The sequence below is a fragment of the Bos mutus genome, chromosome 11 (genome assembly GCF_027580195.1).
Source record: "Bos mutus isolate GX-2022 chromosome 11, NWIPB_WYAK_1.1, whole genome shotgun sequence".
Taxonomy (NCBI): Eukaryota; Metazoa; Chordata; class Mammalia; order Artiodactyla; family Bovidae; genus Bos; species Bos mutus.
This window is the reverse complement of record NC_091627.1, coordinates 77,824,507-78,977,939: the sequence shown is the minus strand read 5'-3', so window position 1 is coordinate 78,977,939 and position 1,153,433 is coordinate 77,824,507. Positions and strand designations below refer to the sequence as shown.

General features: G+C 42.9%; 3 protein-coding genes and 3 pseudogenes across 8 annotated transcripts; 5 read left to right on the top strand and 1 right to left on the bottom strand.

Moving 5' to 3' along the window:
• Positions 1-8,389: 8,389 nt before the first annotated feature.
• On the top strand, positions 8,390-8,823 carry LOC102284423 (coiled-coil-helix-coiled-coil-helix domain-containing protein 2 pseudogene; annotated as a pseudogene).
• A 16,292-nt stretch (positions 8,824-25,115) lies between these two features.
• Positions 25,116-269,533, bottom strand: SRBD1 (S1 RNA binding domain 1). 5 transcript variants are annotated; one of them, XM_070379644.1, is made up of 21 exons: positions 269,484-269,533; positions 266,976-267,055; positions 266,007-266,181; positions 254,011-254,391; positions 247,970-248,136; positions 243,667-243,784; positions 242,467-242,605; positions 238,353-238,449; positions 236,873-237,008; positions 218,390-218,493; positions 214,850-214,957; positions 210,923-211,080; positions 195,471-195,567; positions 192,735-192,845; positions 124,340-124,431; positions 115,033-115,115; positions 57,963-58,069; positions 56,071-56,247; positions 48,739-48,921; positions 29,279-29,463; positions 25,116-26,004 (listed from the first exon to the last, which is right to left on the bottom strand). In XM_070379644.1, the coding sequence occupies exons 2-21, from the start codon at positions 267,053-267,055 to the stop codon at positions 25,715-25,717; spliced, it is 2,988 nt and encodes a 995-aa protein (XP_070235745.1). In that variant the 5' UTR covers positions 269,484-269,533; the 3' UTR covers positions 25,116-25,714. The 5 variants fall into 5 exon arrangements, with proteins under 5 accessions (XP_070235745.1, XP_005897648.2, XP_070235742.1 ...); XM_005897586.2 differs by having other exon boundaries at positions 48,739-48,918; positions 192,735-192,842; positions 195,477-195,567; XM_070379641.1 differs by lacking the exons at positions 266,976-267,055; positions 269,484-269,533 and adding an exon at positions 257,176-257,532 and having other exon boundaries at positions 266,007-266,144.
• On the top strand, positions 62,731-64,405 carry LOC102284149 (DBIRD complex subunit ZNF326-like; annotated as a pseudogene).
• Positions 133,974-134,300, top strand: LOC102283022 (peptidyl-prolyl cis-trans isomerase FKBP1A pseudogene; annotated as a pseudogene).
• Positions 269,534-312,254: 42,721 nt separating the features above from the next.
• Positions 312,255-859,835, top strand: PRKCE (protein kinase C epsilon). Of its 2 annotated transcripts, XM_070379638.1 has the most exons (16): positions 312,262-312,837; positions 313,045-313,587; positions 528,446-528,509; positions 662,103-662,262; positions 664,328-664,362; positions 665,720-665,805; positions 668,892-669,021; positions 682,802-682,944; positions 686,515-686,611; positions 689,247-689,446; positions 692,065-692,238; positions 768,927-769,081; positions 821,314-821,452; positions 827,534-827,722; positions 831,231-831,377; positions 856,547-859,835. In XM_070379638.1, the coding sequence occupies exons 2-16, from the start codon at positions 313,240-313,242 to the stop codon at positions 856,691-856,693; spliced, it is 2,214 nt and encodes a 737-aa protein (XP_070235739.1). In that variant the 5' UTR covers positions 312,262-312,837; positions 313,045-313,239; the 3' UTR covers positions 856,694-859,835. The 2 variants fall into 2 exon arrangements, with proteins under 2 accessions (XP_070235740.1, XP_070235739.1); XM_070379639.1 differs by lacking the exons at positions 821,314-821,452; positions 827,534-827,722; positions 831,231-831,377; positions 856,547-859,835 and adding an exon at positions 798,588-800,408 and having other exon boundaries at positions 312,255-312,837.
• A 99,954-nt stretch (positions 859,836-959,789) lies between these two features.
• EPAS1 (endothelial PAS domain protein 1) lies at positions 959,790-1,051,977 on the top strand. The gene is made up of 16 exons (XM_070379637.1): positions 959,790-960,372; positions 1,011,881-1,012,071; positions 1,021,050-1,021,201; positions 1,021,616-1,021,700; positions 1,025,066-1,025,184; positions 1,025,274-1,025,479; positions 1,034,410-1,034,516; positions 1,041,276-1,041,423; positions 1,042,074-1,042,288; positions 1,043,337-1,043,527; positions 1,044,055-1,044,165; positions 1,045,475-1,045,965; positions 1,046,924-1,047,050; positions 1,047,245-1,047,362; positions 1,047,572-1,047,745; positions 1,049,758-1,051,977. The coding sequence occupies exons 1-16, from the start codon at positions 960,347-960,349 to the stop codon at positions 1,049,907-1,049,909; spliced, it is 2,613 nt and encodes an 870-aa protein (XP_070235738.1). The 5' UTR covers positions 959,790-960,346; the 3' UTR covers positions 1,049,910-1,051,977.
• Positions 1,051,978-1,153,433: the final 101,456 nt, after the last annotated feature.

Below are 1,153,433 nucleotides of genomic sequence, written 5' to 3'. Positions count from 1 at the left end.
CTCATAGTTTTTATAATTTCATTTCCTTTTTGATAAGCTGATTAATTATACATTATTTTACTATTCTTTTCATGGTTAAAGATTAAAACATGCATCTTGATTTGCTAGAATCTAACAAATTTGTATTTTTACCAGTGCCAAGACTACGGAACACTTTATTTATGGTTTCAATATTACAGTAATGCTAGCCTCATAGAGGCTGAACCAAAATATCATGTAACATTTAATAATTGCAAATATATTTATTATAATTTACAGATTAGTTAAGTTATATATACAAGATAATTTTATAAAGCCCCAACAAAAACTGGTTACATTTAAATCATTAGATCTGAAGAAGTCAATTTAAAAGTCTTCTAGTCCCCTAACTTCACCTTCCCTAAATTATAAAAAAAATCAAATCTGATAGTTTTGATTTCAAGTTAAAAATGATGAGATGGTGTTATCACATTTCAATACTCAGAAAAGGAAAATTTACTTGTCTGCACAAAGCCTTTCATGTGTTACATTATATATAAAGCACCATTCCAAGATTTTAAGTGTGTAAAATGTTCAATTAAAACTTCCAAGGATTTTGTTTCTAAGACTGAAGGTTTAACTTTGTTCTAACAACTAGGATCTGGACAAAACTGATAAGAATTATATTTCCCTTGTCCAGCTTTAAAATGGTCCCTTTGGTCCTTTCTCATTAATGTCTGATCACTTCTTTTAAAGGAGGGTAGTAAATGGAAGAATTCTTCAAGCTTTTACGTATTTGGTAGTGAGGTTGGAATCTCAAAGGAACAATTCTCCAAAATCCAGCAAATGTAAAGTGTTAATCGCTCAGTCATGTCTGACTCTTTGCGACCCCATGGACTGTAGCCAGCCAGGCTCATCTATCTGGCCATGGAATTCTCCAGGCAGGATACTGGAGTGGGTTGCCATTCCCTTCTCCAGTCAGAACTGGTAAAATTTCTTTTATTAAATGTTTGGTTAAGTTTCCCAGTAAAGCAATCTAGTCCTGGAGCTTTCTTTGTAGGAAGATTTTAAATCATAATTTAATGTCTTTAACAGATAAAGCATAATTCAATTTATCTATTTCTTCTTGAGTGAGCTTTGGTAGTTTGTGCTTTTCAAGGAATTTGTCTATTTCATCTGTTGTTGAACTGATGGGTATAAAGCTATTTTTTACTCGTATTGCTTTTAATATGATTAGGCTCTATAGTTACATTCCTGCTCTCATTCCTGATAATGGTTAACTTATGTTTTATTGTTGTTTTTGTTTTTCTGATCAGTCTGGGTAGAAGGTTATCCTTTTCTCTCTCAAAGAGTCAGTTTCTGGTTTCATTGACTTCATTATTTTTCTGTTTTCTAATTCATTGATTTTTGCTCTTGTGTACTACTTTCTTTCTTCTGCTTGTTTCCATTTGCTCTTCTGTTTTTTAATTTATAAAGGTTGAAGCTGAGATCATTGACAAGACTTGAAGGGCAAGGATTCCAAAAAGAATGGTGGTATATTCTGTAAAAATTTCCTTTAGCTGAATTTGCTGATCTTAGATGGCTTATGTACCACAGGGCAAGGACCAAAGGAAAGAGTGTTACCTAGGACCCTGGGAAGTCAATCAGATCCTCTGGCAATCCCTCAGACTGGGTGGCAGAAATTGTAGAGATCTGTGCCCACCAATGAGGAAGGGCCCTCATATTCTGCCCAGACTTCCACTCTAGGTGTATGGCTCAGTAGGAAATAGAGCAGTAGGCACAAAAGACTGAAACCTACCTTCAAATGAGCTCATCCCAGATTGGCTTAACATGATCTGTCTCTACTCTTATTGACTGCTAAATGGCAGGTTAATCTTCTCTGATACATTAGCCAGGGCCTCAATTTATATATACAGTTTTCCTTTCTCATCTGGCATTCAATCAAAGAATTACCAGACATGCCATATGTCAGTTCAAATGTGCTATACACAATGTTTGCGGTCTTGGCTGACGTTTAAAAGTGAAAGTCTCTTAGTTGTGTCTGACTCTTTGCAACCCCATGGACTATACATGGAATTCTCCAGGCAGGAATACTGCAGTGGGTAGCCTTTCCCTTCTCCAGGGGATCTTCCCAACCTAGGGACTGAACCTAGGTCTTCCTTATTGCAGGCAGATTCTATACCAGCTGAGCCACAGGGAAGCCCAAGAATACTGGAGTGGAGAGCCTATCCCTTCTCCAGTGATCTTCCTGACCCAGGAATCAAACTAAGGTCTCCTGCATTGCAGTCAGATTTTTTACCAACTGAGCTATCAGGGAAGCCAATTTAAAAATTGGTTGACATTTAAGAAATTAAAAATAGAACTACTATGTGGCCCAGAAATTTTAGTTCTGAGTATTTATCTGAAAGAAATGAAAACAATAACTCAAAAAGATTTATGTACCACCATGTTCATTGCCAGTATTATTTGAATAGAAATAACTGAAGTGTCCATTGATGGATGAATGGATAAAGAAACTGTGGTATGTTCATATGTCTATGGAATATTATTGAAAATCTTGCCATTTGCCACAATATGGTTGAAATTAGAGGGCATTATGCTAAGCAGACAGAGAAGGACAAATATTGTATGATCTCACTTGCATATGGAATCTAAAAACAAAAACAAAAAACAAGCTCATAGAAGAAAGTAACTGTCCTATTAGACCCCAGAAAGGTTATCTTCATGAAGAAAACAGATTTTATTAAAAGGTAGTATGGTGAAGAAAATGAATGTTTTAAAGTTATGGTGAGGGACTTCCCTGGCAGTCCAGGGGTTAAGGTTTTGCCTTCCAATGGAAGGGGTGTGGGCTCGATCCCTGGTTAGTGAGCTAAGACCCCACATGCTTCTTGGCCAAAAATCAGAACATAAAAAAACAACAGAAGTGATATTAACAAATTCAACAGAAAACTTGAGAAATGATCCACACTGAAAAGAATCTTAAAAAAATAAAGTTATAGTGAATGTACATATTGTATATGCTTCCCAGCTGGCTCAGTGGTAGAGAATCTGCCTGAGAATGCAGGAGACGCAGGTTTGATCCCTGGGTTGAGAAGATCCCCTGGAGGAGGAAATGGCAACCCTACTCTGGTATTCTTACCAGGAAAATCTCATGGATAGAAGAACCTGGCACACTACAGTCCATAGGGCTGCAAGAGTCAGACATGACTTAGCGACTAAGCACACACACTGGATATACCATAAATAATCTTTATATAATATATATATATTGAAAAGAAAAAAGAAAAGTAATTGAAAGCTTTGGGGGGCACTGTACAAGAAATGTAGAGCAAAAAAAATACTAGGATACTTTTCTCAGAGTATAAAAAAGACAACTTGTTTGACATGATACTTGGAACATTTTCCTCTGTGAGTTAGTGGTATAGGATTATGCGTCTTTCTCTGAGGCTCCAATAACACTGTTTTACTCCATGGCTCACAATATTTATACAGTCCATAATAATTTAACCAATTTCTATTTTTTCCATTTTTAGAGTAGCTTACAGACAAAAAAAAGTACAGACACTTAATTACAGTTACAGAGAAGAATATAAATGCCATGAATCATAGTGTAGTAAAAATAATGGAATACTAGCAGATGTTGCTTGGCAACAGAGAGAATAGAGAAAAGAAAAACAGAGAGAAAAAAGGAAAAAGAATTGTAGATACATTTATTTTCTTAGTTACAAAGTAACGAATCAAAATATATATAGTCTAAAGTTGATGGACAAGAAATAGAGGTTTAAATATGTTTGAAAAATAAAAAGAACTTAATAATAAAATAATCAATCTCTCATTTTAAGATGGAACAATAAAGAAGTCTCTGACTGTGTTACAAGCTCAATGTGTGTGTCCCCCGCCTCCAAATTCATGTTGAAGCCCTACTTCCCAATGGCCTTTGGGAGGTCATTAATGTTAGAAGAGGTCGTATGAGCGAAGCCCTCATGGATGCAATTACTCTTGTAAGAGTCATGAGAGCACTTGCCTCCTATCTCTTTGTACCATGTGAGGACGTAAGAAGACGGCAGTTTGCAATCCAGAAAAAGGTCCTCGCTAGAACCCAATCATGCTGGCACCCTGATCTCAAAAAAAATTCCAGCCCCTAGAACTGTGAGATGTAAGTTTCTGTTGTTTATAAGCCATCCAATGTATGCTGTTGCTTATAGAAGCTGGAGTTGACTAAGACTGAACCTGCCTTCTGAAACCAATCTGAAACAATAAGAATAAAAACGGAATAAACACTCCATTTAGGAAGAAATCAGGCAATACTTTTGCCCTAAACTTTAATATTTATAAAGAGGAGCTGCTGCCAAGTACGTGAAAATGTGACCAGAGAAAGAATCCCAAAAGACAATACCCATGGTTGCAGAGCTCAGGTAGAGTCAACAGTTTTCCAAGGCAAAAATCAAGTTCCTTGTTTGGGAAAAAAAAAAGGCTGAGGTTTGCGAAATGGCTCTAGAATTCTCCATGATCTGTTTTGAAATCATACAGGCATGACATTCTGCAAAAAAATTTTTTGAGGTAACAGAGAAGCCAAGGTTAATGAGTGACCCTGAAGCTAGCAAGTCTAGTCATTAAAATTTTGTGAAGTCTGAATATACACTCGCACTCACAATAACGTCCATTAAACCCTGTATATGCTTTGAGTTGGGACAAGGTTTTGTTGGTCCAGAGGTTGTTCAGAGCCTCTTACATCTCTCTCACATTTTTCTTCTCTATATAACTGGTCCAGAAAGGAAAAATGAGAACAAAAAAAAAAGGAACCAGGAAAGGTTTCATGACTCTCTGAAAATACTTTAAAATACTGAATTATACACTTCAAATGGTAAGTCATATTGTATGTGAATTGCATTTCAATAAAACTTTCGAAGAAGGAACCAGGAGACAAAATCATTATATGAAAAAGGCAAAGGAGAAAAGAAAAATTCAGCATTCATCAGATAAAAATTTATTGTGGAATACTTGAAAATTGTGACCCAAAACTTCTTTCAGATTCAAATTATTCTATGAAAAAGCGGACTACATGAATCAAAAATCCAAAGCACTGATTAAAGAACTGAAGAAAGAAATGATAAAGTTGACCTGAGTGAACCTAGGAAAGATATAGAGAAGTAATGACATACAGAAATGGAAATTGCAGGAAGGAAGAATACTTGTTGTTGAAAACAAGCTAAAGAAATGGAGGACAGGCTCAAGAAAACAGCAAAAGAAAAGGGGAAAAAAAATTTAAGGAATTACAGGAAAAAATACATTTAAGACAGACTGGATGTTCAGTTATGCATTCAGAAGACAGAACAATCAAGCACTCAAAAAATATTCAAAGTATAATTCAAGAAAATTATTCTGAAATAAAGGATTTGAATCTGTACCTTTAAACAAGCACATCATTTTCCAGGAAGAACCAACACTAGAACTAGAACACATCCTAATAAAGTTACTCAACTTCAAAGATAGGATCTTTCAGACAGAAAATCAAATCACCTCAAGGGGAAGAGATAGAAATCAAGCTGTTTCATACTTCTTTAAAGCAACATTCAACATTGTAGCAATTTACTGCCTCAGTATTCTCAGGAATCCTATGACCTAAGAATTTTAGTTCCAGCCAAAGTATAGTTTAGGCATAAAGATAACCTGCAGATGATTTCAAACATATAAATCCTCAAAGAGCATAGTTCCTATGAATCTTTCTTAAAAAAAAACTATGCCAAAAATTGTTTGTCAATTGAAAGACAAATGAAAAAAGTAAATAATTAAGCACTCAATGTAATGAGTTAGAAAAAAGAACAACACAGTAATCTTAACAACAACAAAAAGGAGATATTAGTAAAGGTAAAAGCAAGAATTAAAGACTAGAAAACTATAGAACAAATAAATCTCGAGAAAGTTCCTCAAGAAAAAACAAAATGGTAAAAAATTTAGCAAAGCTAGTCAAACAATATAAATTAAAAAAGAAGAAGCACATATATAGATATGAAAAATGAGTATAGAAAAATAAGCATAGATACTTAAATTTTAAAAATTATAACAATATATTGTTCAGCTTCATGCAGATACCACAAATAGGGAAATATAAACTATTAAAACTGACCCCAATAAAGGAAGAAAGTTACAGATAGGTCAATTTTTAGAGAATTTTATAAGTGAATTCTATCAAATCTTTATGGAACATGTAATTTTAATATTATTTAATGGTTCCAGAGTATTACAAGGAAAGTTTCAAAAACCGCTAAGTTGTGTCTGACCAACTCTTTGTGATTCCATGGACTGCAGCATGCCAGGCTTCCCTGTCTTTCTCCATCTCCCAGAGTTTGCTCAAATTTATGTCCATTGAGTTGGTGATGCTATCTAACCATCTTATCCTGTGCTGCCCTTTCCTCCGTTTGTCTTCAGTCTTTCCCAGCATTAGGGAATTTTCTAGTGAGTCATCTCTTTGAATCAGATGGCCAAGTATTGCAGCTTCAGCATCAATCTTTCCAGTGAATATTCAGGGTTGATTTCCTTTATGATTTCTTTTACAAATCCCTTTACGATTTCCTTGCAATCAAAGAGACTCTCAACAGTCTTCTCCAGCACCACAATTCAGAAGCATCAATTCTGTGGTGCTCAGCCCTCTTTATGGTCCAACTCTCACATCCATACATGACTATTGGAAAAACCATAGCTTTGACTAGAAAGACCTTCATCATCAAAGTGATGTCTCTGTTTTTGAATATGCTGTCTAGGTTTGTCAAAGCTTTTCTTCCAAGGAGCAAGTGTCTTTTAATTTCATGGCTGCAGTCACTGTTCGCAGTGATTTTGGAGCCCAGGAAAATAAAATCTGCCACGTCTTTTACTTTCCCCCCCTCTATCTGCCAAGAAGTGATGGAACCAGATACCATGATCTTTGTTTTCTTAATGTTGAGTTTTAACCCAGCTTTTTCATTCTCCTCTTTCACCCTCATTAAGAGGCTCTTTAGTTCCTTGCTTCACTTTCTACCATTAGAGTGGTATCATCTGCATATCTGAGGTTGTTGACATTTCTCCTGGCAGTCTTGATTCTGGTCTGTGTTTCATCCAGCCCAGCATTTCTCATGATGTACCCTGCATATAAGTTAAATGAACAGGGTGACAACATACAGCCTTGTCTTACTCCTTTCCCAATTTAGAACCAATCAGTTGTTCCACGTCTGGTTCTAACTGTTACTTCTTGTCCTGCATACAGGTTTCTCAGGAGACAGATAAGGTGGTATTCCCATTTCTTTAAGAATTTTCCACAGTTTGTTGTGATCCACACAGTCAAAGGCTTTAGAGTAGTCGATGAAGTAGATGTTTTTCTGGAATTCCCTTGCTTTCTCTATGATCCAGTGAATGTTGGCAATTTGATCTTTAGTTCCTGTCTTTTCTAAACCCAGCTTGTACATTTGGAAGTTCTCGATTCACATACTGCTGAAGTCTATCTTGAAGGATCTGGAGCATAACCTTACTAGCATGTGAAATGAGCACAACTGTGTGGTAGTTTGAACATTCTTTGGCATGGTCCTTTTTTGGGACTGGAGTGAAAACACCTTTTTCAGTCCTGTGGCCACTGCTGAGTGTTCCAAATTTGCTGACATATTGAGTGCAGCACTTTAACAGCATCATCTTTTAGGATTTGAAACAGCTCAACTGGAATTCCATCACCTCCACTAGATTTGTAGTAATAGAATCTAGTAGCACATAAATCAAATATATGTCATAATTAAGGAACACTCATACCAAAAATGCAAAGATGGATCAATATGAATGAATATATTAAGCAATACAGCTTAAACATGTATCAAAAGAGAAATACTATGTGAACATTCTTGCAGATGCTGAAAAGGTTATCTAATAACATTTCAATATCCCTTTCAATAAAAAAAATCTTATTAAAAGTAGTAATAGATGAATAGTTTGTTAACATGAAAAATACACATATCATTAGAAATGCCAAAAACTATACAGTGAAACACTGAGTTGTAGTAAAATCAGAAACAAAACAAGAATGCATACTATGACCAGTATTATTTAACTTTGGCCAATACTAGCCAATGTCATTAGAGAAAAAGAGGGAAAATTACAAGGAAAAGGAAAAGGAAGGGAAGGAAAAGGAATAAAACACGATTCTTTGCAGGTGAGATAATATTATGGCAGAAAATCAGCTTTAAAAATCATTACAAGATTTAGACAATTTAGTAAGGTAGCTGAGAGCAAAATTAAAACATGATCAATAATTTACCAATATATGAACAATCACCTAGAAAGTATTCAATTTACAAAAACAAGAACTACAAGAGAATACCTAGGAATAAATCTAAGAAATGTACAAGATTCACACGAAGAGAAAACGCCAGGGTCATGCACCTGTCAATGTTGCTTTAGCAGTGCGGTCAAGATGCCTAGTGGAAGTTGAAGCCGCACTTCCTGCGTGGCCCCTCCTGCCAGCTGCGTGCCTCAGATGAGAGCAGCGCCCAGGTCAGCGCCCATAGCTCAGCCACCAGCAGCAGCTCCCCCCTCTGCCGCTGGTTCCCCTGATGTTGTTCCCCAGCAGCCAGGTCTGATGGCCCAGATGGCTGTGGGTTCTGCCGTGGGCCACACTCTGCATCACGTCATCACTGGGGGCTTCAGTGGGGGAAGCAATGCTGAGCCTTCAAGCCCTGACATCACTTACCAGGAACCTCAGGGAACCCAGCTGCCATAGCTGCAGCAGAATGGCCCTTGCTTCTATGAGGTGAAACAGTTTTCGGAGTGTGCCAGAGCCAAGGTGACCTTAAATTTTGTGACGGTTTCTGTGAGGTGCTGAAACAGTGCAGATTGGCCAATGCTTAAATAAGAAGTTCAAATTGAAGATATGAAAAATTACCTCTCGTGGCCATGTTGATTTAGCATTTAAAATATAATAATGAAGATGTTAAAACTCAACATTCAGAAAACGAAGATCATGGCATCTGGTCCCATCACTTCATGGGAAATAGATGGGGAAACAGTGGAAACAGTGTCAGACTTTATTTTTTTGGGCTCCAAAATCACTGCAGATGGTGACTGCAGCCATGAAATTAAAAGACGCTTACTCCTTGGAAGGAAAGCTATGACCAACCTAGATAGCATATTCAAAAGCAGAGATGTTACTTTGCCAACAAAGGTCCGTCTAGTCAAGGCTATGGTTTTTCCAGCGGTCATGTATGGATGTGAGAGTTAGACTGTGAAGAAAGCTGATTGCCGAAGAATTGATGCTTTTGAACTGTGGTGTTGGAGAAGACTCTTGCGAGTCCCTTGGACTGCAAGGAGATCCAACCAGTCCATTCTGAAGGAGATCAGTCCTGGGTGTTCTTTGGAAGGAATGATGCTAAAGCTGAAACTCCAGTACTTTGGCCACCTCATGCGAAGAGCTGACTCATTGGAAAAGACTCTGATGCTGGGAGGGATTGGGGGCAGGAGGAGAAGGGGACGACAGAGGATGAGATGGCTGGATGGCATCACCGACTTGATGCACATGAGTCTGGGTGAACTCTGGGAGTTGGTGATGGACAGGGGGGCCTGGCGTGCTGCGATTCATGGGGTCGCAAAGAGTCAGACACGCTGAGCGACTGAACTGAACTGAAAGTGTGACAGCACCCATTAAACCTCTCTTTAATCATTAATAGCTTTTGTGCTTCAGGACTGTGGTGGAAGAGGGTGTAGTCACTATATAGAAGTTCATTGAGATGGTATTGATTTTGGGGTTGGGCAGAAGAGGCGGTTGTGGTCTTGTAAACAGTGCTTTTCTGATGTTATTGTTTGTGAATTAATTAGAATAAAGCGATTTTCTTTCTAAAAAAAAGATTCACATGAAGAAAACTTTGAAGAACTTCAAAAGGTCATTAAAAAGTTCTTGAATAGATGGTAAGACACACTTAAATAATGGAAAATGATGGCAATCCTCTCTAAATAAATATATAAATTGAACTTTTTCAAGAAAAATACCAACATTAATATTTTGGGAATAAAGCTAGAAAACAGTAATGATAGAGACTAGCCCTTACCAGATATTGAAAAAAATCACGAACGTTATAGTAATGAAAACAGTTTAGTACCAGTACATGAAGAGAATAGATATCCCAGGAGTAGATGCAAATAAATACTGGGATTAGTTTCTGATAAAGCTGGTATTTCAAATCAGTGGAGTAAAATGATATATTTAATAAATAGTATTAGGATAAGAGGGTAGCCATCTGGAAAATATGAAATTGGATTCGGTCTTTCACTTACAGCAATGTAACTTCTAAATAAGAGTATTAAAAAAAAAAGGTAACAGAAATGATATACCTGAATTTGTAAAAATTTTCATTTTCTGTATGGCATGGCAAAAAATTTCAACATTTTTCATTTCCAAACATTCATTTGGTTATCAGACCTATTTGATCACTTTAAAAATATTTTTTCCTTATTCAAATGGTTTATATGTCCAACCTCATCTTTCATTTAACTATATTGAAAATATTTATTTTATAATCTGTATCTTATAATATTAATATGGGAAGACTCTTTTTTTCCCCCTGCTGTCTCTTATCACAGTGGTTTGTTTCTTATTTTTGTTTGGTTTTAAATTTTTGACTGTGACAGCTTATTCCTTGGACTTTTGAGAGAATTCTTCAGCGAAGACTTGCATTTAATTCCATGGATGCCAAGGGGCACAGTCATTTCAAACAATATTACATGATTTTGAGACCACTTGGTAGTATGAAACCAGTGCTAAACAGTATTTTTTTTTTCTAATTCTCACTTTGATTGCTTCTTTGACAGTGAGTTATTTTTAAACTTCATTGTTTTTTGCTACCCTCGATTATTCTCCATGAGCATTCTGCAAGTGAACCTTTATAAGTACAACCTCACTCAGGTCTTGGTTAATCGCTTGCCTAGTATACTAGAAAAACCAGTATGTGTGGTCTACAGCACCGATGTCTCTGCACTTAGGGGAGAATGCTCTTTTTCCTTTGTGTGTGTATGTGTGTCTTTAAACTGTATGTAGTGGCATGTCTAATCCAGATCTTACAAAATTATTCCATAGAAAAATTTACAGACAAAATCTCCTAAGGAAGACATCAGTGATGAATTGAATCACCTGGTTTCACCTGAAAACAATGGAGTCCATTGAATCAAGGCAGTCAAACATGCCTCCTCCGAGGACACAGAATTGATTTGTTTAATTTCTGAAAGGTCATCTGCCCTGGGAAAGGGAAGGGGAATTCTGCATTCTCGTCCATGGTCTGTAACCTCATCCCTGACAGCTGCAGGGACACGTGCACGGGAGGACTCTCTCCTTCCCCTCCTCCCACCTCCTGCCTTGCATTCACACATAGCTGTGTGGCAATTTTCTTTTATCACCATGGCCTGGGATGGGCTTTACTTGCTAGGCATCATGTTCTCCACAGAGGCTTCCCATGGGAAAGTCTTTCTCAGGCCCATCAAATCACCAGACCAGGCATTTTTTTCCCATCGTGGGTTCATTCTCGGATTGACCTCAGTGCATCAAGTCTTGATGAGTGTACATATCCATGCTCAGCTCTGTCTGAGTCAGTGCCTTTTCACACTGTCTTAGACATTCCCAGCTCCACAAGGCAAAACACAAGGCAATAGAGCCCAAATCAAGCCAAAGCCAGGCTCCCATGAACCTGTACCTTGACTGCTGCAACTGCCTCCTAACTTATCTCCCTGATTTCTATCCCTGGGACCACCCCAATGCATTTATGCATGTCTGCAAGAGTAACTGTCCTCAAATTTAACTGTACATACTTAAATGACCACCATCACCTTTCCTCCACCAAGAATCTTCAGATGATCCTCTTTGCTTAGAAAATCAGGTACAAATGAAGAGTGTCAGGAATGATGGAGAAAAAGGTTAATATAACAAGCTCTATAAATAGAGTCTTTTGCTTTCTTCTTCCTGCCACCAACTTTGGAAAACTCAGCAGTGCCCACAGGACTGGAAAAGGTCAGTTTTCATTCCAATCCCAAAGAAAGGCAATGCCAAAGAATGCTCAAACTACAGCAGAATTGCACTCATCTCACATGCTAGTAAAGTAATGCTTAAAATTCTCCAAGCCAGGCTTCAGCAATACATGAACCGTGAACTTCCAGATATTCAAGCTGGTTTTAGAAAAGGCAGAGGAACCAGAGATCAAATTGCCAACATCCGCTGGATCATGGAAAAAGCAAGAGAGTTCCAGAAAAACATCTATCTCTGCTTTATTGACTATGCCAAAGCCTTTGACTGTATGGATCACAACAAACTGTGGAAAATTCTGAAAGAGATGGGAATACCAGAACACCTGACCTGCCTCTTGAGAAACCTGTATGCAGGTCAGGAAGCAACAGTTAGAACTGGATATGGAACAACAGACTGGTTCCAAATAGGAAAAGGAGTTCGTCAAGGCTGTATATTGTCACCCTGTTTATTTAACTTATATGCAGAGTACATCATGAGAAACGCTGGGCTGGAGGAAACACAAGCTGGAATCAAGATTGTTGGGAGAAATATCAATAACCTCAGATATACAGATGATATCACCCTGATGGCAGTAGGTGAAGAAGAACTAAAGAGCCTCTTGATGAAGGTGAAAGTGGAGAGTGAAAAAGTTGGCTTCAAGCTCAACATTCAGAAAACTAAGATCATGGCATCTGCTCCCATCACTTCATGGCAAATAGATAGGGAAACAATGGAAACAGTGGCTGACTTTATTTTTCTGGGCTCCAAAATCACTGCAGATGGTGACTGCAGCCATGAAATTAAAAGACGCTTACTTCTTGGAAGAAAAGTTATGACTAACCTAGACAGCATATTAAAAAGCAGAGACATTACTTTGCCAACAAAGGTCCATCTAGTCAAGGCTATGGTTTTTCCAGTGGTCATGTATGGATGTGAGAGTTCGACTATAAAGAAAGCTGAGCGCTGAAGAATTGATGCTTTTGAACTGTGGTGTTGGAGAAGACTCTTGCGAGTCCCTTGGACTGCAAGGACATCCAACCAGTCCATCCTAAAGGAGATCAGTCCTGGGTATTCATTGGAAGGACTGATGTTGAAGCTGAAACTCCAATACTTTGGCCACCTGATGTGAAGAGCTGACTCATCTGAAAAGACCCTGATGCTGGGAAAGATTGAGGGCAGGAGAAGGGGACAACAGAGGATGAGACGGTTAGATGGCATCACCGACTCGATGGACATGGGTTTGGGTGAACTCTGGGAGTTGGTGATGGACAGGGAGGGCTGGCGTGCTGTGGTTCATGGGGTGGCAAAGATTTGGACACAACTGAGCATGTCATTCATGCTCAGGACAGACTAAGCGACTGATCTGACTGACTGACTTGACTTCCTGTCCTTTCTTTTCTCAAATTCTTTAATGGACATAAAATTATATAAAGTAATAATTACTTATGCACTGTTGGGTTTGAAATATATATAGGTGTAACAGTAATGTAATATGATAACAAGAATAAGTTCAAAAGTGTGGAGAGAGAATAGAGTTATCAGGAGTAATGTTTCTGTCTCACTGGGAATAAATTCATTTCAAAGCAAAACCTTTTGATTAGGTGTACCTGGTAAGCCTAGAGAAACAATAAGAAAATAGCTCCAAAGAGTTCCAAGTAAAGAAAACTACAGACCAACATCTGTTATGAATACAGATGCAAAAATCCTCAACAAAATACTAGCAAACCAAACCCAAGAATATATAAAAAGGAGAATACATTGTCTAAGTTTGCTAGGGTTGCCATAACAAAGCACCACAAACTGGGTGGCTTAAGCAACAAAAACTTCTTCTCTCTCAGTTCTGCAGGCTAGAAGTCTGAACTGATGCATTCGCAGGACTGGTTCCTTCAGGTTCCTGAGGTATCTGTTCGAGGCCTCTCTCCTACCTACTTTAGTTCCACAGTTTGTGGCAGTGTAACTCCAATTTTCAAATGATATTCTCCCCATGTGCATGTCTAGGTCCAAATCTCTCCTTTTTATAAGGACATCTGTCACATTAGATTAGGGTCCACTGTAATTCAGTATGACCTCATCTTTATATCTACTGCGATCCTATTGGCAAATAAGGTCACATTCTGTGGTCCAGGGAGTTAGGACTTCCACATACACATTTTTCCAGGGACACAAGTCAACCTAAAACAAACCATGACCAAGTGAAACTTATCCCAGAAAAGCAAGACTTGTTTACCATTTAAAAATTAATTCATGTAATACACTATATTAATAAAACAACAATCTTCACGATAAAAATATTAAAGAAACAGGAATAGAAAGAGACTTCACCAATCACCAAATAACAGAAACCTCACAACTAAATCATACTTAATAATAAAAGACTGAATACTTTCTTTTTCCTTAAGATCAGGAACAAGACAAGAATTTCATTGTCACTACTTCCATTCAACACTGTGCTAGACGTTCTAGTCAGAATACTCAAGCAAGACAATTAGATAAAAGGAATTCAGATAGGAAAGGAATAGGTAAAACTTACCTACATTCATAGATGGCATGACCTTATAATCGACCATCCTAACAAATTCACTAAAAAAACTATAGTAAGTAATACATGAGTTCAGAACATTTGCAAAATAAAATCAATATAAAAAATCAATTGCATTTCTATACACTTGCAGCAAACATTCAGAAAATGAATATGTATATGAAAGCAATTCCATTTATAATTGCATCAAAAAGAATAAAATACTTAGGAATAAATTTAACAAAAAATAGTACAAAACTTAAACTCTGAAAACAACAAAACATAGTTGAAAGAACTTAAGAAGACCTAAGTAAATGGAAAGACATCTCTCCTGTGTTTCTGAATTGGAAGATGCTATACTGCTAAGATGCAATACTTCCCAAATTGATCTATGGATTCAATGCAATCCCTATCAACATCTCAACTGATTTCTCTACAAAACTGATAAGCTGATCCTAGTATCTTTACCAAATGCAAGAGATCCAGAATAGCCAGAACAACTGTGAAAAAGAACAGAGTTGGAAGACTCACAGGAAACAATTTCAAAATTGCCACAAAGCTGCAGTACTCAAGACTGTGTGGTATTGGCATAAGCATAGACATAAAGATCAATCAAACAGAATTTACCTACATGTCTATAGGACAGAACTCATGGTCAACTGATTACTGATAAGAGTGCCAAGATAATTAGATGGGGAAAACCATCTTTACAACAAACAGTGCTAGGATAACTGGATATTCACATTCCAAAGAATCAATTGGACCTCTACCTCAGTCCATATACAAATTAACTCAAAATGGATCAAAGACCTCAGTGTAGGAGCTAAAATTACTAAACTCTTAGAAGAAAACATAGATGTAAATCTTTATGACTCTCAGGAAATGGTTTCTTTCTTCTTTAGAATTTTATTTGGCTGTGCCAGGTTTTAGTTGCAGCATGCGGGATCTTCGCTGTGGCAGGAAGGCTCTGAGTTGTAGCATGCAAAATCTGGTTCCCTAGTCAGGGACTGAACCTGGGCCCCCTGCATTGGGAGTGTGGAGTCCCAACCACTGGACCACCAGAGAATTCACTAGCCAAGGATTTATTGAATATGACAGCAAAAGCACAATCAGAGGAAAAAAATAAACTGGATATCATAACAATTTAAAAAAATGTGTTCTTCAAAGGATACTTTCAGGAAAAATTATTTAAAAGTCCAGAAGTTACGATAAAGTTTTTACAAATCATAGATCTGATAAAGGACTCATAGTGAGAATACATAAAGAACTCCTACAATATAGAAAAAGTGGTCAAAGAGTCTGAACAGATGTTTCTTCAAAAAAGATATACAAATGAATAGTAAACAGAAGAGATGCTCAATATTATTATCCAAAAGAGAAATGCAAATTAAAACCACATTGTGAAACCATCTCATACCCACTAGGACAGATATTATAACCCTTAAACATTGCTGGTGAGGATATAAAATGGGAAAGCCAGTTTGGAAAAAGGTTTGCCCAAAAGGTTAAACAGTTACCATTTGCCCAGCAGTCCCACTGTTAGGTATATACCCTAGAGAAATAACAACAGGGGTACACAAAAAACTTGTATGTGAATATTCATGGCAAAAAGTGATAAACAATCCAATGCCCTTCAACTTATGAATGGATAAATAAAATGTGGTATATCCATACAGTAGAGTATCATTCAGCAATAAAAAAGAAATGAAGTACTGGTACATATTACAACGTGGATGAACTTTGAAAACAGTATGCTAAGTGAAAGAAGCCAGTCACAAAATGCCACATTTTATATTATTCCAATTATATGAAATGTCCAGAAAAAGCAAGTCCATATGGATAGTAGATCACTGGCTGCCTAGGGCTGAAGGTATGGAGCAACTACTAATGGGTACAAGGTTTCTTCTTAGGGTAATGAAAATAAATTCTAAAATTTATTACAGCGATGGTTACACATGGGGAACACATGTACACCCATGGCTGATTCATGTCAATGTATGGCAAAAACCACAACAACACTGTAAAGTAATTAGTCTCCAATTAAAATTAATTTATACAAAAAAATTTATTACAGTGATAGTTGCAGAACTCTGTGAATATACTCAAAATCATTACTTTGTACCCTTTAAATAATTAATTATATCTCAATTAAGCTGTTACCAAAACCAAAACCCAAACAAGAGCAAGGTAATGTTCCAAGAGACAAATATTTCATTGCAGACTATTTTCCTTGGTCCTGGCTCTATTCACTGGGGCCAGCAGACTTTATTAGTGAAGAACTGGCCAAAGCCCAAAGAAACTCTCTTCATCTGTGCTTTGCCTTGAGCAATTTATTTTTAAATAACCCTTTGTCAAATTAGACATACGCAGTCTGGTTTTGCATATCCTCTCCTAGGGTTTTTGATGTTTTTATCTTGGGTGGGGCACTGAGGCTATGTTTTCCTTTTCAAAAGATGTGATGGGTTAAGAGCCAATTAATTGTCAGTTTTAGTTTTCTTGGCCCCTGACTCCTGTCCATTTGCAACTCCAACAGCTTCCAGTATCAATCACACAGGAGCCAAACTCTCCATGAGACACAGAGATTTTCCCACTGCTTGAATTTCTAATTTCTTCTTTAATGGACCTGCAGCTTCTGCTCAATGTTCCTAGAGATCTAGGTGGGAGGGAAGTAGTCTAACGGGACCTTGTAAACAATGAAGGAACAGAGGTTTTTGGCATCTAGGTTACTGGGTGCTGCTATAAATTGTGAAGCCAGGGCTGGGGAGGTTCTGGGGCTGGTTTGCTTGAGAGCTGGTTGGGGAGACTGGGATAGAGGTGAATTTCATATGTACACAATAGCAGCAAGGGGTAAGAGGGGGAGAAGAAGGGGACAATGGATTCATGAGCTAGTGGATCATGTAAGCTAAGTTAGTTTGGAGGAACTTCAGTCCTAATGCTCTACAGGCTGTACTGGACCTGTTTATGAAGCTCCCAGACTCACTCACTTCCTCCTTAGTCAGAAACTCCATCAGAAGCACTGTTTGCATGGTTCATACACTTATCATGAGACACAAGATATGCAGGTACTGATATGGAAAGATGTGTATGCTATATTGTTAAAAAATAGGACAACATATATATAATCTGACCCTGATTTTTAAAAAATCTTTATATATGGAGTGTATGTATAGAAAAAGGTTGAGGCTATACATAAATTATAAAAGGTGACTACATCTCAAATGACAACTTTTATATTTCATTAGTTATACTTTTATACCATATGTATTTCCAACAAGGAAAAATAGAGATAAAAATAAAGTTATAATGACCAAAAATAACTTCAGATGTTTCCTATAGGTGTTACTACAGGTAAAGTGACCGTATGTATATCTTACTTAGTTGTTTTGGTTATTGAAGTAGCAAATTATACCAAATTTGACTCAGTTGGCCTTTTGACTTTTAGCTTCACAGAATCATTTTAACCCGGTGAAGCAAAGAATATGAACAAATGTTGGGTTTGACTTTGAATGGTGCCACCTTCTCCTTCAGGGCCAAGAGACTTAATCCTGGGAAGCAGGTGGGCAGATGTCCAAAGATCAAAGAACCAGCCACTGGGGTGGAGAAAGGCATTCAAAGGCTTGCTCCTTTCAAGAAATTTCCCGAGTTACTGCAGACCTGGCCATAAGGAGACGGAAAGTTTGTCACAAGTAGGCCATGTTAGGAAGCAGGGTGTCAGTCTTCTGTTACTTGACTGCTTTTGCAAAATACTGCAACAAATCTGGAGACTTATACTTGGCCTAATTGCTTGGATAAAACAAGACCTGAAACAAAGCGAAGCTGGGCTATTCCAATGCTTTCTCTCCCTCCTTCACCCCATCTCTCTCTATACCACTGTATCTTTAGCTTTTTCTATAGGACTGAGCTACATAACATTTCAGACCTGTCACAATGGATGAGCTATAGAGTTGTGACAAATTCTCTGGTATTTGAGAGGTTTCCCTGTAGTACTGAGATTAATCATTTATTTCCTTTCTTCAGGGTTAGACTCTTAAAAACAACATTTAGTAGGGGCATACTAAATCTTTTAGATTCTTGATATGAGGTCAGAGAATAGCAGATCTTTTCTGGGGGTGGTTTTTAAATTAATTTCTAAAAAGGTAATTTTTAGTGCTGACAGGACAAGAGTCTGCTGATCCCACTCTCCCTCTAAATAATAAATGCAGCCATCATGCACAGAATCATCCTCACCATATAAAATGAGTGAGTGGGAAGAAATCTATATCTTTCTTCCTGTGAAATGGACTGCTCTGGCAGTGAGCCCAGTCATTCAGGAGTTCTCCATGATCTGTTATTTAAATCCAACTCATTATGACTGATTTTAGGCAGGAAGCCAAAATAAAAAGATCAACTATATATATTTTTGGTTTTTCCATCCTATCCTCTTTCCACCTTCAATTTTAACACAAGTGCTAACTCTGAGGTCAGGGTTAGATGTACAGACACCTCAACACAAGCACTCCATTAATCCAAAACCAAGCATTCCAAAAGGGTCTCGTGGCTTCAAATGCGATGGGATGACACTATATTCTGAAACAGACAGCAGCCAAGTTTAACTCCAAAATGCCCATGATATTAACTTGAAATATTCTTTGCTGCAGCTTAAATTCCAACTCCTCTAGGCTGCAGACATCATCAAGATACCATCCCCAGTACCTGGCACAGGGTCTCAAGCGAAGTATTCAACAAATTTTGGGTCTTTTGAATGGAAGCTTTAGGTCTATAGGGCCATATTTCCTATATTTTTTCTTGCATTCCACAAACATGGCTATTTAACCACTTCTTAAAGACCTTCTATGTTTGCTTGTTGTTCTTTAGAATTTTTATTTATGTTTAATTCATCTGCAACTAGTTCTTGTGTTAGTATGGCAGTATGATTTTGCCCCAACCTGAAATGCCACTTTTAACATATATAAATTCCCCTTGATTTTGAATTCTCTGTTTATCCCTCTCTTCTGTTTATCTATTCCTGTGCTAGTACCACACCATTTGAATGAAAGTTTTGGAGTATACTATCTGACAGGACAAATCCCCTGTATCATCCAACTCAATTACTTTTTAAAGATATTGATTTGACCTTTTTCACACTCTTCCAAATAATTTTAATTTTTAAAGCTTAAATAAACAAACATAAAAAGCAAAGGTAACTGAAATGACAAAGTTTGGCAAAAGTAGATATATCTATCTATCTAGATATGATAATTTTTTTAAATTTAATTTTATTTTTAAACTTTACATAATTGTATTAGTTTTGCCAAATATCAAAATGAATCCGCCACAGGTATACATGTGTTCCCCATCCTGAACCCTCCTCCCTCCTCCCTCCCCATACCATCCCTCTGGGTCGTCCCAGTGCACTAGCCCCAAGCATCCAGTATCGTGCATCGAACCTGGACTGGCATGATAATTTTTGAAGGACTGATCTTTCTACAGTATCATGTCTTCTAGTCTAGGGACATAATGTATTTTAATATGTAGTCAAGTTTTATAATTTTTCTGCATATTAATCTTGCACATTGTTAGATTATTTTTAGATATTTTATAGTGTGGTGTTATATAGGAACTGTTTATTTCATCATATTGTTTTACATGCTTAAGGAAAACTGGATTTTTCTAAATACTTACAGTTAACCATTTTATTGAACTCTCTTAGTAGCTATTTATTTATCTAATCAATCAACATTTGGTGAGTACTTATCACAAGCCAGGCATTTTCCTACATAGAGGGGTAGGGACAGCACAAATCTTATGTTACGGAATGCATTTTGCTGTAAACCTCTGTTCACCCCCCAACAGCTGAAATAAATGTATGAAGGTTTTGTTTTTCTCACACAGCATTAAGTCCAGAGTAGGCAGTTAGTTCAAGGTTGCTTTAGTAACTCCACAATGACAAGACGGATTCAGGAACTTGATATCTTTCTGTTCAGCAGTCGCTATCTAGCGCTGGAGATGTACTGTCTGGCCTCCAGCACCTCTACTTTCTATGTGCATTCCAAGCAGGAAGAAGGGCCAGGGCAAAGGATAAGGAAAGCATGATAGCTGAGCCTGACCTCCTCACTCTTTCTGGCCTTGTGTAGAACTCCAGCCCATGGCTTTTTCCCATACTCACTAGCCAGAGTTACCTCACATGACCACATTCACATTATTAGTCAGATTACTGCTCCCCTCAGATGAGAATTCCTTTAGTAAGGAAGAAGGGGAGAATTCTGAATATACATGTAGCAGGCTCTGCCCCTACAGAGACATTCAAATAACTTACAGCTGAGTGTCTTAAGATTTCCAGCAACCCAGCCCTTGGATCTCTCTCTGCTCTCTATTATTTCTATTCATTCCATTGGTGATCATATTCAGTCTCATGGCTATAAATACAGTTATATGCTGCTGCTGCTGCTAAGTCACTTCAGTCGTGACCCCACCGTGCAACCCCATAGACGGCGGCCCACCAGGCTCTGTGCGACCCCAGAGACGGCAGCCCACCAGGCTCCCCCATCCCTGGGATTCTCCAAGGAAGAACACTGGAGTGGGTTTCCATTTCCTTCTCCAGTGCATCAAACTGAAAAGTGAAAGTGCAGTCGCTCAGTCGTGTCTGACTCTTAGCAACCCCATGGACTGCAGACTTCCAGGCTCCTCTGTCTATGGGATTTCCCAGGCAAGAGTACTGGAGTGGGGTGCCATTGTTATATGCTGGTGACCACCAAATACACATGTCTATCCCAGCCTTCTCCCCTGAACTTCAGACTGAAATAGCCAACTACCTATTTGTTCTCTCCACTTAGATGTATAATGAGTATCTCAAATTTAACCTGTCCAAAATGAACTTCTTTGCTAAAACTTCCCTCCCATCTTAGTAGGTAATACTTTCATCCCTCTGGTTCCTGTCTGCCTCCCATCTTTATCCAAATATCCCAGGAAACCTTGTCTGACTCAATCTTCCCCTTCCAACTGTATTGGGAATCCTACCACTTCTCACCATGTCTAACACTAACATTCTGGTCCAGGTCACCATTATTTCCTACCTGCATTACTGCAACAGCCTCTGAAAATCATTATCCACATATAGAAGACCTTCCTCTTCTCTAATGAGCTTAGCCTTGTTCCCCTGCCTCTGCTACTTACTCCCAGGATCATTCCCTATGCATTGTTACAAAACTACCCCCAAAACCTCAATTTTTGAGTTAAACATCCAACTTTTCACAACTACTCTTTCCCAACCATTACACCCTCTATTAATTTCACTATTAACATTCCATCAGGACCTATAATCCATCATCAATCCCATTCTTTCTCACTGCTTCTCACTTTCCCCTCATATTCTTACTTTTCTTCTTCAGTTTAGTTTAGTTCAGTTCAGTCGCTCAGTCATGTCCGACTCTTTGCAACCACATGAATCGCAGCACGCTAGGCCTCCCTGTCTATCACCATCTCCCGGAGTTCACTCAAACTCACGTCCATCGAGTCAGTGATACCATCCAGCCATCTCATCCTCTGTTGTCCCCTTCTCCTCCTGCCCCCAATCCCTCCCAGCATCAGAGTGTTTTCCAATGAGTCAACTCTTTGCATGAGGTGGCCAAAGTACTGGAGTTTCAGCTTTAGCATCATTCCCTCCAAAGAACACCCAGGGCTGATCTCCTTCAGAATGGACTGGTTGGATCTCCTTGCAGTCCAAGGGACTCTCAGGAGTCTTCTCCAACACCACAGTTCAAAAGCATCAATTCTTCGGCACTCAGCATTCTTCACAGTCCAACTCTCACATCCATACATGACCGCTGGAAAAACCATAGCCTTGACTAGATGGACCTTTGTTGGCAAAGTAATGTCTCTGCCTTTGAATATGCTATCTAGGTTGGTCATAACTTTCCTTTCAAGGAGTAAGCATCTTTTAATTTCATGGCTGCAGTCACCATCTGCAGTGACTTTGGAGCCCCCAAAAATAAAGTCTGACACTGTATGTCTCTTACTGGGCTTAAGTTCCATGGTCAATAATTTCTTTGTTCACATGACTTCAACCTTCTCGCCCTTCTGTTGTATTCACTTGGCAACCTCCCAAACCTGATTAGATCCATCCTTCTACCTAACCTGGACCTGTACCGCCTAGCTGATATAGCTAAAGAAATATAGAAGCAAACTAACTGATCCTATATTCAACTGATCACTAACCCAGTAGACCATCTAACACTGCTTGGAAATCATACTCTATTTCCCTGGGTTTTTTCATTTTTTTCTTACCTTTTCTTTTCTTCTCAAACTTTCAATTCCTTTCCCCTCTGAACTTCAGTCTCAGTCTTCTCTTGCATTTCAACGAGAAAATAGAAGTAATACAAAGAGATCTTCCATGAGCATCCATCATCATATCTTCCTAACTACATACATCTGTGCCCACATATTCAGTCTTCTCTATTTTATTATGGATGGACTCTTTGTATCCCTATCTTAAACCAATCATTTGTGCACTAGATCTATTCAATCTCATCCACCCAATGATCCCATTCCAGTAATTCTCCTCTTCGTCTTCTGTATCAAATTTTCCTGGATCTTTTCTATTTGTATATATTACTATTTCTTCTGTTTCCTTTTTTTTTTTTAAGATACAATTCTCCCTTACTCCATTTTCCCCTTCCAGCCACTTTTCTATTTCTATTTTTCCTTTACAGTGAAAACCCCTGAAAAATTATCTATATTCACTATGTCCAATCTAACTCCTCCTACACTCTCTCAAACCCATTCCAATATGGCTTCCATCTCCACCATTTATCAGAAACAACTCTTGTTGAGGTCAACAAAACATCTGCCCCAGATGACTACTGGTCATTTTCACATTTCAGTTAAACCTCCCTGAAACATTTTCTAACTTCTCTGTAAAGATCAACTCATCTATTATATGCTGTCACTATTATATTGCTTATCATGCTTGTGATTTTATATTTTTATGTGATTCTTAATGAGTCTTTTTTCCTCAATAAACTTCAAGCTCCATAAAGGCAAGGATAATCTCTCTTTTTCTGTAACAATTTTATGGTCAGTGTCTAGGACAATGCCTGGCACATAGGAGGCCATCAACACAATTTGAAAAAACGAGTGCTTTATTATCATCATCCCCGTTTTAAACTTGGGAAAAAGAAGGCCCAGAGAAGTAAAGGTACCAGCTTAAATGCACACGTAGATTATTGGTAGAACAGGAATTAGAACTAGTTGAATATACCGACCACCAAGCATCATGCTACATTATGGAGTTATGAAATAAATGAAATGTGCCCTCTTCTCCCAGAGCACTACCATGTTTGGGCTGAATAGGATAAATCATGAAACCTAGTTCAGTATCAAGTCCTCCTTGTGTCTCCAAGGGCTTAGCTACCAGGTCAACAGAGATGAGTCACACTGTTGACTACTCTGGTTCCTGTATTCAAAGTGCCCAGGGAGAAGGCCCTTTCCCTGAAAGCATTTGTTTAACCAAGTATGGTGATGGGTGTTAACCAGACTACTTGTGATCATTTTGCAATATATACAAATATCAGATCATTATGTTGTATGCTTGAAATTAATATAATGTCATATGACAACTATACCTCAAATTTTTAAAAAAAGCATTTGCTTGAAATTACATTGCAGGCTTCAGAATAAGACTCTTCGGGTGCATATCACTCATCAATGATCTACAAACTATGAATCAGGAAGAACATAGGGAGGAGTGAGCAGGAAGGCCAACTTAAAGTTACAACATTAAGATCCACTGTTAGTTGAAGACCAGTAAGAGAGAAAAAGCATTTCAGAAATGAAATCGTCAGGCAAACAGGAATTGCATTATATACTTTTAAAGAACCCATGGCATTAAGAAGATCTACGAAAACCAGCTGGAAGGCTGCAAATTTTGAGAAACATGAACCATGCGGAACTATCAATAAACATGCTGTGATTTACCACTTTGTAAGGGACTGTTAGTATTAAGGGCTTCCCTGGTAGCTCAGATGGTAAAGAATCTACAAAGATGATCATATGATTCATTATATAAAATGGGGCACTTTGGAAACAAAAAGAAGCACTATTTAAAATTATGCCAGGGCAATGACTGTCCCAGGTAAACAAGCAGGATTGGCCACCCTCTTTAGTAACCATCTACTCATTATGCATTAAAAAAATAAAAATAAAAACCAGGTACTTAATCTGTTATGTAAATGAGTCCTTCAGTGAAATCAACCACAGCAGCCAGAATGGACAAGATACCAGTCCAGTGTGGGCTTTGTTTAAATCATTTTTACCCTCTATGATCCTGCTAATATTTACCATCTCCACTGGGGGGAAAAAAAAACAACGAGAGTTAAGAGTCACTGGCTTTATCTAGTTTTTTTGTCCCTTTGCACTGGATATATTCAATCTATAGGAGGGGGCCATTTCTATCCCCATTTGGAGTTTAATATTTATGCTTATGAAAGAATATGCCTTTCTGTGATAAGTCAAACAGAATGTCATTCTTCGGATTTCTAGAGACTTCCATTTTCCCCAAAGGCACAGCTGGCTTATACAAAATTTGTATGAATATGTGCCATATTTACTTCAATTAAGACTGATTCTTAGATAATTCACTGAATTAACACAGCAAAAACAAGATCACTAACCACAACATTTTATTGTAGAGATCAATACACATATTCTGATAATTAATTTGAGCTATTCACTTAATGGTTATGAAAACATCAGGATCTGTTTAATTGGTATATTTTGGTTTGCTAGGCAAGAGAAAAATAACAAGTCGAATCCAAAGGGCCTGATTTTTTTTTTTTAAGTCTATAAAAAGAGAGGATTAAATACTGCCAGTTCTACTATCAAGAAACATTATACGATTTTTACGAAGATAACTCCACATAAGTCCAGCAAGGCGTGTTGGCAAGTAGAAGTGAAACAGTCTATTATACAAAATGCAAAAGGATTCAAAGATGAATTATAAAAAATAAAATTTTGGTCAGAAAATCATTACTACATGAAGCCACATAAAGGTGTCTGTGAGCTGCTTTTTTTAAAGGGAAAAGAAATCAAGCCATTAGCTCTCTATATTCAAAAGGAAAAATAAGGAAAATGTTTGGAAAATACTTCTGATATTAAGTGAGTTCTTTCTCATCTGCCATCCAGAGTGCACAAACATCTAACTTATTCTTGCCAACCTACAGAAGTGAGGGAATAAAACCACTGTCTGGCCATCAGTGGCACACTCACAACACCCGAATGAGATCCAGGGTAATCCTAGATCGGGGAATGTCAATGTTGAGTACTCGGACTTCCACTCTTTCTCCAGGGCCCAGTCCAAGACTCCTTCTCTTCTTCGTCTTAGAAAGTTTTGCTTCTGTTACATTTCGTATGGGAATCAGCCCTGATCTCCCCACTCCTATATCCACAAAAATTCCAAACAAGGTGGCATTCTCGACTTTGCCTGTAAGAACTGTCCCAACCTGCAGGTCTTCCAAGCAGACTATGCTTCTCTTGAAATCAGGTTTATCGAAATCTACAACAAAAGGGGAAAATGGACAGTGTGTATAAATAATTGTTAGACACAACATAATTTAATGAGTAAGTATTGTATATATATCAATTGTGTGCCCAGACCAGTATTAAGCATTGAGGGGAGACATAAAAGGAGCTGAAGATATATGCCTGCCTTCAGAGAAAAGGCATCCTAGTTGGAGAAACAGCATGTGCAAAGTAGGAACAATTCAAGAAAGTTTACTCAAACACTATCTTCTCCTCAAACTCTATCTTGCTAACCTGTGAACATTAGCATATACATAAGGGACTCAAAAGAGTATAGTGGCTTATTTTCTTCTTTATGAAGAGGAGATGAGAAAATACATTTGCTCAATGAATATGCAAGGCTAAATTACAAATACGGAGAAAATAAGATCCTTGTTGACAGAAGAATGGGAGTTTTCCTCCAAGTGACTGAATTCTCAAAATGTTTAAAGTGGGTAGAACATCCATAAATGTTTAGTCAAATGTGGTGAAATTTAAATGTTCTTTCTCACTTCTCCCCCCAAATTTTGAACTCAAGGATCAATTCCTATCCATTTTGAATAAATTTATCCAATCAAAAAGAATGGATTCTTGATTATCTATTGCTCAGAAACCCAGATGGGCCAGTACCTTATGTCCTTTCTCTTCTTTCAATTCAATTCATAAAACATTTACTAACTCCTATTAGCACTCTACCAGGTACTCAAGAAACAAAGATGAAGCACAGATCTCTACTCTTGAGTTTTTACAGCCTTCTTTCCCTTGTTCATGCCAGTGTACCGATACATTTCTCTGTTCATTAACACTACCCCCCACCAAAGACAGACACAAAGCCTGCTGAGGAATCATGGCTTAAGTTAAAACAAAACAAAAACAACAACAAATGTTTTATGATGGAGAAGGTTACAACTAGCAATTGAAACAGGGCTTTTGGATTATCTGTGGATTCCATTTACCCATGCTCCTCTTGGCCCCCTTTCCTAGGATTACTGAATGTTGATTCTAATAACAAAGAACACATTCTATGCTTGGATCTCCTTTTACTAAGACCTCATTTTCCCCTCCACCCATTCCATTTCCTTTTCCTCCACAGCTGTTGGCTTTATCCTGATTACTTGTTAAAACTATCCTTTACATTTGTATTAACAACTGGTCGTCTCTTGGTTCCCCTCCCCCAGCCTAACCATATTGAAATCAAGGTTTTCTTTTTTTAAAAAATCCACTTAAAAAAAAAAATCCACTTTTTACCTTTACAACAAAACAAAACCCCTCTTTAAACCTTAAATCTCATTTTCCTCATAAAAAAGAAATATGCTAACACTAGAATTGATTGTGTAGAATTCCATCTGATGTTCAGGTGTGAATTCCAAAAATAAAGAGCCCACTGAATACGCCATTACTCTCGGCAAGGACTGTGTCAAAGCAAAGGGAAACCAAGTTGTTGATCATGGTCAGAGGTAGGATGGTCTCTGAGGCCCCACAAGTATTGTTTTTATACTTAGAAACTCTCCCTCTTTCTTACAGAGGTCCAGCAGCTACAATCCCCAAGGGTTTCTGATCAGCTGCTTAATTTTGCATGGAAAATCAGAGTCAAGAACTACTTAACATAGCCCAGGCCACTGAGAAATTAGAAAAGCCTCCATGTACCAGGCAAACTTTAACACTTTGATTGCCAAGGCTACATACTCAGTCCCCTGTCACCAGGTTGCTTCTGATGAACACAATTATGGAAACTAACTGGCGACCAGAGTGTTAATAACATAGAGTTGATTATATCACCAGAAAAACAGAAGACAGGATGAGTATAAAGAAAGAATGAGGCAAGAAAGGAAGTAATTTTGAGAAAATGGAGGCCAGAAAAGAGATGTAACATAAATGCAGAAACATTCAAAATACTATCTGCTCCTTTAAACATATGACTGTCTGCCTTTCTTCCTGATGATGTATTTAGTGTTAAAATGAAAGTTCTCAGACATCTAGAAACCTGTGACTTATGCTAGGGCAAAAGTCAGTTCCAAAGAGATCTATTGGAAATTTCACTTGAAACAATGATAAATACTGCAGTAACTGGTAAGCTCAATTCAGAGCCCAGGTGTATGTTTCTGCTCAACTAGAGGCATCATCAGGTAAAGACCAACTTAGCTGTTGGTTGTTTAACTCAGCTTTGTAATCTGAGGGCTGATCTTTGCTCTGAGTCTACAGTGTAACTGAGATCATGGGAACAATCAACATCAAGACTGAAAAAACCAAGATGGACAAGAAAAGCCGGAACAGAGCATATTTGCCAACCTTCTAATGTAGTGGTTTTAGCACAGCACTCCCACCCTGCTTGAAAGCCACTGCTCACTGCTAGACAACACCTATGGAATTCACACCTAAGAATAACTGCAAAGGGCGAGGGATTTGTCCACGGAAGTATTCACTTTGGATGGACCACCCAGGAGGCTTCTACTCCTACATTTTTGGCATAGGTCTTACTGTATGTTTCATTTTATTTTTCTCCAACCTTGAAATTAATTTCAAATTTACACAGATATTGAGGGAATGGTACATTGAGCTTGACAGATGAACACAAATTCCCCCAGACCTTTTCAAAGAAACCACCTCAACACAGCATAACCCAGGATGAAATGAGCCAAGCCCTAAACATGGTATCATAAAAATGATGTGAGACAAGCACAGATTCATTTAAATCTCAGAGCTTCCTAGTCAAATTTCCTTGGGAAGTAGGTCATTTGATACCTTAATTCCTTCTCACCGGGTCATTGCTCTCAACAACTATGGCTCTTAAACTTCCTTCACCATCTACCTGTGCTGAAAGCCATGAGGCTTTTAATTAGAAGGAAAATCAACAGAGAGACAGTATCTTTTTTCTTCAGAGTGTTCACTGACACAGAATCCAGGAACTTGGAAGGCTGTAACTCAGAAAGAAGATTCACTTTAATTTGTGAACTGAATGCTTTACCTTGGACTTCTGACTCTTATGAGGTAAAAACAGTTACAAAAGGATTATGAAAAATGTATGTCTCCATGAACACGCTAGCACATGCATGACGTGTTTAGTCTAGTGTGATGGGAAATAAGCCTGGGAGGAAGAGTCTGGAGACCTGGCCTCAACTTCAGCTCTGGATACTTACTAGCTTCAATGACTTTGAAGGAAGGTCCCTGCGCTCTAGTTTTCTCATGGAGAGAAAGGCAGAACGGAGGATCCTGTGGCACAGGATCACTGTGGGCTACTCAAGTGAAAGGTATTCACATTCATCGTTTACCTGTTCGAAAGTCAAAGCTCTCGGGCTGGCTGAGACCATCTACGATGACCTGTAAGGTGTGTACTGTTGTTTGCAATCTTTCTGCAGTTTTCTCCATTCCTTCTTTTTCAAGGAATGAATTTATTTTTTGCTGCATTTCTGGCTTTCCAATCTCATACAGTGTCCCTCCAATGAATGACAAAAACCTGCAGAGGAAAAAAAAAAGAAGAACCCCGCCCCCCACCACATATTAATAATATTACTTATTTTCCAGTCTACTTACATAAATCACCCCTATTCATCTCAGATCCATACATCAATCAATCAACTGGTCTCTACTGAAAATCTACCATGTGCCCCATGCCATAAAGATGATCTGTCTTGGGAGAAAAAAGGAAGAGGATGATTTGAGGTTTTTGAGTTACTTTCCAAAGAAGCTCCTGCTCAGAATCAGCATCAGAAATGTTTTACAGTGCAATGTTCATTAGAGTTTAGTGCCAGATATATTTTCTAAATAAGGATACCTATATTTGCTTCATGTTTCTGCAAATTTCAGTTAGGAAAATGTTTTGCAGTTAAATTACCTATTAGGCAAACAATGAATTGCTGCTATCAAAATCCAGCAAAATACCCAACAAGGATTGCCAACTTTTGACAAACAAATCACTTTATCCATATGCCATATCTCTGTTCTTTACTTCTGTGTACCCATGATGACAGTGTAACCTGTGCAAGCATATGCTCAATCTAAGAATTCTCCATCAACGGTTATGCCTTGCATGGACTAAATCATATCAAGTATATTAAGGATTCAGAAGTCAACAGAAAAAGGATGAGAGGATTATCAAAAAGTGACTTCTTCCCCAAATGGAAGCTCTGCAAGGAAGATCTCACTTACATAACCTTATGGTGAATATTACTTTATGTACTTAATATATTACATACCTGTAATATGTAGGAGACTATTTGCCTTTCTCAATTTCCCTTTGCTATGTTTACCATTCCCCATGTTTGTTTAGCTGCCTCTCAATTATTTAGCTTTGGAGTTCAGTAATGAGTTAATCAAGAAAAAAACAAAGGGTTAAAGATGAATTTCCCTTCAATCTCATCTGAATATTAAGTAAGCTATAGCTTACTTTCTTGATATTCCTTGGCTGTGTACTTTTCCACATTGTTAAGTTCAATTTCTTATGATTAATGGCTCTTTAAAAATGTCAACACAGTAATCAGATAGATAGCGATACTAATGCCCCCCAATCCTTTCCTCTAAGGATGTCTCTGGAATACAGGCAGGGGAAAAAGAAACTGTTGGAGGCTTGTCTACGTTTAGAATTGGGATGTATCCTATTTGCTAGGTTACTGCATGATCACAAAAGGAATGCTTGTTATTTCCAGTCTTTTTCCCCCACTGTTGTGTTCACCTAGAGAAGGCCTCTGTAGTGATAATCTGGTAGTGACAGTCTGTTATCTAGGGGAGAAACTCTCTCATCTCTCATTTAACCATGGAATCTCTTTGAGTTCAAATGTGTAATCCTCCTACATTTCCAAAGTCGTAATTTTGGTCAAAAACAGACTGATGAAAATCCAACCTATTTTCTTTAATATATTTTCATTAAGGGTCTCATGAAAGACTAAGGAGTTAGTGCTCGGGCTCCTTTTTTTTTCCTTTTAAATGAGCTTCCATCCCAACTGGTGGCAAGTGAGTTACACACTTTATGTCTGTGTGTCCATGGCTTCCTGGGCCCATGGACAGGCAGCGGTATCTTTAGTGTTGATAGGTATCTGTTAGTAGCATATAACGGCCCTGGTGACAGGCAACAGCTGCTATAGCTCTGACTGACGGGGCAGATGACACATGGCAACCTCTGCCCGCAGCCAACTTCCTTGCACAACTTCCTAAATAATACCGGCCCTGCTGAGCAGACTTCCCTGGTATTTACCCTCTTGGCTTGATTGGTCTGCAACTGGCTATTCAGCAGAACATCTTTCAAATCCCCAAGATTCTGGCTTACAATCAACAATTAAAAGGCCAAAAAAGTATATCTGTGGGTTGAAGATTCATAATAAACTTGAATAGCATTTTATAATTAATAAAATAACTAAAAGAAACTTCCCAAAGTACTGGACATGTCTTGGCCTCAACAGCAAAAACACTGGCTCAGGAGGCCACTTGGAGACTTAAGGTTTTTGTGTGCATGTGTATATAACTAACTGATACTCAAGTCACTTCCATATAAAGGATTCTGTTTATAGTGGCTGCAGATGCACAAAGAATATTGGTCTATTTAACCTGGGTGCATATTTTATATATCATTTTCATCCTCACACACACAAGCCTGAGGGCACTGGTAATTAAAATCAATAAAAAAGCACCAAATTGTACTCCTAGCTAATGCTTCAGTATTGATCAACCCTATTTTTAAATGACTATGCAACAGAGTCAGATGCTTTTTTATTTCGAAAACTTTCTTAAAGTTACAACAGGGTTGCATAAAATGGAAACTAACAAACAAAAGGGAGACTATAAAATGAACTGGGAATAGCATTGCTTTTGACCTCTCTTTAATTTAATTTCAAAAATATTCAATTGTAAACCATAGGAAACAATGTTTTTTGCTCAGTAGCCACTTAATAAACATGTGTTCTTTAAATACACTAAGAATAACTTATTCTACATTATTCTGAATTTTTACTCTAGAATCAACTGTGATAAATAATATCAAACATACAGCTTCATTTTAGAAATAAGAAATACTCAACACAAAGTACCTTCTGGCTCAGAAGTATCATATAAAAACACAGTATACTTTATGAAGCTTAGAACTAGAATGTGAGTGAACGTGTTCTGAAAAAATAGTGCTTGATAGATGTTCTCATTTAATCTTGACAATAATCCTAAAAGGTAGGTATCACATCATACAGAAAGGAAACACCGAGCTTTCGGGAGGTTAAATAACCTGCCCACAGCCTCATAGCTATTGTCACTAACTGGAGTTTCAGGCTACACACATCAGTGTATGTCTGTTTACAACTGCAGTTATGTCAAAATTAAAGTGTTATATTTGGTTAAGATATAAGACAATACTTTGGGTAACATTTCACCAACACGATTTAATGGCAGATTAGTTTTAAATATTAGAGAGTTAACATTGATGAATCCAACAGAGAAATTATTATATAAACGTATTTAAGTAGACAATTCTCTCAAAAGTTCATGGGTTATTAAAATCATAGTCTCATTTTCTTCACTGTCTCTGAAAGGCTTTTTCAGTTTGCTAAGGACTGCTGTCTGAGCTGCTGTTTCCATTTAATATGTAATTTCATCCATCTTACTTAAAGTAAGAAAGTAGCATAAATGCAACAAATAAGCACATCATGTTCTTTTAGCACACATCTGCACAAAGTTAAGACACAGACCTTGCAGTAGAGAGAGGCTGCTTATTTTTCAAACAGAATGCTATATAAAACCTAAAATTGCTGATATCTTCAACAGAAACTTGTTACAAATTCAAGTTCTCCTCCTCAAAGAATAAGAAAAGTCTTTGTGATATTTTTCTTGAAGAATAAGAAATTCTCAAGATTCATTAGACTTCAGATATAGCCATTCAGTTTTATGTAATCATTTCCAGCATGGAGAGAGAAATTTAGGAGCCCAGGACTCATTACATTAAAGCAACATGATATCCCACAGAGCACAGAAAAACCATGGTGATGCAACTCCATCACTTTAAAAACAACTTAATATTAACATGTGCTTTGTGGGCTAAACACGTAAGAGTTAAGGCTCCACAAAGAATCATGCTGCAAGGGCAAAGTACTCCTAGTTGTCCATCCATGCTAGATACTTTTAAAAAGAGACTTTCATACTTGTTTACTTTTATCCATTGGTTTTACTCAGTCTTAAAGTAATCATATCAATAAACCAATAAATGCAAGAGCACAGTCATTTTAGAAAAAGTAGTTACAGATAAAGCAGACAGCATCATCTGTAATACAGACAGACATTCAACAATTTAAAACAAAAGAGGTAACCTGTCCTTCTTATCTGTGATTGTGATTATAGAGCAAGTGGTAGGACACAAAAGAAAAGTTCAGTTTGTTATACTGAAACCCACAGATTCTATGTATTTAAAACCTATTGCTTTATATTAAAGACAATGTAAATTCCAACATGGTAAAGGAGGGAAACCCACTACTCCTTTACGCTATTTATGGGAGCTGAACTCACCTAGATGAGCATGGAGCAGCACACTTTAGTTTTGCTTAGAGCAGTGTGGCTTTACCACATCTGCTGTTTCAGTAGTCAAATCAAAGGGGTGGCAGTGTGAACTGCACTTTAATCATCATCAAAGAATCTTTTCAAATCTCTAACCTCTATTAAACCAAGAAACTGAACTGGGCCAGAATCCTTCAAAATCTTCACTGATGTAAAATCCACAAATAATGGTAAATTCAAGTAGAGGGCATTTACAGAGAAGCCCACACACAGAACAACCTACTGGGCTCAGAAGCTAGCAGGTATCTAGTGAAGGTAATACTGAAATGGTTTTTGTTAGCGTATCATCAACCACAGAAAGTTACAGCGAGTAATTTTTCATAAGAATGTAACAGCTTTTGAAAATTTATACACTGCAGATAAACTTTTGGAAAAACGTAACCCTTTCAGAAAGGGTAACCAAGGTTACTTCTGAAAACTCTTTGGGCAGCAAGGGGCACTTCTAGCGTCATTGCTTGGCACCATTTAGAGTGTCTCTGGAGTACTTCCTGCATCTAAACATACTCTTGGATCTGTGAGCAGCAGAAAAAAACAAGAGCCAAAAAGAAACTACCACAGATTAACGGATGCGGTCTGTCTTCCAAGAGACTTGGTTTATAAGCATCAGACTGTTAACCTGATTCTAACTTCTGAAAAACTTAGCAAATGTTTCCTCCTTTTTCAAAGGTCTATTACACGTGCATAGAGGCTGGATACTTGATGTATGCTGCAGTAATTGTGGGAGAACATATCCTTAGAAAGCGGTTTTATTTTATTTTAGCAGTTTAGTAAAGGGAATGAATTTTGTTAAAAAAAGAAAACAGTTAAAGTGTGCTTATATAGATATCCTCTAAAAATCTGAGATTAGAATGATCTCTTTAGAAATAGCTGAAGAAGACATGCAGTTACAAAATACCTAAGATCAGAGAAATAGTAACCAATACCACAAAGAATAAGCAGCATTGATTTTTATGTAGGTTTTCCTATTTCAGAACCACAGTGTGATATACTGTGTGAGTATAATTAAAGCTATAATTTAAAAAACCTAATGTATATATACATACATCCAAGTGCACATGAAAATACAAAAATGGAAAGGCATCATGTACTGAAAATGTTGTGATTACTGCTCTAAAGATTTCTAAAATCCTGTCTTAGAAATAAATTTATAAGTGACAAAAGAAAATCAGTTTTCTTACACTTGTTAAAACAATAATCCCCCATCAAAAAAGAAAAAGAAACAGGAAAAAACCCCAACAACCCAATTGCTCAGTTTGATCATCCTCTTTCCATTGAGCCTGTGTTGTTTTAAACACACTCATACACACACACACACGACATCTTCAAATGATAAAGATTTGTTTAAATCAAGGCTCTTCAAAGGCATGAGACAAAATGCTGAAGTGAATTAAAAATAATTTAGAAAATCATTCAGTTTTCCTCAATAAATATTTATTTACTGTGGAAGAAGACTCTATGAAACATGATAACAGAGCCTTTGCCCTGAATGAGCTTAGTCTAATTTAAGTAATGACAGTATATCAGAATTAATTATCTTCTACTTATATCTGCTGTTTTAGAGGTAGGATTTTACATATAGACAAATATGTTGAAAGTGCTCAGTAAAGATGACTTCATTTAATTCTCTCATAAATTTATTGTGGATACAGATTTGCAGATAAAGAAATTTAAACTCATACAGATTAAGTGACCAGCCTAAAGTCACACAGCAGAGACCACAAGGCTGTAGCTAAGGTAAAATTCGTTATATACCATATCTTCATTAGCACTGCTTACTGTTTAACTCTGGGAGATTTTCAATGTAGACAGAAGATTTAGGTCCCAGATAAAATCTGGCACAATAAGTACCACTGCCTGGGAGTAATTTATTATTATTTTTTAAACCAAATTCAAAGAAAAAGTTTGGCTCTTTTTGAGTTACTGAATAAGAGTTGTACAAAATTAAGTTAGTGGTTTCAAAGACTGCAGACTCTCTACAGCTCAAAAGCACTGTGTTCAGAATTCATATAATTTAATTTACTGTCTGTAAAGCCATAACGTGGATTAGTGCCTGTGAATATTTGAAAGAGGAGGGCAAATTAAAAAGCAGTATTTTAAAAAACATATAGGCTCGTGATAGCAGAGCTGAAATGAAAAAGCTCTGGCACTACTAGGGGATAAACTCCATGTACTGGAATAAAGAACTTTCTTCCTTGGGAAATACCCTTTATACTATGAAATCCATCCTGTCCAGGAATCCTTCTTTCAAGAAATTTGAAAATGTTCAACACCTGCCCTTTCCATAAATCTCTCCAATTGTCCTCTGAATGGGCAGAGCCATTTTCATTCCATTTAACGGTTGGGCAATTGAGATCAAAGTAATTTGCTTATGGTCACACATAGAGTCAGAAGCCAGGCTAAGATTAAAATCCACAGTGAGAGTGGGGACAGGAAGGGGAGAAGGGAGATAATGGGAGACTAAATCAATACCTGACTGTTTCAGGCTCCAGACCGAGCGATCTAAACCTGAAGAGAGAGGAGAAGGGGAGAAGGAGAAGGGCAAATATGTTGGAAGATGGAACAGACAGAAGCAAGCACTATGGCTGGCTGGCAACTCCCTCTCATTGACTACAAGGTTTCTCCAGATATGCAGGAGAGAAAGCAGTGTTTTTTCAGTTTCAGGACCCAGTGTTAACATTAATTAACAATGTTAATTATATTATAATTTAACTATACCTGGATCACATAGTAAAACATTTTTTTCTCCTGGGCAACTAACAGTTGTAAATCAGCCCCACTCCCCTTTTATGACTCAACTGGACAGCCCCTTCTTAATCACAACAAAAATAACAGTGATGACTAGAGCAGTAATAACAGCTTACTGTCTCCCAGGTGCTAAGATTTCTATATACATTTAATCATGCCATCCCAACTTGTCATTGTTCAGTCGCTATGTTGTGTTCAACTCTTTGTGACTCCATGGACTGCAACAAGCTGGGCTCCTCTGTCTTCCACTATCTCCCAGAGTTTGATCAAATTCATGTCTAGTTAGTCAGTGATCTAACCGTCTCATCCTCTGTCGCACCTGTCTCCTTTCGGCTTCAATCTTTCCCAGCATCACCATCTGTTTCAATGAGTTGGTTCTTTGAATCAGACGGCCAAAGTATTGGAGCTTCAGCTGCAGCAAAAGTCCTTCCAGTGAATATTCAGGGTTGATTTCCTTTAGGATTGACTGGTTTGATCTCCTTGCAGTCCAAGGGACTCTCAAGAATCTTCTCCAGTACCACAATTCGAAAGCATCAATTCTTCAGTGCTCAATTTTCTTTATGGACCAACTTTCACATCTCCCATCCAAAGAGACAGGTAACATTATCCTCATTTAACAGATAAGAAAAATGACATATAGGGAGGTTGAATAACCTAGGCAGTCTGGCACTGCTCTGCCTCCAGAGTAAGCTAGCAGGAAGTTAGGTACTATCTCGGGTTCTTCAGCTTCCTATTTACCTCTGCCAGGCTTGCCCAAAACGTCATGTGGTGTGTGTTAGAACAGTGAGTAAGACATTAGACATGACAGTCAGTTCCTAAGTATCCACATCCTGGTCATCTGATTCTCTAGTGGGTAGAATCTCTTTCATCATCTTTCTCTTGTATGAAAGCACTTTCAAAAATATGATGAATGCTACTTCCTGGGAATTATAGTAAGCTATCTGGGTATTTAATTAGAGTACTAACAAGGGAAAAACAAACACCAAAAACTGCTTTCAGTAATCTGTCCTTTTTATGATCTTTGTATTTTAGGTTTGGTCTCTCTTTTGTGATGTTATGTCTGTTTATGAAAAGGCAATATAATACTGTCTAATCATAGCTCCATAGAAGAAGTTAATGTGCAGTAATTGATACACACCCTGAGACATCACTTATCAAAAGCCAGAAAAGATTCTGCCTTAATTTTCATGTCTGAATGCTGCCAACTCTTGTGAGGCAAGTCCAGAAAAATTTAAGATCTTTCAAACTTACAAATAACTTCTTAGGTCTGTTTACCTAATCTTCATTTATTTTACAGCATTTGTAGCTGGGTTTCTTTTCAGGCAAGTCTCCCACAAGGAAATATGTTTTTATCATTGTAAAAGTTAGTTGGCACGCAAATGCTGAATAAAGCTGTGGTGAATTTTAGATGTGGGAGGTGTGTCAGACATACTCATTAAACTAAGTGACTTACCCTCAGAAAATTACAAATCACCACAAGTCAGGGGCCTTCTGAGTTTGCTCACAGTTGAAACTATGAATACCAATGTTCTACTGCTATTTTGTTTTGTTTTTTAAATAAAAACAACCTCAACTTCCTGTGTTACAGCTGCTTATTAGCTAGAAGGCTTCTTGCTGGGCAGAAAGCTGAAGTTGGAAAGAATGTGATAAAACCTCTGAAAGCAAGGCTAAAAAGAAAAAAAGAAAAAGGAGTTTGGAGGTGCTCAATCCTTGAACAGGAATGGGAAAGAAACAGAGATTGAGATGTGCTCAGTTGTTAAAGGTCTTCCGTATGGGCTGTCAAGCTCTCTGGTTTGACTTATGTTAGCTCCATGGCAGTGCACAAGGCAGGATCTCCACAGGGACTCTCTACTCCTAGGCCCCCCAAGTGCTTTTAGCTCAGGAGCAATAGTTGGGATCCATTCCTTGTTGAGTTAATTCTACTTTTGTAGGCCTTTCTCTCATCAGCTTCACTGAGATATAATTGATATATAACACTGTATAAGTTTAAGGTATACAACTTAAACTTATAAGCTAAGGTGTACACCTGACACACTTATAATAGCAAAATGATTACCACCACAGCCTTAGTATAATACCCTCATCGTGTCACATAATTATCACTCCTTTTTGGGGATGGAACACTTAAGATCTACTATCTTAGCAACTTTCAAGTTTATAATAGAATATTAACTATAAATCATCATGCTGTACATTATATCTCCAGAACTTGTTCATCTTATAATTGGAAGTCTGTACCCTCTGATCAACTTCTGGTCTTAAAACCTAAGACAAGTTCCCCCCCCACCCATAAATAAAGAATAAACATTGCTTAGCTTTTGTACAGATTTCCTGTCCTCAAGAAAATATTTTGTGAGGTTAAATGATTATTCCTGTTCCAGACCTGAATTTTAAGTTGGTGGTTGTTTACTCTCTGAAAACATACTTCTCCACACTGATCCTAAGGGTCAGAAATAGGAATATCAGCAATAATAAAAGAAATATCACATTACTAATATAATAGTGCAGATACTGATGTAAATCATCCCTTGATATATGACTTTCCTATGGTGCCATATGCCATATTCCTGCTAGAAACTAATCTTTTAAAAATTTTCCCTGATGACCAAAACAGAAATAATTATTAACTACTAGCTAAAGCTTTATCAAAATGAGTGCTGAGTGACAATCGTGACATTAAATTTCCTGCCATTTTTCAAGTTAAATCAAGAACATAACAACTAACTTTCAAGCTTAGCTATCTGGAGTGAATCAAATTCTTAATGCAGCAGATTCTCTGGGAGAGTGCCAGGCCTCAGTGTGACGTGTACAAATCAGCATAATCTCAGCGCAAAGCACTGCCTCCTGGCACCTTATTTAAGAAAAAAGGGAAACTGGATACCTGCCTTTGGCTCTCCTGACCAACCAGAATGGCAGGACAGAACCCGAGGAGGTGTGGGGAAAGTGGCAACCCCTCCACAGACTGCTTCTGGGCTTCATTCTACTCACAGCAGCGATTGTATTCATGGCCTGCAACAGCCAACACGATGAAATCACTCACACTTGGAGACATCGTGACAATTTCTGGATGATGGCAGAAAGTGGGAAATAACCCTCTTTCATGGTCAATGAAAAGAAGGAGCATTGAGACAGATGTTCTAGGAGGAAGTAAGATAAAAACGTGGTTGCTTCTTTTAGCTTTTAGGGAGTGAAGAATGGGAGACCAGAACGTTTCTAGTCTGTAAAATCTACGAAGTCCTGCACTCTAGACACAGTACTCTATGAAGGCATGGCATTCAACATGGGAAGGTCATAAACCCCCTTTGATCCACAAAGGATTCTAAAAGAAGCATTTACTCACCACAATGGCAGAAAGGATGACTGAGACCTTCTGGCAACAGTTTTGCTCACACAACTACACTGACCTCAGTCAGTTGAGACTGAAGAAAAAATATTTAAATTGGGGTAAAGCTAGACACTTCATTTTGCTCTATTAAAATCATCAACTCCTAAATATAATTAGTTCTGTTTCCTCAGTCTTCTCCTATATAGTCATCTTTCATTTTTTATTGCTGTCTTTTATTCTTTTACTAAATAAATAACACCATGTCAATCTGTATCCTAAAGCCACACGATGAGGAGAAATCACTGAGTGGGGGGCCTGGTGATCCAAATTTAGTTCTTTAACTTCTCTCTTCCCCATAACCCTCCATTACAAGTTTCCACTTCATCTTCCAGTGTCTCTGGTATTCATATTATTTTTGTCATTCATATTTACAATTATTGTCTTTCATACCCTTCATTCAATCTGTCAGCAAATAATATTGACTCTTCTTTAAAAACATACCTAGATTCTGACAACTTCTCACCAACTCTTCCATCATCTTAGTCTCAATCATCTCCAGCTTTCACCTGGATTGCTGTACTTAGTCTAACTGGTCTCCCTGTTTCAACCACGACTTATCATGTCCCCTTAATTTAGCAAACAATGGATCCTTTAAATGTACAAATAAGAGCATGCCACTCTTCAGCATAAAACAATGCTGTGGCCCCTGACTTCACAGAATTAAGGCCAAGTCCCTATAGTAGCCTCCCAATGCCCTTCTGACCATATCTCCTACTCTTCTCTCCCTCGCTCACTCTGCATTAGCCCCCTGGCTTCCGTGCTACTCCTTGACCTTGCCAGGCCAGCTCCCACATTAGGGCCTTTATACTGCCTGGTCCCTCTTCCTGGAACACTCCTCCCTCATATATCTGCATGCACAGCTAAATCCTTTACTTCCATCAAGACTTTGCTTAAACGTCACCTTGTCAATCTGGTCTACCCTGACTACTCTACTTAAATTTGCAAGTTCTTATCCATAACCCTGGTAATCCTGATTCCCATTACTCTGCTCTTCCCTTTTTTCCCCACTGTTCTTGTCACATTTATCACACGGTTTATTCATTATGCTTATTGTCTACTGCCTGTGACCTTGAGAGCAGGGACCTTTGAATGTAATCAAGATTGCAGAACAGTACCTGGAATATGGCAGGCACTCACTTGGAAGGTATGTGTTTAATGAATAAATGAATAATTTGTTAATTCTAGCTCTGATTAATGGAAAGACAGTTGTGCCATTAACCATTCATCATGGGACAAAAGGGGAAGACCAAGCCTTTTTGTTTATTTGTCTGCTTGTTTTTGTATAGGGCTAGTGAGGAGGACTGATGGGAGAAGAGGGAGTTATAAATGTAGGGAAAAAGAGGATACAAGTTGTACTTTTAGATATATTGAGTTTGAGTTGTTAAGATATTCCTGAGAAAATCTCTCACAGCCAAATGGAAAGGGAGAGCTAGAATTTAGAAGAAAGGCCTGGACTAGAGATGTGGAAATGCAGGACTGGAACTGGCAGTGGAGGGGTGAGAGATGAAGACAGTCATATGAGTGGATGCACTCAATCAGAGGAAGATAAAGAATAAAAGGAGAAGGTGAATAAGGCAAAAACCTGAAGAATATCTACATTGAGAGGGCCAGAGGAAGAAGAGAAGTCAGAGAGGATAGAATGTGAAAACAATCATGGAAGATCAGTAAGCTAATGGAGTCAAAAGTAGCAGAATAGATTAAGTGGTTTAAGGACAGAAAGAGGCCACTTTTTGACAGTTAGGAGGTTATTTGTTGAGAGAGTGATTCCAGAGTGGTAAGGACAGAAGCCAATCTACAAAAGCTGGGAGAAAACAAGCAGTGAAAATGAGAGGCAGATAATTCTTCTGAGACGTTTGGCAATGAAAAGAAGGAGCATTGAGACAGAAGTTCTAGGAGGAAATAAAAAAGTGGTTGCTTCTTTGAGCTTTTAGGGAGTGAAGAATGGGATACCAGATTAGCAATAGGTCTGTGGGGCAAAACAAAAGCAATAAATGATGGAGACATTAAGATACAAGAGACAGTCATAACATTTTATAAAGAGAAATAGAATCAGGAGATGGAAGGCTAAGTCAGGGAAGTGTGGGACAGAATGAGTAAAGATAGGGAGATAATCTCAGGAAAGTGGCTCTGAATTTTTTCAGTGAGGTAGGACACATCAGCTAAATGTGAGCAGATCCTGAAATAAGTAAAAGATTGAGAACAGAACGGGTTCAAAGGACTATTGAAATAAAATCTATCTGTGGCAATAGTAGATTTTTAATCCCATGTTCTTATACCTTCTCTAATATGGATTTTCTTACTATGCTTTTAAATTGACATTTATTGAAGACCTTGCATTATTCCTTACTCTTTCTCGCTTACTTAAAAACATTTTCTGGCAGAGGTGAGTACAATTCTAGGATGAATATGCTACTGCTGCTCTTCACCCGCCTCTTCTCTTAAAATGATGGTGACCAAACATTGTTACTATCAAGCTGCTTATTTTGAAATGTACATGTTTCATTCTAAAAAAAAAAACATAACGAAAGGAATTATTTTGGGTGCAGTACTCAACGAAACATCGTATTTGCAGCATAACAGCATAAAATTCTGCATACTCTACATGAAGAATCCATTTTCTACAGAACCCTTAATAAAATAAAAAAGGCAAAGTTTCCTTTATCAGAGGAATAATGTTTTCCCCAGAGGAAAGACAGAGTCTAATCTCATGTGATGATACAGAAGAATACCCAAAGACAGCATATTCCAGATACTTTTTTTTTTTCCTTAAGAAGCACACAAAACACAAGTCTTGTTATATTTTTGTGCTGAACACAGACTGTCTTTAAGGGTATGATTCCCTTAATTTGAAAGGCAATTATGATTACATTTAAATCTGGCTCCACACTAGCTTTTTAATTGTGAGCTCAGGTTTTGGAGTGTCATAGATCTGGTTCAAATCTTGGTTTCACCAGTTGAATTATCTTAGGCAATTTACTTCACCCATCTGGGACTTTGTATACTTAAAGAAGTGGTAATATTAATAGCACTAACCTTATACAATTGCTGTGGGGTTTAAACAAGTTGATGCTTCTAAAGTGCCTGGTAATGAGGATATACTCCATGAAGGTTTGTTTTTATTAACTATTCCTCAAATCTGACCTGAGCTATGTTTTCCTATCTCCATCTCTTTTAAACATCTCTTTTCCTCTTTCTACTGGCTGAAACACCTAGCCCAAATGCCATCTCCTGCATGAAACCTTATAAGAAATTCCAATCTGGAAATGAAATCTTTCTCCTGTGAACAGGTTTGTGTTTCAAACTTAGCAAAAAGGGAACCCTCTTACACTGTTGGTGGGAATGCCAACTAGTACAGCCACTATGGAGAACAGTGTGGAGATTCCTTAAAAAACTGGAAATAGAACTGCCATACGACCCAGCAATCCCACTGCTGGGCACACACACCGAGGAAACCAGAACTGAAAGAGACACGTGTACCCCAATGTTCATCGCAGCACTGTTTATGATAGCCAGGACATGGAAGCAACCTAGATGTCCATCAGCAGACAAATGGATAAGAAAGCTGTGGTACATATACACAATGGAATATTACTCAGCTATTAAAAAGAATACATTTGAATCAGTTCTAATGAGGTGGATGAAACTGGAGCCTATTATACAGAGTGAAGTAAGCCAGAAAGAAAAACATCAATACAGTATACTAACGCATATATATGGAATTTAGAAAGATGGTAATGATAACCCTGTATGTGAGAGAGCAAAAGAGACAGAGATGTATAGAACAGTCTTTTGGACTCTGTGGGAGAGGGAGAGGGTGGGATGATTTGGGAGAATGGCACTGAAACATGTATATTATCATATGTGAAACGAATCGCCAGTCCAGGTTCAATGCATGGGACAGGGTGTTCAGGGCTGGTGCACTGGGATGACCCTGAGGAATGGTATGGGGAGGGAGGTGGGAGGAGGGTTTAGGATGGGGAACACATGTACACCCATGGCATATTCATGGCAATGTATGGCAAAACCACTACAATATTGTAATTAGCCTCCAATTAAAATGAATAAATTTATTTATAAAAAAAACCCCAAAGGGCTGTTAGCAATTACTGACTTCTGTCATGGGTATCTGTGACTAAGTTTCATCCTCCCTGTTTTGGTAGGCTCCCTGGGACCATAAACCACCTCTATTCATTTTTATATTCTTTAGGCCGTACCACGGCACTCTGTACATTCAAAGTGATGAATGAAATCATCAACAATAAAATTCATAAGAGTAAAAAAATGAAACTATAAATAACATGAAGAAAATATGGGAACACTGAATTCATCTTAGAAATCACGTGTCTTAAGAAAAAGAATAATACAGTTACTTCATAAAAAATTAAACATTCATATTTCAAAACATATCTGAATTATAAACAGATACAAAATTAAACTAGAAAAAAATCTCAGCCCATATGAAACACTTTAATATTTAATAGAGAATCCCTATACATAAATACAACTTTTAAGTACTATAAATAATAAAAAAGTAAAAAAAAAAAAAAAAAAAAACTAGACTTTTAAAAACCACTAAATGACTAACTTAGGTTACAAAATACCATGATCTCAGTTTTCTAAAATATGAATGTGAGAGAGAATATCATAAATACCAAAGTAAAAAGACTTAATGGCTTCACATTTTGGTGTATTTCTGGGAGTGACATCATGGTAGGGTAGCATTAAAGCTCTTTATGTTTCTACCATTTTCCTAATATAACTAAAAATGAAATTTACTGCAATGGAATTTACTTTTACAGGACTGAAATCAAACCACTGATGACCTAATCACATCCGTAATGAGCTTCTCCTCCCTGGGAAGACCCCTTTGTAACATCGTATGAAAAGTATGAACTACCTATGTTGAGTGATGTCTGTACTAAGTATAATCGAAAGTTAGAAACCGCTATCACAGTTCCAAAGTGGATAACGGGGATGGTAAGCAAATTTAGATAAATTACCATTTTTTCCTCTAGATTTTAAAGGTCAAGAGTGGAATTTCATGTAGAGAAATTTTCCATGAAAGAGTCCTCAAGTACTCTGCTTCTGAGAGACAAGGCTACTCCCAAAGAAAGCAGAGAGAAGGATGAAGTCACTGGTAAGGGCTTTTATGCTCCACGTGCAGAAACTAGCCTATGTAAAAGCTGGCAGAGAAGTCCTGTCTAATTTAGTCCTGTCTAAATTAAAGATTTCTCAGGTTTGAACATTGCTGGTGGCATTATAAATCAGTATGTTACTTGGCAATGTATATTAAGAGCCACATAAACTTTCAAACCCTTTGGCAGAGTAATTTCACTTCTAGGAATCCATCATAAGGAACCACTACTAGTATGACTATTAGCTTCCCAGGTGGCTTAGTGGTAAGAATCTGCCTGCCAATGCAGGAGCTGCAGGAGACTCAGGTTTGTTCCCTGAGTCAGGAAGATACTCTGGAGAGGAAATGGTAACCCATTCCAGTATTTTTGCCAGGATAATCCCATGGACAGAGGAGCCTGGTGAGTTACAGTCCATGGCACTGCAAAGAGTCGGACATGACTGAGGATGCACACACGAGTACTACTATTTCTAAACTACAGTCCAGTCATTAAATGGAATATTATTTAGCCTTTAAAAAGCAATATGCAGAAACCAAAAATGTGTGCTTATATTAGAAAGGAACTTGAAGAACATATAAACCACATTCAACTACATCATGGAAACAAACAAAAGTGTATATTAAAAAAAGATACTGGCTTGCATACAGCAAAATGCTAATTTGGAGATGACAACTCTTGCAAGAAGTCTATAAATCCATGTGCATATATGCATCTTCTCAAACAAACACTAAAAATACAATTACTGTGAGATCACAATTTTTTTAATATTAAAAAAATGAGAACCATGTGCTAGGATTAAGAATGGGACAAGGATGCCCATTCTGACCACTCCTATTAAATACAGTACTGAAAATTCTGGCTGTTGCAATAGGCAAGGAAGAGAAACGAAAAGCATGAAGATTAAAAAAAAAAGTAGTCTATTTATTTGCTGATAATGTAATTGTTTATATAGGAAGATTTAAAGAATCCACAAACACCTACTAAGATCTAGTAAATGAACTTATCAAGGTCACAGGATACAAAGTTACTATTAAAAAGCAATTTTGTCTTCACATATTAGCAGAAAACAATCAGCAACAAATTTTTAAAAATTCTACTTGCAATAGGGTTTAAAAGCATATTTAATAAAACATATGCAAGACCGCTACACTAGAAACTAAAAAACACTGTTGAGAGAAATGACAGAAGTTTTAAATAAATGGAAAGATAAAGTAAGTCCACTATCAAAAGACTCAATAAATATTATGAAGACATCAGTTGTTCCTAAATTCACCTATGGACTCAATATAAGCCCAATCAGAATCCTACCAGGTTTTTTTTTTTTTTAATGTAAATTGACAAGTTCATTCTACAATTTATAGGAAAATCAAATCCTCTAGAATATTCAGAGCACTGTTGGAAAAACAAAGTCAGAGGTCTTACACTATCTGACTTCAAAATTCAGCATAAAATTATAGTAATCAAGATAGTATGGTACAGACAAAAAGATCAATGAAATAGAAGAGAGAGCTAGAAATAGATTCACACTTACAGAGTTTTCTATTTTAAACAAAGGCACAAAACAATGGGTAAAGAGAATGGTGTTTTTGTTATTGTTTTTTAAAACGGTGCTGGAATAACTAAATGTTCACAATGAAGAAAGAAAGTGAACCTTGACCCCTACACTTCAAATCATACTAACTTCAGATATATCACTGAATGTAAAAGCTAAAATCATCAAGTTTTAAGAAGAAAACACTGAAGAATAGATTCATGACTTGAGATAGGCGAAAGATTCTTAGCACATACAAAGAAGTAACTTCATATGGAAGAAAAAATGGATAAATTAGACACCAAAATTTCAAAACTTCTGCACATTAATAAGAAAATAAAGAGGTAAGCCACAAACTAGGGCAAAATATTTGTGGAACATATATTTGACAAAGGACTAATAATATACAGAATATGTTTTTAAAATTCTCGTGACTCAATAATAAAAAAACAACTCAATTAGAAAATGGCTAAATGATATGAACAGAGGGTTCACAGAAGAAGATATACAAATGGCTAAGAAGCACACAAGAAAGTGCTCAATGTCACCAGGGAAATGCAAATTAAAACCACAGAGATACTACCACAGACACAAATACACGAGAATGGCTAACATTAAAAAGACTAATACCAGATGATGGCAAAGAGAACTGTTAGCATTGTTGATGGAAGTTTAAAATGGTACAATTAATTACACTGGAGTACAGTCTAGAAATTTCTAAAAAAAAACTAAACACCTGATTTATGACCCAGCAAATCCTCTCCTAAGTATTTTTCCAAGGTAAGTGAAAATAATACATGTCAACAACAAAAATTATACAAGAATGTTCAAAGTGGCTTTACTCAAAATAGCCAAAAACTTGGAAATAGGCAAAGTTCCTTCAGTAAGGAGAATAAACTATGGAATAATCATACAATGGCACAATTATTTAGCAATAAAAAGGAACCAGATACTTGTTCATGTTAAAACATGAATTTAAAAAATCTCTATATGTTGAAAGAAGCCTTACACAAAAAAGTACAACTGTATGATGTCATTCATATGAAGTTCAAGAAGAGGGAAACTAATCTTTGGTTGAAAAATGTGAACATGTGGTCAGCTCTGAGAGGCTAGGACAGGGATTATGTTAACAAGGATTATGCTAGAATATGGGATTATATTAATCCCAGGGATTATCTGGGAAGGGGTACAAAGAAACATTTTAGGATGATGGTAACGTTTTTCATCTTGATAGAGGTTTGGGTTACCAGATGTAGGTATTTATTTGCCAAAATTCAGCTCTTATACACCTAAAATTTAAATGTATGTGAATTTTACCTCAAAAGACAAAAAGATCAAGAACTACTGAATTCTAGTTAATGATATACATGCCAAAGTATTAGCTGAAAGTGTGCTGATACCTGCAAATTTCTTTAAAATATATATAAAAAAGAAATGGACTAATGGACAAAAAGATGGATAAGTGAAAACACGGGCATAACAAAATATTAATGCTAAAATCTAGGTGAGGGTATATTGGGATTCACTGTAAAAATTTTTTTCAACATTTCTCTATGCTTAAATTTTTTTATAATAAAATATTGGGAGAAAAAAGATATCACTGCTGATGTTGACAGAGTATTCTATTTTTTTTTTGTATTTTCTAAGTTTTCTATAATGTTTATAGAAATTTCTAAAATGTTTACAATCTTAAACATTTTAAAAGAAATTAAATTACATTTCTTAAAATAATCAAACATAAATTATTTTAAAACAAGTTAAAAATCTTAGATTCAGTGAAAATTAAAATGTCCACTATTTTTCAACTGTTTAGTTCACTAGAAGTCTTAAGTACGTAGTTGTGTAGCAAGTCACTATTTTTGAACTAATTAAAAACCGTGAACTAATCAAATGTGGTATTAAATTTTTTTCTTTTAATGTCTAATTTTAAACTTTCCCTTGTACTCAAACCTTTCCCTGTGTTAATTAATGTATTCTCATTAAAAGTGTATCATTTCTTAGACTCTATAATAACTAAGCAGGGCAATATTTCTTATGAAATCTGAGAGCTGGCTGTTTACTGAAGGCCTTTATCTTTAGATAAGCATAAGCTTTAAGCCAGGTGCTAGTCATTTGTGTCTTGTTAATTTCCAAAACAAACAGAGGAGAGTGCCATGCAATTTCCATTACACACACTTCACCATTAGGACCAGGGTTTATTAGCTTGACACTGCTCCAGGAATAATGGTTTCATTCCTCACTGAAATAAAATAATGTGCCACACAACTCAGCAATGCGGAACTTCTCAAAAATGTTGTCATGTTAAACACGGTCATATTTTTAAAGTCTCCATTATGTCATAACAAAGGCCATTTGCTGTAGAGAACTCATTGTGAGCACAGAGAATTCCCACAGGGGCCCCAGACTTACCTCATTGCTGTGTCATACGATTCCGGGTGAATACAAGTTTGGTCCAAAGGATTTGGCTTTAGTACAACGTTCACTGCAGTTTTGCTCCTTTTCTTGCCTTGCTTCTCATTTGTGACCTCAACACCTGCTGAAGCTGTTACAGCAACTCCCTGAGTTTGGCCTGCAGATTCAGTTTGCTGACTACTGTAACCATTCAAAACAGAAAATAACAAACTTCTGTAAAGCAATTATCTTTTAATTAAAAAATAAAATAATACTATGTTTCTGTCATAAAAAAAAATAAACACTATGGGGGGATGTGGGAAGGTTAAAGGGTGGGCAGAGGGTTAGAGTCTTTCATTACAAATGAGCTTACTTCTCTGCCAAACAAATATACACAAACAGCCACCAGATTTTGACCATGCACTTCACAGACATTACCACTTATTTGTTTAAACCTATTAATAGGGCTTTCTGTTACTTAAAGCCCCAAACATTCTTAATTGATTCTGCCCGTGTAATTGGCATTCTAGGAGAGAACAGAGAAAAACAGACGAAAATAAATTAAATGAGGAGGAGAAAGAAAAGGTGATTTCTCAGAACTGAAAAAAAACACAAGCTCAAAAAAAAAAAAAAAACACAAGCTCCCCAAAGGAATCTACTGAGTATAAAACAGAATGAATGGGAAAAGAATGACTAGAAAAAGACTCACATTTGACTTATGACAGGGAAACTTTAGAATTTTAAAAATTAAGAGATAAAAATAAAACATTACTTTGAAAGGAACTAGAATCAAACTGGCATCAGTTTTCTCACTGACAAACACAGACACCGGAACATAGTGGAACAATATTTTAAGTCTGAGACAAAATGATTTTGAATCTAGAATTATATACCTAGGCAAACTACAGTCAAGTTAAAATCACTTTCAGACATGTAAGGACTGTGGTATAACCCATATAATATACTCTCTCTGAAAAGCAATTCTTGAGTATGAACTCCAGCAAAAACATTGAGTTCAAGAAAAATGATAATGTGGGCTATAAGAAACAGTGATGAGTACAGGAACCATAAAAATCACTAGGTTAAATAACTGTTCATGAATATTGTAAAAAATGTATAAAAAGAACAGTCTGAAACTAAAATCCCAGATTATCTCACCACAGGACACAGCATTGAAGGGAAGAAGGTTGGGAAGAGACCTTTGGTACTAGTTTTCTCTAGGAGGAGTACAGAGACACCTATTAACTCCAGAGACCAATCCAGATCAAATTTAAAGATAATAACCAGAAGAACAGAAGAAAGATACAAAAGCTGAAATCACTAAGAGGAGATAAAGATGAGTAAGGAAGACAATCTGATTTCGGTGTTGGCCATATGGTGATGTTCATGTGTAGAGTCTTCTCTTGTGTTGTTGGAAGAGAGTGTTTGCTATGACCAGTGCATTCTCTTGGCAAAACTCTATTAGCCTTTGCCCTGCTTCATTCTGTACTCAAAGGCCAAATTTGCCTGATATTCCAGGTGTTTCTTGACTTCCTATTTTTGCATTCCAGTCCCCTGTAATGAAAAGGACATCTTTTTGGGTGTTAGTTCTAAAAGGTCTTGTAGGTCTTCATAGAACTGTTCAACTTCAGCTTCTTCAGCATTATTGGTTGGGGCACAGACTTGGATTACTGTGATAATGAATGGTTTGCCTTAGAAACAAACAGAGATCATTCCGTCATTTTTTGAGATTGCATCCAAGTACTGCATTTTGGACTCTTTTGTTGACTATGATGGCTATCCCATTTCTTCTAAGGGATTCCTGCCCACAGTAGTAGATATAATGGTTATCTGAGTTAAATTCAACCATTCCGGTCCACTTTAGTTCACCGATCCCTAAAATGTTGATGTACACTCTTGGCATCTCCTGTTTGACCACTTCCAATTTGCCTTGATTCATGGAACTAACATTCCAGGTTCCTATGCAATATTGCTCTTTACAGCATTGGACCTTGCTTCTATCACAAGTCACATCCACAACTGGGTGTTGTTTTTGCTTTGCCTCTGTCCCTTCATTCTTTCTGGAGTTATTTCTCCACTGATCTCCAGTAGCATATTGGGCACCTACCGACCTGGGGAGTTCATCTTTCAGTGTCCTATCTTTTTGCCTTTTCATACTATTTATGGGGTTCTCAAGGCAAGAATATTGAAGGGGTTTGGCCATTCCCTTCTCCAGTGGATCACATTTTGTGAGAACTCTCCATCATGACCCGTCCATCTTGAGTGGCCCTACATGGCATGGCTTAGTTTCATTGAGTTAGACAAGGCTGTGGTCCATACGATCAGATTGGCTAGTTTTCTGTGATTGTGGTTTCAGTCTGTCTGCCCTCTGATGACCTCTCTTAGCACCTACTGTCTTACTGGGGTTTCCAAAGAATAGCAAGGAGAGATAATAAAGCTTTCCTCAGTGATCAGTGAAAAGAAATAGAGGAAAATAATAGAATGGGAAAGACTAGAGATCTCTTTAAGAAAATCAGAGATACCAAGGGAACTTTTCATGCAAAGATGGGCACAATAAAGGACAGAAATGGTATGGAACTAACAAAAGCAGAAGATATTAAAAAGAGATGGCAAGAATACACAGAAGAACTATACAAAAAAGATCTTCATGACCCAGATAATCATGATGGTGTGATCACTCACCTAGAGCTAGACATCCTGGAATGCAAACTCAAGTGGGCCTTAGGAAGCATCACTACGAACAAAGCTAGTGGAGGTGATGGAATTCCAGTCGAGCTATTTCAAATCTTGAAAGATGATGCTGTGAAAGCGCTGCACTCAATATGCCAACAAATTTGGAGAACTCAGCAGTGGCCACAGGACTGGAAAAGGTCAGTTTTCATTCCAATCCCAAAGAAAGGCAATGCCAAAGAATGCTCAAACTACTGCACAATTGCACTCATCTCACATGCTAGCAAAATAATGCTCAAAATTCTCCAAGCCAGGCTTCAGCAATACGAGAACCGTGAACTTCCAAATGTTCAAGCTGGATTTAGGAAAGGCAGAGGAACCAGAGTCAAATTGGCAACATACACTGGATCACTGAAAAAGCAAAAGAGTTCCAGAAAAACATCTATTTCTGCTTTACTGACTATGCCAAAGCCTTTGACTGTGTGGGTCACAATAAACTGTGGAAAATGCTGAAAAAGATGGGAATACCAGGCCACCTGACCTGTCTCTTGAGAAATCTGTATGCAGGTCAGGAAGCAACAGTTAGAACTGGACATGGAACAACAGACTGGTTCCAAATAGGAAAAGGAATACATCAAGGCTGTCTATTGTCACCCTGCTTATTTAACTTATATGCAGAGTGCATCATGAGAAATGCTGGGCTGGAGGAAGCACAAGCTAGAATCAAGACTGTTTATAATAGCCAGGACATGGAAGCAACCTAGATGTCCATCAGCAGACAAATGGATAAGAAAGCTGTGGTACATATACACAATGGAATATTACTCAGCCATTAAAAAGAATACATTTGAATCAGTTCTAATGAGGTGGATGAAACTGGAGCCTATTATACAGAGTGAAGTAAGCCAGAAAGAAAAACACCAATACAGTATACTAACGCATATATATGGAATTTAGAAAGATGGTAACAATAACCCTTGTATGCGAGACAGCAAAAGAGACACAGATGTATACAACAGTCTTTTGGACTCTGTGGGAGAGGGAGAGGGTGGGATGATTTGGGAGAATGGCATTGAAACATGTATAATATCATATAAGAAATGAATCGCCAGTCCAGGTTCAATGCAGGATGCTTGGGGCTGGTGCACTGGGATGACCCAGAGGGATGGTATGGGGAGGGAGGTGGGAGGGGGGTTCAGGATGGGGAGCACATGTACACCCGTGGCGGATTCATGTTGATGTATGGCAAAACCAGAAGCATAAAGCAGAGACATTACTTTGCCAACAAAGGTCCATCTAGTCAAGGCTATGGTTTTTCCTGTGGTCATGTATGGATGTGAGAGTTGGACTGTGAAGAAGGCTGAGCGCCAAAGAATTGATGCTTTTGAACTGTGGTGTTGGAGAAGACTCTTGAGAGTCCCTTGGACTGCAGGGAGATCCAACCAGTCCATTCTGAAGGAGATCAGCCCTGGGATTTCTTTGGAAGGAATGATGCTAAAGCTGAAACTCTAGTACTTTGGCCACCTCATGCGAAGAGTTGACTCATTGGAAAAGACTCTGATGCTGGGAGGTATTGGGGCAAGAGGATAAGGGAACGACCGAGGACGAGATGGCTGGATGGCATCACTGACTTGATGGACGTGAGTCTGAGTGAACTCTGGGAGTTGGTGATGGACAGGGAGGCCTGGCGTGCTGCGATTCATGGGGTTGCAGAGTCGGACACGACTGAGCGACTGATCTGATCTGATCTGATGGTAAAATCAATAAAATACTGTAAAGTAATTAGCCTCCAATTAAAATAAATAAATTTAAATTAAAAAAAATTTTTTAAAGCACTAAAACTAAAAAAAATGTATGTAGAGAAAAATTTCTAAAAGGTGAAATACAAGTTGATAGTAAGCACAAATAAAACAAAATTATTAGCCAAAAAAAAAAAAAAAAGACTGCCAGGAGAAATATCAATAACCTCAGATATGCAGATGACACCACCCTTATGGCAGAAAGTGAAGAACTAAAGAGCTTTTTGATGAAAGTGAAAGAGGAGAATGAAAAAGTTGGCTTAAATTCAGAAAACTAAGATCATGGCACCTGTTCCCATCACTTCATGGCAAACAGATGGGGAAACAGTGGAAACAGTGTCAGACATTATTTTTGGGGGCTCCAAAATCACTGCAGATGGTGACTGCAGCCATGAAATTAAAAGACACTCCTTGGAAGGAAAGTTATGACCAACCTAGATAGCATATTAAAAAGCAGAGACATTACTTTGTCAACAAAGGTTTGTCTAGTCAAGACTACTGGTTTTTCCAGTAGTCATGTATGGATGTGAGAGTTGGACTGTAAAGAATGCTGAGCACTGAAGAATCAATGCTTTTGAACTGTGGTGTTGGAGAAGACTCTTGAGAGTCCCTTGGACTGCAAGGAGATCCAACCAGTCCATCTAAAGCAGATCAGTCCTGGGTGTTCATTGGAAGGACTGATGTTGAAGCTGAAACTCCAATACTTTGGCCACCTGATGGGAAGAGCTGACTCATCTGAAAAGTCCCTGATGCTGGGAAAGATTGAGGGCAGGAGGAAAAGGGGACAACAGAGGATGAGATGGTTAGATGGCATCACCAACTCAATGGACATGAGTTTGGGTAAATTCAGGAGTTGGTGATGGACAGGAAGCCAGGGCAGTCATGGGGTTGCAAAGAGTCGGACACGACTGAGCAGCTGAACTCAAGTGAAGGAAGACAAGGAGAAAAACAGGAAGGAGCCCTGTTAACTGACAAATGTAACAAACTGCATGAAAAAAAAAGAATCAGGAGGCATGAAGAGAAAATATAAAAGATGGAAGTTCAAACATATCAATAAGCATAACTTTGAATGGATTAAGATTAAGCAAAAACAGAAAATCTATGAGTCATATAAAAAACTGAACATCATAGAAAGTTTGAAAATAAAAAATACCAAGCATATTCTGAAAAGGCAGATACGGCAACAACGTTAGCAAACAAAATAGATTTGAAAATAAAAGCACTCAATAAGATAGCAGTAGTCATTCTGAATAAATGCATGACCCATCAAGGAAATATAATAGTGGTGAATCTTCAAGTCCTTCATTACCAGTTGAAAACAACTACGGCTTTGAAATAACCCAAATGTTCAACAGAGCACTGATTAGATTAAATTACAGTCCATTTATAAATTAAATATTGTGCTGGCATATATAAAGAATGATATAAGTCAATAAGTAATATGTGGAAAGAGATCCAAGATATATTACTGAAACAAAACAAGTTTCAACTAGTTGTATACCATAAGTTGTTCTGTATGCATTTAAAAATAATAGACACATATATATAAGCTTATATAAGTATACATTTAGTTTTGGAAGCAATAATAAGAAACTATTTTGAAGGGACAAGTTGGGGTACACTTTTCACTTTATTCTTTTTTATACTGTTTGAATTTACTAACCAAGTGCTTTACTGGTTAATTAATCGATTTTTCCCACTATATGAAGTGTCACCTTTATCATAAATTAAATTCCCTCTGTGTTTTAGTGTATTTCAGACTGTATTCTGTTCTACCTATTTCTACATCAAACCCAAACTGTTTTAATTACTATGGCTTCAAAATATATTCTGCTTTTCAGAGGGGCTGGTTTTCCCTCAGTCTTTTCCAGAAAAAAATAAATGATTATAACTTTTGTGTCAGAAGAAAAAAATACACAATGAATGAATCAAGTAGTTCCAAAGCTGCTGCTGCTAAGTCGCTTCAGTCGCGTTCAACTCTGTGCGACCCCAGAGCAGCAAATGCATAAAAGCTAGTCTTTTATGATTACAAAATGCTAAGACGTTTACCCAATTTCTTTGCTTTTTGTGCTACCAGGATTAGAAAGCAAGAATTTAGCTCTTAATTTACACATCTGCTAATTAATGCCTTGGCCAGTTTTCATTGAGGAAGAAGCAGGGAAACTCAATTATGCTGCCCCCTTTTTTTTTTTTGGCCACACCCCCAAGGCATGCGGAACTCCACTGACCAGGAATGGACTTTGTGGCCCTTGGAGTAGCAGCACATTGTCTTAACCACTGGACCACCAGGGAAGTCCCTCAACTATGCTTAGGGGAACAGCTGTCACTCTGAAGTGGTCATTGCAAAGTCTTCTTTGTAGCCTCATCTTGTGCCAGTCCTTCCACTTGTGGTGCTCCGATCACATTGGCCTTAGCTTCTTTTCCTAAATGCACCAAAGTGGTCCTGCCTCAGGCCGCTGCACACATACTGTCTGCTCTGCTTGAATGCCTTCCTTCTGATCCCTATGTGACTGGCTCCTTCATTTCATTCAAAACTTGGCTCAAATAACTTTTCAGTAAATAACTCATATAAAGCAGTTTATTGCTCCCTAAGATACCGTCATATTGCTTTGTTTTAATTTTTATAACACTTATCTGAAACTGTTTTACTAGTTTATTTATTGTCTGTCTCATTTATTAAAACTTAACTCCATGAGGCCAGTGAATTTGTTCATTTGTTCACTGCTGTATTCCCAATGCCTAGTAAAGATTAAGATAGTCTACACATATTGAATGAAAGAATGAAGAAATGAACAGCTAGGATTTATGCCAGTGAGAAGGATGGGTAACAGTACAAAAGTAGGTTTATATTAGAAATGACAGTGTACACTTTAATAATCACCTGCAAAATGTTCGAATATAATCCTGGTTGACTCTGATGAAACCAGCACATTGTTGGAAAGATTTTGGACCCAGCCCTTTCACTTTCTTCAGCTGTTCTCGGTTGATGAATGGCCCATTTTTCTCACGCCATTCAATAATATTTTTGGCTCGGTTGGCATTGAGTCCAGCGATATGCCTAAAAAAATAAACAAAATGAGTAACGTGGCCAGTATAATTGTTCTAAGAGAACTGAAAGAAAAGATGGCATGTAAAGAAACATAAAAGCAATTGCAATTATATCTTTCATATGTCTTTAAGTTCAGTTAATCAAAGGTGGGTTATGTCAAAAAGACAAAGGGGAAACAGTTTTCCAAGAGGAGTGAAGGACAGTAGGAAGCAAAACAGTGACAAAACCAGGGCTGTCATAAAGATGCTGGCAAACTGGGGAACAGAGGTGTAAGAACACTACTTTTCCTATAGTATTTCTACACTAGTTACACTACTTGTATTTCTAAAGCAAGTAATAATTCTGCCTATTCCCAGTTAGCTTACAAAGTGATTCAGGAGCAGAAGTTACCATAGCTACAGTTGCGTTGTACTATCTTATTTTTTGTCAGCCTGTTCTCCTCAGTAAAGACTTAAACGGTGGAAAGGCACTTATCCATGATAAAAAATACTCTGTCATTAGGTAGTTGACTTGATGTTAATTAGAGAATCTGAATTCTATTATAGAATTCCATATATTGAATTATGGAATGTTTATTACTATGGTAGAAAGTTGCTCTTGTGTAGTTGCTAAGTTGTGTCTGACTCTTTCTGACCTCATGGACTGTGTAGCTTGCGAGGATCCTCTGTCCAAGAGATTTCTCAGGCAAGAATTCTAGAGTAGGTTGCTATTTCCTTCTTCAGTGGATCTTCCCAATACAGGGATTGAACTTGCCTCTCCTGCTAGGCAGGTGGGTTCTCGACCATTGAGCCACCAGGGAGGCAACACCTTAAAATGCAAGGGATTATTTTCTGCTGTTCTAATTTCAAAGCAGAAGGATCTAGATTTTTTCCCAGAGGTCCAGAATTTCCAGACTTGTATAATAAATGTAAGATTAGGAACAAAAGAACAGCTCTTCTGTAACCCCAGGGGAAAAAACAGCATGTAAGTCATGATAATAGTATTAATATGATGAAGATTTTGATATGTAACTTGAGGAATCAAGGTAAAAATATGGTAACCATATACCGTGTTCCCTCAGAATTTATCTTCTGGTGATGGCCAGCTTTGACAGATGTAAGCAAGAGACTGAACTAGTGAAAAATATCTACCTATTTATTATGTGATGGGAAATGGCTCTTTTCCATGTTAACCTTATTAAATTCTATTAGTGACTCAATGGAGAAGGCAATGTCATCCCACTCCAGTACTCTTGCCTGGAAAATCCCACGGGCAGAGAGGCCTGATAGGCTGTAGTCCATGGGGTTGCTAAGAGTTGTACACGACTGAGTGACTTCATTTTCACCTTTCACTTTCATGCATTGGAGAAGGAAACGGCAACCCACTCCAGTGCTCTTGCCTGGAGAATCACAGGGACGGGGGAGCCTGGTGGGCTGCCGTCTATGAGGTCACACAGTCGGACACGACTGAAATAACTTAGCAGCAGCAGCAGCAGTGACTCAACAGTTATCATATGCTCTTCACTTTAGATTTTCAGTATTAAAAATTATAATATATATGAATTGTTATGATTATTTTCTTAAATGATGTCTTCCTCCCTGACTGATTACTTAAAGCAATGTATGAACTGATCAATTTTCTATACTTGGCAACTTCACACGTGTCCCCTTGTTCTAACTGAGTTTGGACAGTCAGTAAAGAAACTTAAGATTCTGTAATCTTCAGCCACAGACTTCCTGTCTCACCTTAACAAAACTTCTGAACAGATGTTAATATCCACTCCCACAAAACTGACACATTCTTCTACAACACTGTCCAGTGTTGCCTTGAGCAGAGTCTGAGATACATCGTGCTGAAAAGAAAGATCAAACATCAATCAAAAGTAAAGAACGTGGAATTCTTGGACTATTCCATTACTTTGCCTGTATTACAGGTAGCAGGCTAAGACACAGCAAAGTCAATTTGTTCATTTCTCTTAAACACTGTTTGCTGATGTAACTGACCTAAACTTTAGGAATCTGTGTTTCATACTCTCTACTTAAACACTTGAGTACAACAGCACCAGTATTTTTCCTTTAGCTTGCCATAAAAATTACCTCTCGAGTTCGTTAAAACACAGGTTGCTGGGCCCCACACCAAGAGTCTTTGATTCAGTAGGTCTGGGTTGGGGCCTGAGAATTTACATTCCAACAAGCTCTGCAGTACTGCTGCTGCTGGTTCTGGGAGCACACTGAGCCAATGCTGGTTACTATTATTGGCCCGCCACCTTGAAGTCTTGTCTTCACTTGCATGTGTATTATGACCCTTTGTTCTTAAGAGAAGAGTGAACAGGAAGGAGAACATGAATATTCAGTAAGTTTGACAGTAAACCGAACTCTCATATTTCATGAAATTGAAGAGCCTATTGCTTATATGCTTATAAGTCTTTTTTTCAAAAAAAAAAAGAAAAAGAAAAAGATGTCCTTTTCATCATAGGGGACTGGAATGCAAAAGGAGGAAGTCAAGAGATACCTAGAATAATAGGCAAGTTTGGTCTTAGAGTACAAAAAGAAGCAGGGCAAAGGCTAACAGAGTTTTGCCAAAAGAACACACTGGTCACAGCAAACATCCTCTTCCAACAAGATAAAAGAAGACTCTACACATGGACATCACCAGATGGTCAATCCTGAAATCAGATTGATTATATTCTTTGCAGCCGAAGATGGAGAAGCTCTATACAGTCAGCAAAAGCAAGATCAGGAGCTGATTGTGGCTCAGATCATGAACTCTGTATTGTAAAATTCAGACTTAAATTGAAGAAAGTACGGAAAACCACTAGACCATTCAGGTATCATCTAAATCAAATCCCTTACGATTATACAGTGGAAGTGAGAAATAGATTCAAAGGATTAGACCTGATAGAAAGAGTGCCTGAAGAACTATGGATGGAGGTTTGTAACATTATACAGGTGGTGGTGATCAAGACCATCCCCAAGAAAAAGAAATGCAAAAAGGCAAAATGTCTGACCAGGCCTTACAAATAGCTGAGAAAAGAGAAGAAAAAGGCAAAGGAGAAAAGGAAAGATAAACCCATCGGAATGCAGAGTTGCAAAGAATAGCAAGGAGAGATAAGAAAGCCTTCCTCGGTGATCAATGCAAGGAAATAGAGGAAAACAATAGAATGGGAAAGACTAGAGATTTTTTCGAGAAAATGAGAGATACCATGGGAACATTTCATGCAAAGATAGGTACGATAAAGGACAGAAACGGTATGGACCTAATAGAAGCAGAAGATATTAAGAAGAGGTGGCAATAATATATAGAAAAACTATACAAAAAAGATCTTTATGACCCAGATAGCCACAATAGTGTGATCACTCCCCCAGAGCCAGACATCCTGGAGTATGAAGTCAAGTGGGCCTTAGGAAGCATCACTATGAACAAAGCTAGTGGGGTGATGGAATTCCAGTTGAGCTATTTCAAATCCTAAAAGATGATGCTGTGAAAGTGCTGCACTCAATATGTCAGCAAATTTGGAAAGTTCAGCAGTGGCCACAGGACTGGAAAAGGTCAGTTTTCATTCTAATCCCAAAGAAAGGCAATGCCAAAAAATGTTCAAACTACCACACAACTGCACTCATCTCACATGCTAGCAAAGTGATGCTCAAAATTCTCCAAGCCAAGCTTCAATAGTACATGAACTGAGAACTTCCAGATGTTCAAGCTGGATCTAGAAAAGGCAGAGGAACCAGAAATCAAATTGCCAACATCCGCTGGATCACTGAAAAAGCAAGAGAGTTCCAGAAAAATATCTATTTCTGCTTTATTGACTATGCCAAAGCCTCTGACTGTATGGATCACAATAAACTGTGGAAAATTTTTCAAGAGATGGGAATACCAGACCACCTGACCTGCCTCTTGAGAAATCTATATGCAGGTCAGGAAGCAACAGTTGGAACTGGACATGGAACAACAGACTGGTTCCAAATAGGAAAAGGAGTGTGTCAAGCCTGTCTATTGTCACCCTGCTTATTTAACTTATATGCAGAGTACGTCATGGGAAACGCTGGGCTGGAAGAAGCACAAGCTGGAATCAAGATTGCCGGGAGAAATATCAATAACCTCAGATATGCAGATGACACCACCCTTATGGCAGAAAGTGAAGAGGAACTCAAAAGCCTGTTAATGAAAATGAAAGAGGAGAGTCAAAAAGTTGGTTTAAAGCTCAATATTCAGAAAACTAAGATCATGGTATCTGGTTCCATCACTTCACGGGAAATAGATGGGGAAACAGGGGAAACAGTGTCAGACTTTATTTTTTTGGGCTCCAAAATCACTACAGATGGGATTGCAGCCATGAAATTAAAAGACGCTTACTCTTTGGAAGGAAAGTTATGATCAACCTAGACAGCATATTCAAAAGCAGAGACATTACTTTGCCAACAAAGGTCCGTCTAGTCAAGGCTATAGTTTTTCCAGTGGTCATGTATGGATGTAAGAGTTGGACTGTGAAGAAAGCTGAGCACTGAAGAATTGATTTTTCACAGAAAGAGGTAATTGGAGGTGGTAAATAATCTTGGGCTTCCCTGGTGGCTCAGATGGTAGAGTCTGCCTGCAGTGCAGGAGACCTGGGTTCAATCCCTGGATTGGGAAGATCCCCTGGAGAGGGAAATGGCAACCCACTCCAGTATTCTTGCCTGGAAAATCCCATAGACAGAGGAGCCTGGTAGGCTGTAGTCCATGGGGTCGCAAAGAGTCGGACACAACTGAATGAACATGTCCATCGATAGAGGCAAGAATCATCAGTGAATTCTATACTCAAAGAGTATTGAAAATAATAGCTCCTCAATATAATACTTATCCTTACTGCTTATGATAAAATTAAACACTGTTTTTTATTTATATTTTTAAATTTAAAAGAATAGACTCAATAGTATACCACATAGGCTCACCGTCTTCATGTGTTCTGGACTGGAACAAATTTATGAACATCTTATACTACCCATGAAATCTTTCTGAATGTTTTTATTTGAGGGTTAAAACCCCTTGTATATAAATATAAATAAAAAGCAGTGTTTAATTTTCAATTATGTTTTACTGTATAGAGTGACATATACATATATGCAAACAGATGTGTGATAAGTATCTTGATCATGGTATAAAATATATTTCCTACTGTGTATCATGATCAAAAGGTATAAAAAGTAATGGGCTAAGCCAATATCACCAGTCTCATTCCACTTATCCAGTTACAGGAAATAAAATGTGAGGGTATATCTTCTGAGGCTTTCAGAAAGAGACATCCCTCTCAAATATAGACCCATGTCTTTTCTTCTTTTCATTCAAGTATGCCTCCTGCAGCTGGAGTAAGCATTATCTTATGTCACCAGGACTGGCTTGAGGATCAAGCTGTCTCCCTGAGTATGGCAGGTAACACATCTGCAAAGACTCTGGATCTTCCTGAAATCCTGTTCTGGATTTCCTGGATTAACCAGTTCTGGATTTCCTGCCCACTCTGCCCCCGTCCCAACACACACAATGACCTTCTAGCAATGACATTTCCTTATTGTTTAATAAAAGAATAATAAATTTCCTTATTGTTCAAGTCACTTGGAGTTGGGATCTCTGATGTTTTTCTAGTTGAAGCAGTCATTTTATTTAGGGGCTTGAAGTCTAGTGGCAAGACTAAACAAACAAAAACAATTAACAATAACCATACTACCAAAGTCCTTGAGATTTTACTGTCAGGCACTGTTATAAGGCTTTTATAATACTATCTAATTTAATCCTCACAACAATTGTAAAAAGTTTGTGCATAATTTCACAGAATTTATTCTAAGGAAATAGCAAGACTATTGTTCAAAGGTATGTACGTATGTGTGTGTACAACCTAAAAATTCACCCAGAAGGTACTGATACAAATAAATGATGAAATAACCACAACATGAATTATTATGAAGTCATTACAAAGCATAAGGCAGAATAGCTATTTTTTTAAAAAGTCCTTTAAAAAAATTTTACAAGGCTAATGCTCTTAAAAAAAAAAAAAAAGGGTATGTCCAAGATAACAACATACTAGGTTGAAATACATTTTAAATCCCTCTAGCAGTTAGACTCATGAAATAAAAATTTTTGCTGTCATCTATAATCCTGGATTTTGCCTACATTCTTCCCCAACTATTTGCTTACAAAAGTACTAAAGAGTTAATAGTATTTTCTAAAAGTAAAAATCATATATGATTAGGGGAGGGAATACTGAACAGAGTTCCACATTGTCCTCATAATAGTGTCTTTGACATTAAATCAGAGGCATTGATATCTGTCATTCTAAAAACATTTTCTAAGCAACTACTATGTACCAGACACTGTGTTAGCTGTGCTCAGTATTGAAAGTATAGTAAAAACCATATGAATTTCAAGTCTTCAAGAAGCTCAGTTTACATCTGCTGAAAGCTGGGCTGTGACATACCACTCTACTGGTAGCCATGAGTATTAGAGGCAGGAGGATCCCAGGACTGATTGTGCTAATCGTCAAGGACTTGATGCCGCTCGCTGTGGCCTGCGGCTCCCGGGCCGGTAGCGCCGCTCTTGGTCGCGCTGACTCGTAGTGTGGAACCGCGGGTCACGGGTGCTCTTCTCCGGCCACAGATTAGCCAAGTGCCGCCGAGGCCATCGGCCCCGAGCCTCCGCCATGGACTTCGAGGACGATTATACACACTCTGCTTGCAGAAATACTTATCAGAGCTTTAATGGAATGGATCGTGATTATGGCCCTGGATCTTACAGAGGGATGGATCGTGACTATGGCCATGAATCCTATGGGGGTCAAAGATCCATGGACTCCTACTTAAACCAGTCATATGGCATGGACAATCACAGTGGTGGTGGTGGTGGGGGTAGCAGCCTATGAGTGATTTTGGAAGCATTCATAGATCTGGAATTGTTGTTGACTATCAAAATAAACCCACCAATGTGACAGTTGCTGCTGCAAGAGGAATAAAGAGAAAAATGATATAACCATTTAATAAGCCTGGTGGAACCTTTATCAAGAAACCCAAGCTAGCAAAACCTGTGGAGAAGATGAGCCTCAGCAAATCATCCACAAAAACTGATCCTAAAAATGAAGAAGAAGAAAAGCGGCGAATTGAAGCTCGGAGAGAGAAACAAAGATGCAGAAGAGAAAAAAACAGTGAGAAATATGGAGATGGATACAGAATGGCATTCACATGTTCATTTTGTAAATTTTGAACATTTGAAGAAAAAGATATTGAACTCCATCTGGGACGTCCTTCACATCAGGAAACATTAGATCATATTCAAAAACAAACCAAATTTGATAAAGTGGTTATGGAGTTTTTGCATGAATGTATGGTAAATAAATTCAAGAAAACATCTATTCGTAAGCAACAGACAAATAATCAAACAGAGGCAGTCAAAATAATAGAAAAGGATGTTATGGAAGGTGTTACTGCAGATGATCACATGATGAAAGTAGAGACTGTTCACTGCGGTGCTTGCAGTGTGTATATCCCTGCTTTACATAGCTCAGTTCAGCAGCACTTACAATCTCCTGATCATATCAAAGGAAAGCAGGCTTATAAGGAACAAATAAAAAGAGAGAGTGTCTTGACTGCTACAAGCATTTTAAATAATCCAATAGTGAAGGCACGATACGAACGTTTTATTAAGGGTGAGAATCCCTTTGAAATTCAAGATCATTCTCAAGATCAACAAATAGAAGGAGATGAGGAGGAAAAGGAAAAGACTGACGAACCTGTGGAAGAAGAAGAGGAGGAAGAAGAGGAGGAAGTGGGGGAAGTAGAGGAAGCAGAGGAAGCAGGGGAAGGTGGAGGAGTGGAAGGAGTGGGGGATACAGAGGAAGGAGGGGATGTAGAAGGAGAGGGGGAAGTGGGGGCAGTGGGGGAAGGAGAGGGAGAAGGGGAGGGGGTAGGGGAAGGAGAGGAAGAAGAAGCAAAGGAAGAGCCTGTCGGCTTTTCTGTTGAGCAAGCAGAAGAAAATTAAATATAAGGTATTAGCCAGTTTTAAAAGAAGCTTTAAATTTTGTCCCAATGTGGAAAAGGGTAAGAATTTCAGTAGTTTAAAATATGAGAGTTAACACCCATGTTGCATGCATTCCACACATTACAATTTGTTTTATATAATTTCTAAATGTTTGGCATTTGTTTAGTAAAATTAAGGTAAGACTATTTTAGTTTAGTTTTTATAGCTACCTAACTTAGTTTCAAGAAATTGAATTTTTAAGCTTAATTTTTATTACTTTATTGGTGTTGAGGATAACAAATGTGTATTGTTAGTATGTCTGTTCTAATCATTTGAACTTAAATGCTGCTCTTGGGAGTATATATTCAAGTGTGCATTAATGTATTGAATACTTACCCTAGAACAGATAAGTTGGGCAAGTATTTTGTGCTCTGTGTATTTTTTTACTGCATTGGACATTGAATATAGTAATTTGTGTTAAGATACGCTTAAAGGCTTTTTGTCACCATGTTTCCCTTTGTAGCAATAAAATGTTTTTTACAAAATTTCAAAAAAAAAAAAAAAAAGGACTTGATGCCAGGAAAGATGAATTGTTCAATTTTTTTTTAAAGTTACCTTATTCTGAATTCCAGGGCAAGTTATTTCAATTTTATAAACAGACTGTTTCAAATTCAAAGAAATATTGTTTGGGTCATTAGAGTTTTACCTAAAATTTACAGGATTTTTAAAAAGGAATATAAGCAGTCATTTATACTCGTCAGCTTTTTTTGAGGTCAGAATCCACATTGTTATTATTGCTCTACCACAAACTTCTAAAGAATTGCTGATCTAAACTGCTCTTTTTTTTTTTTTTTAAATTTGGTCCTAAGCACTAAAATTATCTCACAATTATTTCAAAAAATCCTCTCAGATGGAACACTGTCTGTACACTACAGCAACAAAATTTCACTTTGCATATTCCATATACACTTCAGGTTTATTCCCAAGTGGTTTTCTGATGCACCATTCTTGAGTATTTTCTTTAGCAATTATCACTCACTCATGTCCCTTCTTGTTTCTTATTATTGTCAAAATGCAAAATGCACTTAGAAACTAAAAACGTAAAAACCTTTACGGGAAAAGTCTAGCCAATTTCTAATAAGGCAAGTTCATTTCCTCATCTTACATCTACTTTTCTTTGGTTGACATGTGACAGTTTAAAAGTCATCCAGAAATGTGTGGGTTGAGTGACCCATAAAAGACAGAACTGACAGAAGAACGGAAAACATTTGAGAAACAGAAAATGTGTATTTAACAGTAGTTCCTCCTACAATTCTTCGAATCTAGTATACAAGAGGTCTTTCTATACTTCCTTTAAAGACTAAGACAATGTTCAGCACCATAGAAATACTGTATGTAACACTGTTTTACTAAAAGTAAAAATCAGATACATTTAGGGGAGGGAATACTGAACAAAGTTCCATATTTTCCTCATAGTATCTTTTTAAAACCTTGTATGTTCTCTACTGGATCATACATATTTACATGTAACAGACAAATACTCTTGAAAAGTCTTGAAAAAGACTTTAAAAATATTTCTTCATAAGCAGATTCTTTTGAAAACAGATACTAACACTAGCAGAACATCTTTGTTTTTTTAAATGAATAAACCATAGGTACAATGAACAACTCACTGTGCCTATGGGGCTCTGGGATTAAGATGGCAAAAGGCATTTCAGCACGGGAGGTACTTTTCTAAAAGATCTGGAAACAAATTAAAGAACAGCCAGTGGTTGTAATGGGAAAAAACAGCCTAGAAAGACATTCTCTATGTAAATCTTCGTCCTCTCATAAAGCATATGAAGAGTATGCTGGAGACTCCTTTACTGCTAACTCAGTATTTAGGCACCCAATTTGCATTAACTTATACCACTCAATTTAAATCCGTTTATTCAAATTAACTTGACAGAAAGATCGCTAGGACAATGACTGTCTTCTCTGTTCTGCAGAAGACAAATGGAAACTAATTTTTAAACAAATCAACCTTCCACTCTGACTCTAGGGCTACAATAGCTCCACTCCTAAGGTTTGGATCTTCTGGGTCTCAAAGGAGTCCCCACACTTGTTCAGTGAGGTCTCCCCACTTCTGGACAACCAGAATTTCTGTTTCCAGGACACTGCATAATCTCTGAAATCTCCATTCAGCACAAAACTCCAGTACTTTTTATATGCTGGTCTTAAGGAGTCTTGGCCTAAATATGTGCACCTTAGTATCTGGTCAAAGACATTTTTGAGAAAAACAAACAAGACCACTACTTTTAGCTATTACAGAGTAATTGGTACCAGAGTACTTTTCCCACCATGAACAACTATAAAACTGGCTAAATACTTGGCTACATATACCCAGGGCACCAGGACAAGACTCTATAGACCAGGCAAAAAAAAGCAGCTGTCTGGGAGTTTGAGGCTATACAGAGATTTCTGTGACTGCAGAGCAGGGAGACATAGGAAGTCCTGCCTGTCACAGTAGGGAGACCTCACTGATCATCCAGGTATTTTGCTGATACCTCTGAATGGTCAGGCCTTAGAAATGGGACTATTCTAGTCCTAGGGTAAAGGTTACTCTACATCCATTTTAAAAAACTTTATAATAATCCTTTTCAGACTCATTCATTCTACCAAACATTTAAGGAAGAAATTGTACCAGTTCTCTACAATCTCTCCCAGAAGATAAAAATAGTTTTATTCATAATTGCCAAAACTTAGAAGCAACCAAGATGTTCTTCAGCAAGTGGATGAAGAAATAATCATGGTACAATCAGACAATGAAATATTACTCAACACTGAAAATAAATGTGCTATTAAGCCATAGAAAGACAGGGAGGAAACTTAAATACATATTATTACATAAAAAGAAGTCAATTTAAAAGGGCTGCACACTGTTTGATTCCAACTCTATCACATTCTGGAAAAAGCAAAACTATAGAGACAATAAAAAAGATGAGTGGTTGCCTGGGGTCAGATAGGAGGAAGCAGTCAGCACAGTTGAGAGTATCTTCAGGGTAGTGAAACTATTCTGCAAGATACTACAGTGCTGGATACGTGTCGTCATGCATGCGCGCTCAGTTACCTGGTTGTGAATGACTCTTTGCGACCCCATAGACTGTAGCCCACCAGGCTCCTCTGTCCATGGGATTTCCTAGGCAAGAGTACTGGAGCAGGTGGTCATTTCCTCCTCCAGGGGATCTTTCTGACCCAAGGATTGAACCCACATCTCCTGTGTCTCCTGCATTGGCAGGCGCATTCTTTACCATTGTGCCACCTGGGAAGCCCACGTGTCATTATATATTTGTCAAAATCCATAGAATGTACAACATATTTAGAGTAATTAGCCTTAATATAAACTAGGGGCTTCCCTGATGGCTCACTTGGTAAAGAATCTGCCTGTAATGCAGGAGATCCCAGTTCGATTCTTGGGTTGGGAAGATCCGCTAGAGAAGGTGCTAGGCTACGCACTCTAATATTCTTGGGCTTCCCTTGGGGTTCAGCTGATAAAGAATCTGCCTACAATGCGAAAGACCTGGGTTCAATCCCTGGGTTGGGAAGATCCCCTGGAATAAGGAAAGGCTACCCACTCCAGTATTCTGGCTTGGAGAATTCCATGGACTGTACAGTCCGTGGGGTCACAAAGAGTCAGACACAGCTGAGTGACTTTCACTTTAATATAAACTATGAACTTTGGGTGAAATGATGTGTCAGTATATTCACTGAATGTAACCTGTATCACCCTGGTGTGGAATGTTGATAGTGGAGCCAGTGGAGGAGGCAATTGTGCATACACAGGAGCAAGGGGTAATGGAAACTGTCTTTCCACTCAATTCTGTTAAAAAGACATAATAACCTTTATAAGATTCAATCTGATCTGATAATAAATTTACTGATTGCTAGAATAAAATGCTAGACTAGAGATCTCTTCAAGAAAATTAGAGATACCAAGAGAACATTTCATGCAAAGATGAGCACAATAAAGGACAGAAATGGTATGAACCTAACAGAAGCACAAGATATTAAGAAAAGGTGGCAAGAATACACAGAAGAACTATACAAAAAAGATCTTCATGACCCAGATAATCACGATGGTGTGATCACTCACCTAGAGCCAGACATCCTAGAATGCGAAGTCAAGTGTGTCTTAGGAAGCATCACTATGAATGAACAAAGCTAGTGGAGGAGATGGAATTCCAGTGGAGCTATTTCAAATCCTGAAAGATGATGCTGTGAAAGTGCTGCACTCAATATGCCAGCAAATTTGGAAAACTCAGCAGTGGCCACAGGACTGGAAAAGGTCAGTTTTCATTCCAATCCCAAAGAAAGGCAATGCCAAAGAATGTTCAAACTACCTCACGATTGCACTCATCTCACAAGCTAGCAAAGTCATGCTCAAAATTCCCCAAGCCAGACTTCAACAGTACATGAATCATGAACTTTCAGATGTTCAAGCTGGATTTAGAAATGGCAGAGCAACCAGAGATCACACTGCCAACATCCACTGGATCGTCAAATAAGTAAGAGAGTTCCAGAAAAACCTCTATTTCTGCTTTATTAACTATCCCAAAGCCTTTGATTGTGTGGATCACAACAAACTGTGGAAAATTCTGAAAGAGATGGGAATACCAGACCACCTGACCTGCCTCTTGAGAAATCTATATGCAGGTCAGGAAGCAACAGTTGGAACTGGACATGGAACAATAGACTGGTTCCAAATAGGAAAAGGAGTACGTCAGGGCTGTATATTGTCACCCTGCTTATTTAACTTATATGCAGAGTACATCATGAGAAACACTGGGCTGGAAGAAGCACAAGCTGGAATCAAGATTTCCGGAAGAAATATCAATAACCTCAGATATGCAGATGACACCACCCTTATGGCAGAAAGTGAAGAAGACCCAAAGAGCCTGTTGATGAAAGTGAAAGAGGAGAGTGAAAAAGTTGGTTTAAAGCTCAACATTCAGAAAACTAAGATCATGGTATCCGGTGCCATCACTTCATGGGAAATAGATGGGGAAACAGTGGAAATAGTGGCTGACTTTATTTTTTGGGGCTGTAAAAATCACTGCAGATGGTGACAGCAGCCATAAAATTAAAGGATGCTTGCTCTTTGGAAGAAAAGTTATGACCAACCTAGACAGTATATTAAAAAGCAGAGACATTACTTTGTCAACAAAGGTCCATCAGTCAAAGCTATAGTTTTTCCAGTAGTCATGTATGGATATGAGAGTTGGACTATAAAGAAAGCTGAGCACAGAAGAATTGATGCTTTTGAACTGTGGTGTTGGAGAAGACTCTTGAGAGTCCCTTGGACTACAAGAAGATCCAACCAGTCCATCCTAAAGGAATCAGCCCTGAATATTCACTGGAAGGACTGATTTGCTGAAGCTGAAACTCCAATATTTTCGCTAGCTGATGCGAAGAGCTGACTCATCTGAAAAGACCCTGATGCTGGGAAAGATTGAAGGTGGGAAAAGAAGGAGATGACAGAGGATGAGATGGTTGGATGGCATCACCAACTCAATGGACATGAGTCTGAGTAAACTCCAGGAGTTTGTGATGGACAGGGCAGCCTGGCATGCTGCAGTTCATGGGGTCGCAAAGAGTCGGACATGACTGAGTAACTGAACAGAACTGAGAATAAAATTCAATACTCTTTAAAAGAAGACAACAAAATCTGCAGCTCCAAAAACATAATATCCACGATGTCTACCATACAATAAAAAATAACTGGACACAGAAAGAAGCAGAGAAATATGACCCATATCAGAGTGAAAGTGTTGAACAGTCAGTCAATAGAAACCAATTCAGAATAACCCAGATGTTGAATATAGCAGATAAGAACTTTAAAGTAGCTAAAACTTAAAGGAAAACATGATTATAAACGGACTGATGGGAAACAGCAGCAGAGAAATGGAAGCTGTAATAAATAACTAAATAGAAATTCCAGATCTGACAATACAGTACCTGAAATGAAAAATTTACTGGAAAGGTTTAACAGCAGCTTAGAGATGAGTAGAAGAAAGGGTCAGTGGTCATGAAAGTGTATTAGCTGATCAGTCGTGTCTGACTCTTTGAGACCCCATGGACTGTAGCTCACCAGGCTCCCCTGTCTATGGAATTCTCCAGCCAAGAATATTGGAGTGGGGTGCCATTCCTTTCTCCAGGGGACCTTCCCATCCCAGGGATCGAACCCAGGTCTCCTGCATTGTAGGCAGATTCCTCACCAACTGAGCCACCAGGCAATCAACCAATAGAAATCATCCTTTCTGAAGAACAGATATAAAACAGAGAGGGAGGAAAAAGCAGAGCCTTAGTGACCTGTGAGACAATATCAAATATCTAAATATGTGTATACAGAGAAAAAGAGCAAACAGGGATGATAAATATTTGAAAAAGTAGTGGCTAAAAACTCCTCAATATTTTCAAAATCATAATGCATACATCCAAGAAGCTCAGTGAACTCACTACCAACAGACCTAGACTACAGAAAACGTTAAAAGAAATTCTTCAGGCTAGAAAACACACATACACACGAGTATATGTGTATTCTAATCTACTTAAAAGACATATGACCATTTAAAGCAAAAATTATAGCACTGTACTTTGGGATTTATATATATGAAAACAATCACACAAATAACAGTAGAAAGCTGGTATAATATTAACTCTAAATAGACTGTGAAAAGGTGAGAATATAAATTGCAATCCCTAGAGTAACCATTAAGTAAAAAATGCAAGAAAGTCCAGGTGAAAAGTCCATAAAAGAATTAAAATGGAAAATTAAAAATTATTTGATTTTCTGCCAAAGTAAGGCAGAAAAGAAAAAACAGGATAGAAAAACAGATGGGGCAAACAGAAGAAACAGCAAAATTGTAGACCTTAATTCAACTCTATTAATACTTACATTAAATGTTAATAAGGTAAATGCTTCAATTAAAAGGCAAAGATTATCAATCAAGATATAGCTATATATTGTCCCAAAGAGGCAGAGTAAATATAAACAAATATGTTGGAATTAAAAGAATGGGGAAAAAATATCATGCAAACACTAAGACTGCAAAGACTAAAGTAGCTATATTAACAGCAGACAAAAAAAGATTTCAATGAAAGGAGAATTAACAGAGAAAATATGTATTACCTAACTACAAAGCTTCAAAACATTTGCAGGAATTCAACTAATAAACATTTATCTAAGGGAAACTTTTACAATATGCCTCCCCTCAAACCTTGTACACAAATATCTATAGCATTTTTATTCACTAATAGTCAAAAACGAGAAATAGTCTAGGCCATCAATAGGAGAAAGAATTTTTAAAATGCATAATTTCGTATAATGGATTACCATTCTGCAACAAAAAAAGAACAAACTGCTGATACATACAAAAACATTGATGAACTGAAAAAACTTGGATGCAATGAAATATGAATTATATGTCATTTATGTAAAATTTCAGAACAGACAAAACTAATGTGTGGTAGAAAAAAACAAGAACAGTGCTCTGTGTGTGGGAAGGGGCAGGAGTGAACTTTCTGGAATGACTGAAACATTCTACATCTTCATAGATGTGAGTTATCCATTTGTCAAAACTCATTGCAGTGTTATCATTCTGCCCTTTTCTATATGTAAATATACCTTAAAAAAACACTATAAATAAACAAAAACCCCATCTAAGTTTCTGAAACTGTTAGGTCAGATGATCATTTTAGGAGGGATCACTGATGCCCTTCATTACATATCTCTCTCAGGATTTATAACTCTAGGGCAGCTATCCAGGGTTTTTGGTTTTTGGAATCTGATAATAGACGTCCTCCCCAGATGGCTCACTTTTTAAACCCAAAAGCTAAGTCTTTTCTATATACAGTAATTTTCAAAGTCAGAATCATTCTCAGCATCACTTTGGTAGATCACATGGAAACTTAATGAAAAAAAGCATGTGGTTAAATGGCCCAAGTGTGCTAATTTGCTTCTTGTTTGGTTCTCCTTCCATAATTATCAACATAAGATACTGATCCTGCCTTAAGAAGTTTCCCATGATGATTAAAATTTAAACAAAATGTATACTTCTTTATGAATCATGAAGCTAAAAAATAAGTCTTTTCATAATCATAATTGTCCAGTGTTTAAATTTTAATCTAGCCAGGCTTTCATTCTGTCTTTAAGTAGGTGCTCCTATGTCCCCTAGTGGATACAGGTCGATACGGTGTAAGAAAGCCAAGTAATACTGGCTAAGTAAAGGTACATAAATCCTAAATGTCTGCCTTGCCCACAGACTTTTCCAAACCAGTGCCTTACACCATTTAATTTGCTGTAAACAAAGGAAAACATTAACACATCTAACTTAGGCCACACCTATCTGTTCCATGTGTGGTCACGTCTAGGGCCTGGGCTAGCACATACTCCTGGCTTATGACATATGCATGAACAAATGCATACCAATTAGCTAGACATTTTGACCTAACATAATACAAAGGACTCAACATTTCCACTATAAATCTCTATTTTTAGAAATTTATAGCTTAGTCATAAATGTGAACTTTAGAAAAATTTAGGGTGCAAAGATTAGCCACAAGAGGGAAATTTCCCTTCTAATAAATTAAAACACAGTGTGTAGAAAGTCTGATCTGAAACTATTGTGTATGTGGTGCATATACGAGAGAGGGCGAGAAATCCTTGTGCACAGAACTCTTGACAGCCCGGTGTTTAAACTAGGGGTGAGGTACAGGGGTTAGGGTTAAAAGGAGGTATTACTGCAAAGTAATAAAAAAGGTCTTTTTCCTCCTCAAATGGTAGAAACTAGGTTCCTTATGGATATTTCCAGTAGTAAGTTCTAAAGATATATTTTCTTTCCCCCAATACACATACATATACGTGGCCACACATGCAGCTAGACACAAATTGGCTTCCAGTCCATTAATATTACAGACAGTAAATTTTCCCCAATTACACCTGAGGCTGACACCACAAGCACAGGATCCACATTAATGGGTTTCCATAGGAGCTGAATATTAATATGTCAGGTAAGGTTCCCTTTCGTGTGCAAGTCTGCTGCCGCTACACGACTATGACAGCAGCAGGCTCCGGAGGTCAACGGAAAGTGAGATGGTTACTCCATACCTTGCCTCCTGCACTGGTGGGACTGAAGACAGGGATCCAAAATACTGCCCCCCAAAACACTCTTACCCCCATTTCCAATTTTATTTTTATCCACAATACTTATTATCATCTGCTTCACATAGGTTTGTTGCGTAAGTTAATAAAATATTTACGTCTTGTTCGCTGCTGCATCTTAGTACATAGTAGGCGCTCAACTGTATCGCTGTTTTAATGTGTATTTCCTTGAAAACTGGTTTAATTGAGGATCTCGCTGTGTGTTTTCCATTTAGACTTTTCTCTGCACTCCCCCTTACTAACACTATGCTTCTTAGCACGTGGTAGATACTCAATAAATTAGAACTTGACAGGATAAAGGAAGGAACCCCAGAAACAAATTTGTACCAGTTTTGTTTTTGCATTCTTCTTACTGAAGTTGGAAATTTGGTTTAAGAGAAAGAGTTGCCTTAAAAGGAGGTATTAGTGACATGGAATTGGTTGAAGGCATTATAGTAATACAATTTAAATTCATATTATAGAATTTAGGACTTCCCTGGTGGCTCAGACAGGAAAGTGTCTTGCTTACAATGTGGGAGACCTGGGTTCGATCCCTGGGTTGGGAAGATCCTCTGGAGAAGGAAATGGCAACCCACTCTAGTACTCTTGCCTGGAAAATCCCATGGACAGAGGAGCGTGGTGGGCTAAGGAATCGATTAACAGTAAGCTCAGAAGGTGATATTTAAAAATGAAATCTAAGGTACCCTAACATAACATGTTAAGAATGACCATAGCCACAGGTTCTCTCACTTCAAGCCACCAAATACTCTGGCAAATAGTTTCTGGTAGGTTTCTAGGTTAATAAAGAGTCCTGGTTAACTCAGACCTTACTCAGAGACTAATCTCTGATGCTTCTAATTCGAAAAGCTTAGGTATTTTCCTGGAAATTGAGTTAAACTTAAGCTTCTGTCATTTTGAACATGAGCTAAGTATAAGCATCCTTAAAAGAAGCCAAAGAACCTAGGAGATTTGGACCCAGAATGCAAAGAAACCCTCAGGAAGAAAGTCCTGATTTGCCAACTCCCAAGTCAAGACTTGTGAGACTCATTCATGGGACTCCATTTACCACAGACAATCTCATGGTCAACATGATTAGAATATGATTAGGCACCTCTAGCAGAAAGGTCAAAAAGCAAACCTAGGTATGTACCTTGATACAACTAAACGTTATTTTTAGACATAATCTTTTCTTTAAGGCTCAATATAGTATAATGATTCATTTTCCCCGAATATCTCTATGAGTCATGGCAGAATTGGGCAAAATCAAAAATATTTGACGCATAGAGCAACTACACCATTCATGGACAAGGATTAGGTTACAGAGTTCAAGAAAATACAAATTAGAGAATCTGTAAGAGGGATACAGATGTTCCTAACTCCTCCTTACCAAGTAAAGAATTCTAGGGCATAAGAATTAAACACTGGTCCTTACAGGATCAACTATGCAAGCAAGACCCAAGTGCAAATAATTCATCTTATTCATTCCTCAAACCACCAAGGGGAATATTCTGTTAGAGTAAATCTCAGTTTGGAACTGACAGTTTATTTTAAATAAATTTGGGTTTTAGGGTGAATTAGCAACTCATTTCCATTTTAGTATGAAAGGATTTAATTTTTTTCTGATACTGAGAGGAAATGGGAGGAAAAGGTAGTCTAGCTGCCTTCTTTATGTACCTCCCTCTTATAATATTCTAAAAAAACTTCTTTCCTTCTCTTTGAGGCAGGAATGTCTTTTATTCATAAGAGGTTTGTAATGGGAGAAGGAAATGGCAACCCACTCCAGCGTTCTTGCCTAGAGAATCCCAGGGACGGGGGAGCCTGGTGGGCTGCCCTCTGTGGGGTCGTACAGAGTCAGACACGACTGCAGTGACTCAGCAGCCGCAGCAACAGGTTTATAATAAATGAATCAACCAAAGTCCTTCATTCCAATGGGAAGCAGTAGTAAGCTTCACTCCCTTTAATAGTCACTCTGACCTAGGTTACATTTAAAATCAGCTTGGCTCAGTCATGTAGCTCAGTTGCCTTCGACTCTTTGTGACCCCATGGACTTTGCCTGCCAGGCTCCTCTATCCATGGGATTTCCCAGGCCAAGAATACTGGATCAGGTTGCCCTTTTCTTCAGGGGAATCTTCCCGACTCAGGGATTAAACCCGAGTCTCTTGCGTCTCTGGCATTGGCAGGCAGATTCTCTACGACTGAGCCACCTGGGAAGCCCCAAGAAAACCAGCACTTTTATCATTAACTGCTGTAGAAGACAGATGCTGAAGTGACCCCCATGATAGTCACCTCTTGGTGTTCACTCCTTGTGTAATTCCCTCACCCTGAGTGTGAGCAAGACCTGCCACTTGCTTCTAAGCTGTGGAATACAGCAAAGGTGAGAGGCACTCACTTCAGTGATTAGCTGAGGGTGTAGAGGAAAGGCAATTTTCCTAATGTCTTGATGAAGTAAGCAGTCACGCTGAAGAAGCCCATGTGACAAAGAACTATGAGTGATCTCCAGAATCTGACAGAGGGCTACAGCCAGCAGCTGGTAAAAAGCTGAGGTTCTCACTCAGTCAGGAAATGAACTCTGCCAACAACCTGAATGAGCTTGGAAGTGTCCTAAAGAGACTCAAAGCAAGAAAATAAGAAACTTTCTAATGCTTGTAAGAATTCACTCACTTATTCATTCATTCATTCAATAAATGTTACAAATATTTATTGTCTATTTTGTACCTGGCCTTATTCTAATTAATGAGAGTACAGCAGCAAACATATAGAATATATCATTAAATAAATGAATAAGAATGACAACTTGTGATAAATGTTATAAAGGAAATAAACAGAGAAACATGATAAAGGAATTAAAGGTGGCTACTGGGGTGACTGGGAATTGATTCTTCGAAAAAAATATATTAAAACTGACACTTGAGGAATGAGAAGGAGCCAGCCGTGGAAAGAGCTGGAGAGATTATTCTAGACTAGGGAAAAAAAAAAGTGCAAAAGCCCTGAGGTGGGAACAAGCTACAGTGTTCATGAAACTGAAAGGAGGGCAGTGTGACCAGAGCTCAGTGGGGGTGAAAAAGCGGTCACCTGGAGAAGCAGACAAGGACTGCACAGGTCCCATGGCAAGGAGTTAGAATTTTATTGTTTTATTTTATTCTTCGGCTGGTGCTGAAGGTGAAGCGCCAATACTTCGGCCACCTGATGTGAAGAGCTGACTTACATTTAAAAAAAAGCATGATACAGAAAATGGATTGAAGAAAGACAGAAATGGAAATAGGGAGTCTTGATAAGAGACTTTTTTAGCAAATCAAGAGGGAGATGATGGTTGTCTAGAGTCAGGTGGTTGGAGTGAAAAGAGGTAGATGAAATTAGTAAAGCAAAAAAGGAAGAATCAAGGATTTTCATAAAAGTGATTTTTTCAAATAAGACTAGGATTTTGTTTTAAACTTGGGGGAGGCAAGGAGGTGAGTAGAGGGAGGCCAAGAGTTCTTTTCTAGACATGTTAAGTTTGAGAGGTCTGTTAGATTTCCAAATTGAGAGTTCAGGTTGGTCGGTAGATAAGTGGAGTTTGGAGTTTGGGGGACAGATCTGTGGTGGAGCATTCTAAGTACGAACCTCTTAGCATGCAAATGGGAGGAAGATAATAAATACTGAAAACCTTGGGAGGGAGGCAGAGCTTAGGGACAAGAGCTGGCCGCATCAAGGAGCACAAGTGGAAATGGGCATACTGCGATTAGCTAAATAAACAAAAACCTAATGTGATTTTTTTGCAGTCCCCATGTGCAAATAATTCTGAAATGCACCTTTTAAAAAAAGAAGTAACTACCTACTTGTCTTGTAAGGAATGCTTCTGTCTCCAGAATCCTTTTAATGTACACCTAATAATTTTCATTGGATGAGGTGTGTAATCTTTAATGACAGGTATGGCATAAGTCAATGTCTGTGACAGGGTTGAATTTTCATAATTCAGGCAGTTGATACTACCACAAAGGGGCGAAATACAAAGTATTACAGAGAAGCTGTTAAAGTTCTTCAAAAGTCTTGTAAAAGAAAACTCATTTTATATAATAACACCAGAAAATATTGATATTGGGTGCTAATAGGTATCAGGAATTTTACAATGCTAACTTAATTCATCTTCACAATCCTGTGGCTGTTACGTTATATTGTTATTATTTCCATTTTACAAAAGAGGAAACAGACACAGGAAGTTAAATACGTCGCCCAGTGTCACACAACCAGGGAACAGCTGAAGGCAGAGTCTTGAGTTGGAGCTCTAAACACGACGCCCCTGTTTCACGTAAGTAAAGCAGTATCAGTTGATCTAGCAATGCAAATTCCAGCTCTCCTGAAAAGAAAACCCACTGACTTCAACTATTTTATTTTTTAAGGAAAAGTTTCGTAACAATCTGGAACACATTTTTTTTTTGTTTACAAGATAATGCTTTCTCTTCACTTATAAGGCTTACTATGACTAAAAATAATCTGACAAAATAGACATGTTTTAAAAATTCTGTATTACACTGTTCTTATTACAAATCTTATGTAAATGGTAAGAGTGTCTATGCAATAACAGGAAAAAAAAGATTTCTGAAGGAAGTACGTGGTAGCTTGCTTTGACAGGACACTTGTCTTTTCTATCATGAAACTATAATTTACTTTCTCCTGTTCCCTTTCCCTCTAATTTTTCTATCCCTCTGTCACTAAGAGGGATCCACTGCAGCATTTTACTTGACAGGCTGAAAATAGTTATGATTTGCCACCTAACCAGCTCAGCTATGAACGCCAGGTGCACTACTTTCTCAAAGAAAACCCCGACCATCTCCATCCCCACTTGGTTCTGTCACAGCGGCAGCACAGTAAGTACAGAGACTGGCACAGTATGCACGTGTCAGAGTCAGAAGAAAAGGATTATGTCCCTTCCACCGACAGTCCTCTTTCCTTTTCCTGGGTAACAATATTAATTCTGAGCAAGTTCCAACTTTGGTTGTAAACAACCGCATTTTCAAAAAGGGGAAAAGCAAAATTTGAAGATTACCCATCTTCCTTCTGTTGGCAAAGAGTGCAGGTGAAAAGATGTCCAAAGGTCTATCGGAATCTCACAATTTTAGAAATGGAAAGGTTTACAAGAGGTCATATATAGTACAACCAATCAATTCACAGATGAGAAAATCTAAACCCAGATAGGCTTTATCTGTTAATGTACTTTCTACCATGAAAAACAACTACAACTTGAGTTTCCTCAGTTTGGTTTTTCTATAGCCACGTTTCAAAAGACAACATATTCAAGCAGACACTCGAGGACACAAAAGAAGGCAAAATTGAAAGCTACTAATTGAACACAATGTGATGAAATAGAATGGCTCCCAAAATTCAGTTCATGACAGAGTTTTCAGTGGTCAATAACAAAATGAGAAAAGGAACAGTGTGAAAGTTTTTCACCCAGATCAATTTATTCAATCTAAAAACTGTCCTTGACTATAGTATTATGACATTCCTACTATTTTGGTACTAAAATAGTCCTTATCGTACTAAAACAGTCCTTTCCTTCTTATTTGTGACAAGGAAAAAATGTGGAAACATGTCAGTTCTCCACAGCTCTACTACACTAGTTATCCGCTGATGTTGGTCAAATTACGCCAACACTTAGCAGCTTAAAGTAATGAACTTTTTATCTCACACAGTTTCTGAGGGTCTGGAGACCAGGAGCAGCTTAGCTGGGCACTTCTCTCAGTGAGTCTCTGATGAGGCTGCAGTCAAGATGTCTGCTGGGACTGAAATCATCTGAAGGCCCGAGTGGGTTGAAGGATACGTTTCTAAGATGCTCACTCATTATTACTCTTGGCAGAAGGCCCAAGTTCCTTATATATTGTTGGCCCGAGGTCTCAGTTCCTCTCCATATGAGTATCTACCAGGGCTGCTCATGACATGGAAGTCGGCTTCCCCTGTAGGGAAGTGATCCAAGAGAACAAAAGCATCCAAGACAGAGCCACAGTGTCTTTCACGACAGTCTCAGGAGAGACATACCATTACTTCTGCCATACTGTACTGTCACAAAGGCCAGTACAATGAGGGAGGAGAATACATCAGAGTGTTAGTACTAAGAGGCAGGGATTATTGAGCACCATCCTGGAGACTGGCTGCCAGAACCATAAACGTTCTAAAAAATTATTTTACCAGTCTTTGAAACCAAAAACTGTAGGAAGGACATAAAAGTTAAATGATTATTGTTCTAGTTGTAAGTAAAACACTAGCTAGTTAGTGATGGATAAGTCACCTCATAGTTTAGGCTTCGGTTTCCTTAGACTTAAGAAGGTTGGGTTTGACAGTCCTTAGCTACCTTTTGGTGCTTAACATACCACAACAGTTGTACAGTGGGAATGATGATGATGATGATGATGATGATGACTACAACAAATCTGATACGTTGCCCAAGGCCAGTAAGCTAATAAATGGGGAAGCCAAATTTTGAACTCAGGCAGCTGGACTGTGCGGTCTATCCTCTCCTAACCTTAGGAAACAAATGAGGATGAAAAGTAGTGAGGAAGACCAAGCAAGTCACGTAACATTTTGCTGCCTTACTTTCATCAACTGTAAAAAGGAAAGGATAAATACCATCCTATCCCTATTAAGTACTTCATAAATACTAATTACTCAAAGCTATGGTTTTTCCAGTGGTCATGTATGAATGTGAGAGTTGGACCATAAAGAAGGCCGAGTGCTGAAGAATTGATGCTTTTGAACTGTGGTGTTGGAGAAGACTCTTGAGAGTCCCTTGGACTGCGAGGAGATCCAACCAGTTCACCCTAAAGGAGATCAGTCCTGGGTGTTCATTGGAAGGACTGATGTTGAGGCTGAAACTCCAATACTTTGGTCACCTCATGCGAAGAGTTGACTCATTGGAAAAGACTGACGCTGGGAGGGATTGGGGGCAGGAGGAGAAGAGGATGACAGAGGATGAGATGGCTGGATGGCATCACTGACTCGATGGACGTAAGTCTGGGTGAACTCCGGGAGTTGGTGATGGACAGGGAGGCCTGGCGTGCTGGCCGTGGGGTTGCAAAGAGTCGGACACGACTGAGCGACTGAACTGAACTGAACTGAAGATAATGCAGAAACCTGTCTTATCAACTTGTAACAAAAAAATGCTTCTTGTAATGCAAAACTTACACTGTAAAATCATCATGCTTACTACTGCTGCGGTATCACTTTCAGATGACTTTGGTAACCAACACCCAACAGCCAGCAAACCTTGTGTGCAAGCTTAGAATGGGAAGTGGGGTAGATAATTTTTAACCTTGGTATTTTTCTTTCTTTTTCCTAAGAACTAGTTTTAATTTCACAGAGAAACTTCATAATAGCTTAGTTTTTAAAATAAATCTTTTATTTTGGTTAATATTTTTTTGAGAAAAACATCAAATACTATGTAAATAAATGGACCAAAGACCACACTATTCAACTATAATGGTTTTAAGACATTAAACTACAATGGTTTTAAGCTCTTTATCTTTCTCTTTTCAGTTAATAATAATAATATACATATGCTACTTGGAATCATATTCAGAATAATTTCAGTTATGTCTTTTCTGTATTTCCTCTGATTGTCTTCAGTTCCCCAAATACTAATGCTCCCCTGCACCAGAACTAGAAACCACTGGGGGAAATCCTTTGGTACCAATAAGAAACAAGGAAAATCTATGACTCTGTAATTGTTTTGCGTTCAGTAAAGGCAACTTTCTGGCATGAAAGCAAGGCCAGAAGTCAGTATTTGAGAAAAAAATGAAGTGAAATTTTTCAAAAACCTTGCCAGAGGATGAACACAAAAAATAGGGCCAAAGGAACATTATCAAATTTGCTCTCCATTTTAGGAACTCAAGGAAGACAAAAAGCAATTCAGGAATAGTAGACAATGTTTCCCCTGCTTTTAACTGTGACAGCAGGAAAAAGCATTTAATGTTTTAGGCATTCAAGAGTGACAACTGTCTTTCAGACAGTTGGAAAGAACTTGGAAAAACAGTTGTTGGAATAAATGGAATGTGTCTTGGCTTCTGTGGTCAAAATTTCTGGGACTCAGCTGAAACAAGATTCTGGCCTAAGACTTATATGGTTTTCATCACCCTATAAACATTAACATTATTGATGCGAACCTGTCACTTGAAATATTTTACCCATATCCTCAAGAAAAAGAATTTTCTTTTTACTCATTCATCTCTAGTGACAAATTTGTGGCACTTACAAATTTAAAAGGCTGTCAAAATCTAATAATGAAATCTTGGGGGGAGTCACGTGGGGACACAGATCAGAAAGAACCAAAATTAATTTCAGAGGATTTACTACATAGGTTAGGGGTCACAATGAGGTGAGTTTCTCCCTACAATGTGAAATACACAGAAGCAATACCTTCCTAGGAGTAAAGAAAAAGTAGAAAAGAAATTAGTGCTAGCCAAGCCATGGCATGAAGTTAGAAACACCTTATAAAGACCAACACATAGACGGCATAGAAAACCACATGTTGTCAGTGACTTAAATCCATGCCCAGACCCATGCTTCTCTTAACAATGGCTATTACTAACAGTCAGATATATCTTTCAATTATTGATAACTCACCTAGGAAGCTTTTCCCATCTCAACAGGGATTGAATTTAAAGGCTTGGGTTCTATAACGCTTTCCCAGGGAAGTGTAACAAAAATGGAAAGACAGTTCAAAAAGAAACAAAGCCAAGGCTTTTTCCTTTCCTGTGAAATACCTCCTATTAGAGAAAAGTTCAATTGGCTAAGAGAACATTATCCTCAAGGTGTCCTCTGGCAGAAGGGGGAAGTCTCAAGCTGATGCATTCACTCAGGGGACACAGTTGATGGTGACTTATGAGGTGCACTAACTCGGGGAGAACCTCTAGAGAGGCTCTGTCCTGGGATATGTCAGGGATCACATTGTATAAAGCCTGGGTGGGAAGAGTTAACACGCCATAGACTGATTCCAGCAGGCTGACTTCACACAAAAGGAGATGGCCTTCAGCACTGAGCATTGTGGGGAAAGTAGCCCAGTGTTTAAGATAATCCCGAAAGAAAGCTGGGGTGGTGAATTAGGCCACAACCTCAAAATGTCCCCAGTGCTGGAAATGCCAAGTCTAGAGTGCTCAGTCCTCTTTATCACACTGGGGATGGGCTAATGGTCCCCCAAACACAAATGCCAGCTAGCATAACAAGAGCAGAGACAAAAAGCTCTGCCACACTCCACCATGACTGAGGCTCCCCAGGCCTAGGAGGGGACCATCCATGCCTACTCTTCAAACCTAAAATCTCACAGCCTAGGGATGAGGGATCCTTTTCCCAAGCCTGAGTTTTCAGGTGTATGTTCTGGTCCTTTGAAATTCTTGTGTACAGTCCTCAGATGCAAGAGGCTAGAAGTAACAGATGCTGTTCAAAGGTCTGGTGGGTACGCTGGTCAGGTCATTAAGGTGAGTCTGCTGCACATCTGTTTTGGTTTCATAGGGTTACTGAAAAAAATTACCACAAACTGGGTGGCTTATACCAACAGAAGTTTATTCTCTCACAGTTGTGGAGCGCAGAGGTCCAAAACAAGATGCTGGCAACTTGTTCCCTCTGGAGACTCTGAGGGACACTGTGTTCCATGCCTCTCTCCTGGTTCCAGTGCTGCCGGCGATCTTTGGCACTCCTTGGCTTGCAGCTGTATCACTTCACATTCTGTCTCCACCTTCACATGTTGTTCTCTCCATGTGTCTGTTTTCTCTTCTTACATGGACACCAGTCACTGGATTAGGGCCCACCCTAAGCCAGTTATGACCTCATCTTAACCAGTTATACCTACAAGGACCCTATTCCCAAATATGGTCACATTCTGAGGTCCTGGGTAGACATGAATTGTGAGGAGACACTACTAAACCCAGTATACTTTCAAATTCTCCACAAGCAGCATCCCAAATGTTTATTCCACCTTTCCAGCCAAATATTTACTCCACCTTTTCTTGTCAAAAAAGAAAAAATTGTAGGGTTCTTCACTAAGAAACTAAAAAGTTTGCTCTGAGGAAAAAGTCTTCTGAAGTGTGGCAGGTAGAGATTCCCAGTTTAAGAATAGCTATCTTCCCTTAAGAGATCTTGATAAAGCAAAACCTGCTAATAAATAAACTCTATTGCATATAGCAAAGACAGCATATTAAAAAGCAAAGACATCACTTGCTGACAAAGGTCCATTTAGTCAAAGTTATGGTTTTTCCAGTAGTCATGTACAGATGTGAGAGTTGGACCATTAAGAAGATGGAGTGCAGAATTGATGCTTTTGAGCTGTGGTGCTGGAGAAGATTCTTGACAGTCCTTTGGACTGCAAGGAGATCAAACCAGCCAATCCTAAAGGAAATCAACCCTGAATATTCATTGGAAGGATTGATGCTGAAGCTCAAGTTCCAATTCTTTGGCCACCTGATGAAAATAGCGACTCCTTGGAAAAGATTCTGATGCTAGGAAAGATTGAAGGCAGAAGGAGAAGAGGGTGGCAAAGGATAAGATGCTTAGATAGCATCGTTGACTCAATGGACATGAATTTGAGCAAACTCTGGGAGACAGTGAAGGACAGGGAAGCCTGGCATGCTTGCAGTCCATGGGGTAACAAAGACTCTGACACGACTTAGTGAGAACAGTAACAACGAACTCTTACATAGGAAGAGATTACCAAGATTCTCCGAAGAAACAGAGAGACGAAACAAATGAACAACAAAAAAAGCAGGAGAAACAGGGAGAGAGGGAAAATCTCTTTGGTCTGTATTTTTAGGAAAAGTAAAGAAAATATTACACCACCACAAAAAGAACCCAAAATAAGAAAGTTGTATCATATAAAAGGGGAATTAGAGATCAAGAAACATTTCTTGGAAATGAAAAATGATTACCAAAATGAAATATTTAAAATAAAATGACTAGAAGATAAAATTGAGGGCTTCATCAGAGCAACAGCAATGACAAAAACCAAGAGCTGAAATTTTTAGAAATGAGAGACAGAGAGGTTCCATTTAAGGGGCTCATTTCTATCTTAATGGGATCAGAGAAAACAAAGAACAAGAAATCAAATCCCTTATGATTACACAGGGGATGACAAATAGATTCAAGGGATTAGATCTGGTAGACAGAGTACCTGAAGAGTTATGGGCTTAGGTTCGGAACACTGTACCTGAGGCAGTAACCAAAACCATCTCAAAGAAAAAGAAATGCAAGAAGGCAAAGTGGTTGTCTGAGGAGGCCTTACAAATAGCTGAGGAAAAAACAGAAGCAAAAGACAAAGGAGAAAGAGAAAGATATACCCAAATACAGAGCACAAGATATTTTCCTAGAGTCGAAGGAGACCTTCAGATTATAAAGGTACAAGAAGCATCCAGCCCACAGAATGAAAAAAACTGAGTCCTGTGTATACAAAGGAAGATGCAAAAAATCCTGCAGAGATGTAAAACACAGGTCACTCTCAAATAAATCAGATTCAGATCACCACCAGCATCACCAGATGACAGAAGACAATAGAATGGACGCAATACAATCTCTGAAAAAATATTATCTGCAACCACCTAAAATCCTGTATCTTGTGAAAATATTACTCAAGTGTCAAACATCTTTTCAACACACACTATTTCAGAACACTTCAGTTATCTATCAGCGGTAGGATTTTAATTAGTGCTTTTTCTTTTTTTTTCTCTAACTTTCCATGTACTACTACTATGATAAATGTATTCATCATCAAAGTTTTTATAAAATTATAATAAAATTATCAAGTTATTTATAAATGTCTTTATCTTTATTATAAAAGTATTTACTTAATGAACACCCTTTCTTTAGAGTTTAAAGCAGAGGTTACTTCTACAATTTTCTTCCTATTCCTATCACTCATAAATAATTTTTTAAATTTATTTTTAATTGGAGAATAACTGCTTTACAATGTTGTGTTAGTTTCTGCTGTACAACAATGAAATCAGCTATAAGTACATATATATCCACTCCCTTTTGAGCCATGACACAACATATTTTCTAATTGGGATTCAGATATGACAGTTAAGTGACTTAACCCTCGTAAGATTATTATACATTCTGGAGATCATATTTTTTTTCTTCCATATAGAAACCAATTTTCTACCTCTAATCAGAATCTCTCAAATTGGTTTCTTTTGTCAAAAGAAAATTAAAGGTGAAACAAAATATATCTGAGATAATAGGCATTAAGTATACAGGACTATGAAAGTTGGATATCAAAGTATTTACCAGAGAGCTTTGTTTTTATATACTTAGATAGCGGAGGGGTTATGTTACGTTCCTGAGAATGTTATGTAACAGGAACTGAGCATATCAGAATTACATATTTCAAGTCAATACAGTTGTACAAAAGAAATAGGTATACTTATTCCTTAGTACAGAGAATAACATTTGTACCAAGTTTTCATGGTATAACACCAGTATTTCCTCTCTATATCTTAACACATAACGTATAATGACAAACTAAAAATGAATTAATGTGGTTTAATAAATTATTAACAATAACAGTAAAACCCCTTTCTCTTTTAGTCTGTAACATGCATAAACAAGAATGGCAATTATTACTGTAGAGTCCTCTTGTCAATAATCTAAGCATGGTTAAAGATTCGCCGTGACACTAAAACATAATTATGCATACAAGTTAACTATTAAGTTAACTTTAAGAGCACTGAGTTTGACTCTAAGTAGATTTAGCTTCAAATCTCACCTCTACTATGAACAGATTCTTAATCTCTTTGAGCTTCAATTGTTTCATCAATAAGATGGGGGGAAAATAGGACCCAGCCTTGTAGAACAGTGAAGACTAGATTATATGATTAAGTTTTACTCTAAGACTGGTACTAACGAGTCAACAAATAGTAACTATTACGATTAACATCATCTCCACTACTGCTATTATCATGTGTTGGGTGGGCAAAAACAAAAACCCAACACCGAAGTGGACCATTCTCCTAGCGACAGAAGTATTCAGATCAGGCACAAAGCTGTACAAATAAAACATCTGCATCTCAGAGGTCTGGGAGATTACACAAATGTATGAATCAGGCCAGGAATGAGAGATGGGGAGAGGCTGGTGGTACACTGGAGAGGTTTGTGCCCTCTCCTAAAGGCATACAAACAAATTATTTTAAAATTCCAGTGCTAGCCAAGCAAAAATCCTCTGCTGGTAGAATATGGCCTATGGGTGACTGCTTTTCACCTCCTGAACTAGGACCATTACTCAAGCTGCCCTGAATGAAATTAGAAAACAGGATTTCTAGATTTCACTGTGTCACTACTATTTTTTCCCCTAGTTTCTTGGTTATAAATCTGTTTTTGTCCCAGAGGATAAAAGTTACAGGTTTTAATTATAGCATATTAGGAAAGTACACAGGTGCATAAGGGAGAAGAAAATAATACACAATCTTATCATTCAGAAGCAACTCAACCTGTAGGGATTTTTCCTTCAACTTTTGCTAGGCAGATTTTTTTTTCCATGATACAAGTATGAATCCAGCTTTTTGACAGGATATTTGAACATTTTATTTAAGACTCTTAGAAACTTAATATTAAATAATCGTAAATTACTCAATTACATGGACACACTTAATCCAGTCTTTTTTTTAAATTGAACATTTTCTCTTTCTCAGTTCAATTATTATAGGTAGTACTATAATATGTTTATACATAAAATTTTAAATTAACTTGCTCCCCTGGGACACAATTCCTAAAAAAGGATTGGTCAAGACAAAATAGGACATTTTAAGGTCCTTTATACATAGTGTCGGTCTACACACTGCAACAGTTACAAAGGTTGACATGCAACCAAAAGGACAGTGGAATGCCTTTCTGGCTACCTGTTAACCAACCATAGATCTATGGGTATTCTTAACACTTACATCAAATTAAGTTACCAAAATTGTTCCTTTCACATCATCAAAATAGGGGAAATGCATTTAAACTCTTATTTAAAAAGTGATTCTGAAATTAATGTCACTATGACTTCAATGTTATATTATTTTTACTAATCATGCATTAAAATGTATTGGCCCTCTGAAATCCTCTATATTGATACAAATGGATATGGTATGATTTTATTTCAATTATCTAAGTTATTGGGGGAGCAAAACCAGGGTGAGATATTGAAATTTAGGGACAGTATCAAAATTACCATTTTAGCCAATATTTTCCCTGAATATCAACTCTGAATTTCTTTTTCAGAGCTATAAGAATAAGTTAAAACACTGAGTCTTGTAACATACTCAGAGGGCATTCTGTCCAGCATTAGCTCACACTCTTGTGTATACGCTACAGAATGCAAAGTCTAGAATCGACCTAAAAGTAAAGCAGCAGCAACATGCCAGCTTCAGTTAATACAAAATGAATAATCATCCTAAGTCAGCTGTTTAATTAAATGTGCAATGGTATGAGTTGAGAATTGTGAAGATCGGTGCTTCAGAAAGTGGTCAGGATCTACAGTGATTATCTGTCTCAGCTCTCTACCTTAAGACAGACAGGTGAAACCAGGTATCATGTGTAGATGTTCAGAGTTAATACCTCCACATAACACAATAAATAGTGCCCTAAACTTCGGAAATAAAACCATTGTTTTACATTTCCCAGTAGATAGCACAGGACCACAAAAAACCCACAAGCTAAAGATACTAAGTTTCCTAATTTATCTCATAAAACTGTTATATGGAAATCAAATACAAGAACAACTAGGCATTTGAAAAACTAAAAATCATTGCCATTAGATGTTAAGAAATTGAGGTACTTCGAAGCACTAATAATCAGTTAACTATAATAAGATATGGAATTCAAAGTTCCTTAAGGGCAGGGATCATGTATTTTGTGACTCCTATGATTTATAGCATATTGCCCTTGAAACTGAAGGCAGAATATAATTATTTGATAAGTATATTAATAATATTAATAAGCTATATTTGTATAGTATCATACACAGAATATTTTTCACATTATTTTAACATAATGAATTAAATTGTTAAGTCCTGGTAGCAACATGTTTATAAACATATTAGGTCTTCCATACTGGGAGAAACAATTGCAATATTCCTAAATTTTTTGTGCTCTGTAACATTAATTGCAAAATAAGTTCTTCTCAATTAACATCATAAAGTAAAGCACTGTCCTGGTCCATTAGATGTTCAAGGGAAGGAACAAGGGAATGACTATACATGTCAATTAAAGCAATTACAGAACAGAAAGATGTTGGGATGAATATCCATCAAGTTAGTTTTAGAACATATAAGAAGCATCAGAGTTTTGGAGGGGGGAAAAAAAGGCAAAAGTGCCCTATCTTGGCTGAGTAGCACTATTAAATTCAGATGCAGGGTTCTATTTAGTTTGGACAGGTCCCAGCCACAGAACAAAGTCAGTCTGTCTTAGTACCATAACTGAATTCTACAAGTTAACAGCTTTTCATGAAAAGCTGCCATTTCAAAATGTCAATCAAATCTGAGCATAAGTGGGAACTCCTGCAGAAATAACCAGCTGCAGGTTTGAAAAACATTTTTCACTGAAAGTGGAAACACAAAAGATGTTTGAATGGGATCTCTTTTCATTCCTGTAACAGTAGACGGCCATTTTCACAACATCAAGGACAGAAAACAGAGGACAAAATTGCAAATAATGTCTTGAAAGGACTATTTGCAGGGGTGATGACTGATGCAAGTTACAAATGACAGAATTATTGGCAAACGGGAACTCATTAATATGAAACTGTTTGCTTCTCATTAACTGATCACAGTCCCAGACTATTCTTTTAATTGCATCTAAATGATTATGCCATACAGAATGAAATGTAGCCTCAAGTTTTGACATTTATTTCAATTTCTTTACAGAAATTGATGAGGGTATTGCCTGACTTTCTGGGGGGAAAAATCCACCAATTGTAGTTTATGAACAAATAAAAAAGAAACATTATTTCACTTTTCAGAAAGTCAAAGATGGTAAAAAATATCATGCATAAATAATGCACCTTTCTTCCAAGGAAAATTCCCTTGTAAGCAATGATGCAATAAAGTGAAACTAAATAACAGAGTAATAAATATGATATACTATCAGAGTTTATGTAGAAAGGAATGGGACTTACTCAGGGAGATGAATATTAGAAAACAAGACTCTACAGAAGATCTGCCACCATGCTACATCTCCAGAGGCATGAGACAGCATAAAGATCAATCAGAAAATAACTTTTAAAGATTGTTTCACAATTTGAAGAAAGTTATACAATACAAATATCCTTTCTTTTTTACATCACACACTTCAACAAATCTTTTTTTTTTCCATTTGTTGGCAGCCAACAGAAGAATTTAAGTTCATAGTAATGATGATTCCTCTTAACACCAATGCAATCGTCTATCTATGCAGTAGAGATGCTATCAGTGCTGATTTCCTTTTATACAAATGAAAGGTAAAATTAAAAGTAGTGTAAAAGTCTCTATCCATATCTTAAGGTTCTATCACAATTTGGGGGGGCAAATCTCCCAACAGTTGAGATTTAGAGAACTTGTTTGAGCCTTGTTTATTTATTGTACCCATGTACCCTTATTTAATGTAACCTATATTGTCACTTAAATATAAAAACAAAAAAGTAATTTAGACATTAAGACTTTCCAACCTCAGATAAATGCTAAAAATTGTTCAAATCAAAAAGTGCTTTCATATGGCACAGGATAATTCATGGACAATAGAATCTGTCTTCTTTTACTTCATAAAAAAAGTTAATTCTTTCATTTTCAGAAATTCAGACTTTGTTTTTATTGACATAAAAAAATTAGCACACAACTATCTCAAATGCAGATTTATTTAATTTTAGTAAGTATGGTCTTATTAACATAATTATCTCTAGCCCAAATTATGATTCTAGCCCAAATTGTGGTTTCACTCATATTTGTATACCTGGAAATTTCTCTTGGGCTCATATTCAACAAGAGCCAAGCCTCCAAATAAGCATCTAATAATATTTGTATAGAAAATTAAGCAGAGATATAAAGTCTCACTAATCTCTCTCAATCTTTACAAAAGAGCTTCACTCATGTTCAGAATATACTATTCACATTCTCCATTTTAAAGAGAAAATACAAACTCTTTTATCCTAATTTGAGTAAATGAATTCAATTTTAGTATATATATATGTTTCCAAATACACGATAGTTAAGCCTTGGCTCAACAATACTTTCTGCTTTATTTTAAGAACTTTTCACTTAGTATGATAGCATTCATAGGTCTTCCTAAGAGAACATTCAATATTTAGTTCCAAATGCTTTTAATGCTTGTGTTCAAACAGCTGTATGAGGTTGTGGTGCTTATTTAAAAAAAAAAAAAAAAACTGTTGGGCGGGGGGAGGGCATGAGTTGGTTACCAGTTGTCACCCAAAGATAACAGTTACTTTTATTGGGGTATTACAAATGCAAATGGTTAATGTGGTATAAACTGTATACTAGATTTTAGTTAGAATGTCTAAAGCTATCACACGAGGCATTCATCTGCGTTCCCTGTTTATGGGAATGAAATATGTAGTCATTTGAAGTCCACAATATGTATACTGTGTTTGTAATAACTGCAGATTTTACAAGCACATTATTCTTTCCATTAGGATTAAAACCTCACCGAATAGCAATTTGTGAAAGAATTCTAGCAGGGCCCCGAGCCCAGAACTCTGACCTCTGATGAGATGCTTGGCAGCAACAAACTCTGGGTCTAGGCAAAACATCTGGTTTGAGTTAGACTTCCTGAAAAAATAGCCCCTGTACTGGGGAAACTGGTATTCACTCAGCTTTGTATATATTCTTTGACTGACTTCAACACTGCTATAGGAAAAAAGAGAGAGAGAGAAAGAAAAGACTTTGCCAGAATGCTTGTCAATCACGACAGACTCCTTGGTGGCCTCTCTAGAATTAAGCTCTTATTAGCTAGAACAGTCTTTCTTTCCATATTTCTTGGGTATCTCCCCCCACATTACAGCCTAATAGAATGTACAATAACTTCAAAATAAGTTCAGATTTTTGACTAGCAAACACAACAATACATTACTTTTCTTTTAATCACTCAAGAGGAGGAATCTCTGGTTAATTTTGACTTATTCTATTTACATACATGGAGAGGAAAAAGGTAAGACAGTAGTGATTGAGGGTTCCTATAAATTTGGTAAATACTAAAACTGAAAAAAAATTAAATGGTTCTAATCAAGGTTCCTTTCTTCTAAAATGATAAACTTAAATGTAGTAAAATGTTTGGCTTCTCTGGTGGTTCAGCAGTAAAGAATCAGCCTGCAATCCAGGAGATGCGGAGACGTGGGTTTGATCCCTGGGTTGGGAAGATCCCCTGGAGGAGGAAATGGCAACCCACTCCAGTATTTCTGCCTGGAAAATCCCACGGACAGAGGAGCCTGGCGGGCTACAGTCCAAGGGGTTGCAAAAGAGTCGGACACGACTGAGTGACTAAAACAACAAAGTAGGACAACAACATTGAGTATTTATTGTGAAGAGGTTCTCTGAAGTTTTGCAAATTTAATAAAAACCACAATTCAAAAATGATTCTTCTGATAAACATTCTAGAGAAAAATGATCTGGATTAACATGAAACAACAATTTGACAACAGGGGACTATTTGAAAGCTCTCCGGCAAACTTTCATCTTCTGATTAGCAGGTCTAGTACAACAAATATGGGATGGAAATCCATTCACTGCAATTAACAGTTCACTTAAACTCGTTAAAAGGAGACCATTAAATTATTTCACATTCTTATACACACTATTTTTTAAAAAATATAATTGACTTATAACATTGTGCTAGTTTTGTATACAGAAAGTATACATCCACTCTTTTTCTAGATTCTTTTCTCATACAGGCCATTACAGAGTACTGAGTAGAGGCTTTTGTGCTGTACAGTAGGCCCTCCTTTCTGGTTACATATTTTATATACAGTAGTGTGCACATGTCTTTTGAAGCACTGTTTTTATATATCAGACTGAAATTGACCCCAATCTATGTATGGTGCTAAAAAACAAAAGGCCAGCATCAGGTGAGTTGTTACAGCCAAAGGTTAATGTGTGGACCTAAACATAAAAGCAGGATATTCCAATGCAGTACTCTCTACCTTGACTGTGACTTGAGTCTCTAGTAAAAGCAAATATATAACCCAATTTATACCACTGTCAATGTATAAGATTAAGGTCATACGGGATTATAATTCAAAGTGTGATTTCAGCTTTGAAGAGCCTGGGAGAGTTCTGTCAGTCTCAGAGGATGGTAAATTGACATTTTACCTTTCTATATATCATTTTAATTTAATTATTACCTTTGTGAACAAAAATACAAACTAATTTATATTTAGTCTTTGGGAGAATAGCGTGGGACAGAATGCAAATTAATAGTTGTACAAATTTACTTTAGGTACAAATTTACTTTTCTGCCCAGTGGCACTGCTAAAGACTCCACTGAACAGGAACACGTTGCTTCAACATGTATGAGCAGTCTGCAAACCGTACTTTTACCAAACTTTAGGAAGCTATTCACGAATAACTAAAGATTATTTATGCTCTGCTTAAACACTGAAAAAAAACTCTTATTGATCAAACTCAAACCAGAGTCTGCTCAACGCTCCTCAGGACCTCGTGAGACACATGTATGTGTCTGCGTACTTGTCACAAAGTACATGGTGTTTAATGCATGTCACAGCCCTCATTCAGCAAATTATAAACTTGGTACTATCTCCAAATGATACAATTTTTAAAAATTGATATTTCTACCACAAAGTCTGATCATTTCTGTTATAATCAGAATCAATAAAATAATCATGGAAAATAAAAAATTTTGCTTCTCCAAGCTCTGTTTCTTCAATCCATGGTTTTTATACATTTTAACATGAAATGTTCCTTTGCCAACTTTGAGTAAAATACCATAGAGCTTAACTTCAGCACTTCCTTTCTCTACACCCTTGCAACCTTCTTTTGTACACACACCATACACACAATCCCTCTAATTTCTTAGTTCACTATGAACTGAAATGTTTCTTTGAGATACTCATTTTGATACAAAATAACAGTTAATAATGAACAAAAGTGGCAAACTTCTCATTTAAATATATTTTTGAGAGAATATGTCATAAAATTAAATATAGATTAATAATAGCAACTTACTGTAAACACATATTTACTTTTCCACTCAAAGCAAGGATAAACTAAAGCTATAGTGTTCATTTTAGAAAGAAGGAAGAAGCATTTTTAAAACTGTGTAAGCATGCGTGCAAAATTAAACATATTTATATACTGCAGAAATACAGTAATAAACTTAAGGATAAAGTTTTAAATATAATCATTACCTGGGATGCACATATAAATTATTTTTGAAAGTCTGCTTTTCCTTAAACCTGACCATGAAACAATTCGTATCTGAGTCAGAGCACAAACGTCAAGGCATATGACTTGACACCTGCAGGGTTTTGTCTGATGATAAAAGAGAAAGTTATTATCCTAATTCTGAAGACCACTTTGAGAAACCCTCTGAAGCACAGGGAAGGGGATTCCTCTGTCATCCTCTTTATGACAGAAGTAACAAAGAAAACACTTTCCTCCTGACCAAACTTTGGAACACATGTAGTCCAATCCTGAAAGTAGAGATCTAAAAACTGCGTATGATAATGAATAGTAACAAAAACTAACACTGGCGATTTTCTATTCTGGTAGTACTTTTATACTGGAATTAAACAGCAATTTTCTTTCCAAAAGGCATAAAGAGCATTTCACTGCTAACCCCCTGCATTTTTTAAAGCTATGGCCACAAAGGCACATTTATAAAATAAGCCCCCACTTGTTAAAACTGTAACATTGCCACCATCACTAGAGTTTCACCTTAGTGACTTAAACAAATATAAATAAAGTAATAAACACTATATGTTTTATAGAGTTCTATGAACCAGAAAAAAAAAAAAATCACCTTACAAAATAACCTCTTGGCAAATGCAAAAGAAAAGCTAAATTTGGTTTGCCCATATTTTCTGAGTTTCCAGAATATAAGAAGCAGCTAGGGGAAACTTATTTAACTGAAAGACTTTTGCTTTTTTCATTTTCCACATTAGCCTTTTTGGAAAGCAAGGGGAAAAAGTATTAAACAGGAAAGGATGAAAGAAGCAGAGAAGGGCAATTGATGCACTAAGAAGTAAATGGGAGTTTAAAACTAGGTATCTTTCATATTTTAGGTTTTAAGATGACCTTGATAGAAATCTTTTTACTGACTGAGGTTAAATGTTGAAAATGAGCTCTGTAAAAATCACACGTGATGACTTACTATGCTGAGTGGTCAAAATGTTCGGTAAGTAAATAATTCATTTTGCTTTCCCATCATTAAGATATGGTAAAGCTCTTCATGTTACTGCTATCTGATGGCTGTAGTGTAAACTGTTTCATTCAGAACTGAGGAATAAAAATTTTTATGGCTGCTGTCATATGAACAACTTAAAAATATATTGTTTCAGACTTGTTAATATACTAATGGAGATTTTATAGAGTTTAAATATAATTTTTGAGTCATCACCTGTATAACAGCAATAACAACAACACTTATTTTATAGAACTCCAAATTATATACAGTTGAGTAAATTTTAATTTGTTTTCATTTAAGGTCTTCTAAAGTTGAGACCAGCATGTTGAAGAAAAATATTAAACTATCTATAACGCTGTGTCAACATATGATGCTACCGGGAATGGTAAGTGAATTAATTTTCCAAGGAAAATTAATTACTTATGACTTACAGTTGTAAAAGCAAACAACGTAACACTGGATTAGGGCACATTTAATTTCTGTTTGTAGTAGCGATTAAATTAATTTTATATAATTCATGGTATGTAATGGAAAGCAGAACAAAAATGAAATTCTAGACAATGACTGACACAGAAAAATGTATATATTTATGAAGCCAATCCAAAAATAAAGGTCATGGATATTAATCACTGGATAATAAAACAGTAATTTTAATAGCTCTATAATAATGGATTTTTAGCACAGTTTTTGGGAAAGCTTTACTGAAAAAAGTCTAACAGAGAAACAAAAAACTGTAATAATAGCCTGTAACATCTCCTGAATCTCTCCCTCTCCCCATTAAAAAGGCAGTCAAAATAAAGTTTTGCACATCTTTTATTTATAATGATAACTTTTGTTCATTTAGATTTTGGCTACATGAAATATATCAGTTAAAATTAAATACATTAGTAAATAACTGGGGGATGAAGTTCTTAAAATTACAACTAAACTCTCTTCCCCTGATACCCAAAGAGCAAGGTGCTTCTAAAATGGATCATCTGTGATTCATTTAATTGAATTATGTACCTGAGTACTACTAAGACAACAGATTTTGGCTAACTAATAGGGCCCTAAGAATACATGTACAGCTGTACATATAAAAATATCATCTTTATACCCCACCACATCCTACCTGTTCCAGTTAAGCTAGACATAACCTTTTAAATTTGGACTCCATGGTACAGCTCATGTATTAAAGAACGAAGTCTTGTCCTGATACAAATTGTAATTAAATAGTTTAAAGTAACTATTAGAGAATGAAATGAAAGAGTATAAACGCATCCAAATAACAGAAATAAAAACTAAATAAAAATAAAAAAATAAAAAGAAATACATAAATATATTTTCCTTAAAATTTCACCTTTTTATAAATTTTAAAGTATTCCCTTTTGTAGTTGCACCATCTATCACAAAGATAGTATCCCACATTATCTTTAAAAATATATAGGTATATAGAGAAAAATTATTATTTATGTAATGCCTTTGAGAATGAAGAGAAAAAATTACTGAAAATATTCTAAATTCCATTTTAATCTTAAATCTATCAAAGGAAGAAGAATTTGTGACATTACTTTAGAGTTAATGAAAATAAAAATTTGTGGCACCATAGTTTTTAAGGGATTTTTTTTGGGAAGTAACTCAGTACTGTGAAAAGATTTGTTAAGGAGAGAAAATCTGCCATTCCTAGAGAAGCTGTGATTTATTCATGATTAGAAAATGTTTTTGCTCTATTTTGAAGAATAAAACTAAATAAAGCAATAGAAACCTCACCTTTCTGGCTTGTTTTCCTAAAACCCAGGGTTACTCTTATTTCAAAATGGACCTCACTCAGCATAATCCAGATTGAAAGGGGTTCGTTTGTAAAATGTCCTCGATATGTTCTCTTGAGGTAAGAGGCACATTCAGCCTTTTTTTTCCCCAGCTAGTAAAGCTATCCAAGGAGGCTGTAACATCACCTTGGACTCTCAGAAAATTTAACTTTCCTTCCATTCTTGGCTTCCACATTGGAACAGGGTTGTAAGAAGACAGAAAAAGAAAGAACAAAGGAACAAAAGTGTGTCCTTCTGCACGAAAAAGAAACCTATTGTGGTGCCCACATCAGTCCTGCCTCACACCACTCAGGAAAAGAGAGCAAAGGCAAGAAAGACAAGGAAGAAGAAAAGGGAAGGAAAAGAAGGGAAAGAAAGAAAGGGAAGGAAGGGAGAGAGAGAGAGAGGGAAAGGAGGAGGAAGAAAGAAAAGAATGAAAGAGAAAGACAGGAAGAAAAAAATGAGAGAATACAGAATCCTTTTCTGACTGGCAGTAGAGTCCACAAGACAGGGAAGTTACACTGAAACTCCCTCGTTAGAAGGCACACACAAAACACTCGACATTCTCTTAAGTCTGAAATGAATGTCAGAACTTTCCTCGAGCATCCTTCTTTTATTACAACCCACATCCATATTTCAGTAGAATCACTACAGGGGAATCACTAATTTTTTATCTAAACTATGACGTTTTGGCAAATGCTACACAACCAGCTATAAATCTACAAGCCTCAAATACTAAAGATCTGGTAATTATATGATGAGAAACAGCTTGATTATGGGTAAGGCAAGGCAGGCTGTCAACAAACAAACAGCTGTTTCTTATTGACAACCCATAACCAAATTGTGCATCCCAACCAACGGAGGAGTTTGTTTCTGTTGTTGCTGTTGTGTTTGTTTTTGACTATTCTCCCTTCTTCTCCTCCCACCTCCAAAACACTGAGTCAATTTAAACATTAGATGTGAACCACAACAGAAGAATCAGATACGCAAGGATAACAAGTAAAGCACTATAGACTTACAAAACATTCTCTAGGTAATAACTAACAGAAGTTTAAAGTGTACTTTCCAGTTCAACTTCAAATGCCTATGTGTCCCTGTGCAACACGTCCTGCCATTACTATTTACATGAGGCAGCTCAGGCAATGGGCCTGTTTCCTCATTCCTGGATCATGACCACAGCAACACCGCCACTCTGATTCTTTGTTCTGGAAGCTTTCCCCACAGATTCTTCTGTCCTCCCTTCTAGCAGAGGCCATGAACATGCTTATACCTGCCAGTGTGAAGTAAATGACCTCTAAGGTCTCCTGTGGCTTGAAATTTAATGATTCTGGGAATACTTGAGAAGATTTGAATAAATAACAGGAATAAACAGAACCTTAACATAAAAGATTTAAAAACAAACCCACCAGCATAAACGGAATCTGCTTACTTTTTATTTTTGGCTGTGTAGCTTGTAGTTCCCCAACCAGGAACTGAACCTATGCCCTCAGCAGTGCAAGTATGGAGTTCTAACCACTGAACCACCAAGGAATTCCCTGGAATCTGTTTAATGGTTCCATCATATGAAATAAAATCACTTTCACATTACACCTTCAGGCATTTTCATATATATATATATATATATATATATATATATACACACACACACACACACTCCGTTTAACAGTCATTCAGAAACCATATAGATAACCCGATTTTATTTTTCAACAAGGCATGAAAAAAAAAAATTACTTTCCCAAAGTCACGAAGCAAATGCAGCTAAACCAAAATAAGACCACAGCTCCCTTTGGTGCCCTGGGGCTTTGTGTTCCACTTCAAAGAACCACACTGAAATGAGGAAAGGACCAGTAAGAATGTTTATGCAATTTCAGTTTAAGTTCCCTTTAAACACACCCTGAATTATAACTACCCAGCAGAAAGGAGGGGCATGTGTCAATGAGCACAGTTACATGCCCCAGGTATGACTAAGTATTTTAATCTAGAATCCAAATTTCCTTTGCAGACTTAATGATAAACAGCATTTATCTACAAGAAAATAGCTCCTGTCTCCCTCTCAGTGTTTCACTTTATTTAAACCATGCCTTTATTCCCTGGTATCCCAGTTGGTAAAGAATCTGCCTGCAATGTGGGAGACGTGGGTTCAATCCCTGGGTTGAGAAGATCCCCTGGAGAAGGAAATGGCAACCCACTCCAGTAATCTTCCCTGGAGAATCCCCATGGACAGAGGAATATGGCAGGCTACAGTCCATGTGGTCGCAAGAGTCGGACATGACTTAGCAACTAAACCACCACTACCATCAAGCATAATGGGCTGGATGTCTGCCATGTTCTGCTGCCATCGTGGGGTCTATGTTCAGTTAATACTACTCTGGTAGCAAGCCCATGAATTCATTGTTTGGAAAACTCACGAAGTTGCTTAAATATATCAACACACATCTGAGTAGGTTTCAAATCATAAATGAGAGCAGAATCTTTTTTTTTTTTGGTAAAGTCTGGTTGTATTTCACATCATATGAAGAGAGGGGACTTGAATAAGGGACAAGGGAACAGACTACCTCCTCCAAAAGCAGCCCACAGGAGGGTGGAAGGCAGACAAAGAAAGAGCTACATAAGCAAGAGGACACCGCAGGAGAAAACACAGAGAAAGGCAGAGAAGAATGGAGGCCACACATTTGGAATCAAGGTTCCCCCATGCTTTTAAAATAACTGGTGTGTTCCACATTGGTTTGAGCAGGACATTTAGGAGGGGGAAAAAAGTCACAGACTTAAAGCCAATCCCGAAGAATAATTTTTAAATCTCAATCTTTTAAAAAGTAACCAAACCATGATGAAGGCAAATTCATGTGGTGTCAAATATAATGTCTCTTGGAATGTCCAAAACATGAATTCATTCTACTAGTGAGGATACCTGGAAGTTTTGAGGAGCCCAACCAATGTCACTAAAATTAAGTTTTGCCTACAATCCAATTCCTTTTAAAATTAAGTTCCTACCATAGTGTGGGACTGGATGGTCATTACTAATCACTGTGGCTGAACCAGTCTCAAAGTGCACACATTCTCACCAGGACTGACAGCGCATGATGACTAACAACATAACCAGGGGCACCAGTGCCCCCTCCCAGACCACCCTGTTTACATAAACCACAGGCCCGGACCTCCCTCCTCTACACTGCCTCTAAACTATACAAATAATGCTTCTCCTGGCTTTTGCCAACTCTCTGGGCAAGTGCTATGAGGGAATGACATAATTTTTACAGCAAATTGAAGGCTCTGAAGAGATATGTGGTGTGGCATTCCAAAGCAGCAGAGATAAAGCATAAAACTGATTGTCATCCTTACTTTCATAGTCTTGTAATACGCCAGGTACAAAATGCTTTAATGAATTCTATCAGTTAAGACTGACTGATTTCTGAATTTTTCTGTTTATAAGTGGTTGGTACTTGGCACATCTGGAAAAACGAAGGGGTCTTTCAAAAATACCACCAGGAAGATGACCTATTTTCCACCAGGTTCACATCACCAGATGATGCTGGATATGGCACAACTCCAGATAAAACAGCCTTTTCTTGGCCTCTCAGTGGCTGTTTATGAATATACAGCAAGTGCTTTATGCCCCTGCAAGCGCGTTAGGCGGACGGCTCTTCTTCTGGTTTCCTTCCATAGTGTGTGCACTTCTAGCTGGCAAGACATTCTCCCCTTCTCCCACAATCCACTCCTATTTCCAAACAAACATTTGTCAGACACTATTTCACCTGAGATTAATTTTCTTTTCCACTATAGGATCTGTTTATAAATGCGCCCAACAAAAGGAAAGAACAGGTGCCTCACTTTTCCTTAACTCGCATCTGGTACCAGACAGTCATCCTCATTGTTGGAGGGTTTAGCAGACTGATTTACTCTATGGAGTCCTCCTCTGAACTACGTGTGGGCTACCTGGAAACCATAGAGATGTTACCCTCTTCCCTAATGCCCTAACACATAGCCCCTTCTCCCTCCTACCCTCTGCCCTTAACTTTTCAGTAAATACCCAAAATAAAGGAAAAATCTTCCAGTTTAAAATTGGGCAAAAACATTAGTGGGGGTGGGGGGGAGTGAGCCATTTTGTAGATAAACTTCATGCTCTGCTGTTGAAAGTTAAGGTCCACAAATCAAAAAGCAGTCATTTCTACAGAGCTAGGCTTTTCCACCACTCTCTCAGTGAATCACGCTGTGGTTAGTTGAAAGTGCTGTTCACATAATAAATTAACCACCTCATTTCCTTCATCACCAAAATATACATAGCACCCCCATACAGATTTGTTTTAATAAAAGTAATAAAGCAAGCCCAGAGGTTATGGCTGTTATGACATAATCACACCTCTGAGATTTAAAAACACTCACTTGCACATCATGCCTCAAAAAGTCTTTGCAAGCACCCCCCTCCAACAAAACTTAACTACACTCATACTCTCTGACCCCATTTATTTCAAATAAATAAGGAAACAAAAGCCTTGTATACAGCAGGAGAAAATTCTCCCTTTCAATTAGATATTTGAAAAGAAAATACATCTTTTTAAATAATACTGTGTAATAAACAGCTTGGATAGCCTGATCTAGATTATTAAAGAAAATGTATCACCAGACTTAACAGTGCACAAAGAAGGCAGCCAACTAGCCTACTGTTTGCATGGTCAGTTATGTCCAGCTCTTTGTGACTCCATGGACACGGTAGGCTAGTGGACTGTATAGCATACCTTCTGTCCTTTCCAGCAAGAATACTGGAGTGGGTTGCCATTTTCTTCTCCAGGGGATCTTCCCAACCCAGGGATTGAACCCATGTCTCCTGCACTGGCAGACAGATTCTTTATCACTGAGCCACCTGGGAAACTCAACTAGCCTACTTACTATCTCACTTCAAACCTAAGATAACTTCTAAAGTTACTTGTTCAAAAAGAAAAACAACACATGTATTTCCTTCTATGTAAGTGAGAAACAATCTTTATTTTTATATATATACAGGCAAATTAATTTTTCTTTTCTGTAATATTTAAAATTATGGAGAATAACCCAGGGGGGAAAAACTTCTCACCAACATCTTTTTTCCTGAATACAGATGTTTCCCCTTAGAATGCCTTTCCACAGTCACCAGAAGAAAGGCACTGTAACACAACTGTCCACAGCATAAAAGATTTGGTGGACAAATGTGCCTGCTGTGAGTGAACTCATACCATAATTTAACAAGGCCAGTTTTCCTGTCTCTGTACTGCATTACAACCACTTTGCAGGCAGTTCATTTCTGATCTAAATTCTATCAAACTCACAGCCCTTTCTATAGGATCATGCATTTAATGCATATTATCACTGTGATGATGAAGCCTTCCCTTGAATTTAAAATATAACCTTACTAGTAATTAATTTACCAGTGCAATTCTTAAAGCCCATGATCAATATCTACCCTCAACACACATATTAGAGGAATGAGTTGATCAACATTCTTGAACAATATCAGATACTCAGAACATAGTTTTTAAATTCTCAGAACTGACTCTCCTAATATTTACACATTTTATTTCTCCTCCCAATTGCTATAATTATTCAGCAAAATAGATAGTAATATGTACACGAATGCCGGAAGTAAACACTTTTTTGCAACACTCGTATTCCACTATTCTTTGTCTGTAGACTATCCATCCACACATAACCAATGTCAGGTCTAACCAGTATACTAAAAACTTCCTTAGACCTTTGTGGAAAATAAAGATGAAATTTTACAGAATTCCGTAAGCTTACATTTTAATAGATAATTTCACTTTAAAAGAAAGTCTATTCCAATGAATTTCATGACAACAAATTTTTTTTCATAAAGATATTATACTGTATTAATCAAAGATCCTCAGAAATACTGTTGTACTAATTTAACCACAAAGAACATTCCTATGTAAGTATGCCCTCTGATTGAAGTATTATTTTTATAGAAAAAGGGATGGCCTGTGTTGTCAAGGGGGAGAAAGGAATGAAGAGATACACGCTATGAAGAAACTCTGGTTCTTTCATTCTCAGCAATCCTTTACTTTCCACAGTCATTCTCACTCTAACCACATGGCTATTCTAATGCTTTCTGCTCCTAAATTCTCACTTTTCCGAAAAAGAGATTCATTAAAATACTTGTAACCAGTATTTTTGGTTTACCACACAAAAATTTTAAGTGAGAGGCTATAAAAATTCAAGCTATGTTCACAACAAGTTAAAAAATACAATAAATAAGCAACTATACTGATAATCTACCATTTGTTCATCCATTCAGCAAATACTTATTGCATATCTAGGTACTAGGTCCTGGGAACCGTGGATAGAGGTAGAAACACCATGAGAGTTTACATTCCACTAGAGGAGAGATGGTAAACAAAAGAATACTGTGATTTCAGAAAACTTAAAGTTCTTTTTTGGGGCAAGGGTGAGGGGTATAAAACAGGAGGCTCCTACTTCACAGAGAAAATAAAACTAGTCTCTAGGCAGGGGCAAGCTCTCCCTGTTCTGCTCTCTTCACTTCTTCCCAGACACCCACCATCCCAGGAGGTTCTCTCTTCTGAACTCCTGTCAATTTCCTTTCTTAGTCTATTTCTTAGTTTAAGCTGTGGGTGTCATCTCAGGCACTGAGCTTCCTTTCTCTCTGACATCTTCTACTTCTCTACTTCTACCTTCTTCCTATAACATTTAAACACATTTAAATTTCAACCTCCTTTGAAAACTCTTTTCTTTAAAGAACTGTATACACCTGTTTCGAAGTGCTCACCTTTCATTCAGTCCTGTCTACTTCTGATTTCTGCCTCCACCACTCCAGTGAAATTATCCTTGTTATGGTCACCATCAACATTTTTAAAAAACAAAATGTGAAAACATATTTTCAACTCTTAACCTACCTTTATTCTTTTCAGTGTTTTACAGTATGAATTTTTGCTTCTCAAATGCTCATCTCCCTTAGATACGCATGTCCTGATTTTCCTTCTACATTACAAATACTGTAACGTGCATTCAAAACACCTGGAAATCTTGTTAAAGTCAGATTCTGATTCAACCAATCAGGGTTAGGGCCCAAGAGACTTTTAGTAGGGCCTCGTGTTACTCAAATTGTAATTCTCAAACAGCACTGATATCACCTGGGAGATTTGCACAAACACAGAATCTCACGCTCCACCTTAGGCCAACTGAATCAGAATCTGCATTTTAATGAGACCTTATGAAGGTTTTTTTTTTTTTTTTTTTTTTAACTGTATATTCAAGCTTGAGAAGCATTAGAGATCAGTGGTTCTCAAGGCTTAACCATTAAAACACAAATTCCAGTGCCCTACCCATTGATTTTGTGATCCTATATGTCTGGGAGGAGGTTACAAGAATATGCATTTCTAACAAGTTCTTAGATGATATTGATACTGCTGATCCAGGGGCTGTACTTTAAGAACCAATGGTTCTCAATCCGGCCTGTACATTAGAATCACCTGTGGAATTTTAAAAAGTTTGTTGATGTCTAGGGCTCACCCCAGACCAATTAAACTAAAATCTCTGGGGACATGGCCTAAAGGCTGGGATTTTTAAAAGCTCCCCTGCCTAATCTTAAGGTTTCTAATTTAGGTAATTTAGGAGCGTGTTGGTGAGAGGGGTAGTGGTGAAAAGAAAATAGTACAGGATGAATGCTAGTCATATTATGTAACATTATTACAACACATTATACTGTAACTCCTTAAACATCTGTTCTACCCAACTCTGCCCTGTAAATAAACACTAGAAACTATAACAGTCTACAGGTTTGTCCTAGGCCATGTCTCAAATGATCATTTCAAATAATGGAACAAAACAATATTTAATTCTTAACATTCAGAGAAGAATCCAATATTTGCAAAGTGAAAAAAAAAATCAAAGACAGTGTTAAAACTCTGCATTAAAAGAGTATTTGATTTGGTGCAAAATCAAGAGTCTTGAAGATAAAAATTTGAAAGAATAGTATGAAGAGAAATGTAGCCTAATAGGAAAGTATTTTCTCATTTTCACTGGGAAATTAAAACAGCTGTCTTTTTCTGATTATATAAATCCTCACTGTAAAATACACACACACACAAATGTATAAGGCAGAAATTAAAACCAACTGAAAGCCAAAGTTGCTGAGACAAAACACCTTTATCATTTGACCCAGCTTTCCTGCATCTTTTTATAAAATTTGACTTATTTAACAAAAGGTTGTAGAGTATATTATAAGGGACACCATGAGCCCACCAAACAACTTAAGAAACACAATATAAACAGAGTAGAAACTCCTGGTGCGCTCTCCCAGTTCTCAATCCCCTCCCATCTCATGCCCCACTCAAGGTAACTACTACCTGGGATTCCAGTGCTTATTTCAACGTTCTTACTGTATATATTGGTATTCACAAACAGTATGTAGTATTGTTTTTGATATTAAACATTTCTATATTGATCATAAACTACTAGACATATTCTGCAACTGCCTTCTCTCTTAATGTATTTTATAAGGTTTATCCAAATTAATGTGGGTAGCTCTAACTGGGTCATCTTTGCTCCTATATAATATTCTGCTGCTGCTAAGTCGCTTCAGTCGTGTTCGACTCTCTGTGACACTATAGACGGCAGCCCACCAGGCTCCCCCATCCCTGGGATTCTCCAGGCAAGAATACTGGAGTGGGTTGCCGTTTCCTTCTCCAATGCATGAAAGTGAAAAGTGAAAGTGAAGTCGCTCAGTCGTGTCCGACTCTTAGAGACCCCATGGACTGTACCATCTGAGTATGCTACAGTTTATTTTTCTGTTTTTCTGAAGAAGGACATAACAAAAAGTTTCCAAATTTTTTAGTATTATAAATAGTGCTTCAGTGAGTTTCTTGCAAATGTCTTCTTGTGCACATTTAAGATAATTTTTCAAGGCTATGGATATCTAGCAACAAAACTGTTAAGCTGAAGAGAAGCCCCATCTCCCACTTTACTAGCTTCCAGTTGCTCTCCAAAGAGGTTATCAGTTTATACTTCTACAAATAAAGTGTAAAATTCCCAACGCTCCACATTGTTGAAAACATTTAAACTGTCAGATTAATTTTTGAAAACCGGAGAGGTTTCACATTGAAAACCATGTTGACTAGTAGTTTGCATTTCCCTAACTACTAGAGTAATAATTTTCTTCCTATCTTTATTTTATGTGTGTGTCTCTGCTTGTGTCAATTACCTGTTTATGTCCCTTGCCTATTTTTCTGTTGAACTGTTAAACTTTTTTTCTCTTAATTGTAGGAGATCTTTATAAATTATGGGCTCTTTATAGATTTTAAGTGATGCAAATACCTTCTCCCTGTCTGTGACTTTCTATATAATATTTTCTGATTCAGAGATATTTTATATTCTAATACAATAGAACTTTCTATAATTGAACAAAAACAAGTAATTAATTGACCTTCTCTGGGAGTATGAATTTATATATTAGAATTTTCTAGTTATTCCTAAAGTTTTAAAATGTCTTTTCTGGGTGTGTTGTTTTCACTTCTGGAAGAATTATCCTTCCTATGTTGAAATACTAACTATAGTATTCTATATATATATCTGTATATATTCTAATACAATAGCCACAAGGGAATCCCTGGTGGCTCAGAGGTTAAAGCATCTGCCTGCAATGCAGATGAGGGTTCGATCCCTGAGCTGGGAAGATCCCTGGAGAAGGAAATGGCAACCCACTCCAGTATTCTTGCCTGGGGAAGAGCCTGGTAGGCTACAATCCATGGGGTGGCAAAGAGTCAGACACGACTGAGTTACTTCACTTTCACAACAGAACTTAAAAATGTTTTTCTTTGTGGTAACCTTTAGTGTCTCACGTGTAATTTCTTTTCAGTCATTCATGATAAACCTAGTTTTAAACGCTGTGAAAATACTTTAAAGTTTTAGAAATCCTAACAGTGACTTTTGTGCTAATATATGAAATCAGAAAGTGAACTTAAAGTAGAAACTGAAATTGATCTAGTTTCACTGTCCAAGGTCAATGACAGACAAAATGTAAGTAAACAAAAGATAAAGGAAATTAGATATTTCATTGTTAATAATTCAAGGCACTATTTGTAACAGGTTTCTCAAATCACACTAACACCTCACATTTCTTTTAAAGATAAGTAATGGTGTTTTACTAGGGTGTGTGTATATGTACCTGGCTTATTACATCGGCAGTGATTTCCAACAATCTAAGAAAACTATAGTTAGTATTTCAACATAGGAAGGACAATTCTTCCAGAAGTGAAAAAAACACACCCAGAAAAGAAATTTTAAAACTTTAAGTTTAGGAATAACTAGAAAATTCTAATATATAAATTCATACTCCCAGAGAAGGTCAATTAATTACTTGTTTTTGTTCAGTTATAGAAACAGCTCTGTTATGGTAAAAAGTAAATGCAATACCTGAATTCCAAGACTAAATTTGAATTTCATGCATGAATACATGGTAAATCAGAGATTCAAGCAGAGCTAGTATCCTGGGATCTAAAGTTGAGGGACAGGATTGTGAAAACATTTGGCAAGAAACTCATTTATGTGAATAATGCCTAATTTGTAGAATAATTTCCTCTTATGTTTCTTTAACCTTTGTGTTTTATTGATTTCAAAATATTGATTTAATATTGCATAGAAGGCAAAAATCCAGGTAAAGTCATCTAAGTGGATATGCATGGGACAGACTTTTTTCTATATACCATGTTAAAGTAACACATCATTAATGGATTAAAATGTTTAAAATGATTTGGACAAATAATACAGGACAGGTGAGAATCCTTACTACCTTTTACATACGTACAGTAAAACATTTCATAATCCTTATAATATTAACTATAAAATAATTTTTTAACAGAGTAATGCCACCACCGAAGAGTGGGTTTTTTGGGGTCTTGTTTTGTTTCTCTCCAGAACTGATCCTATAGAAGGGGTGGGGAAGTAAAGTACAAATTCCCACCTCTGAGGTTTAACCATGAAAAATTTCAGCTGGGAAGATGATTTTCCTTTTACAATTACTCCTCATTATACATAATAATGAGGAATAAAGATGGCCTGGATAGAGAAAATCCACTAAGGATTTCAGAAACTCATTTTGGAAAACCATTTCACTCTCTAATAACATCAAATGATCTAACAGAGAGGCACAAAGGAGAAAAAGGGGACTGCCCTGTCTTTCCTACTTTACTGTGAATGCTCATGAACAAATACAGGTGTTAATGAGCATGAAAGTATCTAAAACATGATCCAAGGAAGAAATAAATAGCAAGTAAATCCGACATATTCAAGGTCTGCTCTCTTGATATGACAAGGCCAAACTAAACCATCATTCCCCATGTCCCACGGAACTCAAACAGAGCCAACCCAGCATCATCCTGCTCTCACCCTGGAGTGTTTTCTTGGGAGTAACACCAAGCCACTTTCCAGCAAAGTCTTCAGGGGTCAGTTAGGGATATGTTGTCATTCGACCACACTGGCTGCCTCTCTCTCCAGAAATAATGACAGGCATGTGTTTTTGAAATCAGCTCTCCCCATTTTCTAAGACAAGGATTGGAGTGCTGCCTTGAGCATTTTAGCTGTTATTAAACCAAAAGTATTTTAGTTTCTATTGAAATAATAATATTACAGCTTCTATTATTTCATATAACTATTTAACATTCTTTCTTTGAATAGCTTTCATTTCTAAAATCGACAATGTTTGTCCAGCTACTCATAATTTAAATCAGAATAAATACAAGTATTAACTTTACACTAAAAGCACTTATAGATCCCAGCTAAAAAGAAATCCAGTCCCATTTTGGTTGTACTGGAAGTCTATTTTATCAAGGCTTAAAATTAAGTGGTCCATTGACTGGGAAATGGAAATATTTATTTTACAACACATTTTTCCTAATATATAATCACTACAGAAAGTTCGAAAAAAGGTAAGAAAAAAAAAAAAGCGAGAAAAATCCCTAATCACACCAACAAAGATATAAATATCAGTCAACAGCCAGTTACTTTTTTCCTTAAGTGTAAATGCACATCTCTAATTCTAAAACACAAATTGGTTTTATTCTGTATCAACAACTTTTTTGCAATTTAAAGATATGTTAGGAGCAATTTCTCATGGCATTAAGTCTGCCTGGAAAGCCTGAATTTTTAATGGCTGTATAATATTTCAACTGGGAGATGTGCCATAACTCATTTAACTCTTTTCCTATTGTAGTTGCTTCCGACATTTGTTGTAACGGCAAACTTGTATGTGAATCTTAGAAACAGTTTTTATTATTACATTAGAAGAGACTCCAAAAGAAAGAAATACCAGGTCAAAGCAATGTGTATTTTTAAAATGCATCATGATAGGTATTAACTATTTACTAGAAATAACAATTTATATAACACCTGCAGTGTTTATGAATGTTCATTTTACTGTATCTTTTTTATTTGCACAGATATTTATCACTTTATTACTACTTTACTCAATTATTAGGTTGAAATAAATATCTCTTTGTCTAATTTGGGTTTTTCTGATAGAGAAAATTTATATATATTTCATCCATATAAATGGTATGTAAAGTCTCCATAAAATTTTGTCAATGTTTTATAGGAATCAATAAATAAATGTATACAAATTATAAGAAAACACCAAATTCTAATAATAAAATATGTAGTTACCATATGTACATATATATTTGTGGCCAATAACTTCCCTACTTCATCATTTGGCTTTTTTTTTTTTTTTTTTCATCATTTGGCTTTAAACTGTAACACAGAAAATCCACTCTAAGTATATATTCAAGAGAAATGAAAATACACATCTTAAAAATTTGTACACAGTTTTACTATAAGTTCATATCTCTCTAGATACAAAGCCAGTAGACTAGATTTGGATGGATCCACTAAACAATGCTATCTCACCTAAGAACTGAATATCTAACAGTAATTTCTTGCTGCCTGCTAACCAATACCTATTTAGAATTAAAATAAAAATAAAATAGAAACTTGTACACAAATGTTCATAATAGCATTATTCATAAGAGCCCCAAAGTGGAATTAACCCAAATTTCTGTGATCTGATAAATGTTTAAACGAAATGCGGTATATATACATACAATGAGGTACTATCACCCACAAAAAGAATGAAGTTCTGATACATGCTATAGCATGGATGAATCTTGAAAATATTATGTGAAAAGAAAGAAGTCAGTCACAAAAGACCACACACTGTATAATTAAATTTGTATGACATATCCAGAATAGACAAAGCAATAGAAACAAAAATAAATTAGTAGTGGCCCAGGGCTGGGGACGGAAAAGGCAATGGCACCCCACTCCAGTACTCTTGCCTGGAAAACCTCATGGATGGAGGAGCCTGGTAGGCTGCAGTCCATGGGGTCGCTAAGTTGGACACGACTGAGCAACTTCACTTTCACTTTTCCCTTTCATGCATTGGAGAAGGAAATGGCAACCCACTCCAGTGTTCTTGCCTGGAGAATCCCAGGGACGGGGGAGCCTGGTGGGCTGCCGTCTACGGGGTCGCACAGAGTCGGACATGACTGAAGTGACTTAGCAGCAGCAGCAGCAGGACTGGGGAAGGAGGGGGTGCTGGAGAGTGACTGCTAATGGTTTCTTTCAGGGTGATGAAAATGTTCAAAAATTAGACAGTGCTAACAGTTTCACAACCCTGTGAATATATGAAGCATCTTTGACATGTACACTTTAAGTGGATGAATTTATGTATGGTATATGATTATATCTCAGTAAAGTTGTTTTTAAAATATATGTCACTATACTGTGGTCTGTTAAAGCCCCCACCAAAAAAGTGAACTTGTCTCTTGTTCTAATTTTCAGAAGTGTTTAATACTGCATATTTTTCTGAAGCTATGCTGTTAGCATTCTATAATGCTCAGAGCAATTATATTTTCTTGGGATACTGTTCCACAATTAATATTAAATAACCCTTTTTGACCTTGACCTTTAATCTTAAATGCATTTTGCCTTAAATTCTATTTCATCTCACATGTTGATGTTGCTGACTTTTCATTTATGTGGAATATTTTTCTCCAAATTTGAAATATCAAGGTTGCTTTTTTCTTGAACACGTGTACACCCGTGGCAGATTCATGTTGATGTATGGCAAAACCAATACAATATTGTAATTAGCCTCCAATTAAAATAAATAAATTTATATTAAAAAAAAAAGGAAGTACCTCTTGCACATAGAGGCTTCCCTGGTGGCTCAGTTGGTAAAGAATCTGCCTGTAATGAAGGAGACTGCTTGCAATGTAAGAGATCAGGTTTGATTTCTGGGTTGGGATGATCCCCTGGAGAAGGAAGTGGCAACCCACTCCATTCTTGCCTGGGAAATCCCATAGCCTGATGGTCTACAGTCCATGGGGTCGCAAGACTCGGACACACACATCTCGGTGCTATATTTTATTTGTAAAAGTCTGAGATCCTATTCATAGGCAAATTTAATGCTTTCACTTTTACCTATTAGTACACTTATTTCTGTCATCATATATTTTATTTATTTACTATACTTTCTTATTTTCTTTCCTCTACCTTTGGTTGGAATGTTAAACTTGATTTATTTTTTTACCCTCATGATTTATATTAAGTGTCCTATTTGTGGTTATTACTCATATATTTCAGATTATGTTTCTCTAAAAAAATTAAAGAGTTAATCTATATTTGAATCTTTTTCCTGAAAAAGAGTCCTAATATTCTATCTCTTTTCTTCTCTCTCCCGTATTTAGTTGATCTGCTCCTGACTAATTTAAGGATGAACCTTATAGTTAAAAAACTATGACTTAACAATACAAATACACTTTACTGGACATTTGTGTATTGTAAAGCTCTCTGCTGTTTCCTTACTTTGATACCATTTCCTCAAGACATGACCTCCCACTTTTTGGACCTCCAATCCCACACCCACCCTCCCACATTAGGCAGGAGAGCTAGCATAAATAATTCTTTCAAAGAAGGTCTGTAACAATCAGAGAAGCTGAATTATTACAGATCCAAAACTATTTTTATTTTATTTTCCTCTCACACTGAATTGCTGGTTTGCCTGCATACAGAATTACAGGTTCAACATAAATTTTTTCTCAACTTCAAAACTACTGCATTTCTATCTTCTATTACTTGTTTTAATCAATAATAGAGCTAATATCTACCTGATTTTTCCCTTTGTAGGTAAACTGTTTTTGCTCTCTGGAAGGTCTTAAGTCAGTTCCTCCTTATTACTAGCATTCTGAAAGTTCACAGGAAGGCATCTGAGTGTAGGTCGTTTGTCACTCTTTTATTTAGTATTCAGTAGGCCTTTTTAGAGAAGGCAATGGCACCCCACTCCAGTACTCTTGCTTGGAAAATCCCATGGACAGAGGAGACTGGTAAGCTGCAGTCCATGGGGTCGCTAAGAGTCAGACACAACTGAGCGACTTCATTTTCACTTTTCGCTTTCATGCACTGGAGAAGGAAATGGCAACCCACTCCAGTGTTCTTGCCTGGAGAATCCCAGGGACGGGGGAGCCTGGTGGGCTGCCGTCTCTGGGGTCACACAGAGTCGGGCACAACTGAAGTGACTTAGCAGCAGTAGCAGCAGGCCTTTTTAGAAGACTTGTCTATCTTCAGTTTGGAGAAATTTCATCCTATTATTTCTGGGATCATAACTCCCCTCCACTCTCGTTTATCTGAAGTTCTATTAGATGAAGGTAGAAGCTTTAGATGGAAAAGGAAATGGCAAACCACTCCAGTATTCTTGCCTGGAGAATCCCATGGATGGAGGAGCCTGACAGGCCATGGTCCCACAGGGTAGCAGAGAGTCGGACATGACTGAACCAACTAAGCACAGAAACTTAAGAAGGCACTCTATATTGTACGACCTTTTGTTCATGCTTCCTACCTTTTTAAGACTACACCCTAAAGAATCTAACTCAATCTTCTACTTCATTAATTTGCTTCTAGCTGTGTCCACTCTATTTCACCTATGTGTTGTTTTTTCTTTTTTTAAATCTTAACAATTAGATTTTAAAATTCTTAGATTGGCTTAATTTCATTCTATTCCATGTTTGTTTTAGAAATGTAATAACCTTTCCTATGTTACCATGAATGTTAATCTGACTTATTTCAGAGTCTGTTGCCTGTTCATTGTTTCTTTGAGTATTGTTTATTTCTTAAGGTTGGAGCCTCGTTTTTCTATCATATGTTTTCCTCAAACATTTAGTGACTCTTGGCAGCAAGGTCATTTCAGAGACTCTCTGTGTCTGTCTCTGTATAATGGTTCTGTTCACTACCATGAGCCTCAAGTAAAAAATGTGGGATATGACGCCAGGTGTCATGTACATGTTACAAGTTTGTCTTCCAGGAAGAAACTCCTTGAGCTTTTTGACAACCAAAGGCTACCTGAGGGATCACCAAGCCTCTATGGCCTCTGTATTATACAGGCCTAGCCATTCTATATGTACCTCCTTACCTAATCCTGCAGACCTCTCCACTCTTTGACTATGACTCCGGTTAGTGAACACTACTCGTCTATATATTTTGGGGGTGTGGCTCCACCATGCTTTATTTTTCTGTGGATGTGACTCATCAGGCTTAACATCTTTTAAGAATTCTTATAATTTCGATCCACTGGTGGGACCCTTTCTTGTTTTCCCAGACTATTATCTGTTGATTAACATAAGTGAGTATTTATATAGGTACAGACACATATGTACACTTTTTCTGTCCTCTTATGGAATTTGGAACATGCCAGCGGTGGTGGAAATGTAGTTAAAGAATAGCATGAGCTCAGCCTACTATCTTGATCACTTTCTCAGTGTCACTGTTTGCTCAAGGGTATGTACTCTAGTGTTAACATGGCTATATCTCTAAATCTCAGACTCGTATATCCAACTCTGAGCTGATACCTTTTCTTGTATTTCTTACAGGCACCTCAAATGTAACATGTCCAAAACTGGATTACTCATCTTATCCTCACCAAATCTGCTCAGGTATCCTCATGACCCTTGCAACAAATTCTTCACAACTCCTTTTCACTCACATCACCAAATAGTCCCTACAAAATACATTTTATTTTTTTCCATTTCTACTGAGTGCCATTAACTTTGTCCCAGCCACCATTACTTTCACCTAGAATAGTTAGTCAACATTCAAAAACACAAATCAAATCATGTCATTCCTCTGCCTAAAACTCTTCCATTACTTCTCATTGCTGTTGGAATCAATTCACAGTTTTTCCACATTAAACACTACTCTGAATCCAAATCTGGAGACAAGGTCCCTGCTATTTACTTAAAGACCTGATGCCAACAGGTTATTAGCCTCCTGGGTTATATAAGTTCCCCTTTCCTTTGTTCCACCATCTTGTTGAGGTATTCCATAACTTCACCTTAAATTAATATAACTTCTCTTAACTATGATGCCTGTATTATAAAACTGCTATAATAGGTATACTCTTTAGATACTAGGTATTTTATCTATCTGTAACTAGATCGTCCCTTTAGGAACCATCCTTGTTGAATGAACAAGTCCAGTTAAAGCTTTGGATGCCTCTTGGTTTAACTTACTATAAAATGGGAAAACTCCAGTGAAGTCCCATATATGACAGGTTAGTCCAGGCTTTGATAGTGTGAGCCTGGGTAAAAATCCTAACTACTCTTGGACATGGCTTCTTTTCCTGTCAAATGAGGAGGGTAGGGTTGGATGATCTCAAAGGTCTCTCTCTTCCATTTCTAGTGGTCACAGATCCTATGATGTAATATAGTATTTCCTTAGAGAAAATACAGTACCTATCACTCAAATTTCATGAAAATTGTACAGAGGGTAATATTCTCCTTCAGGCCTAAGTAGAACTTTCACCAGAGAGAAAATAATTCAACTTGAGGTTTCTGGAGACCACTTAAACCAATATGGATTCATTTTACCCAGATTTACTGTCGCCCTCAATTGCCTAAGGAATACAAACTCAAGAACTGAAAATACAATAGCAACAACAATAAGCACTATTACTACTATTATTGCTACTACTACTACACAGTAACAAAAATGAAAGCTTTTAGCTCATACTGGGAAATGACAAAAACAAACTATAATAATCTAATAGGAATGAAACAGGAAAAAAAAATAACAGTAAGTACCAAAGGCTTCTTCTGGAAAGATCAATAAAGATCAATAGTTCATATGGGTTTACCAAAAGAACCAACATACTCCGCTTTATCCACATCCCCTCCACTTTTATAAAAATGTTAAAAGGAGAGGCTCTTCAGACTTGCATCTAACATTTTAATAGTGTCTAAACTGATTATAACCAATTCTGAGTCTTGATCAAAATCATAAATACCAGTATAAAAAACTCACTCCTTCCTTAGTAATTTATAATACCTAACTATCGTTCTGCAAACTGTACAACCGTTGAAAATGGGAACTTATTCCCACTGACAATTACTATACCAAGGTTTGAGTACTGCTCTCTTTTTTTTTTGTTTTTAGTACTGCTCTCTTTATTGATGGATTTCATAAATTAAATGGCCCACATTGCTTTACCTGATACATTCCAACTCCGATGTGCTTTGGCTCAATTTTCACTAGCTCAGCTAATGGATCTTGTACACGCCTTGCTATGGAAACTGAAAAAACAGAATCAGAAAACAAGTATGGCTTAATGTGAAAAGCAGTATCCAGATAATTACTGTTTTAGTTTCTTATAATACAAGCAGTTATCCCTCTTTATTCTTCCCCCCAAAAGACCAACAGTTTAACCAAGTTTCAGTCTCCCCCCCACCCCATACAAAAAGTGAATGCAAAACTTCAGGATTGATTACGTCACCAAAACTCCTAGGCACTGCTAAGCTCAAATGCACTGAAAGGGTTATATATTTGAAAAACAAGTAAAACAGTTGCTGTATTTACACAATTACCTGTTCATTTGTTAAATACAGTATGGAAGGACACCTCACAATTTAAAGAACAAGTAGATATTGTTTTATTTCTAAGTAACCCTGCATTACTATAAACATGATACACATCTTTGCATTAAATATGCTTATTAAGACTACATCTTGATAATGATGACTAATGACAGAATCATATCTTACTGCAATCAGAGATCAAGTTAGCTGGCTAGTGAATATACTTGTATCGCCTTGAATATGACTGTAAGATTAGTCTGGGAAGTGATCTGCATGCTAACTGCTTGCTCCTAACACATGCACAGTCCTAATTACATCCCTTTCCTGACCATCACATCGCATTTTTAAGAGACTTGAGAGTTAACTTCAAATATTGCTTTACTTGTGTCATGATTTTTACTTAGTCATCATTTATTATTACCTTTTTTAAAACAAAATCTCATAACTAATTTAGCTTATAAGACAAATTTAGTTGGAAAAAAGAAATTTAATATGAATCTTTAGTTCAGTTCAGCTGCTCAGTTGTGTCTGACTCTTTGCAACCCCATGGACTGCAGCACACAAGGTTTCCCTGTCCATCACCAACTCCCAGAGCTTGCTCAAACTCATGTCCATTGTGTCGGTGATGCCATCCAACCATCTCTCATCCTCTGTCGTCCCCTTCTCCTCCGGCCTTCAATCTTTCCCAGCATCAGGGTCTTTTCAAATGAGTCAGCTCTTTACATCAGATGGCCAAAGTATTGGAGTTTCAGCTTCAGCATCAGTCCTTCCAATGAATATTCAGGAGTGATTTCCTTTAGGATGGACTGGTTTGATCTCTTTCCAGTCCAAGGGAGTCTCAAGAGTCTTCTCTAACACCACAGTTCAAAAGCATCAATTCTTCATCAATATGAATCTTAAGGATAATTAAGGCAACTCTTTTTTTCCCCCAAGTAGTATAGATGCATTGAGTGTTTACATATGAACAGGATTCATTTTCTAAACACATGAAAGTTAGTCAATGTCACCTACTCATATAGAAGGTTGGATAAAATATAAATTCATTAAGTGAAAACATTAAGGTCGTTAAAGGAAATTCCATGGCTGTTTTTGTGTTAAACTGTTGAAGGACTGATAAAAGAAGTCACCTCTTAGAAGTGACTATCAGATTCTCCTGATGTGTGCCACCTCTCATCAGAGATAAGATCCATTGTAAACATCAAGTTCACTGCACAGTCATTCAAGTCTTTTTCACATCTTTTACTAGTATTGCTAAGAGATAGTGACAACGGCAACTTGCAAAACAAGCTTAGAGAGCAATAAGTTGGTATCTTATAATCTGCCTATTTCTCCCACAGAAGAGATGGGAATTCCAAGGACTTCATATACACCTATCTTATCAAATTTCACATAAAGTTAATTAGTGCAAGCATGGAAGTATAAGTGGTTTCTTCTAATAACCACATTTATAGTTACCCATTGAAACACATGCCACCAGAGACATACCTGGTATCCTCTAAAAACAAAAAAGTGAGCCCTCCACATCTGTAAGTTTCACATTCACAGATTTTGCTATGGATCAAAAATGTTTGAAAAAAAATTCCAGAAAGTTCCAAAAAGTAAAACTTGAATTTTCCGCATTAGCAACTATTTACATTGGACTTACAACTGTTTACATAACATTTACATTGTATTAGGTATTACAAGTAATCTAGAGATGTTTTAAAGTATACGGGAGGATGTGCACAGCTTATATGTAAATATTACACTATTTTATATAAAGGACAAGAGCATTCTTGTGTTTTGGTACCTGAGAGGGGTTTCTGAAACCAATCTCCTAAGGCTACCAAGGGATAATTGTATTATTTCTTTATTCTAGCCTTTATATATATAATACAATAAGAATGATTTTCAAACATATACATACATTGCAAAATACTTTCAGATTAAAGAAACAACAGTAAACCAAGCTAAGGGAACAGGCATCAGAACATATGCTGCATAGGAAGGCAATATTAGAAGTTCAATAAAAGTATATCAATAATACATAAATCTTTCAAATCTACACCTTCAGGAGAACCCACATTATGAAAACCTAAAACTCAGAAAGTGGTTACAGCATTGTATGTAATTGGTAAGTGTGAGTAGATCCCATATTTTAACATTTCTGAGATACATAAAAGGATTTTCAACTGTTTTCTACTGGATTCCCTTCCAACAATTCACTGCCAGTGTATCATTTGTTCATCCAAATATTGCTAAATATTAGCAACGATGGATTGAAAATGATGGTTTCTAGATGCCATTAATTCTACAATAAGTCCCAAGGGCTTCTGGAGTTACAGTGTACCCAGTAAACAACCCTGACAAAGATCTAATATTTCTAGGATTGGCATTTCACTTTCAGATGCTGTTCGTTCTGCGAAGTATAAAAACCAAATATGGAAGAGACAGAGGCAGGAGGAGAAACACAGATGAATACTGTTTAAAGTAGAATTTGAAAAGTAGTATGCTCAAGCTTTGAAGAGAAGATGGAGCTGTTTTTCTGCTGGCAGGATAACCAAGAGAAACGTTATGCAGCAAACAGTACTCATTTAATGATCAGGCTAACTACAGATTTCTGCAAGTTAGAGACAGAGTAGTAGTTCAGGCAAAAGGAGTCTAGTAGATTGCTGATTCAGAAAATGAAGACAGAGTAAGAGTCATGGCCCCAACCTTGCGGCACACTCATTTTGAGTTAGAAAGGAAAAGGAGGAAATGGTGGCAGAGGCAGAGGAGGAATGGTGAGGAAAGTATAGTAAAAGGAGTAAAAAAGACTTCTGGAACATGTTGAACACAGAGTCACCCTATGTCCCCGAGTTTTTACTTCTAGGTACATACTCAAAAGAAGTGAAAATATCTGTCCAAATAAAATCTTGTACATGGATGCTCATAGCAGCATTACTCATAGTAGTCAAAAAGGTGAAAACAACCCAAATATTCAACAACTGATAAATGGATGAAAAAAACATGGTATACACCAGTATGGTGGTACATTATTTGGCAATAAAAAGGAATGGGGTACTGATAATACGCTACAGCATGGGTAAACTTTGAAAACACCATACTAAGTGAAAGAAGCCAGTTGGTCACAAAAGACCTCACGTTGTAATGACTCCATTTCTATGACATATCCAGAATAGACAAATCTGTACAGACAGAAAGAAGGTCAGTGTTTTCCAGAGACTGGGAAAAAGAGAGGAAGGGGTACAAACTGCTAATTGGTATGGGGTTTCTATTTGAGGCAATGAAAATGCTCTAAAATCGGATACCGGCAATAGTTACACAACTGACTACACTAAAAAATGATGACATAAACTTTAAAAGGGTTAATTGTGTGCTGTATCTCAATGAAGTTGTTATATGTTTTTTAAATGCAGAATGTCCAAATGTATGGCAAATATTATCTATTTTTTCCCACATATGATGCCAACGCTTCTCTGTATCATAGTTACTATTCACCATTGTTCAGGAAATTCTAGTTAACACAATTGGAAAAGAAAGAAGACACGATTACTGAAAAGACAGAAATTAGATTACTTATTATTATTTGCAGATGATGACTGTCTTCTTAGAAAACCCAACTAAGTCAACTGAAAAAAATATCACAACTAGTAAGATTTCAATCAGTTGGCTGGTTTCAAGACACCCACACAAAAACTGATGCTCCATCATATGCCATCAACAACCAATAAGAAATATCATGAAGGAGAATCCATTCACTGTCTCTGTGTGCATGTGTGTGTGTATTGCATGTAAGAAAAATAAAACATGCATAACCTGTGGAAGGGATCCCAGACTGAGTGAAGATTAGCATCCTAAAAGGTAAGCAACCAGAGCTACAGCCATGTGCAGTACCCCTGAAAGCAGCATTCTCCCCTCATTTATAAGCTGTCTTATATGCAAAGGATAAAAGGAAGTATATTGGTTTTGGTCTTTAGATCCATGAAACACCTAGAATCTTAAAGCTTCCAGAGCAAATAAATGTATTGCTTAGAAGACTGTACTAAACTGTGCTGTCTTTAAAATTTTCTTTATTCTGTTATCTGAGACTATAAAGTGGAAATTTTTCAAGTTCAAAACTCACTTCATTTTTGTACTTCTCCTTGCCATCAGACAGCAACAGAGGAAGACAGGTGAATCCCCATGCTGTCTTTTATTTCATTCAAGAACTCCAAATTAGAATTTTTTCACTGTAAAAAGCTGATTAAAATGTAACTGCAATGCTCTTAAAGCACATCTTGATCCTCTAATCAGTAATTACATTTTTCAATAAGGAGCTGACAAATCTGTTGACCTAATATAAATAATCTGTATCTTGATTGCAGCACTTGTGGTGACCTGACTAGCATAAGCTTTTAAAAATTCATAGATGGTATACCTAAAAAGGGTGAAATTATTTTATGTAAATATACCCTTAAATGAGTGAAGTATCTTTTCTCTAAGGATATCAAGCTTTTTCTTTATTTTTCTTCTCTCTACATAGTCTCTATTTCTTCCATGTAGTGCATACACTCCACCCCCTGCCTCATATTTTGGCATCTGTCTTTAACAGTATAAATTTTCCTTACGTGTTAAGTGAACAACAACTTTCCATCAGAGGCAGGGTACTAAAAACCTGACTGTAAGTGCTTTGCTCAAAGGTGAGGTTTGTCAGTTGTGGGCTTCACTACAAGGTAATTTGGCCATTTCTCTGTGAAATCTCTGATCTCGGTTTCTGTATGTATTTCCTCTTGTGTTGGTTGAATCCCCTAATTTCCTGCATGGAGGTTTTAGTTCTCTCTAAGGTATCTTAAAGCTCAACATTCAGAAAACTAAGATCATGGCATTCAGCCCCATCACCTCATGGCAAATAGATGGTGAAACAGTGGTAACAGCAGCTGACTTTATTTTTTGGGGCTCCAAAATCACTACAGATGGTGACTGCAGCCATGAAATTAAAAGACGCTTACTCCTTGGAAGGAAAGTTATGACCAACCTAGACAGCATATTAAAAAGCAGAGACATTACTTTGACAACAAAGATCCGTCTAGTCAAGGCTATGGTTTTTCCAATAGTCATGTATGGATGTGAGAGTTGGACTGTAAAGAAAGCTGAGCGCTGAAGAATTGATGCTTTTGAACTGTGGTGTTGGAGAAGATTCTTGAGAGTCCCTTGGACTGCAAGGAGATCCAACCAGTCTATCCTAAAGGAGATCAGTCCTGAGTACTCATTGGAAGGACTGATGTTGAAGCTGAAACTCCAATACTTTGGCCTCCTGAGGTGAAGAGCTGACTCATCTGAAAAGACCCTGATGGTGGGAAAGATTGAAGGCAGGAGGAGAAGGGGACGACAGAGGATGAGATGGTTGGATGGCATCACTGACTTAATGGACATGAATGAGTTTGGGCAAACTCCAGGAGTTGGTGATGGACAAGGAGGCCTGGCGTGCTGCAGTCCACAGGGTCGCAAAGAGTTGGACACGACTGAGCGACTAAACTGAACTGAACTGAAGGTATCTACAACATCAAGTTAATAATTATTTAATCCATTTTTTTAAAATAGGTATTCCCACTCTTGTGTATAACCCATGTCTTCTGGTGCAGAAACCTATTTAACCCTCACTAGAGAGCAATTTTCCAGTCTTCTGCAAAAGTCGAAGGAGAGTTACTCAGCTTTGTGGACTAGGTCTAATTCATTTTTTTTTAAACTGATGTGAAGTGCACATAACACAAACTTAACCATTTTAGGGTGTAACTTTCATTGGTATTTAGTACACTTACAATATTGTGCAAACCACCACCTCTATCAAGTTCCAAAATATTTTCATCACCCCCACAGGAAACCCCGAACACATTAAGCAGCCCCTCTTCACTGTCCCCTCTTCCCAGTCCTTGGCAACCACCATCCAGCTCTCTGTGTCTGCAGATTTGCCTATTCTGGACATTTCATATACATATATAAAATCATATAATATGTGACCATTTGTGCTCAGATTCTTTTGCTTAGCCTGTTTTCAAGGTTCATCCATGTCATAGCATGTATCGTTACTTCATTCCTTCTTATGACTGAAAATATTACTTCATCATATGGACAAACCACATTTTGTCTATTCACCTGCTGATGAAGATTCAGCTACTGGACCAATGCCAGTTTTTGGGTATTGTAAATAGTGCTGCTATGAGCATTTGTGTACATGTATTTGCTGAGTACCTGCTCTCAATTTTTTGAGTATATACCTGGAAATGGGATTGCTGGGTTATATGGTATTCTATGTTTAACTTGATCTCATTGTTTTTTAAAGAGACTTTTAATCCATCTTCTTATTTTAGACCCATTCTCAGCCCTCCCGAGATACTTCTAACAGTGCTTGGTGTAGTCCCTAAGTCCTCACGGTTTCTGTGATCTATTTCAGGTTAGTTCTGTTTTCAACAATGCTGTCTCAGTATTCCAATTTCTCAAGCTGGCTGAATCTCAGCTGATTTCCAGCTTCAAAACTATTGTTGCTATTTTCTCTTCCCTATTCTCCTTGTCCTAGTAGTTTATGCCTCCATTCTATCAAGTTATTGTCATTTTAATGAGATTTCAGAAGAGAGTGAATGATATTTAAACTTCATTTTAAATCAGAAATCCAAAATAAACATTTTAATACCAACTATCTACCATTCTACTCATCCAATTTAAATCCTGTCCGTATAATAAATTTATTATGAGGGGAATGTAAGCATATATAAGGATAACTTCTGTTTTCAATAAGCTGATAAACTGGTCAAAAAGACATAGTAAGATAAAGGTAATTTTCTTACATATGTTTAACACTTGTAAGAATGGTGAGGTTCTCTTATATTTGATACAGTAAACTTATGGAGGGTTGAAAGGTAAAACCCACACCCATAGGTAGGTCTCAAATGAAGTGTAAAGTCATCCCCAGCATCAATCACTAGGAAAGAGAAAGACTCCCAGTCAGAAAACAGGAATTGAAAAGGAAGTGGGGCCCTAGAAAGTCAAGAGTAGAGACTCGCAGTTTCAACATTTGATTCCAGGACCAGACACCATGAAGACTCAAAATGTCTAGGTAGTATTTTGAGTTGATATGGATCAAACAAAGTTGTTGCCAATGTGGAAACAAGCTAAGACAAAGAAAGAAGGCACATCTGCAGTGAATCACAAACTGAAGACACAGCTAGGTTTTGAAATCAGAGAGGACTATATACCAATTCCCTTTTTTATTATTTGCTATTTTAATAGTCTTATTAGAGCATTATAATTTTGTTCCCTAATAATACTGTGCAGTTATGTATCCACACAGGCCAGTAGTGGAAAGGAAATAGCAGCAAAGGGGAAGTTTGAGGGACTGCCACCACCTATGTAACATTTTTATCAAATACCCTGTTAGATGACTATCTTTCAGTCTCAACTTGGGAGGGAGGCTCTGAATTTTATTTTTTTGTAAAGTATTCCTTTATTTTAGAAGTTAATACACAAAATATTATGTACACACTTACTTGGCTATGTGGCCTCTTTAAGCCTTGGTCTCCTCATTTGTAAAGGGGGAGTAATAAATGACTCAGGGCAATTGTGAGGATTAAATAAAATAATCCTGGTAATGTATTTACCACAATGTTTCACATATATTAAGTGCTTAAAAAAGATTAGTGTTAGTAGCTCCCACTATAATTACCCTAGGTATTCCTCCTCTTAATATTTTATTACTATTTATATAAGGCAAATATCAAAATAGAACATGTCAAGGAGGCAGAGACCCCATTGAGTTGGTGTGACAGGGAAAAATTTCACTGAAGAATTTGAGCTGGGATCTGAGTTTGAAGAGGAGATCATTATAGACAGGTGACTGTATCATAGAATGAACAACTGAAAGGAAACTACAAGTTCTTTTGGATTATAAAAGAAGTCTTTAACTTTAGATTAATGCAAAAATTTTCAAATACCTATCTCCAGGTATATATTTCAAGAACAGTCAATGAAATTTGATGAGAATCTTTAAGGGGAAAAAATTAAACAAGAAGTCTATTTCCCCTAATTTGGCATTTCCTAAAACTGGGAGTTAAGATACACAAACTACTAAATATAAAATAAACAACAAAGATATATTGTACAGCAATGGGAATTACAGCCATTATCTTTTAAGAACTTTTAATGAAGTATAATCTGTAAAAATACTGAATCACAATGCTGTACACCTAACAAATATAATACTGTAAATAAATGATACTTTGATTAATAATAAATCAGTAAACACACACACACAAGTCCTTTCTAACAAAGCAGTCTAAATATCCACCTATTAAACAGAAAAATGCTCTGACCAGATCTATATTTTGCTTGTGATTCCAATTACTTTAATTAGATGTCTCAAAATATCTTAATTCCTTCATACACAAGATTTAAACTATTCCACAACACAGAAATCAGAGCAATTTTATACAACTAAAATCAAATCAGGCTGATTGAAACAATACACTAATGGCAATTCATATTAGCAAGACAAGAGAAACTGATCATTCAGCAAATATTTTGCAACAGACTCAAAGTCTGTAACTGTTTATGCATTTGCACTTTAAATATTTTTATGTTAACATATTACTTTTCTCCAACAAAAAGCTGTTAATAGTAATATTTCATAATAATAATGAGAGCTGAGAGTGTTTTACTGTACTACTAACTCTGCAGCATTTAATTTTACTAATAATGTTTTGGGCTAATTTTTCACCATACTCTAGAATACTGTGCAGTGTTCCTTAAAAGCAGTTTTCTTCCGCCTCTTTTCCATAATGCACAGTATTATTCCAATCAAATACTTTCTTTCTAATATGCCCGTAATACAGCTTCTAAAATTCCTTAGATATTTAAATATTTTGCTTGCTCCAAATTTAAGTCCAAAATACTAAAATCACACGCTTTTATGATGGTCCACAGTTTCTTACCTGCACTTCTCAAATTAGGGTCCAGTTCTGGCATCTCTTTGTTAGCTTCAGGGCTGACACTGTAGATCGATGCTCCTGCTTCACTGACGATACTGAGAAGAAAGAAAAGGGGAATATTATTTGCCAAACTTTCTGCCTGCCCAAAAAAAAAAAAAAAAGAGTGAGAATAGGTATTATAAGAGAACTGAAGGGCAAAGCACTCTCTTTAAATTTCAATGGTATCTATACTATTTGATTATTCATTAATATAAGTGATTAAGCAATGTTTGTTTCTTCACATAGGAAATACACAGGCTTAAATCCATAATGAATTCATTCAGTTGTTTTCTGTCAGTAGTAATAAGAGAGAGTTTATAAATGAACACAATGGATACTCCTCCATGAGGCCAACAAAATTTTCAGAATACTTAGCTTCTCTGGTGCTTATAATCCATTTATGACTCTTGTCTGAATTAATCATTCTAAAGCATCTTGGAAAGCACAGACATGTATGTGGATACGTGCATATGTGGATACACACAAAAACTATTTCCATAAATGCTGCCCTGTTGTTGTTTAGTCGCTAAGTCATGTCTGACTTGTGGCTCCATGGATTGTAGCTCACCATGCTCCTCCATCCGTGGGATTTCCCATGCAAGATACTGGAATTGGTTGCCATTTCCTTTTACAGAGGATCATACCGACCCAGGGATCGAACTTACGTCTCCTGCTTGGTAGGCAGATTCTTTACCATTGAGCCACCTGGGAAGCCTTCACCATTATTATTACTTGGTTATAATTAACAACAACAATGTGAAAAGGAAGAAGATCAGACACCCTACTTCTTTTCAGGAGGGTTTCAAGTCATCCTTTCAGTAAACTTGAAACATTATCACTTTAGGCAGATTTTAAATCATTTCTTGTTTCTTTAATCCAACCATCATACAACCTCTTTCTTTCTTCTCTGGCTCCATATACTTTACAAACCACACTGGCAGCACTCTGTTACAGATGACAGTTGTACAGAGGTTGGCATTTGTACAGTTTATCTAACATTTTAAAATTATGGGCTTTCTTTATGATATAATACATTAAAAATCATCTACTTTAAGTGTTTACAATACCTTTGGTTCTCTACCATGTGACTATCTAGGTGTCAAGATTCAAAAGTAGAAACATGGTTGGTGGTGCTTAATTTTTGATCTACTCTTAGGAACCTCTCCCTTTCTTGCTCTTCAGTAGTTACTTCAATTATGAGACAAGTTGAGCAGATAACTTCTAACATATTGCTCCACTGTAACCACTCAACAATGATAAGTAAAATGTGAAACAGTTAGTTTGCTACTCCAAAGAGTTCTTTGCAGAACTCCTAATTGAACTTTGATGATTATAAGCCTCTGAGACTTGAGAGGATTACTTGGGGCAACAAGAAGATTTATATATTTTTTGCAAACAAGATCTATTATTCCAAATTTCCTAACAGGGAAAATGAACACTCTTCAATTGGAAAGTGAGGCTGCTCATCTTGTTCCTCATCAAACTCTCATCAAGATATAGTAAGAGGTACATATTACATACAAAGCACAAAGCCAACCCCTTTATGTAACTGAGGATAAGAATATTCAGCCACCAGCTATGGAAAATTTAGTTTCAAACACAAATGAACACTCAGCCTAACAAAGTTCTTTTCCAAAAAAGAAAAAAACCCAGAGTATCCATGAAGTGCAGGCAGGACCAATTATTAAGAGAAAAGAGTATTTTAAAAAATCTTACCACAAATTTATATTCTGTCATTGCCAGAAGCCTCCAAAATTACCACTATTTGAGCAAAGGGAACTTAAACGGTAAATAAAAATTCCAATTAACTGTGGGCTTTAGCAATTGGGTACCTGAGAATTTTCTGGGTGATTCACTGTCTCTTGGAAGTTATAATTCTCAAAAGACTGAGGGAAACTGTTGCAAAGAAAAACACTCAGATAATAAATATTCCTCCAAATACCATACTGCCACTTCTTTTAAACAGAGGAATACAAAACAGATGTGACACGCTGCACCCAAAGATTTTAGATTAACATTAATATTAAATCAATACAAAATGTAGTAAATTTTATATGCTTTAGTTACTAGATAGCATGGGTCCAATAAACAGTTCAGTACTAAGCACAGATCAGGACGCTTAAATAATTAAATGAGCAGAAAAACCTCAACACTGATTACTTCAATATAAAACATATAAGGATCTGAGAAGTGTATGTAGCAAGAATTAAATGAAATAAATCAAGCTGGGAGTGGTGATGATTTTTTCCAGGAGAAGCTGCTAAGAACAAAAGTTACAGCATTTGCCCTCTTCCTTTTTTTTCTTTCATATTTAGAGTTTAAGGATAGATATTATATGTGAGATTTTACAAGGTGCTCTGCTTATTAGGAAGTTTCCCAATAAACTATTAAAAATTATTCCAATTATCTCTAGCATATTTTGAGGAAAGCAAAAGTAAACTTTGCACAATATCCAGATATCTAACATTTAATATGTATCATATATCACAAAACAAATTTCACTCAGGTGTAAACTAATTAGGCTCATAATCTTAGCAATTTGATTATTTTATTTATTTTGCCATAAAACAGACAAGATTTTGAGCAAAATTTATAATTTTGGGGAAATTTAACTAACAGTTCTATCTGAACTCAAAAGTTTTAAGATTATTACAATACTTAAAATACCTTCAAATTGCTTGTTTTGACAAATGTGTAAATAAATAATACGGTATCTCAAACTTTAAATATACAAAACTACATTTCAGAAGTGTGCTAATTCTCTAGAATGAAACTGATCATTCTTAAAGCACTTTATCTAAATCAGCACTAGAGTCTTTCTAGGTCTTTTATAAAAAAATAAAATATATATATATAAACCACACTCATAACCTAAAAAACCAAGTGTAATGCCCATAATATAGATGCATTTACTTTTAAATTCTTTGAAAATGTTTTAAACAAAAAGTCTGCAAGTGAAAAACACTCATTTTTGTTATTGCAAGTAAAAGTCAATGCCGTTACATAAATCTGTAAAATAACATTTACAAAAATAAATATAATTTATTTTTAAAAATATATTTAGACCACAGAATTTATTTCTACACAGTTTATAAGTCTCTTCTACCAAGAAAAATTGTACATTGATGAATCTTTTAGAGCCACACTTGCAAGTATTCTTCTTACAGTGACTACTCATTCTGATAGTAAAAGAGTGGTAATTCCTTTTGCCAAATTGAGACGAAAGAATTACTTTTATGAGAGAGGAAAACTAGCTTTTTTTTTTTTTTTTTTTGGTTACTGGGCTAATAGTTTTCATATTCATTTACAAGGTTGCTTGAAGCCTCAGTATGAGTCTCCTTCTCTCTTCTTATTTCCCAGATATGAAAATAGCTTTTCTGTTTTTCTTATTTTAAAATAAATCACATGCTTCCTACGTTAAAAAGAAAATTTAATTCAAAGTTAACCTACTTAAATGAAAACAAAATTTATATTTAGTAAGGTACCAAAAATCACCCAGGATATATTTGCTTAAACTAATAAAAGCTGATGTTTTCAATTTTTACAAAAGTATACTAGAATTTCTTAAGTTTTATCAATATCTAGCAGTTTCCTTTTCCTCCCTCCTTCTGCCTACCAAAAAAAAAGGTACTAAAAAGTTCTGATGCTAAATGCATAGCTCATTTCACTAAAGTCTTAAAAATAATTTATCTAAAAGAAGTTCTTCTAAATTTTCAGACTGAGAAACATTTATATGAAAAGAAGGTAGGTAAATGACTTGACTTAAATTTCTTAACAAGTAAGACAAAGTGTCTAAAAAAGTTAATCATTTGCTTTGCTATGAGGTAATCTGTTCTGAAGTATGAAAGAATAGTTGTTTGTATTTTGGGGATAGGAGTCAAGGCCAAAAACTAAATCACCATAAATAAGGATTTACTGTTTAAAGAATACTTATTTTTTTTAAAATCAATTTTAAATTCCTTTATTTAGTGATGAATTGTCATTTCAGGGAGTCTCAAATGAGCAATATCTAGTCACTTTAAAAACTAAGGTGGATTCATTTTGATATTTGGCAAAACTAATACAATTATGTAAAGTTTAAAAATAAAATAAAATTAAAAAAAAAAAAAAAAAAAAAAATAAAAACTAAGGTGGGAATTCCCTGCGGGGTCCAGTGGTTAGAGGACTCTGTGCTTCCACTGCAAGGGGCACGGGTTCAATCCCTGGTCGAGGGAACTAAGATCCTTCAAGCCTTGCATGTAGCCAAAAAAAATAAAAACTAAGGTAATCTGGTGATCCTAAGGATGCCAGGAAACAAGATCCCACACTGTTAAGGATGTTTAAACTGTAAAACTCTTTTCGGATGGTAACTTGAAAATAAAGATCAAGTCACAAAATAGCCATTCTTTCTGAACTGGCTAATATGTTTTTAGGAACTTATATGAAAGAAATTATAATTTACACAAAAAAATAAATAGTGCTATTAATCATAGCACGGCTCTGAATGAAAGAACCTGAAATCAGAATGCCTATCATTAAAGGGTTCTTTAATGAAAAACTATACTGTCATCAGAGTATTGTTGTGAAGCATTAAGTGCAAAGGCTGGTTATAAAACTATGACATAAGACCAATTTTGATATTTTTAAAATATAGGTATATAAAAAGAAAAAAGAAACATTTATGGTAATGTTAACAGTGCTTAACTATCAGTTATTCCTTTAAATGAATTTTTGTTTCTTTAAATTTTTCTGCAATAACTATTTATTTGTAAAAATAAAAAGTTTATAAAATTCAAGTTTAAAATGACCATTGTTTATCTGGCCAGGAGATCTGATATCACATAATATCCAACACTCTTTTTAACCAAATTTTCTTTGAAAATTATGAAAGTTATTTTGAACTTAAATGTGGGTAAACATCATTGGTTAGTAATAACCTCCAAACTTGACTCCTGTGAGACCTCAAACAATATGATATTGTTTTATAACATGAAAGACAAGTGACTAAAAAGAAAAGTCAAGAATAACTCTCAATTTGTACATACAGGTCAAAAAGCAAATGCATGATGAAAAATTTTACAATATACAATATATTATGTGTCTTTAAGTTATAACTTAGTCCTTGGCCTGTGAATCAATCTACCAAGTCAATCAATCCACCAAGTGAATCACCACAGCAAAATCAATTCACTATCTACCACAAAAAAGATGTGAGGTGACATGGTTATACACCAGGAAAGTAGTGTGTGGAAAAAACACACACTAAAAGCAAAATATGGTGAAACAGAAATAGAGCAGAAATACACAACCTCAAAATTACAAGGACACCGAAGTAATTTACCTGTAGGTATGTAACACTAGCACCATCTGGTGGAAGACCAGTTAGAAGCAATTCTCCAACTATCACAGTTTTTTTAGAAAATTTCTGAGTTATCTTTCAAAGAATGAGCATTTTCCAAAGAGAATGAGTCTAGCAACGGTAGAGTAATTACACAGAGGACCCATAATAAGCCTATGAGAACTTAAAATGTCTACCAAACAGAGGGTGAATGTACCCTGGGATGGACATCCCATCATATCCACAAAGCGGAATTTTAACCATACAGAATTCTCTGGGCTACTTTTCCTTCAGTGTCTCATATCATATCAGATGAACACCGTTAACCCACAAAAGAAACCTAAAAAGGACAAACCCAAATTAGCAACTTCCAAACAGAATTGTAATTTGGAATTTGGGGTTCCTCAAAGTACCAGCTACCTACTCTCGTGGCCTCTACACTCAACAATGGTACTCAGGCCACAGGAGAATCTAATTCTGGTTTACGTTTAAAATGACACTGAGCTGCTACAATGTACCGCAATGAGTCAAAACAATTACATTTAAATCACTTTTACGGCTGTCAGTGGGCCATTCACAGGTAAAGATGACAAAAATCACTGGTACCTTCAAATGCCGTCATGGGGAAAGCCAATCACCAAACTGAGGGACAAAGACACAGAGCTTCTCTCCATTTGTAGGTGGTTGGGCCCCTCTACCGAGGCAGAGCAGTTTCTGACAAAGAATGGAACCAGCAGAAACTATGGGTCTCTACCATTCTCCAGGGCAAGCGTTCCTTTCATTTTCTTTCTCCCTTCCCTTCACTGTCTTCTGTTTCCCTTGGAGAAAAAAAAAAAAAAAAAAAAAAAGCCTCCTTGCCACCCCCTCTCCCCCCATCTACATTTGAGTCCAACATGAAGTTGATACAAGTAATGCACGATACCACTAAATGAAGCTCATGGAAAAGACAGTCACAGGAGCAACCAAGCAGGAGGCCTGATGCTTAAGTGAGTTTACACTGGGCACATGGAGAAGAGCCCCACTGTACCAGGACTAGAAAAGCAGGCTCAGAGAACAGAACACTAACCATGGAATAGGCTGTTGTTTGCAGCAATACTGTAAACATTTCACATTCGCCACTAACAAGTTCCCAAAACTAAGCAGCCAAGGAAGAAACACTCATCTAATTTTACAATTAAACTGTGCTTTGGTCAACATTTTGAAATGTCCTGATTTAAAAAGCATGATGTTAACCTCCCTACCATCCTTACTGCCCAAACATAAAAAATGTGCTTCTCCTGATTCTTGCTGTTAACTTCAAAACTGTCAGATTTTAAGGCATTCAATTTGTATTTACTCATATAATAACAGATTATCTGTTTGTTTATTCTTGTTCAAATGTAATTCTATATTTAGATATAAATCTAAGAGTATTAATTAGCATTTTCTTACAAAGGGAGGTTTACTTTTTCTTTTTTATGCCTTTTATCTTTTTCAAGCTTAAATAGATCTTTGGGAATTCATCCACTAATAAAATATGTGGAATTCAGACTGCTATGGCATAGACTTTTTTCAGAATGTAACTTATTGCAAGATATATTATTCCTTTATTATCCATCCAATAACAGAAGTCAGAATGAGAATTACCAACTTAGAGGGTTATAATATTTTGCTAATAATAATGCTGAATAATACAATTGAATTATTAAAAGTTTTAAGAACAAAAAAAAAGGAGAGAAGCAAAGAGAAAAAGACAATGAGAAATAAAATAATTACAGAGAGAGACAGAAACTGAGATATACTTTACCAGCAGCTAATACCTCAGTTCTTTTTACTTATAGTTGAATAAAGTTTTGGAAAAAACAATGGTTTGTGCTACATTCCCCGATATTCTCCCAAATGCTATTGCTGACAATCTCAGTGAACTCCACTAATAAATCACACACATTTTATCATTTTTAACACCATTACTTATTCCTCCTTTCCTTCCTTATGTTTGTTTCTACTTCAAACCCCCCACCCTGCCAACCCCTCCTTTCCTCTGACATGAACTTATACCTCTGCAGAAGTCATCCTACCCCCCGTTTAATGGTGACCTTATCCACAAACTTCACCTAACACATTCACCAACCAGCAGTCTCCAGTTTGAATCATAAGACCCTTTTCTGGGACAACCAAAAAACTTCAGAATTTCTTTTGGCCACCCAGATAAAGCTCAGGGGAAAAAAAAGAAAAAACATACAAACCCTGAAAGCACACGCCAAGTGTAAGATGACGACTCTAGATTAACTGCTTTTTCTAATCGTGCTTCTCAAAAGTCCACTGAACAGACAGAGGGAGAGAAGGAGTTATTCAGTTCAGCAGGCTGCTCCATTTACTTCTTTATCTATGGTCAGATCTTTACTTTTTGGGATCACTGCATATTTCTGGCTCCGCTATATTATACTGTGTAAATATTTAGGAGAAATAATTCCTTTCAAGGATCTAAACTTCCACTGTCGTTATGGCAAATGAACCTGTTTATGCTACGTTCATTAAGTAACAGCAAGTCTACAAGAACACAGGGATTTACTAATATATGTGGTACACAAACATCACAATCATAAAGCTTCTCATAGGGGCATATCAAGAACATGAAAGGCCAGTTTATTTTTACTCCCACTGCCCTGTAATTTTCTTTAACTCTATTACAACAATCCTTAATTCAAACCTTTCCTACAGTTACAGTAACAGGGTAGACTGAATGTATGTAAAGCTGTACCCAAACTACCCACATCTCCATTTAACCCTCCTTGATTCTCATGTGGTTATCAAACTCAATGCTGCATCAGAGTCTGCTGAAGGTTGTTAAAGTACACACGTCCAGAGTTCTGGCTTTACTGGCATGGAGAATTTGCATTTCTAACAAGTTCACTGGTGATGCTGATGCTGCTGGGACCATACAGGTTTTAAACCTTTACTGAGGTATAATCTACATTTCATAAAGTTCACCCATCTTAAGTATATAATTCAATGCTGTATGACCATCACCAAAATCCAATTTCAGAATATTTCCATCCCCAAAAGATCCTTTGGTGCCCATTTGCAGTACTCATTCCCATCTCCAATCCAAGGTATTCACTAATTTACTTTTTGTCTCTAGACATTCACCTGCCTGGACATGTCATATAAATGGAATCATAAAGTATGTGGCCTTTCTGTCTGGCTTCTTCACTTAGCATAATGCTTTTGAGATGCATTCATGCTGTAGCATCACTACTTCTTTTTTATTGCTAAATAGTATTCCACTGTTCTAGAAATACTGCATTTTGTTTATCCATTTACCACTTCAAAGAATTTGGGGTTGGTCCAAGTTTCTGATATTGTGAATAATGTTGCTATAAACATTTATTTACAAGTCTCTGTGTGGACATACATTTAATTTCTTTTGGACAGATTCCCAGGAGGGGAAATACTGGGTTGTAAATCCATGTTTAATTTTTAAGAAACTGCCTAGGTACAATGAATAAAGACTCCAGTTTGTTCATTTCCTAGACAATACTTGCTGTTGTCTGTCTTTTTGACTGCAACTGTTGGAGAAGGAAATGGCACCCCACTCCAGTACTCTTTTCTGGAAAATCCCATGGATGGAGGAGCCTGGTAGGCTGCAGTCCATGGGGTCGCTAAGAGTCGGACACGACTGAGGGACTTCACTTTCACTTTTCACTTTCCTGCATTGGAGAAGGAAATGGCAGCCCACTCCAGTGTTCTTGCCTGGAGAATCCCAGGGATGGGGGAGCCTGGTGGGCTGCCGTCTATGGGGTCGCACAGAGTCGGAAACGACTGAAGTGACTTAGCATATTCTAGTGGTCATGAAGTGCTATCTACTTGTAGCTTGTTTTACATTTATTAATTATTGATAATGCTGAACATTTATTCAATGTCTTTGTTGGCCTTTCCTAATCTTCTCTAGTGGAATATCTATTCAAATCTTTGCCCATTTTTAATCGGCTTGTCTCATCGTGTTCTTTGCCTATTCTAAGTACAAGTCCATCATCAGATACATAATTTGCAAATATTTTCTCCCAATTTTTGGCTTGTCTTTCCATTTCTCTAACGGTCTTTTGAAACATAAAAGTTTTAAATTCTAATAAAGTCTACGACCTTAAGAACCAGTGTTCTAAAGCCTCAGGGAGGCGTGCCAGGGCACGCGCTCAGCCGTTGCGCGGAGGAACGAGGCAGAGCCGCACAACCGCTGCCCGGTCTGCTCTCGGTCCATCCCGCCCACCTGTTTGCCCGCCCAGCCGCAAGGCCTCCTCCGCCATGGGAGTGCAGGTAGAGACCATCTCTCCTGGAGACGGGCGCACGTTCCCGCAGCACGGCCAGACCTGCGTGGTGCACTACACGGGGACGCTGGAAGATGGAAAGAAATTTGACTCCTCTCGGGACAGAAACAAACCCTTTAAGTTTGTGCTGGGCAAGAAGCAGGTGATCCGAGGCTGGGAAGAAGGGATTGCCCAAATGAGCATAGGTCAGAGAGCCAAGCTGACTGTCTCCCCAGACTACGCCTATGGTTCTAGAGGGCACCCAGGCATCATCCCACCAAATGCTACTCTCATCTTTGATGTGGAGCTTCTAAAACTGGAGTGACAGAAACGGCCTCCTCCCTGAAGTCCCTATTTTCCGATGTGCCATGGAAAGATATGGCACCTCCAGCTACCTACAAGTCTGTATGGAGCTTCTCCCGATGTTCCACTACTCTTCCTATAACCATCTTCCCTAGTTGAATGTGTTCTGTCACTAGCGTCGCTCTAGCACCTTCCTCCTCATACGTGTGCTGACGTGAACTAGTTGCCATAAACCTCAAGTTACTCATTTTAGTTTGTTTTTGTTTTGGGGTTAGGACTGAGTTTTAGTTCTTTGGCTCTAGGTTTTCAGTTAAGTATTAGTCAGGTATTAACAGCACAAGTAATGGATTAAGTTCAGAACAGGAACTGGTGTGTGGAGTGGGCGGGACAAGGATATTATTTAATTTTATCTTATTTTATTTTGGATGAAAGTTTTCTCTGTTATATATTAAACATTCTTACTGCTGCATTGCAAAGCCATAGAAGACCTGAGACGCTTTTCAGGGCCAAACTATTCTCCAAGTTGAGAGATGTCCTTGGGCTGAATTAAAAGCCCTGCTGCTGCTGCTGCTAAGCCGTGTCCGACTCTCTGCGACCCCATAGACGGCAGCCCACCAGGCTCCCCCGTCCCTGGGATTCTCCAGGCAAGAACACTGGAGTGGGTCGCCATTTCCTTCACCAGTGCTTGATGCTGGCTTTTCTTTGGAAAAAAAAAAAAAAAGCCTCAAAAAATTCAAAAGAAATAGTAAACCCTTGAAAAATGTGAAAGCTTAATGGCTTCCATTCACATAAGCAATATGCAAATATCACTCACAGTATCTGCTTTTCTGTTTTGATTTAGCAAAGCCTATCACAACTATCACCCTAAACATATTTAATCTTTTTAGAAGAAAGGGAATAAAGAACTTGCAACTAGCTGGCTTTAATACATTACAGAATGAATAAATTCAGCTGCAGGTGGGCCTAGCTATCACCTGCGAACAGTGGATGGCATGCTGGCACTAAAGAACATGGACCTCTGTGTCAGTGTTTTCAGAGTCACTCATCGGTCAGTATATGCATTTTGATACCATTCTTAAGAATATAACTCAAACAGAGGCTCTGAATCAACCTAGAGGGGTGGGATGGGGAGGAGTTGGGAGGGAGATTCAAGTGGGAGGAGACATATGTATACCTATGGCTGATTCACGCTGAGGTTTGACAGAAAACAAAATTCTGTATCTGTAAAGCAATTATCCTTCAAGTAAAAAATAAAGAATATAAGAAATATGTCCACCTTACAAACTAGAAATAGAAGTAGAAATAAAGATAAATGGTGTACCATGGAAGATAGTATAGAAAAAGAGTGTATTATTTGAAAGAATACATTTATTTTGAGGTTTCTATTTTTATTAGTTTTTCATATCAGGGCATTTAAAATAATTCATATACAAGTACAGCCCTTTCTTTGTTGAATATTTACTGTACCTTGAATGAAGAAGAGTCAAAGATTGCAGCTAAAATTCAAATCTTATCTAGGATCATAACTTACAAATGCATAAAACGTACTTCAGGAATATACAGGATACATTTGATTCGGGTAGAAGCAATATTAAGATGATTCATTTCAAGGGTAAAACCCAAATGACTACATGCTTACTTTATTTTTTTCCTTTTTTCTTGATAACTTTAAACTATCTTGTATTGGGGTATAGCCAATTAACAATGTTGTGGCAGTTTTCTAGGTGAACAGTGAAGGGACTCAGCCATACATATACGTGTATCCATTCTCCCCCAAACCCCTCTCCCACTGATTATCCATGTGCAAAAAGCAAATTGTAAGATAAACTTATATGAATAAGTTTACTATTTCTATAGCCATGACCTAAGACACAGATTCTGTGATTTTATGGAAAAACTACAGCAATAAGAAGGATCCAGTTAAAAGATTAAAACCCATTTAAATTTGCAAAAGAATCCTTCTTTATATAATTCAAGCCAGTCTAGGACCCAAAGCAAGAAGCTCTGTATACTGAAGAACTCCTAGGCCTCTACTATAAAATGTTTTCAAATATTTATGTTCTAATTCATGGACCCTGTTCATAACATAAAAGCCATTAGTCCTCATTGCCTTTCAGTTGCTGGAGATGGATTTTATTATTTTATTAGTCTTCATAAATTACAATACAACGAATAAGTCTGATGGCCAATACTCATTCTCCTTTTTCAGTGAGCCACCCAGAGTCACTTAAGAAGCTGTCCAAAGAGATGTCAGAGAATACAGTTTCATAAGAGATCCACAGTCTCTCAAAATAGTCTGGCTCCTAATAAAAACTTATAAGGCATCTTATCCAACCACTTTACATTTTCTGTAATTCAAAATAACTACAGTCATTGGAACATCTTTCCCAAATTATACAAAATTAAGATATTACCATCTCTGCAACATTACTGAACTTGAGATCCTAGATAAAGACATAAGAATCAACTAAAAATAAATTTTTAAAAAGAAATACAGAGCTTACTCAATAGCCAACAACCAATTATAATTTATTCATAAAATTGAAAGGTAAGAAAAAGCAAAATAATAAATTTTTTAAGCCTTCATTTTATAACAGTGTTCAAGCCCCTTCTTCAACCAGTTAGATTCCAGTTACTAGCAGGAACAAACTCAGCAGGTTACCCTACTTTTCCTCCTGTCCTTATTTACCAATCAGTCCTCTGATCTTAGAACATCAAGGCTCAATGGGGAAAAAAAAAAAAAAAGGAAGCAGCAGCAGCAAGGACCTCAAACAGGAGGTCTTACTTTGACAGTTATCTGTGTGTCCATCTGTATGATAATATGATCGTAAGAGAAGCTCATCCTCTGAAATCTACAATTTCCTAGTGAGGTTCTTCATAACAATAAGGTGCAAGGAGAACTGCATCCCCTGCCCCCAACTCTCACCATTTATCCTGTGAAATCCAAAGGTTAATCACTAAAACCTTTCCTTATACAAACAGCAAATTAATATCATGCATAATAGGTACAAAGGAGAACAAGAACACATAAACAACTTTGATGCTTTTTTTTACAAATCTGGGTGCCTCTCTCCAAACTAACAGAACTGTACTACTATAGCAATTCATCCATCTATGAACGAATGCCCTCAGCCTATTTCTGAGAAAGGGAAGAATGATCAGTTATATCTGTCTTCATCTTGTCTGAAAATCTTGACATTTTTCAGTAAGTAAAGGTTCCAAATGGCAGGTGTCAGAATGTCTTAGCCTCACATGTGGTGCTGGAAGGCAGGAAAAGCAGCAGCAGCATGTGGTCATGTCAGAGCAACACAGAAGCTGCCTAGGGAGCACATTCTGAAAAGAGCAAACCTCAGACTCGGTTAAATCAATCTAGTGCCAGATGCCACTCTCAGAACAAAGGTGCGGTGCCAAAGACTAGCTGCCCAGAGAAACATTCAACTCAAGGCTCTCACAAAAGGGAAAATAGCTGAGTGCAATGGCACCTGTCTATATCCTGTCTGATAATTTGGTCAAACCAGCTCCTTCAATGCAGAGGCAAAAAATGGTCAAAGAATTCTTTGCTTAGTCTACAAGTAAGTATTATTTCCTCAAAGCCATTTTCAGTTGATCTGAAATCAACATGAATCTCTTGCATTTCTGTAGTATTTACAGCTTTTTGTAAGTGCTTTAAGATCTAATTACTATAAGGAAGTCAGAATCCTAAGTATCCTCTTCATTTTACCTGTGGGGTTAGAAAGAACCAGAAGTAAATAAAATTAAATCAAGATCACCTGAAACTCAAACTCAAAAAGGAAAAACTAGTCTCTGGACTGTAAGGCCAGGCTTCTACCTACTTAAATACCACCCTCTGCCCACTTCTCACAGCCCAATCATCTTTTCACAGGTTTTTTCAATAACTAGAAAACTTTGGGGCCTTTTGAAAGTGTTTTTGTGAAAGTTAATCAGTAAGTATTTTTGTTCCCAGAGATTCACATATTGGCATGATGGTCTACTTTATTTCTCCTATCTCAGTCTAAGAAAAAGAAATGATTTCAAGGAAAACTCAAAGCAGGAGATACTGTACATTCGCAAGTGTTGGTCAATTGCGCCCGACTCTTTGCGACCGGGCTCCTCTGTCCATGAGACTTTCCAGGCAAGGATACTGGAGTGGGCTGCCATTTCCTTCTCCAGGGGATCTTCCCAACCCAGGGATGCATAAGAATAGGTTATTTGTTTAGAAAGGAGCATTCACTGTCAAGTCATCTGGTTAGATACAACAGAAACTGAACAAATTGGGATCCATTCATATGAGTAGATCCATTCAAGGAGCCTAGTGTGCTGTAGACCATGGGGTCGCAAAGAGTCGGACATGACTGGGCAACTGAACAACAGATGAGTAGTACACAGTTAACAGTATAGCCATGGAAAAGAACATTCAGTATCATTTAGGTTTTTATATTATACTGAAAAATACAAAGGGATCCCTGGGCCAAGGATTGATACCTCAAAACACCTGATTTCTTCCCATGCCTCAAAAGACAAAACACAAATAAGAACCAGGACTTCCTTGGATATTCAAGTTAAGTATTTTAAAATAAAATAGTGTCCAAGTGAGAACCTTTGGAAGCGTCCAGAACAAGCATGGTCTTCCAATTCTTGCACAAATTGGTTTCTTCCTCAACATTTCACTCCCTGTGGCTACATCACTGAAATGTATTTATTTGCTGTACCCTTTTAGTGCATATTTTCAAACCAAAATAATTCACCAGAGTCTACATTATCTTGTCTTGCCTTTTAAGCAACTATAGATACTATTCTTCAACTCTGTGCAGCTGGCTCAAGTAATTTCTTTGTAATTTTCAGATCTGAGACCAATTAACATATATAGCACAGAAAGGATAAAAGTAAATATGAATTAACACAGACCTACAATCAAATAAGGACTAAGAGTACTCTCAGATACATATTCCTGCAGTCTGAAAATCAAATGAATAAAATTAATTATTAAATAAATGGAAATTTCCTAAATTAATTTCTTATTCACCACTTAGTCTGCAAATTTCTATAAAACAGGTCATTTTGATATGATCATTTTCCATGTCTGCTGTCTTTTTCCTACACACTTTGCTAACTTAATTGATTCCAGACTTTCCAGCATCTCATGTTTTTATGCTTTACTCATTGAAATAGAGGGATTTGTTTTTTTCATTAACATGGATAAAAACCAATTTGGGTTCATGTTTGGAATAACGATGAGTGTTGGTAAAAACAAAGTGTGATGCTGTTGTCAAGGAATGTTTATTGTTCAAAATCATGCAAATGATAAACAGACACATGAAACGGACAAGCTTTGTGCTGGCATCGAGTTTAGTATATATTTCAACTGAAATAAAAGCAGAACTAGGACAAACCAGAAACAGATATCTCATAATTTTCAACGTCACTGTAAAGAGTGATGCTAAGTCATCAGTTTTTTTCACTCCACCAAAAAGCAAGAGTACAAGCTAGGGTACTTAAATGTTAGCTGGTTAATGACACCAACTGCAACCTCTTTAATTAAGCCTATGCTTATTAAAGGCACTGAACATTCTCTTAAAATCTTCTGATCTCTTTTGGTATCCCTGGAAATTTAAAATCTTAATTGTTTTGGGCCTTCTTTTGGGCAAATGTATTTTATCTCTACACTGCTCAAAGCTAAAATGAAATCATAACTGGGGGTGGGGGGAGGATCCCAAAACTAACAAATGAAAAAACATAACCTCCTGGTCTAATCTTACCTAAAAGTAATGACATCTCCCCTATCCCTTCATAAAGTTTCCTGCTGCAAGTTCTTAAAACCTGGCCAGTAGATATTCACACAATTTTTAAAAAACAATATACTAAAGAAAGCTGGAAGGTTGTTCAGATACTTAGTCCTGCTGTAGCTTAACGGTATAAATTCTTGAAAATTAAAAACAAATATAAAGATAACACAAATAAAAAGAAAGCTAAAGCTGTGTTCTTGAGATTCCCAAAGGTAAGAAAGGAAAAGAAAGTTACAGCGGTCACTTAATATGTTCTTAACATCATGTGTAAAGAAAATCTCTGATATAATCTGATCCTGAAGAATTTAAACTACAGACTTCCTGATTCCCCAGTGCTGGCAATCACATCCAACAGTAACTATGCACAATGGCTGAAAGAACTTTTAAAATTATTTCATTTCTTCAAGTTTGTTTTAACTATGAAGTCTCCATTTCCAAAGTAAATTTTAAATGACTTGATGTTCTGAAAATGTATTTTATAACAAAGGGCTCCACTGAATTTTTCCTGATAATTTCTAGTTTACTAACTCAAGCGTAGGACAATTATTAGTAAAATTACAATCTCAATAGTAATATTAATGTTTCATATCACACACCTGGCATCATATTTCAACATTATTTTCATCTGAAAGTTAAAAAACAGAAAGATGTTAGAATACAAACCCAAGTATACCATGTTAGAGTAACTTTGAGTTTTTATTCCTAGAAGAAAACTGAATAGTGTTTGTTCTTTATGAGAAATTACAAACAATAAATTGTTAGATATCATAAATGATTTTACCAAAATAGATATAGAATCATAAATCTTCAAGAAAGAAATTATTTACAGTCATAGGCATTCTTACACAATGATATGAAAGATGCTTTTCTTCTTTTTCCCTTATTTAAATGAGAGGGAAAACAGAAGAGAGAAAAGGAGGGAAGGAAGGAGAGGGAAACAGACAAATGTTTTCAGGGAAGTGAGTGAGCAAGCACACACATACACATTTATGACTGGCAAATCCATTAAAACATTTTTTTCCCTCTTAAATATTTTTCACTTAATTAAGTAGGATACAAAGTAATAATGACTTGTAAAGAAGTAACAGAACATAACCAATTGACTCTGAGCAGGCTACTTCTCCGGAGAAGGCAATGGCACCCCACTCCAGTACTCTCGCCTGGAAAATCCCATGGTCGGAGGAGCCTGGAAGGCTGCAGTCCATGGGGTCGCTGAGGGTCAGACCTGACTGAGCGACTTCACTTTCACTTTTCACTTTCATGCATTGGAGAAGGAAATGGCAACCCACTCCAGTGTTCTTGCCTGGAGAATCCCAAGGACGGAGGAGCCTGGTGGGCTGCCATCTATGGGGTCGCACGGAGTCAGACACGACTGAAGTGACTTAGCAGCAGCAGCAGCAGCAGGCTACTTCTCCAAATTATCTACCCAACCCAATACCAAGGAGATACATTGATCAGTGAAATGAATGTATTTTCCTCACCTGGAATAAATAAATCACTACCATCATGAAGGTCCGTCTAGTCAAGGCTATGGTTTTTCCAGTGGTCATGTATGGATGTGAGAGTGGGACTGTGAAGAAAGCTGAGCGCCGAAGAATTGATGCTTTTGAACTGTGGTGTTGGAGAAGATTCTTGAGAGTCCCTTGGACTGCAAGGAGATCTAACCAGTCCATTCTAAAGGAGATCAGTCCTGGGTGTTCTTTGGAAGGAATGATGCTAAAGCTGAAACTCCAATACTTTGTCCACCTGATGTGAAGAGCTGACTCATTGGAAAAGACCCTGATGCTGGGAGGGATTGGGGGCAGGAGGAGAAGGGGATGACAGAGGACGAGATGGCTGGATGGCATCACCGACTCGATGGACATGAGACTGAGTGAACTCCGGGAGTTGGTGATGGACAGGAAGGCCTGGCGTGCTGAAATTCATGGGGTCGCAAAGAATCAGACACGACTGAGCGACTGAACTGAACTGAACTGAACCGTCATGAGCAAGTTCGAGAGTACCATTTCCAACTTTATCTACTGGTTAAAACACAAAACCTCACATATTAGAAACACACACACAGAAGGAACAAAAAAAGCACTCTTTACTGTTCTATCACCTATTTCCCAGGTTTAGAAAGCAGGCTTCTCGCAGCAGATATTTTTCAAACACCCACTTCAGTTTCAATTTGGTCCTTAAAATATTCTCCAAAACACTTGGAGAAACATAGATTTCTAATTTTTCAGAAATAAACTACCATGCAGGCTTATGTATTGTGTATGCACTATTTGCTTCAGCTTTAACTTCTCCGATTAAAAACGTAAATTCTTCATCATACAGAAAGAGATACAAACCAAGTAACTCATATCTGAAATTAGTCTCTTCCACTATTTTCAAAGGCCAAGGGAAATTTTTTTTAAAGAAACAACACTTCTGAGTTAGAAAGATGTAGACTATGACATAACTAAAGAGGCCAAAAAAACTTACATATTTTATACCTAAATTTATTGTCCCTATGGAATGTTGTTTTGTCACACAGATCAGTATTTATTGCATTACCCCCACATCCTAATATCTATAGAAAAGAGTCTTTCAACCATGTAGGAGTACTTTAGGTGAAGTTCCTATGAAAACACCTGCCAAAGATCTTGAACTATCATATGAAGTGGATCACAGGGTTTACAAAGTGCTGCAGACGTTCAAAGGCATTCCCTGCCCTGAGTATCACAATCACAGTGAGAGACTTCAGGCACATGCCTAAGTCGTTTCCCTGAATTGTTTCTTGTCAAATTAAAATGTCAAAAATTAGGCTATCAAATGCTGTCCCTGAGGACTCTAGCTCAACCCAAAGAGCAGCTACCAATTAGTAAAGTCGGGTCTTTTAAGGGGGAAAATTCTTCTTTTTCTATTGGTATCTGAAATTAGCAGGGCCCCCAACAAAAAGTTTCATCTCAGCAGTTAGTTTAAGTGCTACTGATAGCTATAATCACATGCAGGCTGCAATTTCTTTTGAAAGGCTTTTCAAATGAACAAATACAAAGAAAAAAGAGAAACACAAGTGTTTTCATAGTGAATGACTGCCTAGGATGATAGAGGTATAAAAAGCCAAGGCTAGAGATCCAGATATACATGAGTATTGTGAACTAACAAACCAAAGTCAAATGAAATCCTTGCTCACTCTTTTGACAAGGTCAGTGCACTCATCCCTTAGCACAATATACAATTGAATTTCAGGTTGTAGAAGGTGCTTCAGGAAAATAAAACCCACCACAAATCATTTAATGTTTCTCTATTAAAATCCTCTAAGAAAAACATTTCCTGTTCACTTTTTTTCCCCCAAAGCTGCATATCTCTTAGAGACTGCCTTGGTGAAGCGTTCATTTGTTAGCGACATAAATGTGCAGATGTAATAGATGTTCTTTAGTAGCCAAATCATACTGTAATTTTTTCACCCAATATCCAGATGAATGTATATAGTGCAAGATGTATAATTTATCCACAGAAGAGAAAATCATATTCATGTGCTAGAAAGAGCTACTGGTTGCCCACGAACTTCCCCCAAAAGGTTCTAAAACTTGATTTCAAAGGACAAAAATACAAGCAACAAGCCAAACGTGCTCACAGAACATGACTATTTACATGAGGCATGCATTTAAGTTGCCTAGGCTTACAGTTTGGCAAAAATCATTATATTACCTGTGGCTACTAAAGTAATTAAAAAGGTCAATTTGAACTGTGGCAAGAGACATTAAAAGCAAAACTTCAACACTATACATATATATTCCCATGTATACAATCCTTCTTCACTTTTCACAAAAACCCTCTTTGATTTCAATTATCAAGCATTTCCCAATGTTGCGGCTTTTAAAGCCTTCATTCCCAGACACTACGTTTCTTGGCTTTGTGGCTCAAGTGATGACAAACAGATCATTTCCTATTCTCTCCACTTACCTCATCATCAACAAGACTGTTAGAATCCAGTTACGTTAAGAATTATTTTTAACAGCCACCTTCAATTACAAATGTATGACATGATCACAGACTTCCAATGCTAATCCCCTTTCAAGTTGAAATACCCACAGAAGGGCCCTTTGAGACACACAGCATGGCTATTTGCTTTGCTTTGCCTTATCCTGCAAAGCTGCTGAAATACATTTGAATCCTTTCTCTCCTCCCCCATCACTATCATACATTTCTTATGCAAAGTTACGTGCAGACCCACATGTTTTTGTCTGACAAAGCAGTTTTTCATGGATAATACATTTTTCCTAAGTATACCTCTAAACCCAAAGGCTGTTTTTAAAGAAAAGAAACATTTCATGTAATTGACTCTCATTTCCCCAAGTTCCCTACCTATAGACTATCTACCTTAGTTTACATATATTTGTATGACCTGAGTATATTTAATTTCCAGAACTTTATTGCTAACCACTCGGTTTAGAAACTTTCAGTCTTGTATATTCAGGAAGAAAGTCCGCCACTTAACCCAATGTAAAGAAAACCTGAATCTATAAAGAATAAAACTATCAACAAACTAAATAATACTTATCTTAGTTGAGGAGAGTTTTTTAAATTTCAAAGAATACAATTTTCCAGCACACCAAATTCAGGCTTTTATACCAAAGGCACAAATCTAAGTCTCTACTATTCCCAAGTGACAACCAACTGGGATTGAACAGAAATCAATGTGTAGGTGGACTTACTAAAATCTGTTCTTAACTTGAATTTTCATAACTCAAATTCCGTTTTAAATGCAACAAGAGAGTTCATGAGCTAAAGGAACTATGAAGTGAATTTTTCACAGTGCAAAGAATTCACTGGTAAAGTAACTGAACATCTATTCAATTAGGAACTTTTAACTTCTGATTTTGTGTTTAGAGTTTGCAGAAGTGAGTAATACTTTTCTTTAAGCCTGTATCCTATCTGTGTTAATCATTGAAACATGGACCTCTATGTTCTACTATTACAACAAAGATAGCTCTATGCCCTTAAGCTACATCTAGTTTATGCTCCCAAGGGAACCGGGAAGAGGTGAACACATCCCACTAAAGACCAAGTGAAAAAAAAATTTTAAAGACCAAGTGAGAATACAGTAACCAATCACAAATTACCCTTGGAGTATACTCCTCAGTTAACAGGAAGCAAAATTAGAAAGTGAAGGGAATCAGGATATGTTACTACAAGATATGCCACTTTGACAGAGTAATTATTTTAAGCTGAAGGAGTGTGAGAAATGGAAAGACTCTCTGACCTTCCCTTTCTACCCTGAAGCAGGTCATAAGACTCCCATGTGAGAGGTGTTGTCCTTATACTTGGAGGAAAGAAGCAGCCTTATCTCCAAAGATGGTAGAATGTTGAGAGGAATTTAAAATCACAGACCCTACTGTTTCCCCCAGTTTACTAACCTTAGCTAAAATCCTTCATGCCTCCTGTTATATTTATTTCCCCACAACTTTCTACTCTTCATCAAACCAAGTATAAAAATGCTCAGGCTTAACTGTTTCTTTGAATTTTTTTCCTTATGAAGGTTCCTGTGTCATGTAAAACATAATTAAATACACTTGTATGCTTTCTCTACTAATTTGTCAGTTTAATTTTCAAGCCCAGCTAGGGGCCTTAAGACAGTCAAGTAACCATCCCCCCTTCCCCCATTTGTTTTCTTCACAAAATAATACTTTTAAATTCTTACTAAGAGTCTTATTAACTCCTGTAACTTAATTCTTCACAAATTCCCAGTTGATGAAATCACATTCTATGACTCAGTGACCTACTGATAAAGCACATAAGCTGGGACAACTGATTTTGGAAAGGCAGCAGTGGGATAACCAGTGGTGCTAAATACAAACCTACCTTCACATGTACATGAGTATGAAGCTCAACAAAAATAAATATGAGAAATAAAAGTTATCTGGCAACTCGTCCATGAAAGAAAAAGAAAAAAGACTACTTTATGGCCACATATTATTTCCTAAAGTGCAAAAACATTCTTTGAAAACACATCCCAACACAGATAATTTAACTAGGACTTATAGTTTAGATAACTTTCAAGGTGAAATTAGGCAGAAAAATAATTTTCTTAGATGCCTGCACAATCCATGACTGAAATGAAAACACAAACACGTCACACTCTGGACTATTCTCAGCAAGAATAAAATGGAATGGGGGAGAGAGGGTGTTGGGACTGAGACATTCTAGCTCCGTCACTATGGAAATCAAAGAAGAGTCTGACTCTAGGTTTCCAGAGGAAGTATCTATTTTCTTCACAGTCTCTCTAGAACAAATGCTTTTCAAAGAGTTCAAATTCTCATTGAAACTACTTTAAAAAGTATTAACAACTTTCTAACACTTTCAAAATTATTAGCACAATTTCAAAGCATTTCAAACAAAATTCCAAGTCTGTCTTAGATTATGAACAGCTATAACGAACCGTATTTTTTAATTAAATATCCTTATTCCTTTAATCACTTCATGTCACTCTTTAATTTTAAAAAAATTCTAAATCTCATGAAAAAACATACCTCCAAGCAATGTAACACCTGGAAATCAGTAACTGTGATTTTTTTTTTTTAGTAAACCTTGTCTTGTCTTCTTTATTGCTTATCTTCTCTATTCTAAAAAAAATTCTCCTAATCAAGTACTCAGCCTTGATTTTAAACACAGGCAAAAGGAAAGGAAGAGAACAAATAAGCTCATTTGAAAGTGTCAGAACTTAATGTGTTTAGTTTGTAAAAAAGATTTGAGATAATACTGCTAAACACTGGCTGGCTTGTAAAAGCTGGCTTGAAACTCAACATTCAAAAAACGAAGATCATGGCATCCAGTCCCATCACTTCATGGCAAATCAGTGGGGAAACAATGGAAACAGTGACAGACTTTATTTTCTTGGGCTCCAAAATCACTGCAGACGCTGACTGCAGCCAAGAAATTAAGACACTTACTTGCTCCCTGGAAGAAAAGCTAAGACAAACCTAGACATCGGATTAAAAAGCAGAGACATGACTTTGCCTACAAAGGTCTGTATAGTCAAAGCTATGGTTTTTCTAGTAGTCATGTATGGATGTGAGAGTTGGACCATAAAGAAGGCTGAGCGACAAAGAATTGATGCTTTTGAACTGTGGTGTTGGAGAAGATTCTTGAGAGTCCCTTGGACTGCAAGGAGATCCAACCAGTCCAGTCTGAAGGAGATCAGCCCTGGGATTTCTTTGGAAGGAATGATGCTAAAGCTGAAACTCCAGTACTTTGGCCACCTCATGTGAAGAGTTGACTCATTGGAAAAGACTCTGATGCTGGGAGGGATTGGGGGCAGGAGGAGAAGGGGACGACAGAGGATGAGATGGCTGGATGGTATCACTGACTCGATGGACGTGAGTCTGAGTGAACTCCGGGAGTTGGTGATGGACAGGGAGGCTTGGCGTGCTGCGATTCATGGGGTCGCAAAGAGTCGGACGTGACTGAGCAACTGAACTGAACTGAAAACTTATATTTATCTATAACACATCAAAAAGTAGGGGGAAAGACAGGTATTCATTAATGTTGGATTGTATAACATACACATATACAACACAGAGGTATCTGAGATCATGTTCACCAAAATAATAATCATGACCTTTTGATGGTGGAGTACAGATTATTTTCTACACTCTTTAGACTACTTTTTCTGCTCTTTAGACTACTCTGTACTGTTTGAACTGCTTATAGGAGTACATATTTACACACAAACACAAAAGTGTTCTTAATTTGTCAGTATTTAGTGTATAGGTATAGAAGACACCTTACAATTTCACAAAAAAAAATGGTTAAAAAAAAAAACTAAAACATTTAAGAAAGAAGTCATACCAATTCTCTACACTCTCTCTTAGAGAACAGAAGAGGGAACACTCCCTAACTCATTCTATGAAGTCAGCATTACCCTACTACCAAAACCAAACAAAACACTACAAGATAGGAAAACAACAGTACCAGGATCTCTCAAGTACATAGATATAATGATCCTGAACAAAATATTAGCAAATAAAATCTAACAATGTACTTACATATTGAATAGGATATATCCCAGGAATGCAAGGCTGTTTAAACATTCAAAAAACAATTAATATAGTCCACCCATCAACATGCTATAAAAAATCATCACAGCAATAGATGCAGAAAAAGCATTCCACAAAAACCCAATACCCATTAATGATAAAAAGTCTCAGTAAATTAGGAATAGAAGGGAACGTCCTAAATTTGATAAACATTATCTACCATTAAAAAAAAAAAGCATAGCTAATATTATACTTCTTGGTGAGAAACTACAGGTTACCCACTAAGATCAGGAATAAGACAGGGATGTCCCTCTTACCACATTTTTTTCAACATCACACTGGAAGTTATATCTTACACAATGTGACAAGAAAAGAAAATGTACACAGGGTGGGAAAGAAGAAATAAAATTATCTTTGTTCACAGATGATATGAGTGGGAAGGAAGAAATAAAACTATCTTTGTTCACAGATAACATGATTATCTATGTAGAAAATCTGGGGAAAAAAAAAAAAAAATCCTGGAACAAATAAGCAATTATAACATGGTAGCAAGACACAAAGTTACTGCATAAAAGTCAATCGCTTTCTATAAACTAGCAATGAACATGTTAAATTAAAAACACAATACCATGGCAGGGAAGCAGGATCAATGGCAGAATAAGGAGGATATTGAGCTTAACCCTCCTTATGAACACATCAAAATTACAACCATATATAAAGCAACTGTCATTTAATATGACCTGGAGACTAACAGAACAGTTCTACAATTAAGGCTGTAAAGAATGAACCACACAGAGTCTGGTAAGAGGGGAGGAGAAGTGATCGAGTTGGGACTCACACCCCTAGCAGGTGACCCAGGAGAGTGCGGAATATCACAGGCTCAAAGAGCCTCCCTGAGGAGTGAGATGTTCAAGCCACGTCGTAAGCACCCCAGCCCTGGGGTCCTACACCAGGCAAACAAAGCCCCTTAGTCAGGTTTGAAAACCAGCGGGGCTTTCCAAAGAGCTCTTTAAGAAACCAAAACTCAGCTCTGAAAGAGCGCTCACATTTCTCCCAGTCCCAGCACAGAGGCAGCAGACTGAAAACGGCCCGGTGTTCTGGTCAGCTTGTTGGGACGGCCCCAGGGTCCACACTGGGCTCCTGCTCCAGGTCCTCCTGCTCTGATGCTATCCCCTGTAAGGAAGAGACTGCCGCTGCCACTGTACTACAGTAAGTAGTACACATATTTGGAGGGAACAGAGCTGACTCGAGCCACGGCCATGCTATGACCAGGGCAGAAGCAGTCATTGCTGGTGCACCTGGCCATGTCTGAGCACACGCTTGGGAACAGCAGAACCAGCTCAAGAGTGCAGCTCCAACCCCTCTACCTTCAACCCAGCCTCTAACCAAAGGCACGCACACAGGGGAAAAAGTTGAAATGGCTAGGCAGTAAAGTCCCAAGGCCTCAGGCCCTGGACACCCCCAACTGAGGCAGCATCATACTCCACCTGAGAGAAACTCAATCCCCTCAGGGCTCCTGCTCCATCCCAATGGGCCTGAAGCCTACCCGCCATTGGGCAGTGACAGCCACTGAGTACAGTGGAAGCCCTTGCACCTGGTTCTGTCACTGGCCCCTCCAACTCCAGCCCTTGCTCCTACCAAGGTGATGGCTGCCAGCACATCCCAGGGGAAGATGTAGCTGGTGCTCACTTCAGATCCAGCCTGCCCACTAAAGCCACAGGGCACACATACGTTGCCAAGGAGAACTCCTGTACAAGAATACACCTTCCACACCTGGCTAGGTATCTGCTTCACCTAATTTCATAGAGTCAAGAAAGATAAACAAAATGTGAAGAGAGAGGAATATGTTTCAAATAAAAGAAGATGAAGAAAAAAAAAATAAAACCTAAAGAAACAGAGGTAATTAACCTGATAAAGAATTCAAAGCAATAGAAATAAGGATGGTAACTGAACTGGGGAAAAGAATAGATCAACATGATGAGAATTTTAACCAAGAACTAGAAAATACAAAAAAGAACAAGACAAAGTTTAAGAATACAAAAACTGAAATGAAAGATACACTAAAGGGAATTAATAGCAGATTAGGTGATACAGAAGAACACATAAGCTATCTGAAAGAGAATAATGGACATCACCCAAACAGAACACCAAAAAGAAAAACAAATGTTAAAAGATAAGAATAGTTTAAGAAACCTCTAAGACAACATCAAGCATACTAACATTTACATTATAGGGTCCCAGGAGAAGAGAGAAAAGGATAGAAGATGAGAATTTCAAACTTTCAAAATTTCAAACAGTTCAAAATTTCATGGAATTATGACTGAAAACTTCCCAAATCTAAAGAAGGGAAATGATATCCTGATATAGAAAGCAGAGTCTGAAACAAGATGAATCCAGTGACCCACACCAAAACATGTAACTAAAATGTCAAATGTTAAAGAGAGAATTCTAAAAGCAGCAAGAAAAAAAAAAAAAAAGGAATCACATACAAGAGAACCATATAAGGTTATCAGCTGATTTTCAGCAGAAACTTTGCAGGCCAGAGCAAGCAGCATGACATATTCAGTGATGAAAGAAAAAACCCAACAATCTAGTATAGTCTCTATGCACCAAGGTTATCAGTGAGCAGGGTTTTAAAATCCTGCATTGTTAATTAACTATATTAATATCAATTTCTCCCTTTTTATTGGTTAACATTTGCTGTATAAATTTAGGTGCTCCTATATCAAGTACATATATGTTTATGAATGTTGTATCTTCTTCTTGTATCCATCCCTTTATCATTATAAAATGCCTTTCTTTATTACAGACTCTGTTCTAAAGGCTACTTTGTCTGACATGAGTATTGCTAAACAGCCTTCTTTTTGCACTGAATATCATTTTCCATCTTCTCACTTTCAATTTGTGTGTCTTTTGCTCTGAAGGGAGTCTCTTGTGGACTGCTTATAGCTGGGTTTTTGTTTTTTTTTTTTCTACCCAATCAGCCACCCTTATATTCTGATTGGACAGACTCACAGATACAGAGAACCAGGTAGTGGTTACCAGGGGTGAGATGGGGATAGGGAAAGGCAAAATAGGGGATGGGAATTAAGAGGTACAAACTACTAGGTATAAAATAAATTAATTACAAAGATGTAACATGAAGCACAGAGAAAAGAGCAAAACTTTTATAATTTTAACTGAAGTATAATCTATAAAAATACTGAATCATTATTTTGTACAATACTGAAAACAATATTGTAAGATAGATTTTAAAAAAATTATATTATCCAAAAACAAAATACTTAAGTATAAATTTAACAATACACACATAAGATTCATGTATAAGTGAGTAAAACTACAGAACTCTGATGAACAAAATCAGTGAACTAAATAAAAAGGGAGACAGTCCATGTTCATAGATCAGATCAGATCAGATGAGTCGCTCAGTCGTGTCTGACTCTGCGACCCCATGAATCACAGCACACCAGGCCTCCCGTGTTCACAGGTAAGAAGACACAATACTGTTAAGGTGTCACTTTTCCCCAGCATGATCTACAGATCTCAGCGTGTTATTTTATAGATATGAACAATCTACAGTTTACAGTTGACGCCTGAACAACATGGATTTGAACTGCACAGGTCCACTTATACACAGATTCTTCTTTTAAATAAATATACTGGAAAATATTTTGGAGATGTGCAACAATTTTAAAAAACTCAGCCTAGAAATCATTTAAAAATTAAGAAAAATATACATCATGGATGCATAAAATATATGTACATACTAGTCTATTTCATCATTTATTACTATAAGATAAACAGAAGTCTTATGAAAAGTTAAAATGACACTTACAGACTGTATATGGTTTTATTCCTAGTCAAGAGAAATATTAAATCTTAATTGCAATAATACAGTACGACTGTAATAATTCCAGAGCCACCACCTGTTGCTACTATACTAAGAGTATCTGCTTAAAACACTGTGTGACGGTAATAATCATCATCATCTCTCTAATAAATTGTGTATCACAGTGAAAAGTGATCTCTTGTGGTTCTTGCATATTTTTCATTGTGTTTAGTACAATTCCATGAACCCTGAATAACACCACATAAGGTGTAACTAATGATGCTGGAAGTGCTCCAAGAAGCAGAGATGTCATGGCATTACAAGAGAAAGTTGAACTGCTTGATATGTACCATAGACTGAGGTCTGCAACTATGGCTGTCCATCACTTTAAGCAAGGTAAAGGAATCTAACATAAGGACCACTGTAAAAAAAGAAAAGCAAGTTTGTGAATCCATCAATGCAGCCATGCCAGCAAGCACAAAATCCTCACCCTTTTTGCAAAATACCTTTTTTATCTCATACTGGAAATGCAGCTTTTATGTCAGTGTGACTTGAGAAAAAGTGAAGTCATTATATGACAACTTAATGCAAAGGGGAGGTTAAAGATAGAATTTAATGCTAGCAAAGGATGGTTTAATAATTTTAGAAAGAGGTTTGACTTAAAACATATTAAGATAACAGGAGAACTAGCTTCTGCCAACCAAGAAGCAGCAGACAAGCTTCTAAATGCCATTAAGAAAATTATTAAGGAGAAAGGATATCTGCATGAACAGATTTTTAATACAGACCAAAATGCCCTATTCTGGGGAGAAAATGCCACAAAGGACATTTATTAGTAAGGAAGAAAGGCAAGCACAAGACTAAAGGCAGGAAGGAATAGCCTAACTGTACTGTTCTATGCAACAAAACTGCCCTTATCTATAAAGCAGCTAACCCCTGAGCCTTGAAGGGAAAAGATAAACACTAGCTGCCACTCTTTGGGTTCTACGAGAGGGCCAAGGCAACAAGTATCCTTTTTCTGAATTGATTCCATCAATCCTTTGTCCCCGAGGTCAGGAATACCTTGCCAGTAAGGGACTGCCTTTTAAGTTCTTTTGAAATTGGACAATGACCCTGGCCCCATGAGTTCAACACCAAAGAAGTCAAAGTGGTTTACTTGCCCCTAAACACATCTCTAATTCAGCCTCTAGATCAGGGGGTCCATTAGGACCTTTAAGGCTCATTACACACAGTATTCTATGGAAAGGATTGTCAACACTATGGAAGAGATCTCCAATAGAAAGATCATAAAAATCTGGGAAGGATGATACCACTGAAAATGACTTTGTTACAGAAAAATCCACGAAAGCCATCAGGTCTGAAACAGTAAATTCCTGCTGAAGAAAACTGTCCAGACATTGTGCATGACTTCACAGAATTTACAACACAGACAATCAAGGACATCATGAAAGATTGTGGATATGGCAAAAAAAAAAGTTTGGGGGTTAAGGGTTTCAAGATATGGATCCTGAAGAAATTCAAGAACAGACACCATACCAGGGTAATTAACAGAAGACTTGATGGAGGTGAGTACTTCTGACCCAGTGCCAAACGAGGAAGAAGATATAGAAGAAAACTAATTGACCTTATATAATCTGACATAAGGGTTCCAATTATTCAAGACTGCTTGGGGCTTCTTGTACAACATGGACCTTCTATGATACAGGGTCTGAAACTAAAGCGAACAATGGAAGAGGGACTGGTGCCATACAAAAACATTCTTAGAGAAATAAAAAAGCAAAAAGCAGAAATTACAATGTGTTTCTATAAAGTGACACTCAGTATGCCTGCCTCTCCTGCCTCCCCTTCCATCTCCTCCACCTCTTTGGCCTCTGCCATCCCTGAGAAAGCAAGACCAAGCCCTCCTCTTCTTCCTCTTCCTCCTCCTCCATCTATTCAACATGAAGACAACAAGGCTGAAGACCTTTATGATGATGATCCACTTCCGCTTCATGAAGAGTAAATAATAATTATGCCATACAGGGAAGAAACTTATCTGTTGTGTATGTGTGTGTCTTTGTGTGAAAATCTAGCAACTGTACAGCAAAAACTGTTTGTGACATTTTTGTGTCATCATCACCACCTAAGAATCCGCAATGTATAAAACACTGTGTGCAAGACTGTATTGAAGTGGAAAGCCTAAGCTTATATATGCATAAGGAGAGTGATATTTAATATAAAATTAATAATGTGTTAGTTTTCCTACTGTTTTATTACTTTGCTCTCACAGAATTTCATTACTGTATAGTGTGCCAGTCTTTCTCCTAATTGGAGAAATTGCGTATCAGCCCACAGTTACAGGTAAGTGGTTTAAAGAAATAAGTAACAGTATTTCTGATAAGGTATCATAAATATAATTGTATTGGTATGATGCAAAAATTTTATAACCATTCATTCATCAGTGCATAGGCCAGGCCACTGTGAAGCAATCGTATTGATTACACTAAACTACCATAAAGAAATCATATTGCTACTTCTTTATTGTCAATGCCTGAATCATTATACCTATAGATATGAATTTCTTTTTTACAACTTCTGACTTGATGTCTGCTGCTGCTGCTGCTGCAGCTGCTAAGTCGCTTCAGTCATGGCCGACTCTGTGCAACCCCACAGATGGCAGCCCACCAGGCTCCCCCGTCCCTGGGATTCTCCAGGCAAGAACGCTGGAATGGGTTGCCATTTCCTCCTCCAATGCATGAAAGTGAAGTCGCTCAGTCATGTCTGACTCTTAGCGACCCCATGGACTGCAGCCTATCAGGCTCCTCGTCCATGGGATTTTCCAGGCAAGAATACTGGAATGGGGGGCCACTGCCTTCTCCGTTTGAGGTCTAGTGTTAGTAATACTAATTATATAACATTTCTAATATTTTATATCATATAAGATGATAATGATGTAGGTACTGATAGGTGATTCACCTTGGAAACAGATAACTTAGAGTATCAATAAATAAAGTACAGCACTATAAATGTACTTACTCCTCATTATTTTCTTAGCATTTTCTTTTCTCTAGCTTACTTTATTATAAGAATACAGTGTATAATACATACAGCACAGTTGATTGACACGTCAATTAACTGTTTATGCTAAGGCTTCTGGTCAACAGTAGGTTATTAATAGTTAAGTTTGCTGCTGCTGCTGCTAAGTTGCTTCAGTCTTGTCTGACTCTGTGCGACCTCACAGACGGCAGCCCACCAGGCTCCTCTGTCCCTGGGATTCTCCAGGCAAGAACACTGGAGTGGGTTGCCATTTCCTTCTCCTACGCATGCATGCATGCTAAGTCGCTTCAGTTGTGTCTGACTCTGTGCAACCCTATGGACAGCAGCCCACCAGGCTTCTCTGTCCACAGGATTCTCTAGGCAAGAATACTGGAGTGGGTTGCTTTCCTTCTCCAAAAGTTAAGTTTAGGGGGAGTCAAAAGTTATACATGGGCTTTCTTTGTGGCTCAGCTGATAAAAAGTCCTCCTGCAATGTGGGAGACCTGGGTTTGGTCCCTGGGTTGGGAAGATCCCTTGGAGGAGGGCGTGGCAACCTATTCCAGTATTCCTGACTGGAGAATCCCCATGGACAGAGGAGCCTCATGGGCTTCAGTCCATGGGGTTGCAAAGAGTTGGACACGACTAAGCAACTAAGCATAGCACATAAAAGTTATACATGGATTTTCCACTTTGAGGGTGTGTTTGGTGCCCCTAGCCCCTATGTTATTCAAGGGTCAAGTGTATATGAAGAGGCAACCAACATAATACTGAAAGAGAAGATCAAAGTTGGAGGACTGATATTACATGACTTCAAGACTTACTATAAAGCTACAGTAATCAAGACAGTAAGGTGTTAGTGAAGAACAGACAAATAGGTCAATGAAACACAACAGAGAGCTCAGAAATAGGACCACATTAATATAGTCAACTTATCTTTGACAAAGGAACGGAGGCAATACTATGGAGTAAGGACAGTCTTTTCAACAAGTAGTGCTAGATAAACTAGACTTCCACATGCAAAAAAGTGAACCTAGACACAGATTCTACATCCTCACAAAATTAACTCAGAGTGGATCATAAACATAAAATATGAAACCGTAAAACTCCTATAAGAGAGATATAACCTTGGGTATGGATATATGACTTATTTAGATATAACATCAAAGGCACAATCCATTAAAGAAACAACTGAAAAGCTGGATTTCATTAAAATTTAAAATTTCTGCTCTGTGAAAAACAACGTCAGAGAATGAGAAGACAAGGTACAGACTGAGAGAAAATATTTACAAAAAACTATCTGATAAAGAATTTTTATCCAAAATAGGCAAAGAATTCTTAAAACCCAACAGGAAAACAAACAACTCTACTTAAAAATGAGCCAAAGAAATTACAGGCACTGTACCAAAGAAGGTACACAAACGGCACTAAGCATCGGAAAAGATGCTCCAGGCCGCCAGGTCCTGCCTGCGGACCATGGTTGACAGTGGGGCACTTCTCCAGGACCTCGCCTCAGACAGATGTTTTACCAATGGTGCTGTATAGAAGGAGAAGTTCTGAGACTACTGTAAAAATAAGACTGATAACTGGAAGCAGGAGGCTTAAGTCCAAACCCTGACTCCAGGGAACATTAATTGACAGGAGCTCATCAAACGCCTCCATACCTACACTGAAACCAAGCACCACACAAGGGCCAACAAGTTCCAGGGCAAGACATACCAAGCAAATTCTCCAGCAACACAGGAACACAGACCTGAGCTCCAATATACAGGCTGCCCAAAGTTAGTCCAAAACCATAGACATATCATAACTCATTACTGGACACTTCATTGCACTCCAGAGAGAAGAAATCCAGCTCCACCCACCAGAACACCGACACAAGCTTCCCTAACCAGGAAACCTGGACAAGCCACCTGTACAAACCCACACACAGCAAGGAAACGCCACAATAAAGAGAACTCCACAAACTGCCAGAATACAGAAAGGACACCCCAAACTCAACAATATAAACAAGATGAAGAGACAGAGGAATAGCAAGCATGTAAAGGAATAGGATAAATGCCCACCAAATCAAACGAAAGAGGAAGAGATAGGGAATCTACCTGATAAAGAATTCCGAATAATGATAGTGAAATTGATCCGAAATCTTGAAATCAAAATGGAATCACAGATAAATAGCCTGGAGACAAGGATTGAGAAGATGCAAGAAAGGTTTAACAAGGACCTAGAAGAAATAAAAAAGAGTCAATATATAATGAATAATGCAATAAATGAGATCAAAAACACTCTGGAGGCAACAAAGAGTAGAATAACAGAGGCAGAAGATAGGATTAGTGAATTAGAAGATAGAATGGCAGAAATAAATGAATCAGAGAGGATAAAAGAAAAATGAATTAAAAGAAATGAGGACAATCTCAGAGACCTCCAGGACAATATTAAATGCTACAACACTAGAATCATAGGAGTCCCAGAAGAAGAAGACCATGAGAAAATACTTGAGGAAATAATAGTTGAAAACTTCCCTAAAATGGGGAAGGAAATAATCACTCAAGTCCAAGAAACCCAGAGAATCCCAAACAGGATAAACCCCAGGCGAAACACTCCAAGACACATATTAATCAAATTAACAAAGATCAAACACAAAGAACAAATATTAAAAGGAGCAAGGGAAAAACAACAAATAACACACAAGGGAATTCCCATAAGGATAACAGCTGATCTTTCAATAGAAACTCTTCAAGCCAGGAGGGAATGGCAAGACATACTTAAAGTGATGAAAGAAAATAACCTACAGCCCAGATTATTGTACCCAGCAAGGATCTCATTCAAATATGAAGGAGAAATCAAAAGCTTTTCAGACAAGCAAAAGCTGAGAGAATTCAGCACCACCAAACAAGCTCTCCAACAAATACTAAAGGATATTCTCTAGACAGGAAACACAAAAAGGGTGTATAAATTCGAACCCAAAACAATAAAGTAAATGGCAAAGGGATCATATTTATCAATAATTACCTTAAATGTAAGTGGGGTGAATGCCCCAACCAAAAGACAAAGACTGGCTGAATGGATACAAAAACAAGACCCCTACATATGCTGTCAAAAGAGACCCACCTCAAAACAGGGGACACATACAGACTGAAAGTGAAGGGCTGGAAAAAGATTTTCCATGCAAATAGAGACCAAAAGAAAGCAGGAGTAGCAATACTCATATCAGATAAAACAGACTTTAAAACAAAGGCTGTGAAAAGAGACAAAGAAGGTCACTACATAATGATCAAAGGATCAATCCAAGAAAAAGATATAACAATTATAAATATATCTGCACCCAACATAGGAGCACCGCAATATGTAAGACAAATGCTAACAAGTATGAAAGGAGAAATTAACAATAACACAATAATAGTGGGAGACTTTCATACCCCACTCACACCTATGGATAGATCAACTAAACATAAAATTAACAAGGAAACACAAACTTTACACGATACAATAGACCAGTTAGACCTAATTGATATCTATAGGACATTTCATCCCAAAACAATGAATTTCACCTTTTTCTCAAGCGCACATGGAACCTTCTCCAGGATAGATCACATCCTGGGCCATAATAAATCTAGCCTTGGTAAATTCAAAAAAATAGTAATCATTCCAAGCATCTTTTCAGACCACAATGCAGTAAAATTAGATCTCAATTACAGGAGAAAAACTATTAAAAATTCCAACATATGGAGGCTGAACAACACGCTTCTGAATAACCAACAAATCACAGAAGAAATCAAAAAAGAAATCAAAATTTGCATAGAAACGAATGAAAACGAAAACACAACAATCCAAAACCTGTGGGACGCTTTAAAAGCAGTCCAAAGGGGAAAGTTCATAGCAATACAGGCATACCTCAAGAAACAAGAAAAAAGTCAAATAAATAACCTAACTCTACACCTAAAGCAACTAGAAAAGGAAGAAATGAAGAACCCCAGGGTTAGTAGAAGGAAAGAAATCTTAAAAATTAGAGCAGAAATAAATGCAAAAGAAACAAAAGAGACCATAGCAAAAATCAACAAAGCCAAAAGCTGGTTCTTTGAAAGGATAAATAAAATTGACAAACCATTAGCCAGACTCATCAAGAAACAAAGGGAGAAAAATCAAATCAATAAAATTGGAAAGGAAAATGGAGAGATCACAACAGACAACACAGAAATACAAAGGATCATAAGAGACTACTATCAGCAATTATATGCCAATAAAATGGACAACGTGGAAGAAATGGACAAATTCTTAGAAAACTACAACTTTCCAAAACTGGACCAGGAAGAAATAGAAAATCTTAACAGACCCATCACAAGCACGGAAATTGAAACGGTAATCAGAAATCTTTCAGCAAACAAAGCCCAGGTCCAGACGGCTTCACAGCTGAATTCTACCAAAAATTTAGAGAAGAGCTAACACCTATCCTGCTCAAACTCTTCCAAAAAATTGCAGAGGAAGGTAAACTTCCAAACTCATTTTATGAGGCCACCATCACCCTAATACCAAAACCTGACAAAGATGCCACAAAAAAAGAAAACTACAGGCCAATATCACTGATGAACATAGATGCAAAAATCCGTAACAAAATTCTAGCAATCAGAATCCAACAACACATTAAAAATATCATACACCATGACCAAGTGGGCTTTATCCCAGGGATGCAAGGATTCTTCAATATCCACAAATCAGTCAATGTAATATACCACATTAACAAATTGAAAAATAAAAGCCATATGATTATTTCAATAGATGCAGAGAAAGCCTTTGACAAAAGCCAACATCCATTTATGATAAAAGCTCTCCAGAAAGCAGGAATAGAAGGAACATACCTCAACATAATAAAAGCTATATATGACAAACCCACAGCAAACATTATCCTCAATGGTGAAAAACTGAAAGAATTTCCTCTAAAGTCAGGAACAAGACAAGGGTGCCCACTTTCACCATTACTATTCAACATAGTTTTGGAAGTTTTGGCCACAGCAATCAGAGCAGAAAAAGAAATAAAAGGAATCCAAATTGGAAAAGAAGTAAAACTCTCACTGTTTGCAGATGACATGATCCTCTACATAGAAAACCCTAAAGACTCCACCAGAAAATTACTAGAACTAATCAATGAATATAGTAAAGTTGCAGGATATAAAATCAACACACAGAAACCCCTTGCATTCCTATACACTAATAATGAGAAAATAGAGAAATTAAGGAAACAATTCCGTTCACCATTGCAACGAAAAGAATAAAATACTTAGGAATATATCTACCTACAGAAACTAAAGACCTATATATAGAAAACTATAAAACACTGGTGAAAGAAATGAAAGAGGACACTAATAGATGGAGAAATATACCATGTTCATGGATTGGAAGAATCAATATAGTGAAAATGAGTATACTATCCAAAGCAATCTATGGATTCAATGCAATCCCTATCAAGCTACCAACGGTATTCTTCACAGAGCTAGAACAAATAATTTCACAATTTGTATGGAAATACAAAAAACCTCAAATAGCCAAAGAAATCATGAGAAAGAAGAATGGAACTGGAGGAGTCAACCTACCTGACTTCAGGCTCTACTACAAAGCCACAGTCATCAAGACAGTATGGTACTGGCACAAAGACAGAAATATAGACCAATGGAACAAAATAGAAAGCCCAGAGATAAATCCACGCAAATATGGACACCTTATCTTTGACAAAGGAGGCAAGAATATACAATGGATTAAAGACAATCTCTTTAACAAGTGGTGCTGGGAAAACTGGTCAACCACTTGTAAAACAATGAAACTAGAACACTTTCTAACACCATACACAAAAATAAACTCAAAATGGATTAAAGATCTAAACGTAAGACCAGAAACTATAAAACTCCTAGAGAGAACATAGGCAAAACACTCTGACATACATCACAGCAGGATCCTCTATGACCCACCTCCCAGAATTTTGGAAATAAAAGCAAAAATAAACAAATGGGACCTAATTAAACTTAAAAGCTTCTGCACAACAAAGAAAATTATAAGCAAGGTGAAAAGACAGCTTTCAGAATGGGAGAAAATAATAGCAAATGAAGCAACTGACAAACAACTAATCTCAAAAATATACAAGCAACTCCTACAGCTCAATTCCAGAAAAATAAATGACCCAATCAAAAAATGGGCCAAAGAACTAAATAGACATTTCTCCAAAGAAGACATACAGATGGCTAACAAACACATGAAAAGATGCTCAACATCACTCATTATCAGAGAAATGCAAATCGAAACCACTATGAGGTACCATTAGCCAGTCAGAATGTCTGCGATCCAAAAGTCTACAAGCAATAAATGGTGGAGAGGGTGTGGAGTAAAGGGAACCCTCTTACACTGTTGGTGGGAATGCAAACTAGTACAGCCTCTACGGAGAACAGTGTGGCAATTCCTTAAAAAACTGGAAATAGAACTGCCTTATGACCCAGCAATCCCACTGCTGGGCATACATGCTGAGGAAACCAGAATTGAAAGAGACACGTATACCCCAATGTTCATTGCAGCGCTGTTTATAATAGCCAGGACATGGAAGCAACCTAGATGTCCATCAGCAGTTGAATGGATAAGCTGTGGCACATATACACAATGGAATATTACTCAGCCATTAAAAAGAATACATTGAATCAGTTCTAATGAGGTGGATGAAACTGGAGCCTATTATACAGAGTGAAGTAAGCCAGAAAGAAAAACACCAATACACTATACTAACGCATATATATGAAATTTAGAAAGATGGTAACGATAACCCTGTATACGAGACAGCATAAGAGACCCTGTTGTATAGAACAATCTTTTGGACTCTGTGGGAGAGGGAGAGGGTGGGATGATTTGGGAGAATGGCATTGAAATATGTATAATATCATATAGGAAACGAGTCGCCAGTCCAGGTTCAATGCACGATACTGGATGCTTGGGGCTGGTGCACTGGGATGACCCAGAGGGATGGTATGGGGAGGGAGGAGGAGGAGGGTTCAGGATGGGGAACACATGTATACCTGTGGCGGATTCATTTTGATATATGGCAAAACCAATACAATATTGTAAAGTTAAAAAAAAAAAAAAGTTAACATTAGTAAAATAGCACGAATCATTGAAGAAATGTTATTACAGTGGGAGATTTAAATGGAATTTTCATTAATTGACAAATAATAACTAGCAAAATAGTACGGAACAGCATAGTAACAAATATGATATAAAAAACCTGTAAAGAATTCCACTTTCAATAATTATTATTGTTCCTTATTTGCAAGCACATATGGAACATATACATGTAGTAGTTATGATGCAAATCTCAGCAATTTTATTGACAATTTATTATGCATATTGTATTCTTTAACTACCATGTAATTAAATTAGAAGTTAGTTTTCAAATAATGAATTAAAAAGCCAATATATTTGTAAATTAAAATAAAAATACTTAATTGAATTATATAATCTTGAATCATTAAATGAAAAAAAGAAAGAAAAGATGCTCCACATGATACATCATCAGTGAAAGGCAAATTAAAATGAGATTCCACTACATAAATGTAAGAATGGCCAAAATCTGAAATACCAACCACACCAAAAGCTGACAAGGATACAGAGAAATAGACAACTCTCATTGACTGTTGGGGGGAATGCAAAATGGGACAGAATTCTAGAAGATAGCTTGATGGTTTCTTATAAAACTAAATATACTGTTCCTGTACAATTCAGCCATCACGCTTCTTAGTGTTTACCCAAAGGAGTTAAAATTTATTATCCATACAAAAACCTACACATAGATTGAGCAGCTTTATTCATAACTGCCCCAAACTTGGTAGCAACCAAGATATCTTTCAACAGGTGAAAACAAGTAAACTGTGGTACACCCAGACAATGGAACACTATTCAGTGCTAAAAAGAAATGCACTGTCAAACATAAACAGATACAAGGAAACTTCATGAGTAAGTGAAAGAATCCAATCTGAAAAAGCTACATACTATGTGATTACAATTAAGGGACATTCTGTAAAAGGCAAAATTATGGAGACAGTAAAAAGATCAGTGGTTGTCAGGGGTTGGGGAGAAGCGGGGAGAGATGAACAGGGAGAGCAGAAAGAACTTTTAAGGCAGGGAAACTACTCTGTATGATACCACAATGATGGATACAGGCCATTATGTATTTTATGTATTTGTCTAAATCCACAGACTATATACTACACCAAGAATGAACCATAATGGGAATTCTGGACTTTGGTAATTATGATATATCAATTTAGGTTTATCAATTTTAACAAATATACACTCTCTTGGGAGATGTTAATAATTGGGGAAGTCTGTGTGGTGTGCAGGGGCAGGGAGAATAAAGGAAATCTGTCTCTTCTTCTCAATTTTGGTGTGAATCTAAAACTGCTCCCCAAGACAAACAAACAAACAAAAACTAGGTATTTCTACCATATGTCAATATGTGGTGTAAGGAATTTTAAAACTGCTCTGTACAGGAAGGTAATCTGTTAATGTAAATGCAAGGTAAGATAAGTTCTGGTTATACAGAATCCATACATTTAGTCAAGAATACACCCTGTGCTACACGCTGCCCTATATCCAGAGAAAACATCATAAACGGCCTCCCCGAAGTCCACAGAATTATATGTTAGTAAATATTTACTAATTGTTAAATTGAAAGAGTATATAACTCAATACCTAAAAACACATATACTGATACTCAGTCACAGAATACCATAGCAATAAAAAACCCACAAAATTTCCACCCCCCAAAATCAATAGCTGTCTATAAGAGTTATACTAATTCATACACACTACATCAAACACAGTATATGAAGATATCTATCTCACTACATACTCATCATCATTAACTATTTTATTTAAATTTAAAAAATAAATTTAAACATTATCACGGAGAAGACTCTTGAGAGTCCCTTGGACTGCAAGGAGATCCAACCAGTCCATCCTAAAGGAGATCAGTCCTGGGTGTTCATTGGAAGGACTGATGTTGAAGCTGAAACTCCAAAACTTTGGCCACCTGATGCAAAGAGCTGACTCATTTGAAAAGACCCTGATACTGGGAGAGACTGAGGGCAGGAGGAGAAGGGGACGACAGAGGATGAGATGGTTGGATGGCATCACTGACTCAATGGACATGGGTCTGGGTGGACTCTGGGAGTTGGTGATGGACAGGGAGGCCTGGCGCGCTGTGGTTCATGGGGTCACAAGGAGTCGGACACGACTGAGCGACTGAACTGAACTGAAAACATATTCTTCCTATTGCTTTGCTATGCTTATTTTATCTTTTAAATAGCCTTTTTGGCATTTTCTATTGTATTCAGTGATCTCTATTCCTATTTTTTGAGTGCTTTGTAATATGTTTAATTTGAACGTAGCATTTCAATGTAGGAATCAACTTTTACATTAATGAAAGTTGTCATTTTAACAAATTGTGATAACAAGCAAGTCTAAAAAACAAGTAGGTTTCAGCAGGGCAACTAAAAGCAGGAAAGTGCTAAATCTCTCAGAAGAGATGACAGCTCTTTTAGGGCAAAGAGAAGCTGGTGTGACAAGCTTTGAGTAGGTCTAGTGAATTCATTGAGCAATAATTTCTCAGAAATTTCCCACTGACATTACATAAAAGTTAACCCTTGAACTAAGTCTTTGAATGCAGTTTTAAAAATAACTTGATCAATTTGATATTTTAACTTTTTATGTATATACAAAAGTAAAATATGGGAAAAAATGTAAGTCAAGGAAATTCAAAAAGCTACTGTGTATGTGATGATAAAGCACAATGTCATAATTGTCACTTTTTTCCTTAAAGGTACATAAAAAAACGGTGTGTCTTAAAAGTGATAACATCTTAAATTCATTAAAATACAATAATATATTTAGCCCCCACAATAACCCTACGAGTTAATAAGTATTATTATTGTGCATATCTTTACAGATAGGAAAACTGAAATGCAAATAAATCACCCAAGTATATAAAATAAAATATTAAAGTTAACCTGACTTTTCTGTGCAATACTGACCCTTCAAAGAATCTACTGAATATTTAAGTGATAATCCACAACACCTCCCAAGTTACTTTAGTCCTGCTACATGAGATTATTTTCAGCAGAATGAATAGGACAACAGTACTGTGTAGTAATTTCCAAGCAAGGCTGGCAGCACTTGTCAACCCAGGTATTTGTGATCAGAGTGAAAGAGCGAAGAAAGAATGGAGGGACAGGCAGAAGATTCAAAGCCCCAGGCCATGCCTCTCATTACCTGAATCCACAGTACCTTGTTTGGAAAACCACAGCTAAGGATAGGGTAGGTAGTAATCTTCCACTTTACATTTTTACAACCTGCCCAGGGCTTTCTTAAGAATCAACTAAGGAAACATCTTCTTTACATTTTTGACACTCTATAAAGGAACAGTTTGGAAATGGACAGATTACAGAGTAATGACCCCAAATTTTTCTATACGAAGAACATAGTTGTATTCAAGCAAATAAATCATTTTAAACACAAATATCTCACTGATTATTTGTTTACATTAATGCGCCAATTTACAAACTGTCAAAGCGTGTGGTTTTTTTGTTTGTGTACCACTAAAAGAACTTATTTCAATTTCATTTTTCCTGAAGAGAAAGGACAGAGTTAGGTTTTCTCTATGAATTTCTCAATGTGAACTCTTGAAAATGAACAAGGTTGAAAAAAGAGGTAAGGAATGGATGAATCCTAGTTAAAGCAGAGCACAGAAAAAGAAAATAAAAATTTTAGTTTTCTCAAAAACAGAAAAGTAAAATTATCAGTTGCTTCTAGAAACACAAAGGGAACAACTTTACCAAATTCTCATATTCAAGGGTGCTCAACTCTACAACGTGCATACCCCTCTGCCCTTCATCTCACCTCATTATCACACCTCTTTCAGACTAAAGCTTGGCTTCCACTGGCCCAGGGAAAGGAATGCCTTTACCAGAGCAAAAGCTGTGCTTCCAAGGATCTAGATGGCCATTTGGGTGTACAAGGTTATCTTTGATTAAGGTTTATTTTCATTGTGCTTTCCCTCCATTATACTTTTATTTCCTTAAATACATTCAAGATATGTACACTATATTCTTTATGTGATAATCCCAACAACTGCATGTTTGTTGATTCAAAAGCAGATCTGTTACTTCTGCTAACTTAGGCACATATATTATGTGATTTGTGTCTATTAATTTGCTCTGGAATTTTAGCTCTAAAAATCTTTGATGCCTGGGTTTAATGCATTTTCCCTTCAGAGAGGATGAAATCTGCCTTTGCTACATAGCAGAGGATGACCCTTCTAAATACTTAATCATTTAATCCCTGGAACATCCTTATAAAGTTGCTCTTCGTGTTTAAAAAAGATATATCTAAAACATAAGACACAGAAAGGACAGAAGTAAAAGAATGGAAAATTACATCCCAGGCAATTACTAATCAAAAGAAAGCATTTCCAGATGTCAGTTAAGGAGGGCCCCAAATCAACAGCAGCAGGTTCCGTGGCCCCAGTGGTACTTCTGGGCTATCACTGGGTTCAGTTAGGCCCATACCTGCAGAAGTGTATTTGTTCAAGTTATGAATCTGGCTTTATTGAAGAGTATCTGGAAGAGATACCCCTGGCAGCCAAGGATACCTTGTGAGAAAGTAGATTCACACCTGTTCACACTGACAAAGAGCAGTTTGCTTTCGGCATCTCTGATGACAGCTACAAAAGCACAGTTCTAGAATATATAAATAACTCCTACAAGTCAGTAACAAAAGACAGACAAGCTGATTGAAAGGATTAAGGCACCTGAATAGACTTTTCACCAAAGAAGAGACACAAACAGCCAATAAGCAAATGAAAAGGTGCTCAACACCATTAGTCACTGCTGCTGCTAAGTCATTTCAGTCATGTCTGACTCTGTGTGACCTCATGGACTGCAGCCTACCAGGCTTCTCCATCCATGGGATTCTCCAGGCAAGAACACTGGAGTGGGTTGCCATTTCCTTCTCCAATGCATGAAAGTGGAAAGTGAAAGTGAAGTCGCTCAGTTGTGTCCGACTCAGCGACCCTATGGACTGCAGCCTACCAGGCTCCTCCATCCATGGGATTTTCCAGGCAACAGTACTGGAGTGGGGTGCCATTGCCTTCTTCCACCATTAGTCACGATGGAAATGCAAATCAAAACCACAATGAGGTATCACAGCACACCCATTAGGAGTGCAATCATCAAAAAAATAAAAGAAGGAAAATAATGTGTTAGCAGAATCCTTGTGCATTGTTGATAGGAATGCAAAATGGTGCAGCCACTGTGGAAACCATTTTGTCAGTTTCTCAAAAGTTTAAACGTAAAATTACCATACTATCCAAAATACCTGAAGGCAGGGACTTCAGATATTTGTACACTGATGTTCACAGACACCATTATAAACAATAGCCAAAAGGCAGAAACAACCCACATGTCCATAACAGTTGAAAGAATAAACAAAAGGTACTATATACAAACAAGAGAAAATTATTCAGCCATATAAAGGAATTAGGTTTTGACATATGATACCACATGGATGGAGCCTGAAAATACTATGCTGATGAAAGAAAACAGACAGAGAAGGAAAAATATTATGTGAGTCCACTTATTTAAGGTATGTAGAATAGGCACATTCATAACAGAAAAAAGGTTACTAGGGGTGGGCAAAAAAGGTGGTAGGACAAATTCTTACTTAATGGGTACAAAGTTTTGGTTGTATATGATGAAAAAGTCTTGGATACAAATGGACAGTAGTGATTGTTACATGACATTGTGAATATATTTAATACTAATGATCACATACTTATGAGTGATTAAAATAAAAAATAACATGCTATGTATACTTTAGAACAGGAAAAACAAATTTAAAACAGCACTGGTGATAAATAAAAGTAAGTAAATAAAAACTAAAAGGATAGAAATAACACAAAGTATGTTCTACCATCAAAATAGAATAAAATTAGAAATGAGAAATAAATTTGGGAAATTCAAAAAAATATGGAAACTGAAAAATACACTAGTAATTAATTGATCAAAGAAAAAATCAAAAAGGAAATTAAAAATAGTCTGAATGAAAATAAAGGCAAACACCAAACTTTATCAGATAAAGCTGAAGGATTGCTTAGAGGAAAAACTACAGCTGTAAATGCTTATATTAAAAAAAAAAAGAAAAACTACAAACAAAAAAACTTAAAATGTCCACCCAAGACACTGGATAAAGAAGAGCAAACTAAACCCGAAACAAGCAGAAGGAAGAACATTAAAAAGAACATAAATCAATGAAACAGAGAAGAGAGAAACAATAGAGAAATTCAATGAAATAACAAATTAGTTTTTAGAAAACATCAACAAAATTGACAAACTGTGAGCTATACTAACCAAGGGGAAAAAGAGATGAATTAAATTAATAATGTTAGAAAAGAGGACATTACTACCGATGTTAAAACTATAAAAATAACTTTAAAGGAATAGTAAGAAAAATACCAATAAATTAGTTAATTTAGGTGAAATGGACAAATTCCTGAAAAGACAAAAACTACTGAAAATGTATGACTGAATTTGATTATACCAAAAATTAAAAAAAAAAAAAAAAAAAAGAACACCAATCCTCACAAACTTCTCCACATAGAAGAAGGAACACTTCCCAAATCATCCTATGGGGGCTGTAGTTGTACCCTGATACCAAAAGCAGACTAAGACAGCAACAATAAAATACAGACTAATATTTCTTACAAATATGGATGTATAAATTCTCAACAGCAAACCAAATTCAGAAACATATAAAAAGAATTATACACCAAGACCAAGTGAGACTTACCCCAAGAATGCAAAATTGGTTCAACATCCAAAAATTAATTAAAGTAACATGTCATATTAACAGAATAAAAAAAAATTCATATGATTACCTCAATAGTTAAAGGCAACTGACAAAAATCCAACATCCATCCATGATAAAAAAAATTAACTAAAAAAAACATGAGGATTAGAAGGGGACTTTCTCAACCAGATAAAGGGCACATAGAAAACAAAGCAAAGCAAAAAAACCCTCATAGTCAACATCACAGTTAATGATGAGAGACTGGATGCTTTTTCCTAAGAATGGGAACAAGATAAGGATTCTACTCTGGCCACTTCTATTCAACACTGAATTGGAGAATCTAGCTAGGGCAATTAGGCAAAAATAAGATTCACCCAGGTTGAAAAGAAAAAAATAGTACTATCTCAATTTATAGGTGGTATGATCTTATATACAGAAAATCCTAAGGAATACACTAAAAAACTGTTAGGACCAACTAATATGTTTGGCATGTTTGTAAGATACAAGATTACAAAAATTAGGCATGTTTCTATACACTTGAACAATCTGAAAATGAAATAAGAAAATTCCATTTACAATAGCATCAACAAGAATAAAATGTCTAATAATAAATTTAATAAAAGATAAAATTTTACTCTGAAAACTACAAAACACTGTTAAAAGAAATTAAAGATCTAAATAAATAGAAATATACCATATGATTGGAAGATTTATTGTTAAAATAATAAAACCTCAATAATCTCCAAACTGATCTACTCATTCAATACAGTCTATATCAGAATCTCAGCTGATTGCTTTGTAGAAATTGACAAACTGAACCTGAAATTCATATGAGATTGCAAGGGATCCTGAAGAGCCCAAACAATACTGAAAAAGAAGGACAAAGCAGAGGACTCACATTTCTTGATTTCAAAACTTATTATAAGTCAGTGATTATCAACATAATGTGACAAGTGGCACTAGGATACAGAAACAGATCAGTGAAAAAGAAGCCACAAGTAAACTCACACTTTTTTGGTCAACTGATTTTGATAAGGGTGCTAAGATCATCCAACGGGGACTCTTACCATGTATAAAAAGACAGTTAATACATATAAAAGTTAACTCAAAATGGATCAAAGATCTGAATGGAAGAGCTAAAACTATAAAATTCTTAGAAGAGAACATATGAGTAAGTCTTCATGACCTTGGATTTGGCTAAGGATTCTTACATATGACCTCAAAACATGAGGAACAAAAGAAAAACAAGACAAATTGGATTTCAACAAGATTTAATATTTCTGTGCTTTACAGGTGATCATCAAGAAAATAAAAACACAATCCACACAATGTATCTAAAACTTATAAAGAAGCCTTTAAACTCGATAATAAAAAGACAATGTAAATAAAAAATGAGCAAGGGATCTGAATAGATATGTACCCAAGGAATTTATACAAATGGCCAATATGTATACAAAAAGATGCTGGATGCCATTAGTCATCAAAGAAATGCAAACTGAAGCCACAGCAAAACACCACTCCATACCCACTAGAATATCCAGAACCAAAGAGTCTAATAAGTGTGGTGAGGTAGGAATGTAAAATGATACCAACACTTTGGAAAACATTCTGCAGTGCCTCAACCAATTAGAGTTACCACAGCAATGCTCCATATGTCTACACAAAAACTTATACATGAATGTTTATAGCAGCATTATTCATAATAGCCAAAGAGTATAAATAACCTACATATCCATCAACTGATGAACAGATAAACAAATCATAGTGTATTCATACAATGGAATATTATTCAGTCATAAAAAAGAACAACCAGGTAAAAGTGAAAGTCACTCAGTCACTCTTTGAGACCCCATGGACTATACAGTCCATGGAATTCTCCAGGCCAGAATACCAGAGTGGGTAGCCTTTCCCTTCTCCAGGGGATCTTCCGAACCCAGGGATCAAACCCAGGTCTCCCGCACTGCAGATCGTTTCTTTACCAGCTGAGCCACAAGGGAAGCCCAATAACCATCTGATACATGTTACAACACGGATGAACCCGGAAAACACTGTACTAAAAAAGCAGACAGTTACCAAAGACCATATATGCTATGATTTCATTCATATGCAATGTTCAAACCAGAGAAATCTACAGACACAAAAAGTAGATCAGTGGTTACTTACAGCTGGGAGGAGATGGATGGGGACTGATAGCTAAAGGAACAGGGTTCTTTTTGAGATGATGAAATGTTTTAAAATTGATAGTGGTAATCACTGTACATATCTGTGAATATACTAAAATCACTGAATTGTACACCTCAAATGGGTAAAGCATACGGTATGTAAATTACAGCTCAATAAAGGTGGTATTTAAACAAGATAAATGAACTGAGACTGCCAAAACAAAAACCTGTTTTTTTAAGAACCCAAATGTCCACCAACTCTAAAACAGAAAAATATTGTATAATTAATGAATCATAGTTATATATATACATATACATACCAAAATGAATGAGTCTACAAAATAATCCTGAGTAAGAAAAGCTACTCACAGAAGAATACATGCAATAGGATTCTATTTCTATAAAGCAGCCATTATGCAAAATAGGAAGGGAGTTATTAACACAGAGTTCAGCAGAATTACTATTTCTGGAAGGAGTGATGAGAGGTGTATTGAAGAAAGGATAGACAGAGGGCTTCAAAATATTGATAATGTTATTTGTCTTCCAAGCTGAATGGTGAGGACACAGATCATGTACTCATTGTTTAAATTGTTTAAATTATATAGTTTCTTTTGTTTGTAGGGTGTATTTTCAAAATATTTTTCAATGTGTTGCTAACACTTGGGCCTAATCTGGAAAACATACCTTTTATTTTTTGTATCCTCCTCAGCCCTTATAGAATTATGTATCCACATAAATATACATGTATACATACTCTCCATATACGTATCTCCCAGGAGGGAAGGGTTCCCAGTTTTAAATCAGTTCACACTTTTAAATACCAACATAGGCAAAACACCAAACAAAGTACTCTTCTAGAAGCATGAATAGCAAAGTCTCCCTAGCCACAATTTGCCAAATAACAGTTACACAAGTAGAGCAGTATAAAGAACACTGTGCTTTCTGTGTCACAGCAGAAATACATAGAAAGTTTTATGAGAATATGAACGAAAGCAAGATTAATTCCAACTGCAGACACTTAAAGGGTTTCATGGAGGATGTGGCATCTCAGACAAGACCTGAGATATAGGTATTTTATCTCAGACATCTCATACTCATCTCAGACAAGCCCTTAATATAGCCCTGAAATTCAAGTAACCACAGAGGATGAGGAAAGGGTATTCCACAGAAAGAAAAAAGAGTATGAATAATAATAACTTATTATTATTAAAATATAATTTTTCTTATACACTTAGTAGTTACAATAAAAATGTCATTGCTGTTTAGTTGCTAGGTATTGTCTGACCCCTTTGAGCCCCACAGATGGCAGATAGACAAGCTCCTTTGTGCATGGGATTTCCCAGGTAAGAATACTGGAATCGATTGCCATGCCCTCCTCCAGGGGATCTTCCCAACCCAGGGATCAAGGCTGTGTCTCCTGCATTGGCAGGCAAGTTCTTTACCACTGAGCCACCAGGGCAGCCCAATAAAAATAGCAGCAACTAATATTTACTGATTGGATACTATGAACCAAGCACTATTTTAAGTATTTTTAAATGTATTACTCCATTTAATCTTAACCAAAATCCTATGGTAGATACTACTATTATCTCCACTTTAGAGATAAAATAACTTGTCATTGTGGCAGTAAGAAATGAGGCTATAATTTGAATCTGGCTCCACAGCCTGTTCAACTACAAAAGCGGCAGAAAAAAAAAATCAAAATACACCACACATGTTTAAAGAACAAATATTCTAATTTACTTGGCATATAAGAATTATTGATAACTGAGGACACTTAGTAAGAAGAGAAAGGGCACTTAAGTGGAATCCACTGAAAACAGGAACCAAAATATTACTGTAAACAAACCAGATCAGAGGACTTAAATGAGGCTACCCTGCAAAAAAATACTGAAAATGGATATATTTAGCTTATATTTAATAAAATATAAATTATAACTATGCTAATTTTTATAATGAATCAACTGTGGATCATAATATCAAATTATATGAGGCCTTAATGAATGGCTGGAGAAGGAAATGGCAACCCACTCCAGTATCCTTGTCTGGAAAATCCCATGGACAGAGAAGCCTGGTGGGCTACAGTCCATGGGGTCCCAAAGAGTCAGGCACGACTGAGTAACACTTACTTAATAAATGGCATCAATGGCATAACAAAAAGATAACTGTGCAGACTCAGATTACAAATGCTTGAATGATCATGTCTTGGGTTGAAAGGGAGTATAAGAGATTTACATTGGGAAAGTAGTTTGAAGCCAGTTTATGACAGGCTTAAACTCTCAAAGGAAAAAGACTGGCAAACAGGAGACAATGAAAGGAAGAAATAGGAAAAAACAGTCGAGAGAGAGAATTGACAGGACTTGCTGACAGTCTGAATGGAGTATGTAGCAGAAACATAAATTAAAGATCACCAATTTTGTGACCAAGGAATTGCTAGACCATCAACAAAGGAAGAGCTAACAAAAGAACAACAACAACAAAAGACACATGAAGAAAACTGGCATTGGGAGCCAAAGCAAGGAGTTCAGTTTGGCTGAAACAGAGGGGAAACTCAGGAGACTGGCAGTCAGCCACTGAAATCTGAGTCCAGATCTCTGGAGAGAACTTGAAACTAAGGATGTAGATTTAAAACCCACAGATGCAAAAGGAGCCGCATAAGTAGATGGAGAAATTATCAAGGAAAAGATATACAGAAAAGATAAAGGGAATGAAAAAAATAGTTGGGCGTTATCTAAGAATAAGAGGTGCAAAGATGCAAAGAAAAGATGACTATCAAAAGTAGAAGTAAGACCATTCAAAAGCAGTGGGACAAATAACGGACTATGAAATTGAGGAGTACAGATGAGCTGGATCAAATATTCAATGGAATATTTCACTTCTATGTTATAACAACAACAAAAAAAGGGATGCAATTGCATATACCAGATTTTGGAGACAAATTTTCCCTGAAAATACTAAATTCTCAGAGAAATTAAGAAATCAGTCCCATTCACCACTGCAACAATATCTAGGATTAAATATCTAGGAATAAACTTACCTAAGGAGACAAAAGAACTGTACACAGAAAATTATAAGGCACTGATGAAAGAACTCAAGGACAATATAAACAGATAGAGAGATATTCCATGTTCCTGAGTAGGAAGAATCAATATTGAGAAAATGACTATACTACCAAACGCAATCTACAGATTCAATGCGATCCCTATCAAATTACCAAGACCATTCTTCACAGAACTAGAACAAAAAATTTCACAATTCATATGGAAACACAGAAGACCCCGAATACTCAAAGCAGTCTTGAGATAGAAGAATGGAGCTGGAGGAATCAACCTTCCCGACTTCAGGTTATACTACAAAGCTATAGTCATCAAGACAGTATGGTATGGCACAAAAACAGAAATATAGACTAATGGAACAAGACAGAAAGCCCAGAAATAAACCCATGCACCTATGGGTATCTTATTTTTGACAAAGGAGGCAAGAATATATAATGGGGCAAAGACACCCTCTTCAATAAATGGTGCTGGGAAAACTGGACAACTGTATGTAAAAGAATGAAATTAGAACACTTCCTAACACCATACACAAAGATAAACTTGAAATGGATTAAAGACCTAAATGTAAGACCAGAAACTATAAAACTCTTAGAAGAAAACATAGGCAGAACACTCCATGACATAAATCAAAGCAAGATCCTCTATGACCCATCTCCTAGAGTAATGGAAATAAAAACAAAAGTAAAGAAGTGGGGCCTGATTAAACTTAAAAGCTTTTGCACAGCAAAGGAAACTATAAGCCAGGTGAAAAGACAACCCTTGGAATGGGAGAAAACAATAGCAAATGAAACAACTGACAAGGATTAATTTCCAAAATATACAAGCAGCTCACACAACTCAATACCAGGAAAACAAACAACCTAATCAAAAAGTGGGGAAAAGACCTAAAGAGACATTTCTCCAAAGAAGACATACAGATGGCTAACAAACACATGAAAAGATGCTCAACATCACTCATTAATTAGAAAAATGCAAATCAAAACCACAATGAGATATCACCTCACACCAGTCAGAATGCTGCTGCTGCTAAGTCACTTCAGTCGTGTCTGACTCTGTGTGACCCCACAGACGGCAGCCCACCAGGCTCCTCCGTTCCTAGGATTCTCCAGGCAAGAATATTGGAGTGGGCTGCCATTTCCTTCTCCAATGCATACATGCATGCTAAGTCGCTTCAGTCATGTCCGACTCTGTGCAATCCTATGGACAGCAGCCCACCAGGCTCCTCTGTCCACAGGATTCTCTAGGTAAGAATAATGGAGTGGGTTGCCATTTCCTTCTCCAATCAGTTAGAATGGCCATCATCAAAAAAGTCTACAAACAATAAATGCTGGAGAGGGTGTGGAGAAAAGGGAATGCTCTTGCACTGTTGCTGGGAATGTAAATTGATACAACCACTATGGAAGATGGTATGGAGATTCCTTAAAAAACTAGGAATAAAACCACCATATGATCCGGCAATCCCACTCCTAGGCGTATACCCTGAGGAAACCAGGGTTGAAAAAGACACATGTATCCCATTGTTCATTGCAGCACTATTAACAACAGCTAGAACATGGAAGCAACCTAGATGCCCACCAACAAATGAATGGATAAAGAAGTTGTGGTACATACACACAATGGAATACATTCGGCCATAAAAAGGAACGTCTTTGAGTCAGTTCTGATGAGGTGGATGAACCTAGAACCTATTATACAGAGTGAAGTGAGTCAGAAAGAGAAAGATAACTGTTGTACTCTAACACACATACACGGAATCTAGAAGAATGGTACTGAAGAACTTATTTACAGGGTAGCAGTGGAGAAAGAGACATAGAGAATAGACTTATAGACAAAGAGAGAGGGGAGAAGAAGGTGAGATGTATGGAAAGAGTAACATGGAAACTTATATTACCGTATGTAAAATAGACAGCCAATGGGAATTTGCTCAAACAGGGGCTCTGTATTAACCTAGAGGGGTGGGATGGGGAGGGAGATGGGAGGGAGGTTCAAAAGGGAGGGAATATATGTATACCTATGGCTGATTCATGTTGAGGTTTGACAGAAAACAACAAAATTCTGTAAAGCAATTATCCTTCAATAAAAAAATAAATTAAAAAAAGATATTAAATTAAACAGAACAAATTCAGTTTACATTTTTCCATCTAATAAAAACCTGTCACTAAGGAAAGGGAGCCAGAAGGAAGACAGCAAAGAAAAACATTAGTAAGAAAATGAAAGAGGATGAAGAAATCAAACCTGAAAAACCTAAGATACTTCAAAAGTCCAAGACATTCCTAAGAGATTCTCAGGTTAGCTTTCTCTGTATACTTCTCATAACTGCCCACCAAAAACCATGAATGAGAAAAATATCAAGTCCCAAATTGGAAAATTTGAGCAGAAGTTCTTAACATCCTATCTTTCTGCACCCAACAAAATTTTATTAAAACAGAAAAGAAGACCAATTTCCTGGTAAAAACTTTAATTATTAGTCTTTGCACTAAAGGCTAAGCTAACTAAAAGTAGCATTTCATATTTAGAATCAGACACAGAATCTCCCAAAAGGTTAAGAGGTAAGGGTCCTCTAATAAAGCAATAAAGATAAGAAAGAAAATAGGTTCTTGTTTTATGACCAGTAAATTTTAATTCAAAATAAGTCTAAGTCCTGGAAGACAAGGAAATCACTGAATCCTAGACATTAGAGCATGTGGCCTGAAGAGAAAGGAACATCCTCCAAGTATTTCTCATTATACACTGAAGACACATTGTAGAGGCTTCTTCACATCTTTATCTTTCCTCAAAGTTTTTGCATTTTGCCCACACCAACATCTTAATTCTGAGCCAGAGACATCTACGATATATTACTGTCATTTAAAATAGCAAGTAGAATATGACAATGACAATGATGGCGACATCATGATTTAAACCATGGAACTGTCTGAATTTAAACCTGTTGGGAGTTGGGGGGATAGTCTCACTTCTTGTGGTCCCTTCTGTGGTTCATGAACCTTGTGTTGAAAGGAAAAATAAAAATACTTTGCAGAATAATAAAAATTTTGGGTAAATGAAGGAAATATAAGAGTCAGTCAAAAATATACTGATCAACTGCTAAGCTGGTGACTTGCAAGTTCAAACTGTTTATCACTAAGTAACTAATACACGTCACTTATAACCCTTCACTGTTGACTCTTATCAATCAAGCTTTACATTAACTTACAGCTAATAAGTTTGAATATTATGCAGCAATATTTAATAATAAGTGCAATAGTAGGGCCAAATCATGTGGTTTTTAACAATACTGTTCCTAAATCAGATAGGATACACAAAATCTCCAAAAAAGTCAAAAGCATTAGTTATTATGTCAATCAAAGGCCTCCACAACTCTGCCTCAGCAAAGCTAAAATGCTTGCAAGAAAAGATCCTGATGACTTTTTTTTAGGCAGCTGCACTGCTCCCAATTTCCTATGACTATGATGAATCATGTGAAATTATTAAAGGAACCTAGCTTGTATGCTGAAAAAGATGCTGTTAACCGTGAAGCGGGGACGCATAAGAGGTTGAAGAAAGTTGTGCCATGAAAGGAAAGTCATACATCTTCCAGCTTTCATTCTACTACCTATTTCCTAATATCCATTTCTCTCCATCCCAAAAGTCACTCTTCCTAATGCCAGGGGTGAGCCATATATGGCTTACAGGAATGGCAGCAAGTTCTGCATTTCCCATATATCAACAAATGGGCAAGATAAACTTCCCCCACCTCATTCCTTAATCACAGATTCAAATGCCATACAAACTAAATACATTGCTCACTTTCAATACACACTTAGTAAACTATCTCCTTTCAGGAAACCTCTGTAGCTTGTTTTATATTGACAAAAATAGAACATCTGTTTGTCTATCTCAAGTATCTGCTTTCCTTATAAAGAAAAGGCCATTATCAAACACCTCTATGTCAATGGTAGTGCTGGTTTCTTATATTATAGGCAAAATGTTTTAGTACCAGGACCAGATCTGGACTGAAATTTATTCTCCCACATAGGAGAATAAAAAGTTAGTTAAGCATGTAAGTGCAAACAAAAGAATTAAACAAAATTAAAGAATATCAAGAGAATATGCTATTTTTAAAGCATTCTAATACTACACAAATACATTTTGCATGTGTGCTCAGTCATGTCCAACTCTTCTACAACCCCACAGTCTGTAGCCCACCAGGGTCTTCTGTACATGGAATTTTCTAGGCAAGAATACTGGAGTGGGTTGCTATTTTCTTGTCCAACAAATACATTTTAACAGATACTAATTACAAAAAAAGTTATTACAATGGATTTTAAAAGACTTCCAAAAGTCAAGTTTATGTTAGTAAGTTGAAAATATGAATCTGAAAACAAGTAAATTTCATTTTATAAGACATTCTGTAACTCCTACTCTTTACTATTCAGATTAAGATGTTATTGTTTAGTTGCTTAGTCATGTCCGACTCTTTTGCAACCCCAAGGACTGTAGTCTGCCAGGCTCCTCTATCCATGGGATTTTCCATGGCAAGAATACTGGAGTGGGTCGCCACTTCCTTCTCCAGGATGAAAATTAAGATAATTCATGGTAAAGATGATAGGAACAGATCCACAGACAATCCTTGTAATTATTTTAAAAGCAAAAGGTTTTAAATATTTCTTCTTAAGTAAAAGAAACATCCAACAAATATTTGTGAAACAAGGAAGGAATCAGTTTCAAAACTGAGCTATAGGAAGTTCTACCCCATATATTCAGCCTAAAACAGAGACAATAAATAGACTCTAAAACACTGGATTACAGGAAAATAAATATTCCACAATACATATGGCAAGCTTCTTCTGAGTCCTATTTCCTTTGTTCTTAAGACTCAGTTTCCCACATTACTATGCTTAAAAACCTTTTCTCAGATAACTCAGTAAAGAATAAGCAGGCTGTGAAGTTAAACTAGTTAAAACAATCTCTGAATAAGATACTGACATTGCCTTTTATTCTTGCTTTCACAGAGGTCTGATGAATTCTCTTTGGTCACCTTCTTCAGTCTTCTTATAACCCAGATGAGCACCTTATCACTCGGATCATAAGCACCACACTGGACTAAACACTACCCAACCCGAAGGAAAACACAAAAACAAACCATCTCGGGTGGAGCACGGTTGAAAAAGAATATTTCCTTAACTTCTCATTTACTCTCTTCTCTACCTAACCATTGCCACCCAACCACCACCAACTGCTACCATAACACACTCCACCCCACTCAAGACTTGAAACAACTGCTTTAAATTTCTTTTAGTGCAGCAAGCAATAGCTTGTAAAAGGATGCAAACCAGCTGAAACATTTGACAGACAGTGCTAAATACCAGGGAATTCCTATCAACCATTTTACTTTAAAAGGTACTTTGATGTTGGCTATCTTTCATGTACCTCTTTCATGGCACATTAATAAAGAAAACGGAGCTGAAGTAAATCAAGTCCCTAGGTCACATCTAGAATTACAGCACTGTAGATACCTGATGAAATACGGATTAATGCTGCATGAGTAGTGAATAAATAAAAGCTCTTCTACCCACCAATCAGGCAAGTTTTATAAGTGCTTCTGAACTTTATTCTGCAACTAGACCTGAGACATCTTTAATCCCCTATGCCCCTGAAACCTAATTATCATAATGTGAACCCAAATGTTAGGGTCCCTTCAAAATGCAAGTGCTGTGAAGCAGAAAAGTAATGGGAATTAAGCTGGGTGTAACCTTAGAAATGTACAGATGTGAAGAACTTGAAAGTGGTATTTCAATAAGTTAGGAGAGCGTAACACAAAGATTTAGCCAGATAAAATACATTAGAATCAAAAGGTGCGCCCCTCAAAAAAAAAAAAAAAAGATTAAAACACAAGTAAGGTGGATTCAAAAACTACTGTTTACAAATAGCAATTTCTGGTCCCAGAATCTTCAAGTTCTATGTAACCAAATGAAACAGATCTCAACGACAAAGAATTCCAGTACTTTTTTCACCGTTTTAATGCAACTGAAATATGAAACAGAGCCATAATATTTCTGCATAACCCAAACAGTTCTAATTTAAAAAATTTAATGTTCCCAAATAATCAACTGAATATATTTTTTCAAGTACTGGTCAAATGTGGGGGACAACAGCAAGCTGTTTAATGCCAAAGAAAAGAAAAGCATGAATCAGAATAAGCCAGAGTTGACAATCTCAACATACAACTTGTTCCATTAGTAACCTGTTGATAAGGCATTCACACATCTAATTTATTCTAGGAACTATGATTAAAAAGAAGAGTTAAAATTACATAATATAAACACATTCTTTTCATATTCACAATACACTGGTGTTCACTATAACACAGAATTCAGCATAAATCAGGCTCTAATCACAGAGATGGGTTATTTACAGTCCCAAAAGACCTACATTACAACACTATAATATGGTTGCTAACTTCACCAAATACGTATTTTGAAAAATCAACGTAATTATTTTGTCTACCTATTTATAAGCATGAGAATCTTAAAAATATTTTTTCTACTCAACCATGTATCGATGACAAGTGTTTATCTGACGTATGCACTTCAAGAAATAACTGAACCATGTATATATAAAATTGGTGAACTCCACTCTGCTTTCAAGATCACAGTAAAACACGAGCATATAAGAATAAAAGACTTTATGTACACAAACTAATAAGGGCAGAGAAAAAAATGTAAAACAATTGCTCAAAATAAGGCATTGTTCCTGCCATTTCTAAAGGTTATCTAAAACACTCAACATTCCAAAGTTCATCAATTCTTACATTAATGTTGAACATATTTAATTTACATTTTTGGTTGTTATAGCAAATACACTTGTCTAAACAGAACATCTGTTTTGGTTATAATACACTGTATCTTTGGCAAGAACCTACAATAAAACTAACAAAAACAATCAAGACTCTTTATTGGATCTGGCAACAAAAGCAGATTTGTAACCAAAAACCTAGAGACATGAAATGACCATCACTGGGCTTGAAGCCAGTTCTAATCTAAGTCAATAAACAAAGATGTGCAAGAGTTAAGGGGAGGAGAGGGAAGCTGGGGTAATTCCTGCAGATACTTAAGTTGGACTTGGGGATACAGAAACACATGGATTACAAACTGCTAGACCATATTTTATTTTGATCAAAAACTGTCAAACTGAATCTAAAACCTAATAGTATTTTAAAACCACACACACAACATAATTATTCATTCCTTATGCCTCCCTTTCCAACATACCTCACTGAAATGGTCTCTCTATAAAGGTATATTAAAAAAAATATTTGGCCATTTCAACAACATGAACATAAACTATACTGGATGTACAGCAGTTTTATTTTTAAACTTACTCAATGTCACAAACATCCTAGAAAGTAAGCCTTATAAACAACAGTCTAGTGTTTATAATAGTCAAAGAAATGGAGGAAGAAATACCAGTAGGTGAAAGACAACAAAACCCTAGAATATCACAGCACATTTTCTCAAGCCATCACTGTACTCTGTCCATGGGATCTCCCAGGCAAGAATACTGCTGTGGGCTGCCATTTCCTTCTCCAGGGGATCTTCCCAACCCAAGGATCGAACCTGTATCTCTTGCATTGGCAGGTGGATTCTTTACCACTGAGCCACCAGGGAAGCCTTTCCTGTATCCTATCCTTTTATAGTAAACCAGTTGGGCGATTAAACTGTTTTCCTGAGTTCTTTGAGCCACTCTAGCAAATTAATCAAACCTGAGGAGGGTTTTCAGAGGTTGGGAACTCCAATCTACAGCTAGTCAGTCAGTCATAAATACAGGTGACAATCTGGGGGTGGGGAGGAGTTCACAGTCGTTTGGGACTGAGCCATTGGCCTATGGAATCTAAGCTATCTCTAGGTAGACAGTATCAGAACTGAACGGCAGGGCATTGAACTGGTGTCAGAGCACTGCCTGTCATATACAGGGGACTATACATGGGGAATTCCCCCAAACTTTGAAATTCGGTGAAGGAATTCAAAAGAACTCAACCCAGTACACAATACGTATATGCAACTAAAACAAATATTCATGAAATAATACTTAGCCTTACTATATGAAATGACTCTATTTTCTATTGTTTCCTATTTAATTTTTTTAATGCTGCTAGGACCCACTACTGCCTTCACCTTCCACTAATGGGCTGCAATCTACAATTTGAAAAACATGGCCTTACAGAGCCGTATGACATGGAAAAGATGACAATAATGACACAAGTCTGGATAACACAGATAAACAAGGACATAAATTCATCATGCTTTATTTCAGCCTGGGTGGTTTCCTTAATATATCTCATACATCACACCACACAAATAGAATTCCTATCACTAAAAGACAAGAGTATTTGTTATATCTATCTCTACCAAAAATGTCACTTCTTGTCCCTCTCTATCCACTTACCTTGCTTTTAATTCTCTATATAGAATTTATCACTAATTGACATAGTATATAAACACATACACACACATATATGCACACACTTGTGCCTTTATCATCTGTTTTCCTCCCTAGAATAAAGGCTTCAAGAAGGCAGGTACCTTGTCTGTCTTGTTCATTGCTCTCACTCCCAGCACATAGTACTGCACCTGCCATACAGTTTGGGTAGGAACATACTTTGCTGATTGCATGAGAGCACCTCAGGTGGAAGGATCCCACTTGCCCCATGTCATGTGATGGGGCTTCACTAGGACCAACATGTGAATATAAGGAAAACAGATGCAAGAACAAGCATAGGAGAGAAAAAGAATAAAAAGGGGGAGAGCTGCACTAATCTGCTGATCCCCCTTTTAGAGTAAGCAAGGATGTATGAGCCAGATAGGTCTGCAGGAGGAAGTGGGAGGTAAGCCTGAAAGAGATCCTGTTTAAGAGGTGTGTGTACACTCAGTCATGTCTGACTCTACGAACCCATGGACAATAGCCTGCCAGGCTCCTCTGTCCATGGGATTTCTCTCAGCAAGGATACTGGAGTGGATTGCCATTTCCTCCTCCAGGGGATCTTCTCTACCCAGGGATTGAACCTGTGTCTCCTGCATCAGCAGGCAGATCCTTTACCACTGCGCCACCTGGCAAACTGCTCTGCCCCAGAGGACTGAGTAGCAAAGGATATCAGAGAACAGCCTGCCTAAAGCCTGGGTCTAGAGAAGGAGAGTCATAACCAGAGAAGATATCTGCCAAGTCACAGGGATCGCAGTTCAAGGATCCTATTGGTGAAAATCTCAGAAAACAAAAACAAAAGTTTTTCAAAAACACCCCATAGAACAATGAATCAGCAACAGTAAAGATGCCACTGAGAGGACTCTCTCCTCTAGAGTCTAGTCTAGAAGGGCTAGGCTTCTTTTCCCTATTATCAACTCTGAGAACTCAGCTTGGAGAAAATTCAGCTAGTGAATTAGAGAGGAAGAGAAAAATAACAAGAAGGGAAAAGGAAGAAAGTTATGGCTCCTGCAAAACCCATTAGTACAGCAGTATTTCCCAGAGTGACATGGAATTTAATTTATCTCAGGTTTGGAGCTTTGATTATTGCACTAGAGAAGATATTATGATTGCTAAAATGAGACTACCCTAATGACTAAAAGGAAATGAAGAAGCTGAGATCTCTCCATTATTACAGGCAAGAATGAAAAGAACTACTCTAAACATGATTATGAAGCAAAAGAGAAATTAAAAGTTTTCTTCTTGCACTGTTTTGAGTCTATCTCATTCAATTAATCATCTACATATGATAAATATTTGTTGAATGAATGAATAAATAAAGTAAAATAACTATTAACAGAATAAAATATAATGAAATATTAATATCATTCTCTGAGTGGTGAATTACAAATTATTTTTATTTTCCTTCTATTTTCCTGGACTTTTCAAAATTCTTCCGAGCATACTTTTTTAAAAAGGCTAGTAAACTGACAGAGAACAATATCATGTACATATTTCATAAGCATTCATACCCAGAGGAAAAAGAACCAAATAGTTCTTAACCTAAAAGCATAAACTGAGGGAATTCCCTGGCAGTCCAGTGATTAGGGCTCGGCAATTTCTCTGCTGCAAGTGGCAAGGTCAAAGAAAAAGAAGTATAAATTGAGATGATTTTAAATGATCATCTTCTAAATCTCACACCAAATTTTAAATTTAAAGCAGACTAAGGACAGAAAATTAAGTAGTGACCATGTTGCCAGTAATAGTAATAAACTGGTTAGATGCATCAACAGTTTATTGAAAACAAATACAAACACTAGATATAATACATCTTCTTAAATGCATTAGCGAGTTGGCAAAAAAAAAAAAAAAAAAACTCTAGCAAAAAAAAAAAAAAAAAGGGAAGACAAAGAAGAACACAGGAACCTTGATTTCTGAAGCTTACTTTTACCTGAGGGCATTGCTGAACCAGGTGAATTTTATGGCCTCAGAGAGCTTCACAGAATTAGAGAAGAGCTTCACAGAATTTGTCTTCACAGAAGACAAAACCCAGGGTCCACCTGGGTCTTAGATGGTATTAACAAATGATTCCTCCAACAACCCTCCCACATATAAAGCTGATATCAAAAAGTTTAAATCTGCAGTATATGGGTCAAAGTATACCCTGTACCCTAACCCCAAGATATTGCAATGACAATGGACTATCTCAGACCTTATCACAGGAGAAATCTCTGATGAGAATATGGAACCATAAGCCATCTCTTTCGTTTGCAGCCGAAATTCACACTCCTGGGTGGCCAGCAAAAAAAAATCAAGCTGAGAATTTAATTTAAATGATCCCAAACTGGTAGTGTCTACAGGAGCCTGACAGAAGGAAATACAAATCCTCTTTGAAGAGACTCAATCAATCCAGGCCTCAGTGAATTCCCACAGACAAAGTTCCATGAAAATAAGGAGTTTTCAATAAAAACTAACAGAACAAAAAAAGGAAACAAAGCAGAACCAGCAGTAACAACAGAAGGCAGAAATAGACTTGCAAGGATTTTAGATATTAGAATTATCACAGACTACAAAGTAACAATGCTAAGTATAATTAAGGAAGTAAAAGATAGGTTTAAAAATATATTTAGGAACAAGTGAAAAACTGTAAGATGATCAAGCAGATTTGAAAACAGTTTCTAGATATAAAAAAATAACTGAAATTAAAAATTAAACAGATGGATATCAAGTCTCTACAAATTACATTATAGAATCAACTCCCAAGCAAAATAAGGATGCCCATTAGCACAAACTGAAAGGCTGATTCTGCAATTTATGTATAAGTGCTGTGGACCTAGAATAGCCAAACAATTTTGAAAAAGAAGTATGAAGTTGAAGGGCCACACCATCTAATTTCATCACTTATTAAGCTATACAAATCAGCACTAGTAGTGTTAAAGATACAAAGATTAGTGTAAAGACATACAGTTAAACAGACAGACTCTAGAAACAGATCCACACATATAAGAGCAGCTGATTTTCAACAAAGATGCCAAAGCAATTCAGTGGGGAAAAGAAAATCTCTCAACAAAAGGTACTGGAATAATCCATAGCCATATAGGAAAAAAAGAACTCCTTACCGTATATAAAAATTAACTTTAAATGAATCACAGACCTAAACAAAATTAAAGCTATTTCTAAAACAAAACACACAGGAAAATCATGGTGACCTTAGTTTTTTCAAACATTACTTACATAAGACAAAAGACAAGAACCATACAAAATACCCTGATAAATCCAGCATCATCAAAACTTAAAACGTTTGCTTTTCCAAAGACCATGTTAAAAAATGAAGAGTGGAGACTGGAAGAAAATGTTTACAAAACATGTACTTATAGGCTCTGAACTCAGAATAAATATAAAAAATATAAAATACTCTTAATAATAGGAAGAAAAATAATACAATTTTTTTAAATGGGAAAAAGATCTGGACAGATACTACATGAAGAAAATACATGGATGACAAATAAGCAAATGAAGATGCTCAACATCATTAATTGCTGGGGAATGTCCATTAAAACCACAATGAAATGTCACTACATATCCACTAGGCTGGCTGAATTTAAAAGACCCCCAGCCAAAGCAAGCAGATTGATAAGGATGTGGATAAGCTGGAACTCTGATACACTCCTGGTGGGCACGCAGAACAGTAAAAGCACCTCAGAATACATTGTGGCAGTTTCTTAGGTTAAACTATACCTACCATACCACATAGCCATTCCATTCCTACTTACATACCCAACATGAATGAAAGCATTTTGTCTACACAAAGACTTGAACAAGAACGTTCATACAGCTTTATCTGTAATAGCCAAATACCAGCAACAATTCAAATGTCCATCAACAAGTAAATGAACAAACTAATTATGATTTAATCATACAATAGAATATTCAGTAACAAAAAGAACTATTGACAAATATAACATCATGGATGAACCTCAAAATAATTACACTGTATGACTATATACTATATGATTCCAATTACATACAAGTCTAAACAGTGCAAACTAATCTATAGCTACATAAAGCAAATCAGAGGTTACCTGGGGGAGGGAGGGTTCAGGGAAGGCAGGACGGATTACAAAGGAATATGAGGAAATTTGGGGGGTGGTGGGTATGTTCATTATTTTAATTGTGGTGACAGTTTCATGGGAGAACACATATGTCAAAACCTAGGAAACTGAAAAAAATTAAATATGTGCAGTTTATTACATGTCAATTCTCTCTCAATAAAGCTGAAAAAGTAACAAATAGGACTTCTAGAAGTGAAAAACTACAGCTTCTAGAAATGAAAATTCAATGGATGGGTCTGAAAGCTAAAGAAAAAGCTGGTGAATTGGAGAAAAGATCTGAAGAAAGCAACCAAAAAGCAGCTCAGAGAAATAAGAAATGGAAAATGAAAAGAGAGAAGTTAAAAAGCATGGAGGATAGAATGAGAAGGCTGAGTAGATGTAAACAGAATTTCAGAGGTAGAAGAGAGGGTAAAATGGGACAGAGGTAATATCTGAAAAGTGATGGCTGAGATTTTGAAGAACCAAAAAGTATCACTCTACCTATTCAAGAGGCCCAGGAAATTTTAAGTATTAACAGAACAAACAAAGAAAGCAGTATATAGAATGCCACCTAATAGCAAAAAGGAACAATAAAAATTTTGATATTTTATTTCTCATCAACATATATATACCCTTCTGACTGAGTTGTAAATAATAAATTTGAAAACAGAAATGTCCAGAAGAGCTCTCATTGGAAAAGACCCTGATGCTGGGAAAGATCAAGCACAGGAGGAGAAGGGGGCTACAGAGGACAAGATGATTGGACGGCATCACTAACTCAACGGACGTGAGTTTGAGCAAACTCTGGGAAATGGTGAAGGACAGGGAAACCTGGTGTGCTACAGTCCATGGGATTGCAAAGATCTGACACAACTGAGCAGCTGAACAACAACTGTCTCCTCAGCTCATTACAAACACCATACTAAATACGCCTACAAATAAACACTGAAATTGTGGTCAGATGTCTGTACTGACAGGCTTAAAACTAAAGATACATCAAATATAGTAAACAATCCAGCTGTCAAATGACAGGAAATGCCAAAAATATGATATAGCTAAACAAGAGATTAAGGGAAGGGAAAGTGACAGATATAAGGAGGGAGGGAAAAAGGAGAAAAATGACGGAAGGATAAAGAGAAAGGGAGGGGTGCGGGGGAAGCAAAGGAGGAAATCAAGTGGTTCTGCTGTTTACAAAACCGCAGAGTTGGCAAACAGAGGCCTGAAGGGAAACTGGCATCCTTCCATATTCAAAACCACCCTGAGGTTATTTCACAGCCTTCTACTTTCTATTTCTGTTATCTAAGCTTATTGAAGTTCTCTCATTAATTTTTGGTTTCTTAGAGAATAAAGCTTCAAAGCAACCATACAAGTAACTGAGAGGATAATGAGGTTTTGTGACTTCAAAACAAAAAGTCAGAAGACAGAAAAGTTTCAAGCATGATACAAAACTCGTAAGCCATAAAGAAAAAGATAAACACAAAGTTTGAAAACAAAAAAAAAAGATAAATAAATAAAATTCAGGACAAAAAAAAAGATAAATAAACTGGAGAAAATAAAATACGAAATTCTACATGAAATAAAGCTCAAATTACAAACACAAAGATGGGGAAGTGATTTGCAAGATTTGCAAAAACTGTAACAAACTAATCATTAATATAAAGACAATTTACAAATCTGAACAAGATGAGCAATTATGAACAAAATGAAAACTTTCAAAAGAAAAAAAAATGGACAAAGGACACAAACAAGCCATTCATACACAAAAAATACAGAAATAGGAAATGAATATATAAAATTATATTTGACCTCATTAATAATGGTGTGCTGTTCTAAGCACATTATACTACATATATAAACTCGTTTAACCTTCATGATAACTCTAAGATGGGTACTTTTATTATTTCATTTTATGCATGATGAAACTGAAATAGACAGATTTATTGGTATGAGAAAATGAAAATATACGAAGTAGGGGAAAGGTTATAACAAATACACAGTGATCAAAGTCATTTGTAAATTGCAGATTTTAGAATAGGAACACTAAGAGAAGGTGTGAATTAACAGCACTAAATCTGTTTTCCATATTCTACTCCCAGGTTTAAAGGAGTCTCATATAGTGTTCAGAGAAGGCAATGGCACCCCACTCCAGTACTCTTGCCTGGAAAATCCCATGGATGGAGGAGCCTGGTGGGCTGCAGTCCATGGGGTCACTAAGAGCTGGACACGACTGAGCGACTTCATTTTCACTTTTCACTTTCCTGCATTGGAGAAGGCAATGGCAACCCACTCCAGTGTTCTTGCCTGGAGAATCCCAGGGATGGGGGAGCCTGGTGGGCTGCCGTCTATGGGGTCGCACAGAGTCAGATACGACTGAGGTGACTTAGCAGCAGTAGCAGCATATAGTGTTAACATTAATATTCAACAATTTAAGTTAGTAAATATTTATTGAGATGCATCTGTAAGTACAGAAATACACAATGTGAAGGAGGTAGAGACAAATAAAACATGGTACCCTGATTAAAGAAGGTATCAATGTAGGAGAAACCAGATACAATACATAAAAACATAAATGTTTCATAAGAAGCTAGTGATTTCTACCTTTCAATAAATTTCACCATTACTACATAAAAGGAAACATTTTTTTTAACAAAAGGAGAAAGAGGAATTAAAAAAAAGAGAGAAAATAATCAAGTGTGACATTTTAAAATGAATGGGAATAAATACTCAGATATTAAAAAAATAAAGTGATATCTACTATGGGCCAGAGAATTGATCAAATCATTCTAGCACATACTTAAAACAAATGATACATGTAATACTGTGTAATTCCTTTTCACAAACACTTCCAACTTTAAACATGTGTGACAAACTAAGTTCCAACATGTTATAATCTATAACTTAATCCAGATTTTTTTTTCCTTGATAACTGAGATTGAAGCTTTGGATGATTTTCTCCATAGAAGGTATAAGTGCCAGAGTTTATTTTAAGAGAAATGACTGAGACAGAAGCTGGATAGATGGGTCAGAATGCATGGGGTTTACAAGTTACAAGATGAATCATGCTGTATGGCAGAAAAATCAGGGCAAAAGTTGTTAGAAGAAATAGATAAGAAGGAACGTGCTGGTGGATTGTCAGGAAAAGGTTTTTCAGGATAAATAAGTACCTGAAAGAATTATAGGAACACCCATTAGATTATCTGTTCAGGAACATTAAAAATGACTGCCAGAGAAAGCTTGGAAATTTCAACTTAAATGTAGCTTGCAATGTCATTTCAAGGCACTGGATGAGAAAACATGGTTTCTTCATAAAGGTATGTTGAACTGGCAAAAGGATAACAAAATGAAATTGTGAACAGCTGATTTTCCTAAAGCTCACACTGTAAATTCTGATTATATATTTGCATCATTTGAGGGTTTCAAAAGCACATAATAAAATACTAGCAAATATATTCCAAAAGTACATTAAAAGAGTGATATACTATGACAAAGTTCACATTAGAACTGCAAAGATTGTTCAACTGTAGGAAACCTACTACTTTCAGAATTTAGCATATTGATCAAAAGAGAAAAAAAAACCTCTTTAGAGAAAATCATGGCAAAATTCTGAAAAAGCATTAATGTTATCTTTTACTTTTGATTTTTTAAGTACAATAGGAATCTGTAGTTTTAAAACCCTCATAAATAAAGACTATTTCCTTTAAATGATTTTTAAAAATATATACAAAGGTAGTAACATACTTAAGGGAAATACTAGAAGCATTCTAATAAAACTAAAGGAGGGGGAAAAATCCCCTATCATTACTATTTAATAGCTTTTCAAAGATACTGCATGATACTATTAAAGAAGAGAAGAAAATAAAAAGGTTTACAACTAGAAAAAGAACTGATAAATTCAATACCTTTTATAAATGATATGATCATATACTCTCTTGAAATTCAAGAAAATGAATTGAAAAACTAATTATAAAGAATGAAAGAATTCTTTACTATGGTTGGGGAACAAAATTAACATCCTTTATAGAGATACAAAGTAATATAGTAAAGCAATTCTTAATACAACACAAAAAGAAATATTAAAGAAAGTTTTAATATTGAATATGGAAATAATTATAAAGAAAATTTCAAAATGTTATTACTGAAAGCAAAAGCATTCCCTATTTCTTTCCATTTTCTGATCTATTTACACATTTATTGCATTTTTAGTAGGCCAGGTATTAAAGCATTCCCCACTTTAATGATGAGGGAAGAGAAGACCACAGAGGCGGAGTAAGCCTTCCAAACATGCATAACTAGCACATGGTGACAACAAAAGACAGACCCAGATTTTTCTGGCTCCAAAGCTCCCCTCTTTCTACTACGACACACTGCTGCAAGTTCAAGAAAGGGGAGAACCTCTAAGCAAATTCAGATAAAATCCAACAAGTCTTCAATATTTAATGTCTTTAATAAAGTTCTATTTACAATCACTGTAAATGTATGCAAGATATTTATATCAAATTAATGTGAACAAGTTAAACAGAAATCAGAGAAGTTGTCAGAAAGAAACTGAATTAGCTATGTCAGGTCCTAGTCTTACGTTCTCAAAAGGACTGAGTATATGTGTGCAGTTCCCAGAATAGCGAAGATTCACAGTACTTCCTAGACTGACCTAACCAACATGGAGAGGGAAAAAAGCTAAGACAGACAATTCAACCTGATTCTATCCTGAATCATGATCCCATGTCACCTACAGATTGACCCTACCCTTCGAATCCCCTTTGGTTACCCTGAATTTGCTTTTCTAACATCGTGATTATACTCCTGGCATAGAAAAGTGAAAAATGCAGTGAAACAGTCACTCAGTCGGTCCAACTCGTAGTGACCCCATAGACTGTAGTCTGCCAGGCTCCTCTGTCTATGGAATTCTCCAGGTAAGAATACTGGAGTGAGTAGCCATTCCCTTCTCCAGGGGATGTTCCCAACCCAGGGATTGAACCCAGGTCTCCTGCACTGCAGGCAGGTTCTTTACCATCTGAGCCACCAGAGCAGTCCCTTGGCATAAAGAATATACTACAATACAATTCCACGTACCAAGGAATACTACACTAAATAAAAGCCCCCGTCTTTTGGCCTATCAGAATGGATCCTAGCATTCTTCTTCCTGTACTGGGTTTTGTTTTTGTTTTGTTGATCCTGATCACATACTTATTAGCTGAATTACATTTTTCAAAAAGCAGTGGGAGATGGCTCCTAACGTGTTTTCCCCTAGATATCATCCATTATAACTATCTTCTCCCGTAGTATTCAACTCTAGGATTTAGCATTCAACCGTCCTTTGGAAAAGGGAAAGATGGCTATTTGAGGTTTAAAAGGAAAGTGAGGAAACAATGGTGAATGAAAGCAGAATTACTACAGATCCAGGAGCAGAACTACTACAGATCTAGGTCCTGCTAATCCAAAGCTATTTAGAAGTCAACTGTATGCCTTACAAGATGAAAGCGTGTGATGAAGAGACAAACGAGATAGGAACATCAGAAAAGTTATCAATTTTTAATACTTACCTTAGGTCTCAGTTCCGAAGACTAATAATTCATAGACATCAAATTGAAACACATACATTACCATATATAAAATGTAATAGCTAGCCAATGAGAATTTGCTGTATGACATAGGGAGCTTAAATCTGGTGCTCTGTGACAAACTAAAGGGGTGGGATGGGGTAGGAGGTAGGAAGGAGGTTCAAGAGGGATGGGACATAAGTATTTATGGTTAATCTATGTTGACATATGGCAGAAGACAATATAATACTGTAAAGCAATTATCCTTTAATTAAAAATAAATAAATTTAAAAAAAGAAAAACTTTTGCAGAAGAAGGCTAAGCTATCCACAATCTATAGCTGCTGGGCCTGGACACCGTTCTACTTAATCACTAGTTAGCTACAGCCTCACACAATGTACAGCCTGAAAAATCCCATGAATCCAAGCCCTAAGTTGCTGCATCTGAAAGCCGTTTCAGGATACTGAAACTCAACTCGTTTCAGAAACTCAAATTTCTCCAAGAGACAGACACTTTACATTGTCCTGCAAAGCCCTTAAGAATGCGAAGAGGTGATACATGAGGACAAAAAGGTACACATCTTAAGAGAAAGAAGAATTCATCACTGAAGAACTTCAGAAGTTCCTTTGCTTCTCAAAAAAAAAAAAGAAGAAACATTCCTAACATCCTTACCAGTAAACGACATCCAGTGGTGCAAAGTAGTTGTTCATTATCAGGTCAGCAAAGTAAGCTTCTGTTTCCCGGCAGGCAGTTCCATTTCCAATCACCACTGTGCTGCAGCTTGAAGAAGAAACAGAATGAAAAAAAGGATGAGATCAAGGCATGCTTATAAATCAATCAGGAGAAAATGGACAGAATGCACAAACAATATTATATGATGCTCGTATTGTCTCATATATCCAAGCAACCTCTCCACTATCTCACAAGGGCAGTGCAGACTTATGTAGAATAAAAGACACTGCCTCTGCACTTGGTATTATAGGAGGTCATGGAGAAATGTTTTATGATCACATAGTCTCAAAAACAGTTAGCTTTCTCCCCACCTAGAAGTAACCAAATTTAGGCAAGAATAAGTGAACAGTTCAGTTCAGTCACTCAGTTGTGTCCGACTCTTTGCGTACCCCATAGGCTGCAGCACACCAGGCTTCCCTGTCCATCACTAACTCCCAGAGCTTGCTCAAATTCATGTCCATCAAGTCGGTGATGCCATCCAACCATCTCATCCTCTGTCATCCCCTTCTCCTGCCTTCAATCTTTCTCAGCATCAGCGTCTTTTCCAATGAGTCAGTTCTTTGCATCAGGTGGCCAAAATATTGGAACTTCAGCATTAGCACTTCCAATGAATATTCAGGACTGATTTCCCTTAGGATTGACTGGTTGGATCTCCTTGCAGTCCAAGGGACCCTCAAGAGTCTTCTCCAACACTGCAGTTCAAAAGCATCAATTCTTTAGCTCTCAACTTTCTTTATGGTCCAATTCTCACATCCATATGTAACTACTGGAAAAAGTACAGCTTTGACTCTACAGACCTCTGTTGGCAAAGTAATGTTTCTGCTTTTTAATATGCTGTCTAGATTGGTCACAGCTTTTCTTCCAAGGAGCAAGCATCTTTTAATTTCACACCTCCAGTTACCATCTGCAGTGATTTCAGAGCCCAAGAAAAATAAAGTCTCTGTTTCCATTGCCTCCCCATCTATTTTCCATGAAGTGATGGGACCAGATGCTATGATCTGTTTTTTGAATGTTGAATTTTAAGCCAGCTTTTTTACCCTCCTCTTCGACTTTCATCAAGAGGCTCTTTAGTTCCTCTTCACTTTCTGCCACAAGGGTGGTGTCCTCTGCATATCTGAGGTTATTGATATTTCTCTCAGAAATCTTGATTCCAGCTTGTGCTTCATCCAGTCCGGCATTTCACAAGATGTACTCTACATACAAATTAAATAAGCAGGGTGACAATACACAGCTTTGACTACTCCTTTCCCAATTTGGAACCAGTCTGTAGTCCACATCTGTTTCTAAACTGTTGCTTCTTAACCTGCATGCAGATTTCTCAGGAGGCAGATCAGGTGGTCTGGTATTCCCATCTCTTTAAGAATTTTCCACAGTTTGTTATGATCCACACAGTCAAAGGTTTTGGCATAGTATTTCTGGAATTCTCTTGCTTTTTCTATGATCCAATGGATGTTGGCAATTTGATCTCTGGTTCCTGTGCCTTTTCTAAATCCAGCTTGAACATCTGCAAGTTCTCAGTTCACGTAATGTTGAAGCCTGGCTTGGAGAATTTTGAGCATTACTTGGCTAGCATGTGAGATGAGTGCAATTTGCAGTACTTTGAACATTCTTTTTGGCATTGCCTTTCTTTGGGATTGGAATGAAAACTGACATTTACCGATGCTGAGTGTGGTCACTGCTGTGTTTTCCAAATTTGCTGGCGTATTGAGTGCAGCACTTTCACAGCATCATCTTTTAGGCTTTGGAATAGTTCAGCTGAAATTCCATTATTTCCACTAGTTTTGTTCATGGTGATTCTTCCTAAGGCCCACTTGACTTCACACTCCAGGATGTCTGGCTCTAGGTGAGTGATCATACCATCAGGGTTATCTGAGTCATTAAGATTTTTTTTTTGTATAGTTATTCTGTGTATTTTTGCCACCTCTTGCTAATATCTTTTGCTTCTGATAGGTCCATAATGTTTCTATCCTTTATTGTGCCCATCTTTGCATAAAATGTAATTGAAATGTAATGTAACGGAATAAGAGAACATTCTAAGCCATAATAAAGAACTATGACTGAATTATGTGGTATGTTTTCAAGTAATTTCTGAAGCTTCCAACTACTGCCAAATCCATTCCTCAGATCTATAAAAAAGAAAGAAAGAGAGGGAGGGAGAGAAGAAGGAAGGAAGGGGAGGAGGAAGAAGAGAAAGAGAAAGCCCAAACTGAAGAATTAAATGGTCACTTTTGCTTATATTGGACTTCCCTGGTGGCTCAGATGGTAAAGCATCTGTCTACAATGTGGGAGACCTGGGTTCGAGCCCTGGGTGGGGAAGATCCCCTGGAGAAGGAAATGGCAATCTACTCCAGTACTATTGCCTGGAAAATCCCATGGACAGAGAAGCCTGGTAGGCTACAGTCTGTGGGGTTGCAAAGAGTCAGACACGACTGAGCGACTTCACTTCACTTCACTTTGCTTATATTACCAACTTTGTTTAGTGAAGGCTGCAGAAGCGGGCAGCATTCCTCCAGTCTCCAAATAGCAAAGTTCTCCAGCAATTTGCCCCAGCATGGTTTAACATAGCTCCTTTCCTCACACCAAGGCACTTCCCTTAATACGCCCCTCCAAATTAGGAACTTCAAAGGTTATCTCTGACTGTCTGAGCCACTGAAGTACTCAAAAGGATACTTATTTTCATACTTGAAATTCAGCAAAAGCCTCTTTATTTTCTCTGCCTCTCGGAAGCCTTGTCCACAATGCAGGTATACCACGTCAGTATGAAGTATCTGACCTTAGGAAAAAATAAAAGGAATAAGCCATTTTGTAAGAAATTACAAAACATAAAACACCACTGATTTGATTAAGCAAGTTGAAACTGAAAAGCAAACTGGTTTATCTTTTTTAGAAATGCAGTCTGAATCTTTCTTTATATATATATAATTTCTTAAAAAAATTTTTTTTAATTGGAAGATAATTGCTTCACAATGTTATGTTGGTTTCTGCCATACATTAACTTGAATCAGCCATAGGTATACATACGTCCCCTCCCTCTTGAACCTTCCCTTAACCTCCCACCCAAACCCACCCCTCTAGGTTGTCCCAGAGCACAAGTTTGAGCTCCCTGCATCATTCAGCAAACTCCCACTATCTGTTTTACATATGGTACATATGATTCCATGCTACTGTCTCAATATTCTTCAATCAGATACTGCCATAAGGACTCTGAAATTTTGTTACTTTCAGAGTTACTAGAACTCTATTTTGCTACACTAAATCTTTACTAACTAGATAATATACCATGATACCTAAAAGAGAAATGATTTTTAGTAACACTTAACATCAAAAATAGTAAAAGCTAACATTTACTGAAAATTTATTATATATCAGAGGGTTATAATACTATTCTATTTCTTCCTTTGAGTTATAGATACGTAAATTTCTTGACCTTGTGTAAATTTTTTAGCTACGTACTTGTTAACTATGACCTTTTCTGTACTAAACAATATTTTGGCCAGAAATACATTTTAAAATATGAGGGTAACTACCTAAAGAATAGAAGTGATGAGCTAAATGACCAACTTAGGAAGTTAGGAAAAGGACAGTAAAATAATCTCAAAGAAAGTGTAAGGAACAAAATGATAAAAGTTAAAAAAGCAGAAATAAATGAAACAGAAAAGAAGAAAATTCATATAACATAGAAGACCAATGAAGTTTCACCTATTAAGAAAAATACATAAATTTAGCAATACCAACCAAGAAAAATAAAGATGACATAAATAAATTGTATTAGAAATGAATTTAGCAGATGCAGAGAGATTACTATAAAAACTTTATGTTAATTTAGATTAGAATAAATTCTAGAAAAGTCTTAAAACACACTGAAAATATATACGTGTATATGCATGTACGTATGTGTGCATAAAATTTTAAAAAGAACTATCCTATAAACAATACAAATACAGTAAAAGATAAAAGCCATATGAGAGCTCAACAAATACAGGAAAAAACACTGACAAAATACACTACCCATTTATTAGTACTATAAAAAAGCATAATATAAAAAAAGAACAACTGGGACAGCAAAATAAAAAACCCATGAATATATTTATAAAAAAATGTATCCCCACAAAACCCAAAAGATGAGCAGGTGGGAACAATGACCCAACAACCACAAAGGCGGATGTGTATCAGCATTTCTATCAGACGAGGCAGAGCAAAACAATGCAGAATCTCATGGACCTCAGATCGGAAAAAGCCTCAAAATATCAGAAGGTACTTCCCTGGAAATCAAAACTGGTTCATTTCACACCAGGAAGTAAAACTGAAAAAGACTTCTGCATACTCTAATTTATAGGTCAGTATAAACATTGCACAGTAAGTTCCGGAAAGATTGGAAAACTCTGATCTCTGAACTCTTGAAACTAATCCATAGGATATTCAAGACAAAATGTCACAGTGAGAAAAAAACTGTTCAGAATCGTATCCACACTAGGCTTCCCTAGTGGCTCGGGTAAAGAATCTGCCTGCAATGAAGGAGACCTGGGTTCGATCCCTAGGTTGGGAAGATCCTCTGGAGGAAGGCATAGCAATCCAGTCCAGTATTCTTGCCTGGAGAATCCTCATGGACAAAGGAGCCTGGTGGGCTACAGTCCTTGGGGTCACAAAGAGTGAGACACGACTGAGGACACAGCAAGGACAGTATGGGCGAAAGGGGCAAAAACGTCTAGATAAAAGGGAAGAAAGCAAATTTTAACAAGTATAAGGCTATCTCTCTTTCCAAATAGATATAAAAGTTTTTCTTCCAAATAATTTGGAAAAAGTAGAAATAACAGTTCTAGAGATATGCAGCTACCCTAACACAGCCTTCATTCCTAAAAGTTGAGTAAAACTCATTTTATGTAAAATTAAGAAAAGTATCACAGTCAAATTTCACATAGAATGATTATTTCTCAAATCAGGAAACAAAAATGATTAGAAGGATATCCTTACAGAAAGGTGTGCCCCCAAACAGAGAAAAACTGTAACCTAATATATAAAAACAAACAAACAAACAAAAAAAAGATTATAGAAAATGAGAATAAAATAAATCAGAACTAGAAAATGTCAGAAATAAGATGAAAGAATACAGGAATGAATTAAATGTGAAAGAAAAAGTTATTCCAGAAACGGAAAACTTAAACCAAGAAAAATTTTTTAAAAATGTAAATAATCAAAAAAATAAAAGGTGAAGAAGTTCACCATTGAACTATAACCCATTTTTTATCAGTATCAAATGGAAATTCAAAACTTTAAAAACATAGTACCTTAAATAACTAAATGGATGGATTTAATAGCACATTAGACCCTAAACCACTTCAGTGTTCTTGCCTTGAGAACCCCATGAACAGTATGAAAACGCAAAATGATAGGACACTGAAAGAGAAACTTCCCAGGTCAGTACGTGCCCAATATGCTACTGGAGATGAGTGGAGAAATAACTCCAGAAAGAATGAAGGGATGGAGCCAAAGCAAAAACAATACCCAGCTGTAGACGTGACTGGTGATACAAGCAAGGTCCGATGCTGTAAAGAGCAATATTGCATAGGAACCTGGAATGTCAGGTCCGTGAATCAAGGCAAATTGGAAGTGGTCAAACAGGAGATGGCAAGAGTGAATGTCGACATTCTAGGAATCAGAGAACTGAAATGGACTGGAATGGGTGAATTTAACTCAGATGACCATTATATCTACTACTGCGGGCAGGAATCCCTCAGAAGAAATGGAGTGGCCATCATGGTCAACAGAAGAGTCTGAAATGCAGTACTTGGATGCAATCTCAAAAACGACAGAATGATCTCTATTCCTTTCCAAGGCAAACCATTCAGTATCACAGTAATCCAAGTCTATGCCCCAACCAGTAACACTGAAGAAGCTGAAGTTGAATGGTTCTATGAAGACCTACAAGACCTTTTAGAACTAACACCCAAAAAAGATGTCCTTTTCATTATAGGGGAATGGAATGCAAAAGTAGGAAGTCAAGAAACACCTGGAGTAACAGGCAAATTTGGCCTTGGAATACGGAATGAAGCAGGGCAAACACTAATAGAGTTTTGCCAAGAAAATGCACTGGTCATAACAAACACCCTCTTCCAACAACACAAGAGAAGACTCTATACATGGACATCACCAGATGGTCAACACCGAAGTAAGATGATTATATTCTTTGCAGCCAAAGATGGAGAAGCTCTATACAGTCAGCAAAAACAAGACCAGGAGCTGACTGTGGCTCAGACCATGAACTCCTTATTGCCAAATTCAGACTTAAATTGAAGAAAGTAGGGAAAACCACTAGACCATTCAGGTATGACCTAAATCAAATCCCTTATGATTATACAGTGGAAGTGAGAAATAGATTTAAGGGCCTAGATCTGATAGATAGAGTGCCTGATGAACTATGGAATGAAGTTCGTGACATTGTACAGGAGACAGGGATCAAGACCATCCCCATGGAAAAGAAACGCAAAAAAGCAAAATGGCTGTCTGGGGAGGCCTTACAAATAGCTGTGAAAAGAAGAGAAGCAAAAAGCAAACAAGCAAAGGAAAGATATAAACATTTGAATGCAGAGTTCCAAGAATAGCAAGAAGAGAAAAGCCTTCTTCAGCGACCAATGCAAAGAAATAGAGGAAAACAACAGAATGGGAAAGACTAGGGATCACTTCAAGAAAATCAGAGATACCAAAGGAACATTTCAGGCAAAGATGAGTTCGATAAAGGACAGAAATGGTATGGACCTAACAGAAGCTGAAGATATTAAGAAGAGATGGCAAGAATACACGGAAGAACTGTACAAAAAAGATCTTCACGACCCAGATAATCACGATGGTGTGATCACTGACCTAGAGCCAGACATCCTGGAATGTGAAGTCAAGTGGGCCTTAGAAAGCATCACTACAAACAAAGCTAGTGGAGGTGATGGAATTCCAATTGAGCTATTCCAAATCCTGAAAGATGATGCTGTGAAAGTGCTGCACTCAATATGCCAGCAAATTTGGAAAACTCAGCAGTGGCCACAAGACTGGAAAAGGTCAGTTTTCATTCGAATCCCAAAGAAAGGCAATGCTGAAGAATGCTCTAACTACCGCACAATTGCACTCATCTCACACGCTAGTAAAGTAATGCTCAAAATTCTCCAAGCCAGGCTTCAGCAATATGTGAACCGTGAACTTCCTAATGTTCAAGCTGGTTTTAGAAAAGGCAGAGGAACCAGAGATCAAATTGCCAACATCCGCTGGATCATAGAAAAAGCAAGAGAGTTCCAGAAAAACATCTATTTCTGCTTTATTGACTATGCCAAAGCCTCTGACTGTGTGGATCACAATAAACTGTGGAAAATTCTTCAAGAGATGGGAAAACCAGACCACCTGATCTGCCTCTTGAGAAATTTGTATGCAGGTCAGGAAGCAACAGTTAGAACTGGACATGGAACAACAGACTGGTTCCAAATAGGAAAAGGAGTTCGTCAAGGCTGTATATTGTCACCCTGTTTATTTAACTTATATGTAGAGTACATCATGAGAAACGCTGGACTGGAATAAACACAAACTGGAATCAAGATTGCCGGGAGAAATATCAATAACCTCAGATATGCAGATGACACCACCCTTATGGCAGAAAGTGAAGAAGAACTCAAAAGCCTCTTGATGAAAGTGAAAGAGGAGAGTGAAAAAGTTGGCTTACAGCTCAACACTCAGAAAACGAAGATCATGGCATCCGGTCCCATCACTTCATGGGAAATAGATGGGGAAACAGTGGAAACAGTTTCAGACTTTATTTTTCTGGGCTCCAAAATCACTACAGATGGTGACTGCAACCATGAAATTAAAAGACACTTACTCCTTGGAAGGAAAATTATGAACAACCTAGATAGCATATTCAAAAGCAGAGACATTACTTTGCCAACAAAGGTCCATCTAGTCATGGCTATGGTTTTTCCTGTGGTCACATATGGATGTGAGAGTTGGACTGTGAAGAAGGCTGAGTGCCAAAGAATTGATGCTTTTGAACTGTGGTGTTGGAGAAGACTCTCGAGAATCCCTTGGACTGCAAGGAGATCCAAATAGTCCATTCTGAAGGAGATCAGCCCTGGGATTTCTTTGGAAGGAATGATGCTAAAGCTGAAACTCCAGTACTTTGGCCACCTCATGCGAAGAGTTGACTCATCGGAAAAGATTCTGATGCTGGGAGGGATTGGGGGCAGGAGGAGAAGGGGACGACAGAGGATGAGATGGCTGGATGGCATCACTGACTCGATGGATGTGAGTCGCAGTGAACTCCGGGAGTTGGTGATGGACAGGAAGGCCTGGCGTGCTGCAATTCATGGGGTTGTGAAGAGTTGTACACGACTGAGCGACTGATCTGATCTGATCTAGACATACCAGAATAAAGGATTAATTATAAAGACAGTCAATGGAAAATAAAAGAATTGGAAATAGAGGGAAAAATTGAATGATCTAAAATACATGTAATTAGAATTCCAGAAAAAAAGATTCAAGAAGTTCTACAAACCTCAAGCACAATTCATGTTCTCCCCTCAAAACAAACAAACAATACACACACAAAGAACTATTAAGTATGTAAGAAAACTTTTGAAAACCAAGAAGAAAAAATTTTTTCAGTAGAGGAAAAAACTATTACCTTCAAAGAAACAATAATAAGATTTTTGGCTGATTTCTAAACAGAAACTATAGTCGTCAGAAAAGAAAAAAGATGTCTTTAAATTACTGGAAATAACTGCCAATCTTGAATTCTATACCCAGCAAAATATTTTTCAAATCTGAAGGCAAATCAGAAACTTTCAGTCAAGAAAAAAAAAAATTGAGACAATTTTTCACTACCTGATCTACATTAAAAAGTAACAGGCTAGAGTTTTGGGAAGAAAGAAAATGATCTCAAATGGATATAGAAATGTAGAAAGAAATGAAGATAATAGAAAGGGCAAATAAATGAGTAAACAGGAAAAAAAAACAGTGACTGGACAAAACAATAAAAATGACTTGTGGTATTTAAAATATATACAGTATTAAAATGCATCATAGAGGGAGGAGCTAAGATGGCGGAGGAGGACGGGGAGAACACTTTCTTGAACCCCACAAATTCATCAAAAGAACATTTAAACGCGGAGTAAATTCCACAAAATAACTTCTGAATGCCGGCAGAGGACATCAGGCACCCAGAAAAGCAACCCAACTCTGCAAAAGGAGGTAGGAAAAAATATAAAAGACAAAAAAAGAGACAAAAGAGGGAGGGACGGAGTTCCGTCCCGGGAAGGAAGTCTTAAAAAGAGAGAAGTTTCCAAACACCAGGAAACCTTCCCACTGCCGAATCTGTGCCGAGCCTTGGAAGCACAGAGGGCAACATAACAGGGAGGAAAAATAAACTATTAAAACCCGCACATTGCGAGCCCTACAGTAACTCCCCCAGCGGAGAAGCAGCGCAGACGCCTGCATCCACCATTAGCAAGCGGGGGCTGGGCAGGGAGGCTTGGCGCGGGCTGCAACGCAAGGAACTGGCCTGAATACCCCGAGCGCTATCTGAGCGAAATAATTTGGGCTAGCAAACCAGACTGTGGGCTATCTACCACGCGAAAAGCCAGCCCTAACCTAAGACACCGCCAGGCCCGCGCAGAACAAAGGACTGAACAGAGATAGCCGGCGGCAGACCATCCCCCTCCGGTGATAGGCAGCCAGAGCTGGGAGGGGACAATCGCAGCCCCAGAGAGACATTATCTATAAAACTGTAAGCAGGCTTCTTTGCTAACTAAAACTTCTTGGGGGTCTGGACGGTCAACATCTGCCTGAGAAGGTGCGCCGGTGCACACCTAGATAACCGAGCGGCGGGGAGGCGATAAGTCGCAGCAATCGCGCATGCGAAACACCTCATCACCTGAGCTGCTCGGATCTGGGAAGGGCACAAAACGCAGGCCCAACCCAGAGTCTGCGCCTCTGAGGACTACCCGAGTGCCTGAACCTGAGCGGCCTGGACCTGGAAGTGCAGGCAGCCCAGGGCCGGCCACAGATGGTTCCCAGTGGAGCAACCTAGAGCCTGAGGAGCATGGGCAGGGAGGCCACACGCGCCGTGAAGGGGGGGTGGGGGCAGACCCAATGTGGCTGAGGCACTGCGAGCATACGCCAGTGTTATTTGTTTGCAGCATTCCTCCCTACCTCCCCTCAGAGCGACTGAACAAGTGAGCCTAAAAAAAAAAAAAAAAAGTGTTCTCCACCGTCCCCTTTGTGTCAGGGCGGAAACCACACACTGAAGAGACCAGCAAACAGAAGAAGCTGTAACAGAGGGAACCACCTTGGAAGCTACAGGCAATAGATTAAAACCCTGTGTATAGAACAGTTTTATGGACTCTGTGGGAGAGGGAGAGGGGTGGGAAGATTTGGGAGAATGGCATTGAAACATGTAGAATATCATGTATGAAACGAGATGCCAGTCCAGGTTCGATGCACGATACTGGATGCTTGGGGCTAATGCACTGGGACAACCCAGAGGGATGGTATGGGGAGGGAGGAGGGAGGAGGGTTCAGGATGGGGAACACATGTATACCTGTGGTGGATTCATTTTGATATTTGGCAAAACTAATACAATTATGTTAAGTTTAAAAATAAAATAAAATTTAAAAAAATAAAAGTAAAAAAAAAAAAAAAAAAAAACCCTGTGGTTAGTACCAACTACATAGGAAGGGGCCTATAGATCTTGAGAAATGTAAGTCGGACCCAGGAACTAGCCAAAAATGAACTGAACCATAATACTCACAACAAAACCAGAGAAAGTCCTAGATATATTTTTACTATTTTTACAATCATTCTTTCTTTCTTTTTTCTATTTTTAATTGAAAAAAAAAATTTTTAAGTCCTCTATTATTCCTTTAATTTTCACTTTTATAACTAATTAATTTGCAAAAAAAAAAAAAGACCCCATTTTTTTAAAGCAAACTTCATATATATATTTTTATAATTTTTTGACCTTGTTTTTTTTTTTTCTTCTTTTTCTTTAACATTGTATTTTTTGAAATTCCAAACTCTACTCTAGATTTTTAATTTTAGCTTTTTGGTATTTGTTATCAATTTTGTACCTATAGTTTGTTTTTTTATAATTTCTGTGACCCTTTTTATTTTCTCTTTTTCTTTTTCTCTGTTTCTTTCTCTTCTTCTTTTAAATAACATTGTATACCTGAAATTCCAAACTCTATTCTAGATTTTTAATTTATGCTTTTTGGTATTTGTTATCAATTTTGTACCTGTATTTTCTTTATAATTTATGCGACTTTGTTCTTGCTTGTTTTTTTCTCTCGCTCTTTCTTTTTCTTCTTCTTTTTTTAAAATTGTATTTTTGAAATTCCAAACTCTACTCTAGATTTTTAACTTTTGCTTTTTGGTATTAGTTATCAATTTTGTACCTATATTTTCTTTATAATTTTCACGACCTTGTTTGTTTTTGTTCGTTTTTTCTCTCTTTCTTTTCCTTCTTCTTTTCTTTAACAGCGTATTTTTGAAATTCCAAACTCTACTCTAGATTTTTAATTTTTGCTTTTATGTATTTGTTACCAATTTTGTACCTTTAAGAACCCAATCTTCAGGACCCATTTATCACTAGGGAGCGAGATTACTGGCTTAACTGCTGTCTCTCCCTTTGGACTCTCCTTTTTCTCCACCAGGTCACCTGTGTCTCCTCCCTAACTCCTCTCTACTCTACCCAACTCTGTGAATTTCTGTGTGTTCCAGACGGTGGAGAACACTTAGGGAACTGATTACTGGCTGGATCTGTCTCCCTCCTTTTCATTGCCCCCCCTTTTATCCTCCTGGCCACCTCTGTCACCTTCCTCCTTCTTCTCTTCTCTGTATAACTCCGTGAACAACTCTGAGCAGTCCAGATGTGGAGTGCACATAAGGAAGAGATTACTGGATAGCCCACTCTCTCCTCTACTGATTCCACCTCATCTCATTCGGATCACCTCTAACTCCCTCCTCCCTCATCTCTTCTTCATATAACGCTGTGAACCTCTCTGGGTGACCCTGACGGTAGAGAAACTTTTCATCTTTAACGTAGATGTTTTATCAATGGTGCTGTATAGAAGGAGAAACTATGAAACTACTGTAAAAATAAGACCGATAACTGGAAGCAGGAGGCTTAAGTCCAAACCCTGACTCCAGGGAGCTCCTGACTCCAGGGAGCTCCTGATTCCAAGGAACATTAAATGACAGGAGCTCATCAAATGCCTCCATACCTGCACTGAAACCAAGCACCACACAAGGGCCAACAAGTTTCAGGGCAAGACACACCAAGCAAATTCTCCAGCAACAAGGAACACAGCCCTGAGCTCCAACATACAGGCAGCGCAAAGTCACCCCAAAACCACAGACATCCCATAACTCATTACTGGACATTTCATTGCACTTCAGAGAGAAGAAATACAGCTCCACCCACCAGAACACCGACACAAGCTTCCCTAACGAAGAAACCTTGACAAGCCACCTGTACAAACCCACACAGAGCGAGGAAAGGCCACAATAAAGAGAACTCCACAAACTGCCAGAATACAGAAAGGACACCCCAAACTCAGCAATTTAAACAAGATGAAGAGACAGAGGAATACCCAGCAGATAAAGGAACAGGATAAATGCCCACCAAATCAAAAGAAAGAGGAAGAGATAGGGAATCTACCTGATAAAGAATTCCGAATAATGATAGTGAAATTGATCCAAAATCTTGAAATCAAAATGGAATCACAGATAGATAGCCTGGAGACAAGGATTGAGAAGATGCAAGAAAGGTTTAACAAGGACCTACAAGAAATAAAAGAGAGTCAATATATAATGAATAATGCAATAAATGAAATTAAAAACCCTCTGGAGGCAACAAAGAGTAGAATAACAGAGGCAGAAGATAGGATTAGTGAATTAGAAGATAGAATGGTAGAAATAAATGAATCAGAGAGGATAAAAGAAAAACGAATTAAAAGAAATGAGGACAATCTCAGAGACGTCCAGGACAATATTAAACGCTACAACATTCGAATCATAGGGGTCCCAGAAGAAGACAAAAAGAAAAACCATGAGAAAATACTTGAGGAAAAAATAGTTGAAAACTTCCCTAAAATGGGGAAGGAAATAATCACCCAAGTCCAAGAAACCCAGAGAGTCCCAAACAGGAGAAACCAAAGGTGAAACACCCTAAGACACATATTAATCAAATTAACAAAGATCAAACACAAAGAACAAATATTAAAAGCAGCAAGGGAAAAACAATAAATAACACACAAGGGAATTCCCATAAGGATAACAGCTGATCTTTCGATAGAAACTCTTCAAGCCAGGAGGGAATGGCAAGACATACTTAAAGTGATGAAAGAAAATAACCTACAGCCCTGATTATTGTACCCAGCAAGGATCTCATTCAAATATGAAGGAGAAATCAAAAGCTTTTCAGACAAGCAAAAGCTGAGAGAATTCAGCACCATCAAACCAGCTCTCCAACAAATACTAAAGGATATTCTCTAGACAGGAAACACAAAAACGGTGTATAAAATCAAACCCAAAACAATAAAGTAAATGGCAATGGGATCATACTTATCAGTAATTACCTTAAACGTAAATGGGTTGAATGCCCCAACCAAAAGACAAAGACTGAGTGAATGGCTACAAAAACAAGACCCCTACGTATGTTGTCAAAAGAGACCCACCTCAAAACAGGGGACACATACAGACTGAAAGTGAAAGGCTGGAAAAAGATTTTCCATGCAAATAGGGACCAAAAGAAAGCAGGAGAAGCAATACTTATATCAGATAAAATAGACTTTAAAACAAAGGCTGTGAAAAGAGACAAAGATGGTCACTACATAATGATCAAAGGATCAATCCAAGAAAAAGATATAACAATTATAAATATATATGCACCCAACATGGGAGCACCGCAATATGTAAGACAAATGCTAACAAGTATGAAAGGAGAAATTAACAATAACACAATAATAGTGGGAGACTTTAATACCCCACTCACACCTAGGGATAGATCAACTAAACATAAAATTAACAAGGAAACACAAACTTTACATGATACAATAGACCACTTAGACCTAATTGATATCTATAGGACATTTCATCCCAAAACAATGAATTTCACCTTTTTCTCAAGCGCACATGGAACCTTCTCCAGGATAGATCACATCCTGGGCCATAAATCTAGCCTTGGTAAATTCAAAAAAATAGAAATCATTCCAAGTATCTTTTCTGACCACAATGCAGTAAGATTAGATCTCAATTACAGGAGAAAAACTATTAAAAATTCCAACATATGGAGGCTGAACAACACGCTTCTGAATGACCAACAAATCACAGAAGAAATCAAAAAAGAAATAAAAATTTGCATAGAAAGAATAAAAACGAAAAAACAACAACCCAAAACCTATGGGACACTTTAAAAGCAGTCCTAAGGGGAAAATTCATAGCAATACAGGCATACCTCAAGAAACAAGAAAAAAGTCAAATAAATAACCTAACTCTACACCTAAAGCAACTAGAAAAGGAAGAAATGAAGAACCCCAGGGTTAGTAGAAGGAAAGAAATCTTAAAAATTAGGGCAGAAATAAATGCAAAAGAAACAAAAGAGACCATAGCAAAAATCAACAAAGCCAAAAGCTGGTTCTTTGAAAGGATAAATAAAATTGACAAACCATTAGCCAGACTCATCAAGAAACAAAGGGAGAAAAATCAAATCAATAAAATTGGAAAGGAAAATGGAGAGATCACAACAGACAACACAGAAATGCAAAGGATCATAAGAGACTACTATCACCAATTATATGCCAATAAAATGGACAACGTGGAAGAAATGGACAAATTCTTAGAAAACTACAACTTTCCAAAACTCGACCAGGAAGACATAGAAAATCTTAACAGACCCATCACAAGCACGGAAATTGAAACTGTAATCAAAAATCTTCCAGCAAACAAAAGCCCCGGTCCAGACGGCTTCACAGCTGAATTCTACCAAAAATTTAGAGAAGAGCTAACACCTATCCTGCTCAAACTCTACCAGAAAATTGCAGAGGAAGGTAAACTTCCAAACTCATTCTATGAGGCCACCATCACCCTAATACCAAAACCTGACAAAGATGCCACAAAAAAAAAACTACAGGCCAATATCACTGATGAACATAGATGCAAAAATCCGTAATAAAAAATTCTAGCAATCAGAATCCAACAACACATTAAAAAGATCATACACCATGACCAAGTGGGCTTTATCCCAGGGATGCAAGGATTCTTCAATATCCATAAATCAATCAATGTAATACACCACATTAACAAATTGAAAAATAAAAACCATATGATTATCTCAATAGATGCAGAGAAAGCCTTTGACAAAATTCAATACCCATTTATGATAAAACTCTCCAGAAAGCAGGAATAGAAGGAACATACCTCAACATAATAAAGGCTATATATGACAAACCCACAGCAAACATTATCCTCAATGGTGAAAAATTGAAAGCATTTCCTCTAAAGTCAGGAACAAGACAAGGGTGCCCACTTTCACCTTTACTATTCAACATAGTTTTGGAAGTTTTGGCCACAGCAGTCAGAGCACAAAAAGAAATAAAAGGAATCCAAATTGGAAAAGAAGAAGTAAAACTCTCACTATTTGCAGATGACATGATCCTCTCTACATAGAAAACCCTAAAGACTCCACCAGAAAATTACTAGAACTAATCAATGGTGATAGTAAAGTTGCAGGATATAAAATCAACACACAGAAATCCCTTGCATTCCTATACACTAACATGAGAAAATAAGAAATTAAGGAAACAATTCCATTCACCATTGCAACGGAAAGAATAAAATACTTAGGAATATATCTACCTACAGAAACTAAAGACCTATATATAGAAAACTATAAAACACTGGTGAAAGAAATCAAAGAGGACACTAATAGATGGAGAAATATACCATGTTCATGGATTGGAAGAATCAATATAGTGAAAATAAGTATACTACCCAAAGCAATTTATAGATTCAATGCAATCCCCATCAAGGTACCAACGGTATTCTTCACAGAGCTAGAACAAATAATTTCACAATTTGTATGGAAATACAAAAAAACCTCGAATAGCCAAAGCTATCTTGAGAAAGAAGAAGGGAACTGGAAGAATCAACCTACCTGACTTCAGGCTCTATTACAAAGCCACAGTCATCAAGACAGTATGGTACTGGCACAAAGACAGAAATATTGATCAATGGAACAAAATAGAAAGCCCAGAGATAAATTCACGCACATATGGACACCTTATTTTTGACAAAGGAGGCAAGAATATACAATGGATTAAAGACAATCTCTTTAACAAGTGGTGCTGGAAAAACTGGTCAACCACTTGTAAAACAATGAAACTAGAACACTTTCTAACACCATACACAAAAATAAACTCAAAATGGATTAAAGATCTCAACGTAAGACCAGAAACTATAAAACTCCTAGAGAGAACATAGGCAAAACACTCTCCAACATACATCACAGCAGGACCCTCTATGACCCACCTCCCAGAATATTGGAAATAAAAGCAAAAATAAACAAATGGGACCTAATTAAACTTAAAAGCTTCTGCACAACAAAGGAAACTATTAGCAAGGTGAAAAGGCAGCCTTCAGAATGGGAGAAAATAATAGCAAATGAAGCAACTGACAAACAACTAATCTCAAAAATATACAAGCAACTCCTACAGCTCAACTCCAGAAAAATAAATGACCCAATCAAAAAATGGGCCAAAGAACTAAATAGACATTTCTCCAAAGAAGACATACAGATGGCTAACAAACACATGAAAAGATGCTCAACATCACTCAGTATCAGAAAAATGCAAATCAAAATCACTATGAGGTACCATTTCACACCAGTCAGAATGGCTGCGATCCAAAAGTCTACAAGCAATAAATGGTGGAGAGGGTGTGGAGAAAAGGGAACCCTCTTACACTGTTGGTGGGAATGCAAACTAGAACAGCCACTATGGAGAACAGTGTGGAGATTCCTTCAAAAACTGGAAATAGAACTGCCTTATGATCCAGCAATCCCACTGCTGGGCATACACACTGAGGAAACCAGAATTGAAAGAGACACGTGTACCCCAATGTTCATCGCAGCACTGTTTATAATAGCCAGAACATGGAAGCAACCTAGATGCCCATCAGCAGATGAATGGATAAGAAAGCTGTGGTACATATACACAATGGAGTATTACTCAGCCATTAAAAAGAATACATTTGAATCAGTTCTAACGAGGTGGATGAAACTGGAACCTATTATACAGAGTGAAGTAAGCCAGAAAGAAAAACACCAATAAAGTATACTAACACATATATATGGAATTTAGAAAGATGGTAACAATAACCCTGTGTACAAGACAGCAAAAGAGACACTGATGCATAGATCAGTCTTATGGAATCTGTGGGAAAGGGAGAGGGAGAGGGTGGGGAGATTTGGGAGAATGGCATTGAAACATGTATAATATCATGTATGAAACCAGTCACCAGTCCAGGTTCGATGCACGATACTGGATGCTTGGGGCTGGTGCACTGGGACGACCCAGAGGGAGGGTATGGGGAGGGAGGAGGGAGGAGGGTTCAGGATGGGGAGCACGGGTATACCTGTGGTGGATTCATTTTGATGTTTGGCAAAACTAATACAATATTGTAAAGTTTAAAAATAAAATTAAATTAAAAAAAGAAATAAATAAAATGAGGTTCATAACTAAGCCTACTCTTAAAAAAAAAAAATAAATAAATAATAAAATGCATCATACATAAATGTATCACAACAAAATATTTTTCAAATATTTTGATGGGGGATAAATAAAGTTATTAATGTCTGAACCCAGTTAATCCTCAATATCTCCCCTGTGACCCAGTGAAGGGCATAAAAGTAAAAGTTGAGTGTTTAGGTCAACAAACAGGACAAACAGGAAGTATGATTCTGATTCCCATATCCCTTTTTGTGAGTAAACCATCTTCTATTCCTTGAAAATTAAGATTATTTCCACATTCTCATGAAATACATGAAGTGAAATTTATGACCAATGAACTTCTATACCAAAAAAATGAAAGATATGCTTACTAGTTGGAGAAATTACAGCTAATTTGCAACCGTGTTTATAACCAGGATCCACTCCCATCAAGGTACGCCCTGGGACAGGGCTTGTTAAAAGGAGCTGACGAAGATTCCGTCCAAACATCATTACTGACTCCTTCTCTGCATCTGATGTTAGTTTGGCTCTTTAGAAACAGAAAAGGAGAAGAAAAAAGATAAAGTATTCAGTTTTTAGTTCATTCAAATTTTCTTCCAGAAAAACAACACAATTTATTTTGTACAATTATTCCTCACTAGTGCATTCATTATAACAAAGTAACTTAATAGAAAAAAAAATCACATACAAAATTTCATTGAGTCTCTTTTTGCTAATTTCAATAATACATGAACCACAAACAATTTTGTGGCATCAAACCTGCAGAGTTTGTCATACTGCCCTTCTTCTCCATCTGCTCTCCCTTATATAAGTAATCTACATGTACACAGATATTTATCCGTGTATATGATAGAGACAGAGTATATCAAGATTTGGACATTACATAGAATGTCAAATTGAAGTTTATCAGCTGATTAAAAATATAAACATATGATTAGTGATAAATTATTGAACCCCAGTAGCCTCCTCCATCAATACTTAGTTTTATACCTTTCACCTAAATATCTCTCAGTGCCATCTTCTCATTCTATTCCATCCCCTTTGGCATTCTCACAGTGATGTGACATGATCAAAGATACTAATATCAGTCCAGAACCATACCTCATATAAATAACTCTCCAATTTTATCCAGAGAAGCTTTTAAAAGTCAAATTTTAAAACTTTTTCTAGGATAAAAACATGTATGTCTGTATTGGGCTTAAGGGCTTCCCCAGTGGCTCAGCAGTAAAGAATTCGCCTGCAATGCAGGAGATCCAGGTTATATCCCTGGGTCGAGAAGATCCCCTGGAGGAGGGCAAGGCAACCCACTCCAGTAGTCTTGCCTGGAGAATCCCATGGACAGAGGAGCCTGGCGGGCTACAGTCAATAGCATCGCAAACGGTCAGACACGACTGAAGCTGAAGCGACTGAGCACATTGGACTTAAGAGGCATTTGGAAACTAAGTTTTACATCATTCATCTACTTAACAAAAGTTCTTAATGTATTATCTACTGAAATTCAAAAAGAATCTATAAAAAGTATCTCTTCTCTATTAGACAAGGTTAAGAAAAAAGTACATACCAATGGCCACAAAAACAAAAGCAATTCAGAGCACGGGTCAGTGTTGAGATAGAATTATCTACATATCTAAAGGCATACATAGCTAACTAAAGCTAACAAACATTTGTTTTGGGGGCTTAATTCAGTTTCTTAAGGCTTTTCCCCCATTTTGTCTAATATTTCAACATCATTCTCCCTGTATTTAGCCAAGCAACATGCAAATATCATTATAAGTATTTCTAAATCTTCACTTTTTATTTATTGAGTGAGCATCTGCATTCAGTCTTACATAAGGTACTGTAATCAGTGTGAGAGATACAAAACTGAAAAAAAAAAAAAACAAACCCTGCCCTGGAGATCACTGTTGAGTGAAAGAAACAGAAAAATTAAACAGATGAGTACAATATACATGACAGGGATGGCTAAATTAGGAGAACTTCCTAAAAGAAATGTCTTCTCAGGTGAATCAAGAAGGATAAGTAATAGTTAAGCAAACAAAGGTAGGAAGAGTGGCTGAAGAGCATAGGAGAAAATATTACAGGCAATAGAAACAGCATATATAAAAGTTCATGGTTCATTTATAGAAAAAGCAAGTAATATCACACAAAAAAGTAAAAAGAAATATCAAGACAAAGGGCTGCAGAGGAAAGGTTTTTCTAAAGAGCTTGGATTTCATTCTGGAGACAAAGAAGATCCACTGAAGGATTTTAAGTTAGAAGAGTGTGAAATAATCAGATGGGAATTTTAGGACAGCAATGTGGAACATATATTAGGAAATTCAAGACAGAGATCATCTATGACCCTAGTACAGTTATTCAGATAAGAAACAATGATATCCTGAACTAATCACAGATATATTTTCTCCTAGTAAAGATGGAGATAAAGAGGAGCCAAAATCAAGATACAATAAAAGACAGTATAGAAGACAACATTTGATAATACTGATAATGTAGTCTCGATGAAAGAGGTATGCGTAAAAAAAGGAAACATGGATAACTGATCATGAAGTCAGGGAAACAAAAATGTAGAAGCAGACTATGAATCTCAGTCAACTGAGTAAAGTAGCTGCAAAATAATACAGTCTACATGATCTCTTTTAACATGCACACATGAATGGAGAAAAAGTCTGGCAAACTAAGTAGTGGAAGTATGTGCTTTTTTTTTCCTTTGTGTTTTACTCATTCTTTCAATTTTTCTACATTTGGACAAATTTCTTTTTAATTAGAGAATTAAAGTACTTCTCTTTAAGAAACAAATCTTAAGGGGTTTTCCCTCTCAACGCTGTTAAGGTAATTACAAGTGTTTCTACCAAGTGACACATCTGTAGACAATGTCTGCAAACCAACTTATGGACTGGAATTAAGATATATTTTTTTAACTACAGGCATTTTAGAAAAAGGGAAGGGAAGTGCTCTCGCTTGCCACTGCTAAAGTCAGAGAAGAATTATACATTAAATATCCCACACCAAACTGAATATATTAAATCTCAATGAGATTATTCTACAGGCAATAAAAATACTCACATCAAATACATACAAAAATGTCAAAAGCACCACTGGATGTTATAATGCAAATAAGAAAATGATAAATATATAGCAAAAAGGGAATTAAAATTTTAGTAAGATAATTTTTTTTTCTTCATTAAGAACAAAAGCCCTTTTTAAAACATTATATCCCAGCACTCAAAAGCAAGTTATGTTACTTCACAGACTTGAAATGAGATAGGGTTCCAAAAGAAACAATATATTTAAGGGATGTCTGGGCTAAAAAGGATGAATCAAGACAATGAACGACCTTGATAAAAAGAAGTTGGACAGAAAGGAGCTATATGTCCTTTTTAAAAGTATCTGCTCACTCCCTACTCTAATGCCTCCAAAGTCAGCGGTCAGGTCCAGGAAAGGAAAAAGAGACAGACACAAAGGCTGCTATAAATTCTAGTGAGGCTGAAGAGATGGCTACAATTTCTAGTTTTTGGTGACTCTTGCTAAAACCTTTAAATAAGTCAGAATAAAGAAAATCTATAGCACAAAGGAAAGAATATATGAAGGCATGGCTGGTGTCTAAAGGCTAACTACCAAGATAAAGGTTAGAGAGAGAGGTAGAAGAGAGGGTTTTTACCTCCCAACATTTCTGTCCATCTCCTCCCCTACAGATAATTCAGTACCTCACCTCTTTTGCAGTTCTTTGTAAACCTTAGTTCTTCTGCTAGTCCATTTAGATGGTCACTTTAACAGTCTCATAATATTTGCTCATCACTGCTGATGATTATTCCTCCGAACAACTCCCATTTGGAGTTTAAAACATATATATTAGCTTTCTCTCATAGTAACATATTCCTCACGCACTCTACTGATTTCCTTATGCCTTTTTTGGCTCTCTTACCTCTGAAACTGCTGCCAATTAACTTCTCTATTAACTGCTTAGTTTGTTTCTCCCAAGCCAAATCTCTCATCAATAAAACCATTTGTTTGGCTTGGTTGTCAAACTGAAATACTGGTATTGCAGAACTGGAAGGGGTATACATTAAGTGGTCAAGATTTGAAAAGTATACTGTGTAATTAAGAGCTATGTTTTGTGATCTATGCATGTGAATGCCTCTACAGATTGAAATCTAGGCTTAAATTTAAGACTCTGTGATTCTGACTCAGTTCTCTGGCTTGGTTAATGGATCGACAAATATTTACTGCACGCTTTTATGGGCCTATTACCATACGTAAAAGTAAACAGTACACAAAGTTAAACAACACAAGATGCATACCTGAACTCTCTACAAAGGAGAGGATAAATAAGGCGTTTAAAGGAATCATCCAGTGAGTTGTATAAGATCTTCATTAACTCTGGCCTTGCAAAGCCACGTGGTCTCCACCTGTAAAAAAGAAAAGCCTATACTAACACTGATGTAACAAGAATAAGACCATAAAAGGGCTCCTGGAAGAGGAGGGGGAAGTGGAAAAGAAAAGAGGGGGAAGAAACTTTACTGAAGCCAAAGTAACATAATCTGTGAGGAGAGGCTGTGATGTCTGAAAATTATTACTATGACATCTGGAGTTCTTATTTTTAAAAACCTGGTAACCATGGTCACACACAAAACTTAAGGAAGGAAAAACCTATTCTGGGGAGAGTCCCCAAGGCATTATTAATAATGGTCAAAATTGTTAAGCTATAAGAAAGTCACAAAAATTACTGAAGCGCTGCTACAGACTGAATTATGTCCCTAAAATTAGTATGTTGAAACCCTAACCACTAAGTTGGATGGAGATGTGGCTGTTGAGAGATAATTAGGTTTAGATGAGGTCATGAAGGCAGGGTCTCCATGATGGGATTAGTGCCCACATAAGAAGAAACATCAGATACCCACCTCTCCACAATGCCAGGTGAGGACATAATGAGAAGCAAGCCAAAAAGAGGGTTCCCATCAAAATCCACATCAGCCTGACCTTGATCTTCGACCTCCAGCTTCCAGAACTGGGAGAAAATTTCTATTGTTTAAGCCACCCAGTCTATGGTATTTTGTTATGGCAGCTGAAGCTAAGACAAGCACTGTATCCTTCTTTCACTATTTCTTAATCTCTTCCTGTGGAGAAGGCAATGGCACCCCACTCCAGTACTCTTGCCTGGAAAATCCCATGGACGGAGGAGCCTGGAAGGCTGCAGTCCATGAAGTCGCTAAGAGTCGGACACCACCGAGCGACTTCACTTTCAGTTTTCACTTTCACGCACTGGAGAAGGAAATGGCAACCCACTCCAGTGTTCTTGCCTAGAGAATCCCAGGGATGGGGGAGCCTGGTGGGCTGCCATCTATGGGGTCGCACAGAGTCGGACACGACTAAAGAGACCTAGCAACAGCAGCAGCAGCAATCTCTTCCTGAGAATTAAAATAGATTGAGGAAAGGAGAAATTCTGTTTTTTTCATTGCCTCTTGTCATTCTTGAGTAGAACTCACTCTATTCCTGAGGTTGTACTGCTCTATTAGGCAGTATATCTGCACACATACTGATAAATATAAATATCAGAGAACCCATCATTAGTAGAAATTTGAGAAAGAATAGTAAGATAAAAACACAAGCTAAAAAGGACAAACAAATTCAGCCCTACCCCTTCTGTTTTCTCTACAACTACAGCATTTCTGCCTGCATCCTTCAACGGCTCTTGAATAGAAAAATACTAATATTTTATCAATCGTTCTTAATAAACCATTAATATACACTGTCATCTCCCTTACTTATCTCAGCTAGGAAATTAACTAAATTTCAGTGAACAAATATTTAAGCATTTCTAATATGATACAAGAGCTTCCCTGGTGGCTCTGCGATAAAGAATCCACCTGCAATGCAGGAGACCTGGGTTTGATCCCTGGCTTGGGAAGATCCCTTAGAGAAAGGAATGGCTATCCACCCCAGTATTCTTGCCCGGAAAATTCCATGGACAGAGGAGCCTGGCAGGCTACCGTCCATGGGGTCAGAAACGAACACAACTGAGCGTGCATAAAGACACACACACACACGAAAGGCTACAGAACAACTAACTGAATCCCTTCCATAGAAGGGTATTACTTGAGTAGAATACAGTTTTGCTTCTTAATTTGAATGAATGCAATTTTATGTAGAACATATATCCTTCCTTCCATCCAAACCCTGTTTCTCCCTACTGTCACCTATTCCTGATGTCATGAGAGGTAGAAGAACTAAGATGTGAATTAAGGCACAGTTATTATTTTTATATTCTGTCGCTGTTACAGGCATACCTCAGAGATACTGTCAGTTAGATAGGTTCCAGACCACCACAATAAAGTATCACAATTAAGTGAGTTACATGACGTTTTTGATTTCCTAGAGCATATATAAGAGTAATGTTTATACTATACTGTAGTCTTTTAAGTGTGTAATACTGTTATGACAATGATTCTTCCTCTAACTCAACAGTTAAACATCTCTGAATAAATACTAAGAAGGGCAGCACTTTAATTAAAATCCCACAATACAAAAGACATGGTACATAAGATGTGTACAATGAAGCACACAGATTAAGACAGAGGTCACAAACCTCAGATTCCTACATGGGTCAAGAAAGTACTGTAAAATTGGGGCTCTGTCACAACCCAGAGGGGCAGGCAGGGGTGGGAGGTGGGAGGGAGGTTCAAGAGAGAAGGGACATAAGTACACCTATAGCTAATTCATGCTGCTGTATGGCAGAAATCAAACCAATATTGTAAAGCAATCATCCTTCAATTAAAAATAAAGAAATTAAAATTAAAAAAAATTTTTTTAAAGAAAGTACTATAAACAAATGAAAAAGACCCAGGGCTTACATGTGTGTTTTTGACAGAGACATGCTTTGCTAACCCCTTTAGACAAAGAAACATACTCCACTTTGGCAAAGAAATACACTCCCCCCGATTTTATATCTATAGATAAAGGTAGGCTCTCTCCATCTAGCTTTCATTTTCCCATATTTAAAAGAGAAATGGATATAGGGTACAATTCCCTTTAAATCTACTACATGACAATCTACTACAGAACCACTTTAGTGTAGCATTTTCTCAAAGTGATATGACAAACATTTGGGGACAGAATGATTTACTATATGACTATCCCATGCACTGACACTAAAAGCTAATTTTAAAAAATAAAAAAGGCTAGTGGCCAGTAATTCATTCACTATTCATATGATATCTGATAAAATTTTGTCTCAATTATCCTTAATGAACAAAAGACTTCAGATATAGTATACACAATATGTTTCTGTTAATTCATCTTTTTCAAAAAAGAAAAAATGCTCTTTAGAAAAGATTTGGAGAAGGCAATGGCAACCTACTCCAGTGTTCTGGAAAATCCCATGGGCGCAAGAGCCCGGCAGGCTGCAGTCCATGGGGTCACGAAGAGTCGGACACAACTGAGCGACTTCACTGTCATTTTTCACTTTCATGCATTGGAGAAGGAAATGGCAACCCACTCCACTGTTCTTGCCTGGAGAATCCCAGGGACGGGGGAGCCTGGTGGGCTGCTGTCTATGGGGTCACACAGAGTCGGACATGACTGGAGCAATTTAGCAGCGGTAGCAGCAGCATAAAAGATTTATATGATACAGATTAAACTGAAAGTCCTTCTTCCCAGAAATAGCCATTATTAATAATTCTTACATACTTGCCAGATAGTTCCTATTTCAACACACACGTTTTTATAAAAATGTAAAAAAGATACATATCTATCCATTGTTTATTTTTTAACACAACGGACATCTTTCCATATAGATCTCGATAAAGCATTTTTAAAATGAAAGAAAGAAATTCTGTAAAAACCTGTTTTGTATGCACCACTTGCAGAACTCTTTCTTTACTCCATCAGGAATGTTAACCTTGACAGTCAGTATCTTCAAATTTTCTCCACGGTTAATTGCCAGAATCTGAGTGCAAACATATAGAGTAAAGAATGATGATCCACAAAATACATAAATGATCAATTTAATCAGTCAACACTTGTGAAACAAACTGGGTGGTTACCCAGGTTACAGTTCTATCAGTTCATTTATTTACCAAGAATGTATTCAAAAACACTCATTTTTAAATACTTTTTTCCAAAATAAAATAGAGCTACAAAGCCTATGACAGTCACAGGAAGAGACTTCAGTGATCTAAAATCTCATTTCAGATTCTACTAACTCAAAGTTTTTGATCACCTAGAGCTCCAAATTACTGTAGATGGTGACTGCAGCCATGAAATTAAAAAGACACTTGCTCCTTGGAAGAAAAGCTATGACCAACCTAGACAGCATATTAAAAAGCAGAGACATTACTTTGCCAACAAAGGTCTGTCTAGTCAAAGTTATGGTTTTTTAAGTAGTCATGGATGGATGTGAGAGTTGGACTATAAAGAAAGCTGAGTGCCAAAGAATTGATGCTTTCAAACTGTGGTGTTGGAGAAGACTCTTTAGAGTCCCTTGGACTGCAAGGAGATCAAACCAGTCCATCCTAAAGGAAATCAGTCCTGAATATTCATTGGAAGGACTGATGCTGAAGCTGAAACTCCAGTACCTTGGCCACCTGATGCCAAGAATTGACTCACTGGAAGAGACCCTGATGCTGGGAAAGACTGAAAGTGGGAGGAAAAAGGGATGACAGAGGATGAGGTAGTTGGATGGCATCACCAACTCAATGGACATGAGTTTGAGTAAGCTCCGGGAGTTGGTGATAGACAGGGAAACCTGGCGTGCTGCTGCAGTCCATGGGGTCGCAACGAGTTGGACATGACTGAGCAACTGAACTGAACTGAGAGCAGAGGTTCCTTACCTCTGGGATCTACTGCCTGATGATCTGCGATAGAGCTAATGTAATAATAACAGAAATACAGTACACAATAAATAGAAGTAATAGAAACAAAGCGCACTATAAATGTAAAGGGCTTAAATCACCCTGAAACCATCCACTCCACATCCTACCCCACCCCCACACCCCAAGCCTATAGAAAAATAATCTTCCACAAAACTGGTCCCTGGTGCCAAAAAGTTTGGGGACTATAAACTAGGCTTAAAAGGATATACTTCCTTCATTTGTTAAAAGACATCACTAAGATAAATACAAATATGCAAAACTCTAAGTGGAATATTTAACAACTACTAATCATTACCATTTATTGAGCACTTACTAATTGTCAGGTCCATCTAAGCACTAAATATGTCACCTCATTTATCTTCAAAGCCACCAGTAATGCATGTGCTATCATCTTACTTTTATATGATAATTCTTCTAAAACTAACTTGTCCAAGACCAAAAAGCCAGCAAGTAGCAAAGGAGGAATTTAAATTCACATCAAGCTGTCTCTGCTCTTTATCAGTATATTAAAAGAATAATTATTTTAAAACACATTAAAAACACTCCTCAAAAACAGCAAACAAAGCAAACCTAAAGCAAGCAGAAGGAAGAAAATAATAAACAATGGAAGGGAACTAAATAAAATACAGAATAGAGAACAACAAAAAATATCAACAAAACCAGAAGCTAGGTCTTGGAAAATATCAGCAAAATCAACAAGCCTTTCAATAGATGACCAAGGCAAAGAAGGAGACATTCCAATTATCACAATCAGGAGTGAAAGGAGCCATTAATATGAATATTATAGAAATAAAAATAAAAGAGTTATAAGAGAATACTACAACTATATGCCAAATTAGGTTAATCAAATGAACAAATTCCTAAAAAGACACCAACTTCCAAAATAGAACAAAAAAGAAACAGAAAATCCACAATGATCCCTAACAAGTAAAAAGATAGAATTAATAATTTTAAATTTTCCCACAAGGAAAAACCCAGGCTCCTATGGCTACACTGCTGAATTCCACTAAATATTTAAAGAAGAATCAATACCAATTCATCACAAACTCCTCGAAAAATACAATAGGAACAAAAAAAGCTTCCTGATTCTGTTTACCCTAATACCAAAACCAGACAAGAACACTGTAAGAAAAATGTAAAGACTGTTACTTCTTATGAATATAGATGCAAACATTCTCAATAAAATACTAGTAATAGTAAACCAAACTCATAAACATACTTAAAAAATTATACATGAGGCTCAAAAGGGATTAATTCCAGGAATGCAAGGTTGATTTAACATCCAAAAAGCAGCTAGCATAATACATCATTAACAATAGAATAAAAAATAAAAATTACACGGTCATGTCGATAAATGCAGAAGTAATATTTGAAAAAATTCCAGCAGTTGTTCATGATAAAAAATACAGAGTAAACTAGGAACAGAAAGCAAACTCTTCAACATGATAAAGGTACATACAAAAACTCCACAGAAAACATAATATTTAACAGTAAAAGACTGGATGTTTTCTCTCTACGATTACAAGGGTGTCTCCTCTTGCACTTCTAGTCAACACTGTATTAAAGGTTCCATCCTGGAAAATTACCCAAGAAATAAAAGGCCTCTAGATTGAAAAGAAAGAAGTAAAACTATCTCTATTTGCAGATAATATGCTCTTGCTTACACTAAATCCTAAGAAATTCACTATAAAACTATTTGAACTAATACAGTTCAGCAAGGTTGCAGGATAATCAGTTTCTACACACTAGCAATAAACATTATGAAAATAATTTTTTAAAATTCTATTTACCATACCACCAGCAAGAATAAAATACTTAGGAATAAATTTAACAAAATACATTTAAAACTTATACTCTTGAAAACTATAAACATTTTTTTTTTAAATTGAACCCAAATAAATGGAAAGACATCCCAGGTCCATGGACCAAAAGGGTTAATATTGCTAAATGGCAATAATCCCCAAATTAATTCATAAATTCAATATAAGCCCTATCAAATCCCAGTCGATTTTGTTGCAGAAATTGAACAAACTCCAAGATTCAAACAGAAATTAAAGGGACCCAGCATAAACAAGTCAATCTTGTTTAAAAAAAGAACAAACCTGGAGGACTGTTGCTTCTCAATTACAAACTACAGTAAACAACAGTGTGGCATTAAAGATAAACATACAGATCAACAGAATAGAACTGACAGTCCAGAAATAAATCTATACATCCACCATCAAGTGAATGTCAGTAACGGTGCTAAGACAGTTTAATGGGGAAAATAGCCTTTTCGGTAAGTGATGCTGGGACAATGGGTGGTCACATGCATAAGTATGAAGTTGGATGGTTTCCACACATCATACACAAAAATTAGCTCAAAATTGATCACACCCCTTGATATAAGACACTTAGAAGAAAATACATGAGAAAATACATAGTCTTAAGTTACATACAGCCTTAGGTAAAACACCACAAGCATAATCAACACAATAAAAAAACTACACAGATGACTTTAACAAGATTATACTCTCTAAACCTCACAGAATACTGTCAAGAAAGTGAAAAGAAAGCCCTTAGCAAAAAAATTTTTTAAAGTTTTGCAAATCGTACATCATACAAAGGACTTACACCTGAACATACAACTCATAACTCAACAGTAAAAAGATACAACCTAACTAAAAATATTCAAAAGGGCCACAGACATATTTTTTCAAAGATAATATAGTAATGTTCAATGAGTACATAAAAAGATGCTCAACATCAGTTTTTACTAGAGAAATGCAAATCAAAACCATAATGAGATATGACTTCATAATAAAATGGCCACAATAAAAAAGACAGAGAGTAAGTATGGATTAGGATATAAAGAAACAGAATCCTCATAAACTGTTGGTGCAAAGGTAAAATAGTGTAGCCACTTTGGACAACAATATGGCAGTTCTTCAAAAGGTTAAAGAAAGATACTATATAATTCAGCAATTTCACTGCTACATAAAAAAGGAAAAGTATATATCTTTTTGAAACTTTATATAGATTTTAAAAGTATTTTCAAGTAAAATGTTAAATACAGAACAAATTGTCAAAGTTTAAAAAACTATAGATACTTTAAAAACACTTTAAATATATTTGAGATATTTCTAAGGTAAACACTGGCAGAAATAATCACTTAAAAATAAATTTTTAATGCAAAATAAACTTTATTTGGGGCTGGACAAAACCTTCAATGTCTGCCAGCTCTCTAAAATAGTGAAAGGAACACTCAACAGTAAATAAAAGTTCTTTATCCAAAGATTTATAGATAATAAATTCATTCATGCAGAATACAATAATAGAGTAGAAGTTACTTAATCTTTATTTATTAAAATATAATACAAGGCCATTCTCACCTTTGCTCCAGAAAAGCACCTAATTCTGCTTTATTGACTATGCCAAAGCCTTTGACTGTGTGGATCACAACAAACTGTGGAAAATTCTGAAAGAGATGGGAATACCAGACCACCTGACCTGCCTCTTGAGAAACCTGTATGCAGGTCAGGAAGCAACAGTTAGAACTGGACATGGAACAGACTGGTTCCAAATCGGGAAAGGAGTACATCAAGGCTGTATATTGTCACCCTGCTTATTTAACTTATATGCAGAGTACATCATGAGAAACGCTGGACTGGAGGATTCCACTGAAGCTGGAATCAAGATTGCTGGGAGAAATATCAATAACCTCAGATACGCATATGACACTACCCTTATGACAGAAAGTAAAGAACAACTAAAGAGCCTCTTGATGAAAGTAAAAGAGGAGAGTGAAAAAGCTGGCTTAAAACTCAACATTTGGAAAACTAAGATCATGGCACCCAGTCCCATCACTTCATGGCAAATAGAGAAACAATGGAAACAGTGAGGGACTTTATATTGGGGGCTCCAAAATCACTGCAGATGGTGACTTCAGCGATGAAATTAAAAGACACTTGCTCCTTGGAAGAAAAGCTATGATCATTCTAGACAGCATATTAAAAAGCAGAACTGAAAATGGATTAAAGACATAAATGTAACACCAGAAACTAACTCTTAGAAGAGAACATAGGCAGAACACTCAATGACATAAATCAAAGCAAGATCTTCTATGACTCACCTCCTAGAGTAATGGAAATAAAAACAAAAATAAACAAGTGGGACCTAATTAAACTTGAAAGCTTTAAAAGGTGAAGACAGCCCTCAAAATGGAGAAAATACCACCAAGGGAGACAACTGATAGAGAATTAATTTCCAAAACATACAAGCAGCTTATACAATTCAATACCAAAAAAACAACCCAATCAAAAGGTGGGAAAGAGACCTCAAGAGACATTCCTCCAAAGAAGACATACAGATGGCTAACAAGCACATGAAAAGATGCTCAACATCACTCACTATCAGATAAATGCAAATCAGTAAAACCACCATATAACCTAGCAATCTCACTTCTAGGCATATACCCTAAGGAAATCAAAACTGAAAAAGATACACATACCCCAGTGTTCACTGCAGCTCTATCTACAATAGCTAGAACATGGAAGCAACCTAGATGTCCATTGTCAGAAAATGGATAAAGAAGCTGTGGTACATATATACAATGGAATACTACTCAGCCATAAAAAGGAACACATGTGAATCTGTTCTAATGAAGTGGACGAAACTAGAGCCCATTATACTTAGTGAAGTAAGTCAGAAAAAGAAATATAAATATCGTATACTGACACATATATATGGAATCTGAAGAGATGGCACTGATGAATATATTTTTAGGGTGGCAACGGAGAAATGGACATAGAGAACGGACCTACGGACAAAGTGGGAGGAGAGGAGGGAGAAGGGGAGATGTATGGAGAGAGTAACACAGAAATTTACAATACCATGTGTAAAACAGAGAGCCAAAGGGAATTTTCTGTAAGACTCAGGGAACTCAAACAGGGGCTCTGTGACAGGCTGAAGGGTGGGGTGGGAAGGGAGATGGGAGGGAGATCTGGAGGGAGGGGAAATGGGTATACCTATGGTGGATTCTTGTTGATGTATGACAGAAAACCACAAAATTCTGTAAAGCAATTATCCTTCAATTAAAAAAAAATTTTTTTTAAAGCAGAGACATTACTTTGCCAACAAAGGTCCATATAGTCAAAGCTATGGCTTCTTCAGTAGCCATGTATTGATGTGAGAGTTGAACTATAAAAAAAAAGCTGAGTGCCGAAGAATTGATGGCTTTGAACTGTGGTGTTGGAGAAGATTCTTGCGAATCCCTTGGACTGCAAGGAGATCCAACCAGTCTATCCTAAAGGAAATCAGTCCTGAATATTCACTGAAAGGACTGATGCTGAAGCTGAAACTCCAATACTTTGGCCACCTGATGCAAAGAACTGACTAATTTGAAAAGACCCTAATGCTGGGAAAGATTGAAGGCAGGAGAAGGGGAGGACAGAGGATGAGATGGTTGCATCACCGACTCAATGGACATGAATTTGAGCAAGCTCCAGGAGTTGGTGATGGACAGGGAAGCCTGGCATGCTGCAGTCCATGGGGTCACAAAGAGTCGGACATGACTGAGTGGCTGAACAGAATTGAAAGATATACCAGAAGTACTGTAGATGACAGCAACACTGAATGTAAAAGTGGTACTATTAAAAGGCACAGAAAGTGAGACATCAGTGAAAGAAGCTATTATTAAAAAAGAATAGGCTGAGTTACAAATCCATGTTGTGGAAAGGAGCACACTAAGGAACCAACGTACAAAAAAAAAAGAGAAAACAAGATGCAGCAAGAAGAAATAGTGTAAATTTAGTAGACAGCTACAACAGCTCTTCCCACAGTATTTGGAGAAGGAGTTCCAGCCACTGTTGTTCCTTCATCACGGTCTGTCATCATTCTCCCTTGCTGCTGTATTCTGGGATGCTATATGCTTGGCTATCTATGTGGAGGCTGAAAAGCAGAGTTCAGAGTTGGGGACATGAGGCCTTGGCATCATAGGGATGGAAAAATCATCTTTCTGAGCTGGCATATCATCACTCTAGCCTCCAAGATAACTGAAAAATTCTCAAAACACAGGGCTGTTTTTCAAAACTGACATTACCCAAAACGCTCTACTTTCTCAGGTCTTAGTATTGTCACTTAGAAACGTGTGTCAATCACAAATTTAAATGCAATAACAACTAACTCAGAATGTCACATGTGCTATGCATACTAGTTAAAATGCAGAAACCAAAATGTTTTTTGGCATTCAAAACAGAAGTATTATTCATATTTATTATTAACAGAATAAAACGATTTTTTCCAAAGTCGCAATAAAATTAAATCAAATGAAAGGAGACAACGTCTAACAGCCCAATAATTTCTGCAAATGGAATTTTAGTAGTTTAGTAACTGGTTTTGCTAAAACTTATTTTTCATTAGGCTGTATCAGTAGACAATAAGTAGGTAAGTAAAACTTCACTCTAACAATTTTTCCAATTATCAGAAGTATGCACTTTACCCCATGTGATACACTGTACACAGAAGTAAAAACAGACAACTTAGATATAACAGTGAAACACTTCAAAAGCTCAAGAGCAGGGACCATGTCACCTATATACCCTAAGAAGGAACAAATGCAGTTAGTGTTCAAGAATGTTTGTAGCATAACTGAAGATTCTTTTTTGTTACACACACAAAAATAAAAAAAAACATTTTCAAATGTATACCACCATATAAGTTTTCAAAAATTTTAGTGATGATAATTAAATATCATTATGAAAAGTAATACATTCTAGTCTTTTTCATTCAGTTCAGTTCAGTCGTTCAGTCATGTCGGACTCTTTGCCACCCCATGAACCACAGCACGCCAGGCCTCCCTGTCCATCGTCAACTCCCGGAGTTCACTGAAACCCATGTTCACTGTGTCGGTGATGCCATCCAACCATCTCATCCTCTGTTGTCCCCTTCTCTTCCTGCCCTCAATCTTTCCCAGCATCAGGGTCTTTCCAAATAAGTCAGTTCTTCACATCAGGTACCCAAAGTACTGGAGTTTCAGCTTCAACATCAGTCCCTCCAATGAACACCCAGGACTGATGTCCTTTAGGATGGACTGGTTGGATCTACCTACAGTCCAAGGGACTCTCAAGAGTCTTCTCCAACACCACAGGTCAAAAGCATCAATTCTTCCCAGCACTCAGCTTTCTTTACAGTGTAACTCTCACATCCATACATGACCAGTGGAGAAACCATGGCCTTGACTAGATGGACCTTTGTTGACAAAGTAATGTCTCTGCTTTTTAATATGCTGTCTAGGTTGGTCATAACTTTCCTTCCAAGGAGTAAGTGTCTTTTAATTTCATGGCTGCAATCACCATCCGCAGTAATTTTGGAGCCCAGAAAAATAAAGTCTGACACCGTTTCCACTGTTTCCCCATCTATTTCCCATGAAGTGATGGGACCAGATGCCATGATCTTCGTTTTCTGAATGTTGAGCTTTAAGCCAACTTTTTCACTCTCTTCTTTCACTTTCATCAAGAGGCTCTTTAGTTCCTCTTCACTTTCTGCCATAAGGGTGGTGTCATCTGCATATCTGAGGTTATTGATATTTCTCCCGGCAATCTTGATTCCAGCTTGTGCTTCTTCCAGCCCAGGATTTCTCATGATGTACTCTGCATAGAAGTTAAATAAGCAGGGTGACAATATACATCCTTGACGTACTCCTTTTCCTATTTGGAACCATTCTGTTGTTCCATGTCCAGTTCTAACTGTTGCTTCCTGAGCTGTATACAGGTTTCTCAAGAGGCAGGTGAGGTGGTCTGCCATTCCCATCTCTTTTAGAATTTTCCACAGGTTTATTGGGATCCACACAGTCAGAGGCTTTGGCATAGTCAATAAAGCAGAGATAGATGTTTTTCTGGAACTCTCTTGCTTTTTCCATGATCCAGCAGATGTTGGCAATTTGATCTCTGGTTCCTCTGCCTTTTCTAAAATCAGCTTGAACATCTGGAAGTTCACAGTTCACGTACTGCTGAAGCCTGGCTTGGAGAATTTTGAGCATTACTTTACTAGTGTGTGAGATGAGTGCAATTGTGCGGTAGTTTGAGCATTCTTTGCCTTTCTTTGGGATTGGAATGAAACTGACCTTTTCCAGTCCTATGGCCACTGTTGAGTTTTCCAAATTTGCTGGCACATTGATTTCAGCACTTTCACAGCATTATCTTTTAGGATTTGAAAAAGACCAACTGGAATTCCATCGCTTCCACTAGCTTTGTTAGTAGTGATGCTTCCTAAGGCTCACCTGACTTCACATTCCAGGATGTCTGGCTCTATGTTAAGAGTGAGTGATCACACCTTCATGATTATCTGGGTCATGAAGATCTTTTTTGTACAGTTCTCTGTGTATTCTTGCCATCTTTTGTTAATATCTTCTGCTTCTGTTAGGTCTATACCATTTCTGTCCTTTATTGAGACCATCTTTGCATGAAATGTTCCCTTGGTATCTCTAATTTTCTTGAAGAGCTCTCTAGTCGTTCCCATTCTGTTGTTTTCCTCTATTTCTTTTATTGATCCCTGAGGAAGGCTTTCTTATCTCTCCCTGCTATTCTTTGGAACTCTGCATTCAAATGGGTATACTTTCCTTTTCTCTTTTGCTTTTTGCTTCCCTTCTTTTCACAGCTATTTGTAAGGCCTCCTCAGACAGCCATTTTGCTTTTTTGCATTTCTTTTTCTTGGGGATGGTCTTGCTCCCTGTCTCCTGTACAATGTCTTTTTCATTATCTTCTCTTTATAATAGTAAAATTCAGAAAGGAGGACAAAATAAATTTTTTAAATGATTTCTTGAGGAATTCCAGGTTTAAAGAACATTGGCAGTGTCCTGATTTCAAATCGCCCTCATCCTTGTATAAACCAATAAAGTAAAGGAATAAACAACACAGGACCCACATCTTCAGTTCTTCTAGAAAACAGAAAATGAGACTGACATCTGATTTCCAAAAACAAACAAGCAAATGAAAACATGCAAAGCAAGACAACAGAGAAACATATTTGACAAACATAAGGAAAGGAAATGCAAGGAAAAAATATTATACTGAGCCAAGCTGTCCTTCAAGTATCAAGGACAAAGGAAACAATTGTGACTGTGTCATAAAGTCAGAGAATACAGGTGAATCTCAGAGATACTGAAACAGATTCAGCTTCAGACTACTACAATAAAGCAACTATCACAATAAAGCAAGTCATATTTTTTGGTTACCCAGTGCATATAAAAGTTATATTATACTGTAGTCTAGGTATACAATAACAATATGTCTTAAAAGAAAAAAATGTACATACCTTAATTTAAAAGCGGCTATCATCAAAAAGAACACAAATAACAAATGTTGGCGAGGATATGGAATAGGGAACCCTGTACATAGTTGCTGAGAATGTAAATTGGTGCAGCCACTGGGGAAAACAGCATGGAAGTTTCTCAAAAAACTAAAAGTAGAACTGTCATATGACCCAGCAATTCCACTGCTGAGTGTATATCCAAAACAAAAACACTAACTCAGAAAGATACATGCACCGCAATGTTCAAAGCCGAATTATTTACAATTGCCAAGATATGGAAGCAATTTAAGTGTCCTTCAACAGAAGAATGGATAAAGAAGATGTGGTATATATCAACACACACACACAGCCATAAAAAAGAAGAAAATTTTTGTCATATGTAACAACATGGATGAACAGGGAGGGTATTATGCTAAGTGAAATAGCCAGATAGAGAAGAAAAATATTATGATATCACTTATATGTGGAATATAGAAATACAATAAATTACAGAATACAGCAAAAAAAGATACACAGATACAGAGAACAAACTAGTGTACCAGTGGGGTGAGGGAATGGAGGAGAGGAAAAGATAGGGGAAAGGGATTAAGAGGTACAAACTAGGGACCTCCCTGGTGGTCTGCTGCTGCTGCTGCTGCTGCTAAGTCGCTTCAGTTGTGTCTGACTCTGTGCGACCCCATAGACGGCAGCCCACAAGGCTACACCATCCCTGGGATTCTCCAGGCAAGAATACTGGAGTGGGTTGCCATTTCCTTCTCCAATGCATGAAAGTGAAAAGTGAAAGTGAAGTCGCTCAGTCGTGTCCGACTCTTAGCGACCCCATGGACTGCAGCCTACCAGGCTCCTCTGCCCATGGGATTTTCCAGGCAAGAGTACTGGAGTGGGGTGCCATTGCCTTCTCCACCTGGTGGTCGAGTAGTTAATAATTCACCTGCCAAAGCAGGGGACATGGGTTCAACTCCTGGTCCAGGAGGATCCCACGTGCCATGGAGCAACTAAGTCTGTGTGCCCAACTACTGAGCTAGGGCTCTAGAGCCCATCCTCCACAAGAGAAGTCACCACAGTGAGAAGTCCTCACACCACAACAAAGAGTAGCTCCTGCTCTCTACAACTAGAGAAAGCCTACATGCCACAACAAAGATGCAGAGCAGTCAAAAAATGAAATAAAAATAGATAATTTTTTTAAAGGGTTACAAACTATGTATAAAATAAGCTACAAGGATATACTATACAACACAGGAAATATAACCAATATTTTATAATGACTATAAATGGAGCATAAACCTTTAACATTTGTGAATTGATATACATAACCTGCCATTTATATAAAATTGTACAACTATATTTCAATAAATATTTTAGAAAAATTATAAATACTTCATTGCTAAATAATGTTAATTATCATCTGAACCTTCAGCAAGTCATCATCTTTTTGTTAGTGGAGGGTCTTGCCTCAGTTTTGATGGCTGCTGAATGATCTGGGTGGTGGCTGCAGAAGATTGGGGTGGCTATGACAATTTCTTAAAATAAGACAACAATGAAGTTTGCCACATCAATTGACCCTTCCTTTCTGGAGCAATTTCTCTGTAACAGGCAAATGCTGACAGCATTTTACCCACAGTAGAACCTGGAATCAATCCCCTCAAAACCTGACACTGCTTTACCAACAAAGCTGATGTAACATTCTATTAATAAATCATTTGTTGCCATCTCAACAATCTTTCCAACATCTGTACCAGGAGCAGATTCCATCTCACAGAAACATCTTTCTTTGCTCATCCATAAAAAGTAACTCCTCGTCCATTAGTTAAGTCACAAGATGATAATTCTTTCACATCTTTAGGCTCTACTTCTAATTCAAGCTTTCTTGCTATTTCTATCATAGCTTCAGTTATTTCCTTCACTGAAGTCTTGAACCCTTAAAAGTCACCCATAAAGACTGAAATCAACTTCTTCCAAATTCCTATTAACATTGATACCATATCTCTTCCCACGAATCACAAATAGTCTTAATGGCATCTAGAATGGTGAATCCTTTCTTGTTGTTCAGTCCCTCAGTTGTGTCCAACTCTTTGAGACCCCATGGACTGCGGCACTCCAGGCTTCCCTGTCCTTCACCATCTCCTGGATCTTGCTCAAACTATGTCCATCGAGTCAGTGATGCCATCCAACCATCTCGTCCTCTGTTTGTTGTCCCCTTCTCCTCCTGCCTTCTATTTTTCCCAGCATCAGGGTCTTTTCCAGCTCTTCACATCAGGTGGCCAAAGTACTACTGGCGCTTCAGCTTCAGCATCAGTCCTTGCAATGAATATTCAGGGCTGATTTCCTTAGGGTTGACTGTTTTGATCTCCTTGCAGTCCAAGGGATTCTCAAGAGTCTTCTCCAACACCACAATAAGAAAGCATCAATTCTTCAGCGCTCAGCCTTCTTTGTGGTCCAACTCTTACATCCATACACAACTACTGGAAAAACCACAGCTTTGATTAGATGGACCTTTGTCAGCAAAGTGATGTCTCTGCTTTTTAATATGCTATCTAGGTTTGTCATAGCTTTTCTTGCAAGGACCAAGCGTCTTCTAATTTCATGGCTCCAGTTACTGTCTGCAGTGATTTTGGAGCCCCCCAAAATGAAGTCTGTCACTGTTTCCATTGTTTTCCCATCTATTTGCCATGAAGTGATGGGACCAGATGCCATGATCTTCATTTTTTAATCTTTTCTAGAGGTTTTCAATTTACTTTACCCAAATCCATCAGAGGATTTTCTATAGCACCTATAGTCTTCTGAAATGCATTTCATAAATAATAAGACTTGATAGTCAAAATTACTCCTTGCAGAGTGGATGCTGTGTTAGGCATGAAAACAACATTAATCTCATTGTACATCTCCATCAGAACTCTTGGGTGACCAGGTGCATTGTGAATGAGCAATAATATTTTGAAAGGCATCTTTATTCCTGAGCAGTAGAACTCAACTGTAGGCTTAAAGTATTCAGCAAACCATGTTGTAAACAGATGTGCTGTTATCCTGGCTTTCTTTGTTGTTCCATTTATAGAGCATTGGTAAATGAGCATTGGCTTCAATTTCAAGTCACCAGCTGCATTAGTCCCTAACAAGAGAGACTGTATCCTTTGAAGCTTTGAAGCCAGGCATTTTTTCCTCTCTAGCTATGAAAGTCCTAGATGGCATCTTCCTCAAGTATAAGGCTGTTTTTTGTCTATAATGAAAATCTGTTGCTTATTGTAGCTACCTTCATTAATTATCTTGTTAGATTTTCTGGATAACTTGTTGCAGCTTCTACATTAGCATGTGCTGTTTCACCTTTTTTTCCTTTTTTTGGTTGAGCTGAATAGCACAAAAGGTCTTATTTCACCAACCAGGGACTCAATCCGTGCCCCCTGCAGTGGAAGCATGGAGTCCTAACCACTGCACCACCAGGGAAGTCCCCAGCTTGCACTTTTAAGTTATGAAGATTGCTTCTTTCCTTAAACCTCATGAACCAACCTCTGCTAGTTTCAAACTTTTCTTCTGCAGCCTCCTCAACTTTCAGCCTTCACAGAATTAAAGATAGCTTGGCCCGTGCAATGGCACCCCACTCCAGTACTTTTGCCTGGAAAATCCCATGGATGGAAGAGCCTGGTAGGCTACAGTCCATGGGGTTGCTAAGAGTCGGACACGACTGAGCGACTTCGTTTTCACTTTTCACTTTCATGCATTGGAGAAGGAAATGGCAACCCACTCCAGTGTTCTTGCCTGGAGAATCCCAGGGACAGGGGAGCCTGGTGGGCTGCCGTCTATGGGGTCACACAGAGTCGGACACGACTGAAGTGACTTAGCATAGCAGAGCATAAGGAAGTGTTACTGCTGCTTTGATCTTCTACCTAGACCACTGAACATTTCTCGATATCATCAAAAGGCTGCTTTTTTTTCTTATCATTCTTTGTTCCTTAGAGTAGCACTTTCAGTTTCCTTCAAGAATGTATCCTTTGCATTGACAACTTGGCTGCCTATTTGGCACAAGAGGCTAGACAGTAGCCTATCTCAGCTTTTGGCTTATTTTTCTCACTAAACTTAATCATTTCTAGTTTTTGATTTAAAGTGAGAGATGTGCAACTCCTCCTTTCATTTGAACACTTAGGGGCCACTGTAGGATAATTAAATGGCCTAATGTCAATGTTATTGTATCTCAGGAAATAGTGAGATCCAAGGAAGAGACAGAAAGGAGAACAGCTGATTGGTGGAGCAGTCAGAACACACACAGTACTTATCAATTCAGTTTGCTGTCTTATACAGGTGTGGTTGTGGCACCCCAAAACAATTACAATAGTAACATCTAAGATCACTGATCACAGATCACTATAACAAACACTTAAAACTTTGAAATATTGTGAGAATTATGAAAATGTGACAAAAGAGACATAAAGTCAGCAAGTGTTGGAAACTGGTGCCAACAGACTTGTATGACACACAGTTGTCACAAACCTTCAATCTGTAAACTAGGCAGTATTTGCAAAGCATAATAAAGCAAAGCACTATGGAATAAGGCATGCCTGTACTATACACATAAAATCTTCTTGAGAAAACATTAATATAAGAGCAGAGGCCAGCAAACTATGGCCCATGGACCAAATCCAATCCAACATCTGTTTTCACAAACAGAATTTTTTTAAAAACACAACTGTGCTCATTCCCTTACATACTATCTGTGACTGCTTTCCTGCTACAGTGGCAGTTGTGAATTTGCAGGAAGAGCCATCCAGCCTACCAAGTTTAAAGTATTTTCTCTCTGGTCATTTACAGAAAAGTTTTGCCAACTCCATACTAGACTAGAGAATCAGCTTCAATCAGCTAAAGGAAGACTATAAATTTTTAGCAAAAGAACCAAGGGCAAGCATTTCATATAATTGAAAAGTTAAGATTAAAACAAGGGTGGAATCAATTTTCATTAAGAAAATATAAGTTGCAATCCTGATGTCAAAGTCACATGCTGGTTTTAGAACAGAACAGGGGAATACATGCTGTTAAATATGGTATCACCAAAGTGGCCGAGGAAGAAATTCTAAAATCCAAACCTTTACAGAAGTAACAAGCTGGCATAAAATGGTCAGATTCAATTTTTTCATAACTCTGAAATCCAATCAAAAACTTATAACAACCAGAGGAACACAAAAAGAAGAAAACTTATAACAGAGGAACACTAAAAGAAGAAAGAAGCTGCAGAATTTTTGTAAAACAGCACTTTTAACGTACCCACTTACCATCCTCCACTCTCCAGTTCAACAGTGGTGGTACCGATAAGAGCCTACTTTTCTGGTGCAGGTTGCTAGTACTAGAGGGAGCAATATGGACCTTATTCTTAAAGACTTGTGATTATGTGGTTCGGTCTGTTTCATGCTTCCTGAGGGTTTGGCTCAAGGACTTGCCCTTGTTTTGCCTGTCACAGAGCTTCCCCAGGGCATATGTCATTTCCTAGATGGTATCTGTCCAAAGTATTTAAAGGCAATGTGTTAGCTGCAGTCTCAAAGGTAAAGGGACACTTGGGGATAAGGAATTATAATTAGAGCAACATCAGATAGACCAGAAAACTGGGAAAGGAAGAAGCCAGTAAATGAGACACTTGAGGGAAAGAGGCATTTTTAAATTTCTGCATATTTTAGGGAATCTTAGAGGTCATGTGTCTTGTCTAGTACTCAGGACTAGACAAGACACTTGCTCTGAGAAGACCTTAACCTTTCACTTCTGTCTGACCTTTGAGTTCCATGTAAAGAGGAAGTGAAGGCTAAGGTAGAGCTGTAAATACACTCACTAAACATTGATGAATGTCCCAATGAGAGCAAATACACAGGATGGGGAGAGAGTTATTTGTATTGGCTCCAGGGATTAAGTAAATCTCTGTCAAGTAAACAGATGTCAACTAAGCTAATGGACCATAGACTTCTGTGTATTCATGATAGAGGATACAGACTACAGAAACAATTTAGAAGTCCCTAAACAAACCACAAAACAATAACAGCAATAAAAACAAATGCTGGGGAGGAGGAGAACCTGATTTTCAGTGTTGACAACTTATTAAAACTGCCAAGTTTTAACAACAAATTACAAGGCAGGCAAACGTTCACAGGAAAAAAGAAACTAATAGAAACTGTCTCTGAGGAAGCTCAGACATTGGCATTAATAGACACACTTTAAATTGTCTAGTCAAGGCTATGGTTTTTCCAGTAATCATGTATGGATGTGAGAGTTGGACTATAAAGAAAGCTGAGCACCGAAGAATTAATGCTTCTGAACTGTGGTGTTGGAGAAGACTCTTGAGAGTCCCTTGGACTGCAAGGAGATCCAATCAGTCCATCCTAAAGAAGATCAGTCCTGAGTGTTCATTGGAGGGACTGATGCTGAAGCTGAAACTCCAATACTTTGGCCACCTGATGCGAAGAACTGACTAATTTGAAAACACCCTGATGCTGGGAAAGATTGAAGACAGGAGGAGAAGGGGACGACAGAGGATGAGATGGTTGGATGGCATCACTGACTTGATGGACATGAGTTTGGGTAAATTCCTGGAGTTGGTGATAGAGAGGGAGGTCTGGAGTGCTGCAGTCCATGGGGTTGGACACGACTGAGCAAGTGAACTGAACTGAAACTGTTATAAACATGCTCAGTTAAAGGAAATCTTAGACAGAGACCTAAAAGAAACCATGAGAATGCTGTCCCAACAAATACAGAGTATCAATAGAATTGGGAATCATAAAAAAGAACCAGAGAAATTCCTGAGCAAAGAAGTACAATGACTCAAATGAAAAATTTACTTAAGGGTTTTAATCGTCTATTTGAACAAGAAGAATCAACTTGGAAGATATGTCAACTGAGGTTACACTCTGAGAAGAAAGAAAAGAAATGAACAGAGCCTAAGAGACTCGTGGGATACTCTAAAGCATGCCAACATACATTTAACAGGAAAACTCAGGAGAGAAAAGGGCTCAAAGAATATTTGAAAAAATAATGGCCATAATTTTCCCAATTTTGATGAAAAACATCTATATACACAACCAAGAATCACAACAAACTTCAAGAAGAATAAACTTGGAGATCCACAGCAAGACAAATTATAATCAAATTGTCAAAAGCTAAAGAGAATCTTGAATGAAGCAAGAAAAGTAATTCATCATATGTGAAGGCTCAGTAAGATTAACAGCTGATTTCTCATCAAAACCATGTATGTCAAAAGATAATGGAATGACATATTCAAAGTGCTGAAAGAAAAAACCATCAACCAAGAATTCTACATTCACAAAAGCTGGTTTGCAAGATAAAAAACAAAAAAACAAAAAACCTGGAGATTGGTTGCACAATAATGTCAATATACTTAACATTACTAAACTGTACCCTTAAAAACAGTTAAGATAGTAAAGCTTGTTATATGTATTTTGTCACAACTAAAAATCAATTTTAAAAATAAGGAGAAATTAAGATTTTTCCAGAAAAACAAAATCTGAGGGGGTTGACCCAACCTACATGAAACATAACAGGAAGTCCTCCAGGCTGAAATAAAATCTAGACAGTAACTCAAAAGCATACAAAGAAGTAAAGAACACTGGTAAAGACAGCTACGCAGGTAAATATAAAAGTTAGTGTTATTGTATTATTGGTTTGTAATAAAAAATTTTTTTTCTACAAGTTTAAGCAACATTCCACATATAACCTATAACTACAATTAGGATAAGAATTAGTAAAATGAAAAATGAGATTAAAAGACAGATATAATAACTATAATTTATATAACTAGGTGAGATTTCTCATACTTTATTCTAAATCAGGTATCTCTAATTTGTATTTCAAATGGAAAGGATCCAGAATTGAGCTCACATCCAGATCAAATCTTTTTCTGGGAAGGAAAGTCTAATAAGAAAGATCATCTGCCAGAGAGCTAAGATACCTAGTGTTATATTTTTAGCTCTGCTAATAATTCTCAGTATCATTTACTAACTTCTGTGGGTCTTGAGATTCCCATTTGTGAAATGCAGAGGATGTAAGAAAATTATAAAAATTTATATGAAGGAAAAAATAGCTGATTGAAAATTCTTTAATTCCTTAGTAAAAAAAGTAATAAACAAATCTGAAGAATTATCATTATTACTACTACCCACATGAATAAGCAGTTTCCTTATTTACCTGATGATGTTGGATGTTTCTTATATTGCATGAGAAGTTTTGATAGAGCTGAAACTTATCAATATCTTTTTCATTTACTTTTTTTGAGGACACTTTTGCCAAAGATGACTGGATATGAATATATCTATCTTGGCACCTGTTCAGATACACAAGTATTCAACCACAAGTAGTTATTAACATGTATTTCAGTAAAGAAACACATTATACAGAAGTAAGATTAGCAAAAAAGTAAACAAGAATTACCAAATAAGATTTTTTTATATATGATGCTCAACTATAAAAATGATATTGACCCATGAAAAAAGGACTCCTCACTTATTCACGCTAGCATAGGTCTAGCATATCTAGCATAGCACAAATCTATTTATATATCAACCCAGGCCTCCTATAAAACATCTAAATGAGTTGAGATACTACCTGCAGTTACCCAAGAGACCAATAACTCTGGCCTAGATATCATCCTTTCCTAACCGCTGAGTTAGGGAGTCAGAACCAATTTAAAGCTAAAAAGAGGGGAAACGATAATATGTCAGGACAGCTTCCAATGACAATTTAGAAATTGAACCAAATTTCAGCAGTATGATTACTTATAAAAACACACTTAAAAACCTGGGCAATTAATTCTTCTACTTCAACTCATTCTATGAGGGCTACTGAGGAAACAGAAAATTTTTCTCCCTTATATCAACAAAAACCCTGATAAACAACAGTAGTCAACTGGTTCATCTCCACCTTTGCTCTCCTCTGCACAGCTCACACAGCTAGAGATGTTAAAGAGAGAGGAAGAACAGACCTCTGCAAAAAAAAAAAACAAAAAAAACTGTCTTTCGACATACAGAAGAAAAGGAAAGACAGAGTACCTAAAAATGGGGTTTTTAAATAATGTCTTTTTTTTTGGAGGCATAAAATCCATAAACCCAAGTAGTGTCTAGGTCAAAAGGTTTTACTTTCTTATAAATGGTGTGACACTATGGATAAGCTGCTCTCTCCATCACCTAAAATTCATTTTGAGGTCATCACATTTATCCATACCTGACATTACACATTTCCAAGGTAATCCAACCACTGGTAAATACTAGAAATGACGTATTATAAAATTAAGTACATACATCACTATTTGCTGAAAAAGCAATGCCACCCACTCTAAATAGTTATGAATTGCTCTCTAGCATATACTGCATTATGCAGTGGTTTTTAAACCATGTTCCTCAGAGGCCTCTGCTGAGGTGCTTCAGAATAAGGAGGATGAACAGGCAGAGTTCCAGGATCCATGCCCAGAATTCAATCAAAACAACTTTACTTTTATCTGTTTCATGTACTCGGGTTCTGTTGTTTGAACAAAGAATTCTGCTACTAAAAAAATTTAAAAAAATTTTTAAGTCTGAAAGTAAAGTTTTAATGAGCACTGGAATTAGCACTAACTGTGCAACCCTTAACAGCATGTGTCCACAGAGCAGAAAACTCTCCAAGAGTTACTCACAATTTTCGAATGAAGTCAAGTGTGTCTTTGTCTTTAGCAATCATGTCTGCTAAAATATGCTGCACTCCTGTTTCAATATCCTGGAGTGCGGAAAGCCCTTTAGGAGAAGGGTAAGAAGGAAAACAAAAGCAAGAACTAGAGATTGGTTTTTAAATCTATAATTAAATCACAATAAATTTTTTCCAGTCAAAATAAAACCTTAAACCGACAAATTTAAGACAGAAACGTATCATAGCAGTGACAAGCTTCCCTCAGCATTGAAAACAAGCCTCCAGAAACCGTAATACAGGGCCTTAACATACCATATAACCTAGTGGTAAAAAAATGCAAGTCTGGAGCCAGCTGCCTGGTCTAATCCTGGCTCTACCATCTACCAAATGTGTGCTGGGCAAGTTACTTGTCGTCTCTGTGCCTCAGACTCCTATAAAAACGGTAATAATAGTATCTACTTCATGAACTATTTACAAATATTAAGTGTGGTTATAGGAAATACATATTAATAGTCATACCCCAAGGTATACTACTTCATTCCAGTTATAAAAATTCTCCTTTACAAGGAATTTTATTAATATCCCAATTTTGTTTATGAGGCATTTATTCACATTTTCAATACCTATTTGAAATAGGTCTCAAATCTCAAATAAGCACAAAACAAGAGTCATTATGTGGCTGTTCATCTTAGAGCTGAACTGTCTACTAATGGTATGTTAAGTTCTCTCCAAGTGCTTTCAGTTTGCTAATTTACAGCAGTGTGTCTTGTATATTATGGTCCCTGCAATATCAGCTTATATACCAAGAAATCATTTGCAATGCATTCCTTCATTTCTTTTGTCTTTATTGTTCTATTTCCATTAAAGCTTTTTCTTGCATTAAAGCTTCAATTACACAAGCACGAGTATCATGTTTTTCTAAGAGCACAGATTTAATGAATAACAGGTAAAAAAGACAAAGAGAGCAGGACAGACTTACAGAATAATTAATAAAGAGGAAATAACTTGTTGGGTTGCATTATGATAACTGATCTTAACTAATGATGTAATTGCATTTATTTCAAGGAAATTTGGTAACTGAAATAGGTATCCTGTTTACATTTTAAGAGAATTTCCCTATGAGGCAATTTTCAGGAACAATCTTTGATAGGTGGAAGGCTATATATATAAGAACTTTGAACAGCTATGGCACATAGTAAGCAGTCAATAGATGTCTGCTCTGTGTTAGCTTTCTCACTAGACCAGTCTTTATCCTAGAAAACGACTCACTATGCACTCATTCCTGGGGTCCAAAAGTACCTCAGAGTATCATCACTCAAAGTTTAAGGAGAGTACCAGGGTGAGAAGTCAGTAGTAAAAGGGGAACCTACAATGAGATCAATTAATGAGAGAGAACTGAAAGAGGAAATTATAGATTTGGCGATTAAAACAAAGAGTTTTTGAAAAGTTCACATTATTGAGGGAGATACAATTTGTAAACCTTATGAATTTAACGAACCATATGTAATTAAAATTATTCAAAAGCTCTAGAACAATGGATTGTATAGTCTAAGGACCCTAAAATAAAATTATAGTACATACTTGCTAAAAATATAGATTCTAGACTGTGGCATTTTATTGTTTTACAGAGCATCCCAGATGATTCTGATACTCATTAAATCATAAAGAAACCATTGGTAGGGAGGTGTTTTGAACCACCTCAGAGCCAGAGTGCTTAACAACAGGTAGAAACATTCAGCCATTCCAAAAGCTCATCCAAATTACAAACCCCCCATCTCAGTCCAACTAGGGAGAGAGAATTGAAGAGAGTCTTGTGTGTTTTGAAAAAGCACCTTGTCTCATCAGAGAGAATTGTTCATTGGGGCTTAATACAGCCAAGGATAACAAGAGTTCAAAAAGTTTAGCACCTCAGTAAAATCAGGAGAAAATAATGTCCAGAGAACCAGAAAATCATATCCCTTGCCTTGCAGTGAAAGCTTTACAGCCACATGCTCTTCAAACCTCCACAATTAAAAAACTGAACACTTCTCTTCAGCTTATCTGCACTAACACCACCTCATCTTACTTACAAAGGGGCAATTAGCTACTCCTCCTTGTACAGGGATATTCTGGATCTTCTAGGATGTAGTCCATTTGTAGCACAGGCTATCTTTCTGATTTGCACCAATTCTTGTTGGTCTGTGGTAATTAAAAGTGCCTCCTATCTTGAGAGGGTGGCGACACTGAAATATCTGGTTTCTGAAATACTTCTTTGAGGAATGATGGGAATAAAGAAAATACTTATTTAGAAAAACAGTAAGGAACAGAGAGTAATCATGAGGATGTATGTGGCATAAAGAAGGAAGAAACAGAAGGGAAAAACATTCCAAGCAAACTTTGAAAAGCAATTCAAAGTTGTTTAGAATTGATTACAATACTATGTTTGTGATTAGAGTAAAAGAAAAAGGGAGAAAAGCAAACAGAGAAGTTCTTGTATGTGTGCTAGATGGGTTCTGGGATGTGTAACTGTGCTGGGCCCAACCTACCCCATTATCAGAAGTATTACCTAGTGCTCATCATCAGATAGTGCATGAGCATCACCCCACAGGCCAATTAAAAGATATAAGGTTATCAAACATACTGAATAGGAATTCAGTATGTGTGTGAACTAAGGAAAACTTTGTACCAGAGGAGGTGAAGAGTAGAAGGAAAGGAAACAGACCAGAAGTTAAAAATAAAACAAACCATAAATCATTGTGCATCTAACATTTTGAAAGCTCCAACATTTGTAATAAAACATACCAACACTGGGCTCAGATAGTTTCCACTGTGGCTAACCTCAATGCTTGGTTAAATAGTTGCAGCTAACATTAAAATATTAAAGTTGCAACCATTTGAAAATATAACAGAAAATACACATTAAAAAATTAAACTTGAATTTTACTCATTTCAACCCATTTCTAAATTCAAATAATACAAATTTGCTTTTTCTTATCATTACTGCCCTTTTCAATACAGATATTAAGGTGGGTGTACTTGGGTATGAGCAGATATTCATATTTTCACAGACACACATACTCAATTTTTCCAACTGCAAATCTGTATTTGCCAGATTATTTTTTAAAAAAACACAGGTTTCAGTACGCTGTTTCTCTACAGTTTAGTACATCCTGCAGATTTTGTTATCAGAGACTGCCCCCTACAGACAATCTCCCAGCCTAAAGAACAGAAGGTCAAAAAGAACTAGAATGAGAGCAGTGATCCCTAGAGAATCAATCTCCCCATTCAATCCTGTCAGAGCACTCCCTGAAAAAAGCCCCCACTCTTACTTAAAAAGCTCTCACTTCAAGGCTCATTTTGACAATAAAACCAATACACCTTGACATGTATCATTTGTCACTTTCCTTGGGTTTTTCTTAGAAATCTCTCTCCTTTACCCCTTTCCTCTTTCATCCTTTCCTGTACATGTACACACACTGAGATAAGAAGATACACTTCAGAAAAAGACAAGCATTTTACTCATGGAGAGCAGAAGTGTGGGAGTAGGACTTTCTTTTACAATTCATGTCTGTCTGAATTGTTGAAATTCTTTCTAAAGAGAAGATATGACTTTTTAATTGTAAAATCTTTATAAGTTTTTAGAAATGGGATAAAGGTTTTAAAAGAATATAGGAATATCTGCATAATCTTGGATGCAAAGGGAATTCTTTAAAAAGAAAAAAAAGCAATTATCTTAAAAGAAAAGATTAATAAAATTGAAAAGATAAATAAATCAACTATGATAAAACTAAGACTCTATTTACCAAAAGATACCATAAACAAAGTGAAAAGAGAAGTTACAAGTTGGGAGGAAAGATCTGTAACACATATAACTCCGAGAGAGAATATCTAAAAAATACTCACAAATTAATAAGAAAAAAGAGAAACAACACAACAGAAAAATGAGCAAAAGACAAGAACAGGCACTTTATCAAAAAAGGAAAGCTAAATGGCTAAGAAAGAGATATACTGGGATTTGTTTTATTAGAATAATTTGCCCTTTATATGCTATACTATTCTATTGTATTACTTAATGAAACAATTTTTTAACTTAAGTTTTTAAATTAGAAAAGAAACAGGAGCGACCTCTTTAAACAATTAAGTACCTTTCACATTGGGTTTAATATAAGAGAGAAGACTCAGCTCCCCTGGGTTCTCCAGCAGTGTCCTGGCTGCTCCTTCTAATCCCAACTGCTTTGCTCTCTGGGCTTTGGTGCCTTTGCTTCCAGTTTTATATGGCGCTGACTAGGGTAAAAAGTCAGAAAGCATACCCAATCAATAAATTTTAAAAAGCAAAAGTTAAAATTAAGACACAAAATGAGAGGACATGCAAGAATGCTAAAGACATCCTCTTTTCAACTCTTTCTTCTTCCTTCAGAGAGGAATTAATACTAACAAAGAATACAAGATGTATAAAAACAGTTATTCCTTATCAAATGCTTTATACTTTCCTACATGCTTACAGTCAGCTATTTGCTTGGATTCATTCCCTTTACAAACTCAGTGCTTGGGCTGCAAGGACTACAAGTTCTCAACTCAAGCAAGCTCCTCTAAAACATGTCCACACACAATGCTTCTACTTCTGAGTACATGTTCACTACTCAACCCACCTCCACCTGGCTTCTCTTTCCATACACCTTGCTGAAAGTGGTATCACAAAGAGCCATAATGATCCCCTAATTACCAAATAAACATTTTTTAGTCCTTATCTTGCCAAAACTCCCTGCTATATTTAATTACTTAAGACCACTGATCATTACCTCCTTCTATGACTCTCTGCCTCAATCCTATGGGTACCTTATCTCCTGATTCTCTTCATACTTCTCTCACTATTCTTTCCACGTTTCCTTCTTAGGCTATCCCTTCCTCTATCCATGCTTCAAAAGTTAGTTTTTCTCAATGGTCTACCCTGACCTGCTTACCCTATGATCTTTCCTTGAGTGAAATCTTCCATTTTCATGGCTCCAAATACCAACTACATGCTGAAGACATTCACATCTGTGTCTCCAGCTTAGCACTCTCCCTCAAGCTTCTCACTTCTGTTACCTACTCTTTTTCCTTACTCGACTGGGAATTCCTTGAAGACAAGGATTATACACTAGTCATCTTTGTAAATCCAAGTGCCTAGCACACACACAAAAAGGCTTAAAAGATGTTTACTGAATAAAGAATATTTTGTTGAATTAAATAATGATGGTGGCTGATGACTCTGTGGCTTTTTATTTCTAGCTATTTTTTAACTATAAAAAGACACAAATTATAATATATTCAGGTAGGTATTACATTAAATAAAAAGGGTTCCTTACCACGTGTTCTAGTTCTTCAAAAGTCTTACAGTTCAGCAAAGCTTTTAACAGGCACTCAGACATCTTCCCCTCCTTTTTAATTTTTTGGATTGTACTATGAGCCTTCTTTGCAACAGCCCTGAAAATAAAAATTTTTGTAATATATAATAATATCGATATTATGGGCTTCCTTTTGGCTCAGCTGGTAAAAAATCTGCCCACGATGCTGGAGACCTGGGTTTGATATTATATTGATATATTATATTCTAACACTCAGATCTCATTTAAGTTTCACCAATTGTTCCTATAATGTCTTTGATACTGAATTCAGCTAAGAATGAGTTTTATGTAATTGCTATGTGTCTACAATCTCCTTCAAGCTGAAATAGTATTTTAGTCTCTCCTTGGTTTTCAGAATCTTGATATTTTAGAATATATTATTATTAAAACCTCTCATCCTATTTTATTACCTGTTATTATTTATAATCTAATAATAGTACTGATAAAATAACAGGCAGAAAGTTAGAGAGATGATAATATTAATTAGTAAAAATGATTGATGGAAAAGAAAACTAAATCTACTTATGAAAAAAAACAAAAAAAACAAAACCCAAAGGCAGCAGATTCTAAGTTAAACAGGAAGAAATATGCAGTCCTTCGATCACACCTCTCTGTGTCTTTTACATTCCTGATAGCCCAAGACTGCTTTCAGAGACTGAAGTCTACCAGGATCACTTTGACAAAAGGCCAAGGAGCCACTAACTTGCATATAAGGGAGAGGCGAGGCATCTTCAGAAGTTTACTGTCCATAACCATAGTCATTTTTTAATTCACTTTTTTAACAGGGACTCTCAGTAAGAAATATATTTTACCCTGCAACCCAATATATACACATATAATTTCATATTCATTAGGTTTGTGCAAAAGTAACTGGGGTTTTCAACCACAAATTTTAAATCATTTTAACTAGGCTCAAACACATCTTTATTAATCAAAATAGGAACCATTATAATCAACACATTTTTAACAATGAGAAATAAGCTTGCTCTTTTGTGCAGCATAAAAATCTGTGCTTTGGAATTTGACAAACTCAAAAAGCATTTTCTGTCTCCTGCTGGTTGTGGAAGCATTTTCCCTGCAAAAGTTGTCGAGATGCTTAAAGAAGTGGTAGTCGGTTCGTGAGAGGTTAGGTGAGTATGCTAAATGAGGCAAAACTTCGTAGCCAATTCATTCAACTTTTCAAGTGTTGCCTGTGCAACATGCAGTCGGTTGTTGCTGCAGAGAAGAATGGGGTCCTTTCTGTTGACCAAAGCCAGCTGCAGGCATTGCAGTTTTTGGTGCATCTCACCAATTTGCTGAGCATATTTTGCAGATATAATGGTTTCACCGGGATTCAGAAAGCTGGAGAGGATGAAACACCACCAGACAGTGACCATGACCTTTTTTTGGTGCAAGTCTGGCTTTGGGAAGTGCTTTAGAGTTTCTTCTCAGTTTAACCACTGAGCTGGTCGTCACTGGTTGCCATATAAAATCCACTTCTCGTCACACGTCACAATCTGATCAAGAAATGGGTCACTGTTGTGCACAATAAGAGAAGAAGAGAAGACAACCCTTCAAAACAATGATTTTTTTAAATTTTTGGTCAGCTCATGAGGTACCCACGTTATCAAGCGTTTTCACCTTTCCAATTTGCTTCAAATGCCAAATGACCATAGAATGGTCGACACTGAGTTCCTCGGCAATTTTCTCACGTAGTTTTAAGAGGATCAGCTTTGTTGGTCCTCTCAATTGGTCATCGCCAACTTCCAATGCTGGTCACCACACATCTCAGCTTCAAGGTTCTCATCTCCTTTGTGAAAGTTCTTGACCTACCAATGCGTGTGTACATGTTCGTTAGCAGTTACTGGGCCAAATGCATTCTGATGTTGTGAGTTATCTCCACTGCTTTATGACCCATTTTGAACTCAAATAAGAAAGTTGCTCAAGTTTGCTTTTTTCTAGCATCTTTTCCATAGTCCAAAATAAATATAAAATAAACAGTAAGTAATAAGTCATCAGCAAAAAAACATAAAGCGAGAAATGCACATTAAAAAGATGTATAGAACAGTCTTTTGGACTCTGTGGGAGAGGGAGAGGGTGGGATGATTTGGGAGAATGGCATTGAAATACGTATAATATCATATATGAAACAAGTCGCCAGTCCAGGTTCGATGCACGATACTGGATGCTTGGGGCTGGTGCACTGAGGCAACCCAGAGGGATGGTATGGGGAGGGAGGAGGGTGGAGGGTTCAGGATGGGGAACACATGTATACCTGTGGCAGATTCATTTCGATATTTGGCAAAACCAATACAATATTGTAAAGTTTAAAAATAAAATAAAAAAATAAAATAAATTTTAAAAAAAGGTGTATAACCATAACCACATTTATTAAGAATGTATTTCAATATCAAACAGCAAATTTCAACAACGCAAAAACCACAGTTACATTTGCACCAACCTAATAATAAAGTTATATAAACACATGATAGTTTCATCAAACAATATTTACCTTTATTACAGAAACTGCACTCATATTTCCTATTCTCTATTTCATTTTTGTTAAAGTGGTAATGACCCACTAAATTAGTTTCATTACTCATTGATGAGTAGCAGTTAACACATTGAAAACCATGCTCTAGTCATAGAAAAAGCTTAAGAAAAACAGATACCATACCTAATAACCAAAAAGAAATCTCTGTATGACATAAAAAGATCTTCTAAGTCACTACTAATCATTGCCACACTTACTAACAGAAATAATCCTCTACTAATATTTAATGTATTCCTTTATTAATAGATGTCTAGAAATTGAATTCTGTTGTAGCCGAAATGCTTTTTAGAGAAAAAGAAAATAATAATAATAGTAATCTTGACATAAAGCTCCTATCTGTCCCGCACTCAATAAAAAACTAATTGGTAGAATACTTTTAATATTTTTTAAGTTAACTATTCCTGCTTTTTTGTGACACTCTCCCCAATTCACACCCCTAAATCCTTAAATTTTCTTCATCACTTTGCCTTCAACCAAACAGAGAGCTTACTTCAGAATTTGTAAACTGCTGGACTTCTAGACGTGGCCTGTAGATGATTTTGCTTGACCTACAAAATTTTTTACATCAAAATTCAGATTGCTGGTTTTTCAAAAATGGAAGATCCAGCAATTTCAGTAGAGAAGACTGCATACTATGGTCTGTTAGAGATGAGCAGTGGTTGGCCCTCTTAGGATCTGTCATCTCCGATTTGCAGCCCTTTAAGCTTGATTATATTAGACTAGCCCTGGAAGATGTGACTCTGAAACCACTTGATTAAACTGTCATTTATATTTCTGGGTTGGCTAATTGATTCTGCTTCTCAGTGAACTATAACTTCCAACATATTAGCATTTGAATCCTCCTGGCACCAAAAGAAATTCCACAAAAGGGATAGAAATGTTAGTGAGATGCAAGTCCCTCCAAAATTATTAGGCTTGTTCTATTAATAAAAATAATCCTTGGCGCTTTTAGAATGGCTTGATGGTAAGATTATATCCAATTTAAACCAGATCCTTGTTAAAGAACACAGGTATCAACAACACAGCACCTGGCAGGTAGGATACATGTAGTAAATAAATGAATGGGGAAGAGTGTTTAAATAAACTCTACCGAATAATATAGTTAGATACTTATAGTCTCTGGTATGCTTATTTCTGAGTTCTTACAATAAGTCCACAGGAATAATATTTTTAAAGGGTGTTTTCCATTCTATAATCATAAACAAGTTACAATCCACTACCATTAAATTACTATATCCTCTAAAAGACTAGAAAAGGGAAATATACATTATTTCCTAGCAAACTTGATACTTTTAAAGAACTCTCCTTTTAATAGGGACTTTAAAGTTATTAAGAGGACAGTTTTACAAAAGCTATTGAAGATTTAGATGAAACTGTATTTTCCTGAGTTTCATGCTGGTAGTTCTAATTTTGCATTATGCAAAATCACTTCTATGAGAGAAGATGACATTCAAACTCATATTAATAATGCAAACCACCTTTTGTAGATTCATGCCCAAGCTATGCATGAACACACCAGCAGAGGGACTCTGAATACCTCTAAATAAGTAAAATGAAGTTGGCTTTCTCTTTTAGGAGGGGATTGACTATATTCAGATCACAATAAATCAAGAAAACAAAATATCAGCACTGTTAAAATATACTATCACTCTCTTTCTCACTGCTTCCACTCATCAGCTCACATACCCTCTTTCCCCTTACACAAAGCTCACCCCTGCCCAGGTTTCTTACCGTAGCTCCTCTAGAGTTTGTTGAACTTCTCTCAAGGAATCAGCATCAAGATTATTAATAAGCTCTCTTCGATAACGTATAATGAAGGGAATTGTGTTATCATCATTAAAGAGACGGATAATATTGGCACAAACCCAAAGTTCAATATCAGTTCTCTCAGATAAAACCTGCAAATTAAGCACATTTAGTGATTTAAAACCCTGAAAAGTAAACATATTATAATATATGGTTTAAAATATAATATCAAATAATGTTTTCCAGTCACTTAGAAACTGCTGTGGTTTTTAAAAAAGAGAATTGCATGAAATATAGAATATATATTGATAATCACAGAATAGTCATTTCACTAATTCAATAAAACCCAATAAAAACCACTTTGTATCATCCAAATTCTACAGGGCTCAATGAGATACGTATTTTTAACCTTTCAGATTGGCATCAAAGATTAAAAAGTTGGTAACTCATTGTGTTGGCATAAATGATGGGAAAAGGCACTTTCAATTATTGTTAATGAGAAAGTACAATGCTATAACCTCTGGAGGAAGAACAATTGGCAGTATTTATCAAAATTTATAACGCATAAACTCTATGATCCAGCAGTTACACTCCTGGGAATTTTGTTCTGACATATTCATACTTCTGGAAAATGATACTTATTTACAGTGATATTTTTTGAAGAACTTTTTCTAGTCTGGTAGAAGTTAGCAAAAACCAGTCTACAATGGGGAACTGGTGAATAAATTATACACCCATGGAGAAGAATACCATGTAACTTACTCTTGTATGATCTGATATGGAATGAACTACAAGAACTTGGAACATGGCTTATTTGGGGGAAAGGTAATTGGTTGACTTAGAGCTAGGGCAGGAAGATCCTTCTGTGTCTTTGGCATTGTCTATGATTCCCATCTACCACATATTCAAAATAATTATTTTTTAAAAAAGTCTATAGGTCTCAGCAAAAGGTACATGTAAACAGAAAAGTTCAGAGAAGTCAGCCTGGAGAACAGAAAAAATAAAATCCAATTTCAGTTACTGTTCTCAAAACCCAAGTGGATTTTTAAAGTAAAGCATGAAAGGCATATGTTTTATTATTATTTCAATCCTACTGCTCGAGATATGCCAAAAATTAAAGAAAAATTCAAAACTTAATTAAAGAACTGTCATTATCAACTTGTCAAAAAAATCAAGGCAATATATAAAACAGACTAAATTTCAAAACAACAGATGAAATAAATGGCTGAACTCCAGAGACTATTGAGGATACTTTCATTCCTCTGTGTACCTGAAATCCTTTAGGCCTACATCTTATTATGCACTCTGATGAATTAACACCAACTCTCTGGTGAGAAAGTCAGCTTCGTATCTCCAGCCCTTGCTCTCTTCCGCATGAGCTCTGGACTCATTTAAGTAAGCTACCTGATGTATTCTCTTGAAAACCTATTAGGCATCTCAAACTGCGTTCATAAAAGTATTAGTCTTCATTTCTTCCCCACAACCCAGACTGTCTTCTACTGTGCTTGCAGGCTTCCCAGGTAGCACAGTACTAAATAATCCACCTGCCAACGCAGGAGGTGCAAGAGACATGGGTTTGATCCCTGGGTCAGGAAGATCCCCTGGAGTAGGAAATGACAACCTGCTCCAGTATTCTTGCCTGGAAAATTCCATAGACAGAGAAGCCTGGCAGGCTGCAGTCCGTGGAGTCTCAAAGAGTCGGACACAACTGAGCAACTGAACTGAACTGATTCTCATTTTACAGGTATAAAAACTGATGCTCAAAGAAGTCAAGTAAATGGCCAAAAGTCCCACAAGCTATTTACTCCTCTTTGAAAATTTGATTTGTGGGCAAAGCAAGATGATATTCTTCAGGCAAAAGTACAAATTAATCAAGTTGTCTCACTTCTCTTCCTGAATCCCACTGCAGAGGAGACATGGTGCCGTCATGGTGTCCAAAACCCCTAACAAAATGGCCTTCTCTCCAAGTAGCCTGAGAATTTACTCTTCAAAGTCTATATTCCCACCTTCTCAGTTAAAAAAGAAAACTTCTGGGTATCAACAACTAAACTATTGCTTTAATAATCCAGGCAGCATCTGCAGTTTAAAATAACTTATATTTAAATTAAATAACACTTAAATGACTAGCACTGAGAGAAAGAACTTTTTATTCTTTCAAAAATCAAACCAGCAACTGGATACTCCCTTCTGAAATGCTCTCTATTACTGCTATTGACTTTATTACATCACTTATTTTACCACACAAATAAGTTTCCTAAAGACTGCAAAAGGAAAAACTATGTATGATGTTAGAAGTCAGAAGAGTGGTTTTAGGAAAGGGGACACAGGACTGAGAAGGGGTATAAAGAGATTCTAGGCTGCTGGTAACATTCTGTTTCTTGATCTGGAAGCTTATTACACGTTTACATTTTTGAACACTCATGAGGTGTATACTTTAGTACAATTTTCTCCATATATATTTCAGAAAGTTTGTTTTAAGGCCCATAATAAATACCTCCAGCTATATTATAAAAAGCAAGGGTCAATCCAACTGTTTTTACTAAATTCCTCCTAACAAGTGACACATGCTTATGTGTAAAAGTGCTGTGAGAAAGTTAATTCAGAGACATTCGTCTCCTTCCCACTTCTTTCCCCTATTCTGTCACCCCGTGGTCTTCCTCACCCACATATTTCCACATCATCTCTTGCAAGAATGGGGAAAATGGCTAATAAGTAGGTTTTGCTCACTCTTCTCCCCTGATTTAGCAAACATTACTAATATATTGCATATGGCTCCTCTACTCCACCTCCCTCAAAATAGACTACATAATAGCAATCACCACTTCAGGGCATTTAATTTTCTCAAAAACTGCTTGTAGCTAGTCATCTCTTCAAATTCTTATAAAGGTTATGGTATTCACAATATATTTGCTTAATGATATAATATACTTTAACAAAAACTAATTTCTTAAGGCAACCACATATTTGCAGTTTGCAGAAAAGCAATGAAGTAGGCTGTTTCTCCCCGAGGAGTCTGGTGATCCCAGAACCTGATTAGGAAATAGATACAAAGTGTGTTTATAGGTAAAGTCCCTCCCCAGATGAGACAGTGATGCTCCTGAAAAAGTTACGGAACTTTAGAGTTGGAAAAAAAAAAAAAAACCTTGAAAGAAAAAAGTTAAGAGGATCAAGGTATCATGGTAGGCAGGGTCCATGGTCCTTAAAATGAAGGAAATATAAATAACATTTCCCTCATGTTCAAGACAATAATTCCTATACAGTTAATTTCCATCAACCATTCCTTACTAATGAGATACTTGTCAGAACTTCCCCTAAGAACTTGGGCAAACATTTCATTTTGTGGCAGTTAATATGTATACCACAGGCATTTCATTGAGTCTCACTCAAATGTTCAAAGCCTTCCTGATTGTCTTGCTGACTGACTTGGCACTGCTGACTCTCACTCTGCTCTTCCTGTTTCCCTTTAACACCTGCCACTATTCTCAACCATGTTTGGCAGATAAAATGATTCTCTCTCCTGCTAATGGAAAATAGTATAGGACAGGAAGTCCACATATATGACAAGATTTAAAAGTAATTCAAGATTAGGCAAGGATGACTGTACCTGGTTAAATCTTTTAAAAACCCCAACAAGTCACACCTAAAGTTCCCCAGGCAATTTTCCTAAACCCATCTAGAAAATGCTGAGCTTACTAGTGGTCCTCAGGATGCTCAGAGAAGGTCGCAGCTGAGCCAACCACTTCTCCCAACTCACATGCAACGGAGTGGCACATTCTGAGAACAGGCTTGTTTGAGCTGCCAAAAATCACTATTAATATAAGGAGAAAAGATACTTAGAATTGAAAGGAAAGACAAGCACATTCATACTACCCAGATAATACGGTCAAAGGCCATAAAATAGTTCTAGACCTGAAAGCTTGCTTCCATTTCATATTGAAACATCTCATGGACATTCCTGCTACCGATTTACAGATGAAACTTTTACTCCTGGCTGCTCTTCTTCTGCCACTCACCCTATGGCAGCTGGGGACCTGTTCTCACTGTACGCTTTTCCCTCCTCACTAGCTAAAACTAATGGTAAATGAAGTGTGGGGCTATCATCTCCCACCTTTCATAAAGAAGTAGGGAAATCTGATCTGCTTTCTGATCTGCCAAGAGAAAACAACAACTCAAACAGAGAAGGGGTGAAAATGGGTGATCATGAAATCTCTGAAATAGAGAAAATTGAGAAAATGGCTTCCTCAAGTCCTCAGTTTTCCAATTTCTGGTTCAAGGCCTTAGGAGACTTGATCACGCTTTGTCCTTTGCATTCTTCGAAAGGCCCCTGCATCCTCTTTTCTGCTTAAGCTCATTAGAAGCAGGATTCTATTACCTGTAAACAACTGTCATAGGTAGGGTTATTTTCATTTCTTTCTTTTACACAGATTATGAGATATGGGTGTGAAGCAGAGTTTCATAGAATAACTAACCCCTGACTTCATTTTGCAAAACTTATTTCCATAGTTTAAGAGACTTCCTGTGCTTTGAAACCTTCCCCCTCCTTCCTACTCAGGGTCAACTACTAGAGGTAGATCTATGTCAACAGCAGAAATAGGCTGAAAAGTTAAGGAGAAGAGACGGGAAGTGGGACACACCCACCTGCCCCTGTAGGTCTGGTTTGGAACTAAGGGATGTGCATGTTAAGAAAGCCTTCAGGGTGAACCTGATGCAGGCTGTTTTAAATGTCTTTTAAAACATTTCCTTGTAGGCTTAAGTGAAAAAAAGAAAAAAAAGGCATAGAAAGGAGCCTAATTATGCAGTTTCTCAATTTTGGACTGTTCAGGAATGAGAAGAAGGCTATGAGGCAACATTCTATTCCTTAATGAGTCAGAGAGAAGAAAAATCATAATTAAAAGTTACTGGCAATGTTCAACTAGTAGGTAATAGAAAAGGCAGCATGGGTAAAAAGAACTTCCTTTGAAGAGAAAGGTAACACACAGACAATTCCAGACGGAGAAGTGGTATTTCCCAGCAGAGGCACTGGGCTCTAGAGCAGTATTTCCCAGCAGAGGAAGGAGCACTCGTCAGAATCACCATGCGTCAGACAATAAGGAGGGAGGTGATCCCCATCCACCCTGAGGGGTACTGCTATGATTAAGTCTGAAATGTTTACAGAGTGTGTGGGGGTGGACAAAACATTGGGAATCACTGCTTAATGAGTCACTCCTCAGGTCTTCTCTATCATCCTCAAAGCTAGTCAAAGAAACTGGAAGAAATATGATTTTTCCTGTAGTAAGAAATATAATTATGGGAGCCCAAGTTGGAATTCAGATAGAAATTTCCTTTAAGAAGTTACTAGGCAGAGAAGGCAATGGCACCCCACTCCGGTACTCTTGCCTGGAGAATCCCATGGATGGAGGAGCCTGGTGGGCTGTAGTCCATGGGGTCGCTAAGAGTTGGGCACAACTGAGCGACTTCACTTTCACTTTTCACTTTCATGCATTGGAGAAGGAAATGGCAACCCACTCCAGTACTCTTGCCTGGAGAATCCCAGGGATGGGGGAGCCTGGTGGGCTGCCGTCTATTGGGTCGCACAGAGTTGGACACAACTGAAGCGACTTAGCAGCAGCAGCAGCAACAGCAGCAGGCCTGGTTCATAGTGTATTACAACATTACACTAAGAGTTAAATAGATGTACTAACAGCCAATGACTTAATCACTTGCACTGCTTTTATGGGGAATTACAGTCCAAGTACAAAGCAAAAACGTACCAAGGAACTTAGGAGGGCCCAATCTGTTGAGGTGATCTGTCTACAGAATACATGTTCACTAGAACACCATGGAAAGAAATCTACTTTCCTGAGGTCGCAGCTTTTAACTGAAGAATTAATGACAATAAGCTATAATACCAAACAACGTACCCAAGAGCCAAAGCCTACAGGAACCACTGGCAAAGTGACAAGGGAACTGAAAACTCCCAGGTCTTCCCTCACCCCATACCAGTCAAAAAGAATCAAACTGAAGTGACAGAATAAGGCTGTGCATACCTGTACTATGTCCCAGTTCATTTCCACCTCCTCAATATTACTGATATTTTCTGGAAGCCTGGCAGGCTGCCCCTGAGGACACGTTTCCGTCTTCACTTTCTTCAAAGGGGGCTGACCACACGTAAAGTAGTCTTTGTTCTCCTCTTCCTTACACCCACCTTCCCACATGGCGCTAGTGGATGGTATCTCTGTGCTATTATTTCTGCTCTCTAAGCTGCTGGCTTTGTTGGCTTCTTCATCAGTTTTCAGCTTTTTAGTCCTCCGAGCTGAAGGTGACTGAGCTGAATTTTTCCGTTTTGTCTTTGCTGTTTTCAGAGTCTGCCCAGTCTCCAATTTGTTTTTGTCTTCTAAATCAACATCGGCAATAGCGACAGAGTTATTCTAGCAAACCACAAAGAGAACACATGAGAATTAGAAGATTAAAAAAACCAATGGACCTGGAATATTATTTAGCAATGAAAAGGCACAAATTATTCACATACACAGTAATTTGAAAGAATCTCAAGGAAATTGTTGAATGGAGAGAAAAAGACAATCTCAAAACTTACATACTGTACAGCTGTATTTATATAATATTCCTGGAAAAAATTAACGGTTACTTGGGGGGGGTCAGAGTTGGGGGTGGAAGTTGGGAGGGAGGTGGATATGGCTATAAAAGGTCAATACTAGGGATCCTTGTGGTGATGGAACTGTGTGGTGGATACAGAGACCTACACATAGGGTAATCCTGCATAAAACTAAACACACATATCCACACACATGCATACAAATGAATACAAATAAAACTGGAGAAATCTAAGTAAGATCACTGGGATTTTATCAATGTCAATATCCTGGTTGTGATATTTAACTATAGTTTTTCAAGATGTTACCATAGGGGGAAATTGGATAAAGGGTACATGATATCTTTCTGTATTATTTTTTACAACTGCATGTGAAATTACAATTATCTAGAAATAAAAGGTTTCATTTTTTTTTAATGAGTAAAGGGAAGGTATACACCTGGAAGAAAAAACAAGATTTAAAATCTGCAATCAAAAGTCAACATTTTATGAGAGAAGAGTAACACAGGCTCATAAAACTCAACAGGCTATGCCTGCCACCCATTTTGCTGAAAGAAAACATGGCAGGACAGCAAGAGTATCAGGCATTTTTTCTTCGTAGGAGTCTGCAGGGCAGTACACACAGGTGTCCAGGGGTTATTCTCTGGACCACCCACCTGCCGGGTGACAGCTCGGGAATGAAGCAAGGACATCTGGCACTTGTTTTGACACTAGAGTGGGAAATAAAATACAGACCTTGCCCCATGGAATTTTCAATTTCACAAGCTAGCCTGTTTTCAGTTACCTGAGTGAAGCAGATGGCACAAACTCGAACAAAAGAACTCCCAAATTAAATGTCAGTAAATATTCACTTTCCTCTCCTAGCAGATATTTTTTCCCAGAATTACTGACTACTGAAAATACTAGAAACTACAAACCACACCCTCATCCTAACGCCCACCCATCACCACCTAACCTGGAAACTATATACATTAAATAGCCCTGTCAGTATTGCATTTGTAATTGAACAAAATGGATAAGAACAGAGGTACAAAAATAGAATTTCCCCCGAAGTCCATAAGAGCTGATAATAACCTGATCAAATTAATTGACATAGCTAAAGAAGGAATATGTCAATCATACAAGAGTTCTCAGCCCCAGAGGAACAGAAAAAGGAGATCTGTAGAAAGCAAATACGATCAGCATTCTAGGTAATGCACAAAGAAGAGAAAAAGTCAGAAAACAGATTTTGATTAATTTGGTCCCAGTGGTAAGACTGGCGTCTTGTGAGATGGATACATCAAACTACCTTAGATTTATGCAGTTAAAACATTCAGTTCTTAGTGTGACAAGCAGAGCACCTTGACCACATTAGGTATTCAATAAACCCCCAAAATTTATCTAATTCTCCTAATCTGAGCCCATGATCATCAAGTAAATTTCTGATTATTATTTCTCTACTTACTTCAGCCTCCAATGAGAGACAGTGCTAGTTATAGGAACTTAACTCCTTGTGATGGTTTTATCAAAACTACGCATTATTAAACCAGCACTCTGGTCTTATACAGGCTTCCCTGATAGCTCAGTTGGTAAACAATCCACCTGCAATGAAGGAGACCCCGGTTTGATTCCTGGGTCGGGAAGATCTGCTGGTGAAGGGATAGGCTATCCACTCCAGTATTCTTGGGCTTGCTTTATGGTTCAGCTGGTAAAGAATCCACCTGTAATGCGGGAGACCTGGGTTTGATCCCTGGGTTGGGAAGATCCCCTGGAGAAGGAAAAGCTACCCACTCCAGTATTCTGGCTTGGAGAATTCCACGGACTGTATAGTCAACGGGGTCACAAAGAGTCGGACACGACTGAGCGACTTTCACTGGTCTTATATACTCTTACGACAATGGCTGGTATAAAAATATCCGAGATAGAATGGTTTCTGAAATGCTGAAAAAATTCACGTTCGTGACTTAGAAACCCAGTTCTATGACTTACTATCTGTGGTCCATGAGCAAGTCACTTAACATCTCTTGCCTTGGCTTTCTCGTCTATAAAACCAAGATAATTACAGCACCTGACTCAACAGGTTGTGAAGAATAAATAAGATCATACAAGTGGAGTGTTGAGCATGTTGCCTGGCTAATGATAAGTAATCAAATATCTGCTGATACCACCATCATTATCATGGCTACTACACCCAAACCGATTACTAGGAGAGAGAAAAGGAAGTAACTTGAAGAAATAAAGAAAAAGTAAAATGACTTAAAGCTGGGGAGTTCAAAATAAGAGAAAAACTAACAATCATAAATTAGATACTTAACAGTATCTTCAAGTACTGGAGTCTTCAAGTAAATTTTATCTAATGTTTATCAGTGTTTCTCACAGACACAAGATCCTTTCAAGAGATCTGCAAGTTCACAACTGTTTTCATAATAATGTCAAGGCACTTGACATTTCACTAATGGTACAAGAGCAATGGTAGCAAAAACCAAGATAGTGCACCAAGCCGTACTAATAATCACTGCTCCCTTCACTGTCACACACTTGCAATAAAACAATTGTCAGTTTCACTTAAGAATGAATCAGTATAAGTTATTAATTTTTACAATTTCAATCCCTGAAAACACACCTTTTTCATATTTATGTTCTGTACTGAAATGTATGTAAAGCACAAATGTTCACATAAGGAACTTCTGCTGCAGGCCAATGCATACTGACGTGCAGTGGTTGTCTCACAGTAAATCTGTGAACCAGTATTTTCCAAATGTTGTTGTTTAGTCGCTAAGTCGTATCCAACTCTTTGTGACCCCGTGGACTGTAGCCTGCCGGGCTCCTCTGTCCATGGGATTTCCCAGGCAAAAATGCTGGAGTGAGTTGCTATTTCCTTCTCCACAGGATCTTCCCAATGCAGGCACTGAACCCACATCTCCTGCACTGCCAGGCTGATTCTTTACCACTGAGCCACCAAGGAAGCCTCATCATTTGCCTAAAGACCAACACATAATGTTACAAGTTCATGCATGGGTAAAAGATCCATTCAAATAACACAGACCAACAGATTTTAATGTAATAGAATACAGTGTCGTTACAGATTCCACAAAGAAATCTTTTAGAAAGTACCACTTACTGAGTTTGGATATAGTATCAAATATCCACAATTATCTAAGATATTACAACATCACTTACTTTTCCAAATACATACCTGTGTAGAGGCCTTCTTTTTTATTTAAATTATCTTCTATCTTCTATACGTCGGACATTAAAGATAATTGCAAAAATGTAAAACAACATCATTCTTTCCATTAATTTTTGGTTGTTTTGAAAATATATACCTATTTTTCATTAAAACATGTTATTTGCATTAACACGAAATAGGTTTAATAATATTTTTAATTAATCAATTATTTTCATTTTTAATTTCTAATATGGTACATATTTACAGACATAAACCACATAAGCAAAAGTCCCTTAGGGTCCTTAGTAAGTTCTAAGAGTGTAAAGAAGTCCAACGACCAAAAATTTTGAGAAAAGGTAAATCTAAGCATGTTAGGAGAAGGCAATGGCACCCCACTGCAGTACTCTTGCCTGGAAAATCCCATGGACAGAGGAGCCTGGTAGGCTGTAGTCCATGGGGTCGCTAAGGGTTGGACACGACTGAGCGACTTCACTTTCACTTTTCACTTTCATGCATTGGAGAAGGAAATGGCAACTCACTCCAGTGTTCTTGCCTGGAGAATCCCAGGGACAGGGGAGCCTGGTGGGCTGTCGTTTCTGGGGTCGCACAGAGTCGGACACGACTGAAGTGACTTAGCAGCAACAGCAAGCATGTTTAGATCAAAATACAGATGAAAACCATATGGCAATATTGCTCCATTTTTAAAGCTTCTAAGATTCTACAGCCTTCCCCAGTGACATACTCAAGCTTAACAAGCCATGAAAATATTTTTTCTCCTTTATTTAACTTGAATCTTTGACAGACTGAATAATCATAGTACATTTTCTTTCGCCTTCATGGGTTTTTTAATCACTCATAACACTTCAAATGCTAATTAGGTAGCCTATGACTAAACCCAAAACTCCAGGAAGAATCTGACCATCCTTCTTTATACTATCTCTGAAAGTTGTAAAGTGTCTAAATCAAAAAAGTGATTCATTATCTTTACCAGTTCAATCAGTCAGTAGGCCTTGGCCTTGACCCCCTTATGTTGTACTGTGTGAGCTTGACAGCTAACTGGAAAGGGATATGGAGTCAAGGGAAGGCTTCTTTAAAACTAGATGTAAAAGCATTTTTATACTCAGAAGCAATTTAGGAAGAAAAGCTGACAAGAGAAAAGAAAGGAGATTACAGAGGGAACAGAGACTCTACACAAGAGAGCATGAGATAATAAGCCCAAGAGGCAAACCCATCCTTGGTAGGAGGAATGACACTTACTCCACGGCAACAGGATAGAAGGTGAAAACAAATATGAGCAGATCATTATTTAATTGGTCATTATTATTTAATTGGTCTCAGCTTGGTCATGGGAAAATGAGAAATATCATATATTCTCAAATAAATAAAAGGCAATGGCATCAGCTGAGTGAGAGAAGGGAAAGGAAGTGAGGAAGTTTAAAGAGAAAAAAGTCGAAAATCAAACTTGCTGGAAAAAAACAGTAAGTCTACCAGGTATTTCTGATGCAAATCAAGGGTCTGAAGTTATGAATCTAATGTAAAACAAATTGGTTATGAATCTAATGTAAAACAAATCAAGTCATTGGTGAAGCTGTTTTCTGCTCAGTGCAGGCAGAAGCTATGGCTCACCTAGTGCCTTGGTTTAAGTCAGCCATGTAGCATCAAATAAAAGAAGGACTGGAAAAGGTCAGTTTTCATTCCAGTCCCAAAGAAGGGCAATGCAAAAGAATGCTCAAACTACTGCACAATTGCACTCAACTCACACGCAAGTAAAGTAATGCTCAAAATTCTCCAAGCCAGGCTTCAGCAATATGTGAACCGTGGACTTCCAGATGTTCAAGCTGGTTTTAGAAAAGGCAGAGGAACCAGAGATCAAATTGCCAACATCTGCTGGATCATGGAAAAAGCAAGAGAGTTCCAGAAAAACATCTATCTCTGCTTTATTGACTATGCCAAAGCCTTTGACTGTATGGATCACAAGAAACTGTGGAAAATTCTGAAAGAGATGGGAATACCAGACCACCTGACCTGCCTCTTGAGAAATCTGTATGTAGGTCAGGAAGCAACAGTTAGAACCGGACACGGAACAACAGACTGGTTCCAAATAGGAAAAGGAGTACGTCAAAGCTGTATATTGTCACCCTGCTTATTTAACTTATATGCAGAGTACATCATGAGAAACACTGGGCTGGAAGAAGCACCAGCTGGAATCAAGATTGCCAGGAGAAATATCAATAACCTCAGATATGCAGATGACACCACCCTTATGGCAGAAAGTGAAGAGGAACTAAAAAGCCTCTTAATGAAAGTGAAAGAGGAGAGTGAAAAAGTTGGCTCAAAGCTCAACATTCAGAAAACTAAGATCATGGCATCGGGTCCCATCACTTTGTGGGAAATAGATGGGGAAACAGTGGAAACAGTGTCAGACTTTTTTGGGGGGGAGGCTCCAAAATAACTGCAGATGGTGATTGCAGCCATGAAATTAAAAGACACTTACTTCTTGGAAGGAAAGTTATGACCAACCTAGATAGCGTATTGAAAAGCAGAGACATTACTTTGCCAGAAAAGGTCCGTCTAGTCAAGGCTATGGTTTTTCCAGTAGTCGTGTATGGATGTGAGAGTTGGACTGTGAAGAAAGCTGACTGCCAAGAATTGATGCTTTTGAACCGTGGTGTTGGAGAGGACTGTTGAGAGTCCCTTGGACTGCGAGGAGATCCAACCAGTCCATCCTAAAGGAGATCAGTCCTGGGTGTTCTTTGGAAGGAATGATGCTGAAGCTGAAACTCCAGTACTTTGCAAAGAGTTGACTCATTGGAAAAGACTCTGATGCTGGGAGGGATTGGGGGCAGGAGGAGAAGGGGACGACAGAGGATGAGATGGCTGGATGGCATTACCGACTCGATGGACATGAGTTTGAGTGAACTCCGGCCTGGCGTGCTGTGATCCATGGGGTCGAAAAGAGTCAGACACGACTGAGTGACTGAACTAAACTGAACTGAAATAGTCTTACTATTTACTATTCAATAAAAAGTGATTATGTAATCTAAGCTAGATTAGGTAGGAAAATAATGGGCTGATGGACAATGACAGAGCTCTAGAGTCAAAGGATTAGGTAGTGGATCTCAACTCTGACTATACATAACAATCACATGAGGAGCTTTAAAAAAGTAATACCACTGGTACCAAGCTCACCTCCAGAATTCTTCGGAAAAGGCATCTAGGCATTGGCATTTTTTTCAAGCTCCCTAGGCTGAGAACTGCTAAGAAGTTCTGAAGAAACGGCAAAATTGTGGCAGTGAGGGCATCTGAGCAAGTAGGGTAGTAAGACAGGAAACAGTGAACTGATGGCACAAAAGTGAGATAGACACAATAGAAATGTCAGAGGTAGCACAGCTTCTGGTCATGACAAGATTCAGGTTGAGATCATGAGCAGGGGAGTGAAGGCAGAGAAGAAAAAGTCCCTGGAGGTGTGGAGGTTAAAGAACCAGGAACACAAGGTACTAGACGGCTCATCAAGTAGAGAGGGAAAGCACTGAGAAAAATTACAGAAGATGGCAGAGAGGAAGATATGAAGCTGCAGCTAAATTCTTCAAATGAAGAGGAATGGCCAGTGGATTGGCAAAGTATAGCAATATGGAAAGGAAGAGACTGAATAATGGATTTTGTCTACGATGCTTGCTAGCAACAGATTTTAAAATTATTAAGAGACTACCAATTCTAGCTCCACCCAAAATAGGGTTTTCAATTATTTTGTTCAGTGGTGGTTACACCAAGGCAAGATGAAAAACCAATGAAATGAAATCTAAAATGCTCCATGTGTTTTGACTGAGCTAGAAAACTAGCTCAATATCTCTTGAGAGGCTTCCCATGTGAATTCTCTTTTTCCCTTAAAAAAAAATATACATACATCAAGCATAATGGAAAGGATCAAGAAGTCGCCATGACAAGGGTTCTTAAGTTGTACGCTCTTAAAATAAACTTTAAAACTTAGAGGATGGGCATGTGCACGTGTTCCTGAAGAGAAAGTTCATAACTATAATCAAATTCTCAAAGGGTTAGTGACCCCAAAACAAAGAACCAGGCAACTAAGATGTATTTCCTAATTAGACAGCCAGGCTACTTTTAAGTGCAGCTATGCCACCCTTAATAAAAGACCTCCAAACTCTTGTAACAAACAAGTCAATACTTTCTTCAGTTCAATTCAGTTCAGTTGCTCAGTTGGGTCCAACTCTTTGCGACCCCATGGACTGCAACATGCCAGGCCTCTCTGTCCATCACCAACATCTGGAGTTTACGCAAACACATGTCTATTGAGTCGGTGATGCCATCCAACCATCTCATTCTCTGTCTTACCCTTCTCCTCCTGCCTTCAATCTTTCCCAGTATTAGGGCGTTTTCAAAAGAGTCAGATCTTCATATCACGTGGCCAAAGCATTGGAGTTTCAGCTTCAGCATCAGTCCTTCCAATGAATATTTAGGACTGATTTCCTTTAGGATGGACTGGTTGGATCTCCTTGCTGTCCAAGGGACTCTCAAGAGTCTTCAACACCACAGTTCAAAAGCATCATTCTTTGGCGCACAACTTTCTTTATAGTCCAACTCTCACATCCATACATGACTACTGGAAAAACCATAGCTTTGACAAGACGGACCTTTTGTTGGCAAAGTAATGTCTCTGCTTTTTAACAAGCTGTCTAGGTTGGTCATAACTTTCCTTCCAAGAAGTAAGTGTCTTAATTTCATGGCTGCACTCACCATCTGCAGTGATTCTGGAGCCCAAAAAAATAAAGTCTGTCACTGTTTCCACTGATTCCCCATCTATTTCCCATGAAGTGATGGGACCAGATGCCGTGATGTTAGTTTTCTGAATGCTGAGTTTTAAGCCAACTTTTTCACTCTCCTCTTTCACTTTAATCAAGAAGCTCTTTAGTTCTTCTTCGCTTTCTGCCATAGTTCAGTTCAGTTCAGTCGCTCAGTCGTGTCCGACTCTTTGTGACCCCATGAATCACAGCATGCCAGGCCTCCCTGTCCATCACCAACTCCCGGAGTTCACTCAAACTCACGTCCATTGAGTTGGTGATGCCATCCAGCCATCTCATCCTCTGTCGTCCCCTTCTCCTCCTGCCCCCAATTTCTCCCAGCATCGGAGTCTTTTCCAATGAGTCAACTCTTCGCATGAGGTGGCCAAAGTACTGGAGTTTCAGCTTTAGCATCATTCCTTCCAAAGAAATCCCAGGGCTGATCTCCTTCTAATCTGCATATCTGAGGTTATTGATATTTCTCCTGGCAATCTTGATTCCAACTTGTGCTTCATCCAGTCCAGCATTTCTCATGATATACTCTGCATGTAAGTTAAATAATCAGGGTGACAATATACAGCCTTGACGTACTCCTTTTCCTATTTGGAACCAGTCTGTTGTTCCATGTCCAGTTCTAACTGTTGCTTCTTGACCTGCATACAGATTTCTCAGGAGGCAGGTAAAGTGGTCTGGTATTCCCATCTCTTTCAGAATTTTCCACAGTTTATTGTGATCCACATAGTCAAAGGCTTTGGCATAGTCAATAAAGCAGAAATAAATGTTTTTCTGGAACTCTCTTACTTTTTCGATGATCCAACGGATGTTGTCAATTTGATCTCTGGTTCCTCTGCCTTTTCTAAATCCAGCTTGAAAATCTGGAAGTTCACAGTTCACGTACTGTTGACACCTGGCTTGGAGAATTTTTAGTATTATTTTGCTAGCGTCTAAGATGAGTGTAATTGTGCGGTAGTTTGAGCATTCTTTGGCATTGCCTTTCTTTGGGATTGGAATGAAGACTGAGCTTTTCCAGTTGTGGCCACTGCTGAGTTTCCCAAATTTGCTGGCATATTGAGTGCAGCACTTGCACAGCATCATCTTTTAGGATTTGGAATAGCTCAATTAGAATTCCATCACCTCCACTAGCTTTGTTCATAGTCGTGCTTCCTAAGGCCCACTTGACTTTGCATTCCAGGATGTCTGGCTCTAGGTGAGTAATCACACCATCGTGATTATCTGGGTCATGAAGATCTTTTTTGTATAGTTCTTCTGTGTATTCTTGCCGTCTCTTCTTAATATCTTTTGTTTTTGTTAGGTTCATACCATTTCTGTCCTTTATTGTGCCCATCTTTGCATGAAAAGTTCCCTTGGTATCTTTAATTTTCTTGAAGAGATCTCTAGTCTTTCCCATTCTATTGTTTTCCTCTATTTCTTTGCATTGATCACTGAGGAAGGCTTTCTTATCTCTTTGCTATTCTTTAAAATTTTGCATTCAAATCGGTATATCTTTCCTTTTCTCCTCTGCCTTTCATTTCTTTTCATAGCTGTTTGTAAGGCCTGGTCAGACAACCATTTTGCCTTTTTCCATTTCTTTTTCTTGGGAATGGTCTTGGTCACTGCCTCCTATACAATGTCACAAACCTCCATCCATAGTTCTTCAGGCACTCTGTCTATCAGATCTAATCCCTTGGATCTATTTGTCACTTCTACTGTATATTTGTAAGGGATTTGATTTAGGTCAGACCTGAATGGTCTAGTGGTTTTCCCTACTTCTTCAATTTAAGTCTGAATTTGGCAATAAGGAGTTCATGATCTGAGCCACAGTCAGCTCCTGGTCTTGTTTTTGCTCACTGTATAGAGCATCTCCATCTTTGGCTGCTAAAAATATAATCAATCTGATTTTGGTATTGACCATCTAGTGATGCCCATGTGTACAGTCCTCTCTTGTGTTGTTGGAACAGGGTGTTTGCTGTGACCAGTGCGTTCTCTTGGCAAAACTCTGTTAGCCTTTGCCCTGCTTCATTCTGTACTCTAAAGCCAAATTTGCCTGTTACTCTAGGTGTTTCTCGACTTCCTACTTTTGCATTCCAGTCCCTTATAACAAAAAGGACATCTTTTTTGGGTGTTAGTTCTCGAAGGTCTTGTAGGTTTTCATAGAACTGTTCAACTTTAGCTTCTTCAGCATTATTGGTTGGGGCATAGACTTGGATTCCTGTGATACTGAATGGTTTGCCTTAGAAACGAACAGAGATCGTTCTGTTATTTTTGAGACTGTATCCAAGAACTGAATTTCAGAGTCTTGTTGACCATGATGGCTACTCCATTTCTTCTAAGAAATTCTTGCCCACAGTAGTAGATATCATGGTCATCTGAGTTAAATTCACCCATTCCAGTCGATTTTAGTTTGCTGATTCCCAAAATGTCGATGATCACTCTTGCCATCTCCTATTTGACCACTTCCAATTTGCCTTGATTCGTGTGGGCTGCCGTCTATGGGGTCGCACAGAGCCAGACACGACTGAAGCAACTTAGCAGCAGCATGGACCTAACATTCCAGGTTTCCATGCAATTTTGCTCTTTACAGCATCAGACTTTACTTCCATCACCAGTTACATTCACAACTGGGTGTTGTGTTTGCTTTGGCTATGTCTTTTCATTCTTTCTGGAGTTAGTTCTCCATCAATCTCAGTAGCATACTGGGCACCTGCCGACCTGGAGAGTTCATCTTTCAGTGTCCTATCTTTTCACCTTTTCAGACTGTTCATGGAGTTCTCAAGACAAGAATACTGAAGCACTTTACCATTCCCTTCTCCAGTAGACCATGTTTTGTCCGAACTCTCCACCATGACCCATCTGTCTTGGGTGGCCCTACACAGCATGGCTCACAGTTTTATTGAGTTAGACAAGGCTGCAGTCCACGTCATCAGACTTGTCAGTTTTCTGTGATTGTGGTTTCTTAGCTATAGGTAAAACCTACTCACCTACCCACTAAAAGTGTGTTAGTGAAAAGTTTGCCTGTAAAGATGAAGAAACAGAGGTACTGGCTGATAGGAGAAAAGATCAACTAAATAACCTTCAATTATTCTTTTATTCTTTCACTGCATATTAAAAGTTTTGCATTTTAGAAATGCATAATTCTTTTGATATTGCAACAGAGCCTATAATTTATTGTTGTTGGTGTCTTTTAATCCAGATTGGTGCAGATACAGTGTTTGCTTATGGCAAGACAGACATATGTGCCAGGTAATAAATATTCTTCTTCCTCCAATGTGGTAGATCTGATGGTAAATACCATTAAGACCCCTGGCAGAGGAAACCATTGATCCGCAGTTTCTGCCATTTACCTGGTTTTTCCTAGTCCATATAAGGAGAAAGTAGCATCACTAATTAAGAAGACACTGCAGGGTGCTTGGCTGCAATAAACCTGTGCCCGCCCTCCAAAAAAAAAAAAAAGACACTGCAGGGTTCCCTCTATCCAGCTAAGGTACCTACCAGCTCCTCCTTGACAGCCACGTCTTCCGAGCCATCACTGATCTGCAGCGTGTTCTTCACTCGTGGTACTCTCTTTGGTTTGGATACCTTGGAAACAGGTGGCTTACGGCTTCTGGGGACTTTCTTTTGGGGTTCCCAGGCACTGTCCTCCTTATCATCTTCAGAGGCAGATGATCTGAGAGTAAAACGACAGAAAAATTTTCGGGAAACAGAAGCCAAATGCTAAAGGTTTCTGAAAAAGAGACATATGCTTCTTGAAAAAAAAGAAGGTAGATGTTTAAAATAAAATGTAGTGATGTGAATACAGACTATGAACTGAACCAAGAAATTTGACCAGAAATACCCTCCAATACACTGTAAATCACAGGTCTCCCTTCATTTTCCTCTTACCTAACCAATATACACAACCATATACTCAAGACATAGAAAATCATTTATTACCTTAAGTAGTAAATAGTAAATGGGTCATGTCACACCATAGTCATGGTGAGGTTTTCCATTTTTAAACAATATCTAAAGACATTTTTGATTGTTACTACTTGGGTGGGGGAGGGGAAATATAACCAACTAATGGGTAGAGACCAGGGATGCTGCTAAAGATCCTACAAAGACAGTTCCCACATCAAAGAATTATCTGGTCAATAGTGCTGAAGTTGAGAAACTGCGCTCTAAATCAACATAAAAAACTCCTCTACTCCCATGGATCGTATATTCTAGTGTAAATATTATATTATATACTTAGTTGGTCACTTCCTCCTTGTTCAACAGTGTATCATCAACACCTAAACAGAGCCTGGAACACAACTCTGTTCAATAAATACAGTGAGTTCAGTAGATATTTGTTGCATGAATGAATGAAGAAACAAAGCTTTCTTCCAAAAAAATGACTTCTGAAGTTAGTAAATGACAGAATGCATATCCTTAAAATATACATCATTCTCCCACGCCATGTAAAACAAGTATGCTTACAACTCAGAGAAGGAAGAGAATTCATCTTTGGGTATCACAGTCTGGACCTTTGCTTTTGCTCTCCTTGGCAATGATGACATCTGGAAGAAGAAATATAACATGAAATCATCATGATTTAAATCACTTGCATGACTGATAACTTATTTTGTCTACAAAATGATGTGCCATTGAAAACTAACACTCCAATAGCTCTTCTGCTAGAAAATGCCATAGGAGGAAAAAAATGACAATCATTCACAAGCCTGAACACTTGTTTTCCCTTCTATGGCTGCCAATTATAAGGGCAGCTAACAGCCTTCCAATAACTTCAAAAGCCTGGTGAGCGTGGGCCATCTTTGGAAAAATGTAAGTCCTATAGGGTGAGAACTCTTAATTTTTTTTCCAGAATTATAGGCTTGCATATACTCGAAGTATTATTTGATAATTTATCAGACAGCAAATAATAAAGTCCTTTATTAAACTGTATCTCAAAGACAAGAAATGTCTTCCCTCTTCTTTATCTTCTTAAGAATACAGTTAATGCCAATCTACAAAGCTGACAGTCAATTACATGATGCTGACTGACTAAGCAGCCAGGTTGTTCCTAAAACAAGATAATTTAGTCCCTTATTATAAAATTTCACAATATTTAAGTAGGATAATAAATCACAAATCCCACTAAAAAGTATTTCACAAATTCAAAGGCCCAGCTCTAAATTTAAAAAAAAAAGAGTCAAACAGCCAGAGATGTCATACAATACACAAATTTTGCTTTAGCTGATAAATTTTACTACCTAAAGGATGTAGGTCAAACCTAAAAACTACAGTGGACTCGAACACGCTTGTAAACCTTTCAACAAGTTCCTAAACCAGGCCTACATTATAATGCCTCTGTTCTAATTCCTGCTGGAAGAAGGAACACTTCCCAGAAATACCAAAGGGGTTGTCACAAAAAAAGGGAACACATCCTCCTGGCAGCTATCCCTCAACTCAGTACAGTGGGTACAGAAATACCTGACAGGAAAGCACCCAGAGGGAACCAGGAGAACAAAAGGAAGTAGACAGAAAATTCTTCCATCTTCTCCTTCACCCCCTTTTTGGAATTTTATGTTTCTCAAGGCCATCATTCCTTAAATAATTGCTCCTTGATACTGATTATAAAGGAATGGATAACTTGTGATTTCTGTGTTGAATGTATTGTACCACAACAGAGAAACAGAGGAAGTCAGCGTATGATACGATGGCATTTCAAATCAGGACAGAAATGAATTATTCAATAAGTGGTATTACGACAACCAGCTATCCTCTGCAGGAAAACAAGTGTTTAATTCTTGCTTCCACACCATGAACTAACAATACATTCCACACTGATGATGTAAAGGTACCAAATTTTTTTAAAAAACTACAGTACTACAAAAATTAAAGAACACTATTTTCATAACTTTGAGTGGAGGTGGGAGAATAAAGCTTTTTCTAGGCATGACTCAAAATTCCAAAAGCCTAAAAGATTAGCAGATTTTACTATGTAAAAATTAAACCCCCAAGTCAGCAGTGGGAGCATTTCAGAACCAAACCAATTTTCTCTGCTGCTGCTGCTGCTAAGTCGCTTCAGTCGTGTCCGACTCTGTGCGACCCCACAGACGGCAGCCCACCAGGCTCCCCCGTCCCTGGGATTCTCCAGGCAACAGTACTGGAGTGGGTTGCCACTGCCTTCTCCGAATTTTCTCTGCAGTATCCTCCAAAAAAAGCACAGGACACGGTATCTGATACCTCAGAACTAAGGGTAAAGGGAGTAGGAGCTGGGTATATGTTGTCTGAGGCAAAGGAATGTCTCTACAAGCTCTACTCTGCTTCATGAAATTAACAAACGCCCCTGGAAAAAGTCTGGAGGTTCCTTCTCCGGAGAAGGTAAAACAGAGTCTCTAAACTAGGGGATACCAAGTACAGCTGTTGGTAGGGGAACCATACAGAGATTTCCGGTCCCCTTCTCCCACTGTGCTCCCAAAAAACCTGCCAGGCAGATTCCTACCATCTAGGGAGAAGTGTGAAAAGACTCTTCCTTGTGAATCTCACCCGCCCAAGAATAAAAAGCTAAAGATACTAAGCTCCCCACAAACAACCAATTCAGTGTGCCCTCAGGCACAGAGCTGAGGATGCAGCTGCTTCTGCCCGGGACAGGATCTGAGAGTCAAAAGGGCGCTTCCTCCCCCACCTCCGTTCATTTGAGGTATGAAAACAAACTAGGTCTATCTACCCGGCTTTCCCACAACTGCGCTTATGTACTAAGTGCTGAAATTTGACTGAGAAAACGCGCCAGGTGACACGCAGCAGCTAGGACGGGTTTTCCGAGGGGGCAGGGTGTGGGATACTGCAGTCAGTACTATGTAATGAAACTCCTCACTTTAAAAACGGATGTTATTCCCCCAGTGATCGCTCAGAACTTTTTTAATGGTCCCAAAAATATCGGAGCCCGGGCACCTGGCTCCAGCGAGCCCGCAAGAAGCCCGCGAAGGCGGACGTTCGGCTCACCTTCCCGCCCGGCGTGTCTGAAGCTCCGTGAGTCTGTGTGCTAGACAACATCTTCCGGTTCCCGCCGGAAGTTTTTCAAACGCCGGAAGTCCCGCCTGGCTCCCCCCGGACTCGCCGCTTAGGCGCTCATCTCCCAGAATGGGGTGGAGCCACGCTGAACGGAGGCGGGGCTAGAACGAGGATCTCGTTGAAGCTCTGGGGTGGGACCCCTTCCAGGACTGGGGGCGGAGCTCGGACCCGGACCGGTCGGAGATGGGGCGCGAGGTGTTTGGAAAGGCCGACCCACCTTCCTGTTTTTCTTATTTTTCCTTCTCTTAATCCGCTTTGTTTTTATTTTCTTCTTTCCTCTTTTAAACTTTTTTCAATTATGTTTCTGTTGATTGCATTATTTGTAATTTGCAATGGAAAAAATGAAAAACAATCAACCTTTAGCCTTTCTAACGTGAATGTTAAATATCGGTAATTAACTTTCCTAAGGGTGTTTCTTCGGAGAAGGCAATGGCACCCCACTCCAGTACTCTTGCCTGGAAAATCCCATGGACAGAGGAGCCTGGTAGGCTGCAGTCTATGGGGTTGCTAAGAGTCAGACATGACTGAGCGACTTCACTTTCACTTTTCAGTTTCATGCATTGGAGAAGGAAATGGCAACCCACTCCAGTGTTCTTGCCTGGAGAATTCCAGGGACGGTGGAGCCTGGTAGGCTGCCTTCCATGGGGTCGTACAGAGTCGGACACGACTGAAGTGACTTAGCAGCAGCAGCAGCAAGGGTGTTTCTTAAACCCGGAGATAAGGGTTTGCTATAACTTTAGAGGCATATCCAAATTTTCCCTCTTCTGATAAGCCTTCAAAGGTCCGTCAAGTCAAAGCCATGGTTTTTCCAGTAGTCATGTAAGGATGTGAGAGTTGGACTATAAACAAAGCTGCACACCAAAGAATTGATGCTTTTGAACTGTGGTGTTGGAGGAGACTCTTGAGAGTCCCTTGGGCTGCGAGGAGATCCAACCAGTCCATTCTAAAGGAAATCAGTTCTAAATATTCATTGGAAGGACTGATGCTGAAGCTGAAACTCCAATACTTTGGCCACCTGATGTGAAGAACTCACTTATTTGAAAACACCCTGATTCTGTTGCAGGAAGGCGGACCCCTTCCAGGACCCGAAACTGGGCACTTGTCTAACACTCGGAAATGCATTGTCTGAGGAGACACATGTGCTGACAAAGCAAGAGATTTTACTGGGAAAGGGCACTCCGGTGGAGAGCAGTAGGGTAAAGGAACCCAGGAGAACTGCTCTGCCACATGGGTCTCAGTCTCAGGTTTTATGGTGATGGGATTAGTTTCTGGGTGCTCTTTGGCCAATCATTCTAATTCAGAGTCTTTCCTGGTGGCGCATGCATTGCTCAGCCAAGATGGATGCTAGTGAGAGGGATTCTGGGAAGTGGATGGACACACAGTGTCTCCTTTCAACGTTTCCCGAACTCTTCTGGTTGGTGGTGGCTTGCTGCTGGTGCTAAGTCGCTTCAGTCGTGTCCGACTCTGTGCGACCCCATAGACGGCAGCCTACCAGGCTCCCCCGTCCCTGGGATTCTCCAGGCAAGAACACTGGAGTGGGTTGCCATTTCCTTCTCCAATGCATGAAAGTGAAAAGTGAAAGTGAAGTCGCTCAGTCGTGTCCGACTCCTAGCGACCCCATGGACTGCAGCCCACCAGGCTCCTCCATCCATGGGATTTTTCCAGGCAAGAATACCGGAGTGGGGTGCCATTGCATTCTCCGGTGGTGGCTTACTAGTTCCGTATTCCTTATCAGGATCTCCTGTTATAAAACAACTCATGCAAATGGTTACTATGGTGTCTGGCCAGGGTGGGAGGTTTCAATCAGTGTACTTCCCCTAACAATTCTGGGAAAGATTGAAGGCGGGAGGAGAAGGGGATGACAGAGGATGAGGTGGTTGGATGGCAACACCAGCTCAATGGACATGAGTTTGAGTAAACTCTGGGAGTTCGTGATGGACAGGAGGCCTGGCGTGTTGCAGTCCATGGGGTCGCAAAGAGTTGGACATGAGTGAGTAACTGAACTGAACTGAACGGATAAGCCCTCACAGGGTCCTTGAGGTTTATGGGAGGGTTTAGCCCTAGTGGGGCGTTCCTGGTAGCTCAGATGCTGAAGAATCTGCCTGCAGTCCAGGAGACCTAGGTTGGATCCCTGGTTTGGGAAGATCCTCTGGAGAAGGGAGTGGCTACCCACTCCAGTATTCTTGTGGTGGGCTACAGTCCATGGGCTTGAAAGGAGTCAGACACCACTGAGCAACTAGCACACTTTAGGTCTAGCAGCATTACTACCTTACTTAGGTGTCTTAGGCAGCTTAGGGGAGACACCTATCAAGACGGTAGAATGGTCAGTGAGAGCACCTCTTCCCACAAGTACATCAAAAATACATCTAGGAAAAGAAAAAACACACCTAGGATTCCCCTGGTGGTCCACTGGTTAAGAATCTGCCTGTGAATGCAGCAGACACAGGTTCAGTCCCTGACTGGTGAAGATTCCACATGCAGCTAAGCTGCGCTGCCACAACTACTGAAGCCCGTACACTCCAGAGACTATGCTCTGCAACAGGAGAAGTCACTGCAATGAGAAGCCTGTGCACATTAATGTGAGAGCAGCCACTGCTGAAGGCAACTAGAAATAGCCCATGCACAGCAACAAAGACCCAGCACAGCCAAAAATAAATAAGTGAAAAAAAAAATTTTTTTTAATGTGTATGTGTGTGCTCAGTCATGTCTGACACATTGTGACCCCATGGACCATAGTCAGGCTTTTCTGTCCATGGAATTTTCCAGGAAAGAGTACTGGAGTAGATTATCATTTCCTACTCCAGGGGATCTTCCTGACCAAGGGATCGAACCCACGTAGCTGCATTGGCAGACGAATTCTTTACCAGTGCACTATCTGGGAACCCCAAGTACATCTATAGCTGGAATAGTTCTCACAGAATACCTACTGACACAATAATTCAAACACCCAAAATTGAAAGAAAGATCTCCACGCGACCAGGTAGGACAAAAAGGGAAAAAAAAGAGGAATCCCAGGTACACTGCCAGGCACACCAATTTGGAAACTCAGTTTACTCAAGAACTTTCTCGTGTTCTGGGCAAATGCTTTATGTCTCTGGATTTTTTTTTCCCCACAGTCTACCTCTCTATCTCACTCCTTACCTGATAAGGTACCCTGCACATATGAGGGGTGAGTACTCATGAATTAATTTACTTGAAGCAAAGGCAGGTCCCAGTTATCTAACTTTCTTGGGCAAGAATAGAAAAATTCCTTTCATTTTTAGATTCTTGAAAAGTGCTGTGTGTTAAGTCCTGTTAACTTAGTATCCTAGGTGAGATGTCCTCCAGATCCACCAGCTTCATTTCCCTTCCCACAAAACACAAAAACAGCTCCTGCTTTTTATTTTGATGAGGCCAAGTATCTTAACCCCACTTCTATACTCTAAGCCCCACTTCTTTTTATAAACTGAATTTAAAAGCTATTATAAAGGCCTCCCCAGAAATTCTTATTTCATCTTACCTTGAATATATTTTCTCATAATTAGTCCTCAATAGAAATGAAAAATGACATTTTTGGTTGTTGTTGTTGTGTTTTTTTACTAGGTACATTAAGCTCTAAGTGCACAGAAAGAGCCCAAGACCTTAGACTGTAAAATTAGGGAAATAAGACTGCTGTTAGTCTAAATTAGAATTTAGCAAATCAAAACCCCACGGATTTGTTTTAGAAGACTCTAAGCAACCTCCCATGCTACTCACTGATTTCCAGCAACTCTAACATACTGAAGAGCTGAGCAAGCTTCAGATCCTTTGGGTGCTAAGTGAACATAATTTTTATTGGATAATTTTTGCAATGGGGAGTAAAAGAGGACTCTAACGTTATTCAGGCCCATTCTTCTATATCTAAGATCCTGGGCAATAAGGATCCATTTCTGAGATTGATTAGGGATTTTTTTTCTTAATTTGAAGCTCTAGGTTGCCTTTTACAATAGTTCCAGGAGATCTGGAACTCTGCTACAATTACGGTGGGTTCCACAATTTCTAATTTTAAAAGACTACTAGAGCACACATTACAGTTTAGATTTGGGGGAAGTGAAGCCAGGTCATAATCAACAACAACAATTTCCTATTTATTATTCACCTAATTTTGATATTGAATTGTGCTACACAGGTTTAAGGTAGGGGTAAATCAAGCTGAATCAATATTCTACAAAATCTTTGGACATAAGTTCTGCCCTGAAAGAATTTATAAACAAAACTGAGGACTATATATAGTCACAAGAGACTGCAGACAAGACAGTCTAGATTCAAGGGCTAGGTTGTGCGTGGCAGTAGCCACATAATCAGTGAGAACGAGAGTAGGGCTTGGCCCCACAGTGCTGGACCTTGACTCGCCTCTCCTCCACCAGGGATATTTGTCTTTCAGCTGGGAAAGAAAAAAGATTACTAAGCCAAAGTAAATAACCTGGTAAGGTTTTAGACATCAGTCATCAGCCATATGGGGCAAATAAAAGCTAGGGCAGAATCCTCGAAAATTAATGTAGGTGTTGACTTACTCCAAAGGCAAATAAGACAGTCCAGAACATATTTCCCTTGGAATTTTGCAAGAAAGCCACTTACACTAAAAGCTGTCAAGGGAAATTTGTAATCACTAAGTATAAACCAGACTCCACTGCAAAAACTGCCTTTTCTCTCTAGGACCCTGCCCAGTGTGTTGTTTAACTTTGGATCTTAAGTGCTGAATTCCAAGAAATTCATGGATTTAGAATCACAGCCTGAAATAATCAGAACACCCACCTGAGACTCATGCAGTAGAGTTTAGGAGTAATGAAAACATGTCTTGGATTTTCTTGGAGGTTATTTATTTTCTTGTTCCAAAGCAAATAGCTCATTGTATGATATTCATTGGTATGCATTACTGTAATAGTAATAACTTACAGTCATTCCTCATCTACTATGTTCCAGGCACTAAGTTTATACTTTTATATTATGTGTCTATTTTATTAACATATCAGCTCAATGAGATGTTGCTATTATCCTCTTTTTATAAAATAAGAAGGCCAAGGTATGGGTAGGTTACATAACTTTTCTAAAGTCATGTCAACTATTAAATTGCAGATCTGGAATTCAAATCCAGTGATCTGCCATACTCCTATCCAGTACTCTTCATTAAAGATATCCACATAGTACCACCAACTTGAAGCAAAGGTCTTTTCTTTCTCCATTATGGTGGCCAGTGTAAGACTCAGACTCTTTGAGATGCTCAAGAACCATTGAATCTCTAAATGCACTAAATAAATTACTATCTTCCCACCTAAAATAGAACAAAGCCATTCTCCCTATTAACTTCAAACTAATTTAAGTTCCCTGAGAAAAAAATTTTTTAATATAGATGCAACGGTTTCACCCACTAAATTGTAAGATACTTGGATCTAAGTCCTGGAACTAAGTCTTAATCATTTTGGTCTCCCTTTCTCCATTTTCTCCCTCCACTGACACAAGGTCTATTGATATTGACAAATAATAGGTACTCAATAAAATAGTAGACTAGCTCTTGGTCTCAAGAATGTGCCTGGAATAAAAGAAAACCCTTCCTTGTACTAGAAAAGTAGTCTAAAGTTCCTGCAACACTGAAAATGGGTTACCATTTTAAAAATCAGGTGTACTTTTGGATTTTGTTACTTAGAGCCAGTCACCCAACAAAGGCAAAAAAAAAGGGACTGTTTCAGGTTAGAGGATGTACAAATTGAAACTGAGCCTATTTCATAAATTTCTGTGTTGCTTCCTGCCCCTCCACGCTCCCACTGTTGGAAGTTCTCATTTCTAAACACTAAAACTAACGGGCTTCAGGACTTGCCTGGTGCTCCAGGGGCTAAGACTCTGCACTCCCAATGCAGGAGACCCGGCTTCCATCTCTAGTCAGGGAACTAGATCCCACACGCTGCAAATAAGAGTTCGTATGCCACAATGTAATCCCACAGGCTGCAACACAGACCAGTGCAGTCCAAAAAATACCTAAATAAATATTTTAAAAGCAAAACAAAGCAGATTGGCTTCAATGAGCTTCTCCCAATAACTCAGTCAGGAACTTAGAAATTTCCTGCAAGATCTAAGAGATTGGGAAGCAGAGAGTGAACTGCCTCTGTTTCCCAGATAAGAAAGGAGTTTCTTGTCAGTGAGGTAGACTAGGCTGGTAGATAAGTTCCCAAATTTAGACTTCCCTGTTACTCTTTCATTCTGACTGGGAACAGCAGCATAGTTCCAGAGTGCTGGTCTGGTAATGAAGACATTGTTCTGGCCCAGAGTGAGATTGTCAGTCTTTCTTCTGTGTAAGAGAAATAAGATTCAAGGGATTAAAATCCTGAGTTTTGAAAAAATATTAAATTGATCTTGAGAAGGCATCAGTTAAGCCTGAGGAAATTAATTGTACAGATTTTTCAAAGAAATGGTTATTCAGGCATCATTCATAAGAATTACATACATTTAAATTTATTTTACATGAAGAAAAATTGTGGGCTTTACTTATTACACTAGAATATAAATTTAATCTTTACCTGAAAACTGAATTTTGCAGTGTTTTGTTCACTTAATCTTTTACAAATCCTCAAAGTAATTTTTGTAATAAATGTAATTAAAAGCAACATTAAGAGGGAAAAAAGTCTGGATCATAGATAAAATACTGTATCTATTGCATGGCCCACTGTTCCATCTTCACCTGCCTGGCAAATTCACCAGCTCAATCACTGACACTCAATCAGTTGCTTCCATGCACAGACAAATTGCAAATTTTTCTCCTGGTGAGTTTCTCATCCTTTAGTAGTGTCCAGAGACCATCTCAAAGACCTAAAATATCCATTGAATAGCCTGAGAGCCAAACATAGACACTCCAGAGAACTCTTTAGGATCCTAATGATGACGTGGCTGGTTGAGTTGTGGGGAAGGAATGAAAGGCAGGATAGTGGGCCCAGATTTATTTTGTTTTTCACCACAGGAAGCCATGTCTGAAAACTCTATACATCAGAACCAGTACTTGGTTTCCAGTACCTTGAGTTCATCCTGCAGCTTAATAGCTGGAACTATCCTGCAAGGTGCTTATTTGAAACATTCATTCAGAGTTTTAATACTGGAAGCTTCATAGATGAACTGAAATTGAAATTTAGAAAGCATCATGTGTCAGACCAGTCTATGTCCAAATTTGTATATTTTTGTTGTTGTTGTTTAGTTGCTGCTACTGCTGCTGCTGCTAAGTCGAATCAGTCGTGTCCGACTCTGTGCGACCCCATAGACGGCAGCCCACTAGGCTCCCCTGTTTCTGGGATTCTCCAGGCAAGAACACTGGAGTGGGTTGCCATTTCCTTCTCCAATGCATGAAAGTGAAAAGTGAAAGTGAAGTCGCTCAGTCATGTCGGACTCTGTGCGACCCCATAGACGGCGGCCCACCAGGCTCCTCCATCCATGCTAAGTTGTATCTAATGCTTTTTCGACCCCATGGACTATAGCCCGCCAGACTCCTCTGTCCGTGAAATTTCCCAAGTGAGAATACTGGAATGGGTTGCCATTTTCTTCTTCAGGGGATCTTCCCGACCCAGCTATGGGACTGGCACCTCCTGCATTAGCAGGCAGATTCTTTACTAATGAGCCACCAGGGGAGCCCTGTTTTTGTTTTTAAGTCAGATTTATTGAGTATAAGTTACATAGAGTAAAACTCAATTTTTAAATTTTGACAAACATATACATTCATGTAACCACCACTACAATCAAGATGTAAAATATTTCTATCACACACACAAATGTCCCTTGGTAGTTAACCTCCTTCCCCATGGCCAGCCCCCTGGGAACCAATGCTTGGTCTCTGTCCCAATAATTTCACTTTTCAGACTGTTATATAAGCTACTTCACACACTATGTAGTCACTTGAGTCTTTTTTTTTTTTTTTTTTTCGCTTACTAGAAAAGTGGAAAAGACCCACTTACTGGGTCTTTGTTGCTGCATGCGGGTTTCTCTTGAAGCAGCAAGCGGGGGCTACTCTCTAGTTGCAGTGTACAGGCTCTAGAGTGCACAGGCTTCAGTGGTTGCAGCTCACAGACTCTAGAATGTGGGCTCAGAAGTTGTGGTGCGGGCTTAGCTGCCTCACTGCATGTGTGATCCTCCCCGACCAGGGATCGAACCTGTGTCCCCTGCATTGGCAGGAGGATTCTTAATCACTGGATCACCAAAGAAGCCCAATAGAAGGCATTTCAGATTAATCTATATTGTTGCATGTTTCGGTAGTTTGTTTCCTTCTATTGCCAGTGAGCATTCCATTGTGAGAATGTTTGTTTAGCCATTTGGCAACTGATGAAAAGGTGTTTTCTTTCCACGTTTTGGCTCTCATTAACAATGCTGCTATGAATACTCACATACAGGTTTTGTGTGGACATAGTTTTCATTTCTCTTGGTAAATAAATACCTAGGAACAGGATTGCTGAGTCACACAGTGAGTGTTTAGCTTTATAAGAAACTACTAAATTGCTTTCAAAAGTGGGTGTACCATTTTGCTCTCCCACCAGCACTGCATCAGAGTTCCAAATGCTCCACGTCTTCACAAGGATTTGATATTGTCAGGTTTGTCTGTTTGGTTGTTTTTTTGCCATTTAATAGGAGGACAGGGAAGCCCGGGGACAGGGAAGCCTGGTGGGCTGCCGTCTATGGGGTCGCACAGAGTCGGACACGACTGAAGCGACTTAGCAGCAGCAGCAGGTGTATAGGAGTATCTGATTTGAATTTTAATTTGCATTTCTTTAATGTCTAAATAACACTTATTGGTAATATGTTTATTTGCCACCTACATATCCTCTTTGATGAAATGTCTGTTCAAATATTTTGACATTTTCAAGTTGGATTTTTAATTATTAAATTATGAGTGTTCTTTACATATTGCAGATACTAGTCCCTGATTAAATATGACACTTAGCTTTAAGAGCTGTTATTGTAGGCAACTGCCATCATAATGGCACACAGAAAAATGATTGCTTCTCTGATTATGAAGAAAACTCTACCACAGCCAAGTGTTTTTCAAGAGACTAGCTAACAGATGGTATCAAAACCACCAGTCTTTTTACATACATAAAATTTCCTCAACCCACCATTACCACAGTCAGAAAACATTCTTTGTAGAAAAATGGCCTAACTTCACAGTGAAAGATGATCAAAGTATGAGCTTAAAATACCCTAAGTATTTGTTACCCTAAAGGAATGCTTTAAAATTGAGAAAATGCCACCCACGAGCTTTAGCAAATAATGTAAAAGTTAGCTAAACCATAATGTTCATACAACATAAGTGGGTGTTTTGTTTAGACTGGACCATGACCTGAGTATAAGAAAATACAGACAGTTTACTGAGAAACTCCTGTTGGATTCTGAAAGTTAGAGAGTTTAGCAGAAGTAGGTGTTCCATATATAAGGACCTTTCATAACTTTCTGAGTTTTTTGTTAGTTGGGAAACCCAGATTTATAGTTCTTATAACTTTTAGGCCTATTTCTAGAAACCATTAGCTAGTATTTCTCAAAATTTCATGCACATTAGAATCATGGGAAGAACTTCTTTTTAAATAGTGATTCCCAGTCCTTGTGGTGGTGCTGAAGCAGATTCTTGAGAGTCCCTTGTACTGTAAGGAGAGCAGACCAGTCAATCCTAAAGGAAATCAACCCTGAATATTCACTGGGGGGACTGATGCTGAAGCTGAAGTTCCAAAACTTTGGCCACTAGATGAAAAGAGCTGACGCATTGGAAAAGACTTTGATGCTGGGAAAGATCAAAGGCAAAAAGAGAAGAGGGTAGCAGAGGGAGAGATGGCTAGATGGCATCATCGACTTAGTGGACATAAATTTGAGCAAACTCCAGGAGATAGTGAGGACAGAGGAGCCTGATGTGCTGCAGTCCATGGGGTCACAAAGTGTTAGACACAACTTAGCAACTGAACGATAACAACAATCTAGAACCTAAAATCCCAACTGAGTGAGTTTGCCTGATGAAGGTGTTTATACTGGCCTAATTCTCAACATGTTCTTAACATGAAAACTTAGAGGACTGAGCCATAGTAGTATACTTTCTAAATATAATGTTTTATGGTGCTTAACCTTAAACATGGCCATCCTAAAGGTGGCCAAATAGCTCCTGCTAGCCACACTGACTGTTGTGGTGTGTGTGTGACTGTTGTGATATGTGCTAAGTCACTTCAGTGGTGTCAGACTCTGGGCAACCCCATGGACTGTAGTCTGCCAGGTTCCTCTGTCCATGGAATTCTCCAGGCAAGAATACTGGAGTGAGTTGCCATGCCCTCCTCCAGGGGATCTTCCCTATCTAGAGATGGAACCTACATTTCTTAAGTCTCCTGCAACGGCAGGTGGGTTCTTTACCACTAGTGCCACCTGGGAAGCCTGACTATTGTGGTATAATTTATTAATTGAAAATAGCTTTCAAAAAAAAAAAAAAAAGAAAATAGCTTTCACTTAGGGATTGCTTAATATTTGTAAGATATTGTAGCAATTACTTTATAAACTTTTTCATTTTGTTTTTAAAATAATTTTGAGGCAGTTGGACAATATATTTATTTCCATTTTAAGATGATAAAACTGATACTTAGCACACTCACCCAAATTCACCCAAAATTATACAGCACTATTAAATAAATGTATCACAAACTAAAAAAAATTAGTTTTATGCCAACTAGCTTTATATCTACAACTAAACTCTTACATATTAATTATCTATTGCTGCATAGCAAATTATCCAATAATATTTTTTTGTAAATGTTTTAAATAACCTCTTGGTAAATAAACTGGATGAACTGGAGTTCAGAAAGAGAGTCTAGATGAGTGAGAGTGCATATTCAAAGACTATATTTGTCAATCAAATTAAACTACATGTTAAAAATAATGTTCCCAGACTATTTCATAACATAGCAAAAACTTCCAGTTAAAAGACAAGTTCTAGGAATGTAATGGACAACATAATGACTATAGTGAACAATATTATATTGTATATTTTAAAATGATTAAGAGTAGATATTAGAAGTCCTCATCACAAGGAAATGTTTTATGTCAGTTGCTTGTCAAATAATTAACCTTATTAAAAAGTAAATTTATACCTGTGGCGGATTCATTTTGATATTTGGCAAAACTAATACAATTATGTAAAGTTTAAAAATAAAATAAAATTGGAAGAATAAAAAAAAAAAAAAAAGTAGGTCTGTCCTAATTCGAGCAAGTATTTTTTCTGTACCCCAGCACACAAACCACTGAAAATTGTTCCTTTTACTAATGGGCCTTTAAACTTTCTTCACCTTGCAGCAGCCTGTTGATTAGAGGGAACCACAAATGCCAACAAGAACTGATGGTAATCACCCTGGAATCTGTCGTTATCCATGCCCAACCAGCACTAGTTGGATCCTATCTACATCAAACTGGAAAGCTCTGGCCCTGAAAATTCTTCCTCTATTCTGTATTGAACTTTTTTAGCTTTTTTTTTAAATAGGCCTGATATCTCAGCATAGCTCTGGTAGCTACTATTTGCCATCCAACATTGCTAGGATTGATTTTGCCTACTTGAGATTTAATACTACTTTTGTGTGTAGAAAACATTCAGAGCGGTCTGGGAAGTGGCTATTTGCATTTCTAAATATCATCATCAATCGGAATGAATCAGCAATGCTGGTTTAGTGACACGCATTACTGCTAGCATCTTAGAGTCATTCATTGCATCTGCCTCCTGGCTTATTTAGCAAACACCATGTATGAGCTATCATGGTAATTTAATGGTTGCCAAGTGCTTTGGTGCCAATTAAATTTTTTTTTTTTTTCCTTTCAAGATATTTCTCTCCTCCTCTCCCTAGATGCTGCTAGATGGTTCTGCTGAAAGTCAACATCTCATAAAAGCAGAGCATCTGATATACTTATGCTTTGCCTTATGGAACAATTTCATCAGTAGAAATGTGAAGGAAGCAATGAGAGGAACAGCTATAGTGAACTCAATTTTAACCAATAAAGATCTGATTGGTGATTTGAAAGTGACAAAAAACTTGGGGAAAAGGGATGATGTCAGTTGGAGAGTGCCTGGCCAGGCTCAATGCTGAACTTGGGTTGAGAGTGGGATATATGATGGCACAGTCATGACTAGGAACAAACAAAACTGCACAAATCTGAATGAATGTAACGGTGGCAGGAGGACCCAAGTCCTGTTGCACTTTTAGAATTTGAATTATTGTTCAATTTTTCATTTATTAACATAATTATGGGATTCAAATATTGAAGGATACAAAAGGGAATGCAATAGATATCCTGTCACCTCTGCTCCCCAGTCACTTAGTTTTCCTCCCTTTGAGCAATATTTTTTTAACCAGTTTCTTACGAATTCTCCTAGAGAAACTTCTTTGCATGTGCAATTAAAAGAAATAATGTACTTTATCAAATGTACGATCCCATTGATAACAAAATGTACCATTATTATGCTTTATATACTATATATATATATATATAAATAAAGTATGGAGCTTCCCTGGTGGCACTAGTTGTAAAGAATCTGCCTGCCAATGCAGGAGATACAGGAGATGTGAGTTTGATCCCTGCATCAGGAAGATCCTGTGGAGAAGAATATGGAAACCCATTCCAGTATTCTTGCCTGGAGAATCCCATGAAGGAGGAGCCTGGCAGGCTGCAGTCCATGGGGTTGCAGAGTTGGACACAGCTGAGCGGCTGAGCATAGCACAGCATACTATATATATATATATATATATATATATGTTATATGGTATACTATATTATGTGGCATATATTATGCATACAGTATAATTATAGTATGTTATACTACTAGAAAAGAAAAAAATTAAAAAGCACTACCAAATAAATTACTATTTGCCATCAATACAATGAATTCTAATTTCAGAGACATCCAAAGTGTGAAAATACATGCATTTTAGAATCAATGAAATATGCACTATATTTTTTTTCCAAATTTTACACAAAAGATTGTAGCCTATGTTTATGATTCTGTACTGTCTTGCTTCACTCAACAATATATCCTGGAGCTTATTTCATACCAGTACTTAAGGTATTTTCTCCTACTTTTTTATGTGGGAGAACTGTGAAAGAAGACTTTAACAAATATGTTTTAATATAGAAAGTGAAAAAGAAAGGAATAGGACATTCTTTGGGAAAGATAGTGAATAAACTGCAGATGACTGAAAGAAAACTCATAACAACCCTTATTTTGCTTGTTTTTTCTCCAAGGATAAAGATATTGGAAAGTTGGATAGGATAAACAAAGATAAACAAATTGGAAAGTTAAATGAAAAAGGACTCAAGTTTGCCATAAAAGTAAAAAAAAAAAAAAAGTAAGACAAAGTCTAAATAATTTACAGGAGTTAAGGCATTTGAGCCTGAACAAATATAAACACAGTACTAAAAGAAACACATGGAGGTGATAAAATCATTTGGGGTAATTCTGTGAAATAATGAATGAAAGAAGAGGTGAATAAAGAAACAGTAAAGGATTTTTACAAAAGGGGAAAATATGAGTTACAGGAAATATAGGCTAGTAAATTTTCCTATTCACAAGTTTTAAAATACACAATTAAAATATGATTGATTAGCACTTAAGTAAAAATTTCACGCGAGCTTAGTCGCTCAGTTGTGTCCGACTCTTTGCGGCCCCATGAACTGCAGCCCGCCAGACTCCTCCATCCATGGGGATTCATCAGGCAAGAATACTGGAGTCAGTTGCCATGCCCTCCTCCAGGGGATCTTCCCAACCCAGGGATCTAACCCAGGTCTCCCACACTGCAGGCAGATTCTTTATCATCTGAGCCATCAGGGAAGACCAAAAATATCACACTTATTTTAAAATTAAAATTCTGGAGAGGGTGTGGAGAAAAGGGAACCCTCTTACACTGTTGGTGGGATTGCAAACTAGTACAGCCACTATGGAGAACAGTGTGGAGATTCATTAAAAAACTGGAAATAGAACTTTCTGATGACCCAGCAATCCCACTGCTGGGCATACACACTGAGGAAACCAGAATTGAAAGAGACACGTGTACCCCAATGTTCATCACAGCACTGTTTATAATAGCCAGGACATGGAAGCAACCTAGATGTCCATCAGCAGATGAATGGATAAGAAAGCTGTGGTACATATACACAATGGAGTATTACTCAGCCATTAAAAAGAATACATTTGAATCAGTTCTAATGAGGTAGATGAAACTGGAGCCTATTATACGGACTGAAGTAAGCCAGAAAGAAAAACACCAATACAGTATACTAATGCATACATATGGAATTTAGAAAGATGGTAACAATAGCCCTGTATACGAGACAGCAAAAGAGACACTGACGTATAGAATAGTCTTTTGGACTCTGTGGGAGAGGGAGAGGGTGGGGTGTTTTGGGAGAACGGCATTGAAATATGTATAATATCATATATGGAACGAGTCGCCAGTCCAGGTTTGATGCATGATATTGGATGCTTGGGGCTGGTGCACTGGGACGACCCAGAGGGATGGTATGGGGAGGGAGGAGGAAGGAGGGTTCAGGATGGGGAACACGTGTATACCTGTGGCAGATACATGTTGATATATGGCAAAACCAATACAATATTGTAAAGTTAAAAAATAAAATTAAAAAAAAAGGAAAAAAAAAAAAAGAGGTGATTAAAAAGAACCAGAAGAGATTCGCTGGAACTGTTATGCCACAGCTAGGTTGCGACTCTGGTGAGGGGGAAAGAACTGAAGAGAAGCTTGCTGTGCAAACTAAACAACTGCCCTGCCAACAGTCAAGTGACTGTGCCCTACACCTCTGCTCTGAATGACATGAAGAGCAGCAAGGTGAAAAATGGAACCGGATTCAAGTCCTGCTGCTGACACTACCCTAACCTCAGAAAAGTCACTCATTTTATTTTTACTTATCTTAAATAAGACTTCATTTGTTAATTCCTAAATTTCCTTCTGTGAATTATTTTTTTCACTATAATCTGGTTATAACTATATTGTTGTTGTCTAATCACTAACTCGTGTCTGACTCTTTGCGACTCCATAGACTATAGCCCACCAGATTCCTCTCTCCATGGGATTTTCCGGGCAAGAATACTAGAGTGGGTGGCCATTCCCTTCCCCAGGGGATCTTCCTGACCCAGGGATCAAACTCATGTCTCCTGAATTGGCAGGCAGATTCTTTACTGCTGTGCTACCAGGGAAGCTATAACTATATTACAAAAAGCTATATATTATCATTATAATCTAGAAAATTTGTAAGATCAAGAGTTTGTTGCTGTAAGCAAAATGTCTGATGTCTTTCATGGTACCTTTGTGGAAATGATAAAGAAATGTGGGTTAGGTTCCCATCTAGTTCCAATTAAGCTAATGTTTCTACACAACAGGTTGGTTAATAAATCAAATAAAGACATAGGATTGGGAAAACCAGGGTTCAAAATCACCTCAAATTTCTGAAAAAGTACCTGAATTCAATAAAGGGAAATTTAATAAAGTTGATCCTGAACTCCTCTGTTTTGTTTTGTTTTTTTTGCTGTACCTGTTTGCATGTGGGATCTTAGTTCCCTGCCCAAGGACTGAACCCAAGCCCCCTGCATTGGAAGCATGTAATTTTAACCCCTGGACCACCAGGGAAGTACCTCCTCTATTTTGATTGTTAAAAAAAAAATGTTATTTATGGTGTGGAGAAATTAGAACCTTCATATGTTGCTGGTAGAAATGTAAAAAATGGTGCAGATGCTGCGGAAAACAGTTCCTCAAAAATTTAAACATTAGACCTGCCATCAGTTCAGTTCAGTTCAGTCACTCAGTCGTGTCCAACTCTTTGCGACTCCATGAATCCCAGCACTCCAGGCCTCCCTGTCCATCACCATCTCCCAGAGTTCACTCAAACTCACGTCCATCGAGTCGCTGATGCCATCCAGCCATCTCATTCTCTGTTGTCCCCTTTTCTTCCTGCCCCCAATCCCTCCCAGGATCAGAGTCTTTTCCAATGAGTCAACTCTTCACATGAGGTGGCCAAAGTACTGGAGTTTCAGCTTTAGCATCATTCCTTCCAAAGAAATCCCAGGACTGATCTCCTTTAGAATGGACTAGTTGGATCTCCTTGCAGCCCAAGGGACTCTCAAGAGTCTTCTCCAACACAATTCAAAAGCATCAATTCTTCTGTGCTCAGCTTTCTTCACAGTCTAACTCTCACATCCATACATGACCACTGGAAAAAACCATAGCCTTGACTAGACGGACCTTTGTTGGCAAAGTAATGTCTCTGCTTTTGAATATGCTATCTAGGTTGGTCATAACTTTTATTGACTATGCCAAAGACTTTGACTGTGTGGATCACAATAAACTGTGGAAAATTCTGAAAGAGATGGGAATACCAGACCACCTGACCTGCCTCTTGAGAAACCTATATGCAGGTCAGGAAGCAACAGTTAGAACTGGACATGGAACAACAGACTGGTTCCAAATAGGAAAAGGAGTATGTCAAGGCTGTATATTGTCACCCTGCTTATTTAACTTATATGCAGAATACATCATGAGAAACACTGGGCTGGAAGAAGCACAAGCTGGAATCAAGATTGCTGGGAGAAATATTAATAACCTCAGATATGCAGATGACACCACCCTTATGGAAGAAAGTGAAGAGGAACTCAAAAGCCTCTTGATGAAAGTGAAAGAGGAGAGTGAAAAAGTTGGCTTAAAGCTCAACATTCAGAAAATGAAGATCATGGCATCTGGTCCCATCACTTCATGGGAAATAGATGGGGAAACAGTAGAAATAGTGTCAGACTTTATTTTGGGGGGCTCCAAAATCACTGCAGATGCTGACTGCAGCCATGAAATTAAAAAGACCTGCCATATGACCCAGCAATTCCATCCCTAGATATATACCCATGAGAAATGAAGACACGTGTTCATACAAAGACATGTACATTAAAGTTTATAGCAGCATTTGTAATAGCAGAAAAGGGAAACAACCCAATTGACTATCAGTTGACAAATAGGTGAGTAAAATATAGTATATCCAGACAATGGAATATTAATCAGCCATTAAAAGGAATGAAGTATTGATATATACTACAAGATCAGATCAGATCAGTCGCTCAGTCGTGTCCGACTCTTTGCGACCCCATGAATTGCAGCACGCCAGGCCTCCCTGTCCACCACCAACTCCCTGAGTTCACTCAGACTCACATCCATCAAGTCAGTGATGCCATCCAGCCATCTCATCCTCTGTTGTCCCCTTCTCCTCTTGCCCCCAATCCCTCCCAGGATCAGAGTCTTTTCCAATGAGTCAACTCTTCACATGAGGTGGCCAAAGTACTGGAGTTTCAGCTTTAGCATCATTCCTTCCAAAGAAATCCCAGGGCTGATCTCCTTCAGAATGGACTGGATGGATCTCCTTGCAGTCCAAGGGACTCTCAAGAGTCTTGATGAACCTTAAAAACATTATCCTCAGGGCTGTGTCTTTATTTCCTAATTGGAGGAATCTATGAATAAATTAGGCAATCGCTTAACAATTGATTTAGATCATGTGAATTCCTTTTTACTGCCAGAGAGGGTTAATTAGATCAGATTGTTTTGTGGCCTTTTCTAGACTTCTGTATCACTGACATTTTTTCCCCCTTTGTGTTCTTCTATCTTTTACTTTCATTATTTTCTTTTTAATCTCAAGAAGTGCATCCTTTTATCTATATTTTAATTTATACGAAAATTTTTTCCTCTTGTTGAATTAGAAAAGTTGACAATAAATATTTCTCCAACAACAACAACAAATTATCCTCAGTGAAAGAAGACAAACACAAAAGGCCACATATTGTATAAATGCATTTATATAAAATATCCAGAATAGGCAAATCCATAGAGACAAAAGGAGATTAATGATTGTCATGGGTAGGAATAGAGGCAATGAGAAATGACTGCTGAGAGGTATGAGGTTTCTTTGGGTGATAATGAAAATGTTCTGGAATTAGATCGTGATGATAGTTATGCAATCTTGTGAATAAACTACACACCACTGAGTTGTACATTTGAAAATGATAAATTGTATGGCATGTGAATTTTATCTTAATATAAAAAAATTAATTTAAAATGTATTTACAGAAAATCAATATGGCAGAATAGACTTCATAGTTTAATAAGATGAAAAGAAAACTGTAATTTTGAGTTGGCTATGACCTCTTAATTGACTGAAATGGCTGCTTAAGAAACTACGCCACCTTGAATTTTGTTAACACTTCCTGAGAATGTATTGGGAACTAGCCAAGCATTTCCAGGATCATCAGAACAATTCTGTAAATGGCTCCTGTTATCTTCATTTTACAGAAAATGAACCTGGAGGTTAAGTGACTTGCCAGAGAGCAATCAGGTAGGAAAGAAAGGGGCAGGCTTCCAGGGCCTACATACTTATGTATGTGACAACTGCACTGTACTTGTGTTAAGAAAAGATGAAAATTCAGATCAAGGGAGTGATAGCCTGACAGCCAACGACACTAATCATACTTCATCTTGGCCACTGTGGCCAGGTCTGAAAACCATGGTTTTAGGTTATGTGCACAAGCTCTTTGACGCTGCTCCCTTCAAAAGGTGAAGCCAAACTTCCCTCCTTGAGTGTGGGCTTTGCTTTGGAACTGGGTTCTATAGAATAAGAAGGAAATAATAGTGTGTGATTCTGGTATTAGGACATAAAACCTATTATGTCCCTCTTGCTTTCTCTTTTGGATCAGTACCTCTAGAGGAAGCAAACTGCCATATGTTGAGGACACTCGAGCAGTCCTATGGAGAGGTCCACACAGTGAGGAGTTGAGCCTTTTAGGAACTCGGGCCTCCTGCCAAAAAGCAGCAATAACTTGCCAACCATGTGAATGGGCCTTCTTAGAAGCAGACCTTCCTGTCCCATTCCAACCTTCAGATGATTGACTCTTGATTGGGACCTTAAGAGAGACCCAGAGCCCAGAACCACCCCTAAGCTATTTGTGGATTCCTGACTTTTTGGAATGATGAAAATGTTCTAGAATTACATTGTAATGATGGTTGCACAACCTTTAGTGAATACATTAAAAATCCCTGAATTGTACACTCAGAAATGGTGTAAAATAATATACAGTTAAAGCTTCAAACAGCTGAGTTTTAGAGTCATTAGTTTCATAGCAATACATAACTTTAAGGGACACTGAAAAACCTAAATATTTCCCAAAAAGGACAACCAGGAGGTCCCTAGGGTAAAAGCTCTATCATATGCGGAATGCACTTGAGGTATTTTTGTCTGGACTAGGGGAGTCTGATGAGGACTTGGCTTCTGTATGCAAATATCTTCCAGGAGGGTGACATCAGCATCAAGGCTGAATAAGATGCTCCCTCATCGTGTCCCCTCAACAGCAACAATTCAGTATCCATCCATGGACAAAAGTGCCTTGTGGGAGCTGTGGGATCCAGCGTCATGACAAGGGACGTGGGAGGAATTTTGCACACTTGTGCATCAAGTAATAAGCATATAGACCTCAAAGCGATGAATGGGCTCAACCTCTCTTGACCATGTACTGAGAGCCCCTGGAAAACATTATCTTAGACAAACACCTATGGATGAGAGATCCTTTGTCGAAGTCCAGATTTCCAGAGGAGGTGTATCCGCAAGCAGTTGGAACAAAGTAAATGAGCTGGACACACTGGAAGAGGTTAGTAAAGACTGGAGGACATGAGTGTTACTTCAAATACCAAGATAACAATGCAGAACTTCACAGAACATGAAAAATCAAGGAAACATGACACCACCACAAGCTCATGATAATTTTCCAGTAACTGACCCCAGTGATATGGAGATCTATTATTTTCTCAACAAAGTATTCAGAATAGCTGTCTTACGGAAGATCAACAAAACTAAAAGCTGTTTTTCTGAAAAGATAAACAAAATTGACACATCTTTAGCAAGACTAAGAATAAAAGAAGATATTCAAATATATAATTCAAAAATAAAAGAAGAAACATTGCAGATGATATCACAGAAACATAAAGAATCATAAGAGACTATGAATAATTATACATCACCAAACAGGACAATCTAGAAGAAATGGATAAACATATGATATGAACATATGATATAACACATTAACATAATGAAAGATAAACATTATATGATCATTTCAGTAGTTACCAAAGAAAGCATTTGACAAAATACAACCTCTTTCATGATAAAAGCTCTCAATAAATTGGGTATAGAAGGGATGTACCTCAACATAATAAAGGCCATGTGTGACAACCTCACAGCTAACATTATACTCAAAGGTAGAAGGCTGAAAGCTTTTCCTCTAAGGTTAGGTAAAAACCAAGGGTTCCCACTCTCACTGTTCCTATTCAACATGGTACTGGAAATATTAGCCAGGACAGTTAGCCAAGACAAAGAAATAAAAGGCATCCAAATAGAAAAGAAGTAAAATTTTCTCTGCAGATGTTCTGATCTTACATGTTCAGTTCAATTCAGTTCAGTCGCTCAGTCGTGTCGGACTCTGCGACCCCATGAATCACAGCACACCAGGACTCCCTGTCCATCACCAACTCCCGGACTTCACTCAGACTCACGTCCATCGAGTCAGTGATGCCATCCAGCCATCTCATCCTTTGTCGTCCCCTTCTCCTCCTGCCCCCAATCCCTCCCAGCATCAGAGTCTTTTCCAATGAGTCAACTCTTCGCATGAGGTGGCCAAAGTACTGGAGTTTCAGCTTTAGCATCATTCCTTCCAAAGAAATCCCAGGGCTGATCTCCTTCAGAATGGACTGGTTGGATCTCCTTGCAGTTCAAGGGACTCTCAAGAGTCTTCTCCAACACCACAGTTCAAAAGCATCAATTCTTTGGCACTCAGCCTTCTTCACAGTCCAACTCTCACATCCATACATGACCACAGGAAAAACCATAGCCTTGACTAGATGGACCTTTGTTGGCAAAGTAATGTCTCTGCTTTTGAATATGCTATCTAGGTTGGTCATAACTTTCCTTCCAAGGAGTAAGCGTCTTTTAATTTCATGGCTGCAGTCACCATCTGCAGTGATTTTGGAGCCCCCCAAAATAAAGTCTGACACTATTTCCACTGTTTCCCCATCTATTTCCCATGAAGTGATGGGACCAGATGCCATGATCTTCGTTTTCTGAATGTTGAGTTTTAAGCCAACTTTTTCACTCTCCTCTTTCACTTTCATCAAGAGGCTTTTTAGTTCCTCTTCACTTTCTGCCGTAAGGGTGGTGTCATCTGCATATCTGAGGTTATTGATATTTTCTCCTGGCAATCTTGATTCCAGCTTGTGCTTCTTCCAGCCCAGTGTTTCTCATGATGTACTCTGCATATAAGTTAAATAAGCAGGGTGACAACATACAGCCTTGACGTACTCCTTTTCCTATTTGGAACCAGTCTGTTGTTCCATGTCCAGTTCTAACTGTTGCTTCCTGACCTGCATATAGGTTTCTCAAGAGGCAGGTCAGGTGGTCTGGTATTCCCATCTCTTTCAGAATTTTCCACAGATTATTGTGATCCACACAGTCAAAGGCTTTGGCATAGTCAAATCTTACGTGTAGAAAACCCTAAAGATGCCATCAAAAACCTGAGAACTAATCAGTGAGTTTAGTAAAGTTGTAAGATATAAAGAAATCAGTTGCACTTCTATATACTAACACTGAGAAATCTGGGGGAAAAAAAGAAAGAAATTTTTTATGCAGCCTATGAAGGAATGAGCAGCCTTTCTCTGTGTGACTCTGGCAGCCAAACAAACAAACAAACAAAAAAAGGTAGATGTGGATTACAATTCTTACTAGTGAAGCATTTGTTTACAGTCATAACTGATCCACATGAGCAGGGGACTCTTAAAGAGTTAACAGGAGGCTCCCACAAAATGTTTCTGTGTGGGGTCCCTCATGGGAACACGGGATATCTCCTTGGGGACATCTGAAAGCACCACCACCACCCCACTGTATAAAATCCTGTTTTAGGATATTTACTTGCAACTCAGAGTGGACCACAGCTCAGCTGTTAGTGTAAATGGGTATAAAGAGCTGTCTTCTCTACATCAAATCATAAGCTATTGGAGTTCAAGATCTCTGACCAGTGCTGAACGCTGAGCATGAGCAGATGGCTAAGGTGATACTTCACAATAGTATTATTTACTTCCGCACAGGCTTCTAGAGTTTTCAGTGTGCTTTTACATTGTTTGATCTCTCATTTAAGATCAACGCTGCGAGTAGGTGGCAGGGATGACTCGCCTCTTTTGTACAGAGAAGGCACAAAACCATTAAGTGACTCACCCAGAAGCACACAGCTGGTAACTGGTCAGGCAGGGACTCAGAAGCTGGATCCAGTCCAAGTTCTAAGAGAACTGTCACAAGGAAAGTTGAACTGCAGAGAAACAGATCCTGCTGGGCAGTGTTCAGGGGAGATTCGGTAAACTCTAAAGCTAAATAGAGCAAACAGACCAGTGAAGGAGAGACCAATGTTGCTGTGTGTTCCCAGAATGTTTTCAAGACCGTCTTCCACCTGCCTCTTCTAAACCAACCAAATTACCCGAAGGAACAAGTGTGTGGTTGCAGGAGTGAAAATCAGATAGTTGAACAATTTCCTTTCCTGGAAAAGGGCAATAACCTCCTAAGTGAGATGAGTGTGAAAAGGAAGCATCATTTCCCAGACCGTGGGGTGCAAGAGGGAAATTGGTGACAATAATCAATAAATTTGACGGTTTAAAAATGTATATTCTTCATGGTAGGCTTAACCCCTTTTCTCTTACAAGTGTAGCTGGTGCTTACTGGAAAATTCCTTGTAAGAACTGGAGGGAAATGGAGACTCTGGCTCTGGTCCCAGTGACACTATCTGAAAGTTAAAAGCCCAGTTCAAACAGGGTGAATATACCTCTTCCAGGGCAGTGTGTTCTGCAGGCTGAGGGTAGGTGCATTGGAGCACCGGTGACGTGGAAGAAGAGAAAGAAGTCAGTAGAATTGCCTCCTTTTTCAAATAGGCTTTTGGTTCACTCTCCTGTTCACCAAACCTGGGTTGAAACAAGCTCCAAAGCCTGAGATAGGCAACTGCCCTTATTGTTTCATTTTTGAGTGACCCATGGTCCCGGGGTTTACTGAGCAGCTCAGGTCTCTAGAGCGCGATGTTAAAGCTCTGTCATTTCATATTCAATGTGGCATGTCTTCCTTAAGCAATGAGCCCAGCCACACTTCATCAGAGAGTTCATTGCTCCCTTCTGAACACATTCTGCTCTTACAGTGAAGGAAGTGACAGAGAAGCCAGCATCTAAGGCATCTCACACTCATTCTTTGCCCTCAGTCTTGAGCCTTTCCTGACTTCCACTGGGAGGCGGCATTTTCTTGTATGGAAAACAGGCATTGGAGCCAAACAGACCACCATATCCTGTTTCCATCACTTAGAAACAGTGTGACATCATTCCCCTCTGAGCATCAATTTCCCCATATGAAACTGGGAAAGATACTACTGCTTACCTCATGCAATGCTCATGAGGATTGAACGAGGTCATACACGTAAGCACCTAGCACGGGGCCAAGATCACAGGACCTGCACAATGCACGCGAGTGCCTTTGCTCTTAGCTTCCATTCCCAGCTGCCAGTACCTCCAACTATGTCAGTTAACTGGGCAGGTTCCCCCAAGAGGTGGGGTATGAATCTTCCAAATGTGTCCTTCTTGTAGAAACTGGAAGGCCCTTAGAGAGACAGGGCCCTCTGAGTGCTACCCCTCTTTATGAAGGAGGAAAGTTGGTACTGAACGATCTACCACTACATAGCTGACTCCCTTATGCCCAAGGGTGTGTGTGTGAAAGATGAACAGCCAAGATGAGGAACAATGTCTACAGCCAGGGTTGGAATGAAACATGTGACTAGAAGGAGTTCTGAATTCCTCTTCTTTTTCAAAACTTACCTTATCACTTATTTATTTATCTTGGTTGCACTGGGTCTTCGCTGCTGCATGCACCCTTTCTGTCGTTGCTATGTGCAGGGGTCACTGTCTAGTTGCAGTGTGTGGACTTCTTATCGCAACGGCTTCGCATGTTGCAGAGAGCACAGGCTCTAGGCTCCTGGGCTTCAGCAGATACAGCTTGTGGGCTCTAGAGCTTGGGCTCAGTAGTTGTGGGCATGGGCTTAGTTCTGTGGCATGTGGGCTCTTCAAATCCATGTCCCTGCATTGGCAGGCAGAGTCCCACCCACTGGACCACCAGAGAAGTCCTGACTTCATCTCTGAGTACGGACTAGGGACAGGCTAACTGGCTCACTGAGGGTTGAGGCTGGGACTCTGAAGAAAGGTTGACTCTGGAGAGGCAGTGGATTCCTCTCCGTGACCTGCGGGCGTCCCTTCCTGGGTCTTGATTTCATTTAAAGGCCCAGGAAGTGTGTGCCACCTAGCTTGGTTTCCTGTGGCTACTGCAACAAATTACCATAAATCAGGAGGTTTCAAGCACCAGACATTTCACGCCCTCACAGTCTGGAGGCCAGAAGTATGAAATCAAGACAACCACAGTCCCTTATTCCCTCCGGAGGCTCTAGGGGGAGAATCCTTCCTTACCTATTCCAGCGTCCAGTGGTGTGAGCATCCTTTAGCTTTCTTGGCTTGTGACTTCATCACTCCAGTCTCTGCCTCTGTCTTCACATCACCTTCTCCTCTGTGTCAGTCAATCTCCCTCTGCTTCCCTTATAGAAGGGTATTTGTCATTGGCTTTAGGGTCTACCCAGATAATAGAGGATGATCTTCTTATCTCAAGATCTTTGACTTAATTACATTGCAATGACCATTCTTCCCAAATAAGGTAACAGTCACAGTTTTAAGAATCAAGTTCCAGAGATTAGGATGTAGACATATTAGGGGGCCACTATGTAACTCATTACACCACACGAACCCTTTTAGAGAGCTGCCCAACTAGCTCACAACAATGTGAGTCCAAGTATTAATCCTTCTCAGGGTCTTTGCATTATAAATGTATTAATCTAAAAGAAATGGGCAATGATTAATTCAAAAGGAAAAATAATCACTAGCAGTAGTATTTCAGATACTATCAAAGAACTGTTTCTTTTCATCATTTTCTCCTCAGAAAGTGCCCCAGAAGATACCCCTCACTCCCAACTCTCACTGTATAGTTTTTTTGAACTTTAAAAAATAATTTTATTCATTCATTTTTAGCTGTTCAGTGATTATCTTTTCATTAAAAATAATTTTTTTCTCTCTGTGTTTCATTTTGGGTTATTTCTATTGCTATGTCTTCAAATTCACTCAGTCTTTTCTTTTGCAAAGTCTTCATTGCCATTAATTCCATCTGATGTGTTTTTCTCCTCAGATACTGTAGTTTATATCTCTACATGTTTGTCTCGTTCAGTTCAGTCCAGTTCAGTTGCTCAGTCATGTCCGACTCTTTGTGACCCCATGGAATGCAGCACACCAGGCTTCCCTGTCCATCATGAACTCCTGGAGCCTACTCAAACTCATGTCCATCGAGTTGGTGATACCATCCAATCATCTCATCCTCTGTTGTCCCCTTCTCTTCTTGTCCTCGATCTTTCCCAGCATCAGGGTCTTTTCAAATGAGTCAGCTCTTTGCAACAGGTGGCCAAAGTATTGGAGTTTCAGCTTCAGCATCAGTCCTTCCAATGAATATTTAGGACTGATTTCCTTTAGGATGGACTGGTTGGATCTCCTTGCAGTCCAAGGGACTCTCAAGAGTCTTCTCCAACACCATAGTTCAAAAGCATCAATTCTTTGGCACTCAGTTTTCTTTACAGTCCAACTCTCACATCCATACATGACTACTGGTAAAATCATAGCTTTGACTAGATGGACCATTGTTGGCAAAGTAATGTCTCTGCTTTTTAATATGCTCCCTTGGTGGGTCATAACTTTTCTTCCAAGGAGTAAGCGTCTTTTAATTTCATGGCTGCAGTCACCATCTGCAGTGATTTTGGAGCCCCCAAAAATAAAGTCTATCACTGTTTCTGTTGTTTCCCCATCATTTGCCATGAACTGATGGGACTAGATGCCATGATCTTAGTTTTCTGAATGTTGAGCTTTAAGCCAACTTTTTCACTCTCCTCTTTCACTTTCATCAAAAGGCTCTTTAGTTCTTCTCCGTAAGTGTGGTGTCATCTGAATATCTGAGGTTATTGATATTTCTTCCGGCAATCTTGATTCCAGCTTGTGCTTCATCCAGCTCAGCATTTCTCATGATGTACTCTGCATATAAGTTAAATAAGCAGGGTGACAATATACAGCCTTGACGAACTCCTTTCCTGATTTGGAACCAGGCTGTTTTTCTAACTGTTGTTTCTTGACTTGCAAACAGATGTTTGTCTTGGGTCTTTTTAATATTCCTCTCTCTATTTAAGCTTTTGAATATATGGCATTCAGTTATAATAACCATTTTAATGTCTTCATCTGATAATGTAACATCTCTGCCAGTTCTGGATCAGTTTCAATTGATTTGTTTTTCTCCTCATCATGGAACATATTTCTTTGCTGCATTGCATACCTGGTAATTTTTTATTGGATGAACAATTGAAATTTCAGCAGAATTTTTGGCAGATATAGGCAAGCTGACTCTAAGATATATGTAGAAAGGCAAAGGACCTTTGAAAAAGAAAAACAAAAGTTAAAGGACTCACATTACTTACTTTTGAGACTTATCTATCCTAAAGCTAAGTGATTGAAACAATGTGGTACTGGTGAAAGTTTACACAGGTAGATCAACAGAACAAAATAACAGTCTTAGATCCTCACGAGTATGATCAATTTGTTTTTTAAGATAGATTGTTTTGTTAAGATAAAATTCACATAGCACAAAGTTTACCATTTAAATCATTTTAAAGTTTATAATTCATGATTAGTTGATTTTTAATGAAGGTTTGAAGGCAAGCCAGTGGATAAAGGACAGTCCTTTCATCAAATGAAACAAGAAGACATCCACTTACAAAAAAAGGAAAGAACTTCAATCAAGACATCAGAATATAATTTATAGGAAAATTAACTTCAAATGGATTATAGATCTGAATGTAAACCAAAAGGTATAAATTTTTATTTAAAATTATGTGAGAAAAAGTTAAGCAAAGAGTTCTTGAGAATGTGAAAGTGTTAGTCCCTTAGACGTGTCCAACTCTTTGTGACCCCTTGGAATGTAGCCCACCAGACTCCTCTGTCCATGGAATTCTCGAGGCAAGAATACTGGAGTGGGTTGCAGTTGCCTTCTCCAGAGGATCTTTCTGACATAGGGATCGAACCTGGGTCTCTCACATTGCAGGTAGATTCTTTACTTATGTCTGAAAAAAGAGAAAAAAAAAATGATCCATAAAAGAAACACAAAGGAAAACTGGACATCACCAAATTAAAAGTTTTTGTTTGCAAAAGACATTGTTAAGAGAATTAAAAGGCAAGCTACAAACTGAGAGATAATATTAATAAATTATATATCCAACAAAGGACTTGCATTCAGAATATGTAAATAATTTTCAAAAATTAACAGTAAGAGAACAACAATCTAGTTTAAAAATAGGCAAAAGTGTTGAATAAACACTTCACCAAAGAAGATATATAGATGGATGATAAGCACATCGAAAAGATGCTCAACACTGGGGTGGGAGGGAGAAATTAGGAGTTTGGGGTTAAAATATACACACTGCTATATATAGAGTACATAACCAGCAAGAATCTACTGTAAAGCACAGGGAACTATGTTCAATATCTTGTAATAACCTATAATGGAGAATAATCTAAATATATATATATATGAATCATTTTGCTATACCTCTGAAACTAACACAACATTGTAAATCAATTATATTTTAATAAAAATTTTAAACAAAAAAAGATGCAGCTTCATTGGTCATTACGAAAACATAAATTAAAATCACAGATATTACTATACACCTACTATTAGAATGACTAAAGTAAAACAACGACAAAACCCAACTGAAAATATAAAGTATTAGTTAGGATGCAGAACAACTGGAACCTTCATACATTGCTTATAGGAATGCAAAATGGCACAGACACTCTGAAAACAGTTTGACGCTTTCTTATAAAGTGAAGTATGTATTTACTATATAATCCACCCTTAAAAAATGAAAACTTATCTTCATACAAAAACAGATACATGAATGTTTATAGCAGCTTTATTCATAATTACCACACACACACACACAAAAACCCCCAAACTGGAAACACTCTAAATGCCCTTCAGTGAATGAATGGCTAAGTAAAACATAGTCATCTATTCAATGACTCTCTACTCAACAATAAAAAGGAACAAATTATTGATATGGTCAACAACATGGATAAGCTCATTTTTCTAAGTGAATGAAACCAGTCTCCAAAGGTTCATATTATATGGTTCCATTTATATGCTAGTGCTGGTGCTAAGTCACTCTCAGTCATGTCTGACTCTTTGCAACCCCAAGGACTATAGCCCACCAGGCTCCTCTGTCCATGGGATTCTCCAGGCAAGAATACTGGAGGGGGTTGCCATGCCCTCCTCCAGGGGATCTTCCAGACCCAGGGATCAAACCCATGTCTCTTATGTCTCCTGCACCGGCAGGCGGGTTAAGGCAACACTATTAGGATGAAGACCTGATCGTGGGTTGAAAGAGGCTTCGTGGGAAGCAGAAATTCAACAACGTTAAAACAAGGGAATGATGGTGATGATGGAACTGTTCTGTATTGATCAGGGCGGTGGTTGTACAAATCTATACATGTGTTAAACTCATAGAAGCATACACACAAAGAAGTACACTTCACTCTTTTAACATAAAAAAGAGGTTACAAATATTGAAGATGTTGTGCTCAAATGTTTAAAATGCTAAGGATGCACCAGCAAAAAAGTTTGGAACTGGTGCAGGCCCCTCATTTTCCAGTTGGGAAAACTGAGGCCAGAAGGCAAAAGTAACAGAAGTCCAAATACAAATCAACTACAGGGGTGGATTTTCTCTTGGGAAATATCTCTGATGCCTATCCCTTACTGCAGGCCCACCCAGGCAGGTTTAAATGGGCTTCTGTTTTTCTTCAAGCAGTTTCTAAATTCAGAGTTTTCTGTAAGAGACATCACTTTACCGACAAAGGTTCATATAGTCAAAGCTATGGTTTTTCCAGTAGTCACATATGGATGTGAGAATTGGACCATAAAGAAGGCTGAGTGCTGAATAATTGATGCTTTCAAACTGTGGTGCTGGAGAAGACTCTTGAGAGACCCTTGGACAGCAAGGAGATCAAACCGGTCAATCCTAAAGGAAATCAACCTTGAATATTCATTGAAAGGACAGGAGCCGAAGCTGGAACTCCAATACTTTGGCCACCTGATGCAAACAGCAGACTCATTTGAAAATACATTGATTCTGGCAAAGGTTGAGGGCAGGAGGAGAATGGGGTGACAGAGGATGGGATGATTGTATGGCATCATTGACTCAATGGACATGAGTTTGAGCAAACTATGGGAGATACCGTAGGACAGAGAAGCCTAGTATGCTGCAAGGAGGGGTCCCAAAGAGTCGGACACAACTTAGCAACTGAACAACAACAAAATTCAGAGTTTCCTGTAGGAGACAGAATAGAATCATGGTTATATGAAAAGTTAAAACAAAATCAATCTGAATGAAAAAATATATATACCTTGTTTTACAGAGCATGTAGTCATCACGAGCCTGGTTCCTGGTAGACAGACCTAGGAGGAAATGTTTGCAGGATGCCTGAGGTTGCAAAAACAAACACACAGATAGACTCTGGGACACTTGTGTCTGAAACCTGGCTCTGCAACCTCCTAGCAGTGGGACCCTGGTTACATCACTTAGTTTTTCTCCAGTTTACTTGCTTCATCTTAAAAATGCACCCTAATTTAATATGCTGCATTGCAGGTGGATTCTTCATCAACTGAGCTAACAGGGAAGCCAAATTTAAAGTGCTACTATGAGATAAAAAATTTTTTCACTAGTCATTATAATACAACATAGTATTCCCTTATCATGGATTTTAAAATGTTAAAATGTAACTTTAAAACCATGTCTTAGAAGTGGAGAAAAATGGTAATACCTATTTCATTGGGTTGTTTTAATGATTTAAAGAGTTGTTATATGTTAATGCCTGGCTCAGAGTTCTCAACCAGTAGAGAAAGAACTATTATGATTATTAATATTGCTGCTATTGTTACTACTACTACCACTACATTAAGAAGTGAAGAGTGGGACTCACGATGCAATAAATGGTCACTTACCCCTCTCCTTCCACCCTGCCTTTTCACATGCCCTACCCTCTTTGCTGTTGAATTTTCAAGTTCTGGCACAAGCAAACTCAGAACGCATGGACTCACCAGAGGACAACATGAGAAACATTTACCACTTCTCCATTCTTGCTCGAGAGAAACCACAACGACACGCTCTGTTCCTCATTGGCAAGGTCAGTTCTTGCACTGGCATGTACCCTGGTTCTCACCAGATGAGGGAGTCAGAGTGGGAGCCTAAACGAATTGAGCAAGGTGTGTGTCAATTGTGCACTGATGGACAGGGGAGGGGAGGCCGTGTCCAGGGTGGCAGAAGGAGCATGCATCTGGTCTGCACTTTGAGCTCTGCCATCTGCCCCAGCTCACCCCGTGTTCCAGAAGCTCAGCTATGCAGGTAGCCCGACTCTGTTTCTCTGAGAGACACAGATAAATAATCACTACTTTCAGCCATCGAGGGTTCCAGTTGGGTTAAATGGCTGGAAAGCTCAACCGCAGCTACAAGTGGAAGCTGGTTAGCCGCATGATTTGTTTCCTTATTATTCGTATTTTTCTTCAAGTTCCTGAATATTTTCTGCAGTCCTCTGTCTTACTGTAGGGAGGAGCGGTAGATAAGAAGGGGTACTCCAGATCTGGCCTCAGGGCCATTCTTAGTGGAGTGCTGGGCCCAGGGCAAACCTCTGTGTGCCTGGACCCTTCACACCAAAACCCCACTATCCAGTGGCCAGGTCTGTCAGTGCTAGAGAGAGAAAGGATTTTATTATTTTTTTTTTTGTAATATTCCTTAGGGAGTCAGTCTGTAAAGGAATTTCCTGAGACCCATTCAGAGGCAGTTACTGTACCTGGCTGTAACACAATGCCCATTGTCATTCTATAAGGCGGTTGTTACAAACCCCTGTTACCTTTGAATCAAGCAGGGCCCACTGAAAGGCAGATCATTTGCCCAAGATCCTAGAACCAAGTCCCTGAGCTTCCAAATTGGACTCCACCCCACTCTGTATGGCTTCTCTTGTGACTCAGCTGGTAAAGAATCTGCCAGCTATGGGGGAGACCTGGGTTCAATCCCTGGGTTGGGAAGATCCCCTGGACAAGGGAAAGGCTATCCACTACAGTATTCTGGCCTGGAGAATTCCATGAATAGCATAGTCCATGGGGTTGCAAAGAGTTGGACACACCTGAACAACTTTCACACTTTCACTTTCCACTCTGTACTGTGCTGAAAGGACCAGCCAGCCTGCCCAGATTGCCCAGATGACAGGGCTGAGGGCTTTTAATGAGAACCCCTGGTCTGCCAAGCAATAACTAAGGATCCTTTCTTCCTTTCATCTTTTCACTTAACAAACATTTATTGAGAGTTTAGTCTTGTCCTGGACCTAGGAATACCACCAGGGAATCTGACACACAGTCCCCGAATCAGGGAGCTTGCAGAGTAATGGGAAAGATAGATATAAAAGCATCCTTAAAAATTCCAAGTACAGAATAGCCTTACAGCTGATGTTTGTGTCTGGTGACTTGCTCACCACCCCACAATTTCATCCCACACTGCACTGCAGCATCTCCAAGGTCAGCTAGAGGGAAGACCTTGACCAAGTTCACTTGGGGGTTGAGTGCATGCTCCCCCACCAGGAAACAGTAGGTGATGTCTCCCACCATGCCACAACATGCACTGAAGTTGAGGGAAACTTGGGCTGTTAATGGGCAGGGAGGGGGCCATTATTCCAGAAGGTGATAGCCTCTCTAGACACCAGCACACTGCTTTCTCCTGTTTCCTCACCTCTACTTTGAGTTGCACTTGCATCTCTTTCCCAAACTGCAGTGTCTTTGTAGCTCTTTTTAACACAAAAGAATGAGGTAAATGAAGAATGGATGAAATTTGCACATAGGTTAATCCAAATGGATCCTCCTAATCTCCAGTAAAGGGGGAAGAACCAAGTGGGAAATAGAACTCTTTGCTCACCAAAGAGACACACTCTCCTCATCCTAGACTGGTTCCCAGACTCCCTTGCAGTTAACACATGGCCACGTGACTAAGTCATAGCCAGTGGGATGAGAGCAACCTGGCCTTTCTGGCTCCATGATCCTTCATGATCTTTTCTCTTTCTGGATGGGTCCATTGGCTACAATCCCCAGAGTGACTGCTGCAGCCTGGGAAGAACAGGGCCACCCCTCTGACCTGTTATCCTACTTACTACTGTTGGGTGAACAAAACATAAACATCTATTGTATTTGAGTTTTTGTACATTTGAGGGTATACCTGTGAGAGTAGTTAGCCTACCCTAATTTAAACAGAATTATATAATTATATTCAAACAGAATATAGCCCACAAGTCCTGCCACCTCCTGGAAGCCTGTCTGGATTTCTCCCTTCTTTCTACCACTTAGACCTCTATCAAAGGCTACCTTATGTTGCTTCTTAATCATTTCACAGGAACATACACTAAAAGTTAAACTAGGGACTCATGTCTTTCTTCTTTTTTAATTTTACGTCCTGCGTCACAAAGAGACGCTTAATGATTTTGGATTAAATTTTTTCTTCCCTTGGGCATTTAGTGGCATGTTCCTCCACCAGGAATGCCCTTTCTCTTTGATAAGGTAGCCCATGTCTGTGCTCACTTTCCATCTCTCTTCCTCCAAGGGGGCTTCCCTTACCACTCTAGGTCATAGTGATCTTCTCTTCTTTCAAGGTTTACAGTACCTTTGGTCACTCACCTGACATTTTCATCAAGAAAATATTTGCATTGTCTTAGCATTCTGCTTCAGATGGTAAAGAATCCGCCTACAATGTGGGAGACCTGGGTTCAATCCCTGGGTTGGGAAGATCCCCTGGAGGAGGGCATGGCAACCCACTCCAGTATTCTTGCCTGGAGAATCCCCACAGACAGAGGAGCCTGGCAGGCTACAGTTCGTGAGATCCCAGAGTCGGACACAACTGAGCGACTAAGCACAGCACAGCACAACATTTTTCAGGATAATTATTACATAATAATTCATTTAAGAGATAAGCAGAGGAAGAGAAGAACAAAAGAAACTGAAGAGGAGAAGCCATGGAGGTAAGGAGAACATTTTGGAGAGCTCAGACATCATGGAAAGAGAGCATTTCCAGGGGAAGAGAGCATTTCAAGGAGGGAGGAGAAAACAGCATCCTATGTTGCCAAGAGAGTGGCCAAACCAGGTAGATTCCAAAACAAGGCTGGGCAGGGTAGAAATGACTGGAACCCTCCATGAGAGAGGGCTCAGTGACTCTCATGGCACAGGCTGAGGGAGTGGATTGTAAGAAAGTAGAGAATGTGAGAGTATGTAATGCTTAACTTTAGGGAGGGGGCAGAAGAAGTTTGAAAGGTAGCTGGAGAGAGATGTGAGGTTATGAAGAGTGCAACATATTTTTTAGGATGGGTGAGACTTATTGAGGGGAAAGAATGGTGGAGAAGGAGAGGAGCAAGGGGTGACCAGCAGCAGTCTCTGAAACAGAGGAGTGTGTAATAGATCCAACACAAGTTGGGGCTTGAGCTGGAGGGACTCGTTTCCATGACAACTGGTGGGATGGAGAAATGACACTCCTTCTTTCTCGCTACCTAAATGGTTTTGGGTTAAGTGGCAAAGTCAAGTCAGCCCCCAGCTGATGACATCTGTGTTTTTTTCATACAAGGAAACCAAGTTATGTGCTGGAATGAGGGGAGTAACCTCTGAGGGGACCTCAAATGATCTGCTGCTCCCAGTGTTTCCCATTATGGATGTGACTTTTCCTGTGTGGTTCCCTGGCCATTTCTCATGACCCTCACCTCAGCTTCAGGAACTGACTTGCTGTCTTAAGAAAAAAAGCAGGGTTGGTCTCTGGCCAGTCAGGAGGCCCTTTGAGTTCCTGCTCCTCAAAAATCTGGACCCCCATAGCCTTCATTTCTGTTTTTCCTGGACCTAACATGGGTTTAACTGGCAAACGGATGGCCTGTTGCTCTAACGCAGCGATAGGAACAGAATTCTTTACTTTGAGAAGCCTAGTCCTTAAAAAAAATTAAAAAAAAAAGAGCACAATATTCACAGCATCTTCATACAGCTAGTGACTGGATCTCTCCCCTGCTCCCGATGGGCATGTGGATAAAGCCAATGGTCACATACCATGTTGTCTTCCCCTTGACCTACCCCTTCCACTTTAAAAGATATCCTAGTGCTCCCAACACATGGAGCCCCGGCCCCGCGGATTCCGAGGAAGCAGAGGCGATCAAAGCGCCGGAGAAACCGGGCTGGGCACGCTTACTTCCGCCAGAGGGCGCTGTCGGCTCGCGGAGCCCGGCGCCGTAAATGCAGGCTCTGAGTTGCCACCGCGCGACCCGCCCAGCATCCCGGGGAATTCATCACTACAGTCCCTGGTTGCCTTGGCGCAAAGAGACCCAACCATGGCCCAGGACCTTATCTGGGTAAGGAGGGGTGAGGCTAACAAGATCTTGGGACAAATACTTGGAGAGTGCAAAGTTGTACCTACTATGTCCAAGATACTGGGGAGCAAGTATGGAGATGCTTGCTCCCCAAACTGCATCTCCAAACTTTAAGACTTTTTAGAGAAGGAACAGAGTTAAGACAGATACCAGACAGGAGACTGCAGTGCTGGCCTTGCAATGAGAAGTGAGGGGGACGGGGGGGAGTTCAGGGAGGAGAATTCATAGCTTCCGCTGGAGGAATAAGGTCTGAGTTCAGAGAGGGTTTGGGTATTGAAGGAGAGAAGGAATTGCCAATTATGCATTGCACATTGGTTGCAAAAGAACCTGTGAGCTTAACCAGCTCTCATTTTACATTTGTTATACCTATACATTTGTTATCCTTATCAGTGATGAGAGGCAATATTCCCTGCCATGGAGCCCCAAGTCCTTGATCCTGAAAAGTAAATTAGAAATTCAGTTCAGTTAAATCGCTCAGTCGTATCTGACTCTTTGCGACCCCATGGAGTGCAGCATGCCAGGCTTTCCTGCCTTTCACCAACTCTCAGAGCTTACTCAAACTCATGTCCATCAAGTCGGTGATGCCACCCAATCCTCTCATTCTCTGTCATCCCCTTCTTCTCCTGCCTTCAACCTTTCCCAGCATCAGGGTCTTTTCCAATGAGTTGGTTCTTCACATCAGGTGGCCAGAGTACTGGAGCTTCAGCTTCAGCATCAGTCATTTCAATGAATATTCAGGACTGATTTCCTTTAGGAATGACTGGTTTGATCTCCCTGCAGTCCAAGGGACTCTCAAGAGTCTTCTCCAATACCAGGTGGAAATGGCTTAACCAAATGTCCAGAACATGTTAGTGATCTATAACCTAATCTGAACAGTCAGATCCATCATTCTGCTAATTGATAAAATATCCACAGGGAGCCTCAGGAAACAGCTGTTACACTTGATGCAGGTATCGTAAAATCATATGCTGAAAATACATCTGACTGCTGTTACCAGAGAAGATGTAAAAATAGAGAAGTTGAGGAATAATAGAGTCCTTTTGTTTTTAAGATGCGTCACCAAAACAACTTCAGGAAGAACTCTATCAACATTATAGCTCTCTGAGAATTATTGTTGTCTAAATGCTGTACCTCACCAAGGCCAGTTAAACTGCAAGTCAGTACGTTAAAACAGACTTGGACGTTAGGTTTATAGAAATTTTGTTTCCAAGGAATTAAAATGGGATTGGGGTTATTATCATTACATGCATTGCATTAGTTCCAGTATGACAATGTAGAAGAAGAGTGAACTTCAACTAGGAAGTTCAAGCATTTGTTCTGACCTCTAAGTAGTGTTTTGGTTATTACTATTATTTTTTAAAATTTTCTTGTGTGGCAAGGCAGTTAACCTCTCTAGGACTGAGATTCCTCATTTAATAGAAGAATTTAGTAAGAATTTAGAGTATAGGCCAGGTGATCTCCCAAATCCTGCAGAGTAAAGCAAACAAGTCTTCGTTCTGTTGAGTTCAAATGCTTCCTTAGTGCTGACTCGGATCTGAAGTCACTTGAAGGACCTGCAGGTTCTGAGAAGTTAGATGTATCAAGGGAAGAAGAACAGGAGCTTAGGTGGTTGCTAGTCTGGTAGTTGGATTCTCCAGTTACTGGAAGATTCTGTATGCAGTGACCCAGGGCCATTGGGTTGCAAATAGTCTTACTCTGATTGTGATGGTCATGTGCCCTTAAATGATCACAGAACTTTCTGACTGTGCCATTTATCTGCCATTTACCATGTGCTACCTTGAATTATCTCTGTGTACCCGTTATTTGAAGACAGTGTCTAAGGCAGTCTTCAGTGCTATTTGTCAAATATTCCAGGCTCCTCACCCTGCAGGTGGGAGAACTTCTCAACTCACTTGCATATGAGGAAAAGAGGCCATGTGCCTGGTTCTAGCCAACAACTAGTGAGCAGACATAGAGGTTAGCACTTCGAGTGGGTTATTTAATTGCCTAACACCCTCTCAGGGTTCTTTTGCTCTCTGCCTGTGACCAGCTAGGTCCCCAAAAGTGACTTTTCTGTTGGTCTACATGCAGGAGTGGGGAAGATGCTTATGTGGACAACCCCACCATGGACTTACAGCTGTGTGAGAAGAGATCTTTGTTAGTTTTAGACTTTGGGATTTGGGGACTGCTTATTACAGCAGCATGAACTGGCCCATCCCAACTAATAAAGTGTCATTATGTGTCATCATCTTTGTTTCTCCAGTGGTCTAAATGACTTGGTATTCAATACTGACTGCTGAATAAATGAATGACTACCTGAATTGATCTTCCTATCTCCCCAGCCAGAGCAGGAATCATCAAGGAGCGGGAGTATCTATTTGTCCTCCCTAGAGCAGTCGATCCTAAAGGAAATCAGTCCTGAATATTCATTGGAAGGACTGGTGCTGAAGCTGAAGCTCCAATACTCTGGACACCTGATGTGAAGAACTGACACATTGGAAAAGACCCTCATGCTGTGAAAGATTGAAGGCAGGAGGAGAAGGGGATGACAGAAGGGGCAGTGGTTGGATAGCATCACTGACTCGATGGACATGAGTTTGAGTAAGCTCTGGGAGTTGGTGATAGACAGGGAAGCCTGGCGTGCTGCAGTCCATAGCGTCTCAAAGAGTCAGACAAGACTGAGCGACTGAACTGAACTGAGAGCACCTGCCCCAGTATTCTGAACGTAGCAATTCTCAGTAAAGATGGATGGATGAATTTATGGATTTCAGAGTCCCAAGATGCAGCCCAACATCAGAGCCAAAGACAATGTGGCATGTGATATTATTTTCCATATGGCACCTGAGGGAGTAGGGCTCAGGGTCATGGGAGCTGAGGAGGGAGGGATAGCAGGTCATTTCCCACCCATTATGCACTTTTAAGTTCTAGAGTTCCCTCTGATCCTTTCATCTCTTTGTAGAGTGTGACTGAAGCTTGTCTCTGAGTCACGGCAACAGAGTTCAGAGCAGAGACAGGGCCAACATAAGCAGACATGGCAGGCCAGACATGGGCCAGCAACAAGAGGGTGGGCCTAGGGTGGGATTAGAAGCTGGGCTGGAACTCAGGTGGGAGTTAGGCCAGGGCAGGGCCAACCAAACTCTACATGGTTTTCGTTTTGTTGTGCTCCTGCATATTCCCATCACATGGCTCAGATGGTTGAATCTGCTCCACAGAGCACATGTGGAATCTATGAGAGACCCTAACCAGGCAGACCTTTGCAGAAGCCATTAACATCTCACGAATGGCGAAGACCAGCAGAGCAACAAGGCTGCGAATCTGAATGTGCTAGTCTAAGGTTTGGACACCCCTCCTTGATTCCTTCTACTCAGCTCAACAATATCCATAGACTGTTTCTTTTTTGATCAGATGGAGGGTAAAGTGTCCTCAGACTTGGATCTTCTGTCTCCCTGACATCCTGTGTTTGGGGTGAGTCTTTTGGAGGAAAATTACGGAAGAGAAAGTACCTATCCCTGAAAAATTGCTTTTTTAAAAGTATGAACTCCCATTATGCTGCTTCTCTACGTTAGAAGGATCAGTGTCGCTCAAGGAGGAAGTTCCAGCTTCCTTCTTAGGCTCTACAAGGCCTTAGTCCAACCTAGCTCACCTCCTCTCACCTGAAAGGCCAGGCACACCCGGTTCCTTACTCATCCCAAACAGCCATGCTCTTACCTACCTGAGCTCTCTACACTCTGTTCCTGTTGCCTCCAATGCCCTTTTCTCTCCTCTTTGCTTTTGAAGAAACTCCTGTTGAAAAGCCTAGGCCTGCTGGGTGATGCCTTCCCAGGCAACTTCAGGCGAAGTGTTGACTCTTCTTTCATGCACTCCCAGAGGCTGGTACAGCCCTCCATTTGCAACTTATCATACTGCCCTGGGGACTCTTGCTCCACCAGCCTTTTTTCACGAGCCTTAATTTAATCAATTTATTTTTAAAATTTTATTTTATATTTTTGGCTGTGCTGGGCCTTTGTTGCTGTGTGCAGGCTTTCTCTAGACGCAGTGGGTGGGGGCCACTCTTCATTGCAGCGTGCAGGCTTCTCATTATGGTGGCTTCTCTTATTGCAGAGCACAGACACTAGGCGCCCAGCTTCAGTATTCGTGGCAAGCAGGCTCAGCAGTTGTGGTGCATGGGCTTAGTTGCTCTGAGGCATGTGAGATCTTCTCGGACCAGGGATTAAACCCACGTTCCCCGCAGTGGCAGGTGGATTCTTAACCATTGCACCACCAGGAAAGTCCCTAAGATCCTTAATTTTAAAAGGAGTCACCGTCCTTATCAAACTCTTCTATCATTTTTTTTCTCTTCCTCTTCCTCTCCCAAAGATAACAAAACAACCAGGCCATAGTTGGATTCTAAAGGGTGTTTTGTAGTAGGCTCAGTTGCTAAGTTGTATCTGACTCTTGGCAATCCCATAGACTGTAGCCTGTGAAGGATGTTTTTAGTCCCCTGGTCCTGGACGCGGGAATCTGGTCGAAGGGCCCTCAGCCTGAGCTGAGGATTGGAGACTGATCACCTCCTCTTGGCAGAGAACTCGAATTCTGGTTCTGGTCTGGTCTGATTTCTGGTAGGGCCGAGTTCCAGTCCTCCCTTCTCTGGAGGCCCAGGGAAAAGTCCCATAACGCCTGGGTATCTGTAGGTGGCAGGAGACATCTGTAAGGCCACCCCTTTCACCCTCCTCTCCCGCCTCCTCCCCCTTCTTCTTTCAACCTGGCTTCCTTTCCTCCCTTTGAAATCTTTGATGTTAGTACTTGGATCTGAAGTTCTGTGTCTCTATAGGAGGTTTTCTGAGAGACTGTATTCTTGTATTTAAGGGCTTCCCTGGTGGCACAGAGGTTAAAGCGTCTGCCTGCAATGTGGGAGACCTGGGTTCGATCCCTGGGTCAGGAAGATCCTCTGGAGAAGGAAACGGCAACCCACTCCAGTATTCTTGCCTGGAGAGTCCCATGGACAGAGGAGCTTTGTGGGCTACAGTCCACGGGTCACAAAGAGTCGGACACGACTGAGTGACTTCACTTTCACTTTATACCCAGGGCTGTCCTGTCTTTCAGGACTATACAGGGGCCAAGAGAAGGATGAAGTAGGCAGTAATTATTGATTGGAATTTTACATTCTAAAACCTCTGCCCTGCAATGGCTTGTTTTTCTTTTCATATGAAATCTGGAGCAGTGGGTTATTTTAGATCCAACTGCCCACCCGCAGGTAAATTTAAAGGTTTTCCCCTAAACAGACTCACATCTGGCATCTCCATGGTGCCCCTAGAGGATATATATTTTCATTTAGCTAAGTTTGAGAGGTGAATGGTGAGAGATTGATTTAGAAATAAGGATATAATAATTGTCAGGAAATTAGCAATGTTTTTATATAGACAACCAATATTCTCCCTTTTTATTTAAATATTCTTCCAACACAAAACAGAAAGTTTGTTTGGCCAAGTCTTTGAGTTACCCCACCTTCCTCCACCCCCAGGCAGAAAGACTTGTAATTGAAAGGAAAGGTCACCCTGGGATTGGTCACATCTGAGGATTGTAGTACAATTTATTCACATGGTGCAACAAGAAGTCTGTTAAGAGGCAGATGCAGCCTTTCTGTATCCCTACCCCGGTCCAGGGAAATGGTATTAGAAACTTGTAGGTTATTGGTTTTAAGAATGCCTAGTCCCTGGGACAGCAACAGGCCTATTTAATAACACTGGGGTTCTTGCCTGGGGAGGAGGAGGGGGGACATAAGAAGATGCCAAAAGTTCAAATTTGGTGTGTCTTTATTTCTAAATATATTTCCTGTTACAAACATAGAAGAGGAGGGATTTTGACCACTGTCTTCAATCCTTGTACTTGTCTGTTTGCTGGTAAGATAGGACTCACTCAGAAAATAGTAGAGAAAAGGTATGAAACACTCAAGAATTCCTCCTTCATGAAATCTATGCTGTTCTCCAGTTCCTCACAGAGACGGGGCTGGGGCAAGGCAAAGGAAGCCCTTTTCTCCCGCACGAAATTTCAGGGGTGCCCAGAAACTCAGCAATACAAATACTATTTTAATGTAATATCTAAAACTATTTTAAAATGTGGATATTGTGTGCATCTTGGAACCCTACATTCATTTTTATTTTTTCAAAATATCATATTAAAATATTATTTATCTTGATGGCCAGTTTGTTGGTAGCCCTTCAATTCTGCCTCTTTGTCAGGCATCTTACGAATCTCTCTCTAGCTCTTGCTTGGCTTCCAAACGCATTTGTAGAAGATCAAGCCCATCACATGCCCCCTGAAGGGGGAAACATGCTTAATAAGAATAGAATGGTGGTAGAAGCGAGGAGGAAAAAGTTCTGATGATCAAAGAAATAAAGTTAACAGCGATGAGATATCCCACCTGTGCTTTGTCAAACTGACAAATTTTAAAATATGCCTCCAGCTGGTGGGAGTGGCCCTGGAAGGCAAAACTTTTACATCCAGACTTTTTCCATGGGAACGGGACTCTTCTGTCTCTGACTGTAGGCTGGCTCTCTCTACCCTGCTGCTCCGTCTAACTTGGAGGGCTGCGTGAAATTACTGGTAAGCTCGAGAGAGCGCAGTAGCTGGAGGCCTTCGGAGAGGATCTGCCTAGGACTCTTCTGATCATTTTTGCAACCTGTCTGCGGCACTTAGTACCCTGTCGTTCCAGGGGTCTGCCTCCTTCTGCGCCTTTAAGCCTTTTTAAGCCTCTAAGCCACAGACAATGATAACTTTCCTTTTTTTTTTCCACTGAGAAAAAGTGATCGAGAGGTGGGTTTTAAACTTGGGCTAACCAGAGTCGAAAGATAAACACAGCTTACCACGATTCCTACAAACTCCCTGACTTGACTTGGCACGCGGGCGAGGGCCGAGGTTTTCTTTTTCCGTTTGCACAACACCCCACCCCCCGCCCCCCGGCTCGCAGGTTGCGGAGACGACCTCTTCCCAGGGCTGTCCTCCTGCAGTTCCAGGCAGGGCCGCGCCCCGGACCTCCGCGCTCTCCGCCCCGCCCTCCCAGGTTCGCGTCCCCAGGCGCCAGGCCGTCCCTCGCCTTCTCCGTCCCTGGCTCCCCGCGGAGGAAATTCTTCCCCAGCAGCCCAGGGCCCGCCTCACGTGATCAGCTGCCGCCGCGGCTTCCAGCGAGAGTTTAAAGGTTACGGAGGAAATTAACACGGACACAGCCCACAACCCCCAGTCCCCGCCGGAGGACGCGCCCCGTTTTCGCGCAGCTGGGACGGCCGCTGTCAGCGCGCTGATCAGAACCCTGTCCCCCCCCAAAGGGCACAGGCAAAGTCTAGAGTAAATATGAAGTCACTTTGTAAAATATAAACAAACACACGAACCGAGCCGGGGTGTTACTAAGCTTTCTCTTGCCAACAAGTTCTCGCAGCCCGAGAAGTTTGGGACAGACCCCCAAAAGGGAGAGTGCCCCCAAAGAAAGGGAAGAAAGAATAAGTGTTTTAAAACTCACACAGAGCCTTGCACGCCCCTCCCTTCCCCCCTTCCCCCACCACCGCAGAGCAGAGCGTCTCCGGACAGAATGACAGACAGACCGACCAATACTCCCGCAAGCTGCCCTGGCCAGCCACGGTCAGAGTAGGGGTGGGGCCGAGGGAGGGTCTCGAGTCCTCTGCAGCAGCGCGACCCCTGCCACCTCTCCGCTCCCGGCTGTAAAAGACAGTGCTGGCCGCAGAGCCTGGAAAGATGCGTGGCCCTCTAGTCTCCTGCGGGAGACCACAGACCAGGTATCCACAGCCAGCGGACCCGCATCCCCCCGCCCCCAAGGCCGCCACTCCCCCGGGTCCCGCGCGGGGTCCCAGTCCCGCTCCCCCGCCGGCCGCCGCGACCCCGAAAGGCTCGCCAGTTCTCGACAGTCCTCTGCTGGGCTCACTTTTCCCGTATTGCTCCCCCAACCGGCAAAACTTTCTATTTCCCCAAACACCAGGGCGCGCGCGCGCGCGCGCGTGCACACACACACACACTCACACACACACACACACACACACATACACACTGACGTCTTTTGCGCATTTCCTGCATTAGAGGGAGGGAGACTCGCTCGCACACCGACGGAGGGAGAAGAGACCGAGGGGGAGAGCGGGCGGGCAGCGAGCGAGCGGCAGCTGAAAGCCGGGACGCGGGGAGCGCGGCGGGCGGGCGCCGGCGCCCGGGAGGTGGGGCCGCGCCGAGTCGCAGTCCCGGCCCCGCCGCGCTGCGCACCGCCCGGTGCCGGCCTGCGCCCCAGCCGGAGCCGCGGCCACCCCGACTCTCGAGCCCGCGCGGATGTGAGATTCCCGACTCCTGGCGCCTCCCGATCGCCGACTGCGGCGCGGCGCTGCTTCGCCCAGGAGGAGGCGGCCGGGCTCGCCCTGTGGCTTGTGGATTTTTTTTTTTTTTAAATTTGGCTCCGAGGAGGACCATTTCCTCTGGACATGCATCCCTCCGGGTAGACTGCACATCCCTGGGTCCATCCCCCGCCCCGCGCGGTCAGAGGCAGGCGCTGGGTGTGCGAAGAGGATCCGGGTGGAAATCTGCGCCCCCGTTCTGGTCCCCGCCCCGTCTCACCGCCCCCTCCCCCTCCTGGAGTCGAAATTTCCCGGGGATTATGTTTCGGAAAGGTAGGTAAGCGCCCGGCTCGGCGCCCACTTCCCCGCAGCCCCGACCCGGAGAGCCAGCGAGGCGACGAGACAGCCCCCGCGGCTTTTGCAGCGGAGCCGATAGCTCGTCTCCTCTTCTGGAGGTGCTGCTGGTGGGGGGGGGCGGGGGGAGAGACTTCTCCAAACACGGACGTCCCCCAGCTCTCCCCCCTCCTTGTTTTCCGTTAGGAACCCGGCGAGGAAATACATGCACTGGCTGAGAATCGCCCGCGCCAGGGCGCAACACTACAAGGTGTAGGGAGAGTGTGGGGTGGGGCGAGAGGGGACCCAAGAGTCCCGTGCTCGGAGCGCCGCGGCGTCGGTTCTTCGTTCCTGCCCTCTGGGCGGACGGAGTGACCCCGGCCCCCACTCCCCGCCCCGACCATGGTAGTGTTCAATGGCCTTCTTAAGATCAAAATCTGCGAGGCCGTGAGCTTGAAACCCACAGCCTGGTCGCTGCGCCATGCGGTGGGACCCCGGCCGCAGACTTTCCTTCTCGACCCCTACATCGCCCTCAACGTGGACGACTCGCGCATCGGCCAAACGGCCACCAAGCAGAAGACCAACAGCCCGGCCTGGCACGACGAGTTCGTCACTGATGTGTGCAACGGGCGCAAGATCGAGCTGGCTGTCTTCCACGATGCCCCCATCGGCTACGATGACTTCGTGGCCAACTGCACCATCCAGTTTGAGGAGCTGCTGCAGAACGGGAGCCGTCACTTCGAGGACTGGGTGAGTTGGGCGCCTCCTGGTTCAGGAACCAGGCTGTGGGGTTCCAGGGGCAGAACTCACGACCTTGGCTTTGGTCGTGGGGCTCAGGGATTTAGTGCCATTTGGGGTGTGTGTGTGTGTCTCAATTACCTTGGGGAAGGCACATTCCACTTAGTAGTTGGGGAGAAGTAGCCACTGGGGCATGGAAGATGAGTCTTGGAAAGAGGGTAAGGTCCTCTGCCCTGTCCAGACAGTGGGCGCTACAGGGACTTAGAAAGCTGGGAACCCCAAACTGCTGGTGCTGAAGGTTGGCGGAGAAGCCGGCTCCTTCCGCCAGGAGCGTGGTGGGCTGGTTGTGTGTGGGTGGGTTCCTCAGTCCTTGGAGAGGCACGTGGAGCCCTACACTGAAGGCTTCTTGCACGTTCTGGCTTTGTCCTGAGTAGCCGAGTGAGGAGCTGTTTTATTTTTCCCTCCGGGATGAAGCTGGCTCATTTCTATTCTGTTGTCTGGCAGTTAGCTTATCTTCTGACATGCGGAGAGAAAAATTTCTTCTCTAGTCCCCTCCAGGGTCCCAGAAACATGGGCCGAGCTGGGTTTGCCCAATGCATTGTCCATCCATCCGGAACTAGCACTGTATTCTACAAACGGTTCGGCTTGTGATTAATTGGCAGTCAGTGCTTTGAATCCGACTTAAAGTTACATGTTTCCCTGTTTTGATTCTCAAGACACTGTGCCATGAGATACTATTTTTGAGACCAAGTTAATTGATTACACTGTCAAAATATTAGGGGCTTGGTAATAGGCCTTGTGCACACACTCTAAACCAAATGCATTGAACCTTGGCACTCAGAGAAACAGGGAGAAGCAACCTTGTTTTAGTTCTTTTTTAGAGGGAAGGTGTTAAATTAGGAAATGATTTTCTTTATTTTTATATTTGTTACATGTTTCCAGGGAGAGCAGATGTGACTCTGGGTGTATATAGTTTTAGGGTTCTTTGGTCTACACAGAGAATACCTGATCCTCGTGGAGAGATGTTTAATTATTGAAAACAAATAACTTCATGATGTCCTATGGTCAAAGGTTGCACATGAATCACCTTGGCATATCACCTTACATATAAATACATACATACATACATACATATATATATATATACCTACCCACATATATGTATATATACACACACTTTTTTTAAGGAGATGGAATCTTCTGGGAAAATAGGAAAAAGCTTTTCGTCTCCCCTTGATGCTCCTGGCTGTGATGTAGTCTGCCCGAAACCATGGTTACAGGGCTTACAAGGAAGCTCCAACAAACCACACCAAGTACAACCCTGGGAGATTTGTGGCTTACACTTTGGGAAGCAGGCAAACCTTTATGGAATCCCAAAGAACACAGTGTCATTCCATTCCATTCCAGTTCACCAATGGCCCTGGCCACTGCCCCCCTCCCACCACCGGAGTTCCCACTCATTTCCCATTTCCTGTCCACTGGCCTTCAGTCCTTTCACCCATGAAAGTGGTGCATCTCTGAGGGGGAGCTGAAGAGATAACTAATTTCAAAGCCAGATCTTAACACCAAAATCTGTGGTTTTCAAGTTGTTGTTTTAGGACAGGAAGGGGAAGAAAAAAATATGACTATGGTAGTGAGGAAATGAGGCTTTTTGCCGTGTATTCAGATGGAGTTGGACAGTGAGGCGGAGAGCGGGTAGGGTGAACAGCACGTCTGCTTTTCTCCACAAAACAGATGCTAGCTGGAGGGAAAGGTGTCTGAGTGTCTCTGATGATGCTTTGCCGGGGCCCACCCAAATCCTGGGTACATTGGCTCATGATCCTCACTTTGGAGCATGTCCAGTGAAGTGTGCACTGGACACTAGTCTTGGTCGTCTGTCACTCTCTGAGGTACTCAGATTCACATTGGACTTGGCCCTGGACCGGATCACTAGTGATAGGCAGTTTTCACAGCCAAGGATGCTGAGTCCCAGAGCAGCTAAGTGGGTTCCTGAGGTCACAAGACAAGCAGACGGGGCAGGGTTGGAAGGAGGGACCACAGCTCCTATTGCTCACAGCTTGCTCAGTGGAGAACTAGGCCCTCTGGTCTCCTAGTCTAAGTCTTCCTGCAGATTCATGTGCTGTGACCCTGATGTTTTTATTGTACATGATAATTTAAAGTGCTTTCAGAATCAGTGTCTCTTTTGCCTTATGCTATGCTATGCTAAGTCACTTCAGTCATGTCCGACTCTGTGCGACCCCGTAGACAGCAGCCTACCAGGCTCCCCCGTCCCTGGGATTCTCCAGGCAAGAATACTGGCGTGGGTTGCCATTTCCTTCTCCAATGCATGAAAGTGAACAAGTGTGAATTAGGTGTTGGTAGATTAAAAAACTTGAGATACAGAAAGGCCAGAGTCACAGGATGGATGAATCAAGTAGTGGAGCTGGTTCTGTTGTCTGGAATTGTTTTCATGAGGATGGTCCGGCCGCACTGGTTCTTCCAACTGAGGGTGAGGACGCAGCAGCAGACGTGACTGGACTGTGGAAGCAGACAGGTTGTACCTGGGATGGCTAAGGTCACCTTTCCCATCCCTGTCAGCCAGGGGACACCCACAGAATCACACCTCTGGGTAGAATTTCCTGGGCTCTAGCCTCTGCGCTCTTCACCTGGCAGTAATGAAGAGGTGTGGCTGAGAAATCTGGCCTGGAGTAAGGAGATGCAGAGGGCATGCAACAGCCACCTTTCTCATCGCTGTGGAACATTTCATTCAGCTGCGTGATGAATTCCCAGGTATTCACTGAGTTCTGTTTTGCACTCAGATCCAGCCAGGAACATTTAGCTCTTTGGGTAATCCAGGAGTGAAAGAGACCATGGGTTACTCTCAGGAGGCTTCATTTCACTAGGGAAATAACACTGAATACTCATAGACCCTTAAGTAGCAATTAGGCTCTAAATTAGTGGTACCTTAAGTATGTTACAGGAGTTCCAAAAGGGAGTATGCTGGGATGGCTGGAAGAGTCTAGAGGTTCCTGGAAGGAGACTTGAATTGGGGGTGAAACGATGGGTAACATTTAAAGAGGTGTTTATGGGAGAAGACAGTGTTCCGTGGGCGCAGACATGCTGGAGTAAAGGCGGAGCGTGCCTGGGTCAGAAACGCGTGGCTGAAACTGAGGTCGCCTGTCAGGAGAGGACCGAAGGTGAGGCTCCCCAAATTTAAGACTTTTATCTGAGTACTGCCAGTGCTATGATGGATTTACTTAATATTTTAAAACAGTAGCTCTTTGATTTCCCACTTAAGCCCCAGTATTTGTGAAATGACAGGTTTGGATATGGTAGTTACAGTTTTCTTTATTGACATTAAACTAAACATTTGTCTCTAAAATGAAAATGAAAAGCTTACCTCAGGTGCCTCTTAAAATCATTAGTACTATGGGGGCTAATGATTCCACCCCTTGGAAACCGTGGGATAAAGTTTGGAAAATTGAGGTGGATTCTAGAATGTTTAAAACCAGACTGAGATTGTTATTCCCCAGACAATGAGACACATACCTGTTATGGTGACAAAAGGGGTTGCTTTAGAGAAAGCTCATTGCATAGAGATGGGCAGATTTCACCTGTACTCGGAGCAGAATCCCATGAAACACAATTGCTGTAGCTCACTTCCCCAAAACTGTTAGAGGTGATAACTCTCCTCAGACTTCAGTGTGCAAGAGTCACTGGGTGGGGTCATTAAAAATCCAGGTCCTCCTGCCCCACTTTCAGAGCTTTCCATTCTGTTGTTTAGGACAGAATTCTTATTTAGAACAAGCTGTTCTGGAGATTCTGACCAGCCCATACCTTGAGAAACACTGAATTAGAATAGAAACTGCAGGTAGGGGAAGGCTCAGATAATGAATATACCAAGATCTTGTGCATAGAAATGTCCTGAGATTTTTGAATAGATTTGTTTTTTAAAATTTAATTGTCTAATTTTTTAAAATTTATTTTTAATTGGAGGACAATTGTTTTGCGATATTGTATTGACTTCTGCCATACAACCACGTGAATCAGCCACAAGTACACATATGCCCCCTCCCCCTTGAACCTCCTCCCCACCCCTCTAAGCTGTTACAGCGCCGGCTTGAGATCCCTGTGCCCAAACAGCAGTTATCTATTTTACATATGGTAGACGCTGATGCTGGGAGGGATCGGGGGCAGGAGGAGAAGGGGACGACAGAGGATGAGATGGCTGGGTGGCATCACTGACTCGATGGACGTGAGTTTGAGTGAACTCCAGGAGTTGGTGATGGACAGGGAGGCCTGGCCTGCTGCAATTCATGGGGTCGCAAAGAGTCAGACACGACTGAGCGACTGAACTGAACTGAGTGTATATATATCAGTGCTACTCTCTCAATTTGTAACCCCCTCTTCTTTGCACGTGAATAGACTTGTATAATTCCCAGTAGCTCAGTTGGTAAAGAATCTGCCTGCAATGAAGGAGACCCAGGTTTGACTCCTGCGTTGGGGAGATCCCCTGGAGAAGGAAACAGCAATCCACTCCAGTATTCTTGCCTGGCCCACCTGGATAAATGGATAAAGCAAGATTTGTAAGCAGGATTGGGTAAACTAGAAGCATTAGGATTCCTGAATGGATGCTGGTGGAGCAGCACTCGCATTTAGGACAGATGGTGGGGTACTAGGGGAGCAGGAGGATGGCAGAGAGGGCGGGTACAGCATGTGGGTTACAATTGTCTCGTCCTGTCACACTCTGGAGTCTGCTCGCTATGTCCTTTGCTCAGTTCTCTCCTTCCTGTCCCCAGACTCTGAAGTTATCTTTGGTTGGTGTTGCTCCCATGCTTCATGCTACAGAAGAGGCCCTCATCACAGTGGCAATGACAGAAAGTCATTTTCTGACAGGTGGTTTGGTGGAGCACCTGAGGGCAGAGCTCTGGAGCCCGGCTGCTTGGGCTTGAATCTCATCTCTATTACCAACCACTTGTGAGACCTTTAGGGAGCCATTTAAACTGTGTTTCTGTTTCTGCCTCTGTAAGACGTGGGCAGTGGGACAAGTTCCCACCTGTAATGCAACGGGCTTGTCCTGGGGATGGAAGGACCAGGTAAAGCACATCAGCCAAGGGCTCTGTGAATGTTTAACAACTGTAGCTATTGTTGTTATGTCCCCCTAAACCTACCATGGCTAGGCCCTAGAGAGGGGTCTTTATTGGTCTGAATATTATACAGGATCTAAGGAAGCCAGTTTTTCATAGCCTCCAAAATGTTTTTCATTCGGGGAGTCTCATTTGGCAAGGAATGGGGCACTCATGATTCTGTTTCATTTTTCCAAAGTAGCCCATTGACAGGGTCTCTCAAAACTATCCCAACCATGGAACGTCCATGGCGGTCCAGTCTTTAAGACTTCTGCTTCCAGTGCAGGGGGTGTGGGTTTGATCCCTGGTTGGGGAGCTATATCTTACATGCCTCATAGCCAGAATACCAGAACATAAACAACAGAAGCGATATTGTAGCAAATTCTGTAGAGGCCATTAAAAATGGTCCACATGAAAAAAGAATCTTAAAAATTGAGGGGAGTAGTGAGAGGGTGAGATGTATAGAGAGAGTAGCATGGAAATTTACCATATGTAAAATAGATAGCCAATGGGAATTTGCTGTATGACTCAGGAAACTCAAACAGGGACTCTGACAATCTAGAAAGGTGGGATGGGGAGAGAGATGGGTGGGATGGGACATGGGTGTACCAATGGCTGATTCTTGTTGATGTTTGACAGAAAACCACAAGATTCTGTAAAGCAATTATCCTTCAATTAAAAAAATAAAGTGGCAAAAAAAAAAAAAAATTATCCCACCCTGCTGACACTGGGAGATAGGCTGATGCCCCTTTTGGAGAGGTTGGGTTCAGGGGGATGGGGTACCCCCTGGACCCCAAAGCCCTTGGGGAGAATCTTCCAATGCAGAAGCCAAGGAGAGGGGCCTAGTGGCCCAGATGCTATGCCCTGGACAGAGCCTGAGGACATACCCGTGTTCTGGTGAAATTACCCCAGGAAATTACTCAGATCTGTTCTGGTAGTGGCCTGAGCACATGTGGGTATAAACAGCTTAAAGACCCATCTCTGTCTTCAGGGATTTTGTAAGGCAATCTCTCAGAGGATCTCTGAGACCTCTCATCATTTAGACAGAGTGAGGTGGGATTGTCTGGAAAGCAGTGTGGAAGGACTGGGAAGAGTCCACACCCACTTTGTGGGCACCTATGCCTTGAACTCTCCCAGCACCTGGGGCTCCAAGTATCTCCCTGCTGATTCCCTACTGACCCCTATATTGCTGTTGTTTTTGTTTAGTCGCTGATCTTGTCTGACTCTTTGCGACCCCGTAGACTGCAGCCCGCCAGGCTTCTCTGTCCATGGGACTTCCCAGGCAAGAATACTGGAGTGGGTTGCTATGCCCTCCTCCAGGGAATCTTCCCCACCCAGGGATCGAATCCACTTCCTGCATTGGCAGGTGGAGTCTTTACCATGGAGTCACCGGGAAAAGCCTATACTTAATATCTAAGGAAACATTGCTTCCCATGGTACGTAATTGGTTATTTAACAATGCAATTCTTGCCCCAGTGCTCCCACAGAACACTGTTTGACAGTGGGCCCTGAAGTTAAAGGGCCACGGGCCTCATATGCTGTCGGGCCTTGGCTGCTTGTCTGACCGGCAGCAGATTTAATGAATATTTGAGACCCTCAGCTCCCTAGCTCCTCAGTAGGCCTCTTGCCCTGAATCCATGAGCTCTAATTGCAGGATGCCTGGATCACTCACTAGCTGTATGTCTTTGGGCACGTGACTTACACTCTTGAAATCTGTTTCTTCCTTTGTACAATGGAAATATAATAGTTCTTACCTCTTAGGGTTGTTGTGAGACATAAGGGAATCTGTGTAAAGTTCTTAGCAAGGGGTCAGGCTACTGTACGTTCTAACAGTTTTATTAATATTTAATGGGTTGTGTGTATGTGTTCATAGTTTTAGAATCTTAAATCAGAACATATGGTCCAGTGAAAGATATTTTTCCCTTTGTATTTATATGAGAAGTCTCACATGGTCTAAAAATATACATATAAAATGTATTTATATGAGAAGTCTCACATTGTCTAAAAATAATGTTAACTTAGTTATACTTAACAATTGGCTTTTTGGAAATTTAATAATAGAATTACTTGAAATGAAATTGTTTTGGAAAGTCTAGAACTGTGGCTGCTGAAGTCAAAGGTTAAGTATTTATTGAAGTATATGATTAATTGGAAATAGGGATATTTGGGAGCTTCTGTTTTGGTTTTGCTGTACTGAATAATCTAGTTTCATGAATTTAAATACATTCCCAATGCTGTTGTCTCTTAAGTTCCTAATTCCATCCCATATCTGCTGTTGATATTCAGAACTCGTATAGGTGACTGCCTTCTTGTCATGGCCATTTGATTGTGTAAAGCGCATCTCAAACTCAATTATGCCCCAAGTTGTATATGTGATGTCTCCTCTCCCCATTTTAAGCCTTTCATAATTTTCCTCATCTCAAGAAATAGCAATTCCACCCTTCCAATTGCCCAGGCCATTCCTGACACCTCGCATTCTCATCCACTCCGTATGCAATCCCTCAGCAGTGTCTGTTTTCTCTGCCTTCAAAATAAGTCTCAAGTCTGATCATCTTTCCATACCTCTGCTGACGCTGCTCTGGCCTAAGTCCCAGCCGTCTCACACCAAGATTATTTCAACTTCTAACTGGCTCCCGCCCCCTACCCCAACTCTATCAGATCATGTCACTCTGCTCACAAACTTCTCAGGGTAAAAACCCAAGTCCTTATCACCATCTGTAAGGCCACCATGTCCAGGCCTCCGGTTACAACCTCTATGACCCCATCACCAAGTATTCCTCACCTGTTTGGTTCTCTCCCAGTCATATTCACCCACTTGTACCCGTACACTTACTGTGTTCTTTGCACCTGCTATTCCATCTTTCTAGAACATTCCTTCCTCAGATACACTCATAGTTTAAATCTTTACTCAAATATTATTGGTACAGTCTCAGTAAGGCCTTTTCTGGCAATCTCATCTAAACTTTTACCCTTCTCCTTGACACTTTATATGCTCTTTTCTTGCTTTATTTTTACTTTTTAGCTCTTATCTGTCTTATAAAGTATATATTTGCCTATCCTCATTGATTATCTCGAACACAAGAACAGAGGTTAGATAAATGCAGAGGTTGTTGTTCACTGCTCTGATCTTGGTACTCAATTCCTGGCACATTGTTGAATTAAAGAAAGCTTTTAATCAAACAAAGGTGTATTCCCCTAGCATCGACTGTGGTCTAGTGCTCTGGTAGACAGTGGGGGCTTGGGAAGACAAAGTGGTGGATAGTATCATTCCTGACTCTGAAGAGCAGGAATCGAGTTGGGAAGACCAGTAGGATAAGCAGGTGAGTGAATTCCTTAATCAATCTTTCTGTATGGTTGAAAGAAGTAAGGAAATGGTAGAAGAAAGGGATATTTTATTTTATAAAAACCTATGGGATCCTGGAAGGCGTTTTTATGAGAGAATGCTGTATTATTTCCATGAGGCAGTTTGCACCAAGCTGAAGCATCTCCATCAGGTGTGAGGTTTCTTTTTTCTTTTTCGATTTTTTTCCTCAGCCTGCTGAAGTGTGTGTGTGTGAAATTTGCTCAGTTGTGTCTGACTCTTTGCAACTCCATGGACTGTAGTCCACCAGGCGCCTCTGTCCATGAGGATTCTCCAGGCAAGAATACTGGAGTGGGTTGCCATTCCCTTCTTCAGGGGATCTTCCCAACCCAGGACTCCTGCATTGCAGGAAGATTCTTTACCATCTGAGCCACCAGGGAAGCATAATTGACAAATAAAAATTGTATACTTTTAGCGTGTACAATATGATGGTTTACTGTGTGTGTATATATATATACACACACACACACACATTGTAAAAGCTCAAAGCATTATTTATTTATTTGAAGTATAGTTGATTTCCAATGTTGTATTAGTTTCAGGTGTACAGCAGATTTATTCAGTTTTATATATATTCTTTTTCAGATTCTTTTCCATTATAGGTTATTATAAGATATAGATATAATTTCTTGTGCTATACAGTAGGTCTTTGTCAAACCATTTTTACAAGTGGGAACTGTCACAAAAAAATAAAGGTTCCAAATGCCAAATAACCATTACAGAGCAAAATGATGGTCTGAGGTTTCTGAAGGACGGAATTGTGTACCCTCTGGGTACTGAGGACCCCTGCAGAGTGCTGTGATAGGGGGAGAAAGAAAAGATCCACTTGTTCTCCCTTTGCAGAGTTTAAAATCAAGTTCAAATTCTCCTAAGGGCTTTAGAGACAACACCTTTTGTAATTGGCAGCAACGAGAAGAGAAGTGAAATTTTACGTTCTCGTGGTTGAACTCAGAGCTCATTGAAACACATGCAGACAAAGCTTCCAGAGTCTTCACTTGGAACTCTGGAGCAGGCCTGCAGTATTTTACATAAATAAAAGCTACATTTGGCAAAACATTGTGTTTCTCTCCAAGTCCCTCTGGGTATATACGGGCTTGTTAAGTAATTACAATCTATTATAATGCTAATCAGCAGGCTGCACCTGTTTGAAATCTAATTTTCTGGCAGTAACTCATGAAAAGTGGGCAGAAGTCTGCATTGTGCTGGGAGAACAGAGGGGACAGGGACAGACTATTGTCTTTGAACTTTGCCGACCTCTAAACAGAATGGAAATTCCGGACAGAGTTTGATTGATCTCTGTAGTATCTATTGCCTGGGAGGAGGAGGGTCACAAGCCTGTCACCAGATCCAAGTTCAGGAATGAAGACCTAGGGAGGGCCTCATCTCCCGTCCTGGTCCTGTCAACCTCACCTTGAAGTCTCAGACAGGTCACTTTCCTTTGCCCGCAAGGAATAAGCTCATTGAGCTATTGTCCCAAGTTCGGATATAATCAGATTCAAGAAGAATTTGGAAAAATCAAGGTGGGTGCACCTGTGATTAATTATTGAGGAAAAAATAGACTTGGAGCTTGCTTATGACCTTCTTGAATAAATGTGTTTGTTTTTTTCAGATGAGAGCACCTCTTGGTGCCCATTGTCTTTCAGATGTAAGTATCTTACATCTTAAGTATGTTAAGCAGGCGTCTTCCCCACCAGTCAGAATATGAGCCACTCAGAAGGAGCAGGCTAACGTACTCACTCATCTGTGGGTTGAGTAAAAGGCTGCCTATTTGGAGTCTCAAATAGACAGCGCTCTTTAATCAGGCTAACTTAGATTCTGCACCTCTTAGAAACTCATCTTCCAGTCCAGTACTGAAAAGAAAGATGGTGGAACTCACAAAAGATTCTAACCAGTGGACAAAGAGGAGTCTTTCTTCATTGTTCCAGCCATCCTTTCAGCCAGTTAGCGAATATTCATTGAATACTTTGAAGCTGATCCCTGATCTCATGGAGTATATGGTCTAGTAGAAGATACAATATTAATCAAAGAATAACATAAATATACTAGTATGGAAAGTTACAACTAAGAAGGAGAGTTGTTCACAAGCCTTTCAGAGTCTGGGGACACCTAAACCTCACCTCTTCAGGGTTGGATTGACTAACACCTTTTTCTCTCCCCGAGAAATTCACTGGATGGTGAGTCAGATGACTTCTATTACGCAGTAGCATTGGAGCTTAGATTCCACGTGTATGAGAGCAGGAGAGCGTAGGCTAGAGACTTTGTGAGGCCTCTGTAAACAATGGTCCTGACTTGGCTTTCTGCATTTGGGGCTTTGACTATGTTCAACTAGTGCAGGATAATGTTTTATCTTTATTGTTTTCCATGAAGCTAACTCTCATCTCCTCTGAGAAACTGTCAGTGTCTGCTTTTTCCCCTTCTCATCTTTCTTTCTTGTTGTGATCAAAAGCACAAATGCATTTTGAAAGCTCACTTCTTTGCCTAGTGTTCAAGGCCCACAAAAACACATTTATTAATATTTTTAAAATGGAGCCCTCTCTCTGTATCCTTGAGCCATTTGAAAGATATTCTGTAAACAAATAAAGCAAGCAGAATTTATAGAATGCAGGGTCTATGAATCCATCTCTCTGCCTTCCAGACTGATGAGCCTTTAGGCCATTTTGGGAAGCTAATAGAATCATCAATCAGCTGGCAAGGATGGAGCATGTGATCGGCCAGTATTTGCTAGCGTGTTTTTCGAAACACTGGAGTCTTGTAATGTTTTCAGGTTGCTGTGATCAAAGAATTTGGGAAATGTTACAGAGTCAAATATACATGTTATTAGCACCATAGAACTAGTGTTTTGTGGACAAATTTGTAAAGCATTATAGTTAGAAAAAAGAAGGAATGGACTTTCGTCAAGTGGGTCATTTGGGGATTCAAAAGTAATACCCTTTTATGAAACAGTGAAGTCAAAGAACGGTGGGACTTTGAAGGAGAGAGGGAATCACTGTCGATTCTAATAGATGGCAGGGGCTTCTTGGCAAGATTTGGATCTAGTCCTCGTAGAAAATGGAATCTGAATAGATAGACAAGGGAGTCTCTCTAAGTTGAAAGAAGAGCATAAAGAATGTTAGGCCATTTCTAGCATTTTGGGTTATGAGGGAAGTCAAGAAATTAGTGAGATTAAAGTAAGAATGCAATCCAAAAATAATTGCTTCACTAAAAAAAATATACACACAAAACTCAAACAATGAGATAGCCAAAGAAAGGGAACAGTGCATAGAACCTGGTATTCATTCATTAATCTGTCCATCCATCTAGCCTGCCAGCCAACTAGCCAGCCAGCCATTCAACAAATATTAATATATGTTGAATACTTTCTATGTTCCAGGAATTTTGCTCAGAGCAAAGTGTTGACAAAATCTCTCATGATGTATTGAACTATTTATTATCAAGGAAATCTATCCAGAGGGCTAACCTCAATCTCTTATGCCATATTTCCAGTTAATTTTCTATTGTTTGTTTCTTGATAGACTTAATAGAGATGAAGAATAGCTTTGTAGCATCCTTCATGTAATTGAGTAGTGGCTTGTCCAAATTCATGAACGTTAAAAACTAGTGTAGTCTTTGGAGTCAGTCCATCCTAGACTGAATTCTAGTTTAATCAGTTTTGGCTGCATGCTATTGGGAAAATTATTTAACCTCTCTGTACCAGTCTCATTATCTATAAAAGGGAAATAACAGCTATCTTGTAGAGTTATTATAATATTAGATAAGTAATATAGTAGGTTTGGAGAAGGCAATGGCACCCCACTCCAGTACTCTTGCCTGGAAAATCCCATGGGCAGAGGAGCCTGGTAGGCTGCAGTCCATGGGGTCGTGAAGAGTCGAACACGATTGAAGTGACTTAGCAGCAGCAGGAGCAGCAGCATAGTAGATTGGCCAATAACTTCAGATTTTTTCATAAGATCTTATGGAAAAACCTGACTGAACTTGTTAGCCAAACCAATAAAAGTACCCAACTTCTAGCAAATTTAAAAACATAATAGTTAATTATTATTGGTAAATATCTGCAATTAATATTTATTACCAGATACAGGTAAAATTGTGCTTCTGTCCTAAGATTTTGTTCAGTAATACTCAACTAAGGAGTCTTAAGCAAAACCTTTTTTCAATCCCTACTTCCCTCCCTCTCTGAAATGAGCTAGCAACAGGAATTTGAGGTTTGCTAATTCCATGTATGCAGAACTAGAACCCCACTCTTGGCCCTTCTTTAGGCGACCCCTTGGTGGGAGTTGCAGTAACATAGATGACCTGCCCTTGGACTCTCTTTGGTCCTGATGGATGGACCTTCCCAACACATGGCTCCCTCTTGTCTTTTTGCTTTTTTGGCCATGCCACACAGCATGTGGGATTTTAGTTCCCCAACCAGTGATCGAACCTGTACCCCCTGCATCCCTGCATTGGAAGGGCAGAGTCTTAGCCATTGGACCACCAGAGAAGTCCCCCTCTTACCTTTTTAAAAAGCAGAGACAGCATTGCATTTTGATCTGAACATCACCTCCTTAGCTTGTGGGCCTAATGTAGTAACTGAGTCTTGAAGGTTTTTTAACAGCCAGATTTGCTGTGGTCCAGGGCTCATCTCATGGCTCAGTTGGTAAAGAATCCACCTTCAATGCAGGAGACGTGGGTTCGATCCCTGGGTTGGGAAGACCTCCTGGAGAAAGGAAAGGCCACCTACTCCAGTATTCTGGCCTAGAGAATTCCATGCACTATACCGTCCATGGGGTCGCAAAGAATCTGACACGACTGAGCGACTTTCACTTTCAGGTGTACCCCCATTTCTCTGGGCCAAGGCAACTGCCTTCATTGCCCTACTGTGTGTCTCTTCTGTAAACCCATCCTTCAATGCAGTGCACACTGACTGCTCTGTTGTCCCAGCTCATAGGCAGCACCCAAAGCTTCTCCACTTAGAGAGTAGGACTTTGCTTTTGACCCAGACATTTTAGTTGCTGGGCTTCCCTAAACTCAGCGGGTAAAGAATCCACCTGCAACGCAGGACACCCCGGTTCAATTCCCAGGTCGGGAATATCCGGTGGAGAAAGGGATAGGCTACCCATTCCGTATTCTTGGGCTTCCCTGGTGGCTCAGCTGGTAAAGAATCTGCCTGCAATGCGGGAGAACTGGGTTTGATCCCTGGGTTGGGAAGATCCCCTGGAGAAGGGAACAGCTACCCACTCCAATATTCTGACCTGGAGAATTCTTTGGACTGCATAGTCCATGGAGTCTGAAAGAGTCGGACACGACTGAGTGACTTTCACTTACTTACTTACCAAGAGTAGAAGAATAGCCAGTCTTTTGAAAAGATTGTGTATATACTTATATACTTGTAAGGAACATTTACTTGTTAATTTTCTAAGACCCTGGTCTTTAAGCTCAGATTTCATTTTATATAACTTACATTGAAGTAACAAAAATGAATGAGGTAGATAGCTCATCTTCCCTTCTTTATGGATCAGTTTTCAGAAACTGCCTTTTTCTTCTCCTCAGTCAGAGAAGTCCTTTCCTTCCTTCAAGTCTTTCTTTAGACTTCACCCAGGAGCAGGAGGTCTGGTTCTTTTGTGGCTTTGTGACTTTGTGAAAATTCACTTAACAGCCTCAACCTTTAGTTGCCTAGTTTATGAAAAGCATTAATATTATTTTTCATCTTAGAGAAGACGATAGCATTTAAGTTCCAGGTGCCTGAGCACTAACTCATGATGATAGTGTTAGAACTGGTTTTGTATCTTTATTAGTCTGGGTCTCTGGAATCCAGAGGATTTGTGTGGGAGTTGTATAGTGGTACTAAATCCCCTTTCTGGGTGCTCAGAACCAAGGACAGTCTCCCTCCACCCCAGCAGCTTATAGGATAGAGTCCAGCCCCATTATCCTGCTAGACGTTAAAAGCCCTGCATGGTTCCCTCCCTCTCTCTGCCCCGTTTAATGGATCCCACATCCTCTGTGCTGGGAACTGCCTCCATGAGGGCTTGTTTCTGTCCTTCATGCCCAATGTTTTATGGTGCTCTGATCCCCCAAGTCTGTCTTCCTTGGTTAGTCTTACCACCCAGCCAAGTCTTGTCCTTTTTGGGGCATTGTTTCTAGAACTCTCCAGGCTACCTTTTGGCCTTTGGAATCCTGGTAACATTTTCCACTTGTGCCCCCCAGTTACAAGTATTGCTGTCTAGCGTTGACGATCCCATACTCCCTATGTTCTCTTACAGAGGTAGCAAAGGTCCCAGGGGAGAGGAAAAACACGTGCCATTTTGTGTTAATGTTTGGCATGTTGCCTTGAATATAATAGATACTTGCTGGGTCGGAACATTTTAACATTAAATACAGTAAGATTTACCTAAAAAAATAGATGCTCTTTAGATACTTGTTCTGAGTGTTCTGTCTCCTCCTGTGACAGAAAAGAATGTAATATTTAAAGAATAACACACACACATCTGCATGTGCTTTAAAAAAGAAAAAAGCAAGAGGGGGTGCTGATACACTGGGAAGATTTTTATCTTTTACTTTTATTCAGCATTTAAAAAATTAATCAACTTTATTTTCTAGCGCAGTTTTGTTGTTGTTGTTTAGTCACTAACTTGTGTCTGACTCTTTTGTGACCCCATGGACTGTAGCCTGCCAGGCTCCTCTGTTCATGAGATTTCCCAGGCAAGAATACTGGAGTTGGTTGCCATTTCCTTCTCCAGAGGCTCTTCCCGACCCAAGGATTGAACCCAAGTTTCCTGCTTGGCAGGCAGATTCTTTACCACTGAGCCACAGGGAAGCTCTGGAACAGTTTTAGGTTTATAGAAAAATTGGAAAGGCAGTACCGAGAGTCCCATAAAACCCCTCTGACCCCCAACCCCAAGTTTACCCTATTATTTTATATATATATTGACTTTAAGAAAAGGGGGAAAGATGCAACATAGCTACTGCACATTGAAGCAGGTGGTGTCATGGTTAAATGCAGAGGGTTTGCATTAGAGGGAGGTGGGTTCTAATCCTGGTTGTACCACTGAACCAGCTGTGAGACCTTTTGACAAATTGGGTAACCTGTCTGAGCCTTTGATGCTTCATCTGTAAAATAAACTCAGTAATATCTAATTGTGTTGTTTGGAATAAGTCATATAATGCATGGAAAGTGCTTAGAAAATTGCTTGTCACATGATAAGCACTTAAAAATGTTAGCTATTATTGTTATTCTAATTCTATTATAAAAAAATATACATTGTAGATTATGTGGCTTGGGACTTATGATGTTGTCAGAGTCCAGCTGATTTGATTCTGTTTGTTAGAAGGTGGCTTCCATGTGGGGCCGCTTTTTATATGAGGGTTATGTTCAAATAGATGGTAGTTTTCATTATAATGAGTGACGAGGAAAGTGACAGTGGTTTGCCAACTTTGTATTTGCTGTCTGCTTTCAAGCACTTAGAGACCAGCATACATTCACAAAATGCTGTATTCACAGTGGCTTATTTGTTCTTTATCAACTCAGCTCTGCCACTAATGAGCTGTGTGACCTTGGAGAAGAAATGTAACCTCTCTGAACTTCAGTTTCCTCTGCTGTCAAACAGGAATAGTCTTATTGCTGTGCTTGCCTTGTGCGGTTGAAAGACTCATTTACTCTACCTCTGAAAAGTGGAACTTGTCCCACATGAGTTAAGCAGTGATGAACCGCTTTGGAATTGGGGGAAGGATGTGGCATTTCATGGGAAATTTACAGACGGGATAACTGAGGATAGAGGTTGTCCCCTGGCAGGGACTAAAGTGGGTCTTATCTCCCCAAGTCCCTGATAACACTGAGTGGTAAGCAGCATTTGAGTTTCTGAGCCAAACAGTCTGCCTCACTCTCAAGTTGTTGGGGCTGAAGATTTAAAATTGATCTGCTGGCTCTGTTTCTAGGAAACAGGCGTCTTGGAAGCCCACCCCCACAAGCAAGAGAACATGTCTCCTTTTCTTTGCTTCCTTATCCCTTCTTGGCTCTTAAAATTTTTGTCTTTATCACTGCTTATCATATGACTGGGCACAGACAAACATAACGCCAACTATTTTAAGGGGAAAAGGGGAGGAAGACAGATAAGACAGTGATTCAGAAAGGATCAGCAAAGTGGAGTCACGTGGTCGTCCCCTGTGGGTAAGATGTGCAGCAGTTTTTAAGACTGAGAAGGCCTCCTGAGTGCCTGGAAAATAAATGAGGTGCGTCGAAAGTGCATTTTAAAGCCCTTCCCCGTTAGGAGAGATTCAGAGCCCAGACAGAGCACACGAACCACACGTGTGTGACCTACTGCCCTGCTCTGTGTGTGTGTGTGTGCTAGGTGCAGTGGGGACTCCAAAGAGAGGTCTTGGCACCTGCCCCCAGGAATAGGATAGGAGAAGTAATGCCCACTTGAAAAGACTGATCACATAAGGTTCAGAGTGAAAGGAAACTGGATCTTGTCCTAACCATTTTGGTAGAGGTATAAATGAGTGAAGTTTTCTTTTTAGAGAGCTACCTGGCAGGTGGGATCTGTAAAAACAAAAATGTATATTACAAGATATAATCCAGGTAATGGGTATAATTGACTCCATTGATAGTTATCAATCATATGGATACATTACATTGACACTATTTGAGATCCAGATCATAGCTTGTCTCTGATGGCTGAAGGGGTAGCCCTGTGGGTGTGCATATATCCTTAAGACTGCTATACGTCTTCTCTGATGGGATTTGAATTTTAGGCAAGCGAGCATCATTTGACCCTTTCTAAACTTAAATTGATTAAAAACTTTGAGAACTTTTATCTGTCTTTCATAGGAGGATCTGTTTTTGTTTTTAATGGGAAAAGACATGAGATAAGAGGATAACACCTCTTGATGTTGTTGTCTAGTTGAGTTTTTCAAACTAAAGGTCAGGCCCCATCCATTGAGGTCATGAGATCACTTAGATGGCTCTTAAACAGTGATTTTAGAGTTGGAAATAGAACAATATCAAACTGATCAGAATGCATCACAGGCAGTAAAGGTAAATATTACTTTAGAAAACCTCTGCTTCAGTTTTATGTGAGTTTTATTTATATGATGACCTTAATTCTTACTGTGAAAGTAAGGCTGTGAAAGTCGCTCAGTTGTGTTTAACTCTTTGCAACCCTACGGATTGTAGCTTGCCAGTCTGCTCTGTCCATGGAATTCTCCAGCAAGAATACTGGAGTAAGTAGCCTATCCCTTTTCCAGGGGATCTTCCCGACCCAGGAATCGAACCGGGGTTTCCTGCACTATGAGCGAGTTCTTTACCAACTGAGCTACCAGAGAAGCCCAATTCTAACTGTGGGTCCTAGTAAAATTTTTTTTAAAAATTGAGAAACATTGGTCAAGAACACAATTTCTGATATAATAGACTTGCGATGAGTACCAATAAGAGGGAGATGAAAAGGAAAGAAGATAGGGTTCTCTCTATTCAATAAGCTTCCAGTTTTCTCACCTCCAAAATTCCATAAAGGTGGTGACTATTGAAGAATGGGATAGACTGCTTCTGAAAATCCTTCTTTACTGGTTCTCAGTGAACAAAAATTCACAACTATGTAGGATGCAAAAGTGACCTGATGAACTGAAATATCTTGTGTTCTCCAAGAGTTCCCATGTCCTGACACCCCGGCGAATGGCAGTCAGTATTAGATAGTGGTGCATCAGGGTTCATGACTTTGAACCATCTGGAGTTCAAGGTTAGAGAGCTCAGTTCGTGCCCTGTGACACGTGATGGGTTTCAGCCAGCACAGGACAGTTTTACACTTTTTGATCAGGAATGTAGGGTCTTGGGTAACACTGCATAAGGTTAATACATTTATTAAAAAAACTGTACTTTTCGTCTTGATTCTCCCATCAAACTTGTAGAGTAGTAAATACATGTTCTCCATCTTAATTTGACATTTGAGGAAAAGACCTAGGGAAGTTAAATGATGAATCGGAGGCTGGGGCAGATGAATGAGTACCTGGCTCTCTTGGTTTTTTGGAGAAGGCTCTTTAGTGCACATGTGCAGGTATATTGTCTCCCAAACACACTGGTCTTGGAGGCCCAGGGCCTGGTTCAGAAGGTATTTATATCAATACCATTATACATTTTATTTATTTATTCATTAATTCATTTATTTGGCATGTGGTATGTTTGATCATTTTTTCGGCACATGGGATCTTTAGTTGTAACATGCGAGATCTTATTTGGGGCCTATGGGATCCAGTTCCCTGACTAGGGGTGGAACCCTTGCCTTGGGAGCTCAGAGTCTTAACCTCTGGACCACCAGGGAAGTCACCACCATTATACATCTTATACCATCATGTATTTATACACTGAAGCTCTATTCAAAAGGCATTTGAATGAATGAAAATTCCCTTCTACCTTCTTTTTCCCCCCTCTTCTTGCTTCACCACCTCCTCTCTTTCTTAGAAATGAGCAGATGGAGGAAAGGTTCATGGAACATTTTTCCTCTAATTGAAATTGTGCAAAAACTGCTCTTTAATAATAGATACCCACTTAATCCTTATGTGTAGATGGAAAACTGTAACATAAGTGATTTGATCAAGTTAAAAACTCCAGTAGAGACAGAGAAAATATGAGAAAACAGGTTTCCTGATTCCTATCAAGGTGATTGCATAGCTATACCACATTGGATCCAACCATCATCCACTAACAGGCTTCCATCACATGTCATTATACATCTGTCCCATTTACTGGTCATAAGTTAATGCCAGTACCACGTGTCTCAAACTTTTAGTAAGGGAGGTTGATTGATTTACTTATCTTTTCAATTTGTTCTTCAGCTGTTGACTGACGTAGATTACCATTTTGGTGAGCTGACCATTTGCCTAGCTCCCTGGAGTTGGTCTTTACATGTCAAGGGGATGTTAAAAACTGTAATGAGGGGTAATTGTAAAGAAAATGAGTCCCCTTTTTCTTCCTCTCGCTTCCAGAATTCTCTAGAGTGTCAGGATACATTGACTTTATAATTCAGCTTGCTGTACTGTCAGGATCCTTCCTTTCAAGTTGGAGTAGGTTTTTCCAAACTATGTTCTACAGAATAGGAGAAGTTAATAGAATATATACATTCAAAAAAGGAATGCCATGTCAAGTAGATTTGGCAAACAATGGATTAAATAAAGCTGCAACATTTATTGTAGGACTTCCATTAATCTTCAGGATGGCAATGGAATGAATAGTGTTCCCAAACTCATTTGATTATGCACCACTCTTTTGGGGACAGTCCTTATATCTCTTAAAGTACTGTCATTTGGGAAGTACTAACTGAAATCTAGCCTCTATATTTAAAGCAAATATATATTTGGGGCTCTTGACCAAGGGAGACTGATATGGTGAGCAGGAAGGGATGGATCCTTATTAGTTTTTGCTGATCTTTTAATAAATAAGTCTAAACCTTTGTTTTTAAAAATGGAATCCCAAGTGTTATTTATAGGCCTCTGACCCTAAAGAAGGGAGAGAAGCTGAGGCTGGACAGTTGTTTTTACATGAAAAAAGGAGTGCAAATAGGGGTCTCATTCGTAGGATTTTCTACATGATATTCTAGTAGTTCATTCTTGTTCTGTCTTTAGACAGTGACATTTATAAAGCAGTCGCCAAGCTAATGTTATGGTTCCTGAGATTGTTCATATAGAATTACACGGGCTGAGACCAGAGGCCCATGGTTCCTCCTTCCTGACTCAGGTCAGGATAAATAGTATCCATTTAACTCTTGCTCCTTCTCTTCAGAAATCATTTGTCACTGGGTTATTGCTCCCGATAAACTCTATGGTGGAGGCATATTTTAATTTTTCATTTTCTTGTGTTTATTAGAAGAGATTGGGGGAAAGCTACATGCAAAGATCTGAGTGTGATCCTGGGAGCTGACCTGCAGTTAAAAAGCGTGAGGGAGGCAAAGATTGTTTCCAGGTTTTCATGTCTTTGAGGGTCCCTCCAAGGCTGGGGCCCAGTCAGGGTTCCTGGGTTCCTTTTAGCTGACAAAGCCGTTTACACTGGGCTGTCCACACATAATGAGTTATACAGACTGCTGAGGAAGCAATCCTTCACCCAGAGGGTGACATCCTTGCCTCTGGAATTTTCAGATGTCAGTGATAGGTGAAGATGAGCTTTTTTGGCCAAGAGGAATCTTTCAAACCAGGGACTCACCTGTGACCAGGCTATTACTGAGACTATGTCAAGACTTCATGTAAACCTTCAGCTGTGGATGAGGACCCAACTCACCTGTGCTGAATGGACATATTTCTAGATTACTTCACATTTGAAACGCTTGTCTCCCGTGTCTGTGAGAGATTAGTGCTTTTCCACTTTAAAGGAAAAACAGGCCATAAATGACTGAGGAATTTTATGGGACTGTCCAAAGCACAGACTGGAAGCCAAGGGAAAATAAAAGTCCAGCTTCTCTGTGGAAAATCAAATGGAAAAGAGAGATTGCTTTCTGACAAAAGGGAGGTTCTGCCTTGTGGGAGTGGAGGGATAAGAGACTTAGGAACTCCTGGTGCCTCTGAGGAGTTTAGCAGAACTCTGGACCTCAAAACGATTTGAAGGCAAAGGGAAGCAGGTGTTTGAACTGTTTGGAAAGCGGGTGAGAGAAGTGATTATTTTTGGTAGCAAGATTTTTGTGTTTGGATCGTGCCTGTTATAGACCAGTATCTTAATTTACATGTGCCTTAGTAAGGCAAAGAATTCCCCAGGTCATTCATATACCTGCTTCTCATTCGAGGTTCATTAAGTATTGGAGAGGGAAAAGAAGGGGTGGCATGGAAGTTTTCTGAGGCTGGGAGTTTCTCTCCCAACCAGGGAGAAAGTGAACAGATCCTACGGGCTTGACCTCCTTATAAATTACAGACAAACAGAATAGTCTAGAGCGCTGTATGTTGCAAAACAAAAGAGGACCGGTACGAGAAAGCACATCATATACCTACATAAAGCAGTGTCCTTTCTAGAAACTGTTTCCCAAACCAGGAAGACCCAACAAACCTAAGCCTTCAACTCGTCTCAGCTGAGCTTTTCTGACAGTGGCCACACATGACACTGTCTTTGCTTTCATGCCTTCATCTCATCTCAGGAGAGGTGGGGAGATTGTGACTCGTATTGGGTGGGGGATGGTAAATACAGTCGTTTCACTGTCATTTTTTGGTTTCAGAATTGGAGTGAATCTAAATGAATCATTACAGTTGCATTTAATAAATTCTCTTGGGTACTGGCTAATTTTAAACCGGTCTGACAAGTTTTAAGGTCCATGTGGTTTGGGGAAATTCACTGGTGCATTTCCTCATTTGGTCACCCCTTATTTCCCTCCAGCCTCGTTCCTTTACAGCAAGCTGATCTACTTGGCACGGTTATCTTTGCACATCTGAGGTTGAGAGGAAGGGAGGCTGGGGAGGGGCTGAGCTGAAGGTCATGCAAGAAGCATTCAGGCCTCTCTTGTGAGCCAGCACCGCTGGGAATTCCCCAGGGTCTCTGGGAGCTGGCCTTCAGCTCACAGAGGCCACCAGGTGAAAGACCACCACTTACCAGGAGGCTCCCACCTGGCAGATGGAGCTGGAGAGGGGGCAAAACTCTGATTGCGGAAATGAAAGTATCTCAGCATTTTGCTTTTCATCAAAGTCACTGCCTCCACTCCAGGCATGAGCAGCTTTAGCTGGCCTATCCACATTGACTTTCTCCCTTGGCTCTATTATCATGGTGGTTAATGGATGCCAGGTGTGTGGTTTTTTGTTTTTGTTTTTGTTTTTTTTTTTGGTGGGGGTGGTGAGAAATTATTTATTATCAGAGTGAGATCTTCTGGGCTATGGGGAAGTTCAGGGAGCCCCGAGACAGCTTCATTGGAGAGAATCATTACCAGAATCATCCCCAATCTCAGGTTGTCTGCCTCTCCCCTCCCTTCTCTGCTGGATGTTCAGCCCTATGGATGTTTTATAGCTCACCTGAGCAGGTTCCCCCAGTAGCCTGGGTTTTGATAATCGTTTGCCTCACAGGGCAAGCAATACAGTGATTGAAATATTCCTGTGAAGATTTTTAAAAACCTAAACAAGAACAACAAAACCGTTTAAACCACTGAAACAATTAACAGTGCACAGCCCTTTCCTTGCTTAACACATGCAGTTCAGAATGACATCCATGAAGACCATATTTTTACAGTAAGAGGATAACTCCATTCCAGGCCGGAGTGTAGACAGAGAGGATGGTTCTGCTTGAAGTAAATTCTGACCTACCCACCAAAGGAAAGCTGGGAAGTGGTGCTGGCAGGTGCGGATACCATCACCTTCTGCATTCTCTGTCCGACACCGACATTGTTCTATTGTGATGGAAGATTTGCTTTAATAAGGAGGGCAGTGAAAAGCTCAGTCCAGGTTCTCAGGAGGTTTCGAGTAAAGGCAGCATTTGCCCCTCCTTCTGTGGTCCGTCACTGCTAGCTGTTGAAGGAGGGAGGTGTCAAGCATCTCTGTTCTTTCCTTTTCTCTTCCTCATTTCTAGATCATTAGAACATTCACTTGTTCATTCAATAAATCATTAGAGAGCCCCTGCCTTGGGCCAGGCATCAAGCTAGGTCCTGGGGGTATCACTAGGGTCATGACTGATATATGTACGTTGACCTCTGAGGGCTTCTACTCAGATGGGGAACAGATACGTAAATGGGCAGTTATGTAGTATGAACAGCACTGTGATGTTGGCTGTGGGGATACTTGAAAGGGACCTCAATCTAGATTGTGGGATAGGGGGAGGCTTTTGGGAGAAGGTCACATTTTAGCAGAGGCCTGAAATGAGAAACTGGAAACATGACTGTTGTGAGATGGACTGGCGGGTGGGAGTGGGTTGGAGGTGTGGGCTAGAGTAATGTTTTTTTGTCAGCTGGCCCCTCCCTCCACCACCCTCCCTCTCTTGCTGTCTCCGTCCCTCCCTTTCTCCCTCCTTCTCTCCCTTCTTTCCTTGAGAGTTAATCTTTGGGGCATGAGGAGCTGCATAGCAATTTGTGAGTTTGGATTCTATTCTGGGGTAACAGGGGAGACAGGGAAAGGGTTTTAAGCTGAGAAATAGCTTGACCAGATTTGATATTTATCACCTTGAAGAATGGACCAGAAAATTAGGGGACTGGGGTAGTTAGTTAGCATGTTAGAGATGCTGGTGGCTTGGAGTGGGAGCTGGCAGGGCTGCTAATGATTAGAGAGGGCAGAACTGGTGGTGGGTGGACTGTGGGGAGTGAGGGTGGCTAGGATCTAAGATGAACCTCACGTTTCTGACTTGAGCAGCGGCGTGGCTCTGGGTGATCTCTCCTGAGATGGGTAATTCAGAGGAACAGGTGTCTTTGTGGGTTTTTGATGGCTGCTTTAGATCTGCTTTGGGGAATTTCATTTCAGAATAGATAGGGCTGTTTAAGTAGTGAACATGAAGACAACTGAAAGGTCAATTCAGTGATGGAAAGTCTGAAGAGATAGTGGGAACTGAGGTGAGCATATCACTAACTTCTCCTGCCCTTTTCTCTGCCCCTACAATGTGACTATCAACCTGATTTTACAGGAGTCAGAAAAATCTTTTAGGACCAAATCAATCAAGGTGGTGGTTCATCCACTGATCCAGGAGAAAAGCTTTGCATCTTTGTTGTAATGAGGGAATTTCCACTTACTTGACTTTTCTGCCTTCCTTATCTGTTTTTAGTTTTCTTGGATTCTGTGTGTATGTAAATACTTCATATTGAAATTTTGGGTTTTTCTTTTTTTTGCTTAAACTTTTAGTATTCTGGCTCAGTCGTGTCCGACTCTTTGTGACCTCATGGACTGTAGTTCGCCAGGCTTCTTTGTGTGTGGGATATTCCAGGCAAGAATACTGGAGTGGATTGCCATTCCCTTCTCCAGAGGATCTTCCCGACCCAGGGATTGAACCGGGGTCTCCTGCATTGCAGGCAGATTCTTTACCATTCTACCTGTGTTCAAATGCTTTCAGAATATACAATATAATTCTTTTGAATTATCTAGTGCAAAATGTTCTTAAAATGTCTTTTAAGTTAAAAAATAGAAGAAACCAAAGTTAAGATATTAAATTTTATTTTGGTGTCTGTTAGTACTATGATGGATAATTTTGGTAGCATTATAGAGGGATCAGGTTTTAAAAATCTGTCCTATGTTGTCACGTTCTGCAGATTGCAAATACGTGCAACAACTCTTGCCAAATTAAAAAAAATGCACATGTTAGTTAAGGGGACCAGTTGTTTCTAAACTTTTCTGGTTTTAAGGGCATAGAATGAACTTGGGTAAATCAAGTGTTAAACAAGTATTAGATGAGGAAATTTTACAGTTGTGAAGTTAGAAGGCAAAAATGTTTATATTGAGGGAAATTCGGAGGGAACTCTTCTTCCAAGATAATTAAATTATTTACTATCCAGAAATTTATTCTGGAATGATCTGGAAATTTTTTTCATTTCTCTGAGTGTAAGCTCAGGCTCAGTGGATTCAGATCTCACAAATACAATGTCTTTTTAAATTTCAGAAGTCGTGTATCTGTGGGCATTTGTGAGACAGTGCAAGTAAATTGAATAGATACATATTTCAATTGTTTCTCATTCCATTGCTTGTTTCTCCTTCCATTATCTCATTATCAACAAGCTTCATCCTTGATGAAGCCTAGACAAGTAGAAAGTTTCTCATTTTGAAGTTTAGTTGTTTTCTAATTGGTCACGCTAAAGAAAGGCTTACATTGATTTTGAAAGACAAAACATGTCATTGTTTTTTTCACCCATGCCCAACTTCTACATGGCTGACTGGATATTGTTCAAATTTTCCAAAAGAGAAAAAGGAGAGAGAGAAACACCCTCATTTTGGGTCAGAAGCCAGTCATGGAAAATTTCATCCCAAAAGGATAATTTTTCATAAATATGCAAGCAGCAAATGGCAATGTGACTACAACAGAATCTGCCCCTGGATTTCCATAGACAGTCTCTTGCTGTAAACACTCAACCTCAGGCACACAGAAGCCTAAATATCCTTTTCCACTGGGACTGAGACTTGTTCCTCTGGGACCCAAGTTGGGGTAGGCACAGGCCCCAATTTTGTTTTTATTCCACATTAATTCATACATTTTTAGAGCATGTCTACTATTCAAAAGGTAGTTTTACTAGGGAAAACTCTGCCCTCAGGATTTGCAATCCAGTTGGGAAAATAAAGTGCGCCTATATAAAAATCTAAGTCCATTTGTAGTAAGTGCCAAGCATGTGATTTCTGAGAGGCAGCATTGTCAATTTAAGAAGGTCAAGCTCATGGGTATATGGGCTGTAATAGTCGGGGAAGTCCTCCTGGGAGAAGTGGAACTCGAGTAATAGGTTGAAAGATGGGGTGGATGGAGGCACAGATGCGGTATTTCCATGAAGAAGCGGTGTGGGAAGCGGATGACCACCAAGAGCTGGGAGCCTGGAGCCTGCAGATGTGCGTGGGATGCTGCTATGGGTTTGTTGATTGACTTGGGTGGGTTCCTGCCCTTTTTACCTGGGTTCCTGCCACCTGGGGCAGAGAGGCCGGCTCAGCTCAGCTCTTTCAGGTCTGACCCAAGGACTATGCGGCATGAAGGGCAGAGGTCATGAGAAGTCTATTTTGCAAATCCAAGCTCCACCTGTTTCCTGCACTTTTATTTCATGTTATTAGATCTGGGAAGAGGTTGAGCATCTCTCCATGTTAATAGAGGTCTTTAAGAGAGATTGTAGTAAGTATTGAGAGAGAGAGGCAAAGAGCAAGAATTACAACAGGTGTGTGTTGCGATGAAGAGTGAGCTTACAGATTTGAAGCAAGTGTTCACAGATTTGATGATGGCTGTTCTAGAAACAATAAAAGTCACTAGACAAATAAGGAGGGGTGGGTTGATATTGGAACCGTAAATCTCTAGAGGCTGCCAGCTTTGTTGAGTTTGAATGTGAGTGCTAGCCATCACGGCAGACCTCACTGCAAGATTTTTTCTTTCCAAGTCAGGAGATCCTCGAGTGTTCAGGCTGATAGAAGAGGCTCTGTATACCCCTCTCTCCCCTCACTGGGAGGGAGAATGGAACAGGAGGCTCATACTTCTGATATCCCAGATACAAGCTAATATATGAATATAAGGATGTTCACCCTTGCCCTTTAGGCTCAAACCTGTTCCTTTGACTAATAGTTTTATGGTGCCCAGAGTTAACCATTAAAGTCAAGCTATTGACATGCACAGGACATGGAGACACAAGCTGGGAAAGTAAAATAAAGCAGGCTAATAGAGCACGGCCCACTTCTGCCATTAGAGCAGGACTCATGCACTCTCAGATACATACACACATCCGTAACTAAGGCACCTTGCTGTTGAGTGATTTTTCAGAATAGAAAAACCTTTGTACAAATGGCCATGTTGTAGAGATTTTCCAACAGTCTTCTACATTTCAGCTCATGAAAATAGACAAGATATAGTTGTCTCCAGGTGCTTATAACAAAAACCTGACTAGTACACATAAAGCAGAGTTTTGTCCTAGACGCTCTAAAGTTCTTATGTATCATATTTGTTCTTCACTCAACAAACCTTTATTGACTACCTACTGTATTCCAGGCACTATGTTAGAGGTTAGAGATTTTAAATCTCTGGTAACTTAGATAAGACAACCTATAAAATGTAATTTAAAGGCAGAGTATTTTCTTCCTATGGTTTTTATAACCACTGTTCATTTGTCTCATGATAGGAAATAATTGTGACTGAATATCTAGGGCTATGTAGTTATTTTAGATTTTAGCCCAGTGGTTTTTTAACTTGTCATTTAGAAATGGGTCTTGTTATATTTACCTGTAAACCAAGTCATGGAGTTTTCAGAGTGGCTGAGTGGGCGTTTATGTGCCTAACTGGAGGCCAATCAGATCTATTTTGGTTTCAGTGTTTATACTTAAGGTTAATGCCCCTTTAGACTGTTTGGGCAATTTCACCTGTATTATTATATGCCAAAATTTATTGAGTTGTGTTGGTTATCCCTCCATTGGCCTGGGGGCAACACCAGGAATGCCAGAAGCTAGGGTCGTTTCTTGGTGACACGACTGCCAGGCCCACGAGTGGACAGGAATGGGTAATGCCTGTGGGAATCCAAACACTGAGACTCTGAAAGGAACGCACACCCTGTGTTTAAAACAGCTGAGCGGCTGGGCTCCCCCTAAGTGGATACAGTCAGCAGTCACTACTCCTGGACAATACACTCCAATAATGTGTGTTGTCTGGGTCACTCATTTGGCACTTACTACATCCTGTCTTGGGTTATTAGTAACCATTGCATGTATATGGTTTTTTTTCTCCTCCCCAGTTATACTACCCCATCATTGTGGATACAGGCTTTCCTCCTCATTCAAATTCCTAACCAGCGTTCTTTATGGGGAGCAAACTTGATGGTTGTTTTTATTATGAAATAGAAGTGTTTCATTTATTAAAATATAAGTATTTTTTCAAACAATTATAAATTGACTAATTGAACCTCTTTTAAAAACGAATTTCTTGAGGCATTGTTGACATATAATAAACTACATGTATACAGTTGATGCAGAGAAGGCAATGGCACCCCGCTCCAGTACTCTTGCCTGGAAAATCCCATGGGCGGAGGAGCCTGGTAGGCTGCAGTCCATGGGGTCGCTAGGAGTCGGACACGACTGAGCAACTTCACTTTCACTTTTCACTTTCATGCATTGGAGAAGGAAATGGCAACCCACTCCAGTGTTCTTGTCTGGAGGATCCCAGGGACGGGGGAGCCTGGTGGGTTGCCATCTATGGGGTCGCACAGAGTCGGACACGACTGAAGCGACTTAGCAGCAGCAGCGTACAGTTGATAAATGTACCATTTGATAAGTTTGGACTCCATAACCTGATTTTTTTTTTTTTAATTCAATGGGCACCGACTTTGTGTAGGTTGCTGATGTACAAGTGTGAGTTAGGAATTTTCAAAGTGACACTTATGTGGTGGTGAAGGGGTGATTTGGCTCCCAGATGACTTTCCTAGTGTAGTTTTCTGCCTTGGTGAGTTGAGCTTCTGGCACTCAGTGGACATGTGATAAATCTTCCTGATGGTCATGTGTGTATAGTTGTAAAGTCTTTATCCCTGTGCCTGCCCTTTAAAAAGCAATAGTTTCCATCTTTTATTTGCTTATTTTTTAATAGAGGATAGTTAAAAAAATTTTTTTCCCAACTGTATTGAGGTAAATTGACAAACGAAAACAGGGCTTCCCAGGTGGCACTGGTGATTAAAAAACAAACAAACAAACAAACTTGCCCGCCAATGCAGGAGATGTAAGAGACCCAGGCTCGATCCCTGGGTCAGGAAGATTCCCTGGAGTAGGAATGGCACCCTACTCCAGCATTCTTGCCTGGAAAATAGCTTGGGCAGAGGCACCTGGTGGGCTACAGTCCATGGGGCCACAAAGAGTCAGACACGATTGAGTGACTAAGCACACACACACATATTTAAAGCATACGAAAGGATGGTTCGATATATGTTGTGAAATGATCACCACAATTAATGTAACTGTCACCTCACATAGTTACTTTTTTATTTTTTAATGGAGGATAATTTATAATGCCCTCAGCAACTTAGGACATTTTGTCCTCTTGACAAATCCAGCAATGATTTTACTTCCTGAGTGCAGTGATGCTGGCTGGCCATCTTTGTGGGAAGATACAGCCAGAAAGTATGTGGGTATTCTTGTGGCTGCAGAATCTCTTAGTCTCTGCAGCCCTCTTTGATTTCCATAAGGGCTGAGCGAGTCCTGTAGGAGACTTGAGTGCCAGGGCAGGCCAGCTGAGTTTTAATTGATTCTAATTAGCACCCCCATAGACTGTAGCAGTTTGTTTTTTTTTTCCTTGAAGCAGTCAGCCATGTAGCATTAGGAAAGGTGAGACATCTTTCTGTGGAAGCAAGGAAGAGGCAAAACTATTTTCAGGCTCTGTTTCTGCAAGTCCTACCTTTCTCAGGAATAGGGAGGAAGTGAGATAAGGAAAAGAAATACCTGAGGAGCAAGATGCTAGGAAATAGTCACTCTAAACCTAGCAGTGGGCTTAGTCAGCAGGACGAAGATGCTTCAGGTCTTTGCACTCAAGTACCTTCCAGTTGAGTTGGAAAGAATGAGAGATGAGATGTAATCAAGCCTTAATGTTTCTTGTGAGCTAGGGAAATGGTTCTTGGGAGCGGTATTTATGGACATTTCAGAAAGTGTTTTCTTACCTTGAACGAGTCATTAGAGCTGCTGCCAAAAGAATAAGTGTAAGAAAATGAACAGTGCACAGACAGTCCCCAGTACTCCCTCCCCTCTTAGCTGCACTCAACAGGGACCCAGTGCCTGCCTGTAAGAGTAGGTGCTCCTGTTTTCCCATCGCTTGGCCAGGCATATGGTTTCCATTGATGGGCAGCTCGATTTGCAGCCAGTTGTCAATCCTGTGTGGTGTTCTGGGGACAGAGGTAACGTGGGAAGCCAGAGCCCCCAGTCAACCAGAGGCCTTATTAGTCAGAAATTTCAGTCTTCCGTGCTATGCAGCACCATAAATGACTTCAGGGTACAGCTGGCTTGGTCTTTTGGGGCTGGGAGGGATGGAAGGACGAGAAGTTACGCCAGTGCTGGACAACATTGTGAAGTGAGGCGGGATAACTTCATTTCCCTCCCCTCCTTTCCATAATGCGATGATTTTGATGGTCACTTCATCAGAACTTGGTCTTAGACACATCTGCTGTCAACTGTTTAGAGCTCAGTATGACTGTACGTCTGTGCGTTCCCATTTTCAGGAAATTTGCCTTTGAACCTGGGTCCTTTTGGTGAACTGAGAGGCCTGGGCTTCAGGTGAAGGAATCATAAGGAGTTGAGGAATGGGCAGGCCTGCTTCTGAGATTTCATGTGGGAGAACAAGACCTGTCTCATGTGCACTCAGAAGACCACCACAGGCAAGCATCAGCCTGGGGTTTTCAAAGATTTGAGCTGGACCCACAGTAGGAAATACTTTCTGTCTTGTGACACAGGGTGCACAGATGAGGAGGAATAGATTAATACCTATCTTCACTCTGTGAGAGGTACCTGATCATTTTAATAACCTATGGATTAATTTAAATAATGTTGATTGGATCTACTAACCTGATTTCGCAACCCACATGTGAGTTAATGGGCCAGGCCAGGCTGTGATCTGGGTTTTCTGTACCAGGGTGCATAGTCAGGGGATTGGTGGGGGCTAAACCTTGACTCTCGTTTCTCTTGCCTAGCAGGTGCCCGGACTTGGCACTGGGTCTCCCAGAAGAAGGGGTACATTATAGAATGTATTCATGAAGTGATCCATGTGCCCAAGACTTGTAAGCATGGTACTTGTGTGCTCTGCCCAGCACCATTTGTAATTTACAAATAAGATCTGTGTGGCTGGTAGTGTCCTGTCAGTGTTCACCTTGCAGAAGAGAGAGAAAGAGTAGAAAATTACAGGTCAGGAGACGCTAGATCCAGAGTGAGAAAGGATGCCAGATATGGCTCGGGCAGTAGTGAGAGAAGAGTTGAGGGGGACTGGCTCTGGACCCCCCAGAGATACCAAAATTGGTGGGTGCTCAAGCCCCCTGTACAAAATGGTGAAGTATTTGCAGTATGTAATATGTTCACATCCTCCTGCATACTTCAAGTCTCACTAGATTACCTAATACAATATAAATTACATGTAAATAGTCATTAACACAATGTAAATGCTGTGTGTAGATGCTTTGGCAGCATGCAGCAAGTTCATGGTTTTCTTTTTGGAACTTTCTGGAATATTTTTTTAAAATGTTTTCTATCCACAGTTGGTTGAATCCTTAGATGTTAAATTCATGGATATGGAGGTTCCAACTGTATCTGCCCTCAGCTTCTTCCTCACATCCCCTTTGTTTTGTGATCTGGAAGGTGCTAAACCAAGACAAAGGGGAAGGAGCCCATGTAATTTAGACACTGGTCACTGCTTCTTAGACTTCTCTGAAGGGAGGAGCTGCATTTCTGTCTGTGATGGAAAAATTAAATGTAATAAGGAAATAAGGAAAGAGCAATAAGGAAAAAATAAATGTAATAAAAAAATGAAAGTAAGCAATCCATTCAACAGATGTCTGTTGAAAACTTTCTCTGTACCAGAGACTGAATCAGATGCTACATTGTTTAGTTTCTTATATTCACCGTGGATTAACTTTTTAAAAAATGAACCCATCTGCATGAGTGCCCTCATTTGAATTCTGTGATTTTTCTTCACTTCTAGCTAGTCACTAAGCATAAGTTTCCTGAAAATAGAAGAGACTCAACTACTGTTATTCAAATAATGACCGTTTTGCCAGGAGGGAGTGTTGGGGAGTTGATTAAAGCAAACAAAACCATTGCCAGGTTTCCTAGATTAACGAAAGGTTTTCCTTACCCCTGTGTCCTTGATAACACTATGGAAAACATAGAAGACTAAGAGGCATTTCTTTTGTGTCACTCAGAGTTTCTCATTCAGGAAATACTTATTGAATATGCACTGTGTCTCAGACACTGACTAGGCCCTTGGCATTATGCAGGATGGAGAAATCCCTGACCTCAGGGAGCAGAGTTGAGGGGAAGGTAAGGCTTACTCATGAGCAAGAAAGGGCCCTGAGATGCCCTTATATGGTGGTCACTAAGTGTCCCACTCAATGTGTACCATTTAGGAATAAGTGTGTCTGTATGTGATAGAAAACCTAAAAATACAGCGGCTTAAAGACACTAGGTTTTATTTTCTCAAAGGGTAGAAGTTTTGATCAGAACTGATGTGGTATTCCATGATGCTTTCAGGGACTCAGGCTTCACTCATCTTACCTCTCCATCATCCCTAGTGTGTGGTCCTCATTCACATGGTCGTGTGGCTGCTAGAGCTCCAGCTATCACCTAGTCATTCCAGGAGAAAGAGAAGAAGGGCATACTTTCTCCTTTGTAAGGAAGCTTAGGAAATATATTCTTTATTCTAGCCAGTCAGGTGCACAGCTAAAATTCAGGAGGTTTATTACTAAAGAAGAAGGGGAGATGGTATCGAGCTAGGCAGCTAACAACATCTCAGGCACAGGGTACAGGGCTGAGGGAAAGCTTTGTAAAGGAGATGGGATGTGACTCAGGCTTTCATGGACTGGGTAGTATTTGAAGATTAGCTGACACTCTGTTCACAGTACACTAGACCCCTCTGCTGTGGCACATATAATAGAGCTTGTGAAGGTCCTGCCCTGGCAGCTTGGTTGCTACCTTTCCATTGATAGAGCCCTGACCACCTAGTAGCTTCAAGAGTCAAGTTGTAGCTTAGCAGGTTTTGATTATTATTGTTATTTTAAAATTAAGTATATTTGGCAAAACTAATACAATTATGTAAAGTTTAAAAATAAAATAAAATTAAAAAAAATAAAATTAAGTATAGGAGATTTTGTAGGAAATCATGCTTGGAAGTTCTTAGAATGGAATCTTAGTTACTTATTTTTTATTTATTTTTTTGTCATCCACAAAATATACACTTGACCCTATAAAGCATGGCAAATAAAGGGGAGGGAGGGGACTTCCCTGGAGGAGCCAAGGTTAAGACTCCAAGCTTCCACTGCAGGGGACAAGGGTTTGGTCCCTGGTTGGGGAACTAAGATCCAACATGCTGTGTGGAACAGCAAAAGGAAAAAAATAAACAAAGTTAAAAAAATAAATAAAGGGGAGGAGAAGACAAGCTGAAATCCAGAGACACTCAGCAGGGGCAGTGCTGTTGGATGGTCCTAGAGAAAAGCTTTTCCTTCTTCATAATTCCCTTGCTTCTGTTTCACCCACATCCCAGAGTAGAAACTGGCAATTTGATTTTCTCCCTTTTCCTTCTCCTCTAAGGTTTGCAGAATACGGACAAGCAGGATTACATGAGTTGTTAAGTGTCATGCTGCCAACAAATTAAGGATGTCTACTACCAATTGCCTGTATTAAAAGATTGTTCTGTAGGTACTAGCTGATGCACTTGGACAAGACAAAGTATACATATGGAAAGCAAGAGGTGGAAATTATAATTATGTGCCTATGATATACTTATATATTAAGTGATAATGCTGTTTATTGGGCTTCCCTGATGGCTCAGTGGTAAAGAATCCACATGCAATGCAGGAGCTGCACAGAACATGGGTTTGATCCCTTCGTCAGGAAGATCCCCTGGAGGAGGGTACAGCAACCCACTCCAGTATTCTTGCCTGGAGAATCCCATGGACAGAGGAGCCTGGCAGGCTATAATCAATAGGGTCACAAAGAGTTGGACACGCCTGAAGCAACTTAGCATGCGCACTCATGCTATTTATTATAAAAAACAAGAGAATGCAGTAAGGTAGTTTGACGTGAAATTAATATACAAAAAGGCTTTAGAGAAGAACAAACTTAAAAATAGTAGATAGAATAGAAGCAGACTCCATTTATAGCAAGGATATGTGAGAATAATTAAGATGAATTCGTTTTGTAGGATATTACGTGTTTTAAATATGTATATGTTATACATATTTAAATAGTATAATACTGACAATTGAATGGACAGGAAGATCAATAGTGTAGAATAGAATCCAGAACTAGATACCAATATTATATTAAAACTTTGTCTATAAATGAAGGTGGCATTATGTATCAGAAAATAAAATGATAGATTTTTCAACAAAACAGTTTGGGACAACTGGGTAGCCATCTGGAAAAACAAAAATTGGATCAATACCTCACTTCTTATGCCAACATGAATGCCAGATGGATAAAAATTTAAATATTAAAAGTAGTTGAAGACAGAAGTTTTAAAAAATCCTGTGGTAATATGGTCTTCCTGTGTATAATACAAATCCTAGAAATCATAAATTAAAAGATTGATATATTACATTTTAAAAAACTAAAAAAACTCATACCTCATGGAGGCTAGGTCCCTGATAGGTTCATGGACCATCAGAAAGTCAAGAAACAATGAACAGAGAATTACATATAAAACCCAAGTCCTAATATCCTTTAGAAAGAGCTCTAATAAATTAATAGATCAATAACATAATAAAAAATGGGGAAAAACAAGAATAGAATATTGACAGAAAAAAGAAATAAAAATGACTCATATAGAAAGATACTCAACCTGAAACAAAGTGTGTGTTTTTTTTTAGAGTATCTGAATGGTAGTTAAAAATTTTTAAACTAGCAGAATGATAAAAATTTATCTTTGAGGGTGAAGGGAACCAGACATTCATGCACAATAGCTGTGTAAATTGGAACAACTTCCATGGTGGGTGTTTTGATTAATCTGTATCAAAATGAAAAGTACATATTAACTCAATAATTCCACTTCCAGAAATGTTATCCTTCAGAAACATTTTTAGAAGATTCATCGCTACATCTCAATGTCATCATTGCCCTGTGTTTCATTTTGCTCATCTTTCAAGTGGCAATAAGGGCTTCTCAGGTGGCTCAGTAGGTAAAGAATCCACCTGCAGTGCAGGAAATGTGGGTTTGATCCCTGGATTGCCTAGAGGAAGGCATGGCAACCCACTCCAGTATTCTTGCTTGGAGAATCCCATGGACAGAGGAGCCTGGTGGGCAATAGAGTCCACAGGATCACAGAAAGTCGGACACGACTGAAGAGACTGAGCACAAATGCATGCATGAGGTGGGAATAATAATTCTAGTTTCCTGATGCTTGCAATGGCTGGTATAAGAGTACCTCAGAAACAAGCGAGGCTGCCTGAAAGAAGAAGAAAGGTAGTCTTTAATTTTAAGACATCATTCTGGTGTTTCAGAAAAGGGGTCCTAATTATAAGGCAATTGCCCTGTGCTTTGAAATACCAGGGCTAAACTTACACCTGCTTTTCTACTCTGGCATCAAGAGTTGTGTTTGGATGCGCCTGGAAGGCTTTTGGAGGCCAGTGTGATGGGGGTGGCTGGTAGCCTTTTTGGCACAGGGCCCCAGGAGATGGAGCAGTGGGTCAGAGCACCCCTCACCACATCCAGTGTGGCCTTCTCATATGCCTCAAGATGGAAGATCTCCTAGGACCATCTTCCTGGGTCCAGCATGCGGGGAGCCTTCGGATTTGGCATTATTTTAATACCACTGTTAATTTGACTCAGATAATGATGCAACCTGTTACACAGCCTATCTACATAATTTTAGGTAAGGAAATTGCTCAGGGAAGTCCCTGAGTAGTTGGAGGCCAGAAAGAAATATTTTCAAGTAATTAATGGGTGGACAGGTAAAGATTTTTGTTATTAAAAAAATAGAAAAGTCCTAGAATAGCATGTTATAGCTCATACTTTTCCAGAAAAGGGTATCAACAAGAATAAGCTGATATTCATGGATGCAGAAACTTTGGTTTTAATTCCTTTTCTTCTTTAAAATTGTAAAACTCCCTTGTTATAGTTCCTTGTTTTTTTCCCCCTTAACTCCCAGATAAGGCCTAATAAAATAACCATTCTGAGAGGCTAGAATTTATCAAGATGAAGAGAATTTAACTCGGATGAATACATTATGCATAAGAAATAGAGCCTCAGTTTGGGCTTTCTTAATGGCAAATGCCTAAACCACCAAATGATTGTGTTGGTTTTGTGGGTTTCTTGAAAGAGATCAAACATTTAACATCTCTCGGACTTGCATAATACTTCAGCTAGTGCATTGGTTAAGTCAAGAAAAATAAGGCAAGCAGAATGGGATTTCCAGTAGAGCTTCCTATCTGGGTTGGAAGAATACACTCTAATGATTTGTTATGATCACTTTATAAATGGCACCTATAGCAAATGCACCTTGGGCCTGGGGTCAAGTGCATCAGCTGAAAAGGCTGTCATATCCGAAGGCTTCTGAAATGCCTGCCTGAAGTATAATTCATTAGTTGAGCATCAACAACATAAGCGAATTGGTGATGACCTTTTGGGAGCTCATGTTTCAGAGCAGATCGTGCTGATGTGGCCAGAACCTAAGAACACAAGAGAAAATGAACCAAATGTTGCAGCACTGATGAGCCATCTGTGTGCTGTTTAAAGTAAACCTCATAAAGGAAAAACAGGGTGAAAGAAACCTAAATAAATTAGGGATCATTGCTTTGCTTTTCACGAAGGGAGAGATTTAAGCACAACTCTTGTAACACCTTGGGAATAGAATTTGATTACAAAAAAATTTAGATTTCAGATTCCCTGTTTTAAGCATGTCTTATGAATGAAATAAAGAACAGTGAGGCCTCATTTACCAGGGAGTAGATTTCAGGTCACTCTGGGAACCAGAACAGGCCCATGAATATGGAAATGCTATGGAAGAGCAGAAAGAACTGAAGGGCCAGAGGTCCAGCCTCAGCCACCCTCTGGCTCTTCTCTGGACCTGGGTTTCCTCATTGTTGAAATGAAGGCGTGAGACAGTTTTGAGATCTCTCTCCCCGTTAAAATTTTTTTTAAATGTGCAATCTTTGTTTTATTTGTGTTTATTGTTGTTTAGTAGCTAAGTTGTATCCAACTCTTTTGTGACCCCATGGACTGTAACCCACCAGGCTCCTCTGTCCATGGGATTTCCAAGGCAAGAATACTGGAGTGAGTTGCCATTTCTTTCTCTAGAGGATCTTCCCAACTCAGGGATCAAACCCCACATTTCCTGCTTTGGCAGGCGGGTTCTTTACCACTGAGCCACCAGGGAAGCCCATTTGTGTTTATGCATTTATATATTTATAATATTTAAAAAAGGTTTAAAAAAATGCACTTTGTAAAGAATTCAAACAGTAAAAAGGCAGATGGCAAAAAATGACCTTCCTCTTATCCCAGACTCCCATCTCACTCTGCAGAGGCAGCCTTTATACTAGCTCCTTGTATATCCTTCCAGAAATATCTTTATAGGCATATTATGTATGTATCTTTTGAAAGTGAATGAGATAATTGTCATGCACACTGTTCTGCTTCTTCCCTTTTTTGCTTAACAATTTTGAAAACTTTTTACTTTATACTTTTGGAAGTTGTAATTATAAGCTCGATCTATTTATTTTCCCTTGCAGACTGGGCAGTATGATAATCCGTAGTTCGGTCATTAGTTGAACTAATGTCTTATTGATGAAGAGTCAGATTATATTTATAGATCTTTCCTTCAGCTCCCTATAGCTCTAAATTTCTATGACTTTTAACATCTTGGGGAAAGATATCTGGGTAAGAAGAAATACAGCTGTTACAAATCACATGTGCTGCTCCTCTTGGGAGATAAAAGCCCACCCGTTATCAGTCCTTGACCACAGTCACATATAGAATGACATGGCGGGTGAAACGCCAGTTCTTACATCATCGGAGGCAGGAGATGGAGGAAGCATGTGGTATCTCACAGGGTGGGCCTCCTGCACCGTCTTTTTTTCTTTTTTAATCTTTCTGCAGTGCTCCCTGGCATGTCGGATCTTAGTTCTACCAGGGATGGAACCCACCCCCCCTGTATTGGCAGAGAGTGTCTTAACCACCGGACCAGGAGGGAAGTCCCTGCACCTTCATTTTTATCCAAGTGAGAACCTCTGTTCCTGTTGTGGGCTAGATTATTGGTAAAAGGGTGAATCAGATTGGAGACCAGAACTTCACTACCTTTTAAATGATGTATACCTGTTAGAGATTTTGCATATCAGAAAGTTAAAAGAATAATCTGTGGTTGCTGAAGAAGAGGTTCTTTGGCAAAGAGGGTTGAGCGGATAGAGTGGGAGCTGGAAATAAGGGAGTTCAGAGTTGGGGTTGATGGGGGTGGGGCAGGGTGATTTTTTTCTCTGTGTCTAATGATTAAGTGACAATACCCCTGCGCTCTCAGGGTTGGAGAGGAGACAGTGGAAAGGCAATTGTGGACAGCCCGGGTATTTACCAAAAAGCTTCAAAGTAGTCATCGTGGGAAAAGCCTGAACTATGTTGAACTTCCTTCTCTTATGGCTTGGTACTTGTTTTGTTTAAAATCACACATGAGGGGAGTACTAAGTTTTTAGGACTGAGGCTCTAAAGGCCACACTCAGCGCTAAGAGGGAGCTTTAGGCAATCGGCAATCCGTGTCCCTCCGCCATGGCCAGGCTGGGCGGTTCTCCTTTCCAAGCTGGACGGTTTGCATTTGTGTGGCAGGATGAGGGGCGTGTTCTGCAGCCGCCCCCACCCACCCCCGGACCTGATTTTCTCACAGGAGCAGGACTGCACACACCTGCTGTGTCTCCAGAGAGGTTGTGGGTTTTCACTGTGACTCACGAGTCTTATTTATGACCATCGCGCTGGTGGAGACAGACAGACAGAGTGACACAGGCTCAGAGAGTGATTCCCCTCTTTCCATTCAGAGATTTTTCTGGAACACCCCCAGCATGTTGGTTTTCAGCATTCAAGAAAGAGAAAAGAGAAAAACTCACTATTGGGCAAATTCAGCCACCTTCTCCCCACCCTGTTTATTCACAAAAGGCCTTTGGTTTAAGGGTCCACTTAGTTAATTCCAAGCATTTCGGTGTCAGCATGGACATCTTGGTAATTATGCTCCACTTCACTTTGTGTGTGAGGAGAGCCAGGGTCCTTATCAGCCTCCACTCCTCACACCCCTTTTAGTAAATCTTGTCTCTGCTGGCTGGTATTTGAGGTTGTTAGCTTAGTGAAACTGGGCTTCTGTGGTGGCTCAGTGTTAAAGAATCTGCCTGCCAATACAGGAGATGTGGGTTCCATCCCTGGGTTGGGAAGATCCCCTGGAGAAGGAAATGACAACCTATTCCAGTATTCTTGCCTGGGAAATCTCATGGACAGAGGAGCCTGGAGGCTACAGTCCATGGGGTTGTAAAAGAGTCGGACACAACTTAGTGACTAAACAATAATAATAACAGTAACAACAAGCTTAGTGGAACAGGGCCCTGTGCTAATGAGTCCAAGGTCACAACTTCACATAGAGGGAAGCCTTGCTCTCCCTTGCAGGACACCTGCCAGCTGCTTTGCCCATGTTTCCATCAGGTTCGGGGAGGCCATGAAGAGAGTACAGGTGGCTTAAACTCAGTCCATCTCTTTTTCTTTCTGGACACAAAATACAGAGCTGAGGTTCTTGTGATTGTGGATCGGTAATTCTGTCCTAGGAAGTGATGGTTTAAGTATGCATTTACATTCAAGTCTCAGGGATTAATGTTTGGAAAAATTTGCACTCATGGCCAGAGTTCTTCGATATGCCTGGTTCATTTTTGTTCATGAAGTTAATGAGTATCAAGGACTCTGTGGATACTGAGAGTTAAGACATAGTTCCCACCTATGTTAGTTTCCCAGGGCTGCTGGAACTAAGTGCCACAAACTGGGTGGCTTACAGCTGCAGAAGTGTGTTCTCTTGCTGTTCTGCAAGCTACAAGTCTGAAGTCAGGGTGTTGGCAGGGTCAGGCTTCCTCTGAACCCTGGAGGGGACTCCCTCCTCTTCCAGCTTCTGGTAGCCCTGGGCCTTCCTTGGCTTGTGTCAGCAGAACTCCAAGCACTGGCTCTGTCTTTCCATGGCTGTCTCCCTCCCTCTGTTTTCTCTTCTTATAAAGACAACAGTCATTGGAGAGAGGGCCCACCCTGCTGCTACTGCTGCTGCTGCTGCTAAGTCACTTCAGTTGTGTCTGACTCTTTGCGACCCCATGGACTGCAGCCCACCAGGCTCCTCCATCCATGGGATTTTCTAGGCAAGAGTACTGGAGTGGGGTGCCATTGCCTTCTCCGAGGGCCCACCCTAATGACCTCATTTTCACTTGATTACATCTGCAAAGGCTCTATTTCCAAATAAGGTCACATTCACAGGTGTCAGGGCTTAGAACTTCAATATACCTTTCTGGGGACACAATTCAACCCATGACTCCACTTGTCCATAGGTATCTTTTAATTCATGGGGAAAAGTATTGGAAAAGGATGGTGACCTTAGTACTAAAAGAGACCTAAGCACTCTGTTGTAAGAGTCCACGGAAGGTAACACACACATACACACATACTCCAATACCAAACATGCGACTATGGAATGATGCAGAATGGGTAAGTTACAAAGACTCTCTTGGAGAAGTTTTCCTGGGCATGTGGCCTTGAAGGATGGAGTTTAGTACTAGAGAAGCAGGCAGTGAAGGGGATTTCAAACTGAGTGTAAGCAAAGTTCTGAAAGCACCCTTGTTTCAACCTGGGAAGAAAGATGCTTCTGGCAGAAATGTGAGGGCAGGATTGGAGATCTGGAGGCTAGACGCCTAATGGGAGATTCTGTAGGAGCCTCAGGCTCACCAGAAGGCCTGAACTTGGAAATAGTTGTGGGGTGAGAAGTCAGGGACAGATTATAAGAACTGGGGTGAGGGTAGGGGCGTTGGTAGAAGGTAGCAATGGATGGTTACAGGGAGATGGTTAGGGGAAGAGATGGCTTTCAGTGTTCTGGTAGGGTTGACTGGAGGGAGCGTGATGCCTTTCAATAGGAGGGGGAGCTTAGGAATAAAGCACATTAGAAAAGGAAGGTAAATTTGTAAATATGTTGAGTTTGAGGTCCTTGCAGCTGTAGGTGGAGATGCTCAGCACCAATGTTAAAACTTGAGGCATTCTGGAAGAAGAGGTCCAAGTTGTAAGCAAGAATGCCAGCATGCTGATTAGAACCATGGGGGTGGATGCAGTGACGTGGAGAGAGGGGACAGAGGCAGAGGAGCAGTGGGGCAAGGCCCATGCCTTGGGGAATGCCCAGGAGAGGGACAGGGTTAGGAGACAGTTGACAGGCAGAGAGTGGAGAGTTCAGAGTGGGCAGGGAACCCAGCAGGGCTTTGTCGGCCTCACACTAGCCGGGGAGATTGTCAGAGCTGACAGCGGATGTTCTGTCTGGAGACTGGGAGAAAATGCTCTCAGTGAGGTGATGAGGGGCAGGATCCAAGTTGTAGGGTTGAGGAGATGAACGGGAGATGTGGCAGGGAGGCAGCGAGGGTAGACTGTCCCTCTGGAAAAGGAGAGAAGGGTAGATGGTCACTTCTTGGCAGGATGAATCGAGAAGCCAGGTCACCCGAGGAAGCAGAGGAAAGAGAAGGAATAGTCAGGAAGATAGAAGAGAGGACCATTATTGGATGAGATGAGTTCTGGAAGAGATGGCAGGCTGTGGGGTGGGTAGCCAGGAAAGAAGTTTAACTGAGATTCTCAAGGGAATCACGTAAGATTCATTGTATGAATGCAGCATGAATCTCGTGGGGATTTTTAATTCATGACGATCATTCGCAGCCCTCCCTGAAGACTAGAGACTGGACGAGTTGACCTGTGGACACACAATTTTGTGACTGTTGGCCTCTGCTGTGCCCTTCTGCCATGGAACTGCAAGCTCACACCCAGTTCTGGAACCTTCCCCTGGAGAATGTATAGATTGAGGTCATTTTTTGCCACACTGCATGGTATGCAGGATCTTAGTTCATCAACCAGGGATTGAACCTGCATCCCCTGTACTGGAAGCATGGAGTCTTAACCACTGGACTGTTGGGAAAGTCCTGAGATTTGTCCTTTTATGGCTGTTTCCAAAACTAAGGGATAGCTCTACCATCCCAGATAGACTTTCTCTGACCTAAGGACTAAAGTGTCATCTGGGTATATAGAATGGCTATAGGAGAATGGTCTGGAAATAACTGTTTCCCCTCTGTTAGTATCCAGGGGAACAATTATGTGTTTTTCCTCACCCTGCCTCTCCCTAGATTTCAACCTCTGGATCTGGATCTAGGGAATGGAGTGAAAGTAGAGGAGACGAGAGTTATATGAGAAATGCACGTGTGCTAGTTTTGTGGTTCTGAGGGGAGAGGCACGGTTGGTGTTGGCTGCAGTGGTTGAGAAAGGCTTCACGGAAACAAGAGTGGGACTTTGAATGATGGGGTGTTTGTATAGATAGATAAGAAATGCAGTAGCATCCTAGGTTGATGGGCAGTGTCCTGGAAACACCATGATGTGTCCATGAGACAAAGAGAAGACTGGCCAGACTGGACAGGATTATATCTGGGCGTGGATGTGATCAGGAGGGAGGCTGGAGTGTGGAGGGCTTTGAAAGAAAGGCTGAAGATTGTGGACTTCACGCTCAGAGTGAGTGGGAGCTACAGAAAGTTATGGAGCAGGGGTCACGTGGGCAAGTTGGTGTTTTGGAGACAGAATTGCCTCCTTTCTCCTTCAGTTTGGCTGTAGAGCTAACTTGCTCATGCAAGAGGCTTGGCCACGTTCCCTGTCCTGGTGGAACTCACCTACAAGATGGGCACGTCTTCCATTCTAACTGTTTCTTTTGCTCTGTTAGGAAACATCCCCCAGGAGCTTGGGTTTATTCTTTCAAAGTGCAAAATGCAAGTTACTGTATAGCTAGAGGGGAAAAACCTGTTTTTCAATTTTTCTCTTCTTCCTCCCCCTCCCCCAACATTGGTCTTTTGCCTCAGCCTTTGAGGATCTTGACATTTGGATTTTTCCTATCCCCATAATGAGTTTTCTAAAAGCTTCACCACTCCTAGAAGAGAATCCCAACCCAGACTGGAGGTGGAGAGGCCAATTGCATTCCAGTCTTTCTCTCCTTTCCTACAGGGAGATGGTATGTGTGTTAGATAAGTGTACCTCCACTGAACAAAATAGCTGCCCATCACAGAGCTCCTTGAAGAAATCCTAAAATAACAATAATAGAGCATGTCCCACACTTGTGGGAAGCAAGGGCTTTGTGGGGAAGGGGGTGGGGAGCAGAGAAAAGAAACAGATTTTAATGTCAGGCTGACAAGAGTTTATTATACACATCAGTGGTTAAAATAATTACTTTTTTAAATTATGAAAAAGGCTTTCTGGGGGCCCTGTTAAATATCAGCTGCAGTTCCTCACAGTAGAGTTGTTGGGGCCACAAAAGACACACCTTGCTTTTTCAGATGCCTATGGGAATTTTGGCAGGAGGCAGCGCAGAACGCCCCCTCTCTTCCTGCCCTCACATTTTGGATTTTGGTTGCAATGCTTTGTGTGTCTTCACTCTCCTGAGGGTTTCTTCAATTTCTCCATCTCCCATCTTGAGTTTGCTACTGCTTCTCCAAGTTCTCACTGCTCTCAGGAGAGAAGCCAGAGGGCCACAGGGCAGAGGAAGGTGCCACTTGGCATCCTTTTTCCTTTTCTTTGAAAAATTTAGGCCTTTTCTGGAATAACCAGTGTGATAGCACGCTGCTAAGACAGCCAGGGTGAGTGCAGACCTGAGACTTGGATCTCAGTTTTCCCTTCCAGCTAGTATGTTCTCACCGGAAGCTGAGAATGCCGATTGTCAGATTGTTCCACGCGGTGAAATCTGGCCATGAAGTGGCTTCTTGTTCAAGTATCAGGCCTTTCGTAACATTTTTAGATTCATCACAAAACTTGAAGAGCTCTAATAATTTAAAATCTTGACTTTGCAGGTAAGGACCAGGAAGTGGTTGCTCAGGACGTGGTTTGGTCACGTGACTGATCATGTGACCACTGCACCCTGGTCACAGATCTCCTGCTCTCCCCTTGGAAATCTGAACCCCATTTCCTTTTAATTCTGAACCTCCTTTCTCCCTTGGCTTCTGTACCTGCCAAAAAGGGCCATGCTTGGTGCACAGCTGGAGGCAAACTCTTTTATGACTGCTCTTCCCTTCATGTCCAGGGTGATACCGAGGATTATCCCCTGAGATCAAAGGTGGATTTTGCTCTAATGCTCAGGAAGATGCCTCTGTATAAAATGAAATGTTCTGGTGTACCTTACAAGTGATTACTTTCTCCTTTCAAAGCCTGGGAGGTGGGGGTGGGAGTGTCACGATTGCTCTGTCCTCCTGGCTGCCCACCTGCTTGCATTCCGCTTGGCTTTGATCCTGAGGGTTTTGTTTTGTTTTTGTTTTTGAGGTTCAGAAAATTCTGGTCTGGCTCACATTCTTGCCCTTTCTGCCTCCTAATGGGGTTCTGATTCTCTATTGGCCTTGGTATTAATAAAAATATGGGTGTAAATCCATTTTCTTCATTTAACCAGGGCAGATAAGGACTTTCCCAGTCAAAAACAAAACCATATGCCAAAAACAAACAGACAAAATGAAACCAACCAAACAAACAAAACCAGAGTGGAAATGACAACTGGAAGCTCCCAACAAAAGCAAAGAGTTTGGGTCCAACATAGTTCAGGCTCCTGCTCTTTGCTCCATGTGGCCTGGCTGGCACATGGATGGGGCATCTCCAGCCTCTCTTTTTTTTCACTCCAGCCCTGGTTACATCACACCTTAGGCAGCTTCCTGCAGGTGCCAGCTTCACCTGGAGGTCCTGGGACCTCACCTACCTCCATTCTCAGGAGCTGACCGGAAGGAACTTCCTGTTTCCTAGCCCAGCCCTTCCCTTGAGGGTCCCATTTCCAGACTGAATGAATTTCCAGACCAGCCCAGCTGACCACCCCAATTGCCAGAAAGTTTTTTTTTTTTTTTTGATGAACTAGCACCCAGATACTCCTGATGGTTGATAGAATTTGTCCCCAGTTTCTTTTAATTGTATATGTATTTGTTTTCTACATTGAAAGAAGCTGAGAACATTGAAACTCTTGAGCATTTCATTCTCAGCCACTGTGAATGGAGTGCAGCTTTTTGACAGAAGAAACAGACCAGTTTCCAAAGAGCTGTGAGCGTGTGTCATCTCCCTGTAGACTTATTTTTAATTTCCAGGCAGCTGCAGTTAGCGTGGACATCAAGCCTGTGCTGGCTTTATTTTCCCCAGATGCACCATTGGGTGCCACATGCACATGTGGGCAGCCCACTCTCGTTTTGTGGGCAAGCTTCTGGCCAAGTGGTTACAATAGGATTTTGTGTGTGATTATCTACTTCACAGATATGCAGAAAGTACCTAGACTATGGGTGGATGAATTTGATGGAACCTTTTTTCTATCAGAATCCCAAATTGTTATTCGGATTTAGTAAAGTTTATATAATCTGGCTTGATATAAAACATAAATCTCCAGTTGGAGGCTGGGAGTGAAGGGAAGGGGCTGTTTGGAGGAGTGTTCTCCCTCTCCTTCCTCCTCAAGTTGGCACAGGGATATGGCTCCCTGGAGGTGGGGGAGGTGGGTGATAGCTTTGATTTTGCCCAACATCTCTGCTAACGATGTGGTGCTCAAGTAAACAGCACGTTAATGGACTTCCCAGATATGTGAAATTCAGCAGCTGTTGCAAACAGCAGTGAGCACAGAAAAAAAAAAAAAAAGAACTATAGAGGAAGAGAGCAGGGAAGAGGAAAGAGGGGGAAAGGAGGGGAGGGAGGTCAGCAATGTGAGCAGGAAACGACAAGGATGAGGTTCCGTCTTTCAGATCCAAATTCTTGTATCTGGGCATGATTGCAGATGCACAGAGCTTAGGAACCCATCTGGAAAGTCCATCAATCTGAGAAAGTCCCTGAGGGCAACCAAGGGCAGCTGTGTGGCTGGGAGTCCTCTGGGTTTCTTAGGATCGGGTTGTGCACGTAGAGGTGAATAGAACAGGCATCATATTGGGAGGCATGCGTGCTTATACTCCTTTTGAAAGAATGAACATCCATGACCTTCAAAATTCACCATTAGTCTTGCGATAAGATTTATGTGTTGTCTAAGGAGTGGTAACAAATTATGCCTTGTCAGTTAATTATAAGATCCTTTATAAACTGCCCCTCCATTTTATCTTTTTAGCTTCATCTATTTCTATTTTTACTGGATACCCTACACCACAGGCGAGTGGTGTGGTTTATTATTGCCATAACATCTTTTTCTTTCCCTTGAAAACTCTGCCTTATGACCCCTACCCCTTCCCACCCTCCTCCCTGTCTTATTGGCCTTTGCAAGCAAAAGAGTGAAAGTGAAAGTCGCTCAGTCGTGACCGACTCTTTACGACCCCATGGGCAATACAGTCCATGGAATTTTCCAGGCCAGAATACTGGAGTCCAGGGGATCTTCCCAATCCAGGGATAAAACCCAGGTATCCTATATTGCAGATGGATTCTTTACCAGCTGAGCCACCATGGAAGCCCAAGAATACTGGAGTGGGTAGCCTATCCCTTCTCGTGGATCTTCCTGACCCAGGAATTGAACCAGGGTCTCCTGCATTGCAAGCATATTCTTTACTAGCTGAGCTACCAGGGAAACCCTGGTAAGCAAAGGAGGGGCTTCCCCAAAGCCCCAGGGACTCACCCCCATAGTCCTTTTGCTCTTACCTCTGTTGGGGCATTCACTCCACTGTCTTTTCATTATTTGATTCCTTGTCTGTGTCTCTCTAGCATCTCTAAGATGCTGAAATATAGGAACAAGAGAGACCTCTGTTTTTTTTTTCCCCCTCTATCAATCCCATTGTCTTAAATTGTTCCTTTGATACTATAAGAACTGAAAAAGATTGGCTGAATCAGGGGTGGGGTGTGAATGAGTTATGAGTTATAGAGTGAGAGAGTGAAGCAACGACCAGGTGGTCTTCCTTAATGGTACCACACAGAGACCTTTGGGCTGACAGGCTGCTGGTGGGGCTGCAGAACCAGGCCCCAAGCTGGATTCCTCTAGGCGTAGCTCTGCTGTCCTCATCAATACACAGGCCAAGTTTCCTTCAGCCATAGTGACTTTTTTTCAATCCATTTTGGCTGTGTCGGGTCTTCCTTGCTACCTGCAGGCTTTCTCTAGTTGCAGTGGGCAGGGGCTCCTCTCTACTCACGGTATGCTGGGTTTCTCATTGTGATGGCCTCTCTTGTTGTGGAGCAAGGCTCTAGGGCTCAGAGGCTTCAGTAGTTGGGGGGCATGGGCTTAGTTGCCCTGTGGCACATGGAATCTTCCTGGACCAGGAATCCAACCCGTGTCCCCTGCATTGACAGGTCGACTGTTATCCACTGGACCACAAGAGGGGTCCCATGGTGACTTTTAAAAACCGATCTCAAGGAGACCTGCCATGATTTTGACGGTCCTGGAGAATTTCAGAAGCAGATTGGTGTATGTAGTGCTCAGGGTTGAGCAGGCTGTTAAAAGTATGAAACTGATTCCTCAGAAGGTAGTGGCTTTGAGGAGATGTGTGTGGCTGCCAGCTGATGAGGAAGGCGTGAAGTGGAAACACCCTTTAGGCCCTGGAAAGCTCTAGTGCCAATGTCACCTCGTGTGTCTGGTGGGAGGGAAGACACTTGTTTTTCACACTGATGAGGGCTGGATGCAGGGTTGGGGGAGCTGTGGAGTCGAGAGGGCTGCCCTGGATGAGAGGCCTCTGGTTGTTCTCGGTGGTTGGCAGCCATAGGCTGGGCTGCAGTGGGGAGGCTGTCTGGGCCCAGCCTGTGAAGGAGGAAGGCTTAGGTCACAAGGCTAATGACTGCCCTCAGCTAACCAGGCTGCTTGGGGCTGGAGGTGAAATGGTTAACTGAGGTTTGAAATGGTTAACTGAGGTTTGAAATGGTTAACTGAGGTTTCTTTCCAAGGACAGAGGACTAAGTCTGAGGCCCCACTAAGAGCCAGGCGCTGTGCTAAGAGTCAGGAGTACAGCTGTGAGTGAAGCAGGGAGGTGCTCCAACTCAGATGGTGGGTAGAGACACCTATCAAATAATCCCCAAACAAATGGAAAATTGCAACAACAATAAGGGCAATGAGGGAAGGAGAGATGGTATGAAGACATTTTGAAGTAGGAGATTTTGACTTGGGAGGTCAGAAAAGGCTGCCTGGGGTCAGGTGTTTGAGCTCCTTGGAGCAGTTGAGTAAAGACAGAAGAGAAGAGGTCTGAAGCTCAGGGAGCCGCAGGAGAAGCATGGTGCTGTCAGTCTGTGATGTGATGGACTTCTTCATGGTATTTGACTCTCTGCTTCTGCTGCCTGGAGATAATCTAGGACATGAAACTGAACCTTGCTCTGACCAGAACCTTGCAGGACCTTGAGGTCATCACTCTCACATAGGTGGGTATTATGAGTTGAATTGTGTCCTCCCCACCCCAATAAAGATATGTTGCAGTCCTAACCCCTCGTATGTCAGAATACGACCTTTTTTGGAAGTAGGGTCCTCACAGAGGTAATCAACTTATGGTGAGGTTGTTTAGAGTGAGTTCCAACCCAATATGATTGGTGTCCTTATAAAAAGAGGACAGTTGGACACAGAGGGAGACCCAGGGAGAAGTGGGCTACATGAGGATAGAGGCAGGGATTGGTGTGATGCTACCACAGCCAGGGAACATCTGGGGCTACCTGAAGCTGAGAGAGGCAGAGGAGGAGGGTGCATGGCTCTGCCAACACTTTTATGTCAGACTTGTAACTTCTAGAACTGCAAGAGAATATATTTTTGTTGTTTTAAGCCACCCAATGTGTGGTTCTTTGTTGTGGCAGCCCTAGGAAAATAATATCGTAAGGGAGAAAGAAAAATGAAGGTTTGTGTTGGAGATTAATATATAATGCTATGTATTATTAATATTATTATATTAATAAAATATATAATGTAAAATGTTATATTCCAGAAACTATTGTTATCTTACAGGCTGGATTCCATTTTGCTTTTCAGGTTTGTGTGTGTGTGTGTCTGGGTGTGTGCACACACACACGTGCTTTGTGTTTCTTTTTGTAAAAACTGGAAGAACTAAAGTCAGATTGGGCTGCCTTGTAATCCAGTCTTTTTGATCATCAGAAAATTCGCACTGGAGAAAGGCCTTTTGAGTGCAGTGAATGTGGGAAATCAAATAGTAGATCGGGTCTGTTTGGTTATCAGAGAGTTCAGGCTGGAGAAGGGGCCTTATGATTGCAGCCAGTGAGGACAGCACCGGCGTTGGTGGGGGCTCAAGTGCAATCATCAGGTAGCAAATGGAGCATTTCTAGGGAGAAATTTGAGGCACAGAGAGGGTGTGTCTTCGAATTGTTACCTCCCAGCAATGGACAAGTATTTGGGATTCAGTGTCAGGTTGTCCATTTCAGGACAAGGGGAGTCTGGTCATTGTAATCCTCTTCCCTTTCCAACCCAGCTTTGGGAACTCAAAGAATGCCTAGTCCGCCCTCTGTCCCTGCCCCGCTCCTCGAGAGTCCTGCTCATACACTGCACTTCATGCTCGGTGGTCACAGCTATGCACTGGGAAGCAACATTCCTGCTGTTCCTGTGAATGATCCCATTATCCTCCCGGTGATGCTCTGTTCCTGCCACCCCCATGCCACAGTACAGTGGGTTTAGGGCAGCCAAGAGTGGACAAGAGACTTGTATGATACTGTATGATATCTCTTATGTGCAATTTTAAAACAATACAAATGAATACGCATGCAAAACAAAAACAAATTCAGGTTTAGGGGCTTCACTGGTGGCTCACTAATAAAGAACCTGCCTGCCAATGCTGGAGATGTGGGTTCGATCCTGGGTCAGGATGATCCCCTGGAGGAGGAAATGGCAACCCACTCGAATATTCTTGCCTGGAGAATACCATGGACAAGGGATCCTGGCAGGCTACAGTCCATGGGGTCGCAAAGAGTTGGACATGACTTAGCAACTACACAGATATGAATGGTAGCTACTATAGAGAATTTTTCACTTTCTTATGCTAAAAAAAATGCCCCAGTCAGTCCACCTATGGTCAGATCTCCAGCCCTTTATAAAAGGACAGAACTTTAAAATGCATCTGCCCTGGCAAGTAAGTCTCAATGACTTGCAGAGGCACTAAGGGGTAAATAATTCCTCAGATCTTTGGGGCACAGTTTTGATCTAGAGAGGGGGGAGTGCAGAGCTTACTTGGGCAATAAAGGCCTTCACTGCAGAAGAGGCCATACCAGAAGGGTAACACAGTGAAGAGAGCAAGTGTTGTTCACCTCATTTTGGGTTAACCCAGGCATGGCCCTGGGTGAAGGCGGAATTCTTCTTATTGGTCCAGGCAGCTTCCCATTCCTACTTATATTCCAGGATGATAAAGACACATCTTTTACATGGGTGTTTTATTAAACACCTGGATTCTTAGAGACATCGATGGGTCTGGATTGTTTTCTTCCTTCCTTAGTATCTGAAATTTAGGAATCACCTCACAATATAAAATCACAAAGCAAACACAAAGATGAGCAAACCTGAAATGGGGAGTTATCCACTGCAGTCTGAATCAACCTGGTTTTAGTAGCTGGTGAGAAGGCTTTGGTGTTAGGTGGCCTGGGGCTGCAGTCCCAGCGCTTGGACGAGTGATTTCCTTTGGTCAGTGTTAATGTCCTCATCTGTAACGTAAGGATGGTAGTATATACACCACATATATAGTCCTTGTGCTGCTGATCAAATAAGAATATATGTAAGGTGTCTGCTGGTTGTCGCTGTATCTATTCCGAGCTGTGGGATTTATGCCTCCTGAAGGCTGATCTCTGGGATCTAGTTTTTCTTTTTTTTCTCCATTTTTTTTTTTTTTTGCAGTTTTGTTAAAGTATAATTGACAAAAATTGTACATACAGGTATTTCTTGACTTACGATGTGGTTGCATCTGATAAAACCATACTAAGTTGAAAGTATCAAGTTGAAATGCTTTTAATATACCTCACCTACCAAACATTGTAATTAGCCTTGCCATCCTTAAAGGTGCTCAGAACACTTACACTAGCCTGAAGTTGGGCAAAAGCATCTAACACAAAGCTTTGTTGCTGTTCAGTCACTAGGTCTTGTCTGACTCTTTGCGACCCCATGGACTACAGCACACCAGGCTTCCCTGTTCTTCTCTATCTCCAGGACTTTGCTCAGACTCATGTCCATTGAGTCTGTGATGCCATCCAACCGTCTCATCCTCTGTCGTCCCCTTCTCCTCCTGCCCTCAGTCTTTCCCAGCATCAGAGTCTTTTCCAATGAGTTTGCTGTTTACACCAGATGGCCAGAGTATTGGAGCTTCAGCTTCAGCCTCAGTCTTTCCAATGAGTATTCAGGATTGACTTCCTTTAGGATTGACTCTCATGTCATCTGATGACTACTGTACTGAATGTGAAAAACAGAATGGCTGTCTGGGCAAAGAATGGTTGTGAGTTTATCAGTTTCCTCCCCATGTGATTGAGTGGCTGACTGGGAGCTGCCACTTGCTTCCCTGCGCAAGATCACGAGAGAGTACACACTGCATACCGACAGCCTGGAAAAAGATCAAAATTCAAAGTACAGCATCTACTGAGTACATATTTACACCACCATAAAGTTGAAAAATTTTAAGTCAGGTCTGTCTGCATTTAGGTTATGCAATGTGATTCTCTTAAAGGTGTACAATGTAATGTTTTAATACACGTATACATTGTGGTCATTCTGAAATGACTGTGAAATGAGTACTGCAATCAAATTAATTAACATATTCCTCACCTCACATGTGCGTGCTAAGTTGCTTCAGTCGTGTCTGACTCTATGACCCTATGGACTGTAGCCTGGTAGGCTCCTCTGTCCATGGGATTCTCAAAGCAAGAATACTGGAGTGGGTTGCTGGAGTGCCCATCTGAAGATGGAGAGTGCCCATCTCCAGACCTCACATAGTCACTTTTTTTTTTTTTTATGGTGAGAGCACTTAAGATTTACTCTCTTATCTAATACCAAGTATATGGTACAGTGTTATTAACTCTAGTCACCATGTTGTACATTAGATCCCCAGCATTTATTGATCTTATAACTGGGAGTTTGTACCCTCTGACCAACATCCCCCTCTTTCTGCCAACCCACCCCCAGCCCTTGGCACCACGGTTTAACTCTCTGGTTCTATGAGTCTGACTTTTTTAGATTCCATATATGAGAGAGACCATACAGTATTTGTCTTTCTCTGGCTTATTTTGTTTAGCATAATGTCTAGCAGGTTCATCCTTGTTGTTGCAAATGGCAAGATTTCCTTCTTTTTTGTGTCTGAATAATATTCCATTATGTATATGTCTTCCTTATATACAGGGGATATGTCCGCAAACCCCCAGTGGGTACCCGAAACTTTAGAGAGTATCAAACCCTAGGTATACTGTTTTCTCGATACATACATATCTATGATAGAGTTCAATTTATAATTAGGCACAGTAAGAGATTAACAACAATAGTAATAAAATAGAATAATTACAGCAATGTGAAGTGAAGTGTCTGTCACTCAGTTGTGTCCACCTCTTTGCAACCCCATGGCAAGCTCCTCTGTCCATGAAATTTTCCAGGCAAGAATACTGGAGTGGGTAGCCAATCCCGTCTCCAGGGGATCTTCCTAACCCAGGGACTGAACCCATGTCTCCTGCATTGCAGGCAGATTCTTTACCATCTGAGCCATGAGGGAAGACCCAATTATAGCAATACACTGTAATAAAAGTTATATGAATGTAGTCTCTTTCTCAAAATTTCTTGAGCAAATTTAAGGCTTTTCCATCGGAAATAAACCATAACACACACTATGGCTATAGTTTTTGCAGTTTGAGGTGCTACAGCAAAACTAACACAAAATTTTTTTTCTTCACAGTTTCACACAAATAGAAGTTTCATTCTTATCATAGGTGTTAGCAACCTCAGCATACGATGATTTTTCCTCATTAGTTAAGAACTTTCACCTTTTCACTTAAAGGAGGGCTTTATGACTTTCTTTGGCATATCTGAATTGTCAACATCATTATTCTTGCTGGCTCTGGGGCCATTATGAAGTAAAATAAGGGTGACTTGAACATAAGCACTGAGATACTGCCACAGTTGATCTGATAACCAAGATGGCTACTCAGTGACTAAGGGGCATGATCCACAGACAAATGGGTGGTATGGGGTAGGATAGCATGAGATTTTGTCATCCTATTCAGAATAGTGTGCAATTTAAAACTTATGACTTATTTATTTCTAGAATTTTCCATTTAATATTTTTGGAGCACAGATGACCACAGGTAACTGAAACTGCAGAAAGTGAAACCATGGCTAATGAGAGAATGCTGTTTTTTTTCTTTTTTTTTAAATACACATATATAGTTGATGTATAATATTATATAAGTTATAGGTGTACATTATAGTGATTCATAAGTTTAAAAGTTATCGTGATTATAAAATATTAGCCATGTTCCCATGTTGTACAGTATATCCTTCTAGTTTATTTTATACACAATAGTTTGTACTTCTTAATCACCTACCCCTGTCTTTCTTTTACCCCCTTCCCTCTCCCCACTGGTAAACACCAGTTTGTTCTCTGCAGCAGTGAATCTACTTTTTTGTTATATTCACTGGTTTGTTGTAATTTTTAGATACCACATGTCAGTGATATCATACAGTATTTGTCTTTCTTTCTTTGACTTATTTCGTTAAAATCCCATGGACCGAGGAGCCTGGAAGGCTGCAGTCCATGGGGTCGCTGAGGGTCGGACACGACTGAGCGACTTCACTTTCACTTTTCACTTTCATGCATTGGAGAAGGAAATGGCAACCCACTCCAGTGTTCTTGCCTGGAGAATCCCAGGGACGGGGGAGCCTGGTGGGCTGCCATCTATGGGGTCGCACAGAGTCGGACACGACTGAAGTGACTTAGCTTAGCTTAGCTAATACCCTCTAAGTCCATTTATGTTGCTGAAAATAGCAAGTTTTATTCTTTTTATGGCTGAGTAGTACTCCATATATATATATATATATATATATATATACACACACACACACACACACACACACCACATCTTCTTTCTCCATTCATATGTTGATGGACACTTGATTGCTTCCATATCTTGGCAATTGTAAATAATGCTGCTGTGAGTGTTGATGTGCTCATGTCTTTCCAGATTAGTGTTTTAGTTTTCTTTCATGTGTATACTCAGGAGTGGAATTGATGGGTCACATGATAGTTCTAGTTTTAGTTTTTTAAGGGACCTTCGTGCTGTTTTCCATAGTGGTTGCATCAGTTTAGATCCCCACCAACAGTGTACAAGGCTTCTGTTTCCTCCACATCCTTGCCAACTTTTGTTGTGTTTTTTTGATGACAACTATTCTGACAGGTGTGAGGTGATATCTAACTGTGGTTTTGATTTGTGTTTCCTTGATGATTAGTGCTGTTGAGCATCTTTTCATGTGCCTGTTGCCATCTGCCTTGTCTTCTTTGGGAAACTGTCTGTTGAGGTCTTCTTCCCATCTTTTAATCAGGTTGTTTGTTTTTTTGATGTTGAGTTATATGAGCTGTTTGTGTATTTTAGATATTAACCTCTTATCAATCATTTCATTTACATGTCATTTTTAAATCAATATCCTTTAATGGGTACTTGGGTTGTTTCCATATCTTGGCTATTTAAAGCACCTAGCTTTGTATCTGGTTCCATAAATATATATTGAATCACTAATGAATGAGATTTAGCCAATGTTCTACAACAGTGATTATCCAAATTAGTATTATTATTTTTTAGTAGTAAAAATCCCCTCCCCCCCTTTTCCTAAGTAAAGCTCTAGGGTAACCCCTGCACAAACAGTAAATCCAAGAGGAGCTTCTCTTACTGAACGCAGACAAGGGCTACCTCTCTCTGTCCCCATTCCCTGTCCTTCATCCTCCCTTGGAAACACCCTGGAAGGAGCCATCTGAAAACCTTACACCGATGGAAGAATGGAAAACTCCACTACAATTGGAAAGGGTTTTTGCTTGTTCAGGAAGTCGGTCCTTATTGCCAACTAAAAAATCTTAAAATTTAGCTGTCCTTAGTAAGGATGGAATGTGTTGCACCTCAGCATCTGTGTCATTCTTTTTTGCATTCCTGGTAATTATTGTTATGTCCCCCTAACTGAGTTAGAGACCACAACACCATTTCCTTTCCCCCTAAGTTGTATTCTCCAGCCCATAAATGAACAAATCAATTAGAAGCTCCTGGAGGGCAGGGCTCATGTGGAATCTTGTGAGTACCTCTTGCTTGAAGGACACACAGAGACCCACTGTCTATGGAACTGATTCTTCTTTAGATTTTCTTTTATCATCCTAAATAGAAAGCTCCACTTGTGCTTGTGAAGATTCTTTCCTAGAACATTTATTTTGTTTTGTTTTTAAAAAGACAATAATTGGGCTTCTGTCACAATCTTTGGAAAACTATCTTTAACTCTGCAGCCTGTTCACTTGCAACAGAACATTCATATTCTTTCCTCCATATGTTCACAGAAGATAAAGCTAAAATAGCTTGAGTTATATTACAAGTATTAAAATGACAAATATGTCTCCAAATATCAAATGACTGGAATAGCACAGATTTAAATTCCACTTAGATTGGGAGGCATTATTACTGACAACAGTATTATTCCATCCATTCATCCACCCATCCAGCCAGCACTTACTGAGCATTTATTTGGTGCAGGTCCAGAGACTCATGGGTGATACAGACTTGGATTGAAAATGGCCAAGGAAATCATGGCAGGGAGCAGTGTTTAATACTTAAGAGTATTAGCATTTTATCTCCACTTAATTTCTTTTATTGTTTTTAGAATTAAATATAGGAAAACCAACTATGTGTGTCTCTTCAGTGTAGTATATCTGAAGGCCACTACTGGATTACTATGTAGGAGATAGTTTTCTGGCTTATAGATGGTTCCACATCATTCGTTCCTCATCCCCTGAATATTCTGTACTTTTGGACCATGACTGTCTCTTTTCAGAGACTGGGCTGTTGGAGAAGGATAGGAAAGGAGGGACAAGTCTTTAGATTTTGTTAGCAAATCCTAAAGTGATTTTTCTATGTAAAATGCTACTTGAGATCTTTGAGTTTTCCTGAGCCTGGCATTCTGATGTGAGGACATGACCTTTGCTACTTAAAGTACCCACTGGGAAGTACTCATTCTGCCAATTACAGGCACACCTTGTTTTATTGCACTTTGCTCTATTGCACCTCCCAGATAAATTTTTCTTTCTTTCTTTCTTTCTTTTTTTACAAATTGAAGATTTGTGGCAACCCTGCACTGAGCAAGTCTATGGGTGGCATTTTTCCAACAGCGTTTGCTCACTTCCTGTCTTTGTGTCACATTTCGGTAACTCTCACAATATTTCAAACTTTTTCATGATTATTAGTTTGTTACGGTGATCTGTGATCAGTGATCTTTGATGTGACCGCTGTAATTGTTTTGGGGAGCCATGAACCATGTCCATATAAGACAGTGAACTTTGTCAATAAATCTGTGTGTTCTGACTGCTCCACTGACTGGTTCTTCCCCTTGTCTTGCTCCCTCTTTTCAGGCCTCCTTATTCTCTGAGAATCTATTGTCAACAATATTGGCATTAGACCAATTAATAACCCTACAGTGACCTCCATATGTTTAAGTGAAAAGAAGAATTAATCAATATGGCAGATTTCATTATTACCTTATTTTAAGAAATTACCACAATCTCTCCAGCCTTCAGCCTCACCACCCTGATCGGTCAGAAGCCAGCAACATGGAGGTGAGATCCTCCACCAGCAAAATAACTATGAACCTCTGAAGGCTCAGATGGTGTTTAGCATTTTTTAATCATAAAGTGCTTTTAAATTAAGGTATGGCCATTATTGTTTAGACATAATGCTATGACGATCAATAGTCTGCAATATAGAGTAAACATAACTTTCATATGCAGTGGGAAACCAAAAAATTCGTGGGACTTTCTTTATTGCAGTATTTGCTTTATTGTGATGGGTCGGAACTGCAGTGTCCGAGATCTGCGTGTACTACCTGGGTCATCTCATCCACTTCCTCTGAAGCATGGGTGGGTGTTGTGCTTCTGGCGTTGTAGAAGTTTTGTGAAAATGAGATACCTGGTATTGTGTCTGGCAGGTGTGGATGCTCAGTAAATGTCAGTCTCTTCCTACTAATTTGTGAAAATACCAAACAAGATAATCAAATTTTAAGAAACTTTGATACCATGGTTCAGTGCCATGTTTTAAGATTCTGTTGTAACTCCTATAAAACTTGGCCTGGGAGGACCAGGGTTCAAGAGGGTGGTCTTGAACTTACCAACGGTAATATAACATGACCTTTCATCATTCTCAGCCCCTCTTTTACTCCCATTTTACCATCCGTCAGGTGGGACCCAGGAGGGCTGGCTCTTTCATAGCCCCAGGGAAGCCACGTGGTACGGATGAAATCGTGGCATCAAGTATTTTGAGAAGTCTAAAGCTTACAAGCGCCTACAACTTGCTATCGTCACTATTTGGAGAGGTTGAAATGAAATTTGAGTCCCTCATTCACTGTTACTTTTGGAGGAGTATCTTTTCACGCCACATTTAATGCATACGTTGTCCCTGGATCTGTGGAGATTGGCCCCCTGTAACCCTAGGGACCTGAACTATTATTGCTATATTCACAGGACATAATTTTATGTGGGGTTGGGGGGAGTAGCAGCCTTTCTTTCGCCTTCTTAAAACCCTAAGTTGCAAAAAAAAATTGGCCCAGACTTTCCAAAATAATTTCACCTTTGAATCAAGTCCAGGAGTGGAAAATTTTAGCTGGAAACGATGGCTTGTCAGAAAACATAGGAGTGACTGCAAGCTTGGGCTTATGTACCCATCAGGGTAGGCTGGGTGTAATCTCAACATGCCTTCCCCTTCCCCTGAGTCCTTCCCCTGAGTCTCACTGTATAGGTTACAGGCTCCACGGAAGGAGGAAGGCAGGGAAAAATGTCAAAATCTGTCTTTTTTCCCCTGTCAGATCAATCTCAAGGCTCTGGCTTCTGGACTGATGGGTGGCTTGCTTTCATTTTGTGGCTTTGATAGCATTCGACTCTAATTATTCCTCTCAGCTGACTACCCCTGACATGATGGTGGTATTGGTGGCTTTACCAGGCATAATTCCTATCCACGGAGTGTCAAAAGAAGGTGCTTATTTTCAGATCAAATGCTGCTGACCTGATTAAGCCTCCTGTCTTGCCTTGAAGCAGAGGATAATCAGTTTGTCTGGTTCAGTGGCTGGTGGGACCTGGGGCTTTTTGAAGATGGTTCTGAGATTGGATGCTGAGCTGGCCTATGTAACCATCAGATGTGTCAAGTTAGATGTACACTTTGGAGCTCTGTGTCTGGCTTCCTATGCTTTGTTCACTCTGTTCCATAGGATATTTTGCAGATAAAGGAATCTCTGGTCCTCCTTGAATTTGCCATTGTTTGAGGACCAGAAATTATTTCTTCCAGGGATTTCACCTGGACAGAAATGTGTCAAGGTGAAGGTTTAGGGGTGGAGTGGGTTAGGAGAAGAAGAAATGGAAGCCTGGGGACTTAGTGGGTAGGGTGGGGGAGGATTCTGAATTGATGCCAGGGTAGAAATGCCACAGGGCTGGTGGGGAGGCTAGGACTTAACAGCTGCTGTCATAGTTGGCAAGAAAAGTAGGCTATGAAGTGAAATATTACACAGAATTGCCCTAGACTCTCAATGGAAAACTTTTCCCCCGTTCAAACAGAGGAAATAAGTGCATGGTGATGGTAATGAGAAAATAAGCCGTGGAAAGTGTCCTGTTTTTCTTCATTCTCATCTTTCCCTTCTTTTCCCTCTCTGCCCTTGTTTTAGGCCTCATCCAATCTGTCAACCAGTCTGGAAAGGTATTTGGAAATCTGGGCTCAGCCCTGGCAGGAGTCAGCCTGGAATACAGAATGATCTTTGCTTTTGCTTTGAATGAACAGTTTGCAGGTGTCGGTTGCTGCCTCACTCCAGCAGTGTCTTCTCTTTTGTTCATTTCAAGATAGCATTTTACGCTGGCTGCAGGATAGGTGGGTGCCACCACCATGGATTAAATTCCAGCAGAAGGAGAATGGGGACCCCTGTCTTTTGTGTGTGAGAGGATCTGAGAACGCTGCAGGGAATTCATAGGGAAGAAATTTGATGATTGATAGCAAGAAATACCTTTGATCTGATCTGTATCTTTTAGTTGCCAAAGTGCTTCCCCATTCTGTACTCTTGTGAGGAAGAAACAGGCATATCAGGGTGGTTAAATATGCAGAAGATCCCCAACCAAGTAAGTGATGAGAGACAGAAACCTGTTTTGCCTTTCATGGGTCAGTGGAAAGTTGAGTCGGTTTTCCACTTTTGCTTGGGAAATAGCTCCTTTCCCCCAAGGACTGGGGTCCAGGCCAAACGTAGAAGTCTGATTTTTTTTGACTGTGTATTCCTCGCAGTTCAAAGATAAACAGTACCTGAGTCTGAGAGTTGGCTTGTATGCAGGGGAAGTGCCTCATGGATCACAGTTCACTCTTTCTCGTGCACATATTTCTTGATGAGAGCGTGTGTCCCAGAACACACCAGATCTATGTCTGGCACAGGTTCCTGCCTCAGGACCCATTTCTTAAATGTGGAGGCTGTTGCACTGCTTCAACTCGTTGAGATGGAGCCTTCTCCAGATTGTAATTGTTATCAAACATCTGAATTTGCTGGAGAGGCAGGAAGGGTGAGTGGATAATAACACCTTATATTCCCATATAAAGTGTTATACTTTCCAGAGCCATTTACACGTTGATTATCTCATTCTAACTTCAGAACAGCTTTTATTATCTCCATTTGACAGATGGGGAAAAAAATGGAGACACAGAGAATCTGTCACTTGCTCAAGGTCATGAAGCCAGCTAATAGCCATGCTTCCTTTTTGATCTTTCCCCTCTGTTGGCCCCTTGGCTGGTGGTGGGGCTTGGTTTCTCCCCTGAAGTCAAGAGTGTTCTCACCGACGTTTTTCCTGGCCCCCTGCTTTTGAAATGCTTCACTGAGGGAGGAAGACTGCATCTCCTGGGGCTTCTCACGTCTGTGGGACACAGTGCATGATGAATATGAAATAAAATGGAAACAGCTCCTGCTTCCTTCCCACACAGATGAGGTGAGAGTCTGCCTCTGACGTGAGAGCTGGGAATGGGGGCGGGAGGTGGGGATGGCTCTGGCTGTCCCCTTCTCCTTGCTCCTCCCGCTCCCCTTGCAAAGTGGTTCAGGGAATCCCAGGCGTGAAGCTCTGGTGAGTCAGACCATAGTGTTCCTGCAAGACGGCTGGTGCCTGGCACCCCTGCAGGCCCCAGGCCTCCCTTCACCCAGCCCTGTGTTCAGCAGACATATACATAAGGGAGGTTTGTTCAGTGACAGGCCACACGCGAGGAACGCTGCTGCACAGCCACCACACAGTCCCTGTCCTCGATGAGTTCCTGGCCTGGTATAATCTGTTGCTGTCACTCCTTCCTGCATGTCATAGCCTGGGCATTGAGACCATTGGACTCCCGTTATTGTCACCTGGGCAGGGTAATTCGCCACTTTAAGCTGGGGCTCCAGACCAGGACTATCAAGTGCCACAGAGCAAAGATGTGACGATGACAGCAGGTGGCTTTTGTGTCCACCAAAGCCAGTTTCTTCCATTCCCTGGGCAAACACCCAGACTGCACCTCTCAGCTTCCCTTATGGATGGTGTGGCCAGGTGGCTGAATTCTGGCCAGTAGAAGATGGATGGAAGGGATAAGTGACTCTTCAAGGCTGGCCTGTGAAACCTCTGGGACCATGTCCCATGTGCCTTCCCCCTCTTTTGGCTTGAATCAGCCAGTTATGGTCATCGTCGGGACTTTGGGTTGAAGGTGTCAGAGTCACAAGGAGGAAGGAGCTGTGGTCTCCACACCCCACGTGGATGGGTGCACACGATGGGACTGAAGATTGCCTTGGGCCCCTGGAGATCTGGGTTTTCTCTTGTTTTCCTAATAAGCCAGTTTTATGAACAGAGTTGCTGGCTTGAGTCAGGAACACAGAATCAGTCTGGATGAGACAAGTGAGGCTGTGGAATTTCTTGGGCTGCTTCTTCTAGACTCGTGCTCGGGCCTGGAGCCACTACCAGTGTGAATATGTGGGTGGTGAGGACCTGTAGTCCCCACTTCCGAGAGAGAGGAAGTTGAGCCTGAGGCCTCTGAGGACTGCCAGAGCTTGGTGGCAGGTGCTGGTCTGGAATAATCTGGGCTGGGGCCAGTGCATGGCAGACCCTGCCAGCCCTGGGTGGCAGCTGCTTCAGCCTTGCCGAGACCTAGATGCTGGGCTCCCAGCCTCCCTGGGGCATGGCCAGCAGGCTGAGGTGGTCAAAGGTGCCCCAGATCCAACAGCCCTTGGCTCTTCCTCCTTTCCCACACCAGCCAGCTTGGACAAGGCCCTTCTCTAGCCCTCAGCATGATTCTTTTCCTGCCCAGTGGGCTGGGTGTGCACTAGATGATTTCGGATGTTTCTGAGTGTGAATTTTGAAAGCTTTAGTGTAAACCATACCCCAGGAATTTGAAGAGTTCTGGGCCATGCCACTTCATCCTGGATTCCAGTGCCCTGCCTTAGGATCGCTGCTGTGGCAGTAGCTGCAACTTTTCCCATGATGCCAGATCAGTAACTGCCAGCTTTTAAAATATCTACACTCTTTTTAAAAGAAACAGAAGCATCTCTTCCCCAGTCCGGGCCTCTATGAACTTGGATATGATGGTGTCCTCAACTGTGAGAGGAGAGATGTCTCATGTTTCCCCAGCCTATTTATCTTAGTTAACAAGCATACACACAGCACTGCCTAGGTGTGATACACTGTTCTCAGAACCTTCTGTGTATTAACTCACTGAATCCTCATAACCTGATGAGACAGGTACTGTCATTATCCTCATATAACTAGGGGGAACGCTGAGGTCTAGAAAGATTAAGGAACATGTTCCAAGTCTCTTAGCTAGTAAGTGGTCAAGCTGGGATTTGAACCCAGGGAGTCTGGCTTTGAAGTCCACAGCCTGTAACATGCAACCCCTTTTATGGGCTCCTTCAAAGTCCCTCAGAACCTGTAACCTGTGCTCATGGTGGTTTTGCCCTCTTGCTTCAGAATCACTGCCCTAAATGGCCTTGTCTTGGCTAAACCCCACCGAATATATTTTTTAGCTGTTTCCTTCTGTAAAGTTTCCCACATGTTTGCCTCCTTTGGAAGCCTATCCATAGACAAATGGTTACATGGCCAGGCCCCTGGCCAGGACTCCCAGTCCTGAGAAGTGACAGCAGAAGGCTCTGGACTCTGCGGCTCCAGCCTGGCCCAGAGTGTGCCCGGGGCCTGGGGCACTGCTGTCACTGGGATTTACAGCTGTTGCTAACGGACATCTAGTTTTTGCCAAGACCGATCCATGAAGCCCAGGCCTGACTGAGATGTCATTGCCATCCCCTTGTTCCCAGCACCGTGGCCTACAGACCCTCACCCCCAAGGGAATTGGGGTGCTTTATTGCCCAGCTAACAGGCCTGACTTGTCTGCCAGGCTGAGTGGGGTTGCTGGGAGAGAGGAGGGAGCGTGTCTTCTCTCTTCTCTGCTTAACATTTGGTGGGAAAACCTATTCCAGCTTCTTGCCCACTGCTCTCAGCATTCAGCCTTCCTCCAGGTTGCTGTTCCCTTTGTTTCTCATACTTTGAGAATGAAGGGAGGGGGAGAGCAGTTAAAAGCAGTCTCACAGACCAGGATGTAGTTTGCATGTCTGCCGTGTACTATAATAGATATGTGACTTTGGGCACAGTGCTGGTTCTCTCTGCGTCTCAGTTTCTTTATCTGCAAAACAGGCACAAAGAGTGCCTACCTCCTAGAGTCATTTTGAGAACCAAAGTAATACACAGTGGCTGTAAGGTAACTTACCACAGGGCTGAGACATGGCAAACAGAAGACAAAGAAGGGACTGGGGTCAGACTGCCTGGATCGAAATCACAGCTCCATTACTTACTGCCTGTGTGACCTGGGGTAAGTCATTTAACGTCTCTCTGCCTCAATTTCCTCATTGGTAAAGTGGGGGTAATTAAAATCCTTATTTTACAGCATTGTTTTGAGGATTAAATGGACTAGTATTTGTAAAGTACTTAGAACAATGCCTCATACCTATCAAATGGTATCTAAGAATTAAAAAAAAATTTTTTTTGGCCGTACCATGCAGCTTTCAGGACCATAGTTACGAGACAAGAGACTGAACTTGTGCCTCTGCAGAGGAAGTGCAGAGTCCTAGCCACTGGACTGCAAGAGAATTCCCTAAGTATTTGTTAAATAAAATATATAAGTTCTCAATTTATGTTGGCTATCATTTTCATTCTATTGTAATTATTATTAACAACTTTATCATAGCCCCACAAGGAGGCAGGACAAATATTATTTCACTTTGCAGGTGAAAGGTTAAGTGAGAAGGGCAGATCTCCTGTTTAGCTCCCCCTCTGCCATTTGTCTGAACAATTACCTTTTCTCACTGAGCTGTGTCCCCAGGTTCTCCTGTGAACTGCTAGCCAAATCTATTTCTGCTGTTCTCCTGTTCAATGGCTCTAATGGAGGTGGCTCCTGTGAGTGGCCTTCAGAAGAGTCTTGCCTCCTTAGTGACTTCTGTGAGGCTCTTGGCCAGCTGGCCTTCTCTGCTCTCACTTTACATCTACAGTCCCTTCATGGTGTGTCACACTGCCATGGCCTGGGTACACTGTTCCCTCAGCCCAGAATGACCCTTCACTTCTTCTCCACCCATCGAAGCCCTCCTTCAAATTATAGGTCAAATGCCCCCTCCTCCTTGCTCCTAGAGAGTCAGGCTGTCCATCTCTGGGCTCCCAGCTGCACGGCTCTAGAATGCATTACAGATTTGTTTAAGAGACGGTCAACTTGTCCAGGCCACTTTCTTTCCTCGATGGGAAGGAACCATGTGTCATTTATTTTGGTATCCCCCCTTCCCCACATGCCTGCCTTCTTGAGCCTGGGAGAACAGGTGACACTTGGTAAATACTCAGAGATCTTGAATGGAGGCACAATGATGAGAATGACAGCACTGCTGCCTTGCATCTCCAGTCTACATCATGATTTCAAGGCTCTCACACCTTTGCATTTTCACCCTAGCCCTAATCTGGTGCTGACTCACAGAGCTGTCTTCAGTAAGCTCGCTCATCTCCTGGGCCTCAGTTTCTCCACCTGTAAATGACCTGCAGTCATCCTTATCCCACGGATCTTATAGAAGTGAGTGCTTGCTTTTTGAAGAATGTGTTTGGGAGGGAGCTCTACACATACAGAGGGCATCATTGTTTTGCACATCTTGCCCTTGGCCTCTGTAGCCCATCACCTGGCCAGATGGGAAGAGCTACAGGAGAGCACAAGCCTGAGGGTGACTGATAATGCGTGCCCTACATGGTTGTGTAATGCATGGTGGAAATGGAGACTCCCGTGTCGCTGCAGGGAGAAGTGTCCTCTTCTTGCGTTACTGATCACTGATTGTGAGGCTAGGCCCCCGAGAGGAGCCATCCAGTACGCAGGTAAACCCTGTTGTAAGAAGACTCAGTAACCAAACATCCAAATCAGCACAACAGAGGGGGATCATTACTGTAATCAAAATGATTCTTCAAAAGAAAGGATCCATCAGCATTTCCTTAAGTAGGAACCCATGAATGTTTATGGGTTGAAAAATTAAAACGTACATAATAAAGAGCTTGGTAAGGAAAGGGGAAGGCAGAAGACCCTAAAGCTGTGACGTTAGTGTTCCATGTTGAGGTAATGAGAAGTGAAGATAAAACACCTCTGAGAAAGTGAGTCTCTCTGGAAATTGATCTGAATTTGCACACATTCTATTTACAGGTACCTGTTTCAGAAGCAGGTCTGTGGTTTTAACAGAGGGACCCCAAACTATGTTCATTTCACAAAATGAGTTATTCTATAAAGCATTGATTTGTAAACGTTTCTTTTACTTTGGTTGCAGTGCACAGCATGTATGATCTTAGTTCCCCAGACCAGGGATCGAACTCTGCCCCCGGCATTGCAAGTGTGGAGCTTTAACCACTGGACCACCAGGGAAGTCCTGGTTTGCGAGTTTTTGCATTTCTTGGAACAATAAAATGACTCCTCTCCCTCCACCTTTCTCCCCCGCCCCCCAAAGGGGAAAGCATCATGCTCGAGTTATGCTCTTTTAATTTTACCAAGCAATGATTTAAAAAATAAATTTACCATTGTAATTACTTCATAAACAGAGCATTTTCATTCAGTGATTGGATAAGCATTTATTGAGAGCTGGTATGCTCCAAATGCTGTGCTAAGTCGTGGCTGTTTAATGGCAAATGAGACAGAAATGGCCCCTGATCTAATGGGACTTAAAGTTGAGTGGGGGAGTGACATAAAAGAAGCCAGTAAATAAATAACACGTTCTAAGAAGGGGTTTGAAGAAACACAAGGGGCTAAGATTGAGGTGAAGAGAGGAGGTTGCCTTCCAGTACTATGGTCTGGGAGGGCCTCCCTGTGGAAGGGACAAAGAAACTGAGACACAGAGGGAGAGAAGGAGCTGGGAGTGGAATGGACGATGTGTTTCAGGCAGAGGAAACTGCATGTGCAAAGGCCCTGAGGTAGGAAAGGACTTTGTGGGTTCAAGATAGAAAATAAAAAAAATAAAGAGAGGAGGACTTCCCTGGTGGTTCAGTGGTTAAGAATCCACCTACCAACGCAGGGGACACAGGTTCAATCCCTGGTCCGGGAAGATCCCACATGCACTGGGGCAACTAAGCCCATGCTCCACAACTGCTAAGCCCATGAGCTCTAGAGCCCTCAAGCTGCAACAAGGGAAACCGCCACAGTGAGAAGCCCAAGCGCAGAAACAAAGAGTAGCCTGCTCGCCACAACTAGAGAAAGGCCTCTTGCAGCTACAAAGACCCAACGTAGCCAAAAATAAAGACATAAAAAATGAAAAAGTAAGACATATCACAGAATAAAGGACGGCTCTTTAAGTTAAATATATTCAACGTTATGAAAAACTCAAAACCATGTCTGACTGTCTGTCTTTGTTCTCCCCTCCCTGCCTAGTTTTACTGTGGTCTAGTAAAAAGTTTTCTTGGCTAGCCACTGTTAAAGAGGTGATGTCCTTTCCAGGTGGGGAGTGCAGACTATATGGGGAGGAGCCTGGCAGAATCCAGGTTAAACTTAACAGATGACCTCCCTGACTCTGGGGATGGGCCTTGAGGCTGTTGAGTCTGTCCTGGAATCGCGTGGCATTCTTGGAGTCTAATTTCCGTGTCCCTAAAATCAAGGCAGACCTGAAGCACTGCCACGGAGAGTATTGATATCTGTCACATCTGTGAGTCAGCGGGTTGCTGCCTCCTGGTCTGTGTGTTTGGGTGGCGCTGACTGACAACCACTAGGCAATTCACCTCTTGGCCTCAGGGTTTCCAGCCCTTTCAGCTTCCTTCCCAGGTTTTGTTGTTTTCCCTGAAACAGGTTGGAATTGTTCCCTGGCAGAAAAGGAGACTGGGCTTCACAGAGCTCTGAATTGAATGAAGAACTCATTCACTCCGTTAACAAATATTTTTGAGTGCTGACTGTATGCAGTCGTGTATGTGACTTCATTGGCCTCCCTTGATCTGCACTCTGTTGTCCTTTGCCGTGGACTTTCCCCGCGTATGGGCGGCCAGACGTAAGCTCTGCCAAGAGGAAGCTTCTCTTGACCATCTGTTCTGACTCCCTCAGCACCTGGTGCCCTTTGACACCGCCAGGAGGAATTGGAGAATCTTAAATTATGTCACCTGCTTTCAGATCCTCAGGGAAATCAATGTCCTTAAGTACATGGTTGATTTTCTCTCTGATCAATTCCAGGTCTTCCTCTTGGAGGAAAACCCTCACCTCCTGCTCCATCTATCCATTGTCCCTTGCTGTCATGGAGCTTCTGAGGAGTGAGGGGAGCCTGCTGTCTCTCACAAAGACTTGGCATCTTCTGGAGTTTTCTAGGAGTGTCAGTCAACTGTCTCCATAGAAACAGACTAGTATATTCTAAGGAGTTGGCATCTCTTTCAGAAATAAAGTCTGAACGGTGAGGGGATGAAGATGGGATGGAGAAGGACCATACATAGATGGATTCTGAGTGCCCCCTGCTTTACTCAGACCACCTGGGCTTCACAGCTCTCGAAGGAAGGCCTTGTCACCATCCTGCAAAACAGGAAACTGTGTCTCAGGAAGTGAACCACATCTCCTCAGATCACTCAGCTTCTCTGTGGTGGAAGCAGGCTTTGAGCTGGGTCTCTTGGGTTCTGGAGCCCTTGCGTGTACATCACACCATGGTGCCTCCTTTCCTGAGCTGAGAGCTCTCACTGGTTCCTGATGAATAATGGCATTGTGTGTGTGTGTGTGTGTGTGTGTATGTGTGTGTAGGTGTATGCTGGGAGAGGGAGGAGGTTGCTTACTGTTTATCAACGTGGCCTAAGCCATCTTGTTCTCCTACTGCTAACTCTTGCCTTCTAGTTCCACTTTCCTTCCTTCTTGCTGTCTTTTCTCACCACATAAACTGCCTTTCTCTGCTGACTCAGTTATTTCCTCTTGCTCCTGTTTTTGAGACAGGTTGGGGTCTGATGGTTTGGGACAGGTCGGGCAGTGTTAGCTGAAGGCAAACTGAAGTCCATAAAGCCCGTCTTTATTGCCCGTCCTCCCTCTCTGCACTTTGTCCCTGGAGCCTCTCACCTCAAGGCACCCTGAACCCCTCCCTGCTGGGAGGAGGTACAAGGGCCTCTCCTCTCAAGGCCATGCCCCACATTCTTAGCAGAGTCCCACCTGTTCAAATCCAGTTTTCCGTTTTTAATCTGGAAAGTGCCTTTTGAAGCCTGCAAACCCTCCTTTCCCCTCCCTCCCTGTTTGTACTCATGTCTTATCCACCTTCAGCTGTTACATAGAGGCAGCATTAGAATCCTCAGGAAGGGTCGTTTCTCCAGTTTTCAAAGGTCAAGGCCAATGCCATGGTGATAGTTCAGCTGCCCCAACCTGTTCAAGGTCCTTGAGGGAACAGATGGGGCTCCCAGTGTGTCCTCCACCCGCCCCCAGCGCAGACTAGACCCAGAAGAGGATGATGGTGCTGCTTGAGGGAGGAGGAGCTTAATCCTCTGGTTTTCCATCTGGAGGGCAGCTTCTCTGGCTTCCAGTTCTGGGTGTGTCTGTGTCATTGGGCCCAGTGGTAAAGAATCTGCCTGCAACGAAGGAGTCACAGTAGATGAGGGTTTGATCTCTGGGTCGGGAAGATCCCCTGGAGGAGGGCATGGCAACCCACTCCAGTATTCTTGCCTGGAGAATCCCATGGACAGAGGAACCTGGCAGGCTACAGTCCATGCGGTCACAACGAATCAGATAGGACTGAAGCGACTTAGCACTTCCAGTGTCATTGGACTGGAAGGAGAGCAGGTCCTATGAGTTTGGGAGCAACCCTTAGACACCAGACACTGGAATCTCAGTCCATTCATCAACCATCTATCTAGCTATTTGTCATCTTTTTTTTTTTCTATTTGTCTTAGTTTGGAGCATTTTGCTTGTGTAAGAAAAGCAGTGTTGGGTTCCCCTTAAAGCGTAATGGTCTTTGTGCATACCTATAGGTCCCATGGAACACAGTATGTCCCTTCTGTCTGAGATCTTTAATCTGTCTCGACTTCAGGAGGAGGATCCTGAGTCTTGTTTCCTACTGTCTCGTGTTTTCAGTGGTGATGACACCGTTCAGTCTGCTGAAGTTGTCATGACTGACAGTCACATCTTTTGCTTCTTCCTCTGTGATGGGAAAGGAGGCAGCTGAGGGGCTCAGTACCCACTAGCTTGGCTGCTCCTACAAGCTGGTCATTACTTTTTTGAGCAAATGACATTCCAACTGTGTAAATGTGTCTGTTAACTAACTAACTAAGTGGAGGACAGGGCCGAGATGCCTGTTATCACAGGGTCGCTCTATGGTGACTGGCCTTTATGGCCTTTGTGCCCAGCTCCAGGTTGTATATCTTGTGGACATTGAAGAAGAGGCTCCTTCTCTGCAGAGCCTGTAGAGGCTGATGGCTGGTTGTCAACAACCCTTTTAGGGCAGTGTTCATTGTTTTGGCCAATTTACCAAGATTCTCAAACTTGCAAATCAAGGCTGTGGGTTTATAGGGTTCCCAGCTTTAGCACTACTGGCGTTTTAGATCAGACAACTCTTTATTGTGGGGGCTGTTCCGTGCATTATAGAATGTTTAGTGGCATTCCTGGCCTCTACCCACGAGATACTAATAAAATCTCATTGCAGGTTGTGACGACTAAAAATGTCTTCAGATATTACCAGATGCCTCCCACCCCCTGCCTCCAGGGCAGAACACCCCTAGCTGGGACCCACTAGGTTAGAACATGAGAGAAGTTCCAGGCATTTGGGGGAGCTAATGGTAATGGAGTGTTTACAATGGATATATAATGTCGGGATGCCAGTTCATCCTGTTACAAGAATTGGATGTTAGTCTAAAGTTTGAAAAAAGGGTTTATTAGCAACAGGTGGAGAAGACCTGAGGAATCCATTCCCACCAAAGGAAATCCTCACCAGCAGGCAGGCCTGAGCTGGGTACTGTCATCATATGCTTTGAGATGTCCCTCTTTCCTTGCTCTCTTTGTTGCCTCTCCCAGCCTCTTACTTTTTGAGCTTATGTTAAAGCATTGAATCAGACTGAAATCTATTCTAAGTGATTGACTTTTTTTAACTGGTGCATAGTTGCTTTACAGTGTTGTGTTATTTTCTGCTGTACAATGAAATGAATTAGCTGTATATACACACATATACCCTGTCCCTCTTGGACCTCCCTCCTGCCACACCCCACCCCATCCCACAGTCTATGTCACCACAGAGCCCTGAGCTGAGCTTTCTGTTCCCACTAGCTAAGTGACTGACTTTAAAATTTTTGTGCTGATTCATTGTTGTGTTGATCTTACAGTTTCATTGTCAGAGGATAAACTGTGCTTCTTATTTTAAAGGTTTTTCTTAAGGACGATATCAGTGGAAGTTGGAGTGCTGACATCCCTTTAAGTCATATCCCCAGGGTGTCCTGTGAACCATGGGAAGAGCTGTTAGGCATCTGCCCGTCTTTGTCTCATCAGCTCTTCCCACTCTTGGGAAAGCGGCACTGGGCGCTTGGAAAGTGTGTTCTGAGTGGATGCGTAGTGGATGAACGGATGGTGGGCTGCACTGGGAGGACAGGGCTCAGGGTTCTGTCTAACAGATATTTCAAGGTGTGGTACATCTGAAATATATGTGCGCAGTACATGGTTGTTATACACATGTAGCATGTGGTGATGGCTTGGAAGAAGTTTCCTCTTCCTCCTTTGCGCTTTAGATCAAACAAGTCATGGCCCCCTGGAAAACAATTAAAATACTCAAATTGCCTGTCCTGAGTGCATACAGGGCTTATTTGCTGAAGTCCCTTCCCAGGGATCACAGTCCAAGGCGGTGGAATCTGAATTCACACAGTAACAGCATTCCTTGGCTGCTTCCTGTGTCTCTCTGATGGCACTGTGGGCTGCCTGCCAGAGAGTGAGTGAGGGAGTGGGGTTGGCGGGCTGAGAACTGTGATGAGGTGCTCTAGGTGAAGGAGACACACCCCCAAAGCTGGGAGCAGCCACTTCCTTTCTGGGAGTTCAGAGTAAGCGAAGTGATGCACCATCATTTCAGCCTGTTGGTTGTTTAGGGAACTAACTACCTGGAAAGCTGGCAGAGCTGGCATTCCTCCTAGGGATTTAAGGATACCCTGAAGACCTCCTCCCGCCAGGAGCGGCTTGGGAAGAAAAACTGGGGAACCGTCTTCTATGAGTGAGTGAGAAGCTTATGATCCTGAGAGGTATCTGAGAAGGATGCTGAGAAAATGAAGTTCACATCTGAGATAGGAATCTGTGGCATTTGGGTGGATGATGTCTTCGGTAGGGCCCTGCCCACTAAGTGCCAATAATTCACACTCACTGAAAGCCAGTAGCCCTCTTTCCCCTCCCTTGTTTCCTAGTGTCACTCTGGGAAGGACATATTGTACCCCAATAAGAAGACCTCAACTTTGTGCATTGATTCATGCATCATTCACTCATTCACTCAATAAGTGTCGGTGATAGTTCATGCCATTTCTGTCTGTCATGGCAGCTCAGTTATGAAAAAAACTGCTCAGCCTCCTGCACACCAGCACCTTGCATGGAGCTCAGGATTGTTCCAGCTGTTTGTTCTCAGAAAAATCCTAAGTGGTATTGCTAGAGCAGGTAATTGGCTGTGGTTCACAGAAAGTTTGCTTACTCTGCATTTTTGGAATGAGGAAACTGAGGCTTTGTCACTTGCCCAAGGTCAGCCTGCTAGTTAAGAGGAAGAGCGAGGATTGGGACCCATTTTCACAGTTACACATTGCCTTGGGAAGCAAGACACACCCTCGGGGAAAGTTAAATAACAACAGGAGTTACATAACCCAGGACAGTAATGCAGGGGATGTCACGGGGCAGAGAGTGATGAAATGCGAGATGGCATGGAAAAACTAGTTGTCAGGGAGATCAGAGGGTGGAATTTTTCTTAGAGGTCTGGGTCATCTGGGGGATTGGGAGGAGGGTATGGAGTTTGAACTAGACCCTGAAGAATGGGTAGGGTCTGAAGGACAGAAAGCAACAGGGTTATACAGATGGGATGAGAGCTTCTTTCTTATGAACTAGTGGTTCTCAAACTTTTAGGTCTCAAGAGTAAAATTTAAATGATTTCAACTTAAGTATTTTAAAATTACTGAGGACTCCAGAGAGTTTTTCTGTTTTTGTGGGTTAGAACTGTCAATATTTACCACATGAAAATTAAAACCAATACACTTTAAAATTAATTAAAAAAAAACTCATTACATGTTAACATAAAAGCACATTTTTGTGAAATATTAACTACATTTTCCACAACAAAAATCTTAGCAGCATGACATTGTTTTACAGTTTTGCCAGTCTCTTCAATGACTGACTTAATAAAAGTCAGCTGGATTCTTCTATCTGTTTCTACGTTGTTGCTGTATCACATGTCACATCGTCCCTGGAAACTCCACTAGACACTCCTGAGAGTACAAGAGTGAAAGAGACCAAAAAGAATGTGTTTGTATTATTCCAAAGATAATTTTGACCTTGCACATCGACTGAAAAAGTCTCAGGAACCCTTGGTGCGTTCGTTGCTAAGTCGTGTCTGACTCTCTTGCTACCGTGTGGACTGTAGCCTGCCAGGCTCCTCTGTCCATGGGATTTCCCAGGCAAGAATACTGGAGTGGGTTGCCCCCATGCCCTCCTCCAGGGGATCTACCAGACCTGGCATTGAACCCGCGTCTCTTATATCTCCTGCACTGACAGGTAGGTCCTTTCACTAATGCCACCTGGGAAGCCCCAGGTACCCTTAAGGATCCTCAGAACACACTTTGGTAACCACTGCAAGTAGGCAGAAGAGAGTGCTGAACTCAGGATGATGGTCTTGGTGGGTCTCCCCTGGGAAACAGGAAGAGGCCAGAAAGCACATGGGAAAACATCCTTTCACTTCCTGGAATGATTGCATGGTCTGACTCTTGAGTCTGAGTGTACTAACCAGGTGTGACTCAGTGCTGGTGACAGATTTGGCCTGTTTCCACTTGGAGTTCTAATCTCACCTTTTGTGTGTAACAAAGGCACCTCTTGGCTTTCTTCATAGAAGCCCAGGAATGCACTGTCGGTTGTGAGAAGCTAAGTTCACAGCATATCTTCTCCATTTCCTGACAGTGGGAAACAAGCCATGTATGAGAGGTGACTTGTACCCTCTTGGAGCTTTCAGGCCACATGGTTTACACATGTGGTTTCCCACTCTTGGAGATTCTTGGGAGAAAATACTGTGAATCCTCCCTGTTAAAATATGCAATATGGGGAGAGAGGTCCCTGTGAGCCCAGAACTCATTTCACATGTGTTTTCACGGTAGTCATTAGAAGGTACCTGCATGAGCTCCAGGAATCTTTCAGGGTCTGAGGTTTAAGTATTAATTTTCAACACAGATGTGCTTCTGGGCTTCTGGGCTCTAGGTGAAGTGTGCGTTGCTTATTGCTATCCTTTGGGAAGGGACTGTCCTTTTTCCTAACTGGTTTGCTCTGTGCTAAGTCGCTTCAGTTGTGTCCGACTCTGTGCGACCCCATAGACGGCAGCCCACCAGGCTCCCCCGTCCCTGGGATTCTCCAGGCAAGAACACTGGAGTGGGTTGCCATTTCCTTCTCCAATGCATGAAAGTGAAAAGTGAAAGGGAAGTTGCTCAGTCGTGTCTAACTCCCAGCGACCCCATGGACTGCAGCCTACCAGGCTCCTCCATCCATGGGATTTTCCAGGCAAGAGTACTGGAGTGGGGTGCCATCGCCTTCTCCAGGTTTGCTCTGTGGTTGGTTACAATTTACCATTCACTTCTGCCCACTGTGAATTTTCTGCTATTGAGGACAGCTTACTGGTTTTGAGCTGAACATTCCAGCACATGTTCTTTTAATTTTCTCATGCTGTGATGACGTGGCCTATTCTTATATTCTTTTAGGAGATCCTGATTTTCGTTTTTGTTTTGTGAGCAGTTTAAACACTCTAGGATCTCCAGTTACCACTGCCTGGCTTCAGCTATTGGACAGTGTGCTGGGATCTCTACTGCCTAGTTTTGCTTCTCAGATCTATTTAGTTACACAAAATATTACTGATTTAATGAATCAAATACATCCTGGGAGCCTTTGGCTTCTGACAGTGGTGCCTTGTACTTCAACCCTGTTTCCCCAGGTGACATGGGGAGTCCTTGTAGGGCGGCTGTAGGGCAGTGGAAAGGGAATTGCAACTGGATTCCAATGCTGATTTTCCTGTGTGTTGTCTGGGTGACCTTTGGCAAGTCACTTCACCTTCCTGAGCCTCACTTTCCTCATAGGAGACAGGTTTAAGAATGCATGTGAAGGCTTAGTATTGTCAAGCTCTATTCAGTTTAAAATTTGGCCTTATTTCTTATTGTTAATGGACCTGCCATTCATTGGGAGAATTTTCTAGGTAACGATGTATGCCTGGATGCATGTCATCGTACAGTTACTTACCTGCCTAAGGCGAAATTAATTTTCTATGACTGGACATGGTTGATCTTTATTAGGCTGGTAGTGCTATCTTCTCCTGAGAAGAGAGTTATGTGTATATTAAGAATGGTTTACTTACACATGTAGGCTCCGGTTATTTATTCAGTGTGTGCCAAGTGCAAGGTGAAATGGGAGATAAAATAAAACTGTTTGGAAGTCCTTTCATGAGCATGAGCTGTGTATCAAGGACAGAAAACAAGCAATGGCAGAATGCTTTGTATGTCCAGTGGAAGCTTGGCAGTAAATGTGAGCGGGTGTCTAATGGGGAAGATCACTGGTGCATTATTACCAGTGGTCCAGGAGGAGGGGGGAGGGGTGTTGAGCCCTGCCTTAGGGGATAAGAGGATTTGGATTGGGAGGGAGGGCATTCCCAGTAGCTTAGAGGATTTAGCCAAGCTTTTGTGCAACATCTGTCAGTCTGTCCAGATGCGTGGGTTGTCAGTTGAGCCATGATGATGCTGCTTCCTTGCCTTTACAGTGGTCTGTTCTCCTTGGCTCCATACTTTGAGCGTGCATTTTCACACTGTATTAGAACTCTGGGTAGCCAAGAAGGATGCACTATTGATGGTAAATCCCTGATTGCTCTAAACTAGGCTACTGCTGCTTCTGCTGCTAAGTCGCTTCAGTTGTGTCCGACTCTGTGCGACCCCACAGAAGGCAGCCCACCAGGCTCCCCCGTCCCTGGGATTCTCCAGGCAAGAACACTGGAGTGGGCTGCCATTTCCTTCTCCAATGCATGAAAGTGAAAAGTGAAAGTGAAGTTGCTCAGTCATGTCTGACTCTCAGCGACCCCATGGACTGCAGCCCACCAGGCTCCTCGGTCCATGGGATTTTCCAGGCAAGAGTACAGGAGTGGGGTGCCATTGCGGGAGGTGTATTATGTAAACACCATGCCTTGTGCTCTAAGTATATTTTTTTAAAGTGTGACTTCACATCCTTTCTGAAAGCCTTTTGTAGTCCATAAAGAGAGTGAGATGATGGATGAGAAGCTTTTCTATATAGATTAAAGGCACTTTGGGTTTTTGCTTCAAAGGGCAAAGAATCAAGGTTAGGGTAAAGAGACATCTCTCCCTCCTGATTTCCGGGGAAACAGTTTTTAACCAGGCCCTAATTGCCTGCTTGGTACCTAGAGGACCAGAAACTTCTCTAGATGCTGGTCTAGAAAACCCAAGAATAACACTGCAAACAGTTTCAGTTGTGGTTAACCAGTGGCACCCCACCCCCGCCACACCCCTCTCTCAACACTCCCACACCAGACACACTCACTCACTCTTCATGTGACCCTGTTATGCACGTTGCCCCCTTTGATGGTGGCAAGTGAGCCCTCGGATGGCATTTTATATTAGAATTGTAACGTTCACATTTTAGTCTTACCTCTTAGTCATAGACTTCTGGAATATCCAGCCTGGAAGAAACCTTAATGATAAGCCCCTTATTTGACAAACGGGGAACTGAAGAGTCCAGATTATCCAACTCAAGTTCAAGTCCTTCCTCACCAGTTCATGGTTTTTTTTTTTTTTTTCAGTATATGAGAAAGAAATCGCGACAACTATGACTTATCATGGCCCTGTATTAAGTGATTTTCATGCCTCACGTCATTTATTTCTTGTAATGACTGTGTGAGGGGGTATTATTGTCATTCCTCCTTTAAGGTTAGACAGGCCGAGTAAGTGGTTGGAGACTGATGTTAATGGATAGTGGTGCAGAGATGTGAACTCAAGATGCAATGACCCTAGAGCACTGGCTCTTAACCATCAGGCTGTGCTGCGCTGTTTCCCTGAGGTTTCCCCTCTGCTCTCACTTCTCTCCCACTTCTACCCCCTTCTTTCCCCTTCCCACCAGGGACCTCCTTCTCTACTATGGTACAAAGGTATGTGACCGCCACGATGACTCGGGAGCCTGGGCCCCTTCTTCTTATGTATTTACTGTTGATTGCACTGGGTCTTTGTCGCTGTATGTGGGCTTTCTCTAGCTGCAGTGAGCTGCAGCTCTCTTCATTGTGGTGAGCAGGCTTCTCATTGCGGTGCCTTCTCTTGTTGTGGATCAGGGGCTCTGGGTGCTTGGGCTTCCACAGTTGCAGCACTCAGGATCAGTAGCTGTGGCTCATGAACCCTCGAGCTCATGGACTTCAATAGTTGTGGTGCACAGGCTCAGTTGCTCTGAAGCATGTGGAATTTTCCCAGATCAAGGATCAGACCCATGGCCCCTGCATTGGTAGGCAGGTTCCTATCCATTGCTCCACTGGGATAGTCCCTCCACTCCTTCTTTTAGAGCCATTTCAAGGGCTCAGATTCCTCATCCCAGGGCACATAAAGGGACTGACACACATCACTGATACTAGGAATCCTGGTCTGATTGAGTGAGACAGTTAGGGCAGTGAGGGCATCCCTTATTGCCTTGGCTCTTTATTTTTAAGTAACATTATTTTAAAACATTTTTATTATTTGACTGTTTTGGCTGCATTGGATCTAGTTGTGGCACTCAGGATCTTTTGCTGCAGCTCGCCGTCTCTCTAGTGGTGGTGCACAAGCACAGCAGTTGTAGGGCGTGGGCTTAGTTGCCCTGTGGCATGTGGGATCTTAGTTCCCTAACCAGGGATTGAACCCATGTTCCCTGCATTGGCAGGCAGATTCTTAACCACTGGAACACCACAGAAGTCCCTGCATTGGCTTGTGAAAGATTGAGCAAAATAGAGTAGAGAGAAAGTGGATGGAAGACTCCATGGAACTCACCCCAACTCAAGCACATGCCCTCCTAGCACGATCAGCTGCATCACTTTTATTGTCAAAGAGTATGTTCCCAACTGGGACATAGTGACATAGATGTGGTTCCATGCTGGCTGAGGGGCTCCTGCCTGCATCTTCCACTGGATGCATCTGTGTCTCTCCCTCTCATTCTCTTTTCTGTCTTCCTTCTCCCTGTCATATATCAGTAGCCTGACAGATATTACTCAGGCCCCATAAGGTTATAATCAGTGACCTCTGGCTTATATGAATTTTTATACAGTATTGGAGGGAGTGGTATACTCAAGAATGCAGCAGTTTTTGAATCTTTACTAGAGATTTGAGGCTGTGCCAGAGGCTTCATCCTCTTTGGGGTCTATTTTTCAAGTTTGAGCAGAAAATAGTCCAAGGGATATTGATAGTCTAACTGGTAAGCCTGCATGCTGACTCTGATGCAGAGGTGGACCTGAGAGATGCTCTGGTCATCCTTCACAGGGATAAGACTGGTACCTTCATCTTTCCCCAAGGTGGGTAGACTTGGCAGTGGCTTAGGAATCTACCAAAGTGGAGACAGGGTTCTAGACCCTTCTGTGTTCTTAGGAGAGAAACACATCCCTATGAAGGAGGTGTTTGGGCCACAGGTGTATTTTGCATTTTTTAAAGGATATAGGGTTATATTTTTATAGTTCAACAATACTGACCAGCACTGATGTTCGTGAGTCCCCTTGTTAACCTTGGATTAGAAAGGAGGGAGAAAATGGAAACCACACATCGAAAGAACAGCACTGGTAGTACAGTCGTGTTACCGAGGGCATCAAACCTAAATTGCCGTTTGGGGCTTTACAAAGCACCACAGTTTTAATTGTCAATAACTTTGATCACTGCTAGTTTGTTTTCTGTCTTTTAAGAGATACTTCTCCCATGAAAAGGAAATCAACTTTGTATGTATGCCCAACAAATCATGGAAGGCAGAGAGTTATTATTTGTAAAATGTTTTAAAAATAAATTTTTACATTCATGGGCCATGAAAATGGTGTTCCCCAGATTTTTCTGAACCAAATCCCACTGGTGTGAAACCACATACAGAGACTGCTAATGACAATTTTGAGATGATGAAGGAAATAGGAATGTCGAAAATAGTGAAAGCTTGGGTGCTTTTGAATCAGGAAGAACTCTGAGGCAGAAGGTACATCCTGGGGATAGTCTAGGGATCGGTAAGGTGTTTCAGGGCCAGTTGATTACTGTGATTAGTTAGCACTATGCTTTGGTTTTTTTGGCTTCCCTGATGGCTCAGACGGTAAAGAATCTGCCTGCAATGCAGGAAACCTGGGTTCGGGAAGATCCCCTGTGGGCTTGGCAATCCACTCCAGTATTCTTGCTCGGAGAATTCCATGGACAGAGAAGCATGGTGGGTTATAGTCCATGGGGTTGCAAAGAGTCGGACACAACTGAGAGATTAACATACACATAAATGAAATTTATGTTTTCCCTGGGACAGACTGTTATTGAAGGAGAGGAGATAATATAGGGTTTCTGGTCATCTCAGGGCAGACAACAGGTCCCCCAGTTGGTAGGTAGGGCTCAGGTCTTAGAGAAATGTGGATTCCAGATGGCTCTGCCGGTCACCCTGTGGTCTCTCTCCATCTGCTGAGTCATGAGCTGCCTGAGGCCTGCAGAACCCTGCCTTCTCAGAACTCTGAGTTCTGAGTTCTGAGTCTCATGCCATCCAGTGTGTTAATAGTTCTTGGGGTGGTCTCAGCTTTGCAAGAAAATCTCCTTAAAGGCACTGCTATCCCCTACTTTTTATGGGCTTGTACCGTAAAACAGAGGAGCCAGAGATCAAATTGCCAACATGCGTTGGATCATTGAAAAAGCTAGAGAGTTCCAGAAAAACATCTACTTGTGCTTTATTGACTATGCCAAAGCATTTAACTGTGTGGATCACAACAAACTGGAAAATTCTTAAAGAGATGGGAATACCAGACCACCTGATCTGCCTCCTGAGAAATCTATATGCAGGACAAGAAGCAACAGTTAGAACTGGACATGGAGCAACAGACTGGTTCCAAATCAGGAAAGGAGTATGTCAAGGCTGTATGTTGTCACCCTGCTTATTTAACGTATATGCAGAGTACATCATGAGAAATGCTGGGCTGAATGAAGCACAAGCTGGAATCAAGATTGCCAGGAGAAATATCAATAGCCTCAGATATGCAGATGACACCACCCTTATGGCAGAAAGTGAAGAAGAACTAAAAAGCCTCTTGATGAAAGTGAAAGAGGAGAGTGAAAAAGCTGGCTTAAAACTTAGCATTCAGAAAACTAAGATCATGGCATCAGGTCCTGTCACTTCATGGCACATAGATGGGAAAACAATAGAAACAGTGTCAGACTTTATTTTTTGGGCTCCAAAATCACTGCAGATGGTGACTGAAGCCATGAAATTAAAAGACGCTTATTCCTTGGAAGAAAAGTTACGACCAACCTAGACAGCATATTGAAAAGCAGAGACATTATTTTGCTGACAAAGGTCCATCTAGTCAAAGCTGTGGTTTTTCCAGTAGTTATGTATGGATGTGAGAGTTGGACTATAAAGAAAGCTGAGTGCTAAAGAATTGATGCTTTTGAACTGTGGTGTTGGAGAAGACTCTTGAGAGTCCCTTGGACTGCAAGGAGATCCAACCAGTCCCTCCTAAAGGAAATCAGTCCTGAATATTCATTGGAAGGATTGATGCTGAAGCTGAAACTCCAATACTTTGGCCACCTGATGTGAAGAACTGACTGAGTTGAAAAGACCCTGATGCTGGCAATAATTGAAGGCAGGAGGAGAAGGGGATGACAGAGGATGAGATGGTTGGATGGCATCACTGACTCAATGGACATGATTTTGACTAAGCTCTGGGAGTTGGTGATAGACAGGGAAGCCTGGTGTACTGCAGTCCATGGGTCACAAAGAGTCGGACACAACTGAGCGACTGAGCTTAACTGAACCATAAAACAGGAGCTCTCATATGACAGATGGCACAGTGTGGAATGTGCCATTGAGGCTGAGTAATCATGAATTGGTTAAAAAGTGCCCAGTTTCAGTTGTTTGGGTTGGAAGTACAGGCTGATGGAAAGCACTGGACGGAAGTTCAGTTCCACGTTGACAGTTGACCCTCATCTTAGGTAAGGAGTGCCATCCTGAAAGGCAGTGTGTTTCTGTGTGCAAGTGTGCAGTCACCCAGGTTGCGTGACTTGGTCTTTGGAAGTAAGTGAGTGTCTGGGGAACAGCCAGCTCTTGGTGCACCTCTGGAGTCAGGCACATGGGAGAGGAGGGAAGTGCCCAGGTCCGTGCTCCCCTCTTCCTGGGAGCAGCAGGACTTTGGCCTGGGCCTCAGTGTCAAGATAACCCATGAGCCTCAACATTAGTGATGGATCGCAGGTGAACAGACCCCCTGGGCACCTGAAGCGTTCATCCTCCCAGCTGCTGGGTGGGATGATTGATGGCTCACAGTCACTACAGTCCCTTCTTCTGCAGGCTGTTGCCTTCAGAGGAGAGCCTTCTGGCCTCAGGTCTGCCCCTCCCTGGGGATAGCCCCATGAAATGACCTGCTTCTGGGAAGTCACAAGGCCTCGCCCCCTTTCCCCACTGTGGGACAACTCCGACTCTATAAGGCCATCCTCCCCACAGAGCTCCTTGAAGCCTGGCTGAGACCTTGGTGGCTGTGTCAGGGTCCAGGGGGCCCCATCCCACATCATCACTTCTTGCTCGGTGGTGGATGCTGAGAGTAGCCCCCAGTAAACCTCCTGCACACAAATCTCCATCTCAGAGTCTGCTTCCCAGGGACCCAACCTGTGACACTAGGCCAGGCCAGCCTCTGGCAGAAATGATTGCTGCAGATGTGGACAGATCACTGGATGTACATAAACTGCAACATGTGCTCTGTCATCCTGTGGGGTGGCCAGGGTCTGTGATAAGCCTGTCCACCATCATACTCTCCACTAGAGGTTGGTATCTCTGAGTTAAATATGCTCCTTGCTGCAGGCTCTCCTGTGGCTGTATACAGTCCTCGGGGACTGTCACCTCAACATGAGTTAATATCTCAGAGTGCTTTAGTCCCTACTAAGAGCAACCTAAGCTTCCCTAGTGGCTCAGCAGTAAAGAATTCGCCTGCAGTGCAGGACACAGTGGTTCAGTCCCTGGGTCAGGAAGATCCCCTGGTGGAGGAAATGGCAACCTGCTCCAGTACTCTTGCCTGGGAAATCCCATGGACAGAGAAGCCTGGCAGGCTGCAGTCCATGGAGTCAGTAAAGAATCGGACATGACTTAGTGACTAAATGACAACAACAAGAGCAACCTAAGGAAACTGTAAGACACGGAGGCAGTGCAGTTTGGCGCTAAGGACACAGACTTTGGATGGGGACTGTTTGGGTTTGTGCTTGAGCCCCTTTCCATAGTAGTTTCAGTGACCATGGGCAAGGCCTTTAACCTCTATGTATCCATCTTCATCGTCTGAAAAAGGGGGTTAATGATGGTATTCACCTCAGAGGGTTGTTCTGCAGATGAAGTGGAGTAGTGACTAAAGCGGGTGTGGAGGTGCTTGGCACACACCTGTGTAAGTGCTGGCTCTGGGAAGATTCATAGGAAGGGAAAGGAGCTCAGGGGAGGTGGCCAGTGACAAAAAAGCAAAGTGTTCACCAAAGAGAAAAATAACTCTTAGAACATGACCGTTTTGTGCATTTTGTCTGAAGATGCACATGGGAATGAATGAGGAAGGTAGGCCATCCCCTTATCCTTGGAAGGATGGGAGCAAGGATAGGAGATGCTTCTTGTGAAAACGGAGGCTCAGATTCTCAAGCTGGGGGAAGGGGGACGTGGAAAAGGGAAGTAACACTAATTGGGCACCTACTATGCTAAGCCCTTCCATATATGTCCCATTTGGTCCTTACTGTATCCATTTGATATACATATGCTCATTCCTGTTTCATAGGTGAGAAACTGCGATTGTGGGAGATTAAGTTGCTTGCCCCATACCAGAGAGCTGTTCTGTGACAGGCAGGTCTGTGTGACAGTGGGGCCACGTTCTTGTGATAGATCACACTGCCTAAGGCCTTTTGCTTCGGTGCTGTCATGTGCCAGGAACAGAAGGACATAGGAAGAAATCAGTTACCTACAGATAATTCAATCTGTTAGGCAAATCACACAGAGAAGACACCTCCTCCAGGGTCCCCTGCCCTGGAGCCTGCCCCCTGCCCTGGAGTCTGCCCCCTGCCCTGGAGCCTGCCCCTTGCCCTGGAGCCTGCCCCTTGCCCTGGAGCCTGCCCCCTGCCCTGGAGTCTGCCCCTTGCCCTGACTTCTCTGATGCTGTAGGCATCACTGTTCGCTCTAAAGCTCCTCTCACTTCCTACAGGGTGTCGTGGTCACCGAGGGGCTGTTCTCAGTGCCGTTTCACAGTTTAGTTTCTAGAGAATGTGAGAGGCTGAACCTCTTTCCTTCCAGTTCTCCACACATTGCCTTTCCCCTAGCATCCTCCATAGTATGCAGCAGCTCCATGGAAAGAATGAACGAGTAGGAACACTGGACAGTGAGAAGTGACTGGGCCTTGCAGCCTCAGGCATTTAGAATTCTGATAGAAACAAGGATCATTTTGGAGACGGGGAGTCAGGAACTTCTCTGAGGAGGTGATTTTGGAGAATGGAAACAGTGAAGGGTTGGGTAGGGAAGACGAGGAGCTGTCGCCTTTGGGGGATGGGCAGTGGTCAGTTGTGGACGCCTCTCCTGCTGTGGGCTGTCAGGTCTAAACCTGGTGACCAGTGTCTCTCCTGCAGCATCGGGGGCTGGAGGTTCCCCCTGGGGCATGTGGCTATGCCAGCGCTGCCAACCTGAGACCAAACGTTCCTCCTACACAGCTGTCTTCAAGATGAAATCCTGATGGGAGGTGGGTGAGCAAGCGAGCATGAATTACCCCTGGCCCACGTCTTGGCTTGCTTATAGACTGCCTGCTGCTTGGTTAAGCTTTCTGTTATCTTTTAGATGAATCAGGAGCCCCCAAACACTCCTCAAAGAGTCATCCCCTCTCTCCCTTCTCGCCTTGTTGGAATTAAGGCCTGCCAGTCCTGGGCCACTATATATTCTTCCTTGGAACACTCATGCACTGCTTACCTGTCCACCTTCCACACGGGTGGGCTGAGAGGCAGGGTGGGAAGAAGTGTGTCTGTCCACACGGCTAGAAACTGAGGCCCAAAGTGGAGGCCCACTTGTCCAAGGCTCATGGCTCCTCTCAGCTGCCTGGCAGAGTCATACTGGTTCTCCTCTGATTTCTCGGCTCCTTTTCTGCCTCTTTCACAGGCACCTTTCCTTTCATCCCTAACATGTAGATGTTCCCCAGCATTTGCCACTACTGGTGCCACTATGGCCCCTTCTCCCCTGGGGCCATAAGCTGTAGAAAGTCAGGGCTGGGAGAGTCAAGTCCAGCCAGGTGCCCTCTGCTGATTCTCCCCACCATCCTCTCTTGAAGGCTCTCCATGTTCTGCTCGGGGACCCCATCTGCCCAACAGCTCTTCCTTCCCTCCCTCTGGGGCCCGAGGCATTTCCCATCTGCTAACTTGTCTGTATTTCCAAATGCTCCTTGGACATCTCAACCCAGGCATTACCCCAGCATCCCAAATTCAACAAATCCAGGAGTGCATTTAATAAGCTTAACCTCCTTTCATGATGATAACCACACTTCCATTCTTCTGGTGTCCCTGGTTTGTGCCCTTTTTATTCTTCCTCCACCACCCCTACCTTATTCTCCCTCAATAGCTCTTTGAAAGTCCTGTCTGTTGGTTCTGAGAGCTTCTGGTACCCAAATCCTCTGGTCTGCAGTCCTGGGGTGGGCGAATGTGACTTACTGCCTGCACTCCTGGGCTTTCCTCCTAACTGGCCTCCCTGCTGCCAATCTCTCTCATCTCCATCTCAGCCTCCACACTATTACCAGATTTACAGTTTTAATTATGTTAATTAAAATCATTAATTAGCACAGTTTTAATTATGTTATTTTCCTGCTCAAATCTTTCAGGGTTCTCTCTTTGCTTTAGGATTAAATAATGACTTCTTGCCTAGCAACTAGAATCTTCTTTAGTATTTACTCAGTCTTTCTGACTTAATTCCTTTCTACCAGTGAATAAACTACACCTCAAGCAAAGGGCACATTTGCTGTTTTCTGAATGAGGTGGGAATTTCCTTCCTCTGTGCGTTCTTTTCAATGGCACCCCACTCCAGTGCTCTCGCCTGGAGAATCCCGTGGACGGAGGAGCCTGGTGGGCTGCAGTCCATGGAGTGGCTAGGAATCGGACTCGACTGAGCGACTTCACTTTCACTTTTCACTTTCATGCACTGGAGGAGGAAATGGCAACCCACCCCAGTGTTCTTGCCTGGAGAATCCCAGGGACGGGGAGCCTGGTGGGCCGCCGTCTCTGGGGTCCCACAGAGTCGGACACGACTGAAGCGACTTAGCAGCAGCAGCAGTGCCTCCTTTTGCTTCTGCCCTTCCTTCTCTTCTCCACTGTTTGAAATCCCATCCGTTCTCAAATTACATGTCTTCAAGGATCTTACTCTAACTTTCCCAAGCCAAGCGAATTTCTTTGCTTTCCTTTGAATTGCCCTTGTGACAGAGACTGTGTCTCATTAACCCTTTTACGGCCACAGATCCTAGCCTTGTGCCTTGTTCTCAGGAAGCACTGGCTGAACTGTACTGGATTTGGGCATCTTAGGAAGAGATGGCCTCAGTCTCTTAGAAGGCCTAATTGATGCTGCGAGGTCTTGGATGTTTGGCTGTCATGTGTATGTATCCTAACAAATACTTTGCCTTAGGCCTTAGGGTTATTGGGAATTAGGATGTGATAGCTTTTTAAAGGCATAGGATTGGGAATCATGTTTCTAGCAGTTTAAAATAGATGAATTTTAATATCATGTGTCTGTGGCCCTGTCTCTGAGCAGGGAGCTTGCATATGCATTACTTTTATTAAGCAAATAAAGGAACTGTATTGGTTCAGTCTGGTCCAGGATAGATGGAAACAAAGCCAGATGGGGGTACTCACACTCTGATTTAATCACACTGCTGTCTTGTCCTTCTAGGCTGCCATCTTCTGGCTGACTCTTTTCCCAGACAAGTTCTTTCTGTGTGGTGGCAGAAATGATTACCTGCAGTCCCAGGCTTATATTCAACTATTAATATTTTAGGAACCCACAGCATGATAAGAGGAGATGTCTTTCCAGCCAAAGTCCCTGGGAGGGTCTGTCCCTGAGTTCAGTACTGTGGCCAGGGAGATGTGGTACTCTGATGGGGTGGGTCTGGGCCCCAGTGGACAGAGAAGGACATTGTGACTCTTAGAAAGGCTAAGTGACTTACCCAAGATCACACAGTGCACTGAAGAGTGTGTCTTCTGACCACACTTTCTGTTCCTTGGATTACCCTCCCTTGTTCCTGGGCAGCTAGTGTCTTTTTATGTCTGTGTATGTGAGCTGTTTTTATTTTGGAGAAGAAAATGGCAACCCACCCTTACCTGGGAAATCCCAAGGATGGAGGAGCCTGGCGGGCTATAGTCCATAGGGTTGCAAAGAGTCAGACACAACTGAGCAACTATACAACAACAAATGTGAGCCCTTTCTATTTAGGGGCAGCCCTTAGCTGCCAAGGTTTGTATTTTGACGGTTCCTGCTTTCTTTTGTCTGGACCTTCTGGGGTCTATCTGAGGACTCAGCTAATGCCCAGTTCCTTCTAATTCTTTTTCTTCCTATCTTCTTTAAAAACCTGATATTGCACTCAAAAGGATTGTGTCGAGTGAAAGAAACCAGACTCAAAAGGCTACATACTGTATGATCCTGTGTATCTGGAAAAGGCACAACTACAGGTTTGGAAAACAGATGCCATGAATGGGGTAGGGGTTGGGGATTGCCTACAAAGGTGCATTGGGCAAGTTTTTTGAGGTAATAGACTGTTTTATATCTTGACTGTGGTGGTATTTACAAGACTGTATATATTTGTCAAAATTCATAGAACCATACACAAGAAAGGGTGAATTTTATAGCATGTAAATGATACTTTAATAAACAACAGAAAACTCCTGATCTTAGATGCTGTTCAAGCCTGAGTGACCATGAGATCTGCATCTTGATGAGCACCAAATTTTAGGTTGTGATGAACTACATAGCTTTGAGATACCACAATTGAATAGCAAGAATGAAGACCCACAAAGTACTCAAGTCATTCAAGAATACTTACTCTCATTCCCTGAGAAGTGAACGAGCCTTCTCCGAGATGAGTGATTCAGTGGCTCTTCTGCTGCCGCCACCATCTGACTGACACAGGGAGTCTGTGTCCCAGCTCCCCTCCCTTTGACAGAGTCAGGGGTGGAGGCTTTCTAGGGAGTGGGGGGAATCTGGGATTGGTGCAGAGGGCTTAGGGCACAGCGTGGGTGACAGAGGCTGGTAGGTTGGGAGGCGGGTGGGAAAGTGTGAGCATTCACAATGTTTAACGTCTACTCCCACCGCCCTCCCCCCTGCTCCTTCATCCTGGTCACTTAATTTTTTCTTTAGGATCCACTCAGATGCCTCCTCCCCTTCTCCATTGTGAGTCCTCCCCACGTAGCCTTCCTGTCCTTGGCTCCAGGAGTCTCCCCCAGGGGACTGTCTCATGCCAGTCTGTCTTTCTTATTCTCCCAAACTCCTCCCCAGTCCCTTCTAGCTCATTTCAATACAGTTGGGGCATTTTGCTTTTTCATTCCTGTCTGATTATTCCCTTCTGCACCCCTAAGTGTTCTGATTTCTCCCTGCTCCACCACAACTCTACCGGGTACCCTCTCACACCACAGCTGTTCAAAGGGGCAGCACCATGAGGAGACACTATAGAATATACAAATGACATAGCGGCTTCTGAAGTTTTGGTAGCCTTCTGCTTCATAGAAGTCCCTACTGACAGGAAGTTAGAAACACATTCAATTGTAGAACCCTATCCCATTTTCTGATTGAAAGCATCTCATTAAAGATATACATAAGCTGTAAACATTTTTATTTTTTCTGAAATAATGCTTTTACCAAAAAAAAAAAGTTGCCTACCAATTACAAACTAAAACAGAAACAGCTCTAATGGTGGAATTGAGGTATTAGGAAGCTGGCTTCAGCCATCCCAGTGGGATCCCTTCTATCTGTGTCTGTCAAGAAGTCACTGGTTCTGGAAGCAGTTTTGTGCTAAGATGCAGGTAAAAGCAGGGGTCAGAGTAAACCTTTGTGTGTTCAGCCTCTAAAGGAGATATATATATATATATATATATATATATGTTTATACTTATATATTTTTAGATGTGCAAGTCCTTTGCAGAAAAAATATTGTACAACTTTATTGAACAATGTAAGAGCTATATAAATGGAGAGACATACCATGATTTTGAATGGGAAAACATAAGGATAGAAATTCTCCCCAAATGAATCTGATAAGGCCAGTAATACAATTTTTTAATCAGACTCTAAACTCGTATATTTTTACGGCATTAGACAGTCTGAGTATAAAAGGGATATGGGAGCATAAAGGGCAAGAGGAGCCAAATAATTTCGAAGAACAGTATGGGTGAACTCACCCTACCATATACCAAGATCTATACATACCCTGCTGCGTAAAGCAGTAGTTAATTAGCTGGTGTGGTCATGACCCATGTAACCAAATTAATGGAAAGGTCTGCCTTTTCACCCTTCTTTTCTAACTCCTCTTTGTGTCAAACTACATGCTGGCCACCCTGAACGATACATGCCAATGCTCATGCCTTGGGTATTCCAGTACTGTACCTAATGGATATTTTTGATGAGTTGGAAATCAGATTGAAATACATATTCTGGAAACAAGGTTGAACCTGAGACTCTAGTTGTAATAAAGCTCCTGAGAAACATTTCCTGGCAGTTGTTTATAGTTTGCTTTTAGCTAAACTGGTCTGACATGTCCAGCTTTAAGTTTCACAAAAATACTCAATCAGTTTTAGGGAGTGGGACAGGAGTTCGAGCCCATTAGGAATGAGCATCAGGGTATTCCTGGGGCAAATAGTGCCAGGAGAATGGGGCCTGGCTTTGGCAGAGAGAGAGCAGGGCCTCCTCTGGGGGAAGCCAGCACTGCTATGGTGGAATGAGGCCTGCTCTCCGGCTCTGACAAGGTGGGTCCCCGCCAGTGTCTTCCAGTCAGGTTGAAGATCTTGCCAGTACAGCCCAGTAGATGGACTTGTGCATGTTTTGGGTTTGTGCCTGGGCTGGATGGCAACGCTGATGGGCTGTGGGCTGTGGTCTCAAAGGGCAGGTTCAGGAGGAAGCTCGATGCTAATACAGCCTATGCAGGATTAGCCGGAAAGGCTGCCAGCGTGACAGCCACTGCAGCCAGGGAGTGCAGCCAGGCTCTGCGCCTCCAGCACCAAGCTTGAGGCTGTGAGACATGAAGGTCTCCCAGTTAATCCCCCAAAGGATTGTTACCTCCTTGGCCTCCGACAGCAGCTGGGGGTGCGCTGTGCTGTAGCGATGTTGGAAAGACAGCCTATGGTCAGAGTGCAGAGGACTTGTGTGCCCCAGCTTGCAGGTACTCCCCACCTCCTCTCAGAGATAGAAACAGGTGCCTTAAGGCCTGTATTGGGCCTGTGGCACTGACAGATCCGAGTGAACCTCTACACCTGCCTCCTTGAAAGAGGTATAAACTCAGGTGCCAGAAGGGGTCTGAGAGGGAGGAGACTGACAGCTGGAACCTGGTGACATAGCCAAGGCTGGTCTCAGAGAGACAGCCTTAGAGTTATCCATGAAAGAGGGTGGAGTTCAACAGTCTAAACAGTCTTGTATTTTTTCTCTTTATTAATGCTTGTTGTTTAGTTGTGTCCAATTCTTTTGTGATCCCATGGACTGTAGCCCACCAGGCTCCTCTGTCCGTTTTCCAGGCAAGAATACTGGAGTGGGTTGCCATTTCCTTCTCCAGGGGATCTTCCTGACCCAGGGAATTGGACCTATCCATGTCCCTGCATTGCCAGGCAGATTCTTTATCACTGAGCTACCTGCGAAGTCTGGCCAGGTTAAAATTCTAAGAACTGGGGGTAAAGAGTCAGCCAAAGGCAAGTTGATGGAAGTCTTTCTCCTCTCCTTCTCTTCCCCACTCCTCACAGACAGGTCCAGGATCCTTCCAGACTAGACTTTTCTGCCTTTGAAGTTGCTTTGGAGAAAGCAACCAGGAGAAGCTGATGTCGGAAGTTAGCTCATCCCTTCCTACTGAGCCAGTTCTGGTTTATCTTTCAGATCCCGCCCTGCCTGGCTGCAACTGTGTACATTTACTTATTCCTCACATCCGTATTGTGGGCGTGGGCATCCCCCCTCCCTTCTCCCCAGTTTCTTTTCAAAACCTTGCCCCAAGCATGAGGTCTTAGATTCTGTTTAGTCCAAGTAGCTTGAGCCAACACACCCACATGAGCAGATTCTGCAGAGAGCTCGATTCCGGCCCTGGTTCCTACAGATGTTCTCTCAGCTTCTGGGCCATCAAAATAGGAAACTGGCCTGGCCAGAGATGGTCCGAGTGCCAGAATGACCTCATCGCTGGGCCCTGGTGAAGGGTGCGGAGACCTGAACGTACAGGAAGGAGCCTGACTCCTGAGAGCTAAGTTGATTGTGGATTTGGCCGTTGACTTTTTTTCAGATAGTGCATCTAATAAATAACGTATGGAAAGAGGCAGATAGTCCTGCGCTCAAGTCCTGAACCATCTCAAGCTGGGTAACCTTGGGTTGCTTGCTTAATGTTTCTGAGCTTAGTTTCCTCATCTGTAAAATGGGAATAGAGATACCAGCTGTGTTTTTTGATATGAGGAAAAATAGAGTATGATTTGTGATCCTCATGTTGTACCCTAGAAACTATATTTTTCAAAGTTCTCCAGGTGATTTTTGATGTGCTTTCTTGTTGAACCAAAGGGAATGAATTGCCCGGAGTAGAATTTTAGATGTTGCTGCAGGGTGAAGTGTAGTTGGCTAAAGAGGGAAGGTTTGCAGGGCAAGGACAACCGCTTTCTGGGGCTTCTGAAATCAGTCACTTCTTATAATTGTCCTTGTCCGTTCTTCGAGGGTTTTATAAACCACTCCATTCTGAGTATTCTGTCCGCTCCTGCAGGGATGGAGGCAGATGCTGGAGGGAATGGTAGGGCCAGGACAGGGGAGCCCTGGCGCCCAGCTGCCCTGTGTCTCACTGTGCTCTGCTGCCCCTCTCTGGCCCAGGCCTCAGAACTTGTGCTTAGAACAGCAGTCTTTGAGGCTTCCTTTCCCCATCTGCTCTCGTGTGTTTACCTTTCTCATCCCTGTTCTAAACAGTTTTTCTTTCTCATGCCCTATCCACATTCTTCACCCTGCCCTACGGGTATCTGACCTCTGGATCTTGCTGTAATTTGAGGAAGCTTTCTCATTTACACTAAGAGATGTGAAGGTTTTGTTTTTCTCTGTTTAGGGTGTGTATAGATAACTTCCCCCGAAGAGAAGTGGGTATGGCATTAAGAAAATTCTAATCTCACTTCTAATTCCAGTCAGTTTTGTTTCTGGTGGTTAATAGGATACCTGGGGGGTGGACATACCACCTGATTAGTCTCCCAGGGATCCCACGGATGTGGACCAGCCCCTTAGAATATCCCCAGTATCTGGACATAAGTGAGATGGGGAAACCAGAACGGTATTAGCATTCTTTCTGAGAATCAGAGTTTAAGTTTCTGTATTTTGGCTTGTTCTGGTCGGCATCTGATTTTTTCATCCACCTTGTCTCAATTCTCTCTAGCCCTGAGTCACTGGGCTAATTTAAATGGATAGCCTAAGAAGTCATTATACTTCAAGCCACAAACCTATGGATTTTTACTCTATTAAGATGCATTATGCTTTATCTCTTTTGTAAATTAATTTCAGTGATTGTGTGCTCACGTGTGATAGTTAAGAGAAACCAGGCAGTGGAACTGAAGGAGATTAGGCAGCAATCCCAAGTATACCTGCCTCTCATTACTGAGAATTTCTCTTTCCAGCCCCTCAACTCTTTCTTTCTCTCAAGCTTTTGTTTGTAGGGAAAGCTGTCAGCTATATCCAGTTCCATGGCTTCAAATATCTCCTATATACAGACAGTTCTTAAAATTTTCCCTCTAAGGCTTAGACTTGTTTCTAAGACTCGTGTATCCGTCTGCCTAGGTATCCACTAGGCTTCTCACATTTCAGATGCCCAAACCTGAGCTCCTGGAATTTCTCCCCAAGTCAGCTCCTTCTGTAGTCTTTCCCATCCTCCATGTCAGGAAGAGTGAGTGCCTGGCATGCAGTTGGTGCTCACTAAATACTGATAGATATTTATAGACCAAAGAAGAAGAAAATGAAGAGTTCACACCTTTGTGCTTGCAGTCAGGAATGGATGTATTCGTTCCAAACTCTCAGCTAATGAAGTGTGTATCACCAAGGGAGCTGTTCACCTCCCTACTGCAGCTTCTATCCCCTGAAATGTGGACGATGTTACCATCTGTTGTGGGACGACTGGAACATAATAAGAAAGTGGTGCTGGGTAAATGCTAGACATTGTATCACACACCTTTCCCAGAGCATTGGATGCCCCCCTTTTTTTCCTCCTTGCAGCATCACATGGACATTTAACCTGGTTTTTATTCAAGACTGCTTTACACATCTCTTTTGAAACCTGTCTGCCCAAGTGATTTCTCAACACAACTCCTTCTGTCTAAGGAGGCAGATTTTATCATCGTCTGGAGAAACATGTCATCACGTTGCTGCTCTGAAGTCTCCCCTCCCAATTCTAGATCTGGATAACCTCCTCTATCTCCGAGCCTTTCCAGACTCTCCCTACCATTTAAGGCTTCAGTTCCATCATTTGAGCCCCACCCTGCCCGACTCTGCAGCTGCACTGATGACTGGCTTCTCTGATTTCTCCAATACTGACCCACATTGCATGGTACCCTGACTCACACTGTATGCGTTTATCTTCTTTCCTAAAGATTATAACCCCTTGAGGCCAGGACAATATATTTCTCATTTGCTTTCATCTTTATAGTACACAGCATGAAATAACTGTGTACTTTTATTTTTGGCAAGTTAAAAAAAGTAATGGTAAAATACACATAATATAAAACTGACCATCTTAACTATTTTTAAGTGTACAGTTCAGCGGTATTAAATATATTCACACTGTTGGGCAACCATCACCACCTTCCGTCTTTGCAGTTCTTTTCATCTTGTAAAACTGAAACTCTGTACCTGTTAAACAATAACTCTGCATTCTCTCCTATCCCAGCCCCTGACAACCACTATGATACTTTTTATCTTTATGATTTTTTACTACCCTAAATGTCTCATATAAGTGGAATCATACATTATTTGTCTTTTTGTGACTGGCTATTTCACTGAACATAAAATCCTCAAGGTTCATCCATGCTGTTGCATATGTCAGAATTTCCTACTTTTTTAAGTCTGAGTAATATTTCGTTGTATGTATGCACCACATTGAGTTTATCCATTCATTTATCAGAGGATACTTGGGTTGGTTCCACCTTTTGGCTCTTGTGAATAATGCTGCTGTGAACATGAGAGTACAAATATCTCTTCGAGACCCTGCTTTCAGTTCTTGTGTGTATTTACCCAGAAGCCAAATTGCTGGATCATATGGTAATTCTACGTTTAACTTTCTGAGGAGCCGCCATACTGTTTTCCATAGCGGCTGGATCCTTTTATGTTACATTTACAACAATGCACAAGGGTTCCAATTTCTCCACATCCTTGCTAATACTTTGTTATTTTGATAGTAGCCGCTGTTTACATTTCCCTAATGACTAGTGGGGCAGAACCCAGTTGGCACCGTGGTAAAGAATCCACCTGCCAGTGCAGGAGGCTCGAGAGAGACGAGGTTCAATCCCTGGGTTGGGAAGATCCCCTGAAGTACGAAATGGCAGCTCGCTCCAGTAGCCTTGTCTGATAAATTCCCTGGACAAAGGAGTCTGGCAGGCTACACAGTCCATGGGGTGGCAAAGAATCAGACACAACTGAGCGTGTACACACACACACACACACACACACACACACACCACAGAAAGACTAGTGATGTTGAGTATCTTTTCATGTGCTTATTGACCATTTGTTTATCTTCTTTGGAGGACTGTCTGTTTACACACTTTGCCCATTTTTTAATCCGGTGATTTCTTTGTTTTTGGTTGTTGAGTCCAAAGAAGAGTTCTTTACATATTCTGGATACTAACCCCTTATCAAATATGTGATTTGCAACAACTGGGTAATTTTCACCAGGAACTCGTTGCTAATTGTTCACCCAGTATTCTACATGTCTGCATTTCAAGGTCCTAAAATGCCAGCTGGCAGGTAATTTGAGAGAAGTCTTCTGGCCTGTGCCAGACATTTCCCATTCTTGATCTCAGGCAGAACTCACAGCCATCCTGTAAGGAATGTAAGATCACTTTCAAGCTATAGATGAAGAGACTGAGGCTCAAAGAGGGCAAATAATTTACTCAAGGTGCTCTAACCTAGTGAGTGGCATAACTAGGTTGTGAAACCGTGCCTGCCTGCCTCCCCGCACCTCCTGTGCCTTCAGGCAGTGTGTGTGAGAGCATGCGAGAGAGCTTCACACATGTGTTGCTCATCACTCGTGCTCTCTGGATTTCATTAAAGAAACCCCTGTGCCTGGCAAGCAAGCCACTGCCAGCACCCCTGACTCTGCAAAATGTTATCCCTCCTTACATTTGGGTCTCGGTGTGTCTCAAATCCCTGGTGTTCCTTTACCCAGCCTTCATTGGGAGGGCAGATCCTCTGGCTTTTCCAATCTGTTATCTCCCCTGTCCTGCTTCTAACCTAGGACTTCTCAGAGTTGCTCACATGCATTAATCAACTCTATTCGACAGGAAGTTAGTGCTGAGCAGGGGAGGCTTTGTGCTGGGACAGGGGGATGGATGGGAAGACAGCCTCACCTAGACGCTGCAGGGGCTGGACTGGACAGCAAATGTAACTCTGGAGCAAGGAGAGACATTGTGCCTTTGGAGGCTGAGTACATGGTGCAGTGCACCCTGTCTGGATGCCAAAAACACAGAGGGAACACAGTTTTAATGTGTTCTGGAATCATCTTCCTGACCCACTGTGGGAATGTGCTCAGAAAAGCCAACCTGTCAATGTCAGACTGAACAAAATATGTTCAGGAAGGAAATATGCTGTACACAGATTACACAGCATAGTCCAAAACTGAGAGGTGCAGTCTTTGGATTATGCAATTTTTAGCTCCCTGGGTCTCAGCTGAGTTGGGATTGAGTGTCCACCACAGAGTGTCATTGGCATGGGACTCAAAGCTTATAGGGTGCAGTTATGCTGCAGGACACAGACCAACCACTCAGCTGAACAACTGACAAAAATTAAGGCATGTCGTTGTTCTAAGAGGGTTTCACCAGTCTCCAAGAGGGATTCCACAGTTCCAGATATGGAATGGCATTCATAAGATGTGAACTGCATATTTTAGCACTTATAAAATTATAACCCACATAATGAGCACTTAACTACTTTATGAATGCAATCTCACATTATTTTTTTAATAAAAATCCTATGAAATACAGGTACTATTATTAGTGAGGCAAAGAATTCTCCAGACTCTCACAACTGGTAGATGATGGAACCCAGACTTGAACATGATTCTGCTTTGTTTCTAAAGTCTTTGCTTTCAAAGGCTGCACTAAACCACCTCTCCATCACATGTGCTCCTGGAAGCTAGGACATCAGTTGAAAAAAAGGAAGTCAGTAGAAATGCCTCTTACCTTTGCCCACACTTAACATTCTTCCAGAGTTATTTGTAGGTGTCAAAAATCATGTTAAAAAATGCGGACTTTTGCGGGGGGCGGATAATATTTAAACTGTATTAAAAGGAAACTTTGTCTGCAGCTTGAGTTCTTTCAGCATGGCTCATGTTTCTTGGCTAAGCAGTGAATAATGTGTCAACTTCCACAATTTCCTTGTCCCTACACCCCAAGGGTTTTTCTTTCCGGTTAGGGTTCTTTTTTAAAGAACCCTTTTTGTGGTAAAATACACATGATATAGGAGATCCAACCAGTCCATTCTATAGGACATCAACTCTGGGTGTTCTTTGGAAGGAATCATGCTAAAGCTGAAACTCCAGTACTTTGGCCACCTCATGCGAAGAGTTGACTCATTGGAAAAGACTCTGATGCTGGGAGGGATTGGGGGCAGGAGGAGAAGGGGACGACAGAGGATGAGATGGCTGGATGGCATCACGGACTCGATGGACGTGAGTCTGAGTGAACTCCGGGAGTTGGTGATGGACAGGGAGTCCTGGCGTGCTGCGATTCATGGGGTTGCAAAGAGTCGGACACGACTGAGTGACTAGACTGGACTGAACTGAACATATGATATACAACATCCCATTAGTGACCTTTGGTAAAGTCACAGTGTTGTGCACCCATTAGCACTATGTGGTTCCAGAATATTTTCATCACCCCAGAAAGGAAGCCCTGTAGCCATTAAGCAGTCACTTCTCATTCCTCCCTCTTCCAGCTCTTGGCAAATAATCATCTGTTCTCTGCCTCTATAGATTTTCTGATTCTGGATATTTCATATAAATGGACACATACAATATGTGACCTTGTGTGTGTCCTGTCACTTTTACCACTCAGGATTCCTCCTTTCCACCCACCATTTGCAGCCCCACTGCCCTAGGAGGGGACTGTATCACAAGGTGGGTACAGCTTTGTAATCAGAGTGATTGAGCTGGGCAAGTTCCTTGACTTCTTTGAGCTGGTCAGGGTTGTCGGATTAAGTGAAATGATGCAGACCTCCTTGTTCTCGATCTTAGACAAGTTATTCAACACTTCTTTGCCTCAGTTTTCTCTCCCTGTAAGATGGAGATGTATTAATATCTACATCATGGGCGATTCTGAGGAATAAATGAGGTGATACATGGAAGTGCACGGGACGCTTGCGTGTGGGAATGGCTTCATGTGTGTCAGTGTCACACGCTTGGTTGGTGGCATGGGTTGGGGAAGGCCTGACATCATTTGCTGAAATTATAATGGAGACCCCTCAGTGGCCTGTCTGCCTGCAGACCCAGCCTGAGTGTTGTCACCAGAGCCTCACTGGTCACTCAGTCTTCATCTCAGGAAACTTCCAAGACTCTCTACTACCTGGAGAGTTCAGATTCCTTAGCTTTGTGTTTAAGACCCTCTGCCTCTTGCTTCCTTCCTTTCTGGTTTCTCTTCCCATCCTTTTCCCCATGAACCCTTTCCCTGCCACCACACTGGACCATCCTCAGTTCACATGGGCTCTCAGCTTTCCAGCCTCTGTGCCTTTGCTCCTACTCTTCCCTCTTCTGAGAATGACCTTCCATCATCATCATCCAGCCATGCTCCTGTCTTCCTCTCATCTCTTTCATGCATCGTAATTGTGTGTACACTGCAGGGTTGTTCTGAGATCATCTGACATAGACATGACCAAGATGACACAAGGTATGTAATAATGTTAACTGAGATAAAGAGCACACGTGTGTGGGAGACATCCGGTAATTGTTCAGTTTCTGTTAATTATCTTTGTATCATATCATTCTATGAGGACTGTTTGTATACACCTGCTTTCTAAGCGAGACAGCACATTCCTTGAGAATAGAGCCATATCTTATGTTTATATCCCCACTGGTGCCTAGATGGAAGTCTGCATATAGAATTTCCATAATCATGTATTTAACTGTATTAAAATGAGAGATCTCTGTGGTTCTTCCCAACCCCTGTTTTCTTTAGTTGACAATGAAGTCAGAGCCAGTTGGGGAAACAGGCTGAGTTTGCTCTGACCATTCAGACTCCACCCTAGACCTCCTGCATCAGAAACTGCGGGGTGGAGCCCAGCAACCAGTGCTTTAACAAGCCTTCAGGTGATTCTGATGCCTTTTTAGCCTATGATATGAGGTGGACCCAGCATTACCCTGGTGCCTTTGGTACCCAGTGTTCCCATGTTGCCTCTGGGTTTCCAAGGACCGCCTTCCAGGGCTGCCCCAGCCAGACCCCCTTTTCCTGATCTAGGCCTTTCCCTCCTAACTTCCACACTTCAGAACATACTCATACTGTGTCCCTTTACTCGTCCAGGTTTTTGGTAGGCAAACGGCGAATTAGTCTGACACTGATTAATGTCACCTTGTTGAAGAGGGGCCAACTGTGCCACAGATTCATTGTGTGATCTTTAGCAAGCCCCTTCATCATTCTGATCCCAAACTGCTCTCAGGTGCTGCTCCATGAGCTTCTTCCAGGAAGGAAGCTTGCCCGGTCCTGGGCTTCCTCACACCCTCCGTCTGTGCTTTTGTTTACTTTCTTCCCTGCGTGGAATACTTAATGGAGACATCTGGGTTTTATCATTGTCCTTGATTCTATCTTTTCATGCCTGTGTGTGTGTGTCTACATGTTTACATGTATACAGGTGGCTCTTTGTATCTACGGATTCCACATCCACATATTCAGTCAACCAGGATCCTCTACTATGTTTCCAATCCGCCCTTGGTTGAATGTGTGGATGCGAAATCAGTGAATACAGAGGGAAGACTGTATTAGACCATTTTATACAATGGACTTGAGCATATGGGGTTTTGGTAATTGCTAGGTTCCTGGAGACAGTTTCCTGTAGACACCAAGGAACAACTATGTATGTATGTATATACATACATACCCACAACATATATATATGTATACAGTATATTTATAAATATATATATACACACAATATATATACATATACATATACAGTATTCTGTAGTTCAGTCACTCAGGTGTGTTCGACTCTTTGCGACCCATGGATAGCAGCATGCCAGGCTTCCCTGTCCTTCACCATCTCCCAGAGCTTGTTCAAACTTATGTTCATTGAGTCGGTGATGCCATCCAACCATCGCATCCTCTGTCATCCTCTTCTCCTCCTCCCTGCCTTCAGTCTTCCCAGCATCAGGGTCTTTTCTGATGAGTTAGTAGCCAAAGTATTGGAGTTTCAGCTTCAGTCCTTCCAGTGAATATTCAGGGTTGATTTCCTTTAGGATTGACTGGTTTGATCTCCTTGTAGTCCAAGTGACTTTCAAGAGTCTTCTCCAACACCACAGTTCAAAAGCATCAATTTTTCAGTTCTCAGCCGTCTTTATGGTCCAACTCTTACATCCATACCTGACTGCTGGAAAAACCATAGCATTGACTATACTGACCTTTGTTGGCAAAGTAATGTCTCTGCTTTTTAATATGCTGTCAACATTGGTCATAGCTTTGCTTCCAAGGAACAAGCATCTTTTAATTTCATAGCTGCATTCACTATCTGCAGTGATTTTGGAGCCCAGGAAAATAGTCTGTCACTGTTCCCATTGTTTCCACATCTATTTGCCATGAAGTAATGGGACCAGATGCCATGATCTTTGTTTTTTGAATGCTGAGTTTTAAGCCAGCTTTTTCACTCTTCTTTTTCACCTTCATTAAGAGGCCCTTTAGTTCCTCTTCACTTCCTGCCATAAGGGTGGTGTCATCTGCATATCTGAGGTTATTGATATTTCTCCCAGCAATGTTGATTCCAGCCCGTGCTTCATCCAGCCCAGCATTTCACATGATGTACTCTGCGTATAAGTTAAATAAGCAGGGTGACAATATACAGCCTTGGTGTACTCCTTTCCCAATTTGGAACCAGTCCATTGTTCCATGTCCAGTTCTAACTTTTGCTTCTTAACCTGCATACAGATTTTTCAGGAGGCAGGTCAGGTGGTCTGGTATTCCCATCTCTTAAAGAATTTTCTACAGTTTGTTGTGATCTACACAGTCAAAGGCTTTGGTGTATTCAATGAAGTAGAAATAGATGTTTTTCTGGAATTTTCTTGCTTTTTCTATGATCCAATGGATGTTGGTAATTTAATCTCTGATTCCTCTGCCTTTTCTAAATCCAACTTGAACATGTGGAGGTTCTTAGTTCATGTACTGTTGAAACCTAGCTTGAAGAATTTTGAGCATTACTTTGCTAGCATGTGAAATGAGTGCAATTGTGTGGTAGTTTGAACATTCTTTGGCATTGCCTTTCTTTGGGATTGGAATGAAAACTGACCTTTTCCAGTCCTGTGGCCACTGCTGAGTTTTCCAAATTTTCTGGCATATTTATACACAAATAGAGACATATATATAATCTTTTATATATAAATTGTAAGTAATTAGATTTATATAGATGTAAATGTATCTGTTATATATAATCTTCACTTAACATCATATACTGATTTCATTCCTCAGCATTTTCTCTTGTTTCTCTAATCACGTGTGAGAAATCAGGTCTCTGAAAGAGAGCCTTTGGCTTCTATTCTCCAATCCTCCACAGCATTTAGTACCAGGTTGTGCAGACAAAATGTGTTTAATTAACTTTTAAAAAATTACTGAAGCAACATGTATATACCTTAGAAGTTTTTGAAAACACAAAAAAGAAAGAAACCGTTCCTGTAATCCCACCCCTAATGCCACCACTCCTACCATTAAAAGAAGTTAATATCCTGTGTAATAACTGACATAATTAATGAGTGCTCTTATGTACTGAGTTGTTTGCTAAGTCTCCATCTGATTTAATGCATTGGTTTCCCTTGTGAGGCAGGTGTTATTATTATCCCCATTTTACAGACTAGGAAACTGAGGCACAAAGAAGTCAATTTATCTGAGGTCACAAGGCTTGTAAGTAGAGGAGCTGAGTTTGAAACTCAAGCACTTTGGCTTTAGAGTCTATACTAAACTCTGTGCAAAACTGCCCAGCTCCCTCCCCACAGCCTTTGAGATGTTCCTCTGTCTCCCCTTCTTCATGTTTAATGACACAAATCAGCACTGGGACTCAGGATTTTCCTTCTTCCATGCCCTCACTAGTTGTAAGGCCTCGTTGAGCCTCAGTTTCCTCACCTATAAAACTTGGAGCTGGCCTCAGCAATCTCTGTTATTCAGCTGGAACATTCTGTGATTTTATGAATTAAACACAGAAGCTGGGACTTGCTTTTCATGCGTGTCCTTCCCCACCTCCTCATCTGCACACCTGCAGGCCTGTTATCTTTTGTCCCTGTCCATACAGACAGGCAGTCGGGTCACCCTGACCCAGTACCTCCCCCCACTTCTGTGTGTCTGCAGAAGCTGCCAGCCAGCCCCAGCGCTGTCAGTGGGGTTTGCCCAGAGGTTGGGATTTAGTGGGTTATGTAAGCCATTTACAATCCGTTTTAATAGAGTGTGCATCCTTTGAACTGCAGATGGGACGCCCGCTGTTTATGGGGCTTCCTGGAGCACTGACTTGAGGGAGGCTCCTCAGGGTTTATAGGGCTTCCCGGGGTGCAGGCATTTAATTGGGCCTCTGTCGTTTTGCTTCTCCCCCACTACCAGCTTTCTGGCCCTGGTGGTGGCTGCAGAGCAGGGTTTGTCTGCACGTGCATGTCTCTGCTGTCTATACAACGGGTTCAGAGTAAGGCTGGGTCGACCTTGTACCACAGGTTAAATCACCACAGGTTAAATCCGAATCAGCTGAAGGCTTGTTACAGCGCTGGTTTCTGGGCCCCACCCCAGAGTTTCTGATTTAGGAGGTCTAGGGTGGAGCCTGATAATGTGCATTTCTAACAGGTTTCCAGGTGATGCTGAAGCTGCTGGTCCTAGGACTACACTTTGATAACCAACTGTACCGGAAGATTGAAAGTTTACATGAAAGCACTTAACTGAAACAGAAATGTTTCTGTCCATATTTTTAGGTAAACATTCTTCACTTATATTCTAGCATACTAAAAAAGTAATTGAATATCTTCTTGATGTTGATAGTCATGAGTATTCATTATTGTGGTTGGCTATCATTTGGGATATCCAAGACCCTTTGGTGGTTGGTCCAGGCTATTTGAGTTGTTGGTTTGCATTTGACATTTTCCATCTCTTCCCTTGAGGTCTGGTGGTCTGCCTCACACTGGCTGCTGTGCCTGTAGAATTCTTCCCTGCCTGTTTTCTTTTTAAAAAACTTTCTTATTAAAACATTTGCACCTTTAAAAGTTGGAAAAGTAGAACAACAAACTTCCATTTACCCATCATCTAAATTTTTAGCATTTTTGCTTCATCTTGTTTTTGGTGGAAGTATTCTAAAGCCAAGCCCAGACATCATAACATTTCCCTCCCAGATATTTCCAACTGCATCTCTAAAAAATAAAGACACTTCTTGCGTAACCACAAGACCATTATCACAACTCACAAACCCAATAGTAATGCCTCAATATCATCTAATGCTCAAACCATATTCAGATTTTCCCCAATTGTTCCAGAAAGTCTTTCCTGTTGAATCAGGATGCAAAAAAGGTCTGTGTCCACATTGCCATTGACTAGTAGGTACTTTTCCCTTGGAATTTGCTATTTTGGTTGGGGGGGGGGGTCAGGGGATCTTCAGGGGTTGGGGATAGATAGCTGCTCTTGGTTACCAAAAGCTAATGAAGTACATCTAAAGTCAGGAAAGAGAATTTTGAGTTAGTTTGTGAGAAGAGTGCCTCCTCTTGCAGGGGCTTAGAGACGTCTCTGTCTTAGAAACAGATGCTCTTTTACTTTCCTCTATTTTCTTTGATCTGCAGAGGCAAGGAGGCCAGGCATGTGACGTCCAGATCCTTGAGTTGCTTTCATGTGGGAGTATGTATCTGTTAGAAGATGTTTATAAAGCAGCTCAGTTGCCCAGGGTCAGCAAGGGAGTCCTTGGCCCCAAGGCCTCTTGACTGTGGGTGTTCTAGAGTGTCTGGGATGTGTGTTTTATTCTCCACAGGCTTTTCTTTCTCCCTCTCTTAATAATCCAGCCTCCATCCAGGCTTTACGGGGAGAAGTATTCCTTGGAGTTCCAGGCTCTGGGAGCTCACACACACCTAGTCCCCTTGGGTGGCCTGGTTTCTTGCCAGAGGTATGATGAATAAATATTGATGTGCTGTGCCTGGCTCCCTCTCAGCCCTGCCTCCGTGCTTATTCTTCATGTAGGTGTTTCAAACATGTTACAGTTTCTAATTTAGCTTCCCAATCAAAATCAAAGGTCCCTTGCTACAATTTAAATGCCACAGTGTACCCGTGGCTGGGGCTGACGTGGATTGGAAAGCAGAGCTGTTCTGCGTCACACAGCATCATCTGTACCACCATATGGGCCACAGCATGGCGCAAAGAGGGGCTGCCAACTTCAAGCAGGGCTGAGGATAGGATCATGAGGCTGCCGGGAGGGGAGGGCCTTTCTGGACAGGGACCTGATTGTCAGGAGCTTCTGGGGGCTTTGGACTACTAGTTCAAGGTTCAGGACCAAGCAGCAACACTGTGACCCACAGTGCATGGAGATGCCCTAGGTGATCCACAAGGAGGGCCTGGAAGAGAGAGGAGAGAGCTTGACTGTTGGCCTCATTCCAGCTCCGCAGTTTTCTGTGCTGCCTCACCAATTCCCTGAAAGCCCCCTCTGTGCATCTATCCAGCATGCTCCACCAGAACACCTACCACACTGGATTATAAAGGGCTATTGCCTCTTTCTTATCCTCCTCTGTACAGGAAGATCCTCAGGGCAGTGATGTTCACCATCTTGCTATTTAGCACACAGTGGCACTCAGTAATTATGCAGCAGATACATTACTGTAGCCCAGGAAATGGAGAGAAGGCGGGTATCTTTGTGGTGAGTTAGGTTAAGCACACAATACAAAAGCTCAGAAATGGTTCTGAAAGTCAATACATCTAACCTGCCCAAGAGAGGGGGCTTCATTCTACCGTGACTACTTCTGGCTGCTGTCTTCCTGGGACACTCTTGTCCACATCTTGTTCCTCACCTTTTCCTGCCTGGCAGACCACCACGATATTTGGCTTAAATGTCTTATGGCAGTTACCATGCTGCTTAGAAATATTTCAATTGTAACTATGTCTTATCCCTGACCTGTACTTAATGGTGCTTGAGGATAGCAATTACATTTGGTTTTTCTTTTCCTTCTTAGCCCTGGCACTGTGGTTTACACATACTAACAGGGACTCAAATCTAGTTGCCCAGTGAAATGAGAGACTATGTTTTGGGAGTGCCAAAGGAATGGCTCACACAGTGACTTTTTTTTTTTTTTAATTAGGGGAGGGAGAGCTCCTTGGGCAGTGGAGTCATCGGGAGAATCCTCCTATAGGGAGTGGGAACTGATTGGCACGTGGAGAATTAGGAAGGGTAAAGAGGAGCAGGAGGAAAAGGAGGAAGGGAGAGAATAGGTTTGGTGTTGGAAAGATCAGGGGAGACTTTGGATTTCCACTGCTGGGTGGAATAAAAAGGTGTGGCTAATTAGTTTGGAACCATCAGCTTCTGGGTGTTTACTAGACATACAGTGAACTGCCAAAAATTATATAGACTGACCACAGGGAAGGGTGGCTTCAAAATTCTTAAAGCATGATGCTCACTCCAAGTTCCTGGTGAGACTGATGGGGATGAGTCAGGTTGAAGCTGAGACATACATTTACTTATCAGATGGAGAGCCACCCTATTATTTAGGCTTTTGGATTTTGAAACAAACAAACAAATAAACAAACATGTCTTCAAATACCAGATAATGGAGCAGGATGAAAGAAGAGGGTAAAGAGGCTCCTGGCCCAGGGCTTTGATGGCTTAACTAGAAAAGAAATACTGAGGTGGGTTTGAGATGATGGAAAGATGTAAAGTTTCAGGTTTGGAAACCAGTTCAAGAGTTTCTTAAAAAGTTAAACCTAAACCTATCATATGATCCAGTCACTCCATTCATAGGTATTTTATTCAAGAGAAATGAAACATATGTGCATACAAGATCTTGTACAGGAACATTCATAGCAACTTTATTTGTAATACTCCCAAACTGAAAACAACTCAAATGTCCATCAAGAGATGAATGGATAATCTGATTGTGGTATGTCCATACAATGGAATACTATTGAGCAGTAAAGAAGAAATGGCTGATTCCCAAAATAATTATACTGGATGGAAAGAGCTAGATTAAGGAATACGTCTTATAATACCATTCTTACAAAAGTCTTAAAAATGCAAAGTAATCTATAGTGACAGAAAGCAAAACAGCAGAAGGGGCAAGAGGAAGATATCATAGAGGTGGATGAAGAACCTTTTGGGGCTGCAGGATATGTTCATTATCTTGATTATAGTGACGGTTTTACAGGAATAGATATGTATGTCAAAACTTAAAGTTTACTCTTCAAAGGTATTCAATTTATTGTCTATTAGTTATACCTCAATAAAGTCGATACAAATAAATAAAAGTGCTGATTGAGAGTTTCATTGCAGTTCAATCAAACAATCCATAATTGCAAGCTTACCCATTCCTGAACTAGAATGGATTCATTTCAGTGAATCAATTATAAAGGAGGTAAATCAATCCTTTTTTCTTTATAAAGGAAAAAAGGACAATTTCAAAGAGGTTAGGGTGGCAAGGAAGGGCCACTGTTGAAATTGAGCACAATGAAGGGAAGCCCTGATGGAAACTAATACTGGTGAAAACAAAAGGAACTGCCTTTGAGAGGTGTAAGGGAAAGCTCCGGGTGGGTGTAGGACCGAAGATGGACTTCACTGAAAGAGAATGTTGAAAGCACAGAGGTGCCAAATGAGAAAGCCCTAAAAGATAGAATCCACAAGCTGTGTTGAACTACAAAGGAGAGGCCATGTAGGTAAGGCCCAGGGTGTAGTTTGCTGCTGCTACTGCTAAGTCGCTTCAGTCATGTCCGACTCTGTGCGACCCCATTGATGGCAGCCCACCAGGCTCGCCCGTCCCTGGGATTCTCTGGGCAAGAACACTGGAGTGGGTTGCCATTTCCTTCTCCAATGTATGAAAGTGAAAAGGAAAAGTGAAGTCGCTCAGTCTTGTCCGACTTAGCAACCCCATGGACTGCAGCCCACCAGGCTCCTCCGTCCATGGGATTTTCCAGGCAAGACTACTGGAGTGGGGTGCCATTGCCTTCTCCAAGTGTGTAGTTTAAGAAGGGCTAATATCAAGAAGTAAGGCTGAATGGGCTGGTGGGCAAGGGCATAGGTGATGGAACCAGACAGCCTGGCTATGTATCTTGAGTGGACAACACTTAGAAACTGGGAAACCTTTGGACAAATTACCTAACTTCTCTGTGCCTCAGTTCTCTCATTTGAGAGATAGTCCAGATCTCATAGGATTACAGTGAATGTGAAATGAATTAATGTACAAGAAGTATTTGGAATCATGCCTGGCATATATTAAGTGCTTAATAAATGTTATTGTTACTGCTGTCGTCATCATCATCATTATCTGCTTTTGGGCAGGACTATGAATACTAACTTTTAGCCAATGGCTTCTTTTACTTAGTATGTTGTTTTTGAGGTTCATTTATGTTGTAGCATGTATCAAGAAAGCTTTGTTCCTTTTTATGGCTGAATACTTTTCCATCATAATGGGTATAATACAATAATACATTCTGTTCATCATTTCAGCAGTTTATGGACAGTTTGTGGAGTTCTTTCCACCTTTGAGCTATTATGAATAATACTGCTTTGAACATTTATGTACAAGTTTTTGCCCCCCTCCTTGTCTTTAAAGCTTGTACTTTTTGAGATTTAAGCATCTCCTGCCTCTTACACATTGTTTGAAATGACAAAGTGAATTCAGTCATTTAAAGAAAACTTAGAAAATAACAAACAAGGCTTATATTATATAGCATTGGGAATTATACTCAGTATTTTGTGATTACCTATAAGGGAAAAGAATCTGTAAATATTGTAAATCAACTATACTTCAATTAAAAAATGGTAAACAACCTAATTTGGATGCTTTTAGTCAGCTTAAAATATACCATTTCAAAATTTAGAGAAAAGTGTTTTTCTAATTAAAAAAAAAAAGTGAAATATGTAACAAAATTTAATTTCTAGTAAAATATGAAGAAATTAAGAAAATTAAAATATTTGCATAACTATAAAGACGATTCACGTACAACTAATACTGAAACTAATTTGTATAGGTAGTATTCTTGTAATAGAATTCATCCGAGTGCAGCCCTTAGCACGCTACCGTCACTGTGCACCATTGCCCCACACCCCGTTACCAGGCAACAGTTATCCCTGGACCTTTAGTGGTCCTGCTTTGCCCTTGGTTGGTGCTGCAGTGGCCCTGCCTACAAGTAACCAACTGTCAATGAGAGACTGTTAGTGGTCTTGCTGAGCTATTGGTTGGTACTGCAGTGGGCCCTGCCCACAAACCACCAGCTGTCAAAGAGCAACCCTTAATGAGGTAATTCAGCCAATGGTTGGTAGAATGGTGGTCTTCAGGTGGAAAGTGAGATAAGAGGCATATCCCGGCCTGCTCTCTGGGGGCCCCTCAGTTTACCTGGTCTTGGACCAGTGGGTGATCTGGAGCACCCAGGTAACAGGCTGGGGGCTGTGTCCTGCAGGGCTCCAGAGCCCTCATCAAGGTCGCCCACTGGCTGGGTCCAGGCCTCGAGGCAGTGGTGTACCTCTCCCCCATCTCTGTCTCTGCAGCCTAATAGCAGCGGCAGTCTGCTTGGGTCATAGACTGTGGGACCTGGCCTCCTCTGTTTGGGTGGCCTGAGGAGCCGGAGGGCTAGTTGGGTTGGGTGCCTGGCTCCCTCAGCAATGACTGCTGGGCAGGATCTGGGGACCTGACCCTGAGGGAGCTGCCAACTGAGATCTGCTTCCTCTCAGCCACAACCTGGCCCTTTCCTATCAGAACAGGGAATAACATTTGTTTGGTCAAGATTTACAGGAACATCCTTACCTGACCGTGACTTGACCTCAAGAACAAAGGATTTGACACCAAGTTTGCAACAGCTAACCACACCCCACCCTCACCTTTCCTACAAAAGGGCTTTACTGAAAGCTTTCAGGGGCATTTGGGGTTTTTATGGCATGAGCCACTCATTTCCTTGCATGGCCCTGTGATAAACATTTCTCTGTTCCAGACTCCAACGTTTTGGTATCATTTGGCCTCACTGTGTCAGGCACATGGACTTGCATTTCAGTAACATTTTCTGGCTGTTAGAAATTCAAGGTCTGTTCTTGATGAACTAGAGTTGAGTAAATTGAGCAAGGCATATTGCTACCTTCAATTTTCTTTCTACTATCCTGGCAGTGAAACAAATCAAAGACACATGTATGGTTCTAGAGATTGCATTATGAAATGATACAAATCTTGCTATCAATAATATAAAATTATATACTTAAATGATATGTTTTTGAAATAATTTCTGTGACATGTTAATTTTTTGTGTTACCCCCCATTACAATGTTTGGACAAAGAAACTTAACAGAATTATTCCAACTATTGCATGATAACTTTATAAACAATTTCAGGCCAGTTTTCAAAATTGAAGGTTTTAAAGCAAATAAGCATATTTAAGCACTAAAAAAAAAATGATATATAAATAAGGGAAACTTTGTGATTTTCCAAACTCTCCTTTTCCCATTGGATATGGTGCCCTTTCCTGCTTGGGCCCCACAGTGAGGGTCCCAGCTCTAGACACATGCAGGAGATGAATATTTTGGAATGAGACAGTGTCAGTCGGTGCCAGCTGAGCGGTACTTCCCCAAGTACCTCTTGGGGCGTAAAGTACATCCATTTACTCTGACATGAGCTGTTCCGTTTTGAAAGGGAGCGAACTCCTTCTGCAGAAGGAATGTGTTAGGCAGACGGGGCATGGAAATGGAGGGAGGCGCTGACACGTGTGTCAGAAGAGGGGCCAGCCAGATGGCTCTGATTTATCGTGTCAGGACCGGGTTGGAAGGAGCCCAGGCTGGCTGGGCGCTCGGTGCCTGGAGGCTTCCACGCTGCTAAGCCCTTGGGAGGCTGGGCCTCTGCCCTCGCACCTGAGCTTCCTGGGGAAGCAGGGGTGGCAGCGGCTGGGAGAAGGCCTGTTGTTACTCCTCAAGTTCAGCAATTAGCTCCTGCTCTTTCAGGGCAGGCCTCCTCTTTGCTGTAATCTGAAATGTCAGTTATCACACTCGTTTGATTTAAGTATAGAAGCGCCTTGGTTATGCTCTTAGGAGTAAGACAGAAATAGCTATTCAGTGTGGGTGAGTAATCTTCTAAAAGTATTCACAAGGATCATCTTTGCCATGGCATCATGTACTCTTCAAAGTCTGAGTGAATGTCAGGCGTTCAGCATTTTGAGTTAGGTGTGGGGAGGTGGATAATCTTAGGGAAATCCTGGGTTAAACCCCTCAGAATCTCTGAACTGGATGATCCACCAAGCACTTGATATTTTTTAGTCCTCAATGTGTGACTCTAGTTGGATTTTATGGGAGTTGCTAAAAAGTGCAGGACACAGCCCTTGAAGGTCCTAGCTTAGGTGCCAGTTAAGTGCACAGATAAGAGGCTGCGTTTATTTGAAAGCATTGCATGAAGGGGCTGTGAGAGCTGTTAGAATTTGGGCAGGGAGGTATCCCTGTGGACTGGGATGCTCATGGAATTTTTCCTAGAGGAGGCAGGGTGTAAAAAGGTGAAAATATTAGGGATAGAACGTTTTGCTTTTACTTGATCCTCACCCTGCCATTGTCTACGAAGGGTGAAAGCACCTTATACAAGAAAGTTAACAAACATAAATAGAAAATTAAGGCATGAAAAAGAAAGAAGTGGCTAATTTAGTTGCTCTGATGGAGCCCTACATTTGGTTTTGAGCGTCTTGGCAGCCAAGCCAAAATGAAAGCCAGGTTAATTACATAGCTCTCTTGATCAGAAAGGGAAAAATCTACCAGCTCCTGAGGGGAGGCAAAATTCTTCCTGGCACATTTTCCCAAAATCATTTTTTCATGTAGGAGTTTATACAAAAGATTCAGGGATATAGTGGACATTGATCCATCAGCCACAAAAACCTTTAAGAATTGGGAGGATTGAATGCCAAGTTGTGACATGGTGAAGGTAATCAGGCCAGTGGCTAAGCTGGCAAGATCCAGGTATGTGATTTTTGGGGCTCTGACTTGATGCAAAAGGAACTTAGAATCATTTGCTGGAAGAGTAGACAGAAGAGAAATCCTGATGGAGCCTCTCCAGTGGAAATTCAGAGGGGAAGCCTCTTTGGTTTTGGTGAGATTATACCCAGGGAAAGAATGTGGATCCTGTCTCCCCAGGTTCCCACTGTCCAGCATATAATTACCCTGTCTGGGGATCAGATTTGGTGCTGAGTGTCCTGGCAGCCAGAGGCACAAAAGGAGACACACGTCTGATTCCAGAGTCTGGAGCTGGTCTTGTCTCTGTCACCAGCAACCCTTTAGTACACTATCCCTTGGTCTATGTTAATGGAGGCCTTAAAGTACCTATTCTTTACTCTGACACTTTTTCAAGCAGTTTGAAGTCTAGAAAGGGTAGTTTTACTTTGAAAAATGAATCCAAGATAGGTACAAGTTCAGAAGAGATTGCACACTAGTAGATTAGCTTTATAACTTTTCCTAATATAAAGAGCTGCCATTTGTTAAGTGTTGACTGTCCCTAGCATTTTACCTACATTCTGTTTATGTCATCCTCAAAACAGTTTCCAGAAGTGTGTGCTGTTATTGTGTCCATTTTATTGGAGAGACTGGGGCTTGGGAAGATTTAGATGCTTGAGGAAGGTTGAGGAAGATTTCAGCTGGCTTTATTTTGGGATCTGGTGGATTGAGTCTTGGCTGCCTGTCCAATCCGTGGCCACAGATCTCTCCCTCTCCCATATCGTGCCTGTTGGGATTTTCAGTTTCAAGTTTGTCCGGGGCCTCCTGCTAGTCCCTGGCCATTTGTATGAGAAAGGTACTTTCCTGCCTGATCCCGAAGATTTTTCTTCTGGGCCTCATGCTGCTATGTCTGTCCCTGGAGTCACACCCTTTTCCCCCTTTTCTACCTGAACCAGTTCTATCTCTGTCCCATCAGTCCCATAAAAGCTGCTGCTGCTTAGTCGATTCAGTTGTGTCCCACTCTGTGCGACCCCATAGACGGCAGCCCACCAGGCTCCCCCGTCCCTGGGATTCTCCAGGCAAGAACACTGGAGTGGGTTGCCATTTCCTTCTCCAATGCAGGAAAGTGAAAAGTGAAAGTGAAGTCGCTCAGTCGTGTCCGACTCTTAGCGACCCCATGGACTGCAGCCTACCAGGCTCCTCCATCCATGGGATTTTCCAGGCAAGAGTACTGGAGTGGGGTGCCATTGCCTTCTCCAATAAAAGCAGTATCCAGATCTTGTTTTTACAGCCTGTATTCCTTTCAGGACCTTCCAGTGAGTTCTTACTACCCATCAGGAATACTGCAGATAAGGGACTGAGGGGAGGGTCAAGCCAGCTCTTGTTTCCATTCCACCCTTCACTTGAGCTCCCCTGCTTGACTTTCTGCTCAGCCTCTCTCCAGGGGCATAGCTGCCGTGTACCATTGCCATTTTATCATATCAAAATACTTGAAAACTACACAAAGATTTTCATTCTCATGAATGAAGGAGGAACCCATTTTAATAAACTCTTTTACTTCTGAAAGATTTTGGATTCTTGCTGCCTTTGGACCTCTGGATCAGTATGTGTTTATTTCTATGCAAAGTGATTGTGTATTTGGGGATGATGCCAAGTTGCTCCCCCTGTCCAGGGAAAGCTGGTGACCGGCTAAGCTGGGTTTCGGCTTAAATTCCTGCCCCTGCTCGGTCTGTCTTCGGCTCCTGTTGACCTCTGTCACTGGGAACAGGGTGAGATGAACTGAGTGGCCTCTTGGAACACCAGGATTGATTTTTATTGTTTGAAGCTTTTGAAGGACAGTATTATCAATGGGATCCACTTGTCCTCTTGTGTTTGGCTATCTCTGGAAGGGCTGGCCTAGGAAGACAAAGAAGGTGGATGTCAAAAAGATATATTGTATGGCAAAGTCACTTCATTAAATTCCACTTCCATGAAAATAAATACATAAATAGAAGATACAATCAGCTCTCACCTGGGACTTTGTATCTGAAAGTACACTGATGACTTAATTTCTCCATCATTACAATAGCTAAAAATTTAAGATAAGGTCTAAGTGCTTTAAGTGTATTACTTCTGTAATTTGCACAGCAACCAAACAGATACCTATCAGCCCATTTTACAGGTGAGATGAGAACCCCTGTGTTATAGGAGGCTTTCAGGCTGTTAGGCCCAGAGTAGTTTTAGAGCCCTTTAAGGCACTTTCTTGGAGAAGGCAATGGCACCCCACTCTAGTACTCTTGCCTGGAAAATCCCATGGATGGAGGAGCCTGGTAGGCTGCAGTCCGTGGGGTCGCAAAAGAATCGGACACGACTGAGCGACTTCAACTTTCACTTTTCACCTTCATGCATTGGAGAAGGAAGTGGCAACCCACTCCATTGTTCTTGCCTGGAGAATCCCAGGGATGGCGGAGCCTGGTGGGCCGCCGTCTATGGGGTCACACAGAGTCAGACACGACTGAAGTGACTTAGCAGCAGCAGCAGCAGCAGCAGCAAGGCGCTTCTTCTCTTTGGCCCCTGGAGATCTTGGATGTGCTTTGGCTTGGGTGTGTGGATGGGAGAGGTGTTTTCTCCTCAGATGAGACTCCCTAGCAGTACAAAACAGCAGAGATTTGTCTGGTAGAAGCTTATGCCAAAGGGTAGGGGCTGAAATGATTTCATATTATCCTTCACCCCCATCATTCGAACCCAGACTCAGTGGTATACAGCCAAGTAAGGGAAATGTCAAGTCTTTGGCCACGTCCCATCTCTCTCCCCTGATGTCCTCTAGAGATGACCATAGCTCTCACTGACTCCCCTTAGTCTCTCAAAGTCTGCTCATTTGGATTCTGTAATATCCAACCTAGGGCTTGATTCTCCAGCCTCACTTGGCAGCACTCCCTAATGTTGCTTCAGTCATTGGGGTCCCCCCAGACTCTTTTGCCACCCTCTGGTCCAGACTCGGTGAACCCCAGAGTCAGGAAAGACATAAGGGCCATGTAGTTTAATCTGCTGAGTTCATCAGTGAGCAGAAAGGCCAGCTCTAGTGTGTCTTTTATGGCAGAGGGAAGAATTATACCCTTATTGAAAGAATCCCAAGCCAAAGTGAAAAGATTGGGAGCTTTGTGTATTGTTTCCTTTGATGGATGCTTTCCTGCATGCCTGGTATTTCTCCACTTAGATCTGAAATCTTTTACTGAATTGACTGTGTTCTTCCCCTACCCCTCCATACTGCTTATGTTCTAGATTGGTTTTGATTTTTAGTATCAAATCACAGACCCTCAGAGCTGGGAGGACTCTTTGAGGTCATGAAGTGTGATCCCTTCAGAGCAAATGCTATAGATGATTGTTTACAGAGTGCTCATTCTCAAGAAAAGCTTATGGGCACCCACCACTGGACTGAGGCCAGTGCTTCAATTATAATACCCCAGGAGTTCTTGTTATTGGTGACTTTTTGGAGGAACCTCCTCTTTGGAGGAAACAAGAGGCCTTCCACACCAAGAATAGTCATCTTTTTATCTTTTTTTTAAAAAATGCTGACTTTCTTATTTTGAGTTTCTTAAAGTAGAGCCCACCAGTGTGCATGTCAATAGGTGAAACTGTTGACTCATGTACATTACACTTGTGCAGTATTAGATGGGTTAAATTTTAATCTACTTGAGGAAATTTAAGCACATGTTTTACTAAGAGCCTGTAAATGCAGGTAGAAGATTTTAGTTCAAAGAAATAAATGATTATAGTTGACAATGATAGCCAAAATAGGACCTTATTTAAGGAATAATTAAGTGATAAACTAATTAATCTACCATCAACAGGGTTCATTCTTTAGGCCTGACCTGTATGTGCATGCATGTATGAAAGTTAATATCTGCAGCTCAGATGAGTGTAGTGTGACAGTCAAGACCCTTAAACACAGGTAAATTCAGATCTAAAGCTGAGTGAGAGAGGTGGGTGTCAGCAAGTTTAAATTCTCCAATTTTTTTTATCCATTTTCTGAAAACCTATAAAAATTGAGAACAATTCAGCTGTTCATTTAGAAGCTCACCTAGAAGTAAATTCAAACTATGTCCATGCCAGAGGCTAAAGGAAGGAGTTCTGTTATTTTTGGAGTGGAAAGAAATTGCCATCTGTTCTGTTGGAGATGAATTAGACTACATTAAAAAAAAGTTGAAATTGTGTATCAAAAATATCCATAATTCCTTCCTTTATTCTGTGTGATCTTGCCCTTGTATCGTGAAGAATGGGTTGACTTGAATACTTTAGAGAAAAAGGAATCTCTGGCATCTCTTGGTTCTCTTGCTGTCAGAAGCAGACATGCTGAAGAACCTGGGCCCCACTTGAGCCCCAGCCTTCTTCCCTGTGACCTTGGCCTGGGGTAGTTCTGGATGCCAGATCCTTAAAACCCACCCACCAACATGGACCTTGTTCTCAGCAAATCCTCAAGCCTGGATGGAGGAAATGTTTCACTCTTAATATGTTCTTAAGCCATGTATAACTTTCTGAGAAATTTAGCCATGTGCTTCTAATTAATTTGTACTTTATTCTTCAGTGTTTTTTTCTCTTCATTTTTTTTTAAAGAGAAAAAATCACATGATGAGTAAAGCATGGAGATTAAACTCTATGAAGAGGTTTATTGAAAACATAAACAATACGTTTATGGAAAGAAGTCTATGGGATAGGAAGGTTGGGTTCTCAGGTGTGACCTGTGGATGGAGTTCTGAAGAGATGCTTCATTTGCATCAAATTCACAGGGTACCAAGCTCCAACCTGGCCTCATTCTCAAACTCTACCCCTTCCTTACGGACCACTATGCTGTGTAGCAGTACCTTTTACAATTTGCGGCTAAAGTCTTCATTCAATACCTGGTATTTCTCTCCACCATATTGTGGTCGTCCTCTTCTATTTCTTTTTCTCTCCTTTTCTCTCTCCCTTTCATTTGGGGGAAAGGGCTTATGAAAAGAGATCAAATATCTTGGCTGAAATTTTGATGGTGGAAATAGAACTCTGGACCATTGACCCCCACATCCCAGGCCCAAAGATGAGACCACCCAGCAGGATCCTGGGCTGCCCACGGAGCTGCTTCCAAGAACTGGACTCTTGGCAGACTTTGCCTTTCAGAACACAGAGCATTACTGCACGGAAGGGGATTTCCCCTTTTTCCTGCCACCCTCCCTGCTTCCACTTACAGCCAGAAGAGCCAGTCTTGACTGATTTAGGAAAAGAGAATTACGTTGGGTAAATGTAGGTAGCTGAAATAACCAAGAACCTTAATGTAGTGAACTTGCAAGTCCGGAGGTTGGTTCCAACCTGACATCACCACCCAACCACTGCCCTGCCCCCCACCCACCTATTTCCAAGTGGCAACTAGGAAACTTAGATGCTGGAGATGGGAGAAATTCTTTCAGGACTCTGGCAAGCATGGTAGTTCCCTTGTGTTGCTGGAAGGTACCCAAGTTTATCCATGTTTATGGGGATTTTCAGTGTTGAGCTGCGGTGGATAGAAGTGTGTAGTTCTGCAGGCTCCATAGTCAATTAAATTTCCTGCTCATCCCTAGACTTTCAGCCAAGACAATCAACTGGGAGAAGGAAAGAGGAGGTTGTTTATTAATCTGAGGGATTTACACCAGTGTTCTATTACCTTTTGGTTCAGGATGCTGTGTAGATCTCTGTTGATTCTGAGAGAAGAATTGAAAGGCCATTCTAGCACTTTCTCAGTTGAGTAAGAGAGAAAGCCCTGTGGCTTCCTTCAGGTTTGTCCCACTCTCTTTTTTTCCTGCAGTCCGCACACCTTCTAGTCTACTTTGAATAAAATCAGAGAAATTCCCAGAGAATTAATGGAGATACAGAGAGAGGCAGAGAAAAAGTGTTGAGAGAAGTTTGATAAACAAATCACAGTTAGCCAATAAAAAGCTTGGGGTGTAACTGTCTAACTCCTGATAATGAATCTTAACGGAGTTTTAGATGCCAGGATGGGCTGATGGATGGAGGGAGTTTTTTGAATGGCATATCCTGAGCCTCTTACATCATACTTCATAGAGGCACCTCTTCCATTTACATTCAGGTTCCTAGTGGTGGGACAATACGGAAGGTCTGACTTCTTGTGAGTAAATTTGTAAAAATAACATGGCCCTGTGGAGGAGGGCATAGCAACTCACTTCAGTATTCTTGCCTGGAGAAGCCTGTGGACAGAGTATCTTGGCTGGCTACAGTCCATAGGGTCACAAAGAATCAGACATAACTGAAGTGACTAAGCATGAACACTACTTTGGTCTTCATGCTTACCTTCCACGGAGATGTACTTTTTACTTGAATAGGATCTGCACAGATAATCACAAGAATAAGATGAAGGCAACAGTTTTCTCAAATACTTCCCTTCTGGAAGGAGTGTGGAATTATCTCTCCTTACTCAATACATTGATTCTCTTTGTTTTTTTTTAAAGGAAGAGGGAAGTAAAATGTCTGCCCAACATTGTCCCCTTTTCATTAGCCTCTTAATGGGCCATTTTAAGCACTTTCAGAATTTGGAAGAGTGCTGATGTCATGAATATGTATCATCTCAGCATCCTTGTATTTATCCCAAAGTCTTGATCTTCCTGCGTCTTCTCATTCTGAGAAGATTTCCTGCGTCTTCTCATTTACGTAGAAAGAGAGTATGTTATCAACCAAGTACCTATTACAGTGAGTTTATACAGGAAGACTCTAGCATAGCCTTTGTGATACTGAGGGCTATACATGTAGAATAATTTTCTAATTCAGCATACTCAAACTAGTGGACCATACTTTTTCTCTAAGTATTGCTCTCAGGTTCTATTAAGGATCAAAGAAACTGCCTTAAAGAAAATGTGCTTTCATTCTCAGCAGAAGTTCTGTTGACTTGCTAGCCACTTGGCATGGGCATCTGCTGGGAAGGATCCTTGAGTTGCATTCTTAACTGTATGATTTTACTGGAGGAAGACTTATTTTAGGAGTTAAGAAGATCTCTTATCCTACCCTTCCAGTTGTCACAGGTGTTTGCCTCTCAGAGCTAGAAACACTGAGGGTAGGAAACTTCTTTTGGGGAATAGTAGATTCATGCAGAAATAACCCAAAGAGCAAAATTTAGCATGGTACCAAGCAGAGGAGTTAAAATTCTGAGAGCCAAGCCTCCAAAAGCTTTCTGGAGAGAGGCTATTCCTTGAGCAGCCGTGCCAATGCCCTGGTGAGACGCAAAAATACTGGCCAGGCCCTGTGGATTGTTACCCAAACCCAGATGTCTACGGTCATGGATAAGGACATCTGAGGAAGCTAAGCTTTTCACATTCTTTTCACTCAGATGCTTTCTTATGGGTCGAGACCACCTCTGAAGATGTTTGACAATTGTGTTGGTAGCAGAAAGTCAAAACAAGGACAGAACCTCTAAAAGCCATTACATTGCTAAATGTACATTGTGGGAGCACTTTTTTCCTTGGTCCTGGCCTGGCCTGATTCTAATTATCTGTAGAGACATCCGATTAACCCCAAATGACATGGTCTATGTGTGAATCCCTTGGGGGATGAGTTTTGGAAGGAGCCATATCGCATTTCATTAGCTGGATCCCTTCTTGCAGGTGCTATCCAATTTGGTTGAGAAATGAAAGATGTTTCAGCACTTCCTCCCCTCTTTTTCTTCCACAAAAGCTTAAGCAACTGATAGTTGGCTGGAAGGATGGGAGAATATGGCAGAGTTTGAAGGGGACAGTTCAGAGTTGGGAGATAATAGTAGATAATTCTTTTCCTTCTTACATGGACCCCCACCTGAATAATGCTCCAAACAGATAAACAAGGGAATGGATATTGAACAAGAGAATGGATACTGTTATCTCTGGATAACAATCTGGGTAACTTCCCTGTGTTATCCAATTCCTCTGTGTGTTTCCCATGCCAGGTGAAGGAAAGCCCACTCTTGCCTCTAGTTATCTGTCCCTTCTCCGAATATCAGCCGCAATTATGGTCATTACCACACAGCCTGGCACAAATCTTACACCCATGGACACTGTTTCTTATATCCAAATGGTGTGTGTGTGCCTTGTAGTAGAGTCAGGCACGACTGAGCGACTTCACCTTGACTTTTCACTTTCACGCATTGGAGAAGGAAATGGCAACCCGCTCCAGTGTTCTTGTCTGGAGAATCCCAGGGACGGGGGAGCCTGGTGGGCTGCCGTCTGTGGGGTCACACAGAGTCGGACACGACTGAAGTGACTTAGCAGCAGCAGCAGGTTATTGGTGGCTTGGAACTCATTGGACATCTTTATACAACCACATTGCCAGGTTAGGGCTTAGCTACCAATATTTATCTATCATCTGATTGTTCTCCTGAGGACACATTCATCTTGTCAAACCCTGGTTTCTGTGTCTAGCAGATTGTGGGCAATTTTGGCAGCAGAGCCGTGGGGCAAGATTTAAGTTATTTGTTCCTATTTATCAGTGAACTGGGCAATCCATCCACATTTACAATTCCCTAATCAGATTAGCTCATTTTTAATCATCTGGAGTCTGGCTGGGTTTGTGCTGTGTGGGAGCCAGCAAGCCCCAACTGTTGCACTGACTTCCTTTGTCGCTCCTGACGAAGGTCTTTTTATCCTCGCCCACCTTGTGCCTTCAAAACTATGAGTCAAGCTGCATTTCGAGGAGCTTTTTTTCTCCTTCCTCCTCACGGGTATTTTCTAGCTGCCATTTTCTTTTCCACCTCGTTTGTTAGGTTTTATGGCTGCATATCATGATGCTTCCCCTTTAGTCCAGCTGGAAGGAGCATGCACACGTGTGTGTGTGTGTGTCCATCTGTATTTATGTGTATGTCTGTGTGGGTTTGTGTGGGTACTCAGGCACATGTATGTATTTGTATATGCACGTGTATCTGTACACGCCTATTGGTACACACACATGTGTGGATTTTAGTGTGTGCATATAAGTGTCATGTGTGCACATAGTCACACATATTTGCTGGTGAATAGCCCCTGCCTGACGAACATGGAATGAGTAGGATCTAGGGCCCCAACAAAATGAAGAAAAAAAATAGCTTTTTTTTTTTCTTCCAAAGTCTAGTTTATCTCTCACTGACATTAAGTTTGTTTAACAGTGCAGAATTGTGGAGGGATTCTGTTTCCTGAGTTTGTAAGTTATTCTCTTTTCTCTGGGCTTAAGCCAGCCTGCCGGATTTCTTTGGAAGGAATGATGCTAAAGCTGAAACTCCAGTACTTTGGCCACCTCATGCGAAGAGTTGACTCATTGGAAAAGACTCTGATGCTGGGAGGGATTGGGGGCAGGAGGAGAAGGGGACGACAGAGGATGAGATGGCTGGATGGCATCACTGACTCGATGGACGTGAGTCTCACTGAACTCCGGGAATTGGTGATGGACAGGGAGGCCTGGCGTGCTGCGATTCATGGGGTCGCAAAGAGTCGGACATGACTGAGCGACTGATCTGATCTGATCTGATCTGATGGTGTGCTTTGGTGTGCTTTGCTAGTTGGGGCCAACCACAGATCTAGGATCGATCATATATAGATTACCATGTGAATGGTTAGCCTTTGCTAAGTGCATACTTGGCTCCAAACCCTCACATTCCAGCACCCTGGATAAAACTATAGGAGGAAAAGCAAGGGACAGATGGACAGAAGCATGTACACAGTCCCAGTCTCCGTGGTTCCTTGCTCCTATCAGAGTGCAGCAGGCTTGTGCCTACCTCCTACTCAGTCACATCCTCACTCCTGGATGTCCAAGTAAATACTCACACATGATCGCCATCAAGGATATACAATTTTGCAAGAAGGAAGGCTAGGAAACACTGTCCCCTTACGCTCACAGGACTCCTGTCACTTCTCCTAGCTGGTTCTTGTATAGGGGACATGAAACGCTAGCTTCAGAGTGAGTTCCAATTCATTTTCTGGACGGCCCTCTTGGGCAGGCGATATTCTGATTCCCACCCACTTCTCTTCCCTGGGGTCAAGTGCAGAGCAGTCAGGCACAAGCTGGAATTACTATCCAGATGCATCCAGAAGGTGGAAATTCTGCTTCCTCTGTCTGGAAAACACAACCCTGGCTGTGGCTTTTTTATTTTAGGGACATGATGTCGCTCTTCTGTTTCCAAAGTAAGAGTATTGCCCCCAAATTCGTGAAGATTGTAGTGTTTGAGTTCTGTTCAGTCACAGAGATGGTAACACTGAAGGTAGAGCCTGAGATGTCAGGTGTATGCTGTCCCTTCTGCAGTGCAGCAAGAGTATGAATTTCTGTTTTCTCAGCAGCCTGAATTTCTTTTTAGCTTTATACCTTCCCAGGAGGACCAGACTGGCACAGCCATGGTCCCACCCCCAAACCCACAAAAACACCCTGTGATTTAGGCAGGCGGCGGCTATGGTTATCTTTACTTCATAGGTGGATGATGAAATTGAGACAGTGAGAAGCCTGGGGACCATGATGCCAGCCCTATAACCGCACTCTCCCTCTTGACCTGTGGGTTGCTAGCACTGGCCCCATCCGCAGCCAATTATTTCTTCCTTCCTAAAAATCCAGGCTGCTTCTTGCCATTTGAAGACAATGAAATCCTTAACCATGGGTGAAAAAGACCAATGAAATCAAAACAAACAAGGGCTTTTTTTTTTTACACTTTTCTTAGGAAGTCATTAAGGAATTATTGAGCTGATTAATGTGGGTGGAAAATATTTAAGTTTGGTCATTGTTTGGGCTGGCCAGTTTGGCTGCATTAGGAATTGACGTCGAAACCACTATACTGCTCTCTCTGGGCAGTCCTCTTAGTTCTGGAGTACTACAGGACTGGATCAGTCCACCCCTAAATTCAGGGATGAGGAGGGGTTGCTGAAATATTTAGGGGGCCCTTGGTGAATAGGGAGCATGGGAATGGGAGAGGATGGTCATTTTAGACTTTTCCAGGCTGACATCCTGTCTTGTCCTGTATTGGCCAAGATGGAGATGACCTAGAAGATCTGAAGTGAAAGGGAAAACAAAGGGAAGGACTCAGGAAGAAGGCAAAGCAAAAGGAACAAGTGGAATCTGTTTATATAGGGCTTGCATTAAGCAGATCCTTTTCCTGGCAGATGCTGCTGTTCACAGTGGGCTGGGGAAGAGCCTCGCAGACAGCAAATGAGAGGTTGTTCTCCCCGATGCTGCCGCCTCCCTGCCCAGCGAGCAGGCAGAGATAGGGAACCTGCCGGCCCCCAGGTTGACCTCTCCCTGCAGCTGCCAGCTCCTCAGAGACACAGGCACAATGCTGCTGTGTGTGCTCTGCCGCCCAGGTTTCTCCTCCTTGTGCAAGCCGCCCTTTGTGACATGGACTGAATCCTGGCCATCTTCCTCTTCCTCCTCCTTTGTCTTTTCTCAGAACTTTTGTTCCGGTTTTGCACTTGCCTGAGACACAGAGGAAGTGGGGTGGTCCTATTGGGGTGATTCTGGAAATGGGTGTGTGGGGGGAGCTGCCCATCACCAGGGATAGGCAGGCTGTGTCCCTTCCTCTCTGGATGCCCCCAGCCTACTTCTGCCCCTGCTGAAAACCTTCCCAAGAGTCTCAGATCTTACACAGGCTGCTGGGGGTGGAGAGGAAGAGAGTGGAGCTAGAACCACACGTATAAACTCCAGCCGCCTGACTGGGATGCTCGGTCATTGCCTTGAGGGGCCAACCACTGCCCACTCCTCTCTGAAAGCATGATGTAGATGGCCAGAGAGGGCAGGAAGGGAGGGCAATCCCTCCTTGTCTCATTTCATTCTCTCAACTGTTCTTGGAAATGTGTTTCCATTTGACAGAGGAGGAAACTGAGGCCCAGAGAGACTGAGTGACTTCTTCAACCAGGTAAAGCAGTAGAGTCAGAATTAGCTCCCAGACATGCTGGTGCCTAAGTTAGAGCTTTTGCTTAAAGCTGGAGTGCAAAAGAAAAGCCAGGGCAGTAAAATTAACTGAAGGAGAAAGGGAAACAAAGAGACTTATGGGAAAGAGAAAAGGGAGCTGGTGGAACCAGGAGCCTGTTAGGACTCTTAGTGAGTGATGTTCCCCTGTCTGCCTCCAAGGGTCACAGCAAGAAGGAAATGCAGTAGACTCATATCCCAGTAAATGCAGATTTTGTTCACTTGCCCAATTGTTTCTTGAGCATTTCCACTTACCAGTTTAAAAAAAAGCTTATTGACTATCTTCTGGTCACCTTGCCTAGCCCTGGGCTGTCTGGGACACTTGAAATAGAGGAGAGAGAGGCTCTTCCTTCAGGGAGTTTGCAGCCTATGCCAGACCAACATGCCCCAAAGCGCTAAGTGATGGAGCCAAAGGTTGTTGATGAGGAAACGTGATTTGAGCATCTGCTGTGTGGTCAGCTCCATTCAGGCCCAAGCTGCGGGTTCTGAGGAACAGACTCTGAATGGGAAAGGCCATCATGGAGGGTGTCTCAGGGGCAGGAGCTTGAGCTGGAGAATGGGCTTTCTCCTGTCCTCACGGGGAAAGGCACTGGAGAAATGTAAAGTGGGCAGTGCTGGGGCCATACCCGAGATGGCCCTCTGCACCTGTGACAGCCTACTGGGTACCCTATTTGTTGGGTGTTGAGAATCAAGCTTGTTTCAATTTGGGTGGTGATGGCAGGTGGCTGGTGTGATGTCTGGGCTGAATACCAAGGCTTTCTAGAAACAGGGAGCTTTGTCATTCCTGGGAAGGTAAAAGCCCTGCCCAAAGGTCTCCCCTGGCTCTTCTGTCCCTTCCCCTTCAGGCTTCCTTGGGTATTGGCTGTCTGGCCCCTGGAAGGGGTTTCCTTTCCAGGCTATCAAAGTCCAAGAAACTACCTTAGCTCCTGTGACCCACAGCCAGGCAGAGAGGCTATGTCACTGTCCCTAGGATGCTCCCAGGAAAAGGGTTGCAGGAGCATGGGGTGAGGTGGGAGTGGTAGGTGGGCAGGGGAGACCCAGATCTAGGTTTGCTCCTAGGCAGCTGTGTGGCTTGGCTGAAGACGACAGTGATGAAAGTAGCGATAGTCACTACTCCTGTGCCCAGACTGTGTAGTACATCACAGACACGACCCAGCTGATCTTCCTAGTGGCTGTGTGAAGGGGGTGCCGTCATCACCCTCCTCCTGCAAATGAGGAAATGGAAGCTCATGGAACTCTTAGGCACTGAGAGGCAGAGTTGGGATTCATGCTCTCTCTTCATGACTCCAGATATGCTGCCCTAGTGGTTAGGACGCACCACCTCCTTACCTATTAGCCCAGGCCTCTCTTTTTTCTCAAGGTAAGGATTTGAATGAACTGATTGCTTGGGCCTCTCTGGGCATCGTCATTCTAGAATTTTTAGGGAAGGATGCCCTCAAGTAGGCAAAGGCAAATGGCCTTGGGAATGATGGTGCTTCTGAAATGATGAGAAGACCCAAGTTGCTGAGCCCCTTTTTGCTCCATAGCAGCCTAAGGCCAGTTTCCCAGTTCTTTCTCCCCTGGTTGCCCTGAGCACTCCTGCCCTGCTGGGAGCACTCACTGACCCAGAGCCACCCGTCTCTGGAGAAAGTGCATTGGGGCGGAAGTGCACTGAGGCACTCCCCCGCACCTAGCAGGCTGGTCCTTAGCACCATCCCCACTGGGAGTGCTCCTCACCAGTCAGAGCTGTCTGCTGCTGTCAGCTGCAGCTGCTGCTGACTGCCACATCAGGTTAGAAATAGAAACCCCCTGCTGGGCCCCCCGCCCTCCCCTCCTGCTGCTGCTGCTCATCTGGGGGCCCCCTGTGCTGTCTCAGTTGGTGAGACCTCTCTCAGAGGAGCAGGGAACTGGAAGAAGTCAGGGATGTGTCAGCCTTGGAGCTCCAGGGCCAGCCCTGCTGGTCCGGGCCTGTGACTAACTCACAGCCTCCAGGCCTCCCCTCTCTCAGCAGCTGCTTCTCAAGCTTTTGGAAGGTGATTTGATGCTGGCCTGGCAGGGTGGCTCACCGTGCCACTGGCGGCTTCCAGCCTTGTGCTTGTGAAGGGCCTGTCTGAATACGTGTTGAACTTGAGTTATGAACACAGAACCGGGCAGGATCCCAGCAGGGCTACCAAGGCACCCTCAGCTTTAGAGGCTGAGTGCTGCGTTTTCTTTCTTTTTACTGAATCCCTTTCCTTCCCATCTGTGTTTTTTTCTCCATGATATCAAAGCACGTGGTATTCCGCCTTGGCAGCAGTCGATGTTAGGAGTCAGGTGTGTGTTTTTGTGTGACCCTCCAGAGCAGGGCAAAGGGAAGAGTGGTCTATCCCAGAGTTGTTCTGGAGCCACAGGTCTTGGGAGACAGACAGGCCTTGGTGTCTGGGACTATCTTCTCTCCATCTTTGCCTGCTGACAGATGATCCAAGCTGAAAGGTCTGGTTACCCTGACTTTGACCCATTCCTGGAGGGCCAAGCCAGTACACCCTTCCCCACGTGCCTCTGAGCAGCAGGCTTGCTCCTCCCATTCTGAAGGCTGTCCCTGAGTTCAGGGCATCATGCTGACCCGAGGAAGCACAGCGACATGGTCCCAGCAGGGTGTGGTGAAGGAAGTTGTTTTTATTCATGGTAAACAGGATAGTAAAATAACAATAGCAGTGTAGATGCTTCTCAGTTATTTACCAGTGGATTCGTCTGCATTCTGGATAATCCACAGCTTTCTCTTCCCAGGGTGGGATTGGTCCCTAAGGGGGATTAGCAGTAAAGAAGGAACTAAGCTTTATTAAGACTGTACTATGTGCCAGGCATTGTGACAGGCACCGAAACCACATCTGTTCTTGTCATTGTCCCTTAAGCCTCATTTGTCCCTGTTTTATCCCTTTTGCTCGGGAGGAACTAAGTCTTGTGGACTTTAAATAAGTTGCTTATGGTCACATGGTTAAAAAGCGTCCTAGCTGGTTTCCTGACTTGCTTCAGGGATTGTATCTTCCTACCCTGTGAGTGTGGGGGTGTGTGTGTGTGTTGGGGGGGTGTGTGTGTGTGTGAGGGCAGACACATGGAAAGATGGACTCCTTGAGGAACCCCCTCCCCACCCATCCTCAGCCTCATGCTTCATGCAGTACATTTGAAGCTCCTGAAATCCTTCCACCAGCAAGAATTTGCTCTTCCCACCATGAGTTTCCAGAGGCATTTAAATTGAAGTAGCCCTACACATTTCCAGATAGTTATTGTTTTCTACTGATTTTTATACTTCCCTGGAATATGGAAAGGGGATGCTGAGACTATTACAGAATGGAAAATTCAAGGTCAAAGAAGGAAAAAAATCCAGGATCTGACCCCTGTTTTGCATTTCCACCCCCTGTTCTGAGCCCCCGCCATCTCCTGCCAGGGTCATCGACCCTAGTGGCCTCTTCATTGTTATCTCTGCATCTACCCCTGCTGTTCCAGCCCACATGGTCTTCACATTATGTTATTCCTCTGCTTGGAATTCCATGATGGGTCTTCATCATGGGTGAAAACCCCAATCCTTCTAACAGCCTACGAGTCTCTGCAAGTTCTGTATATACCCTACCCCTACCTCTCTGGTTTCACTTTATGTTTTTGTCTCCCAGCTCATTCTCCTGGCCTTTGTGCTGGTCCTAGAACAGACCTTTCCTGTTTGCACTGGCCATCACTCTGCCTGGATCACTTCTGATATCAGAACCTCTCCCTTTAATTCTTGGCTCCAATGACCGGGCAAAACGGGGGGCAATCCTGAGTACTCAACTTAAAACTGCTACCTCCTTCTCCACCCTGATCCCGCTTATCCTACTTTTTTTTTTTTTGTCCAGAGCACTTATCACATTCTAAAATGTCCTACAGTTTACTTTCTTTGCTGTTAATATGTAGACTTCCCAGGAGCAATGACCTCTTTCCCTCTTCTATTCACTGATAGGTCTTAATCATCTAGAACAGTACCTGGCACATAGTAGGCACTTTAATAAATATTTGATGAATGTATGAAATCACATATCAGGTTAGTCTGGAACTCATGACTAGAGTAAACCCCACCAGTAAAACTCGTGTTTTACTCCCAAGATAAGGATTTCCCCCAAGTGTTTTGTATTAGAACGATTCTATTTTTTTGAGATAAATAAAAACTCAACCCAGGCATAGGAGGCAGAAGAGCACCAACATGTACCATGCATGAGACATGTGCCAGGTACTGCGTATGTTATTATCTGCCAGGTGCTATGTATATATTATCTCACACATCTGTACATCTCTTCCAGGAGGACAGTGACACTGACAGAAGATAAAAAACGTGCCCATGGCCACAGCTACTCACTGTTTAACCTCAGCTCTGTCTGTCTCAGAGCCTCTTTCCTCTTCTTTCCTGGAGAAAGCAGCACTGATAATCTAGCTCTCTGGGCCTCATGTTCCTGCCAGCTGTTCAGAGAATCAGACTTGATGCTGAGCCCACCTCTCTGGGTCCTGCCCCTCTCCCCCAGTATCCTGTGGACTGGTCCCTGTCATGCTCTTCCTTTCTTGAGGTGTCTTGGGTAGCCAGGACTGTATCTATATGTAGTCCTGGTCATCATGCAGACCTCAGTCATCAGGTCCTAGTGCTTGGCCATGAGTCAGCTAAAGCAAGCCAGGAGGTTGCAAAAAAGCAATGGTGGAGTTTGGCTACTCACTGAAGAGCACATTGGTGGCTGATTTCTGGGGCCTGGGCGCCACTGCAGCCCTCCTCTCTCCAGCTGAGGTTGATTGTAGGTTCCCTGAAGGAGGCCTGCAGGGAAGTGTGATCTAGACCCACTTGCGACTTGCGACTTGCATTCTTGTCCCCCTGCAGTCTCCTCGCCAGTCCTCCAGGCTGGGGTTCTGAGCTTTTGAAAACCAACTTGGAAAAGGTTTGAAAGCCATCCAGGATAGGCATGCTGTGTCATGCACCTGTCTATTTCAGGAGGACTCACCATCTAGATCATGTTGGGGGCTGCGAGAGACACAGTGAGAAGTGAAGTCATTCTTCTCACTCAAGAAGTTTCTGGTCTACTCATGGAGGTTAGATATGCATACTATATAAAGTAACTAACGTGATAAATCCACAAATGAGAAATCTAAATATAATCTATAAATTGTATGCTGTGAGTGCTTCTTCAGTTGGTAGTCTGGAAGTGAAAAACACTATATAACCTATAACCATAATGTGTTCCTAACGTGGAGAATGAAGTGTGGAAATACAGCAGAGAGTTAGTCCCGACACAGTGAGGGGCACACGTCGCTGTAGGTTTTTGTGACAGAGGTAGCATCATCTTTGAACATGGAAGGGCCAGACACCCCAGGCTAGGCCTTGGGTTATAGTAGCTCATATTCATTGGAAAAAGATATCCATTTTGTCCAAAATGGCCATAAAAAACCTTGCTGTTGGCTACTGAGAGGACGATAATTAGGAACACTGAACGCACCTTTCAGAACATTGAGTTCCAATGAAGTGAAGGCTTTGGCAGTTTCCATGGAAACAGGGAGGCTTCACTTGGGTTTCATGTGGTAACTTAAGGGCATTTCCTGTCTGCCTACTCTACGGCACCAGGGGACCCAAGCTGCTTCCCTTTCCTCAACCTCAGAATCTCATGGACTGTGGAGAAAGTTTGAAGGGTTATAATAGAGCCTAGTAGGATTGAACTAGTTCTTGGAGCTTTTGGATTTCATTTACCACTGGTGTGTTATAGAATTATAATTGTGCTTTCTCATATTTTAGTTAGACAGTGGATTCGGCACTTACTATGGTAGTAAAGAGTGAAACTCTGAGAAGAGACAATCTGATGATGACCCCACCCCTGCTTAAGGCCTGGTTCCAACCTCCTCCACTCAACCCTTTTTCTAGAGACACTGTTTCCTGGCCACCAGCTCCACCATACTTAGACTCTTCTTACTTTCTGAGCCATTCCTTTGGCGTTTTCCTTGAGATCAGGGATCAGACATTATACAAGGCATTCATCCTCACACACCCTCAATAAACGCCGGCCGATTTGAGAGGAACAAAAACTGCCTTTGCCCCCTGAGGAGAATGAATAACCAGGAGCTTGCAGATTGGAGGACAAAGAGCAGCTTTCTCAGGGCATCCCACCAAACTGACCAAGCCTAGATTTTCATCCTCATAATCTGGCTGGATTTTCCTCAGGGGACTTCAGTCTTAACTCCACCACCGGGCTTGATATTTTCCAGTAGGTGGTCTGCTTGCAAACGTATTTACTTTGACTTGAGCCATGCCTGTGTGAGAACACTTAATTCAGATGATCTCATCAAAACCACACATGAGGCTTTAATGATGCTGCTCTGTCTGCCGCTCCTTATCCTCCACCCCACCCCCCGTGGCACTCTGATCTTATTTAAAGAAGTCCAAGGATGGTTCCAGTGCCTTGGAGAAAACTGCTGGAGGAGGCCAGCCTCTTGTGGCCTTTTTTCATAGATGACTGTTTCTGGTTCTTTTCTGGACCATAATTCTCCTCCCAAGAGCTCAGAATGCTAACCCTTTCCAACCGATCGAGTGTCTTGCTTATGAGAAAAATCCCAGCCTTAATATGAAATTGTTCATCGGGTTAGAAATGTATTAGAAATTAAACTGTAGAAATTAGAAATTGCAATTTCATTTTATTATCTTATTTTGTAAGGAGCCTTTAGGAGCAGCATGGCCTAGGGAGAAGTGTGCAGGTCTTGGGACCATGGGGCCTCAGGGGCCTCTGGGTGCTACAAACTCATTCTGTTTCTTGAGCTGGTCACTGCTCACACAGTGCCATCACCTTGTGCACTTTTCTGTAAATATATTCCACTTCTTAATCCAACGGTAAGAAGAGAAAATAAGCAAGAGGACAACAAGCACAAATTTAGCACCGTGCCCCCTTTGGGTAGGGGATGGCAGGAGGAGGGCAGTGGGGGCCGTGCATGGGCAGCTTTGAGCCTCCTTTCCAGTGTTTGCTTTGGATATTAGGTTCCTTAGAATTCTTCGCCATAACTCACACATATAAAGACCCTTTTATAGATATCAAGAATTAAATATTAAACTACATGGGGTTTAGAGAAAAGATCTTACAGGTTTTATGGTGAAACAGACCAGGTTTGACTCTTGTCTTGCCACTTACTGGTTTGGGGGTCTTGAATGAATAGCAAAAGCTTCCAGACTCTCAGTTTGCCCATCTACAAAATAAGGATTGCAATCCACAACCAAGAATCCAGTTACATTTAGGCTGTGTAGGGAGCCTAAAACATAAGGAAGTATAGGGAGCATAAAACAATAGAAGCTAACCTAGTTAAAACGGAATGGGTTGGCAGTGGGGTTGTCATGGAAGATCCTTGAGAAGGTTATGTTGGAGGTAGTTGTTGATACTGGGCTAGTTTTAAGTACACAAAATCAGTACCTGAATTTCTCTCCCCTCATATTCATACGCTAGATATGTCCTGTGGCAAGTGAGGAATGAGGATTCCAGAGAAGCATGGAACTTCAAACCCACAGTGGATTTCAGAGGACATTACATAACCCTCTGTCTCCTGCCCTCACTCTTCCTTGATTTCACCAGTGAAGAAAATGAAGTTCAAGAACTAATGTGACTTGCCCAGGCCCCTCAACTGATGAACAGCAGGAACTGGACTGGAACACACACCTCTTTTGGCTCTGTTACTTGCCAGACATAGTTCCAGTGCTTTACATGCCTGATATTTAATCTTTATTAACATCTCTAGGTACTAGAGCTGCTTCCCTGGTGGCTTAGATGGTAAAGAGTCTGCCTGCAATGTTGGAGACAGGGATTCAATCCCTGGGTCAGGAAGATCCCCTGGAGAAGAAAATGGCAACCCACTCCAGTATGCTTGCCTGGGAAATCCCATGGACGGAGGAGCCTGGCAGGACAGTGTCTATGGGGTCACAAAGGGTCAGACACGACTGAGCGACTAACACACTATATACTATCTGTGATATTATTTCTTGTTTACAGATGAGGAAACTGATCTCCAGAGAGTTTAACCCCCCTCCGCCCCGCCCCAAGGTCACACAGCTAGCTCAGGAGAGAGGATTTGAACCTAGCCTGACTGCAGAGACTACCCCATCTCCACATTCCTAATTACTACCCTATACTCCCTCCTACCAGAATCTCAATTTGCAGTATTTCTGCTACCTTGACATTTTTCCTACTCTCAGAGTTGCTGTCTTTTCTGAGAGAAAAGATGGCTTCAGTACAACACAGATGAGAAAGCCCAGCTGAGGGAAGGGTTGGCTGAGGAAGTAGCCTGTCAGTTCACCTCTTGGGATTCATTTTCTTCATTAGTGAAGTAATGTTCTCTGAAGTGCACTGGCTGGTAGGTCACTGGCTGGACTTCAGACCAATAGCTGATGACCGTCACCAGGCAGAGGAGTTCAGACTTGGTTTTGATCGGTTCCGGGTGGTGATGGGGGTCAGTATAAGGTTCTAGGCAGTGGGACATGAAGAATGAAAACCTGAGAGGCTTTTTTCTTCCAACCATGTTTATCTGGAGACTGATCTCCCAAGAGGACACACCTGGTCACTGAGGTCCACAGGGGAACTTATTGCCTTTGGTTGCATTCAAGTTCCTCTTCAGATGAGGAAGGTTGAGTCAGGATTTGGACTTCTAGGAAGCTCTCACTCTCAACTAAAGTTCTGTCTTTGCAATGGTACCTCCACTTCTGCTCATCATCCCCTCTACTGCCCCTCCCCCCAGTATTCCTAACATTCCTACCCACCCCTACCAAGGGATCCTGGATGGGGTTTCATCATTGGTCCTGACGGATATTCTTCTAAGTCGGTGCATTTTCTTCTGCTAACCTCTGTTTCAGTACTATGGGGACATTCATAGGGAAATGTTCTCCTTAGAGGAATGTTTTCCCCTTCGGATGGCCCTCCTTCTATTTGCATAACAGCAAGAAAACACTACTGCCACCTAGTGGGACTTCAGAGTGTGACCTTCAGCGCTCCTCCTCCTGACCCCAGCACATTATTTCTGTTATTAAAATTTTAGCTAAGGAGCAGTTCTGAGTAGTGTTCTTTCCCGTGTATGGATCCAAGTGTATTTACAGGCCCCCTTTCCATTCTCCTAAAGCTTGCAGCTGTTTTCTTACACAAAACAGAGCCTTTGAAACAGGTGCAGGGGGCTCAATCTACTTTCCCGTGGCTGATCTTTACAGCAGTCCAGTGAGGTAGGTGCCTGAATGCCCACGGACAAATGAGGAAATCAAGGTTCAGAAAGGTTAAGTCGCTTAACTGTGTAGTAGGCCTCCTAGGTCGTATGTGCCTCATGGCTTGTTTTCCTCTGTAAGTGTACTGTCTATACACAAGTGGCAAAGTGCTGTCAGGTCCTGGCCATCTTGCAGAGAGGGCGGCCCTTGAGCCCTGAGGTAGTCCAGCTCAGGGCTCGGATTTGAAAGTCTGAATGGGAGGAGAACGTTTGGTGAATGAGGGCACAGGAGGGGCGCTGCGAGGGGGCTGTCCCTAGGCAAGGAATGGCAGCCAGTCTAGAGCCGAGCCTTGTGTCCTGGATGGAGGTCCAGAGTACAGAGCCCTTGAGAGCTAGGCTGGGGGCTCCAGGGAGGCACTGTGTCCACTCCCACACTGCACCTGTACATTGAGAAGTAGGACGTATTTGATGGAAGAAACTGAAACAGTGCAGAAGCATGTAAAGTAAAAAAAAGAGTATCTCCCTCTAGTTCCATCCTCCCCACAAAACAGAATTGATAAAAGCTTGGTGTATATGATTTCATGAGATTTCCTATGTTTATAAACTTATATAGACAAATATGCCCATTCATATACACATAAATTAATACATGTGTATGTAGTATGAGTTATTTTAAATTGGATTATTTTAACTACAGTTTTAAAATCTTATTAAAAACTCTATATTATCCCATGGGAATATTACTCATTACTGTAACTCATTTTAGCATTTTGAAAGACTTTTACAATGGAAGAATTTAAATGTATATAAAAAAGCAGTATAATGAATGCACTCTGCCAGCTTCAATATTTGTCAATGTATGGCCAATCTTGTTTTACTTCTCCCTCTCTCCAAAGTTTCCTTACAACTGGATTATTTTATTTTATATTTTAATTTTTGTAAATACTAAAAACAGTCTTTTGTTACTTACATTCCTATAATAGCAATAGCAACATATTTCGCAAAGAGTCGGACACAACTGAGCGACTGAACTGAACTGTACTTACATATATTTTATTCAAGGACCTCAAAGTCATTGTATCAAACAATGTGGTGTTGGAAGCCCAAGATTCCATAGCATATTAACTCTACTTAATATATAGATTCCCAGCAACAGACCCAAAGTAAATGGCTCAAAGAGACAAGCCTACTTTTCTTGTGGTTTGTAATTTTTTGAATCTCCAAATTTACCACTTGTATCCCACCATACCTACAACACTGAGTCCAGGTAAAAATGATTTTTACATGTTAGGAATAAAATGAGGACCAAATGGACAATTTATCTTTTTTTGTAGTTTAGCCATCCATCTTTGAAAAGCACATGGTGGAATGCCAGAAGTGGCTTTTTAATAATGTAACTTTACACATTATTGATTTATGATAATCATGGCCAGGATACCTTTGGGTAGAAGAGAACATTTTACACTGGAATGACATATATTAAATATGTTGGAGTCGTATCTTTGAGCACACATACATTTAACACAAAAGCGGAAGTGCATCAATTCACTGAAGGTCAGACTTTTAGTCTTTAAAGGAACAGAGCTTTCTGTTTCCTTTCTATTTCTAAGGTAGAGGGTTTAACTCTATCTTAGAGTTTAACTGAAAGACGCAATTTAATATAGTTTAAAACGAGTTTCTGTGGAATCCACAGACATGTCAGGGCCACTGGAGTGGCGCTAAGGTCAGTGTGATAAGCCCACTGCATGAGAGGAAGGGATCCCTGAGTTGCTCAGCTCTTGACTCAGGGCACAAAGCACAGCTTTTCTTGGTCAGGGACCCAGGGTGTGTATTCTGAGCATTTTATTTCTTATACACATTTCCAACATTATTTGAAAAGCAATTTATTTTTAGATAATATGGTCAAGGTTTCTATCTTTCAGTCCAATATGGAGCTAAGTTAGCTCTTCTTGTGTCCTTCTTTACTTTGGAGGAGATATAATATACATTTATGTTTGCCAGAAGTTCATTAGCCTGAAAAACATTGATGATATGAGGGTTTTAGTATAATCTTCTGGGTGCAAATGTATAGCTTACTCATAGCCTATTAATGACATTTTATGCCCTTACTGTGCCCACATATGAAGATAGAGACTGAAGCCAGAGAGATGCTGTCTTAGCTTTGGTCAACCTGAATTATTTTGAAGAGTTTTCCAGACATCATACATTTCATCTGTAAATATGTCTGTATCTACCTCAAAAGACAAGAGCACTTAAAAAAAGTAATCAAGATGCCATTACCACATTAAAGAAAATATGAACTCCTTTATATCATCAAATATCTAGTCAATGTTCAAATTTTTCCAATTGTCTTATAAACTTTTTAGGAGCTAATGTGTTTGCATCATGATTCAAACAAGGTCCATATATTGCATTTGGTTGATTTTTTAAAAGTCTCTTTCCATTCATAGATTTCTATTGTCTTCTTTTCCTTTTTTGGTTTTTGCTATGTATTTGTTGAAGAAATGGGGCTTCCTTGGTGGCTCAGTGATAAAGAATCCACCTGCCAATCCAGGAGACACAGGTTGGATCCCTGGGTTTGGGAAGATCCCCTGGAGAATGAAATGGATTTGCCCTGTAAAGTTTCCTGCATTCTGAATTCTGCTGATTATATCCCCAAGGTGTCTTTTAACCTGTTCCTCTGTTCCTATATTTCTTTTAAAAAAATTTTTTTTAATTTTAATTGGAGGCTAATTACTTTACAATATTGTGGTGGTTTTTGCCATACATTCACATGAATCTACATTTCTTAACAGATGGTTAGTTTTAGGGGCTGGAGCAGGATCAGATTTGATTTCGTGGCAAAAGGGCTGGAGCTCCTTAGGTAGGGAAATGACCAGGAGCAAGAGTGGTGGCTTTAGGAAAGAAGGGCCTCCCGAGCTCAACCCCTTGTTTTGCTCTCCCTAGATGCAGGTGGGAGACAAAGGGCAAGGGTGCCCCCGAACTTCTGTAGGGTTGGCTTCCAGGATGCTCAGTTGCTGGCAAGGGTGTGGTTTGCATTTCATCAGCACCTTCCATGGGGGGCATCTGGGGCCATCAGATTGCATCACCTGACTGGCAGCTGGCTCTCAGATGATAGAGTAAACCATCCATCATCTATGGAAGTTTATGGCTTCCTCCTCCCATGGTTTTGCCCTGGCTTTCTTCCCTTCTTCCTATATGTAGTAGGTCACCACTTAAATGCACACACACATACACATAAACACATACACACACACCACCATAAACACAAATTTCTTTCCTCTTCTCAACCCGATCATCCAGTTGACACTGCTGAGCCACTGAGGACAGCTTAACTGTCTCAGCTCAGAGCTGGGAAAAATCTGGAAGTGTTTGCAGACATTGCTTGTGCTCTTGAAATGCTTTACACATCACATCACAAACTCCTACAGAAGAATCACTTAATTTAGAAATGACAATCCCTGAATCCTGCTTCCCACCTCATCCCCAGAAGCCCATCTTTAGCCACATTTTTCTTTGGTTTTTGGGGGCAACACCACACAGCATGTGGGATCTTAGTTCTTCGACCAGGAGTTGAACCCCTGCCCCCTGCAGTGGAAGCATGGCCTATTAACCACTGGACTGCCAAGGAAGTCCCTAGCCACATTTTTCTTAAATGATCATTCCCAGCTTTTTAATACCTTTGATCAGCTTCCCCTCCCTCTACCATTGAAATCAACTCCTTTTCTTAAAGATAGTTTGTTTGTTATTTTCTATTCATCAAAGGCATGGGACCAGAGCAGCTCACCACCAGCAGTTAATATGGGGCTTTCACAATGACATAGTATTAAAGCAACTAAACTTGACTGGAGAACCCTGGACCGGGTTATCTGGTCCAGGGTTCTGCCTGATCCATCCCCTTCCAAGTCCCTTCACTTAAAAGGAAAATATCATCTGAATCTTAGATGGGTTATATCATCCCTCAGAATCAATAGGTAATAAGTAAGATGAGGTTTGGGGCTAGGCTTTGATTACATCTGAGCGTTACCAAAAGCCTTATATTTTGTTAGGTTTACCCACAAGGTAAGGGCTTCACAGGTGGTGCTAGTGGTAAAGAATCTGCCTGCAGTGCAGGAGACCCAGGTTCGATCCCTGAGTTGAAAAGATCCTCTGGAGGAGGAAATGGCAACCCACTCCAGTATTCTTGCCTGGAGAATCCTGTGGACATAGGAGCCTGGCGGGCTACAGTCCACAGGATTGCAAAGAGTGGAACATGACTGAAGTGACTTAGCACAGCATGGGACCCGTAAGGTAAAGTCCATAGTAAAGGACATCTTTCATATATGCAGCTTATGAACTGGGGATTATTTAAATATGCCACAGAAACTTTTTTTCCCTGACCTCATCACATGGCATGTGGAACCTTAGCCACAACTGGAGAAAGCCCACACAGCAACAAAAACCCAGCACACAGAAAAATAAATAAGGAAATAAATAAATAATTTAAAAAAGAAAGAAAACACATGCCAACCTGCGGGTGAAGGTTTGCTGTTTTCCCTCTCTGTATGTGTGTGTCTGTGTTTGTGTGTGTGAGCATGTGTACACATATTCAATTCCTGTGGCCAGGGATTGAACCCACGTCTCCTGCATTAGAAGCATGGAGTCTTAACCACTGGACTGCCAGGGAAGTCCCACTGTAGAAACTCTTTGAGCTGAGTTAAGGGAGGGATACTGCCTTGAATAGGTTACCAGTGCTTCACCAGGCCTCTTCTTATTGTCTTTTTGTTCTTATCCTTCTTCTGAGTCTAGCGTGACAAGCACTCACAGGCTCAGCTGCCCACTCCCTGGGAATCTGTGCTGATTTGGGGGACTGTCTTCACATCCTTGCATGGTGGCAGTGTGTTTTAATGAAACGAGACCAAGACAGACTTAGGTTCAAGTTCTGAGTCCCTCCTTGGTAGCAGTGTGGTATCTGAGCAAGTCATTTAGGTCATGAACCTCAGTTTCTTTATCTCTAAAATGGGCTGACAGTCCCAATCCCAGGACTGGTGTGGCCATTCCAGGCTGTACACCTCCAGTCCTTGTCATATACCACATGCTTAATAAATGGTTGCCATTGTAACTGTGGAGAGGCAGAGATGAATCCAGCCTTCGGGGAAGTAGGGATGAGAGAGATCAAAGATAGAAGGCCAGTGTTTTCAGGATAATGTATGCTTTTGTTTGACCCTGAGATTTGGGAAAGATGGTTGTTTTTTATGAACTACCCACTTTTTCCTTCACAAGCTAAAGACTGAATTGAGATAATCAGCTCTTTGTCATATAACCTCTTGAGTTATTTTGTTTGATTACATGTGTACTCATATGTACACATGCTCACACACACACACACACACACACAGAGGGAAAACTCAGCAAACCTTCACCTGCAGGTTGGCATGTGATTTCTTTTTTTTTTCAATTTCTTTCTGTCTCTCCTTTTTGGTGGGCTGGGTCTTTGTTACCGTGTGGGCTTCCTCCAGCTGTGGCAAGCGGGGGCTGCCCTCCAGTGGCGGTGCACGGGCTGCTCATTGCCGTGGCTTCTCTTGTTGCCAGGTGCGGGCTCAGTGGTTGTGGCACATGGGCTTAGTTGCCCCGTGGGATGTGGAATCCTCCTGGACCAAAGATTGGAACTATGTCCCCTGTATTGGCAGGTGGACTCTTAACCACTGGACCACCAGGCGAACCCCTGGCATGTGATTTCTGGCAACTTGTTAGCCATGGTTTTCTCAGGTCTGAATCCAGAAAGCAAACTAGATAGGAAACAGTTCATAAGAAGTATGCCCTCGGTTGACCTACTTGGGTACTTCCTCTTTATTATTTCATTACTTTTTGCCCCGGCAAATTTTGCTCTTACAGTTTCAAGATAATCAATTTATTTTCATGCGCCTTCCCCATCCAAATTGGATTACAAATATAAATAGCCGTATGCTGGCCCTGGCGGCCAGCTTGTGCTCCCAGGCTGGTGGTTGGCAGCCTGGGTCCTCAGGCAGCCTGGGCTGTTTGTTTATTTTCAATTGAAACTGTAAGTGCTGGAATGTCTTCCCCCTCCTTCACACACAGCCATGTCAACACCCCCTTTGTTCCTTGGTCGCAGAGGACAAATACTTGGGGTTTTCAGTAGTTGTGGTAAGAATGCCAGTTTCCTCAGCATCATCCTGCTGGTTGCTGTCCTGTGGTTAGCCTTTTTATTTAAAACATTTTCTAATCATTACATGCATTTTTGCACACATTTGCTGCACCCTGAAATCTGCACCCTGAAGTTTACCTTACTGTGGGTTTTCCTTCCAGGCATAGGAAAACACCATGGTGTAATATTATAAGGGAAACAGGACAAGGACCCAGGTCAGGAATTGTGGTTTCCTTTCCTGAGGTTCAGCTTGGCCCTCATTGGGAATCTACCTCTATCTGCATTTATTTCACTTTGTGTCATCTTTGATTGTTTGGAAGTAGTTTTCTTGCTGTTTATTCCCACCTCCAGAGACAGGTGGAATTAATAGAACTCAAGTTAGGCTCTGGAGCTGGAACACCATTTTCCTTGGTCTTCTAGATGTAAGGATGTTCAGTAACCCATCCTGTTCTGTATTCATAGATGGGATGTCTCTTGGAGTGGCCCAGAACCACTGGCATTATCTTCCAGGAGCTTGGGGAGGTACAAACTCTTGAGCTCTACTCAGACTTGTAAAGTCTGAGCTTCTAAGAATGGGACCCAGGATCTGCGATAAAAATTGACAGAAACAATGTTGGTCTGCATATAAAATGCCATCATTGAAGATATGGGGCTGCCACCATTTCTTTCTTTCTTTACCTTTAAGGCTATAACTTTGAATCTGTGGGCTTCCCTTATAGCTCAGTTGGTAAAGAATCAGCCTGCAATGCAGGAGACCCTGGTTTGATTCCTGGGTTGGGAAGATCTGCTGGAGAAGGGATAGGCTACTCACTCCAGTATTCTTGGGCTTCCCTGGTGGCTCAGCTGGTAAAGAATCTGCCCGCAATGCGGGAGACCTGGGTTCAATCCCTGGGTTGGCAAGATCCCCTGGAGAGGGGAAGGGCTACCCACTCCAGTATTCTGTCCTGGAGAATTCCATGGACTGTATAGTCCATGAGGTTGCAAAGAGTCGGACAAGACTGAGTGACTTTCATTTTCACTTTGAATCTGTAGGCAGTCACTTATACCTTCATTCACATGATTACCTCTATCTCTACTATCTTTTCTTTGATGCCAAGATAATTCTGCCCTTGCCCTTAAGGAGCTTAGGGTCTAGTTGAAGAGATAAGGTGTGTTCATATTAAAAGATAGGTAACAACAGAAGGCAAGGAAGGCTAAGTGCAAATGTGCAGCATAAACTTGATTTTACAGGAGAGGAGAATTACTGGCCTTGTGTGGGGTCCTGAGGAAGGGTGGTACGGGGCAAGAGGTAGGCGGGAGGTCCCTCAGAAGGAGCCATGTGAACAGCAGACCCACACTGGGGATGAGGGGCACATGTGGGTGGGAAGGAGCACTGAGCCTGACCAAAGGAGGAGGAAGAATTGGCTGATTGTGAAGGAATGCTGGTCTAGGAGAAGACTTTTTATGGGGAGCTTAAAAAATAATCAGATTAGTTGAGATTTAGGGGAGAAAATTTGGCAGATCAATGCTATAATCAGCATCATGTTGGGATTTGCAAAGTCAGAGCCCAATTTCCTAATTTGGCATCTTCCCCTTTTGTTAGTTCAGGGTGCCCCGAATTGTAGGTCTCATTCCATTGGAAGCTCTGGAGAAGACTGTAGATAAAGGCAGGGTGTTCCATGACTGAAAAAATTCTTTTTATTATGAAAAGTTTCAAACACATACAAAAGAATAACATTATCTAATAAACTTATTGAACAATGAAAAAGCCATCAACATGAAGTTCAAGAATAGAAAAAACTAATCTATGAGGATGGAAATGAAAATGGTAGTTGCCTCTGGTCATCAGGAGAGATTGAGTGGAAGGGCATGAGAGAACTTTCTGGAATAATGATAATGTTTTTTGCCTTAACTGGGCCATTGGTGACATGGTGTATCCATTTGTAAAACAGCCAACTGTACACTTAACACCTGGGCATTGCACTGCATATAATTCTAACTCCAAAAAATAATTTTTCTTCTTTTCTCCTAAGGTTCTTTCAGTCCTTCTGATCGTATCAAGGAAACCTGATCATATCTGATCAGGTTGGGGCCAGTGTGTCAGTGATGCATGTGTGCTGAGTCTCTTCAGTCATGTCTGATTCTGGGCAACCCTATCCATGGAATTCTCCAGGCAAGAATACTGGAGTGGGCTGCCATGCCCTCCTCCAGGGGATCTTCCAGACCCAGGGGTCAAAGCTACATCTCTTGTGTCTCCTGCCTTGGCAGGCAGTTTTTTTTACCACTGGCACCACCTGAGAAGCCCCTGGAGTGTCAGTTTAGTTCAGTTCGGTCACTCAGTCGTGTCTGACTCTTTGAGACCCATGGACTGCAGTACACCAGGCTTCCCTGTCCATCACCAACTCCCAGAGTTTACTCAAACTCAAGTCCATCATGTCGGTGATGCCATTCGACCATCTCATCCTCTGTCATTCCCTTCTCCGCTCGCCTTTAATCTTTCCCAGAATCAAGGTCTTTTCAAATGAGTCAGTTCTTCACCTCAGGTGGCCAAAGTATTGGAGTTTCAGCTTCAGCATCAGTTCTTCCAATGAACACCCAGGACTGATCTCCTTTAGGATGGACTGGTTGGATCTCCTTGCTGTCCAAGGGACTCTCAAGGGTCTTCTCCAACACCACAGTTCAAAAGCATCAATTTTTCGGCGCTCAGCTTTCTTTGTAGTCTAACTCTCATATCCATACATGACTACTGGAAAAACCAAAGCTTTGACTGGATGGACCTTTGTTGGCAAAATAATGTGTCTGCTTTTTTAATATGCTGTCTAGGCTGGTCATAGCTTTTCTTCTAAAAAGCAAACGTCTTTTAATTTCATGGCTGCATTCACCATCTGCAATGATTTTGGAGCCCAAGAAAATAAAGTCTGTCACTATTTCCATTGTTTCCCCATCTATGTGCCATGAAGTGGTGGGACCTGATGCCAGGATCTTAGTTTTCTGAATGTTGCGATTTAAGCAAAAATTTTCACTTTCCTCTTTCACTTTCATCAAGAGGCTCTTTCGTTCTTCGCTTTCTGCCATAAGGTTGGTGCCATCTGCATATCTGAGGTTATTGATATTTCTTCCGCAATCTGGATTCCAGCTTGTGCTTCATCTAGCCCGGTATTTCATGTGATGTACTCTGCATATAAGTTAAATAAGCGGGGTGACAATATACAGCCTTGACATACTCCTTTCCTGATTTGGAACAACTCTGTTGTTTCATGTCCAGTTCTAACTGTTGCTTCTTGATCTGCATAAAGATTTCTCAGGAGGCAGGTAAGGTGGTCTGGTATTCCCATCTCTTTAAGAATTTTCCACAGTTTGTTGTGATCCACACAGTCAAAGGTTTGGCATAGTCAATAAAGCAAAAGTAGGTGTTTTTCTGGAAGTCTCTTGCTTTTTCAATGATCCAGTGGATGCTGGCAATTTGATCTCTGGTTCTTCTGCCTTTTCTAAATCCAGCTTGAACATCTGGAAGTTCATGGTTCATGTACTATTGAAGCCTGGCTTGGAGAATTTTGAGCATTACTTTGCTAGCCTGTGAGATAAGTGCAATTATGCAGTAGTTTGAACATTCTTTGGCATTGCCTTTCTTTGGGATTGGAATGAAAACTGACTTTTTCCAGTCCTGTGACCACTGCTGAGTTTTCCAGATTTGCTGGCATGTTGAGTGCAGCACTTTCACAGCATCATCTTTTAGGATCTGAAATAGCTCAACTGGAATTCCATCATCTCCACTGGCTTTGTTTGTAGTGATGCTTCCTAAGGCCCACTTGACTTTGCATTCCAGGATGTCTGGCTCTAGGTGAATGATCACACCATCATGGTTATGTGGGTCATGAAGATCTTTTTTGTATAGTTCTTCTGTGTATCCTTGCCACCTCTTCTTAAAATCTTCAGCTTCTGTTAGGTCCATACCATTTCTGTCCTTCATTCTGCCCATCTTTGTATGAAATGTTCCCTTGGTATCTCTGATTTTCTTGAAGAGATCTCTAGTCTTTCTCATTCTATTATTTTCCTCCACTTCTTTGCATTGATCACTGAGGAAAGCTTTCTTATTTCTCCTTGCTATTCTTTGGAACTCTGCATTCAGATGGGTCTATCTTTCCTTTTCTCCTTTGCCTTTAGTTTCTCTTCTTTTCTCAGCTATTTGTAAGGCTTAGTCAGACAACCATTTTGCCTTTTTGCATCTCTTTTTCTTGGGGATGGTCTTGTTCACTGCCTCCTATATAATGTCATGAACCTCCATCCATAGTTCTTCAGGCACTCTGTCTGTCAGATCTAATCCCTTGAGTTTATTTGTCACTTCCACTTTGTAATCGTAAGGTATTTGATTTAGGTCCAACCTGAATGGTCTGGTGGTTTTCCTACTTTTTTCAACTTAAGTCTGAATTTGGCAATAAGGAGTTCATGATCTGAGCCAGTCAGCTCCCGCTCTTGTTTTTGCTGACTGTATAGAACTTCTCTATCTTTGGCTGCTAAGAATATAATCAATCTGATTTCAGTGTTGACCATCTGGTCATGTCCATGTCCATGTCTTCTCTTGTGTTGTTGGAAGAGGGTGTTTGCTATGACCAGGGCGTTCTCTTGGCAAAACTCTGTTATTCTTTGACCTGCTTTGTTTTGTATTCCAAGGCCAAATTTGCCTGTTACTCCAGGTAGCTCTTGACTTCCTACTTTTGCATTCCAGTCCCCTATAATGAAGAGGACATCTATTTTGGATGTTAGTTCTAGAAGGTCTTGTAGGTCTTCATAGAACCATTCAACTTCAGCTTCTTCAGCATTACTGGTTGGGGCGTAGACTTGGATTACTATGATATTGAGTGGTTTGCCCTGGAAATGAACAGAGATCATTCTGCTGTTTTTGAGATTGCATCCAAGTACTGCATTTTGGACTCCTTTGTTGACTATGATGACTCCATTTCTTCAAGGGATTCTTGCCCACAGTAGTAGATATAATGGTCATCTGAGTTAAATCTACCCATTCCAGTCCAAAAGTTCACTGATTCCTAAAATGTTTACATTCACTCTTGCCATCTCCTGTTTGACCACTTCCAATTTTCCTTGATTCATGGACCTAACATTCCAGGGTCCTATGCAATCTTGCTCTTTACAGTACTGGACTTTACTTCCATCACCTGTTACATCCACACCTGAGTGTTGTTTTTGCTTTGGATCTGTCTCTTCATTCTTTCTGGTGTTATTTCTCCACTGATCTCCAGTAGCATATTGGGCACCTACCGACCTGGGGATTTCATCTTTCAGTGTCATACCTTTTTGCCTTTTCATACTGTTCATGGGGTTCTCAAGGCAAGAATACTGAAGTGGTTTGCCATTCCCTTCTCCAGTGAAACACATTTTGCCAGAACTCTTTGCCATGACCTGTCTGTCTTGGGTGGCCCTACACAGCATGGCTCATAGTTTCATTGTCAGTAACACCTCTGTAATATTTATCTCCCTTTGAAAACTTAGGAAATCCTTGGAAGAATGTTGTTTTGTGTTCATTGCATAAAAAATAATTATTTATAGCCAATGATACTAGTCTTCCTAAGTAGTATGATAATGCTGTTCTTCAGAAATAAAATATTTAAGAAAAAGAGGTAAGTGGTAAGGATAGAGAGTGAAAACCATGGGCGGAGGTGACTGGCAGACATTTGAGGACCACTGATGGGATGGGAAGTCACAGTGTCAGGGCCCCCTTGCTGGGCAGATGGGAGGGGTCTTACTGAAAAGTGCTCTATTCTTATTCAGTGTCACTCAGACATTACTTGTTGAGTTTGATTTTGTTTTCAGAACTCCAGGTGTTATTTCCTGCAGAGCCAGTGGCATGCAGAGACAGCCATTGACATCAAGGGGTTGGGGAATCTATGGGAACCTGGAAGAACAGCAGATGTCAGTGGTTCAACCAGAAACAAAACTCTGACCTCTGCTTCCCAAGCTGCACCTGGTAGCTGGCAGTAGCTGGGAGTCCTGGCCATGCTGTCTGTTGGAATAATGAATATAGAGACAGTGTCATGAAGTTTCCTTGAACCATCTCCCTGCTTACCTGTGACTGTGCCCAGTACCTTCTAGGGATCGGCTGCAGGGGCAGGAACAGGTTATGGCCTAGCTGCCTTGGTGCTGCCCAGGGACTGAGAGTCTTACAGCCCTGCTGGGTCATTGTAGGGCCAAGTAGATACCATTTCTCTCCAGCAAGCTGAGGCCTCCACTGACACCTGCTGGGATCTTTGTTGAAATAAATAATGTATAGGGAACATGGCTTGTGGTCCTCCAGTGACTTATTTATGCCCTGTGCTGCTCCTGTCCTCTGGATTCCAGGGAGTCCAGGCTTGCTAGGACTGCCCAGTGTCCCTGTGTATCTGGCCATATGGTAGAATTCATCCTACATCCCTGGGGGTGGAGGGGGATCACAGTGAAGAAACAGTTCAAGTGACAGGTGCTGTTTAACCACCTTCCAGGGCTTCCTAGAAAACTGTCGCATCAGTGAAGTGTGTCCCTACCACATCTTCTGTCTGTACACCATCATCACTCCCCACTCTGTCTCTCTCTGCCTACTGCTTGTATCTCCTTTTAGCCATTTTATTTTTAGATTTCATCTGCTCATGACCCACTTCACTGCAGTAAGACTAGGTAGATCCAAGGAGGCTGCTTCCAGGAATGGGACAGGTCTTCAGGGCATGGTCTGGGTAATCTTGGGTGCTGGAGGTTCAATGTTGAAGGCAGAGTATTTAGTGTGAGAAGTCAGAGGTGGGGGCTGTGGCAAGTGTCTAACTTCATTATTAGTAGCAGCAAACCTTCTCGGGGGGTTACCATGTGCCAGGTGGGCTGGAAGTGTTTTGTGCACCCTCTAGGCCTCCTAATCTTCCAACAATCCAGCAAGGCAGCCACTGCCATTGCCTCTGCTTTACAGGTGTGGAAACTAAGGGCTCAGGCAGCTTAAGTCACTTGAACAAAATGACATTGTGATTGTAGAGTAGGATTCAAGCCCAGGCATTCTGGTTTCTGAGCCTCATAAGTAACCATGAAGCAATTTTACCTCAAACTCATCTGTTCATAGTAATCACTTGAGGCTTTGGTTCACGTGATAAAACCCAGGTGATTTCAATAGGAACTAGGACCCCATGGGTTTTGGAACCTGCCCATCCAATAGAGGCAGGCCTTTAGTGAATTACCCACTGATGGGTTTAGAAAATTCTGCCAGGTCATTTGGAAGTGAGGTGTGTCCCCCGCTGGCTGGGAGGAGTCCGGCTATGGTTTGTACACTTTGCTGGGAGCAAGGGTGCTGGCGGGCGCTTCTTGATGTCTGTGTGCTAATAAACCTAGACTTAGGAACCGGTCAAAATGAGATTCAAGATACAAGAGCTCGATTAGCAGACACAGATAGGCTTGAGGATGGATGTGGGGAACAAATAAAAAGCCTAGTAGAATAAAATGTTAAGAGGGGGTTCTCAGCTGTACCAGAATAGCAGCTGGGGGCTCCACACTAGCAGTCAACACTGGGCAGTGCTGGCCACAGAGCAGGACTGAGCCCCTGGGTAGGGGTCTGGGGTGGGGGGCCTGAAAGTCCCTGCCAAATGGCTTCCTAACTGAGTGTTTCATGGAATTTTGATGAGAGGGAGTAGTAACAAGACTTTAGCTACCAAGAGTCCTTCGGTCATGGGTGCCCCATTTTATCTTTGTAATTGTGTTCCATATTTCATTGTTGGGGGTGGGGAGGATGTGAAAACCAGGGCCTTACTGTATAAACAGAAATGGGCTGATGAATTAGCTAAGTGGTTGGGATTTGGGTATTCTCCATCCCAGGACTTTGCATTTAAAAGAACTGTCTGAATTGTGGTTAGTGTGGACATTCTCAGCAAGGAATGGCAGGCATGGAGACCCTGTGCATTGGGGCTACATTTAATGGGAGGCCCACTTAGAGCAATCAGGTTCTACCAGCCAGGAAGGATGCCCCAGGGCTCAGCTGTGCCTGTTTTCAGTGAAGGCTCGGAGGACTGTGTCTGTGCCCTGGTACCTAGAAAGCCCAAGCATCAGGAGCATCCATGACCATTTCCCTGTCTCAGATCTCACTGTCTCCTGACTCCCATAGGGAGGCAGATCTCTTCTTGGTCAAGCTGAAGCTCTTTCTGCTAAAAGGTCTCCTACAGAAGTCTGTGGCTATCTGGGAGCTTCAGGAAATGAGTCATTCCGGGTGGCAGCAATTAACAAATAGCTCAAGTTACCCCTTCTATCATACTTGCTGTTTATTATTACTATTTTTGAGGGAAGTCATCACCTATATTTCAGCTTCTATAGCCAGGTTATCATGAGCATAATTTAACTTGTTCTGAGTGACTCTGGACTGTTCTTAGGATTATCAGTGATGTAGCCCCTTGATGTCCACAGTGCCCTTTCATTAATGAACCCTGACTTTCATGCTTTTTTTTGTGCTGTGTCTACTGATTTCAGTTTTTCTGTCTCTTCCCTATTAGCACTCACTTCTCACTGCAGTCAGGGGACCCGCTGCTAATAGTCTCTCTCCTCTTTTCTACCTGCCCCCTCTATCACTTCTAATTTGTGTGATTCTAATCTGCTGTTGGTTTAGAAACCAGATAAATGATTTTGTTTCAACAGTGTGTGAAATGAAATGAACAAACTGCCCATGAGGACCCAAGGGATACTCAGCCTGAAAGGGATATGTGTGGGCATCATGACATCAAATTCGGTTGTTCACTCAGATGCCTTTATTACTTATTTCCTATTTAAGGTAGGCAAACCATTGCTGTACTTTGGATTTTTAGACCTGGAGAAATGTCTGAAGATAGATTTCCTATCTATCTTTGTGTGTTTAAGGATAACTGAATCAGAGAGGTGCAGTGACTTAGACTAGTGGTCCTCAACCATGACTGAATTCTCAAATAATTTTCAAATGTCAAGGCTCAGCCCCATCCTGTACTAATTCAGGATCGTTGGGGAGGTGAGTCCCAGCCATTGATGTTTTAAAATTTTTTCTTCGGATTCTAATATGCAACCAAGATGAAGAACCACTGACTTAAATTTCTGCAAAAGCATCACACCAAAGACCCGTGTTCCCTTAAGACCAGTCTGCCCATGAGAACCACCTGGAGGAGGCAGGACCAGTTGAGGGTACCCCTACTGCCAGATATTTCTAATGAGCAGTCAGGGTTGAGAATCACTGCTTTAAGATATTTTGCCAGCAATATTGCTGTTTATAAATCTGTGTTTTCTAAAAGGCTTGGATATCTTTTTTTTTTTTTAATGTATCAGTGTCTTTCTGAAGGCAGAGACAACTTTGTCTTTAGATTAGCTTTACAAATCGAACACCCAAATGGTGCATTTGCTCATATTAGAGGGACAGGAAGGAAAGGAGAACTTTGATCAATCACCTGGGGTGCCACAGATTTGTCTCTGATGTTGCAAGTGGAAATCCCAAGAGCAGCCGTGAATTACAGATCTGGCAGGGCTCCCAAGTCGTTGGTGGATCAGCCTTTGTGATGGCCGCTTTGTAACTAGGTCTTCAGAGTTTTCTCCTGTGTATGTGTATATTTGCAAAAGTACACATATCCATAAATGACAGCATCATCCTTCAGGCTTCAGTTCAGATGTGCAGCTGAATGAGGAATGCTAAAGAGATAAATCAATGCAACAAAATTCTCCAGTGTTGCTGGAGAGCAGTGGTTTAAACCAGGCTTCAGTGGGAAGGATCCTGTGAATCTGTGTGAGGGGGCCAGAATGTGAGAAAACTTGCAGGATGTGCTGAGAAAAAACACACACGTGTGTGTTCCAATCTCGCAGTTTTTGATTCTCAGATTCACTATTGAGCTTGTGATATATTTAGCCCTGTTATCAGTGCCTAGAACAGGTTTTCAAGGCTTGTAGGATGTATCTATTAAAATAACCTATGTGACTGAGCCGCTTCTCACTATATCATTGTTGTTCCACTGAAACACAATGAGAGGAAATGGGACTCAGGAAATGGCCATTATATCAGGGGATCCAAAGCAGCACAGGGCCACTCCAGTATTTACACACATTCTGGCCATTGTGCTTGCAACCTTGGGTAACCTTCTACTTTTTTCTGTTCCTTTTGAATCTTCTGCAGACTTTGAAGGCTGTCATGCTTGAGGAGGGATGTACTAAGCTTTGGGCATTGGGAAATTGATTTGTGAACACACTTTGTATCTCTTTCTGTGCCTTCCTTGGACCTTTTCAGGGTTGCTGATTTTTTAGCCAAACAGCTGACTTTTGTGGCCCAGATGGTAGTGATCATGGTTGGGGGGTGGGGGTGGGAAAGGGATTAGGGGACAATCCCAGAAAACATGAGACTTGTACTAGATTCAAGACCTCTATAAAAGCATCTATTAAAAAACAAATATGTATTTGACTATATCCATATAGTGAAAGCTGTGGTTTTTCCAATAGTCATGTATAGATGTGAGGGTTGGACCATAAAGAAGGCTGAGTGCCCAAAGATTTGATGCTTTCAAATTGTGGTGCTGAAGAAGACTCTTGAGAGTCCCTTGGACAGCAAGATCAAACTAGTTAATCCTAAAGGAAATCAACCTTGAATATTCACTGGAAGGACTGATGCCAAAGCTGAAGCTCCAGTACTCTGGCCACCCCATGTGAAGAACCAACTCATTGGAAAAGACGTGGATGCTGGGAAAGACTGAAGGCGAAAGGAGAAGAGGGGTGCAGAGGCTGAAGTGGTTAGATAGCATTGCCTGCTTAATGGACATGAGTCTGAGCAAACTCCAGGAGACAGTGAAGGACAGGAAAGCCTGGTGTGTTGTAGTCCATGAGGTCAGAAAGAGTTGGGCATGACTTAATGACTGAACAACAGCAACAATAAAAGCATCTTGGCCTTCTGAGGAGGCCAAGTCAACCTCTCTCCCCTTTTGTCATCTACAGTCAGCTCAATTTGTTGACAAGGGGATGTTTATAAATTGGCTTATAGAAGTGCCCATGACCTATTATGGGAATGGCTGGGGTAGGTCACGGTGGCCTACACTCTGCTGGTCCCCATCCCTCACTCCCTCCAGATCTGTTCTCTCTTTCCATTTTGGTAGATATTGGACTTTCCGATAAAGAGGATCCTGCTACTGAAAGACTGAAATCTACCACTTGGAATAACTCACCCTAGACGTGGAAAAGACCGTAGGAGCTATAAGTCTGGCTGTCAGGCTTCCAATGGGGGAAATGCCACAACGGAGCAGCTGGAGGAACCAGTTCAGAGCCCTTTGCCCAGTGGAGCCCATATAGCAGCCTGTCAGTCCAGTCTTGAGCCCAAGAGGTCCTGCTTCCTTCTTTCAGGCACCCCTTTGGGTCATTAGGATCCACATACACAGTATTTGTATAATGCCCTAATTTCTCTAAGTCCTTTATTTCTTTAATTTCTTTCTTGAAGAATGGAGTCAATTAAGTAACCAAATAGAAACTCCCCAAATACCTGCTGAATTAAATCCTGAGAGCTAATTTAACTCCCCATCTTTATGGGTAGCTTTGCAGTGCAGTTGTTCTGTCCTTGAAGGCAGCCTGGTCTAGGCGTGAGGTACCTGTGCTCAGGTCCGTCCTTGCTGATACCAGAGCAGTGCTAAAAGTCAGACGCTTATGGCCAGTGCCAATTCCAGCAGAGCATCCTGGTTGAGAGCATAGACTCCCACCCCAGCTGTCTGGATGGGAATCCTGGCTCTCATACAAACCCACTGGAGGACCTTTCTGGGTCTTAGTTTTCTCATCCATAAAATGAAGACAAGGGTGCCTACCCCATAGGGGTTATAAATGACCACAGACTGGAAGGGGCTCAGTTGACTCACTATAAGGACTCAGTAATATGTGTTATTGTCAGTAGCACTTCCCTTCACTATCCTAAACACAAAGCTAGAGAAACACCCCCTCACATCTCTTCACCTCTATTTAGCTTATTCCACCAGAGAGTGGACTAGACTACCCACGTGCGTGTCCCACTTCCACCACTTGCTCGCTGTGTTACCTTGGGAAATTTCTTTAACCTCTCTGTGCCTAGGCTTTCCACTTGTAAAACGGGGTTATCTTCCAATAATCCCATAATTCTTTTTAGGATTGCATGAGATAACACTTATTAAAATAGTAGGTGGTATAATTTACCTTTCCTTGTTCCAGAATAGATTTAGAACAGGTCACCGAAGAGGTATTCAATACCTAAAATGTACTTGAAACCTCTTTGCTGACTGTGAGAGAGCTATGAGAGATCCTTCCTCTTTGTTGTTTGGATGAGCAGTGAAGAAGTGCAACTCTGAATCCCATTGGCTCTTGGTCTATTTCCTGGGCTTCTGCTCTTCTTTCTCGTTTGATCTCTTTGGTCCATTGCGAGCCTGTGTTCTGTGTTTGGTTAGACAGCCCTGGGGAAGGGAAGCAAGCTGAGAGAGGAAGAAGGAAGAAGAAATTTTATCTCAACTTCCCCCAAGCCTTGCTCCTTGGGCACCCTGAGAGCGCACAGGTGTTCTTTCTCTGGTTTCTGTGCCACAGAATTCCTGATCAATAGCTTCAGGCTGTTTTCCTCCAGCAGTGTGGGGTTTGTGTCAAAAAGCAACTCTTACAAGGCTGCCTCCACTTACTGATTTTCTGCCTGGTGCCCTTCCTTTTACTTCTGAATAAGTATATGTGGGGCAGCTAGCCAATGCCAGGTGTGTGGTTCTGTTTCCACAGCTCTGATCAATGCCAACGACTGTGCGTTTTGGTTGAGGCCATCAGGAACCATCAATAATAGCAACAATTGTTTAAATTTCCCCACAGATACAGTTGGCCCCCAGTATCCATAGGATCGGTATCTGTGGGTTCTGCATCTACCGATTTACCCAACTGCAGACTGGAAGCACAGTGCACGGCCTACAGTTGATTGAATCTGCAGATGTGGGACCCATGGATGTGCAGCCTGAGGGTACACAGGGCTGATGATGGGATTCGAGCAGGTGTGAGTTGTGCTGTCCCCTGGGTGAGGCAGGGATGGGTCCTGGGACCAACTCCCTTGATGGATACTGAGGGAACACTGGGTTTGCATCCAGGATTTGGGCTCAGCCAAAACCTGTGCAGGTGCCTGTGAAGGATGAGGACTTGTGAACAGTCTTGCTTAACAGCCAGGCAAAAAGGGTGCTGAGTCATGGCTGTAAATCATTGGGTTTTTGCCTGCTTCAGATTGGTTATTGGTGCATTAACAGAAACTGATAGATTTAGATAAAACCCACAGTAATCCCACACCTCAGTTCCTGAATCCCAAAGAACATGATTCTAACTGTTGCTGAAATTTTGCCTCATTATTGAGGGGCAGCAGCCCTGGGACCCTGGCTAGAGACCCAGGGAGCCGCAGATGTTTCAACTTGCTGCAAATGGAATTGTTGACCAGTCGATACAGAACGCTTCCTCAAGTGTGGCATCATTGATTTATGAATTATGGCCCTTTTAAACTCTGCTTGCCTTCTCGGATATTGACGTTTTAAAAAGTGATTTCTCGTGTGGATCCTTTTCAGAAACATACACAGGGATCAAGATTAGTGCTTATGCCAGAATAAATGGAGTGAAGCACTCTGGGCTGACGTTTCCTTTGAATAATGAATTATTCAGGGAATGGTTTTTGTTTTTTAAAATGGCAGATGCATTGCCAGCATAGACAGGAAGGGATTCCACTTGGGGTTGGGTTTCTTCTTATCTTTTAGGGAAGGGTTAATCAGCCCAAAAGAAGTTAGAAGCTCATCTTTCCAGCTCCTGCCTTATTCTAGCATAGTCCCTGGTACAAAGCTTTTCTGTGGTTCAAAGTGCCTGGGGAAGAACCTGGGTCTTGCTGTTACTAGAAATCTTAGGAAGAGTGTGACAATTGCCCAACAACACCGTCCCTGAGGGGAGAAGTGTGACTGATCTCTGATAGTTCACAGCTTTGTTCATTCCCTTCTGCTGGTCTCTGACTTCCTGTCTTCCTCATGTGGTGCCAGTTTTGGGTGGCTGGAGTGCCACCATCGTTCTTCATTTCTAATCTAGTGACCATAACTAGAGCTGTTGTGTTCTGCTCACATGCTATGTGCTTGGTCACTGTGCTGGGTGGTGCAGCATCAGTTAATTCTCATGGAACCACATGGGGGGAGAGGCTGTTATTGCCCTATTTCTTTTTCAAGAAATTGAACCTCAAAGAAGAAATTTCAAGGTTACAGAGGTAATGAGAGCAGAGAAATTCAGATCCAGCTTTTACAGTTGGTTTGTTGTCATTGCTTTCCAAACTCTTCTCTTTATTCTGTTCTACCTACCCTTCCAAGACTGCTGCCAGCTGGGGAGCCTGCTTCCACCTTCTTGGGGAGGTGAGGTCAGTCCCTCTCTCTCCCCTCCAGGTCCTACCCCACTGAGGTTTCCAGAGACCTCAGCCCTGTGCTTGTGAGCCAGCCAGGCCCCTGGCCTCAGCATTCCCAGTCCTGCTTGGGCAGGTGTGTCTGCCTCAGGGACTAGAGCTTGCACCTGGAGCTTCTACTCTTGAGGCATCTTGGCACTGGCCTTTTCTGACCTCAGGCTTCTTAACCCCAGTCTTCCACCTCTTCCTGCACACCTGTGGCTCTCCCTTGAACCTTGAATGCTTGAACATTTTCAATTTACCCAGCCTGTTATCTGCTACTTGGCTGCACCGGGTTCCCTGCCTGGCTTGAACTTCAGAACCACACACCCTGGCTCTTTGGGCTCTGATTTCCTCCCCAGGGGCTTCCGGGCAACCAGCCCCTGTGCTCTGAGCCCTTTCTCACTTGATTGTCTGCCAGCACCACCCAGGGGGCCAGGAGCAGAGCAGAGCTGGGCAGCGCCCTTGGACTCCATGCATCTATCCACTGCAGATTTATGCTTTTCTTTGTTTATGATCTCCACTGATGCATGACAGTACTTTAAAATTTTTCCTTATTACAAACAATTTCAGGCATTCAGGAAAGTTGAAAAAAATAAGGAAACACAGTTCGTTTTCTCTAAGGAATTCTCCCATCCTCATCTCCCTTCACTCCAGTCTTATTTGCATTGTTTTGAACGCCATTATTCTTCATACCTCCGTGCCTTTGCCCCTGATGTTCCTTCAGTGTGGAATGCCTTTCCCTGCTCAACTTGCATGACTCCAGCTAATTCTTAGACCTCTTCTCCAGGGTCTCCATCCCAACCCCTGCCTCAGGTTAGTCACCCCTCTCTATGTTCATAAAATGCCCAGGTGCAGTTAGTGTAATATGCTTGATAACACAGGCTCTGGAACCAGGCTGTGTGGATTCAAATCCTAGCTTCCTTACTAGATGGGATCTTGGGAAGTTAATTCTCTATGCTCATGTCCTGGTGTATAAACAAGATGATAAAGAGTTAATATATATTATGCACTGAAAGCAATGTCTGGTATACATACATAAGTGCTGACTATTACTGATTTCTTATGATAGCATTTAATATTTACCAAACTGAAATTATCACTGACCTTGAACTTGAGAGGAGGCATTGCTTTAACTTGGGCAGTCTAATTCCTGGCGAGTCAACTTAACATTTCTGGCCTCAGCTTTTCCATTTGCTAAATGGGGTCACTACAATATCTACTTCACTGGTGGCTGGGGAGATAAAATGAGTAAATAGTGGTAGAGTGCTGAGAATAGTCCCTGGCGTGCCTAGATCAATAGGCCAAGCCATTGTTATTAGCTGTTGTGTGTTTTGCCCAGGCTCTGGTCAAGAATTGTAGAGCTGGAAAGGTCATGAGGGTTTTTTTTTTTTTTAACTTTACAAATAAAAATAATAAAGTAGCTAAGAAAAAATTATTCAGGGTCACATAGCTCTATTCGCTATTTATTTGAGATATAACAATGCAGGAGAGAGTGTGCCTAGGAGGTCCAAGGTGTTTCAGACAACAAAGACTTGCAGAGAGGGGAGAGGGGAGAGAGTGGAGTGTGTGGTATTTTCACTGTTAGCTCCTTTGTGAAACAGGCTGGGGTGGGTATTCTTAGCCTCATTGTCCATGTGGAGAAAGCTCCTCTACACCCTTGCTAGCCGACATCACACAGCTGGCCACTAGTGAAGGTCAAGACCTGGTCATCTTACTCCTTCTGCCACATTACTCAGTCTTCTTTGAGCGAAACCCAAAGACACCTGGCCAGGTGGGTGGGGGAGGGAGAGCCATGGATCCCTACATTCTTATTGGAGTGACTCAACTCTCCATGACTGGGATGACAGCTTGCCTCAACAGTCCCGTTTACACCTGTGGACCCAGTTAAGTGACGCATAGCACACTTGTTGATTCTCACAAGTGTCTTTTCCAGAGCTTGGGGGCCATATCTTATGCCTTATTTGTAACTTCCCAGTAGGCTTCTTCTAGGCCCAGGGCTGAAATCACCGTCCTTCTCAATTTATTCCCTGTGCAAACCAGTTGAGCCTGTTGATGGCTTTAGAAGGTGGTGGGGCCCCTCAGAGAGACTGAGCATTTGAACAGGCCCTGCACCTGGGCCCTTCAGAGGGTCTCATATCTGGAGCAGAGCCCTGTTGGAACAGACAGCTGGGACTCTGTACACTCAGGAGGGGCTGCCTTGCAATTCACTGTCCTGTGGAACTGGAACTGCCATGGTGCCTTTGGTGTTCTGCTTTTAGCGTAAGTGCTGCTCTGCTGTACCTTGGCGGAGGGGGTCTAGGCCTCTGTATGTGGCTTTGGTATCTGGCTGGATTTTAGCTGGAAGGAGAATGCAAATTGTCAAGACAGCAAAACCACGTGCTGGGCTTATTGAGCCCCTGGATTTTTGGGGGGTGGGGGGAAAAAGACAGGGATATAGCCTCGTTCCCACTTCCTGATCTTCATTTCCATGAAGAAGTCTCGGAGATGTATAATGTGATAAACCTGGGAGCCAGCTCCTTGGTATCCTTGGTGAGGCCAAGTTTAATGAAGTTTCCAGGGCCGTTTCTCTATGTACTCTGTCCCAGCTGGAGATCAAGGAGCAGAGCAGCAGAGTCAAATGAAGCAGAGTGCAAATGAAGTGCATGGCTGAAACTACTGTTGCTCTGAGTTAGGTTAAATGAGATTGTAAAAGGCAGATGGGAAATAGGAATAAAAGAATTAAAGACTATGAAAGGGGAATTTAGATTATGAAACATGTAATACGAGCTAGATTTTACCATGTCCATTTTACAGAGGTGGAAACTGAGGTTGCCAGAAGTTAAGTCATCTAGCTAGTAAGTATTGAGCTGCGATTTGAACTTGAAGGTCCATGCTCTTACCGCTGAGACACGCTGCTTCCTGCTTAGACTCATACACACACTGCCCCCAGCCTTACATGGGACCAGCTGCATACCATGTATCTAAATATTTAAACAAATTACTGTTAAATATAGTCTAGCTTCCTAGCTTGATAAATATACCTGCAGAATAACAAAATTTAAAAATGTGTAAAGCCAGAGTTTTATATGATTGAAAGTTATTAGTAAAATGTCAAGTTTGGCTTGCATGTTTCATGGGAATATTTTTCTGCCTAATTTTCATCGTTTTGATCAGTAATTAAGTCTTAACTCTTTACTAAATCAAGAATTTGTAATATTCTGTTTCAAGTTGTATGTAGGCCATGCTCAACAGTATCTTTTTTCTTTCAGTGTTTTCAGTTTTTAAAAATGTAACATTTTCCTTCATTACTGGTTTTCTATTCTTTTTTCCTCTTCTCCAAGCTCCACTTTCTTTTCTGTTTCTACTGTGATCTCATACTCTCTGATCTAAAGAATTATAGAGTAAATTATAATGATATTCAACTTGATTATATTTTTAATATAAAAATAAAACTTGATTATATACTTGATTATAGTATAAAACTTGATTATTTTTAATCAGCTATATAAATTGGAATAAAAATTTTTAAATTATTTTCAAAAAATTATTTTTCTTCCAAAATATTCAAAATTATCCATGAAATGAAAAGGCAAAAATGTCAGTATAATTAGTGACTATTAAATGTTAAAGTACTTAAGGTTAAAATTTTAATTTAACTTTAAAAAGAAATTAAATCACATTAAATGTTTTTATAAAAATAATAGTATTCACAATGTTAGGATTCTAATCCATTTAGTTGTCAGTATACAGTCAGTATCACTTTTCTCTTGCTGTGTCTAGACCTGATTCTACACACATTTAAGAGTAATGTGAATTGATATTCCAAAATGTTCCTCAGCTGCCATTGTAACCACCAATTCCACACAAATTCATGAGTATCTTTTGAACTAGGAGTTGGGATGCAAAGAGAAGTGAGAAAGTGATTGCTTAACACTGATGAAAAATATACTTGGTTATGCAAGACTCTATTGCATTCAATTATATGAAAGAAAGACTTGTTCAAATTAATTAGTTTGCTGCTTCTCTTAGGAATTTAGATTTCCCGAATCTCCCCCCTCTCCAAAGCCAGATTGGTCTCCATGTCTGAAGCAGCACAAGCCACACATCCTCCTGGCATTTGGTTTTGAGCACCTGGGCCAGGAGATGTGGGGGAAACATATCCTTTGGGCCTGAATTACGCTGAGAGTGAAGTTTAGGGTTATGTGTCACACTGCTCTGTACTGTGCATTGGAGCAATAGGAGCACCCTTAGCAACAGGTGCTTTTAAAATAAACTTTTGTATGTTGTGATACGCATGGCTGTCTAAGCAGGGCTGGGCCAGGGCTGCCCAGCACAGGCAGGATCGGGAGCTGGTGTTGCATCTCCAGGCTACAGCTGAGGGAGGGAAGCCCTTAGCATCTGGACTTCTCATTCATAAGGTGAGGAAAGCCAGGGTGGAGTAGTACATCCCCGCTGGTGGCCCTGGGGAGGGGGAGTACAGGTATGTGGGTAGTTCCCTCCAGGCTTGCCAAGCCAGCAGGGATTTCCTACCTAGTTCACTTGGCTATTATATAATGTTGAGGAGATACAGTTGCGGGAGGTGGGGTCGGGGTGAGGAGAGGCAAATTGCACCAGTCTGGGTGATAAGTTTATGTATGAAGCCGTGTTGTAAACTCTGCTCAGTTCAGGCACAGGCCATTAGGTAAGGTGGGGCTTGGGTATTTTCAGGAGATAGGAAGGAACAGAAGAGGCAAGTGTGAGCACTGTGGGATATCAGCTCTGAGAACATGGGAAGCCTGGCCTGAATCCCATTGTCCAGGTAGGAGCACTTCCCCACAGCCCCACCCTAGGTGCCCACTCCAGAGAGCAGTCAGGTTGCCTGTGTCTTTGGCCCTGGCCCCAGGCCAGGCCCGGGGTGGCCAGAGTCCCACAGACCCACAGCCCCTGGTTGGTACTTAAGGAGCTTTTAATGGGGAGTTGGCTGCTGGCTCTGGCAACAGGCACTGAGAACCTAGTCTTGGACTCAGGTTCAAGAGTAGCCTCCATTGCCCAGGACTAAAGACTGGAGAGAAGGACAAGGGAGAACCACGATTTGGCAGAACTGGCTGCCGGGCAGGGGTCAAGGCCATGCTTTTTAGCCCCATGGGAAGTTTCATCCTATGGAGTTCGAGGCAGAACAAAACACCCATCATTAAAACTGGGGATGGAGCTTGAAGCTGAGCTAGTAAATCTGGCTTCCCCCCTGCCTTCTGAATACTTACTGTTTGTCTCCTGTGCACCATGCACTGTGCTATCCATTCACACACAGGTATGAATGAGCCAGGGTCCCAGCTCCTTCCCACCAAGTGATTCAGATCCACCCTAACAGGTAGACGGAAGAGATCATTACAGTACACAGACACCAGTGCTGACTTATGTCAGAGAAGATTCCGAAGCAAGTCTCAGTAGATGGATAAGAATTAGCCGGTAAAGGGATTTCAGGAAGGGAGAACAGCACAAGCAAGGTGGGTGATGTTGGACTGCTCTAGGATCTCCATGGCATGAAAGGGGGTTGGGTGGAACATTCTAAAGTGTTTCAGCTTCCCTGGAGGATTTACTCCATTTGGTTAGAATTGTGCCTTAATACATTTTAATTTGTTTGTCATTGTGAAAATTAAGCCAGAAGACAGCCTCATCCTCAGTGGGAGGTAGGTTGTCAAGGGCCTTGTAACAGTCTTACTCTGTTGCGATTTTCAAAACACACTCACATTAATGGCAGTCGTTCATCTAACCTCATACATCATCGTTTTTAAGATGAACCATTATTTTATCTATCATTAAGAAAAAAATAATGTCAATTAAAGTATAACAGACATTTGTACAATGTATCTGGAATTCATAGATGCTAAGGCACAAAACTGCATCTCAGATGCAATAAAACATCATATTGCTTTTAAACCTAAGCCTAGATGGTAGATGTTATCATCCACATTTTGCAGAAAAGGCAAGAAGGAGAGGCGCTAGACTGACCCCAGTCCCAGGTCTGGTACCGGCAGCAAAGCTGGGACCCTGACTCAGTTTCCAGACCAGTTCCAAGCACCATCCTAGGACTCACAGTAGCCTCCCTCTCTCAACTTGCCTGGTGACTGCCAAGAGATACGAGGGAAGGGCGTCCTCTCTGGGACCTCACTTCCTTTCCTCTAGAATCTCCACTCTCACTGTGCCCCCCAGGCCTTCCACAGGCCCTTCTCCAGGAGCTCACAAACGGCACCCTTTATCTCCCCACCATCAGCCCAACACCTCTCCATCCCAGTGAACATGCCCTGCTTCCCGTTCTTACCACCTTTGTCTGGATTCTAGAAGAGCCCTTGAATTGGTTCCCTCCTCCAGTCTTTCCCTCTCCAAATGCATCCCTGACAAATTCATTTCAAAATCCAAGCTCTAATGAGGCACTAAAAACGGCCACTCTTCAGCTTCAAATCCTTCCATCGTGGTCTCTGAGATCAATGAGCAGACACCTGAACCTAGCAAGCTGGGCCCCCAGGTGTGGCTGACCTACTCCAGCCTCCATGATGGTAGGATGAAAATACATACCATCTAGGCTCAGGTTTAAAAGCAATATGATGTTTTATTGCATCTGAGATGCAGTTTTGTGCCTTAGCATCTATAAATTCCAGATACATTGTACAAATGTCTGTTATACTTTAATTGGCAACATTATTTTTCTTTCTTAATGATAAAATAATAGTTCGTCTTAAAAATGATGATGTATGAGGTTAGATGAACAACTGCCATTAATGTGAGTGTGTTTTGAAAATCTCAACAGAGTAAGAGTGTTACAAGGCCTTTGACAACCTACCTCCCACTGAGTATGAGGCTGTCTTCTGACTTAATCTTCACACGATAAACAAATTAAAATGTATTAAGGCACAATTCTAAACAAATGGAGTAAACCTCCAGGGAATCTGAAACACTTCATAATACTTCACCCAGCCCCCTTTCATGGCAGCAGATTTGATAAATCTCTAAAAGCAGAAAGCTTTGTGAATACACAGGGGCTTGCCTTGTGTTCCTTCCATAAAGATCCAGCTCAGTGGTTCTCAAACTTCAAGGTGAATTAAGTTCATTGGACACAAACATAAGCAATACACAGTATACACACTTTATGGTGTGGGTGATTTAAGATTTTCTAGGACAATTTTGATTTAGATCATACCTGAATGGTCTAGTGGTTTTTCCTACTTCCTTCAATTTACGTCTGAATTTGGCAACAAGGAGTTCATGATCTGAGCCACAGTCAGCTCCCGGTCTTGTTTTTGCTGACTGTATAGAACTTCTCCATCTTTGGCTGCTAAGAATATAATCAATCTGATTTCAGTGTTGACCATCTGGTGATGTCCATGTGTAGAGTCTTCTCTTGTGTTGTTGGAAGAGGGTGTTTGCTATGACCAGTGCGTTCTCTTGGCAAAACTGTTAGTCTTTGACTTGCTTTGTTTTGTACTCCAAGGCCAAATTTGCCTGTTACTCCAGGTAGCTCTTGACTTCCTACTTTTGCATTCCAGTCCCCTATAATGAAAAGGACATCTTTTTTGGGGTGTTAGTTCTAGAAGGTCTTGTAGGTCTTCATAGAACCATTCAACTTCAGCTTCTTCAGCATTACTGGTTGGGGCATAGACTTGGATTACTGTGTATTGAATGGTTTGCCTTGAAAACAAACAGAAATCATTCTGTCATTTTTGAGGTTGCATCCAAGTACTGCATTTTGGACTCTTGTTGACTATGATGACTACTCCATTTCTTCTAAGGGATTCTTGCCCATAGTAGTGGATATAATGGTCATCTGAGTTAAATCCACCCATTCCAGTCCATTTTAGTTCACTGATTCCTAAAATGTTTACATTCACTCTTGCCATCTCTTGTTTGACCACTTCCAATTTGCCTTGATTCATGGACCTAACATTCCAGGTTCCTATGCAATATTGCTCTTTACAGCATCGGACTTTGCTTCTGTCACCAGTCACATCCACAACTGGGTGGTGTGTTTGCTTTGGCTCCGTCTCTTCATTCTTTCTGGAGTTATTTCTCCACTCTTCTCCAGTAGCATATTGGGCACCTACCAACCTGGGGATTTCATCTTTCAGTGTCCTATCTTTGTGCCTTTTCATACTGTTCATGGGGTTCTCAAGGCAAGAATACTGAAGTGGTTTGCAATTCCCTTCTCCAGTGGACCACATTTTGTCAGAACTCTCCATCATGACCCATCCATCGTGGATGGTCCTACATGGCATGGCTCATAGTTTCATTGAGTTAGACAAGGCTGTAGTCCCTGTGATCAGATTGATTAGTTTTCTGTGACTTTGCTTTTCAGTCTGTCTGCCCTCTGATAGATAGATAGATAGAGAAGGATAAGAGGCTTATGGAAGCTTCCTGATGGGAGAGACAGACTGAGGGGGAAACTGAATCTTGTTCTGATGGGTGGGGTCATGCACAGTAAATCTTTAATCCAATTTTCTGTTGATGGGTGGAGCTGTGTTCCCTCCCTGCTATTTACCTGGTGCCAAACTATGGTGGGCTTCCCTGATAGCTCAGCTGGTAAAGAATCCACCTGCAATGCGGGAGACCTGGGTTCGATCCCTGGGTTGGGAAGATCCCCTGGAGAAGGGAAAGCCTACCCACTCCAGTATTTTGGCCTGGAGAATTCCATGGACTGTATAGTCTACGGGGTCACAAAGAGTCGGACACAACTGAGTGACTTTCACTCACAAACTATGGTGGAGGAAATGAAGATAATGGTGACCTCCTTCAAAAGGAGGTGACCTCCTCCATGTGTATATTGCTACACTCAGTGCCCCCAACCCGCAGCAGGCCACCAACGACCCACGCCTCCACTGGAGACTTCTGGACATTCTTGGGCAAGTCTGGGTCAGTCTCCTGTGGGGTCACTGCTCCTTTCTCATGGGTCCTGGTGCACATAAGGTTGTGTTTGTGCCCTTCAAGAGTCTTTTTCCCAGTCCTGTGTAAGTTCTGGGAGCTCTGTGGTGGGGCTAATGGTGCCCTCCTCCAAGAGGGCTCATGCCATACCCAAGTCTGCCGCATCCAGAGCCCCTGCCCCTGTGGCAGTCCACTGCTGACCCCGTACCTCCACAGGAGAGGCTCAAACACAGTTTTGTCCCAGTCTCTGTGGGGTCTCTGGGTCCTGGTGTGCACAAGGTTTGTTTGAGCCCTCTGAGTGTCTCTGGCAGGAATGGGGTTTGATTCGAAACATGAATTTGCCCCTCCTACTGTCTTGCTGGAAGTGAAGTGAAGTTGCTTAGTTGTGTCCAACTCTTTGCAACCCCATGGACCACAGCCTACCAGGCTTCTCCATCCATGAGATTTTCCAAGCAAGAGTACTGCAGTGGGTTGCCATTTCCTTCTCCAGAGGATCTTCCCAACCCAGGGATTGAACCCAGGTCTCCCGCATTGTAGGCAGACGCTTTACCATCTGAGCCACTAGGGAAGTCCTTACTGTCTTTCTGGGGCTTCTCTCAATCCCTTATGATTATACTGTAGAAGAGATAAATGAAAGGGGTTAGATCTGATAGACAGAGTGCCTGAAGAACTATGGATGGAGGTTCATGACATTGTACAGGAGACAAGGATCAAGACCATCCCCAAGAAAAAGAAATGCAAAAAAGCAAAATGGCTTTCCAAGGAGGGCTTACAAATAGCTGTGAAGAGAAGAGAAGCAAAAAGGAAAGATATACCAATTTGAATGCAGAGTTCCAAAGAAAAGCAAGGAGAAATAAGAAAGCCTTCCTCAGTGATCAGTGCAAAGAAATAGAGGAAAACAGAAAGCGAAAGACTAGAGATCTCATCAAGAAAATTAGAGATACCAAGGGAACATTTCATGCAAAGATGGGCACAATGAAGGACAGAAATGGTATGGACCTAACAGAAGCTGAAGATTTTAAGAAGAGGTGGCAAGAACACAGAGAAGAACTTACAAAAAAGATCTTCATGACCCAGATAACCACAATGGTGTGATCACTCACCTAGAGCCAGACATCCTGGAATGTGAAGCCAAGCGGGCCTTAGGAAGCATCACTATGAACAAAGCTATTGGAGGTGATGGAATTCTAGTTGAGCTCTTTCAAATCCTGAAAGATGATGCTGTGAAAATGTTGCACTCGATATGCCAGCAAATCTGGAAAACTCAGCAGTGGCCACAGGACTGGAAAAGGTCAATTTTCATTCTAATCCCAAAGAAAGGCAATGCGAAAAAATGCTCAAACTACCGCACAATTGCACTCATTTAGTAAAGTAATGCTCAAAATTCTCCAACCCAGTCTTCAACAATACATGAATTGTGAACTTCCAGATGTTCAAGCTGGTTTTAGAAAAGGCAGAGGAACCAGACATCAAATTGTCCACATCTGTTTGATCATAGAAAAAGCAAGAGAGTTCCAGAAAAACATCTATTTCTGCTTTATTGACTATGCCAAAGCCTTTGACTGTGTGAATAACAACAAACTGGAAAATTCTTAAAGAGATAGGAATACCAGACCACCTGACCTACCTCTTGAGAAATCTGAATGCAGGTCAGGAAGCAGCAGTTAGAACTGGACATGGAACAACAGACTGGTTCCAAAGTGGGAAAGGAGTATGTCAAGGCTGTATATTGTCACCCTGCTTATTTAACTTATATCCAGAGTACATCATGAGAAATGCTGGGCTGGATGAAGCAGAAGCTAGAATCAAGATTGTTGGGAGAAATATCAATAACCTCAGATATGGAGATGACACCACCCTTATGGCAGAAAGTGAAGAACTGAAGAGCCTCTTGATGAAAGTGAAAGAGGAGAGTGAAAAAATTGGCTTAAAACTCAACATTCAGAAAACTAAGATCATGGCATCCGGTCCCATCACTTCATGGCAAATAGATGGGGAACCAGTGGAAACAGTGTCAGACTTTATTTTGGGGGCTCCAAACTCACTGCAGATGGTGACTGCAGCCATGAAATTAAAAAACACCTACTCCTTGGAAGGAAAGTTATGACCAACCTAGATAGCATATTAAAAAGCAGAGATATCACTTTGTCAACAAAGGTCCATCTCGTCAAGGCTATGGTTTTTCCAGTGGTCATGTATGGATGAGAGAGTTGGACTATAAAGAAAGCTGAGCACAAATGAATTGATGCTTTTGAACTGTGGTGTTAGAGAAGACTCTTGAGAGTCCCTTGGACTGCAAGGAGGTCCAACCAGTCCATCCTAAAGGAGATCAGTCCTGGGTGTTCATTGGAAGGACTGATGCTGAAGCTGAAACTCCAGTACTTTGGCCACCTCATGCAAAGAGTTGACTCATTGGAAAAGACCCTGATGCTGGGAGGGATTGGGGGCAGGAGGAGAAGGGGACAACAGAGGATGAGATGGCTGAATGGCATCACTGACCCGATGGACATGAGTTTGAGTAGACTCTGGAAGTTGGTGATGGACAGGGAGGCCTGGCTTGCTGCGATTCATGGGGTCGCAAAGAGTCGGATACGACTGAGCGACTGAACTGAACTGAACTGAGTACAAGTCCTGGAGAAAAGGGAGAGTGTTTAGAAGCAAAAGAACAAGATTTGGTGTAGGCCCAGGTGTCAGAATTGTAAAGATGATGTGGCCCTTTAGCTTGGACCACTTTGCAATACAAAGTAAGTCATCTGAAATGAAATCCCAGGTCAGGAATGTTGGATGGCACTTCGGCAGCTGTGCAGGACTGTAGGACCTGGCACTAACCCCGAATTGTCAAGTTTCAGTATGTCTTCCCCACTGGGATTTTGTCCCATGGGCAGTGTGCCTTTGGCCATGAGTTATCGTCACAAGGTGGCCTGTGGCTATGTTTTTCCCACTGGTGTGGTCAGAGAGAAGGGTTTGCTAGAATCCCTTTGGCCCTGCTTATAACATTTGACTTAAGAGAGTAGTCATTGGGAGACTTGTAACTTTAATCTCTCTCTGCTTCCAGCTATAAACTGGCCTTTAGTATTTGTTGATGGCTTAGATTTGGACAGTCCTGGACTTGCCACCATCCTTAGCAGTTATGAGTGCTGGCTCAGCCACTGTGGGCTACACTGAATTAAGGCCAATAGAATAAATGTTTAGTAAATTGTTTCTGAAGTGTTTTAGTAACGAAGTGCTTCCCCCCAAAATACTGTATACACTATAAATTTAGTTACTTTTAAACAATGTATTTTGCTTTTTGAAGGGCAGTCCTATAAAATTATGTCTAAACTTGCAGAGATTCTGCAGGGAGTATGTTGTTTAAATGAACAAAGCTTGAAGTCAGTTTTCTTGGTCCTTGTCTTCACCCCATCCTGGGAGAGGGGCTTTGATCACAAGTTTCAGCCCAGCCTCAGATTCACTCACTTCTCCATTACTGGATGGAGGAGGTGGGAGGAGAGTGGGCACGGGGAGGTCCCAATGTGCTGTCTGTGGCTGATTCATCTTTGTTTCTGCTGACATACCATTCAGTTCAATGTCTTGCTTGCCATCAGTGCTCAGTGTATGACCCACATGAGAGCTTTATGAAAGAGCTGTATCCAGTACAACAAGCTTAATGCAGTGTAGCTAAAGCGAAGAGCTGTTAGGGAAAACAGCAGAATGGGTCTCAACCCTGGCTAAGCATCAGCATGATCTGGAGCAGCACTAAAGCCTACAGATGCTCAGGCCCCAACCCAGACCTGCTGACCCAAAGCTGGAGGAAAGGACCTGGGCGTTTTGCTTCCAGGTCAGTTCAGTTCAGTCACTCAGTCATATCTGACCCTTTGTGACACCATGGACTGCAGCATGCCAGGCCGCCCTGTCCATCACCAACAACTAGACTTTGCTCAAACTCACGTCCATCAAGTCAGTGATGCCATCCAACCATCTCATCTTCTGTCATCCCCTTCTCCTCCTGCCTTCAATCTTTCCCAGCATCAGGGTTTTTCCAAATGAGTCAGTTCTTCGCACCAGGTGGCCAAAGTATTGGAGTTTCAGCTTCAACATCAGTCCTTCCAATGACTACTCAGGACTCATTTCCTTTAGGATGGACTGGTTGGATCTTCTTGCAGTCCAAGGGCTCTCAAGAGTCTTATCAACATGACAGTTCAAAAACATCAATTCTTTGGCACTCAGCTTTCTTGATATTGTCCAACTCTCACATCCATACATGACTACTGGAAAACCATAGCTTTGACTAGATGGACCTTTGCTGGCAAAGTAATGTCTCTGCTTTTTTAATATGCTGTCTAGGTCAATCATAGCTTTTCTTCCAAGGAGTAAGTGTCTTAATTTCATGGCTGCATTCACCATTTGCAATAATTTTGAAGCCCAAGAAAATAAAGTCTATCACTGTTTCCATTGTTTCCCCATCTATTTGCCATGAAGTGATGGGACCAGATGCCATGATCTTAGTTTTTTGAAGGTTGAGTTTTAAGCCAACTTTTCACTCTCTTCTTTCACTTTCATCAAGAAGCTCTTTAGTTCCTCTTTACTTTCTGCCCTAAGAGTGGTATCATCTGCATCAGTGAGGTTATTGATATTTCTTTCAACAGTCTTGATTCCAGCTTGTGCTTCATCCAGCCCAGCATTTCACATGATGTACTCTTATATAAGTTAAATAAGCAGGGTGGCTATAAATATACAGCTTTGATGTACTCCTTTCCCAATTTGGAACCAGTCTGTTGTTCCGTGTCCTGTTCTAACTGTTGCTTCTTGACCTGCATACAGATTTCTCAGGAGACAGGTAAGGTGGTCTGATATTCCCATCTCTTTCAGAATTTTCCACAGTTTGTTGTGATCCGCACAGTCAAAGGTTTTAGCCTAGTCAATGAAGCAGAAGTAGATGTTTTTCTGGAATTTTCTTGCTTTTTCTATGATCCTGGATATTGGCACTTTGATCTCTGGTTCCTTTGCCTTTTCTAAATCCAGCTTGAACATCTGGAAGTTGATTGTTCATGTACTGTTGAAGCCTGGCTTGGAGAATTTTGAGCATTACATTGCTAGTGTGTGAGATGAGTGCAATTGTGGGGTAGTTTGAATATTCTTTGACATTGCCTTTCTTTGGGATTAGAATGAAAATTGACCTTTTCCAGTCCTGTGACCACTGCTGAGTTTTCCAGATTTGCTGGCATGTTGAGTGCAGCACTTTCACAGCATCATCTTTCAGAATTTGAAATAGCTCAACTGGAATTCCATCACCTCCACTGGCTTTGTTTGTACTTATGCTTCCTAAGGCCCACTTGACTTTGCATTCCAGGATGTCTGGCTCTAGGAGAGTGATCATACCATTGTGGTTATGTGGGTCATGAAGATCTTTTTTGTGTAGTTCTTCTGTGTATTCTTGCCACCTCTTCTTAAAATCTTCAGCTTCTGTTAGGTCCATACCATTTCTGTCCTTTATTGTGCCCATCTTTGTATGAAATGTTACCTTTGTATCTCTAATTTTCTTGAAGAGATCTCTAGTCTTTCCCTTTCTATTGTTTTCCTCTATTTCTTTGCATTGATCACTGATGAAGGCTTTCTTATCTCTCCTTGCTATTCTTTCCAAAGAATTGCATCCAGGTAGCTTCAGGATATTCTAATGGTCTTTCAGTACTTTATCCTGATTAGTAATAACTTCTCCTACACCAAGTTGCTGAAGGCTGTGGATAGGGGAAGAGCTGGGGAAACCTAAAGCTCTATGGACTTCGGAGTTGGTCAGTGCAGTGGTGGAGGGGGACAGTGGTTCCATTTGGAAAGCAATTAAGCTCTCACATTGAGAGAAAACATGGTTTGGTTGAAGATTTCACTTTCTTTAAAAATGCCAAGTGAGTGTAAGAAGCCCAGCTGGGATCATTCCAGTGTTACTATTTGTGAACACCTACATGCCAGACACAATGCTTCATACTTTATGTACATTATTGCAAGGTAGGGATTATCGTTCTCATTTACAGATGAAAATCCTGAGGCTGTGACCAGGTAAGTGGCTGGCTCAAGATCACATGTAATAAAAGATGGAGTCAGTATGCAGAACAAAGGTCTACCTCCTCCCCAGCCCATGCCAAGCCTGCACCCTGTGGCCTGTCCTGCTCCATCCACCCAGACCTGCAGAGAGCTCTTAGATGCTGCTTCAGCCCTATCTCATCAGCCTCAGTGAGGACTGTCTACAGGGGATCTCTAGGCAAAATGTGCATAAGGACTCAACTTCTAAACCAGCCTCTCAGAAGTTCTGAGTGTAAAGCCCCCATCCCTCTGCAAAAGCTCCTGGGATCTCAGGGCTTCACCAACCTCTCTCCTTAGTCCCCTGATATACACACATGGTCTCTCCTGGCACACTCTCTTCACCTCCCTCAGGTCCACCCTCATCTGCACTCAACCTGAGAACAATCAAGTCATCTGAGTCAAACAAGCCAGTCACAAAAGGAAAAATACAGTGATTCCAATTATACAAGGTACTTGGGTACTCAAATTCATAGAGTCATGGTGGTTTCTAGGTGCTGGAGGGAGGGGAAATGAGAGTCAGTATTTAATGAGTACAGAGTTTCCTTTGGGGACAATGAAGAGTTCTGGAGGTGATGGTGGTGATAACTGTACAATGATAGGAACATACTTAATGCCACTGAACTGTATGCTTAAAAATGGTTAAGACAGTAAATTTTATGTGTATTTTACCATAACTTAATAAATGAGTGAATGGCGAATCCAGTGATAGAAGACAACTAGATCTCCTGAGTTCTGCTCCAGCTACCCTCAGTTCAGTTCAGATCAGTTGCACAGTTGTGCCCAACTCTTTGCAACCCCATGGACTGCAGCACGCCAAGCTTCCCTGTTCATCACCAACTCCCAGAGCTTACTCAAACTCATGTCCATCGAGCCAGTAATGCCATCCAACCATCTCATCCTCTGTCGTCCCCTTTCCCTCCTGTTTTCAATCTTTCCCAGCATCAAGGTCTTTTCAAATGAGTCAGTTCTTCCCATCAGGTGGTTGAAGTATTGGAATTTCAGCTTCAGCATCAGTCCTTCCAATGAATATTCAGGACTGATTTCCTTTAGGATGGCCTGGCTGGATCTCCCTGCAGTCCAAGGGACTCTCAAGAGTCTTCTCCAACACCACAGTTCAAAAGCATCAATTCTTCGGGGCTTAGCTTTCTTTATAGTCCAACTCTCACACATCCATACATGATTACTGGAAAAACCATAGCTTTGACTAGATTGACCTTTGTCAGCAAAGTAATGTCTCTGCTTTTTAATATGCTGTCTAGGTTGGTCATAGCTTTTCTTCCAAGGAACAAGCACCTTTTAATTTCATGGCTGCAGTCACCAACTGCACTGATTTTGGAGCCCAAAAATGTAAAGTCTGTCCCTGTTTCCACTGTTTCCCCATCTATTTCCCATGAAGTGATGGGACCCAATGCCATGATCTTAGTTTTCTGGATTGTTGAGCTTTAAGCCAACTTTTTCACTCTCCTCTTTCACTTTCATCAAGAGGCTCTTTAGTTCTTCTTCACTTTCTGCCATAAAGGTTGTGTCATCTGCATATCTGAGGTTATTGATATTTCTCCCAGCAATCTTGATTCCAGCTTCTGCTTCATCCAGCCCAGCATTTCACATGATGTACTCTGCATATAAGTTAAATAAGCAGGGTGACAATATACAGCCTTGATGTACTCCTTTCCCAATTTGGAACTAGTCCATTGTTCCATGTCCAGTTCTAACTGCTGTTTCCTGACATGCATACAGATTTCTCAAGAGGCAGGTCAGGTGGTCTAGTATTCCCATCACTTTAAGAATTTTTCACAGTTTGTTGTTTCCCTTTCTATTGTTTTCCTCTATTTCTTTGCATTGATCACTGATGAAGGCTTTCTTATCTCTCCTTGCTATTCTTTCCAAAGAATTGCATCCAGGTAGCTTCAGGATATTCTAATGGTCTTTCAGTACTTTATCCTGATTAGTAATAACTTCTCCTACACCAAGTTGCTGAAGGCTGTGGATAGGGGAAGAGCTGGGGAAACCTAAAGCTCTATGGACTTCGGAGTTGGTCAGTGCAGTGGTGGAGGGGGACAGTGGTTCCATTTGGAAAGCAATTAAGCTCTCACATTGAGAGAAAACATGGTTTGGTTGAAGATTTCACTTTCTTTAAAAATGCCAAGTGAGTGTAAGAAGCCCAGCTGGGATCATTCCAGTGTTACTATTTGTGAACACCTACATGCCAGACACAATGCTTCATACTTTATGTACATTATTGCAAGGTAGGGATTATCGTTCTCATTTTATAGATGAAAATCCTGAGGCTGTGACCAGGTAAGTGGCTGGCTCAAGATCACATGTGATAAAAGATGGAGTCAGTATGCAGAACAAAGGTCTACCTCCTCCCCAGCCCATGCCAAGCCTGCACCCTGTGGCCTGTCCTGCTCCATCCACCCAGACCTGCAGAGAGCTCTTAGATGCTGCTTCAGCCCTATCTCATCAGCCTCAGTGAGGACTGTCTACAGGGGATCTCTAGGCAAAATGTGCATAAGGACTCAACTTCTAAACCAGCCTCTCAGAAGTTCTGAGTGTAAAGCCCCCATCCCTCTGCAAAAGCTCCTGGGATTTCAGGGCTTCACCAACCTCTCTCCTTAGTCCCCTGATACACACATGGTCTCTCCTGGCACACTCTCTTCACCTCCCTCAGGTCCACCCTCATCTGCACTCAACCTGAGAACAATCAAGTCATCTGAGTCAAACAAGCCAGTCACAAAGGAAAAATACAGTGATTCCAATTATACAAGGTACTTGGGTACTCAAATTCATAGAGTCATGGTGGTTTCTAGGTGCTGGAGGGAGGGAAATGAGAGTCAGTATTTAATGAGTACAGAGTTTCCTTTGGGGACAATGAAGAGTTCTGGAGGTGATGGTGGTGATAACTGTACAATGATAGGAACATACTTAATGCCACTGAACTGTATGCTTAAAAATGGTTAAGACAGTAAATTTTATGTGTATTTTACCATAACTTAATAAATGAGTGAATGGCGAATCCAGTGATAGAAGACAACTAGATCTCTGAGTTCTGCTCCAGCTACCCTCAGTTCAGTTCAGATCAGTTGCACAGTTGTGCCCAACTCTTTTGCAACCCCATGGACTGCAGCACGCCAAGCTTCCCTGTTCATCACCAACTCCCAGAGCTTACTCAAACTCATGTCCATCGAGCCAGTAATGCCATCCAACCATCTCATCCTCTGTCGTCCCCTTTCCCTCCTGTTTTCAATCTTTCCCAGCATCAAGGTCTTTTCAAATGAGTCAGTTCTTCCCATCAGGTGGTTGAAGTATTGGAATTTCAGCTTCAGCATCAGTCCTTCCAATGAATATTCAGGACTGATTTCCTTTAGGATGGCCTGGCTGGATCTCCTGCAGTCCAAGGGACTCTCAAGAGTCTTCTCAACACCACAGTTCAAAGCATCAATTCTTCGGGGCTTAGCTTTCTTTATAGTCCAACTCTCACATCCATACATGATTACTGGAAAAACCATAGCTTTGACTAGATTGACCTTTGTCAGCAAAGTAATGTCTCTGCTTTTTAATATGCTGTCTAGGTTGGTCATAGCTTTTCTTCCAAGGAACAAGCACCTTTTAATTTCATGGCTGCAGTCACCAACTGCACTGATTTTGGAGCCCAAAAATGTAAAGTCTGTCCCTGTTTCCACTGTTTCCCCATCTATTTCCCATGAAGTGATGGGACCCAATGCCATGATCTTAGTTTTCTGGATTGTTGAGCTTTAAGCCAACTTTTTCACTCTCCTCTTTCACTTTCATCAAGAGGCTCTTTAGTTCTTCTCTTCACTTTCTGCCATAAAGGTTGTGTCATCTGCATATCTGAGGTTATTGATATTTCTCCCAGCAATCTTGATTCCAGCTTCTGCTTCATCCAGCCCAGCATTTCACATGATGTACTCTGCATATAAGTTAAATAAGCAGGGTGACAATATACAGCCTTGATGTACTCCTTTCCCAATTTGGAACTAGTCCATTGTTCCATGTCCAGTTCTAACTGCTGTTTCCTGACATGCATACAGATTTCTCAAGAGGCAGGTCAGGTGGTCTAGTATTCCCATCACTTTAAGAATTTTTCACAGTTTGTTGTTATTCACACAGTCAAAGGCTTTGGCATAGTCAATAAAGCAGAAGTAGATGCTTTTCTGGTATTCTCTTGCTTTTTAGATGATCCAACGGCTGTTGGCAATTTGATCTCTGGTTCCTCTGCCTTTTTTAAATCCAGCTTGAACATCTGGAAGTTCATGGTTCACATACTGTTGAAGCCTGGCTTGGAGAATTTTGAGCATTACTTTGCTAGTCTGTGAGATGAGTGCAATTGTGCAGTAGTTTGAGCATTCTTTGGCCCGCTAGCCTACATTTCCTAAAACTACTGTTCACAGAGATGCAGCAGGAAGGGGAAGTGGACATGAGCTGAGGGAGAGATGGACATGCTTGAGCATGGTTGATGGGGCAGTCCCACTGATGTGCCAATCACAGAGTAATAACTGTATATGTGTTGGGTGCTCTTCAGTCCCCAAGCTTTCTCACACATGTGGACTCGTCTGGTTGATGACCTGATGACCTGGCCAGGGTCCCCAGAGCAAAACACCTAGAATATACTTTCCCAATGATGTACATGTGGTAAAAGAATTTTCCCCATGAATCTTGGAATGAGAGCCCCAGCCTCACTTCGTCTGCTAAAAGCCCTTGAACTCAGTTTAGGAAATACTGATGGAGTGGGACATGGGAGCCCAAGGGCATTGGCGTGGACACACTGGATGGTGGTGTGACCTTGGGCAAGTTCCTTGGCTTTGCTAAGGGTCATTTCTTTCCATGTGACACAGGAATGGTGTGATAGGAGCAAGAAGATAGTGCATGCAAAAACTTAGCACAGGTTTTAGATAAGTGAAAGTTCTTTGAGGAGCTTTAATTACAAGGTCTGTTCTTTTGAGACCAGGTCCTGTCCTCCAGAAGTCATGGCCCAGGAAGACAGATGAGGAAAGGGAAGAGGCAAGTAAACAGCAGCATGGTGGGCTGAGTTGGCATGGAAGCTGAACCCAGCCGAGAAAGAAGGACTCATCTCAAATTGGGTCACTTTTCCCCATCAGGCTCTAAATTCTTATTAAGAGGCCGTATGCTTAGTGGTGAAGAGCTTACAACCATGCAGCTAGCCTGGATTTGAATCTATGTGTGATCTTGAGCAAATTACTTACCCTCTCTGTGCCTCCTTTTTCTTATCTATAAAATAATGATCATAAAAACAAGGTCTAACTCATAGGATTCCTATAAAGATTTGGATAAATATCAATTGTCAAAATGCTCAAAAGAGTATCTAAAAAGGAAATAGAGATATTTATGGCTTGCTGCTGCTGCTAAGTCATGTCAGTCGTGTCCGACTCTGTGAGACCCCATAGATGGAAGCCCACAAGGCTCCTCTGTCCCTGGGATTCTCCAGGCAAGAACACTGGAGTGGGTTGCCAGTTCCTTCTCCAATGCATGAAAGTGAAAAGTGAAAGTGAAGTCTCTCAGTCGTGTCCGACTCCTAGCGGCCCCATAGACGGAAGCCCACCAGGCTCCTCCGTCCATGGGATTTCCCAGGCAAAAGTACTGGAGTGGGCTGTCATTGCCTTTTCCAATTTATGGCTTAGCTGGTCTAATTATTAGGTCCTTGACTTTTCTTTTGTTTTCTCTTCTCCTTTGCTTCCAAATATTTAACCTAATTCTAGAAGGATTTAGGCAGCAGATCTGGGAACATACAGTAAGTACTCAAAAAAATGTAAAATTAAAGGAAAAAAAAAACACAATTGATGACGTTAACTGAACACAGAATTTAAAGGCTTAATAAAAAATCTCCCAATGAAGCAAACAAATATCAACACCTTTTGAAACAATCAAATCTGATTCCTAGTCAGACTTCCTGAGCTAATTTGCCCTAATCTCTGATTTCTGACATCCAGACACCCACACAATGGAGCCTCCTGCCAGAGATTTAAGACCCTGGGTCTCCATATTCATTGGGCGGTAGGGAGGCAGATGGGGAAAAGTGACCCAATTTGAGATGAGTCCTTCTTTCTCGGCTGGGTTCAGCTTCCATGCCAACTCAGCCCACCATGCTGCTGTTTACTTGCCTCTTCCCTTTCCTCATCTGTCTTCCTGGGCCATGACTTCTGGAGGACAGGACCTGGTCTCAAAAGAACAGACCTTGTAATTAAAGCTCCTCAAAGAACTTTCACTTATCTAAAACCTGTGCTAAGTTTTTGCATGCACTATCTTCTTGCTCCTATCACACCATTCCTGTGTCACATGGAAAGAAATGACCCTTAGCAAAGCCAAGGAACTTGCCCAAGGTCACACCACCATCCAGTGTGTCCACGCCAATGCCCTTGGGCTCCCATGTCCCACTCCATCAGTATTTCCTAAACTGAGTTCAAGGGCTTTTAGCAGACGAAGTGAGGCTGGGGCTCTCATTCCAAGATTCATGGGGAAAATTCTTTTACCACATGTACATCATTGGGAAAGTATATTCTAGGTGTTTTGCTCTGGGGACCCTGGCCAGGTCATCAGGTCATCAACCAGACGAGTCCACATGTGTGAGAAAGCTTGGGGACTGAAGAGCACCCAACACATATACAGTTATTACTCTGTGATTGGCACATCAGTGGGACTGCCCCATCAACCATGCTCAAGCATGTCCATCTCTCCCTCAGCTCATGTCCACTTCCCCTTCCTGCTGCATCTCTGTGAACAGTAGTTTTAGGAAATGTAGGCTAGCGGGCCAAAGAATGCTCAAACTACTGCACAATTGCACTCATCTCACAGACTAGCAAAGTAATGCTCAAAATTCTCCAAGCCAGGCTTCAACAGTATGTGAACCATGAACTTCCAGATGTTCAAGCTGGATTTAAAAAGGCAGAGGAACCAGAGATCAAATTGCCAACAGCCGTTGGATCATCTAAAAGCAAGAGAATACCAGAAAAGCATCTACTTCTGCTTTATTGACTATGCCAAAGCCTTTGACTGTGTGAATAACAACAAACTGTGAAAAATTCTTAAAGTGATGGGAATACTAGACCACCTGACCTGCCTCTTGAGAAATCTGTATGCATGTCAGGAAACAGCAGTTAGAACTGGACATAGAACAATGGACTAGTTCCAAATTGGGAAAGGAGTACATCAAGGCTGTATATTGTCACCCTGCTTATTTAACTTATATGCAGAGTACATCATGTGAAATGCTGGGCTGGATGAAGCAGAAGCTGGAATCAAGATTGCTGGGAGAAATATCAATAACCTCAGATATGCAGATGACACAACCTTTATGGCAGAAAGTGAAGAAGAACTAAAGAGCCTCTTGATGAAAGTGAAAGAGGAGAGTGAAAAAGTTGGCTTAAAGCTCAACAATCCAGAAAACTAAGATCATGGCATCGGGTCCCATCACTTCATGGGAAATAGATGGGGAAACAGTGGAAACAGGGACAGACTTTACATTTTTGGGCTCCAAAATCAGTGCAGTTGGTGACTGCAGCCATGAAATTAAAAGGTGCTTGTTCCTTGGAAGAAAAGCTATGACCAACCTAGACAGCATATTAAAAAGCAGAGACATTACTTTGCTGACAAAGGTCAATCTAGTCAAAGCTATGGTTTTTCCAGTAATCATGTATGGATGTGAGAGTTGGACTATAAAGAAAGCTAAGCCCCGAAGAATTGATGCTTTTGAACTGTGGTGTTGGAGAAGACTCTTGAGAGTCCCTTGGACTGCAGGGAGATCCAGCCAGGCCATCCTAAAGGAAATCAGTCCTGAATATTCATTGGAAGGACTGATGCTGAAGCTGAAATTCCAATACTTCAACCACCTGATGGGAAGAACTGACTCATTTGAAAAGACCTTGATGCTGGGAAAGATTGAAAACAGGAGGGAAAGGGGACGACAGAGGATGAGATGGTTGGATGGCATTACTGGCTCGATGGACATGAGTTTGAGTAAGCTCTGGGAGTTGGTGATGAACAGGGAAGCTTGGCGTGCTGCAGTCCATGGGGTTGCAAAGAGTTGGGCACAACTGTGCAACTGATCTGAACTGAACTGAGGGTAGCTGGAGCAGAACTCAGGAGATCTAGTTGTCTTCTATCACTGGATTCGCCATTCACTCATTTATTAAGTTATGGTAAAATACACATAAAATTTACTGTCTTAACCATTTTTAAGCATACAGTTCAGTGGCATTAAGTATGTTCCTATCATTGTACAGTTATCACCACCATCACCTCCAGAACTCTTCATTGTCCCCAAAGGAAACTCTGTACTCATTAAATACTGACTCTCATTTCCCCTCCCTCCAGCACCTAGAAACCACCATGACTCTATGAATTTGAGTACCCAAGTACCTTGTATAATTGGAATCACTGTATTTTTCCTTTTGTGACTGGCTTGTTTGACTCAGATGACTTGATTGTTCTCAGGTTGAGTGCAGATGAGGGTGGACCTGAGGGAGGTGAAGAGAGTGTGCCAGGAGAGACCATGTGTGTATATCAGGGGACTAAGGAGAGAGGTTGGTGAAGCCCTGAGATCCCAGGAGCTTTTGCAGAGGGATGGGGGCTTTACACTCAGAACTTCTGAGAGGCTGGTTTAGAAGTTGAGTCCTTATGCACATTTTGCCTAGAGATCCCCTGTAGACAGTCCTCACTGAGGCTGATGAGATAGGGCTGAAGCAGCATCTAAGAGCTCTCTGCAGGTCTGGGTGGATGGAGCAGGACAGGCCACAGGGTGCAGGCTTGGCATGGGCTGGGGAGGAGGTAGACCTTTGTTCTGCATACTGACTCCATCTTTTATTACATGTGATCTTGAGCCAGCCACTTACCTGGTCACAGCCTCAGGATTTTCATCTGTAAAATGAGAACGATAATCCCTACCTTGCAATAATGTACATAAAGTATGAAGCATTGTGTCTGGCATGTAGGTGTTCACAAATAGTAACACTGGAATGATCCCAGCTGGGCTTCTTACACTCACTTGGCATTTTTAAAGAAAGTGAAATCTTCAACCAAACCATGTTTTCTGGTTTCTGCTTATGGCACAGAATCATGACTGCTAATTTCTGTTTAAAGCAACGTGTTTCACACAGAAATGAGAAGTGGGAGTGTGGTAGAGGTGATAGGTAGTGGTTGATGTCTACTGATCCCATTTCTATAAAAACAGACAATAGAAAAGGGCAGAAAGCTATTCATAGAAATGGAAAAGAGCAGGGTGCAAATTTAACAAAGCACCACTCCCATTCCATCTTTCCCCCGGGGAAAGACCTTCTGGAGCTCCCAGCTGTTCAGGATTCATGGCCCTCTACAGTCTGGTCAAGTGGTTCTCAAAAGTATGGTCCTTGAACCACACCTGATACCTTGTTAGAAGTGCAAATCCTGAGGTTCCACCCCAGAAGTCCTAAATCAGAAACCCTGTGGGTGGAGCCCAGCAAGCTACACTTCAACAAACCCTTTAGTATACACACAAGTTTGAGGACCAATGCTCCAGCCCCCACCTCTGTTTCTTCTTTTTCTTCCCTGTATTTAATACAAACTCTGCTCCAGCCGGACTAGTCACCCTTCTGAAAATACAGGGGACATTTCTACTCTCGCTCCCTCACTGTAACACCCCCTGCACCTGAAATGCTCTTTCTTTTACTGAATTGGGGTCTTATCCATCCTACAAGGCTGCCCTCATAACTCAGCTTACCCAGAGTACTCTGGGTCACCCCAGCGCATGGTCACTCCCTCTCTGATCATTTATAACTTTTAGGATCCCACCTGCTTACCACAGCTTTTATCACCAGTTAACTTCTCTGGAAGTTGATCCAGTCCGAAACTTGAGTTGTAGGTGCTTGGCTGGCAAGGAGTGAGCCTTCCAGGTCTTTCTTTTCTTTTCAACTTTCAATGTGTGCTTTACCCTGATGAGTACCTACTTGATCAAAGGACATTTGTAGGCTTGGAAGTTTGATAAAAGGAACTGTAGAAAATTGTCAGGGGAATACTGTTCCTGTCATCTTTGATGGTACATCGATATCAACACTAACCATGATAAGAAAGTGTTATTCCCTGTACGCCTGGCTTTTCACATTAGAGGAACTCAGCACAACAGGTGTTGCTGGAGAGCTGATTAAACAATTATCACCTCTCCCGGTTTCCTGTTTGTGTACAGTCTCTAGACTGTAGAGGACATCAAAGTCACGAGTTCTGCCAGCCCTTCCTCTGCCACTGAGCTAGCGGCCAAGGAACTACCAGGATTGGAAGCCCCCACAGCCTGGGAGTGGGGGTGGATGTGAAGATTGTCTCTGTACCTGGCTCTGCTGGGCTAAAGATGCTCTCAAGGCTGCTGAGACTGTGTCTTGTTTTAGGCAGAATATTGTATATACTTTTAGGCCTGGGAATCATCTAGTGCCATCTCTGCTGAGTTATCTGAGACCCAGTGAAGGAAGGCTCACTAAGAGCAGAGCTGGAAGGGGTGCTTCTTCCCTGATCCTAGCTTAGTGCTTTATCTCCAGCTGTACTTGGGATGGGCACGTGTAGAAATGTTGTTTGGGATCTCTTTGTATATCCTGCGTCCTACCCACTGGCAGGCCAGTATTTCTAAATCACAACTGTACCTTGGCTCAGAATCTAGCACCAAATGGTACTCATCCATCCAGGTGACTTGTTCCCTCTGTGACTTTTGTGGGTATGAGATTTTGAGTGAACTTGTTGTGAGGCTGGGACCTTGGACTGGGGGTGTATCCTGGGCTGCTGGGAATGGCTGAGACATTCCCTACCCTCTGTCCTGAAATTCTACAGGCCTTCACATAGGTGCCTATAGTTTTCTGATCTAAATCTTCTCAGGAGTAAGATGGGGTCTAAATCAGTAAGTTTATGTTAGAATCTGGACAATTGAGAAAATTGTGCTGATTTGTTATCCTGTAGCAAGACTGGTAATTAAATGTCATTCAAAGTTCTTTTTGATACTAATGACCACTTAGACTGTGACCTTAAGAAGCATTTTGAGTAAGGGCTCTGGGGGGATTGATTAATAATGTCTGTCAAGACAGTCTAAAGTAAAATTTGCAGCTGCACAAAGATGAAATCATGACATATTCTATTAGTAAAAATTTCTCTTAGAAGTCATTTCATTGTTAGGTTCACTCTAACAGAAAACTCTGAATAATAGTCACTGAAGATAGACATGTGTTATTCTTGCACATAAAAGTCTAGATGAAGTCTAAAATAGGTGGAGTACTTCCAGGTCTTGGACTTGGGCTCTTTTTGTTGTTCTTAATCTCATTGTCCAAGATGGAACCATCTGTATTCCAAGCAGCAGGATGAAGTAAAGGATTATTAAAAGATAATTTTTAAAGATAAAATCATAGCTGTCAGGCAAATGTAAAAATAAAAGCATTGTAAATATTTTGTTTAACTCAATGAGGGGACTAGTAAGATGTCATAGTTGATTTAAAGGAGAACTGAACATACACATATATAGGCCACCAAGAGTGCTGAAATGAGCTTATAATTAGATGCAAATTTGGGCCAATATTTACTGCAATATCAACTTCATTTCTACTGACATAATTTGTATTTTTATGAATGGAAATCATTTATATTATTGACAGTATTCTACCACTCACAGAGTTGTAAAGTGGCTCAAAGACAACCTAAGTCTGATATAATACAGAAGTGGGCCCTGGACAGGACACCAGTAACTATTTTTGTTCATTTCACAAATTTTCCTGGTGAGATAAAGATGAAGCAAGTAAAGGGAGTACATCTGCTTTCTCACAAGAGAAGTTCCTAAAAACTGCCAAATAATGTATTTGCTTACATTCATGGCCAGAATTTGCTCACATGGCCATACTTATTTGTAAGAGAGGTTGGGAACTGTGGCCTTTATAAAATTCTCTTGTATGGAAGAAAGGGACCACAGATATTGGGGGAGACCTGGCAGCCTCGACGCAGCCATGATCTATGGTTATTGCAGCATTGTTCTTAATAGCAGACAGTTGGAGGCAACTAAAGATCCATCAGATAATTTGTAGTATGTCCATACAATGAAATATTATGTAACCATTAAAAGGAAGGAGCTGTGTAACTACAGATGTAAAGATCTCTAAGATAGATTGTTCAGTGAAAAAAACGCATGCAGAAAAGTGTGCATAACAGTCTACAATCTGAGTTGGAAAAATGTATGGATACGCTTTTAAATACATAAATTCTCACTGAAAAGAATAAAGGAAAACCAATACAATATTGTAAAGTAATTAGCGTCCAATTAAAAAAAAAAAGTAACAGTTTCTGGGTAACTGAGGGCCAGAGGGAAAAAGGATGCTGATTTTTCATTATGATTGTTTTTTCTGGTACTTTCTAAACCTGAACAGTGTTCATGTATTATCTATTGTCAATGAAATAAAAATATAATCTATTGTCATATATGGCTTGAGGAAAAAATGGCCATCATGTGTGGCTTGTAGGTAAGCTTTCCGAATTGTTACAGTAGGATCATATGGAAAAAAGAGAAGGGCTTGGAGAAGATGGGCCCTGGAATCAAAACCCATGATACAGAGATTTTTAACTGCATAGCCTTTTGTGATTCTTGAATTCTGAATCACTGGGATTTAATATTATTTTAAAATGTTGATACTATTTTTTAAAATAAAAAAATTAAGTCTTTTGACTGCCATCAGTTCAGTTCAGTTCAGTCGCTCAGTCGTGTCCGACTCTTTGCGACCCCATGAATCGCAGCACGCCAGGCCTCCCTGTCCATCACCAACTCCCGGAGTTCACTCAGACTCACGTCCATCGAGTTGGTGATACCATCCAGCCATCTCATCCTCTGTCGTCCCCTTCTCCTGCCCCCAATCCCTCCCAGCATCAGAGTCTTTTCCAATGAGTCAACTCTTTGCATGAGGTGGCCAAAGTACTGGAGTTTCAGCTTTAGCATCATTCCTTCCAAAGAAATCCCAGGGCTGATCTCCTTCAGAATGGACTGGTTGGCTCTCCTTGCAGTCCAAGGGACTCTCAAGAGTCTTCTCCAACACCGCAGTTCAAAAGCATCAATTCTTCAGCACTCAGCCTTCTTCACAGTCCAACTCTCACATCCATACATGACCACAGGAAAAACCATAGCCTTGACTAGATGAACCTTTGTTGGCAAAGTAATGTCTCTGCTTGACTGCCATCAGTGCTATTTAAAATGTTTTAAATAACATTTTAAAGTTGTAATAGCTGGGACTTCCCTCATGGTTCAGGGTTATGAATCTATGCTCCCACTGCAATTGGCATGGGTTTGACCCCGGTTGGGGAATTAAGATCCCAATGCTGCTTGGTGTGGCCAAAAAAAAATTAAAAAATAAAATTATGATAGCTGTTACAGATATCTCCACACTTATGCACATCTTCTCGTATTTACCTCTTTCTTGGTCTCTAGCCCCATCCCCCAGCCCCAGTCATATCCATAGCCACATTTTCCTGTCTGAGGGATTCCATTACAGGGCAAATCTCCTGACAGTGTTTGTAGTCATTTCTTCCCAAGGTGGGAAGAAGAGTGAACCAAGAGGTAGGAAGCCTGGGTTTTAGCCTTAACCTAAGCTTCAACCCTGAAAAGCTATGTGACTTTGGGTGAGTCATGCCACCTCTCTGAGTAAAAATTCCGCCTCTGAAAAAAAGGCTTGCATGCACTTATTCTACTTACCTTCCAAGAATATCCTCAGATTTGTGTTTGGGGGAGAGGTGATCTGTTGACACTTGAAAAAAATGTAAAGCATTGTTCAAATGCAAAGGATTATTATTACCCACTGAGAGAAGAAGCCATGGATCTCAGATCACATACAGGAAATTTTATCATAGGCAGCAGAGAGGCTAGCTGAAACATGAAACTGAAGAGTGAACTGAGGAACTGTCTGCCAGTAAAGCCAGTATTTATGGAGCACTGGTGTGTGTCAGCCCTGTGCCAAGGACCGCAGGGCATGAGGCGATGCACTGCGATGGTGAAGGGCTCCGACTCCAGGACTGCTGGCTCTCCTCCCATCTGCTGGATAATCCCAGGCTGCTGACTTAGCCTCTCTGTTTCTCAGTGTCCTCTGCTGTACAGTGAGGGTAATATTAGTGCCCATCACATAGGCTTGTTTTGAGGAGCAAATGAATAAGTAGATGCAAAACACATAACAAGCATGCCTGGAACGTGGGCAGTGCAATGAAATGATAGCAGTAGTACCTCAGCAAGTGATCGTCATGAAGTGTGCTGTGTCTTTTGAAGTCCCCAGCACAGGGCCTGGAGCCCACAGGTGGCCTCACAGGAGGTGAGGTGGTGGGGATGAAGACACAGAAGTGTTAGTAGCATTGTCCTCTGCTCTCGTGTGACTTATAATCTAGGGGTGGAAAGACACATGTGAAACAACACACACTAGCAAAATAACAATATACCAGGTGAGTGTTTCAGTGTCCAGTGGGCATATTAAGGTCAAGGTGCTCTGGCAGGGTGACAAGTACCTTAAGGAGAGTTCTTAGTTTGGTTGCAAAAAACACGAACAATTGGAAGAAAATGGCTATTGGAAATTCCATTTCTGGGTTTCCTGGCTCCACTTGCAGCCCAGGAATGAACCTTGTTGGGGATGGAGTTAATAAGCTCTGGCATCTAGTTCCAGGCTGCAAAACTTCAGGGAATTTGTTATTGTCTCATTCAGCACCATGATCCCCAGCCAGGAGGCCACTGCACCTTCCTGAGGCATCTCTCTGAGGTCCTGGGCTGGGCTCCCAGGCTTCTCTCTGCCAGGACCTTAGCGCTGGCCAGTCATGGGTCATTTTTTAAAAGGACCTAAAAGTGACCCCCTGGCTGCGTGAGCAGGGGGAGGTTCACAGGGTTAATGGCTTTGGAGCGTGCAGATGGCTCTCACTGGTGACTCTTGGGCACAAAGCAAGTGCAGGTGCTAATGAGGACAGGGTTTGTCCCTGAGCAGAGGGCGGGTGGGGAAGGGAGGGGCAGTTTTATTCTTTTTTCCCCTGTGTCCAACTCCCTGCTAAATGGATGTGGGGACATGAAGGGACCTCAGGAGCCTTTCTTTCCGTGTCATAGAAGGGAAAATTTGGCCTCAGGGAGGTGCAAGGTGGTCATCCGGAAACTCAGGCCCAGCACTCAAGGCCAGAGCACAGCAAAGGGTGGGGGTAGGAGCAGGCAGAGCAGGGTCCAGATTATGGTCTGTCAGGAGCTTTCCTCTGTAAGTAGAAATAACTCTGTAGAGTGTATGTCAGGAATCTTTGCGATGGTGTAAAGTACCTGATATGGCACATAGCCCATGCACCCCAGAATGTTTGCATTGGTTCTCTACTGTTAGGGCATAAATATAGGTGAGTTTAAGTGCATATCTGTGAAATCTTAGCCTCCAAGAGCATGTACAATAACTCAAAAATGAGTATAGTTTCAGTGAATTCAACACAAACCATTTAAATTGACACTTAACAGGAAACAGAGCACCTAGGGTCAGCAGAATAATCAGAAAAGGCCCTTCCCAGCCCCTGTCCCCAGATTAATTTGAGAAAAAGATGAGATATAAGTGAGTCGATTGCAGATTAGCATGGGGTAACAACCCCTCCCAGCAATCGATGACCCGGTTTGTGGTAGGTGGCTGGGAACCCAAGTGTGACTTTGCTGACAGATTAAGAAGAATCTTGAAGCCAGAGCTAGAGATTGGAAATGGAAAACTGATTGGTTTTGATCAAATTCAACCAGCCAGGAAGGACAGAGCCGGCAGACCAGAGTAACCGGTGGCCCCTGGCCCCCAGCCCTGCACCCAAGGGCTGCCAGGTAACTCTGCAGAAGTGCTCTCATGAGAAGGCAAGCTTTCCAGGGGATAGCTGGGGAGGTCAGAGCCCTGCCTCTGTTCAGATCTCCAGTTTCATTCCTGGCACTGCTGCAGGGGTCTGAGTTTACTCCTCCTCCAGTGGGAATTTAGGTATCTTTCATGCTGAAAACCAGGAAGACAGAACTCATAGACAAAATATGTAGTTGTATGTGCAAAAGGAGAGATGGATAATCCTGCATCCCCACTAGTTTGAAAGGAAATGTCCAGTCCCAATTCTCCTGGGGTCTGGGCTGCTTGAGGGTGCGAGCCAGGCATCTTGATTCTTTCAGGCCTCAGGCACATTCAGGAGGGACTTTGGCGCCAAGAATATTTGGTGCAACAGAGTTGCTGAAATATCCTAGCCCTGGACAGTGTCTTGCGGGCGCTTTATACTCTCTGGAAGGAGGAGTGGAGAGGGAGGAGGGGGTGGAGGGAGGAGAGTTTCGAAGCACCTCAGCCAAAAGCCATGCTTGTTTGGATGGCTCCTGAAGAGGAGAAGAGACCCAAGAAGGGTTGTGGGGAACACCATCCCATGTCCCAGGCTTGGAGGCTGTGGCAGTATGACTTCACCACAAGTGAATCTACAAGGGCATTGGGTTAGGTTCTAATTTCCTTTCAGGTTTAAAGCTCCATGCTCCTGATTTGAAATGGTTCGATTTGCACCCACTTAGAACAAGGGATCACAAGTCTGTGCTTCCCTCCTGCTTCATGTACTCAAGCATGCCCCTCTCCCCCAGAGGAGAATTACCCAGTGGTATAATTTAGTTCCCAAGCCAGAACCTCATTACCATTTAAGAAGGCTCTAATCTCATAAGAGGATTATGCAGGAAATTTGATACAGCAGTTTCCCTCCCCCACTCCCACCCCTTTCTCTTCACTCTTTGGTGGTTCAGGGTCAAAAATATAATTTGTACACACACGCGCGTGCACCACACACACACACACACACAGTGTTTAACAAGAAATGCCTTTGGTAAAGTGCTGATTCTAGAGCCAAAAAGAAGCCGTGTGTTCTTTGAATTGTGACCATAGCAGGCGGACTGTGATCCTAGGTGTTTTGAATCCTCTGCCCCAGATCCATCCCCTCCCTGGACACAAGTCTTAAGGAATCCTCCCTTTTTTTTTTTTTTTTTTTTTTTAGGAATCCTCTTCTTACTTTGTATTTCATTGCCTCCTTTCAGCTTTCCAACCCTGGATCTCTGTCGTTTTCTTCCTGGGTTCCCTCCATGGGCCAAAAAGCATGTCCTGATTAGTCACTTCAGAGGGGAGGTGGCCTAAGTGAATTAAAATCATCAGGTAAATAACCTGAAGTTTACAGTCAGCGTCTCCAACCCCCACGCAGGGAGATTGTTTTATTGATAGAGTACTCCTGCAAATATACCCCTTTCTGTGTTTCATTTATAAGAAAGAACTAGGAGGTATGGTTAAGGAATGCCATAGAATTAGAGTAGAAAATCAGCACTCCTGGTTGTTACTACTATTAGAACTTGTGCCTCTGTCACCTTCTGGTTAGATGATCTTGGGTAAATCATCCTCAAGTTTCAATTTCTCTTCTGAAAACATGGGAGTGATGGTATCCACCGCACCTGGATGCTCACAGTCTCAGTGATATAAAAGTCTTAACATGGGCACCTCCATGAGTCTGGCAATTAAGGCAGGACACATCCTGGATGGAGATGGGTCTCTCGTTTAACCATTTTCTCTTGGCCCATGAGGAGTACTGAAAAGGCATATCTTTATTTATATTTGTATTTATTCATCTGTATGCCTCTTATCACAACTACCGAAATTCCTACTACTGTCACGGCCTGACACTGCATAATCTGGAGGTTTGCTGTGTGGCCTTATCTGATGAGTATATGATCTCTGGATTCTACTTTCAAGGCCCCATTTCCCTCTTCCCTGAGTCCCAGACTGACCTGTGAATGGGAAGGACAATTTGCCCTACATGACCATGCTGAATCGAATTTGCTGACTATCCTCTGGACTTCAGTGAGGTTTAATGTTTTTGGGTGCCCTGGGGACCTAGGAAATCATTCAGTGATTTTTCCTGGGGATGAGACCAGGTACACTTTCTCCAGAGTGTAGCACACAGGTGTAAAACTTGGGACCTCATTATCCCTCACACCTAGAGGCGTATTTGACTTTCTGTGTCAACCAGACAGAAGCAGTTCAGTGCTCGTCTGACTCCAACCTTCTTGTGAAACTTCTGGCTTTTGATTGTTTTGTTTTCAATTAATCTTTCTTTTCCTTATTTGTAAGCTCCTGCCATTTGATTATTATAATTATTTTTTAAGTGCCAGGACTTTGTTTTTGGCATGCTCTTGCTTTCCTCTCTGTCATATCATCCTCAACCTTGCTCTGGCCTCTGGCTCCTCCCATGCTGCACTGCCTCCCCCTCCCCTGCATCAGATGTCCCTTCCCTGCCTTCTCATGTTCCCCTTGCCTCCCTGGCCCTCCTCTGAGCCTCCATTTCCTAAGTGGTAGAGGGTGAACTGGTCCTAGGTCAGAAGAAGGGGATAAGGGTAATTCACTTCAGAGTTGTTACACTTGAAAATGTTTCTGAGAATGAAATAAGGATACCACCACTGTTGATGAAGATGTAAGAATTTATTCAGATGCTGCAAACAGGAGTGCAGCTGATGAAATCTTTCGGGAGGGCAATATGGCAAAAAATATCAAGAACTTTAAAACCATGCAGTTCTCTTGACCCAGCAATTCCACTTCTAAGAATGGTAAGAATGATCATAGATATGTATAAAGGGTGTTCTTTTTAATGTTATTTAAATTACTGAAACACTAGAAAATAAGTATCCCCAGTTGGAGTATATTGTGGGTACACAGATATTAGTCAAGTTCAACAGGTGATTAAAACTTGGCTCATCCATACTGTGGAAGACTATGTAATCATGATACTAGAAAACATAATGAATAAAATGTAAAGATTTTCAAGATATATAAGTGGCAACATTTGCAGGTTATGTTTTATGTTTGGTTTGGTGACTCAGCAGACTCTGCCTGGGTTTGAACCCAGACTCTGCTACTTAAAAGCTATGTGACCTTGGGCATGTTTCTTAACTTCTCTGAGTTTCAGTTTCCTCATCTGTAAAATGGAGGATGAATGGTACCTACTCAGGGGTTGTTGAGAGGATTATATGACTAAAATCGTGTGGTTGATCCCATACCTGGCATATAGTAAGTATTTGTTATGTTTGCTATTATTAAAAAATCACTCATACATACATATACATACAAACATACGTATAAATACACATGCAAACGGCTATGAAAGTCTGGAAGAAATGCATTGCAAATTATTTATGGGTTGTGAGATTATGGTAATTTTTTAAAATTTCTCTTTTTTACAGTTACTACTGTGAACTTTTGTAATAACTATTACTGAAAATCCAGAGTGGAGGAAAATGATTGTTCTGTAAGGAAATTATTCAAGTGACAGAATCTCTGTAGGGTGTGTGTGTGTGTGTTTTGGGTAGGTATATGCCCCAGGGGAGGGACAGGCCTCCCTCTGGCATTCCTCTCTGCCAACAGCTGCAACCCTACACTTTTGAATAATAGCAGTATGTAGCTCACTTCTTCGGAGAAGGCAATGGCACCCCACTCCAGTACTCTTGCCTGGAAAATCCCATGGAACGAGGAGCCTGGTAGGCTGCAGTCCATGGGGTCGCTAAGAGTCAGACACGACTGAGTGACTTCACTTTCACTTTTCATTTTCATACATTGAAGAAGAAAATGGTAACCCACTCCAGTGCTCTTGCCTGGAGAATCCCAGGGACGGGGGAGCCTGGTGGCTGCCATCTATGGGGTCGCACAGAGTTGGACACGACTGAAGCGACTCAGCAGGAGCAGCAGCAGCTAACTTCTTATTGGGTGTTGCAGGTTATGTAATAGGACTATACGTTTGCGGAGCACCAAATTTCAAATATCTTTATCTTTTAAATTCCTCAAATAACCCTTAAACTGTGCTGCTCTTGAGGCTTAACTTGGTTTAGTCGCTTGTCTGACACCACCCAGTTAACAAAGGAGAAGCCAGGAATGGAGTCCTTGAGTCTTAAGGAAAGGGCAGTGTTTGCTCTACCTGCCCTCCGAGAGCCAGGAGGAGGGGCACCTGATGCCTGCCTGCTCTCAGGGTTCCGGGCAAACAAGAGGCAGAGTTTCATCTCTCTGTGGTAGGAATCAGGAGAGGCTCAGTTTCCTTGGACTTTGTCCTTGTTAACCCTGAAGTCCTACAGAGTTTAAATGAGTTTGGTCTTTCGAGTATGAAAGGAAAAAAGTCAGGCATTGATTTGGTGCCTTTATTCCTTTGGGTGCGGTAGGAATTTCACAATCACTTTGCATAATCAGTTGGTCCATAAAGTGAAAGTGAAAGTGAAGTCTCTCAGTCGTGTCTGACTCTTTTCGACCCTGTGGACTGTAGCCTACCAGACTCCTCTGTCCATGGGATTCTCCAGGCAAGAATACTGGAGTAGGTTGCCATTTCCTTTTCCAGGGGATCCTCACTGGAGTGGATTGCCATTTCCTTCTCCAGGGGATCTTCCCGACTCAGGGATCGAACACCGGGTCTCCCGCATTGAGGCAGATGCTTGAACCTCTGAGCCACCAGGGAAGCCGGTAACCTTTATTGTCTGCTACATAGAAATTAGGTTCTGTTTTTATTTTTTGGCATTCATGGGACATGTTTTTGTTACATCAAAGTGGTCATTCCAAATGTTTGGGATTAAAGGCGTAAACAAAAATCAATCCTGTGACTTGTAGATTTCTATCTCTTTGGCTTCAGAAGATGGATAGATAGACTGGCTGCTCCACACCCCCTTTTGGATTTGAACGTTGACTTTCATCTATCTGAGCCTTAAGGATAACATTTATGAGATCAACACCCCAACGGAAGTTTTAGCAAAGAATGAATAAACTACGCTGGGTCTCAGTCACCGTAACAGATGTTTGTCAGAAAGGACAGCACTCTGGTAGGCACGTCTCAGAAACTATGTTATGAAATGAATCTAAAGGGTTCATCTCACACTTTGGGGTTCAACTTTTTACCCTGCTTTCATCCTCAATTTTTCCCATCTGCCTTATCTCCTTCCTGGACCAGCTCCTGGAGCCGACAGTTTGAATTCAGGACAGAAGTCTCAATGGGCCTCTGGCTTTGGTGGAGATCTACCACTGAAATTTTTTTTTTTTTTTTCTAATTTTATTTTACCACTGAAATTTTAAGACGAGGAGGCAGAGACTTGTTTTTGATCTTTTTAATGCCTTGCTTTCTCCTCTTCCCTGCTTTAGCACTCACCATGCCTGTTTCTGAAACACATGTAATGATAAAAACCTGTATAAACATTCTTGAATTTGCCACCAAGTGGATCCAGTAGCTTGTAAGAAATTTGGGGTGTTGGCTGAGGAAAGGAAGCAAGTGAGAGCAGAGAGCAGTTCACTTTGATGATTTGCATGCTTGAATGGATGTTTAATGTTTGAGATGGTCACGGAGGTGAAAAAAAGAGGTGGGGGGAAAAAGGATTTGGAGTATAGTGTCCAGTGACAGGAAGATCTGTGCTGAGGCATTTGCTTTCCTGCCCAAATAAAGCAAAGGAGAGGAAGTAATAATAATAACCATAATGATGCTATTAATGATAATAATACATTTTTACTCTGTCAGACATAGTTTCTATGTATTTTATATAAGTTAAGAACAATGCTATGAGGTAAGTACTGCTGCTATCCCTTGTCTGCAGATTGAGAATGAGGAATGATTGACTGCCCAAGGTCACTCTGCTGTTTCGTGGAGGTGGTGCTCAGGAAGCCTGCTCCCGGATCCACTTTCTGCCCTATGTTGTATGGCTTTTCCTCTTAAGAACTCACCTGGCCCAGAGCACTGTTCTTTCCTCTGGGATGGTCAGGGAGAACACCACTCTTATGAGTCTAGGTAGAAGTTAATTCCAGAGGACACGCTGTCAGTTACAGCCCTGGAGATGTGACTGCTCTGTGCTTCCGAGCCTACGGTTTCAGAGATGGTTCTTTTCTTCCTGCTCACTGTCTGCCAATCTGGCTGGTTGTTAGCACGTGGTTTTCCCTGTTCCTGGGCTAGGGATGAGAGTAGGTGATGGAAAGGCAGCATACACATAGAATGGATGGGATGTGGGAGGCGGGAGGATGGAGATTAGTTCTGGGTAACACTGTATAGCAGGCTGGTTTGTGAAATTGTTTACCTCAGAGCCTTGAGAGTCACCAGCAAAAGCTTTGAAAACCATGTTGGTGAGCTGAGAAGTGTGGCATATAAAGCAAGTCCTAATTCATTTTTCCTATAAAACTTCAGACCTAGCTCTCTGGGTAAATGGAGAACAATAGTAAGACTGCAGGGAAGCAATAGCACAAGGACATAATTGCATCAAGACGGGTGTGGGCCATGTCGTTGCACAGCCAGGTCTTCATGATGTATGGATCTGGGGTGGCTGCTTCTTTGAAAAGGCAGCCCACCAGGCTCCCCTGTCCCTGGGAGTTTAATGGGGGTTGGAAGTGATCACTGGCTTGGGAAGTGCAGATGCAAGTTGGATGTAGCACTTCTATGAGATGAGCTCACCAGCAAAATAAAGGAGGATGTTTTCAGGGGGTTGGAGCCAAGGCTGAATCCTCAGTGGGATCCTCCAACTGAAAGTAATGGAAGCATCAGGGAGTCTCAATTTTTCTGGATATCACATCATTTAAAATCCAGGTTTACTGAGCACTTTTTTCCCAGTGGGGAGAGGGGACTCAGAATATAGGAGAGGACCTGCCCTTGATGGACCTATGTTGAGAGGGAGAGCAGTTTTGGGTGGAGATAGGCCTGAAAGTTTAGATTTTACTTGGGCTTTTGGCAGGGGGTGATTTGGAAGGGACAAAGTGTGCTGAAGAAGGGAGGGTAGAACTCAAAAGACTGGGTACAGTAGGAGGACAATATGGCTGAAGCATAAGGGGGTGGGAGAAAGAGCTGGGAATTCCAGTTGGGGCCGAGTTTTAAAGAATATTAAATGCCAGCAAGAGAAGTTGTGACTTGTGGCAATAGGAATTACAGAATTGAGGATTTTAACTTTGTTATTTGAAACTGAGGTGCCTAGGGGTCCTCCTGTCCTTAAGTCTTTTTTCAGAATCTAAAGGCTAAATTTTGGGTTTTCAAACTGAGAGCTTCATTCAGTCTCTTTATTTGTTGAGTTCTTGATTATTCTAAACATTCTGGTTTACGCATGACTGTGGCAGGTCTCTTCCATGCCCCTATGGGAGTTCACGGTTAAGACAGTTAAGGCTCTGACAGATTGTTCTGGGTCGTGTGGATGTTAGTGGCAGAGGCCAGGGTTAGAAACTTGGCCGAGGCTCTTCTCCCCCATGACAAAGAGCTGAAATCCTCACTATCAGAGAGCTCGTTTAACAGATCACCTTACATAGGACCGCACAAAGCTAGGATCTCTGAGCCTCAGGGGTTGGGGGAGTCCAGCTTAGGCTAGGGAAGTCAGGGAGACTCTGTGTTCAGGACTTTTAAAGCTTTTAGAACAAGTTCAATCGCTAAGTTGTATCTGACTCTCTGTGACCCCATGGACTGAGGCACGCCAGGCTTTCTGTCCTTCACTATCTCCTGGGGTTTGCTCAAACTCATGGCCATTGAATCAGTGATGCTATCCAACCATATCATCCTCTGTCATCCCCTCCTGCCTTTAGTCTTTCCCAGCATCAGGGTCTTTTCCAATGAGTCGGCTCTTCGTATCAGGCAGCCATAGTATTGGAGCTTCAGCCTCATCATCAGTCTTTCCAATGAGTATTCAGAGTTGATTTCCTTCAGGACTGACTGGTTTGATCTCCTTGCTGTCCAAGGGACTCTCAAGAGTCTTCTACAGCACCACAATTTGAATTCATCCATTCTTTGGGCACTCAGCCTACTTTATGGTCCAGCTCTCACATCCATACATGACAACTGGAAAAACCATAGCATGGACCTTTGTCAGCAAAGTCTCTGCTTTTTAACAAACTGTCTAGGTTTGCCACAGATTTTCTTCCAAGGAGTAAGCATCTTTTAATTTGGGGGCTGCAGTCACCATCCACAGTGATTTTGGAGCCCAAGAAAAGAAAATCTGTCACTGTTTCCACTTTTTCCCATTCTTTTTGCCATGAAGTGATAGGACCAGATCCCATGATCTTTGTTTTTTGAATGTTGAGTTTTAAGCCAGCTTTTTCCTCTTTCACCTTCATCAAGAGGTTCTTTATTAGTTCCTCTTTGCTTTCTGCCGTAAGGTTAGTATCATCTTCATATCTGAGTTTATTAATATTTCTCCCCGCAATCTTGATTCTAGCTTGTGATTCATCCAGTCCAGCATTTTGCATGATGTACTCTGCATATGAGATAAGTAATCTGAGGAACAATGTATAGCCTTGACATACTCCTTTCCCAATTTTGAACCAGTCAGTTGTTCCATGTAAGATTCTAACTGTTGCTTCTTGACCTGGTTACAGGTTTCTCAAGAGACTGGTGAGGTGATCTGGTATTCCCATCTCTTTAACAAGTTTTCCACACTTTGTGATCCACACAAAGACTTTCACATAGTCAACAAAACAGAAGTAGATGTTTGTCTGGAATTCTCTTGCTTTCTCTATGATCCAGTGAATGTTGACAATTTGGCCTCTGATTCCTCTGCCTTTTGTAAACCTAGCTTGTACATCTGGAAGTTCTCGGTTCATGTATTGTTGACGCCTAGCTTGAAGGATTTTGAGTATTACCTTGCTAACATGTGAAATGAGCACAATTTTATGGTAGTTTGAACATTCTTTGGCATTGCCTTTCTTTAGGATTGGAGTGAAAACTGACCTTTTCCAGTCCTGTGGCCACTGCTGTTTTCCAAATTTGCTGGAATATTGAGTGCAGCACTTTAACAGCATCATCTTTTAGGATTTTAAGTAACTCAGCTGAAATTCCTTCATCTCCGCTAACTTTGTGTGTAGTGATGCTTCCTAAGGTCCACTTGACTTCACACTCTAGGATGTCTGGCTCTAGGTGAGTGACAACACCATCATGGTTATCTAGGTGATTAATACCATTCTTGTATAGTTCTTCAGTGTATTCTTGCCACCTCTTCTTAGTATCTTCTGCTTCTGTTAGATCCTTGTCCCTTTTTTCTGTCCATCTTTGCATGAAATGTTCCCTTGGTATATCCAGTTTTCTTGAAGAGATCTCTAGTCTGTCCCATTCTATTGTTTTCCTCTATTTATTTGCATTTTTCATTTAAGAAGGCTTTCTGGGCTAATTCCCCCCTTTAGGCTCCCCCCTACTAACCCATGCCCTATGGTAACCTCATAGGCTGTAGGCACACAACCTTTTTGTACTATTTAGAGACTGGTTGACAATGCAATACTGTAAAGCAATTATCCTTCAATTAAAAATAAATTTTAAAGAAGCTGGTTAATATATGGAAAGGTGGTATAGCTTTTGAAAAACATATTTATTTATTTATTTATTGGCTGCCCTGGGTCTTAGTTGCCACATGCAGGATCTAATTCCCAAGCCAGGGATTGAACCTGGACCCCCTGCATTGATGGCTTGGAGTCTTAACCACTAGACCACCAGGGAAGTTCCAGGAGGTATATCATTTAAAAATTATTGTCTGTTTGTGTCTAGAGTCATTTTACTCAACATTGAATACCTAGAAATTGAAGTGATTACCTCTTCTAAGTTAGTTTCGGCTCAGTTCAGCTCAGTCCAGTTCAGTCGCTCAGTCGTGTCCGACTCTTTGTGGCCCCATGAACCGCAGCACACCAGGCCTCCCTGTCCATCACCAACTCCCGGAGTCCACCCAAACCCATGTCCATCGAGTCAGTGATGCCATCCAACTATCTCATCCTCTGTCGTCCCCTTCTCCTCCTGCCCTGAATCTTTCCCAGCATCAGGGTCTTCAAATGAGTCAGCTCTTCTCATCAGGTGGCCAAAGTATTGGAGTTTCAGCTTCAACATCAATCCTTCCGGTGAACACCCAGGACTGATATCCTTTAGGATGGCCTGGTTGGATCTCCTTGTAGTCCAAGGGACTCTCAAGAGTCTTCTCCAACACCACAGTTCAAAAGCATCAATTCTTCAGCACTCAGCTTTCTTTATAGCCCAACTGTCACATCCATACATGACCACTGGAAAAACCATAGCCTTGACTAGACGGACCTTTGTTGGCAAAGTAATGTCTCTGCTTTTGAATATGCTGTCTAGGTTGGTCATAACTTTCCTTCCAAGGAGTAAGCGTCTTTTAATTTCATGGCTGCATTCACCATCCTCAGTGATTTTGGAGCCCAGAAAAATAAAGTCAGCCACTGTTTGCACTGTTTCCTCATCTATTTCCCATGAAGTGATGGGACCAGACGCCATGATCTTAGTTTTCTGAATGTTGAGCTTTAAGCCAACTTTTTCACTCTCCTCTTTCACTTTCATCAAGAGGCTCTTTAGTTCTTCTTCACTTTCTGCCATAAGGGTGGTGTCATCTGCATATCTGAGGTTATTGATATTTCTCCCGGCAATCTTGATTCCAGCTTGTGCTTCCTCCAGCCCAGTGTTTCTCATGATGTACTCTGCATATAAGTTAAATTAGCAGGGTGACAATATACAGCCTTGACTTACTCCTTTTGCTATTTGAAACCAGTCTGTTGTTCCATGTCCTGTTCTTTTTTTTTTTTTTTTTTTTTCTTTTTTCCATCCTGAACCCTCCTCCCTCCCAACCTCCCCATACCATCCCCCTGGGCCTTCCCAGCGCACCAGCCCCAAGCATCCAGCATCGTGCACTGAACCTGGACTGGCATCTCGTTTCATACATGACATTTCACATGTTTCAATGCCATTCTCCCAAATCTTCCCACCCTCTCCCACAGAGTCCATAAGACTGTTCTATACATCAGTGTCTCTTTTGCTGTCTCGTATACAGGGTTATCGTTACCATCTTTCTAAATTCCATATATATGCGTTAGTATACTGTATTTATGTTTTTCCTTCTGGCTTACTTCACTCTGTATAATAGGCTCCAGTCTCATCCACCTCATTAGAACTGATTCAAATGTATTCCTTTTAATGGCTGAGTAATATTCCATTGTGTATATGTACCACAGCTTTCTTATCCATTCATCTGCTGATGGACATCTAGGTTGCTTCCTTGTCCTGGCTATTATAAACAGTGCTGCGATGAACATTGGGGTACACGTGTCTCTTTCCCTTCTGGTTTCCTCAGTGTGTATGCCCAGCAGTGGGATTGCTGGATCATAAGGCAGTTCTATTTCCAGTTTTTTAAGGAATCTCCACACTGTTCTCCATAGTGGCTGTACTAGTTTGCATTCCCACCAACAGTGTAAGAGGGTTCCCTTTTCTCCACACCCTCTCCAGCATTTATTATTTGTAGACTTTTGGATCGCAGCCATTCTGACTGGTGTGAAATGGTACCTCATAGTGGTTTTGATTTGCATTTCTCTGATAAAGAGTGATGTTGAGCATCTTTTCAAATGTTTGTTAGCCATCTGTATGTCTTCTTTGATTTGATTTCTGGTTCCTCTGCCTTTTCTAAAACCAGCTTGAACATCTGGAAGTTCACGATTCATGTATTGCTGAAGCCTGGCTTGGAGAATTTTGAGCATTACTTTCCTAGCATGTGAGATGAGTGCAATTGTGCGGTAGTTTGAGCATTCTTTGGCATTGCCTTTCTTTGGGATTGGAATGAAAACTGACCAGTCCTGTGGCCACTGCTGAGTTTTCCAAATTTGCTGGCATATTGAGTGCAGCACTTTCACAGCGTCATCTTCCAGGATTTGAAATAGCTCAACTGGAATTCCATCACCTCCACTAGCTTTGTTCATAGTGATGCTTCCTAAGGCCCACTTGGCTTCATATTCCAGGATGTCTGGCTCTAGGTGAGTGATCACACCATTGTGATTATCTGGGTCATGAAGATCTTTTTTGTACAGTTCTTCTGTGTATTCTTGCCATCTCTTCTTAATATCTTCTGCTTCTATTAGGTCCCTACCATTTCTGTCCTTTATTGAGCCCATCTTTGCATGAAATGTTCCCTTGGTATCTCTAATTTTCTTGAAGAGATCTCTAAGTTACAGACGCTAAAGGAAAAGATGGAGCATCACAGCATGGAGTGGAAGCAAACAGCAAACACATGTTTATTGAAGAACTTCTTTGTGGGATGTTTTCTAAATCTAGAAGTCGAGGGATGGGGGTGGGTTTGGGGAAGGAAGAATATAGGATGAAGTACCTTGAAAAAGTACTTTTGAGGACTGGTGATACAAGTGAGAAGACAGTTCCTGACCATTTAAACAACGCTCCATGCCAAAGGAGTGACTCGGATGGAAGATGCTGGAGGAGGCGGGAGGAGACAGACGAGACCCCGGGAAGGGAAGCATTAGACCCCAGTGTAAGGCACGCCTGGGAAGCTTGCAGGGTGCTTATGTGAGCCTGGCTGCAGCGCTGGGCATTTGCAGTGGGAAATAAGGACTAAGAGGAGCACAGGGACAGTTTAGAAGTGGGCTGCCATCTTGAGGAGTTGAATGTCACCCCGTGGGCAAGGGGCGTTTTGGTGAAAGTGGCATCATGATGACAACTGTATTGTAAACGTGTCGTGACTCCAGTAGGGTAGATTAGTGCTGAGAATGAGGAAGATCTAGGTTCTCAGGCATATTTTATGAGGACTGGCACCAAGTGTGGGCATGGAACCAAAGGGTAGGCACAGAAGATTACGAAGAAGGATTCAGGGGCTCAGTGACTGATGAGATTGGAGGGGCAGAGTGTGGGAGGATCTGGGATGGCTCCAGGTGAAGGGCCTGGGAGAACAGGCTGCAGAATAGTCTGGTGGTTGTCCAGGGCCCTCTCTTTCCAAGTTCTTTGTATGTATCTTTTCAGAAGGTATTGTGTTAAGTCAGTATATATAAGTTTTGTGCATATGAAATATGAGTGTATACAAAGGCACAGAGAGACAGGAAAGAAGATGTTCCTGTCATCTCCAGAAGGGAGAAGAGGAATTTTGTAGTTTGGGGAAGGCCGATGGCATTTTAGGGGCTTCCTCGATGGCTCAGCCAGTAAAGAATCCACCTGCAGTGCAGGAGATGCGGGTTCGATTTCTGAGTCAGGAAGATTCCCTGGAGGAGGGTGTTACAACCCATCCCAGGATTCTTGCCTGGAGAATCCCCATGGACAGAGGAGCCAGGTGGGCTATGGTCCATGGGGTCACAGAGCTGGACACAACTGAAACGTGCATACGCATGTGCGCACACACGCACATACACACATGTGTGCACACATGTGCGCACACACATACACACACTCACACACATGGCATTTTTAGAGCAGCTGGTTTCCAGAGGATGAAACTTGAGCCAGCTCTGGAGAGAAGTGCTGTGGCTCTTGGGAAAAATGAGAAGGCAGCCAAAATCGCGAACCCACAAGTGGCCCCAGTAGATAGGGTTGTAGGTAAGCATTGCCAGAGCTCCCCACCTCCTGCCTGCATGGTTGGGGTTGTCTGTGGATGAGTTTGTTGTTGGAAGTGGACAGTAACTGCCAAGGATCCCCAACTTGCATGGCTGCTTTCTTCTTTTTTCCTGGGGTTGGACACCCTATAAGGACTCTGGGCAGTAGAGAGCTTTGTGCCAAGGGAGGCTTTGCACCTTCGACTTGGTTAATTCAGGTGGCTTGGCCACTGAGGTGGTGGTAGGGGTGCAGTTGGGGATGCCGTGGGTTTAGAGTTACAAATCAATGCCATTCACTGAATGAGTTGCACAACCAGGGCCTAAATCTTTCTCATAAGACTAACTTCTTTTTTTTTTTGGCTTGGTTAAGAGCATTTGTTTTTTAATGTTCTCTTTGTGAAGCGAGTTACCTCTTTTAATTTTGGCAGTGATTCCCTTATACAGAACATAAGCTCATGTTAATAATTGTACTATCCCCTAGGACAGGGGTCCCCAACCTCTGGGATCTAGTGCCTGATGATCTGAGGTGGAGCTGATACAATAATAATAGGAATAAAGTGCACAATAAATGTAATGTGCTTGAATCATCCCTAAACCATCCCCACTGCCCCCAGCCATGGACGTGGTCCCTGGTGCCAAAAAGGTCGGGACCTCTGTCCTCTGTGAGGTCCTATGACTGATACTGAATGGCCCAAACAAAGCATAACACCAGGTAAGTGAAGTTTTTCTTCACTCTTCTGATTGAATCCTGGTAGGATTGAATCCTATAACTGACATGCGTTCACGCCACCCTACCCCAGTTGCTTGGGGAGACAAAGATGAATGGGAAGCTGTTCTGGAAGAGCCCAGTTTCCTGCTGTGGTGGCTCCCAGTCATCAAGCCCTGTAGCCCAGGTAGCATGGCAGAGAGTGAAGTGATCTCCATTAGGTCTCTGAGCCTTGGAGTGAATTCCCAGGTCTTTAATTCTTAAGTCTTGAGAAGTTGGCCCGACAATCACATCCTTCCCACTGCCTCAGATAACACACCTGGGGATGCCAGGTTTGTCACCTGCTTTTTGGATGACAAAAAGTGGGAATTTGTTGGAAAATGATTCACTCCAAGTGGCTGAGCTATTGAAATCACTTTCTCAGGGAGGCTTTGGCAAGCTTTGGGTCCCCTTGAGTTAAGAAACCTGTGATTCACCCATAGCTTTGTGAACAAAAGAATCAGAGTAACTTGATTTCAAGAAACAAGTGGTGAATTTTCTCATATTTAGGTAATTGGGTACTAGGGTCTGTGTTACACTCCAGGAGTTTCATTCACAGTGATGAAGTCATAGGGGTGAAGGTGACAAAAAGGCAGCCGTGAGTGGGCCCTGGCAGCACCTCCCCACCTGCCCTGCCAGCCCCTGCTGCTTGCTCTGATGCTCCTTGCAGGCTTCCAGGGGGGCATCTTCCATCTGTGACAGGGGACTTCAAGTTTTCTATCCCTTCTTCTGGCTGCATTCTGTTTCTTTCCCAGTTTGTTCCCTGAGCCCAGTTCTACCTCTGAGGGCTCACCCAGCTCTGTCGGCAGTTTCAGAGGCATCTGAGATATGTGTGTTCTGGGCAGCTGTTTCTGTTCTTATGCTGGTAGAGTGTTTATACAAGATGCCAGCCAAAGGGTCACAGCCCCGGGGATGAGTGAGGGTAGGGCATCTGGTCTGGCTGACATGGCACAAGCTTTGCACTATCAGGGTAGATGCCCATCAGATCACTGGCTTTTCCTGGCACTGCCAAGGGGTTAGCAGGCTTACTTCATACTCTGGAAGCTGCCACAGCCTCAGTCCCTGCAGAAGGCTGACTTTGCACTCTGGCTCACTACCGGGGCACAGCCTAGTGTGGTCATATGAAAGCTTACTGGGTTTGGTGGTGGTGAGGTAATCTTGAGGCAATCAAAGTAAATGAGGGATAATTTGCAGGCTTCAGCAGGACAGTCACATTGTTAACACAATTAGTTCCATTAATGCTCCCTAATCATCTAAGATAAACAGACGGCCTTTGAAGTCAGGGAAAATATCTCTATGAAGTAAGGAAAGGATGAAGTGATCAGCTTCTTTTTTCTTCAAAGCACTTATCAATGTGAATCCTGACCAAAACATTAAAAACACCCACCGCCTACCGTGTATGCATGAGGGGATCAGGGAAAGGGCTTGGGGAGTCTCTTCAGAGGAGGTGGGGCAAAGACCAGATGGACAGCTATGGCTTGGGTTTAATCATCCTGTGTCTGCAGTAGGGCATTGGGTTAGATTGGTTGAGACAGGAAGTGGGAAAGACTTGGGTTAAATGAGGTACCCTGCTCCCTAGATAAGGTCTTTAAGAAAGGCTAGGATGAGCTGTGGACCACAAGCCCAGGTGGGATATTGAAGTTCTCTACTTCCTCCCTCCCTTCCTCTTTTCCTCTTTTCTTCCCTTCTCCTTTTCCTCTTCTTTATCTCTTTATCTCAAATACATATAGAAGTAGACAGCATAGAATAATGGATTCTCTTCTATGCACCAGCCAGTTTCAACAGTCATCATAACCAATGACCAATTTTCCAATCATATTTAATTATCAGCACCCCCTGCTCTATGGGGGATTTTTCTTACTCATTGAATGTTGCTCATCTATTTATGAATGATGGGGCTCCTGGAATTTCTGGTAGAGATTTCTTGTCTCTTTTTCTTTTTTTTTTCCTTCCTTAGAAGTTGAATGGGCCAACAATTTAGGTCAATATAGAGGTTTTCCTAAGAAGCTGCATCTGGGGCAAGAAAAGTGGGTGAAGGAGGTGGAGTCATGGGGCCTGCAAAGGCAACAGAACCTGGGTCCATTGGTGGGCTAGATGCACTGGTGAGTGGAAACACCTTTTCATTTTTATTTTTAATTGCTGACAGTTTAACTTATCTCCAGCTGAGCTGCCCACTCTAGACCATTTATACACAAGAATAAACATGGGAATAACAGCTTCCGTAACAGTAGCTATGTCAGCCTCAACTTTACCTGGCTGTGTCTAAATCTTCTTAACCTTTTCCTGTGTCTTGCCTCAGAACACATGAGTGTTCCCCTGTGGGGATCTTGCTTGTCTGCAGTCCAGGAGAGCACATTGCTCAGGGGATTCCGGCACCCAGCGTCTTGCTCCATTGTTTTCTTGCTACAGGCCTGGGAGTGCGGTGCCCATTGCAACTCCTCTTCCACTATGTCCTGACTGAATTTGGAGTCAGGGTGTTTAATGGTCAGGGGAGGGATATTCCATCTGTTAGAGAAACAGCAGCAGGCAGACAGGCTTCCCAGAAACAGGAAATGCCTTTGTGCTAACTTCAAGCATTATTTCAATTTTTCTACATTTTTTTCCTCACCACATGAACCCCATGCATGTGTGCCTGCTCAGCCACTCAGTTGTGTCTGACTCGCTTGTGGCCCCATGGACTGTGGCCCTCCAGTCTCCTCTGTCCATGGGATTATCCTGGCAAGAATACTGGAGTGGGTCGCCATTTCCCCCTACAGGGGATCTTCCTGACCCAGGGATTGAACTCTTATCTCCTGTGTTTCCTGCATTGGCAGGTAGGTTCTTTACCACTGAGCCACCTGTGAGGCCCCCGACATGAACCCCACCTTGTAACAAATACAGCAAGTTCAGTGATACATGAAGTCAACATCACATCAGGCTTTTAAAAAAATTACTGTGTATGGGGGTGTAGGGGTGGGGCGGGGATGGTGGATAGAAAGAGTTTTGGCCCTCTCTTCTGAAGACACAGAGAAAGCTAGAAATCAAGGCCTAAAAATCTGCCACAAGTCTGGGATGAATGTGCATGTTTGGTGTGGTGGTTTGGAGGAAGGAAGAATGAAATCAAAGCAGAGTCCACCTGGGGCAGGTGAGGTGGGCCTCTGTGTGGAGGTCTTTCAGGCATCTGGGCTGGTCCCTCTCATCTTCCCAATCGCTCTGTTCTTATGGCCCAATCTACAGATCCTCATCCCTTATCCAGCCCTTTCAAGGCCCGGATTTATTTAGAAATTCAGAATTTTGTGTTTTCTAGAATTTATCCTGTATATTCCATAATAACCCCAGCAGATTCTGGGGCAGTCCTTTATGATTGAACAAATTAGTATTTCTATAACACAATTGTATAGATTTTCACACTAAGTGGAATAAGCAGAGACAATAAATAGCCATGTGTCAGCTTGGGTCAAGGTTTGTGGCAAAGGATTTTGACTCAAATTTCAAAAAAGTCTAATTTTTAGAGCATTTTGGATATCAGATTGTGGGTCAGGGGTTTTAGCTCTGTACTGCCTCTCTGCTAGGGACTTCTGAATTCAGATCTTAAGCTTGGACTTTCCCTCACCCTTGGCTGTCTCAGAGGTGTCTCCAGCCATACCTGTCCAACCTCTGCTCCGGATGTCCACTCCTGCCCTGCCCCCTTCCTGGTCCTCTCCTGCTTGGCCAAGGACAGCTTCATGTTTTGCTCAGGCCCCACAACTCCATGCTAGCCTCGAGCCCTCTCTTTATCTCAGGCACTGCATCTAATCCATTAGGAATCCTTTTGGCTCCACCTTCAAAATATGTTCAGAAACTGACCACTTCCCCTCACCTCCACTATCCCATCCCTTCCTAGTCATGCTGTCATCTTCCCTGGATTATTATGATAGCCTCCAACTCTCAACTGGATTATCATGACAGCCTCTGAGTTGGCCTTCCTGCTTCCTGTCTCGCCCCCAAGGTTTATTCTCCACACAATAGCCAGAGTGATCCTGTCAAAGTGCAAGTCACAGCACATCACTGCTCTGCTCAGACTTGCCTCTGGCTTCCCATCTCACTCAGCGAGAAAGCCCAGCCCTCACCACACCCCCGCCTCTGGGACCTTGTCTCTGGTGACCTTCCTCACCCTGCTCCTGTCTCCCCATCTCCCACCCTGGCGAAGGCCAGGTCCTCTCCCACCTCCCAGCCTTTGCACTTGCTCTTCCCTCTGCTCGTTACACTCCTGCTTTCCTCCTAGAAATCTGCAGGCCTGACTCCTTGAGTGTCAAGAAGGCCTTTCTTTTTTTTTTTTTTTTTAAGAAGGTCTTTCTTGATGACCTTAGATAAATGGACACTCAGTCACCAAACCCAAATTTTTTACTCGCCTTTTGACAAGTAAAACACTGAAATACTCTGAAGGGAAACCAACAAAAGGTTTAACAGGTTAGAAAAGATCTATTAACTGAAACTTGTTTTCTGTTACATATACTCTGGGCAGTGAACAAAGCACTGACTATTCTAAGGATAGACTTAAAATTTTTGAACTTTATTTTCCTTTGATGCCTTTGAAAATCTAAGGACTTTTTTGTGCTTGGACTTTTTGTGTGCTCTCTTCTACTTATTTCAATCCCTGCCTCTGTTAATTAGTGATTGAAGATAGCCCTACAGTATCCTCACAAAGTGGATGGAGTTGAGAGCGCCTCTCGTATGGTCTGTAATACAATATACATGTGATATAGGTCTTTTCTATACTTGTCCAAAATATATGGAGATCTGATGTCCACAAGAGAAAGTCACAGGTTCAGAACTATTCCAGCATTCAAAGTTTGGACAACTTTCTGATCCCCTTTGCTATGAACTTCAGGAAATATCTTTCCTTCTAGTTCAGATGTTGGTGGGACTTCAGCACATGCATGTCTGATTTGTGAGTCCAACTGTATTTGCCTGTTCATTTTACAAGGCCTGCAACTTCATAAATGTGTAGAAAACAAGTAGAATTTTAAGGAGAGTTGCTCATTTTTAGAGAAGAAATAGTTCCTGCTTTCATGTATTCTTTGTATCTGAAAACCAACATAATCATTTCTTTATAGCAAAAGCCCAGTTGAACATTCACACATGCTTGTTAGGTTACATGTTAAGGTAGGCTTTATCCCCCAAAACTAGAAATTGTATCAAACTTATTTTATCTTCTTTACTATTTTGGCACAAAATCTAAAAATTTTTTAAATTTAATGTTTTCCTTCAAAATTAAACAGAGCCAACTGATTAATATCTAATTGAGGATAAGATTTTACTGATGTTGACCTGCCTATTAAATTCCATTTTCCTCTGTATTACGTGTTTGAGGTCTATGCTTGGTTTTTTTAGAACCAGCATTTTACATTTTTTATAAATTTTCTTCAAAAAATTATAGGACAGTGAGGACAAATGAGAGAATATATTCCTAAGAATGACTGTAAAAACAAAGATAGTGATACCACGTGGCTAGATGTTAGCCCAGTATGGTTATATCATAGCAGAAGTGTTTCATCATTACCTGGTTGACAAAGTCTGTGCTGGTAGGAAAGTTTGTTACATGGAAGGTAGTTTAAAAGTTAACTGTATATAAGGTATAAAAATGTGGGCCACATCATCCCACAAAAATGGAGGAAGGGTATCGTCATAGTATAAAGAAGGAGATTTAATCAAAGCAAACGATTTTGAAACTAGTACATTCTATTTGGCTGAGCTACTGAAGCTTCTCTTAAGATGTTCTAACTGTCCCCAAATGAGGAATATGCCTAGCTACTAACCTCTTGTAACTAGTGATTAGGATTGAGTAGTGCTGTGAAACATTTGACCAGAAAATTATGCTTTTTTAGAAGCATGTCGAGTGAACATAATTTGTCCCATTTTTAGCTTGCACCTTAAGGAATTCTTAAGGAAGCCTGGTGGCTCAGAGGTTAAAGTGTCTGCCTGGAATGTGGGAGACCCGGGTTTGATCCCTGGGTCAGGAAGATTCCCTGGAGAAGGAAATGGCAACCCACTCCAGTACTCTTGCCTGGAGAATCCCAAGGAGGTGGGAGCCTGGTAGGCTACAGTCCTTAGGGTCGCAAAGAGTCGGACACGACTGAATGACTTCACTTAAGGAATTCTGCAATGAAAATCGGGATAACTGAGTGTCTTTATTTTCAGCTATAGATAATTTATTGAGATGTCTGAGTGGATTGCTTGACCTTACTCTGCCTCAGTTTCCTTACCTGTAAATGAGGGGACTGAGCCACACAGTGTCATTCAAGCAACAAGTTTATTGTTTGACTTTTTAAATCACAAAAGTTATAGTAGAAAGTAGAAGAAAAGATGAAGTTTAGAAAGCTATGAATATACACAAAGAAAAATCACACATTATTTCACTCTCTGTGGATAACATTTTATTTTTTAAAAATTGGGTCATAATATACCTATTCCTTTGTCATTTCATTTTCTTTCCATTTTTAATACCATATTTTGTATATCTTTCCATGCCATTAAGTATAATTCTACAAGTTTTTTTTTTTTTTTTTTACAATGGCATGGTATCTAATGATTTGAATATGCTACAACTTATTTAAATAGTTTGCTATTATTGGACAATTAGTTTCTAATTTTATACTCTTCAAAATGTTGTAATAATGATCCTTGTATTTAAATCTTCTTGCACATGTGTGATTTGGGATAAATTCCCAGAAATGGAATTGCTACGTCAAAGGATATAATGGCAAACCGCCCTACAAATTTTGTGCCAATTTGCACTTCATTAGCAGTGTATAAGGGGGTCTATTTCTCCTCTGCTCTTGGATAATATCATTTAAGATGATATGTCTTTGGAATTTTCATTCAAGGTGGCCTTGGAGCAAATACGTTGATTGCTTTGCCTTCTCAAGGTCCCAATTAAATAATAGAAAAGTAAAATGATGGGAGATACAATTTTATAACAATAAGTGAGAGAAAGATGCCATCAACAAACTATTTCAGTGAATTTCTGGGAAAAGAAAGGAGAAGGCAGGTGGCAACCATGGGATGGCATAGAGATATAAAGGAGCCACAGCTCAGAACATGTGTGGAAGGGTACCAGAGCCCCGCCTAGAGCTAGCTGTTCTGCAGAACCCTCAGGGAGCTCAGGCATGGAGACTCAGTCACCCCAGAGGCAGAAGTGAGATGTGCAGCTGAAAGCAAGTGACTGTTTGAAGGTCTATATGTGGAATATGCCAAATAATAGGAATTTCATGGAGAAAATGAAGAAGTCAATAGCAAAGGACACATAGAAGAACCTATCCCACAAATTCAATAAATCCAAAGAACAAGCACAATGAATCAAAAAAAAAAAAAAAAAGATACCTTGCACATATCATGGAATTTCAGAACTCTGAGGATAGAAAAGAGATCCTAAAACTTCCACAATGCAGACTACTAACCACACGGTACTAATCATGGCGTGAGATCCTGAAACTTCCAGAGAGTGAAGACAAAACAATGTCACCTACTAAACAAAAGCAACCAGGCTGATATTAGAGTTCACTGGCAATATCAATGTTAGAAAAAAAGTTCTGATAATGATTTTTTTTTTTTTACCTATAACTCTATATCTAACCTCTAAACTATCAATCATGTGTGAACACAGGCATGCAAGGTCTTAGAAAGATGGCTTTCTATGCATTCTTAATCAATATATCAATCAGAATGTACTTTACTGGCAAAAACAAGGAAATAACTCAGAACGAGGAAGATGATGGATTCCAGCAACAGTGACTGCATGCAGTAGAGCGGTGAAAATGATCATGGTACTACAACTGTGCAGGAGACCAGAGAGCAGTCAGCCCAGATTAGGGAGAAATGGACAGTGAAGGTCACCAGAAGTGCAGACCCTTAAAAAAGGGAACCCAGGGGAAACTTAAGGATCTGAGAAAGGCAATTGGTAGAGTGGAAAAAAAAAAAAAGCAATCCATTTGAATTTGATGCCAGGTATATTCTTCATTCGGAGAAGACAATGGCACCCCACTCCAGTATTCTTGCCTGAAAAATCCCATGGATGGAGGAACCTGGTAGGCTGCAGTCCATGGGGTCGCTGAGAGTCGGACACGACTGAGCGACTTCACTTTCACTTTTCACTTTCATGTACTGGAGAAGGAAATGGCAACCCACTCCAGTGTTCTTGCCTGGAGAATCCAAGGGACAGAGGAGCCTGGTAGGAGGCCGTCTATGGTGTTGCACAGGGTCGGACACGACTGAAGCGACTTAGCAGCAGTAGCAGAGCCTATTATGTTGGAGAAGGAAATGGCAACCCACTCCAGTATTCTTGCCTGGAGAATCCCAAGGATGGGGGAACCTGGTGGGCTGCCAGATGTCTATGGGGTCGCACAGAGTCGGACACTACTGAAGCGACTTAGCAGCAGCAGCAGCATAGTCTTCATTGAGTGACATATGGGGTGTCACATTGGACTCATAGAAAAGAAAGTATATGTGATATCATTTACAAAGTTATAATTTTACATAAATACTATTACTTCATTTTCAAGTGTTGAAACCAACATATACACAAAACATGGAACTCAACTACAGTTAGAAAAGAAAATCAGTATTGTTAACATTGATGTGTGCATACTTAGTGACTCAGTCGTGTCCAGCTCTTTGTGACTCTATGGACTGCAGCCCACGTGGCTTCTCTGTCCATGGGATTTTCCAGGCAAGAATACTGGAGTAGATTGCCATTTGCTCCTCCAGGGATCGAAGCCGTGTCTCTTGTGTTGGCTTCTTTCCCACTGAGCCACCTGGGACGCCTGTCCACACTGATAGTCGAACAGTAAACATGTGAAGGATAGGGGTGGGGCTGGAAGGATTCATGGTCTCCAGTTAGAATGTGGAAGGTCAAGGGACATGGTCTATAGTTGATGAAACGAGAAATTGACATTTAGATTGCTTTTTTGCAGTTGTAGAGAAGAATAGAGAAGGAATTGAGAATTGCAGTGTGTAATTATTTTGTAGAGGGAGGAAAGTGAAGTGAGGTGGTGAGTAAACTAAATCCTCATCTATCACAGCAGCAAGGCAAGAGCGAATGTCTAAAATAAGAAATACGGAAATTGAGGTATAAACATATTATTTAAGGACACTGTAGTGAGGGCTAGAAAAACCCAAATAGAAATTATTAAAATTGGCTCCCTCTGGGGAGTATGGGGCAAGAGACTGCTGCCTCTTATTGTAAGTTCACATGTAGCTTTGATTTTTAAAAACTGAACACATCATGGTACTTAATTTTGTTTATATTTTAATAAACAAATAGCTCAAGAATACATAGCCCCAAAGAAACTTTGACTAATTTGATAGGCAAAAGAAAAAAAATTTTACCCTTAGTTAAATTTGCATTACTTTGCTTATTTGAACCAAGTGTTTTCAAAGTAGCTTATAAATCTTAGCTTTCATGCCTCTGTGATTTTTATAAAACCCTTCTTTTCCTCATCAGGCATGGTTCCAACTATATGACGCAAGTGAAGTCGCTCAGTCGTATCCGATTCTTTGCGACCCCATGGACTGTAGGCCACCAGGCTTCTCCGTCAATGGGATTTTCCAGGCAAGAGTACTGGAGTGGGTTGCAATTTCCTTCTCCAGGGGATCTTCCTGACCTCAGGATTGAACCCAGATCTCCCGCATTGTAGGCAGGCACACACTTTACCCTCTAAGCCACCAGGGAAGTCACTTAATGATGCTATAATGCAAAGCAGTGGCAAATAGGACTTGTTATACAGAAAGTCTCAATACAGCAATATTTCTAGGAGGGCATTTACTCCCTGAAACTGGGCATCCTGCCCTGTGTTTGTGTTTTATAGTCCAAACCTCCTAGTGGTTTTGCTGTGGGATTGGTGTTCCTTCAACTATGAACTCCAAGAGCAATGAAAAAGCTTTACTTTCATTATTCTTGTTCCCAAGAAGCAACTCTGCCTTCATGCACACAGCATGGGCTCCATGAACAGCTCACAATGTGTTCTTTCTCCAAGATCTCCTTGAGTCCTTTACCTTTGATTGGGCCCAAGGTAACAGGAGCATTGGATAGGGAGTTGGAGAGCCCTGCCTTAATGCAGGCTCCCCTTCTTCAAGCTATGAGGATGTGGGCAAGCCACTGAAATCCCTGAATCTGTTTTCTTATTCCTGAAATGGTTAAGATAAGACTCTCTCTCATCCAGATAACATTTGTGAAGTGCTCAGTAAAGGGTGTTTATTAGACTTGTGATTATTAGCATGAATAAAAGAGTCTCTCTTTTTGAGACCCTCAAAGTGTTAAATAACAGTTATAATGTCTTAGGTTTTGAAGGGAGTCAGGAACTGAACACCTTTGTGAGCCATTGGTGAAGGTCCTACTAAGTTGTGATATTATAGAGACAGAAAGGTTCCTGGTCTGGAGATAAATTTTCTGGTTGCACAATCTTGAGCTCCTTACTGGGACTTGGCTCTGTTCTATGTGGATCCGTTGAATTCCAGGTGGAGTCTCTACTGATTCCCTGCCATGTGCCCGGTCCTGGATCAAGAACTGTGGACCCCTCCTCCCCCTAAAAGGGACATGTGACTCTTCCCCAGAGGGTCTCAAAGTCTAGGCAAGCAATAACCCTAACGACTTGACAGCTGACATTGAGAGGATTCTAGCAGTGTGTCAGGCCCAGCTCCAAGTGCTTTACCCTCTCATTTGATCCTCACAACACTCCGAAACAGGTCGCACTGACATTCTAAATGTGTAGGTGAAGAAATTGAAGCAGGGGCCACACAGCTTGTGACAGGCAGAGCTGGGGTTAGGCCAACTTCAGAGCCTTGACACTCATTCACTGTGATTGGCTTAGTGTGAAAATCAGGAAACATGGAATAAAACACATGGATACAAGTATATGCAGTGAGAGAGAGCATTGTAAAGCAAAATGCAAAGTGCAGATGGGTGGTGAGTATTTTTCACTTCAAAATACTGGGGGTAAGTGGTTGCATTTTCTACTGTTTGCATTCAGCATCTGCTCATGGTTTACACATACACTGTCATCCCTGAAAGAAGAGAGGAAGATGACACCCTGACCTGGCGATACTTTGTAAGCCATCGCACCCCCTTGGCATTAGATTTGGCATTTTGGGATGTTTTTTCAGCTCAGGAAAGCATCTATATACACAGACTTATTTGTTTTTAGCCACCTCTGTCATCAGAGGGAGCCAGCTCTCTGGGTCTATTTCTGAGCCTGTTGAAAAGAGGAAGCAGGTGCTAGCTGAGTTGACTCCGTTTTTGTGGCTGGTGGGGAGCTGGAATCTGTAACAGGCCTCCAGTTCAGCCAAGAGGGCTTCCACACGGAGATGCTGGCTGCTGTTCTGTTGGTATCTAGGACCTGGTTACGGCGGATGGGCAAGCAATGTGTCAGCCAGTTTTGAGGGGCGTTTATATAAGATGTGTCTGGGAACGGAAGCAAGCTACTCTCCGGGGGACTGGAGGTTAGAAATGGGTAGTGAAAAAAGGTGTTGACTTAAATATTGTGACAAGTTCACACAAGGACACGGTTTTTTTCAGTTGGAGTAAAATTGCTTTACAATGCGGTGTTAGTTTCTGCTGTACAAATTGTGAATCAGCCATGTGTATACATATATCCTCTCCTCCTTAAGCCTCCCTCCTATCCCCCATCTCTCCCCTCTAAACCATCACAGAGCACTGAGCTGCGCTCCTGTGCTATATAGTCGCTTCCTGCTAGCTAGCTATTTCACACATGGCGGTATATATATATATCAATGCTACTCTCTCAACTGGTCCCACCCTCCCCTTGCCCCACTGTGTCCACAGGTCCGTACTCTAGGTCTGCATCTCTATTCCTGCCCTGCAAACAGGTTAGGAACATGATTTTAAAAGTCAAATGGTTCAAAAGACCATAGAGTAAGGAATAATGCTCCTTTTCTGATTTCTGGCCCCTCAATACTATGGTTTCTATCCCTGTTGATTAAGACTCTTTCTAGAGAGAATCTCTGCCTAACGAGTATGAGTGTGTGTGTGTTTGTATACCCATATGATCACCCATTTTATTCACATGATAGCCTGGCATAATATACCCATTACACTATATTTTTTCCCACTTACTATAACCCAGAGAAAGTTTCATATAGGTCAATACATTTAGATCTTTTCCTTCTTTTTATAGGGCTTGCATAGTCACCTACTGAATGATTTCCCATGATTTATTCAAGTGTCTCCTGATCATGGATATTTAGGTCCTTGAGGTCATTAAAAGCCATTCTAGAACATTTGGCCTATTTTTTTGTTTTGTTTTGTTTTGCATATGAGGAAATTGAGATCCACACACAGAAAGGCAGGTTTAAATAATTCAGCAGAGAACCTACATTTTGGATGTTTTTCTTGCTTTTACTGTATTTTGATCACAGAAAGACAAGAGAAGGTGGCTGTGAGTGTTTTGCACACGTGGGTGGGTGTGTGAATATATGCCTACACAGGTAGGTGTACATTATGTTGGGTGACAGATGTGTTCTTGAAAAACTCTGAATGAACCCTTTTATTTTTAAAAATGGAATATGAAATTTTAAATGCCCTGAGGGTGGGAAGATGATTTATTATTTAAAGAAAAATTGTAGAGCAATCCTTATGTGAAATGATGTCTTCTTTTTTTCCTTTTTTGAAAACGACTTTATTGAGGTATAATTTACATGCAAGAAAACGCATCCATTTTAAGTGTGTGGCTTGATGTGGTTTAACAAATGTATGCATTCATGTCACCACCACCTAATCAACATACAGAAAAGTTTCATCTTCCCCAAAAGTTCTTCTGTGCCTCTTTTTAAAAAAATTGAATATTTACTTTACCATTGTAAAATACAAAACTCAAAATCATTCAGTCATCCTCTATGCCTCATTGAATCCAGTTCTCATTTCCACCGCCAGGAGATCACTGACAGTCTTTTTGTCATGATAGATTCGTTTTGCCTATTCTAGAACATTATGTAAATTGAATCATATAGTATGTGCTCTTTTGTATTTGGCTTCTTTCCCGTAGCATTCGGTTTGTTGTGTGTACCAGGAGTTCATGCTTCACTGCTGAGTAAAAGTCTATCATATGGATGCGGCCTGGTTTACTTATTCATTGATCTGTTCTTGGACATTTGGGTTGTTTCCAGCATTTGATTCTTATGAATGAGGCCACTAGGAACATTCGTGTACAGGTTGATGGCTTCCCAATGCAGAAGACATCAGTTCAATCCATGGGTTGGGAAGATTCCCTGGAGTGGGGAATATTGGAGTGGGAAATGGCCACCCACTCCAGTATTCTTGCCTGGAAAATTCCATGGGCAGCAGAGTCTGGCAGGCTACAGTCCATGGGGTCACAAAGGGTCAGACATGACAGAGCACGCATGTACATGGTTATGTGATGGCTTCCCAAGTAAATAATCTCCATAATTCAGTTGTACAGATCCTCTTTTCATCCACTGCGCCAACATTTATAAATATTATTAAATCCCTCCAGTGGGCTGGACAGGCAGAATTTTGCCCTGCAGGATATACACGAAAGTCTGCATAATATCTTTGCACTTCCACGGAAGGTGTTTGAGATAGAAGCCATCCTCTTTTCCCCTTATTTCATGAATGTAAGTACTGTTGGAAGCCTGTGAACCGAGTGGAACTCTTAAAAATATTTAATTACATGTGTAACCTCTGCTTTTTAACCAGCCGGTGCTCTCTACCCATCAAGCTAGCAGCAAACTCCTCTAATGAAGAGTCTTTAGTTTAATTGGCTGCTAACTCCAAAATCAGCACCCAGCAGCTGCTTGAGAGCAGCCATTGCGGTCTCCACGTTTACTGCCTTCCAGAAGCAGTGGTTAGCAGGCAGGCCACTTGCTGCGTGAAGATCTCCTGCTAGGTCTGGCTTGCCTCTTCCATGCCCAGTGCCTCTGGGGATGGTAGTGTGCCCAGGGGGTCTCCGGGGAGAAGAGCCAGCAGTAAAGAGAATGCAGGCCTTGGGAAGTGGGTCCTCTGCCTCAGAAAGAAACCCTGAGTCTTCTCCCTCCTTCTTCCTCCCACTTCCTCCTCCCTCACTCCCCACCCTCCTTCAGGAAATACAAGAAACAGTCTATTATCTAGGACTTAATTGGTGTAACAGGGGCGGTGCAGCCTCCTTCTCCTTCCTGGAGTCATCTTTTTCTGACCCACTCTCTCCCTTTTGCTTCTTTCCAGGCCCTAGTGCCTAACAACAGATGGAAAAGGAAATGAAACTCAGATGGGGCCTCTGTGACCCTTGTGGGCTGCTCTGAGGAGAGGTTTGCCTCGAGGTCTTCAGTGAAAGTGGAGCCTATGGTTAGGAGGAAGTTTGACTATGAATTTTTTACCTCCTTTGTCTCAAGCCCCACTGCCCCCAAACATAGGCATGCACAGTGCACGCAGCAGTGACAGCTAAAGCGGCTGCGTGGGTGGGGTGCTAGCCCAGTGGTCAGAGTTCTTGCTGGACAGGTGTGGTGTGGTGGGAGGAATAGAGGTTGCTGAGAGTCGGGAGCTGAGGGGGCAGGTTCTGACTCTGCCGCTCACCCCTGACTGTTCAGCTCCAGAGGACTGGTCCCCAGAGACCACTGTGTGAACACTGCCCCTGCAGCTGTGTGTGCTCTCACTAGCCTGATTATCTTCCTTAACTTCAGTTTTCTCATCCTTACAATGTTGCTAATAATACTTGTTACCTTACAGGTTAATTGTGAGGGATCAATGAATAATGCTTGTGAAGGACTTTGTGAAGGGTCAGGCACCATCCAAAAGAGTACCTGCAGGTCTTTTTGCTTTTCAGAGATGGCTTTTTGCTGGTTTCGATGGTTTGAGCTCTTTTGCTGTTGCTTTGTACCGAATTTGCAGGAATGGAGATCTTGTTTATGCCCAGACCTTCCCCAAGTCAGGGAAGCAGAGGATAGACGAGGTATTCAGGTCAGTTGTACCTGAGAAGGACACCCACAGAGGACAGCCAGAGGCTGCCCATTCTGGGCTGGATGGGGCTTGAGATGGAACCCTATCAAAGTCATCTCTCCTGTGTGCTCAAGGCAGCAGCACTGTGTGGGAATCCCACTGAAAGTTTTCTGAACCCAAGTTTTTCCATCTGAAAAGTGGGGAATATGTGTGGGAGATTGTCGTTGTTGTTTAGTTGCTCAATTGTGTCTGACTCTTTGCAACTCCGTGGACTGTAGCACCCAGGCTCCTCTATCCATGGGATTCTTCAGGCAAGAATACTGGAGTGGGTTGCCATTCCCTTCTCCAGGGGATCTTCCTGACCCAGGGCTCAAGCCTGGGCCTCCTGCATTGCAGGCAGATTCTTTACCATCTGAGCCACTAGGGAAGCCCTCACAAGAGATTAGGTGAACTAATTCAGGTAAAAAACTCAATACAGTGTCCCAGGCCTAGTAGAGAGAATATGTGGTCATCCTCCACTTCTTATCTCAGTCACCTCATGACCCTCTGATGAACAGGGGCTATAGCCAGTTTTTGCCCCTGGGTTTCCTGCTAGGGGAGGGTGCAACATTCTCACCTTGGTTCTACGTCTGATAACTCAAAGCACTGTAAAATCATCAGATGTACTGGAATACATAAAATAACATCAACTTTGGGCAAGAAAATGCTTTGTAGCGGGGGTGGGGGGTGGACAGAGATTTTGATATGGTGGAAAGAACATCACATCGGATTAAGTAGCAAATTTAAATACTTGACTTTTGAATAACAACTGTCATCGGGCTCAGTCACTAAGCTGTGTCTGACTGTTTTGTGACCCCCATGGACTCTAGCCCACCAGGCTCCTCTGTCCATGGAATTTCCAAGGCAAGAATAGTGGAGTGGGTTGCCATTTCTTCCTCCAGGGGATCTTCCTGACCTAGGGATCAAACCCGAGTCTCCTGCATCTCTTGCATTGGTAGCTAGATTCTTTACCACTGAGCCACCTGGGAAGCCTTTAATAACAATAGCAGCAACAATTACTGAGTGTTCTGGGCCAGGCACCCTGCTGTGCACTGTACATAGGTTTTGCATTTTATGTCAGGACAGCCCGTCACAGGACCTGTTATTGCTCCATATCACTGAGGAGCGCTCTGAAGCTTAGAGGAGCTAGTTTCTTGCTTCAGGCCGGAGAGCCAGCAAATTCACTCTTAACCACTATATACTGAGTAGCTCCTAAGTGCCAAGGGCTTTGTATGTGCGTCTTGTGGAATTTTCACAGCAACCTGTTTCACAGATGAAGAGATAGAGGTTGAGGTTCGAAGAGAATACATAATTGACTGACCTGTAAGTGACAAAACTGGGATTCAGTCCTGATCTGACTCTAAAGGTTGTGTTTATCTCCCCCTCAGTTCTACTGCTTTGCTTCTGGCCTCAGCTGAAGGTTGAAACAGAATCATAGTCAAAAACGGAGATAGTATCAGGGAAAGTGTATCAAATAAAAGCATGAGATTCAAGGCGATTTGACAAATGGGGTTGCCTCTGGAGAACTGGGAGGAACCTGAAGCCTGTGAGAAGGAACTACGAGAAGGGGATGGTTGGGCGGCGGGAGGAGGCCTGCTTTTATGTAGTGCCAGTTGCCTGGTGGTGATGCTGGCTTTCAGGTTGCAGGGGTTTTGCAGGGCTGGGCACCTACATTGCTTCATTATCCGCACCACGTAATTGTGAGCAGAATTTGTGATTAAGCTAATTTGGCCATGAAGTTGCAACGCATTCCACCCCTTTTTATACCAGATAACCCTTCCAGTCATCCACGTCGAAGTCACACCACTCTGGATGGATTCTCAGAGCCTCCTCACTCAGCTTGCTTGGGGCTCAGCCAGCACTCCGCGGCCATCTGCCCAGGCTGCAAAGCTCTTTGTTGCTCTTGGCATGTTTAATAGCTTAATTTCTATTTTTCTGTTTAGAAATGCAGTTCATCGGCATTGAAGCAGCAGTGGGTGCTAAAATGGTTTCTGATTGCTATCTTGAATGTTAATATCCTAATACATTTTATCATCAATGACCTGTTCCCCCTTGACACAAGCTCTCGCTCCCCTTTTGCAAAGATAGGCATGCAGCCTGCCTTCCGATAGGCCACGCGGCCCATCTCATTCCTTTGCTGTCTCCCTCCCTGCTTTTCTCAGATACCATTGTACTTTGCCAATGAAATCCACAGTCGTGGGAAATCTTTGACTTGGAGGATATGAGAAAGTGTTTCATTTTGCCGGCAGGGTTTAATAGGAATGATCTAATCTCTAAGAGGCATACATTATTTAAATTCCATGCTTTTGGACAAGGGGGCCCCTGAGACTTTTGAACTGTGGCAGGGACGGGATTTTGGTTGGATTCTGTTCAGTGGAGTCGACTGATGGTTTTCCTGTTTGTAACTCGCTGCAGGGGCCAGGTTATGCTTGTGGCAGGGGACAGTACTAGTGGTAAGAACGCTGGAGAACATTTTCTTTATCCAAAAACCTGAAATCATGGGCTCTTGGGGCAGAAGGGGTGCAGAGAGTCATCTCCTGGCATCATCAGTGTGGTATTTGGCTCCCATTTGGACCCCGAACTCAAGATCTCAAGCTCAGTGAGTGGCCCCTGTGGAGCTACCTGAGAGCTTTCTGCCTCCCTCCCTCCCTGCCCTGAGAATGTGCCTAAAAGAGCACAGGGGCCTCATCTGGGGCAGGGAGGGGCATCAAAGACCCCTGTGGGTGGAACTGAAATTCTGAGGGAAACTGTCAGCCCTCTCAACCACTGAAAGGCTGAGTCAGGAAAGAAAGTGGGGTTCACACATGGCTCAGGGAATGTGGATTAGGAGTGGAGCAAGATGTTGGGGGCAGGGACCCAAACAGCATTAGTTCACCATGAGTTTTTACCTCATAGAGAGTCTCCGGTGCTCCGGGTATAGCTACCTCTTCTTCCCCTCGTGCCTCTTTGGAATATCATTTTAGTACAAATGACCTACCTTCCTTCCTGCCTAAGGAAGGGGCTTGAAGGAGTCAATAATCCCAGAATAGGCTCTGGGACACAGAGCCTTTCCCCACTTCTGCAGAGGTTTATTGGGTGTGTCTCCTGACCAGCAGACAGTAAGGTAAACACTGGGGGTGCAAATAGGATTGTCATAGTCTCTGTCAGGCTGACGATAGAGACATACTGACAATGTATTATAGCTTGATAGGGGCCGTGATTGAGATCTGTGTGTGTACTATGAGAACACAAGTGAGGAGTAATTCATTCTGACTTGGGAATATCTGGAAAAGCTTCAGAAAGGAGGCAATAACTGATCTTGACCTTGGAGGAGGAGGAGGTGTTCACCAGGCTGACCCTTCCTAAGTAGTACTTGCTAAATATGTGCCTGCTCTTTGCTGGACCATGGACAAAAAAGGGAGGGGCTAGTAGTTCCTTCCCTCAAGAGACTCACAGCTTGTTGAGGAGTCCAGCCTGGCACGACTGAGCCAACTGGAACTCTGCACAGGCAGATGGAAGGCGGGGGTGGCTACCAGGGTTACTTGGTGATCCAGGGTTTCCGGAGTCGCTACTCTCATGGAGAACACACTCTCTGTAAGGACAGCTCAGACCTCGGAAGGATATTGACTTCAAGAGGCCCAGCTCCTCTGACCTTGCTCATCAGCCTGCTTCTGTATAGACGTAGCTTGCTGGATTGGGAGGTGGGGAGCGAGGGTATGAGGGTGGGTGGAGAAGGTTGGTGGTGAGAATTTAGTAGGATTGGCTTTTTCCCAACCCTGGTAGAGGCTGGGGTTTGCCAAACACAGGTGCCAGCACACCCTTGAGCATGGGGTCCTTCAGTCCTGCACGAGCACCACTCACATGCCCAGCCTTTGCCTATGATGTTGCCTTCATCTGGAATGCCTTCCCTTTCTTGCCCAGGCTGCTCTTTTATACTGATTTCAGGTTCACCAGAATACTTTATATCAGTTAATTTCTGTTCCTCATCATTAAGCTGGGTTTGGCATTGTTCTCTGTTGTTTGTTTGTTTTTTAACTTCCCAATGAGATTATAAACACCTTGAGAGTGGGAATAATGTCTTTTGCTTTTTTTTTAAATCTCCCATGAGCAATTTGTGTCATATAAAGGATAGGGGCTTCTGGAGACAGTCTTGGCATTGAATCTCAGCATTGCCATTTACCCTGGAATGGTGAAGTCAGTTTCCTTACCTGTGAAATGAGATAACACAGTTTGTTAACCTTGATTTTGTCAGCATTTGGGCTGGATAATCCTTTGTTGTGGGGGCTGTCCTGTCTGCTGCAGGATGTTTAGTAGCATCCCTGGCCTCCACCTGCTAGATGCCAGTAGCACCACTCCCTCTTCAGTCACGACAATCAAAAACGTCTCCAGATATTTTTGTGTCCCCCCCATAAGTGTTCCTTGTGTCAAGTGTCCCCGTGCAATTCCTGGTGTCACGTTTTGCTTGTGCAGCAAAACTGCTTCCAGGTGGGGACCCATGGGATGGCGCTGCCTGTTGGGGATGTAGCAAACCTCATCATTAGTGCATCTGGAACATAGTAGACATTCCATAAATGCTGATTCTCCCTCATGCCTAATTCACCCAGCACTCTCCATGTTGTAGGTTTATGGATTGAATGGAGCTGTGACTCTAGGTTTTAGCAGTTTGGGTTGGAAGTGTCATGAACTCTCAGGTTGCCCCCATGATGCACTAACAGAGTTACTGTCATTTTCTTAATTGCAGATTGATCTGGAGCCAGAAGGAAGAGTGTATGTGATCATTGATCTCTCGGGGTCGTCAGGTGAAGGTAGGAGAGTGTGACCTCTCGTCATTGTTCTCGTCCATTGACCCTTTTGTCTTTTGGTCTCTCCCTTCCATCTTTGGCTGGGACCTATTACAGCGACATGTAATTAATTGGCACCGTTTAAAGGAAAAGGTTATTTTGAAGATGTTTACGCCTATGTACCAAAAGAGACCAGCCATGCCACCTGTTAGCTCTGGTGGAGCTGAGGGAAGATTTTCGTCTTACAGAGTCAGACCAGTAAAGCAGGCATTCCCAGGCGCAGATGCCCAGGCAGGCTTTGGAGGGGTGGCTGCCTCTCCTGGGAAGCTCGCATGGGGTTTGTGTGTGTGCAGTGGGATGGAAGTAAAACCAGTTGGTCTAAGGGTAGTCAGAAATGAAATAAATGAGGTATCAAATTTCAGATTCCTATTTCTTTAGAGCTTTAATAGAAATGTTACTTCTGTAAAGAGGGATAAATGAGGAGTTTGGGATAAACATATGCACTTGAGAACAGGGAGGTGGTGGCAGACTTGGGCTCTAAGGAGGTTGGGAATTAGGACTGAAACTTAGTTATAGGGACCATCTTTCCTCTCCTCTTCTCTATGAGGGCTGGGGACAGAACGGTTGGCTCTAATGTCACTGCAGAAAGATGGGATGAGCAAGGCAGGTTCCTCTTGGCAATGAGAAAAGATGGGGATTAGAGGCTGTGGTTCAATGGGAAAGGCACAGCTCCTGCTGGAAGACTTGGGCCTTTTACAGCATCTCCCTGGAATACTGGGGATTATAAGCCAAAGCCACAACCCCAAAATTTTAGGGAAAAAGCTCTAGTTTAAGATTCTGTAATGGAGGGGGGATTATGCAAGGAAATTCAAAGGAGCTGGTCAAAAGATGCACTTGACAGGTGTGCCTGGTGATTTTTATTTGACTGTTAACACCTGATTTCAACAGGTGTTCAGAATAATTCAGTAATTGTGCGTATATGGAGCTCATAATAGAAGTCAGTCCTCTTACAATAGATTTCAATTATTTGGCATAGGTTTAAAACTTTAAACATTCTTCCAAAATTGGTCTCTTTATTTTCTGCTCTTTATTGCAATTATATTTTGGCATTTCCAACTTTCCTTCTCTACTCTCAGCTCTGAACAGCCCAGAATAGAAAACTATTGTAGAAGATTTGAAGATTTAACAATATTTAGTATGAAATATTCAAGATGTGCAAAAAAATAATAAAATGGGATTAAGAAATAAAGCACCCAGTAAGGTAAAGCCTTGTGTTATTTAAACATAATGACTGATCCCAAATTTACCATACTTCACAGTATTACAGTGGTCTCCTGGTTGGAAATATGGGTGAAACATTTGATGGGAAAAATCAATCCCCCTTTTCCCTTACATAATTCTACATGCAACAGGATAATTAATTAAATATGTACTTCCTGTGCCAATATGCTGGGCAATCAGTGGGAGGCTTGGTTATTTTTCCTTTGAAAAAATTAATGACTTGCAAACTATAGAAGATGTCCTTTTTTTACATTAGCGGGAAAGGATATGGACAAATGAATGAATAAATAAATCAGGGGCAATTGGTTTTTTTCTTCTTGCTTCTACAGCTTATTGCATGTGAATGACCAAAGCAGTTTTCACTGGACTGAATTCTTAGTCTATTTTTTTTTTTATCTCTTTCATCTAAAGAAAACAGGGTTTACTTTGGAAATGCTGACACATGCCAGACTCAGTAAAGTGCTAGCATGTGTTGCTCTGAAGAAAAGGAGAAGTTTTCTCCTCTTTTTTCTTGCTGTTCCTGGATTTGGAATTCTTTCTCTGGATAGTGGGAGAGACTTCCAGCAATCTCTTCCTAGAAGCTGATCTTGGTGCGTTCCGTTTGTGTTCTGCGCGTCTGTTCTCCCAGTCCTGGTCTGGGATGTTGAGGACTCGTGGTCCAAAGGTAGTTTCGTTTTTGGAAAGGTTGGGAGGGTGAGAAGAGGAACGGAGAATAAGTAGCCCCAGCGTTTGCTACCTTGATTGCATGGTAAGCGTCCAGGGAAAAACAGGTTTGTCACACCCAGACTGTGGACATTCATTGATTCTTATTTAAGTCCTTCTCTTTAGTGAAAATTCCTGACTCTGTATTCTGAGAAAAGGTGAAAAAGAGAGCTGCAATGAGGCACAGCTGACATTTTCACTGCTCTATTATTCTGCCATCAAGCATCCCTTCAGCTTGCCTATTTCAAGTGCTCCAGTCAGTCCCATCAATGGAAAAAAAGATATTCATAGCAATCGCACAAACTTTACACCACATGCAAATAGCAAAGAGCTCAGGGAAAGATGTGGGGGTGAGGCTGTGTGAATACACCCCCTTCTTCTGGGATGTGCCAAAGGATTCTTTTTTCTTGCTAACACACTGTGGAAAGCCTGGACATTTACGTCTGCTAGAGCTGGAATTAATGTGATTTCTAACTGTCTAATAAAATTCCATTGCTTGCATGTCCTGTGTAGTTCATCATAATGGGATTTGACTGGTATGAGCTTTAGCTAAACCAGGCGACCTAACCTCAGACGTATGGGGTCGGGCTGGATAACAGTTAAGGTCATTTCTGGTCATGCAGTTTTGATCTTTGGTATAATTTGAATAGACATCTATCAGAGCTCAAGCTGAAAGCTGGCTAATATCTATAACCAGTAGAAGGGGTTGACAGGTACTGTGCCAAGGACCTTACCTACATTATCCCATGCAGTAAACGTTCTCAGAATGTTTTCTGTGTTGCTCTAGACTTGGGTGCCTCTTGTGCATTAGTTGCTCAGTCGTGTCCAACTCTTTGCAACCTCATGGACTGTAGCCCATCAGGTTCCTCTGTCCATGGGACTCTCCGGGCAGGAATACTGGAGTGGGTTGCCATTACTTCCTCTAGGAGATCTTCCCGACCCAGGGATCCAACCCACGTCTTCTGTGTCTCCTGTATTGCAGGCAGATTCTTTACCCACTGGATCATTGGAGAAGCACCGGGTGCCTCTTAGTGTTTGCTTTTATCATAGGTAATGACCATGACGGAGAAGGCGATGGCACCCCTCTCCAGTACTCTTGCCTGGAAAATCCCATGGACGGAGGAGCCTGATAGGCTGCGGTCCATGGGGTCGCACAGAGTCAGACACGACTGAAGCGACTTAGCAGCAGCAGCAGCAGCAATGATCATGGGGCTTCCTGGTAAATACAGCACTACAGACTCACCAGATACTTAAATCAGAGCATAATAAGCCTAGGCAACAGAAGCATAAAAAACAATGTATGTAATTCTCGATTGTGCAAATAATTATTTCCTGTTGTAGACATTAGTTAATATTTTTCCCTTTGTTGTGATGTGATTTGTATATTATTTCTATTCTTTATAGTAATATGATAATGAGCCATTATTTGCAGACTCCCAGAGGAGGGGCAATCAGGGTCTGCCCTAGAGATTTCTAGGCTCTTCTTCTCCCACCTTCCATCCAGGTGTCATGTTCACCCAGGAGAGTTTTTCAGAGTTTAGACAATAATATAAAGGACAGGAAGTGGATCTCAGTGGTATGTTTGGGTCCCCAAACTGTTTCTCCAATAAAATGCTGAAGATAAAAGCAATTGGAAAGATTTTTGCAACACATTTGTCATAAATACTGCAGTTAGATCAGGTTGGGAAATTAATACAAATTGTGGAAGTAGAAGATGAAGAGGTGGGTGAAAAAGCAAGCCCTGTCTTCTTTTTTCTGTTGCCACAGGCTTCAGAAAGCAGTCAGTCTCCTCTCTGGGAGAGGAGAGGAGAGAGTAAAAAGAGAGAGCCTTAGAAAGACATCAGTCAGTGGACCGGTGGACTGCACTGACTGATGGAGTCCTAACTCCTAGCTCCAGTGTTTCCTAGCTTAGAACTTCAGATTTCTCAGCCATCAATGAGGCTAATAGAATGTATAGTAGGTTTTGATACTGTGATAGGACTGCTTTAAGGACAGAGTACTCACATGAAGGGGCTGCTCGATAATACCTTCAAGGCCCTGGAGACCTGAAGGCAGAGAGGTGAGCAACACTCTAACCCAGTGCTCCGGAAGGAGCAGCAGGCAAGGTATCCAGGGAAACAGTTTGAGGGCAAGTTTCTGACTCTGGGGCATGGCATAAGCAAAAGGTCCAAGAATACAGCAAGGTGCCAAAGAGGAAATTCATAGAATAATATCTGTGTCTTTCAGGGGCTATGAGATTGCTTTTTGCAGAGTTTGGACTTTCCCATAGTTTTGTCCCATTTTCTTTCTCTTTCGTCACCACCCTTTGCCCACTGAAGTATTCCCCAGAAGAACATTCATTAGCTTGTCTGTGTCTTGTCTCCCTTAATGCTAAAAATGTCTGTTTTCCTAAGCCTGGGCTTGTACCTTCTCTGCTCAGTGCAGACAGAACATGTGGTCCCCACACTCTCATCAGCCCTGGGTAAAAAGCCTGCATATATTCGAAGATGGTGATTAAATCTCTCTTCTTCAGGTTGAATCAATCAAATTCCTTAACCTTTCTGAATAGAGAGTTTAGAAATCTTATCTCATCTTTGCAGCTCTCTTCTAGACTTTTTTCAAGTTGCACAGACTGGTAGACATGATCAAACATGCTTTGCTTCTTTCTAAGATGATAATGTGTGTAGAGCAAGTACACACATCTCCTGGCGGGAGATGGTGACATTGAGAGGTCAAGTGCCCAAGGCCAAACAGTTGATCACAAGGCCCTGTTGGTTCCGATTCCCGGCTGTGATTCAGGGCCCTGCCTGGATTTAGGGCCCCAATAATGAGTCCCCCCATGCCTATGTGGCAAACACCTCCTCACTGCTTTTAACAATTGAGTTCTTTTCTTCAGGAAGCTTTTTATAGAAAGAGGAAGGTAAAGTTTTTAGTTTTGAATCCAAAGATGACCCAAAGAATCCCTTTCATAAATAAGCAGATCTTTTTCCCACTGAAATGAAATGAAAACTTGCATGGTCCCAGTTTAGAAATGGTCAGCTCCTTTTCAGGCTGTCTGTAAGGTGCATCCATAACTAAGTCTTGGTCAGACTCAAATCCCAGCAGATTAATCATCTTTCTTACCTGGTGTGCATGGCAGGCATTAGAACGCTGCCTTCAGGGTTGAAAGAGAGAGGCAGGCTTTCCTCTCGACACTCTGCCACTGGTGCTTTTTATCTAGATAACATCTTTCCGATTCCAGAGTCCCACTGAATCTTTAGCTTATAAGAATTATACTGTTTTCCTTAGAATTTCTTCATTTTTTAATCCAGTGCCTTCTGATGATCAGATCATTAAGCAGAACCATTCATTCAGATGAAGAGTATTCACTAATGCATTTTAGTAAATACGCCAAGTTTGGTGTCCATGCTGAATTTGGGGACTGGGAAGTGGAAAGTGAGAAATGGTGTTTGTAAGAGCACATGGCCCTTGCCTTCAAGGGGCTTGCAATTCCATTAGGAATCCAAGACACCTGCAGGACAAAAGCATTAGAGAACAAATGCAAGGTAATATCACATGGAGTGCTTAATTGGTGTTACCAGGAGTTCTCCAAATGGGAATAAGTTGAAGCTTTAGAATAACCCAGAGAAACTCTAGAAAGAAGCAAAGCTTGAAGGCTGAAAAGGAAAAGTTAGGTATACCAGATTGACAAGGAAGAAGTGGGAAGACCATTCTGCGTAGAGAGCATCATGTCATCATTATCAAAGACAGCTTTGAAGCTCTTCGTTTTGGTAAGGCAGAATCAGTTAGTCAGTTCAGTCACTCAGTTGTGTCTGACTCTTTGTGACCCCATGAATCACAGCACGCCAGGCCTCCCTGTCCATCACCAACTCCAGGATTTCACTCAAATTCATGTCCATCGAGTCGGTGATGCCATCCAGCCATCTCATCCTCTGTCGTCCCCTTCTCCTCCTGCCCCTAATCCTTCCCAGCATCAGAGTCTTTTCCAAGAAGTCAGCTCTTCGCATGAGGTGGCCAAAGTACTGGAGTTTCAGCTTTAGCATCATTCCTTCCAAAGAAATCCCAGGGCTGATCTTTAGAATGGACTGGTTGGATCTCCTTGCAGTCCAAGGGACTCTCAAGAGTCTTCTCCAACACCACAGTTCAAAAGCATCAATTCTTCAGCACTCAGCTTTTTTCACAGTCCAACTCTCACATCCATATATGACCACTGGAAAAACCATAGCCTTGACTAGACGGACCTTTGTTGGCAAAGTAATGTCTCTGCTTTTGAATGTGCTATCTAAGTTGGTCATAACTTTCCTTCCAAGGAGTAAGCATGTTTTAATTTCATGGCTGCAGTCACCATCTACAGTGATTTTGGAGCCCAAAAAAATGAAGTCTGACACTGTTTCCACTGTTTCCCCATCTATTTCCCATGAAGTGATGGGACCAGATGCCATGATCTTCATTTTCAAAATGTTGAGCTTTAAGCCAACTTTTTCACTCTCCTCTTTCACTTTCATCAAGAGGCTTTTGAGTTCCTCTTCACTTTCTGCCATAAGGGTGGTGTCATCTGCATATCTGAGGTCTTTGATATTTCTCCCGGCAGTCTTGATTCCAGCTTGTGCTTCCTCCAGCCCAGCGTTTCTCATGATGTACTCTGCATATAAGTTAAATTAGCAGGGTGGCAATATACAGCCTTGACGTACTCCTTTTCCTATTTGGAAACAGTCTGTTGTTCCATGTCCAGCAGGATAGACACTACAAATTAAATAGATGCCATTTGTATTCTCAAGGAGCTTCCAAACAAAGACAGTGTGGCAGATAGAAATTTTCAAACAAGGAAATAAAATAAATGATTAAGCTGTGTTTGAAGATTGAGGGCAGTTCTTTCTGGATGTGTCTTCATGGTCAAGACCTCTCACTCACCTTGGCCACTAAGGAGGAGGGATGTTCTAGGCCAAGTATGGCGAAGTCTGGGTTATGGCAGAGAGTACATTTTTAAGCACAGGCCTTGGGTGATTTGAAGGACAAGACCACTACAGGCATCTCTTTGTGGTCTTTTATTTGTGGTCTTCTGTGGTCTTTTCAGCAATCTCATGGAGTCCCATGGTAAGCCTACTACCACCCTAAGCCTTCTCCTTCTCTCTAGCCTATTTAGCTGGTGTCCCTGCATCAAGCCCTGACACTCTCATCCTTTTCAAGTTCTGTTCAGTCTCTAATGAGAAACATTGCTTTATATGTTAAAGGGACCCCTTACCCACCCAAAAAAGGGACTTCAAAGTCAGGCACTGCTCCAAGGAGCTGATGGGTCTCCCTCCTGTGAGGTGCCTCTGGCAATAAGGTCATGATCCTGCTCACCCCACAGGGTCCCCAGATATTCGTGGACGAGTTGGATTCTCCAGTAGCATGTGGAGAACAGAAAATAGCCTCAGCATTTGATAAGAGTGAATATTAACCAAAGCCAGATGTTCAAAACCATTATTCTTGCAATGTGTACCTCTCCCCTCCCCCTCTCCCACATATTCACTTGCTATTGCAACTCAAGACTCAGGGAATGAGCCTATTAATTTCCAGATTTTTGGCTCCCTCCTTTGTCCTGATGGAATAAATGCTTGTTCCTCGAAGTGGCCATATGTACCAGATGAGACAGGGAGAGTTAGCTTGAAAGCAGTGAGGACCAAACTCCCACTAAGGGGTTTATAATGTCACAAAGAGAGACAATGCTAAAATGCTTGATGAGAAATCAGCCAAGAAACCCTCATTTCCTTCCAAACAGGCTCGAGATGCACAGCAGTTCCTCTGAAATGAATCATCCACAGTTAACAACACCAAATGCCAACCATTAGCAGATGAGAAACAGAATTGAATCCTGAGTGTGTGGAGAGCAGAGCTCTTTAGGATCACTACCAAAGCCTCCTTCCTCTCGGCCATTATGGGAGCGTAGATGTGCATTTTCTATTTTCTATTGACTTGTGCGCCTGTTTTACTAATGAAGTAATTGAAGGAGGAATAGTCATGTTGAATAAATAAGTTTAATAGAAAGAATAGGTTTATAATAGATCCTTAGTCAAGAAGCAAGCGCCGGGTATCCTGGTGTGGCCTCCTATTCTGTCTTTGTTGTCTTGCTAGACATCAGTTCTGTGTCTTACAAAGAAGATCGTTTCGGGAAATTCATGTTTGCAGCTCAGATCATACTGGGTCAGAGTGGCTTATAATTTAATCATTTACTGCTGTTGATGTCCTTGTGATTTGGCTTAAAACAAAAGGGTATTTCCATTCATCTAACTTAATTTAGAGAGTTGTCTTTCAGGACCAATTACTTTATTCTTTTATCCAGTTGAAATTGGCCAGTGCTGACAGTTTTATTGATTTTTCTTATTACCTAGCTTCATTGAAACATTCACATTCTCACAATCAAGTGCATTTACCATCTTATTCAAGCTGCTTACACTGGGCCTTTTATCTTCCTCCTGTATTATAAACCTTTGGTGTGAGCTTTTGGGGGCCTGGGAAGGTGTGTTTTTTTGTGCACATACATATAGCTAAGAACGAATGTCTGTGAATCTCCTATCTCACCTTCTTCCTCAGTGGCCCTCATTTGAAGCGTCCCTTATTTACTTATCTAAAAAATGTTAGGCCCTAGGAGTATAGAGTTAATGAAGATGGTCCCTGCTCTAGGGCATCTGTACTCTTAAACAATAAGGCAAACACTACACCAGTAAGCACCATGATGTGTTTGATCGTTTGGGTAAGCTACTGGGAGAACAGGGTATAGTGGGACTGCTCTTCCTGGAGTTTTCAGTCAATAAATGACAACCTCCAGTACTTCCACATGCTCTCGTCAGCTCCATGGTAACCCTAAAACGCAGGTAATAACAGGTATCCTCTTTTCTTGGTTGAGGAGACAGAGCCACTGTCCACTGAAGGCACATCCAATCAGAAGATATAATAAAGGCAGAGTAGTACTCAGAGAAGGCGATGGCACCCCAGTCCAGTACTCTTGCCTGGAAAACCCCATGGGCGGAGGAGCCTAGTAGGCTGCAGTCTATGGGGTCGCGAAGAGTCAGACACGACTGAGAGACTTCACTTTCACTTTTCACTTTTCTGCATTGGAGAAGGAAGTGGCAACCCACTCCAGTGTTCTTGCCTGGAGAATCCCAGGGATGGGGGATTCTCCATGGTGGGCTGCCGTCTCAGGGGTCTCACAGAGTCAGACACAACTGAAGCGACTTAGCAGCAGCAGCAGTACTTGATTTAGGGCTTCCCAGGTGGCGCTAGTGGTAAAGAACCTGCCTGCCAATGCAGGAGATGAAAGAGATGCGGGTTCAGTCCCTGGGTTGGGAAGATGCACTGGAGGAGGGCATGGCAACCCACTCCACAGTTCTTTCTTGGAGAATCCCATGGACAGAGGAGCCTGGTGGGCTACAGTCCATAGGGTTGCAAAGAGTCAGACACGACTGAAGCAACTTAGCACACATGCATGCGTGAACTGATTTCCAAAATGTGAACTTTTCGGGCATACGTATGACTTACACACTAATTCATTCAACATAGCACTATTTGGGCACCTTTGGCACTTACTCTTCTCAGTACCAGGGACACAGAAAGTGTGTTAGTCGCTCAGTCGTGTCCAGGTCTTTCTGACCTCATGGACTTAGCTCTTCAGGCTCCTGTGTCCATGGGATTCTCCAGGCCAGACTATGAGAGTGGATTGCTATTCGCTTCTCCAGGGGATCTTCCGGATTCAGGGATCGACCCCTGGTCTCCCACAGTGCAGGCAGATTCTTTACCCTCTGAGCCACCAGGGAAGCCCTACACCAGGGACTGAGAAGTGAACAGTGAAAACAGAAATCCTTGCCCCTAGGCACCTTCTAATGGACATGCTTGGGGGGTTGTGGGCTGTCTCTGCATGATATACCACATGCTGGGAACCAGAGTTGTCTCTGGGGAAGGGAAAGGGTGAAATCAGAAAAGGGGGAACCATTTTTGTCAATGTCTGTAATCTTGGTTTTCTTTCTCATGTGATGTGCATGAGCTGTTAAAACAATTAGAAAATTTGAAAAAGAAAAATTAGGTAGAAATGTTTCCATTCCCATATACAAAGACACTGTGACTTGCCCATGAACACAGGCTGCAGCAGGTTTCAGAAGACCTAGGTAGAGAGGAATGACCTGCTTAATCCACAGCATGAATGTCTAAGGGCAGCGAGCTCAGAAATAATGCATGACACCCACTTCATGTCACTCAAGACATCTCTGATCTGGAGTTGGGATATGCTGAAATTAAGGATGCTGTCAGCATGTGCCTGTCTCCAAGGACTATGTGCTTCTGACATGTAGAGGCAGGTGGACCAAGTAGCCAGACTCCATGGAACATGTGATGGATGAATGATGCTCACAGAGCGTTCATTCCGGGAAGCTGCTGGCCTCTTCATGCCCACTCCTGCTGCTGAGAGGCTGCTCACCTCTGAACGGACAGTCCTGTGCAGGTATTTTTAGTAGCACTAGGCAGCGCTCTCCAGAGTTTAGGGCCAGCTGCTGCTTGTTCCAAGTTTAGTCATCTCCACGGTCCCTTCTGCCTAGCACATTGGCTGCCAGTGGGTTATTCATACTCTACAGACACTCAAGTTTGCCCATTTCCTGAAAATTAATAGTGATGTAGTTTAGAGAACTGTTTTCTGCAGCAGGAACTCATGGCTTCGACTAATAGCCAGGTGTAAATTCTTTGGCAGCTGTCAGAAAGAATGAAGTTAGAAGTTAAGTCCACTTTCAGGTGTATCTCTGTGTTACTGGGACTAGGATTTCATAGACACCTGCACTTTAGCTTTTGTTCCACAATTAGTTAATTACTGGATATACTTCTGATTCAACAGATGTATATGAAGAGTCTGTTGCTTGCCTGGCACCTTGCCAAGAGCTGGAGAAACCAAGATGTAAAAGATGTAGGTCTTGCCCTCGAGGAACTCCCAAGCTAGGGTGTGTCTGGCCACAAGGCAGCTGCTTCACTTGGACCTCCATGGCTTCCTTGGTATACAAAGAGAGAGAGAAATGGGACTAATGACCCTATGGCCCTCTGCAGGGCTGAATTAAAACCAAGATAAGTTTGCTCAGAGCTGGGCACCTAGGAGGAGGAAGGGAGAGAGGACAAAAATTTTTAAGCCAAATCTCTGTACAGAGATTATTTTAAAGCCTAAATGGATCTGCTGTTTCATTATCCCTATTTTACAGATGGAAAAATTGAGGCTTAAGGAGTTTTAAGACCGTGAATCCCTTGGATCCTGTAAAGATGCAGATTCAATTCAGTGGGCCTGGGGTGGGGCCTGAGTTGCTGCATTTCTCATTAGGTCCTAGGAGATGCCCCTGCCACGCGTCCTTGGACAACACTTTGAATAGTGAGAGACTCTTAAGACCTGTGATTTCCTCTCTGAACCAGTTTCTGTAGGATTGAAAATTAAGAGAGAAATCTGCTTTTTTCTTCCCCAACTTCCAATCATTTTGCCCTCAAAATCAAGAACTTTCGATCCTTTTTTGTTTAGTATCTTTCCCCCCACCTTGTCCTTTCTTCTGGAAAAAGGCTGGAAGGGCACTTGACATATTCTTAGGGAGGTAGGCAATTCCCTGGGCCCTGGTATTCAAGTCCCAGCTTTAATCACCTGCAGAAGGTCAAAATGGATAGCATCGGTGTTCTTTAGCTAGGAGAACAGGCACCAATTTATACCACGAAAACAAAAAGCAACCAGTCAGGATATTGGATTTTTTGTTTTTGTATTTGCTTGTCTATAAATACCCTCAAGTATTGAGTGGTGCTTGAATTTGACCCCACTGTGCTAATTTTCTCCCGGTTCCTGGGGCTTTAATTAAAGTAACTCACCCAGGGACCTTGCTAGAACTTACCTCTCTGTGATCTTCCTCTGAGGCAGGCAAGTTGCACCTGCCTTTAATGGAGGTGGAAATGCAGGGGGAATTCTTTTAGGTGCTGGGTACACAGTAGGGGCGTAATTTTTAACTTGTCACACAAATGAATGTGTGCCTAAATGAAATAACAGGACAAAGTGTCACTTTAAAAGGAAACTGTGGAGATAAACAAGGTGTTTGGTCTGACCTTGCTTTGGATAATCGGCTGTTTTGTATTCCAGTATACAGTCAATTTCACGGGTGGGAGTGAACCTGAATGGCTAAACTGTGCCTGGTACTTCTTAGGGGTCCTCTGAGGCCACCTCAGGGCCTCCACGCACACCAAGTCCCCAGTTATAATATCCTGTCCCCTCCCTTTTAATTCAACTACTTCTCTGTTCTTTCAAAATTTGATTTCAAGTTTGCCTCCTCCTGGGGACCTTCCCACGCCAGCTGGCCCACTCCAACCCACCGGTTCACACACTGTTTTTGCTCCCACACTCTTCAGTGTCTTTCCATACAAGCATGTACTCAGATATTTATATTGTATCTATAACTAGAGTCCTGGTTGTACCCTGCCTACCCCAGTGAGCCACAAATTATCCAAGGGCAGAGGCTTCTGGAACACGGGCTTCGAGCTGAGAGCCGGCTCAGTGCACGTGAGGCTCCTGGCTGGCCCTGTGGCACAGCAGTGCTGAGCCCAGGGCGCTGTCCTGCCATCTGGACTACACAAAGCCAGACTGGCAACAAGGGCCATTTCTGTAGTTGGACCTTTTTGTCTGTTGAGGACTCAGATCACCCAAGGCCGTTGTGAGACTAGCTATCGTGGCGGCTCCAAGCAAGTCTGCAGGAGTCTTCATCATCACAGGGCCTCCTCATGCTGGGCACATGGCCCCTGGTTAGTTATACTGCATTCAGCATAAACAGCTCTATGATGAAGTGTAGTGTGAGCAACCCCTTTACTGAAATCAGAAGCTTGGAGTCTGTTTCTGGCCCTGCTTCTAACCAGTCAGTTGAAGGTGACGAATTGTTACATGTTTCTGGCTCTCAACTGGATTGTATCAAAGGCATTAAGATGCTGTGATTCAGTGAATGCTTGGGATTTTGGATTCCCAGATTGAAGACTTTCTGAATACAGGTATGAGTCATTGACAGTGTTTCCTCATCTCTCTCTATACTTGACACCAAGGAGCAAGACTCAATCATTCCTCAATGAAGCATGGGATCCTGAGTAGTCGGTGAGATGTGATTGGGTATCTTAAGAAGTTAAAGTGTAGTGAAGAGGAATAGGGGAAAGACTTATCCTGTGGCTCTTGGGCAGCTCAGGGACCAGAGGGGTAGCAGTTACAGGGAGGAACTTTAAGCTTCGTTTAGTAACTACTCATTAGCAGTTAAGTACATTTCAGCAGTAAATAGGGAGCTCTCCATCTCTGTAGGTATTCAAATAGAAACTGGGTGAGCATTTAAAAAAAGTTGTAGAAAAGATTTCTCTCTTTTAAAAATATATATTTATTTTTAATTGATTGATGATTGGTTTACTATCTTGGTTTGATTTCTGTCCTACATCAACATGAATTAACCATAGGTGTACTTATGTCCCCTCCCTCTTGAATCTCCTACTTCCTGCCCATTCCCACCCCTCTAGGTTATCACAGAGCCCCAGTTTGAAGATCAGATTATCTGTAACATAGCTTCCATTAAGCATCTACAAATGGAGGATAATAAAACAACTGTTTATTTTGTTTAAAAAATAAAATCCAAGGTCTACGTGGAAAAAGAGGTAGAGAAAAAGAGTGAAATACTGGGAAAAGAGAATAAGTTGGACCTCAATATCGATATACAGAATAGTTCTATTTCTGGAAAATTTAGTCAAAAATGGAAATGTTGAAATTTGAATCTTATTTCCAAAGATCTAAGGAAGGATTCTATTTGACTGGACCCCAAATTGTGTGAACCTATCCTGGAAGCCTTGCTTTTAAGAGAAATAACCTCTTGTAACACCAATTTTGCTCCTTAATTCTCTCTTATATGGAGATGAATGTGGAGTTCACTTAAAAAGTGGTTCATTGGTGTGCGTCTGTGAGCAGCCCCATCTGGGAGAAGGAAAAGAGCAACAGAGATCCCTGACTCAAAGGAAAACATCATTTCATCATGCTTGTCATGTCTGCTGAGAGGTAATGGTTTTCTCCTCAGACTTATGAGGGCATTACATGGAAGCTACAGAAGTAGAAAGAAATGGAGGTTTCTTTGCCTCTTAGCCTCTTGCCCCAAGAAAGGGTTTGATTTTGGGTGGATAGCTTCTCACTATGGTGGTTGATGATCGCTGTGAACAGGTTAAACCATTTACTGCCTATGTGAGGTGAGGGCACTAGGAAGGTGGTTGACTGCCTTCCCCCACCATTGACCTACCTTTTGCCTAATGCTTGAAATTACCTTCAGAGCTTTCACATAGGTGGTGGTTTTGATGCCATCACATAGCCAGCTCTTTCTTCCCCTCAAAGAAAAGAAAAGATCAACCCTTTTAGAAAGATGAAATCGTAAGCGTAATTAACCTTCTCATGCATGAAGGACCAATAGCCAGGTTTGCAGTCCCCTAATTTTGTGCATGATACCTTACTTAAAAAAAACAAACAAACATATCTGAAGGGCAAAGAATTGAAAGTCTGAATAACTGAGTTGAATGTTATGATAGGAGATTCCATTCCCGGAAAACAAAAGTATATTATAAAATCCTCTCATCATGTCCCATTGTGTAGGCACAATTTTTTAGTAATAATTCCAGCATCTTATTATTTTTTCTTTTCTCATTTGGTCACCTGGGCAGCCTGTCAACCTCCTTAAATGCTAGAAGGGTACAGCTGAGGCTACATAGGACCCTTTGTTGCCCCCGAGGACCCTTTGCTGATTTTGCTGTATTCTCTAAAGGAGAAAAGATGTATCTTATCACAAGAGCCAGTCTTTTCCCTTTTTCCTTATCCATCATTCCTAACAAAAAGGGGCAGGAGCAATAAAATATTCAGTAAATGCACAAATGCTTCTCTAGACTCTAAGCCGGCCAGGACTGTGTCTGTTTTGGCCTCTGTTGTCCTTTTGTGGTCTCAGTGCCAGTGAACAGGGGTGCTTAGGAAATGCTTGTTCCTGGCATTAGTGAGTGACTGCCGTCCAGGTGTATGTGGCAAATGTGTGGAGGGGGTTCCAGGTCTCTGCAGGCAGAGAGCACTGTTGTGAAATGTCATTGCTGTCTGATGGCAGCTGTCTCTGTTTGGCCAGTGTATTGTTTGAAGGCAAAACATGTGAAAGTTAAGAACTGCCTGTAATGGGGGTGAGGGGTCACCGGGGCCATCGGCAGTGTGCCTGGAGCATGGAAAACAGACTTCACCTGCTTAATTATAGATGCCATCTCGCTGCCGACCTCTCCCTGGCTGTAATTATGGCCCTTGTAGTCACTCTACTGCCATGCCAACTAGAATCACCTAGCTCTGCCTGAAGAGGGACCTATTTTGCTTTTATTTTTAATTTTTTAAAGCAGAAGTCAAACCAGTGTCCTTAGGATTTAACACTCATTTCTTATACTTCGTGAGGCCTTCACCAGGCTTCCTTGCCTTAGAAAACCAACAAGTGATAATGTTTTTGTTGGACATAAGAAAAAAATATCCTCTGTCATTTTCCCTTAAATCAATCTGTCTTTTAGGATTAATTTAAATCAATCTTACCCTCCCTCCTTTCCACTATGGTCATATGTACCTATGAGCCAAATTTAAAAAAGAAGAACATTTCCGGTACCTTTGCAACCTCTGGGGCCCTTCACTGACCTTGTCTTTGCCTTTATTTCCCCAAAGATAACTATTTGGTTTTGGCCAAAAAGCTCTTTTGGGTTTTTCTGTAACATCTTTTTGGCCAACCCAATACTATTCTGAATTTTGTGCTATTTTTTTTTTTTTTTTTTTGCATTTTTAATGATTTTTACCACCTATGTGCTTATTTCCTTAAATAATATATTGTTTTGTCTTCTCTACTTTTTAGTTTTATTTAAATAGTACCATTCTATATATTCTTTCGGAGAAGGCACTGGCACCCCACTCTTGCCTGGAAAATCCCATGGACAGAGGAGCCTGGTAGATGATTTATCCATATTGATGTGACTATAGTTCACGTTATCCCATTTATTAATAGCAAAAATCATTTATCCATTCTCCTATTCGTGCACATCTGGGTTATTTTCAAGTTTTTGCTGTTCTGGGGCACATTGCACCTATAATTTCTTTCGATTATGTACTTAGGTGTGGAGCTGATAGTTCAAAAGGTCTTTGTATGTCCAATAGGTAATGATAAGTTATTTACTAGGTAATGATGAATTGTTTTCCAAAGTGACTGTAGCAATGGATGCTACCACCAGACATAAATATACTTGTTTGCAATTTCCAGTTACTTTATATCTTCACAAATACTTGGTGTTATCAAACTTTTAAATTTCTGCTAGTGTGGTGGGTGGTATGTCATTATACTTTAAATTTGTGTTTCTCTGACTGTTAATGAAATTGAGAATCTTTTCATGTACCTACAGGTTTTTGATCTTTCCTGAGAAATATCTATTCATTCCTTTGGTGCATTTTTCTATTATGCTTCTGGCCTGTTTCTTATTGTTTCAGAGGCAGTTATGTTTGTTGCAAATGTGTGTGTGTGCTCTGTCGCTTAGTTGTGTCTGACTCTTTGCAACACAATGGACTGTAGCCTGCCAGGCTCCTCTGTCCATGGGATTCTCCAGGCAAGAGTACTGGAGTGGGTTCCATTTCCTTCTCCAGGGGATCCTCCTGACCTAGGGGTCAAACCTGCATCTCTCACATCTCCTGCATTGGCAGGTGGATTCTTGACCATTGCACCCCCTGCGAAGCAAATATCTCCCCCTACTTTGTGGCTGATCTTTTCAGTTTCTCTGTGGCCAGCTGATAAATGAAAATCCAAAGAATGAAACTTACTGGACCTTGAAACAACTCATTTTTCACATCTGTGCTTCTGTTTCTGCTTGGGTAAATGAGCACAATGATGCATCCCTACAGTGAGTGATGGCAAAATGTGTTGACATTCATGAAAGCACATTTTGAAAGTAAAACACCATACATGCTTACAAAAAGTCTAGTTTTCTTTTTACGTTATCCTACTGCCTCCATTTTTATACCAAAACATACTCTCTGGGAATATATTTTGTTTGTTTGTTTGTTTTGAGCTGTTTTTTAAGTTGCACTTGGTGCCTTTTGAAATTATAATTTGTTTGTCCACTTGTTATGTTTGTCCCTCTAGAAAGTATACTCCAGAGGGCAAGAATTTTATCTTGTTCATCATTGCATGTCTAAAAACTTGGAATAGTACCTGGCACGTAGTAGGTGCTCAGAAAATATTTGTTCAGTGCATAACCAAGCCAGTGGTGTTAGTAGTAGTCATGATATCATTGCTATGTAATCATCCAAATGCTGTATTCAAGATTTGCTTCCTATTCAAATAACTTTCAAACTGATGCAGCATATTGTTCAGTGTATCCCTGGCCTTTTCCTTTCCAGAGAGGGTGGGTGGAGCCAGAGAAAAAGAATTGTGCCCTGGGGATCTGAGAGCTCAGTTTTTAGACTTGTAACTGGGGCCCCCTGATGGGCTGGCACTTCTGTGAGGGCAGATTTCTAGGGTGAGACCAGCATTTCCCAAGCTATTTTTTTTCCCTCCTCCTGCATGGTCACTGTCAAATTTGCTGCTTTTACAAACCCAATTGGCTTTTGCTTTGTTGCTGTGGAAACCAGAGCTGGTAGTTTGGGGGGAATGTGTGTGCTTGAGAGGGCTGGGGGAGGGTGTGTCGTGGAAGTGGTGGAAAACCAGAGCTGGGTGGCGGCCATGGACATGGAGTGAGTGAGGACAGCAGGAACAGTCAGAAAGCTCTGGGAAGGCCCTGCCCACTTGGGCAGTGACTCTTCAGAGAGCTTTTGATTTCGCATGGTGCACACTTGGGGAACAGGCATCTCTTTGTAGATCTGCAGGGCTCCCCTGGCTCCAGTCCAGCCCTTCAGTGGAACATCTGGAAAGCCTTGGCCCCTCCCTGTGCCAAAGCCGCTGAGCCCTGGAGACAGAGATCAATGACCTCTTCTTGGCTGCTCCTTAACCCGTGTCCTGGACAAGCATTTTTTTTTTGAAGGGGGTGGGCAGGAACCAGTGAGTAATACAGGTCTTTGATGCCAAGTCTTGTGGGTTGTCGCAGAAAGACTTTCATTTCTGCTAAGAGTGGGAGCAGAGCAAGGGTCTGGGTAGGGAAAGCAATGAGGATTTGGCTTTTCAGGAAATCAGAGCCCAAGTGGGGAGCCCTGCTTCCTACTCACTGGTTTTCTGGTTGAGAAAGCAGCAAGCTGAGCTATTGCCTAATGTTAATACTGGGAATGATTGAAGGCAGATGGAGAAGGGGATGACAGAGGATGAGATGGTTGGATGGTATCACTGACTCAATGGACATGATTTTAAGTAAGCTCTGGGAGTTGGTGATAGACAGGGAAGACTGGCATACTGCAGTCTATGGGATCGCAAAGAGTCGGACACGACTGAGCGGCTGAACTGAACTGAACTGAACTGAATGCTCCTTGGTGGTGGGGCTGATATTAGGGTGGATGTCGGCTTGAGGCAAGAGACTGATTTGGTTCTCACTCCCGAAGGCAACTTTGCAACTTTGGGTGTTAATTCTGAAAAAGCATAGGGTGATTTTTTTTTAATTAATATGTATATAATTTATCACTTACTGGGTTGTGGCAAAGACAGTGAAAAGAATTTATGATATATAATAGATTGGAGTAAATATGCCATGTAGTTACCTGTTCTTCAGTAATGTTTTATAACCCATGTGTTAGGTTGCACATTTAATATTTATCATAAAAAAATACATGTACACACAACAGAAAAAAATATAGGAAGAGTAGAAATGCCCTCAAACCCATCCCTCAATAAATGGCCTCTTCCTACTCAAGGTCAGGTGCCCAAGATCAGTTTACCTTCAGTGTCATTAAAATAAGATCTCCTTTATTCTTTTTTTATTACATATGGTAGGTATTCAGTAAGTGCCACTTAAACTGTTGATAGGGATGTAATTAGAATTTCCCTTGACCCAGAAATCCAGTTGCAGGTTTATCCCATGGGCAAACCTGCTCAGGTAATGTAGAGACAAATCAGCAGATCTGGAACAGAGAAATGTAGGAAAACAAGGTAAATATCTGAGCTAAGGAGCATTTTGTACCTTTGGAGAAGGCAATGGCACCCCACTCCAGTACTCTTGCCTAGAAAATCCATGGACTGAGGAGCCTGGTAGGCTGCAGTCCATGGGGTCGCTAAGAGTCGGACACGACTGAGCAACTTCACTTTCACTTTTCACTTTCATGCATTGGAGAAGGAAATGGCAACCCACTCCAGTATTCTTGCCTGGAGAATCCCAGGGACAGAGGAGCCTAATGGGCTGCTATCTATGGGGTTGCACAGAGTCGGACACGACTGAAGCGACTTAGCATAGCATAGCATAATGGAATAGTAAGCAGCCATTACAAATTTTTAGGCTGATTATGCATATTAATGGGGAAATATTTTCAAAATAAATGGCTAAATTAATAAAGTAAGTTGGAATCATATGTGTAATGTCATTTGTGCTACAAGAAACACACATACATACATACACGCTAGGTCTGTGTACACACAAAATTTTACCTCTGAGTAATGGGAAGGGGACCAAAAGACTTTCTGTTCCCTCCATACCTTTTAACTCATTGATGTTTTTGCCTTGAGCTTATAAATATTTTAAATCTGTTCATCTGAATTCCTCATTACGTTGCCTCCTACTGTACATAACTACCTCCTCTTTCCCCCAACAGTCTGTTCCTCTCTCTCCCTTCCAGTTCTCAGCACCTGCATAGAACGTGCTGCACCGTCCCTGGCAGGATTTGCTCTCTTCTCTGAAATCCACAGAACTCCTTGGTCATACAACTCAGCCATGCATTAGGCCTCTCTGAGGTTGTTCTCTGCTTTGTTTTGTGGTGTCAACTACCTTCAGCCAGACTGTCAGGAGGGAAGACTGTACCGAGTACAAGAAGGCATCAGGTACGACCCCTCTGGGCAGTCTGAGAGGCAGAGCCTGGCTCGTTTGGCTTCCTGTGTCCCTGGAGCTGGACTCTGAGTCAATGACTTTATGGCTCCTTCCCAAGGGCTGCAGTGCTAGGAAACATAGTCCCAGGTCATCCCACTGGTGGTGTGAATAAGGATGCAAGGCTCAGGGCATTGGTTGGTGCTCGGACTCACAGCAGGCAGCTTATTAGCAAAGTTAACTCTGTTCTGCCCCAGGCCTGAGTGTGGGCCTGCGCGGCACCAGTACTCACGCATGTACACGCATGCTCACATACACAAGTGTGATCATAATCACTTGTTTGGTTGCTCCCGGATTCCTAGCTCAACAGATGCTCCATCGGCACTGCAAGCTCAGGTACCCTCCTGCCGCACATCTGAGCATTCTGACTGAGAACTATTTTGAAAAACAACCTTTCTGGTTCTCTAGTCTAGTCCCTGGTACCAAAGCCTCCATAGACCCCTCTCTGGAGTTTGTTGGGACCCTGCTAGAGGGAAAGGAAGCAGCTGGGGACAGTATATGGCTTTGAGGGGCTGTGAAGCTGTGGGAAAAGGCAGCCAGATGGATGGTTTGTTCTATCAATGTGGGTTTGGAGTTCTGGAAAGGAGGGTATACTGAATTAGGCTCCCCATTTCCTGACATCCCAGCCCCCTACTGACTACTTTGTTTGGAAGAATTTGACTCAGAATGGAAGCTCTCAGGGCCACCCACCAAGTTGCCTCTGTAATGTGCCTCTTGCTACTTCCTACCTAAAGATAGGACCCCTAAAAGAGCTGTGTTGTGTTCTCCAGGCCTGCTTTCCTGGTCAAGGAAGGCGTCCTCAGCCTCAAGCCTGTTGGCTGAGAGGCCTTGAATCCTCTGACATAGAGTGCAGTGTTTTCTGTATTTCCTGGATGTGCATTTTAAGAGCAGAAGGTTTATAGCTTTGCTCCAGTGTCAGAAGAATTTGGGATCTCAAAAAACTTCACAGGAATCGCTCTGGGGAACAGTCTTGGGTCCTGCCATGCTTCTCTAGTGTAATCTTTCTTCTTGTCTCTGCCCTCATCCCCTAGATACAAATACTTCATGCAAAGTTTGTTCTTAGCAATCATTTTCCCCTTGAAAGAAATGTAAAACATTGTAATAGAAATATTTCTAAAATGTAAACTTAGTTGCCTTCTTAAGGAGAATGTACTGAACACAACTGACATGTTTAGTATTTTGGACATTTTTATGAACACCAATTATTGGCCTGTTTTCTGAGGACCCCAGGAGGCGTTGTTTTTAATTCCTCCCCACCAGTCCCACTTACATGTCCAGTGTCATAGGTCATAAAGAGAGATCTTAATTGATGTGTACTTGCTTGCATGGGAGCCTGAGGATGGCTTCAGCTTCTCTGTGGAAGTGAATTGCTGTGTATATAATCACTACTTGCTGCTTGGGCAATACAGAGTTGTGTTCTAGACTCCATAGTAGTCAATCTTGAATCTAAGCATGTATCAGTGTTGCCAGAAGGACTGGTTCATGTGCAAGCAGCCTGCTGGGCCCTAGCCCTAGTGTCTCTATGTCTAGTGTCTCATTTAAATAGTGAGAACCACTATTTAAAAATAGCCCTTATCAAGTTTAATGTGCATACTAGTCACCTGGGGAAGCTGGTCAAAATGTAATTTCTGATTCAGAAGGTCTGGGGTGGGCCTGGGATTCTGCTGTTTTAACTGGCTCCCAGGTGATGGCTGATACTGCTAATCTGTGGAGCCCTCTTTCTATAGAAAGATATTAAAGCAGTGGATCTCCATTCTGACTACACATTCAAATCACGTGAAGAGCTTATGGAAGAATGAGGGAGGAGGAGGGAAAGAAAAAAGTTTTATCTTCAGACAGAAAACCCTGAATTTCTGGAGGTGAAGCCTGGGCCCGGATCCCCAGGTAACTAGATGTGCACTCAAGGTTGAGAACCTTGTTCTCAAGGTTGTGAAGTTGCTGAAAGTCTGTCTTCTAAGTAAATAGTGTCATAGTATTGACTATTTGATGGGCTAGTCATTGGCCTCCAACTGTGGTTTCACTTTGGAATCATCTGGAAAGCTTTAAAAGATATTGATCAGTTCAGTTCAGTCGCTCAGTTGTGTCCGACTCTTTGCAACCCCATGAATCACAGCACGCCAGGCCTCCCTGTCCATCACCAACTCCCAGAGTTCACCCAAACTCATGTCCATCGAGTCAGTGATGCCATCCAGCCATCTCATCCTCTTTCGTCCCCTTCTCCTCCTGCCCCCAATCCCTCCCAGCATCAGAGTCTTTTCCAATGAGTCAACTCTTCGCATGAGGTGGCCAAAGTATTGGTTTCAGCTTTAGCATCAGTCCTTCCAATGAACACCCAGGACTGATCTCCTTTAGAATGGACTGGTTGGATCTCCTTGTAGTCCAAGGGATTCGATATTGATACATGGATGGAATAATATGATGTTTGGGATTTGCTTCAGAAAAACATGGTGGGAACAGAACTGGCTGAGAATATTGATCTGTGCTCTTCAGCGTGTAGCCGTCAGCCACCTGTGGCTATTTAGATCGAAATTAATTAAAAATTTTTAAAAACTGAAAATGCAGTTCCTCTGTGACCCCAGGCACATTTCAAGTACTCATTAGTCACATGTGGCTAGCAGCTATATTGGGCAACGTGGATGTGGAACATTTCCATCACTGCAGAAAATTCTACTGGGCAGGGCTGGTGTATGAAATGAGATTGGCCAGAGCTGAAGCTGGGTGATTGGTCACTTGGGGGTTCACCATCCTTTTTTGTCTACTTTTATATATCTTTACTTTTTTTGGTAAAATGTTTTTAAAAAGATGCCCAGGCATTAGGAGTACGCAGGCATCAGTGGGATTTTGGTGGCTCCCCAGGTGACTCCAAGGTTGAACCAGGGTTAAAGTCTCCTGGGCTAATTCAACAGATAGGCTTAAGAATGATTAGAGCTGTGTTCCTGACCTGCCTGATCTTCACTCCATTGTTTGCTACCTGCTTTTCTTCCTCTCAACTGGTTAATGAGGGTGGAGAGGTATTTATCCTGCTTTCCTCTCAGACATAGTAAAATCTAGAGAGAGTATTGAAAAGACTTTGAAAAATGTCAGCCACTGACTATACCTAAGAGGTATGTTGTTTTTCCATGTTCCAAGTCTTGGAGTGGAGTGAGGCCTTGGAGTAGTGTTGCCAGATAATGCAAAGAAAAATAAAGGGTACCTAGTTCAATTTGCGGAGAAGGCAGGCACCCCACTCCAGTACTCTTGCCTGGAAAATCCCATGGATGGAGGAGCCTGGTAGGCTGCAGTCCATGGGGTCGCTAAGAGTCAGATACGACTGAGTGACTTCACTTTCACTTTTCACCTTCCTGCACTGGAGAAGGAAATGGCAACCTACTCCAGTGTTCTTGCCTGGAGAATCCCAGAGATGGGGATCCTGGTGGGCTGCCGTCTATGGGGTCGCACAGAGTTGGACACGACTGAAGTGACTTAGCAGCAGCAGCCTCTTCTCCCTGAGCCATGGTGATTCAATGAGGAAAAGCATGTTGAATACCGGGTGCATAGTAAGATTCAGTGGTTATAAAGACCCTAGATCTTCAAAGAGAATAAACCCAGGGAACCAGTGGCCCTTGGGAGGAGCAGGCTTCCCAGAAGACAGTGAGGTGTGGTGCTCGGTTCCCAGAAGCATTTGGGCAGACAGTGGGGGCTGGCTGGCAGGGACACTCTGGAAGGGACTTCTCAGAGAGTGGCATGCTCCAGGGACCTCCAGATACTTCTCGTCTTTAAAGAATCAGAGGTATCCTGTTTCTTCAGAGGGACTGCAGTTGGATGTGGAACGATAAAGTGGGCACCTCAGTTAGACACCTGTATGAGAAGAGACCCTCTTTCTCAGACCCCCATGTAGCTGGTCTGGGCTGTGGGCATCACCCCACCCCCTGCCCCCGTCCCTGTCAGGAGAACCTTATTTGTGTATGGCTCTGGCTTAAAGGAGATCAGTCCTGGGTGTTCTTTGGAAGGAATGATGCTGAGGCTGAAACTCCAGTACTTTGGCCACCTCATGTGAAGAGTTGACTCATTGGAAAAGACTCTGATGCTGGGAGGGATTGGGGGCAGGAGGAGAAGGGGATGACAGAGGATGAGATGGATGGATGGCATCACCGATTCGATGGACGTGAGTTTGAGTGAACTCCGGGAGTTGGTGATGGACAGGGAGGCCTGGTGTGCTGCGATTCATGGGGTCGCAAAGAGTCGGACACAACTGAGCAACTGAACTAAACTGAACTGAACTGGCTTAAAGAGCATTTTATGCCCTCCCTGGTGGGACAGATGGAAGTTCCAGCAGGTTTACATGTGCACCCACAGCTGGGACCCAGTGTCTTTGTGTGAAGGTGCATTTAAATGGCCCAAATCCTTTACCTGTTAAACTCCCTGTGCGACCTGTGGTTAGATAATCCAGCACTGAGGGAAAAAATGATAAATAATTGCTCTGTTGCTTTGTGCTGCTTCTCTTGATAGAAATTGTATTTTCTCAGCAGCAAGGGTGATAAAACCATCTTAGAGGAGGAGTTGGTTTTTTCCTGACTTTTGGAGAGCAAATGATTCTGAAACATCTCTATAGGAGGTTAAACGGAATTCAGGTAAACAGCTGAACAGTTTACATGGGATTAATTAAAAAAAAAAAAAAACAACGAGACAAAACTCTCCTAGTGGGTACTTTCCTTTGCAGAGATGAGAGTGCAAAGTAGTGGCTCTGAAAGGCAGGTCAGTGGTGAAGAGCATACTTTTCTATGGTCCCCTGCAGAGACTGTGCCCAGAGATGGGACACAGGCCTCTTCCAAACCTGGTGGAATCATCCCCTTAGATGCTGAGATGTTTTCTATCTGAGTCTGATGACCAAGTGGAGAAGGTACAACTGGAGGACCTCAGACCAGCCAGACAGTGACCCACAGAGCTCCTCCCTCATTCCACAAATGTACTGAACACCTACTGTGTGCCAGGCACTGGGGCAGACACTGAGGCTGCCATATGGACAAAACGCACAGAAATCTGTGCCCTCGTGGCTCTCCTGCTGGGGGAGACAGATCATAGACCTTTAAGATAAGGAATTGTTATATCATTGTCACTGTTAGGGAGAAAGTTAGCAGAAAAGGGGGATATGAACTGTAGGGGATATGAACTGTAGGGGTTGAAAGGGGGATATGAACTGTAGGGGTTGAGGACTCTGAGATATTAGGGAACCAGGGATAACTTTGAGTAAAGACCTGAAGGAAATGAGGGAATGAGCCATGCAGAAATGAAAGAATATTCTGGGCAGAGAAAACAGCAAGTGCAGAGGTCCTGCTGGTGTGGAAATGCGACTGGAGCTGAGAGGATAGGGAGGCAAAGGGCAGAAAGCAGGTCAGAGAGGTGGCAGGGAGCCAGCCCAGACGTGCAGGGCCGGTCACAGATAGGACACTGGCCTTTGCTCTCAAGAAAGGCGGGGCCCCCAGAGGGTTCTGAGCAGAGGAGTGGCCAGTCTGGGTTTTAGGAGGCTCATTCAGGCTACTGCCTAAAAGTGGACAGTGGAGGGGTCTATTAGGAGCCACTGCCATGAACCAGGCCAGCAGTGAGATGGCAGTGGCCTGAATTGTGGTGGTTGGATAATAAGAAGTTGGATTTTGGATATACCTGAGCAGGTAAGTTGAGAATTTTATTGATTTGTTTGAAGTAAGTTGTGAAATAAAGGGAGAAATCAGGGATGACTTCAAGATCTTTGGTCTGAGCAGTTGGAAGGATGGAGTTGGCATTAACTGACGGGGTGAGACTGCGAGGGGTGGCGTTTCAGAGCTCTGTGCTGGTCATATTTAATTTGAGATGTCTGGGAGTTATTGAGGGTGGAGGTCAAGCAGGCAGCTGCATGGTTGGCTCTGACATTTGGGGGAGAAGACTAGGCTGGAGACATAAATTGCTGCATCCTAAGCATGTGGGTGGTCTATGGAGCTGTGAGTCTGGAGGAGAGCATGGCACCTGGAGAGCTGGAAGGGTCCTTAGTGGCTGCCTGGTTCAAAGTTGTCTTCTTCTCAAGGGAAACTCAATCACCTGGAAGTAACATGTTATACCCAGGGTTATAGTCAGTTGGAAGTTGGAAAATCTGGATTAGAACCTGGGTCTTTTAAGCATCATCGACTTGATGGACATGAGTTTGAGCAGGCTCCAAGAGTTGGTGATGGAGAGTCCATGGGGTCACAAAGAGTTGGACACAACTGAGCGACTGAACTGAACTGCTAAAATAGGAGTTCCCAACTGCTGAGATCTAATGCCTGATGATCTGAGGTGGAGCTGATGTAATAATAATAGAAATAAAGTGCACAATAAATGTAATTGAATCATCCTAAAACCATCCCCACCCCCTTCTGTCCCTGGAAAAAATGTCTTCCATGAAACCAGTCCCTGGTGCCAAAAAGGTTGTGGACCACTGTGCTAAGGTCCACCCAGCTCTACCTCTTTACAGGGTTTTTGGCTGGAGCTGTAGAACCAGCAGTGATTGGAGTTGGACTACAGGAGGCAGCCCTCCTACTTATGACACACCCCACTGTCTTCATGTGGGATGGCCATCCCTCAGTCTCCCAACCTAATCCCTAGAGTGTTGCTCCGGGCTGCTGAGCTGGTGAAAAGATGAGACTGGAAAGCATTAGAAGTTCCTGACAACTCAACATTACGCAGCATCCAAGGGCAACACCATGGACTAACCTTATTGAACAGGGTGGGGACAGGTTTGTGTTGCTAATCTCAGATAATATCTTGTTCAAGATACGGGCTACCTATTAATTACACATAGTAGGACCACGTGTTAGATTCGAACAAATGAATCAGAAATACAGATATGTTACGACCATAGCTAGTTTGAGGAGCTTGGCCCCAGCATGACACCTGCTGAGGAAAGCAGTCCGTGGCTGTTGGATGGAAGTTCAGAATCTTGTGTGCCTTTTCTGTTGTCTAGGGCTCAGGGTGTCCCTTTTGCCAAATGAAAGTCAGCAGTTTATCTTTGCTCTCGAGGCATCTCAGCTTCTTTCTCCCTCCTCCTGGAGGGCCTTTGGCTCCACTGTGCTGTCTCCCTGGAGACTCCATGCCACTCAGTTCCCTGTTCATCAGTCGTCCTTGAGAGCAGTTCTCCCAACACCTTGCTGTCTTAGCATGACCCCAGCATTGTGCACTACAGCACACCTGTTACCCACAAGAAATGAGTCTCTCACCTTGGCATTTCAAGGGAGGAGATATATTTTGGCTTTGGTCTAGAGGGAAGCACTAAGCTATTTTAGAAAGGAGTTGGGAAAGAGAGAGACCTTGGACAGATGACACTGTTAACCTTTCTGCATCTTAACCCTTCCCTCTATAAATGGGGCAATAATCTGCAACTCAGAGCAATATTGGGAGGTTAGATAAAATCGTGGTATAAGTGCCTAGTAGAGGAATTGTTGCTAAAGAGATTGTTAATAAAAGTTCTATCAAATCACACCATGTGGATAACTTCTTCCTTAGGATCCAGACTTGTTCCAATCTTCCATCTCTCAAACTGTTTCCTCTGGGACCCTTCTTTCCCTTTCCCTCCCTTTTCTGCCTATAAGATATTTTGGTCAAAATGCTGGATCCCAAGGTTCTGGACAGGTTGCCATGTAGTATCTTCACCCACAACTCCAGAGGGCTTCCTTCCTGCTGATGACCAAAGGAAGAAGCTGGAGGGGCTTTGGTGATTGAGTTTTCTTGCCCTGAACTTGTACCTGTCCTCTCGCCTCCCACCCTACTATCTTCAAGGCTGAATGGAGGAAAAGGCTCCTCAGCCTAGAGGGGGCTGTCAGCGATCAGATATGAACTCCCTCCAGTTGGGCAAAGCCTCCTGGAGCTGTCTTTCCCACTTGTCACTTGCGTGTGAGATGGTTGCCAATTACCACTTTTCCAGGACTCCCTGCTTTCTTTCTTTTAACTCTGATTTGGGTCTTTGGAAGAGACAGATTGGACAGGGCGTGGCCACAGGGTGTGTCAAATATCAAACTTGGGGGCCTCACTTGTTTTTAAGTGACAGGTTCTAAATTCCCAATGATTAATATGCAGCTGGTAGCTTATCGTTCTCAACACTGCATTCCACTGTTTACAGAGACGAAGGATTCCTGCTTTCTGCTCCCTGCTGGCCCTGGATCTCAGATTTCAGAATATGCCACTGAACAGATGGCAACTGGGGATATTTGGGAATTAAGTGCCTCATTCTGTTTGTCTGATTCTGGCCCATTTTAATTTGAGGATATAGCTTAAATCTATTTGGTCTATGTTTCCAGTATCCTGTTTTTCTTATTTCAGTGAGAGGATATATATATATTATATATATAAAATATATATACACATAGATATATGAATTAACTATGAAATATATGTGTGTACATATATGTGTGTGTATGGAGAGAGAGAACATATCTCTAACAGGTGCACATGGTCTTTATAGCAACCCACTCCAGTAATCTTGCCTGGAGAATTCCGTGGACAGAGGAGCCTGGCAGGCTACCGTCCATGGGTTGCAAAGAGTCAGGCATGACTGAGCAACTATCACTCACAGATACTGCAAGATATAGCATGTGGATGACAGAGGCTTGAGAGATGGGAATGTACAGGCCTTTGACCAACTCCTCCAGGTGAGACCTAGAGCAGAAATGGTACAGCAGAGTCTGGGAGAAAAGAAAAAAAAACAAAAGCAGATTTCCTTATCTGTTGAGTCCAAGGTTCAACCACCGATATTTGTGGTACAATTCAGCATTTTCATCCATTGCCTCAAGGTGCTATGATTTAAAGCCTGCTGATTCTGTGTTCACAACTGTGTTAAAGACTCTTCAAGTTGGAGGTTGGTTCTGGTATTGCTTGCTAAGGAGGATGTTGGCACACCAGAGCCCAGCTCTGGAGGAAGCAAGAGAGGTGTCCAGAGGCTCTGATGGAGGAGGGTTGATAAAAGAGATACCTTGCATGTATCAAGCCCCTCAAGTCAGGTATCTCCATGGGAATGGTGGTTATATAAATGTAGGTTCATTGTGTTCTGTATTGATCAGAAAAACAGTAAAGACAAGTGGGGTAAGGTCATGATAAAGATTTCCCACAACTAAACTGGCTGCTTTGTGGAGGTGGTAAGCTCTCATCACCCTAAGTGTTCATACAGATGTTGGCTTACATTCTGCCTTAAAGGGATTCCAGCAATCCCTGGGAGGTTGAACTAAATGGGTTTGCAAACTCATTGTGCTGACATTTTTATTTGTGACCTGTTATGAAGGTACCCTCCTCCAGCGTTTGCTTCTGCAGGTGCCTAGTATCTCAGTCCAACTTAAGCCAAATGTCGGGCTTCAGTCTCTGTGTTAGTCCACCCAGGCTGCTATTTCTGTCATAGTCTGTTTGGGCTGCTCTAAGAAATACCATAGGCTGGGTTGCTTATAAACAACAGACATTTATTTTCTTACAGTTCTGGAGGCTGGGAAGTGAAAGATCAAGGTGCTAGCATATTCAGTGTTTGCTAAGAGCCTTCTCCTTGGTTCTTTTGCTGTGTTCTCACATGGTAGAAAGGGCAAGGGATCTCTCTGAGATCTCTTTTATAAGGGCACTAATCTCATTCATGACAGTTGCACCTTTATAACTGAATCACCTCCTAAGTCCTCACCTCCACACGCCATCACTCTGGGCTTAGGATTTAATATTTGAATTTTGGTGGAGCGGGGAACAGCACAAATGTGCAGTCTATAACTGTCTCCCCAGTTTCATAGATCTATATGAGGATTTATTTCCAGTCATACCTTTATTCTAAGGCTTGGGATCTTTTGGATCGTAGCATATTGAGGGTGAGAGTCTGTCATTTGAACCTCTTCTTTGAGCATGCCCTAATCTTTTATTTTTGTCCTCCTGATCTTGAAAAATCTTCTAAATTTTCATTTTCCAGGATTCACAAATGCCCAAAGTGCCTCCCTGTGTTCCTATTTTTCTTCTATTTCCCTAGCTATTTACTACTATCTTGTCTACACTTTTAATACCTCAGAGAAGAATTTTAACAATTTTATGCAGCATTTTTGATTGTTATTTTTAGTGGCACATTTGGTTCAAATAATGTAGTCTGATTGCCAGAACTGGAGATCTCACTTTGAATGCCACATCTTGGGTTGAGACTTGGCTGAGCCCAGTCTTAATTAGGACTCCTTGTTATACACTTTCATAACCCTGGCTTTTTCCTTCATGACATTTATCTCAATTTATAACTTTATGATTAAAGACTGTTTACTGCCCCTATGGCTATGTGAGGTCAGGAAGTATATGTGGAGAAGTGCCTAGCACAGCAGCTAGTTCTCAGTAGGAGCACAATGAATATCTTGTCCCTTGAAAAATAAATGCAGCAGAGTACTTGTTGATAAGTAAGTAGGTACTGGCTAGATGCAAAGGACTAGGGTGGTTTAAATGCAGTTTTGCAAAGAAGCACACAACTTGTCCCATTTTTATAGGTCAGCATGTATGAACTAGATATTAAGGGCTTACAACAGCTTTTTCAAGATTTCAAGGTGCGTTTGCCTTCATGCACTGCAGCTTCCATCTTAATGTGTTCACCTTCCCCTGCTCTGTGCTGTATCTGTTGGAAGAAGCTGAACTGATAGGTAAAACATGCTGTGTTTCAAGTTTGTCCTATACGTACTGAAAGACCAAGGATGAAGTCAGTGTTGTAATCTAGGTATACATGTTGAAAAAGGTCTAGGTGTGTATATTTTCGATTGATAGAATTCCCAGGCCTTCTAATTCTTGATAATATATAGTACAGATACCCTTTAAGTACCTAAGTCAGAAATTCATGAATGTAATTATTGTTATTGCAATTTAAAAATCTTTTAGTCACAGTGCTTAGGCGGTCTTCAGTAAATGTGCATTAAGTAGCTATAATTAATAATAATAGCAAGTCTTATATGGCACTTACTGCATTCCTGTAATTATTTTAGCCATGTTATGTATAGCAATTCATGTAATCATTTCAGTAGCACTATATGGTGGGTCCTGTTATCATCCCTGTTTTTACAGATGAGGACACTGAGGCCTGAAGTGATGGAATAACTAGGTCACGCAGTGGGAGGCAGAGCCAAGATTTCAACACAGCCCTCCTGGTTCTGATGTCTGTGTTCTTAATCTTAAATGCTGTCCTGTTGCAGGAACAAGATTGAGTGATAAGTGTTTTTTCCAGGCTACCCAGGGCTACGTGCAGCTGTGCAGGTCAACCAGAAGCTTGGTGTTAGCTTGCAGACCTCTGAGTGGAGGGAGTTCCATGCATCATTCTCCCACAGCCTCCATAGGGACCGTTCTCTGCCTTCTGTTGGATTTATGAATTATTTCTAGAAAGCTGTGTGCCAGATTTGACTGGCGAAGGGAAACGTGTTTTCATGGAAAGACAAAAAACCAAACATAAGGAAATAGCTTTTACAGCTTAGAGATGAGATTGCTCTATTATATCGGTTTCTTCTCTTTGGTGACTTGTCTCACCTACTTTCTTCCTATTTCATGGTGATATACTTGATAACATGTGGAGACCAGGCTCTGAATTTCAGGGAGAAACTGTCCTGTCGGTTTACCTCCTTGTAGAAGCTGTGAAGGGGAGCCTCGGGGTTGATGTGACCCCTTACCCGATGCTCTCAATCACACAGTGGTCTGAGGCATTGACCTCCTGGGAGTTGCTTCATTGGTCAGTTATCTTGTGCTGTCGGGTCAGCTGCTGGGATTGAAGAATACAAAGAGATGTTAGGGTCTTGCTTTCAAGGATTCGGGGGAATATGGTGTTTGGAACGTTATCATTGCAGGATAACATGTTGATTGGTCTCCTCTCAAATGCTTTCTCTTTGGTATTTGGAGGGCATTTTTCTTTCCAGAATTACCTAGAGAATTGGCCTAATTCTCAATGACTCCCTGACCCTGAGGACCTGTCTGCAAATGGAGGAGAAGGATGAAGAAGAAAGTGAATAGAAAGAGTTGGCCTGACAAACTGGAATTGTTGATTCTTGCGTGCACCTTTCGGTCTGTGCTGGACTTTTGTTTTTAAATCTTCACATGGCCCCTCTAAGTCCATTGATTCCAGGGTAGGTCTGGCTTCTGTCATTGCGGCCAGCAGAATGACCCTGTGTGGACACAGGCAGGCTCCATTCAGAAGGGCTTAGAACTTGTAAATAGACTGGCCACTGCTTGGAAGTGTAAAGGTTTTCCATTGGTTCATCTGGCAATACTGGTCTAAAACCACACTTTATAGCAGTGTGTGGTAGGGACCAGTCACTGCTGAAATATTTGGCTCTCTGGGCTTTAAATCTTAGTGGAGTTAAAACAAAAATCCACACATATTCAAATTCATATTTTAATACTGTTCTTAGGTATTTGCCCTCCAGCCAGCGTCGTGTGTGTCCACTGCACTTGAGCCCTGCCATGTGAGGCTACCCTCAACAGATTGCTCCTGAACAGAGCCAAGTATGGATTTTGATTTTGTAGAGATTAACTGATCATTGAGTTTGCATTGATTGAAAGCTGCAGAGCATTACAGAGTGGACTCTGAGGGCTCTGCAGGGATGACTGTTGGCTGGCCTCCCGTGGGATGTGGGTGAGTCCCCGAGGCTTGTTACCTCCATCCCTGGCTCCTGTGGGAGCCAGTCCTTGGTGGAAGGCTTCTGGGGCAAGGTACCGCGCCCCGCCCCATGCTAGGGCTGTATCTGCTCTTCAGATCAGCTCTTCCTCCCTGCTTGGTCCTGTGGGGTGTTGCTTTGTCTAGGTGGGAGGAGTTAAATTTACACTGTGTGTTTTTTTTTTCCCCCACATATTTATAGTTATTCTTGTGTAAACCCTGAAAGTGAGCTTTCACACCCACAGAGCTACTCCACTGCCCCAGTGCAGATGGCATCAGAAGCTCCTGAGAAAGGAGTTGTCCTCTTCCCTGCTGGGAGGAAGGGCAGGCTGGGCTGGCAAGTCCACTTTGCACAGCTAGTGTGGGGACAGGGTGATGTCACAGCACAGCCAGGGGCTGGGCAGGAGATGGTCCATGCCAAGCCCTGAGAGGTGCTCAGTCTCAAACTTTGGGGAAAGGGGCTGGGAATCTTTCCTTGAAAATTGCTTTTCTAGTTGTCAGTGTCTGCAGAGCTGAGGGTTTAGTTTTGTTTTTTAATCTTTTCTGCAGAGCAGCTTGGAATCTGCAAGGCTGCTCAAGGCCTTCTGGGGCACAGGAGGTGTGTTTTGGAAAATGCCTTGAGAGTGGGTGGCTCTGTGGACTGCCCATGGGCCCTTGTTCCCACCGCACAGTTTCTTGTATGTGTGTTTTTGCAAACTGTCACAAATCAAGACTTCTGTGAACATCGGGAGGCCTGAAACCAGCACTGTATTAGGTGGAGGGGACAGCCTAGAGATGTGGCCTGGAATAGCAGCCAAGAAGTAGAGTGAGAGGATTTCTGGATTCAAGTCCTGTGTGTCACAGGCAGGTTACTTGACCTTTCTGATTTCAGTTTCCTCTTTGGTAAAATAGAATATTATTTACTCATTTGTTGAAAGGATGCCTGTGATAGTGTCTCCTTTTTATTGGTGGAGAGACTCAGAAGTGGCCTGACCAACATGCACGGTATGAAGACAGGATAGTGGTCAGGAGGGAGGCCTGGGATCAAGTCCAGTTGCCTTCGCTACAGCCTCAGTGGCCCCTGGAAGGACCCTTAGCCTCCAGAACCTTTGTTTTATAGAAGTAAAATGGAAGTAGTTGCAGTCTCGGGAGTGCCTTGTCTTGATATCTTTGACAATGTTACAGGAATAAAGGGAGACAGTCCATGCCTTATAAACTGTAAGAAATCTTACAGCTATGAAACATTTCTACCTTTACAGTTTCTTGGTGATGAGCAGGGCTGACACCGAGCTTTCCAAAGTTCCTGGCCTGTGAGCTCTTGAAGTGATGTATTCATAGCTAGTTTTTCTAATTAAAAAAATAACATTCGTGGTGAAAATTCTACTAGGACAGAAGAGTGTGGAGTGTAGAGTGAAAGACACGCCTCCCCAATCAGTTCTATTCCCCAGAGATGACTTCTGTTTACTTCTTGGATAACCTTCCAGTAATTACCTGGACACGTGGATACATATAATGGGTACTTATAGCCATACATATGCTGCATGTAATCAGTTCTATATGCATCATAATTTCTTTCACCAGGAGCCCAAATGATGGAGATCCAGGTAGTTTCTGGCGTTTCAGTTATAGATGCCATGCCACAGTGAGCAGAGAGATGCTTCTGTCTAGATGCCCCTGGATTTAAAACAAATGTTGAAAGCCAGTGCCTAGCGGCTCAAAGCTTTCAGAATTATCTCTTTTGCACTTGGCAGACTCTCTCCTCAAAAAGAATTATGTTGTTAATACTGTGGTTTTCCACTACTCCACCCAGTTAAATTTAATCACACCATGTGACTTCCAAATAAAATGATGTGTGTGTCTGGAGGGAAGGGACCTGACAAAGCTTCCCTTTTTTTAGATCCTAGAGAATACAGCAAAGCTGTCTTTCGAAGGCCCTGCTTTCAGAGCCCTCCTGCCTGGGATGTTTGTATTTGCAGCTCACTCTTTACTGTCCATGGGGAAAGCTGTTGCCATTAATTGGGTTTGGAAAGGGTAGCTATGTGTATTTTCAAATATGTCTTCCTACACACAAAAAAAGGTCAGCCAACTTTATTTTAAAAAGCAGCTAACCTACATGAATTCGTACATCTCTTTGCTGTTTCGGTAGTGCAACACTAGACTATAACCAACTTTTTTCCCCTGTTGTTGATGACAAATGGGGTTTAGTTCTCTGTTAAAGCAAGCACTTCAGACATCCTAAAGTGAATGTTTAGGCATTAGAGTAACTCCTCTGATTTCATGGTGCAGTGTGAAGTGGTTTTTCCTATGGCTAAAAGAAAATCGGCAGATCTGTGGGGTTTGGGTGTTTATATTGCCATTTTCCCAAAATGTTATGCATCGGACAATTTAGAAAGCTAAATTTTAAATGCATTGCATGCATGCCAAGTCACTTCAGTCGTGTCCGACTCTGTGTGACCCCATAGACGGCAGTCCACCAGGCTCCTCCGTCCCTGGGATTCTCCAGGCAAGAATACTGGAGTGGGTTGCCATTTCCTTCTCCAATGCATGCATGCATGCTAAGTTGCTTCAGTCGTGTCTGACTCTGTGTGACCCCACAGACTAGGGAGCCTTAAATAAATCTTGTGGAGTTACGTATTTTGTTTTGTTTTAATGAGGGCATTTGTGTTCTATAAATCCGAGAATCAGGTGTGGAAGGGATGTTGACCCCAGCCCTCTTCAGGACCTGAATCCTCCCCTCAGGGCTCCCAGATCAGTGGGCTCTCCCTCCTCCCTCACCCATCCTCTTCTTCCTCCTCTTTGAGAGGCCTGCTTGGGCCTCTCGCCACAGACCCAGCTCTTGCTGACAGGTGTAACCCTAACATTGCCTGACCCATGGGCTCCGGGCCCCATATGCTGGCAGTCCTCTGTTCTGGGCCCTGGAATGCATGGTGTGTTGATTACAGAACTGTCCACAGTCCCAGGACCTCGGGCTGTTGGTGACTCTCATTCCCCTCCTGTGCTTATCCCAGTTCCTAACCACTCCCCCTCTGCACGTTGAGAGCTCTGAGCTTCTCCCTCTGGTCTGGCTGCTGCCTTCTTTCCTGCCTGTTTAGACCATTTCTTCCTGAGAACCCCTGCCTTATGGCTGTCTGTTAACTTAGAGCAGTGCTTAGAGATTGTGTCAAGAGGGTTTGCTTCCAAGGGACATGGCATTTTAAGGCTAGCAGTGAAACTAGCCTGACACATTGATTTCCTGTGGTGTCAGAAAACTACAGAAATAGGAGAGATGCTTGCTTAAAAACAAAAACAACAACAGCAGCAACAACAAAAACTCAGAACTATGCGGATATAGGAAATCTTCCAGACATTTGCAGGATGGCATAAAAGGACAACTGACGTGAAATCAATAACCCTGCAGTGAGTCTTGATAATCCTGTTGAAGTGAAATGATTCTTAAAAACCTTTTCTGTGCTTGGCTATAACCTAAAGCAAGCATTTCATTTTCAGCGCTCTGATTTTTTTTATGAAGCTCATAAAACTTTGTCTCTAAATGCAGTGTGCTACAATGTTATGTATTAAAGATTTAACAAGTTTGTTTTAAAGTATGGAAAGAAGGTCATTATTCTTTTCTTGGTTATGATTTCTTGATGCTAGTGGCAATATTAATTAGTAGTAGTAAGTGCCATCCTTTTAATAGAATTCATTTTTCCCCCTCAAAGACCTTTCAGGTCTACTCTCTTCCTTCTTATGAGCTAAATGATGTCACTGTCCCCACCTGGCAGAACTGAGGTCTGCTGTTCAGAGTTTAAGTAACATGGGTTGAAATTAGAAGTTTAAATGACATGGGTTTGTCTAGCTTCTTCCTGTAAACTCTTCTGTCTGGATTTTACATGCTTTCTATGTACAGTGGCAGAAAGCGAAGAAGAACTAAGGAGCCTCTTGATGAAAGTAAAAGAAGAGAGTGAAAAATTTCACTTAAAACTCAACATTCAGAAAACTAAGATCATGGCGTCCGGTCCATCATGTCATGGCAAATAGATGGGGAAACAATGGAAACAGTGAGAGACTTTATTTTGGGGGGCTGCAAAATCCCTGGAGATGGTGACTGCAGCCATGAAATTAAAAGACACTTTCTCCTTGGAAGAAAAGCTATGACAAACCTAGACAACATATTAAAAAGCAGAGACATTACTTTGCCAACAAAGGTCAAAGTTATGGTTTTTCCAGTAATCATGTATGGATGTGAGAGTTGGACTATAAAGAAAGCTGAGTGCCAAAAAATTGATGCTTTTAAACTGTGGTGTTGGAGAAGACTCTTGAGAGTCCCTTGGACTGCAAGGAGATCCAACCAGTCCATCTTAAAGAAATCAGTCCCTAATATGCATTGGAAGGACTGATGTTGAAGCCAAAACTCCAATACTTTGGCCACCTGATGCGAAGAACTGATTCATTGGAAAAGACCCTGATGCTTGGAGGGATTGGGGGCAGAAGGAGAAGGGGACGACAGAGGATGAGATGGTTGGATGGCATCACCGACTCGATGGACATGAGTTTGAGTAAGCTCTGGGAGTTGGTGTTGGACAGGGAAGCCTGGCATGCTGCAGTCCATGGGGTCACAAAGAGTTGGACACGAATGAGCTACTGAACTGAACTGATATACAGTTGCTGCTCTAGAAGGAGTTTGGCATCCTTACTGCTTGGCAAGCAGACATCTATGTTGATCTGACCCAAGATGCATATGCTTGGCTGCAGAAAGCCAGCTCTGCAGGTTTCCCTCATTTGCTACAGTCTGCCATTTGGGAGGCTCCCACCTGGAATGTGGACAGTGATTCAGTTTGGAATCCCATTGCCTTCAAGATGAGACTGAGAGGTTAGGCCACCCTTTCTGGGACACCACTTGAGTTGGAGAGTAGGTCGAGATCCAGTCACAGAAAGCAAAATCCACTCTAGCAAACTTCAGGAGGAAGGGACTCATTATAGAGAATGAAATGTCTTGAAAACTGATGGAGAGTTCAGAAAACACAGCTAGGTGTAGTAGAAGCTTCAGAAATGGGTGTCTCAAAGTCATGCCAAGGAACTGGAGCACCAAGAAAGCGGCTGCCTCTTTAACAGTCAGCAAGCAGCTTCTCCACAACCATGTTGGGATGGCCAGGATGGAGAGGCTCCCATGACCAGAACCATGCCGTGCTGCTATGATCCAGACGTGGAAGCGGGTGTCCAGTTCTGCCTCCTGACACCCATGAAGCTGGCACCTTGGCTAAAACTGTCACAGAAGAACCAGGTGCCTCCTGGACTTTGCTTGCTGAGGAAAGAAAAGAGCAGCAACCACAGAAGTATGATCTCTGCCTCATGTTTCTTTCCAAATTTTGCAAAAGTACATATGAGTGGCCAAACCTAACTCACACCTGGAACCTTCACTGTAAGGAATATGAGGATGTGCAGGGACACATCAGAAATTCTTGAAAACCAGTCCTTCATATCCTCTAGGCCCAGTGGTTAGTAGAAGTAGACCTTAATTTTCAGAGTCAGCTGAAGAGCACAGAACGAGGTTATAGCTAGAGCATGGAATGGTTGGGAATCTTTTTGGGGTTGTGTGTTGATGACAGCAGCAAATAATAGTAATAATAAGCAGCAAAGAGTTAAGAGTAGCAAAAGGCCATGGGTTTGCCCTCTGGCTTCTGCTTAGCTTTTTTGGGACTGTTTAGCTATAGTTGCAGCATCTCAAGGGGGAGTTCTAGAGAACTCCACTCTCACTGGATGTTATTAGGGAAAATGAGATGATAAAAATATACATGTCTCAACTGCAGAGTCTTTACCATGCTCATGTGTGTGTGAATCTCCCAATGGGGATACAGCATGCAGGGGTTCCTCAAACTTACTTGGCCACAGGGAAGCCCCACTTTTACAAGATGCAGAAGTACTATTTCTCAATATATGTGAGAAATGCTATTTTAAAGAGGAAGTCAAGGAACACCTTTGAGAAAATAGTTTGTTTTACTTCCAAGGAATTGAGCTTTCCAATGACCTTCATAGGGCACATCACAGACCATTGACATGATAGGGCTTTTTAAAGGGAGGATGGCACGCTGCCCTTCAAGAAGGACCAAAAAACCCTGCCCAGGGAAGTGAGCCTGTGTGGACGGAGAGGGTTCGCTTAGGAATCCAGATGGCCTGAGAGTCATCCTTAGGGAGACCCCTAAGGAGGAAGCTTTGTAATCACTAGTAGAGGTTACAACAATAATAAAATATTAATGAGTTGTGGACCACATCTCCTGTGTGTTGATCTGTTAAAGAAACAGAAAATGAATTGCATTTATTTTAAGGGAAACAAGGGCAGCACGACAGGAGAATCAGAGCCTCTGGTGAGGGTGTCCTGAGTGGAGGAGGGGCCTGTGGGGGGCGTGAGGGCAGGAGACTTCTGTGTGAGTGACTTCAGTGTGCAGCGAAGCAGGGCATGAAATGCATGAAGACAGGAGAAGGAGGATTCCTGCTTAGGAGGATTTACAGCCATGACAAAGGCCTAGAGATAGTGATGAGAATTGGACCAGTAGTTAACACCTTTCAGAAATTAGATGTTGCAGAAGAAGGAAAAGAAGACAACTTCAGAGGTGAACTTAGAGTTTATAGTGCATGGTTCATTGATTTTATTTTTTAAAAACTTTTACTGGAGTTTAGTGATTTACTATGTTTTAGTTTCAGGTGTACTGCAAAGTGAATCAGTAATGTTGTTGTTCAGTCACTAAGTTGGGTCCGATTCTTTGTGACCCCATGTACTACAGCATGCCAGGCCTCCCCGTCCCTTACCATCTCCTGGAGTTTGCCCAAGTTCATGTCCATTGAATCAATGATGCGATCCAGCCATCTCATCCTCTTCTCCTTTTGCCTTCAATCTTTAATATGGTAATGCATATACATATATCCACTCTTTTTTTTGGATTCTTTTCCCAATAAGGCCATTACAGAGTATTGAGTAGAATTCTCTGTGCTATACAGTAGGTCCTTATTAGTTATCTATACATTCATCAAATTTAATTTTCTACCTCAACCATCTAACAAAGAGTTTGTAGCATGTGTGTGTCATTCTCAAGCAAATCTTTTTGAACATTGAGTTTAAGCATTGGGAAAATGCTGGCAGTTTGATAAAGCACTCAAATCGGGGTGTGCACCTCTTATTAACACTAGGAAGGCAAGCAGACATGCCTTAAGTGGATTTATGTGCAGCCTTCCTGGGAACCAGGAAATGGGAGTTAGACGATTAAATTAGTTTGCTGAAAGGTGGAGGTTATGACTGTACAGAATCACAAGCATGTTTCTGACTCCCTAAGTTTTTCCATGTTCTGATTGACTGAACCTGAAGTTATGCTCTGGCTAGAACTAAAGAGCCTCTTAATGAAAGTGAAAGAGGAGAGTGAAAAAGTTGGCTTAAAGCTCAACATTCAGAAAACGAAGATCATGGCATCTGGTCCCATCACTTCTTGGCAAATAGATGGGGAAACAGTGGAAACAGTGGCTGACTTTATTTTTCTGGGCTCCAAAATCACTGCAGATGGTGATTGCAGCCATGAAATTAAAGGACGCTCACTCCTTGGAAGGAAAGTTATGACCAACCTAGATAGCATATTGAAAAGCAGAGACATTACTTTGCCAACAAAGGTCTGTCTAGTCAAGGCTATGGTTTTTCCTGTGGTCATGTATGGATGTGAGAGTTGGACTATAAAGAAAGCTGAGCACAGACGAACTGATGCTTTTAAACTGTGGTGTTGGAGAAGACTCTTGAGAGTCCCTTGGACTGCAAGGAGATCCAACCAGTCCATCCTAAAGGAGATCAGTCCTGGGTATTCATTGGAAGGACTGATGTTGAAGCTGAAACTCCAATACTTTGGCCACCTGATGCAAAGAGCTGACTCATTTGAAAAGACCCTGATGCTGGGAAAGATTGAGGACAGGAGGAGAAGGGGACGACAGAGGATGAGATGGTTGGATGGCATCATCGACTTGATGGACATGGGTTTGGGTAGACTCTGGGAGTTGGTGATGGACTGGGAGGCCTTGCGTGCTGTGGTTCATGGGGTCACAAAGAGTCAGACATGACTAAGCGACTGAACTGAACTCAACTGATCAGTGTCCTGTGTATATGAAGGCATTTCATAGTGTCAACCACTTGTCCTCCTCCAGTTCCCGTCCAGAACAGGATAGGGGTGGGAGCACAAGAGCTGTGCAGTGGAGGGCATCACCCCACCACCACCACCACTACTGTGCTCTTTGGGTTCAAATCCCTTTGTACTGATTCCCTTACTGAAGTGCCTTTTGTTTTCTCTGTAAATACTTTATTAAATGGAGGTTTCACATCATTAAATCCCAGATTTTTCTAAAAACATGGAATTCAGTGCTTCCTATTTGTCCTAAGCAATTACCACAGAGTCACCAGAGATTTCAATCCCCTCTCCATCAGTTCTTCAGTTCTCAAGGATAATCTGTTGTTGTTGTTCAGTTGCTAAGTTGTGTCCAACTCTTTGTGACCTCATGAACTGCAGTACGCCAGGCTTCCCTGTCCTTCACTATCTCCTGGAATTTGGTCAAACTCACGTCCATAGAGTCAGTGATGCCATCCAACCATCTTATCCTCTGTCCTCCCCTTCTCCTCCTGCCCTCAGTCTTTCCCAGTATCAGGGTCTTTTCCAATAAGTCTGTTCTTCGCATCAGGTGGCCAAAGTACTGGAACTTCAGCTTCAGCATCAGTCCTTCCAATGAATATTTACCGTTTATTTCCTTCAGGATTGACTGATTTGATCTCCTTGCTGTCCAAGGGACTCTCAAAGAGCCTTCTACAGCACCACAGTTTGAAAGCATCAATTCTTGGTGCTCAGTCTTCTTTATGGTCTAACTCACACATCCATACATGACTACTGGAAAAACAATAGATCTGACTATACGGACTTTTGTTGGCAAAGTGATGTCTCTGCTTTTAAATATGCTATCTAGGTTTGTCATAGCTTTCCTTCCAAGAAGCAAGCATCTTTTAATTTTGTGGCTCTAGTCACCACTGCAGTGATTTTAGAGCCCAAGAAAAGAAAATCAATCACTGTTTCCACTGTTTTCCCCCTTCTATTTGCCATGGAGCAGTGGGACCAGATGCCATGATCTTAGTTTTGTGAATGTTGAGTTTTAAGCCAGCCTTTTCACTCTCCTCTTTCACCCTCCTCAAGATGCTTTTTAGTTCCTCTTCACTTTCTGCCAGTAGAGTAGTATCATCTGTATTTCTGAGGCTTTTATTTTTCTTGGCAACCTTGATTCCAGCTTATATTCATCCAGCCCGGCATTTTGCATGATGTCCTCTGCATATAAGTTAAATAAACAGAGTGACAGTATACAAGTTTGTCATACTCCTTTCCCAATTTTGATCCAGTCCGTTGTCCCATGTCCAGTTCTAACTGTTGCTTCTTGATCTGTGTACAGGTTTCTCAGGCAATAGATAAGGTGCTCTGTTATTCCCGTCTTTTTAAGAATTTTCCACAGTTTGTTGTGATCCACACAGTCAAAGGCTTTATTAGCCTAGTCAATGAAGCAGAATTAGATCTTTTTCTGGAATTCCTTTGCTTTATGATTCAGTGAATGTTGGCAACTTTATATCTGGGTCCTCTGCCTTTTCTAAATCCAGCTTGTGAAGCCTCACTTGAAGGATTTTGAGCATTACCTTGCTAGCATGTGAAATGAGTACAATTGTACTGTAGTTTGAACATTCTTTGGCATTGCCCTTGTTTGGGATTGGAATGAAAACTGATCTTTTCCAAAGATAATCTTAAATGACTATTAAATTTTTGATAGTTATTATTTAATATTTAAAGTTTTAATTATAGGAAATTTTAGTATCAAAATAGAATAGTATAATAAATCCCCATGTGCCTCTTCCTAGCTTAAGAGTTTAATGCTCATGCCTGGCCAGCCTTGTTTCCTCTTCCCCATTATAACAAAAAAATTGTAAAAATATTTTTATGTTATTCTACCCTTTTTATTTCTCTATTTCTCAATAATTTTACATAATCTTCTAATCACTGCAGCAGTAAGGACTTTTAACTCACATGAGGGGCTTTTCAGATTTTGCCTCGAATATGCAAGTTCAGTTCAGTCACTTAGTCGTGTCCAACTCTTTGCGACCCCATGGACTGCAGCATGCCAGGCTTCCCTGTCCATCACCAACTCCCAGAGCCTACTCAAACTCATGTCCATTGTGTCGGTGGTGCCATCCAACCATTTCATCCTCTGTCGTCCCCTTCTCCTCCTGCCTTCAATCTTTCCCAGTATCAGGGTCTTGTTCAGTGAATTGGTTCTTCGCATCAGGTGGCCAAAGTATTGGCCATGAACCCCATGAACAGTATGAAAAGGCAAAAAGTTATGAATATGCAAAATGCAATCCAAATGGGTCTACAGGCATAAACAGAGCGGCTCCCCTGCCCAAGGTGGTGTGATTGGTATGGGGGTGAGGAGTGGCAGTGAGGCAACAGATGTGCTCATATTCCGGAGAAGCTGTGGGCTCTGCTCTCATAACCCTTGCAGTCCAGTCCTCGGAATGCAGGCACAGGTTATGTGCCTGATAAGCATCTCTGTTCAGACATGCTAGCGTGGCTCAGCAGAGCAAGGGGCTGTGTGGTCTGAAGGTTTAGGGTGGTCACCATCAAGTTTCAAAGTCCCTGTGGGACTGTCTGATTGGTGGAGTAGGTCACGTACCGGAACAGTGGCTACCCAGGGACGGGGAGGCAAGAAGTGGGGATCTGGCTCCTTTAGCTTCTCTGGAAGACATGGGCTCCGCCTTATAGCAAGAAGCATGTCATGGGGGGATGTGGTCTTCCCATATATAAAGGGGTTTTAAATGCTAAGCACCCAAAAAAGATAAGGGTTCACTTTAAACATCCCCATTATCTTGGACTATTTCCCTCCATTGTTTCCAGTCTTCTTTTTCCTTGAAAAACCCTTTGCATCTGTTGCTCCCGGCTTCCTATCCCCATGGCAACTGCGAGCGCCCAGGTGCCACAGAGCATCTCCTGTGCAGGTTTCCAGCTTTTAGTCACTCCCACCTCCAGTTCTTCCTACACAGGCTGCTGCCGCTGCTTTCATCACCACTGAAACAGCACGGTGGCTCAGAAAACCTTTGATATCCTCCTGTTGCCTGGAAGACAAAGGCTAACTTTTACATTGGTCCTGGCTTCCACAAGTAGACATCTGGTCTCCATTTCCAGCCTTATCTGTCATTCCAGAAACTCTCGTCTCTGGCTGAGCAGGTCCCCAAGCACACGCTGTGCCTCGCCAGCTCCATGCATTGCTCATCGGTAGTTCTGTTGTCCGGAGGCCTTCCCCTCTGCTAACAGAAAGCGTGTTCTGCTCACATTCTGCTGACCTTCCTGGAGAGAGGTGACTGCTTTCCTTCACTCCAGTGGCATGTGTATGCTTTGCTCCAAGGCCCTTTCAGCCCTCACATCTGTCCGCGTAGGCCCTTGAACTCACTGTGCAGCAAACTGCACCTGTGTGCTTCTCTCTTGTGCCAGCACAGGGCTGGGCGTACAGGAGCTCACTACATACTTGAGGTTTTCCTTTTCCATAGGACGAGAGAACAGGGAGGAAAATTAGAAATGGGGAAAGTTAAATGCTGTGCTTATTCGCTCAGCCATGTCTGACTCTGTGACCCCATGGACTGTAGCCCTCCAGGCTCCTCTATCCATGGGGATTCCCCAGGCAAGAATACTGGAGTGGGTTGCCATGTCCTCCTCCAGGGGATCTTCCCAACCCAGGGATCGAATCCAGGTCTCCCACATTGTGGGCGGATTCTTTACCATCTGAGTCACCAGGGAAACCCTAAATGCAAAATACAGAGAGAAATGCTTATGTCAGAAGTTTAGGTCAGCAGGCTGAGGACTTGAGAATGGAGGCCAGCCAGTGTGGGAGGCTAGTTTGGGAAGATGGGGTGGTTGGTTAGGTGTTTGTGATATAAAAAATGGCAACCCACTTGAAGCAACTTAGCAGCAGCAGCAGCAGCAGCATAAACCAGATGGAGACTCTTTGGTTCTATTCTCCTGGGTGTATGAGTGCCCGCCTGGTTTAAAAGGATGCTCTGGAGATGCTAACAGTCCAACAGCAAGGATTTCTGGAGACTAGAGCATGTATCTGTATAAATAGAAGTAAGAGTGCAGGAGCACCCTTGGCTGCGGATGAGGTCTGGATTTCCTAGCTCTCATGGATGGCAGATGGACTGTCCTCACAGTTTGCACTGCATGGTACTTTGATGTGTATCTTTGTGCTCTTTGTAGGAAGAGGGAGCAGAAATGCATAATAGTCAATGATGTACCCCTTGGGGCTTCTCTTGGCCAATGACTTCTCGAGGGCAGCATCCCAAGGTGGCTCAGGGCATTACTGTGAAAGTCAGCCCAGGCCTCCTGCCCATTAAAACCATCAGCCTTGCTCAGCTGTTCAGAGAAATGTTGCAAGGGGCCCCCAATTTGGGCTGACTGTGCCTCTCTGCAGGGTTCACAGAACCCTGAATGCTGTTATAGATTCAACTACAGAAGAATGAGAAGAGAAAGTTGGCAAGGTGAACTGCCTAGCTGAACACCTGGAGGCAGTTTGGTGGAAACAAAGAAGGAAGTGACCTGTGCCTTGAGAAGCTGTATGGAGAGTTGCTGAGAGAAGGAAATGCCCATGAAGACGACTGCTGTCTGGTGCGATCAGCATGTAGGGTACTTGGAGGAGAGGCTGGTCATTGGGATCAGCCTCTCTCTCCCTTATCACAGCCTGACTCATGTCCCACTGGGGGTTTCCCCAAGCGCCACCGCCTCCCACTGCAAGTGCCACCCTTGCTCAGACACACATCGATCCTGCTGCAAAGACTCGGTTGAAGTGTAAGTTGTTTTCCTACAGCTAGGCTGGCTGTCCGAGCCCAGGGCTTGTTCATTCTCTGTAGGCCCTCGGGTCCTTAGCAGTGCCCCCACCAGCAGTGGGAGACCTCCAGAGGGTCTGGGGCTGTAAGGCCATAATCCTTCCTTCCTGCTTCTTGGTGAAAGACTTCTAAGTCTGCTCATTCGTAAAATGGATACAAACGTATCTCAGATTAAACGTAACGTGTGATGTCCCTGGACATAGCTGGCCTTCAGTATCCAGCAAGCTCTGTCTGGATGACCACCCTCCCACACCCTGCAGTCCCTCCATATTGCCGCACAAGATGGGTAGGTAATAGTTGTTTCATTAACACGTCTGTGGATTAAAGATGCTGAGGGTTGTCATATCAGTTCTGAAGGTCTCTTTTAGAGCTCTGCTTTTAACCTGCAAGCACTCACAACTAGAACTACTGAGGGAAAGCCTGGAACTTGTCTTCTTTAGCGTGATTAAGGAAACAGGTTGTTTGATAAAGATTAAGGCAACTAATTACTTTGCTGAGCAGTGAATATCTGGCTAATGCCTGATAGAGACATCTTAACAGAGAGGAAGTTAAGCATCCAGTAACAGTACCAGTAAAAATGAAGAGGGGAAACCTAAGGGGACAAAAATAGATGAATGCCATAGAGCGAGAAAGTGTTATAATAATACTGAAGGATCTTCTAAGTGGAGGCAGCCTGGCAGTATTTCAGGGAGGGCAGATTTCTGCAAGTTACTTAGTATGTTTGAGTTTCACAGAGTTGATGTCAAGATGGGATTAAAATTTTTTTTATCAGTTTTATTGCAATATACTGTACATATAATAAAATTTAGCAATTTTAGGTGTAAATTTGAGTTTTGACAAATGTATACAATCCTCTAGCCACCACCACAATTATGATATCAACATTACCATCATTCTCAAAGTTCCCTTATGTCTTCCTTGGCAGTCAATTCCCTCATTTCACCTCTGGCCAGTGACAGTTACTTATCTGCCTGATGAATCTAAAACTTTACATTTTCTAAGATTTCATAAAAATGGCATCATAGAGAACATGTTCTCTTGTGGCTGGTTTTTGTCACTTATGAAGTCTTTTAGGAATCATTCTTGTTGGATGTAATCTGCTCCATTTGATGAAGATGGGACTTGACAGTGTATATGAAACATTTTGTGTTGCCTGGTACACAGTACTCCCCTTCCATTTCCCCCTAAAGTAGAAAAAATGTTCATTTTAAAAAGTGATCTCAGTGTCATCTTTTCTTCCATTTCTACCTGGGTAAACTAGGGACTTAGGCAGACAGAGGTGCTCGTTGAGGATGTTAGTTGTAAGGATTTCGCTACATGCCAAACAGATAGTTGGCTGAGAAATAAGTTTTTTCCAGAATAAATGGTGTTGATCAGGTACATTTTCACAAACTGATTTCTGTTTTTTTTCACTCATGGTCACTAAGTGTGCTTCCCTGGAACATGCTGCTGCTGCTGCTAAGTCGCTTCAGTCATGTCCGACTCTGTGTGACCCCATAGACGGCAGCCCACCAGGCTCCCCCATCCCTGGGATTCTCCAGGCGATAACACTGGAGTGGGTTGCCATTTCCTTCTCCGATGCATGAAAGTGAAAAGTGAAAGTGAAGTCGCTCAGTCGTGTCCGACTCCCAGCGACCCCATGGACTGCAGCCCACCAGGCTCCTCCGTCCGTGGGATTTTCCAGGCAAGGGTACTGGAGTGGGGTGCCATTGCCTTCTCCATCCCTGGAACATAGACAGCTGTAATAACAGTATCTCCCAGCAGTGGTGAGCCTGACACTCATAAACTATTAACTTTTCAATGAATAGAAGAGGGACTTTCTCAAAAGAAAAAAAAAAAGGCCTCTGCTGTGCAGAGGTCTGGTTGTCACTTTGCATCCCAATGTCCCTTGTATGGACTCTGGATTGTGGGGATAAATGGTACAGCCAACTAAAGCAAGGCAGCCGTGTGATGATTTTAAAGGGACTAACAGGACACCAGGAGAAGCCTAATTCATTCTTTACTTCTCTAATTTGGCTAGGGGAAAAATGCTTTTAGGAGCTTATGCAAAGCTATCGCGTTTTATTCATTTGGTTGAAGTCACTCTTGAGGTATTCAGGGTTGATGATGCCAGCTTTTCATGTCAGCTGAGTCAAATTTGATCAAGCCCTTCTGTATGCTGTGTTAGGGACTGGGGAAATCAAGAGGAAGAGGGCATGGTGCCCAAACCAGTTTGTTAGGAACGCAGGGGTCATCTCAGCAAGGTGAGATGTCTCAGGTGTAGAGGAAGGAGACCCTCTTGGGGCCAAGAGGGAGGAGACACTAATATAGAATGGTGAGGCATGGATCAGGGGATCCAAAGGAGTGGGGGTGTGGGCTGTGGCTCACTGAGGAAGGTGAAGGAGGGTGCTTCAGGAGAATCCCAGCTCTTTATAATTCTTGTCCTGAACGTGCCTAAACCCGGGTGGTCATCCACATAGGGGGATGGGTGTGGGAGGATCTGGGTTCTGAGTCTCACTTCCAACCTGGTTTTGTTACCTTGTCCAAGTCACTTAACCTCTTTGAGGGACACATAGCTCTTTGTAGGTTGGTTCAATGGTCCTGGCCATCCCCACTCTGCTTATAGGTGGTCTACACAGGCTCCGGGGGAGCCTGACTTTAAGTGGCCATGAGAAAAAGAGCTTTTTGCTCTACCCTGTTTTCTGGAAGTTGTATCTCTCAGTCCTTCTACAAGGACAATATGACTACCTCAATGCACTGTACCAGGAGATGGTGCCACATTTTCCACAACTGCATTTGATGCCTTTCATGGCAAAGCCAATCTCTGTCTTCTTTTCTGGTTTGTCAGGCTGAAGAAAGAGGAGTCAAAGTCAGTTCTGTGGTGACTTAGATGGAGGGAACTTTGCAAGATGGTGCATAGCTTGAGAGGAAAGCTCCTTCACCCACCCAAGTATCTTTCTGTTGGTCTGCCAGCTGCTGGCAACTACATCACTAAAGATTCAATTCTTTGAGTTAAGAATTGGTTTTTAATTGGCCAGAGTTTATCCAAGAGGGACAATAAATAATAAACTGCTGGGAATATATATATTTTTCCAGTCTTTGGTATAATCTGTTAGTGTGCCTGGCACTCATTTAAGAAGTATATACCTTTTTTTATTCAGCAGTTCCACATGTATCAATTTATGCAAAGGACACAGCCAACAAGCCCACAGAAGACACATGGACAGTTTCCCACTGCAGCCTCATTCATGCTAATTGGTAATAGCTAAATCACTTATTAAAAAAATTGGTTAAATACATTTTGATATAATTAATAAAATACTATGTGACTATTCAAAATACTGTTGAAATTTTAACTTTAATGACTTGAAATAGAATTCAGTATTGTTGAATGACAAAAAGATTCTAAGTAATATGAGCTCATTTTTGTAAGAAAAATAAAGACCACCAATACACACACACACACACACAAGTAGGAAACATGAAAAGTTATATCAAAATGATAAAATTAGTTATGTAAATAAGACTATGAGTAATTTTTAAAGTTCTTATATATATTTAAAATTTTAATTAAGCATAGATTAGTGGTATAAAAATAAAGTTTTTTTAAAGGTAAACTTTCTTTAAGTATATATATTTCCTAAGTGGTAGAAAACTGTCTTAGGTTCCTGTTGAGGCATAAGAGATGACCCCACAGATTTAGTTGCTTTATAAAATAAATGTTCGCTTTCAGTTTCTGTGGGTCAAGAATTCAGGAGAAGCTTAACTTTGTGGTTCTGGCTCAAGGACTCTCATGAGATTCCAGTCAATCTTCTGACTGGTACTGAAGTTATCTAAAGGTTTCCAAAATGATTCTCTCATACAACTGTTGGCAGGTGGCCTCAGTCTTGCTACCTGAGTCTTTCCATAGAGCTGTTGAGTGTCCTCACATTATGGCAGCTGGCTTCCTCCACAGTGATTGGAGAGAGCAAGGAAGATGCCACAGTGACCACTAGCTCATATGAACTAGTCTCTGAAATTACGCATCATCACTTCACCTTTTTATTCCTTAGAGGCACGTTACTTAGTCCAGTCCAAGCTCAAAGAGGTGAATTAAGCTTCACCTCTTGGAGAGAGGAGTATGCATGAATTTGTAGACATATTTTAATACACCACAAACACATGAAATCACTTGCAATCATTAACATATCAGCATGATTAGAATCTGTCCATTAGGAGCCATCTTTCCTCTCAGTGGGTAATTGAGAACAGCCCTAAAAGGGTGAGAGTTTTGGCTTTGAGATTAATATGTGCTTGGTAATGTTTAAGGAACAGAAAGACACTCACAGAAAGAGAACTGGGTTTTTGGAGCCTGGAGACTTCATTCTACAGCATATTGCTCACATACCTTTGGTAAATCAGATGACTGAAAACCACTCTCCTTGGTTTTCCCATTAGGTTGTGCTGGGGGTCAAATAAACTAATGCAGTTGAGAGCCCCATGGAAACTGTAAAGCAGTAAAGGAAGCCAACTCTTGCTGACCCTATTACCTCCACTATTGTTGTTGAAAAGGGGTACCCATGTGGGAGTCGGAGGAGTAGGACACAGACATGGGTTAGCAGTGGTCCCCAACCTTTTAGGCACCAGGACCACTTCTGTGGAACAATTTTTCCAAGGACTGAGGGTTGGGGGAGTTTCTGGATGATTCAAACATACCACATTTATTGTGGACTTTATTTCTGTTATTATTACATTAGCTCTACCTCAGATCATCAGGCATTAGATCCTGGAGGTTGGGAACCCTTGGTTTAGGGAATAGAGAAGGGGAATTGAAAGCCATTCTACCCAGATTATTATTCCCTATGGCTGGCTCCAGGGCCGGGTAGAGAAAGCTTATTTTACACATGAACCCACATGACGATTATAGGGATTTCTGTGAAGGACTGCTCTCTTGGGGCTTCACAGGACACAAAGCCTACTCCATGAGATCTTGTCAGGGCTAGAATATATCAGGAAGACAACATTCTTCCATCTCTGGGATCAGAAAAGTCCGCAGTCTTCTAGATTGGTGTCGTGTGTTCATTTATTGTTTTAAGAACTATGTATTCATTCCCATCTGGGTGACAATCCCTGTGCTAAGGGCCAGGGAGATACAGTTAAATTGGCCACAGCTTTTTTCTCCCCAATATCCAAATCCAGTGGGAAAGGCTGATGTGCAAACATTTTGAAAAGTGAAAGACTGAGCCTTGGCTGGTGGCCTCATTCCCCAAGCCTGGATTTGAGTTTCAGGAAATAGTTTTCTCAGATGGCCTTATTCTTTCAGAGGTCACATAGCTCTGAAAATTTTATGTCTTTGGAGATTAAACCCTTTTCCCTCCACTGATGTTTATAGGCTCTTGGAGTGTTGGGCAAAGATAAAGCCAGGCAATTGCATTCAGATGGCTGTAATTTCCACTCCTCATTCCTTCCAAGTCTTAATGGCCAACACCACACAGTTTCCAAAGTCCCTTTTATGCACTTCCAGAAATGGCAGGGCCTATAGTTAGTGCTGCACAGAGCAGTTCCTGCCTGAGATTCCACTTGCTGTCAGCTGGGGCTGTTTGCAGAAAACGTTAATACCAGTATGGGGAGAAAGCTACCTAGCAGTTGGTTCTCTTTACTTGCTTATATTTCTAGGGGGAGGTGGCTTCCAAATATTCAGAAATAATCCTTGTGCTGTTAGCCCAGGCTGAACTGTGAAAGGTAAATTATTTAGTTGTTCATGACCTCTGTGCATTGGGTAGTAACCCAAGTGAAAAGTTTTTTCTCATTAGATCCATTCATCTATAATGGACATAAACGGGAACTGTTGCTTCAGATAAAAATGTAATTAGCAAAGAGAAACAAACAAAAAAAACACAACCCAAAGAAACAAACAAACAAAAAATAACAAATGTTGAAGAAGACGTAGAGAAATTGGAACCTTGTGCTCTACTGGCAGGGATGTGCGATAGTGCAGCCATTGTGGAAAACAGTATGGCAGTTCCTCAAAAAATTAAACATAGAATTACCATATGATTAAGAAATTCTGCTATTGGGTATATATTCCAAAAATCTGAAAGCAAGGACTCAAATATTTGTATGCCAATGTTCAGTGAAATATTATTTATGATAGCCCAAAGGTGGAAACAACTCAGATGCCCATTGATAGATGAATGGATTAACAAAATGTGGTGTATCCACGCAATGGAATTCTGACACACGGTACAACACGGTCAACTCACATGATTCCACTGATGAGGTCCTAGAGTAGTCAAATCCATAGAGACAAAGTAGAATAACAATTGCTAGAAGATTGCCGGGAGAAATATCAATAACCTCAGATATGCAGATGACACCACCCTTATGGCAGAAAGGGAAGAGGAACTCAAAAGCCTCTTGATGAAAGTGAAAGAGGAGAGTGAAAAAGTTGGCTTAAAGCTCAACATTCAGGAAATGAAGATCATGGCATCTGGTCCCATCACTTCATGGGAAATAGATGAGGAAACAGTGGAAACAGTGTCAGACTTTATTTTTTGGGGCTCCAAAATCACTACAGATGGTGATTGCATCCATGAAATTGAAAGACGCTTACTCCTTGGAAGGAAAGTTATGACCAACCTAGATAGCATATTCAAAAGCAGAGACATTACTTTGCCAACAAAGGTCCGTCTAGTCAAGGCTATGGTTTTTCCTGTGGTCGTGTATGAATGTGAAAGTTGGACTGTGAAGAAAGCTGAGCACCAAAGAATTGATGCTTTTGAACTGTGGTGTTGGAGAAGACTCCTGAGAGTCCCTTGGACTGCAAGGAGATCCAACCAGTCCATCCTAAAGGAGACCAGTCCTGGGTGTTCTTTGGAAGAACTGATGCTAAAGCTGAAACTCCAATACTTTGGCCACCTCATGCGAAGAGTTGACTCATTGGAAAAGACTCTGATGCTGGGAGGGACTGAGGGCAGGAGGAGAAGGGGACGACAGAGGATGAGATGGCTGGATGGCATCACTGACTCGATGGACATGAGTCTGGGTGAACTCCGGGAGTTGGTGATGGACGGGGAGGCCTGGCGTGCTGCTTTTCATGGGGTCGCAAAGAGTCGGACACGACTGAGTAACTGAACTGAGGAGGTTGCGGGGTGGAGAGGCTGAGGGCGTTCAGTGCTTAATGGCACAGAGTTTCAGTTTGGGAATATGAAAGTCCTGGAAATGGATGGTAGTGAGAGTTGAACAGCCATCACCAGCCCTGAAAGAGGCTCCAGGGATTTAGCATTGGGCCAGGCAGAGGACATGAGTACAAAAGTGATCTCTTACATTGTTTTCTACTGATGGGGGATGGACAGTAAACATTAAACTGATGAGGAAGGTGATACAGGTACTATAAAGACTTTAGGAAATGTAAAATCAGGAATGTGGTAGAAAATTGTATTATACCTGTGCATGGGGTGGGATGTTCTTTAGCTGGTGTGGCTCAGGAAGGACTCTGAGGAGTTGACACTTTGAGTAAGTTCTGAATGATGAGAAGTGATTTGATCAAATCGTAACTGAATATGTTTGGACCCCATTTTACCTGAAATCTCATTGAAATTTCCAAGATATAGAAATGTCTACAAAATCCAAATCTTATTAATTGTGCTTGCAAAGCATGAGCGTCTGTGTTGCGTATTCTTAATTGATTGCTTGGGGACCGAGAGGGGAACAAACAAGGCATTAGCAGTCTAGAATGTTAAAGTGTTTCCTACTGACTACCAAGTGCTCAGACCTGGCAGTATTTTCACCCAGGAAATGTTAGCCAGTTGCATATTTTTCTGGGAACTGAATCCAATGAAGTTTGCCATGAGCCTTCTTGGAAAGCCCTTTGTGCATTTTAGAAAATAATTGATTTACAAAAATTGGCTTATAACTGATATTTTTATCACTTGTTATCATTCAAAAGGAGATTCTGTTTCACCTTGGAAACTAGGGCTATTTATTTAAAGCTTTGAGTGTGGAATTTTTTTTTTGTAATTGGCTTGAGATGGAAAGAAATATGCTTCTGGGACAATGAAGTGTGTGTACAGTTGATTTGTACGATGTGTTTAGATTTCCAATTATGTGTTTTAGAGACTCCTCTGTTGTTGCCCAGATTTTTCTTTTTAAGAAATCTCAGGGTAAAGATGAAAGCTCCCTGAAGACTATGGATATACAGTGGAATTGTTAGAAGTCTGCATCACACAGGCCTTGATTTGTGATGGAGCTCACAGCACAATGTCTGTAAAACCCTGAAGCCCCTCCGGCCCGTTAAATAAAAGAGTCCTGTGACTTCAGCATTGGAGAGCAGGTCATTTTGCAATCTGTTCCTTATCAGAGTACATGGCTATCTTTGCCTTAGGATAATGAAATGGTATTCCCCAGGACAGAAGAATTGAAATCATTTGAATTTCAAGGCTGTAGATGACGTATCATTCTTGGATATTTTGATCTATGAAATTTTCCCTAACTGGGAAATCATTTCAGTGTCATGGAAATCTCTGGTCTTTTCAGGTCTTTCCCTCCTCCACTGGTTTGGGTTGGGGTTGGGTTGTTTGCTGGGCAGTGGTTACTGATGCCAGGGTGTGCACAATGCATGGCTCAGAAGGCAACTCTGGGATTAACTTTTCATCTTTAATGGTGCCTGAGAGAAGTCAGCTCCTGATTCTTTTAGGAGAGCCATCCTTTGTTTTTGAAATCAGCCATGATTAGAACATGGGTACATGAATAGACACGCTTCTGTCAAAAACGATTTAACAAAGGCCTATTGGGTGCTTGGCCCATCTTGAAATACGGGCTGTTGTGAAGCAGGAGAAGTGTCAGCCCAAGTAGCTTCAAGCCTGGTTGAGGAGCCAACAAATAAAGAAACAGAATCAGAAAACAGTAGCAGAAGAATCAAATCAGCATACCTGGATTAACGTCTTGAGGACATGGGCTGTGTGAATTGATGTGCTGGGATTAGTTGCTGAACAAAAAGTCAGAGAAACAAAGAAGGAAGTGGTCAGTGTGACTGGAGAGACCAGGAGGTCAAGGAGGCTTTGTTGAACAGGTGGAGTTTCGGTGGGCTTTGAAAGAAGACCGTGATGGAACAGTCTGGGATCAGGGCCAGGAACACTTCTGAAGAACTCAAACCCAGAACCTAAACCAGGGCATAGGGAAAAATACTGTCTAAAGGGTTGGTTGTGTTTGAGAAACATTCATCAGCTTCTAGCATCCCAATTGTTACCTGTAGGGTTAATAGGGATTAGATGGGGGAGGTGGCAGCCTTTGCGATCTGTGGTCAGATGAGTTTGGTTCATGTTGGAATAAGCAGCTCAGAGTTTCCCCCACAAGATTCCTCAAGCCTTTCATATGCTGATGTTCGCAGTGACTTTCCCAGCTGGCCATAGGCAGTGTGCAGTTTCCTGCTTATTCAACCACAGAACCATTTTTTTTTCCCCCAGGAGGATCCTACAGGAATAGAGTTCCAAAGAATATAATTGAGTTGGGGAAACACTAGCCTAAATGATTTTATTTCAGTATGTTTTTTAGTGCGAGTCACTAGCAATAGAGTCATGTCTTCAGTGGTCTGAAAGCCCAAGAGTATTGACTAGAAAGAAGTTAGAAGGACTTCATTTAAAGAAACCAGCGAATGAGTGGTCCTCCAAGAGAGCCCAGCCTATAGTAAAATACCACGGGGCTCTCTAAATTCAGAAGTTATTTGATATATTGAGACACTTAACGTAAGCTTTAAAAACTACTGTTTTTGTTAACGTCATTCCTTTTCTTCTCTTGCAATATGAGAAATGATTTTGCATCAGCAATACAACCCCACCATGGGGACAGAACCCTGGGTCATGGTAGCTGGGGCCGTGAGTGAAGGAAAAACTCCAAGAGCTGGCAGGATTGGGGTTGTAGAAAAAGTACAGGCTGTCTAGTCACATTGAACTTCACACTAGCTCTGCATAATTTTAAAGATGAGTATATCCCAAATATTGTACTGGACATACTAACACAAAAAAAGTATTCATTGTTTATCTGAAATTGAAATTTAACTGGATATCCTGTGCTTTTGTTTTCTAAATCTGACACCCTTGCACGGGATGTCTGGGAAATCTAGACATGTGGACCAGAAAGTGACTTAAAATGCAAAGGCAAAGTAGCAAGAATCTGCTCCAAGTTTTGGAGACCTTGGAGCCTCCTCCTGGGAGATGAATTACTACATCCTCAAGCTCCCTCTCTCCTGTTCCCTTTTATTACATCTCCCACAGTTTGGGAGATTTTATACATGAGAGGTTGCAGCCTGGAAGGTATTTTATTTGGCTCACACACTTTTAAAAACAAACAAATGTAAGGCCCAAAACTTTTCCTTTGGGTAAAAAAAAATTAGCGTAGATTTTCAGCTTCTTTGGAAAATGCAAAAAGTATATAGTTTCGTAGAATGAAGCGAGTTGTGTCTGAACCTCAAACTCTTGAAACCACAAAGACAACAAATTCCCTGCCTGCAATGAACATGGTAGGGGTGGGCCCAGTATAGTCCAGGGCAAACCTCGGGGTAGAGGAGAAGAGAAGGTAGGGTTACTGAATGCACCTATCCTCCAATTGTGGAATTTTAAATGTAATTGAGGACACTGAATTCTCACATGTGAAAATAAAGCAATGGTTTGGAAATGTGTTTTTGTATTGACTCTAGATGAGATCAAAGTTTTGTGAGGGAGAGATGGGCTTATTTGGTGTACGGGAGGCTCTGTGTGTTCATTTCTCTGCCAAGAAGTGAAATGTCTTAGCTCCGCACTCCAGATCAGTCGCTCAGTCGTGTCCGACTCTTTGCGACCCCATGAATTGCAGCACACCAGGCCTCCCTGTCCATCACCAACTCCAGGAGTTCACTCAGACTCACGTCCATCGAGTCAGTGATGCCATCCAGCCATCTCATCCTCTGTCGTCCCCTTCTCCTCCTGCCCCCAATCCCTCCCAGCATCAGAGTCTTTTCCAATGAGTCAATTCTTCGCATGAGGTGGCCAAAGTACTGGAGTTTCAGCTTTAGCATCATTCCTTCCAGAGAAATCCCAGGGCTGATCTCCTTCAGAATGGACTGGTTGGATCTCCTTGCAGTCCAAGGGACTCTCAAGAGTCTCCTCCAGCACCACAGTTCAAAAGCATCAATTCTTCGGCGCTCAGCTTTCTTCACAGTCCAACTCTCACATCCATACATGACCACTGGAAAAACCATAGCCTTGATTAGATGGACCTTTGTTGGCAAAGTAATGTCTCTGCTTTTGAATATGCTATCTAGGTTGGTCATAACTTTCCTTCCAAGGAGTAAGCGTCTTTCAATTTCATGGCTGCAGTCACCATCTGTAGTGATTTTGGAGCCCAGAAAAATGAAGTCTGACACTGTTTCCACTGTTTCCCCATCTATTTCCCATGAAGTGATGGGACCGGATGCCATAATCTTTGTTTTCTGAATGTTGAGCTTTAAGCCAACTTTTTCACTCTCCTCTTTCACTTTCATCAAGAGGCTTTTGAGTTCCTCTTCACTTTCTGCCATAAGGGTGGTGTCATCTGCATATCTGAGGTTATTGATATTTCTCCCGGCAATCTTGATTCCAGCTTGTGCTTCTTCCAGCCCAGCATTTCTCATGATGTACTCTGCATATAAGTTAAATAAACAGGGTGACAATATACAGCCTTGACGAACTCCTTTTCTTATTTGGAACCAGTCTGTTGTTCCATGTCCAGTTCTAACGGTTGCTTCCTGACCTGCATACAAATTTCTCAAGAGGCAGATCAGGTGGTCTGGTATTCCCATCTCTTTCAGAATTTTCCACAGTTTCTTGTGATCCACACAGTCAAAGGCTTTGGCATAGTCAATAAAGCAGAAATAGATGTTTTTCTGGAACTCTCTTGCTTTTTCCATGATCCAGCGGATGTTGGCAATTGATGACTACTAAATGGTCAGGGCTTACCAGCAGACTCTGCTCGGGATCTTATCAGGAGGAAAAAGAATCTAGCTAATCTCTTAGCTAGAGAGATTGGGAAAAAGTCTCCCCATGACCCACTGGGAGGCCAGACTGCCTGTCCCATCAGCATTCTTCGTTTCTGTGACTCAGCCCCCCGCTCTGTGCCTCAGAAGCTCACCTTTCCCCCAGCCCTGCGTGAGACAGGCTTCTGAGAGCAGGGACTTGGGAGGAACAATGGAGCAGCCCCTGTGCTGTGCATAGGTGTCCCCAGGCCTAGGGGAAGAGTCAGGGATGCTGTGGAGCTGGGCTGTGGGGGCTGTGTTTGAGGGCCAGGGCTTGGTGCTGCTGCTGATCATTGTACAGACACTGGCAGGGACTCTAAGGTGCCTCTGCTAGCATTTGTGACCCAGAGGATCGCTGGCTGCCCCCAGAGTAAACCACACCATGGGTGCTTACTGTATCCTATGGCAACAGTAGCTCCTTGTTAATTCAGTGATGCTGGGGGCTGACAGCATTACAGGCTACTTCACATTGGCTGGGCAAAACCCCAGGTCATGAGCATACTTGATTTATGGCCAAACCCTGGAACCTCTTTGCTTCCTCTCCATCATCCCTACTACCCTTCCCCCACCCCCCATTTGGAATTTGGTAGTGAGTGGAGAGGGAAGCTCCAATAAAATGTTCGTCCAGAGGTCAAGCAGAACCCTGAATAATGAGTCCATTAGACTCCACAATCAATATCCAGCTTCTAAACATTATGTATATTGATGAGCTGATTGCTAGGAGACTAGTGTTAAGGGAATTGGAATCCATTTTACTGGGGCCAAATTGGTTGTTGATGGGCTATAGTAGACTGTGACTTTAACAATCAGCTAAAAATGTCCTGTCATCCAGTAAAAGACAGCTTCAGCACGTTGGAACCTGAGTGCTTTCCTGAAAGCCCTGAAAGCCAGGCAAGGCCGGGCCTTCACTGGGCCCTGCATCACGGCCCTGCAGGCTCTTCCTAAAAGATAGATGGGATGACGGGGGCTCTCGAGGAAGCCCCCACTGGTGCTGGGGATGAACAAAGGGAGACAGGCAGGTAGGGTGGAGGCAAGGGGGTAAACCTTTCAGCTGTGATACGAAAGCACTGACCTGTTCCGAAGGGTGCATGAGGCCTGGCTCTTGGCCCTCGTGGTCCCTGTTTACACAGCCTGACCTGCACTGCTGACCCAGCTCTGTTCTTGGGACATGCAGGTCACAGAGTGAAATGCAGTTCCCACAATGGGAAGGAGTTCCCTTTACGGTCTTTTTGTCTAAGAGGCTCAGTGTTGGAAGGCTGTGTTTGTGAACAGTGTGATGCTCAAGTGTGCATGTACCTATGGGTGTGTTTGTGGAGGGGGAGGGCTGCTTTCACTGAAGCAATTCAGCCTTCCTTCCCCACCCACACATCCAAGGTATGGTACATGACATGGTTTACTGGAACATACTGGAATCTAATATAAATTCTCCTTGTAATGAGCTGGGCTAAAGAGGAACCAGAGATCAAATTGCCAACATTTCGTTGGATCATAGAAAAAGCAAGAGAATTCCAGAAAAACATCTACTTCTGCTTCATTGACTAGGCTAAAACCTTTGACTGTGTGGATCACAATGAACTGGAAAATTCTTAAAAAGATAGGAATACCAGACCACCTTACTTGCCTCCAGAAAAACCTGTTTGCAGGTTAAGAAGCAACAATTAGAATGGGACATGAAACATAGGACTGGATCAAAATTGGGAAAGGAATACATAAAGACTGTATATTGTCACCCTGCTTACTTAACTTTGGAGAAGGAAATGGCAACCCACTCCAGTAATCTTGCCTGGAAAATTCCATGGACAGAGAAGCCTGGCAGGTTACAGTCCATGGGGTTGCAAAGAGTCAGGCATGACTGAGCAACTATCACTTATTTAACTTATATGCAGAGTACATCATGCAGAATGCCAGGCTGGATGAAGCACAAGCTGGAATCAAGACTGCCGGGAGAAATATCAATAACCTCAGATATGCAGATGACACTACTCTTATGGCAGAAAATGAAGAGGAACTAAAGAGTCTCTTGATGAAGGTGAAAGAGGAGAGTGAAAAAGCTGGCTTAAAACTCGACATTCAAAAAACAAAGATCATGGCATCCGGTCTCATCACTTCATGGCAAATAGGTGGGAAAACAACAGAAACAGTGAGAGACTTTATTTCTTGGGCTCCAAAATCACTGCAGATGGTGACTGCAGCCGTGAAATTAAAAGACACTTGTTCCTTGGAAGAAAAGCTATGACAAACCTAGACAACATATTAAAAAGCAGAGACATTACTTTGCCTACAAAGGTCTGTATAATCGAAGTTATGGCTTTTCCAATAGTCATGTGCGGATGTGAGAGTTGGACCATAAAGAAGGCTGAGCATCAAAGAATTGATGCTTTCAAACTGTGGTGTTGGAGAAGACTCTTGAGAGTCCCTTGGACTGCAAGAAGATTAAACCAGTCAATCCTAAAAGAAATCAGTCCTGAATATTCATTGGAAGGACTGATGCTGAAGTTGAAACTCCAATACTTTGGCCACCTGATGCGAAGAACTGACTCATTGGAAAAGACCCTGTTGCTGGGAAAGATTAAAGGCAGGAGGAGAAGGGGACAACAGAGGTTGGATGGCCTCACCTACTCGATGGACATGAGTTTGAGCAAGCTCCGGGAGATGGTGAAGGACAGGGAATCCTGGCGTGCTGCAGTTCATGTGGTCACAGTCCATGTGGTCAGAGTCAGACACAAACGACTAAACAACAAAAGCTGGTCACTAAGTCCAAGTTGAAGAGTCTTGAGCTCCTGGTCTGTTGAGCATCCTTCCTGCTCATTTGGGCCACTGCTGAACATAGAAATGCCGAGTCGGGGGTTCTAGTGCTGTTCAACAGACATAGTCTGGGCCAGGTCACTGCGAAGTTTTGGAGAACAGGTTTTTGGAGGCAGGAAGTCGCAGGTATTTAGGTTAATTAAACCCTTACAGCTCTCCAGCTGGAGAACTGCTCTGAGATACTCTGGAGATTTGCAATTGTGCATTTACTAAAGCAAAGCCTAAACACACCCAAAATTAAAACAAGTTGAGCCTCTTCTCCCTGTGGTGCAGTGCTCGGCCTGGCGCAGTTTAATTTGGGTCGGGGGAAGGTTAGTGTTTCCTATATTCCCTCTGAATATCTGTCATCTGATTCTGAGCACAGGTCTGGCTGGTGTGATCCTGGTTATGTGTGGGGCAGTTTCCTCTGACTCTGCATGGTGCCGCATCCCTCCACATGTTCCCCGGTTAAGGGGCAGTGGGAGCAGAGGCTGTGATCTGCTGCTTTTGGCCCTCCACCTTCTCTCAGGTGGGAGCTCTGGGTATCTGTGTTCCAACAGTTTCTGAGATTCCTGACTGAGTGAGCAAGGCCTGCTGAGACTGGGGCAGGGGGGCAGCACTGCTGGAGATTGGTCCCATGCCACCCTACTCCAACTGGGCTGAGCCAATGTTTGGCAGGGGGTCTGCCTGCAAGGAAAATTTACTTTCTTCTGGAGAGATTTTTCTCTCCTCCTTTGTGCCTGTCAGAGTATCTTTCCTTTTGTGTGACAGATACTCATGTTGGCAGCAGGCAGCTGAGGCAGAGATCCATCTCTTTAGTAATCTTCTGAAGGTTTTAAACATTCATAGAAGTTTGCAGACATGTTGGGTGTGGGACATATGCTTAGTTGCCACTGGGTTTAGTGTTAGGTAAGGCAATGGCACCCCACTCCAGTACTCCAGCCTGGAAAATCCCGTGGATGGAGGAGCCTGGTAGGCTGCAGTCCATGGGGTCGCTGGGAGTCAGACACGACTGAGCGACTTCACTTTCACTTTTCACTTTCATGCATTGGAGAAGGAAATGGCAACCCACTCCAGTGTTCTTGCCTGGAGAATCCCAGGGTCGGGGGAGCCTGGTGGGCTGCTGTCCATGGGGTCGCACAGAGTCGGACACGACTGAAGCGACTTAGCAACAGCAGCAGTAGTGATTATAGGCAGAGAAAGCAATGGAACCCCACTCCAGTACTCTTGCCTGGAAAATCCCATGGACAGAGGAGCCTGGTGGGCTGCTGTCTGTGGGGTCGCACAGAGTCGGACACGACTGAGCAACTTCACTTTCACTTTCTTTCTGCCTGCAAGGCAGCACTGGGCTCTTACTCATCAGTCCAGGCCCAGAGGTCCTGGCTGGGGCCCTGGGTGAATAAGGGGTACAGATGGCATCCTTCTCACAGCCCCTGCAGGCACTGCTGTGGGTGGTGCCCCTGGTGGGCTCCAGAACAAGGGAGGGGAGGGTTAAGTGTGGTGAAGAGGGGAGAAAGAGGGTCATCAGGGTCTGAAGAGCAAAGGTTAAAATCCCTGAAGTGATTGGATCAGCAATGGAGGAGAGAGCCTGGAAGAGAGGAAAATTGAGTCTTAAATATCATGGAGCATCTGACTGGGAGTGAGTGAATGGGTTTTAAGTGCACTAGCAGTTGGCAAAGGGAGAAATCAATTGGCCCCTTGTTGAGCGACTTTCAGAAATTAGAGGCAGGCCAGTTGGATATTGAGGAAATATTTGAAGGGACTGGGTGATGTTTGGGTTCGGAGGCTAAGAATGTCTTTGAGGCCCTTCTGTGTTTTCTGAAGAGCTTCAGGGGCTACTCTCCTGCAGAATTAGGAAAGAATTGGACTAGACTGGGTTTATCCCTGGTGGGAAGGTAGCCATATTAGAAGGCATTCCCCTGAGGGCTTCCCCAATTGTCTTGCTAGGTGTTTTCCTGCTGTGGAGGTGGCCCTCGAGGGTGTGGCTGACTTGTCACGCACACATCTCCTGTTTTCCTCCATAGTTAGTCTGCAAGACCTTGATTGCTCCACTGACTGTTCTATCCTAAAGAAAGAGGAATAGCCTAGAGCAAGTGGGAGGCTTGGTTCCAAGGCCCAGAGCTGCCCTGGGCCTCCTCTCCCAAGCCAAGCAGAGCAGATCCGAGCCTGCTCTTGTCCCAGCATCCCTTTTGCACTTCCCCACATGGGTGACCATCAACAAACTCCTTGCCTCTCTGGGTCCCTGTGCCTTGTCCTAAACCGGACACACCAGCAGTATATGCTTCTAGCCTTGTGCCAGTTGGGTGGGTTAGGATTTATAAAGTGCTGAGATCAGTGCCTGGTGTCTATATTAGTAAAGAAAACCTTGTCCAGAATGATCTCTCATGTCACTCCGTTTTTCCCTTCTTATAATTCTGTTTCATGTTCTCAACCCTCTAAGTGAGAAGGGTAATTATAACCTTATTTGGGAGATAGGAAAAGCACAGGGAGATGTTGGGTACATTTTCTGAGTGCAGGTGGTTGGTTAATGGATGGAAAAACCAAGAACTCAAGAACTTGGTTCAGAAAGGGAAAGAATTGCATTCAAGTTGAGTGGCCCTGACTATCTCTCCATGTCCCTTCAGTTTCCCCTCCACTTTCCAGTCGTGTCCTTGGCCACAGGGGCCTGCTTCCCAGACACAGGAAGAAGATGGTAAAGCAAATCCTAGGCATTGGGAAGAAACCAGTCCTGAGGAGGCAGCCAGGCCCCGGGCTGTGGGAGCAGGCTGGCTGCTGTGCAGCCTGTGGGAGGAGGACGGGGGAGGGCTCGAGGGTCTCGGCCTGAAGGCTCAGAGTGCAGTCTGCTTCTGAGTGCTAAGGAAGTGTAACCGGAAGTGGCCACTCCAGCCATTCAGTGCCCTTTGGACAAAGGCCTAGCAACTGGAAAGGCGCATTTCCCACAGCGCCAAAGGGGCTGACCCGCAGGTTGGCCTGCTTGGAGAGAAGGAGAGAGCTTCCTCTGAAGGGGCTCGTCCAGCCTGTCGGCTTCTTGCTGAAAACTGACATGGTCTGCGTGGGGATCCTACTCCTTACAGACAATGCGGGGCCTCATCAGGATTAAGGCAGGTGGAAACAGTTCAGCAGATACCCCGCCAGGGAGTCTCACCCTTGTCACCACCACCGCACTCCCTGGCTCGTGGGTTACCAGAACAGCACTTCCTCAAATGCTAAGTGCACAAAAGTAACCTGGGCATCGCAGACCGGTGCAGAGTCTGACTCAGTGGGTCAGGGCATGACTGCGATGCCGTGTGTCTGCTCAGCGGCCAGTCCTGCTGAGGCTGCTATTCAGGGACCCTGTGTGAGAAGTGAGGATCTAGAAGGCATGCTGCTGGGCCTGGATGTCTTTCCCGTTGAGAGCGCTGTGCACAGGCTCTATTTTCCTTCTCACGCTCACAAGTGTCTCAGCACCAGCCAGATGGGAGCAAGCCTGAGGGAGGCTAATGAGATCCCACCTGGGCAAAGTGGAGGACCTCCCTGAGTGAGCGTTGCTCTGCTTTCCCCGTGAGGAATGAACTATCCTCCAGGGTCAGCAAAACCCTGGAGAGAGGGGAGCAGGCAGGCTGTGGCTCCCTCCTCGTCCTCTGAGCCCTGCGGTCATCTGTTCAGGCAGCTTTCTACTTAACACTCTGATTTCTGTGTCTAATCGATTGGCTCCTCTGTGTGCCCCATGAAAATGCATGACTGAGTTTTGACCTTGAAGCCGGCAGGCCATGCAGGCAGGCTTCTGTCTCTCACTGGCTCTTTGAACTTAGAAAAAGGTGAGGGAAGAAAAACAGCAAACTGCTTTGCCAAAAAATTGTTGTCATTAGTAATGCAACCTCTTTGCATTAAGTCCTATAATTATTAATGATATAATAACACCACTCCCTTCCACTTGTAGATTATATTATGCTTACAAAGTGTGTTCACTGTCATTGTCTTAGTTGATGGTCACACTGCCATTATGAGATGAAAGAAGATTATTGTCCCCAGGAAACTGAGGCTCACAGTGGCTTAGGAGCTTGCCGAAGGTCACGGTAGCAGTGGCTAACAGGACTGGGATGCACTCACATCTTATTGGAGTGATATTGACAGGTCCGTAGACTTGCTGACACTGTAGGTCATAATTTTGCCTCATACAAAACATTGTGATTCCATGTTAAGGAAGACTGTCAAGGTGTCATCAACCTGTAGCTGGGTGTTAACACTGTGCCTAAAATGATCCTAAAGTGCATAGCTGAGAAGGCTCTGAAGTTTAAAAAGTATTAAAATAGAAACTAGAGCAAATAAAATCAGCAAAAAACAAATAAAACCGTAGGGAAATAAGCTTGAAAACATGTTTTAAATTATTCAACCTCTCCTTCCCTTCTCCTTTCTCTCGCTTTCTCTCTCTGTCTTCACACACACACACACGCACACACACACGCATGCTTAGCTTTCCTGGCAGGGTTAACCATCCACAGTGAAGTATTTAGAAAAACCACCCAGGTAGGTAGGAGTCAGTCAGTCGTGCAGTGCTTGTTGGAGTCATTCCTGGAATGTCCCCTCTGCATCACCATACCTGTGTCCTTCCTTCAGGCAGGTATTCCAAGCCACTGCCCGTGACAAGGCCAAACACGTGGACAACCACAACTTAATTTCCCCCAAACCTTCTTTAGGTCCTTATTCCTCCAGGGTTGCCATGGAGACAGCCTACTGCCTCCTCCCTCAAATAGAAGTGGAATCTCACTTCTGCTTCTGTGCAAGGTAGAAGCGATAGGGCAGCATTTCTGTCAACGACCCTTTCCAGTAAATTCCCCCCACCTGCCTCCACCCAGTCAAGTGCCCAGGAATGTGTGAGCGGGTCACCCAAACTCACGCTGAAGGGCACTTGAAAAATAAAACGCCCGAGATTAATCACTTCTAAGTTCCATGTGTAGTTAATGATTCTAGGAATGCCACTGCTAAGTTGCTGTTTTTAATAAAATGTAGCCAAGCACAACTGGAGCCTCCCCACAAAGTAGTCTCTGAAGACTGTTGTCATCATGGACTGGCTGTTCTGGAGTCTCGGGGGCTGTGTGCTTAGTCCTGGTCTGGGAACAACTGGGAAGTGGGAGGAGGTGGCAGTGAGGAATCTGGAGAGCGCAGAAGCAGGGGTCCCAGCGTGCCCTCAGGTCCTAGCGCTGCCTTGGGATTCCGGTCACTGGGTGGGCAGGGACACAGGCTGCTGGGCATGGATGTGGCTGCAGGTCAGATCTTAACTCTCCCACTTATCAGCTCAGGATCTTTGGGGGAGTTTCTTGATATCTCAGAGCCCCAACTTCTTTCTCCTTCCTCAGGAAGGCAGTTATAAGCATCACATGACCCGGTGTGTGTTGAAGAGCCTAGCATGAAGCAGGTGCTCAGTGGATACTAGTTCAGTCCTCTCCTCATCACTACCCCAACTAATGAGAATGGGCCAGGGTGGAGGAGCTGGGGAGGAACATCCCGAGGCTGGGCAAGAGCAAAGTCAGTACTTGGGGGTCAGAGCTGCGAGTGTGGACGGGGCAGTGAGCAGATGCTGGACAGAGCCCCAAGCTGCATGCCCAGCACAGCAGCGGGCCATGTAGGGAGTGTATACTGAAGGCAGCTTGTTGAGGGTCACGCTGTGAAGGGAAATGAAGGTTAGGGATGGAGACTAAGGCAAGAAGTGATGTCACAAAATGAAAAAACACTGAAACTGCTCTTCACAGGTGAAGATTCTCTGGGTTGGAGAGCTGGGCTGACGACTGTAGGCTGCTCACATCTGTGTGCCATGGCTCAGACTTAAGGAAAGGCTTGCATCTTCCACCTCAGTGTCCCAAGAGATATTGACCACTGGCATTTTCAGCCTAAAGGAGTTTTTCTTTATGAATTTCCTTGGACTGGAATCCAAGGAAAATGCTTCTCAATCAACGTGAAGAAGGCATGGGTCATTTAAAACCAAGTAAGCAAAATCTGCCTTTTCCCATAAACGCCATCTCCAGCCCCCCACTATTCAACCTTCCCCAACATTTCTCAGAACATGACTGGTTGAGGAAAGGAGCTGTAGAGTGGCTGATGCCTGCCCAGCACCGGAGGCGAGTATCGCCTGTCCATATGCACCATGGTGTGTGCCCGGAGTGTGGACATCTCTCGGGATGATGGGTCAGCAGATCCCAAATGTGGCCTGAGGGACTGGGACTCTCCATGTCTAAGAGGCCATGCCCCTGTGCTGCGCATGGTCTCATTTCCCCTAAACCCTGGAGACCTGAAGAGAAGTTGCTTTGCAGGAGTATTCTTTGCAAGCTCTGCCTGGAGGCAAAGAATGGATTAATGAGATGACCACTTAGAGCCTCTGTCAGCCTGTTTCCTGAGACTTCAGAAATCCTCCAGGCCGAAGGATGACTGAAACAACGAGGTGCAGTAGTTACAGATGAGAGTGTTGACAGACGGGAGAAAAGTAGAGAATTTCTGGCTTGCCAGGCAGCCAGGAGAGTGCTGCCCGAACCTTTCGGTAACTGAGTTTAAGGGCGTGAGTGTGCGTGGGGGGCTTTCTCTCTCCCCCAGACAGAGCTTCTGGGGGGAGAGGGAGGTCCACATATGGTCGTTGTGGTTTACTTGCACAGTCGCTTAGTTGTGTCCAGCTCTTTTGTGACCCCGTGGATTGTAGACCTCCAGGCTTCTTTGTCCATGGGATTTTCCAGGCAAGATACTGGAAGGGATTGCCATTTCCTTCTCCAGGGGATCTTCCTGACCCAGGGATCCTGAACTCTGTGTCTCTTGCATTGCAGGCTAAGCCACCTGGGAAGTCCCACATATTGGTCACAGTATTAGAATAATAGTAGTAACAAAACCTTGCATTTTCCAAAGTACTTTTGTATTGTTGGATATTTACAGTACTCTGAAAGATAGGGTGTGATCCTGGATCAGAGAGCAGATGACAGGTCAATGTCCTGCCGGGAGCCATACAACTAGTTCCTGACAGATGGAGGGCCTGTAATCCATGCCTCCTCAGTTTCAGGGCAATGATACTTCCTTCTGAGTGAGCTCCAGGTGGTGGAGGAGAAGGGAGAAATAAGGAAGATGTCACACAGGGCCACCACCCTGGACCTGCTCTGCTTCAGCTGGGTGGAGGAGGGGCTCCACCTTAGGAGTGTAGACGGGGCCTGATGGACAGGTGCCACATGCTGCAGGACCCTGGCTTCAAAGGCTGAGTCTAAGCCATTGTAGGGAGAAGGTGTGTGAAGCTCCTGGGAGTAGGGATAATTCAAGAGGCCGAGGGCAGCCTCTCTGGGGCAGAGGCTTTGCGAGCGGCACAGAGTGGCCTCAGAAATGTAGCTTAGAGGAATCTCTTGGCAGAAATCACCACTTGAGCATCCAGGATCCCTTCTTGGCCCCTGGCTTCAGCCAGATAGAACTTGAAGGCTTCTAACATAGAGTAGATTTCAAAGGAAAAGCTTTGAAGGGAAAAGAGTCTGTGAGAGGAAAGGTTTGGAAATGACAGAATAGAGTTTGGAAGTAACTGAATTAGGCTGACTTCGCTGAGGAATCTGAAAAGGACCCCTACGGACGTCTGCGGTCTGCTTCCCGGAAGCCTTCTGGGGGTCACCAGTCAACCCGTGCCAGAGCCCGGAATGAGTGTCCTGATGAAGTTCAAGCCCACATTTCACTGGGCCACACTGGGGATACAGCAGTGACATGATGGCATTGTTGAAACGTACAGGATTGGTGTTTAGGAGCCGCTGACCTCAATGAGACAGCTAGATATGTATCTTCATCATAGTTGTCTTGTCTGCCCCCAGATGCAGGCAGAAGAAGTAAAACAGAGCCTGTGAACACACTGTGTAAGTGAAGTCCAGTCAGAAACCAGCAGGGGTGCTGCTGAGATGGAGTTCCTTTCATTCAGTGAGGTGAAGGTCTTGGCTCCTGCTCCAGACTCAGTAGAACACTGGAGTTCCGATGTTCCCAGGATTAAGTGATTCTTGTTGAGAGCTGCTTATAGTCTTTGAGGACCAGCCTACTCTCACCAGTCCCAGCTTTCAGGACTTGTGGTTGAAAGACCTACTTCAGCGTCAGTTTTTTTTTCTATCTACCTATCCATTTCCTCACTCATTCACCCACTCACTCACTTGACAGCTCAAATGTATTGAGTGAGCACAGCCCGACTTCTAGCGGTATAACCTGCAGGCATTACCCCTGCCATCCAGGTGTTCTGTGTATAGTCAAGGAGAGGAACCAGATGTGTAAAGGTTATAGTGTCATTCAGCATGTATCTCTCATCCATGATGGTTCCAGGACTTTCCTCATAATGCCAGCCAGCCAAAACTTGAGTATCTATTCCTCAAGTCCTAGAAAAACAAGGATTTCTCCCCTTGCCCCATTTTTTTTGGGGGGTGCAGAATTTATGGAGATTTAATTTGCGGCCTACGAACTTAATGGAAGTACTTTTCTTCTTGAGTGGAAACTATTAACAATGCCAAGAGCTGTTAGTGGACACAGTTTTCTCTGCATGTGTAGCAAAGTGTAATTCACATTCTGGTTCCTGAAATAACTTATTGGTGACTTAAATTATAGATATGCATATTGCATCATGCTCGGTGCTATAAGGACATTAAGGCATTTGCTACATGATGTTAGGGAGATAATACATTCATATGTGAATTCAAAAAATAATGGTGCTAGCCCAGTGGAGGGTAAGTACCCGAGTGCCTAGACTGGCTAATAAGATGAGTGGATGGTAGAGCCTGGAGCTACCTATGGGAACACAGGAGGAAGTGACAAGTTCTGTCTGGACGCATGGAGTTGGATATGTCTTGGAGACATTGTAATCAGAGGGCTAGGGGCTCTCTGAATCTGTGGCTGGGAGGAGTGCTCCAGGCTGTAGATCTTGATTTGGGGATTAGCATTTGGAGGATGTAATGCCATGGTGGTCATGGAAGAATGTGTAGGAAGAATCCAACAGAAAGCCAAGGACGGGGACCTGAAGAAACCCCAAATGCATGGAATGGACAGAGGGAGACTGATCAGAGGAGTGAGTGTGAGATAGTAGAATGAGGTGGGGGCTGGTCCCCAAACCAAAGAGCATTTTGAGAACAGAGAGGGTTGTTAACAGTTTCATGTATTCAAGAGTGATCAAAGTGAACAGTGGTTGTTGGATCCTTGGGGAGAACAGTCTCAAGAAGAAGTCAAGGGCAGAGGTCAGAGTGCACTAGAAAAGAGGGGCAGTGGAGGAGTGGAAAGTGCAGGGAGATCCTACTTTCAGGACTGTAAGGGCAGCAGAGAGCATGGGTTAGAGCTTTCACTATCCCCCCAGCCTCAGCCCAAAGGTGGGGGTTGTTATTTTCTGTTTACAGAGGAGACTGAGTTCAAAGAAGTAAAATAACTTGCCCTTTTCTACATTACTATTATAAACAGAAACCCCCCCCTCTACCCCAATAAAAGTTATTATTTAAAAATGTTTCCAAAACATTTGCATGAAAGAAAGTGGCAGGGTAGGGATGCAGATCCTAATATACCTGACTCCAAAATCAAGGTCTTTGCTAGTCAAAGTGGTGGTTCAGGGGCCAGTAACATGGGCATCACCTGGGACCTAGTTAGAAATGCAGATTCTCAGCTTGCACCCAGACCAACTCAGACTCTGCATCTTAACAAGATCCAGGTGCTACACATGCATATGTGAGAAGCATCACTAGGGCTTTCTGCTATACCATGTTTAGTAATCTAGGTATCAGGTAAGGAGGATCCATGAAAGCAAGTTGACATAAAAGCAAAGAAATGGGTGGGAGAGACATGCAACTCCCATCTTTCCCTGTAGTGGCACAAGACATCTGCATGTCCTTAGGTGAGCTCAAGCTCTTCACCATGAAGGGTAGCCACTGGCCAGTAAGGCCGTCCAGTGAGCCTGGGAGGGGCCTCCTTCACCATGGGATGATAGAGCACACTGGACTCTGGGCAAGCTTTGCTACATTTTTAATTAACAGCCATTTTCTTCGCATAATGCAAATGCAAAGGAAGAAAACATCTTTTCAGTCACTAACATAATTAAGCTGCATAGATTAGCTTGATCTTTGCTGCCTCTCCAAAACTCTCCAAGGGAAGATAACTCATGTACATGGAGATTTGCTCAGATGTTTTTGCTTCTCAAGGATTCAGTAACTGCCTACCTGTGATGTTTTTTAATGACAGTAACCACCTCTTTGACTACTTGTTTTTGAATGAGTGCTGCCTTCAAGGTTCTCTTTGGTCCCTTCTCATCTGTACCTAAAACAACCAGACCACATGCCAAATGCCAAGAGAATCTAAACCCATGTTTTCTTCTTCCTGTGGGCACACTTTCTTTTTCTCACCTTTCTCTTCTGTTTCTTGAAAGTTATATAGTGTTTTCTTGAGTTGATCATAAAATGAATTAAGCGAATCTTAACCCACATTTTATAAAAATATACAAAATGAAATAGAAAATATCAAAGTGCCTCTTGTGTAATAGGGGCAACAATTGTTTGTGAAACTTCTGTTTTCGTTATGTAAATGTGCATATCCCCAGTTTCTGTGCAAAGATGATTTCCATACTGTGAGTTATGGTTGAAAGGTATGAGAGCCACTGATCCATTTCAGTGGTTCCCTATTTAGAGAATCACTGAAACATACAATGTTTTTTAAATTACCCATTTCCAGGCCTGTTTCCACCCATTGGTTTCAGGAATCTGTATTTGAAAGCATTTTTAGAAATTGCAACCATCAACAATATTTTAGATCTGCTGGTCTGGTTCAAACTCCCACCCCAAGGAGGATTCCCATTAATATTATTTCTGCAGGTGACATCCAAACCTCTGGGTGCCAGTACTCTCTCCCTTTTCACACCAATCATGTGTATGAGGGTCTCCGTTTGTGAGCACACCTCCCCACAGAATAGCACGTAGCCCAGGCCTTGTGGGACTCAGCTTCTCATAAGAAGCGTCTCCTGGAAGCGGACCCAGAGCCTGCTTGTGCACAGCTTTCACCCTTGCCGGCTTTGGTCAATCCCCTGGAGCTCTACAGAGCACATCTGTCATGTCCTCCACACTGACAGCCCTTCAGAGACGAAAGAGCAGCTTTTATTTTCTTCTACAGCTTCTTTCTCTCAAACGAAGCAGTTCTAGGGTCTTAAAGCGTCCTTTGTCGGTTATGGTGGCAACTCTGTTCCTCATCCAGCTTTAGTATCTCTGAACTACTCTTTTGTCAAAAGGAGAACACAGTTCACTGAACACAGTGTAAACAGCGCTGTGAGCCAGGAGTTCCACTGCTCTTAGAACCAGTGACATGACCCTGGGCAAGCCGTCTCGTCTCTCCAGTCCTGGGTTTCTTGTTTGTGTAGTGAGGCTGCTTGATTAAATGACCCACTTTCTAAAGTTCTGGTTTTAGCCTGCACTGGGAAGAACTGGGAGGAGAGCATGTGGCTCTCAACAACAAATATGATGCTCATTTCACGTTGAAGTTGACGAGCCATAATCTGATTAGAAATCTTTTGAGAGTCCGTACAGTCTCTCATTGATGGTGAATTAATTGTGTGTTGCTTTTATTGGCTTGGCATATATGGAAAGGAATGAATACCATGCATTTCTCTCCAGAAGCACCCAGCTCTTGGGGATTACACATGTATACCCAACAGAGAACCCTTTCTTGGGCTTCCTGCCTCAAATTTCTATTTTCCCTTATTATCAGCCCCTGAAAAAGTATCCTTTTGCTAGAATTTGCCATAATGTGCTTTAGACTGAAGAGATTATTGTCTTTCCCTTGCCCCAAAGTTTTGGGCAAAATAATTTAAAGTACCGGAGGAGGTGGGCTGCTTGTCCTTTCAGCCTAGTGAGAGTCTTCATTTTTTTTTGTTTTGTTTTGTTTGTTTTGTTTTAAAAATAATTATATTAAAAAAATGTCCAGCCAGAGCATCTGTTTTTGTTGGCCTCTAACTAAGCACATCTTAGGGATCCATGGCATGAATTTGCAAGAAGGAAGGTTTTAAATATTAATAAGACTGGGAATTGGCTCTTTTGTATGAGCATTTTAGAATTCACTAAAGCTCCAGTGAACCCTGAAGAACTTGGCTTCTTGTCATTAGAGAGTGAGGTTCCCAGGGGGCCTTTCTAGGAGCAAGTACTTGCCACCTGAAGAGTGAACAGAGGACAAATGAAAGGCATTTGAGCCTCTTAGGGATGGATATAGACTTTCAAGCCTCCCTGAAGTTTTACCAAACCCGTATAATCTTTTCTGAGTTTGCAGATTAGCAAGTGGTGGCTTTGTTTTGGTGTGACTCAGTTATGTCTAACCTTGGTCTCAATAGGAAATGGCAGATGTGAGTGGACTACAGAAATCTGCGAGCACCCAGAGGGTATGGCCACCACACCCCACCTGCCATGGTAACTTCTATAGCATCTAAACCCCCTTAAAACAGAATTGTCATCAGCTAGGAAGAAGCAGGGACAATTTCTGAATTTGTCTGAGGGAGCTTACCACTTACAGTGAAGAGGGCAGAATTTGGAAGGCATAGTTCTGGGACTTACGTGAGAGGACATGGTTATGTTGAGAAGGAGCTCTCCGGATGCCAAGGACCCAGGTGGGATCAGGTCGTTTTTATGTTGGTCTTGGCTATCGATACTTATTTTTTCTTTAAAGTTGTCTAGGGTGTAGAGTTCTTAGGACAAGAGAGAGCAATAGACTCCTTTGTATTGAAGAAATTTCCTACTTTAGAAAGGTAAGCCTGGAGGAATATTGTTTTATTTGGGCAATTTTCACATCCTCTCACACTGAGGATTTTTTTAGCCAAATAGAGAATCTTAGATGCTCTATTCTTTTAAAGAAGCATGATATCCAAACACAGTAAAGCCTCATTAAAAAGTGTCTGTTATTCAAAAATTGACTTAATATTACAGAAAAATTTCACATGCTAGATGTAAAAGGGGTAAGTGATGCATTTCCTTCTCTATCATGAGTGGAAAGTTTCTGAGGGCTTTAGATTTATCTCTGAATGTCTAGTCTCTAACAGGGCTTTACTCTTAACTTTTTCAAAATTATAACTCATTTACTTTTAGTTAAACTTTGATCTTTGTATCAGTGATTATCAACAACACTTTTGAGGTTAAGTCTCTACTATTCAACGAACATTTTTCAAGGACAGTGGAAGATAATATGACCAGAATCGAGAAGCACTGAGACTTGTTTAAGGGTCAAGGTCAAGGTAACTGTTACTGTTGATGTTATTAAGGCTTATGCTTGCAAAACTCAGACTTGGATGACAATCATAAAAGACCATGTAGGATTAAAGACCAGCAAAGAGCTCAGACAATAAATGCAATTGGAGGAGGGAAAAGTCACCATATAAATCATTTTAAGGTTTCTATAGTTGCTTTAAAACCAGATGATTCAAATTCAGCTCAAAATCCCTGAAGCTTTCATGGCAATGTGTAGTAAACCAATCTGTCCACCAGCTGGAAAGTCACGGCACTTGTAGGAATCATTTTCCATGGACCAGGCTTATTGCCAGCTCGAGTCCTTCGTGGTGGGCAGGGGAAACTGGGGGGAGAGGTGAGTACAGGAGGGTGGCAGGGGCTGAAGTTGACAAGTGGGGAGGAGAGGAGAAGCCAAGACCTCAGAGCCTGGCCATGAGCTCATCTGTGTTTTGCAGACTGTCATACAAAACATCTTGGAGGTTGGAAGTTTTCACAACTCATTTTACGGCTCAAGTTATGTTCCCTTTTCTTGTCAATCATTGTCTTCAAGGGGTTTCCCATTTAAATGAGAATATGGTGGGGGAGGCAGAGCTGAAAAGCTGAACAACAAGGCAAGATGTATGATATGAACACACACACACCTCCGCCCCACCCACCAGAGGAAGTACTTCAGAATACATAGTGTTCTGTTTGGATGGTGGCGTTTTGAATAATTTTTCTTTCATTCCGGTTCAATTTGCCAGATTTTCTTTAATAATCTTGTATAGTGTTTATGACGAAAAGAATATTAAAAGGTAGCTATTCAAGAGATGTCACAACAGATGAAAACAAACGCCAGGGGAGGTGACACGGACAGTGTGTGGACCAAGGATACTGGGAGGCAGCTGTGTATGGGAAGTGCAGGCTGGGCAGAAAGGGTGGAGGCCGGAGAGCAGAGCTGCTTCAACGGAGTGGAGGTGCCCACCCGGGCAGAACTGCAGGATATGGCAGTGCCCAGAGTGTCACAGTTGAGCTGGACAGACACCCAAAGAGCATGTCGGAACAGTTAGGCCTGGAGCCAGCCCATTTTGGCTTGATAAGGCAGTTTATGTAAATCAAGGTTGTTACGTGGAAACAGCTGGTTTCACTTTAGTTTAATAGAAAACAAGAGGACATCAAGGTGGGGAGACAAGAGGGGAGGTGGGTGGACAGAGAGAGGATGAGTTGGGCTCATGGGATGAGGCGGTGCAGGCAGGCAGCCTGACCAGGGAGTGAAGGCAGGTGGACAGGTGTCAGCATCAGTTTAGCTGAGAGGACCAGGTTGGGGGCAGGCTGAGCTGGATCCTTCAGGCCTGGCTTGGCCTGAGAGATCCCCTTCCTTTCCAAAGCTTGTGATCTGCACATTACATGGCCATGGAGACCACAGGAAAGCCCGTGTTTGTGAAGGCGTTTGCCTCCACCCTCCTGTCTCGCTTGATTTGATACTTTTCCACTGAAGTGTGTATGGATGCTCCATTTCTGGCTTAAAATGGGGGACCTTCTTTCTCTGGGGAGCCCATGCCTCTCCTTCGGTCCCTGTTTCCTGGGTAAGCCGGCACCCAGGGGTGCTCAGTGAGGTCGGGTTCATGCTTTGGATAATGCTGGGAAAATCTGGGGTGGGCAAGGCCACCAGGAGACACAGGCCATGGAAGAGTAAGGAGCCAGCTCAAGAGAATGCAGGCTGTTGTCGGGAGCCACCTTTCTTTTTCCAAATCCAGGCCTCCTGAGACTAGTGTGGGGAGAAAAGCCCACAGTAAACAGCCTGTAGACATTTGTCTCAGTATGCGTGGGGGCCTTCTGACAAAGAAAAGCAGAGGAAATAAATGAGAGAACTTCTCCAAAAGAGGTAAACAAACACATGTGTGGAGTTCTCAATGCTCAGGCGAGCATAAGTGCTCCCAGTAGATGTGGAAAGGAGGCGAAGGGAGGACGCTGTGCAGTGGAAGAGGAAGGACTCGGACTCAGGACCTGGCTCTGTGCACCCTGACCCTGCTGGGTGCCAGGCGACCTCGGGCTGGCTGGTGCGTCTCCTGTGTCTTCGTTTCCAGGTGCAGGCACGTGGACCCAGCCAGTGCAGACACAACCCTGCCATGTTAATCTCCTGCAGCCCTGAGGCTGCCAGGGCAAGAACTAGTAGTTCCCTGGAAGGTAAGGACGCAGCTTTCCTCTTCAGTGGTCAAGCAGGACAGCGCAACTCACAGGCAAGGTTCCCTTTGACAAGAGGAGAACTTTGCTTCTGAGATTTCATGGAGGAGAGTGAATCGACATTAGCTTGAGGCTAAACATTTAGAAGATGAGTATACACTAAGGCCTCAGCTTGAGACTTTCTAACTGTTTGATAATTAACCAAAGAGGGGAATGTAAAATGGTGCGGCTGTTTTGGAAAACATTCTCAAACGATTATACGTAGAGTTACCATGTGATCCAGCAGTTCCACTCCTAGGTATAATCCCAAGAGAAATGAGAATATACATTCACATAAAAACTTCTAATGTTCACAGTAACATTCTTCATAATAGTAAGAAAAGAAAAGAAAAACAACAGATTACTCAAATGTTCCAACAACTGAGTAGAGAAATAAAATGTGAAATAGTCATCCAAGGGAATATTATGGAGCTGTAAAAAGGAATGAAGTATTGATACACACAACACCATGGATGAACCTTGAAAATAGTGTGTGTAAATAAAAGAAACCAGATGCAGAAGACCATATGTTACATGATTTTGCTCACATGGAATGTCCTGAGTAAGGAGGTCTATAGATACAGAAAGCAGACTGGTGGTTGCCTGGGCTAGAGGTGGGGAATGGGAGGGTTAAGGGGGAAATTGCCATGGTAGTCCTAGTGGCCAGAACCCCTGGACCCATTGTGAGCAGCTCCATTCAGTTACCTCTGTGTGCTGATCAAATATCATCACTTTTCACACACCTCGTTCTATAAAAAAGGAGGAGTTACAGAACACCACCAGGCCACAGCCCTTCTGTGAGACCTTTGAGGGGAGACCTAGGGTTGTCTTCATTCTGATATCTTCTCCTGGAGTGATGTCCACTGGCTTACAGAAAGCACTCGACATATATTTATTGCCTGGGGAATGAGTTAATTTGCATATATAATAAATGGAGCAGTTAACTGATGTCTGTATTTTGATATTTGGTTTGGTAGTGGGCATAGAAGGAGAAGGCAATGGCACCCCACTCCAGTACTCTTGCCTGGAAAATCCCATGGACAGAGGAGCCTGGTGGGCTGCAGTCCATGGGTTTGCTAAGAGTTGGACACGACTGAGTGACTTCACTTTCACTTTTCACTTTCATGCATTGGAGAAGGCAATGGCAACCCACTCCAGTGTTCTTGCCTGGAGAATCCCAGAGACGGGGAAGCCTGGTGGGCTGCCGTCTCTGGGGTCGCACAGAGTCGGACACTACTGAGGTGACTTAGCAGCAGCAGAGCAGCAGTGGGCATAGAATTATCATAAAATATTTATCCATCTATGCCCTTACATGGAGGAAATGACTAAGATTCAAATGAGATTAGAGGTGGGCAGGTGCTCTGAGATCTATAAAACAAACTCTTTCTACATCGGGGAATTCTTCCTCTTTGGGACTTGATTTTCTTCAGGGTACCCCATGGTGTGAATGCGGTTGCTAATGAGCTGATGTTCCTTTGGGAGGTCAAATTGAAGATCTGGGGTGGAGATGGCATGAGCGTCTCTCTGTTGACATCAGTTTGAGGTTGTGTCTGATCCTGGGGGATTGCTGTGGCCTGAATAATAAAAATCCATGGAATTGCTTCAGGACACAGACCAGTTACGACCTACTGCAAAGCTCCTGTCCCTGAGGAACCCTCGCATCAGTGTGAATTGCTTTTCCTGTACTTTGCATTGCCCAGCTTTCAGGCTGGAGGTGAGTAGACTGGGCAATAAGAGAAAGAGTCTCATCTGTCAGTTCCCTTGCCCTGCAGCTTCCCTGCACCTGCTTACTGCTTTGTGTTGTTTGATATATTGACCTCTCTCTCTACCCAGTGTAGCTCCTTCCTAGGGTAGCTATATTAATATACTGGCCCCATGGAATGGCAAAAATTCCTCCAGACATACAGTTTTCTCATCTGATGTTCACAACAGCCCAGGGATAAGCAGGGCAAGTACAATTATCTCTCTTTTATGGCTGAGGCTTGTGAAGCACTTTATTTATTTATTTTTTTCCTGTTCTTGAGTTGGTTAGTGGTAGAACCGCTCACCAGCCCATATATCTAGGTCTGAAATTACCATATGCTCTCTGATCCTGGATTCTTATTTCTGTCCCTCAGAGCATCTGGTAGAGCTCAAGCTCCATAAAAACCTGTCAAATCATGATTTTAAGAATCTCTGTTAGCTTTCCTATTATATTTAGTGTGATTCAGTGGAAAAGAGCTGAGATAGAGGTCCCCAAATTCTTTGTATTGGCTGAGCTACTAGCTGACCATGAACCTTTCTGAAGCCAAGGCCCCTCAGACCCTTAAGGGGCATAGCATCTAGAGAGGAAAATAGAATGCTTCAGCCCCCCACCCCCAGGGGGTTAACTGCCCTCCCTGTACCTCATTTTTAATTGCCCCTCTTATGTCTGGACACCCTGCCACCAACTCCCTTCTCATCAACCATCTTCGTTAAATGCCTTCCTCCCGGGCTGCCCTCACCCCAAGCCCATGTGGCTGGTCTCTGCCTGACAGCTGGCTGCCCAGGGTGACTCCAGCTCATATCTGTGCTTCCTACCAGGCCACAGCCGCTCTTTAATAGAGACATGCAGGCTGATCCTCCTGCTTGTGTCGCTAAGCAGCTGACTTTTGGTTGCCTGGAGATTATCATGGAGCCAAGACCGCACAGTGGAAATGTGTGTCTCATTCTGCGCTAGGATGTTCTTGGGCACCTAAGAAACACCAATCCTTTCTTTTGCAACTCTGATTTTACATTAAATCTCTGGAACTTTAGGCTACATCCGTCACATGTTAGTTATGAAGATAATAAGCACACAAAAGATCATGTTCTGATATCTCGGGTTTATAGGGATTGGCAATTCTTTAGGATGCAAGAGGCGGGAAAGTACCACACACCTTCTGTAAAGCAGGATAAAGAGAAGGAACACACCTTGAGCCTTTGTGCTTATAATAGAGGGGTGGGGGGGATGGTGTTTTTGAACTTTCCCCTTTATTTGTATGGGGAGCAATAATTGGAGGAGTAGGCCTTGCTGAGAGGAGACCATTTCAGAAAGTCCCTGGGGGAGAGACTTTGGCACTAAAGTTTTTTAGGAAACGCAGAGATTATAGGTGCCTGGATCCCTGGACTGATGGTATGACACAGTTTACCTCTTCTTGAGGTTTTTTTCAGTGTTCAGATTCAGAGATAGAAGTGCTGGATGAATTGGGAGGATTTAACGTGTAGTGTTACTCTTGCCTGGGGTCACACAGAGTCAGATACTAGTGAAGTGACTTAGCAGCAGCAGCAACCTGTAGTGTGTGCACGTGCCCAGAAAAGTGGCCAGGAGGAGCCACTGAGAGCCCTCCACCCCACCCCGGGCTTACAGCATGGCATCTCTGGAGGTCTGGGGAGAAGATGCCATGGGGGACCAAGGGTCGGTAGGATCTATGACTCTGGCCTGCAATTAGTCATTTTTGACACTGGCCTTGGAGGTAGAGCAGCTGAAGCCCAGAGCCGCCTCCAGCTTTGCTTTGTTTTGAGCTGCACTGGGCCTTCATTGCTCCTGTGGCTGTTCTGTAGTTGTGACGAGCAGGGGCTACTCTTGGGTTGTGATGCTCAGGCTTCTCGCTGCAGCGGCTTCTCTTGTTGTGGAGCGTGGGCTCCAGGGCTCACGGGCTTCAGTAGTTGTGGCACAAGGGCTTGGTTGCTCCTCGGCATGTGGGATCTTCCCAGACCAGGGCTGGAACCCGTGTCTCCTGCATTGGCAGACGGATTCTTTACCACTGAGCCACCAGGGAAGCCCCCTCATCCAGTTTTCATCAGCCAGCCAAGTGTGTTCTTCACCAGTGTGTATTCCCAGCCCCATTTCAGAATCAGTGGTAGACATACGAGCACAAGACACATGCTTTCTGCTCCCAGACCAGTTGAGAAGACATGTGAAATACCCTGTGATGGTGTACAGTTAAGCACTGACTTTTGTAGCATAGACTTTATGAGGTAGGAACACAGAGCAGGGAGCTCACCCTCAGGATTTGAGGGGCTCAGAAGGCTCCATGAGACATGGGAGCTGGCCACGAAGGATGGATTTGTATGATCAGAGGGGAAGTGAGGGAGGAAATTCCAGGCAGGAGGAACCTGGTAAGCAAAGGTACAGTGGTTGGAATGAGCTTGGAATGAGGTAGGGATGTGTGGGAACTAGCTCACCTGAGCTGAATGTTCTCAGGGCAGTGGGAGGGGGTTATTGGAAGCATCAAGAAGAGTAGCATGGATAAATTAATATGTAAACATGAGTTTGCTACGTCCTGGCTCCTTGGAGATGTTGAGGGGAGTGTGAACATTCCCCCCACAAGCCTTGATTCCCGAAAAACAAAGGGACCCAACCCACTGGACCGCATTCTCCTTTCTCTCCTGGGACTTAAGTCTATAGAAACTTCCATGGAGCCTCTCCTTGTAGGTGGAAAAAGGCAGTGGAGTTGACTTTCATGCCTGGCCATTTAGTTGGTAAGTAATTGGTTTCTTGATCATTGTAGCAAAAGGAAAACAAATGTACTTCTGTTTGGGGATAGCTAAAGCAAATATGTCCACTGCCAGAAGAAAGAAATCCTCATGCCAAACTTGAGGCTTTCTTCACCAGACCAATTGTTTTTGAATAGGAAGGACTGAAAGCAAGGGAGACATTAAGGAAACCGTGATTGCTGGGGTCAGTTGGAAGGAAGCATTCTTCCCTGTAATGGGTGTTCTATGGAGACAGAATGGCAGAGAGGCTGGGAGTGCAGCCTCCCGCCCAGATTGGACTGGGTTGTGCCACTTCCCAGCATCAGGGGACCTTGGGCTGGTTGTTTAACTCACTAGGGAAAAATGCTAGTACTCACCCCAACCCTCTTCACAGAGTACTTGTAATACAGGGTTGAACACACACATGGAGGGTTTGGAAGTGTGCTTGACAAATAGTATGCGCTCAAGTAAATGTTAGTTAGAAATGCCATTTTATTACTGACCTCAAACACAGCACTGAGAAAAATGGGTGTTTCATCCTGTATCAGTTGCAGCAAAGAGTTCCACAGAAAGTGATTGATGGGAGATGGGAGATGGGAGGCTGAATGCAGAGCGTGGACTGAGGGCAGACATGGTGGACAGCATAGGCCAGGGACCAAAGCCAGGCCTGGCCTGGGCTGTGCAGAAACCAGCAGAGCCCTGGATGCCTCAGCCAGCTGGGGTGTAGACAGCTCTGAGCACAGAGGATAAGGGACCAACCTGAGGGCCATGGCAGCCAGGGCTGAGCAGCCAGAGTTCTTGGGTTGCCCAGTAAATGGAAACTGAGAACACTGAAGACCAAGACAGATAATGCTGGGCAGGTGTCTCTCGGGTGTGCAACCTTGCCCCAAGGGTGAGCTTGCTAAAATCCTGAAAGAGAAAGGACCATCTGGAGCCTGATATCAGGCAACTAGGACCTCAGGGCTATTCTTTAAAATGTCCAGTTTCTCATTTTTGAGACTTCTGACTTGTACTGAAGGGTGGGGTTTTTATCCTTTCTTGTAGACACATTGTCCTGCTAACTTATTTCACCTGACCTTGTTAAGCATGGGGCCTCCCCTGTAGCTCAATTGGTAAAGAATCTGCCTGCAATGCAGGAGACCTGGGTTCGATTCCTGGGGTGTAGACACCCCAGGAAGATGCCCTGGAAAAGGAAAGAGCAACCCACTCTAGTAGTCTTGCCTGGAGAATCCCAGAATCCCAGAGGAGCCTGGCAGGCTACTGTCCATGGGGTCGCAAGAGTCAGACATGACTGAGCGACTTTCACTTCACTTCACTTGTTAAGCATCCTGCCTTTCTATCATCAGTTATTATCAGCAAGTATTCACTGTGTTCCTTAGATACAGCCAGCTCAGCAATGAACCCAAGGAATAATTCTGGAGCGCAAGCTCGGGGAACTCACAGGCTGGTCAAGGATCACTTAGTCTGAGGTTACTTTTCTCAAGACTTAAGATCTGTGATGTTGATGAGAGAAAGCCACTGTCAATCACTGAGGACTGGAAAAACCTGTGCCAACTTCCAGCCAAGGTGGGACTTCGTCATGGATGTCAGGGTCTTCATAAGCAGACAGAATGATGGGGTAGACATTCTTGACCCCCAAGTAGGGGTACCCTGAGAGTGGGGTTCAGTGGGGAGGGTGGTCAAGGCTAATTTAAGTGAGTAGGATCAGATTCGGAGAATTCAGTGGGCAGAATATTAGGTACCTCATTGCCATCCACTTTGGGTTGGAAATTTCTAGAAGAGCATTTTACCAGTTTCTCCTACATTCCAGGGGCTTCCCCGATGACTGAGTGGGTAAAGAATCTGCCTGCAATGCAAGAGACACAGGAGATGTGGGTCCAACCCCTGGGTTGGGAAGATCCTTGGAGAAGAAAATGGCAACCCACTCCAGTATTCTTGCTTGAAAAAATCCCATGGACAAAGGAGCATGGCAGGCCATAGTCCAAGGAGTCGCAGAGAGTCAGACACAACTGGGCACACCTACACCCCAAGAATCTAGGGACTTGAATCTCACAGACCGGTACAGTATAAATAACTCAGAAATTTTGAGAAATGTCAGGGTTGACAGGCATGAATTTTCAGTCAACTGCTCAGCAAGCAGCCGACTAAGTTGCTGGGGCTTGCAATGATATGCATGGGAACTCAGTTGGCTAATTTTGAATTCTCCTTTCTTCAGAGCCCTGGCCAAGGATGTGTGGGGAAGAAGTGTTTCTCCTTGTTTCAGGGCAACTGATGTACATAACCACTTTCTTCAAAGCCTGACACACATTTCTATTGCATATTAAGTCGGGAAGGAGTTAGTGAATTCAACGAGTTAAATGAGTACCTACATCCTAAGGATCGTTTGTGTGTCATGATGATGGTCATGGGAGTTGCGGTGATGTTGGCAGTAGTTGTGGTGGTGGCGGTAGTGATCATGACGGTGATGGCAGTGGTGATAATGGTGGTAGTGATGGTGAGAGCAGTAATATGGTGATGATGGTGATCATGCTGGTGGTAGGAGTTATGATGATGAGGAAGGTGGTGATAATGATAGTAATGATGATGGTGCTGATTATGGCAATGCTGGGGATGGTGATAGTCATGCTGGAGGTAATGCTTATGACAGTAGTTGTTGGAGTGGTGGTGACAGTCTTGGGGATGAAGAGGTGGAAACCTTGTATTACATAGTTATGGCAGATTAGATAGCTCTTTTGTACAGGTAATTTTGCTTGAGCCTAAAGCAAAACTGTGAGGTAGGCAGAGCAGTTATTGTTGTACCAGTTGAAAGACACGGGCTGGGATTCAGAGAGTTTTTTAAAGTCAGGGTTGTTTTGTCTGTTTTACGTCACTATGTCTCTTTCCAATGAGTGTCAATGAGTAGTATTGACAGTTACAGACAGAAGTGTTAAGGAAGGGTTTCTGTGGGCCAGAGCCACTAGAAAGGGTTACTGGAAACAGAATTTGAACTTAGAAGTTTCAGCTGAAAAGTAGGACACAGGAGAGTCATAGGTGTTACAAAGTTTATATGTGTACATGTAAGTGTATACATTCAAGAAAAAGGAGATTAGAGAGTAAAGATATAATTGGTGAGCTAACAAATCTTGTTGGATTTCTCTGGAGATTGGAACCTGGAGAAGAGAAGGAAGTTAATATTCATTGACCGTTGTTCAATGTGCCAGGCTCCAAGCTTTTAATCTGTCTTTTCAAAAATGTGTTCTTTTATATATATATTATTTAAATTTAATCCTCATGTGAAGCAGATATTGTTTTCATTTTACACATTGAAAACTGATGGGTAAACAAAATAAATACTTTCCCCAGTGCCACCAAGAAAAGCCACATGAATTCAGACCTCTCTGACCCAAGGATCCTAACTTTCTACATGGTGTGTAGCTGCTGATCCAAAGGTATGCTACTGATTCTACAGTCTAGACTGAGGGGCATTGGAGAAGGGGTTTCATTTCCAGAACCTCGAATCAGCAGGAGGTCACTTGATTTTCACAGATGCTGATATTCTTTCCTGCGTTGGATTTGAATATTTATATGTTTACCTATTTAATATCTTCTCATTAAATAGGTAAACATATAATTGCCACTCTTGGTATAGGCTGAGGAAGAATACAGTTTTATTTTTCTTTAGCTCTGGAACAACTTCTGTATAGTGACTCTGGAAAGTCTTTGATCCAAGGCTTCATTCAGATGTGCGACTTCCATGATATCTATTGCCCGTTACATGTCCTGAAGGAGGAGGATGGATGGATGAGCTGAAAGATCTCAATGGATGTGGAGACTTACCTTTGAGCCAGGACCTGTCTAGCTTTTCTGTGTTCTCTGGGGACACTAAAGTCATACCCCAGCACCACACCCCTTGACTTCTAGGGTATCCTCTCTTCTCCTCTCCAGGCTCTGGTTTCTAGAGGAGCTTGTCCTATACTGTGATCCCTGGGAGGAGATGGCTTAGCCCTAGTGCCCTCTGCAAATTTAACTCAGGGTGTGTAATCATGGATTACATGTCAGACTCATAGCAATAATGCATTACATTTGAATGTAACCTTGTACTTTTCTGTACATGTTCATTGTTCCATTTTAGTCCTTCCACAACCTCGTGTATAAAAGTGATGTAGATATTTTTAGCACATGATCCTGACCCCAAGAGAGGTGAAGCACCTTCCCTAGAATGACAAGAGCTGAGGGCAGGGTTTTCTCAGGCCCACTTCATGCTTTTTCCTGCCACCCACTGACAGTGCTGATGAGCTTTTATTTTTCCTAGAAAGGCCTGCAACCCATGCATAGAATTATAGAGGATTATTCTGCATATTATTATTCGGACAGAGCCCTCGGTGTACTCGGGACCTGAGGCCGGCCTCCTCTAAGCCTGGTTTAGAGGCAGTCGAGGAGACCTGTCTGTGAGATCCTGGCCCCATCTGTCTGAGCCAGGCTTCTTCATGCTCATTGTGGGCGGAGCAGCCCTTTCTAACGTGTTGCCGTTTAGTTCAGAATTGTGCGTTCTTGCTGCTTCCCCTTTTAGAAGGGCTGGATTTAGCCCTGGCATGCCAAATACAAACCCTCACTTCATCTCCAGAGCTCTTTCCGTCCACCCCTCCTCGGGCAGCCTATTTACAGACTTGTCATCCCACCACGCGGGTCAATCCACCAGTGAAATGAAAGGAAGGAGAGGCCCTGAGCCAACAAATTTGGGCAGATGAGACTTATATAACACGTGCTAAAAATATGCAGCTAATTGGAATGGAAAAGTGAAAAATGAGTCGTGCCTGAGTCTGAGACACCAGAGAATGATGGGGAAGCAGTTTCTCCCAGCGGAAGATGCACATATAGAAACCTTTTTACTCTGTGCATACGTACTCTCCTTGCGGTTTTTCAACCATGTTCAATTCCCACTCATACCCCCATGGAACTAAATTCGGGCAGGTGGTACTAAGACTAAGGGAGCATCAAGCCAAAAAAAAATAGAAAAGATGCAGAGAGCTTCTGCCCCTGCAGAGCAGAAGGAGGTGGTATCTGGGGGTGTGGCCAGATGTTAAGATGGTAAGTAGAGCTCCCACTTCTGACTGCTTCTAAAACCAAACAGAAGACTCATCTTATCAAACGGTTCTTTCTGCCCTGAAAATTGTTTAACATTAGTGATTTTTCCAGAACTGAAGAAAATACTGCTTTCTTCCAGCTCCATCCTCATCTGCCTCCCCCTACCCTCCAGATCCTCTCTCTGTCAATTATCTCCTCTCTTTCTCTTGCATTGTTTATTGCTTTTTCTCTTGGCTTCTTCCCCTCTACCTACAATATGCTCTGTTCTCCCTTATCATGCCTTATTTGTGTGACTGGGGCTTCTCTGGTTGCTCAGCTGGTAAAGAATCCGCCAGCAATGCAGGAAACCTCAGTTTGATTCCTGGGTTGGGAAGATCCCCTGGAGAAGGGAAAGGCTACCCACTCCAGTATTCTGGCCTGGAGAATTCCATGGACTGTTCAGTCCATGGGATTGCAAAGAGTTGGGCATGACTGAGCAGCCTTCACTTTCACTTTCATTATGTGTGTGATTAGTGATTAGGCTGTGCATTTCATATAGAGCACAAGCACCCTGAGGGAGAGGTCTTGGTCTAACTTATGCCTGGGTTTGGGTAAACTCCAGGAGTTGGTGATGGACAGGGAGGTCTGGCATGCTACGGTTCATGGGGTCGCAAGGAGTCGGACACGACTGAGCGACTGAACTGAGTTCTAAGTCTGGTCCAAAGTGAGCACCCAGTAATTTGTTGAGTAAATCAGTCATTCAGTGGATCAATGAATGGGCAAACCAAAGGAGACATGTTATGGTTTCTGAAAAGTACCATGTGAAAGATACGAACCCTGCTCTTCCTATTCTGGTCTGGTAATGGTCTCTTTGGCAGTCAGACTGCACTTCTTTGCAGCTCATCAGTCACCTCATGACTGTTCTGTGTGACACTCCACAGTGAGGGCACGAGGACTCTAAAGATAGCTGAGTTAGATGTAGTGTTTGGAGAGCACATGGTTGATAAAAGATTTGCAGGTGACCTGGTACTACTCATCAGTTTTAAAATGAGGGAATGGAGGCTTAGCGAGTTCAGAAAATTTGGCCAAAAGAACGCAGTTTGTGAGTGGCAGATCCAGGCCAGTGCCTGCTGGCTCATGTTGGATGCTCAATAAATCTTACAAATAATCATAGAGTTAGTCTTTAGAACCTGATTTCAACTCCTTCCCCAGATACCACCGTGCCCCTTACTGGGGAGAATGGGAACATTCATTGAACTGTATGCCCAGTGGCCTCCCCGCTACACAGGCAGATCCAGGTAAGGCTCTTGCTGCCCACCTTCCAATCTGAATGCCTGTCTTCTCTCTGCAGAGGGGATACCAGTTACTCTGTAATGAACTCTGCTGCCTTGTCATTGGGAGCCAATCACCATCACTCACGTAATTTATTCCACCTAGAATCTACTTCATCTATCTTTGGTTGATTCAAAAATTTGTGCCTGCCTAGGTCTGAGTCATGTTGAGAGGACAACCCCATAGACTCCCACTGTTGGGGTGTCCTGGGCAGCCCTGCTTTCTTCATCCTATGGCTTGGGATTCAGGTCCTCCTTGGAGTCTGTGAAATGGTCCAGGGTCTTCCCATTAAATTCCCCTTTGTGCAGAAGCAGCTTCTTTTAGTCTCTGTTACTTGTGAATGAAAGAACCTGAACTGATCCAGTATTGGAGCAGGAAGGAAGCAGGGTATCCAGTTCCTTCCTCACTTTTTAGGTAGGAGAACTGAGGGCCAAAGAGGGGAGTTCGGTGGTCCCCCCATCTCACAGGCAGAGGATGACAGAGACTGGATAGGATCTTTGTCCCTGGACTCCCCATGCCCCAGTCCACGGTGTCCCCCTCTGTGGGATCCCAGCACCTGCTCCTCCAACAGTAGGGGGCTCTCAGTGGGTGCTGGGTCAGGAAAAGGAAAGAGCTTGATGGAGAAAAAGATAACACTAAGTGTGGCATCAGTACATTTGTACTCAGAAATTTGTAAGGCTTTTTATAACCAGCCCCTGCCCTAACGAGTGTATCAAATTATTCACGAGTTATGGGCCTTCATCAAGACTGGAACTGTAAAATCATACAAGTGGCATCTGATTCATGAAAAAAAAAAAAAAGTGTAGCTGCAAAAGGGATTCCTGGAGATAGGTCAGAAAGGCGTGATATAGAGTGCCCCTACCCCAGGAGCCACCTTCTGGAAGATTGGAGGAAATGTAGGACGAGGAAGGATCCAGATTCCACCTGCTTAAGATCAGAAGTCTACACAGACTTTGGGAGAAGACAACTACCGTACTTGCGTGTATGCTGCTAGGCACATAATTGTGTCCTAGATCCCCCACTTCCTCAGCTTTATCTCATATAATTTATCTCATCCTTATACCAACGTTATAAGGGCACAACTCTCCTCACTTGGAGGTTGTAAAGCAGAGGTCATGGATATTATATAAACCTGCCCAATATCTGTCATGCTTCAAAGCCAAAGCTCTTAGTTTATTATGAAGTTGCCCCTGGATAGACAATCTAACATTTCTAGTTCCCTGCATTAGCAGACAACGCATTTAATCCATTATATCATTGTTACGTAATTCTAGTGTTGTATATTAATTAATATATATATTAATACTGAACGAGTGGTCTTCGTTCTTGTGGGGACGCCTAACCCTGTGCTAGGTTCTGGTTGATTTCAGAGAATCAGCACCAGAGTCTCTGCTTTCAGGGAGCTTATAGTTAAGATGAACACTCACCAGACCTTTACATAACAAAATGAGACACCGTGTGATTAGACGCTAGGATGAATGACACAGGTGGTAAATGCCCTAACAGCACCTTCTGGTGCCATCAGCTTGTTGACCTAAATTTTCCCCACTCCTGAATGACTCCCTGATGGTGAATTACATTCTAGTTGAAGCCAGGTACATTATTTTGCTCCACCAGTGTTTCATTAGGTCTTGACTTTCCCACATTCTTGTGTCCTAAATATTCCATAATTGAATACTTTCAGTTCAGTCACTAAGTCGTGTCCGACTCTTTGCAACCCCATGGACTGCAGCATGCCAGGCTTTCCTGTCCATCACCAACTCCCGTAGCTTGCTCAAACTCACGTACATCAAGTCAGTGATGCCATCCAACCATCTCATCCTCTGTCGTCCCCTTCTCCTCCTGCCTTCAGTCTTTCCCAATATCAGGGTCTTTTCCAGTGAGTCACTTCTTCACATCAGGTGGCCAAAGTATTGGAGTTTCAGCTTCAGCATCAGTCCTTCCAACAACTATTCAGGACTGATATCCTTTAGGATAGACTGGTTTGATCTCCTTGCAGTCCAAGGGACTCTCAAGAATCTTCTCCAACACCACACTTCAAAAGCATCAATTCTTTGGTGCTCAGCTTTCTTTACAGTCCAACTCTCACAACCATACTTGACTTCTGGAAAAACCATAGCTTTGACTAGATGGACCTTTGTCAGCAAAATAATGTCTCTGCTTTTTAATATGCTGTCTAGGTTAGTCATAGTTTTTCTTCTAAGGAGGAAGCATCTTTTAATTTCATGGCTGCAATCACCATCTGTAGTGATTTTGGAGCCCAAGAAAATAAAAGTCTGTCACTGTTTCCACTGTTCCCCTATCTATTTTCCATGAAGTGATGGGACCAGATGCCATGATCTTCGTGTTTTGAATGTTGTTGTAAGCCAACATTTTTACTCTTCTCTTTCACTTTCACTTTCATCAAGAGGCTCTTTAGTTCTTCTTCACTTTCTGCCTTAAGGGTGGTTACATCTGCATATCTGAGGTTATTGATATTTCTCCTGGCAATGTTGATTCCAGCTTGTGTTTCATCCAACCCAGCATTTCGTATGATGTACTCTGCACAGAAGTTAAATAAGCAGGGTGACAATATACAGCCCTGACATATTCCTTTCCCAATTTGGAACCAGTCTGCTGTTCCATGTCCAGTTCTAACTGTTGCTTCTTGACCTGCATACAGGTTTCTCAGGAGGCAGGTCAGGTGGTCTGGTATTCCCATCTCTTTAAGAATTTTCCACAGTTTGTTGTGATCCACACAGTCAAAGGTTTGGCATAGTCAATGAAGCAAAAGTAGGTGTTTTTTTCTGGAACTCTCTTGCTTTTTCTATGATCCAACAGATGTTGGCAATTTGATCTCTGGTTCCTCTGCCTTTTCTAAATCCAGCTTGAACACCTGGAAGTTCACAGTTCGTGTACTGTTGAAGCCTGGCTTGAAGAATTTTGAGCATTACTTTGTTAGCATTTGAGATGAAAGCAATTGTGCTGTAGTTTGAACATCCTTTGGTATTGCCGTTCTTTGGGATTGAATGAAAACTGACCTTTTCCAGTTCTGTGGCCACTGCTGAGTTTTCCAAATTTGCTGGCATATTGAGTGCAGCACTTTCACAGCACCATCTTCTAGGATTTGAACTGACTGCTTCATTATATGCAGTGCTACATGTGTCTGATTTTGTAATTTTATGTCAACTTTTAAAGTGACTATACACACAGAAAAATGCCTAGCGCATAAGTGTACAGCTCAGTGAATTTTCACAAAGTGAATACACCAAGTGATCAGCATCCAGATGAAGAAACAGAATATGACCAGCCTCCCGATGCCTTTTCCTGTCATTGTCCTCCTTCTCCCCCCATGTTGACTTCCAAGGGCATAGAATAGTTTTACTTGGTTTTGAACTTTAAAAAGGTGGATTCATATGATATGAAGTTATCCTGGAACAACATGGGTTTGCACTTCATGGGTCCACTTATATGTATTTTTTATTTTTTTCCAATAAATACTACAGTACCACTGATCTACTGGGCTTCCCTGGTAGCTCAGCTGGTAAAGAATTAGCCTGCAGTGCAGGAGACCCTGGTTCGATTCCTGGGTAAGGAAGATCCTCTGGAGAAAGGAAAGACTACCCACTCCAGTATTCTGGCCTGGAGAATCCCATGGACTATAGGGGTCACAAAGAGTCGGACACAACTGAGCAACTTTCACTTTCACTGATCTACAGTTGGTTAAACTTGTGAATGTGGAACCATGGATAACGGAGAGTTTTGAGCATCCTCAGATTTTGGTATCTGCCTGGGTCCTGGAACCAATCACCTCTGCTGATACCAAATGATGACTGTACACTCTTGTATCTGGTTTCTTTCATTCAGCATTCTGTTTATGAGATTCATCCCTGCTGTTGTGTATTGTTGTTTAGTCATGAAGTTGTGTCTGACTCTTTACAACCCATGGATTGCAGCACGCTAGGCTTCCCTGTCCTTCCCTGTCTCCCTGAGTTTGCTCAAACTCGTGTCCATTGAGTCGGTGATGTTGCCTAACCATCTCATCCTCTGCTGCACTCTTCCCCTTTTGCCTTCAATCTTTCTGAGAGTCAGGATCTTTTCCAATGAGCTGGCTCTTCACATCAGGTGGCCAAAGTATTGAAGCTTCAGCATCAGTCCTACCAATGAGTATTCGGGGTTGATTTCCCTCAGGATTGACTGGTTTGATCTCTTGCAGTCCAAGGGTCTCTCAAGAGCCTTCTCTAGCACCACAATTCGAAAGTATCAGTTCTTTGGTGCTCAGCCTTCTTTGTGGTTCATCTGTTGTGTGTAGTTTGCTCATTTTCATTGCCATGGAATTGTGGGAATATCTATCTGTTCTACCATTGATGGGCACGTGGTCATTTCCAGTTTAGAAGCAATGTCAATAATGCTGCTGTGAACATTCTAGTTTGCATCTTTTGGTGAACAAATGTACACAGTGGTGTTGCATGCATACCTAGGAGTAGGACTGCTGAGTCATGTGGTGGCCACTGTCAACTTGAGTAGATTCTGTCAGTGTCCCCAGATGGCTGTACCAACTTACTCTGCCACCAACAGCGTATGAAGAGTTCTAGTTGCTCCATGACTCTGCCAAAGTTGCTATTGTTAACACATCCCTAATCCACTTTCAGCATTTCTAGTGGATGTGTTTCATTGTAATTTTTCTTCTTTTTTTATTGTGGTAAAACATACATAGCATTCAGATTTACCATTTTGACCATTTTATAGTGTACAGTTCATCAGCATTAAGTACATTTACGCTTTTGTGCAATCATCACCACTATTCAACTCCAGAACTTTCCTCGTTTTACAGATTGGCACTTTGTACCCGTTAAACACCAAGTCTTCATTTCCTGGGCCTTCACGGCTGACAAACACCACTCTGCTCTCTCTCTCTGTGAATCTGACTACTCTAAGTACCTCATGTAAGTGAAATTGTACAATATTTATCCTTCTGTGACAGGTATATTTTACTTGCATAATGTTCTCAAGCTCATCCATGTTATAGCATGTGTCAGAAATTCCTTTATTTTTAAGACTGAATGGTATTCCACTGTATATATGTACCATATCTGTTGATCCATTCATCTTTTGATTTTATTCTGATTTTAGCTTATATTTCTTACAATTTTGTGTTTCTCTTGAGCACCTTTTATATGATCAGTAGCTGTTTGGATATCCTCCTTTAAAAGTACCTACTCAAGTCTTTTGCCCATTTTTCTATTGGATTGTCAGCCTTTTTCTTTTTAATTTGTGGGAGATCTTTATATATTCCAGAGCTGAGTCTTTGTTGAATGTATGAATTCCAAGTCCCTTCCTCTAATCTGTTGCTTGCCTTTTCAGTCCTTAAGAATATATTTTGGTGAATAGAAGCCCTCAGTGAGGTAGTCCAATTTATCCAATATTTTTCCTTTATGGATAACACTTTTGTGTGTGTTCTATTCAAGAAACTGCTGTCTACCTGAAGATTATGGTATATCCATCTTTGTTTTCTTCCAAAAACTGTATTGTTTTCCTTTTCATGTAATGTGTCTGCCTTTTCAGTTAGTAATAATTTTCAATCCTAGGGAAACAGGGATTTGCGTGTACTCCTAGGATGTGGGCAGCACTGTAGTGAAACCGAATTAACCCAGGCAAGTGGTAGCCAGCTCAGTGACTGATAAAAGCCTACACTGGTGAAGGTATTCCTTGCTTGGACATCAGATGTGCTTCTGAAGAGTTGCATGTCTATCTAGCAAATTTGCCCATGTTATAAATGCCAAGTCTGCAGCTTTTCAGACCTTTTCACCAAAGGTTAGGAGGTATTCTCTTAAACCACTTCCCCTCTACAGACTTACCAAACTCACTCTGCCTCCCATTCCTTCTGACACCCAAGAGCACACTTTTGAAGACTCTCATTAGCGGCTCAGCGGCCTGCCTCCATCCTTTCAGTTGTATACTAATCAAAAGTCATTTGTGTTTGTTGTTTTTCTTCTAATTACATAATTTTGATCCAATCACAGTTAATCTAATGAAATTAGAGCATGAAAAGAAAACGTTTCTATGAAAACTAAGCTGAATGTACTAGAAAGAGTCACTGAAGATCAATTGCTAATAAAATCTGTTGAATTATGCGTGGGAGGGAAAAACAGTAGGATCCTGAAGTGGGGAAAGGGACAGATAATAAAACTTTAAAGAGATTCTCAGTTCATATTGACAGTCTGTTGTTCCACCTCCACATCCCACCCCCAGAGCCCCCCACCCCCCAAGACTCTCCTTTGGGGGTATTCATCTACTCCCTCCGGCGGCGGGTCAGGTGGTTATTTTATGAGTGGATTTCATTTATTAATTCAGTTCTTTTCACCCCGCCCGCTCCCGGAGTGTAACAACAATAACCAGTGCCCCAGGCCACGGTGCTGGGAAAGTGCTTAGAAGACAGGGGAAACCTTTTGGCACCCACGCGGTTCTGAAACACCCGGGAGCAATCAGCCTGAGTCACTGCCTTGGCGGAAGTGGGCCAAGCAAGGAATTAGCCAGTAGGTTTCTCTGCTCACCGATGTCCTCCTCCACCGTTGTTTCTTTCCGGAGAGGAAGCCTGTGGGAAGCTCAGATCATTCGTTGACTCGCGCGCCCCCGTGTGGCTATGGTGGGCGGTTGGAAAAATGCGACCAGATTTTCCTTTGCCCAAGGCCAGAGAAGGCAGCAGGCAGCCTCTGATCCACCTTGAAACAAATATTTTCCATAATCTTCAATTGCTTATTTCTGTTATTTTTTCAAAAATTATTTGTACGTTTTAATTACAGTAGTTAATTTAGTGAACATGTTGATTCTTACGGAAAATTATGTGATTTTATTAAAATCATGACTTGGTCATAATATTGTCAAGGTGAGCTTTGTTTTTTAGAGCTTTTAAATTGAAGTATAGTTGATTTACAATGTTGTGTTAGTTTCAGGCTACTATTGCTGTTATTTTTAAACATTATTTTTATTGCTGTTATTAAGTTAAGCATCCTATGGCCTTATTCAACTCAAGTTACAAGGCATGGTTTATGGAGCCCACAGATTTTCTGCAGGTGTAATCAGTGCCCCCTCCCAGCTCTGGGAGACTTCCTCCAACCCACAGCCTCTTACTGGTACATGTTTTTAATCAAAAGGAATAGAAACAAAAGCTGTAGCTCTGACTGTCCTTTTTCTACTTTCAGGCTATTAATAATCAGTGGGGCTGAGCTAGCGAATTTCCAGCATGGAGACCTGGGCCTAGCACAGGTACAAGGCTTCTGGTGCTTGTATTTTGAATCCTACAGGTGCTTGGACTTTCTTTTCTGGATCCTTTGGGCAGTGATACGAAAGAGGAGATGTGCTCCCTACAGCAGGGTTCTCCAGCCTCCAGGATCTAATATCTGAGGTGGAGCTGATGTAATAATAATAGAAATAAAGTGCTCAATAAATGCAATGCACTTGAATCATCCCGAAACCATCTACCACCCTGCTCCGCCCTGCCCCCAGTCCATGGAAAAATTGTCTTCCATGAAATTGATCCCTGGTGCCAAAAAGGTTGGGGACTGATGCCCTAAGGGATGAGCAATGTGATTCCCTTTGGGAAGAAAAAATCCAAATTCCATTCACTTTTTAAAATCTGCCTTATTTTTTTTTTCTTTTTGTGTGTAAGTTTATAGTAGTAATTCAATAAAAACAGCTGGGGGTGGGCAGTAGATGCTCTTGGTGCCCCAGCACAGCCCTATTCCTTGGTCCACCACTGAGGTCACCTGCAGAATACCGAGAAACATCCCACGTGTCTCTGCCTGAGGTGATCCAAACCACAGTCTTATGGAATAGGGGCTAACACTCGATGGTCCCCTGTTTTAGGTGGTTTGATTTTAGGAAAAATGCTCTTAGGTACACATCACTCCTTGAGTGCCTACTGTGTGCCTGATGCTTTAAAATGATTGTTTTGTAAAGGTCACATGGACTTTGGAAATAGATGTTACTAACTCTTACGTGGAGATGAGAAAACAGCCTTAGCAAAAGGCTGCAGGATCTGGAGCAGAAAACAGGTCTCACTGGGCCCTGTCCTCCCCCAACCCTTGCCAGCTTCCCCATGGTGACAGTGAGCTCCAGCCATGTCCCTCCTAGGGCTCCAGCCCCCAGATTCTCACTGTCTCCCTCCCTCCTCACCTCTACTCTCTCTCCTCCTCACCTCCCTCCCCCCATCTCCGCCCTATTCCTCTAGTGTCATCAGGAGCCAGTGTGGCCCCAGGAGTGAAGAGTTGGAACCTCATATGATAACCATCCGCTCAGGAGGAAACAGGAGCTTTGCCTATCTCAGGACAGGCTAAGAGGGAGATTTTCAGCCCCTTGGAGAGGATTACAATGGTAGACACCATTGTAGGTGGCTTGGCCAAAGAAGGTGCTGTCTGGCAATTCAGTGCATCCTGTGGGCTCTTGAGAACCAGAATGAGTAGTTTATCCTCCAAGAAAGGACACAGTTGAGACTGAGAGGTGGTGCTATTCACAATGACTCTGGGAAAACAGGCAAATTCCAGGACCCTCCTGGGTGAAGTGGAAGCTGTGTTCTCCCTTTCTGCTCCATATACCTGTCCTGAGTTTCCCATGTTTTTATGATTGGCCTCTGCATCCCTTTTTAATATTTTGGTACCTTCCCTTCTCACCATTGTCAATCCTTACAAAAGCCATTTATTCAGGGAGCAAACTCTTTCTGGCCTTCAGTTTTCATTCTTTTCTAACTTAGGACCCCCTTCTCTTTTACCTAAACTTAGCCGTTTCTTGATTATTTGACCATAAATTCATTGTGTCGTGCTTTATTCAGCAACTTTTGGAACAAAAGTAACAAATGTACACGTTTGCTTAAACTGCTTAAATGTATGTATACAAAATCATGACACTTTTCTTTCTCACTTGTTTACTGTCTCAGAAACATCAGCCCCATGCGTGATATATGATGTTGCAAACCTCCAGGGGCAGAGACCGGTCCTCTTGCCCAGCTAGGCGTGGTGGGCATTGCATGGACCGCTGCTTGTAGCTCTGCTCTTAGAGTTCTGTGGCTGAGTCAGCACTCAGGAATCCAGCGCAGTAGGCTAATTCCCCACTGGCTCCAACCTCATCCAACCCCAGGGAGATCCAGCCCAGAGCATCCTGCCAGGGTGGAGGAGGTGCTGGCCTGTCACTTACCAAGTGATTTCTTCTCCTGGAAAATGTCAAAAAAAAAAAAAAAAGCAAGTGAAAACAGACCTCTATACATCATATTCCTCTGAGCCTCCTTCTTACGGTCACTGTGGGTCCTTAGTAAAAGAAATGGGTATTAGTCTGAAGAAAGAGCAATGTGATGGAAATGTGAAATGTTATTATTAAACATCCTAAGGTTTATCTTGGTAGCACCCCAGTGGTGACAAACAGGAGACAGGCTTGTTAAAGCCAGTACCACTGCCATCCTCAGGACTCACCATTTACATTCCCTCATTAGCAGCCCTAATATCAGGTGGTCAGGCCCTGGAGCTGACCTTTTTGCTGCTCTGTCATCATTTTATACCCTACTGTCCTGGAGACTAGCATCTGAGCACTCTTTCATTAGATTACTAACGCTTTCAGAGACATTTCCAACTCTGTGTCATTAAGAGAAAAATGCATTGACTGAAAAAAAAAAAAAGTTTTACTTAAGTGATTCCAGCAGCCGTTAGCTAATGCACTGTTAAGTCATGCTTGCTGTAAATTGTTGTGGGAATCCGCTGTCATTTCTGAGATGTGGGTGTAACCCATCCCCTCACCATGCTGGGCTGGCAAGTACATTCAGAAAACGCACCCACACACCCACTTGCCCCCGTATAACCTCAAAGAGTCTCCTTGCTCAGTTGATTTCCTGTTCTGGAGCTCACCTCTGCATCTTCCTGGCTGCTGCCTTTTGTCCCTCTCGTAATGGCTCCTAGAAACTGGCATCAGCAGTGCAAATTGGAGATTGTCTTCATGTGCAGATGAACGTAGACTCCATTTCCAGCCCATCTCCTGGCATTTGCTTTGAATAATCCAATGTTAGCCCTCATCGCGGAGAAGGCAATGGCACCCCACTCCAGTACTCTCGCCTGGAAAATCCCATGGACGGAGGAGCCCGGTAGGCTGCAGTCCATGGGGTCACTAAGAGTCGGACATGACTGAGCGACTTCACTTTCACTTTTCACTTTCATGCATTGGAGAAGGAAATGGCAACCCACTCCAGTGTTCTTGCCTGGAGAATCCCAGGGATGGGGGAGCCTGGCGGGCTGCTGTCTATGGGGTCGCACAGAGTCGAAAACGACTGAAGTGACTTAGCAGCAGCAGCAGCAGCCCTCATCAGGAGGTATGTGAGAGTGTGAGTGTGTGAGTGTATGTGTGTGTATCTAGGGGAGAGGTAAGAAGTCGGATTAGGGGTCATATGGTTTAGGGGCATGGCATCTGAAGTAGAACCTGCTTACAGCTCATACTCGGACCATGTGCGCTGCTAGGAAATAGGAAACAAACAAGAGCACTTCCATTTGCATCTATTTTCTTACCTAAGAAACAAAAGAATGATTTCATTTTAATACTCAGCATATAGACTGCCAGTACTACCTGTTTATAATCTATAAGAAAATAAACCTATATGTCAGAAAGTTTTTACCTATACTTACAGTCAAAAATACTTGGAAACCTTTGGCTTAGTCAATCCAAATAGATCCAAGGAATGGAAGAAGCAGAGAGCGTGTTAATCAGAGCAAAAGTGAATGTGTCCCGGGCCACGTACAAACACTTGTGCATGCACACTCATGCACTCACCAAAGATATACACACAGGATACCTGTGTCCACTCACACATGTAATCACACTCACCTGACACCTGATTGTATCGACACACACACATTACTCATATTTACTACACCAACATACCACATGCATATCATACATACACACCTACCTTCACTTACTGCTCACTCCTGCACACATTCGCTACCAATTGCATTCATTCAAAAACACAGACACTCCCATGCTTGCCCCCAACTCACATGCACATACAAACACACCACATGGTCTCAAACACAAGTCACCTTTTGACTAATAAACTTACTAGACACCTGTTCCCAAGGGTAAGCAGTAGCATGATTCACCCCTTGCAGATGCACTACTGGCCACTTGCTGTCTGACTTAACCCCTTTTGATGGCTGGCATCAGACCTGAGCCTTTGGAAGTCAGTGTCCAGTGTGTACACTGAAACTTTGCGACCAGGATATCTTCTGCACACTCAACACCATCAGTGTAGTCATCTGCAGATCAGGTGACATGAGGGCAGGTGAGAGGCAAAGACATGGTCTCCAGCCTTGAGACGCTTAATATCTGGATTGGGAGATACTACAGACCTGTGTCAACTAGGCACTGACAGCTGTTAATGACGGAGCAGCATTTGAGGGAAAGGAGGGACAGAGGTCAGTGGGAGGAGTTTGAGGAAGAAGTAGGACTTCTGCTGGGCCTTGAAGGCTGGTTGAATTAAAAAGGGAGAGAGAAGGGAGGATTCAGCCAGCACAGTTCTATCTGTAAGGGGCTGAGGATCAGGGGAGCTTACGTCACTTATTCTGGAGTAGCCCCCTGGTCATCAGGCAGTTCAAGCATGCACTGGGGGAGTCTAGAGGGATTTCAAGGGATGGAAAGTTACTGAGCTAGACAAGCTTTAAGATTCACTTGAGCCCTGGGCCTTTTTGATATGACAGCCTTTCCTGGCACACTCTGGCTAAGAAAGTGATAAATTTACTGATTATGGGGAGAGTATTCTTGGGGATGAAAGACCCCATTGCTGGAGGGGTTGAAACCTCTTCTACAGTGATTAAAACAAGAGGTTCAGGCAAGAGGCTGCTGTGGTTAGCTGGAAGTTCTGGCTCAGTGGGGTCTGTCTTTCCAAATAGCTATCGAAGCAAACTCTTAGAAACCAAACCTAATTGCTATTTTGAATTTGTCACTTCTTCTTGTGGCATGACACCCTAGCTTAGTCCGTGGAGTGTGAGCACTCTTGCTTAGAGAGAGAAATATAGGAAAGAAAATGCCTGTTTTTAATCAATTCAGTCGCTCAGTTGTGTCCGACTCTTTGCGACCCCATGAATCGCAGCACGCCAGGCCTCCCTGTCCATCACCAACTTCCGGAGTTCACTCAGACTCACATCCATCGAGTCAGTGATGCCATCCAGCCATCTCATCCTCTGTCGTCCCCTTCTCCTCCTGCCCTCAGTCCCTCCCAGCATCAGAGTCTTTTCCAATGTGTCAACTCTTTGCATGAGGTGGCCAAAGTACTGGAGTTTCAGCTTTAGCATCATTCCTTCCAAAGAAATCCCAGGGCTGATCTCCTTCAGAATGGACTGGTTGGCTCTCCTTGCAGTCCAAGGGACTCTCAAGAGTCTTCTCCAACACCACAGTTCAAAAGCATCAATTCTTTGGCACTCAGCATTCTTCACAGTTCAACTCTCACATCCATACGTGACCACTGGAAAAACCATAGCCTTGACTAGACGGACCTTTGTTGGCAAAGTAATGTCTCTGCTTTTGAATATGCTATCTAGGTTGGTCATAACTTTCCTTCCAAGGAGTAAGCCTCTTTTAATTTCATGGCTGCAGTCACCATCTGCAGTGATTTTGGAGCCCAGAAAAATAAAGTCTGACACTGTTTCCCCATCTATTTGCCATGAAGGGATGGGACCAGATGCCATGATCTTCATTTTCTGAATGTTGAGCTTTAAGCCAACTTTTTCACTCTCCTCTTTCACTTTCATCAGGAGGCTTTTGAGTTCCTCTTCACTTTCTGCCATAAGGGTGGTGTCATCTGCATATCTGAGGTTATTGACCAGCAATCTTGATTCCAGCTTGTGTTTCTTCCAGTCCAGCGTTTCTCATGATGTACTCTGCATAGAAGTTAAATAAGCAGGGTGACAATATACAGACTTGACGTACTCCTTTTCCTATTTGGAACCAGTCTGTTGTTCCATGTCCAGTTCTAACTGTTGCTTCCTGACCTGCATATAGGTTTCTCAAGAGGCAGGTCAGGTGGTCTGGTATTCCCATCTCTTTCAGAATTTTCCACAGTTTATTGTGATTCACACAGTTAAAGGCTTTGGCATAGTCAATAAAGGAGAAATAGATGTTTTTTTGGAACTCTCTTGCTTTTTCGATGATCCAGCGGTTGTTGGCAATTTGGTCTCTTGTTCCTCTGCCTTTCCTAAAACCAGCTAATACAGGCATTAAAAACAAATATTTTTTTTACTTTTTATTTTCATCTGAGGCAAATCCAGTAAGGATTCTATTTCTATCTGTTAAGCATTGACAGAATGAATCGTTGTGTTAGTTAAGTTCCAAAGACACCTATTAAAGAAACATTTTGGCCAAAGACAGTGCCTATCTGAGTATACCCTGAGATGCCTAGAAAAGATCTACATGTGGTGGGATGGTAACCATGATAACATCATTTGGTTGATGGTTTCCAAATTGTACAGGTGAGAATAAAAATAACAATTTAGGCAACATTTCCTTCTTAGAATCCATTTAGGTGCCATAACTGAGTCTTATGTACATTTTGTGTATATGTCATATACGGAGGAACAGGCAGCCTTTGTGATGTGAAAGCTCCTGATACAGTTCTCAGGAGGGGACTGATGGGGACTGGCACAGGCCATGAGTTTGTAAATCATGTTGGCCTGATGATGAGGTCCTCTTAGAAAGGCTTAGAACGTGAGTAGATTATGGATTCCCTTCTTCCCTGTGCTTTGGGAAGCATGCCGTTTTCTGATTCTACAATTAATTCTTGGGCAAGTCATTCAATCTCCTTGAGATTCAATTTTTTGACAATAAAATGCATTGTATGTATTATAATACACACATAATTAAATGAGTGTATTGATGTCAAAACTCTCTGTCAACTTCAGTCTTGATTAAACATTATTTAAATAATAAATACTGCATGTGCTTATAGGAAAAGACTGAATAATATGGAGGAGTGCTTTAGAGAGTGAAATAAAAGTTGTCTGACCTCTCAGTTCCCCTCCTTGGAAGCCTGCTGCCGTCCCTTTCTTTTTTTATAGATTTTGGTCATGTCTGATTCTTTGTGACCCCATGGACTCTAACCCACCAGGTTCCTCTGTCCATGGAATTCTCCAGGCAAGAGTACTGGAGTAGGTAGTGATCAAAGTGCTACACAAATACTTGAAATGATTTATTTCAGATAATCTTTCATCTTTTGTAGTATTTTGTAAATTGACAAATCATTTTAGCCAAAGAGAATAATTGCATCCCATGAGCTAGGACACAGCAATGAAGATTCAGGAGGATTTAAGAGCTCATTGTAGGTAATTTTCTACTTGTCTACTTTTATTATAAGAGGACAATTCCTGTGTTAAAGGACATCATTCAGTTTCTCCTAAATTTAACACTCCTTTATTTATTCCTCCATTTTTTTTAAAAAAGGGAATGTTTGCGCTTACCATGTAGAAAGTATTTAACCAGCCTATGAAAGATTAAAAGGACCATAATCATCTATATATATATATAGAACAGGGTATATGGGCATTAAGAAGGCTGTGAGTAGAAGTCACAGGAATTGTCCATGGACCCTGCTAGCCAGGGGTTTCCCGGGAGGACGTGGCATTTGACGTGGTGCTTGCAGATGAGTTACAACTGAGACATACAAGATGAGAACTAGTTTTCCTATAAAAACTGAAAATCTGTGAAATTACACAGATCAGAATTTCTTCTTTCCAGAGTTCTTTTTTATTTCTTACATGCTTTTGAGTTCCATTGTCCCAAATACTCTTGAGGAGGACCCAGGAAGATAAAGTTCTCACCAGATGACACAAGAGTATAAAAATGTGTCAGCTGAGTTACACTCTCTTGGCATAAACCCAGCCTCCATACCTGCTTTCCTGGGTCCTCTTCATGAAGAGTCCATGTTTGCAGAGGGCACCAGATAGGTGCTCTAGAGGCTGTGTCTGTGTTAAGTCAACAAGGGAGAATTTGGAGTCCCCATGCAATGAAACTGCCCTGTCTAGATCACGGACAGAACTAAGTTGCTGGAGCCAGAAAAGACATAAAAGAGCATTCAGTCCACAAGAGCATCATTTTACAGAGTTTGGAGACTCAGGCATAGAGCAGTGATGTGATTTACTCCAAGGCAGTGAGATGTGGGGAGAAAACTGAGTCAGGTGTGGGAAGAACCTTGGTGTCAGGGGTCAGTTCCAGTGCTCAGTCACCGTGACCCCCCCTCCCCCCAACAAAGAGCCATTGCTTGTAGATTCTTGCCCAGATTCATTGACACCACAGCCTTTAGAACTGAATCACTGAGCTGGTGATTCAGTTCTACCCACCCCCATTCTGCCTCACTGTTCTAGTTCCATTTACTCCTTTTAGGCTTCTTGGTTGCTATTTTGTTTTGTATCTTATGGATGGCCACAGGCATCAGGCTGTGGGGGAAGGGCATGTCTCCCCAGTGGGCATTCCTGATGTGTGAGCTGTGCATGGGACTCCTTGCAACCAGTACAGAAAAGACAGCTCAGCTCAGGGTGGTGGCTGCACTGGTGTAAAAGTTTGTAAGAACTCGCTGACTTGACGCTTAGGATCTCTGCATTCTACTTTATGTAAATGAATACTTAATTACAAAAGAAAAAAGCCACGCAAATGGCTTCACTTGTAAATCCTTGGATATTAGGTGGGTAAATTCTGCCTACGAAGCCGCTTAGGGGTAGATACAGAAGTGGCACTCGGTAAAGTGAGGATGCTGGTCTTCTGCTTCCAGCCATCCCTCTCATTGCCCTTTCCCTCTCCAGGAATGGTTTTTCCAATTCCTGCTGCACTTCCAGCCCCCTATATACTTCCCATGGGCCTCCAGCTGCCCTAGGTTGGTCCCATCGGGCAGGGAAATGACTACCACACCAGAGGACTAAGTGTAGGGTGTGTTCTGGGAGAACTCTAGTCCCAGAGGAGGACTGGGAGGCCCACACTGCACAGCTGTCACTGGTTGAGCATGTACTGTGTCCCAGGCCCTGTGCCCAAAAGAACAACTTGCTCACAGTAGAACATAAGCTACTGACATGGTGAAGGGCTTTTTCTTCCCTTCAAGGAGACCACATGAATGGCCACTTATACCTATGAGTGTGGCCAACTGGATGGCAGTGATGATAAGCCCAGAAATGAACTGAATTCAGTACTCTGCACATATAAGTCATTAGTAAGCACAAAACAAGTAGGGCTGCTCTTAACCCCCCATCTGCATGGCCACGATGGATTGTGAAGTTGACAGAGGCCCTCCTGGAGTATAGGATGTTGAGTGAATATCAACCAAAGTGACCAGAGTTTGCAGAGCCCTTCTGCAAAGGAGCCCTTTGTCTCTCACCTTCTTGCCCACCCCTGGACCCCACACCCTCAGGACCCTTGATCAGACCGTCTCTGGCTGCGAGTCATACACGGTCACTCTGTGGCTGACCATGCAGTAAGGCCGCTTGGCCTACTTGTCTTCTCATTTGTCTTCTGGCTCGCTTTACCTGAATCTATTTTCCATTTTAATTTTATGGAAATGAATTGTAAGTTACCCAACTCAGAACCCTGGGACATGCTGGCTCAGCTCTTCCCAGGGTTTGCAGGGACAGCTGTCACGTCTGTTCACTTGAGCGGAGAGAAGGCAAGGGACTAGAGAACAGAGCTGTCTAATCCCAGGAACAGCAGCCTCAAGCTCTTGTTAAAAGAAGAAGGTCAACAATGGTGAGAGACGGGGGAGTCATCCTGCCAGCTCGGTGCCCCTTAATCTTTTTGAGATCCACGCCAGTGCCCTGGGAAATATCCAGTCATAAGTTGTAAGAGGTTCTTACTGGAGTGCTGTGGAGGAGAAGATGAATTAAAGGTCAGTAGAACAGATTGTGATAAAGGTAGCACTGTGATTTGTGGGATTCATCCCCCTTTGCTTGCTGCATGGAATTTCCCAGGAGAGAAAGTCCAAATGAAGGAGGGTCTGTGACCACCCTCTTGAGTAGTTCAGAATGCTGCCCCGGGCACACCTTGGCTCTCACCACCCTCCAGGGGCAACATTCGCACACCATGGATGACAAAGTGAACTTGTGTTGATTATGCAGTGGCCAGGTGCTCCAGGACCTTTACTCTGCTGTGGATTCAGCCAATAGTCAGTGCCACCCTCAGAACTGGAGAGGTAGGCTTTGGAATCAGACTTGGGTTCTCAGCCTGCTTTGTCGCTTTCTGTTGTATCGTGGTTGTACCTCTATGAGTTTTGGTCTTCTCATCTGAAAATTAGGGTAGTAGTGGTACTTTCCTTGTAAGTGGTTGTGAGGATTACTGATAATATACGCAACCACCTATCACCATGCTTGGTGCATAATCAATGGTGCCTGCTCTTATGACAAGGACTGAATTATTTCCGTCGTCCTAGCTATTTGCATTGCCTGACTTCTGTAGTCCCTCAGTCAGGTTCAGTCTATAGGATCCAAGGGACAGCATCCTCTTAGTTCTGCTTCCCCCTGTCCTTCTCTGGTTTCAAATTCCTGGTTGAGTATCCCCAGCTCTACCTTGACTGGGCTTTCTGCAGTGGAGAGCTACTCTGACTCCATAGTCAAGTCCATGGTCTGGCCTCCTGCTCAGTGTCCCAGGACTTTCCATGTACCCGGACCTGCCCTCGACTAGTCCTGTGCCACTCCTCCTGTGGCTGGATCTTCCTTGGGAAGCTGGTTGCCTGTAAGCCCCTCTGCCTGTCCTCTGTCCTGGAATCTCCTTCCTAACTTCCTCCTGTCCAGCACCTCCTACCTGTGCTAAGCCCTTCCCTCCTTGCCCCACTGCCCCTGATCCCAGTTCCTTTTCTCTTTTCCCAGATTGCACCAGATGTCAGTTCTCCCCTCTAGAGACTCTGATCCTTGGATCCAGACCTCCAGTCTGGCCTGTCCTACCCAACAGCCAAGTCCCAGTTATGATCCAGAAGACCTGGACTCTATAAGACATTCACTCCCCCCAAGGTCATCAATCAGCCCCCAAAGTAATTCATGTTAGAATAGGGTAGAAGGAAGACTCTCCAAACCTCTCTCCGTTGTTCTTATTGTAAAGATGTGTATGCCTACTAAGTCGCTTTAGTCGTGTCTGACTCTTTGTGACCCCATGGACTGTAGCCCGCCAGGCTCCTCTGTCCATGAGATTCTCCAGGCAAGAATACTGGAGTGGGTTGCCATGCTCTCCTCCAGGGTATTGTAAAGATAGGACCACAGAAATAAAGTATGGTATATCCATTCAATGGGATATTATTTGGCAATAAAAAGAAATAATGTACCAATACATGCTATGATATGGATGAACCTTAAAAATATTATGGTAAGTGAAAGCAGCCAGACACAAAAGGCCACATTTAGTATGATTCTATTTATATGACATGTCCAGAATAGGCTAGAGACAGAAATTTCATTAGTGATTGCCAGGGGAAGAGGGAGGGAAATGCAGAATGCCTGCTAAAGGGTATGGTTTACCCTTCAATATCTGTAAAGGCTCTGTGTGCCTGTGTGCCAGCAAGCATTCATTCTGAATGTGACATTCTCACATGGGGTTTCTTTTTGTCATGATGAAAATGTCCTAAGATTATCTGTAGAGATGGTAGCACACCTGTGAATATACTAAAGACCATTGATGACCTGCTTCAAGTAGGTCAGTGGTATCAGTTCAGCTCAGTTCAGTCACTCAGTCGTGTCCGACTCTTTGTGACCCAATGAATTGCAGCACGCCAGGCCTCCCTGTCCATCACCAACTCCCGGAGTTCACTCAGACTCATGTCCATCGAGTCAGTGATGCCATCCAGCCATCTCATTCTCTGTCGTCCCCTCCTCCTCCTGCCCCCAATCCCTCCCAGCATCAGAGTCTTTTCCAATGAGTCAGCTCTTCACATGAGGTGGCCAAAGTACTGGAGTTTTAGCTTTAGCATCAGTCCTTCCAAAGAAATCCCAGGGCTGATCTCCTTCAGAATGGACTGGTTGGATCTCCTTGCAGTCCAAGGGACTCTCAAGAGTCTTCTCCAGCACCACAGTTCAAAAGCATCAATTCTTTGGCGTTCAGCTTTCTTGACATAGTGACCCACAATACGGGGACATTCTGTCCCCATAAAGCTGTTACCAAAAAAGATAGTTAAGGAATAAATGTTAAAAGGTTAAAATAATGTTGATAATACAATGCTAGCATAGCTGTTTTAATTTTTATCTATCTTTGGTTCTTCAGCTACTTGAAAACATCTTTTTTGTTTGTTTGTTTGTTTGTTTTCAGATAGCTATTATGATTAAAAATTTTTTTTAATTTTATTTTTAAACTTTACAAATTGTATTAGTTTTGCCAAATATCAAAACATCTTTTTATGTGATTATAGCTTCAGTGTACTTTTTCCATGTTCTTTTTAGCAAACATTTGTCCACTTTATTATGTAGTCTTTATAATTATTATTTGTATTCTATCAGTTTGAAATCTCATTTAATTATTTTCCAGTTGGTAGGCATTTATGTTTCTAGATTTGTTGTGGCAGTGGTGGCATTCATAATTCCAGATCTGTTGTGGCGGTAGTGATTATGAGAGTGTTTCTATAGAACTAAAAATATCTTTAGGATTATTTCTCTGGAGATGGACTATTCAGTCAACATTCCTTTCAATGAGATTTCTGTTCCTTTTCTAGTCTGTTTTACCCAATAAAACTTGGAGATGTAAAAATGGCTGAGAAGCAGGAGAAAGTCAGAGCACAGTGGGCATGTGAGGTCGGCAGTGTTCCTCTGAGCAGTAATGAAACTCCCTTTCCCACCCGCACCCTAGACACTGTTCAGGCATTGCTCACATGTAAGTGTCTATTTGTGCACCTTACTCCCAGGCTAGTAACTCCAGCCTGGGCAACAGTTCATCTGTCAATTGTATCTGGTTCAAAGTTGCACTGTGCAGGACAGTCACAAGTGTTCCTGTGTTACATCTCCAAATTCAGTGGACTGAGTTCAAGTCCTTGAGGTATGATAATGTCACATTCAGAATGAATGCTTGCTGGCATGTGGGCACACAGAAGCTTTACAGATATTGGAGATACTTCAAACACACATGAAAAAGCAGGAATAATTTAGTGGCAACCTCATTACCACTAGTTTGCAAGTATAAAAATGTAGCATTTTCTTCAGAGCTTTTTCACTGTTAGAGACAAGAGACACAGTTGAAATTCCCTTGAGAAGAGATTTCTGCTCCTCCTCTTTCCCAGAGGTAGCCCATTCATGTGTATGCATGTATGTGTCTGTATAAAAGACATATGTGTGTGTCCATAAATGTTTTGTAAATTTGATTTTATATAAATGGTATCATTCTGTACATTTTCTTTTGTAATATATATATATATATTTTAATATAAATTTATTTTAATTGGAGGTTAATTACTTTACAATATTGTATTGGTTTTGCCATACATCAACATGAATCCGCCACAGGTATAAACGTACTCCCCATCCTGAACCCCTCCTCCCTCCTCGTACCATCCCTCTGGGTCATCCCAGTGCACCAGCCCCAAGCATCCTGTATCCTGCATTGAACCTGGACTGGCGATTCGTTTCATATATGATATTATACATGTTTCAATGCCATTCTCCCAAATCATCCCACCCTCTCCCTCTCCCACAGAGTCCAAAAGACTGTTCTATACATCTGTGTCTCTTTTGCTGTCTCACATACAGGGTTATCGTTACCATCTTTCTAAATTCCATATATATGTGTTAGTATACTGTATTGGTGTTTTTCTTTCTGGCTTACTTCACTCTGTATAATAGGCTCCAGTTTCATCCACCTCATTAGAACTGATTCAAATGTATTCTTTTTAATGGCTGAGTAATATTCCATTGTGTATATGTACCACAGCTTTCTTATCCATTTGTCTGCTGACGGACATCTAGGTTGCTTCCATGTCCTGGCTATTATAAACAGTGCTGAGATGAACATTGGGGTACGCATGTCTCTTTCAATTCTGGTCTCCTCAGTGTGTATGCCCAGTAGTGGGATTGCTGGGTCATAAGGCAGTTCTATTTCCAGTTTTTTAAGGAATCTCCACACTGTTCTCCATAGTGGCTGTACTAATTTGCATTCCCACCAACAGTGTAAGAGGGTTCCCTTTTCTCCACACCCTCTCCAGCATTTATTGCTTGTAGACTTTTGGATCACAGCCATTCTGACTGGCGTGAAATGGTACCTCATTATGGTTTTGATTTGCATTTCTCTGATAATGAGTGATGTTGAGCATGTTTTCATGTGTTTGTTAGCCATTTGTATGTCTTCTTTGGAGAAATGTCTATTTAATTCTTTGGCCCATTTTTTGATTGGATTGTTTATTTTTCTGGAATTGAGCTGCAGGAGTTGCTTGTATATTTTTGAGATTAGAATGAGAGAAAATATTAGCAAATGAAGCAACTGACAAACAACTAATCTCAAAAATATACAAGCAACTTTTGTAATATTTTTTAAGGGAATATGTTTTGAATATTTGTGTTAACATATGTAGTTCACTCATTTTAACTACCAGATGATAGTTCTTGTATGACAGTATCAAAGTTTTTATTCATTGACTTATTGGTAAGATATTCAAGCTGTTTTTAGGTGTTTGTTTGTTTTTTAACTACCACAGTGTTCCAGTGACCATCTTTGTGTGAATTTCTTTGACATATGTGTGCAAATTTCCCTAGGGTATATACTTTGGCTTCCTAGGTGGCTCAGTGGTAAAGAACCTACCTGCCAATGCAGGAGATGCAGGAGACACAGGTTCGATCCCTGGATCATGAAGATCCCCTGGAGAAGGGAATGGCAACCCATTCTAGTATTCTTCCCTGAAAAATCCCATGGACAGAGGAGCCTGGTGGACTGCAGTCCATGGGGTCACAAAGAGTTGGACATGACTGAGCCACTGAGCACACACGTGTACTTAGGAAAGAACTGCTAAGTTGTAGGATATGTACATTATCAGCTTAGCTCATTATTGCCAGATTATTCTTCATGGTTATATTAATTTGCACCACCTTGGGACAGTATATAGAGTTTGCTTCTTTACCTCTTCTTCGAAACTTAGGAATGTCAGAGTTTTAATTTTAGCCAACCAATAAATAAGACATGGTACCTCATTGTTGTTTTAATCTGAATTTCCCTGATTATCTGTAAGGTTAAGGATTCTGTAATGGACAGCTGTATGTCTCCTGAGAAGAAACTATTCATATCCTTTGCTATTATTTTTTTTTTCTGACGTTGGTCATCTTTTTCTTGATGGTAGAAGTTTTTGATGCATACTCAACTACCAAATCTGAGTCTATTATGTGTGGCAAATATCTTCTCAACGTGTCCATGGCTTGTCATTATAATTTATTTCTGGTGTCTTCTTGCAGTTTTAGGTTTTAATATGATTATATTTTTATCATAAGTTTGTGCTTTTTGCATTCTGAATAAATCCTTCTCTGTGGCTGTTCTGGGCCTTAGTTGAGGCACTCAGGATCTTTAGTTGCATTGAGGGATCTAGCTACGTGACCAGGGATGGAATCCAGGTCCCCTGCATTGGAGGTATGACGTCTTAGCCACTGGACCACCTGTAGGAAGTCCCTATTTTCCTATTTTTTAAATAAAACATTGATCCCTGGATCGTGAAGCTCCTCTGGAGAAGGAGATGGCAAGCCACTCCAGGATTTATGGCTGGAGAATCCCATGGACAGAGGAGCCTTGCAGGCTACAGTCCATGGGGTTGCAAAGAGTTGGGCATGACTGAGGCAACTTAGCACACACAGATGTAGCTTCAGATTGTGATCGTTCTCTGGGGATAGGAGCTCCGTCTGGGTAGGTGGGAAATAGCTTTCAAAGTCATCACCAGGCTTTCTTCTGGACTCTGCCCCAGTTTCTCCAGGGACCACCAGATGCCTGATTTGATGACGGCCCAGGCCAAGTGTCTAATGAGCAATGGAGTAAAGAAGATTACTGCAAGCACGCGGAGGGCTGAGAGAGATGCATGCTGAGGGGTGGGATGCAGATCGGCACAGCATCTGCCCCAAGCACGTGGAGGGCTGAGAGAGATGCATGCTGAGGGGTGGGATGCAGATCGGCACAGCGTCTTTTCCAAGCACGTGGAGGGCTGAGAGAGACGCATGCTGAGGGGGTGGGATGCAGATCGGCACAGCGTCTGCCCCATCTTCATGGTTTACACTCCTGTTGGCCTCAGGTGTCAGGTGGTCAGAGATGAGTAGCAGCTGAAGGGGAAGTGGGAGGACTGGCATTCCGTAAATACGCTTGAGAACTCAGCTCCCCCGATTAAATGTCCTCAGACTACCGGGCTAATTTTGGGGGCTATCTTTGCCCACTGGGTGGCCCCCGATTGTCTGCCTGGGACCATGTTCACTTGGGCCACTGTGACAGAAGGCCCTAAATGGTGTTCCTGCTCTTCTTCTGACCCTTGATCATGATTGTAAATTATTCTCCAATCCATCCTCAACTAATACTCAGACGATGGCTCTCATCTGTGTTCTCCAAACCTGTCATGTTGTCTGTGCTGTGCCGGTGGCCCTAGATTCACCAGGGAGCTGATTGAAATTACAAGTTTGTAAGCGTCACTCAGTGGGACTGGGGAGTGGTTCAGGATTCTATGGCTGTACCAGCTTCACAGGTCACTCCAATAAGCATCCAGGTTTGGAGAACTACTCCTCTTTGTAACTTTAACATAGGACTCTAGGGAGGAACCAGGTCATCTAGGAAACAGTTTCATGAAGACTGATCAGTAACTAATGTTTCCAGTCACAGTCATCTCTTTAGATATTGCGTTGGCCAGAACTTTCATTCGGATTTTTCCATAACCTCTTATGGAAAAACCCGAAAGAATGTTTTAGTCAACCAAATATGTCCCTCTGCCTTGCAAGTCTTTGGGCTTCCATAAATCCTCCTTTACCCTGACTTCCTCGCTGAAACTGGGTGATATTTATGTGTATATGATCTCCACACTTAAGCCACACCTCCCGTGGGCCCAGAAGGGTATATAGCCTTTTTGTCATGGGACCTCCCAGCCCCTCGACTTTGATTTTAACCACAAGATTTGTGCTTTCTCGCCCTTAGATTTAAAGGTCCGGCTCTCACCAGGGCCAGGCTAGACCGTGCAGCGCCTAACACAATGGGGTGGGGGAGGCAGTGAGGTAACGACTGGGGTTGGGTGTAGCCAAGGCCAAATACTTCGTGTAGGTGCAACCTGCATAACTGCACACGGAGAGCTTGGTTCTCCTGCAGCTCATCCTCCATGTTTGTGCCAAGCTGAATCAAAGCACTAACTGAGTGGTTCTGAGACCATAACATTTGATAACCTCAGATGATCCAGACTCTTCAAAGAAGCCCCAAATCCTAAAATGCCAGAGCTGAAGAGAGCTTTAGAAACCAGCTAGTCCAATATTTCTGACATAGCAATAAGCAAGCTAAAGCCCAGAAAAGGAAAGATACTCTGTCAACAGCACACAGCTGGCTGGTGGTGAGCAGAAGGAAGGACCTCAGTGCCCAGCCCACAGTGATTCTCTATTTCATTGCACTGTGCAGCTCCTGGGCCTTTGTAGCACAGGCAAGTCATCACTCTTCTGTTCTGCATATGCAAGTGGCTCAACACGCAGAGCACAGTAAAGTTTTAATCAGTATAACACCCCTCCTTTTGCTGCAAATATTCTGAAGGAGTAGAGGCTACAGCAGAATTTATTATAACACACCCCAAACCTCTTAAGGGTTCAAATTAAGGGAACATAAAACAACCTCTATTTTACATCAAAATTGCTATGTTAAAATTTAGCTTTACCAAACAGTTGAATTAAGTACAATTATTAGCATTACCCAAGAAATTAAGTCACTCTTCAAAGGCACTCACCACAGGAGCACTCAATGTACATTTAAAATTGGGTTTGATTGATGGAATCCACTGATACACAGCTTTCCAGGAACAGAACTTTTGTAGAAAAAGTAAGAACACTGAAAGTGCTTTGTTTAAGCCATGCCCCACAACATGAAGGTTCTATTAGATAACCAGTTCCTGCTTTAAGGAGCCTATAAACTAACAGGACAAAAACACAGTAGCCAAATAAACCTGTAGATTTCAGGATGAGAGTTTGTTTTACTTGGGAAGCTGAGTTCACCCTGAAAACTGGACAGGAAGATCAAGTCAGCTGCCTTTTTTTTTTTTTGACATCTCTGAGTGATGTTTGAGAGGATGAAATTCTCAAATAATTGAGGGCTCCAAAATAACCCTCCACCACCTCTCCTCAAACTTAAACATTTGTGTTCAGTTGCCTGGGAGAGACTCAGCTCTGATACCTCTTTTTCCCCTTTGCCATGGGGTCCAACCTCATGTCTACTGAACACTCAGGTGATGTTGTTATAACACCTGGAAAATCTCAGAAGCTGAAGGGACCTGAAAACACACAGCTATCCATGTAACATGGGAGAATCTGAGGCCAAGGCTAGCGAAATGACTCACCTGGAGTCACGTATATGGTTAGTGGCAGAACCAAGATTTTTTTATTATTTATTTTTATTTGGCTGTGCCAGATCTTAGTTGTGGTATGCAGGAGCTTCAGTCTTTGTTGTGGCATGCAAACACTTGGTTTTGGCATGCAGGATCTAGTTTCTTGACCAGAGATCAAACCCAGGCCCCCTGACCGGGGAGGAGCATGGAGTTTGGAGCATGGAGTCTTAGCCACTGGCCACCAGGAAAGTCCTCAGAAGCAAGACTTTATCCTCCATCACCAGACTTTCAGTTCAGGGCACTTTTCAATTAGGATGTAACATCTCCCCCTCTCCATCCCTCCCCTGCCCTCTCTCTTCTTCTTGGAATACCTCCCTTCAATACCCAATTCTGAGTCATGGCCCCCAAAACAAACATTGAACCCAAACACTTATTCAGTGTCACTGGCAGCTGCTGAGTCACATGCCTCTGGCTTGATCAATGCCCTGTCCCCCTGGGCCTCTCCTGATTTTTAATGGCCCTACCACCTACCCTTACTGTCTTCACTCTGGCTTCTTCACTCTGGCTGCACATTAGAATCCCCTGGTGGCTTTAAAGTGCCAGTGCCTGGGCCCCACCTGCTGAGATTGTGAATCAGTTGTCTGGGGTAAGCTGTGAGCACCAGCAAATCTCAGGCCTCTCCCGGTGAGTCTGACGGTGCGTGTCATTCAGGATTAGGTCTAGTTATTTTTGTGTACCTGCTGACCCTTATTTGCCAGCCAATGTGGGTGCAGCATATTTAGGTAGGTAAATGGATTCCCGTAGCTTTCTACTTTCCTAATAAGGCACAGAAGCTGTACCACTCCTCCCCTGTGATCTTACCTAGTGCCTTTGCCTTTTTGGAAAAATGAAAGGGACATATTGAAATGCCATTTTCCGTAACTTTTGGTTTGGGGAATAAAACGAATCTCTTGCTTGCGGAAATGCTCTTATCACCAGATGCAGGTCAAGGAAAGGAATAACACAGGCTTCTTTTGGGCCAAGAAGCCTAGATCTGGTTCACCAGTGGTTCTCAGCTTTGATTCCCAGTTATGATCACCTGGGAAACTTAAAAAAAAACATCCCCTGTAGAGGGCCAGTCCCCATTTAGATGGGAGTCTCTGAGGGTGGGGCCAAGGCCTCTATGTGTTTTAAAGGTGAACCCTTCCCAGGGTCTCTCTCTGAAAGAACATAGGAAGAAGCTAATCATATGGACTTCCCTGTATCTCAGGTGGTAAAGAATCTGCCTGTAATGCAGGAGACCCAGGTTCAATCTGTGGGTCAGGAAGATCCCCTGGCAAAGGAAATGGCAACTCATTCCAATATTCTTGCCTAGAGAATTCCATGGACAGAGGAGCCTAGTGGGTTACAGTCCATGGGGTCACAAAGAGTTGGACTCACCTGAGCAACTAACTCCTTGGAAGGAAGGTTATGACCAACCTAGATAGCATATTCAAAAGCAGAGACATTACTTTGCCAGCAAAAGTCCGTCTAGTCAAGGCTATGGTTTTTCCAGTGGTCATGTATGGATGTGAGAGTTGGACTGTGAAGAAAGCTGAGTGCCAAAGAATTGATGCTTTTGAACTGTGGTGCTGGAGAAGACTCTTAAGAGTCCCTTGGATTGCAGGGAGATCCAACCAGTCCATTCTGAAGGAGATCAGTCCTGGATATTCTTTGGAAGGACTGATGCTAAAGCTGAAACTCCAGTACTTTGGCCACCTCATGCAAAGAGTTGACTCATTGGAAAAGACTGATGCTGGGAGGGATTGGGGGCAGGAGGGAAAGGGGACAACACAGGATGAGATGGCTGGATGGCATCACTGACTCAATGGACGTGAGTCTGAGTGAACTCCGGGAGATGGTGATGGACAGGGAGGCCTGGCGTTCTGCGGTTCACGGGGTGGCGAAGAGTCGGTCACGACTGAGCGACTGAACTGAACTAAACTGAGAAACTAACACACAATCATACATGAGGGTTTACCAAAGGGGAGAGGGAAGGAGAAATGAGGAGGATGGATTTAAAAGATACAAACTACATCATGTAAGTAGACAACAAGGATTTACTCCACAGCACAGGGAATTATACTCAATATCTTGTAGTTGCCTATAGTGGAATATAATCTGCCCCCCAAAATCACTATGCTGTATACCTGAAACGAACATTGTAAATCAATAATACTTCAATTAAAAAATCGCCTTGGGAGCCTCCCTCCCTGGAGCCACCTGAGGCTGTCTTGATGAAAGGATGGTTCAGAGCACTGATGGATTAAAGAAGTCTCTGTTGTTCCTCTTTTCTCTGGGGCTATTTCCTATCTCTCAGTCCAGAATTCTCTGCTGATTCTGGTGACCCACAGGACCATAGATAGATTCAGGTAGTCTTTGATTCTTAAAGTGCCCTCTCTTGATGGCCCAGCAGCATCAGTGTCTCCTGGGAGTTTGTTAGAAATGCATGGTCTCAGGTCTCAACCCAGAGCTCCTGAATAGAAACCCAGGTGGGGCCAGCAACTGGTTCGCTTTAACAAACCTCCCAGAATTCTGAGGCAGGCTATAGTTTGAGAACCACTGGCCTAGTGGTTTTGTTTTATATTCACTGGTATAGTAGCATTTGCATGTCTATTTTATTTTGTCTACCTGCGCATAATACCTAAACGTGTACCTTTAGGCTATAACTAGAAAGGGCTGGACTTGGGCAAAATCATGAGCTTGGATGATGATCTTGTCAACTTTCCGAACCTTTTCAATGCTCCCTTCACTTTGAAGGGGGCCTCAGAGGGTCACAGGGTCTTCCTGCAGCCCCAGTGATTCTGGGCAGGGACAAAAACAATTCTTCAACTCACCCACACACATGACTCTGTGATATTATTGAATAAAGTTTATATATCCAAATGAAATGAAGGCTGATGGTGTCCTTATCACTAAAAATTCAATACAGAGTCAAAAGAATTTAAATGTCATTTGGAATATTTCTGAAGAAAAAAATAATTTTCTTATCAGTATTGCATTTTCCATTTGCGGTTTACCATAAACTAAGCAAAGAACAAATAATGAAATGTAACTTGAGACTCAGAATATGATGGCAGTAACCCAGCATGATGTTCTTCTTGCATCATTGTTCTGCAGGATTAAAAGACTAATTAAATTGACCTATCTAATTTAAACACAAGCATGCATGAAAATTGGAAACATCTGTAGAGGGGGTCTATTAACTCAAGATGCTTGGCCAAAGACTTCTAGAGGAAAACAATGTATAGAATTCATTTCATTATTGTCAAAAAAAAAAGAATGCAATCCTCATTTTAATGTGCTGTTTTGAAAGGAATTGAGTACAGTGGAAACAATTACACATTAAGAAATGCATGTACTTACTGTGCTATTGTGGGTCCTTTAGGGATTGTTAAATTGTCTAGAACCAAGGATGGATTTTATTTTATGAAAAGACATTTTAATCACCTTGTATGCAAAGGAAGAATTTACGAGGATTTTGAGCTGTGAGCAGATGAATTGCAATGTGCCACATTGCTTCCCTTGCCTGCTGTGGTTGATTCCTCAGCATTTCATTCAATTAGTGATAGTTTGAACTAGGCAGGAGAGGTGTTGGAGGTGATGGTTGGGGAGATGGATTCAAGAGAAGTCTTAAGAGCTCCTACTTCTAAAGTAGCTGGCAATGCAGTTGAGGGAACAATGAGAACACTACATCAAACCCTCAGTGTATAATTAAATGTTTAATGAGTGAATATCAAAGTGAATGGTAAAGACCCCAAGTCCTAAGATGCTGTTCTGGCAAGGAAAGTTTCATGGAAGATTTAGGTCTATAAGGGTGGGGAAGATTGAGATTAGAAGAGGGGAGAAAGCTCTGTCCTAGGCAGGAGGGCTGATGAAATTAGAAGCTTGGGAGGAATAAGTGTGACTTCCGTGGGGCGGCAGTCAGGAGATCCACCTGGTTCACGTAGTCAGAGCAGGGAAGGCAGGGACAGAGAGGACCTGGTTTGTACTTGACCCCCCAGCTTTCTTTAGACTCAGGTTTGCAATCTGTTCTGCTCCCTTGAGGTCTTAGTCGTAAAGGCTGGTTAAATGCTTCAGGCAGATGTGCTCTAAACCATCCTCCAGGCAGTTCTTCGTAGCTCTAGCAGCTGTTGACACAGGGCTGAAGCTTTCATAGACCTTTCCTAATTAGTCCCCTCTGCCCCGCCACTTTTTTATAAATTAAGGTATTGCGTGCGTGTGTGCTAAGTCGCTTCAGTCATGTCTGACTATTTTCGACCCCTTGGACTATACCCTGGCAGTATCCTCTGTCCGTGGGATTTTCCAGGCAGAAATACTAGAGTGGGTTGCCATTATGTACAGTAAAATTCGCTTGTTCTAGTGTATTGTTTTGTGGGTTTTGACAAATACATAAGTCGGGTAACCTCTACCGTGATCAAAATATAGAACAGTTTCACCACCTTTCAAAGTTCTCACATTATCTTTCCGTTTCATAGTGAAACTTTTTGCTCACCGCCCTCCCCACCCCCACCCCCCAAAGCACCTGGCAACCACTGATCCCTTTTCACCACCTATAGTTTTGCCCTTTCTAGAATGTCATTTGGATGGGACATACAGTATTTAGCCTTTTGGGCTTGACTTTTTTTTTTTTTCCCCTTGATGTGTTACGTTTGACATTCGTTCATGTTGATGATTGTATCAATAATTCCTTCCTTTGCTGAATAGAATTCCACTGTATGGATGTAAACCAATTTGTTTAGTCGTCCCCCAGTTCAAGTATTTATGGATTATTTCCAGTTTTTGATGATTACAAATAAAGCTGCTAAAGATATTCAAATATAGGTTTTTGTGTGAATATAAGTTTTCATTTCATTTGAGTAGATACCTAGGGATCGGACCGCTGGATCGTGCATGGTAAGCATATATTTGATTTGATAAGAAACTGAAGTGTTTTCCGAAGTGGAGAAACTATTTTGTTTTCACACCAGTAATGAAAGTTCCAGTTAGTTTGCATCCTCAGTAGCTCTTGATATTTTCAAGTTTTAGGTTATTGTTGTTGTTATTTTAATGTTTTGTCATTCTAACAGGAATATCGTGGTTTCACTGTGGTTTTAATTTCCATTTTCCTAAAACTAATGTTCAGCATCTTTTCATGCTTAATTACTACCCATATATCTTTTTTGGTGAGCTGTCTTTCAAATATTTGGCTCATTTAAAAAAATTGGTTTGTTTCCTTATAAGTGAGTTTTGAGAGTTCTATAAATTCTAAATATTAGTGCTTTACCAGCTATGTATTTTGCAAATATTTTCCCTCATTTTGTGACTTATCTTTTTATTCTATTAACAATGTCTTTTAGATGGCAGTTATTAATCTTCAATGTCTTTTAAATAGCAGTTATTAATCTTGATGTTCAGTTTATCCATCTTTTATGAACTGTACTTTCAGTCATAGCCAGTAAAGCTCTATCTAATTCGAGGTCATGAAAACTTTCTCCAATGTTTAGGTTTCACATGTTTTTCTATTATCTATTCTGAGGTAATTTTTGTACAAGATGAAAGGTATGAAATGTGTAAGTCACTAAGTTGTGTCCGACTCTTTGAGACTCCATGGACTATAGCCTGCCAGACTCCTCTGTCCCTGGAATTCTCCAGGCAAGAAAACTGGAGTGGGTAGCCATTCCCCTCTGCAGGGGATCTTCCCAACCCAGAGATCAAACTTGGGTCTCCTGCATTTCAGGCAGATTCTTTACCATCTGAGCCACCTGGGAAGTCCCAGACTTATTTTTTGCATATGGATATTCAATTATTCCAGCATCACGTGTTGAAAAGACTATAATTTCGCCTTTGAATTGCCTTTCTCCCTTGTTGAAAATCAATTTTAGATATATATGTGGGCTGATTTCTGGATTCTGTTCTGGTCCGTTGATCTAGTTGTCTGTTTTTTTGTTGTAATGGTGGAAGGGATGGTCTTTCTAGTTTTTTCTCCATCCTAAGCCAGGCCCTGATTTATTTTGAAAAAATAAGTGCATCACTCCTAGTTGATTCAGGTAAGGAATAATGTGGTCCAGACTGTTCTCAGAATTTGGTCCTGGATCAGCAACATTAGGATCACCTGTGAACTTGTCCGAAATGAAATTCTCAGCCCCTCCCCAAACTTGCTGGATTAGAAACTGGAAATGGGTCCAGCGGTGTATGTTTCATCAAGCCCTCCAAACACTTCTGGTGCCTGGTGGAGTTTGAGACTATGCAAAGGAGAAGACTTCAACATTCAGGTTGTTTAGAAGAAAATAGTGATGGAATTGTGTTAATGGACTTAATTTAGGGTCTTCTGTTTTCTAATTCAGATTTGATGAGAAACTGTGGCTATTTTCTGACAATGACCATTGACTGGCTCTTATCTGAAAGAGAGAAGGACCTTTTTTCCATTTATTCTGGCCTTTAAAACATTTTTCTGAACTCCTTTGCCATGATACTCCAACATCAAACTCCTCCCCTTGAGGAGTGAGAAGCCATTTCTGATACCTAGAGAGCTTTCTCTGGTAGCTCAGCTGGTAAATAATCCACCTGCCATCCAGGAGACTCCTGTTCAATTCCTGAGTTGAAAAGATCCCCTGGAGAAGGGATAGGCTACCTACTCCAGTATTCATGGGCTTTCTAGGTGGCTCAGATGGTAAAGAATCCACCTGCAATATTGGGAGACCTGGGTTCAATCCTTGAGTTGGGAAGATCCCCTGGAGGAGGGATAGCACCTACTCCAGTATTCTTGTCTGGAGAATCCCCACGGAGAGGACCTGGCGGACTATAGCCCATGGGATTGTAAAGAGTTGGACACAACTGAGTGACTAAGCACAGAGAGGCTTTCAAGCAGAGCATCAACATGAGAGAGAGCCAAGTCAGGAGTCTAATAGGTGTACAATTCAGGTTGATAGGTTGAGAATCAACCAGAAGTTCTAGTTAATGATTTACCAAGTTACAGGTCACTTTCACCCAGAAATCAAATAGCTGTCCCCTTGAGCTGCAAATAAGGTGGGGAGGACATTGTAAGAGCTTATAAAAAGCCCCAAGTTTCCCCAGTACCAGAAGAAAATTGTTTCGCTGTTACACCCATTCGGCAGTAGATGCAATAAGAGCTCTCCTTTTCAATGAATTGTTTGGGCCAGGCTGCTCAGCAGAGAGGCCAGAGTAGCTCCAGAATAAAGGAAGGATGCCTTGTCTCTTCAACACTGCAGTCTTTTTTTCTCATTAAGGTGATTTGAAGGAGCCAACAGTATAATGCTATAGCATCATTTTAATCCTTCTACCTTAAACACACACACTATTTTAGCTTCTCACTTCTAATTTTCTAGATTTGGTCTGGGCCTTTGCTTACTGTTCTCTTTGGAGACAGAGGATAATGTTTATTTAAAAAAAACAACAGGGTTAACTTTCATCTTTGTAACTTCAGGAGTGAAGAGGGCACTGACCTGAAGAAAAGGAAAAAGTGACTTTTCCTTCAAGGCCCAGTGTTCCAGATGACCACAGGCTGGCTTGGGGCAGGTTTAGGGAACCCCTTGACCTAAAGCTTTCTTCCCTCCTTGGCTTGAGCAGATAGAAACTTTTTGTTCTGGGAGGTTGTGGCCTGTGTGATGAATATATCTGTTTCTGCATCATACCTCATGTCTCCTCCTGCCTTTCACGGTTCTGTAGGAAATGCCTGGAAGTGGTACAAATCAGCCAAGTGTGTGTTATGGTCGCATTCCTGTTTCTCCCCTGAGCTCCCCCAGCCTGTGAGCTGTGTGATGAGAGTGCTACCTCTCTATGAGTTTTCATTTTCCGCTGCTTTGCCAGACGTCTGGTTTCCAAAACAGCTTTCAGAACTTCTCATCAAACCCTACATTCACGTGAAGGAAATGGGCCTCTTTCCTTCCAGTCTGCTATTAATTTTTTCACACAGTTTTTTCATTTACAGCATTAGAGGAGCAAAGTTCATTTTTTAGAAAATGTATAAGCTACTTGTTAGAATAATAGAAACAGCAAGCTTGAATTTCTTGAGTGTTTTTTTTTCCCGGTTTCTATACAGGCAGAAAAGGGTAGAAAATGGTCATTTTGTGTTATTTAATGTGTGTAGTATGGTGGGGAAGCGTGAACTTTGGAGGAAGACAATCCTGGGTACAAAATCAGGTTCTACCACTTAGTAAGATGTATCCCTGGGTGAGTCACCTAGATTTATTTAGCCCCAGTTTCCTCATTTGCATAATGGGGAGAATAATACCGATCTTGTAGGCTCTCTTCAAGAAGCAAAGATAGGTTTTAATCACACACTGTATGGTAAATGGTACCTATTATTTCTATTACTAGGTTTGTTTACAAATGGAATTTGTCTCTTACTTTAGAATGTAAAATTTCCAAAATTTATCTCCTAACACCACTCTCCCTGCAGGTTCTACATGATTTTTTTCTACCTTCCCAGTACAACCTATAAAAAAGAATCTGAAATTCATCCACACTAAACTCATAATGGCCCTCCCAGAGGATCTGTGTTTTAACAGGACTTAAAGCCTCAAGCTTAAGATAAAAGCTGACACAGTGGAGCTCAAAGTAGCAGGGATCATTTGCTTTTTTAGGACGCCACTATCTCTGAATTCCCAGCTCTCAGGAGCCAGGTCAGCCTAACTCACCTTTTCATAGGCACTGGGATCCATGTGATCATGCTTTTAATATTACCAGTGTTTGTTTTCCTTTGTCTCTCTCCAGAGGAGGGATAAATGTATAACTCAGAGGCCTGGTACCTAGCACCCTGAGGCACTCAGTAAATATTGGCCAAGTGAATGAACAATTGTCACAGCAAAAACATTTTTCTTCCAATGTTTACCCTAAGTCTCTTCCTGCTTGGTTTATCTATTACCTCCTGAATTATAGATATCTATTTCTGAGTAACAAATTATCATACATTTATCAGCTTAAAACAATAAGAAATAGTATTATCCCATACTGTTCTGTGGGTTAGGAATTCAGGAGCAGCTTTAGCTGGATGGTTCTAACCCATAGTCTCTCGTGAGGTTGCAGTCAGGATTGTTGGCTAGGGCTCTGGCTGACCAAAAAAGCTCAACTGGGGTTGGAGGATCCAGTTCCAAGATGGCTGACACTCATGGCTCATGAGTCAGTGTGACTGGCAGAGGAGGTCTCTCCCAGTCAGTTTCCGCCAAAATGGACCTCTGCATAAGGCTGCTTGTGTGCTAGGACACAGAAGCTGGCTTTCCAAGAGAGAGCCAAGAGTGAGCAAGGTGGAAGCTGCAGTGTCTTTTATGACCTAGCCTCAGCAGTCCCCTTTGTCATTTTTGCAAAGTCTCTTTGGTTCTACGAGTCAGCAGGGCAACTCTAGTTGTGTAGGAGGGGCCTGCACAGAGTCCCAGGAGGCACGGATCCATGAGGGTCATCTTGGAGATTGGCCACCACACCTCTCATTCAATCCTTTCTTTTTTTCTCCCAGAAAATGAAGTTTCAAATCTTTGCTCTAGAAGGATTTCACTTGTCTTCTCTTGGACATCTCACACCTGCTAGGGATAGCCAGTCTCACAAGCACGGCTAAGATGTGGCAGAGATGTGCTTTGGCTAGAGCAGTGTTCATCCACTACTCAGGATTCTTGAGATTCTTAAGACTGTGGTAGATCTTAACCTTAGCTTAACCTTTGTTGACTAGCCCTGTTAACGCTTAAACCAAGACCTCCTGAAAGGGCAGGCAGGTGACTACACTGTGTCCAGGGCCCAGATTTCCAGATTAGGAAAGTGCCCTCTTTTCTAAGTAAAAACATGGCTCTGGGCTGCCCTGAGGTTGTAAGGTCTAGGATGGGAGCTGGGTTTTTCAGAGAGAAATTGATTTATAGTAGCTGTAAGTATCGAAGAAGGCAATGGCACCCCACTCCAGTAGTCTTGCCTGGAAAATCACATGGACGGAGGAGCCTGGAAGGCTGCAGTCCATGGGGTTGCTGAGGGTCGGACACGACTGGGCGACTTCACTTTCACTTTTCACTTTCATGCATTGGAGAAGGAAATGGCAACCCACTCCAGTGTTCTTGCCTGGAGAATCTCAGGGACGGGGGAGCCTGGTGGGCTGCCGTCTCTGGGGTCGCACAGAGTTGGACACGACTGAAGTGACTTAGCTTAGCTTAGCTGTAAGTATCAATACTTCTTCCCGAGAGTCCTGGTGACCAAGAATGTATATCTGCAAGAAGCTTGCTGTCTGTGACTGGTAATATTTCCCTCTGGACAGAGATAACTTACTCATTGGGAATTGATCTCCTCTTGTACTTCGTTAGCACTAAGACCCAAGCTGACTGGATCTCCCTTAAGCATTTGAGGCCTTAGAATATTTCCTTAGTCTCATTAAACTGGAAATTTTAAAAATTTCCCTTGCCCCTACCCCCATCTTTTGTTCTTGATTTTCTGTGTATAGGAGTTTCTAGATATGAGACTCCAAATTTAGCAGATGTCTCTGTTGTTTTGTAGGGCTATTAGAAATACATTTTCCTTCTCATATAGTGGCTGTTCTTTCTACAATGTTCTCCTATCACTATGGATGACAAATTATGGAGAGACAGGAGTTTCCGAGGCCCTAAGAAGCAATCCTGGGAATGTCATTGGTTTTTCCAGACTGCAGTGTCCCCTGTATTGAAAGAGATGCCAGCAGCAGGGCATTGGGGGGAGGGGGGTGTCACACCGTGTGTGTGTGTGTGTGTGTGTGTGTGTGTGTGTGTGTAATCAGAGAGCCTGTGAGCCTTGAAGGGGCACAGGGCTGGATTCTGGCTTTGTTTTCACTTGTTAAAAGCATTATTGTTTTTGACCTCCTAATCCCTCTTTCTACATACAGAGTTGTGATCACTATCTCAGTGGAACATAAAACTTATCAGAAAAAGTTTAAGCAAGTTTTTGAAGCCAAGAGGAAAGATATAAGTTCTACGGGCACTATGCTCTTGATTGTTGTTCACTGGCTAAGTCGTGTCTGACTCTTTGCAACCCCATGGACTGCCGCACGCCAGGCTTCTCTGCCCTTCACTATCTCCTGGAGTTTGCTCAAACTCATGTCCATTGAGTCAATGATGCCATCCAACCATCTTATCCTCTGTCATCCCCTTCTCCTCCTGCCCTCAATCTTTTGCAGCATGAGGGATTTTTCCAGTGAGTTAGCTCTTTACATCAGGTGGCCAAAGTATTGCAGCTTCAGCTTCAGCATCAGCCCTTTCAATGACTATACGGAGTTGCATTTTTTTAGGATTGATTGGTTTGATCTTGTGGCTGCCCAAGGGCTGATAGCCCTGATAGCTGTTTCTATAGGATGATCTAGGGTTTTTTTAACCTCTGGTAAGCTTCCTAAAGAAGGTCCATCCTCCCAATACCCTGCTCTGGAAACTAGCTGGGAGGGAGGGTGGAAGGAAGGTCAGTGTGGAGGAAGGTATGCAGAGAGTAAGACAAACTCATCTGCTTTCTGGGAAGGTGTGGGGTTCATTTGGCCAATCACCAGCCTGGACTTCATGACTTAATAATCATCCTTACTTCTTTTTATCTTCTTGCGCCAGCTCCTTTGTCTTAACAAGTCTTTCATTGCCTGTTATTTTTTTGCTTTTATCTTCTGACTCCCTGAAACTTGACTTCTCTCTCAGGTAGTCTGATAAATACCCACCTGGCCATCTTCCTTGGAATCCTGCTCAGGACCTAAGATCTCTCTGGGAAAAGCTATGGTTTTTCTTTTTAATTTTAACTTTAAAGTATTAGCAACAGTATGGAACTACCTTAGCAATCAGAGGAGTTTGGGGAAAATAAACAGGTGAGTCTGTCGTGGTAATTTGGGTAACTGTGCACATACTTAGTTGAGGAGGTCTGTGGAGGCTGGGATGAGATGGTAAAGGGACCACTTGATATTAAAGGGTGTGATTTTTAGCTCACTCGGCTTGAACCTTTCTGAATCCTGCCTGCCACTGACTGGATGTTATGGAATAGCTGATAGCAACAGTACTGATGGATGAGGGTTTTTCAGTAAATAATTCCATAACCTTTTTGGCCTGCCTGCCTTGGCATTAAGAGGCTTGTAATGTATTTGGAAAGGGGGCTGTCAGCCTTCACTTGGCATTGACACTCCCCCCTGTTCATGCTGGGAATGGACAGACGTCCTGCTAGGCCTTCTGCCACTGCTCTCCCACAGGCATTTTTTAATAGAGCATTTTAGAAACGTGAACCATGGACATGACATCATGGACATGAGGTCCTCAGGGCTCAGATGCCCAGTAATTCAGCAACAGCTCAGTTTCCTGTGATATGAATCACAGGACCATCACTGGCACCAGTGAGGACTCTGGCCCCACCCTTGGCTGGTGCCCCACTTGGCTGATTTCCCAGGATGAGAAGGCTCTGAGCATTTAGCAGGTCTGCCTGAAGGGATTTTGCTCTGCGGTTTTTCTCCTGGCAAGCAGTGACTTTTCCTGGGTCCCAGAAGCATGTGGTAGTTCCAGTGTAACTCCAGGGTTTAATTTTGAATGGATAGAGGAGGGAGGGAATGAATAAATGCGGATAGGCAGGAAGCAAGGGGACTTCCTACTTAAGGATGATCATTATTCTCCAGTGGTTCTCCATGTCCCCATGTATACCGGAGCCTGGGTGGTGGGACTGGAGGGCTGCCCCCCCTTCTCTGCCTCAGTGACCATCCAGTTGTCCTACCACCACTGTGTCTGACCTCAGTTTACCCTAGTGCTACTCTCTCTACCCTGTCAAGTGTCTACATTTTTCACTTTTTTTTTTCCTAACAAAGCACAAACTAGCTTAAGCTTTATTTTAATTAAGTGGACAAGAGCTTATGCCCTGCCATGAATACAGAACAGGTCATTCGGAAAGGAAAGATGAGGAAGAAGAAAATGATTTGTAGTAAGTTTGAGATGCTAATCTTGAAATGCTACCAGTGCTCTTCTGATTAGATTACACAGAATAACATATGCGGACAATTCAAAACCTCTCCTCCTAGACGTTTCTGCTTCACGTCTTGTGGTTCTCTGGGAAGACATGGATAGTTCAGACTAATCTCTCTCGGGGAATTAATTGCTGTTTCCTCTTTCCTGTTTTGAACAGAAATTTTCTTTAATGTATTGTGTGAGTACAACATGTAGAACATAGCCTTTGGTATCACGTAAATATTTACTTAATCATTAAAACTCACTGTCATGTAGCATTTATTTCAACTTGAAAATATTATAAGCTATTTTCCTCATGGAAAATAAAATGAAAAGGCACTGCTCCTTTGATTTTCAATGCCTAGGTTTTTTTCATTTTGTTTTGTTTCCGTTGATCTTGCATTTTTCACAGTAAGTCCATAAAGTTAAACCAGAGATTTATTGAGTAAACTCCTCAGATACTGAGTGGGAAAAATTCCATCTAGTCTCTTCAGGGGCTTTCCCCACCCCCGAGTCATAACCACTGTTGCCTGGACAATGACGGCAATTCCTTGCTTTGTTAGTGGAGACCCACCTATTAAGGATCAAATTCAAAATATCTGAGAAGAATAATTTAGAGAGTGGCTATGGACCGTCCATTATGGCTAAGAGCCTGTGCCCAGAATACTGCCTGGCATCCAATATCCACCTAATAAACATTTTTTAGAATGTACAATTTTTAACCCGTTGGAAAGTCTCGATGTGTTTTTCTGTTTATGTTGTTTGAGGATATTTATCCTTTTCTCTTTCTCATTTTATACAAATATACACTATAGACATGTTTCTTAGTTCTCTTTTTCTACATATTGTTTCTTGGTAGACTTGGCATGTCTGCTTTTTGAAACCACTGCATTAAATTCCATTATGTGTGTGCTTGTGAATTAATCAGTCCCTTTTGATTTTCTAAGTGTCTAGTTGAGAGTGGGATGAGCGTGTGGAGAGGTGAATGGGCAGCAGCCAGCAAGAGACTTCCATACACAAAGTTGGGTACTGGGGACTCAAGCTATTCTGCCATCCTTGTGAGGTGGATGGGTCAGGGTGGGAATTCTTGAACTTGACACTCACTGTTAGCTGTGTGACCTTGAACAAATTACTTAACCTTTTGAGCCCTTGGTTTCTTCATTTGCAAGTTGAGGATAATAGCACCTCATGATGTTAGATCTAAGTTGCTTACATTATCTTGTGTATATGTAATAACACCTCGTGTATTTTTAAGTGCACTTTATGGATGTGTAACAGTATCTCACATATAAAATAGCCCCTCATGGATACAAAATACTTGGAATGGTGCTCACCATATGACAGGGGCCCATACATGGTAGCTGTTATTTTTCAGCTTCTGAATCATCCAAGATTTGACAGTTATTTAGATAAAACTATCAGGATGTTTGAGTTGTTTTCTTTGTGTTGTGAAATAATCTGCCTTGAAAACTGGATTCACTCTTTGCTTGGCTTCTGAGACAAGCCTTCTGAGGACAATCCCAGCCTTTTCTCAAACTGGTCACATTTCTTACTGCTCTTGTCCTAGAGCTGAGTCAGTGTTTTTACCCAGCCCAGTCTTCCCAGGACTCCACTCTGGAGGTGGAGTGTGCTCCTCCAAAGCCCCTGATGCATGGGGTGGGAGGAGACGGAGCCGACCCCCTTTTATTCACAGTGGCAGGCTGAACTGTCTGGAGGCAGTCGGACCCCAGCCAGGGGAGGTTTTGTAGTGGGGTGGGTGAGAGTATTCCACTTTCCCTCAATCAGGAACTGTCACGTTGGCACCTGGGGCAGAGAACATGCCAGCCTGGTGTTTAGACAGAGCCGCTGCAGTACTATTCCTGATGGATAAGAAAACAGACGCCTGAAGAGATTAAATGACTTGTTCTAGGTTATAATGCAAGTCTGGGGTAAAGGCAACATTTGTCCCATCTCCCAGCACCTAGTTCAACCATAGTGGTAGAAAGAGAAGGTCAAAAGAAGGAGGTGAGAAGAGATCAAGAAGACCACCCATGGCACACTTGCTTGTGGAGAAGACCCCTATGTGCGCTCAAAATCAAGAGTAGGTAATTGATTGAGGGATCGCCTGCAGTGAGGAATGACAGTGGTGCCCAGAGGTGGCCAGTCAAGCATATTGGTCCTTCTGACTGGTCCAGGCTCCAAGGTCAGGGGTCTTGGGCGAGCTGGAACTTTGGGCTTGGCAGTCCTTATTACACATGCCCTTGAAGGAAGTGCCAGCATCTGGGGATTCATAACCATCAGCCTATTAGGAATTCCCTGCTAGATATTCTTTCACTGAGAGGCATTCAAAGAGCACTGAGTTTAAGGGTGCCAGTTCAGTCCTGTCACTTGAGCCCCCTTTTTATGCAGGAGGACATGAGATGAGGTGAGGGAGGTGCTGATGAAGCAATGGGACCTTCAATAATCAGACAGACCAGAAGAGGTAGCAGAGGGTTTGGTGCCAGGGGCTGCCTCTCCCTGTGATTGTGAGTGTCCTTCTGGCCTAGACTGAGAAGTCTCAGCCCAAGGAAAAGGGGCCAGGTGAGGCTGACCAACAAAGAAGAACTGTGAGGTGTGGGTTCTTTGTGCTTCTTCTGCCACTTGCCTGCAGCCTGTCAGAGATTCTTCTGAGCTTTGGGGCTGTAAGATACTCATTGGTATAGAAGACCCTAGGAATTTGAGCTTATAGGCAAATCACAGCCAGCAGAAAACACTCTTGGAATGTTGTTAGAGATTAAGGTTACCGAAGATCTCATAGCTGCTTCACAGGGTGTCTCCTTAGCTTCATGCCTTTGTGAATTCTTGTTGTTATATCTGAGCAAGATCTTCATTTACACAGAAAGTTTCACAAGTTATCCAACTTTGTGTTGGCCTCTCCCTGACTTGGGTCATCCCTTCTGCTGTGTGGTAGATGCAGATGCAGCCATAAAACAAAAGATTTATGTAGGCAGAAAGGAAAGGAAAGGAAAGAAAGAAAGGGAAACCAGTGCTGGTTTCACCTTGTGGGCTGTGGCAAATGAGCCATCAGCCTAGGTGGGCATGGCTGAGGACATCCAGTGAAGGGATGTGAAGAGCATGCCTCGGCGCAAGTCACAGATGTCGGGGCAATCCGGGTGACCCAGCCCAGAACCACAGGCAGCTGGGGAAACTGATAAAATGTATCTTGTCTCTCCTGATCTCCAGGCCAACAGCTGCTGCCCTTTCCTCCTCATTCATGCCATGTAGTCCCCACTTCTGCAATGTGAGTGACCCTCCCATTACCTCATGCTGTAGGTGGAAAGAACTGCTATTAAAAATCATTAAAGGACTTCTCTGGGAGTCTAGTTGTTAAGACTCCAAGCTTCCGATGTAGGGGGTGTGGTTGATTCCTGGTTGGGGAACTGAGATCCCGTATGCTGTGCACTGCAGCCAAAAAGAAACCATGTATTAAAAATCTCATTAAAGAGTATTAGAGAACATTTTTCAAATATACAAATATATAATCCCATCGTCCTAGTTTAACACAATAATTCTTTCATGTTACCTTCAACCTGTAAATATGTTTGTGTTTCTGTGCCTCCTGTTTTCACAGTTTTAGATCACGTTTCCCCATGTTCCTGCATAGTCTTCTCTCAACATTTTAAAATTGATATAGATGTAGTATAATTCATTAGACCATTCTCCTAATGTGAGATATCAAGTTGTTTCTGTTTGAAGGCTGATTAGACATGCCTTGGGGAACATGTATAAGTTATAAGTGTATAACTTTTAGTTTCTGTTGAATTATTGACTTAGAGTTACTTACTAAGGAATTGCCTAATCAGAGGATATGAATCTCTTTGTGATGTTTGCCATGTACTGTAATATTGCTTCTGAAAATATTATGCGACATTGCCTCTAGCAGTGAATGAATAAATCAGTTTAATAGCAGCCTTCCAAACAGCTGATAATTCCATTTTGAAACAAATTTGTTTCCTTATTAGGCATTAAATGGTATGTCAATGATAGGTCAAGAGAGCTCTGTATTTTAAAAATTCCTAGTAAGAATGAATATTTTATATTTCTCCTCCTAAAAATTTTATATTTATGTCATTTACATTCTTAGCTACAACTAAAGATTTATTGATATGTACACCTCCGTGGTATGTTTGCCATTGAGTTGGAAACTAGTCAAACGGGAACAAACAAATCCAGGCTGTAGAATGCTCCACAAGACAACATCCTATATTTTCCATAACTTTGTCATAAGAAGGAAATAAGTCAAGAAAATTGTTCTTTATTAAGAGATTAAAGAGACATGGCAAGCAGATAACTTCCTTGAGCTCTAACTAGCTCCTGGATTAAACATTTAAAAACAACAGCAACAATAAAGGACATTTAGGGGACAGTTGGGTTTTCCAGGTGGCGCTGGTGGTAAAGAACACCCCTGCCAGTGCAGGAGATAGAAGAGACGCGGGTTCGATCCTTGGGTCTGGAAGGTCCCCTGGAGGAGGGCATGGCAACCCACTCCAGTATTCTTGCCTGGAGAGTCCCATGGCCAGAGGAGCCTGGTGGGCCACAGTCCATAGGGTAGGAAACAGACACAACTGAAGTGACTTAGCACACACACACGTGCAGGGGACAATCAGGGAGATTTAAATATGAACTGTCTATTGGATAGTTATAGCAATGTTAAATTTCTTGACTTTGATATTGTGATTATGTCAGAGAATGTTTTTATTCTTAGGAGATAAACCCTGAAGTATTTAGGGGTGAAGTGTTGCTTCAAATGGTTCAGAAAAACTATATATCATATCTTCATCTTATATAATAATATATTGCTATTAATATAACTATAATTATGTCATAATGTAGTTATGCTAATGCCACTAATACATCATGCTGTATTATATATGGATATATAGTGAATTATGCGTGATATTTGGTCTATATTGCTATTGCACACATACATGTACACACATGCTTGCATTTATAGTCTATTCTTCCACTCTCGCACCCTGCACCCTCTCTTACCCATACAGGTGTCTGTGCTCCTGCATGCACGTGCCATGCATTACCCGCTACCCCATGGAAGTTGCATTTTAATAGAGAGAGACCCTTCACATCAGGGGAAAGGTTGAAGGTGATCCATTTCTAGCAGTTTCTCTAGGCCCAACAAGGAGATTCTATGGGGCTGAGGAGCCCTGTAGCTCCCCTGTCCAAAGATGTGTGGAAGGCAGGTGTTATCATCAGCCAGGAGTCCCATCCCCTTTCTCATGCAGCCTCGTGTGCAAACCTCCTTGGAACACAAAGTTGATTTACCTGTTCCTTCTGTTGCCTTTAGTCTCCCCATATATTGAACATAGAAGCTGACTTTTAACAGGCCATGCACAATGTGCTCTGGAGCAGGATAACAGAACATTTTGGAGAACTTAGATCAGACAGACCCCACCTTAGCATGGGGTTATCCTTGGCTCTCTTTCTAACCTGCACCCAAGACCCTCCCATCCCCCCCACGTCCCCCCACCTCCCACCCCCTACAAATTTTATACAGCTTTTCTCACAGCATCAGTGCAGCCCACAAACAGGTTTTCAAAAGTAAGTGGGGTTTGGCAGAAACCAACACAATTTTGTAAAGCAATTATTCTTTAATTAAAGAATAAGTAAATTTTAAAAAAGCAAGTGGAGTTAAATTAACTGGGTGCTGCATTTATCTATTAAATCAGTTAAACACAGTTTAGAATATCCAGTTTGGTTACTGTGGTCATTTCTATAAAAAGTTGAGAAATAAGGCCCTCGGGGACCCCTATAACCCCCCATATGGCAGCACTTCTTTGAGAAAACTAGATTAAAGTCCTCACCATTTTGACTGAAAACACAATGTCCAGAATCAAGATGACTATAAAATCTGAGGACTTTGTAAATCAAATTGCATTTTAAATGCATTAGAGCGTACTGTTGATATATATTCCATGGTAACACCTTCTGTGAAAGAATTTGACGGATGCTTTTGTACAAAGAGAATTCCTCTCCCCTGACCTGAGCTACCCCAAGGCTGAGTTTGGGGAGTTTGGATTTTTTGTCCATCAGGTTTGTAGCAACTAAGGACTATTGAAAAGATTTGTTTTTTTAAATACCACATTTTTCCAGCTTCTAAAAATAGAATTTTCTAAATATACTGAAAAGTATGAAGCAGAAATGAAAGTCACCTCTAATTTCACAACTGAGTGATGATTGTCATATTTATGCATGCGTGTGCATATGTAGGCATCTCTAATTAGAAGCAGGACCTTTCCTTGAGAATTTGCTCATCTGGGTCTTACCCCCTAGGTTGTAGAAAGTAGGAGGTGGTGTGGGCTTTCTATACCCAGAAGGTAATCAGTGTCAGAGACTTTGTGAAACAATAGGCACCAGTTAAAAAGGAAACCCCTTCAGGTTGGGGGGTATGAAGCAGGAGGTCCACAGGCAGACCCCCTTCTGGGTCATCCAGGGGCAGTCCTGAGAACACAGCCTGGGAGCCCTGCGAGCAGCCTCCAGTCAGCAGTTCTGCACATTTGCTTGGAGGCTGCTTCCCTCTAAAAGCACATGCTGGACGTTTGCTCCGCATTGTTCTTTTCCTCCTTCAGTTTGATGTTCTGCCCACCCTACCTTCTCTGGACTGACAAGATGCTCTTGGATTAAACAGATGTTTGACTGACACATGTGACCACCACTGCAGGGAACCTTGTGTTCAGAGAGGTCCACGAGGGGCAAAGTTGACTCCCCTCAGGACTGACACTGTTAGGCTGGGGTGATGGGTGCTGGCTGGTGCAAGGGGGCTTGTTGGGGGATGGAGCCTTCCCAGTGTATTTTTACCCACCTTCCAGGGCTGCTTGAGAGTGTCAAGAGCCTGGCAGGAGACCCTTAGCCTGCCTTCTCTGTGCTAGGGGAAGCCTCAGGCAGCCCAGCTCTTCCCTAATGAGAGCCACCAGGTAAGAGCTTTGGAGACTTGCTGTAGGCAGAGTGGACTGTCCTTCGGAGCAACAGGTGGCCAGCGGAGCAGGGACCTCTCTCTCCCTCTCTGGCATAGAATCTGGGCTCTACCACTGTGTGTGTTAGTCACTCAGTCGTGTCCGACTCTTTGCGACCCCACGAACTATAGCCTGCCAGGCTTCTCTGTCCATGGAATTCTCCAGGCAAGAACACTGGAGTGGATTGCCATTCCCCTCTCTAGGGCTCTACCACTAGATAGCTGTACTAACAGAAAAGGTTACTTGAGCTCTTCATTCTTCAGTTTGCAAATCCAAGAAATGGGGGTAATAGCAGTACCCTTCAGCTGGGGTTGTGATGCTTCAATGAGTTATCACACATAATGCATTTAGCATGGCACCTACCAGAGTGCATAGCTAAGGTGGCTCAGATGGCAAAGAATCTGCCTGCAATGCGGGAAACCCAGGTTCGATCTCTGGGTCAGGAAGATCCCCTGGAGAAGGAAGTAGCAATCCCCTCCAGTATTCTTGCCTGGAGAATCCCATGGACAAAGGAGCCTGGTGGGCTACAGTCTGTGGGGTCACAAAGAGTTGGACACAACTGAGTGACTAACACTTACCAGAGTGTAAGCCCTTGACAGACGTCAGCTAGTATTGTCACTGTGTTAGTCTGCTCAGGCTTTAACAAAATACCATAGAATACAGGCTTAGACAGCAGAAAGTTACTTTTCACAGTTCTGGAGGCTGAAAGTTTGAAATCAAGATCTCGGTGTTCTGGTGAGGATTCTCTGCTTGGCTGGTTTACAACCACCTTCTCGTTGTACCCTCTCATGGCAGAGAGCAGGCGGGCTCAGGTCTTTTCCTCTTCTTATAAGAGCACTAATCCCATTATGCGGATACACCCTCATGCCTACATTTAATCTTTATTACCTCCTAAAGGCCCCCCAACTATCACATTGGGGATTAGGGCATTAATGTATATATTGGGATGTGTGGTGGCACATTCAGTACTTAATGGTCATTATTATTTTTATTGTCCCTTTGCAGGGTGTTCTTAGGTTTGGGACAGTCTTTGAAAGGGAGGGAAGGAAGAAGTGGGGAAGATCTTTCTGTCTCCAGTAGGTCTTAAAGCCCATGGTGGTGGGTCTTGAACCTTCTGGAAACTGTCTGCTTTCACAGTGTTCTATTTCCCTCTCCTTTTAACCTTTAGGGAAAGGCTTTTTTTTCTTTTTTGCTTTACTCTAGGTAAGAGGGAAGAGGAAGAAAAGTCAAGTTTATTAGGCAGCTACTTCTCTGAGCTTGGCATCTGGGTGGGGAGGGAAGTCACGCCGTTGACTCCAAGCCACACGCCTTAGGGCCATCACCATCATCCCCACTGACAGAGGACAGTGCCTGCAGAGGCTCCAGATGAGGAACACAAGCAGTCCTAGGTCCCTTCTCAGGAGGTTCAGTAGATTTGAACCTGAGCCTCCGACCCCACACCCTTGCAACATGTAGTGGGTGTGGGGAGGAGTAAAGCGGCCACACCTGGAGCAGGAGTAGGGTTGGGATGGATGCTGAATGCAGCTGTTGTGGGAAAGTGCACAGTCTGGGCCTTGCAGTCACGTGGTGCGTACTCGCTGGAGCAAGTAGTGAGGCTCTTTAGACCCCTGAATTCCTCCACCAGCGGAGGCTGCCCCCACACAACCTCCAGATCTCCCGGGCTGGAGTAGCTTTCCCACGGAAGGTTATTTTCAAGGGATGCTAACCCAGACTGTATTTTCTTCTGTGCTCTTGTCCCTCCTCAGCCCCTAAAGACAATGAAGAGCGTGTGTTTCGGGAGCGCATGCGGCCCAGGAAGCGGCAGGGGGCTGTCAGGCGCAGGGTCCACCAGGTCAACGGCCACAAGTTCATGGCTACGTACCTTCGGCAGCCCACCTACTGCTCCCACTGCCGAGACTTCATCTGGTAAGGTCCTGTCTTCCGGAAACCTCTCAGTTAGACTTCTTGGCAGCGAGAGGTGGGGGGAATGCGTCAGGAGATTGGACACTTTATGTAAAAAATGCTAATGTGCTTTAATTCTTTATCTGACTACAGAAGACTTTTCTGCAAGGCTGAGTGGTGCTTGGGGGGCTAGATGGGAAGAAGAAACTATGCTTCCTGGTTCCTATATATGGAGATATGTAGGATCATATTATATCTCATATTTAATGAGTTGAGATTTTATAACCAATAATGGTATTGTGGGTTTTTTTTAAAGAACTCTTAACTTTTAGAGAGGGAATCTGGATTATTTACCAACAGAATGATGGATTTCTTAGATTTGTTTTAAAAAAATAACTGGAAGGAGGGGTGAGGGGCTAGGGGTAGAGATGAAACAAGGCTGGCCATGAATTTATCATTGTTGGAGCTACTCACAGGTACCTGAGGGTCTACTATATTCATCTCTCTATTTTTTTTATACATTTAAATGTTTCCATAGAAAGCTTAAAAATATTCCATTGCCAATATTTATAATACAAAGCAGTTCTTAGTAACTGTCATAACATTGGTGCTGATAGGATGCTGAGATTTCAGAAAAGAGAGATGCATTGGCTGGAGTACTCAGGGAAGGCTTCCTGGAGGAGGTGGCAATTCTCTTTTTATAATGACTAGGATTTTGATAGGCAGAAACAGGTAAGTAGTAGGCCTTTTGGGGAGGTGGAGAAGGACAAGGAATACTGGCCTTGGGGATTAGAGGGAGACTTTTGATGAATACCTACCTTGTGTCAGGCTCTCTCTTTGGCTCTGGAAATCTCTAAATCTTCCCAGCATCCTATGAGCTATGTATTATGAACACCATTCCACTAACAACAATACTGAGGCTCAGAAATGAGACCAGCCTATGGCCCTCCAGCTAGGATATGTCAGAGACCTGATTCCACCCTGGTGAGCACAACTAATGGCTCATGCTCAGCCTTCCTAGCCCCTCTCTTAGCTCTCTGGAACTGATGTGGAGCTCGCATGTTGGCAGTCCCATGGAGGAGAGTGAGCAAGGCCATACTGCAGCATCAATGGAGAAGGAGAATGTTCAAATTGCACTCTGAGGACCCCCTGGATTCCCATGGTGTCCAGGAACACCTTGTCTCACCCTTGTGGTGTTCTGAAACTAGTCACAGAGGCTGGCATGGACATCCAAGGTGACACAGCTTAGAGCAAAGTCAACCTGATTAAAGCAGAAATAACGCCCAGCTCCATCCACAGACACGTCTTATTCCTGGGACTGACAGGCGTCTGACCTGTATCTCTGTATTTTGGTCAAGAATTGGGGAACAGGTTCTGAAAGCTTACCTTAGAGATTCAGGTCTCCTCTAAGCCCATGGCCAATACGACTGAACTCTGGGTTCCCTTAGCTGTAGCCCCAGTGACTTCTGGCTCCTTTTACTGGACTGGGCACTGCAGGGAGCTGACCAGTTGGTGGTGGTGTCCTGAGGACAGGTTGGCTGGATTGTCCTGTGTCCAGGCTAACCCTAAACCTGCCTTAGGGGACCCTATGCTGGCCATGGAAGGAATCTGTGATGTTGGCCTTTACCCAAATGGTAGATTGAACTCCCAGTCCTGGCCGCACTCTGCCCTATAAACCTTGACTTCTCCTGGAATGCTCAGGAAATATGCTTGCCAGCGAGAATCCTTCTCCACAACTGTCTGCAAAGAAGGGCACGCTCAATGACTTGAGGCCCATGGAGAGCAAGCAGGGTCTCTGGGGCTTTCCAGAACACAGCTGGGCCGCTGGAGTGGCTGTTTGTATAGGAAACTGAGCCCTAACACTGACCAAACCTTGCACCCATTCCAAGCGCTGGGGCTGTTCTTGATGGCCTTCAGAAGGAGTCATTTTAAGGCACCCTTCAAGTGGGAGTGAGATTACTACCCCACTGCTGAGTGGACTCCACTCAGCATTTGGTACACTGTGGGCGGTGGCCAGAATGGGGTGGCTTTGTGTGGCTTTTGACCTACTGGAATTCATTTTCTTAAAGAGCTGTTTTCTTCTTTTCAGGGGTGTCATAGGAAAGCAGGGATACCAATGTCAAGGTAAGAGGGTGTTGTATGAAGTAAATCCCTGGGAACCACGGGTCAATTCAGATCACGACTGCCTGTGGAAACAGGGGCTGGGTTGGATGAGACTCAGAGCTCTGTAGGCCCCCCATGGTCACGCTCTCTCTCTGCAAAGCGAGACCCCGATTTTCTTTTGTCCCTGCCTGGCCACCGCTCCACCATAGCTGTGTGGGAGTAGATGTATAGGAGTGCCTGTGGGGACCACCATCTGCAGGTGGCCCGGGGGCTCAGCCTTTTGGTGCAGTGTTTTCGTTGTGCCTTTTTCTTTCCCCATGAGATGAAAAGCTTCAGGAAGATGCCCTTTGGAGGCCCGCCGTGTCCTGAACCGGGTTCTGTGTGTTCTGTAGGCTCCCCACTCTCCAGCTCCCTGAAGAAGCTTCCTGCCCTGCTTGTTTTATTCTGTCTCACTCATGGTCCTTGCTGCTTCTTTCTCTCTCCCTCTCTTTTTTTTTTTTTTGTCTCTTCTGTATCATCATTAGCTCTTAAAGATTTAACAGTTGCTTGAAAGTATGAGAGGGTTTGTTTATTCCCCAGTTAATTGACGACAAATGCAAGGTTAAGTTATCTAGAACTGGAGGGTGGTATGTGATGAGGTCATGCTGAGACTTCTCTGTGGTTGGAACTGGGAGACCAGCCACTAGTTGACTTGAGCCTCAGCCCTGGGGGACTGGGGTAGCTTCTGTGGGACGTGGCTGTGTCCTGGAGGTAATGTGTGAACAAAGAGTTTACACATGTGACAGTTCTTAGATTCCTGGCATCACCTACTGTCCACACTGGCCCATGACACTACAGACAGAGTGTCAGCCATTTCTTGGGGAAGTATTACATACAATGAAAAATTTTAAATTTGGCACAAAAGGTATATCCAGATCAAGGAGCTAGAGAACTTCTAAGTCACAGAACACCCACTCACGTGCTGCTGGCCTCCCTACCTCCCCAGCCAGCCCTGGTGGGACCTTGAATGGAACACAGGGAGCAGCAGCACCCTGGGTCGACAGTGCTTCACAACTGGGCGATTGTTTCCTGACGCTGGCATAGAGAAGCAAGAAAATTGATCGGTACTCCCGGAACTAGAGAAAACTGCTGATGCCCTTTGGATATAAATGGTCCATTCTTCTCCAGAGCATTTAGGAAACCCTAATGGCTCTGATGGCAGAGTGCTTTGAAGTGATTGCATAAAGGGCTTCAGGTAGGGCATTACAATAAGACTCTGCATTGGAGACAGAAGGGGCAGGGCTCCCCTCGCTCCTCCACAGAGACCTCATTGAATCGCGGGATGGAACCTTTCTTCCCCTGCTTGTCGCTCAGCTCTCTCATGTTTTGCTGTTTGCAGTCTGCACTTGCGTGGTCCACAAGAGATGCCATGAGCTCATAATTACGAAGTGTGCTGGATTAAAGAAACAGGAAACTCCCGACGAGGTAAATATTTATAACATTGAAATTCTGGGCTTTCTTCCCTGCCATCCCCACCCTCCACTGCCTCCTCTGTGGTCCCCAAGAAAAACCTTATCTCTCTGAGGTCCTGTTGCTTTCTTCATTGTGTTGATCAAAAATGAAGGGAGTTGTCCACAGCCTTCCGGCATGAGGTACAATCTACAGAATGAGTGCAGCTCAAAGTCGGGCTTGTGGGTGTAGATATGATGCCAAGGGTTGTATGGTCCCCAAAAGAAAGCCCAGAGGAAAATTTGAGTTATTTTATGTCATTATCTCATTGAAACAGTGAAAGGACTCACTGACATGTCAAGGGCTCCACACAGCTCATAAAGAGTGAGAGACAGCACACGCAAGCAGGAGCCTTATCTTTATGAGGTGATGGAGGAATGGAGTGGGATTAGCAAATCTAAGAAACACTTAAGAGGCTGGAAGAACCACAGTAATAACAATAGCTGACATTCATTGGGTACTTACTGTGCCCTGATTTAAGCACTTTATCATATATTATTTAAAGCCGTAACAACCTTAATGAGATCTATCTTCATTTTCCAACAAAGAGAATAGAAGCATAGAGAGGTCAAATTAACTTGCCTTAAGCCTCACATCCTAGTATGTGAAAATGCCAGCCAGTCTGTTCCAGAGTCTGAGTCCTTGACCACTGTACTGTGTTCTCCTCATCTTAGAAACTTGTGTCAAATTGACTGTTACAAAAGTTGTTAGGGGTAAAGAAGCAAGAATATTTGACTTGAAGCCAGGTTTCTCTTAACTGAGTAATTGAGAGAAGAGTGGATCCACTAACAGAGGTAAAAAAACCTCTTAGAGAAAATGACAGGTGTGAATGCGAGTAGAGGAGTTATCTGTGTTCATGATAGTTGATTTCAAAGACATACTTTTAATTATTGGTGAAATAAATAAATATCATATAATCATAGGCCATTAGGGCGAGAGAGACCCTGGACGGGATTATAATCAGTTAGGTTTATAATCAGGCTTCCAAAAGGAGGCCCTTCTATTTTTAAGAAGCAGGGTCTTCTACCTGCTTCTTAAAAACAATTCAACAAAGTGACACCTTGACACCCAAAGCATTTTCCATCTTTATGGAAAGCATTTCCATCTCCTTTTGATTTCACACCATCTCTGGAAAGCAGGAAGGCACGAGGCTTAGACTGAGTATCCCATGTCCCTGGAAAGCAGACAGCCCAAAGCACCAAAGTCGTTTACTGAGGTTCTACAGTCATGGTAGGAAATCGCAAGTCACTGTCCCCTGGCTCTCCTGACTCCTGTTCTAGGATCGTAACCATAAGTATGCTGTTACTCTCATTAGTTTCTTAAGTAAATGAAAGAAAAAGGTAATTTCCTTGCTGTGTGTCTGTCTGTCTTCTTAGGGACATTTTATTGAGCACTTCCTGTATGCCAGATGATTGCTCCATGACCCACAGAAACAAAGAGGAATACATGATTCCTGCTCTTAAGGAGCTCATAGGTGAAGTTGCTCAGTCGTGTCCGACTCTTTGCGACCCCACAGACTGTAGCCTACCAGGCTCTTCCATCCATGGGATTTTCCAGGCAAGAGTACTGGAGTGGGTTGCCATTTCCTTCTCCAGAGGACCTTCCCAACCCAGGGATTGAACCCAGGTCTCCCGCATTGTAGGCAGATGCTTTACCATCTGAGCCACCAGGGAGGTCTAAGGAGCTCATAAGTCTCAATAAGTTTTTAAAAGATGATCTCATAAGTTTTATCAATTGTGAACCTCTGCAGATGTTTAAACTTCTTTCACACCTCCTTGGAAGGAGACCCTATGACTTCATGCCATGCAGGCTAGAGTGTTGAGATTTGAAATGCACAGAACCCAGCTTAATCTGTGACCTAGTCTTTCTGATTGTATTTTCTGGCATATTGAGCACTGAAAAAGAAGTTACCAATGAGGCGTGTTCCCAAACTTGGTACATGTCCCAAGGGAGATTAATTGCCAGGGATTGATTGGGCTTCTTAGTGTAGTAGAATTGGTTGCCTGTCCTGCTGCTCCCTGAAGCCAGTCTCTTTTAATTATATTCCTGGCCCATTGGAGTGATGACTGTGCCCTCTGCTGGGCACAGCCCTCGGGGGACGAACCTTCAATTTCATTCTTTTGTGTAACCACCTGTAGTGTGAGGCATGTACACACTCATCATACATATACACCCCACACTCACATGGCTCTAAACACCAAGCATGTAATGCCCTCCCGTTAAAAGGGGGCTCTGCCAACGGGCTCCCTGGAACTTTTGGCCACAAGCACTTGGCCAATGGCCTCATCCTGTCTTGTGTCTCTGTGCTCACACTTAGGACTCTTGCCGTTCCCCAACTAACCAAGAATGCTCTCTCTCTGTGTTATCTTCCTTCCTTCTCTTCCTCTTTGGCTTTTAATCAGAAGATTCTTTCTCTCCCTTTTCTCCCTCCCCGAGTCCTTGCTGTTGGTCTTCCTCACCCCTCTGATGCTGTATCTTCCTCCAGTGAGTGCTGTGTGCGTCTGAACTGTACCTGTGCTGCCCTCCTGGATACTCGCAGGCTCTCTGACCCTGCAGCACAGTCTTGTGTGTTTGTCATCATTCTCACTCACCATCGTCTGATACTTCAGAGTCCTTAGTGGCTGCAGCTGAGGGTCACACAGCTCTCCTGCCCCCACAGACCTCCTAGTCACCTGGGATGCTTCCTACCTCTTACCTTGGTTGTCACCACATCCCTCTGGGGCCAGTCCTGGGAGACCACGACTCTCCTCTTAGTATCGACCCAGCATGTCTTCAGTTCATACAGTAATATGTTTCCTGCCTCTTCTGCCCCCAGGGTCTCATTGATCCCACAGTCCTGTCCCCTAATGACAACTCTTCAAGGCCAAAATGTGAGGTGCAGATTGAGTGCTATGTGCCATGGGATTTGGAGGTCTGGAGTCCCGGATGGGACTGGTAGGGGATCAGAGGCCACAGAGAAAGTGGGGTCAGGGCCCTGGGAGGAAGGCTGTCTTCACCATGTTCCCAGAGAGGCTTCAGAGCAAGGAGCTTGGCTTTGACCCTGTGATTTGCCGTCCCTGCAGGTGGGCTCCCAGCGGTTCAGTGTCAACATGCCTCACAAGTTCGGGATCCACAACTACAAGGTCCCCACCTTCTGCGACCACTGTGGCTCCTTGCTCTGGGGCCTCTTGCGGCAGGGTCTGCAGTGCAAAGGTAAGGCGCTGGGTCCTGCTCCCCCACTCCCCTTGCACCTGAGCCCCTCTGTCCCTCCACTTAAAGAATCTTTCTTCTTGGAGCCTCGAGAGTGCTTTCCAGGGCTGACCAAAGGCCTGGGCCCAAGCCCTTGCTAAGCTGTTGTTAGTTACTCTGAGCATTTGCCAGACAGTCTCTGTGCAGAGGCCTTCCAGCGGACTCCACAGAGGGAATCAGAAGAGAGAAAGTGTGACTCCACCTTTTAAGATAGTGAACAAGCTGGGACCACAAGATGAGTCTGAAAAAGTCCAGGAAAAAATTAAGGAAAAGATACACTGGAGTAGAAGGGAAGAAAAGTTTTTGGAGTTAGACTGTGAAATAAGTCACAGACGTTTTTTCTGTCACCATCCGTGGTTCATAGTTTACTTTCAGAAAAACGCCTGCTAAAATGCTGTCACGTGAGACAGATTGCTCCTTCACAGACCTGTGATGGATGTTATATTATCCTTCTGGCCCCCATGAGGAAATAGGCTCAGAGACTAATTTAACCTCTTCATGTAGCTCGTGAGCAGAGGTAGGGTTTGAACCTTGACCTCTGGGTCTGAGTTTCCTCCTTTATTTCCTGCTGTTCTGCCTTTGAATTGACTTCTGCTCAAATGTGTGTACTAAGGGACACAGGTAATACCACATAATATGGGGAGGTGGGTTCACACTCTGGGGTCCAGTGTCACAAGCTAGTCTAACTTGCTCACAGAGTTGGACAACCATGAACTATTGGCCAGGAATACCTCACAGACACTATTTAAAAACCATTTTTTATTATTTTATTAAATATTAAAATTTAAAATTTTATTAAGTAAATTTAAGCTTAAAAATGAAAAGGTATTAAACTATGAAATTAGTTTGTTATAAAAACAGTATTTTATTATTACTGAATGCATCATTAATAAATTCCCATTGTGGAAAAATTAGAGAAAGAGCTAAAGTATAAGAAGGAAACTGAAGCTGTGAACCAATTGGTCACTGAAAGGATCCCAGTGAGAGATTGGAAATAAGGTATTGGCTGTAGTGGGAACAGAGAAGGAAAATAACCTAGGAGGTGTTGATGAGTGATTTATTGTCTGTAGGGATCAGATCCAGCTGGGAGGATGGTGACACCACTTGCTGAGACAGGGAACCCATGAGGGAGGGCAGGGCTGGAGGCAGAGATGGTGGAGTTGAGCTGGGGACGTGTTAACTTTGAGACGCCAGTGGAAAGTACATGAAGCTGTCTGACTGTTGGAAATTCTCAGTGACACTCGGGAAAGACGTCTAGATGGAGCATTTAGATTTGGATTTGTCAATGTTTGAGTAGTAGTTAGCCTATAAAGTAGATATCACCCCCAGGATAAGTACCTTGAGTGAAGAAAGAAGAAGACACCTTGGGAGTCTGGGGATGAGGTAGGGTATCAGCATCCTAGGATGCGTGTGCAGAGGAACTGCACGCTCTGAGGGAAGGGCCTCGGAGATAGGAGGGAAAGCAGCACGGAGTGGAATCATAGAAGCCGAAAGAACTGAGAGTACTTTTTAAAAAATTTAAAAAGGGAGTGATGGATAGTGCCAAAGGCTTCCAAAAAGTTATTTAAAGTAAAAAGTACAACATGGGAAAATAGAACTACCATATGATCCAGCAACTCCACTTCTGGCTATTTTCCTGAAGAAATAGAAACACTAATTTGAAAAGATACACATACCCACTGTGTTCACTGCAACATTATTTACAATAGCCAAGATATGGAAGCAACCTAAGTATCCATCAACAGATGGATGGGTAAAGAAGAGGTGTTGTGTGCACACACACACTCACACATGCGTGTGTGCAGTGGAGTAGTACTCAGCCATAAAAATTAATTAAATCTTGACATTGGTGACAACATGAGTAGACCTAGAGGTATTATGCTTAGTTAAATAAGTCAGACAGGGAAAGACAAATCGTGCATAGAATCTTCTTGTTGTTGCTATTGTTGTTCAGTTGCTAAGTTGTGTCCCACTCTTTGTGACCCCGTGGACTGCTGCACACCAGGTTTCCCTGTCCTTAACTATCTCCCTGAGCTTGCTCAAATTTATGTCCATTGAGTCAGTGATGCTATCTAACCATCTCATCCTCTGCTGTCCTCTTCTCCTTTTGGCTTCAATCTTTTCCAGCATCAAGGTCTTTTCCAGGGAGTTGGCTCTTCACATCGGGTGGCCAAAGTATTGGAGCTTCAGCTTCAGCATCAGTCCTTCCAATGAATATTCAGGGTTGATTTCTTTAGGATTGACTGGTTAGATCTCCTTGCAGTCCAAGGGACTTTCAAGAGTCTTCTCCAGCACCACCATACATAAAACAGAAACAGACTCATAGATATAGAGAACAAACAGGTGGTTGCTGGAGGGTAGGTGGATGGGGGATGAGGGAGATTAAGAGGTACACACTTCCAGTTACAAAATAAAAGTTACAGAGATGAAATGTACAACATGGGGCATAGACTGAATAATACTGTAGTATCTTTGTATGGTGACAGATGGTAACTAGACTTATTGTGGTGCTCATTTTGTAATGTATAGAAATATTGAATCGTTATGTTTGTGCACCTGGAACCAGCATGGCATTGTAGGTCAGTTATGCTTCAATAAAACTGTAAAAAAAAAGGTGGAACATGGAGTTGTATTTAACAATGAGGAGATCACTAGTGCACTCAGCAGGAGCTGTCTTGGTAGGGATGCTCACCCAAGTGCAGAGGCTGGAGTGAAAACAGAAGGTGAAGTATTTTCAGGATATTTTATATAATCACAAAAAAGACAGTGGAAAAAGAGACCATTAGTGAGCCAGGAGAGATAGGCGATTGTTGATAGAACAGGGATGGAGAGATGGATACCCCTCCGCCTGGTGAAGGGAAAGACTCAAAGCCAGGCCTGGGTATGGATACATGTCCTGTGTCAGGGAAGGGAGTCTAGGAGGAGATGACTGGCAGAATGGTCATTTAAGTTCTGAATCTTTTGAGGGCACTGCAGTTAAAAATAAGTTCCTTTTTTAATTAAGTTTTAAAGGAAACTCCTTACTGTTCTCCATAGTGGCTGTATTAATTTACATTCCTACCTACAGTGTAAGAGGATTCCCTGCTCTCCCACCCTCTCCAGCATTTATGTATAAAATAGATCACTAAGGAGAACTACTTTATAGCACAGGGAACACTGCTTGAAACTCTGTGGTGACCTAAATGGGAAGGAAATCCAAAAAAGAGGAGATATATGTATACGGCTTCTGGTAGCTCAGACTGTAAAGAGTCTGCCTGCAATGCAGGAGACTCAGGTTCGATCCCTGGGTTGGGAAGATCCCCTGGAGAAGGGAATGGCCACCCACTCCAGTATTCTTGCCTGGGAAATCCCATGGACAGAGGAGCCTGGCGGGCTACAGTCCATGGGTTTGCAAAGAGTTGGACACAACTGAGTGACTAACACACACGCTTATGTATGGCTAATTCACTTTGCTGCACCATGTTGCAAGCAGGGCATTGTAAAGCAACTATGCTCCAACAATAATTAAAAAAAAAAAAAAAAAAAAGGTCAGCAGATAAAAGACAACCCCAGACTGTAGCACTTCTAACATGAGAGCAGAAAAGTCTTTTTAATTACTCTGTTTCTGATGTTGATAATAAAGATTAGGTAGTGATGACATTAATTAGAGTGTTACCAGTGATGAAAGACAATAAATAGCACGCCATTTCATTTTATTAGCTAACCCTTGTTAATATCCCCAACTTTGATCAATACAGACATTGGCCAGACTTCTGAGTTACGGGGTGGGGCAGCAGTGGGGAGTGAGTTCCCTTACTTCTGAAATAGGAGATCCTTTTCAGAGTTGAGGTGAGAAGTAAGGGGGGTGTGGAAGGCACGAGGAGGGTTGAAATAGCTGTCGTAAAAAGTGAGGACGAACAGGACAGGAGGAAGTGCTGGTCACTGACACATCTTAGGTTCTGTGTGAGCTTCCCAGATGTCGTTTCCCTTTCTAGAATTCTAGCACATGACCTGAAAGAAACAGGGCCTGTTCAAAATCCTTTTTGCCATTAAGTGACATGGAAACAAAAAGAAGAGAAAGAAAGCAGTGCAGCAGGAGTCTCGAATGCTTTCAGCAGAGGAGTGATGCGCTCTTGGAGAGTGGTGTAGTGCTTGCCAGGAAGCAGCGCGCCTGCTTTGGATGGGACTCCGATGAGACCATGTCTGGTTTTAAGTAACTCTATTAATTATTGATCTATCTAGGGAATCTAAATGAAGACACCATCATCTCATAAATATTGATAACTTAAAGAGGCAGCCCAGACACCCAGACGTGGCTGCCAGAGCTGTGGGTCCCTGGATGACCCCGGGAGAAGGCAGGGCCAGGGAACCATGTGTTCAGCTCTGTTTTGGCAGGAAGCACCCTAAGCCTGCTCAAGTAAAGGATGGGGAGAATGAAGCTGCCTCAAGTGAGGATTCCTGGTCACTGGAGCCAGCGGGACATGAGAGGAACAGGCTACACAGCGATGAGAAGGTAGAGGCCATTCAGAACTTAGGGCCCCAACAGAGGCTTACAGATACTCCTGTCCTGTCCTCTGTTACCATGGCTTGGCCTTTTCCCTCTTGCTTCTTTTCTCCTTCTGCTGTGCTTTTCTCTCTCATTTTTTAGATTCACAGTAAAACTGAGCAGAAGATACAGAGATTTCCTGTATATAGCCTGCCCCCACATATACCCAGCCTCTCCCAGCATCAACATCTCCCCCACCAGAGAGATGCATTTGTTAAACAGTTGCTGAGCTTACACTGACATATCACAATCGCCCAATATCCATAATTTACATTAATTTCACTCTTGGTGTTGGACACTCTGTGGGTTTTGACAGATGTATAATGACATGCATCTACCCTTACAGTATCCTACAGAGTGGTTTCACTGCCCCCCAACCCCCTGTGTTTTCTTCTCGCTTTTTATCCTTTTTCAACCTCAAGTCTTTTTGTCCCTGCAGGCCCCTTATCCTGTGGAGAGGGTGATGGCCAGAAGAGGCTGGGAGGGTCCTAGGCAGGGGCCCCTCTTATCTGGGTCTAAGTCTGGTTCCACTCCTTTGATTGCTAAGAAAAAGAAATCAAAAATTACTGACCTGCCTGGGGTCTCAGAGCAAGTCCCCAGGAAGCTGGAGTTAAACCCAGGCAGCTGGCTCCTGCACTGCCTCTGGTCTGTGATCCACGCCCTCTCCTGTCTATGGAGACTCCATCAGGTCTTCACCTTTGTTGAATCAGGCTGGCTTGGCCTCCTGGGCTGGAGCCCCCATCCCCTGGTCATGGTGGGATACAAGCCACTTGACCTGCTGGTCTATGGCTTCAGCTTTGTTGCCCATCCCACTCCTGGGGATAAAACGTTTAGGTATTTTCAATGAAATGGGTTTTTCTCAAGCTTGCATCTATAGAGAAGGATCCATGAGATGGTCCTGGTCACTCTCCCTTCAGCCTGAAGTTGCCTGAGCCACACGGGTTCAAGGGTGGTGGATATACTCTTCCAGAGACTGTCCCTCTGTCAGCCAGGGAGAGAGAGCATTATTACCCCCTTTTACTGGCGGGGATGGAGACCAGTGCACACAGAGGGGTACGACCAGGGACCCGTGGGAACCCACCGCCACCCTCAAGGCTGCCTCCTCCCTCCCTCAGCCCAGAGGGGCCAGACGCTTGGAGAGTGCTCACAGGCTGTGTTTGAGGAACTGAGCTCCTTTATCAGGGTAGAAAGACACCAGCACTAAGGCAGGATATTTCATTGCTGTCTTTTTTCTTTTGGTCACCTAGCAGGGTCCTAGCTTCTCAACCAGGGATTGAACCTGTGCCTTTGGCAGTGAAAGTGCAGAGTCCTAACCACTGGACCACCAGGGGACTTCCTCCTGTCCTTTATCTTACGACTTAAGTGCTGGCACAGTTGCGCTGTACCTCTCTATAGACTCATTGAGGGTCTGTCTGAGCACCTCAGCCACTATTAGCCTGTGCAAAAATTAGCTTCAGATGTTCAAATACTAGCATCACTGAGGCATTTGCTCTTTTTGTTCTTCATTTTAAGTCTACTGCTTCCTTAACCTGACCTTCATCTGCACAGTGAATGCCTCCAGAGTCCTCTCACATGTGCTTTATTTCTCCATTGACTTATGGAGTCAGTTTCCCCAGAGGTAAAGACTCCCAATACCTTATGATTTTTGTTTCCTTCTCTAAAGAAGATGTGGGGTTCTCACCTGCCCTGGCCACCCGCCCCGCTCCCCACTTCTCTTCTGCCTGTGAGCTTACATGTCTCCAGCACAGCTGCCTTGACATCACCCAGCATCTGGGTCAGTTTAACAGAAAGCCAGACCTCTTTACACAATTCAGTCTGCCCTGCAGCACCTGCAGCAGCCCTGGCTTCCCTGTCCTCCTCTGGGGTGAGCCCCCTGCTCCTGCCTGTCCACCCTGACTGCAGCTCTGTGCCAAGGTAGGGAATGACGTACAGTTGGAAAAGGCCTGGCCTGGAAAGTCCTGAAGAGTCTCCTTCCTGGCTTCTTGACTCTCTCTGAGATCCTATCCTAATAGCAGCTGTGAGCCGAGGCTGCTTTTGTGGACTAAGGGGGAGAGAGTCACTCCCATTCCTGCAGGTAATACAGAACAGGCCATCTATTTGGGGCAAACCCCCTAGGCAGAGAGCTGGAAGCAGTGAAGATCCCAGATTAGGAGTCTGGGGAACTGATCTGTGCTGGTTCTGCCACTGCTTGGGCTGGGTAGTTGCAGGGAGGCCCCCTGGCTAGGCGACCCTGGGCTTCCTTTTAACTCCAACTGCGTGCCCACCTTCTGAGAATCATAATGAAAGTGATGAAAAGTGGCATAGGAGCTACAAAGATAGGAAGCAGGGAAGGTTTTCTCTCTCCCTTCCCTTCCTTTCTTCCTTCCTTCCATTAAAAAAAAATGGATATTAAAAAAAAACAAAAACAGTAAAGTTATGAAAAAGGATTTTTATTCTCATCAGTTTTGAAAATATCAGCCCTTTACTATTATTTTTTAACAAACAGTTTCCTTGTCATCTCCAGATTTGCTGGAGAAGGAATGGGTTACCCACTCCAGTATTCTTGAGCTTCCCTTATGACTCAGCTGGTAAAGAATCCGTCTGCAGTGCAGGAGACCTGGGTTCGATCCCTGGGTTGGGAAGATCCCCTGGAGAGGGGAAAGGCTACCCACTCCAGTATTCTGGCCTGGAGAATTCCATGGACTGTATAGCCCATGGGGTCACAAAGAGCTGGACACAACTGAGTGACTTTCACTTTTCCTTGTCATATCTTCAACTTTTATTTGTATTTTTAGAGTTAAAAAAACACAAATAATACACAAATAATTCTATGAAAGATTCTAGCAAGACTTAAGTATATGTATAAAAATCTTAAAGTCCGTTATATTCTCTTACCATGTCTGTTTCCAGCCCTAACCTCTGCTAACAATTTGCTGGGATCCTTTTAAGCCTTTTTGTGTACATCTGCTACTCCCATTCTTGTCTCCTGCCCAGGACTCTGTATGCATCAAGCACTCTCCCATCCCTGCCAACCTCCATGACACAAACACACAACTTCCTGCTCACAGTTGTGTGTGTTTTGCCCCTGAGCATGATGTGGCTGGCTGTAACCTGTTATGCTATCAAACCACTGCTCTGGCTCACCCACAAGGGCCATATGACCCTCATGTAGAGATTTCTGGAGGACACTTAGGCCTGCCCATCTCCCTTTGTCACTGTTCTCTCTCAAGGTCTTCTGCCTGCTTTGGGAGGATTCCAAACAGCCTAACCCACCCCACTGCAACACCAGCTTTAATCTCAGCTATGGAAAGGGTGGAAACATGGGAGCCAGAATGCAGGTCAGCATGCCCCAGCCCCTGTCTGTCCTGAGGGCAGCACCGCCTATAGCGCAGAGTAGGAGCTCAGCGAATGTGTGATGAGACACTGGGCAGAAGAAGAATCATAATCTTCCTTTTTGAAGAGCCCCAGCAGTGCAGCTCGGAGTAGGCAATGGCACCCCACTCCAGTACTCTTGCCTGCAAAATCCCATGGACGGAGGAGCCTGGTAGGCTGCAGTCCATGGGGTCGCTAAGAGTCGGACACAACTGAGCGACTTCACTTTCACTTTTCACTTTCATGCATTGGAGAAGAAAATAGCAACCCACTCCAGTGTTCTTGCCTGGAGAATCCCAGGGATGGGGGAGCCTGGTGGGCTGCCATCTATGGGGTCGCACAGAGTCGGACATAACTGAAGTGACTTAGCAGCAGCAGCAGCAGTGCAGCTCATCCCGGTGAAGCGGTTGAAAAATGAACAATATGAAGCAGCCTAGATTGGGAATCCTCAGGGAACTGGCGCTGGGTGCTCACCAGTCCATATGAGGGAGAGAAGGGGGTGATTCAACTGGTTTGTCTGCCTTGCATTACCATAAATGAGCTTCACGTTTCTTTGGTTCTAACATTTACTTTCTCTTCCTGACCTGCGGCCTCCAGATGTTACTTCCATCTTCCAGGAACCCGACTGTGGCTGCTTAAATTATGTCAAGTTCTCTTCTCTCAGCCAGCTTTGCCCTCGTATTTCCAGACTTTTCAAAGCTCTTTCGAAGTCGCTTTTTCATGTGGTTCATGTTAACTGACATGTCACTGGGTTTGTTTTTTTTTAACCTTACATATTAAGACAACTACAAAATTCTCCCAAAGAAATAACAGAATTTTTTTAAATGAAAAATGAAGTCCCCAAAGATCTTTCTTGTTTTGCTGACCAGTCAACCTGAGCAAATTTGTTTCATTAGGATGGACAGGTCTGGTGTTACAACACCAGAGGGCGCCAGCGGCTAAATCACATAGATAAACGACCCGTGTTACGAAATTGTCTCTCTTCATGCGGTTGCTTCATTCTTGTCTATTCTGTCACCTCAAGAAGAGACAGAAGAGAACTTGTATGAGATGGGATGGGTGGACATGTGCAGATGAGCTGAGCTGAGTGTCAGAGGGTAGTTTTGCTAAGGGCAGTGGGACAGAGAATTCAGAGTGCTGTTGCCTGGAGTCTGGCATGGGTCTGAGGATTTTTGAGCATTTTTAGTAATAAATCAATGCATGCGGCACCATGGCCAGGCTGCGGTGGAGCTTTCTTTTTGTTTATATTGCATGAGAAAGCTCCCCTCCCATCAGCACACATGCTTCCCCACCCCCATATTCCTGCCTTTGGCTCTGAGGGCATCTTCAGCCACGTAATTCATGTGAGCTCTTCAAGCCTGGGTTGGAGATGAAGGAGAGTAGGGTCAGTGCTATCCCTCCTCCAGGTCAGTGGTCAGGTAGTCTAGAACCCTTAGGTGTGGTCATCCTGCCTGGTTTTATTTCAGAAAGTCTGTGTGTGTGTATGTGTGTTAATAGACTTTAGCTTTTGGAATAGTTTTAGGTTCAGAGCAAACTTGAAGAGCAAGTACAAAGATTTCTGGCATACCCTCCTACCCCCTCCCACAGACAGCCTTCCTCACTATCAGTATCCACACCAGAGTGATACATTTGTTAAATCAATGGACTTGCATTGACGCATCATTATCCCTCAGTTTACATTAGGGATCACTCTTCGTACTGGACATCCTGTGGGTTTGGACAAATGTACAACATGCTGTATCCATCCTTATAGTATTTATACACAGTAGTTTCACTGTCCTGAAAATCCTCTGTGCTTTGGCTACTTATTCTTCCCTGCCTCCCCTGCAGCCACTGACAACCCCTGATCCTTTTACAGCTCCACAGTTTTGCTTTTCTGTCGTGGAGGAGCATGTCATGTAGTAAGAGCTACATACAATGTATAGGTTTTTTTTCAGGTTGGCTTCTTTCACTTAGTAATATGCAATTAAGGTTCTTTCATATCTTTTCATGGTTTAATAGCTAATGTACTTTTAGTACTGGCAAATATTCAGTTATATGCATGTACCACAATTTAGCTGTTCAGCTACTGAAGGACATCTTAGTTGCTCTGAAGTTTTCATAATTATGAATAAAGTTGTTGTACACATCCATGTGCTGGTTTTTGTGTAGACCTACATTTTAAACTCATTTGAGTAAATACCAGGAGTGTGATTTTAATGTCTTCTTGGAGAATTGTTCCCTTATTGTGCCCTTTGATATCTCTGATAACTTTCCTTGCTCTGAAGTCTACTCTATCAGAAATTAATGTAGCTATTCCTGCTTTCTTTTAATTAGCATTAGCATGGTGTATCTTTCTCCATACATTAATTTTAGTCTACATGTATCTTACATATTTAAAGTGTGTTTATTCTAGATAATATGTACTGGGTTTCTTTTTTGATCCACCCTGACAATCTCTGTCTTCTACTTAATGTATTTAGACCACTGACATTTAAAGTGGTTTTCAATATATTTGGATTAATAACCATCTTTTTTTGTTATTGTTTTCCATTTGATGCCTTCGCTCTTTGTTTCTATTTTTGTCTTTCACATTTTCCCACCTTTTGTGGTTTTAACTGAACAATTTATAAGATTCCATTTTTTCTCTTAGCATATCCATTCTCCTGTTGTTTTTTAAAACTTATTTTCATGGTTGCCCTAGAGTTTGCAATATACATTTACAACTAATCCAAGTCCACTTTCAAATAACGCTCTAATACTTCACAGATAGTGCAAGTATCGCATGTGGGCTAAGTTGCTTTAGTCGTGTCCGACTCTCTGCAACCCCATGGACTGTAGCCCGCCAGGTTCCTCTGTCCATGGGATTCTCCAGGTAAGAGTAGTGGAGTGGGTTGCCATTTCCTCCTTCAGGGGATCTGCCTGACCCAGGGATCGAAACAGCATCTCTTATGCCTCCTGCATTGGCAGGCGGGTTCTTTACTACTAGTGCCACCTGGGCAGCCCCAGGTGCAAGTATTAATACCTTATAATAACAAAGAAATTCTTATTCTTCTGTCCTACTCCTCATATCATTGTTGTCATTCATTTCACTTATACGTAAGCATGTATTTTCTATACATATGATGTATATAAGCATAATAATCGAAAACATTGTTGCTGTTGTTATCTTGAAAAATTATCTGTTAGATCAAGTAAGAACTTAAAAAATAAAAGTTTGTATTTTACCATCCCTTATTCTTTCTCTGATGCTCTTCCTTACTTTGTGTAGATCTGAGTTTCTGATGACTGAAGGATGCTATCAGCCATTTTCCTTCTTCCTGAAGAGCTTCTTTTAACACTTCTTGCAAGGCAGGTCTATTGGCTATAAAGTTCCTCAGTTTTTATTTGTCTGAGGATGTCTTTATTTCTCCTTCACTTTTGAAGGATAATTTCACAGGGAACAGAATTCTGCATCTTTTCCCCCTCTCAATACAGTAAGTCCCCTACATATGAACCTTGAGGTCGCTAACTTTCAAAAATGTGAAGGAGTGTACCCATGACCAGTCACGTAAGTTAGTCACATGCCTGGGTGCATTGCCACGTATGTGCTTCCTCTGTAAGTGTTGTGCTTTGGTGTACTGTACAGTACAGCAGTGCAGTGACTGTATTTCAAGCCCAGGATGTCTAGGAGCAAGTGTAAAAGCAGTGTTAATGTGACTGTCACTGCTAAGAATCACCAGCTGTTGTACTTCACTACTATACTTTTCAAGGTTCTATAGCACTACAAGAGTACGAGGTACTGTGCTGTAAGAATAAAAATGTTTTATTTTTATATTTTTTATAAGCAAATATTATAAATCTATTACAGTACAGTGTTACATAGCCAGTTGTGTTAGTTGAGTACCTAGGCTAACTTTTTGGACTTAATTGGATTTATGAACATGGTTTTGGAAGAGAGCTAGTTCATATGAAGGGGATTTATTATACTTTAAATATTTCACTCTACTCTCTTTTGCTTATGTGGTTTCTGAGAAGTCAGATGTAGTGCTTGTCTTTGCTTCCCTTTGGGTAAGGTGTTATTTCCTTCTGACTTCTTTCAAGATTATTTTTCTTTATCTTTGATTTTCTGCAGCTTGTATATGATATGCCTAGATGTCGCTTGATATTGGTTTTGTTCTTTTTCATTTATCCTGTTCTTTCCTGTCATTTGTTGGTGTTCTCTAAGCTTCCTGGGTCTGTAGTTTGGCATCTGAATTTACTTTGAGGGCATTCTCAGTCATTTTTACTTCAAATATTTTTTTGTTCATTTTTTCCCTTTTTTTTTTCCCTCCTGCTAATATTCCCATACACGTTATACCTTTTGCAGCTGTTCTGTATTTCTTAGATATTCTATATCTTTTTTTCCAGTATTTCTCCTTTTGTTTTTCTGTTTTAAAATTTTCTATTGACACATACCCTTAGCATATTAATCATAGTTGTTTTAAATTCTTGGCCTGGTTATTCCAGCAACCCTGCCATGTCTGAGTCTGGTTCTGCTTCTTGCCCTGTCTCTTCAAACTGGTTTTTTGCCTTTTAATATGCCTCATATGTGTGTGTGTGAGAGAAGGATAGTCAGACATGACATGTAAGTAACAGGAACAGCAGTAATAGGCCTTTAGTAACACGGTGCTAAGGTGTTGGGGGAGGGGAAGCATTCTGTAGTCCTGAGATGAGATCTCAGTCTTTCTGTGAACCTGTTTCTCTGAACTATGAGCTGTATACATGTTTCTCAGGGTTTCCCCCACCTTATATAGGACAAGATAGCTAACACAGGTTGGAGTTGGGTATTTTCCTTCCCCTAGGTTGCTTAGTATCTGATAAAGCTACAGTAGTTTAATCTCTGATGAAATAGCTTCTTCTTAGAGCCAGCATTGTTAAGAACAGGGAGCTCTGCTGTATTTCAAAATTCCTTCCCTCTCTCCATGTGATCAGCGTGTGGGATTTCTTTCTCCAATATTCCCTGTGAGAGCATGGTCAAACGACTAGAGGTAGAACTCACGAAAGTGGGGGGACCCTATGACGAGGTCAGCCTAGAGTCTTTGACAGATCGTCCACTCTGGGACCCCAGTGGCTCACCATTTAGTGGTGCTTGTCCTCTGGGCTGCTGCTTGGGAGTTTCTGTTCCACTAAGTCATGATTCATATCTGTCTCTCCCACAGGGCAGCAGTTTGCCCTGTGATGTTCCTTCTCTGTTAAATCTCAAGAAGACTTGTTGATTTTCTAGTTTGTTCAGCTTTTTACTCATTAGGACAGAGCAACAAGGTCCAAGCTCCTCACATACTGGACTGGAGACCAAAACAGTTTATGTTTTCACCTTGGATGTCCTGCACCAAGGTCAGCTTAAGTGATGCAGATGAAACAAAAAACAAAATTCAAGCATGGCCTTTGTTCCTTTGAATCCAGATTTTGGATTTGAAAGGGACCTTGGAGGTCACCTTATTCAGGCTCCTCATTTTTAGAGGTGAGCTTCTTTAGAGGCTGTCTACTGTGAGTATTCCTCTCTCGGGAACATTCCCACATTACAGCAGAGAAATATAGTGGACTGTATTCAGGGGGCCCATTCGGGTTCAGCATCCAGATGAACTTTCTTCAGAGAAACCAATTAAATTCTACGGTCAGTGTTCTGCTCCCTGAAAGGAAATTTCAGTGTGATTTTTATTTATCCATAGCCTGATTATCTCCGTGAGGTGGTTGATTTTAGATCTGTGTGAGGGGACGCTGGGTGATTTTTTTATTTTTCTTTTTTTGTCTTCCTGTATTTTCCAAATTCTAACAAATGAACGTGTGTTCCTTTTACAATCAGAGCACAATAAGGTAACATTTTAGGCCATGACCCTTTGGAAGCCTCTCCTCCGTGTCTCCTTACAGTCTGCAAGATGAACGTTCACCGGCGCTGTGAGACCAACGTGGCTCCCAACTGTGGCGTGGATGCCAGGGGTATCGCTAAAGTATTGGCTGACCTGGGTGTTACTCCAGACAAGATCACCAATAGTGGCCAGAGGAGGAAAAAGGTAAGTGGTTCTTGGGTGATGTTTCTGAAGCTCCGTGTGAGCCAGCATCTCCGTGCTGATTTCCTGAGAGTCCCTTGGAATATAATTCTGAGACTGCTGGGTTGACACACTGGACTTGAAACAACATGTGCTTAAAAGAAAACAAAGAAGGAAAAGGCATGCAGGTAACACAGAAGTCTCCTTCAATTCCAGAGGTGAGGAAAAGCCAAGCAAGTCTCAAGTGTTGTGTTTCTTAGGGGTACATCACCTTCGAGGTGAGGATTCTGGAATTCCCTCCAGAAAATATTCAATTCTAGACAAGGAAGTAGCCTTATCTGCCTCCAAAACTGGCATGAGAGCAATGTTCACATTTGAACTTTGCCTCTGGTATCACTGTAATGAGGATAAATGGATGAAGAGCTGGAAATACATTCTTTTCTAGGGAGCAAGCCAAGAAGATTTGTGATAGTGCTGGCACTTGGCTGCCCGAGGAATATTGTTGATGTCCCACGACATGAAACATCTGGGCCTGTCTTTGGTGACCAAAACCCTGTCTCTATCTGTGTGACATTCCGAATGTCAGTAGGAAAAGATCCGTTTGCTAAAATGTTATTTTGGTGAGTCAGGGCCCACAGATGTAAACAGAGCTAAAGATATCTCTAGCATTTTGTTTGAAGGCTTGTCCTAGCCTTGGCTCCTAGCCTAAAAAATGTAAGAGGGCTCTGAAAGAGTAAGTTAATGAAAAAATGGGAACCATGTTAACTGGGCAAGAAATCCTGGTAGGGTGGTATGGGCAAGTGGCTCTCATTGCCCAGTGCATGCATACATACATACATATATATATATATATTTTTTTTTTTTTACTAAAAACAAGCCTGACAATGGGTGCCTCAACAGTATTAGCTCCTAAATGTTGTCCCTAAATTTTCCCTGAAATACTTTCTGAAGGGCTTTGTGTTTCCCTTCTTGTTCTAGAAGCTGCCCATACCTTTTCCCTGCTGCCTCTCAGAGGAGGCTTTTCCCTTGAATGGGAAGGTTTGGGTTGTTTCCATCTTCTTAAGCATTTTCTTCCTTACTTTTTGAATAAACAAAGCTATTTTGTAAGGTTTAGAGGAAAAAACACCCTCTCCTCCTGACTAACGTGAGATTTTGTGCTTCTGGTGGCTCTTCTCAGCTCTTGACAGTCCCACTGGTGGAAGCAGGACCCAGGACATTGAAGCTACAAGCAGAATGTCAGCACCCTTAATGCTGAGGCCTTGCCCAGAAGGCAGGTTGGACAAACACCTGTGATGACAGTGCTGAACACACGTGTGTGTAGGATCTACAGAGAGTCCTGTTCAGCAGACACGACTGTGCCTTGCCTGAAGTAAACTGGTTTTAGCAAAAGCAGAGGAACCAGAGATCAAATTACCAACATCCACTGGATCATTGAAAAAGCAAGAGAGTTCCAGAAAAACATCTATTTCTGCTTGATTGACTATGCCAAAGCCTTTGACTGTGTGGATCGCAATAAACTGTGGAAAATTCTGAAAGAGAAGGGAATACCAGACCACCTGACCTGCCTCTTGAGAAACCTGTATGCAGGTCAGGAAGCAACAGTTAGAACTCGACATGGAACAACAGACTGGTTCCAAATAGGAAAAGGAGTGCGTCAAGGCTGTATACTGTCACCCTGCTTATTTAACTTATATGCAGAGTATATCATGAGAAATGCTGGGCTGGAGGAAGCACAAGCTGGAATCAAGATTGCTGGGAGAAACATCAATAACCTCAGATATGCAGATGACACCACCCTTATGGCAAAAAGTGAAGAGGAACTAAAAAGCCTCTTGATGAAAGTGAAGAGGAGAGTGAAAAAGTTGGCTTCAAGCTCAACATTCAGCAAACTAAGATCATGGCATCCAGTCCCATCACTTTATGGCAAACAGATGGGGAAACAGTGGAAACAGTGTTAGACTTTATTTTGGGGGGCTCCAAAATCACTGCAGATGGTGATTGCAGCCATGAGATTAAAAGACGCTTACTCCTTGGAAGGAAAGTTATGACCAACCTAGACAGCATATTAAAAAGCAGAGACATTACTTTGTCAACAAAGGTTCGTCTAGTCAAGGCTATGGTTTTTCCAGTAGTCATGTATGGATGTGAGAGTTGGACTATAAAGAAAGCTGAGTGCCGAAGAATTGATGCTTTTGAACTGTGGTGTTGGAGAAGACTCTTGAGAGTCCCTTGGACTGCAAGGAGATCCAACCAGTCCATCCTAAAGGAGAACACCTAAAGTCCTGGGTGTTCATTGGAAGGACTGATGTTGAAGCTGAAACTCCAATACTCTGGCCACCTGATGCAAAGAGCTGACTCATGAGAAAAGACCCTGATGCTGGGAAAGATTGGGGGCAGGAGGAGAAAGGGACGACAGAGGATGAGATGGTTGGATGGCATCATTGACTCAATGGACATGGGTTTGGGTGGACTCCAGGAGTTGGTGATGGACAGGGAGGCCTGGCGTGCTGCAGTTCATGGGGTCGCAAAGAGTCGGACATGACCGAGCGACTGAACTGAGAAGTAAACTGAGTTGGAATCTTTTTTGTCATGGAACGTTTCAGAGAAAACTCAACACCTGCCCCCTCCCCTGTATTTATATGGCCTGTAATGAGAGTAACCAGGCATTGTCTATCTGTCTTGCATTTGGGAGATCCTGGTGCTAAGAAACCAACATGGAGAAAATAAGGAAGGAGCAGAGTCAGAGACTAAGAGACTTCAGTCCTGACAGTTTTATTGCTGTGTTGCTTCTCATGCAAAAGCTGGAAAAAGTCAAGCAAACCAAGTAGTACCCTTAGTTAGTACGAGAGGATGGGAGACAAGTGCCCTTGGCCAGAAGCTGAGGGAGCTTCTACGTGGGAGCATCAGGCTTTCTGGAGCCTGAGTTACCTTCATAGTGCCCCTTGCAAGCAGCCGATCATCCAGAAATGACGTGTGTGCACAGTGGGTAAATCAGGAGTAAAGGGGAACAGAGTGCCTGTGATCTCTTGAGTGCAAACTTCTGCCCTTAATGGGAACTTAGTATGAATATACCAGCATCTATGCCAAGAAATAGACTTCGTGGAGGATGTCCTGCTAAAAATTTCCTGATTGCCGACAAATATCGATACATCTGAGAATGCTGGTTGAGCTTCTGTTGTGTGCATCACTCTGTGAGATCCCCAGGGGCAATACAAATACCAGATAGGCTCTTAACCTTCAGAGAACCTACAGTCTACCTGAGCAGAGATCCCAAGTTAAATAAAGCTGAACACGGTAGGGAATAAATACCAAGCAGCTGTCAAGTTTGCTCTGGATGAGATAACTATCATTGCTTGGGTAGGCAAGAGAAGTTTCATGGAAGGGGTAAGGTTGAGCTGACGTCACTTGTTTGCTTTCCTTTAATTGACAAAGGAAACTTGAGTCTCTTGCTTTCAGATGATCAATTCAGCAAGAGCTACTGTGCACCAGGGTCTGCTACCGCCCCTGGCGTCGCATCCTGATGCTTTTGACTTTAGGGAAACTCCCCGTCTCCTTTCTGACCCCTTTCTCCCCTCGTTCTCTCCCATTCTCTAGCTCATTGCTGGTGCTGAGTCCCCGCAGCCTGCTTCTGGAAGCTCACCGTCTGAGGAAGATCGATCCAAGTCGGCCCCCACCTCCCCCTGTGACCAGGGTGAGGCCCTCAGATTTGCTTCTTTACCTCTGAGCTGTGTCCTTGGAAGGGCCAAGGAGTCCAAGGCTTGAGAGTGTGGCACTGAATGGCCCCGCCACCCTGGCATCACTCCCAGGCAGGGTAGAAGTGAGAGAGATGGGGAGCTGCGGTTCTTTTTCTCTCGCCTATCTTCCAGCTTCCACGTGCAGGAGAGGCAGAGAGCGCAGCCCTTCTCTCACCACCCTGCCCAGCTCTGCTCCCAGCCCCCTCAGCACCGCTCAGTTGAGTTGAATCTGACTTCCTTCCTCCCTGAACTTCACCATCATACCCAAAAGTTGAAATCAGGGCAGGAGTCTGGAGATGGGTGGGTGGGGATAGGAAGGTGAAGCTGGCAGAGCCTGCGAGAAGCCAGCTCCACACCTGACTCCCCTCTAGAGCTCAGCTCAGGATGTCTCCTTCTCCATCAAAATATGCTGGAAGTTATCAAAGGTTTCTGAATTCTGCAAGTATCCAAGGATGCCAAGACTGAGGAGGGATGTATACACTTTAGACCTTCCCCTCTGGTAACCAGAACCAGATCTCACTGGGAAGGGATGTTTGTATCTGCAGAACAGGGATAATCATTAACAAGTGAGAACAATAGCGCCTTGATGTTCTATAGCCCCTTTTGTCTTCCTTATCCTCATTCTACACTCAAGCCAACTCTCTGTCTACGCTCCCTTACTGTCCCCAGGTTACAGGGTGAGAAGTGTAAGGCAGAGAGTTAAAAAGTTTTGTCCAAAGGTCAGGAACTAAGTCAGTGGTAAGGGTGAGACGTCACCCCTTATGGCCTAGGGACCCCATTCTCAGAAGCCTTGCCATAGAACCCTCTGTGGAGGTCATCACTGCAACCCAGCCCTTCTTCCCCAGAAGTAAATAAAACAACCGCAGGGGGTATGCCAGTCCTGAGGTCACAAAATTATTGATCTGAGTCCCTCTTCATGCTTCTCTGATTAACTTTCTGCACCTTTATACTCTGCTTCCTTTCAAAAGAGGTTTGAGCCCTTCGTAAATAATCCAGTGGTTCCCCGGGGCCTCCAAACAAGCAGTTGCTGTCCCTGTCCAATGTGGGCATTTTCAGGTTTTGCTTTTTTAAGGCTGAGAGCTCCTTTGAGAGCTTCAAGGGGACAGAGTCATATGATAAAAAAACCCCAGGCAAGCATGAGGCAACTGGATTTGTAGGCCTGGTTCCTGCCCAGCCTGCTGTCCCACCTCGGCAGGACACCATGCCCCTCAGGACCTCTCTGTCCCCCGTCCGTGAAGGTACAGTATTTCCCAGCCATATTGTGAGGACAAATAGATGTGAAAACCTTCTTAGCAAGACAGTGCATTATCACCGAACTGAAATAAGGCACAATTCCTCTTCTCTCTGTTGTAAGAACACATAGAAAGATATTTTCTTCAAGTTTTAATATCCCCAGCATCCAAGTTCTGTCTTCCAAAATTTGTTTAATAACTTGCTTGCAAGTTATGAGCAGAAGCTGTATGCTGAGAGCAAAAGTTATACTTAGTTAAGAGTAAGTGATAGAAAACCGCGGCGCTGGCACGGACATATCTGTAGACTTGGAAGCTGTCCTCACCTCTCCCTTGCACTCTGTCCCGGCACATCTCAGAGAAGTCAAGCCTGCAGATCATGGAGCCTTCACAGGTCTCAGTCCTTCTGTAAAGGAGCCAAAGTTGTCTTTATGTCAAGCAGCAGCGGATCAATCCTGCTTGATTCTGATTCCCAAAGGTTAATAGTTCGTGTTTCCCTCCTGTGATCCCAGTTATTCACAAGCATCTTTTAAAATTGGATTACCCTCGAGATGTCCACTTCTCCACAAAGGAGCGTATGTCTTGGTGAATGTATAGCTGACAACAAAGTTTTCTCAAATAGAAAAGGTCAAAGGGTCACCCAGCATTATCATCCCCAGGTTAATTCAGGTCACATACTCTGCAGCAGCACAAGGCTGTGTCATAGTTATGAAACTGCTGAGGAATTCCTGCCCCATCTGAGATAAATTTGCAACATGTCACCCTTGGGACATAATTCTTTTGTTAATGATAAGCCCACTGCTCATTCGGTTAAATAACTTTATGGAAGATGGGTATTTAGAATAAACCCAGCAATAAAGCCAAGTAAAGTCCCTTAGAAGGTAAAGGCTTCTTAGTCCCGGTTATTGAAATAATTACCTCACCAGTAATTACTGTGACAGCGGTTTTCCATTAGCCATTGTTTTAATTTTCAAAGGAAACTTGAAGGATCCCTATTGCCTTTGGGAGGCCAGAATTCTTGCACTTACACCTAGAACAATGCAACAGGCTACCAGCTGAAGGGGGCTTACAGAGAGGTGGCCCCGTCCCAGAATAAAAGGCAGACCTGAAGGAGAGGATTGGCGGGGACCGTGTTGTTCTCGTTGTGTTCCTAGGCCTTGCTGTACATTAATTAGGTGCCAGTGAAAGTGTGCAGAGCAAATGAAGGAACTTACAGGAATGCGTCGCTGCGTCTGTTGCTGTGAAGAACCAGAGGGAGGGTTGAGAGTCATGGTGCAGGGGGGAACATTCTGAATATCAGATCCTAACAGGAAGGGCTTGTGAGGTGCGCACTAATGCAATATCTTGTCACTCTTGGTCCTAGAAATAAAAGAACTTGAAAACAACATCCGGAAGGCCTTGTCATTTGACAATCGAGGGGAGGAGCACAGGGCGGCATCATCCACCGATGGTCAGCTGGCAAGCCTGGGTGAAAATGGTGAAGTCCGGCAAGGCCAGGCCAAGCGCTTGGGCCTGGATGAGTTCAACTTCATCAAGGTGTTGGGCAAAGGCAGCTTCGGCAAGGTCTGTGGCACGCAGGGGCAGAACTGCTGGTCTGATCCAAAATTAAGTGATGAACATTTCAGCCTGGTCTGGTTATGTTTTCCTTCCTGGTTGAGTGACAATGGCCTGAGGCCAAGCAGACAGGAGCCAGGGTTCTGCTGCTCACGGGCTGCAGGACTACAGGATAGTCATTCCACCTCTCTGGGATTCAGTTTTTCTCATTTGTCCAATAGGAACAGGAACCAAGGGAGAGAGCAAGTGAGAAAGCACTCTGAGCAGTTTAAATTGCTTTATGTGTGCTTGGCCTCCCATTATCAATAATAGTCATGAGAGCTTTCTTCCTTTCAGAGATCCATCTGAAATTCTGTTTTTTTAATTCATTACAAAAATTTTGGAAATTAATTCTAGCATCTCTGCCCTGAGTGAACTTGAGGCCCAAAGGAAATCTTAGAGTGTATTACTTTGTAAATTAAATGTTATTTTAAGTGACTTTTCTGGCACTGACTAAATGTCTTTTTTATCCTCCGCCTGTGGCGAGAGAATGGACACAGTCATCTCAGGTCTTTGATCAGGGGCCACTGCCCTCGGAGCCCTTCCCTCTCCTGCTCCCCTGAGCCCAACACAGTGATCTGGGGCATGGGTGCAGTGTGCCCATTAAAGCCTTCATGGTGACCAGCCAGCATTCTGAAGGTGGGATGAGATGGACGAAATAACTCCAGTTTATTTTTTATTTTATTTTTTTTAATTTTATTTTATTTTTAAACTTTACATAATTGTATTAGTTTTGCCAAATGGGAACCTAGGAAACTGGTTAACATTTCAGCTTAGACCCATGATTATTCCCTGCTTATCACAAAGCCATGCCTGGGATCAATGGGAGTCACCTTTCTAGGACCTCCTAGAGCAAGGTGGCCATGCTCTGGAGCCAGGTACCTGGCTCTGGGAGCTCCTGGGGATCCCATGCCCTCATGCATCCTGGACTTTTGCAGGCTAAGCTATAGACCTGCTCCACTTCTCTCCAAAGGAAGTGGCTTTCTGGAGCCCCCAGAGGATGAGACCTGGTTCCCAGTCATCTTAGCTGCCACATTTCATCCTGAGACTGTGGGTGGCATTGACTTAATAGCAAAAGTCATGGGTGGGATTGACTCTAATAGCAAAGGCTGAAGCAATCAAATTCTTCAGAGACTGGTTATGTAAGAAGCAGACCCCAGTCCTCTGATGAGGCATAACTCTGGAATGTAAGCAGGACCTGGTTTAATTCTGAGCAAGATTCAAGGGGAAAGAAACAGGTTCAGAGGCTCCAGGTTTCCACAGGGTGTAAGCAGGATGTGAACCTCGATGACTTGGGAGCATTTGGGTTGCTTCTTCAGAAAAATTGCTGCCAAAGTTTGAGCCAGTTTTAAAGACTTTGTATTTTATGTGGGTGACAAACGTCTTCAGGGTAACATCCTGAATGCCCTCATTAAGCTTCTGAGTTACTGCTCTTTAGCTCTGATGACTGAAATACTGTATTTACAAGTTATTTAATGGGAGAAAATCTTGTCACATTTGTAGGGAAATGAGTGCAAAAATATCAAATGATAGGAAAACTTTAAGAAAATAGAGCTGTTAATTCACTCTCTGGAGAAGGAATCACATTCCCAGCTTTAAAGCTGTAGAAGAAATCATAAAGGTAAACAAGGACAGATTCAACTACAAAAAGATAGAGGACCTTGTTCAATAGAAAAAATAACAGAAAATCATATGGCAGGCTTAGAAAAACCTTTGCAGAAATTAACAGTAACTTTATATACCAAGCTCATAAGGATTCCTAAAGAATATAGTAGTATACAACAGTGGATAACTGGACAGAGGGCAATAATTTGCACAAAAAGAAATACAGTTAGAAAACAAACATTTTTAGTTTCATTACAAGTTAAAACGGCATTGAGGAAACATTTCACACTCATTACATAAACAAGGGTTTTTATGTGAAAGCACCAACATTAGTGAATATACGTGAAACTAAAGCCCTTCTACGTTACTAGTGGCAGATTATATAGTATAGCCTTTTTGAAAGTCAGGAAATGTACACATCTAACCCTATAATTCACTTTGAAGATTTTCTATAGCCTTTTCTATAGCCTTAAGGCTATGATCTAAAAGAAAGAAAAGTTATATGTATAAAGCACCTGAAGCAATTTATTTATATAATACTTAATAATTGGATAAAACTACTTTGAAATACATGGTTAAATAAACTGTTATACTTGAGTATCAGCAACTATGATATGATGGAGACTATACAGAAAAATGCTTATGAAATAACGTTCAGTTAAAAAAATCTATGCTATACTGGCTGCACTCATTGCAAGTATGACAAATTATATGAACATATGAAATAATTATTAATATGTTCATATAATTTGTTTAACAAATGTGCATTGAACTTTTCTTTGCCTGGACACAGTGCTAGAGATTAAAAATAAATAAATTATAGAAGCTATATTGGGATGGATAGTCTTTACATTTTAAATACTACAATACTGTTTAAAGTTAAAGATAAAATGAGTTAGTTTTTAAAGCATTTGGTATTGACTTGGGTTTCTTTTAATCTCCTATATATATAGACTTACAGGGGTGGTTTTGGTTAATTACAGGTCATGTTGGCGGAGCTCAAAGGCAAAGATGAAGTCTATGCTGTGAAGGTCCTAAAGAAGGATGTCATCCTTCAGGATGATGATGTAGACTGCACGATGACAGAGAAGCGGATTTTGGCTCTGGCTCGAAAACATCCGTACCTAACCCAACTCTATTGCTGCTTCCAGACCAAGGTATGTTTAAGAGGAAGCTGGTGGACTGCCATCTGAGGGTTGTGCTGGAGGATACTCTAGTATTTTGACTGTCAGATAAAATTTTAAAAATCAATCATAGATCCCCTACATTCTTTTCTCAAAGACCTTGTAAAATGGAATGGATTTTACCCTTGAAAAGATCGGGGAATATTTGAACAGCATTCTCCTTTTTAAGAGTAAGGGATTTTCCACTCAAGGCTGTACTTGTGAAGGAATGAGAGGGTGATAGAAGTCTTTATGAATGTAGCTGGACAAAGAAAGTCAAATGAATGACCCTGGTGTTTGCTCCTTAGAGAAAACAGCAGGCATGGTTTATCTTTGCTCTGCTCCTAACTTTTTGTCACTTGGCAAATCACTTAAGTTTGTTGTTGCCCTCAGATCAAATGAAAATAGAATAAAGGCTACCTGAACTGTGTCTAATCTGTGCACCATCATCTGAGGTGAAGGATGTGAACAAGCACTAAAAGTGCCTTATGGGAAATTCTCTGGTGGTCCAGGGGTTAGGGCTTGGCTCTTTCACCACCGTGGCCAGGGGTTCAGTCCCTGCGCAGGGAATTAAGATCCTGCAAGCCACGTGGAATGGTCAAAAAAAAAAAAAAATCCATCATGAACCACAAATTTAAGGTAGCATTTTAAAATTACCATGGAGGTGTCTAGAGACCAGAAGGTGGCAGTAAAGAAATGAAAATAATCTGTAAGCACATTATGGAGTCAGTCATGAGGTCAGCTTTCCTCTTTTCTCCACCTGAGAATAATTCGGAATTAATGAGAAACTTATCCTATATTTCTTTATCTTCCACGGTGCCTATCAAGGGCCTCACACATAGTAGCTGGTTACTCTCAGAGATGGAGGGGTGGGAGATTTTTTTTTAATTCTCTCCTCTACTCTTCTTTTTGCACCAATGTGAAAATCAGATTTCAGAGAAGTAAGTCTTTGACCCACAGACACTTGGTATTGGCAGTTGAGCTACCATCTCATCTCTGGGACTTCCAGTGTAGTGGGGACTGCTCTGATACCATGTTGTGTTACCCCATCTTCCCCTACCCATAGCAGCTGCGCCTTATCTCTTGCTATCTGAGCTGGTTTCCTAGCAGGAAACCAGCTTGCTTTCTTTGGACATATTGCCAAGAGGTCCGACATCCCGAGAGAGGTCCAGTCTAGCTGTAGGGACCTGTACGTGGTAGACCTGGGGAGCCTCAGCGGAGGCTCTGCTTCCTTGCAGTGTTGGTGAATGAGGGGTGGGATTGATGTCTTTAGGGGCAGCAGTTTTTCTTCTCTGTGCATTTAGAATATCAAGGCTAGGGTCCTCATTATGTGACTGCTCTTGAAGCAGAAAACGGTATCTAATGATACCATGGGTTTCCTTTGTGGCAGAACAGTGACCAGATGACATGGAAATTGGTGTCTGAGTGGCCAGAGGGTAAGGTTGGGAGAGAAGGGGCTTTTCTCTGTAGTTCAGAGATTTTTCTTAGGCCAATGTCAGGTGGCCACAGTTACGGGAGCAATTCCCAAACCATGCAGTTGACCATGGCGCAACTCACTTAACATGACAGATAGTATGTTCATCTAATTTTTCTAAAGCAAATCATAGTTTAATCTTACTGAAGGACCTTAGCTTACTAGTGAAAAAAATCTTAGGAGGAATCATTGAATAAGCTCCCAGCTTAACAGTTAGAAAATGTGGCTTTTCCTATGGCAACCAGTCATCATGATTTTAAAGAATAACTGATGTTCACCTGACTCTGAGGTAGGTTCTGGGTGTGGAGTTATCAGCAAAAAGGAAGGTGATTGTCAAGTGGAGGACTTTACTCAACAAAGCATGAGGGGGTTATACTACCTTCCACAGCAAACAGCCTTGAGTAGTTACATTCTGGGTGGAGGTGTTCAAGCCAGGAGAACTCAGAGGAGGGGGTGATCCTTAGAGTCCAGAGGTGAGGAAGGAGTTGGATCCAGGCCCTGCAGTGGGGAGGGCGGGAGCAGGACTTGGGTGGGAACGGAACTGACTTCAGTGGCCATAGTACAGCACAGCTTTAGTTTCGCTTTTCCTGAAAAGAAAGGAGGGTGTTTCTGAGCCTTCGTAAACTTGTTTTTGACTAAGTCTCAAACACATGATTAAGGAACACAAGACCTGTTTACAATCCTATTAAGATTTCTTTCATTCTTGCTTAATTATGACACAGAGCAGAAATAGTGTTAAGTCGGGTTTAATTATTTTTAGGTGAGCCTTTATTGTTTGGTATGTAGAAGAAACAGCCCCTACGAAAGCATTCCTTTGAGAAGCTCCTGAGAGACTGCACATGGCTTCAGGCCATGCGCTACACAGATTGCCTGACAGGACTTGGAAGTGTGTAGGGTCCCAGGTCTGGTGACCAATGGCAACGATTGTGTAAACCCTCTGGCGCCAATTGTGACGTCAGGTCTGGTTACCACAGCCCACTAAATGACCAAGTTATGCTTAAAGACTGTTGTGGCCTCTTCTGTGCCAAGCCCACCTGTCCTTGACTCCTGTGCTCTGATCATTCTCCATGGGATTTAGAAGGAAAAAAGCAAATGAAATGGCTCCAGTGCTTGTGAGAAAAGGCAGAAAGCCCTCAAGCCAGTAACTTCAGTTTCAATCAAAGTCAATCAACTCACACCAGTATGTTTGACTGGAATTCTCCCTATGCTCTTTGAGATGCTAGAATCACCTGAAACAGCTGGAAAAATCTACAAAACTGTATTTAATTGTGTAGCAAACATATAGTATGAAAAGGAGGTAAAAAGACTTCCTACTCCAGTTGAGATAGAGTAGCCTCATTTCTCTCAGGCCCTCCCTCTTACAACTAAAAAAAAACAAAATTCCTGGGCATAATTCTTACTTTATAAAGGCATTATGCTCTTCAAGATTAACATCAGTTCAGTTCAGTCGCTCAGTCATGTCCGACTCTTTGCAACCCCATGGACTGCAGCATGCCAGGCTTCCCTGGCCATCACCAACTCCTGAAGCCTGCTCAAACTCATGTCCATTGAGTCAGTGATGTCATCCAACCATCTTATCCTCTGTCATCCCCTACTCCTCCTGCCTTCAGTCTTTCCCAGCATCAGGGTCTTTTCAAATGAATCAGTTCTTCACATCAGGTGGCCAAAGTATTGGAGCTTCAGCTTCAGCATCAGTCCTTCCAATGAATATTCAGGACTGATTTCCTTTAGAATGGACTGGTTTGATTTCCTTGCAGTCCAAGGGACTCTCCAGGGTCTTCTCTAACACTACAGTTCAAAAGTATCAATTCTTCAGTGCTCAGCTTTCTTTATGGTCCAACTCTCACATCTATACATGACTAATGGAAAAACCATAGCTTTGAGTAGATGGACATTTGTCAGCAAAGTAATGTCTCTGCTTTTTAATATGCTGTCTAGGTTTGCCATAGCTTTTCTTCCAAGGAGCAAGTGTCTTTTAATTTCATGGCTGCAGTCGCCACCTGCAGAGATTTTGGAGCCCAAGAAAATAAAATCTGTCACTGTTTCCATTGTTTCCCCATCTATTTCCCATGAAGTGATGGGACCGGATGCCATGATCTTAGTTTTCTGAATGTTGAGTTTTAAGCCAGCTTTTTCACTCTTTAACTTTCATTAAGAGGTTCTTTAATTCCTCTTTGCTTTCTGTCATAAGGGTGGTGTCATCTGCATATCTGAGGTTATTGATATTTCTCCCGACAATCTTGATTCCAGCTTGTGCTTCATCCAGCCTGACATTTCACATGATGTACTCTGCATAGAAGTTAAATAAGTAGGGTGACAATATACAGTCTTGACGTACTCCTTTCCCAATTTGGAACCAGCCCATTGTTCCATGTCTGGTTCTAACTGTTGCTTCATGACTTGCATACAGATTTCTCAGGAGGCAGGTAAGGTGGTTTGGTATTCCCATCTCTTGAAGAATTTTCCACAGTTTGTTGTGATCCACACAGTCAAAGATTTTGGCATAGTCAATAAAGCAGAAGTAGATGTTTTTCTGGAACTCTCTTGCTTTTTCTATGATCCAACAGATGTTGGCAATTTGTTCTCTGGCTCCTCTGCCTTTTCTAAAACCACCTTGAATATCTGGAAGTTCTTGGTTCATGTACTGTTGAAACCTCGCTCGGAGAATTTTGAGCATTACTTTGCTAGCATGTGAGATGAGTGCAATTGTGCAGTAGTTTGAGCATTTTTTGGCATTTTCTTTCTTTGGGATCAGAATGAAAACTGACCTTTTCCAGTCCTGTGGCCACTGCTGAGTTTTCCAAATTTGCTGGCATATTGAGTGCAGCACTTTCACAGCATCATTTTTTAGAATTTGAAATAGCTCAGGTGGAATTCCATCACCTCCACTAGCTTTGTTCGTAGTGATGCTTCCTAAAGCCACTTGACTTCAGACTCCAGGACGTCTGTCTCTAGGTGAGTGATCACAGCATCCTTGTTATCTGGGCCATTAAGATCTTTTTTATATAGTTCTTCTGTGTATTCTTGCCACGTCTTCTTAATATCTTCTGCTTCTGTTAGGTCCATACGTTTTCTGTCCTTCATTGTGCCCGTCTTTGCATGAAATGTTCTCTTGGTATCTCTAATTTTCTTGAAGAGATCTCTGGTCTTCCCCATTCTATTGTTTTCCTCTGTCTCTCTGCATTGATCACTGAGGAAGGCTTTCTTATCTCTCATCGTTGTTCTTTGGAATTCTGCTTTCAAGTGGGTATATCTTCCCTTTTCTCCTTTGCCTTTAGCTTCTCTTCTTTTCTCAGCTATTTGTAAGGCCTCCTCACACAACCATTTTGCCTTTTTGCATTTCTTTGATATAGCTGTAAAGAATTATAAGCATTGTACTAGCTGTTGATATGGATGAAAAACTAAAATTTCCATATTCTAAATTTATTTTTAATGGTTGATATTAGATTAACAGCACATTTAATATTTTCATACACACAGTAATTTCTTGCTTAGAAAATATATGGCTTCCCTGGTGGCTCAGTCAATAAAGAATCTGCCTGCAATGCAGGAGACCTGGGTTCAATCCCTGAGTTGGGAAGATCCCCTGGAGGGGGGCATAGCAACCCACTGCAGTAAAGCCTATAATTAATTCAGTGAATATACAAGTATTTATTGGGCATCTATTGTATGCTAGACATTACTGAGGCTACACAACTCAAAACATACTAACTCTGAATGCTTAAAGATTGCTGTTTAGTGGGGAGATAGATAAGCAGCAAGTGATACTCTACAGCACAGTAACTCTTCTAGTGGAGCTCTGTAGGTGATTCATCTGAAGCTCTGCCAAAGGCTACTGGGAAGGCTTCCTGGAAGAGGTGGCACCTAACTCGGACCTTTAAGCAAGGGTAGCATTTGTAAAGAGGATGATGGAAAAGAGACGCTTATGAAGACTAGAACTGATCTCCTACTCTCATTTTCATGGTGATTTTTCCAACACTAGAACTCCTACCTCAGTGTGTGTCCTGCTTTTTCCAAGGCAATGCTGATGCTTAGCAACTGCAGTGAAGGAGAGGAAGAAAGGGAGGATGTTGGGGAAATGAAGAGGGAGGTTCCTGCATCCGCAGAATCAGATGTTCATTGGTAGAGAGGGGAAGGCAATACTGGGAGCCTACTTCTTTGGGCTCTAAAAGTTATGGGCTACTTAATGTCAGGGCTTAGGAGGAGGCATGATTTCAGGAATTGCCTCTTCTGCCTTCCCTCATCCATGGAAGGCTGAGGATGGGAGAGCCAGTGAGGGGTAGGCTTGTTTTTGCTTTTGTTTTTCTGGTTATTAGAAAGAAAATTCTCAGGCATTTTGAGCTGCTGAATATGATCTCCCTTGTGAAATCATCCCTTCCAGCGAAAGCTGACGAGTAAATTTGTCATGATTTTTTTCTCATTCAAAATAAGAGTTTCTACATAATTGTCCCCATCCCTGATCCTTTGGCATTTCCTGCCAGGCCTGGGAAGAAAACTCATGGAGGGCTTGGTCAGTGTGAGTTGCTAAGAAGGAAACAGAGGGTGAACTAAAGAATCTCCCTCATCCAATCTCCCTAGCTGCCCTGGGGGAAATGCAGGATGGAAAAATCCTTAAAAAGCAACTGGAAACATTTTTTAAATGAGTTTTAATAAGCTGTGTGAGCAGGGGGTGAAAACTGCTGGGAAAGGAGTGTTGATGATGCAGGGGGAAAATTGTGGTTTCAAGGAACTCGGATGTCTCTTATGACTGTCAATTCTGAAGAGCAACAAACACTAAAACAAAAAGCAGAGTAAGAATTAGGCCACTGGTAGATTTTCTTTTTTAAAGAGGTGACTATGTCAAATTAAATTTAAAAGAGCTGAGAATGAAGCATGGGTTTCTTTTTTACTAGAGCGTACCTTCCAGGGCAATGTGGTATCGGAGTGCCTGATGAGGCTTTGATAGGATTGACAAGGGTCTGGCAAGAGTATGTTGAGAGGTTCAATACCGTGAGATGGTCTGTGGGTCAGGCAGACACCTGGGAATCAATATATTTGCCAATAAAAGAGACAGCCTCCATAGTTTCTAACAGATTTCAGTGAAATGAGGTCTACAGTAGAGGGTACAGGCTTAGCGTTGGCAGAGTCCATTGCCAAAGTGATGAGACTCCAGCAAACTCTCTTTACTTCTGAAGACCATCCTGTCCTAGAGCAAGCTGGTCAATGGAGCCATGGCTTTTAATCAGCCAACAAAACGTCTTCAGTGAGGGCCTGCAGTGTACACATCACTATGGGGTCTTACAAGACTTTGTGATAGGTCTTCTGTCAGAGTCGTGGGGTTATAGTTCTGTTCACTTGAAGCCTGTGGAGGGCTGGTGGGGACTGAGGAGGCGGTGGGGAGGAAGGAGAGAGGAGAGAAAGGATGAGTGTGTGTGTGTGATGGGGAGGGGTATGTCTATGTGCAGCAGACCAGGGCTGCCCACCCCAGGTAGGGAGAGATCACAGATTTCATAAGCAAGGCTTCACGGAGGTAACCTAACAGGAGGCATTCTGCATGATGAAAGGAAAGGCTGTAGAGTCCCTTATGGCTCACGTCCCCCCTGGGGCAGAGAGATACCTGTGTGTGTGTATGTGTGAATGTGATGTAATGTACGGGTAATCCAAGATGCCACTGCCTCAGGCAGCTTCCTTGTTCCAAGGAATATTTGCATTTAAGTGGGACAGTCACTTTTGCCTTCATTTCTTTTAGCTCGGCCATCCTACACATTTGTGATGACATCTCTGTGAGATAAGTAAGGTCCCTTCCTTCTATGGATGAGGAAACTGAGGCCCAGAGAAGTCGCACGAGTCTGTACTGTAACCCAGCCTGGCATCCAGGTGTCCTGTGACTCTCGTTGTTCACCTGCTGTTACTCTGTCTCCAACACCTCCCTCCTATCCAAGTTCCCTACCTCACATATCCGCACCTCCCAGCCCCTCCCCAGTCCCCATACGCTGCCCCACACAGGAGAAAGGTCTCAGAGTGACAGCTCTGTTTTACCTAGATTCAGTGAGATTGGAATTAAAACAAAAAAAATGCCCCTTAAGCTGGTGAGAGTAGCTGAATCTTGCAGCCTGTTTCTGGAAACGTTTCCGTTTTCTGCAACTGTGAGAGAGGAGAGAGGAGGAATGGGGGATGGGTGCAGGAACATATACAAAATGGGCTGGAGCAGGACGCAGCCCTCACGCTTGCCCATTCAGTCACTGTTTATTGAGCATCTACTAGGTACCCTGGGTATCATGCCGTGGGCATCATGGAGCACCTTGCCACCTGCCCAGAGATTTAGTAGTAAATTCACCGCTTTGTTTTCCTGCAAAAACCAGTGGCCTTAGCCTTTAAAAAATAATTGTAAGGTATTTCCCTGGTGGTCCAGGGAAGACTCCATGCTTCCACTTCAGGGTGCTCAGGTTCGATCCCTGGTCAGAGAACTAACATGCTACATACTGTGTAATAATAATTATCATTATTATTATTTATGACAAAGAATATTTGTTAATTGTAGAAATTTTGATAAATTTATAGAAGAACAGAAAGAATTGTTCCAATGACTACTAACATTTTGGTGTATATATTTCCAGTTTTAAAGTACAAATCTGTTTATACACATATTTTTAAAATTGAAATCATATTTTCAGTTGTCTCACCAAATGTATTCTGAAGCTATTTCTGTTGTCACTAAATATTCTTTAACCAAATGATTTCTAAAGTTCACAGTATCCGAGGGCTTCCCGTAGAGAAATCCTTAATCTGGGGGCTTGCAGGTCACCAGTAAATGCTTGGCTTCCCGTGGAGCTGATGTTAGTGGTAAGTGAACCATCAAGCACTGCCCAGCGATGCCCAAAGAGAGCATTCACCTCCATGCAGCAGAACGGCCTCCTTCTGTTTATGTTTCTCTCTTTCTGTAACATAAATTGAGTACAACTTGCAGAACCTTTGACACTGGCATCTTGTAGAACGAGATTTAAATTCCTTTGACGTCATATACAATGTATATATGTTTGTTAGTAGATGTTTTTTCACTAGTGTGGAGTATGTTTACCCCCCTCCTACATGATTTGCTTATTCTGCCAAGCTGTAGTTTCTGACTTAGGTTTTGTGGACGTGCCTGAGGAGTTTCTGTGTATGGGTGTGCGCGCATTCACACACGTGTGCACACACACACACACACATCTGAACACACAGACCCTGGGTGTGCTGTGAAGAGAGGGCCTACATATTCCTCTTGCTATCCACCCAGAGAAGTTGTACCTTCAGCTGCTTCTCATGTTAGTATTCCAAGTAAGATACCATTTGGAGAAAGGATTATACTTTGGGGGAAAAAAAAAGTGTAAAGCTACTGCAACTTCTGCTGACAGTTTGGAGTAAGTCTTGATGATTCTTACCTATCTGTGTAGAATCAGGTTTATATACACAGATATCATTTCTTGAAGATTTCCATTATATATGTCCTTACATTATTAAAATGGGCATGTTCCTGGAACTTAGGCAGAGAGAGAATTTTGGAAGTAGATTCAAAATTTATTATACATTTCTTTTATTCTCCGTGAGTGCTGTCTCTAGTTTGGTTGGATCATTAATAGAAACCACTTTGGCTCGCTGAGGAAGGTTTTCCACCATAGAAAGAGTAAGATAGAGGAGTGTAGCTGGGTTATAACATTACTCCAATGACACGCAAGTTGACCATGAAAATCTGTTCTGTACTAGAACCTTATTAGGTGCCATTGGGAGATAACAGGAACTAGGACTCTTACGTTCAAGGACAGAGGATAAAATAGACATAAGCAGTAACTTAGAATAGAGGTAGTATGTGATAAAGAGAAAAGAAAAACTTACTGAGCACCTATTAAGTGGCAAGGCTTGTGCGAGAACCAACTTCTTTAATTTTACCCAAGTCTCATGGAGTATAGGTATTGTCCTTTCTCTGGGGAGGGGAAGAAGCTGAGACTAGGGGAGCCTTAGCCATTTGGCCAGGGTCATAGTTTAGTGGTGGAGCTGGAATTCAGACCAACCATCCCCACCCTTGCCTCCTATGGGAGAGAAGGACTACTAGGGATGAGGAATGTGCTCTGTGGGGAGTTCGCAGGAATTCCTTCAGGGAGCTTGAGGAGCAGGACACAGCAAGTTTGAGGGAGGGAGGAGTTTGACCCCAAATTTAGGGTGAGTGATGATGTGTTGTGTTGGAAAAACGGGCTCACTTTGGGAGGGTATGAGAAAGACCACTTCATAAGGAGAGTTTGGCTAAGCTCTGGAGTTCTTAAAGTGTGAAACAAGGAGCTTGAACTTATTCTGAAAGTAAAGGATTCTTTGAAGGTTTTATAGGCAGTGATGACTTAAGAAGCAAGTGGGGCAGCTCTGTGTGGTTTGGATTAAAGGGGAAAATAAAAAGTATCTACCTGTGTGGAGGTTGCTTCAAGAGCCTGCGAGTCAGGAGGTGGAGGAGAACTCCTGAAGGAAGAGTTGCTATAGGCTGTTCAGTTTCCTCTCTGCATCCAGGAAGGTGGACCTGCTTGAGAAGGAAGTGGAGCACTGCGTTTAATCCTCTGGCAAATATCAATTGTACAACCCCAGGCTGGTTAGCAAGAACTTAGGTTGCAGCCAGTTGGGTTAAGTGACCTATACACTTCTAAGGTGTCATTTGCCCACAGTTCAGTGGGTTCGTAATGTTTGAATTTAAATGAAAAGTTTCAGCTTGAACTCTAAAACCAGAGGTATAAGTTATCTAACCCATTCACCAAACAAAGCTGGTTTTCTCATTGGTTGATGTCAGACCTGCCATCTCCCCTCATCTATTGGATTTCAGAATTTATTATTATTATTTTTGTGTGTGTGCCTATTTTTAGATCCAAGTTGAATTTTGATAGTGGACTGTTGTTTTCTATGTGGGGCATTTTGTGAAGAAGCTTCTACCCAGTCTATTTGAGATTACTCAGCTTAAGCAATGGGCTTTCTTTATAATTTCTATTTGTTTTTGCTGTGCTGGATCTTTGTTGCTGCTTGGGCTTTCTGTAATTGCAGGAGCAACTTTCTCGTGTTACACGGGCTTCTCATTGTGGTGGCTCTCTTGCTGTGTGTGATCTAGGTGTGTGAGCTTCAGCTGTTATGGCTTGTGGGCTCAGTAGTTGTAGCTCCTGGGCTGTAGAGCACGGGCTCAATAGTGGTGATGCACAGGCTTACTTGCTCTGTGCCATGTGGGATCTTCCCGGATCAGGGATCAAACCCTTATCTCCTGTATTGGCAGGCAGATTCTTTACCACTGGTCTACCAGGGAAGCCCAGCAATAGGATTTTCTCATTTAACCTGAACTTTTTCTTCCAATGGTCTCAGGTACTTCAGATAACCCTGCTGGACCTTGATTCTTTGAAGGTTTTACCAGTGGGTGGCTATGTCCCATTTGGCTATTTGTGTTCATTGTGCCCTCTTCATTGGTAAGGAACATGGGTTCCAGGAAAGAGGGCTCTGTGAGGAAAGACACTCTGGTTCTAGCTCTGAGTCCTGGCGCTGATGCTTGACTGAGATGTTTCTCTGGGCATTGACTTCCTCACTCATAATAAAAGATTGGGGAAGGACACAAAGAGAGGAGATGACATTATCTTCAGTAAAAGATTCCTAAATCTGATTCTAAAGATCTGTGAAAACTCAACTCATTGAGAACAATACATGGGACCATTACTAACTAACTTGCTGATGCATGAGCGAGAAAAGAACAACAATAAAATCATATGAAAAATGCTCTATTTAATGTTCATTTTTCAAAGTTCAATTCAGTAAATGATCCTCCCTTGATCAATGCCTTTATGTTCACAAGACTATTGTTTTGCATCACGGTTCTGAATTCAAACTCATTTTCAATGACTAATGGTCCCGCATCAGGAGATCTACCATGAGGTGTTACAATTGTCTTATAAAAACACAGCACAGTTTCTAGCACACAGCAGGCAGTATAAATTTTAGCCTCTGTTTTTCTGACCAGCTGGCTAAATGTTCACAAAACAGAATTGAGAAACCATTGTTGGTAGATTTGAACCCCCTTATGAACCTAGCTTCATAAGGATAAAATATACATTATCTGTCCCCTAAGCTGAGTCCAGATGTCCTTAACTACAGCTATGACCCAACCTCTTAACCTGTCTAGTCATCCCACAAGTGTTTCAGGAGGGCATCGAGCAAAAGATTACCAAGAGCCATCTCTTCTCCCAAATGTCTATGCCCAACTAGAGGATGAAAGCTTTGTTATATCATTTTTATTTCTCAATTGTAAAATCTAGTCAATTTAGAAGTGTAACTACTTAACATGAAGAACACATCTTCGATTGTGTGTCCCTAGAAGTCAGGTAGCTTGTCCTTCTGACTGTCTGACCCACTGCTTGAGCTGTGGTAGTACAAGTGGGTCACCTTGACATTGGCTTCCATGTGGTTTCTCTGAGTGCTTTTATTTATCCAAAAGAGTCCAGTGAATTCTTGCTGGATCTTTTGTCTCCTTCTTGCCACTGGGAGAGAGGGGGAGATGTATGTCACATATTAGGGCTGACTCCCCAGTATGAAAGAAAAGGTTCCTGGTTCCAGTAAAGAACATCTTAGAACTGCTCCCTGGTGGTTTCACTTTGGAGGCTGCCATCCTAATTCAAGAAATGAGAGAGAGAGATGGGTCATCCTTGGATCAATAATAACATCACCTTCCATTTCAGGGTCATCCTTGGATCAATAATAACAAAAAGAACAACTTATATTATTGTTGCTATTGTTTAGTAGTACTTGTTAAATGCCAGGTTTAATGTCAAGCATTTTACATGTACTAACTTGTTTAATCTTCACATCAACCTTCTAGGTAGGAGGTCCTAGAGAGGTCCCAAAGAGAGGTCACATAGCTGGAAGTGGCAGACCCAGGCAGTTGGCTTCCAGAAACTTCATTTTGTCCTAGTTCCCAGGGGATATTAGGCTCCTGAGGATTAATGATCACAAACCAAAATCTCAAGAGACCAAGGTATAAATAAAACAGCAGTTGGTTATCTTATAGTGAAGTGATCAGACTATTTATGTCTATTACCCAGGGTCTCTAAAATAACTCTTGCTGGGAGGGGTATTATTTTAGGCAATCCAAATTGTATTCAGAAAGCAAGAGGAGGAAAAACAGGCCCTCTTCCTCCTATTATGAGGACTCTTTTCTTTCAGAGGCAATTGGAAGCTGAACCATCCACTTTTTGAATCCTTCAGAGCATTTTATTTTACTGTGACAATCCAAAGAGAATGCCAGGAGAGATCATAGACAAAAAGAATTCTCTTAGTTGACTCCTGAAGTGTGGCAGAAGGTACACATTAACTCCTTTGTTGGGTCAATAGGATATTCACTTGGAATTCATCAGCAGTATGTAATCCATTTTGTCTGGACCACTTGTGTGCAGGTTGCTAGGGAACTAAGCTCTTTACCCAGCCCTGGCTCTTAGAGCTGAAGCCTTCTGGCTCTACAGATAGGTTTGGGCCAGACCCACTGATAGTGAATTGGATGATGATAGGGACTGTGGCCTTAGCTCATCCTGCAAAAGGCACAGCATAGTAACAGTCTGAGGATGAGAGTGGTTGGAGAAGCTGATGTCTTTGTTCTCTGTGTTTCTTTCACCATTTATCCAACCCATGCCAGTTTTGTTTTTCAAGTAATGACTTAAATTCAACCTCCTTTATCAAGCACTAATTTATGAAGGCTTTCTGGATGTACCAACTGCTGCTGCTAAGTCGCTTCAGTCATGTCCAACCCTGTGCAGCCCCATAGACGGCAGCCCACCAGGCTCCCCCGTCCCTGGGATTCTCCAGGCAAGAACACTGGAGTGGGTTGCCATTTCCTTCTCCAATGCATGAAAGTGAAAAGTGGAAGTGAAGTCGCTCAGTTGTGTCCGACTCTTAGCGACCCCATGGACTGCAGCCTACCAGGCTCCTCCACCCATGGGATTTTCCAGGCAAGAGTACTGGCGTGGGGTGCCATTGCCTTCTCCGGGATGTACCAACATTAACACTAAAACCACACAAATGCAACCAAAGGAAACACATTGCCATCCATTTTGAAATATTCCCATGATCTCATTCACCTGGAGTTTTTCTACTTTTCAGGGAGTTGATTGGAGATATGGGAAATATTTCCTGATGTATATAAATCGAAAGGGAATGTAACAAAGAAGTACAAGTAGGTTCACTAGAAGAAAACTTGAAAATAAAATACGCTTAAAAAAGTAATCATCATAAATGCAGGTGTGATTTGTTCATCTTGCAAAAGCCAACTACTTTCATAAAATGTTTTTGAAAGAATTCACTAGGAAAAAGCCCTGGGTTGGCAAGACGCACTTGGTTTGCTGGGTGGAGTGGCTGAGGGGTCGAGGTACTGGGCAGAGTCACTGAGACCTGAAGTGTTGAAAATGGTAGCAGGGGAGGAGCAGTACAGGGAGAGGAAGGGAAGGTATCCCATCAGCCAGGGAACAAGTATCCTGCTTTAGTAAACAGTAGACAGCCAGTATTTCCCCAGTACCTGGTATGTCTTTTGCTTCTTACTAGGTGTACCAGTGACGGAAAAAGACACAGCCTTTATCCCAAGAATTTCTTGTCTATCTAGGAAGGTAAGACGAGCGCAGATGAGCCAGAAGAAAATGAAATATTCTGTGTAAAATTGAGTGGTGCAGAAATCAGCTTAGAATGTCAGAGGAAGAAGTGCTGTGAGTGGGCTGGAGGAGTGCACACACTCCTGCAAGTGCGAGGGACACTCACACATGAAGGACTTTGTCACAGGAGTAAGAACCCTGGATCCCATCCGTCTTTGAGGAGCACAGTGGTGATAGTCTGTTAGCACCTTTGGGATGGGCTCCATGTGGTCTCATTATTTTGTGTCAAGGAGCAAGACCTGTCTGAGGCAATTGTGCTTGTTTAGTTCGTTTGGATCCTTCCCTCCAGTCGCCTGTCTCAGTGCTGATCTCTGCAGCTTTAAACCACATTAGCCTCTGGAGGGATGGGAGGGGGATGGGATCAGCCCATCACCGTGGGAACTGAAGAGAGCCCAGTGTCCTCGGCACTGGGTAAACACAGGAAGTCAGCAGCTCGTGGATGCCACGGGCAGAAACAAACAGGGTCCTCCAAAAACTTAAAACGATAGATGGATGCTTCCAGCCCCCGAACCATGTGATTCCTGGGCATCCACATCCCCTGAAAGGCAGCTTCTCTTTAGCTCTTTGAGCTACTCCTTAATTCTTGGATCTTGAAGACATTAAGTTCAGCCCCAAATGCATACATTCAGATGCTCCATCCTCATCTGTAGGAAGTGGCCCTAATACTTTATAGGATTATGAGTAAAAATCCCATTTGATCCAAATAGACATTTTTGTGGGAGCAAAAAGTATTAAGTTGGAGGGCTTTGTCAAAATCTACATAAATTTTTCAAAGGTTAAGGTAATGATGTGAAACTTAAAATCCCAATTCCCATAAAAATGGACGTTTAGACTTCATAGGTAAGGAAAGACGAGTAGAGAAGAGTGTGAGCAGTTGGACAAAACTGGAAGAAACATAGAAAACTGCAAAAAATATGAGGAATATGGAACTTAAAGGGAAAATACCTCCTTTTGGAGGATGATTATCATTTGGAAGGTTTGAATGCATTTCTTCCATCTTTAAATCTACCAAAAATGTCACTCTAATATATGGAAATAGTATTTGAATACAGAAGGTGAGGGACTGGCCACAGCTTACTAAAATATGGCAGACAGTTTACATCCAAGGAAACAGAAAGAATCAGTTCAGTTGCTGTCATGATATTTTAGGGATGTCTTTTAAAAGAAAGGGCACTTTTAAAAACTAAGATCTCAACCAGAAGAGCTGGTGATGACAAAGAAGGAAACACAGACCAAAGATGTAAGTTAGTCCCAGAAAGAGCTATGCAGCATAACTGCATTTATATAAAGTCCCCAAATAGGAAACATTAAACAATGTATTGTTTAGAGATAAACGCAGAGGTGATGAAACTATAAAGAAAAACAGTTTAAGGCAATAATTACCAGGAAGGTCTACCTGGTGATTACTCCTGGTGGGAAGTGGAGGAGGGGATGCGATCAGAGAGGGTTAAAACAGCTTCTGAAGACCAGCAACCACCTCCTATCCCTGATGGCTCAGTGGGTAAAGAATCTGCCTGCAATGCAGGAGACACAGGTTCGATCCCTGGGTGGGGAAAATCCCCTGGAGAAGGAAATGGCAATGCACTCCAGCTTTCTTGCCTGAAAAATCCCATGGACAGAGGAGACTGGCGGGCTACAATCCATGGGGTCCCAAAGAGTTGGACATGACTGAGCACACACACATCATGACTAAAAGGAAGTTTGTTTTGATTATTCTTTAAAATATATATTTTATATATTCTTCTGTAGGTATATAATAAAAGGGAAGAGAGGAGAACAAGATCATGAAAAAGATCTTAACTGCTGTAGATATTAGCATTTTAAATGATGATATTGCCTCAAAAAAAATTCTCACTGTAGTAAAAATGAGCTTGAGGACAATGTCTGCGTATCGTTATTTTGCCACCAAAGTCTCGTTTTTCCTGTTGTCTTTGGCAGTGAGGTCTGTCTCAAGGACAGGAAGTGCAGCCACTAGTCCCATGGTCTGTTTAACTCAAAGGATAAAGCATAGACCCTATCTCCTTCCCAAGACCAAGGCCAAGAGGGGGCTGAAGTCTCGAGGTTATCTGCAGAAACACTGGCCCGTCTTCAGCCCAGACTAGGACCTCCGCTTCCCAGGTTGAGAATTCTCAGGGAGTAACCCAACCCAGCCTCACCTTTTCAGCACGCAGCTCTGCTTAGGGGAGAAATCCCTCCGAGTCTCCACTACTTTGGTGCTTTTCAACATTCTAAAATCTTGTTTTATAGCCAAGAAGATGTCCTCAGACATTTCATTGGTGAGTAATGAAAACCATAGAAATCTTTATTTTCTCTCTACAAAATTGTATTATAAATGAACTGCTTTGCAGTTATATGAACCAAACATGTTCTCTCCAGATCCTGACATATGCTCTGTGGGGGACATGCCCCTCCCCGTGCCTCCTTCCCCCATACCCTCCACTGGTGGAAAATAGCTTTCCTTGCTGCCATTACCAGCGCCGAAGATTTATAGAATGTTTTCTGTAAGCCCAAAATAATAGCAGCTGATATTTTTACAGCATTTACTATGTACCATTTTTAAAGCTCTTGACATATTTTGATTAATCTAATCCTTGCCAGGGCCTTATAAGGTAGACGTATCCTGAGACACAGAGAGGTTAAGTACCTTCTGCAAAAATCACACGGCTAGTAAATAGCTGAGCTGGGACCTGGACCCAAGCAGTGTCCACCCCACTGTGCTAGCGCTCACCATGCTGTGCTGCCTCAGCTAAGACGTTAACCACTTTCAGGTGTGACTGGCTCACCGCATTTCTTGCAGTTTTATCATCCCCCCCTCCCCATTTTATGGATAGGCATACTGAGGTTTGGAATTTAATTTCACAAAGGGTTGGTGATGGGACCAATGAAGAGCTTCTTTATTCACTGTCCCCACACCCACTCCTTCGCCTGCACCCCTCACACCAACCCCCACCCATCTCCCTGTGAAATGGAAAGTCTTCCCTTTTCCCCAGTCCCAGGGTGCGTGGCCGCTGCAGCAGAAGGAAAGAGCAGATCCTGGAGTGAGAGCATAAGCAAGCCAGTTCATGTGTTGCTAATTGCTTAAACATCATGGAGTTTGTCTTATTATGTTTTTTTTTTTTTTTGTGGGAAAGCTTTTTATACAATGCTGGCTGACTCCTGAGCCTTAAAGTAAACAACTACATCATCCTGTACAGAGAGTCAGGAAAAAGGAAACTGTAAGAAAATATCAAACTCCTCCAGCTCACTCTCTTTTTTAAAAAATGTAAGTGAAGGAAATAATGTTTAGGGGGATTTACTGGGGTCCGTGTAACAGAAGGCTCTGTGATTAACGGCCCCCTTCCCAAACTACATATTTGAGTAAATGCCTCCCATACCATGCTTTTTTTCTCAATGCCCTTGCTGTGATGTAAGGAAGACAGTCCACCCAGAAACCAGGGCTCAAAGATTTTATAAACCCATTAGAAAGTTAAACTACCTCCCATCAGGGAGTGGTGAAAAGTCCTCACTTGTAAAGCTGGTGGTTGGCTGAGTGGGTGGATGGAGCTGACAGCTCTTTGTGGTCCTTGAATCCTGGGGATGGAACATGTATGTTTACTTGTCTCCATCATCTAAGAACGTGGACAATGTGCTTGCCACTGAGATTACAACACTCAAGAACCTTCCAGATAAGGATACAGTCAGAGGCACAGCAGACTCAAAGAGAAAACCCGGTGCTCCAGCCATGAACCTCCTTGTCAGTGGCTGAATCCTTTAAACCCACACTGGGCCTCTCTGGAGGGTCTTCCTGGTTGCCTGTCTGACTTTAGCTTTTCCTGTCACCCCAGAATCGCTCAGGGCAGTGATATGTGACAGTGAGGGTTACTAGAAGGGCAGAAGATACAGTTACCCAAATCACCCGTGGGCTTTTCTGACAAGTGTCCGTGCCAAAGGTTGTGAAGTGCTGTCCCTTCTCTTCCATCACTGTTACTCCTCAAAAGTGGTTGCATCTTTCAGAGGTGATTAGGGGATGTAGAAGATCTAAAGCTACCGCCTTTCAGATTGCCAGAATGAATGTTGCCTAGGGTTGCTGCTATAGTAACCCTTTTCTGTAGCACACTGTAATTATGTCCCAGCAAAAACGAATTACCCACTTAAATGAATTTGCCCCTTTTCACCTCCCAGTCCACCCCTGGTTTCTGCTGGTCCCGCATGATGTGGGATAGTCCCTGTCTTCCTGCTGTCCAAACCCTAGGATCCCTGCTGTCTTTGTCTTCCATAGATCAAGTAAGTTTCTTTTCCCCGAGAGTAGCAGTTTTCATTTTGTGTTTCCTTTTTCGCTAGGTAGGAACTTCCTGGGGTGTGTATCTTACACTTGTCCTCGCATTCCTTACCTGTAGGGCATCCTGTTGTGCAGCTTTTCTTGTGATATAGTAAGCTCTGTGTGTGTAGGAATGGACATTTCAGCAGACTTGCCGTAAACACTATTTTGAGTAGTAACAGGAACAACAGATTTTAGTGGGGTAGCCATTCTGATTTTTATTAGAAATGGACCCCTCCTGGAAGGAATTTTACAAACACAAGGAAAGAGCTTCCCCACTTTGCCACCCTCTTCTGGGACTTTGGGCCCTGCCAGTGGCCTGTAGAATAAAATGTCCTCTGCTGGATCTCAGTCAGCTCCTCATTTTCACTGCCCACTTTCTGGATGCTGCCGGGCAGATCCCTGCCTTCCACCTGTTCCCCTAGCTTGGGGTGCCGAAGCCCCACTTCTCTGGTTAACCAGATCTCCAGCTGCTGCACTCACATCCCATGTCCTCTGTGAATCCTTCGGTTCATTCAAACCCCTTTAGTGTTTATTAATGACTCTTCTCACTTGGCACCCAGAATATACAGCATGACTAGCCCGACTAACCTCTCCAAGCCAATTATAAATATCTAAGGCCAACACAAAGGCTTTTCTACCGGTGTGTGCCCATTTGCATGTGTATGTGTGTGCATGCGTGTGCACGCATGCATATGTATGTATAGCAGAAGCCCACTTAGGGAGAATAAGTGCTCAGTAAAGGCATGCTGTGGCAAGGATGGTAGTGACAGCTAGTGTGATTAAGCCCAGCAGGAATCATTTGGGGAATTAAAATCAGCTGATTTGTGTCTTGCAGCTAATCCATCATTCTCCCCCTTTCAGCATATGGCTGTAGAATCCTGAATAGGATTCTGTTATATTCCAGTCACATTGCTCCTCACAGCTCCTACTAATTGACTGCAATTAGCATGGGAGAGAATCCAAACTTTTTTGTTTTTTTAACCACCTCTCACCTTAGACACACTCATCTCTCAGCCTATTAGAGACAGGGCATCTCACAACAACCATTTAGTTTCCAGAGACCTATTATTTTGTCTGATTTTTTAAAAACTTACACCAGATATTGAGAAAGCTCACAAATCTTGATTTCCTCCTCCACAAAGCAGAAGTACCTCCACATCCTTGGGTTCCACATCCATGGATTCAGCCAACCACAGATGGAAAATATTTGGAAAAAATTTCCAAAAAGGAAAACTTGAATTTGCTATGCCCATAATGATTTACATAGCATTTACATTGTATAAGGTATCATAAGTAATCCAGAGACGATCTTCCCTGAAGGTTGAGTGGTTAAGAACCACCTTTCAATGCTGGGGAGCCGGGTTAGATCCCTGCTTGGGAAACTAAGACCCCACGTGCTTAGGAGCAACTAAGCCTGCACACCACAGCTGCCAAGATTGCTCACTCTGGAGCCTTTGTGCCACAAGCAGAGTCCTTGTACCACAGCAAAAATCCCAATGACGCAGCAAAGATCCTGTGTGTGCCGCAACTGAGACCAGACGCAGCCAAGTAAATAAATGTTTTAAAAATGCAGGAGTTTGTGTGTAGGTCACATGTAAATCCTTCACCGTTTTATATAAGGGACTTGAGCATTGGCAGGTTTTGGTATCTATGCAGTCCTAGAACCAATCCCCTTTGAATGCCGAGGGACAACTATAGTAGTGCTCCCCTCCACGGGCTTCCAGGAGAGCTTAGTGATAACATGCATGCCTCCAGCACAGTGCCTGGCAGGTAGCGCACGCGCAATCTCACATTGCTTCCTGGGGTCCTTTGTGCGTCATTGCCTCCCTTTATCTCCACAGAACCTACTAGATAGGCTGGGTGCTGGTGTATTTTCCTTTGATAGATGAGGAAACAGGCACAGGTCAGTGAGAGAAATCGCCTGGGGCCTGTGATTCATGAAGAGCCAGGACTGGATCTGAGGGCTCGCCCAGCCCGCTTCACTCCAGTGCTCCTTTTCCTGGCGACGTTCCTTGTGGGGGTGGCAGGAGAGAGGACGGCCTTTGCCTATGGAAGGAACTCCCACCCTTGGCTTGTGCTGAGGAAACTACCATTTGTCTCTAAAAGTGAGCCTGAGTGTGTCTGGGGGACTCACCCTTGTATGGTCAGGCTACCTCCTTACCCCCAGCCTTCCTGAACTTTCACCTCTGCTTGTGGCCAGCAATAAGATTCATTAAAGGTTAAAATATTGTGTATTTGTCTTGCATCCCAGTTATCCTGGAAAGTTCCAGATGACTTGGGAGATTTTATAGGTTTCGCTGAAAAACACCCAGGCAATGATGGGTGTTGACGCTCAGAGGTCCACTGGCTAAGCAAGGGGTGATTTTTGAAAAAGGCTTGTAACCCTAGAAGCTCCTAGTCAGGAGGCTAAGAGAAAAGGATGAAGCGTTTTAATCCTCTCTATAGTCTCCTAATTAAGTGACTCTCATTAGTCATGGGTAAAGTTTCTCTCCCAAGGTGTGTGCTTTTTGCGATATTAATGAAATTTCAGGTTTCCCAGCTCAGGCTTTCACAGCTGTGGCCTGCCAGTGCTTTCGGCGGTGAGAAAGAAATCCTTTGCCAAGAATTCGTCATGTAATGAAAACAGGAAAGTATGGAAAATGAAGCAGTTATCATCAGTGCTGCTGCTAAAGGTCACAGTTTCATTTACAGAACTGGAGCTATCCAGCTAGAAGAGAAAGGCCCATTCTCGTCTGCAGGCAGCATGAAGGTATAGAAGCGAGGATCAGATGGCCTCCACTCACGGTGCGGTGTGGCAGTCCACATGTAGTATTACAGAGACCAGTCATTTCTGGGAAGATTACAGAGGAGAAAAGGTGAAGCAGACATTAGTTATGGACTTAGGCAGGTCACTTTTAGCGCCAGGAATGACAACATATCACCACACAGGCGTTTGGAAGCAGGACAGAGACCAGGAGCTATTACCCCTCGTTACTTTCGTTAGGCATGGTGGTGGGAAGTCCCCCCAGAGTGAGAGGTCTCCTTGGTCTCTCTGGGGCAGAACCCCGCGCCCTGTGTTATGAGTGCTGCCGGACATAGACCCTGCTGTGTGAGTGGATTAGTGCACCACCCTTATGGCAGAGGTCTCAACACTAGGGTGCATGCATCTCCCAGGGAGCTGGTTAAATGGCAGATGGTAGGGCCCCCTACCCGTGGGTCTAGATTACTTGGATCAGCATTTTTTTAACGCAAGATGGTTGCTGACAGCACTTGAAGAAACACTGCCTGGTAGTGGCATGGCCACCTATTTTTAGAGAACTGGCTTTAAAATTAATCACTAAGTGACTGCCCCAGGCACTGTCCTAGGCCTGTTGGGATTTGCAGAAGATTCATACACTGTGAGTCTTATCCTTCAGAAGAGTATATTGGGAATGGAGTGGGCAGAGCAGGATTGGCCAGAATTAGGTGCCAGACCATTGTTGGGGTTCCAGGAGGGCTGGAGAGTCAGGGTCTGCTAGGCAGAGCTGATGGGGCTCTGCCGGGCCTGGAAGACTGGAGCATTTGCACAGATGGCTCAAAGGGAAAGAGAGCATTTCTGATGGGGGGCTACCAGTGTGTAGGCAGCCTTGAGCTTTTTACGTTACCAGCCTGAAAGCCTGTGTCTCCATTTCAAGAAAGTCATAGGTTCAGTGGGCATTGGCCAAGGCTCCCTGAAACCTGGTGTTAGTGAGCCTGGAACAGGCACCAGGTCTGAGCAGCAGCCCAGCCCGCCATCAGCAGGTGAGGACTTAGCCCAAACCATGCTGGAAATGACAACACTCTAAGGTTTTTAAGACTTTGCTCAGAAATAGAGGGTATTTGGGTCACCATAGACTGTGGTCTATGGGAGTTCAGAGCCTCAGTATTTATACCTTGATGTTTGTGTGGAAAGTGTGTTCTGGATTTCAAAACACTCAATTCTATGTGATCCTGTGGTGGGACTTAACGGGACTATCACATCTTTTAAAGGATAAGAAAACAGGTGGGTTGTTCTTGAAATTCTTACAGATATATGGGGTAGAATTGAGTCTCTTGTACAGGCCCTGTGACCACCCCCTCAGCTGAGTTTATCCTGCTGCCCCACTGAGAAAAGTTGCATGAGAGGACTTAGAGCTCTTAGAGGCATTTTTCAGTTGCTGTCTCTTTAAAGTGTGTGTGTGTGTGTATAATTTCCTGTCTTATTAGCCTTCAAGATCCATCTAAAATGTCTCTTTGTGCACAAATAGCTGTGTTATCTGGGACCCCCCCGCCCAATCCTGTCCTTCTGAACATAGTCCAATTTCTTCATCTTTTCACTTATTAAGATTGTTAAACTATGGTACTATGTCCCCTCTGCTGCTTTATATGGTAATTATGTCTGTGATAGTGTTTCCCATTATGCTAGACTATAAAAACCTTGAGGTGTAAGGAGTTAGGTAATAGTCATACTTTTTTCTTTTTTCCCCTGCTTTAACTCTTAGGGTCATAATGGATAAAAAATACTTGTCTCGCATTTATTAACCCTTCAGTGTGAACTTACTGATTGATTTCAGTTTGCCTAATCATAAGAATCCAGTTCAGTTCAGTCGCTCAGTTGTGTCCGATTCTTTGCAACCCCATGAACCACAGCATACCAGGCCTCCCTGTCCATCACCAACTCCCAGAGTTTACCCAAATTCATGTCTGTTGAGTCAGTGATGCCATCCAACCATCTCATCCTCCGTCGTCCCCTTCTTCTCCTGCCCTCAATTTTACCCAGCATCAAGGTCTTCTCAAATGAGTCAGCTCTTCGCATCAGGTGACCCGAGTATTGGAGTTTCAGCTTCAACATCAGTCCTTCCAATGAACACCCAGGACTGATCTCCTTTAGGATGGACTGGTTGGATTTCCTTGCAATCCAAGGGACTCTCAAGAGTCTTCTCCAACACCACAGTTCAAAAGCATCAATTCTTCGGCACTCAGCTATTTTTATAGTCCAACTCTCACATCCACACATGACTACTGGAAAAACCATAGCCTTGACTAGATGGACTTTTGTTGACAAAGTAATGTCTCTGCTTTTTAATATGCTGTCTAGGTTGGTCATAACTTTCCTTCCAAGGAGTAAGCGTCTTTTAATTTCATGGCTGCAGTCACCATCTGCAGTGATTTTGGGACCCCAAAAAATAAAGTCTGCCACTGTTTCCACTGTTTCCCCATCTGTTTGCCATAAAGTGATGGGACTGGATGCCTGATCTTAGTTTTCTGAATGTTGAGCTTGAAGCCAACTTTTTCACTCTCCTATTTCATTTTCATCAAGAGGTTCTTTAGTTCTTCTTCATTTTCTGCCATAAGAGTAGTGTCATCTGCATATCTGAGGTTATTGATATTTCTCCAGGCAATCTTGATTCCAGCTTGTGCTTCCTCTACCCCAGGCATTTCTCATGATGTACTCTGCATATAAGTTAAATAAGCAGGGTGACAATATACAGCCTTGACACACTCCTTTTCCTATTTGGAACCAGTCTGTTGTTCCATGTCCAGTTCTAACTGTTGCTTCCTGACCTGCATATAGGTTTCTCGAGAGGCAGGTCAGGTGGTCTGGTATTCCCATCTCTTTCAGAGTTTTCCACAGTTTATTGTGATCCACACAGTCAAAGGCTTTGGCATAGTCAGTCAAGCAGAAATAGATGTTTTTCTGAAACTCTCTTTCTTTTTCAATGATCCAGCGGATGTTGGCAATTTCATCTCTGATTCCTCTGCCTTTTCTAAAACCAGCTTGAACATCTGGAAGTTCACGTATTGCTGAAGCCTGGCTTGGAGAATTTTGATCATTGAATTACAATATTTATATTGATTGATTCAGTTTTCTAAGGCTATGCAACAGATCACCTCAAAACTTAGTGGCTTTTAAAACTAAATTATTCCTCGTATTCTATGGGCCAGAAACTTGGGAAACTGGACTAGGTGGCTTTTCTGCTCCAAGTGGCATCAGTTGGTGTCCCTTGCTTGGCTGTATTCAGCTGGTGGCTGGGCTGGGCTGGAAGGTGCCAGGAGGTGTCACCCATGTATCTGGTGCTCATCCTCCAGTGACTGAGCCCAGGCTTCTTTCCAGCATGGTGGCTGGCTGCCCCCAGAGAGTTCCAGATGCTGCCAGGCCTCTTAACAGGTAGACTCAGACCTGGCATAGTTAGTATCACTTCTTTGTATCCAGTTGTCCAAAGTAAGCCACAAGGCCAGCCCAGGCTCAAGGGGAGGGAAGCAGATTTTGTCTTTTGATAGGAGGAGCATGCCCCTCATGGAAGGAGTACCAATGGGGCCATCTTTGGAGACTACCGCAGTCATAAGGGCGATTAATATTGAGCTTTCACTTTTGTTGGGTACTGGCCAAGTATCTTTATGCTTTTTATCATTTAATCCTCACACAGTTCTAAGAAGAAGGTGCTATTACCATTTCCTTTTTATATTAAATAAAGAAACTGAGGCTTGAAAAAATTAAGTAACTTTCCCAAAGTGACACAGCTCTCCTTTGAGAGGAATGGACTTGAGACAAGGTAATCTAATTTAGAACCTCTTCTTGGCAAAGAGAAACCTTGACGAAACTTCCAGACAAACTCTGAATTCTTTTACATGCATGTCTTTACATTACTTGCTGTGGGAAGTCAAAAAGAATAAGCCACATCTGGGAAATAAGACTGAAATATACAAGATAATTTATGTATTGAATAATAATATAAGCTAATAAGTAATATGATAAATAGGATGGGCCCTGCAGTAAATGATGGAGGAGTTTGGAAAAATGGAAAGTGCAGCTGTCTTGAAGGAGGTAGGAGATGGGTCCTTTGGATGAGCTGGTGATCCTTAGGAATATTTCTGGGACTAGGAATTAGCATGAGCCCTAGCAGGAAGGCCAGAAGAGACTGGTGCTCACCAATGGAGCCAGCAGATGGAGAATAGACTGGGTCCTGACCCCACAGAGCTGGGAGGGCCAATCAAGGAGTTCAGACTTCCTAACGCAGCCTAGAAGGGTCCTCTTGTTATGGATAATCAGATATTTTGGCTGGAGAGAATCCCTCCAGGCTGGTCCTTGACAGCTAGGACTGTGGTTGTCCATTTCTGCTTACCCTAGAGGAGCCCAGTGCCAGTCAGAGAAGTACACTCGGTTAATATACATGAAAGAATGTACCTCAGAGATCTTCCATCCAACTTCCATGTTCAGAGATGGGGAAATCCAAGTTCAGAGACCAAGTGATTTGCCCCATGTGACAGCCAAGACAACAACAGAAGTCCTCTGAATTCCAGGGTATTTGGCAGCCTACATGGAGGTTAAGATTTTGGGCTCTGGAGTCAGATCATCTGTTTCTAATGAGGTAAATACCCTTGAGCAAGTTTCTTCACCTCTCCATGCTGGAAAGTGGAGATATTAGTACCTACTGCATAGAGGTGTAGATGAAGTACCTTGGATAAAGCACTGAGAACAGCGCCAGTCTATGGTGAATATCAGTGAATGATAGTAGTTATAAAAAAGCCTTCCTGAGTGATCAGTGCAAAGAAATAGAGGAAAACAATAGAATGGGAAAGAGTAGAGAGATCTCTTCGAGAAAATTAGAGATACCAAGGGAACATTTCAAAGATGGGCACAATAAAAGAAAAAGTATGGACCTAACAGAAGCAGAAGATATCAAGAACAGGTGGCGAGAATGCATAGAAGAACTATACAAAAAAGATATTAGTGACCCAGATAACAATCATGGTGTGATCACTCACCTAGAGCCAGACATCCTGGAGTGTGAAGTCAAGTGGGCCTTAGGAAGTATCACTACGAACAAAGCTAGTGGAGGTGATGGAATTCCAGCTGAACTATTTCAAATCCTAAAAGATGATGCTGTGAAAGTGCCAATATGCCAGCAAATATGGAAAACTCAGCAGTGGCCACAGGACTGGAAAAAGTCAGTTTTCATTCCAATTCCAAAGAGGCAATGCCAAAGAATGCTCAAACTACCGCACAATTGTACTAATCTCACACGCTAGTAAAGTAATGCTCAAAATTCTCCAAGCTAGGCTTCAACAATCCGTGAACCAAGAACTTCCAGATATTAAGCTGGAATTAGAAAGGCAGAGGAACCAGAGATCAAATTGCCAACATCTGCTGGATTATAGAAAAAGCAAGAGAATTCCAGAAGAACATCTACTTCTACTTCATTGACTATGCTAAAGCCTTTGACTGTGTGGATCACAACAAACTGTGGAAAATTCTTCAAGAGTTGGCAATACCAGACCACCTGACCTTCCTCTTGAGAAATCTGTATGCAGGTCAAGAAGTAGCAGTTGGAACTGGACATGGAACAACAGACTGGTTCCAAATAGGAAAAGGAGTACGTCAAGGCTGTATATTGTCACCCTGCTTATTTAACTTATATGCAGAGTACATTATGTGAAATGCCAGACCGGATGAAGCACAAGCTGGAATCAAGATTGCTGGGAGAAATATCAATAACCTCAGATATGCAGATGGCACCACCCTTACGACAGAAAGCGAAGAGGAACTAAAGAGCCTCTTGATGAAAGTGAAAGAGGAAAGTGAAAAAACTGGCTTAAAATTCAACATTCAAAAAAGTAAGATCATGGCATCTGGCCCCTTCACTTCATGGCAAATAGATGGAAAAACAATGGAAACAGTGAGAGACTTTATTTTCTTGGGCTCCGAAAACACTGCAGGTTGTGACTGCACCCATGAAATTAAAAGACACTTACTCCTTGGAAGAAAAGCTATGACCAACCTAGACAGCATATTAAAAAGCAGAAACATTACTGACAAAGGTCCATTTAGTCAAAGCTGTAGTTTTTCCATTAGTCCTGTATGGATGTGAGAGTTGGACCATAAAGAAAGCTGAGCACCCAAGAATTTATGCTTTTGAGCTGTGGTGCTGGAGAAGACTCTTAAGAGTCCCTTGGACTGCAAGGAGAGCCAACCAGTCCATCTTAAAAGAAATCAGTCCTGAATATTCATTGGAAGGACTGATGCTGAAACTGAAACTTCAATACTTTGGCTACCTGATGACAAGAACTGACTCGTTGGAAAAGACCCTGATGCTGGGAAAGATTGAAGGTGGGTAGAGAACGGGATGATAGAGGATGAGATGGTTGGATGGCATCACCAACTTGATGGACGTGAGTTTGAGCAGACTCTAGGAATTAGTGATGGATAGGGAAGCCTGGCATGCTGCCATGGAGTCCCAAAGAGTTGGACATGACTGAGCGACTGAAAACTGACTGGGGGCTTTCCCTGCTTCTTTAAGGAGGGATCTGTGTTTATGTATGTGGTATTTTGTTCTTCCTTGGTCAGTGTGTCTCCCATCACAGGTCTTAGTTCTGAGCACATTATCTATAGGTTTCTGGGAACTGCTCCATCAAATGTCAAGAAATAACAGCTGCTTCCTCTCCACAGACCTCCCCTGGTCCTTCTCACATCTGGAGCGGCTCCACCACAGCTCAGTCTCATAACCTGCACCCCCTCACCCCTTCCCCGATGGTCTTGGGAGAACTCTGAGGCCATGGGCTGAGAGAGGCAGCCTGGCTAGAACCCAGACCAAGATTCCCATCCAGACTCAGCTGCATAACCACAGGGGATCCTTTGGCAAGTAAACTGCTCTGACTTACCTTAGAGCATTTTAGGGAAGATTAGAGACACTGTTCTAGCATAGTGCCAGGCACATATTAGAAACTCACAGTCACTTGATTAATCCCTGGTGGCACAAACTGAGATTTGCAACTTCAGGGGCTACTGTCTCATTGGCACACACACTGCCTGGACATTGGAGTGACCACACAATGGCATCACTACATGTCTCTGCAGGTCTTGGTTCTGGGAAGGGAACCATGAATCTGGATTTTATCCAAAGAGCTAGTCTCAGAAGCAGCCTGTGATCACCTGAGTTGTCCTTCTAGAGCCAAAGCTCTCACCTATCCTCTTGTCTCAGACGGGGTTCCCTTTCCTCTGACCAACAAAATCAGGACCGCAAAATCAGGGGTCACAGCAGAGAGTGCCTCCATTGGTCAGCCCTTCCAGGTCCCCACCCACACCTCACAAGCCCACACTTGAGGGCTTCTTTTTAGTACCTCTGTAGAAACATCAGAATTGAGGCTGAACTGAAAGCCCAGAGACTTCTCTGTGGCCCTAAGAACCTGAGGTCCTTTCTCACAGAGAGCAAATGAGGTCCAGATCTCCCAGGTGGCAGGAAGCACAGAGGTACCAAGTGCCAGGGCTCAGTATGACTGTCCACGCCTCTTACTGAGGCTCCCTTTATAGAAAGATGCAAACTAACCTGAGAAGTTCCCTCTTAACTTTTCAGGGCTGCCAGGCAGGAATTCGTCCTTGAACCAAGTGTCAAGTGGATGATTCTATGGTTCTCTTATGAGAAGAGACTGCAAGACTGTAATGTTGGAGACAGTGTAATAACAGGACACTTGGTCTTTGTTCGCTCTCCTGCTCCAGTACCTCCCTTCTTCCGACCAAGTTGTGCCCTCCCAGCCTTGGGGAAGGAGCATGTGAAATGAATAGACCAACAGGGGTCTGAGCACAAGGACAGAATAATACTGTCATTTATAACAAATATCTGTTGAGCATTTATGCTGGTATATATATAAAGGGTAAAGGGTAAATGTAAATTACATGTATATGATATGTCTGTATATGATATATACCATATATATGTGATAAATACACAGAACAAATGGCCTAGCACTATGCTAAGCAAAAGGGCTATAATACTATAAATTCATTCATTCATTTAGCACCTGTTTCTTATGTCACTACTATATACAAGGCACTGAGTGTTGGGAATCCAGCAGTGAACAAATCTGCTGGAAATCTGTGCCCTCGTAGAACTTAACGTTCAAAGGGGTAGAGGGGAACGGCAATAAACAGGTTAAAAAACCCACAATGTCAGGTGGTGATAAGACAAAAACAAAGCAAGAAACAAGAGCAAGGGCAGGTGAAGTAGAGTTCTGAGAAAGGGGATTTGTTTGTCTCTTGTAATCTGGGGTATTCACAGAAGCCTTTCTCATAAATTACAGTAACAATTGATCAGCACTGTTAAAGTGTGAGCCATTTACCTGGGGGAGGAGTGTTCTAAACAGAGGGAGTAGCCAGTGCAAACACCCTGAGCAGGAGTGTGCCTAGTATTCCCAAAGAACATTGAGGAAGCCAGCGTGGCTGGAGCAGAGTGAGCTAAGGACAGGATAGGAGGAGATGGGCCAGAGGGAAGGGAGGCACTCCCCTGACCATCCTAGAAAAGAAAGAACGCAGTCTTGTAAAAACTTAGATAATGGGACGAGGTAGAATGTGCTAAGGACAGACTGAGGGGCCCGGTGATTTTAAAACAGAAGAGTGTCTTCTCTGGGATGGGGGCAGTCAAGGCAGGCCCCCGATGGGAGCCAGGACTTGAACTGCTAAGAGGAAGGACGGTGCAACCAGGTGGAGGCTGATTCTGGCAGGAGAAATGTGAGGGATGCTCAGAGAGTCTGCATAGGGACCTAGTGAAGATAAGGCCAGACACAAAGGTGAAGGCTGTGTTTAGAGGGCCTTGGATGGCTGACGGGAAAGTTGTGAAAAATCACTAGAAGCCTGTCTATCCCATTTTCCGTACCCCCATGCAGACAGCCTGGCCCAGGCCAATGGTGGTGCCAGCTCGCAAAAGCTTCCTAAACCCAGTCTGTTCTTGTCTCCCTGCCTCGGGTTCATCCCTTCCCTGCTGACTCATACTTTCCTGTATCCCTTCCAGTGATGACTATGGCTCTGCCAGGGGCACAAACCAGGTCCCCTCCCACCCACAGTCACCCTCCCCGGACATTAGTCTTTGAGTTCTGCCGTAATTCTCTTTCTGTCTTGCTGGAACTGCTGGATTCCCACAGGCAGCGGGGGTGGATAGCTATTCCTATGAAGTGTTACTCAGTTTCTGAATTAAAAAGGCATGTGAGAGTTGAAGATAAGGATCCCCCATTCCCCACAAGTCAGGCTTAACCGTGAGCAAACCTTACCTCTTTTCATCCATCACTAGTGACCTGGGTATGAGAAAAGCAGGAAGGTGTTGTCGCCATATGACATGGCAAAAAGGAATTAGCCGCTAATGCCATTTGGTTTAGAGATGCATTGTTGCATAAAATACTCTGAAGGAGTTCAAATGTCCCCCAGGCTAATGCTTACATCCTCAGATTGGTAACACTATAGCTGAGTATTTTTTTACTTGCCATTTTTCAAAAGAAGGAGAAAAATACTCAAGCCATTATTCAGTTGAATAATAATACATTTGAAGGAAACAACCACAACTCTCAAACCCTACTTCTGTGGGCAGGATGTGGTGGGGCTATTGTTCCCTCCGAGGCCACCTTTCCACCTAGAGAAACTGGTCTGGGTCATGATCAGATTATAGGGAGTATTAGGAGGCTTTGAGGATTTGGAGAGAAAGTCTTAAAGATGGCAGCCTAGCTCTAGCAAAAAGGATAGGATCACTGACCAAAGCCACACACTCGTGACCTCTATTTTTGGTGCTGGTTGACTTTGAGCACATTGTTGAAACTCCTTGAACATTAGTGTTCTCATCTCAAAAAAAAAAAAAAAAAAAAATAGTGGGCAGGTGTTAGCAACGCTGTGGAGGTAATCATCTTGTAGTATGGAAGTGTATTTAATCAACAGGTAGTATGCAGTGTTTTACGGTAATTACATCTCAGTAAAGCTGGCAAATAAATGAGGTTAGGGTGGTAATGACCATCTCCTAGAGTTGTTTCAAGGTTTGGGTGTGAAAAAGTCTGGGAAAGTGACTGAAATAATTCAGCTAGGACTCAGGAAGAAGGGTAGTTGGGTGTGGTACTGATTGGCTAGAGGCCCTTCCTCTATATTTATCTTCTTTATAAGCCAATTATACTTTTGATGTAATTTTGAGGAAAAAAGTTGAGGCTACATAGCATTTAAAATTCTTAAAAAGAAAAAAAGGCATACTGGCAGTGATTGCCAAATTATTGAAGTTCCCAGATGAAGGAGTGAATGTTGGGTCTTGGCAAAGTGGCTTGGGGAATTTCTGAGTGTGAAATCTGAATAAAGAAATCTAAACTAGGGGGGAAAAACCATTTCTCCAGATCTTATCACTGTATAATGAAGAGCTGTATAAAAACTATTTGTCCCGACTGCATGTTTACTTACCAGTGAGCAGGATATCTTGGAGGCCAAAAGTTCAAACTACTGTTAGCTCCCAAGTGTTATGTGAACTTAAAATGAACCAGCTTCAAAAGTGGCTCGAAAAGTACTCTGACCCACAAATGTTCCCACCTCCCACGTGTTCCCCAACACTTGCCACGGTCCTGGGGAGCTGGGTGTTAAATATCTGGAAAGATGAAATGAAGGCATGGTGATAATGCTCTCCCTCCCCAGTACAGCCTCTACTCTCAACACTTTTTCCAGATACTTCCTTGGAAGTCAAGTTCTTGTTCCATTACATCAAGCTTCCAGGCTTAGCCATAGTTTATAATGATAAACAAAGCTCTGCCAACTCCAAACAGTGAATTGATAAAAATAGATGATTTATTTTGATTTGTTTTTTAAATGCTAGCATAGTTTTTTGAATTTTCATACTCTTTGCTGTAGTGACTATGATGTCTTCAAGTTAGGACCTAGTCTTACTGATAGGCATTTGAAGTGTTAGCATGATTCCTGGCTTATAGTACGGATTCCATGCGTAATTTTTGTAGTAGGCATCATATATACTGTTAACATGTCGTTTAGTGATAGTAAGATCGATCATGGCCATGTCCCATCTCTGTTTTAACTGGCTGTGTGATTTTGGTCAAATGACTTAACTTCTCTGTGCTTCAGTTTCTTCATCAGCAACATGAAGATAACAGAAACTAATAAGGCTACTTTTGAGGATTCAATGGGTGAATAATGTGAAATCTTCAGTAAACTATATAACGCATATAATTTGCTGTGATATTTATTATGGTTCTCTTCAGCTTTTCCATTTCTTGCTCTCCTACCTTCTACCAGTTTCTCTGTGCCTCTCACACCTTCCTTCTGTGAGAGTTCCAGGGAACTTGGAAACCAGTTGTCAGTTTTGCCACCGTTTTCTTTTCACAATTGCACTTGCCTCATCAGAGCCTTATGTCCTCACACAGATGTTCCTAAAAACTGTTGTTAAATAAACAACAGACTTACTAATCAGTATCATGTAAGAAACGAGTCATCAGTCCAGGTTCGATGCATGATACTGGATGCTTGGGGCTGGTGCACTGGGACAACCCAGAGGGAGGGTATGGGGAGGGAGGAGGGAGGAGGGTTCAGGATGGGGAACACAGGTATACCTGTGGCGGATTCATTTCGATATTTGGCAAAACTAATACAATATTGTAAAGTTTAAAAATAAAATAAAATTAAAAAAAAAAAGAGAGAGAGAGAGAGAACTGAGATCTCCGAATTCTTCCATTGGGCTTACAGCACTTCTTAGAAGCTAATAGACATTAAAGATGTCCATCCCAAGGGGAATTTTACCCCAAGATACCCACAAACCCAGAAATGATACCCATGCTCTCCCCGGACTGCTTAGCTAGGCAGTAGGAAAAAAGTCCTTCTCCTCAAATAAACCTCGATCTAGGCCATCCCTTTTATCTTTACTGACCATGTTTCTCTGACTGCATTATGGGTTTATGTTAATAATTGAAAAAAAAAAAAAAACTAATTTTGCTCCTGGGGTCTAAGCTGAACCTTTGGATTAGTTCAGCCTTCCTCTTCCAGAAGACTGCTCTGCCTAGTATTCCTTAAAGTGTCTCTTTTCTTATTTATTCAAGAAATAGTTAAGGATGACAATGCTGACATTTGATAAAGCTGCCTTGATTAGGCCCCAAGCCTCAGCTTGCTAATTCACCACTGTTCTGGGAGAAAGATGTCTGTGGTTTCTACTGCCATCTCCTCTCATTGAGGCAGTTCTCTGTGGGTCTCCATGGCGACTTAGATTTATTCATCCTCCGTTTGAATTGGTTGTGTTTCCCAGCTATTATGCTTGCAGGCCTGTTCTGTTTCTGGAATTGCCATTTTTTACCTACTGAGGGTAGGACATTTGATCTTAGCTGGTATCTGAGAACTAAGTTTGACTTCTTAGCCATGGCTGGAAGCTCCCTGAAGGCAAGTCCTGTGTCTTGGGCATCTAAGCCGTACACAGGGTCTGGCTTCCATGGGTGACCAGGGAACATTAATTAAATTGAACTGAACCAGGCCTTGAAGGATGTTGAGAATTTAGCTTGAAGGACTGGAGAGCTGGGGCCTTCTAGGGAGAGGTTTCTACAGGAAAGAAGAGACAGGTTGGGAAGCAGGAATTACAAGGGGCAAACTGTAATTGGACTGCAATTTATTTACATATGAGAGTAATGGGAGGGCAGATGGCCATTTGCTTTGAATACCTTAGAACAGTGTTGTCTATTCTGGCTTCAGGTTAGAATCACATGGGCTGCATTAGAGCCATACACCCACCTGGCCTCACCCTAGTTCAGTTAAAATTGAATCCCTGTGGATGAGGCCTGGGGACTCTGAGAACCACTGACTCTGACTTAGGGCTCCTAGGGACACTTTGCAGGCTGTGGTGAGAGCCCCACACCAGGAGGCCTCTGTTACTATAAATTGCTAATGGTCGTGGGGAAATGGCAGAATCGGTCTCTAAGTCTTCCAAACTGGAGTTTAGAATTCTAGAGTGACTCTAGAAAGAATTGGGTAAAAAATCAGTGAAAGAGATCTGTTGATGACATAGCAAAATTGGTAATGACTAGTTAAAATCAGGGCAGCCAGTGCTACAGACTTCTGAAGACCCCGCTGCCCCTGCTCTCCTGTCATCGTAACCCTTGCACTCTGAACATGATTGATTTCTGAATGCTTTCGAACTGATGAATCTCAAGTTTAAGTGTAGTTCAAATGTCACCCTATATCTGCTGCTGCTGCTAAGTCACTTCAGTCGTGTCCGACTCTGTGCGACCCCATAGACGGCAGCCCACCAGGCTCCCCCGTCCCTGGGATTCTCCAGGCAAGAACACTGGAGTGGGTTGCCATTTCCTTCTCCAATGCATGAAAGTGAAAAGTGAAAGTGAAGTCGTTCAGTCGTGTCCAACTCTTAGCCACCCCATGGACTGCAGCCTACCAGGCTCTTCCATCCATGGGATTTTCCAGGCAAGAGTCCTGGAGTGGGGTGCCATTGCCTTCTCCGCACCCTATATCTAGGTCGCAGCAAAAGTCACTATAAGTCCCAGGAATGAGAAGTTTTCAAGTTAATTAGGGTGCTGTTTATATTTGCAGTATTCAAAATAAATCATTCTGTTTGTCATATCCTGACTTTTCGAAAATCATTTCTGTTCATGAGTAAGTGACGGAAGGTGTTCATTTCCTAAGTAAGTTAAGGTTTTCCAGGTGTTCAAGTTCACGGCAAGAACTCAGTCTCAAGTGTGTCTTATGTTGGTACCAGTCATTGAGCCATGAAGTGAAGTGAAGAAGTGAAGAGAAGTCGCTCAGTTGTGTCTGACTCTTTGTGACCCCATGGACTGTAGCCCACCAGGCTCCTCAGTCCATGGGATTTTCCAGGCATGAATACTGGAGTGGGTTGCCATTTCCTGCTCCAGGGGATGTTCCCAACCCAGGGATAGAACCCAGGTCTCCCACATTGTAGGCAGACTCTTTACCGTTCAAATAGCCATAGGACTAGCAAATAATCACCCTTGATTATGGAGTCCTGGGTACACCTATGTCCTGTGTGAGAATTTTAAAGCAATATTGAAACAAAATGCATCTCATGGAAGGATGCACTCATCTGTCTTTTCTTCCATAAGTTATCTCCTGATGCTTGGGCTTTTATTAAGTTGCATAGATTTAATACAGCACACATGCCCCTTTGGAAGAGCATACTGGATTTTAAAAGAAAATCACATAAGCATGTTTCTCCTTACACTTGTCCAAATTCAGGTCACATTCACCCTTGCTTCTAGAAGAAAGGCTGAAAACTACAATGAGAAAGTTGCAGCATTTGCAGGAATTATAGGAATCTTGACACATAGTCTCGGACAAGCAAATACTGGCTTGAGTAACCATGAAGGCAGTGACTTTTTTACTGAGCTAATTGCCAAGTCACAAATAAGAGCTTTTCTGCTTAAAGAGGAATGAACAACAGAGTACCAAAGGGTTTTCTTGTGAATACTTTTCTATGTGCATCATAGCAAAGTAGAGATCAGTTTACATTACATTGTTTAGTTAAATTCAGAGTTCTTTGAGCTGGAGGAATTTCACTTAAAACTGCACCACACTCCCAACAATATCATGTTGGAAAAGCAAGGTTCCATTTTTTTTTTCTTTTTGTAAATTTATTTTTTAATTGGAGGAAAATTGCTTTACAATGTTGTGTTAGTTTCTGCTGTTCAGCAAAGCAAATCAGCCACAACTCTACCTACATCCGTCCTTCCTGAGCCTCTCTCCCCTCCCCAGCTGCCACTCTAGGTCATCAGGAGCACCAGGCTGGGCCTCCTGTGTTGTGTAGCAACTTCCCCCCAGCGGTCTGTCTTACACGTGATGGTGTATACGTGTCAGTGCTGCTTTCGCCATTCATCCCCCGCTCTCCTTCCCATCCCTGCATCCACAAGTCCAGTCTCTACATTTGTGTCTCCATTTTTAACACTTTAGCTTGAAGACTCTCATTTTCTACACTGAAGACACTGTAAGACATTGAACTTCTCTGCGCTGATTGTTACCAAAATGTATGACTTCTATAACATAGGTTGTGATACAGTTTGATGTGACAGTCTCCTTTCCAGGAATTGTATTTTTGTTTATTTATTTATTAATATATGAACTATAGCTAAACTCCAGAAGCTGACTGCTGGGAATACCAGCCAGTTAAGATTAACGTTATTGAAAATAGTAGGTTAGTGTGAAAGGAGAGTCCAAATTGATCAGTTTGCTGTTTATTAAGGGCCTGTGCCTGCTGGTTTTTTATAGCGTGTGGATCTCATTGATTCCCCAGTTAAGAAGCTTCCATGGCTGACCTATATTGTCTCTTTGAATTTCCCATCCCTGTTCATATTTTCCCTCCAATGTCCTAGCCACAAAAGCATAATGTTGCCCCCTTTTATTGTTACTGAGGTGAGAAAAAAAGTTTTTCCTATTCATTTACTACCCAGATGAGTGGAATTTTTTCAGAAGGAACCTTGGTAAGAAGAGCAAACAAAAGTAAATGGGAGAGGTTAGAGTCTAAGATTCTGTTCCAAATTTAAATACGGTCTAGCCACAGAGTAGAATGGCCAGCCAGGCTTAAGTGGTACAAATGCCAGTCTGTGATTCTTCTTCCCTTTGCCTCTGGAGAACCAGGGCCAAAGCCTCCCTGTGCCCTTGAAGCCCATGGTATGTCCACCTCTTGGTCCTTCTGTTGCATTTCAACCAGTGGCCTGAGCCCTGAGCACAGTACAGTCAAGTAGCCAGTGGGAGGAGCAATCTCCTCCAGGCCTTTCCATGGGAGCTTTCTCTCCATCTTATAAAATCTCAGAGGCAAGGGCAGGGGCTCATTTCCCACAGCCCAGTTGTAAAACCCTCTCCTGGTTCTCCCAGATAAATCAGTCTGGTGACTTCAGCCTGACTCTGGGCCTCTTCATGTATATTCCTATTCATAGGCACTGCCCTGGTCAGCATTTTGATTTTCACACGTCGCTCTATCCGTGCTGTTGTTTTGTGCATAGAATTTTTAATAGAAGTAAAGCATAGAAAACTTTCAGAAACCATATTGTCCTGTCTGTAGTTCCTACCTTTTCAAGCCTTTTAAAATCATGGTGATTTCCTAAGAGACTCTTTTTGTTTTATAATTTCATTCTAAACTCACAACTTCCCATCCAACTTAAACATTTGAAGTGGGAAAACTCTGTGGTGGGGCCTTTGGGAAAACAGTTTTTTGAAAGGTGTTGTGTAAATATGGGATTATTACTCCTCCTTGTGCCAAAATCATGTCAAATAAAACAGTTTCAGATCTGTACTTTTACTGACCCAAAGCCCTCTTTCATCACAATTATGTCCTTAATCTGTTCTAGGATCACTGCCATAATCTTATCACTCTAATTATAGCCCCCAAAAATGTGAAATATGTTATATAACTCACAGCTTGTTTGGACTTCTTATAGCCATGCTTATACGGCAGAAAAACAAAACAAAACAAAAAAACAACTTTCAGTTCACCCGTGAAGGGGAAGAGTGAGGTAATTATTCAAATTTTTTAAAAGTAATGTTAGGAATGCCCAATCGATATCTTTTTGTAATATATTGCCTTAAATTTTTTTAAATCAATGGGCAGTTACATAGTACACTCCTAGAGATGTGTGGGTCTGAAGGCAATTGCTGCCTCTAATTATTATGGTAAGTAATCCATGAGACAGTGAAAACAGGCACCTCTCCAGTTGGTGGGGAACAGAAGGAAGAATTTGGGTAGAGCGATTGGGACCATGGAGGGGCCAACCTCCATGGAGACAATGGTGGGGCCATAGATCCCACTGTGAGCAGAGGCTGCATTGCTGGATGACAAAGCAGAAATGTCTTTGCTCCATCTGCTTCCCCTGGCTGGAGGAGCAGGTGTGAACCCATCAGCAGGTCCAGAGTGCCATCTTTGAGTGGTTGCTCCGCAGCTGTGTGTCCTCGTGGGTGTATGGCACAATGTAATGGTTTTGTCATTCTCATGGAGGGGTTCCAGCATCTGTCCTTGCAAAATACTCAGGCCAATGGCTGTGCTAGTTTTCCCCCCAGCCCCCTCCCCCAGCATCTGCTAGTCCCTAGACTGTTGTTACATCTCAGAGAAGGCCAGCAATGGTCTTAACCAATCTCACATGGTTCTCAGGGCTCTGATTCCAGAGTGACAGCTCAATTTTTGGCTGGAGCCATTCCATGTAATAAATGCTATCGTATAAGCTGTGACACAGTCCCGTTTTGTTTTGGCCATGCGCCGTGACTTGTGGGTTCTTAGCTCCCCAACCAAGTATGGAATCCCGAGCCCTCGGCAGTGAAAGTACGAAGTCCAAAACTCTGGACCAGCAGGGAATTCCCTGTCGTAGTCCCTTGTCTGATGCCAGCCAGTGCTCAGAATTTTCTCCTCGTGGTCTTTCCCTGGAACGGAGGGGGTTGCTGATTTAGCATGTGGTTATTCAATTTAGTATTTATGTCTTGCAGTGTTTTCAGTGCAAAGTCCTGTAGAAACCTGGAATGCCCAGCAGCTCCTGACAGCAGTAGGAATGCCGTAGAGTCATCATATACAAAAACTTTCGTTTATGCTCATTCGTTGATTATGAATGTGATTGGCAAATAAATTAGGACAAATGAGCCATGGAGCTGCTCACACTTAGGGGTTCTCAGCTCCTCCCTGCCTCAAACAAGGGGATCTCCTCAGGTGGGGGGGGGGAGTCATGGCTCTACACCGAGCAGTTCTAGTGGATGTTAGATCCTGTGCTTGTATTTGATTATCCTATGGTGTACTGTATTGAGTATGTTGTATGTTTGTACTATTTTATTTTACAGAACAGTATGCACAAAATCACATTTCCTGTATACTACAGGCTAGTTAAAGCAGCATTTTTTTCAAACTCCAGGTTGTGTTTTTGACTAGTAGGTCATGAAATTCACTTAGTGTGTTTCTATGAACGTTTTTTCTTTAATGGAAAAAAATAGGATAGAAAATATGAGAGTACAGCCGAATCTTCTACAGGTAGTAAAGATAAGAGTTGTATTGGGAAACAATTTCAGTTACTGGTTTCTATGTATATGTGGGTTTTGACCTACAGTGTGGGTCCCTGCCAGGGGGAACTGAGTCAGCAGGTGAGGGACCAAAATAGCATACCTAGAGGGCAAAGGCCACTCCTGGAAGGAGGTCTGACTCACAGAGGGTTTCCCTGCTGTCACAGGAAGATGGTATCTGATGGTAAATCCCAGCCTAGCAAGCGGTAGCTGGGATTCCATCCTGGTGGAGTTCGTGGGGTGAGGGCCCAGGGCAGATGCTATTCATAAAAGATCAGCTGCCATCCTGTGTTCCAGGCAAATTGGCTACTCAAAGCTTGGCCGATACCAGACTCCCATCTCCAGGCTGGCTTGGCATTCTCCAGCACCCCTGTGTGGGCCCTGGGCCTTGTCTGGCCTCCAGGGCTAAATATGACTATTTGTCAGCAATACGTGGTAACACTGAGCTCCATGGGGCAGTGTTTCTCAAAAAACAGCCCAAAGAACTTTGGCTTCACATCAGTGTCATCTGCTGAAGCAGAACCTCTGGGCTGAGTCCCAGGTGATTTTGTTAATAACAAATCTTCCAGAAGAGTCTCCTGCATATGAAAGTTTGAGAATCTCAGCTTTAGGATTTCTTTAATATACACATCACATTGAAAGATGGAAAAACCTAAGCCTGGAGAGTTATTTTTTAATATGGCTTAATTTCAGGTTCTTCTTCTTAGTCAGGGATTTTACATACCTGGTTGAAAACTTAAAAGGGGGCGAAAAAGTCAACTGTTTATCCAACAGCAGCCTCAGGATAGCTCTCCTCTGAAGGCCAATATCTTGGCACAACCCCTTCGGGAATCCTCCTGAAAATACCCTCTGATAAACACGGAGTTGGATGGGATTCAAGAGGTATTCCACATTCTCTGTTTATTTCTATGATGAGTGAACATCGTTGAAAGAGCCCTATATCCATTTTCATCTGTTAATCACCAAGAAGCTCTTAAAAACTCTTCCTGGGTCTGACACTGAGCATTCTGCCCCTTTCCTCAACTCAGCATGGAAGGGCCATGCTCAGCCTTGTTCTCTTGTCCCTTATCCTGTAGTGAATTCTTCCTAGGTCAGGACAGATGTATCTGATATCCAAGGTCTCTTTGAAGGAGAGCTCCTGTGGCTTTTTTTTTTTTTTTTCCTGGAGACTCGGCCTACCTGGCCATATTTATCCCCAGTTAGAGAAGTTTAAAGGCACAGGATTAAGAGGAGGCCAGGCCATGCAAGCCATGGGCTCTCCTTGAGCTGGGCCACATCTGATAACTCTTTGCTGAGCTGTTTTCTAAAAACTCACCAAAGAAAGAGTACAGAAATCTCATTTCTAGTTGGCCAAGGGAACCCAGGGCACTTGACTTTGATGAGATCTCATTCATTTCAGTTCAGTCACTCAGTCATGTCTGACTCTTTGTGACCCCATGAACCGCAGCACATCAGGCCTCCCTATCCATCACCAACTGCCAGAGTCTACCCAAACCCATGTCCATTGAGTTAGTGATGCCATCCAACCATCTCATCCTCTGTAGTCAGGATCAGGGTCTTTTCACATGAGTCAGCTCGTCGCATCAGGTGCCCAAAGTATTGGAGTTTCAGCTTCAGCATCAGTCCTTCCAATAAACACCCAGGACTGATCTCCTTTAGGATGGACTAGTTGGATCTCTTTGCAGTCCAAGGGACTCTCAAGAGTCTTCTCCAACACCACAGTTCAAAAGCATCAATTCTTCAGCACTCAGCTTTCTTTATAGTCCAATTCTCACATCCATATATGACTACTGGAAAAACCATAGCCTTGACTAGACGAACCTTTGTTGACAAAGTAATGTCTCTGCTTTTTAATATGCTGTCTAGGTTGGTCATAACTTTCCTTCCAAGGAGTAAGCATCTTTTAATTTCATGGCTGCAGTCACCATCTGCAGTGATTTTGGAGCCCAGAAAAATAAAGTCTGACACTGTTTCCACTGATTCCCCATCTATTTGCCATGAAGTGATGGGACCGGATGCCATGATCTTAGTTTTCTGAATTTTGAGCTTGAAGCCAACTTTTTCACTCTCCTCTTTCACTTTCATCAAGAGGCTTTTGAGTTCCTCTTCACTTTCTGCCATAAGGGTGGTGTTATCTGCATATCTGAGGTTATTGATATTTCTCCGGGCAATCTTGATTCCAGCTTGTGCTTCTTCCAGCCCAGCATTTCTCATGATGTACTCTGCATAGAAGTTAAATAAGCAGGGTGACAATATACAGCCTTGACGTATTCTTTTTCCTATTTGGAACCAGTCTGTTGTTCCGTGTCCAGTTCTAACTGTTGCTTCCTGACCTGCATACAGATTCCTCAAGAGGCAGATCAGGTGGCCTGGTATTCCCATCTCCTTCAGAATTTTCCACAGTTTATTGTGATCCACACAGTCAAAGGCTTTGGCATAGTCAATCAAGCAGAAATAGATGTTTTTCTGGAACTCTCTTGCTTTGTCCATGATCCAGCGGATGTTGGCAATTTGATCTCTTGTTCCTCTGCCTTTTCTAAAACCAGCTTAAACATCTGGAAGTTCACAGTTCATGTATTGCTGAAGCCTGGCTTGGAGAATTTTGAGCATTACTTTACTAGCATGTGAGATGAGTGCAATTGTGTGGTACTTTGAGCATTCTTTGGCATTGCTTTTTTTTGGGATTGGAGTGAAAACTGACCTTTTTCAGTCCTGTGGCCACTGCTGAGTTTTCCAAATTTGCTGGCATATTGAGTACAGCACTTTCACAGCATCATCTTTCAGGATTTGAAGTAGCTCAACTGGAATTCCATCACCTCCACTAGCTTTGTTTGTAGTGATGCTTCCTAAGGCCCACTTGACTCCACATTCCAGGTTATCTGGCAAGGGGCCGATAAATACAATTAACCTGGTGATGCAGGTGGACTTTTATAGAGCAGTGAAGACTCGTGGCTGGAACAAGAAGGTAAAGTACATGTCTAAGAAGATGTGGTCCTGGGAGGTCACCTCCCCATCTGCAATCCCCAGAGCTCACAGTGCTGTGTCACCCACACATGGAGGGGTTTTGTGGCTGCATTATGGATAATGTACTGAGTTAGAGACTGTGTAGAGCTCAGGCCATTAATCCCATTTTAGATGTTAGATATTGGAGAAGCTGTGCATTTCGAAACACTGAAGTGGCTCAGGACAAAACCTCAGCAATGTCTGTTGTTTCACTTGTTTAGAGCTTCAAATCAGAGCAGTTCCCTTTCTCTCTTTCTCTTACTTAATTAGTTAGCTCATTTATTTTTAAGTGAGAAAGCTGAATAACTCAAAAGCAAAAACTTGGGAAAAATTTTTTGTCAGAGACTCTATCATGGCCTAAAAAAAAATCTCATCAGAATATCTCCATTTTGACTGCTGACATTTGACCTGTATACAGGATGTTTTCTCTCAAATACCAAACAAATCCTAGACAATTTAATCTGAAAAGTGAATATTAAAATGCAATTCTCTCTTTTGGTTTCACCCAGACCAGCGAGGTGACTCATTAAATGTAAAAAGTGTTTTGAAAATTAGAAGGCCAGCATACTTATGTTAACTATTATCAGCTGTCATAAAATCAGTGTCTCTTAATTTAGAATTAAGAATTCTAAATTGAATGGGCAAGAATTCCACAGATAAGCCCACCTGCCCACTGCAGCAGGGTTTACTGACTTGCTTAAGGGCACATGAGGAAAATGAGGAAGAGGAAGATTAAGTTCTGTGTTCTGTTTTTTCTGACTAGCTGTAGGATAGCTAGATGATGATCCTTTTGTGCCTCAGTTCCCTCATCTGTGAAATGGGTTCAACATTCCTTGCCTATTCCATTCAAGGCTGTCCTGAGGTTTAAACAGCAGCATTTGGAAAAGCCCTATGGGTATTCATGAAATGGAAAGCTCCCACCTTGTGTTCTTTTAATATTTTATAATCTCCCGTCCACTTTTTCACTTCCTCATCTTCAACAGGGACCCACGTGGGGCTCACCGCACTGTGTCCCACCAGCACCTCTCTCCTTGCACCTCCCCCTAGGCAGCTGGCTTTCTGATGAAGGAGCACAGAGGGATGGGCAGGTTTGCCCAGCACAGATGTCTGCCCAGTCATCCTTGATCACTTTTTTCCTAATGCTTGGCCTTTTCAGGGAGAGTCGGGTGATTGGCCTTGCATGGGGGTTTTGGTATCAGTGAAGGAAACCAGCGTCTGACAGGTGAGCTTTTCCATTTGATAGGAAATACGTTGTGCTTTCCCCACCTGGGCAAATCGGCCAATCCTGCAAGACCCAACTCAGTATGACTCTTGCCCTCTTTCTCCTCCTTCCAGAGAGAATGCACTCTCCCTTTCCATACCTCCACATGGCAAAGGCCAGACCTATGGCCGTGGGTTATATGACTTTCTAAAGATGCTTCATTGTATGAGTTTAGGAGGAGGAATTCAACAAAGGTTCTAAAAACTGTTTGGTTGGCTTGTCCCTGTAGTCTATCATCCCAGGGCCTTCCGTGGAATCCCCTGATGGAGATGACTTGACCTTTATGTCAGAGTCAGACAGACAGAAGGACACAACAAGGCTCTTTCTTTCTCCTCTGGATCTAGCTTGGGGCAGAGTTGTCTGTCCAAGCCCATCTTTCCTGGAGTTTAACTGACCCCACTCCTTGCTCTGTTTAGTGGTCTCCAGGACTGCAGAGTTTCTGCTGAGAAGCTTCCCAAGCGGTCACTAGTTCCCAACGAGGGAAGACTGTGATGGAAGCCCCCACCCCTGGATCATACTGCTCTGGTTTCCTTCCAACCTTGCCAGTGCACACAGCCCAGCTCTCTGTCAGGCCTCCAGATCCTTTAAGCCTCTATTGACTCAGAGTGGTCTGAGATAGAGTGAAATGGGAGAGTATGCACCAGATTGGGGCAGAGCCCTTTACACACACATTTTGCAGTAAACTGTAAGCCCAGATCAGAGTCCAGGCCATGAGGAGCCAGGCTGGTTTAAGCCTGAGTGGTTTCCAAGAAGCCCTCTGGTCAGTAGGTGCATCGGTGAGTTTTATGCCTACTGCAGGGAATACCTTCTGGTCTCCTTGTCACTGTTGGGACAGTACCCTCACCTGATTCCATGTAGGTCACCAAGGGTGCAGGGGCCTTGCCTCCACTTTTCTGTGAGCTCTTATAAATCCTACCTGTCCTAGAACATGTGTCTAGATCTCCTCTCATTGGTTTCCCTCTTGCCTTGTGCCATTTAGCTCTTGAGGATGTAGCATTTTATGTTCCATGAGTTCTGATTCCCCATCATGCCTAGAAGACCTCCGGGTCAGACCCAGGCCCTGGTGTCTGCTGACTCCAGCACAGAGCTGGCTCCCATGAAAGGGGCCATGAAGCGCAGTCCTCAGGGCCGGAGCTGGAGGCTGGAGGATAAAAACGAAGCCCCTGCCTGATGGGGAAATGCTGAGCCCTTGCTGGGGTCCCTGGGGCCTGGCACTTTCTCCACTGGCCTCCCGGTGCCTCCTCTGCCGCCCTGTTCTGAGGTGGCTCAGGTGAGCTCACAGCCAGGGATGCACAGCCCGAAATCCACAATGCCACTTCCCTTCCATCCTGTTTACCTTTCACAAGAAAAGACCCAAAGCAGGAAGGCTTAACACAAGCACTGCCACCAGGACTCTGGCACTGGCCGTTTCTTATGGCCTTTTGTGATTGTCGAGTTTACGAAATCTAAGTCACCAGTCCTCCTTCTAATCCCCGAGCCGTGAGAAGCTATTGGAGTGTTTGCTGTCCCTGCATGCCTGTCCCAGGGCACACCTCAGCTCTGGTGTCCCACCCATCAAAAGGTGTCTAATTTCTGTAATCATCTCCGAGTCTAATGGCTTTCAACCACATGGGTTGCAGCCGAGAGAAAACATCATTTCTGGTCATTTGGTTTCCTTTCCTGCCTTCCCCACCTCCTCTGTCTCTCCCTGCCCCTCCCGTGGGAGCTGATGGATTATAAAATGTTAGGTGTGACCTTGGGGTTGGGGGAGGAACAAAGGCTTCAGCTTCCCCCTCCCTCCCACTTCCCCAGCGAGGGCCCCTTGATGAGGTTCCAAAGGTAATGGGGCAATTTCAGGACACAGCCACCAGGGCCCGGAAAAACATAACTTGGTAGATATTTGGTTTTTTCCAGCCATGTCCCAGGAGTAATTGGGAGGCACACTGGCATATTTTGTGTGTGTCTTCTCCCTTTCTCTTTATATCAAAGCTTCACTATTTTCTAGGAAAAAGCAAAAAACAAAACCAACCAACAAAAAATCACAGTGATTTTTCTCAATGCCCACCACAGACAGAGGCATCTCCTGTGCTGCCCTCTGAGAAGCCCCACAAAGGCCCTGGTTCTTATTTATCCTCTTCTGCCTCCCCTGCACTTCCACCCGGTGCCCACAGGGGGTGGAAGGGAGGGGCAGCTTGTGTGTCACGCTGGGTTGGATGTTATTGTCTGAGGCGAGCCCACAAAGACGTGTGGAGATGGTTTCAAGTCCTCCCACCGGAACTACGCTGGTGACAGCTTCTCTTTGTTACTGCAGTTCTCAAAACACTTTCAGCTCATGTCATTTGATCCTCAGATCTGACCTTCCCAACGAGGGTACCAGGAGTGGGTTGGAGACGGGCTGTGACGTGGCTCTGCCTGTCAGCTCCGGGGACAGCGCTGGGGCAGCCCTGGGTGCTGCGACCCTGGGCTGCTGAGTCCTGGTGGTGGGGAGCTGTCCCCATCCCTCCGTGTGTCACACACGTGCTATCACAGCCTCCCTGAGCCGAGATCATAATGGCTGGGAGGCCACAGGCAGGGCAGGAGTCTTCATCTCACTTTTACAGATGAGAAAACTGAGGTCCAGAGATGTGATGTGTCACAGCTAATCCCCTGAGTGTGAGGCACGGTCCTTGCCATTCTTCCCACCAGCCGTGGATTTTAAGGTGGCTCTGATATTTGAAGTCATGCTACATATCACTTTCTTAGGGGCTGTTCTATCTCTCTGGTGCTTTAACTTTTGTAGGCATTGTGTTTGTTTGTTTGTTTGTTTTTTCAGGCATCACTGAAGTAAAGTGAGAGACAAACACTCAGGGATGATTTCCAGTGCAGAAAGAGAGAGAAAAGAGAATAGCTATATAATCTAAGGAGCTATTAGTGTCAGCATGATCCCCTCTTCCCTTTGGTCATTGAGTATATCAAAGGTTTGAGCCTCTTTTGAGAAGGCAGTGTGTACAGATAACATGATCCTGTATGTAGAAAATGTTAATGAACACACACACACACACACATACACAAAGAACCTACTAGAACTAATAAATGACTAGAGGAGGGCCATAGGATGTGAGATCAATATATAAAAAACAGTTGTCTTTCTATATACTAGCAGTGAGCAATCCACAAGTGAAATTTAAGAAAAGAGTTCCATTCACAGTGACATCAGAAAGAATTAAATGCTTAGGAATAAATTTAACCAAAGGAGCTGGGGACTTATATACTAAAAAATACAAAACATTATTGAGAGAAGTTAAGGAAAATATAAATAAAGGTAGAAACAGTTCATGTCTATGGATTAAAAGACTCGGTATCGTTAAAATGGCATCTCTTCCCTAATTGGTCTACATATGCAACACACTTCCTATCAAAATCCCAGCAGACCTCTGCAGATATTGACAGTCTGAACTTAAAATTTGTATGGAAATACAAAGGACTTCAAATAGCCAAAGCAATCTTGAAAAAGAAGAGTAAAATGGGAAGATACATGTTTCCTGTTCTCAAAAGTTCCTCTAAAGCTACAGTAATCAAAACAGCATGGCCCTAGCCTAAAAACACACACACATGTGAATGCAGCAGAACTGAGGACTCAGAAACAAGCCTTTACATGACTGGTTTTCGACAGTAGTGACAAGACCATTGAATGGAGAAAAGAAGATGTTGTCTTTCCAACAGATGATGAACATTTAGATTGTTTTCCAACACCATACTCGAAAATGAAGTCAAAGTGAACCCTTCAACAAGAGCTGCTTCTCACACAACTTCCTGTGAAGTTACAAGGATGAGAATGTCAAAGGCTGGGAGCACCAGCACAAGAGACATCGGTAGGAATGTAAGAGTATATTTTTGTCAAGAGCTTCAGTGATTTCAAAGAGGTAACTGCAGGTGGGAGGAAAAAAGACAGTGACAGCATGGTGAGAAGTCAGTCCTCCTCTGAGGAGGAAGAATCTTTCTGTCAGTCTTCAGACTCCACTAATCATTTGCAGCCTAAGAAATCTGGGCTCAATAAGGGACCTCACCAGGTTCTAAGGGACCTTACTTTTAAATATAAAACAGCTACTTTTTATTTCAAGTTCTTCTTATTTCCTATGTGTAGGTCTCCCCATCCCCTACCCAACGTCCTGGTGAAGTTGGAAAAGAGTTACCATTATCTTCATTTTAGCTAACAGTTCTCTCAGGCTTGCCGTGCGCCAAGCTCGGCTCCCAGCACTCCATAGATTATTAAGACACTGAATTCTCACAACAGCCCTAGGAGGTAAATCCTGTTATCATTCCTAGTTTTCAGATGAGGAAATTGAGGCCAAAGTGGTTTTGTGACTCACAGCTAGCCAGATGCAGAGCTGGGAGACAGATTCCGGCGGTGTGATTAGGGGACCAACTCTTCCACACCCACTGCCACCTCTTACCACTCGAGTTTGATAATTGAGGAAATTGTAGTGCAGGAATGGTAAGTGGTTGTTTGGGATTGAACAGCAAGTGCTATGTCACTTTATCTAGAGTTTTTTTTCTGCATCATGTGCTCACCCTATCCTCCGCTAAGAACACAGAGCCCCCAGAGGTGAGGTGTTAGGTAGACAGGAATTACAGAATGAAAATCTTCATTCGTGCATTCAACCTTTAGGGCAACTCCTGTCCCAGTTTAGAATCTCTGCATTTTCAACCATGCACAGAATCCTGGGGTTCAAAGACTTCTCTTAGAAATCCTCTAGTTTGGTCTCTCCATCAGGGCTAAAACTTCATCAACAGCTCTTCTGCAGCTTCTTCTTGCGCATTTTCTACAGTAGGAAACCCATTACCTTGTAACTAACTGTCAGTCATTTGATATACCTACTAGCTAGAAAATTCTCCTTTTGGAGCCCTGGTTGGTATTGGCATTGCTGTGACTCTCATTCTCAGTTTTGGTTCTGCCCTCTGGAACAATGCTCAGTGCGTCTAATTTTACATGCCAGTCCTTTGTACAGTTAAAAGCAGGACTCAGGAGTCCGATCACCTGGGTTTGAGTCCTGACTCTGACACAAACATGCTCTGTAACCTTAGGCCTTAGTTTCTTCATCTGTAAGATGGAAACAAGCTGTTTAGAGGAGGCATCAGATAAGCCTCATCTGCAGGAGTTCAATAGATTGTTCAATATTACTATATTTAGAAACAATAATTATATCCTTTCTCAGTCTTACTTCTTCACTATCAGTATCCTGATTCTTTAACCTATTCTTAAACTTTATCTCTTGACTTTCAGGCCAGTCACTTTTAGGTCTTGCTCTTCTGGGTGTACTTTATCTTCAAATATCTGTCCCTGAAAACTGAAGCCAGAACCAAGCTCAGTGACCCCTGAGCCACCTGACCATACCCACTTGTGAGCAGAGCATAGAGTCCCTTTTGGATGGGGCTAGTTTGTCTTCTGATAAAGCTGTGTTTCATGAGTAGTATCTGGAGGGATTGCATCCTGCCTCCCTCAAATCGCCTCTTTCCTTTTTCAAAAGGTATTGTATTAAGACAGAAATTGGCAGCAATTAGTAAATTTAGGTGTTTCCAGGTTTTAGAGAAGGCAATGGCAACCTACTCCAGTACTCTTGCCTAGAAAATCCCATGGACGGAGGAGCCTGGTAGGCTGCAGTCCATGGGGTTGCTAAGAGTCGGACACGACTGAGCGACTTCACTTTGACTTTTCACTTTCATGCATTGGAGAAGGAAATGGCAACCCACTCCAGTATTCTTGCCTGGAGAATCCCAGGGACGGCGGAGCCTGGTGGGCTGCTGTCTATGGGATCGCACAAAGTCGGACACGACTGAAGTGACTTAGCATCAGGTTTTAGATCCTTCCCTTTTGAATTACTATTCATTAGAAACTTTACTATGCATTATGAGTAACTATCTCTTTACCTAAAAATAAATATTGGATACTAGTCAAGCCTGGAGTTAGATTTTGTCCTCATCATACCATCCTTTCAGTGGGTGGTGACCAGGCTGAAATCACCTCCTCACATTCTTAAAGGTGGCTTTCGACCTTTTCAGTTTTAGTGGTGGAATCACAATGAGAAAAACCACATATATAAAACACATGAACGCACTTATGCTCTGGCTGAAACTTGGGACTTTTTAATCCCAAGCTGTTTTAATCAGTGTTGCTACAAGGGATCACCTCGAAACTTGGAGGCTCAGCTGCTTGGTTCTGGCTCAGGGAAGTCAGGATGTGGTTGGAACAGTGCGGGTGACAGAGAGCTGAAGTACCTGGGGGCCCTGAGAATCAGAAGAGCAATGGCTTATCAAAAGATCTGAGGATACATATCTGTGTTAGGGGCATTCACAGTGCTCTTGTTGTAATAGCTGAAACTCAGGAGAAGCAAAAGGCTACTCACCAGCTGACTGACAGATGAATGTAATAGATTCAGACCTCAGGAGTTGCCTCTGATCTATTGCCTTTCCTCTGCTCCTTCTTTGCCCTTGCTTAGAGCCTTGCAACAGTCAAATAATGAGTGAATTCTTTTTTTTTTTTTTCAATGCTTTGCAGTTCCAGCTAGAAGGAACTTCAGATGCCATGTAGTTCAATTCCCTTAAGGTTTACTGGCCTGGAGCTCATACAGATGGGAGACGTGGCTGGAGGGAGGGCCAGGTTTTGCAGCTTCTGCAGGGAGCAGGTGACTTCAACTTTCTCTTCTGACAGGACACAGATGTCCTGGGCTAAGTGGCCTTCAGTGGGTCAAGAGAAGAGGAGTCATCTCTGGAAAGCTGGACCAGGACTGGCTGGGGTCTAGGCGCTCATTGTGTGGGGATGCAATGAAATGTTTCCAGAGGAACTAGCTCATTGTTTAGGATGCTAAATATTTGTTTGATCAAATCAAACTTCAACTGAAGAAGCCAAAGGATCTGAATTTTAAGTCCCACAAACCTGACTTGGAGGGAGTAGGGAAGAGGGGGTGAGAGTTGTTTCCAGTCAGAAAACTGTGGGAAAGATGCTAATGCAGGACACTGCACGTCATGTGGTGAAAGGGAATTTGTGCCCCCACTGCAGCAAGACAGACGGAGGCGCTGCCAGTTTTCCAGATGTTCCAACAGCTTTACCACTTGCCATGAGTTCAATCACATGGAAGGAGTCTTTATTCTATTATTTGAAATGATACCTTTAAATGAAATAAAATAGTATTGATGCCTATTTTCCTGCACTTTGTTTTCCTTTGGCCACTAAAGTTCTCTTTTACGACTTTTTGGGCATAGTGACCTCTGTCTGTAAATCATTCCATCAACCAGGGTGATCAGCTTCTTCAAGGAAGCATGGCTGTAAGTGATCAGTTGGTTCTTATGGAGTGACTGATGCAGAATCTGATTCATAAAAAATACCATCTTCAAGACTGTTGGGATTCATCTTGCTTCTGCAGGGATTAGTGATTTTGCTAATGGTTCCTGGTCAATGGGAGAGGCATTTCATCATTTCGGTTATCCTCTGCTGTGCCTCTGCATCTTAATATTCTCTAAGCTCAGTGTCTGGTTTGGGCCATCTGCCCACCACTTGTGATGTGATCCTTTAAGACAGTATCTGAATTACTTTCTAAATAAACTAAAATTCAAGAGATGTTGGACATTTCAGAGATGAGTCAGCAAGTATTTCTTGTTGCTAACCTGACATTTCCATCTTGCTTTATGCCAAGGCCACGTGTTTGCACTATTCCCACGTATATGGTAAAAATGAAGACTAAATAAAATTTAAAACTCTGAAGGACTAAGGAAAATAGGAATTGAATTAATTGAACTTGAATTATTCTGTATTTTACTAACTTCAGAGAATATTTTTGGCTTTGAATTGTGTGCTTTTAAATGTTAGGAGGAGAGAGATTTTGCTGTGTATCTTTTCTCTAAAGAACACACTACATCTTTCAATTTAGGAATGCATTTTCAGCCCCCAACTCTCCCAGAATTGGGCTTAACAAAATGAATGACCGAGGAAGCAAGTTCATGTATGATCATTACACATAAAATCAGACAGCCCTTCCCTTCCATACATACTGCCTGGACAGTCCAAGAACCTGCATGACTCTGTCCATGGTTTCACGATCCCTGCTGTAGATGAGACTTTGGGTGCCAAGCAGCAGAGGGTAAGTCTCAGAGCTCTACCACCCCTCTGCAGCCCACGGACACACAGAGACAGAGAGAGCCAGCATCCTGGGGAAATGGGCCAGACCAGTGAAGGCAAACAGTACCCACACTGTGCAGCACAAGCTTTTCAAAGCAGTCCTTCCCTCCAGTGCTGCCGAGTTACAGTGGGCCAATGGGAGCCGGGCTCTGGAAGAGTGCTGTATGCTTCTAAGATGTTCAACCCTGCTCACATTGAAGGTATCTGCATCTGTGTGTCCAGCTCAGTGTCCAAAAGAATACTCAGTCTAGTCCTGTCCATCTTGTGTTCAGATTTTAATTTTTTTCTGTAATTGTGTCCTATTTGTTCTAAGTTTTTCTATAAATGTTTTAGCATTATTCTCTGGTTCAGACAACCAGTTCTCTCTCGTACATTGTTCTGCTGAGGTCAGTGTCCTGGAGCTGTGGTTTCAGGCTATTTATAATAAGGGAATGAAACCTGCAGAGCAGAGGACTCTATAAAACTATACAAGAGGAAGCCCCTTTTATTCAAGGGTGCCATGGGACTTGGCTGCCTGGTGGCTGGCCCCTAGTGAACCTCCTTGACATCTAAAATTCCTGGAGGAGAGTTTTAAATCCTCTCTTTTAGTTGTTGGGGGAAATTGGGACTGGAAGTCAGAGTTTCCTGGATATTAGCATCACACTTACTTTCTCAAGCACTTTTTCAGTATCTTCCTCTCATTTAACACATGAACAAAATATTTCTCACTCTTCTGCTAGGTATAAAGCACTGCATCAGGTGCTGGAGATGAGTGAGATAGACACAGCTCCTGCCCTCAGCAAGAGGGCAGGATTTTAGCATTTCAGGAACAAAATCTGACCCAGTGTGCCAATAGTCGATGTGTTTTGGTGACGGGGCCTCCCTGTAGGTGCTGCCTCATGGAATGTGTCTTGCCTGATCTGGTCAGCCTCCTCAAGCAAAGTGTTTCCCTTAGGAAGCCGCAAGAAGCCCAGCAAGGCAAGAAAGTCTTGCTGTGACTCTCAAACTCTCCCTGGGAAGTAGGGACTGGACACAAACTATGAGGAATAAGAGGTAAATAGGAAAATTGGACCGAATGAGGGCTGAGGTTCTCTGTATTGTAATAACGTTCAGTTTTATTTTGGATTGACTACATCTTCCTCACTTTAACACTCATATTCTTTTAGCTAGGAGTTGAAGGATAAAAATTCTGTTCATTAATGAAAGTTTTCCTACATTTAAAACAATGGCATACAATCCTTCAAACATGTGTCTCATTTAACTAATGTTTTCTTGGAAATCAGAAAGCAGAGAGGTAAAACTCATCTTTTTCCCTCCCCCGCCCTCCCTCTATGATCCAGTTGCCAAGTAGCTTGCAGTTAACTGCTTTTGCCACTAGAGGGTGATCATAGTCAGAAAAGTAGAGCTGAGACGTCAATACTCAACCAGGGGAAATTGATGAAATAGCAACTGGTTATTATGTTTGATGGATCCAGGGCCAGAAAGAGCAAACTGAAGACAAAATGCTTTCAGCTTAGCTGAATGAGAGAATTTCTGATATTCCAGAAGAAGAGATTTTGGAATTGCCATATACTTTTTTTATGAGCAAGATCCTGAAGTTAGGCAGTAAAGAATGGACAGAAAGTCAGGGGCAGAGCAGTGCTTTTCTTTTAAAAATAGATACATAGAAGCATGTGTTTGTTTGTTCCTACTTGGTGTTTTTGTTTTACTTCTAAATTGAGAACAGCTGAAATAATTTCTAAATTGTTCTGGACTTTTGAGCACAGACTCCCAGACAGTTTCTGTGGTCTGGGCCTTCAAAAACCCACCTGATGAGAGATGAAGCCCCATCTTCCGAAAAGAGCTATTTGAGGCTCTCTGAAGCAGCTAAAGCTTGCTTGTTTTTCCTTGCATTTGAAAATGGAAGTCAAGCATGCTCCTGGGACACAGGATTCTGCCACTGTGACTATCTTGAAAGGGGCAGGAAAGGATTTGCACAGTTTTGCCAGACAGAGCAGTAACAATCTCCGTTCCTAGTGACTTCTAAATTGGAGTAGCATTTTCCTATCAAACTCATTTGAGAAACAAATTATCCAATAACTCAGGAAGAGGGTGAAAGATTCATTTCTGATGACTTCACAGAATCCTAGTTTCTCCCTGAACCCCAAGAGACTGGAATGGGGTTTTAGTCCTCAAACTTGTTAATTTTTATGTATGTAAGAATGGCTAACTGCCTTTAAGATACAGTGTTATTCCTCTGATATCCCCAAATCGTCTAAATGTATTTATAAAAGAAGTTCACATGAATTTCAGTTAATGATGTGTTTCTTAATACTGACTGATAGGTAACCCAAGTTAATTAGATTTCCTGACACTGATGGTTTCTTTAAAACATGGTATTAAATGATAATGGAAAGGACAGTCTTGGCAACAAGTGCTTAACCAGTTGCTGGAGGGATTTAGATGATCAGCAGCAGCCTGCAGCAATTAGATAGAAAGAAGAACTAGGGAGGTTCAAGGAAACATTTTCTAAGGCTGACTATATTCTGATTGGGGTGACAAGCTGTGGGAACTGGAAAGGGCCTCCTGGCTTAAAACCTGGTGGCACATAAACTACTACAAGGGGCATAATTTTTTTTTTTTTAATTCTCTTGGGTTCTCTCTTTGGGCTCCTTAGTACTATAAAAATTGTGGGGGGTACAGATTGGGGGGAGGGCTGTTGCTGACAGCATGCAGATGTCCTTCTTCACTTCTAACCGGAGTGTGAAGGAGAAGGTGTTGACTTTCTAACTTGCAAGGTCATGCTCTTAACTGATTTTTACCCTTGCGTATTTTTGACCCTTCAAAATATTTTTACTTCCTCCACACTTCAGAGCTAGGATCATAGAGGGTCTGATAATAGTTCTCCAAACTTCTTATATTCAGATGGGTAAAGGAGTGGGCGGTTGATATAATTTATCATTTATTTAAACCTAAAAGCCTCCTATTAAGAGGGGAAAAGGAAAGAGGGAAGCACCTGTTTAAGACCTGTGCCTTCAAAGAATGCTGTTTATCTAGTATCCATAGAGCAAGGAATGTGTCTACGGGTGAACTAAACTCCTCCAAAAATCTCAATAAGAAAGTGTTTGGGGTTTGTCATAGCTTCTCACATACTCTTGAAATAGTCTCTTTCCCAACAAGCAAAAGTAGACGTCGTATCACGCACAGACTTTCTCTGATTCCATCAACAGCACTTCTATCTTACTGTCTGTCACAATCCGAAAAAAAAAAAGAGCACAGCAGTTTTGGTAAATAATTTGTTATTATTCCCATCTAGATAGCCAGCTCTTATTTGTGGGTGAGGACCATAGTTCAGATAAGATCTGTTGTAATCTGAAGAAATTACTGTTCAGACGTTAGAAGAACCCTTTTTAACCTTCTTATTCTATAATTAGCTACTTCTGACATGTGTTGGCTTTATCTTAATGATCAAGATCTGATGTCACTAGAGGTTAGAAACACATATGAAAAAGAAAATTTTAATATTTTCCAATTGGAAAATTATCCTGAAATATTTGCATTATATTTCCAAGCCATAAATGATCACAGGTGCTTTGAGTCATGGTGCTGATTCCAAGAAAGTGTTTGCGCAACTTTAGAAAATAGAACAGACCAGTTGATTCATGCTTTAGCCGATGGTATTGTCCCCTGGGAAGCTGAAGCACCCTTGCCTTATGCACATGGGGCTGATGGAGTGCTGCTGCTTAATTTGTCTTAACTCTTTTTTTTGAGACTGTGTTGCATGCCACCCCTCCACCCCAGAAGCCATTTGCAAAGATCCAGCAGCAACCCTCCAGAGATTACTGTTTCACAGACATTCCAAAGGGCTGGATGGCGCTAGCTCAGCCATTTTAACCTTGGCATTTCCCTTAAGAGAATATATCAGTAACAGACTGTGATCTAGAGGAAGAATGTGGAAGTGGTAAGGGGCTTTAGGGATCTTCAGGGAGAAGAGATAGCCCAGTGCCATATTGAGTGAAGGGGAAGCATTCATAAACTTCCTTTCCTGTGTCTTGCTGTTTCCCCTGATTCTGCCAGCACGCCCACCTGAGTGCTGGCTTGGCTTAAGTCAGCCCAAAGGAAATGTTAAAGTAATAAGAGTCACCTACCTTTATTTAGATCTTGCTTTCCTGCCCTTCCATTCTTTTCCCCCAAATTTATGAGTGAAAACAGACAAGGAGAAGTTGAAGTGGCCAAGGCTGTAGGTTGCATCTTAATTTTGAGATCTCTGGGAAAGAGGAGAGGGAACCACCTATTCCAATTGAGAATCCTAAGCTTATATTCATTTAACAACTCTGTGATACCCAGTACAATTTGTTCAAATAAATCGTGAAAATAAGTTATGTCTAGTGCTCAGGGCATAGTTTGTGAACCGGTTTGTCATCTCTCGTGAACTTTCCATTTGGGTGATCAGAACAGGGCAGAAGTTTCTCACTGTGCTGTTAGGCTGCCGGCAACTGTCGTCGTTGGTTGACCCTGGGTGGTAGGTACGTGGGAACTTGGTTGAAGGCTTCACAGAGAAGAGGAGAGCTAGTCCTATGGTGAGGCCTGCCTGTGGGTTGGTGGAATGAAAGTGAAAGTTGCTCAGTCGTGTTTGACTCTTTGCAGTTGGACAGTCAGACTCTATAGTCTCTTTGTGACCTCATGGACTGTACAGTCCGTGGAATTCTCCAGGCCAGAATACTGGAGTAGGTAGCCTTTCCCTTCTCCAGGGGATCTTCCCAACCCAGGGATCAAACCCAGGTCTCCCGCACTGCAGGTGGATTCTTTACCAGCTGAGCCATAAGGGAAGCTCAAGAATACTGGAGTAGGTAACCCATTCCTTCTCCAGCAAATCTTCCTGACCTGGGAATCAAACCGGGGTCTCCTGCATTGCAGGTGGATTCTTTACCAGCTGAGCTACCAGAGAAGCCCATGGGTTGGTAGAGAGTTCTTGCTAATGAATATTTTGTCAGTGCTTCTGTTTTAACCAAGTTGGCAGCGTTTTCTATTATCCACACAGATACACAGCAAAAGAAAACTAATGTGGGCAATTAGAATTGGTAGTAAATCTGAAATATACAGAATGTATTCAAAAAGATGACAGGAGTTAGAACTGCTCACAGGTGGTTGCCAGGCAGTTTCCTCAGAACCTTCCATGATAAAGTGATAAGGTTAATTATAATCAGCACACTTCCCAAATGGATGGGTACTATCAATGTGCTTAAAAATGTGCTCTTAAATTAATCAGAAAAGTTTGTTACAGTTGAGCATTTGACTTGGCTATGAATTGGCTAAGCAGTGTATTTCTTTATAAAAATATATTTCCAGTTTGTTCCTGTTCAGACTACCAGAGTCTCATATTTGAGCAAATGCCAGACTGATGACATGTACGAGATAGTGAGGCCTTGTCCATCAAAATATTTTGGTGCAGTGGTTTCACGAGAAAAGAATGGTTTTAAGTAGTGCTTTGGAGCCTGAGAAACAGTTTCAGCCATGCCTGGGAGGCAGAGGTGAGAGGGTATCTCTCAGCCCAAGGGAGCAAACTCTGTGCTGTTTTAAAGTCTTTTTCATTTTAACTACATGTTCAGGTACTCAGATGTTGACCCAGCCTAGGTGGTAAAAAATGGAATCTCATGTTTAATTTCAAGGGTAGACACCATCTTGGAATTTGGGAACAATTTATCTGTTGGGCTGTCTTGCATCTAGTAAGTGCTAAAAAAAATTATCTGCCAGAGGTTAGTTGGTTTTATGAAATGAATGTACCAAACTTCCAGTTAGTTTAGCAGAGCCTGGAAGCCCAAAGTTGCGGGATTGCCCATCCTTATGGAGGCAGTTCACTTTAAAATAGTCCCTTAGCTCTCCTCCCACTTGGTAAACCAAGAATCTGATGCAACAGAGAGGAACAGTAAAAGTCATGCAAATCTGGAAATATACCCCTTTTCCAAGCATTTGTTTAGAGCTTCCTGGCATTGGATTGTTTATAAGTCAGTATTGCAAGAGAATGCACATTTTCACATAATTCTGTGGTTGAAAACAGTTTCTTCACCAGCTCACTGATTATTTCTCTAAGGAGTTAGTCAGAAGGCAATTGAAAAAAATTTTTTGTTGTCCATGTGAGACTCTGGTGGTTTGCTTGTACTTTGCATCACTGGGGGTGGATTTCCCCTGAGGAATTCTTAAAAGCAGGGTCATGAATGGGTATAAACCTAGGCTGGCTTGTATCCAGGATGGAGAGAAATATTCCACTGGGGTGAGCCACTTAGTTAATCAGCCATCTAACTCCTGAACATGCCTGCTCAGTTAGGTCCAATAAAGGATTTAAGAAAAGACCTCAGGGGCCACTCTGAGAAGCAAGACCATGAAATGGTTTTGAATCGGCTTGTCTAGAGTAATGCCACTGACCCATTTTAGTAATTTGGGCAATCCTACCTAAGTAAAACCAAAATTAAATACATTGATTGGAAAATCTAACCAGTCATTATTAATCAAATGACTATTATATGCAAGGTATAATTCCTGCTCTCAAGGACTGAGAAAGCCCAGTTTAAGAAGTAGGATTTAAAAAAAAAAAAAAACTGAGTTAAATAACCCTCTTTGCCTTAATAATGTAAATCTATGGTATAAGGTTATAATGTACAGGGTATGACTAGTCATCACACGGGTGGTTTAAATACTGCCATGAATTCACAGGAGGAAGAGTTTTCTAAATACTGTCTTCACTGGAAAAGGCATCACCAAGGAAGAAGAGAATAGAAAGTATTTGACAGGTGGAGAGGAGGAACTTGGAGCAGAGTTGCCAGGATTGTTCAGAAGTGAACAGGAAAAATGAGTGGTTGCCATATGAAAAAAAAATCAACTCAAGTAGGAAGCAGTGCTGTGCACGCGCGACTCTTACAACCCCATGAACTGTAGCCTGCCAGGCTTCTCCATCCATGGGATTTTTCAGGCAAGAATACTGGAATGGGTTGCCATTTCCTCCTCCAGGAGATCTTCCTGACCCAGGGATCAAACCCACATCTCTTGTGTCTCCTGCATTGCAGGCAGATTCTTTATCCACTAAGCCATCAGGGACACCCAGGGAGTAGTAAGATAGGCTGAAATTTTTAGATTACCACCAGACTACAGGCAGTTCTAACCTGAAGTAGTCAAAGTGGGATCAGTCAAAGTGTGATTCCTAGACTAGCAGCACTGCATCTCCTGGGAACTTGTTAGAAATGCTGAATCTCATGTTCCAACCTAGACCTACAGACTCAGTATTTTTGGCTGTGTGGTTCAGGAATCTGGATTGTTTTTTGTTGTTGTTTTTTTTAAAGTGTCCAGTTGACTCTTGTGCATATTAAAGTTTGAAAAGCATGACTACTGGCAATTTGGGTTTTATTCCAAATGATTGAAGGCTCTTGAATGGACAAGTAGCATGTTTTTCAGTGGGGAAACAAGTCAGTGCCTTTTACATGGAAGACATCCTCCCTTATAATCCTCCCTTACCTACTGCTTACCAAGATGAAATCTCTCCAAATCCAAGTCACATAATTGGTACAGTCATGTAACTGTTCTTTGGAGTGGTTTCTGAAGGCTGAGTCTAGATCTTGTCAATGTAATGGTATGATATGCATCTATTGTATTTTATATAAGTTGGGATTTTTTAAAAGTGTGTGCTTTACAAGAACTATATGAATCAGCAACAATAACAAATTTATATGGTGCTTTATAGGTTAAAACATAATACTCATTCATATATTTCTGACCATTTAAAAAATTCCAACTATTTTGAATCAGGTTGTTTATCTGGCATTTATCAGGAAATTCAGATTTCCATGTTACAAAGGTAATATGAGCTCTTGTAAATCAGTAAACCTTTTTGATAGAAAATTTTTTCCAGACTTTATCATTATATTATCATTAATACTAGTAGGACGGGGGAGCCTGGTGGGCTGCCGTCTATGGGGTCGCACAGAGTCGGACACGACTGAAGCGACTTAGCAGCAGCAGCAGCAGCAGCAGGAATACTATATAATAAAATTAGCACGTATTTTTAAGTGTTGGTAGAGTTTTGAATGTTACTTTTACTTGGTGACTTTGATATAATAATACCTTCAAGGCTGAAAGAAGTTAGGACTGTTGTTCCCGCTTTAAATAGCCCCAGGCTGGCAATTTTTTGATCAATTCTATCAGTCTCTTTTATCTTTATTTCCCACCCTGAGAAGACTCTTGAGAGTCCCTTGGACTGCAAGGAGATCCAACCAGTCCATCCTAAAGGAGATCAATCCTGAATATCCATTGGAAGGACTGATGCTGAAGTTGAAATTCCAATACTTTGGCCACCTGATGCAAAGAACTGACTCCTTGGAAAAGACCCTGATGCTGGGAAAGATTGAAGGTGGGAGGAAAAGGGGACGACAGAGAATGAGATGGTTGGATGGCATCACTGACTCTATGGACATGAGTTTGAGTAAGCTCCAGGAGTTAGTGATGGACAGGGAGGCCTGCAGTGCTGTGGTCCATGGGGTCGCAAAGAGCCAGACGCTACTGAGTGACTGAACTGACTGACTGACTACTCCAATAAGCTAGGAAGAATGGAGTTTTCTTAAGGTTAAAATCCTAACCTTAATTTTGCCAGCAGTGTCATAGAGTAGCCCTTGGCCCATGGACTTGAGGGTGGTGTTAGCTTCTACTAACAGTCATGGATACTGTGGGTCTTGGCACCAGGGTTTTCCCTTACCTGCTCAGGGGACGTTTTCCCCGTGCAGTTTCACAGGTGGAGTTTGTGGTGGTGTTTGTCAGATGGTGGAGTTTGTCAGAGAGCAGACCATTGCATAGAAGGCTTGACGCTGTATTCACTTAGATTTCATGTTGACTCTAAAGATGTCTAGGGTCCCAGAGAGAGGAACAGATCCCTGTCATGCTCCTTCAAAAATCAGCAGTTTGTGTCCTAGAGATTCAAGACCACCTCTGTAAACACACAATGAGCAAAGGCTTAAGGTGCAGACCTTAAACACAGAGTCTCTAACCCTACACATATTTTTGATATATAAAATGGGAGCTCTACTGTCAGCTTTAATGAATGATGCTGAGGGTTACTCCTGGTGTAACAGAAAGAGCCCAAGCTTTGGGACAGACAGATCTGGGTTCAAATTCTAGCTGTCATACTTACCAGCTCGGTGGCCTCAGGCAAGTTAACTTACTCCTCTGAGCCTCTCTATCTCTGTGGAAAATGGATATTAACACCAGCTTTCAAGACTGCTGCGTCGGTGGAAAAGTAGCTTCATATATAGTGGGTACTCATTATAGCCCTTGTCACTTTCCACTTGTTCATTGTGTCCTCACATTAACCTTAGATTGTAGTTTTCTAAGAAAAACAAAAAGGCCGAGATAGCTCTGATGCTTCAAACAGCTAGACTTCCTCAGCGTTCCTTAAGTCTACCAAACGCATCCCACCTCTGTGCCTTCATGGTTCTCCTGCGCCTGGAAAGCCCAAGCTCTGCTTGGTTTGATTCCCTTCCCCTTTTAAGTCCCAGTTCTTCCATGGAGATTTCCTTCACTCTTTTCTTCATCACAAATCCACAAATAATAAAATACCCTCCTGTGGTGTTAACCCTTATTTCATTAGAGTTTCTCATTCTTCCAACTAGATTGTAGCCTTTTTGAAAGGTTTCTATACCTACAAGATGAATGGACTGATTTGAAATAACATTCATCACCAAGCCATATACAGCCGCCGAATCGAGTCTCATGAATGAAAAATTGAAACTAATGTTTTCCTGAGCAGTTTTTTGGGGGCCAAGAACCCATGCTACGGATAATCTATTATAATTTTCCAGGAAGTAGCTGCTATTGAATCTTGATTTTATAGGTGTGGAAACCAACACTCCTGATTGTCCAAGTTCATATAGCCAGTGAGTAGAGGAGCTAGGATTTAAACACAAGCAGTCTGGGTCCAGGGGCTGAGTTTGGACCATGGCACCACGCAGGTGAGAATGTGGGTGGAGAAGGCTATCAGAACATTCAAAAACACCCACGGACAGAATTCTACAAATGGGGACCGATTACAGCCAAGTTATAAGCCTTTCAGTTGAGGTTCTCTATGTCATTTTTTCTCATTTGTGTCATTTAACAAATCATTTAGATCACGAATTTCTACAGTTAGAGAAACCAGCCTCCTCTCTGAATCGTCAGCCCTTGGTTCGTGTAAGAGCTATGACTCAGCCCTGAAACTCACTTGCTTTGTCTATTTCACCACCTTTTCAGGTCATTAAGAACAAAAGGTCTGTGAACAGATTAAACACAGGCTGTTTTTGTTCTGCTTCTACAAGCACCTACGCCTGTTGAACGCAGACTCATAGATTTTTTAAAAAAACAACACATGCTGGAATCCCACACCTTCTTACAATAGCGTAGCTGAGGTTAAACAGTTCCTTGGAGAGGCCCCTGTGCTATTACACCAAATACTTACAAGTTTATTTCACCACACTGCCTGGGGTTCAGAGTAAACCTGGGTGAAGGTACGGAGATCAAAGAATTTAACAATCAAAAACCTCTATTCACGCTCTGTCTGTCATCTAATGAAAGCATTAGTGAAGTGGTATGGAAATCCTCTCCAGCCTGCCTACAGCCACCAGCCTGGCCGCTTAATATTTGAAACAATGTGACCAAGTGTTCAGAATCCACAGGATTGAGTTGTATGGTAATGTTCGTGTATTATTTCCAAGTTGCCAATTTTCCCCAGCTTAGCACATTTTCATTCCGGCTTTATTAAAGGAGTCAGAACATGCAAGGAGATTTAGCACAGTGGTGATGTCAGCAGAGCCTCCTTGCCATTGTGACATGGTTTATTTGGTTCGGGGCAGCCATGCATATGAATCCAACAAGGTGTCTATAGGACTGAAAGTCAAACCAAGTGGGACCAATAAAAAGGAAAAGACAAGAAATACAATTATGTCGTGAAACCACAGCTCTTTAACTGTGGGTGGGAATTTCAGGCCCTTGATTTGATTTCATATGGCCCCATAGTTACAAAACCATGGTATAGTGTAGTATCAGCTATGTAATAGATGCTTTATTATGACATTAGTGGAGTGGGTGGATGAGCCCAGCATGGTGTGGAGCATTGTAAGAACACAGCCAGTTGCAGGAGACATGACCCCAGTCATTCCAGAAGATTCCTCCTGTTGTGGAAAGCCGTGGTTTTTCTAAGAGTACCTGTCTGTCAGAGTCCTGGGCTGGAGGAAGACTAGAAGCCACTGGTCCAAGAATGTATACTCTGGTTGGACTTAACAGTACATAAAATTCTCACAAAAAGATACAGAACCAAATGCAGTGAAATCACCTAATCTTGATGTCACAAGCCAGGGCAGTTGTCCAATCCAGTGGTTCCCAAACCTCACTGAGCATTAGGAGCTACCTGGGGAATTTAAAATGAAGTGGACATTCCCAGGGCCCAGCCAGAATTAGAAACTCTGATCAAGGGTCCTGGAAATATGTATGCTTTAAAATGCTCTCACGGGATTCTGTGGCTTGGCTAGCTCACTTGACCAGTCCCCTCGATGAACAAGGAGGGTTTCTGTTAACAACCCTGCAAAGTGATGAGCCACCCACGGCTGACATCCTCAGGTTGGAAGGAACTTACTGCAGAACAAGGCAGCAGGACCCAGGCAGAAGATGGGGGTTCTCTAAAGCGTTTCCTCAAAGTGAAAGTCGCTCAGTCCTGTCTCTTTGTGACCTCATGGACTTACAGTCCATGGAATTCTCCAGGCCAGAATACTGGAATGGGTAGCCTTTCCCTTCTCCAAGGGATCTTCCCAACCCAGGGGTTGAACCCAGGTCTCCTGCATTGCAGGTGGATTCTTTAGCAGCTGAGCCACAAGGGAAGCCCAAGAATACTGGAGTGGGTAGCCTATCCCTTCTCCAGGGGATCTTCCCAACCCAGGAATCTAACCAGGGTCTCCTGCATTGCAGGCTGATTCTTTACCAACTGAGCTATCGTAGACTTTGATAAAAGGGCCTTTGTTTATCTTCTACCCATTTTCTTAGTTAGTCTGCAGTAACACAGGTTGTCATTACCAAGATGGCAGTCCTGCAATTGGTTACCAACATGTCAATCCTTCAAGTATTTGAAGAGGGTTCCTCTCCAGTTTGCTCCTTTGTCTGATACCTGATGCATTTGTTCATTCATTCATTCAGTTCAGACTGTCAGCATCCTCTAAGAGTGGGTTTCTTGAGGCTAAGCATTGCCACCTCCTTCAGCTACTTCTTACAGATCTCGGCTTCTTCACCCCCTCCTGTTTGCCTTCCTCTGGATGAACTCTAGTTTGTCAGTGTCAAAGATGGTGCTCAGAATGGGACACCACACTGACCATGTGATCTGATGAGCGGAGTCCAGCAGGAGCCACAGGAGCAGTTGCTGCTTGTGCCCTGCTTCTTCTAAAGAGTGTTGTTTGAGAATAACCAAAAACTCAAACCGATGCAGACAGAAAGCTCTGGAGCCCAGACCAGGAAGGGGAAAGGTTGGTGTTGGCTGAGCACATCCTCGTGAATGGGTAAGCTTTGGAATGAAGGAGAGTGCCATCCTTCCAGTGTTCCAAGTGGAGAAATAATGTTTCATTGGGAACCCGGATATTTGCTGCATTGACCACATTGTGCGTGTGTTATCTGGTCTGCAGGCTAAGTGGAGGCTCTCACCACATCGTTGCCCCCTGATCCTAGTGTAGGATCAGCTCTGACTGCTACACCGAGCTAGAGGTGCAAGAGGCAGCTTTCCTTTCTTCTCTGTTTGGTGGGCTCAACCTAAATATTTCCATCTAAGCAGGTTATGGTTCCTTTCCACAACTGAAGAGAAATAGTTATGTACCTTCTCTCCTCAGGGTCAGCTACCTGGTATTTGCGTATGTTTAAAACTGTCACATGATCTTTGCATATTCTTTGGGAAACAAAAAGTAAGAAAAGTTGTAACATTAACTGGTCAGTTGTGTCATACAGGTAAAATTGGAATAACATTTCTTTGATTACTTTTTTGCTGAATAGACTGGTCATCTAATCCCCTGATTGGTTAGCAGGATTTCATTCTAAATAGAATTAAGCAAATAAGAAAAGAAACAAAGAACAATGGGAAAGAAAATAGCAACACCAATTGCAGCCATAACACAATTCGAGGCTTGGCCTCACCCAGGACTGCAGACTTATTGACAATAGTAGACGCATGAGCCTCTTGGAAATCAGACCTCACATGTGACCTCTGTAGGTGCTTCTTTTTGTATTTGACACAGGAAGTAATAAGGTGACATCTGAAGCTTCCAAAAATCAGAGTAGCAGCTGTATTTGTTGTTATTGTTGTTTAGTTGCTAAGTTGTGTCCGACTCTTTGTGACCCCATAGATTGTACCCCACCAGGCCCCTCTGCCCATGGGATTTCCCCAGCAAGAATACTGGAGTGGGTTGCCATTTCCTTCTCTGGGTGATCTTCCTGACCTCGGGATCAAACTTGTGTCTCCTGCATTAGCAGGTGGATTCTTTACTGAGCCACCAGGGAAGCCAATGGCAGCCCACTCCAGTACTCTTGCCTGGAAAATCCCATGGACAGAAGAGCCTGGTGGGCTGCAGTCCATGGGGTCGCTAGGAGTCAGACACGACTGAGCAACTTCACTTCCACTTTTCACTTTCATGCATCGGAGAAGGAAATGGCAACCCACTCCAGTATTCTTGCCTGGAGGATCCCAGGGACAGGGGAGCCTGATGGGCTGCTGTCTGTGGGGTCGCACAGAGTCGGACACGACTGACACGACTTAGCAGCAGCAGGGAAGCCCAGCAACTACATGAGCTGCTTCAGTTCTGCCTGGGCTCCATCTCTAGCATGTGAGCTGGAGACCAGAGACACTCATTTAGTTCCTCTCTACCAGCTAGACATACATCGAGCCTAGAGAGGATGTGGAGACACCAGAAAAAGGCATCTTGAGCCCCAGCTGTTGGGTCTTACATCCTGCTGGAGACACAGGAAGGTATATTCTGGGGCAGTCAGAGTTTGATGCAATCACATACCAGATTGGGAAGAGAAGCCTGAGTTCATGAAAAGAGCATTGATAAAAGACAAGACCACATGTGGGCCTTGGCTGGATGGGAAGATGGGCTTAGAACAAGAATACTTTCATTCCTGTGCTTAAAAACACAAAGAGTGTTCTTTCAGTTCTTAACTTCAGCTGCTGACTGCTGGTGACAATGGACTCCAGTGAGCAACCAATGTTTTCTTTCTTTTTAAACTGGCTCTTGGTATCATTAAAGAGAGATCTGGCCTGCCCAGAATGGGCAGACTAGATTCTAGGTGGGTAGCAGGGACACGTGAAATCTCTGCAAGATGACCAGGCTGCTAAGTTGGGCAAATGAGTCAGGGGAGAGTTTCCTGATGCTCTGCTGCTTTCCTGGAGTCCAGGTCAACAGCCAGTGACAGAGGATGACAGCCAGAAGCCACCCCCAGGAGCAGCACTTCATGAAGAAAGCAGTTCTTGGGTGAAGAACCAGGAGAAAGCCTGGTGCTCTGAGGTGATGCTGACACTCTGGTGATGTGATGGAATAAAAGGAAGAGCCTCGGGAAAACCACACCATTGTCCATTTCATCGTCATGTTCCCCATCTAAACCCCTCTGACCCTGTCATTTTCAAAGAGAAAAATTAACAGCAAGTCATTATGCCTACTTACCTTCAGATGTTGCTCTTATTCATAGCACAAGGTCACTCTAGGGTTATCATCGTTGAAATGTAGCCTATCTGGGGGCTGTCCTGTATGTCCTGTCACATCATGTGATAGAAACTTCATTTTCCTAAGATATTGACCACTCTATGAAAGCGACCGTATGAAAGGCAAGTGTTCTCTGACGTACTGATCCCAAAGCCCTCCGCTTTTCCTGGCCTTCACACACAGATGGGAGTGCCTGGGGCAGGATGACAGTAACTTGAAGTTGTTCCCTGGCTTAAGTGTAATAATCCCTCTAATCAGATGCAGGAAATGTTTCTTTTGAGCTTAATTGAATGAGTCCGTTTGGTATAGCTTTTAGGTCACTTTAAACTTGGGGTGTCCTATATACTTCAAATAAGTAGAGTTTAAAGCAGCTGGAAACAAGTATCAGATGGACATGAATGAAGTTTATACCTTCTCAACTAGCAGGCTTCTGTGTGGAAGTTTTGCTGTTTGGCTAATTCTGATTAGGTTAATACTTTCCCCCAAGAAAATACTTCTCCCTTTTTATCCAGAGAAGGGTAGACTCTACCCCTCTGTAGCCTATAGAAGATTGTTATAAGAAACAGCAATGTGAAAACCCATTCTGTATTTTCAGTACCACTCTTGGCATTGATGGAATTGACCATGGCTGTAGGAATTTGGTTGAGATAAATCTAAATTTGGGGAAAGACTGCAACAGGGTCATTATTCTAGAGTAAGGCCTTGCACAATGGGAGAAAGCTGAGAAGTACTGAGAATGTGTGAAAATTAATTTTTTAAACATGTTTCAGGTGATATTATTGTTGCATAAGAAAATTTGCATAATCAATCATAATTATTATTCAGATAAGATGCTCATTCTCTGTTAGTTGGCAGGTAAGTCTTCAGTGAGAGGAAAGATCCTTTCTTTTTATTCTCCATCTCTCTCTCACCTACCTCAGTGGACGGTCTATGACACCGATTAAACAAGGCTCTGCCTCTAGTCTGCATATTGTATGTCTGCCTGAGAGCTGGAGAATCCCACTCGTGAGTGCCTGTTTTTAGTTTATTGTAATGATGGCTGTGCTTTCTTGATGAGGAAATAAAATTGATTTATAGATTAGTTTAATAGTTAAGTTTCCCAAAGTGATTGGATCTTTCCTTTCTTTTGACCCAAGCAGTATAATAGAGAAGAACGATTGCTTGCTGTTCTTTCTCAAAGATAATAAAACGGTTTATACAGTGGAAATAGAGAAGAGATGGGATAATAACTTCAAGCAATCTTCCATCAATCCATCATGAACTCTACTTTTAGAACAGTTTTTAAATCAGCTTTAGTTATGCCATTTTATAACTCAGAAGATTTCTAGAGTTCTTTATTTCTCGCCTGTGTTTTCAGAACCATCTCTCTTCCTGCCCCCACCCGGTCTGTCTCCTTCATACCCACATCTGAGTTTTTTCACTGCCTCATTCCTCCCCTCCTCATCCCCACATACAGTGATCACTTTTCCTTACCTCTGCCCTTCATGAAGTATGTGCTTCTAACTTGCCAGGCCCTCTACTCCTCCCACCTGCCGTTCAAGACCTCAACTGTGGTCTTTCGCATAATTTAGATTTGTCTCAACCAAATCCCAAGGCAGTGGCCATTTCCATCAATACCAGTTGTATTGTGGAAAATAAAATACAGAAAGAGTTTTCTTACGGCCTTTTCTTAAAATGATCTTTTGTAAGTGCTGAGGCCTGGATGATAGACATTTCTTCTCTAAGGGCCTAAGAAGCTAAGGGCGCAGATACATAGGTTTCACGTCTGATTTGATACAAGACGGTTTAGCGCGTAATGACAGAGCATTTTATGTTGCTTTGTATGATTTCCTGTGTTCAGTTCCTAGTGCCTAGAAACCAAACCCATGGCTCATATCATCTTCCATATCCCCCAGTCACCTACCCTAGGTCTGGGCACCCAGGACAGACCTGCTGAGTTGATAGGTTATAAGATGGAGACATGGACAGGAAAAGGAGATGCTGCAAGTGAGAAGTCAGGCTCCCTGATTCCCTTAGATGTGGCACGTTAGAGAAATCACTCATTCTGTCACTGGTGCGTCAAAGGCGGACTGCCCCAAGTCCCGTCTTTTGTTGGGCAGTCATGTGAAATTGATTTAAAAGCGATAGAATCTTTGCACATGTAAACAGCTAACAAACTATGGTGAATGTGTGTCCAAACAGATCCGGTTGGCAGGACACGCAGTGCTGCTGAGAGGAAGCCTCTGGCTATCCATCACACCTTGAAAGACGAACAGGGCGGGCCAGATTTTCCCTTCTAAGTTAGGAAAGGTTAGCACTCTGGGAAAATGGAGCCCAAAGGGAATTTCAAGCACATGGCGTGGCCCTTCCAGCTTGCAGGTCGTTATTACCCTAAATGGCCATGACATATAATCTCTTTCCTGATTTTATTAGTTTACCTACTATCACAAGACCATAACTTTTTAGACATTCAGGTGTGACTAAAGGAGGAGGAGATAGAATAAGGCTTTTAACATCTTTGATTACCTCAGAAAACGTATTTGCTTACTTTACCAGGAAGTTGGGTTTTTTGTTTTGTTGTGTTTTCTACCCATGCCAAGAGGGGATTAATGAATGAGTGGCTGCTGGGTTTGCCAGCTTTCTTTTGATTTGAGTTTATGTAATTAAGCAGTTCCCAGAATGACTTCAGGTTCTCACTCTGCATCAAAACATGCTTCTCAAATGGTTTAGGTGTGGAGACCAGAAATAATCCAGACTCACTGAATGGGGCGAGGAGGAGTGAAAAGCTTCTCTTGCTTTAATAGCAGTCCCTCCTGTGTCAAAAGGGTTGACCGTGCTTTGGGGCCATGCACATTGAGCTGTATTGAGTAGAAAAGTAAGTTAAAACTGATGTTCAAACGGCCTAAAGTTAGAATAACTCGAAATGAGGTTAACGATAGAAATAACATGGGGAAATCAACTCTGTTTACAATTGAACTTCTAGCAAACAGAGTCTTCTCCATGGTGGGCACTCAAGACTTCATGCATTCACCAAAGACACCCTAGGAACCCACTGTGTTTCAGGCTCCATTCTAGTTGCTGGGGATATACTGAGAAGCTAATGAGAACCCCTCCCTTAAGGTGCTAACATGGAGTGAATGTTGGATGAGCAGTTTTTATTGAGCTAGTAGTGGCCATGGCATTGCTGGAAGTCTAAGGTTATGTTCCTCAAGGAACTGGCCATCTCATGGGGAGGTGAAATCATCTAGCCATGGAACCAAAGAACTGTTTAAAGCTGTCCCAAACACTGGGTGCTGAGACAGACCCCTTGGGGGTGAAATGGTCAGATTGGGTGCTCATGGGCGCTTTCTATAGGCAGGAGGCTCGCTGCAGTGGGCTGACTCATCTTGAAGCCTTTAATTCCCTAAGCAGTAAGAGACTGCAGATATAAATATCAGAGCATCTTTTGATTTTGTTTCTCTTATAGCCCCCTGAGCTGTTTAGTTATTCTATCCACATGATGCTTGTTTTAAAGGGAATTAGAGGCACTTTTCTTTGGGGTTAGGCTAATTCCCTTAAAAACCAACAGGGCAGAGTTACCAACAGTGTTTACCCTCATGAAGTATACAGACTACTGAGAGAGAAAAACACAAATCAGTGACACAGATCAACCCCCCACTGGAGAGTGTAGCATGTAAGAGGAGGTTTTGACCTGGTCAGAAAAGTCAGGGACAGCTTCCTAGAAGAAAAGATGGCTGCACTGAAATCTGAAGGATGAGGAGGAGTTAATTAGGTGAAAGGTCAGGGAGACACAGGCCAAGCAGAGGGAGCAGCATGAGCAAAGGCCCTGTGGCAGGAGGGAGTTTCCGATTGAGGCGAAGGGAACAGCTGGGAGTGAAATGACTGAGAATTAGATAGGGCCAGATCACACTGGCCATGAGGCATATTAGGGAGTGTTCTACTTATTCCAAGAGTAATATGAAACCCTTGAAAGAATCAGTAGAATGAGGAAAGGAAGGTGCATACACTGTAATAAGATTTTCATTTCAGCAGGTAACTCTGCCCACAGTGTGGTCAGTGTTTGGTGTGGGAACTGGAATCAGTGTAGGGAGCACCAGTGAGAAGGCACCTGCAAGAATTTCAACCAGAGATGACAACTGCTTGGGCCAGAATGGCGGCCACAGTGGTGGCAGCAACAGAAGGAAGCAGGCAAATGTAACAGGTATAAAGGTAATAAGTGCAAAGGTACAAAAGGTAAAAGCAGTAAGGACTTGGTGATGGATAAGAGGGATAAAGAGGAGGCGGGTATTGAGAATGGCTTTTCAGGTTTCTGACTTATACACTTGGCTGGATGGTGAAGCCCTGCCCTGAGACAGGCACCCTGGATGAGGACCAGTTTGCCAGGGGAAGATTATGAAGCAGTTTTGAACATGTTGGGATTGAGTGCCTTTGAGGCATCAGAGAGAGATGACAGAAACACAGCTGGGTAAATGGGTTCCCGGATTGGAGGAGAGGCCTAGGATGGAGGGAGATGTTTGTGAGTCATCAGTGTCAAGGTGCATTAGACACCATGGGTGTGGATGAGATCACTCAGCGAGTACAGAAAGGGGAGGAGAGCGGAGGGCGTCCAACCCCGCCTTGTGGGATTCGGACACCTAATGGCTGGGGAAAGGAGAAGCCTACAAAAGTGGGCACAACAAACCTGCCAGAACCACAGGGAGAATAGCAGCTGAAAGCCAAGGAAAGCAAGCATTTGTTGGGAGAGGAGGTCATCAGGGAAAAATAATGCTGAAAGGATAGGGAAAATGAAGACTCAATAATGACAATAATAACTGTCATACCACTAGCTATAATACTATAGAAATAATCATTGTTAGTCTTTATGGAGCCCCAGTTATGAACCAGGCACTTTAACATATAATTTTATCCTCATAAGAATTTTGTAAGGCAGGTCCTGTTATCGTTCTCATTTTCACAGTAGAGAGCACTGAGCACAGGGAGCTGAAGTCATTTGCCTGAGGTCACACAGCCAGTGAATGAAGAAATCAGGGTAGAGGCTCTGCTTTCTCACTCCATGGCCCCTGTCCTTAAATGCCTTGTGGGGAGTAAAAAGCAGCCAGGGAGGCAGGGTGGGGAGGTGAGATTTAGAAATTTGGATTCTTTCAAACAAAGGCAAGAAAATGTTCCATGATTGCTAAAGCCCAAGTCCAAGTTGGTGACCAGGAACTGGTATTGCAGCAGCTGTTTCTGATGATGGTTCAGCTAGATTAGGGTAGTGTTGAATGCGTGACAAGGCTATATTTGCCATGGGGAAGCCTTGCTCCAAGTGCTGTAGGGCTGCTGCTGCCGCCAAGTCGCTTCAGTCGTGTCCGACTCTGTGCGACCCCATGGACTGCAGCCACCAGGCTCCCCCGTCCCTGGGATTCTCCAGGCAAGAACACTGGAGTGGGTTGCCATTTCCTTCTCCAATGCATGAAAGGGAAAAGTGAAAGTGAAGTCGCTCAGTCGTGTCTGACTCTTAGCGACCCCATGGACTGCAGCCCACCAGGCTCCCCTGTCCCTGGGATTCTCCAGGCAAGAACACTGGAGTGGCTTGCCATTTCCTTCTCCAGTGCATGAAAGTGAAAAGTGAAAGTGAAGTCGCTCAGTCGTGTCTGACTCTTAGCGACCCCATGGACTGCAGCCCACCAGGCTCCTCCGTCCACGGGATTTTCCAGGCAAGAGTACTGGAGTGGGGTGCCATTGCCTTCTCCATGCTCTAGGGCATTGGTTCTCAAAGTGAGAGCTCCAGGCCAGCAGCCTATCATACCTGGGAACTAAGAGATGCAGATTCTCAAGCTCCAGTCGAGACCTTCTGAATCAGAAACTCTGTAGGACAGAAGGAGCAGAGGAGGAATCCAATGTTCTAATAAACCTCTGTGAGATTCTGATGCACAAGTTTGAGAACCTTGTTCTTGGGACACCCTTGAAAAAGAGGAAAACCCTAATAACATATGATCCATGTATATTACCTTGGCATCAACCAGATGGGAGAGTGTTTCTTAATCCTGGCTGCCCACTGTAATCACATGAGGAGCTTTGAGAACTACGATAGCTGGAGTCCACCCTCAGAAATTCTGGTTTCATTGGGTTGGCACTGGCCTGATCATTGAAATAAGGATTTGAATGGGGAATAGATGATCGAATGAACACTCATCATCAAATGATCATTGAAGAGATGATTGAATAGATGATCTGAACACTTCTGAGTACCCGGCTGGACCTGGGGGAGAAAATAAGCCAGGCTTTGAAGGGGAAGGTCAAGACAAATGGAAGAGAAGCTAGACCTTAGGCTCTTGTGAGTAGCAGTGAGGCTTGAATAATTCTGGAGGTTGTGGTGGGGGCAGAAGGCATCTGAATTTATAATTCCTAAGGGTGACTTAGTTTAGAAGAGATGCCAGTTATAAAGTAGATGTGTGGTCAAGGCTGCTCCATGAATAATATATTATTGTGATTTTTCAGTTCAGTTCAGTTCAGTCACTCGGTCATGTCTGACTCTTTGTGATCCCGTGGACTGCAGCACACCAGGATGCCCTGCCCATCACCCACTCCCGGAGTTTACTCAAACTCATGTCCATTGAGTCAGTGATGCCATCCAACCATCTCATCCTCTGTCTTCCCCTTATCCTCCCACCTTCAATCTTTCCCAGCATCAGGGTCTTTTCAAATTCACATTAGCTGGCCAAAGTATTGGAGTTTCAACTTTAGCATTTGTCCTTCCAATGAATGTTCAGGACTGATTTCCTTTAGGATGGACTGGTTGGATCTCCTTGCAGTCCAAGGGACTCTCAAGAGTCTTCTCCAACACCACAGTTCAAAAGCATCAATTCTTCGATGCTCAGCTTTCTTTATAGTCCAACTCTCACATCCATACATACACTGGAAAAACCATAGCTTTGACTAGATGGACCTTTTTTGCAAAGTAATGTCTGCTTTTTAATAAGGGGTCTAGGTTGGTCATAACTTTTCTTCCAAGGAGCAAACGTCTTTTAATAATGTCATGGCTGTAGTCACCATCTGCAGTGATTTTGGAGCCCCCCAAAAGAAAGTCTGTCACTGTTTCCACTGCTTCCCCATCTATTTGCCATGAAGTGATGCAACTGGATGCCATGATCTTAGTCTTCTGAATGTTGAGTTTTAAGCCAACTTTTTGACTCTCCTCTTTCACTTTTATCAAGAGACTCTTTAGTTCCTCTTCTCTTTCTCCCATAAGAGTGGTGTCATCTGCATATCTGAGATTATTGATATTTCTCCCGGAAATCTTGATTCCACCTTGTGCTTCATCCAGTGCAACATTTCTCATGATGTACTCTGCATATAAGTTAAATAAGCAGGGTGACAATATACAGCCTTGACGTACTCCTTTTCCTATTTGGAACCAGTCTGTTCCATGTCCAGTTCTAACTGTTGCTTTTTGACCTGCATACAGATTTCTCAGGAGGCAGGTCAGGTCTGGTATTCCTATCTCATGAAGAATTTTCCACAGTCTGTTGTGATCCACACCATCAAAGGCTTTGGTGTAGTCAATAAAGCAGAAGCAGATGTTTTTCTGGAATTCTCTTGCTTTTTTGATGATCCAGTGGATGCTGGCAATTTGATCTCTGGTTCCTCTGCTTTTTCTAAAACCAGCTTGAACATCTGGAAGTTCACGGTTCACATACTGTTGAAGCCTGGCTTGGAGAATTTTGAGCATCACTTTGCTAATATGTGAGATGAGTGCAATTGTGTGGTAGTTTGAGCATTCTTTGGCATTGCCTTTCTTTGGGATTGGAATGAAAACTGACCTTTTCCAGTCCTGTGGCCACTGCTGAGTCTTCCAAATTTGCTGGCATATTGAGGGCAGTACTTTCACAGCATCATCTTTTAGGATTTGAAATAGCTCAACTGGAATTCCTTCATCTCTACTAGCTTTGTTTGTAGCAATGCTGCCTAAGGGCCACTTGACTATGCATTCCAGGATGTCTGGCTCTAGGTGAGTGATTACACCATCGTGATTATCTGGGTCGTAAAGATCTTTTTTGTATAGTTCTTCTGTGTATTCTTGCCACTTCTTCTTAATATTTTCTGCTTCTGTTAGGTCCATACCATTTCTGTCCTTTACTGTGCCCATCTTTGCATGAAAAGTTCCCTTGGTATCTCTAATTTTCTTGAAGAGATCTTTAGTTTTTCCCATTCTGTTGTTTTCCTGTATTTCTTTGCATTGATCACCGAGGAAGGTTTTTTTTTTAATCTCTCCTTGCTATTCTTTGGAACTCTGCATTCAAATGGGTGTATCTTCCTTTTCCTCCTTTGCCTTCGCTTCTCTTCTTTTCACAGCTATTTGTAAGGCCTCCTCAGACAATTTTGCCTTTTTGCATTTCTTTTTCTTGGGCATGGTCTTGATCACTGCCTCCTGTACAATGTCATGAACCTCTGTCCATAGTTCTTCAGGCACTCTGTCTATCAGATCTAATCCCTTGAATCTATTTTTCACTTCCACTGTATAATCATAAGGGATTTGATTTAGGTCATACCTGGATGGTCTAGTGGTTTTCCCTACTTTCTTCAATTTAAGTTTGAATTTGGCAATAAGGAGTTCATGATCTGAGCCACAGTCAGCTCCGGGTCTTGTTTTTGCTGACTGTATAGAGCTTCTCCATCTTTGGCTGCAAAGAATAGAATCAATCTGATTTTGGTGTTTACCAGCTGGTGATGTCCATGTGTAGAGTCTTCTCTTGTGTTTTTGGAAGAGGATGTTTGCTATCACCAGTGAGTTTTCTTGGCAGAACTCTATTAGCCTTTGCTAATTGTGATTTTTACTGAGTCTTAATTGAAATGATTCTACTAATTTTAATGAAAGATAATATGCTGACATCCACCTAGCAGCTTTGCTGAGACTACGTCTATATGTTAAGAATTTACTCTGACCCTCTGGCCTCTCCAGCCTCACCGCTTCCTCTTTGCTCCATGGACCTTCCTCCCTGGCTGACCTGGTCAGTTCACCGGTCCCCAAGCACTGTCCTTCTGTTCCCATGTCCTGGTATTTGTTGGTGCCTCCCCCATCTCCTCCTCCTCTCAGGGAGGGCCTATCTCCTTCTGGAATCCTCCATGGACCCCCAGTTCAAAGAGTCTCCCTTTGTCCTAATCCTTTTAGCACCAAATATCTTTAAGGCACTCTGGTCCTATTTAGTTTTCATCATTCTACACATTTCCTGTCTCTGCCCCTGGATCATAAGCCTTATGGTTAAGGCTTATAACCCCACCCCGCAACATTCAGGACAGTGATGGCTTACAACTTTTTGCCTCCTGCCCAGCATAGCACCCCACACTCTACAGGCTCAGGAAATAGTAGTCAGGAAACTATACAAAAAGTAAATTTCAGTCTGTCTTCTTCCCACATCATCATGATGTGCAGATAAGAAGGCACCACCCCCGATGAGATGTGATTATGGTTTGGCCATTCTTGAGGGCAAAATCCATAGGAAGCACATCAAGGTGGAGATCCCAGAGGGAGCATCCTCCAAAGTGAGACGTGGCCCCTCCACGGGCGGGGCTCTCACCGTCTCATCAGTCTGTGTTGTTTTGTATTAGGTTCCAGTACTGCCTTAGCAAATCACCACTAACTTGGTGGTTTAAAATAACAGAAATCTCTCCTCTCACATTTCTGGAGGTCAGACGTCTGAGACCAGTGTCACTGAGCCAGAGTCCAAGTGCGGATGGAGGCATGCTCCCTCCAGAAGCTCTAGGACAGACCCTTCCCTGCCTCTTCCAGCTTCTGGCGGCTCCACCTTCTGACAGCACCACCTTCCTTGGCTTGTGGCAACTTCATTATAATCTCTGCTTCCTTGGTCACACTGCTTTCTCCTCCCTTCTCAAATCTCCCTCTACCTTCATTTTATAAGGACATTTGTGACATTTGTTTAAGGCCCATCCTGGTGATCCAAAATAATCTCCTCAACTCAAGATCCTTAACTTCATCACAACTGTTGAGTTCTTTTTTGCCATCTCAGGTAACATTTACACATTAAGGGATTAGGACTGGGATATCTTTGGGGCAGCCATGATGTAACCTACCACACAGACAAAAGTAACTGGAGCCTCCAAAGGGACAGAGACTTGTCCAAGGTCACACTTCAAGGTTGTAACAGAAATTAGGCAGAGATCCAGGTCTTCTTTCTGTCAATCTTAGACTCCTCCCACTAGACCATGCTGGTTCCTGTGAAAGAGAAAGATCTTAGAACAGCACTTCATACCCTGATTCCTTGTCTTCTCTCTAGAACGTGTGCTATCAGAATTCCCCCACCTGTGCACCCTGCCCCTTGCTTGAGTCCTGGTTCTGTTACTTGGAACTCACTGTACATTCACTGGCCTGTGTGGGCAGCTGCAGTGGACTCGCTAAATGGCATTTTCTCCTCTCCATTCAGGACCGCCTCTTTTTTGTCATGGAGTATGTGAATGGTGGGGACCTCATGTTCCAGATTCAGCGCTCCCGAAAATTCGATGAGCCTCGTTCCCGGTTCTATGCTGCAGAGGTTACATCAGCTCTCATGTTCCTCCACCAACATGGAGTCATCTACAGGTACCTCTCCTCACCTCCTCTCTTCCCCAAAAGCGAAAAAATAGAGAGTTCTCCGGATGCTTGAACTGACTTTGGCTTCCACCCAACTGGTCTCTTAGCAACTCGCTTTAAATTAGTTGTTTGTTTCAATTTGCTTACAGAAGGCTTTTTGGGGGGCTGTTTATCACTGTAAATGTTAATATTTGAATAGCCCCGGGAGATCTGATCCACTGTTTGTGCCAGTTTTGATTGAAAGCTTAAGCAGGACGTTTTAAAGGCCCAGTGCCAAGTAACCTTGGGGTGACCTTCATTTCTCTCCCCGCCCTGCCACCCCAACCCTCTTCCTTGAACATCAGGGCATTCTCTGTACTTCTTCCTTCTGTGCCATGAACTTCCTCCCCTTCCCAACCTCTTGCCACTTCCTGAGTTTGTTTGGCTTAGTTGTCTCCAGCAGATAGAATCAGAGAAGGAGGAGTTCCTTGGGGGGTCTCAGGGTTTATGATCTAGGAGGGAAGAGGGGAGGGGACCTAGACAGTATCTCACAGGAAGTGACTCTCTGCAGATCATCCAGTCCCTTGCTACTGCCTTGTCCCCCTTCCAAGAAAACATGGAACACACACACACACACACACACACACACACAAATTTTCCAGTAAGAGAGCAGTACTACTTACACAGGCTCTTCTGTGAGGTCAGGAATTCTGGGAGGAGTAAATATTTATAATTAGCAACAAGGACACTAAAGTTCCTTCAGGTTTTTTTCAATGATTGTCAATTTCTTTAGAATTTGCTTCCTCCTTTTTCCTTCAATTGGGTTGAAGAATAGCTGGCTTGATTCAACCCAAAACTAATCCCTCACCAGAACTTCACTGGCCCCGCTACTGGGAGCAATGCCCTGACTAAAAAAAAAAAATGTTCTCCAAGGGGTTCTGAAACCAACCCTCAGCTTCTTTAATTCCCTCTGCTCAAAATAGTCAGTGGCTCCCTATGGCCTGCATAACAAAGCCCATAGTTTCTAGCCTGCTGTTATGGTCCTCCACGTCACAAGTCCACACATTTGTTTCCTATTACTGCATAACAAATACCACAAATGTGGTGCTTAAAGCATTGATTATTTCACAGTTCCCACAGGGCAGAAGTCTAGGCACAGCATACCTGGGTCTCTCTGCTGTGATCAAGATGTCAGCCAGGCTGACTTTCTTGTTGAAGTTTGAGCTCCTCTTCCAGGCTCACATGGTTATGGGCAGAATTCATTTCCTTACAAATGGAGAATACACGTGGCTTCTTCATGGTCAGCAGGAGTGAAAGCCTTTCCTGCCTTGAGTCTCTAACTTCAGGGAGGCCTGGACCCTCTTTGAAAAGGATCGCTTGATTAGATTGGGCCCACCTAGGCTAATCTCCCTTTTAACTCAAAGTCAAATCATTTAGGGAGCTTAATTATGCCTGCAAATCCCTTGGCCCTTGCCCTATGATGTCTTATAATTGTGAGTGATATCACATTCCTTTTCACATTGTTTTGGTTGGAGGTAAGTCACAGTTTCTCCACCATACACAAGGGGAAAGGGTTATGGGATTATACCAGAGTGTGAAACATTGGGGGTCACCTTAGGTTATATCTACTACAGCCCAGTACACCTCACTTCCCATGATCCCTTGAACCTACCAAGGTTCTTGCATGTGTGTGTCTAAGTCATTCAATTGTGGCTGACTCTGTGCGACGCTATGGGCTGCAGCCTGTCAGGCTCCTCTCTCCATGGGATTCTCCAGGCAAGAATACTTGAGTGGGTTGCCATGCCGTACTCCAGGGGATCCTTCTGAACTAGGAATCGAACCTGAATCTCTTACATATCCTGCATTGGCAAGCAGGTTCTTTACCACTAGCACCACCTGGGAACCCAAGGTTCTTAGCTTGCCTCAAGCTCATCTGACAATTCCCTACTTTCTTGTTCTTCTGTCCTCCTCTTTCCAGCCCAGAAGCCTGATGCAATACTGCCTGCCTGCTAGAAGCCTGGTCCCACAGCCAGAGCAAGTCTCTCCAGGCACCACTTTATTTGTAACTTGGGAATGTCACACCCTCTCCCTTAGGACCGTGGCAGCTTCTTTATTAACCCTTTGACCTTCTTATTTTACATCCTCATATTATCTTGCACATAGTAGATGAACAAGAAATGACCCTTGGCTTCAGTTTAAATTCCTAATCTCTGCCTCCAAAGCAGCTTGCCAACTAGTTAGAGATACTGGCATTAGATATGTGAAAATATCACCCATACTACAAGGCAGTGCACTCTTAGGAGCCAGTGACTAGAAGAATTGTCATTCACTGAGATATCATCCCTATCCACTCCCTATCAGAGTGGGTATAATCACCCACAGTTTACCAGCAGAGATTCAGAGATTCCCCTTAAATAGTGGGTGGGTCAAAAGATTTGTTCCGGTTTTTCCATAACATCTTACAGAAAAACCCGAACAAGCTTTTTGGCCAACCCAATAATTTGCCCAAGGCCATATTCGGTAAGTAACAGACTTAGGAAGTGTAACTGATCAGCAGGCTCCTGCTATACATCATGACACTTGTCCATACTCTTTACTAGTCATTCCTGGTACTCCAAAACTTGACTTTTCCTTACATTTCTAGTTTCTTTTCCTTTCTGCTTGCCTAGATGAATACTTGCCTCTCACCTCACCTGTGAACACTTCTCTGTTCTAGACTTGTCCCCTCTTTCTCTCCTTTCTACTTCCCTGGCCATTTCTCCTTAATCTCTATATAACATGGCCTGATCCTTCTCCCCTCCAACCCCCATCCTCTAAATACTGTTTTTTTCCAGGGCCTTCATCCCTAAATACTCTCCCTGAGCAATTTCAGCAGTTGCCTGTCTCCAAATGACACCTGTGTGCCCGAGACTCCCATATCACTGTCTCCAGCCCCCAGTTCTCTCCAGATCCCTGCACAAGACTACTCTCTCCAGATGATCTCCAAGGCTTTCTACCTTCTTTCCCAGGTAGTTTGCAAGAGTTTACTGACCTGAGTCCTCACTGCCTCTTGCGTTTCTCCCTCCTATCTTGTCTACCTCCCTCTCCAGCGCAGCCCAGTGTTCTTTCCAAGTACAGGCTGATGGTCACATGGTGCCCTTCTTAGCATCTTTCTACCTTTACTAGATAAAGCACAGCCCCTTTTGCTGGCCATCAGAATCCATCAGCCCTGGCCCTGGTGCTGCTGTGCACGGCTGCGTGACTTGGGCGTGGCTCGGGAGGGAGGGGCCCAGGTGGTGAGTGGGAGCTGGCACCCAGGTCTGCTCTGCTAGTGCATCTGGTTTCAGCCCGAGGAAGAGATGCTTTTTCCACCTAGAGGAGACCCCTTTTTTGTTTCTCACAAAGATACCATGCATGCTAAAAGGGCCCTGGTGGTCCCCAGTGATCTTTTGATCCTCATCACTATTCCCCCAACTGTGTAGCCCACCGTCTATGCCCTCCAGATGAGACCATTCTCCCTCAGATGCCCTTCTCTTTCATTTCTCCAAGTCTTTGTCTCCACCGTACCTAGAATTCCCTTGTTCGCAATCTGTATCTTGCTCAGTGAGGGGCTCCTAAGTCACATCCATAGTCTGACTGTCTAAGGGTCCCTGGTTTAAAAAAAAAAGTTGATTCCAGAATACTAAATGAGGGGACTAGATCAGGATATAGATGGGGAAAGAATGGCCGTGAGTTGATGATTGCTGAGACTGGGTGTTGGGTACACAGGGGTTCACTATTATGTCTGCTTTTGTGAATGTTTTAAATTTGCCATAATAATCATAATTTTTTTCTTAATAGCAATTCCAGGGTAACATTCCTAGACTCTTTGATTCATTAGGTCTGGTATGGGATTCAGGAATCTTTACTTTCTTAAAGAATTGACTTGGGGACCACAGGTATAGAAAAGTTCTGTTCTGCCTTCAGGACTGTGTAAGATGCCCCTGCTCTGGAAGCCTACCCTGACCACTCAGCCTGTCATGGGGATCATGCCTCCTTTGGGCGACAGCATCTCTCTGTTTCAAACCAGTTCCCTTTGTCAGCCTTGTATTTTTACTTAAGATACCTATTCTGTGATTGAGAACTCCATGACTCCATGCAGGCATGCTTACCTGGCCGGCCTAGGTTATTATTGCTGCTTGTAGTAAGTGTTCAATCAATACTTGTTTTCATCTCTAATGTTCCAGAACCCTGCAGTCCAGCTGGGTTGCTACCTCATCAGTTCGGTTTAGTTCAGTCCCTCAGTCATGTCCAACTCTTTGCAACCCCGTGGACTGCAGCACGCCAGGCCTCTCTGTCCATCACCAACTCCCAGAGTTTACCCAAACTCATGTCCATTGAATTGGTGATGCCGTCCAACCATCTCATCCTTTGTCACCCTCTTCTCCTTCTGCCTTCAATCTTTCCCAGCATCAGGGTCTTTTAAAATGAGTCAGCTCTTTGCATCAGGTGGCCAAAGTATTGATCTTGTCAGAAACTTATCTTTTTTACGTGTTCTCTCAAATAATCAGCTTTAGGTTTTCCTGATCAGTTTTGCCACATTCTTTTCTTCTACTTAATTCCTCTCCCTCTTTTCTGTTTACATGTGTTCCAGTGCCTAAGACTTCACTCTGCTCTTTTTCTAATTCTTGGGGGTGGTGATTATTTTGTGTTCAGTATTTCCCAGCATCAGAGTCTTTTCAGATGAGTCAGTTCTTTGCATCAGGTGACCAAAGTATTGGAGTTTCAGCCTCAACATCAGTCCTTCCAATGAACACCCAGGACTGATCTCCTTTAGGCTGAACTGACTGGATCTCCTTGCAGTCCAAGGGACTCTCAAGAGTCTTCTCCAACACCACAGTTCAAAAGCATCGATTCTTCAGGGCTCAGCTTTCTTTATAGTCCAACTCTCACATCCATACATGACCACTGGAAAAACCATAGCCTTGACTAGACGGACCTTTGTTGGCAAAGTAATGTCTCTGCTTTTAATATGCTGTCTAGGTTGGTCATAACTTTCCTTCCAAGGAGTAAACATCTTTTAATTTCATGGCTGCAATCACCATCTGCTACCTCGTACCTGTGCACTTTTGAAAGTCTGTGTTGGAAGCATCTGTTGGAACACACAGTTTTTCTTCCTTGACCCTGAATTGCCCCATTCCTGCATGTTTCTCATTTCATAGACGAATTAGGACCACGTGATCTCTCTTTCCCATGCTCCTTTGTTTGAAGCTGCCAGCACAAGGGCTGCATGATGCATGTGTCTGCCTGTTCGCCTGTGAAGCCCAGATGGCAACCATATTTTGGTGCAAGGGTTTATCTGGGAGATTGGCAAGACTAAATTTTACAGGAAGAACCTCATTGCCAAAGTTGAAGTAGAATTTTCCAGCCTTCCTGCTGGAAGTTATACACAAACTAATTAGTGGCTAATTGGCCAGGGTTCCGGAACTAAGGGAAGAAGTTGTTCCTCTAGCCAAGGGCTCACACTAGAAGGTGAGTCCAGGCTGACAGGCAGGCTACTTTCCTCCGGGTCTCTCTAGTCAGGTTCCCCACGTGGGTGGCCAGGGCACTGTCTCTGTTTTCTCTGCTCAGCATTCCTAGGAACTCTCTGTGTGCTGCAGTTGGAGCAGGTGTTAGCTCACTGTGGGTCCACACTTCCTAACTATGCCTTTTGAACATTTCTTCTCCTCCCTTATGCCTTCACACACACCATGATGGGGGAAGTTTTGAGAGGCAGACTTTCTTCTGAAATTTGATGTAGGGAACTTTCTCCTATGGTGCACCATGCTCGGAGCTTATCTGTTTTCCTCTGAGCTGCTCAGGACAGCAGCTGAGTCTCAGGATACTCATCTGTCCATGGGACAAGGAAGTGAGAGGATGGGATCCACCTCAGACACAGAGGGCAGTGGGGGCCCTGGGAAGAGAACCAGGGGCTTGGCAGATAGAAAGGCATCTTCTTCCACAATCATAGTTACCGCAGCAGAGGGTGGTAAAGAACATGGCTTCTGCCCCTCTGGCCAAGTGTCTTAACACTAGAAGAATGAATTCTTTCCTTTGTTTTTATAAAGCTAAATTCCCGTGTTTTTAAATTACAAAAGTAAAAGTCATAGGAAAAATCAAAATTTAAACAGAAAAGTAAAATCAGTTCTCTCTTCACCAACCTCATAACCATCCAGGGCAAAACAGATGAAGAGTTGCTAGAGAATCCTTCAAAAAAATCTTGAGCAAGTGATTGGATCTCTTTATGAGTGGCTTCCATGTGAGGTTCAGATAATACCTGCCTTGACTCCTCTCTAAGGTAGTTGAGTGTGGTCATGACAAGTTGAACTGTACGAATAAAAGTGAAGGATATGAAAAGAAGGGGAAATGATGAGGAATTTATGTCAGGCATCATTGATGATTAACTTTAGTCACATTGAGCACTAAAATTTGGTCTTCAACCAGCAGGAGTGGAAATTTTAAGTTATAAAGCTCTCCTGCTCCTTTAATTCTCCAAGATTGTCAATCCTCAATGAGTCATCACCATCACCCCCCAAGAGTTGATCTATGCCTGATGCCAGAACTGAGAGGCCATAGCGGACAGGAGGCGAGAAAAGGGCATTTCTGCTTTGGCCCTGTCTAGGTCACTCTACTCAAGAGGTGCTTAGAAAAGGTTTTCGTGTTGATGATGATGTTTATAAAAGTCAGTGAAGAATTAAGAGCAGGGAACAAAGATTTAATTCAGACTCAGATAAGCCTGAGTGTGAAATATCTAGTCCTCTCCAGGGCTGGGGGATGAAGCCCAAAAGGAGGAACTTGGGAAGGATTTCCCTAGGAAGAGCTGGAGACAGAGGTCTCTGACTATGCCCTCCAAGCCAGGCCCACCCAGGAAATGCAGACAGAGTTGTGATGCGCTCTGTAGTCTTGCCTTCCTGGTGGTCTATGGGGGAGATTGTGGGGAAAATCTCATGCGGATCTTTGTCCCCACTGAGCACTGTTCTCAGCTGTCAACATTCTCCCACACATTGTAGAAAATGATACTTCAATGCTTTAGTGTAAAACTGCTAAGGATCTAAGGGTTGAGTATGTAATGAGATGATATCAGTTCCCATGGCAGGAATCATGGTGTGAATATTAGATCAAGGGGACCTCAGAGGCTATCTCATCCAACTCCAGTTTATAGATACAGAACTTGGAAACCGAAACCAGGCAGTAACTTACTCAAGTTTACACAGTGAGGTGTTATAAAGCTTAGATGTTATTTTAATCAGAGATATACATAAAGATTCAAATAGTTCTACCAGGTACTTAAAGAAATGAAAATCTGTTTTCTGCCCTTCCTCTCCAACAATTTCCCCTTCCACAAAGATACCTGCTTGCAATTCTTTTAGCTGCTGCTGCTGCTGCTGCTGCTAAGTCGCTTCAGTCATGTTTGACTCTGTGAGACCCCATAGACAGCAGCCCACCAGGTTCCCCCATCCCTGGGATTCTCCAGGCAAGAACACTGGAGTGGGTTGCCATTTCCTTCTCCAATGCATGAAAGTGAAAAGTGAAAGTGAAGTCACTCAGTCGTGTCCGACTCCTAGCGACCCCATGGACTGCAGCCTATCAGGCTCCTCCGTCCATGGGATTTTCCAGGCAAGAGTACTGGAGTGGGGTGCCATCGCCTTCTCCATCTTTTAGCTTACGCTTCTAGTATTTCTAAATAAAAGGGTTTTTTCCTTTCTTTTAGCTGATTGGATTCTGGTATATGCAAAGTGATTCAAAGTGACCAAATATATATATATTTGGTCTTTTCCATATTCTTCTCTATTGTGCTTTATTACAGGATATTAAATATACGTCCCTGTGCTTTACAGTAGGACCTTGTTGTTTATATGTTTGTATCTGCTAATCCCAAACTCCTGATTTATCCTATCTTCAACCCCTTTCCCCTTTGGTAACCATAAGTTTGTTTTCTGTCTGTGAGTCTACTTCTGTTTCGTAAATGAATTCATTAGTATCATAATTTATATTTCACATATAAGTGATGTCATATGATATTTGTCTTTCTCTTCACTTAGTCTGATAATCTGTAGTCCATCCTTGGAGATTTTCCAAGGGCCAGGTCTTAGAAGACTGAGAAGGAAGGAAGAAGGGATCTCCCCAATCCCTCCCCAGCCTCTGTTTTGTATGAACATTAGCTACACTGGAAACATACTGAAAGAAGATGAGACTCTAAATATTAGACCTTCCAGTTATTAACATAGCCTTTAACCAGAGACCTTCCTCTCAGGAAACACCTACCTGTGGCCATGGCAGAAAAGGTTTCCAAGGATCAAGGCAGGCTATCATTCTCCAAACTAGACCCAAAATACATATATCCATCCAATTACTCTATTTTTAGTTCTATACCCTGGTGCCTGCACTCTCCCTGATTCCACCCTGGTCCTTGAGACTATCTGTTTCTCTTCTCCAGAGAGTAAGTCTCTGAGGCAGAGAAGGGGGTGTGCAGAGTAAGAAGAGAATCTGAGTGTATAGTTGCTTTTCAACCAGATCTTTATCTACATCACCCTCATCTCCAGAGGTAACAGTTATTGTAAATTCCTGAGCTTTGTTAGAGCAGGAAACGGGAGATTCTACAGCATAAATTTAATTGTCCTTTACTTATCCCATTGCTGGCTCAGGATGCAGCTCTTTCTCAGGTCTACTGAGCCATTCCCACTCACCCCTTTGCTTTTCTGCTTCCAAAATTACATTGCTGGTCTTTCTTCTGTTGTTTCCCCCATCTTTGTGTGTTTAGGCCTTTGTGTGTAATTTGGGGAAGGAGAAAAAATAATTTGTGAGCATTCAAGCTACCTATTTATCTAGAAGTGAAAAATAATAACAGATATAATAACTATCGAAGCAGTAGCAGCAGCAGCAACAACAACGATAGCTGCTGCTGCTGCTGCTGCTGCTACTAAGTCGCTTCAGTCGTATCCGACTCTGTGCGACCCCATAGACAGCAGCCCACCAGGCTTCCCCACCCCTGGAATTCTCCAGGCAAGAACACTGGAGTGGGTTGCCATTTCCTTCTCCAATGCATGAAAGTAAAAGAGTGAAAGTGAAGTCCCTCAGTCGTGTCCGACTTAGCGACCCCATGGACTGCAGCCCACCAGTCTCCTCCGTCCATGGGATTTTCCAGGCAAGAGTACAGGAGTGGGGTGCCATCGCCTTCTCCAACAACAATAGCAAGACACTCATTTTAGGCTTCGTTACCAGCCAGACTCTATTCTGAGCACTTTGCACCCATTTACTCATTTAGTCATCATACAGTAACCCTAGTGGTAGATACAGCTATTATTCATGGGCTTTATGGTATTTCCAAAGAAGGAGATCCTGCCACATCTCACGCTGCTGCCACCGCTGTCAGGTCATCCTGTCCCCGTGCTGCCTCGCGTGGGAAGCACAGTTGTGTGCTGGAGACAGCGCTGAGCTGGAGTCAGAGAGCTGGGGCTGGATCCCGCATATGCTGCATCTTTGTTGTGTTTTCCTGAGCAGAACACTTAAACTGTTTGAAGTGTATCTTCCTCACTGTACCATGGGAATTGGAATGAGAACTTCCCTGGACTGTTTGGAGAATTACATCAGAAAACATTTTTCAGAAGTGCTGGGCACAGTCCTTGGCATCTAGGAAGCTCTATAAATATTGGTTGGATGAAGGGGAGAGTGGAGGGTTATGGAGTCAGAGGATGTTATGGACTGAATTGTGTCCCCTCCAAATTCATGTGTTGAAGTCTTAATTCCTAGTACCTCAGAATGTGGCTGTACTTGGAGATAGGGTCTTTAAAGAGGTAAAAGGTAAAATAAGGTCATAAGGATGACCCCTAATCCAGTATGACCAGTGTTTTAATAAGATTAGGACACAGAAATATATGGAGGGAGACCGTGAAGACCCTAGGAGAAAATCCATTTATAGGCTGAAGAGAGATCTCAGAAGAAACCAATCCTCAACCTGGGGCCTCCAGAAGTGGAAGAAAAATGTTTCTGTTGTTCCCAACAGAGTGTGTGCTTGGCTCTGGCAGCCCTAGCAAACCAATACAGAGAACCCAGGGTGCAGTCCCAGCATTGACACCAACCGTGTAGCCCTGGGCAAATGGCCACAGTTTCCTGTAAAATGGAAACTGATAAAAATGGAGCTCCTAATAAATACCAAAATAAGATGGCCAGGCCTGCCGTTCTGGCACAAATTGAAAGCTTTAAATAAACTGATAGACCTAGAAAGGACTCTGTAAGTTGTTTGGGACCCAGTGAGGCATGGGGAGGTGCCAGTGTCCCGGCAGTGATGACACCCTGTCATCAGCGTGGTGGACATGTGAGGCTTGCCCCTGTGCAGAGCCCAACTAAGGGCCCAACAGGACAGGGCTTAGGTCTCAGAGTCAGGCAGTATTTCAGGGGAGGGAGCCTTTCCTTGGCATTATTTCAGTACTACGAGCACCTAGGGACCATAGGGCAGGATGAGTGAGTGCTGAGAAACTCATGAGAAAGTGGCCAGCAGGGCTGGAACACCCGGGGTATGCCTGCATTGGAACACTACCGAGTCTACTTTCTGTACCTCAGCCTCCTTGATGGGCTCCCTTGGCACCTACCATCTTCACAAGCTCCTACACCCACCCCCTGTTCCTTACACGATCTGCTTCAACAAAAAAGCTGACTTCAAAAATGTGCATCTTGGTAATGAGACTTATTTCATCCCTCTACCGTGTTGTATAATTGAAGGGCTTGTCCTCCTGATAAAGGAATATTAAGTATGATTGTGGAGTTTTCAGGGATAGTCACTTTTTGGTGAGTCTAGGTTTACTTAGAGACGGGACTGTCTTCACCCCGATCTCCTTTCAAACAGTGTCACCTGCTGATGACCGTGTAGGGTGAAGTCATTATGATATGATAAAGGAGAGAGGAAGAGTGAATGGAGACAGAGCTGGCTGGGACAAAAGCCAAGTTTACATTCCTCTGAGGAAGCCACGTTATTGCTGACCAGATCAGAAGTAGAATTCTGACTCCATTGACATTGGACGTTCAGAGCAAACAGGAAGTTTGGAACCAGAGGGAAATTCCTGATTAAATGCATCTGAGTGTTTCAACATAGTGGTGTGTGAGAGAAAATGATCAGAGAGCTATCTACTACTTTTGTGTCTCTCACGATACTCACCACAGAGCGGAGGACCCAATGTAGTGGTTAAGGACTGCTGGCTCAAATTCTGTCTCCATTGCTTATTAGATATATGATCTTAGGCAGCTAACTTCTCTAACTCTGTTTCTTCATCTGTAAAATGGAGATATTACCTCCCACAAAGAGAGATTGTGAGAATCAAATACATGTTAATAGGTGTAAAGTCATTATGATTGTGTGATTGTGTCAGTTACAGTGTAAACACTGAGTACTCACTGCGGGTATTGGCATTGTTATTCTATTTCACAAGTGGTTGAGTAGACAATTGGTAAGTTTCACCTAGTATCTTGCTAGCTGATGAAGTGATGAAAACATCTTGCCAGGTTAGAGTCTCCCAAACAAAGGCTACTTTGAGGACCTGGGTTCTGTCTTACGAAGCACAATTCAGTATCTGTAGCTTTTATGGCCATGCAGTGGTCTATAGAATGTAGACATCCTTGAACATGTATTATCAATGTATTCAACAGTAGAACTTGAATTCTCCTAGGCTTAGTTTGATGATTTTGTTTCTTCAATGCCTTTGGCTAATGATTGCACTGCAAAAAAAAAAAAAAAAAAAGGGAATTGTTTTAGCAAACAATGGATAGTTCTGCCACGTGGTACATAGAGTCTACGCAGACATTTGAGTGGATCCCAAGGTCTCAGTGGGCCCCGGATGGGTCCAAGATGACTCAAGCTGGTTGGGGGCGATGGGGTGTTTCTTCAGCCCTCGGAAGCATTAGGGGCCACATTTAATTAGCTTTGCTTCTCATTTTGGTTGTGTGGTAACAGGCTGATGGATTAATCCTGGTGGTTGTTGCCATCTTCTCTCTCCTTGCTTCTGGTTCCCTTCTCCCACCATTCCTGCACATTAATTGTCATAAAGCGGAGTTGGGGCATTTTCTTGCTCAGAAGTCTGCAGTGACTCCGTGTTATCTCAGGATAATGCCCAGACACTTCTGCCTCTTACCTGAAGCCATCCCCAAGCTGACCCTTTCGCTAGCTCATTCTCCAGGCTTTGCACAGAGTTCTGTTCCTACCTACCCTGCCTTCCCAAGTTCTTCTCCCACCAGACTCCCCTGTGGAGCTCTGCTTTTACCTGGCAGGTGTCCTCACCAACACAGCCACACATACTGTGCATTTGTCACCCAGATCCCAAACATTGCCTCCTGTCTTTACCTAGGAATACCCTCACTTTTCCTAGAATACCAGATTTTCTTCTTCACTTTTTCTTTTTTTCTCTTTCCCATCCTTTAAGATTCAGCTTCAGTTTATTTTCCCCTGGCCCCTTCAAGCAAAGTTAGTCCTTTCTTCCTCTCATTAACACTGCATCTGTTCCATTATATTCTAGTTTTTCTCACATTGTACTGAAACTATTTCTTGATTGAATGATCTTATAGAGTTTCTGCAGGTTATGCTGATTTAGCCCAATTGCCCATGAGTTCATGGCTCAACCTATTCAAATGTATCAAGCAGGACACCTCCAGGGAGGTGGGGCGACTTTCTAAATATATTTGGTCCCAGGGATGCAAAACTTTCTAACGGACTTCTTGCTAGACCCACATTTCCCTGGGTTTCCTTTCTGTGTGCACTGCCCCATTCCATGGTCTTTTTGTTTTTCACAATGTCTGGTCAATGAAGTGCTACGGTAGAAAGAACATGAGGCCAGGAATTGGGCCAGAACTCTAATAAAGCTTTGCCTCAGTTGAGTGACCTCAGGCAAATTACTGCTTCTCTCTGGACCTCAGCTCCCTACACAGTGGCTGCTTTGGAGGGTCTTGCTCTGTGCGCCTAGATCCTAAGGTTGTTGTTCTGGGAATTCCAACAGATTCTGAAAATAAATCTCTAAAAATGGCATCTACAGATACCTCAGTGAGTCTCCAGAGGTAACTGAATTTAAGTAGCAAGAGTGTCTGGCGCCTGCTGGAGAGGCTAGAGGTCCTAGAACATGAGACTTCATACCCACGTACTCCTGTGCTTTGCACTCTGAGTATCAGATGACAATCTGTGAATCTGCCCTCTAATGTATCCATAGATCCCCCCTCTTAAAACAAGTAGCTCCAGAGGCCGTAACCACTATATGGGTAGGAGTTCAGTCTGAGAATCAGGGCTGCTTGCTTAGAAAGTCATGGTCATATCAGGATTGAACATCTCACACCCCATGTCTCCAAACCCTCTCTGAAATGGGGCATCTGTCAGATGAAATGTACTCCATTGTTAGAAATCTGCTGATGCAAAAGCATTCTTCCAAAAGGGATTTTGGTTTGAGTTTGTACCTTTTCTGGAAGAGCACTGCTCTGTTGTTAAGAGAGCTGTGACCTACTCATTTATTCAGTCAACAATGATTGTGAAGCCTCCTTAGTGTATCAGGAGTTGTATTGGTGTATTCATGCAGATACCATGAAAAGAGAAAGACACACATTCTCTGCCCTCCTAGCCCTTAAGTTTGGGTGGGGATGCCAGACAATAAAATGGACAATAACAATTTAAAAAAACTGATGAGGATGGTGATCCGGAGAGGATAGGGTGCCAGAAACTACATGGCAGAGATGGCTTGGCTGGATGAAGAAAACCAAGGAAGGTTTTCTCGGGGTAGTGATCTCTTCCAGGAGGGCCCCTATCGAGTCAGTAGGAGTTGGCCAGAGTAAGAGGTCTTAGGAGAGTGGACCACAGAGTGGGAACAGGATGTATGAAGGCTTGGGTGGGCAGGGCACCAGAAGTGTCTGTGGGTCTAAGGAATTTCTACAGGCCTGCTTCTCAAAACACAAAGGGAATCTTGGTGAGCAATGAGACCTGAGGGGAGGGCATGGACCCACCCCATCCTGAGGGGCATAGAATGACTGTCTGAAGTCACATGAATTCACACTGATGTGCTGTTTGGTTGTGTTATATGTGGGAATTACGGAAGAGGGGCTGACTATATAATAGAATTTCAGAGATGTGAGTAAACTTGAAGGTCAACTACTCCAGCTCCATCTTTTATAGGTGAATAAACTGAAAGTCAGGGATGTGGTGTGACTTGTCCAAAGTCATTCAATCTCTTGGTAATGTAGGACGACCCATGAGTGGGAACTCTGGTGTTTTTTGATAGTATGGGCTGATAAATGACTCCAAATAAACAAGCAGAAATACCTGATTTGCAGTTGATTTCCATAGTGTAAATATTTCCTCTGGGGTGGGGTGGATTTCAAGCTACCCGCATTTCACAATCAGCTCACAAAGCTCTTGAAAATTTAGCAATCTGATTTGTGAGCTGGCACCAAAGGGGAAAGGGGCTTCCCTGGGGGCTCAGCAGTAAAGAATCTGCCTGCCAATGCAGGAGACTCAGATTCGATCTCTGGGTCTGAAAGATCCCCTGGAGAAGGAAATGGCAGCTCACTCCAGTATTCTTGCCTGGAAAACTCCGTGGACAGGGGAGCCTCGTGGGCTACAGTACAGGGGATCCCAAAGAGTCGGACAAGACTTAGTGACTAAACCACCAAAGAGGGGAGAGCTATGAGCATCTCTTCCCAACTAACTCCATGGTCAGTGACATTTTATTAGTAGGTTGATATCACCTATGGTGGGAGTATTTGTACTATGGAAATCATCAACTGCTACAGATCAAAGCTTATTTCCTCTGGAGAACTGTTTCTACATATTTATCAGTACCCTGCTATAAAATGAAATCTATAGATTAAGTTGGGCAGCACTGTTCAAGTCAACTATATCCTTATTGGTTTCCTGTCTGCTTGATGTATCACTAAAAGAAGGTATTTGTGCATTTCTCCTTTCAGTTCAATCTTTTTTCTAACAGTTTTGTTGCAATTTAATTTACATACCATACAGTTCACCCACTGAAAGTATACAAATACGTTTTTAATATATTCCCACAATTGTGCAACTCTCACCAAAGTATTTTCATTCCTCCAAAAAAAGCTCCATGTTTTTTACCCATCATCCCCCGGTCCTCCCCTATCCTCTTCCCCAGCCCTAGGCAGTCAACTTTCTCTGAAGATTTTCCTACTCTGGACATTGCATATAAATGGAATCATACAGTATGCAGTGTTTTGTAACTGGCTTATATATATATATATATATATAGAGAGAGAGAGAGAGAGAGAGAGAGCATATTTTCAAGGTTTATACATATTGTAGCATGTTTCAGTCCTTCATTCCTTTTTATGGCTGAATAAGAGGAACTAAAAAGCCTCTTGATGAAAGTGAAAGAGGAGAGTGAAAAAGTTGGCTTAAAGCTTAACATTCAGAAAATGAGGATCATGGCATGTGGTCCCATCACTTCATGGCAAATAGATGGGGAAACAGTGGAAACAGTATCAGACTTTATTTTTGGGGGCTCCAAAATCACTGCAGATGGTGACTGCAGCCATGAAATTAAAAGATGCTTACTCCTTGGAAGGAAAGTTATGACCAACCTAGATAGCATATTCAAAAGCAGAGACATTACTTTGCCAACAAAGGTCCATCTAGTCAAGGCTATGGTTTTTCCAGTAGTCATGTATGGATGTGAGAGTTGGACTGTGAAGACAGCTGAGAGCCAAAGAATTGATGCTTTTGAACTGTGGTGTTGGAGAAGACTCTTGAGAGTCCCTTGGACTGCAAGGAGATCCAACCTAGTCCATTCTGAAGGAGATCAGCCCTGGGATTTCTTTGGAAGGACTGATGCTAAAGCTGAAACTCCAGTACTTTGGCCACCTCAAGAGAAGAGTTGACTCATTGGAAAAGACTCTGATGCTGGGAGGGATTGGGGGCAGGAGGAGAAGGGGACGACAGAGGATGAGATGGCTGGATAGCATCACTGACTCGATGGGCGTGAGTCTGAGTGAACTCCGAGAGTTGGTGATGGACAGGGAGGCCTGGCGTGCTGCAGTTCATGGGGTTGCAAAGAGTCAGACACGACTGAGCGACTGAACTGAACTGAACTGAATGTTATGTTGTATTGGTATACCACATTTTGTTTATTCATTTATCAATTGATGGGCCCTTGGGTTGTCCACCTGCTGCTATTAATACTGCTCTCCAAGTCATTGAGTGGACATACGTTTCCATTTATCTAACCTAGGAATAGAATTGCTGGGTCAAATGGTGTAAGTTTTTGAAGGACTGTCAAACTGTTTTCCAAAGTGTCTGCACCATTGTGCATTCCCACCAGCAACAAGTGAAGGTTCTAGTTTCTTCCCATCCTCACCAACACTTACCATTGTCTCTCTTTTTTGATGACATATCCCACTGGTTGTGGTGTATATCTAACTGTGGTTCTGAGTTCTATCAGTTTTTACCTCTATTTAGATATTCTGTTGTTCAGTACATTCATGTTTAGGATCTTTAGGTCATCCTGAAGAATTGATGCCATTATTATATAATGTACCTTATTCCTGATAATTTCTCATATTGTGAAGTCTGCTTTGTCTGAAATCAATATAGATAGCTCAGCTTTCTTATGATTAATGTCAGCATGGTATTGCTTTCTCCATCCTTTCACTTTTAATCTATCTGAATCTTTATTATTTAATGTGTGTTTCTTATAGACAACACATAGTTGGGTCCTGTTTGTTGTTTCTTAATCCACTCTGACAATCTGTCTTTTAATTGATGTATTTAGACCATTCACACATGAAGTGATTATTGATAGAGTAGGATTGATATCTATCATTTTTAATGATTTTTTATTAATTACATTTGTTTTTTGTTTCCCCTTGCCCCTGCTGTTGCTTTTTTTTTTAATTAAAAAGAAAAATTGCCAATTGTAATTGTAAGATGCACCTTAAATTCAAAATTATTAAAATGTAAAAAAAAAAGTGTGTTCTAGAATTTATGAACCATAGTCATAGTACTGCTCCCCCATAAGGAGGTTGTGGGGCTTAAATAGGGCTGTGCATCAAAGTACTTAGTGCAGTGTTCGGTATGGCAGTGGGCAGTGACTATTAATCATTATCATAATTACTGTATTAGTCCTATCCAGTTACTCTCTGATCTCAAAGCTGACCTGGACACCCCAGTTCTATCACTGCATCACAGTTGAGAATAACTACCCTAAATACATAAGTATATGGTCCCGGATTGAGTTTTTTTGTGGTCACTTACTGTAAATATGTTCTCTTAGCCTGTTTGTTCTGTAGTCCATATTTAAATACAAAACTCTAAGATCGGATAGTGCTGTATTTGAATCCTAGATTCATCACTTACAGAGAAATGACCTTGAGAAATGTATTAACCTCTCTCAGTCTCAGTTTCCTTATGTGTGAAATGTTTATATCAATACCTTCCTTGCAGAATATGGTTAGGACACAGCAAGTGCCCAAATCATAGCTATTATGTTTATCAGTTGTCATCCTATCAATTTCTCTAAATTAGAGCTTACTGTGCCTCAGTATCCCTTTCTGAGCTGAAAACTCTAGGCAGGACCTGATGGGTACAGAGAATTTAAACATTAGCAGGGGAAATGCCCTGAACCATAGGGACCAATCTCTCCAGGTAGATTTGGCAGTGAGGAAAGGGGCTACTTCCTAACATTTCTCACATTCGGGGTTCCCTCTTAGCCCTGGAGAGGGTCTGCTCTAGGGCTAAAAGAGATCCTAATTGATCCAGGCAGCAGGGGCCACATGAGGGCAGCCATCCTTCTCACATCCATCATAAAGCAGTGACTCCTGATAGAACACTAGCTGCATATTCATTGGTTCTGTTGCAGGGGCCCTAGATAGGTGATTGTGCTTAAACTCTGCAGCTTTCTCCTCAGGAATATTCTAGATAATGCGAATTATTCATTTTCCTTTACTTCCTTATTCATTTGTCTCCTGTATTTTTGTTTTCTGAATCCAGTTTGGGTTTAATGGGAATGAATTACCACCTCTCTCTTCACTCCTCAGTTAAATTCAGTTCAGTCGCTCAGTCATGTCTGACTTTTTGCAGCCCCATGGACTGCAGCACACCAGGCCTCCCTGTCCATCACCAACTCCTGGAGTTCACTCAAACTCACATCCATCGAGTCGGTGATGCCATCCAACCATCTCATCCTCTGTTATCCCCTTCTCCTCCTGCCTTCAGTCTTTCCCAGCATCAGGGTCTTTTCCAGTGAGTCAGTTCTTCACATCAGGTGGCCAAAGTATTGGCACTTCAGCACCAGTCCTTCCAATGAATGTTCAGGACTGATTTCCTTTAGGATTAACTGGTTTGATCTCCTTGCAGTCCAAGGGACTCTTAAGAGTCTTCTCCAACACCACAGTTCAAAATCATCAATTCTGCGCTCAGCCTTCTTTATGGTCCAACTCTCATATCCATACATGACTCCTGGAAAAACCATAGCTTTGAGTAGACAGACCTTTTACATCTTTAGAGTCTGAATAACACCAGGCTGGGCCTTTGGACCCAGATGAGCAGGGGACATCCATTGACAGAAGAATCCTACAGTGCTCGGCTCTGTTTCATGGTGGTGGAGAATATGTCAGCATCAAACTAAATATGAGAAGAGCTAGGTCTGCCTAGAGGAAATTTCTCTGTCAGTATAGTTTTCTCTGGTTGGGAACTTTTGTTCATGACTTTTCTAAGTCAAGGCTGCAACCTTTCCAGAGGCTGGGCATCACCTGGCCAATATAGCTGGAAACAACAGTGCCCTTCTAGAGTTACAATTTCTAGAAAAATCTAAAATTCTTAACCTCGAGAGAGGTTAAGCTGTACTTAACAGCTTAAGTTATGTACTTTGCTGTACTTTATGATTCAGTGGGAATTTTGTGATATACTGACATGAATTAAAAAAAAGGGGGGGCAGGAATTAGAGCAATTATCTGGATCATCCAAACCAAGAAAAGGGCAGGATTTGGAGAAAAAGGATTTCAGGCCTCAATAATATATATTTGGGTATCCCTTTTCACAAGAGATATAAGATCCCAGGAAATCCTGTCCTATTGCCAGGGGCTGCTGAGGAGAGGCAGGGGCAGTTCCACAAAGTTTCCAACATTTCGTGAGTTTGGTCCATATGAATGGCAGCCCTGGAGTGCCATTTCTCCATCCTATGTCCCTCCTGGGCCACAGTGGAAATCAAGCATCAGTCTAAGCCCTGGAAGGGGTCAGGGGAACTTATTTCACAAGTTATCCACTACCCAAAGCAGAACAAAGTTTTCAGCCAGTCACCTTGGACTTTGCAAGCTTCCACAAATAGGACCTGTTCCCAGACTCTGCTTTCCATCTTTTCCAGGTTCCTGTGAGATAGTGGAAGTGTGTCCTATTGGTGAGAGTCTGAAAACCTAACTTATTTTTTGCACCAAAAAATCCACATCTCATTAGACCCCCAAGCCCCAGTGAAAAATGTCCACCCAGTGTGTCTTATCCAGAAACCTGAGCCGCTGAGCCCATGGCTAGAAGAATAAACCAAGGGGTGTAAGGAATCCAGAAGCCCCACTTTCCTACAGATGTCATGGAATTCTCCAGTGGGGACCTTTTATTGTCAAAGGTGCATTTGTGTGCATACAGCAGGGTACCAGCCATCAGAGATACACCTTTGCCTGCAGGAGGCCAGATTTAGGAGCTGTCTGTGTGAAGCAGTGCTGGCTTCATAGCTCCTGAGTTCTATTTGTGTGTTTGTCTGAATTACAAATCAGTGTTTTGGGTGGAAGCAAGATGCACAGCTATATTTAGAACCCACTTAGAATCAGACACAGGCTCCTTTGCCCCTCTGTAATTACCACCTCATTATAGCCTGTACCCTAGGGAATGCAGCTTAGCTCTTTCCCATCATTTGCCTTCTTTCCTTTTATCTTTGTGTATATTGTTGTTCAGTCGCCCAGTCATGTCGGACTCTTTGCAACCCGGTGGACTGCAGCGTGTCAGGCCTCCCTGTCCCTCACTGTCTTCCGAAGATTGCCCAAGGTCATGTCCATTGCATCAGTGATGTCACCCAGCCATCTTTGTGTATAAGGCTCTATTTTTGTTTTGTTTTTCATTATAAGACTAAAAATTTCTCACAATGAGGAACCAAAGGCCTAAAGTTACAGAAAGAAAAAACTTGCTTTATAATATTACAGGGCAGGAAGATTAGGGTAAGATTTCCCAAAGGTGAATGAGCATTTATTTGTACAGTGGCTTATGGGATTTCAGACTGTGGCTAAGGAGGTAGAGCTTGCTCAGTCTAGAAAGGTTTCACTTTTGTTCGTATGTCTCCAAATTTAAATTGTTAGCAGTTGGAGGTCTGGGAACATGACCTTTCCTCCTTTTGGGTCCTCCAAGCTGCCCAGAAAGGGCTGTATATGAGGTAAGCCAGTTTAAGAAGGTTATCTCTGTTCTGCAGGTGGGCACGTTCCTGCACATAGAGATTGGCAAATGAGAGATGCCTTTTAGAACTTCTCAGAGAACAGTGTACCTACATGGATATGAATCGCAACCACAACCCACAGGAGAAGTCTTGAATCCTAATCCAAAACATCCAGAGTAATAAGCAACTCAGTAACTGTTGCCTGGATGCTTTCATCCTAGTTTCAAATAAAATAAGATGATGATGAAAACTGTGAGACCAGACTGGTGAGCTGTTGGTGACCCAGTACTGTTGACACCTTGGAACAATTATGAAATAAGAAAGTTGGGGTATTCTGATGGTATTCTCCCCACCCGCATCTGCTCTTAGCAGAAACCAATGGAAGAAAACAAAAACAGCCATTCAAAAGGATACATGTACCCCGGGTTTCATAGCAGCATTATTTTCCATAGAACTTCCAGATGTTTAAGTTGGTTTTAGAAAAGGCAGAGGAACCAGAGATGAAATTGCCAACATCCGCTGGATCATCAAAAAAGCAAGAGAGTTCCAGAAAAACATTTATTTCTGCTTTATTGACTATGCCAAAGCCTATGACTGTGTGGATCACAATAAACTGTGGAAAATTCTGAAAGAGATGGGAATACCAGACCACCTGACCTGCCTCTTGAGAAACCTATATGCAGGTCAGGAAGCAACAGTTAGAACTGGACATGGAACAACAGACTGGTTCCAAAAAGGAAAAGGAGTACGTCAAGGCTGTATATTGTCACCCTGCTTATTTAACTTCTATGCAGAGTACATCATGAGAAACGCTGGGCTGGAAGAAGCACACGCTGGAATCAAGATTGCCAGGAGAAATATCAATAACCTCAGATATGCAGATGACACCACCCTTATGGCAGAAAGTAAAGAGGAACTAAAAAGCGTCTTGATGAAAGTGAAAGAGGAGAGTGAAAAAATTAGCTTAAAGCTCAACATTCAGAAAATGAAGATCATGGCATCTGGTCCCATCACTTCATGGGAAATAGATGGGGAAACAGTGGAAACAGTGTCAGACTTTATTTTTCTGGGCTCCAAAATCACTGCAGATGGTGATTGCAGCCATGAAATTAAAAGACATTTACTCCTTGGAGGGAAAGTTATGACCAACCTAGATAGCATATTCAAAAGCAGAGACATTACTTTGCCAACAAAGGTCCATCTAGTCGAGGTTATGGTTTTTCCAATAGTCATGTATGGATGTGAGAGTTGGACTGTGAAGAAAGCTGAGCACTGAAGAATTGATGCCTTTGAACTGTGGTGTTGGAGAAAACTCTTGAGAGTCCCTTGGACTGCAAGGAGATCCAACCAGTCCATCCTAAAGGAGATCAGTCCTGGGTGTTCATTGGAAGGACTAATGCTGAAGCTAAAACTCCAATACTTTGGCCACCTCATGCGAAGAGTTGACTCATTGGAAAAGACCCTGATGCTGGGAGGGACTGGGGGCAGGAGGAGAAGGGGACAACAGAGGCTGAGATGGCTGGATGGCATCACCAACTCGATGGACATGAGTTGGGTAGACTCTGGGAGTTGGTGATGGACAAGGAAGCCTGGTGTGCTGTGATTTATGGCGTCACAAAGAGTCGGACAAGACTGAGCGACTGAACTGAACTGAACTGAAAATATGGAAGCAACCTAAGTGTCCATTGACAGAGCATGGATAAAGAAGATGTGGTATATATATACAATGGAATACTACTCTATTTACGCTATAGAAAATACTGAAATTTTGCCATTGGCAACAACGTGGGTGAACCTGGAGAGTATTATGCTTAGTGAAATAAGTCAGACAGAGAAAGACATACTGTGTGTTACCACTTGTATGTGGAATCTAAAAAGTAAATGAATACATATAACAAAAAAGAAGTCAAGTGAACCATTTTACTGATGATCTGTGCTAATAATAATGACCCTAACCCACAGCCTTCACATGCCTACCAGACAGGTTTATGCTCCATATGTTTGTCCCCACTCTGCCCTGTGCTTGGCCAGTGACCATAATTTAACCATCAAGATTAGTAATTTAATAAACATGAACATCCTATACTAAAATTAAAGGAAGAAAAACAAGTAGCAAAGAGGATGTACTTCGGTAGTTAGATTTGGAGAGGGGAAAACAAAACTGTGGGTAGCAGAAAGACCTTTCACTTAGAGAATCTAAAGAATTTCTGGTGGTTTTTCTTGCTATTGCTTAAAAGGAAGCCAGCAGTAAAGAAAATTGTAGGTCAAATTTCATAGAAGAAGGAACATGAAACAAAGGATTTTATCTTTATTAGCTAAGGACCCAATTTAATGTTTGAAGGAAAGTGGAAAAATAAAAAAACCAACAATGGACTGTCCAAAGGGACTATGGAACCCTGTCAAATTAGCTCCTCCAGAAAGCATGTGAGGGCATCAGGGGCTGGGAGTTTCTCAATTCTGCCATAAGGAAACACACTGATTTTTTTCTAAGCAAACAGAGCAGAGTTTACACATCCAAATGAGTGTTATCATCTGCTTTAAAAGAGTCCTCCTGGGAGACTTTATTCTCAGGGCAAAAATATTGCTTTTCCTCTGAATATTTTTATACCCCTCTCTAGATTTTACTTTGAATATCTCTTTTGTGTCTCATAGTCCTCCTTTGGAAGTAAATCTGGTTTCTGAACATCATTTTGTAGCAAAAATAATGTGTGCCCATGACAGAAAAGCCCTGATTTTTCTGATTGGCTGTGAAATGATGGATTCTGACAGACCTTCTACATAAGGTCCAGGAAGCAAGGGGACAGCAGCAGCAAGCTCAGCAGTCCTTTCCCAGTAGCCTCCAGGGACCCCAATGTGCATCAGCCTGGCTGGGTGATAATATACCTATGAACCAGACACATCTGGGGTTATGAGATCCTGGCTCTACATGCTGGCCAATTCTTTTTCCCTTCTGACCTTCAGTGTCCTCACTGAAATCCTGGGATGTGTTGGTTTAGTTGCTAAGTTGTGTCCGACTCTTGAAATCCCATGGACTGTAGCCTGCCAGGCTGCTCTGTCCATGGGATTTCCCAGGCAAGAATACTGGAGTGGAAATACTGGGATAGTGTATGATTATCGTGACTATGAAGTGAAGTGTAATCCTTGAAAAACACATAAGACGGGCTTTATAATTATTTATTGTTATTATTATTCACTTATAATACCTTAATGTGGAGCCAAGTACATGGTAAGTAATCACTAAATATTAGTCAGTTGGTTACAAGGTTGATTCTAAATGTGTCAAGTTTGACTTGAAAGTACTTTCAAGCGTGGGGTCATCTAAGGTAACTGCAGAAAGGCTAGGAGAACATCTCTAATCCTTAATCCCATAAAACTATTCCAGAATGGCTTTTATTTACCTTGAAGGTCCACCCCAGCTCTAATAGTCTGTGAAATTGACTATTACATCAGATATTGGAATTAACATGAACAATAAGAAAAAGTGTTAAATAGCATGGATAATTGAAGAATAAACTGTCAGAGAGTCAAGTAACTTTATAGGTACAGCTTAAGGGAAAATATCTTGAATAACCACCTTAGCCCACTTTTGTGGAATTGTCAACGGGAAAGACTCCTCTGTGGCCTCGTCACTTAAGACGATGAAGTAATTTGTTTAACCTGGGCATGAGAGGCATTGCCAAGAAGAAAACCTACCTGAAACTCCACAAACAAAGAAGAGTGGGCACTTGGGGATGGGGAAAGAGTGCCAAGGTTGGCCAGAGAGCTTTTCGCCTTTTTATAATGCTTTCAGGTTGGTGAAGAAGGTTTTCATAGCTTTTCAGAAGATTTGAAAGAGAGAACAGATACTGGCCATTATGTTGCCATGTTGACTGCATGTTAACTGCAAAACCCAGTGTATGTATGGTATTATAAGCAAGATATTAAAATTATGGCAGGAAAGGCAGAGACACAGTAGAGTACCCCATTCATAGAAATCCTTGAAGTAACAAGAAAAATGGCGACGAGACTGTTTAATTATTACTACATTATAACAGACTTCACTAAGGAGGCTCCTAATGCAATCTTGTAACCACAGAACACAAATCAGGAAGAGAGTGACTTAAAGCCAAAGAGATGTAGGGTGAGGCGTGTAAAGGAAGACCTTTTTTACCTTCTTGAGGGTAAAACATGAGAATGAAAATCCTAGTGATGGACACGAGTGATGGGCCTGGAGGTTTAGGCATTGGCCTGTCCAAAGGTAGGCCTGGAGCATGGGCCCCAGGGAGCCTGGTAACTTCTGAGAAAGCAGATTTGTGACCTAGGACCCTCTCATTTTAGCAACGTGATTGAACCCCAGTCTGGGACAGATGCTTCTTGGGATGCTGGAGACTACCTGGGGTGGAACTGCAGGAGGAGAGTGAATAGGGCTTTTTCTTTCACCAGGACCCATGGAATCAACACAATAAAATTAACAGGGTTAAGTAGGCAGATTTGTGGGTTTGGAGGCATAATTGGTCCTATTTTTCTCTAGTCTTGACCTAACTGGAGTTCACTGGGTATGTAATGGAAAAAAAACAACCAGCTTGATATAAAAATACAGGAAATGCCTGCAATCACTGCTGATTACAGTAGCAGCTTTCCTTCTGTTATTTTTGTGAAAAAAAAAAAAACAGGATTTGTTAGGTTTGGTTTTGCCTTTTTTTCCCCTTTCCTAAATGGTAGAAACAATTTAGCCTATTCTTTTTAGGGCATTCTTTACTCTAGCTAAATGATGTCATTTAATCTTTATAAATAAGGGATGGGATGGGTCAAAGAAGACATTCAAATTCTATCTTTAATATAACTCCTGTAAATATAAAATATATTCAAATGGTTCCAAATATGGTTTATTGGTCCTGGGGGCTCATGTTTTCCGAATTTCCTCCAATTCCTAATCTCTCTAGGCTGAACAGGAAGAACCAAGCTTTTAGCATACTGCCTGGTTTTACAGTGAGGTTTATATTAGTTCTAGGAGAGGTAATACTGTTTCCAGTGATTTCTTTTCCCAGAAACCATCACTTTTTAGCAAGTTGAAGACTCCTGCAATGAGACCTTCTGAGCCAGTGGACTGAGAGACACACAATGTCCCATCAGCAGAGAGAGCGCTGGGCTCTCATCAACCGGGGGCTATCAGGCCGCATCCCACCCAGTGTGTTAGTGGAAGTCAGCTAGCAAATCTTGATTTTGGCTTCAGGGTTCTCAATTTCTGTTGCTGGAATTTGGATCAAATAGGTGAAACCTGTAGTTACAATGTGTTTTAAAGCACCACCAAGAAATTTGTGGATTCCCTGGCCTTCAGCTGGGAGGACTCTGGGAGCTTGCAGATGGGAAACTCACTGGGCGCTGCACGGAACATGCTGGAATCTGCAGGTAGAGCCATGAGGCCCCTTTGTTCCTGAGGCTCCAAGAAGTGTTGTCATTCTAGATAATGGAGCAAGAAACTCGGTTCCTTATTAGCATAGCACTAAGGAGGATTTGATTCTACTTAAAAAGAAGGATTTGACTCTTACACAGCAGCCCTGTTTGGGGAAAAGGCAATGAAATCAGGCTGGGAACACTGTCATTGGCTATAGTTTCTTTGCCCCTGCTGAGATTAGAGCGGGTGATCCCTGATGCTCCTCTAGCACAAAGACTCTCAGTGGTACTGACAGTCTGGAGTTAGTTTTGGTTGTGCGGCTGAAAAGGGGGTGCTGTTGCTGGTGTGGCTAGAGGCCGAGGCTGCTGCTGAACGTCCTGCGATGCACTCACAGGGCCGCCCCCGCAGCAAACTGTCCAGCCCGAGATGTGAGTAGCACAAGGAAGATAAACCCTGCCCCAGCTCCAGAGCTCTGCGATTATGCAACCCTAAAGCTTGGAGAGGTCATGAGTTAACAGGACCCTTGTTTTGGCTGCTAAGGCTTATGCAGTTTAGGTGGGGTACAGCCAGAACTGCAGACTTTTCAGACCTTGAAGAAACCAGATCAGGCTTTTTGAATCCTTTTGGAGACAGAAGAAGACATTTCCTCTCCTTTTTTCCACTCAGCAAGGTTCTACAATTTAACTTCTTAGACTATATTGGATATTTTTTCAAAGGGTACCATCCATATTAGAAAAACCAAAGGTTGTTGGGTTGGGGATGTTTTTCTTTTTTTTCTTTTTTGATAAATATCAAATCAAGACATAGTTAATCTATCCATATTGTAAAAACTAGAATAGCCTAAATATGATCTTCTATTCTTATTAATTTCCCACCTCTGTGGTCTTCTATATGTTTCCCATAAACATGTGGCAATATCCATTCCCAGACGAAAACCACTCCTCTCCAGATAAATTTTATTTCAAACAAAACACATTTTTTCGAAAGTCATTTTGCCATCACAACTCGATCTAACCGGAGCACCTTCATCTTACCCCACCCTTTCAGTGTCTTTTATGGGGAAGTTTATGCCAGCAATGGTTTGGTGTTCTAGGGATTAAAAGGATTAAGAACACACAGACAGACAATTTTCATTTCCACTTTGGTGCACCCATCGTAAAGTAAACATTGCATGGTTTATGGCCTCTTGGGACCAGACTGTCTTGAACATTTTATGGCATGAGGGGGGCCCCACCCTACATGCTGAAAGAAGTTTCCCAGGTCTGTTCTCTCTGACACCAAGGTGCCCAGGGCATGCTCTCCCCATCTTCGACACCCACTTGTGGATGCCTGCAAACACCTGCCCAGTCTGTACCACACAGCACAATGGACTCTGAGATAGTATAGGTGCCCATGGGGAACTTACAGGACCTGAAATTGTGTCGGGCTTGTAGGGGATGGCTAGAGAATGTCAATCAATTTGTTGATGTGAAATTCTGGGATGATGGTCAGGCTTATCAATTTCAGTACAAGGATCATATAGCAGTGGGTGTTTGGCACACGTCATGAGGCATATTCAGACTAAAGTCAGACCAGCATGCAATCTCTGAACACATACAACCTGTCCTCATACACCTGATCACATACCAAAAATGGTGCTCGTAGGTGCCTTGGAACAGGAGTTAGGCTCTGATCATAGAAGGAAGAGCACAATTCTTTCTGATCAGTCAGCTCATTCATGGACTAGGCCTCTCCCAAACTGTGTTTGTGGGTTACTTAAGAGCAAAAGAGACCAGAGAAACATTTATGCCTGCCCCCATTTTATCCCCCCCTTCTTTCCTCCCTCCCTCCCTCTTCACCTCCCTTCCTCCCACCTCCCTCCTTTCCTTCCTAGTTCTTTTTTCTTACTGAGGTATAATAGGCCTATAGCAAAATATGCATTTCCCAGATGTTAACGAATTTTTACATAATTGTACACCTATGTAACCCAGACTGAGATAGAGACTGTTTCTTGCAGCCCAGCAGGCTGATGCCTCCTCAGTCAGTACCATCCTTATCCTAGGGGTTACTACCATTCTGACCATAAGTAAGTTTTATATTTAGGTCTCTTTAAAACTGACCTTAGTGCTAAAATAATCTACATAACCTTCATTGTCTCCCTCTGATATTGCCCAAGTCTGGGTCGATCTTGCCCAAGTCTGGGTTGGTACGTGAAGCTCCTCATATTGAAAATTATTAATAATGATTATTGAGAAATTAAATCATGCCCAGCAATAAGTGTTTTTCCATCTGTTCTTTCATTTAACCCCTGGGAACACAGCTTGTGAGGTAGATAGCATTGTCCCTATTTTACAGATGAAGAAACTGAGACTTCAAGTTGTAACAGGAAACAAGAGGTTCCAGAACCAGGAAGTGGGGGAGCAGCATTGGAACCTGGCTCCTTTGACACCACAGTCTATATTCCTTAGCACTATGCCAACAAGCATGTTCCTCCATTATACTTAGAAGACCTAGCAAAGCCAAATTATTTTTCCTATAAAATTGAGTTCAATACTCCCTAGTAAAAGTGGAGGAGAGATTCTAGAAAACTTTACCAGACCGTCTTGCTGTTGGTCATTGTGGCAGTATTTACTGCCCAGTGGTCATAGCCTGAAACCTCTCTTGTAATGTATGTTTAAGTTTAAGAAATATGTTTACTCAAGTTCACTAGCAAAAATGTGCAAATACAAGGAAAGGAAAAGCTTTACAAAGGAAAACACTTGAGCCCCCACCCCCTTTTTTTTGGTCAACACACTGCTCATAGGAAACTCAGAGTGAAAAGATAAGCAAGTCACACCCTTTAATGTCTCAAACTATTACCTCTCAGTTGTGGAAGTTACTGGGGAGTAGTGAGACTAGAATAAGGTTCAATGAGAGAATGAAGATAAAAGATATGGAGAGAGTCAAAAGCAAGGCCCAAAAAGCAAAGAATTATTTCTCTTGGGGGAATGAACAATTTCTCTCTTGTTTACTATTTGGCCACCTGATGCAAAGAACTGACTCATTAGAAAAGACTCTGATGCTGGGAAAGATTGAAGGCAGGAGGAGAAGGGGATGACAGAGGATGAGATGGTTGGATAGCATCACCGACTCGATAGACTTGAATTTGAGCAAGCTCCGGGAGTTGGTGATGGACAGGGAAGCCTGGCGTGCTGCAATCTATGGGGTCGCAAAGAATCAGACATGACTGACCAACTGAACTGAACTTACTGTTTAGGATCCTGAAGAGTTGTTTTGTATCACAGAGATCAAAAGCACATATATTGGTTTTTACATTACATGATGTTTCCCCTTAGGTGGTGAGGATTAGCACCTTTTCAAGCACAGAGTAATGAGGTTCCCAGTAATGAATGAAGAGACTTATGAGGTACATACTGATGCAAGGGGAAGCAAACTCAAGGCATGGCTGATTTCAAGCAACTGATAGCAGTCAAGTGATTTCTCTGAGTCTCCTAGTTAGACATGTGGTTTTTAAATGCTGTGTGCTCAGTCACTCAGTCATGTCCGAATTTTTGCAACTCCGTGGACTGCAGCCAGTCAGGCTCCTCTATCCTTGGGTAGTCTCCAAGCAAGAATGCTGGGGTGGGTTGCCATGCCCTTCTCCAGGGTATCTTCCCAACCCAGGGAGCGAACCCACGTCTCCCGTATTGCAGGCAGATTCTTTATCGACTGAGCCACTAGGGAAGCCTGGTTTTTAAATGTTTGCTTGTAAATGAAGATATGAGGGCACTATTTTTATTTCTAATTACAGTGGCATTGCTGCCGCGAGGAGTATGAATAGACAATCATCTGGGAAGAATTTCCTCTTAAGGAACGTGCTGTTTCTTCAGTCGTGTCCAACTCTTTGCAACCCCATGGACTGTAGCCCGCCAGGCTCCTCTGTCCATAGGATTCTCCAAGCAAGAATACTGGAGTGGGTTGCCATTGCCTGCTCCACCTCTTAAGGAATAGTTCAATTTAATCAGCTGATATTAGTAGACTCAAGTCCCCCCTCCTCTGTGAAACCTTATTTGACCAGTACCCTTGACACTATCCTATAATTCTATGTTCACTCCCCAACTGGATGTCCCTATTTGTGTTATAAAAAAAAAAAAAAATGACCATGTAAATCCATGGCTCTACATTTATGTTAGGGCCTCTGGGTGGAGGAAAGAGGGCATATTCTGGGTCCTTAGTACCTCATTCATTGATCTAACTTTGATAGACTTAAACACTTTAAAGACTGGGAACAAGTCTTATATCTCTCTGATCCTCCATTATATCTAACAAAGATCTTTACATAGTCCTTGTGGTGAATGATAAGGATAATTGTGCTGTATGTTCATATAATGTCAGATGACCCTGAACAATTAAAAATATTTCTCCACTAGCAGCCTCCACGTAATTGGTAAATATGGTGAGTCTCAAAAAGAACTCCTTACACACAGTTAAATCTTTTCTAGAAAAAATGTCACACTTGGATTCTCTCACTGGGGCACAAATAAGACACTTTGGTAATGATTTGTTTTGCCCACTTTAGCCATTAATTGCCCAATACGGACACGACTGAGTGGCTTCGCTTTCGCTTCTCTCTGTAGCAATTTCTCGAATTCTGCTTCGCTGACTTTAGTCATACGCTATGCTAAGTCACTTCAGTCGTGTCCGACTCTGTGTGACCCCATAGATGGCAGCCCACCAGGCTCCCCCGTCCCTGGGATTCTCCAGGCAAGAACACCAGAGTGGGTTGCCATTTCCTTCTCCAATGCATGAAAGTGAAAAGAGAAAGTGAAGTCGCTCAGTCACGTCCGACCCTTAGTGACCCCATGGACTGCAGCCTACCAGGCTCCTCCATCCATGGGATTTTCCAGGCAAGAGTACTGGAGTGGGGTGCCATTGCCTTCTCCTTTTAGTCATATATATGTATACAAACTTTAGAAAATTCGAATTCAGTTGATTTGCATTTATATTTATCTAAATATTAGTAGAAATGTCTTTGGAAAATGAGTGGATGTTCTGTACACAGTTCACACATTCCATAGAACTCAGTGATCCATATTCTAACAGAAAGGAAAAACTAGCATGGTCCCCAGTGACTTTGGGGTTGCATTTTAGGTAGCAATGATTGGGTTTACTAGTTTGAGTTAATGAGAATTTATCTGGAAGAAAGGAATCTTTTCTGAAGTTGGTATATTGGTCCAGAGTTTGGCTCTTACCATGCAGAACTTAAAGAGAGTAGGAGAGACAGAAGTCAGTTTCCTGGATAGGGTTAAGTATATCATCAAGAGGGAAATGAATTAGTCATTCACTTCATCTAGCCAAAGTAACTGGTGAAATTTTTCAACTTTTTAGTCTCTTTAAGTAATTTCCTTCTACTAAGTTCACACATGCCGATAAACACATACCAAAAATAAAAAAAATTAACAAGTGAAGGTCCTTAGTAGGTACATAAGTAAGCACCCTCTGAGAAAAACAAATGTTTCAGCCTATGACAATGAGTCATTCCTAATTCACATTAGGATTAAATAAGCATGAAAATCAACGTCCATTCTGTACATAATTACTGCCATAATAAACTGGAGTGTGAATCAAGATCCAGTTGTACGTGTCTCCATTGTATCTAAGTGAAATACTTGTTTAAAATGATTAAAAATTATTCAAGGCAAGTTAATCTGTACAAACATCAGGGCAAATGTAAGCAACAGGATTGGGACTGCCAAGCCATGGCACTAATAGCCCAACAGGTTGGTTCTTGTAGAGTGCGTCTATTAGGCAGGGTTATTTTATCAGCTTAGCATCCAAGCTGTGGCACAGACAACACTAAGTTTCCAGAAGAAAGTTACCTCATGGATCTTTCTTTAGTAAGTGCTCCCAAGTGCTGCCTGTCTTGGAAGCTGACCCCTTCAGCCCACAGAGCTCTCTCTGGGTTTCCTCTGAGCACCTCTGTTCATTTTTATGAAGTCAGCCATTACACTTTTAGTAGGTGCTGAATATATCTATCCCAGGCACAGTGAGAGGTCCTGTGGGGATGAAGTGGTGAACTCGACTGGGTCGCTTCATCCCCTCCTTGTGCCCAGTGGGGGAGATAGACAAACAGGCATTCACATTTCCTTGTCACGAATAGTATGGTGGGGGAAGTCCAGATACCTTGGCACTTCTTAGGAGGAGCACTGAACCTAACTGGAGGAGCTCATGAAAGTTTCTTACAGGAAATGCTGGGAGGTGACCAGTGAGGAGTGAGGAAGAGTGTTCTAGGCAGAGGACAGTTTCTGCAAAAACCTAAACATGAGCACTTACTATTTATACCTTTTATTTCATGCTTCTTGATACTTGACTCTATTTCCCATTGTAGTGTTGGAGTAGAAGCTTTTTTTTCCCAGCAGAAACTTTCTTTAGTATCCTTGGGTCTCCCCAAGAGTTTGGCAACTGTGAGTTTCCTTCCCACTTGCCTGGAGGGTGAATGGTGGTGCCCCAGGTTCTCAGGGAAGCTGGGAGGAAAGAGCGGGGAGCACAGGGGAAGCAGACCCTGTGCCTAGGGGCCGGGCAGCACTCAGGACAGACGGGGTGAGACGAGGAGCCCTGGGCGGTGAAGACGCGCTTTGCTCAGTGACATTTTCCTTAAGACCCAGCATTAATAGGCTTACCCGAGATGAGCTCTTTTGAAACATGGGTGTTGTCCTTGAGCTTTAAAAACTAGAGTCTATTTGTGCTATTTTAAGCTTCCAGACCCTTAGCCTAGGAGTTGAAGGGCAAAGTATGGAAAAAAGCAAGGATTTGGGGCCAGAAAAACCTACAGATTTGGGCCTTCCCAGTAGCTCTGCTGCTTTAGTTTCGATTCTTTATTTAGCTTTCAGGTTTGTTCAGTTCAAACTCGTTGATCCTTGCCCTTAAACAATTCATCATTGATATTTTCTTCACAGATTGCTAAAACCCTGGATTCCTCATCTCTTAATACAGTGTCCTACAGGAGGATTCCTCTAGGTTTTTATAATATGGTTAATGTTTTTTCTTATTTTTAAGATGGAGTAGAAACAGCTGTATAGACCCTTTTTTTTTTTTTTTTTTAAGGGAGAGAGCCTTAAACCAGCATCTGATCCTAACCTCTAAGCTGCTGGGTCATGTCAACATACACTGAGTAGCTGTTATTTGCCTCAGCCTTCTCTTAGAGCATGAAGACCAATGCAGTTGGTATTGCTGGTCCTCACTGTTCTTCTCAATATCGGTCTCAGCTCCCAACCAGCACTGGGCACAGAGTAAGTGGTCAACAGTTTTTCGTGAATGTATGGTGACTAGCAGGCCCTCTCCACTCTCAAAATCATTGGCTTGGATCCTGAGATAGTTCAAGTTTGTAAGCCTTTGACAATGAGCAGCTGTCATCACGAGCAACCCGTGTGAGTGAGGGGTATTTAGATTGGCCTGGGACTGGGAGGGGGTTAGTCAAGGGTCTTAATAGTAAGCACAGCTCTGGCTAACTTGTACAACAAAGGAATTTGTTGGACAGAGATAGAGTAGATCATAGACACAACAGGCAAGCTGGAAAATCAAGGGGAAAATGGGCAGGGACCAAGGAGGCTGGATACACCCATGTCTCTTAAACTTGACCATGGCACACCGCAGTCTGAACAGCTCACAGGCCCTTCATGCCTCATGCCTCAAAAGTCCTAGAAGTATCAAAATGGACATGCCTGAATGTCCCATGCCCTTCCACAACTCACACCCAAGGTACCCACCCGCTCCTCCCATAACAAAGTCAAGTAGAGTGGGAAATTAAGGCAAAATCTAAGCAACATAGCCCACATTCTACAATTCCTATTTATATTTCCTCATTCTGGTTTTCCCTTCTGTCGGTGGTGGTGGTGGTTTGCCACTGTGTTGCTCTTTTACAGTGTCACTTAGAATGTAGTAAGTCTAAAAAATCCAACAGACTTTCAAATCTGTTTCTCTGGCAGATAGGCATTTTTTGGTTGGTTAGAGAGGAGTAAGAAACTAGTGGTTTGAATGATCATGTTTGGAAATTGCTCATGAAAAGGAATTAAAACTGATCTTTGTCAAGTACCCACTCTGCGCCAGGAACCATAATGAATTCTTCACATATGATCTCATTTAAGCATCACATTAAGCCTTTGGCATAAGTATTGTTATCCCCATTTTACAGGTGAGGGGCCTGCGGCTCTGTGAGCATCAGTCGCTGTCTTTACATTATTCTTGATAATAATTCAGTCAGAGTAATCTTTAAACTCACATCTGTGAAACATCACAGTCTCCTGCTTGGTCTCTGGTTCTCTGCCTTACTAATCCTCCCATGGCATCACAGAGAGTCCCTGTTTTGGTGAACATCCCCTAATCCTTATGTCATGACCTTTAGCCAGTTTTCCAAGGGCCCCAAATCTAGACTGCTTTTGACCATTAAAAATAAGATTGACAAGCCAATGAAGTGTCATTATTTAGAAATCAGCTGGATGACCACACACTAAAAGACCTTCTGGTCTGAAAATTTGGGTGGGTGATCTTGGAGTGACAGCACCAGAGAACAACCAGGCTGTCGGGGTTAATGACCTCTCTTGGCACTTGCACTGGGGCAGGCATTGTGGGCCTGGGGAGGATGTGGATGGTGGAGCAGATGTGGGTCCTTCTTTGGGCAGCTTATAGCTTCTCAGGAAGTCCTTCAGTGCCAAGGTCTCTACCATCCAGTGTAGACACATGTGGACTGTGTGGTTAGGAGCTCGCTCTGCAAGGTGCAGGCCTTCGTTCCTACCTCGACACTAACCATAGGCTTCTAGACAAGCTGTTCACCCTCTCAAGGTTTCAGTTTTGCCATCCATAAAACAGGAGTGATGTTAATCCCATTTCAGAGAATTTGGGGGAGAATTTGATGAGATCTTCTACATGAGGTGCAGCACGGTGGCTTTAGGATTTTCTCCTGGCTCCACCTACAGGTGGCAGAAGCCAAATCTTAGAATTCTGTCTCTTGGAAGTCATCTCACAAAGGCCCATGCACTTAGAAGGTGCTCAATAAATGCTTGTCGCTTAATGGAAAAGAAACAAGGACATGGACCAGAGTTCATCCCAGGCAAAATATTGATAGCACTTTCATTTCTTAACATGTTATTTATTGTTATATTAATTGATTATCAATTTCCATATTAGAATGTAAACTCCATGAGGGCAGGGAATTTGTTTCATCCATAATGAGAGCAGTACATGTCACACAGTAGCTGTTCAGTAAATATTTGAATGCATGAATAAATGGTCTTTCCTATGAAAGGGAAATAAGTTGGCTAGAAACCTGTGGGCAGTCTCTGCCCTGTAACCTCCTAGCCCTAGGCAGACCATCCCACTGTCCCACGGAGACTCCAGCCAACTTGGGTTCCTGCTGGCAGCCACCCACAGGAAGCTGCCTGTGCTTGCCCCTTGGCCCCAGCCAGCCAGCTCACCTGTGAGGCCCAGGGCAGAGCTTTTCAGATTGGCAACTGCTTAGTCTGATGTCATAAAACTCACTGAGAATTGCTGCCATTTGGGTTTATGATTTTCATTGTTTTATAGTTTATACTTGTGCCCTGCAGTGATTTTCCATTAAATCAGAACATTTATGTTTCAAAAAAGAGCTGATGTGGTTGTGGAGATATATATATATCTTAAAAGCTGATCACTGGCAATTAAAAACTGACAGTTATCAGCAGATTAGGAAATTAGCATTTGTTTAATAACATTCTATTTGAAGCTCTTAGTGCCTGAAATTTTTTTTTTAGCCTGATAAGGTGGCAGATTTTACATTTGTATATACTGAAGGCTTCAAGTGTAATTGTTGTTTCTACCCCTGTTAGCATAAACCAGTAGGTAAAAATAAGTTGCAAAATTGGGAAGGAACCAATGACAGAGTATAGTCTAAGAAGTTAACTAAAACTTCTATTGATTTTATGTAAAACATATCCTATAGGTACATGTATTATACTATATATACATAAAATAATTATATAGAATATGAATATATATATACAAATTATTATACTAAATATTCATTATATATATTAATCATAATAGATGCTTTATTACAGACATACTTTGTGTAATAGGCAACATACAACTCCCAACATCTCTCTATATTTGGTATGTATTAATCCTACTGTATATTATATATATGTACAGTTCAGTTGACCCTTGAACAGCACAGGGATTAGAGGAACCAAGCAAAAAGTTCATGCAAAAAGTTATACATGCAAGCTTCATGTATAAACTTCATGCAAAAAAACTTCATGTATAAGTTACAATCAACCCTTCATACTCATGGTTCCATATTCACAGATTTAACCAACTGTGGAGTGTTCAGTACGTCTTTATAGGAAATAAAACCATCAGATTGACTTGGTTTGATCTCCTTGCAGTCCAAGGGACTCTTAAGAGTCTTCTCCAATACCACATTTCAAAGCATCGATTCTTTGGCACTCAGCCTTCTTTATGGTCCAACTCTCACATCCATATATGACTACTGGAAAAACCATAGCTTTGACTAGATGGACCTTTGTCGGCAAAGTAATGCCTCTGATTTTTAATATGCTGTCTATGTTGGTCATAGCTTTTCTTCCAAGGAGCAAGCATCTTTTAATTTCATGGCTGCAGTCACCACCTGCAGTGATTCTGGAGCCCAAGAAAAGAAAGTCTGTCACTATTTCCATTGTTTCCCCATCTATTTGCCATGAAGTGATGGGACCAGATGCCATGATCTTAGTTTTTTGAATGTTGAGTTTTAAGCCAGCTTTTTCACTCTCTTCTTTCACTTTGATCGAGAGCCTCCTCAATTCCTTTTAACTTTCTGCCATAAGGGTGGTGTCATCTGCATATCTGAGGTTATTGATATTTCTCCTGGCAATCTTGATTCCAGCTTGTGCTTCATCCAGCCCCGCATTTCGCATCATGTACTCTGCATATAAGATGAATAACCAAGGTGACAATATACAGTCTTGATGTATTCCTTTCCCAGTTTGGAACCAGTCCATTGTTCCATGTCCGGTTTTAACTGTTGCTTCTTGGCCTGCATACAGATTTCTCAGGAAGAGGTAAGGTGGTCTGGTATTCCCATCTCTTAAAGAATTTTCCACAGTTTATTGTGATCCACATAGTCAAAGGCTTTGGCATAGTCAATGAAGCAGAAGTAAATATTTTTATGAAACTCTCTTGCTTTTTCTGTGATCCAGCGGATGTTGGCAATTTGATCTCTAGTTCCTCTGCCTTTTCTAAATCCAGCTTGAACATCTGGAAGTTCAAGTTTCCCATACTGTTGAAGCCTCACTTGGAGAATTTTGAGCATTACTTTGCTAGCATATGAGATGAGTACAATTGTGCAGTAGTTTGAACATTCTTTGGCATTGCCTTTCTTTGGGATTGGAATGAAAACTGACTTTTTCCAGTCCTGTGGCCACTGCTGAGTTTTCCAAATTTGCTGGCATATTGAGTACAGCACTTTCACAGCATCATCTTTTAGGACTTGAAATATCTCAGCTGGAATTCTATCACGTCCACTAGCTTTGTCTGTAGTGATGCTTCCTAAGGCCCAGTTGGCTTCGGATTCCAGGATGCCTGGCTCTAAGTGAGTGATCACACCATAGCGGTGTTTTGGGTCATTAAGATCTTTTTTGTATAGTTCTTCCATGTATTCTTGCCACCTTTTCTTAATATCTTCCGCTTCTATTAGGTCTATACCATTTCTGTTCTTTTTATGTGCCCATCTTTGCATGAAATGTTCCCTTGGTAGCTCTAATTTTCTTGAAGAGATCTTTAGTTTTTCCCATTCAATTGTTTTCCTCTATTTCTTAGCATTGATCATTTAGGAAGGCTTTCTTACCTCTCCTTGCTATTCTTTGGAAGTCTATATTCAGATGGGTCTCATCCATATCTATGCCCAAACAACCTGCTCTACTGTGAGGATACATTCAGCTGGTGATTGCCGGCCAAGTCACTCTGAATTTTAACTGAATGACATCACTAAAATCCAAATTCTGCTTCAAGAATGATCCTATGGTTTAAAAAAAAAAAAAAAAAAAAAAGGCAGCTGACTCAGGCTGGATTCAGAGGTGGGATAAAGAGGCGACCACTAGGAGAGTGCTGGAGGGAACCTCCGCCCCCTCCAGGCAGAATTTGGAAAGTGGTATTGCACCATCTCCTCCACTAACTCTCCAGTCTTCTGACAAGTCTATGGAGGTTCCTGAGGGAAGTTGCATATATCAAGCTGCAAATGCCCATCTTAGCTTAATGACACTTAACAGATTTGCAAGTCATCAGAAGGACTTGTCGTTTAGGGGAGAGTAATTTTTCAAGGTAAGGGAGTGAAAAATATACCCTGAGTGCAGTTGCCCGCTCCAGTGGAGCAGTAGGTAGGGAGTGCCAGGGAGGGCAGCCAGAGGGCTGTGAGGCTGGTGGAGTAGAGAGAGGGACCCAGGAAACTGGACTGTTGTTGGGCTACTCCTCCACTCACGACGAGGAAGAGGAGGGAAAGCTGCTAGGTCCTTCTCGGTTAGAGCCTGGAAGCCTCCTGGAGAACATGGAGATCCAGTGTGTTTTCTCTGAATGAAAGTTCTTCCTATGTGGACACTAGGTTGTCTTATGCAGGGACATATCTCCCAGTGTCACTTGCAGAATTGTTACTTTATTTTTTTTTCCTGAGTGAAATTTTGGAAATTCCTTCTCTTTTTCCCTTTGACAGGTTTGACATTTTCTTTTCTTTACTAACACTATTCACCAGGCCACCCCTGGCACATGATACCTCTGTTGATTTGGCAAGTCATTTCTTAAAATATATAATTTATTATTAGTGTGTGCTAAGTTAATGGCAACCCACTCCAGTGTTCTTGCTTGGAGAATCCCAGGGACGGGGGAGCCTGGTGGGCTGCCATCTTTGGGGTCACGCAGAGTCGGACACGACTGAAGTGACTTAGCAGCAGCAGCAAGTTACTTTAGTCGTGTTCAACTCTTTGTGACCCTATGGACTGTAGCCTGCCAGGCTCCTCTGTCCATGGGATTCTCTAGGCAAGAGTACTGGAAAGGGTTAGAATACTAGAGTAGGTTATTGTTAGTAGTATTATCATTACTATTATTATTATTTCTGAATTGGAGTCACAAAGCATAAAGAGAAAATATCATAAATATAAATAAAGGTAAGCAATGTATCTCCCTGGGCCTAAGTTGGATAGAAAGAACTTGGAGCTGCTGGATCACCAAACTTGAGGCCCCCAGCAGCATGCCAGTGACTGACCAGGTCCTTTGGTAGACTGTCCCTCCTCCTTGGGCTTCCTGGACATTAAGCGTCCTGAGTTTCCTCTCTGGTTGTTTGGTTGCAAGTCCCACCCATTAAATGCTGGGCTTGCTCACAGACCAATCTTAGCTTTCTTCTCTTCTCACACTATACTATCTATCTTCTCAGAAAACCCCACCCATACTCATTCATTCTCCAGCCCAAACCTTCCTATATCACCACCTGGTCAGCATGTTCAGTTAGGTGTTGCCAAGGTATCTCAGACTTGCACTATGCAAGTTGAACTACTGGTCAACCCCTGCCCTCACTCCACAACCTGGACCTCCCCAGTATATATATAGTAGGTGCCTCATAAATATTTATCAAGTGGAGCACTCTTCAGTGCTCCAGCACTCCCAGCTCTAATTGTCTTTGTTTCATAAACTTTGCCAGATTATGTCCTCCCTGATAAAAGAGAGGAAGCTTTTTGACCTGCCTCGTCCTCATGGACCTGTGCATCCCCCTTAGCCCAAGGCCACAAACACACGTGTGGCATGAACACAGCAGGTACCCGTCCCTAGCAGCCTGTATGCCTACACATGCGCGTACACCTACACCTCTAATCAGCTGAAAAGCACTACTCGGTCTCAAAGCAAATACCTTCTGTGGCCAAATTAAACAAATATAAATATACAACTTCTTTTTTTAAGGATAATAAAATCTGTTTTCTGTCCCTTCAGAGGTCAGTCCATTTTCAGCTCCCTGGCCTTGCCGGAGGCCTCTGACATCCTCCAAGTAACTTGGGTGACCCCCACTTTGCAGGAAGACGTGCTTGCCCTACATCCTCCTCAACTTGTTGGAGTTGCATTTGCGTTTTCTCAGCTCTTTATCTGGGCTGGGCTGACCTGTGAGGGACTGATCACTCTCTGAGCACGTGGCTCCTTGCGTAGCTGGACATGGAAGCCATACACTCACAATATGGCAATTTCTCATCCTGACAAGAGTTTGAAGAGTGGTTTTCTGGCCTTCCTGTCCGGGAATTCTGAGCCCTGACTAGGCTTCCATAGTCCACTTCCGCCAGACTCCAGGCATACCCCCAGAAAGGGTGCTCTTGGTCCTTTGGCTGGAGTAGCCCTTTCTATGATGACAGAGTGCTGGCTGGGTTCTGAGCTGCAAATCGCTGGGCCCAAAACAGACAAGACCAGCAGCCCTTGCCTTCTAAGGACAGTGATGGTATCCTGTTTGTCCCTCTGGTATAGAACTTACCATCCCAAGTATTCTGGACTCATGTCCACTTGTGTCTTGAAGACAGAGAGCTTTCCTTGAGGAGAGGGACTGTGTCCTCTCTCAGTATCCTTGGGGCCTAGCTCTAAAGCAGACCCTGAGTGGCCTCTCAGTAAATAGTCTGAAGCATTATGTAGTAGGGCCAAGTAGGCAATGGATGTATTAGGAGTTGTTGTCATGCCACTGAGTAGACTGTCCTTAGAATGGGCTTAATATGGATCCTGCCCATTATATGGATCCAGACACTCAACAAACATTGAAGGCCAGGCATTTTGAAGGCTCTAGGCACCAAGTTGCAGACACAAAGACATCATTCTCGTGGAGCTCATGTGAGGGAAACTGTAAACTCAAGGACATAAACAAGCAAAGTAATTGCAAATTGTAATCATCGTTGCAAAGGAAATGACCAGGGTGACTGAAAATAAAGGAAGGGGAGGGGCAAGAGGTGATGGGATGCTTTACACAGGGTGGCCAAGAAAGGCATCTTTGAGAAAAGGGGATGGAGACCAGAATGCCAAGGAGCCTATTCTCTAGGGAGAGGAAACAGCCATGTGGGATAGGTCTCGAGGCGGGAAGGTGCTTAGTGAGCTTGAGGAGCTGCCACACAAACCCTGTGGCTGGACAAAGGGGAAACGGGCACCAAACGAGGCAGGGAAGGGCCAGCCCCAAGGCCAGAGTAAGGCTCTTAGGTGCCATTCTGACTGCCATGGAAGCTGTTGGCATCAACAAAGGATTCTTCCTGCATGAAACCAGAGAATGGACTGGAAGGCGTAAGAGAACATTAGATTCAGCTGCCTCTGGGGGTTTTGGCCTTAGTTTTAGTATTTTTTTAAAGAACAATGTATCTTAGTAGTTGCATATATTATCTGAAAATAGGATCATCTGACTGGAGGAGTCATGATCCACAAAATTCATTTCTCTATGCATTCCTTTCTTCATTCCTCTGACCAACAGGTTTTGAGAAGCTAGAATGCTTCCGGCACTGGAGGGATTCCCAGGCCCTGCCCCCATGGAGTGGGGCATTGTGGAAGACAGATACTCCTAGTGGGGCCTGTGCCAAGACATTGAGGCAGGAGGCAGTCTCAAACATCTAGGAAACCACCCACAGGCCCCACGTTTGGATTTTGAGGGGATATGTTGAGGGATGAGGCTAAAAGGCCAGGCTGGTGGAGACCACACAGCATCTCGCACACCATGTTAGAAAGCGAGTTCATGGGGGTGCCCTTGAAGAATGCAAGTAGTATGAGAGAGTGGTCAGATTTACATTTTGTATCAAAATGTCTGCTGGCAAAGGTTTGCTCAGGAGTAGAAAGGGAAACATGTGGTGTCCAACAGCCAGGATTGCAAGTTCAAGCTTGGTGTGTTCCAGCTGCCTTAGCTTCCCAGGATCTTAGAGGAAAGGTCCTAGGGGATTAATGTATCCAGTCATTGTACCTCATAGTTGAGGACAGTAAAGCTCAGAAGAGCAGCTTGCTGGAAGTCACCATTGTCTTTGGTCCTGGTCTGTACACTGAACCCCAGATAGCCATTTCAAAGCCAAGTTGATTGGTGACTAAGTGTTAAGTGTCAGGTCAGGGCAGCCCATCTTCCTTGCCTATTTCCCATCAGTGGAGGTCAGGATATTATCCGTGAGTATTAAGGATAAGAATTTGCTTTCATTACTGTGGGTGAAAAAAAAAAAAGTAATTGGAGAATCATGCGATCAGACAAATGATTCAACAGTGATTCCAGGTCTTAATGCCCAGGTAAAGCCCCAGGCTGTTTATTTTGGCCATGAACAGGGATGCTCTTTAACACTTCAAGTTTCCAGTTGTCTGCTGTCTTCAGACAGGGGGTCTTCTATTTGGTCCAAACTGCAGTGTGTAGCTTATCAGTTACATCTTATAACCATGTTGCCATGAGTCAACAGCAACCGCCACCCCAAAAGCAAAAATTGTGTTTTCAGTCCCACAAAAGGGCACAAGCGTGGTACAGCACTTTTTTTCCTCCCCAGATGACACAGCAAAGTGGGATTGAGAAGTGGGAGTTGATGTCAGGCAGCACCAGCTCTGTCACTCTCCACCTCTGGGTTCTGGACCAGGTCAGTGACATCTGAGACCCTTCTTCCTCCTCCTTAAGAAGGAGAGAATAACAATCTGACCAGATTCACAGACTATTTGTGAGATTAAATGAGATAATGTGTGTAAAAGATGTACCACTGAGCCTGGGCATACAAAAGCATCTGAAAAAAAAAATGGAGGTTATGACTTGGTTCCTAAATGAATGAACTTTTTCCTATGACTTGGAGAAAGATTTCTCTGCAGACTGGCCCAGAGTGAAATATTATTAACTCTCAGAGAGTGGAGATTTTTTTTTAATCATTTACCTTGATTCTGAGAGCAAATTATGCTTTTCTGTTTGATGGAGAGGCAGGAGGTGCAGTCTGCTAGGCTTCTCATGTGCCATCTCGTCTGGCATAGGGTCATACTTGAGTGCCGTGGTCTCCCTGGGAGAAACGGGAGGTGGCTGCAGCAGAGAAAGCAGGGAGAAAGGATGACAGCCGGTCACCAGCATTTGCTGCCATCTTGAGGGGAGTCTGCATTGAAGGGGCAAATGGTCTTTCTGTTGAGCTTATTATTAAGTTTATGAAAGTGTTTGACGTCATCTGCCAGAAGAGCCTGGATTCCCATCTGATTAACCACAGTCATTTGCAAGTCTCCACTACTTGCCCCAAAACAAGCAGAGTTTCTTCATAACCTCCCCCTGAGGGCCTGTTCTCTGGTGATCCAAATACTTGGCATCCCAAGAAGTAATCTTTTGCATCTCTTATCTTCACATAAATGGAAGAATTTACTGTCGTTTCTGTGGCACTCAGGCCTGAGCTTTGTGGAATTAGCCTGCTGGTGGGGTGCGCATACCAGGAAGTGAGGGTACTAAAATAAATGGAGCCAGGGTGAAGAAGACAGGCACATATGGGTCTCTTCCTTTAGGGTGCGTTTTCAAGTCAAGAAAAACAATGTTTTTTTTTTTACTCTTTTCTTCTGAGTCTCATGGGTGCCAACCCTTTGCTAAATGCTCTGTGGTTTACAGAAGAGTTTCTTGGCCTTTATTCCTGGGAAACCTAACCATCAAATTGAAAGTGAAGTCCCTCAGTCGAGTCCGACTCTTTGCGACCTCATGGACTGTAGCCTATCAGGCTCCTCTGTCCATGGGATTTTCCAGGCAAGAGTGCTGGAGTGGATTCCTTTTCCAGGGGATCTTCCCTACCCAGGAATCGAACCCGGGTCTCCCGCATTGCCGGCAGACGCTTTACCGTCTGAGCCACCAGGGAAGCCCCATCAAATTGGGGCACTATAATTTTACAAATGGCAAAGAATGAAATTTTCAGTCGAGATGGTGCTGTGGGAGGAAAGAGGGCTGTACCCAACTTCTGAAGTGCCAACCCCAACTCACGTCACTAAGCTTTGTGCCCCCCAGGTTCTTTATCTGTAAATAGGGGGTGGTGCTACCCACTGCCTAGGGCTGTTGTGATGAGTAAGAAAGATAAGGCGTGTGGTAGCTTTAAGGATGTGTAAGCCCAGAGCTTAGGAACAGGTTGCAGCTGTGAACCACAACCACCCTGTGGGCCCCACTCCCAGCTGCGGAGATCCCAGGTCCTGAGCAGTTTGCTAACTAAGGGTCTGGGCGCTGTCACAGCAGTCCTGATTAGAAACACCTGTGTTGCCCCACCCCACACCGCCCCTCTCAGTCCCTACCTTCTTCCCATTGTTTTCTCCCCTGGGGCTGTAGGTGTTCCCATCAGGTGTCGTTCCTCAGGCCCAGGGGAAAGGAATCTGTGATTTTTCTCTCTGGGCTGGACTGAAAATTTCGGTCTCTGTCCCCTTTAAGTGTCAGCTGTCGCTTTCTCTCATACGTTACAGTTGCATAGCCTTCTATTTTTCATCCCACAGTGTCTCTCTCTGTGGCTTATACACAGTAGAATGTGCACGTTGGTTGCTTTGTCATGTCCAACTTTTTGCGACCCCATGGACTGCAGCCCATGAGGCTCCTCTATACCCAACACGAGGTAATAAGTATTTTTCAAAAATTCTAGTGACTTGCCCTTACATGGCAAGTGGGTTTTAAGCAATGACTGTTAGAGATCCCCGTAGAGTACTGGGGCAACTACAGTGTCTCAGGCATTGTGTCTGAGCTTTCACGTTGGTTACATCATTCAGTCATGGTAGTGTTCTGCTTATTTTACAGAAAAGAGCACTGAGTCCTAAAGATATTTTGGACTAGTCCAACACCATCCAACTAAAAAGTAGCCTAGTTAGGATTTAGATACAGAGCTGTCTCACTGTCTATCAGGAAGTGACAAGTGGGGGTACCTCCCCAGCATCTTGGGTCACAACACAGAGGCATCCACAATTTCTTTGGCCATTAGGTGCATAAACAGCCATGGGGAGGGCGGGTAGGGGTGTACAATTCTAAGAAACCAAATTATGTATTTCAAACTGTCGTGGATACATTTCTAGAAATATCAACAGTTGATTCCATGTCATGCTAAAAGTATACTTTTGTTAAAAGTAAAAGTATAATTCGACCTACTGCTAATCTCGCCCCATTTCTAACAGATGTGGTAGAAAGACCTCACTTCTCAGCATAAGAGCATTTCTTCCCCAGCTCACAGCAAACTCACTGTAGGGACCTTTGCTTTCATTCAAAGGTCCCTTTCCCTTTTTTCAACACAATAAGCTAGTATAGTTGATCAGAGAAGAAAAGTTAGGGTTTTTTTCCCCTCCTTAAACCAACTGCTAGGCCTCCCTGCCATCCCCATAGGTTTTACAGAATTTTTTTAAGTTATGTTGTTTAGAGAATTTCCTTTCTTGCTGTCTTTGAAATTTCTGGAAGAGAGATATGCTCCTTCCCCAAGGGAGCCTTGGTCTTACCATCCTGCCTCTAAATCAGCCCATCCCTGTCAGCCACTATGACCTCTCAGACTCTGTAGTCCCCTTCTCACCACAAAGCCTTCCTTTCCCAGCCCGAAGGATCTGGGCCCAAGCAGCAGATAGAGATTTTCAGCTCACAGGTGGGTCTTGTATTTGGCATAAGGTGGTCACGGGCAGCTGTGTGGAGTTAGCATAGCATTGCTTCTCACCAACCTGTGGCCTTGGGCAAGTAACTCACCTTTTCTAAGCATTCATTTCTTCATACATTTAAAATGGTGGTTGTTGATGCCAGATGTCAGCAGGGTTGTTGTGGTGAAATGGCAGGATGAAATGGCAGAGGATTCCATGGGCAGATGCACCCTTTCCTGGTAGCCAGAGCACGGCTCCCAAATCCCTCTTTGGCTTCATGCTCTGGGTCAGGCCATCTTGGAGCTTTTGATCATTGTTTAAGACTTAAATTTAAGGAGCAGTTGTCCACCAGACACCCTGCAAGGAGATGTTTAACAATGTCTAGAGCCATTTTTGGTTGTTACGAATTGGTGGGTGGGGGTTGCTAAGAGCATCTAATGTGTAGAGATGGGGATGCTACCAAACACCCTACAACGCACAGGACAGCCCTCCCACAACAAAGAATTATCCAGCATCAAATGCCATTCCAATGTGCCAAGGGTGAGAAACCCTGGACCAGAGGGACAGTATGTGACCTGCTCCCTACCTCTCCCTCCAGCCCCTACACAGCCCATTTGGATCTCTAGCAGCTGGGGGACGAATGGAGCCTCCATGGAAGTTCTCACAAATCCTCCATCTAGTAGGGAAATACAGGAAGATAGCCTTCATCCAGGTGCCACATGACAAGTGTATTCTGCCTGAGGAGGAAATTCTAGGAGCACCCCCCTAAAATCAGGAACTACCAAAAGTGCTCACTGTCACCATTATTCTTTAGCATTGTTCTCAAGGTTCTAGTCAATACAACCAGATGGAAGAAATAGGTTAGAAATAGAATCACTGAAAAGGAAGAGATAAAAATAATCACTAATACAGATGATTTGGAAAAGCCAGGAGAATCAACTGGAGAACTCCTTTACAAAAACAAAAGTTCAGTATAGCGTCAGAGCACAGAATGGCTGGCAGAAATCAATAGTTAGTACAAGCATGTGTAACTTGATAGAAAATATAATGGAAGACAAGACTGTATACAATAGAAATGTAAAATGTAAAATAGTAACTTGGGTTATTTAGAAGTAGATTCAGTTTGCAATTAACATGTAAAATCCAGACAACAGTGCTTTAAATAAAATACAAGTTTTTCTTTTTCATGTGAATGTTATTTGGAAGTATAGGTAGTCCAGTGACCATTCCTGGGGCAGGGTCCTTATCTTCAGGGTTGAAGGTGGCTGCTAGGATCCAGGCATTACATCCACATTCAAGTAATAGGCTAGAGGAAGAAACGAAAGAGAAGAGTAAGGCTCTTCCTTTCAAGGAGACTTTCACACATCTGATTGGCTAGAACCTAGTCACATAACCATGCCCAGCTCTAAAGAAGGCTATAAATCGTAGTTTATAGCTGCATCGCTGTGTGCTTGGCTTAAAAGAAATCAACATTCTTTCACTATGGCAGAGAGTGAGAGTGAATATTGGGACCACGGGCAGGCTGCCATGAAATGTAACAAAAAGGTAAAAGATCTACGAGAGAGAACTTTAAAATGCTCCGACAGGACACAGACGAGACTTGAACAAATGGAAAGACAAACAATGATATTGAATTGGAAGACTCAACATCACAGAAAGATCAATTCTCCCTGAGTTAATTTATAACTTTAAACATGTTTCCAATAAAAACATCACTAAGAATTTTTTTTTAAACTAGACAGATGATTCTAAAGTTCAAATGGAAAAATAAATAAGCAAGAGTAGCCAGGAACTTTTGAAAAAGGAGAAGGAGGGGACCAGCCCTACTGTCAATTAAAATATATTTTAAACCTACAATAATTTAAAAAGTGTGGTACAGATCAACGTTATAGAGTGAAGAGTAAAGGAATAAATCCAAATATATATGGACATTTAATACCAGTATTTGATAAAGGTAGTTTTTCAATTAATGAGGAAAAGATGAACTATTTAACATATGGGATTAGGACACTTTACTAGAAGTCTGAAAACAAAGTTGGATCTATACTCCCCACGTTTTATCAAGATAAATTCCAAGCATATCACGGACTTATCTTTATATAATGAAAGCATAAAAGTACTAGTGAAAACCCTTGGGAGAATGCTTTTATAACTTTGAAATAGGTAGAACAAAGCCTTTCAAATGAAAACATAAACTCTAAAACCTATAAAATTAAACATCAGTTCACTTACATCAAAAATAATATTGGCCTGGCAAGAACTGGCATAAGCAATGTCAAAGTCAAAGAATAACCTGGGACAAGCATTTGCAATTCTTAGCCCACACAAAGGTTGTTTCCTAATATAGAAAGAACTCCTGACAATCAACAAAAAACACACACCACAAAAGGAAAATGGGTAACAGACAATTCACGGAGAAAAAAAAATACAGATCACTTTTAAACCTAGGAAAATTGCTCAAACATACAGAGACACCTAAGGATATATACTGAAGTACTGTTTTTACCTATCAGACTACCAGAAACCTGATAACACACCACGGTAGCAAGCAGGAACAATCACCTATGCTTCTGGAAGTATAAATTGTTCAACCTCCAAGGAGAGCAGTTTGACAACATTCATCAAAGTCTACATTTTTGTACTATTAGACTCAAATTTCTAGGATATATGCACAATTACCTTCATATATGTAAAGATTTCATATGTACGAGCTAAGTCACAGCAGCGCTATTTATAATAGCACAATATTAGAAGCATCTTAAACAGGCTCCCCCAAAATATGATGGAGTATTATGCAACCATAGAAAAGAATTTGGAGGTTCTTCATGTACCAAGACAGAAAGATTTCCAGTATATCCAGTAAATAAGTAAAAGACACAAGGTACAAATGAGTGCATATAACAAGCTCCCAGTTAGTTAAAGGGGGGAAATGAATGTGTATTCACATTTTCTTATTTACATCTAAAGTGTGACCAAGAGGATGCACAAGGAATAAGTTAAAAGTAATTGCCTGTAGCGGGGAAGGGACAGAGGCAGAGGGGAGAATGTTTCCTATACGCCCTTTACACATGAATACATGAATGTATTACCTATTGAAAAAGATTGAGTGAAACTATTACTAGATCAGCTTAATAAAGGCCAGTCACATTGGCTCATATATAGGGAAAGGGATGTTGCTGTATTTGTTTCCATTATTAAAAGAAAAAAAAACCTATTCCTTAAACCAAAGGATCAATGATTTCGAACTGTGGTGTTGGAAAAGACTCTTGAGAGTCCCCTAGACTGCAAGGAGATCAAACCAGTCAATCCTAAAAAAAAATCAACCCTGAATACTCATTGGAAGGACTGATGCTCAAGCTCCAATACTTTGGTCACCTGATGCAAAGAGCTGAATCATTGGAAAAGACCCTGATGCTGGGAAAGATTGAAGGCAGAAGGAGAAGAGGGTGACATAGGATGAGATGGTTGGATGGCATCACCAATTCAATGGACAGGAACTTGGGCAAACTCTGGGAGATAGTGAGAAAGAGGGAGGCCTGGCATCCTGCAGTACCTAGGGTGGCAAAGAGTTAAACATAGCAACTGAACAACAACCCCATAAACAATGTTCCAGTCCTCAAAAGTGCCCTGACCTTGTATTTGGGGATTGAATAGAGAAGGATTCATGTCTAGGCAGGTGCCCCTCTTTGCAAAGCAGTCAGTCCGCAAGTTTGGCAAGTACCTACTCCTTGCTCATCCATGACCCAAGGGCCAGGGGAAATTTCTCTCAAAAGGAAAAGTCCAGTCACTCTCCCATGCAAACTGGACTGCAGAGAAGGCAAGGCTGGGAAAGGACTGTTTCTGACCCCGCTACTTGGGGAAGCTTAGACATCCCTAGAAAGAGGCAGCACTAGAAGCCCAGAGGAGAGAAATCCTGGGGCAGGAAGAGCAAGTAGAAAGGCAGGGAACAGCAATGCGGTTGGAGAAGGGAGGGAGACCACGAGGGGACCACACTCTTCAACCGGCTGCGCAGCAAGCAGAATTTCAAGGCTGCCCCCTTCCCCCGGCAGTCTTCATCCCCACCCCTCCTCTCTCTTTCTCCACCTGAGCAACCCTGGCCCTGGGCTTTCCTGAGCACTGCCATCCCCTGAAACCCCACCTGGGAACTCACTGAGAGCCTGAGACAGGACATGTTTGGTCCCTGTGGTATTTTTCTTTTTACTGAGACTAGAAGACCCCCCAGAGAAATACAGTTCCACTAAGGGCGATGGCACCCCACTCCAGGACTCTTGCCTGGAAAATCCCATGGATGGAGGAGCCTGGAAGGCTGCAGTCCATGGGGTCCCTGAGGGTCGGACAAGACTGAAGTAACTCAGCAGCAGCAAGGGCCTTTCAGGCACCCAGGGGTCTTTCAAGCTATGCTAATCTTTCCTGTTACAAAGGAAAGGAACATAAATCATGAAGTCTTCCCTGGGACTTGGTTTCGTGTGGGGAGTTGAAGTTTAGATAAATATAGACGGTGGAGGGGGAATCTGAGGAATATGTCAGGCACCAGTGACAAGAGCAGGAAGAGATGCTTTGGCCTGGGGCCTCCCTTCGCCACAGCAGAGGGGCAGCTGCCAGCAAAATGTGCTCCGCCCTGGGGGCCACCCTGGCCTTCATCAGGAGTGGCTTCTGTCTCCTAGAAGCAGAGGGGCAGAGAGCCCAGGGATGATGTGCGCCTGGGCCAGGGCAAGGGAGGGCAGAGAAGAATGGGAGACAGGGAGGAACTGAAGGTTCACCTTCTCTTACTCTGAGTAGGAGCCCCAAGCAGAAGGAAAGGCTGAGCCTGATGGACCGGAAATGCTGAGTCCCGATTTTCAGAATGAGGGCAAGGTTCAGGCTGGCTCAGAAGCTACTGGATCTATTCCATTCACATAGAAGCAAACGAGTCTTTCCTGTGACGTAACGAACATTTTCAAAGAGAGCGCTTTGATCAATGGCGTGCGGGGCTCCTTTTAAATTTGGGGTTGGTGGCTGGCATTGAAAATCTGTCACTGAGAAGGCCAGAAGGTGGGGGAGTGTCATACCCAGAGGCAGTGGTGCCCACCTTCAGGTTCTAGTTCCATCAGCACCCTGTCACCTTACAGAAATCACTTACCTCTTCCGTCTTCCCTTGGTTAGTTTCTGCCACTGTCATGCAGAGAGTGCTTTTCCTAATTGTCGGTTGTTCAGAATAGGACTGTGGTTTGTCGATGACCAGGTGTGCTTCCTGCAGGCTTTGGTTATTAGCAGCCTGAGTGTTGCCATGGTGATCATGGTGGGCAGGAGTGGGTCTTAGAAGGCAGCTCCAGTCTAGAGAGCAAGTAGGGGCCCTAACTCGGTGGAGCTATGGAGTCAGCCACTCGCATGTTTGCAGGACTCCCAGCTCCCGCTCTGTTGCCTCATGTGTAAAGTTGTTGAAGATGGGCTACTTTGACACACCACAGTAGTCCTTCCCACCAGCGCATGAGATTACAGACCTGCACAGGACCTAACGCCTGTAGTGACTATCACCCAGGCTACCTGAGCCCAGGTCGTGTTCCTCTCGTCATTTCCCACCCTCATTGCCCCAGCTAGAACCCAGCCTTGACCACACACAGTGGCCAGAGAGGGGACTTGGTGAGCCCTGGTCCCAGGGGCTCGGCTGATCGGATCCACTCTTCTTTCTGTAGTTCCCAGGCATTTGCTTAGAGCAGCACATTTTATGTGCTTTCTTTTTTCTCAAGAAGTCCCAGCTGTACGAGGAAATGGGGCCACGGGTGCAAGACAGGCCAGCCTTAGAGTGCTTCCTGCTGCACCTTTGCACTCAGGCCTGGATTCCTGACGGTGGCTGGAGTTCAAGTCCAGACGCCAGCAGGCCTGTGAGAAAGGTCCCTCTTGCTCTGTGTGCTGTGGAATCAGCTGTCTTTGCAAGACCCCCACCCCCACCCCAGAGTGACTGCTGAGAGAGACCCAGGGTGAGGACCTCCATCTGGATCTTTCTATGAGACAGGTCTAGAATTTGCAGACTTTCCTGGTAAGGGATTTATCACCCAGAATCCTAGATTATATGCGAGGTCTTATGTGGAACCCCAAACTGTAGAACTGGCCATGTGGGAGCCGCACTGGCTGAGGCCTGAGAACCACCCAGCTTTATGGGTCCGGGGAATTGCAGCTTGTGTGCCTTCTTTCCTGCACTCAGCCCCTTCCCCCCCTCAGCCTGCTTGCCCCCAGGAGGCTGTTCTTGCAAATGCTTCCTGCTTGTGCAGGCTGGGCTTCAGTTATCCTCAGCCCTTCACCATGAATGTCAACTTCCTTCTTCCTGGTATCCTAGGCTCCTGATGGTTGTTTTCAACATGCCTGTCCTGCCTCACTATATCCTGGGACCCAGGTCTCTGGTCTCCTCATCGCCTTTTGCATCTATCATGCTGGCCCTCCCCTCCCTCTCACCTTTTCTCTTCATGTTCTGTCCTTTCTCTTGAGAGTCAGTTTCCTGGAAGCCCTCCCTACCTACACCAGCCATCAGTGATCTCCCCACTGAAAACAATAACTCACATAGTGCCTTGTAAAGTAGCACTTGGTTCTTACGTGTTTTATCTGCTTCCCTGGCTCCAGTATGTCATTCTTGTCCTTCCAGCTGATTCCTATGACTAACACATGATCTGAATAACACAAATTTCCACATATAGTAGGGCTTCAATGAATAGCTGCTGACTTTTTTAAACCAAAGAGGGTTTAGACATTCCTGAGGTTACAGAAATTCCTCCCTCATGTTGGAGTAAATGGGGTCATCTTTGGGGGGGTGGCCATGTGGGTGAGAGCCCTGGACTGTGGTCGGTTTTTGGCAGGTAAAGCCTCCTTGAAGACTTCCCTTTCTGTAGCAGATTTCCCTGAGATGTGCGTATCTCTCCAACTAGAAAGGTCATATTGGGATAAGTGAAGCATTAATCATGTGGTTCTGCCCTGTCTTATAGGGATTTGAAACTGGACAATATCCTTTTGGATGCAGAAGGTCATTGCAAGCTGGCTGACTTTGGGATGTGCAAGGAAGGGATTCTGAATGGTGTGACGACCACCACTTTCTGCGGGACACCCGACTACATCGCTCCCGAGGTAAGACCATGAAGATAAGGGGCTACATCCTCCCACTGCCAGTGCTGAGGCCTGAGTTCATCCTCATGTGTTGGGGTCATCTAGCAGTGCTGGGTGAAGGCTCTGGAAAACCAGGATGAATTCCAGGGAGGAGGGAAAAAAGGAAAGGTAAAAGGCATATCAATTTCTCCATAAGGAAGTGGTGGTGATGAGGAGAGAACGGTGAACTGAGAATAACAGGCCTTTCCCTGAAGCTAGCCAGGCCCTCACTGAGCATCCCATCTCATCCCAGTCCAGAAGCATCACGAAGCTAGGACCAAGCAATGTTTGTTGACTTGTATTATTGTTTTTACTTTTCTTAAGGTAGTACTGGGTTTTATTTTTTAATTATTTATTTTTGTTGGCTGTCCTGGATCTTGGTGGCTGCACAGGCTTTTCTGTAGTTGCAGGGAGCAGGGGCTCTCTCTGGCTGTGATGTGTGCCCCTCATTGTGATGGCTTCCTCATCACAGAGCACAGGTTCTAGGGCACGTGAGCTCCAGTAGTTGCAGTTCCTGGGCTCTAGAGCACAGGCTCAGTAGTTGTGGCACATAAGCTTAGTTGCTTCATGGCATGTGGGATCCTCCCCAGTCAGGGATTTAACCTGTGTCTCCTGCATTTATAGGAGGATTCTTTACCACTGATCCACCAGGAAAGTTCTATTTTCACTTTTTAGTAACCAGAGCAAAGGAGCACCATTGATAAAGGCGGAGTTTAGCTATACAGCTTCAATTGCCTACAGTAAAACCAAAAATTAGCTGCCGTTTCTAATGTATCCTGGATTCTGCATACCAGGCACACAAGGTTGATCAGGAAGAGGAGCGCATATGAGCCTCGTTTTAATGGAGATCAGAGATGTTCACTGTGAGCCTCACCAATGGGTTGCCTTTTATGAAAGTTGCTTAGATATCTTGTTCATCATAATATGTTTTCTTTGCTCTGAGTTTTCTCCAGGTCAGTCTGCCCAGACTGAGAGATACCTGGTGTGGAATGATTCAGATTTAAGACATGGTCTGTCACAGGTATTTAATAAAAATGGTCTCAAGGGTTCTGAAACATGTGAGGTAAGAAGGAAGTACTAGTCCCCTTAAGCATTGTCCATGGTGAGTAGGAGTTAGCACAGCCAGATTTCATTTCCTTCCAGTGGGCACTGTTCGAGCACCTGCTAGACAGAAAGTGGTGTGAGGATGAAGAATGACTGAGACCCTGGTGGCTCTCCTAAAAGGCCTTTGTGTCTCGAGAGAGTGACAGCTAGTTCAGCAGAATAAACAGGTACACAAGATGGTAACCTCAGGACTCAGGGAAGGTTTCTTAGGGCACCTGGTGGATGAATTGAGTTGCAGAGAGTCAGCAGGATTTCCTTTGGTGGGGTGCAGTTGTGGAGGTGGGGAGGGGTGGGCATTCCCGAAAACAACAGGAAGCGTTGGGTGGGTGTGGGGTAGGGGAGGAGATTCTGTGTCCCTGGGCTCTGAATCCTTTAAGGCAGAGACTTTGTTTCTAATCTCTGGCACACAAATCAGTCTCTTAGTAATGGTTTGTTGAATGAATAAATAAATAAATAGGAACTTGTAATACTCCAACATGAGCAAAGCCTGGAGGATGAGAACATTCTTGGCCTTTTTTAGAAAGGAAGATGGTATGGCCAGAACAGAGGATTTCTTAGTGCTCTTAGTAATGAGCAAGATTAGGAAAAAGGACCAAGGAAAGGGGCCTTTATTCTATAGGATCTGTGGATCCACGGAAGTTTTCCCAGTGGAGGGAGGGGCATCATCAGACCTGTCCCAGAAAGAAGACAGGCAACAGGAATGTATATCAGAAGCTAGAGGGCCAGAGAAGATTGGTTGAGGGTTTTTACAGCCCAGATAAGACACAGGGAGGCCTGAGGAGGTCCGCAGAGTGAGGATGGTAATAGGTAAAGTCTCACTGGAACTTCTATCTTCTAAAAGAGTAGAGATTTCAGACTGCCTCTACTAGTAAGTTCTTTTAGTGGAAACATTAGGAGTTTAACCTTCAAGGAGAAATGGAAAGCAAGGGCTCTCAGTTGAGACCTGTTTTTCCACCACCTTCCTCATTCACTCTTTGTCATCAGAATGGTTGGTACTAGGCCCTCCGTGAATTGATGTCAGAGTCAAAGGCTTGACTGCTTAGTGTAGTAGTCAAGGACCCAGCCCAAGACAAACATTCACTTTATGATGAACAGAACACCCACACGACTTTGATGAAAGGCAACCCGTTGGCAAAACTCACAATGGATAGCTGTGGTTTCTGTTTTATCGTGGGACCCAGACACTGAGCCTTCTCGCTCTGCGCTGTGTCTACTATGCAGCACCACCACTCTGTGTGAAATGCCAAGTGATTCCTGGCCCTACTGTAGGCAAATTATAGCTGATGAGGGTATTGCTACCTTTATCAAAGGGTCACTGAGAAGGTTAAATGAAATTATGCCACTAAGGCATTTAGCCCAGTGCCCAGACCACAGTAAGTATTGGGTCAACAGTGGCTCCATCACAGTCATCATGGTTGTTGGGTCATGCAGTGGGGTGGGCAAAGCACAGTACTAAGAGTTGAGAATCCAGGCTGGACTTAACCACTAAAGCCCCCATGTGACCTTCACCAAGTCACAAAATATTTTTGACCCTCAGATTCTTCATCTTTCAAGTGGGAATGATAATTCCTGCCCTAGCCGCCTCATCAAGCGTTTTGAGAATCTAATGCGATTAGAGCATGGAAATGCTTCAGAAAGCATAAGCCTATATCCAAATAGGAGGGGTTGTGAGATGCCTGGCTAACCCTGAAACCAGAGACACCTTCTGAGGCACTGACTGTACCCTGAGGCTTCTCTTTCCACCACATGCCCCTGGCTGACCTCCATGACAACCCCTCCCCTATCTCCTCACCTGCTCCCCAGACAATGGTGGCCAGCCCTGGGAAGTGCCTGGCGTCATTAGGCCCAATGCCTGTTCTTCTCCCCCAGCTCTGACCCATCTAGGGGTTGGCTGCCATGCCAGGTACCCTCCCATGGCATGTGAAGACTTGCCTTCTCACCAGCTCCATCCATGACAAGGTGATTGGAAGCAGATAATTAGGGTCAAACCTGAGGAGGATTTTATCAAAGATGCCACCCCAAACTGGAAGCCTCGGGAGGCGCCTGGGGAAAGGTGGGCAGTGCAGCTCTGGTGGTTTCCTTAGCACCATCCTGTCTGAGCACACACGGGGTCACCTGGAAGCTACCTCCCCACCACACCCAGCTGTACCTGCCCTGCCCTGAGGTTAGCGGGTAGCTACCTTAGCACCAGGGTCCCCAGAGCCCAGGAGAGAAGGGAGCATGCCCTGGAAGACACACACAGTGGTCATACCTGGCAGCCAGTCTCCCTGAGTGTTGCAAACAGGCTAGTCACGAGTAGATCCAGAAAACTGCTAAAGCCCCTATCCTCTGGTGGCTTATGGATGCCCTGGGGAGACAGTTGACCATGAAAAAAAAAAAATAGCTAAAATCATGATAGTATGTGGAAAGTGCCTGTCAAATCTTAAGGCCAGAGGTCTTAGGGTGCCAGAGGTCTTAGGGTGCCAGAGACTAGGAGAAAGGTTGGAGAAATCCAGGAAATCTTTTTGGAGGAAAGCTTTTGGTGATAACCATGACCTTGAAGGTGGTACCACAGTGAGCCAGGCTGGGGCTCTGGGTCTTTCAAGGTTGAGGGAGGCTCAGACTTTGGCTTTGGCACCGAGCAGCTTTACTGGCTTCTCAGTGGAGCCTATATCTTTGACCTTTCAGATACCATGTACTGACTACTGGACTAAGACATCAAAGGTCCTAACCAAGCAGATTACCAGCCCCAAATAATTTAAAGTTGGCTGCATTTGCTCACGTTCCTTTTCATTCTAAGTTCTAAAGAGTCCTAAAATGTGCATTTTTTTTTTTTTACTGTTGTCAAAATGCTTCTCCCACCTTTTGATTTAATCCCAAGCAGTCTGCAACCTTAAGAAGGGCATTTTGAGCAGACCTCAGACCAGATACCTGAGTTCAACCTCGTCTTCTGTCTGGTAATCTGAGAACTGAGCTGGAGCTTCATTCTGAAATAGGTGACCTGAGAAGTTAGCTGCCTGGGGTGACCCGCAGGCTGGATGACCATTGCCATTTGGGGAGGTGTCTTTAGAATACACCCCTTTGACGATGTGCACTCCAGTCGTGCTCCTCCTCCCTTCACTTTTTGGAATTCTTTATAGAATGATAGCACTGAGAGCAATCAGAGATGACCTCTCACCTGCCCCGCTGTCTCTGGGCAGCACCTCGCCTGGTCCTACTGACTGATAAGAAGAAAATATCACTGTGGAGTGGGAACATCACTTCCTTAGCAGTGGGGACAACCCAGCATTCTTTCTGCTCTGACCTGCTACATACTATACACACATGGAGATGAAACCTTGTAGAAGTAAGATTAGATTTAGTACCACCTTGCAATTATATAGAGCTTTGTATTTGCAGTAGGCTTTCGGAATCTTCTATCTTAATTAATCTTGTGAGGTTAAGCTGAGGATCTGAGCCTCATATGATAAATGAGGAAGTCAACTGTCTGGCTTGAGATCACCCAGAAATGTAATGCCAAACTTGGGGTGAAATTAGGTACCTCCTGGTTTATCTTCTATCTCTAGCACCTGGCCAGCACTGCAGAAAAATTAGGAGGGGGAATTCACTTGCTTTCCCAAAAGTTCTGCAGCTTCTCGACTCAGAGTTCCTCTCCTGCACTGACATTCTGATTCTGTTTGTAAAACTTGAGTCCTCACACACCATTCTGCAGGAAGCTGATGTCAGCGTGTCTTCAGCATCATGTGCTAAGTGCATGTAACCTGAGCGAGTCTGACTCCATATACTTGGAGGAAGAGGCAGGGAGAACATAGATAAGAGAAGTGGCAAATCCTTATTTGGAGGATTTGTCAAAGAAAAATGCAAAGACAAAATGCACCAGACAACCAGGATTTGATTTGAGCTCTTGGAATAGGGAGAATTTTATGGAATGCCTGAAATAAAAACAAGGGAGTCCACTCAATATGCAAGGATCACTGACAAAACAAACCCACGTGTTAAGCTAATTAAAATCTATACCTCTTTGGTTTTCTCAGTGTGAAACTAACAAGCAATAAGTGAAATAATATGGTAAGAAATTGATGGAGTTTATTATATGTTTGAGCACAAAATTGTGAGCTAATTATAATGAATATACCACAAAGCAGATTAGTGTCATGTTTAACAATATTTAGTAATGGATAAAACAAACTTTGAACTTAGTCAAATCTGAAGTAAGATTGGAATGAGTGCATAAATCTGGCTTTATTTCCTGCAAGTCACTTAATTAAAAGTTTAATTTTTTCACCAGTAAATTAGGAAAAAGAAAATAATCTATGTAAAAGCTGTTATAAAGGTAAAATAGCACTCAATCACTTTTTTAAGGGGTTCTGGGGCTTTATAAAGGAAGGAAAATGATTTGTCAGAAGGCCTTAGGAGAGTCATGAAGAATAATAGAAATGGGTCTTTTCTCAGAATATGCAAGAGCATAGTGGTCCTTTATGATTAGAACACAAATGGGTGGGGAGATTTATTAACTGTAGTTTCTTTTCCAAGAGCCCAGGGCTCCGTGAATTCAGCGTTGTCACTATCTAGAGAGGACTGAGGTTCTGATCACCCTTTTTTATTGAGGGGAGACCTAAATTTGCTGCACTCACTCACTGTGATTTTAGTGTCGAGAATATGCACAATTTTTTCACCTGGCCCTCCATGCAAGTCAGGAACTTCATCTGGTACTCAAGCAAAGAAGCTGTAATTTGTTCCCACTGGAAAGCAGACTGTGGGTGTTGACTCTGGAAACCTGGCCCCTACGCTGTGCCTCCCAAACTCAATTTTCACTCAACTAGCTGATTTAGAACCCAAATTTTTATAAGGCAGCCCTACTCTATGGAAGAACAAGCTGGAAATAGAAACCCAGGTCTTCGCAAGGCCACTTGTGGTGCAGGCGTGGCCTCGGGGAGGCAGCCTGCAGAGGGGCCCTGATGTTGCCCATCTCCCAAACAGATCCTGCAGGAGCTGGAGTACGGCCCTTCAGTGGACTGGTGGGCCCTGGGGGTACTGATGTACGAGATGATGGCCGGGCAGCCCCCCTTCGAGGCTGACAACGAGGACGATTTGTTTGAGTCCATCCTCCATGACGACGTGCTCTACCCGGTCTGGCTCAGCAAGGAGGCGGTCAGCATCCTGAAAGCTGTGAGTCATCGGCCCTTGCCCTCTTTCTGCTCCCCAGCCTTCCCCCTGCCCCCACCCCTTTCCCCATCCCACCTCTGCCCAACAGAAGGGGTGGAGGGCAGTCACCACTGGGACTTCAGGTGTACTACAGGGGCTGCTGTTGAGAAATCGAGCCCAGGGCAGATTGCTCTTCTTGTGGTCAAGGGGCACCACATCTGCATTCCCAGAGGAAAGCTCTGTGCACTTGTGTATCCTCCAGAGCTGCAGAGGGGGAGAACCAACCCCGGTGGTGCTGGGGTCACCCCTACTGCTCACATTCTGGGGGTAGTACCCCCTTTCCTGATCTGCCACACATGCCTGTCTACCTCTGGGGCTTGCAACGGGAAAGAGAGAAAGGTAGGGAAGGGGAGACGCTGTACACCTGTGTCGACAACAGCGACACTGATCAGAAAAGATGTGTCCTCTCAAGATCCCTGTGACCACAATGGACTCAGATGTAATAGACTTTCCCACGCCGCAAAATAGTCCCTTACAGATGATAATGCTTAGTACTTGCTCAGTACAACCATGGCTACAACATTGAGATACTTGTACTATGGCAAGTAAATGAAGTTATCTGTCCCCCTGGGAATGCTCAGGGAGGTGAGGTGCAGGGAATGTAAATAGACCAGTTTACCTGGGGAGGGTCACCCCACTGGGTTGAGGCCATGACAGCCCAGGAACCCTGACTTCTGTTCCTGGCTCCTCTCACCCATCAGAACACCCCAAAGTTCAGAGTCAGCATGCCACAGCGCCAAAATTGGCCATATCAAAATACCTGCTCTATCATGGTTTATTTTTCTTGTTTTCCAAGTCAAGTCCCAATATTTACCTAATTGTATATATACAGAAATATTACATCACTATCATAAATGGAAAATCAGTATCACTTACATAATTTATTAACATAAATCATCCTATAAAAATAGTAAAAAGGCCTAAAATCATTTCACAGGTGTCTGGAGGGGACTCGTACCATGTTTTGGAAAATGCTACATCAGAACATGTTGCTTCTTTCTGCAGTTCATTGTTTCCTTCCTCTTCCCTTCTTTCTCTCATCTTCCTTCCTTCCCTGCCTCCCACATCTATTTCTCTTCCTCTCCCTCCCTCCAATTCCTTGATCAATGAACAACTGTCTGTTGAGTGCTTTCCTATGTGCATTGCGCAGTGTTTTCCTCTAGCATTGTGCTAGACGCTGCGTGAGTGTAACAGCCATCATTCTTGCCTTGTGGAGCCTGTGATCCAGCAGGAGAAGGTGGGGAATAAGTTAAAAAACACATCCATAGGTGGTCACAATTGGGCTACGAGCAGTGAAGGAAGCAAAGAGAATATGTTCACTCACTCATTTATTCCACACCTATTTATTGGGCACTTGGATGTGCCAGACACTATGCCAGGCGCTGGCAAAAGAAGACCCTGTAGCACCTGAGGCAGCTAGGATGCCCCCAGCAGAGCTGATCACTCACCCTGGGCCCTGGACACCAACCTGACACACCTTCCAGTGAGCACCCCGCCGGTACCCTAGATGGGCCGTTTCATTATGAATGATCAGAGCAGAGGTCTTCACCTAGGGATGACTTTGCCCTTTCCCCTCCCGGCCCCCCACACTTCCATCATCCCCCAGAGACATCTGGCAATGTCTGGAGATATTTTAGTTGTCTCAACTTGGAGGGGAGGGGTGCTGTTGGCATCTAGTGGGTGAAGCCAGAGATGCAACTAAACACCCTGCACTGTGCAGCTAAGAAGTATCCAGTCCAACTGTCATCAGCACAGAGGAAACGTCAACCTGCAGAGGTTGAGAAGAAGGAGGTTGTGCCTGTGTCAGCTGGTTGGTGAGGGCGAAATATCTGGGAAAAGACGAGACTCTGGCTCGGGGTCAGCTTCCTGAGACGCTAAAACCTGTGTGTTTATCCATGGCCCTGATACTTCCCCTCCCAGAAGTGGGAGGACAGGAAGAGCTGAGGAAGCAAGGAGAAGTCTTCTACTCCCTTGGCCTTGGAACACTTCACTTCCTCACATTGTCGCTTGATTCTAGGGCCAGGCCAGGTTTTCCATGACTCTGGCCACTGAGCCGTGTCTCTTGAGGGCTGCTGCCTACGTGCAGAACTCTCCAGAAGCCTTTGCACCATAGAGGTATGCAGTGCACCACCTGTGCAACAGTGAGCAGCGGTCCTGCTTCCTCCCTTTCCCAGCCCTGTGCCCCGAGGGCCAGCCTTCAACCCGCGGTTCTCTCATCTCAATGTACTGAGTGCATCCTGGGAGCCAGGCACTGAGCCATCCGGCCCAGCATCCGCTGGGAAGATAGGACTGATGCCTATATCACAGAGCTCACCATGGAGAAAAAAGTTTAGACAAATTATAATTTAAATAAATGAGAAGCATCTACCCAGCACCCCTCCACCCTCTTATCTCTGCCCAGGTAAGATTCTTTGGTTTCAGCAGTGCCAGGCAGGAGTCAGTAGGAAGTTCTTGCTACCCAGAAAACCCTCCCTTGCTGAAGCCTGAAATGCCATCATTATAGACTTATCCTATACTTTGTGCTCTTCAGGTCCTTTGTTTAACCTCTCAGTCTTCACCGCATGAGACATAACCTCAGCCTCTGACACACACACAGACACACACCACTACCTTTATTTTGGTTGGCTGTCAGGAATGTTTCCACCTACCAGCACTGAGTTTTTTTCAAGGTTATATTTTTATACATCTGCTCAATTAAATTCACATTTGCCATCAGGACTGACTCATTTAGTAGCAATAGTAATTTCACTTGGATGTGTGAGTTCACAAGACACCAGCCAAAAAGTACAAAACACACCAATGTGGTTTTTACAGACAAGCATTGAGAAGCAAAAGCCTTTCTTTTTCTTGTTTTTTATCTGTTAATCTATGTTGGGTTTTGTGCTAGCAATTACAAATTCAAATAAAAAATTTTTTTTTAGTAGGAGGGCCTACATTCAGGAAAAGGAAAAGGGAGGAAGTGCCTTTGAAAACTGACCTTAACATGAATATCTGGTCTTCTTTCCTTACCTCCAAAAGGGCTGTTGACCTCTTAGTATGAGGTTGTCAGACTTCAGTCTCCCTGATGAGAAGAGTTAAGAATCTGAGGGGAAATCAGAGGGTTAGAAAAAGTCTAAGTTCCTAATCTTGACTTGATACCTCGCTGGCTGTTTGACTTTGGCCAAGGTAATTAACTTCTCTGAGCCTCAACTACCTCACTTGTAAAGTAGGGATCGTGTTAGTCCCTCAGAAGGCTGCATTGCATGGAATGAGTCAGTCTATGCATATGACATGTGTGGAGCGGTGGCCGGTGGATAGTTAGTCCTACTTAAGGATGAAAGAGTACCCTGAGGGGCCAAGCTCCTGAAAGCACAGAAAGTGGGCTTGGGAGGTGACGCCAAAGATTCTGCCTTGGCTGAGCTCCACCTTCCCCTCAGTGCCTGTGCCTGCCAGGCCTCTGTTCCTGATTCTCTCTCTGTCTTCATCCCCCCAGTTCATGACCAAGAACCCCCACAAGCGCCTGGGCTGCGTGGCGGCGCAGAACGGTGAGGATGCCATCAAGCAACACCCATTCTTCAAGGAGATCGACTGGCTGCTCCTGGAGCAGAAGAAGATCAAGCCGCCTTTCAAACCTCGCATTGTAAGTAGGCCTGTAGCTTGTACACACTGAGGGTGGATCTGGCATCCGTGCACAGAGATGAGGGTCTGGGCACATTTCACAACCAAGATGACAAGGGCAGAAGGTCGCCAAGAGACACCCTAAAAGAATTTCGTTGACCCTGGGGGTTTACTGTCAAAGATACATAACCAATAGCTGTAACCAAGATGATGACTTACATGGGACACAGAGGAACCTTTTATACTTTAATCAAATTTTATTTATCTTGACCAAAATTGTGGGCAATACTGATTTTCTATGTGTGGTAGAGATACAAAGTTTCTTTATAAATAAACATTTTTTTAATGAGTCCATTTAAAGAAAAATATTAACTCAGTGATAGTCGCAGTCACTGTTTGGAGCTAGCACAGAGCCTGAGGCTGAGACTCAGAGGTGGACATTTGAAGAGGACTGTCCCCAGAGCGGCCCGTGGAGCCCAGCTCTGTGAGATGCCATTTCTTTAGACCTCGTCTCTGCCTTCTTTGACCCACTCTCCCTTCTGCCTTCTCTCCAGCCTCAGCACACACTTCTTCCAGGTCGTTTCGCCTGTTGTGACCATGCCAGTCAGAGGAAGGTGCAATCATTGAGTTTGAAGCTCAGAGGTTAGAAAGAGGAATAGGCCTGTCTAGTCCAAGCTTGACTCAGACAGCAGAGACCACGTTGTGGCAGTGACCTGCCTCTAGAAGGAAAAAGGGTCAGAGGTGCTTTCCTTAAAGTTAGAGAGTGGGTGCGTGTAAGCATGCGTGTGCATGTGCGTGTACACATATCCATGTGTGTGTGTGTAAGGGGAAACTCTTAGTTCTCTTGCATCCTAGCCTCATGAAGCAATCATTTAGATGAAACTTTGGGTAACCAGCTGGCTGGTGTCCTGGGAGTGAAAAGGGGCTGTGTAAGGAAGTTACAGGGCAGAGCCCTGACTCCTTCTCCATCACTTCCATTTATAAAAAAGACCCTCCTGTGCCTTGGGAATCATCAGAGAGGAAATCCACTATATTCCAGGAGGTTTTCTGGGGGGCATTGGTTGACAGTGCAGGGATCTTAGAAATATTTCACGTTGGGGGTAAGATTCAGCTGAAGGATGTGATCCAGGCCTCAGCCAGACAAGAGCATGCAGGTGGAAGGTCCCTGGACATAGTCCCATCACCATTCTTTGTTTGCTTCCTTCTCGAGTTTTTATGATTTTCTCTGGCTGACACACAGCTTGGAACAGGCTAAGTTCAGGTGTACCTTCTTTCTTTGTTAACATCACCCACAGCTCTGGGGCCTGCTGTTCTAAGCCTGTGATGTGAGCTTGGAACAGGGCTTATGGCACATGCCAACCTGCCTAAAGGCTGGCCCCACCCCATCCCTAGGGTCTCTGCAGGTGGTCTTTTAGGACAAGATGAACTGACAAGTTTCTCCAGACAAAATGAGGCGTTCAGGAGACCAGAGGCCAGGCAGAGGAGGAGAAACTTATTTTAGGTTTAATCTAAGTTGATCAAACCCAAAGAAAATTGGGAAGTAGACCTGAGTAAGGAATCTAGGCCCAACAAAGAGGAGCCCAGGATGAGCACAGGGCCCAGTCAAACAGTGCAGGTCTGCAGAATGACTTAAACTGCAGTCTAGAGGCCAGGTCAACAGAAGGACTTGATGCTAGGCTTGCAAAGGGGCAGGGCTGGAGGAGCAGCCCCTCCTGGGGGTGCAGGCTGGCAGCAACAAGCCCCAGGGGACCATCATCAGCAAGGGGTGTGAAAGGAACGGGGGTCTGGCTGGGGCAAAGGCAGGCAGGGAATCTTTGCAGAGAGCCCACGGGGAAGCACGGAATTCAGGAAGCTCTTTGTGGTAAAAGGCACAAGGAAGCTTTAAAGGATGAATTCATGAAGCAGAATCTTTCTCTGGAGTGGTCTGGTGGCCAACTCGCTCGGATCCAGTGGAGGCAATTGCTCTGAGATGGCCAAAGAAGCCCCAAGGAGTGCTGGTCTCCAGGAGCTCTTCCCAAAGCCCCAGCAGTTCCTGGGGCTTCCACCCTCCAGTCTGAACTCTGAGCACAGTGAAAGTGCACACCTGAGAGCAGGGACACTTGGAGCAGTCCCTGGCTTCCCCAGAGAGAGGTGAGGGCAGGAAGGACAGATGTGCAGTTTCTATGGCCCACAGGATGGGCAAGGATACAGACGGGTGGGGTGGGGGGGCATGAACCAGAAGGCTGAGCTGTAGCCTTCTGCTAGCTGTAGCCCTGGCCCTGGCAAGGGGTGTGGGTGCTGGGTGCTCCTGTGGACAGGGGGTGACGGCTCCCCAGGAATCAGCAGTAGAAGTCCATCCTGGGTCAGGGGTTCTTTCTATCCACATAGAATGCAAGAGCTCAGTGCTTCCTTTCCCTGGGCCTTTCGACAGCCCCAACCTGGACCAGAGGGCAGGACTCTGCTTGCTTCCTTCACTGAAGGGCTCAAGTAGGCTTCTGGGGGCCATCCAGGAGCTCCCACCAAGTTCACAACTGTTTAGCATTCCTAAAGACTGAGTCATCATTGCCTTGGAAATGATCCTCTGGGCACGTTCCTGCTCGCCCCTCACAGGCTTCCAGAGTCACTCTCAACACTGTTGGGGGTCAGGAGAGAGGGCATTTATTTGGTTGGTTTGAATTCAGTTTGAAGGAAGAAATTAGAACATCATCTGAAGGAAGGATAAAAAAGGAAACTTATATTATATGAGAGGTATTTCTGGTCACGTTTGGAGCTGAGTGATATTGATCCTTACTAAGTTCTCAGCTATAGGGCAGTCAAGATATATTCAAGTTATTTAGATCTCTGATCACAATTACATCCTTGTGACAAGAGATTTCTCTCCAGAGAAATATTAAAAACAGGAAAGAACAGTCTTCATCTAATTAGCATGTTGAAAAGGTGTCCCAAATCTGTACCTTGATTGAAAACTCTTCTCTGAAAAATGTTAATGGCATCATCCTGAGTCATCTGTGGGCTATGTGTAATAGAAACAAGTTTTAAGTTGAATTAAAGCCCACTGCGATGACGGATATACTGTATCTCATCTCTGAAAGCCCTAGTTGGACCAGTGTGGAAACTCACACAGGTGTTTATAAGCCATCACCCGCTCTAACCATCCCAGGATTCTCCCTGGGGGTGTGGAGGCCTGCCTGGCTCAGATGCCAGCAGTGAGCAGGGCTCTGTGTTCCAAAATCTGCGTCAGTATAAGCCACAGACAGCCACACATGAGAAGTCATTGGGGAGACCCTGGGAAGCTGAAGTGTGTCCCCATAGATGTCATCTTTTGCTCATGGGACAGGGAGTTCCAACACAAGACAAGCTCTCCTTGGGCTTCAGGTGTCACATAAATTAAGGACACACCAGATGCCTTCCAAGGAGAACCACGGAAGAATGGTTTTGACAGAGAGAGGAAGAAAAACTGGATTGACACTGGGAAGAAGTAGCCAAGGTGGCAGATCACAAGCAGCGAAGGACAGTGTGAGTTTCTTAGATCTTAGGAACAAACTCCAAGTCAAAGGGAAAAAGCCACTGTGAGAAGGGAGGGGGCAAGTCTGTGATCAAGCATCTCCAGCTATGCACCTTGGAGGTGGCCTAGCGAAGACACTGGGCACATTGTGTTCCAGAAGCAAGGAAAGCTATGTACGGACTCCCCACCTCATCAGGCTGAAGATCTCCAGGGTGTTCAGTCAAGGGCCTGGGGCTCCAGAGAGAACTCCAGGGCTCCTCTGTTCTGGGCTTGCTCTACTTGCTCCCTGCCCATGCCCTGCTGATGTCACACCAGGATGCCACCAGTCCCCAGGAGCCTGCTGAAGAGCTGCTTTCCACTGCTGTGCTGGCCCTACTGAATCTGAGCCCCCTGGGCAGTTGGCAGTGGCGAGGTGGGGCGGGGCAGGCATCCTGCCTGTCTGATTCAGGAAGGACTTGGTTTTGCCTGGTAGTGGGTGCTGGGGGAACAGACCTGGGGAGGTCCTGTCTTCCAGTCTAGGAGTTATGCAGTGACAAAGCGTGGCGGCCTGTGTTCCAGGGTTCCTAACCATCCCCACTGCCCCACACAGAGGCCCTACACACGGGTGGGCGCAGCAAACTGCACTCTGCCCATGCTGGCTCAGCTGGAGGCTGGGGTCCCCAGGTCACCCGCACAAGGGCTGAGGATATGGCAGGAGAGCAGCTTCCGGAACTGGTTTCCATCCCCTCCATAGGAAGCCTCGCCCCTCTAAAGATATCACCGAGGAGATTGTCCAGATTCGTAGCTGGAATTTGGCCTCTGGTCAGGTTCCATCACAGACTTCGATTGGCTGCTATTCCCTCCAGGCCTTTGCCTTCCTGAGATGTTTGCTGAGCTGAGATTTCTGCTCCCTGGCGCCTGAACCTCCCTGTCTAAACCCTGCCCTGACTCACCAGCTGTCAGTATTTCCTGGGTTTCCTCCCTTCAGGTTTTCACCCCTTTGCGCTAACCCCACCCTAGGACATTTTTCAGTGGCCTTTGCTTCTGCGTGGAGCCTTCCTTCTCCTCTTTCCTCCCAACTATCTTATCTTGTATATCCTCCCTCCTCCACTTTCCTTTTTATGCTCCTCCCGTCCACCCTTTCTCCACTCCCATACTCTACTGATGTTGTACAAGCGATGTGCCATTAACACCGAACTGGAGACTTGGTGCCATCATGCACTCAAATCAGTTTTTCTGATTAGAAAGCTTCTGGTTGGAAGCAGGCGGCTTGCTTCCAACCACGGGCATACAGCAGTGGGTGGGTGGGGGAATAGAAAAGCCAGCAAAGCTGGATCTGTGACCTTTGATGCTGGAAAAACTCTCCAATATGGAATTCACCATCTGTCTTACTGGGGATTTGGTTCCAAGACAGTGGCATCATTTGCTGCCACTAAAAGCAGCCTTTTAGCTTTTGTGTTCCTAGTGGGCTTGCCTTCCTTGGGGACCGTAGGGGCCAGAAGTGATGTGTTTGGTGTGATTGGAGGGCATCACCTGACCTTGTAGATCTTGGAGGTATTTTGCTCACTCCTAGCACTCCTCCTGCATACTCCCACCCTGCCCCCCAAAAGCAGGAGGCTCTGAGATTATAGCGCTGAAATGGGGGGGAAGCCAGTGGAGGAGGGAAAGGTCTGCCTTCCCAACATCCCACCTGTCCTCAGTGAAAGCCAAAAACAATGAGGGAAATGCCAGCCAAGTAAACTTCTCTTTGTGTACATGTTCTCTCTTTTCAAGTTTGCTTCAGTGTGAATGTCCCTCTTTAAGGTAAGGCCTCCAGAATGGGGAGTCTCTCCAGGTAGGTGAGCCCTCAGGCCTGGTGACACGGAGGCCCCTTTCAACCTCATGATCTGTTCCATCCAGCCATCCACACTGCATGGCGGGACCCTCAAGGGAGGCCCTTCCTGCATGCTCCTGCATGACCAGGCTGTGCTGAGAGAAAACTGGGAAGTGGGCCTGAGACCCTCACACCCTCACCAACTCAGCGGCCAGAGGAGGAGCCCTGCTGAACAGACAACCCTTTCACTAAAGCCAGCCCACCAGCTGAAGACCTCCTGAAAGCGTGAATCTTGAAGACAGAGCCCTAGAGACCGTGAGAGGCTGTCCTCATCTTCCACATGGCAGGCAGGAGGGGGGCCCAGTCAGTCCCCACAGACATATGAGGACAGCCCACTGGCCTATGTCCATGCCAGAGTGACAACCCTAGCCTCCAAGAAGCTGCAGAGTTCCTCCAAGAGCCAGGATGCTGGCCAGGGCGGAGGGCATGGAAAAAGTCCAGGATCCTGTTTTTGGTAGTTGGCCCAGGTGGTGGCATGGTGCAGTGGACAGGGCACTGGCTGTCACCCCAGAGGGACTTGGCGGGAATAAAATTGCTCTCATAGGATAGCCATATGAACCTAGGAATTCACCTCTAGCCTTCTTGAACCCTGACCTCCTTATCTGTATAATGGGCTTGAGAATACCCGCTCACAGAATTACTACAGGATTAGCTTACAAACCTCAGATGCTTTGCGTACTACAGATTCTCGATAAATTTTAGTTCCTGTCTCTCTCCATTCACTACCCCCAACCCAGCCTGTTATAGCCTTTCTTCCTCTTATCCCAAGATTCCAAGAATCAAGAGTTCAGGATTGCAAGAGGTAGTGTGATATTAATATTTGAAGGCTGAGATGTGGAATCAGATACAACCAGGTTCCGATTGGGGCTGTCAGATCTTGAGAAAGTCATCTCATTTCTCTGAACTTCTGCTGATCCGTGAAACAGGGATGATAAAATCTGCCATACTGGATTGCTGTCAGGAGGGAAAAACCTGGTGATGTGAAGTGGTTAGGACAGTCCTTGATATGCAGGGGGTGCTGGGGCTGGTGCTGATGCTGATGGTGGTGGAGACAGTGGGGCGTCTAAGCTGAGGGAGGCAATTCTGGACCAGATTTCTGATCTACACTGGTGGCGGAGCCAGGCATTCAGATGAAGGGTAACACCTTGTGTGCAGGGGCGCAGCCATCCATCGCAAGCAGAAAGGCATCTAAAGACTGGCAGAGAACACAGTTTAGACTCTGCCGGAGAGCCTCCTGAGGCTTAATGCTGGTGTAGCCACTGGTCTGAGCTGGGGGAGTTCTTAGAAGGAGGAGCCACCCTGGACACCGGTATTCAAGCCCTTTGCCCCTTGGAATATCCCAAGGTTCCCCACCTTTTATTCAGTGGATTTGCCCATGACCTCTACTGTTCCTGCCGTCAGCCAGCCTTTACTGTGCCTTTGCTGAGCACGGCTGTATAACTTTCAGTGTCCCAGCCCTGAAATGGTAGCAGTCACAGCTTCCCAAGTATTTCTAAGCTAAACAGCCTCACTGGGGTGTCTTTGACTCTGCACAGTAAATTTCTCTCAGAGAATTCTGATTGCAGGATCATCCCTGTGTCCAGGGACTGGAGGGCCCATGTATGTATCACTCTGGTCCTTCCAGCCCCCCACCCCAGGGGAAGGCATTTCCATAAGCTCTAAAGTTTTTATTTATGACTTGATAGCTGTTATATGGGGATTCATCTTCGTAGATTCACCAAATTAGTGCACATTGAATTTAATCTCCTTCCACCCCATGAGCACTTAAGATAACACATACGCATCTCATCTGGGAGCATGGGACCTAGTAGGCTGTTCCTGACTGAAGTGGGGAAGGGCAGGAGCGTCAGGGAAGGTTCTCGAGAGTTGCTGGATCTTGGCAGAGAAAGCCAGGAAGGGTTAGGAAGAGAGAGCTACCTAGGAGAAGGCATGACAGGGAAAAGAGAAGGGCAGGATTCAGAGTGGCTCTTCTAGCCAGTGTTTCGTGGGTGTGTGCTTTGTGTCCTGTGGGATGCCCTGGGTGCGGGGAATGTAAACATAGAAGAAAAGAACCCCCTAGGAACATGGAACACTTTCATGTCACCGTGTGACGTAAGGAGCCGAGATGGCAGGAGGAGATACTGAACACGGAATCCCTGAGGGCTACAAAAAGTGAAAACAGTGAAAGAGAAGTCGCTCAGTCATGTCCGACTCTTTGAGACCCCATGGACTGCAGCCTACCACGCTCCTCCGTCCATGGGATTTTCCAGGCAAGAGTACTGGAGTGGGTTGCCATTGCCTTCTTCAGAGGATCTTCCCAATCCAGGGATCGAACCCAGGTCTCCTGCATTGTAGGCAGATGCTTTACCATTTGAGCCACCACAACAGGATAAAATCCAGGATTTAATTTTGGGATCAGAGTCTTGAGGTTTAGAAGACAGCCTCCTCCCCAATCAGGCCTGTGTGGGTCACAGGAGCCACTTCCCACCCACCATCTTGTAGATGGTCCCATCTGGGGTGGCACGTAGGTGGATGAACAGTACCCACCTGCCCATCTCTGCAGACAAGGCTTCAGGTCGTCCTGCAGCCAGGGGTGGAGGCACAGTGGTCAAAGCCTGGGTAACATGCGTCTAAGTAACAGCAGAACATTAAGCTTTTCTCATGGATGGGCTCTGTCTTCCAGCCCTCAAGCTGACATTTGCTAAAACATTATCCTAGGGTTCTGGGGCCTAGCAAACACACATTGGGTTTGTAAAGGTTTCTTAAGTTTGCACATCAGCCTCAGTCTCTTTAAAGTGAGAAGGCCTGGATCACCGACCTGCATCTTTCCAAGCCTGAGTGTTATTTGGGCTCCTCCTTTCTGGGACCTACTCCACCCCTAAAGAAGTTTCCCTGGAGCACAGAGCTTGGGTGTCAGTGGAGTATTTCAGGTGGGTGAGCCCAGCTAGGCATGGAGGAGGGGCCAAAATAATGGGGACAGTGAGATATGATCATTGCCTGGAGCAAGGAGATGGACAGATAAGCCTGGAGTGGGGATTGTCAGCTGAGGTGACCTGGAAAATAAACCAGATCTTGACTGGGCACTTCAGCCACTCCTTCCTCCTCCCCATAAGTAGCTGGCACCTCACTATTGCTGGAAACAACAGGATTGGTGGTCCTCCTAGAGAGACATTACAGATTCAGGCTACAGGTACCCAGGTGCCTGGGATGTGGGTATTCCACCAGATGACTCAAAATACCATCACCCCCAAAGCAGGGGATTCCAGAACTTAGCCCCCGCTGTGTATCACAGGCAGTGAGCTAAACAGAAGTTACTGGACAGGGCTGGGTCCAGGTCCCCACTGTGAGAGTCTGTGAAACCCTGCACAAGACACTGAGTCTCTCTGCTCCTTTCCTTAAAGTGAGGGACTTGCATGGTCCCTACAATTTCTCCCAGCCCCAGCTACTCCATGTAAACATGCTCTATGCAGGCAGGGATGTGTGTGGTTTTTAAATTTTATTATAACCGCATTTACAGAGCCTAAAAGTCACCTGTTTAAACTATCCATTTGATGTGTTTTAACAAATGGATGCACCCATGTAACCACTTGTACATGAATGTATGAACATCTCTGTGTCCGAGCAGTTCCCAGATGCCTTCGCCACCAACAGCCCTCGATCTGCTTTCTGTCTCTGGAGAGGAGACTTCTCTTTGTCCTTGAGTCTCACGTACATGGAGTCATGTTGTATGTACTCTCTTATGTCTGGCTTCTTTCACCCAGCATCAAGTGTGTGAGATTCATATGTTTAACTTTTCATTATGGAAAATTCCAGGCATGCACAAAAGTAGCAAGAAAAGTAGAATCCCCGTGTGCCCATCACCCTACAGAGACGATTAGCAAGCTCTGGGTCAGGTGTTAGGGGAGGAATGTGCTTCCGTTTCTTTCACAGCTGTGTTCTTAGCAAAAACTCCTGGCACAGAGTAGGGATTCAGTATGCCTGTGTGGGATGAATGAATGAAGCTCTAGAAGTGTTTTTTCTGGAGAATGTTTCTCTCCCAGTTCCATCTCTAAATTCTCGTCTCACTTTTTATGGCCTAAGATCTGTTCCAGTGTGCACCTAGGAATTTGGGGTGATAAGATCCTGCATTAGGAAACCTGAAATTTTTGAATGGTAAGAGAAGGTGGGTGACCTCATCTTGACTTGAGAGGCATCTATTAGAGTGTTTACAGTTGCCATTTTAAAGCCAGTAGGCAGAGCCCTAATACCTTCTCTTCCCCCTGGGCCAAGAGAACTTGATCTCCATCCAGGACATCTTCATAAATATGGGGAGAAAAGATGGGTCATTGGAAGATCAGGGTTTTTGCCAGGACCTACTGGAAAGTTTCTTCGTGTACCAAAAAGCATCCCTAGAGTAGCTAAACTCAACAGCTGTCAATGATGACACTGCTTTGAAAAGTAAATGATGAATGAAAAAGGGCTCCACAGTTAGAGGCAGAGCGGGGCTGGCTTTGCCACTGTGTCTGCCCACTTGCAGTGGGAGCAGCCACGGGTCCTGCTGCTGCACGCCCTGCCGCATGGGGCCAGCTCACTGCAGAGCCTGGCCCGGGGGCTCAGGCTCAGGGCAGGCCATGGCAGGTAGCATGCTGTCTCCTCCTCAGAGTTTTTATTCCTGGGTATCGACCTTGTATTTCCTACATGTTTTCAGTTCCAGACACCCTGCTGGGTGCCCCTTTACGCGACTTCTGGATCTTCCCCTCAGTGGGTTGTAAAATCAATTTAGAAGGTTAAGGCAGAAAACATTTTTAATGAAGACTAGGATCGGGTTGACTAGGGTAGGGTACAGTAGAAAAGAACTAAATAGCAAGACTAGAACACAGACTGAATCACGCAGAGTGAAGGTAACGTGTACAAGCTGCGTCTTTACTTGGGGGTGGTGGAGTGAGGTGATGTTCACTAGGTTACACAGAAAATGTATTTCTATTCTTGGTCATAATGAAGAATTTCAAAGGACTGTGCTCCTCTTCACCCTTCATGTCGAAGAAATGACCCCAAAGGGTCTAGTGGGGATGGCAGCCTCATGCACTATGAGCGACTCAGAGCGGAAGGCAATTTTTGCTTATTGGTTGGTTGGTTGGTTGGTTTTTAATGCAGCAACAACACTATTGGTGAGAGCCAGTGACTGCCCACCGGGCTGGGCTCAGAGCCTCAGCCTCTTGCACAGGTGACCACAGTGGTGCCTCTCAGTGGGAGGCAGGACAACACACTCCAGGCACACAGCCTGGAGTCAGAACAGGCTAAACCTAATCCTGGCTCCCCCACCTTGCACACCTTGGGCAAGCTGTGTGCTGGTCTCCAGTGGCCGTTGCGGCAGCACTGTCTCCCCGTAGGGTAGGTGTGAGGTCAAACAAATCAGACAGGTAAGCTTTGTAATACAGCCTAGAGAAGGCTCTGTTGCTGTGCTTTATTATGTTGTCCACATGGAGGGACTCGGCCATGCCAAGCTCTGTGCTGGTGCTGGAAATGCATGACAGACACCCAAGCCAAATGTCCAGCCTGTGGAGGAGACAGTTAACAAATAAGTCATTTCTTAGCCCTGGTTACAAAGAGGGCTGGGAAAGAGGGGCACAGGGGAGGTGTCAGGTATGTGAGGGGGACCAGCCTGGGTTGGACACAATTCCTTGGAAGGGACATTTCTTTCCCACATTAGCAGCTCATAGATCCTTCCTGTTAGCAGCAGAATGGAGGCCTCCTGGGCTCAGGGATGATTTCAAGCCCCTTTGCAGTATTTGAGAGGGAAACAGACACTCCTGTCCTCTCATGTCTGGTCTTGGAGAGGGGCAGGCTCCCCAGTGTGAGAAGAGCTCTCCCTCTGGGCCATCACCTGGGCACTCAGCAGGGTCCACTGCTTGTGAGCCGGGTACCACTAGTGACGGATGGTGTAGGTGTCCCACCATGCCCCGAGACCCTGCCTGCCTCGCCAGGGAGCCAAGATTCTTGGGGCACTTGGAGACACCTCTAGGCCACTGAAAACTCCAATCTGAATCTCGTCAAGGGCCAGTGAGCTCTGTACAGACAATGCAGACATGAGCAGTGTATAACCACATGAGCCAAAATGAATCCTGGCTGAAATGTATGCTCTGTATTTTCACTACCAACTTTTAAAGGCAAGTAGTCACAGCCAACAGTGTGCCCACATGTGGACCTGGGCAAACCTGTGAGGTTGGAAGGCTGTGAGGGTTTCAGGAGGCAGGTGTCAGCACCGCCCCCAGAATTGCCCAGGAATGTCTCCTTCCCTAAAAGAAATAGAGAAATACTGTGACTGTGGTTCCACCTGGTCTTGCAACAGCCTTGGATACATAGTCTGTGTCGGGACTTTTCCCAGCTGTTTTCATAGGGAGCCTTCACGTGGAGCTCCAAGAGGCCAAAGGCAACACCCTATGTTGGAACCTCCGTGGTGCAAGGGCCTAGAGCAAGTGGAGACATTTCCAGTCCTGAAACTGCTTCTCAGGGTTTTCTTCTCTCTGTGGTTCCTCAGAGAGTTATTCCACAGAGAATTTGAGGCCTTGTATGAGGGGAAGCTTTTCAATCTGTGGTTCTTAACTTAGCAGTGAAGTCAGCACCCCTTCCAGAACCTGCTACAATGAACTCCTCCAGGAAAACCCAAATATGCCCATCTACACAACATGCATTACTGTATTTTAGGAGGTTCATGGAAGCCCTGAGGTCCCTTCTCTAGCACAGCAGTCAGCAAACTCTGGCCCACTGGCCAGATCCAACCACTGACTCTTTCTGCACAACCCTCAGACTATGAATGGGCTTTACATTTTTCTTCAGCGGTTGAGGAAGAATGCTGGGTGACACTTGGCCATTATAAGAAGTTCAAATGTCTGTGTCCATAAATAAAGTGTTCCTGGGACGCAGCCACGCCTGGTCACTACTGACACCTCGTCTAGGGCCACTTCTGAGACACACAGCAGAGGCGGGTGGGTGTGACAGAGGCCCCACGGCCCACACAGCCTAAAATAGTCACTAACTGGCCCCTTACAGAAAATCTGCCACTCATGCCCTGGGAGCGGGAACCCAGGTCAAGAAGTCTTGCTTGAAATACCTTACTTTAAATGATTGAGCCATGGAATTTATAGGTAGAAGCAGCTTTGAAAGTCACCTCAACAAACTCCCCACTTGATCAAGGACCACGTTCCCTGCTTCTGTGGGAGCAAGGGGTACAGGGAGTTGTGTCTTGGGGGCCCCTTTCAAGCTTCTGTAGGTTTCCAAACTGGCCCCTGACTTCCAAATAATCTTCAAGTAGTTGTCCCATAATTTTGTTTTAAAAGCACCGTAGCAAGTGTTCCAAGTTTGGTAACAACTTCTTTATAACGGGGATAACTGCCCTTCCCTGTAAAGGAGAGCACAGAGGACTGAGTCTATTGTTGTTCAGTTGCCAAGTCATGTCCACGCTTTGTGACCTCGTGGACTGCAGCACGCGAGGCTTCCCTCTCCTTCACTATCTCCCGGAGTTTGCTCAAATTCGTGTCCATTGTGTTAGTGATGCTATCTAGCCCTCTCATCCTCTGCCACCTTCTTCTCCTTTTTAACTTCAGTCTTTCCTAGCATCAGGGTCTTTTCCAGTGAGTCAACTCTTCACATAAGATGGCCAAAGTATTCGAACTTCAGCATTAGTCTATAGACTGAGTCTATACACCCCTATAAACCCCCAGTTTATAGACAAATTGTAGTTGGCTAAACTCCTTTGATCACTGAGGTATTAGCTAGGTGTGAGGGAGGAAGTTAGTGGTAGCTGATAGGAGTTTCCCATGCAACTCTTCAAATAGAATTTGTAAAAAATGTGGATTTATTTTTTTATAGTCTGGCAAACAATAATGAGAGGGGGAAATGGTTGAATTCCATCGTGCAGTGGGTTTGATAGAATTCAACTGTAGTTGGTTGTTCAGAGTGCCTGATGGTCTGAGAGACTTCGTCCATTAAAAAAATAATAATACATTTATATATTTAAAATCGATACTCAGCAAGGACCTACTGTGTAACACAGGGAACTCTGCTCAATGTTAGGTGGCAGCCTGGATGGGAGAGGAGTTTGGGGGGAGATTGGATACATGTATAAGTATGGCTGAGTTGCTCTGCTGCTCACCTGAAACTATCACAACATTATTACTCGACTATACTCCAATATAAAATAAAAAATTTAAATAAATAAAAAAGTTAAAAATGCATTTAAATAATTTAAATTCACTCAGGAGTGAAGCCACTTTCCCTCAGACAAAGTTTAGATGAGGCTGTGGACCAGATTATGGGGGTAGAGGCATTTGACCTGGCACTTGGGTGGCTCCTCATTTCTGTGTGCCAGCCACAGAGGTCAGCATGCTGCCATGACTGTCTCCAGTGGACCAGAGAATGGCCAGGGACCAAATAGCTTCCCACTTTTAAATGCCATGAAGCTAATCATTTGTGCTTAAAAAGCAAATGGGTCTTGATCTTCTCTTCCCCTAAAAGGTGGAAACAACTTTACTAAATAGAGGTCACAAACTGGAGGACTGTTCAACCCATTCAGCCAGGCTACTCTATTTTTTAATCGACTTAGTTGGCAAAAATTAGGAAATCCAGCATTAAAATGTATCTGGGTCATTTGTTGGGAATTCAGAACCTGGAAAAGGAGGGTCTATGTTCTTGAAGGCAGCGTCAGCGGGTGAGGCATGCACTGCACACCTTCCCCTGTCTCTACAGCTCCCTGTGGACACACACACCCCTGCTCATTACAGAGAACAGGATAGATGATGTCACAGCCAGCAGTGCTGGAAGTAAAATTCATCTTCTTTCTTCCTTTTTGTTTTTCTTATCTCACTTTATTCCAGAAAGTTTAAAGATAGCCCACCAGGATGTATAAAAGCACATACTGTAAATGGAAATGCAGTGAAAATGAGGAAAAACCAACAAGGGTCGGAAGGCAATAAAAGATTCAGGAAGGTCCTTTTGGGTGGGCCACACTTCCGGCTCTTAGCTTTTGAGAGTAGACTGGTGAGTTCTAGTGTTTGGATTATGTAGGAAATGAACGACGCTGGTTGCCCTAGTAAAACGATGATTATTCTATGACGTGAGATCAAGGATCATCCAAAAAATGATGCTGTTTGTTCTCATCATACTGTTGGATCAATATTGACAAAGAAGCATTACTAATAATTTATATTTACTCTCTGCTGGGTACCGTTCTCATCACTTAAAAGCATTATTTCACTTATCCTTATAACAAGTATATGAGGACTACTAATATCCCCATTTTACGGATGAGGAAATGGAGGCACAAGGGAGACTGCATGATTTACCAAAGACCATAAAGTTTAACATGCATGCTAACTCACTAGGTTATTCTGCCTCTCAGAGGGCAATATCTAAAGAGACTAGTGTGGCTTGCCGGTAGACTCTTATGTGTCCCGATTTTATAAAGAGCAATCAATATAAACTAAGTGAAGAATAGCATGGAATTGAGAAGGAATGCTAGTATATTATGTGACCTTGAGGGGAAGCTGAATCAGAACAGTTAGGCCCCTAAATAGGCTTTCCGACAACAAAGTAGTCTTTTGAAACTAAGAAAAAGAAGAAAGAAAGATCCACTGATCTTTATACAGAGGGGCTTGGCCAGGATGCACATCAGAATCATTCACAGAGCTTAAAAAAAGAAAAACAAAAAAACCAGGTCTGGGCCCCACCCCTGGACATTCCAGTTCACGAGATAGGAGTTGAAACCCAGGTGTCCATAGAGATGCCTGTTTGTTTCTGATGCACCGGCAGGGTGGAGAAAACAAGGACAAATAACAAGGCTGTTATTTTGCTTCTAATTTTTCCCAAAGAGAAATATCTTCATTGTACAAAGATTAGGGCAGAAACCACTGTTAGGTGAACTGAAACCCATGTGAAGTAGATTAATGAATTATATCTAATGAAGTCAGATGGGAGCTATAACTCACCCAGACCAGATCCTAGAGCAGTTACACTGAATCTCTGGGATGGGGGTAGCATCACTTTCATTTAAAGTTCCCTGGTGGTTCTGTTATGCAGCTGAGGTTAAAAGCCATCTCAGAGGCCCAGGTGAGTTACCTCTCAGGTTGGCAAAGAATTAACCATGCCCACTGTTTGGTGGTTGGGATTTGACAGAATAGAGCAGTGGTACCAAATGATGGGAGACGGGCAAACAGGCTCCCAGTATTCAAAAAGAGAGACAATGACGTTTGGGATACTCTGAGATGGATGTGATTAAAGCAGATTTCTAGAAGGTTTTATGAGAAGATGGTTTGTGGACACTTAGGGGAAAATGATAATTGCTGGGAGCCAGTTAACTTCATTTCCAGACTAATAGATCAGAGAAATGCTGCAGGCATTGTCTATCTTTATTCCAGCAAAACAGTTGAAACTCTCTGATATCATCTTCCTGAACCAGATGGAAAAAGTGACCATGGCTGGTTGATTAACAATGAATTTAACAACCATACCCACAAAGTGTGTTGGTGAGACTGGTTCTGTCAGCTTTATGAGAGGGCTGCTGGTAGAGGGCAGGTCACAGGGTTCTGAGCCTGAACTTACCTTATGCAATATTTTTATATGCATCTTGATAGAGAGAGGGGAGGCATGGCAGTCAGATTTTAGGTTGACAAAAAGCTGAAGGAGGGGGCTTCCCTGGCAGTCCAGTGGTTAAGACTTCACCTTCTAGGTGAAGGGGGTAGGGGTTCGATCCCTGGTGGAGGAGCTAAGATCCCATAGGCCTTGCAGCCAAAAAAAACAAAACATGGAACAGAAACAATATTGCAGCAAATTCAGTAAAGACTTTAAAAATGGTCCCGGTCAAAACAACTTAAAACAAAGCTGAAGGATATGGCAGATGAGTTAGATGACAGAATTAAAATGACATTCATATAATACTTTCTAAAGGAAACTCTAGTTTACATGAGGTTTACTTTTATGCTGTCATGCAATCAGCAAGCTCGGTAGATTTATTATCCCCAGTTCAGTTCAGTTCAGTTCAGTCGCTCAGTCGTGTCCGACTCTTTGCGACCCCATGAATCGCAGCACGCCAGGCCTCCCTGTCCATCAACAACTCCCGGAGTTCACTCAGACTCACGTCCATCGAGTCAGTGATGGCATCCAGCCATCTCATCCTCTGTCATCCCCTTCTCCTCCTGCCCTCAATCCATCCCAGCATCAGAGTCTTTTCCAATGAGTCAACTCTTCGCATGAGGTGGCCAAAGTACTGGAGTTTCAGCCTCAGCATCATTCCTTCCAAAGAAATCCCAGGGCTGATCTCCTTCAGAATGGACTGGTTGGATCTCCTTGCAGTCCAAGGGACTCTCAAGAGTTTTCTCCAACACCACAGTTCAAAAGCATCAATTCTTCGGGGCTGAGCTTTCTTTACAGTCCGACTCTCACATCCATACATGACTACTGGAAAAACCATAGCCTTGACTAGACGGACCTTTGTTGGCAAAGTAATGTCTCTGCTTTTCAATATGCTATCTAGCTTGGTCATAACCTTCCTTCCATGAAGTAAGTGTCTTTTAATTTCATGGCTGCAGTCACCATCTGCAGTGATTTTGGAGCCCAAAAAAATAAAGTCTGACACTCTTTCCACTGTTTCCCCATCTATTTGCCATGAAGTGATGCGACCAGGTGCCATAATCTTCATTTTCTGAATGTTGAGTTTTAAGCCAACTTTTTCACTCTCCTCTTTCACTTTCATCAAGAGGCTCTTTAGTTCCTTTTCACTTTCTGCCACAAGGGTGGTGTCATCTGAATATCTGAGGTTATTGATATTTCTCCCGGCAATCTTGATTCCAGCGTGTGCTTCTTCCAGCCCAGCGTTTCTCATGATGTACTCTGCATATAAGTTAAATAAACAGGGTGATAATATACAGCCTTGACGTACTCCTTTTCCTATTTGGAACCAGTCTGTTGTTCCATGTCCAGTTACAACTGTTGCTTCCTGACCTGCATATAGGTTTCTCAAGCGGCAGGTCAGGTGGTCTGGTATTCCCATCTCTTTCAGAATTTTCCACAGTTTATTGTGATCCACACAGTCAAAGGCTTTGGCATAGTCAATAAAGCAGAAATAGATGTTTTTCTGGAACTCTCTTGCTTTTTCGATGATCCAGCACTTTCTTGGTAAAGAAACTGAGATCCAGAAAAGTGAATCACAGAATCGTTATTTGTGGTAATCTTAAGAGGAAATCAAGGTTAAATATCAAGGGTGACATTCAGATGTGAAAAATCTATTTCAGAAGATTGGGGTTTGTGTTAGTTTCCAGGGGCTACCGTGAAGTACCACACACTGGTGGCTTACAGCAACAGAAATGTTATCGTTCTGGGTGAGAAGTCTTTGATCTAGGCGCCTGCAGATCAGGTTTCCCCCTGAAACCTGCAGGGGAAGGAAGACTTCCTTGCCTCTGTCAGCTTCTGGTGGCGCCAGATGTCCCTTGGCTTGTGGCCACATCCCTCCACTCTTCACATGCGTTCTCCCAGTGTCTCTTCATCAGGTCCTCCCGCTGTACATGTCTGAGCTCTGTGTCCAAATTTCCCCTTCTTATAAGGACACCAGTCATGCTGAATTAGGCCCCACCCTGATGACCTCATCTCAATTGGATTACATTTTCAAAGACTTTATTTCCAAATAAGGCTGAGGTGCTGGTGCTTAGAATTTCAACATAGCTTTTGAGGGAGACACAGTTCAAGTCATTCAAGGTTAGACTGGATTGGTAAAGCTGTCAGAGCATCACTGTGTTATCACAGTTACTCCATAAGTGATAAATCACTGACACTATCTTAGACAGTGGTTTGAGGGTTTCCACCAAGTAGAAACTGGCTGCCCTTAGCATTGCTCAGAACACAGAGACAAGGATCAAGCCATCAGTTCTGGCCACCACACTCTAAGAAGGAAATGGATTAAAGGATGGTAGAGCACCTCCCTGGCAAGATAGGTGCTGTGAAAGGTTCCACTGGCAGCCCTCTGTGTGTCTTACTCTGTTTTCTATAAGGAAAATCGGGAAAGGGATAGAAGAATATGTTGAGAGAAATTTCTAGGCAAATGATAGTTAACTTGAATTTGTGTCCCAACTCTATTTTTGTCAGGCAAGACACTATGCAGTTTTACATTCCTATTTCATCTAACTTCACAGGTGAACATGTGTATAAAGATATGCATATATACTCTGAAAATATATGGGCTTAATTAATACTGACTCAATGGACATGGGTTTGGGTGGACTCTGGGAGTTGGTAATGGACAGGGCGGCCTGGTGTGCTGCGGTTCATGGGGTCGCAAAGAGTCGGACACAACTGAGCGACTGAACTGAACTGAGCTAAATACAAATACATATGTATATCTAAAGATCTAGTAAATTGATATTGAGCAAGCATTCTAATTATTTATATGTTTCCTTTTTCTTTGAGGATATTTAAAAGAAGAAAATAGAGCTTAGATAAGCATATTGACATTTCAAAGAAAATAGAGCTTAGATAAGCATACTGGGACACTGCAAAGCTAGGAGGCATTTTGAGTTTGACTTTTATGGTGAGTAAAAGGATTTTGAGCAAATGAATATGAAGGGATTGCTGTGTGACCTGCTTTGCAGCAGGTACCTTGAGGGATATGAAAGGAAAATGTGACACACATAAAAATATTAGGAGGAGGGGGAAAAAATGCATGTTCCAGAAAGTGTTGCAGGGACTGGGAAAGGAGGGTGAGCTGGAGGGAGGCTGGAGGCTGGGAGACTCAAGAGGGAGCTGGAACCTGAAAGCTGGGTTCTTGGACACCACATGGAGACGACGCGTCTCCCCAGGAATAGTCTGTCTCCCAGGCTCTTGTCGCACTCGTGGGCCAGGCCCCTGGCTTGTGGTCACTCTGTTGCCCATGTGCCCTTGCTGTCATGCCAGGCCGAGATGGAGAGGTGGTCTGGGGCCAGCACGGTGCCTATAGCCCCACGCCCCGGCCTGTAGACCAGGGAGTTTTCTCAGCACTTTAGAACAAAGTCATCTGTTATCTCCTCGTAATCAGATGAAGACAGAAGCAGAAATCACTGGCTTCTCTGAAAGCTTGTGTTTATGATTTCAGTTCAGTGAGGGCTCTGAAAGAACTGCGCCAGCCAGACAGGAAGCAAGCATGCAGGCAGCCTGCCCCGTCCGCACAGCTGGCTGAGCCTCCGGCCCTCCACAGCCTCAGGGTGATTTAACAGACAGGTCACCAGCTTTGCCTCTCAGATGCGATTTCTCAGAAGACTCTAGAGTGACCTATAACTCTGTCTCCATAAGCACTGCCTCACTCCCCCACTGCAGATGCGAGAAGTGTGCTCTCCCCCAGGTCAGCCCTAGACCTCTCAGATCTAAGACCTGACTTCTGAAGGAAGCCAAAGGGAAGAGGAGTGTTGTTTTCCCCTGACACCAATAGCGGGGGTTAGGGACATACCCACAAAATCCCCAAACTTCTCTTAGCCTATCTGTCTCGATGGGATTTGCCCAAACCCTGGTTCATTCCATTTCTGTCTCATACCAGCAACTGAAGAACTTTAGTGGCCCAGGCTGGCTGCTGATGGCAGAAGACACCCTACTAACCAGGCCTATACCGGCCGCTTTCTCAGGGCCCTGTGGAGCTGCCATGGGCAAGGGCACCCTGCTCGGGGCTCTTTGTGAGTCAGTCCTCAGCCTTCTCTAAACAAAAACACCCACTGGCACAAGAGTGCCTCAGGTCCAGATCACTTCAGTGGCTTTAGATAAAGTGGTAGCAAGAGACACGCACTCAATGTTTCTTCTCGGTTATTTATTGAGCACTCACTATGTGCCAGGCAGTGCACCAGCCTGGGGATGGAACATTGAGTTCAACCTGATCCCTGCCCCCAGGAGCTCACAGGTTAATCACAAAAGGAGGTGGACACCCAGGGTGGCAAGTGCTGTGATAAAAGTTAGAGGAGATGACAGGACCCCAAGAAGAGACCTGGAGAGACAAGTTTTCCTGAAGGCAGGATATCTAAGCCAAGATGGAAAAGGTGAGCAGAAGTCATCTAGGTGACGAGGACACGGGGCAGAAGTTAAAGAGGGGAGAGGGTGCTCCAGGCAGAGGACTGGCTGATCAAAGGCTCGGTTGCAGGAAGAAGCCAGTGCATCCAAAAAACTTCACGGTTCCCTAGGGCCTAGGAGATAAAACTGGATAAGTGAGCAGGGACCAGATCCCAGAGGGCCTTAGAAGTGATTAAGAAACTGGTGCTTTTTCCGAGAGCAGTAGGGCACCGTTGGAAGAATCTCAGTGGCTAGAGGAAGACCAGGATGTCCAGGCAGGCCCTGGCTCAGCACTAGTTCAGAATTTGAAAGCAGGCACCGTTGGAAGAATCTCAGTGGCTAGAGGAAGACCAGGATGTCCAGGCAGGCCCTGGCTCAGCACTAGTTCAGAATTTGAAAGCACACAGAGAAGTGTGAGCTCAGGCCCTGCACTCCAAAGCTCATGGTGCCCATGGGCTGCGCTGGAGATCCAGCCACGCTGAGCGTGAGGCATGCCCAAGGCAGCCCTGCACTCCAAAGCTCATGGCACCCATGGGCTGCGCTGGAGATCCAGCCACGCTGAGCATGAAGCATGCCCAAGGCAGCCCTGCACTCCAAAGCTCATGGCGCCCATGGGCTACGCTGGAGATCCAGCCACGCTGAGCGTGAGCCATGCCCAAGGCACGTGGTGCTAAGACTAAGAGGGTAGGAGCTCACATTTATTGGGTACCCACTGTGTGTCAGGATTTGCACTGAGGCGCCGTACATCTGGCATCTAATTCAGTCCTCAAGGCTATTGTAGGGCTCCTGGGACCACCCCCATTTTACAGATGAAAGACCCAGGCTCAAAGAGGTTTCCTTCACAATGTCATCAAACCAGGAAAGGGATGGTACCAAGATGGGAGGTCAGCCAGTGCTTTTTCCTCCTCCATGTGGTGTCCCCTCCATGTGGTCCAGAGGGTGTGGGAAGGGCTTCATGGAGGAGACAGGGTGTGAAGAGTTAGAGGACTGTTCCCTGTCCCAGTGTCGCCTCTCAGGCTGTGTGGTGGGGGCTGAGTCAGGTGTGTAGACATGAAGGGAGGCAAATGGGATGACTGAAGATCCAGGTAAATAGGGACTTTGTCCGTCAGAACCCTGGAGATGAGTCCTGTACCTGCTCTTTAAGGGAAACAGCAGCTTTCCGATGAGTGAAACCAGTGAGTAAAGGATGTAGTTCCCAGTCCTCTAAATGTGAGGATATGAGGCTGCCTACATGCTATTAACATGGGATGGGTTTCCTCAGAAATACTTGCTCTGGAAAACCTCCCAAGCCTCTAAGGTTAATTAATAGTCAGAAACTGTAAGTTATATGAATGGAAATGAATAACTGACAAGGATCTAAGATGTCTCCAAGGGAAATAAGGCCTGGACCAGGTAGCATAAGGGGTGCATGAGCCAAGTAGGTTCTTCCATAGAGTTCTTGAAGAATGGCATACTCGCGCGCATGCCACCAATGATTCTGGTTCCCCTGGAAAGTCCAGAGCTGAGCTTGATTGCTCCCCAAGCCAGCTCACCATGCACCTGGAAAAAGATGTCCCTAGCTGTGTTGACTGAGCCTGGTTCCCTGGTAGGCAGTCAGCAAGTTGGGACATTCAGACATCCTATGAAACGTAGCTCCATCATATACTCAGTTGACCTCAGAAAATGAAACCAGTTTCCATGACTAGTGGACTCAAATGATTGAAAGGTGAAGCACAAGAAATTAAACAGGGGAGTCAATGCCAAAGCCTTTACAAATGTCCCGAGGTTCCCTATACACCAGCCCCCCTCCTCCATTAGTGACCAGTGCAGAGGAGGCTGGAAGGAGGGGATCCTGCCCCTGAAAGGTCCTGGATATAGCCGACCATCAGTGGTGCTCAAACTGAGTTTCCCTTCTGCCCTATTCTCTGCCAGTCCTCCTCACCAGCTTCCTCTCCTCCTGCCCCCACTGGGATGATACTTAGTGCTTCCCATGCTGCCATCGCCTTCTTCCCCATCCTGCTCCTCCCCCAGCACCATGGGCCACATGCTGTTACCCCTCTTCAATCAAAGTAAACCCCTCGCTCCTGTGATAGAGACCTTTGGGAGAGGAGTCTTCACACCCTCTCCCCAGGCAGCTGCCCTCCTGTGCCCCACATGCATCACTGTGGAGATGGGCTTTGTGGTTCCCCTGTGAAGTCTCTCTCCATGCAGGGCCCCCTTTTCCTTTTGCTCTGTACACACTGGAGATGGAGAACATGTCATCCTCTTTTGCCTGGAGCCAGCCCTCCTGTAGGAATGGCTGAGCCACCCCTCAGTTTTCTCATCTCAGGGGCGGCACACACCCGCTTCTGCTGCAAGTACTGTTTCCGTCCCTGTGGTTTTCCTCTGTCCCCTTTCTGTCCCCCCCTCCAAGGCCTCTGAGCCCTACTGAGCTCTGATGGCTCAAGGCCGGAGAGAAGGTGCCAAGCAGGATGGATGGGGGCGCAGTATGGGAAAGATTAGCTCATCTCTTCTCCGTGGTGTCTGTCTGATTCTGACCTCAATCTGGGACAGTTTGAAAACAGACTCCCCTGCCAAGTTCACCTCACCATGTACCACTCTCTCCCTGATCCACAGCCCTCTCCCACCATGCTGGCTTACTAGCAAGCCTTTCTGGCTTTACTTCAGCCTAGAAGCTTGACCTAAAGGTCTCCTGGTTGCATTTGAGCCTGCCCATGTTTTCCCATGTCGCCAGTGTCCAGCTCTCCAAATATTCTGCACCATGAGAAGCATCATGCTGAGAGCTGGACTTGAGTCTGGCCTCACTCTGAACTCAGTTGGGTGACTCTGGGCAAGTGATGAAACCTCTGTGAGCCACAGTTTCCACATCTGTAAAATCAGGATAATAACACCTGCCTGTTCCAAAGATCAAAAGCAAATGAACATGAAGATGCTCTGTAAGGTGGCACTTTCCAAACCACATTCTGCAGAACTTCGCTCCCAGGACAGATATTGAGAAACTATTTAGGAAAGAAAAAAAAAAAAAAAGGACTTCCTTGGCAGTCCACAGTTAAGACTTCACCTTCCAATACAGGGGGTATGGGTTCGACCCCTGGTCTGGGAGCCAGGATCCACATGCCTTATGGCCAAAAACCCAAAACATAAAACAGAAACAATACAGTAACAAATTCAATAAAGACTTTAAGAATGGTCCATATCAAAAAAAGAATCTAAGAGAATCTTTAAATAAAATGGTCCATATATATATATATATATATATATGTATATGTGTGTGTGTGTGTGTGTATATATATATATATATAAATATATAGTCTGAGGAAGTTTGAGGAAGACTGGCCTTAATCAAATCAGCCAGGTCTTCTTGACTGCAGGGTGTCCACCACATCCTTTCGTTTGCTGACATGCATGATGACTCTCCCAGAGCAGAGTACAAAATATAGCTTTGTCTCAAGACTACTTTTTTACACAGACTATCACTAAATTTTTAGGTAACTGATTTCCATAGAACATAGCATATGTTAATATTTATTCTACAAATAATAATAGTCACCACAAGAGTTATTCCATCATCCAGGGCACAAATCCTGGATAATGCCAATTAATCAATGTCTGAAAAAATATTGCTGGAGCTCCTTCAGTCATCTCAGTATTGTGCTGTGGATGGCAGGGGAGAGGGAACTTGGTGCTGAGGGTCTCTCAGTCAGACTCCACCCTTATTTCCCGCCATCCCCACGCTGCACTCTGTCACAAACAGCTTGACCAACCCATTGTCCTGTATACACATCTTTCGTGTTCCCAATCTCCTGCCTTTTTCCCATCTTTCTCTCTGCCAAGGTGCCTTCTTCCCATCTCTACCAACATGATGGTAATTCATTCTTCAAGTCTCAGCCAGGTCCCACTATTCTGTGAAAGTTTTTCTCACCATTGCAGTGTGTGCTAGAAAGGAATACTGACCCCAACCCAGCAGGGAGCCCCCAGAGGCAGAGAATTATTCTTACTTCCTGATTTTCTCCAAAACCCAGAGTTTGTTTGATCACTGCCCTCTTCCCCTTCACAGACCATAAGCGCAATTTTGGCAACTTGAGCTTCTAACTAGGTATGGGTCCTTCTGACCTAGAGAGTCAGTGGTGGGCTTGCTGATGTATTCATTCATTCAGTAGGTGCTTAGTTTAGGGGACTGCTAGGAACCCAAGGTTGAGTCAGACAAGGATTCTGCCTTTAAGGAGCTCATGGACAGGACAGAAGCATTAACAATTCACTGCAAGTCAGTGTCTTGAGTGTAATAATAGAAATAATGTGGGAGCACAAAATAGGATTCAGGATGATAGCAGATGAGGATCAAGGCAGGCTTCCCAGAAGATGGTCCCAACCCCTACTCCACGCATCCCCCTACATATAGAGAAGACGTCATCTAGAGGAGACATGGTAAGGTGATGGGGGTGGTGATGGTTACCTTTATGGAAGAAGGACCACTGGAGAGCTCACAGAAGGGCAATTCAAGTTCATTCCCTGGATCACAGAAAGGGAGGACTCAGTGGAGCCAGAGGGTTAGGGCAGATGCTAAAAGGGAAAACGCCCGAACATGCACACACACACAGTCTATGGGAATCCCACTTCCTTGCTTTTCCATCATACCTCTCACCCCTTCTTCCTTCTCACTTGACCTCATTCTTCCTTTCCAAGTCCTCCGTCACCTCTCGGTCCTGGGGCCATTCATCGTTACCTCATTGAAACAGCTCAATGTCTGCTCTCAGTAGCTAGAGGTCTGCTTTGGCAAGAGGCTGGTCAGCTCGATGCCCACTCCCTGTGGGGGGCCTTGGGGAGGAAGGTCAGCCTAGAATCAGCGCTTTCTCTTATCTCCCCACAGAAAACCAAAAGAGACGTCAATAATTTTGACCAAGACTTTACCCGGGAAGAGCCAGTACTCACACTCGTGGACGAAGCGATTGTGAAGCAGATCAACCAGGAGGAATTCAAAGGCTTCTCCTACTTTGGTGAAGACCTGATGCCCTGAGCAGCCGCTCCCAGTGAAGTTCGGTGATGCTGCAAGCAGGGGCGCCGGGAAGATTCCTATTTTCCCATCAGATGGTCTTGAACTACTTCTCCCCAGAGCCCAGTCCCTTGTCCACCCTCTATTTATTGCATTCCCTCACCCCGGGGCCAGCTCCTCCCCACTTCCACCTGATGACCAGAAGGCACTCTTGATTCTCGTCTCACCAGTACTGCAGAATTGTGCAGGTTCAGCAGTTCACTGGACCCACTGCTGAGTTTGGTCTGTTGGCAAGCCTGACTTTGCTCCTCGGGGGCTTCTGGTAAGGAAGGAACTTCAAGTCTTTTACTGCAAAGAAAAGAAGGAAGAAAAAAAGCAAGCAAGACTCTGGCTCTGTTTTTGAACATAGAGTCCTGACAATTCTTGCTTCTCCTCACTCCAGTCCCCCACCCACCACCTGCCACCCTCTGCCATTCTATCCAGAAGAGAAGAGACTGGTGCTTCTTCAGCCCAAGGGTGAGCGCCCTCTAGGCGTGCCCAGGAAGGAGTGAGGTTGGAAGACACCCTGATCGGCTCCCTGTGTTGGTTTGCTCTGGAATGGCTCGTCGTCATTTGCTTTGGTTTTAGATTTGGGGCATGCCAAAGTTGTATAAGCATGTATCTTGTGGAAGAAATCGCTCTCCATAGAAAAAGAAATTTGATTTGAACTCTATTAACATTTCAAAAATAGATTATCAAATTTGCTTTCTAATTGGCCAAAAGAAATAAATTCCATTGTTAATACAGGTAGATATTAAAGGGCTAATATACAATGAGAAAATCATCATCCACGGTGTATGCTCTTAATGCTTTCGTGGCACCTGGGGGCTCGGAATTGAGAGAAAAGGAAACTAGTAGAGCTCTTTGTTGTTCAAGTTCTGCCTGAACTCCATGGCTACCCCACAGAGTGGTCAAGACCCTGGGTTCTAGCAAAACTCAGCTCCCAGATTCTCTCTCCAGTTTCATCCTGAATCCCCAGCATCAACTGTATTTATTTTCTGCAGCAGTGTGTGATTTTTGCGCACTTCTACCAAATGATAGTACTACTGTGTTGTGGTTTTTAAACATTAAACGTGTAAAGTTAAATATAAAATATCTGCTTTTGGAACAAGCAGCATGAGGCTAAACATGGGTTATGTAGAGGGTATCAGGAGATTGAAGAGCGACTTATTGGAACACTGACAGGGTGGCAAGATGTTCTCAGAGTGCTGTTTCTGTGTGACATGCAAGGGCAACTCATGTGGACACTATTTAATGGATGTGATGTTACCTCCTGTAGATATGCTACCAGTGTTACGTTCTTTGATTTCCAAGGATTCTCTGTGGCTTTGTGTGTTATGTTTCCCGGAGGTCGTTGGATTATCTATTTCACTGAACTGACTTAGCAGGGAATGGAATCTATTCCAACGATTGCACGTGGATTTCCCAGCTGCCCCTGAATATATATACTTGTGAGTGGCAAAGTGGCACTAATGAAGCTTTTTGCCTTTTGTACATTTGAGATTTTTTGTATATAGTGTTTGCTGCAAGGCCTGTGGAATTAATTCATTGAATTTAGAGGTATCAACTGCTGCATGTTCAGGCATATTATAAACTTTAGTCTATGAAAGAATAATTATAATAATGTCCAGGTGCAATACTCTGTAAGCGTATTGGTTCAAGTTACCGAGAGATAAGGTGTGTTTCCTTCTTTCTTTCTTTTTCTGGGAGGTGGGGGGCGGGAGGAGGGATGGTCTTCATATTGTTTATTTCATTTTGGTTTATTTTAAAAGATGTAAACATGTATTAAGCTATATTAAATCTCACATATAGTTCTCCTGTGCTCTATTATGTCCTGATAGAGATGGGGAAGAGAAAGGAATGTTCTGGATGGTTGTTTCAAAGTTTGGACGGTGACTAGCTCAAGCCCATACAGAGCTGGTGTCCATATTTGCATCTGGCTAGTCGTGGCCTTGGTTACTAGTGATGACATTCACTTCTCTTTTGTTTTGATTTTTGAAAAAACTCAGGTGTAATTATTATCTGTTCTTGTTATAATTTCAAATATTATGCTATATCAACTTGTGTGTTCAGCATACCAGTGAAGAGATGAAGAACAGTAGATTAATTTAATTTATCTTCGGTAACTTGACGTAGTAAGGGAGACTGTCTTCCGGAGTTGAGGACAAGCACAGAAACATCTTCATGGTGGCGTCATCTCATTTTTTAGGAAAACATGACAATACTGCCCATCTTACTCACGAGTCACTACTGCTCTCTGTTTTCTTCTCTGCTTCCTTCACCCTGATGATTGAACGACCAAGCACGCTCTTAAACTGTCATGCCGAACGGCCTTGTCCAAAAGGTTCCCATGTCAGCAGGGGTTGGGCCCTTCCTACAGGACAACTGGCATTTTTGTTGGAAGACAAATAATAATACATTCTACCCAACAGCTCCAAGCAGTCACTCAAGCAGGTTGCCTGGCTCAGAGATGCCCCCTTCCAGGCCCCAGAGCTGGGCTGACTGGGATGCCTCCTGCTTGAAAGCTGGTCAAGTTCTCACACAGGCAGATTCAAATCCTATGTAGTCTATAGAATAGAGCTTGTATGTTCCTTGAATACTCATTGTTTCATTTCGGTTTTCACAAGAGTTTGGAAGCAGACACACTATTACATTTCTGCTAATTCTTTCTTATCTTTCCAACTAGCTTGCTCACTCTTTTTTATTTTTTTTGAGACAAAAAAGGAGGGGAGTGTAAAAAAAAATGCCAAAAAAATATATGAAGGATAGCTGTTCTCCTGTATTCTCTCATTATGGACTTTGTGAAGTGGAAACAATTTTTTTTTCCTCCAAAGGTGAAAAAAATGCATTCTTACATTAAAAAAAAAGAAGGCTAAAAATTACCTCTTTTTAAATTATGTGCAAAGTAATTCTGGCTAAATATAAAATGTACTCAACTTTAGGGATTTTTTTTTGTATTGTGATACTTTATTTGTACATTTTTTTCCTTTTGGGATGTAATTTTAATCTCTTGCCATTCATTAGTGTTATTTCATTGTAAACATTATTGTGCCAAATGTACTGTATTCAAAAGGATGTGAATGTGTATTGTTTCAGAACCTAATAAATACAATGACGTTAAATCTTATTTCCGGGTCCTATTGAGCATTTTATCTCCTGGACTCCATTTTATCTCCTTGGTGAGTGGCAAGGTGGCACTAATGAAGTTTATTGCCTTTTGGACATTAGTGATTCCAAATTCCCAAACCTAGACAAGGTTTCAACTTTTCTCTCATCCTTTGAAGATGCACAAATGTGCAAATGATCATATATGCATCCTGCCCTTGCCCACCCCTGTCTGGCCTCTGCATTCAGGGACTGCCAACCAGAAGTGTGGAGGGGGCCTGAGCACACTGGATGCGCCAGCCCTGGGCTGCCTGGGCATGAAGCTGCCTTGGAGTGCTGGGAGATGGCCAAGCAGCACCGAAAGCACTTCATTCTCAGCTTTCTAGAGAAGAAAAGACTAGATCTTCTTGCAACCCATTCAGGCCTCTTCAAGACTCAGTTTTGAGGACCAGCTGCTCAGAACTTCAGACCTTAGGAATCCAAGAAGCTCCCACGAGGCTGGAAACCTCCCATGACTTAGGTATATTATCCTGAAGGTACTCACCTCTCAGTCCCTTCCCCCTCCCCCACCAGCAACTTCATCTGCCTACCTGAAGATGTAAGCATGGACCTCCAGACCCACTGCAAGAAGAAGGTTATTCAGTTCAGTTCAGTCTCTCAGTCGTGTCCAAATCTTTGCAACCCCATGGACTGCAGCATGCCAGGCCTCCCTGTCCATCGCCAACTCTCAGAGTTTACTCAAACTCATGTCCATTGAGTCAGTGATGCCATCCAACCATCTCATCCTCTGTCATCCCCTTCTCCTCCTGCCTTCACTCTTTCCCAAAATTTGGGGTCTTTTCTGATGAGTCAGTTCTTCACATCAGGTGGCCAAAGTTTTGGAGTTCCAGCTTCAGCATCAGTCCTTCCAATGAATATTCAGGACTGATTTCCTTTAGGATGGACTGGTTGGATCTCCTTGCAGGCCAAGGGACTCTCAAAAGTCTTCTCCAACACCACAGTTCAAAGGCATCAATTCTTTGGTGCTCAGCTTTCTTTATAGTCCAACTCTCACATCCATACATGACTACTGGAAAAACCATAGCTTTAACTAGACGGACCTTCATTGGCAAAGTAATGTCTCTGCTTTTTAATATGCTGTCTAGGTTGGTCATAACTTTTCTTGCAAGGAGCAAGTGAAGCAAGGAGAAGGTTGTATTTATCACCATTTTCCTCTCTGATTCAGACAGCTGTTTCTAGGTAAATGACCATCCTAGGAGAAACAAGCTTCCCACCAGCATGTCTGAGTTTAAATAAAAAGAAAATCAAATTAAAAGATCTTGTTCTTAGAAGGTCAGAAGACATCTCCAAGCATTTTACTGAATGAAATATGACCAGTCTACACATCCCTTGCCTAGTGGTCCAGAAGAGACAGCTCCAGAGTCCTGGAGATGAGGAAATTCATTCTCCCCAAATCCATGTGCTCGATAAATCACCTTGAAGCTATAAAAAATGTCAATTGCTGATCAGAGTACCTGGTTTAGAACCTCTTCCCTCAATTCCAACTATGTTCTAGAAGAGGAAGTCAAGCAATGCCATGCCTATTCCAGGAAAACCATGGCCACTGGTCCCTGGCAAGGGCTAGGTGGCTCCAGAGCTGCTTCAAGAAAGCCTATCTGTGTGACTTTGCCCCTGAACTGAGAAACAACAGGTCTAACAGATTTCTCGCAGAGGGAATCTATGGGAAGACTAGTCCTTCTCTATTTCCATGGACCTGAGTACAGTCCAGTGCTTGGATTACCAGGGGCCTGAAGATCTCCATGCAGTAAAATTACTAAACCACAAAGTGTGTGTTGTCATAGTGCTTACAGTAGCAGAGAGATGGAGGGGAAAACAGCACAGAAGCCACATCATGAAGTCGGGTTTTCAATTTAGAGTTCTTCAGCCTAGATAATGATACGACTTGGGTGGTATGTTTGAAACTAGACCTGAAGGATGAGGAGCTGTTCTAATCAGGGATACACCCTCTGGGGACCAGCTGATTGGATAAATAGACAGTGTTTATTTAGAAGGTACTACAAGTACTTCTTTCCCATTCTGTTGTTTTCCTTTATTTCTTTGCATTGATCACTGAAGAAGGCTTTCTTATCTCTTCTTGCTATTCTTTGGAACTCTGCATTCAGATGTTTATATCTTTCCTTTTCTCCTTTGCTTTTTGCTTCTCTTCTTTTCACAGCTATTTGTAAGGCCTCCCCAGACAGCCATTTTGCTTTTTGCATTTCTTTTCCATGGGGATGGTCTTGATCCCTGTCTCCTGTACAATGTCATGAACCTCATTCCATAGTTCATCAGGCACTCTATCTATCAGATCTAGACCCTTAAATCTATTTCTCACTTCCACTGTATAATCATAAGGGATTTGATTTAGGTCATACCTGAATGGTCTAGTGGTTTTCCCTACTTTCTTCAATTTAAGTCTGAATTTGGCAATAAGGAGTTCATGGTCTGAGCCACAGTCAGCTCCCGGTCTTGTTTTTTGCTGACTGTATAGAGCTTCTCCATCTTTGGCTGCAAAGAATATAATCAATCTGATTTCGGTGTTGACCATCTGGTGATGTCCATGTATAGAGTCTTCTCTTGTGTTGTTGGAAGAGGGTGTTTGATATGACCAGTGCATTTTCTTGGCAAAACTCTATCAGTCTTTGCCCTGCTTCATTCCGTATTCCAGAGCCAAATTTGCCTGTTACTCCAGGTGTTTCTTGACTTCCTACTTTTGCATTCCAGTCCCCTATAATGAAAAGGACATCTTTTTTCGGTGTTAGTTCTAAAAGGTCTTGTAGGTCTTCATAGAACCATTCAACTTCAGCTTCTTCAGCATTACTGGTTGGGGCATAGACTTGGATTATTGTGATATTGAATGGTTTGCCTTGGAAACGAACAGAGATCATTCTGTTGTTTTTGAGATTGCATCCAAGTACTGCATTTCGGACTCTTTTGTTGACCATGATGGCCACTCCATTTCTTCTGAGGGATTCCTGCCTGCAGTAGTAGATATAATGGTCATCTGAGTTAAATTCACCCACTCCAGTCCATTTCAGTTCGCTGATTCCTAGAATGTCAACATTCACTCTTGCCATCTCTTGTTTGACCACTTCCAATTTGCCTTGATTCATGGACCTGACATTCCAGGTTCCTATGCAATATTGCTCTTTACAGCATCAGATCTTGCTTCTATCACCAGTCACATCCACAGTTGGGTATTGTTTTTGCTTTGGCTCCATCCCTTCATTCTTTCTGGAGTTATTTCTCCACTGATCTCCAGTAGCATATTGGGCACCTACTGACCTGGGGAGTTTCTCTTTCAGTATCCTATCATTTTGCCTTTTCATACTGTTCATGGGGTTCTCAAGGCAAGAATACTGAAGTGGTTTGCCATTCCCTTCTCCAGTGGACCACATTCTGTCAGATCTCTCCACCATGACCCGCCCGTTGCCCCACAGGCATGGCTTAGTTTCATTGAGTTAGACAAGGCTGTGGTCCTAGTGTGATTAGATTGACTAGTTTTCTGTGAGTATGGTTTCAGTGTTTGCCCTCTGATGCCCTCTTGCAACACCTACCATCTTACTTGGGTTTCTCTTATCTTGGGTGTGGGGTATCTCTTCATGGCTGCTCCAGCAAAGCACAGCCATTGCTCCTTACCTTGACGAGGGGTATCTCCTCACCGCCGCCCTTCCTGACCTTCAACGTGGGATAGCTCCTCTAGGCCCTCCTGTGCCTGCGCAGCCACGGCTCCTTGGACGTGGGGTTGGTCTTCCCGGCCACTGCCCCTGGCCTCAGGTGTGGGGTTGCTCCTCCCGGCCGCCGCCCTTGGCCTCGGGTGTGGGGGCGTGGGGTAGCTCCTCCCACCTGCCGCCCTAAAGGACAGAAATGGTATGGACCTAACAGAAGCAGAAGATACTAAGAAGAGATGGCAAGAATACAGAGAAGAACTATACAAAAAAGATCTTCACGACCCAGATAATCACGATGGTATGACCACTGACCTAGAGCCAGACATCCTGGAATGTGAAGTCAAGTGGGCCTTAGAAAGCATCACTACGAACAAAGCTAGTGGAGGTGATGGAATTCCAGTTGAGCTATTGCAAATCCTGAAAGATGATGCTGTGAAAGTGCTGCACTCAATATGCCAGCAAATTTGGAAAACTCAGCAGTGGCCACAGGACTGGAAAAGGTCAGTTTTCATTCCAATCCCAAAGAAAGGCAATGCCAAAGAATGCTCAAACTACCACACAATTGCAGTCATCTCACACGCTAGTAAAGTAATGCTGAAAATTCTCCAAGCCAGGCTTCAGCAATACGTGAACCGTGAACTTCCTGATGTTCAAGCTGGTTTTAGAAAGGGCAGATGAACCAGAGATCATATTGCCAACATCTGCTGGATCATGGAAAAAGCAAGAGAGTTCCAGAAAAGCATCTATTTCTGCTTTATTGACTATGCCAAAGCCTTTGACTATGTGGATCACAATAAACTGTGGAAAATTCTGAAAGAGATGGGAATACCAGACCGCCTGACCTGCCTCTTGAGAAACCTATATGCAGGTCAGGAAGCAACAGTTAGAACTGGACATGGAACAACAGACTGGTTCCAAATAGGAAAAGGAGTTCGTCAAGGCTGTATATTGTCACCGTGTTTATTTAACTTATATGCAGAGTACATCATGAGAAACGCTGGACTAGAAGAAACACAAGCTGGAATCAAGATTGCCGGGAGAAATATCAATAACCTCAGATATGCAGATGACACCACCCTTATGGCAGAAAGTGAAGAGGAACTAAAAAGCCTCTTGATGAAAGTGAAAGTGGAGAGTGAAAAAGTTGGCTTAAAGCTTAACTTTCAGAAAATGAAGATCATGGCATCCGGTCCCACCACTCCATGGGAAATAGATGGGGAAACAGTGGAAACAGTGTCAGACTTTATTTTTCTGGTCTCCAAAATCACTGCAGATGGTGACTGCAGCCATGAAATAAGACGCTTACTCCTTGGAAGGAAAGTTATGACCAACCTAGATAGCATATTGAAAAGCAGAGACATTACTTTGCCAACAAAGTTTCATCTAGTCAAGGCTATAGTTTTTCCTGTGGTCATGTATGGATGTGAGAGTTGGACTGTGAAGAAGGCTGAGCACCGAAGAATTGATGCTTTTGAACTGTGGTGTTGGAGAAGACTCTTGAGAGTCCCTTGGACTGCAAGGAGATCCAACCAGTCCATTCTGAAGGAGATAATCCCTGGGATTTCTTTGGAAGGAATGATGCTAAAGCTGAAACTCCAGTACTTTGGCCACCTCATGCGAAGAGTTGACTCATTGGAAAAGACTCTGATGCTGGGAGGGATTGGGGGCAGGAGGAGAAGGGGACGACAGAGGATGAGATGGCTGGATGGCATCACTGACGTGATGGCATGATGGCATCATGATAGACGTGAGTCTGAGTGAACTCCAGGAGTTGGTGATGGACAGGGGGGCCTGGCGTGCTGCGATTCATGGGGTCGCAAAGAGTTGGACACAACTGAGCAACTGATCTGATCTGACAAGTGCTTCTTTACTATGGACAGAGGAGCCTGGCAAGCTACAGTCCATGGGGTCACAAGAGTTGAACAGGACTTAGCAACTAAACCACCACCACCACAAGTGCTTCAGCTCTTTTTCATCTCCCATCAACTCCTGGGGGTTTTGTTATTAGCATAAAGAATGCTAGGAAAGATTCTCAAGGAAACCAGTAGCTTGTTAATTAGCATAAAGGGTGTCAGAAAGATGACATCGGTGGTGTTTGAGATAAGTACATTGGCAAATATATTTTAAGACAAATACCCATTTTTTAAAAAAATCAGGATATAAGAAACTAGAGGGTCTTTAATTTCCTCAGTGATTAGAGAAACGCAAATTTAAATCAAACTGCAATACCACTTCACATCCACCAGAATGACTAACCTAAAAAGGCAGACTTATCAATTTTCACTAAGGATGTGGAGCAATTGGAGTTTTAATGTCTCAGATTTGAGTATAAAGTGGTACAACTACCTTGAAAAACTTTGGCTGTATCTATTGAAGCAAATATGTATACCCTTGACTTAATAGAAAATTTACCAGCTGGATAAATAAATTGTGGAATTTTATAATAACACAATAGAACACTAGATAGACATGAGAATGGATGATTTAGAACTACAGACAACAACGTAGATGAAGCTCACAACATAGTGTTGGGCTTGAGAAGTCAGGCATGGTGCGGACTGTGATTCCAGTTACACAAAGTACGAAATAGTCTGTGCTGCTAGAAATCAAGCTAGTGGTTGCCCTTAGGGGAGGAGAGGCAATGGCTAGGAGGCAGCATGAAAGGGCTTCTGGAGAGGCGGTTTCGTTTTGTTTTCATTTTTGTTTTGTTTATTTAATTGGAGTATAGTTGCTTTACAATGTTGTGTTGGTTTCTGCTGTACAACGAAGTGAGTCAGCTTTATGTATACATATATCGCCTCCCGCTTGGACCTCCTTCCTGCCCACCAACCCGCTCCATCATCCTGCCCCTCTAGATCATCAGGGAGCTGAGCTCCCTGTGCTATGCAGCAGGTTCCCACGATCTGTTTTACACAAAGTAGTGTATATATGTCAATCCCAATCTCCCATTTCTTCCCCTCCCCTCTTCCTTGTCCCCCTTGTCCATATGTCTGTGCCTCTATTCCTACCCTGCCAATAGGTGCATCTGTACCATTTTTCTGGAGAAGGTGATGGCACACCACTCCAGTACTCTTGCCTGGAAAACCCCATGGACGGAAGAGCCTGGTGGGCTGCAGTCCATGGGGTCGCTGAGGGTCGGACACAACTGAATGACTTCCCTTTCACTTTTCACTTTCATGCATTGGAGAAGGAAATGGCAACCCACTCCAGTGATCTTGCCTAGAGAATCCCAGGGACGACAGAGCCTGTGGGCTGCCGTCTATGGGGTCGCACAGAGTCGAACACGACTGAAGCAACTTAGCAGCAGCAGCAGCAGCAGTACCATATTTCTAGATTCCATATATCTGCATTAATATGTGATGTTTCTCTCTTTCTGACTTACTTCACTCTGTATGACAGTCTCTAGATACATCCACATCTCTACAAATGGCACAGTTCTGTTCCTCTTTATGGCTGAATAATAATCCATTGTATGTATGTACTACATCGTCTTTATCCATTCATCTGTCGATGGACATATAGTTTGTTTCCATGTCCTGGCTATTGGACATGGGGTGCATGTATCTTTTTGAACTATGGTTTTCTCAGAGTATATGCCCAGGAGTGGAATTGCTGGGTAATAGCGTAGTTCTATTTTTAGTTTAAGTTGGACACGACTGAGCGACTTCACTTTCACTTTTCATTTTCATGCCTTGGAGAAGGAAATGGCAACCCACTCCAGTGTTCTTGCCTGGAGAATCCCAGGGATGGGAGAGCCTGGTGGGCTGCCGTCTTTGGGGTCGCACAGAGTCGGACACGACTGAAGCGACTTAGCAGCAGCGGCAGCAGCAGCAAGGTATCTCTATACCGTTCTCCATAGTGGCTATATTAATATACATTCCCACCAACAGTGCAAGGGAGTTCCTTTTTCTCCACACGCTCTCCAGCATTTATTGTTTGTTGATTTTTTGATGATGGCCATTCTGACCAGTATGAGGTGATACGTCATTGTGGTTTTGATCTGCATTTCTCTGATAATTAGCAATGTTGAGCATCTTTTCGTATGCCTCTTGGCTATCTGCATGTCTTCCTTGCAGAAATGTCTATTTAGGTCTTCTGCCCATTTTTTAATTGGGTCATTTGGGTTTTTTTCCCCTGATATTGAGCTACATGAGCTATTTGTATATTTTGGAGATTAATCCCTTGTCATTTGCTTCATTTGCAAATATTCTCTCCCATTCTGTGGGTCTTTCTGTCTTATGGTTTCCTTTGCTGGACAAAAACTTTTAAGTTTAATTAGGTCCTATTTGTTTATTTTTGTTTTTATTTTCATTACCCTAGAAGGTGAGTCAAAAAAGATCTTACTTTGATTTATGTCAAAGAATGTTTTTCCTATGTTTTCCTCTAAAAGCTTTATAGTGTGTGGTCTTATGTTTAGGTCTTTAAATGCATTTTGAGTTGGTTTTTGTATATGGTGTTAGGAAGTATTCTAATTTAATTCTTTTACATGTGACTGTTTTGGCAGCACTGTGTCTTTTGTCCACTGTATATTCTCGCCTCCTTTATCGTAGATGAGGTGCCCATACGTGCATAGGTTTACCTCTGGGCTTTCTACCCTGTTCCGTTGACCTATGTTTCTGTTTCTGCTCCAATATCATACAGCCTTGATGACTGTAACTTGGTCATGTAGTCCAAAGTTAAGGAGTCTGATTCCGCCAGCTCCAGTTTTCTTTCTCAAGTTTACTTTGGCTATCTGGAGTCTTTTGTGTTTCCATTCAAACTGTAAAATTTTTGTTCTAATTCTGTAGGAGAAAAAATGCCATTGAAAATTTGATAGGGATTGCATTGAATCTGTAGATTGCTTTGGTTAGTATAGACAGTTTCACAATAATGATTCTTCCAATCCAAGAACATGATATATCTATCTCCATCTGTTTGTGTCATCTTTAATTTCTTTCATCATTATCTATGGCCAACTTCCGATGGCCATCCACTACACTCACCTTCAAGGCTGTCTTGTCTCCTTTGCAAAACTTCTTAAATCTCCAGTGCACTGTACATTTGTTAGCAGTTCCTGGGCTAAATGCGTTGTTGATGTTGAGAGTTGTTTCTGCTGCTTTACGACCCATTTTGAACTCAAATAAATTGCTTAAATTTTATTTTTATCTAAATCATTTCTATAGTCTAAAATAAATTTAAAATAAGCAGCAAGTAATGTCATTAGCAAAAAAAAAAAAAAAAACCATGAAATGAGAAATGCACGTTAAAGTGATGTATAACATAACCACATTTATTTAAGAATGTGTTCCAATACCAAGAGGCAAATTTTAACGATGTAAAACTGTAATTACTTTTGCACCAACCTAATGTTACAGTGAGAAATAATGAGGCTCAAGATCTACTGGAAACGGAATCTTCTGCCATCTTGGACCCAGTTACGTCTAACCAGTTTATGTCATGTCCTTGATGGCTAGATCATTCTTTTCAAGGTCATCCCCTGCCCCCTTCCCTCCTGTGTCGTTGCTACTACTACCTTCTTCTACCCACATCTTCGTATTCCTTCAGTGCCCTCTCATCACTGCCTCTTCATGGCTTCGGGCTGTGGCAGGTGCCCCAGGAGTGCTGAGGGGCAAGATGTGATAATGAGGGGAACACAAATCAGAGAGAAGAAGGAAAGGTCGCTCCTGTCTCTCCCTAGTTGCCCTTCCCCAGGATGCAGGAGAAGTGCGGTAGCCCTCACGTTATTTCTCAGCAGAAGATTGTCAAGGTCATGGAATCCTATAAAGTGTGATGCTCTCTGCAGGCGGTACTGTCTCTGAGAGGGCCCAGCCCTCACCTTGAATAAAGGCTCCTTGTCTTTGTGTAGGATGAGGGAGTTCGGCTTTCACTGCCTGCTCTCTCGAGGTCAGATAGACACTGCCTGGGGGTTGAGATCAGGCCAGCCTCGGTTCTAGGACCGGTATGCTGAGGAAACAGTTGTAATCCTCACTACTTCTCAGGCCTTCTGCACTTTAGGGCAGCCTCCCTGGTGGCTTAGCGGTAAAAACTCTGCCTGCAATGCAGGAGACATGGGTTAGATGTCTGGGTCAGGAAGATTCCCTGGAGAAGGAAATGGCAATCCACTCCAGTATTCTGGCTTGAGAAATCCCATGGACAGGGGAGCCTGGCAGGCTACAGTCCGCAGGGTTGCAAGAGTCAGACTTAACTACTAAACCACCAGCACCACCACCCCCTTGGGCTGTTGTGAGGGGCTCTGAAAGGTCCCTTTCTAGGCACAAATTATAGATTCTCATTCTTCATGCTTTATTCTTTCGGTTATTATTCATTTAAGAGTAACATGTATTGCCGTCTTTGTTTCAGACATTCTGCTAAGTACTTCACACAAGTCATTTATTTAAAGCTCACAAAAATCACATGGAATAGATATTCCAGTTATCCTCATTTTATAGATGAGGAAACTGAGGCTCATAAACTATATATGAAAGGTTTTAGTCCTTAAAATTCCATGAAACTCTTGTATTCTTATGCCCATTCTACATAAAATCAATTGCCCAGATTCTCAGCTCCAGTAAAAGCTGCTTCAACAGGATGTAGTATTAACACACAGGACAGATGACAGAAATATTCACTCATTTATTCCATACATTTATTCCTCAGTTGTTCATAGAATTCCTACTATATGCCTGCCATTCATCTAGACAGCAGTAAACAGACAAAAATCTGCACCCTTACCGAGTTTATGTAGAAGTGGGGTATTGACAGACAGTAAGCAATAAACATGACCATTAAGTGAAGTACATAATGTGTTAGAAGATCCAGGCCACCCCTAAGATTTGAAGCAAGGGTACAAATGGAGGTCCAGACCAGAGAGCTAAAGATTTTTTGTTATAAATCAAGCTATTGTTAAAGAATATGGTCTAGCCTTATCCCTTGACAAGGACACCATCATAACAACCTGGAAAGCCAGCTGGAGAGTGGGAAGGGAGAATGAACAGGCAGACAGACTCATAAAGGAAGAGAAAGACCAGGAGGGAAGAGAGGGCAGTGGCCAAGGTGAGGCAGCTCACTGCTCAGTTGAGTTGTAGACCTCAGCATGGCCCTCGCCCTGGCAACGTGAGTCAGTAACTCCATGCCCCCAGCCATGTCAGCTATGTAAGGAGGTCCCACCCCTGAGTGCCCATCCCAGTGGGCACTGTTCACTAAAGGTGATGTCCATGAACTATCACAGCACACGGACAAGGGCTGAACTGGGTAGTCCCCCCACCTTGTAGCCCTCCCATTTATTCAACACCAGTTCCTCCCCCAGAGCTCAGTCCCACCATGGGGGTGGGATCAAAGGACTTTGTCCTGGCCAATACTTCCTTCAGAATCATGGTCCATACTAATGTCCTTCCCTAATGGCCCTGCTTTGCACTCCACCCATCGCAGCTGTGCTTGGGGGTGTTTAATCTGTCTCTCATGTGGATGTTGGGGTGAGGTGGGGGCTCAAGGTTGATCCCTGGCAGAGGAAGAACAGAGTCCTCCAGCCTGGTGAGGATAAATGCTGCCACAGGCAAAGGGAGGTGTGGCCAAGCAGGAGAATCTGTTCTCCCAAATCACCCAATCAGTACCCAACAGACAATGAAAGAACCGAGAGCGGGGCGAGTAACTAGAGACCAGGATGTGCCTGCAGTAGAAGGGTGGAGAGACTCTGGGGTGGAGTCAGCAGCAGCTGCTGGGTGCACTGTTATGGCAGAAACGGAGCTGATGAGATTGCTGTGGGCACAGATGTACTTCTGTTCTCTTCCCAGGTACCCCTCTGCCCTCTGTGCTCTGATGGAGGGAAGGAGACTGGATGCCAATGTGCCTGCCTTGGGCCAGCTGGGCACCATTCCACTGGCAAGGTGGTCATTTGGTTCCCCGTCTGAGAAATGAGGGCTCTGAAGTGCTGCAAAGTCAGGAAATTCTCCAAGCTGCACAGGCAGCCCCTAGCAGATCTAGGATGCAACCCTGTGATTTACATCTGCCTCTAGTCAGGGACAAAGACGTCTCTCCCCACTGTGCCCTGGTCCTTGTCCCGACACAGGTCCTGCATGCTTTTGGCTTCTTTTTTCTGGAGAAATTTCACATCCTTGTGAAATGATACAATTTGTCTGATATAATTAGACTGCGTTGCTCACTCTAAAGACTATGAATGTGAGCACCGAGGAAGGCATGGCTAGGGCATCAGGCAGAGGCACCTGGGGACTCTTACCGCTCTCCTTTCCCACCTTTCTGGCTGTGCCGCCTCCTAGCAGAGTCCTGAGAGCTGGTCCTCAAGCCCAGCAAAGCCTGCATCCTCCACCCTCAGACACCCCTCCCATCACCAAAAAAAGAAACCATCCCTATGGACTATTCTAAGCAGGAAGCTGAGTTTTCAGTTCACTGGAAAACAGGAAATGCCTCCAAGGGCCTGAAGTCTCTTTATTCCCTGCACCCTTCTGCAGGGTCTACGTCCCAAGCCAGCTGCTGAGGACGACGCCCTAGAAGTAATGTTAGTTGCTCAGTCATGTCCAGCTCTCTGCGACCCCATGGACTGCAGCCTGCCAGGCTTCTCTATCCATGGGATTCTCCAGGCAAGAATACTGGAATGGGTTACCATTCCCTTCTCCAGGGATCAAACCTGAGTCTCCTGCATTGCAGGCAGATTCTTTATCATCTGAGCCACCAGGGAAGCCCTAAAAGCAAGGTCACCTTAAACCCCATCCCCAAGAATGCGATCCTTGGTGCTACTCAGAACCTCTCTCTACTCCTGGGGCCAGAGCTGACTTCACCCATTGCTCAGGACAGTGGACATTCTGGGTCAGGTGATAGACATGCTGCGGGAAGCACCACAGAGACTCATCAGCTTTGCAAGGGGCAAGTACTGACTGTGGATGGTGTTCTCAGCTCAGCCAAAAACTGACTTCTCACACCCACCAGATGGAACTCTAAACCCCATCAGAGAGAAGCTGACCCCCAACAAAGCCTGACTTCCTAGCCCTTCCTAAGTTGACTGGCCCATCCTGCTCCAGACTGACTCTCTAACCTTGACTTATCAGAAACTAGCCTTTATACTCACCACAGCCAAGCTTTCTAACCCCGAGCACAGACCTAACTCGAATGTTTGCCCACCTCCTCATCCATTCGCAGTCACCACTGAGCTTCTGTGGATTGCCATGTACTGCGAGCCCAGCCCAGTCCTCACAGACGTACAGCCTGGGGGAGGGAAGCACCCCACAAGAACTTTGATCAGATTGTGGGTGGGGGAGAAGGGAGGCTTATCTGAAGCCCCAGCACTGTCTCCAGTTTGCTGGGTCTTCTGCCTTCCTCTGCAGTGGGCCGATGTGCCTAGACGGTGTGGGAGATGCCAGTCCTCGGTGCACATGCCGGCGATGGAAGCCTCGACCACCCTGGGTGTCCAGGACGTGAGGCATCGTCATTAGCGCTGGTGTTACTCTTGGGAATGGGAAAGTCAGCCTCAGGGACATGTCAGCTATCAGGCACTTTCCTTTCTGCCTGCTAGATGAGAGCTCAAGGAATCCCTCCTCCAATTGAACATCTGCTTCCACTCTAGACTGTGTGGCCCTGATTGGATGCCTGCTTCAGCTTTTCTGTCTGTAAAACCAGCTGTGATACTAGCAGAAACTTTGGAGGCAGACGGATGGGCCTGTATGAACCTGTGGTGATTCAGATGGAAGACTTTTCACTGATTGGAAAACAAGGATTCTGGCCGTCTTTGTTAACCTAAATGTTAATAGGAAATAGGATAATTTGTGAGTAGGAACCCAGGGCCAGGCACAGTTTGCTTTCCCCAAAGGGCACTGGGTTGGGGGAGGGGGGGTAGAATGTGGATGCTTACAGAGGGTACAGGCTATTACCTAAAAATTTATCCCCACCTGCCATCAGATCCCTCATGCTGTGCCCACTGCCTCAAAGTCTGCTATGAAGGAGCAGCATCAAGAACAGACGCTATGTGCCCATCACTTGCACATCACCAGTCGCTGGTCACCTGCACGGGGCCTACCCCCTTTACCAGCCCCCTTCCTTACATCAGCGGAGAGCAGGAGCCTGTACGAAGGGCAGATGCTGACTGAGAGAGTCAAACCAGAGCAGCTGAAGGCATCGGGTCTAGAGTAGCAGTACCAAGGGGAGGGCTGTGGACTCCTGGGGGTCTCCAAGATTGTTTTGTGGAAGTTGTTAGTTATCTCTTGCTTTGTCATGAATTACCCTAAATCTCAGCAGCTTAAAACAACAAACATTTATTACCTCACAGTAGCTCACAATAAGTCAGGAATCTGGGCATGACTTAGCTGGATGCCTCCCATTCAGGTTTCACAGGCTCTGGTCGAGGTGGCAGCTGGGGCTGCAGTCTCATCTGACAGCCCAGCCGGGGGTGGACCCACCTCCAAGCTCAAGGCCATGGTTGTTGGAAGGATTTAGTTTGTTATTAGGGGCCTCAGTTCTTCACCGAATTTTGTCCAGAGGTATCTCTCTGTTCCTTGCCAGATGCGGCTTTCTATCCTGCAGCTTAGAGCTGACTTCCCTGAGAGCAAGGGAGCAACAGAGGCCTCCTCAAGATGCAAACCACAGTCTTTCTGTGTCTTAATCTTCCGAGTGAGCTGCATCACATTTTGCCATACCTCTTGTACCACTCACTTCCTTGGAGGTGAATCATCAGATCTAGCCCACACCCAAGGGGATGGATTGCACAGGGTATGAAGATCAGGATGTGGGGAGGATGCCCTGGGAGACACTTTAGAGGCTCCAAACACAGGGCATCCACAAAGAATCTCTTTCCAACTATCTGTCTCTGGAATACTTGGCTTTCTTCTTACGCTTCAACCAAAATGTGTCATAAGAGATTTCATGCAGGAGCACATATCCAGCTGTCCCATATTAAGCTCACAGTAAAGAGACTCATCGGAGAAGGCAATGGCACCCCACTCCAGCACTCTTGCCTGGAAAATCCCATGGACGGAGGAGCCTGGTGGGCCGCAGTCCATGGGGTAACTAAGAGTCGGACAAGACTCAGCGACTTCACTTTCACTTTTCACTTTCATGCATTGGAGAAGGAAATGGCAACCCACTCCAGTGTTCTTGCCTGGAGAATCCCAGGGACGGGGGAGCCTCGTGGGCTGCCGTCCATGGGGTCGCGCGGAGTCGGACTCGACTGAAGCGACTTAGCAGCAGCAGAGAGACTCATGGGGCTTCCTGGGTGGCTCAGTGGTTAAAAAACCTGCCTGCCAATGCAGGAGACAAGGGTTCAATCTCTGTGTCAGAAAAATCCACTGGAGAAGGAAATGGCAGCCCACTTCAGTGTTCTTGCCTAGGAAATCCCATGGACAGAGGAGCCTGGCAAGCTGCAGTCAATGGGGTTACAAAAGAGCTGGATACAACTAAGTAACTAAAACAACAACAACAGAGATTTGTACAAATAGAAAACAATGCCACTATATTGATAGATATAATACACATTAATAAAAGTTCTTTGGGGTCCTTGTAATTTTTAAGAGTATAAAAAGGATATGAAATCAAAAAGTTTGAGAACTACAGCGCTAGGATATTTCTCAAGAAGGGCTGCCCTGGGTGGGGAGGGGGTGGAGGATGCACTGCGAGAAGCCTTTCAGCCAAACACCATCAGAAGCCTGGACACCTGAAACAGGAGTGGTTAAAGACTTCTATGAAGAGTACATCATGAAAAACGCTGGGCTGAAAGAAGCACAAGCTGGAATCAAGGTTGCCGGGAGAAATATCAATAACCTCAGATATGCAGATGATACCACCCTTATGGCAGAAAGTGAAAAGGAACTAAAAAGCCTCTTGATGAAAGTGAAAGTGGAGAGTGAAAAAGTTGGCTTAAAGCTCAACATTCAGAAAATGAAGATCATGGCATCTAGTCCCATCACTTCATGGGAAATAGATGGGGAAACAGTGGAAAGAGTGTCAGACTTTATTTTGGGGGGCTCCAAAATCACTGCAGATGGTGACTGCAGCCATGAAATTTAAAGACACTTACTTCATAGAAGGAAAGTTATGACCAACCTGGATATCATATTGAAAAGCAGAGACATTACTTTGCCAACAAAGGTCCATCTAGTCAAGGCTATGGATTTTCCTGTGGTCATGTATAGATGTGAGAGTTGGACTGTAAAGAAAGCTGAGCACCGAAGAATTGATGCTTTTGAACTGTGGTGTTGGAGAAAACTCTTGAGAGTCCCTTGGACTGCAAGGAGATCCAACCAGTCCATTCTGAAGGAGATAATCCCTGGGATTTCTTTGGAAGGAATGATGCTGAGGCTGAAACTCCAGTACTTTGGCCACCTCATGCGAAGAGTTGACTCATTGGAAAAGACTCTGATGCTGGGAGGGATTGGGGGCAGGAGGAGAAGGGGACGACAGAGGATGAGATGGCTGGATGGCATCACTGACTAGATGGACGTGAGTCTGAGTGAACTCCAGGAGTTGGTGATGGACAGGGAGGCCTGGCGTGCTGCGATTCATGGGGTTGCAAAGAGTCAGAAATGACTGAGCGACTGAACTGAACTGAAAGACAGCAAGTCCGAGGAAGGGCCTACCATCTCACTTTCACTTTCTTTACAGTTCTACACACAATACACCTCTGAGAGTTTGCCCTTTCTGCCTCTGTGTGCATAGACAGGTTCCCCATGCACAAGCATTTGTCCACATGAGCACACATATGGGCGTGCATGCACCGGCAGATCTGGGGGAACATGTGTAAAAGTTGTTGTGTGTGTGCACATAGCTGCATGCATGTGCCTGTTTAAGCAGAGGTGTTCCTGGGGCCCCTGGGAGTGGACAGGGCCTGGCCAGCAGGCCCGAGGTCACCCTGCGAAAGGAGAAGGGTGGGCGGAAGATTGGGTGGCACGACCACCACCACTGCGGCTGTATGTCCCTGGAATGCCCTCTGCCCTCAGCCTCTGCTCTCAGCACGACTCTCAAATATTTTCATCTTCTATGGGAACTTCCTGATCAGCTTCCTGTTGTTCTTGGAATTTTCTTTTTCAGTTTTTTTTTTTAATGTCGTAATTCTTTAATCTGCCTTTTTACTTTGCTTGGAGAGGCTTTGTGGCCTCAGTTACCTCTGAGAATGGGATAAAATATCCTGCCAGGGCAGAGCAGGTGCCTGGCTAGAGTTAGAGGTGCCCAGGAATTGGGCCCGGGGAATCAGTTTCTCTTTCCTTCAAGATAAATGAATCCTTCTAGCCCTCCCCTCACCCCTGTTAGTTTTGTAGAAGGTGTTCAGGGCAAGGGGCAGTGGAAGGGAAGGAGGCCTGAGGGGAGTGGGATCAGCCTCCCCTAGATTTGCCTCTTGGGCACAAGGATCAAGTTGAGCTAATTATTTTGACTCTTTGCAACCCCAGGGACTGTAGCCCACCAGGCTCCTTTGTCCATAGGGATTCTCCAGGCAAGAATACTGGAGTGGGTTTCCATGCCCTCCTCCAGGGGATCTTCCCAACCCAGGGATCAAACCCAGGTCTCCCACATTGTAGGTGGATTCTTTACTACCTGAGCCACCAGGGAAGCCCAAGAATACTGGAGTGGGTAGTCTATCCCTTCTCAAGGGGATCTTCCCGACCCAGGAATCAAACCGGGGTCTCCTGCATTGCAGGCTGATTCTTTATCAGCTGAGCTACCAGGGAAGCCCTAAGAAACTTAGACATGAGAGAAGCTCTAAAAACAGAACAGAGGTAATTGTTCTGTGGGGAGATTTACATTTGCAAAGGAAAGCTGCCTTTGTGAGGGTGTCCCTCTCAGGACTGAGAGAGAGCTTCTACAGAGAAAGCTTTCGCCACCTGAGAGACAGACTTAGTTTTCCTTACGTTTCCCCTGTCACCCTCCGGGGCTGCCTCCCCCGCCTAGCAGCCCCAGGCCCCTATCCCTGGCCTTAACTCAGGGTGGTATATAAGCCTCTTGCAGCCCCTCTTGTGGGGCTCCTTGCGTCGGAACCAGCATAATTAAAGCTGTGTTTTTCCTCCTGTCAATCTGTCTTACGTCAATGTCATTCTTAGACAAGTCACAGAGCCCAGAAGGGTAGAAGGGAAAAGATTCCCTCCCTGGCAGCCTCGGGGCAGGCTTCTCTGGGGGTCAGGGAGGGCCCAGCTAGGGCAGGATTCCCAGTGACTCAGCAGTTCTGCCCTCCATCTACCTATCCCACCACCTCCGAAGCTGCAGAAGGGAATACAGCTGACAAAGAATTCAGATAGCTGCCCGGGAAACCTCAGCTTGGCCCAGCAAGGCCCCAGCCTCATGCCCGGGTGGCCCCTCCCCCAGTGGAGGGGCCTCTACACAGCCTGGTGCCTGTGCCCTTGCTGGCCCTCTGCTCACGCCCGTCATTTCCCAGCCACCCTCCACTGCATCAGGGTCTTGTTTTAAGTTGCCCTTAAAGGGCCCCTGGGAAGCCTTCCCTGGCACAGGCCAAGGGGGGAGCTTTGTCCACAATGCACCTGTTCCTCAGGGACCCCCTCCTCGGGACTCCCATTACCTGCCCCAGGAGCCAGTCCAGGGGTTGAGCTATTGTGCTCTGACCCCCTGGATCTCCTGTGTGCTCCACTGGGTCTCCAGAGGCCCAGCGGCCCTCCCCAGGCCTGCTCCTCCAGCACAGCGCCCTGGGTTCTGAACCTATTTCTTTTTCCTCCTTACTTTTCCTCTAGATGTTCCCAGGGCAGGTTCCAGCCTGGTTTTCTCGCTGTTACTTGCCCAAGCTGTAACTTGCCAAGTTGTGAGCTGGCACAACTGGTCCTGACTAAGGATTTGTTTTTCTTATTGTTGTTTACTCTCCCATTGCATTGATTCAACAAACTCGCCTGTATTTAACTGATAATGGCTGATGTACTCCCCCCTACAACCCCAGAGAGATGACTGTTTTAGCTGGAGATAAAACCTAACAAAGGAATACACCTGACTGTGGGATTTCAGGCACCTTGGGGGAGAGGGGGTGGTGTGCAGGGGCTGCCTCTTTCACCCCTGCTTAACTATGAGAGATCAAAGCCAGGCCACTCCACTTTTCTTGCCTGCCTGGAAAGGGAAACCTGCCTTCTTCACCAGTTAGTGACCCAAGAGGATCCCACACAAATTGTCCTTTCCAAGTATCATTCAAATAACAATGTGGATTTTCAGGTTCCACCCCTCAACCTGTGAAGTCAGAGCTGAGGGTTTTCAAGGTGATCTGGTGCACAACCAGGGCTGTGAAACTGTCCTCCTGTGGACAGGGGGTCCTGGTTTCTAGCTGGGTGACTGCTGTGGAAGTCACCCCATAAATGCTCAAAGAACTGAATGAGAGGCAGGGAGGTACACTGCAAGGGGTGCATGTTCTGAGCTCTGCGCCTTTCTATGGGACACGGCATGTTTCTTACATTGGCCAAGTAGAGACACTTACCCCTGCCTGGCAGGATTGCTGGGACGGCAGAGATGCCAAACGTTCCTAGGATGGTCCTTCACAGGACACAGCGGCGCCCCTGAGGACAGTGTGCAAAGAGAAACCTCTTGGCCTGCCTTCAGGACCTAGGAGGACCAGCATCTGCCATTTCTTAGCGCCTACCCTCCCCAACTCTGGCCTGAGAGAGATCCTTGAAATTGTTATTTACGTAACCCACCAAGACTGCTCCTCTAGGCCCATCCCCAGCGAGCAGCATCCTTGGAATCTATTGTTTGTGAGCAGGGATAAGAGGACAGAACTCCACTTGCTGGGGAAACCATCCCCTCTAGAGCTTGTCTCTGCCTGGGATGTCCAAAAACAGCCAGCCCAGACACTTTTGCCCCAGACACTTTTGCCCCTGAGGTTGCTGCCCTCTGAAGCCACTGCAGCCTGTAGAGGTGGTTTGGGCTGTGAGCCTATGACCCACACCCACCTCAAGGGACTTTCCCTTCCTCCCTACTGTCCCGTTCTGGACCCACTGAGGGATGGGCCTCCCCAAACCAGCTCAACTTCTGTCATCTACCTTCATTTGTATGGATAAAGCTCTCATCACCACAGGCTTCCAACCTCCCAAGCCAAGGAGCCAAGATAGAAGTCTAAAATGTTTTTTCTTAGGAATTCCCTGGTGGTCCAATGGTTAAGACTCCATACTTTCACTGTATGGTGCATGGGTTCAATCCCTGCTCGATAATTAAGATCCTGCATGCTGCATGGTAAGGCCAGGTAAACTACATAAATTAATTAAAAGGTATACTGAAAGTGCAAGTCGCTCAGTTGTGTCTGACTCTCTGCGACCCCATGGACTATACAGTCCATGGAATTCTCCAGGCCAGGATACTGAAGTGGGTAACCTTTCCCTTCTCCAGGAGATCTTCCCAACCCAGGGATTGAACCCAGGTCTCCCACATTGCAGGTGGATTCTTTACCAGCTGAGCCACAAGGGAAGCCCAAAAATACTGGAGTGGGTAGCCTATCCCTTCTCCATACTAAAACTATTTAAAAAAATAAAATGCTTTCTTTTGTCCTAGTCCTCCCTAAGACTAATCCCTGCTACGTCAGCCATCACCAGAGTCCTCAAACCTTCCTGCATTATTTACAACTGGGCCCAGTTTCATCCAATCCTCTGCTAATCCTTCCTTCTGCAGCCTACCCATTGGACCCCCACCACCTCAACCCCACCTTTAGAAACCTCCGCTATGCTTTCGACCTCTGTACCGTTAGTCCTTCCCAGAATGCTGCCTGGCCCCTGCAGCCCTCTCAAGTGGACGCAGGTTTCCTCCAGTCGAGAATGGGGGTGGGTGTTTTCCTTGCCCTCCACTGACATTCCCAAGCCTTTTTATTCCTTCCTTCAAAATCTCAGCTTCTGTGACAGTGAATTCATCTTGACATATTATCTGCCACCATTGTCCTTCTGCAGACCTCCCAGCTCTTCCCTTCATTCACTGAATATTCTTATTCCTGGCTGTTTCTCATACCTGCCCTCATTCTAAGAGGTTTTAACATCCATGTGGCCACCACATCTAACATGCTGACCTCCCCATTCCCTGTCCCCCTTGCCTCCAACTCCAATTTGCTTCTACTCCAGCTCAGCCACTACCCCCACCGTTATGGTCACCCCATTCCTATTCAATACCAGCAACTACAGCACTTCTGAAACTCAACTACAAGCCTCACACCCCCACCACAACCTTCTAGCCCTAAGTCCACCTACTTTTATATCCCCTCAAGGAATCTTTGACTTCCAATCCACTGACCCCATCATTTCTCCATTATTATTCTTCTGTTATCTTCACATTCCTCTCTACCTGGCTTAGATTCTTGTCTAGCAAAATCCCAAACTTGGTTAAATTCAACAGTGTCACTGAGCTTACCCCTGGGCAGCTAAAAATTGGTTGAGAAAAATCACAGACTCTCAAAGAAAAAGTGAAAGTGTTAGTTGCTCAGTCATGTCTGACTCTTTGTGACCCCATGGACTGTAGCCCATCAGGCCCCTCTGTCCATGGAATTCTCCAGGCAAGAATACTGGAGTGGGTAGTCATTCCTTTCTCTAGGGGATCTTTCCTTCTCCAGAGGATCAACCTGGGTCTCCTGCATTGCACATGGATTCTTTACTGTCTGAGCCACCAGGGAAGCTTCACAGGTTTCTCTTTATTTCATGACCACAAACACAGTAGACATTTAACTCTTCCTGGAAATCTTTGGATGGTTTGCTCTCTCACTCCAGAAAATGATTAATCACCTTCCCCTCTCACCAAATACGTGAACCGTGAACTTCCTGATGTTCAAGCTGGTTTTAGAAAAGGCAGAGGAACCAGAGATCAAATTGCCAACATCTGCTGGATCATGGAAAAAGGAAGAGAGTTCCAGAAAAACATCTATTTCTGCTGTATTGACTATGCCAAAGCCTTTGACTGTGTGGATCACAATAAACTGTGGAAAATTCTGAAAGATATGGGAATACCAGACCACCTGACCTGCCTCTTGAGAAATCTGTATGCAGGTCAGGAAGCAACAGTTAGAACTGGACATGGAACAGCAGACTGGTTCCAAATAGGAAAAGGAGTACGTCAAGGCTGTATATTATCACCCTGCTTGTTTAACTTCTATGCAGAGTACATCATGAGAAACGCTAGACTGGAAGAAACACAAGCTGGAATCAAGATTGCCGGGAGAAATATCAATAACCTCAGATATGCAGATGACACCACCCTTATGGCAGAAAGTGAAGAGGAACTAAAAAGCCTCTTGATGAAAGTGAAAGTGGAGAGTGAAAAAGTTGGCTTAAAGCTCAACATTCAGAAAATGAAGATCATGGCATACGGTCCTGTCACTTCATGGGAAATAGATGGGGAAACAGTGGAAAGAGTATCAGACTTTATTTTTCTGGGCTCCAAAATCACTGCAGATGATGACTGCAGCCATGAAATTAAAAGACGCTTACTCCTTGGAAGGAAAGTTATGTCCAACCTAGATAGCATATTCAAAAGCAGAAACATTACTTTGCCAACAAAGGTCCATCTAGTCAAGGCTATGGATTTTCCTGTGGTCATGTATGGATGTGAGAATTGGACTGTGAAGAAGGCTGAGCAATGAAGAATTGATGCTTTTGAACTGTGGTGTTGGAGAAGACTCTTGAGACATCCAACCAGACCATTCTGAAGGAGATCAGCCCTGGGTGTTCTTTGGAGGGAATGATGCTGAAGCTGAAACTCCAGTACTTTGGCCACCTCATGCGAAGAGTTGACTCATTGGAAAAGACTCTGATGCTGGGAGGGGTTGGAGGCAGGAGGAGAAGGGGACGACAGAGGATGAGATGGCTGGATGGCATCACTGACTAACTCAATGGACGTAAGTCTGAGTGGACTCTGGGAGTTGGTGACGGACAGGGAGGCCTGGCATGCTGCGATTCATGGGGTCGCAAAGAGTTGGACATGACTGAGCGACTGAACTGAACTGATAGCTTCCATATTAAGTATAATGATTGCCATAGGTTTTTGAAAGCTGTCTCTATTCATATTACTTTCTAATAGCTGTTTGTTATGAGGTCTTGTTTGGTTGTTTGTTTTCCCAGGAGTGAGTGTTGAATTTAGTTAAATATGTTTCCTATATTGACTGATAGAACTATGGTATGTAGTGACCATAGACAAATGAGTAAGAAATAACTGTAAATCACTGGGACTTGAGTAATTTGTTGCACAGCACTATCACAGCAAAGTCTGACTAATGTCTTGGTAAAATAGATTGGGTAGTTTTTCTTTTCTTTCTGTCATCTGAAACAGGTTGTATGTTTTCTTATCTTTGAAACAAAGCTTCCTTATAAAGCCACCTTAGTCTGGTATCTTTTGAGAGAAGGAGGCTTTGGTTACTGATTTACCTTCTTTTAGTCTCATTGGCTTCTTTATTTATTTTTAAAATGTTCTTCATGAATCAATTATTACCATTTATTTTGTTTTAGAAATGTATTCAAGTTTTCAAATTTTAGCATTTTCTAGTCTTTATGGCAGAAAGTGAAGAGGAACCAAAAAGCCTCTTGATGAAAGTGAAAATGGAGAGTGAAAAAGTTGGCTTCAAGCTCAACATTCAGAAAATGAAGATCATGGCATCCGGTCCCACCACTTCATGGGAAATAGATGGGGAAACAGTGGAAACAGTGTCAGACTTTACTTTTCTGGGCTCCAAAATCACTGCAGATGGTGACTGCAGCCATGAAATTAAAAGACGCTTACTCCTTGGAAGGAAAGTTATGACCAATCTAGATAGCATATTCAAAAGCAGAGACATTACTTTGCCAACAAAGGTCCGTCTAGTCAAGGCTATGGTTTTTCCTGTGGTCATGTATGGATGTGAGAGTTGGACTGTGAAGAAGGCTGAGCACCGAAGAATTGATGCTTTTGAACTGTGGTGTTGGAGAAGACTCTTGAGAGTCCCTTGGACTGCAAGGAGATCCAACCAGTCCATTCTGAAGGAGATAATCCCTGGGATTTCTTTGGAAGGAATGATGCTAAAGCTGAAACTCCAGTACTTTGGCCACCTCATGCGAAGAGTTGACTCATTGGAAAAGACTCTGATGCTGGGAGGGATTGGGGGCAGGAGGAGAAGGGGACGACAGAGGATGAGATTGGCTGGATGGCATCACTGACTAGATGGACGTGAGTCTGAGTGAACTCCAGGAGTTGGTGATGGACAGGGAGGCCTGGCATGCTGCGATTCATGGGGTCACAAAGAGTCGGACACGACTGAGCGACTGATCTGATCTGATCTGAGTCTTTCTAATACGGGCATTCCATACTATAAATTTCCCTCAAAGCAATGTTTTCACTGCATCACAAATTTTGATATCTGGGTTTCTATTTTCTTTGAGTTGAAAATATTTTAAAATTTCCCTTGTGATTTCTTCTTTCACTCCTGTGTTATTTAAAGGTGTGTTGTTTACTCTCTATGTGTTTGGGGATTTTCCAGTTTTCTTTCTGTTGTTGATTTCTAGTTTAATTCCATTGTGGTATGAGAATAGACATTACATGATTTCCATTCTTTTCAGTTTGGTGGTGGCGGTTTAGTAGCTAAGTCGTGTCCAACTCTTGCGACCCCATGGACTGTAGCCCGCCAGGCTTCTCTGTCCATGGGGATTCTCCAGGCAAGAATACTGGAGTGGGTTCCCATTTCCTTCTCCAGGGGATCTTCCCGACCCAGGAGTTGAACCCAGGTCTCCTGCTTTGCAGGCAGATTCTGAAAGGTTGTTGCTGAGCCATGAAAAACGCCTTTCAATTTGTTAACTTGTGCTATATGATGCAGAACATGATCCACTTTAGTCAGTGTTCCATGTGAGCTTGAGAAGACTGTACATTCTATCGTTGGATAAAGTACTCTATAGATGTCAATTAACATCCAGTTAACTGGTGGTGTTGTTGAGATTAATTACATTCTTACTGATTTTCTGCCGGCTGATTTTGTCCATTTCTGATAGAGAGATGTCAAAATCTTCAACTACAATAGTGGAGTCCCCCATTTCTCTTTTCCATTCTATTAATTTTTGCCTTACATCATTTGTTGCTCTGTTTTTAGATGCATACATAATAAGGATTGTTATTTATGTTTTCTTAGAGAGCTGACCACTTTATCATTATGTAATGCGCTTCCTTATCCCTGATAACTTCCCTTGCTTTGACGTGTGCTCTGTCTGAACTTAATACAGCTACTCCTGCTTGCTTCTGATTAGTATTAGCATAGTATATTTTTCTCCATTCATTTATTATTAATCTATAGGAATCATTGTATTTTTTAAATGGATTTACATTTTTAAATTTAATTTTAAATTAATTTTAAACTAAAATTTAAATTTTAATTAGATTTAAAAAATTTAAATTTTTTTTGGCAACATAGAGTTGATTCATATTGTTTTGATCCACTCTGACAATCTGTTTTAATCATTTATATCATTAATGTTCAAAGTGAATACTGATATAGTTGGCTTAATAGCTATCATATTTGTTACTATTTTCTATTTGTTGCCTTTGTTCCCATTTTTGTCTGCTATTCATTTTCTACATTTTGTGCTTTTAATTGAGCATTTTATATTATTGTATTTTCTCTCCCTTTTTACCATGTCCTTTTGTGTATGTGTGCTTTTTTTTTACTGGTTACCCTAGAGTTTGCAATATATTAATACATTTAAATAATTTTCCACTTTTTAAATAACACTATACTGCTCCAGAAGTAATATGAGAACCATATTTTAACAAAGTAGTCTTATTTCCTCCTCCCCATCCCTTGTATCATTGCTGTTATTCATTTCATATATTAATATATATATTATACGTGCATGCTAAGTCACTTCAGTCCTGTCTGACTCTTTGCAACTCTCTGGACCATAGCCCACCAGGCTCCTCTGTCCATGGGAGTCTCCAGGCAGGAACACTGGAGTGTGTCCCCATGCCCTACCTTAGGATATTATACATTTGTTGTTGTTCAGTCGCTCAGTGGTGTCCAGCTGTTTACAACCCCATGGACTGCAGCACGCCAGGCTTCCCTGTCCACCATCTCCCAGATGCTCAAACTCATGTCCATTGAATCAGTGGTGCCATCCAACAATCTCGTCCTCTGTCATCCCCTTCTCCTCCTGCCCTTAATCTTTCCCAGCATCAGAGTAATTTTCTAATGAGTTGGCTCTTTGCATCAGGTGGCCAGAATACCGTAGCTTCAACTTCGGCATCAGTCCTTCCAATGAATATTCAGGGTTGATTTCCTTTAAGATTGGTTGGTTTGATCTCCTTGCAGTCTAAGGGACTCTCAAGAGTCTTCTCCAGCACCACAGTTCAGTATTACACATATGTATATATATAATTGCTTTTATTTTTAACAAAGTGTTATCTGTTAGTTTCGTTAAGAATGAAAAAAATAGAAGCTTTTTAATATTTTACTTTCACCTATCCCTTCTTCAGTGTACTTCCATTATGTAAATCAGAGTTTCTAATCTTTAAATTTTTCTCTGTTATTTACAATGAAAACCTGGTTGAACTCTTGGAGGTAAAATTTATAAAACCGTGAGACCATCCCATGACTGAGTCCCCCTGATTTTTTAACCCTCAAATCTGTCTGCAGAGCCTCTAGCAATTTGTTAGTTACAGTTTTCCTACTCCAGTGTTGGGTCTCACAGTGCTGGGTTTCTATTCTTAAGTCTTTATTCCAGTCAGCAGAGATTCCCTGTATTCACCTGTCCATCCCTCTAATCTGCTGGCAGTGATTTTGCCTGTGTCCTCATCCCTCTTATGGATCTAATAATTGGTTATTCAGTTTGTTCAGCTTTTTATTTGTTGTTAGCATTCAGTGGCAATTTCCAAGCCCCTTACATGCAGAATAGGAAACCACAAGTGGCAATCTCTATTTTTAAAAGTTTTTTGTATAGATGAGGCATTTATAAAGCTTACAAGTCAAAAGGTATAAGAGTTACATAATAAGAATTCCCCTCTGATAATGGAGTAGGTGTCTACAATCTACCCTCCTGCTGAGAACAGCTGAAGAAGCAAGATAATATTTTTTTAAAAACTATCTTAGAAACATCAAAGAATTTGACAAATACTAAAGAATTGTTGGGAGACAAGGACAACCCAGAGAGTTAGACAAGCTACTTTAAGCCGTGTTTGCCTTGAGATAATATACCTGGGTAAATAGCTCTATAGAGATGACCCAAAATCCTAGTTGCTTCATGGAGCCAGGAGAAGGGGACAAAAGTCAGAGCCAAGAGCTTATCAGAAGTTATCAGATGCTCTGGTTAAAGCAGTGCTCACTATGTCTTCAGAGTGGAATAAACCAGAAATAAATCAGCTCTGGCACCAAGTTGCAGCCTCCTTCCCATAGTCTGGAGGATAGCATATCTCAGCTCTTTAACTTGGATTAAGATGGTCCTTGACAGGAGCAACAAGCAAAGATCCCTTGTAGCGGAGGGGAGCATTATTCTAGGAGTAAAACTATTTCCTCAAAATAATTTTTACATGTAGTCTACAAGTGTTTGATAAAAAATAACAAGGTATACAAGGAAACAAGTGAGTAAAAACTTACAGAAACAACAGACAACAGAAATAAACTATCTCAAGAAGTTAGGGGGAAATATGGTAAAATAACACAATAAATGTAAAAGAGAGAAAGAATAATATCAGTTGTTGTGTAGTCGCTAAGTCGTGACTGACTCTTTTGTGACTCCATGGACTGTAGCCTGCCAGGCTCCTCTGTTCATGGGATTTCCCAGTCAAGAATACTGCCATTTCCTTCTCCCAGGGATCTTACCAACCCAGGGATCAAACTCACATCTCTTGCATGGGCAGGCAGTTTCTTTACCAATGAGCCACCAGGGAATCAGAGCAGGAATTAATGAAATAGAAAACAATTACGCAAAAGAGAAGAATTAAAAACTTAAAAGTGGTTCTTTGGAAAGATTAATAAAGTTAGTAAACCTCTAGCTAGGCCAATCAAGAGGAAAAGAAAAAAAGCATACATAACAAATATTATAAATTAAAAAGGGCACATCATTACATATTCTGTAGACGTTATAAAGGCTTCCAAGGTGGCGCTAGTGGTAAAGAAGCAGCCTGCCAATACAGGAGATGTAAGAGACATGGGTTCGATCCCTGGACTGGGAAGATTCTCCTGGCATAGGAAATGGCAACCCACTCCAGTATTCTTGCCTGAAGAATCCCATGAACAGAGGAGCATGACGGGGTCGCAGAGTCAGACATGACTGAAGCCACTTAGCACAGAGTACATATAATAAAACACATATCAAATATATAGATAAAATATCAAGCGATTTGGGTTATGCTAGTAATGTGAGATCGATTTAACAGAGTTTTTCAGCCTGGGCACTACTGCCATTTGGAGCTGGATAAATCTTTGTTGTGGAGTACCAACCTGTTCACCATAGAATGTTTAGCAGCAGCACCGGCCTACAGTCACTACTACATATTAGCAGCAGCAGCAGCACCCACATTTCTGACAAGCAAAAATGGCTCCAGACATCGCCAAATGTGCCCTGTAATGTTGTCCATGGTTGAGAACATTACAGAATGAATATAATTCATAATATTAATAATTATAAGCCAAACATAATTTTTATAGATGCAGAAAAAAACTTGTTAAAAAGAAACATCAGTTATGATTTTTAAAAAAACACTTAAATGAGGTAGGAAAGAGGCAGATACAGCACTGAAAAGACATAGATCTCCTTCTGTCTGTTTCTTTTAAACAAAAATAAACACATTGGTTCAGGTACCTGGGAGGTTCCAGAGCTGATATAACATTTGTATGTAAAAGAGTTAGACACAACTTAGCGACTGAACAGAAACGACAACAAATACAATGCTAGATTCCACACTTCCAGCAGTTCAGTAAGACACTGCCTCTCTACTGACTCTTCTTTGTTCTATTGACTTCATTTTCAAGCAGGCTCTCTCCACAGTTTGGGGTGAATACCAGCAACTCCAAGCTTTAACCTTCTGTGGGTTGAGTCATCATTCACTATGCAATAGTTCCAGCAAAGTCCTGGCCATGAGTCTCATTGATCAGATCTGACTCATCTTTTGAGCTGGAGTCAGGGGAGGAGGAAAGGCCTCTAACCCCTACAGATGATTCCCCAGAGAATCTTCCTTTCATCAGAAGAGGAAATGCTGAACAAGTGAAACAATCAGTTCAGTTCAGTCGCTCAGTCATGTCCGACTCTTTGTGACCCCATGAATCGCAGAACGCCAGACCTCCCTGTCCATCACCAACTCCTGGCGTTTACTCAAACTCATGTGCATCGAGTTGATGATGCCATCCAACCATCTCATCCTCTGTTGTCCCCTTCTCCTCCTGCCCTCAATCTTTCCCAACATCAGGGTCTTTTCAAATGAGTCAGCTCTTCGCATCAGGTGGCCAAAGTGTTGGAGTTTCAGCTTCAACATTAGTCTTTCCAATAAACACCCAGGACTGATCTCCTTTAGGATGGACTGGCTGGATCTCCTTGCAGTCCAAGGGACTCTCAAGAGTCTTTCCAACACCACAGTTCAAAAGCATCAATTCTTCGGCGCTCAGCTTTTTTTGTAGTCCAACTCTCACACCCATATATGACCACTGGAAAAACCATAGCTTTCACTAGACGGACCTTTGTTGACAAAGTAATGTCTCTGCTTTTTAATATGCTGTCTAGGTTGGTCATAACTTTCCTTCCAAGGAGTAAGTGTCTTTTAATTTCATGGCTGCAATCACCATCTGCAGTGATTTTGGAGCCCAAAAAAATAAAGTCATCCACTGTTTCCACTGTTTCCCCACCTATTTCCCATGAAGTGATGGAACCAGATGCCATGATCTTAGTTTTCTGAACCAGATGCCATGATCTTAGTTTTCTTAGTTTTCTGAGCTTTAAGCCAACTTTTTCACTCTCCTCTTTCACTTTCATCAAGAGGCTCTTTAGTACTTCTTCACTTTCTGCCATAAGGGTGGTGTCATCTGCATATCTGAGGTTATTGATATTTCTCCTGGCAATCTTGATTCCAGCTTGTACTTCTTCTAGCCCAGCGTTTCTCATGATGTACTCTGCATAGAAGTTAAATAAGCAGGGTGACAATATACAGCCTTGACGAACTCCTTTTCCTATTTGGAACCAGTCTGTTGTTCCATGTCCAGTTCTAACTGTTGCTTCCTGACCTGCATACAGGTTTCTCAAGAGGCAGGTCAGGTGGTCTGGTATTCCCATCTCTTTCAGAATTTTCCACAGTTTATTGTGATCCACACAGTCAAAGGCTTTGGCATAGTCAATAAAGCAGAAATAGATGTTTTTCTGGAACTCTTTTGCTTTTTTGATGATCCAGCAGATGTTGGCAATTTGATCTCTGGTTCCTCTGCCTTTTCTAAAGCCTTGTGAAGCAATAGATATTCAATACTGAGAATTTTCAGACTTTATATCATGAATGAGAACTGCCTAGTTTATACAGCCATGAGTTCAGGAACTGAATGGTTCTGACTCTGGGTTTCTCATGAGGTTCAGCTGAATGTTGCCCGGGGTTGTGGTTTTCATAAGGTTTGACTATAGCTGGAGAATCTGCTTCCAAGGTGGCTCCCTGATAGGAGGGATAAGCAAGCTTGTGATCTTTGTTGGCTGAAGATTTCAGTTCCTCACTATGTGAGCATCTTCACAGGTTAGCTTGACTCTCTTCTTGAGATGATTTTCACTAAGCAAGTAATCCAAGATATCAAGGAAAACGTCTTTCATGATTAGCTCTGGATATTATCTATCATCACTTCTCTAAAATCCAGCAGGTCACACATGTCATCCTTTTCAACTTTGGAGGGACTACACAAGAGCATGAATACCAAGAGATGATGATCAATGAGAAAGGGCAAAAAATAATCAAATAAATAATAGAAGAAAATTCCAAAGATGAGAAACTCATGAGATTCTAGATTAAAGGGCTCTTCAAGTTTGTAACACATTGGCTTTAAAGAGACCCTTGTCATGAAATTTCCAACCACAACATCAAAGAGAAAATGTCACAAGATTCTGGAAAGGAAGAAAAAAGTATGTCACATATAAACATTTAGAAACAGAATGACTTCAAAATCCACAACCTCAAACTTGTTAGACAAATTATAATGATATCATGTTTTAAAATTCTATTAAAATATTTTAAACATAGAATTTTATATCCAAGACAAACCATCAATCAAGTTTTTGTGTAGAACAGAGACATTTTTAGATATCCAAGCTTAAAAAATTGTCTCCCACACACCCTTTCTCAGAAACTTTGGGAAAACAGAAGATCCAGGAAACAAGGGATTCAATACAAGGAAGAGGAGAAGGAAATCCCCAAAATGATGGAGAAAGGAATTCCAAGAACAACAGCTATGTGCCAAGCCCAGAGGGCAAAGAGAACTTCTGACTTGAACAGATCAGAAAACTTAGAATATTATTCCATGAAAATATTAAGTCTATAGACCTCAAAATGTGTTTGAACACAGTAATAAGAGATTTACACAGCTGGAAGAGAGTTTGAAGTTGAGTTTATAAAAAAGTAAAATAATAGGAAAATAAAAGAAGTATTAATTCCAGAGAAAAGAAAATACTATGTAAAGAAAGATAAAGCAATCAAAGTTTACTATATGTCTCAACTGGAACTGGCATTTAAAAGTCACAGAGAATGTAAACACAGAATAATGATCAAAACAAATTATGATGTAACTGTATTGGGAGGAGAAAAGAATGAAAAGTGTGATGATCAGACAGGCCAGGGGTTAAAAAAAATGCTAAATCCTCATCTTCCATTGTGGGAAATCAATACCTAGAACTGGAAAATCAATAAACAGCAGTATTAGAAATGTGGGCGTAAATACCAAATGAATCAACTAAATTTGTTTGAGACTAGTTGCCTCTAGGAAGCAGCAATTTGTGGAAGGTATGGGGTATAGGTGCTAACTTTCATAATAAATTTTGTATAACTAGTGTAATCTTCCAAATATGTTCATGTAAATTTAGTCAAAATAAAACTAAATAGAAAGGATTCTGAGAAGATGACAGAGTAGGGAGCACCAGGAATCTGTCTCCCCACCTGGACAATAATTGCACAGGCAGAATCTGCCTAAGGCAACTATTTTGGAACTCTGGAGTCTACTGAAGGCATACAACTTCCAGGAAAAAGTTGAACATTAAATTGCTGTTATCCCTAGGCTTGGAAGATCCCCTGTAGTAGTGCATGGCAACCCACTCTAGTACTCTTGCCTGGAGAATCCCACGAACAGAGGAGCCTGGTGGGCTATGGTCCATAGGATCACAAAGAGTCGAACACAACTGAAGTAACTTAGCACAGCATGCATAAATTGTTGTTAATTTCAGTCAAGTTCAACTCTTAAGGCTGGTGCAGTGACCTGTCCCCACCCTCAGTCTTAAGGCAGGCAGCAGAGCACGTATTCCAGAAGAGACCTACATACAGTTTGTGAGAACCAGAGTGAGAAAAAAAGACCCTGTCCTCCAAGTATCACAGTTCTGTGTCCCATAGTTGACTGCTGCTTCTGATCATAGAAATGCAGACGAAGAGGCTGCCAGCCATTTTTGCTGCATCTTCCCCATAAGTTGCAAGTCCCTCTTCCTCCTATTGAAATGACTTCCAAAAAATTTAAAGGGCTGATGTATTCTTTTACCTCCCTTCCATTTTTCTCTTTTCCCCTTTTGTAAGCCAGAGATGTTAAAGACTATTATATTAAAAAGCAACTTTGTAAATGGGGAAAGTTAGACAGTGACCACACATGCTCAGATGAGGTGAAGGCTCAAAAGAGAACTGAAAGGACCTTAAGCTTATACCTAAGGCAGATCCCTGGCACACAGTCAGCCTTCAATAGTTAAAAAAATAAACAAATAAATAATAATAATAATAAACAGCAAACTCTAGGGAAGAGAGATAATCTGATTTCCAGGCTTATCACATTATTAGATTCAAATGTCCAATTTTCAGCAACAACAACAAAAGCAAAGGCATACAAAGAAATAGAAAAATATAGCCTGTTCAAAGGGAAAATCAATAGACACCATACCTGAGAAAGACTTGAAGGCAGACCTACTAGACAAAGACTTTAAAACAACCAACTTAAAGATACTTAAGGAACTGAAGGAATATTTGAAGAAAGTTAGGAAAACAATGTATGAGCAAAATGGAAATATCAATAGAGAGAGAAAAGCTAAAAAGGGTTTCTTTAAAATTTGGACTTAGTTGCTGGTCTTGAGATGAAGTCTTAGGACACAAAATGTTTAAGACACTGTTATTGGGGCATAGGATTAGATTCCTCTCTGGGTATAAGGACCTTAAGGTAAGACAAGTCTTGGAAGACTAGTCCTGAGGCACCTGTGCCTGGGTCCCTACCCTTAAAGCTGTTGCAAAAGGTTCCAGGGGATGAGTTGCAGTGCATGAAGTCATAGAAGCCACCATAGGTGCATTCCTCCATCTGCCAACAGCAGGACTCCCTGAAGTCAGTGACAGGAGACAGCGGGCATGCCCAGTCTATCCATTGACCCAGTGGTTATTGAGTTCAGCCACTGCCCAGGTTGTTGCATCCGTTTTGTGCCAGAGTTTGACATAGATATTTCTTGCAAGATGGTCCCTCAGATTGTCACTGAACTTCCTTCAGTTCAGTTCAGTCACTCAGTCGTATCCGATTCTTTGCAACCCCATGAATTGCAGCACGTCAGGCCTCCCTGTCCATCACCAACTCCCGGAGTTCAATCAGACTCACGTCCATCGAGTGAGTCAGTGATGCCATCCAGCCATCTCATCCTCTGTCATCCCCTTCTCCTGCTACCCCCAATCCCTCCCAGCATCAGAGTCTTTTCCAATGAGTCAACTCTTCGCATGAGGTGGCCAAAGTACTGGAGTTTCAGCTTTAGCATCATCCCTTCCAAAGAAATCCCAGGGCTGATCTCCTTCAGAATGGACTGGTTGGATCTCCTTGCAGTCCAAGGGACTCTCAAGAGTCTTCTCCAACAGCTTTTGTTTATCAAGGAATGTCTTGATTTCTCCTTCACTTTTGAAGGTCAGTTTTGTTGGATATAGGAGTCTTGGTTGACAGGATGGGTGGAAACACCCTTAACATTCAAAGAGATACATAAATATAAAAGGGAGAAAAGATAAAACCAAGAAAGGAAAACAGACAAAGAGTATGAATAGGCAATGCAGAAAAAAGAAATGTAACCCTCAACAGATATATGAAGAAATGGTCTATCCCATCCGTAATTTAAATGAATGCAAATTAAAGCAATGCCTGGTGATTTTTGCAGCATATTAGTACAGAACTTTCAAAAATGTACTAATTATTGGTGAGGTGGGGGCAGATTAGCAGTAGGTGGGAAGGAAAATTGGGGCAGACTTTGTTTAAGGCCAACTTGGAAATATCTATAAAAATGTACAATGCACCCACTCTTTGAGCATCTCCTCTCCTAGGAGTTTATTCTTCATATATGGACATAAGTACACATTCTATATTCAGAAGTCTTCATTGGAAATCATGCAAATGTCTCTCAGAATAGGACTAGTATGACAAATAATGATACATCCTTCTCATGGTGTCCTAGTCTATTCGAGCTGCCTAAGAGAATACCGTAGACTGGGTGGCTTATGAGAAACAAATTTATTTTCACAAGTTTGAAGACTGAGCAGTCCAAAATCAAGGCACTGGCAGATTTGGAGTCTGGTGAGAGCCTGCTTCCTGGTTCCTAGACAGCGGTCTTCTTTCTGGGTCTTCACATAGTAGAAGGGACAAGGGACTTGTCCCATTTAAGTTTCCACCCTCATTACCTGATCACCTCACAAAGGCCCCGCGTCCAAATATCATCACATTGGGGATTAGGTCTCAACGTGTGAATTTTTGGAGGGTCATAAACATTCAGTTTATATAAGCATGTGCGATACTCTGCACCATTAGAAAGAGAGAGTGCTCTGTGTGTGTTCATACCAAAGAGGGCAGGATACCTTGATATAACAAAAGTTTCTTAGATTATTTATAATGTGAGTCTATTGTATGACAAATGGAGAGAAGTAATGTTTGTGATGATCTGGCACCTACTTGATAGTCATTAGAAAGTACTTAGCTACTTTCCCTAATGTAAACGATCAAATTAAACAATGATTGTGATTCAAAACAAAACACAACATTTGTTTGATAATGAAGCGCAATGGCCTGCCGAGGTCATGTCTACTCTTGACTTTACATTTTTCTGTGATTTACAACAGCTTTGTTGTTCTCATTCATCAACTTGATAATGATTAAATAGGATATACTTGAACTTAAAAATTAATTCCTGTAACCTTCTCACGTGCTTTTAGATGTTATGCATGTTGTACCTATTAGGCTTTTTTTTTAAAAAACAAGCTTTCTTTTTCAAAAGTATATAATCCTTAACAACAACAATTGAAAAAGCCCTAGAAATTAATATCCCCCATTTCATTCCCCAGCTGGCCTGGATTTCCCTGACCCAATAAGACCTCAGCAGATTTATCCTGGACTAGAATTCAGGAGACCTGGGCGCCAGTCCTGGCTCAGCTCCTCACTAGTTGGATGACCTTGAGTAAATCCTTTTGCCTTTCTTAGTTCTTTTCCTCAGCAGTCACAAGGGGCACAGTACCTTTCCTATCTACCACGTGGGATTATTTTGAGGAATAAATGAAGTAATCAGTATATAACTCATAATCTGTAAAGTCTACAAAAGTGAAAGGGCTTTTATTTTGATAATGAGAAGGATCCTTTTAGAAGTTAAGTATTTCTGTTCTCTGGTTTTCTCAGAAAGAAGGGAAGCCTGGGTATTTATTCAATAAAACTTGAATGCCTTTCTGGACTGGGTAACATGCCAAGGGCTGGTGATCCAAAGTTGAATGTGATGCAATTCTTGCTCTCAAAGAATTCAGAGTTTGGTAGAGGATGCAGCTAATAATTGCAATAAAATGTGAGAAATGCAATAGAATGGTTGTAGATGAGGAGTGATGGTACAGCTATCTCTGATTGGGAAGGCATCACTGAAAAGGTGATATTTGGTTTGAATCTTAACATGTGTGTGTGCTAAGTCACTTCAGTCATGTCTAACTCTTTGCCACCCTATGGACTGTAGCCCACCAGGCTCTTCTGTCCATTGGATTCTCCAGACAAGAATACTAGAGTGGGTTCCCATGCCCTACTCCAGGGGATCTTCCTGACCCAGGGATCAAACCCACATCTCTTACATCTCCTGCACTGGCAGGTGGGTTCTTTACCACTGGCGCCACCTGGAAGCCCCAGTGAACACAAGTCTGTCAACTGAACAATTGACCTGTTGCCTGGTTGAACCCAGGCAATGACCAACCTTGGACCAATTTCTCGCCTATCTTTACCAAATTTTTCCTGTGCTGTTATAGTACACATTTCTGCCACATTAGGTACATTGAATACCTCACAGTTTACAGAATTCTGAAATGCTGTGGGTATAAAACCAGAGATTATGTGTATGCTCAAAATAGTCCTACAATTATTAATGAATTCAATATTCTGTTTATACTAGTTAGGGTTTGTTGGGCTTTTTAGATAACACGATTAATTTACCAGTCAATACTGATAATCACTATCAAGCTGATATTTTATGATTATTTTCATTCTCCCCACCGCCCACCCCACCCCCCAACAAATCAGAAATTTGCTCTCACCTGCCCATCCTATTGGAAAAATAGTTGTGAAAAGATACTAACCATGGTTTGGTGTGTTTCCCTCAAAGGAATACATGTACTGGAGTTCTAGAAGGTGGTGGAGTACCTATACACAAAGGAATCACAATGTTTTAGTTTCAGAGCTTACATTAGGGGAAGTACTGAAGGACTTCGTATTGGCCACCAAGTCATGCAAGATCATTAGAAATTACTTTTCCTCATTGTCATAACAGCCCTGTTTCCCCTCTTATTATCAGTGAGAGAACAGAATCACCTGACTAGTTAGTGGCAGAATCAAATTCAAACTCCAGGCTATGATCTTGTACACTCATTTACAGCTCGGTTTTCACAGCAATGCTGGGAAGTGGGCAAGAAGGAACATTACCCCTAGTTAGGATGGGAAGTTTGGACTTGGAAAACTTTGCCAGGTACCCCACAGCTAGACTTCCGGCATCTGGCTCTGGCTCTGTTAGGGGCTGTTACCTGAAGGTCAGGGTCAAAGCCCTCACTGGCAGCCGAAGAATTTTTCTGGGGTAGGGCTCTCTCCCTGGCATTCTCAAATCTCATCTCTGGAAGCAGCTGCCCACTGGGCCTTGGCGTCAGGTCTACCCTGGCTGGGCTGGGGACCCTGGCTGTGTTGGAAAGTTCTTGGGAAGGAGATACCTCTCCTTGTCTGAGTGTCTTAAGGTGGGCTGACGGCTGTTTACCAGGGTCTTCCCCAGGTTAACATTCTTCCAGCTTTTGTTCATGAAATGACAGGGACACTGGAGAAAAGTGTGTGCTCTTGGCCTGAGACGTGTCTGGGGTGATAGAGAAGAGCTTCCTCTGTGATGGGCTGCTTGGGTTCACTCACTGAGAATGGACCCTTTGTGGGGTTGCAGAGAGGAGTAACTGAGGAGCTAGAACAGTGCTTAGCCAGGATGATGTTGCCTCTGAACACACATCACCCCATGACCTCCTTCAGTGTGCTCCTCAGACCCACTGATTCTTTTGTCCTCTCTCCAGCCGTCTTTCTTCATCTCTGCCTCTTTCCTTCTGTCTCTGTATATCTGTCTGTGCTGGCTTTCTCTTCCTCCTTCCCTCCATGCTTACCCCACACCATCCTTCTCCCTCCCCTTCCTCTGCCTTCTTCTCTTTCTATCCTCAGCCTTTTACCTTGTCTCCTGCTTTGCCTGCCTCATGCAGACCTACACACATTCAGGATTCCTTGTTCTCCCTGAGGAGGCTCTTTAATCACTTCTGTTAAAAAGTAGGTGAGTTGCACTCTTCAGACATTAAGGAAGGAAAAAAAAAAAAACAAAAACAGTCATCTTAATTTAACCTTTTTTTCGGCCCACTGGCCTGTGGCTGGAGCAAAAATAGGTCTCCCCGCTTCTGGCACATACACACCACCCAACCCAAGCTGTAAGCCAGCCCAGTTGGCAGATACACTGCGGGGGCCAGAATCCTGTTACCCAACTAAGGGCTGGTGCCAGAGCTCCAAGCCCAGTCAGGCCTCCCAGCCAAGGCCGTGCATCAGTCTAAGGCCTGAGGGGGGTTGGGGGCACCAGGGTTCTTGCCCATCTGGCCCTCGGGTTGTGGCGGGTGCTGGTCAGCTGCCTCCTGCCCTTCCTCAGGGGCTGCAGGAGGGGTTCAGCTGGAACCCAGCCCTGCCTGAGTTTGTCACCACATCGGGTGACACCTTACAGCCGGGGCCAAGCTGTCTGGTTAATGCCCAGCCTAGCACCATTAAATTTATTGGACTAACATTTGAATGAGGATTTAGAGTTACATAATGTTCTTACCTCATAACAACCTAGTAGAGGAGATTTTATTGAGTCTTTATAATGACCAAACTGAGGCTCATAGAGGTTAAGTTATTCAGTTAAGGATGTAGTTGGTACTTGGGACTCTGGAATTTCTTATCCCAGTGTCCTCAGAACAGGTTCCAGAGCCTAAACTGGCAACTTTCCCAGGCTCTTCTCCTTGGAGGGACTATCCCAGGGGTGGATACCATCTCTAGTCTCCAGGCTGGTCACAGGGCAGGAGTTTGCTGGCTGTTGTACCCACACAGGCGTGAGGTCCTCTGCAATGCAAGACATTGCTAGGAGTGGAGAAAAGATGAGAGTGGACTAGGGGCCCGGGACTGGGGCCTCATCCGCCAGAATCATCACCTTCATTCAGGCCTGAACTCCCAGGAATCTGAAAGTTGTCAATTTGAACCTGGCCTTCCAGATCACTGTGAATGTGCATGTGTGGGGTTAGGAGGATGAAACAGATTTCACTTAATAGTGTGCTGACTCAATTTATACCTGAAATATTGAGATATACATGAACTAGGCTGACACTAGTCTTAGAGGCTCTGGGCCCATAAATGTTGCAGATGAGCCTGGTGAGCACATTTTATCTGTGTTTATTGCTGGCTGGGATGTCCTCTTGTGTGAAGTTCCTGTTCAAGCCTGTTGCCCATTTTTTTATGGGGTCCTCTCAATCACATTTGGATGTCTTGGTGCCTCTACCCTTCAGGAAATTCCTTATCTGGACCCAAGAGGAAGGGCAGAGTTCTAGACAGTATCACTCAGCTTATGGCTTCATCTCATCCCACCCAAGAGGCTGGTCATGCTTTGCAGTTGAAAAGATGCTTGTCGCACCTGCCAGTTTTCAGTGTCCTGACCTGAATCTCCACCCTGAGCTCACCGGAATGTCATAAGCTCCTTCAGCTTTATCCAGTCTCTCTCCCAAATCCGTTCCTCCTCATGTGTCTATACCCAGGGGTCTTTGACTGTATTCTCTTACCCCCAAACCCCATCTACCTATCACCAAATCAGATCAGTTTCACCTCTGTAAGGTCTCTGAAGACCATTCATGGTGCTCTGCCCCACAGCCACCACCCAGATCCTGTTTCAGCCCATCTCTCCTGGATCCAGAGAGAGCCTCTCAACCTCCGTTCCCTCCTCCAGCCTTGCCCTGCTCTATCCCACTCTCCATACTGCTTCCTAAACAGCTCAAAATATATTCCATGTGCCCCACTGCCTGTAAACTAGAACTCCAGCTTCTCAGCCTGCTCTCCAAGGGGACTGATTCATTATGGAGTTTGGTGCACAGAGCAGATGGTCTCCTGCAGCAGGTGTGGGGAGGCAGGTGAGGATGGCAATGCAAACCTCAACCGTGTGGCTAGACCTGGAAAAAGCCAGGAAGAGCCTCCAAGAAAGACCACAGTGGACAGCAGTCAGGGCTTGGAGGCTGCAGTACGATCTAGGGGCTCAGAACTCGGGCCACTGCGTTCAGCTCTTGCACTCAGCTTGCCACGGGACATGCACTCTTTCTCTTCCCTCTCTGCCCTTTTCCTTTTACTCTCACCACAAACTAATAATCTTTCTTTCTCTTTCTCTACTTTAACATCCACCACCAGGGCACAGGGCAAGGATCTACTGACCCAAGCAGTCCCAGTATTCTTTGGGCAGAGAGTTCTTGCCAGACCATTATGTGGACAGGACTTGGAGCAGATACCTGGCCTGATCCAATCAACTGAGAGCAGGGAGATGGGGGTCCCAAGATGAACTGTTCTCCTCATTGTGGGGTGGACCGGTGGGCTTCCTGAGGTCTGGCCTGCCCCATTCATCAGTCAGACCCAGACCTACCATCTTCAGAGGTTCAGATATTTGAGATCTCATGGTGCCCTTCCAACCTTTCTCATCTTTGCTCACTCTGGTGCCCTCACTAGGTACACTCAGCTCTCGTGACTCCAATCCTTGATACTCAGCCCTACCCTCCCATCTCTGCTTTTTCTAAACCCCTTAGACCCAAATGGACACCCTATAATGGGCCTCTGTTGCTAGTTGCTTATAACATCTTGACTTCCTTCTTTCTTTTATTATTGTGAGTTGTAACCTGTCTGTCTCCTTAGTTTGTTTATAAACACCTTGAAAATGAAGATTCTATTATCCATCTTTGTATATAGTCCAAGTGCTTATAGTAAGCTTCCAGTTAAACACTTTGTTGGATAAATAAATGAATAAACAGTCTGGATAAGCCAGCAGAGCAGATGATCCCCCAATTTTTTCCCCCATGATGCATCTCACAAATTTTTTGCAATACCAAGAACAGATCTTAAAATCCTGGGGGTCAACCCCTACCGCACCCCTGCCTGCAGCATTTGACCCTGTCCCAGCTCCTCCTCAGCCAGACCCAGAGTCCTTCCCTCAGTCCACACAGTGGGCAGGCTGCGGTGAGGGCAGCATGGGCCACCCAGGAGCCTGTGTGGTCATGGGCCCTGCGTGGAGGGCCTGCCAGGGCAGCCCGGGATGTGGCTAGACGGCTGCTGGGCCCGGGCGGGCTGGGAGGCGTGGACAGCACCAGCGTGCTCTCCCTCACGTCCTTGAAGCTTCCCCTGTCCTCTGACTCAGCTCCAGCCTCTCAATTCGTGGATGAATGCCCTGGTCCTAGACAGAGAGCCGATTCAGCCCAGCAGGCTTCTGGAGGGCTCCCAGGAGGGGGAGGCCCAGAAAATGGCTGGGGGGCAGTGAAGGTAGAGTGACGGCCAGTTCACTCCAGCTGCAGGCTCAGGGCACGTTCTTTTCTGCCCCTCTCCCACCCCACATTCTTCTGGTGCCCTCATAGGTGCCCAGCTCTGCGGGGCAAACAGGAGCCTGGAGCAGACCCTTTGAGGCTAGCTTCCAGTGTCCAGCACTCCCCTGACCTGTCCCATCACTTTCCCCACATCTGGGTTTGTGTATGTTTGTGAAGGTATGCTTGTGTATGCTTTCTGCCAGCAGATGCAGGTGACATCTCTACCTGGGCAGGGGTCTGTCCACCCTCCCCTGAAGCTGCCACACAGAGAACTGCACAGCAAGTTGGGCCCCTTAGTGGACTCAGCCCCGTATCAAAACTTGATATCATCTGATAAATTAACATGCAATAAAATGCATATCTCAGTTTGACAATTTGGGTGCAACTACCATCCAAATTGTGCAATATATCCATCTCTTTCAACCACTTTCTGATTTCTGTCACCATAAATCAGCTTGTAGTTTTAATTACTTTTAAATCTGCATCAGAGGAGATCTCACCAGACTCTGTGTTGTGTGAATGTAGAAGCTGCTAAGCAGCACCCAGTTCTAAAGCTAAGGGGCCCATGGCTCCTCCCACCCTCCTTCCGGGCATTCCACACTCCACCTGCCCTGGGCACTGTATGACAGGATGGCAGGATCCAGAAACAGTGCAAGGAAAGAAAGCAGGACTTGGAACCAGAGGATCTGGGCAAAGGCCCTGGGTTTTTGCGATGTGATTGGGGCAGGCAATTACTCTTTTGGAGTCTTGGAATCTTTAGCTATACAATGGGGACAGTCATGGTTCCCCCACCCCCACCCCCCACCTCTGGCCCCCGACATCCCCAGGGCCTCTGGGAGGACTGAAGCCAATATTGTAGTCAACTTTATAGATGGAAGCAGGGCATCCATCAACTAGTTGCCTGACCCAATAACTAACGTGTACTGAACTCTCTTGGGTGCCAGACACCATGCTAACATCTTCCTTTAACCCTCAAGCAGGGGTGGGCACTACTTATTATCCTCATTCTACAAACAGGAAAACTGGGGCTCAGAGGAATTCAAAGACCAGCTCCAAGCCAAGATATTCTCTCATCTTGTGAGAACAAGATGGAGTTACATTTGCCTGTAGGCAGCTGTTCCAGGCTCTTGATCCTCTCTACCAGTCTTCCTCCCAGATAAACCCATTAATTGACAAAAAAATGAGCTAAGGCTTAGTTTGTAAACAAAGATGGGCAATGCAAATGCTACTCATTATCTTTCCTATCAACAGGTTTAGAGAGCCAGAGAATCAGATGGCAGTCCTCAGGCCTCACTCCACCCCCACCCCAACCTGGTTGGTCTGCCCTCATAAATTTCAGAATCTTGACTCCTGCCTCTTCTCCTTGGACCCACAGATTATTGCATTTCTGCTTCAGAGACAGAAAGTCCTTCTTGACGTCTAACTTCAGTCTTGGCTGCTATAGCATAGCCAACATCAAGTTCAGCTAACCTTATGCAAACAGTGGGCTTTCTTCCCTGTAGGGCACCCCAGAGTGCTAAGGCCTGAGGTGGGCAGGTGGCCACAGTTCCCTCCAGTCCTAAGCATGCGAGTCCTAGGGCTTTTGTGGGGATGAAGGAGTAAATAGGAGGGATAGAGGGATCTAGGGGGTTTCTGAGCTGCGTCCTCTTCTGCTCTTCTCAGCTCCCGCAGAGGCCCCTGTGTCTGGCTCCTTCTTTGGGGAATCCTTAGCTTCGCCTTGTATCCTTGTGGCATTTCTGTAAGGCTTGTCAGAGGAGGGGTTTGGGAGACAGGAGAGCAGTGGGTCCGGCAGAGTCCTTTGGGAGAAAGGCCTTGCACTCGAGAGTTTAGTTCAGGGATACAGGCCTGCTGGTTCACCACTTGACCTTGATTGGGCTGAGGCCTGTCTTCTCTGCAGCCAGGGGAGATAATATTACTGCCTCCCAGGGCTTCTCGGAGGCTCAGATGATACCAAGATGCAGAAAGGACTTGGCAAAGCAGAAGCTGAAGTTCAGCCCAAGGGATTGTTTGAGACTCACTATGTTGCAGGGAAGGGCCTGGACTCACTCAAGGGAGCTCAAGGCCAAAGGCCTGGCTCACAGACTGCCTCGTAAGCTTCCCATGGACCCCTGTGAGAGAAGGACAGTCAACCTGCCCCCTTTCCCCCACCCACTCAAACCAGAGGACCCCAGGCTATGCTGTCCATGGGCCTCTGTGGGTGCCAATGAGTGCCTGTTTGCACTCTGGGGTGAGGCAGAGGCCTCTCTGTGATGGCAGGGAGGTTCTGTGTGATAGCCTGGACTTCTGGGAGTCTCCGTATGTGTGTCCCGCCGTGTGGGCTTGTGTGGATCTGTGTCTGTGTATATGTCCACGTCATAGGGCGTCTGTTTCTCAGAGAATTGTCTAGGATTTACTGTGCCTGTTATATGGAAATGGGGTCCCTTGGTCTCTAGGCATCTGGAGACCAACACATCTGTGTTGTGAATTGGGGGTATGGTGTCTTCGGGGCCCCAAAGCCACCCATGGCTCCCTGTTCCTCAATGCAAATGTTAGCCTGGTGTTCAAGATCCTCCACACCTGGCACACAGAGGCCTCTCTCGAACAATTGTCCACTCTTACTGGGCACAGAGTGAAAGAGGAGAGTGAAAAAGTTGGCTTAAAGCTCAACATTCAGAAAATGAAGATCATGGCATCTGGTCCCATCACTTCATGGGAAATAGATGAGGAAACAGTGTCAGACTTTATTTTTTTGGGCTCCAAAATCACTACAGATGGTGATTGCAGCTATGAAATTAAAAGAGGCTTACTCCTTGGAAGGAAAGTTATGACCAACCTAGATAGCATATTCAAAAGCAGAGACATTACTTTGCCAACAAAGGTTCATCTAGTCAAGGCTATGGTTTTTCCTGTGGTCATGTATGGATGTGAGAGTTGGACTGTGAAGAAAGCTGAGCACCAAAGAACTGATGCTTTTGAACTGTGGTGTTGGAGAAGACTCTTGAGAGTCCCTTGGACTGCAAGGAGATCCAACCAGTCCATTCTGAAGGAGATCAGCCCTGGGTGTTCTTTGGAAGGAATGATGCTAAAGCTGAAACTCCAGTACTTTGGCCACCTCATGCAAAGAGTTGACTCATTGGAAAAGACTCTGATGCTGGGAGGGATTGGGGGCAAGAGGAGAAGGGGACGACAGAGGATGAGATGGCTGGATGGCATCACCGACTCGATGGACGTGAGTCTGAGTGAACTCCAGGAGTTGGTGATGGACAGGGAGGCCTGGCGTGCTGCGATTCATGGGGTCGCAAAGAGTCAGAAACGACTGAGCGAATGAACTGAACTGAACTGGACACAGATGTGGGAGAGGTAGTGCTGAAACTCCAGAGATGTGTGTGCATCTCTGCACTGCTTGGGTGCACACGTGACACCAACATGGCCCTCTGCAGCCGTGTGGACCTCTCTGTAGCTGCGTCTGGGAGGGAGGGATATGTATGTGGAGTATCAGCCTGGATTCATGTGTACCCACAACACCCACAGCCCTGACAGCCATTTCCTCGCCATCCTGCAAGTCCCTCTGGGTGGCTTTCTCTGCTGACCTGATTGTTCACCTTCCCAACTGGACCCTATGCTCTGTTAAGTCTTTCCTCAGCAGAACAGGGTGGAGCTGAGCCTCAGGAGTGAGTGAGCCAAAGCTGGGCACAGCCTTCCCCCTAATCTACTTTTCTCTTCTCTGGAAGGAAGAACTGGGCCCCTCTGGCATCAGCATGGACCAGGGGAGTGGGTACAGCTGTTACCTGGAAGGTCTAGGCTCCCTTTGCCTAGGAGTCTCTGGGAGACCCCAGCCAGATGCCTAACCCCTCCTGAAGACTTACCCACACGGAACACGATGGACTTGTTTGTTCTTTACTAGGTGAGTCCTGCCTCTGCACTTTTGCTCACACCACTCCGGTGATGTGCTTTCCCATCCTTCAAGACCGAGGGCTACCTGTGCTATAAATAGCAGCAGCAGCGGCCCGCTATGGAGCGCTCACCTGGCACCACCATGGTGGAAGCGTGACTTGCATTCATTGTGGTCCTTGGTGTTTAGATACTTATCATTATACATAATCTCACTGAAGCCTCATGATGGTGTGGTGAAGCAGGCATTAGTAACATCCCAGCTTTTAATATAAGGAAACCAAGGTTCAGGAATGAACTAACCCAAGGTCACACCGCCTCACCAGCTGACTGAGACCATCAGACTGGACCCTCAGACTCCCATGCTCATAACCTCAGGTCAGCCTCTGACCTCTGCAGCCCACTGTTAGTCCTCCCTACTCTGAGCTCCTGGTGTCCTCGTGGGCACAGTGGCCATCTGAACTTATACCCTCAGCTGCTGTCTTTAAAATATATGCATTTTTTTTTTAACATTGCACCTACTTCCCTGACTAGATTGTATGTTTCTGAGGACACGGATTGTGTCCTTTTATCCCTGTGTTTCTCCAGCTCCTCATGCCTACAAGACGCTATTGATGGTGGTCGTGATGATAATGATAATGGTGAGTGACCTTTCCAGCCTGTCTCCTGGACTGGAGCCTCTCCCTTACTCAGGGTAATAGTGACGGTTTTGTGATTTCCTCCTTTGTGTGACGTGGAAGAACTGTGTTCCTCATAGGAGCGTTTTTTGGTTTGAAAGGAGAAGCTCTGGGCATCTGGTGCCTCTGGCCTGGGTATCTCAAAGGGCTCTTACAGCCCTGGGGACAGTGGCAGAGACGGCATCTTGCTCCCTCCCCCGGGAGCCTGCATTCTGGCTGGTCCCCCACAATTGACAGCCCCTCCCTCCAACCCCAGGGGCTCTGCAGGCTTGGGTGGGGAGGAAGTAGGAAGGAAGAGGGCCTCCTCTCCTCCCCCTGCCCCTCTGCCTCTGCAGCTCTGGTGCAAAACTATGTGGTCCTTCCAGTAGGTTCAGAAATCCCAACCCCACAGAGGCATGGACTAGGTGGAGCTGATCCCCTGCAGGCAGCCTAGCCAGATGGTCTGGACCTGGCAGCTGCCTTGGAGGTGGCTGTGATGTCTCAGCTCACGTGAAATCAGAGTCCTACCTTCTGAGAAGACCAGGGGTGGGGGCTGTGTGGCTGTGTTATCCACTGACCGATGACACAGGAAGTACTTGCCCCTGGAGGGGAAATCTCTGAGATGCATTTCCAGGTCCGTGGATAGAAAGGCAACACATACCCAGCCTGCTCACACAAGGAAAGGGGTAATATGTTCAGAAAGCAGTGCTGGACACCCCTGGTGCTGTATTGCGTTCAGGAGAGAAGAGGGGGTCTGGGAAGGCAGTTTGTTAAGAGGAGAGGGATGGCAGTTTAGGAGGGAGAGGCTCAGAGGAGCTGGCAGGTTCTCCTCGGTGGGAGGGACAACCCGGCCAGTGGGATGATACTGCACACACTAGTCTATAACTGGTGGGCTCGACTGCCCCCAGCATGTAGAGAGGATGCCAATACCCAGAATTAACTCCAATACTGATACTGCGTTTTCTCGATGTGCAAACTTGGGGTAGTTAGTTACTTCTCTGAGGCTCTGTTTCCTTATCTGTAAGACAGCAGTGAAAACACTAACCTTTGAAGGTTGTTGACTTTTTGTTTCGTCATTCTTTGGACTGAGACAGTATTCTCAAGGGGATGTCTATTCTTTCTCTAATTTGAATGAGATGGAGAACAGTACTGTTTGGATTCCCTGACTTCTGTCAAAAAATATTCCCATGGGCTCCACCCAGTGTTTGGTGTCCTGAAGGAAGCAGGGCCTTCAGAATGGTCAGGCCTACCTAGAAATACAAAGGTTGGCTCTGGGAAGATAAGATTGTGCCTTGGCCCAGTCCAGGGCCATGTGGACTAACTGCATGGCCCAGATAGCAGGGGCTGCAGCATCTTGTCACAGGGGCACGATCAAGGTCTAGATTAGCCAGGAGATACTTGCAGTAGAAGTTGGCACTTGAATGGAAGTTTTCATTGGTTAAGATTCCAATCATGTTCCCTATAGGTGACTTTTTCTGCTTATCTTTTGATTTTTATGTTAGTATATTAGTTATCTATTGTTTAACAAGCAATGCCAAAATGTAGTGGCTTGAATTCTACAGTGGTTTAGCTGGGTCATTCTGGCTCTGAGTTCTCATGAAATTGACATGGACTATTTCCAGTTTTTTAAGGAATCTCCACACTGTTCTCCATAGTGGCTGTACTAGTTTGCATTCCCACCAACAGTGTAAGAGGGTTTCCTTTTCTCCACACCCTCTCCAGCATTTATTGCTTGTAGACTTTTGGATCACAGCCATTCTGACTGGCGTGAAATGGTACCACATAGTGGTTTTGATTTGCATTTCTCTGATAATGAGTGATGTTGAGCATCTTTTCATGTGTTTGTTAGCCATCTGTATGTCTTCTTTGGAGAAATGTCTATTTAGTTCTTTGGCCTATTTTTTGATTGGGTCATTTATTTTCTGCCTTATGACCCAGCAATCCCACTGCTGGGCATACACATTGAGGAAACCAGAATTGAAAGAGACATGTGTACCCCAATGTTCATCGCAGCACTGTTTATAATAGCCAGGACATGGAAGCAACCTAGATGTCCATCAGCAGATGAATGGATAAGAAAGCTGTGGTACATACACACAATGGAATATTACTCAACCATTAAAAAGAATACATTTGAATCAGTTCTAATAAGGTGGATGAAACTGGAGCCTAGTATACAGAGTGAAGTAAGCCAGAAAGAAAAACACCAATACATTATGCTGTTGTGCTGCTAAGTTGCTTCAGTCATGTCTGACTCTGTGCAACCCCAGAGACGGCAGCCCACCAGGCTCCCCCGTCCCTGGGATTCTCCAGGCAGGAACACTGGAGTGGGTTGCCATTTCCTTCTCCAATGCATGAAAGTGAAAAGTGAAAGTGAAGTCGCTCAGTCGTGTCCGATTCGTAGCAACCCCATGGACTGCAGCCTACCAGGCTCCTCCGTCCATGGGATTTCCCAGGCAAGAGTACTGGAGTGGGGTGCCATTGCCTTCTCCAATATAGTATACTAACGCATATATATGGAATTTAGAAAGATGGTAACAAGAACTCTGTATACGAGACAGCAAAAGAGACACTGATGTATAGAACAATCTTTTGGACTCTGTGGGAGAGGGAGAGGGTGGGATAATTTGGGAGAATGGCATTGAAACATGTATAATATCATATATGAAACGAGTCGCCAGTCCAGGTTCAATGCATGATACTGGATGCTTGGGGCTGGTGCACTGGGACGACCCAGAGGGATGGTACAGGAAGGGAGGAGGGAGGAGGGTTCAGGATGGGGAACACGTGTATACCTGTGGTGGATTCATGTTGATATATGGCAAAACCAATACAATATTGTAAAGTTAAAAAAAAGAAATTGACACGGACTGCACTCTGACCTGAAGGTTTGATGGGGCTGGAGGATCCACTTCCAAGTTCACTGCCATGGCTATTGGCAGGAGGATTCCATTCTGCACCTGCCATTAGCCTGAGGCCTCAGTTCCTTACTATTTGTGCCTTTGAGGGTCCTCACAATGTGGTGGCTGGCTTCCCACAAAGAGAGTGGTCCAAGGAGGAGAGAGCAAGGAGGAAACTGCACTGCCTTTGGTCCTGACGTTACACACCTTCATGTCCGCTGTTCTGTTCATTAGAAGCCAATCTCTAGGTGCAGCCAGCACTTAAGGGGGAATTAGACTTCACCTAGGGAAGGGAGGAATATCAAAGAATTGGTGAAAATACTTTAAATCTACCACAATTATGGGCATTTTTCTTTTCTTGGTTTTATCTTTTTAAAATTTGTTTATTTTAATTGGAGGATAATTACTTTCCAATATTGTGATGGTTTTTGCCATACATCAGTATGAATCCGCCATAGGCATACATTTGTCCCCTCTGTCCTGTACTCCCCTCCCATCTCCCTCCCCATCCCATCCCTCCAGGTTGTCACAGAGCACTGGCTTTGGGTGCTCTGCATCTTACGTCAAACACCCAATGGCTATCTATTTTAATATGGTAATGTATATATTTCAATGCTATTCTCTCAAATCATCATCTCACCCTCTCCTTCTCCCACTGGGTCCAAAAGTCTGTTCTTTCCAATATTCAATTCCATGGATTTTATATATTCATAAAGTTGTGCAACTATCACCACTACCTAATTCCAGAACATTTCATTGCCAAAAAAAGAAATCCTATATGCGTTAGCAATCATCCTCATCCTTCCCCATCCCCCCAGGTCCCTAGCGAGCACTGATCTACTTCTGTCTCTATGAATTTACGTCTAATGATATGGTTGCTTCTAACAAATAACCTTCCTTTCCTTCCCCCCACATTAGGTAATCGTCCTAACAAGTAACCTTTCTTTCCTTACCCCCACAGTAAATAATAGTCCTGAATCTTACATTCTTCATTCCTTTGTAGTCTTTTATAAGAGTCTTACTGTATCTATTTAATTCCTAAAATGGCATTTTTTTAATTGTAACTTTATGAAAAGTCATGCTGCATGTGATTTGGAGGAACTTACTTTTTTAATTTGATATCATATTGCTGACTTTTATTCATATCGTTGTCTGTCACTGCAGTTTCTTTATTTTAACCCCTACGTGAAAATATACTACAATATAATCTTCTCTGAGTAGATGGACATTTGGGTTGTTTCCAAGTTTTTGCTATTGTGAATAGAGCTGCTATGAATACTCTTGCACATGTTTCCTGAGTACATGTTGAGTGAGTGAAAATCTAGGGCATAGGTTATGTCAGTTTTCAACCTGAGGAAATAACGCAAGACTGTTTTCAAAAATGAGTTCACCAGTATGTTGCCAGTTGATTAGGCGCAAAATAGAATTACACTATAGTCTTGATTTGTGCTTTCCCAGCCACCAGTGATGTTGAGCATCTCTTCATGTGTTTATTGGCCATTTATACCTCTTTTCTACAAAATCTCTGTTCATGTGTTTTATCCAACTTTCTATGAGGTTTACTGGGTCCATCATCTTATTTTAAATGGTTGTGTTGTATATATATATAAATATATTCTTAATATAATATTAATGCTTGTCAGTTGTGTATATGGCAAATACCTTCTCCCATTTACAACTTGTCTTTTTACTCTCTTCAGGTCATCTCTTGAAAAATAGAAATTCTTAATTTTAGTGTAATCAAACTGATTCATTTCTCATATTTTAGCCTATGTTTTTTGTGTTTTAAGAATCCTTCCCCACCCAAGGTATAAAACATACTCACATATATTTTCTGCTAAGCATTTAGAGTCTTCAATCCACATGAGTTATAAAGAAGGGATCTGATTTCATCTATTCTGATTATAGTACATGTTTTTCCAGTTTCATTAATTGATGAGCCCTCTTTCCCTATCAGTTGGATGTATGAGCTCTGTCATTTACCAGAGTCCCATGCTGCATGGATCTGTTTCCGAGCTCTCTGTTCTATCTCCTTGGTCAGTCTCTCCAACCTTGGACCACAGATGAACCGCACTGTCCTAGCTCAGCTAGTAAAGAATCCGCCTGCAATGCGGGAGACATGGGTCCAATCCCTGGGTTGGAAAGATCGCCTAGAGAAGGGAAAGGCTACCCACTCCAATATTCCGGCCTAAAGAATTCCATGGACTGTATAGGCCATGGAGTCACAAACAGTCGGACGCAACTGAGCGACTTTCACACACATCCACGATAGGTTTGAAATAAGTCCTGATGTTCAGTAAAGTAATTCTCTCCCTGATTATCTTCTTCAACATATCTCTGGCTATTCTTGGCCCTATAGTTTCCAAATAAATTCCAAATAGAATTATTTTGTCAAATTCCACAAAAATCTACAAATGGACTTTCAGTGAAATTATATTTAATTTATAGATCAAATTGGGAAGAATTGACATCTTCATGTTAATCAGCTTTCCTGTCAGTAAATAGTATTTTTCCATTCATTTATGGTTTTTAAATATCTCTTAATATTATTTCCCTGGTCTTTAATATTATTTTAACCAGCATTTTATGAGGACCTTTATTTAGACAAATAAGTACGCGGTATTATTTTTAGATTTATTCTTGAATACTTGATAATTTTTAATGCTATTATGAATGATACCTTCCTTTCAATTGCATTTTCTAGTTATTTGCTGTTAGTATATAGAAATGCAACTGACTTTTGAGTATTACTTTTATATCCAGGCACCTTGATTGACTTTCTAGGCTTTTATAATTTTGGTCTTTAATAATCTTGCTGCTCCTGAATAGATTTAAGCCTTTCCTTTTTTTTTTTTTTTTTTTGTTTGTTTAACCCTTCCTAGGTCCTCTTGCCTGGAAAATCCTGTGGACTGAAGAGCCTGGTAGGCTGCAGTCCATGGGGTCGCTACAAGTCGGACACGACTGAGTGACTTCACTTTCACTTTTCACTTTAATGCATTGGAGAAGGAAATGGCAACCCACTCTAGTGTTCTTGCCTGGAGAATCCCAGGGACAGGGGAGCCTGGTGGGCTGCCGTCTATGGGGTCGCAGAGAGTCGGACACGACTGAAGCGACTTAGCAGCAGCAGCAGGTCCTTTTAATCCGAGGTTTCTCAGTTCTTCTTTTGTTATTTTAAGTTTCACGTTATATATTTCTATTATTTTACAAAGTATTTTCTCTATCCCTATTTATACCTCTGTCTTTCTGATAACTTTTACTATTCAGCTCTTAGAATTTTCACCTCTAAAATTTCTATCTCCTAAACTTGCTTTGCATATTTTCTATTTCTTTCCTTTTCCTGTTTGAGCTTTTTTTTTTTTTTTAATTTCATTTTCTAGTTTGTGAAGTCATTTCTCAATTGTAACCATCCTGTTATTTATCCATCTATTGTGTTCTTTAGTTTAAACATTGTATGTTGATGACTAATATTTCTACTTGGTTCCTTTTTAATGAGATCTTTAAATGGCCAGCTATTTTGGCTAGGGTTCATTTTTTCCTTGGGGTATTTGGCTACTATGTCAGGCAATAATTATGAGGGTGGGCCAGACACTAGACCAGGAAAGTTTCAAACGGCTCAAGGGATGGCCAGTGAATAAACCTTAAGGTGGAGAGAGCTTCAGGCACCAGGAAACCACAATTCCCTATCCATTAGCTGTAGAAGACCTGGTGCCTACGGTCCATGATACTTTTGAGGGCCCACAAAAATGTGTTATTTTTAATGTGGCTCAGGTGGTAAAGAATCTGCCTGCAATGTGGGAGACCTGAGTTCAATCCCTGGATCAGGAAGAGCCCCTGGAAAAGGGCATGGCAACCCATTCCAGTATTCTTCCCTGGGAAATCCCAGGACAGAGGAGCCTGACAGGCTACAGTCCATGGGGTCACAAAGAGTCAGACATGACTGAGCGACTAACACTTTCACACACTTTAATATAAAGAAAAAAATGAATGCAATAATAATGACTGTAATATTGAATCTGGTCTGGATTATGTTAATCTTTATATTAATGTGGTCATCCAATAATTTTTACTATATTTTATGAAGGAAGGGTACCCAGGACCCACTAAAGTCTTAATGCAGCTCCATCTCCAATCTGTAAAACATAGTTAATCACTGTTTATTCTACAAACAATTCTCAGGTGAGGTCTGACTTTCACTCTCCCCTCCAGCCCCAGAGCCAGAAGTGCATTAGGAAAAGACACATTAGGAGGAGACCAGCTCTGGGTTGGAAGGAGATGGGATGAGAAAGAAGGCCAGCTGGTCTACACTTGGTTTTGTCAGCTCCTTCAAGCCCATGGCTCCTGCTTTGCCCTGATTTCACCCCTGTGGTAGAGGCACAGGGAAAGACCCTGTCTGATTCAAGGAAATGGTGGTAGAGAAGCCATAGCAGACAGCCAACTGTTCTGGTTCTGTTTGGTCTTCCCACGGAGTGCTAGAAGCCGGAGTGCTTGCAGCCTCAGGCCTAAGTCACCACCAGACACAACAAATAAAAATAGCTCCTATCATCCCAGGGGGTTGTCACTGTTTTCTGTCTCAGAGTTCCTCCTGGGTTGATCTTGGAGGAAGGGAATCAGCAGTGGTAACATACAAATATTACTTTGTCACTCAGCTGGCTGAAGATCACTCAGTGGTTTCTCATTGGGCCTCGGATTCCTAACTTGACTCCTTTAGGAGAAGAGAGAATTAATTACAACCTCCATGTCCACCCTCTGCCTAGCTCTCCTCTGAGAAGAGTTACCAATCTGAATGCCTAAAGTGGAGAACTCTCCGGCAGAGCATTCGGAAGCGAGCCTGTCAGGCAGGCTAGAGAACCTTCAGAGGAGTTTGTAGGTTAAAACACTCTTGTCACACCCAAGAGTTTTTGTTAATTGGAGCTCTAGGTTAACTCCTTCTCCGAAAGAGGTGGTGGGGGACAGCCCCCCGTAAAGTCAGAAATGTAGGTGAGAGCACAAAGTAGTAAAGTAGGCAGGCTCTGGTTATGGGGGTAGATGCTCGAGGAGTTCCAGGGGGACTCCTGAGGCTCGATCCCGCCTTTGCGTATGTCGAGCCTCCTTCCTCATGACCTTTGTCACGGGCGGAGGACCTCACTCTGGCCCCCAACAGAGAACTACTGATTTATCTGCATAGAGAAGAGGGCAGAGGTGCTGTGCATACATGGGTTGTGTGTGCCTGCTTTTGGGTCTTTTCCCCATCCAGCTGGGTAGGGAAGTTGACTTCCAATTGGCCCTATATTACTCTACAGATCTGGGTGATTTCCTTCCCTTGGTCCTTGACTTCATCCATACAGCCCCAGAAAACAGAGTTGGTGAGCTTACAAACTTTGGATTTGGATGTGGGGAGAAGTAAAAAGTCTTTTTCAGCTTAGAGTCTAAGTTTCACGCTTCAATCCAGCTTTTTTGGTTTGTTTTTCCAGCACTATTGATGATTACGAGTTGTACATATTTAAAGTGTACAACTTGATGGTTTTCTATACATATACTTAGTGAAATATCCACAACAATCAAACTAATTAACATACCCATCACCCATTTGGTTACCCTTATTTTGTGGTGAGAACCCTTAAAATTTACCCTCAGCAATTTCAAGTACACAGCACAATGTTAACTATAGTCACAATGTTGTACATTAGAGCTCTAGAATTTACTCATCTTGCATAACTAAACTTTGTAGCCCTGACCAACATCTCTGCATTTCCTTTGTCCCCTAGCCCCTGGTGGCCACCATTCTACTCTTTCTATGACTTGGACGATTTAGATTCCACATATAAGTGAGATCATGCAATATTTGTCTTTTTGCATTTGGCTTGTTTCACTTAGCATAATGTCCTCCAGGGCCATTCATGTTGTTGCAAATGGCAAGATTTCGTTCTTTTTTAAGACTGAATACCATTTCATCAAGTACCTATACTTATATATATGTGTATAGGTACTTCGCTTTCTTTGTCCATTCATCAATTAGTGTACATTCAGTTGCTTCCATATCTGGGTTACTGAAAATAATGCCTCAGTGAACTTGGGGATGCAGGTATCTCTGAGATCCTGAATCCATTTCATTTGGATATATCTTTCTGTATATACTCCAGAAGTGGAATTGTTGGATCACATGGTTGTTCTATTTTTAATTTTTTGAGGAACTTCCATACTGTTTTTCATAGTGGCTGTACCAGTTTACGGTCCCCAAATTTGTGTGCCAGGGTGTCCTTTTCTCCACCTCGTCACCAACACTTGTCATCTTTCATCTTTCTGATAACAGTCATCCTAACAGGAGTGAGGTGATCTCTCCTATGGTTTTGATTTGCGTTTCCCTAATGATTAGTGAAGTTGTACACTTTTTCAAATACCTGTTGGCCATCTGTATGTCATCTTTGGAAAAGTCTGTTCAGATTCTTTGCCCACTTGTTCTCGGTGTCTTAGAATATGCTGCATTTTATAACTTTTCTAGGAGAAACCATTTATGGATTCTATTAAGTAGCTTTAATTAAATGAACTTTCAAAAAATTCAACTGAGCCTTTGTTCTTCACTGGTATAGCTTATAATTGTCATTTTAATGCTTGTTTGGCTCTTGTTCATTCCAATGGAAACTTTCTGGAGCTGAAAGGAGGAGAGGAGAAATGATAAACAGGGTCAAATTCTGATTTTCCAGGATTCCTGACCACAGTGTCATCAGATGCCAATAGCACCTCTTTGCTCTTGATGGTGAAGGTTGACCAGCCCATCTGTGAATTGGATCCTGCTCCACTATGGCAGTCTGCTCCCTATTTCACTACAGCCTGTGGCTTCCTAACATACTGCTCCTATAGAGTATCCCTCAAATTTAGCAGGGTGCCTGACACTTGGCATATATGTGGAATGTGTGTGTGTGTGTGTGCATGTTAGTGGCTCAGTCTTGTCCAACTTTTTGCGATCCCATGGACTGTAGCCCACCAGGCTCCACTGTCCATGGGATTCTCCAGGCAAGAATACTAGAGTAGGTTGCCATTCCCTCCTCCAAGGGATCTTCCCAACCCAGAGATCAAACCTGGGTCTCCCCCACTGCAGGCAGATTCTTTAACATCTGAGCCACCAGGGAAGCCAACAGATAAAAATTAAACATGTATTGTCACCCCCATTTCCTGGATGTAACTCAGAGAAGCTAAGTAATTTACCCAAAGTCACACAGATGTCGGATGACATCAGGTTGGCCTGATTCCCAGTCCCTCCTCTCCACAGGGCCAGGCAGAGGGCTGCCTCCCTTGGCACGGCCCCATTTGCATCCCAAGAAGGAAACTTAGGCTCATGGAGGTTACTCACCCCAGTGCTGACAGCTTGCTCAGCTCGTCCACTTATCTGTCATCTATCTTCCTTACCAGTGGAGATACTGTGGGCATAGTTCTTCTTAAATTAAGCATAAGATGAAATCATTTATTTAAAGCCTTTTACCTGTCCATGTCCCCAGGAAAGTTCTTTATGAAGTGATTTCTCACATTTTCCAAGTGACGCAGTTAGTTTGATGGGTGATGTGCCAGGGAAAGTTTGAGAAAGGGGAGAGAGAGACAGAGTGCTCAGAAAGGGCAACCGGGTAACTGAAAAGGAGAGCCCAGTACACAAGGCTTGCGGGTAGAGAGAGTGTCCAAGCCTATGGTGAAGGCCTTCTGTCCCCAAAGAGCCCCTGGGAGTTAGCCCAAGTGCCCTCGTTAGAAAGTATGCCCTTTTGAGCTTTTCCCTTTTGAGCACTGATTTCCCACAAGAGAAAAAGCAGCTGCTCTTTGCTATGGCAGGAGGGCCTCAGGGTCCTGAATTCTCAGAGCCCTGGGAAGCGAGCTGGAAAAGCCTAGAAAGAAGAAGGAGGATGAAGGTAACTCTAGAGGCCAGACTGCATTCATCAGAGTGTTAAGGAGGCTGGGTCCCTGGGAGGGAGAAAGCCTCCCTAGAGTAGGATTCAAGGCCTGAGATAGTGACAGGGCCCAAAGAACCAAAAAAGAAATGGCCAAGACCTCAGCACCACTGCTATCAAAACTTTGAGAAACCCCACAAAAGAGTGAGGAGGATTTGTGAAAAGAGGCCAGGGGGTTGGGAATGAAGAACTGGGCTGGCTATCACTGGCCTCTATGGCCTCAGAGTTCCCATGTCAGATGAGATTTTGATCTGATTGCTCTCAGGCTCTTCAGGTCCTGGGTAGGATTTTCTGCCTGGGTTGAAGCTTCCTGATGATGACTGACTTGACCTCCAACAATACCCGTTATACTACCGGGCATGGATCATACACAGAGTTCCTGAGGCCCAGGCTCTGCCAGGGTCTCAGTGTAGACAAGACTTTTTCTTTCACACCCCAGAGTTTGGAGTAGGCTGGTCAATCCAGCAAGATCAAGATCATTGGCTTTGAATTAGGGCACCTGGACCCTAATACCAGCTTCCTGTGTGACCTCAGTCAAGTCAACATTTCTGGGCTTTAACTGTAAAATGAGGAAAATAGTATTTACCTTTTCAACCCCATGGAAGTGAAGTAAAGTGAAGTCGCTCAGTCGTGTCAGACTCTTTGTGACCCCATGGACTGTAGCCTACCAAGTTCCACCGTCCATGGGATTTTCCAGGCAAGAATACTGCAGTGGGTTGCTACTTCCTTCTCCAGGAGATCTTCCCGACCCAGGGATTGAACCCAGGTCTCCCGTATTATAGGCAGACACTTTACCGTCTGAGCCATGGAGGTTGAGATATTTGAATAGCATATAACTGTGAAGGGACTTGGAAGACTAAAAAGAGAAGGCATGTGATCAGTACTGATATTGGTCAGTATCATCAGTATCATTGTGATACAGCTGTGAAGAAAAGACCATATTACCTCAGAAGAACAGGCACTCAGTTTTGTGAATGAAGAGGTGTTTTCTGTATATTAACTTAAAAGTATACTATTTCCTTTCAAGAAAGAGATCACTGCAGACTGACCATACAAGGTACTGGTCAGAAATACTGCCCACTGCAGGGAAGCCTAGGTACTCATCCTGAGAGTTTCCCATCTAGGGGGTCATCGGGCTTGGTGCCATGTGATATTCCTTTTGGCTACAGCCAAAAGGACAAGAAATAAGTGTAGCAACCCTAGGCTGGCACAGCAGTAAGTATAAATTTATGCCCCACAGAGATGCAATGCACAACACTTGTAAGTCTATCTCCCATCTTTAAAATCTTCCCTCCAGCCCACAACCCTGCTCAGCTATGGCCTCATTCTTCTGCTCTACTTTATTTCAAAACACCTTGCAAGAGCTGTCTAAACTTGCTATCTCCTGTAAGGAAGAGATCATGTCCTCTTATCAAAACAGGTATAGAGAATACATATCTCAACCTAATAAAGGCCATTTATGACAAACGGGTGACTAACATCATATTCAATGATGAAAAACCGAGAGGTTTTCCTTCAAAATCAAGAACAATACAGAGGGGCCCACTCTCGCCACTTCTATTTAACATAATATTGGAAGTCCTAGCTGTAAAAATCAGGTAAGAAAGAGAAATGGAAGGCATCCAAAATGGGAAGAAGTAAACCTGTAATAATTTGCTGATGATACGAGAGTTTATATAGAAAGCCCTGAAGTTTCCACCAAAAAAAAACCCGTTAGAACTAATAAATGAAATCAGGAAAGATGCAGGAACAAGATTAATATACAGATATCTGTTGCTTTTCTATACATTGATAATGAACTACCAGAGGAAGAAAGCAGAAAACAATCTAATTTAAAATCACATAAAAAAGAGTAAAATACCTATGAATAAACTCCTTATTTCTTAAACTCTTTCCAGTTCGACTGTTGCTCCCATACTTCCGTTCTTGAAGAACCCACCAGTGGCCACTGTGTTGCACAGTGAATGGTCAGTTCTCAGTCCTCATCTTCCTCCACCTCCCAACAGCTTGTGACACAGGGGGTCATTCTTCCTGAGCTATTTCTCCTTTTGATGTCCAAAACCACTCTTTCTTGGTTCATGTCCAACTTCACTGTTTGCTCCTTCTTGATCTCTTTTGTAGGATCTCCTTCATTTTCTTGATTTTTGAATGTTGAAAGATCCCAGGGTTTAACTCTCAGTGTTTCCTCTTCACCCTCTATATTTGCTCTCTAGCTGAGCTCATTCAGTCCCATAATCAACCATGAATATACTGATAATCCTAAATATATACTTCAGTCCACACCTTCCCCCTAAAGTAAAAGTGAACATCGCTCAGTCACGTCCAACTCTTTGCAACCCCATGGGCTATACAGTCCATAGAATTCTCCAGGCCAGAATACTGGAGTGGGTAGCCTTTCCCTTTTCCAGGGGATTTTCCCAACCCAGGGATCGAACCCAGGTTTGCCACATTGCAGGTAGATTCTTTACCAACTGAGCCACCAGGGAAGCCCATCCCCCTAAATGCTACTCATATATTCAACCCCCATCCAAAGTATCCACTTGAATAGCATCCAAACTAAATATGTTCAAAACCAAACTTCTGACATTCCTTCATTCCCTCTCTTGAGTATTTTTCTATCCTAGCAACTTTATTCTTTCAGTTACTCAAGTTAAAACCTTGCAATCATCCTTGGTTCTTCTCTCCGTCTCACCTGTACCTATAATCCATTAGCAACTCTTGACAACTCTACCTGGCCACATTGTACCCATCACAGCCAGAACCCTGACCCAGGTCACTCAGAGACCTGCAGCAGCCACCCCATTGCCCTCCTTGCTGCATCCCTGTCCCCACCCTCCACTCCTTGCAAACACACTTCACTGTCTCCCCAGTCCAGGAACTTTGCATTGTAGCTACTCTTTCGATTGCCTGGAAAACTCTTCTCTTGCTGTCTTCAGATCTCACCTTGAAGTTCACCTTGTCAGAGAGGTTCTCCCTTACTGCTCTATGAAACTTGGCACCACCTCCCACTCTCTCTCCCTTTAAGTGCTTTATTCGCCTCTGCACGTAGCACTATCTGACATTTGATACATATATATGTGTATGTGTTGTGGGAATGTGTGTTTAATTTTTTTTTTTTTTTGTCTTCCCCCACTAAAATGTAAACACCCTGAACACAGGGACTTTGTGTATTTTGCCTACTGCTATATCTCTGGTGCCTAGAAAGAGTCTGGTACAGAGTAGGTATTTAATAAATATTTGTCAAATTAACGAGTTAGGAAAGGGTTAGAACCAATTAGATTCCTTCCTGGAAGTCTGCCCTGGAAGGCTGAGAAAGTCAATACAGTCAGTGGACAGAGAATGACCCCATCACTGTCATGATGGAATTTGACAGAAGGAGCTTCAGCATCCTTGCTAAGGAGATGGTTAAATGACCATGTCACTACAGCTGTGTTATATCCTAAACAATGAAATATTTTCCAATGGATGGTTCAGACTTCTGAGATTTGACTGTTTGGTACATTTGAGGTCATTTCCTGCTAGGTTTTTTGAAAAGCCTAAATGTGTCTCCTCTCTTTGCAAATAGAAGGAACTAACATACAGAGAAGGAAAAGGCAACCCACTCCAGTGTTCTTGCCTGGAGAATCCCAGGGATGGGGGAGCCTGGTAGGCTGCCGTCTGTGGGGTTGCACAGAGTCAGACATGACTGAAGCGACTTAGCAGCAGCAGCAACTTACAGAGGGGGCTTCCCTGGTGGCTTGGTTGTAAAGAATCTATCTGCAGTGCAAGAGAGTTGGTTCAGTCCCTGGGTCAGGAAGATCCCCTGGAGAAGGAAATGGCTCCCCACTCCAGTATTCTTGCCTGGGAAATCCCATGGACAGAGGAGCCTGGTGGGCTATAGTCCATGGGGTCACAAAAGAGTTGAACATGACTTAGTGACTAAACAACAAAAGACACAGAGAGGTATAGACCCATCCTCATGCCAAGTCTAAAAATTCAGTATTAAGTTTAAAATTACTTGCCTGCTTGATTTCTTGACCAACCCTCAACTTGTACCAGGTTTCAAGGAATCAGAAGCAACATGATAATGTTGTCTCAAAATGTTTATGTTACAGATAGCATCATTTCAAATACATTTTTCTTTACATCTCTGATCATATCCTATGGCTTTTGTCCTAACAACAGAATGATTGAGTTCCGTTGTTAGGACAACGAATCCCGATTATGCCCAAGTGTGAACCAGATGTTTGGGGTTTTTTTCCCCCATCTTGAAATATTCCTCAGAAAAGAAGGTATCACTTATTGTCAGGTGCTTATGAATACTTATTAGCATCACTCTTTAAATTATTTTTAATAGCAAACAGTCACTGGAAGAAGATCCCTAAGTCTCCTGCTTCTCAAGCCTGGTTGGAGACTTCGTGGAGTTTAAGAAAATCCTGAAGATCGGTCCCACCTGAGACCGATCATAACAGAATCTTGGGAAGGGGTGGTGCTAGGCACTGGTCTTTTTTAAAAGCTTCCCAGTTGTTTCTGTGAGCGGCTAGGGCTGAGTGTCTCTGCCCTTGAAATGACCTCAATCCTTGCTAATTTTGTATACTTATGAACGTCACCACTCAGAGTCAGTGTCCAAGGAGCTAAAAAAACTGAAGTTGGATTTTGTCATTTTTCTTGCGGGCATGTCTCTTCTTATCCACCCATGCTCAGGAAACTAGCAAGTTCAGTCACACTGAGGTGTCAATAACTGATAGCAATCAAGCGTTAGTTAGCCTGTTGGCAGGACAGCCCTTGTGAGTTGGGGGCCTTCTGTATCCACCCAGGTAGTGGTTGCCTCTCCTAAGTCTGGATTCCTGAGGAGTACTCTAGCCCCTCCAGCCAGAAAAACAGGGCATTTCAGGGCCATAACCAGCTTTGGGCCTGGGAGCAGGGCAGTGTCCCTTTAATTTGCTGCTGAAATTGGGCAGCAGCTGAGATCAGGACCTTTTGAAATATTTATCTGCTTGTTATTTATCTGGGCAGGGTGCGGGGGAGAGGAGAGGTCCTGGGAACTATGCCCAGAGCCAGAAAGAGTACAGGGAAAACTGCGCTAAATTTGTTTTAATAACTTTTACTGTACTTTTTTAAATTATAAAAGTAACAAATGCTTACTAAAGGAAACTTGGATATGCAGTAAAGTATAGAGGAGAAAATAAATAACCCATAACCCCAGAGCTATGCAGTGTTAAGAGTTTGGCATATGTCCATATAGACCTCTTTTTTAAGCACATACACGTGCGCTGCGTGTAATTATATATAGTGTTGCATCCTGTTCTCTTTCCTTTAACATTATATCATGAGCACATTTCTATGTCATCAAAAATTCTTTCAAGACATAATTTGGAACAGATCCACAACATTCCTTCAATGGCTGTCCACAATTTATTTAACTGATGTCCCATTGTTGGATATTTAGGTTATTTCCAAGTTTTCATCTTAATGAAGAATAATGAGGCTAGCAACTGTCCACAGATCTGCTCACATTTCGGATAAATGTTTAGTGTTATCTTTGACCAGGAAGTCAACACGGTATGGAGAAAAGCACAGGATTTTTTCTTTTCATTTTTGAAGACAAATTTACATAACATAAAAGTACTTTTATGGAGTACTCTACACATAGGAGTACTAAACACAGATTTTAATTCTTGTATGCCTAGAGTACATAAACACAAATTTACATAGCCATTTTAACCATTTCAAAGTGTGGAATTCAGTGGTTTTTAGTACAGGCACGTGTTCTGTGGCTATCACCACTACCTAATTCCAGAATATTCTCAACACTCTGTACCCATTACTCAGCCACTTCCCATCCCCACTCCTCCCAATCTCTACAACCACTAATCTGCTTTCTGCCAGTACGGATTAAAGCACACTATCCTAGTACTCAGGAATGCCATGATTCAAACCCTGATTCACCCACTGACTAGCCTTGAGACTGTAAGGAGTTTACTTACTCTTGTTCATCCTCAGAATCAGGCCTCAGACCAGGCATCTGATTACAGCTGTACCATTGTCTCTGTTTGTATTCCCAAGATACCTGCAGAAGTGCTAAATAAACCAAAGATGGCACTCTCAAAATTTCACTCCACAGATTACCTATTAGTTACAAGGGGGAAAGGTCACCTTACATGGAGAAACCTGGTTGAAACCACCTTAACAACACAGTCAAGCTTGGCATCACTAAGCGTGGGACAGACTGACATCATGTGCCTCTTGGTGTGATATAGTGGAAAGGGCATCCAGTGGCATCCAGGTAGGATTCTTGCCCAAAATGTCTGACCTTCTGCTTGCAAGGATACATAATCAGACAAACCCAGAGACAATCTCCAAACAGCTGACCTTGGATCCTTCTACACTGTCCTGTCATGAACAGAGAAGGCAGGGGACTTGTTGACTAAAGGACACTAAAAATGTGTGTGAGTCTGGATTAGATTGTGGATTAAGAAAAAAAGGAGTCATAAAGGGTATTATGATAACTGGGGAAGTTTGAATATGGACCATATGTTAGATAATATTATATGTAATTTCTTGAATGTGAAATCATATTATGGTTATATAGGAATATATATAAGATTCCTGCTGTAGTATTTAGAGTTGAAGGATCATATGGTTGCAATTTACTCTCAAACATTTAGTAAATTAGAAAGTGTGTATGTATATAAAGTGAAAGAAAGCAAAATAAAACAAATGTAAAGTGCTAGCAACAGGTGGGTCTACACACTAGCAATAGGTGGGTCTTGGTGAAGTATTCATCTTATTCTTCTCTCGGCTTTCCTGGATTTAGAAATTTTCCAACATAGTAAAATTAGGAAAAATAGAAAAGAATTGAATCTACTCCACATAAATGTACATTAATGAACTTTACAGTGTTTTTAAAAAAATTTAGCTAGTATTTATTTTATTTTAAAATATTTATTTACTTATTTGGCTGAGCTGGGTCTTAGTTGCGTCATGTAGTAGTTCCCTGACCAGGGATGGAACCGGGGCATCCAGCAATGAGAGCACAGAATCTTAGCCACTGGACCACCAGGGAAAGTCCCTGAGCCAGCATTTAAATATTGAGGAATTTCACTTAAAATTTTACTTCCAGTTTCTTTCAGAAAACTATCAGATCTGGTCACACTAAACCTGTATTCTCAACAAGGCAGCAATTGGTGCTGCTGAGTGGCTTCTTTCTATTTTAAAGGGCCTCCCCACTCCAAGGATGCATGCCTGGGCTCTCACACTCCCTGGCGTTGACCAGGAAAGCCTCAATGATGGGGAATTTGCACACCAAGCTATATAAGGAGGAAGGAAGGGGTTCTGAACCAGAAACCCTCAGAAACTTATAGAGCCGGTTGGGTTGCCAACACAACCAGTCAAACCAAGAGGCCCCTAACAGCGTAACCATGGCCCTCCTCCCAAATAAATGGTTCATGGAAGATGGGGACTGACCCTCCTTCTTCAGACTGGAGGCCCTCTCAGGACCCTGTCTTCATCAGATGAGGAGCTTTCATGACAGCAGAGACATAGGCTTCTGCCTTATATTATTTCTAGAGAAATGAGATGCTTGGATGGCATCACCGACTCAATGGACATGAATTTGAGTAAACTCTGGGAGTTGGTGGTGGACAGAGAGGCCTGGAGTGCTGCAGGCCATGGGGTCGCAAAGAGTCAGACACAACTGAGCGACTGAACTGAACTGAGAAAAACAAGGGCATGCAACCATGACGGCAGGCACGCAACTAACATTTTAGGAATCTCAACCATACCAACATCCATAATGACTACTCCTAATAAAAATTTTGCTCAGAAGTCTGTGAATTATTGGTAGCCAACCTATCACCATGGTGCCCATCGTCTTGGCCAACCAACCATAGATCAAAGCAGGCTAGGGCAAGAGCTACACCTCATGTCCCCACAGATGATTATGATACTTAATTGGTTAAAATGAATCTAATTAGGAGACATATACATGCCTCCCATGACATCATCATAATAGGATAATGTCCTTGACACTGGTGGAAGTGAAAGAAAACCCCAATGCTGGTCTCAGCTTCACCACTGACTCACTCTACAAGGTCGGGTGAGGCTCTTACCCACTCTGAGCCTCACATGGCTCATCGATCAATTGGAGATAATTACCCCCTGCCTTGTCTATTTCACAAGGGTGTTGTGACAAGAGAATTAGAGAATAGGTAGGATGGTTTTGAAAAATACAGAGGAGTACTGAAATGTATTCATTTACTATTTGGAGAATATTTTGTAAACATTTCCCCCTAGAGACATTGTCCCCACTCCAAGATCATCTCATTCTTTTTTTTTCTCTTTTTACCCCCATTCTCTCCTTACTCCAAACTTTTTTTTGCCCCAAACTGGAGGTTCCTTAAACTTTCAGGAATTCCGGCTTTCTTTTAAGGCTCTAGCCCCAAGATATGTATAGATGAGGCCAGGATGCTTGAGAATCAGGCCTTCCACAGGAGCAGGGATGGGCCTGCCAGGACTCTGCCATGGACTGGACACCAAGTAGGAGAATATTACAAGTTTGCTGACTGAATGAGTGAGTGACTCAGGGATGTAGGTGGGCCCTGCCTGAGTTAGGGAAGGAAGGAGACAGGAAAGAAACCAGCAGTCACACTCTGCATAGCAGAATGGCATAAAGAGCAGAGAAGAAGGATCTGGATTTGGGGCTGAAGGACAGAGAGACTTTCCACTCTGTTGTGTGGAGAAGCCTCTGGTTTGAGCAACTTCCCTCTCTCACACCTGCTGACCTGAGAGCCAGCTGGGCATTGTAGAGTGGGTTCATTATGGTCTGTAATCAGGCTGTTAAGCCTCACACCTGCCCTGTGTCCTGATAGGCGGGGCCTCTGCAGCCACCACTCTTGAATTCCCTGGGTGCCATAAAAAGAAGTTTCACCTTCAGTTCAGTTCAGTCGCTCAGCTGTGTCTGACTCTCTGTGACCCCATGAATTGCAGCACGCCAGGCCTCCCTGTCCCTCCCCAACTCCCGGAGTTCACTCAGACTCACGTCCATCAAGTCAGTGATGCCATCCAGCCATCTCATCCTCTGTCGTCCCCTTCTCCTCCTGCCCCCAATCCCTCCCAGCATCAGAGTCTTTTCCAATGAGTCAACTCTTCGCATGAGGTGGCCAGAGTACTGGAGTTTCAGCTTTAGCATCACCTTAAAGGTACCCAATTTCACTCTTGGAGTTTGTTTGAAATTTCTTTGGCAAGGGAAAGATGTGGACAGGAAAAAAGACTGCCAAAGCCCTCAAAGCACTCCAGGGACAAGAAAAGGGAAAGGAAACAGATGAGACAATGAGTGGCTAGCATGGGGCTGGGGGTGGCACCAGGCACTGCGGGTGCTGAAAGAGGCCCTCCTAACCCAGCTACCCACCTTGCTCCCAGGTACACAGGGTTTCCTGCAGCAGCAGAGAAGCGGGATAGAGCATTAGACAGTGGTCGTTTGACATCAGCTTTTATAAGGAATTTTTTGCTTGTGTGTAAGCACACAGCTGTGATGAGAGTAATTTTGTTTTTAAGTTGTTATTCCTAAATCCTAGTCTTTTTTAATTTTTAAAGAATTTTATTGAAGCACAGTTGATTTACAATGTTGTGTTATTTCTTACTGTATAGCCAAGTGACTCAGTTACACATATATATATTCTTTTTCATATTCTTTTCTATTATGGCTTATCACGAGATACTGAATATAGTCCCCTGTGCTATACCATAGGACTTTGTTGTTTATCTATCATATGTATAATATTTTACATCTGCTAATCCCAAATACCCAATATTTCTCTCCCCCACTGCCCCTCCCTCTTGACAACCACAAGACAGTTCTCTATGTCTGAGAATCTGTTTTTGTTTCACAGATAAATTCGTTTGTGTCGTACTTTAAATTCCACATGTCTAAATCTTAAGTGCTTCAAAACAAGTAAAGAATTGGGAAGACATAGTAGAAAATGCAGGCTATGTTGGTATGCATGCAGAATTACAAAATAAGTTCTTTACTCCTCAAATAGTTATCATTCTCCCTTCTCCACCTGATGGAATCACTTCTCTGAGGCAACACTATAGCACCTATTCTGCTGTTCATGTGTGACACGGGTCTCTTTCTTTTTGTATTAGTTATTTCCTTCATTTGACAAGTGTTTGTTTACTGAGGACTTACCATTTGCCAGGCACTGTTCTGTTGCCTAGGTATACATTATGAACAAAACAGATATAGCTTATATTCTAGTGGGAAAGGACCAGGCAAAGAAGGAAAGAAAGCATCCTATACTTATAACGTGTGTCGGATGGTGGTATGTACCCTGGAGAAATGCAAAGTTGGAAAGGGGAGTAAAAATGTGTGTGCATGGAGGACAGGGGCCAGGGCTAGGGGCCTCAGTGTGGATGGGCTCGAGAAAGCCCTGAGGAGGTTGCAGAGGGAGCCACATGGCCATTAGGAGAAAGAATAGTCCAGGCAAAGGCAACCACAAGTACAAAGCCTCCAAAGCAGGAAAAGCCAGTAGGAATATTGGGGCCCAGTGTGACTGGAGTGGAGTGGGATAGGTTAGTAAGAGATGAGGTTAGCGTGGCCATAGGGAACCACATTGTGCAGAGCCCCAGAGGCCACTGTAGGAACATTGGCTTTTATTTTTTAGAGGGGGAGTGGCTATATCTGACTCCATTTTAACTAGGTTCTTTGTGCCCAAGAGAGACTGTAGAGTGCAAAAGGAGAGATGACAGCCATTTGGACCAAAGTACTTGTGTTGTAGCTGGTGAGACAAGGTCAGCTACTGGAGAAGTTCCAAAGTAAAGCCCTCAGATCTTGAGGATGAACATGGATTTGTTTTTGTTTGTTTGTTTTTTAAAAAAAAAAAAAAGAAGAAGAAGAAGAATGAAGTTGAGGATGACTCCAAAGCTTTAGGACTGGGTGACTGGAAAAGCGGGGTCATCATGAAGTGAGGGGAAAGACAAGAAGGGCTGGCAAGAGTTGAGAAAGAGGAGGAGTTTGGCTTCCATCTATTAGACATCCAGGTGGGGATGTCAGATAGGCAGTTGGATATGTGAGTGCAGTTTTGGGAAGTGGTCCAGGCCAAAGACTTAAATTTGAGAGTCATCAAATTTGTATGTGTTTGGGTGGTTCCATCAGGGCCAAAACTACATCTTATTAATGTTTGAACCCCCATCTAACCTAGGGGTGGCTTGCCTACCTGTAGTAGAGACCCAGTATATATTTATATTAATAAACTATGTGGTTGTATTTGTCTGTGAAAATAAAGTCAAGATTAATTGAACTGTGAAAACAGTGGCACCCCATCCTGCACATTTAATGGCAAAAGCCCAAGATCTAGAAGGAGCTGATCCAGACTTGAGTCCTGGTAATCTCAGCCCAGTGACTTGGTCTCTCCAAGCCAGTTTTCTCATTTATAAAGTGGAGGCAATCCTAGTGGCTAGTTACCTTGAAGGGTGGTTATGAAGATTAGAGCTCATGAGTATGAAACGCATAAGCATGGTACAGACGGGAGTTAGTTGCGAAAATCAGACAGGGATTGATAAAGACATGGGACTGTTTCTCAGGTGTGTTGCTGTTTCCCTGTTTACCCGAAGGACTTTGAATAGGGACCCCAGAAACTGAGGTTCAGAATGCAATGGGCTGGTCTCTGCCTGGCTCCATAATCCTCACTGCCGAAATTCAACACCATTAAATTAAAACCATTATGAGATACCACCACACATTAGACTAAAACAAGACAAAAACAGAACATGTAAACACCCATAAACCCTGATTCATGCTAAGTACTGGTGAGACTTTGGAACAATTGAAACCCTCACGTATTTCTAGTGGGAATGCAAACGACACAACCACTTTGAAAAACAGTTTGGCAGTCTCTTATAAAGTCAAACATATATGATGCAAATATCCTTCTCCTGGGTATTTACTCAAGAGAAACAAAACTTATCACGTAAAAAAATCTGTCTGTGGATACTCATAGCAGCTTTATTCATAATTGCCCCAAACTGGAAAAACCCAGGTGTCCTGGTGAATGAACAAACTATAAAAAGAACAAAGTATTGATTCAAACAATAATATGGATGAATCTTAAATGTATTTTATAAGTGAAAGAAGCCAGAACCAAGAGGCTCCATATGGTATGATTCTGTTTACATGACATTCCAGAAAAGGCAAAATGACAGGAAGTGAAGTGAAGTGAAAGTCACTCAGTCGTGTCTGACTCTCTGTGACCCCATGGACTGTAGTCTACCACACTCCTCCGTCCATGGGATTTTCCAGGCAAGGGTACTGGAGTGGGTTGCAATTTCCTTCTCCAGAGGATCTTCCTGACCCAGGGATCAAACCCAGATCTTCTACATTGTAGGCAGACGCTTTACCATCTGAGCCACCAAGGAAATCCTGGGTCAGGAAATGACAGGGGCAGAGAATAAATCAGTGGCTTCCAGAGGTTGGGAAAAGTTGATGGCAGAAGTTGATGAGAGAATTTGGAGGTGATGGGATTGTTCTGTATCATGCGTTTGTGGTAATGGATACACTGCTCTATGCATTTTTCAAAACCCACAGCACAGAATGTTATAAAAAGTGAATTTTACAGCATCTAAATTAAGAAAAAACCAACCAGGATGTGGGGCAAACTCAAAATGAAATACAAATTGTAACAAGTGATGTAACAATATTACAAATGAATGACATCAGCACACTGAAGGGAGTGGAGAAGAAAAGAACTAACCTACATAATTTTGGAAATAGTACTTTGGCTATCATAAGCCTGAAGAAAAAATAAACTACACAAAGTAATGTGGTTAGCAAATTTGTTTCTCACAGAGGTCTGCATTAGCAATTCTGAAAATGGATATACTTGGGTCGAACAAGTAAGTAAACACACTATAGATAAGGAAAGCCTGTGCTCTCACTGTCAGAGAAGAGGTTACAAACAAGGGAGGGGAAGGCCCAAATGAACTCTGTGGTGTGGGACTGGATTCAGAGGTATCAGCACAAACACTTGTTTTTCTGGTATAATACATATAACATAACATTTACCATTTTTATCATTTTTAAGTGTAAGATTCAGTGACATTAACTACATTTATAATGTCGTGCAACCATAACCACGATCCATTTCCAGAACTTTTTCTTCATCCCAAACAGAAATGCTGTAACATGAAATAATTCTCCATCCCCCACTCCCTCCAGTCCCTGTTAATCTCGATTATATGGATAAGACTGTTCTAGGTGCCTCCCGTTAGTGGAATCATACAGTATTTGTTCTTCTGGGTCTTGTTTATTTCACTCAGCATATTGCTTTTTAAGTTCATCCTTGTTGTAGCATTTATCAGAATTTCATTTCTTTTCAAGGCTGAATCATGTTCCATTATCTGTTTGTATCACATCTGGTTGATCCATTCATTTGTTGATGGGCACTCGTGTTTTTTAAATACATGTACAAATAGATACAGAAAAAAACAGAGGACAATGTGTATCCCTATATTAGTATATATACATTTATTTCCAGTCTCTCAGCTGAGAGGGCCTCGAAGTGAGGACGCTCTAGCAGCAGGGAACATACCTGATGCCCATTCTCCCGTCAAAGGAGTCAGGCCTCTTTGAAGAAACTGTTGACTCCAGGCCTGGGGCAGGGAAAATGCAAGATGAGCCTGAAGCATCTTGTGGAGTCAAAGAGCAAGGAAATGCTTTCCAAATGTTGGGAGCACGTCTGTTTTTGGTTTTGCTTTTAAGGGTGGAGCGCATAGGAACTTCAGGTAGCACCTGAAGAAACTACCAGGAGCCAGAGCCGAGCAATTTGGGAAATTAAATAAATAAATAAATAATGCTAGATTATCACCACATACTAGGCATGAATTTGCTCTGATTGAAATAAATAATCAAATATAAATAAATGGAAATGAAAAGATAGCCCCTCCTTTTGGAAGAATTCCAAATAATAAATGTAGAAAGAATGAAGGAAAGAGAAAAGTCACCATTAGAACATCACAGTAATAACTACTGCAGGTAGGATCCACACAGATGCTAACATCAGTGGGCAAGAGTTCCAGGAGAAAGTGGACATTTGCATAAAGCGTCTGCCTGTAATGCAGGAGACCCAGGTTCGATCCCTGGGTCTGGAAGATCCCCTGGAGAAGGAAATGGCAACCCATTACGGTATTCTTGCCTGGAGAATTCCGTGGATTGAGGAGCCTGGTAGGCTACAGTCCACGGAGTCACAAAGAGTCGGACACAACTGAGCGACTTCACTTCACTTAAGAGTGTCTCTCCCAAGATATTTATCATTTACAGAGGGAAAAATCATAGCTTGACAGTAGGACAACCCCACCTAAGTAACTGGTCAATGTGAACATTACCAGGAGTAAGATGTATGGATCTGACAGAGCCCCTTGATAGGTTACGTGGAAAAGGGCATATTGGTGTCTCTGCCAAAAATGTATGACTAATCTAAACGTCAAAAGATCTCATGCAAACTCAAATTGTGGGAAATTCTACAAAATGTCCCTGTCATGAAAGACTAAGAAAGACAGAAACTGTCATAGACTGGGCACGGAGATGAAGGAATCAGGATGAGTAAATGCAATGTGAGGTCCTAGACTAGATCCCAGGAGAGAAAAAGCATTTTAGTGGAAAAAGCTAGTGAAAATCCAAATAAAGTCTGTAATTCAGCTGTGGGTATTGTATCCCTGTTGTTATCTTAGTTGTGATAGCTCCTGCGATTGTGTGAAATAGTAGCATTAGGAGAAACTGAGAGAAGGGAATATGGGAACTCTCTGTACTATTTTTGCAACTTTTCTGTCAGTCTGAATTTTTTTCAATGTAAAATATTTTCTTAGAAGAACTTAAAGTTCTACTGCTTTCTATATGTTTAAAAATATACCTAATGCATTAGTAGAGTGATACAAATGTATTAGTATAGATGAATGATGATAACACATTGGTGGTGTGTATGCCAACTTATTTAACTGATTGGAATTTGTGGTTAAAGAGATATGAAGACCACTGTTCTTCAACCTGAGGCAAAGAGATGGTGGATACCTAGAGTAGTCAAAACCACAGAGAGATAAAGTAGAATGGTCGTTGCCAGGGGTAGAAGGAGGGAGATGGGGAGTTTAATGGGTTCAGAGGTTCCGTTATGCAAAATGAAAAGAGTTCCAGAAATGATGGTGTGATCGTGATGATGCTGATGGTCACACAAAAACCTGAATGAACTTCATGCCACCAAACCAGATGCTTAAAAATGGCAAAGACAGTACATTTTACATAACGTATATTTTGCCACACTCAAAACCAAAACAAGGACTGCAGAGTTTATCATTCGGTTCTGCAATGTCTTGCTCCTACATATTTCTTGCAAGTTAGGCTCCTCTTCCCAGCAGGGCTTCACGTGATCAGCATCTGGAGCATAGCTTGTTTTGAGAGACAGAACCACGGGACTGGGTATTAGTTCATGCTTAATCCACAGATAGGGATGGACAGCTGGGAAAGGTCAGAGTGCAGAAAGGAAAATTCTGTTCACTAGGGGAGAACTATTAACAAGGTTCCATTGAACGTTATCTTAATCTCTCAGAGATGAGACAAGCCTGCCCTCATATCCTTGAGGCCTGGTTCCTCGGGGTTCAGGAGTAACTTGGGAGATGCACACTCATCTTCCATCTTCCATCCCCACCTCCCTGAGGGGCTGGCCCGGTTACTCGTGTCCCTTGGTTCTATGGAATCTTCTCACGGGGTTCATGCTCACCCCATCTGTATCTACATACACACCTATCTGTATAGGCAAGGTTACTCTGTGATAATAAACAGTGGTTTATTAAACCTCAGTGGTTTAAGACATCAGATGTTTATTTCTTGCTCATTCTGTGAATTTAGCACAGGTTGACTGGGGCTCTTCTCTGTGTCATGGTCCCTCTGGGATCCAGGCTGATACCATTGTCATTACTGGGAACTCTGTGGTGACCATGGATGCTGACTCTTATAGCCTTTGCCTGGAAATGATCCAGGTCACTTCTGCTCACATTTCTTTGTCTAAAGCATGTGGGATGGCCCAGCATTACTTAAAAATCCTCCTTCAGGGAAGAATAATTTAGTTTATCACACTCACCGAGACCCCCAGTGCTTCCCTCACCTCTAGAGGAAGAGATCTGGGTGCTGGCGAGAACCCCATCCCAGCCCTGTACACTGTACCCCACTGAAAGAACATTAGTGCCTCCACTTTCTGCAGCTGAGGCCACAAAAACCAATTAAAGGAGCTTGTTTGGGGTTTGAAATTGGTCCCCTCCATGCCTGTTCATTTCCTATTCCACTCCCACAATCCAGGCTGCATCTGTCCAGAGGCCTGCAAGGGTCCCACCCTCTCCTTCTGAGAGCAGATTCATGGTCATTGATGAGGAGTACATATGACTTGCCTACAGGGTCACAGTGTGACTCACTGGCTTCCCAGAAGCTAATCGGCCAACTGGTGACGGGTGATGTACCAGCCTATTTTCCCCTCTTCCCCTACTGGGAATCAGTAGCCATAATCCTGGAAGATAAGGAGAATTCCTATCACTTGTTTGTACTTTAAAGAGCAATAGTCCCACTGAATTTTATTTTTGAATAATGTAATGTAATTTTTATTCAAGATTGCTCCCTTAGGAACAGATAAAGAAAGATGTGGGAGGGTGTAGTGAGTGGATCCATGTGCGTGCCTGATTTCTGTGGCTTAGCTTGATTTCACCTTAAGATAATTTAACATTACTTTCTATACAAATTCACAGCATTCCTAAAATAGCCAATTCCCACTGTGCGTTTAAACTACTTATTGTTTTCCAAAAATCTGATTTAACACTCAACTTTTCGGGAGCATTGTCTCTTTATAAAGCAAAGCCTTGCTGTGCTTATGTTTCTCAGCAAATTCCTAGAACTAGAGACAATATGGAAATGGAGAGTCTTTGATACAACAATTGGAATATTTGTGACTCACCCAAAACTTGCTTCCCTTTCCAGATGGGGAATTTCTAGTAGGGAGGAAACAGATTCGTTCATTTGTTTAACAAATACCGTTTCACTGAGTGGCTTCTAAGAGGGGAATACTCTAAGTAGTGTAGAAGATGCAGGGAGAGGTTAGCACCTTTTACTCCCTGTCAAGAGTTTACAATGTAGCCATAAGATCATATTCATTTGCTTGACATTCTCTGGTGTATCTTTCTGCCCAAAGACCAGGAGACATTTCTCCTCACAGAGGTCAGTCCTCCGGCCCTGCTCCACATGCCCCTGGCTGAAACCACCTCTTGGCCAACTTCAGACTTACTCTAGCAGACAAATCCCTGAGTGCATAAAAGCTGCAGTTGCTGCTCCAGCCCTGCAAACAATCCCTTCTCTTTCCCTCCCTGGCACACCTCCCCTCAGAAGTCATCCTTAAAAGATCAGATCAGATCAGATCAGTCACTCAGTCGTGTCCGACTCTTTGCAACCCCATGAATTACAGCCCACCAGGCCTCCCTGTCCATCACCAACTCCCGGAGTTCACCCAGACTCACGTCCATCGAGTCAGTGATGCCATCCAGCCATCTCATCCTCTGTCGTCCCCTTCTCCTCCTGCCCCCAATCCCTCCCAGCATCAGAGTCTTTTCCAATGAGTCAACTCCTCGCATGAGGTGGCCAAAGTACTGGAGTTTCAGCTTTAGCATCATTCCTTCCAAAGAAATCCCAGGGCTGATCTCCTTCAGAATGGACTGGTTGGATCTCCTTGCAGTCCAAGGGACTCTCAAGAGTCTTCTCCAACACCACAGTTCAAAAGCATCAATTCTTCGGTGCTCAGCCTTCTTCACAGTCCAACTCTCACATCCGTACATTACCACAGGAAAAACCATAGCCTTGACTAGACGAACCTTTGTTGGCAAAGTAATGTCTCTGCTTTTGAATATGCTATCTAGGTTGGTCATAACTTTCCTTCCAAGGAGTAAGCGTCTTTTAATTTCATGGCTGCAGTCACCATCTGCAGTGATTTTGGAGCCCCCAAAAATAAAGTCTGACACTGTTTCCATTGTTTCCCCATCTATTTCCCATGAAGTGGTGGGACCGGATGCCATGATCTTCGTTTTCTGAATGTTGAACTTTAAGCCAACTTTTTCACTCTCCACATTCACTTTCATCAAGAGGCTTTTTAGTTCCTCTTCACTTTCTGCCATAAGACATACTACTCCCTTAACCTACCCTGTGGCCTCTGGGAACCAGCCCTGGCTCCAGAGGAGGCAAACCAATCTGACACATGGAGCATTGGAGCTTGTGGGCTTCTCTATTTGCTTAAGTTAATCCTTTGTCATTGTTTGGCATTAATGTCTTATTAAATCAAGATGGACTGTAATTGGCCCGTGAGTGCTGGTAAAGGTAATGTCTTTGCAGAGCTGAGCAGAATCATGTGTGTTCTGGGTACACAAGCCAGCACCTTGGTTTGCCTGGGCATGATGGTGGCCGTGGTAGCTGCGAGCAGCTGTCAGGACCTGGGAGCTCTGATCAGATGTGCTGTCAGGCAGGTGGGACTGTTGTGATGAAGGAAAGCTACTACAAAGGACAGTCCCCTCTCAAGGGTGAAAGCACTTGTTGCCCCAAAGGGCAGATAATTCTAATCCTCACAGGGAAGATCAATACATTGGAATTTCTCTAAACCTGACCTGCCATTTGGTTTCAAGATCATGTGTGTGAAACAGTTTTGCAAAGGGGTTGGGAAAACTACCGTGACTTCTTGGAGGTTGACATAAGGGCCAAGGCTTTTGCAAGGACCCTTGGGGAGAAGGTTATCTTAGAATGTTAGTGGCAGTGTACACACTAGCAGGGTCTGGTCCAGCAGAAAGCAGTTGTGACGGGGGCAGAGGTGCAGGTCAGGCAAATTAGCCAACTTGGGACTTTTCTAGGATTGTTTTTTTCTCTCCCTGGTAGATTATTCCTCCCAGCATAAACACACCTGTGGTTCATTTGGAATTTTAAGGGGTGCTCTAACTAGTGTAGTCTCCTGCCTCTGCAACAGGATGTCATTTATGCTGTATGAGCTTTTTGTTTGTTTGTTCCCATGCTTTTCCATTGATCAGGGCCGCCCTTTATTTGCTCACCTTCTTTAGACTGTCCCCCTGCAGAAATGTTCCTCCTTCCTCCATTTCTGCACCTTGTTCATGTCTGCATTCCAACAGACAGCATCGTATGGTAGTGGGGAACGTAGGAGGCAGGACCTTGAACCTCTTATCTGTCCCAGACCCAAGCGTGGTGCCTGTTATAAGTGGATGCTCACAAAATGCAGCGGAATTAAATTGAATGCTCTGACCCTGTTCTGCTCAGCAGACTTTTTGGCCTCCCTCAACTCCTTTCCAACTTCTTCAGCCAATTCTTAACCAAAATGTTTTATCCTGCATCTCAACCCTCTTTTCTTAGAAATAAATGACTAGTTCTCTGTATTCTCCTGGCTTGGTCCCCACCTATCAGCCCTCCCCACACAGAGGAACTGTGTGAATAGAGAGAAGAACTTGGAAGGGGGGAAGGTAATGGAGCTGACATTTCCCCCTTCATCTGCTGATGGGGAACTTGGATGGGGAATACATGGGTGTTATATATGGACCTCCTCAAGCCTCATCAAGCCCAGAAAGAAACCACCCAGCCATTTTCAAGAAGTGTCTCATGCCCTAGAGGCATTTGGTAAGTTAGGTGCCCAGAGCCTAGTACCCTATTTTAATGAGTAGCTGTTTGGGTCTTTAAATCCCTTCCCTGTTGTTCTGTGTCCCTAGGGCTTCCTGACAGGTATGACGCCTGGCTGGCCCACGGAACTGCACTGTGCCCAACCCAGCGTAATTATCTTCAAACTGAGTCAGCAGGCAACCCAGATTAAAAACCATGGCTCCTGACTCAGGCCCTCATTCACTTACCCACAGTCTTTCTGAAGATGGAGTGGTTAGGGGAAGAGAAACAGTTAGGTGCCACCAGGGAGCTGGACTAAACTCTAAGTGAGGCCAGAAGGATGATGTGTCTCAGGAAGAAAGTCAAGGCCCTCAGCACTCATTTTTCCTTTTCCTTTGGAGTCTCCCCCATGCCCCCTGCTTCCCCTTAGCCCCCACACAACTCTCTTCTCTGGCCCAGTTCCCTGGAGATCAAGAGTACTGGCTAATACCTCCAGTTCACAACAATCACTTCAGCTGAATTCTGTGCCCAACCCCTAAAATGAGGCCATATGAAGGGCCATCTGAACATAAATGGAACATGTATTTCAAGGATTCTGATCATACTAAATTGTCCATTTTTTTTTTAAATTAATTGGGGAGGATTCCTTGGCCTTCTGTTATCCTGAGGAGTTGAAACTTGACAACTTTCATGGAGAGTAATTTGATGAATACTCTTGTAAATAAGTCCTGAAATTTCTGAGTCCAATGTGGGTTGCAAATTAAACAATTCTAGGAGGTCACTCTATCTTTAACCAACCCAGCTGACCAGGAAATAAATAGCTCTGAGTGATTTTATAGCTCGGTTTATCTTAAGCCATCATTTCCATGGCTAGTGAGTGGATTGATCACTTAACAATCTTTTGGAATTTCAGAGTACTCTGGGAGCATCATTCACATTGCACAGACCTGGTCGATCAGAGAATAGAAGACTGTATGGGAGGAACCAGGGCATTTAGCCTAGAGAAAGTAAGACTGTGTCTATAAATATGGGAATGGATGCCTTGTGGATAAAGGCCAGATTTAGTACACCCCAGAGAGCAGAATTTTGTCTGGTGGGTGGAGGTAGTGAGTGTCAGGGGAAGTTTGAAGGAAGGCTACATATGCATTAGTCAGATGAGGTTTTTATGTCCCCATGAGGGTTGGCTACCAAGTCACTTCCCATCTGTTATGGACTGAATGTTTATGTCCCCCCAAATTCATATGTGGATGCCCTAATTTCCAATATGATGGTATTAGGAGGTAAGGCCTTTGGGAGGTAATTAGGTTTAGAGCAGTCATGATGGCAGAGCCCCCATAATAGGATTAGTGCCATTATTAGTGACATTTTTAGTGCCCTTATAGATGAGCAGGGGATACCAGAGCTGCTTCTGTCTGCCATGAAGCAAGAAAGTGGCTGTTCACAAGCCAGAAAGTTGGCCTCCATCAGGAACTGAATCAGCCAGCACCTTGGCCTTAGACTTCCCAGCCTCCACTTCCCAGCCTCCACTTCTGTTGTTTAAGCCACACTCTCTATGATATTGTGCTACAGCAGCCGAAACTGACAAAGACACCACCAGAGAGGCATTGACCTCATGGAGATTCAAGAGATGGGGTTGACTATGGCTGATTCATGTTGATGCATAGCAAAAAACAATACAATATTGTAAAGCAATTGTCCTTCAATTAAAGATAAATAAATCTGTAAAAAAAAAAAAAAAAAAAGAGAGAGAGATGGGATTAAGTCTACACCAACCTTATGAGATCCCATGAGATGCTCAGAACATGATTAAAAAACAAACAAACAAACAAAAGAAAGAAAAGATTTCTCCCTCACAAAAGCAGGAAAAAACCTATGGTTTGTACGTTCATTGGATGGTGGATAAACAGGAATCTGCACATTTTTCATGTGTTTTCTTGGGGCCTGGAGGGTGCTATTTAGGGCTGCTTGGATTCAGTGTGTCCTAGGAATCCATGAGCACCCTCATAAATCCCCACTCAGAGATTCCAGCAACAGAAACAGACCTGACTTACCAGGTGACTCTGGCTGGACCCCTCCTGGCAGAGTCCGCCTCTGAGGTGGCATTTTCTGTTCAGCCAACTCCTCTGTCCTCTAATTCATGTGGCAACAATTGACCTCTAGCTCAGAGGCAGAAAATAAAACACGCAAGAAGCCAAGAAAGTAAGCCTGCCCTTTCTGCGGGAACAACAGGGCAGTTCCCTGTGTGGGGAGATTTGGGAGACCTCCCACCCTCCACCCTTCCTATACCTTGGGCCCCTCACAAATCTCTTTTCTACCTGCAAAACTGTCTGAGGCAGGGTGGGCGGGGATGGGGGGGGGGGCGTGACCTTGATCTCCCAATTGGTGAAACAGCCCTGCCAAGACTGGAATCCAGGACATTCATTAATTCAGCAAACCTCCAAGGAGTCATCAGGGAAAAGAAAATATGGATCTTGTTGCTCGTCTTTATGTTTTCTTTATTTTGAATCTTGAGATTTTAAAGTTACAGAAAAGTGAAAAGAATTATATAAGCAGCTCCCATATTAAGCTAATATTTTTTTCACCTTTGCATCCAATCATTTTATTCTGTAAAGAATATCATTTCAGATAGAGCTGAGTGCCCTTGTATTCACACCCCAAGTCTCTTCTTACATTTCTGTTTAATTTATGAACATTTTCAATTTATCTAAATTAAAATAATGTAATTCTAAAGTTACAAAAGGGGACCGGACCGGAACACGGAGCTATTTCCAGGGCTTGGGGCCCTATGTAAGAAGTCCCTGGGGTCCGGGAGAAACCTGCGGAGGGGTGTTCCCAGCTGCTGAGGAGGCGATGTGGGTGCCCCAAGTTCATTCTCCTTCTCTGGGCGGGATCAGGAGGAGGCCCCGAGGCGGGGCCCCCTTCCTTGAAAGCCCCGCCCAGGCTTATGCAGCCGCGGCCTTCCTGCGAGCCATTGTGCCCGAGCTGGGACCCGCTGGGCCAGCATGTCGGGGGTGGAGGGGCTTTTCCGGGACGCAAGACTGGGCAGCCTGGCAGGGCGGCCCCGCCAAGGAAGCCTTGATTCTCCGAGTGGCACGTTCTCCTCGGGCCCTGCCAAGTGCCCCGCTGGGCCGGGGTGGGGGTCGGCGCCACGCTGGGGTGCAAACCACGCTGGGGGTTTGCCTTGGAAACCCGGGTGCACTCACTTCTTGGCCCCTTCCTTCCTTACATCTTTCTCCTAATCATCACAGCTGTTCTTATTGCCAAGTTCTGTGTTGCGCACTGGGATTGCATGGTTTCTGCCTTCACTCATTCGTTCCCTCATTCACTGATTCCACATACAGTTACGGAGCAGGAGCGTGCGCCGGCACCGTTCTAGGTACTGTACTGGGATAAGCCTGGGAACGAAGTAAGTGAAGATCTTTGCCTCCTGGAGCTTGTATTCTAGCAAACAGACAACAACAACAAAATAGATGTGATAAACAAGTATATTGTGGGAGCGATGATGAGCGCTGTAAAAGAGTAGAGGGGGTGGAGAAATCAATAATAGGGGAGGGGCCCTCCCTGTCTTCCCTTCTCCCTCCCCGTACACAGTTCTAATCCACATCCCTGTCTTCACACTTTGACCTGGGATGTCTTCTGACTCATCACCTTGTCTCCATCTCCTATCAGGTTCCTACCCTCTCCTGCTAGTGTTAGCATCATGTTTTCTTGGAAACTTCTGTTTTCCAAGTCACTTCACAGCAAGAAGAACATTCTAAGTGGAAAGCAGACAGTGAAAAGTCTGCAGTGGGAGTCTGCCTGGCAGGACAGGAGTTATACAGAGAGGGTTTTGTCCCTCAGCCACCTGGGCCTTCCCTGGACTCCAGAGCTCAGCTGGAGGGGAAAAAAATCTCCCAGAGGCAGGTCCAAGAACAGGTGGCCACATCTGTGCTCCAGTGGCTTCCCTGGATCTACAGAATAACCCTGATGTACTTGTTGGGATGCCTGTGGTTATTCTCTATTCCTGAACCTTGTTCCTCTCTCCGATCCCTTATACTTTCACTGCGGCCTGCAGCTGACCCATGACTGGCAGTTCCCCAGATATACTGTCCTGGCTGCTTCCGGACTGGGCACATGGGCATCTCCTGGAATGTGATCCACTTTCCTCCTACCTATGTCCACCTGACAAGCCCTTCCCCTTCCTTCAAGAATCTATTCAACATCACCTGCTCCATGATGGAGACTTTTCTTAAACTTCCCATTGACTGTTCCAGCCCCATCTTCTGCTTATGTGACACCTGGCACAGACCTTGACTGGCAGGCGTCTGGCTGCCTTGCAGTTATAGCCTGTCTCACTCACCTCCATATCCTCAGCATTCAGCACCTGCCTGGCACGGAGTGGGTGCTCATGAACCATGTTGACTGGTTGATTGAGCAGTGCTTGGCTGCTGTGGTCATCTCCTGAGAGGCCCCAGGGGGCCTGAGTTAAATATGCCCTTGGATATTGAACAGACTGTAGTCACAGCTGCAGACTTCTGAGAAACTCGGATTTCCTGTGGGTGAGGGACTGGCAGGAGAAAGGCCCTCATTTCAATCATAGAAAATGGCTGGCTGAAGAGTATTGTTGTCCCAGAGAATAGAAGAGGCCACCCCTCTCCTTGACTCCATTTCTGCCCTGGGTACCAGTCTATGGCTAGCCACACAACTCCTGGAAACCCTGGTCAAAAATGTGCTTCCTCTGCGGCCGCTGGGGACTCTTGAGTCCTCCCGGGGCAGTGCATTTACAAAGGGAGCAGGGGACTGGCTGTCCTGCCGTCCCTCAGCCCTAAAGGCCTGCCAGCCTTCCCTTGAACGTCCCCGTCCTTCCCGTCTCCCTCCCACATCCACAGTCCTAACCCACACCCTGCCTTCACACTGTGGCCTGGGATGTCTTCTGGCTCACCGCCTTGTCTCCACCTTCTATCAGTTCCTACCCTCTGCCTCCAGTGTTAGAATCATCTGTAGAAACTTCTGCTTTCCAAGTCACCCCTCATTGTCCAAGGACAAAGTCCGGACACCCATACTGGTTTCCCGGGCCTTCTGAAAATTGACCCCAATGCCCCTGAGCACACTTCTTCCTCTTCCTCTTCACCAACCTCCGGCCGACAGTCTGCTCACAGCCCCTCCTCTCAAGAGCGTCCCAGCTCTGGGCCTTCTTGTCCTGAAGGCCCAGTCTCTCCTCCCTTCCAGTGCTGTACACATTCTTCCAGCTTACTCAACCCACCTCTGAGCCCTGTATCACTTATGCTCTCTACCTCTAGTCACTCAGTAACCAATTAGACGGTCGACCTTGAGAGCTCTGAGGGTCCTGTCAGTTGCGCAGTTCAATTCTGACCATATGTGTTTGCTGATATTCCACAAGTTTGTCTCATTAGTTCTTCATTTTTAGAGCAAGAGATTTGAAGACCAGACCTTTGCCTTTGTCAGTGTGTATCTTCTAGGATATAGTAGTCCCTGGCACATGGTAGGAAATTTATTATGGGTTTGCTGATGGCAAGTTTCCAGACCCCTATCCCCAGATATGCCTGTCTTCAGTAGTTCCCTGCTTAACTGCCATATGTGGGGGCTGTCATACATATGCCTTCTGAAGGGAAGCTGATAAATATATGCATACTGGGGGATTAGAGACTTAACATATTTGTCCCCAGAGGGAATCTGTATTGTGAGAAGTACCTGCAAAGAGCACTACTGACCTGTTGTTTAGCTCTACTGATGGAACACCATTATCAGTGAGAGGAAAGGTTGGCATGGGAACCTTTTTTAGAGCCATTTGACCATACGCTTTTCCCCTTAGCTTCTTTACCTGGGTGTTCTGCCAGTTCTAGACTGTAGACTAGAAAGAGGAGAAAGGAACTATCCATTTTCAAGGAAATTCCCCTCTCACACCTTGACTCCATGCAAACCTGACCTCGCTAGATGTCATCCCTGAGAAGAGACCTCATGTGTGGGTCATGATGGTGGAGGGAAGCAGGTGTTATTCCTGTTCCTCTGTCTCGGGTCTGCAAGGCTGCCTGGAGCTCCTTGCAAGGCAGGAAGAGGTGGGCCAACAAACTACTGGGGAGACAAATGTTACTCAAGCAAAAGAGATGAGACAGGCTGCCAAAGGCACATAGGGTGCAGAATTAGAGAGATGGGTGTGGGCATATGGGGAGAAGGAGGGATGAACTCGCATTGATTGAGCACCTCTTGGGTGCCAGGCACTGTGCTAGCCACATTCATGTCCATTACCTCATCTAATCTTCCCAGAGATCTTGTAACATAATTGTCAGTAGCTGCATTCTCCAACATAGGAGTTTATTTCCTCTCACACCCTTTCTCCATTGTTAGTTTTCCTGTTTTTTGTTTTTTTTTTTTTCTTTTCTGGTCATAAAGTAATTAGTGTTCATTATAGACCTGATATATGAAAATAATAAAGTACAAGAAAGGAAAAAAATCATCTGTCATCTAATAATAAAAATATAATTATTAGCATTTATGTGTGTATATTTGTTTTTAAAATTCATTTTAAACATGTGATATCACATGTATATAATATTTTCTATTCTTTTTTAATAACCTGTATAGCAAAAATATTTTCATGTCATTAAAATTCTTTAAAAGCATCTGTATTGCCCTCACTGCTGCTACTGCTGCTAAGTCGCTTCAGTCGTGTCCAACTCTGTGCGACCCCATAGATGGCAGCCCACCAGGCTCCCCATCCCTGGGATTCTCCAGGCAAGAACACTGGAGTGGGTTGCCATTTCCTTCTCCAACAGTGCCCCATTATAAGGATAAACAGCTAGACTAGCTTTTTAGCTTTTCCCCAACTACTAGACATCTGTTTTTCTATCTTTTGAAATTACAAATAATAGTTCTATAACATCATGTACCAATATCTTTCTCTGATTTCTGTTAATTTTTTAGGATAGATTGAAGAAGAGAAGTTACTGGGACAAACTGCATAATTGTGACTTTTAAATTTACTTTCTGATTTTAAAAGTAACAGTTGCTTATTGTAAAAAAATATAGAACACACTAAAAAAAAAAGAAAATAATATCATCCAAAGCCTTTCAAATTGCTATTATAACATTTTGGTGTGATTGTTTCTCGGTCTTTTTTTCCAATGACATACATACATAAGTGTAAATAAATATAGCTGCATAAAGTTGGTATTACACAGCTTACACAATGCTATATTTTACTTATGAGCATTATATAATCATTATAATTATTTTTTAAAATACTATTTTTAATAGCTGTGCAATTTCACTTTAAGAATGCGCTATACAAATGTAAGCATTCTTTTACAAATGGCCATTTAGATTTGTTTTCAAAAACTTCCTATTAATAACTCTGAGATGAATATCTAAACATCTGTGAATATTCATCTTTGACCTCATTTCTGGTATGTCCTCCAAATAGATTCCTACAAGTGAAATTACTAGGTCAAAATGTACCAGCCTTGTCAAAGCTGTTTGTATGTATTGCTAAACTGTATTCCAAAAGCATTGCTAATAATCAGGCAGAGAGTGTCCATCTTCACATGTCCTTGCAATATTAATTTAGATTGAAACTGCGGTAGCTTTTCATGAGCAAAATATGCTTCGCTTGTTTAATTTTCACATTTATGATTAATGATATTTAACATATTTTGAAATGTTTGTTCAGTTCAGTTCAGTCACTCAGTCGTGTCCAACTCTTTGCGACCCCATGAATCTCAGCACGCCAGGCCTCCCTGTCCATCACCAACTCCAGGAGTTCACTCAGACTCACGTCCATCAAGTCAGTGACGCCATCCAGCCATCTCATCCTCTGTCATCCCCTTCTCCTCCTGCCCCCAATCCCTCCCAGCATCAGAGTCTTTTCCAATGAGTCAGCTCTTTGCATGAGGTGGCCAAAGTACTGGAGTTTCAGCTTTAGCATCATTCCTTCCAAAGAAATCCCAGGGCTGATCTCCTTCAGAATGGACTGGTTGGATCTCCTTGCAGTCCAAGGGACTCTCAAGAGTCTTCTCCAACACCACAGTTCAAAAGCATCAATTCTTGGGTGCTCAGCCTTCTTCACAGTCCAACTCTCACATCCATACATGACCACTGGAAAAACCATAGCCTTGACTAAATGAACCTTTGTTGGCAAAGTAACGTCTCTGCTTTTAAACATGCTATCTAGGTTGGTCATAACTTTCCTTCCAAGGAGTAAGCGTCTTTTAATTTCATGGCTGCAGTCACCATCTGCAGTGATTTTGGAGCCCCCAAAAATAAAGTCTGACACTGTTTCCCCATCTATTTCCCATGAAGTGATGGGACCGGATGCCATGATCTTCGTTTTCTGAATGTTGAGCTTTAAGCCAACTTTTTCCCTCTCCACTTTCACTTTCATCAAGAGGCTTTTTAGTTCCTCTTCACTTTCTGCCATAAGGGTGGTGTCATCTGCATATCTGAGGTTATTGATATTTCTCCTGGCAATCTTGATTCCAGCTTTTGTTTCTTCCAGTCCAGCGTTTCTCATGATGTACTCTTCATAGAAGTTAAATAAGCAGGGTAACAATATACAGCCTTGACGTACTCCTTTTCCTGTTTGGAACCAGTTTGTTGTTCCATGTCCAGTTCTAACTGTTGCTTCCTGACCTGCATACAGATTTCTCAAGAGGCAGGTCAGGTGGTCTGGTATTTCCATCTCTTTCAGAATTTTCCACAGTTTATTGTGATCCACATAGTCAAAGGCTTTGGCATAGTCAATAAAGCAGAAATAGATGTTTTTCTGGAACTCTCTTGCTTTTTCCATGATCCAGCAGATGTTGGTAATTTAATCTCTGGTTCCTCTGCCTTTTCTAAAACCAGCTTGAACATCAGGAAGTTCACGGTTCACATATTGCTGAAGCCTGGCTTGGAGAATTTTGAGAATTACTTTACTAGCGTGTGAGATGAGTGCAATTGTGTGGTAGTTTGAGCATTCTTTGGCATTGCCTTTCTTTGGGATTGGAATGAAAACGGACCTTTTCCAGTCCTGTGGCCACTGCTGAGTTTTCCAAATTTGCTGGCATCTTGAGTGCAGCACTTTCACAGCATCATCTTTCAGGATTTGAAATAGCTCAACTGGAATTCATTTTTTTGAGAATCATCTGCTCATGAGCCTATCCGCTTATTGTTTTTGTCTTTGCATATTTCTTGTTGTTTTAGATGAAATCTTTATATTTTCAGGATATTAATTGTATGTCCATTATATTCATTCATAAAGAATTTTCCAAATAAAGAAAAATATATGTCCATTTTTACAGATGAGTATACCAAAACTCAACAAGGAAAATGAATTATCCCAATGTCACTCAACCAGTAGGTGGTTAAGTTGGGATTCTAACACAGATCTTTCTGACTCCACAACTCTTGATCAGAAAAAAAAGAAGAAGAAGAAGAGGAAAGGAAATGGTAACAGTAAGTGTGGAAGCCTTAATAGTGGAACTTGAGTATGTTCTGATGGATGAGTATAAGTCAGTTGTTGGAGGGGATGGGGACACATATGGAGGAGGAGGAGGAATAAAGTGCCAGGGGAATTGGAAGCCAGGAAGGAGCCTGGCCTGGTGCCAGCTGTGCACTTTTCCATTCATTGCCTCCAAGCTGAGGGACGTGTGCCTAGCATCCCTTCTTCCTTCATAACCCTTCCGAGGATTCCTCCGGTGTTTACCTATCTCCTCTTCAAATCCATGCACATCAGCATAGCCTTTGGTTTGTCCTTACCTGTACATTCCCAAAGCTCTGAGGGTCCCCTTGTTATCTCTTCAAATGATACTTAGAGATGGATATTTAGATGGCCTTGGAGGCAACATCCTCAGCAGAGACCAGAATCTGAGGACTTCTTTGATCCTCTTTTCCTACCTAGTTGCATTTATTCCAACCCACATTTTTATTGATGTTGGCTGATTGGCAGGAAAAGAAAGGGAAAGAGGAGAGAAAAGAAGGAAAAAGAAAGAAGACTGGATTGTTGGTCTCCTTAGGATGGGTGCACATGGACTCCCATCCCCTGGGAGGGAACAGATATAAAAACAATAAATAAACATAGTAATTGAATCTTGCATCCTGGGATCAGACAGATGCCCTATAGAGTGAGGTTAGAAGCAGAGAAGGAGGAGAAGAAGGAAGAAAAGGAGGGGCCCCTTGTTACTTGCCTTCTCCTCTCTCATGGCTCCATCTGGACCCATCCTTAGTGAGTTTGAAATGCTTAAAATTTTATCTTGGCAGTCAACCACACTCTGGGAACTGGATAGAAGCTTGAAGATTTTGAAGCCTTTGTGAAGGCAAGGGTGGAAGGGTAGAGAGGTCACAGTATGTCTGGTAGTGGGGACAGAATTGTGAGGTTCTATAAGATCTATGGAAAAGGATGAAGAGCACCAGAAACTATTATTATACAGGATAGGTACTTTAAGAGAACAATCTTCCAGTTCTTAATTCCTTTAAAAGACAGTTGTCTAAAGCAACAACAAGAATGTATCATGGGGCTTATAACAATATCCTCAAGGAATAAAATATATGAGAGCAGTAGAGCAGGGAAAGAGGGTGGTAAAAGAGAATGATACTGGTTTAAATTCTTATATGTGATAAGGAGGGACTTTCCGATAGCTCAGATGGTAAAGAATCTGCCTGCAACGCAGGTGACCTGGGTTTGATCCCTGGGTCAGGAAGATCCCCTGGAGAAGGAAATGGCAACCCATTCCAGTATTCTTGCCTGGGAAACCCCATAGACAGAGGAGCCTGGCAGGCCACAGTTCATGAGGTTGCAAGGAGTCATACATAACAAAGCAGCTAACACACACACATACATGATAAGGATGCATATTGTAATCCCTAGATACTTCAAGAATAAAAGAGGGTAGCTAAAAAGCCAAAAAAGGAATAAGATGGAATATTAAGTAATAGTTGATCTGAAAGAGAACAAGGGAAATGAAAAAGAAACCAAGAGGCCAAGTAGAAAATAAATGGTAGCACATATTAATTGTAATGTATTATCCAGAAAGGGAAGAAATTAAATGGTCTCTAAGGTCCTTCCCAGCTTTTGGAGTCTCTGATTTTAGCTGATATCTCCATGTCAGCATCCAGTTATGCTGGATGGTTGGCATAGTTAGTTAAGGTTACTTATATTCAGGTGATGATTAAGGGCAGGGTTAAATTTAGAGATGTTACTTCTACAAGGCAGGCCTGGGGTTAAGGCTGATTTAGAGTTGGAGTCTGCTTGGAGTTACTGCTGGATTTGGTTTGTTGATCAGACCTGTAGGGTGGGAGAGGACTGGGGTTCAGGAAGATTAGATTGGGTGGGGAGGGGCTGATCCAGCAAGCCTCCTGCAATCTCTCACAGCAGATCTTCATGTTATTCAAAGCATTATACTTTCTCATAGTTAATAACCTCTTCCTTCCAGAACTTTTTTTCTCTAGGACTTTTTCTTCTCTTTCTTTTATGAATGCAGTATAACATCGGTTGATTAAAACAACCTTTCTTGATTACCTTCTGTGTATCAGGCACCAAGCTAGGTGCTGGGAAGGCAGCATGAACAAGACAAAGCCCCTGACTCCACCAGGCTGATATTCTGCTGGTGGGAGACAAGAGACAAACTTGACTCCAGAGAGCAGAACCAGGCCGGGTCAGAGTGGTCTGGAAGTCTGGAAGGATCCTGTGATGGATGGGGGAAGGGGCAGCAAGGCAGAGCTCTGGACACGGGCGGAGAGAAGGCAGTGCGGTGCGAGAGGTGGGCAGGAAAGGAGCTTGGAGAAGCAGCAGCAGCTCTTCCTAGTAAACTCCCAGGTTGTATTCTACTTCTGATGGAAGCCCCTGGAGGTTGGAAACCAGGGATTGAGTGGTCTTGTTTGAGATCTAAAAGATAACATGGTTTGCTGGGCGAAGAATAGCCTGGAGCAGTGACAAGAGAAAACCAAACAAAATGAAACAAAGGGCCGAGAGATAGGAGCCCTGGATTTCTCAGCATGCTGTGCTCCACGCTGGCTACTTCACTTAGTCTCTCTCCCCTGCTGTCTATGAAATGCCAGTAGTGATATCTATGCTATTTATGCCATCGTGACATAAAGATGGTGCTAGATCATTTTAAAAGTTACTTTTATGCCTAGGAGTAGATTGCTGGATCATATACTAGTTTTATTTTTTTTGTTTTTTAAGGAAAGTTATGACCAACCTAGATAGCATATTGAAAAGCAGAGATGTTACTTTGCCAACAAAGGTCCGTCTAGTCAAGGCTATGGTTTTTCCAGTGGTCATGTATGGATGTGAGAGTTGGACTGTGAAGAAGGCTGAGCGCCAAAGAACTGATGCTTTTGAACTGTGGTGTTGGAGAAGACTCTTGAGAGTCCCTTGGACTGCAAGGAGATCCAACCAGTCCATTCTGAAGGAGATCTGCCCTGGGATTTCTTTGGAAGGAATGATGCTAAAGCTGAAACTCCAGTACTTTGACCACCTCATGCGAAGAGTTGACTCATTGGAAAAGACTCTGATGCTGGGAGGGATTGGGGGCAGGAGGAGAAGGGGACGACGGAGGATGAGATGGCTGGATGGCATCACTGACTTGATGGACGTGAGTCTGGGTGAACTCCGGGAGTTGGTGATGGACAGGGAGGCCTGGCATGCTGCGATTCATGGGGTCGCAAAGAGTCGGACACGACTGAGTGACTGATCTGATCTGATCTGATCTGATTCTGTTCTCCATAGTGGCTGTATCAATTTACTGTTCCCACCAACAGTGTTGCCTTTTCTCCACACCCTCTCCAGCATTTATTATTTGTAGATTTTTTTGTGATGACCATTCTGGAGGCAGAAGGAGGCAAGGGTGCGAAGGGATACCTCATTGTAGTTTTGATGTGCATTCCAGAGAAAACCATAATTCCAAAAAAATACATGCACCCAATGTTCACTGCAGTACTATTTACCATAGCCAAGAAAAGAAGCAACCTAAATATCCATCAACAGAGGAATGGATAAAGAAGATTTGGTACATACATACAATGGACTATCACTCAGCCATAAAGAACAAAAGTATGCCATTTGCAGAGATGTGGATACACCTATAGACTGTTATACAGAGTGAAGTCAGAAAGAGAAAAACAAATATCATATATTAACACATATTTTTGGAACCTAGAAAAATGGTACAGGTGAACCTATTTGCAAAGCAGAAAACAGAGACACTGACATTGAGAAAAACATATGGACACCAAGTGGGGAAAAGCCGGGTGGGGAATGAACTGGGAGATTGGGATTGACATAAATACACTACTATGTAAAGAATAGATAGCTAATGAGAACTAACTGTATAGCAGGGGGAACTCTACTCAGTGCTCTGTGGTAGCCTAAATGGGAAGGAAATCCAAAAGAGTGGGGATATATAGATATACATGTAGATCTGATTCATTTACCGTACAGTAGAAACCAACACACTTGGGACTGATGATCAGCTTGCAGTCACTGCTGAAACGCTCCATTTTTTCCTCTAAGGCAATTTCCCCTTAAGGAGAAGAGGGATAAGAATCTGGTACTGGCTTCCTCCTCACGAAGCAGAATCAACAGAAACCCCTTAGGAAGTGTTAGTAGTGTTGTTGCTTTTACTGAAGAGTTACTTCTGTTGTCGGTGGATTGGGAAAAGACCTGTGACACATCAAGAAAGATCTTAGTGCTCCTCCGGTGTGTCACCCAGCCCTGCAGGCTGAGTTTGAATGAAAGCGCATTTAAACACACACACACACACACAAGTGCACAGAGTGAAAAACAAACAAATGCAAGAAGCCGGCCTCTATCTGCACGTACACTTTGGGTAGTAGGTAGGTAATTTTTGTGCCTAAGCATTGTCTATGTATTAAAGTTCACTTGATCTTCAAACATCCCTCCCAGTGGGTATCATCATCTCAGTTTTACACATGAGGAAACCGGTAATGGATTTGTCCAAGGATATCAGCTGAGTTGCAGAGCTGGGAGTCTGCCCAGGTCAGCCTGATTCCAAGGCCTTGTGTGCCCCAGTCCTAGGGCTTGCAATCCTAAAGCATCAGTGTCTTGCTCTCCATCAGTCTTTCCATGACAGCCAGTGATCCAGACATCCTGGGAACCTGTCAGGCCAGAGATGATTGAGGACAAGCTCAGAACCCTTGGGACTGGTTTGTCATTCAATCCACCAAGAGGCAAATAATCAGCCAGCAAGTATTGAGGGCCTGGGTGAGAGGCCTGGCAGGGGAGGCAGAAGGTGTGCAAGCCTGAGAATAATTCAAGAGCAAGACGCAGCCACATCTATGCCCAGTGGAGGGGCCATGCCACCCATTGAGGAAGGCACTGACCAGACGCTGAGGGTGAGGCAGGGTGCCACACCCTCAGGCAGGGTGCCAAAGGCCCTGATGGCTTCCCTTCCAGGGCCTGGGACTCCTTCTGGGGCATAGAGGAGGCCAGGAAAGGACCACTGAGAGTGCCTGGCACCCACCTCTCAGCTTTGCCCAAGTGAGCCAGACCCAGACCCCGGACTCATTGTCCATTTTCCCTACAGAGCCATCCTCTGCATTTCCAGCTCCCAGCTGATAACTGGCTGAGGGACTGAGGCTGACCCCAGCCTGGATGCAGGAACTGAACTAGGAGAAGGGATTCCTTTCTGTGTGAGGGGAGGTCCCCCAGGAACAGAGAAACTCAGTGGGAAGGCTGTGTGGGGCCAGCGTAGGGCCCTTGAATGTGTGGGGCTGGACTACTGGCTGCTCTGGGGTGACAAGGTGACAGGGTGTGGGGCTAGCTGAGACCGAAGGCGGGGAAGGAGGCAGAAAAACCTGCCCTTCCTGTCAGGTGGGCCTCCCTGCCTGGCTCCCTCCCTCTTTCTCAACACTATTTTAAAAATGTAACCAGAGGCTTCCCTTGTCCCTACCCACCTGCTCCTGACAGGTGCAGGGAATTCACCTAAACACCCCTACATTAATGAGTGGGGAGGGGGACAGTGGGCCCCCCTCCTGAAGTAGGCCACTTTAGCAAGCAAAGGGCAGGGGAGAGGTGTCTTTCCTGACTCTGAAAAGCAAATGCCTCTTCATTTTAATAGAAACTGATTTAAAATAATCTGATTTTAAATGATATCAAATAGAAAAAATGCCACTTCATTGTAATTTTCTAGTAAAAATTTAAAATAATCTGATTTTTTAAAAAATTATATCAAATAGAAACTACATTTTTAAATGTACAGAATGTGTAGCGTACAAGACTTAGGTTTTGTCTGAGCTGAATATTTAATTTACAATGTTGTGTTACTTTTAGGTGTACAGCAAATGTACACTTTCAGGTGTACATTCAGTTTGGGATCCGTTTGTCTTGACAGCTTCTCTTAAATTCAGTAGAAACTTCTGGAGAAAAAAGATACATTCATTAGGAAAGAAAAACAGGGAAAGAGAAAGGGAGGTGTGGAAAGAAGAAGCGAAGTAGGCACACAGGGCCGGTGGGGGATGGGATTGCCCCAGGCAAGAAATTTAGTGAAAATTTGCAGGGCCGGGGACTCCCTCTAAATCCACTCCTTCCAGCTCTAGGGATTTCCTCATGCTACTTCACCTAAATAACTGGACTGTGGGGGAAGCATTCGATTTGCTTCAACCCTATTTAATCCCCAAGATGCTATGGCCTTCACAGCCACCCATCCTTACTTTCAAGGACACACCTATAGACCAAGATCCCCTCCAACATCAAGGCTGTAATAGTTGGCTCCTTATTTAGAGGGGGAATATGCAGGAGATTCTAAAATCCACAAGAATTTTGCTCTGATGCTAATGCCGATTGCACAAAGTTTCAGTATAAAGAGGGCATGAAGGTTTTGTAAAAATTGAGCTGAACAAGAAAGGTAAACTGTTCTTACGAGGCACTGGGAGAAAGCACTTAGGAACCTGAGCCAGGGGCTGCCCAGGGCAAGGCACCCATGTTCCATTCCACAGATGCTCCTAGAATTTGCAGAGAAATACTCACCACTGTACATTGTACAGGTAAAGTCAGCGCGGAATTGTCTTTGGGTCTTTCCAGGACAAGCCTAATTCTGGCCTTAATTATTATACCTCAGGCAGATGAACTTTTCTTTGTAATGCTCTCGTACACAATGAACTCTGGGCTCTCTGCCTTGGAGTCATTTACTTAGAACTTTACTATCAGCATATTTCTAGGTCAGAAGGCATCTCTCTACCATAAATTACTGTCTGATGGAGAGACTCTTTAATTTAGCCTAAGATAGAATAAATAAGAGGGCTAATCTGCTATGATAAAAAATGAACAATTAAGATAGAGCGTGCCAAGCCCCATTGTCTAAAAGTTTTGAAACATCCATGCCTCCTCTTCATTCTATTGAGGTAGATCATTGAGCATGTTGATCATAGCTGGGCTTGTGACCCCAACTCATGCACCAGAGGCTACTAGCCTCTGAGCGAAACCAAGAGAAATCCTCAGAGTTTAAAATCTTAAGTATTTACAGGCACATTCTCAGCATTACATTCCTGGTTTTCTTCAAAGAGAAAAGACAGAGGTATGCAGTGGAGAAAAATAAAACGTTAAAAATGAGGTTTGTGTGGAAACTTATATCTTGGCTTGGCACCTGGGGAGGTACGTGTGCATGTATATGTGGTACATGTGAGTACATTTAGGGACACATTCATGAGTGCTTTAGAAGGTGCCCCTGAAACCCTCCTCTCTAACACCAACTCTGCAGAAGGATGCAGCTCCAGACCCTAGAATTACACAGGTAGAAAAGGTCTTTGCACAGCCACTGCAAATCATAAAGGGGCAAACATTTCCCCCATTCTTTGTACATTAATATGTTTCCTAATCACACTCCTGCAGTACCCAGATCCCTTCAGTGCCATGTGTGCATGCCAAGTCGCTTTAGTCATGTCTGACTCTGTTCTGTCCATGGGATTCTCCAGGCAAGAATACTAGGGTGGGTTGCCATGACTTTCTCCAGGGGATCTTCCCAACCCAGGTACCAAATCCAGGTCTCCTGCATTGCAGGCAGATTCTTTACCATCTGAGCCACTAGGGAAGCCCCTTCAGTACCATGAGACTATCCTCACTTAGCTTAGGCCCAAGCCTTGATTGTTTCTTGCTACCACTTCTTAAATCTGCAGGGAGTTTGCTGGGGACACGTGATAATGACTTGGAAGGAAAGCCATTTCTGAGGCTGTGTGGCCCTTCCCTCCCATTCTCCTTTTCTGAGACTGAAACCTAGAGAGTGGGCCAGATGTGACTAGAATTTCCCTCCATTTCTAAGCTCCCTCGTCGATGTTGCTGGGTGCCCTGTTGTCTGCCACAGGAGTGCACTGAGGATGCCAGGATGATAAGGAGATCAAGGGGAGGTGAGACATGAAGATGCTGGAGACCAACTCCTGTTAAACCGCCCTTCCTCAGAGCATCTGCCTAGACAAGATGCCCAAAGCAGTTCTCTTCCCATGTAGGAAACGGAAGCCCTAAAAGTATAGTCTATGGCTGGACCCTAAGCAACCCAGAGATAGTCTCACACCTCTGCCAGCCTAGGCTAATGAGTCAGAAACCATCATGTAATTCAGTGATGCACAGAGTATTCAAACAGCAGAGCTTAAAGGAACTCTAAATATCTAGCCCTCTCGCTTTAAAGAAAAGGAAACTGAGGCCCAGAGATAGAAAGCCAATTTCTTTGATTTTCTCTGGTCATCGCAGCTATTTCTGTCTTTGTTATCTTTGTGCATTTGCTGGATTTTCCCCTAATAGTCCCCTCCAATTGCAGCCCTCATGGCTTCTTCAGCTGACTACTCGTCATCTTCCCATAGTTTCTTCCTCCAGCAGCACCTTCACTTTTTCTGCTGGGATCTCCTTGAAGAAGTATATTTGGACAGGATCCTCTCTAAAATCCTAGACAGGTAAGCCTATGGATTCCAATCTGGTAAATATTGTACAATATCTGTAAACATTGTACAGACCTAGTGACCACTGCCCAGATTCCCCTTAGAAATGAAGGGCATCCTCCCCCAGGCACTGGTGCCCATGATCAGATATCTTCCCCGGGAGCGGCCAGAATCAATGATTGATCAGCACAGAGGTACACAGGCCTATCCCCTCCAACACAACTCTGAAGGGCTGTTCCAGCTTCAGAACTTCCTCGGGGGATTGGGCGAGGTCTTTGTTGAGATTCCACTTCTTCTGCCCAATCCAGCTTAATTCCTGTTCCTCCCACTGGTGCTAATTCCAAGAGTGCTCCTTATTAAACCTCCCTGCACACTCATCTCCCCCTCAAGTTGGCTTCTGGGGAATCCAACCTGCTACAGGCACCATCATCATGATGTAGACGAGAGGGAGTAACTTCAGAACCTCGTCCTCCCCCTAACAGCATCACGCCACTTCAGTCAGCCTCTTACCCATAGGTGTTCCTCAAGCTCCAGGGGACAGGCATCAACCTCAGGACGTGGTCACTTGTAAGCCCCAGTCACCAGACCTGGAGTGGTTGGGAGGGTTCTCCCTTCCTCCATGGCCTGGGAAGGGGGGACTCCATGACTTTGACAACTCTGCCCTCAAGACCAAATGTCTAGTCCTTGCCTATATCCATCCACACACTCCCTGAGGTAAGCACTGGCTAAATCCTGCAAAACCATCTTCAAAAATCTCTTTCTCCAGTTGTGTATCTTGGAAAAAAGGATAGTTGGTTCCTCTTGTCTTGGGACTGAACTCAGTTGACACTGAACTAGAAAAAGTCCCATTTTAACACATGGTTACAGACCTTACTTTATTTTTAACAAACCACACTACAGGAGTCAGGAGGGTATCTCTGACCCTTGTTCTGTATCCTTCTTAATTGTCCAGGCTCCAGGGTAGTGCTGTTTAGGGCCCAGTATCATCATTTTTAGTGACATTAGCACCTTCACTTCTGCTTGTGCCTTTTTCTCTCTAAGGTGGGGCTGGTGTGTCCTTTCTATGGACCATTCTTCCCGCATGTGTGTGATTTTACCACCTTGCAATGGCACCCACCAGCCTGGCAGATGGGCCAGTCTAAGTGGTGCTTCTCGGGGCCCTAGCTTTCTTATTAATACACAGCTGAGACTCTAGCTTTTCCTACTTTTTCACTCACTCTTTGCACTGTCTCACCCTCCATCACCAAACTCTTTTAACACTCATTGTTTAGACTCTGATTTTCCTCTCAATTCTTATATTAAAAATTTTTAAGAATATATATGTTGTATATATCAATTTAAAAACAGTTTAGGGGAGAAAATAGGAACATTACCACATTAAACTATTCTTACTGGTTTCAGAAGTCTTAAAAAGAGAGTAAAGGTGTGTCATTATCTGGAAATGTAGGGTATACACAAATAGAAACTGGATACATGGTAGCCATGGGCCAATGATTCCTTCACTGTTAGTTGAAGGACTAATAAGCGTGATGGACAGACAAGACCTTTCATGGAAAAAACCTCATCCCTAGACCTAAAAATGGAAGCCATTAGTCTCAATAGTTATTGATTATCCAGGTTGAGGCATAGGGAAAGCTGGGATTCTTGATTATATATATATATATATTTTTTTTTTTTTCTTAACCACTCTATACAGCAGATGGGAATCTTAGTTCTCTGACCAGAGATCAAACCCACATCCCCTGCACTGGAAGCAGAGTTTTGACCGCTGGACTATCAGGGAAGTCCCGAGATCAAACCCACATCCCCTGCACTGGAAGCGGAGTTTTGACTACTGGACTGTCAGGGAAGTCCCGAGGCTGTGGTTCTTTAAAACTGGATCCTTCTTATCAATAAGCACTTAGGAATTCAAAAAAGCTTGATCCTTTCCTTAATAAAAATTACAGAACTCTTTGAAAGATGACAAATTCTGGATTAAGGGTGTCAAGAATCACAACATTTAATAGTAGATATAGCATATGTCTATGTGAACCATCCCGCAGCTCTGGCCTGAATCCAGATGTGGGGGATTGGGGGGAGGGGTATGGTTTACTGGTGCTGAAGTTCAGTGATGGGAAGTATGAGAATAGATTTTGTAAAGTCACAACTTAAGAGCTGGTTTCTTTTGGAGGGAGTAATGTGCAAGTGTTCCTTGTTATTTCAAGTGTTATTTCCATAGGGGAAGAGTCATAGCCTCTATGATTGCCCTTCCTCCCATCTCTGCTCCCAAATCTGCAGCCTCTCCCACCCCTAAAACAACTAAATATCCAGACAAGGGCCAGATGGGTCATCCTTGAGATAACATACCTGGTAGCACCAGGACTCATGCAGGGACTTGCATGACTCTGACAGCCTCTCTTACCTCACTCTAGTTTCAGCCCTGATGTGTGATAATGCACTGAAAGTCGTAAAATACAAAAGAAACAGCCCTGCCTTCCAATATCTCTTCTTCTAGGAAGACATATTCCAACATAATTTCCAACCACATCCTGGACCATACTGTTACTTTAACAGATTACTGAGGTCTTATTTCTGCCATCTGCACACAGCATCCCAGGTGCCAGCTAACTACCAAGGTTGTAACTTAACTCCTTTTCTCTATCCCATCCTCCTAGGGCTATGCTCTATAGAGGAGAGGAAGCCAGAGACCCAGTCTTGGAACTAGTTAAAACAAGATGGGTGTTTCCCTGCTGCTGCAGCCTTTGTCACCAAGCAGTTCAGTCTGGAGTAAGGAGAAGGTGGCAAGATTTGTTAGGAGCTGGGCAGTTTGCTCCCATTTTAAGCAGCTTGGGAGCTTTGCCTAGTAGTGCCCTCTGCTGCCCTCTGTGGCCAAAACTTCAAGGTCTCTAGACACTGAGGGAAAAGGCAATGGCACCCCACTCCAGTACTCTTGCCTGGAAAATCCCATGGACGGAGGAGCCTGGTGCGCTGCAGTCCGTGGGGTCGCTATGAGTTGGACACAACTGAGCGACTTCACTTTCACTTTTCCCTTTCATGCATTGGAGAAGGAAATGGCAACCCACTCCAGTGTTCTTGCCTGGAGAATCCCAGGCAAGGGGACAGGGGAGCCTGGTGGGCTGCCGTCTATGGGGTCGCAGAGAGTCAGACACGACTGATGTGACTTAGCAGCAGCAGAGACACTGAATCTGGGGCTCTCTCTCTCCCTGCCATCATCTTATGAAGCTTTTCTCCTTTAGTTCTCCATAGGCTTTAAAAGTAAAATGGGACACTCTAGCCACAAGCCTGCATCTGGTTTACATTCTCAGCTCCTTCCTGCAAAGGTTGTTGAACTGAATCCTGGAAGAAATCTTAAGAGGTCATTGGGTCCCTCAGCTCTGCTTTAAGCAAGACTGGCTGCAACCCTTCTGGGAATTATATAGGCTTTGGCAAATCTCATACTCCAAAATCCTAGGTTCTTCAATGTTACTCACTGGAATTTCCACAAAATCTGCATAATTGTTTATCTTAGCTTGGGACCTTTCACTTAGAGGGCAAAAATCCTGATTAGAAAGATGGGCAGGCTGGCCATGAGAAGGATCTGTTAATATGGTTGATGTGTTCTTATCTGATGCTTTACCTTTCTTCTTCTTTTTTTTAACATAAGTTAATTTCATAAGCTCAACCTTGTTGAAATGTTCTCTTTGGGTTGGAGGTGTCACTTTGCTACTGGCAAGCACAGCTGAAGACTTAGAGATTTCTCCTTGCTCTGGGAATGCAAGGCTTTGGGCACCTGAAAGTCATCAAAGTACCTGTTTCTTTTCCCACTCCAGTCCCAAGTAAGGTGAATAAGCTTACTGCTAATTAATGGAGAACTGTGTCTCACCAATCCTTTGGCTGGAGAAGCCCAATATGAAATTAACTAGTTCTGAAAACCCACCGAAGAATTGATGCTTTTGAACTGTGGTGTTGGAAAAGACTCTTGAGAGTCCCTTGGACTGCAAGGAGATCCAACCAGTCCATCCTAAAGGAAATCAGTCCTGGGTGTTCATTGGAAGGACTGATGCTGAAGCTGAAACTCCAATACTTTGGCCACCTGATGCGAAGAGCTGACTCATTTGAAAAGACCCTGATGTTGGGAAAGATTGAAGGCAGGAGGAAAAGGGGATGACAGAGGATGAGATGGTTGGATGGCATCACCGACTCAATGGACATGGGTTTGGGTAAACTCCAGGAACTGGTGATGGACAGGGAGGCCTGGCGAGTTGCAAAGAGTTGGACACGACTGAGCGACTGAACTGAACTGAACTTAAAACCCACCAACACCAAGAAAAGATTCCCTAGAGGGATTTGCAATTTTTTGTTTGAATTTCCTAACTTCGGGCCTGATATTTGATTTCAATGTCTGTGTGCACAGTACTCAGCAACCCTAGGAAAATGAGAAAATACGCCTGTTTCCCCAGTTCTCTGCTGGCTTTTACACCTATGCCTATTCCGCTTTCCAGTCCCTTCCAAAAGCTCCTGAAAAGTACTCCCACCCCTCTTACAGGTTGCCAGGGGGAAAACACATTTATTTTGTATTTTGGTGGTGACACGAACTTATACCAAACTCTTCTTATGTATCTTATTTCTTGATATTTCCTTTTTGTATTATGTTTTAAAAAACATAAACACCCCCTTGACCATTTTAAGCATACAATTCAGTATTGTTAATATGTTCACATTGTTCATCGTCTAGAACTTTTTCATCCTGCAAAACTAAAACTCTATACATATTAAACATGAATCCCTCACACCACCCTCTTCTGGTTTGTTTCTTCTATGAATCTGACTAGTTTAGAAACTTCAAGAGTGGAATCACACAGCATTTGCCTTTGTGTGACTGGCTTATTTCACTTAGCCTAACAATACTGAAGGTGCCTTACAGCAGATTATTTTTGTATAAAATGTGGGGAAGCTAAGGGGGGAAATGAACAGCAAGGCTTAGGGTCCCAGGGTGGACCAATTCCGCCACCCTTGCTTTCTCTTCTCTTCAGCTCACACCTGTGAAGCCCGTGCGCCCCTCTCAAATGAGCTTCAAAGATTAAAATCCTCCCGGTCCCTTCCAGAAATATCCCTGCTGGATCGCTGCCATGTAGGTAGGGAATAGGGTGGGATTCTTGGGAGAGCAGTCAGCGGCAGCACAGAGCAGAGGATCCCCAGCGGGTGCGGGTCCCTGGCAGCGCCGAAAGAGCAGCAGGAAAACCTTGGGCTCTGACGGCCCCTGGACCTCTGATCTCCCTACACCTGCAGTCTTTTCGTTACCAGGGATTCAACTGGACCGCGGAGATACCTTGGGCAGCCCTGAAATTATGCGATTTGAGGACACGCTGTCAACTCTTATCCCGAGATCACGCCGTAGAGCCAGACTGCTTCTCCAGTTCTGAACTGGCCCGGACCCGGGCGGTGGTGGCCAGGTGTTGGGAGCTGGGCAAGGCAAGCCAGACCGCCCGAAGGACCTTCGATCAGGCATCCCCTCCAGCTCGGCGCAACCCCGCAGGCAACAGACGTGCCAGGTGAAGGAAGAGAAGAGCAGAGGCAACAGTAATTCAGTTTCACTGCACTGTTTCCCCAGATCCGACAGGCACAAGTGATTGGTCTCCCTGCCTCTCTCTTTCGGGGCTGCTAAGCTAGCTGCGTTCTGCCGGAAAAACACATCGCCCAGACCGAGCGCAGCGTTTGGAGACCTCGGAATTACCCCCCGACCTGGGCCCGATAGCACAGGCAGCAGGGCGAGGGACACGGGAGCGCGGCATCGCCGATGGCTCTATGAAGCGCGGGACCCTGGGCGCTCGCGGTTGAGCCCGGGTCCCAAGGACAGGGCAGAGGTGGGAGGACCCGGGCTTACGGGAGCACAGCCACTCCTGCAAGCACCCCCCGCAAACCCAGTCCTCGCTGCCGCTTAGCCCCATCAAGGTGCGCCTCCTCGGTGCGGAGTCCCACCTACCTCCCGCCACCCCGCCGACCTCATAAACAACTTCGCTAACCGCAGAGGGCGGAGGCGCGGCGGGCGGGCCGCTGCTGAGCAGACCGCGGGGGCAGCGGGGCGGGCCGGGGTCAGGGCACAGGCTGCGGCCGCGCCTCCCGATTGGCCGGGACGCCGTAGGCTGCCCCGGCGCGCGGCGCGGGCGGGGCGGGGCGGACGGGGGCGGGGCCTGCCTGCCTGCGCGTGCCCGCCCCCCGGCCCCCGCCCGCTGCGTCCGCGCCCCTCGCGCCCTCCCCACCCCCGCCGGCCGCCGGAGTTTTTAAAGTGGGCTGACCGCCCCGCGAGCCCGACATTCGGGAGCGGCCCGACGCACAGCACCGGCGCCTGCCGCCTCCCGCCCCAGCTTTCCTGAGGCGGCCGTACAATCCTCGGCAGTGTCCTGAGACTGTATGGTCATCTCAGCCTCCGCGTCTGCCCGGCCCCGGACTCTGCCAACTCCAGTCGTTTTCAAGCCACTTCTTGTATTTTGAAAACCCAGAAAAGGGACTCCTGACTCCTTTTCGAAGGAAAAAGAAACTTCAGCCCCCTGCTCGCTGCCCACCGCCCCCCACTTTTTTTTTTTTTTTGCGTTTGACAGCGTCCTTCCACTCCTTTCCCGACCCCGCCTCCCGGTACAGGTTCCTCCCGGTCACCGTTCTCCACCCCCCCTCCCCCGCACCAAGCCTGCCGCCCGCAACTTCCACCTGACCGTGCGGACGCTCGGGACCTGCGAGCACCTGGCACCTTTCACATCGGCGTGGGCCTCGAGGAGTGGGCTAGGGCCACAGCGAAAGTAGCGGCTGCAGCCCGCGCCGGCCCTGGAGCTCAGGTGCTCGGAGCCTCAAAGGGCCCCAGCGACAATGACAGCTGACAAGGAGAAGAAAAGGTAAGCGGGCGTCCGAGCCGGTAGGGGAGTTGGTCCGGGGTGCGGGTGGCGGGGCTCCGCGGGACCGCCGCTGGGAGAAGAGCGCCGAGGGGACTTTGAGGACCCAGGGACGATTTGGAAGGTTTGGCAGGGGAGCGCAGGTGTCCAGTCTGGCGACGCGCCGCTCCGGCTTCGCGGTCGAGAGTTCTGTGGCCCGAAGGAGTCGGGAATCTGAGCGGACAACGAAGCCAGGAAATAGCCCTAGAGGTCGGAGGTGCTCTCGAGGTACCTTCCAAAATCCACCCCTCTCCAAACCCCGCACCAAACTCACGCGGCCAGCGTGTTGAAACGTTTCTTGGTTGACTCGCTCAAATCAACTTTCGACTTTCTCACGGCCACTTGAGGGGCAGCATCCACTCTTTTCTTCGGGACCCGTGGGGTCCTTCTAAATGAACTCTGCCCGCTCTGCCTCCCGGAACTGGCAAGGGGCAGTTGCAGAATGCAGCGCTTGGGACGGGCCCCGGCAGAGCTGCCAGGGCTCAGCGAAGGGACCCACTCCAGGGCTCCAGACCCCACGGAAGCTGGAAGAAGTCCCTTTCCTGATCCCGCAGCTTGCCTCGGCGGGAGAGTGGTTAGTGGGCCCGGCTGCCTCGCGAAAGCAGCTGTCTTCGCGTGTGGGGAGGGGATGGCGACACCCGGCACTCCCGGCAGGTCCCGGTGTCTCTCTCCCAAGAGGACAGAGAAGGGCAGCCACGATATGCCCGCCTGCCCTCGCCAGCCTCTCGGCACTGGGTGAGAGGCAACGGAGGCCAACTCTCACTGCCCTCCTGCCCTCTCCCGGCGAGGGTGAGAGCGCACGGCGTGGCGCTCAGACGTGGGAATCACCTTGCCTCCTGCCATCGCGCGCGGCTTGCAGCCTGGCTCCCCTTTCCTCTCAACCTCCACTCGTGCCGCCCCAGCGGGCTGGAGCTCTCCGCCCAGTATTCGACGGTGGCTGGCGGGGCTGGGGTGCGGGGAACTGTAATCGAACGCGTGCTGGGCCGGCTGAAGGATTTGAGCCTCCGGAGATCAGCTGCTGGGGGGTTGTACGGTGGTTCGGAGATGAGGAACCCAGCCGCGATGGGCGAGCGTGACCGGCTTCGAACCTGGGAGCCCGAAGAGCTCAGTGCTTGGGTCGATTTACTCGTGTTCCGACTTCGGGACCGGAGCCAGAAACCGTGTATCCGCTGGTCGAAAGCGGCGGTTCCCACCTCGGGGCACCGATAAGGGTTTGATAAACAGGAGCAAATCGCGCCCTTTCTGGCAGAGCGCCCGGGCCCTTCGCTCCCGGATTGCCGGGAGTGGAGGGGAGAAGGGGAGGGGATTGAGCCTAACTCCGAGTTTACGGCCGCAGCTGCCCCTCCCGCGTCACTGCGGCACCCCCAGGCCTGAGATGGCTAACGAAGTCTTGCCTCGGTCGATCTGGGCTCCCCGGAGACCGCAGCGGGCGCGCGCCCCGGGAGGCCTCGAAGCACCCCTGGAGTCTTCTGTCTTTGAAGGGCAGCGAAGCAGGGAAGGGACTTTTAAGATTCCAACGCATTTTGCAAGCCCAGTATAGCCTGCCAATAACAATGATTGAACAATCAAAATGCAAAGTTATAGTCAGCTCCTCTGCGCGCACACTGGGCTCCGGACCCGGTGAGGGAACTTATTGTACATTTTACAACTGTGATGCCTATCGGCGAATGTTGCAATCGCGGAGGTGGGGCCTGAAGGTAGTCTTGACAGATGTGTGAAGCGTCAGTTTCTCCCGCGCGGCTGTGCACGGGTTCTGTGCTGTTACATATGTTAATCGTTTCAAGAAACTTGGGAGCAGAGGAGAAATTATTTCGACATACCTAACTGTAGTGCCTCTTTTGTTAGAGATAGAGGGAGCCAGAATCGGAGCTGGAAAAAAGTTGGGTAATCAGGCTCTGAATTATTCGCAAGAGCAGCAGGTTTCAGAACCACTGTGGGGATTGCCTATGAGATGTCCAGGAGGCCAGAGCCGGTGGCCCTGCCTGTCTGCTTTGCGACTGGCCTTGGTTTTTATGTCGCAGACCGGCAGGGCAAACATTTGTGTCCCTCACCATCCGGAGTCCTGTGAGAGGCTGTCCAATTCATGTTGGGCTAAGTGTTTTGAGACATATTTACTTTTCTAGTCTGGCTCTGTTTGCTGGGGGCAGGCTCCTTGAAGGACCAAGGTATAATTAAAATATGTGAACCAGTGCATTGGAAGTTGGTGTGTCATGTAAGTGGTGATCCTTAGCTTTGACAAAGTGCTTCACAAGTTCCGTATGAGGCTTTCAGGTTAGGATTCTGTGTATAGATTCTTAAAATGTGATTCTTCTGGTTCAGCAGAGTCTCTTCTTCCCCCAAATGCAAGATGCACGGAACATTCACAGTGTTCCTTCTAATAACAGGCGTTCAAGAAGTGGGCAGGATTGTTTTGTTCCAGAACATTCATGCGTCGATGGAGATGTTAATGTTTAATAATAAAGAGTTTACTTTCTAAACGTTTGGCTGGCCTTGACAGAGGGTTTCAAAGTGTGCTCTTTTAGTGGTAGTGGGCATTCGTGCTGACATCAGAGATGGCCAGATGCTTGCTAAGGTGCTGCACTCACTTTTTGCACTCACCTGTCAGGAGTGAAGTGAAGGTCTCTTTAATCAGGATTCCTGGACTGTGAAGAGCTAGAAAATGTCTGGGCTACTCACTTCCTAATCAGACAATTTTTGAGTCCCTTCCCTGAAAGAGAAAACAGTCTGGAAGTTCTGACGTACATGGGGATTGGAGAGTGGTTTGGATAAATGTAAATCAGATCCTTGGATGCTCAGGGATCAAAGTCCATTCCCAAAGCTAGACAGCTCAAAGCTCCTTCCCAGAAGGCTTCTATTGCTTAGTGTGGGGCCTCCATGGAAAGAGGATCAAAAATCTCCTCTCCTGTCCCTGGGTGTAGTTCTTCCTCTGCTAAAGTAAAATCAAGTCCACCTCTTATTCAAATCTAAAGGCAAAAATATTGCTGGGCAGTTTTTCTCAATGTAAATATGTTTTCTATAAACATCCCTTTAACATTTGATCTCTCTTTCCAATTGCATTACTGGATGTAATAAATTGATGTAACACAGTACATGTTCCCGTGAATAAAATTTAACTCACACAGCTTTTGTGAAGTTCTAAAGAATGCTGTGACTACAGGTTTTTTCAGTATTGCTGATGGGAATCTTACAGTTTTATGCAAGGACTGTTCCCCAGTGGAGAAGATTGCTTTGTGAAGTAGAGAACTACCTGTCAGTGGAGACATCCAAGAGACTGTACTGAATACGCTGGCAGTTTCACTAGGAGTGAAAACCATGAGACAAAACTGTTTAATTCACTTCAAACGTAAATCAGTCAGTCTGTCTCTCTCTTTCTCTCTCTCTCTCTGTGTAGGGTAATCCTCAATATTTTAGGAATCTATTCTGTAAAATGTTTACAAATAGAACAGAACCAATTAGATAATTCTTAGTACTCCAGGATTTTAGCCCAATACATTTGAAAATATTTGCTGTCATTAGTTATCTTAAGATTTAGGCTTTTCCACCTCTCAGGAAATCTCTCCAGTAGTACTGTTTTTTTCCTACCTCAGTTCTGGCCCATACCAACATGACTTTTTGTTTTAGCCTAATGAATCTTCCCTTTTGCTTTTGGTACTGACCTTCATTTGTAGTTCATAGCAGGTAGGGCTTTTGCCAATATTGTGAAGTTAACAGTGTTTGCTCCCAGGATTCCCAGTACCCTTTATCCTCACTCTCCCAGTACTAATATCTAGTGTCCTCATGAAATTAGCTCTGCTTTTCATACCATGATATAAACCAATATGAATGCGAATGTGTATGGAACACCTACTCCCTCTCTGGATAAAATGTTGAGGAGACATTAAGGAATAAGGGATGTGGTCTTGGTCTTCAAGTTGTTTAGTTTGTTTGGGGGGAGGGAAGGACATACAAGGAAGCTTACCTAAAAATATAGGTAGCTTGCAGCTTGCTTGTCACTTTTCTATTGAGATAAAATCTTTTGAAGCTAAAGAAGTTCTTAATCACATATAAGCATAATTATTGAAAAGTATTGTGTGTTTGGGAGTGGGAGAATGGGTTCCTAGTTTTCCCTGGAATCACACAGGAGAGGCCCTGATAGCAGCATAAAGACTGGCTCTGAGCGAAAGTCAGTCAGTGTCAGGAGTGATGAGAAGTAGAGGGTTCAAGAGCATCCCTGGGGTATTCTCCGACACCATAGCCAGAAGGGCCCCCAGAGTTGAATGTTTGCTATTCTTTGCACACTTGCTTTGGTGAGGGGCATGAAGGGAGGCACCTAGTAGGGGTCTGGGAGTGATGGGGTGGAGATTCTGGTCCCATTAAGGGTAATCGTGGAGACAGCCTAGACTCTAGGAAGACCAGGAAGGGACAGGGAGCTTCTTAATCTGGGCTTTGTGAGTGGGCTTCAGAGGGTGGTCTGTGAGTCTCTGAATGGCTGCTAGTGTTAGGGATATAAGTATTGTTCCCCACAAGGGAAGTCAATTCAGCACTGATAGCCTTTCATAAGTTCTGTGATCTGGAGAAGGTGAGCCCTTGCTCTTGAATGTCTGATTTGGTGACTGCCCTACCTTTCAGGATCTTACTGTTCAGGTCTCAGAGAGGTCCACATTTCACCGCCAGTGTTTCTCCCTATCTTGGAGATGGGGGAGGAGGTTGGCATGTGCGTCTAGTTAAAATTCTGTAGTGTGGCTTAACCTTACCTGTACCCACCTGTCTGTCCACCCACACGTCTGCCCTCAGTAATGGGGGGGGGGAGTGGGCAGCTCAGTGCCCTGCACAGGCTTACTTCTCATGTGGCTCATTTTGTTACTGCTTCTTAAAATGGCCATGAAATTTTATCTTCACATTTTCCACCATCCTCAAACAGTTACTGGAGGTCTTTTTACATACTAGGAATCTGTGTGTCCTTAATATTAATTATATCTGCAGTAGGACAAAACAAACAAAAAAACCCCTCAGTCTTGTTTGTGTAGGCACCATCCTCAGAACTTTCCGTGCATGAGCTCTTTTAATCCTCATAAGCACCCATAAGATAAGCCCTGTTATTATCCCCATTTCCCTGATGGGAAAGCTGAAGCATAGAAAGGCGAGATGCCAAAGGTCAAATAGGTAGTATGGCCTATGGCCGAGGCTCAGATTCAAATGGGGCAAAATGCCTTTGGAGCCTTTACTCTTAACCAGTGATCCACACCACCTTACCTTACCTAAGATGTCTATAAATACCATTCCGGACCTGTGGCAAGTACTCTATAAATGATAACTGCTTTTGCTGTTGTATTTATAACTATTATAATTACTTTTCTCTTTCGTGACTCATCACTTGTTTTGACCCTGACATGCAGACAACGATTGAAGATCTGAAGGGCAGGCTTGGAAGCCCTGGAAGCTCTTTATTTTTCATTGGTTTTCCTCCGTGCTGTGTGGGGTTTTCTCCAGTTGCAAGGACCGGGAGCTGCTCTCTACTTGCAGTGCACAGGCTTCTCATTGCTTCTCTTGTTGTGGAGCACAGGCTCTAGGGAAAGCGGGTTTCACTAGTTGCAGCAGGCAGGCTCAGTAGTTTTGGCTTCTGGGTTCTAGAACACAGGCTCAATAGTTGTGGCACACAGGTCCAGGCTGCTCCAGGGCATGTAGAATCTTCCTGGACCAGAGATTGAACCGTGTCCCCTGCATTGGCAGGCAGATTCTTAACCACTAGACCACCAGGGAAGCCCTCCATGTCCCACTCTTAACAGGTGGCAGTAATTCAGTAATTACTGTAACCTTCGGACTCGATTGTGCAGAAGAACCTGTTAGAAGCTCTTCCTCCATAACTTTTGAAGAGCCATCTCCAAATCAAGATGCAAAAAACAGCTTCTGGCTCTACTGATCTTTTGAAATTGTAATCACAGGAAGGAGAGAATGGAGGGGAGAATAAAGAATAGCTATGATCATTGCAATACTAGTACGGTACATCTTTATAGGGCCCTTTCTCTGATGAGTCCTAAGCTTTCACAGTCATCACACCATTGGCCTCTGCACTGTGAACTTTGAAGGGCTTCTTGAGTTTTCCCAGGGCTCTAAAACACAATTGCATGAACATATATCACTAAGGAGAGAGGCAAGCCATGTTGGCGGTTGCACATCATTGTGTGTATGGTGGCCATGCAAGGCGTGCCATTCACAGCATCTATGATTTTCAGGTAGAAATGAAATGAAATGTTAGTCACTCAGTCATGTCCAACTCTTGTGACTCCATGGACTGTAGCCCACTAGGCTCCTCTGTCCATGGAATTCTCCAGACAAGAATACTGGAATGCGGTGCCAAGTGCCATGCCCTTCTCTAGGGGATTTTCCCCACCCAGGGATCAAACTCAGGTCTCCCGCATTGCAGGCAAGTTCTTTACCATCTGAGCCAACAGGGAAGCTCTTTCAGGTAGAGATTGGGTGCAATCTGTCACCAATAGTCCGGTCTCAAGAAGAGTGACAGGGACCTATAAGCCCTCTGGACTCAAGACAGGTGTGGAATGGACTAGAATGTTACCTACTTCTAAGTGGTCTTTTTTAATTTCCCCTAATTTTTTAAGACTACCAGTTAGCTTGACCACCTTAGACTGTTTCCAGAGATCACTTGTACATCAGAAAAACTTATCTGTCATGACCATCAGAACCTTTGCATGTTCCTAGGAGGCACATTCCGTGTCCCTCCCCGCCACTTGGAAAAATTCTTCGGTTTTAAAGTTACAAGTAACTTCTATGCGAGATAATGACTCTGGGAAGCAGTTCCTTTTCTCATGTGGAAAGCTATTTCAGAAAAGAAGATACGTCAGTAAGGAAAACAACTCTATTAAAAATGTATATATTGATTTTGCCATGCCCCTGTCTGGTTTACTTTCCCAATTCTACAAAACCAAGGAAGTGGATTGTTAGAAATCTCTCCTTATATTTCTCCAGTGACTTTCTGCATCCCATCTCCATGGTACCATCCAATAAAAAAAAAAAAAATCAAACCTGAGAGGTTAGTGCTAGGAATCATAACAGATTAATGATTTTATCGGATGAGATTTTGCACTAAAATACATGAGTGAGGAAATGAGTCCATTTTCTGCAGTCACAGTAGTAATGTTGGAGGTTAACTAACCCTGCTTGTGGTGCTGGTTGCTCTCAATTGCTGGGGCTGCAGCCAATGTGAGAGTCTTTTAGAAGTTCATCAATTCTGTAACAGCTTTAGTTGACTCTTCTGGTCTCACTTTCAGTCTGAGTCTCCTTGCTTATGACCTATCACTGTGTGGAGTCAGTGGTTCCCTAGAAATAAGGGGACACATGGCCTCAATCTATTCCAAAGCATTTTATACATACTTTAAAAATACATCAAAGTGTATGTTTGGTTTTGGTGGGGGGGGGGGTTATGTAATAATCACTGAAATCACTATGCTGGGTATCTAGTCGGACAGTTCTCTCTCTCTCTCAATGCTGTATTTGTATTAACAAACGTGTGTTTTCACCTCTTTTCTCAGCTATTTGTAAGGCATCCTCAGACACCACTTTGAATTGTTGCATTGCTTTTTCTTGGGGATGGTTTTGGTCACCACCTCCTGTACAAAGTTGCAAACCTGCATCCATAGTTCTTCAGGTACTCTGTCTACCAGATATAACTCCTTAAGTCGATTTGTCACTGCCACTGTATAATCACAATGGATTTGATTTAGATCATATCTGAATGGCCTAGTAGTTTTCCCTGCATTCATCAATTTAAGATGTGTGTTTTACTCTTGATAAAAAAAGAAAGATTTCATATTGTTACCACTTTGAATAAGATTTGTTCTGACTGCCTCTGTGTAGAGGGCAGAGAGAAAGAAGGGCAACACATTATCCTAATTTTGTGTTTGACAAATTGAGCTGTGAAAAGAAGAAAGCCATACCATCTGCAGTGAAAGCTAGAGCTGGCCCCGGGTGTCCCCTTGGGCTCCTGTTACAAGGTAGTTAAGCATGAGCACAAAGGGGGCGACTCAAACTTCAGGGCTAACCACTCTCATTACTAATGAGTAATTACAGCAAATATTTACAGGCCTCCTTCCTACCTTTACGACTTCCTGTTGCTGAAGCACTTTGGAGTATTGAGAAAGATCCTGGAAAGTACGTCATACCCAGTTGCAGGAAAGAATGTCTTTAACTTTAAGTGCACGCACTCTGTTTATGAATTCCATGTGGAAACAACAGAAAATTGTGCTTGGGAGGGTCTGTTCAAGGGCCCATTCTTCAGAACTTGAAAACAAAATTTGAAAAATCAATTCTGGACGGTCAAATGTATGGAGAGTGGAACACGTGATGTTTCTGCAGAATGTTCTAGAAAGAATAGGAGTGTGCAAGCAAAGCACAAGTCGCTTGATAACTACTTTTTAAAGAACATATGACCTCTGCACTGTTTTTCTGAATGAAGATAATCAAGCTTAATTAAGTACATCACAGTATGTAAAGTATGCCATGTGGGGAATTCAGGAAGCTAGAAGAATATCATTCACTCCATCAAGATTTCAGAATAAACCACAATAAGGCCTCCTTCCTCTGTACTTGGTTTAAGAAGCACTCCAGTGAAATTGCTCTCTTCGGTGTCTGTAAACTACATACCCTTGTGTTTCTCTCCTGTGTTTCCAAGAGTTCTCAGATGCTATTTTAGAATGGCAGCCTTCACTCCAGCACTGGCTGAGGTTGATGAAGCTAATTTTGGTGCCCAGGGTAGAGAGAGAGAAGTCCTCTCTGGAGCTGAAAGGGCTTTCTGGTGCCTGGGTTCAAGAGCTGCATGGTGTTACTGGACACACCACGTTTCACCTTTAGAACCTTTATTTGTGTGCTTGCACAACACGTGTTTATCCAGATATTAAGATAAGAGAAGTATGAAGGTCACATTTCGCGGGCGACAAGGAAACTTCTATAAAAGTAACCGTATCGCCATGCTGCAGGAGTCTGTCTTTTCTTTTGTACCAAGGATTTAGGGGAATTAGTGGTGGGTGGGGCCTGAGAGCCAGTCCCTTCACAGTATTCTGGCTTCCTTGCCTGTGCTGTGCATGTCCTGGCGCAGCTGACATGTCTCTCCCATTTGGCCAGGCCCTTTGAAGTGGTCAGGATGTCAGAGGGAAATCTTGGTCCACTGTGTGGCTGCCCCACTTTCTCGAACTTTCTGGTAGTCTCTGGAAATTAGCCCCTGCCCCCATGCATTTCCCTGCTATGTGACTGGCTGGGAGGGAGCCTGGCTGCTCAGATACAATAGCTTTCCTAGCCTCTCAGAACAGGTTTGCATGGTGCTGCTACTGCCCTATTTTAGGCAGGGTTGTCATGTCCTTGGAGCACAGAGTCTTTAGCGGGGCGGGGGAGTTCCTTTTGTGGATTTGCATGTTTCTCTTACAGATTTCCAAGGATTAGCCGACACACTCAAAGCCTGAATGCGGAAATGGATCCTTGGTCCAGTTTTCTTCCCAAGGGCAGTCCACACAGCATTGGGAGTTCATCTCACTGACAAAAAGGGACCCCACTTCAGCCAAGCACCCCATTCACCATCACCCAGTGAGCCTCCTGAGCCCCAAATGTGCCAGTCTCCTCCTTGTACCCTAAGGACTTTCTCACCCCATGTCATGGGTCTCCCTCCCACCTCTATTCCTTCAGCCCAGTCTCTCCATCTCAGATGTTCTCCCCATTTCTGTCTCTACTTGAGTATCTTCCTCTTTCCTAATGTGAGGCCGAGTCCCCCAGGTCTCCCCCTCCACTCCTTTCTAGCTCTTGGTTGCTTTCTCCAGAGAGCCTGCCTGATTATATTTCCTTGTTATCTAATGACATTTCATGTGGTCTTGTCTTTCCAGCAATATTGCATGTTGCTGGAGGGCAAGGATGTCTGATTTTCTTATGTGCCTTGTAAACATCTTGCACATTTTGAGTCCCTAAAATCATGCTTAATTTAAAAAAACATACAGTTGCTTTATCGATGTCTCTTGGGTCACTTGGAAAGCCTGCCTCTTGGACTATGCTTTTCTTGTTCATGTAGATTTGAGCCCTTTTTAAATTTTCCTTGACAAGAGAAAAAAGAGAAAGGAAAAAACAAACAAACAAACAAACAGAAGACCATAGACAGATGTGGTTGACTCATGATTTTACATCAAATGCAAGCATTAGGCAAGTATTGTGAAGTCAGGGCTTCACTTTAAGAATGCCCAATACACCAAGGTAAAGTGCAAGCCAAACAGCAAAGTACTTCAGGTGAAAGTTTAAAATGGTCAGGTGGGAACAGGTGTGTAGGGGAGGACCCATTCTCTGTTAGAAATCATCTTCCCTACGGAGCCTTCCTGATTTGCAGCACGGTGGTTCCCCCTGCATTCCCATGGCCCTTAGTCTGAATGGTGCAGCACACTGGCTCCCCTGCATTCCCATGGCCCTTAGTCTAAATGGTGCAGCACACTGGCTCCCCCTGCATTTACATGGCCTTTAGTCTGTATCATGCTGCTGGGATGATGCTGTTACAGCTTGCTTTTCTGTGTGTGTGTGTGTGTGTGTGTCTGTATGTGTGTCTGTGTCTGTCTCTGATTACCACTTAGGGAGTAAGCCCTTCAGGAACAGAAGCCCTGTTAACTTTTTCTGTTCTCAGCACTCAAAACAGAGGCCCACACTTGGTGCCCAGGATTTGCTTGTAGACTCAGTAACTTGATCTTATGTTATGAACTTTGGGCTTAGTGCAGAGGGTTAGCGATTTAGGCAGAAACCTTTGTTCAGATCAACCTACCCATCCTCCTGGAACCCCCACCATGCGTGTAGTAAAGTCTGGGGGGCTACTGTCATCATCGCTGTGTACAAACATTCTAAGCTACCTACTAAATTCAGGTGCTGTGCCGTGCAGTGAGGTTTCAGAGAGGCTTTAGATGGACCTTGCACTCAGGGGGCTTGGAGTCTAGTTGGTGAGTCAGAGAATTCCTAAACTGATTTGTTTAAAATCATGCAAGATGGTTGATGTTAAAGGTTGTCCTCACCCCATCTTTACGATGTTGCTGTCTTGTTATGAAGTTAAAAAGAGCTCAGACAAAACACTGAGCAAACTGGAAGATTGATAGTAATTGAGTGTGAATAAGGGTAAGTAGATCTTGTGTACTGTGAATAGTTAGAGGTTTAAGGGAGGAGCATTAAGAGCTAGGTCTTGAAGATTAGGTAGAATTTAGATAAGCAGATGGGTTTTGGGCATTCCAGTGGGGTGAACAGCTGGAGTTAAATGAGGAGGTAGGAATAATTAGGGTGTACAGAGCAGTACTGGTGAATCGGCTCCTTCCAGAACTGAATCTGGAGCTGTATAAACGTATGGGAGAAAGGGGTCAGGCCCAGGCTGGTGCTGAGAAGTTGAGGACACCATGATAGCTTAGTCATGACGGGATGGACTTAGGGCTGCCTTGGGGCCACAAGAGCAGTGCCTGCTTCTCTTGGGTTATTTGAACCTAAGGAAGATGCCCAGGGCACACCTATTATCTTCCAGTTGACTCTAGCATAAGCACCAAAGGGTGGGTGGATGGTACCATGGTTATCCTTTGTAAGAATGACCTCAGAGACTGAAAATGCCCTCTGCATCTCAGGAAATCAGTCATCTGCAAATGTGCCCAGCTTGCTCTAGAATATATTTCTTTTTGGACTGTACCATGCCTGAGGGTAACAAATGCCTCCTGGGGTCCAGAGTGGGAGACCAGAAGGGGACAACTTGCTGTGTTCTAAATAGCTTCCATCAGGCTCTGTGGATGAGTGTGTGATGCTCATCTCACGTTCTCATTTTGATGGTGAAGCCTGCTTCCCCCTAATAATTTGATGGGGGCTTTCATCCTCTCCCTTCTTGCCCTTTGTCATCATAGATTCTAGGTTTCTGAGTCTGGTCACTGTGAAAGGCTATTCAGTGCTCCACTGTTTGTAGGGAGAGAGGCATCCATGCTTTTTGGCAGTTTGTACCAATCACTGGGAATTGTGTCCTTTGCACAAAGAGGCAGCTGAGCTATTCCTTGGCCTACTCCTTTCCTGTTATGTGGCTATACCATTCCCTAAAACCTGAACTCTGGTGTTCTTGGACAGGTGTAGTCAAAGAACATCTTTTGGAGTCACCTGGTGGGGTAGCTGGGGTTCTTCCCTCCCCCTCCACTGTGGGTCTGAGCAGCCCAGGAAGGGCCCCCTCTGGAGCCAGGTGGACAGAGCCTTTGTCCTCCAGGCCCGCAGGTGGCAGGGAACCACGGACCCCAGGGCAGGCAGCCCAGACACAGGGGCTGTCTGGGGGCTTGGGCAGTCCCTGGGAAGCAGCCTCAAGGAACGTCCAAAGACACCCCACAGCCCAGGAGGTGACGTTTACCCTAATCTAGCTAGAGCTAGAATTTGAGTCTAGCATCTGCCTCCCACAGCTCCAGACAGGCCTCCGGAGGGGAAAGGAGGGAGATCTAAGCTGGCTAATCTGCAATGACACTGTCACCATGCCTACTCCTCTCTGGGGTTTTCTTTTTTTTCTTTTCCTTTCCAAACTAAAATTACCTTTAAAAATGACAGTTTTTGCCACTGTTGAACTCCAAGCAAGCTGTTTTCCCACTTGGGTCATTTTGGTGACAGGTCATGGGCACACGTGGTACTGGTGTGGTCATGGCAGCTGCTGGCCAGCGTGGGGTCTTGGAAAATCCTGGTGACCAGAGTCCCCCGGCAGCAAGGAGTCTGAGATGACCACGAAAGTCGATTCTTTCTTTCCCAGACCATCCACTTGTGCACATTTGAACCATTTTCCATGCTCAGATAAACACAAGCCTTGAGATTCTGGGTCACCTGTATGGATCTAGATGTCACGAGGGGAATGACGTCACTTAATTCTCCTGGAGTTAGATCTTCTGGGTCCAGGCAGAGGATGTGTTTATTTTGGAAAGGGACAAACTTTCACCCACTTGAATTCCTTTGCCTCCAAAATTAGTGTCAGGGGATGACCACAAGCATTCCATATTTCTTACCCTTTGTCTTGCCAAACAGATTGTAAATGCCCCCAGGGCCGCCTTTGACTTCTTCTGTGTCCCTGACAAAGCTGACCTCCACAGGAGGTTCAGAGGAGCTCTCAGAAACCTCTAGGACTGAGAGACTGTTCTAGATCTTTTCTGACTTGTGTGACCTAGGAAGGTAATGTTTCCCATACCTAAATGGGGGTTACACACATTACCTGCTTTCTAAGAGTACTATTATTATAAGTTTGAAATGAGCTAGGATTTCAATAAAACCATGCCTTTTATTTTTTAATTAAAAAAAAAATGTATTTTTTGTCTGTGATGCACAGCTTGCAGGATCTTAATTCCCCAAGCAGGGATCGAACCCATCCTCCCTGCGGTGGAAGTGCAGTCTTAACTGCTGGACCTCCAGGGAATTCCCTAAAACCATGCATTGTAAAAGTGTTTTAATAAGCATGTGTAAAAATAGATAGCTGGTGAGAAATTGCTACATAACACAGCCTGGTACTCTGTGCTGACCCAGAGGAGTAGGATGGGGGTGGAGAGGGAGGCACAAGAGGGAGATGATGTGGGTATAATTATGGCTGATTTGTGTTGTTGTACAGCAGAAACTAACACAACATCACAAAGCAATTTTCCCTCAATAAAAAATACTTTTAAAAAAGACAAATTAAAAAGCATATTTTTTATGCTTTGAAAGTCATTTTTGCAATGATTATCTCAATAGAAAGACCTTTGAAAAGTATAAAGTACAGACCATTAAGGTATTAACAAGCACAGCATTATAATCACTTGGCACATCACTGCCTGTTGGAGTGATTTGACTGCAACTGAGAGGGAGTCTTAGCCGACTCTAAGTGGAGATCTCTCACTTGCTCTCAAGCCTATCAAGGGCTTTTAACTGCCCTCACCCGCAGCTGTCCCCAAGATTATGGGCTCTTGCCAAGAGTGATTTCCACATTTGAGTTGTATTTCTCCCATATCCTGAGATGTGAGAAAATCTGATAGCATCAAGAGACTAAGGAACCTTCCAGGACTCCTGAAAAATGGTCTGACCCTGGGTATGCCTCTTTCCCTGCCTGGCCTGTTGTCCCCTCATCTGTGAAGATGAGGGTCCAGGGTCTAGGGCTGCTGCCATCCTGATGCAGTGGGAATTTGCCCTTTGATTCAGCACCCTCAGATCTCTAGACCTACAGGGCTATGTCTGCGCCACCTCTGCTTGGGTCCCACTTGTTGCTCTGTGTCTTACAAGTAATACCTAATTGTAGGCCCACGGTGGCTCAGACAGTAAAGAATCCACTTGCAGTGCAGGAGACCTGGGTTCGATCCCTGGGTTGGGAAGATTCCCTGGAGAAGGGAATGGCAACCCACTCCAGCATTCTTGCCTGGAGAATCCCTATGGACAGAGGAGCCTGGTGGGCTACAGTCCATGGGTCACAAAGAGTCGGACATGACGAAGGAACTAAGCACAGCACAGCACAGAAGGGACCAAGTGCTGCAGCCAAGGTGTTTAAAAGGTCAGGCAGCCTGCTAGGAGAGATACAGAAGTAGGGACCCGTTGATGCCTTGGGATGCCTATGATCCTGGTCTTACCGGTGGTGGGAAGAGGCTTTGGATGTGAAGAGTCCGGCTGTGCCACATAGTGACCATGAAACTTGGCAGGGCATTCGCTCCAGCCTCAGATCTGTCACCTGCCCCGTCCCTGACACCTCTCGTGCCTGAGCTGGCCCTTCCTTCTGCCCCGTTTTGAGGTGGACAGCTGTCAGGGCCTTAGGGCTCAGCTTAAATATCACGTCCTCAGGGAAGCCTCCCCTGAGCCCCTCAGCTGACCTCCAGCCCTCTTCTCTCTCTCTTTTTCTGAAAGACAGCACTCCCCGCATGCTGTCATTCACTTGTCTGTCTGTTCTCTGTTGCTCCCCACTAGTTTGCAAGGTCCTTGAGGGCAGGGCCATTCTGTCTTCTTTGCCACCATATCTTTAGTGTTTGGGGGCGGTGCTGGACACCTATAAGGAGCTCCTTAAATATTTGTTAAGTGAAATAATTACTTCAGCGTTGCTGGGTCTTTGGCCTCAACCTGGCATCATTTCTTACATTTGTTCAGTGCTCAGTTTTTTTCCCCAAAGCTTGTGATGAAGTAGTTGTCATTCTCATCATACAGGTGAAACAACAAAGACACAAAAATGTGATTGCAAAGCCAGAGTGCAGAAGAGCCCATGTGAGCAGAACCTTCTCTCCCCTGGCTGGTGCTGCCTCTCTGGGCACCTTATTTTTCTGTCATGGTGATGTTATTGTTTGTCTTATTTGGCAATGTTTACACCAGAGAAGTAGGGGCCATTGTGTGTTGGTGGCGACTGGAAATACACAAGAGAGTCCCAGGAGAATGCCACTGTCGGTGCTCACCACAATTAGCAATTGTCGGGCCAGGGGCAGTAACTGGGTGGGTGGTGTCCCCTGTGTGGCTGGTTTTATGTGTTAAAATACCACTGTCTGCTTCTGACAGAGGCAAGGGAGAGTAGGGGAGTGGAGATTAGGGAGACTGGGAGGAGCCTAGGACCTCAGTCCCATTTCTCTCCGGTCTTGTCTATCCTACCACTTAAATCTAGGCCCTTTCTGCTTGGGAAATGTCCTGTTGTATGTCTAGTGAAATTCCTGTGGCCTAGTGGAAAGAGGAGTGCTAACCAGCTGGGTGACCTCTGAGCCTCAGTTTCTCCATCTTTAAAATGGGCCAGTAGGTGGGACCCAGTTCCATTGTGAAGTGAAATCCAGGTGGAGCCTGGTCCCAACTCCTGTTTCCAGGTGCCTCCTTAGGGAGGGAAAAAGGGAGGTTAAAGGTGATCAGAGAGGGTTTTGAAGAAAGCCTCTCCAGTTCCCTTGTAATTTCCCCCTCTCCAAGAGGAGGTTCTATTAAAGTGGAGAGGGCCAGAGCCTTGAGAGTCAGTCCTGGGCATGGCATGATGCCAGAGAGCAGGTTCTGGACTCACTTCATTGGCAGCAATAGGGCCCTCCTCCTTAAGGAGGAAGTGGGTTTAGATGGGACAGTGTTTCTACATTCTATCCCACAGTTTCTACAAAAGGGAGCAGTTGTGTTACCAGGTAAGGCCATGTCTCATCTCCTAATCCCAGGGCAGAGCGGGGCAGGCTTCTGGGGTGAATGAGAGCACCTGTAACAAGAGACACAGCATTCCTACACCCTCTTTGAGCCCCGTTTCTTCATCTGTCAGATAGCTGCTATAACCCCTGCTCTGCCAATTGGATTGGGGCTTGGAAAATATAAACTACTGCAAAAGAAGGGGTTATTACTTCTGTGATTTGTGTGTGTGTGTAAATAAACATATCTGGCGTACTCAGGGTTGATACTGACGTGAGATGAGGGACATACGCTACCTGAAGCTACTGAGTCCCTTAGCCTGAGGCAGTGAGAGAGAGGACTGAGTCGGAAAGCTGGTGGCCTTGAGAGGAACAGGCCTGGAAATTGCTGAATGGAGTCATGCTGTATTTGGGGGGAGTAGTGGGGAGAGTGATGTGGGACAGAAGTGAGTCATGGTGCATGAGTGCTGGGGAGTCACCTTGAACTTGGGCCAAGAAGTAGAAATATGGAGACTTAGGTTTATCTGCCTTACATCAGGTACATCAAGTTCTGGATGGCCGCCCACTGGCTGGAGACCTGAGGTGGACGGCTCTCCCTTGCCGCCCTGGGAAGGCTTTCTGCTGGCTTCAGCCCCGCTGAGCAAAGTCCGCTTGTTCACTGGAGTTCACACAGACTCCTTGCCAGGCCTGCCCAGAATCCTGTCTCCTCTGACTTCCTGTGCTCTTGCATAATATTTCCTTGCTTCTTGAATGGCTGCCCCCAGTGCGGGGGCAGCTCCCTGACACTGCTGGATGGACAGCAGGATGTGGAGGGAGGATGGGGATGTGCAGACATACCCAGGGGTGCCCGGGCTCCAAGGGAGGAAGGCAGTGTTCCCCAAAACGTTTAGAAGGAGATTTTAGCTTTAGGGTAGTTAGGGAGACTGGGACACACAGACACACACCCCAGACCCTATAAGTTGTTTCTTCTGTAAAATTATTATTAAACTAGTTGTTTCCTTCTGATTATAAAAAGTATATATGTTCCCTGTAAAAAGTCATAGTACAGGAAGGCATCAAGATGAAAATAAAAATCACCTAAATTCCACCTTCCAGAGATAATGACTAAACACTTTGGTGAACATATTTTCTTCAATACAGTAACTTATGGACATGTAATTGCAAATATGATCATACTATATACAGTTGTAGAAAATGGATTTCTCATACAGCAAAGTATCAATATTCTCTCTTGCTATCACAGTGCATAGATTTAATACAGCTTCCACTTACAGATGTATCATAATACAACACCGATTCATTGACATGTCCAGGTTCAGAAAACAAGCTCTAACCAGCCCAGAGATGTTCACAGACTTGGAAAACAGCATCTCTTGTATACGCCTGACAAATGTGTTAGCTCTAGTGTCCCAGAAATAACTACAAATTAAAAGGTTTTGTACCCATGTAGGCCTTTCTCTAGGCTTAGAATAATTCCCATGATTACATAGAAGAGGCTGGGGCACTGAGTGCTGTCAGGGCTGGGCTGGGTGTCCCTTGGGTAAGATCGTCTCCCCATGTGGCCTGTATGTCTGCCCTGAACCAGGAGCCACTAGCTAGAAGAGCAAGTTTTTCTTCAGTGGTGTTGTTCCTGGGCCCAAGATGCCAAATAAATGTCATGTAAAATTTTAATTGATTATTCCCTCCTGAAATTTTGTAACCCTGTTTGTATCTTTTTACAAGATACCCTTCCTTCTTTACACAGTAGTGTGTTCATAGTATTAAACTTTAGTGCATATACAGTATCTTTCAGATTGGTGAAGATAAAAGTAAAATAATTTTTAGCTGGAGTAGATGCTATCAATACAACGTTTCTGTCTCTTGCCTAAAAGCCGTACAGTACATAGGAACCTTCAAGTTGCAGTTTCAAAGATGCAAACGTCAGGCATGAGTGAAATTGCAGTGTACCCTCCATCTGCTGTTGCCCACGGTCCTTCAGCTATATCGTCTCCCAGCTCTTCCTCCTCCTCCAGTCAGTGACTCTTCATGCCTGTTCACTCAATGCCAGGCCCTGTGTGCCAGCTGTTGTACTTCCTGCTGTACTTTTCAAGGTAGTGTACTGTAGGATCAAAAATGTTTTATTTCTTTATGTGTTTTTTTATGTATTATGTGTGAAAAAAGTATCATAAACCTTTTACAATACAGCACTATGTAGCCAGTTGTGTCATTAGTAGTTGGGTACCTAGGCTAAACTTAGTTGGTCTTATGAACAAATTGAATTTAGCAATATACTCTCAGAATGGAACTCATTCACGTTGGAGGCAGCTTACTGTACATGTTTAAGAGTTGTAATGAGCTGTTTCTCTTCCATTGCTGATTGTGGTTGGAAGTGTGTCATAGATTTACAGCAGACTTTAACATAATATGACTCCTGTTCATTTGGGAATCCGTTGTCTATACAGCATTTGCTTGTTCCCTGTGAATCATTTTTAAACTGGATTGGATACTTCTTTGATTTACCAATGAGTTTTTAGTATGAGGCTAGGCTCATTGACTGTGGTTGGTAATTGCTTGTTAGATTTACTTTCGAGTCAGGACAAATTGTTTCCTAGAGCTCTCTGTTTCAGACCTTTCTTCTAAATCAAAAGGCTTGATACTACTAGTCAATTTAAACACATTTACTTAAAAGGTTTCAGGCCTTCTTGAAAACAAAAGTTTGCAACAAAATTTAGCACCAGTAGAATCCAAGTATCTTACCTGATTTTGTTTATAGTTGTCCACTCTTCAGGCACAGTCTATTACAACAATTTGCATAATTATAATCTCACCTTCAGTTTATTCACCCTTTCTCAATAATTACATCTAAACTGTTATTGCATCAAATTCTTTGTCTGTACTTCTTTAGGATGGGGATAAGAGTTAGAGGAAATAATATGTTGGTCTGCCTTGCAACATTTTCAATATGTGGACATTTAGCAAACTGATTTTATCATTGCTCCCTTTCTTCGTTCTCTGATTTGGTGGGGCAGGGAGGAGGGGGTCTTTGTCATGTGTGCACATTTGGGAAGTGGTCAGGGACAACAGGATAGAACTAGTCCTCAGAATTATGAAGCAGGACTTTGTTGAAGTTGATACTCCTGTACAATGAACATGGAGCAGCCGTTGGCATGGCAACCCCTACGTGGAAAAGAGCACGACGCTTGCAGATGACTTTTGCAGTACTCAGTGTTAATCTGATAAATGGCTTTTTTAATAGTAGTTTGTGGGCTAATGGAAAGGTTGAATCAAACCTTCATTAATGGGAAGAAGGATGGGCATTTTGAAGCCTCTGAGTGAACACATCGGAAAGCCACAGCCAATTCTCCATTTTCAGCTGTGTCTCTTTTTCACATCAAATATTCTCATAGCATAGCAAGCCAAAGTAAATTGAGAATTCTATTTGTCTTGAAAGGGTGTTGCTGCCATGATCAGTTTAGATTTTCAAGCATGCAGAGGTTTTGGAGTCCTTTTTATTTAGGGCATTTACCTTGATCAGAGTTTAGGAGGACTGTAAAAGGTTTGCATCGTGATGTTCCTTTTGTGGTCATGATGGGATAAAGCTGGTTAAGTACTTTTTTTTATTGTAAAAATTTACCATTTTAACCATTTCTTAAGTGTACAATTCACTGGCATTAGGCATACTCACATGTTGGGTATGGGCAGCCATCACCTCTCTCTCTCTCCATCTCTTGAACTTTTCTATCATCCCAAGTTGAAAAGTCTCTATCCATTGAACAAGAACTCCCATTTCTCCCTCTCTCAAGCCACTAGTAACCACCATTCTATTTTTCTCTATGAATTTGATTACAATAAGTATCTCATAAGTGAAATCATTCAATATTTATCCTTTTTTGTCTTGCTTATTTCACTTAGCCTATATAGTGTTTTCCAATTTCATTCATGTTGTTGCATGTGTTAGAATTTCATTGCTTTTTAAGGCTGAATAATATTACATTATATATGAGTGAGTGAGTGAAGTCGTTCAGTCGTGTCCAACTCTTTGCAACCCCATGGACAGTAGCCTACCAGGCTTCTCCATCCATGGGATTTTCCAGGCAAGAGTACTGGAGTGGGTTGCCATTTCCTTCTCCAGGGGATCTTCCCAACCCAGGGATCAAACCCGGGTCTCCTGCATTGCAGACAGATGCTTTATCGCCTGAGCCACCAGGGAATATATATATATATATACATATACACACACACACACACACACATATATGCATTTATATTTACATATACATATTTAGTGAACTAAAAGGGACTGAAATGGGCAAACTTAATTTAGATGACCATTATATCTACTACTGTGGGCAAGAATCCCTTAGAAGAAGTGGCGTAGCCCTCATAGTCAACAAAAGAGTCCGAAATGCAGTACTTGGGTGCAATCTCAAAAATGACAGAATGACTCAAAATGGTTGTCTGAGGAGGCCTTACAAATAGCTGAGAAAAGTAGAGAAGCAAGAAAGGCAAAGGAGAAAAGGAAAGATAAACCCATCTGAATGCAGAGTTCCAAACAATAGCAAGGAGAGATAAGAAAGCCTTCCTCAGTGATCAATGTAAAGAAATAGAGGAAAACAATAGAATGGGGAAGACTAGAGATCTCTTCAAGAAAATTAGAGATACCAAGGGAAAATTTCATGCGAAGATGGTCAATAAAGGACAGAAATGGTATGGACCTAACAGAAGCAGAAGATATTAAGAAGAGGTGGCAAGAATACATAGAAGAACTATACAAGAAAGATCTTAATGACCCAGAAAACCACAATAGAGCCAGACATCCTGGAATGCGAAGTCAAGTGGGCCTTAGGAAGCACCATTACGAACAAAGCTAGTAGAGGTCTTGGAATTCCAGTTGAGCTATTTCAAATCCTAAAAGATGATGCTGTTAAAGTGCTCCACTCAGTATGCCAGCAAATGTGTAAAATTCAGCAGTGGCCACAGGACTGGAAAAGGTCAGTTTTCATTCCAATCCCGAAGAAGGGCAATGCCAAAAAATGTTCAAACTACCACACAATGCACTCATCTCACACGTTAGCAAAGTAATGCTCAAAATTCTCCAAGCCAGGCTTCAACAATACATGAACTGTGAACTTTCAGGTGTTCAAGCTCGATTTCAAAAAGGCAGAGGAACCAGAGATCAAATTGGCAACATCCTCTGGATCATCGAAAAAACAAGAGAATTCCAGAAAAACATCTACTTCTGCTTCATTGATTATGACAAAGCCTTTTACTATGTAGATCACAACAAACTGTGGAAAATTCTTCAAAAGATGGGAATACCAGACCACCTTACCTGCCTCCTGAAAAATATGTATGCAGGTCAAGAAGCAACAGTTAGAACCAGACATGGAACAACAGACTGCTTCCAAATTGGGAAAGGAGTACATCAAGGCTGTATATTGTCACCCTGCTTATTTAACTTATATGCAGAGAATATCATGCAAAACGCCAGGCTGGATGAAGCACAAGCTGGAATCAAGATGGCCAGGAGAAATATCAATAACCTCAGATATGCAGATGACACCATCGTTATGGCAGAAAGTGAAGGAGAACTAAAGAGCCTCTTGATGAAAGTGAATGAGGAGAGTGAAAAAGTTGGCTTAAAACTCAACATTCAAAAAACTAAGATCATGGCATCTGGTCCCATCACTCCATGGCAAATAGATGGAGAAACAACGGAAACAGTGACAGACTTTCTTTTCTTGGGCTCCAAAATCACTGCAGATGGTGATTGCAGCCATGAAATTAAAAGACGCTTGCTCCTTGGAAGAAAAACTATGACCAACCTAGACAGCATATTAAAAAGCAGGGATATTACTTTGCTGACAAAGGTCCTGTCTAGTCAAAGCTATGGTTTTTCCAGTAGTCATGTATGGATGTGAGACTTGGACTCTAAAGAAAGCTGAGCACCAAAGAATTGATGCTTTTGAACTGTGGTACTAGAGAAGACTCTTGAGAGTCCCTTGGACTACAAGGAAATCAAACCAGTCCATCCTAAAGGAAATCAGTACTGAATATTCATTGGAAGGACTGATGCTGAAGCTGAAACTCCAATACTCTGGCCAGCTGATATGAAGAACTGACTCATTGGAAAAGACCCTGATGCTGGGAAAGATTGAAGGCAGGAGGAGAAGGGGACGAGATGGTTGGATGGCATCACCGACTCAATGGACATGAGTCTGAGCAAGCTCCGGGAGTTGGTGATGGACAGGGAGGCCTGGTGTGCTGTAGTCCATGGGGTCGCAAAGAGTCAGACACAACTGAGCAACTTAACTGATTTATATATTTATATATATATATATATATATATAAAATACACACACACACACACACCACATTTAGCTTATTCTTCTGTAAGTGGACATTTGGTTTTTTTTCTGTCTTCAGCTATTGTGAATAATGCTGCTAGGAACATGGGCATAAAATATCTGTTTGAGTCCCTGCTTCAGTTCTTTAGGGTATACACCTTGGAGTGCAGTTGCTGGATTGTGTGGTCTTCCCCAGTGGTGCTTGTGGTAAAGAACCCGCCTGCCAATGCAGGAGTCACAAGAGATGCGGATTCGATCCCTGGGTTGGGAAGATCCCCTTGAGTAGGAAATGGCAACCCACTGTGATATTCTTGCCTGGAGAATCCCATAGACAGGCTGGGGACTACAGTCCATAGGGTCACAGAATGTCAAACAGGACTGAAACAACTTAGCATGCACACACATGGTAATTTCATGTTTAATATTTTACAGACCTGCCTTAGTGTCTTCTGTAACAGCTGTACCATTTTACATTCCCGCCAGCAAAACACAAGGGTTCCAGCATTTCCACATCCTCACCATTTTTTGTTGTTGTTTTCACATAAAAGCCATCCTCATGCAGCTCTTATAGACTGTGAGTTGTCAGCCCACCCCCACCCCTACCCAGCATGTAAGCTCCTCAAGGGGCAAGAACCACATTTTCTCCGTGTCGTGTACATTTTCTGAGGTGCTTGGCAGCACTCTGTACCCTGTGGAGTACTCAGTACCTTTTGTTTGATGTTGCTGACAAGACCTAAAGATAATCCCTTAAAAAATCTACCATTAAAGTGTAGCAAAACTGAAAAAAAAAAAAGCCATCCTCATGGATGCAAGGTGGTATTTCACTGTGGTTCTAATCTGCATTTCCCTAATGATTTTCAGTTTGTCTTTACAAATGCATTGCCACACACACAACGGACTGTGGGGGTGGAAATCACCACACCATTGTTTATACTTGTGAGGCAAGTGAGACTGTCAGTGTGGTAATGCTTGTTGGGAGTGAGAGGTGAGAGGGAGGGGAGCGTTGTGCGAGTATTACATGTAGTACAGCCGCCTCAGTAGACCTGTTGTCAAAGTCTGTACTGGGGGACAAGTGAAGCAATTTTAAAATAGAGGCCCTTGACACCTGAAGCTGATAAAAAAAAAATTGTAAGTCACTTATACTTCAAAAAAGAAAAAACCTAAAAACAGGGCTTTGGGGTGAAGTAATGTCATCTCTTTGGATGAGGTTTAAGACAGGCCTGCTGTGTGATCTTTCCTGCTTTACTGTGTTGTATAGACATAAGTAGCCCTCATCCCTGAGAATAATCATTGTTGTCTTCAGCTCCAGAGACCTGAGCCCATCCTCCTTCCTTTCCCTGGGGAGGAAATCCCCCAGACATCTTGCCACAGGCTTGCTTAGTTCTTTGAACCACCCCACTGTCTAATTACTCCACCTGAAACAACATACACACCCCCTGCTCTTCCCTACCCGCTAAGTTCTTGTGTTGGCAGCTTGTATTTTGACAAGAAAGGGAAAGGACATAGAATGTATAGAGTACCTGTGGTAAGCTGGCCACTTTGCTGGTCAGTGCGTAAGATGAAAGACCTGACTTCTGTCCTTAAAAAAACTGTTATAGGTCTTATAATTTAACATGGACTTCTACAACAGGGCTTCCAAACTTTAACAGGCATCAGAACCACTTAGGAGGGCTCGTTAAAATTCAGATTGCTTCATCCCCAGAATTTCTTATTCAGGAGGGCTGGGTGAGGCCTGAGATTCTGCCTTGCTAACAAGTTTCCAGATGATAACTGATGCTGCTAGCCAGAGGACCACACTTTGAGGATAACTGCTTTACATGGACCCTATGAAATAGGAATTATTCCCATTTACAGATGAAGAGGTGAGTTGTAGAGAGGCAAAGTGACTGGCCTCAGGTCCTACAGACAGAGTGCCAAAGCCTGGATTTGAAGCAGGGGGCCCTCACTCCAAAGCCTCTGCTGTATTGATATAATTCCCATTGTATCAAGAGTGGTAGGTGCACAGCCCTTGAGCATCCCTCATCTAATCTACCCCTAGCGATAGGCAGTATTAATCGATCACAGGACCTCTGAACCCAGAGGTGGCTTTGGAATCCTTTCTACTCTGCTCCTGATAGCTAGGCCTACCCATTTCCCTGGGAACTGAAATGAGTCATTCTTGTACCAATGAATGCATCCTCTCAAAAAGAGAAACAGTACCCAAAAGTGGTCTGTTTACTTTGAAAAAGAGCCCTTGCCTGAGCTCAAGTCTGTTCTGCCTAGGAGGGAAGTGGTTGGTGGATTGGGAACTCTGGGAAGTATAGCGGTCCCAGAGTATGCCGGGACCTTGTGGGCCATCAGCTAGTCTTTGTTTGGCATCCAGGCAAGGCAGGATCCTTGACTAGGGGCCCTTACCAAGTTTAAAACCTAGATGAAGTCAATAAGGAGTTTTTGTAAGCTGCCATTATTTGTCTAATTTACATCTACTATTTGTTATTCTAAAAAGGAGTTATTCCAGTATTTGGCAGTAAGTTTAGTGATGAATAGAAAACAGTGCTCAATAAATAATTAAGAAAGGCAAAGTAGGTGCCAGAGGCAGTTGCATCCTTACTTGATGAGATCTTTTAGTAAATGGACAGGAGGAATGAATAAGATTGAGCAGGATAACATCTTGAATTTACATAGCTCCTCTAGGGCTTCCAAAGACATCCACAGACTTCTATCTTCTGCATTTCTGTGAAATAAGAGAGTGGTGGAAAACTGATTAAACTGATCAATCAAGGGAATAATTAATTTTCCCTCTGAAAATTGTGAATTATTTGAGGCATTGCCATTGTTATAGCCCTTGGATACATTTTTTTCCCAAAGGGAGTCAATGGATGCCAAAGAAGAGTTTTACAAAGGTCAGGCATCTTCTAAACTTTATATGTGAGTGACCAAAGGAAGCTGCTTGTTTGAGGTGTGATTCCTGTCTTCTAGAATAATCCATCACTATCTTTCCTGTTTCTGCCAGCCCAGACAATGTCTGACCCACATCACTACCAACATCAAATATTTAGTCTGTTGCTAGTGTGTGTACAGGGAGATCTCTTGTCTCACCTGCTGTTTTTTAAAAGTAAGGGTGAGATTAATTATGTTTTTATGTGTTTTGAATGTGCTACAGTACTTAGCAAGACCTGTATGTAGCAGATATTCAACACACATTCATCATTTAAAAATACTACAGATCTTCTCCCAAAAATCTTTTGGGAAAAGAATGTAATGTTCATAAGTGTACATAAAAGATGAGCTTATATGTGCATCTACCCTCTATATCCAAAACAAGAGGGAGCAGGTGTCTGGGCATTTGTGTGTATGCATTTTTAAGTGATTTGCATTTCATATCTGAATTGGGCACATGATTGTGTTGAGAGGTGGATTAGAGATGAAGTGGCAGGGCTGAAAAGTACATCAGTAGGGAAGGTGTATGTTGGAAATGGGGAAAAATAACCCTGAGAACAGATTTGTCCAGGGCTGTCTCTGGCCAAACCAGTACGCAGTGACAGGGAGTATTTATATTTATTGCCTTGAAGGGTGTTCCTGACTCTTGCCTTCTGGATTGTTTTGAGAGGAAAGACTATGGTTTTTAGCATCCACACCTTTGTATAGAAAACTCAACTCTCTCTGCACATTCCTGATACCTGTGTTTCTCCATGAGCATGTGTATAGTCATGCTCTTTTTTTTTTCTTTTTAAATGATACTTTCTGTATCATTATCTGTAGCCCAACTGGTGAAAGGAAGAAGGAATATTTCATCCAACATTGTGTTGGAAAGAAAGCTTTCCAAGATGCTCCACGTGTATTTTCTAACTCTCTTTACTTTTTGGCCGCCGTGGATCTTAGTTGCGGCGTGTAAGACCTTTCATTGTGGGCGCGTGGACTCTCTAGTTGCAGCACGTGGGCTCAGTAGTTGCGGTGCGTGGGTTTAGTTGCTCCACGGCATATGGGATCTTAGTTTCCCAACCAGGGATTGAAACCACACCCCTTGCGTTGGAAGACGAATTCTTAACCATTGGACCGCAGAGAAGTCCCTCTGTGGGTCTCTTATGAAACCATTAATGGGATTGAAAGTTAGTCTCATGTATCACACAAGGATTACTCAATTGGCCATTGAAAGCCGTTACCATGGCCAAGCAGATCAAATGAAATAGATTAGTAAGTACAGGTTATTTAATAGTTAAAAAACTTGAACATAGGGCCTCCAGAGGGGAAAAGGAGGTTCTTTCATGATGTCTGTCCGCTGTCCTGGCTGAATAGTATATACACCCTGAGAAATCCACGTTGGTTTGGGAATAACATATAGACATTGTGCTCAAAAAAAGGTATGGCATCATCTTTGCCCACTTTGGTTGTGACGATGCCTGTGGTGGGCAAGACTGGGATTGGTTAGAATGAAAAATGTCCATCTTTGGGAAGCTTCTTAATGCCAATGGGGCTTTCTGTGTAGTTCAGTCGGTAATGCATCTGCCCACCATGTGGGAGACCTAGGTTCAATTCCTGCGTTGAGAAGTTCCCCTGGAGAAGGAAATGGCAGCCCACTCTGGTATTCTTGCCTGGAGAATCCCGTGGACAGAAGAGCCTAGCAGGCTACAGTTAATGGGATCGCAAGAGTCGGACACAACTTAGCACTATCTTTCTTTAATGCCAAGTTTTTTCCAGAGTAAATTTTTAAAGCCATGTATTAAATCCAACTACATAAGTGGGGAACTAACTGCACCTTATAAAAGGCTTAACATGCAGGCAGAGCCCTCTTTTGGAGGCTTTTTTGTTAGATGTCAAGGGTGAATGTGAAGTTGTGTCCGACTCTTTGTGACCCCATGGACTGTAGCCTACCAGGCTCCTCCATCCATGGGATTCTCCAGGCACAAATACTGGAGTGGGTTGCCATTTCCTTCTCCAGGAGATCTTTCCCACCTAGGGATTGAACCCGGGTCTCCCGCATTGTAGACAGACGCTTTACCACCTGAGCCACCAGGGAAATCTAAAACTCATTATTTCTGCTCTGCTCTGGAAATGGATTTAACTGGAGCCGAGCCAGTCTCACAGTCTGCATGAGCCATACTTCCCTCCTGTTAGAGTGGGTAGAGACTTTAGCTGTAGTGTTGGATTGGAAAATTCCCGTTGATAGAGAAGTTGTTTACTATTTTAGGTATGTTCTGTAGCTTGTTTGACATTGAAAGAGAAGATGAATGATCCAGTTAATCTATTTAAGGTCAGTGAACCCTTCCAGATGGAGCAGAGAAGCCCCCTAAGGACAGGCCCCTGGGAAAAGCCTACTTCCCTACCAGAAAGCAGAGAGAAGAAGGTGGCTTCTTTGACCTGTTGCTGCCCAGTGATCAGTGCCTCTGGATGTTGTAAGTCAGAGTCTTAAATGAAAAAGGGTTTTAAAAGTAAACATCGTGTTGGGTTGGCCAAGAAGTTCATATGGAAAAACCCAGATGAACTTCTTGGCCAACCCAATATTATATTAGAATATTTCTGGGGTTTTTTTTTTGACATTTTTAGATAATTATTTGAGGAGGGGTCCTATTTTGCTCCATCTGTTGGAGGTATTTTCTTGTGGCAAGCGACTGGGAGAGGCACCGAGGGTGTGCTTCCTTCATGGTAATGCGCTCATAGTCTTGATGTAAGAATGTCTGATAGGCAGGTGAAGGATGACATGATTCACTTGGGTGGTACCCTCCTGGTAGTCCATCTAAGAATCCAGGTGAATCAGGTCAATAGAGGGTGACTGTGTAGTCACTGGTCAGCCTTTCCATCTCTCAGCAAGAGCATCCTGGTCTGTGGACCAGTGGCATCAGGAAGGTGTTGGAGGATAAGTTCCGTAACTGTTTTCTCTGTTTGGCCTCCTGTTACAGAAAAACTCCATCAGGATGTCCACCTTCACTTCCAGAATGTCTTACTTATAGTTATCCATAGCCACTGCATGGGTGAAAAGCAAAATACTATTATCATCATCGTTTTCAGAATTTGTGTTAGGGCCTTGGACTTTTAAAACAAGGACACCAAATATAGAAGAAACAGAAAAAAGCTCTGTACAAGGTTAATGAAAGCCTCTCATCTCCATCCCATTTTAATCCTGAAGAGAGAAAATAGCTGAGCTGTAGTGATTATTTCCGGCTAAGAAAATTATAAAATTGGGGCTCAGTTAGTCTTCATAAGGGGCAGCCTTGGAATAGCATGGATGCTATTTTGAATATTTGAGAAAAGAGTGACATTCAATGAGAAATGGGAATGACTCTGCGCTGCTGGGATGGGGCAGCTCCCTGCAGGCACTGGTGGCCCCTGGGGATAGCCCAGTTTCCTCTCCTGTGTGGCTTTGGGAAACCCTTGAGTCCAGTAGTCATTGCTGGATTGACTCCCACCCGCCGCAGCTCCCAGGAGAAGCTCGGAGGAGTGGAAAGAGCCCAGAAGTGGCGAATATGCTTTTCACAGTGGCTTCCAGTCCCATCGGTCTAGTATCAGGGAAATAAGACTTCTTGGAGAGGTTTAACTTCAGTCATGGGCCAGGATGAAGTTTTCTGCACAGAGTTAAAAGGATAAGGGAATAAAAACCATGAATAGGCTGCAGAAAGGAGTGGCTGGGTCACCTGCCTGGGGGCGGGGGTTGGTATAAACCTCCCACAGGACTTCATGGTTGTGCAACAACTGGGCAACATTTGGCCAGGGTGGAGAGGGCTTGGCAAAGGTATTTGCACTCCTAATAGATTCCTATCTTCTCCATGAAAGCAAGTATTAAAGTTCTGCTAAGCTTTTTAAGAGGAAGAAATCAATTGCTTTATCTAGTCTAGCACACTTTAGTTGCATTTTCTTAGAGTTTTAATCGACAAACATCCACTGTAGCGAAGGCACGGGGCTGGAGACCCCAGAGGATCAAGGGAGAAGAAGACATCTCGGTTTCTACCCATGGGAGCTACAGTCTAGTGGGGACGGGGCATGGGGAGGACAAGCATACAGATGATTGCAGCCAAGGCAGGAGATGGTGAATGCCATGAGGGGAAGTGGGGGGAGTGGTTTTAGGGCTTCTGTAGAGGAGAAGCGGGGTAGAGTGGTGTTAACAGAGTAGTCCTGGAGCCACACAGCCTTCATTCAGGCCCTGGTCTGCCCTTATTTATTGAGACATTTGGGATAAGTTCTTAAATACTCTGTGCCTCTGTTTCCTTGACTGCAAACCGAGAGTCATTCTAGTACTATGTCAGAGGGTATGTTTTAATGTTCATAAAGTTGGTTTTAGCTCCAAGACCAGAAATGGAGGGACTGTGCTGACCTTGAGTTAGTGACTGACAACCTCCAGGCCTCAGTTTCCTCATTTGAACTGGATCAGACTGAATAAATGCTAATATTTTAGTTATTCTAAAATTCTACTATTCTGTGATTTTATATGAAGAGCTTTCTAGGTATCCATTACTGTGCTAAGCACGGTGGGAAAGAGAAAAGGTAATAATCCTCAAGAAGCCATAATCTATGTAAGGAGAGGACATAAATGTTCAGGATAGTACTGGAGAATTAGAGAATATTAGAAATTAAAAACTTGGTTATATGGGTGTAACAGAATAGAAATGGAGAGTTTAGAGCAAACCAAAATAGTCAAGAGATTCCACAGCAACCATCAATTCAATCTGTAGAACCACAGAGACTATAGACAAGAGCTCAGCCTTGTTTATCAAATCCAAGAATTCTGAAGCTTGAAACACTGCTTCATATTTATGTTAAATAAACAAGTTAAATTGCTTAATATTTGAGTTAAAGTTGAACTGTAGAAAAACAACAATTGGGACTTCCCTGGCAGTTTAGTGATTAAGATTTCTTCCAATGCAAGGGGGTACAGATTCAATCTCTAGTTGGGGAGCTAAGATGCCACATGCCTCATGGCCAAAAAACCAAAACATAAAACAGAAATAGTATTGCAACAAATTCAGTAAAGACTTTAAAAATGGTCCACATCAAAAAAAGAAATTACCTATTTAGGATTTAGATGGAATAAGACCTGTAAAACTCCTTGCTCAAAGGAAAACTATGTTCTGAAACTGTGAAGAGGCTCACACTGATTTTCCATGTATTCCTGGTTGGTCATTGTGGTAGAACATAGTTCTGGTAGAACACTGGGTCAGTTCATCGGACTCCTCCGCTCTTAACAGCCGGGGCATCCCAATGGTGTTCTCAGCCCCTCCTCTAGAGGGCAGCACACAGAGGTGGCCCTGCAGAGCTCTCCAGCCACAGCTTTGGTGAAGCTTAGTATTCCTCAAGCTTCCTTATCAAAGATGAGTTCTGCTCCTAAGGTTCCTCCCTCCATGCCTTGGAGACTCTAGGTCCACTCTCTCCAACAGTGTTTAAACTTAGGTTTTGAGGAAACTGCCTCCTGCGGCCCTACTTTCTCGTAGTTTCTTAAGGTGGATATGCAGACCAGACCATTAGTGACCCTGGCCTGCACAGGTGACAGGAAACTTAAAATACTTGGCATATTGATAGTGCCAGAAGACTGATAAAGACAGCAAGGTTACCCTGTCCAGGAAACTAGGGGCACCTCCTGCTGGAAGGGTTCAGCTGGGGGCTTGAGCGGACCTGGGAGGATTTGAGTGGAGGCCAGGTCAGGTCAGCAGATAAGGTGGGTGGAGATACCAGGTACGTCCATTCCCCCACAGTGACCCCTCCCCCACTGCTCCTCGCTAAGCAAACATGGGAGGTGGCAAAGCCAGTTAGATGCGTGCGGAAAGGAAGCCAGATAGAAAGGACAGAGGAGACACAAACATGAACACCCCCCCAGCCAACAACTGGTCACTGAGAATCCCTGCTCATCACCCAAGTGGTCAGGGACGGCCTGGCTTGATAGGCCAGTTCGGGGCATCCTGGCTTCAGATGAGCAGACCACAAACCCTCACGACACATCTGTACATTTCGTTTGTATAGCACCCTCTGTGAAGGCACAAGGATGTATCCTATTTGCCATCAAAACACACCTCAACATAGGCACCCACCAACGTAGAGAGGACAGATGGGGTCAGGAGGTCTAGAAGGGTGGAAGGGGCGGTGACTTGCTGTTATAACCCTTCAGAGAAAACCAGAGATGAGAACGGTTCAGAAGTCAGGTCTGCCTTCCAGGCTGCACCCCGGGCACCTTTCTTCTCTCCCCAGTTGTACCCTTGTCTCATTCCCCATTCCCCCCTCCTTTCCTTTCATAAAAAAAGTTATTTTTTCCCCAAATAAGCAAGATGGAATCAAACTTTGCAACCTCCAAATGTATGAAATAAACATTATTCCTAATGAGCCTCTGGGAAAGTGCTCACCTTTGAACTTGGCCAAGGATTATGGGGGAAAGAAAATGTCGTAAGAACTCGATAGAGTGTTGGAGTTTCCTGGATTTTTTTCAGTCAAGTTACATATTACATTTCTTTTCCTTAATAAGGGCACTTCCAGAAATCATTCCTGGATGATTAGGCCGTGTCCAAAAGCGGAGACCTACAGTTGGCTACTGACACTGGTTTGGGGATTGTCATCTGGGTGCTAGACAACAGCAGAGGGGGAGACGTGGTTTCCAGAATGTGCTGACTTTCCTAGGACTCAGCCTCTCCACTCTGGGTCCTTTCCAGGCAGGAGCAGAGCATGTAGGCTGTCCCAGGGTGAGGAAAGGGGAGGCCTGGAGCAGAACAGGAAGATGATCAAGAGAACCTGATGGCCGAAAGGTAATAGGGCCAAGGAGGCCTCCTGCTAAGATGAGCTGTTTTCCCTGAGACCTTGCCTGTTCACTGGCCTGCGCTCCTCTCTATTTTTGTCTCCAAGAAGGAATAATAAGATGTCTGTTAAACTTTCCCAAAGAGAAAACACTGTTGGCTATCTCTATAACCTCTACTTGCCTCACATGGATTATCAGACATTTTCATTTCCTTAGCTCTTCTTTCCTCACAGCCAAGAAGCTCGTCACTAGACATCAAGATGAATCATTCACAGGAGGACTTAAATCCAACTAGGAAAGTGTAACTGCTCAACACATTTTGCTTGAGGTCCTGGAACATTTGTGACGCCTGGGTTTGTTGTAACATGTAGAAGACTTGGTGACATTTTGTTTCCTTGAAACTTTTCCTCCAAGTTTCCATCTTCAGGCTTTAATCATGACAGAGGCCATCAGCTCTGTGCTCCCCTGTCCCTGTGATGGCAGGAAGTGCCCTGCACACCCCCAGTCCCACAGAGGATCTGCAGGACCAGGGCTTCATGGCACCCAGCAGCGTGGATGTCGGTTGCTGATTCATGGAGAGGCTGCCTTTCTCTGACCGCTCCCCAGCCCCTGCACATGGGGAAGTTTAGTGCACAGCCCTTAAATTGAAAGTACCCAATGTACAGGCTGCCTCCTGTCCTACACCTGTTTACTGCAGCTTGTCTTTTAAAATAAGCCATCCTGCCAAGAGCAGGTTCCCCTGGTGGCTTTGAGGTTTGTCAAGGTTCTCTAGAATCGACAACTTAGCAGTGACCTCACAAGTCTTGGCTCTGGCGAGGCAAGGTCTTTGCGCCAGAACAGGGTCAGCACCCATGGAGATAATCACCTCTTGTAATATCCACACAATCATCTCATTGTCAAAGCACTAGGAATGCGAAAATAGAAGAAATGCCACAACAGGGTTGCCCCTTGGTTCCGCTAACCCAGGCTTCTGCTTCTTACTGAGGGCACCTTGGGACACCTCGGGAGGGACAGTCCCCCCATTCTGGGTTGACCCCAATTGGTTAAGGCCTGTGTTCCCAAACCTGAGTTGAGCCCTCTTTACCAGGCCTGGTTCTGGTCCATCTTGTCGGGAACCTCTTCACCCCTTCTTTGTCCTGGCTTCCTCCCGTTTGTCCTTACTGTCTCCTTGAGAAGCCTTCCATAGGTCTCCCTTTCTCCTCACCTAGGTCAGGGCACCCTCTGTGCTCCCAGAGCTCTGTTTACTGACTTCAGCAGCAACAGAGTCAACCCTACACGTCAGGCATGATTCTAAGCGTGCTGCACATATGTAACACTTACTCTGCACAAGAGTCCAGGAGGCAGGGACTTTGAGATGAACTGTTTTTACAAGACACAGGTTTAGAGAAACCTCAGTGACTTGCCCCGGGTCACAGAGGAAACATCTGCGCCCCCAAGCCCAGGCTGTCTGTCTGTCTGTCTGGCCCTAGGCCCTGACCTACTTGTCCGGCTCCCTCACTAGACCATCAGCAAACTGCGGGCAGGAACCCATCTTTCCCTCCTGTATCCCCTAGGGCCTGGCGCTGAGCAGGCACTCAGTAAATGTTGACTCAATGAAAACAAAAGCTCACCAAACATAAATGCCAAATGGGATTTAAATTCCAAAGAGCCACCCTTCTTAACAGAAGGCTAAAATGCAAAGGAGTCCTTGCTCTCTGAGCTCAGTGATAGTGCTTGTCAGAACCCTGGTTGCCTCAGGACTTCTCCTATGTGCCAGAGTTATACAGTTAGGTGGGTGTAGGGCAGGCAGGTTTCTCACAATCTCAAAGGCGATCAGAAGTCACTCCAATGAAACCAGAGCTGCATCTGGCATTTTTTTAAATAATTAGCAGAAACTAGTAAGCAGAGACCCAGCAAAGAGCATTTCTTACTTGATTCTGGAGAAATGAATCTTCTCCTCCAATGTGGCAGCAGGATTTGAAATGTCCCAGGCCTGCAATGCAGGAGACCCTGGTTCAATTCCTGGTTCAGTAAGACCCCCTCTGGAGAAGGGATATGCTACACACTCCAGTATTCTTGGGCTTCCCTGGTGGCTCAGACCGTAAAGAATCTGCCTGCAATGCGGGAGACCTGGGTTCAATCCCTAGGTTGGGAAGATTCCCCCGGAGGAGGAAATGGCAACCTACTCCCGTATTCTTGCCCAGAGAATTCCCATGGACAGAGGAGCCTGGCGGACTGCAGTCCATGGGGTCGAAGAGAGTCGGACACGACTGAGGGACTCAGCACAGGCACAGCTGAGAGAAGCCATGAGAGTTACCAGGACTATATAGCCACTCAGGTCTCCCACACACAGCTAATCTTCTAAATGGTTTAATCAAACCCAATGTGGCCTCTGAGGCTACAGGGACTTGGGGCTGTTTTTTCCTTGGGCTTAAAGTCTTTTCTCGGCTGCTGACTCACATGTTAATGATTGCTTCCCACAAAGTGGAATTAACAGTGCTGCTCCACTCGCTTGCCTGGGTGTTACATGATGCTACAGTCAGGGGACCCTCGTCCCAAACACAGAAACCAGCCTTTGCTTCAGAGTCGCTGGGGTAAAGGCTGCTGGGGGCACTCTGCTCGGCCCAGGATACCAAGGGTTAACCTCCCAGTCTTTTGACCAAAATCTCCTGAAAAGTGGTGTAGGCAGGAGTTTCAGTTCCCTGTCACCTGTCAGCATTAAAGGGCAGAACTGGTGTTTCACAGAAATAATATTGACTTGTTTCTCTTTGACTGCTAGGCTGGATAATGAAGTAAAAATGACATTATCTCTAATTAAAGTGATTTGCAGAAATCACTTGTAGAATCTCAGTACCAGAGATTTGCCATTAGCAGGTTAGCCAGATAAGAGGAGCAGCTGGGTTCTGTTAACCCCTTCTAGTCTGGGGTGTGTGTGTATGTCAGGGGGTGGGTATGTTAGGGGGCAGGGTTGAGGTTAGGGGACTAGATTTTTAAAGATTGAAGTGTGGGCTAATGGTTTATTCCAAAGTGTAGGTCATTCTCCAACCCTTCTTGCTTGCCTTTAAGGTTGTATTGGGTTTTTAATGGGGTTTTTTTCCCCCCTCTTAGGGTTTTTGTGTTTAGTAGCGTTTTTTCCTTTTTTTTTTTTTTGGCTTGGCCAATTTTCTCACCTCTATTTTACATCACCGAAGGGGTGGAACCCTGGCCAAGCTCCAGCATCCTCCGTGCCAGAAATCTGACTCCCGAAAGGGCATGTCCACATGTGACACGCGGCCTTTGGGTGATGGTGGTGTTGGCAACAGATCACTCTGTTGTCTCTGGGAGGTGGGGTCAGAGGCAGAAGCCTCCCTGGGCTCATCTGGAGGGTAGGCAAGAGGAGGGAGGGGAGGGGCAGGGGGGCAAGGAAGGAGCGGGCTGCCCTTGTCCAGGCTTGTTCACCGGTGTTAGTGAAAGCTGCCTGGCGTCTGGCACACTGAACATGATGTGGACACGGGCATAGCCAGCAGCCTCATATGAAAACGTCCCGAGGGTATGAGGATCTGGTCCCCAGGAACAAGGAGTCACTGGATGTTAAGTAACCGGCTGATGAATGCAGCCACCCTCACACCTCTTTATTAACCCACTTTCTACCCGGAAAGCAGCAGAGCATTGTAGCTCTGCCGTCCTAATCCCACTGCTGGGGGATCACACCGATTTAGCCTTCACTCCAGCTTGCCATACCATATCTGAAAGAGCTGGACGAAACTGTCATTGTTGGGGTAAGAGGCAGCCCCAGCGTCTGATACATGAACTCTTGACATTTTGTCCTCAGAGAAGATCCTTAAGACAGGGAATACTAAGGTGATGCTCACTTGTAGTTAAGTGAAACAACACAACTCTCCGGTTGCTCAGGGCCGGCAGGAGAGGGGAAATCAGTGTGGACTGGGTAGTGTGGCCAGGAAAACCTGTGGATCTGATGGGCCTGTGTTGGTTCTGAAAGTACAGGGTTTGGAATGTAGGAAAGGAGGGATCGCATTTCAGGTAAGGAAAAAGACCTTGAGGGGCATCCACAGCTTGAACGTCATGGTGAGGGCAGTAGGGAGCTGCCCCTGTTTTTTTAAATAGGGGAATGACATGCTGAAATAGCTTGGGGAAAACAGGGGTGGGCTGGTGTGCCGGTCCTCTCTCTGAGATCTGGTTGAAAGTGTATTCTTCTTGATCCGTGGTCAACGAGGTGAGAGGCAAGGGAAAACAGCTAGAGGATGGGGGCTAAAGTCTGAAAACAAATGCAACACCGCTGGAGCCCGAGGAGGCGTGCGACCTTGCTCAAGTTTGTTTTCTGTCCCATGGGCAGTGTCTGAGTAACTGTTCAGCAAGAATGCCTTGCCGAAGTCTCTGTGGGCTGGACCGAGGCTCCTGCTCGTGGTGGCCCAAGGGTTGCTGCCATATTTAGAACTCTTAACAAAGGGACTTGTTTCCCCTGGCTCTGCTCCCAAGGAAGAAGGGTTCTCATATTTGCTGTCCACTGTGGCAGAAGCACAACCAGAAGAAGAGGGGTCCAGGCTGGTTCTATACTGCCCACCGCCCGCTAGGTCAACCGCTAACTGGTCAGTCGGGCCGGCGGTTACCGACTCAGCAGCTTTATTATCGTTGACAGCCCTCCTCTGTGCTTGGCCGCTCAGCCCTGTGTGCTGAGTGAAGTTATTCTCCCCATTTGGGCTTTTCCCGTCTTGCACCCACCTCCAGTATGTCTCCTGACCCCTGGCATCCCTGCTCACTCCCCAGCAGTATCTTTGTTCTTACCCCGCCTGCCCTCATGATTACCTCCCTGTTATCTGCTCCTCCTTCGAATTCCCCCTTTGGTGACAGGCTCTCCCCATGTTGTCCAGCTTTACATACTTTCTCCACTCAAACTCCCATGGCATCTGCTGACCCCCAGGCCGTTCCTTCAGGACTTGACTCTTCACTTCTCTACAAGCTCCCTGAGGTCAGGTGTGGTCATTCCATCTTTCATTCTATTGCTCACAGCCCCGGCACATGAAAAGCGATTTACAAATACTTACTGAATGAGTGGAGAGAAAAAGTGGTTGCTGGTGGGGGGGGCGGGGGCGGGCACACAACGTATTTCCCAAATTACTCAATATTATCACTTGAGAGCATGATAGTAATGTGAGGAAGACTCTTTGGCATTTCCCATGGTTTTTGATGACTTCTGTACAAAAAAATGGAATGTAGCTTCCTAAACGTGCATGAATATCTATCTCACTTCACATCATAGTATGAGGAGGCAGAAATGAACAAAGCAGGGACTTAACGTGACCATGTAAACAGGCTGAAAATTGTGGTTCTAAAGGAGAGAAAGGATCTTGAGTTCTTTCTGGGTTCCTTTCTCTGTCTTTTTTTTTTTTTTTTGTCTTTGCTATAAACAGGGAGGCTAGAAGGGGTATGGAATAGGAGGAGGAATAAGAGAACCTGTGCCTCCCCCCACCCCGACCCTTGCTGTTCTGAAATACTTTAAATACCAGGCACCGCAAGTTCTGGTGTCAAATTGGGATTAGTAAAGCAGATCCTGTGGATATTCCACTATTAACGTATGATCAGGCATCAGTTCTGATTAGAAGTCTGAACAAATGTTTCTTTCTTTGAAATTGAAGTGTCTAAAATAAAGAGCAGAGAACCAACCCTTAAAATCATGTTCTGTACTTGAGTTCTCCCTGACCACTGTCTGTTCCAGTTTGGGGCTTTTTAAGTTTTTTTTCCAGCCAGAATGTCTGACGACACTGCCAGGGGAATTTCTGCCCCCTCCTTCCTGAATATACCCAGCGCTGGCCCCTGAGGCGGCCCAGTTCTGTTTTCTCATGACACAGTGATTATTTTTGGCATTGTGCATATTTTCTCTAATGTTATTACCTCCCCCGCTGCCCCTACTCTCCCCCCTCCTTGGTTGCCTTTTGAGGAGCAATCATTTGGGCAGTTTGGTGTAGAGCAGGGGGTTAATTTTAGTTCTGTGTAGTGAGAAGGGAAGTAGAGGGGCAAGAGGACTTCTCCTTTGCTTCCTCTGCAGCACCCCAGCCGCCCGCCCCCCAACCATGGTGTCAGTGCAGAGGTCCTGGCCCCCGCTCATGAAAGAGCCTGCTTTTAGCAGGCTCTGGGCTCCCCATTCATCCCCTCTGCCGGCAAGATTTGAGGGACTGTCTCGAGGTGACGCTGGGGGCCGCACCTCAGGGATGGCATCTTAATGACTTGACTTGGCTGGCGTTAGAGCAGCCCCATTCAGAGCGAGTTCACTCCCTGTGCAGTTGGCTCACTCGGTCTCTGATCATAGATGTTCTCTTGTTCACACTGCATGAGGAAATGGAGATTTCCAAGTGGGAAGCAGCCTTCCCAGTGCTTTAACTCTTCCCTTAAGGGGAAAGGAGTCTCGGAGAACAAAACACAGTCTAGGCTGGCCCAGCTGCAGCTCCCGGGAGAGGAGCAAGGCCCAGGACTGGGGACGGAGGCCAAGACAGCCGGGATCACTTTCTTTTCCTCCCTGAGAGGCAAAGGAGATGAGTAAAGGGCACACTTGAATTGTCCTTAAAGTCGAGTAGCAGATATTTAATTTGTCTGCTGTGGTCCAAGGTTCCCTGAAGGATACACTGAAGTAGATGATGTTGTGTCTGTGCCCCACCCCAAGGCACTTTCTTGCAGTCTAGTTATAGCAGCAGGAGATTTGTGTAGAAAAGCCAGCAAGACTGGGAAACCTTTAAGGAGGGCCAGTGAGAAATGTGGGTGAGAGGTGCCTTGGAGGAGGGAGTGAGAGTGGCCGGGCAAGTGTCTGGGGAAGTAGGGCTGGAACTGCCCCCCAAGGGATGGAGTTTTAAGAGACAAGAAGGGATGAGATGATAGTGGTGAAGATGTGAAGGAGGAGAGGGACTCCAAAGTAGGGCTTGATGAAATCCTATCAAGAAACAGAAGAAGTCAGATGCTTCCTGGCAGAAGAGGAGACCTAACTTGTTAGACTTTAGGTGACTATGGATGGATAAGGATGGCATCTCTGGGGAGCACTGACCCAGCCAGACGTTGGTATCTCCCTCACGTCCTTGATCTCCAGGCCTCATGTGTCCTTGGGTCTCTTTCTATTTAAACTGTGGACGTGGACAGTAGAATTAGCATCGTCTGGGAGGCGGTTAGAAATATAGAACCTCAGACCCCAGCCCAGACCTGTGAGTCAGAAGCTGCTTTGTAACAGGGTCCTGGGGTGCTTTGTAGGCAGAGGCAGGTTTGAGAAGTGCTGGTCTGTGTGACTCCACGGGCGGCTGTCAGCAGCACTGGTTTAGACCTCAACTCTGATTCAAAGAGTTGGGGAAACACACAAACATCTTGAAGTGTCTCTGCACTGGGGCTCTTCTTAGATGGAAATCTTTTATTCTAATTAAGAATTGGATTCGAATTTTCATGAATGATCTAGAACAGTGAGCAATTTTGAAGAATTCACAGAATGGAAACCATTTAAGTGGTTTTTATCTAATGTCTCCAGTTCCTACTACTCTGTACTGTTTATGCTTTGGAGCACACCAGAGGAGCAGATGGTGGGGTCCTTTCCCTCCAGAATGGTTGTTCTAGTGAGGAGACAAAGGCTACAGAAGTGAAGTGAGTGGAGGACAAGTCAGGGCCTGATGATGCAATGCAGGGTCTCTGAACTGGGAGGTGGAGAGGTCAGCATAAGCGAGGCCTTCCTGGAAAAAACGGACCTGGGGAGGTCCTGCCGGATGAGTGCGATTAGACAAACCGAGGGATGAAGACCATGTCCTCCAGAAAGGTGTGGGGAATAGAAGAGAGGGGCTAGGTCTTAGCCTCTATGGGGACAGTAAGCTGCTTCCCACTCCCTCCAGGGTAAGTGCTTGCCTCCTGCTGGGGAATCATTTTACATCTGGGGCAGGGCTTTTTTTTTTTTTTCTTTATCCCTCTGCTGTGCAATTTCTCTATCAGTTCCCTTAGTTGAAGGCAGTGTTGTAGGAACAGGATGGCCGCCTAGGCAGAATGGCTGGAGCCAAACCACAGATTGTGCTGTTGGAAGCTTGTGGGATTCAGAGGAAGTAGGCTGCTGACAGAGAGAAGCCCTAGGGAAAACCCTTGATCAGATCTGGTACCAGCTTGGGTGTGGGGCAACACCCTCACGCCCAGGGAAGTGGCACCAAGGAAAAGCATTTATCAAGAGTGGAATGTGTAACCTGTGTGTGTGTAGAAAGCCAGGGAAAGTGTTAGTTGCTCAGTTGTGTTTGACTCTTTGCAACCCCGTGGGCTGTAGCCTACGAGGCTTCTCTGTCCATGGGATTTCCCAGGCAAGTATACTGGAGTGGGTTGCCATTTCCTTCTCCAAGGGATCTTTCCAACCCAGGGATTGAACCCAGGGCTCCCACATTATAGGCAGATAGATTCTTTACCATCTGAGCCACCAGGGAAGCCCTAGTCTTTTCTGATGTCTATAGATGCTGATAGCAAAGTAGGAACTTTTTTTCTTTGTGAAACAGACATCTCCAAGCAGAGAAAGGGGATCCTACTGGGCCTGGTTGGTTATTGTGGGACTGGTGAGACTGACCTAAGACAAGAGGGTGAATGTGATGTTCCCTCTGCTGCATCCCAACCAAGACTCATCACATTAAATATGCTTAGAGGGCTTCACCCCAATACAGCTAAACCTTCTGAACCCGTGAGAGGGATCTGCCTGTGAGCATTTTGGGGAAGGTTGCCCGATTGCCATCAACAGTATGGGATTTGGGGTCAAATGGTAGGTTTGAGTGCTGGCTCCATTGCTGGGTGACACAGGGCACGTCACAAACATCCCTGGAGTCTGTTTCCTCATGTGTGAAATGGGGTGATACAGGCCTACCTCATCAGATTGTGTCAGGATTAAATCAGAGGTGGTGCGGTGAGAGTTCTTTAGCAAGGGACAAGTGTTGCATGTGGTCCTTTCTTAGCTGCAGCAGCAGCAGCAGCCCCTCAGCTTGCTGGGATTAACTAGTCCCCCAGCTGGAGTCTGCACGGTGCGGTAGGGCAGGCAGGAGTGGGCATCGGAGGCTGGAGAGACCAGTAGGGAGCCAGGTGGCTGCTCACTTTCCTCCTCTTTATGGGGAGTCTTCTCTCTCGGTGCATGGGACATGATGCGGTCAGGGCAGACAGAAATAACACCTTATTTTTACGCTGGAGCTGAGTTCCTACTGACCAACAGGAGTGGCCATCTTTGCAGAACTGGATTCTCCAGTTTCAGTTCCAATTAGTCATCTCTCTTCAGATGTTTTAACCTGGGCATGGCATGAGGGAAAGAGGAAGCCTGAGAGAGCTGGTCAGAGGACAGGGAAAGTTGCTGAGACAGTATGCACATCCTGCTGTGCTTCTCTGGCTGTCTCCCTGTGGTAGCACCTCCTCTGGGGCTCTGCATTCAGTAATGGCAGCTGTGGTCTGAAGATGCTGCTCCCAAACTCATCTCTTCAACTTCCACAGGTGATCATGGTGAGAAAGTCATGGGGAGCTGGCAGCAAGCTGGATATGTGTCATCTTATATCATATAAAAATGTATAAATTAAAAGGCAACACCTGATAGAAAGGTAGTTATGATAGTGTTATTTATAACAGCTAGAAACTAGAAGCCATACTTTGATCAACAGTGCAGCACATTGTGATCCACCCATACAGTATGACATTGCTGGCTGTTAGGAGTATCTTTAGAGAGTTCTCTAAAATGTGATAAATGTTAAGTAACAAGCCATGTATCCAATGAGATCTCAATTTTTTTCTCTGTACTTTTTGTGTTTTCAAAATTGCCTGCACTAAATGTGCAATACCCTTCCACCAAAGCCTTTTTAAAAAGTGTTATCTTAAACTAGGTTATGCGATGGTAATGCATAATGAAGGTCTGTTTCCAATTGTGTGAACCATCAAGTGCTTCTTGGCAATGGGCTCTGTTATGTGTCCTGGAAAAAGTCAGAGCTCAGGGGTTTGGTTCCAGCTCCGCACATTCCAGTACCTTTCTGAGCCTCTATTTTCCTCATCTCTAAAATGGGAATAACAGTACTTGCTCTTTGTTCCCTGCTGGGTAAGATTTACAGATTAATGTATAAAGTGTGCTGTAATCTGTAACGAGTGATACAAATGCAATGTATTGAACAGAGAACGACACTAAGTCCTGGGCTTGGTGAAGCTCAGCATAGAGCCAGCTTGTCACTGTTACTCCTGGGCACGCATGCTTTTCCCCGCTGGGCTGGGGACTGCACATGTCCTCAGATGACGTGAGGAGCTGGGTTATCTGGAGCCCCAGATGGGCTGTACCTACGGAGCTGCCCAGTAATTGGGTCTGCTGCTCTCTTCCCCAAGGCTGCCTGGGGCCTAGGAGGCCACCAGATAAGCATCTCCAGTGGGCCCTGAGCAGATCTGACCATTAGAGGGCCATGTTGGGTGGGCCCCAGACATTACTGTCAGTGCTGAATGCAGTCCAGGCCCTGTCTCCCCAGGCACAGACCATCTGAGGGGTCAGGCAGCCTGGGGGCTTAGCCTCAAGACAGGGGTGGTGGGGAGGTTGAGAAGTAAGACGCTTCCAGGATCCCTCCTTAAGGGCAGGCCTCTGTTGCCTCTCCAGCCCTCCTCTCTTCTTTGTATCCCTTCTTTCAGGGCTTTTGATGCCCCAGTCTGTAGTATTAGTCTAATCTCCCAGTTGGCCTGTGCTCTCTTTCAGGGCAGAGGCCAGTCCTCTCCCCAAGGCATGCATATTGAAGAGTGAATAGTGCCTTCCACCCTTGTCAAGTTCTGTCTGATCTGCCCAGTTTCTACTGAATTTGCTCGTTTAATTTCTTCTGTTTCACCTGGATAATTTTGATGCCTTTTCCTTTCCTATATAATATATAACTTATGTAATAGAGTCCCCTATACTTCACTACTGCCTCTAGGCAAACATCAGAACACATCCAGAAAGTTGGCCACACCACCCTCTTCTAAAGCATTTTTGCCACTCCTTTGGAACTGCCTTCAGAGCCAAAGACCATTCTTTTCAATGCCTTCAATTGTGGCAAGGCCTTATCTTTGAGGGCATATTTTATTCTTTCAAACAACTGAGATCCATCTACAGCCAAGTCTGTGACTAAAAGGGGTGGCTAAACAGGATAATACTGTTTGCAATTTGAAATCAAGTTAGTTCTCTGAAGTATTATGATGGATTTGTGTGGCTCTGAGGTCCTTTCTAAAAGACCTCCCCAAATACTTAGTGCAGTGATCATTTAGGGCTTCCTAGGTAGCTCAATGATAAATAATTCACCTTCCAATGCAGGATACGTGGGTTCGATCCGTGGGTTGGGAAGATCCCCTGGAGGAGGAAATGGCAACCCACTCCAGTACTCTTGCCCGGAAAATCCCATGGACAGAGGAGTCTGGTGGGCTACAGTCCATGGAGTCACAAAGAGTGGGACATGACTCAGCAACTAAACAGCAACAACAAATGGCCATTTCACTAGAATAAAGTTTGTGCCTTCTCCCCAGGTGGCTGTATTGGAGGGTTGTTGGCTTGTATGTAGCCTCGATTCAAATCTGTCTCCTTATTTTCACCTCCCTCTTTCTGTCAGTTATACCTCTGGGGCACTGATGGTCACATGAGCTCCTAGATAAAATAACTTTGGTTTACGATGGTGACCTCAGATTTGTTGTACATAATGAGGGTGGACACAGTCCATGATAGGAGAAGAGATGTGGTTAGGTTTAAGTACATCTGCATTTATTTCAGTCCTCCAAAGACCCGTGATCACAGACTCAGAAATCTGTTAATAGACCCTCCAAGTGATTCTCCTGCAGGCTAAAGTTGAGATCCACCGTTCTACAAAACTGGGACCAGTGTCGCTGCGTAATGTAAGGATCAGAGGAGAATGTTTATGAAATGCACCTAGCCTCTGTGCTCAATAAATATCAGTTCCCTTTTTTCTTCCAAAAAAAAAAAAAAAAGCTTTTTTATTTTTAAAGCACACTGCTTTGCAGTGGTGGTTTCCCAGCCCTAGCTGCAGAGGAGAATCACAGGGGAAGCTTTAAAACCCCAGATGCCAGGTCAGGCATCCATTTTTTGAGGCTTCTCTGGTGATTGCCATGAGCAGCCAAGATTGAGTGGCACCAGCTTTGGTTCTGCTCTGATTTAATCCACGAAGCCGTCAACCCCTCTGTGTAGGGCAGCCACTCCTGGGTGGGATCCTGATTGCTGGGATCTGGAGCACATTCCTCCCTTCAGGCACCCCTCGTGCAGTGCAGCCTCAGTGAAGGGACACCCTCCCGTTGCATTTGACCTTTGTTTCATCCCTTTATAGCCTCCTGCAAATTGGTACCAGCTTAGAATTTCACCACCAGCCAACAGACTGATTCAAGCCGGCTCAATTAGTTTCAGTCTCTCTCTCCCTAACCTGCTAAAAATCCATTCTGCTTCTAAGCCATCTAACCTTACAGGGAACAGGTATATTGTTTTGACACCCTGATGGCCTACAGGCATTAGTCATGGGAACCCTAATCACACTAAAGGTCAGGAGACTATGGCTAATTAAACAACCAACCCCCTTGGTGTAGAGGGTGACATCTCAGGGGCCCCAGGCCAGGCTAATAATGGTTCCATTACTGACTTAAGTAGGGATCCCTAAGCCAGCCTTAGAGCAATGACTCCAAAATTAGAGACTTTCTAAGATAATGAAGCTCTGGGCAAAGAGGTTTCTCCCTGTTTAACCTGTAGCATGCATCTGCTGAAGCTTTAGGACAGTCATTTTTGTTTTATCTTTTGACTGGCTGCCTGGTTGTTTCCCTTAGTTGAGATAGAATGTTTCAGAATTTGAGATTTTAACTTGGAAAGAATATACATTTGTGTATATGAAAATGTCCCCCCAAAGTGAGAGACGCCGTTTGGTCTCCAGCTGCAGCGTGAAGAGAGACATTCATATAGGCTGAACCTGCGGCTTCTACGGAGCAGCACAGAGCCGCACGGAGCTGCTTCTGATGGCCCTGCACCAGACTCTCAGCCCTGAGTGATGCAGCCTGCATCCTGCCCCAATTCCCCTTCTTCCTACTCACACCCCTTTTGAGCTCTGGCCACCTGATGCGAAGAGTTGACTCCTTGGAGAAGACCCTGAGGCTGGGAAAGATTAAAGACAGGAGGAGAAGGAGGCACCAGAGGATGAGATGGTTGGATGACGTCACTGACTCAGTGGACGTGAATTTAAGAAAACTGTGGGAGATAGTGAAGGACAAGGAAGCCTGGTGCTCTGCAGTCCAGGGATCACAGTGAGTCAGAACAACAACTGGTTCTTAATCCTACTCCTAAGCTTCCAGCTCTTTTCCCAAGGTGAGTGGGATGCTCACCTAAGGCAGCCTCTCCTCCCACCCCACCAAGGAATCTTTATGTCAGTGTCTCTTTTCCATCGTCCCCGCCCCTCCTTCCTGTAGTGTACATGGACATCCAGTTGGTGGGAAAATACCTAACACAGCCTGGTCCATATTGAAAGTAGACAGAAAATAGCAGCTTCCTTGCTGCCAGTGGACAAACGTTGACCTTGAACCCAGAACTAGGTTTGAGACCATGTTTTTAGCAAGTCACTTCATCTGTCTACATCTCCCACTTCTTCATCTATTAGATGGGGATGATGATTTCTATTTCTCAGGGATTTTATGAGACTCACGTGAGATAACATGTAAAAAAAAAAAAAGTGCTCTCTACACCCCTCAAATACTGTGAGGGTACCGCCGTTTGTCCTTCTGGGATCAGCTGGAGCCTCCCTGGCGAGCCTGCCTTGACCTTGCTTGTGGCCACCAGCTTGTCTCTCATCTGAACCACCTGTTGTGCTTTTTGTCTGTACTTATTTGTCTGGTTAACAGGGATGTTTCAAGTTGGCACCCCAATCAGACTGCATATTCCTCGAGAACAAGGAATGTGCACCTCAGCCACAAGGTCCAGAACGGAGCTCAGTGAATACTTCTGGGTCTGCATAAGGACACAGTCAACCAGGGCCATGTTCAAATTATATATTCCATATACCGTGATATTGTACAGGACCACCCCATGGTCACAGGAAGGCCACCAAGAAGGATAAGAAGAGGGACTTTGTAGAAAGATAAACTGGAGTGAGAAATACATTTCTGATGATCTGGAAAACTTAGATAAAATATATTTTTACCAAAAAATAAATAAACCAGAGAATTGTAACATGGCATGTCTAGAATTATCATTAAAAATAAAAATTCTGGTCTTTGCAGTGAATTCTAGGACCCATCTAGGGAGAGAAAATAAGGCATATGTACTTCAGGACATGAAGCCTCGTTGACCTAAGGACCAGCAACATGACCCAACAAACTGGTCAAAATCAGCCTGACCAACAAATGAAACTGCAGCCCTGACACGTGGTGACTTGGTGACCAGCAGCTGTAGGGCCAAAGTCTGACTGCAACTAGTGCTCAGGTTAGCCTGGCAGTGGGATCATTAATATCAGCCATGGTGGAGAGCTTTCTAGTACTCCCATCCCTTCTATGCTTGTCTCACTTGATCCTGACAAAGAAGACAGGAGAAGGCTCCCGTTTCACAGATGAGGCCATTGGGGTACTATCTCAACATCAGATAGCAAGATAATGGGTTGCCAGTGTATTAAAACCAGTATCAATACAAGTGTATTAACCAGTGTATTAAAACCAGTCCTCCTAACTCCCTGTCCCTTGGTCTGTTGACTTGAGAGGCCCAGCCTGTGGTTGATGGGGTGAGGTCAATGGGGTGCGTCAGTTGGGTCAAGGCAGGTCTTACTTCACATTTAGCTGTATTTCTTCGTGTTGCTAATACAGTGATGGCAGTGCTACACGTCTGTCTGTTTTTCCAAGAGTCAACATTAGACAGCTATCTCTGGGCTGTGTCGAGGTTACCTAGATAATCCAATTAAGGTCATGCTGGTCCCAGAGTACTACTGTAAAAACAAGGTACCTGAAGCGGAGCTCAGACATTTAAACCGAGAGTCTCTGTGAGATTCTCAACCTTTCTTTTTCTCAATGTTAAGACGTTGCTGTTTATTTTTGTTAAAGCCACTATCTCCTACCATTAAGCAATAGAAAGAGTGTGTTTTGGCCTGAGAAGAGATGGGTTCTAGTCCTAGCCCAGCTGCTAATTAACTGAACTGTCCTAGGTTAGTAACTTAACCTGACAGGGCCTCAGTTTCCAGATCTGTGAAATGGGGACAACAGCAGTGCCTGCCTTGCCCATCTCACATGTAGGTGGTGAGGATGGAATTAGACAGTGAGCACCTACGTGTCTCAGGACTTCTAGGTATCTGCTCCCTGACTGTACTGTCTCCAGGGGCTTATACAGGCACTAGCTTGTGACCTTGAGAAGTTAAATATGATGTCTGGGTCTCAGTTCCCACATGTGTAAATTATGCTCACAATGCCTCCCATAATTGTCCCATTAAGAGGATTATAATGAGGTACTATATGTAAGGTTCTCAGTGCAGCATTCAGCACAAAAGTGTCAGTAAACATTTGTGCAGCCAAGGGAACATCATCAGATCAGTCGCTCAGTCGTGTCCGACTCTTCGAGACCCCATGAATTGCAGCACGCCAGGCCTCCCTGTCCATCACCGACTCCCGGAGTTTACTCAGACTCACGTCCATCGAGTCAGTGATGCCATCCAGCCATCTCATCCTCTGTCGTCCCCTTCTCCTCCTGCCCCCAATCCCTCCCAGCATCAGAGTCTTTTCCAATGAGTCAACTCTTCCCATGAAGTGGCCAAAGTACTGGAGTTTCAGCTTTAGCGTCATTCCTTCCAAAGAAATCCCAGGGCAGATCTCCTTCGGAATGGACTGGTTGGATCTCCTTGCAGTCCAAGGGACTCTCAAGAGTCTTCTCCAACACCACAGTTCAAAAGCATCAATTCTTCAGTGCTCAGCCTTCTTCACAGTCCAACTCTCACATCCATACATGACCACAGGGAAAATCCATAGCCTTGACTAGACACACCTTTGTTGGCAAAGTAATATCTCTGCTTTTAAACATGCTATCTAGGTTGGTCATAACTTTCCTTCCAAGGAGTAAGCGTCTTTTAATTTCATGGCTGCAGTCACCATCTGCAGTGATTTTGGAGCCCAGAAAAATAAAGTCTGACACTGTTTCCCCATCTATTTCCCATGAAGTGATGAGACCGGATGCCATGATCTGAGTTTTCTAAATGTTGAGCTTTAAGCCAACTTTTTCACTTTCCACTTTCACTTTCATCATGAGGCTCTTTAGTTCCTCTTCATTTTCTGCCATAAGGGTGGTGTCATCTGCATATCTGAGGTTATTGATATTTCTCCCAGCAATCTTGATTCCAGCTTGTGTTTCTTCCAGTCCAGCATTTCTCATGATGTACTCTGCATAGAAGTTAAATAAGCAGGGTGAAGGGAACATAGTAGGAGCCAAATCTCAAAGGCCATTGCCGGACAGAGTGCCAACTCCAGACAGCCTTTTCCTTCCCTGGCTCTTCCTCTCTGTCTGCTCTTCCGCTTCAAGGAAAGGGTGATGGGAAAGGGAAGCACTGTGTGTGCAGATCTTGGCATGAAGGTCACAGCCTGTGCTGGTGTCTGTTTCACTCAGGATGCCTTCTCTTGTTACTGTTGTTGTTTAGTCGCTAAGTAGTGTCCAATGCTTTTTGTGACCCCATGGACTGTAGCCCACCAGGTCCCTCTGTCCATGGGATTTTCCAGGCAAGAATGCTGGAGTGGGTTGCCATTTCCTTCTCCAGGGGATCTTCCCAACCCAGGATCAAACCTGCATCTCCTACATTGGCAGGCGGATTCTTTACCACTGAGCCACCAGGAAAGCCCAGGCTTTCTCTAGAGGCTTCTAATGGCTGATCACGTGTTGATGATGCTTTTTTCAGAAAGCGTGAACATAGGTGCTGGAGAGTGGACTCAATGTCCTAAAGACACCGGCTCTCCTTTACCTGCTGTCATGACACACAGGTGCGATGGGTACAATCACAGCATCCTGCCTCTTTCCCACCCTCCCTTCCTGGTCCAGAACACCTGCAAACCTTGACCAACCGCTTGTGCTCCACAATCAGAGGTCAGGATTTAAAGGCAACTGGGAGGGACTAGTATACAAACTGCCACTACCGGCTGGAGCGAAAGCAGAATGATCCTACGGGCAGGCTCTGAGGGATGGGTGTGAGGATGGGCGGGGCACAGGGCCCAGAGCTGTAACAGCTGAAAGTCATCGGGGGTGGGGTGGGGGTGGTGGGCACGGAGGAAGCAGGTTTGGTAAAGGAAACAGAAAAGGGAGATAGGGCAAGAAAAACAATCCCACCCATTTTACAGTTTTTCAGAAGGTTCTTCCAGACCATCGAGAGCTGTTGGAGTTTCTTCTTGCATTCTGAATCTACAATGCTTAATCCATCCAAGGAGCGCTGGGTGTTCTGTTTTTTTTTTTAAATAAAGCATGTTGTAAAGTCGAAACAGTGCCTCTGCCCCAAATCTTGAGGGGTTTGAGAGATGGCATCCCCAAATCTTGAGGGGTTTGAGAGATGGTGTGTCAACATTTGGGGAATCCCAAAAATACTGATTTTTTTTTTTTTTTTTTCTGTCCAGATAACAGGCTGCAAAGCCAAACAAAAAGAGAAGTAACCTTTGGTTTTAGAACTCTCAGGAGAAAGGATAGACAGAGCAAGTCGGAGCTGGTTGGTTGAGGCCTTGAGAGCTATGAGCATCATTGGACACTTGTTTATTAAACAAGCAATATAGGTACTTTATAGAAACATAAGAAAATATGAATAAGCACTTAAAAAATCTCCTCACCTCACTGACCTGACACTATGAACGTTTTTGAAGATAGGGAGACAGGACATCATTGGTGGGTAAGAGCCTAGAGTTTGGGGCCCAGATGCCTGGTGTAGGGTCCCACTTCCCTACCTAGAGGCTGTCTTAGAGGCTGCAGGTGAATTAACGGCCGTCCCCCCTTATCCGTGGTTTCACTTTCTGTGATTTCAGTTCCGCAGAGTCAATCCCAGGATGAAAATATTGAATGGAAAATTCTAGAAATAATTCATAAGTTTTCCGTCTCATGCCATTCTGAGAAGCATGATGAAATCTCCTGCCATCCCACCCAGGACGTGAATCATTCCTTTGTCCGGTGTGTTTGTGCTGTATATGCTACCTGCCCATTCGTCCAGGGAAAAACAGTACTTGTAGGGTTCCTGGACTGTCGGTGCATTCAGGCGTCCACTGGGGATCTCGGAATGAATCTCCGTGAATAAAGGAGGGACTACAATACTTAGCCTCCATCGACCCATTTCCTCATCTGTAAATTAGGGATAATAATAACTACTTCCAAGGTTAGTTGTGAGAATTAAAGGAGCCAGTGCAGTAGTGATTAACACCATCCCTGGAATATAGTAAGCACCATACACAGGGCAGCTGTAAGAATAATAATCGTTAGTATTTTATTATATTTCTAGATTTTTCCTGTATAAGAGGTGTTATGTATAAAACATATATTTCCATGAAAATAGGATTCTGCTGTACTCTTTTGTAACATTTTTGCTCTCATGCTCATCTCTTCATGGACAAATTTGTTATTACTATTAGCTAACACTGCTTTACCATCAGGATAGCCCTGGCACTAAAGATTTTCCACGTGTTATCACATGTCAGTCCTCAACATTAACTCTGTGGGGCAAGTACTGTATTATCATTTTACCAATGAGAAAACTGAGGCTAATCAGTTTAAATAATATAAATGTACAGAGCTGGCAAGTGGACCTCTCTCCTGCACGAAGGGAGATGAGGCTGACTGGAAGCCTCTGCTGGTAGATCAGAGAGGAATCGTGTCTGTGCTTGGTCCTTTTTAACCCTTGGCAGGTGTGTGCTTGGGACATCAGACGGATAGGTGTCCGTCTGGTTGACTGCTCCTGGGCTCTAGTGGCGTTTTCAATTTTTGTGATGGAAATCACTGATATGAAATGGAATCTAAGGTCCAGTACTGGGCTTAGTTGTTTAAGCATTTTTTCCAGAAGCAGTTCTTCATCTTGCTCTCCAGAGGCTTTGACACAGCCATCTAAGCCACTGGCCACAGCTTCCTCACACTTCCCTCTTTGTCCTGGACGCTCACCTCAGTCCCCAGATAGCCCTGGGCATTGCCAGTGGATTGACTCAACCAGCAAGTCTTTGCTCAGACTTCACCCACTGGAAGCCCTGGTGTGGACTCCATGGCGTGCGGGATGGGAGGGTGGCTGAGAAGACACGAGATCCACAAAGGCAGAGCTCTGTCACCTGTGGCCCAGGTGACCGATGTGAGCCCACATCAGCCCAGCGGCGAGTCTGGCCATGCCTTGGATGGGGGAGTCCTGAGGGTGTGATGACCGGGGGTGTGATGGGATGGCAGTGATGTTCTGGAGACTAACCCCTGTCTCTCAATGTAGGAGCAGCTCCGAGAGGAGGAAGGAGAAGTCCCGAGATGCAGCCAGGTGCCGGCGGAGCAAGGAAACAGAGGTCTTCTATGAGCTGGCGCACGAGCTGCCCCTGCCGCACAGCGTGAGCTCGCACCTGGACAAGGCCTCCATCATGCGGCTGGCCATCAGCTTCCTGCGCACGCACAAGCTCCTGTCCTCTGGTGAGGCCGCGAACCCTGGGCCCCCTCCCTCTGTCCCCTCGCCCCAACCCCCGTGTTCTCACATGCAGGAGCCAGAGCTGGAAGGCCACGGGCACAGAGCAGGGGTTTTCCTCCTCAGGAACCCCCACTCTGCACACCTTCCACCCACAGCAATGCCATCCTTAGCATTTAGTTTTCTTTTATTGCACCTCTTTCCAGCAGTGGCCTTGGCGGTGATTACAATCATGGGCTGAAGCCCTTGGCAGCTGAGGGGACACAAAGGGCTGGGAGAGCGAGAGCCGCTGCTGCTGGCTCCCAGTTGCCATGCCCTCGGCTGGCAGATCCACTCTCCAGTCCAGGCTGGATGAATCCTTTAGGGAACATCTTAGTGTTTGTCCGCCGCCACCTTCTCCAGAAGGCAGAGGTGTGCCCATGTGACCCTTCCCTCTTACTAGCCAGGATGCCAGGCAGGTTATTCAGTGTCTGTGCCCTTAGTTTCCTCATCCGTAAAAGGAGTTAGAATACTTATTGCTCAGGGTGTCTTTAAGAATAAACTGAGATAATGTCTGTGAAGCACAGGCCCAGCCACACTGGGGAGCCCCGGACAGATAACCATCTCCCCTCAGAACCCACAAATTCTCACCTTCCCTGCTATCTCTGCAAGTCTCAAGGTCACAAAACTTTTTTCCCGCTCAGAGTTCATCTTCTTCAGAATACCATTTCCTGTTAGTCCAGACCAGGAGGAGGAGGCCTGGGGCTTCTGCCAATATCAGATCTGACAGACAGATAGTCAGTCAGTCCTTTCTAGTCTGCCAGTTTTGTAAGGGAACTGGGCAGGGGGCTGCGCCCCTCTGTGCCCACCGCCCCCACCCAGCCGTGGCACCGTCAGTAGCCTCGTCTGAGGTGGTGAGCAGAGCGGGGCGGCAGGGGGAGTTCTCTCGTGCTTGGTTTTCAGTTTTCCCGAGTGAGCCATGTACCTTGGAGCAGGGTGGACTCTGCCATCCTGTTATGCAGTGGCTATTCTGGGAAGGAAACCCAGAACAGAGGGAATCCAGTGTGAGGCGGGGAGGCCAGAGCGCCATGTGCTATTCTGGGCCCAGGAGCACAGGAAGGATATGGGGGGAAGACTCAGAAAATAGGATGACAGCGCAGTGGGTAAATCTAAAGCATCTCAGAAAAGAGCAGACAGGAGGGAGAGAACCCAGGGTGAAATCTTGCTCTCAAAATACTTTGAAAGAAACAGTGCAAGGCGATGGCAGGCGTGGTGTCATAGATGCTGCAGAGAAAGGGAACCATGGACTGACGTCCAAGAAAGGCCTGGAGATGCCATCGCAGGGCGTGGGTGTACCTGTTTCCTTTAAAGAAGCATGTCCTCTAGGACAGGTGAGGGCCGTGTCTGGCCATGTTGGAGTCATCTTTCCATTTGCACAGAACAGGGAGTGGAGGACTTAAGGACTAAACAGAGACCCCTTCCCCACACCCAGAAGCATCTCGTCTTTCCTGTTCCAGTACTTGAAATTCCACACTGAGACACGAAATGAAATTCCACTTTTAGACGCTGATTTCTTGGGGTTCCTCACTACTTTCACCACCATCACCCCTGTTCCTCCACCAACAGGGGTCCCCAAAAGGAGTAATACATTAATCCTGAGACAGCTTTCTGACTAAATTTGGGCTTGGAGGATGTTTCTGCTCATTTCACAGATGATTAGAAGTGAGGCACAGAAAAGTTAACTTTGCTGCAAAGGCACACATTTAGCACCTGGAGTTCAAGTCCTTTTGAATCCAGTGGAACAGAGACACGGAGGGCAGGAGCATTCTGCAGACTTGGTCATCATCACCTGAAGATGTGGATGGGGCCTGGTGATTGAGGAGAAAGGGGGTCTTCCTTGGTGGGGAACCAAAGTTAAACGGAGGCATCGGGGGCTGGCCCTGAGCAGTGGGGTCTGTAGGGGAGGTCCTTACACACTCAGTGGCTGTTTCTACCCTGCTCTTGGTGCACGGCCTTGGGTTTCCAAGCTCTCCCGTGCATAGCCACCCCACCCCATCAGTGGTTCAGGGTTGGCTTGGACAGGACATGTATCAGAGGCTCTGAGCATGTCTGCCTACAAGTGTGCTGGCGAGAGCCCCCTGTGGGCCAGACACACCTGGGGAGATGGGACCAGAGTGGCCACAGCAAGACCTCACATATCCCTGCCCAGGGCCTGTTGCAAGTTGTGGACACAAAGTGCCTGCCCTCTGGCTGGGCTTTTCCCTGGGCCCACTGGAGCACTCAGCGTGTTGGCTCTGGTCCTCTCGGTCCGGAGGAAAGAAGTGACAGAAAAGGATAAAAAGTGTCCACATTTGGTCATCTGATCTGGGTGTCCTTGAAGGAGCAGTTCTCATGAAACATGCATCACCTGAGGGAGGAGGTGATGGATGGCTCTCTCTGCCCCCTCTTCCACGTTGCTGCCACACACTCTTTAGACCAGTTATTGACGTTGTTTTTAGAAATTGTATGCGAGACAATCTTAATCATATTTTGCTTGTTTAAAACATGCAGCGCAATGAAAAGATGTACAGGATTTGTGGGCAGTTAGACCTGCCCTAGAACCTCAGTCAGGCTGCCTTCCTTCTCTGCAGCCTTGTGAAAACCTCCTTACCACCCTCCAGCTCACTTTCTCCGCTGCACAAAGCGGCTGCCAGTACTCACTTGCAGTGCCGTCCAAGGATGTTGGTTGTTAAAATCCTTATCCTCTTGCTGCCATGTATTAGGCTCTCGATAAGTTATAGCCTAGCGATAAAACCAACTATGATCAAGTAAATAGATTTATAAGTATAGGTTTTTTGGGGGAAATGATGTAAATGAAAACCCAGTGTAAACCCTTACTGTCCTTTTACTACCTTCTAGCAATTTCTAGCAAAATGCAGAGTTGCCAAGCCTTCCTAAGTCAAAATAAACCACAGATCCATGATGGAAGCATTTCTAACAAAGGTGAGCGTCGATGTTGGCTCCCTTTATGATAGGAAATAGCTGGTTGCATACCTCAGAGTTCAAAAGGCTAAAAAAGACCAGGTTTTGCTTTAGAGAAGTTTCTTCTTTACTTAGTAACACGTTTCCCTTTGATTTTCACAGTAGGCTGTTCTGTGTGGGAATGTTGGAGAGGAAACCTCAGCGCTGAGAAATTCAGGCTGGGAGTCTCGGCGGCCGATTGAGATTTGTATCACAGGAAGCAAACTGAAACAATAGCTTTATGATATTAGCTTCCACGCTGGGCTGAGAACAGAACACATTCTGACGGGAACATCAGTGGAAATACCACTTGATTGTCTTAAATCCTCTTTCAAGAGGAGCCCCACAAACTGTACCCAAATGAGGGTCACTCCTGCATTTGAAGGGCCTTCAACAGCAGTAAATATGCAAAACTGGCTTTTCACTATGAAATTGATTTTTGACTCCCCCCACACAAACTCGTGAGGAAAAAATCAAATTCATTTAACACAAGAGCTAGAGATCAATGTGAAGTAAGATTTCTAAGACAAATGTCAGGTTTATGATTAATTCATTGACAGTTGCTTAGTGAAGACATCACTCTTAATAAGAGATGATGATTTCCTCCTCTCTAGACTACCAAGGGAAAGGCATTAAAATGTAGGACAAGTGATTTTAGCTTTTTACCATGACCTTCTTGTGCAGGAAAAAGTGAGAGCAGAGGTAAAATTGGGGAGGCAGCTACGGTTTCTGGTGCCTTCTTTTGCCCCTCTTTCAGACTTCTTTTCCCAGGCTTTCATCCCTACTTTCTTTCTGTCTCACCCCCTATCCCACCCACCCTCCAAACCAAGGCCTCTTTCTGTCCTGTTGGAAAAGAGCTGAATGGTTGATTCATGCCAGGATCTTGATCGCTGAGAGCCCCTAGTGTACAGTCTCTTCTAGAGATACTTTGTTCAGATCATTCCCTTAGCTTAAAGTTGATAAGTCTGGTCCGTCAGCAGGTCTTTGCTGCCCAGCCCTGTGCCGTATGTTATGAGGGGTCATATAGAGAGGTAAGACAGGACAGTAAGTCATGTACGGGACAGAGAAATGTATTTCTAATGGTGGACTTTCAAGGCCCTTTGGGAGGCCCACAGGTCAGATAAAACACAGTGCCCTCTACCAAAGATGCGAGGGTAACCCCAGCCTACTACCTGGTGATGGTGGCGTTTACAGGTAGGGCTGATGGCCAGGTAAGCCATTCAAAAATAGTTTCCTCATGGCTTGACTGGGCTGCTTTTGCAGTCAGCACATCCAGGGCCCAGTGGTGTCATGGGTCTCTGGGCCCAGGAGAGCCCGAGGAGAAGAATCAGTGTAAAAGGGAAGCCCCTTCGATAATAACTAAGGAGTGACTGCCCGCCAAGCACATATGCCCCAGGAGGATCACATCAGAGTGGTTTGGGGACCAGTCAGAACACTTGGAACTTCTCAGAGTAGGAACAAAGGGAAAATAACCTTGGCAACCTTCGCAGCAGCACCTGTGATGGCCTGCCTGGCCCCAGGGGCCCGGTCAGGAGTGTCTGCCCCGCCACTGCCTGCTCACCCCAGATGCCCAGCTCCTGCTGCCCCCCAACCCCCCGCCCCAGGTCCAACCCCACCCAGGCGGTGCTGCCTGAAGGAAATGCGCGGTGCTCCGGAAAAAGTGCTCCGAAACCTCAGCCCGCGCATATCCTGGCTGTGGGGAGTCATCAAAGCCTGTTTACCGGGGCTATTTTTAGCTTGAAAGAATCTTGTTGTGCTCTCGGGTGCAGCGTACTGAGTCTCTGCAGAGTGCCTCTGATCTGCATGACCCGCTCCTCTTCCTGGGGGTCAGACCCTGAAGGGTCCTGGGAAGCAAGTAACTGAGACCCGGAGCCCAGGGCTATTTAAAGAGTCCACTGAGGGTTTATCAAGCACCTACTGTGTGCTCGTCTTCATTGGGCACCCAGGGTTTCTTCCAGATTGTTGTGCAACTTTACGGCGGCTTATCTGTCTCTTCCCCACTGGTCTGTAGATTCCTCTGGGGAAAGGATGCTCTTACACCTGACTTTCCCGAGGACAGGGCTGAGCACCCAGTAAGTGACACTTGCTGACAGATGGCCTGACTTCGTGCCCAGCATAGGGCAGACATGTGGCAGGAGTGTGATAGCTGCATTGTGGGCGAGTGAATTGTCTGTGTGCCCAGCACTGAGTCAGAGATTAGTGATCCCCTCAGGAGGCCTGATGCTCCCACGAGAGAGGAAAAGGGGAAAGGCAGGGTCATCTTCAGCCAGGTGATGTGCCTGGGGCCCCAGCCCCTCGGGTAAAGTGCTCCCTCCGGCCCCGCAGCTTCAACCCTCAGCTCCAAGCTGACAGCAAGCTGGCCAGGTTCCGTCCGAAGTCCCCAGGAGGATAGGCAGGTGCTGCGGGAGCAAATGGTTCCACAGAGGAAAGAGGCCCCGTTGTTTCCAGGTCCCCGCGGGGCTGGCCTGCTGGCTTCCTGGTCCCCCAGCCATTGTGACTTTAGTCCCAAGATGCTCTGTTTCCATTCGTGGGCTCTGTGTGCCCCTCTCCCTCCCTCCTGGAGTCCAGCTGGCCAGCTGTTGCAGCCAATTTCACCACCTCCTGGAAGCAAGTGTACTGGGCGCGGATGGAAACCAGTTTGGCTGTGCTGGAACTGTTAAAAACAGGAAACTTTAAGCAGAACAATTTCCTCTGGGCCTAGCTAACCCAAATCAGGTTGTCTTGGGATGACTCCAGATTTTGAAGTCAGTGTTGCCACTGAGATCAAAGAAATTGAAGAGAAGAAAAATCTTCTCACTAGGCCAGGAATCACAGGACTGGCCTCTGCTGTCTGGAGAAGGCGCTCACCTGTCTGGTGTGATTTTTAACAGTGCTGAAAATCTCTCCTTATGTCCCCCAAATAGGTCACCACTTGCCAAAACATGTTGATTTTCCCAGCATTGCTAAGCCACTTCAGTCGTGTCCGACTCTCTGCGATCCCATAGATGGCAGCCCACCAGGCTCCCCCATCCCTGGGTTTCTCCAGGCAAGAACACTGGAGTGGGTTGCCATTTACTTCTCCAATGCCATTTACTTCTCCAAAGTGAAAAGTGAAAGTGAAGTCGGTCAGTCGTGTCTGACTCTTAGCGACCCCATGGACCAGGCTTCTCCATCCATGAGATTTTCCAGGCAAGAGTACTAGAGTGGGGTGCCATTGCCTTCTCTGTTTCCCAGCATTAGGGTGTCTTATAGGACTTTAAGTTAAGGCAGTGATGGTCTCCACCTGTGGTCACCAGCATTCACATCATATGAGAATTTGTTAGAAAAGCAGATTCTCAGCCCCCAACCTGCATGCGTGCATGCTCGCTCAGTCGTGTCTGACTCTGTGACCCCATTGACTGTAGCCCACAGGACTCCTCTGTCCATGGGATATCCCAGGCAAGAATACTAAAATGGGTTGCCATTTCCTCCTTCAGGGGATCTTCCCAACTCAAGGACTGAACCTGTGTCTCCTGCATTGGCAGGGGGATTCTTTACCACTGAGCCACCTGGGAAGCCCTGCCCCCAACCTGAGACCTACTGGATCAGGAACGCTGGGCACAGGGCCCATCCAGGGCTGGCTCTATGACTCTGTGACTCTTCGGTCCCATGGGGACTTCCACCATTAGAAGGGCCCTGGGCATGGTTTGATGTTTCAGTGAGAGATCCCACATTTTCACTTTGCTCTGGTCTCAGAAATCCCTGTTTTAGCAAGTCCTGCAGTGGTCCTGGTGCTTGCTCCATTTTGACAGCACTAGGTAAAGTCGTGGTCTCTTCTGAAGCCCCTGTTTAAATTTAAGTGTTAACCAGGAGTGTGAACATTGGCCACAGCACCACCCGCACCTAGAACTTTGCTTCATTATCATCAGTTCGGCTAACCAGTTGGTTGGCAGGGACCCTAAGCAGGGATCAGGTATGGGCATGTGTATGGTAAAAAGGCCATTCCCAGTCTCCCATCCCATAGGCTAGCTGCCTGAATCAGGGTATGAAGAGGAAAGAATTTCCCTCATTTTGTTCTACCATTTTAGCAAAACAGAGGGAAGTCACTAGGATAACACTCTGTATGGCCCAGCTCTTGGCTCTGAAGGGTGGCCTGTCCCTGGACAGCATCAGTGACCCCGGCACATTCACTGATGCTGTGTCCTGAAGGTGGCTGGTCCCCAGGGATGCCACTGAAGCCCCTTGGTAGGAACATCTCCTAATTTGGATTTGTTCTTCTGGAGGAATAACAGTGTATGGCCCAGAGCTTAAATTTAGTGGCTGAAGGGAAAAGAGAACCAAATAAATCCAGTGCCCTTGCAGGAAGGCCCTTGAACTTTATTGCACAGCATCCACATGTCTCTTGCCAAGTGGCCCATAAATTCAGTTGCATTTTATATTCCCTCCAATAGTCTGTTTGAATGACTTCTTTTTTAGTTAAGTGAATATTAACTTTCGTAAGTGACAAATTATTCTATGATCCTCTCGTTCTGTAAATTAAGGTAAGCATACTTGGCTTGATGTTTGTAGTTTTTATAAGTAAATGTATGTTTGGAGTTAAATAATGAGCTAGGAGAACCAGGGCTGAACTAAAGTCTGTGGTCTGAGCAATAACAACCAAGGGTCTGGGGCCTGAGAGCTTTATTCGCTGGGGCCAGAGTTGAGGCTACATTTTGCAGACAGCAGAGGTCTACTTGATAGGCCAGGGCCCCCCAGAGTGGTTGGGGAGTGGATGCCTTCCTCGGTTGCCCCTAGCAACCACCTCCACAGCCTGCCACTAACACAGCAGCCTCCTCCTGTGGCTTCACACCTCTGATCCTCACTGTCTCCAAATCACCGCGCGTGCCATTGCCGGACGAATCTCCCCAAAGCAATGGTCTGAGATGCCACTCCTCCAGGCCGCTGGACTCATGAACCCAGGCGATGAGCCTGGGGCACAGACCCTCCTTCTTCTGCCGGGTGGACCTGTTCTCATCCCCAGAGAGTTCCTTCCAGGCTCTGCCTCCTCCGTGCTTTCCAGTGTCTGCCCAAGCCAGTAGGCCCAGAAAGCCCTACTTTCATTTAACAGAGTGAGATACTTGCTTTTCATGAGTCTCTTCAAATGCCTTTCTTTCAACAGTTGTCTCTGACCACTTCAAAGTGACCCCCTCTTCCTGTGAACCCTTCAGCACTGACTGTCTATATTCCTCTTAGGCACCCACCTCTGTCACCCTGAATTTTTCACTTAGATTTGTGGCTTAGTGTACCACCCAGCCCCCATTCAGGTTCTGAGCAATTTGAAGACACTGACAGTGTTGTAGAAGGAGCCAGAGAGGGAGAGAATTCATGCTAGTCGGCATGTTTTAGGCATTCTCCATACTTACCTAACCCTTACAAGAGGTGGGCATTATTATCTCCGTTTAGCTGACGAGGAAACTGATATTCAACGAGGTTTTCACTTACTCTTTGTTATGTCAGTTAGAGCCATAACCTAATAGGAGGAATAGAGTCAGTGGTTATTTGACTCCAAAACCGATGAATGGTTAGGAGTGTGCCTTCTGGATTCATCTGCCTGAGTCCACAACCTTTATAACCTTGGGCAAATGACTTAATCTCTCTGGGCCTCATCTGTAAGATAAGGCAAAAAACAGTAGGACCTACCCCACAGGTGTTTTGAAGATTACATAGCATTCTCAGTGATAGGCTGATATGCTGTCATTGCTCAACATCCATTAGGGAAAATGACTGTCCCGACGACTCCTGTAACTGCCTTGACATCGGTGACCCACAAGTACAGTGCCGCAACTGTACTGCCTGTGAAGCCCCCAGCAGGGTGTCCTCCGTGCAGTGGTGCTCATCAGATGCCTGCTCCTTGGGCATGTGACAGACACTTAGGTGGTTGGCAGTATGTGTTTCCAGAAAAATCCATCTGATGTCTTTGAGCTATCCCTGGAAGACACCCATGCACACCAGTCACATCTTTAACCCCACATTGATGCAAACTGTTCAACCCCATCCCCTGTCTTTCCAGTTTGCTCTGAAAATGAATCTGAAGCCGACGCTGACCAGCAGATGGACAACTTGTATCTGAAAGCCTTGGAGGGTTTCATTGCCGTGGTGACCCAAGATGGTGACATGATCTTTCTGTCGGAGAACATCAGCAAGTTCATGGGACTCACACAGGTGACACCCTCCTCGGGCTCCTTCAGAAAGGGAAAATGTTTCCATTTGGGGGTAGAAATTAGTGGAAGATTCTGATCACCTCCCTCCTGACCTTTCCCTGTATGCACCCACCCTCCTCCTCTCTGATCTCAAGCCTCAAACCTTAGAAATAACGTAGAGCCCCTGGCACTGGGCTAGCATTGCCAGTGGCCATCCTGGCAGACAGCTCTGCCAGCTGGATTGCAGGCCCACCCTTGTCAGCCAAGTCTGTCATGACCTCTGTTACACCTGTGTGTCTATGGATCTGCCGAGTGGAATATGAGAAGGTCTGACTCAGCCTCCTCCCTCTCTCCAAACCTGAAAGGGGACTCAGCCTCCTCTTGGAGACTTCTTTAGTGTCAGGAATAATGATCCCAGCCTTGTTTTTTGAAACAGGTAGAGTTAACAGGACACAGTATCTTTGACTTCACTCATCCCTGTGACCATGAGGAGATCCGTGAGAACTTGAGCCTCAAAAATGGTAAGGTGTTCTTCGGTGTGTTTTTTTTTCTTCTTAACACCACGTGGGGAAGGGACCTGCCTCCCCTTTGTGTACTAATGTAGGATGGATAGATCATGGCCATCATGATCCAGAAAAAACAGACACCCATAGAAAATCCAGCAGGACTTCGGAGATGAGATCAAGGGCCCTGGAAGGACCTCGTACTCAGAATTATCTTTTGCTGGCTCTTGTGGTGCCTGAGATCACACTCCTAGGGCATTCCTGTGGGTTAGGACACCATCTCCAGGAGGTTTCATCACCTGAGTGTCCAGCATCTTTTCCGAATGACACCATCCTAACCAATAAGCTTGTCTGTGCCAAAATGTTCATGGGTACTGTTGCAGCTGTCCGTGTGGTGGTTGTGTAACAGACTGCCCAAGCATAGTGGGTTAAACAGTCCTTTTATTGTCTCTCATGATTCGGTGGGTTCTATGGGTGGTTCTTATGCTCCATGTGATGTCGGGGGCTTACCCACACCTCTGGGACCTTGTGGCGTAGCTAGAGGCTGGAGCTCTCTCTCACTCCATAAGGTATCGGAGCCTCTTCCTCTCCACATGGTCTCTCCAGGGTAGCCAGACTTCTTATACTTATATTCTTAGCTCCCTTGTGGGGAGCTCAGGACTCCCCAAAAGTGCAAAAGTAGAAGCTGCCAGGCCCTCTGAAGGCTTAGTCCTGGAACTGGTACAGCGCCACTCTTTGGTTACAGTGAGTTACAGACCTGGCCCGTTCACTGTGGGAGGGGCTGTACCAGGCCCTGAATGCTGTGAGACGTGGCTTACTGGGGCCACCTTTAGAGACTAGCTAGCACCGGAGCCAAGGAAGGAGTCTGGTCCCCGGGTGATAAAAAATGGAACAGGCGGCTTTGATGGAGAAAGTCTGAAAGGTGGTGTGCACTGCACTCTACCTGCGGGGGCTCCAGCAGGTGCCAGTGGATGGAAGGGCCCATACAAGCAGAAAGCACTTTTCAGGGACAGTCGGAGCTGGCTGCTTCATCTCTTGTAACTGGGGACAGTCGTGCAAAAGCTCTAATGGGCATATTGTCAAGTGGACTGAAGCTTTAAGAAAAAGGGAACTCAATGGCTTTCAAGGTCCCTTCTGAACCTGAGAGTCAGTCTCTGCCCTGCACAGATTATACCGAGTCTAACATCCCTTTCTACAGCTCTCACCTGTCACTGACATGGAGCGTGTACTATCCAACCTGAATGACAGAGGCAAGGTGGCCGTATGAAGCCTACAAGGTTCTGCTCTTGTTGTCACACATGCTGAAAAAGCATACATTTCATTAGCCTACTTCTAGCCTTGTTACCACCTGAGCCTGCAGAATGCAGAATTCCTGCCTCCTCCCCCGAGCCCCACCACCCCCTCCTCCTGCAGCCCCTTTGCTCTCCCTCCTGAAGGCCACCTGGCTCTGGTCAGGTGCAGGCTGGGGAGCTCTCAGGGCTGCGCACTGTCTTCTCTGTGTTGCTGAGAAAGTCTTGTTTAGTTCTGTGAGAAAAAGGCTGCCAGGCCTTCTGAATCCCTTCCTAAAACAGGCACTGGAAGCCTGAGAAAACCCCAAAGTCTCTTATTTCTTCTCTACCCTGGAAACCCTTGGGTTCTTGGTCTCAGTTCAACCTCTGACCTTGCCTCAGTCTGATCATACAACTTGAACCAAGTCCCTTCATCACTCTGTTCCTGGGAATCTTTCTCTTCAAAGTGACAGTGTTGGGCCAGGCAAAGTCCAGGACCTTTCGCTCTCCAGGGCTGTGACTCAGCATGACGCTACTCTGTTGATCTGCGTAGAATGTTGGGTCTCTCGGTCCCTGTGTTGAGGACTTGGGATCAAAATCAGTGAATCAGCAAAGGCTTTGAAGGTGCCGACCTGAGTGGACTTGTGATCTATAAGCAAAGGGTTAGTGTGAGCACCCAGAGGCAGATAAGGCTGTGAGGCTGCTTGTGGAAAGCTTTGAAGGCCGGCAATTGAGCCTTGAACTTCATCCTGTAGACAGAGGGGGCTGTTGGAAGTTTTTGAGCAGAGATGGGGTAATCTGATTGGAGCTGTGTTGAGAGAGATTAAGCAAATGACAGGATGGGGAAAATCCCGATGTTAACACGTTAGGAGGCCACAACCATAACCCATGCCACAGCCACAGATGGGTCCCTCTCGCCCACTGCTGCACAGCACCTGAGCTGGTCCTGGTGGTGCGTCTGGACCCCAAGATACAAGAACGTCTCATGACGTGCAAACGCCACCTATGGAAGCTAGAATTGTGCAAGACATCATTGAGTATGGGAGAGATGATTCTGTGATTGTGATGGGGAGGAATACCCTCTCATAAGAAAAAGAAAAAAATTCACTATCTGGCCTGTTACTTAGTGGGCTCTCTTTTGATGTTTATGACAGATTAAAAAGTGCCACAATTCATTTGACACAGTGATTTGGGGCTGTGTCACTCAAGTCACTGACCCCTGGGGGTTTCAGTCCTGAGGCTATGCCCAGAGAGAGGGTGTGACTATTAGAAACAAGGCTCTGGGTTGTTCTGAGATGCTGCGTAGCAGGGCAGGAGTGTACCTTGGAAGGTCCCGAATGGCAGAATTTAGACATGGACAGGGGGACACCTCTGGGGTTTACTGCATTCATCACTTTTTTTTTTTTCCAGTGGGAGAAGTTCTGAGTGGGCAGGTTATTTGGAGACCATAAGGAAGGAAGCAATCTTGTTTGTCTTGGTGATTTATTTAATTCTGGCCGAGAAGGGATATGATCCATACTGAGTTAATCCTCAAGGTGAACTTGCTCACTACGGGAGACTTGGACCAGCGGTGTTTCATGAGCCTTGACCTGTGTCACTTTGGGAAGGGAGCGCATGGTGTGGGATCCTGAACACAGCCACTGTGGGTTAACAGTAGGGCACTAGAGGGACAGGAATGGGGGAAAGACAGGAGCATCTAAGGGAAATTTCCCACCTGAGAGGCTAATCCCCTTGGAGCGATTGTGATCTTGCTTGGATGGTCCTTTTGGAATTCCTTCTATGGGGCCCACCCAGGGGAGAGGTTTGCTGAGATCATGGCCGATGGTCACTCATCACCTGACCACTCTGCAGTGTGAGGTGCAGCGGGAAATAAAACAGTGGAATAGCCCCGACCCTTCAGGAGCTCACCCTGCAGGGGAGACAGGCTGGAGATGAGGGAGCCTTGATCCACAGCCAGACAGCACAGAGCACTCAGGGCAGTTCCTCGGATCACACACAGACACACACACAGACCACACACACGGACACACACACACACACAGCCCTGAAAAACTTCCCGCTTCTGACTACAAACAGAACTAACTTCAGCTGGCTCCACTACCCTTCTCCATCCAGGCTCTGGTTTTGGGAAGAAAAGCAAAGACATGTCCACAGAGCGGGACTTCTTCATGAGGATGAAGTGCACGGTCACCAACAGAGGCCGCACGGTCAACCTCAAGTCAGCCACCTGGAAGGTAGGGCGTCAGGCCTGGGTCTGGAGTCCCGGGGTGCCCCCCCACCCCTCCCCCGGCCCCATGTCTGACCCTCCGCGGCTGGTCTCCAGGTCTTGCACTGCACGGGCCAGGTGAAGGTCTACAACAACTGCCCCCCTCACAGCAGTCTCTGCGGCTGCAAGGAGCCGCTGCTGTCCTGCCTCATCATCATGTGTGAGCCGATCCAGCACCCATCCCACATGGACATCCCACTGGACAGCAAGACCTTCCTGAGCCGCCACAGTATGGACATGAAGTTCACCTACTGCGACGACAGGTGGGGCCTGGCGGGGAGTGTGTGTGCGCATGCGCGTGTGGTTGTGCCTGTGGTCAGGGGCAGGTCTGCGGCAGACACGTTGTATTGTTGGGGGCAGGTCACAGTTTCATCCCACCAGTGCTGCCAAGGGTCATACTGGACCCCGTTGTCACCCCAGAGCTGTTCTAGATCTCCAAGCCTCTCTCCACTCCGCTCGCCGGGAAAAGAGAGTCTAGAGGTCTCCATCAGCACACCCAGGGCCGAGGCCCGCTGGGAGCCTGGAAGCTGCCCTGCAGGCACGTGACTCCTGTGTGTTCCATTAGTGAGCTCTTTCCTCAGCCTCCTCTGCTCCTCCTATGCCACCTCCATTCCAGCCAATGTCCATCCCCGGTTGGAAGGCTTTTTGATGATGGGAACTAAGCCAGACTCCAATCCCTGAAGCCAGGCCCAGTTGGAAAATTGTCTTACCGGAGAGTGTAGTGGTTAAGAACCTTAATGCAGTGAGATGGCCTAAGTTCCAGTCCAATAGGAAGTGTTCAGTGTTAGCTGTGATCCCCACCCTAAATTATTTCTTTATTAAAGTAGTTGAAAGAGTACCCAAGGCCATATATATAATCCATGTCATTCTAGTTTTACCTCGAGGTGAGGATCGAAACAGGAAGGGAAAAGGTTTGAGTTGTCATGGGAGGGGCAGGAAGAACAGCTTTGACTCCTCCCCACTGCCTGGCCTCTGCCCTCCCCTCTGTGCCCAGACATTGGAAGCATGGGTGGATCAGGAGGTGGAAGAAGCAAGGATGCCATGGGCAATGGCTGCCATCAGGGAGGGAGGGACAGGCCAGGGGCTGGGCTGGGCCAGGCAGGCCCGGCTCAAGGAGATGCCACTGCTGCCCGCCATCTAGTGCATGATGGGATGTGCCCTTGGGAATCTCCCCACCTGACTCCAGCTTTCAGCAGTGTCCATAGTCACCACGTTTGTCCAGAGTCATAGTTCTTGGGGAAACTCTTTGCTGCTCCAGCCATTCCACTCTCACCTTCTAGCTTTCTCCAGAAACCCTGAGATCGCGGCTTCCCCTTCTCTAAAATCCACACTTACCCCACCTGTATCGCAGAATCACTGTAAGATGAGTGATGGCCATGGAAGTGCTTTGAAAAGCACAAACCCCCTAACTGATGAGAGGCTTTTTGTTCCTGCTGGCATCTTGCTCCCTGTCCTTGTCCTCCCCTGAAGCTTGTCTCCCTGTTAAACTCAAGGGGCCGAAACCACTTCTGGAGATATGTAGAGGCTGGGGGCCTGGAAGGAGAGCCTACCAGCAGGAAGCCACAGAACCCGGGAGGGAGCTCCTGTTCAGCAACGCCCAGGCCCACCCACCTTTCTCTCCTCTGCTGGGTGTCCCAGGGGTGCAGGTTTCTTCATAGATGGGGCTCTGCTTTCCAAGCTCTGCTGAGTCTGTCTCCCCTGATTCTGGACTCACCTGGTGTTTGCTGCTACCACTCCTTAGAACTGGACTCCAGGGCAGATTTAAGAACTCTGGTGAAAATGCCCTTGAGTCATTCCTGTCCCCTTCTGACCACCATAGTGCTGGATTCAAGGCTGTTGCATGTAATGGGTGGTTCGAGATGTAGAAAGAAGTGCTCTAACCTCATAGGGAGAAAATATCCCATATGAAGACTATGTCCTGGCACTTTGTCACAGCCAGCAGTTATTATGGTTATTCATGTTGTCATTATTGTGATATGAGGATAATTAGAGAGAAAGACTATTGCAAAGGCAGGCAACCAAGAAATCCATGCTGTGTGAGGTTACTTATCAGATGCAGTCTTTGTATTCAAAGGACCATTCTGGGCAGAAGATACAGTTTTGTAATGTGCACAGCCCTAATGTGACCCCAGAAGCACTGGGAAAACCCTACTGTCCTAGAAAATAACTTCTCATCCCTAGATAACAGGAAAGAAGAAATTTTTAAGTGTTAAGACTTTGCTCCTTGTTAAAGTGAAGGGAAAATTCCTCTGGAAAGAGTAATTTGAAGTTATTCCTCACTCTTTACCATGTTTTGAATGAATTTTCAGATCATTTCCTGAAAGCATCTAATCCTTTGGATGAAAGGAAGAAGGGGAAATAACATGAGGAATTGGGGGGCTAAGAGTGTGGAAGACCCTCCTCCCAGAAAGGAGAGGGACCCTGCACTGACTTCTTAGTTTGCTTCAGGTCTGGTAGGCAGAGTTGATCCTGACTTGAAGGAACCTGTGATTTAGGGCTTTGTGACTCAGAGTGTGGAGGGGGATATTACTTGTAAGGTTTGCTGGATATAGTGCACTTTCAGCAAAATCTTGTCTTTCAAAAACCTAATTACATGGCCCAAACTCTGAATTCAATGGTGCTGGAGAGATGGATGCAGAGCCGTTTAAAGACACAGAAGGCTGTGCCACACAGAAGTTGTGTTTAACGGATTAGGAGATTAGTTCACAAGGGCACAGACATGGCTTAGACAGTTTATAAAGTGACTGTTTTAAGTCCTTAACACCTATGTGTTACTTCTCAATTGCTTTGATGAGGACTAGGATTTTTTCGTTTGGGTAGCTTATCTTGTTTTTACTTTTTGTATTGGGATGGGGAAAGGTATACACACATTCATGTTTGCTATCTCACAGGTATGCACACACGTGCGCACACACACACAGACACAGACACAGACACACACACACACACTTCTCTTCCAAGATCAGTGCTTCAAAATCCAGCACATAACGTATCATAGTAGGGGGACCAATTCATTTTAATCAGGGAATTCACTAGGTTTAATGACATCTGGCACACATGAGGGGCTGTGATTTCCCACAAAGGGATTCTTTTTCCATTGGGAAAGTTAGAAAGAATCTGGTGAAAATGTAAGGCAATTAGAACCCACAGAATCACTTCTGAGGTTGTTTGGTACTTTTTCTTAGTTGTATTGAGACCACAGACATAATCAAACAAATGAAAAAAAGAGGATCATGGAGAAAAAGAGAAGGGAGAAGACAGGAAGCAGGGAGGTGAGAAGTAAAATAGAAAAAAGAGTAATCTTACTTAACTCTCAGGTTTCCAAAATCAGTTGAACCAGAAGCAACTTGTCCTGAAAGATCTAAAATTGAATAAAGGAATGCAGATGGTTCAAAATGCATTCATCCTGCTCCTCTTAATAGAGAGTCAAGACCATACTCAAGTCCTGTATTATCTGAAACAGCAAATATTGTTAGAAGAGAATTCTATAACAGTTTATGTCAGTCACATTTATTTGTATATACAATCAATTGCTCTCAATGGAGGCAGTAAAACTGAGCAGAAAGTTTAAAGAAGAATATCCTGATTATCAGTGTAATGAATTTGTCTCCATTCACAATTCATATAGTTTCCTAAAATGAGCAGCCAATTAATGAAGTGTTATTTATTGAACATCTACCATGTATCTAACTCAGTGCCATAGACTGATTCTATCAAAGAAGCAAAGAGATGATTCTTGATCTCCAAGGGTCTGGAGTTGGAGACATGAGCAACTTAATGAACCATTCACCCAAAAGGAAGACAAAAGTTGTTCCCAAGTAATTTAACTTCAAGATGGGGTCGTTCTTAAATTCACATGGAGGCGCCATCTAGTGGAAAAAGAAAATAACTGAGAAAGAAGCCAAGTCATCAGGGAGAGCAGGGCAAATCTGTAATACACAAAATCCCGCTGTGACTTTGTGTGTTTTATGAGTCTTTTTGTATCTTAGAAATAAATTATAAAAGAAAATTATGTGCATAAGAGAAGTATGAGTGGGGGGGAGTTATCATAACAGTAAAATTTTCAGATTAACAAAGAGGGTGATGTAATTTTTAAAAATAAAGAATCTGAAGGCAACCCGTTTTTGTCACTGAATCAGGGCAACATAGGATGTAATAATATCAGAAGTTACAGTTTAGTGAATGCAGACGCCTACATTTAAAATTCTGTGGGTCAGATTTATGATTAACTCTTTTTCTACGATGAAGCTGGGAATGGTAATGATAAAAGTGAGGGATAGTTGAGAATCTTTAGGAGACTGTCAGTAAAATTATGGAGAACCATGAGATGCAAAACACACATAAAAACACCTGAAAAGTGATAGTATTAATGCCCAAGAAGAAAATAGACTGACTTTGGGCAAATTAATAGTAAAAGATTATATACTTTAATTGCATACTGAAATACATTTAACAAATTATTTTACTTCTTTTTTTTTAGAGGATAGGTAGCATCTTTAAATGCAAAGTGATATGTAGCATCTTTAAATGCAAAGTGATCTTTTAGCTTAATATGTTACATATTTTTAGTTTCATACTAGCCTTTCTCTACCGATCTTATGTAGCAGAGTATATATAATGTGTTTTTTAAGTCCCGGAGTTTAGAAGACACTTGAAATGTTCTTGTGCATCTGCGTCTCTTCCAAACAATGTTCTGAAATCAGTCCTAAGAAAGACTGAGCGTGTTTATGAGAAATGCTTGTATATCATCCTGTCTAATCTGTTCAAAATATTCCTTGGAAGAAGCAGCTCTTTGGAATTGATTTCAAGTGTGATAGACCTCACAATTCAAAAGTTATTCATCTGCATGATTTGCCTCTCTCTTGCTACAATCCAAGGCAACTTTCCCCTTCCTGCTTGTGGGTTTCAAGGTAATGTAAGGCAGTTTCGGCATTTGGTGGCACTTAGAGTCGGTCCAGGGTTGAACCAGGCTACCCCCCTATGCACACTATGTATATATTCACCCCACCAGTAACACATAACACTGACAGGATGCAAATTAATTATCTATTAACTGCAGAGCCAGCTGGATATTCACTTAACCATGTCCTATTGGAGGGAAACACAAGGCAAAAGTGTTGTTTAAAGCAAAGAAGATCTGGATTGAAATACATTAAAACAAACGCCATTGAAATCTGTGGTGGTGAATAGTCTGGTTATTATTAAGGAAATGCAGTTTCAAAGCTAAAAAAAAAAAAAGCACATACAGAAACCAAAATGAGGTGAGCCCAGTGTTACTTTGGAGAGGCCGTGGCCAGAGGAGGGAAGGAAAGAAAGCAGGCCTGAATAGAAGGATGGTTTTATTAGCAAAGGCATTCTTTCAAAAACAAATAGGTGGTTATGAAGTACTTAAAACTTTCATCCTCTCAAATAGTTTAAATACTCTTCTAACCATCTTGTTTACATGATTAATTTACTGAGCAAATTCTGTGCCCGTGTACGGAATGAGTAACAACTGCAGCCAGACCTTGTTTGACTCCAGGCGCAGCGTGTGAAGCAGGGAGCGAAGCAGGGAGCTCGCTGCCCCGTTACTCGTGGGCGGCCGAGCCGGCTCAGGCCCGCACTGACTTTCTTCTGCCTACAAGGCCACACGGCCCTGACCCTGCTGCCGCGGGAGAGTCCATGTCTTCCTAGCACTCAGCCGCGGCTGGTCCACGGGAAAGGGCCTCGCAGCGTGAAGGGTAGAGAGCAATGAATGACCAGTAACTGTCATTTTATGCTGTGAGGCAAACCCGACTCTGAAATCCAGAGAGCCCAGCCTTCTGACCCACATATTAACTTGGGGCGACACTAACTTCAGGTTTTAACTGCCTTTCTTTCCCTCTCCATTTTCTAGTTTCTTTTTTTCTCTCTTCCTCCTGCCTCTCCTGTGGCTGCCTGTCAATGTCTGTGTCCCTCTCCTGGCCTCATCCTCAATCCGGTTCTATTTCTACTTTATTATTAAAAAGGAACCTCTGTGCTTTTTTACTTCTGAAGTCTGGTGAATTAAGCCCCTTTACATGTCCCTCTTCTCTACAAACAGAACAGCCATACTGAATTGACTTTTGAAATTTATGGGGTGACCCCAAAATGACTTTCTCCCCCCCTCCAGAGAGTCAGGGACCTTTAATTAGAGAGAGAAAAAAAAAAAAAAATAGTTCCCCTGCCTCTGGTGAAGAGAGCAGATGAAATGTTATCACAGCCCAGCTCTGGAGACTTCCCTGGGACAGAGGGAAATGAGCAGGGAAGGCCCTTGTGTGCCGCGGAGGCCGACCCTATAAACAAACCGGGTTCGTTAGCCTCCCCGCTGGCGTCGGCGTGCCTGCCGAAGGAGGGCAACGACCATTAGCTTTGAGTTGGGGTTTCCTGGTTTTGTGAAGTTCAACCACTCGAATGTTCTTCAATTGTGTTTGGGGTATGTGTATTTCCCAGTTTTTATAGTCGTCTGTTTAAAGGCATGAAGAAGGAGACGTTAAATATTTATTTTAGTTGACAAGATAAATGAAGGCTGCTACTGGGAAGAGAGCTGGCAATCCTGAAGCTGAGCCCTTGTTTGTCCACTTCCAAAACATGCCATTGTGTCCTCTGAATGGATAGTATACTAATTAGATCAGAAAATATTTTATTTGGGGTTGATTATAATAAACATTTACTTTGAGCGTTTTAAAGATTCTAATCTTGAAAGAAAGTGTAGTCTCTTTACGGAGGAGAATCAGACTTTCCCAGAACAGCCTCATTTTTGAGGGTCTCTAGGAAATCTACAACTAGTGCACGCACGGAAGTAGTTTCTGTGGCAAACTGGTGAGCCTGTAAACAGCCAACCCACTGTCAGCACAGCCTACTGGTGTGATTCTGACTCCCAGGCTATGCCTAAAAGACATGGAACCCATCGGAAAAGCTACTTGGGTGGAAGAAAGGAAGCACCAGCTCTGTTCAACCATCTCCTCGTTCTCCCTGAATCTCCACTCCGGCTAACGTGCCATTGGCAGTCCCAGGGTTGAGCCGCTGAGGAACATGTCTGTTGGTGATGAAATCAAAGATCTCTCTGCTCAGGGCCAAGTGAGGGGACAGGTCCTCCCCATCTGAAACCAGTTGGCTGGTGCAAGTGAACTGCTGAAATCTCACCAGAGAAATCTCTGCTGGCCTAAATCAGCTGAGACCTAAGCATCTCAGCTCTGGTCTGTTGCCCATTGTTTGACAAAGCCTTTCACCCCCAGGTCTCACTTAGGCAGAGAATTTGCCTCTTCTCTGCCCACTTCAACACCAGACACACCTTAGGGAATGGAGGAAGGATGGACTGAATACCATGAGGGCTGCGCTGAAGGCTATGTGTGTGCACCGTCGTGCACTAAGATAGGTGATTGTGTTCTAGGAAGAAAAATGGATTGTTAGTGCTTGGGATCCTTAACAGTGCTGAGTTAGACAGGGCTCTGATTGTACCTTAGGCCCCCAAAGAAAATCAGTCCGTTGGTCGGCTACTCTGGCATTTACTGAGCACTCGTCGCGGAGGCCAAGGGAGAATGTGGTTCCCGAATTCAGGGTTGGCAGCCTAGGATGTGGAAAGAAGAATACATAATTCCTTGTGACACTGTGTTCGCTGATTAGGCTTAAGAAGGGGGACTTGGAGACAGCTCGGTGAACAAGATGCAGTCTTGAACTGGCCCTGTCATCATCAGGGCTCAGAGAAAGAAGGCCCTGAGGCTCTGCAGCAAGCCTAGCTTTGCCAGCAATGGAAACTGGGAGAAAAGGGATATACCAGGGCAGGAGATACGGCATGCTGCCGATCAGCTGCGAATTAAACTGCTTGGAAGGTGGAGATAAGACTCTGGGGGAACTTAGAAGTTAGGCAGAGTTTATTTCCTCTGGATGTGGCTGGTGATAGGTAAGCTGGAGATGCTTATTATAGAGAGGAGTGACAGAACAGAAATAATATTCTAGGATGATTTAGTCTGACCTATACAAAACCCACATGGAGAGGGGGAGAGGAGTAGAGACAGGAGACCAAGGAGTTACAGCTTCTGCTTTCATCTCCAGCGTGGACAGGTGACCGGGCCAGGCCCCAGAAGCCATGTGTTCCAAAACAGAGCTTGTAATGATGAGGAGATAGCATCGCTTCTAGCTCGTGATAGGCTAAGTAAACAAGACAGCAAGCCCATTAGAAAAAACGTAAGAGAACAAAGATTATGAGAAATATGTTTAGGTATGACGTGGGGAAGCAGCTTATCTGGTGGTTCTTGGGTAGGGCTTTGTTTATTTTAATGATTCCTGTGCGGAGCAGAGGGTTCTTAGAAGGGTACCTGATTCTTCATGATTCTCCACGTCTGCCTTTTCTCTGCCCTCTTCCCATCAAAAGCAGACACTGTACAGCGCCCAGCCAAGCCCTGTCATTTCAGAGCTGCCTATTTATCAGAGTGTTAATGAAGGGGCACGTTTCTAGAGCTATGATTTCGTATTTGTTCCTCTCGGCACCTTATGCCCTCCCCCCTTTCCTTGAGGTGGGGAGGGACAAATTGGAGAACCCATAATGGCACACCTGATGTCTAAGAGGTATCAGGTCACCAGGCAGGACCTGAGGGGTGAAGACTTGAGCACAGACCAGCCTCTGCTGCCCGGGTTCCTCTTGCCCCGTGGTTAACACACATGGAAAGGCCACCTCTGGGCTTTTCTAACTCAGGATCACGTAATTTTCACTTTTCATTTATAATGACTTCTACTAGAATAAGCTTGAATAATCAGGAGGTTCCCATTTTTATTCTTGCTCTGTGCCCAGACACTTGTGTAGACATCAAGTAAATTGTCTGCTGTCTCTGCATCTCTGCTTACTTGTCTACAAAAACTAGGAGTTAGGGGGCTGATGAGAGCCCCTTCCAGTGGTCACTGGAGAATATGCATGTGTGCTTGTCTGGGGGTGAGAGTTAGGGAACCCTTAGATAGGTGTTTTTCCTTCCTCTCCAAACACAATTCAGGAAAGGCAGGAAGAGTGAGCTTCAGTAGACCCATAGTTGCAAGTTGATCACCATACTTTTGTTTGTTTGGATGAATGGTATGACCAGGAAGTTTGGAATGTGTTTCCTTGAATGTGTGCATTTGACTTACATTCTGGATATAGGTCCTTGCACCCCGTTCATATTCATATGATCTCCCCACCTTGCCTTTTTTTTTTTTTTCAATTTAGAATCACAGAACTGGTTGGTTACCACCCTGAAGAGCTGCTTGGCCGCTCAGCCTATGAGTTCTACCATGCACTGGACTCAGAGAACATGACCAAAAGCCACCAGAACTGTAAGTTCCAGGAGTACCCCCATACATCTGTGGAATCTGGCCTTGAGTGAAATGTGACTGGTGAGAAGGAAGAAAATCCAATCACTTTCGTCACAGGGCCCACCGTCTTGTGCGGCATACAAGACTCATGTCCTCAGGAAAGTTAGAAAACCAGAATTGCCACCAGCCTATATGGCATGTTGATGCAAATAGGATAAGGGGACACACCAACACCCCAAGGCATATAGCCTAGAGAATGGAGGGTGGGCTGAATCTCATTCCCCCCTTACCACCTCCACTGGGCACATTTCTGCAGTTAACAGATTGCAAAAACTTATGGAACAGCCCCATAGAGCGTGATCAACTTGGGTAATATGCTTTAGATGCAAGTACACCATTCAGAGAAGAAGAGGGCTGGGACAGTTCAGGAAAAGAGAGGACAGGGCACTTTAGTTGAACCTTGAAGGATGGGGGAACATTGGGCTAAACAGAGGTGGAGCTTGTACAGTACCAGCTTACTAGATTAGTTGAGATAGGCCATGGTTTTAAGAGCTTGCTTGCTGAATCAAGAGAACTCAGTTGGATGAGAATGTCCAGGCAACCCAATAATGGCATGTGGAAATTGTGCCTTGTAGCTTACAAAAAAAAAAAAAAACCTGAATTATGAAAGGATTCTAGAGCAGGGTTGTCCAAAAGAACTTTTTGGAGTGGAAATGTTCTTCCTCTGCAGAGTCATGGGTGACCTTTGCTGTATTTGAAATATGTGTAATGCAACTGAAGAACTGAATTTTTAAATTATAGTTTTAATCAACTTTAAGTAGCCACACTGGCTTATGGATACCATATTAGACAGAGCCGTTCTACTGCATTTCAGTTGACTTTAATCCCAATTAAGTCTTCTCATTTGCAAATGATCCAAGACAATTTTCTTGAATCCATACAGCCCATCAACATGCAAGACTATGGGTTTATAAACCTGTACTTGGCCTGTGCTGTGCTGTGCTTAGTCGCTCAGTCATGTCAACTCTTTGTGACGCTATGGACTGTAGCCTGCCAGGCTCCTCTGTCCATGGGGATTCTCCAAGAAAGAATACTGGAGTGGGTTGCCATACCCTCCTCACTTGGCCTACTAGGGGAAATAGAAATTTATAGGATTGATCCCTACCCTAAAGGATCTCATATCTGAGGGAGAAGGAGGGCTATGTGTTCTCTGGGAGCCAGCTGGCCGGTACCTTCAGCCTCAGTATCTAGCGTAGTGTTTGGTACTGTATAGGCACTAAGTGAATGATAAACTCAAGGGCAAAAACTATATTCTGGAAAGAATGCTTCAAAAAAGTGCCCCCAGTGCAGATGGAGGTGCTGAGAGGATTACAGAAGGACTTAAAATGGGTTAGTCTGAGAAGATTCCCAATGGTCCTGCTGGTCTTGGACTCCAGGGATTAGAGTGGCTTGAAGTAGCAATGAAGAAAATGGAAATACAGCTATTTCCCCATTGTTCCTAAATCCATCCATCTATCCCAAGGTTAGGACAGCTGAGGTTCAGAGCAGCTAACAGATCAGCAGCCCATAAACTGTACAGAAGCACAGTTACTCTTCTCTCAAGCAGTAAGATCTTCTCTAATTGGTTTCTGTGCTTCATCCTCATGGCTTTAGGGTTCAATCTGACAGTGCAGCAGGGCCCCTAATGATATCTCAAAGATTTTTCTCACTGTGGTCTCTGGCAAAAAAAAAAAAGTCTAAAATCCAGATTCCACATTCAGGGACACAGGGATGGGGGTGGGAGGTGGATGTGTCATGGACGTGACCCAGCCCTAACCTGCCCCAGCTTTGAAGCTGTGGGATGTGGCACCAGCCTCCTCTCTGGGATTCCCCATGCTTTTCTGATCCATAGCAGTTCCAGCTCCCTAAGTCGTCCTGATACTGGGACTGGGATTCCCACTGATTCCCCAGTGCCTGGCTTTCTGGTTCCCTCCTTTAGATGTAAAACTGGGGAAAAGCCTAACCTTCCTTCTCAGCCAAGGGTGCATCATCAAAGTAGGGACACTAGCAAATGTTTCTGAGAGTTCTTACAGGACAGCATTGGACTGAATCTTCTGGGGTGGGAAGGGGGAGGAAGCTACTGTCAAAAAGAACAAAAACGATGACTTCTCAGTAGGCCTATGAAGGGGTTTTTTACCTTCTCTTAGAAAATCTTTGATCCTTAAAAAAGATCTGGGGTAAAATATTGTCATACTAATTTAGTTTTCTGCTGAATCCAAGGGCAATATGGTACTTTTTATTGACTTTGTGTTTTTAAGCAATAGGCACACTTAAAGATAATTCACAGACCAAATATAAATCACAGGTTCCCTTCTTTCCCTGATGGAGCCAAGCAAAGCAGCTCTGAGTTTGGAGGCCTCTACCCAGTCAGCCTGAACCCACAAAAGGAAATCTGCATGGGTTGCCTGGAAATGGGGTTAATGCCAGCTAAACAGAAGAAACTATTTCTGTCTCTCTTTCCCCCTGTCTTTTTTTAATACTCTTTATTTTATATTGGCGTATAGCCAATTAATAATGTTGTGATAGTTTCAGGTGGACAGCAAAGAGACTCAGCCATACATATACATGTATCCATTCTCCCCACAAACTCCCCTCCCATCCAGGCTGCCACATAACTGAGTAGAGTTCCATGTGCCAGACAGTTCTTTTCCTTTCTTTCAATCTTTCCATCTATCTCAATCGGTTTCTCTGTTTGTCCGACTCTCTCTCTGTCTCTTTCTCTCTCTCTCATTGAGTTATGCAGATAAAGTTGCACCACAGACCCATGCTCATACTATGGAATAGTTGGGGGCCCAGGCTTGAGGCTGGTCCAGGGTTACACACCAGCATCCCGAATTTAGGCATGTATGTGTATCTTAGCCTGTGAAGGTTTACCATTGAAATTGCTGGGGAAGTTCAGGCCTCAAACCAGATTTAGATAATCGAAAGCCATCATTTGCAAATGGATTAGTAGTTTATACATTTGTTACCCTTGGAGGGTAAGGGTTTGGGGGGGGGGCTGGTTTTTCTTTGTTGTGTGAGGACAGTATGTGCTCTTAGGAAAACTAGATTAAGGCCATAAAAAGCCTATCTACCAAGTAGCAGGCCCCTCACCCAGGCTGGCATTAACGAGCAGATGATTAGAAAGCTGGTGTAATTACGTGCTACTGACAGAGCAGGCCCTCGCCTGCAGTCGCTAGAAATGCAGTTAAAAACCTTCGCTCACTGCACTGTTTAATCAAAGAGAATAAGAGCCCTGAATCTTGTCTGCATTAAGAACAAGTTAATAAGTTAATAAATAAGTTCACTCCAGGCACTTGAAATTGTGCAAGAATCATGTCGCTAGAGCAGGGGAGCCTCAGTGGGGCAGATCAAGGGAGATGAGGGGAGACAGAGTTATTTCTTTGGCCAAGGGGTCCCTGATGATTTAGGACAGCAGCAACCACCAATTCAGTCTTCCCACTGAAGTGCCGCCCAGGGGAATGTAGGAGGAGGGCACCATGCTGCGGGCCACAAGGCTGTCTCATAGCCCAGACTATTGTCCTGCGTGATGTAAAGCAGGTCACAATCCCTCTGGCCTTAGTTTCCTCATGTTAAAAAAAAAAAAAAAGATATCTGTCTTCCCTACAGCACAGGATTTTATTTAAAAGATTAGACAAGGCCGATATAACCACTTTGGAAAATAACTTGGCAGTATCTAATAAAGGAAAGGTGTCCGTACCATAAGACCTGCCCACCGCACCCCTACGCTACACCTACACTGTATGTCCATACAAAGATTTGTACATAAATGTTTATAGCACCTTTATTCATCATAACCAAAAACTGAAAACAAACATCCACTGAAAGGTGAATGGATAAATAATGGTATCTCTGTGCAGTAGAACATTACTCAGCAATTAAAGGGAGCAAGCCAGAAACATCTACAACAACATGAGGGTTCTGGGAAACACGCTATGTAAAAAGAAGGCAGATGCAAAAGAGCACGTGCTCTTGTATGATTCCACTTCCATGCAAATGGAGAGAAGATGATTTCAATATCTGGTTAACAGAAAACAGATCGGTGGTTGCCTGGGACTGGGGTGGAGCAATGGGGATTGACTGTTAAGAGCTATAAGAAATTTGGGAGGTTGGATAAAGGAAAGTTCTTTGATTGTAGTGACTGTTACAAGGGTCTGTACATTCATCAAAACATGTATGCTTAAAATGGGTGCATTTTCTATTGGTGGTAATGGCACAAGTGGTAAAAAACCTGCCTGTGAATGCAGAAGACATAAGAGACTCAGGTTCGGTCCCTGGGTCATGTAGATTCCCCTGGAGGAGGGCATGGCAACCCACTCCAGTATTCTTGTCTAGAGAACCCCATGGACAGAGGAGTCTGGCAGGCTATGGTCCATAGAGTCGCAAAGAATCAAACACAACTGAAGCAATTTAGCACACAAAGTTGATTTTTTTTAAAAGTACAAACCAAACCAAAAAAAACTCAGATTAGGGGTCTTCAGTTTGGACTACAGTCCTGTACTAGTTCCACTGAGGGGGCCTTTCAGCAAATCACTCAGTATTTCTAAGCCCCTCTGCCCCACAGTTACTAACATGTAACACGCCAGGCCTCCCTGTCTATCACCAACTCCTGGAGTCCACCCAAACCCATGTCCATTGAATCAGTGATGCCATCCAACCATCTCATCCTCTGTCGTCCCCTTCTCCTCCTGCCCTCAATCTTTCCCAGCATCAGGGTCTTTTCCAATGAGTCAGCTCTTCGCATCAGGTGGCCAAAGTAATGGAGTTTCAGCCTCAACATTAGTCCTTCCAATGAACACCCACAACTGTTCTCCTTTAGGATGGACTGGTTGGGTCTCCTTGCAGTCCAAGGGACTCTCAAGAGTCTTCTCCAACACCACAGTTCAAAAGCATCATTTCTTTGGCACTCAGCTTTCTTCACAGTCCAACTCTCACATCCATACATGACCACTGGAAAAACCATAGCCTTGACTAGACGGACCTTTGTTGGCAAAGTAATGTCTCTGCTTTTGAATATGCTATCTAGGTTGGTCATAACTTCCCTTCCGAGGAGTAAGCGTCTTTTAATTTCATGGCTGCAGTCACCATCTGCAGTGATTTTGAAGCCCAGAAAAATAAAGTCAGCCACTATTTCCACTGTTTCCCCATCTATATGCTGTGAAGTGATGGGACTGGATGCCATGATCTTCGTTTTCTGAATGTTGAGCTTTAAGCCAACTTTTTCACTCTCCTCTTTCACTTTCATCAAGAGGCTCTTTAGTTCCTCTTCACTTTCTGCCATAAGGGTGGTGTCATCTGCATATCTGAGGTTATCGGTATTTCTCCCGGCAATCTTGATTCCAGCTTGTGCTTCCTCCAGCCCAGCGTGTCTCATGATGTACTCTGCATATAAATTAAATAAGCAGGGTGACAAGATACAGCCTTGACATACTCCTTTTCCTATTTGGAACCAGTCTGTTGTTCCATGTCCAGTTCTGACTCTTGCTACCTGACCTGCATACAGGTTTCTCAAGAGGCAGGTCAGGTGGTCTGGTATGCCCATCTCTTTCAGAATTTTCCACAGTTTATTGTGATCCACATAGTCAAAGGCTTTGGCATAGTCAATAAAGCAGAAACAGATTTTCTGGAACTCTCTTGCTTTTTCCATGATCCAGTGGATGTTGGCAGTTTCATCTCTGGTTCCTCTGCCTTTTCATTACTGTTAATTATTATCAGTACCCCATTTTGCAGATGAAGAAACCAAAACCCAGATTTCCTAATCCTGCTGGCATGTCTCATCTTAGTTCTGTATGATTTGGGGGTTTCTGAGCTGGGATTCAAAAGAATGAATTCCCCAGGAATGAAAGTAAGTGGGCAATTCAGAAAACTATCAGAAATCCTAACATTAGTAAACTTTCATTTGAAGGGACTTGTTGATTCCTTTTTAATGGGAACAGTCAGAGCATTCTAGACTGGGGAAGAAAACCATCTTGGGATGCAGGGTCCATTCTCCAGTGTTTTTATAGAGAAAAGCAAATGTTAAATGAACATTTAGAAAATTCTGGGAGAGGAAAGAAGTCATATGCAGGTAGCCTAGCTGGGCAGCTGGGAGGCCAAGTGCAGAGGACTCACAGGCTTTGAAGAGGCTGTGTGTAGAGGTGGCTGGGGGCCCAGTACTGCCTCAGCCCCCACTGGGAGCCTGGGAGGCTTGTTTATGCCTTTGCTCTGGGTCCCAAACCTTCTGTGGCCCTAAAGGTGGCGGGTCTGACCAATGACTTGAAACAATCAGGATATCTATTTTGTTTTGTTTTAAACTGCCTTTATTCACAAGCAGAGTGTTGATGGTGGGTCTGCTACCAGGGGCTGCCGAGAACAGGCATTCTCCACGCTGCCTGCAGGTTCCCCTCACCTGCAGTGTGGGGCAGAGAAGGCGCTCTTGCACCCTGGGTGCATGCATGGATTTGGCTGGTGCCCCGTGGAGCGGCTTCCTCTCGTTGACCTTGAGGGGAAAGAAGGGCAGGTGTGTTCTTGGTTTCTGCTCACAGCTGAGCCGGTGTGAGCTGACCTGTCAAGGGTTGGCCATGGCCACTCCCTCACAGCCAGCCTAGGGACATCAGCTAACCTCTCTGGACCACCTTCCCCATGTTTAACATGAAGTGTTGGGCAAGACACTCTCAGCGCCCTTCCAGCTCATCCTTCCACATCTTTTCCCATACACTGCCCTCGCCTCCCTGATCTCAGGCCCCGTTTCTCCTCCCCTAGTGTGCACCAAGGGTCAGGTGGTGAGCGGCCAGTACCGGATGCTTGCCAAGCACGGGGGCTACGTGTGGCTGGAGACACAGGGGACGGTGATCTACAACCCTCGCAACCTGCAGCCCCAGTGCATCATGTGTGTGAACTACGTCCTGAGGTGAGCGTGCGAGGGCTGGGGGCCGCAAGGCTGGGGTAGGGTGTTCCTGAGGCTGACAGTGCAGCCCAGGGACACCAGGCTCCTCAGAACCCGGGCACCACATCTTAGAGTCCTTGGCGGTGGGCATCCTGGGGACGATGGGACATTGGGATTTGCCTTTGACGGCGCTTTTCCTGCCCCTTGCCTCTCGTCTGTCATCTGTCATGCCTCCACCCTATGTGAGGGAGACAACTAGAACATAGATGAAGCCTAACCTGTTTTCTGAATGAGGATCAAGGGAAGAGAACTGCTCATACTTTTGGGGAGAAGAGGTAACACCCTAGCTATGTAGAACTTGAGAAGACAGCTGGAGAAAGGCAGTGCTGGGGTGAAACAAAGGCAGAAGCCTTCAGGTCTGTGCACACCACACAGTCCATGTACAACATAAAAGCAGCATCCAAGACAGATACATACTGTGAGGCGCTCTTGGCATCGCTAGGCTCCAGGACTCCAAACCACCACTGTGCAGTTCTTTACAAAATGCTAACACCCTGTCCATACCCATGGTTTTATCTGAGAGGCTCAGCTGTCAGGGTTGCAGTGTGTCTGGGAGAGCCAAAGGGTTCTGATGGAAAATGTGGAGGGTCTGAAGCTCCCTCTCATCTCAACAGTGAAATTGAGAAGAACGACGTGGTGTTCTCCATGGATCAGACAGAGTCACCGTTTAAGCCGCACCTGCTGACCATGAACAGCATCTTTGATAACAGTGGCAAGGTGGCTGTGTCTGAGAAGAGCAACTTCCTATTCACCAAGCTGAAGGAGGAGCCCGAGGAGCTGGCCCAGCTGGCACCTACCGCGGGAGATACCATCATTTCTCTGGATTTCGGTGGGTGCATCTTAGCTAGGCTGAGGCTATCAAACTCTCTTTGGGTGGGAGGATTTCCCTTAAGCAGAGCTGCCGTGTGCCTTCTCTGAGTCTTGCTAATCATCCATTAGTGTGGCCAGACCCTGTGCTGTGCACATACACTCACCATGGCTCAGGACTGCCGTATATCTGATCTCTCAAGGCACTGATCCGGGTGGGGTCTGGTCGATGCTGCATCATGGGCAGTAGGAGTCTGAGAGGAGAGGTCTCAGGAATCTGCTCTGCAGCCATGGGCGTATTTTTGCAGAGTGGGCAGATCTCCACCTTGAAAGACAGATTGTGTGTTGGGGCAAAAGGCTGCTATATTGAAATAATGTTGGGAAAAATCATCCCAGAAACTTGGATGGAGAAACAGATTTGGGCCCAGCAGTAAGTCCTTACATGCACGTCTTTAAACGTTTACCTGTCCCCTGGGGATGCGAGTCCTGGTGGCCCCAGCAGGGTTTCCAGCTCTTGACCCTTGCTGTGTACCTGCGAAGCCCCTTCCTCCCTATGTGGCAACTGACCACCATCACCCCAAGCCTTACTGTGGCCACTCAAGGAATAGCTACACCTCCCTGTACTTGCTCTGAACTGGCTTGGCCTTGCTAGACATGTTCTTGAGAAGCCACAGGGGAATTGTGACTGCAGAGAGTCACAGAGGGCAAACCTGGGCCAAGGAGTCATGCAGCGTCCCAGTTTTGTGGCAATAACAAGGTAACTTGCCCAGTTCTTATAACCTTCTCCTCTGCATTCTAGATTACCCTTCAGGGAAGAGAGGCAACTGATACATTTAATCTCTGAAAGTTAGCGGCTCCAAGAGGGTGTTCCCATTAAACAGAGTCTGTACATTGAAGCAGAGCCTCGGTTGAAGGCCTCTTTAACCCAACTGAGCCTCAGTGCACCAGGGCCTAGCCCAGGTGCACTGCAGACCCTTTTAGGAACTCTTGTGCATCCTTCGGGCTTCCTCTGTCCTGGCAGTGAGCCCGGTGGTTGTGGGTGCTAACCACGCCAGGCCCTGTCTCCACAGGGACCCCGAACTTTGAGGAGTCCTCAGCCTATGGCAAGGGCATCCTGCCCCCAGGCCAGCAGTGGACCGGAGAGGTGAAGAGCCACGGCACCCACAGTGAGGCCGGGAGCCTGCCCGCCTTCACTGTGCCCCAGGCGGCCGCCCTGGGGAACAGCACCCCCAGTGCCAGCAGCAGCAGCAGCTGCTCCACGGTGAGTCCCCCGCCTTGGGTTGAGGTCATGGAGAGGGTGAGCTCCTCTGGCTGCTGCCGGATGGCTGAGTGGACAGGCCAGGCCCCAATGCTGTGCTCCTCTTCCTCGGGTTTCCTGCAGACCCCAAGGGTGGCCATGAGACTTGCCTGCCACATATTAGATGCTTGCTGTTGGCACTCCACCCCCATCTACAGAATAAGGTCCTTGGAGACAGGGGCTAAGTCACTCAGAGCTGTGAGCCCTGAGCTCAGTCTCCATGCAGGACAGTAACCATCCTGCTGGGTGCAAAGAGCCTGGCCAGCCATGCCTCTGTCTGGCTTGTTCTTCAAGACAGCCTCATTTTATGGTGAGGAGACTGAGCTTAGAGAGGTTCACATGGCTCATATGGAGTGGCCTCTCTACAAATCCTGTTCCATGGAATGGAGTTGACTCTGTGGGTTCAGAGATGTATTTCTCCTTCCACCTTGGACTTCTGGGGAAAGCAGTGCCATAGCCTTGACTTGGTCACCTTCCTTCCTGGCCCCTAGCCCAGTAGCCCTGGAGACTATTACACATCTCTAGATGACAATCTGAAGATTGAAGCAATCGAGAAGCTCTTTGCCATGGACACAGAGGCGAAGGACCAGTGTGGCACCCAGGTATGTAGCCATGGAGAAGATTGGGATGGTGCACCAGGCCCACCAGCTGCTGCCGGTGAAGGCTTACGTCCATGCTCTGCAGCCTCGGCCCTTTGTTGCAAAGACTAGTGGGAAAGCTTGGCCAACGCCATGGTCCCTTAACTGGGTGAGAGTGCAGGGAAATGGAGCCTGTGGTCACCTGCTCCTCCCACTTCTGCCCTCTGCTTTACCCGTGTCAAATCCAGCTCTTTTTACCTCTCCATATATTTATATCCTACTAACTTGGATATTTATTAGAGCTCAGAATGCCAAAACTACAACTGAACGTTTCTTTAACGAGCTCTGCATTTAAAAAGCATGTCCAGATGCATAAGACTTTTCTAGGCACAGGGAACAATTCCCTTTACAAACATTTTCATTTTAGGATTCTTTGAAATAACGTATGTTAAACACATTTTAAAATGACATCTGACAAATTTTTATTTACACATAACTTTTCAGAAACATATTACATAAGGCCAAACAGTCTTGTAAAACCTGTGTAAACAGGCTAGGGTGTGGGTGGATGGTAAGTATGTCACAAAACCCAAAGGAAATGTATTAATCCCTATTTGTCTTACTCTGGGTTATTCATCCAAATTTCTGCCTTGCCTCCTCAGTTTGTGTCTTTATTCTGCAATCTTTCCCTACTTCAACCCTGCACTTTCTTCTCTGAACTCTAAGATTTATTCCTTGAAAAGAGAAAGTGGGTAACTGGCTGCTGCTTCTCTTTAACCGTTTCATGTCATTGTAACCATTAATAAGCTACCTCCCCCAGTGAGGGGTGAAATGTTTGTTTTGCTGCATCTGCTTGTGAGAATTCCCTACGGTGCCCATACAGGGAACCTGGGGGCCATCTCTGAGTTCTTGTTGATCTGAATGAAGGTCCCACAGAGAGCACTGGGCCACGGTTACCCTACGAGCTGTCCACAGATACACCCTGGGCACGGGCGGGAGATGAGGACAAAGCTGCCCTTGGCCCCCAGGAGCCATCGTGCTCATCAGAGTAGGCAGGAAGGAAGAGGTGGGGTCGACACCAGTGGGGTGTGTGGAAGAATGACTGAGTGGAAGGAGACGCACAGGAAGGCTGGTAGCACTTGTCAGAAGACCTTCCACACTTTGAAGACACATCTGTGTTTTCCTCTCTTGGGCCCCCAAGACCTTGGCGCTGCCAGGCTATGCAGGAGGAATGCCTCGGGCGGGAGCGGGGGAATGAGGGGCTAAGATGAGACAGCGTCCTTGAGGCAGCGCCCACTGCTGAGCTGCTTTGCCCCTGCTCTGTGTCTTCTAGACTGACTTTAACGAGCTGGATTTGGAGACCCTGGCACCTTACATCCCCATGGACGGAGAGGACTTCCAGCTTAGCCCCATCTGCCCTGAGGAGAGCCTCCTGCCGGAGACCCCCCAGTCGGCCCCCCAGCACTGCTTCAGCACCATGTCAAACATCTTCCAGCCACTGGCTCCGATGGCCTCTCACAGCACCTTCCTCCTGGACAAGTATCAGCAGCAGCTGGAAAGCAAGAAGACGGAGCCTGAGCAGCGGCGTGTGTCCTTCGCCTTCTTTGACGGTGGGAGCAGGGTGTCCCTGCTGCAGTGCTGTGGTCAGACCTACACCCCCCTCTCCTCCATGGGGGGCATTTCCAACACCCAGTGGCCCCCTGACCCACCACTACAGCTGGGGCCCACGAAGTGGCCTGGTGAAGACCAGCACGCAGAGGCCGTGGGGGCAGCGCCCCTGGGGCCCCCCCCCGCCACACCCCATCTCGCCATGCTCAAGAAGAGGTCAGTGACGGAGATGCTGGGCTGCTTCAGCTAAGGCTGTGCAGTATGGGGGAGGAGGTACAGACAGGTGCCCACTAGGGGCAGGTATGGGGCTCCAAAAGGCCCCTGGCCCCATCCCCAGTTTCCATCCGACAGAGGTGCGATATGCCGCTTAGCCTTCTCTCAACTCTGAGAGCTTGGGCTTTAGGGGACTCGCCCTAAGATACGTGAGGCCTCGCGTGGGACACGTTTTATCAGAGCTGGAGACCAAGAGAGGCCTGCAGACAGGGAAAGAAGTGGCTTCCTGAACTACCTCCTAGAGTGCTTTTTTATTCAGAGTTCATTATCTGAGCCACAGACCGCCCACACACACAACACGGAGGGACATTTCCTCATTCGAGCGTGGAAGCCGAGTTGAGGAAAGTGAAAAGATGCCCCTGCCTTCCGCCTGACTGGCTGCCGGAGCCCAGCACTGCCCTCCCCGTCCTGCCTCCTCCCAGCATCTGCCAGTATCTGCCACCCCACAAGGCCCTTCCAACCCCTGGGAGCTCCCCTGGCTGTCCCATGGTTGGAACAGACTTCAAGTTCCCAGGGCCCATTGGTTAGGCTTCCCTGAGGCCCTTGCCTTTTACAGGGCATCCTCCCTTGTCCTTGGTGGGGAGCAGTCCAAGCAGAGCAGGGGAGATGGGGCAGAAGCGGCCCTCGAAAGACAGCTGTCACCGAGCTGGGCAGCCACAAACCAGGCCAGGACCAAAGGCCGCCGGGGGCCAGCCCGGCAGACGGGCACGTGTCGGGGGAGGTGCAGACAGCTGAGCCATCAGTGTCCACCAGGCAGAGCGCACTGAGGACAGGGAGAGCTCCAGCCCAGGCCCTCGCCCCCTCCTCCAGGACTCTGCCCTGGGGGAGACTGCCCTCCGGGGAGGACCCTGGGCCCGTGGCGCCCCAGACTCTCTCACGCCCTCTCTCTCTGGCTTGGCAGGTCTGCCAAGGGCTTCGGGCCTCAGGGTCCAGACGTGATGAGCCCAGCCATGATTGCCCTCTCCAACAAGCTGAAGCTGAAGCGACAGCTGGAGTACGAGGAGCAAGCCTTCCAAGACATGAGTGGGGTGAGCCATCTCCTGGGGGCATTGCCGCAGGTTCTCCATAGCCCTGGGGAAGGCTGGGTGGGAGCCGGGGCTGAATGTAGAGACCCGGGCTGACAGGGAGGGTCTCTCAGAGCAAGCAGGGCCCGCCTCACCCCAGCGCAGTTTGGGACTGGGTTCTCTGGCCTCTCCCTCTATGTCTGCACTTCCACATGCAGGGGGATCCGCCAGGCAGCAGCACCTCGTATTTGATGTGGAAAAGAATGAAGAGTCTCAGGGGTGGTGGGACATGCTCTTTGATGCCGGACAAGCTGCCAAATGCAAATGTCCCTAATGGTGAGCACAGTCCTGGGCCGTGGCGGGGTGGGGTGGGGAGAGGGCATTTGCCGGTGGAGCAAGGGGTTTAGCTCCGGGCCCACCCTGGTTCTTCTCTCTCTCACCACCTGAGGGTGACATGGTCAGAAATCTCTGGGCTCCTCCTGTGGAGGAAGAGGGGTGCTGGGGTGTCACAGTCTGTCCCATCAGTCTGACATTGGCCTTTTCAGATGAGTTCATCCAGAATCCCGTGAGGGGTAGGAGCCAGCCCCTGAGACACTTATCACCACCACAGCCTCCGTCTGCCACGAGCCCGGGGGAGCCCACCAAGAGTGGGTTCCCCCCTCAGTGTTACGCCCCCCAGTACCAGGACTACAGCCTACCAGCGGCTCACAAGATGTCAGGTGGGTGCACTCAGGAACAGGCGTGCTGTGCCAGGGCCTGGGCGTTGTGGGAGGGTGGGAGCCAGGGGATGGAGAAGGTGGCAAATCTCAGCACAAGGATGAACTTGCTCATGCAAGGCAGCTGCCTTGAGAGGGGTGAGCCCTCCTCTCCCCAGGGGACCACAGCAGAGACTGGAAGTCCACCTGTCCACAGGGCTGTAGAAGGAGCCCTCCAGTGACTAGGTAACACCCAGGGCTATACCCTGTAAGAGCCCCAGAGCCTATGCCTTTTGCTCAGTTCTTCCTGTTACTGTAATGCCTGATGCAGTGACCTACTGGGGCATCACGCTGAGATGAGGACGCACTGTTGGGAGGACAGGCACGCTTGCCCTCGGAGGGGATCTTGCTTTCTAGGAGGACTGGCCACCCAATGCCTGCCTCTTACCCGCCTTAGTCTATCAGCATCCTATGTAATATGTTATCACAAAAAGGTTGCTATGTAAACAGGAATGTAATTCATACTTTGGGTGAAACATACCAAACTCCTGCCCCAAAAGAGGGTCATTTCCTCAGCACTATGGTTTGAGACAGACTGCTGTTCAGTGCTTCAGAGTCCAGGCTTTAGTCACAAGATAGTCCGGGGCTTACATTTCAGCTTTGCTCCTTACCTACCTTAGGTTGGAGTAGTAGCCTGCACATTTAATTTAGAGGCCTGCATGCAAAGTGTGGGCTTCCCTGCTGGCTCTGTGGGTAAAGAATCCACCAGCTAATGCAGGAGACTCAGGTTGGATCCCTGGGTCAGGAAGATCCCCTGAAAAAAGGAGTATCAAACTATTCCAGTATTCTTGCCTGGGAAATCCCATGGACAGAGGAGCCTGGTGGGCTACAGTCCATGGGTTGGCAAGGACTCACCATGCCCACACCTGTGCAAAGTGTATATGTTCGTGTATATGTTTGCATGAAGTGGTAGTCAGCATTATTATCCCTGCTGTGAACCTAGGAAACTCATTCTTTTCAGGGGAAAATAATTTTTTTTTAAATTTAGGTCGGTTCTGAGGGTGAGTAAAAGAAGAGGGGATTAGAAAAGGATGATGAGCAAGTACCCCTTTCTACTGTGGGGCTGCAGCCAGCCATGAAACACACCCAGTCCACAGGAGAGCAAGGATGAGTGGGGGAGGCAGGCATGGACCCTAGGAAGTGGCTGAGATGCGGACTGAAGGAAGAGAGGGCCCGGGGCTGAGATGTTTCACGTAAGTCAGGAAGGGAAGCAGGGATTCACATCACTGGGGCCAGTGAAGGGCTTCTGGGTCTGCCTCCAGGCACCCAGGCCCTCTCTTCCCTGGAGGTGGGAGGTGGGAGGTGGGCTGGGAATGTCCCCTTATCTTCCTTCTTAGCAGGAGAGGAGCAGCCAAGGGTGGGGATCCTGAAACTGAAGTCAGGCCTTTGAAGGACCTGTGTGTGTGTGTGTGCACGTATGTATGTACGTGCCCATGTGCTTGTGGCACATGTGTATGATATGAGTGCATGTAGATGTGTGTGCAAGTGTGTGCAGACACCAGCTGGTTCAGAATTCCATTTCTCTGCTCGGCCTTCCCTCCAGCTGCCAGTGCACGGGGGGCAGGCTCAGTCAGCAACTCCGAGCCTTGCCCAGGCACTGGCTCATGCCTCCACCTCCCAGGCCAGGAAGCCTTCGTGGGGACTCCTTCCACCCACCCACCCCCACCCTCTGAGCCCTTCCCTGTCCTATCTGCATTGTGCACTCTGTCCCTGCCTTGGGTCTCAGCCCCTCACCTGATGAGAGAGGCAGACGGGCTATCTGCTGGGTCCCTGCTCCGAGCACGGGGTAGGTGACTAGGGAAAGACAACACTGAAGAGTGAAATGAGGGCTGCCCCACTGTGCCCCGGAGTCAGGAAAACTGGAAGTGCCTCCTGCTCTGTGAACCCGCTGCGTCCCTGCTAGCCTTTTAGGGAACAGACCCTCCCCACACGGTTGATGCAGGGCTTTTAAACGACAGCACTCACTCTCTGTTCAGGCATGGCAAGCCGGCTGCTCGGACCCTCGTTTGAGCCCTACCTGCTGCCGGAACTGACCAGATATGACTGTGAGGTGAACGTGCCTGTTCCGGGAACCTCCACGCTCCTCCAAGGAGGGGATCTCCTCCGAGCCCTGGACCAGGCCACCTGAGCCAGGGCCGCCCGCCGACAGGCACCCTTCCCACGCCGTCCCACCAGCTTCACGTTCTCCGTCTGTTTTTTGCAACTAGGTATTTCTAACACCACCACACTTTTTACAAGATATACTCACCTGGCAAACTTGTCCAGGTCACCGAGTAGTGGCCTTTTTCTGAAGATGCTCACTTTATTATCCATATTTTTAAAATATAATTGTTTTACCTATGTTTTGCTCTGTCAATGGAAATGTTCTTAAATTTTATAAGATTTTTCTTTCCCCAAATCCTAATTTATAATATTCATGGGTCTCTCTCACACACAAACAATATTCATATTAACAAGTTTGGTGTATGTGTGTTCTCCTTTCGGGAAAGCTTTGGCTTCATTTAACTAAAACTAGATGTTGTTGTTGTTGCCAAAGAGAAACAAAATAATCTTGCTTTCTAAGCTTGATTTTTGGCCTCTCTCAGCCCTTTCTTTTTTAAAACTAATCACTGTATTGTAAATGTCCATTTTTTTTTTTTTTTTTTAAGCCAACTCTTTGCTCTAATTTTGATATGACTTTTGGGGGTAAAAAAAGAAATGAAATGTGAAGGGTAAACTCCATTGTGTGTGGTTATCTATGAAAGTTGCGCAGTACGGCTTTTCTTAAAGTGGTGTTTTTCCCCTGCATTTGGTGGGTTTTTTTAATTATTATTCAAAAGCATAACTGAGTTTTTTAAGAAAAAAAATTTATATCTGGGTTAAGTGTTTATCATATATATGGGTACTTTGTAATATCAGAAACGGAAATGGAATCCTGCTCACAAAATCACTTTAAAATCTTTTTTAAGCTGTTTGATCTTCTTTTTCCTGATGTTGCTGACACTGCAGAATTGTACAGAACTCCCACGGGCCTGTACTAACCTTGCTCAAGGTCTCTCGCTGTTGGCTTTTTGCTTTCGGGATATGCCATAGGCGTGACAAATAATCCAGAAAGTGGAATCATTAAGTGGGAGCATTGCGAGCTGTCTTCTCCTTGTGTTCTATATGTATTTTGTATGTATGTATGTATGTATTATTATTACTGCCAAGAGGGTCTGATGGCACGTCAGGGGTCGGGGTGGGACGATCTAAGGGAGGGGAAGTGCTTTAACTCTTTTTAAGATTTTGTTGCCAGCCCTTCAAGTGCACTGAGCTATGTGACTCTAATGGTCTTTCATGTGGCACATTTGGATACTTCCAGAACTACCATGAGGTGGTTTAGATGGGAATTCACGATACGGTGCAGATTCAGAAACAGTACAGTGATCCAGTGCACGTCCCGCTCACCACCTTGGAGCCCATGGAGTTGAACCAGGGGTGGGGTGAAGGGGCAAAAAGGGGGCCCTTGGTCCTGACCAGCCTCATCCTCATGCCCCTTCCCAATGGGGCCAGGCCCTCAGATCACCCTGCAATGTCAAGGTGCGGCAAGCAGACCTCCGGGGATGGCCCCTGGGCCTCCTTGAGGTCTGTCTGTTCCCAGAAGTGACGTATAGAGGTAGGAGGCACTGCAAACAGTCTCCTAAAAGTGCCTTGTAACTCCCCAGTAAGAGGGACAGTATCACTTGTTTTCAGAATACTAGCCACATGGAACTCTTCCATCATGGGTACAACGACCAAGTTTCTAGAAACACACAAAGCAAAACACAGCAAACCGAGAATCTGGTAAGCCTGGATGAACTTACTGCCCAAAACAAAACAAAATTTAAGTTTCACAAGAAAAAATTACCTAGTCACTGTGTCGCCCAAATTGTCCTTTAGCACCGCAGCCTGCCTCACGCACAGTGGGCAGCACAACCTGAAGGGCTACTGACGTGTAAGCGCTGGTGTTTGATTTTCTGTTTGCCTCAGCATTAAGGGCATTTTACCCTTGCAGTTTTACTAAAACACTCTGAAAAAATATTCCAAGCTTCATATTAACCTTATCTATCAACATAATGATTTCGTGAACATTATTATTTTGTCAAATTCCTACTGACAATGTTATTACTATATGGGAGCTTAACTTTATAAGGAAATGTATTTTGACACTGATATCTTATTAAAGTATTCTGATCCTACCACTGCTGGTGGCTCTTGTTTTTGGTGGATTGATCATGGGCTGCACCATTATAAAGTCAACTATTGAGTAGTTTACAGAAAATGAACACGGGCACTGATCTTTGGGAGACAACTGACAGGAAGCTGGATGAAGGAAAAAGAGGCTATTATTAAACCTTTCCAACTGTCTAAGACCAGGAAGCCATGCTACATCATCCATATTTCTGCAGGCGGTGTTCTCTCTGCCACAGGCCCCTTTTTCTGTATTCTAGGAGGGCACCAAGAAAAGAAGTCATGGTCCCTGCCTTCAGAAAATTACGGGAAGGATTTTGAGAAATAAAAAAAATTTTTAATGCAGGTGGCTTAGGAGTAGGTGGCTTCCCTGCTAAAGAATCTGCCTGCAATGCAGGAGACCTGGGTTTGATCCCTGGGTCAAGAAGATCCCCTGGAGAAGAAAATGACAATCCACTCCATTATTCCTGCCTGGAAAATCCCACAGACAGAGGAGCCTGGCGGGTACACTCTGCACTCACGCAGTCATTTCAGTGTGTCCGACTGTTTGCGACCCTGTGGACTGTAGCCCACCAGGCTCCTCTGTCCATGGGATTCTCCAGGCAAGAATACTGGAGTGGGTTGCCACTTCCTACTCCAAGGGATCTTCCCGACCCAGGGATCTAACCTGCATCTCTCATGTCTCCTGCATTGGCAGGTGGGTTCTTTACCACTGTGGGGTCGCAGAGAAACACAACTGAGCGACTAACACTCAGGAGTAGGTGTGTGCCTACGTGGCCAGGTGTGCAGGAGCAGCAGCCTGCAAGAATTAACAATAGATCAGCCACTGGGGTTCCTCCTGACTCAATACATTCTCCTCCAGGCATGCAAAACTCACTTTCCCAGAGCTTACCTTGCCTAACAGCCTCCAGATAAGAAGTCCCTCTTTTGAGGGGTGGGGACATGCAGACCCAAAGCTGAGGAAGGAGGCAGCCCCTCTTGGGAAGAAGGGCCAGCCCTGGCTCCCTGTGATCCGAGTAGGGCAGAATTTACCCTCTCCTGAAGCATGGTCTCTAATGAAGATTTCAAACTGGAGTTGAGGGGTGAAGTGTGGGTTTCGCTAGAGATACAGTGCAGGCCCATTTCCTTCACAACATACAAGATTCAACCCTCTGTAGCCCTGTTCCCCTAAGTCCCTGCCCACCCTCTGCTTTATGTGAAAAAGAACTTTTATTCTTTTTGGCCACATTGCAAGACACATGGGATCTTAGTTTTCCCAATCAGGGATTGAACCCATGCCTCCAGCATTGGAAGCACAGAATCTTTTTTTTTTTTTTTGAGGGGGAGGGGGCTGCGGGTTAACCAGGTTCTTCCTGTCTTGAGGCAGTGGTGTCCCCATTAAGACAGCAGTACTGGATGTACTAGTCCCAGATGGACTCAAGGTGCTAAAATCGGCCTGGAAATGATGTAGCCCAAACTTGTCATCTATTTTTTCAACCTCTTCATTCTAGAGATGAGAACACTGAGGCCCAGGGAGACAAAGGGACTTGCCTGCTGTCACATGTGAGTGAACAGCAGGGCTGGGAGCAGAACCCAGGCCAGCATCACAGGGACTGAGGCCAACTTCACCACACGCGAAGGGGACCACGTCCTTGCCCCATGACATCAGGTCTCAATCTCTCAGCCAGTGCACAGGCCCTTCCCACCCACAGCCCTTCCCTCTGCCATCTCACAGTCCCCGGCCTCTGTCTCCCCCGCAGGGCACTTTCAGTTCCTCTAAAATGATCACTATCACAGCATCACCCCATTTCTTCAAATTATTCCTTTGAGCTCAGTGGCCCTTGGAGGAACTGCTTGGCCTCTGTGATCTCAGTGAAAACTAAACCACCTCCTTCATTTCTAGACTGAAGCTTCCTTGGCCTCCCAGACCCCAGGAAAAAAGGGTTTTGAAGTACTTCTCTACCCACACCCTACCACACACACAGCAGAGTTTTTTTTTTTTTTTTTTTAATGATACTTATTTGGTAAAGTCATGGTCTCTCCAAGAGTTTACCAGCTAGTAGAGGAAACCACCCTGGCTAACTCAGACTCCTGTATGCCTGGGTATGAGGAAGCCCACAGCCCACAGTTTCCCAGGCAGTCCTAGTCACAGACATCACATCTCAACACCCTCCCCCTCAGTGTGCTTGTACACACTGAACCCCCATCTCGGGTTCAGAAAACAAGAATCTTACAGATACAAATGAGCCTTCAGTTGCTTTAGGGTGAACCCTCGGTCCTGGGGAAGTTCAGAGGAGGCCAGGACAGATCAGTGTGGACCCGAGAAATGGAGAATCCCCCCAATCAGACCTGGGAAGAAAAAGGATGCAGAGGAAGGTGGGGGATCATTCTAGGAGATGTGGATTGGTACGGGGGACAAAGGCACAAAGTCAGAATGAGCAGTACATGCAGGAAACCCTGGGAGCAGGTGGCACCAGGAACTGGGATGGAAGGAGGATAGGAAGTGGGGGTGGGGGGCAGCCTGGCCACTCCCAGCACCCGTCTGGAGTCACACAGACCTGGATTCAAACCCTGCCTCTTATGCTTCTAGCCAAGTAACCTTGGGGAAGCCCCTTCATGTCCGATAGCCTGTAGCCTGTGTCTGCTTTCCTGTGAAAGGAGTGTGATAACAGTTCCTACCTTGTAGGGGTGAGGCTGGAGATATGGATTTGGGGGTTGCCCGTAGGGTAACTACTTAAATCCCTGAGACTGGATGCACTATACCTGGGAGGTAAGAGCATAGAGCAAACAATAGAGCCTTAAGATAGAGCCCTAACCATGGCAGTGCTGGTACAAGTCTGGGAGAGGAGGAGACAGCAGGGAGGCTGGTGGAGTAGCAACAGGTAGGAAAAAAAAAAAAAAACAATAAGATTTCAGGGATTCCCTGGTGGCTCAGTGGTAAAGAATCCACGTGTCAGTGCAGGAGACACAGGTTCAATCCCTGGTCCAAGAGGATCCCACATGCAGCGCAGCAACGAAGCCCATATGCCACAACTATTGAACCCATGCACCGTGACTACAGAAGCCCGATCACCCTAGAAGCCTGTGCTCCACAAGAGACACCACCGCGATAAGAAGCCAGCACGTTGCAACTAGAGAGTAACCCTCACTCACCACAACTAGAATAAAGCCCACACAGCAACCAAGACCCAGCACAGCCGAAAATGAATGAATGAATTTAAAAAAAAAACAGGATTCCAGTATTCCAAATGCCAAGAGAAGACAGTTTTTTTCAACAAGTAGGACTAGTTAACTGGGTTTCACACTTAACTGAAAGGTCAGGCAAAATGAGAAGGAAAAAAATGACTCTGGGGTTTGGCAATATGGAGATCATCATCGACCTTGACCTACTGTATAGCACAGTATTACTATACTAGGGAACTCTACCCAATATTCTGTGATTGCCTATATGAGAAAAGAATCTTAAAAAAGGAATGGATATATGTAAATATATAAAATGAATCATTTCGCTATACACTTGAAACTAACACGACATTGTAAATCAACTATCCTCCAATAAAATTAAAGTATAAAAACTAATAAACAACAAAGGCCTACTGAACAGCACAGAGAACTATTTTCAATACCCTTTGATAAACCACCATGGAAAAGAATATGAAAAAGAATGTATATATATGTATATATATATATAACTGAATACTTTGCTGTGCAGCAGAAATTAGTACATTGTAAATCAGCTATACATCAATAAAATAAATTTTAAAAAAATTTCCCTGTGAAGGGAAGCAGAGAAATGGAGTGGAGTTGGCAGAAGGGGTCAGGGGAAGTTTTTCTTAAACACTTAATGAACTTTTATTTTAGAATCATTTTAGATTTACAGAAAAATTGCAAGAATATTAGAGTTCCTGCACTGAGTTACCTCTGTCGCTAACTTTTCTATGGCACTTTTATTACAACTAAGGAACCAATATTGGTATTATGTTTCTTATTATATAGAATCTATATTTTATTCAGACTTCTTTAGCTTTTACCTTTTATTCCTATTCCAGGATCCCATCCAAGAGACCACGTTCTATCTAATTGTCATGCGTCCTTCAGCTTCCCTAGACTGACAGCTTCATGGTGGTGGTGGTTTAGTTGCTAAGTCATGTCCAACTCTTGCGACCCCATGGTCTGTAGCCCACCAGGCTCCTCTGTCCATGGGATTCTCCAGGCAAGACTACTGGAGTGGATTGCCATTTCCTTCTCCAGGGGATCTTCCCGACCCAGGAATCCAACCCAGGTTTCCTGCATTGCAGGCAGATTCTTTACCGACTGAGCTATGAGGGAAGTCCTCATATGAGGACTCATACGAGCTATGAGGGAAGACAGTTTCATGGTCCACCATAAGCCCATCATAAGTCCACGGTCCATTATTCAGACCTTCTGTATTGTTGATGACCTTGACAGTTTCGAGGAGTGCTAGTCAGATATTCTTACAGAATAGCATGCTTCAATGTGGATTTGTCTGATGCTTTTCTCATGGTTAGAGAGAGGTTGTGGGTTTGAGGGAGGAAGACCACAAGGGTGCCATTGTCATCACCTCATATCAAGAGCAACATACTCTCAATGTGACTTATCACTGTTGATGTTAATCTTGATCACTCAGCTGAGATCACATTTGTCGGAGTGCTCCACTGCAAAATTACTGATTTTTTAGGGGCAGTTTTTTAAAGATGAGCTGTATTAGGGAATGTTTGTGTTGTGATGGCAGAAAGGAATGTTTCTAAGAAACTGACTATTATGATAGACCATGAAAATGAAACTGTGTGAGAAGGGAAGGAAAAATATGAAGAGGTTGATGGCCAGTGGAAAAAAAGCAGGCTCAGTGAATTAGAGGTCCTAATGAGGTCAAAGAGAAGTCAAAGTGAGGTGTAGAGAAAAGGAATCATGCAGACAGTCATTGTCAGAGGAGGGGAAACTTAAAATTGGGGCATCATATATACTTACACATGACCCAGCAATACTACTTCTAAGTTTTATCTTAAAGAAATGAAATTTTTAAATTTACACACAAAAAAATCTGCCCACAAATATTTAGAGCAGTATTATTTGTATTCACCACAAACTAGAAACAACCCAAATGTCCTTCAAGAGAAGTATGGATTAAAAAAAAAAACAACTGTACTTCATTGATAGCATAGAATACCACTCAGCAATCAAAAGTTAACATGTTTGATTCAGGTAGCAACATGCATGAATTGCAAAAGTATTGTGTTGAGTAAAAGAAGGCAGTATCAAAAGATTCATTCTATGTAATTCCATTTATATGACATTCTGGAAAAGGCAAAAATAAAGGAACAGAGAAGAGATCACTGGTCGCCAGGGGCTAAGGGTGGGAGAAGTCTGAATATAAAGGTAGAGCATGGGGATTCTTTGGAGTACGGAACTGTTCGGTAGCCTGTCCATAGTGATCATTACAAGAATTCATGCATGTGCAAGAGCCACAGAACTGTACATCAGAAAGAAAAATGTTACGGTATGTAAATTTCTTTTTAAAATAAAAGCAAAATTTGAGATTTCAGAGGCAGCTGAAATAACACAGCAGAGAAGGTGAGAGGAAGTAGGGAGACAGGATGTTGTCAGGGTCATGAGGTGGGTGTTATGGAGACACTGCTCGTAAAGGTAAAGGAGAGACACGCACTGAGAACTGAACCACCGGAGGCCGAGGTTGACGGCTGAGGAGAAGCAAACGTCCAGTCACGTGAGCAGAGGGAGAGGGAGGAGAAGGGGCTGTGGGAGGGGGACAGGGTTAGGGTTAGCTGAGAGCCAGGCTCCAGTTCAAGAGGAAACTGATGATGCGTTCAGAGAAGTGGCACCCAGGTGGTGGTTAATGTCAGACAGAGCTCCAGAGACTGCATGAGAGGAACAGGGTGGAAGGGTGGGAGATGGGGAAATGATAGATGTGCAGAACCCCTGGGGACAAGAGCCTGGGGATGGCACGTAGCCTGGAAGCCTTGGTCGGCCACTGGTGACTGAGGTTCAGGGAGTGGGAGAGATTGTGTATTCTCCTGAGGCCTCTTGGAGAGTCACACGGGCAGGCTGGGGGCCAACCCCTCCTGCAGCCTTGGGGAGGCACACAGCTTCTCCACCACGTCCATGGAGGTTTCTAGGCTCTACTTATCTCCTGCAGAACCCAGGGACCATCATATGAGTGCACTCACTGAACGTAAGGTGGGCTTGCTGCTTTCTGAGTCAGGTGTGAGGGTGCAGGGGGCGGCTCCCTCCCTCCCTGCCTGTTGGGACCTTGGTTTTGAACCCTGTGGGTGTGCCCAGCACTTGCAGGAACAAAGACAGTGCGGTCGGAGGACCCAGTGGCCTGAAACAAAGTGATGTTTTCCCGTCCTCATTAGCCTGGTGGAGGCGAGGGCAGCTGAGCATGAACATTGACATCATTTGGGGGCCTTGCTTAAAGGCCAAGGCAGGGCTCCAGCTAAAGATTCAAATCTGGACGAGAGCAATCAGACGGGCAGGCAGGTTGGCCAGGATGGGTGTGGGGAATCCAGGACATGCGTGTCCACTCCTGCTGTGGCTTCAAACATGGAGTGGCTGCTGTGCTAACCAAGGTGGCCTCTGCCATGGGGAGATTATGCCCACCATCCCACTCACCAAGGAGCTGTGACTGAGGCACCAGCATTGCTGAGCTGATAGTTCCATAATAGCGTGAGCTAGATGCAACCCTAATATATCCTGTCCCCCTCTGGGCACCATACTCTAATAGAGATACACATAAACAAGAATTTGTTCAAAGGAGGACCACTAAAATTGTGATAGGACTTGCAACCACAGCACAACTGACTGGAGAAGTTGGGACAGTTTGTCCTAGAGACTTTGAGAGAGCTCAAATGACCGCATTCAAATATCTGGAGAAGAGTTTTTCTGGATGGCCCTCTAGTATCGTTATTAAAGTATACATTTTATTCAAATTTCCTTGATTTTCACCTAATGTCCTTTTCTCCCCATCCAAGAAACGACATTATATTTAATCATTGTATCTGCTTAGGCTCCCCTGGCCTGTGACAATTTCTCCAGCTGACTTCTTTTTGATGACCTTGACAGTTTTGAGCAATACTGTTTTTTTAGCAATAGAGAACTAGGCCTGTAGACTCAGAAAAACAGCAGCTCAACGCAAGTATACTCAAGAGTAAACCTCACTCCACTTATAATGTGTCAGCTTTTGTTTGCTCAGTATAACAGGAAGTACCATTTACTTCGCTCACCCAAGAGAGCTATTTAGAGGATAATGCCATCTAAGGATATCTGGTGAAGATAAAGAAAAATCTTAATTTCACACCTTTGTTCAGGTCTGGCCATCGGATCACGAAGGTGGCTCATGAAACCTAGGACAGGCAGAGGGGGACCAGAGCTGCACCTTAAGTCTAGTCTTCTGTCTGTGCAGAAGAAAGTGCAAGTTATGTTGAACTTAAATATTTAAAACATTTTTCTTCATATGGACTTAAAGCGTATGGTCTCTTCAGAAGTACTGCTTCTCTTTGGGAGATACTGGGGAGTCACATCTGAAGTCAGTGAGTAAAGTAAAAACCACCAGAGTCAAAATACCCTCAAGAACCCCTATGGAAGGTGTGACTGTGCTGGAAACCAGCACCCCACCTCTGAACCCAGCACAGCCACTTTCCTCTCCAGGGTCAGTCAGAACAAGTGTGGTTTCTCTGGATGAGCACCAGATGAAATAGCTTGGCTTCCAGCTCAGGGCCATGTTGTAAAGACAAGACACATCTTTAAATGAAGCTCACACTTTGAGAAGGGTGTGGTGACAGACTCCTTGAGGAAACATCCGATCCACAACTCCTTCCTCACCCTATCCTAGGGGCACGTGGTCATTTCTTGGAACTGGTCAATGGGCATAGTTACCCACCTTCAGGGGCAGATTCAGATTTTGAGAGACCTGTTAATTGTAGGTAACCTTGACATGATATGATAAAAATGACACTTTACCTTTGTGGTTCTTTCTCTCAAAAATTTACAGCACCAATTAATCACATGGAAACATCAGACAAATCGAGGGACACTCTACAAAATACCTCACCAGTATTGCTCAAAACTGTCAAGGTCATCAAAAATCAGTCGACTGGAGAAACTGTCACAGCCCAGGGGAGCCTAAGCAGATACAATGATTAAATATAATGTGGTTTCTCGGATGGGGAAAAAAGAACATTAGGTAAAAATCAAGGAAATTTGAATAAAGTATATACTTTAGCTAATAATGGTATTTCAGAATTGGTTCATTAATAGGAAGAAATACACCACACTAATGTAAGATGCCAGGAATAGGGGGAAGTAGGTGCAGGGCAGATGGTAATTCTCTGTGTTATCTTTACAATTTTTCTATAAGCCTGAAACTATTCTTAAAAATATTTAATTAAAAATGATGGCAGATATAAACAGAGAAATTCAGGAGGAAAGGAGAAGCAAAGGATAAATGAGTAACTCTAAGTGAATAGTGACTGTTAAAACAGTAATAATGATAATATATTGTGGGGTTTTAAATAAATGTGAAATTACTGTGCATGAGAGCAATGGTACAAGAGGTGGGAAAAGGTAAATGTAGTAAAATGATGTTTCGTTTCTGCAGTACCCAGCAATTAAGGGGCCAAAGTACTGATTCATATTAGATTTTAATAAGTCAAAGATGTGTGTTTTAAAGTAATATGTAACAAGCTAAAAGAACAGGAAAATGAAATCTTTTTTTTTTAATCTGATTATCCCAAAAGAAGATGAAAAAAGAGGAAAATGAACATAGGATAAGTGGGACAAACAGAAAACAAATAAGATGCGAGGTTTAACTCTAAATATACCAGTGATTACAGAAAATATACGTAGGTGAAATATTTCAAATAAATGTAAAAGGCCAGGCTGGGTTTAAAAAATAAATATAAGCTGCTTTTAGGAAACATGACTTCTGAATAAGAATACAGATGGGAGAATGTAAAAGGAAGAAAAACAGGACAAACACTAAACAAACAGTTGTTACAGCATACTAATGTCAGCTAGGGACACTGTAAGAAAGAAGCATTACTGAACAAGGAGGGGCAGTTCATAACAATAAAATGCCACTGGAAGATAACTATGTATCTGTATACACCTAAGAAGCCTAAGAAATTGATACCAATACAAGGAAAAGTAGAAAACTATTATCATAGTTGGGGATTTTAACGCATCTCTCTCCGTGACTGATAGAACAAGCAGAAAAAAACTAAAGACAACCCAGAAAACAGAAGACAATATTTGTAAATTATATGTTTGATAAGGGACTAATTTCAGCATATATGAAAGACATTTATAATAATTGAGAGGAAAATAATCCAATTTAAAATGGGCAGAATTTTAGGCATTTCTCCAAAGAAGATACACAAATGAAACTAAGCATAGAAAAAAGATGCCCAGGGTCAGCAGTGATTAGGGAAATGCAAATAAAAACCATGAGATATCACTTCATACACCTCTAGGATGGCTAAAATCTAAAACACAGACAAGTGTTGATAAATATGTGGAGAAATTGTAACCCTCATACATTTCTGGTGGAAATGTAAAATGATACAGCCCCTCACAAAACAATCTGGCAGTTCCTCAAAAATTTAAACATAGAATTACCATATGACTCTGCAACCCCAGGCCTAGGTATATACCCAAGAAAACTGAAAATGCATGTTCACGGAAAAACTTCTACACAAATGTTTATAGCAGCATTCATTATTCATAACAGCCAAAAAAATACAAACAACCCAAACATCCATCAGCTGATGAATACATAAACAATACCTGTGTAATGGAATATTATTCAGCCATATAAAGTAACGAAGTACTAATATGTGCCACAGCATGGAAACACCATGCTGGGTGAAAGATGCCAAAGCAAAAGGCCACAACTTATGCAAAAGGATTCAACTTATAAGAAATATTCAGAAAAGATAAATCCATAGATATGAAAATTAGTGGTTACTAAGGGCTGGAAGAAGGAAAAAATAGGGAAGGTTTCTTTTGGGGATGATGAAACATTCTGAAATTAGATAGTGGTAATGGTTGCACAATTTTGTTAATATACTAAAAACCACTGAATTGTATACTTGAAAGGGTAAATATTACGGTTTGTGAAGTATATATCAATAAGAAAGTAGATAAGGGTATAAAAGATTGATGTATACAGCTAAGAAGCCCTCATTGACATATGCAGAACTCTTAAGTGTACACAGGGAATTTACTAAAATTAGTCATGTACTAGAAGTCACAGTATTAGTACTAAGCAAGCCTTACACATTTCAAAGGTTTAAAATGACTCAGAGTATATTCCTGACCACACTGAAATTAAACTAGAAATCAATAACCAGTAAATGAGACACAGAAAGACAAATATTACATTTAACATCGCTTGTCTGTGGAATCTTAAAACAGGTACAAATGAACTTATCTACAAAACAGTAGAGTCGTGGATGTAGAGAACAAACTTATGATTGCCAGGGGATAAGGAGGGGTGGGGAGGCAAATAGGGAGATTGGCAATGACAGATCCGCACTATTATATAAAATAGACAACTAATAAGAGCCTGCAGTATAGCACAGGGAACTCTGCTCAATACTGTTATGGCCCATGTGGGAAAAGAATTTTTTAAAAAGAATGGATATATGCATAACTGCTGCAGTTTGCATACACCTGAAACTAACACAACATTGTAAATCAACTATACTCCAATCAAATTTTTCTGAAAAAAATTAACATACTTAAAAAGAGAAGTATATAACCAAATGTAAGCTTATGAATCACATGTTGAATTTTAAGCAGTACACTTCTGAATTACTCACATGTCAAAAAAAATTCACATGAAGTTAGACTATATTTTGAATATTAATGAAAGCAATGTGTCAAAGCTTCTGGGATTCAGTTAGAGCCATGCTTACAGAGAAATTTATAGCCTTTTTAGATTACATTCAGAGAAGGCAATGGCACCCCACTCCAGTACTCTTGCCTGGAAAATCCCATGGACAGAGGAGTCTGGTAGGCTGCAGTCCATGGGGTCATGAAGAGTCAGATACGACTGAGCGACTTCCTTTTCACTTTTCTCTTTCATGCATCGGAGAAGGAAATGGCAACCCACTCCAGTGTTCTTGCCTGGAAAATCCCAGGTTCGGGGGACCCTGATGGGCTTCCGTCTATGGGGTCGCACAGAGTCGGACACGACTGAAGCGACGTAGCAGCAGTAGCAGCAGATTACATTAGAACAGAAGAAAGGATGAAAACCAATGATATAAGTATTAATATCAAGAATTTAGGCAACAAATGGTAAATTAAACCTAACAGAAAAAAATGAAGAAAAATATGAGAGGAAACACTAGCTGAAAACAAATGTAAAAGTGAAAAAAATAAACAAAGCTAATGTATTAATCTTTGAAAAGATTGACAAAATTTACAAATACATTACAAGATGTATCAGGCAAAAGAGATAGTAGATATAAATTTCTAATATCAGAAAATAAAAGATTATAAAGGGATATGAGAAAAAACTTCACCATCAAGCCAGATGAAAGAGACTAACTTCTTGAAAACTCAAAATCACTGACATGAGAAGAAATAGAAAATATGAATGATTCCATATTTATTAAAGAAATCAAATCCTTAAATAAAACTTTCCCACTAAGAAATCTTCAGGCCCAGATGGCTTCACCATTAAATTCTTCCAGATGTTTGAGGAAAATCACCCTTTCTCAAACACATTTAGAAAATAGAGGGGACACTTTGAACTCATTTCTGATGCCAATATATCCTTGATACCAATGCATAGCAAACATTTAACAAAAAGAAAACTTACAGGAGACCACTGTCTCTCAAAAACATCAAATCAAATATCTTCAACAAAATATTGCCCAAACAAGAACACATGGGAAGGAAACTGCATTGTGAGCAGGTAGGTTTATTACAGGAACACAAAGCTAATTTAACACTGAAAAACTGATTCGTGTAACTTAACATTTTAACTGAATAAAGAAAAACTCAATAGATGCATAAAAGATATTTAATAAAGTTTCAAATGCATTATTGCGGGGAAAAGGAATTCAGCACCCTAGGAATACAGAGTAGCTTCCTCAATCTGATAAAGGGTTTTGATTAAAAGACTTAAAAATATTATATTTAATGGTGAAATTAATACCAAAAGCTTTTCCCCCAGGACAAACAAGATGAAAGAGGTCAATTACCATCATATATATTCAACAGTATATTTGAGAACCAAACCAGCATAATCAAGAAGAAAAAGAGAGGCTTCCCTGGTGGCTCGATGATAACCACGATGGTGTGATCACTCACCTAGAGCCAGACATCTTGGAGTGTGAAGTCAAGTGGGCCTTAGGAAGTGTCACTATGAACAAAGCTAGTGGAGGTGATGGAATTCCAGCTGAGCTATTTCAAATTGTAAAAGATGATGCTGTGCAAGTGCTGCACTCAATATGCCAGCAAATACGGAAAACTCAGCAGTGGCCACAGGACTGTTAAGGTTGGTTTGCATTCCAATCCCAAAGAAGGGCAATGCCAAAGAATGCTCAAACTACTGCACAATTGCACTCATCTCACATGCTAGCAAAGTTATGCTCAAAATTCTCCAAGCTAGGCTTCAACAGTATGTGAACTGAGAACTTCCATATATTCAAGCTGGATTTATAAAAGGCAGAGGAACCAAAGATCAAATTGCCAATATCTACTGGATCATAGAAAAACCAAGATAATTCCAGAAAAACATCTACTTTCTGCTTCATTGATTGCGCTAAAGGCTTTGACTGTGTGGATCTCAACAAACTGGAAAATTCTTAAAGAGACGGGAATACCAGACCACCTTATTGCCTCCTGAGAAATCTGTCTGCAGGTTAAGAAGCAACAGTTAGAACTGGACATAGAACAACCAACGGGTTCCAAATTGGGAAAGGAGTATGTCAGGTCTGTATATTGTCACCCTGCTTATTTAACTTTTATGCAGAGTACATCATGCGAAATGCTGGGCTGGATGAAGCACAAGCTGAAATCAAGATTGCCGGGAGAAATATTAATAACCTCAGGTATGCAGATGCCACCACCCTAATGGCAGAAAGTAAAGAGGACCTAAAGAGCCTCTTGATGATGATGAAAGAGGAGAGTGAAAAAGCTGGCTAAAACTCAACATTCAGAAATGAAGATCATGGCATCTGGTCCTATCACTTCATGGCAAATAGATGGGGAAACAATGGAAACAGTGACAGACTATTTTCTTGGGCTCCAAAATTACCGCAGATGGTGATGGAGTCATAACATTAAAAGATGCTTGCTCCTTGGGGAAAAAAGCTACGACAAACCTAGACTACATATTAAAAAGCAGAGACAGTACTTTGCCAACAAATGTCCATATAGTCAAAACTATGGTTTTCCATTAGTCATGTGTGAATGTGAGAGTTGGACCATAAAGAAAGCAGAGTGTCGAAAAATTGATGCTTTTGAACTGTGGTGTTGGAGAAGACTCTTGAGAGTCCCTTGGACTGAAAGAAGATCAAACCAGTCAATCCTAAAGGGAACCAATCCTGAATATTCATTAGAAAGACTGATGCTGACACTGAAGCTCCAATACTCTGGCCACCTGATATGAAGAGCTGACTCATTGGACAAGATTCTGATGCTGAGAAAGATTGAGGGCAGGAGGAGAAGGGGACGACAGAGGACGAGATGGTTGGATGGCATCACTGATTCAATGGACAGGAGTTTGAGCAAGTGGCTGGGATGGTGAAGAACAGGGAGGCCTGGCATGCTGCAGTCCATGGGGTTGCAAAAAGTCGGACACTACTGAGCAACTGAACGACAACTGCTGGCTCGGTGGTAAAGAATCTGCCTGCCAATGCAGGACACACCAGTTCAAACCCTGGGGCGGGAAGATTCTACATGCCGCAGAGCAACTAAGCCCATGCTCCACAATTATTGAGCCTGTGCTCTACAGCCTGGGAGCCAGAACTACTAAACCCATATATGTTTATATTTAGCTGCTTGGTCATGTCCAAATCTTTGTGACCCCATGAACTATAGCCTGCCAGGCTCCTCTGTCCATGGAATTCTCCAGGCAAGCATACTGGAGTGAGTAGCCATTCCCTTCTCCAGGGGATCGTCCCAATCCAGGAATTGAACCCAGGTCTCCTGCATTGCAGGGAGATTCTTTACTAACTGAGCCCATGCGCCACAACTATTGAAGCCTGCTCACTCTAGAAGCCCCTGCTCTACAACAAAAGAAGTCACCATGATGAGAAGCCTGTGCAGTACAGTTAGAGAGTAACCTCCACTCACCCCAACTAGAGAAAAGCCCATGCAGTGACAAAGTACCAGCACAGCCAAAATAAATCAATAGATAAATAAAATTATTAAAAAAGAAAAAGAAAAGTTATGAGGATTAGGAAGAAACAACAGAAGAAAACCTTATAACTATTTACAGTCTACATGATTGTATAAATAAAAATGCAAATATATCTTTAGATAAACCATTATGGTTTATTAGTGAATTCAGCAAGATTACAGAAGTCAACAGTATATATACAAAAATCAACTATTCTTATTTATCAAAAAATAACTGGAAAATTATATTTTTAAATGGTAATATGAGCTAAATCAATTAAAAACAAAATGTCCATGAACAGATATAAAAGATGTACATGAGTGCTAAATACAAAACTTCAAAAAATATTGAAAAAAATAAAATACTTAATTAAGGGTTATCTCATGTTCATGGATTGGAAGAGTCAATATATCTAAGATGTCAATTTTCATCAAATTTAGTTATATATCAAATGCAATCCCAATGAAAATACTAGAATTTAGTTTGTGTGTGTATGTGTTTGTAGTCTAAAAAACATATTTTGAAATTTATGTGGAAATGCTAAGACCAAGAGTATCCAAAAACAATACTGAGGAACAAAATTGGAAGACTTATATTATCTGATATCAAAACGTATTTTAAAATCACAAAAAATTATGACAGTATGGTATGATGTAAGGACATACAAATAGACCAATAAAACAGAAAAGACAGTCCAGAAATTGACTCACTCATATCTAGACACTCACTCCATGATGTAAGTTAACACTGCAGACCAAAGAGGAAATAACGGTCTTTTCAACAAATGTACTAAGTTAATAAGACATCCATAGGGGCAGGGGGGAATTACATTCTTAACTCCTACTTCACACCAAATTTAAAATTTTCACAGAATATAGATTTAAATGTAGAAGATAAATAAAGCTTCTAGAAGGTAATATAGGAGAATATCTTTATGACCTCAAAGTAGGCAAGACATCTTGTCCATGAAAAGGCCATCCAGAGTGGGAGCCAATATCTGCAATATTTACATCCGACCCAAACACTCATGTCTTGGATACAGAAAGAACTCCTCAAATCAATTTTGCAAACAATAAAAAAATGAACGAAAGACTTGGATAGACACTTCACAAATGTTTTCATGGCCAATGAAAATATAAAATGGAGCTCAAATTCAGGAGAATGAAATAAAAACCCTAATGAGAAACCACTTACACACCCACCACAATAGCTAAAGTTGAAAAAAGCTGTCAACACTAAGCTCTGGAGAGGACATGAAGCAACTGCCATTCTCATACAATACTGGTGGAAGTAAATAAACCAGAGTGCAGTAAAAAAAAAAAAAAAAATAGTATATTTAACTTTCTGTCATATTTTAAGGCATAAGCTAGGTGCTAACAAGATAAAAAGGTCTGCCTTTACCAGCCATTCCCCCAAATCTCAGCATAACTAAATTGGAAAGAGATACTGCTTTGCCCAGCTGAGCTGAAGCCCAAGATGGCTCTCTTGGCTGACTGTTGGTGAATTGATACAGCCACCTAGGGGAGCCGAATGTAAGTATACTCTTCAACTGTTCTCATAGAATTACCCAGGAGAAAGAAGTTAATTTGTCCTGCAAGACAGGTTTAAGAATATACATAGCAGCATGATTCCCCATGGCCCCAGACTAAAATAACCCAAATATCATTCCCAAATATAAGAAAGAGCAAATAAGTTGTAGTAAGGGGCTTCCCTGGTAGCTCAGCTGGTAAAGAATCTCCTGCAGTGCAGGAGACTCTGGTTCGATTCCTGGGTCAGGAAGATTCCCTGGAGAAAGGATAGGCTACCCACTCCAGTATTCTTGGGCTTCCCTGGTGGCTAAGTCGGTAAAGAATCTGCCTGCAGTATGGGAGACCTGGGTTTGATCCCTGGGTTGGGAAGATCCTGTGGAGATGAGAATTGCAACCCACTCCAGTATTCTTGCCTGGAGAATCCCATAGAGAGAGGAGCCTGGCGGGCTGCAGTCCATGGGGTCACAAAGAGTTGGACACGACTGAGCAACTAAGCACAATATATTTAAAATATGGACTATGGTACAGCGATGAAATGAACGACCACCACATGCAGGAACATGGATGAACTTCACAAATGCTGGGTGTTAGAAACCAGAAGGAATGGATTACAGAGTGTACGATTCCATGCAAAAGTTTGGTAAAGGTAAAACCAACCTACGGTATTAAAAGTTAGATATTGATCACCTTTGGGCAGAACACTAGTAAACAAAAAAGCACAAGAGTGGGGCTTTCTGGGATGGCACTAATGTTCTCTTTCTGAGCTTGAAAGCAGTTTCACTTTGGGATAATTAACTATACAGTTACAATTTGTGTGCTTTTCTACATTAACTTTATACCTCAATAAAGTTTTATTACCTGGATATTGGGTAAATATTATTGGTACAGGCATGTGGGAAGATGAGCACTCTGTACTGTGAATGGAGTAGAAGTTGTAAATATCTTTGAAAGGTAATCTGGTCATATCTATACACAGTGAAATGCCATATTTATCTTTTGAACCAATAATTCTACTTTCAGTGTTTTTACAGTTACACTTCCACTTGTGCGCAAAGATACATGTCCAAGGATATTTATTGCAGCAATATTTTCAGGCCTACAGATCAGGGGTTGGAAAATGTTTGGAGAAATTATGGGGCATCTAAATAGTAGCATTTAAGCATTAGAAACAAATGACTGTCAACCCAACCCAGCCCACATCCTCAGGCCTCATTCTAGATTTATATATGCTGGAATGCCCCTTGAAGACACATGAAGAACTGGCAGGGGTGGTCACCTCTGTGACCCGGCACGACGAGACAGAACCATGGGGGTGGGAGGAGAATTACCCTATCATACCATCTGAATTTTGTATCGTGTCAGAATCTAAACTCTATCCAAATGAATGTGGCACCGGCCTCACGATGGCATCCAGGAGTAACAGCACCATAGCGTGCCTCAAAGGGCAGGCTTTCAGAGGCCATCAGGTCCACTTCCTCATCATGCAGATGAGGAGAACAAGACACTCATGGTCTGCATTCCTTCAGAATGGAAAATACATGCTCCGGGAGGCCACGTCACCCTTCCACCTGTGTGCAGATGAAGCTGTCAGATAGCAGCTAAGGCCTCCGGAAATACGTACAGGAAAAGCAGGTTTTCTGGGGCAGGGTGCAAGTGACAAGGCAAGGAGGGAAGGCCATCACCAAGGGTCCTGCGTGGCACCCTAGGCAAGGCAGAGACAGGGGACACAGGAGAGAACTACTGGTAATGTTTTGCTTTGAAATAGGCTTGATACAGAAGAGCTGGTTGTATGCCCAGTCACTTCTTTTAACTGAATCTTAGTTTTCACAGCTATTCATTCAACCATCCGTCAACCATCAATCTTGTTGCATGCCTACTAGGCACACTGCTCTGGGCTAGGCGTGAGGAATACAAGCATAAGCACAGTTCTGCAATGATTGTGGGTTTAGCACATAATAACCCAGCTCACAGATAAACTGTGATGTTCTATTGAGTTGACCCCTGACAAAGCTATATTTTTAATACTGTTGTAGTTCAATGAAATGTGAAAGTAGTGTTAAAGCATATTTTCCTCCTTTGTGCTCATTTAAGATATCTTTTTAATCATCTCTAAATTTTACTGTATCAGTGAAGTACAAAAAACTGCACATATTTAAAGTACACAAATGAATTGGTTTTGACATACGCCTACAAACCATCACCACAATCAAGACCGTGAAAGTTTCTATCACCCCAAAAGTTTCCTTGTGCCCCTTATAACCCCTCCCTTCTTAGGGAGTTTGGGATGGACACACTGCTATATTTAAAATGGATAACCAAATGTATACCACATGGAACTCAGCTCAATGTTATGCTGAGTCCCTTCGCTGTTTACCTGAAACTATTACAGCATTGTTCACTGGCTATACACAGTACAAAATAAAAAGTTTTATATATATATATATATGTATATAAAAAATCCCTCCCTTCTTCCATCCCTGTTCCAAGGCAACACCACTGTTGTAGAGAAAGTCCTTTTGGAAATATGAAACACAGTTATTACTTTTCTATGTTCTCAGGCCAGTCCTGTTAGGTCTGGGGTGAAGGAGGATGAAGAAATACTAGGAAATGGGCATAAGTGTGCAGGTAACACAGGTCCATGGAATTATGAGACCTGAAGGGCAAACAGCTGCAGCAACGTATTGGTATTTCGCCCTCGCAGCAAACTTAAGGGAAAGGTGTCATCGCTCTCCTTTATGAACGAGGACACAGGCCCCAGTGTGGTTGAGGAGCTGGTCCAAGGTCCTCCAGGCAGTAAGGGGCAAAGCTGGAGCTCAGTGGCCTGGGTGCAAAGCCCACATGGTTCACTGAGTGCTTTCCCTCCAGCTACCACCAGAAATGGGCTGAACTTGCCCCGAGGGCCCCACTTGGGCCCCAGGGGTGGCCTGTCTACCTGTGTACTGAGCCCTCCTTTGTGTCCTCCAGGTTTCTTGGCACCACTCCCACCCTTCTCGTTGTCAGCTAGGGAGCCAGCAGGCCCAGGGGCTGAGAACACTGACTTCCCAGCGAACCTGTGGCCCAGCCTAATCTCTGATCAGGCCCAGCTGTGACCAGAGAGCCCCTCCATCTTAAGGACACCTCCAGGGAAATCCCCAAGGTTCAAGACTCTGGAAGAGAGCCTTATTAGGGACATTTTAGTAACATCTAAAGCCAATACAGCAACATGAACCTAAACTTTTTGCATCTGAAAAAATACAAAGTAATGTGCAAATGCTCTATTCTCTGCCTGACCCCTTACAGGATCCTCTGCGATCTGAGAGTCAAACAGGGGCTGAGGGGTGCTGAGGAAGTCAGGGATGGGGTGGGGATCAAGGTACAGGGAGGACAGATGAGGTACAAACAGAGGGAGAGATGACTGAGAGAGGGACATATTATTTGGTAACAAAAACAACCAGTCACTTCACATTTGGACACAGCCATTTGGATGTATCCACAACCTATTTTTTCCCAGGTGGTGCTAGTGGTAAAAAAATAAAATAAAATAACCCAGTTGCCAATGCAGGAGAAGTAAGAGACATGGGTTCGATCCCTGGTCAGGAAGATCTCCTGGAGGAGGGCAGAGCAACCCACTCCAGTATTCTTGCCTGGAGAATGATATGGACAGAGGAGCCTGGTGGGCTACTATCCATGGGGTTGCACAGTCAGACATGACTGAAGTGACTTAGCATACATGCACAACCAAAATGACTCTATTTAGGACCCAAGAGAGCACTCAAGCCTTCTCTGAGCTTCAGCTTCCACAGGAAGCATGGGGTAGAGGCTGCAGGGAGCATCTGAGAAAAAAACACATGTTTAAGGATGGGAGGCTTCCTGGAGGAAGCGCTGAAGCTCACAGACCTCACTTCTTCCCAGGAGCTGAGAGACAAAGGGCAAGGTGGGCATTCCACTGACAGAACAAACTGAAGAGACGTGTCTAAAATCTTGAGTGACTGGCATCCGAGCCACCAGATTTCCTGGGCAATGGACACCTGGGGTGGGCAAACCAACTGTTGACTCAGTTTCCGCCTTGCACACAGGGCATGAGTCAGCTCCTAGAGGCTCGGTGAGGATGGCATGGGACTAATTAGTGTGAAGGGTGCCCAGCCCAGTGCCTGGCACACAGGAGGAACTTGTTCAGTCTCAGCGCCATGTTGTCAGCACCCCCAGAAACACAGACTCTCAGACTGACGGAAGCTTCTGGGTGCTGTGGGAACTTTATATTGGCTTCAAAATGCCTTGCCTGGGCCCTGATGCACAGTTCTGGTTTCAGAATGAATACTTTGCAAGAAAGACATTTCCTTTATTCTGTATATGGATTCCTTGATTACAGTCATGTGGGAGCAGACTGGCCCCCTAACTTCTGCACGTGGATTCCTTACTACTCTGTCATTTGGACTGGGGAGAAGGGGGCTGTGGCAGCAGAGGGAGGTCCTTACAGGACCCACTGCTGCTCTGTGCCTCCTGCCCCCAGCCCCCATCTCCATTCTGTCCCGCTTCCTGCTTGGCATGATCTGACCCAAGTCCTCCAAGTCTCCTTCTCCCAAAACAGAGAGAACCAGGGCTTCCCTCGAGTCTGCTGGCTCCCTGTGACTCCTGGGCCATCAGCAGACCTAACTAAGAGCTGACCACACGCACCAGGGCCTTGGACAGGGGAAGGAACACTCTGAGCAAAAGAAGAGAGAGAAAGTAGGTGAGGAGGCAAGTCCCAAATAAGTCTTGGAAAGCAAGGGCCAAACTTTGGTGAAAACGAGAAGGCATCTCATCAAAATCCCAGAGGTGGTACTTTACTTATGGCTCTTCGGTGTTTATTTAATAATATGTAGTGGGCACTCCAGAGAAGGCAATGGCACCCCACTCCAGTACTCTTGCCTGGAAAATCCCATGGACGGAAGAGCCTGGTAGGCTGCAGTCCATGGGGTCACGAAGAGTCAGACACGACTGAGTGACTTCACTTTCACTTTTCACTTTCATGCATTGGAGAAGGAAATGGCAACCCACTCCAGTGTTCTTGCCTGGAGAATCCCAGGGACGGGGGAGCCTGGTGGGCTGCCGTCTATGGGGTCTCACAGAGTCGGACACGACTGAAGCGACTTAGCAGCAGCAGCAGCCGTGGGCACTCACCAAGTGCCCAGGACGGTGGGCAACAGGGATGTGGAACTGAACAGAGCATGGTCTTGCTCTTCAGAGGCTCACAGGAAAGCACTGTGAACGCTGTGACAAAGGAACAGCAGTTGCCTAACTGAGCCAGGAGAGGCCGGTGGGCGGCGGCGGCGGGGCTCCCATGCAGGGCAGTGCCATGAGGATCAGGAAGGTGTACAGCGGTCAGGCCCAGGTTCTGGGGCTGGCTGCATGGGATTACACTCAGCTTCTCGCAGTTACTAGTTCTGTGAGCTCAGGCAATTTATTAACCTCTCTCTGACTCGTTTCCTCATTCTGGAAATAGCATCTACTTCATAAGGTTGTTGAAAAGATGAAACAAATTAATACATGTAAAGCATGTTTAGAACAGTGTCTACTATTAGATTCTATAAATGTATTTATTAATATGATTGTGAAAAAGCAGGCACTCTGCAGAGGAGGAAGAGCACGGGGAGGTGCTCCAGGCAGCGGAACCCACAGGAAGAGGCAGAAGTGTGGACGCACGGGCTGGGCTGGCATGCCTGCTACCGGGGAGCATGTGCTGAAATGAAGCCAGGAAGGTGGGAAAGGGCCAGAAGCTGCCAGGCTGTGCACACCTTGGAGGGTGGACGTGGCCTTGGAGCTGACAGAGAGTGACTGGGGGTTGTGTCACAAGGCCACGAGACTGGAAGAAGTGAGATTGGAGGTAAGAGGCCCAGCTGGCAGCCCAGTGGGAGAAAGGAGAGGTGAAGAGGTCTGAAACCAAAATGCTGGCAGCAGGAACAGAGGGGAGGTGAGTCACCGGGACCTGGAGGTGACTGAATGCAGGAGGACAGGCTGAGGCCGAGATGCCTCGAGTAGCCTGGAGCCAACCATCAGGACGAGGAAGACAGCAGCAAGGGTGGGCCTGGGGGGAAGGTGAAGAGGAGAAACAACAATAAGAGGTGCTAGGAAGTGAACTAGGAGCTGCGGATGAATTACTTCATTTAATCCTCACGTGGACACTTTGAGAAAGTACTGTTATCACCTCATTTACAGCTGAGAAAACCGAGGCACAGAGCGATTGAAAACTTGTTTCAGAGCCATGGTGTGTCCCTCAGGGCCTGCAGTCCTACTCCTCGGCTCTGTGCTGACCTTGAGATGCTGGCTATATGTCCACTGCTTAGCAGGGAGGCATGGGTTGGGAGCTAGCGGTCACCAGAGCTGTTGGGGGATATGATGATCTGGAGTGAATGAGAATGAAGGAGAAGAGCAGCATAGGCTGAATGTGGGGAGAGGGGCCTCTGACATGCCAGGGGTCCTGGGGGAATCAGTTGAGCCCAGAAGCTTCTCAGGAGGAGCCAGCAAGCATCCTTCTCTCCCTTCACCCCAGCCCACAGGAAGGGAATCCAGACCGAGGACTGGGCCTCTTGCCCTGCCATCTTCGCCACAACCCACAGAGAACATGGGCGGGCCTGGCCCTCTCCCAGTGCCTGGAGCGGGTTGCATAACCGCTCTGAGCCCGGTGAGGCCAGGACAGCACTACCTTCCTCCCTGAGAGGCACTGGAAACAGAAAGCTGAAAGGATCAGGCTCCACTTTTGGAGACAAAACTGAGTCTTCTAAGTGGAAGTACGCCAGCCCTCTCTGGGCTTCTGCAAGCAGAGGGCTGCAGACAGGGCTGAGGCTCTGTTGACGAAAGCATCTCAAAATGTTTACCTCAGCCCCAATAGCTGCTGGCCCCGGTCCTGTCTGGGTGTGTCATGGGCCCAGGTGAGGTCACACACATACACACCCTACTCCCTCCCCAGGAGCCAGCTCCCTGAGTCACCTCAACCCCAGCCAAATTCACGTGAAGCTCCTGGCATTTCTCTCCACGGCACAGCAGGTTATCTAGCTAAGAGCTGTCCGTTAAGAAGAGTCTCGCCTGGTTCAAAAATTCACATAATGAGCTTCTAAAATTACATAGGGGTGCTCCAAGTTCTGAGATTCCTGCAGCACTTTCACCTTGGGGAAAAGGAGATGGTAAGAAAGAAGGAAGAACTATCCCACACCTGTTAGAACGGCTATCATCAAAAAAGACAAGTAACCAACAAATACAGAGTGTTGGCAAGGATGCAGAGAAAAGGGAGACCTGCACACTGCTGGCTGGGAATGTAAACTGGTGCAGCCACTATGGAAAACAGTATGGAGGTTCCTCAAAAAATTACTAATAGAACCACCATGCTGCTGCTAAGTCACTTCAGTCGTGTCCGACTCTGTGCGACCCCATAGACGGCAGCCCACCAGGCTCCCCCGCCCCTGGGATTCTCCAGGCAAGAACACTGGAGTGGGTTGCCATTGCCTTCTCCAATGCATGAAGTGAAAAGTGAAAGTGAAGTCGTGTCCAACTCTTAGTGACCCCATGGACTGCAGCCTACCAGGCTCCTCCGTCCGTGGGATTTTCCAGGCAAGAGTACTGGAGTGGGGTGCCGTTGCCTTCTCCGAGAACTACCATAGGATCCAACAATTTCACTTCTTGGTATTTACCCAAAGAAAACACACACTGATTCAAAGAGACACACACATCCCAGTGTTCACTGCATTATTTACAATAGTCAAAATACGGAAGCAACATAAGGGTCTAATGATAGATGAATGAACAAAAAATGTGATATATATATACCCATAAAAAGTGAAACTTTGCCATTTACAACAACATGAATGAATATACAGTGTATTACGCTAAGTGAAGTAAGTCAGAGAAAGACAAATACCACACTTCACTTATATATGGAATCTTAAAAAACAAAATGAAACAGATTCATAGATACAGAAATTCATAGATTCAGAGATACAGAGAACAGGTGGTTGGGGATGGCAGGTGGGAAGGATGCGAGATAGGTAAAGGGAATTAAGAGGTACAAACCTGCAGTTACAAAATAAACAAACCACGGACATATAATATAGAGTCTAAGGACTATCTGGAGGAAGAAATGGCAACCCACTCCAGTACTCTTGCCCAGAATCCCATAGACAGAGGAGCCTGGCGGGCTACAGTCCATAGAGTCACAAAGAGTTGGACACGACTGAAATGACTTAGCACACACACATAAGGGCCATGGTAAATAATACGGTAACTTTGGATGGGGACAGATGGTTCCTAGACCTCTAGTGGTGTCATCTCATGATGTATGCAAATGTCAAGCCACTATGGAGTACACCTGAAACCAACATAACACTGGACACCAACTATTCAATGTATTTCCATTTTTAGAAAAAGAGAGAGGAAAGGAGGAGGAGTGAGAGTCAAAAGGAGGAGAAACTGCCCCCACCCTCCATTGCCACCCTTTCCCTACTTCCACTCACATACAGCACCAATGTTTGGCCCCCAAAGTGGTGACAGCAGAGAGAGAAAAAACAGAGAAGTGGGGATCATAGAACACAGAATACGTGTCCTCAAAGGGACCTGATGCGTCATTCATTCATCTCACCCTCTTGTTTTGCAGATGAGGAATCTATGTGTCCCATGACAAGCTAGGCACAGGATCCAGGCCTTCAGTGTCCACTCAGCGTTCTTGTCCCTGCAGCACACAGGCTCCAGACAAGAAGGACTGGAAGGGGCTTTGATAGCCCTGAGCCTAACCAACATCTGCCTTCAGACCTGTCCCAGAGCCACATCCACCCTTCTCCCCTACTCTCCACGGGCCTCACAGCACTGCCTGTGCCCTTGTTTCCCTCGTCTCCAAGTTTTAGGGGTCACTGTCAGCCCCACATGTCATCAGCAGCCACTGACTGTCACAGAGAACTGGAAAAATCTGGACTGGCCCAGGTTGCCAGAGCTGCCTGGACAGTGAAGCCACTGCACTGTCTAGACAGAGTATACACCTTCCTGTCCCAAGAAGCACCCGGACAGCCCGTGAATGTCCTGGGAGCACCTGCTTTGTGACCAGCGTGGCAGACCAAGAAATCATACATTTGGGCAGCTAATTTCTCCAAGGTCTTCTTTCTGCCAAGCACACAAATGAATAGCCCAAAATGGGCAAGAAGAAATAAAGTCCAGAGTTCTCATGCTCCTGATTGAAAACATAAAAATAAAATAAATATACCCACTGTGCACATAACAAATAGACCAACCCTTACTCTCCAGCCAAATATTGATATTTCCTTTAAGTTTTTGGCTCAAACAGCCACAACTTGGGTAGGGAGAGACTTGTGGTTATTGGCCAAAAGCTGTTCGAAGTCATATATGGCCATTAAAATTAGGACTTTCAAACAGAAGTTACAAATTTAGAATGACTTTCTGAGCCCAAAAGTTATTTTGACATTTCATAAAATAAATCATCAGACCAACACGTCACCACATTATGTTGATGAGTGTCCAAAATAGTTTTACTATCTTTAGTATTTTGCTGTTATTTTTGATTGATTTGTAACTACATAATTTATATATAATTAAGCCAAAAAATTATTTATATGTATATAAATATTTATTTATATTTTATTAGGATTTTTAATATTTATTTATTAATGGCTGTGCTGGGTCTTCATTGCTACACACGGGCTTTCTCTAGCTGCAGCAAGCAGGGGGTTCTCTTCATTACAGTGCCCAGACCTACTGTGATGGCTTCTCTTGTGGAGCACAGGCTCTAGGCACACGGGCTTCAGTAGTTGTGGCTTGCAGGCTCTAGACTTCAGGCTCAGCAATCACGGCATACAGGCTTACTCTCCCCAAGGCATGTGGAACCTCCCCAGATCAGGGATGGAATCCATGTTCCCTGCACTGGCAGGCAGATTCTTAACACTGGACCACCAGGGAAGCTCCTCTATTTAGGATTTTTAAGTAGCTGGTATAAACAGACAAGAATGGACCAGCTGTAGTCATATATATGGCAGGCAATACAAATTCTCCTTTAACTGCATGTTAACAGGATTCATCTCCCAAGAAGCTTAGTCTGAATTGGGTAGACTAAGCAAAATAAAAGCTAATATATTTGTCTGCCGATGGACATCTAGGTTACATCCATTGGCAGACAAATGGATAAGAAAGTTGTGGTACATATACACAATGGAATATTACTCAGCTATTAAAAAGAACACATTTGACTCAGTTCTAATGAAACTGGAGCCTATTATACAGAGTGAAGTAAGTCAGAAAGAAAAATACCAATACAGTATATATTAATGCAAATATATGGAATTTAGAAAGATGATAACGATGACCCTATATGCGAGACAGCAAAGAGACAGATATAAAGAACAGACTTTTGGACTCTGTGGGAGAAGGCGAGGGTGGGATGATTTGAGAGAATAGCATTGAAACATGTATATTACCATATGTGAAATAGATGACTAGTCCGAGTTCAAGGCATGAAACAGGGGACTCAAAGCCAGTGCACTGGGACAACCCAGAGGGGTGGGATGGGGAAGGAGGTGGGAGGGAGTTCAGGAGGGGGATATACATGTACACCCATGGCTGATTCATGTCAATGTATGGCAAAAACCACCACAATATTGTAAAGTAATTAGCCTTCAATTAAAGTTAATTAATTAAAAAAAAATTTTTAAGTAAACAACCAAAAAAAGAAAAAAGAAAGCTAATATAGCACAGGTCCAATAGCTTTAAAGTTGCCAGCTCAATAACTCAGACGGATCTTTTTTCAGTCATGGCTAGCAGCTCAGCCCAATCCCATAACTGATTTCTGTCCAGAATCAAATGCCAACAGCCCTTTTTTTTTTTTTTTAAACATTCTGAACTGACCTCCCCACAAGGTGTGGTAATCGAGGTCTAAAATGAAAAAGCTATACCTGCCACCTGCCTGCATCCGTTGTAAAACGTTGAACAGAGGAGCCCCAGTTTATAATTCACTGCACAAAAAACTGACATTTGTTTTAGGAGCGATGCTCAGTCAGCTGGTTTGTATGAGCCGAGGTCGAGAGTTGCAGTTTCTAACAGGGACACAGCAGCACCAGAGAGAACCGCCTGCAGAGACATACAGAAAGGAGAGACCGGAGCAGCCCTGAGATGACTTGCGTGGAGAGTTTCCTGGAGCAGCCCTGAGATGACTCTGCGTGGAGAGTTTCCTGGACAGAGAAGCCTGGCAGGCTCCAGTCCACGGGGCTGCAACGAGTAAGACACAACTGAGCCACTAACACACAACACATGATTAAATCTGTCACTCTTTCACTAGAATGTAGTTTCAGAAAGGCGAGAAGTCTCATATGACTTGTTCACTGCTGTATTCCCAGTACCTAGAACACGGCCTGCCTCACAGTAGGCAATAAATCAACACTGAATGAATAAAGGCATATTAAGAAGCCCAGTTGGATTTTTTGTACCTACAGTTTTAGAACCAAAGAGGATTTTAAAAGAGGCTTAGGACTTCCTTGGCAGTCCAGTGGTTAAGACTCCGTGCCGCCACTGCAAGGGGTGCAGGTGCAATCCCTGATCAGGGAACTAAGATCCATGCCACATGGTGGGGCCAAATAAATAAATAAAACAGGCTTTAGCTCAAATTACCATGTGTCATTTAGAGTATTGGGCTAAGTTTGGGACAGTTCACTGTAAAAGTAGAAAGGCAATATCCACTGAGTTCAAAAGAGTGTGGTTAGTGTTTTTGAGGCCTCAAAATCCAGTTGAGCTGTTTCTGGCCAAGATGGAGTAATACAAACTAAATATACTCTCCCAACTTCCACAACAACAACAAAAAAAAACTGGGCAAAAACAACAACAACAATTTTTAGACACTGGATACCAGACAGTGCAGGGCAGGGATCCCTGGGAGACAGGAAACAAAGTGAATCCCATTATTGACCCAGCTTACTGCCTAAAGCGCATTTTCAAGCCACAGAGTGGGGTGGGAAACCCAGGCAGAGTCTGGTAGACTTTCTGAGAATCTGAGGAGACAGAGCTGGGAATCTGGGAAGCCTAAAACAGGTAGAGTTCACAAGGCAGAAGAGAGAGCTATATGGAGGCTGGGGAGACATGCAAAGATCTGCAGAGGGTCCCGCCTTGAGTCTTCAGCGGGGAACAAATCCATGCATTCATACTGAGGCTAAGGAAAGAACTACTCAAAAAATAGAGGGAAAATAATCACTTGAGCTTGCTGCTGCTGCTGCTGCAATCGCTTCAGTTGTGTCTGACTCTGTGTGACCCCACAGATGGCAGCCCACCAGACTCCCCCGTCCCTGGGATTCTCCAGGCAAGAACACTGGAGTGGGTTGCCATTTCCTTCTCCAAAGCATGAAAGTGAAAAGTGAAAGTGAAGTCGCTCAGTCGTGTCCGACTCGTATCGACCCCATGGACTACAGCCCACCAGGCTCCTCCGTCCATGGGATTTTCCAGGCAAGAGTACTGGAGTAGGGTGCCATTGCCTTCTCCCACTTGAGCTTACACAGGGCTAAGAGTATTTTGTATTCCCATCAGCTAGAATAAAAATCTTATAATACAATATATAAGGTAGCAGACTCAGAAGGGTTTTTGTTTGTTTTTTAGTTGCTAAGTCATGTCTGACTCTTTTGCGACCCCATGGACAGTAGCCCACCAGGCTCCTCTGTCCATATGATTTCCCAGGCAAGAATACTAGAGTAGGTTGCCATTTTCTTCTCCAAGGGATGTTTCCAACCCAGGAATCGAACCTAAGTCTCCTGCATTGGCAGGCAAACTCTTTACCGCTGCGCCACCAGGGAAGCCCCACTCAGAAGGGTATTGCCTCAGTAATGTACATTAGTTTAGTCTAGCCTAGACTAGAGGTTATGATATTGCCACCTAACTCAAAGCAAGCATAAGTGGTATTGAACTCTTTCCAAATAGTTTAATTACATTCCAGTCCAATATTCAAGAATACTTGTTGGAATACAAGAATATCCAGCACCCATAAAGCAAAATTCATAATGCCTGAGATCCAATTAAAAAAAATCAGCAGGTATGCAAAGAAACAGCAAAGTATGACTCATACAGGGGGAAATATCAGTAAAAACATATGACTATAACAAAAATTAAAGTTAGTAGACAAAAACATTAACATAGTTAGTATAACTATATATCATATGTCCAAGAAGGTAGAGGAAAGATTGGGTATGATAAGTAGAGACATGGAAAATGTAAAAAAAAATCAAACTCGAAACATGAAAAATTCAAAGTCTGAAATAAAAATAAACACTGGATAGACTTAACAGAAAAAACTACACATTGCCAAAGAAAAGATTTGTGAACTTAAAGACAGAGCAACAGAAAGTACCCAAAATGAAACAGAAGAAAAGACTGGGAGAAAACAAAGACACAGAGGCTCAGTGAACTGAGTGAATAAAACACACAACTGGAGAGGCAGAGGGAGCTCAGAAATACTATTTGAAAAAACAATGGCCAAAGCTCTCCCAAAACAATGCAAACCACAAACCCAGAGATTCAGACTCCACAAACCCCAAGCGAAAGAAAAATGAAGAACCCTACACCAAGAATATCATAATTAAATTACTTAAGGCCAGCAATAAAGAGAACATCTGAAAATCAGGCAGACAAAAAACAGACACACTATATAAACACAAACAAAGATAGAGACCACGCAGAAGTTTCATCAGAAACAATGGCAGCTAGAAATCAGTGGACTAAAATCTTTACAATACTGACGGGGAAAAAAAAAGATCAACCTAGCAATCTAGACCCAACAAAAACCTTTTAAAAACCAACACACACACAAAAGACTTTTTCAGAAATATAACAGCTGAAATAATTATTGAGCAGTAAATCTTCATTATGAAAAAAATGTTAAAGGAAGTATTTTAGGCAGAAGAAAAATGATACCAAATAGAGAAATAAAGAAAGGAGTAATATGTAAGTAAACATTTAAAATTTTATTTTCTTAGATTTAGAGTCTCTAAAACATAAATAAAAATTAAAACAAAAGTAACAACAATGTGTTATGAGGTTTACAACACACGTAGAATTAAAATGTATAACAATAGTACAAAGGTCAGGAGGAGGGAAATGTAAATGTGGTAAGTTTTTTATACTATCCATAAAGCAGTGTAATATAACTTGAAGGCATACTGTAATAGGTATATATATACACTATAAACCTTAAAACCACAAAATAAAAAAATTATAACTATAATCTAACAAAGAAAACAGAATAAAAAATAAGCAATAAATCTAAAAGATGGTAGACAAGGAGGAAAAGGAAGACAGAACAAATGGAGCAAAGATAAATAACAAGAGAGCCAAACCATATTATTAATAACATTAAAAGTAAATGGTCTACATATGATCCAGTAATCCCACTTCTGGGCATATATCCAGCATGCTCAGTGATGTCTGACTCTTTGCAACCCCATGGAGACTGTAGCCTGCAAGACTCCTCTGTCCATGGAATTTTCCAGGCAAGAATACTGGAATGAGTTGCCATTTCCTACTCCAGGGAATCTTCTAGATCTAGGGGATCAAACTCGTGTCTCCTGTGTCTCCTGCATTGGCAAGCAGATTCTTTATCACCAAGCCACCTGAGAAGCCCATATATCCATATATATATATATATATATATATATATATCTGGATGTATATATATACACACACACACACACACACAAAGAGAACCATAAATTGAAAGATACATGCACCCTAATATTCATTGCAGCACTATTTACAATACCAAAGACATGGAAGCAACCTAAATGTTGATCAACAGAGGAATGGATAAAGAAAATACTGTGCATATTATACAATGGAATGTTACTCAGCCATAAAAAAGGATAAATAATGCCATTTGCAGCAACACGGATGGACCCAGAGACTGTCCTACTGAGTGAAGCAAGTCATACAGAGAGAGAAAATCATCATATGATATCACTTTTACGTGGACTCTAAAAAAAAAAAAGGCTGCAAATGAACTTATCTACAAAACAGAAATAGAGTTACAGATGTAGAAACTAAACTTGTGGTTACCATGGGCATAAATGTGGGAGAGGGATAAACTGGAAGACTGGGATTAACACATGCACACTACCATATAAAGATATATATAATAAGGACCTGCTGTAAAAAAAACAGGGAACTCTACTCAATACTCTGTAATGGCCTATTGGGGAAAGACTCTAAAAAAGAGTAGACACATGAATATCAGAGTCATTTTGCTGTACACCCGAACTGACACAACATTGTAAATAAACTATAGTCCAATAAAAATTATTTTTAAAAGTAAATGTCTAAAATTTCCAATTAAATGACTGAAAATGTCAGACTGGATAAAGAAGCAAGGTCTAACTATATCCAACCTGCAAGAAATTCACTTTATGTATAAAGACAATAATAGGTTTAAAATAAAAGGATATGTATACCATGCTAACAATAACCACAGGAAAGAATAATACCAAGGATAAACAGGGATATTTCATAATAAGAAAGGAGTCAGTTTATCAAGAGGACATGATCCTAAATGTATATAGAGCTAATAACAGAGTCAAAATACATAAAGTAAAAATTCATAAAGTATAAGAGTAAATATAAAAATCCAAATTATAGTCAGAAATATCAGCACCCTTTTCTCAATAATTGATAGAACAAGAACAGTGACACAGAATATTTGAAAAACACTTTCAAGAAACTTGACAAAACAGTAACCATAACTGATGTTTATAGAACAGTTCATTCAACAATAGCAGAACAGAAATACTATTTATTCTAAGATGCATATAGAATATTCACTAAGAACATATTCTAGGCTATTTAAGACCAGTCTGAATATTAAATGGCTTCAAGGAATATAAAGTATGTTTTCTGACTACAGTGGAATTATGTCAGAAAAGAATAACAGAAAAATATTTAGAAAATTCCCCAATATTCAGAAACATGGATCCAAGAAGAAATTAAGAAGGAAATGTAGCATTTTTAACTGAAGAAAATGAAAACACAAAATATCAAACCACTGATTGGGATATATCAGTGTTTATGAGTGCAGTGAACAGTGCTTTAAGAAAAGTTCATAGCACTGAAACGTCTTTATTAGAAACAGGATATGGCTGAACTTGGTGATCACACCCAAAAGAAAAAAAAAGAGAAAATTAAACCAAATAAAGTAGAAAAAAAAAAAGGGCAGAAATCAATGAAATAAGAAAAAGAGAAAACAACAGAGAAAAACCAATGAAACCAAAAGCAAGTTCTTAGAACAGCAATAAAGTTTGTAAGCTCTTAGCCAAATAAATCAGGAGTAAAAGAGAGAAGATGGGATTGTCAATATCAGGAATGAGAGAGGTGATACCATTACATATTCTACAGATATTAAGAAGATAGTAAGTGAATATCATAAGCAGTTTTATGCCAATAAGTTCAAAAACTTAGATGAAGTGGACAAATTCCTTGAAAGACAAAATACAGAGCTCACTCAAAGAGAAATAAATAACCAGTACAGCTTTATATATTTCAAAGAAGCTCCCAGCTCCAATAGCTTTATTGATGAATTCTGCCAAACACAAGAATAAATACTATCAATTCTACACAAATTTCTCAACAAGTGAAGACAAGGGACTACTTCCCAAATTATTATTTGAATCCAGCATTATTCTTACACAAAACCTGATAGATACTCAAGTAAACAAAATCATAGATCAGTATCTCAATGGCACCCCACTCCAGTACTCTCGCCTGGAAAATCCCATGGACGGAGGAGCCTGGTAGGCTGCAGTCCATGGGATCGCGAAGAGTCAGACACAACTGAGCGACCTCACTTCCACTTTTCCCTTTCATGCATTGGAGAAGGAAATGGCAACCCACTCCAGTGTTCTTGCCTGGAGAATCCCAGGGACGGGGGAGCCTGGTGGGCTGCCCTCTATGGGGTTGCACAGAGTTGGACACGACTGAAGCAACTTAGCAGCAGCAGCTCATAAATGAAGATGCAAACATTCTTTTAAAAACGTTCAGCAAACTGAGTCCAATGGTGCATATAAAGGGTAACAATATGATGACCAAAGAATCGCCTGATTTAACACACTGAAAAGAATAACCATAATATAAGTAACACAAAAAGCATTTGGTAAAATTAAACATCCATTCCTGATTTTAAAACTCTAAGCAAACCAGTAGTAGAAGAGATCATCTTTAAACTGACAAAGGGCATCTACATCTTTAAAAAAGGAAAAAAGAAAAAACACAGCTAACATCTTAGCAATTGCTTTACAATGTTATTGCTTTACAGTGTTAGTTTCTGCTGTACAACAACATGAGTCAGCTATAAGTGTGTGTGTGTGTGTGTGTGTGTGTGTGTATCTCCTCTCCCTCTTGGACCTTCCTCCCACGACCCTCATTCCACCCCTCTAGGTCATCACATAACACCAAGCTAAGCTCCCTGTGTTACACAATAGCTTCCCAGTAGCTATCAGTTTTATACATGGTAGTGTATATATGTCAGTGCTATTTGCTCAATTCGTCCCACCTTCTCTTTCCCCAGCCATTTCCCCAATGGACTTTCTACAAGTCCATTCTGTACATCTGTATCTCCATTCCTGCCCTGCAAATAGGTTCACAAGTATCCTTTTTCTAAAGTCTATATATATGCTTTAATATATGATATTTGTTTTTCTCTTTCTCACTTACTTCATTCTGTATAGCAGACTCTAGGTTCAACTATAAATGACCCAGTTTCATTCCTTTTCAATGACTGAGTAATATTCCATTGTATATATGTACCACATCTTCTTTATCTATCCATCTGTTGAGAGACTTAGGTTGCTTTCCTGTCCTGGATATTGTTAATAGTGTTGCAGTGAACATTGGTGTACATGTGTCTTTTTGAATTATGGTTCTCAGGGTATATCCCTTGTGGCTCAGCTGGTAAAGAATCCACCTGCAATGTGGGAGACCTGGGTTTGATCCCTCGTTGGGAAGATGCCCTGGAGAAGGAAAAGGCTACCCACTCCAGTATTCTGGCCTGGAGAATACTGGGGTCACAAAAAGTCAGACATGACTGAGTGACTTTCACTTTCAGGGTATATGCCCAGCAGTGGGATTTCTGGGTCATATGGTAGTTTTATTCCTAATTTCTTAAGAATTCTCCATACTGTTCTCCATAGTGGCTTATCAGTTTACATTCCCACCAACAGTGCAGTACAATCCTACCTCAAGAAACAAGAAAAATCTCAAATCAACAACATAACCTTACACCTCGGAGAAGGCAATAGCACCCCAGTCCAGTACTCTTGCCTGGAAAATCCCACGGACAGAGGAGCCTGGCAGGCTGCAGTCCATGGGGTCTCGAAGAGTCAGACATGACTGAGTGACTTCCCTTTCACTTTTCACTTTCATGCATTGGAGAAGGCAATGGCAACCCACTCCAGTGTTCTTGCCTGGAGGATCCCAGGGATGGGGCAGCCTGGTGGGCTGCCGTCTATGGGGTCCCACAGAGTCGGACACGACTGAAGTGACTTAGCAACTTAGCAACAACAACCTTATACCTAAAGCAATTAGAGGAAGAAGAACAACAACAACAAAACTCCAAAGTGAAAAGGAAAGAAATCATAAAGAACAGAGCAGGAATAAATGAAAAAGAAGTGAAGAAAACAATAGCAAAGATCAGTGAAACTAAAAGCTGGTTCTCTGAGAAGATAAAGAAAACTGGTAAACCTTTAGCCAGACTCATCAAGAAAAAAAGGGAAAGGACTCAAATCAGTAAAATCAGAAATGAAAAAGTGGAACTTACAACTGACACCACAGAAATACAAAGGATCCTAAGATACTGCTGTAAGAAACTATATGCCAAGAAAGTGGACAACCTGAAAGAAATGGACGAATTCTTAGAAAAGTACAACCTTCCAAGACTGAACCAGGAGGAAATTGAAAATAGTAACAAACCAGTCACAAACACTAAAATCAAAACTGTGATAAAAGATCTTCCAACAAACAAAAGCCCAGGGCCAGATGGCTTCACAGGCAAATTTTATCCCACATTTAGAGAAGAGCTAATTTCTATCCTTCTCAAACTCAAACTCTTCAAAAACTGCAGAGGGAGGAAGACTCCCAAATTCATTGTACAAGGCCACCATCACCCTGATACCAAAACCAGACAAAGATATCACACAAAAAAGGAAAACTACAGGCCAATATGACTGATTAACATAGATACAAAAATTCTAGCAAACAGAATCCAACATATTAAAAGGATCATACACCATGATCAAGTGGAGTTTATCCTAGGGGTGCAAGGATTCTTCAATACATGCAAATCACTCATTACAATACACCATATTAACAAACTGAAGGATAAAAACCATATGATAATCTCAATTGATTCAGGAAAAGCTTTCCACAAAATTCAACATACATTTATGATTAAAAAAAAAAACTGTACAGAAAGTGGGCAAAGATGGAACTACCTCAACATAATAAAGGCTATATTTGACAAACCCACGGCAAACAGGATTCTCAGTGGTGGAAAACGGAAAACATTTCCTTCAAGATCAGGAACAAGACAAGGGTGCCCACTCTCACCACTATTATTCAACATGGTTCTGAAAGTCCTAGCCACAGCAATCACAGCTAACATTTTAACAGCAAAACATTGAATACTTTCCCCCTAAGAATATAAGTAATGTAAAAGGCAGTGTTCTCACCACTTCTAATCAACATTTTACTAGACTTTTAGCCACTGTAATAAGGCAACAACAACCACAACAACAATAGAAAAAAGCTTCCAAAGTGCAAAGGAGGACATAAAACTATCTTTATTCACAGATGACATAATTATCTGTGTCGGAAATCCTTCAAAGTCAACCCAAAAGCTAGTAGTAGTAACAAAGGAATTTAGCAAGATTGTAGGAAAGAAGTCAGTTGTATTATACTTTTATGTATTAAGGTATAAATAATTATAAAGTTTTTAAAATATTTTAATACATCAAAAATATGAAATACTTAGAAAGATATTTGACAAAAGATGCTTATGACCTATACCCTAAAGACTAAGCAATGTGTTGACATGCTGAAAGAAAAATAGAGAAAACCTAAATAAGCAGATATGTTCATAAATAGAAGACTCACTGTTTGTTAGATGCCATTTCTACCAAATTGGTATGTAGAGTCAATGCAATTCCAAAAATCCCAGCTTGCTTTTTTTTACAGAATTTGATTCTAAAAATCAAATGGTGATACAAATGATCTTGAAAACTAGGAACAAAGTTGGAAGAACTACATGAGATGATTTCAGGACATCATTAAGCTACAGCAATAAAGAAGTTATTAAAAAAAAAAAGTACTAATAATCAAGACAGTGTAAAGATAGAAAAATAGACCAGTGGGACAAAATAAGAGTCCATAAATGGATCCATACAGATATGGTCAGTTGACTTTTGACAAAAATGCAAAGGTAATTTAGTCGAGAAAGGATATCTTCAACAACTGGTGCTGTAACAATTGGCTATCCATATGCAGAAAAAGCAGATTTCCACCCAACACACACACACACACAATTTATTAAAGAGTGCATGGTCACTTCTGTCACTTAGGATCTGCTGCTTGGCACCAACACAATGCATAATTTAAACATCCACTGTCGTGACTAACATCATTCAGGCTCTCAGAGAATTCCTTCCACGCATCAGATGACCAGGAAGATTTATAGGCTTTGCCACTGCCAATATGAAAGATGCATACTCCTTTATAGTGAAAGGAAGATTTAAGTAACAAAGCACTTAGGCTAAAGGAAACACAAATTAATTTGTCAAACCCTAACTTGTCAAACCCTAACTCTCAGGATGAATTCAATGGATTCTTGCATTAAATTTATTAATATTATCTTCCAGTAGCACTGAGTGTACATTTTCTTGCTTCTTTTATATTCTGACTAGCAGTTCTGGAAGTACTCACAAATTACTAAAGACTTCACAATAGGTAATCACAATGGCCTAGGAGCATTTTACAATTTTAAGCCATTCATATTATTCTCAAATTTGTATATATGTGGGGCTAGATGCTATATGCACAAAATGTAATTCTGAGTTTTCCGTTGAGCAACTAGATCAACATCACATATTAGAAATGTACATATATTAATAAAAATTTAGTGTCCTAAACAAACTGTAAAATACTTCAATATAATAAACAATTTTTAAATTGTTTAAAATTTAAATTATTGATAGTTCAATTATTCTCTGTATTTTATTTTTTATCTTTAGTAAAGAATTTAGCATAGTTCAGAAAAAAATAAGTAACTTTTTAAACACATATATTAAAGGTAATTTTAATTTTTTAATATTAGCTATAATTTTTGGTGAAAATATATTCAATTTTATATTTATATATATGGACACATATTTCATTTAAATGCATTAAATTTTCATGTTTTAAATCTTTGAGAATGTGTAGAAGTGGAGATCATGCTAAAAATAGAAAACTAGAACTCAGGAAAGGAAAAAAAACTGAAAAGAAAAAAGTCATAGAAAAATAGTCAAAGTGAGGGTCTGCTTAAGGTTCTAAATAACAGAAGCAATGAAACTAAATAAACATCTGTCAAATGATCCAAAACAGAATGAGAAAAAGACATTAGAATTTACTTAATGAAGTCTTACATTTTTTATCAAGATAGTAAAAATGAGCAAGAAAATGATTCTTCTCAAATCTACAATCTAAACACATCAGATGAGCCTTTTGCAACAGAAAAAAGATTTGATTGCTGTTCAAAACAATGACAATGAAAAGAACTGATCAGAACTGATCAGAATTCACAACTCAGAAGCAACAAATTAAACTCTAGCCTTACCAATTAAAAGGGAAAAAGTTGCATTCATAAATCTGGGATATTAGCTGTGAAAGAAGAACCCTCTATAGCTTTACTGTACTTACTGGACAATGATTCTAGGAAATGGTACTCATCTTCTCACAGCAACAGAATACTTCTCACAAAGCACAATCTGATATAAACTGAGGTCTACAGTTTCCCACTGGAAAAACATGGTAGAAGATTAATTTTTAATACCAAAATTATTTCAAACAGACAAAAAATTACATAACTACCATTTTACAATCAATATTCAAGGTCAGATTGACTATAAAAGTACTTGTGACTGGAAAGATTTAGGTTCTTGGTTAATAGAAAATAAAATTTATTTTGTACACGAAATGTATACGTATAATTACTAAAACTTTTTAAAAGGTTGAATAAACAACAAACTAAGGAAAATTTTTAGGTTTAGCAGAAATGACTTTGAAACTTGCTACTAGAGTGACTCTTAGAGATAGTCCATGGAATTATCCGGGCCAGAATACTGGAGTGGGTAGCTTTTCCCTTCTCCAGGGGACCTTCCCAACCCAGGGATTGAACCCAGGTCTCCCACATTGCAGGCAGATTCTTTACCAGCTGAGCCACAAGGGAAACTCACTGGAGAAGGGAATGGCAAACCACTTCAGTATTCTTGCCTTGAGAACCCCATGAACAGCATGAAAAGGCAAAAAGATAGGACACTGAAAGATGAACTTCCCAGGTAGGTAGGTGCCCAATATGCTACTGCTGATCAGTGGAGAAATAACTCCAGAAAGAATGAAGGGATGGAGCCAAAGCAAAAACAGCACCCAGTTGTGGACGGGACTGGTGATAGAAACAAGGTTCGACGCTGTACAGAGCAATATTATAGGAAGCTGGAATGTTAGCTCCATGAATCAAGGCAAATTGGAAGTGGTCAAACAGGAGATGGCAAGAGTAAACATCAACATTCTAGGAATCAGTGAACTAAGATGGACTGGAATGGGTGAATTTAACTCAGATGACTGTTATCTCTACTACTGTGGGCAGGAATCCCTGAGAATAAATGGAATAGCCATCATAGTAAACAAGAGAGTCCAAAATGCAATACTTGGATGCAATCTCAAAAATGACAGAATGATCTCTGTTCATTTACAAGGCAAACCATTCAATATCATGGTAATCCAAGTCTATGCCCCGATCAGTAATGCTGAAGAAGCTGAAGTTGAACATTTCTATGAAGACCTACAAGACCTTCTAGAACTAACACCCAAAAAAGATGTCCTTTTCATTATAGGGGACTGGAATGCAAAAGTAGGAAGTCAAGAAACACCTACAGTAACAGGCAAATTTGGCCTTGGAATATGGAATGACGCAGGGCAAAGGCTAATAGAGTTCTGCCAAGAGAATGCACTGGTCATAGCAAACACCCTCTTCCAACAACACAAGAGAAGACTCTACACATGGACATCTCCAGATGGTCAACACCGAAATCAGATTGATTATATTCTTTGCAGCCAAAGATGGAGAAGCTCTATACAGTCAGCAAAAACAAGACTGGGAGCTGACTGTGGCTCAGATCATGAACTCCTTATTGCCAAATTCAGACTGAAATTGAAGAAAGTGGAGAAAACCACTAGACCATTCAGGTGTGACCTAAATCAAATCTCATATGACTATACAGTGGAAGTGAGAAATAGATTTAAGGGACTAGATCTGATAGAGTGCCTGATGAACTATGCTGGAGGTTCATGACACTGTACAGGAGACAGGATTCAAGACCATCCCCAAGAAAAACAAATTCAAAAAAGCAAAATCGCTGTCTGAGGAGGCCTTACAAATAGCTGTGAAAAGAAGAGAAGCGAAAAGCAAAGGAGAAAAGGAAAGATATACCCTTTGCAGAGTTCCAAAGAATAGCAAGGAGAGAAAAGAAAGCCTTCCTCAGCAATCAATGCAAAGAAATAGAGGAAAACAATAGAATGGGCAAGACTAGAGATCTCTTCAAGAAAATTAGAGATACCAAGGCAACTTTTCATGCAAAGATGGGTTCAATAAAGGACAGAAATGGTATGGACCTAACAGAGACAGAAGATATTAAGAAGCGGTGGCAAGAATACACAGAAGAACAAAAAAGATCTTCACAACCCAGATAATCACGATGGTGTGATCACTCACCTAGAGCCAGACATCTTGGAATGTGAAGTCAAGTGGGCCTTAGGAAGCATCACTACGAACAAAGCTAGTGGAGGTGATGGAATTCCAGTTGAGCTATTGCAAATCCTGAAAGCTGATGCTGTGAAAGTGTTGCACTCAATATGCCAACAAATTTGGAAAACAAAGCAGTGGCCACAGGACTGGAAAAGGTCAGCTTTCATTCCAGTCCCTAAAAAAGGCAATGCCAAAGAATGCTCAAACTACTGCACAATTGCACTCATCTCACATGCTAGTAAAGTAATGCTCAAAATTCTCCAATCCAGGCTTCAGCAATACGTGAACCATGAACTTCCACATGTTCAAGCTGGTTTTAGAAAAAGCAAAGGAACCAGAGATCAAATTGCCAACATCCGCTGGATCATCAAAAAGGCAAGAGAGGTCCAGAAAAACATCTATTTCTGCTTTATCGACTATGCCAAAGCCTTTGACTATGTGGGTCACAATAAACTGTGGAAAATTCTGAAAGAGATGGGAATACCAGACCACCTGACCTGCCTCTTGAGAAACCTGTATGCAGGTCAGGAAGCAAGAGTCAGAACTGGACATGGAACAACAGACTGGTTCCAAATAGGAAAGTAAGTATGTCAAGGCTGTATATTGTCACCCTGCTTATTTAACTTAAGTGCAGAGTACATCATGAGAAACGCTAGGCTGGAGGAAGCACAAGCTGGAATCAAGATGGCTGGGAGAAATATCAATAACCTCAGATATGCAGATGATACCACTCTTATGGCAGAAAGTGAAGAAGAACTAAAGAGCCTCTTGATGAAAGTGAAAGAGGAGAGTGAAAAAGTTGGCTTAAAGCTCAACATTCAGAAAACTAAGACCATGGCATCCGGTCCCATCACTTCATGGGAAATAGATGGGGAAACAGTGGAAACAGTGGCTGACTTTATTTTGGGGGGCTCCAAAATCACTGCAGATGGTGATTGAAGCCATGAAATTAAAAGATGCTTACTCCTTGGAAGGAAAGTTATGACCAACCTAGATAGCATATTCAAAAGCAGAGACATTACTTTGGCAACAAAGGTCCATCTAGTCAAGGTTATGGTTTTTCCAGTGGTCATGTATGGATGTGAGAGTTGGACTATAAAGAAAGCTGAGCACCGAAGGATTGATGCTTTGAACTGTGGTGTTGGAGAAGACTCTGAGAGTCCCTTGGACTGCAAGGAGATCCAACCTGTCCATCCTAAAGGAGATCAGTCCTGGGTGTTCATTGGTAGGATTGATTTTGAAGCTGCAACTCCAATACTTTGGCCACCTGACGTGAAGAGCTGACTCATTTGAAAAGACCCTGATGCTGGGAAAGATTGAGGGCAGGAGAAGGGGATTTTATAGGATGAGACGATTGGATGGCATCACCAACTCAATGGACATGGGTTTGGGTGGACTCTGGGAGTTGGTGATGGACACGGAGGCCCGGCATGCTACAGTTCATGGGGTCACAGAGAGTCGGACACAACTGAGTGACTGAAATGAACTGAACTAGAGTGACAAGATATATGAGAGATTTTTAAAAGAAACGATCACTGTCTAAGATGAAGAAATCAAAATAAGATGATGATTATGTTAATAAAGTTTTTATACATAAAATAAATGCATATAATAAAACTGAGGCTTACTTTATTCAACTAGACTATAACAAACACAAAAGTTACATTTAACAATCTTTAATTTATACAGTTGAGCTAACAGAAGAAAGAAACCAGGAATGAGTTTTCACCTGTCATGAAAAGTATAGATTTTGCCTCAGGGGAAAGAACTACAGAAATTGCTTTCAATGAAGGAACTTATTTAAAAGAATGTCAGAGGCAAGCCGATGACAATGGAACTAGTGTGACTGGTAAATAAAAAGACATATAAGCCAGAATTTTGGTCTAACACCTAGAAGCGTTCTTTGTGCCAACATAGAGTATATGGTTGGAATTTGATTCTAGGAGAAACAGGTCTAACTGTGCCAATAAATAACGATACTTTTTGGTAAAATCCAAAGACTATACACAGCATTATACATGGAGAGTCTTGATAAAACACAGATCAAATTTGACGTCGTGGTAACAACAGGACATGTGATGGAAACACAAACTAAACATTCTTAGAAGGTGCTGTTCTGTGCTTAGTTGCTCGGTCAGGCCCAACTCTTTGCAACGCTATGGACTGTAGCCCACCAGGCTCCTCTGTCCATGGGGATTCTCCAGGCAAGAATACTGGAGTGGGTTGCCATACTCTCCTCCAGGGGATCTTCCCAACCCAGGGATTGAATCCAGGTCTTGTGCATTGCAGACGGTTTCTTTACTATCTGAGCCACCAAGAAAGCCCAAGAATACTGGAGTGGGTAGTCTGTCCCTTCTCCAGGGGATCTTTCCAACCCAGGAATTGAACCGGGGTCTCCTGCATTGCAGGCGGATTCTTTACCAGCTGAGCTACCAGGGAAGCCCGTTCTTAGAATAAGTATAGTTAATTTAGACAAGATAATAAATACATTAGGTGAGTTAAGTAAAACAATACAAGACCTTCAAATAAAGAGTACGTTGTGGTCTCTGATGGAAGATGATTTTAATTTGCAAACCCACAGTTAGTTGGCATAAACTTTTACTTGCTATTAATACTGCAGATAAACTTACCAAAAAACCAGGCAGACCAACATTTGCCTGTTTTACTTTTAAAAAGAAAGGATTAAAAACTCTTAAAAATTTGTAGTGAAAATGATTTTTCAGTCAAAAGAATAAGAATATGTAAAAATGTGACACTCCAATAAGTTATGAGAAATCTAAATAATAAAACTATTTGCACTAATATGAAGAAAGCATTCACATACAAATATGCTCCCAAATAATTTTTACAATTTATCTTCTGACAATTATAGTTCAAAATATAATCTTGATTGAAAGAAATTTTTTAAAAAATGAGCAACCAATGCTGCTTTCAGGTTTTTTAGGTAAAGTCTAAGCATTGAAAAGTGTGAGAAAAGAAGATCTTACATACAGTAGGGATTCAGATATTGCTTTAGTTTATAATTATAAGGATTTATTTAATGAAATAAAAATACATCACTATATTTCTGCAGTAACAAGTTATGTTAAATAACCCCATTACAATTGTACTTATATGTAAATTATTATTCATTCCAAATTAATTAATGCTATAGGTAGCTCATTGAAAATTTCAGTTGCTACTGCCTCAGCAGAGAGAAGCTTCTCCAATTAAAATTAATTTTAAAGATTGAGAACTATAAAGGTTCAAGAAAGGATGTCTAATTTGGCATTACTGTCAAACACAATTATGTGAAATACTTGCCTATAACTCCATAATTATTAATTTTATTTAAAACAAGAAAAATGCTTAATCAAAACATTATTAGAACACCCAGATACATCTAATAAAAACTAAATTCAATTGTCTTTGATCTTTTACCAACTCAAACCCTAAAAACCACAGCTTTCACATAGTTTTCAATTTTATTGTTGTACAGTTTTACTTGTTAAGGGGCAATATATGGTGTTATTTTAAATATATATTGTAAACATTTGCAATGTAAGCCTTCATTTGTACTCTTGCCCTAGACTCCACAAATGCTTGGGATGGGTATTTGCAACAGAAAAGATAAATATAACCAAAAGCTGAGTCTTTGAAAATACTAATAAAACTGATAAATCCTGGTGACATTACTGAAGTAAAAAAAGAAACTTCAAATACCTAATATTATGAATAAAAAGGGGGCATTAAAAGGGGAGCATCATCACTGATTTTGTATGTACTGTAAAAATTATAAAAGATACTCTGAACAACTTAAACCAAGAAATTTGAAGATCTGGATGAAATGGACAAATTCCTAGAAAAATAGGAAACTGAAAAAACTGACATCAAAACTGACCAAAAAACAAAATAGAAAATCTAATGAGTCATTTTACTATTAAAGAAATATAATCTATAAATCACCTCACAAGGAAATTATAAGCCTAAATGCTTACAAGTGAATTCTACCAAACATTTAATGAAGATGTATACAAACTCTTTCATAGACCCAAAAGAGAGGGCAAGCTTCAAAACTGATTCTATAAGATCAGCATCACCTTGATACCAAAACCTGACATTTTGGATGTTTTAAGGAAGGAAAATGATAGGCCAATCTCACTATGAACATAGATGAAAATTTCCTATATAAAGTATTAGCAGCGTTCCCTGGTGGTCCAGTGGTGAACAGGCCGCCTGCCCAATGCAGGGGCCCAATCCCTGGTCCAGAAAGATTCCTCATGCTGTGGGGCAACTAACCCTGTCCACCACAACTACTGATTCCGTGTGCCACAACTCCTGAAGCCTGTGTACTGTAGAGCCTGTGCTTCATAATAAAGAGAAGCCAGGCAACGAGAAGCCTGCACGCTGCAACCAGAAAGTAGCCCCTGCTCGCACAACTTGAGAAAGCCCACTGGCATCAAAGACCCAGCACAGCCAAAAATACAAATAACCAAAACTTTAAAAATATATATTAGTAAACTGAATCTAGAATCCAGTGGTATACAAAAAGATAAATTATAAGCAAATTGATTTTGTTTCAGGACTATGAAGTTGATTAATATAATTTGTCACTTTAATAACATAAAAGGAGAAAAATAATATGACTATAACCATAGATACTATCATGAAAAAGTATTTGATAAAATTTAACATCAATTTCTACATGATTGAAAAAAAAAAAAAAACACCTTCTAAGTGACCAAGAATAGAAGAGAACTTCTCTAATCTGAGAGAGGTTATCTGAAAAAACTAAAAATAAAAATCTATAGCAAACACTATAATTAATAGGGAAACATTTAACGCTTTCCCTCTAACACCAGAAATGAGACAAGTTTTCACATTATTGCTACTTGTATCCATTATAGTATTGGAGGTACTCAACAAGTACATAAGCCAGTCAGAACTGGAAAGCAAGAAGTACATGTTATTTGAGGATGATATAGGGCTTCCCTGGTGGCTCAGCGGTAAAGAATCCACCTGGAATAAAGGAGATGCAGGTTCAGTCCCTGGGTCAGGAAGATCCCCTGGAGGAGGGCATGGCAACCCACTCCAGTGTTCTTGCCTGGAGAATCCCATGGACAGGGGAGCCTGGTGCACTACAGTCCATGGGTCACAAAGAGTCGGACACGACTGAAGCAACTGAGCACGTAGATGATATAAACCCTGTACGTGAAAATATACAGACATATAATTACAATTAATAAGTGAATTAGGCAAGACTGCTGCTACAAGTTTAATAAACAATTTTTATTACATTTCTATATACAAGCAAGAAACAGAAAATTAAAATTGAAAAAAAAAATACCATTAGAACTTCCCCCGTAGTCCAATGGCTAAGATTCTGTGTTCCCAGTGCAGGGGGCCCAGGTTCAATCCCTTGTCAGGGAGTTAAATCCCACATGCTTCAGCTGAAGATCTCGCATGCTGCTACTTAGACCCCTCACAGCCAAATAAAAAAAATTTTTTTTAATCACTTATAATAGCAAAAAGACGTATCAAATAACTAGGACTTAATCTAACAGAAGTTCTGCAAGACCTTCACATACAATAACATAAAACATTACTGACAAAAAGTAAAGATGAAAACAAATGAAAGACTTTACAATGTTCACGGATAGGAAGACAATATTTTAAAGATGTCATCATTTCTCCCAATATTGATCTATAGAGTTAATACAATTCCAATCAAAATCCCAACAGCCTTATAGCAAATATAGACAACTCTTTCAAGAAGTCTGACTGTGTAGAGAGATTAACAAATAGGGTGATAGCTGGGAAAGGCCATGGGATCAAGAAAGGATATTTTTTTTAGGATGGGAGAGACTTAAAAATGAGAAATGGTTGATTGGTGCAAGGGATGAGACCCAAGCCAGGTAGAAAGAATGGCTTTTAGAAAGAAAAGTGAGCATCTCATCTATAAAAATGTGTAGACTGAAGCAACAGGTGGTTATAAATATATGTTAGTTTATAGATTTTATATGGGAATTGAAGAGAGTTCCCAAATGACAACATCAATTTTCTTAGCAACATAGGAGATATTGAGAAGTGAAATGGAAGTTTGTAACAGTAAAGGATTTAAATTATCCTTGGAGAATGTGAGAAGAACAGTTGACAAGAGAGACATGGTATAATTGCTGACCAGTCCCAAGTATGTATTTGATGTTGGAAAGCATGAACATACAGAGATAGCTGACGGTAAAACCAAGGTGGGATGGGGTTTTAAGATACTAGCAAGAGGGATCCTGAAATGGCAGGAAATGGTATCTAAGCTGGATAAGGTAGGACAGGAAGAATGGAGGCGCTAAGGAGCTGGGAGATAGGAAAGGGATTGGTGGAAAGTGAATGTCCCAAGGAAAACCTTATCTTCATCTTTCTCATCTAATTCTGTACCTTTCTATAGCTTGGCTCACTCAGAGGCAGTGGGGATCTTGAAGTGATGTGATAAACTCGCCCAGCGACACCAGTCAGGAGTAGAAATGCCTCCTCAAGAATGCTGTTCCTATCAATTAGGATATTTTCAGCTCCAAGCAACAGGAACCTTGACTAATAATGCCTTATAATAAGATCAAACACAGAGCAAACTGCAAGATTGGCGTATTCAGAGGCTCAGCAGTTCCACGGAGGGCCCCGGTCCTTTCCACCTCTCCATTCTATCCTGTTCTCAGAGGACTTCTCCTTGGGGCACCACATGGCCGTGTGTCTCGGTCAACTTTAAATTTACAGTGCCTGATACAAAGCAGGTTCTCTAAGTGTCCTTGTAAAATGAATGAATGGGTTTATTTCCTGGTTTTTCATAAACATACAAGTCCAATCAGCCTGACAGTGTAAGGATTTTAATACTGGACTTGACTCACATCCTTGGGAGTATCTATATGCTAAGATGACCAACTCTGAGAGCTGTCTAAACCTGGACAAACCACTGTCCTGTGGTTCTGGGTCACAATGAAGCTTGGGAGGATGACAAATTAGTTGCTTGAAAGAGTTCTCCATTCAAGCCTCCTACTAGCTGGGCGTCTACTTTAAGCACCAGCCCCAGCCTGCAGCTCCCCGGGAGCTCTCCCCTCTCGTGTTATGAAGCATACATACTGCAACATCCTCTTCTGTTTTTATGCCTTGTCTACCCACTGATAATGTAGGTCATCTGAACAGAGGGGTTGTGGCTTGTACATTACTTCATATTTTACACACCTTATTAACTTTTGCATTTGAGTGTGGACTCTCCAACTATCTCCCTGGTCACCTTAAACAAAGTCACTACACACCCCTTCATGGATCACAGCCTTGCCATGGTGAAAGGGCTTGTGTAACTCAGTGAAGCTAGGAGCCATGCCAGGCTGGGCCACCCAAGACAGACAGGTCATACCGAAGAGTTCTGACAAAACATGGTCTACTGGAGAAAGAAACGGCAACCCACTCCAGTATTTTTGCCTGGAGAACCCCATGAACAGCATGAAAAGGCAAAGATATGATGCCTGTAGATGAGACCCACAAGTCAGAAGGTATCTAACATGCTACTGGGGAAGAGCGAAAGGCAATTACTAATAGCTTCAGTAAGAATGAAGCGGCTGAGACAAAGTGGGAACAACACTCATTTGTAGATATGTCTGGTGGTAAAAGCAAAGTTTGATGCTGTAAAGAATAATTTTGCATAGGAACCTGGAATGTTAGTTCCATGAATCAGGTAAATTGCACAAGCAGAAGATAGTAACATTGAACACTAACATTTTAGGAATCAGTGAACTAAGATGGACAGGAATGAGAAAATTTAATTCAGATGACCATTATATCCACTACTGTGGGCAAGAATCCCTTAGAAGAAATGGAGTAGCCTTCATAATCAGCAAGAGAGTCTGAAATGCAATACTTGGGTACAATTAAAAAAAAAAAAAAAAAACAGAATAATCTCAGTCTGATTCCAAAGCAAACCATTCAACATCACAGTAATTCAAGTCTATGCCCCTACCACTGGTGCTGAAGAAGCTGAAGTTGATTGGCTCCATGAAGACCTACAACACTTTCTAGAACTAACACACAAAAAAAGATGCCCTTTCATCACAGGGGATTGGAATGCAAAAGTAGGAAGTCAAGAGATATAGCTAGAATAAAAGGTATGTTTGGCCTTGGAGTACAAAATGAAGCAAGGCAAAGTTTAACAGAATTTTGTCAAGAGAACACACTTGTCATAGAAAACACTCTTTTCCAACAACACAAGAGATGGTTCTACGCATGTACATCACCAGATGGTCAATACCAAAATCAGATTGATTATGTCCTTTGCATCCAAAGATGGAGAAGCTCTATACAGTTAGCAGAAACAAGGCCTAGAGCTGACTGTGGCTCAGACCATGAGCTCCTTATTGCAAAATTCAGGCTTAAATTGAAGAAAGTAGGGAAAACCACTAGACCATTCAGGTATGACCTAAATTAAATCCCTTATGATTATACAGTAGAGGTGACAAATAGATTCAGGGGATTAGATCTGGTAGACAGAGTGCCTGAAAAACCAGGAACAGAGGTTTGTAACATTGTATAGGAGGCAGTGAACAAAACCATCCCAAAGAAAAAGAAATGCAAGAAAGCAAAGTGGTTCCTGAGACAAGAAGAGAAGCAAAAGGCAAGGGATAAAGGGAAAGATATACCCAAAGGAATACAGAGTACCAGAGAATAGCAAGGAGAGATAAGAAGATTTTCTTAAATGAGCAGTGAAAAGAAATAGAAGGAAAGAACAGAATAGGGAAGACTAGAGATCTCTTCAAGAAAATCGGAGATATCAAGTAAAGATTTCATGCAAGGATGGGCTCAATAAAGGATAGAAATGGTAATGATCTAACAGAAGCAGAAGAGATTAAGAACAGGTGGCAAGAACACACAGAAGAACTATACAAGAAAGATCTTAATGACCTGCATAACCACGATGGTGTGGTCACCCATCTAGAGTCAGACATCCTAGAGTGTGAAGCCAAGTAGGCCTTAGGAAGCATCACTACAAACATAGTGGAGGTGATGGAATTCTACCTAAGCTATTTCAAATCTTAAAAGATGATGCTGTGAAAGTGCTACACTCAATATGTCAGCAAATTTGGAAAACTCAGCAGTGGCCACAGGACTGAAAAGATCCGTTTTCATCCCAATCCCTAAGAAGGGCAATGCCAAAGAATGTTCAAACCACCATACAATTATACTCATTTCACATGCTAGCAAGGTAATGCTCAAAATTCTTCAAGCTAGGTTTTAGTAGTATGTGAACTGAGAATTTCCAGATGTACCAGCTGGGTTTCAAAGAGACAGAAGAACCAGACATCAAATTACCAACATCTGTTGGATCATGGAGAAAGCAAGGAAGTTCCAGGAAAACATCTACTTCTGCTTCATTGACTACCTAAAGCCTTTGACTGTGTGGATCACAACAAACTGTGGAAAATTCTTAAAGAGATGGGAATACCAGACCACCTTACCTGTCTCTTAAACCTGTATGTCAGAACCAGACATGGAACAACTGACTGGTTCAAAATTGGGAAAGGAGTATGACAAGGCTACATCATACGAAATGTCAGGCTGGATGAATCAGGAGCTGGAATCAAGACTGCTGGAAGAAATATCAACAACCTCAGATATGCAGATGATGCATATCTATCAGACGTACTCTAATGGCAGAAAGTAAAGAAAAACCAGAGAGTCTCTTGATGAGGGTAAAAGAGGAGCATGAAAAAGCTGGCTTGAAACTCAACATTAACAAAACTAAAATCATCATCCAGTCCCATCATTTCATGACAAATAGAATGGGAAAAAGTGGAAACAGGGACAGATTTTATTTTCTTGGGCTCCAAAATCACTGAGGACAGTGACTGCAGCCATGAAACTAAAAGACACTTCCTCCATGAAAGTAAAGCTATGACCAACCTAGAAAGCATATTAAAAAGCAGAGACATTACCTTGCCGACAAAGGTCCATCTAGTCAAGGCTATGGTTTTTCCAGTATTCATGTATGGATGTGAGAGTTGGACCATAAAGAAAGCTGAGCACTGAAGAACTGATGCTTTTGAGCTGTGGTGTTGGAGAAGACTCTTGAGAGTCCCATGGACTGCAAGGAGATCCAACCAGTCAATCCTAAAAGAAATCAACCCTGAATATTCACTGGAATATTCATTGTTGCTGAAGCTCCAATGGTGTTGGAGAAGACTCTTGAGAGTCCCATGGACTGCAAGGAGATCCAACCAGTCAATCCTAAAAGAAATCAACCCTGAATATTCACTGGAATATTCATTGTTGCTGAAGCTCCAATACTTTGGCCACCTGATGAGAGAGTCAACTCACTGGAAAAGACCCTGATGCTGGGAAAAAAATAAAGACCAAAAGAGAAGGAGGTGGCAAAGAATGAGATGTTTAGCATCACCAACTCAATGGACATGAATCTGAGCAAACTCTGGGAGATAATGGAGGACAGAGAAACCTAGTGTGCTGTAGTTCATGGAATCACAAAGAGTTGGACACGACTTAGTAACTGAACAATGACAACAGCACACAACAATTTACAAAATATTCTCTAAGGTTCCGTCTAGCTCTCAACAACCCCTTGGTTGTTTTTGAAATGTTTTTGTGGCTCTTAGAAAAGATATAATGAAAAAAAATTTTTTTGCCCAACAGCACAGTTTCAATTGTTGATAGAAAAGATTACAGCAAACTCAAGGAGAAAATAATGATAAACTAATCATTGGAAAAGACTCTGATGCTGGGAGGGATTGGGGGCAGGAGGAGAAGGGGACGACAGAGGATGAGATGGCTGGAGGGCATCACCAACTCGATGGACGTGAGTCTGAGTGAACTCCAGGAGTTGGAGACAGACAGGGAGACCTGGTGTGCTGCAATTCATGGGGTCACAGAGTCGGACACGATTGAGCAACTGAACTGAACTGAACTGAATGGCAAGGAAGGGAGGGAAAAAAACAGAAGCAGGGAGAGTTCTCAAACCATGGTAATAAGGGTCATTAAGTTGGCAACTCCATGGGATGTTGTCTGCAGAAATGGGAACCAGTGAGGGTCACTAAACATTCCTGGAACAGAAACTCCAAGAATAGGACTACCAAATTGTGTGGGCTAGTAGGGAACACATCACTGCAAAGTGAACTGCCCTTTGTCCAACAGAAATTTAAGATGACACACACATAATTTTAAATTTTCGAATAACCACATTACACAAAATGTAAACAGGTTAAATTAATTTTAATGTTTTAGTTCATCCAATATACAAAAATATTATTATTTAAACATGTAGTAAAATTGTTTAAACTACCGATGAATGGATAAATAAAATGTGGTATACATACAAATGGAATATTACTTAGCCATAAAAAAGAATGAAATAATATCATCTTCTGCAATATGGAAGGACCTAGAGATTATCATATAAAGTGAAGCAAGTCAGACAGAAAAAGACAAATACATGATTTGCTTATATGTGGAATTTTTAAAAAGTACAAATGAATTTATTTCCAAAACAGAAATAGACTCACAGACACAGAAAACAAACTTAAGAGTTACCAAAGGGGAGGGGGAGAGAGGGATACATTAGGAGTTTGGGATTAAAATATACACACTACTATGTATAAAAAAAGATAACCAACAAACACCTACTGTATAGCAAACTATACTCAATGTCTTGTAATAACCTATAATGGAAAAGAATCTGAAAAAGTGTGTATGTGTGTGTGTACGCTCTGTTACTCAGCCATGTCCAACTCTTTGCAACCCCATGAACTGTAGTTCACTAGGCTCCTCTGTCCATGGAATTTTCTAGGCAAGAATACTGGCGTAGTTCACCATTTCCTGCTCCAGGGGATCTTCCCAATCTAAGGTTCAAACCCATGTCTCTTGCATCTCTTGCATTGGCAGGTGGATTCTTTACCACTGGGCCACCTGGGAAGTAATTCATATATAACTGAATTACTTTGCTGCACACTTGAAACACAACTTCGTAAATTACTTCAATTAAGAAAAATGTAACTATTAAAATGGTATTTTACATTTTTTTTTTATACTAAGTCTTTGAAACATCAGTGTGTATTTTACACTTACAACACATCTCAGTTTGCATTAGCCCTATATAAAGTGCTCAACAGCCGTATGAACAGCCCAGGTCGAAATGACATGGATACTGGGATGCTAGAGTTCCATTGTAGTTTAAATTTCAGAAACTGTTCTCAAAGGTCTCTTTTCTCATGGAACTGACATTCTTATGAGACAGGATATGAACAGGCTTCTTTTAAGTTTCAGATGGTGACAAGTGCTGTGAAAAGAGGAAAATAAGGTGACTCTCTAGAAAGCAACTGGGAAGAAAATTGTGGAGATAACTTAAAAAAAAAATGATCAGAAGGTTAGAAGGACTTTCTGAGAAGATGAAATTTGAGCAGAGATCTGAAACGCAAGGAGGAGCCAATCAAGAGAAGACTCAAGGGTTAGGCATTCCAGGTTAAGTGCCCTGGGGTCAGGATGAGCTTATCTGGGCTTGAGAAACTGAAAGAGGGCCCATGTGGCAGGAGTGTGGGAATGAAGGGGACAGTGATGAAGAAGAATTTAGAAAGGCAGGCAGCTATGAGACCACATAAAGCAGCAGTTCTCAACTCTGGCTGCAAAGATACAATCTAGAAAATACTCCTGCCCGGGCCCTCATCTTCTCACTCTGCTTCATTTGGTCTGTGGAAAGCTGGGGCATCAGTATGTTTAAACACACTCCAGGTGATTCAAAAGCTTAAGCAGGGTTGACAGCCACTGAGGTACAGAGTTGCAGACCCCAGTCCAAGGTCTGAATTAATTCTAAATGCTGGGGAGGCACTGAAGGGTCTGGGGAAAGGTGCAGCGTGATCCAATTATCTTTTATGGCTGATGTTTTGTGAAACATGGACTGTGGGGAGGATGACAGCAGAAAGAAGGGGTGCTGGCAGGGAGCCCACTGGACAATGATGGCACAGGAGAGCAGGATGCACACAGGGAGGAAAATCGCTCATCTAATAACTTATCCGGGAGGCAAGAGCTAGGAGGAGGAGCTCCTCAGAAAGGTGGCGCTTACTTTGAATATTCCTAATACATTTGTGAAGTGGGCTTATTTGGCAAGATCTTTTTATGTTCCCTTGAAATCTAATCTGTGTTTGGGCCCCAGAGTTGGTCTTACCCCAGCATTGTTGGTGCCTCCTGTTCACCATCCCCTGCCAGCTTTTATGACCCTCTCTCCGCTGCATTTGAATGGCTCAGGAGTAAGCGGATGATGGATGTTGGGTCAATAAGGAAACATCCTCACAGAGACGGAGAGACAGGGAGGCTGCCATGCTCAGGCACCTTAGTGCCATCAACTGCTGCATTCCCTGCACAAAGGGTGAGAGCCCGCCACGGATGCATGGAAAGCAGCACAGGGAAGCCTCCTAGTGGCCTTTGCAGTCCCTCTTTCTGGCTGTTTCTAAGGACCAGACATGTGCCTGTCCTTTCTAAAGCTGTGGGAGTGACCCTTTATGAGGTGACATTCACACAACATAGAATTAACCACTATAAAGTACATGCTTTAGTGGCATTTAGCGCATTCGCAATGTTGTGTAAACAGAATCATACGACGTGTGACTTTTGTCTCTGGCTTCTTCCATACAGCATAAAGTCTTAAGGGTTCATCCACATAGTGTGTATCAGAGTCTTTCCTCCTTGTGGCTGAATAACATTCCATTATATATATATACCACTTTTGGCTTGTCCATTCATCCATTAAAGGACATCTGAGTTATGTCCACCTTGCGGCTATTGTGAGTAGTGCTGCTATAAACGTACGTACACGTTTTTGTCTGAGCCTCTGTTCTCCATTTTGAGGCCCACACACCTAAGAGTCAAATTTCTGGGTCACAGGGCAATTTTTTCCAACTTCAAGGAATACTACGAATAGTAGTATTTTATTTTTGCCTAAGGTTTTACACATTGGCTGCTGCTGCTGCTGCTAAGTCGCTTCAGTCGTGTCCGACTCTGTGCGACCCCATAGACAGCAGCCCACCAGGCTCCGCCGTCCCTGGGATTCTCCAGGCAAGAACACTGGAGTGGGTTGCTATTTCCTTCTCCAATGCATGAAAGGGAAAAGTGAAAGTGAAGTTGCTCAGTCATGTCAGAATCTCTACGACCCCATGGACTTTACACATTGGAGGTGGGCACAAATTAGGAGTTTAAAACTAACAGATACATACTACTATATATAAAAATAGGCTCTCCTGGTGGTTCAGTCAGTAAAGAACCTGCCTGCAATGGAGGAGACCCAGGTTTGATCCCTGGGTTGGAAAGATCCCCTGGAGAAGGAAATGGCAACCCACTCCAGTATTCTAGCCTGGGAAATCCCATGGATAGAGGAACCTGGCGGGCTACAGTCCATAGCAAGAGTAGGACACTACTTAGCAACTAAACCACATATATAAAATAGATAATATCAAGGACCTACTGTATAGCACAGGGAACTATATTCAATATCTTATAATAACCCCAAATGGAAAATAACCTAAAAAGTAACTCAATTACTCTGCTTTACATGCATGTGTATGTGTTAAGTCGCTTCAGTCGTGTCAGACTCTTTGTGACCCTGTGGACTGTAGCCCACCAGGCTCCTCTGTCCATAGGATTTTCCTGGCAAGAATATTGAAGTGGGTTGCCATGCTTTCCTCCAAGGGAATCTTCCGGACCCAGGGATCGAACCCGCATCTCTTGACACGTCATGTATCGGCAGGCAGATTCTGTACCACTAGTGCCACCTGGGGAGCCACTTTGCTGTATACCTGACGCACGGTAAATCAACTGCACTCCAATTTGCAAAAAAGTTGTACACGCTGTGTTTCTGTCACCTCCATCAAGAATACTGCTGTGGACTCCCCTGGTGGTTCAGTTAGAAATCTGCCTCTCAGTGCAGGGGACACAAGTTCGATCTGTGGTCTGGGAATTAAGATCCCACATGCCGCATGGCAACTACTGAACCCGTGTGCTTCAAAGCCATACACCTAGAGCCTGTGCTCCACGACAAGAGAAGCCACCGCAAGGAGAAGCCCACACACTGCAACCGGAGAGCAGCCCTCGCTTGCTGCAACTAGAGAAAGCCCACATGCATCAATGAACACCCAGTACTGCCAAAAAATAAATTTTTTTAATTATGCAGAGGAATATAGTTTAAAAAAATAATACTGCTATTATGGGCTCAAATCAGATTTCTGGTCCATTTAGCCACCCATCAATTCCTTTACAAATGCTTAGTCCAAACACCCCCACGGCAACAGCAAAACAGGATGCAGGGCCACTCCTGTCACCGTGTCCTGACTCTACCTGTGCCCCACCCTCCCTGCCCTCCTTCACCCCCTCACCGTTTGCTCCTAAGCACCCTCCTGCTACCCTCAGTGCTGGCTTGGGCTCCTCATTCGTCCTGGCTCCTCCTTGTCCCCATTAACCGACACACTCATTAACCACAAGCCTCCTTGTCGTCCCCTCTACCTCCAGAGCTCTCACCTGCAGTCATCCTAAGTCCCTATAAGGCTTTCTACCCCTAACCCTATGGGCCCCAGTACTCCCAGCCTCCTGGGTACACCCACAGCCTTTATTATAGGTTTCCACCCAGCTCAGCCATCAGTCTTGTCGTTTCTGCCTACCACTCCTATAATTTCAGGTATCAGACAGTAATCTCTGCCACCCCTTTCTCTGATGGCCCCCACAGCCTCCAGGTGCAGGCACTGGGGAAGCAGGTACAGATGGTCAAAATGAAGCAACAACCTCTATGATGCAATGAACCTCCACCTCTGTGGGAAGCACAAATCTCCTGTGTGATCCCGGTACATTCCTTCCCCTCTCCAGCCTTCATAAAACAAGTGACTACTTCATAGGGAGAGGTATTCTGAGCATCCAAGGCGATAATGGACATGACAGTTAATAGTTTCTTTGAACATAACAACCCTGCAAGGTATGGATTGTTATACTGATTTTACAAAGAGGCCATCAGGGCTGAGAGATTGAGAAACTCACTGAGGTCAACATGCTATCAGTGCTAATGTTGGGTTTTGATCCAGACCAGTTTGACTCCAAATTCTAGATTCCTTTCTGCACATGAAGCTGAAATTGCATTGAAATTACAACATATTAGACTCTGTATTAGCAAGAGGTCAGGGAAACAATTACATTCATTAATTGTACCTCATAGGGGAGATTGGTGGGATTCTTTAGAAAAGCAACTTGGCAATAAGTATCAAAGCCCTACAAGTGTTCCCACCTCCTGATCTTGATGAATTTATTCTCAGGAAAAAATTGTATAAAATAAGAAGGTACAGTATAAAGTATTTATTTCTGCATTATTTGTATCATCAATAAATTGGGGGTAATCTAAATGTCCAAACACAAAAGTTGATTAAGAAAATTACCGTTTCGAACTTCGCTTGTGTGCCAGCAGTTAAGAATCTGCCTGCCAACGCAGGGAACATGGGTTCGATCCCTGGTCCAAGAAGATCCCACATGCCACAGGACAACTAAGCTCATGCTGGACGAGAGAGGCCACTGCAATCAGACGCCTGAGCACCGTAACTAGAGAGCAGCCCCTGTTCCGGCTTCCCAGGCAGCTCAGCTGGTAAAGAATCGCCTGCAATGCAGGAGACCCCAGTTCAATTCCTGGGTCAGGAAGATCCCCTGGAGGAGGGCATGGCAACCCACTCCAGTACCCTTGCCTGGAGAATCTCCATGGACAGAGAATCCTGGCAGGCTACAGTCCATGGGGTCGCAAAGAGTTGGACACGGTTTAGCGAAAAGCACAGCACAGTACAACCCCACAGTTCACAACCTCTAGTTTACCATAACTAGAACAAGCCCACATGCAGCAGCAAAGACCCAACACAGTCAAAATCAAATCAAAAAAAAAAAAATTACAGTGTTAAGTCAAAGGAGTCTTACACAGCAATAGATCTCAAGTCGAGACAATTTTGCCCCTGCAAATAACATTTGGCAGTGTCTGAAGACATTTTCTGTTGTCTGAGCTGGGGATGGAGGATGAATTCCATGTGATCTAATGAGAAGAGGCCAGAGATCCTGCTAAACATGCTATGATGAATAACACAGGCCCCAAAATGTCAATCATGCTGAGAAACAGAAATTTAATGTTATGAATATGAAGACCTTACAATTTCATGTTAAGAGCAAAAGTAGAATTCTAAATTTGAGCTATACTATGATTATAACCATGGAAAACTATCCTGCATATTAAAGGAACACAAGGTGAAAACAAAACAGAAAAAAAATACATTGTTAAAGAGTTTTTGAAGAGAAACCCAGTGTAATGTTTTTTTTACACTAAACAAAAATTGGAAAAACTTGAAGGACAACTTGCTTCAGATAATGAGCTACAATTGTTATTTCCAGATCTAACATTGTACCCTGCACATTTTTCTGCTCAGTAAATACTTTTGGAAAGAAGAAAGGAATTTTTTTTTAAACAAAAGCTATGTTAACAGATCTGGAACAGAAGTGGCATTTTTAGAAAATCATCCAAATGTCATATCCACCACACAGATCAGTACTCCTGATAAAAAGGACAGAAATCAAACTGAAACTAGCTTATTCCAGCAAAGAAGTATGTTGGGGAAAAAGTTTGTAATGAACCAGGCATTAGGTCAGATGGATTCAAGAGCTCAAACAGGGCTGCCTTCAAGCTGGTATGTACTGTACTCTCTGACTCTCAAACTACCACCACACACTCACTCTCTAAAGGTGACCCTTATTCTCTACTGCATACAGCCCCCTCAAGCAGATGGGTAACAGAAAGAGGCACAGGTGGCTCTAGACTTAACACCATTTCCTGCCAGAAAACGACTACACCTGCAGATGGACACATGTTGCCTTATGTGATGCTCCCAGCAGGACCAAGTACCTAGGAGCAATCGGTGGTAAAAGGTGTCATTGCTCCCAACTCTCGGCTCCCTTTCTTGAAACATGATCACACATCTCACCATTGCCATGTGGCTTAAGCGCTTTCCTACAAGTGGGGTTCACACTGTCACCTATGTCAGCGTGGCCTGTGTCACTTTCTTGAGTCAATGGGATGTGAATGGAAATGACAGAAGAAAAGCTTTAGGGACAACAAGAGTTTCTCCCAGTTTCCCTGCTCTTTCTTTCAGCCATGGTTCACCTCAAATGAGGGCTTTGCCTTTGGCTGGGGTCCCTGATGAGAAGGCAGAGGGAGCAGAGCCATAGCTGACCTGGAGTGTTTATGACATGGAAACAAATCTGTTTTCTAAGCCACTGAGGTTTGGAGGTTACTTGTTACCACCACAAAACTGATTAAAACAGAGCCCCACAATTAGAAGGAACAGCAGGAGGAACAGGAAGTGTAGAACAGGAGAGAAGGAAGAGAAACTTTTGAGTACCCAATGGTGCTCAGAATCATGTGAATGTTTGTGAGAGATGAAAGACCAAGGCTAGGAGGTCTATGCTGTTCTCTGCTGCTGCTGCTACTGCTGCTAAGTCGCTTCAGTCGTGTCCGACTCTGTGTGACCCCATAGACAGCAGCCCACCAGGCTCCCCTGTTCCTGGGATTCTCCAGGCAAGAACACTGGAGTGGGTTGCCATTTCCTTCTCCAATGCATGAAAGTGAAAAGTGAAAGTGAAGTCACTCAGTCGTCCAACTCTTAGCAACCCCATGGACTGCAGCCCACCAAGCTCCTCCGTCCATGGGATTTTCCAGGCAAGAGTACTGGAGTGGGGTGCCATCACCTTCTCCGGTGCTGTTCTCTAGAAGCTTACAATCTAGCTGGAGTGGAACCATGGACGAATGAAACGGCCTAACTACAGGGAGAGCAGAATTTAAGGGCCAAGCTCCAGGCCTAAGGCTGCCATAATTCCAGGTGTGAAGCGGCAACTGTTAGTGGTGTGGACAGAATGCCAAGGGCTCAGGTGAGCTCTGAAGGATGGATAGCACTCGGGGGAGACTGCTATTGGCTGAGAAAAGGGTAGAGAGCATGAGGAGTGAGGACACATCAAGAGGACAGGCCATGGCTGAGGAAGACATCCTCGGCTTGAGTCCATGACTTCTCCTAGGGGTCATCCCAGGTACATCCCCAATTCTCATCAAGATTTTACAGAGCTCGCTGGCCCTCCTCTCTGTTTGTGGGTGAAATAAAGATAGAGATCTGTAAAGTCAGATACAAGCAGGGCCCCAGAGGTACATGGAACTCTGGAGGCTGTGTCAGGCTGTGGGGTGGGGGGAGCGGGTGGTGAGGGGTGTTCAGAACAGCTGCTGGTCTTCTAAGAGGCGAGACAGGCTGGGAACGTAGGGTCTTGATAAAAGATGTGTTTGGCTTTGTTTGTGACCACAATCTCCACCCAGTAGGACTGCATTTCTGGTCACCGAGCCCCATCTTCCATTTCTGGAACATCTGCCATGACGTCCTGAGAAAAGTAAACCCTGTGGCTGGAAGGTATTGCATGGAGCCAGTGAGAGAGGACAGTTTTGCAGAATTAAGATGCAAACAGATGCTGACCTTTGTTCTCTAAGGAGAATACCTCCCCTTTGCTTTTTCCTCTGGAATTTTCCACATACCATGCTGACCTTCATCGAGGGAGAGGAGGCTTTTACAAATTTAGACCTGCCCTGATCTGCTTATAAAGGGATTTGTGCCAGTTATATGTATCCATATGGTATAACTAGAGTTTGGTTTCAATGAGAAGACTGAATTGAAGAGAAAATAAAGCAGACAAACGAGAGAAAAGCAGGGAGTAAGACAGAATGCTTGAGCAAAGTCCAGGAGATAGTGAAAGACAGGGAAGCTTGGTATGCTGCAGTCCATGGGGTCGCAAAGAGTCGGGCACGACTTAGCGAATGAACAAGACACAATGCTAAGCAGAGAGACACAAATTTGATAGTATGCTTCCCAGGGCAAATACACGGAGGGTAATACTGGTTACAAGTCTGCTGGTTTCTAAAAGGTAAAAATAGGTCCCCAGATGAAATACAGCTCGTATTGATACTAAAACCAGGGAGTATTTTCTTCGGGCCCCAAAGTAGTGCATTGGAAGGAACTCCACCTGCAACAATGACCCACAGCGAATACAATAGCGGGCTTCAAGGGGCTCTTCTTCAGTATAGACTAACGTGTGTGTGCTAAGCCGCTTCAGTCGTGCCCAGCTCTTTGTGACTCTCTGGAATACAGCCCACCAGGCTCCTCTGTCCATGGGATTCTCCAGGCAAGACTGCTGGAGTAGATTGCCATGCCCTCCTCCAGGGATCTTTCCAACCCAGGGATTGAATCCACATCTTGTTACATTTCCTGTGTTGGCAGGTGGGTTCTTTACCACTAGCGCCACCTGGGAAGCCCACAGACTACTGGCCCAAATGGACGAATAGACAAATTTCAACTCCTCAAAATGAACTGCTTGAATGACCAAGACACCGCAGTCCAAGTCTGCCCCCATCGGATGATATCCTTTGGCTCTAGGATAATATTTAGAATATAGAGAAACAGATGAATGGCTTATCCTTCAAGTCATCCTCCTTGAACATTATTTCTTTAAAACAAGCTTCTGATAAGAATAGAGCTGCAGAGTTTGGAGTTATCAAGGCAAAAGTCTGAGGTTTAAGATAATCCATTGTTCCCATTAAGGGAAGACTGAATATGCTTTGGCCACAAACCAAGTGGAAGGTGGGGCCAATGTCCTCTTTTGCCAAGTTAAGGAGCCTAATCAGGACTGGAGCCAGCATGAAAATCCACTGAACCTCCATCTAGAAGGGGGCCAAGAAAAGCAGCAAAGTTTCCCACAGGAATTAGTTCTACATCTTCTCCAACCTGTGGCAAAGTCCCAAGAGCTGTACATCATAGAAATCAGCCACTGGCAGGTTAGCCTAGAAAATGTTCAAAGCAGCCATTACCTACTGGCCATTAAGTCCACAAAACATTTAATAAAATGCCCAGGGTGCTTAGAATCTTAATACAAGTTCACAACTTTTATTTATTTTTTTTCACAGCTTTAAAAAAAAAAAAAAACACTGCATTGAGCCAAAAAAATGAGTTACATACTGTTATCTTTACAAGTCACAAAATGAGAGTGCTAGCGTAAGAAAGAGGGAGAAGAGCACACCAATGTTAAAAGAGAAAGAAAGAAAAGGTTTGGATATCACTGTGCATTATTGTCTTTGAAAATAGATACTTGTCCCCACAAAGTCTTCTGATGATGTGAAAAGAAAGTTCTAAGGAATTTCGATTTGTTTGACCCGCTCCCACTGTCCACAGCTCACTCAGCTCACCCAGTAAACCCTGAGGGTCTGTTTCACTTTTTCCTTCCCACACAAGCATCACACTGACAGTCTGGCCTTTCCAAACCACCACTGGAAACTTCAACTGAATTGATCATATATCAGGCCAATCTTGATGCCAGAAACCTGTGACATTGTCCCTGCCAGGAATGACAACCCTCATCTGCCAAGCTGGACTCATTGCCTGGGCAAGTGAAGGGACAAAATTTTCACTTCACTCCATCTGGAGCAACAAATTCAGGACACAATTGAAACTAGCCTTAAGCGTCTTAAGAGGGAAGGATTAGTTTATACACTTATCTGATTCTCATTGATACCTAGTATTGTGTACACAGTGGGAGCTCAATAATTGCTCTCATTCGATGAATACTTAATTTATTCCAGGTGCTGTGCTTGAAGCTTTACATAATTTATTTCAAGCAAACACTTTGTCATTCATTTTAACAATTCTCCTAGAAAGATATCATTGTCCCCATTTTAAAGATGGGGAAACAGAGGCTTTGACAAATCCACTGACTCATCCAAGACAGTACAGTTAATAAGCAGCAGAGTGGACTTTGATCCCAAGACTGCCCAAACCTAAAGCCTAAGATCTTTCCACTCCACCATGAAGCCTCCCTAAAAGCATATCATGAAAGCTACAAGCTCCTCCAATGACTGCTAAGCCCATAGTGGAAGTCAGAGGTAGGCAAAACTTGGGTAAATACCACATAAACCTTCTAACAGTTACAAAACCCAGCAACAGGATAGGTCATGAGACAGTGAATGCTTCCTCACAGAAACAACTTTCTTTCTGAGATAATATAGAGGGAATTGAAACTCTGAAAAGCTGGACTAGATGATCTCAGTATATGCGGGGTGCGGAGTAGGGGCGGAGACAAAACAAAAACAAAGACTGCAAGTCTGATTCTGAGAAATGAGGTCAAAGTTAAATTCCAGGTCCTTTCATTAAGGACCTGATAAATGAGACATTCTGTTTCAAGAGATAGAGATGAAAAAGACAATCCCCAGTATGGAAAAAAGGTTATAATTTGAGCTGGGTATCAGAAGAAAAACTGAATTTCAGAAAATGGGAGTGGAGGAAAGTTGAATATTATGCCTAGTTCCAAATGAAGAGAACAGAATGTTCAAACACAAGATGTGAGAAAGTATAGAACATGTTTTGGGAAATAGAGGGTACATCAAGAAAGTAGTGGGAGAGAGGAACAGAAAGGTACATAAGGCCAGATAATAGAAGGCTTCAAATGACTAAGGAATGTGGATTTTAGTTGACTGCACTTGAGAGCCATTGACGCTTTTGAACAGGGGAGTGATTTATTCATGGCTGTGACTTAAACAGCTTAATCTGAATCCTCAACAAATATAAGCAAACAGAATCCAACAACATATTTAAAAAAAAATCAGTGTAACCCACAACATCAATAGGCTAAAAAAGAAAAACATATGATCATATTAATTGATTCATAAAAAGCTTTTGACAAAATCTAACATCCATTCATGGTAAGAACCCTCAGCAAACAGGAAAAGAAGGGAACTTCATCTGCATAATAAAGAACATCTACAAATAACTACAGCTAACATATTTAATGGTGAGACGTGGGTGGTTTTCCCCCTAAGATCAGGAACAAGGCAAAGATGTCTACTCTCACCATTCTTCTTCACAAGCATACTGGAAGTCCTAGCTACTGCAATAAGACAAGAAAAGGAAATAAAATGTATACTGATGAGAAAGGAAGGAATGAAACTCTTTGTTCATACATGGCATGATTACCTATGTAAACAGATTGATCTGGCACCGAGTATAGGAAGGATCCTACTTTGGTGGAATAATTTTGAATCAAGAAAGTAGAACTAATGTCTTTTTTTTTTTTTTTAACCTGAGCAAAATGTTTATTATAACATTCTTTACAAAGGCCAACAGCTAGGGGAGAAACAGCCAACCCTTAAGGGTTGAATCACACAGATGCTACATCAAACAGTGGAATAGGATATAGCCATTTAGAGTCAACAAGGTAGAGACATTTTTCTCTGTCTCCATATTTTTAGATTTTTCTACAACTGAAATGCATTATTTTTTGCAAAATACATAATACATAAATAACAAAAAGTAGGATAAAATAAATTGGGGGTGTTTCAAAAATTAAACTCCTGTAGAAGAAAAGATCAACTGTTTATACACTGTTCTGTGACAAACAAAATTAGAATTTTAATGCATTTATTTTGCTTCTTTTCACATAGATAACCTTTTCACATAAATAAAGAAGAGCTTTTTATGTTTTTATTGTTTAATTTTTATTTCATATTGGAATATAGTTGATTTATAATGTTGTATTAGTTCCAGGTTTAAACAAAGTGATTCAGTTATACTTATATCCATTTTTTTTTTCAGGCTCTTTTCCCATATAGGTCATTACAGAATACTGAGTAGAGTTCCCTGTGCTACATAGCAGGCCCTCATTAATAATATGTTTTATATATCAGTTCAGTTCACTTCAGTCGCTCAGTCGTGTCCGACTCAGCGACCCCATGAATCACAGCCCGCCAGGTCTCCCTGTCCATCACCAACTCCCGGAGTTCACCCAAACTCATGTTTATCAAGTTGGTAATGCCATCCAGCCATCTCATCCTCTGTCATCCCCTTCTCCTCCTGCCCCCAATCCCTCCCAGCATCAGGGTCTTTTCCAATGAGTCAACTCTTTGCATGAGGTGGCCAAAGTACTGGAGTTTCAGCATCAGTCCTTCCAATGAACACCCAGGACTGATCTCCTTTAGGATAGACTGGTTGGATCTCCTTGCAGTCCAAGGGACTCTCAAGAGTCTTCTCCAACACCACAGTTCAAAAGCATCAATTCTTTGGCACTCAGCTTTCTTCACAGTCCAACTCTCACATCCATACATGACCACTGGAAAAACCATAGCCTTGACTAGACGGACCTTTGTTGCCAAATATCTCTGCTTTTGAATATGCTATCTAGGTTGGTCATAACTTTCCTTCCAAGGAGTAAGCGTCTTTTAATTTCATGGCTGCAATCACCATCTGCAGTGATTTTGGAGCCCCCCAAAATAAAGTCTGACACTGTTTCCACTGTTTCCCCATCTATTTCCCATGAAGTGATGGGACCGGATGCCATGGTCTTCATTTTCTGAATGTTGAGCTTTAAGCCAACTTTTTCACTCTCCTCTTTCACTTTCATCAAGAGGCTTTTGAGTTCCTCCTCACTTTCTGCCATAAGGGTGGTGTCATTTGCATATCTGAGGTTATTGATATTTCTCCCGGCAATCTTAATTCCAACTTGTGCTTCTTCCAGCCCAGCGTTTCTCATGATGTACTCTGCATATAAGTTAAATAAGCAGAGTGACAATATACAGCCTTGACGTACTCCTTTTCCTATTTGGAACCAGTCTGTTTTTCCATGTCCAGTTCTAACTGTTGCATCCTGACCCACATATAGGTTTCTCAAGAGGGAGGTCAGGTGGTCTGGTATTCCCATCTCTTGAAGAATTTTCCACAGTTTATTGTGGTCCACACAGTCAAAGGCCTTGGCATAGTCAATAAAGCAGAAATATATGTTTTTCTGGAACTCTCTTGCTTTTTCCATGATCCAGCGGATGTTGGCATTTTGATCTCTGGTTCCTCTGCCTTTTCTAAAACCAGCTTGAACATCTGGAAGTTCACGGTTCACTTATTGCTGAAGCCTGGCTTGGAGAATTTTGAGCATTACTTTCCTAGCGTGTGAGATGAATGCAATTGTGCGGTAGTTTGAGCATTCTTTGCCATTGCCTTTCTTTGGGATTGGAATGAAAACTGACCTTTTCCAGTCCTGTGGCCACAGCTGAGTCTTCCAAATTTGCTGGCATATTGAGTGCAGCACTTTCACAGCATCATCTTTCAGGATTTGGAATAGCTCAACTGGAATTCCATCACCTCCACTAGCTTTGTTCGTAGTGATGCTTTCTAAGACCCACTTGACTTCACATTCCAGGATGTCTGGCTCTAGGTCAGTGATCACACCATTGTGATTATCTGGGTTGTGATCTTTTTTGTACAGTTCTTCTGTGTATTCCTGCCACCTCTTCTTAATATCTTTTGCTTCTGTTAGGTCCATACCATTTCTGTCCTTTATCGAGCCCATCTTTGCATAAAATGTTCCCTTGGTATCTCTAATTTTCTTGAAGGGATCTCTAGTCTTTCCCATTCTGTTGTTTCCTCTCTTTCTTTGCATTGATCACTGAGGAAGGCTGTCTTATCTCTCCATGCTATTCTTTGGAACTCTGCATTCAAATGGGAACACCTTTCCTTTTCTCCTTTGCTTTTTGCCTCTCTTCTTTTCACAGCTATTTGTAAGGCCTCCTCAGACAGCCATTTTGCTTTTTTGCATTTCTTTCCATGGGGATGGTGTCTTGACCCCTGTCTCCTGTACAATGTCATGAACCTCCATCCATAGTTAATCAGGCACTCTATCAGATCTAGTCCCTTAAATCTTATTTCTCACTTCCACTGTATAATCATAAGGGATTTGATTTAGGTCATACCTGAATGGTCTAGTGGTTTTTCCTACTTTCTTCAATTTAAGTCTGAATTTGGCAATAGGAGTTCATGATCTGAGCCACAGTCAGCTCCTGGTCTTGTTTTTGCTGACTGTAGAGAGCTTCTCCATCTTTATATATAGTAGTATGTATATGTTACCCAAACTCCTAACTCTGCCCCCCTACCTTTCCCCTTTGAAAACCATAAATTTGTTTTTGAAATCTATGAGCCTGTTTGTTCTGTAAATAAGTTCATTTTATCATTTTTTAGATTAGAGTGGAACTAATTTCTTAAGCTCATGCTGGAGTAGAGACTTCCCAGAGGCCACATTAAAAACAAGCAACCACCACCATATTCCCAATTTAAATAGCAAACTTGAACTGCATTAATATTGATGCTAAGGCACTTAGAAATTTCACTAGATGCCACGTATCAAGTCATCTGTCTGTTTAGGCCAGCTCAGTAGCACTGTCCCTCTCCTCCTTCACCCTGGAAATAAACTTCTTGTTCTGGAGGGTAAGGCATGATGCAATAGCTGTATAGTATACTAATAAGCTGCTTTATAAGGGTAGTGTATTAAAATCTATCTCATCTGTTTTCTCCATCTTCTTCCAGGCTCAACCCAAGCAATTAGAGTAACATTAGAAACAAAAATGGCCACAATACAATCCAAAATTTCCATATTTCTGTGATGGCTTGCAAGTGACTATGTCTTTCTGTAACTATCAAACTGGACAGAAAACTTGAGAACAATTAAATCAATGAGAATGTCGTTGACAATGTGTACAATTCAATACAGCATAAAAGGAAATTTAAGTATTAAAGTGGTGAAAGAGAAAAAGCAGGAGTCAGATGGGCAAACCAGACTTTTGAGTTTTGCACTGTTACCACTAGCCGTGTGACAAGCAAGTTTCTTTTTTAAAAAACTTTTTACTTTATATTGGCATATAGCCGATTACCAATGTTGTGATAGTTCCAGGTAGACAGCAAAGGGACTCAGCCATACATACACATGTATCCATTCTCCCCAAAACTCCCCTCCCATCCAGGCTGCCACATAACACTGAACAGAGTTCCCTGTGCCATACAGTAGAACATTCTTGGTTAAAGTTTCTTAATCTGTGGCCTCAGTTTTCTCCCTTTTGCAATGAGAATGATAATACCAACCTAACGTTATAAGAATGAAATGTGAAAATACACACAAATTTGATTGACAGCAAATGGCTAACCAAATGTTCAAATACATGGCTAAACCAGTTGTTTATCCAACTGGTAAGGCAGAGCCTATCCACTGAGAGCATTGTGTACAAAGCAGATGATGGGCATAGGCAGTTCCAAGAGCAGTGGGCTAGGATGGACAACTAAGGCATCCTGAAGGATGTGTGATTCTGGTTGAATCCTAATGGAATCAGAGAAGAATTCAGATAGGTAGGGAGAGCTGCTGGCATAACAGGAGCTCAAAAATAACTATTGAATGAGTGAATGAATGGAAAGCATAGAGAAACAAAAGAACGAGTTGGAATGTCCACGACGCATCCTAGAGACAGTGAGAGGCCTGAGGTTAACAATTAAAGATGGCCCTTGACTCTGCGGAACTTTTGTTTCAAGGAGTTTTCTCTACAAGTGCCCACAAGAACACTATGGAATTTTCTGGAGATGGGCAGTACTGTTCCTCTCACCCTAGAGAGGTCACATGTCTATGAAAGCACACTGGGCCTGGTCTGACCCCTGGGGCCTGGGCTGTCCCTCTGACCTACCTGTGACCTGTATATTTGGGTGAATACACTTCCTGTAGCCCCAGTGGGACAAGACAGCTCTTGTACCTGCTGACATATTTAGACACATACACTATCTCAACGGCCACTGCTCTCTCTTGATAACCACCACATCACCTAGATTGCTGAAGTCAGCTTCCTTCATAAACCACAGCACAAAATATTCTCATGGGAAAAAAAAAAAAGTGCCAAGGCATCTTCTGACTCGGGTGTTTGAGTTTTCAAAATGAAGCTTTCAGGTAAGAGTAATGGTCAGAGGGACAGAGGTTGAGTCTGAAAACGTCAGAGGAGAGACGGAGAGGCAGCAGAAATTAATAGAAAGAACCCTAGAGATTTGGTCTCTAGGTTAGGGCCTGCTGTTAAATCTCTCTGTGATCTTGGGCAAGTCACTTAAGCTCCCTGGGCATTCGTTTTGTCATATGACAATCAGTTGTTTGAGGGAAATAACCTCCAAGAATCTTGCAACTCTCACATTCTAGGACTGCCAATGAAAGAGACCCTGTTTTCTGTCTGGGCAGAGGTAGGTTAGGCCCAACTCTTCTTTTCTGATGCTCCTTTATCCATTCTCCCCCTCACAACACTTAATGACCTGGGAAAGTAACCAGCTCCATCATTTAGACAGCCAGCAAGTAACTAAAGTGAGGTGGAATCGTAGGTCTGCTTTTTCCTGTTTGTTACTCTCACCGTCCCACAGAGAAGAAAAAGTCACTGTGGGGAGGCTGCCCCTCCCTACTGAGGCTTTAAGTAGGATTGCTTATCAAGCCCTATCACCGAAACACCATTACGAGCCTCACACTTTTTTCTAGGTATTGACAGACTGACCTTGCCGGTGGGACACAGAATAGGATGGCGAGGGTCTGGGCACCTTGTCTAATGAACAAGCAGGAATGAGAGCACTTGGGCTGAACAAGAGCAGACTCGAGAGAAGCACAATGATGACAAGCGGCTGAAAGGTGGACAGACAGGGGAGGTCTGCTTGGTGTCGCTCCACAGAGCAGAACTGACGGCCACCACAGGAAGCTCCGAGGGAGACAGATGACATCACCGCTGGAAGAAGGGCTTGCCCACAGTAAGATCATCCAAAGGCACCTCACAGGGGTAGTGACCTCCCTGACCCAGGAAATGTTCTTGACCCAAAGGCTCTTTGCCCGTCTACCAGGAGACCTTATACACTCAGCAGGGCAAGGGGTCAAGGCGGACATTCTGCAGTTCTACCTTAGAACTGACACTGAAGCTCTGCAAATGCTGTTTGCCTTACTTTCTAGCTATTGTGTGTGTGTGTGTGTATGTGTGTGTTTAACTTGCCAGAGTTCAAACCACAGTTGAATCTCGTGCTTTGACTGTACTCATTGCTTTTTCCATTGAGTGGGCAGGGACTTGCCAGCTTTTGCTTTAAAGTTTCCCCTAATTTTCATCTCCTCTCCCAATCAGAAGTCTTTATGGGTGTGATCGAGTATAAAAGTTTTGATGCATAGAGACGATCAGTTAAAGGTTTTGCAAAGTCAACTATCCTTTTTCAAAGTAGAAAAATACCATTGCTGGTTTCCGTTTCTCTGACCAGGCTATTATAGAGAGGGGCCCACCCTTCTTGTGCTGTACAGAGAAGAATAGAGTGCAGTCACTGCAAGCACACAGCAGCTGGGTGGACATCACACGGGGCAGTGGCAGGGGTTCCGAACAAACTCCAGAGCATCCTGGAAGACAGGACAGCTGACTGCAGCCATTCTTACACTGGTTTCCAGTTTTTGTGCCCAATTACGGAGTCCATGGCTCAGATTTCCTTTCTTAAATTGTTTTCTGATTTGCACCTAAGACATTCCTCTTCAAGAAATCATTAAATTTGACATGGCCATACTGTGTATAAACAGTAACAACCCAGCTCTCCAATCCAAGGGCACTATTAATATCTTGTTAAAGTTTGAACTGTTCATGCATTGCAATGTTATGCAGCCTGAAGAAAGAATTATTTGAAATCCATGAAGAAACGTGTGCTAGAAAGTCAGGCTCTCTGGACCCCATCCCTGTCTTCTGGTACCCCCAATTCTTACAAAAGAGCATACAACCAAAGAATTCAAAATAGGACCCTCTCCCCACAGTGTTCCTGAGTTATCACCTAACATTCCCCACAATCTGACAGTTGAAGAGATCTCTCTCACCTTTGAGGAAAGCTGAAGAACTTTTACTGATAACCTCAACGTTGCAGGCCAAAGCCAATGCACCCCCCTCTCTCCCATCTCCCTGGAAAAAACAGTGCCTAGAAATACATGGGCAGGGGCCCTGGACCACTCACCTCCCCGCACTGGGCCTGATGCCCACCCCCCATACAGTGATCCTAAGGGGTCTACCCAGATGGTGCCGCATAGGCGTTTCTAGTCCCTTAAATCCTAAACCCCTAGACACTAACTTTTATTCACTTGGTTGATCAATCATGTCAATTTCATTGGAGTTGTTGAACATTTCATAACAGGGGGAAAGTCATCGTATGGTGGCCAAATGGACCATGGAGCCCAATATTTGCCCTCTGGTATCCATCCTACCTCCACTTGGCTTAGGATCTGTCCTTTCCCAAACTCCAGTCAACACTGGCCCTGCCCCTGTGAGTCATACTCTGTCAATCTCGTCTCTCATTGATCCTCCTCTCATTTGCCCCATTTCCTTCACTGGACAGAAAGCTCCTGCTGGCAGGGCCTGGAACCCAGGCCCAGGGAATCCAGCACAGGCTGGGGACCCATAGTGTGTGCTCCCCAGGGACTTGCAGAATTAAACTCCAAACAGAGGCATTCCCAAACAAGCTAAGTAGCCCTTAATAATCCAATAGGAATGCCATTCGTAAGCTTATCTGTAACACACAAATCAAGTAATTTGTCATACAAATCCTTCAAGGTATTAGCTTCTGGAATGTAGCTGGCAGCCATAGCCCCCTTTGTCAGAATCATCTATGAATATCTGAAACACAGAATAAATCCTCTAACCACAGAGGAATGTTAAAAGTTTAAGTTAACAGAGAATATTATGCAGCACGTGTGTCAGAAAGCACCAAGGCATCGCAGGCCCCCTCCTCTTCTCTCTCCAGCTTCTGGACACTCATGAAACCAGAGGCACAGCCCTCCTGAAGCCCACTCTGTGCACCCAGCTCACTCCAGTGTATCCAGTCCTGCTTCTCTCACTGCCAGTGTCCTTTTTGAGTCTCCCTCAATCCCCTTCCTCCAATGGTCCTGTTTGTTTTGTTTAAACATTTCTCAGGCAATAGGGGTGAGCCTTTTCGCAGTCACCTAGCTTCTAGCCAGTGACCCTCTAGAGAGGAGGGCACTACACTTAGTCTGCACTAATTAAAGTGGGACAGTCTAAGATGTCCTAAATTCAAGTTGTCAAGGACTCCAGGGAAAGCACCCCATCTTACACTGGAGCCTCAGCCTCAGCTCTGACAGCCCTTTCTTGGGGCGGGAGCAGAGCCCCAGGAAACACGGGAGCTCCCAGTCACCCAGCTGACTCAGTGTGCTAACTCTGCCCCTCCCACGTGTCTTGCAGGCCCCTTACAACACGAGCACTTGTGACTTCCCACAGCCGAGAGCCTGTGACAGCACTCTCTTGATCCCTGCAAACACTCAGAAGCTTGGAGTTCTAAACAGGAAGGGAACTCCAGTGGTTTCAAGTTGTATAAATCCATACACTCAGTCCTTGGGGAGGACAGACCTTTCCCCTCAGGCACTTGACATTCATGGAAAGGAAGCTTCCTTTTCATAAAACTTTTAAAATATTTTAATTATAGAAAACATGTGCAAAGTTTCTCATGGGCACACACACAGGCACATGAACACAGAAGCATGCATGCTTGATTGAAAAACCAGGAAAGAAAGCCAGCCTAGTGAAAATCAGTACGTGATTAAAAACATAATTCTAATATAGTTAAAGCACATTTAAATTCAGTTTAATACTTGAACTATTGAGTCAAAAGAAGATACTTTGTATCTTTCAAAGAATTTTTTCCATTTCATCTAAATTGTCAATTTACTGACATAAAGTTGTTAATAATATTTCCTTATTACTCTTCAAAGTGACATCACCTCTCATTCCCAATATTGGAATCATCTGTACTGTTTTTCCTGATAAGCCTGACAAGGGGTTTATCATTTCTCTTGATCTTCTCACAGAACCAGCTTTTGATATTTTTACATTTATGGAGTCTGAGTCTATTTACTTTTTCACTGATTGCCTCCTTGAGCTCTACAGTTCCCCTTTTCTGCTCACATTTGGGTTTTATTTGCCCTTCTTATTCTGCTTTCTTAATGTGAAAGTCCTCTGTGCCATCACTGTCGTACATTTTAATTCTACAAGTTATAAAACACATTATTATTTTTGCTTTAAAATTCTACTATCTTTTAAAGATATTTAAATAATAAGAAAAAAGCCTGTACATTTACCCACATAGTTACTACTATCTCTGGTGTTCTTTATTTCTTACATTAATCCAGGATAATGTCTAATATAATCTTCCTTCTACTTGAAGAACTTCCTTTAACATTTCTTGTCGTGCAGGTCTGCTGGTACTGAATTTTTTTAGGCTTTTTTAGGTCTGATAAAATCTTTATTTCACAGTGAAGGAGATATCACTGGGTAAAGAATTCTATGTCAGTATTTTTTTTTAATTTCAGTACTTTAAAGATATTGTTCCACTGTCATCTTACTTACATTGTTTCCAATGAAAATCCTGTTATCACTCTTAGCTTTGTTCCCCTGTCCTTTTCCCCTGGTTGCTCAGCTGGTTTTCTCTTTGCCATAGGTAGTAAGGAATTTGGTTATCATGTGCATTCATTTCTACTGTTCATGTTTTTTTGCAGTATACTAAGTGCATGTATAACTGACTCTTGAAGTTGTCCTTCTGATTCTGTCCTTTCTTTTCTCCTTTCTAGTCTTTTTGCTGTTTCATTTTGAATAGTTTCCATTATTGTCTCAAGTTCATTTTTTCTTCTATAATTTATAACCTGCCATTAATTCCATCTAGTGTATTATTCACCTTAGACATTACAGTTTTCACCTCTAGCAGTTCAATCCAAGTCTTTTCTGATATATTTTCCATGTGTCTACTTATGTTCCACCTTTTATGTAGCTTTTTAACATACTGGATATTGTTACAGTAAATGTTTTAACTTTTGTTCACAAGGTCTATCATCCATATCATTTTTTTGTCAGTTTCAATTGATTGATCTTACCAGTTATGTGCTGTATTTTCATTTGCTTCTTTTGCACACCTAGAAAATTTTGATTGGATGCCAGGCATTGTGAATGCTGTCTTGCTGGGTACTGAATATTTTGTATCCTTACAAAAATTTTCAAGCTCTGTTCTAAGATGGAGTTACTTGGAAACATTGATTCATTCAGGCCTTTCCTTTATGAACCAGAACTGCATTTTGTCTAGGGTTCATTTTCCCCATTACCAAGGGAAAACCCTTCTCAGTTACTCTAACCTATACCCTGTAAGTTATGGGGTTTCTAGTTGGCCACTGGGACTAAGCACTGTGCTTGACTACATGTGATGTCTGGTGATGGTCTGATCCTCTAAACCTTCAGGTGGTTCTTTCCCAGGCCTCGGGGAGTTCCCTCACATACATGCCTTGATCAATACTCAACAGCACATTTGAGGGGGGCCCTCGATAGATCTCTGGAACAGTATGCAGTTGTCTTCTGGTTAATGTTCCAAAAAGTCTAGCCATCTTGGCCTCCCCAGACTTCAATTCTATCTCCTTAACTCAAGACTGACAGTCTCTAGATTTCCCCTTCCCTAATCCACAGCCTGAAATTTTTCCCCAGGCAGCAAGCTAGGGAAATTATAGGACTTACTCATTTATCAGTCCTCCAAGGATTATTGTTCTTTGTTGCCTGATATCCAAAGTCTTGAGAGGTATAGTCTCGTGTATTTTGTCTGGGTTTTTTGTTTGTTTGTTTTTTAAGGAATTTCAGGCAGGAGGATCAATCTAGTTCCTGTTATTCTATATTGGGCAGAAGTGGCAGTCAGGACCGTGGGTCATTTTACTCTCTGCTCTAGTGGAAGCCATGCCAGAGTGAAAAATGCAGGGGATAAAAAGGTTTATTGGCTCCTAAATTAGATGATAAAATTCAAAGAGGTTATAAAGTTATTTTGCACAAAGAGCCAGGAGCAAAATTCATTCAAACATGTCAAGTAAGTCTAAAAATGCAAACTTTAACAGAATGAGTGGCAGAGTTTGTTGTAACCTTGGCAAAGTAATAAACTGTCACAAAAATTAGGCAATGTGTAACTTGCTATTAGATGTAGAGGAATGGGCTTACAGTGCCCAGTTGGAGGTCAGGGAACAGAACTGTGTTCCAGCATCACGGGCAAGAATCAAGCCCTGTGGCCTGGCCAGGGTTTTCTATGATTGATGAGAAACTTGTGTCAGAAGCCCTGAGTCACTCAAATTAAAATAATACAACAATACAAATAATACAATTGGATAAGTGCCTTTCTAACACTGTGTGTCCTGAGTCACTCAGTCATGTCCAGCTGTTTGCGACCCAATGGACTGTAGCCCACCAGGCCCCTCTGTCCATGGGGATTCTACAGACAAGAATACTGGAGTGGATTGCCATCCCCTCCTTCAAGGGATCTTCCCAACCCCAACACTGAAGTGAAGTCTCTCAGTCATGTCCGACTCTTTGCGACCCCATGGACAGTAGTAGCCTGCACCAGCCTCCTCCGTCCATGGGATTTTCTAGGCAAGAGTACTGGAGTGGGTTGCCATTTCCTTCTCCAGGGAATCTTCCCAACCCAGGGATCCAACCCAGGTCTCCAACCCAGGTCTCCCACATTGATAGACAGACACGTTACCATTTGAGCCATCAGGTGACCTAACCCTAACACTAGGAGATTAAAAATTAAGTATAGGAACTTCCTGATGGTCCTGTGGTTAAGACTCTGCAATTCCACTGCATGGGGCACAGATTCAACCCCTAGTTTGGGAATTAAGATCCTGCAAGCTGTGCAGCACAGCCAAAAAACAATAATTTTTTAAAATAAATAAATGCATGGTTTTACTGAAATCCTAGCTCATTTCAAATTTATAATAATAGTACTCTTAGAAAGCAGTTAATGTGTGTAACCCCCATTTAAGAATGGGAAACATACAAGAGGTTAAATTACCTTCCTAAGTCACACAAGTCAGAAAAGATCTAGAACAGTCTCTCAGTCCTAGAGGTTTCTGAGAGCTCCTCTGAACCTCCTGTGGAGGCGGACTTTCCCAGGGACACAGAAGTCAAAGGCGGCCCTGGGGGCATTTACAATCTGTTTGGCAAGACAAAGGGTAAGAAATATGGAACGCCTGTGGTCATCCCCTAACACTAATTTTGGAGGCAAAGGAATTCAAGTGGGTGAAAGTTTGTCCCTTTCCAAAATAAACACGTCCTCTGCCTGGGCCCAGAAGATCTAACTGCAAGAGAATTAAGTGACATCATTTCCCTTGTAACGTTTGGATCCATACAGGTGACCCAGAATCTCAAGGCTTGGGTTGATCTGAGTGTGGAAAATGGTTCAAACAAGCACAAATAGATGGCCTGGGAAAGAAAGAATCGACTTTCACTCATCTCAGACTCCTTGCTGCCAGGGTGCTCTGGTCAGCAGGATTTCTCAAGGTCCAAAGCTGGCCAGCAGCTGCCATGACCACAGCAGCACCATGTGCGCCCATGTCCCATCATAGGTTTGAATCCTGGCCAGGGAACTAAGCTCCCACAAGCCAAGTGGCATGGCCAAAAAAAATTTTATTAATAATAAAATTAAATATGTGCTGTGTTTAGTTGCACCCAATTCTTTGCAATCCCATGGACTATAGCCCACCAGGCTCCTCTGCCCATGGAATTCTTCAGGCAAGAATACTGGAGTGGGTTGCCATGCCCTCCTCCAGGGGACCTTCCCAACCCAGGGATGGAACCCAGGTCTCCCACATTGCAGGTGGATTCTTTACCATCTAAGCCACCAGGGAAGCCCAAGAATATAGGAGTGGGTAGCCTATCCCTTCTCCAGGGGAACTTCCCAACCCAGGAATCGAACCAGGGTCTCTAGCATTTCAGGTGGATTATTTAAGGTAACATACAAGCCCAAGAATACTGGAGTAGGTAGTCTATCCCTTCTCCAGGGAAACTTCCCAACCCAGGAATCAAACTGGGGTACCCTGCATTGCAGGTGGATTCTTTACCAGCTGAGCTACCAGGGAAACCCAAAATTAAGTAAGTATAGAAATAAATAAATCAAATCCATAAAGGTAAAATGTTGAATTGAGAAAAAATATGTGTTAGTCTAAGTCCATATAATGTTTAAGCCCATATATTCAAGTCCATATGTTTAAGAGGATTTACATATTACAGTATCTAGCAAATTAGACTTCTGATTCTAGTTTATAATGTGTATTACTTTTAGACTAATGATTTTAAGTTGAAAATTCTAAGATGCATTAGGTCTATAAAGAATATCAGGAATTTTTTTAAAATAATATTGGAAATGACCTTATTTATATGTTTAATTTCACATATTTTAAAAATTACAAAATACCTTAGAAGATACGTTGATTAATTGGATAGTTGCAGCACTTAATAGAATTTGAATTTTAAAGGCATTTTGAATATTTTAGAGGATGTTATATGGGCCCCCTTCAACACGATTCTAAATATCTGCTAGACTCATTATGAAATTTGCAGGTTAAACTTAAAAGCCCAGGGGAAAACTAGTGTTTTTGGTCTAAAGTGTACATGTAAATTTTGAAATGAAAGTAAACCCTGAATAATCTTTTGTGTGTTAATGCTCCCTCCTTCCTCCAGAATAACAAAAAATTCAGACACCACAAACCCCAGCCCTCCTAAAGCACAGTGTTAAAACTCTTGCTGTGAGCTGGGGGCAGACACTGAAGGGTTTTCATAAGGCTAAAGATAACTAGCCCTTATTGGACACTAACTCTGTACCAGGCACAGCTCTTTACTGGTCTGCTCACTGAACTGTCACCATAACCCTCTGAAGTAGGGATTATTTTTAGTCCTAGTTTTACCAGTGAGGCAACTAAGGTTCACAGCCAGGAAGTGGTACAGCTGGGGTTCAAATCAGGCCTCTTAATACAGCGACTGTGCCTTCCAGAACCATGCCAAGTGCAGTAGGATCCCGTTAGGTTTGGTTTTATTTGCCTTTTGCTTTCAAAGAGTATTCCAGCAACAATACAGAGGATGGGCCAGCAGGAAGACAGTCTGGGAAACCAGCTGAGAAACGGCTGCCCCCGTGCAAGTGATGGGCAACAAATACCTGAGTTACAGCTGTATTCCTGGAGTTGGAGAAGAAAGGAAGAGTTAAAGGAAAGTTGAAAGAGGTGCGCTGCGCTTGAGAAAGAACCAACAGGCGAGGCTACTGCAAGGAGCTGGGCAGGGGAACTGGGGAGGGGAGCAGGAGACTGGGTGGAGAGGAGGAGTGAATCTGAAGTGTCTGTGGGACAGTCAGGAAACTGCTGGGCATGTGGGTCCAAAGGTTGTTAGGACAAAGACAGGGGCTAAAACTGGAGGAGGCCAAACATTTGTTAGCATGCATAGTGATATGAAAAGAATATGGCGAATCCAACTCAACTCATAACTAGTTTTTAGCAAAAGTTATAATTTTGTTTGCTAATTTAATCAAATGAAATTATTATGCATCATTTTATTGCCCCCTTGAACGGAGTCACTCAACTCGCTTTTCCTGGCAGACATGGAAACCTAAGTCGCTAAGGGCTAACATGGAATCATGGTGGGAAATAAAACTGCCTTTTACAACCATTCTAAGGAGAAAACTAGGTAGCCAACTGCATCAGAAAAACAACAAAACAGAGCATTCCCCAAACCAACTATGGCCATTGTCTGTGCCAAGGGTAAAAGGATACTAAAGAGTATTAAGCATGGTACCTGCCTTCAAGGGGCAACCAAACTCCTCTGCCCCCGGCATTCAAACATGTGCTACCACTAGGGAGCTAAATGGGTCAGTCCAATACTTATTAATGCATCTGTAGTATCTTTCACAATTTAGGATCTGGTCTTGCCTTAAAGTTGCCAGGTTCTAGAAACTTAGTTATTTCTTTTATTCACTTGGATCATCAAAGGGGTAAAACACCTAATCATTTTTCCATTGTTTGAGCAGAACCCATTACAGTCGCAGAGAAGTGGTAATTGAGTTTATCAAATGAAATTACCTCCGCTCAGCCCACCTCCTCCTCAGCTTGCCCTTCTCAATCAGGAATAACCAACACCACCTTTCACACAGCACACTTGCATATTTGAATGGCTTCCCAGGAGTCTTTGAGTGGCATATAATTACACTTAATTTAATTTTTTTTGTCATTAGTCCCAGAGGCTTTGATCCAAAGTCCGTATTATTCTGATATAAGGAAAATAAAGCCCCACCTTAAATTAAATATTTTCCTTTGAGTAGTTTGCTGTTCATTGTACAACTGATCTTCTGGTAGAGTTTTCAGTTTCCAGCAGCCACTTCTGTGCTTGGCATCTTTTCCAGTTCCTTGTGTTTCCCCATCAGTTGTCAGGTCACCAGGAGCCTGAGCACACTTGGGTTTCAGAGACACTTCCAGACACAAGGTCCCAGGAGGTGACACATACGGGAATCTCATATCTCTTGTATCTTCCATGTGAGGCCAGCCATCCTGACCTTGAGTTTAGGGCATGGGATTTTTGTGTTGAACACACACTGATGGACAGAAAATGAAGCATTTCTGTATTTGTTTCAAGTAACATAAATAACACCAGTCACAATCTGGCCAATTTTCCATTTCTAAATGGAGGTACTATTAAGTACCTCCAATATGAGAATACATCATACCTTCCCTCAAGGGTCTAACACTATTGAAAAAGAAGAAGACTGAAAAAGGTCAGCAGTAGGAGGCAGTCAAATGAAGTACAGGCTATCATAGAGGTGCAAAAAATATAGAGGAATCTCAGAAAGAGGAGTGAACTTACCAGGCCATTCTTGTTCAGCTTTTGGGAAAAATCTCCTCCCTTCTTCACGGCTAAGCCAACCATCTCATTGTCCCCAACTGCCTATTATCATGATTCTCTAGGACCTGCCTGAATTCTCCCCAACTTAGATTGACTGTGTGGATCACAATAAACTGTGGAAAATTCTTTCAAGAGATGGGAATACCAGACCACCTGACCTGCTTCTTGAGAAACCTATATGCAGGTCAGGAAGCAACAGTTAGAACTGGACACGGAACAACAGATTGGTTCCAAATAGGAAAAGGAGTACGTCAAGGCTGTATATTGTCACCCTGCTTATTTAACTTATATGCAGAGGACATCATGAGAAACGCTGGGCTGGAAGAAACACAAGCTGGAATCAAGATTGCCGGGAGAAATATCAATAACCTCAGATATGCAGATGACACCACCCTTATGGCAGAAAGTGAAGAGGAACTCAAAAGCCTCTTGATGAAAGTGAAAGAGGAGAGTGAAACAGTTGGCTTAAAGCTCAACATTCAGAAAACTAAGACCATGGCATCTGGTCCCATCACTTCATGGGAAATAGATGGGGAAACAGTGTCAGACGTTATTCTTGGGGGTTCCAAAATCACTGCAGATGGTGACTGCAGCCATGAAATTAAAAGATGCTTACTCCTTGGAAGGGAAGTTATGACCAACCTAGATAGCATATTCAAAAGCAGAGACATTACTTTGGCAACAAAGGTCCGTCTAGTCAAGGCTATGGTTTTTCCAGTGGTCATGTATGGATGTGAGAGTTGGACTGTGAAGAAGGCTGAGAGCCAAAGAATTGATGCTTTTGAACTGTGGTGTTGGAGAAGACTCTTGAGAGTCCCTTGGACTGCAAGGAGATCCAACCAGTCCATTCTAAAGGAGATCAGTCCTAGGTGTTCTTTCGAAGGACTGATGCTGAAGCTCTAATACTTTGGCCACCTGATGCAAAGAGTTGACTCACTGGAAAAGACTCTGATGCTGGAGGGATTGGGGGCAGGAGGAGAAGGGGACGACAGAGGATGAGATGGCTGGATGGCATCACTGACTCAATGGACATGAGTTTGAGCAAACTCCGGTAGTTGGTGATGGACAGGGAGGCCTGGCATGCTGCGATTCATGGGGTCGCAAAGAGTCGGACATGACTGAGCAACTGAACTGAACTGAACTGAAATTGAGGAGTTGATCATGCAGACCACTGATTTCCTTTTCACCCTAATTCCTGGCATCATCTCGGGAATTTTGCATCCACGCAAATAGCTAGCATCCCAGTCTCCAGGTCCTTCACATTCTCAGCTCCAGGGACCTTCACCTCCTATCCATATTGGGCTGCCCATTCCCTTGGTCCCACCTCCTATATTACAACCACCCAAAACCACTTCATCCTTACAGTCTTAACCTTAATAATCCACTCTCACATCTTTGATTTCTCTAGCTCTCACTCAGGTCCTCCCACTACACCTACTCTCTGACCTCATCTTGACCTCTGAGCTCCTAACTCTACCTGGCTCTCCACTTCTGTCAGCAGCTCCTGACCTCACTTCCTCCCACTCTACATAGTTTCGCTTCCGTTGTTCTCGCTCCAGCGCTATCATCTGCTTGTCTTTCTATCACATCTATCCCATAAACTCCTAAACCTGGGTTAACCTAAATCTCTGCCTTCTTTACCATGGCTACTTTCAGGACTGCTAGAGAAGAGCTCACTGCAATGAAGAAGTGTGCTCCACAAATTCCCAGCATCAGCTGCACCCTCACCACTCGCAGCCACTCAACTTCTCCCACTCCCCTCAAGGTTTCTAACCTTTGTGTTTTTCCTCAACTTCCATCCTCAGTTCCCTTCTCTTTTAGTTGACCCTAATTCTTATCTCAGAGAGATATAAACTGAAATCTCTCAACTTTTTGCCCCTTCACTGCCACTACCTAGAAAACTGTCTCAGTCTACCTTTCATATGGCCCTTCTTCAGAAAACAAGACATTCCGGATGTTCAGATATATCCATTATCATCGACTTCCTCAAGGCCTTGGCTCCATTAGGAACAATTTCCCGTCTGTACTTGTCAGCCTATGAATTCCTTGTTTTTTCTTCCTGTAAACAAGCTCATGCTTCTCCTTTAAAAAAAAATTCTCCCAATCAATCCCTTCCCTCTCACGTCACTAAGCAGTCATACAGTATACCTTCCTTCCAAGCTTATAGGACAGTCTCCAGTTTCTCACTTCCAATCCACTCCTCAATACAGACAATCTGGAGTCCACCCCTCCTATGCCCCTGAAAATATCTACTCAATATCTACACTCAGGTACCTCGTGGATAGCTCAAACTCAACATGTGCAAAACCAGACTTCTCACATCTGAACCCAAACCTTCTTCACTCACAATCCTCACCAGCTCAGCTGAGGGTAATGCCATCCTTCCAGTTGCTCAAGCTAAGAAACTCAGAACACTCCTCTTCTCCTTTCTCTCATACCCTATATCCCAATCCACCAGGAATTCTGTAGTGTGTATCTTCAAAACAGATCCAAATCGGATATATCTGAACACAAAATAAAAAGTTTAGAGTCTGAGGGGACTAAAAAGGGGGAAAAAAACAAACAAAACAAAACAGATCCATAATTTGATATTTCTGACTATCTCCACCATCCTAACTCAAGATATCACCTCCTCTTGCCTGGATTACTCCAATAGCAGGTCTTCCTGCAGCTCCCCACCCCCAACCTATAGCTGATCTTCAGTGCAGTAGCCAGAATAATCTGTATTTTTATAGCATAAGCTATACCATATCATCAGAGAAGACAATGGCACCCTACTCCAGTACTCTTGCTTGGAAAACCCCATGGGCGGAGGAGCCTGGTGGGCTGCAGTCCATGGAGTCGGGAAGAGTCAGACACGACTGAGCAACTTCACTTTCACTTTTCACTTTCATGCATTGGAGAAGGAAATGGCAACCCACTCCAGTGTTTTTGCCTGGAGAATCCCAGGGACGGGGGAGCCTGGTAGGCTGCCGTCCATGGGGTTGCACAGAGTCGGACACGACTGAAGGGACTTAGCAGCGGCATACCATATAATTTCTTGCCTCAAAACATTCCATTGCTACCCAAAGTCAAAGTCCTTCCAAGGGTCTGCCAAGCCCTCGAAGGGTTGCCTCCACTCCAGCCTTACCTCCTGATGTTATCTCCTCCTGTTTTCTCTCCCTCACTCACCTCTAGTCATGCTGCCTTCCTTGCTATTCCAGGCAGATTCCACCCTGAGGCCCTGTCACTGGCTATGCTTTTTGCCTGACAGGCTTTTGCCCAGATATTCATGTGCTCTCATCACTTTCAAGTCTTTGCTCACATGTAACCACCAGATTAAAAATCACCACCCCCTACCCAACATTCCTGGTTTTCCTCTTAATACGTCTGACATTTTTTTATCTATAGCACTTACACACCCTTCTAGCATGCTATAAAAATACTTGTTCATTCTTTATTAGTTATCTCCCCTCACTAGAATGGAATTATTTGCTGAAAAATCCCATGTTCTAGGAATAGTATAGTAGGTATTCAATATATATTTGTTGAAACTGAACTGAATTACCATGTTCAACCAGTGATCCAAAGGAAACATTCCGATTCCACCTGTGTAGATACCCCCGTAATTCCAACACTGTGCCCCCATTCATCTCCCCGAACCTTTCTCTCCTCCTCTAATTTCCCTTCTATATCTTTCTCTACTCCTGTTTCCAAGTTTCTCTTTCTCTAAGCAGTGATGGTCCTCAATCTTCCTTTCTCCCCAGTCTTCACATTCTCCCTAAACCTCATCTACTCGAGGTTTCAACCACCATTTGAACGTGATCTAAAACCTACCCCTCCAGACAGACCTCTCTCCAGCTTCAGACCCATGTAAGGCATCTGGTTACCAGATAATCTGAAACTCAATAAGTCCAAACCTGCTCCTTTTCCCAAGCTCCCTTTCTCAGTGAGCACCACTCATCCAGGTGTCCAAACCAGAGACCCAGGAGTCATCCTAGATCACTCCCTCTCCCTCTCACCCTCCATATCCAATACCCTTGTTCCCACCCCCAGCACCATCTCTGGTCACCTAGTCCTTGAACTGCCATCATAGGCTGCTCACTCTTTCTGCTTCTAAACTCGCCCCTCCAGCCCTTTCCAGCCTCAGTATGATCATTCAGGTTGCTTCCTGCCCCTTGGCCATCTACAGGGGAAAACAAACGCCCACAGGCAGGAGTCCCAGTCCCTGTCATGTCACAGCCCTCCCACTGTCCACTCAAACCGTCCTAAACTCACGCTTGCATCCTCCTCTGAACATGCACGCCTGTGCAGGCTTCCATGCCTGTGCACATGCTTTTCCCTCACCCTGCCTCTCTCTCTTTAGACATCACGTTCTTCACATTTCAGGTGCTGTGTCCTCCTAAAGCCTTGTCCAATTCCTCCAAGCAACCCAGAGCATTCCACTCATTTTTCAGCCACATTATGTGCATGACTCCACCATGCCAATTACCTTGTGGGCTTGCATTGATGATTATAATAAACCCTCCCTTTGACCTCCCATGGTAGTTGTAAGAGTCAAAACATAAAAGGAGAAAGGGCTTGGTAAGCTGTAAAACCTCAAACAGCTCTTAGTCATGGAGGGAGGCAGGAGTCAATGGTGAGAGATACATGGAAACAATTACAATACAAATAAAAAGATTATTACTACCATAGAGCTTCAGATATGAAAACTGAGGTTCAAAGACCCTATAATCCTCAACAGGAAGCAACAAAACCTGGATCTAAGCATCCTGACAACCATGGAACATTTAGTCAGGGTTCAAGTACAGGAAACAGAAATCACTCTTGCTTGTTAAGGAAACATGTTGTAACATAGGGGATTCAGTGCTTACAGAATGGATCGTGGAAAGAGTGTGAGAAGAGAGCTCTAGGCTAGGCCATCAGAAACAGTGATCTGAACCGGCCCATCAGGGGAGCTGCCGCCTCTGCCATAATCAGGATGGCAGAGAATCAAATCTCAACACACAGAATCATTGAAATCAAGAGCACACTGCCATGACTCCAGTTTCAAAATCTGGGAGGCACTGCCAGCCCACCAACACCCATGGAGCTAGTGACTGGACATGAGGTCATGACTGCAGGAACTCTCACACCCAGAATCACCCGGGTCACCAGCAAGAGCCAGCGCAGCATGAAAATGACCTCCCTCCACTTCTGCCTCCACACACTACATTAGACCATCTAACAGCGGAAATAAATGTAAATCTAGAATCCTAGGAGCAGGGGAACCCCGGAAACGGTGTTTCTAACTTTACAGTCTCTGAGGCACAGGAAGACACATACGAGCTTGAGATGGACACCAAGCGGCAACACACGGCATCTACCACACAGCACAAGGAAATCACACATTGTATTAAGGGATACACATCTTATTTTGGAAAAGTTCCTCTCAGGGGAGACGGTGTTTGCTCATTGGTCGGTTGTTTGTTTTCAAACAAAGACCCAAAGGGCATTTTAGTCCCTAGGGAAAGAAAGTTTTTCCTCATACAAACTGCTGAGGGAAATTTCTCACACGGGGGCATTCCGTGGAGGACACTGCTTGAACCAGCACGCAGTGTCTTCACCAGAAGCCTCACAGCAGACACAGAGGAGGCATTCATGTGCTGGTCCTTGAGTTGCCTTTGCTAAAATCAAAGGTATGACATGGACATGGAATCAGGGGCCTCACTTGTCCGCATAGCTGTCATTAAGACTGTCTGACCCTCAGGCTGGTCACTTTCAAACCGTGCTCCAGAGCCTGCATGTTCACAGAGGAGCCTGGGGACTCTTGGGCCCCTCTCCCAGAATAGCCAGAGTTTTATCCGTCCTATCTCAAGTCCACATAAAGTTCCCTTTGAAGAAAAGGGTTTAATTGCTTTTAAAATTTTCTGAAAATTAATCTCTCACAAAAGTTACTTCTTACAACCAGTTTGTGATAGGAGCCAAACGGCAGACAATGTGAAAACCAACGCTGGCCCACACAAGACCAGAATTCTGTTCAGCTGACCAAGACGGATTTAAAAGCTCTCGAGAGGCCCACGAGGGCCAATTCTGAGGTGGCCTTTTCCAGATGCCAAAGTCTGGGTGTTTTTCTTCACCACTGCCTGCAGAACCCACGTCTAGGCTAGGACCACGACACAAAATAAACTGTAGAATCTCCGGGTACAGAAAGAACTTGGAGGTCCTCCAGCCCAATACCCTCACTTGACAGGTGAGAAAACTGAAGTCTAGAGGGAGGAAGGGGCTGGTGAGCCACAGAGCCGGGTGCTCCCTCCCCCACCCAGCTCCTTTTTGTGGGCACTTACACCTATCTGCTCCTGCCAGTTCTATATTTAATCATGTCTTGCCTGCATCTGCAACTCCGTTAGAATGAAAACGCACACCTCACAATGCTAGCAGTGTTCTCCTGCAGGCCGCTGAGCATTTACTAGAGATCAGCGATTCCAAGAAAACTGCGGCAAATAAACATCTCCATCAATCATAGGAGCAGCTGTCTGAATGACTCTGAATTGAAGGATAAAACGCCTCCAGCTACCTTTTGCCCTTCCAGAAAAGAATCTACCACCTTTGTTTCTCTCCCCGCTTCTTAGGCAGAACTCCTGGTCTCCATTCCCAAAACAGAGCCTGCCAGATGAGGTTCAGCTGTCAACCTATCCAGCAAAAACAGCTGAATCTGGTTCAGCAGGAAGAGGAACAGCAGCCCCCGGTGAAGCGAAGCCCAGGTACAGCCTGGATCTTTCCATTTAGGCCAAGATCGGCCTCCCATTTCTTCAGCGGACTGGTAGCTAGAGGCCAAGTCAGGATGTAGGCGCAGGGTGGAAGACACTTTCTGAAAGGCCCAGGAGACCAGAAGAGTGAGGAGAGCCTGCTAGAGGAGTCCCATCAGTTGAGGGCTTTCACGCTCCTCACCGGTTACAGCTTTGGCCAAATGAAACCAGTCACTTTGTGTGGAGTGCCTTTGAAGCTGAACTGTTCTCCCCTCACCAGGCTTTCTCCTCTAGCCTTGCTGGTTTCTTCCACAGCCCCAGCAGCCTCCCATCTCAGAGGCCTAACCTCAGTCAAGTCCTGCTGACCCTTCCTACTTGATGGTTTTCATGTATGTCCCCTGGGGTGCCATCCTGGTCTCTCACACCATCCTCTCCGGCCTGGAACTTACAGGGGCCTCCAGAACGGGTCCCTCCAGTTGATCTCTCCAATCCTCTCTCACACAAATGGCCACGTTCTCTTCCTCACACTCCTTTGCATGTGATCCTTGCTCGTCAACTTGCAATGTTGCCCAAGGTAATAATGAACTGCGACTTCAAGGTCCCCCATAACTGGGCTGCCAACCAAATTTCCAGAATCGTGTCCCTGTTATGGGCACACTTGCACGGGTGTGTATACACACACACACAATCACAGAGCTTTTGATTAAGCCAGAATGACGTCCCCACTGTTCCTAGGAAATGTTCCATGGATTCCTGTCATTGTGCCATTGTTCCCACCACTTCCCCAGCCTGGCACTCCCTCCCCCATAACGTGAACTAAGTCCCTCTCATCCTTCCCACCTTCCCTCCTCCTTCCAGGTCCGCAGAGAGCGGTGCCCATCCTGACTGCACACCCAGTTTGTCCTGTGCACCAACCATACTAACATAGCCTGCAAACAACTGGCAAGTTAGAGCATATGTCATTACTGCCGTTAGCAGAGCCTGCACAAGAAGAGCTGGAGGAGCCGTCTCCCCAAGTCCACACAGCAGTGGGTAGTTGCAGCACAACTCGCCTGGTCTCCAGCCCACTCCAGCCCTCTGCTGGGACCCCTGCAAAGCCAGAGGCAGAGGAGCTGGAAGGAGGAGGAGGAGGAGGTAGGGGGAGGGTGGGGGAGAAGCAGTGAGTAATGGTCGGCTTCCCCAGTCAGCCAGAAAAAAATAGGGCAAGCTCAGCTTGCGGAAGCACCCAGCACAGCATCCGCCACGTGATCAGCCAGAGGCGGAGACCGCGCAGGGGGCCTCTTCCTATAAACAAGCCCATTGCCTTGTGGTAAAAACACGAGGGGACAGTGTTTCTGGTTTCCTGGAAGGCAGCCCGGAGGCCACTGCCATTTTTGCATCTTTTTGCGTTATCACATTGACTTGGGGGAGTTGGACACAGTTTGTTGGGCTGTATAGGAAAACACAGTAGCCAAGCCTTCCAAACAGGGCGCTTTTGTCCACAGCTGACACCCTGGCCGGGAGCCCAGCTCAGCCTCAGCGAAGATTTAGGTCAGAAGGAAAATGGCGGGGTGGGGGGTAGGGGGGTGGCTGCAGCCTTAGTATCTGGCCTAGCAAGATGGAGACGGTTCCCACGGTCACACCTGTGCTCCTCCGGCAGGCGCATGGGGTGGCTGGCCTTTCCTCCGCCAGCACTGCGGCCTCTAGGAGGAGATGTGGGGAGGCCGCATCAGCCCTGCAAAAGAGCTATTTGGCAAATTCCTATTGTGCTGGAAATTCCCCATTTTGCCATTTCGTTCAGTTGTCACCACTTCCCAGTTAGCTCAAGTCAAAAGCTCTTCTCTTACCTGTTGGGAGTGTGCAGACCTGTGAGGAGGAGGAATTGTGACCCAAGAGAAGCTTCCGGTCAGCTGTGGAGGTGGCCAGGGAGCCGGGAACCATTTCCAAAGCAAGTAAGCTTCAAGAGGCAAAAAAGCACGTCGTCCTGAGTCACGGAGACTTTGAGGGCTGTGCCTGCTTTATAGGAAGTTCATTTTCCACAGTGTTTTCCCCATTCAAAGGAGAGTTTTAGAGGACCTGCCCTTTAACCACTTGCTGCCATGCTCCCCCTGAAACACCCTTTCAAAAAGGCTCCTTTTCACGGGGATCAACACCAGAACCTATCCCGAAGTTCTTGTCGCCCATGCGCATTTATGGGGTTGGCAAATAGGCTTCAGGTGCCCGCATCTTTTGTTAAAAAAGGGTCACCTGCCTAGGCCTGGCGCCTGGCTGCATTGCGAAGCTCGCTTGCTGGCCTCGCCCGCCATCTTCTGGATGAAGGTAGAACTGCTGCCAGCGAAAGGCTATTTGGACAGAAGATGCTTCAGGGCAAACTTGAAAACCAACCAAGGAGGGCCCATGAAAAAGAACTACTTTTGAATTCCCAGAAAACTTTCACGGACTTCATTTTCAACAGCAAAGATGTGTGTAAAGATACATCTCTTTGTTATTTTTTTAAATCATTCCCAGTGTGTCTTGCCTCACTTATTACCAAACAAGCATGCATTTGAACCCCGGCTATGAGCCAGAGGCCATGCTAGGTGCTGGGGGCAGATGAATCACACAGTCTCTGTTTTAAAAGAAAGCCTGGAGTCTTTTCGTAGGAACCTAAAACTTCTCCTTAAAATTCAATTTAGAAAATAAAAAGTCTGGAGTCTCTTTGGACAAACCAAAAATTTCTCTATAAGATTAATTAAAAAAACACCTAAAGTCCAGAGGTCCAGAAACCTGTGACCCAAGGGTAACATTGCAATGTGATCAGTGCCATTAGGGGGTGTCCCATGTGCCCTCAGGCCTGGGAAGGAAGAAGTCTGCCTGGTGCAGAAAGGGAAATTGTCCAAGGGGAACAGAAAAGGTGACATTTGACTGGTGGTGAGCACCCAGTCCATTCTAAAGGAGATCAGTCCTGGGTGTTCTTTGGAAGGAATGATGCTAAAGCTGAAACTCCAGTACTTTGGCCACCTCATGCGAAGAGTTGACTCATTGGAAAAGACTCTGATGCTGGGAGGGATTGGGGGCAGGAGGAGAAGGGGATGACAGAGGATGAGATGGCTGGATGGTATCACTGACTCGATGGACGTGAGTCTGAGTGAACTCCAGGAGTCGGTGATGGACAGGGAGGCCTGGCCTGCTGCGATTCATGGGGTCTCAAAGAGTCAGACACGACTGACTGAGCGACTGAACTGAACTGAACTGAGCAGCCAAAGAGGGAGGGCAGGGAAGGCTCAAGTTAGTCTCATAGAGTCACGGGACACTCCCCGCCTTCCTCCCCTTTCCATAGTGGCCAGCAACATTGTTAGCAGATGGGAACATTGTTAGCAACTGGTCACTGGGAAACTTGGAGGGTGTTGAACATGGGTGGGAACCTTGGAGAGTCTAGAGAAGGTGGAGAGGTGAAAGGTTATAGGATCTTTTTGAAGATGATTTGGGGGAGGGGGTGCTGCAGAGTCGCTGGTTCCGCCCACAGGTGTGGGGCAGACAGTAAATGCTGTGGCCAAGAGGAAGTAAGACACCAGACTTTGGAGTAAATGGAAACTGGGTTTGGATCTCAACTTGGCTGCGTCACAGCTGTCTGACGTGGGCAGACCACTTAACTTCTCTGAGCTGTGGTTTCTTCCCGCATAAACAGGAGTGATGGTAACAGTCTCTGCTGAGGGGAGTTAAATGAGGCAACGCCTGTGGAGCCCTAGCCCAAGGCCTGTCAGTGACTGGCTGGGGAGGCCTCGGGGCGTGATACTGAGGACCCAGTTTGGGTCTTCTGTAGAGCTCTGTGTCCACTTGTTCCCAGAGGCACCCACACTCTCAGGCATCTTCCAGATAGGGTTGGCACACCTCATGAGATATGCTTGTGCTAAAACACGATTACTTGTTTAGCTTTGATGTCGTTCAGTCGCTAAGATGTGTCCAGCTCTTTGTGACCCCATGCACTGCAGCAGCACACCCGGCTCCTCTGCCCTCCACTATCTCCTGGAGTTTGCTCAAACTCATGTCCACTGAGTCAATGATTTTATTTAACCATCTCATCCTCTGCCACTGCTTTCTCCTCCTGCCCTCAGTCTTTCCCAGCATCAGGGTATTTTCCAGTGAGTTGGCTCTTCACATCAGGTGGCCAAAGTATTGGAGCTTTGCCATCAGTCCTAGCTAGTCCTCCTGTATTTTTAGTGGTTAAATCTGCTTCCAATCCCCCTGGGGGATGAGCCAAGGTAGTAGCCAAGATAGATAATGGAAGTAGTTTGACACTGCTGTGGAAACCCCTGGAAGCTGCTGGGAACTCAGGCACACCAGAGTCAGAGACTTTCAGGCAGCTTCTGCAGGTCAAAGCTCATTTCAGCCCACCCTCTAATAGTGAGCCAGCATCCCTAAGGTGGGGTCCCTTGAGTTTTGTAGGCAGCTAGTTCTAAGAGCAGGAAGCACGGAGCACACAAGGCAAAGTGAGTCTAGAGCAAATAAATTTGCAGGTTAAACAGGTTCCTTCATGGCTAGACCTTTATTATGCTGATGTGAACTGGGAGTTTCTAGAAGGGGAGGGGGAGAAGGTTTGCAGTGCTTCCCAGGTCCCATCTGGTCCTGGGAACTTGATCTTCACACGCATCCAGGAAATGCTGCTCAAAGATGACACCTGAAAGCAAAAATTACATCAAAAACACCTGTAAACCACAGGTGAGACACAGGTGCTAAGCAGTCCCTGACAGAGTGAACTGTCTCACCAGCAGAGACACCATAGCCATGGCCCACGTGTGGGTTTTTAGGGAGGCTCCCACTGTGAATGCTGGGATTTTAAGCTAATGGGGGTTTTGTCATCTTGTGGCACAGCATGGAATTTTCAGGGGCCTTCCCCAAACTCCCAGCCATCTCTTCCATCATTCTGCTTCAGCACCTAAATTCCATCATTGGCGTGTGGAGGCCTTGACGTTAGTTCGAGTGCAAATATGCCTGGGAGATGCTCCGGAGCCTCCGTCAGCCACCACCACAAGGTGTGAGTCAGTAGACGTGACCCCTCTCAAGTGACAGGTGGCACCTTTGTTTTCTGGGCTGGGAAGTTACTCTGAGGCTCAGAGCAGGTATTCAAGCTGGGGGTGCGGGGGCTGGGGGGAGCTGACCTGAGCCATCAGAGGGGAGCCAGGGCCCTGCTAGGGCCAGCAGAGAAGAATCACAATCTAAGCTCCTTCAGAATTTGCCAAGCCCAGAGCTTACCTGGAACCCTGTAAAAATCTAAACACTGGCCTGAAATGACATCTCCTCACTCACAGCAAGAGGCCCCTAATCCTTTCCCACAGGTTTGACTCCCCTCTGGAGACTTCTGTCTATCCAGAGGCCTCTAGTCCCTGTGAGATGACATAGCATTTATAGGCATAGGTCACACTCAGGTCCAGGCCTGCTCTAACCTAGCCCCCAGTTCTGGAAACCCAGCCACCTGCTACCCCAGGTCCAAGACCTGAGTGCTTTGGTCCTGCCCCGTCACCTTATTTTCCAAGCCCAGAAGTTGATTCACTGCCACATTCACCCCTTCTGGTATCTTAATTTTCTGCCTGTCATTCCACTTTGGGGCCTGCAGCCCTGTAGCCCTTCATCCCCACAAGGATTGGGTGTTGTACCCCAGGGCCCAGGACAAAGCCAGACGCTGCTAAAATAGTTCTCCTATGCCTCCTCCTACTGGATGGCTCCTGACTCCTTCCTGCTAGAGGTCCCATGGACAAAGACCCACCCCTCCCCCCCCCTCCCGCAATGGCTCCTTCCTTTGCTGGTCTCATTCCCACGGTTCTGTTTATAATCAATTGATGAGTATTCCTGAGTATGACATGTTCCGCCCACCTTACTCTCCCCTCTGGAACACAGACTCCACAGCCAGTTCTGGAGATCCAGGTTGCCATCAGGAGTTTTTTTGAGCTGGAATGCCTCCCAGGGGACTTGTGGATTTAGCTTTTCTGGGGTGACCTGAGAATTCTGCAAATGACCAGGAGGAAGAACCTCCGGAAAAACTCCTAGGCTGAAAGCTGCCCGGTAAGGACAAGCTGGACCACAAGGGGGCAATGTCGGCCAACGGTGCTTCACTGAATTAAGGTCGCCTTCCTCTTGTAGCGGTGAGGGAAGGATGGAACATTCTTTATGGGAATAAGTTTATGTTAAGTTACATGAAATGAAAACGGAGTGTCTGATGAAACATTCAAGGCTCTTGGGGGGCTACTTCAGCATTAGCATAGGGGAGACGTTCCATACTGCATTCAGGACATTCTAGAATACCAGCTCAGGGCAAGTGTAATAGCAGCTGTACCATCTTGCTCCTAGCTCACCTGTGGTAATGTGGGGACAAGGATAATAGGCCTATATGAAGCAGGACAGGTTTCATGGCCCCAGTGCTTATGTGCAGAAACTGCATTCCTGGAGGATTCCAATAACTTGCCAGGGTCTTGGCTTAGCCAATGGCAGAGCTGGACCCAGGACCCCAGGACCTCAATCCCTGGGTCAGAACATTTTCTTCCTGCCACCCCAGAGGAGTTATTCAGAAATTGGTTGAATTTTCAGCCTCAGGGCTGAAAGCCCCTGAGGCCCAAGCTGGAGGGTCTCCACGCCCCGTTTCCAGCTCTGAACAATTCAAGTCCAGAATTTCACCCTTATGCCAACTCTTCATTGGAGTAGGCCTCCCATCAGGAGCTTCCACCTGGTTAGAGCATAAGGGCACCTGTATTCAGGCTTCACCACTGATGGGCTTTGCTTCAGTAAGCCTAGTATGTAAATAGCCATTGGATTTATAGAAATAAGAGATTGGTAGGGAAGCAGCTTTGTGAAATGATACATATAATTCTTTTAGATAGCAAGGTTCCCACACCCATCACCATACTTCCCAGGCATTTAATTTATATCCACTTTTGTGGGGATTCATCTGCTGCTAATTTACTCATATCACAGTAGAGAGATCAAAGAAAGAAAGTGGTCAGAAGTGAGGCCTCTGGTTCTCCTTGGAGGGTGTAAGGACGAAAAGGAGAAAATGCAGCTCCTTGACCCTCTGGCCTACCCTCTGGCCTACCTACCTCCCACTCACTAGCCAGAAGGGAGCCACAGCCTGATCAGGGCCATCGGCTACACTGACCCTTTGCTGCCCCTGCTGTGAGTGAGACAGCATGTCTTGCCCTCATCCTGTTCTAGAGGGAAAATGAGACAAGCACCAGGTCACTTAACACAAGGCAGCTGGAGACTCACAAAGGACACAGTTTCACAGGTGGCAGTAGCTGGGATAGGCCTTGAAGTCTGGAGGGACTTTCATAGGTAGAGATAGAGGAGAGAGGGTTTTGTAGGCTGAGAAAACTGCCAGCAAAAAGTCAGGAAGGCATGTGAACTCTAGTGTGCCTAGGGAATGTCAAGAAGCATTGTCCCTCTCCAATTAGATCACATGCTCCACAAAGGTGAGAAGTACATATGATGAGCCTCGGTATCCAGCACAGGGTCATGAACCTGAAAGGGGCTTGTGAAGTATCATTTTGGGTGAACCTCTCAAAAGGCAGCACCTTCCCCTGGAGTACTGAAGCACCTGTGTTGACAGGGAACTGAATTCCTAGCACCTACATGCTATGTCAGTTATCAATTTATTGCCTCTCAACTGTAAATCCACCCTTATTGCCTAGCTCCTGATTCTGAAGCAAAGCCCTGTAAGCATCTCTCTTGCCAGCCCCTGATATTAAGCTTTGTCAGCAGAGGGCGCTGAAGAGACATTATACAGTTCTCAAGGCAAGAAGACTGAAGTGGTTGGCCATTCCCTTCTCCAGTTTGTCAGAACTCTCCACCATGACCCATCCCTCTTGGGTGGCCCTATACTGCGTGGCTCAGTTTCATTGAGTTAGACAAGGCTGTAGTCCATGTGATCAGATTGGTTAGTTTTCTGTGATTGTGGTTTTCAGTCTGTCTGCCCTCTGATGGAGAAGGATAAGAGGCTTACGGAAGCTTCTTGATGGGAGAGACTGACTGAGGGGGAAACAGGGTCTTGCTGTGATGGGCGGGGCCATGCTCAGTAATCTTTAATCCAATTTTCTGTTGGAGCTGGAATGTTAGGTCCATGAATCAAGGAAAATTAGAAGTGGTCAAACAGGAGACTGCAAGAACGTAGACATTTTAGGAAACAGCAAACTAAAATGGACTGGAATGGGTGAATTTAACTCAGATGACCATTATATCTACTACTGTGCACAAGAATCCCTTAGAAGAAATGGAGTAGCCATCATAGTCAACAAAAGAGTCCAAAATGCAGTACTTGGATGCAATCTCAAAAACGACAGAATGATCTCTGTTTGTTTCCAAGGCAAACCATCCAATATCACAGTAATCCAAGTTTATACCCCGACCAGTAATGCTGAAGAAGCTGAAGTTGAATGGTTCTATGAAGACCTACAAGACCTTTTAGAACTAACAACCAAAAAAAGATGTCCTTTTCATTATAGGGGACTGGAATGCAAAAGTAGGAAGTCAAGAAACACCTGGAGTAACAAGCAAATTTGGCCTTGGAGTAGAGAATGAAGCAGGGCAAAGGTTAATAGAGTTTTGCCAAGAGAACACACTGGTCAGAGCAAACACCCTCTTCCAACAACACAACAGAAGACTACGTGGACATCACCAGATGGTCAACACCAAAATCAGATTATATTCTTTGCAGCCAAAGATAGAGAAGCTCTATAGAGTCAGCAAAAACAAGACTGGGAGCTGACTGTGGCTCAGATCATGAGCTAAGTGAAGTCGCTCAGTCATGTCCGACTCTTTGAGACCCCATGGACTGTAGCCTACCAGGCTCCTCTGTCCATGGGATTTTCCAGGCAAGAGTACTGGAGTGGGATGCCATTTCCTTCTCCATTCCTTCCAGATCATGAACTCCTTATTGCCAAATTCAGACTTAAATTGAAGAAAGTAGGGAAAACCACTAGACCATTCAGGTATGACCTAAATCACATCCCTTACAATTATACAGTGGAAGTGAGAAATAGATTTAAGGGACTAGATCTGATAGACAGAGTGCCTGATGAACTATGGATGGAGGTTCATGACATTGCACAGGAGACAGGGATCAAGACCATCCCCAAGAAAAAGAAATGCAAAAAAGCAAAATGGCCACCTGAGGAGGCCTTACAAACAGCTGTGAAAAGAAGAGAAGGAAAAAGCAAAGGAGAAAAGGAAAGATATACCCATTTGAATGCAGAGTTCCAAACAACAGCAAGGAGAGATACGAAAGCCTTCCTCAGCGATCAATGCAAAGAAATAGAGGAAAACAACAGAATGGGAAAGACTAGAGATCTCTTCGAGAAAATTAGAGACACCAAGGGAACATTTCATGCAAAGATGGGCACAATAAAGGACAGAAATGGTAGAGACCTAACAGAAGCAGAAGGTATTAAGAAGAGGCAGCAAGAATGCACAGAAGAACTGTACAAAAAAGATCTTCATTACCCAGATCATCACAATGGTGTGATCACTCACCTAGAGCCAGACATCTTGGAATGTGAAGTCAAGTGGGCCTTAGGAAACATCACTCAACAAAGCTAGTGGAGGTGATGGAATTCCAGTGGAGCTATTTCAAATCCTGAAAGATGATGCTGTGAAAGTGCTGCACTCAATATGCCAGCAAATTTGGAAAACTCAGCAGTGGCCACAGGACTGGAAAAGGTCAGTTTTCATTCCAATCCCAAAGAAAGGCAATGGCAAAGAATGCTCAAACTACTGCAAAATTGCACTCATCTCACACACTAGTAAAGTAATGCTCAAAATTCTCCAATCCAGGCTTCAGCAATACGTGAACCATGAACTTCCACATGTTCAAGCTGGTTTTAGAAAAGGCAGAGGAACCAGAGATCAAAATGCCAACATCTGCTGGATCATCGAAAAAGCAAGAGAGTTCCAGATAAAACGTCTATTTCTGCTTTATTGACTATGCCAAAGCCTTTGACTGTGTGGATCACAATAAACTGTGAAAAATTCTGAAGGAGATGGGAATACCAGACCACCTGACCTGCCCCTTGAGAAATCTGTATGCAGGTCAGGAAGCAACAGTTAGAAATGGACGTGGAACAACAGACTGGTTCCAAATAGGAAAAGGAGTATGTCAAGGCTGTATATTGTCACCCTGCTTATTTAACTTATATTCAGAGTACATCATGAGAAACACGGGGCTGAATGAAGCACAAGCTGGTATCAAGACTGCTGGGAGAAATATAAATAACCTCAGATATGCAGATGACACCACCCTTATGGCAGAAAGTGAAGAACTGAAGAGCCTCTTGATAAAAGTGAAAGAGGAGAGTGAAAAAGTTGGCTTAAAGTTCAACATTCAGAAAACTAAGTTCATGGCATCTGGTCCCATCACTTCATGGCAAATAGATGGAGAAACAGTGGAAACAGTGGCAGACTTTATTTTGGGAGGCTCCAAAATCACTGCAGATGGTGATTGCAGCCATGAAATTCAAAGACGCTTACTCCTTGCAAGGAAAATTATGACCAACCTAGACAGCATATTAAAAAGCAGAGACATTGCTTTGTCAACAAAGGTCCGTCTAGTCAAGGCTATGGTTTTTCCAGTAGTCATGTATGGATGTGAGAGTTGGACTACAAAGAAAGCTGAGCACCGAAGAATTGATGCTTTTGAACTGTGGTGTTGGAGAAAACTCTTGAGAGTCCCTTGGACTGCAAGGAGATCCAACCAGTCCATCCTAAAGGAGATCAGTCCCGAGCGTTCATTGTAAGGACTGATGTTGAAGCTGAAACTCCAATACTTTGGCCACCTGATGGGAAGAGCTGACTCATTTGAAAAGACCCTGATGCTAGGAAAGATTGAAGGCAGGAGGAGAAGGGGATGACAGAGGATGAGATGATTAGATGGCATCACTGACTCAATGCACACGAGTTTGGGTAAACTCTGGGAGTTGGTGATGGACAGGGAGGTGTGCTGCAGTCCATGGGATCGCAAAGAGTCGGACACAACTGAGTGGCTGAACTGAACTGAGCTGAAGAGACATTAGAGGAAGAAAGGGCTCCTCTCCTGGCCCTGGTGCTCTCTGCTTTCTTCTTCCTCTCTCAGTGCTGGGCATGGTACTCATCTCCACAGAGTCTCAGGGGCATCTTAGGAGAAGCTTGTCCCAACAGGCTTCCTAGCTAAGGTTCTCCAATGACCTTCTGGAAAGTGTAACACCAGCTTCTAGGCAGCTTCCAGGTGAGATTTGTTGGCACCCTATAGTCAGTTTCCAGCTTGACCTTGACCTCAGTGAACAAGGCTCGATGACTCCAGCCACATCCTCTCCAGCGAGATCTGCATCTCAGCCTCTAAGAGGCACCACTCCCAAATTCATTCCTGTATTATTTAGAGTTGTCTTACCTCCTAAGTAGCCAATTCCCTGTCACTAGTTAATAATTCTTTACATTCTGCCTTCCCTGTTAGAATTTCTGTGTGGCTTCTGTCTTCTGATCAGGCCCTGACTGATAAAATGCTCATATAGATACTGTGGGGCTGCACTCCTCAGGCCTGAAAGTCTTGTTATGGCCCAGTCTGCAGGCCAAAGAAAGAGCCTGGAAACAGAGACAGAGCTGTTAATATCAACAGTTTGTTGGATAGGGGATCTTACACGCCTGAAGTCAGGGAGGCTACCATTTATAGGTGGAATTGATGTCAGGTTGGTTCATCAGTTACCAGGGAAATCAGCTGCTGGGGTACAGCCCTCACAGCCCCTTTGGTTAACAAGCATCACAAGGGTGACATTTCCCTTTAATAAACTAGCAGGTGGACCTGTTCTGAACTAAGGATTAGAACAATCACTAGTTGGGGCAAGAAGCAAACATGTAGGCAGTTACTGGTTAAGTTCCATGATTAGGAGGTTTGGATAGTCAGGTAAGGAGGGTTCAGGTAAAGCAGGGACTGGTGGACAAGGGGACATGCAGAGAGCAAGCCATACACATGCCTCCATATACATCCTGGCATACACCCTGGGGGCATGTGTCCCTACGTCAGATGCACCCAACAAATCCTCTGAGCATTTAGGTCTCCTCTTCCTCCTGCATATTCACTGTATATCAGCCAGGGTTCAGTCAGGAAAATAGAAACTGCTCTCAGTATTTCCAGCAGGAATGGATTTAATACAGGGACTCTGGTGCTTAAGTCCAGGCTTTACCTGATCCTACCTGCATTACTACGGGCAGGCGACTAAGCCTTTCTGAAACTCAGTTACTACTTCTGTGAAGACAGAGATAATCATAGTACCTAACTCATAGGATTTCTCTGAAAAATTACACAGAATGATCCAAGAAAAGTTCCCAGTACCTGGTAGCTGGTTAGTGCCCGATCATCAGTTCAGCCACTCAGTCGCGTCCGACTCTTTTCGACCCCATGGACTGCAACATGCCACGCTTCCCTGTCCATCACCAACTCCTGTAGCTTACTCAAACTCATACAGTATTCTAAATGCTGTAGCACACCCGAGCTGAAATGTCTCAAAATCCCAGCAGTCTGCAGCTGAGGCAGCCAGAAAGGGAAGAGGACATGTTGGCAGTTGGACATATGTCCCCAATGGAAGTGAAGGCAACCCCAGATGGGAGAGGGGCCACAGAGGTGGGGGGATGGCATGTAGGATGGGTATGACCCAGTGGCTTAAAGATGTCTACCTGTCTTCAACTAGAATAGATTACACAGCCTAAACTTCCTTTCACCCATATTGAGGAAACCTCTCTCTTCCAGACACTTTTTAAAAATTTTAACTGAAAACATAATATATGCACATTGCTTTTTTTAAAAAAAGTTTAAGAGTACAAAACGCTATATAGTTAGGAATATCTTTGTCCTGTCCCAAATCCTCAATCCCTCCATCCTCCCACCTCAAGCACAGCCATCAGGAACCAGTTTCTTTTATGGCTTTGCAGGCATATTCTAGGCATCTACCAGTAATAATATGTCTTCCTATTTTTAATATACAGGAAAGCATTGCTTTTGCTTTTCCACTGAGTAATATATCTTAGAGAGCATTCCATAATTATGCTAATGCATCTACCTTATTTCTTATTTTTTTCTTTAGTCTTATTCTTTTAAAAATCTGCATAGTATTCTTGATATGGATACAGCACTAACCAGATTGCTTCTAGGGGAAATTTAACTTTTTTCCAGTCTTGTTGTAATACACATCCATGTACACCCGTCTTTCTTTTATTTGAAGTAGAAAATCATCTTACCTCTTAGAGTTGGAGCCCCAAAGACCATCCTATGGTCTAGTATAAACACATCAGGGAAGGAGACGGGAAGCCCGCATTCCAGCTGTAGCTCAACCACTAACGTCGTCTGCACTCAGACACTGATCACTTCATCTCTCTGTGTGACTCAGGTTCCTTGCTTGTCAGGAAGCAATAATTACACCTGCTTTAAATGGCCTCATCAGGCATTCTGAGAATCAAATGAGATAATGGGCATGGAAGTCCGTGAGTGCCATACTAATATGCATACACATCTCTCATTGGGTTATTTGCCAAAACAATTGACACTTTACTATATGAATCTGTCCATCAACTTTCAACATAGTGCCTGCTGCACCCAATGGACCTTCTGAGGGAAACTGACCCCCCCACCCACCCTCAGCTCCTGCTCAGGAGCCACCCAAGGCTGCACACTGTTCTGTATGGCCCTGCCTCCCCACCCCTCCACTGTTCCACTGCCTGCCCAGCTGGGCTGGACATCTTTCCAATCTACGGGCTGCCCAGCAGCTAGAATAAGAAGCTCTGCCCACATAGAGACAAAGCAGGTCATTCTGATTCCTGCTCTTGGGAAAGTCAACTAGGAAATCATGATGACTAAGGCAGTTAAGACAGACACAACACTGACTGCATAGAGAGAGGCCATGCAGTCAGGGCTGGGAAGGGCTATTAGAAGCTCAAGTTACAATATGCTGAAATTGGGAAGAAGCAGAAACCTTACATATGTTAAAGCTATGAGATAGGGAAAAAAGTGAGAAAGGATGTTGATTAAAGTGACACAGAGAAGCAGCAACATCAGAGCCAGCCAAGTAACAATGACAAAGCACAGGAAGACGCAGCAGTGCTGGCTGCTGAAGGCAGCACCGTCCCCGGGGGCCCCCATGTGATCCTGTCTCCTTGTTCCTCAAGAGGCTTTACTATAGCCTCCTTTCCCTGGGCTCAGTGGAGGAGGGGAGATTCTTTTCATGGTGAAGAAGTGCCAAACCAACCCAAAGCTCATGACAGCTATCTCCCCAGCTTCCTATAGAGTCCCCTAAGCACAGGTATGTGCAGTTCTTACCTTGGGACAGGGGAAATGAGAGTACATCTTGCTTGCTTTGCATAATGAATTCATGCAGTTTCTTGGAGGACGACCTCCTAGGGAAAGGGCAGGATGGAGAAGGGCAGAGAGCAGAAATGGAAAGACAAATGGATAATAATTATCAGCCAAGACTTTGCTCATGCTGATCCTCTTGCCCAAATCCTACCTGCCCTTCATGTCACCTCTTCCACCAAACCTTCCCCAGCTGCTCCAATCAGAGCAGCACCAACCTTCTTGACTACAACAGGAGATTGCTTTATGGGCCCCAACTCTTCTTACTGCCTCATATCGATACTCTTTACACTATGTCTTCACAGTTCTTCCCACTAAAAGGATGCAGTACATTTCCCCATCATTTGACTTTGAGTTTGGTCAAGCCAAAGCCAATAGCATAAGATGGGAGTGATGGTATGCCAATTCGAAGAACTTTTGTACCTCTCCCATTGCCATGAAAAGAGCATGTCAAGGCCAGCCCAATAGCTCCAAGAAGAGGAAGAAGCTGCCTTGACCGAGCCTCCAGAGGAGTCTAGCCTAGATCAGTCAACTCTTAGATGTCTGAGTTAAATAAATGTTTATTGTTGTTACATCACTGAGATTTTATGGTTGTTTGATATACAACTGATACAACTACATTTACCACTTATTATACACTTGAGCACTTAGTGATTTTTAATAGCAGCTCATTAGTCATATATAACTGTTTCTCTGGGCAGGTCTCTCCTAGTTAAGACCATAGGATTTAGCAAATGAAAACACAAGATCCCCAGTTACAATAAATTTGAATTTCAGATAAACAACAAAGAATTCTTTAACATGTCCCATGCAAGTTTCAGAACCTATTTATACTAAAAATTATTCATCTAAAATTCAAATTTAACTGGACACCCTTAAATAGATTTATCTGGCAATCCTACTCCTAGTGCTTGAGGCAGGATCAACATCTTACACAGTAACTGTGAGCTAGTTCCATGGTCACCATCATAATTCTGGGAGAGGAAAGCCATGGTTCAGATAAAGATTTGCAACAGGGAGTCCCCTGGTGGCCTAGAGGTTAGTATTTTGGGCTTTCACTGTTGTGGCCTGGGTTCAATCCCTGGTTCGGGAACTAAGATACTGCAAGCTGCCTGGCATGGCCAAAAAACACCTTTCAAGAAGGTAGACGTTGAGCACTTTCTTCTCTCCAGTGACAAACCCTCTTGTAATAGAGATGGTGTGGTTGTCATTTTCATAGCCCCTGTATAGGCAGGTACTGGGCAAAGACAGTAGCTTAGTTTCACATCAGTGCTACAGTGCAGCATAGCGCTTGGTCACTCAGTGGTGTCCGTGTCCGACTCTTGCAACCCCATGGACTGAAGCCTACCAAGCCTACCATGGGATTTTTCAGGCAAGAGTACTGGAGTGGGTTGCCATTTCCTCCTCCAGGGGATCTTCCTGACCCAGGAATCGAACCCACGTCTCCTGTGTCTCCTGCATTGTAGGCAGGTTCTCTGCCCACTGAGTCACTGGGAAAGCCACAGGGCAGGGGATTGGGCAAATCCTTATCCCTCCACAAATGAGCACACGGAACCTCAGAGATGTGAAATAACTTTTCCTTGGACATCCAGCTAAACACAGTAGCAAAGCTAGAATTCAAATGCAGCCCTTTCTCTCTCCATATGCAACCCTGCCTCCAACTACCAACAATGATTTTTGTCATTTCCACAAAACTGAAGACAACAAATATACCCCGGTACCCAATCTCTTTACTGTTCCCACCCAATGCATTCAAGGAAAAATCGAGGTTGTATCAGTTTGCTAGGACTGCCATAGCAAAGCACCATAGACTGGGTGGCGTAAATGACGGTGGTTTATTTTCTCACAGTTCTGGAAGCTAGATGTCCAAGGTCAAGGTGTCAGCAGGGTTGGTTTCAGCT

Bases quoted from the DNA above. Each gene is read 5' to 3' on its own strand.
- EPAS1 (XM_070379637.1), top strand. From the start codon at position 960,347: ATGACAGCTGACAAGGAGAAGAAAAG. The intron at 1,042,289-1,043,336 runs GTGGGTGCATCT...CTGTCTCCACAG, and splicing joins CATCATTTCTCTGGATTTCG to GGACCCCGAACTTTGAGGAG. The intron at 1,043,528-1,044,054 runs GTGAGTCCCCCG...CCTGGCCCCTAG, and splicing joins GCAGCAGCAGCTGCTCCACG to CCCAGTAGCCCTGGAGACTA.
- PRKCE (XM_070379638.1), top strand. From the start codon at position 313,240: ATGGTAGTGTTCAATGGCCTTCTTAAGATCAAAATCTGCGAGGCCGTG. The intron at 528,510-662,102 runs GTAGGAGAGTGT...GTCCCTCCTCAG, and splicing joins CTCGGGGTCGTCAGGTGAAG to CCCCTAAAGACAATGAAGAG. The intron at 827,723-831,230 runs GTGAGTCATCGG...TCATCCCCCCAG, and splicing joins CGGTCAGCATCCTGAAAGCT to TTCATGACCAAGAACCCCCA.
- SRBD1 (XM_070379641.1), bottom strand. From the start codon at position 257,472: ATGTGGGTTCAGTGCCTGCATTGGGAAGATCCTGTGGAGAAGGAAATA. The intron at 248,137-254,010 runs GTATGCACAGCC...CTTAATTTGCAG, and splicing joins TGAACTGGGACATAGTACAG to GTTTTATCTGAGAGAACTGA. The intron at 58,070-115,032 runs GTAAAGCAATGT...CTTTCTTTTCAG, and splicing joins TCGGAGTTGGAATGTATCAG to CACGATGTATCTCAGACTCT.